The sequence below is a fragment of the Calliopsis andreniformis genome, chromosome 1, assembly GCF_051401765.1.
Source record: "Calliopsis andreniformis isolate RMS-2024a chromosome 1, iyCalAndr_principal, whole genome shotgun sequence".
Taxonomy (NCBI): Eukaryota; Metazoa; Arthropoda; class Insecta; order Hymenoptera; family Andrenidae; genus Calliopsis; species Calliopsis andreniformis.
In genome coordinates, this window is record NC_135062.1 from 16,750,834 (window position 1) to 17,890,662 (window position 1,139,829).

Genomic DNA, 1,139,829 nt, shown 5'->3' on the forward strand with positions numbered 1-1,139,829 from the left:
GCCTTTCCTCGTTTTTGTTATGGTACCGTTCACCCATCAAAGTTAGGCACGCACGAGTTGTCTCCACTTCATCTGGAAATCATCTTCAAACTTTGCTAAAACCGATTTCTATGAATGGGGATACAATTTTTGATTGACAGAATCTTATGAAAGGTATTTAGGTATTTATCGAGGGACCCTGGGTGTACAGGATGGCTTCCTATAGGAGGAACTGTTCTTTAACAGTGAAAAATTTTACACTTGTTACATCTGTTTGTAAGAGAGTATTTTGTCCATAATGTGTAGTATTATATTTGGAGATTTTGATAGGGAATATCTTAATTGGTAGATTCAGTTCCAAATGGGGCACAATCAAGCCTGCTTCCGAGTTATTCCAGGAATATCTTCAGGTATACCTCCGAGGGGGTTGTATTCCTTCCTTTCAATAAAGAGCAAATACCACGTCTGAAATATATATCAGCGTGTATCGGCACCGCATTACGTTATGCTTAGACGTGCGCAACAATACAGTCATATAGGTCGGATATAAGCTTCGAGGCTCTTTCATCTTATCGTGGTATCAACGTCAAACGCACCAGACGCTCGGCTCCGCTCGATTCGACTCGCTCTCTGACTGGTTTCTACCCATTCTCATTCTTCGTACGTATCCGGACCAAGCCAGGAGTCAGTATACCTAAACCCAAACCGTGGCTTGACTGGCTTGTAACATATCGCCTTCCTAGGTACACAGACGTCTGCAAGTTAGATCAAATTGAAAATTTAGTCTTATTTTTATAATTTCTACTAAATTTTTATTGTATCATGAACCACTAGAAAGTGTGTTAGTCACCTTACTCTTGTGATGCTACTTTTGAGGACTACTGTCTACTTCTGTCTAAGTAAAAAGATGCTAGTACTCGATTAACTTGTAATCAGTAAGGAAAAACTGGGTTAAGCAAAAAATATTCACAGGGGTGATCTCTTTTTTATTCATCTCATCTGATTGTATTTTGGTTCGCGTGTGATGGACTTCAAAGCAAGCAGATTCGTTTCCTCAGCCACCCTATCTCCCTACACGCGTGCTTACAATAAGAAATCGAGCCCCACACATTATAGGATCGAGGTACCACCCGCGGGGAACACGTTCAAAACAGAAGCGGCAGAAGTGAAGAGGCCACGTGCGAGTCAGACGCCGCTGAGAGCTTGAGAACTGTTGAACCGCGTAATTTGTAAACCTCCGTGTCGATGGAATTAATGCATTATGCAAATCTAATTTATTTCCACTGTGGACTGTGGTCGACGAAGCGGTATAGTCTGTAAATAATTAATTTCTATACAATTATAAGATTTTTGATATCAGTAGAATTATCAAAATAATCAGTTTAAATATATGGAAAATTGCGATGGAATAAATTATAGTAAAATTATATTAATTAAACAGTGGAAGTATAAGATCAATGTCTGTCTGTGTCTGACTTCAATTGGATTTTATCACTGATTACTAATACAAAGGACAGTTCTCTCTTATAGACAAGTTGTATCGGTGAACTCTGTTGTCTCGTCTGCCACGTTTTACCATTTTTATTGCCTAGGCACATCGTGTGGTCTTTGCTTACAAGCAAAAACGGCATCGACAAGCTGAACGGGATCAACGAGAGACGTCAAAGTATCTATACAGCCGCGGTACGCGATAATATCGTTAACCCTCGACTCGACGGACTTGTTTCCACGAACCTGATAATCCATGATCAGCTCCGACGTATACCTTCATCTATTCACCCACACGCAGGAACCCGGGCCTAGGTAATATGGACGCTGGTCTGCATGTGTGGGTATCTATATCTATAATATGTCGACGTATTGGGGACTGAGATTTGGCGGACCCCCTCGACTCGACTTGCGATTATTCAATTCATCGGCCTGTCAAAAGCACCAGTGCACGCTCTGTTCCCTGATCGTTCCCTTTCTCTGTCCCTCTCCCTCTGCCTTTCGTCTCCTCTTTTCCCGCTCTTTCTCCACCACCGTTCTTCCCTTTTCCTCTTTCAACCACGCTGCGTGACCGCTCTCTTTTCCTCCCTCTCGCCCTCACCCCTCGACGCGTAGCCAGCTCCTTTCTCCTTCTTTCATCCCCGCCGCCCTCTCCACGGTCTCTGTTTCACGCTCGTCTCTCTATCCGCCCGCCCTCAGCAGCTACCGCCCTGGCTGGAACGATTAGGAGCAATACGTTGCGATAACTGCCCCTAATATCTCGGCACCGCTGCCATACGCAATACAAATTAGGGAAGCGTACCGTGAAAGCACGCCGGATATTTGATTCTACGATTTTCTCCTGCCACGCTGCCTTCCCGCCGATCCCGCGACTATTCTGATAACCATTTTCTACTTTCTGGACGCGATACTGCTCCCTGATAGGAGGTGACTTAATTAGTGCTTGACTCGTAAGAGGGACTGTCTGTTTCTTGATAATTGTATTCTTATTTTCAATTTTTTCGGGGTGAAGAGTTGACGCGATCATGAGGAGACTCGAAAAAAGCCAGAAGGAAAATGTTACCCTTCGCGTAGTCGCAGGAGGTTCGCGCTCTCCGATATTATTTTCACTCGCGTGGACGTGTCAACGACAATCGTGGACACGCGGTGCGTTTTTGTCGCTTCGGGGAGGGAAATGTCATTTAAAGTCGTGGCCCGCTCGAAACGGGACAAAAGCGGAGGGCACGCGGAAGGAAGGTGGAAGAGAGAAGGCGAGAGGGAATTCGAATTTGACCGCCGTGAAAACACCGCGGTGAGCCCCTCACGGCGCATTAGCTGTCATCGCCTTCATCCAACGCTTTCATCGCCCGACCATGAAACAAATGATCAAAGCGTCAACGCGGATAGCTGTGAATGGACCACAGAATCCCTGTTCGTGTCCTGCCTCGATAAAGACCTGGACCGCATCATCCTAGCACTTGATCCGTCCTGTATCCGTCGCTGTCGGCTCCCCATTCGATTTGCGTGTAATTGGCGTAAAAACCACAATTTTAAATTCCTCGCGACGACCGATATACCACCCCCTTCTCGCGCTCCCCTCTTCCCCGACGTATTTAATTAATTCCCCGTCGCCATTTTAAAACATAAAATATTAAGCGAACGAGCGGGGTATCGGGGTTAATTAAACTGCGGGTATAATACGATATCGTCGGATATAATAGTTTTATTAATTTATCCGGAGAACCGGGCTGCAGTTTTAAAAGCTGTTTTAATGAAAATACAAGGCTCGCTGGGAAAATTGTGGAAAATAAGAGGCTTGCAATTGTAATTTATTTGACGTAACGAGGGCGAGCATTTGCAGAGTTGTAATATGGTAATTTTTGTGATCCATTTTAAAAGTGTTTTAATTGAAAGAAGTAGATGATTCCCGAGTCCTATAAAATTGAATTTTTATAGAAAATCGAGATTAATAGAAATTAGTATTGCGACGAATACCTCCAATAAAATCCTCGCGTATGTTCGCCAACCGTGTCAATGAAAGTTCTAATTACGTGCCGTTCGGTAATACAAACGCGTCGCAGAAAGGAGCCCATCATCGATTAAACTCGCCACTCGTTTACAGCGTCGTTCCCTTTTGTAACGGCGTAAGTAGTGGAGTAACGCGGTCGGTGAGCTAGTGACAGCGTAATTAATTTCGCGCATAGCGGAAAGTTGTATAATGAAATGCGTAAAGTGGGCACGCGTATAATATCCTTCGCGAGCGTGTCAAACGATGCCGAAAATAGGAAGGACGCGAGCTCCAGGCCGCCCAGCGCTGTCGTTCAATTCGTCCTTTCGTAGGTGTGAGCACGCGCGTGTATACACGCCGCGGGAACTGACGGCGAGGAGGAACAGAGAGGCGGAAAGTGGCGAAGGAGTGTGCACCGTGTGAGAGGAGAAAGGACGGGGTTGCAGAGACCCAGAGAGAGAAGTATTTCGGTAAAGCGGAGGCGGAGACAGATTTTAGCCAGGGCAACGCGTGTGACGTGCTATTAATTAACACGAACCCTTCGGCGCCCTCTCTGTTCCACCCTCTGCGTCCCTCCCCCTTTGCATTCGTCCCTTGGAAGTGTGCTGGCCGAGAGTTCAAGTGTCACGCAAGGCGCATACATCCCGCAACGAGCGGAAGCTCGGGGAAAGGTGTCCTGAAGGGCGAAACAATTTGCAACGAGCTTTGATACTCAGCCATACGGCTGGACAGCTCGTAATTTCACTGTTCATTTTCGGTGGACATGTACAAACTGTTGGCGGTTCCCTGGTATGGGTAAGAGAAATGGAGATCGAAGGTGTTGCTAATGGTGTACCCTTGCAGTCTTAATTGAATCGGTAGTTTGAAGGAGGGGATGAAGAGCAATAATTGAAAATTAGGGTTCTGGTGTCAATAATATCACTCATTTACCTAAATCCTGCTGTGAAATTTATATTCACCTGAAGAAGAAAACAAATTTGAGAATTATTTCTTACTTCAGACTGTTATGGACTCAGACTGCTTTTGGACTTATTCCCTTCTTTGAATTAACACCCTGATAGTCCAGCAAAAGGGTACTAATTTACCCCTAGATTTGGGTACTTATACAACTTTCACAAAATTATCAGAAATACCAATTTTCGTAAATTATACTAACTAACCTACCACCCACAAAATAATATTATTCAATTTTCCCCAAAAACTTCTTTTACGATCAATTTCCAGTGCAGCAAAGATGCGGCGGTGTACAGTGAACAATTCAAAAAAACGTAATCCCTTCCCTTCTCAAAAGAGTCGATTTCGCGTAAGGCTCACGTTTCGTCGACGCTGGTCTCTGGGAAAAGCTTTCGACAGTCACCCCAGCTTGAAGCATGCTCGCGAATGCGCGGAGCTTTTTTAAAAGCGAGCGGCATTTCTGGCAGCCGGACGGTGCCTAGGCAAAAACGGCGCGAACGTGTCTATGAGGCGTCGTCGGGCGTCGTTCGAAGGCCGAGCACGAGCGTGCTGGAAATTGTTTTCTCACCCTTTCGGCGCGTCGATTCTTTCAGAACGACACAGTAAACGGCAAAATGCCGCTTTTTCCCCCGTTACAGTCTCGCCCGAACGACATACGTGACCGCCGAATACGACGCTTCTCTTGTCGCTGACGTTCGACCTATGTAGTCGACGTGCGAGGATCGCATTGGGAAATAATTCCTGATATTTAAAGAAATTTCTATCGTACGAATACCTAAAGTTTCCAGGGAACTCATTTTTTCAGATTCCAGCTCGGGGAGAGGTGCGAGAGATATAAAAAGCTTGATTAACATTTTGACAAATTGGATTTGTCTAGACAGCTTGAATGAAATGGGAAAATTAAAGGAAATTCTGGAGTACAAATCCTGGTAGTATTTCCTGTAGTATTTTAAATTCGACCGTGTAAATTTATCATAATTTTTCAATCCTCTGAGGCAGAAATATAATGGAGTAAAAAAATGGTAATAACTTTTCTGAAATAATTTCTGTGTTTCATGAGATGAATGTTACAAACCCTAATTATCTTTAGAAATTATTCAGAAACCTTGAAAAAGAATGTACAAGTGAGTCGTCGTTCCTAATTGGATTCCTGTTCAGGTTATTACGTCCAATTGCCTATCTTCTCCGCTGTGTTTAGAGATAATCCCCCAAGTATGCTCCAGAAGAAGTGCAAAGCGAGAGAAGTCGTGAGTAGACACTGTCGAGGGTGTGTATACGAGGGTATATACGATGTACATCGATATAGCAGCGAAGTTCTCATTTCACCGAGATATCGGATATTCCCCTCTCTCTCGTCGTCGCTTTCTTCTTTATTATCCTTCTGCACCGACTTCCTCTCCTACCGTTCTTTATCCCAAACAAAGCAATCTCGAACCCGTTGCGACAGCCCCTACGTGCGACTGCTAGGTGACAATTTATATACCCGCCCACCTCTATAACAACTTACTCACTCGATACGTCTTTCTCGCACGAGGCTACAGACGGTTTCACAGTTCTTTGCCTCGCCGTTTGTTATCAAAAAATATCGACTTCGATGGCATTCCTCTGATATAGGGGCAATTAGAAGTCATGAAGGAATAGTAACTTTTACAATTTTACGAACTACTTTTGACTCAAATTTGGGGTACTAAGAATAATAATTTATTGACGTTCATTGACTTTTTTAGTATTGTAGCAAGTAATTTTAAATTTATTATAGGACTTTGAAATCTGCGATATTTGATTATAAAAAAGCGATAATTAGAGGTACTTAATTTTTCATAATTTAAACTTTCTTTCTATCCAACTTGTTACTATGTCTGTTTGCAGAATATTTTTATTTACTTGTAAAATGTTTCCCTCGAGAATTCTTCATTATTCTTACTTTTCCATTTATGGTCTGAAAATTTCTATATTAGTTTATGTCTCTTGTACGAAAATAGATAAATCGTAACAATAATAAGTTATTGGAGCAACTTATTGAAGTCGATGGTACGTGTAGTTAATGCCACGTTATTAGGAGGGGGTGAACCTATCTAATAAAGGCGATTTCACGCACGATTCTTCGTATCCGATGTGTACAACAATAACGTGACACACGCGTATGATTGCTAGGAGGAGACGGGAACTCATTCACGTAGGCGGCCTGTTATGGGATAAGAGACGTAAGTCCCTAGGCGTCATATGCTTATAACTACCCCCTATCAGAATAATATTATTACTTAGCCACCCCACGATTATCCTCGTGACGCCGAGGCGTTTACCTCCCCGTTCCATCCCTTCCACGATATTCTGGAAAATTGTTACGTTACGTGAAAAACGTGTCGAATCGAAAGCTATTTTATTCCGTATCCATCCGTGAGGGTCCTTCGTCTTTCCCCCTTTTCCTTCCCTCCAATAGGCCCCGAGCTTTCTGAGGAATATTGAAATTTCTCTCGACAAGTCAGCAGGATTATCGCTGCTACTTTACATGTTGACGGGGAATAATTTGATCTCGGTTGCGCGACTCATTGGTTGTAGAACTTGCCGCTTAAATATCAATTTGTAAGAGGCGCCTTCCTGATTAGCATTATCCTGCGGGGCGGAGTGCAAAGAAGTTTCGGGCACGACTGTTCGGCAAGTTCAAGGATGCAAATTAGAGTAATATCGCGGAGGCTGCTACAGTAGAAGATATTCGTAGTTTCGATCTCGTTGACACTCACCCCTACTTTCTATTGCCGCGGTAATCGCGAAAGTTCATCCAGACCCATTATTTATGGGCTGATCGAAAGTAGAAGTAGAAAGGGTTCATCGTAGGGGAAGGGTTAATTATTAGGTATACGAGGTGAATAATTTTACAAGTATTTGATTATATATTATAGTAATGTTCTTTTAGAAATTTTTTTCATTAAAGTCTGATAGATATAATATTCATAAGAGTATCAGAAATATTCTGTATTCCCATTTTGAATAACTTTATTACTAATTTATGAAACATGTACTGCAGTTTCTTTTAAAAATGACTGCAAATAAATGTAGAAATAACACGACCAATACGCGCGAACGACATCATCAGACGCTCAATTAATTAACCCGACAGAATCCCTGAAAAAACACTTCACGCCCCAAAACCTTATTACTCTCCCATTTTGAAACTTTGATATCCCATTCCCGGGGCGGTTAGATGAATGAATAATTATCTGCCGGTGGTACAAAACGAATCTTTTTCCCCGCCGCTCCTCCCGCTCGCGGGGGCGAAGTCAGCTCTGCTGGAATCCGCCCCCAATTTATATAAGCCGGGGCAGCCTCAGCCCCCGGAACTCTTATAATAATTCCACGATTCCCCACCCTCGAAAGCCGCGATGTTCATTTCATTATTTTTTTTCCCTTTCTCCGCTGCCTTTGGTTCCTCTTCTTCGTCAAGCATCGCCGCCGTCTGCCTCCGACCCCCTCCCTTCGCGGGACACCCACCACCATCCACGCTGAGAGGGTGATAAGTCGTGACGTCGACGAGGTAGAGGTGATTTCGAAGGGTAGGCGTGGCCGTGGCATCCCACCCTCGGCAAGGGGGTGCGAGGGGTCGAATCGAGAGGAAAGGGTGGCTCGTGGTACGCTGCCGTTGGTTGCGCCACCCTCCACCACCACGTGGCGTGGGCAACGCCGCTGGTGGACGCTACTATAGAGGCTGGAAAATCGTGTAAGAAAAAGTCGGAGAACCGGCGTCGATGGACCATCCCTACCACCCCCGCTGGGACCCTTCGGCTGCTAGACGACTCTACTTAAGCTACCGAATATGTTCTCGACTGCACCCCCACCCCATGCTCCTTTTCATCTTTTTGTTCCAGTCGTTGTTAAATAGTTTCCCGTGTCTCGATGATCTTTTTGGGGTGCCTGTACATGAGGTCTTTGTTGTGATTATTGAACATTTAATGAAGATACCTCTTTATGTCTCTATGTGTCAGTCGAATTTAGATCGAGAACCAGATTGTTAGTATTATGTTTCTTCGGTCTGGAATACACGCGTTGAATATATAGGGCCATGAGCGAGGATCGTTAATTTAATTAACCCTACTGACATTTCCGACGGACGAAACCGTCGATTTGACGGTTTCACCACGCTGCGTGGCTGGACGAGCACTGGAAAGGGGTAATCGAGTTTTGCGCAATTGCTCGAAATTAGAGACTCGAAAATTCATTTAAAATAATCGATTCAGTCTGTGTTCGATCAAGGCTATACATAATTATTTTTTCAGGTCTTAATGTGAATTTAAATATCACTATCCTCACAGCAATTACCGTAATTATTATTATCGTCAGGACCGTGCCAATGATTTCCCAAAATCAATGAAACCACGATTGGCAAAGTTCGATTATGGACGGCTGCCAGGTTCGCGCCACTGATTATTATTAATATTATTATTATCATGATTCTCAGCGCCTTAACGGCTATAATCATTATACCAGCGGTTTAAGCCGTAGTAAAGTGGCCGGGCGAGCATTGGCGGTGTAATTATACCTGCAAGAAAATCACATTGCGCGAAACGATCTCGTACGACACACACACCTCCGCACACAGGCGCAGCTCAGAACACAAGCAATAGAAGCTGCTCAGTACCTAACCACACCGATGAGGCAATACACCTACGGTTTTCGTGGATGGTGGTGAGAGATAATAATGTTGATAAGGGTGTAGAGAGAACCTCGGCAACCCCTACTCGCGGCAAGGGAACGAATATAAGAGCGAAAAGGACGTGGCAAGAATGCAGGGGTGGTTGAATGAAGAAAGACAGGGAAGGAAGGGAAGATAGAGAAAGAGAAGGGACGAGTGAAAAGGGGGCTCGGGAAGGAGAGAGCGTGAGAGAGACAGAGGAAGAGAGGGTGAAAACACGCGGTTCAGAGGGGTGAATAGGCGTGGCCATGGACTACCCTCGAAGCAGCCGATTGGACGGGTCCACTGGTCGGTTTCGTCAAATAAAATCCAATCGTTAGGAGCAAAGGAATGCGAGTCTCCTAGCTTTTTTCCACCCTCGGCGCCCCGCTAGGCCCCCACTTCCACCCCCGACCCTCTCCACCCTACTCTCCTTTCTTCCCGCCTCCGTCTCCCTTCCGTTACCTTTAAACGGGTGTGCGCGCAGCGCCGTTTGATGGGAGTATGATTTTATTACGGCATTACCGAGCGAGCCAAACCCCGAATTGCTCGGCTTATAGTCTGTATTATCTCACCTAAGAGGGAAATGGAGGGTGGAGGAGAAGGAGGAGGAGGAGGTGGACGGGGGGTGGAGGGGGTTGGCTCGAAGGGGTGGAACGGTACGAGGGGGAGGGGGTAGGGTACAGAGTAACACACTCCTTCCCCCTTCTCTATGTACACAGGAGTCGCTGCCTATACGTTGAAGGGGGCTGTTTCGAGGATCCGTGCCACGGGGTGGAAGCAAGAGAGCCAGCTATGCGCCTTTGTCGGCTTTCATTCGAGGGTTGCACGCTCTCACGTTGCGCTGCCACACTCTGAACACCCCTTCTCGCCCTCTCCCTAGAGCTCTCGCTCTATCCTTCGGCCCTCTGTGTCTCTGTGTGCTAGCACGCACGTCAGTTGACATTCCGCTGCCGAAATCGCACGGTCCTTCTCGACGTGCCGCTTTGTGACAGTTCCCGCGGTGGTTTCTTGCGCGCTACGTGACACGTTCCCGCGTGCTGGACTGCTTTGTGATTTTAAGTGACACCATGGCACCCCCTGTGATCGTTCGCGGTTATTATTGACCCCTGACGTCGATTCTTCGCGAGAACTCGGGGAAACGAGTGGAGCTGGAGACAGTGGTGATGTTCTCTTAACCTATCTTGACTGACTTGTGACTGTAGAATGTATCATGTCCCTTCCCAGATCTGTATTCTTCGGAGTAACGTGGAAAATCGAGGAACCCTGTCGACAAGTTCCATTTCCTCCCCTGTTTCGTAGAGTCTGACGAACACGTGGTTAGGTACGAAGTGAGAAAGTAACAAGTGCTAAACCCAAAGAGAGAAGAATATCCTTATGATACAATGCAGCAAGTGGACAGTTTAATCTCCAAGGATTTATGACTACTCCTAGGACCACCTCTAAAACACTCCAAGTCGGGTGAAGGTACCCAGTAAGTAACCCACATAGACTAGAAAAACTGAATCAACAACTGGGTCGAACTAAAGGAAGTCCAGGGAGCCGTGATATGTTTCCTTCGTCAGCGGCGATGCTGAAGAATCTGCAACAGAGTGCAATGACCTCGCCCTTTTTGATGGAGAACCTCCTCCAGAGCAAGGCGTCGCCCGGTGCCGATCTGACCAGCTTGACCTTGAACTGGGCGGCCAGTTTGGTGGCGAGACAGCGTGAAAGAGAGTGCGAGGCGAACTTGAGGTTCACCAGGGAGAAGGTATCGCCGGTGAGCATGGATCAGGAACAGCTGGACCAGCGATCCTCCGCTGGTGCACGTGGCGGCGATCGACCTAACCCCGTCATCGACTGCAGGGATCACCAGAGAGCCTCGATGAGGATCGACCGTCAGAACGATCGGATGCAAGCTCTCCGCGAGAAGGATGGGATGGAGAGGGGCCAGATCACCTATGTCGACGTGGACAACGAGAGGCTCGACGGCCACGTAATCGTCGATCGTCTCTGCGCGATGGAGAGGCTCTGCAACGAGAGGATCGAGAACAGGTCGAGCTCGGGGGTGGACTCGTGCAACTCGAACGCCGAGGAGGACCCCGCGGGCATCGACATGGACAGCGGCCTTCAGGGCGAGAGGGAAAAGGAGGACGGGATCCTGGGCGAGCACCACGTCACGTTACAGCCAGACAGGCGGTACGACCTTGGATGCAGAAACGTCATGCACACGTCCGACGAGATGACGATTCAAGGGGAGAGAGAGGTGGCGGTCGAGCGTGTCGTCGACAGGATAGGTGAGAGAACGACCGCCTGTTCCTGCGGCGACGAGCAGTGCTTAGGACCCGTATGCAGGACCATCCAGGAGAAGGAGAAGCCGCAGCTCAAGTTCAGCGTCAACGCTATCCTCGGAGGCAATCATGACAGGCGACCGCATTCTGGTAATTTTGCTCACCTTGAGCTCGCGTGTAGTTCTTGGTAAATAGTAATGGGGTGTATAGAAGACTGAGGTTACACCCCTTACACCAACGTGTTTTAGATGCTCTGGGGAGTATTCTTAAATTGATTTGTATTATCTAGATTTAATGCTAGGAACACCTACTAGGAGGGGAGGTAAAAACTTCTTAAAAATGGGTTCTTGCAATATATCTTTAAGTTTGATATCCAAAAGTCCCTGTTGGCGCAATCTTTTCAAGATAAATATTTAAGAAGTGTAGGTTTGAGGAACTTCCTCTTAGGCTCCCTTCAGACAGTTGAGGGTTTAATATGTTTGGGGTTAAATAACTCCATATTAATAACTCCATATAATAGGTCCTAACAACTGGAAGTATTTAGATCTCATTATATTAAGCAACGTGTAATTAGGGCTAGTTATATCAATGTTTACCTTTGAGTTATCATTGGTACAAGAATGACGTCGATAGAATAGGGCTAGGGTTGTCGAGGGCGTCAAGAAGAATCTTAGTCATCCTAGTAGCATTTAGAATGTTGAAACAAAGCTCACCACAAATCAGTGTCGCCAGCAGACTTCTGTCGTCGGTCCCTAAATCTCATCCGCACACCCTCAAGACGAGTCGCAGCGTGCGTGCGGGGTGGAGCAGGACGTCAGCTGGTCCGCCACTTACCTTCACCCCAATATTAAGCCCTTACGATTGGTGCCTATAATATTAGACAAGCGGCAGGATCCAATGATGTATTACGCTCCCTCTTATCGCGTTTCCTTATTCACAGTGCTCCTAAGCAACGCTGACGCTAAGTTGCTTGAGCCATTACCGAAACATTTTGCTGCATAATTACTATTCAATTAGTTCCATGGAAACTCTGCTGCATAGCATTATCAGCATACTCAAACTCTTCAATTTTGCAAAAAATATAGTAGAATCTAAATTACCTGCACTTTGACTATTCTCAATTTTTATTACAATAGTAGAAGTTTAAATTTCAGTAGATGGGGGGGTTTAAATTGTAATTCTTGTAGAACAGGTCGAGAATTCTAGGAGGAATCTGGTTTGACTAAGTTTCAATGGATTTGGGTTGCACTGATTCTTCAGATAATGAGTAATAAGGCTGGGACATTGAAATTTATATGAAATATGTCTAATGAAATTTAAGCATACCCTACAGTATTAAATATTATGCATATTCGGTGTAATAATAATAAAACTGGTACATCGATTGAGATTTAAGTTTTAATAATACTCTGCTAAAGATGAAGTTAGCTGTCAGAAGGATGCTTCAAGTTTCAATCTCCCAGTGCTCTGGAGAATCAAGATCCTATTCTACTAGTGAACCCTCAGATCAAAGACCCACTCTCCCAACCACTATCCACCTTATCAACCCTCCCGAAAGCCATCGAAAAAAACAATATTATCAAAATCTTTCCCAGCAGCCTGTTAAAAAAGCCTCGAATCCGAAAGCACTTGACGGTACATCAACCGTGCAGTCTCGGCCCAGCCACCCCACCGTCCTTTTTTTTCCCGCCCGCCCCCTCCCCTCTCTTCTCCACCGCTAACTAGTGATTGACACGAGTCGATAAAGTTCATATGCGCGTACGATAAATACATAAACGTAACGCAGACCACGCGAGAGATGATGATAGAAAGAGAGATAGCTCTGGCAGGAGTCGAGGGGAGGGAAGCAAGCGAGATGGTCCGTCAGGGGATGAAGGTAGATAGGTGGAGAGGCAAATGTTGCATTTAACATTGGCGGATTGCGTGCATGCATCGGTAGAAGAGGATGCCGACCACGGGGGCCACAGGGGAGGGAGGAAAGGAGGTAGAGGGCATAGTAAAGGGTAGTCGGGGAAATTTGGTGCGCTCGAAATACGCGGGGTGGGGTTTCATGCATTTGTCGGATAGCGGATGCATTGACCGTGCCACGTGCATGTGTTACATCCCTTCCCTCACCTCTCCTCTCATTCCACCCCCTCCCCCTGCCCCTCCTCTTGTGTGAATCCATCGCCTCCGATAGACCCTCCAGCATTCATGAGCTGTCCTCGTACCACCCACCCCTCTACGCCCACCCCCACCCCCTGTACTATCGTTCGCTCCGGTCGGTTTGTACGTCATGTCGAAATGTTGTGTGAAATAATTGCGCGAAAAAGTGATTGGCAACAAACTCGAAATTCATCGACGGACCCGAGCGAACGCCGTGGCAACCGGCGGCCGCTGGGGGTGGCCAGGGGTCGAAGGGGCGGCGCGGAGGCTGGAGTGGATGGGCGTTTGACGGGAGAGCGACGTTAAATTTCGAATAGCATTTTCGCCAATCGTTGCGCGATTTACCAGCTTCCCTCGCGCTCTCGCCACTGTCCACCGCGGCTGCCTCTCGCTCCCTCGCAGCCTCTCGCGGCAGTCGTCCCTCGGCCTCCCGTTGTTTTGTCGCTATTATTGATATTTTTCGATACCCCGCCGAGCGACACGGGATTCGTGTCGAATAGATGGCGAAAAACTTGTAGCCCTGGGTTGCTGGCGCTTCGGAATTTATTTTCTGCGAATCGCGCGATTCTGCCATGGAGATTACGATGGGATGTGAATATTTAGGAGACAGTACTGTATCATGTGTAAATATTATAGAAATATCGCAGAATGTTAATAGAAATTTAAACAGCAATTTAATAGTAGCCTAGTGGGGATATTGCTAAGGTCCTCAAACGTTCCAGTAGGTGACTATATCCTGTACGTGGACACTATCACTAATTTTATTTAATTTCAAGTTCGAATTCTAATAAAAAACCACTACTGGGAGGCAAACGTCGAAGTATACATTTTTCGGTTATCCACTTATTAGATCATTTCACATTTCAAGTATTCAGGTATTGGGACATTTACTCTGAATACTAAAGAGAGCTTCTTCAGGCTTAAATCTTGCTCTAGGTAATCGAGACTCTCCCCTTAATCCACCAGCTGCATTAAATCCCATGGCTAACGTCAAGAGGGAACAATTGCATTTCTTGGATTCTCGATCGAGTTAGCACGTCAGACGCAATAAATCTCGGCGCACCGTCAGCCCGTTAACCACGGCGCTAAGACAAACAAGGTCCTCTATTACTCCGCGAGTGCATCGAGGAACGCGTCGTTTCCTGCCGTGCATAAATCGTTGAACTCCCCGTTGGACCGCGGGGAGACCTGCAGCAGTGTCTACTTAATAATGCATCAAATGCCCCTAATCCCAAAGAATAACCACCGATATGTTGTACTCGGGCGGTGGACGGATCTGGGGCATAAAGGAGGGTCTTTAAGCCAGGGCAGAAAAAAAGCAGAGCTCTACAACTGTAACAACACGCGTTCAACTGTTCTGGATGGCCTCGACAGACTGGAGTATAATCTTCCGGCGTTTTCGTGGGCCGCGGGGATGGTAGTCGCGACAAGGGAGTCGAAGGAGGTGGAGCAGCTTAAAAAACGATTCCCATTCAGTGTTACCGTTGGAGGTTAAGCCGTTATTAGTTGGCCACGGTGTGCGATCCTACAGCGGGGCGCTCCTCTTATTGGCCGGCTAGGAAAACAACGATAAAAGGCGATGAGTATTTTATGGGGTACACCGGCACAATAGGACGTCGTGTATGGGCCATTGTTGGGGCATTGTCTGGCATGAACGCAAGGCAAACCTCTCTTTCTCCTCTTCTCCGCTCGATTCTGGCTTCTTGGGCGTCCTGGAAGGGGAGAGGGGTAGGTCCATTATTTTATTATTTTCAAACACGTCATCTATCGTTCTCTCTTTTTTCTCTCGCTCCACCGAGCTGGGCGTGGCCAGTTGACTGAGAAAACAGTATGTCAAAGATTGTCAACCCTCTTGGCCGCTGTCGAGGCGTGTAAATGATTGTCTGATAGGTTCATGAGAATACCGCAGAATCGTTCAAAGAGTGTATAACGAGATGCAGGGTTTAGCGCGTGTTTGGTGGAAGGATATTGACATATTGTTTCGCATCGATCATTTTGGGGTACAAAAGATTAGGTCGTTCTAAGGTGTTCTCGCGTATCAAATATCCGGGTATTTACTCTGAAGGTGTTGAAGCGTCAACAGGAGCTCGGGCTCCGCCTCGAGCTGTTGAGGAGGGTTCTGTTGGGGGTGTCAGCTCGAATTATGCATCGCAAGGAGTACTACAAGTCGAGAGCTCTGTCGTGCGAAAGTCTGGGACCTTGCGCGTTTCACGGAGAATTCGCCCAAGCGAAATACATTATTTAAGAATTTTAGGAAATTATTCCTCCCCTTTCCGTGGAGAGTAGTAGTCAAATAGTAGAGAAAGTGTAAGAAATAGTTAACACTTCCAAGGACATATAATTTAATCGATCGTGTTACTCTTTTCCAGAGAATTTTCAAGGACTCCCACCTGAAGCGATACCAGCGTTTCTGCAAAATTTACAAAATTCAGCGAACTATAACATAGCGAAACCGATTGCCAGACCAGCGGCTTATCATCCTTATCACAGGCCGAGTCATCAACCCCCTCAGCGTCATTTACCTCCCAATGCGCATCATACACTGCAGCAGTTGTTCTACAGAGGACCCTACCTGACAGGTAAGCTCTTTATTTCAATACTAAATATCCTCAATTTCTCATTAGTATACACATTTTCCACAAAATAAATCAATTCCTGTATTAACGATATAAACATATAAAATTGAAGTTAACAGCCCTTTCAGTTTTTAAAACCACCATCGCAGAATATTAAAAAATCGCTATGCAAAAATAATCAAAGTCCCAAAATTAATTGCAGAATATAATCTATCGATAGAGAAAGAAAGTGCAATGAAACAAGGGGTGATAGTGTATTTTCCCAATTGAAAATTTCGTCATTTCGTCTGGTTCGTTTGGGACTAGGGGAAAAGTTAATAAACAAGCTGGACGGGAGACGGAAACACGGTCTCGATGAACAATTTAAAACCCGAAACTTCCGCACATGGCGCGATAGCGTATAAACGCGGGCGCGGGGCACGTGCGCGTGCACACACGTGGGTTTATCGAATATCTTGTTATAGGTAGGCTCGTATGGGACATGGAGTGCATATGAAGTGCAGCGAAAGCACTACCATATTATGTACATGCACCGTCACAAGCAAAATGCACGCATGCAACAAGTGCGTGCAAATATCATCGGGCGCAGATAATACTGTCATGCTCAGCTTGGCAATATTGTACAGATACGATCTAGAGATTCAATTGCCCGTTCGTTATTAGATGACTTTGATTCAATTACCGTCGCGGATAGCGCTCCAGCCTTTGATGTACGAGCAATAAATTTCGGCTATCCGTGCTTTTTTCCCGAACCCTGATAGAGTGGTTTCTCGCTATCAAAAATCGTTCATGATTAATCGACCCGTATTTTGGACTCTAGGCTTCCTTCTAGGTCCTATTATTTGAACTTTCTTATAGTAGATCATTTTTTTTGCTTCATTATATTCAGTAGTTTTTAGTGCCTTTAATTTTACTGTCTTCGCTGGTCTTACATCTACAAAAAAATGAGGAGGAGGATGCCTTATATCTTAGTAGGTGACCACAATATCGCCACCCATGAGAAATCCATGAATTAATAATTAAAATTACAAAATGACATTAGTACTCTAGGTGTCAGATAAAACTCTAAATTTTGAGACACTTGAAAAAGTTACTAAATAGGTATTTAGAACTTTAAAAGTTAGCCTAGGGAAATTGTGGGCATCTATCTTATATTTCTAGTATTATAGTAGTGAAATTTCTTCTAACGCGTGTTTGTCACGACATAAATTTTCTCAAAGTGCGACGATGTGACCCTTAGTTGCGGGTTCCGGAGCTGGAGGTCATCACCCAGCGACCCCAGGAGGAGGAACAGCATTTCCAGGTGCGATTCAAGGTGGTCTGGGCGATTTCACAAGCACTGGCCTGGTATTTCCGTGGGCAACAAACGCGCGTGGAAAACCGCGTCGAGGGATGATGCGAAGGGCAGTTTTCTCGGACCTCCAGAGGCGTGGCCTTGAAAAGAGGTTTCAGATACAAAAGTACATCAGCAAACCGGACCGTAAGAAGCTCGCGGAAAAGCTGGGTCTCAAGGATTCTCAGGTGAGTGGAAGTAATTTTATGTCAAAGGAACAAGTGCAAGGTTAGAGGAACAGTATGAGGAAAAGGCAATGATTAGAGTGTTAATATCAATTATCATCAGTTACAATGTTATCACCACTGTGTTAAATTCAGCAAAGAATTCTGTGTTTAGTTCAGGGTTTGATTATGATTGGTTTGCGAATTTGACGAGCTAACACGTCATGGAACGTAAATTGAACGCTTCCATGGTACATGGTGTATAGTGATTATACGAGATAATAGCATCGAGTGTGCCATATTCAGGCAATCTTCCGCTTATTATAGTGTACAGACGCGTGTCATAATCAAGCAGCTTGCTTTGGAGTCGATAAAGCAACGAGATACTGATGAGGAAACTTTCCTTCTTCTTCTAAAATTGTCTAAAATAAGATCCGCGCTCCCCGTTCTTTTATTTGTATTTTTAATTAATGCCACGAAGTGTGCCACTTAATCCTCGTTAATAACCGCGCATAATAAAGAGATTAATTGTAGCGAAGAGGCAGAGAGCGAAGGTTACCGCAGAATATATGGTGCCTAATGACCTTATTAGGGCACTAATTGTCGCTTTAACGAAGTACGAAACCCTCTGTTCCCAACGAAGCATTTAATTCAGCAACGAAGCCACCGTTCTCTCGTTATTCCTTTCAACGAACTGATAGAGACTAATGCTCGACTCTCACTCTATAAACCGACGCGAGCTGATTTAATAATGAACCTAAATACGTATAGGTAGTACTCCATGTTTCGATATTATATAAAGAGTCTCATATCTTACATAATACACGGCATCCATCAGCCTTGTGCCTGACCTAGTAACAGAAACGAAAACTTACTCTTAGCATTAGTAATAGTGTTTACTGATAACGCAATCACCTGTTTACTTTCCTTCGAAGCGTGTAGGTTTAAAATAGTAAGTAAAGTGGGCTTAAAGGACATAAGAGTGACTGAGGAATGAGTTTACGCTTTTCGAAGTCGTTAAAAGCAAATGAAGCAATTAAAAAGTCGTTTAGTCATTATGGCTTTCCTATAAACGTTAAGAGAGCAGTTTCTGACGACAGCCAACACGATTTTGGGGAGTTCTCAGAGAATATCGCCATCGGTTTAATTAGACTCTTCTGTTTGCATTAAACTACTGTGTATGAAATTGCAGTTCTGATTGGGAAACTTTGGACAATAGAACTCTTAATTGGTGGCCATTTTATGACACTGTCAGAGTAATAGATTTTCACAGTAATCCCGATGTTGAACTTTAGTTAAAATATTATTTAAAATTGTTATATCAGTCCAACAAAAATTCACTGCTCTTGAATGGCAATTAGAAATGTGTTAATTGAATAATTACCATGAATTAACGACAGAAATAATCAACAGATAACTACACTGCACTCCTCGGTATCTGGTAGCGATTTCCAAGGACCTAACTCGAAGTTCGATCGCTAGAGCTATCGTAGTATTGCATAGACGTACATAGGAGAAAGAGCGGCAGTAGGTGCACATAGAGTCAGGAGCACATAATACCCCCGGTTTGGGGTTAATCGGGCGATGCCAGTTCATTAGCTGCACACGTGTACTCACACGTTCTCGCTTATGTATACACCGACGCCCCGACGCCGTCGCCAGCAAACCAAGCCTGCTGTGGCGACGCTAATAGAACTAAACGATGCCCAGAAAATGGCACTGTAACTTAATTTCATTTGATTTCATGAGCGTGGTTCGCCAGATTTCAGCAAGCACACGGTCACCAGAGATGCGCTTGTTTTTACCTCTCTCGGATGCAGTTTCGTTTCCCCTCAACTGTGATCCTCTGAGCATCAAAGTTAGCTTAAAATTCACCCAAAAATCGCCAAAGTTATCTCGACAAGTTCCACTAAAAAATGTCCCCCGATCAACTGAAACAATATCATTACTCAATTTGACGATTTTCGCCCAAAAATGGCCCCGTTTGTGTAGCCTGCTCTACCGACGATACGATGATACATTTTGCATATACACGAGCATATGGTCGCATGCAGATGAGGCGCAAATAAGGGTAAGAGATAACCATTGGTTAGCGAGAGGCCGAATAGAGGGAGATGAGCCGGGAAACGGTCCAAGAGGGAGGGGAAGGGTACGGAAGGATATATTCTCATGTATAATTCACACCTCGAGCGCCATGCCTCCACTGCCATTGGTTGAGGCCCACTCTGGCTGTGGTTTTACGAGAAAATCCAAGGACCACGTGTACATAGAAACAGGACCATGCAGGGCACACATACACGCGCGCAAACGCTACCAACCATCCCCCGACACTTCCGACTTCGAGTAAATTGACGGTCCTTGCGAATCCACAATCCGCATACAAAAGCTTCCTTCTCTTTCTCTGCTTTTTCTTCGCTCTCCTCTTTCATTCTGGACCGTGGAACAATCGGCAGTACCAGCATGGGAGTTCAAGGAGCTCTTCTTCTTTTACGAGCGGAGACTCACGCATACCTATGCGATTTCACGATCTAGCGTAATAAGGTTGAAGAAGGATGTCGTCAATCAGCATGCTTTTTCGATACTTTTATTCATTACCTTTTGAAGGAAAATTTGGAGAGCTGATTAGTTGAGTCTTGAGATAGATTTAGAAGAGCAATATTCTGAAGATTTTTTTTATTACATTTTTTTACAGAGAGTCACTATAGGAGCTTGCAAGAAATTAGTCCAAAAAAAATCGTCTAGATGTAATTATACTTACTTCTTGAAAGTTCTAAATTTTGGTACGGTGCCAGAAGAGTGCCATCGAATTTTCTTTTAATTTCTTGTCTTCATTTTTTAATTGAGATGATAAAAAGAGAGGGCGTGAAAGGAAGAAGAATTTCCAAGTTGTTGAAGGGTATGTTGAATGTTGTGCGATTTGAGGATCGTAGTTCTGCGCACTTGGCTGCTATCTAATATCACGGTTCACCACACGGACCTATAAAAGCGATTATTGTCTGATGATGGCTTTCTCTCTTCCCTTGAGTTCCTCTCTTCTGTTTCTCTTAATAATATTGTACTGGGGAATACCAGATGCCAGTCTTGTGATATTCTCTAGCGTATCTATCTATGACAATAATCTTTGCTGTCTTCTAATTGCCTCTCCATTATATATTTGCATAAAATCCATCTTTTCAAAATATGTATAATTCTCCACAAAAAATAAGAATTCAGATCTACTTCTTATGTAATCTGAATTTCAAAATAAGCTAAAAATTTTAATAAACTCTGATGAGGGTTCAACATTGATAATAAAAAAACCTATGCCTCGAATTGAATAGAATATTTATCTTTCAGATTGATTGTGCATTATTTTTTATCGTATTAGCTCGGTTTTATGAATCTTTGCTGAGATTTAATTAAAGACTTGCGGTGTACGGGTGGATGATAATAATAAAGCTTTTCCAAGGGGTAGTCTGCACTGCGAGAAGCGGCATTGGGGGTTGAGGGGATAGGAGAGGAGGCAAGGTGCCGTTTCACTCAGGTTCGAGCCTTCACTACAGTTTATGACGAGGGTGGGTTTAAGCGGGACGTCGAGGGTTAAAGGGGGATGACTAAAGTAATTAGTGATGGTGAGTGAACTCGCCCTTCTTCGGGCATGTCGTCGGCGTCTTTGTTCTTTCCCGATTCCTTTAACGACAAGAAAACGTTGACTTACCTTGGAAGCACATTTTGCAGAAAAATTGGTGTAACATCACCATTTCCTTCTTTTGCATTATTATTCCATTACTTAATGTAATAACTACGCTTTTCTTAGTTGGTTGAAAAGGAAATTTAATCGATACTTATGACTCTAATTATAGTATACATTCCCTTCTTTTTTGAAAATAGAAAAAATCATTTCATAATTTAACTATCAAAAAATTAGAAGTAAAAAAATATAAGCGACTAGAGGGTAATTTCAATTGTGAAGATTAGGGTTGCAACGTATTGTCAGGAGTGTCCATGTCGCCCATGGGCAGGACACATCAACGCGTCGACCTTAAATTGCCCAGAATTAAGAGGAACCAGGCACTTTTGTGCTCGAAACGTTCCCGTGCCGACGGGCGGAAGAAAGTGCAGGAAAAAGGTAAAGGAGGGCCGGAGGGCTTGTTATCTTTTTAATAATCAAAACCGACGGCGCCACGGTTTTCCTTCGTAGAAACTTGGCAGGCCTGTCAGAGTCACGCCAGCGATATTAATTCGCGATGTAAAGGGCGATCTTTTCCGCTTCAGTCGCGACAAATCCTTGATTGCAGGACTATAATCCTAGGGTCATGAGGAATAATTACTTCTCTTAATCGCAGTTTAGATCAATTGCTCACAATTAATTTATTACTTTCCTTCTATTCATCGAGAGATGCTCAGAGGTTCACAATCGAAAATAGTATTAAAAATTCTCTGAACTGTAAAACATTTCTTTCATAAAAATGACAATTTCTTCTATTAATTACAGAAGCTGGAAGGTCAAGAAATCCCGAATTAATTTAAGATATTGCTATCGAAGTGCCGAAATTAAGGCGAATGAATGGTCCCTGTTCAATCTTCTCATTTCTTCATCTCCAAAATGAGAGGGGTACTCTTCCGATCGGGACGTATTAAAGATTTAGCGAATTATAAAGGTCGCGGGAATAATGGCTCGCATTCGGTGCTGCTGACAGCCTATTTAGTCTCCGAGGAGAAAAAGAGGGGTTCCTTTACTTCAGATTTCGATAAGTTTACCTCTGATCTCCAATATTAAATTTGATTAAGACGATATACCGTCGCCGATGCCACTCGACCAAAATATCCAAAGCTTTCTTCACTTAGATTATCTTATTTCCCCTCTAAATAACAAAAAAACTACTATTCTCCCATATTTTAAACAATAAATTGATTTATCTAATCGCTTCACACAATTTATCCATCTTTCTTAGGCAGAACTATGCAAACAAAAGAGTCTTGCAATTAACACGAGTTGACACACATATTTGTCCTCAGATATGTATACTTAAAAAAGGGAACTGAATAGTTGCGACTCGATCTCCACGTAAAAGACAAGCAGCCTGCTCTTTCCCACGAAACTGACACTGACACGTTAGATAGATCGACCATTAGGCTTGTGTTTCAAGAGAATATAGAGTTTCCCGGATTCCATCGGTCGAATCAATTTGTAGCCATTAGGGTTGTTCCTCGCTCAAGTTTACTTTGGACAAGCTTTTGCTGAAACAATCGCCCGTAGTTCCCCATCCCTTGAAAAGAACACCCTCCAGTATTTGCCTAGTAGTCAATCTTGTACCCTGATCAGACTCGAAAATGTTGCACGATCTCCTTGTTTGTATCGTTTTTAGGAAGTATCGGATTAATGCTGAGATCAGAAGATTAATAGGGCACTTCAATATAATTTCTTTACTAATCGACAATAAGGGATATCTGTTCTCCTAGAAGTTTTAGTAAATTTTTTTAAGAATTTCTCTAAATTAAATTCTGTTTTTTTTTCTGTTTGTGGAGAATAGCGTTGACCTTTTCTTCCTTATTTGAGAATGGATCAAAGTTAAGGAAGCCTCGCGCAAGTCGGTCATAACGTTGCCCTAAACTCCTTGTGTACAGTCTGCGGTGGATATTAAAAACAAAGGCTGCCTCTTCCAGGGCATAACATGAATATAACGTCACGCAATATCTTACGGTTTAAGCTCTTCGGCTTAGCCCGTGGACCTTCATGCATTATGGATTCTACTTTGAGAAAGCGCCCCCGAAGCCAGACGAACTAAGAAACCATGAATATACAATACCGCGGTATGCATATAGATTCATCTCCTTTTGTAAATCAACTTTAATCACTTTCGGCGTGCACGCAAGTAGTTCACAAACCCAGCTCGATTCTCTCTTTTGGAGATCACTTGTCATTGCATACCTCCTGAGAACATTCAGAACACTTTGATCATGAGACACTCGTGGCAGAGAAAAAATATTCAAATCACCTTTGCGTGCAGTGGCTGGCCAAAGGAAATTGCTTTAAAATTAGAATTCTAACTTCTAAACTAGATATTTTATTTCATATGGAGAACACTCATCTATTTCTCGTCTATAGAACCGATTTTCCATAATTTCTTCAAAAAAATTATACTGTTTTCTCAGTTTACATATCCCCAAGTTCTAGTTTGGTGATTAACTTGAATTTCGAAGTTACTTAAATTGAAATCAATTTCTAAGAGTGCAACTTCAATACCCGTACGTCGGACTGATTACAAAAGATATGGAGATGATGACTGAATTCAGTTTGTCACGTGTTCCTTAGATCGGTCTGCAAAAATCTTCGCATGTCACAAGGGAATGCATTCGTATCAGTGTTACGACATTTCCCCAGGAAATATCGTTTCCCATTCGTGCCAGGTTGTATCCACTCGCAGCTGTAGCCCGTTATGCCATCGTCACGTAGACGGATTCGAAATTCGCAACTCGTACCCGAACTAAAATCAGCAGGCGATCGACGTTGATCGCGTCGACGATGTATCTCCTTTCATATCCTCCTTTCGCGAGATCGCGGAGTCGTATCTATAAAATCTGATAGGTCTATAACGATAAACGAGCTTCTACCCCTTTCTGCACGATAATGGTACATGCCTCTTTCAATTATTCAAATAAGATAATACCTATTTCTTTGCGAAAGTCTTATCTGTGTTGGAATCATTTTACTACTAATTTTTTTTTTACTAAGTAGCTATATGGAATACTTAAATTATATAACATGTAAAGTACACAAAATATAAATGTATACCTTCTTCGTAATCGTCAGATAATTCGAGAAAGAAAGGGTTAATAACTCCTAAATAATTGAAAACATAAAACGCCTGAATAATTCTCGCGAGATCCAAAAATCCCCAGATAAATAAGAGCCATTCGAAACGTCGTGGGAAGACGGAAACGGAAATCGATGCGTTCCCGTTCACGAGACGAGATAATATCCCCAGATTGTTGGCCCCGTCGTTATTCCTGGAGCCAATAACAAGGGGATTGTTCACACGATCGAAGAAAGAAGGCTAATTAAGCGCGGCATAGATTCAAGGACTGAAACGGATTAACACTATCATTTATCAGCGGTGGAGCTCAATTAAAGGATCGCCGATAGGACGCAGTCCAGCGATAAATCCGTAGGGCCGATTCCCACCCCCTCTATTAAGAGCCAGCTTCCTTTCCATACATCAGGCAACCCTTCGCCCGCAGGAATCGCGCCGGCAGAGATTCGTGCCATACTTTTTTACGTTTCACCCCAGCCCTCCGCTGACCGCACCGTCCAACCCTCCCTTTCCCCGAAAAAATCCCTCTCGCACCCTCTTCCCTGCCCCCGTCCCTTTTCTCCGCCTCTGCACCCTTTCTCGGCCCCCTCCTCTCCTCCTCGATTCCTCCGTTCGTCCGCGAGGGGGTTGGAAACACCAGGCGGGCGCAGAAAGGGGAAAGGGGCAGTCGGGAGGAGGGCGAGGAAAGGAGAAGCAAGGGAAGAGGAACAAAGAGGAAAGCAGAGGGGGAGAGCCAGCGGCGAGGAGGCAGAAGGAGGGAAGAAGGAGAGGGCGCGTGACGCGGAAAGAGAATGCAGAGGATGGAGGGGCAGAGGGTGAAGAGAATCGAGACTGAGGGGTAGTTCTGAGGCCGACGTCATAATCGATCGTCTTTTATTAAACTGCGCCAGATGGCGCCGCCGCGCTAGGCGTCCCGTCCCAGAGAGGGACAGGGACGGGGCGAGATAAAGAGGGTGTCAGAAGGGGGTGGCCGTGCTTGAGGGGTGGGGAGAGGCGCGTGGGTGGGCATTGGCGGAAGTAAGGGCGGTCGCGCGAGCGCGCCGAGGAAGGGAGCGAAACGGAGGAGAAGTTTGGATCGCGACAGAGGGAACGAGAGGGTCGGAGAGGGTGGCATCCGAAGGAGGGTGGTTGCAGCCAATCGTTTAACGATTACCGAGTTCTACTCCATAGAACGGCGCCTCGGACGTCGTCGTTACGCCTCGATCCTTCGGTCCACGACGATCGTACGAACCGCACCTCGCTCGAACGTTTCGCTTCCTTTTTAATGCGAGATATCCCCCGCGCCAGGGGCCGAGGGAGAATTATTCTCCTTATGGATCCTTAGGGCGAACGACGGGGCCGCGGGGATGATTTAGAAGCGAGGAACCGTGAACCCTCCGAGCACGGGGCGAGACTTTATGGCGATTCCGACACGATTGATATTGCGCTTTTCGAATCCGTATGCTCGTGCTATCGACAGGTTTAATTGAGACGCGGCCTGGGGAGGATTTAGAGGGTGACGGAGGGAAGAAGGTGTGGGAGGCTATAGACGATAAATTAAATCACTGTAATGTTGTGTCGGTTCAGTTGGAAGATCATATCCCTCATTTGCTGCAATAATTACATAACTCGATAAATAATTACTTTTGAGGTATATTAATATAAAAACACGGTTTTAGCAAGAAATGAATTTTTATTCTAGTAAGTGAGCGATATTCATTGTAGAATATTTTCACTTCACGTGTTCAGGAAAGGAACACATTCGCCCCAGTTTGCTACTAGTGGAGAATGGTACAATGGTAATTTCTAAAAATGATCGAAAGCTCAAAGTGTAATGTACAAATCCGTGAATAAGGGAACGATTCAACTTCCCCGAAATGCTTCGCGTCTTCCTCGCAGAACCGTGGCCGCTTTGTTACTTTTGTTATATAGTTCCAGGGTCCTGTCTGCCGCTGACGGGACAATCAATCACCGTCGCCACTCGCAGAACGTAAAACGAAAAGATGAAGAAGGATGGATGAGGAGGAGAGGGCGATCGGGAGTACGAATCCCTTGATTTTTCTGGAATGCATCGTTCCGTAATTTCCGGGAATTTAAAATCCGCGACGGCATCTATGAATTCAATTTTACCATATTTTCTAATTCCGCGTATTATTCTCCACTTCTTGTAATTATTTAGTTTCATTTCAGTAATGAAAGACGAGAACTAAAAAACTAAAAAACTTTAGAAACTTCGAAATTTGAAGATTTCAATTTCAATATTTGAATATTTGAACATTTGAATATTTGAGAATTCGAATATTTGAATTTTTAAAAATCTAATAATTCCTAGATCAAGATTCCTTCTTCTGCATTCACATAGAAAACCACCCTCTTCCGCTTTTGATTTTCGAGCATCCTCGTTTGAAGTGCTCAACCTTGAAGTGAACAGCGTCTTGGGCTCGATATTACCCACTCTCATCCCTTCTATTTAGTTGACAGGAGAATCGGATTTCAGCCGATTTTTAGGATCCGAAGATCCTCAGCTAAATTTAATTTCAAAGGAATCATGAATCGACTGTTATTAATTATTTAGTCAATACAGAATGAAACGAGAGTTACACGGAAACGAGTATTTTTTTTCATTTCGTCAGCGAGTATTAAAACATTATTGGGAAATCTGTCAGGCGAGATTGACGTTAGAAAATTGTTCGCGAAATTTGTTCCACTCGGGATCAACGTTAAATTGTCAGCGAGTGAGTTATCAGCAATCGAATTATTAAGATAGCTTGTCTCGAATATTATAAATCTACCACTGAAATTACTACATTATGCTTTATAAAACATTTCAGTATAAATATATTCCCTTCGATCTGAAGAAACAAGTAAAATATTAGGGACGTACTAGCGAACCAAAAATCTTGAAGCTTACAGAGTTTCAGAGGGAAGTTTTAGGGTGTCAAGTGCACCCACACCCACCCTGGCAATCAGTGAAAATTCGGAAAGCAGTTTAGGTAAATCAATCCGCGTCGGGGTCAACGCTTCGACGTAGCTTAAGGGTACGCTCGCGTAATAAAGTGGTGAACAGGGTGGAGGAATAGGGTGCCACGAAGTAGAGGCAGGAAAAGGGACGAGAAGGCCTGCGAGGGACGGAGGGGCGAAAATTTTCAGGAGAGTTCATGTGCATTTGACGTTGGCCCGTTCAGCGGTTCGGTAATACATGGTCTTTAATATACGAAAATCACGCACACCTTCTCACCCCCGTTCGTGGGGGTGAGCCTGAGACGTGGCTTCGTTCATGTCTGGAAACAACGGAAGAAACATCGGGGGTGCCCCGATGTTGCTCGATCCTAAAAAGGGTAGAAGAATTTCTAAAAAAGAAGAAAAAAAATCAATGAAACTAAATGCAACAGAATTACCATTCTTCTACTTCCTTTTTCTTAAAAAAGAAAACAATTATTCTTGAATAATAATTAATATGTTCAATTCTGAGAAGAAAATTTGTTGGACGAAAGTTAGCTACATGGAATTGAGGATCATCGTTTATCGATCTTTTTTTCCAGGTGCATCTGATATTTAAAGACATCTCTTTTTCTGTCTGATATGCTACGTCTTTATTTCCTGATAGTATCGAGACTAAAAAGCTAATGTTTTCAGATCTAATATTTAGTTGATTATATAACCCATTTGTATTGTATAGTAGTATAAAAATATGCCTTTATCGCCACATGTTTTTTTATTCATTATCTATAATTGCTCAGAGAAATGAGGAGCAGATATGTATGCACTAATTATGCAAGTGGGCTAAGAGAGTATAAGTATAAATATTAAGTAAACGCGTGGTTTTGGGAATGTGGGCTCTTAAAAGGATCGATTATGAACTAATAGCGTTTAGACGATTTCAGAGGGTGGCCCCAGGGAAACAGGGGAATTGAAATCACCGATATGGTGATCGTGAACAGGGGCAACCCTCTGTTTTTCCTGTCGTAATCTTCGTTTAATGATCGTTAAAGGACAGGGGGTAGCACGTGCTAAGAATCCTTTGGTTCCATTGGATTAAGACAACATCAGTAGCCCATCCATCTAAATTGATCTTCCTCAATTATCTACTTTGCAGTTGTTTTTAGACTTCTCTTATCTTAAGTAGACAAAACTAAACATAAGAATATATTGTAAAGAAAAATAATAAAAATACTAATTCTTTTCGAATTATTGTTCTCAGGTGAAGATCTGGTTCCAAAATCGCCGAATGAAGTGGAGAAACAGCAAGGAGAGGGAACTATTAGCAACAGGGGGTTCCCGAGAGCAAACTCTGCCCAATAAAAACAATCCAAATCCCGATTTGAGTGATGCCGATGGGGATCGACCTAGAATGGACCTAAGCGACGTCAGTCCGCTGACGAGTCCTCAGAGACCGGAAGAGCAAACGGAGAACGAAGAGGACGAGGAGATAAACGTCACGTGATAAAATATCACGCGAAATCCTGACAGGAAAACGTTCACTTCGACGAGACGATCGACAAAGGACAATTCAGGATCCGAGAGAGGCGATTCACAGCTGGTGAACGAGAAGAACGAGATCGATATCACATAATGAAGCTTCATCTCTCTAGATCCTAATCCGAATGATTCTAATCGAAATTATTATTTGACGGAACAGTTGCGGTTCGTAAAAGATTCAGGATTCTCAAAGAAATATTCCTGGAAGTTTGAACACATGTTGATCTTGTCTAAAATTATGTGGGACTATCAGAAGTAAAATTATGCATCTTCGTGAGTTCGGTAAAAAAATCCTCCTATGTGTATCCTGAGACCTGAAGGCTTTCATAATTTTTGATCTTCTGACTGTAAAATGATCTTTGCATTAGCGATAACATTGCGAGAGTACTTTCTGTTTCACCTATATAATTTACCTCCGTGTAGATCTTAAAACACGCTATATTTACAACAGTGGACAAGTTTGATGGAGGGATAAAATTTGTATTCATTTCTGTCGATTAATCATTTTTGATAACATCGATAACATTCCAGTGGTATAAAAACTATAGAAAGTAATCTGTACGATAAAAAATACTTGCACGAGTATATTTGTATAAATTTCTTTTCGATGTCACATCTTGGAAATGACATTTTTTTATTTATCTACGGTAAAAGCTTTGGCGCCAAACGGAATTTAAATCGACAAATGTATTATATTGTAATTAGAAGTGGATGTAAGTTCGCGAATTTTTCTGTAAGGTATCGTGTATAAGGTTGTACTAGACGTAACTCGTTACGATTCCTAAGATATGTACCTAAACTCTAATCATAACGCCGTTCGGCATCGAAAAACCAAATGTAATTATTCATTGTGATGCATTATAATCTGTGTAATATATTGCAATAAAACTATCTATGCCAATCATTACAAAGTTTCTACAGATACTTGTAGAAATAAAATTATAATAATAGTTGCAGGAGAGAAAAGAACAATATTGGTACAAAAACATGAACTTTATCAAAATAGTAAAAAGATACATGTACTTAAAAATATATCATAAAATATCATCTTCTCAAACTTTGACAATAGCTTTGCCAACATTCTTTCCTTGTAACATATCGGTGAATGCAACAAACATATTATCAAAACCTTTTGTAATTGTTTCACGATACTTAAGTTTCCCTTCACGTATCCACTGAAGATTTTTTTGTATGCCTTCTAGAAGGCGATCCTGCCAACGATGTACAATAAATCCTTCCATCTTTAATTCATTAAATACCATTGCTGATTGTACGATAGATGCTTTTGGTAAAGTTGAAGGATCTGAATTATAAGAAGAAATGCTTCCACATACAGATATGCGACCACCATGGTTCATTTGATACATAACTATACTGGAAACTTCTCCCCCTACCTATAATAATAATGTAAGCAATGATGAGATCATAAGAAACATAATTAGAACTGTAATCTATTGCTGTGACATACATTATCAAAGTAGCAATCGACACCCTTTGGCGCAGCCTTCTTTAATGCAGCTCTAATATTTTCTGTTTTGTAATTAATAGCAGCATCAAAGCCAAGCTCATTAATGAGCCATTTACATTTCTCATCTGACCCAGCAATACCAATAACACGAAGTCCAATAACATTTTTTGCTATCTGACCAACATGAGAACCAACAGCTCCAGCAGCTGCACTTACAACGAGAGTTTCTCCAGATTTTGGTTTGCAAATTTCTAGAAAACCAAAGTATGCTGTGTTCCTGGAATCCAAATTAGTAGTATTAATAAACAGAGACTCCTGTAGCTTATGCAGAAAGGTATTGTACATATTTTATAAAGTTTTTACCCAGGCATTCCTAAAATTCCTAGGCACAATGATGGTGACAAATCTCCAATATCAGGTAAAATATATGGAACTTGGTTTAATAGCTCTGTTTTATTTAATTTTTGTGGATTAATAATAGTATGAGTTCTCCAACCAAAGTAGCATAAAATTCTTTTCCCAACTGGAAAGTCTGAATTTTTCGATTCAATAATTTTGGCTACTTGTGAGCCAATCATTGTGGTACCTAGTGGAAACTTTTCCATGTAAGGGCGCATGTAAGGATCAACGGAAAGATATTCTGCCTCAACAAGGTATTCTGAAAATAAAATTGAATTAACATACATTAATTATTTATAGATATAAATAATTCTGATTCCAGCATAAATAAATGTACCCTGTCATTATTTTTATGTTATTATTCTTAACTGTGTAGAAAATGATTCTTACCTCCAGGCTGAAGAGGTGGTAATTCTTCCTCAACCACCTGCACATCAGTTGGCTTCGGTTCATTTTGGAAATGTTTTACTAATACAAATTTCTTTGCCTTCACCATGCTGCTAAATTCTTTTCTAAGAACGAGTAACCTTGCTACAGTCCTAATGGTTTCTCGCAATTTCATGCAACTTTGTAATCTAAGAACTATTGTTCAGCAACAGAGGCTCCAGTCAACTGATTGTGTTTTGCTCTCCGTTTTGCTTCCCTTTATACGTATATCACCATATATATCGTTATCCCCTCTTATTTTTTCATACGACGATGCGATACAAGATACATAACCGGCTCAATGAGACCTAAACCGCACTGTCATTCTGATAACGATCCCCTTTCGCTTCACTCTTTTAACACGCGACTGAAACAAGATTAGAACAGTACTCATCGCATAATGTGAAGTTAATATTTAACTTTAATAACATTGAAATAACATTTGATAGTACCGGAGTGGAGCGTGAGTAAATCGTAATCGCAATCGATAGCGTGATACGAACCTAAATACTGCAGTGTAATGGAGCAAAGTGTTTTCAAGCAGTACGATTATGATTCAAAATGATATTAGTAATTACTTTTGCGATACGACATTTGAAATCATCTGACATTTCTTGGAAAACTTTTAGTAAACTGATAGTAAAAACATCGAAGTAATTATGACATTCTACTACAAGCGCATAGGAAATAAGGAATTTAATTTACATTTATCGCGGTTAATGGATTATGTGAACAATATTTGTTAAGAAATGCGGTTTCTAAATTATATTTTATTACAGAGATGTATTAATTAATTGTTCAGAATGCGTTCATTTATTCAAATTATGGACATGTTCCAGCCATCTCGTGGAAATGCTCGTGAATTAAACTGAAGCATTCCAACGATTGATAAAATAAATAAACCGGATGATTTAATATCACGATACATCATTTAGTAATTATTATAATAATGTAAAGTAATAATATTTTTCATTCGCATGTAAAAAAGTATTGTATAACAAAGTAGCCACCTGTTCATACCAGTTTAAACACTAAACATTGAGAATTAGTAAATGTTCATTTATTACACACGTTACAGAATTACCAACAAATTTATATAATTCATTATGTAATGATACAGCACAATAAAATTGTTTGTTTATTACAATAACATGTCATCAAGATTTTATACTGCTATAACCTATAAAATGTCGAACAATTTGTTTATTAATGTACTCTTTTGCATTATGAGATCTTGTAGTATTTTTAGGGATTTGGTAATACACTCGGCCAACGAAAATTCTTTATTTATTTAAAAAACAATATTTACAGGATTTGGTCAAATGCGAAAATATGGACTGCGAAACACTATAACCACCTAGCGGTGAAACCTATGAACTAACGCTTGCAGCTAAAACGCATACAAAATGAAAAAATTATTTATTTATCAATTCACCTACATTTTTATAATATATAATTATTGCTTGTATTATATAATTAATTATGCAACGATATCCACCTTCGGAATTGTCCATTTATAACCAAAAACTACTTTAAACACTTATTTAACAAATAACGTTATGTCTTATTTATTTAGCAATATTATTAACAATTAGGACATCCAAAGCACTTATTAAGGTATAATAATACATTGTGCAATAATCTTGAGCGGAAATATAACGTAATGATTGTGAATAAACAACTTCTTAAAATGTATCAGGAGCCTACGCTATTGGAATCATGGATTTTCTGAGGCGGCGCCTATGGCCCCCTCGACGTTTCAACTTGAGGGCGAGGGGTGCGCGGGGTAAGTTCAAAAAATTTCTGCCGCCCAGATGGCGCCACTATACTGTTTCAAGAAAGTTATATCTATGTGTCACCGCTAGATGGCGCTAACAGTACAGTTTAGAACACTTTTAGTTCCGAATGACGCCGCTAGATGGCGCCAGGTATACGATTTTCTTAACTTTTCTAAAGGAAACCAATTTACAGGTTCAACCACTAGATGGCGATGCTTCACAGATCATGTTTTCAATGAATTACTCTTAGAAAAAAATACACAATTTTATTATGATAAATAGCAATTACTATTGTAAAAAATAATTTATTTATTTAGGTCTTTAGGGATTCTATGATTATTAACATATTCATAATCTTGTTCAGCAGAAAATAAATGGTTTAATTAGTGAAAGTGGTAGTGTATAATGATCCACGAAACATTTGTTACAACTTTACATTAATTTGTAATATTCTAGTGATTTTAAACACTTATCTAGAGTAAAGGTTAATTAATAATCAATACGACAGCTTTGATATTCAAGGATTTATAAAATTTTCTTCGTTGGCGCTTTGAATAGCGCCCCCAGTATGTAGATTTTCGCGGTATTTGAAGTCATTTCAAAATTACATTTATTTATGACGAAAACATGACGTTCTAATTATCATTTATTATTATTACTCGAAGGTAACGCGTCTAAACCTCACATAGTCTGAATCTTTTCTTTGCTGAATAAAAAATAGTCTACTAGTTAGCAAATTAGTACACCTCTACTATTATCTAAAATTCGATAAGAATAATATAACTCGACACGCGTTATCTTATCATCCTACTCTTACTTCCCCTGCATTACCTTGCAACGCACATAATGCAGCTATTACCCTTCGAACATATACATCTAAGCCAAGGTCTCGAACAAAAGCTTTAAAAAATTACTAAACAAATCCTGTATACTCTGTATCCTCAAATTTAAATCCTACATTCTCCACTCTTCAATCTTCCCTCACGTACTCAAACAATCTTCAACGATTACAATCAACACCCCACACGAACCAGTCGAAAACTCAAAACTAACATCTCCCCGAGAAACTAAAGAAAATTCATCCGATTCCCCTGTTCTCTCTCATCAATCTCCCTCTACCACCCACTGAACCAGCATCAGGCCAACAATCCCACTACAAAAAGTGCATCCCAAGATCACCGAGAGCTCTATATACGGCAGGATGCGATCACGGTGGTCGATCACGGTCCGTCTCCCAGGACAGGATCTTTAGGGTCTGATCCACGGAGAAAGTGGATTGGCTCCGGGCGTCGATCGCGGTCGCCGTCGGAGTGGGGCTCGAAGCGTGAGGGATCAGCGCAGCGACGCACGTATCCGCGCTGTCAGTCGGTAAAAGTGGCTCGTGCCGCGTGGACGTGTTCCTCCGGTCGAAACGAAGGGCGAGTGCGCGCGTTCCCGAGCTTCCTGCAAGCTCTCCTCACGCTTTACATCCCTTCGCTCGCTACTCTCGAGGAGGTCCCCGTCGAGGAGACGCGTTCCCCGCTATGCGACCGATAAGGTGAAGCGAAACGCGTGTCCTGGGCGCGGCGACTCCGGTGGAAGGAAAAGAAGCTACAGAAGCTGGCCGGCATGTGCACGCAGTCCTGCCGCGGCACCGCTGCTGCTGCTGCTGCTGCTGCTGTCATCCTGGCGATGTTCCTCTGCCGGATTTGCTCCGCCGAGGAGCAGCCCAGGATCGAGAAGCTGCCGTCTCTTGGCGCGGAGATGTGCAACACCACTGCCGACGGAAGGGAGTACACCTGTCGCGGGGCTGGATTCCTCTCTATCTTGGAGCCCCTCGAAGCTGTTCCTCTTCCATCCGCTGCGAATCTTACTAAGCTGTAAGTAGAGGAGATTGTATCGCTAGTTTTTGGTCTTTTAAATTTAGAGATTTCATCTTTGGGAGGAGTGTCCGATGAGAAGGCGAGTGGAAGGTAGTGGGTCAATTGTGACCCGTGTTACAATTTTTTTATGTGTACTTTAATATTCATTTCTTCAGCAGAAGCGTAAGTTGTTATGTCACTCGTGAGTTGTTTCATGATATTAAAAGGGAATATTTGGAGAAATGGAAGTAGAAAAGGGTTTAGATGTGAGCCGGCATTTGCTACCTGAGGGTTGTAGGGGTATAGATATAGGTAATTGTTTCAAAGTGTTGTAGTATGAATATTTGGAGTGAGGTAACTGTGAAGAATTATTTACTTATAGGTAGTTCTTTGGATTGCGCTTTTTTTAAATAGGTGTCAAAGGAAATCGGTTTAGAAAGGTGCTTCACTTTTTCTCCCCTTCAATTTATGCTCCCCTCTTTCTATCAAATAGCTTTAGAGTCTCAGAGATTGAGAAAACCATCGCCGATTGAATTTTCAAAAAGACTCCCGCGCAGACCTTCCTCAAGAACCTGTATTTGCAATCCGTTGAAATCGAAATCCAGTCCACATATACTCTCATTTTCGAACGTGACTTGCTCTTCTTTTTGCTCCCTGGACTGCCGGTTCCCCCTTTCTATCTCGTGTTTTCATTGCTCTCGGATTTCGACACAGCAACTTGCTAGATGTCAGTCCATGTGTCACTAGTTCCGTTCGTCCTGACTTCTACTACAGGTCATGAGAATCATTCTCCACAATTATTAGGAAAAGAAAGAGTTGCTCGCCATGGTTGTAAAAGGTCCTAAAATAAACAAAAACTGTTCACTTATATCTGGAGAAGCAATAGTTTCCAGGTCAATGTTTATACGACCCTTTTTTCATCCTTAGAAAAACTAGAATACTTCACCAAAATAAAACCACTTATCTCCCTATCACCTTGCACACTGCACTCAGCAAAACAAGTTCCACCCCATACACCACTAATTTTCAAATCGAAAAATTACCTGTCTTAAGGTCATAAATGCATCTTCCCTTAATTATTAGAAGGACCTTGCTCCCCAGAGTCTCGAACCTTCTATCTTCTTCTCCTTCGCTCTTACAATCGCTTACATCCTTGCGCCACCGCGGGGGCGATCGTAAGACAGTGGTTGGAGCGAGATAAAAGGAACTCTGCACGGTCAGGGACTAAAAAGCGACGTTTGCATACAGTGGTCGCGCGGAATCTTCCGGGCCAGCGCGAAGCCCCGAGGAAAAACGACCGACGAGCGATTCAGACTTTTTTCTGGCCTGGATTCCTTCCGAAAGTATTCCCCGGGACATTCGATCGTAGTTTTTTCGTGCGGCCTGCACTCGGAAACGTGTCCACTGTGCCCGCCACAGTCTGACCTGCTCCGATGCATACTACTAACCGAGTCTATTTCCGTTTTCTTTTTTATTTTCGCTTCGTATCCATATTTCTGGCCCGATCCCTAACCATTCGACAATTTTTATTCGAGATGTTTTCGACTGGGAAACCGAACTGCGTAACAGACGCTTTTACAAGGGGCGACGTAAATTAAAATTACAATAAAACGGTCGTTACGACATCGAACGTGCTCGCGGCCAAAACACGGAGACGAAATATAACTATAATTATACGGAAAATGGCAACGCGCTAATAAAATTTCGATTTTATAAGGGGCGCCTGTGAATTTAGTTGCGTCAATGTTGGAGATGACTGTTTCGATGTATGTATAGAGTGTCTCAGAGCCGAGGGTATAGGTAAAAAGACCGAGATTCTATGCGAAGAAATGAGCTTCAAAGTATTTACTTATATCGAATCACCTCATAAATAATGTAAATAGTAATTCCTTCCCTTAAATCTCGTTCATCTAAGAAGTTTAAAAAGTTCCTTCGATCCAAGTCAAGTCACATAAACAGAATTCTTAGAAAACGTGGCTCACGTGTTACTGCCTCATAGTAATAGATATCTATGACTATGATTTATTCAGATCAACGAATTATTGAAACATAAATCTAGAGTCTCTAAATGCCCCTCGTCACGAATCGCCTTGAGAGGAATATTTCCAAGAATAAAGGGAAGGTGATACTGACGTGATACAGCGCAGGAACAGCTCTTAAAGGCAGAAGGTATGAAGCCATAACCCGTACAAGCGGTGACGCTCGCGACCTACATACCCAGAGGTTGATCCTTCTCTTTTCCGAAGACGCTCGATATTTTATAGAACGTCATTTAGGATCAAGGAAACAACAGGATTTACGTAGATACTGAACGCCCCTCGGAATTCTCTTGATCTCACGGCGATCAGATCCTAGGCGGTGTCTCCTCCGTGACGTCGCTCCCTGGGGGATCCTTTCCCGTCGAGCGTTTTCGGAGATCGATTCGGAAACGGTGAAAAGGACGCGAGGCGACAGCGTGAAAGCCGAGTGGAGGGCACTTGAAAAGCGCAAGGGGGGTAATCTATCTTCCTGCTGGCGAATCGAGCTGATTAATTGACAGCGACGTCGAGATTAATCCGCGTTCTGCTTAGAACACCTCGGAGAATCGCTGGAAATTATCGGTCGTTATCGATTCTCGGCTGGCGCATGAATCGGGGAATGAGCAGCTTTATCTTTGGGCTAAATAGTCCATTTACGCGATATTACGATATCGCGAGACTTGGATGGTCTTGGACATGTATCGTTCGAGGAAGTTATAGTAAGTAGTGGTTAAGAGAATGGTAATTGGTAATTGAGTCCTTATTAAGAGAATTCATGGAGGACTTTATGTTACATTCACGAGGAAGAATATAGGTTTATAGAGTCTGTAATTCGCAGTATTGCTCATTTGCTGCAGTAATGATGGAATTCTGAAATTTGACGCTTTGGAGTTAAAGGCAATACTATCTTATTTTCCTGAACACCATGATTTTTGAGTTATTAATATAGGTATAATTGTCAGGAATAATTGAGGATATTGATCAAGTAATGACTGCTACTGTATCTACTTAAATGTCTTAATAAAAAACCTGTATTCACATTAATTAGCACAATACTGTAGATCTCCCAACAATCACTGTTCATTAATTTACCCACGATTATCAACAGTCATTACTGAAATACAATCCACCAGAAATTCTTAGTCTCAAATCGCCCCCAAAAACGCTTAATTATTACGAGCCTCCATAAAATACCTCAATTAACGAAAGAAAATGTTTACGTTCACTCGACGAAAGGATGAATGAAGAGGTCGAGCTTACAGTGGCGCGCACTCTCTTCTCCAGCGGCTACCAGGCCGCCACGTTTTCTATAAATATTTTGGTTATTACAGCGCGAAGAACGCGGGCGGTTTTTAAACCAGACCAGTGATTTATTTTTCTCCATGCAAAAGATTAATCGCGCGCCACCGCCACGCGGAGAGATCCCATCGGCCGTGGAAAGGGCTGATGTTGAACCGTCTTTACGTAACAAATGGAGCAACTGTTGATCACAGGGACGACTGCCAGGAACGGGTTTTTCCTCTTCCCAGTTCGCTGGAAAATTTATGTAACGTCGCCTAACATTTTCCTTGGAACTCGATTCCGCTCTGTTCTCGCAGCTACTTGGCGCGGATTTGATTTTTCGCCTAACCATCGCCCTCCACCGTGTCTTTGGTAGAATGCTCTAGAGCTACTAAGCATCGATCGCTCCCTTCCCAAATGAACTTTGGAGATAATCATGTAAGACGATTGCTGGTTGCATGTTAAAGTAAAGGGTCCCCTGGTTTTCCAACGAGGTTCGATGGGGATGATAATTTCGCGTGGGTCGATGGTATAAATTATTTAACTACAAGAAAAGTTCATGGCTTGCTGGCTTTTTCCTGTTTCGCGGTCGAAAATGCCAACGTGAGGGAAGTGTCTTTAATGATTGATTGGGGAGAGCTGTGATTACTTGAAAGGGTAGAATATTTTAACTAAGAATAGATCTTTATTCGTTTATTATTTAGTAGGAACCTTGGATGGAACCTGATGGAACCTAAATAAGCTACATTCTTGAGAATCTATAGATACATATTTTCAGGTGTGAAAAGACACGATATCGATCTTTCTGCTAAAGATGCTTCCTGGTATTTTACCGAAAGCTTTCCTTTGTTCCTGATTTTTGCTTGATACAATGGATCCTCCCTTTATCCCTGGCAAGGCTCATAAGAAAGTTGTCGAGTCAGAGTGCTTCTTCTCACCCTCCGCGCGCCAACATTTCCCTCCCTTGCAGAGGGAACAGCGTTTCGAATCAATGGAGTTGAAAGCACTAAACTTTCGGTGGTTGTTTCTATTATAAAAACGTAGAAAAGTAACTAGAAAAACGTATAGATTTTCTTCGATATAAGTTATCTTGAAATTGAGTAATATATTTTTGAATATCTACTATCAGCTATTAGAGCGTCACTAGTACAGTTTCGTCGAACACAGAGCTCATAGAATTATTTCTATGCCCGGACCTACATAAACGAGTATCTAGGGGCATCGAAGAAAGCTATTAATCATTCGAGTCACGCTCGTGACGTGGATCACGTGTACATGACGCTATTGTGAAAGTGATTCCGCCGACCGTTGCCAAATTCGATTCATTTACTTGCACGGAAAAGGAACATTTCGAAATTTTATTATTTTATTACTCTGATATGATCTGGCTTTCGAGGCTGGTCTACATATATAGCATTAACAATGAAAAGCTCTTAACATACCACGCCTGACATTCTCTAGTATATATAAGTATACAATTCTGAGTGCAATATCACCAAAAAAATTAAGTAGGACATACATAACCCTCCAGTCACGAAAGGTTTAACTCAAATTCACAGAAAGTGTCAATAACTGTGTCAGTGTCGATTACAGGACACCTCATCCTAGTACATCGACCTCTCTAATTTACCCTCTGGAAATCTCCAACCCTTCACTCAGGCATACCTCATGGTATACTCTCAATCACTTATCACACAAGTGATACAATAAATCACCAATTAAAGCAGGTAGATACCTGAAGTCAGTTTCGAGTGACAGAGGAATCTGCTCCAGATTCCATCTGCGTGACGAATCGCAATATGGGTCGTAGGAAACTCCTGGACGCAGGCAAATCGCGAAACGAACCAACGCTGCACCTCGCTGAATTCTTCGCGAATAAGATGGACAAGGGGTAGAAGGGGGAGGGATAGGGGAGCAACGAGAGCATCGCGACAAAATCGAAAGAATGTCGACGGGGTCTGGCGATCGAGACACACGCTAATCCGGAAATATTCGTGTCACATCTGTACCGGATACATCACTTTCCTCGGAGCAACACGACGCGCGGAGGACACGCTCGAAACGAGATCGTTTTGGATCTGTGTGTCGGTCGAATGGCTCTGATCGCGGCTCTGTGACGCGCTTAGGCCATTTTACACTTGAAATGTGGCATTCCTTGCATTTTATGACTAATAGTAGAGTTTAGACATATAGATGTAGACTAAAAGCATGTTCAGATTGGTCTAGTTATTTGAATTTACGATTTTGGATAGTTGTAGGTTCTAAGAGCTAAAATTGAGATTATTAGCTAAATAGATACATAGGAAATAAATAATGTTCCCGCAAATCCTTTATTGACGATTAACTTCGTAACAAGGGAGCACGCTTTAAGGGAACTTATCGACCCTGGCCATGATGTTCTCCAGTAATTACACGCCACGCGATCCGTGCTTTAGAGGCACGATAACTACCCAGCTCGTTTAAACCACAATAACATTTTTATTAGAACAGCTCCCCATCGTAGTTCTAAGGGAACGTCGATTAAAAAATATTTCATTCGTGCTTAATTCCCTGGATCCAATTATCGCGTCCCTTATAAGCTCCTCGATTACGTCACTAAGTAGTCAGGAATGCTCATTAAGGGAAGAGCTATTGAAAAAAGAAAGTTTCTTTTTTTATTCGGAAACGAGCGTCAACTGCACCTCCTCACATAGCACTCGAGTGCAACTTTAGCCAAACGAGCGCAGGCTTGTTGACCCGAAAAGTTGCACAAGATTCACTCGCAGTGTGAATCGACGTAAACTCTCGACCTTCGCGCTTGTTCTCGTGAAAGTTGGCTGCAATTAAAAGTTCCAAGCCTACGGTGAAGATGAACGCACGACCACTGAACGATTCTTTGAACCTTATCTAGAGAAAAAGAAAATGAGAAACTTTTTCAATTCAGATTCCCATTAACACATTGGTGACCAATGTCCCAGCCTTGAGTTCAAGGAGTATAGCTCTCTTTATTTACTAAGGCCATAACATTCGAGTCACTTTCATACTTAGAAAGCTTTCATCAGCCGCTAAGGACAGTCTTGATAAATGTACACTGATCTCCTTAAATGATCACCAAATCTGTCCATTTGTGATCAGCTAAGGGATGCTAGGGATTGATCTCGATACCACTCGATAAGGAACTCAGTGCTCGGTGACTCGTGGAACACGCTAGATAAGAAGTTTCGCGTCTCGAAACTGAATATCACGAGTCGGACGTTGCTCGAAATTGAAGCTGACGCTCGCGAGAAAACCTTAAGCATTTCGAGGCCATTTCGGCGAGGGGATGGTGTTCGGAACAGACATATACTCCCCGTTTCCTTCGCCGTATCTACGCGTCGCTCGAAAGCGGAATTTTAACGCGACACTAACCCCTGATAACGCCAGACGTTTCATCCCCCTTGTGGGAGGGTAGAAGGAGGGAAGAAAGGGATGGCATGAAAAAAATTCCTGAATTCGCGATACCCTGGCACGATTTGCCATTCATTGCACGACGCTCGAACACTCGGGGATGAGTTTCCAGGAAGTATTAAGAAAAGCAATCCTCTCTTCTTGGGCAATAACTTTGAAACGTGTCGAATAATTTAGTATATCTGAATTCAGAAGTTTCCATTTTTCAGGGACTTTAAAATTTGTCTAACAAATCCCCATATATACCAGAACCTCCATAAATAAATACATAATTTCAAACCTACTGTAGATATCTAAATAAAATCTCGAGAGACCTCTAAAAGGAGTTCCCTCTTAGGAAATAAAAGTCCTTAAACTTTGGTTCAAGCAAAATTAAATCAATTTTCCAGAGAATTTGCTTTTATATCCTCCAATTTTATTTCCCGCCAGTTACGACTGGGGAGCAAGTGTCAACGAAATCGAAAGAGACAGCGATGCACGGGTGTTTGATAAGAAGGGGCATTCGAGGAGAAAGGGGAAAGGGAGTGTACTCCCGTACCCACGATATGTCCGGGCTTATTTAAAGTTCCCAGCGAAACTTTCTCGGGCAGCAACAAAGTGACGCTGGATGCCAGCGGTGATCGTGACTGGAATATCGAACAGCGATTCAATGTGCTTACGCGAAAGGAGAATAAGGCCCTGTTCTCGTGGATATCCGGTGAGTAACATGGGATTGTTGAGTTTCGTGGAGGTCAGGTAAAATTGTATTCCTCTTCCCACGCGTTCGCTTCTTCAATTAATGGAAAAGAATGGAGTGTTAGGTGAAAATGAAAGAGAATGTAGTGCCATGTTGAGAGAATAGAATTCTATATTCTTTTCAGTCGTATAAAATGTAGTGATAAATATTTAGAAGAATAGAAAATTATAGGACCAATTTTCTTTTAAATTGGCTAGTTCACGATGTGAACTACGTTAACCACTCTTAATTAGCAATATTCTACTGTGAGAACTAAGTTAGTAGAGTCTTCACTGCTTCTTGTTTTATGGAGTTGATCAGTTTGGCATCTAGTAAGTAGCTCGAATAATAATACATGCCACGTTCAAGTGTTCCAATTGAATGGTCCCTTGAAGTGTCCCCTTTTTCGTTATCGTCCGCTCGTTTGATATTTCCTTCTTCCACTCCGAAAAAAGTAGGAAGTAGAACGAAACGACGGGTGTTTGTTTCGCCGATTCCCGTCACGGAGTCAATCTGAATAGATAAAAGTGGCTCGCGGCGCGACTGTCCTCACACGAGGAGAAGTTTTTACGTCGCGTACGAAGTTTCCGTCGCGAGTCCGTGAAAAACGGCGAGCCATAAACAAGGGACGGGATTTCCACTGGATTTTTATCTCTAGAGGGAGAACGAAATCGATGGGATCACCTACACTTTATCTTCAAACTCCCAGACGCGTTCTCTAAGCACGTCCCCCTTTTTTTATTCATTTAAGATAAACCGAAGAGCGTTAAAAATGCTCTGAATATCATCCATTACTAGAACTTCACTATTCAACTCCTATTGATGATCACTGATAACTAGAAATGTAGATCTGAGTAATTAAGGGCGATGGACCCAATTATATAGATCCTAGATTACTCAATTACCTGGACCTTACTATATTCTAGCAATTAGTAGGTACTAGAACTAGTATTATAGACATCGAGGAATTTGAATAGCAGTCAGTGGATTAAAATCCGAAGTCATCCCATGAATAAGGTATCTGGTCCATCAGCGATCGATTTGCAATTAGAGATCCTTTCTCCAAGAGACCATTGGCCTTTATCTCGAATCGCGCGACAGGAAACTGTATTATTTCGCAAAAAGGGGTTGCAAAGGGGTGGCAGGCAGTAAACGATGAAAACGACGTCGCGGGGATAGAAGCCATGATGGAAAGTAGCGGGACTACGAGCGGAATAACGATGGCCCTGTACCCTTGCGAACGCAAACACTCGTCGCCCGATGGCCCTCGTCCCGTTTCCTCGTTTTTACGACCCGTCTTTCGCGTCCCCGTGGGCGTATCGACGCCCTCGTAACCGGTTGAACGTGTCCCGCGGTTCTGCACCGATTTAACCGATGCCCAGATACGGCCGACAAAGTCGTCGATCCCGACAAATTCGATCGATCGAGGATACTCGTCATCGAGCCGTGGATAGCACTGTGGAGGGCTCGTACGCGATAGTTTCAGGTGTCGTTTCGCTGTGGAAATTGTTATTCTAGAAGCCTTCAGATAGGGGATGGCAAACGATGCTGCTGAGAATACTCAGGGGTTCCAGAGTTCAATCGAGAGTGTGGGAGATATCGGGGCTCTGGTTCTGCTAGATGTTTTTCTCTTTAATATTAGTTTAAGACTAAAACTAGAAGTGATTTTTGTACCTAGATTTGGGATTTAGAAGTCGAAATAGATAATAGGTCTTTCCCACACTTGAGGGTTTGAATATTTGAGAATCTCACGTATCTATGTATCAATCCTATCTACCCCCGTAGGTACACCGATTACTCAGACCCGAATTAGAACGGAACAGAGTGGTATCGCTGTCGTCGATAGCGTATTATTAATGGGCGGTAACAATCCATAATGATTAGCAGCGATTAGCAAGTGGTCGCAGCAACCTATTAGCATAATCATAGGCTACAAGTTACAGCCGCCCCACGATCTCCTACCGTGAGTAAAGGTCGCGCCTTCATCTGGGAACAACCAACCCCTGACCCAGCTCGAGGTTCAACCTCGAGCAGGAAGGGCTCCCACACGCGAGCCGACTCGCCTCGATAAAAATAATCGGAGACGCCTTTAAGAAAAGGGAGTCGACAGGTGGTGAACCGATACGAAAGTGAAAATCTTGGCGTGTCTAGACGAGCGAATTACTTTCCCAGGTTGAGGCTGACTCGGACGAGGTGGCGGCCGCGTTTGCTCACGCAACGTTTTCTAGGACACACTTGGCCTCGAACCGAGCCATTAAAGCGGCCGTCGTCCGGATTACGAAGCGGCGAGAGGTTCCCCGCGACCGAGCGCAATATTTCGTCCTGTCCCGCGCGGCAATAAATATTGCTGCTTGTAATATTACCGTTCCGCGGTTATGATTCGCCGGGGCAAACTGGATCCTCGATGCAACCGATTCGGTAACTTTTAATTACCATAGAAAATTGTCGACACTGTACTCTGACTTAATAAGAAATTCTCGTATAGCATAATTCTAGAATCTAGCTACATGCAGAGATAGTTCTATTTGACTTCAGGTGACTGTGACAGCTTCTCTTACCGAAAGAATATGTCTATAGTGTATAGTTTACTTTCCCAAAATTTGGAGATTTAGGAGGGGGTACAAAGTTACATGATAAAAATTCAAAAACTCCCTAAAGTTAATCTACTCCTACATCACAGCTGACGTAGCCAGTAAACACGAAGACAGCGTGAATATATTGAAATGGAAGTCAATTTTGGCCTGTCGACCGGTTTGATTCATTTCCCCCGCGTTTTTGCCGAGCTGCCCATAAATCACAGGAAAGCTGCGAATCCTCCAAGCAGAGTTGATGTCCTGTATCCTTATTTCGTTGAATTCTGATGCCATTTAATTTCTCCGCGCGGGTGGTATTCAACCACATGTGGTGTAAACTTGCGGAGGGATTAAGATCGAAGGATCAACTGCGATATTAAAAAGTACTTGCTCTCTTCCATAAGTTGAACAAGATTCGAGGGGTGCGCGTGCGTAAGCTGGCTCGATCAATGTGTAGAAATGTGTGCAGGGTGTACTGAGACCACATAGAACAATGGAATTTTTCGGTGGCGTCTATTGAATAATGAAAATTCCTTGAATCGTCTGGATTATCCATTGAGACCAGGATGTTCCATCTCTTGGTTAGAGATATCGATCTCACCTTCGAGGGCAACGAATTCGATGGTTCAGAGAACTCAGCTGGAAGGGTTGAGATACGTACTTATCATTCATACTTCTTTGATCTTACTACTTTCGGGATATTGACAGCCAGAGCCTGTAAATCTTAATACTTTATTACGAATTTATATCTAGGTCCTGTAATTCAATCTGAAGCTATCAAAAATAGAAATCCTATTTTTTAATCTTCGTTTTGCTTCAGAGTCATAGATATGTCACATTAAATAGGGAATTCAGGAAATTCAGAGACCACTTAGAAAGAATTCAGGGAGGATTCGGAGAATCCAGAGAATCCAGACAATTCAGAGACCATTTAGAACGGATATCCTAGTGTTAATCTACCACCAATGCATATCCTAGCATCAATGTGCCTTATACCAAGGGATTCGAAGAATTCTTTAACGAGTGATTTTTAAAAGCAGCTCACTGGCTCCCCAACACTTCTAAGTGATTTTCCAGATGACGGTGCATCATGGTGGTTATAGTATCAATTACACGCCGTTTACCCCTTAACGGCCACATAAATTCGCCGACACCAAGTACGCGACCACTTGAATACGACGGATATAGAATGGGTGGGATTGTTCGAGTGTATCCGTCTGGAGGACGTAGAGAGAATCCATAATCGGCTATAGGGAATATTCTGGGAGGAGCTATGAATACTTGCTGAGCAATCGCGAGGCGAAGTTTTGGCATAATTTATGTTAAAAATGCAGAGGGGCTAGCCTCATGGTGGTTGTTGACGAGTGGACGCGTCAAAGTTTGGGTCGATAGACGATGACCTTGGGAGGTCACTCCCAAGGACCCAAAGACTATTCCTCAGCGTCCTACTTGGCCACCCACGCCATAACGTTCAGTTATCCTGCTGTCTCATCTCGGCTGTTGATGGCTTCAGGGAAGAGACTCTTATATTCCTTTTAGGGAGACGAAAGCCTTAGCGAATGATTGTTAACTTGGATAAAACATTCCAGCAGAAAACATTCCTTAACTTTAAACAATCATTCATTTTCTTAAAATCCTTCTGTAACCCAACCGCATAGTCACTTGTACCAGTTCGAAGTTTCCAACTCTGGTCCATGTTTAATGGATCCACTTGGAACTCCTGTGTCCTTCGTTGCCCCTTACGAGAGGCTTCAGAAGTACCAATAATATTTGCGACAAAGTTATATCATGTTTCCTCTCCTCATAAATTGTATCTGAGGTCGGCAAAGCGTCTCAAAGGTAGTACTCAGTATTTGTTAATTATCTGTATTAGGATACTCATAATTTCTGGCCACTGTGTGCGCTGAACGCGAAGAGTACCGAAGTAGAGTTAGTCTGTCGTAAACTGTCCTCATCTACTTGATGTCTCCGCGAGCTGCAAGGAAGGAAGGCTCGTCAGGGGACGCTTAATGACGCTTCACACTTGAAAATGTGGACCGTGACGACCAGCAGATAATAAATTTCCGGGTTTATGAGTTTCCACTGTTTTCCTTTTTCCCTTCTTCTTTTTTGGGAGGGACCACCTCGACGCTACTTTAAAGTCGCTTGCCCCTGTTACTCTTTACTGTGTTATCTTCCCTGAATTTTATGATTGAAAATAGGAAAACTTAACTGTTCTAGAAGAACATTCAGAGAGTACTATCTTAGAGATATACGACCCTCTTAGAATATAGTCTGACTAAAATTAATATGTCTGACGTGGTTTACATTCACGACTTATTCTACTTTGAATCACCCGTTTCGATAAAATTGTTGATTTCACATTAGCATTTTCTGTTTTGGAATGTTGCAGAGACCTAACGAGCAACAACATTACAGACATTCCGGTTCGTGTCTTCCATCGAATTCCCAATCTTGAGGTGCTGTAAGTACGGAAATCGATTGCATAATAATGCAATAACTTGATGAAGTTTTTGTGATGCTCTTAATCGACGAACTCCCTCGATTAAATTTGTTACTAATTAATCTCCTGTAGGCGAACATAGTACTTAATTATCAGCGTCTGAATTGCATTTATAATTCTCATTGAATATTCAACACGTCCTTAATCTACGGACACCTTATTTGATTCTCAAGCGACATGTATATGTATAGAGACGGAGAAAAAGTTAACACTTTGAAAAATTAAATATTTAGAAATGTGAATATATGAATATTTGAAAATTTTTTAATTGGAAAAGAGTCTTCTTGTCTCTCTGTGCTTATATGCATGCTCTCGAGCCAGAACCAAATGAGCTGACCGTACAAAAACAAGTTCTTCTACTCCCGTTTTCTTTTTTTCCAGATTACTCCGACGAAATCGTTTGCACACGATCGCCGACGATGCTTTCGCGAACTTGACGAGTCTTCGTGTATTGTGAGTGTCCGTCCCTAATCGCACACAGTTCGTTGCAAAATGTTTAAGACGCTTCTCGATCGCGGTAACTCGTTAAAACGGTCCTTGTTGCTCGATCGAAACGGAGATCAGCGAAACCGTTGAAACAAAAAATAAAAAGAAGGGATCCCGCGGTGTAACCGCGATTGTTAAAGTTTTGTAATTTCTCTGTCTGCTTTGTAGGGAGCTCGATGACAATTATTTAACAAATATACCCGTCGCGATCGTAAAGCTCTCTGGCCTTGAAGACCTGTAAGTGTGCATCGATTCAGTAAAATGTAATTTGACAACTTTTTTTTACATTCTATGAAACCACACTTTCCACAATAACTCGAACCGTTCCCTCGCTCGTCTCGAAACTGCTCGACATCGACATTTTATCTCGATGCGACAGAATAATTTATCATTGAAAATAATTTCGTACAGATATTGAGTCGTTTATTTTTTTTTTCGATTTTCCACGTGAAATCGCCGACCACACCACTCCGCGTTCTTTAAAAGTTAATTGAAAGAAACATGGGCTTTATTTTATGACATAAATTTACTTTAAATGAACTTTGGAATCGTTTTGAAAACGGAGTGGCGATGGTCATTAAACTAAAAACTGTTCTTCTAATCTCACATCTCATTTTTCTTTCTTTTAATATGAGATATCAGTTTCTAAATTAAATTTAATCGTAACTAAAAAGATCAATGTCGTTCGACGCACAAAATTTCTCCCTCTTTTGTTCTGCTTTTTCACCACAGTCACAGAAACCAAGAAAATCGTATTCGTTTATGTTCCGTCCGATTTCCGTAGGTCTCTGTCGAACAATCGGATAGAAACACTGGAGGAGTATGTTTTCCAGCAAGTCACTAATCTCCTGTCACTCGACCTACGAGGGAACCCCATCAAACAGATACATGGAAATACCTTTCAGCACCTCCGAAAGCTCCGTAAGCTGTAAGTACAATTTAGAAAACGATCAATCTAAATTTAAGAAGCTCCTAAAATTATTCTATTCACACGATTTTGGATCTCACAGAATCCTCTCAAATCTGAAGGAACTACGGATATTTCCGAACTTAAATGGGACACGATCGTTAGAGTTATTAAGATTAGATCGTGCCCAATTGACAGAGGTTCCCGGGGATCTGTGCCAGCAGTGCCCGAAATTAAAAAGTCTGTAAGTGTCTGTATAAAATGGAAACAATTACACCAATCTGTTCTCAATGCATTTTTAAACAGTCTGTGCTATAAAATATAAAATGCTTCTCTTTTTTCAGCGACGTGAAGTCAAATTTTCTGACAGAAATACCAAATTTGCGGAATTGCAGTGAGCTGCGTGTTCTGTAAGTTAACTCAGAATTGTTTCTTTTTATCTAATCTTGGAGCGACCTTGAGACCTAGAATTAATCTTGGATTAATCTTGATTAGACACTGTACTGACCTCAAACATATTTTTTTCAGGGATCTAGCCAGTAATCAGATTTCTACTTTGCTGGACGAGCCATTCAAAGGCCTAGGCATGTTACACGATCTCCTTTTATCGAACAACAAGCTACGACTAATCCCCAGCGACGCGTTCAATGGCTTGCCGAGGCTACAGGTGTTGTAAGTGTCGTCGCTTGTAACTGTTCCCACGAATATAGCTCAACGCTATCGTCTTGAAAAAGATGGTTCGATGTTTCAGAGACCTAGAGAGCAATTATATCGAGTATATACATCCCGATGCGTTCAAGGAGACCAAACACTTAGAGAATCTGTGAGTAGTGGGGTTCACAAAGTTGCGATTAGAGGAGGAATTTTTTTTCTATTGATAAAAAATTGATTTTATAAGTTTTTTGACCAACAGAAAAAAAGTTCCCTCTTAATTAAAATTAGATTGAATATTATTTTAGGATACCTAAAATTAGGTCATAGTTAAAGTGTACAATACTTTAAAAAATGTAGGAATTGTTTGCTGTTTTTAGAAATCTGGGAAACAACGTGTTCCCAGCTTTGCCCACCTTGGGACTCTCGGGTCTGTTGCATCTGAAGACGTTCAATAACCCAGCACTAAGGGAGTTCCCATCGCCAGAGCGATTTCCACGAGTGCAAACGATGGTTCTCTCGTATGCTTATCATTGTTGCTCGTTCCTGTCTATCGAAGTGGAGGATCCTGTGACAAAGTCCTCTGTTCAAGAGTCCATCTTATTTCCCACTGACAACGAGTTCGATATGAGTCTGTGGAATTCGAGTTTTTCTGATATTTGGCCACACCTCAGTAAGTAATTCATCTGACAAATTTTTTTCTGGGAACTCATGAAATTTTTCCGAATTTCTTGAAGTTAATATAATTTGAGACTTTTTTTTCTGTCTAATAGCCACTGCTAAACTATTACACAAATCATCTACCTCCCTAACTCGTATTATAATCATTCATGCTTAGAAAAGAAATACTTGGCCAGCTGGTTTCGATGATTACGATAGCATCTTGATCGCCTTCCTTTCATTATAAATTATTTGATCAAAGATCGACGATGTATCTTAGTTAGCAGTGTTTTTTGTAGGCTGAATTATTTTATTGCGTGTAGAGTCGTCTTAGTTGTTGCTTCTTTTAGCTTCGTTTTACGAGTCGCTCGACACTTAAATGCTGCAAAGCATGAGACACGCAAACCCTCCCACACACAATCTCATGCGAATCACGCGAAACATATCACCTGATCTATTTCTCAATCTTCATCAAGAAAAAAAAAAACAGAAAAAACAAGAAAAACTTTGCAGCACTGAAGTGATGACGTTTTTTAGATAACATGACCGACAAGTTCGGCTCGCATATAAATGAACTTTGGGCTAACTTTGGTTCAGATATTACGTACCCTGGTAACCTGCCCTCATATGTTGAGGATTATTTTGAAGAGCAGAATAGCCGAGCTACGGTGCCAGCACAAACACTGCCTTCTCACGTTCAGTGCCTACCTCAACCTGGTACGTATCCCATTTTTCTATTTCTTATATAAAATGATTTAATAGTTTTCATCAACTAAATACAATAGCTGACTGACAAAATTATAGTCATATACAGGATGATATAATATAAGTGGTCCCACGTTGGATGGAGCATTGTACTCTTCTGGGCATGGGAAAAGGTCGCAGAAACACAGATTCGAAAATTCTGCGTTTTCTATCAAAATGGGACCATTTATTTTAATGTCACTCTGTAGAGGATGTTTCAGAACAGACGTCAGAAACTTGTAGAAGTGATTCTATGTACCAAAATAAGAGCAAAACAGAATTTTCTCCTTTACTTAATACAATAGGTATGCAATTAAAATGCATTTATCGACAGGTCCTTTTCTACCCTGCCAAGACCTATTCGACTGGTGGACTTTACGCTGCGGCGTCTGGGTGGTCTTTCTATTAGCTATGCTCGGCAACGGCACCGTCGTCTTCGTATTAATATTCTCCAGGAGCAAGATGGACGTCCCCCGATTTCTCGTCTGTAATTTAGCCGCGGCGGACTTTTTCATGGGCATTTATCTAGGTCAGTGACAAAAATACCTCACTCTCAACCTGTCCCTCCCCCAGGGAGTGCTTTTATGCAAATTCTCCAACACTGTCTCAAAGCGCAACGACTGTCCCATGAACTTTATCTAACGTTATACAATCTTCCAGGTCTCCTGGCAGTAGTGGACGCCTCGACGCTCGGAGAATTCCGAATGTACGCGATCCCCTGGCAAACCTCAGCAGGATGCCAGCTAGCTGGCTTCCTGGGCGTTCTCAGTTCCGAACTGAGCGTGTACACGCTGGCTGTGATCACGCTGGAGCGAAACTACGCGATAACACACGCGATGCACCTGAACAAACGTCTATCGTTGAAACACGCTGGATATATAATGACAGTGGGCTGGTGTTTCGCTCTGTCGATGGCTACCCTGCCGCTGGTCGGTATCTCAGACTACAGAAAATTCGCCATCTGCCTTCCATTCGAGACAAATGGAAACGCTGCCCTGGCATACGTCATCTTCCTTATGTTAATTAACGGCGTCGCGTTTCTGATACTCATGGGATGTTACTTGAAGATGTACTGCGCTATCAGAGGCTCCCAAGCCTGGAACTCTAATGACTCTCGAATAGCCAAGCGAATGGCCCTCCTAGTGTTCACTGACTTCCTTTGTTGGTCTCCTATTGCATTCTTCTCTTTGACTGCCACCTTTGGACTGCAGCTGGTATCCCTAGAGCAGGCAAAAGTGTTCGCTGTGTTCGTACTCCCGCTGAACTCCTGTTGCAATCCGTTCCTCTACGCTATACTGACCAAACAGTTCAAGAAGGATTGCGTGTTGATTTGCAAGGCGATCGAGGAATCGAGAGTGACAAGGGGAATCGGCAGGTGTAGGCACAGTTCAAATTTCAGTAACAGACAGACACCTGTGAACACGAACAGCCTGGTAGACAGGTCCTCCAGGGACAACCAGACTCCTTGCGCGTGCAACTCGAGGCTCCTTGAAACTGGCCAGTATTCTGGGTACCGAAGATGGGGCACCAGAATACTGTGGCCCTGTGCCAAAGACACGAGGCCTCGACACGCGCGCAGCGATCAGTACGCTTATCAGATAGCGGAGATCCAGCAGAAGCAGCACAAGAGAGCCTCTTCTGTTTCCTCCAGCGAGAACTTTTCTTCGTCGAGATCTGACTCGTGGAGACAGACCCATCACTGTGGGATCCCTTTGAGGCTACTGGACCCAAAAAGAAGGGCCTCCTCCTGGCTCATCACCAGGAAACCATCTCAGGACTCGAACCTCAGCTCCTCGAGGAACGACTCCTCAGGTTCTGCCACTACTGCTAGCACCAGCACCTGGAGGATCTCGAGATCCAGCGCGTCCTTGGAGATCACAGCGAGAAATACGCCCAGGCCAGCAAGGTCGAAGCCAAGGCTGACTCGCCAGCTGGCGATTCAGGAACCTGAACCACCTGGATCGCCTGGGAGACTGGCTGTCAGGCTTCTTGCGACGATACCATCCGCAGCTGAGACCAGTGATCAACAGGACGACGACAATACGCCGCAGAACTAGAGACTTCTTGTGAGTGGGGTTTTTAGGGATTAGGATGGACTCTGGAAAGAAGTTTCTGCCGAGTGATTTCAGTATTAACATTTCTGGGAGTAGCTAAGTGTATTACTGGTCGTATTTTGTATAGGAAGACTTACTGTCAGAAGTATTGGTGCGCAAGAGTCATCCTTATAGATTTAATCGACTTGGCGAGAAGTCAAAGGATCAAGAAGATTTTTCTTCTTTCAACGTTTTCAGAATTTTCTGCAAAGTGGTTTCCAAAGAATTCTCATTTTCTGTTCTCTGTTTTCAGGAACGGTGTTCTGCAACACTTTTGAAATCTCGACATCCTGCAAAACGTTGAAAGAGGTATTTTATTCTTTTTGTATAATATTATTTATGAGAATTTTCGTAAAGGTGAAGATATATCTGGTAGATGATCTGGGTTCGTGAAGACGAAAGAGATTCATCTACTTCCATTGACCGTCCGTTTCACGTATATGTAATCGACTTTGTTGCATCAATGTGGTGCAGTCGATGCAATGCAATAGTCATGTTCGTTACTTACTGCCATTTTTTACTACGTTAAGTGGTAGCCCTTAACATGTTGACTGCCTAACGTTATCAGAGGTCTGATGATACATTCATGCCTTGCCTATGTGGTGTCAGATACTGTCACATAGGCAAGACAGCCAATGTGTTAATTTAATAGTGTAATATAATAATTTAATTTAACGATGCAGTTATGGGACTTTTTCTTTACAAATAGATTCGAAAAAAAGAAGATTCCTAGACTGGTCCATTTCTTTGGGGGGTTCGGTATGAGGAGATCTTAAAGATTGTAATTTTATTGAATCTGTGACGAGGAACTGGGCGTTCTGTATAGTTTTCAATTATAAATAGAATGACAAAGTATTTATTAATAAATTAAAACGACACAGAGTGTTTTGGTTCTTTTTCGTTTCGCAAGAAGTTACTCTGCTCAATAGAAAATGAGTGTAGAATGGATCTTTCATCTTGAGATCAGTATTCGAAGGGAATCCGCTGTATTATAATTGTTAACAAGTGTATGCTTGTGTTATTATAAGACTGACGGTTTATACAATTCGTCCCCGTAATCTTAGAACTGAATTTTAGCTGAAACACTGGGCACAAGTTCAGAGATATTAGTAATAAAGGATTAATTTATTCAACAATTTGTTAATAACTACAGTGGTTGGTAAATTCCTGAATGAGAAATTCTGTTGGATGTTGGACTGTTGGAGTTAATGAAAAACAATGTGCAACTCTTTGAGAGTTTATAGACCACTTTAATGTTACGTGATCATTGTTACATTTATTAACTGTTAGAGTTAATAATAATTAGGTTTTAATTGTTGGGTTGCGATTAGTTCATTTAGGCTACAAACTGTTATAAAATCGGTGGTTCGGTGGCTATTCTTTCTTTCAAATTTGGTAAAGTCGAAAAGATATTTGCTTGATCTTTAATTAAAGCAATTTTGTCCAATGTTCATAGTTTCAGATGTATTCAAATGGCAATAGTTGACAATAGTGGACCACCTTGTAGTATGCAAATGTTTATATACTATTTACCTAATCGAATTCGTTCATTTCTTCTTAAGTCCTCTTGTCATCTAATAGGACGAGTTTTACGTATGTGTCCGATCTGAACCATTTAATAACATTTTTCTAATAAAACCGGGTATGACGATATAAAATAGACAGTTCTTTCGTTGGAATTTTCTTTATTTTTGAAAAATCGGTCGTGTTACAAGGAAGACCTGTTGCGCCTTCGAAGTGGCGATCAATAATACAATAGTAATAGGAATAAGTTAAATACTTATCTAAAATAAATTCGATTTCCAATAATATCGACATCGGCCAAAAGTACAAGACGTATACTAAACCTCTATATTAAATAACTAGTCAACATTCTGTAATAACAGGTTGTTTAAATCAGATACGTGAACTCACGATTTAATCAATTCAAAAATGGCGGAGTGCGCGCGCCATGAAAACACTGTGCACAGCGCGCATGCGCAGTTTGATAGGCGGCAGTTTTAAGTCCGCGTCAGATTCGAAGTTGATGAAATAACGTTGTCCAAATGGAAGCATTATTCAAAAACAGTGTGTTGTATGACTGTGTAATTCCAACCTCTATCGAGACCTAGTTTCGTACCTTTGGCCAAGTGGTATGTAAATTCTGAATTAAAGTGAATCTTTTTTTCGAATTGTCCACACACGTGTACTATCCCTCTCTCATACGCACAGACATGCATTCTTCCACTCTAGTACTAATTAGAAAACTGAAATCAGGTTTCAATAAGGGGCGATACAATATTAACAAGACACACAATCTCAAAAACTGTCCCCCTCTAATAGGTCAAAACGAAGTAAGACGCTAAAACGGGGCTGACACATTTTATTCTCATACGTTCTATTGCTCGCTCTAATTACACACCCCTCGATGGATTCATATTCCTCAAGTTTTCGAAAATTTAATTACACATTTTGGAGACTGCACGAGGACGGTACACACTTTTTTAGGACGGTCTCGATTTCTTCTCGTTTTACGATCGTTCAAGGTCCAGAAAGAAGGGGGAAAAGTCATAGCACGTAAATTGACGAAATTGACTCTTAAATTTTATTCTATGTTATTTCCACTCGGAAGGGGAATCGCGATAACAGGATCCATAAAGATGTCCACAAGGACTGATTTACCGCTCGGGTATCGCGAAGGTAAAACAGTTTCACGCTATTAACATGACATCCTCCAGAAAATAAGGGGCGATATAATGTCCATATTTAACCCTTAATGGCTTTTAAATTGAAATACCACCTGAAACATAATCACTGAACCAATTTAAATCTGTCAAGAGTTTGCATATCGCTAACTTCAACTATCATTCCCCTTAGTCTCATGATTCTTATCAAACTTGGTCCATAAAACTTCCAACATTAAACTCTGTCTATTGCTTTCTTAATATAATATGTATAGTACACGTATCTTTAAATCTCTTAATTTACAAAACATACTTTTTTCGAATTAAATATTACATGGCTTAAAGATGGCAATATTTCTCGATTACGCTACGGATTTAACTTCGCCTATTAATCCGTTGTCCTATATCATCGCCTAGATCGAACATCGTTGGTTCGTTCGACCAACCCTGAGATATAAATGTGTCAGTATGCCATTTTGGAAAGGAACGAACTAAAAGTGTCAACCTAGAACGATAAAGCCGACGACAGGAATGCGCGTGGTCGCGTGGAAAAAAATAAATTCTCTCGAGAAACGTGGGAGACTTCTAGTACGTAATCGCAACGATGTGAATTAAAATCGAACTACTTGGATTACATTGGAATACACGCCAAATAAACATACACATTATACATCGGGTAGCACAAGAGAAAATAAAGCGTTGGTAATCATTGATTTCCGGTTCCTGATGACGTGCATCGCGAAACCATGCGAAAATAAATCGAACAAGCGTTCATTCGGGCCCTCTGTCTATTCAATTTCTTCTCAAAGCATCTAGGAAACATATTGTGTGGATTCCATTTAGTTTGAGAAGAAAATTGATTCATACAGAGTCGATTAGTTGATATGAGGGCAATGACTCTTATCAAGATTGCCTAGCGACTTGCACATTCTGTCACAACATCGACGAAACTCGAATAAAACTTATCACACTATCCCTTACGTAGATATACAAGTTCCAGAGAGTTCCAGCCTCACCGCGCTTAAGCTTCTATATATAATACATATAATATATATAAAAAAAAACGTGATAAGAAAGGAAGAAACCACTCCGTTCTCCTATATCCGTGTCCCTTCTTGCCCCCCACGCGAAGGCACAGAGAAACGAGAGGTCACTTAAACGGGGAAGCGACCTTAAGTTCAATTCTAATCCATTAAATCTCTAAGAAGTGAAGTACAATAGATGTTGCGATATTATCGGTCGAGGTATTAAAAAAAAAAAAAAAAACAAAAAAAACGGAAAAGGAAAAAAAATTAAATAGCGCACACTAGTTCAAAGTAGTGTACGCGACCGTCAAAAAATGCCTTTCAAATAATAAAATTTTTACGCTTTCTCCGTACGGGATAAGCACAAATTGGTTTTTGTGATTACATTCTTTTTCAGTATTTTTTCATTCAGGATTATAATCCCCTGAGGTCCTCTCCTTCTCGAGACTCGAACACATCTGCAACTCTCGTCACAGTTCAATATTAAATCTAATAATACTTACAAATTTCTTAATACAAATTCATCTAAAAGAAAATAGAGAACCTTACGCAAAACGTAGTCTTAAAAGTTATTGCTTTTTTAACGATACTTTATGTACAATTCTGTCGACATCCACAAATTGCTGGACCTCAAAGGATTGGGAATAAATAGTCAGAGCAATGCCAAAGATCTATACAAGATCAAGGACTACTTGATTTTGTTCTGATTATAATTCCTCATAGTACTATTTAAAAGGCGATTCCATAAGTAATACAAAATTCATATAATTTAATAGATAGTCTAAATCGAGAAAGAAAAATTGAATGTATCAAGCTTTTAATATTTTTGTATTATCGTTTTTGGGAAACTTTGGCTATCTTTTCTATATTCTTTGCTGTGTCCAAAAATTCGCCTAAAAGAACATTACTTATGGAATCAACCGACATCCTTCAATGGTTCTTATCATATACGTTTTTTATCGCCTACTTTAGAATATACGCCTGTCTACGTTGTGTAATCGTTGGTTTCTTACAAATGTACAAAACAGTCCCGAGTGATACATCGGTTTGGTTCGTCGCCTATCGAGACTCGCAGGTTTTTCTAAGCGTACACACGAGATTTCACTAGGACGTTCTAAGCGTTCCATTCACAAAATCTAAAGAGAAGACTTCAATGGAAGAGCGTGAAATTTGTGCTCAGCCTGTACAGTGATCGAAGTTTAAAACCGACAGAAGAGAGAAGGAAAAAAACTAAAAGGTTTACGTTGTACTAGTTATTCCTAGCATCAGTGTGATAAAAGAAACACAAGGAAACATTAATGAGTTAAAATTTTGTTTTTACGATCAAAAACTTATCTAAAAAGGTCTGGCACAGGGATGGGCGATCACCACTTCTAGTTAATCACTAGTTATTGGATAATAATCACAGTGTCTCTAAGTCAAAATGTTAAAAGTTATAAGACTTAGGCCGAGTCATAGGAAACTAAGGAAGATGAAGTTCATTGAAAATACTTGTAAATATTTTACTGGCCTTTAGGATAAATCTGGATGAATCGAAGAATGAGAAGATGAAGAGGAATACAAGTGAACTTAAATTAAACCAATACTTTTAAGAAGAGAGTGCTGTTACCTAGAGGCCTCGGAACACCTAGAGAAGTTAGACCTATCATAGTTTAGAGAGGCAAAACAATAAGCTTACTAAACACCTCTGTTACTTTAAAGAAAAGACTATAATTGCTACTAAATTTAAAGTACAGAAGACGTAAGACTTAGGACCTAGAATATTTACATTAGAGAGACCCTATAACACTGTAAAATCAACTCGCAAAAAATAAATATCTGAGATTTGCCAAGTTCAGAGAGATAAGAATTTCAACTATTGCTGCAACCAGAAGTCCAGACACTGCGCATCGGAACTAAAATCGAAGAAATACTTTGAGGAGCTAATACTGAAGATACCAGAAGATTTAAAAAAAAAAGTCAAGAGTAAGAGAGAGCTATTTCCAATCTTACATTGAAGTTAAGAACGTAAGATAAGGTCAAGATTTCGTCGCTCATCCCTGGGTCAAAGTATTGTCGTGACTGAACAATTTCAACATCGCAGAATAAAAAGTCTAGCGATCCAGTTTGAACGTGATCTGCTGGTGTCTCGGCCGAATAAGAACTCGTCGATTCGCGTTTGAAGAAGACTGAACATTTGGCAAAACGGGAGCACACCGGGACATCAAACACATCCTGCGCGACAGTAGCCAAGTAGAACAGAATTAACAGAAACCTATTCCCGAGACTCACTGGCCGCATCTGCTATCACATAGACTAAGAAATACAATTCTCGAATCACAGGACCAACGAGTTCTCAAGGATGTTCCACCCGGCTACGATCTGTCTCTCTATCATACACACAAATGTCTATGCATCTTTCTGTACGCGTACGTATGTACATACCCGGCGATGTATCTAATAATCTAAATGATCAACCGGTTTCCCAACGTGAACGGATCATTAAGTGCACGTGCGTCGTGGCCTGAATCGTTTGAAATCCGCTGGAGTTAGCTGTTTTTTTGTATTTTCTCAATTTTTTGAATTTTAAGTAAAGGAATAATATGAACGACGCACGATTACTCGTCTTATTACATGACTAGCGGTGACGTGACCCGCGTCATCACGTTACTTTCGTTTTGTTCTTCCTGAATGGAGGGAACAGGATTTTCCTGCGCCTTCGTTTTTGCTCGTCGTTCTCAGTGGAGGAGCTCCAGTCGGTGGACAACGTATCATCGTCCACAGACATTACTGTGGGCAGCTCCTTCAGCTTCTTATGAGAGCTGCTCGTTGACATGGTCGTCGTCGTCGTCATTGCTGACGACGTCGTGGCCATCGTCAATGCAGTGTTGCTCGCTGTCGACCCTGTTCTTTGATGACCAGGTCGTTCCTGCGTTGACGAGTCCAAAGAATTCTCAGAGTAAGACGTCTTCGACAGGAATCCTGAAGTAGCCTTGTCCTCAACCCCTAGGAGTATGTTAGTGTCCTGGCTGTAAGAGCGTACTATCCCACTGCCCTTCTCTTTGGTTGGCCTCACTAGCTCCTCAGATCCATCACCGACGATAAAATGTACCACATTGCTCTCAGGTGGTGTGTCTTTCCCTGTTTCACTGCTGGATGAATCTGGTGGTACCGACGACTCCTTCCAAGTTAAACTGTCCAAAGTACCTGTGGATGAGGAGTAGAGTAAGGTCACTATCGAGATATTTGATTTATTGGATGGGTTTCTCATGTATTGTGATTTACAGGTCTTTGGGAGACACGTGGATGTGATATGAAACTCATCGTGGATGGAGTTAGTATCTCTGATTATTACCGGGTAATTATGTTTTATTTAATTTGATATTTAAAGGTTTGAATGTATTAGTTTATTATTTTTCGTTTCATGCTGTTCTCTGGAGAACTAATTCCATGCAAGATTGAGTTCTGTGAGAACTTGGAGGTCACAAGAGGAGGAAGAATAGTATCTCTGTAATGCATGCAAATTGAGTGAGAGAATCAGTAACCGATTCTACTAATTCATTCCATTTCAATTTTTAATTGATGCCTGGGGTTCTACATACTCGGCATGCATTCTCTGTATTGTATTGAATATGCAGTTTAACCTGGTGGAGTATCACTGTCGTTGAACCACAGAGTGTTGCTTAAGTTACTTGAAGAAATAGAGTTGAGAACATTTTAAGGCACATCGAGTTAAAGACCTGATTAAAACAATTAAAAAGATAAAAAAGAGTGGAGAATAGAAAAAAAAGAGAAATAAAGAAGGTATAAAAATACGTTTTGAAAAATTTAGAGCACGATCTTACAGGAACTTAGCAAAATAATACCGTCTAAATCGATAGACTTAAATCTAGTGTCATGTTCGTCTCGAAATTAAAATTGCATGCACCAGCGGGTAATCGATCATGTGAACAAGATGCGGAAATCATTATGAGAGATCATTATTATGTCCACAGCTTAGGTCATACAAACAAGGCTCGTTGGTTTCTTGGTTTTCTCGCATTTTGCTTGATTTATTAACTGCTAACTATAAATTGTACACAATCAGGGTGGGAGTAACATGTTTGTTTCATCCGAATTAATGTATAAATTCTTTTTCTGTTTCTTCCTACATAAATGGCATATCGATCACTGCTCAAAAGTATAGGTACACATAAAATGAGAAAAACAAATTTGTGAAAAAACCAAACTTTTAAAAAATTGTAATCTCTCATTAAGTTGAAGCAAAAGCAATTCATAGCAAAGATATGATTGGGAGCGGGAAATACAGCCTCGAATCAATTAATTTCATCCGGACTATAGTAAGCTCATCGTCAGAATCTCATTAATTAGCAAATGACTGAGACTTTCCGTGATTCTTATACTACGATTCACAACTCCCTTTTCTATTCTACATGATTCTTCATTCATCCACAAGATTGCAAAAAATATAGATGTACCCAAACTTTGGATCAGTACTGTGGTCGGGTAGAGAAAGAAAGAACCATATTGGATGCCACGCGCTCTTCGAGCCGTTCGAGAATATTTGCAACTGAGTAAAATCCACGGTCGAATCAGTCGAATCTAATTTTAATTGACTCTAATATTAACCATGACGCGACGACGAACCGTATGTCTCCCCCGCCCCTCTCCTGAAGAAATAGAATTCGGTTTCTTGGCACTATCATCGAAATCCCAGGAATCGGAGATCACGGAAACCAGTATAAAGATCACGCAATCGCTTGATAACGCGTAAAATTGATGATCACTGGCTCTCTTGAACAGCCCAATAAATTCGATTCGTTGGGACAGAGCAATACGCTGTCTGTGCACGCGAAGAAATGACACCTCCAGCAGGGCCGTCCCCTTAAGATTAGATACGCCGATGCTCCCATTCGCTTTAATTCTAACTATTAATAAGAACGGGTTACGCAACGCGTTTCCGCGGCTCTGGCAAACACGAATCGTGCCCTCTGAGTCACTAGAGAACGCTTAACAACAGATTCGACGGAAGATCCCGGTCGTCTCGAAGATCCGCTTTGCCCTGATGTCCCTAGAAGGAACTCGATGACCACACTTCGATATCTACAAATAAGTCTATAAAATAGACGCTTACGGACAACGTGTAGTGATAATTTGATAATTATCACGCTTGGCACTTTGTCGGTTTGTGAATATGTGTGTTGTTTAGAATGTGGAAGAACACAAAGTGTTCAAAGCCGCTGAAGATGTATCTGTTGCTATCTAACAGTCCCAGTTCGGGAGTCACGAACAATCTAGAGTTAAGGCAATCTGAATGACTACGGAGGAATCGAAGTCGCGACACGAGTTGACCCCTGTATATCAACAATTAAAGTTTGATTAATTATTGTCGTCGCTGACTGTATCTAGTCTTCCGTGATGGAGAACGCATCACGTATAATCTAACTTATTCTGCTCTTGTTTTCTTTACCTAATTTAATAAGTTATCCCCTCTTAAATTTCGTTCTAAGTACGGGGTCACTCGCCAGTGACTTAAAACTTCATTTGATATACGCTTAACAAAGAAAAAACCTATAAAACATTCCTCCTTCTTGTATAATAATGTCATTATTTACTTTAGTAATATCACATTGTGTCAGCCACTTGCTCGAATGCGTCTCATTAAGGTTTCCTCAATTACAAAAATATGTCATGTTAACATAAACTGTTATGCTCTCTATACACACGCGATTATGAAGAAACAATACGGGTTTTTATGTAATGGTGTTGTTACTCTATGTGTTTCATATAAACTCTTACGCATATTAACAATAACTTACAAGATTTGTTGACGCTTCTGATGAAGCTTGGTAAATCTTGACTAGGAAAGGGGAACATTTTAATATTTAATCTTCCCTTTTCCTGCACACACATCCTGATTAAATAAATTCAATAAAAAGTCTATCATTCACAATGTTAATTCTGTTATGTATAGAGAATAATTGTCTTTTATTTTCGCATGAGTTTAATTCATAAAAGTTTCATGAACGAGGATTTACTATCGATCACAAGTATTGTATTCATGTCACACATTACTTTGACATTCAAATTTATATTTTACATTTGACGTGTACATTTGTGTCACATTTCCAGAGGCATTGATATGTAATTGTTTCACTACAAACCACTCTCAAAAATATTAAATAGGAATAATGGTTTCAACAATTTCTAAATCATTTAAAATTTGCAGCTTCGTTAATTTTTTTTTGAACTGCTAAGTAAATTCTCCTTCCCCTAGAATCAAATGATAACGAATAACAACATAATAGATATATTAGTTTACAAAAACATAAAAACATCAATATATCACAGAAGATTTACAAACATTCTTTAACGAAACAATTGAACAATAACGAAATAAACAACAAATTTCACAAAACATAACAATATATTCTAATAAAACATAGATTTCATTGTAATGTGTGACATTATGTATCTGCATTTCGCATCACAAGCATCTGCACTTAGCATTCGGCATGAATATGCTCAATTATTTTTCCTTTAACAATACTAAATAAATAAGAAACTTGGATCGATTATTTGAACTGTATACATTATTTAAGGCAACGTGTGAATTTTTTATGCGGGGTATTCATATTTCGCTCAAAAAAAATCCTACGCAATTTGATATGAGGTTGCACAAAAACTATTAAATGTACGAAAAAGTTATCAAAGAGATTTTTATAAAAATCTGTCTAGGGTATTCATGCGCACCTACATCACACATGAATCTATTAGAAAAAAATAATTTCACAAAAAACCCCAAATTAATATAGGGAGGCAAACGAGTTAGTGAATTATCTACCTGTACAGCCTCATCCACGTAAAAATATAAGTGTATAAGTTGTCGTATTAAATTACAATAGTATATACAAATTGAGCATTTGTTATATCATTCTATATGCTCGTGGAAGTCCGTTTCCAGCTTACCTGCGGCACCACATGATGAAGGCGCGTACACTGAGCTTGCTTCGTCATCTAAGTCATCTTGGCTACTGAGCCGACCTAAAAAATCAATTACAAACAATTGTTAATATTGATCTATCATATTTAAGATGAAATTTCTTAGTAAAACTCGTCAGAAATGCTACTATGGGCCAAATGAGTAATACAGAACTAAACAAATATGATTCACATATATAATATTCTTTAGATTTGAATACCTCGGAGTCCAAGACCTCGGCCATTAGGCGTCCCTCTGTAGAGTACAGTTTCTAAGTAGCTTATTCCATTATTGTTAATTATATTAAAACCGCACAGAAGTTCAATTTGTTTCCAACGATGTACTCTTTCCTGCAGTTCGGCAGTAACCTCGTTTAGAGCTGTTCTTGCTTCAACTATACTTTTGTCGACTTCATCGATAGATTTCCCGTGAGTTGAAACAAAAGCTCCCACTAAGCTCGATCGTTTCTTTCGTAATTTTTCGCACTAAAAAACACATTTAAAAAGTAGTCATAATAAGTGACTATAACATAAGAAAAAAGATTTAGGATATACTTACTGCCTCTCGTGCTTGTTGTAATTGCTTTTCTGCTGCTATCTTCTTCTTCGTGTATGCTTTATTCTCAATTTCGTGAGTTAATTGTAACCAGTGTTGCAATCCCGGAGGGGGAGACCAACATCTATCTTCGAGTTCACCCTCTGCACGTTGTAACTCAACTTTTAACATCTACAAAATGTCACCTAGTTAGATTCTGAGAATGATTTCCAAGTGTAAAAATGAAGATATGTATAGTACTTCAATTTCTGCTTTTAGCTGAGAGACTTCTAGATCCGAATACGAAGCGTGTAGTCCCATACTTTCGTCCTGCAAACGTTTCTCTAAATTTTGTTTCTCTGTTGTTACATTTTCCTGTTCCATTCTTGCCCTCTCTAATTCTTTCTGCAAAAGCATACCGATATTAATAACAAGTACAGAAAGGAAGCATAAAGAAACTTACTTGCAAATCTTCAAGAGCCAATTCTGCTTTGTGCAAGCTTTCCATATCCTTCATCATTCTATGGAGATGTTTCTGTGAATTTTTCTTCTGCTGATAGGCATACCAACACCCAATAAGAGCTCCAAATAATAATGTTATCAATATCAAATCTTTTACACTATGCCCAGTATCTATAACATTGAATATTGTTTTAGAATCATACTGTAAAAAGATAATGAATAATTGAAAACAGTATTCAATAACTCATTACCTTTTGGTGGTCCAAAGAGAACTACATCCATAGCTTTTAAGGCAATTTTTTGTTTGTGAATGGGATCCTTAATCCCCAAAACATTACTCAAGTAATGCATGTTATTCACAGCCAATCTGTAAATGAAGTAAAGAATATTATTATGAAAATTGATAAACAAAAGCAATACATTTCCTAAAAAACTTACCTTGGAAGTGTAGCACCAGTTACACGGTGTTGTATAAAAGTAGGAACATATTGGGGGAGCTCCACATTAGAAGTCAACCATTCAGATGTTTGTTCTATAGTCCAATTGTGAACCTAAGGAGTAAAAAATTGGTAAAGTAATTTCTAATCCTGGGAAACTGCAATTAGAATAAAATCAGAGCATCAGTACCTCTGACCTTAACCAGGCTTCCCAAAGTTCTCGTACACTAATATGCATATCATCATTATGATGAAAAGCCCTCTGTCTTCTTTCATACCCAGCTTCATACTGTAACTCTTCCCTTAAAAACTGCAAGGAATATATTATTTCTCTTTACTCAGAGTATAATAAAAAGTTATATAGAAACAACAATGTACTCACATCATCTGACTCTGAAAGATCTACATTTCCATTGGCATCATCATCTAGTTGACTATGGAGTGATTTGATAGCTTCTAAACCTAGTCGATCATGAGAAGCCATTGTAAGACAAGCTAGGTCATCGTTACAAGTATCGGAACCTGTAATAAATTAAACAGCCTACGTTTGATTGTATGTGTTTATGATGTATTTAGTTTGTTACCACAGATGCCTTTTTCTTAAGGTTGCATTTGCATTGGTTATTGAATGTTCATAATAAGTTTTCTGTCCAATTGTATTAATACAAAATTGATAATGAAATGAACATATTTTGTTAATGATATACAAGATTCTCTATGTAATAACATACAGCATTGAAGATTGTTATTCATTGAATATGGCTTTAATTTTTGAAGGATTAGATCACTTTTATAATTTACAAATTACTTTCTGAATTATGAGCTTTTATCATAAACACATTTATGTTTCCTCCACAAAAAAAAGAAGGAAAACAATAAACTAGGATCAAATTTTCTACTACAAAAAATAATTAGAAGTAATAAAACATTTTCATATTTTTTAAAAGAACTATATTACAACTGTATCATTAATGTGGCTCAAATTTTGTTCAGAATTTATGCACTATATCAAATGCATATTGAATTCTCTTCCAAAGATTCGAGCAGCACAGGTATATAAAATTTGAACCAAATTAATGACCCAAACATCATGCTCTTGCCAAAAGGAAATACTGCAAATATTTTGCAACAAAGATACAGTAAACACTGTTATATCTGCACATCCTTTCCAAAAATTGAACATTATTATCCCAATTAAGCGCAACCCTGCATGCAAATACCACCTATAGATGTTCCTATGTACATGAACAAAATCTTAAACATAAAATGAATTGCAGACACTCAACAACACATGAAGAATTAATGGGACCAATGTAGAGTGAGTCAAGTTAGCGCAAAAAACAAATGTGTATAAGCTTCAAAAAGAAGTTTACCAGCTTCGTGGGCCACTGCCTGCGCCAGTCCATCGGTGAGGGTAGCAGAGAACGCTGAGACTTTGGAATGTGAGCTTCCAGAGGAGCCAGACTGAAAGTTCGGGCTCGAGTCAAGAGCCCCGCCGCTGGCATCTATCGTGTTGCAACACCAATACAAGAAATGCAGCCCGAGCAGTAGAATCGCATCGCTGATCACGGATGCTCGCATTTTAAGGTTAGATACACTTTGTCAGTGACACCTCGCGCCCCCCTTGCGCCAGCAGCTACGAGCGAATAAAACCGAATTCACTCTCTCTCTTCTCTCTCTCTCTCTCTCTCTCTCTCTCTCTCTCTCTCTCTCTCTCTCTCTCTCTCTCTCTCACACACACTCTCTCTCTCTCTCTCTCTCTCTCTCTCTCTGTGTGTGTTGGCCCGTTGTCACCTTTGACGTAGACCCGCAATAGTGACTACACTCAAGGTTACAGTTATCAGAACCGGGGTGGCGATACAATTTAGCGAGCGCATAACACGCGCGACAAGATATCACGATATTTCACAGCAGCCCCATAACTGACTCGCGCGAGACACCGTCAATCCTCGGCTCCACCAAGGCCACGCCAAACGACGGTCAACGTCCGAGATCTCGTCGATTTTTTTCACCACCAAACGAAAACAGACCGATCGACGTGTATTTAATTAAGTACCACGAGTACCACTGCTCGGCCAACACGGGTTTTCCTATATCAAGGCCACTGCCCACGAACAACGTTGCGCGAAAATAATACATTTAGATTGGAAACCTAGCATCGTCGCAACATTCTTGCCATAAGAGTGAAATGGAAGATTTGCAATTGGTCGTGTGCACAATTATCCACGCGATTTTATTGGTCGGGACGGGATGCACTTGACGGTGGGCGGCATCGTCAGCAGCGCGAAAATCATTTTTTAAGCGCCACGCTGAGCACGCGGAATTTCCTGGACAAATGTGCGGGGTGTAGTCAGGTGTAGTCGAGATGTAATCTTAACCCTTTCTTTCCCAGATTGTTTGAAATATCGCAACGAAATCTAAAAATCATATGATAGATTGTTGTAGGATGTGTTATATGACCTTATCCTATTCGGTTTGATAAACGGAGTAGTTTTAACAACTTTTCAGTCCTTTGCGAGTGCTTCGAAGGACAAGACACATTCGGGTAGACTTGAACCTAAGTAACGTATATTTAAAGCCCTACGAAAAAATTATGCTTCATTAATCACTTGTTGTAAATCCAAAATTTTGCGGCTTTTTTTTATTACCCCTTGAGATCATTCAAATTTCGCCAAAACAGCAGAAGCGGCGGCTTTGAGAAACACTGTTCTATAACTACCTTTACGAAAATAAGCAGTGTTTCTAAATAAACTCGAATTTCAATTTCAATTAAGTAACATCGAGTCATTAATTTGCATTTGACAAAAAATTTCTTAACGAAAGATCAATATTTATGATTTTCTTCTATTTCATCCTAGAATTCCTATAAGACTGCCACGACTTATTTCTTCTCTTTTTAACCTTTCACGTGTTGTGACGTTTGCATAGATTTAGTCAACCAATTAATTACACTCGAAAAACGTATACAAGCGTGGAATAACTATGATTGAACAACGAATAAAGAAAATTTTTATTCACAGTGTATGTTTAGCATTGGAATCAGTTCGAATCTTGCATCGAAAGGATTCTGTTCTTAATTTTATTCAGTTTTACTACGCTATCCAACAAGTGTTTAAAAACTTCGTAGAAGCGTATTGATTAATCAGTATCACGTCCACCGCGGTCGGGCTACTAATTTTACGATGTTATTACTCGTAATAATGTGTTCAATCATTTTTCTATTTGTGAATCTTGCAATATAAAAAGATTCGAACTACTCTTAGAGGGGCTAGGAATTGTGTAGTTCGTAAGAACGCATCACTCTAGGTACCTGTTGTATTTGTTTAAAAATACGTCGTTATATTGTTACGATTACGTGATTTCCTTAATTGCTTCGTGTAGACGTCACGTAGAAACTATCTTTTCTATTCGGTATTTAACAATTAAGAAGTCGCGAAACGAGTCAAGCTTAGATTTGTTAGGAATACGCGTATGCATCTCATTTTGACAACAATAAACTTTCTATTGCGTTTCTTTCACGATTCCTTCATCGTATTTCTGATTTCGCATAGATTTTCTCATACGATTTTAGAAAGAAACAGTAATGTGGACGTAACGACACGCAATGAACGCATTTTTCATTATAAATTGAAAATGTTGACGAAGGTATTGGTCTTCCTGACGAGTTCTGAGACTTGAGACGTGGAAATGTCTAAAATCGTTTGAGGTTCTCGTTTCAAATTTTTGTAAAAACGTTAAAATGGAGAATATCGCAAAAAGCGAGGAATGTGAAAGTCAAGGGACAGGCACAGTGGCCAAAAAAGAAGAAACTCCTTCAACATCTCAAGGTGCACCAATTTGTTCTGAATTAAAAGTACCTACAGATTCTAAAAATACTCAAGTACGTGTTGTTCGGGGTACTAAAAAGATGAAAGTGGATGTTAGTGATAATAATGCTTCTGAAAAGAAAGGTTTGTTGATAGATAAGTTCTTAAGCTTCTTAGTTTGATAATGGATAAGATATCTACATAAATGTAATGAATTAATTATAATTATATTTAGACTCTAAGGATGAGGAAGCCAATGTGGAAGCAAAAGTGAAGTCTCTGAAGAGATCTTGCGAATTATGGTCAATGGAAGATAAGAATACTTTTTTCAAAGCTTTGAACGAGTATGGGAAAGATTTTGATGCTCTCCAAAGTTATTTCTTATGCCAAGGAAAGAAGAAAGGCTTGCCTGATGTTATGATAAAAAATAAAGAACAAATTAGACACTTTTATTACAGAACATGGTTGAAACTTTCTAAACATTTGAAATTTTCAGAAGGTATTTGTTCATAAATCTGTTATACATTAAATATTAAATCTGTAATCATATATGTTATTTATATTATAGATGTTAAGAAGACTTCCCAGGAATTATATGGTTTAATTAATTATGGTGAACTGAGGAGAAAATTGCCTAGAATACATGAAAAAGTACATTTGAAATTAAACGAATTAGTTTATTGGGGGTCAACACAAGTTAGGCTTAGAGGAAAAACTATGAGAATTAAAACACCTATATGTAGGGCATTAAGAAAACTGAATCAATTAGAAGGTATATTTAACAAATCAATTAGAACTTGAAGATTATATTTAACAGATTTATGTTAATCCAGATTGGCAAGAAGAAATTAAATTACCATCTAGAATAACAATTGAACTAAGGCCTCGTAATAACATGGCATGGTGGCAAGTACAGGCATCGTCAATGAATCCAAGAGTACGCACTTTATTACCTATACAAAGACGTTTGTCTAGTTTACTAATATTTTTACAACAACGATGGCGACCTGCAAAATATAATACAGTATCCTTACTTCAAAGTACACTACTGGTATTAAGATTTCTTATTACACTTTCTATGACAAAAAAGTATAAAGAAAAATCCTATACATCTAATGTAGTCCACTAATGTAGAAAGTACCGTTGTTAATGAAATGAAAGACATTAAATTATTACGCGTGGCACCGCCAGAAGGATGTAAAATTGCTTTACCAATGGTGAATCTTGGAGAATATCTCACGAGCAATAGCGTTAGTTTAAATTCATATGAGAAACGTTTAGGACTGAAGGGTTCTAAAATGGACTTGTTAGGATCAGTGCAATATTTAAAAGGTGTTGGAAAGAAGGGAATCAAGAGGAATAAACTAGACAAAAAATGCGCAAATCAATCAGAAGATAACTGTGCACAGCCAGATAACAACAGCGACGTCGATGCAGTAGAGTCTAGTAGTAATATTTTAGAAAAACCATCTATTATTACAATTTCAGAAAAGTTAACTTCAGAACAGCAACAACCACAGCAGCAACAAACAGAACCTAATAGATTTCCGGGAAGGGAAACAATTGAAAGGATTCGAAAAGGATGGAATTTAGAAGAAGCAAATACCATCACTGTAGGGGATCTCTTTTTAATGGTAAACACTTAACTTAAAATTGTAAAAGGGAAAAGATCTTCTGAAACTTAAAACCTTCCACATACTCATTAGAAACGCGTCATTTCTAATTTTCTAAGTTTTCCAGTTCGGTCGTGAGTCTAAAATTACCTTGGAATATTGGTGGGATTGGCAACAGCGAGAGCAACACGTCGAAGAACCTACACCAAGCAGTTTACGTGATGATAGCTTGTGTTTAACATTGCAAAAGTTATTATCAATAGCAAAACATAGTTATGGCACGAGTAAAGTAAGGAAACGCAATGAAATTTTAATGTATTTTATTTAAAATATATAGCAGATTTAATATATTAATTTTTACTTATATTTAGGTGTACGATAATGCTTCTGGAAGTAATGAAACAGTAATTTCGTCCCGTATGCTTTCAACAAAGGAATCGACATTTAGGAGACCACTTATTCCACAGACTTATCATAAAGTTGGTACACCAGATGCTTTTAAATCACAGTTAGATGTAAGTGTTTACTTTTATACTTTTTATTCTTTTCTATATACCGATATGGTTTAATTAATAACACTATTTATTTTTCATACAATACAGAAATTTAAAACGCGCTTCTGTAAACGAGGCAGAACTGTAAGACAAAAAAGTCTCGTTGTTCAGAGGGTGCTGCCGATAATTTCTACATCGAGTAGCTCGCCAGAAGAGGTTGCCTCTAATTCTCAAGAAACGAACAAACCAAACGATCCTTCTTTAAATAGTAATGATCAACAAAATGAGAAAGTGACGGTAAATGAACCACAAGAGAAACACTTTTTGGATGAGCTAGAAATAGTAACGAGGGATGCAAAACCCACAAATTCAATCATAACTAGTGCCACCCAAATTCTTAAAGAAGGAGAACACCAGTGGCTAAATAGCGAGGTAGGTGTTTAATTTCGAAATAGAAAGCACATTATATAAGTTCTACAAATAAATATTGAATTGTAGGTAGCAGATTTTTCGTTGAGCAGCTTTTTAGGACAGCTTGAATCTCCTATGAAAATCTCAAGTCAAAGAAGTCAGAATGGAATTCAAATAGTAGAAGATATTCGTCCGTCGTCCGATGTAAATATTTAAAAAATATAAATGGTAAAAAATATTTAACTACTATATTCATATCTCAATATATGTTAATATTTCAGGTTGTGTCGCATATGCAATGCCTAATGGGAGAAAATAGTGTAGATTATATGGCAAAATTTGCAAATCTCGCGTCGCAAATGGCATCAGACGATAGTAAAAAATAGGAATACATACATATGTATTCAAATATTCACTTGACTATTTTTTTTTCTTTTATAAATTTTAACGGAAAAATCTATTTTACAGACATTTTACAAACTCATTATCTAATAATATTTGGATTGATGTACATATCTCTGATATTTCATTTCTCTAGCGCGTTCATAGTAACAATCGACATGCATATAGTCAAGAATGAGAAATGTGATAAAATATAGAATTTTTCAACGAATGTAATTCACATGTATGTGTATACAACATTTTGTTAACCTGTGGTTGATGATATTTATACAATTTAATTTTTTTTTCAACTAACAATTTACAGAACGTGTAATGTATACGATAGTATTTAACACTTCATCATTGAATATTAACACCAACTTCAGAACCACGAAGTTCATTTTTGTGAGACAATTGAATTGTTAATTTTGTACCTTTAGCAAGTTTTAGATCCTGATAAATATTTTATTTTATTATTAAAAAAGATTTATAGAAGACATCACGCAAATACAGGAAGAATACATCTAAAGATGATATTTCTCATCCTTGTTCGACTCACAAGGATAACACGTTCTGTTTATAGAATTATTTAGGTAAGTTCTCGTACACAAAGCCTGAAATTGTGAGACACATAATCAATAGGCAAATACCAAAAGAAATATACCGGTTCACAATTTTCCTTCTTGGAAAAACAAGAACAGATTCAGCTATTTATAAAAATTAATCTGTTCCTGCTACATAAATATAGATTGATCAAGGAAATGATTCTTATCAATTCTTGTAAGTTCAGTAACGTATCTCAACGCGAAGAATAATGATACTAAACAAATTTTAACTCTATAATAGAAACTAGTCAAATGAATTTCAAGTTACAAGTAAAATGTAGGGTAATTCAAATTGTAAATTTTATTTGAAAAAAAATTACGAGTACTCCTGTAGAATATAATGAGAATGACTGGAATATCCCGAGGATGGAAGTTCTTAGAAGTGAAGCCGGTCTTTTCGCCGGCCTATTGCGAAACAAATATTACAAATGATTCATAGTGCCCGCGTTGACGTGATCTGCGCACGCATCTATGCAGTATCTGTTTCTGTTACCCGCAGATTCGTGATTTTCCTCAGGTGTAAGGCGCGTTCGCCGAGTGAACTGGTTTTGCTCATTTTGCTGATCACAAAGGCTTGAATTATCGACGAAATGTATCGTCACGTAATGAACACGCAATATCTCTATTTCTAATAGAACGCATGCGTGAAAAGCGTCTTAATCATTTCGTTGACATTGACACGGTACCTGTTCGATCATTGTCCTATAGATTTACGTTTCGAAAGCGACTCCGATTCTCTTTTATAAGCGTACATTTGGCAAATTCCCATTTGATGAATGTAAATATCGTTTTGTTGAAGAACAATATAAGAACGATCTTTTTTAGTTAGGAACTTTCGACTCGAGTCTGGGTTAAAAAAATGCGAACCTGTTTGACAGTCCGAAGTGACCTTTCTCGTTTCGAAACGTGCTCGATTACGCAGAATTACTACGTTTCGCGCGATAAAAAGTCTGCCGTAATGGGTCGGAGAAAAAGAAGATTCGTTTCTTTTTTCATTTTCGTTGCCCCTTTCATTCTTTCTGCGTAGGCATGTTTCAAGGAATTCGGGGCTTCATTGATGGTGGCTACTGTTTTTCGAACCTTCTGCGTCATTACAAATCTCATTTTTATGCGCAATTTTAGATCTACGACGTACGTATTATCGCGTTGTCAAATTCTATTCAGAAAAGAATAGAGTACTTTACAAGGATTCAACATTTTTTACAAAAAAGTTGCGACCAGTCGTGGCCGACATTTGCATTTTCGCTTCTTAGAATTACCACAAAATCTGTATGCACGTCGTGGATGAAGCTTCAATATGTAATGCAGTCTGTTGCATGTGCAACCTTACGATTTTTCCATTCTTTTCGGATAATACTTGATAATTTGAAAACTTGAAAGTTCGAAAATCAAAAGTTCTAGGAGTAAATCACTTTTATGACCGTTTAATTTTGATTAATTTTCCTATTTTTTGGGGTTATGAAAAAATATTTTGCAATGAAAATAGAAATAACTCGCTTTTAGTACTGTTACACAAGATTTAATAAAGTAACGAATCAAATACTTCTATATCTGTATATTTATCTTCAATTGAACAAGAAGTGTTATGCTCGTAAACTGAATCGAATCGAATGCGGTCGACGAAGCGATGAATTCATAAACAAATTTTGACACAATACAGAGGTATCAGTCGTACCAAACAATTTCGATAATATCCTCATGGTCACAACACCGCCCCGATTAAAAATTGTTAGCATCAATCATTCAGTGGCCCGATTGCACGTGTGACCGAATTTGCATAGGTTACAGTTTATTCGCGATTCAATTATGTTCTGCATAACACGAAGCAATTTTCTGATTGTATTCGGCCGAGAAAATGAAAATTAATGAGACGACGATGTTCCCGTCGTCGATTAAAGACAATCACGTGCGAAACAACGTTTGTAGTTGAACGTTTACAATGCTACGGAATACAGATACTGAATGCGTTGTATTGCAAATTGCAAACATGAAATAGTACGGAACGTTACAACACTATGCGAAACAGCATGAAATACCTACAGTGCAAAGCATATCAATTCGCATTTCAAATAACAACTGTCTAGCCTTTTCATCGGGTTCCTATCAGAGTCATTTTATTTTATCAATAATTCTGTCCTCCAGTTTTTTACGATATCTGACCAAAATGGGGGAAGTAGACCAAACCAAGATACAATAAAAACCATAACCAAGGCAATGTGGTCAAAGATGGTTAGAGATGAATGGACAGCACGGTCGACACTTTTTGTTTCCGTAGTGCCAGTGCAGGAAGTAGGTACATCGAAACCGACAAGGACGTGGTTTATAAGTTATCAGAAAGATCCGCGCAAAAATTGAACAAGGAATTGAAATTTTGCTTCTCTGTTGCTGGAAGCAACGACAACCAACCCCGCGGCCTTGAAAATCGTGCTTCAATGCGGTCGAGAAAATTCTGTTTGTTATTTCGGATAAGATCTTATTTTAATTTTTATGAGGGCAACGATGATTCACCCAAAACGGTCGATCCTGTCCCACCAAAAAACATGATGAATCTCGGACGGAAAAACAGGTTCGAAAGTTGTTTAGGAATTTTTCGCTTCACTGTCAACGAAAAGGAAGATGACTAAAGGGTATGTTGACGTGCTTTTATTCCTCTGGGATTCGCGAAATTAAATGTCCTGGAGTGGATCTAGGTATGTACTTCGATTTACGTATGTAGGTAATTTTAGGTTATTTTGCTTATTTGTTTATTTAGACCACCATTATTTAGATAATTATAAAACCTTTTCTGTTTATTGTTTTTATAGCATTATTTCGCGAATTATTTCTTTCACCACATTCGAGGTAAAGAAATAACGCAATCATTCATTATTTGAAATTTCTATTACTTTAAATAAGTCAGTATTTCCTACATTTCCAACTAACAGTATTTAAAATAGCGGTTCAAAATGTTATTTCAAATAATTATCCTGCACTTCTATTTTAAGAAAAATTTGTCAAGCTCAGAAGCATTTCGATCTCGTTCGATTATAGGTAAAACGAGTTATGAATCGATTCGATATGTAGATCGCGACCGTTTCGTTTTTATCTTCTCGTCTTCTAATAATCGATTCATCGAAGGAAAAGGAATGTAACTTTTAGCATTTCGAAATGTTGGTTGATCGAGGAATTGACAGAAAATCAAAGCTTGACACGGTTTGTGCGATTACAGTTCCCTGAATCGGCCATTAGTAATCTTTGAGAGTCTCCGCGGATTTGCGGTTATGATAAAGTTATGTTCTTCCTGCTACGGAAAGGGAATAAAAAAAACGATACATCGTGAAATAAAATGAAGATCATGGTACTACTGACGTGTTTACACTCCGATGTCGAGACATCGTGGCGTACTATAAATAAACGGGTGCATTGGCGTCGACAATAAAAGAGCTTTTTCAATTTATATTTCGCAAAAATCTGGAAAAAGAAGAGTATGCAGTTACGAGAGGAAATTAAATCTGTTCGCGGGCTATCAATAATATTTACTAAATTGGATCGATTAAGGATCGTAGGTATCTTTTTTAAATCTGTCAGGAAAAATCCTCGGAACTTTTACGGTGCATTACTTCTGAGAAGTGAAAAATAATTTGATTCATATATGAAGTCATAGGAATAGGAATTCCCTAGACTGTCGTAATAATCTTTTGGGATAGGTTAGGGTTAAACGCGCGAAACTAACATTGACTGAAATATATTATTATTGAAAAGCAGGTGCTTTGTTATTGAAACTTAACGAAAGGAACCTGGTATATACATGATTAACGTCAGAGAGTGTATTTTTTTCGTGTTATTGCGAATTCTTCTGAAATACACGAATGCGACTGCGATCCAGGAAAGTTTGGTATGCATATCACACGCATTAGTGTCCCTTTTTCACGGGATATTTTGCCCATCAGTCTAACGCAAGTTACTGATACAGCAAATAACATGTTCTGCCGTGAAGGTTTAATGAAAAGAAAAAAGAATTTGTCGATGGATTTAGAAGCGCTTCAATGTCACCTCGGTTGACAATTTGTTAATATCAATTCTGTGGAACCTATTTCTCCGCTTTTTTCAGTAATCTCTTTCAGTAATCTCTTTCATTGTAGTATTTGTTATTTCAGTGACAAAAGGCTGAGGAAAAATTGCATTTTGATAGCAATTGCGTTTCGTGCAAGCTAGATAACCCGCAAACTCTTGGAATTCATAATAAGAATTCAAGGCGAAATTTGCGGACGAGAATATCGATACGAAAATTCTTCAAATGGTCAAATAAGTTACGATAAAAAGATCTCAAATATTACCGACACCACTGAAATATATTTTTAGCGAATTTTTACATCACATCAAATGGTTAAAAAAAATGAATAGTAAATGAATGTCATAAGAAAAAATAATTGTTGTGTTCGACATATTGACACGAAAAAGAATTACACAATTCGTAGTAAATACCGTATCGAACATATATTTTGATATTTTTTGTTTGTTTACAATATTCATGCGTAATTCGGTAAAAGTACTGGATAATAGCAAGGAACGATAAGTGCCCCTTGTGTTTCTCAGAGCATCAGCGATCGAAAAATCCAACACTTTCCAACCAACGTTTTCCTCTTTCGAGTTCAGTATTTGCAATCAATCAGCGATTGATTTACAAAAAAATATATGACGCAGAGTATACACAACTTTCCCCATCGTCTTATCTAATTTCTTCATGGCGTCATGTATACTTTCATCTTGTCTGAACAGACTTCAACAGTTCGATATTTCCGGCACAATCATAAATAATAAAATAACGGATATCTATATTAAATAGTAACCAAATTTACAGGAAACCAACTACTCTGCTTCCTACTTGAAGAAACAAGTTACTCCTATCTTTCCGAGATATTAAACCCAACGAAATTCAAATTTTTCATCGCGCATATCTACATGGTAACAGTTCTTTTCTTTTTTAATTCAAAAATCTAATATGAACTGAATTTGAAATTCTTTTTTTAGTGTAAGATGGTCAGCAAGGAGTCGCCAAGGCTTCCTCTCCCTCGTCGTCATCGTATTCCCTCGATCTTCAGTCGTTCCCGATTCGCAACTCGTGTTCTGGATCTCGGGGGGCGCCGCCAATGGAGCGTATCCGCAATTATTGCGTCAGCTATCGCGAATCGCGTCGTCGGTGATTGGCCGGTCTCGAAGAGCGGGAAATCCCCGTTGAAAACCTGCTTCTTCCGTACTGTTCGTCCCCGCGGTTCTCCCGCTGACGTCTTTCGCGTCACAGAGCTGCCGACCCCAACTTCGTCAGAGACATTCTGGCGACCGGTGATCAGTATCGCGCTACGCGACATCGCCGCGACGTCGCCTATCCGAGACGTACCATATTCGAGTGTTCCTCGAGCAGAGACAGTGATCGCTTTGAAAACACAATCCTCTCTTGACGTTCTGTAAGAAGAAACTCAGTGTTCACGATAACATTGCGCTTTCGGAGTTGTTCCATTTAAAGGTTGAGCGATTGGATCGAGATCATGGATCCATTCGACACTTACGACAGGACTGATTTGCCAGAGGTGAGTTACAATCCATACGGGGAGAGATTCGTTTGTTTACGATCTGTTGAATTACATAATCTCGCGCTGCGCGTTGATCATATTATTCGTCTCGGTTGACTCACTCTGAAAGTATAGTTTGCGCGATTTAAGGTGGTTCGATTTGTTTTTATTTTATGACCCGCTTACTCCACTTTGGTTGACGATCGAATTTCACGTGTCGTTGGTGAATCTGTCTGACACCTCTCACGCGCTGCTGGTTCCCTGATGCTCTCTGTGAAAATGGATATCATTTTTTCGGTCAACTGTTAAATGAATATTTTTCGAGCGACTCGTGTAAAGACATAGAATTTGAATTTAGAGCGTTTTGGAATGGATTATGAATGTGTTTGTTCTCTTTAGTGAATCAGTGGAATTGGTATGCACGCGATAGACGGACCATAAAGGATGTGTATCCGTGGTAAACAAAAGCGGGTCATAAAATACGAAAAATATTCAAACAATTACGCATTGGTTCTCATTTAGGAAAGGTTAATCTGTTTTGGTGTTCGCATAAAAAGCATGCATAAAAACACTCGCTAACAAATTACCGGTAAATTGGTGCAGATCTTTATATTTTTGCAACCTGTTTACCATTCCGCCTCTGGCACTTCGGCTAAAGAAAAGAAAAGAACATTTAGAGAATCGAATAGTCACAGAGCTGCGTCAAAACAAACGTATATGCGCCTCAAAGGATAATAGTGACCCCTTAATACGTCTGTATTATTAATCATTAAAAAGAATATCTTACTGTCATATTAATCATAAGTCTATATATAGTAATTATATCGTAACAATTTTTTTTTCATAGTGTGTACATAACGAAATATAAATCTTTGAATTCGATTAATCGATTATAGTACACTTAAGACTATGTTTTTCGTTGATTTTTTTCATTTATTTTATTTTCATTTTAGCGTTGACTAATTATTTTGGACACTAGTTAATTAAAATATAATTGCAATAATTTATCTTCCTGTATCATTCCGTGTTTTTTATCATAACAATGTCTAAATATAAACAAAAAACAGAAACATTCATAATTATTCCGTTATTGGTATGTAACACTTGCGCGTGTTAATTTGCCAATTAAGTATTATTTACGGTACACTCAGCTTCGTATGATATGAAGTTTGTAGTCACCTAATGCTCGAAGAAAAAACGGCAATAATGTTCGAAAGAAACAACAGCTCTTCGTTTATTGTACAATGCCGATACCTGTCTCACGTGGATATTCCACTCGTCGAATCGTGATGTAAATATCCTCCTCTGTTTTATGCAAGTACAAGAATATCATGATTAAGATCAGTACAATCTCGTTTTTCTTTGCCACGATGAAAAAGACCGAGACGCATGGAAGACGTCGACAAGGTCATTAACGCAGTAACTTGACTTCGTTTCGGATTTGTTTGTCATGCGATACGTTTCGATTGCAGGTGTACCCATCGTTCACCAATCTCAACGACGACGATGATCACTTATTATTGGACATGGACTCGTTGGTAACGAGAAAAAGCAACGCTCTTACAACGCGCAGTTACGAACCATCTCGAAAGAAATGTAGTTTCGGTAATAGCCATAGAATATTTCTTCAAAACTCAAACCTTTCGCGTTATTATGATAATATTATTGCAATGTAAATATTGCAAGAGATAGTACTTACACGTAGTTTGAATTTTGAATACTTCAAATTTAAATAAAGGAAAGTATGATACTGAAAATTATAGAGCTTCTTCAAGGCATGATACTGACGTTATTTTTCAATGTCTTTGATATTTAAATAACCGAAAGTACTTGGACACTTTTGTTTTTCAATTTATTTTAGATTCTCCTCGCATGCGCTCGTGCCCCTTCCCGTTCACGTCGCTCATTAATCTTGTCATGTCATCGTGTCTTTAACAGGTGATGAAAACAATGAAGTCGACGGTACTGGTTGGTCAGACAAATCTGTCAGAGACTGGTGTCAAGAGGAGACGATAAATTGGCTGATGTCCGCGGCTTCTTACATCGGACAGCCGTACAGTTTGATTCAGCATAGTCTTGCAGTGCCTGGGAATGAACTGGTCACCTTTACTAGAGAAGATTTTATCTATCACGATCCCATATATGGAGAACGTCTTTACGAGCTACTTCACTCCCAACACATCTCGAATTTACGTATGTAATTGTAAACTAGGCGAAACGCTGATAATAGAAATGTAATAGAAACCGAGCGTGTAGTAGATCGTCCATTGAATAACTATCGGATGAATTATGCGATACTATTTTTTTCTGTTCCTTAACGTTAGTTAAAACAAAATTGACCGTTTTCGACGTTAATGTTTATAAGGAGAGTTATGAAACAAAAAGAAACGAATGACTTTTGTTTACAGTTCCATCTTTTGACACCATTCACCCTCATTCCGAAGACGAATACACGAGGATCAATTCGAATAACACCTCAGGTAGCTAGCCGTGTTGATTTCGTTTCGATTCTAGGGGAATAAATTGTCTAATTCGTTTATTTAATTGTTACAGATGCCGAATCGGAGAATAGTATTGAAGTCTCCACCAAGCGGCCGCCGGGTAGACCAAGGGTATTAAAAGCAAAGAAGAATTGTGAGTAGTAAGGTGTTACAATATTTCCTCGAGTAAATTTAACTAATATTATGTAATTGTGCTTTCAGCCACTAGCCAGGGAAAGCTTTGGGAGTTTATTAGGGACTTATTACGTAATCGAGAGACGTGTCCCAGTTTAATCTGCTGGGAGGATTATTCACAGGCGAAATTTCGGTTTGTTAAGAGCGATGAAGTCGCGAAACGATGGGGTTCGAGGAAGGGAAACACGAAAATGACGTACGAAAAACTAAGCCGAGCCATGAGGTATTTAAATACATGAAAAACGTAGATGGAATACCATGTAGTGTTTTTATCTGCTACTTGTTTGTTTTATTTGCTTTTGTAGTTAGTTTCACGTGGAATATATATTCTTTCAGGTATTATTACAAAAGTAAAATCTTTCAACCTGTGCTTGGTCGAAGATTGGTCTATCAGTTTGGACCTAATGCAAAAGGTTGGCAAACTGACAATCCGAATTTCCGACATTAAACGATTTATTGTCGCGGACTTTCAGGGTTCGATAAATTCCTATGGAGTTTCGATTATTGTAAAAACTGTATAAAACTGAAGGACAATATTTGTAATCGATCGTAAATGTCACTTGCACTGGATGCATGTGGAAATTGTACAGGGAAAAAAGCATATCGATAATCTCTTTCATTAATACGTTTTAACTTCAGATTAGTGCGCGAACAATGTTTTGATAAAGAAAAGAAAAATACTGAAAGTATTTTCATAATATAAAGAAATTTTTAATGATGTCTCGTTTAAGAATTTTAAAAGACTAAGAAGGAAAGATCTAGTATTATAGACGTTATACGTTAATTAGATATAAATAACGTAAAGACAGTATGAATGAATAAAAAATGTTTTTATATGTATGACTGAATCTATGAAATAGAGTAATGAGAGTGTAAATTGAGTTAGTCTTATAAGATTTTCATATAGTTTATTCATTTTTAAGCATAATAGATTATTTACTTATGTAAAAGTATACATATTAATCAAGAAAGGCAATAATTCTCGTGATTTACAATCAAATAAATTTTCTATTATTCTCTTTTTTTATCACAGAGTTATATGTGTAAATATATGGCTGATTACATTATTATATATTGACCCTCGGAGAAGTAACAAGAGCAAGCTAATTTTAAAAGAGTACGCTATATTACAAGTAATAAGTAAAATTCTAAAATTTTTTTCCTCTGTATCATTATTGTTCTTTCACAAACTATGGAAGATGGAATATTAAATTCATTTCATGTATATTAACTGTAAATTCATTAACAATTGAGAGTCAATACTAGATACTTAATCTAAGAGTGTTAAACATGCAAGAAAGCCGGCAGAGGTACATTTCCATATAAAGAAATTTCGGACAATTTTATCTTCTGTCTGAATATTTAAATACTGAAATTTGAAAATACGTAATATTTTATAGTTGGAAAGATATACAAGCGAAAAACATGCATGTTTTATGTTTAAATTGATTTGTCAAATTTACTTAGGACTGCTGGATTGCATTTGATTTGAGCGAACTGGATTATCGTTGTATTTTTTTTTTTATAATAGAAGCGTAGTGAAAGTACTGGCTGCATTCGTACTTAATTAGCTTTGGACTATGTATATTTAAACAACCTTCAAATTGAAATGTTAGCATATGGGAACATTTACTCTATCTTGACATATTTTCTGATCGCTAAAAGTCATTTTTTGTATATAATTTAGCATAAATGTTAAAGTATCATTATCCAAATTAATGAAGTATTCATACAACCAGATGTACTTAAATATTTGTTTACTACTATTACGATAAATGTGTATAAAATTTGACGGAAACCTTGAAACGCAATACTATCGCCAACTTTTTCGCAGAAATACCTATATTCCTGAAACATTAACTTTGCTTAATTATGAATGTAAATTTAATGGTTATCCAAAGGCACGAATCGTAAATGTTTGTTATCTTGAAATACTTATTTGCGACGGCGTTATGTAAAAACAATGTGCGTTGTGCTCCTTTAAAATAACTTATTGAAATAATCGGTATAGTCTTTGGCTACACAAAATATCGTAAAACAACGTAAAAAAGAACTCCGTAAAAATTGCATACATCTATTTTCACTACACGGGTAGAAGAGAAGTTTTCGGTTTACATAATGATGTGATCTCTACACTTTTAAAGGATTTTAAAAATGTAAATTGTAATATCTTTAAAAAATGCGAGTACGACGTAGCCTACACTACATTTTTGAACCGCGTTTTAAGCCTACAGGAAATTTTTGTGATAGTCATTAACAGTGCCGCAACTAGCAAACTGTTCTGGACCCTATGTTTTTGTGTTTGGCACTTACGTCTATTATATAAATTTTGAAGCAAGCACATGGAGGACTTATTCTAAGTAGTAAACTTGGCTGGTATTTTTTATGTGGATTGTAACGATAAGTCCTCTCATATCTCGTACATGCCTGCGACAGACTAACTTACCACTTAAAACTTCCCCTATAAAAGAATCTATCAGTATTTTTTATCTTTCACAAAAATGATTTATTTCAATAATAAATTCAATTATCTTACCTTCTGTTATGCTAATTGGTTCACTTAACGAGAATACTGTTTGTTTCCAATGCGTTGGAGGTGAATTAGGTCCCGTACTAAAATGAACTGGATTGTCCAAGTCAAAAAAGATATCAAAATAGCCGACAATCGCAGTCAGTGATCCAGTCTTTTTTACTTTTAGCTCAAAGGGTGACGAGAAATTTACGCAATCTTTTGCTACTTTATACAAATTGAACGCTTGAATTTCTACAGTACTCGTTATTAGTTCGTCGGCATTACAAATTTCTATACTCGGTTCACGCACGACTTCTGCTTTCATACAGCTCATCTTGAAACCGTACACGTTTGACCAGTAATCAATAAGTTCCACGTATCTTCCTGTAATTAAGTGTCAGTTCCATAAATTTTGTCAATTAATGTTAAAGTATAACACAGTATTTTCAAGTTGGCATCACTGTTTGAAAACTCCTCTACTTTAAGAACATAGTTAATAGTTCTTTCATAAATTTATACATACTGGTGTCTCCACTTCCAACAATACTGAGAGTACACCTATTGGGAAGAAGTATTCCATCAGGTGCCAAATAATGATCTCTAGCATATATGACTGTGTCTAACATGCCCTCAAATAAGAGAAAATAGCCCATCCATTCAGATACAATTGCATCTACTTTTTCTTCCTCAAGATTAATGTCTTCCAGGCGCCCTTTTTTTAAAGTGATAATGTCACTTAAATTGTTTTCTCTATAATATGTTAAAAATGATTTTATTAAGTGTACAAAAATAGTAAAAAAAGACACTTTCGATTTCATTACATGTAAACATTATACCTGACAATATCAATAGCATGATATATGACATCAGACTGATCAACACTAATAACTTTTCTACATCCAGTTTTGGCTGCAAACATAGACAGGATACCAGTCCCACAGCCAACATCTAACACTACAGAGTTACTAAACTTATTTGCATTCATTAATAATGCATCACGATAGCTTTCTGTTCGTATTTTATCCTATAAAAAAATATTTATAGTGTTTGCATTTTATTTAAAGAAGATGCTTACTCACTGTTAACATCTCATGATGTATGGCAAAATGGCTGTATGTATTAAAATAGCCTTTATCCACATTGCAATTGGAATTACCAGAAGAACTATTACTTTCTTCTAAATCATCATCTAAAACTAGTTTTCTTGCTTTGTCTGTCATTTCATCTATTTGCTAAAAGTAAATATCATTAGATACACTTATTGCTAATTACATAGATTTTGAAATACTTATACAAATACCTGTTTTGCTAAAAAGCATGCTAATTCACGTTGTTCTAGCTGTGCTCTTAGTGTCTGTATTGTCCTCTGTAATTCTGCAAAATGTGCCTCTGATAGTGTAACACAACCATTTTCTGAATTCACTGTATATGCTATAGGTTTCGTTGTTTTCTCTGCTAAGTCTTCAATATCTTCAAGTAAACATGCATAAAATCAATGTATCAGTTCATACAAAATTACTTTTTTATTAAGCTATTTGCTTAGACTTACCGAACATCAACCAGGGGTCATCTTCTATGATAGGCCTTAAGTATTCATCATTCTCCCATGTTTTTATGTTCAGTGCATTCAGCTGATCAGGCAAAACATTTTTCTGTCTAATAAAATTGATCAGTTTGATATAGGAGTAAGTATCAAGTGAATGCCTCGTTATAAAATTTTTTAAATCAAATCTGTGAGATACAACAAGGTGCTCCAATGCCATGGAAAAGTTATTTGTCACATCATTGCAAAAAAGGCACGGTATTGATTCAAAATCTTCTGTAATCTCATCCCAATCATCTCCACTGTCATCATCACTGGTTCCATCCATTTCACATTCATAATTAATTTTGGAAGGAATGGCTACAAAGATAAAAGTAAAAAAATCCAAAATTTACTAATGGTACAAGAATAAATATCGGTACAATTTTTTAATTAACTTCTTAAAATTCTAAAACATCTGTTATTTAATTTCTTACATTCTATCCACTTTTCTAAGATCTAGAATATGGTTAAAAATTAAGGAGTGCTTAAAAAATAAAAGATGAAAAGACTTAATTTTCCAAAAATTGATGAGCCTGTGAAAGCAGAATTTGCGTCCATACCTTGTTCTGTCATTTTACAACCAGTTACTCCAAATAATATGTAACAATTTCAATAAAAAAAGAGTTATTTAAATTTCTTCAAGGTTAGAGATCCGTTTTCATTCAACCCGTTCATGCACGTGCTACAGCAGGCGAAGCCTCTCTTGCTTGTCACAACTCTATATTGTGTATCACATTGCGGCTTGGACCAATAAGTGTGCCGTCTGTGTAGGTGTACCTCCTTAAACCAGAATTTAATATTTATTGATTGCGCTCGATGCTCAAGTGTACTTGACCCTTCAAAGTTTTCTTTTCTCACCCACGTCTTTTTTTTTTCCTTTTTTACTCGGCGGCGGGAACAAACCAGAACGCGCGATAACATTTTGCGCCTGTTCCATTTAATTCCGCGATCCATTGACTTTAGAAAAAGCCGATAAGCAATAATTGACAATTGCGTATTGCGGCTTCTATTCGTTTAAGAATTGAATTTGCAAAAAACGAAAATGATGTTCCCTACAGAAATTTGGGAGCGTATATTTTTATATGTTGATCCAGTTACGCTTATGCATTTCAAAAGAGTCTGTAAGTGTTGGAACGCGATCATTGATAAAGTATTAGAGGTATGTATGTTTTAATAAATAGTTTTTTAAATTACCATTAAGTTAGATATTTAATTACAGTTTTATTAACAATATATTACGCACAAGTAAAGTGTGCGCGTGTGGGTACGTATATAGGGTATAAAAGCAGCTAATTTTGTTTTGTCGAGTATAAGCGCGCGCGTGTGCGCGCGCGCGAATGATTATGAATTCCTTTTTAGTGTTTGATAGTAATCATGAGAGAATAGTAAATTGTAAGAAAATAGTAAAGTAATGGTAGTTGTAAGATTTATATTATTAGTTATTTTATATTTATGAATTGATTACAGGAGAATGATCACTGGTATAGAATGTGTAAGAAAGAGATACCAGAAAATTTATGGAGCACCTTATGTGAGACACTGAACCCTAAGAAATTTTATACAGAGTTTCATGAGAAATATGATGCTGCACTGTGGAGAAAAATGTGTAAATTATGGTTTAAGTGTAAAAATGTAGTAAAATGTAATGCAGACAGTAAGTTCATTGAGCCATTATCAAAATACCATGCTGCAGATTATATTACATGTACAGATACTTCAGGTAACAAAATCCATTTCTTTCTTAATGAATAACAATTTTGATATTATTTATAATTTATATGTTTTACAGGGGATTTATTAGCTATTGGAACTGCAGAGGGTTACATTTACTTTTATGATATTTGTAATTTACATAAGGGCTCAACTTCTGTGATCTATGATAGAGAATATTTACAGAATGTGCAGTTACTCAGAAATGGTTTGTTAGATTTTTTACTAAATGATTTCAATAAATATTAGTAGTTGACAGCTTTCATTTTATAGATACAAATGTTATTTGTATATCTTGTTCAATGAATGGTCATGTACACTTTTGGGACCTGAATACAAACAAGCTGATTGATCAAACACGTGGAAGACTAATTTGGTATGGTTCAGAAAATCTAAAAACGTTAGAAATTATTGTTGTGGTAAAATCCTACATTATATTAAACGTTTAATAGTGCAAGTTACAGTTATTGTTATGTCTCAAAACATAATGTCATAGTTGTTGAAGGATCAATTCCTAAAACTGTGTATGAATTTGGTCCTGATCGTATTATTGCTATTGGTGCAGACAATGATAAGGTAAGAGTCTAGTGAGTACTAAAAATCTAAAAAAATTGGAGTTGTACTTGTCATGCAGAATAATATGTTAATCAGGTGCATTTTTATACGGAAGGGGGGCATTACAATCACTTAAATACTAGCCTAACTAAAGACAATTATACCTTTACCTGTGTTCGGATACCAAATATAAGAATTCGTAATTACTATGTATTTAAACCAGATATAGCAGTTTGTATAACAGGTAAAGAAGACTATGCGCTAATCAAAATTTGAATACATGAAACTAATTATTTTATTATTTTAGAATATGGATATTTAGGGTTTTTAGCAAAAGGTACAGAATGGAAATTACATAATCTGTTTCCTATTTTACATGCTGTTCCAACTGCAGTTTTAATATATGCTCATCTACTTATCCTAGGATTAGATTCAGGTACTTAAATATTTTCTTGATAACATTCAAGACTACTATAAGATTTCTTAATATTCTTACTTTTAGGAAATGTTCATATATTTTATGTAAAGGACTTCGAAACTATAGACTTTGATACTATTACTTCCAAAAAATTGTCACTTGATACCACAGCTGTTATGTCATTAAATGTGATATTTCATATAGAAGAATATTTATTAGTATCTTATAAAAAGAAAATCTATGTCGTTAAATTCACATAATTAATTTCTCTCATTTAAATGTTAACTTTTTATAGAACAACAATTTTTATACCAATATTATAATTGTAAAATATATTTACTATAAAACTTTTTAGTACAAAAATACAATTATGATACTTATTTTAAGAGATGAGATCTTTTTATACTGTGTAATTTTGAGCTGTTCCACTTCCATATGTAGCATCCCACTCAACATAAGCTGATAAACTAGATTCAGATACGCTAGGACGAACATTTATCAACGCATCCTTAAAATCGCCAACAGTTACGTGCCTAACATCCTCCTTTCTAATATTTTCTAGCTGACTAAATGAAATACTTCTAATAGGTCCCATACTAGCTTCTTTGCACAAATTAGACATATCTGCTCCTGAATATCCTTTTGATTGTTCAGCTATATTATCAACATCTTCTTCCGTGAGATTATGTGGAACAGTCACCAATAAATTATTTATGATTTGTTTACGCGCTTGAAACTCTGGTAAAGGAACATAAAGCCTTTTAACGAGTCGTCTGCGCGCTGCCTCGTCCAATTCTTGGGGCCTATTTGTTGCTCCCACGATTAAAATACGATCTTCATCGCCAGTTGCAGCTCCATCCAACTGTACTAAAAATTCAGTTTTCAATCTCCTAGAACTTTCATGCTCCGTTTCGGATCTTTGAGTAAGCAAAGAGTCTATTTCATCCACGAAAACAACCGATGGTTGATAAACTCTTGCAACAGCGAATAATGCTCTGACCATCTTTTCACCCTCTCCTATCCATTTCGAAGTCAAAGAGCTCGCCGATATTGAAAAGAAAGTCGATTTACTCTGCGAAGCTATACATTTCCCTATTAGCGTTTTTCCTGTACCTGGAGGTCCAAATAATAAAATTCCTTTAGGTGGTTTACGTAAACCAGTAAAAATATCAGGTCTCAGCATAGGGTATACAACTACTTCCTTAATAATTTTTTTTGCATGTTCTAAACCAGCTATGTCATCCCAAGAAATGGTTGTTTTACAGTCCATTATTTCATTCTTGATTAATTCAATCATCTTAGGTTCTATATTTTTTAATCTTTCATCATCCACTTCCATTGCATCAGTTTCATTATTGTACATATCTTGCATTGCTTTCTCCTGTTCACGTTTAAATGGGCAAATAAATTGGGAATTCACTGATGGTTTACCACCTAATGTTTTCTTTTGCATTGGTTTGTTAGCTTTTGCTTGTTGTACACTTAATTCATCCCTCGCAGTTTTGAAGAAGTTAGCTTTAGGCTTAGGTACATCAGAATCTTCTTCACTATTCTGAACAAAAGCTTGAGACTTGACTTTTCCATTGTTTTTTTTATACATGTTTGATGGTTCATAATTATTTTGATGTGCATTAAAAGAGTTTGGAAATTTGGATGATGTTTTGGGTTCAAACTTACTAGATTTCTGTCTTACAAGATACTGACTTTCTTGGTTTACTGAAGAAGGTTTAGGTATTTGTTTTTTACTATAATTTACCTGCATACTATTGCTTTCATCTGTAGAGTTACTTGATGCAGAAAATGATCTTTCCATATCAAACAGATTATTCCCTTGAAGCCTTTCTTTACTATATTTGCTTGAACCCTGATTAAGATTTGCTTTTGCTTGGGTACTACTGTTTTCATCTACAGATTTAACTGATAAAGAAGGATAAGATCTTTCCATATCAAATAGATTATTACCGTAAGACCTTTCTTTACTATATTTGCTTGAATTTTGACTAAGATTTGGCTTTGCTTGAATACTAACTTTCCTATTTCTCACCAGTGTCTCTTTATTTTTCCATATGCTCATAATATTTTCTATATGTCTATCATTAAATAATCTTTCACAACAAGGCATTGTCTTATTGTCTTGGCAAGATAAAGGCTTCACAAAATTAAGTGCTACATCAATATCATTGAGTCCAGATTTCCATTCTTGTGGATTGTTATTAATCTTTGATGTCTGTGCCTTAAACTGTTTCCAATAATTGTTTACACCTTCCTTGTTCTCCATTAAGTTTTGATAATCCTCCAGGCCTCTTCTAAGCAAACAAGCTGCCATGTTTTCAGATTCACTGCAGAATTTATTTATACATTACTCTATTAAGAAACCATTAATATTGAATACATTAAATGCATGCAGATGCAATTAAACTTACAACTCTTTTGCAGTAAAATACTTTATACCAATACATCTGCGTTCAATATCTACGTTTTCTATCTCATCCTTGTCAGTTTTTGAAAACTTTAAAATATGATATGCTGCTAAAAAATTATGCTTATTTTCGTCTGTTGCTACATCAGTAGTGGGCATGTCTCTTCTGAAACGACAAACAAATGTCAATTAATGATATCCCGAATAATAGTTTAGATTCTAATTACGCTTTATGTTTGTTACTTATTTTCTACCTGCGCGTGGCCATACCGTTGGTCACTTCACTCGTTGGTCAATAATGAGCGACCTATAGATTGTTTATTAAAACTGATAATCTTTTTCAGAGAATAACATAAACAGTATTTTAGAATATTTTATATTAACATATCAGTCTATTGTTAAATAACTGTTTGAAAAATTTGTTTACTTTATGGGCAATGAAATTCTTCGCCATCTGGCAGTAAAACTTAAAAGCTAAACAGTTCTATTCGAATTCGATTACAACCTGCAATACCTGCATTAATAACTATCTTGTATTTTTAGTAATGTATGTAATCTTAAAATCTTAATCACAGAAATAGGAGATTTCACGTAATAAGGTTAGAATTAATCAAACATGTGTTAATTAAGTTTATCACTTATGTAAGCATAGTAATAAGTTAGAGAGTGTTTGAAATTTTGGTTTCCAATTTTCTGTGTATGTCTTTTATCGATATTTCAAACAAAAATTGATTGGAAAAGTTACGTTATCTCTTCGATTGTTTGCACAGATAATGAACTAATGGAAAATATATTCATCAAAAATGATTTTTTTATTGATACGACATAATTTGGTTTGATTTTGATCTCATGAGAAATTCATTCGATGAACAGTAATCGTCCAAATTGGTCGATAGAGTATCATTGAAAAAATTGGTCGAGATTTCATTATCGCTAATCTCGTTTAATTTTACGTTCTAGAGTTTAGAGAATTTTTTTTAACTGTAGCTATTTTCGTCAAAGAAGCTGCGTCTGTATCATCCTAAAGATCATTTCATAGTGGACGATTTGTACTTCAAGAAGTGGTCTAAATTGGATTGAAGTTGGATCCTCTTTGTGGAAAGTCCCGGTGAGCAATTTATCGATTTGCATTTTTACGTCGAACGGGAAATTACAGTACATTAAATTACGAAACTCGTTATCCATCTTTTTCCTCTTTTTTTATCCACATGTGACTGCCATGATGAACTTGCCTCACGTTTTCACTTCCGCTAAATGTCACTTTGTCGTTAACAAAGAGTCGATCGTTATCGCTCTTTTCGTCTTATAGATAGCACGATTTTAATTAGGTTATCAGATTCAGAAATAATGGCATATTGTATTAAAAATATCTGCATTCCAGAGTCAACCAGTAAACCAGTCAAAGTGTGACTTAATCCTTTAAGAAATTAATTATTAATCATACTTTTTTTTGCAATAACATTTTACACAAAGGGTTAGTACACTGTTTCCAGGGTCTAGATGTATCTTATTCAATTAAAACATTTCACAAATACATGACAAATTGTAAATAAGGAAAAGTCAATTAAAAATTTATGTAAATATTGAAAAACTTGACCGGGGTTTCCTTATGTATTGTTAGTAAACAGATAACACCGAGCTTTATCTCTAAAAACCCCGTCTCGCTCATAATCGCATACGTGACACTGATTATCTCTGCTTATCGAACTATGTGACATCGGTCACAGACTGTTTTTTATTTTATCGTACATCGTACATATTTAATCTTAAATCGTTGAGTGCCTGTCTTATTGTTCTCATTAACTGTCGATCTCTGTCATTTACGACATTGTTGTCGCAAATCAGAGCAGTTAGTCACACTGGAACCATTCCTTGCAAAGGATCCAGGCTCTATAAATTAGAATTCGCTAAAGCTCATTGGTTTCTGATATTTTTCGCGAAAAAATGGTTGAACTGACGCGATACACTTTGAAAGAAGTAGCACAACGCAACGGAAGAGAAGGAACTAGCACTTGGATCGTGATCCACGACAAGGTGTACGATGTAACCAGCTACAAAAATCAGGTACGTCGGGAAGAAATATTTGGTGAGAAAAAAATTCAGGTATAATATATTTTTTGCGCAGAAAAGTGGTATTTTTATTTTCTTCTTTGTGGTGGATGATTGCTGCGAAGAAGAAAACTAGTGATTTCTATTCTAACAAATTTGAAATTAATTTCAGCATCCTGGGGGTGGAGAATTGATCGACGAGTACGCTGGTCAGGATGCAACTTTCGGTTTCGATGATTTTGGTCATTCTTCCGATGCGTCGAGAATGTTGAAGAGTTACTTGATCGGGGAACTAGTTGATGTACGAATTGAAATTCTGTTTTCTCTGTTTTATGAAGCAAAGATTGAAGTATTTTATAATTAATTATGGTGTTTTTGTTGTATTTTAGGAGGACAAAATGAGTTTCAAGAAGAAGAGAGGTGCGGGTACGAAGGCGAACAAAATAGGAGAGGGTAAAAGGAGGTATGTCGTGGAATCTTATATTTATTGATTCGTTTTATAAGTTAAAAAAGAAGTCAAAGAAGAAATGGGAATTCAATATTGCTTTTGTAGGGTGTTCCTGTCAGTCTTATGTGGAAACTGTGCGTCGTGACGAGAGATCAAAATGATTTGACAAAGCTGTTAATTTAATTAGTTTTTATTTTTATTTCCTTTTTTACTACTAGTATCTATAGAGACTTAATTATAAATCCCTAATGTAGAATAAGAATTTATATTAAGGTACAAGTCATTAAAAAAAATCGTTTCTTAGCTTCTATATCAGATGGAAATCAAGAGCCGTGACTCTTTGGCAGCGTGCTAAAGTGATTAGTATACGATTGAAGAAATTGAAGAAGATGACTCAGTTAATGAATATTGATGAACGATTGTTCAATATTGTGTATCTCTGAACGTACAAGTGGCGATTTGTGTCGACGGATATACTTTTTATCGACTCTGCTCGATTGTATTTCGATTAATTTTTTTCTGTGATAACAAAAACTATAAGGAAGCAACTAAAGAGAAGAAAAGAGCAAGCAGTCAATTGTAAATATAAAGATAATCCAATGTCTGCTTATCAGAAGTATATAGTAGGATATACGTATGTAATCATGGTAGAACTGTCATATAATCTGTTGTTAGAGACTCTTGCATCTAATCTTTTAGATCTAAATATCATGAAGTATCTCATAGATACTCATTGTGATCTGTCAGTGAAAACAAAATTATAATTAAAAAAATGTACATATGTAAAGAAATTTAATCAGTCAAATAATCTCTTTCTTTAAAAAAAAAATGAATCGAATTCCTCTGGGAGGCAAGGAAGAACATTCAATAAAGAAGAAACCCGGCTTAAATCCATCCACCCATGATCTGACCAGTGGCTTTCGATCTTCCTCGTAATTTTGTGGTAGCAACTGGAGCGCTATCTTCTTGTGCCGCTGGTTTAGGTGCTGCGTCACCTGATTCCTTCTTTCCAGACTCCTCCTTTTTCTCCTTTTCCGCCTCTTTCTTCTTCTTTTCTTCTTCTGCTTTCTTCTTTTTCTCCTCCTCCTCCTTCTTCTTCTTTTCCTCCTCCTTCTTTTTCTCTTCCTCTTTCTTCTTTTTCTCTTCCTCCTCTTTCTTCTTCTTTTCCTCTTCCTCCTTCTTCTTCTTCTCATCGTCTTCTGTCTTCTTACCCTCATCCTTCGACGGTTGCTTCGGCTCAGGTGTTTTCTTTGGTTCAGGCGGTTTCTTCACGGCAGCTGCGCCCTTCGCTTTCGGAGACTTCGAAGCCTCGTCTTCCCTCGGATCTTCCGGTATCGGTGAAGGTGTCCTCACTTCCGGCTTCCCCTCGGCAGGCGCTTTATCAGTGCTGCCACCACTCACCGACTTCAACACACTTTTCTTCAGGATTGGTGGCACGCGTGGTGGTTCCCCATCTGGTCCAGTCTTCTTGGAACCCTCGCCTGTCTCGTCTATTACACACATAAAAGTTAAAGTCAAATTCACTTAAAACAATATTAGTAAAAAAGCGTGAAGTCTAAAGAAACTTCTAAAGGAAAACGTTTTAGTTCCAGCAAAAGCGGATCTTCAAAGAAACATCGAAAGAAATATAGGTAATTGAACCCTGAAGAATACCTGGGTTACCTCCTTCTTCAATAGGCTTCATTCGACTCAGCATGAATTTGGCGTAAGCGACTCTGGTTGTCGGTGACACCTCAGATAGATTTGGATTGTAATCGACCAAGCGATTAGGATCCAACGAGGCTAGATCTGAATTCGGCTGATGCTGGAGATGTCGACGGATGCTGCGTCGCGTTTGCTTCGCGGTCGCCTCGCTCGTGCTGCCGATAGGATCCTCTTTGGCGATGGTATTTTTGCGAACCATCGCGTTCCAGTCCTTCTTCTTGCTTCCGCTGCTCTTCCTGCCGATCGCCTTCGCGATTTGACTGAAGACGTCCTTCGGCTCTTTCTCGCTTTGGATCACAGCGTTCACTATTCCTTCTACTATACCGATTTGGAAGTCCTTCTGGAGACGACGTTCCATCACGCGGCCCTTTTTGCCGGAAACTAGAAGAAGAAATTGTTTTGTTATTAATATTACACAGGTGGCTTGGCTACAGGAAGTTTTAAGACTGATACAGATTGAGATACTGTTTCCTTTTTTTATCTAATGAATCAAAGCTTATAGGAATAGTCTATTTTGCGAGAGAAATGGGATAACAGACTCACGTGAGGCCTCTTGCTTGTCGATATTCGGCGTCCTCATTCCATTCTGTCGAAGGATATCAATTAACTCGTATCTCAAAGTAGAAATATCCTGTCTGATTTCCATCACATCGTCCTCGGTGATACCAAATTCGTCGCGTTTCCTCTGCTCTGCTGTCACGTATCGTCTTATCAGTAGTCGCATTACAGTGTCGTGTCTCTGCATGGCCTTTTCTCTTGACTTTTTCTGCAGAAAAGAAAAGAGAGCAAGATTAGTCGAAATTTCTATATGTAATAGTTTTCTTTTATCGTTTTTTGTTTAAGGTTGAATACCTACGATCAGAGATCTCGTTTGACGACCACTGTTACCACATGTAAGGATTTTATTAAACGATTTGCCAGTTGGAACCATGTTGAATGGTGGAGGCACCGTGTCACCGTCTTCGAAGTAGCTCATCCATAGATGACTTCTAGCAAATTTCCACTCAGTGTCAGCTCTTTCCTGAAATTCACAGAATCACATAGAATTTAATTTTGAATGGCAAATTAGTCAGTCTATGGAAGATTGTAAATGTGTTATATTTGATTCATCATCGTACCGAAATTATTTGGTAGGAATTGGACATCATAGCGATAAGCATGTTCAAAAGGACGATGACGTTGATGACAGAGTAAGAGCCGAACATGAGAAGCGCCCAGAACCTAGTGAAGCTCTTGATCCCTGTCAGATCAAAGGACATCAAATCTATCATACCGAAACTGGCCCAGAAGAGCGACTGCGAGGTCTCAAATAAGCTGAAAGAAGAATCAGAGATCGATAGATTAATTCATTTAGAAACTCTAGCTTCTCTTCACCTACTTAGCAAAACGTCTCCAAATAGAACAAGCCTTTTCCTGATTATCGAAGTCTGGATAGTCCGGGAAATCCTTCATATGGTAGCACTTCATCTTCTCTAAGTCTGCGTAGTACCACATCAGTTGGTTCATTCCTGTAACAGAAGTTGCTTCATCGAATCCGAAAGAACGATGGCCTCGAGGATATAGCCCTCGATAAAGTCGAGAATACACAAAAGATGAATAAGTAAACGTAAACAGGATGCTTACCGCAGCCGAAGGCGAACAGCACCAGCGTGTAGATGAAGAAGAACTTGATAATGTCTATTATCATTCTCCCGAGGGAAATTTGGAGCGGCCCGAGGTGAGGATTTACGCTGAATATATGCACTAGCTTCAAAAAACTGAAACCATATTGATGGTTTTTACTTCGATACAGTATGTTGTCGGATTTCGATAAAAGAAGAAATTAAGAGCAGAATAGACTTTAAGGAAAAATGAAGAAATGGAGGGGTGAAGAAAAGAAGAAAATTGTTTTAATTTAAACAGAAGAAAATAATTTATTCTTCATGTTCTTCTTTCATTTTTAAACCATGTGCAATACTTTCCTTCAGTAACAGAAAAGGAAGAAGAAGAAAATAAAAATATCACCTAAAGATCATTCCCGCAGCGAAGGCTCCTTCAGAAAGTAGCATAGGGTCAAACGCGTGCCACTGATCTCTGGGGTACCAAGGATCCACACCGCTCCAGTACTCTCTCTATTGGAAAAACCATTTTAAACTAATTATTCCTGCCCTAAATTGGTGCCAATTTGCCTCTGACCATCTTTTGCCTCGGTGCAGAAAGCGTTCCAAATTAAATGAACACAGGGAGTCTGTGGTTAGAACAAGACCAATTGACCGCCAAGGCCCCTTCTCCCATTGTAAATTATATCAGTCGCAGCTTTTATTTTTACATCGTATCTTTTCTCCTTTTAAGGGATGAACATCTTTCTGCAAGTTTTCATGAAAGAAAGAGACAGGATAATGGTAGTCAAGGGCCTTGATGGTTTTCATCATTTTACGCACACTGTGATGACGAATAACAGAGCAACGTAAAAAACTAGGGACACGTACTTGAACTATAAACCAAGCAGTAGCCCTCAGCATTATCCAAATAACATAGAAGACATTCTGAATGAAGTCTACCACGTTCCAGAGGTCCGAGATGTAATCCAGTAACCCGTCCGACCATAAGGATCTTATCTCGCCAGTGACCAGACCTGAAGAAAAAACGTAAAATTTTCGTAGCATACTTAATGTAATCTTCTTAAGTAAGATCTCACTGAAATCTATTTACTGATCACGTAGATGATAACACCGAACTCGACGAAGCCAGGCATACACCCACGCTCTCGCCTCTTCCATCCAGCGAGGATCTCCCTCATCCAGTCCGTGCCGAATAATTCAATTGCCAGGTACTCGATGCGTTGTGATGCCGCTCCAAGCAGCACTGAAGTAAATTTCGATTAATGTTGCAGCGGTACTTAGGTGAAGAAAGAAGAAATACAGTGGTGCCCGATTATAGTTACAGAGAAACATTTCTGGTCACTGCAACTATAAGCGAGAACCCTCTCTGTGGCCATTACTTAGGAAGAATGCGTAGGAGGAAGAGTGACATATGAACTTGACGAATGGCTTCTTCATGAACACTCCCATCTGCGAGGTGGGTGAGATCATGTACATCGAGCTGTACACAGGGAACATGGCGCCGAGTTTTCCGATCTCTATGAATTGCCCAATCATGCTCTTTCTTCTGAAGCCAGGAAGGCCATCGTACCAAATTGCAGCCAGTAATTGTTGTACATTTGGATGAGCCACGAACTTCAGTGAACATAAAATAATTATTCAAGAAATGTTCAAGGTTACTTCCATTCCTTCTTTTATGATATCAAGAGCAGTAAAACTGAAGAGAAAAAATCTTCACCTGTTTCTGCTTGTACTTGATCGCCAGCTTTAGTCGATCCAGTGTCTGTCGCTCTCCAGGCTCCCAATTATCACCGTGGGGATTGTAATTCAACATTATCTCCAATTCCAAAGACGTGCGTGCGTGGTCCAACAATGAAGTGGCGAAATTCTGTGTCAGCTCTCGCATTTCCTAAAGAAGAAGTAGGTTGAAGAATGTCATTAATTTTTAAGAACTTCTAGTTGAAGGTACGAGGGATCCTGAAAGTAAATTACATTGTACTCGAAACGAAACTCCTGCTCCATTTTGCTGAGACGTCGCAGTTCCCAGGAAAGCTCAAATGCTGTCAAAAGGGGGTCCCTCGAAGATAGAGCAATCAAAGAAGGAGAGGTGAGAGCGCGATAGGCGTTTATTCGTGATTGAGAGTGCCTCAGGGAATCCTGTTCACTAGATGTCACGCACTCGTCGCAACCACACCTGAAGAAAATATTAAAAATGAATTAAGAAGTAGTCTTTTGAAGAATAGGTGCCGAAGGCAATTGGGAAGAGGATTTAACTTGAGAATGACAACTTGAAGATAGGGAGTGAAGTGTCACTTTAATCATCTTCGACAAATCTCAACGATCTCACGTTTTGCAGCGGCACGTTCTGATATGAGCACGTGCCAGTTTTTGCAATAACATAATTAGCACCCTTAATCGAATAACTGTATTATAAGCTGCATACGAGTATTGACACGAAGCCAAATAACTTAGATGTAACTGGTCGACTTCGACTTAAGGTTTTCGAGTAATAGTGCCTTTTTAGACAATTATGACTCGTCTCTGAGATCAACTGAAGAAAATCGATTCCCATTGATCCTTGTCTGCTGTAAGAACCTTTCATTTTTTTCGAGCAAAGTCATGCCGTCGTAAGGCTTCAGTCATAAAAAATTTGTTTCCTCTTTTAATAGATGGAATAATTGTACCTGGCGTCATGAGGGGTGGGTAGCGTGGCACCACGATCGAGAAGAATCTTCAGAATTTCATAGTTATTCTTATGTGCGGCCAAAATCAGCGGTGTAATATCAGGAGTGAAATTAGAAGAGGACCTATCGACAGCTTCCCAACTCTGAAAACAATTGTAACTATATTACATCTTCAATGAGTTCTCTTCTTTTTGTTTAGTTTTACACTCGGTTAGCTCTGGTCGTGGATACTAGGATTTGGGTTAGATCTGGATTAAGTCTGATTAGATTTGGATTACATGTGGGTTAAGCAGGTTTTTCCCACCCCATTAGTTAATTTTGTTTCAGTAAAAGCTACAACTTTCACTCTACCTTTATATTAAGCCAACCGTGTTCATAGTTTGTTGTTAAACAACTTGTTATTTTGTTGCAAGATTAATCTTCAAGCGTGAAAGGGTAATGAACGCTCGCGATTCATTAAAAAAATATTCAATAGCTTGCATCGACTTGTTGAACTCACGTAAGGCTGTCCTGGCGTATGTGTCTTCTCCTCCCATTCCAGCAGAACCTCCACAGCTTCCACGTACTCTTCCTTTATGGCGTGTAAGAGTGCATCCTGAAGGGAAGAAGGAGGAATTATGTTCAGGATGTGCTGTGCTTTTAAACACACACGGTCCCAACGGTGGTTACTTTATCGAGAATCTACGTTCCTTGGCTCTACTTTCTGCTCGTTTAATATACTAACAAACGAACTGTTTCTTTATTAATGACAGAGCGAACAGAAGGGTTGAGAAGGGTTGAAACAAACTTTGAAAAGAAAATTTCTTTACTATTAGAACCTCAGTCATTTAGACATAGAAAGTCACTGTAGTTTCCCTTATTTAATTTCATAAAAAGGGTTTTCGTAAAGGGTATTACCTTCATCTGAATCCCTAGCTCAAGAAGCAACCTAATGAGCTCAATATTCTCGTTCTCGATAGCGGCGATCAGCGCTGATCTATTCAGCGGATCCACGCAGTTGATATTCAGGATCTCTGGGTGATCCTTGTTCTCTTCCAATAATCTATTTAAATCATATCATTGACAGTACTCTAGAAATCTTAGTTTTCTTCAACTTTCAACATTTAGTTAACAAAAAAATTGAGATCTAAGCACGTAGAATTTTAAAAAAATCCTAATCCCTAATTTCTACATTTACTATTAAATTTCAGAATGCAACTATACTGCAATCTCAAAAGAATTCTCTCCACTTGTTCAGAACCTGGAAATCTTGTTCTAGAAATAAATTGAAGAAAAAGGAAAAGAAGAAATAGCCGATCCTTCATGATTCGAGATCGATAGTCACGGCCAACGCGTGTCCCGCGATCTGGTTGACACTTTATCATCTGGCTCGAAGGATTACCTTTTGACAGTGGCACAATCACCTCGTTCCGCGCTTAGCAGGAAGTGCTTCTCAACTGGGCCAAGAGCATAGTCCTGGGGTGGGTTTAACGATTGCTCCGACGGCGCTCTCGCCTCGTTCGCGAGAAGATTCTGCTGCGACTCGGACGGATTCATTTTCCTCCCCTGAACTTGTTCGACGGGACCAGACGTATAATGTATTCACGCGGTCTGGCTCATCGATCCTCCGCTGGAACACCTACGTAAGACGAAACAGCTGCTCAGCGTTAAGTGGCCACGCGTGGGACGCAATCTTTCCCTATTATTTCGCTGAGCGCGAAATAGTCATTTTTCTATCCTCTAAAACTTTACACGTAACATCTCTTCTCGTTTTGCTATAACTACTACCTTACTTTCATAGATCTATGAAACTTTGGGAAGCTTCCTTACACTTTGAAATTAGGTTTCTCTAAATATTTGAAGCAACTTTTGTGACACAAAATTTATACTTGTTAGAAGCTTTTGACTGGCCACCATGAACTTATGAAGCGTGAAACTATGTATATAAAGTTGCAAAAATGACAGAAGTAGAGATGGTGAGGACAGAGATGAGGGAAGACCGCGTCGAGTAGCCTTGAAGCGTCACTTTCTCTTACCCCGGCTGTAAGTTTCAAAATAAGAACGAAAGTAGGCTCGAATCGAATACACGGGATTTCTCTGTAATGATCCCAAGATAATCTGATGAACGTGGTCACGTCATACCTATCGATTGTCCCGTATTACCAATACGAAATCCATACTTCGATACTGAAAGTGGATTTAATCAGAACGGGTGGATTAACGAGGTTCTTGGCTGTTGTTTTTTCCAGGTATCGAGACAGCTGGCTTAAAACGTCTGGAGGGTAGAGATTTGGAAGCTAAGTCACTTATTGAAACTATTATAATTGAAGTCTGCGAGCTGTTGGCAGGGAATCAGAAAAACAAGTAGTATAGCCCAGTCATGTGGCTGACAATTGAAGAATTAGATGTGTTCGTGAATTATTGTCTCAAGAATCCCATGATTAATGACTAAGAAGAGTATCTTGAATGGGATCGAGTAATTATAATGTTAATTATTGCTTCGTTGCAATTTTTTAGCGAAAGAAGTTAGGAGCAAGTGATATAGGTCTACGTTATCTCGGTCAAGGAATTTAATACAGTTTTCTTTTTAAGATAAAAAGTTTATATTGAAAGGAATAAAAAAATGAATTATAGGTGCTTATTTTTTCAACTGATTAGTAGATTAAGAGAATGCTAAGCCTCGAACCGATTCGTTGCGTTTTTCTTGCTCGACAGTGAACAGAGACCGCGTTTAACAGCCTTGACACGCAATCGAACCTCTTCCACACTTACAGGTAATCCTTTCGTCGCTGACAAAGACCATTTCATACCTTGTGCCAATTGAAATTTTTATATTCAAGAGAGATTAGAAGATCGATGGATTCTACTCAGACGATATTTGGCTCTCAGGTTCACTTTATGTATGCTACGAAGTTTGAAGCAAAGTTTGCGGATCCACATCACAACAAGTTTGGTTCTAAACCTTGCTTGGAACCACGTTTTCTAGAGGATAAACACGTTGTGACTACATTTACCTTGAATTTTGATTTTGTACCGACAGCTAAAGAAGAAATTTGGAAGTGAAGAAAAGTGTAGTGATTTATCCGAAAATGAAGAAATATCAAAAAAGTGAAAGTGCTTTTCAGAGTTCTCTACTGTATTATGTCTCTGTATCATCATCTTACAGTTAATGTCTATCAGTGGCGTGGAGAAGTTGTGGGAAAATTGTACCTGCTACTTCAAGGTAGCGATAGTAATTATCACATACATATACATTCTATAATGATGAAACAATAATACATCAGAAACGCAACAAAGCAGTAGAAGTGATGGAACTTTTAAAAATGGCTTGATGCCATCACATCTGAACGAAGCAATTTTGAAGAAAAAAATATATCCTCTACTGTGACATCCAGTACTTCAAAGACAAAATTAATTAGTTCACCACAGTTCAGGAATGAAGCAACAAAAGATTAAAGACACCTGCTACCTTGTACTACTATGCGAAGACGCCATAGTGGGTCAACCTCTCAACGCTCAGTCATCGAAATAAGGTCACACAAGTAAATCATGCGAGTCTACGAATCTTGCAATCATGTCTTCATTTCTTCTTTTTCTGCAGCTCCAAATTTAATGCTTTCAAAAGCGTAGAGAGTCCTGTGTCCTCAACCTCTGACCGAATCACTCGAGGACCTCTTCACCTCGCCCAATTTACAGTGGTGGATAGAAGAAAACTTAAAGGATGAGGGAAACGAAAAAGCACCAAAATTTCACAAAAACAGGGCTATGGAATATCTAAGCTACGTATATCGAAGGGATACTTCAAAGTAAATCACTGCTTTGACGTCAAATATCTAATACAAAGATTACTAACACTCTTCTCTATAAGTATCAACTTCAAACTTTCTTCTCTATAATGTCTTTAGTAATTGACACTTTCTACGAATTTACTATTCTACATGTCCATTTTTAGCGAGCAAATAGTTTCCTACGTTGTACTGAAAACGTTGATTATTGGCTATTCCACCCTATTGTGCTTTAAGCTCGTACTTCAAGCCTCTGCTATAATTTCAGAGCGTGTACCAGCGATCTCATGGGCTTACCCACTCCGAAGCAGGTGTCAACAACAGCCCATGGCAGCAGGGCAAGTAGGGACACAGTCTGTTCGTCTCTGAAGAACAGTCAGCGCAGCGCTCGTCGCTGGTGTCGAAGCGGGACTCGGCGTATCGCTCGCGAATAAGGGCGAAAGCCGTGCGTTCACCGGCTCTACATAATTCAGGGAAGCCTTAGAGCGTCGGTCAGCTGGGGCATGGATTAGGCACAAACACGTGGGCCGCATGGACAAGCAGCAGAAGCGAGTGCCGCTCGTGACCGCCTCTGCTCGCGAGCATCACATTGCGTATCCACGTGTACGAGACCTGACGAATCTCGCCTTCCCGAGGCATAACTCCCGCTTGGATTAATGGATATTAGCGGGCAAGGGGTGTCAGAGGGTGTAGTATATCGTCAGGGTCAAAGGGGGATCATTCTTCTTCGTTCCTTCTGCTTGCGGGACATGTAGGTGTTAACCATTAACTTTCTTCTTTCTCTTTCGGCTGATACGCGTTTATTGGGCCAGGGGGGTGGTTCCTGCTTGATCGTTTTGTACGTGCTCGACTCTGTTTCCGGACAGATTGGGAGATATGGCGACGTTAAAGGGAACGGGATGACCTAGCGCTGACTGGACCTCGTCTCTTTCAATTTTCTGGGGAGGTGGACGGAGACTTTAAGAGGAATCTTGGGACCGTTTGAGAAGTAGTATGGGTCAACATTTGGAACGCCTGGTGCTTTTTCTACTTCGAAGTACTGTGGAACCTCGGTTAATCCAGCTTTAATTATTCTTATTTGTTTTATTTAGGATTTATTCAATTAATTTTCTTTTAATAAACAGAAGTTTTGAATGTAAGTAATAAGATTCTATTAATTGAAGTCAGAGTAGTGAGAGGAAAAATAACTGAAGTTGGAAGCTGAGTTCATTAAATTTTTTTATGGTCTTTTTCAAGGGATATTACTTAAAAATAAACTGTGGAATTGGTAGTACAGTAAAGGTAAATGTGCGTGGTTAATAAAATTTCATTAGTCGAGTTACTGAACCAGAAGAAATAAGCTGGAGAGGAAGTTACAGGGGGAGGAAGAAGGAAGTTGTAGAGAGTTTCCTTTCGAATAATATACAAGGTGTTCAAGAAATAACAAGAACGAAGTTAGGATATATCAATTTCTTTCTCAGATTCTTTTAATTTTCTTCTCAAGAAGAAAAGGGTAAATCATGTAAAAAACAACAACCAGATTTCCAGCCACTTTTTTATCTTTAATTTGTACGCGTGTATTAAATTTACATTCACTTTAAGAACGACGTTTAGGTTACAGATAATGTCCAATGCCGTAATACTAAGTTTTATCGCAATTGAAGAGCACGAAGAAAAAGAAGAAATATTCAATTATAAGAAACCACTCTTATACAAAAATACCATTTCTCTTTTACTGAAGAAAATAAAAAATCAATACTTCCGTTTTCTTCAATTCTGAAATATGAGAAGCAAATCAGAAATTTGATTAAACGCTGAATGTTCAAAATGCTAAGGAGAACTTAGGGTTTCTCCATTCTTTTCTTCGTACTCGCCAATATTAAAATGGAGTCGACAACTTGTTGACTATGAGAGAACGCAGTCTCGTAAGTGAAAGAGCGTGAACCCTCCCGTAAAATCAATTCTTTAGACCGATCTTACGTATGTAAACCGAGATATTTATCACTGATACCGAAGCCGATGATCAAGTCAGTTATATGTACACTGAATACGCGATCGATCAGGTGGATGCACAATAAGTACCCTCGAAGGAAGAAATCGTCGTGAGACAACGTTATTCCATCAGCTTCTTTATCAAACATCCAACAATACTATCAACAATAATATCGCAAATAATATAACAAAAATATAAAAATAATCTAACAAGCAATATCATTTCCAGCTATACACTTTGGCTACCACTTCAACAATTTCTAAAAGATCTCAAACTCAACTATCTCAAAAATAACAATACAAGTATCACCATCATTCAATTACTCTGCATCCAATAATCTGCCTACACTCGAAGCACTCAGAAACTCAATGCATTCATCATAACTTGAAAAAGGAAAGGAGAAAGGAAGACGCCGTCGGATTTACTGAAGAGAAAAGTAGATTCTTCAATGGTAGATTAAATCAGGCGGAAATGGAGCGGATATTGGCTGATAATAACGTTGTCCATGGGTTTCAGGAATTTCAGGATCAGAATGGCGGCGAGATGTTGTCCCTGCGATTCTCCGTGAACCAGACCGCTTGATGATCACTTTCACGGGGATTTTAATCGTGCTTCGAGTCGCCACGATCCTCCAGGAAGTTCAAGCTGTTCCTGTACTCGTCGATGTTGCTGAGGATGTCGCACAATCGAAGTAACTTTGCCTCGTAAGGGTGGAGATTCCTGATGTCATCATTAGACAGAATATCGGAGCACATGGCGGTCATGTCGATTTCAGCGGGGTAGATCTGCATGTTACGGCCATATCTATGGAAAGAATCAATTCAACAAACACATAGCTTCATTTTGAGATGAGGGAACTGTACATTGGCGTCTCCGAGTGACTCCACCTTAGTACACAGAGAGTTAAACGAAAAGGGTGGATTCTATAAAGAGATAATACTATCCTCCATCTTCAAAACACTTCATCCCGAATGAATACTCAGTCTGATTCATGAACCACTCTTACCTGATGAAGTTCAAGTCGTTCTTCCCTCGTTTGTACTCTTTGTTGTCGTCATTCGTAGCCTTGAAGCCAGATCGACCGAACCTGATGACGATATCTGGCGATTTCCATCGAGGATATCTGTTCACCTGCGAGTTACTGTCGCCCTCGCCTCCCAAAGCCTTCTCCATGTTGTTGTCACCCTCGCTGCGACCATATCTGATAAAGCTGTCGCCTCGTCGTTTCTTGGAGGCGGGATCATCGGAACGGCTGTCGGCGTTGTGTCTCTTCAGCACATACTCGAAGTCGCTGGGTGCATCCTTGAAGATCCTCAGGCTTCCGTCGGCCTTCAGGGGTGTTAATATCGAGGAGGACACCAACACACAGTTGCAGAGGAAGGGTAGCACGTACAGGGATGATAACACGTTCTTCGAGAAGAAATTATGGAAATGAAGAATTAACAGGACTATAAACGTTTCAATATTCTTTGTAACTGTTTTGGATATAGTTAAGTATCTTCTAATATTTTCTAAAGTTGTTGAAACATCTATTAAATTATTCATGAATTTCTTTGTCATCAATAATTAATTGAAAGAGAGTAATTAATTAATTGATTAATAACAGAATTGAAGCAGAGAAAGTGGAAGACTTCAAAGAACCTTGTTTTCGAAGAAGAGAAAAATAAATGAATACATACAACGATAGTGCAGGCTAATTATTTATCTTACGTAACAAAAAGTTCATAAATGATAACACTATAGTTACGTAAGAATTGAGAAAGCAAAGTCTGCCATTGAACGACATACACAATGGGAAGCAGTTATCAAGACACGAACTATCGATGCTTAACAATGGCCTCTATTATAATTTCATAATTTTTCCATTTATTCACGTATAAAAGGTTAACTGAGAGTATCGATTGTTCGAAGGCCAATTAAATCCTCGTCGAGCACCCTACTCACGGAAACACCTGTTGTACTTTCGGAACTCCTAACACATTATCCCCAATAATTCTGAGAGAATTGAAGAAGATTCTCGTCACCTTAAAATAAATTAAATTATTTTTGATAATCTGAGGATTACCAAATTAAAATAAAATAGAAGAAAAGGATTTTAAATGAAGAAATAACTCCGCATATATTACTAAAAATTTGTTGATCCTCAATTTCTCAGTTTAAGGGTCTCAACAAAGCTTGTTGAAGTTCCGTGGGCCCTCGAGGACACCACGAAAGTTTCCATCATGGATTCCTAGAGGATTATTCGGTGCACCAGCGCAAGTCTAGAACACGGTACGCGATAAATAATATCGGTCTGTTATTAGCTGTCTTAACAAGATGTTTAGTACCCTAATACCCTGGTATACCGAGCAAGATTAATATGATGCCTTGCGTTACTTTAATTAACCTCCGTACCCGGTCACCCCCACATAACGGTTCCGTCGCCCACAAACTTGCTGACGATTTCTACTGAAAAGCCACGGATTTACGACTTTGCTTGGGAACAAAAAAGAAGAACGTCATGTTTATGAGGGCGAGTATTGTCGATAGGCGAGAAGAATATTGCTACTTTTCGCAAAAGAAATAATTGATGAAGGAATTCTCAGAGGATGGCTGTGAAAATCACAAAACAAAAAAAAAAGAAAAGAAAAAAAAAGAAGATCTAGAACCCTTGTCACCATCATGATTTGCAGAACTCGAAAGGAATAGCCTCTTCTTTATTTTGTTCCTTGAGTGACTTAAGAAACAGTGTAACATTCCAAGTAATTAGCGAAAATATTTGATTAATTATTTGATTAATTATTACATATGTTGCTATCGTCGCTTTGGATTTTCTTCTGCTCTAACATTTCGTTCACTCGTCAACACAAAGTATAGAACTATTAACATGAAGTAAGTACCTCAAGAAAATGTGAATAAAGTACCCTTTGCGCTATCGTATGCCTTTCACGGAATTAAGAAGAAAAAGTTGACTTCGCAAATTATGTTACTCTCGCGATATCCATCTCGTAGTCGATAGCTAGCGGCTCGTTTTAATAGCAATTTATTCCACGAAGTTGCGAAAGCAAAGAAAGAGGTGAAACAGGAACGTAACAGCCGAGAATTTTAACCACCTGCCTCCCTGAAAGTAGCAATTCCTTCGTGTTCTGAAAGAAACGAAAGCACGACTTCGCGGAGACTAATTAGCAACGAAACATGATTAATTAAATTCTGCAGGATGAATATGTCGCAAAAACTATATGAAACTTTTCTCTGTGCAATTAGCCAAGAGCAATAAAAGTGTTATCACGGGAAAGATCTGAAAGTACACATTAAAACAAGAAGAAATAGAAAGGGTTGCAAATTAAACATAATTATTTTATTTAAAATATCGATAATCACATGCTTACAATATTCTCCACAAACACAATAATTACAACAAGTTTCATGCAACATTAATATCACTAGATTGTGGATTTTCATACACACCGCTGAAGAAATCTGTTTCATCTTTCAAATGCTAGGATTTGCATACTACTTTTTATATTTTGTATATTTCTACATATTGCATGAATTCTCTAATTATTCCGAAATCCACAATCACTATGAATAATGCAAAGTATCATAAAAACCGCTATGAACATCAAGCAAAAGGGGTACAAGAAATTCAGTGTCAGGCAAAATAGAAACTCCCTCCTTGTAAAAAAAAGGAGAACACGAAGTCCAGCGTCAGCCAAAGTGGTCGAGCCTTCGCTTTAAAAAGGAAAAAAAGAATTCAACATCAACCGAAACAGGAACTCCTCGAAAAGGAAAAGAAGAAAACGAAGTTCAACACGGAACGAAGAAGAAAAGTCCGTCACGGCAAACCACTCACCATGTCGCTAGTCTCAGAGGGGCACAGACTCTTCGGGGAGGGTGGTTTGCGTCCGTTTCGAGCCGGAACTCGAGTTTCTCTTGTGGTTTCCTTCGAGAAGAAAAAGGGCGCGGAGATAAAGGAAGAGAGATCGCGTAGACGCGTCGTCTGACGACGTTCGCGGCCTGTTGCTGGTGGAACGAGTGTGTCCGGGGTTAGAGATGACACCCTTTATATAGAGGCACCCTCGGCGCATCCCCCGTCGTACGGTCAGAGCGACGGGATAGCCTCACCTGAGTTATGATTGGCCGGAGCTGTACAACACGATACCTCTACATTATTTTGATTCAATTACACCGACGGCTACCGACCTACGTAATCCCCTTTATCATTTATGACTCTTGGCGAATAATAATCATCCTCGACGACGAATGGCCCCTTCGTATATGATCCCTCAGCTGGAGGGGGATGATCATCGACCATCATCGATACACTAGACCATTCGACTCTTGGATCATCGGAGGCTCGGCAGGTATAGATAAATATTGATGCTGCCAGGTAGCAAGCTGTCCCCGTTTGCTTTTAATCATTTGTTTCGTGTTTATTTTTCATTCTGTCCGTTACATCCCGCCGTGATTACTGCCATTTCCCTGGCACTTCGACTTCGGCGCCTGAAGGAGTCGGATCGTCCTTGCTTCGCATTAACTCCGTTGAATAACGAGATACCAGAAATCAAATTTTGCAGCCTTCTACTGTGATTCCATAGGAACGATTTGGTTTGTAATAATACTAAATTGAAATTGGGAAAACTCATATATTATCCAAAATACTTTTGCAGGTATTTCTTCAAGAAGATTCTCTTATTTGGAAGCTTTACTTTACTTCTTTACTTGGAAGCTATATTAAATAAGAAGGTAGTAATTAAGTGTTTAAGGTATTGTGTCGCTTTAAATTCTATCTCCGATTGCTGTGAAAGTGTCGTTGAACCCAACAGCTGAAGAGAGAGAAAGCACAGTGTTTTGTGAATCGGGGATGAGCTCAGATGAAGTGCAACAGGTAGAGGCATGTCCGTGTTTTCCACGAACGAATCTGGGTCACTCGTTTCCCATCGCGAGGCAACGATCGCGGCACAGATGCGAAGATCTCCCCCTCGTTCATTTCTATGTACCTCTGAGTATCTGTGAAGCGCTTTGATTCCGTGTCGAAAGTGTCTTCCTTCACCTGTGCAAATGAAGAAATGTCGAGCACACGTTTAGCAGTCTCGATAAAATTATTATTAACGATTCTGCCTTTCACATACATATGAACGATTATCCTGATATGATAATGTCGAAAAGAATTCTGAGAACTTCGAACATGGAAGTCTTCAAGGTTGAAGGAATACTTAGCTTATGCTTAGCTTAATATACTTAGCTTCCCTGAAAACAAGGAAAACTTTTTATGGAACGAGGCAAAAACACATCTTACTTGGTTTTTTAGATTTGAATGAGAAGTGGAACAACGAGAAGAAGGAAAAAGATGGTGAAGAATGGTGTGTGTGTATGTGTACGTCTCGCATGGATAAGGTCATTACTTATATAGTGGCTATTCAAGAAGAAATATGGGGTCTTGAGGTAAATATTGCATCAGATGTTCTAACGTTTAGTCAAATGATCGTGTAGACACATTTTCTTAGGGATAAAATATATTCTTCTTTGCATGCGGAATCACGCTTAAACAGCGAAGTAATTTTACGAGGAAGAAATGCAAACAGACATGTAATGAATTTTTAGAGATCGTTGAACTAGACTGTTTAAAATGGCAATTTCGTACCACGCATGAACCATAGACAGCTTTCATCCCTAGTTGAGTTAGTGTAGGTGTACAGTTCCATAGAAACAGTAACAATATATAATAAGCTTTAGCTTGAAAAATGCTTTCGGTTTCCCAGTATCACCTGTAACACCATTGTGTACGCTTTGTGTGTACTGACATCCATGAAAGCGTATAATCCGATATTAAGCTGACGAACCGGAGGTCGGCATCGTAGTAGACATCCAGTACCGTTATGGACGCTCGATCTGTGATTTATAGATCACGGTAACGATGAACTAACGATTAATTCATATATCAAAATTTTTTCTTTATAATTTTTTAAAAATTAAAAAAAATAATTTACAAGAAATATATCTGAAAACTATGGAAAGGGTGGGTAAAGAAATAGTACATTTGTGCAAAAAAGAACTGTATTTACTATATTTCCAACATTTTAAATTGCTTAATAGGTGTTCTTTCGCAAGAAAAATACCACAGACAAAAGTAAGAATCTTGTCATTCTTCTTAATATCAAAATATTTAGTTTCATAATAATGATTTATAAATGAATGATGTACATGGAATGTCATTATTTTACAGACAGTATCAGGAGTAAAATGCAACAATTTCTTCTGGCTTTCTTCATATCGTATCTTCTTCATTCTGAATTCCATGCTACAAACGGGACAGGTGGGCTTTCTCACGAAGACGTAGGGTTTCAATTTTCTTCTTTGGATGTTACAAAGGATATGAGAAAAATGACGTAAGTTGGATTTTTGAATAATTTACTATATAACATATACTATTATTTTATCTTAAATACTTAGGCTTATTAGATTTGTACTTGTTACAAAATGAAAGTAACATTTTGAATTTTTACTAGTCATGTAATTTGATAATATAACTTCCATCATTTTTCTGTATATCCTTTGAATATATCATTCAAACGCTACTAAAACCTTAGTGTCAGATGCACCAAAACTAAACAAGAAAATAGTTTTCAAGAAGAAAATTAAAATTCTACGCTTTCGTTTGTGTTTTCGTTTCTTCTTTTTCCTGTATGGTTTTTTATGACACGTTCTAGTTTACACAATTAAAAAATTTAATTTCCGCACAATTCTGTGGGGCCATGTTTTCTCAATGTTTGTGAGAATGTTTTTAAGTTAAAGTCACCTAAATTTCTTTTTACAGACACTTATTAAAAATTGGCTTTTAATACGTCACTCGTGTCACGTAAGCGGCAAATTATCCTCGATTATTATTTTCACTAGCACGCAGCCACTTATAAAATAGTATCTGTTAATTGTTTTAAATTCAGTCTTTATACATCTCCTTAACTTCTACTTCTTGTTTCATTTGTTTCTCTTTTTGGAATACAAAAGCTTTACACAAATAAAAATGACAATTCCCGTTATTTGCCGTGTCGCTGCTCGCATTTGTTATATTTCTCCAGTAAATATCCGAAATCCTTCACTGACAGGCTAAAGTGTACAGGTAACGTGCTGAAAACGAAATAAGAAAAATTGTTAATGTTCTACAAATAGTTTAGTATCATTAATAAACAATTTTCTAATATTTAAACTTACAAAAATTCCGTGATTCGTGTTTGCCATGGTAAAACACCATACGTGGAACAAACACGGCCGTATATTAATCCCAAATCCGGGTCCGGAATGCCCCGCGAATTTAATTTCTCGTTAAGTAAATCAGTGTCTATCTCATCCAACTTAATCGTGCCTGTGACGACCGCTTCAGCTAATTGTTTTGTTAAAGTTACTATCTCCTCTTTGCCATCCAAAGGAGATAATAGAGATATCCTTGTTTTTAATTTTGGACCTGTAAATTAAGAACATTGATCACTATATTATGTATGATTAACTTTTATAAAACTTTCTTTCTTTAAACTACATACCAGTTATTCCATTCTGCATATGCTTTGTATTTGGTTTGCTCCAACTAATATACTCCACCAAATCAGGTCTCTTTCTTGAGATTTCGTGTTTTAAAAAATTTTCGTTTCTAACTAAAAAACCTGCAACAAACAGTATTTCACTTTAACCTTTAGGCAAAAATAATTAAAGTAACATAGTTCTTGAAACAGGGCACTTATACATAATAATACCGCTCTAATTAGTTTTCAGTCATTTGAATTTTAATCACATAAACACCATCATTTATATCTTTGTCTATATATAACTCATGTCATTAAATGTATACGTATGACTAATGTTCAGAACAAAAGAAAGAAATGAAAGTCTGTAATTATTTGTGACAAATATTTTGTAAGTTCTACTTTCTATATGAACCAATGATAGCACCAAGTTTATATTTCACATGAAAGTAAAATTGAGCACTATTACAATGAACTTTTATATAAAATTTATGTCACAAAATGATTGAAAGATACACACAAAAACTATTTGTGCTTATTACAAATATTATGAGTCTACATTTCCCTTAAACATTATAGATTCCTTTGGCTACAGAACCTCTAATACCACATAATTCTTAGTACTCAAATAACAAGTACAACAGCAGACACAAGAAATCTATTACAATATAGGAACCTGTTTAACATAAATGCATAAACAATAGATTCGACTCGACAGTTATATACATATAACAAACCCCAAGTAAAAACAGAAACCTGATGCAAGAACACACAGCTATATCACTGATAACATTAATCAGACTATAACAAAATAAAAGAATGAAGATTACCACTGATATCATAGAAACTGATGTACGGTATACCAATCGTGATACACCAGCCGATTATTCGTATGCAGTCCAAAATAGTGTCCTCCTTCGCGCCGAAAACAATCACTATATGCTTGGGTAGCTTGTTCGTTCTGCTTACGATGCGCGCCAGCCATTCCACATCAGTGTTTGTGTTTTCACCGTACCAAATCTCCAAAAATTTGTGAGAAACGATCGCGCAGCAATTATGAATTGCAGTGAATAAGTCGCAGAAAAAATGCATGAGTATCAATAACATGTGAAATATCGTGAACATAATGCCTGTTTGTGACCGTCGTTGATCTATATAACATAATCAATTCGAAACTGTCAAGAGAATACGAGGGTTTTCAAAACTAACCGGGGAACGTCACGAGGAAGACGATGCACCTAGCTGCCGACCCGTCTAGCAGACGGTCACCTCACGTGCACCTGCTTATGTTGAGCGAAGAGCATACGCACTCTTTCGTCACTCAGGAACACTACACTCTGCGTACTCGTTCACAGTGAATTGTACCGGATGACCTGAAAGTAGAGAGCCAAAATATTCACGTGGAAACACAGGGTATAAACAACATACGTAAGGAAATTTTAAACGATGTTAAGGGAGCTCAAATAGAACACAAAATATCCTATAACATGTCTGATATGCCTCCATTTTGCAGTAATAATGACTTAAAGTTAACATGTCTAGGCATGTGCTAAACTGACAATCACAGGATTTTGCAATTTTGGGGATATATTGAAGGACAGAAATAAAGCGAAAAAGTCTGAATACATTTTATTGTACCTTGTACAGTTTAACTTGTATATAGCTTTAAAGATCCGAGATATAAACTACGCAAATTTAAGAGGTTCTAACCTTATCTGACGGGGCCACCACGTGCTGATCACTGATTGGATTCTTATTCGCTAAATTCACAATTATTTATTCTTAGGTTAGAAATCTTTAAATTCGTAGATCCTTACTTTTGTTACACCCAGTATTCTGTATTGTTTACGAACTGTATGTGCTCAATGACACTTCGTATTAGCATGATATTGAAACGTAATTATTTAAAATGAACTTTTTTCTACTTATCTAAATAACACAGCAGTAACTACATCGTATGACACTAACCCAAGGATCTATGTACTATTTAGTTACTTTAGATAAGAGGTTAAGCAATTATGTGACAAGGGTATGGTTATTCGCCAAGGTGACACATTTAACAGGTACAAAAAATAGCTATAACCGTGTGACAAATGTAAATGTTAGGATGGTTATAAAATATTAAGTGTGATTACAATTTACAATTGATCTACACAAATTCTTTTAAAAGATAAAGTATGACTTACCTTTATTTGAATAAATAGTTTAAAAAATTTTTATTTGAATATAATTCGGATAAATCATGCATTATTTATGTGTGTATTTAACACGTAAAAAAGAATTCAAAACTGTTTACATACAAACTACCTACCTTTAAAATTAACTAAAAAAGCTATAACATATATTACAGGTTATAAAAACTTTGTGAATACTGCAATGATTTTTAATATTCAGTTAAATTATGTTGGAAATTAATCATTTTATTAAACTAGTTTATTCAAAATTTTGAATGATTACTCGTTTTTATTTACTACAGGTTCAAAACGCGCATGCGCGTGATTATCTTGTATACAGTGTATGAAAACGTGTTTAGTGTTAGTAAAATGCTGCTAGTTTGTAATAATAGCATAGGAATATTTGTATAAATAAACTAGTGTCAGAATTAATTCTGACATATTGTACATCTGTCAATTCAAATAATGAAAATTATTGCATAGTCGCGTATAGAAATTCCTCAATTTGAGACTATCATTTTTATAGGTTAGGCACGTGGTGTACTCTACATTTTATCTACTTTAAAGTTTAAATTTTTAACATAAGAAAATGTTACGTTTCATTTTTTCAGTATTTGTAAAATAGGAAAATGTCATTCCGAGGTCGTGGAGGTGGTGGATTCGGTAGAGGAGGCGGCGGTTTTCGTGGAGGAAGAGGTGGTGGTTTTCGTGGAGGACGCGGGGGTGGTGGCTTTGACAGAGGTGGCAAAGGGTAATTATCACATTAATTGTTATTTGTTGAACGTAGATTAACTGCAATTTCTGTTACAAAGGTATGACCAAGGTCCACCGGAACAAGTAACTCCTTTAGGCCGTTTCATATGGACAGTCCAAGATGATCTTGTCGCTAAAGTAGACATAGAGCAAGTGCCTTTCTTCAATGCACCTATTTATACAGAAGCCAAACAACAAATTGGAAAGATTGATGAGATTTTTGGCAATATCAGAGATTATTATGTGTCTATAAAGCTGTCGGAAAATATAAGAGCCTCTAGTTTTGAAAAAGACACAAAGGTAAAACACACTTACAATAGTCCAATTAAATTAAGTGAAAATAATTAATAATTACTGTTTGCTTTAGTTATTCATAGATCCAGCAAAATTATTACCACTACAAAGGTTCCTACCAAAACCTCCTGGAGCTGATAAGAAGAGAGGTGGAGGTGGAGGTGGACGAGGGATGAAGAGAGGTGGTGGCGGAGGACGTGGTGGTCGCGGTGGCGGAGGCAGACCATCGTTTGGTCGCGGTGGTTTTGGAAGTAGGGGCGGTGGCGGTGGCGGTGGTTTCAGAGGCCGCGGTGGCGGAGGATTTGGACGCAACGATTCTGGTAGAGGTCGTGGAAGAGGCAGATGGTAGAACAGTGGAAAGTAAAATGAATTTTTATGTAAAGACATGTTAAGAGGACAAACACGTTCATTTGATTAAACAGACAGAAAACGTGACGAGTAACTTTAAGTACAATTGAAAAAAATATAAAACAAACTGCATTTGATTTATTTTCAATACGTCTATAATATAAAAACACTGTTTATGTACAGATATTAAATACTTTTCTTCAGAAGAGAATATTTTTACACTTCATCAAATTTGATATGCTTTCCAAGGACTTTCTCTGCTTTTTTCAATAATTTATTTCTTCCTCTTTGTTTAGGCCTAATTTTGTTACCCAATTTCTTTTCTCTGTCTTCTGAGATTTTATTCCAGTACATCTTTTCTTCTTCACCTATACCAAATACGATAGGCTTGTACATTGTATATAACACATATATGTGTGTACAATATTCTTACCTTCTAGTATTGTCATATGTTTTTCTTCATCAGATCTCTGTGCAAACGTTTGTGCAGCTTCTGCTGTATCACACCTCACATAAGCAACGAAAGACCCCTCATCAACGTCTATATATTTCACGGAATTATTGCCCTTTAACTCCATCTGAAGCATCAGAAAAAAGATATTAATAAAATAAATTTAATTTTTTATTCACAGCTATCGCTATTTACACGTAACATACCTTCAGTCCTTTAGGATCGCTACATGGCTTATCCATTTCAATTTTGACTATAACTCCCGGTACAAATGAGAATCGCGGCACATTCGCACTATCCTGTTTAGTGGTTTTTTCTTTCTCATCATTTTCTTCTTTTTCTGTTTTATTTTTTTCATAATTAGACCACTGGTTCCATTTGGTTTTTCTCAAGTGTTGTTTTAACTGCTTCATTTTACTTCTTTGCAACTCTAAATATTTATTCCTAAGATGCTTCCAGTCCTTTTTAGTCATTACTTGTAATCCTAAACTATAAGTAACATCCTCCGTCTTGCTTCGCCTTTTACGTTTTCTTTTTTTCTTTTTCTCGTTTGTATCGTCCTCTTCTTCGGTCATCCTTTCTTCACTTTTATTACCATTGTCTACTATTTCTTCACTCGAAGGCACACTTTCCTTGCCCTTAATCAATTTTTTCGAAGTATTTTCCTCTTTTTCATTAGCATGTTTTGTTTCATTATTAGACACATCGGTAGAGAGTCTGGATTTCTTCTTTTTTACCATCTCCGCGTCCACTTGATTTTCGGTATCGGCCGTTTCTAAGTGTTCTGAATCTATACGTAACCTCTTCCTTGTGTCCTTATTTTTATTTTCTTGAATCTCAGAATTATCTGCAGTCACTTGTTCTCCTTCCTCCCTATTTTCTAAGTTACTATCTGTATCAGGCTTAACATTTTCCAGCTCCTTATCTGCTGTATGTTCTTCCTCACTTGGGTCTTTTTTTCTTCCCAACAGAGTCACATCTTTTTCAGCATTATCAAAAGTTGTAATACTTAAAAGTTCATTAGGAGCTGTGTGTGAAGGTAAAACACAACCCTTCTTCTGAAAAGCCTGCAAAATATAAATGATTTAGGAACAATTTGAGTTAGAACTCCTCATTCTTTTATTATGGTTTGTATTTTTTTACCTTCATACATTTCCTAGCACTTTCTGGAGTATCAAACTCAATGAATGCAAAACCTTTGATTTTCCTATTATGTTTATATCGTGGAACTGAAACATATACAACTGGACCATATTGGGAAAATAATGAGCTCAATATCTCATGATCTGCATCTGGTGGTAAATTTTGTACATAGATTGTACAATCATCTGCATTCTTTTTTGGTTCTACTGGTGTTGTACGACACACTTTTGTTCCATCTTCAGATAATGATAATATCTCTGATGCTTGCAGAGCTTTATTTATTCTATTTACATCACTAGTTAAATCTCTTATTTTATTAAATCTAAGAAAAACACTAAGATCAACATCTGAAAAAAATGAAATATAAAAAATTATATATTTTACAAACTTGAAATATGACTTCCAATAATACTTACATGGATCATCTTTAATTAAATTACTTAAGAATCTATCCTTGCTTAAATTTGCATCGCTAAAATAAAATTCCATTTGTTTAAGTATTGCAGCATTCAATGCTTTCTTCCTGAGTCTAGGCTTCCCTCGTGAAACACCTGAATTTTTATTAACTTTGTTTGCCCGTGAATTTTCTACTGATTTTTGCACCTGAGGAACAGGAACCCGCTCAGAGTCTAGTTCCATGTCAGACTGTTGTTCTTCCATTACCATTGTTACAAATTTATGAAGCTAACATTAGATAAACGTTTAGATTTTCATTACGTTAAAAATACGAATTGTAAACACTTATCGATGTACACATAAGTATGTAATAGCACTCTATAGATAAGTAACTCTATCAGCATTATTGATCGATTTTGCAGTGCCATTAGTGACATGTAGTGAAAGTAAAACGAGAGCGGGATATCTCTGGTTTATTTGAATTTGATAATTGATATCACAAATGACGAAAGATGCCATAAATGTGTGATCACATCCAAAATACTACTTATAAATACTTAAAAATGTATAACAATTTAAATAAATAGTTTGTAACGCAAACTGAAATAAAATGTAGTAAAAGTAGACTCCGTTTTCAAAATCTTACATACCTTTTCATTGTCGTCGAGTTTTCTTCAACTCATTACATAGTTAATGGTAGCCTACCAACACTGACGCGCGCCGTCATCGAAGTGAATCTACTCAAAAATCTCAAGTCATTCGTTAGTTCATATGTTCGGTCGGAATTAAGTAGCGAAAAATATCTGTGGAGAAATGGACGAAATAAGCATTATTTTACCAGATAAGGTACACATGTTTTCCTATAATTATTATTTGAAACTTTCTGAGAGGTACATGAAGTAATATACAAATGTAGATCCGCTTATCGTAACCTCAATTCATAAAGTTTATACATTCCTGATTATCTTATTTCTGAATTATTTCGTCTAATCGAAGTTAAAGGGTCTAATACAGTTACAGGATACAGGTATTGGAGATGAATTGGATGTAGAAGATCTATACATTAAATATAAGGTGAGCAGTTCTATTCACCTTTTATATTTGCTTATTCATGTTAAATTTATTGTCAACTGTTTTACTATAGTGTCTTTCAATTTGACAGAAACTACAAAGAATATTAGAATTCCTTGAAGTACAAGAAGAATACATAAAGGATGAACAACGAAATCTAAAGAAGGAGTATTTACATGCCCAAGAAGAAGTAAAGCGCATACAAAGTGTGCCTTTAGTCATTGGACAGTTTCTAGAGGCAGTAGACCAAAATACTGGTATAGTAGGTTCTACTACAGGCTCAAATTACTATGTACGTATTTTGTCTACAATTGACAGAGAATTATTGAAGCCATCTGCGAGTGTGGCTCTTCACAAGCACAGCAATGCTTTGGTTGATGTTTTGCCACCAGAAGCTGATTCAAGCATTTCTATGCTGCAAGCAGGTATTTATTAATTACTGTCATGATTCAAGTTAGAATTGTAAAACATGTTCATATTTTATTCCACAGATGAAAAGCCTGATATTCAATACAGTGACATAGGAGGAATGGATATGCAGAAACAAGAAATCAGAGAAGCAGTAGAGTTGCCTCTCACTCACTTTGAGCTCTACAAACAAATTGGAATCGACCCACCAAGGGGTGTACTCATGTATGGCCCACCTGGGTGTGGTAAAACTATGCTTGCAAAGGCTGTAGCTAGACACACTACAGGTAGAAATAATAATATTTACATATCTGCATATGTACAAACGGTATTAGTAAATTACATTATTTTATCAAATATCATTTGTACTTTTCAGCTGCGTTCATTCGCGTAGTAGGGTCTGAATTTGTACAGAAATACTTAGGCGAAGGGCCGAGAATGGTTAGAGATGTCTTCCGTTTAGCCAAGGAAAACTCGCCCGCTATAATCTTCGTTGATGAAATCGATGCTATAGCTACAAAGAGATTCGATGCTCAAACTGGAGCTGATCGCGAGGTACAACGTATACTTTTGGAGTTACTCAATCAAATGGATGGTTTTGATCAAACAACTAATGTTAAAGTTATAATGGCCACAAATAGGTACAAACTCTTATCTTTACTTTGAACTGTTTAAATAATCTTTTACATTCTCTTAATTTTAATTCTTTTATAGAGCGGATACGCTGGACCCTGCATTATTACGTCCCGGTAGATTAGATCGTAAAATCGAGTTTCCTTTGCCCGACCGTCGACAGAAACGCTTGATTTTCTCAACGATTACCGCGAAAATGAATTTAAGCGAGGAAGTGGATCTAGAAGATTACGTGGCACGGCCCGATAGAATTTCTGGGGCTGATATAAATGCAATTTGTCAAGAAGCAGGAATGCATGCTGTTCGTGAGAATCGTTACATTGTTTTAGCGAAAGATTTTGAGAAGGGTTACAAAAATAATATTAAAAAGGACGAATCCGAGCACGAATTCTACAAATAAAAAGGAGAAAGTGTACTCCTATACGTCGTTCATATTTTATGGTCCTATATGTATTTGCAGTTTCATGTATTCCTATAAATCTAATAATATACGTTTACACAACTTCTGTGTGGATCTTTACGCTTATTTCTTTCTTTCTTAATCGTCGAAATTAATACCTATACAATATTATCGATAAAAGTATAATTAGAAGTGAATAGGAAAAGAATAAACGCTGAATTAATGCTCTTATCATAAAAAATTAATATTAGATAGTGATGATTCATATGTCATTCAATTAAGTCGAGTGTATAATATAGTGCGTAAACTCGATGGACATATGCAATTCAAGTCTTTTTAATATCAAATGAAAAGAAACAACTTCATTGTGATCGTCCATATCGAAATGTTATGAAACGGAATACTATATTAACGATTTAAAATAATACAATTTCACAATAGCGAATAAACAATTGAATATTAAAAAAACCTCGATTTATTTTAATTTCGAAAATACGGCGCATTTCTGTATTCACGGCTGTATGTAAACATAACCTAAACGATAAACAGTAAACAATTTTTCTTAGACGTTTTAATATGTTTTAAGCTATTTGTTGTTGCAATCAATTTTGATGGCGATGAATTTACCACGATTACTGATAGTGAGCACGGAAAAAGGAAAGGCTAATGAAATTGCTACAAGTAAGTTTTGTTTATCCTTTTATTTCTTGACAGTGGTCCATCTTCTTCGAATTTTTTACATTTTAATTGTTACTCGTTTTTATATTACAGGTATAGGTGCAGAGAAATTGTCTAATCAGGATTATTTCGAATATTATTTGTGGAACATTCAAAACAAGTATTACAAAACACAGGTGCTAGTATGTGTCACAGAAAATCCATCTCAAGATATTGTAATTGATGGTGTGGAAGCTCTTATTGTGCATCATGATCCACAGGCAGTAAGCTTTTCCATTTATAAACAGGATTTTTAAGTGGGTGATAGCTTACAGAATTAATATCTTTAGGAAAATGCAGACCAGAATTTCAAACAATGGTCATCTTTAATTTCATCTTTAGCAGAAGCAGAAGTATTATTGTTTTCTTGTAATTGTATAACAGATGTGCTCATTAGAGACAAAGGTATTTATTAATCATATTTTCTATATAATATGAATTTTCTTAAGTAATAATGTACTTTATTTTCAGTAATCAAATGGTGTCTGCAAAAGAAATTTGAATTGATTGAATTAAATAGACCTGAGGATGCTTCAGAGGCAGATTCAGAACATAATAAATATGGTACTGAAAGGATAATTGAAGCTTTACATGCTCATATGTGGCCTAACATGACACTCAAAGGTTCTCAATAAATAATCCTAATAAATTCCATTATAAGTATTATTTAGTGCAAGAAATTTATATAATTGATTTGTATTTCATAGGTAAATCATCAAACACTGAAGAACAAAGCTCAGACATGAATAGTGTTGAAGAACAATTTGAAAACATCAAGTTAACTCAAGATTCCACAGAAAGGCTACCAATGGAGAACATGTTAGGTCAGTCAAGACTAAAAGATAAGGCTAATTTTATAAATATGGTGCTTCTCCAGTGCCCTACTAAATAGATTCAGAAAGAAACCATTGGAAACCTTGGAAACCTTTCAAATTAAGCCAGATCATTCCAAAATAAAAAGCTTCCACCCCATTTATATCGGTCATGTTTTCAGATGGTATTATGGGGGAAGAAAACGCAGACTTCGGTGAATTATTCAGTCAATTAATGGCCATGAAGGAACACGCAGCGTCGCTACCAACGAACCAGAGAAGAATAGCGGCTGAACAATTAGTTACAGCTTTCTGGAAAGCGATGGGCGGTGATCCGTCTGAAACGGAAGATTAATTTACGCATTAATTGTACAATGCATATATAGGTACACGTGAGAATCGCATAATCATTTATCACAAAATCGTTTTGATATACTGATCAGAACAAAGAATATCAAAGAAATATTAAAACAATGACGACATATTTACAGTAAACATAAAGATAAAATAAAGCAATCCAAAAGAATTGAAGTAAAAAAAAATAGTAATAAAAATATCATGTATAACTATAATCAAAAATTAAAATGGACTTTATCATATGAGTCCTACTCTGTATCTCTAGATTAAAATGGGACACCCTATATAAAAGTAACCATAACCCTTTTGTCTCTCAAATATTGGCATCCTTGCATCAGCCGGATACACGAGCGTTCGTAGTTGCCGGCCTGCCGTTTGACTAAAATGTCTGACTCCTTTCATGTAGTGGCTCCGTTTGACTTAGACGAGCATAGGTACAATATAATAGAATTAAAAACGTTCGCGCGGCTCAGACATCAGTATTGTGAAGCGCGAACCGTATTGTCACTTTTATCGCGGTCAACATGTACTCGTCGGTTACTTAGCACTCGGCAAGGAGTAAGTCATCGAACTATCACTGAATAACACTATGCTCTGTGATACTTGGCTCGCTTTATAATCTTCCTTTAACATTTATCCGGGATTTCGTTGCGTTTCATCGAATAATCATAGCTGACGCTTCGTTGAGAACAGTAGAGCTTCCCTCTATTTTACGAAGCATTACACGAAAATCGAAGACTCGAATTCTCTTATATTCTGTTCCATAGTTTTACGTTAAAGGCAGAGCCCGATTGTCTGAAATCCTTCGGTATTTTTGTGTAGCAATGATTCATCGAATCTGTTTCGAGATAATATTTGACTTCGGCTGGCCGTAAATGAAATTATAATCGATGAACGTGCATAGATGTAAGCTTTTGTAACAAATAAACAAGATTCTTAGGAGTGTGTATACGTGTTAATGTTTATAATCAAAGTGTATTCGTCGTATTTTATTGCAAAAGTGGTATTTCCAGTGGAAGTTGTAATATGTAAAGATAGAGGATGAGTGGTTAAACAATTGGTTGTTTTATTGAGAGAGGAATCATTACGTGTTCCGATGTAAGCATAAATGGTGCACATTTTTTTTTGTAGAATCTGATATGCGTCAAGCATGAAAAGTAAGACTTTTGTTGATGCCTGCAATAGTATAAGAAAGTAATTGCATGCATGATAAAGTAAGACTTTGCCAATGACAGAAGCAAATGTAGTTGAGATCTCTTAAGGTAAATCCTTCAACTCATTATCTTCATTTTATGTTATATTATATATTTTCTTTCATTGTAATGTGATTTTGTGTATATAGAAGCAGTGCAAAAGAGAAGCATTAACATAATGTCACAGCCAGAGGATGCTTATGCTCCAGAGGAACCAACACCAGACATTCCAATATCTCTGCTTGATATACAAATGCCAGAAACTCCAGAAAGCACTAAAGGACAAGCTAGCGATGGAGACACACCTAGATTGGAAAGTCCTAGACTGCTCAAACCTGTGCTAGGAAAAATTCAGGCTAAAAAGAGATTGATGGCATTTGCCAATAAGTTCAATGTGCTGCCAAAGGTTCAAAATAAATCCAATTTACTTCAGGCACAATCCACTAAAGTTTCTAAGACTAAGCCAGGTGATGGCAAGTCTTTGCAAAATGATTCAAGTACAGGATTAAATATGGACCTAGATGCCATGCAGCAATTTCATAATCGTCATACCAGTGGTGGTAAATCAAAAAAGAAAACAGGTACTACTTGTTAAATTCAATTTAAATACTTTTCATATTAAACAAGTATTTTTTAATACTTTAATCCTGTTTAATTATACAGAGGAAAAGATATTAGCTATTGAAGAAATTAGAAGGGAAGAATCTAAAAGTAAAATGTTATTGGCAGAAGCCATGGCAGCTGCTAGTTTAGAAGAAGAAAACTATACAAATAGGAATGGACAAAATTTGTTAGAAAGCATAAAAAGTATGAGAGAAAGAAGTAGACAAGATGATGTTAGTGTTTCTCGTAAAAATTCTTCAAAGTCATCAATAGAAAATAGATATTCTGAAAGGTATGTTAGTAATTATTTTTTTTATGCACCTTATTAATTTTTTTATTTATCATACTCTTTTTTTAAGGAGACGGTATAGTAGAGAAGAACGACGGGATAGCATAAATAGAGAATCAAAAGATAGCAAAGAACGGTATTATAAAATTTCGCACGATAGAGAGCAACGTAAGAAAGAGAGAGATAAAAAGGACGACAGAGACAAACGAGATGATACTAGTAAACATGAAGGAAGTCGTGATAAGAGGGACGATGAAAAGGATAAGAAGGACATTGAGAGAGACAGATGGGAGGATGTGAAGGAAAAGAAAAGTACAAGAGAAAAAAAAGAAAGTTTTAGGGAAAAGAGAAGCGATTCTAGAGAAAGGAGCTCAGAAATCAAGGAACGAAGGGAAAAGGAAAAGGAAAAGGAAAAGGATAAGGATAAGGATAAGGAAAAAGGTAAAGAAAAAGATATAACGAATTCCTCTTCATGGCTGGAATTAAAAAAATGTGGTATAACTATGGATGACATTATGGACGTTAGAAGGCACGATTACTCGGAACGAGTAATAAAGAACAGGTTTGTCCATGATTTATACACTGTATTTCTTTACTGTTAAACAAATATAAAAATATCTATATTACAGAACAGTCGAGGATTATCAACGCTGCTTTGAACAAATGTTACTACTAAACGACTGCCGTTTTAAACGATACGCTTTTCTTGCTGAAGGCATCGACGGACCTAAAGAATATCATCCTGAATCGATAAGAGTAACTAAACGAGGAAGGCCTCAATTGCTTTATTCCGAAAATCCTCGTATATCTCTGTTCCTCAATCGCCAACAGATTCTTGAAGCAGTCCCCAGTGATCGTCGTGAAAAAATGCGGGATGTTCTTGAAGCAGATTTCTTACGGTATATCAAAATGTCCATCGTCTCTTCAATTTCCCTTTACCCATTCAGATTCTAATAATTCCAGAGACAATACAGAGGAAACAGGGAAACCACAGCATGTACGTAATTGGTATCCAAAGGAAGGCATGTGCAAGATCAACGAGAAAACCAAATGGCAGTTTCCAGTCAACGTCCAGCTTCCCAGATCCAAATGGGACAGTGAAGATGAAGATAGACTGTCGGCTGATATAGCGAAGGACCAAGACAATAATGTAAAATCGAACGATATTCCGTCAGAAAGAGGTAAAGCTTTTCTATTTACAGTTTCTATTCTTGTTGTATTATTTAAGAACAGTTTTGAGAAATAAAATTTTTTTTCAGATCGGGAAACATTTTCTCCACGTTCAAGCATGGTGGAAGAGGATGTTGCTAAAGATAAGAAGATCATCAATGATGATAATGAATCTTCTAGCATCGCACAGGTCGAGGATGATACCAGAGAAACGACACCTCCTTTATTACAATCAGCAGGAAACGAAAAGTTGGCGTCAGAATACGAGCAATTTATGAAAATGGTTTGCACAGATATTCCTGGATCAGAAGACTTCTCTCCTAAGGCAGTCACAGCTAAATCTACTTCTCCTTTAAGTTATCACGAGTTTAATATAGAAACTAATCTGCCAGAAGACAATAACTTCACCTTTGAGGAGCACAAGGTACCTGAGAAATCAGATAAGGGTGATACAAGTAAAGCAGAAGAAAAGTTCAAAGGTAACGATAATCGTCAAGCTGTGGAAAAAATTACAAAAATCGTGGATGATCAAATCTCTTCGAGTAGCTCCCATGTTGAAGTACAGAAACGTACGGGAGAAAACAAGGAATTTCACGATAAAAGCGATTCTGAGGATTCCAGGTCGATTCCCAGTGACTGGGAAAACGTTCAAATCAAAGTAGAACGTTTAAGCGACGAAAATTCTGATTCTAGAGAGGTAAAAAAGAAGAAAAAGCGAAAAAAAATGACTTCCAGTAGTGAGTCGTCCAGTTCGTCGAGTTCTTCAGATTCTGAGGAAGAGAAGAAGAAGAAGAAGAGAAAGCGAAAGTTATCGAATGACGATTCGAGTTATTCGGACTCGGATAGTAGTGAAAGCAGCAGCAGTAGTAGTGATTCTTCCAGTTCTGACGATAAGCGGAAGAAGAAAAGGAAGAAAAAGCGAAAATCCGAGAAGAGGAAGAAGAAAGCAAAACGAATAGCCAAGACGAAGAAAAAGCGAAGAAGAAAAGTAAGTTCCGATTCCAGTAACAGTGACTCTTCCGATGGTAAAAGAAAGAAAAAAACAATTAGTAAGAAATCGAAACAGAAATGTGAGTACACTGAAAAGCAAAACGATGAAGATATAATAAAAGCAATTGAGAAGTCACCTTTGGAGTGTCCATCGCCAAATAGTTCAAAATTGATTCGCTCTCAAGTTCCAATAAAAAAGATTAAAGAAGAAGTGAAAGTCGAGTCAAGAAAGAGATCAAGCGAGAAGCATGATATCTGGAATAAAGAACAGGAATTAACATGTAACAAAATTCACAAAGATGAAAAGAAGAAAAGCAAAATTGAGGAGAGATATTTGGAAGAGTGGGAAATGGATCCTGGCATAGAAAAAATAGAGAATCCTGAAGTAGAAAGTATTCGAAAAGTGGAGAAGAAGGACGAACGAAGTAAGGATGAGCGAATTAAAAAGGACGAACGTTTTAAGGAGAAATGTTCGAGCGTCGGTAAAGAAATTGTACAAGAGAATACAAATATAGAAGAAGACAGCGATGCTAAGAAGAAAAAGAAGAAGGATAAGGAAAAGATAAGTAGTAATGAATTTTTAGCTGATTGGGAGAAAGAAAGCGAACGAATGTCGAAGCAGAAGAAAGAGAAATGGGGCGAAACAGATTTCGATACATTAAATGTACCATCTTTGACTCAGCTCGAGAGAGAAGTAAGTAAAAGACAGCTACTAGCAGATGAATGGGAAGTTGACAGTTTGGAAGCTGTGCCAGACTTAACGATCAATAAGAGGAAATCCTCGCGCTCTTCAAAGAAAATAGAAAAAGAAGTTCGATACGATAAAAAGACAGATACGTACATATCAATAGAGAAAGAAACTTCGAGAGAGTGCAAGAAGAGGCAGGATCGGCTTTCTGCGATGAGAATCTGGGAAGAAGAACAAGAAGAGGGAGAAAGAGAAGCTATGATGCTTCTGCAACAAAAAAATAAAAGAAAGAGGGATGAATGGGATATTGAGGAAGAACCATTTTTGCGGAAGAAAGATGAGAGAAAGGAAGATATTGAAGATAGTATTCCTTCGATTGATAGTGTTCATAAAGAAATAAATGCAGTCAGCGATGATATAGACGCGTCAATAAAACATGATGCGATCGCCGCTAAAAGAAGTAAGAAGAGTCGTTGGGATATAGCATCTCAGGCTGAAGAAAAAATAGAGCTTAAAGCTCCTGTTATGTGGGAAGAAGAATGTGCAGAATGGGCGAAAATAAACAAATTCGAACATAAAAGCGATAAAGTGTTGTTAGAGCATTGTGACTCAATTTTATCTCAAAGCAAAACACTGGACCAAGATGCTAGCAATGATCAGCAATCAAGAAAATCTACATCAAAGAGTTCAGATATTATAGATTTATTTGCGCGAAAATCTGAAAACGTGGATTTATTAAAATCATCTTGGTCTTCAGAAGAACCAACGAGAGGCAAATCACGAGGAAAAGGTTTAGAGAGTGATTCTCAAAGAGATATTTTCTTCGATAAGGCAAAGGAACAATTACCTGTAGCAATTACAAAGGAGCAACAATCTGTTGAGCAACTAAAAGATATATTTGAAATAGATGTAACATTAACAAAGAAAAACATAGAATTGTACAGTCCTAGTTCTCCAGCACCATCCCAGAAGTCTGAAGAAGAAACATTTAATGATGGTAACTCAGCCTCTTTAAATCTTAGGGAAGAAATAACGCAAGATGTATTAAAGAAGGAAGCTTCGATTAAATCTGACGAGGAGTCGATTTCTGCTTCTAGCATACCTCTCCAGATAAAGTATAGAGAAGGTAAGTATACAAAACCAATAGTGACAAAGGATGAGTTCGAAGAAATTTTAGGTATACAAACAGAGGAGCTGAAAGCTTCAGAAATTTCACCCAGTAATCTTCCAATTAATGAATCACGCTCTGACTCTATTAATTACAAACCTTTATGTATGGACATATTTGCTGAATATGAATCTGAAGAATTACGAGGTAGATCTAGCAATAAAACTTCTGAAGCAGTATCTTCTACCAGTACCAAAGGAGGTGAATCTAACGAAGGAAAAGCAGCACTTAAGCTCATTCCTAAACAATTGCTTGTTCGCCGGAATAACGAGCGTGTAAAAGCGAAACTGATCTCAGACGATCCTTTACAACATGCTGCAGCTCTTTTAACTATCCAGAAGAAGCTTCGAGAGTCGCATGCTATGAGGAACGATATAAAGCATGCCTCTTGCGAAGAATCCACGAGTGAGTTTAAGATAGAATGTGAGAAAACGACTAATATCGATGCATCTGTTGTTGATATTATACCAAAACAACAGACAACCATTACCGACGTCAAAGTAGATTCCAAAGATTTATCCATTACTGTTAAAACTTCAATCACGACGAAATCAGAATCCCCAGGATCTGTGAAGCTCGATTTTGATCGTGTCGAAGAGTATAAGTCAGCTGATAAAGATATTAGTAAAATGGAGGAGCTCAAGAAATCTAAACCGTCTAGTAGTAAAGACATTAGCGATACAGAATCTCAAATTAGGTCACCTAGTAGGGAGCAGAGAAAGAAGAGTCCTAGTAAAAAGGACAATGATAAAAGAGTCAGTGACCGTATGAAAGAAAAGAGGGACAAGAAATTCGATGACAGAGAAAGGAGCGATAGAAGGGACAGCAGAAGTTCGAAGGACTACACCGACAGTAAAAGGAGGTCTAGTCCTTCGAGCAGTCGCAGTAGAAGAAGAAGAAGTGTCAGTCCACACACCTCTTGGGAGCGGGAAAGGAGCCGTAGCGAAAGTCATAGTCGTAGTTGGAGCAGAAGTAGAAGTAAAAGTCCAAAGAGGAAGGACGATGCAGTCGCCTCATCGAGTAAGGAGAAACGACCAAGTAGAATCGACGAAGAAAGATTTGGAAGACCCAGAACAGATGACAGGAGAGAAAGGTTTACGAGGAGTCCTCCTCGATCTAACACTGCCTTATATAATAAAGGTTCTTATAATTATAAGTTTTCTAAAATTATAAATGAACAATGTTATATATTCTTATTATTTCCAGATCACTTTAAGAAGTATGGTTCCACTAAAGAACGAGACGATTGGAGTAGGAGAAAATATGATTCCATGGAAAGAGATCGCGATAAGGAGGGAAGATCGTATGATCCTATGGAGGTTTTAAGAGAGAGAAACATAGATTCTGACAGGCATAGAGACGGTAGATTCCGAGGAGATGATACAGATACATCCTTCTGGCCATACGAATCGGAAAATGTACCACGAGAGGGAAATGAGTCGTTGGACTCCTACCAAAATGGTCCAGAATTGGATCTGGATTATGAGGAAAAAACATATTATAGAGATGACAGTATCGAAAGGGATATTATGGAGGGCCCTCTTCGTTCAATGTCAAAATACAAGCAAAGGTATTACTTATACCTTAACTTTTAAACTAGCATATTTTCTTTTAGTTTAATCTCTCTAGCTATCATGCCTTTTTCCTATAAATCACTTTTTGAAGCCTTCATTAAAAATCATTCTACTCTGTTATCAGGAGGAGTAGATCTGGCACGAGAAGAGACAGGCAATGGGAAAAGGAAAGGGAATCATTAGATACAGAGAGACATCGAAGATCAGATAAACTGCCACCACCACCAAGAGGTCGCTCGCCATCTCGAACTCGACGTTCACCCCCTAGATCATCGCATGAACGTTTCAGACGTGGATCCAGATCACGATCGAGATCCTGGTCGAGATCAAGATCACGTACGAGATCAAGATCCAGATCCAGAACGCGTTCACGTTCTCGATCGACGTCGAGATCTCGATCAATGCGTTCTAGGTCGAGGTCGAGGTCCAGATCTGGATCGCGATCAAGGACCAGATCTACTTCAAGATCAAGATTGAGGAGTCCTGATCATAGCCTGAGAATGGCAGAAAGATTACGAACTTCCAGGTAAATTTGAAACAATAGTGTTCTTATAGTACAGAGAGTAAACATTTTGATTGTTTACTTAGATCACCATCTGTGGGACGAGGCAGAAGCACCGAGTGTCTAAGAGAAAGGAAGGACGAGGAAAGGGGTAGGCGAATAGAGACAATCGTTCAATCTGTGTCTGGATTATCTAGAGACTCGAATATGTTAGACTCGGATATGCACATTAGCGATAATATGGAAACGGTGGCATCTAGTTTTCAATATGCGAATGAAAATGAAGTTGGAAACGAGTACTACTATAGTGAAAATAATTTAACTTATCCTCCATGCATTGATGACTCAACAAGTTCTCCAAAACGATTATCTCTCGACGATAGGTAACTATATACACTAAAAATATTAATAAGATGTTCCTACACTTTATACCTTAATCACTACATTTAAATTGTAGGCTTGAACTTGAGTTGGGGATTAAAAAACAACAAGACAGTAGCACAGGAGTCCAAAACGATTATCCAGATAACTTCAATTCCACCGTATGTTATTCATCGCCGCCACAGCAGCAGCAGCAAATGCTGTATCGTCAACAACCTACGGTTTTACAGGTATGTGATTGAGAAGATAAGATAAAGGAATAGCATTTACAGTTTATATTTTTATATTAAATATTACATAGGTGGGCAACGTGTTGCAAGTCGTTCCCGCAGATTTCAACGGAGTTCCATCAGCTCGCAGAGAGCCAACCAACTCTCCTGCCGCTCCCATGGTGCGAGGTTCTAGCCAAGTTGTTCGTGTAGGTAATGTCCTTCAAGTAGTTCCGACGTCTTTAGACTGGAGTGGTGGACAACCCTCGTCAGTAGAACAACCAGCAGGAATGATGTATTCTGCGACAGCTCCGCAGCCTTCTCCTGTTCCATCAGCCCCCATATCTGTACCTGTTCCAGTTCCTGTTCCCATGCCAGTGCCTGTTCCATCAGCGATTAGTTCATCCACGCCCGTGTCTACTTTATCCCCAGTCCCATTACCTCTATCTGTTCCTGTACCAGTCCCAGGGCCAGTGCCAATTCCTCAGGTTGCGGTACCGCAAACGACGTTCCCCAGAGCGGAAATAGTGCTCCCTAGTAAGTAAACTAAAAGTTATTTGCCTTTAAAACAGATCTTTCAAGAACCAAAATTTTAGTGCATCTGTTACTTGTAGAAGCGCCACTTCAACCAGTGTACAATTATGAAGCTATCCTGGAAACTCGTCGCAAAGAGAAAGAAGAACGCAAACGGCTGCGTGAGATGAGAAGAAAGGAGAAGGAACGTAGGCGAATAGAGAGGATCAATCGACGTGCTCTTCGCCTGCTAGAAAAGAATAACATGCGTCAAGCAGACAGCCAGCAAAAGAGCTTGGATTCATCAGTTCTGAAGGCTCTTCGGGAGAGCGAAGAGCAGACTGAGACTGAAGAACAGCAACCTATTTCAATGGCATCTGAGAAGGAAGAAGAAGCTTCGACTGCTGCGACTTCTGTTCCAGCGGAAGAGGAGGAAGTTCCTGGCGACGAGGATGAAGAAGAAGAGGAAGAGGAGGAGCCTGAGGTGGAAGATGACGAGGAGGAGGAAGAGGAACCGGAAGATGATGAGGAAGAGGAAGAAGAGGATGAAGAAAAGGCTGCATCAAAAGTGAACATTCGTCGAAACGAAACAGAAGAAATTACTCCTACGCCTACTAGCGAAGAAAGTAAAGCCGAAGTCGAAATGGAGCCTCAAGAATGGCCAGAGTTGCCTCCGCCACCTTTGAAAGGAATCTTAGTTGCATCAGGTTTTAGGTAATTAACGTTTCAAACAAAAATTTGTATTTGTAATTATATCAATTTTGTTTTATATTTTACATTTTCATTGTAGGAGAAGCTTAATTCCCAATGGTAACCTAGATGATCTATCCACTCCCGAAAATGACAGCGAGGATAATACAGACAAAGAAGGTGTAGAGATGGACAAAAGCAATGATTTTAAAGATGAAGCTGGTGATACCAAATTGTGCAAGTCGAAGGCTCAAACCAAGGCTAAGTCTAAATCAATGAAGTTAAACAGGAGGAAACAAAGGAGCAAGAAATCAGTACAATTCGCGGATGGAATCAAACCTGGAGAAGGAACCAGTCCCAGTGGAGGCGAAGGCGATATGCCTTCACCTCCGCCACCTACATCCGTGATCACGCGAGATGGAATTCGCGAAATTCGAAGGTCCAGCTCTAGAAAAAGTAGGAAGCAGGAAAAGAGAACTAGGCCGCCAAAAGCGAAGAAAAAAGTAAAGGTTTGTTGCTTTGTATTTAAAGAGAAGCTTTTTCTTCATCAGAAAGTTTTAGAGTTTAATAAATGGTATTTGTCAGGTCAAGATTATAAAATTGAAGAAGCCACGGGTCACTCCATTAACAGCGATGATGATGGACGATTCAGACGAACTGGATGATCGTTCTCCACCTCCACCACCTCCAGGTTCTCCACCACCGCCGCATCTTTGGCCAAGTTATCTTTCTGCTTATAATTCCACGATACGTAATAATGAAGTTCAAGTGGCAACGCCAACAGCTCCAGCGACTGTTCAAGCTCCTCCACCGCCCACGCCGTTGCCTCTTCTAGTTCCTCCTCCTCCTCTGAATTACACGATACAACCTTGCAGTAAGGCGTAAGGCTTCTCTCGTTGATTTACGCTGTTGTATAACATTTTTAGGTTGTCGAGGGTAAATTGTGATTGAGATAAATACTTTTTGGAGTAGAACTGACTTCGAAGTATTTGGCGGTAGTCAAAAGAAAGTTTGAAAACGATATTTTTATATGTATATATAAGTAATGTTAATAGCAGACTTTACGTATATATTTTTGTTATTCTTTTCAGCTTTCTTTCTGCCTTGTTGTGTTTAGAAGTGATTTTTGTACAAATGATCGGATGATCGTCTACCATTTATTTATACTTATTGTCCCTCTGTACTTTACGACGTTCTATTTAAAAAGCATCTGTCTCAATCGTAGCCTCTATTTGTAAAATGAACAGCATTACGAATATTTGATTTTCGTCGTGAATGTGTGGCCTTGATGGTGTCGCGAGATCAATCGGAACTCTGCATGCAAGAAATCTAGAGGGAAAGATAATGTATTATTACTAGTAACAATTCATCCATCGTTTTCTCGCTGTTTGTAAATATGTAGCTTTCGCTCTTCGTGCGACTTGCGATTTTGAATCATACTCCTAGGACACGAAGAGCTCTCGAGCGAGTGAATGTTCCATTGCGTCCACGTCTCGGTAGATTCGCGTTGCGTTTGATATATTTTCGATACCGAAGAGAAAGGAAAAGATTGATAACGATGGAAATTGTAAACGTAACACGAGTGTAATTTGTACAGAGCGTTTCGAAGCTGTAGGTACAAACCTAAGTAATGAAACTCATAAAAGAAAGTGAAACGTAATATACATAGGTCTATAGACTAAATGTTATTGAAATACTCAATTTTTCGTGTTTCAATTTAAGTAGTCATAAGGGGATACTTTAGATTAAAATAGGAATTATAAAGAAATGAAAAAGAAGATGTGAAAAGCAGATAATAGGAATGGTGAATTCACAATCATTTAGAATTACAGATATTGGGAATAGATTTTGGTAAAATGTAATATGTAAATGAATATAGAGTAGAATCTTTCTACTTCTTTTTATGAGCTAAAACTATTAAGTTTGTACCTGTACAGTTTTGAAGTATGCCTATATATATGACGAGACTCGGACTTTCAACCGATTGTTAATAGCAATTACATTGTTAAAGATGTAAGGGTAACGGTAAGAGGTGAATTTATCATTGTATATTTTACACGTATAGTTCACCATAAATTGTCTTCAATTTAGGCATTAGATAGTTAAAAAAAATGGGTCTTGATGCAATTTTTCTTTGATCTATTTCATTGTTCTTTTCTTTTGGAACTTCGAGCTCATTTTATTTGCCAAAAAAAAGAAAGTTTGTACATACGCGAAGATAGATATACGATTAGATCAAAATTTCATAATATTAATCGTGGCGAATGAGGCAAATAAAATAAGTAAAAGTGAGAAGCTGAGCTTAATCAACCATTCTATAAATTCACTTGAGTTCGTTGTACATATCTCGATCGATCATTGTTCAGCGCGAATCGTTTACTCTTTCTGCTTTACGCGATACAATCTTTCTCGTCTTTAACGAAGAAGAAGGTTTAACTGCCCATAATATCTGAATATCCACAACAATTTTTGAAAGGTATCGATTTGTATTAAAATAAACGTAATTCTTTTAATAAATTCTGTATATCTCTTTATTCTGGAAGAAAATATGTTATCTCTAGATCCTGACACCAGTGAATATAGTGTAATCAATAACAAAAGTTCGTTCGGTGCAGATAAGAATTTATTGGTACAGAATATACATCACTGAGATACCGTTGATAATATTACTCACGTGGTAGATCTTCTGCATTGTCGCAGATCTCTCAAAAGAACAAATTATTTTACATTTAAGAAGGTGAAAATGAAAGTGGCCATTGTTGGAGGTGGAGTGATTGGCTTAACAACAGCTTTACAAGTACAACGCGAATTACGTAATGCTGAAGTCACTGTGTTCGCTTCTGATTTTGATAATACTGTCAGCCATGTAGCTGCTGGTATATTCCGAGTCGGATCATCTTACTGTGGACCAACTGAGAAGATAACGAGGTACCTACATGGATCAATAAAATCATCATGTGTCTAAACAATATAATGTTTTCATATACTGATTTTTTGCCAAATTTTTACATATTTTATTTCCTCAGGGACTGGATACGAGATTCGTACGACTACTATGATGACATAAGAAAAACTCAGGAAGCCTCCTTCGCTGGAGTGACCAGTATTTCTGGTTACATCTTTGCTAATTCTTCTCCAGAGACTGTTAAGGTTTTGTACTTCTTTTTTATCAGTATTCTTTATATCCGAATATTATTGTTTCTTCTATTTTGTAATAGAATCACTGGATCGAAGAAATAGTTCCAATTTATAGAAGAGTTACAGAAGATGAATTTGATCTTGTTGGAGGCAGCTGGAAATATGGATCCTTCTTTACGACTCTTCTCACTGAATGTAATCTCTATCTGCCATGGGCTCGCCAAAAGTAATAAATCTATATTCACTGTTATTTTTTAAAATTAAAAATTAAAGAAATCTGTATACAGATTGAAAGAAGATGGAGCCAAATTGATGGTTAAAAAATTGAACTCCTTGAATGAACTTGCATCTGATTGGAATTTGATTATGAATTGCACGGGCCTTGGTGCGCGATCCTTGTGTAATGACAGATGTCTTGTTTCCATACGTGGTCAAGTAATCAAAGTATGATTTTTCAAACATATTAACGCGTCAAAGTTAAATATAAATGAATTCAGAAAAGATAATACTTAGGTAAAAGCACCTTGGATGAAGACATTCTTTTATGGAGAATTAGACACTTATATTATACCAGGTTTCAATGGCACAGTTACACTCGGTGGATCAAGGAACTTTGATTCAGAAAATACAAAACTCTGTCGTTATGAATCTGCAGCGATTCGTGATAGATGTGAGAATTTCGTGCCTGCTCTTAAAAATGCTCCAGTTCTGCGAGAAGACGTGGGCTTAAGACCCCATAGAGAAAATAATGTCAGAGTAGAGGCTGAATTAATTGCGAATGGACTTTCTAAGACTATCGTGAGTTTCACAGGAATTTTATTGCGTCCTAAACAAAATATGGTTGACAATGTTATCTGTATTACAGGTGGTACATAATTATGGACACGGTGGATATGGAGTATGCACTGCTCCTGGAACTGTTAAGTATGCTATAAAATTGGCAAAGGAAATGCATACGTCTACTGTTGCAAAATTGTAACTGATCAGTTTAGCATAGCATTAACAGCTCCCAACAGAATCATTTTTGGGGATAGTTATAGATTACTCGTGAATCTATGCGATTTATTATTAACGAATTTGCACAAGAAAATTATTAATGTGCACTAATACTGTGTGGTATAATTGTTAATTTCTTATGTGCAATATAATATGCTCGTGTCTTTTAAATTGTAATTACTGAAGCTGATGTGCTTATAGTAACCTGCTTTTTTATTTTTCCCATCAGAAGAAAAGCAACAGCAGAACTATTAAGAAAATTCTGAAACATCTTTTCATCGTCTCCGCTCCGAAAAAATGACGAAGCTAATTCATTGTGTTTGCTCATATCTTCCAAGCAGGACTTGCTCTGATCAATGCACACTAGTGGAAACTGCAATGCATCGAAGAGTTGTTTAACAAACTCAAGAACATCCTTTGCAAACTCTATCGTAGTACAGCTGCTTGTCAAGTGTTTGTTAAACGCATTTAAGCCGTGAATTTCACGCTGGCAAAATCCATTAGGTTTTCGTTTGCTTTCCGCTATTTTTTGCCAGGTTTCACATTCTTCCGAGGTGGAGCGCCCCATCTCAAAGCGCTGCTGTCTACTGTTAGCCTTGGTCTCTTATACTGGCTGCTTTTAATGTGTTCTTCGACTAATTTAGGTGTTACACAGATAACGTGCTGTCCCTTCCAGTACTTTACCATATTCATACTCTGCAGTGTAGATATAATATCTGTCTGTGAAATGCTCGTCATCTGACTGAAAATTGTTGTAAGTAAAAATTAGTCATTCGTCCTATAATTTTTTAATTCTAATTTCGTGTTCGTTTCTCTAACATTACCTCAAATCTTTGATGCTGAGAGTGCCTCGGAAGTCTCTCAAAATTTCTAAAAGGATCCAGCTCCAGTAACTTCTATAAGATAATTTTCCTAAGTCACTTAACGGTTTTTCAGGACTTCCAACTGTCTGTTCTATTCTGCTCAGTTCGTAGCTGAAAGCAATCAAAAGCTTCCCATATCCTTGCCTTTGAAATGGTGGCAAAGTCAGAATGCAAGCGACGTTATTACCGTCGGGCGATTCTTTCTCCTAAAAATAAATTAAATAGATTCAAGTAAAAGATCAATTATAAAAAAAAGCGTATAGGGAAACACAAAGCACCTTTGAAAAATAGCCCACCAAATGAGCTCCATGTTTATCAACTTCGCAAAGAATATAAAAAAGGAACGGTTCCACGTCGAAATACAGAGTTTTATGGTCCAAGAATAGTTTTGCTAGTAAACACAAGTTCTGACAATAAATTTTGTGCTCTCTACCATCAACTTCCCAAATGCTCAGTGTGCCTTTGCGATATATTTCCTTTCCAACTGGTTGCCTGTGAGTACATTCACTCTGAAATTAAGCATTTACATTGTTGAAGTAAGTCTTATCAATAAGGAATAAGTAATTCGACATAGTACTAATATATTTCTTTTACCATGTGATACCTATACGTTTTTTCGAGACGCATATACTTTAAACAATATTCACAGATCCATAATTTAGGTTGTTTACCATATTCTTCAGGGTATGGACTAAAGTACCAAGTATCAATTTCATATTTTCCTGGAAATGAACTTTTGAAAATAATGAGACCCTTTTCACACACAAGGCTTATTGAAAGAAGAGAAGTATTAATATTTACCAATTTGAATTTTGTCTATATACTTGACTTTTGTTATTGCTTCATGCTCTTTTTCCAAAGCTGCTGTTGTGGGGTCCATTTCTGCATATGTCTATGAAGAAAAACATAACAATTGATATTATAATCTTAATTTTGTGGGTGTATCCTCATTAAGTGATGTATACCTTCTGTATATGATTAATCTCATCATGTCTTCTTTTTTGATTCCTTGTAATCTTGCGATCTGAAGAATCTGCCAATAAATCAGTTCCAGAGTTCCTATCTCCACTCTTCCAACTCCTATCACTCATGTCAAATCTGCTTGACATGATTCTATCTCTTGGCACCCATTCATCCAATCTTCTATTATGTCCCTCATAGTGTACATAATATTCATAGTGACTTTCACTTTCATTATACCGGGTTTGAATGATTTCTGCAGGATCTATATGAACATTAAACATAAAAAATATATAATATTATATAAAAATCACATTCCTTGAAACTAAGTCAAGCTCGCTAGCTACTTTGCTTATTTTATATTTACATACACTCAATTCTTGGCACAAAAATCAATTTTTCACTATATACAATACTGTGCCATGTGTAACAAATAAATAAATTCCGTAAAATGACAAACAGACAGCACAGAAAAATACACTGGTTAATCAAAGTTCTTGCATTAATAACGTCTAATTAATTTTTCGTACGTTATCGAATGAAATGCGACGTGATATCGCAACACTTTCAAAACATGTATCGTTTATCACCGGAAAGCCGGTAGTGAAAACAAACATGGGATCCGAAAAAAGGAGCTAGGATAATTCTCAGTAGTATCGAATGATCGAAATAAAAAATGCGAGTATATGCCTGATACTATTATGGGTAGGGATAATATATTTACGCCAAGAGTCGTCAGATCTGCGAACGAGGTAGTGTTCGCCTATATCGAGAGGTAATTCTTCGAGACTATCCGCGTCATCGCCAGATCCCTTCCCGCCATTTGTCAACGTGTTCTCACGCTTTTCTTGCTTGACCATCGTTTCCTTCGAGCCTGTCGTACAATTCTCTTTGCTCCTCTGCTCCGGCTCTGCCATTTTTCTAGCTACAAATTACTGGTTGCAGAAACGATATTCGCCGTCGCGAAACGACTGAAAATAGATGAACATTGCACTAGCTGACGCAACGCGGCCGACCGATACGGCCATGAAATTCTCACTACGTATATTGAATGCATATACGTGCGAGCATAACACATATCTATTGATGTATGTACAATGAATGTCTAGTAACTAAAAGGCACTAGATTGTTTAAAAAGCATTGTAACCAGAAGTGACAGTTCTTTGACCTCGGCGCCTTTTCAACAAGGAAACTTCAACGGAACGTTCAGTGTTTTGTAATTTTTAAAGCTGTGTATATAATTGTTATAACTTCACGAAATTTCTTTGCTATAATATTGACTAATAATAATTGTTTGTTTATTGCGAAAAAGGAGTTCCGAAAATTTGTTCAGAAGGGAATTCTAGAATGAGTAGCCATCTAGCGGTGATAGATATGAACTAACGCCTTCATTTGAAATACACGAAAATTGAAAATATTGTTTATTTATTAATTCATCCGCAGCTTGGGTATTCAGGATACTTATTAAGGTGTAATAGATCATTGTATAATGATATTGAACGAAAGTATTGCGTAATTGTTACAAAAAGTGGGTTTTTTTGATATTCATAGGGTGGCGACGCCTTTGCATCCAGAGATTTTTAGTGGCGGCGCCTATGGTCACCCCGAAAGAAAGAATGTCGGCGAGGGGTGCGCGGGTGGAAATTCAAAAAAGTTTCTCTCCGGTAGATGGCGCCACGAGCACTATAGTGTCAGGACCGTATTATCAGAGACCGGTGCCCCTTTACTAAAAATTTTTTGAATGTTTATAAAGCACTTTATTAATAGTATTACAATGTAAATCAATAAAAAACAACTCTGATTAATCATAAATAATAAATGTATATGGACAGGATGACAAGTAATGGTATAAACAAGCAAAGAACAGTGAACTATTTATTATAGCTTAAGTAATTGATTGTTTATTTATTTATTCATATATTTGAAGACTTCTAGGCTTCCCCTGCATATTTCTATATTATTTTGCATAATCAATGGGAATAAGATAGTGTTTCTAGTGTTTCAAAAATTTATATCTGGAGGGCACCAATACTTGAATACGGTCTTGGCTCTGCGACGCTGGTGGCACCATCTAGCGAAAAGAATTTTTTTGAGTTTCACCCCGCGCACCCCTCACCCACAAATTAAATCATGGAGGGCCTCATAGGCGTCGACACTAGAAATTCTGAGGTGCACAGGCGTCACCTCTCAAATTTAAAATGATTTCACTAATATTTAATTCGAATTCTCACCACTAGTAGCATCGTTATCTTATTTTAAACTCAATTGATAATGTCGGGTGTGACATAAAAATCGTGAAAAAGTCGCGAACCCCCCGTGCGTGATTAAAAATACATATGTATTGTATGATAAGTATTGCACCTTTTACCTCGTCAATGGCTAGATATCATTTATAATTTCATTTCATCGACAGTATTTCTATTATTTCTATTTAATTATTATATGATACTATTAGAAAACAGTTGGTTTAAAGTACTTTATTCAGCAATCAGTGCATACATTCATAATTCTCCTTCAATTTTTTAAGTTATACATACCTACGTTCATTTATCTCTTACAATTAATCTACGTTAATCAAAAACAAAGTGAAATTGCCGTTGCAAAGAATCATCTGTCTCCATCTGCAGTGAAATTAGAACGTAACGATTCATAAACAATTCTTTTTCAAAACGAACATGATTTAAATGAAGTTCGTGTATGCTTGTGCAAGCGTAAAGAACACTCACAATTTAATATTTGTTTGTCATGCAGCTGGCCGGAGTATTTGAATGTGATAATTACAAATATGAAGCAGCAGCGAATCCGTATCTTGATCGTATAATCCCAAGTTAATTAAATTATCGCGTGCCGAAAGAAAACAGGATCATGTCAGAGGTTCATTGCTTTCGTAGCGATCTGGTAAATGCACTGATTTATTCCGGCTTCAAAATTACCATTTCCATCAAACGGCAATAGAAATCTTAGAAATGTTACGACGAAACAGGTAAAATACACTTCTTATGTAATCAAACATAAATAGTTCTGTTTAAGTAATTTTCTTACTGCCTCAGGAGTAAAATAATTTCATATTATTTTCATTAATTTTAAAGATTTTGTGAAAGGATTTGTAGCTATTTCAAGATTATTATTTCATATATATCATTAACAAATTTTCTTACACAGATTAAAGAATCGGGCAATTGCCATTGGCTTTGTTGTATTTGTTGCTGTAATTTATAATGAATTCCTGGTGTATGATGTACAGAAATTCAAATGGTCCCACAGAGAATGTTCAGAATGTGTCAAAGTACTGCTTGTTGCTGACCCACAGATATTGGGTGGCAAGAAAGAAAATTACTTTGGCTCCTGGATAGCACAATGGGATAGCGATAGGTATGGATGGAGCATGTAACAATCTTGGCATTTTCTAACAAATTTAAACATTGACCTCAGTTTTGTTCCACAGTGTCTTATTTGCAGGTACTTGAGAAAGACATTTTCAAGAGCCTTGAGCCACTCTCAGCCTCATGTAGTTGTTTTTCTGGGGGACCTTATGGATGAAGGACACATTGCCACTGCAGAAGATTTCAAGTCATACAAAACAAGATTGGATTCTATATTTGAAATGCCTGAGAATATAATGGTATACTTATAGTTGCTGTGAATGTTTATCTAATCATTCGTGTTATTCCAAATTTAAAAACATCTTTCTCCTTAGAAAATTTACTTGCCAGGGGATAATGATATTGGAGGTGAAGAGGACTCAGTCTCCTTTAATATTCACAATAGATTTAATTTTGCATACACACAACCAGACACTTTAGTTTATAAGTCAGTCACATTTTTCAAGGTAAGGAAGCACAGAATCTGGGTACTAAGCTTCTTCAATCTTGTTAACAAATTCTAAGATATTTGTTTCAATTATCAGGTAAATAGATTGACTCACACAATGCCAGAAGCTCCGAAAGATGCCTTTCTAAATGATTATGCAGAACGAAATACGACAAACGTGGTACTTAGTCATATGCCTTTACTATTCATGCCTGGTACTTTTGTCCAAAATGTATGTTGACTGTGTTAAATCTCATTTTTAACTCTGTTCTGTATGTAACACTATGTGATGACTGTAGGTATTGAAAGAGTTGTCCCCTCAAATTATTTTTACTGCACATGAACACAAAGCTATGCATATCAGTTTAGATACTGCAACAGATCAATTAAGTGAGATTTGGATTTTACCCCCTTATGAAACACCACTGTATCAGTTAAGGATGGACGTGGGTGATATTCACGAAGTGGAAATACCCACTTGTTCATACAGAATGGGTACTCCTCACACAGGATATGGATTAGCTTACATTGGTAAACAAAATTTTTAAACTTACATCGATGTAGTTTTGATAATATCTTTTTAACTTTTCTTTAATTTCAGATACACAAGAGAAAACAGTAGAGCTAACAATGTTGTGGTTATCAGGACGATTCCCGCAGCTATGGATTTACGTTTTTGTTGGAGTATTTATTCTAGCATTTAGTATTTTCGTTTATATTTCCAGTTGTTGCGTAAAGAGCCATTCAGCTTACAGTCGTATGTCCTCGATATAATCCAGTACATAATTGAGCATGAAGTGAGTAACTTAATTAATATCAGTGACAACTTGACATACGAAACGAGGTAAAAAGATCCGTCCAATATGTGATTCTGCTACCATCAATGTCAAGTTTTACCGAGAAAACATAGTAATTGTCTAACAATTCGATGTTTAAAAACAAGAGCAATACATTTATGACGAAATACGAAGAGAATGTATCATGGAACATGTTCCTAAATGTCCCAGTTTTGTTGCAGTTGACATTTGCAGAAGAACAGCATTGTGCTTAATGAATTCATTTCATGCTTTAATATAATATATAATTAACACTTAGAATTTTATTCGAGATATAAATGAAACGATACTACTTATTCTATGTTACTTATGTATTAACTATAAGGCTGAGATAGTTTAGCTTCTATACAATTTACGATGTTTTGTTGTCAATTGTGTTTTTGTAAGACAAACTTTGCTATAGAAGTTTATAAAATCGGAGCTATTAAGGATCAACTACTTAAAATGCATTAAAATATAGTGATGTTGTTGAACGAACTCCTGTTAGGAAGGATGGTTTATATTTGCGAGTAAAATTGTATATATCTGTTTGCCCAAAATAAACGTTGAACGTTGATATTTGCCTTGTTATTTTCCTCAACTTTTATTAATTCGTACCGCCATCGCCTCGTGTAGAAACATTGCGCCATAACATTTCAAACAAGAACGTAAAAGGAATCATCCAATAGCAGGCTATTGCGTCCATGATTTTCACTACATATGTACATACGATTGACTGAAAGGAATCATATGTTTTAATGTAACGAAACCGGCTGTAACCGAGAGGTTTGCATCATTTTGGAAATAAATTAATCAGTGAAAATCGGCAAATTGTTTTTACGCAGAATTATCTCGTTAAGCACAATGGGAAAACGAAAGGCTAGTGATATTGCAGGAAATCCAAATCAAGATTTATGCGACTTTTTAATGGGTAAATATATTTTATTCATTTCGTTTACATCTTTGTAACAATTAATTATACTTAATATTATTTAATATAAAAATACTTGCGCTACTAAAATTATTTTGTAACCTCAGAGTTTTTATTAGTTAGTTTTTAGAATAATTTTTTATTATTATATACAATATTGCAGAGTTGGCAAATTACGAACGAAATGTCAGTAAAAATATTTACAAATACAATGCTTACCGTAAAGCTGCTGGCACATTGAGCAGTTTGCCAGAAAGAGTAAAAAGTGGAGATGAAGCAAAAAAGTTGCAAGGAATTGGTGAAAAAATTGCAAAAAAGATTGATGAATTTTTGAGTACTGGGAAGTTACAGAAATTGGAAGATGTACTTATTTCCGAATTCATTTACTTGATAACAAAGTATGTAACAGTTTTTCCTTACATAAATTCCTGTATTTTGCATTTGTTTAGATTAATAAGGATGAAAGCAATATTGCAATTAATTTGTTAACACGTGTATCTGGTATTGGACCTGCAAAAGCAAAAGAATTGGTGGATGCTGGTATCAAAACTTTACAGAATTTGAAGAAACATCAGGATAAGCTGAACCATCATCAGAAGATTGGTCTCAAGTATGCTACAGTAATAATAAAATAATACCAATGGAATCATTTATGGTTTTTATTATAATGGTAAATATTCTTTCAGATATTTTGAAGATTTTGAGAAACGAATTCCAAGAGAAGAAATTGAACTGATTGAGAAGATCATGAAGGAAGCTATTGCAGATTTGGATAAAGAATATATTGTAACAATCTGTGGAAGCTACAGACGTGGTAAAGAAGACAGTGGAGATATTGATGTTTTGTTAACACATCCAACTTATACTTCCAAAGAAAAGGAATCAAAGAAAAAAACAGCAGCCTTAAAAAAAGTCGTGGACTGCTTGGAGAAGAAACAATTAATTGTTGATACAATATCTCTTGGACCAACGAAATTTATGGTATCATAGTGTTGTAGAATGAAGTAGATTGTTTTTAGTCTGAAATTGACTATTTATAGGGTGTTTGCCAAGTTCCAAATGAGAAAAGTAAACCATTCAGAAGGCTTGATATTAGATTGATACCTCACGATCAGTATTATTGTGGTGTACTTTATTTCACTGGAAGTGATCTATTCAATAAAAATATGAGAGTACATGCTTTGGAAAAGAATTACACTTTAAATGAATATACATTAAAGCCCCTTACACCTGAAGGTATGTTAAACAATTGCAGAAGTGATTGAAGAAATGAAAAAAATTCTATTTATATTTTTTATAGGAATACCAGGAGAAGCAGAAAAAATTATGTCTGAAGAAGATATTTTCCGAATTTTGGATTTACCATACAAGGAACCAAAGGACAGAAATGTGTAAATGATATTTACCTACTATATCTGACCTTCTTTATTTATATACTATATTTAAGCATGTTAACATTTTTATCAATTAAATAGAGATTAAGATATTTATTGTGTTTATTTATAAAAATAAAATATAACGTTTAAAATAATCATTTGAACAAACTCATTACTTTTTCAAGAACTATAAAATACTTAATTCATACCAGATACATAGGCAGTCGTACACATTATAATATTAAACTGATGTCTATACTTTTCACACAGTTATAACAATGTCCTTTTGATAAAGTAAGTATCCGATTATCGCCCACAATGTTGTTGACCACAAATTCATAGCGAGAACAGATGTGTGCGTGGGGTGAGCAACTTCCCATGCCCATGGGAATAAGTGTTTTGTTAGGATATGTCCCACATAAAGAAAAATTGAGTTTGTTCCTATGAAAGTTAATACATGAGGTGTACTATATTATATACACATAAACAAGTTTGTACGACTATACATACCAGCATAAATGAATGGTGCTCCACTCCATATTTGTTTATAATCAATAAAAAGGTATAAAATTGCAAACAACAAAAAAGCAAGACTGGAGCAACACAAGACATACGATAGGGTCATCATTCTCTTACTAACAGGAATTATTCCGTCCTGTGTTGTAAAATCACATAAAATTCCAGCAATAATGCCCTAGAAAAAAGTATTTATGCTTTTGTACTCTAAGAATTTGATTACCTAAGTTAATGAAATATTACTTACGGTAAGAACTGCCCACAATACCCATCTGATAGTTCTAGAATTACATTGATAGTACTGTAATAGAATCTTGCCAGCATGGACTCCCAAGTAAACAATTAATATTGCAGATAAGGTATTCATAAGCCCTTTAATTGTAAATGAAATATTAATTAACAGTCGGAAGGGAAGTGCTTCTTCAAAATGGTATACGATTATTGTGTAACATACCTTCTGGATCGTAACGCAAAATGGTACCATAAATAGGACTTTCAGTTTTAGAATACGTATGATTTCCGAAGATCAATCTATCTATGTAACCAGCTGCGCCTGCAGTGCAATTCTCATACTTTCCACGATGATCATATTTTCCACCAGGTCCTAAATAACCCCTTGGGCAGCCAGGTACAGGTAAAAGAAAAGTGATCAAAGTGTGTATAGCTACAATGCTCGCCATAATTAACCATTGGGGCCAACTATCCAAGATATCTCGAAACATTGCGAAGCGGCCAAACTGGAGTAACGTATCCTAGTAAGTTATTTGTATAGATATCCATTGACTACAAAGATCAGCTGTATATGATGAAAGATAATTGTATATGAACCTGAGAATGAGGTTTCATGAAAAGTGTTTCCAGCGCAGAGCATACAAAATAGGAAACAGCCAATAGTTGAAGAACACCTGGGAAACGGAGTGTGCTTAAAGAGTTGTCGTGAATAGAATTCACCATTAATCCAAGGAGAATTAGTATTATTGCTCGTCGTAGAGAATATAAAGTTATTTTCACACGTGAAGTTATTACTCGAAGTTCCGCACGTTTTGATATCGTTATTGTTACACCCATGATCCATGCAAACCTGTAAATTAATTATTTCATTAATAGTAAATAGTAAATGTGATAATACGAATTGTTCACTCACCAAGGAAGTACCAAATCTGCTACTGTGAGTCCAAACCAAGCACTATGATTAAATATAACATATTTTCCACCACCAGTGTTGACAAATATCATCAATAGTACACAAATTCTGTAACAATAAACTTAATATGTCTAAAATGAGGTTGAAATATATGAAATATATATGAGAATTTCCAAATACCCTCTAAATGTATCCACTGATCGTATTCTAGTGCTCGTTTTTGTAGTTCTAATCACAGCATGTGTCGTGCTTTCTGCTTCCTGGAGCATATCCAAATCCTAGAGCAATATCAGGTGTATAAGTAAAAACACCATAAAAAAATTTAATATATTTATACTTACATCATGAATATTATCTGGTGATAATTTTCCTCTTATCACTCTTATAATGACCTTTGATGTTGTCCATAAAATTGCTACTAGTATATATATCATAAATGCTGCAAAGATTGCTGTAGAAATAATTAATTAGTAACATTTTAAGATTAACTGAAACCTGAACAACACTTTGTAAAGTCAGTAACTTACGAAGATAGGTTTCTGTTGGCTCACGTAATACATATATATCAGAACACACATGTTCAGCTGATATATTCCAGCCATAACTACCATGTTCCTTAAAAGTATATGTTGTGCTGAAAATAAAAAAATATTGTGAATATATACACAATCAGATGAAAAGTAACATGCAAAAAAAGTTGAAAAGATACTTACTGACACTTTATTCCTACAGGTACATCTCCATCATATTCATCAACTTTGTACCATATATGTAATGGATATTGTGTGCTTACCACTATGCTTTTGTTACTTTGTGGAGGCAAGATAGCTGTTTCTGGTCCTTCACCCTAAAAGTAAAGGCCAAAATGAGAAGAGTTCAAACAATTGTAAGATCCACAGATTAATTTCAACAATATAAATACATACCCAATAAGCTTCCCATGCTATTGAATAAAATATAGCAGGAATATGATACAAATTTACGATACTGAAGCATGCTTCATCTATTCCAAGTGAAACATTTGGATTAACACAAGGATTGAGATCTGCACCCGACATGTTGAGAAATATATTCTTAAGTATATGGAACTTAACTTATTCCTTTTTACTACATTGGTCTAACAAGTAGATAATACTTTCATGAATGCTGACCGGATACAGTCTGGAAGACACAAAGAAAAGTTATTACTGAAATCAAACATAGCCATATACTTTGGATTGGTCTAAAGGGGAAAGTTGTTTTCACAAATTTCTAAGCCTACGTAAGTAGGAAAAAACTTTAAAACAGAAACCATAATAACATATAATTATATAAAAAAAAGTATTCTTTGCAATAATGGTAATGTTTCAATTCCCAAACTCTCCAGAACAATTCATCTGATTTTTCAAGTCAATTTATTCTTGGCATCAATTAGAAATGCAGTCTCGCGAATGAATAAACAGACTTTCTTCTTTTCCCTGTATGTGGCATTAATATGACATTTCCAAAAAACGTACAAGCAGTGAATTTTTTAGTATATTCCAGGTCTGAATTGCCTAATTCATGAGCATTTACCTGATTGTTCAGACTAAGAGTAAACGTAAAAAGAATAAAATTTGTTTTGATTGCAAAGTAATGTACAAAATAAACACACAACACAGGACGCGTACGTATCTATCTATGTGTGTACTACGCACTACGCTTATTTCGATGAGATAACCTCGTGATTAATGCGAACTTATTCGGAAGAGCAGTACAAATGTCGTATCAGTTCATATTGAACGATGCACTGTTTGAGTAATAATGACGCATAGAGGAAAAAGTAACGGTAATTCCCTTTCGATGGTGTTGATAGGGAAACACGAACATATCAATTATGTTATAAGCTGGCGATTTGCAATACTGCAATACTTACATATGCGTTTCTCCAATTATTTTCTTTAATTCTTACACATGCATATGTAAATGTGTATTTCTAAGAATGACTAGTCTTTTGTTATTATTAACCTCAATTTTCTTCCTTGTTTGTATTTGTTTATTAATGATACTTTGATACTTTGCAGACATATCAAGTATAAGTATTTTCGTACATTATGTGTATTTAGAATATCATTATTATTATGAGGATACTGTTTATGTGTTCATGATCATTGTTTAAGTTTAAGCACTGTCTTCTTTTCGTTGTATTTCTGTAAAATGAAGCTGGAGGTAAGTATAGGTGTCGGTTATAGATAGGTAGTTGTATAGTTACTATACATATATTTTCATTTTCCGCTCAACGCGCGAACTGCGCAGAGGCGATTTTGTTCTATCCAGTTTCATTTACGTATTCTACTCTTTTTTATATGTATTAGAACATTTTTTTATCCTTATAAAGTGTGGAAGAAATTACCATAATAGAACCAGCTGTTGTGGTATCATCCTCTACAAGCACATGTGCTCAACAATTGTCATTCATGATAAATATTTCGTTTTTTTCTACATTACATTCATGTATATTTTGTGATAACTGCGAAAATAAACAGTATTTAAAGATATGTCATTAAATCTGATTTCTATCATTCCTTGCATTTTCACTAATCAACGATGGGAAGAGAAAGTGAATTTAATTTTTCTGGTAAACCACAAAAACAGGAAGACACTGATATATTTTGATATGACACACCTGATAACAGTCATGTTACGATACTAACTGATAAAGACGCGATGCTTTCCCTGTATTTTAGAGATCAAGCATTCAAATAGCAAGTAGTCACCGAGCCAATAAATGGCGATACTTAGTGTGTTCGGATTAATTTCAATAATACGAGTCAGTGTCGCGTATTTAATCAAGCAATTATTCCCTAATATAATGGATTGGTCGATATTACCAGAAAATGAAGACGAAGATTTCGAGTCAACGGAAGTGGACACCATGAGCGGAGGGGTAAGGAAATATTTCTTCTTAAATTTGAAGAATTTTTGGATTTCTTCTTTTATAAGGGTAGATTTGCGTCGTTTTGCTAAAATTTCGAGTAGGATGTAAATAAATTTGGTAGTTTCAGCTGAAGAGATCAAAGATTGAGACATAATTATTATTACCTGTGAATTTACTATTTCTTCTTTGAAGAAAGAAAGATGTACGATTGCTTTTAATTAAAAGTTGCGTTCATTTATAAATGTAATTAAGCTGAAGTTAAAGCTGGAGAGGTCAGAAGTCTAGATTTTACTTGTGTACTATTCTTAATTATATGAAAGTACATTTCTTCGTACGCTTCATACGGCGAAACGTTTTTTTCGTTAAAAAATTATATGCTTTATTGCATTTATTTAACATTGCGTCGAATCAATCCCAAATGTTGCGTAAGACATGAGACGTATCAGAATAAAAAAGAAAGCTATAAAAAGAAATCAATTAATCCAATAAATTGTGATAATTATTTAAGTAGCACAAATTGTCTTTTCCAAGAGTATCTTATTGAGTCACCGAAACAAGAATAGCAACAACAATTTGCGTTTTTATGGATTGAAGCTTATTATCAAAGGAATCCACATTTTATTGATCTGCCCAACAATCATCCATTCAACCTTTATCAGATACTGCGTTGTCAGGCTGGTCTTTCACGATAAACAATGATCTCTTTCGAGAATTTCTAGGAAGATTCATGCTTACATGACAGAGAGCACGTGCCAGGTGATACATCGACGATCGATAGTGTTCTTGAGCCTGATTGCAATGATATTCTGAATGAGATGGTATCTCAACTCATATCACTGAGAAGTAGGTCATGATCAACGAAAAAGTTAATCGTTCCTGAGGAAGAAAATTTAAGACTTTACAATAGGTACTTTTTTTATATTAGTTGTATATTGATTCGTCATAATTTCTGATTTGCAGTATACCCTAGACCATGCCTTCTCTTCCGGTTCACCAGGCTCACGTTTCAAGAGGAAGTTGGGGAAGAAAGACATGACTGATACCGTTGTTACACATCCGATAGCGTACGATGACGAAGAATGGGAAAGAAATTTGTAAGCTTTGTCAACCCTTTGAGTTCGCTAACGAGTGATAGATCAAACGATTGCATAAATTCTTTGTTCAGGCTCTTATCTTCTTCCCTACAAGCGATTGTTTAATTTTCTTGCGATCAGAGTTTTACTAATGATCTTTGAACTTTCAAACTGATTAAATAGAAAGATTTTTTTTATCCGTATCAATTCATCTCATGCGAAGGTTCAATAAAAATTGAATAACTGAAGATTCGAGAGCTGTGAAGACAATATGAGAAATTAATTGTGAAACGTGCTATTATTCTTGTGAAATTTCTTTGTGTAGTATCGTACCAACACAACCAGACTCACACGCCGTCAAGTTACCAGTCCGCAAGGATGATACTTGTTATAAGATGGATCACAAAGAACGTGGGAAGTGTGTGATATTCAATCATGATGAATTTGATCCAGGCGTTGCTCATCCTAGGAAAGGATCCAAAGCAGATGTAGAGGCGATTCATAGGACTTTTAAGAAGCTGAATTTCACTGTGGAGGAACATCGGAATTGTTCTTACTGGGAAATCCAAAATATTATAAGAGAATGTACGTGTCGCTTTTCTCTTTTTTACTTCTTTTTTTATGTCTAAGAAAATTTTACGATTAATGTTTTACAGTGGCCAAAGATGACCATGTTGACAGAGACTGTATCTGCATTTTTATGTTAACCCACGGTACAGACAAAGGATACATATACGCAAAGGACGATTCTTATTCATTGACTGAAATTTGGAAACCGTTTACTGCTGATAAATGTAGCTCTCTCGCTGGCAAACCAAAGCTATTCTTCTTTCAAGTAAGTGATGTTTTCCTGCGTAGCTACATTTAATTTTCGTGTCTTTGTTAAAAGAAATTAATTTTCAGGCTTGCAGAGGTAATCAGTTAGACAGTGGAATCACAGCGTTCACGGCACAGTCTTTCAGAATGTCGGAAACAGATTCAACAGATAGTCCGTTTTACAAAATTCCCACGCATGCAGATTTTCTGCTTGCCTACAGTACTATGGAAGGTAATGATTAATGTTATTATAATGTGAAGAAACAACAATAATTGATTCATTTTATACAGGTTTCTTTTCATGGCGAGACACAGAAGAAGGCACATGGTATATTCAGTGCCTATGCGACGTCATAGAGCGAAATTGGAGAAAATACGACCTGTCGAAGATGCTGACGATAACAGCACGCATCATTGCCAATGACTACTCTTCCAGTCACGAGAATCCAGTCAAAAACAATCAGAAGCAGATGCCTTCTTTGACTTCAACGCTAACTAGAGATGTGATCTTTTTACCCAAGAATAATTACTAAGATAATTGTAAAACACTCTTCTGAAGGAAGAAAAGAAGAACTTAGGATCTTACTAAACTGCTACCATTTTAGTGAACTTTCTTCTGGACGTACTGTGAGAAGAATATGACTGATAAAGAATATTCTACGTTCTCTCTCTTAAATCGCGACAATCGCGGTAAATGCATAAATGTACAGTTAATTTTCTTATGCTTCTCTCGGCCCACGTTGCCATTCGCTATTTTAAATGGATAATTCACATGTGTCGTTTCAACTGGTTAATTTCTGTTTCGGATGTTCGTGATTTTACTGCGGCTTAAAAGCCTTCATAGATAGAAATTCATCCGCGAGAATTCTACCGGAACTGGAGCTCTTTAAACACGAGCAAGCCTAGAGGAGCACACGAGGAGATATATTTTCAGTATTTCCATTTGAGGCGTATAAAACCAGAACTTACCACTACCATGGCTCTACCTTCGACAATCTTCAAATTTTGTTTCATAATTTTAGCATTTCAAAAGGTTGGCAGAAGGAGTCTGAAAAATAGAAAGGTAGACTTTTCATCCCCTGCCAAGTGAATTTTATTTTCCAGATTTTAGATGCCTCGAATAACTCTTTGACTGCAAGCTATTATTTAAAGTAGATAAATTCCCTTATTATTATTATTAGTGATGATGTTTTTACTTTTTTGTACCTACATTTGTTACTTACATAATTAAAGTTAAGATAAAAAGAAAACTTTTATTTTTGTTCTACTACTTTTTTATACCATTCTAAATTGACTCTAGGATTGAAGAGTCGGGAGAGAATCAAAATTGAATAAATGTTTCTTATGAAAAGTCGAGCAAAACGATCTCTTCGTCGAAGAATGAATCGCATTTGCTACTTTGGTAATTTAAATGCAAGGAAACCGTCTTCTAGAAGGAACAATATCTTCATAAATCGATTTTTATGAAGGGCCTTCGGTCTTGAAGTATTCTCAACAACAGAATTATTTATCTTGTGGAATATTTTTACTTCGCCAGAGAATTTTTCTTTCTTTCGATACCATTCTTCTGGGAGGATCGTTCGCCTTCCCCCTTCAATTTCTCGGTTGCGCCACTTCATCTTGATCTACAATTTCACGCTCCTCTCTGTTCCCAGTTTTTTCCGTCCCTATTTTTTTTACTCGCGAACTTTCCTCAGTGCAACATTTTCCGCTGGATCTCTCTTCTTCACCACTCATCCACGCCCGATCTAACATCGGTATTTAATTGGCTCTCAGCTACGAAATGCAATTTACTCTTCGGGAATGAAAAACTCTCGTTAACTTTAAACAAGCCATACAATATACCACAAATTACAGCAGATTAAATGGAAACTCCTTTTCACTGGAAAATAGCTCGCTTGTAGATTTAAATTGAAATCGGCTTTATGATCCTTTGTCGAATCCGTAAAAAAATGTCTAAACCGCGTCTATATTAACAGGAGGAGCTGCTGCGTACTTTCAAGGGATTAAGAAGTCTAATTAACTAAAATAAAATGAACGATATGTACGATAACAAATTGTTTGAGAGACTTGCAAGTAAAAATTATACGGTCATCGTTTTAGAAATAAATACGATAATTTTAAAAGAATTAAGTAGTAAAGGATTGCTATAGCCTGGCACACAATTTACTGAAGACTGCCTTGATTATCTCTTCACACGTTTCTGTATAGTATTTCCTGCAAGGTTGTACTCATAATAGACAGCGATCATTGCAATCGATCCGACTTAAATCGTCCCCCTTGTAGGCAACGTAATTGATTCACTGAAGTAATAACATAATTGTCACGATTAGAGAGGTGTTCAATGCGCTGCAAATCGATCCCCTTTTATCATGAATGAAGTTGATTAATAAAATAAAAAAGTCTCAGTGTATACCTATCAGCACTCAAAACCGCCTTTTCACAGGAAAAACAGTAAAGCTGTTCAGAAAATAATTATAAAGGGGAGCAAACACGAGAAAATTGAATATTCTGCCCGACCATTCATACGTCCCATTAAATCAAGCATTCACTACGCAGTCGAGTTTGCAAAGCCGCTCGACAAACATATCCCCGCAGACTTATCCTCAGCGTGGTGCCACGTTTCTCTGTGAACAGCTAATAAAGCTTGTTACAATATATCAGTCTATCCGATCTACGATACATTAATCATTTTACTCTTTTTTTTACACTGTTTGAAAGAATGCGGCGTTGTCCCTTAGCATTTTATTGCGCTATTCTTCTACTCTTCTACTCTAATCTCTTTGTAAGGAAGAAAAGCTTGTTCATTGTTTGCTACTCAATTTAAATTGTGCCCAATCCTCTCCAAGACACCTTGTCCATTATATAATCGGCCAATAACATTGAGGTTGTCATCAGCGTTATTACGAGTCGAACAGCGACCTAAAAAAATAAAGGGGGTTAGAGACGTTCTTGACGATCTCGACGATTACCTTAAGAGCCCATCGGCGATCCCTCGCGTCACGTATCACGGTCGTCGCTGGGAAACGGCTCAACTAGCAACTTCCTTTGATGCAAATCGGATCGCCTATCGTCAGTCTCCTGAACAGTCGAGTAGCAACAAGAATGAATGATAGAAGATCCCACAACAAAAATAGCCTTTCTCAAATTTTACTATAATAAACACTCTGTTAAAAAGAACTTGCACTATTGAACCAGAATTAAAAATGCTGCGATATTTCTTTGGTTTCCTAGAAAAAGTAAAAAAATTGGTAAGGGTCATTTTCGTTATGGGCTCGATTGGTATCCGCGTTCCCTCTTGTAGGCTGCTAAGGACGATGACCAGGGTCATAGTCGAAACCAGTAGAGCACTTTCGGCGTCGACGGGCATTCGGATATCCGTGAACAGGGGTGCGCAGCGGGTGGAGAAGGGTGGATTCTGGACGTGGAACGAGCCCAAGAGTCAGGAGTTTGCGCGAACAGATCAATACTGCCCCCTGCACGTGGATATGCCTCCCTCTATGCTCACCCTCCTCGTTTCACAGATCTCTAGCGTCTCTTTCCCTAAAAATCTCCGTCTGCACTATTCTGTCTTCCTTTTTTCTCTCTTCCTCTCTCCTTCCGTGCATCTCCGTTTCCCCATTTTTCCTTTTCCCCTTTTCTTCTTGTATTTTGCCCTGGGTGCGCGTCTGAGTACGCGCGTCTTTTTCTAGCTCTCTAATCTCATTCCTCGACTACCCCCGTCGTTCTTTCCGTCTTTCTTTCAACGTCCACCACCCCCTTCACGAACCTGGTTCGTCGCTAACGCGCCGCTTAATTCCTCTCCTCGCTGACGGATCTCTAACCTGTCCTCCCTGTGCCAACACTCTGGCTGAGACTCAGTTTCTGAGGCTGAGCGGATCTTTGTACGCGTCTGTCTCTTCTCTATGATAGTTTCACCCGCCGCCTCTCTCGTCGATCTGGCAAGATACACATATCCCCGACGGAGGTGATGCTTGGCCGACAGTTAGCTTTCCTGGTCGTTTTCGCTCTTTTACCTTTCTTTCCGTCGACAGGGGCTTTTTCTTTCAGAGACTGGTCACTAGTCTTTTGCCCATGCCTAGGTCTAGTCAAGTCTTTCTGCAGAAGAGTCATTTATATTTTATTTGCATTTGTTTTTCTGCTGTTTTAAGTCTCACTAGATCGTGAAGCTTTCTTTCCTACCTTGTATTGTCTTTTATACTTCCACATATTCCTGTGTTTTCCGCTCCAAATTCATTTAACTCTGAAATTCCGCTTCATCCCGATTCAACTCTAATCCTCCTATGAACTCTGTCTAGGTCTGTCTGAAATATACTTCATAGTTCTACTATCTCTTGCTACCATGAGTGTTTACAATTCCATCTTCCCCTTCTTGTTTACCCCTTTCTCTCTTTGCAGCCTGAACTCATCTAACTCTGAAATTCCATTGAACCCTTATCTAAGCTTAATCCTCTTGCTTAACGTTGTCTAGGTCGTCTGCTTAACTGTTTCCTTTCATCCATTCTTATACTTCCTGTTCTAGGTTTAGACCTAGGCTTTCCACTTTTATTCTTATGTATCTGCGCGTCCCCTCAGTGATCCTTTCTCTTTATCGCGGCCTACGACCCTTCTCTATTTGTATCGTAACCTCCCCTGCCTTTCCTTTTATCTTTCTCCGCGTTTGCCCCTCTTTCAACTTACCCTCTCTCGTGGTCCCCTAGCCTAGTGTCTCCAGCTCGAAGGCTGTCTCTCGCCCATCCTCTCTCGTATCCCTGCCTACATTCTCCTCCCTGTTCCTCGTTTTGTCTCACTTCCTTTCACCGTGTATTCCCTTCTAACATCCCTACATGTTTCTGCTTCCTCGATCCTCTCCACGTCGGACTCTAGTTCGTCCCTCCACTGTCTAGACTTTCGTCTATCGTTTTTCGTAGTTTCTGTTGCCGTTTCCGTATATAGTCCATTCTCTTCAAAGCCACCCCCCTTCGTATTTAACCCCCTAACAGTTCGTTTGATCGTTTTTCGTTCGTAGACTTTCCACCGTTCTTCTATTTCTGCGTTTCCTCACAGTTTCTCCTTTGTTTGGACACAGGTTTCCCTTGATCTTTCCCTTTGTCGCATTCTTCCACATGTGTACTTTCTCCTTCCCCGCTGCCGTGAGCCCCCCTCTTTACTCATGTCTCACTCCGCGGATTATGTGTCGTGTCTTCATATTGTACGCGACGTCGGACTTTTCGTGTCGTTTCCATTTCATACACATTTCATAGTCGTAGTTGTCTCTGACACTGTACGTGTGGTTACGTCCTTTAATCTCGTTCTCTCTGTGCCCCTCTTTCCACTTACATTTTTGGTTTATTTATGCACGATTATTTCAGTACTTTCTCGATTCACATTGTCTACCTTTTCCACCGTTTGTTCATAGATACGTCGACTTCTATGGACGCGCATATTCCTGGTTTTTTCGTTTCATCTTCGTGAAACAGAAATTTTTTTTCGGTCATTAATTTATCCTGGCATATCTGATTCTCTCAATGCTTTTAATTTTTCTGGTTTTCATCTTTTATCTGCTTTTTCTTTCGCTATTTTGCATTTGCGATTTATTTCTGCTTTCCCCGTTAGTTCTAGTAGATTTTATCATTCAGACATTTTTATTTCTATCTAGAAGTCACATGTTCCATCATGTTTTTCATTATTTCTCCTCCAATATTAATTCATAATGTATTTTTTTCTTTATACTCACCGTATCGTGTTTATCTGTTTTCTCATTTTTCTTCCTTCAGCTTCCGTAAACAATGCTTTATCACATTCACTCTTGGATCTTTTATCACGCTCGCTGACGTGGCTCTTTCTGTTTCTGCTCACGAACTCTCATATACCGATCTCCCCTATCTCGTTTCCCTTTTTCTCGCTTCTTCTCTCGCTTTCCTACGCGTCCATCACTCTGGACTTCTCTAGAGTTATAGCTTCTGTTCGTCTTCCTGGCGTGACACGTTCACAACTTTCTTCACCTTCTTCTTTTGCTTGTAACTCAACTTTTTCCATCGTCGCGTTCCGTTTTGACCGCGGTACCACCTCACACCATTCTTACCTTGCAGTTTTCTTCTTTTCCTACCACAATTTTTCTTGACACCCCTTTGTCTTACTGTCTTTCTCCTAATACCTTACTAGTTGGTTTTCCTCTTATAGAACTACAAATGTTTTACATTATTCTAGCATTTTTTTTATATACCCAAAAACATCTACTTGATAAATGACGTTACCTCAAGTTCTTCTTTTCTTGCTTCGAACCCCTCTTCTTCTGCTACCTTCCTTACTTCACTCTATATACAAATTCTTCATCTGACTGTTGTCTTGCTTAGAGCCTCCTCTTTCTTCTCCTCCATATGCCTCATTTCGCTTTAGACTCATCCCCTATTCTCCCACAATCCTTTTCTCCACCTTCTCTTTTTCCTTTCCCTCCGGATCTCACGTTTCACCCTTCTCTAGATTCACAATCTCCTCTTCTCTCTCGCGCTGCTCTTCATTTCCTTCTCTCTCTCAATGCCCCTTTCGCCGCCCTCTCCCAATCTCTCCTCCCCTCTGTCCCGCGTCAGCTTCCGTCTTTATCTCTCTCCCTCTGCGACACGACCCCCAGCGAGGTGGTGGTCCAGCGCAGATCGCGTCAGCCGTACGGGATGCTGAGTGGATTCAGTCGTACGTTTGGTTCCCTTCCGTCCGCTCGCGTACGCGTCGCCCGTAAGCGTCCGCGTGCCAACGACGCACCCGCTTCACTCCTTCTTCAGCAGTCTCTTCTTCGTCTGAGGGGAACAAGAACCTCGGACCACCACGACTCTTCTGAACCCTCCACAATTTCAGAGTAGCTCCGAGTTCCTGCTTGGAAATCGAAGCGGGAACAGCATGTGGATTCTCACGTGAGAGGCGTGTTCCAGGGTAAGTCGCCATCGTTGACTTGCTTCTGCTTTCCTTCTCTCTGTCAAGGAGGTTCCAGAGAATCTATCTTTGTGGAATGTCTTGAATGTTGGTTATTTTGGATGAATCGGTGGAGTTTTGAAGGAGACAAGGGATTTGAGAATTTGGATTTTAGGGCAGTACGGAGTTTGGGAGTTCTGAGGAGCTGCTTGCGAGTGAGAGAACTGAGAACCTGTGGTGTCTAATATTAAGCAATCTGACATATTGTGGAATTGGAAGAAAGTACAAGGATACTAAAATTTTGTGGAATTTGAAATTGGGAAGCGATTAAATTATGGAAAAGGTGTTTGTAAGGTCAGGGTTTGAGAGTTTTGAGAATCTGGAGTTTGCAAGAGTGGATTGTAGAGAGCTTTCAGAATTCCTATTTTGTTGAATGAATGAGGCAGTAACTTCCAACGATGTTAGAGGAACTGGATGAGTCTTGAGTAGATTAGTGAGTGCTCTATGATGTGTGATATGAGTCACAAGAGGGATGAGCTGTGTTATTTCTCCCAACCTGAAATAGAGAGATCAATGTTAGGAAAGCAAAATCGAATACTATCAAATATTAGTTACATTCTTCAAGAATATAATACTGCATCTTTATAGTCTGAGTTTACTCTTTCCTTTTGAAATTGTATTCTATTACTACTTCTTCTGCCAGAAGAATATTTAAATTATCGCTAAACTAAAACTCACTATTACATTATTACCTAAACTCGAAATCTCCACTAAATACCTTCCTCTCAGAATAACAATCGTTCGTCAATGAAGAACATGGTCAATTCCATTCAATTTTCATCTCACAGCATCATTTGGTTTATAATATTCGACCGCAGCTTAGCCATTTAACGAGCTTTAGCTTAAGAAATCTATACCACAATATAAACAGTCTCTCCCTCATCTTATTTCTTCTCCTTTTGCTCCTCCCTCCACTCCCAAGTCTTAGCAACGTCCACGATCGGGGATATCTCGTTTGGAGGAGGTTGAAATAATCGCAGACGGATTTTCCCTCGTAGAAAAAAACAGACGAACAAGGTCCTTAAACTTATACACCGTCTCTGGGAGTCATTTAACCCCGTCGAGCGACCTCCCTTCCTCCACCATTTTCTTTTCCCTTCTTAATCTCTTCAGAGCCTGACTGCCGGTCTACAGGAAACCTGAAACGCTTTTCATCCGTTCCAATTCACCCGCGTTTCCCGCGAATTTATAACGAGAGAGTCCCCCCGGCCCCCTCTCGCTATTTATTCTTGTCCCACATGGACGGTTTCCGCTCGTTAATTTTTATCCCTCCTACCTCCTAGCCCTTTCGTTACACTTAATTAGTAAGCGATTTCAGTAACGAACCGCTCTTTATTTCTGCTTTTTGCGCAGGAATTACACGAATTACAGAAAACTTGCGTTACCGGGAATTTTATCGTTGGGTTTTCCGATTTCCATCTTTTTTCCCTGCTTCACCCCCTCACGCGGAAGAGCAATGTTTGCTCAACCACGATTGGCCCCGTCGAATGCTGTAAATTTATCGATCCTCGGTTTTTGGGTATTTAGAGAGCTTAACGCTGCCGATCGGCTCGCATACGCAAATAATGGATTCGTTTTAATTGGTTTCTGGAGAGGGGAAATGTGATCGCAGGCGAGAGAGGCGAAGGAGGCGAAGAAACAGATGGAAAGTCTGATAGGTCGTGTAATTGAGAGGAATTCACTTTATCAGGTGATTGATCAATTAACAGAAGGTGACCACTGGGGGGTGGAATACTAATAGTGAAAGGATGAAATGTGTTAGGATAAATTAAGCGGAGTAGAGATGAGAGATGTCTTTTTTTAGCTAGTTTCAATATTTAAAAGCAACATGAAGATTTCCCAAGCACCTGGAAGATTAATACTCCTTTCAGTCACATTATCAGTATCTTAATTTTAAAAATCACGTAAAAAGTCTTGTAAGAAAGTGTCTACTTAAAAAAGGAGCAAAGGTAGTGTTTATGTTGCTTTCCAGGTGCCTAGGAACCCCTCTAACAAAGTGTAATTGCCAACGACCCACATATATTTGCATCTTTCGCCTTTCTCGCACGTGTCGATAGGGTCCTTCATACGTTTCACCTCGAAACTTCTCACATTCCCCCTTTTTCTCACGTACGCTTTTCAGATAACTGGGAAAGCAAAGGGGGTGAGGGATAAAAAGCGAGCGGTAGCCGAACGAATTAATAATGCCGAGGGAGAGGAGCGAGTGTCGACCGAAGTTTACGTGAGTACACCGACACGTCGGCCCGGGTCATGACCCGACGACCCAGGCTACGTGGCCGATATCTGGGCCACACTTGAATTTTAATCCACGCTGCAATTGCCGCCGCGGTCGATTAGCTCTTCCACCATTTGCCCGAGCTACAGTTTACCGAGCTTTAACTTTTGCTTCAAGCCTGCCCTGCCTGCCTGCCTTGCTTTTCACGACACGTTCTTCCACTGAAAACGATATCAAAAATAGATGAATTTTATTAGATACTTCTGCTGTGCTGATCCATATTCGATACGCTGCAATAACGAAAATGAAACAAATGAAATCGTGTCGATTTCAGGCTTCTAGTGGGAGGATGCATGGCTTTTAATCATTCATTAAAATTCAATTTTAAAATTAAATTTGTTCTATCGAATAATTACATGCTGTAGATTTTCATAATATCTTTCTGTTTCACTAAACCTTGTAGATCTTGAAAACGTTCCTCTAGTAGAGCTTATAATGCGTGCACTATTCTTCAGTCCTATATAAATAGTATACCTAAATAGTCAATATTTCAGTTTTAGTACACCTGTAAATTATTTCTACAAAATTTTGGAGACCCTTTAAATTTTTAAATAAATATACCCTTTTTTCCAACCTTCTCATAGCAGTATTTTCCAGTAGAAAATAATTAGGGGTACAAAAAGAGGAGAAAAAAGCTATGCTAATTTCGAAACAATTTAGTTGCAGGGGATCAGAGGGTTATCCCAGAAGAGGACAAGAATAAAGGCGCAACGATGGGGGTGTACGTGATAGGGGTGGTTGGCGTGATCGTGTTTTATCTGGCTGTGCTAGGTGTCGGCATTTGGGCGGCCGCAGTGAAGAAAAAAAAGGAACGACAGGGACAAGATGCCATGATGCTGGCTAATCGTGACGTCGGCCCGCTTCTTGGCGTCTTCACCTTAATTGGTAAGCCTTGAGATCAAAGAACATTATCTTTTTTCCCTCTCACGTACCACAAGGATTGTTAGAAATTAATTGGATATATGCCTGAAGTCAAAGCTATTGAGGGTATATAACAAATATAAGTCTATTCTAATAGTTCCCACTAAGTGGATTTATGTTGAATCTAACTTCCTACTCGAACCACGAGGTAGAATAGAGAACAGTAGAATCATTATAGATCACTAAACTGCTCCAGGGATTCTACTTAATGATGTAGTTTAACGTAAGTCTACCTAGAGAGGATTAGCAGAATGTGGTTATTAAATCCGCTTGTTCTTTCTCAGACTATAAGCCCACTAATCTAGTTTAACGATTCAATACAAATCTTCCCAGACAGAATTATCAGAACTCAATTCCCAAATCTTCCTTATCCCACTAGAACAAGCACTTCCACGGTGAAGTTAATTCTAAGTGATAAGACGCATAAGAATATTTTTTAATCCAACAAAAAACATCAACTTACAACAGTAACGCAATTCCAAATCCTTTTCGTCGTACTGATTCCCATTTTCACAGACACATTCACTAGAAAACTGGACAACGAAGCAATCGTGTGACCTAGGCCACCGAGCGACTGCAATTGTCGATTTGAAAGGGAACGCTTCAACTAAAACGTAGAAAATTCGTCCCTGGACTTCAATTTTCACGCGCATTTTATCGAGAAACGGCAGTAGGACACGAGGGAATTCCAAGCTTTGTCGCGCTTCTCACTCGACCGTTCCCCGCATTTACGCTTCCTGCCTCCCTTCCGTCCCACCTTCTCCAATGCAGGTGTTTATCCCTTTTCGCGCTTTCATTCCGTTCGACGTGGCCGCCCCGAGCCCACCATCGAGCCACGTTTCGTCTTACATTCATCCATGCTCTATTTCCACAGTGAAAATCGTTTTTGCGTCCCTCCATTACCTTAATGAACGCTCTCTCCACGGCACGGGAAAACTCGCGTCATAATTATCCTCCATTCTGCCCGTCCTCGTACCCCGATGGACTGAATGGAAAGGGATGGAAAGGTTTGCGCTGAGTACTGACGTTTATACGCGTTATCGTGACGTTCTTGGTCAGCATTCGCTGGAAGAACAATTCGGGTCGTTGGGTGAGAGCACTTTCCTGGGAAATACTCGGAAGTGGAGTAAAAGCTGAGTTTGACTGGATAGTTTTCAGAATGGATCACTGGAGAGTTATCTGACGTTGATATCAGGAATTATTGAACTTTATATTATGACAATGATAATTTCCTGCTGTCGAGGAGCGTCTTGCATCCTGAAATGTTAAATTGTTATGTACGTTCAGGTCCCTGAACTCTCTTTCTACTCTTTTGATCCCTCAGAGAATGCCAATATCCATGAAATACCCGTTAAAAAATAAAAGAAACTCAGTTCGAATACCTTGTCAGCAGCGAGCGTCGCTTGACCCTGGTTCACCGCGTAACTCGTCAAGCCTTTTCCAGATCACCAGCTTCGCCTTGTAACATTTACCCTCGAAAGAGCGATTTCTCGCTTATTCGATGGACTAATCGTGAAAAACCGTACTTTCCATGCGAAGCCACGTGGGTGGGCGGCGCCTACGTGAACGGGACCGCCGAAGTGATGTTTACCAGAGGATTGGCTTGGTGTCAAGTGCCCTTCGGTTACAGCCTCAGCCTTCTGTTCGGTACGCAGCAATGCCTGGACACTTTCTACCACGCGTTTAGAGCGTGTTAGCTTGTAACCTTAACCCTTTAACTGCCACAAGAGGAGTAGATCGATGATGGGACGCGTTGAAATTGCCAAGGCCGAGGACATACTACGTGTCCTCGATATATTTACTCTTTCCTTTTCTCCCTCAAAGCTCCCATACCCTTCCTTTTTTGTTATTTACAATTAATTGTGAGAAGTTGGAGCACTCCTAACGTTATTATCTTCCTTAAAGAGACACGATTGAGTAGAGGCTTGGGGTAAATAAATTTACATCAAGATCAGATCATTACAATGGCTAAAATAAAATAAATCATCCCGTACGCGAGACCGATTTATTTACACAGACATTACCACTGTAAACCATTCTGGAGTCATTGTATTTTCACTCATCGTGGATCCAATTAATCGACGTTCGACCCTGTTCGCTAACGATGTTACCCTTTCATCGTCTCAATCATTAAACTGGAATTTAATCGAACTCCAATTCATTGAAGTTATACATTCGCGATTTTGTTTGCATTTCTCTCGCCGAGGCCACAGAAATCTAATTAAAACCACCACTCTGATGATTTGCTGCCGCAAAACCTTTTCAACTGCACCTCAAGCCTCTATATTCCCTAAAAAAGTAACTTTTTAATGTTTACCCTATGATTCTTCTAATTGGAATACGACTGGGCAATCCCTTCAGGAAATTGTGAACAGTTAAAGGGTTATCTAGGTCGAGGATAATCTAAGGATCAACAAGATGTTTGAACCACAGGAGCTGTGTTGTTTGTGCGACCAATGAGGAAGGCCGAATACGTGACTATGCTGGATCCCTTTCAAGAAAGGTACGGTGCTGGAGTCGGAGGTCTGTTGTTTCTTCCAGCGCTCTGCGGCGATATCTTTTGGTGCGCAGCGGTGTTGAGGGCCCTGGGAAGTTCGTTAGCTGTCGTTGTTGGAGTCGATCCGAATATAAGCGTCTGTGCGTCTGCTCTCCTGGCTGCTGTGTAAGTGGAGTATGTACCTGAAAAATGTAGCGCGTTGAAAAATCTGGGAGTTCTAGAGATTCTGAGACTCTATGGGTATTAGAAGTTATCTTGATTTGGGAGGGGAAGGAGGAACGTTGAAATTTCATTTGAATTGCAGATACACGGTGTTTGGTGGGTTGTATTCAGTCGCATGCACGGATGTCTTGCAGTTAGCCTGTATCGTAATCGGCTTAGGGGTGGCTGCACCCTTTTCCCTTCTTCACCCTGCCGTATCCTTCGAGAAGAATTTGATGTCTGACGAATGGCTGGGAGAAATACGGAATGAGGACCTTGGCGAATGGGTGGATGGCATGTTGTTACTAGTATTTGGAGGAATACCTTGGCAGGTATGAAATTATTCAGATTAATCCCTCTGTATCTATTAAGGTAATTGTATGCTTTACTTCTTTAGGCTTACTTTCAAAGAATTCTAAGTATGAGAAGCACTTCCGTCGCGACAGCCCTTTCGATAGCGTCGATGTTCGGTTGTATGATACTTGCTTTCCCATCAGCGTTGATTGGTGTGGTAGCTCGTGCTACTGATTGGTCAGCAGTAGGTGGATTTAATAAAACTATATTAGCAAATGACGGCAACGCAGCTTTACCCATGGTTCTTCGATATCTAACGCCACAGTGGGTGTCCTTCGTAGGTAAGTCGAAAAAATGCAATTTGATTGATGTCAATTAGACTAACAAGTATGATTAATCGGCAGGTCTTGGAGCAATCTCAGCGGCAGTAATGTCGTCAGCAGATTCCAGTATACTGGCTAGCAGTTCCATGTTCTCAAGAAATGTTTACAAGCTCACCCTGAGACCAAAGGTAAGTAATAGTAATTTTAGAAATATTATTACCACGATATTCATATGTCCTGAATATCTTCAATGTAATTTCCTTGACTATAATTTTGTGACTATAATTTTGTTCAGTCTTGTTCACCATCGAACAATATACTTCCTCATAAATGTGAAGAATTTAATTTCCCGCCTCAAAAATCGTCAGTAATACCACTCCCTTATCCTAAGTTGGTCTCGAAGCGTCAAAAGGAGAAGAAAACCGAAATCTCCTCTTTTGTCTGCACTTCCTTTGTTATAGGCGTCTGAAAGGGAGTTGAATTGGATACTGAGGATTGCAGTGGTGGTAGTTACAGTATTATCCAGTACGATTGCTCTCACAGTAGACAGCGTTTATTATCTATCGTGAGTAGATTCGCTTTAATCAACTACCTTGAGCAACCTGGTCCAGTGACCATTAGCAATTAGGCAGAGGAACTAATTAACGTAAAGATCTTGCTTTTCAAAGGTACCTGTGCTCAGATCTCGTGTATGTGGTACTATTCCCACAATTATTAACGGTGGTCCATTGGCCCTCCATGGTGGATACTTATGGCTGTCTCGCAGGATTCTTCGTGGCTGTTGTTCTACGCCTTTGCGGTGGAGAAAAGGGCTTGGGAGTGCCCGCGTTGATCGAATATCCATTTTATGACACAGAAACGCAAACCCAGAAGTTTCCCTTCCGCACAGGAGCTATGGTGACTGCGCTTTTCACACAGCTAATTACAAGTTTCTTTACCAGAAATTTGTTTGGAAAAGGATATTTCCCTCGATGCTGCGATGTTCTCAGTGTTTATTCACCCAGAAAGTCGAAAGATCAGTCAGGGGTTGTACAAAGTAGCTCTGGCGCTGCACTGATGGAGACTTCCTCTGTCAATGTAAGTTTTCTAAGACTAATCTTCAGCACAATTATACATAAGCCCAAATTCCAATAAATATACTTTCTTTTCCTAGAAATCAACATCAGGAATGGACTCCTGTGACGGTGTTGGTACTGGAAGCTACGACGATGACAGGACTACCTCTAACTCTGTCGAGGACATGACCGACCGCGCTGACACTGGAGCTATAACTGGCGATCCTTATGACAAGGACACCTCGAAGACAAACAACCTTGGCACTGCTGTCCAAAAGGCCAACCAGAGCTTGCAACACTTGCAGACCTTGCGAAACTCCATACACACTAATACTATCAGTGGCAGGCATACTCCGACGCTCGCACAGTACACTCCCATACAGACTAATGAAGTGTCCAGAGGCCAAATTTTGGGTGTACGAAATCTACGAGGCTCAATGGGTCAAATGCTCATCCCAACTGATCGTTCAGTAATTTCACCAAGCAGCAACTCCACTATTGCCACTGTTCCAGTGAATTCCACAGTGACAACTCCATTGACACCTGGTCCACATTATACCAAGACGACTGACCCATCTATAGGAAACGAGAAAAGAGAGAACGACAGGCTCAGTATCGTAGAAAGGAGCAACATGGAGTTTCAAACTACTCCGGACAGTATGCTGACCACTATTGGAATGAAGAAAAATGTGAAGGGTGTGAAGCTGGTCGGTATGGAAGGTGGAACATTGAGAAGGCCCTCGTTGCAGGTGAGCGACCAGGACACGACAACCCTTTGACTTTTTTTTTGGCTGATGTGTTTTATATCCTTGGTTTCTGTACATCTTTAAGTAAAGTGTTTGAAAAAATGAAGTTTCTTTTGAGTTTCCTAAGTTAAGCGGAAAAGCCTCCTGGTTCCTTGTTGGATGCTGAGGAAGAACCTTGGCGACCACTGTCCCTTCCTGAGTTTGCTTCTTATTGGTATTCGAAATGATTTGTAGTGGAAATAGAGATTATAGCAGGATGTTAGGTAAATATGACGTGTCCTGTAGGGCACGTTCTCACCTACACCGTCGGTGGAGCTCGTCCACATTTTGGATAGAAGACAGAGCAGTGGCTCCTATGGGCCTGGCTCATTGTCTCCGGTTCCTATAGGAATAGAAGCTTGCAAAACCCATGGAACGGCGCTGGAGGGTCAGGGTGGTAATGAGCACTGTAGAATCAAGAGAGGCATCGTTAGGCACCACAGGTATCTATAAATTATAAGCTATTCTATGTAGAATTACTTCTCTCAAACTAATGAAAGTCTTCAAATTATTTGTGAATCTTCGAACACTCCCTCCGATTTTACTTTCTAACGTTTGCGCAGTTTCAATGACACGGGAGACCGTGCTCTGACAACCTTGGCCAGGCAACCGACGTATCCCTCGATGCCCTTGCGACCAGAGGACTGTCGGATGACCTTGGTGAAGAAAGACAGAAGAACATCGACCATCGCCCGCCATGGCTCCGTGACAACTGAGAAGGAGCTCAGCGGTTGCACGACAGGCCTTGTTGTGTGCAGTCCCACGTACAGCATGTACAGCTCGACAGTGAAGAATTCAAACTACTTCGTGACCGATGACGAAGCAGTCAGCAGGTTTTAAAAAAGCAAGGACCGTTCAAAGACCACGAATCTAAGGACAATCGAATCCAGCCTGATCAGTTGCGAGTTCGATCTCCTTTCTTATTCCTTTCGACTCGTTGTACAAGTTTACCACTGCCCATTTTAACGTACTATCTTTTTTTATCGACGAATTTGAGATGACATTTCCTACTCCTACCATTTAGGATCGATGATCTTCCTTGAAAGGATGCAACCCTTGACCATTGATGTGTTTTCTAGTTAGATTTAATCCCCGTCAGACTGACAAGTTGCGGATTCAATTTCAATGAATTTTTATACAAATTACGAGAGGAAGTCGTCTTTCACGTGACTTTATGTAGATAGGACGATCGATTCGAGAAAGAGATCGAGGACCTTCGGCCAGTTCGTCGTATATATGTCAATGAAACCTTTGTAAGCGACACAATAAGCACTAGGTAAAAATATTTGCAAGGTAGATTAAACGATTAGCTGGTAAGGTATAGGAGAATGTTTAAGAGTGGTACACGCTGCTACCACTTCTGATTTGTCCAGTTTGAAAGAGAGAAAGAAGAGATAGGGAGTTGACATACGTAGCTGTGAGAAATAGCAGCAGCAGCATGAGCTTCGCTACTCGAAGCCATTTTATTCGTGTTCTTGGCGTGAAGAAAAATTTCTGGTTTGCTGCGTCGATAAATCCGTGACTTTTTAGCTGGTCCATGTTGCGAATTCTTTAAGTTTTAAGACATCTAATTCCCTAAGCCTCTGTATTTCTGGATCTTTTGATTTTTAGATTATCAAATTCTAGATTTCCATATCTTCAAACTTCCAAACTGTAAAAAAGGCAGCAAATGAATTTTTCTTTTTACAGGAACTGTGTCAGGGTGGGGATTTAAGGGTTTTCCGTCGCTCAACCTACAATTTCATACTCGTGAGGGAAGATTAAGCTGCTGAGTATAGAACGTCCAATGTATTACGTGCAAATTTACGATATTCCGACAAGATACGATATTTTTCCACCGATAATACGTCTAGTCTGTAGGATATATGCATATATTATAAAAGTAGTTATGGGATTACGAAGGATTTCTAAATTAATCGATGTAACGATAGTGAGATACCAGTATTAACCAGTCATATACCTCCACCGGCTCAATACGACATACGTCGAAGAATTTCCTTAGAGTAAACGTGAACCCATGCTTCCAAGACTTTGTACGATCTATAGATGCGAACAAAATGAATTTGTTACTCAAGATCACTTCCCTTTTTTATAAATAACATTAGCTACTACTTTGTATTTAAAAATTCTGCTGAATTACCTTTTTATTATAAATACAGAGGACATCTTCAGACCTGACGAAAATGGGAATAACATCATTAGATGATCTTGAGCGGCTAATTGATTTTGGAGTGACTATAGATTCGCTATTTTTCATAAGACACAGTAGGACGAAGAAACACAATTGTTAACCGTGTTTCATATTTATTCTTCCTTCTACTGTCCATCGATCTGTACACTGTTCAATTACAAAATAATCATTTTAAATAATACAATTGCGATTCGCGCAAGAGTTGGGAGCCTGATACAGAGAAAAGTCGGTCCTATAAGAGGGCTGTTATTTTTTGTAACATCTCGAAATTGACACCTACTTTAATTTTTGATACCCACTTCGTCCTGTATCAGGATTTCAAGATCGTTTCAATCGTACAAACTGAACTTCGAAAGTACTCAAGACATTCTAAGACCTACACTATATCTTAGTTCGGTTTCAAATGAGAACTCGAAACGCCTTCTCCCTTTTCCTCGCACCCCGGTCTTCCCATTTCCGGCCCAAATGGTCGCCTCCTTCCAGGGGCGCTAATTTTTCCACAAATTTTTGTAAGAACAGTAATCATAGACAGATTGTAAGCGCGAGATAAACGTCGAAGACCTATATCAGTATTATTAAAAATAACAAAAGAGGACTCGAGTAGTAGTAATCGATTCCTGGAGGACGCAGCCTCGTGAAGGGCCACCGCGGTCTTTCGTAGTGATACTTAATCGTTAAGATAGCATTATTTACAGTTGATAGAATTTTCTTGTGCTTTGTATTCGGGATTTTTCAAACAACTTCCAATAATTTCATTAAAAACATCGACGTCTTTAGCTGACTTCCGGTATTCTAAAAAACAAAATTTGTTGCTATTAAAACAGTATGAAGGTATTAGCGTAAAAAGTAATATTTAAAAAAAGAACTTCTCATGGTACTTTAATAATATTAGATTAGCCCAGAGACCAATCTTCTTTTTTAAGAAATATTCTCGAATACATTGCCGCAGCCATAGGTAGCCATCTTTCTTTTTTCGTTACGAACAAGTAAATTCGAATAACATATAGCTTTATTAATACATATAATATGCATCGTACTGCACTGTAACGAGTACGAGAAATTTTCATTTTTCGAGTTGGGGACACAATAAAATATATTGTGTTGCGTGAATCACGTGCCAAAATATAGGATAACAGGAAATGAACTATAAACGATACGTACATACGCTCGCGACAGAAAACGAGCGATTATTATAGGCTTGCCTTAACTTAAGGAACCATTCATTACGATAAGAATGAATGAATTACAGCTCTGGCTAGATACCAGCAAACTTTCGACTCAAACACTACCACCACGAGTACCATGAAAGAATTTCTTGGTACTGAAAAACTTCCGTCTTTTCCATCATTTCTGGCTCGTTAAGTTTATCTGCAAGCAACCTACAAGCCGCTCAAACGGGGTTGTAACGTACTTACTTGTAAAGTCCAACACTTCGAGCCTGATGATTGCTCAGCTCTCGAAAGGTCTACGATAATAATCACTGATCTAACGTACCTACAGCTGAGTAATATATAATAAAATCTCATTATTAATGGTTTTGAAAAGAGTTCGTTCATAATCGCATATTTCATCAATCATATAGAGAAATAATAAATTCTTCATTTTCTTTCAAGACCGCTATGACATCGTATTACATGTACGTAAGAGGTTCAGGACGTTAATACGATGTTACGAGTGAAATAAATGATCCGAGGATTTTTAAGTTTTCTACAATTGGGTACTTAAAAAGTTGCGCGATATAAAGTTTAGTTTATCTCCCAAGTTTACTACATAAAATTATAACTTTAAATCGCGTGATTTTCATCTAACAATTCTTTACATCACGATCGTTCGGTTTGCTCGCTACCACGTGTTAGATCGATCGATTTTAATGAAGATTTTTTAATAATACTCACCAGAGGCATTTTATCCACTTGTATGATTATCACAAGCAATGGAATAAGAAAAATTGAATTTAATTATGTTTAGTTAATTGTTTCACTGTCTTCAAAGTTAGGTACGAAATATATAACGTTTAGAAACCAGTGGTTCTCAAATTAGACGTTATTATTCTTATGGGCGGCAAATTTAAATTGTCTGAGAGATGTTAGCATTAATTTTTTTTTAAACTACGAATGTATGCTAAATTATATTTTATTTTTTGCTGTATCTCGTTGGCTAATGTATAATAGGATAGTATATCTCCTCGTAGTAGTTATTTCAACAAAACTATTGTTTTGTTAAAATTAAACTATGAAATGCAGTAGTTTAAGCTCCCCCGATCAGACAATGAAACGATTAAATCATTTTCTTTTTGTTTATGGTAGTCGTTTCTATGATCAAATGTAGTTTTATTGACTGTAAGAAGATCGAAACAATGATCTACTGTAAAAAAAAGAAAACTATGAACGCTCAAAGTGCCGAATAAAGGAGACAATGATATATACACATATGGATGTACGTACATAGCAAGGATAACATTGTTTATTCAACATACATTTCATTGTTTTATAATTCACTTCGTTGTTAATACGTTTATTGATCAAATACAATGAATATATCACGCTACAAATTCTTCGAAATTACAAAAATATCATACGCAAAACGTCCACAATATATTACTTACGTTATATAACTTACATACGTCATTATATGAAATGCATTCAATCCTTCATTGCTTCATTTAACATTTTCTTAAACATATATACAAATTTGTGTTCGAATACTTCTCTTCTTCGCTTACAAACGTAAATACGTTTTACAGGAATTTTTTCCACTTAAAATATTAACGTAACAGATTAATTAAAATACTGTTTATTTTCATATTAAGTTATACTGCAACATTGTGTTCGATAAAAAAGCTTTGTAAAAGCTATAATATAATAATATATAATTTTAGCAACATACATCATACAATACAATTTATTCAATACACTTTTAGTCTTTTTTTTGGGCTGATTTACGTATAGTTGCATAATTTGTAGTTATTTACTTGTATGCTCGTATCTTTTGTTGAATCATATTCATTCTTTGACTAACTATAAATTGATTATAAAATAAAGAGAGCTTTTTAAAAAATAAGAGATTATGTGAAAAAAATGCAAAACTATTTTATATTCAGTTTTCTTTGAACTGAATATCTACAATAATACCCTTTAAATAAATCTATGCTTTAGTCTGTGAAGAGTCAGTTCGTTAAAATCATAGTAACGCTGATTACACATATCGCATTCGTAATTATGGGTAGATTCTATGTGTAATGCTAACAGTTCCTCAGACATGAAAGGAACATTATTAGGGCAATAAGGACAAATTAATCTTTCGGTAGATTGCAGCACAACTTCATAAGTTGGAACAGTTTCTACAAATGGTACTCCATACTGATTACTTGCCACGTGGTAGACATCATTTGATCCAGCAATGTTATTCACACTCTGAGAATACATAAATAATATGAGATATTAATTTATTAAACTGTATTTATTTGAGATGTCCAATATACCTGTGCTTGCTGCATATATGGATCCATATTTGATATTGGATTATTGTAAATTACTGGTTCATATGTTTGTCCTGAGGTTGTTAGAACTCCCATTGTTGGTATATTTTGCAAAGTAGGTGTTTGATTAATTACTATTGACATTCCACCACCACCGGCATTTTTATAGTAGAAGGAAGATGGGACAGTATTTATTGTGTTTGGCGGTTTCTGTCTTATTGCAGCCTGTATTGGTCTTTGATTATTGTTTATTGAATTAGTAGAAGTATTTGGATATTGAGGCAGACCACTTGAGGAAGGACCCATCATTTGTTGCTTATAATTCTGATTGTTACTCATATTGTTCGTAATCACTGCTGTTGTATTGCTAATAATATTTCCACTTTCTCTTGTATTATGCTCCATGTTTTGTTCTTTGTAAGCAGACTGACGATTAAAATTCGTTTCAAGATTATTCATATTTTGTCTGATATTTGCATTAACATGGTAACTAGAAGTTGACTGTGAAGGTAAGATTGATGAATTCATTGTAGATGTTACTTGTATGTTTTGCTCATTAGAAGAGTTTACTACTACTCTTGCTGGAACTCTTTCACCTTTTTGAATAGAAGAGCGTGGCACAACCATAGATTTTTGAACAATATTACAAGCTGGTAAATTTTTATGATATGCTGATTTTGAATTTTGTGCTGACAATGAATTTTGGATTACATTTGATTGCAATTGTCCTAATGATTTATCACTTGCCAATATAGTATTAGATTGTGTAACCATAATTGTACGGTTCTGATAGACTCGAGGAGCGGATGGCTTATTGGGAATGTTCTGTAACGCTATCGATTTTACTTTTTCTGATATTGCTTCTGTTTCTTCATTTGATGATAAGTGAATTACAAGATGCTGCTTATAATTTTCAGGATTTTCAAAAGCACATCCACAAAATTTGCACACATGTAACTCACTTGTTTTACCTCTAAGTTCTGCGAGAGTCTTTACACGTAAGAATCCTTGTTTTGGTTTAAGCGGACTGTTTTTCTTTGGTGCTACTATCTCTTTTGTGTTTGCAGGTAAATTTGATGTTTGCTTTTGTGAAGACGATTCAATTACTGTTACAGGTATATTAATTTTACGATCTTCAGAAGCAACAGAAGCTTCTATAGTCGACCATTCAGCTGATCCAGAAACTACTTGCTCTCCTTTATCTTTTTCTCCATTCTGTAATTCGTTATATTCTTCTGACTGTTCTGTTAGGTCTATTGTTAATTCATTATCAGAGTCTTCATTCCCTTCTAAAATATTAATTAGTTTCTCCTTCTCAGCATCTCTATTAAACTTTGTTGAGTCTTCTGCTTTCTTTTCTACTGTTTTATTGTTTGCATTTATTTGTTCTTCTGCAGATGTTTCTATCTGTTTCTCAGCAACTACTGCTTTTGGCTTTGATGGACTAGAAGTAATACTTGAGCCTGAAACTGATGCAAGACTTTTCTGACTTAATACTTTGTTTTTCTGTAGTAATGTTTGGAATTTTAGACTATGTATCACATTATGTTCGTCAATGCCCTTCTGAGATTCAAAACCAATATTACATTGTAAGCAAATAAATTTACTTTTCTGATACGTTACGTTACAGGACACTATACCTTCTTTCACTCTAGACTGATGTTCCTCCATATGTTTTACAAACAAATTTAGAGCATTACACTCTTTGTTACAATACATACAACCGAAACGTGGTTGATGTGTATTATGTTTTACCCAATGCTCTTCAAATTGATCTATACCTTCACTTAATTCCATGCAAATAGAACAAATGAATGCTGTTCCTATGACTGTAAGAGACACACAGACAAATTCAGGCTCAGATGCAAACTTATGTCTGTTTCTCAGGTGTCTATAAAATTCTAACTTATCAAGAAATATGTCATCACACAGATTACAACTTAGGCGTATTAATGGGTACTTTTGTACAGCTGCTTCCTTCTCCTTTTGTTCAGCTAAAATAGCTAACTTACATTTTTCTTTATGCTTCTTTAAATCCTCTTCAATAGCGAAAGGTAATTTACAGCCGTGGCAAATACGTTCTGCTACTTGAATGTACGATTTTGTAAATTTATTTGACGTCTGTTTATTGTCTTGAATGTTTTCAGACTTCGACTTTACTATAGACGATTTTGGAAACGATTGTTCACTAGCTACCCAGAAAGGATCTTTCGCATGTTTTGACCAATGTGTATAAAAATAAGAGCCAATGCCAATAAATATAACTTTGCAAATGTTACATTGAAAGTCTGTTGTAAAATTCTGCTTGAAACGAGCGTGTGTTTCTAGATGATGACGTACGTCTTGGACCGAACTAAATATCATGCCGCAATTAGCACAAAATAAGTTTGGCGATCGCCCACTTTCCAAGCGATTTTGATTGCAAAGTGCAAAACCAGGAAGACGGTAATGAGTTTCAAAACATTCCATACTTCGGAACAGTACCCTACAAGTATGGCAAAGAAGTACTATCTCAATCCGCAAGCAGTTATCATTAATATCTGATCTATTATGACATTGACATACAACGAATCCTTTTTTATTACTAGTTGTTAGTTTAATCATTTTGTCTTTATCCATATCATTTTGCAATGAAAGTGCCTCTGTTCTATTCGATCTGTCTTCAGTTGAGACAGGAAATTCCATTATTTTAACTGTATCATTCTTCTTTTCTTCTTTAGGAACTTCAGGTTCACACTGAGTAATTAATGGTTCATCCTGTTCTTTTAGAGTTGATGAGTGTGAAGAAACTGGTGTCTTCTCATTAACAGTTGTTGCAGATTTTTCTACAGGATCAATTACATTATCTGCAGTACTTTCCGGTTTTTTGATAACTGATTTTTTACTTGTGGCTTTTTCTGCTTGCTCTTCTGTCTGATCCTTTTCTTTATTGGCTTCCTGCATTTTTTTCTTTGCATTCTTGTATGCTCTTTGCAGTTCACTTTCTGTATGTAGAAAAATATGTGCTGCTAAATCAACTTTGGTTGGAAAATCTTGAGAACAAATACTGCACTCATTCGTATCAACTGCTGTGGGTAACTTAATTCGTTTTCTTGGAAAATTGGCTTTTTTTTTATTTGGTGAACAATCTTCTGTTCCTGAATCTTTCTTTTGTGACTCGTTTTGCGGCGTTTTCTTCTTTTTATTGCTAGACTTCAATGTCGTTTTCTGAGGACTTTTTTGTGGTGATTCTACAGTTGATTTTAAAGTTGGTTCTTTCTCCTGTTCAACTGTTGAAGTCTCTTTTGGTGGAACACGTGATGATGTATCTGTTGAAACAACGTTTTGTTTCTGTCTATGTATAGACAGATGTTGTTTTAGAACAGTATGAGTTTTGAAGCACAGATCACAGACAATACACTTGTGCATATTCAGAGTTTTCGAATTTAATTTAATTGCACGGAATTTTTTGTCTGATATAAAAACTTCTTCATTATTATTTGAGATATCTTTGCTTTTGAGATTAGTTTTGAGTATTAATAAATTGGAAGTCATTTCCTTACGCTTATTAGCATCTGTACTCTTGGAAGAATTTAAATTAGCAATGATCTGTTCAGAATCCTCATTATGAGATAGTTTTCTTGATCCTCTTTCCTTTAAGGTAGAATTTAATAACTCATTACAAGATCTTATCATCGAATTTTTTTTCAATACACGTGACGATTTTTGTACATTTAAATTTTTAGATTTTGCTTGAGGAGATAATGTACTTACAGACAATGATATATCTTTAAGTCTTTCTTTAGAAGTAACATTTAATTGTTCATCTGCCTGCTGCTCTTGCACTTTTTCATTTACACAAGAAGGAGATTTGTTACTCTCACTATTATTGTTTTCAAACATAACTGCATCTTTTACAGTGTTATCAGTTGAATTAGATGGTAAAAGTTGTATTGGAATATTTAGAGCATTAGAATTTACTAAATTGTTAATGTAAGTACTTGTTAATTGTTCAATTTCTGTGGCCGAGTATCTATTATCTAAAGAAATTTTTATAAGGTCAAGTTTTAACAGAAAGACTTTTAATTCTTTAAATAATTTATACTTTTTCATTAATTCTTCATCTGAAATACAAGGTTTCTGCATTTGATCCAGAATCTCAATACATAGTGATGTTGGTTCCTCTAGACTCACAGACCTTTCTTCTTCTGACTGTAGTGTAAAATCTGTTTCTAAAGGCACACAACTGGAAGCACAATCTTCTTTGTTTTTCAGTATATGAATAGGTTGTTGAGGCACATCCTCCACTGTACTTGCAACAATTACATGTTCATTTACACGTTCTAAATTCTGCTCCTCAGATGACTCTGTTTGCACTGCTAATTCTGCATTTTCATTGGTTATTATAACAGTATCCGCTGTATTAGATGTGTTGTCTTCTTCATCAGAGATAAGAGCCTGTGTTACATTCCTTGATCTTAATTTCTGTACTTTTCTAGGAATTACCCTACTCGAAATACCTTTCAAATTAATACCACCATTATCAGTGTCACTACTATCATCAGAATCATATAAAACTCTAATTCGTTTTCTTCTCTGTCTATTATTAATTTTAAATATTTCATTGGTATTGCTTTCACTATAATTATCTACTTGTAAGTTCTCATTTACATCAGGATTGGGCATCAAACTTTGAATTTCGTTATTTTGTAAATATTCATTGTTACTATTATTTGATGGTTTTGATGGCGTTGATGGTGTTGATGGTGTTGATTGTGGTGGTAATGTATTTAATTCACTTTGACTTTTTTCTGTGTTCTGTGTTAATGCATTTAATTGAGGATCCTTATCAGAAATTACTTTTGCAAATGTCTGTGCTATTTTATTAATCACTTGGTCTATTCTACGTAATTGTATGCGTGGTTGCTTAATGAGTTGTAATAAATCTATTTGATGTTTAGGATTTGTCAGAGTCTTTCCTTTTTTAAATGTCCTACTTTGAATGTGTGAACTTTTTCTTGTTTCTTCTGCAACCAAAGTTTGAACTTGCTCAACTTTATTTTCTACAATGGGCTTCTTTTTCTTTTTGTAAAATCTAATCTTTTTTACCCTTGGTTTAGGCTTACGTTTCTTTTTAGTCTCATGTAAGTCTTTCTTCAATAATATCTTTAGTTCTGATGCTGACAATTTTGTCAAACTTACAGACACTGGCTTGCAAAGTAGTTCACATAATAATTCCAAATTGGTTTTAGATCTATTCCTCAAGATAAATGTAAACTTACTCATGGAATTTCTTACAACACTAGATTCTTGTTTCCTTAATAATGATGTCATACTGTTTGTATCCTTAGGAGAATACTTCGAGACAGGATAATGTGCATTACAATTGTCTTCATCAGTATTTTTCATATCTGTCAAAACAAAAATATTAAATATATTATTTTACAACTCAGATTTTCTAATAATTATTATCATATTTTGTTATATTGAAAATACAACCATGATACACTCAAGAGTATATTTTTCAATGTAAGATTATTTACCTACCTGTCGTTTGAAACTGAAGATCCATCTTTATATTTTTATTCTCTCGTGGAAGCACCAGTATTAATCAGAGAACAGCTTCCTAAAGCACAAGGTTATGTATCACTCAATCTTATTTACCATAACAATATTTGATTAACATGTCCACTGTAATTCGATGAAGGAGAAATATTTTATAGTATTACATCTTTAGTATTGTGTTATTAATTCTAATTTTCACGTTAAACTTACTTCGTAAAGGAAGATACAAATATGCGCTGCATGAGCGATGATCATTCACGATACCGAACTTAATATTTTGCGCGCAATGCACAATCTATTACGCTGGTTGGAAGTTCACATACTAAACTGAATCAATGTCAGTGTGAGACCTTTTCTAATTTACACACATACACTTTGTCCATAGAAATCATCCATAATGAAAACACGATATATATACAAAATTTCGCAGCAACACTTGTATATATGTATCTGTATATTAATTAATGTATACAATTTGTATACATTTGCTTCCGTTTACTTCAGAATAACTACAATTGTACATTGTACATACGTACTGTAACCAGAATTTGGACGATTTGATTAGGCCCTCAATGGTGACGCACTACAGCATTGACTCACTCGTAGGTAAACATAAGAAAAAAAGCTTTTGATACAAGTTATAAGCGGATTAAATTATTAAATATCACATAGACTCCGAATAAAATAAGAAAAGATTTTTTTGTAAGCCGAGATGCAATTTTCACGAAACACAAATAGTTTTACGAACATGTATAAATTCTTGTTTGAACGTAGTTCCTTGTCGCGCAATATTTGAATTTTGTACCAATTTAATTGATAATTAGGTTAGAATATTGTTCTTAATCACTATTTTATCTATAAAAGATGCACTTTAATAAAGTTGCATTACTTTGCGATTATCTTGTAACACCTCTATTACATCGTGCTCTATTATATATATTTGGAACTTATTTCCAATGCTGTTTATAGTGTGACGTAACATTGTCTCTCATAGCAAATGGTTTATTAAATTACGAAACGCGTATATTCAATAATAATTATTAAATTCTACAATAAAAACCTAATAATATAGGAATATTCAAGCATATTTAACCTAACTTTCCTTCTTTTCTTTTTGCCATTTACTGAACATATGAAAACCCGCATACTGATTATTCACTTCGAACGGTTGACCATATTAAGTTCATAGCTGGTTCAAAGCAGTTCAAAGTAACGCAATTCACCTTCCTTTTATGGTTAACACACACATTTAGCACTTTCCCTCGCGCGAAGAGAAATATCCAATTGGATAATGCGGAATGGAGTCGATGATCTGCGCGTACGCCTGCGTAAAAATGAGATGTATGTACTTGAAGAAACAGCTGTCACAAGCCAGAGATGCTAGAGTCATCTGGCAATGGCACATATGAAATAATGTTTTCTTGGAACAGTACATTAGCGCCATCCAGCGATTACACTTATGAACTTTTAAACTTGAAATGTAGAGGTTCAAAGATAACATTTTGGAATATGAAATAATATAGGTTAAATAAACTCACGTGTCAAATACCATATAAAAAGTAAGTTTCTTCAAGTACACCTGAGAAAGTTTCTCAAATCTCATTATGAAGAATAAAAAAAGGTAAAATGTTTGTCATAATAGTATTCTATTATAAGAAGCCATATCTAGACTAAATTTCGAGGTTAAAATTCTATGTATTTGTTTATTAACAATTATCGAGATTGTGTATCCTTACGATTAAATAAACCATTTACTTTTGGATTTTCTGCTTTATTTCTTTAATACATTTTTCTTAGAACAAGAATACCTAAAATGAGAGAGGAACCAGAGGATTTAGAAGATATAAATATGAATGAAGTAACAGATTCTGAAAATGAGTATTCGGAAGATGAACGTAGATTACTTAAAAAAGTACGAACTAGACAATCTTCTGAAAGCTATGATAGTGATTATGAGGTTTTTGGTCTGCGTGACAAAGGTGATGAAGATCAAGATGATTTGGAGGAAGAAGAAGAAGAAGCAGATTCAATGGAATCGGATATTGAAGGACTGGAAGAAGATTTTGATTTACCAAATGAAAAAGCATGGGGAAAGAAGAAGAAAGCTTATTATTCTACAGATTATGTAGATCCTGATTATGCTACCATTAGTGAGAAAGATTTAGTTATTGCAGAGATGGAAGAAGAGGAGGCTAGAAATATTCAAAAGAGATTAGCAGAACAATTAGATGATGCTGATTTTGGATTAGAGTTTATACCAGAGCAGAAAAGTGATGATGAAGAAGTTTCTAAAGACACTGAACAATTTGTAAAAACTGACTTAAGTAGGCTTAGTAAAAGACAAAAGCAAGCAATGATACAAAAGGAAAGCCCTGAATTTATAGCCCTCTTGAATGATTTTAAAGGTACTTGATATATAAAGCTAGGGATATGACCTATCACTTATAAATTTAAATTTAATATAGAATTTTCATATATTTAATAAACATTGTGTTTGATTTAGATCGTATGACAGAAGCAAGAGATGTACTGGCACCATTTCTGAAGCTAGTTAAGAAGGACATAATTCCAAATTGCCCCAGTGTTTCCTTCATAAAAACAAAGTACTATTTATTATTGAATTATTGTATCAATATTTGTTTTTACCTAATGCTGAAGGCTAAAAGATTGCCTATAAACTCCCATCCAGTTATAAAACGTTTGGCTCAGTATCGTCAGTTACTGAATCAGTTAGAATCAGGACAAGGAAATTTAAAACAAGAGATTCAAGAAATTCTAGCTGCTGAGAAACAAGGCAAACCATTGTATAATGTATCAGATGGTACTCAAATAAGTGCTGATAAAAAGAAAACAACAAAACGTTTCAAAGAAAAAATGAATCAGTTGAAAAAGACTACAAAAGAAGTAGATGTAGAAACATATCCGTCTGAATCTGAACTTAAATTTGAAATAGAAGACATAGAATCTACACAGGAAGAAGAAGATTCAGAGAATGACGTGTCTATAGACAAAAACGAGAAGGAAATAGAAAACACAAATATAGCCGAATCTGTTACTGAAGATGAAGGAAAGAGAGCAATTACATATGAAATGGCAAAAAATAAAGGTTTGACGCCCCATCGTAAAAAAGAGCAACGCAATCCTCGAGTGAAGCACAGAAATAAGTATCGCAAGGCAAAAATTCGAAGAAAGGGAGCGGTATGTATTTGTATATTTTTAATACTGCATATTTATTTTGAAAATAATACTGATTTTTTATTCTCTAGGTAAGAGAAGTAAGAAAAGAAATTACTCGTTATGCTGGAGAAATATCAGGTATTAAAGCTAGTGTCAAGAAGAGTATCAAGTTAAAATGAAGAGTTATTTGATCAAAGCTGTATAAAACCTGCATTTTATTAAAACTTGTAAAACTACTTTATTTCTTTTTGAACTACACAATTCTTTTATATATAATTAAATAATTATATCTACTTTATTATATTTGATTAATAATACAAACTATTCAGGTCGAAAAAATACATATTAAGAAATAATACACTATACGAAAATTATACAAATGTAATGAATAAACGTTTTATTTTTTTTCTTATACATATGAAATCATGACACTTATATTATCATCAGACTCACAAAGAAATTAAGTAAGTTTATGTTGTAACAATAAACACTGAACTATGTGTAAGGACAACATGCCCATTGTTCCTTCATTTCTCCTTAATTTCTTAGGAAACAACTTGTAGCATTTAAAAAATTGTAAACTTAAATTTAGTAAAAACTTAAACTTCCAACTTTGCTAATATATCTGACTCACGGAATAAATGAAACTCTTTATTATCTTCAAGTTCCACTTTAGTTCCACCATATTCAGGAAGTAAAACAACATCACCAACTTTGATACTTAATGGAATGTGCTGTCCTTTCTAGAAAAAAAAAATATTATTTATCATTAGTGCTACTACTTCAATGGTAAGTTATTTATATAATTCTTAAATGCTTTATTACATACTTCATTTCGTTGTCCAGGTCCTATGGCCACAACTGTTCCTTGCAAAACTTTTGCTTGGGCTTTTTCTGGCAGAACAATACCACCTTTTGTTTTTGTAACAGCTTCAGCTCTTTGTATGAGGACTCTGTCAAACAGAGGCACTAGTCTTTTAATGGCATTAGCGGCAGCCTAAAAACATTAAAATAAAAAGAATACATAATGTTTTAATAATTTCCAAAAATTTGTATTAAAAACATAGCAACTATATGTCTCAAAAATCAATTACTTTAAGACCATGCATAGCGCAATCCCGTATAAATTTTCGTAATGCTTAAAATTCACAAAATATCTGAATCACAATAAACTGAGAATGAGCCAACTAAAGTCAACTTTATAAGGTTACAGTGAGTAATCTCTTAGCAATGATATTAAAACTTTTACAATGAAATTCGTAACATCGATTCGAACATATATGTAAAATTGACTAACACGAAAACTCTTTTGTTTCATCATTATATTCGGTGATCATTTGTTAAAAACAAAAAGCATTCGATACCGGCCGCACCGTGATTACACGAGGTACGATTAAAACTACTACACGAAACAAAGAAGCAGCGTTTCATTTAAAATTATACGCACAGTTTGATGCAGTTTAAGTACACTTTTTAATTTAAAAGAAATTGTCTCATAGAAAAATGTGTATTTAATCATTCGTGTGAAGGTTATCTTCAGAACTGTATAAGAAAATGTTACAAAAGGACTTTTACCTCGTATATAAAGTTATTTATAGTTTAATCAAGATAATACAAAAATGTAATTCTTACCATTATTATAATGCTGTGTTTTTAAAGCTAAGAGTTGTGTCTATTCAACCGGCAAACGCACCCGTGCACGTTGTGTAACCTATGCAGCTAAGCTGAACAGACCTCCCTGATTTCTCGAAGTTTCGTTTCGAGTCTCCCTTCTACGATTCTTTACCCCCACTAAACGTTCATCGATTCGACGATAATGTATGGAAGTATGGACTCAATTATATTTGTTACATAACAAATATATACTAGCAAATATGTGCTCATATTCGACATCAAAAATGTTAGAATACTATTACTTTAAAAAATACATTATTGCTTAATCATCGGCTTCTCTATGTGTCAAATACAAAAATATGTAATAACGAAAGTAACGCGTGTATGCATATATTAATTGTTAGATAGATATTGATACATCCCTGCAACCGGCATGGTCATTCGACGAAAAAATAATTTGTTACTGATATAATCAATGCCTAATAAGTAGTTTAGCTAATTATAGAGTACATAGATTGCAGAGAAAATTATTCATTGAAAATTTAGATCGATGATGAATGTTTCTATTGTATCAGATTTTGGGAAAACACAAATTTTGATAACGTGTTTGCGGAATATATTAGTTTCCTCGAAGTAATACATCTAAATGAAAATAATTTACAATTCTTTGGTCCCGACTAATATGTACCTTCAAATATAAATACTTTGTGTCTTTAGAATAGCTCAAATGGAAATGCAAAAACGTGCACGATAAAAGAACACGTGTGTAGCATGCTTGAAATTGCATTTCATAATTAAAGCTGCTGTCGATAATAAATTATATCTTAGAATTGTGTCCGAATCGTACCATTTAAATCTAAAACTCATATTTTTTATTGATAAACTTGAAACTGTTTTTAAAAACCACATGTCTATTGAAGAGGTTGGGAAGCAAATAAAGAACAAATTTAGTGGTCTATCGACGAAGGTGATTGGCGCATGTTGGCCGATTGCATCACGCGTTCTGGTATGTTCTAGAAACTTGAATTCGTTCAAAAATGAAAGCGACGTATCGATAAAATCGATAAATAAAGGAGTCGCTGGACTAAAATGCAATTAATAACAAAGTCTTTATTTTATTAATATTTCTCTTTATCCTGATTTTTGATCATTTTTCAATACGTTTCTTCGTCAAATAGAAAGGTTAGGTTGGTTAGAAAAGAGGGGAGGGAATGGTTTCATCGTTCCATGTGATAGCGCAAACTCCTTTGCACACATCTCATTCCACTGGCGAGACAACGTGCGGTCACGCTGCGACGATTTTCAATTACTTTTGTGACTACGATCTCCTAACCAACGGCCTTTTTCTTTTCATTAGACAAAGGTAAAATCCTTTTTTCTGCTAAACTTTACGTAGTTTTCTTCCTTCAAAGAGCGCGTTGATTGTTCAACAATATTAACCGGCAAAATTGAGCTCGAAATAATTCGTTTCTCCGATCTATCTTTCTTTTACATTATTTTCTCTTATTATTATGCGTTAGAATTGATACCATTTCTTTGTTCGTATTTTATTCGAATATATCTTGAGCGAATGAAGGCGTTAGATACAGTTTAAGGCGTTACACGTTTTTAAAGAGATAACCATAACTGTAGGGTATAACATTGATATTAACGATATATATATCCGATTAAGATTACCACTGATTATTTTGATTTCTCTAAATTATTGTTTTTCCTTTTATGTAATGATTACTAGCTTTTTATTTTCTTAATTGTTTCTTTGTGAGAAAGCCGGCCGGATAATTTGCGTACGTTATCGTTACGTTGATAAAGATAACAAAAATAATTTTCAAATGATGAATTATAAACAAATTGTTATAACAGAGTTTGAAAGACTTCTTAAATAATTTATATTCAAGGATATTTTGCATGTTATCAACCGATAGTTTATATAACCGCATTTAGTTTGAAATCTCATTTATATTTGGAGCATGCTTGCATTATTTGCACTCCAATTAGATTGCATCAAGATAAGGAAATATAGAGTTTGTTAGTTATTACTTTTAGTCATAGTTGAAGAATTTTTAATAAAAAAAGTATAGTTGTAAAATATTAATTTAGCACAACTATCAACATTATAAAATGAATATATCTAGAGCAGAAATAACTTATTACTGTTTTTTCTAGATGCATAGATTACCTACTGTATTACGTGGTGCTGCTCTGCGCCAATTACAAGCTCGTTCATATGCTAAAGATGTACGGTTTGGAGCTGAGGTCAGAGCTCTTATGCTACAAGGTGTGGATATTTTGGCAGATGCTGTTGCAGTAACAATGGGTCCAAAGGGACGCAATGTTATCCTAGAACAAAGTTGGGGTAGTCCAAAGATTACCAAAGATGGTGTCACAGTTGCTAAGGGAGTAGAATTAAAAGATAAGTTTCAAAATATTGGAGCAAAATTAGTGCAGGATGTAGCAAATAATACAAACGAAGAAGCGGGTGATGGTACAACTACTGCTACAGTTTTAGCAAGAGCCATTGCTAAAGAAGGTTTTGAGAAGATTAGCAAAGGTGCTAACCCTGTAGAAATTAGGAGAGGTAAATAAGGTTAACTATTATTTTTAGACTTTCACATAAAGCATTATTGTGCTTTCTTAACAAATATCCATGTTTCAGGTGTTATGTTGGCAGTTGACAAAGTTAAGGAGGAGCTGAAAGCTCTTAGCAAACCAGTAACAACTCCAGAGGAAATTGCTCAAGTGGCAACTATTTCTGCCAATGGAGATAAAGCCATTGGTAATCTTATTTCTGATGCAATGAAGAAGGTTGGCAAAGAAGGTGTAATCACAGTAAAAGATGGTAAAACACTACATGATGAGCTCGAAGTTATAGAAGGAATGAAGTTTGATAGAGGCTATATATCCCCTTATTTTATAAACTCGAGTAAAGGAGCAAAAGTTGAATTTCAAGATGCACTTTTACTCTTCAGCGAGAAAAAAATATCATCTGTACAATCTATAATACCAGCATTAGAATTAGCTAATTCCCAAAGGAAGCCGCTTGTCATTGTAGCCGAGGATATTGATGGTGAAGCTCTGTCAACTCTTGTGGTTAACAGATTGAAAATCGGTTTACAAGTAGCTGCAGTTAAAGCTCCCGGTTTCGGAGATAACAGAAAAGCAACGCTTCAGGATATGGCAATCTTGACTGGAGGAATTGTGTTTGGAGATGATGCAAATCTTGTTAAGCTAGAAAATGTACAGTTATGCGATTTGGGTGAAGTAGGGGAGGCCATAATTACAAAGGACGACACGCTTTTCCTTAAAGGCAAAGGGAAAAAGAGCGACGTTGACCATAGAGCAGATGTAATTAGAGATCAAATCGCTAACACAACATCTGACTATGAGAAAGAAAAATTGCAAGAACGTTTGGCCAGGTTAGCATCAGGAGTAGCAGTCTTAAGAGTTGGCGGAAGCAGTGAAGTAGAAGTTAATGAGAAAAAGGACCGTGTTCATGACGCTCTTAATGCCACCCGCGCTGCTGTTGAGGAAGGCATTGTTCCTGGTGGTAAGTTCAGCTTGTTCTAGAAACTTCTTTGTACATCTTTATTTAAGAATTAAATTTCACATAATGTATTATTTATTTTTTAAGGTGGAACAGCACTTTTGAGATGTATCCCAGCTCTCCGAAGTTTGAAAGCAACGAACACTGACCAAGAGACTGGAATCAAAATAGTGGCAAACGCATTACGTATGCCGTGCCTACAAATCGCGCAGAACGCGGGTGTAGACGCTAGTTTGGTAGTGGCAAAAGTTAGTGAAAGTAATCTTGGTTACGATGCATTGAACGATGAATACGTCGATATGATTGAAAAGGGTATCATTGATCCAACAAAAGTAGTGCGCACGGCGCTTACCGATGCTGCGGGTGTTGCATCGTTACTTACAACTGCAGAGGCAGTGGTCACCGAGATACCTAAGGAAGAACCTCAAATGCCAATGGGTGGTGGCATGGGTGGAATGGGCGGTATGGGTGGTATGGGAATGGGCATGTAATTAAGTGAAGTTTCATACAAAGACTGAATTTCGTATTGCAATTAATGTTTAACAACGATTGCAATTTAATCGCAATATCAGCTCTTGTTATAAATTGCGATTAGAATTGCAAGCATATAAACATCATAATTTTCCAATCGTGAATACAGATAGGCCGAATGTTTAGGGCGATTGTATTTTAAACTGAATGATAAAGACATACAGAAAGCAAGTTTGTTGCTACACGTTGTGTAGTACTTGTTCTATAATAATTTGTTTTTTTTTTGCATTTATGGAAATTATCGTTTTTTTTCCTTTGGAAACGTGCATTTCGCAATGAAAACATATTCTTAGCTCGAATAAACACGCATTTGTATTAACAGTATGTCATATTGTATAAAATATAATATTTGAAAATAACATGCAATAAAAATGATACTTCTGCAATTTTAAGTACATATAATTAGTTTATGATGATAGTGTTCAAAATTGATTTTACAGTATTTACAAAATGAACCACACAGTTCACTTGTTATTTCATTGTGTCGTCACAAAATAAATAATATTTGTTCACAAATTCTACAAAAGTTTACAAACGATATTCTTCGATTTATTTTACGTAATTTTTCATTCATGTGAATAAATGAGAATGCATGTGTACAAACGTGTGTTTTGCAATAGGATAAAAATACAAGTTATCTCATACTTTTTTGTAATGCTACGATTTATTTTCCATTTTGTAATCTTAATAAATGTATGTTTAAATTATGTCAACGTTGTCTTTAAAAAAGATTTCCTGTTTATGAAGATATCATTGTGCTTTTCTTATAAAATACAACGAGCAAAAATATTATACTTAGTATTTAATTTGGAATCCCAAACAATTCAATCAAAACTAATATAAATAATAATTTGCAACGTAAAGTTACTATGAAAGCCTGTTTCTGACATTTTATCGCATATAATATTTCCTCATGGAGAAACATAGAAACAATCATATTTTATTGGCAATCTTGAATATTGCTTTAGGAAATTTGTTGCGTATTTATAACATCCTTAATATTTTCTGGATCTATCATTTAAGGAACTATGTCTGAATAACTTTTTATGATTCATTTACAATGAAGTTTTTGCAGCATATGGAGGTATGTAAAAATGTTAACAAAATAGTTAACTTTATTTGCTAAAGTATTAAACAATCCAAGAACCAATAATTAACCAATTCTTGTTTTCGTTAGTGAATCAATATAAATTATAATAATGTTATCCCATATTATTTCGAACTTTTTTGTTAATATAAATATAAAATCTATAAGTCGCATAATTATTAAAAAAAGAAAAATATGAAAGAAAAGAATGAAATGATTGTGAAGTGAGCTTTGCTTTTGTGCGATAACTTAATGAACAGAGACATAACCGAAGCATGGCAATGATACTGTTTCTTTGCACAAATGATTATCTTATTGTATAACATATAAAAATATTCCTTTATTATTTTTTTATTAAATATATTCTTGGAATTCTGTGATATTCCTGATCCAATTGCCATATTTTAATACAGTATCAAACAATCGATACCATGAAATCATTACGAAAGAAAAAACTAAAGATCGATAATATGTGCTATTGGAAAAGAAATACAAAGAATTAATATTAAGAATACAAAGGTGTATTTCTTTTTGGAAGTATTACAATATATCTACGTACGTACGATAAAAAGCATAATTATACATACATATCTCTTATGTAATAACCTAGGCTCCAATCTTTTCTATCTCATCCGCATCTTCTGCATCGAGGTAGTGTATCTTTTTTCCAAAATGTTTTTCTATATCTTTACACAATTGCATGGCATGTGGTGAATCTATTAAATTAATAGCAATTCCAGATTTACCAAATCGCCCTGTTCGACCGATTCTGTGCAAGTATGTCTCACAATCTGCTTGCCGACTTTGGTCCATCGGTAAATCAAAGTTTACTACTATTGTTACTTGTTCAACATCAATACCTGTAAAAAATATGCATTCAGATAGGTGTAACAATGTTTACTTTAAAAAATAAAAAAAAATGCATTCTATAGTTACCTCTAGCTAAGACATTTGTCGTTATAAGAACTTTTTCGAGACCAGCTCTAAATCGATCTAAAACAGATATTCTCTGTTCTACCGTTAATTCACCTGATAAAACAGCTACAGCATGACCATCTTTTGTCATTTTTTCTGCTAACCAGTTAGCTGTTTTCCTAGTCTGTAAATATAGCATATAGTTTATAATGGAAACTTATTAACATGTGTTATATTTAGAGAAATGGAATATCTTACATGACAAAAGATAATCGCTTGTCCTATTGTTATCACACCATAAATATTGGTTATAGCTGCATACTTTTCGTCCAAGTCTTTGCATTTGACATAATATTGCTTAATATTATCTAAGCTTTCTTCTTCTTTTAATAATCTGATTATTAAAGGATTATTTACTATAATTTCAGCAAACTTCATTACTTCTGGTTCGTATGTCGCAGAAAAGAACATCATTTGACATGTGCGCGGGAGCTGCCTATGTGAATGTAAACATAAAACATGTAGGTATGCAAAGTACACGATATAAACTTCATTATTCAATTTTATGAGAGCTAAAATAATTACTTGTGGATACGAATACATTGATCTTGATGACCTTGAGTTGCAATCATCACGTCTGCTTCGTCTAAAACGAAAACTGATATTTGGCTCAAATTAAAGAACTTGAACTTAATAGCCCAGTCCAAAACTTTTCCTGGAGTTCCTATGATGATGTGTTCAGTAATTTTAGACCCACGGCTTACTGAAATAATTTACAAGATTAAAATAAGATTCCCAAATATTGAATTTAATATAGAATAAAAAAAAGATCTATAAAATATATTACTTTCTTCTCCTCTGACAGCATACTTGATTTTTATTTCATTACAGAATGCAGACATTTTTGCAGCAACTTCACCTGTTTGTATAGCTAGCTCATAAGTTGGTGATAAACAAAGCACTTGAGGATAGTTCTTATTGGTGTCTACTCGACTGAGCATTGCTAATACAAAAGCTGCTGTTTTACCAGTTCCAGATTGTGATTGGGCAATCATATTTTGAGGTCTGTAAATAAGTTCTTAAATTTTATATCTGACACAGATATATTCTGTGGATGATTCTTATGTAAAAAATATAGTTACGGGTCTGCCAATAATGTAGGTAATGCAGTTTCTTGAATTTTTGATGGAGCATTAAATCCCATAGCATAAACTCCTTTAAGTAAAGCTGGTTTACTGCAATACATTTTGTAATATATAATCTTCTCAATATTATAGAACTGTAAGCAAATTAAGAATTAAAAATACCAACAGATGAAGGGCTTCAAAAGATTTAACACTGTATAAAGGTGAAGATGGATCTTTCCTTTGAATTTCTATATCCTTTGTTGTTTCTACCAAACCCTTACGTATGATCTTTTGGAGTAAAGACTTTTCTGCAGGTGAGATCTGTTCATCTGTGCCATCATCACTTTTGGAATCTGTACTACTTGCTGTGTTTTCCTTAACTTGCTTCTCTATATTTAAGCTAGATACCTGTTAATAACCACTAATTTAGAAAGGAACTTGTTTCAATTCACTGGACTATTAACATTTTAATGAACAAAATAAATATAATTCATTGAAAATGATGTTCAATTATTAGTAATAAATATTTCGTTAAATTGAATTCAATTATTGCAATATTTAGATGAGAAAGAAATAAGTAATGTAAGATACACATGTAAAGCATATCCTTCCATGATAAACAATGTATCAACAAATAGAAATGAAGCTAAACCGGTGTTGTTCATGTACGAGAAAAATATTACCTTCGCTGATAGCTTTTCTTGCTCGTCTACGTATTTACCCCAGTCAAGTTTAGCTGAAGCCATATTAACATTGATCCACTTACGATTATTCAAAAGGCAATTTTACTTTAGTTACAATGTTAAATTGTCGCAAACTTTCTCATCAGATGCTTCAGGGAGATACTTTGCGCTTGTTTGCGCTTGGCCTATGTGACTGATGCGAACACTACTACCGTAGCGTTACGGCGCGGCGTAAATAGTAACTAATACACACGTTTTTCGCGCGGTACCAGATTCAAACGTGAAAAAGATACACGGAAAAATTAGGATCATTAGGGAATAGGATTAAGTACCGCGCAAGTAGGATCGAACTCTTTGTAACTATTCTAAGAAATAAAAACAGCACCTGCGAGTATGCACACTTGAATCTAATCGAGATAAATTCAAAACTATTACAAATATTTCGGGAAACGAAGGCAACACTTTCAAGTAGTATCACCAATATCTAAAATATGATTAAATGAATAAAAAACGTAAGCCGTTTGCTAATTACGATTCTCATTGAACGTTTTAACTTACTATCAATAACTGTTCCACCAAATGTCTATCAAATTAAATTATGCTTTCCATAACATAAAGATGTAAAGTCATATATACTCTCCTTAAACGTAATTACTTATGATTTATATTTTATTTAATGACACTTATTCATATTTTTATACTTGAAATTATAAACTCGTTAACTTAATATATACGTCATATGGTAAATCGTAGCTTTTAAATGCACAATATATTATTAGATACTACCACGTATATTTTTATATGAAATATACATTGCATTTGACATATGTACAAATTAAATTGTTAAGATATTTTACCTTCATTTGTAAAGGTATATTATACAATTTATATGCAGCCAAAAATATGTTTCTTTTCTAGCTTTTGCATAGTTATATATCTCTAAATAAGGAGTATGGAAAATATGAAATGCACGTTAATCATGTACAGGCTGGCTGAATAAAATTAATTATCGTTATTTTTAAACACAAATGTTATATGCTATGTATTTTATTGTTGTTGGAATATGCTAGATTAGACGCATTTAACATTTCCCTTAAGAAACTTTCGCAACTGTGGCCGTGGTCTTAGTTCCGCTCGATTGCGGTACAAGGCGAACAGTTATCAGTGATAGGTCTAGCATTTTGCGTTGGTATTTCTTGTGAAACACCATGGCAGCAGACTGCGTCTTAAACACAATCGTTGCACTACGTTCCCCCATTTGTATGCTCTATAACACGAATAATATGAACAGATAAGTATTATCTTAAGAAAGGATTGTTTATTTAAAAAAAAAAAAAAATAGTATGATAAATCTATTACAAAGTCTTAATAAACTCATAACAATATAGTGAATAACAAAAGTGTAGCGTTGGTGCATAATGGAATGTAAACATTAAAGTAATCATTGGTATTTCGAACAGAAACTATTCATGCACTATGCAATGTTAAACATAGCATAGATACTGATCCAATGATGCACGTACACGTGATACACATATGCATGTGTACCTATATATTATAGCACTTTTCATTAAAAATGATTAATCATTTTGTGTTTCAACTTAATACTTGGTAGACTTTGGCAAGCAACTTAAAAGTAATAAACACTTAAAGTTTTTATAAAAAAAGTGTATAAAAAAAGAGGTATATCAGAAATATAATCAAAGAACTCATTAACGATGTTTTGTTCTATTAAAAAAACTTAAAAAATAGGATTACAAAACAAGAATACGCAAGCGAAGCTCAGTGACTAAGCTTTACAAATGTGCAAAATCTTAAATATTTTCATGCAAAAATAGTCACCTCGATAGTTCCAATGCCTTGGCACATACGTCTGATCTGTGCCTCTGACGTGCTTGCTGCTAAATTTTCTACTTTCACTGTATTCGTTTTGATTTCTGGTAATTTTTTCTGTTGTGATAATGGTTTTTGAAGTACAACCCTTTGATGGTTCTGTGTATTGACGACAACCTTCTGCACATTGGCATTCGTAGTTTCTTGTACGTTGATCACAGTTTTTTGTAGATTTCCTCCTGGCTTCTGTTTGACGATCCTCTGTGGATTGACGGCAACTTTCTGCCCGGGGGTTGTTAATTTCTTTAACATGTCTGATTGTGTCTGTCCAGTTTTCTGAATTCCGCAAGCTCCCATGTTAACTGCCTTATTCTGTATTAACAGTTGGTTTTTTTGCAAGTTTGATACTGTTTTCTGTATGGTGGTGGCAATTTTTTGTGTACTTGATAATGATTTTTGAATCACAATTCTTCGCGTTCCAGACTGAGCATTCAAAACTTTTGCGTGGTCATTGGCTTGACCAACTATATGTCCAGAATTATTGTCCTTAGCAGAATCTGTAGAATCATTGGATTGTACAGTTTGTATTGTTCTGACAATTCGTACACAAGATGGTTTTTCTGCAACCTACAACAAAAATGATAAAAATATTTCGCTTTATCTGGTTTTTGTACTGTCATATTAGGTTTACAGATTACTTAAATACAACATATTAACAATAATATAAATATTGATGTATAAAGCATTTTTTATTATACACTTTATTAAATAAAGGTCATGAATTAGACATTTTAACGTAAAGTAGCTCTTTCAGAATAGTTAAAGTTTGGAGGAAATTAAAAGGAACAAAAAGTATTTAAAAAATATATTTTATTGAAACACAAGTAAAAAATATACAATAAAATCTAATAGATGTATGTATATTGTATTTATTGATATTTCATTTGAAATATTTATATTATCACTCTGATAGTGATGAATATTTTTAAAAAATGGTATGTCTTTCATTAACGTATAAAAAATGCAACGCATCGTAATGATCGATAAAGAGAATTTTGAATTTATAGACATATCAATGGTTATATACATAATTGATCACACGTAATTGTAAATATACGAATATTTATGTACAATATATTTAAATAGTGAATACCACTTTAATATCATATGTACAAATAAAATTTGAAGAAGATGTGAGCGTACCTTACGCACTTTATTTATTTTATATATTAAGCATAAATTGCTTGTTTTCTAAACAATTCTCGTATAGAAATGAAGTTTGATCGCTCATCATATTTGATTACATACAGAAAAAAGCTGTACTCATTTCAAGTCTTATTACTAGTAATTGTAAAAATACAATATTTTTAGTGTTGTACCTCAGAAGTTTGCGTATTAATAGGACGACCACGTCCTCTGCCAATACCGGTAGCTTTATTCACGGAAGCATCTTTCACGACTCCCATAAGTACTGACATAGGTTTTGTATCCTGTGAATTTTCACTTACTGAAAAGATACAAACACATCTAAACTTAATAAAATATAAGTCAGTCGAATTGAAACAGTGAGATTAATTAATGGTTACAATTATACGTACATGTATTACTTTCATTTTTAGTCTCTTCATTCTGTTTTTCCATAGCAGCCATTTTTCGTCTATTTTCTTTCTCACGTAAAATCTTTTCCCGCAGTCGCTTTTGTTCTTCCATTTTCTTTCTGTACTCTAGCATTTCTGGATCATACTCTTCATCCTAAAATGTTTATCTTAGAAAACCAATCGAATTAAAAAAGATAAAATCAAAATCATATACCTTTTTCTCATTATTTACGTTATTTAACGTATCTACTGTTTGTACTTCTTGAAGATTTCTATTACTAGGTTTTATTCGCTTTGGACTCAAGTCACGGAGAGGTCTGTCTGCATCGCCAACTCTTTTCTGTGGCAGTCTACCTCTTATTGAAGAATTTACAGGTCTACTAGTAGGAGATTTTTGTGTATGACTTTGATCATAGTTTTCGCGATATGTATTCGAAGAGGGTGCTCTATTTTTTGGAATATGATCGCTTCTAGATTTGGACGACAAATCTCTGTCGCGATAATTCTGATGAATTCCTCTGTGATCCTAATAAACATTATTTTTTAATAAATCAAAGGTTTTTTTTACCTCATAATGCTATTTACCAATCACTATCTTTATTCACCTCTTGATAATTGTCCTTCTGATCCCACTGATCTGATTTATACTTTGAACCGCATTCGTAATTACTTTCTCGCGAGTAACTGCTCTCTGAAGGATACTGTTTATTCGGAGTTCCACTCTGAGCTTTTTGCGGCTTATTCTCTTGCCACACGTCAGAAAAGTACGCGTAAGGATCCTAGACAAAATTACTTGGAATTTATTTTGAATTCTACGAAAACTATCTGTAAAAATATATATTAAAAATACATACATCACTCTTATGTTGTTGATAATTTTGCTGGTACTGCGGTGGTCCTTGTTGAATTTGATTGTATGAACTTTGGTTTTGATAAGAAGTTACAGGTTGTGAAAACGGACCGCTGGAAGCTTGAGACGATAAAGGTGCCTGTTGCTGAGCAGAGTCCCATACAAGTCTTGCTGCTTATAATGTATGAAAATAACATGAGTAAAAAATCACTGTATATAATTATTTTGTTAATTCTGCTTCACATTAATTATAATTGAAAAGAACTTTAGAATATTTACCATCACTCGTCGATTGAACGGCGCCTCGAAAATGAGGATTGATTAAAATCTTGTGCCCTGGAGGTAAAGGTACATTGGGTACATTGGAAGTAGACTGTTGAGGTACCGGTAACGAACTAGTATTAAATTGACTGGTAGGTACTTGATCGGGGTAGCCGGACCTCGAATCGTAAATGGATCGGTTTTCAAACTGAACTTCCTGGAAAGGTGGTCTACTCTCGAAGGGCGGCTGATTAGGTATTTGTACATTAGGATGATTAATAGGTGGCCCTTGGGAAGATGTTTGTCGTGGAAATCCTTGCATCGGTAATGTTTGATTTCCTTGTATCAATGGTACAGGGGTTCCAGGTACTAATGGATTCAGATTTCCAAGAAGCGTTCCTCCAGGATTTCCTTGTAATAAGGGACCTTGATTATTTTGCATTAGTCGTGCTTGGTTATCCTGCATGAGTACGCCTGCATTTTGAAAAGGACCTTGTGGAACTTGTACATATGTTGGTGTATTGGATGGGTGATTGTAGGGCGGTCCTTGTAGTGATCCTCCTATACCACCGCGAGGTCCATAATCTAATCGGGGTCCAATTACTCGTGGACCCATTTGACCTTGAAATTGATTGGGATTGAATTGTGGTCTGTTATCTACAAAATGCGTAGGTCCCTGCAGTGAACCATTTGGAGAATAATGCTGAAACGGTTGTACTTGAGAAGTTGGTTGTTGATAAATTATTTGCTGATTTTGCACGTTGTTTGGTATTCCGAGCAAAAACGGTGGCCTGGTTTCAAGCAATGGTGGTCTGCACGGTGGTGGTTGGTTATCAAAGTTCGCGTTACGTGCATTGCTGAACCTAACATACGATAGTTTATAAATATTAGACAATATCTGACGAGAAACCAATTACATCAGAAGTAGTAGTACTACCTTGGATTAAAATTTCCAGAACTCTGTGTATTAAATCTTCCTCCGCGGCTTCCTCTTGCGCTTCGACCTCTTCCACGGCCTCTGATTGCTAACTTCGATGGTTCAGATGTAACAACATTTTCTAAAGTATCTGGTATTTTGTTATTCATCTTTGGAGAAACTATGATTCTCTCATTTTGAAACCTGTTTCTCCTTTCCTTTGCTTCTTCACACTCATCGTCTTCTACTCCTTGTCCATTTCCAATGTAGAGTTTTGCATTTTTCTGCAGCTTCTCTCGCAAATCTCCTTTTCCAATATTACTAGAAGTATTAACGCTGTCGCCTGTAGAACGTTTATCATGCTGACGCGATTGTTCGCCTTTGTATTCATTAATTTCGTCTTGTTCGTAATATTTTGACTGAACTTCTAGCTGATCTGCGTCTTCATAAAAATCATTGTCATTACTTCTATTCGTTTTGCTTCTACTAAATTCTATATTTTCATCTTCACCATCTAAGTCGTCGAGCGCATCGGTAACTCCTAAGTCCAGTACATCATCTGTCTCCTCTTCTCCCTTATAGCTATTCTGCTGCTCAGGGAATTAAATTGCCAAATATTTGTAATGAAAGTATGATATTTACCCGAGATTGTTACAATCTACTCTTACTTAACATATGTATATGAGTGCATAAGAAAATTACTCCTTTATTATTAAAACGAGGCTGTTGTATGATTTGGGTATGGCGTCGCAATTCTTAATTTTCATACTTCTGACAATCTATTTTGTTCATGAATTCTTGTGTATTACTTACTGGGCCTATTAATCGGGCTCGACTAATGGAATTTAACCGCAAATATTCCGATAAGGCTCATTGTTAAGGTGATTATAATCCATGCAAATAAATATTCGAATATAAGGTATAAAATTGATGCACATAAAACTAATCATTTGCGAGGTAATATGTGATATGATGAGTACTTAATGAGCTAGATGAGTTTCATGAGTAAAGTGACAGCATAGTTCATACTTAGGACTAATGAAATCATTATAAATGTATTATACAATGTATTATAACTTCATGTCAGAGCAGTATGGTATATAATTTAATTCTTTACATTCAGTTTATTACTTATTTGTATAGTAAATGTATTCTAGCATTTATTTTTTGTATAATTCTGCTACTAAAATAATGAAGCTATAAATTCGTGAAATATTCCATACTGCTGACTTCTTGACTTTAATAGAAATGGCGGTAAATACATAACATTGATTTCTAAAAAGAATTAGTACAATTCTCTTGGTAAATACGAACAATAATTCCTTTTTACAATAACCACATTTTCAATACAAACGAATTTAATATTTTCTATATGATAATGGAACTTCTTAATGAATGTACTCATGATATGTAAATCTCTTAAAAAATATCACATTTATTTAGAGATTTTTTATCTAAAAAATTATTTAACAGACAATTTTAAAATAATTATTTATTGCATGTAATTCTATAAGAAACTATGATAAAAAATATTTATTAACGATTAGAAATCAGGATTTTAATTCTAGTTTCAACAACTAATTTTATGCAATTTAAAACCTGATGTGTAAATTATGTCTTTTACATAAAAACTTTCATTAAAACATTCCTTATCATACAAATCTTTATATTTGTACTTAGTATTATTTAAAGCAATTTTGATATTCATCAGACACATGATCAATAATAAAATTTTGGAGTAGTCTCAACTATAATTTATCGATACAACATAAATTATAGATAACATATTATTGCTTTAAATATCACTAAACTGTTTAATAATTAAAATGTCTTCTGCAAAAGACAGAGGAAAGGAAATAAATATCGAAGCATTCTTTCAGAGGAATTGAAATCTATATGACAATTAATATCCATGTTAATGATATTATTCATGGTTCATAAAAGTTATTTTACAATAATGAATAGGAATTTAAAAAGTAATAAATATGAAAGCCAAATATTGTTAAAAGAAATTTATAATACGAGTAAAGTACAAAGTACTTAATAGAATAATATGCATCAATCACAAAAAGCATATAATGATTATTTTTCCTTTTCCCTGTTCAAATTCTGTCTATATATAATACCTTGTTTGTTTTTTTTACATGTAGTATATATTATGCATACAGCATAGTTTGTACTCCTCTTATTACAATAAAACTGTGAGTATCCCAACAAAGTTTATAAAGTAAAAATTAATGTTCAGTATATTTGTAAAACACTGAATTCCCATTTACGCAAAAATGTTTACTCATTTACCATAATTTTCACACATTTAGTTTAATATTTCTATATGATCTGTTACAAGCATATAATATGTAAACTTATGAACTTGATGCAATAATTTATGTTGCATTGAAAACTACTGAAAGTCTCTCAGTATATATTTAATAATCAATATAAATAATTTATAAGCCATGTACATGTCATTAATATTGTCAATAAAACGCTTTGTTAAACATTTTAATAAATAAGTGTCACACATAGAGTGATAAAGTGGAAATATGAAATTATGAATTTTTGGTTCATCTATCATGGCTATAACAAACAACATAAAGATAGAAATAAGTGAATAAAATCAATACTATTGTTATTAATATTCACTTTGTATGTTGAAATATATCATTTATATAGTATATAGATATAAATTATATTACCTTTAATCCATTTATATAAAATAACCCATTTCTTTTTAAAATGATAAATTTTAAGATCTTCAAATAGTTTCAGAATTTTATGAAGCAATTAATATACTTTATAGTATAGTTAACTTTACAGCCATAAATGGATTAAATAGTTATTGATTTTCCAATCAAAACTCAAGTTACTGAGAATATTTATTATTAAGCTATAGTATGATCTAATATTCTATTGTCTTATATGGCATACAATGGTATTCTAATTCTCATTTAATAACAAAATAATGGTCCAGCAATATGCTCACCCTCTCCACTTCATAGTCATCTGCTAAAAGAGCCTCTTCTTCATCATTACCAAGATCATATTCTTCATCCCCGAGATCTTCATCCAATAAAGTATCATCGCTAAACAAATAATTGTCAAAAGCATTAAGGAAAGAAAACAGAAAACAGCTTAGATCCCCCCTCTTTCTGATCATAAATCATCATTTCTTGCTGTTCACAAATTGACTGCTAAAAGTCCTTCATTATTTTTACATAATCACAGTGTACTTATCTATCTTTCTTAATTTTTTTTATTACTAAAAAGAAGAACAATACATTTGAAAATTTTATGTTCCAAGTGGTTTAAACTAAAATGTTTATTGAATTAATTCCATCTGTACAATGCAAAGATACCTTCGTGGCTGATATTCACGTTCATACAAACTGTGCACATTAAAATAACTTTAATGCATTAATGATGCATAGTTACGGAAAAATAATGCATCAAATATCGCTCGATTAAAGGTAATATACGTCATTAACAGAAGCAATGGTAACTCTAACCTCAATTGATATGAGAATAATCAAAACTTGCATTTCAAGAAAGGCTAGGAAATACATTACTGCGTGAAATGATTAATGTAAATACATTAAACATCAACACCATGTAAAAATATCCGTTTTTTATAAGAAAGAAAGAAAATCTTACTGTTCCGACATGGTACATCCACTCTTCCAAACTTTGGTGAAAGTCTGCAGTCTATGATGGCTGCCAGACAGCTTAACTTTGCGTAGTCGATCGATTATTACTTTCGATATATCACGTCTCGAGTATCGAATCGACTTGGAGCCAGCTTAAACAGGATGCATGTGCGCAGTTAGTGAAAGGCAGTGAAAGGGGTTAACATGAAATGAATCAGGATATATGATGTTTTTATTATTGTATAAATATTAGGTTATAATGTAAAATTGCTAATATATTAATGAACAAATGTATACAGTCAATTTCTAATTTTGAAAAATACAAATAAAATACTTAAAAAGGAATGGCTTGGAATTTACGTTTGTTATTTCATAAACATCTGCTGAAGCGTTCTGTTAATGATCATGGACTATTGTTTCAAAAATTTTTACACAATAAACCAGCTATAATTCTGGGAATAGAAACTAGCTGCGATGATACAGCTTGCGGAATCGTAGATGAAAAGGGAGTTATATTAGGAGAAGGCATTCATTCTCAACATATTGCTCATTTGAAGTAATTTAAATACTTTAATAAAACTTTATATACTTTTTGAATAGTAAAGTACTTGTGTATTTTTTAAATGATTATTTTATGTCTAGTTTTGGTGGAATAATTCCTACATTAGCACGGGATATGCATGTAGATAATGTTACAAGAGTTTGTGAAGATGCATTGAGATCTGCAAATTTGAAATTGAAAGATATCGATGCCATAGCTGTAACTGTGAAACCTGGTCTCCCTATGTCACTTGAGGTTGGAGCAAGATTTGGAAAATCTTTGGCTCAAATTGGAAAAAAACCTTTTATACCAATACATCATATGGAAGCTCATGCTTTAACAGCGCGTTTGAATGAAAAAGTTTGTTGAAAAATATTTAGTATAATACTATGTTAAGTATTTTAATTATGAAATAAGGCATAATATCTAATTGTTTGTTCATAGGTTGATTTTCCTTATCTTGTTTTACTTATTTCTGGAGGCCATTGTTTACTTGCAATTGTAAAAAATGTAGATCAATTTTATTTGCTTGGTACTACTATAGATAAAGCACCTGGAGATCTTTTTGATAAGGTAGGAATAGTTTGATCATGAAAATATCTTTCATTCTGTCACAAAAAAGTAAAATTATATTTATAGGTTGCACGACGACTCAAATTAAGGAATATTCCAGAATTTAAAACCTTGAATGGAGGACAGGCTGTAGAAAATGCAGCATGTAAAGCATCAGATATTGATAAATTTTTTTTTGATTGTGTAATGAGAAAATATCGTAATTGTAATTTTAGTTTTTCTGGAATCCAAAGTACTTGTGATAACTACATTAAGAGGGAAGAAAGTAGACATAACATAGTTGCTGACATGATAATTCCTGATGTATATAATTTATGTGCAGCAGTGCAATTAGCTGTTGCAAAACACATTTGTGAGAGAACTCAAAGGGCAATGGAATTCATAGATGAAATGTCATTGATTCCCAAGGATAAGAGAACTCTGGTATGTTTAAAGAAGTTAAAAAAAAGTAATAGCATTTTAAATGATTAATTTAATGTTATTTTATTATCCAGGTTGTTTCAGGAGGAGTTGCATGCAATAATTTTTTAGCTAAAGCATTAAATATTGTATGTACAGAATTAGAATATAAATTTGTAAGAACACCACCTAAATTATGTACTGATAATGGAATAATGATTGCGTGGAACGGGATAGAAAGATGGACTGCAGATATAGATGTTATTAGAAATCAAGATGAAATTGACAAAGTGTGTGTACAAAACAAGGCACCATTGGGGATAGATTGGACACAAACAGTAGAAGATGCAAATTTGAAATGTAAATGGATAAAAATAAAGAAGAAACTTTTTTAAGCAATGTAACGAGAATAATGATTTTATTTTAAAAAATGATTATATTAGTGTAGGTGCATATCGCTGTACTTTTTGCTTCAACTTCATCCGCAAATTATCTTCGACTAAATCGATATTTTCTTGAGAAAGGTTCTTCTCCTCGTATTTGTCGATGATATTTCGCATTTTTGCTTTAATTTTCTTGATTTCATCTTCATTTTTCAAAATCAAAGATGTTGTTATAATATCATCAAATTGCATGACTTTTTCTGGTCGTATCATCTCATTAAATTCCGAAATAAATTCGGATAAATTATTTAATTTTGGTTTGATTTCATCGTAAATTTTATCTGCACCACTTGTATCCATTTTATTTATTATGATCATTGCAGGTCTTTCTAATAAATCAGGGTTGTAGAGTTCAATCTCCTTGTTCAATAAAAGCAGAGTTTCTAAACAGGACTTATATTTATGTTCTGGAGAAATCTGAAATCCTTGGATGTCTACAATAAATAATAATAACTTTGTTCTTTCTATGTGTTTTAGAAACCTATGACCCATTCCTCTATTGACATGTGCCCCTTCAATTAATCCTGGCAAATCTGCAACTGAGATTTCTCTGTAATCTTCATATCTCATGATACCTATTTGTGGCCTTATAGTTGTAACTGAAAATAATTATGCATAAAATAAAAGGTAATATATTAATTTATGTTTCCTTGTCAGTAGAACTTACATGGGTAATTAGCAATCTTTGGCTTTGCTTTAGAAACTACACTTAAAAATGTACTTTTTCCTGCATTAGGAAAACCAACTAGACCAATGTCAGCTATTAATTTTAGGTCAAGAATTATGTGTCGACTTTCACCCTTAAGCCCACAATATCCTGTGCTCTCACATCCTCCAATCCCACCCTTTGCAACTAGTAGTTTTGCACCTTCTTCATTTATTTCTCCTAAATTACAAAAATATGTATGTATACAAATATAATATATACAATTTAACATGAATTGGGTGCATGTATTACCCAGTTTAATTTTGTTTTCATCATAAACAGTAATGCCAACAGGAACACTTATAGTTAAATCTGTTCCAGGTACACCAATGATTCCTTTTGAGGTACTTTCACCACCATGTCCTGCACTTAACTTTTTACCTCTTAGTTTGGACTTAACTGTCTCCAAAGTTAATCCTTTTTGCGAAACAACATACACATTTCCTCCTGCTCCACCTATGCCACCATAGCGAGGAAATCCAGAACCTCCAGAGCCTCCTTTTACATAGATATATAAACTATCTATCAATCCTTTCCGCTTATATTTTCTTGGTAACTATAACATTAAGTAAATTGTATTCTCATTTGTTTGTTTTATTAATACCATTATTATAAATATTATTATGAAATTAGAAAACAATTATAAACTGTTTTATAGTAAATTAATTTAGTTTTACCTTCCTTACACAGTTTAGAACTTGTGTTAATATAACCATCTTTTCTCAATTGTAATTTATGTTGAGAAATGATTAAAAAATGTAATATGTATCTTTACATTTGTATCATAGTATTATTTATGCAATATTAATTGTTACTAAAGTGATATAGCTAGAAAGTATTAGAAATCTGAAAGACGTATCATTACACTTAACATATCTATTTAACAATAGTTTGACAGACTTAAAACTAGATGGCGTTTTAATATTTACCTAAAGTATAGTAGTTTACATAAATTGCGATACAAATTTTAAAAAATCGCTATAGTTTAAGACGTTTATGCGTTTTAACACTTTTGTGAACAAATTAACTAATACTTTATTCTTTGTAAATCGTTAATATACTCTTTCGATTCATTGAAATTAATCGTAAATTTGCTTTCTATACGTAGGTTATAATAATATATTTACGTTGTGTGTTACACAAATTATATGAAAGTGTATAATGAACTTGTGAAAACATTTATTGATCATGACAACTGAGGGAATTGAGATTGATCAAGATTTAGCACAGAGACTCTTGGTCGAAGGTGCTACATTAGTCATACTAAATGTACCAAGTGGCACTGAATTTGGTATTGATTTAAAATCATGGAACACAGGTGATAATTTTAAAGGTGTTAAGATGATTCCACCAGGATTTCATTTTGTACATTACAGGTAAATATATAAAATCAAATGGTTTCTCTCTAGTTGTTACATTATTAATCAAGTTTCTATTGAAGTGCTACAGATAAATATGGAGAAACAGCTCCTAAAATTGGTTTTCTGCATACATTTAAGAAATCTGAATTTTTAGTCAGACGTTGGGATATAAAAGAGGAAGACATTAGTTTAGAAGGTATAGTACTTATTGTACACTATAGATATTATTGAACTGAAGTGATTTATTAATGAAATTATATTTCTTTTATAAAGTTGCACCAGAAGAAATAGTTCATAGATTAAAGGACAACTTGAAAGAACTAGATAAATTTTTAGGATGTTATCCTTATGATATATGGAAAAAATGGAAAGAATTAACAAATCGTATTAGTCCTAATCTTGTTGAACGTTGTTCACCTATATGTGGGTATGTAAAAGAACATTTTGTAATAATTAATGTTCATTATTTATTGTTCTTTTATTGTATTATAAATTCTTATATTTTATTTCAGTTTTGTGAGATCAGCTTTAGAGTTGGAGCATTGTACTGACGCTACAAGGCCAAAGGGAGGAAAGTCAAGTCCAAGACAGAGAAGAAGAGGTGGTCTAACTATAGAAGAAAAAGAGGAAGAACTGCTTCCTGATCTGAAACCAAAGCCAGGTACAGAACTTCGATTATCCAAATTACCTGATAAAAATTATCCAGATGGAGCATCACCATCTGAAATTACTAGACATTCCCTTGACTCCACTTATGCATTGGACACGCTATTGAATACATTGACAGAGTAAGTTTAGTAATCAATTTGTTTTTACACTATTAGTATTGAAAGAAATTCACATTCTTTAAATCATAATTTATATTTTGCAGTCCAATTGAGATTATTGGTGAAATGCAATTAGCATTTGTTTGTTTCTTAGTGGGACAAAGTCTAGATGCTTTTGAACATTGGAAAAAACTTATATCCCTTGTTTGTGGAGCTGATTCCGCAATTTTGAAACGACGGGCAATTTATATGGACTTTATGAAAGTTTTAGAAACTCAGCTTACATATGTACCTGAAGATATGCTTTGCGATATTGTAGCTAGTAATAATTTTGTTTACTGCAACTTACGCAAATTATTTGCAAATATCCAAATTAATTCCGAATTGGACGGACGTTTAAAATGTTATGCTTCACGATTCCGCGATCGATTGTCTACGAAGTTTTTGTGGGATTTTTCTAATCTGGAAGAGGAAGCAGGAGAAGATGCACCTGTAATTATTTCTCTAGAATAAAAATCTATAACTATATTCAATATAACTTAATTAAGAATATTACTATAAATGGTGTATGTAATATACAAGTTTATACTTATTTTTGTAAATAATTCTTAGTAAATATTAATAAGGAAAAACCAATAAAAACATATTGTATAATTAATAGCTTTAATAAAATCAATTTTATTCAGAAATTACAGTAATTATGATATCTAAAGTATTTTTCGAATTTGCATAAGATACCAAAAAGTAGAAATTATAATACAATGTTTAGAGTACGTATGAATTATTAGATTACTATAATTTAAAGGTAGTTTGTTATTAGGGGACGAACCCCTGAATTAAGCCTTGCTTCGACATCACACCTATAGTCGCTAAAAAAGATAAACAACATTATTCATCGAATTTTCAATACATCGTGAATGAAATAGAATTTAATGAAAAATATTTACTGGATGTGGTGGTCGAGGAGGAGGAACATATATTGGGCGATTTCCGGGTTCTGGTTCCGGACTCGCTTCACGACGTAGGCGCTGAAGAAGAATTAATACATATTTTATTATAGTATCATATTATTACAGTAAGATTCATTGATAGTTAGTGGAATGCTTACAGGGTGAGGTGGTCGAGGAGGAGGAACATATACTGGGCGATTTCCGGGTTCTGGTTCCGGACTCGCTTCACGACGAAGGCGCTGAAGAAGAATTAATACATATTTTATTATAGTATCATATTATTATAGCAAGACTCATTGACAGTCAGTGAAATACTTACGGGGTGAGGTGGTCGAGGAGGAGGAACATATACTGGACGATTTCCGGGTTCTGGTTCCGGACTCGCTTCACGACGAAGGCGCTGAAGAAGAATTAATACATATTTTATTATAGTATCATATTATTATAGCAAGATTCATTGACAGTCAGTGAAATACTTACGGGGTGAGGTGGTCGAGGAGGAGGAACATATACTGGGCGATTTCCGGGTTCTGGTTCCGGACTCGCTTCACGACGAAGGCGCTGAAGAAGAATTAATACATATTTTATTATAGTATCATATTATTACAGCAAGACTCATTGACAGTCAGTGAAATACTTACGGGGTGAGGTGGTCGAGGAGGAGGAACATATACTGGACGATTTCCGGGTTCTGGTTCCGGACTCGCTTCACGACGTAGGCGCTGAAGAAGAATTAATACATATTTTATTATAGTATCATATTATTACAGTAAGATTCATTGATAGTTAGTGGAATGCTTACAGGGTGAGGTGGTCGAGGAGGAGGAACATATACTGGGCGATTGCCGGGTCGGTTGATGGGGCGATTGCCGGGATCTGGCTCAGGTTTTGCCTCACGACGAAGACGCTGTAGTATAAAGAATAATTTTTAGAAGAGTATTAATTAGTAAATACTCTAGATAGAGAATTGGATGATCTGGGTATACGTAAACACATAAAATACTTAAAATTTGCTATTACCGGAAGTGCGGATCCTAATGGTTCTTCGACAACAACATCCCCAAATGCCATTGCCGTAAAGGCGACAATCGAAAGTGTTATGATGATTAAACTCTTCATGATAAGTGTATGTTGCTCTACTTATGTATCTACAAGAAATTTTTGCAAAGAGTTAAAATAATACACATGTGTACTTAATAATTAGTCAAGTGTGTTATTAATGCCTTACCTGCAACTGTTCCCTGTCTTTACAGTTCTGCAAATGGGTGAATACTGATGTCAGAAACAGACGGTTGCAGTATTTATACAGAATACATCTCTTTATTCGTGAGAAAGTTCAAGGTTTGATGACACCGGCCTGGGAAGAACCGTTTACGTGACATCAATGTATGCAGAGTGCAGAGGAAATGTTTCCTTATTAATTTTCCTCTATCAATTTTTTAAATTCTTTAAATGTCTATCATGGTTTATTGCTGCGTAAATTAATTGAGTTTGTCTTCTTATCAAAACAGTTTTGATAATGTGATCTCGTTTTAATTAGAAATGAGAAAAAAGACTGTTTATTCTGGTAACAGCACCTTATCGGACATTTGGGAAGTACCTCGATAAGCGATAATAAAATGTAAACATGAGATTCATTGAATTTTCCTTACACTTTACTTCAATATTTGTTTAATATTATTTTTATACAAAATAAACTTTTTTCCACTGCCTATGTTTATGCGCATATTTTGTCATTTTCAAACTATTTATTTTTATACTTCTTTTTAATTATAGTAAAAATGTTTTAATTTTAAACAAGAAAGGAATTAAATAATTTTAGTTTACTATATAGTGTACTTTCTTTTATTGGTAAAATAGAAAAAAAATGTTTCCGCCCGGGATCGAACCGGGGACCTTCCGCGTGTTAGGCGGATGTGATAACCACTACACCACGGAAACGAATATATGTACTTCTTTTAATATTGCAGGTATTGGTCCGGTGAAGAACTACATAGAGTATATATTTAGAACAAATTTTTATATTAAATAATCATAATCAAAAACTAGTAATTATTAACATATGTTAACATAAGTATCAAGTTCGGATTTTCAATAAAACAAATTAATAGACATGGAATAAAAGCATCCAATCAGATATTATTATAAAATATTCTTTGTTTTATACAAATTAAAATAATTATAAAACAATTCGAGTCGTGGTAGGATAAAGTAATCTATTCAGGAACAGCCTGTGTGTTGTTCTCAAGAGCTCGCTTCTCTTCTGTTAACAATGTGACTTTTTCTTCGTATTTCTCTCGCAAATCTCGAAAGAGACGAAGCTGCGTTTCATACTCCTTCTTCAAATCTGCATTTAATTTCACAGCAGCATCCATTTTATTTATCATCGTATTGTACCGTTCTCGCTCCTCGTTAATCCGAACTTCCATGTTATCAACCTCCGCCTATATAATTCCATAAAAAATAATTATAATTATAAAATATTCTCATATCATTTAAGTTATATTAGCATATGATTAAGCCAAATGAGTCTACCTGTAGGTGCTTAACTTCCATATTACGAATTTGCAAAAGACTTCTAGTAAGTGACTCTACTTCTTTCAGCGAAGCCACTTGACTGTTCAACGCGCTGATCTGTTTCTCCTGATTCACGACAGTTCGAGTTCGATCCTCTAATTGTAACGAAGTCTGGATCAATTTACCTTTCAATTGATCCACCATACGCCGAAGCATCACTTCGTCACCCTCGCCTTTCAATAATGCATCATAACAGGCTTGTAACGAAGCCAGCTTCTTTTCAGTGTTCTCCAATTTTTTTCGATAAGACTCTCGATCTTCAATCGTTTTCTGCGAAGCAAAAAGAAAGTTTTAGAAACATTCTACCGTATCAACGTCTGCCTAAAATAACGTTCTTACCAGAACTTCTTGCTTCAACTTCGATATCGTAATAATATCCTCGTCACTTGCTTTGTTATCATCGTTCACGAGTAATTTGTCTTCTATTATTGATGTCTGATTAATAATTTCTTTATTTGACTCCTCAACGTTGGCGTTTTCGTCGCGTTTCCCGATAAAGCAAGTGTCCCCGGCGCCTATGGATGTCTGTTGAATCTCGGACGTATTTGACTGTAAGAGAACAATACCATTGCAACAGAAGCTTTATATAACTGTAGAAGACATTGAAAATGTTTGAACTACCGGTTGTTCCTTTGGTTCATTCTCCAAATTCTTAGACGCAGAGTTCTCTACGGATTCCTTCACACATTCAGATGCTTTCGTTTCTTCAGGCGATGAATTTCCATTTTCTGTCGAACACACCTTAATTTTTCCATTCTGTGCAGCTGTATTTTGTACCTCAGTTGTTGAGATCACGTTTTCGGCACCAGTACAGGGTATATTTTCCGTACTGTTAATTTGAATGGGGTCCGTTGTGTCAGACACAACCGTGCTTCGATCAGCGTCTGATTTAAAAGACTCCGTGTCTGACATTTTTCTCTGTAATAAGTGTCACTTTTATATGGTAGCATACCTTTAAAAAAAACAGAGAAACGACGAGACCGTTTCTTGTTTATTTTCACGGTATTCATTGTTAATTAATTGCACAATTATCTGGGAACTTAAGCATCGAATAGCTACAAGTCAAATAATTTAAAATATTACGAGTCTATCATTTTTGTGGATGTTACCAAATTTTTAAGACATGCTAATGATGTATTTATAACTTGCTAACCACGTAATCGTGTGTAGGTTTAGATACGATGTATAACATGAATAATTGATTATAGAGTTACCAACCGGCTAGAGAGCAATGAAATGCTGTTGGATGATGATGCTCCCTTCGAATATGAACTTTACTTTCCTACAAAACGACTGGATATCCAGGACTAACCAAAAGCGTGATGTATTTTTGGACATTCTCGGCTCATTCTATTTTAAACTAGCGTGCGCCAGTCAAACGCTAAACAAATTGAAAACCGTGTTGCATTCGAAATAAGTATTTCATAAAGATATTCTCGTAGATTGTTGATTGAAATATTAAAAATGTATTTGATTACATAATCATTCCAGTAAAATTTGATTGCATGGGTCATATAAGGATAATTTTATTTTGAAATATCGTGTAACGCGGTTTCTTACGAATGAAAATGAATTCTAATCAAGCAAAGTGTTGAGAGAAAATAATTTTGAAAGAAGGCTAGTGAAAGATGTTCGAATTAAATTTAAGAAATTGTTTGTTATATTAAATTTGCTTTCCTTAATTCATTTTAGTATAATGATAGAAAATATTAGTCGATCGAGAAAATTCATCAACGTAGTTACATTCGTATTACAGTGTCGTGCTCGAGGTATTTTGTACCTCAGCATTGGAGGTGTTTCAAATTAATTTTATGGTAAATACGTAAAGAGATTTACATTACCGTATTGGGAGCACCATTTTAAGAGTATGCTTTATGGTGTTTCGAGCTACTGTGTGCACGTTGTTTGTTCGAACACGAGGATTAAGTACATAACCTCTATCACGTTGAACACTTCTTTTCATGCATCTCACGCCGATTATTAGATCTATGTAACAATTAGTTATTTGGTAGTGTATTTATAGAATAAAATTGAACGCATAAGGAGAACCGTAAGGACCTCATTTTCAGTTTAAAGTTGGCTGTATTGACTGTCAAAGTATTATCTTTAGGTAGTTTCTTTAACACATATTATGTTAGTGGTGTAATATAAATATATTAAACGTTGTTTTTGCCTGTTTTTTAAGAATAATAATAAACGTTATAATGAATAACAACTGTGAACGTTATAATTGTATTACTATATAATTATGACATTTTCTGTGATTATTTATATAGGCTTTTTTAAAGGCTTATTTAATTTGTACTCTTTGTTACAGAAAAACTATTAAGGAATGGAAGAATATGCAAGAGAACCATGCCCCTGGCGTATAGTAGATGACTGTGGTGGAGCATTCACCATGGGTGCCATTGGTGGTGCTATATTTCAAAGCATCAAGGGCTTCCGTAATGCACCTAGTGGGATAAACAAACGGTTTTTAGGAAGTCTAATGGCAATTAAACAAAGATCACCTATTATTGCTGGAAATTTTGCGTTATGGGGTGGCATGTTCTCTACAATAGACTGCACATTGGTTCACCTTAGGAAAAAGGAAGATCCTTGGAATTCTATTATCAGTGGAGCAGCAACTGGTGGTATATTAGCAGCAAGGAATGGTTTACCAGCAATGGCTGGTAGTGCAATTATTGGTGGAGTGTTATTGGCTTTAATAGAAGGTGTAGGAATATTTTTTACACGCATGTCTGCAGAACAATTCAAACCTCCATCATTCACTAATGACCCATCAGGTTTTGGGCCACCATCACAAGGATATCCATCGTAAAACATGTATAAACATTTTAGACATATTTCAAAGTACACTAAACAATTAAGTACAAATGTTTCATATTTTTTGAAACGATAGTAGTGCGAACTGTCTTATTGCCAGTACTGCAAATTTGTATAGATAATTGGACTCCTTGATTTAAGAAATAATAATAGTTCATTTTTTATTCAATACTGTTCCTTTCTGTACTTTTAATTGTTAACAAACAAAGAAGAAAGCTAATATAAATCTATTAGCAAAAAGCATTAATATAATGGTAAAATAAATTAATAATACCTTAAGTTTAGAAATCATTTTTTTGTAAAAAGACAGGCTTAAAAGAATAGAAATAAGTATGTTATCGCTGATAATATATACAAAATTTATTCTACATTATTCTTATAAGTTGTACAATTCATTTGGTTCATTTATAAATCATCTCAATCTTCATCTTCAACTTCAACTTCTTCTTGGTAGTACTTAAAAGCACAGTCTATGGATAAATCTAAAGATTTATTTACAGACTCTTCTTGATCATCATTTGTAGGTTCATATGGTGATAATCTTTCTTCTGTACTCTTTAATGTTTTATTCATTAATCCCAGTAAATGAAGTTGTTCTACCTTAAAAATTTTGTAATAAAACGTACTTTTAAACACATAACAAATAGATCATCAAAATATTTACCTGTAGCCTGTGGACTTGGTTATCAATTTTTGTCAATATTTTTAAAAGCAGTTCCTTTTCTTGTTTTAAATCTCTCTGGAAAGCAAGCAACTGATTGGTATTCATTTTTAGATTCAAGTTTTCCACGTCGTCGTCCATTTTTTAATTAATTTTTTTAACACACTTTATAGTATCATTATTAAATGTTTAATGTTACACAAATTAATACAAGTCTGTTGCAAATAATTTCAGTTCTTGATTCTTACTACTTTGATCATATATCTCGTTTCATCTATGCAATAAATTATGATAATAAATTTGATTAGACATCATAAATATTGAATTAGGAAATTTAATATTCTAAGAAAATTGATTGACTTTTCACTTTCAAAAGTTGCATCAGACTATTTATAGGTTATAAACACTGATCTGTATATGTGAATATAATATACGACATTTCAGCGTAGGAAGGCTCTGTGACTACTTGAACTGTACCATCTTTGAGCATAAACCTTACGCGCCATCTGTACGGAGTCATTGGTATTAAACTTGTTTAAATTCATAGTAGTGAAATAATTGTTGCTAAATCGAAACCAATAATTAAATATTATATTTCTATAAAAATATTTTTCTAAAAAAAATTTTGGATATCAGAATGGGTCTTAACGAGTTTTTGTAGATTAATGTAATAATACTTTATTTTTTCTACAATATGTTACGTAGAACTACAGGTTAATCACAATTTATCATAGTTGAATTCGTTTAGGTACAGAATCTCTTAATGGATCACAATATAATCCATAGAAGTATATGTTTATATTAATCTGTAAACTTTCGAGTTGTTAAGTTAACTTAAATAGAATTAATACGAATCTTGCCATTTAAAAATGATTTCATTATAGAGCATAGTTCTTTCGTTCGTCGATTAGCTGTATAATGACGCACGTTGACATTGACGCAAGATTTGCATTAAATTTTATGTACATATACATACAGAAGATATTCAAATTGGGAGCACAACTACTGTTATCATGCTATCATTATCAAAGGATTGATCTACGATTGAAATGTCACAATTATGAAGATTATTATTTTGACTGTTTAGCTGTAATGATACATTAAACAATAATTGTCCTCGCCAAAAAGATGACTAATATCTAGATGCACTCAACAAGCATCCGAAGTAATATTCTCTGATTTTTTACAGCATATACTGTACTCAATCATTGGTATTTATAATTACAAATATAAATATCATTATACCATGTACAGAAACTGAGGTATATGGTAACATTGCGGAATGATTTCAAGAATCAATCTCTCTTAAATTGGTTCCATTAACATTGTTATCTCGACACAATGAAATTAAAGAACAAAAATAAATAATTCATTGTATTAGTACACGTGTCCTCGAATTTTTATTATACACTCGACTAATTTTGATAATCGCTTCGCAAGACCATTAGAAGATTGTATCGCACAGCATAAGAACAGATCGGTCATAATATTTTCCATTTTAATACAATTCGTTTACTTTCTCGCTATTGAGAATAACGACCATCGCAAGCTGCTGCAGCAAGGAAATTGATTGAAATTATTACTTGGGTAACTACTTATTCCCAAGTTCCCTTCTTCTCTTACTTTTCACCAATCATCGCTAAATCGTAGACCATAGAGTCGGTCGCTGCTGCAGCAAGGAACGCGTCAATCCTTCAAAGAAGAGGGTGGCGATTCCCGACTATTATCGTTTGTAAAATTCGATAAACCAAGACCGCTGGTTTCGTGACTCGAAGAGCTGGTCGGCGAATTACTGGTACTCCTAGCACCGCCGAGAGATGGCACTGTGGTATTCTCAGTCGGTATCAGTCCCTCCTTCATCCTCTTCTTCTGCTTCATCCTCCTGTTTTGAAACCAAATTTTCACCTGCGTCTCGTTCAGCTGTAACGCCGACGCTATCTCTATGCGTCTCGCCCTTGTCAGGTACTTGTTAAAGTGGAACTCTTTCTCTAGCTCTGTCAGCTGCTTGTTGGTGAAGTTAGTTCGGCCAGTGTTGTTGAAACCACCAGCGATGCCCGCCAGAGAACCGCCGGTAAGACAGTTCACAGGACCATTCGTCGCGTTGCTGTACGCCGATCCACTCGCGCCTGCGATTGTGCTGCCACCGTATTCTCCCACGCTTGGGTTTGTCTTCACTGCTGCAACAGATTTTAGCGCTTCTTTAAATTTGACCAAAACTTTATAGTAATTAGTGTTCTTTGTCATTTTCACGATTTTGGTACAATAGACTGTATTTGGACTGTGTTTGATATCTGGAATTATGTAGAGGATATTCTCCAATGATGAGAAAAGTCCACTTTCTGAAGGTGCGTAAGAAACGTCTTTTTTTGTATAAATCATAGTGAACATTATATAGTACACAAGTATTTCGAAAATGTACAGCGAATAGGAGGGATAATTATAGCATAGTGATTAATTTTAATTTAATTTTGCGAACTCTATCATTTGAAAAGAGACTATTACTTTAAAATAATTTTTTTCATATAGAATTGGCGGTTAGTATATGGTACCGACGCCATTTTGGAAATTGCACACTTGCGCGGGAAATCTGTCCAAACTGCTTCGATTCGTTTAAGTAAGAAACACGCTTCTATTAATTCACAATCTGTATTTTAATCGAATATTGCGTTGGAAGTGTAGAATATTTTATGTCATTTCATGGAAACTAATTACAATTACTGTTACTAATTACAATTCTTTTCCTCGCATCTCTTTCTCTCTCAGGTATAAAGTTTATATCATGCTTGTTGCAGATGTCCACGTCTAGTGTCTACATCATAAGTTAAAAGCAATAAGCGTCGAACTAAGAGGTTTAATCTACGATTTAGTCTTCTGGGCGACAGACATGTGTTGTCCAGCGCAGCTGGTCAGTGTCCTGAGGAGCGAACCTGCCAAAACGTAGTGGACTATAGGATAGGGTTAATCCCCAGAATTGGATCAAATTGCATCAGCTGTTGCCAAAAGTCAAGGGTAAGTCATTACGTCATTTTATCCTACCCGCATATATTGCCGATTATTTTAAACATTACATTAGTTATGAAAATCATTATTTCATTTTGATGTTTAACCCTTCAATGAAGGGAGCATTTTTGCTCGTGTGTATATTGTATAAACTGAAATGAAAATGATCTCAGAAAGCTGGAAGAGAGCTTCTTTATCATATTTTCAATAGTATATAAAATAATTATTTAGAAAAATTGTTCTAAATGGAACTGTGATACGTGCTGTTTGTGAGTGCATATAAAATGAGAGGGCATGGACTAAGGAATAAGGGGAAGGGGCATACAGTCGAATTTTGGATGAGGGGATGTTCGATACAACGAGTGAGGAGGGGGGGAAGGGTGGTTTTCGCCATTTTGAGAGTCCTGTAACTAATACAACGAAAAGAGTATACGAACATACGTGAATTATTGGTGTATATTACTACCGTATCGCTAGTCAATTTTTTTATCTTAAGTTATAATGTAGTTGTAATTTTTCTTTAAGATGCATGTTCTCTACCTAAGATGCACTTATTTAAATATTTCTACCTTTGTACGTGATGCAGTTCTCAATTAATTCTCAACATACTTGCAGACACAGACATGTGTTGATTTCAGTGTGTGCGAAATCCGCCTCTAAACATGGCGGCCCATCCTCCCTCTCTTCATTCCGCAAAAGGATCCCTCCCATACCTTACACTCCGTCGCCTTATTTCTTAGTCCGTGTGTTAAAGTTTTCATCGATGGGTCATACAATTACATCTATATATTAATTTATTAATCGATGTGTATTATATATGTGTGAATTTGCCATGTCAAGTTCAGTGATTAAATACTATTAATAGATCAGTCATCAAATACTATTGGATATCAAATTCATGTAACATAAATAATTAATTAGGTAATACATCATTCGATGATAAAGTTGACTCGCCTCGCATTATGCTTCCAAGACGAGATTAATTCGTAAATAAACAGTGGTCAAGGAGCTCACGTAAAATTGTGCCCGTTTCGTCTTCTGTTGGTCATTCTACCATTATTGCAATTTTATGCTATCGACAAAAGGCGAGACTAAATGTAAAACATAAATTTTCGAACATGTGCAAAGATACTGTAGCCTAAGGGAGATAAAAAGTGGGCAACGCGTCCCGATGAAAAAGGTGGCGTCGTTTACGCATTATGGAAATTAGATTATTTAGTCTGGCGGTATGTGGAAGTCAATTTACTTAATGGTAGAGGGTGGACGAAACTGTCAAGGCACCGCCTTAGAACCACTTCTTCCTTTTTTTACCCGTGTTTGTCTGTATCGTATGTTCTTTCGTCGCATATTCATTTTTATGTTTCAACGTGAAAGAAGTCTAAAAGTTATCTTAATATTTCTCCATTAATGTGTACAACCACACAGTTGGTATCATAGTAAATAACAAACATATCAGTATGCAGTATGGAGCTCTTCTTTAACATAAAACGAACCTCGGCTCGTGGATTTGCGAATGATCCGTAAACATCAGTCACTTAAACAACGTGTTCCGAAGTTGGTCCATGGCCATTAAGCTCACGCATCTTCGAGCCGAATAATGAAGTTGGACAAGTTCTATTAGTCATGGCCGGCGCAGATACGATGAAATGTTTTCCGTTTTCGCGACTCATTCATCAATTTAGCACCTTAACGGGGGGGACAGAGCTCGGCGCTGCTGATTTTCTATACGATTCCGCTCTATGTATCTCACGAGTCTACCAAGTCCATGGGTCGAGAATCATTAATGTTTTTACGAAGATAGAACGAAAATTTGTTGAAAAACTAGTGCTTATTGAGATCTTTCTTGCCTTTGGAACAAAGTCTATCTGTGCAGAGCTTAATAATTTTTTTTGCGATTCATATTGGTGTGATATTAAAGGCGGAGCCCTCCCCTTGCGATCGAGACCTTAATGAATGATCTAAGAATTTTTTTCGCCAAGTTACCGCCATCTCAATGAATAGTGAGCCGCTGGCTTTGGTATCGTGCCCTGACGTGAAGATCGAAAAAATTGTCATTTTTTGAATTGCTGTAATTTTGTAAAAAAAAAACGCACGGAGGCGAGGCTGGTCTCATTTTAAAGGGCAAAGCATCTACTTTTACACCCTTGAATTGAACTTTTCCGAAAAAAATATTTTACTCCACGACACCCTGAGAAAGAGGGGGTGGTTTTTCCCACAGTGTTCTCCAACTTCGGACGACTCTCAGAGACTAGATAAATTTTTTTCGGAACATTTTTTGAGGTTCTATTACAGCTGGAACCCTTCTCTTTCGAACGAGACTTGAACGAGCAATCTGCGATTTTTTTTCGCTGAGTTATCGGAGTGTGAATGAAAAGTGACCCGTCGGACACGAAATCCCGAAGTGTTCCAAAGTCCGGAAAAGTGGCTAATATTTGAGCTGCTGTAACTTTGTCAAAAAAAATCGCACGGAGGCTAGCCTGGTCTCATTTTAAAGGGGTAAGCTTCTACTTGTACACTCCTTGATTGATTTTTTTCGAAAAAAATTTTTTACTTTACGATATCCTGAAAAAGAGAGGTTGGTTTTTCCCAGAATGTTCTCCAATTTCGGACGATTGTCAGAGACTTAATAAATTTTTTTTGAGATATCTTTTGAGGAAATATTATAGCTGGAACTCTTCCCTTTCGAACGAGACCTGAACGAGCGATCTGCGATTTTTTTTCGCTAAGCTATCAGAGTCTGAATGAAAAGTGAGCCACAGACCTCAGAATCACGCACTAATCCAGAGGTCGGAAAAATTGCCAATCTTTGAGCTACTGTAATTCTGTCAAAAAAAATCGCAGGGAGGTGAGCCTAGTCTCATTTTAAAGGGCAGAGCTTCTACCTTGACACCCTTGAATTGAACTTTTCTGAAAAAAATGTTTTACTCCACGACACCCCGAGAAAGAGGGGGTGGTTTTTCTCAGAATGTTCTCTAACTTCGGACGACTCTCAGAGACTAGATAAATTTTTTTCGCCATATTTTTTGAGAGGATATCAATGTTGGAACCCTTCCCTTTTGAACGAGACCTGAACGAATGATCTGCGATTTTTTTTCGTCGAGTTATCACGGTCTGATCGAAAAGTGAGCCGCTGGCTTCGGAATCACGCCGTGGTTTAGAGCTCACAAAAATTACCAATTTTTGAATTGCTGTAACTTTGTGAAAAAAAATCGCAAAGATGTCAGCCTAGGCTCATTTTAAAGGGTATAGCCTCTACTTTATCACTCTTGAATTGAACTTATTCAATGGCTTCTGTATATTGTCTAACAAGTCGTCAATGACTGGCGTATGATTTGTCACATAAATATATATATCTGAAAGAGCATTATTTCTTTGCAAAAGATTTATTAGAGTCAGAAACAGGATTGAATAAGTATTTCTGTAACTCACAAAAAAAATAGAAGAAGTTTAATCCGCATTAGTGTCCTGCCACTGTATAATCGATGTAACTCGCGCGATAAGTTGTGTGCTTGTTCTTGTTCCCGATGTTATCAGCCGCGACTGATTTCATTTCTGGAAAAGACAAATCCCGAGTGTCGCGCGATCGAGGAAACATTTATTCGAGTGGAATGAACAAATCACCTTGTATTAGGGCCAGCGTGGCCGCGATAATTAGTATTTCTTCCGCAACGGATGTTATTAATACTGATTAATACTGCAGGTATCGTTTAATCATGCAAATTGTACGCGATCTCAACTATTAAACGGTATTAGACTCCACGTATTCGAATATAATCATAGGATTTAAATACTGTGTAATAAGTAGTTTTACTCGTGGACATAGAATGACTGTAACATCATTCTGTTTCGTCCAATGATTATCCCAAGTTTCTCCAGTAATTTTGTCGCACATCGAAACTGATAATCACGCATCGTTGCATCTAAAAAAAAGTCTGCTTGTCACTGTGCGATATGCCTTATCCGCGAAACAAAAAGAAAAAGGAGGAAAAAAATAAGCGAAATGGTTTCCTCGGATAGCTGTGATATCTTAACTCTTCGATAAGAAAAAGTTCGATTGCAAATCGAAATGCAGGGACATGTACGTATAAAGTGGAAGTAGGTCTGGGGCCGGAAATTATTTGTCCTGAAAACAAATGAGAACAGGACGAAGAGTCGAGGGAAAGGGCACGAAGTGACGGAGCAAAGGAATAGGTTTGGGGCGGTTTCAGGGCCGTGATTGCGCAGAGTTAAGGGGGTCGTTGACGTCGTTAATTATTTTTTAAAGGGGTTGGCTTTCACGAATGCATTCTTTACCTTTGCGATTAGAGCTCGCTGAAAACTCCGACGAAAGTATACGCGATAAGCGATCGATTGCACAGTGGATTTACTCATTGACTCGTAAATCAGGGAACTGTGCATTGTGGATCGAAAGTTGGAAATCGTTTTGCAAACTGGGCCCGCTAAGTATTTCAACTGCCCTGACAACTATTTGAAATTGAAACAGTTTCCTGCTTTATGACGATTTGAAAAACTTTCGTTAACGGATACTTTAACAGAGAAAAAAATTGCAAAATAATCTCACTTCTGTGTCCACTTTGCAAGTGGTAACGCATTAACGACTAATGTCGACTTTCACGCCATAAGTGATTAGAAAAACGAATTACGGTGTTTTACCTGGACGTAAAGTCGATCGACCAAGTGCACTTAAGCTTGCTGCCAAACGTGAATGTGATCGTTGCACACACACGTGAACATGCTGATACAGGCAGAAATGTGCGCGCGCGTGGACTACCACACATTCGGTTTCGGTGCATGCATGTCAGACCTGGCTTCGTTCAAAGGCCCCCGATTAAATCTCACCTGGCTTAATATTATTATTTTACACGGCGCCTGCATGTGAAAACGACTGAAACGCTGGCGGAACGGGGGAGGGGGTGGTGTAATTGGAAAGAGAGGGAGAAAGGTGTTAGCGCTGGCGAATAAAGCTACGCAGAGCCATGTGAATAGTGTTCGATTTTTACAGCTTGCTGGGAAGAAATGATCATACCTAATTTCCTCTCTAACTCGAGAGTCAAAATAATTCCACTACGAGTTTATGGAACATAGTGAAGACACCGATGAAAAGCGAAGGTTATTATTTTAAAATCGCTGTTAATGTAAATCTCGAGTTTTGTTTTATGATTTGCTTTCGAAAGAACTTGCTATTTTACATTTTTCATCGTGAACAGCTTGCTATACGGCTATTCGATGATTCGTTCTCTATAATCTTGGTTGAAAAAAGAAAAGAAAGGGAGAGGATGGAGCAGAGGATAGTTATAAAGAGGAAGGAATCGTGATCAAGGCGTATGGAAGCATTAAAAGATTACCCTGTCCGCGAGCTAGAGTTCCTGCTCTCGATCCGGTTTTCGCGGAATGCGTTTATTAAACGCAGAATTTTACTTGATCCTTTGAAAATATTGTCATTCAGTTGCTACTGATTGGCGAGAACACTCTGTTAGAATTTGATAAAAAATTGTTGGATTTTTAGCGCTTCTTTATACGTTTCGTATCAATCTATGAAGCATTATTGGGTAGCAATTTGCGTAACGTCTTTAATCTCGATAAGATTGCAAGAAGCTAATCCGTTGATCACGAGGGATCATCTGCCCTTATGTGGCAACGATCCCCTTTTAGAGGAGCATTACGCAATTCAAATATTATTCAAAGGCTAAAAGCCAGGGGACGTGGTGCAGATGACGTAAGGAAATGGGGGCTGAATGTGTGCGAGTAACCACACCACTTCTGGTATTATATTACCGGAATGGTCCTCGATAGAAGGGCACCGTGTACCTTCCTCTTTCGATTTTCCTAATTTTCAAGAAATCTTTTATCCACGATATCTACTACACAAATGAATACTTTCGTACTGCATTCTACATGTTTCCAGACAATTTCTTCTGTACCATACCAAAGTTACTTAGAATACCCTGCGTAGAGCACCTTTAGATGAGAAAAAACCATCAGTCAGGACCCAGCTGTGTTTGATGTTATCTGATTTCCACATCCCATTACACGGTATAACGCCAACCAATCTAGCTTTTTTCTAATACAAATATTTAACTCATGAATGCATATTACAGATCTCCCATGATGGGGACTGTAAGTAACACACTGATTTATTATTAAATACATAGTTGGGTGAACACTTTAATCAGAGTTGTTATGTAATAGATTAAAGACTAGAATTAATCTATTAGATAAAGTTTTCATCACACATATTCCCAATGTGTAAATGCTAACATGTAAGTGCAAAAGCTAAACTTAGTTCAGTTTAGATTAAACAGGTTTTTACATTATTAGAGAAACCAATTTACGCGTTGAAGAATACATTGAAAACTAGGAACAGATAAATGTAGGTAGACTGTCAGAAAAGTGGAGTACACGCTCGTTCTTATTTAGGCTCATTTGGATCCAAGTCGTCAGGTGTTTGCGTTACCTGCGACTACCGTGAACGCTAACGACACTATAAAGCCTCGTCGTTAAGCTTTTATTTGGTCCGGCAAGGATTCGCGATTCTGAGAATTTGCGATAGCTACGTGTTCGCGGGCTGAAATGGGCTCTGTTGAACGGTAATAAGGAGCACCGGGACATTTAACGAGCCTCGTAAAACCGTTATTGTTACTCGAACGGCATCAATAGGCCTATCGTGTTTTAGCGTTACGCGCGTTCTTCGTAATAAAGTTCGCCGTTCGTTGACGTTTCTCGCGACGCGCGCCGGAACGCTCTCAGTAAATTGTGTCACACCTAACGAGCGAGAATCGAACCTGTTCTATCGCGAATAAACATAACTCTGTTTGTACACTTAGATATATTTAGATGACCGAATATTTTATCGCGAAAAACGAATCTACATGACGATAAGAGGTCTCGTGTTTTTTCAACGAGTCGAAGTTTTAACCTTTGATCTAGAAGAACCTTGCGATGGTATCTGTGTCGCGAATTCGAGTGGTCAGACGTGGGATGAAATTTGAAGTTGAATGAAATATTTTATCAGGACTGTAGAGGTGTTTTAGATAGGATCCGAGTATTGGTGTTTCGTATTGTAATTGGATTTAATCAGACTCTCAGTGTATCGATTAGCCCGTATGGTCGACATAAGAAGTGACAAAACGATTTCGCTGACACAGTTTCCTTCTATTCGCCCCTTGTCATCGACGTGCCTTGTTGATTTCAGCATCGCGATAGGTAATGTCCTGAGTCACAGTCGACTTTAAAGAGCAGGCTTTGCGAGCGAGATTCCGATCGAGTCTACTGGGACGGTAATAGACATTTGGCTAGGAATAGTGAACGTTGACGAGGGAAATTGTTCCACCTCAATCAAGCTTTTTATTCGCTTTTGCGGTAGCTTAAAGTTCATATACTTGGGAATAATAAAACGGGAATAGAAAATAGTAGAGAATATTGCGAGTCGTAAATTATCCCAGGAGGTAAGCAGATTTAGATCCTTTGCGTGTTATAGTCTCTTAAACTTTTTGGAGTTCTACGTTGGTTCTGTATGTGTAGGTAGGTACCTAACACCAGAAGCGTTTCTCTCTAAAATTGGGCATCGGTTCGCATTGCACGATGGATATGTAGCTTCTGTAACCTTTCTCCTTGCGAAGTCGTCGAGCGACTTCGCCTTGGATCTCGTTTTATTCACTTTCATTGGCCCCATGGATCGTTGAGACGTACAGTGTTTCCTCGTTATAGTCTCATGGCACGATGTCGAGGACTTTATAGCAAAGACTCGATTCTGAGGTCCAGTCAAGTATTGGTAATTGACAATATCAAAGATTAACAATGTACGAAGCTAAGTAGAACACGTTCTCTCTGACTCCTTTTAAGACATAACGAGTGCAGTGAGAAGCCTATAGAGAGGTAATCCTATAACAACAATAGAAACAAGATTTTCTACAATAATTCACTCAAGTACCACCGCATTCCACGAACTTAGGCACCCATAGAATCAATTCTACACCCCTTACCTCATTACCACTGAAACCGTGACTCCCACTACCCTCTCTCAGCTCCCCAGATTCTCAAAAGCCCAAAATCCTCAGAACCAAAATATTCCAGAAATTGCTCTCGCTTGCGTGTGCCCGCTCTATTTCTGTCTTCGAGGTCAGTCGATTCATTAAGAATCACACGTCCATCGACCTTGGTCTGAACACTCGACCAAGTTAAACCCGCTAAAGTTCGTGCATCGAGGCCCAAATTCCCTCGTTTCGAGCGACACGTTTAGCCCGCGCGTTGGGTGACGGCGCGAGCTTTTTTCAAGGCGTCGGGGGATGCGAGGGGAGGGCGTCCGAGAGGCTCGGGGCGCGATATATCGTCGGTGAAGTGCCGCGGAAATGAAAATCACCGTGAGCGAGACACGTGGACAGGGTTGGTGATTGTCAGAGCGGTAGCTGGAAGGGGGTGTGCGAGCGGAGGGCGCAGTGTCGGAGCAAGGGAGAGTCGGTTACTTAGGCAGGCGGGCAGGGTTGTTGCGGGAGTTGCGGGATCCGGGGTTGCCAGGTTCGGCGGGTGGCAGCCCGGGTGGAAACACGCGAACGATCCTCTGATCCCCTCGCGAGATATCGGCCACTCACTCACGCGTCCGCCGACGGCCCTAGCCGCGCCGCAACACGCTGCCCTGCCTGCCTGCTTGCTTGCTTTGCCTGGCTGACTGGCTGGCTAGCTGGTCACTCGCTGCGCTCTACCTACGCTCGCAAACCGACCGATCTACCTCTCTTCCCCTTTACCCCTCTTTATTTTCGCTCCAAGAGTCTTCTTTTTCGTCGGAGCTTATTTTCACTGCTTGTGATTCCTTCCTCCTCGCCTTGTACGCCGCTCCCGCGTATTTCTCTTTATATTGTACACGCTTTCGCTTCTGATCGCCTTCCTTCGACGATGAGAGCTCCTTTGCGACGGGCTGGGGACGAGGTGGATCGTTGAGGAGGTTTGGAGTCTCTGTAGGTTTACCCTTTTTGTGATGAACACTTTTCGTGCTCAGTAGCATCATCTTTCTGAATTTGAGAAGGATACAAACATAAATTTGCATTCCATTTATCAAGACTCGATCCTTCAATTTTGGAGCACACTGTATATTCTTCTACGAAATAAAGGTGTACTTTATTTCCCAAATCTGTCTTCTTTGACTCTACCCACTCCATTTTCTTCCCCATTCTCTCATTTCTTCTTTTCTTCCCATTTCCCATTCTTCGCGCCCCTGCCGTCCATTCTAATTGTACGTTCATCCAGATTCATCTAGGCCGCTGGCAGGTGCCCGACACTCGCGTTTTGCGCACAAGCAACTTGTCAATCGCAGCGGTATCGCCGCGTTCATTTCCTTTTGCCGTCATCTCTCGCTCGTCTTCCTTTCTCATACGTCCTGTCCAGTTGCATGGTTTCGTTCCTCTGAATCAGCGTATTCTCCATGCTCTTTTTGTCTTCGACAGCGTCTTTCACCTTGTTCCAGTTATGCACTTTCGCTGTCGTTCCTCCTTCTGGAAACTCCATTAGGTTTTCTTGCGGATCGGCGCGAGCTCGCGTCTTTCTGCTTCTTCAGAGTGTTGCGGTAATTGCTGGCTTATTACTGGCCGCGAAGGGGAAGCTTGGCAGGAGGAAATTGCCAAAGGTGAGCTTAGCGTTTCTGTACTGTAGTTTGCACTTGGTTTCAGAGTCGATTCCTGGTGATTGTACATTCATTTCCAAAAAACTGATCATTCGAATTCTTTCATTTTTTAGTATTCCATTTAGCCAATCTTTATATCTGGTTCCTTGAAAAAGACAGCTTTCTTCAAAAAAATTTATTTCTGATTTCATGTCAAGTTTTGCTTCACGTATTTCAACACAACATTTTTAAAATAAAATATCTATACTGGGGAGGAATCCTTGCAATTGATAAAGTTGATTTGGAGGTCGGTTCCATATACGACGCCGTAAAGCAAAAGGCGAGAAGGCTGGTGTACGCGATCGAACGCAAACGAGCGACGCTCGTGGACGTACGAAAGCGTGCGATTGAGAAGGTTGTTTGTTCTATTCATAAGTAACGTGAAACTCGTCGTAAAGCTGTTGAAATGGTTCAAGCGCGGCGTTGTAACTGTTCTCTGTACCTGCAGTCAACTGTAGCCTTAACATTCCATTAACAGAGCTGATCCATATTTCAATAAAAAATATTTATTATAACTTGAAATAATATTTGATGCTATTCCCCTTTTTTCTTCGTTATTCTGAGGATTAATAGCGAAGAATGAGAACATAGAACTCGTTCTAGATAGTTTCTCATAATGAATGATGATCTAAACAAAATTCCATTGACCTCCTTTCATCCCCCACATAGGCTCCATTATATTTTCTGTTGCGTCCTCGAGCGGTAACAACTCATTGATGTCCGCAAGTAAAAAATTGTGTACATATTTCTCGGCAAGGAGGAGATTCTATTGGGCCACAGTGAATGCGTGGAATTACGATTGCTTTGTACGAGGGGTTGCTTATTTGTTCCGCTCTTTTTTTCCTCTAGCGATGTCGCCAATCCCGCTATTGATTACAGAAGGAAGAAATCGAGGCCGGTATGATAAATCGGGAGGGCTGACTACGTCGCGATGCTCGTCTCTCTCTTGTTCTCTTTCTTCTCTACCAACCCCTCTGCGTCCCCTTCATCCTTCGAATTCTCCCAAGCCCAGTGAAGGGTGGTCCGCGTCCCCATGGAGACCCTCTGTCCTGGACCCTCTGGAGCGCATTATGGAGGCACCAGGGGAAAAAGCAGAGGCAACTATTGTGAGAGCCTGGCCAACCAAAAAACTTAACCAACCAAAATCTAGCGAAACCTCCCCACTCCTGGGACCACGCCCATCTTGTTATTTCGATTCAATTAGCCCTGCGCTGTGATCCACAGTTCCTTTTCTCGATGAGAAATTTATTGCGTTTGATGTTGATTTTGGTAGCGTACTGCATTCACCGAGATGGATTATTTCGAAAGTTGAAACACTCTTCTGCACGAAGGGGAGGGAATTGGAAAAGTTTCCTTCAAGTAGAGTTCCCCCTTTTCTTTTAGTATTTGGACTTCATTTGCCATCTTGGTATCATCATTTTGTTCTAATTTTCAAATCCTTAGAAACAAGTAGTATCTGATGTTCAGTAGTAACTTTGATCTCCTCTCCTCTTGACAGTTTCTTCCAATTTTTGACAGCGATGCATTGGCGCGTGCGATTATGGGTCGCAGAAGTTCAGCTCAAGAAGGAAAAGGGTTGAGCGAGGGCGTAACAGTTTCGTTCGCATGTCTCGACGTAATAAGCGCGTCGCCCCCGGTAACTTCCCGACTGGTATTATTAATTTGATTATAATGAGCTATTAAGTGAAACGCTGGTAATCCTGACAAGCTCCATTCAACGACCAGGCTTACAGTCACTCTCGGAACCGGGCGATTGCCTCGAGCCCCGCGGCTGTTAAGCAAATTAGCGCCGAAGTTAGGGGAACCTTCGCCTGCTCGTCTTCTTGCTTTCCACTGATTTACGATACGATACTTTCGTCCCGAATTTTGCACTCAGCTCAAGGCACCGCCGCGATAGTTTAATTGAAGGCGTCGCGATGCTATCGAATGATTAATCGTGGCCTGTTGTTAAAAATATGTTTGGACGCCGAGACAGAAATGAGCAGAGGTCTGATACGTTCACTGTCGCTCTACATTCATCGGGATTTTTATCTGATATTGCACAATGTTACTAATTTGAACGGAGTTTTATTAATTTCATGATGATTTATTTAGAATCCTATTTCATTTGAATTTAAGAGAAATAGGTTTACGAGAGATCGAAATACTTTTAAAATTTTTATCCAATATCCTGCCTCTTGGAAATCTCTTTTTGCAACTTTCTATTTCTTATTAGAAATACTTATGTAAATCGACGTGTTACGACTTTGGGCGTTTGTAACGCAACCCATTCGAGATAAACCTGGAATCGATTTCTGTGACTGTTTCTATGATTTGCGCAAGATCACGACTAGTTTTATGTAATTTTAGTTTATATGCAATTAGACTCTACGCAATCCCCTGCGTTATAGTTTACGTGGATTTTCTGTTCGTTTTGCGAGGTTAATAATAAACTGTTGTTTTTAGACATTTCTTTTGAAATTTTTTACAAGCTCTTCTTTCTAATTAGAAACGATCGTAGTAGTCTCGAAGGCGTACTCTGTTAATCAAAGCTCAGAGACAAGTTATCAATTATTTCATCTTCTGAAATAATCTGATAACTCAAAGTACAAGAATTCCGTTCTTAAACGCGAATAGGATTAGGGTTTTCCAATAGCCTCGTGACATGATATATTTTAGTATTTGTAAACAATCCAGAAACTGATATAATAAAAAAAGAATCGAATTTTTTAGATATCACAGGCACACTGATTTTAATAACACTAATGTTACTCCATTTCTACAGCTCATTATATAGTGCTCCTCTTGTAGTAGCTTTCATTATAATTATAAATTTTTGTGAATATGGTTCTTAGTTAAGTAGATACTTAAATTTTAATGTTATCTGTAAACATCAGAAGGACTGTCACCCACATATGAACTACGTGTCAGTCGAAGAGTTAATCACTTTGAATAGTACCTCATATTGAGCTCGAGTGTACAAGACACACGGATCGGAATTGAAACACGTCCGGAATGTCAATCCTATTAAAATAATCGAGTCGTTTGTAGGCAAATGATCAGCGAGGAGCAGTTCGCGAGCGGTTGATTTATGGTCGCTGGAGCACGATGTTCTCGTAAAAGCTCGAGTGTCGTCTGTTACACTGGTTTCGTGTGCATAATCTTATCACTCGCGTTTACGAGTGTCGCATAGGTGTAAATAGAAGCTGTATAACTCACTGGGGACAGGATAAATACCGATAAATTTTCGTTGTATCTGGGGAAAAGCCTCTTATCGGCCAGCCTATCGAATCTCGATTCATACTCGGCTCAGACGATGTTTCTCTTGTACCTGTGTTTAAAGTCTCCGTGTTTCCTCAATCGTAGAAGGACCATCATTGGTCGTTGAATCATCGTGGCAACTTGCAACGATACATTTCATTTTTGCACATAGAACGTGAGGTCTTAAGAACTGTACCAATATTGCATATCATGGCTTCAAAGTCTTCTGTTTTGATTTCGACTCTGATAGCTGTCTTATCTATCGTTCCAATCATGAGCATTCGTACAATGTCGATTGATTGGTTGTTGGGGATTGGAGGCATAACTTTTCGGCGAAATATATTTATGTAAATTGGCGCGCACATTGGCAAGATTAATTTCAAAGGAAGCAATGATAGCGAAAGGATTAGGCAGGAGAAATCTCATGTAAAAGCACGTGCAACATTAATGATTCTGACGTACCGGAATTACGTGTCACGTTTTGTTAATCTCGTTACACTCAGTTTGCGTTTGAAAGGCACTAGGTCGTCGGCCAACAAGTACATACGTCACATTTTAGTTGTCCGTCAATCTTAATTGAATTCACCACCCAAGTGAAAACTGCTGAACTTCGATTGGGTCCCTGGCTACTCTCTGGGACACTCAATATAAGAACTCGCGTGAAGTGTCTTCAATGAGCCACAATTGGGTCGTGTCGAGACTTAAACGTTACAAATTGCGCTTCCAAGAATTGGCCTCAGCCGATAGCAATCGACTCCAGAAATTTACAAAAAAGGAGATCGAGAGTTCAGTCTTTGAGAGTTTTACTCCTAAAGTACTCAAGAGCTAAGGAATCAATCAGACTATCCAACTTGAACCATTTAGAAGCAAGTTTCGCGAAGGGAACTGACCCACGAACCACCACATGCAAGAAACAAAATGAATTCATCAATGTGGACGCTTCAATCGGCTCATAGAAGAGGATCCCTCCCGACGACGCGTCGCTTCGATCGACCATTAATTTCCAAGAAGATAGCGATCGAGAGAGTGGACAGGCACGATTCACCTTCGGCCGTGAGGCCTAAAGTGGTCGAACGATAAACAGAGGTTAACGAGCGGCTACCGGATCGCCCTCACGGAATAGTAATTATACGGTAGTTGGGGCCACGTCACCGGAACTACGAATAAATCATCGAAGATCTACATACCGACGGGCTTGGGCACGTTCCTTTTGACCTGCATCCACTTGTACGTGGGTACATGTGGCTGCTGCTGTTGCTGCGGCGGAGGATGGTGTCCATGAGGATGCTGCTGGTGATGGTGACTATGCGAGTGCTGATGAGGATGCTGGGGATGACCCGATTGCTGGAGCACGTGATAGGTCGCCGATTCTGAGGTTTCCTCTTTATAGTGACCCGTCGAGTGGTTGGAATAATCACTCTGTCGGATCTGGGTGTGATAGTGGAGAGTATCTTCGGTGGGTGGCAGTTGATGAAGATAGTTGCTGGTTCCGCCGACGGGGATCTGGTACTCGGTCTCGTGGTGATGGTGATAGTGATGACTAGAAGACTGATGATGCAACTGTTGCTCGTGTTCTGTTCTCGAGTGTCCAGCGACCATCGAGCCCTGATGAAGATTATTTCCCGAAGGTGGATGATGATGGCGATGATGGTCGTCCCTGTACGCGGTCTGCTGGACATGATAACTCTGATGGGGGTCCACCGAGCCGTGGGATCCATTTGGATGCTGCTGAGGCTGCTGGCTCGAGTAGGACGACGAGGTCGCGTAGTCCAGGTTCGTGTAGCTCAGCCCGTTCTCCGAGGAGATGATCGCTGTCGTGGTTCCATCTTCATGGAGCACGCTCGCCGTGGAAGAGTAGAACCCTTGGGGAGGTGTGCCAGAGGAGGCAGCCGAGTCTGCAGCTAGGAAGCTCTCCGAGGACGAGGACGAATAAGGCGACACCGCCGTCTGAGGGAAGTAATGAGCCGGGGCTAGTTCTGGAGATGCTGACACTGGCACGTGTCCTCCGACGGATACAGGCTGATGGTGATGATGATGATGATTCCCTTGACCCGCGCACACGTAGTTGGGGTATGAGTCAGGCTTGCCGTAAGTTCCGTACATGCCCATGTCCATCATCATCATCCTTGTAACAGTGAGACGAATACATCAATCGACCACCTGCCGTTGCCCACTACTGTCCTTCCTTCACTGTTCACTGTTTAAGCCACGGAAAAGGAACAGTTCGCGAAGAAGACCATAAGGAATCATAGGACGATTTACATCGCGATAACTCGCCACCGGGTTGAATCCAAGAGCAGAGGATTAAGAGCAATTTCCTGGGAGTAATCGAGACACCACAGATATCACAGACTATATAACACACTTGGAGGGACTCGGCTCTAAGGAATAACTAGTATGAAAACTAGTACTGGTTGATGGATCTCACGTCTATTGACTTATTTCAAGATCCCTATCTCCGATGCAAGGACTATCAATCGATGGATCCTATCTCCGTGTTGTTTTGCGAACGCAGGTGCTGGCGACTCCGAGGCACCTCCGCGGTCCGGCAGGGGACACGGGAACGTCCCGTTATTCGCGAAAATAATAGAAAGAGCAGACGCGTAGTCGGCGATCTGGCCGACGAGGGTCGCTGAAGTGGACTGGCTAGGTGGACTCGGCTGGCAGAAGGCGGCACGGTCGAAGCCTGCACGCAGGTGAGACCGAGCTCAGGGGTCTGGTGTGTCCAGCTCTGTTGTCCCCTTTCCCCCTGCGCGGCCTCTCTCTCTGGCATTCGGTGTCGTGGCAAAAGCATTGCTCTACGTACGCCTAGCTGGAGAGAAGGTGCTGCCTTCTCCAAACTGGGCGTGTTCCCAATATCGGTCACGTGAGCGTTCTTGGGCGGAGCCAGCCAATCCTGGCCGAGCCTGCGCGTCCGGCGTCCGTAGCCTCATGATGGATCACCGAGAGCTAAATTTTATTTTTCGTTCCTTCTTTTTATCTGGCACGCTGCAGTTGACACTTATCGCGGCGGGTAGGTAGTCGAGTATTATATCTCGGTACCCACCTTCCAGGATACACCCGAGCCGAGGCTCCTCCGCCCCGCGGCCACGTCCTTCGCCAGGCTCTTCCACCGAGTCCTTTTTTCCTCGCGTCCGGTCGCCTCTCTGTGTACACGCGTGTCCCACCTGTCTCTGAACACTGATAGCTGATGGGTTAATTACGCTCCGCGAGAACCACGCCGTGAAAGTTAGTCGCGTGGTCCGCGTCTGGATTCTCAGGCTGAACCTGCCGCGCTTCTAACAGGATTAGATACGTCACTCGTAACAGCGTGTTCCTGATCAGACTGAATCCGAAGCATCCTGGGATCGATTGCTTATTGGCGTCTGAATGTCCAGAGTGAGAATTATAGATCTGTTTCATGGGGGAGGGTTGGTCGATTGGAGTACATTTGGCGTAGGCTTGAACTTTGGGTCAACTTTGGGCTCCTTTATTAAGAATGGAACCTTTGGTCTCCTGAAAAGTCTGGAATCAAAGTGGATCCTGCAAAGTATCGTTCCCAATACTTACGATTAATTTGAGTATTTTTTTTTTTAGATAATTATGGTAGGTTTGAGATACTTATTACCTAATTGTAGGACAAGAAGTTAGGGCTATCTTGTAGGGCTGGATCTCAGGGAAGCGACGGAGAAGAGTTCAGTCGAAGGACGTGTGACGGGCCCATAGGACGTCTGGTACCCCATGTGGGTTCAGTGACAGGATGACACATTCCGCCGTGAAAGTTTTAGGAGAGCGGTCCCGTATCAGCGATTCAGTCAGAAGAGCTTATATTGAGGGCGCCACCTGCGGCCACCCGCGACATCCGTTCTGTCTTGGCCATCAGATCAGGAAATCTTCATCTTGATCGAACTTCCCTCGCGTCCTATAATTTCGATTCCCACTGTCGGCCGATCTTTTTCACCTGAACGCGCTCGCATGCACTCACTGGCTTGGCCTGCATTCGTCTCGTTGCTCATTTAACTCATTCGTACTCTTTAAGAGCGTATCAATTGGCGCCTCTCAAATTCATTGATAAAGCTTAGCATCAATTGGTGCCTCTCAAATTCATTGATAAAATTTAGCATCAATTGACGTTGTCGATATTGACAGTAGAGTGAATCCAGCCTGACAGTTCACATTTGCTTTTATTTTTTTCGCTTCCATTCGTGGTGCAATGAAAATGGATTTTTTTCTGCGGAGGAATGATCTCAAATTTCTAAGTTCAAGTTCTCAAAATTCGTTTTCGATTTCTGCAGGAGCAGGGTCGAGGATTTCTTCCTCGAGATGTTGTCTCTCGTCGGGAAAGCACAGGTCTCTGGTTGAGATTACGGTTTAAAGCTGGTCGTAGGATTGTTGCTCGATGAGCCGTGTGATTTCTCGTCCAAACACTTGTAGCGACTTTTAATGGAATTTTCTGGGATCAGAGGAGGTAAATTCGAGTTTAGCCGATTCTAATGTCGGGATAAATATCAGCAGCAGGCTTTCTGCCCTCCACGCTGGACACGCGTAAACTTTGTTCTGGCTAATCCTCTTAAACAATTACAAACCAGTCGATCGGTCTGGTACCTATCTTGTCGTGGCGCCACGCTGGGTTTTGACGTGGGATGAGGCACCTGCATTGTCATGCTAAGCTTTGGTCGCCTTGCTGCAGTTCCCTTTTATCTGCGACCAACAACGTCTCGTCTTCGTCGTCCCAAACTGTCCCATCCTCGCTGAGGAACTTCTTTGGCAGAGATCGAACTTCATACTTGCGTCAGCTCTTCCCTTTGTGAATTCCTCTTTCTGTTTTCCTCTAAGGAACTGCAGAATTTTTGAACAAATATCTTCCTAATTCGCTAGATCACTGCAACTTGTTTAGTGTTTTCGAGACAAATATAATGTTAGCTAGTAGTTAACTTCGAGTTTGACATGACTTCGACGTGAGAGATGTTTCATTTAAAGAACGAACAATAATTGCCATGGGTCGTCCCACTGTCAGGTTCGAGGCGTCAGTCTTCTCAGTCAAGCATCTTGTCACAACAATCCGGCGGGTGGTTCTTGATGGACAGACAGCTGTCTATTGAGAGGCAAACGCTACCTTTCTGTGCGAAGTGAGTCTTCATAAAGACGAGATAGCGCGTCGCTATTGAAAGACTCTATTCTACGAGGAAAACGTAGAAGTCAGGAAACCGCATGAAATAAAGGGAGGAAAAGCTTACTTGAGGGGCGGAATTTCGAAGGTGGGAGTCCCTGGAGGAACGGAGCTCACGCTTCCGCCACCAGGTTCAAAGATGCTCCGCCTGAATTTCGAAGGTCCACGTTTTCCAAAGACCCGTTGTTTGACTCATATTCTTCGCGCAAACATTTCGACGTGCCTTTTAAAAGTGGTCCATAGAGTTGTTGTGCCACAGAGGAACATCGATAGTTGAAACTTTAACGAAGCGATGAATATTAAAGAAGGAATCTTAACAGCGAGAATAGATACAATGAAAAATAGTTAATTTTATACTTGCACACATTTTGAGCCTCATATTCTATAACTATGGAAATTCTGCTGTACTTTTATAGTTGACTACAACAGTCGAGGAAGTAGTGTTTGCTTCAAAGCTATCCAGATGGTTCATCCTGAAACTTCAGTCTGTCGCCACGGTATTCTGCAGTAGGGAGATTCAAATTCAACTATCGGATCGCAGGCGGCGAAATCTCGGCAGGAATGGCACAGCTCGATCGATCTTCCACCCCGAATTTTTCCATAATTCCGCCCATTTTCGAAATGGCGCCTGACTTTTTGTATGCGGCGCGAGCGAAATCGTACCGAGACATGGGAAACCCCGCACAATGGAGTCATCAATCATTCGGTATGAGAGTTGCTCGATTGCTGCTCTAACTGTGCGGGCTCTCTCTGGGCACCAATGCGAACTCGATCGAGTGTATTTACCAATGCACGTATCTCATTTCCTTTTTCTTTATTTTCCCTCTGGGGGTGGAGCAGATTATATCTATTGTAGTACACAAGAATATCACTTATGTTTTATTCTATTTGGAGACTTACTTGGATTTTATATTTCTTTTCTAAGGCATGAGTGAACTTTTTATAGTTTCAATTTTCAAACACTTTGGTCTTTCCTCAATATCGCGCTATTAGAAAAAGTCGCGTAATAAAACGGGGTCGCGAAGTGAGAAAAGAAGGCACGAAATCAGCAGCGGCAACGAAACGGTTCGATCGTCGTAGGATGACTGTGCACTGCCCGATATGCCGTTTCATTCAACCTGACTCACGGGCTAGCTCGTTCTACGTGTTGATCGTATCATCGTAAATATTGAATAAATGTAATTAGCCATCGGCGGCAGAAGGGTGCGTGCGAACGGTAGCCAATGTACTGCTCGCGCCACCTCAATCGGATTATAATTTCTTTGCTGGTCGTCCAGCGATTCGGCATTGTAAATTGCCTCTTGCAAGATCCGACGATAACCTGTACCTAAGTAATTTTTTCAACCGTAGCGAAGTTAAGCTATGGCGGATGCCGCGTCGCTATAATTTGGAAAATTCCTTCACAGCAATTTTCCTTAGCAACTATTTTTCTTGTTTTATTAACGAAAGGTTCAGTAGTAAGAGCGTCGAATTCGGTGACGTCCGAGGGTTTACGTTTCCCATCGACTAAGAAAGAGGGTGCGCGGTCGATTTGCCCTATGACGCACCAGTATCATAGTCCGGACAAGGAGAGCGTGTATCCGCAGTAATAAAGTTAGCGCGGTAATTATGACAGGCTCGTTACCAGCACGTCGCTACGGGATATGAAGTGTTAATGAATGGCCGCGTCGAACCAAGGGGTGGCTGGTACCGCCGTGTAATTTTCATTCGCCCGTAAACAGGTCTCGAATACACCGCTCGTCGATTTCATAACCGTTGCTCCATTTATTAACAATATATTAACTTCTTTAACGTCTTTTTTCTTACGTTTGACAAGTACATGGTTATTCGATAATCCCTATACTCTTTTACTGAAATTATTACTTGTATTACCATAAACTGTAGACAAATGAAACAAATGTCATTAGCTAGCATGGAACCTCACAATCAGACGTTGGCGGATTTTTTGAAGGATTTTTTTAAATTCACATTATCGGTCAGCGTAGAGATAACAGTAAGTGCGCAGTGCCTCCGATAAAGACCGATTTTAATTTAATCTACGCGCTCTAAGCCGTCTTAATTCCACCGTCGATAGTAGATGCTGAGATCCCGAAGTATTTGCAGATAAGAGATAACGCTATCTCCGTCTTCTCGTAATCTTCGCTGATCCACCGATTTCGTGTTTCTCATGGTGGTTACATAGATTGCAGGATCACGGTTATAAACATTGATGAAGATCGATGATAATGGTACTAGTTCCACATAAATTCCCCTTGCATGGTATCTCTTAAATCTTCGCTAGTGTTGGGTATATGAACAGTGACACAGTTTCGGAAATGCCAGTAGCACTTGTGTCTCGAGATCTGTGCAAACAGAAGATAAAGTCCTAAATAACTTAGCCTAGAATTTCTTCGCATACCATGTAGATTTGTACGGTATACCAATAATAAGATTTAACTAAATTCTCTATCATTTAACCACATTGTTAAGTTTCTACATTCTTATAAACTACTAAATTATCCATCCATCAATGTAAAATTGGCACATTCCTAATTAAGGCTAAATCCTCTTTTATCTCCACTTAGAATCGAAAAAGCTGCCTTGTAAGATTCTCTAAACAAGCTTCAAACTGGACTTTTACCAACCCTAAAACACTCGCATAGACTCTGTGAAAATGGCATTCCCAGAGTCCCATCGTTCCTCCGAAAGGAGGCAGTGCCAGGGACCTAAAAACTCCGAATCCTCGGTTCACACGAGAGTCGAGCGAGGTTACCTCCCTGGCTTGTCAAAACGACGAGTCCATAGAGGAGGGAGGAGGAGGAGGAACGAGTCGTCGTTTGTGCGGGCTGATCGTTGGGGTGGATCGCGAGGAGAGTTGGGGGTGGGGGTGGGTAAAGTTAGATTTCCGCGTCATTACACAGGCGTGGCGCTGGTCCCCGAGTTAATTGAATGCAGCGTGTGTTGACAGGTAGGCATATTGGCAGGCAGACACGAGAGAGTCGAAGGAAAGAGAGAGCTCGGGACGAGACGAGGAGACGGGGCTGGCTGACCAAGGTTTGTGTCAGATGCGGTTGCGATATCGGCCCCCACGTCCACGGCTCTTCGAAGCCGTGTACCTGTCATTTTCGGTGACCGTGTCATTCAGCCCCTTCTCCTCTTTCACGGATCCCTTTCTTCTAACTAGCCACGTTGCCGGCAACGGGATCGCCGATACGGGACGCATCCTCCTGTCCCGATACCGCGACTAGACTCGCATCGGAGATAACGCTGGGATACCTGAACTCGATCTGTATGCGCGTACCTGTGTGCCAATCATCCCACCTCTCGCGATCCACCAAGGAAAGTGAATGGGAGAATGGGGCCATGTACTGACAACACTTCGCTTCGGGCTCTTCTGGACCTCTTCTTCTCTTCGAATCGAATTAATTGAGGGTCACGGTCTTTGAACTGTGGATCGTTTATAGGGCATATATTGGAGCAGAATTTTAAGTTTTCAGTGGGATTAGAAGAAGTATTTGAGTAGCTTTTCTCGATATGTTAAATCTCTTTTTTTTAGTAACTGGTTTAGAATTTTTGGAATATTTGCTGCTGATTGCTCAATAAAAAATAAGGTCGGAGGATCAGTTGTATTTATCGCCGGCTGTTTGTACGATCGAAGAGATAAGTGTATCGAGAAATTTCGATAAATTTGAGCATTGTTTGAGCCAGATACTGATATTAAGCAAATTCGCATACTGGCGACCGATTGGATATCGTCCATCGATATCGCTCAGCATTTGTTATTTTTGCCATGTCGAATGATCACGCATGCAAAAAGCGATATTATTGACGCGTTCGGAAAAAATTGTCGAGACAGTGAGAAGGGTGGAAAGAGAAGGTCAGGTATATTTAGAGAATGAAAAGGCGGTTTGATCAATGAACTGACCGCGGTCTGGTTTCTAGATGCTTATCTAGGAGGTTAATTAATCTCAGTTGAAGATGCACGAAAAAACGTGGATGCCACCGGGAAGATAATGATCCGGTTTCGAACCTCTAACTTCGTAATTTTTAAAAGTCATCGTCGCGATCGCGAGGCGGTCGCTTGATGTCGTTGTCCGACGTTCCTTGAATCACACGTTCATGTTCGTTCAACCATTTCTCTTCAATATGCATTACAAATTATGTTTCGCAATCCAGGATAAAATTCTTATTCGGATAATTTTCAAATGTCACAGTAATTAACCAGAAATTCTTTGCTTCATACTCGAAGTCATTTTCAAAATCTTTTGGTTCACTGCTTGAAGATAAAAAGTAGCTTCTGCCTGGCTCGAAGGGACTACATCTTGCGACTGAAATATGGATTCTTAATGCTGTAGTCTTGTCGAAAATTCTTCAGTTCTGTGGGCACGTCGGGCCAGGTACAAGGGAACTCCCAAGAGAATTCCAAACCTACATGATCCTACACTTTGTGCGACCTCTTGCCACGTCCCCAAGGATTCGTATTCCTAGTCACGCGTTTAATCCCTTGAAACATGCAACTGATTCGCAGTCCTTTCAACTTGGGGTCTAGAGGTCACTTGGAAATCTTAGAACATCGAGTCACGGGATGTTCCTTTCTTTGCGAAAAAAACTATAAAAAATTTGTTAAAGATTGGAATAGTTTAAAAGTTATCACTCTGAATATCTACTATTTTAATCGTCGCATAAATTAACAGAAGATATGCCTTGCGAAATTTCTAAGGAACTGTGTAATTCTTCAAAATATTCCTCAGTAAACTGATTCTCTCTTATCAAGAAACACTTCCAAATTGACTCACATGTATTCTACACACTTACGCCTCTAGCCAAAGGCTACCAGACTCTACTGTCTCAGTGACGTTCACCCTGGCAACATCTCCCATAAACAATCCCACGATTGATCGCGTTCTACCTCAAAATTTCTCGTTCTCGATCGAAGATCTGGTTCGGCTCGAGGCCGAAACCAGCAGATGGTCCCAGGAAGTTTTCTATCCAGGGTATCGGTGTCGCGACGGTTACATCGAATACTTTGTGACGGAGAACACGTCGAGCGAGCGGAGGTGAACAGGTTGTCAATGGGAATTTCTGGACGATCCTACGCGGACGTCTGGTCCTGTAGACCTCGGGAACAGGGGTATATCCTTGGGGACAGATGCGTCACCGCGAACAACGCGAGCGAACGAGCCGCGTCTGCTGTCGTTCCTACACCCGGCTCCTCCACTCATTCGCCCCCGTTGCTTCTTTTTCTTTGCCCAATTAGTATCTATCCGTTTCCTCGCGTATCTACGTATCACGGCCTCGAACACTTCGAACACTCCGCTCTCCGTTCCTTGCTCCTCTTTTTCTCCCATCCCCTCGAAACCAGAACCTTCATCCACTTTTATTGTTTTCATGCGTCCTCGGCGATTCCCTAGGTTCCCCTAGACGTTCCTGTTACATATAGAAACCTGGGAACGTTGGGACCTCAAGGTTGATAGAGTTGCAGCTAACCCATTCGAGGCGAAAGATTTCTTATAAGATGAACCCTAGAAGCTGAACTTTTACTTTGGTTCATGTGTTACATACACTGTGTGTCATTCATCCTTTTGACTAGGTACTGCATTACACATTTGGTGTGTAACGTGTCTCGAATGGATTAACTGCGAATGAGATTGGGTCTGATGGGGCTCCATGGAAGTGTTCCTAATATAGATAACAGTAGATACTGCTACCCTTCAGATATATCCAGAAACTCAGCGGCTCCCAGTTATAGAAATCGGATTTTGATTAGACTCCAGCGTAGTTATTGATCACTTTTTTGGGATTCGACCCAGGCTCTCGCGAAACGTAATAACGTTTCCATCCCGTCTTCCTGTTTGTTCGTGCATTTCCTCTGCGGGCTCGCGGGCGCGGGGTATCACCACGCTCGCATATTTCGCAGCCGTGGGGCGGGACAGGAGGAAGAGTGGTGCTCGATCCATCAAAACTGTGTGTCAGTAGCCATTAGCACGCTCCCAGCGGCGCAGCATCGAGTGCGGCCGCCTCTATATCCACCGAATGCTCCTGGGCTTAACGGCATCCGTCGCAACACTTTGCGCCTACTTGCTCGCAGAAGAATTTGTTTCTCCGCGGGAGACCTCTTTGCTGATCTCTGTCGATGCTACTTTAGGTCGTTTCGTTATTTGTGAGGCTGGAAAATTCGGTCTTTGCTCGAATATTCTTAGATTACATGGAAGTACAGGGCTACAGGGCATTGACCTGGTAGAGTGGTTCCACTAGTGGAAGATAATTGTATGTTACAATTGATAATTGTAAAAATTATTGAGGATCTGAAATGGAGCATAGTTCCTCAGAGAAACTGAGGAAATGTAGAGCTAGAAAATTTCTTTTATAGGAATTCATGAGTACTTCATGAGTAGTTTTATAGGACGTAGGGTTTCACAATCTTCCGCCACTGAACTCAAATTCGAAATGTAGTGCGGTATTTATAAAACACTCTCTATGTTCTACGGCGTGTAGTTATTCTATCTAAAGAATATTCGACGAATGGAGCGTCTGGGGGTGTTTGTTCCGTGTTTCCAGCAACAGAAGCAATAGCAGCGACAGCCATTTCGCCGGTGGTGGCGGCGCGGCGGCAGCAGCCGCAGCAGCAACAGCAACGGCAGCTTTAGCGGACGGTCGGTGATCATCCATCACGAAGGTGTCAGCCTCCCTCCTCGGCCAGAAACAACTAGCTATGACATTCTTCGCGCTGCCACCGCTTCCTTTTGCCTTTACCATTCTGTACGTCCATCTATTCGCTCGTTTTTTTTCGATACCCTACCTCCGAACCCTTCCTTATTCTGAGAAGGTTGAAAACGGGCATATGCCGCTCCAAAATCATGGAATATTACTTTTAACTAGGTTCGAGGAAGCACTATCAAACATCTAAAAGATTTCATTGTGATCAATTCAGTTAAGACTGCGAGGTCTCTTCTAGTTTCTTCAGGAAATGAAATTTCTTGCTTTAGTCTTGGCAACTTTTACCTCGACAATTGCACAGGATGCGTCGGTATGTAGGAAAGTATCGATTAAAAATCCTGGTCTTTAACGTCGATCACTTGAGTACGCTTGCACTTTCCTTGTGAGATTTTCATCGAAGTCTCCACGTTTTCACCCCTTGTGAGCAAGATGGAAGGCAAGAGAAAGCTAGTCAGGCAAAAATGCGGAAGGTCGCTAGTTGGCGGCACGCTAGTCGCGTTTCCTGGCAAGAGGGTAAGAACGGTAATGTTTTAATTAAGACAAACGTGGCCGTTAGTAAATATGGTAACGACTGCTGTCCGACAATGAGAATCAATCATGCCACTTACGCGTGGCGGTCCGATCGCTGGCTGATAAAACGCGCGGTGGCAACGCGTTGCGCTTGTGACTCGAACGTTCTTGTGTTCGTTAGCTGCCCCCAGAAATCTATTCCACCATTGCGATTCTATGTAGATTTCGTGTTCGTACACGCATTTCCCTGTTATCGTATCTTCTAGCACCTTGTAAAACATCCGTCTTGCTCGAATGGGGTGCAAAGTAGAAAGATTGATTTCTAGTTTTCAACTCTTTGAGATCGTGTATTTTTGTCGCGAAATTGCGTTTCGAAATTGCTTGGAACTCGATAGGAACGTGAATTTTTGGAAGCAGAGAATAATGGATCCGTTGAGGGATGGTGAGGAAGTCGAAGGATTTAGGCGTAACTTGGAAAAGGGGCTGTTGACAACGAAAGGCAGTTGTGGAGTTTTTCGGGGGACGTGGTGCACACGGCTAGGGGTAACGTACAATTCTATTTGTTGGATGATTGTACCGCTGCGAAATCAAGTCTGACGAAGATCGATCGGACAGCATTTCGGGCGTCAACGCACACAGGATCGTTGGTTCCCCTGTTCAACCCCACTGTCGGCTCTGCCTTCGTTCTCTTGCAGATGCTGCCAATCCCGAGTAAAGTTTCTATTAAGAAATTCCATTTAATGAAAATGCTTCCGTGCTCTCGTTGACGCGGCGGCTGTCAGGGAAACTGCACAATGATATCTTGATTAGGGGTCTGAAATTAGGAATGGACCTTCTTCGTTCTTATCTTATCAGTTGTGTAGATAGGAATTCATGTACGAGATAAATTAAATGCTTGCTTAAACAAGTATTTTAAACAATATTTTTATTGAGAAATAGAGTTACATTGCACAGGTATTTTATTGTTGAATTTTGGAGTTACAAAGGAAAGAGAAAAAGTAGTATTCGTTGTATTAGAATTTCCTACAATTTAACTCTTTTTCTATATTAAAAGAAAGCATAAGTTCTTTAGATTATATTTTTGGTCGCTCGTATACATTATGAATACATTAGGAGCCATCACATCAAAAATTCAGGCAGCTTAGCTCGAGTTAGTAGTTAACGGCAATTTACAATAAAATCTTTTGGTAATATATCACAAGAAGATACTACAGTTACATAGCAGATGTTGGTAAGATAGAAATCTTACCATGACATACTAGGAATAAACAACACAGTGTTACTCTTACTCGTCAGAGGTCATTCGTCTCGTCAGTTGCTAGTAAAACAGTGTAGGAATCACAACTATATCTTTTCAATAAAATGAAAAAGAAAGTTAAACACTGAACAAGAGAATAAAGAGACATACAGTACAGAAAGGCAGAAATAACACATGAGCATCTCAATAGTGGGGAGAGTTTTTCCAAGAACAACAGAGCAACCAGAAATGATTTCTTTTTTAGACACTTTTACAAACTCATTCTTACAAAGTGCACAGCCATTAGCTCGGACAGAACCGACCCAGGTCTCACCACGAGGAGGTTGCTGTGCGGGAGACCCACAGGGAGATAGATGGAATCAAAGATCCATCGATCTCCCTTTACAAAAGTCTTAAACTAACGAGCCAAAGACATGAATGGAAGCCAAGTTCCATGCATGCCTTTAGCTTGGACCTTAGAGTAGGAAATTGTCGAGTTATCATTAGGAATGGTTTAGTTAAATTGGACTCTACAGCTAATGCAACCGTGAAATAGACGAGCGATAGTGCGAGCACTACCACCTTGAAGGCCGGTAGGTCGGAGAGGCGTACGGCACTGCACGATTCAGTCAATTGTCCATTGCTCCCTGCTGCCACATAGGAGCTACCGAAGTAGACCTAATTCCGACAGGCTGGTAAAGAGAATGTGCAAGAGGCGGAATTGTGTAGTTTCCACAGTCGAGTGTGTCTTTCCACACACCCTACTGTGTCCGTGGCGTCACTCCTAGTACAGACCCCCAAGAGGAGAACACGCTCCACCGACCGACGATTCCACGGTTGGTCACATGCTTCTACCAAGAGAAGCAGCGGTGACTTCCTCACCAAAGATGAGGAACAAATTTCAAGAAAAGAAGTGAAGAAATGACAACTCGACAATTGCACAGTGATTTTAAACTAGAAAGGCAAAGACATGGATGGAAGCTAAGTTCCATCCACGCCTTTACCTTGGACCTCAAAGTAGAGAAGTGCCAAGTAATCATTGAGTGGAGATTGAGAATATTTAGAGTCTACCGCGTAAGGCAACCATGAAATAGACAATCGGTGGTGCGAGTCCTTCCACCTTGAAGACGGGTACTAGGAGAAGGCGACTGGCACCTCACAGCACAATCAGTTGCCTGATTGAACTGTGGGGTTTCCACCTGCAAGTGTGTCATACCACACACCATTCGGTGTCCACATCGTCTCTCGCTAGTACAAACCCCCAAGGGAAGAAGAACAAGCTCCATCGACCACCGATTCCACAGTTGGACTTTTGCTTCTACTAAGAGAAGCAGATGACCTCCTCACAGAAGGTGAGGAGGAAGTGACCGAGCAAAGAGAGTTAAGATATGACAACTTGGCAGTATTACAATGACTTTACAATAGAAACTTAGAAATAGGGTCTTAAAAATATTCTAAGCGATTACGACTTATAAACTATAAGCGATGAATCCCTCGGCGGATGCGACGTCTTCGTTCTTCAATCTTCATGTTAATATGAATGATGGGGGAGCCTCCCAAAAAATACCCCAACGATGGCACAGCCATTGGCCCGGACAGAACCGGCCCGGGTCTCACCACGAGGAGGTTGCTGTGCTGGAGACCCATATAGAAATTGCAGAAATGAGGAAGGATTAACAGAGCAATTCGTACTCCGAATTAAGAGAGAACATACGTAGACAGAAAATAGAATGGAACGACGTAGGTATTTGATTGAATTCTTCTTCGATGTTCATCTAAACTCTGAAATGTTACAAATTAGAAATTCAAGTGGAATCCCTCGGGGGATACGATGTCTTCGTTCGATGTGTGATTTTCGTGTAAATGAAATGGGAACGATAATTATAATCAGTGATGAAATTTACAAGAGAATGGAGAGACAGACAGCAAGGAGAGAAGGGAGGAATTATAGAAGCATATAAATGATCGCAGAAATATGGGAGGAACCACCCCTACTTAATTAGCCTTATATCTAATACAAGATGCACAGCCATTAGCACGGACAGAGCCGCCCCAGGTCTCACCACGAGGAGGTTGCTGTGCTGGAGACCCATAGGGAGATAGATGGAATCAAAGTTCCATCGATCTCCCTTTACAAAAATCTTAAACTAATAAGCCAAAGGCATAAATGGAAGTCAAGTTCCATCCACACCTTTAGCTTGGTTCTTATAGCGGAGAAGTGCCAAGTAATCATTGAGAGGAGTTTGGGAATATTTAGAGTCTACCGCGTAAGGCAACCATGAAATAGACAATCGGTGGTGCGAGTCCTTCCACCTTGAAGACGGGTACTAGGAGAAGGCGACTGGCACCTCACAGCCCAGTCAGTTGCCTGACTGAACTGTGGGGTTTCCACCTTCAAGTGTGTCATACCACACACCATCGAGTGTCCACATCGTCTCTCGCTAGCACAAACCCCCAAGGGAAGAAGAGCAAGCTCCATCGACCGCCGATTCCACAGTTGGACATTTGCTTCTACTAAGAGAAGCAGCTGACCTCCTCACAGAAGGTGAGGAGGAAGTAGCCGAGCAAAGAGAGCTAAGAAATGACAACTTGGCAGTGTTACAATATTTTACAATGGAAACGTAGAAATAGGTTCTTAAAAATATTCTGATCGATTGTGACTTATATACTAGAAGTGATGAATCCCTCGGCGGATGCGACGTCTTGGTTCTTCAATCTTCAAGTAAAAAGTAAGAAAGGAATCAGCGATGAAAGGAGAGAGTATGAAGTGAAATGTATAAAAGACTGGTGCAGCCGCCCCAACAACAAGAGCAAAACGAGTGATAAGGAAAATTATATAAATAGATGGAGAAGCCTCCCCAATAGCAAAAGGAAAATCATAGACGTTCGAGAGAATGAAGCTCAAGATAAATCCTAGAATATGTTATAATTAAGGAATTGAAAAGGAGTTAAACGTTAAGAGTAGCAACCAATGTTGGAGATCCTTCTACAGAATGATAGAGGATCGATAGAACGATTCACAGCTTTCAAAGAGAATGAAACATTCCTCAGTCAGTAGAAATAGGAGCAAATATAATAAAATGATCGACAGAATCTCACGCAGAACGTTACAGATATGAAAAGGTATTGAGAAAACAATCCATATTTCGAATCAAGACGGAACATAATTGAACAAAGGAGGAAATTGAGCGAGATTGACATATGATTGAATTCTTCTTTAAATACTTTCATTCGATGGTTACCTAAATCCTGGAAGCGTAAAAATAAAAAATTTTAATAACATCCCTCGAGGGATTGACGTCTTCGTTAAATGAGTGATCTTCGTACAAAGAGTAAAGAGAAAACCAGCGAAGGAAGAGTATGAAGAGGATTAGAAATATTAATTATAATTACCTACTTTTAATATCTTTATTCAATGTTTACCTAAAACCTGTAAAATGAGAAATTAGAATCAGCTATGGAATTTGAGGAGCTTTCTACAAAATATAGAGGATCGACAGAACGATCCACAATTTTCGAAAAGTTTCATAAATTCCGTAGTAATATATTACAGCAAAAGAAAACAAAAATGTATTTGATTAATTACCTGTTTCAAAAATTTCATTCAATGTTTACATAAACTCTGTAAAACAAAAAGTTAAAAATGTTAATGCCATCCCTCGGGGGATACGATATCAAATCAAAGACAAGAACAGAAAACAAACGAAAAAATTAAAATATTAACTAAATTGATCTTCTTTTGATATCTTCAGTTGATTAATGAAGAGCACAAAAAAGCACAAAAAAGCGCGAAAGGGCGCACATGAGCGCAAAAGGGCGCACATGAGCGCAAAAGGACGTACATTGGCGCACATTGGCGCAAAAGGGCGCACATGGGCGCACATGGGCGCACAAGGGTGTACAAGGGTGTACAAGGGTGTACAAGGGTGTACAAGGGTGTACAAGGGTGTACAAGGGTGTACAAGGGTGTACAAGGGTGCAAATATCACAAAAGAGTGCAAAAAGGGGGTGTATATGCAAAATAGGGCCAACAGAAACAAAAAATTTTTAATTTATTCAAAAACTCACCGGTCAGCCAAGATGACCACTGGTCAGCCAGGATGACCAATGCTCAGTGGTCCAGGGAGGTCCGAGGTCCAGGCCCCATGAGTCCCTCCAGGATCCCCAGGGAGGTCCGCACCCGCCGGAGGACCCGCGGCGAGTGAGACACTTGTGCTCCTGCAGGGGTATTTATGTTTACTCGAGGAAGGCGAGGAACCAATTAGAGAAGTTCTTCGATTGATTAAAATTTCGAGATTGCCTAACGAGCATCTAACGAGCAATATTTTGCGAAAAATTGATATTTTTCATAAAATAATCATCTCAGCAACAATATCTGGTGCACATATTGTTAATAACAATCACACACAGTGTGTACCTCGATAAATTATTAATGTTTGTAATTGTTAATTAACGAATGATGAAATTATTAACTTTTCGTATATTATTTGTCGTTCGATTAATCTCGCAATTCTTGAAAGTTTCTTAATATTTCTTTAACTAACAATTCTAAATATTAATAATTTGCATCAATCACTGCTTACAATTGTTATTAACAATATGTATAGCAGCTATTATTATTACGGTGATTATTTAGAGGAAAATATTAATTTTTTTGCTAATATTTTTCGTTCGATTAATCTCGCAATTTAGTAATTGGTTCCGGTTCTACTGATCACTTGGCCCAAAGTCTCCGGAGGACACGAGTCGTCCTGCTGGTCCCCTTGAGGAGCTCCTTGGACTATCCTGGATTAACTTGGACTACCATGGACTATTGCGACCAGTGAACAACTTGACCGTCGGTCAAATGTCTTTGGCTTACTTGTTTAAGTTTTAGACTTTAAGATTTTTGTGAATAAGGATTGATAGAATTTTGGTTCGATCTTCCTTAAGTATCTTAATATTTTTAGGTGGAATTCTTTATTTCATTGAATGGGATCATAAAAATTTAGGTATCTCATTTGGAGTGTATATTCATATGTATTGCCACTGTGATATATATTTTTTGCAACAATATATCTTTTGTGAATAACACTTTCAGTTATCACTTAATATTATACGAAGAGGATAATTTAATGGGACGCCTTGTATATTAAGTGGTATTGTAGGAATATTTTCTTCTTTATTGGCATTACCAGCACCAGCGATGGAACAATGTATTTTCTACATCGTTCGCTGGAAAATCGTAGAGAGCGCTGGAAACCAGTGGCACAAAAGCCTATGAAATGCTCGATCTGTCCCTGTATTACCTGTATTATGCTAATTATAAATTTGCCATATTAATTGCTCGGTAAGGCATTGTCTTCATTACTCGACGTAAGATGGCGAGAGTGTGTAGCTTGACAGCTAGCGACACACATCAGAAGCGCGGCAAAGTACAGCTACGAATGTTTGTCTACCGTCGATATTTCATTACCTTATTACCTAACCCAATGTTACACTAATATCCATCGCGCAAGTAACAGAAATCTGATTTGAGAAAAGCAGTAATACAGTTTTCCTTTTCTAATAGTCACTTATCGAGGCTCGAGAAAGTTGGTGGGGCGCGCGTCGGTAGGTGTTTGTGTACGCATGCACGCGAAGGGTTGCTTTTACGGGGGAGCGCGTCAGAAGGCGTCCTGACGTCACGCATGGTGCAATCGACCAATCGAAGGTGGCGTTCTCGCGGCCAGTCAGTTTTCCGGCTGCTAGAGTAAGCGCGACGCCATATTGCCCGTGGCCGAGTGGTGGCGGCCTGTGTTTATATCCGTTTCGTTTGACTACGTTTCGACGGGCAACCGGGAGGTCTCGCGAGTGACGTGTCGAGTCGTGTACGCGGCCATCTACGCCACCCGTGAAACAGGTCGTCGATTCGCGTGACATTAGTGAACCGTGCGCGATCGTCGTGTAGTATCGAAGTGACACGCCGCCTGCAACTCTGCCACTCTCTCTCTTTCGCGTTCCTTCGCCCTTCGGTAAAGTAGTGTGCCATTCTACGATCCCCCATCGCCCACCCTCTCGCCCGTCCACGGTCTTGTGTTCCTGACGTACGCGCAGCCAGGATATATTCGTCGCTGACAAGGATGCCAGTCCGTAAGCAAGGTGGTAAGCTCTCGTATTCTCTGCGAAACAAAACCCACCCCTTCTGAACTTGTCGATTCCGAGTGAAATCCAGAATCGTCGAGTGGGAGGGGCGATACGCGGTGCGGGTCACTCGGTCAGCTGTCATCTGGGCTGTCAGTTCGCATGCCTATTTCATTTCTCTCTTCATCTCCCTTGCTTCCCATCGGCATCAGTCGCATCGAGTTCCACGTGCGATCATTTTTAACGTACGAAAGCATAATCTGTCGACGAGTATGCGTCCAGTTTACGACAGGTTCTGATATCGCGTACAATTTGTGGGCTCGTTGTTATTGTTGCTTTTTCTCCTTTCAAGCGCGAGTTGCGCACTACGCTACGACCTTGAATCGCATAGCTAATCGAGAGAGGTCGCGTGTTAACGGGAGCAGGTAAGATTGCCCTTTCGTGTAATCGCGCGTGATTACTAGGGGGGATGTAACGTGAAATGTAACTTGTTGGAGTCGGACCACGTGCAATGTAACTTGGTCCGTGGTTCGTAGATCGTACTCCGTTTAGCAAACACGTCGCGACGGTGGAGTGTAGCTTGTTATTCGAGTCGATGAACTTCGCGGCTTACGTAATACCATTCCACTCGTTTCCTGACGTTGGAGCATCGTTCAGGGTGGTTTCATTTATTAAGGAGGGAAATTCTTTGAATAATATCGGGGGGATTGTGGGTTCAAATGCACGATCTTCGGGCATATCGATGTAGGCCAATATAGAATGTGTTGCAATAATCACACGGCTGTTAGTTGTCGGTGTTTGGACGAGGGCCAAGAAAACGCAATAATTTCAGCTCTGGTGGGGCTCTTTTGCTGCGATTATGCGACGAGAAACTCACGGCCATGGGCTCGGTCGCCTGTACCACGCTTCTGTTCTCCAAATTTTGGTCATTCGTAACACTTTTATTTTGTTTTCCATTGGAATTCATTTTTATTTTAATAATCTTTCGATGATGCTGACCTGATTTTTCTTTTTGCTTATATTTTTTACAGGAAAATGTTGATCTTATTATTTTACTATTATAGAATGCACTGAATAATGTATGAAAGTGCAATATATGTGGTACATATATGCCGCTTAATTTGAGGATTTCCAAGGTATGGGCTCATATTTTGAATATTCAGCGAAACAGAGGAGTAGGTACAATATTTCTGTTGATGAATTCAGCGTCCTCGCTATCAGCAGCCAAATATTTTCCGATGTTGTTTTCCAAACGAACTCGTTCCTGCGTAAATAGTCGCGAAACGACCCTGATGGGTGGGAAAGGAGTTTTCATAATACTGAATGTTCATTGTCCTCTCATGAGAGAACGACGAAAACGTGTGCTCTTTCGTGCCACGTGCCAGCCAGCGCAGCGTCCCTATGCACGCCTGCCGATCGATACAAAGAATTTTAAAGCCTCTCTGCATCCTTGGAAAGCAAATTTGCACCGTGTTAGCGTGGCGTCCATAAATTGACATATCCTGTGAACGATACAATTCGTATATTACAATAGATATTCTTTGATGAATAATCGCGAGTTTTTATACTCATTTTTCTCCGCTCCTTTTCTGGCTGGAGCGAGCAAACATTTGCTGAATGAACGAAAATAGATAACCCTTGGCGTATACCCGAAAGTTCGAAAGAATAGAAATGCAGGTGCAATTCCGCATTGAAGCCTATCGCTCGTGAGGGGGAAAAGGGTAGATCGCTCCAAAAATTTTTGGCAAGGTATGGAAGGCACTGGTATTGTTCGCAATGACCTATCGCTATTCTTCGACCGTTTCATTTAATATTTCTGAATCCATTGAAAAGGTCGTTCGATTTTCTCTTCCTTTATGTTGCATTGGAACATGATTCCACCATTCTATCGCTGTTAGTAGATGCTATTTGCAGGATTAATGTTCCTCACATTTGAGTAGATAAAGTATTTAAGTATTTGGGTAGAAAATATGCGAAGAAAATTGTCCACGTTCATTTCATTATATTTCGCTTAACTTTGAATGAAATTGATTTCTGAGTGGAGCATTATTGCAATTAAATTGATATGGCTATAAAACGCATCGCAAATCAAATTCACTTTTTCTGCACACTGTTCATGTTCGCACCGTAAAATTAAGCAGTCTGAATGTTACATATGTGCATTGTAGACGCGTGTTTACGTTTGATATCGCGTTTAACGCAGTCGTATGAATTCGAACGGAGCGCGCATAAATACAGAGAAAGGTATACGCGTTACGTAAAGAAATGCGCGGTGGAATATAAAATGTACATACATTGGCATGCATAAAAGCCTTGCTGGTTGCCGGGGTAAGCGAATCACCGACCCATAAACCATCCTTGACTCTCTCCTCGTCTTTGCCTACGAAGCGCCTGCACCGCAGAAATTGAAAACTATCGGGCGTCGTTGCAGCCTCTCTCGCGCGCGCATATCGTCTTACGGGAACCTCGGTGTAAAGGTAAACTTTTTCAACCCGAAACCAACTCGCGAAACCCGCCATCCAACTGCCTTGCCAACGAATCACGATAATTATTAAATCACTTCGAAACGAGATGAGGATTAGAAGGAAATTTAATTACGAACGTTCAAAGTAACCCGCCCGCTAGAATGTTTTAGAACGCATTTTGTAATTAAATGAGCAAAACGTTAGGCGGGAAAAAAATTGGGTCATGGTAACTGATGTAACAGTGTTGCCCATGGAATTGAGAAATTATAGATCACAGTTCAGAAGATGGTCCCTAAAAGCGGGTCCAATCAGACCCGCATTATTGTTATGATGTGGTTTATTTAATATCTATTACAGTTTTGTCAGATTTCAGGAAGATTTTTCGTAAGTTCTGCGGTCGAGGCTCCGTTTTTCGTTGTTTCCAGGCTTACCAGTTGCGCGGATATTTTTGATTTATCTCCCAGTGGTTTTCTGTAGCGCGTTGTCTCTGTGCCCGGGCACGCGTCTCATTTACGTAGCTCGCTACATAAATTTGTAGGAAGTTGATGTGTGCGTGCACGCAAGCGTGATATATGCAAAGCGGAGACGATATAGGACGAAAGGGGAGACAGCGTGGCTGATAATGAGAGCAATGAATGGGAAGTGGGCCGAGGGCTTATGTATGTACTTACTCTTCTCGCTCAGGGATGCGCTCGTCGTTTCGCAGAAACAAGGCATTTATCTACGTTTCTATCTATAGCTTTTGTAGACACTATTGACGCATTAAACGCTATATCTTGTTTCTTTTTTTTACTCGTACTTGCCCGAACGATTTTTATAGTATGTTAACGTTTTTTATTCTTTTTAAGTTCTAAGTATACTCAGTTTCAATGTTACTATTTCTTTTTTAAGCCGCGAAGCTTTAATCTGAATAAAGGGAAAGAACTTGTAAAGTGTTTGATCTTTAGCACTCGTTCATATTGTACTATTTACTAAATATTCTTTTTCGCGATTCAACGTATCCCTATTTTTCGTTCCTTCGTTTTTCTTCTTTTACAAACGCTGCTCATCTCCACTTTCTGTATTTTCGTTCTGCTTCCATGTATTATTCGTGACGCGTAATAAAACGTTGATATAGTTTGCAGTCAATTAATTCAGCGTTGCCAACAATACTCTCTGTATTCTCCACGTAAAATGTTACGCAGTTTTGCTCAGCGGGATTCGTCATTGTTTTGACTGATATTTCTGAATCGATCTTTGAGAAATCGTTCCTTGGAGCGAATATTCAAACTCAAATGTCTGAAACAAGAATCGCCAGTACTCGAATCGTTAGGTATCGTGGCTAATGAATCCATCTAGGCAGGTTGAGACACTATAGGGGATTAAAATATGTCGGAAGGCAAGCGTGGCGTAGGGCGACGTTAAATTGGATTCTGGCAGCTTTAGGAATACCTATATGCAGCTGCACCTGCACGCCGTCTGGGGAAGTTCCGGCAAAACAATTCGCCGTGGCTTCCGGTTGGTGTAGAGTTCGCAGATATTTCATGGTATTGGTTTCCACTGTGAAGCCGCTGTACCGAGGTTAACCGAGATCGTTAATGTTAGTTCGAACAGAGATATGTAAATTGTTCTTCGTTTTAGAACTTTCCGCTCTTTCTGCTTCCTCTTTTTAACCCTCTGGGTGTTCCCGTTGCTTTGCTACCTGTTTGTTCAGTTTTTCATGTAGGGTGAGCCATCACACATGCGAAGTACGGTTTTAGAGAGCAATATTTTTAATGAGATGTACTCAAAAGAAAGTTAATGTATGTTACATTCTATGAGGTTTATGTATATGAGTGTTCAAGCTTCGATGTGATTTTTACCATGAGTTTATAGCATGGTAGCGCTTACTTTTACTGACTGAAGCAGAATATTTACCCAAGAAATGATCTGCATGAGGTAATGTCGAATGCTACTCATGGTTGCAGTGGCACACATGCATTTAAGTTAAATCGAGATGAAATTACACATATATTTCATGTATTTTGATCTGAAATTGTAGTATACATAGTGAGATTCATTTAATATTAGAAACACGTGTGATAGCAAAGCGATGGTATACATATATATAATTACCTACACTGATCGATCAATATTGCATTAAACGGAAACTTGGTCGAACATTATAAATCACTTAACCTTGTTAACTGAAATTCATTTTCATACCTTAATATTGTTGCATATTTTATTAAGAAGGAGAATTATACAGAATCATTAAATGATTCAGTTAGTTCAATAATTTAGTCACGAGGAAGCATTCAGTCGAGCGAAAAGATTATTTCTATATTCATCTGATACACGTGCGATTTATGTGAAACGCGTTTGATCGCGCAATCGCTCTTCCGCATGGGCAGGCCGCGTTGCAAGTAACAGTTTCGTAATTTAATTGCATGGTAATTTTCAGATACCTGTAGATTGTTCCCCGTGATACGCGCGCTTCAGTTTACACTACGTCGTGATACGCCTCGATTTACATCGAAACACAGTGCACAGTAGACCGTCAGTTATCGAATACGTAGTAGGTTTGATCATATTCCGAGTAGCGTTGGTCACTGTACGCCCTTATCTTCGAGTCAATCGTACTAATTAATGTGAACCTGGGAACCATGTGTAACTTGCCGTGTCAATGTTGATCAGTTCGATATTAATAGATATTAAGTATTAATGCAGGATTATTTCGGTATTAGCTTGTTGCCAAGTGCATTGAAAATAAACAGGTTGAAATGTTGAAAGAATTTCAGGAATTATCTCATACTTCACAAATGTTATGTTTTCACGAGTTATTTCAGTAGAATATAATGTTAATTCTCTCGATGTAGCTCGTCGATTTTGATGAATTTCCCACGAGCTGGAGTATTAGGAGGAAGGGGAAACAAGATGGGAACAGTAGTAAATTCGGTTCGATGATTCCATGAACAGTAATGGTCACTGTATTTGCCAGTAAGGTGGAGGATTCGCACCGAGTACTGTCGATTAATATCAGGGCAGGCTTCGGGAAGGTGATAGAATTATTCATGTAGCAGACATTAAATGCAATGTGCTCTGGTCGTAAACTTAATTGCGTCAGGAGATTGCTCAGAACTGTGTGCACGCAAATGAGAACAAATCTAGAAGACTGAATTTTCATTATTAACATTAGCTGGACCGAGATTTTCCATTGAATTACGCTTGGTCTTTTAGTATTCATTGAAGAGTCACACTGAATTTCTGCGTTTTAGTCTGCTTCCTGGGATTATTAATTTTTAACGGCGGTCAACACACCCGATGCTTCATTACCCAGATGTAACTATCGAGATAGTCGGTATATTTGGCATTAACGAGCAGTCGTTGTTGCCAATTAATATCGATGGATCGAGTCTGGCGAGTATGCTGGGCGTTCATGGCGTCGCGTCGCTCGCTATCAATTCGCGTGTCGAAATCACTTGTCTGTCTTTAGACCTCAATCTGCTCGCACGCGTATGCGTGGCTATATTGTTTTGTTATGTAGGAAGTAAGAAGTCATCGCTGTCAATTGTAGCGATATCAATATCCAGCATTTTATCCCGAATTGTTAATATCAGATTCAGTGAAAAGTAATGTCGGATTTTTTATGATAAAAATAAATTAGATCTGAATACAAAATTGGACATTTTATTAAAAAGTTTTACAATATTTTTTGATGAATATATTTTACAAGCGAAATATTTCTCTTCCTTTAACAAAATTTCATGTGGGACGTATACAGGAATTTTCAAGGAATTTTGTGTCGAATCGTGCATTGACATTTTATAATCTCGCTTTAATCGTTTAATATTAACGCAGCTTTAATTACACTCATATCTGCCATATTTTGGACACGCTCCAGTTATGAAAAGCAAACGAGTATGTGTGCCTATAATATTGAAAGATGTATAGTTGTGTGCAATTATGCGTACGTTGTTCCGCAAGTCACACATACGTAAATATTAATTCTCTCATGTGTACCTATCTACACATGCAAACGGTTCAAAGCATGATCGCTTTGCTAGAAGTTTACAGATAGATTTGGGAGTACATACGTTCCACCAGATGATTCTCATCTCCGTAATACAATAATTCGTACCGTAGAGTTGCACGTGGTGGGTGCTAGTGACCAGTGTTGGGGAGGGGAACACCTACACTCTTAGAGGAAAGTACGTGTCTATAAACGTGCTTGTATGTGGAGCAGACGAAGACACTTGCATTGGACACACAGTTTAATAAAATACCCACACCCAAAGCGTTTATATATGTGTACGTATATATAAACGCACAGAGGAAGGGACACTATATACGTGATTCTTCTAATGTAGGACGCAACCGAGAATGCTAAATTTAGGGTAGGTTCGAGCAGTCGATTCTCGAATGGTGCCCACGCATGTCGCGGGTGCGTCTGTCGAACGTTCGTATCGGTTGCTCGGGGTCAGAAGTTTCATCGAACGTGATTTCTTCGTGTGTTCTTCGCGCGAAAACGCCTGACAAAGGGCGACTTCCTTGACGAATTATTATCCTCGACACGCGAACTGGAGCTCTGCGTCGAGCAAAGCTCGAAAATCGCGGTCCATTCGCGAACAATTTTCCGTGTCACGTGCAATCGAACCGCCACCACGTGTAGACGCGTCACAATACAAATAAATAGTAAGCGCGCTGGCTGACTGCCAATACGCCCCATTGTCGTCTCTGAAATTGGAAATATATATCCCAATTGAGGCGGATAATCGCGAGAATTATCGAATGATCTGCGAACGACATTGCGAGACCTGTCCCAGTGTCACGTCCCTTGATATGCGAATCATTATAAAAGATATCGCAGACACCGAAATAGTCACTGCAGTCTGATTTGAATGGCTGGTCCTCTATTATCTGCACTCTACATTGGGATTAAAATGACACTATGAAATAGACAGACATTTGCAGAAAGGGACATATCTTTTCGAGAGGGATGAAACGATTGTATCTGCGGGAACTGTGATTGAATTAGGATTTCATTGAAGGATTCTTTGCGAATTACACGGAAGAGTGTGAAATAGAATTTGATTTATCGCGCACGTTGGGTGCTGTACATGACGACACAACATGACTATGTCGGAAATGTGACTAGTGTCTATATGCTGTCTACACGTATGACGACATCTGGGTTGTCTCGGCTCGAGATTTTTTCAGACACGTCTCCTCGACTCGGCTTCGTCTCTGTTACGGTCGATGATCTCTCAACATCTCTCTCTGATACTTTTTTAGATTTCTAACTGGTTATAGGATCGTTTTGGAAGCGCTGGAAGTGGAATAATTATAATAAAGTGCGAATGAAGTAATAAAATTGTGATTTAATATGTGGGTTCCAGTAATCTCTATTTTGTGGTCTATTATTTATTTATTAGTGCAACGTAAAACTACAATGACGAATGCGGTGTGTCCTTCACTGATGGAAAATAGTAAAACTTACGAAGGTAATTGTTTTATAATTGTAGAGAATGATTGCAATATGGTTAAAGAGGGTGATAAATCGAAAGCTCACAATAGTCTTTGACGGAATAATATCGATTATACTACTGGCAGGATTTACGAGCGTTTCGGATGCGCGGAATTGCATTTCACTGGGCTAGGCATTAATGCAAGTAGTTATGCGATTTCTGTTGCCATTTCTCTGTTCAGGGATGATTTACAAGACTCGTGGTAGAGCATAATATCGTATCAGATTCCGTGGAATTTGTTGCTGATTGCAGTCGTCGTATTAAATGTCAAATTAGCCAATTAATTAACAGATAATTGAGTTAATAGCGCCTTATGGTGCTCTTGGTTTTCTTCAGATGATTCTGTTTAGACTGATATAATATCATCATTTTTAGCCAGTTCAGTAAGACTTGATAAAACAAGTTTGAAAAAAGGGCTCTAAAACGTAATTCAGATTTACATACTTTAAAAGCTAGTGCTTTATGTGGTTGAATCCAATAGGTGAATAATTGCAAACGGTGTCTGACTAGATTAACTTCGCCCAAAATTTCAAACAGAATTCCATGAATAAATTAACATGTCCAATATACGTGATCCAGCAGATGTATACGAGATATATAAATTCTGTAGGGAATCCGATAAATACATTATCAAAACTGATATTTCGTCCTAACACTGTGATAATGTATACAATATTGGATCATTTAGACACAGTATTTGTCAGAAGTACCTATATTTTGACAAAACTTTCTATATTCAATGCTCCAATATGAAAAGTCTCGAAGACGGCGGTCAAGTTGGTACACATACGTCGAACAAAGCGAATTCAAAATTTCAAGTACAATTCCGCGAACGAATTGGCACTGTGAAAAGTTCGAGGAAACTTCTCGGTGAGAGCATTAGCATAGTGGAAAATCCCAGACGAAAGATTCAACCGATGAAATTGGTATGGTAAACTTGTGGAGTATACCCAACGGATTGACTGTCGCGGTCTCAAATTCCAGATAAAATTCATCGCATAAATTGGCATCATTAAAAGTTCGAGGCAGCTCGAGCTTGTTGCATTAGCATAGCAGAAAGTCCAAGACAGTGTTTGACGAAAGGATTGGCAATAACCGTGCTAATCTATCGACTCGAATTCCTTACAGTTCAGGTGTTCATCGCGAGTTGTCAGTGTTCCTGAGCAGCTGACGCCTCAGACTTCTCATTCATCGCTCGTCGTTCACTTCTGTTTCTCCCATTTACCAGCCTGTTCGTTGCTCTTTTCGCTAACGTGTCTCTTCGTGTCTCCATTCCTCCGCCACTGTCTTCGTCTTTCTTCTTCCTTTCCTTCCTTCTCTCGTTCGTTTGTCTTCGAAATTCGTTCGGGGTTGCCCAGACATGACGTAGATGCCCGCTATTCTGGTCATCGTGTGACGTCGTCCTCAGGGTGTTCAGAAATAAACTCGAGTGGCAAGGTGCTCCTCGTTGCGTGGCCTCTTTCTCTCGTCTGCCTCTTTTTAACCTCCATTTGTCACTGTCTTCCCGGTTGGCCTGTGGCGATTCGCGTCCAATGCGACGATTATTGTGTCACGGACAAGCATCAAAGCAGAAAATTAGTGGACCAATTTAAATTCATCGGACAAGTTGGTTACACGATGAATAAGCGATCTCCCGAGTTCCTTGTTCGGCGAACTCGATCGGATTCCTGCTTCTGTCGTTAAAACGATTAATAAGCAGACGTTACACGTAGTTGGCAGACTGTCTCGTAACCTTGCGCTACATTTCTAGAGACTGATATCACTACGAATTCCTCTGGGTCACTGTTTTCAGGGGTTCAGAATAGGAACATTGTAGAATTCTGTTTCACAGGATTTCAGGAAAAATCAAATGCTCACGTCCCTTCGACGCTCCAGGTTTCCTTAATTTATTTTCACGAGTGAAGCGAGTTGTTAAAAGGAAGGTTGAGGAGCATTTCAGACAGACGAAAGTTGCATCCGTTTGTCGAGTTGTCTCGGGCAACGGTGTAAACGAGCGGCTCAGCTCGGTCATACGCCAGCAACAAAAATTTAATTAGACAGATGCGATTCACTTTACAGCCGTGCGCGGCTTTTCTTTCGTTGGATAATGAAGTAACGCCGGCAGCTAGGCACTCGTGGTTACTGTCTGAGCAAGAGATGACTGCGGGAGCGTGTTGGGAAAGCAGGGCAGAAGGTTAGACTCGGATGCAGAGCTCGCGACATTTCTCTATTTTTCCATCACTTCCGAGGGAACGATGGATGCTTTTTCACGAGGCACTGCATCGATCTGCCTCTTTCTTGTTCTTCGCCTTGTCCCCGAGTCGCTTCCTTTCGCCGGCCCTTTTGCTTCCTCCTTCTTTTTTCTCCTATTTTCTCCGGTCCCTGGACCCCACCGTAAATACATTTCCGCATGGAAAACACTACTTTTAAACTTCGCGATCCTTTTTTGACGCATTCATCTTTTATCTCCGCGAAGGCGGTCACTCGTCGACTCACCTCAGCTTGCCTTTGCACGTCTCGTCTCATCTCGTTGCTGAGAAGAATGGGGATTTGCATCTTCTCTTTCGTGGAAAATGTCAACGTTACTCTAGGTATAAGGGAACCATTTTCGAGCCACGATAGCTTTACTCGTCTTCTGTGTACCTCGCCCTTTCTTTACTGAGTTTCCTTTTTGGATGATATAATATTCGTTTTGCTGAATAATCACTCAGCCATGAACACTGATTAACAAGTAGATGCAATTGTAATTGTAGTTGTAGTTGCGATTAAGTCACTCCTCCGCCTCGACACGAAATTTTCCAGTTGGTTTTGTCGTTTAGGCGCTGTGAATGTTTGTCTTGTCTTCATTATCGACTGTATTTCTGCCGTCAAAGCTTACAAAGCTTTCTTTTGTTCCCGAGCATCCTCGTTTCGCGTCTACGCATCAGCGGGTTTAATACCGCCTCGGGGTTAACGGGCCAAATATTAAAATATTTCTTTCGAATGACACGGATGCGTTCGTGGAAGCTCACTTTTTAGGACTGCATTTTGTTCCTTCTCCAATGGGGGAGGGTGAACCTTTAGCCATTGAATCGCTCGTGATGTTCCAGTTTTGCGATTGTTTTATATGGAACGTCCATGAAGCGATGGAGACTGCGTTTTTCACTGGATCTTTAGCGAGTAAAAGATTATTTAATCACATTTTCGAGAGCCGACAATTTTTTGATCCATGTTCTTTGCTTTTTGCTTTTTCTAAACGAAGTCAATAACCCATTTTTTACAGTAAAAACATCGTAACGTTCAAAAGGTTCATTCAATGGGCATTCGTCTCGAGAGGCGAATAAATTTCGAAGTTCGCCAACTTTCATTCGATTTTCTTCGGCGTAGGTGGTTGACCCGGGGCAATTCTCCGATCGTTTTTGTACGTGATATTTGTGCAAATGTTGAAGTACGACGAGTTGGTGGAATTCCTAAGAGTAAACTTCGCGAAAAGTTCCATTCGCTTCGCGGCGCTTTTCGTTTGGATGTTCCACGTATTCTTCTCGAATTCCAAACGAATCGTGGTTGTTTTTTGATTAATAAAAATCTCTCTTACATTCCTACTGGAATGTAAAAATTTACATTAGTATTATTGTTTGTTTTAAATACATTCAATGTTTTTACGTTTAACACAACATTTCAAACATTCCACTTTTTGGTATTTCGCTATCGATTTTCTTACGGTTCAAATCTACCCTCAATTTTCGAGGAAATTATAAGAGCAGAGACCCAATTACTTGCCCTCCGCTGTGCAGGTTACGTTAGAGGTCTGTAAATTTCATTTGCGCAGTCTCAGTATAGACTTGCCCACATCCAGATGAAACCTTGATTATATGTAAGATACTCTTTCTCCTAAATTCATATTTCCTGTTCGATGAGATCGAATGTTTATTTGAACTATAATTTTTATGACGCTTCTGGGAAAAGGACACAAAGTATAATCGAAGATGAAACGAGGCGGTTACCTGTGATTTCTTTTCTTGGTCTCCAGTCGTCCATTTCCGGAACAATCGGGAAGGGAGATCTCATTCCCTCCTGCCCGGATATAACGTCGTTTCCCTTTGACGCCATCGTTCGATGGATTCACTTCGAGCAACCTCATAAACGATGAAAATAGGTCAGGGATAAATTTATTCCACGCTCTAAGAGGATCGTTGCCTCCTTTGTGTCGATATTGTAGTCTTAATAACTTATGTCACGAAATTTCATGTTAATTTCCCTCGCTTCCCCCAAAACTTCGTTCATTAGATATTTAAGGGTGTTTGACCTTAGAACTTGTAGCGTTCCATGCTTGTGAACTGGTGCGCTAAACATGTCAAGATAATTGAATATAGGAAAATATTCGAAATTTTCTCTGTCTCTGAGAAATAAGTTTCCCCTTCATTCTGACTTATCCTATTTAAGATTATCGCATGGTTGAACTTTCCGGTTACAACATTCAAGATATAGCATGGTAACCATAGAACTTTGGCAAATTTTGCTCGATTTCCGTGCAGATGGATCTGTTCTGGCAGCACTGGGGATGCAGTCTGAGGATTAAGTCGGGGGCGACGAGAACTAGGAGAGTGTGTGCGGTTATAACACGCTGCGAGGTGATAAAACCGCTAATTGTTCGAAAGCAAACTTGGCACCTTGCTATATTCACGTGCAGACTCCTGAAACAGTTGCAGTGATGCGGCTAATCCATTTTCTCTGAAATTTTTGCTTCAAATAAATTCAAAAGTCATTCAAAGTCCCTCTAATGACATTTCCTCATTTCTGACATACACATAATTATCATCTAATTAAACTTTGAATTGAACAAGCTGAAAGCTAGACTAACAATTTATTTTATTTCTATTGCAGGTGAGTGCGAGCAGTTTCTGGGGTACACCAACGTCGAAATCATCAAAAATGTCGCGTATCGTCCTGCACGGAAGCATTCAGGTATGAAATGCAAAAGTCCATTCACTGTTTGTATAATTCTTCGTGCTTTAAATTAAGAAAGAATGAAAAATGCGGTGGATCGGGAAGAGGCAAGGGATCAACATAGAAATATTGTAATCGTAGATCCTCCCTTGATATATTTTACGACTAGGGTGTCTTCCGGGTCGCGAAATCTTGTATAAAGGTGCCTGTGTGTGGCGCTGTTTGGCCCGAAAAATAGTTTTCTCGCGTCGCAGCTGGATACGATGCAAATTTTACAGAGACAGTGGAATTCAAGAACAGAGATTCTTGGACGCAATCGCGTTCTTTGCCCCTTGGCTGGGCTTTACGAGTCAAGAAAAACGCGATAGCAATGCTGGTAACCGGTCAAGCCGCATTGTTCCCCATTGCAGTAGATGCACACGAGTGTGGGATCCCTCGTACGTGTGTTTCATAGCCGTGTATATGAGTTTGGTACAACGATTGGAACAATAGCGTCGTATGAGAAATGGGGCTGTTAAATTCGACTGCAGTCGCGCCGCGTCGTTTCGCGCTTCCTGTTACGACGCGTGTGACAAATCAGAGATGCGTTTAGGGTGATGTACCATTGTACCATTGATACTTCTGCGCCATTCTTTCTTCAGGTTTCCGTGTTTTATATTTATCGGCTTTCTGCCTGATACAATACTTCCAATTCACACTCTAAAGTCTCATAAATGGATCCTTTTTCATCCGATAGTCTTGAAATATTTTTCCTTATGATTTTCGACCAGCTGTTCCACTTCGAGCTGTTTCGTTATTACTTTTTCACGTGTTTCAAAGAACCACAAACAGCGTGTCCAAATTAGAAAGATGAGAATCGCGACAAAGGAGCAGTTTGCTCTGGGAATCAGGCTCGAATACAGATACACGTTTACCACCCAGTGGAATCGAGATGCATAGCCTTGATTTCAACAGAACGATAATGTTGGTCTCCCTTGTGGCATGGGAGAATGCAAGGTACCTTTACACTTCTCGTAGGGAGGAGTAAGGTCGTCGAAATGAATCTAGATCATTTCCAATACTTCTTTCGTTATTGTGCCTGTTTTTCTACAGTCACGATAACAATCAGCTCCAAGGATCTCGCTTTACAATCTTGATCGAACGATATGTCATCCGAAGAGGGATGATTTGCCAACTCAGCACATAGCTTTTTCTCTTTTTCGCCAAGAGTCAAAGATTTTTCATCGTTTCTTGCTTCTTTCTACAGTCATTACTGTGCATCTTAGCGATTTTCGAGATGGGTAGTAGTTTTAAATGCAAACTCCTTGCTTAACTTTTCTGATTTGAAAATTCATCCTCAGAGATCGTGATATTAATTTTACATCCAACTAGGATGACACGAGTAGCAACGTAATCCGTTGTTATGGGAACAGTTGAAATTTAATTTACAGTATCACCTTTGACTGTGAACTTCATTTTGTCCAGGGGTTTGCATCTTCGATTTGACGTAGTTAATTTGCGGGGTATGGAGTTAGAGACGTAGAAATTGTGGGGTGCACTGGCTCGTTAAGTTAAATACACGCGTGCAGATGTGAAACGCCTGTAGCGAACCGCAATTGGTGTTCCCTTAATATACAGGGTTCCGTCTCCATGAATATTCATCCCTTCTCTCTGTTATGAACGCAGTAAACATGACTACGTTTCTTCCAGTGAAAATTCTTGATGCTTCTTATAAAAATTAGATTTCAAATATTGGATAGAACATTTTTTATATAAAGATTTCGAATGTCAGTGCTTATGTAAAATGATAAAAACGTACATGCGTTAGAGATCGAAAGCTTCCGAGACGAGCCAATCGTACTACGAAATAATTAATTTGGATGAACTCCAATAATTTTGCCAAAAATGGTTCCCTTTAATTTGGCCAACATCCATGCTACGAATTTAAATCGACATTTTATTGGTTGCAATATTTTCCTGTATAATTATATAACGTGTAAAAATTGTCAAAAGACTATGAGATAACTGATGACTAGATTTGCTCGTAACCATGCTCTGCTGTGCACATAGAAACTAATGAGACAATTATTTAGTGGAGTCAAGAGCCTCGAGTGCTTTTACAACCCCGAGGTTGCAGCGAATAGTTTAACCAAGAATGATGAGAACAAGCATGCTGAACCAGAATATTTTTCATCGTTTTAAATTCTCTTTTTAAACATAGCGAAATATAGTTACTTTAAGGAAGTAATCAAATTTCGATAAGCGCTTGAAGTTGAAGTTTACAGGTGTTAATCGAGATATACCGAAAAGAGCATTATGTACTCGATAAAGTAGCAAAAACGAGTATTAGAAAGTTCTTAATCTCTCATAGTTATAGTTATGGGGGCTACTAACTTCCCTGTTAATTACATTGTCGCAACTAAAGTTTCACAATAGTCTTATGATCTGCTTTCCAACTGCAATAAAGCAGGTACTTACACTTTATGCTTCTTATCAGTTAATACTCTAATTGCATTGTTGAAAATACTTGAGATATTTCTAAATTCAACTAACAGTGAAATGGATACCTATTCTAACGAAGGAGAGGCTTAGCTTCACGTACAGGTGTACTGAATTAACCTCAGGTGTCTCTCAACTGTCATGCGCGATGCCTGCCCTGTTGGTGGTCCTTTTGCCTTGCACCGAATCATCCGATGACAATACACCTATTTGGTTGCGCGGCATTCCGAGAATCTGTAGCTCTGAAGGAGACATCGCGATGTCTACCATGACCGCTTGCGTAGGGGCATTGCACCGTGTTCTCCATAATTCACGTGGGTCAGTATTGCAGCAATTATAGTTGCGTTAGTTTCGTCCACGTCGTACCGCATTATAACTATCTGGATTAGATTAATCGTTAAGGGAATTTCGGGAGTCTACCTCTTCCTGCTTTGGTCAGCTACTTTGCAAGAACTGCTACCAATTTTCTGTTGATATAGTGGTACAGTTATAGTCCGTATAGATATTGATTAAAGGCTGAAGTAATTTTCCTTTTTTCAGTCGTGGTACAAATGGGCAGAGAATGGAATTATCGCATAAGGGACAGCGCAGATAAGGGAATTTGCAGTCTGTAATTAAAATAGACGCGTTAATGGAGGAAACGGCGTCAATAATAACTTTCCGCAATTAGTGCCGTTTTAGTACACTTAAGGCTTTAATCAAATGTATCTCGTCTGACTAATACTCGCACCGTTCCTGATACATATTTGATTTAACGTTAGCGCATGGTGAGGATCTCGCACCTGCACTCCCGCTGCATTGCCGTATCTGCTGCAGCTTTCTGTACAAATTACACTCCAAGGGGATGTAAATGGTAGCGACGTATTACGCATAAATCATAGGCGTCAACGGTGCGCGCGGTAAAGAGATCATGTTTGATATGCGTTTGTACAGTTGTGTCTTGGTCGTCAAAAATGGAGAAAACCAGAAATAGAATATGGAGGGTGAATTGCGAGGGATCGAATCCTCAGTGATGCAACGCACATATTCAGCGCGACGAAATCGATGGCAACCGGGAGTAGAATATTTCAGCTGACATTCTTGTTTCGTTTCTAGATGGTGGACGCGTCAGAGTCCTCTTAACAGATGGCCCGCAATGGGAATTCTTGTTCCTTGTATTTTCTCAAAATGCACTGTTTTGGATGCATTTGCATCGCAGAGATGGTCATTCGTTGTCGAACAAATTGCAGAAGGGCCGGTGGGAGGGTCGATTACAACGAAGAGGTGCAAGAGAATATCGTCCTAAAGTGGCGTGGATGCAATTTGCTAACCACCGAGGCTCCCGTGCGCTATTTGCTTCGAAACAATTTAGGTTCTGGCCACCGTGGCACAGTTCGTATACGTCACTGTCAGAATACGGTCCTACTGCATCCCCTTACCCCATTGCCCTGGGAGATTTTTGTTCTTACTCGTTCTTTTTCTCTATTCCCCGTGAGCTTCTCTCTGGAACGCGTGCTCCTTGGCCTCGAAACGTTTTCCACGAGTCAGTAATGAATTTGTTTCTTGGCATCCTGGGACCCACTTCTTATCCGCTAATTTCAGTCCCGGTGGAGGCCATCCTCGATTATTTTCAAATTATAGTTCCCTAACTCTCAGCCCGTATCGCGGGCTACTTACAGTTTTGTGTTCGTTGCGCATTGCAGTGGCAAGGAGTCGAATCCGAGTTGCAGTTTATTGCGTGGCGAGGAGTTAGGTCTCGGGGGAGCGTGGAAGAATGCGGAACCCTCCTCAGCTTTCGCGCTCTTGAGAATCGTGCTGATTTAAGCCGCAATTTATGGGATTCTGTCGGAATCTTGTACCAGCTGATTCAGAGCCAGGGGGTCGACTTACGATTCTGAATTGTCCTATAGTTCAATTCTTTCTTTCTTTGGCGTTCCTATCATTTTTTAATGTCTTTAAAAGCGACGTTGTCCATCACTGTGCTAGGTCCTGGCATAGATGGAATGTTCAGAAGGCTGTATCAATCCAATCTCGCGCAAGGACTGTAACTTTCTTTTAGTATTTTCTCGTACAAATTGTAAGTGATAACGTTGCGTGGTGGTTTCCTTCAGGTGGTCCGTGCTTTACAACCACCACCGTTTTTATTTCTGACTTACGACCAGAGCGCAAGCTGACTCATTTATGAGGGAAAGGAGAGCGTCTCGACAAGATGTCTGACCGTCTAGCCGTCTTGTAACCACCGACTGGCAGGAAATCGATTTCATCTTACGAGGCCTTTAAATATCTTTCCGTTTCTTTTGTTATTTCGACGAAGAACTGTGAGATCCTTACATCGGGGCTTCGCTGAAGATAGAATCGTCGATGAGCTGGTGAAATAAGACTTTTGATTGGCTCTTTTATAATTGTATTTACGTTCCCATCGGAGAAATGACTTTAGATTTTTTCTTTTTCCAAAAATGAAATAAAAATTTCACTCGCGATTATTTTCTTATTCTTCTATAAAGATTAGTGCACTTTATGATATCTACGAAGCGTGCGAGTTTAACGTTTAATTTAAACACTTTCCGTGACTGTAATTAATTTTCTTCGCTCGGCTGAATATTAACGGAATATTAGCCAGATATCTGTGTTTCATATCTCCTTCCGTTCACAGGGTATATTAGGTACTATACTTTACGCCAGGCGGGTTCAAGTTCGCAGATAAACCTTTTCGGTGATTACGACCTACCCATTCGGCGATACACCTGAAATCTATGCTAATTCGCAGGGATAAAATATTTGCTTTGGCCGTGCATGCGCCGAGTCCAGCTCGGAACTCGCGCCAGTACAATAGCACCAGCCTGATTTATGCTGGGCGCCTGACTCGGGACAAATCCTACCACCAAGCCGCGTATTACTCGTTGTGCTCCGTGAAATTTTATGGATTACGTTGTTTTATCTAGCTGTCTAATCGAGGCATTCAATTGTAAAAGAACCTCCTGGAAAATGGATATTCTCAAAGATCTTATTCCACTTAGAGTGTTTGAGTTCGCAGCCAGTTATTCTACATACAGAATGGCTGATCGTACACGTGGCTATTCTACTTACGGAATGACTGATCGTACACATGTCTATACTACTGAAGTAATGTCTGCCCAGGCGCACAGTTATTCTACTCGCAGGCCGCCTGAGCACGCTCGATTATTCTACTTACATGGTGTCTGATCGCGTGGTGGTTATTCTACTTACGGCTGATCACATACGTGGTTATTCCACTTCTGAAATGTCCAATCACACGCGCAGCTATTGTACTTATAGAATGTCTGATCACGCATGCGGTTATTCTACTTAGCTGGTGTCTGTCTACTTACCTGCTCATTTGATTTATCCGAACAGCTAATATTATAAATTCTGAGCACTGTATTTACAGAATATTAATGGAACAGATGTTAACTCAAGCGATATAGCTTTTGGCTCGAAGAAATACTAACGCAACATTGTTGGTGAAATGGGAAAGGGTGTCTGGTAGCTTTTGAAACGCAGAGCAGTTAAAAAGGGACTCCGAGCTCAAGCTGCTTTCGACTTCACCACATTCACGTTGGCTTAGGTCAACCTCCGACCCCTTTCCGTCTGCACTGACGGTCATATAGATCGCTGTATTCATTATTCCGACGCTAAATCGTTTGTGAATAATGGCCTCCATGAATCTTTTCTCGGTTGACAGCGCTTGTAGTCAGGAACTCGCGCCGCGCGTTAGTCCTCTCGCCTGCAGAATCATTGGAGAGACGTAAGGTGCTTCTGGGACCTCTGGGGGAATCGATAGGATTTTTTTTATTCCTTGGGAGGCATTAAAAGACAAGGATCAGCTATAAAAGTGACAGTCACGTTACGATTCTTGAGGTATGTCTTTTATTCTTTTCTTAAAGCGTTTTCCTATAGCAGAAGGAGTCCCGACCATGACCGTGGAAGATCGAAAATCGTGGTCCATGAAGCGCTTCGGCTACGTGCGTGAAACTGACGCGGATAGTTAACCCTGTTGTTGTAGGATTCTATTGTAACTGATAAAGCAGCTAACTAGATAAGGTACTCGATACACTTGGTCCATACAATCGAAGTCAAGAGCAAGATGTAGGGATTATCGTGAGCAGTCTTTCTCCAGAGGGTTAATTGTTTTAGAACGTAGCCTTTGTTCGTCAGTTTTCAATTGTTTTAAAGGATGGCCGATTCCATGCTCGGCCTACAAAAGAAATCCTCGTACGCTATTATCACGTCAGTGATTCTCCAAATCAGGAAGAATTTTATTCTGGAATTGATCGAGTGGACGTAGAAAGCGGTAAAAAGCATGTATGCGTATGTAGCTAAGTGGAACAGAAGAATCGTATAGTGTACGGAATATTAAGAGAAATTGGAGGCACTTGAGAATGTTTGTTCTCGAGATTGAATACAAATACAGAATACAATAATTTTATTTCGTTCATGTCCGTCTACTCTTTTGTTTTAGTTTCGCAGGAGCGTAAACGTGAACATGAACATAAAATAGAGTAATTGTGTTTCGAAACAGTGTAACAGACAAAACAAGTTATGAATACGTTTTAATTAACAAACGTACTTTAGTACAAATTTTGCAACAAGAAGCACTGTACTAGAAGCGCATAAAGTGGATGCGATTACTAGGTTGAAACAAATTTTTATTATGAATATATGAAATATAGAGATATATATATAAAGAATAAAGAATCTGCGATGTACTTTCTGTGAGGTGATGATCAAGTGTGCAACAAATTTAAACACTACGTTCGAGATCTGAAAGGTTTCCTATATGGTAGATATGTGCTTCGGCTATAAATTTTTGAGAAATGAGATGTTGGTGTATCGTGCAGATACGCGCCGAAAGATTTTCTCCTAAGGCTCACACCACTGATCTCCTAAGACTTTGAGACTACCGTATCCGTTAAGTCTTTTCTTCGAACTATGTTCCTCTGTGACAGTGCTACGTGCTCCTTACATGTGGTTCTGATCCTGTCTCTGAAGCTCTTATAAATACTGCCTTCGAACAAAATCTTTTTTCTTGGGAACCAAGTAGTATCTAGTATACTTGGTACGATTTTGTTATTGCCCTTATTGGACGTTAGAATCTCAGGGTATTTAAGAATATTTCAGAAGGGCAAATATTCTCCAGAATTCATACGGCTGGTATAACTCGTACTGTACGTGTAGTTAGATACCAAAGCTTTAGGAAAGGGGATCACTCCACTCGTCAGAACTTCAGAATTCTCTAGATCTTCAGGGCCATGTGGTTTGCGAAATCTCAGGCAGATAGAACCCTTGGATTTCCTGGACTTTCTAAACCTCCAGGATCCCCTAACTCCAGGTCCACTAAACTAGGGAACACGTGCAACAATATAAACCGATCCCCTCATGCTCATCCAAAAATGTCATAATTCTGTTTCTGCACTTCCGCAGCAGTTTGTCCTTGGAGTGTCTAAAGAATGGGATAATACTTAGAGCGTCTTCCGTTCCACGTGTTGTTTTTCTCCTTATCTCGGAGATTTTCCACTTAGCAGAAGTTGGTCTCGCGCCAGGAAGATGGAAATTACGTGGTTGCGACATCCGTCATACACTGCGATTGGCTGAGACAAAGAATGCGGCGACCTAGAGTTCTTTCATTCCAGCTTTCCTTCCCAGCCACTCGTCTTTCCTGCTTGCTACGGTGTAATCTATGCGCAACACAAACCCCACGCGTGCCAGCGATGAAAGAAAAAATGTCAATGCGGTTGTACGACTGCGTCCTCGTGCACCTTGAATCTGACGTTCCGCGGTGTACTTTTCGCAATGTGCGGCCAGCACTTGGCACTGGACCGTCACGCGTAAATATTTTATTCGTTTGAACAATCCTCGATTAACTGTATTGCGTGGCATTGTCGGCTGCCAAGTGTCAAAACTGGTCGCTTACCGGGTTTAGTAGCCAACTCGGGGAGCGCTGAAGGCGAAACCTTCGAATCTCTTCTGGGATCAATATTATGCAAATTATTTTTCGTCCAATGCCACACATGGTTAACATTTAGTAGAGTTCTGTCTGGAGGGAGATAATTGGAAATATTTTCTTCGAAAGTGTAGTAGAATGATTTATTTTTTGATTGAAAATGTTGGAAGTATTCGGTAAGGTAGGGCTAAACTGGCAGGATTAATCACAAATTCCATTGTTGTTTTCTTTCTCTCGCTGTTGCCCTCTCGATTGATTAGCTATTCGAGGCTAGCAGCTGCATCGCTTACATAATCCTTGTATCCACTTCTATCGTCGATTGGAGAGTGTCTAGCAACGTGCATGTAATCCTATTTTCTGCAGTTCTCTTGCATGAAAATTGATCAAGCATTTATCCACCAGGGTATGTATAGTCGCAAACTGGAACAAATGAAAGTCCCCTGCTTCAATCATTTCCATACTTCGTTACGTAATTAGCCTTGAGAAAAGAATGGAGGCGCTTCAGCATCCTCTCAATTCCTTCGATCTCCTTGAAGAGAGTGCTTAGAAAAAAAGTGACGTCTGCCGCATTTTCTACCCCCTTACCTCCACTACTAACCACTTTTTCGAGGCCCCAATCTCCCAACCTCGTTCCCGTTTCGGCGCATCTCGTTTTGTGCGATCCAACCTCCCCCTCCTTTCCACTGTATTTCACCTCTTCTACGAACCTCTTGAGGTAGATACTTCTACCTAATCTGGAGTGTGGATCGATGAAGGGAGGGGGCTTCGCCAGCGGGCCTCGAGTCCGGCTCTTGAGGATTTCATTCAAGATTTCGACGACCTCAACTGCCGACTGAAATGGTACACGGAAAGCTCGCTGGAAATGGCGACACGAGTGCAGCGTCGAAAGGATTCGAATACGTCTCGTCGGATAAAGTCGGCGGTTTCTCGAGCTTTCTGCTGCCTATGGGGCAACAGATTTGTGGGAAAGGGAGGAAATGGGAAAGTCGGCGGTTTGATATAAGAGTCGCGGGAAGAAGGAATAGGACAGTTGCGGAAGAACAGTGGAAGTTTATCAGCTCGAATCGTGACGTGAGTTGTGAAAATATAGGGTGCTTTAAAATTATAGATTAATGCCACGCGAGTGGTGGTAGAAGACGAGGAAGAAAGCGTTCTTTTTCTAAAGAAATTTCAAAGTGATTCCTTGTTCCGTTTCGCTGTTAAGGTTCGCTTGATAGAAGAAATATTTAGAAATGGAAAGGATCAAATCCAAGAAATAAGAAAAGAGGATGGGAAAAACGGCGACGATCAGGAGAGGACGATGCAGACGGTACGGTTCAGAAATGCTTCTCGGGTAATATTGAAAAATTTACAACGACCGAAGAAGTAATTTGGAAGGAATCTACTCGAGTGAAATATGAACGCGACAGAGTGATATTACTTTTAATATTTTTGAAACCGTAAAAGAGCGGGGTTCCTGATGGAATGGCGTCGATATATTTACAACTATGGAGACTACCACGATAAAAGTTTCAAAATGATGAACTTCAATGATACAGTATTGGAAATTTCTCAATTGCAGCTTCATGACAGTGAGCAAATTTTTGTACAAAGTCTCTCGCCAGAAACTAATCGTCTCCATCGAAGCGTCCTTGCACCATTAATTTAGCACGAAGAAGACAGCAATTGATTTTATTGTTTACAGTCGCAGTCTCCCTATGTAGCACAGTTGTTACGTCTTGCCGCGGGAAGCTATTTTCTCAAAGTCGATTATCTGCCAAGAAAGTTTGCCTGTTTTTGAATCAACGCGTCTATCGAATGTGAACAATCGATCAATTCAGACGATCGAGGTGAGTGACTGGCGGGAACCAGAGTAAGGAGCTCAGGAAAAGTTGGGCGATGGTGATCCACTCGATTCCCGAAACTTGGTAATTTTTACATTACCACGGAGAGGGAAACGTCTCCCAGTGGCCATACGTGTAACGAAACTTAAGGTTCCATTTTGCTCGGCGTTTGCCCCGTCGATGTCAAGAGAATTTTCTTCGTGGAAACTCGCGCGTTGGGCATACGAATTCCATGGTTTATAAAAAATTCATGCTAGCCTTTTATAAAAGTTCGTGCCAGGAATAGCGAGATCCTCGCTCGCGGACGTACAAATGTGCGAAAAAATGTATTCGGCCTTCCCTTTATTCCGTTGTACTCTCAGCGTTAGTTCCTTCTCTCCAAGCCTTGCTTCGTTTTCGGGGTGAGTTCCGAAAAACTTTCGAGATAATGCGCGAGAGTGGTCCTAATAAAACAGGGAATCGTCGATGAAGTTGTTTGAGTGGCGATCAAAATTTCAGGAAAGAGCGATTAAATCTTGTCTGGCTCGTCGTTGAACGACTCTGTTATTAATTATCCTGACGCATTATCACCAATTTCACAATCAGTCCGCGCGCATTAAATGAGTCTCACTAACAACACCGTCCTGATATGTGGAATGTATTATGATACTGTTCGATAAGCTTGTCTGCCGATAACGATAGCTTTGTCTGTCTGGTATTATGCATAATGGCTGGAGTGCATTAGGGGAGATTGAATTTTTTATCGAAATCGGGAAGCGTCAGCTTCCTTCGGCAGCCTTCCAATTCCTCTGTGCAATTTGTATCGTGTTTCGAAGATTCATCGTAAAATCTCGTGTGAGTGTAAAGTATGTGGCAGGGGGACCGCCTCGGGTATTGTAGCCGATCGTTGTCCTCCTTCTGGTTGTGATTAAAAGTGTCGATCGGCAGCGGAGACACGAGAATCCTCAAAATTCAATGACGCTTTTAACGCGCGCAAGAATGGTTAAAAGGCGCGAATGCCTTTCACGTTCGAGCACCTGTAATAATAATGATGAAACGGTTCGCTTCTTGTCTGATGCCTTTTAAGCTGCACTAGGTGGAATGTTCAATTAGATTTCATCCGTGATTGCGATTTTGCATAATTTATCGATGCTGGGAGTACAATGGTTCCATTATTTTAAAACCAGCAAGAACAATAAGCGGTCTGCGTGGCTTTGAATAAGTTACTCCTTTTTGTCGCGATGTCTGACTATTGAGAGGGTATTACTACTTGAGAATATTCCTCCACCTTAACAACTGGAAGCTCTTTCTTCGGTGATCGGTTTATGGGTCATCGACAGGAAGCTTGTCGGATTAATTCGTTCGAAGGGGCGGGAAACATTTGGACAGAAAATTTATTCGGGGACAGTGTCGTCGTGTTTGTCGAAAGAAGTCGAGCGATTTAACGGGAGTCGACGCGGCCAGGAGCAAGTCGCGGATTCGCTTTATCGCACCTAGCTGAATCCTCTCTTGGGAAGATTCGGCTAGATCTCGGCAAAGAGATAAATAAGTTTGCGAGCTGAATCCCCGAAGGGAAAAGGAGATCTCCTTGCTACCGGGTAAGCTGAAGTAAACTAGTCACGTTTTTTTATAAAGCTTTTCCTCCTATCTTGCTTTTTCTCTCTACTGTTTATTATACTTATTTCGTCTTCACATTGTGTGTTTTTCTATTTGCATTATCACGTTGCATTCTTCTTGTGTTTATTATTCCTCTTGCAGTCTTTTACTTTGTTTCTTTTTTGCACGACAAGTTGATGATGGAAAACAATAAAGAGGGCAGTCGTGTCTTGATTAAATTAAACGTTTCGCCTACTTGAATTGTGTTTGTGCAATTTTCATGTCTTTTTGTTTGAAGCGAGGTAGTTCGTTCAAAGGGTGCTTTGTAGTCGTAACTTACGCTGTTGTTGTTCGTAATCAGGACAAGGCTGTTGTATTTTTTAATCCTATCATTCGATTTTTATGTTTATTATTAATGAAAAAGAGAAAAATTAAGTGAATGAAATTAGTCGTTTAGAAGGTCCAACGTTAATTCATAACTATACTATCAAAAATGTTAATAATCCTGTTATGCTTTTAAGAGTCTCTCTCCTATTTCATATTTCGACACGGACCACCGTCGGTAAATAGCTGCAGGAAAAGAAGTTTTCATAGTTAGGAGGCAGCGACCTAGGAGTATTAAATGTGACGGGAAAATAACTCTTCTAATAGCAAAGTTGGATAGCGAAGCTAGTTACGTGGATTCCAAACGCGACTGTAAAAAGTTAGTTAACTTTTTCCCCTGATTTTGAATTTTTTAGATAATATCAGAATGTATCTCCGAAAGTTTGATGATTGTACGATGTACTCTTTGGTATTTGCGTTTAACGCACAGAATAATCTAAATATACATAAAGGTAGATGGTAAAAGCTCGCCACGAGGAGGTAATAACATATCTCGTGTTATGATATGTTCTCTTTTTGAAATCTGAACATGGAGTAGCCATGGTTGTTGAATAGACTTCTGGCCTGGGGGCTACGAGTGATTTCATACTCCGGATGGAAGTTAAACGCAATTCTGTGTTGTTCAGACGCAACTGAATGCGAATGTTCCCAATAATATTCAAATATCACTTTGAAACATGCATACTATTTGCATAATTTGCAATCACTAACGTGCTCGATATTAAACTTCTTTGGCATGTAATAAATTCCATGTTTACGATAGAAATGATGGCCTCCATGCTGACCCAAATTTACTGAACTCGAATTCCTACAATAATACATTGAACTAAATTCTAAAGAAAAAAATGTTCGTGCGACTATAATAAATATCTTGGTTGCTTCTTTTTATCATCCCATATTTCACAAACTTTTCTACGCAAATCTCTCTTTTTATCGTATTTGTGCGTAACCAAGGTTCACGTTAAGAATTCTGTACACGAAGCTATCCTTCGAATAGGGTTCTTTGTCTAAGCTCCCACACCCTGTGAAGTACTATTTCTCCTCGTTGTGTGAAAGAAGCTCAGGACCAAGCACAAACATAAAACGAAAAAAACATTGTATCGTTGTAGAATTACTGTCTGTTAACCGCATGCTCGAGAGTTCTAGACACAAGCAAAGCTCTTGAGGTGCAAGTGGCGAACCGTGGAGTCTCTCTTCAGCCCCCATCTAGCAGAGAAGGACGTGTTGCTTTCATCGGTACAAATGTCTCTGGAGTCGCCGAACCTTTCTGTTTCACTGTCATATCAGCTCGATTAGGTCGCTTCCGCCAACGCTGTCATCTCGGGGAACTTTTCGACGAGGCTTTGCCACTATGCCCTCGCGGAAGCTGAAGAATTGTAAACATTAGAGGGGACGAAATACTTGCTGCTGAAGGTTATCTCTTACTAGCATTGACAGTCGTCTAAATTGACATTGTTTATTTATTTATAGCGTCGCCACTCTTAAGTTCACCTTTCCCTCTTTCATAGTTCCATTCGTTTTAGTTATCTAACCCAGACGTCTGAATGGAGAAGAGTAAAATACCATGAGTGTTTCGGTTTCCATCATCTAATTCATCGCAGTAAGTCTAGAAAGGTCATTTCTTATGGAATGTTTCCTGAAAATCCTCTTTAGTCTGGGCTACTGTAGTATCGTTTCTTCCACACTCTATTGTTACGAGTAGGTACCATTTGTTGAAACCATATTACTCTGAAAGTTATCGCCGAGTTAACGATCCTTTCCGAGCTATTGGCGCTGTTTATTCTCCACAATTTTCGCTTGGAACTATAAATACATGGTAATTATTCTCGATGAGCATGAATTCATAGGTTTTGAAGGCTGTGTGTGAGGGCTGAAGCCTGTTCTAAAGGCTTTGCTACGCTCATCAATGGTAATATTTTGTTTAATGCATACTACCAGCATGCTTAACATTGCCACATTTGACTTGTGGAGTTTCCAATGGCAACGAAATTCCTAATTCCTATATTCCTAATGAATTCCCGTAGCTGCCATTGAAATTTGTAGTTACAGGCCCGATAGGCGGAATCATACGTGCTGCAACGTGTAAAATCCATATTCATGAGCTGCGATGATCGTCTGGAGTCGATTAACGGTTCGCAGTATGTAGATCTTAGCATACAGTCAGACACAGTCATTCAGTAATCAGTTTCTATTGATTACCATTTAGATGGATTGCCGCCGGTAGAGTAAATTGTACGTTTAACAATTCGAATTTCGAGATATCCTGGGACACTATTTGTCACATGCCAATGTAGTTGATAACACATGCATGCTAGTTTATACTAATAGAAACTGAAAACGAAACCGCGTTAAATTACAGCGAAAATGATCGCGTGACAGTCTCACAAAATTTTAATTTAACATTCTCCATCGAGTTGGTATTGTAAAAGCTGAACACATTGAAAGAAAAACGAATTGCAAAAATTTTCCTCTGCATTTCCGTTGCTCGTGGAGCTTTCCCCTGAAATACTGATGGGACATCGATCCCTCGAAATTTTTTCCATGATAATTCAGAAATAGTTATAGTACTGGAGTATGTTACGTTAAAAAATGCAAGGAACAGTAATTGAGAAGGTATTCCTTCTGAAATAAAAATTGTAATATCTAAGGTATTAAAGAAGAACGTAATTAAGCTGATAAAATGCGTATGCCTGTCCAAAAATGAACCCTTTCGGTTCTCAATCTTATGATAGAAAGGATGCTCGCGATTTAGAAGTAGGTAGAGGAATCTCTAGGGAAGTTAGCTATATTTCATCTTCCCCGTTACATCCGATGCACGCGAGGAGAAAGTCCGAGCAGGAAAAGGAAGGCGAAAAGTTACGATAGCCAAAGGAATACTCCCGCAGGCGTCGTAACGTGTTCTTCGACTGCTTTCCGCTGGGGTAATCATATATGTAGGGTACTAAGTCCTGAGGTCACGATATCGGCGTGCTGGGACTGACTTGCGATTGTTCTGCCTTTTTTCTTAGAGTTACTCATTTTGTGAATAATTTTAGTTCATTTAAGCGTTATAAAAAAGAGTTGGTAACCTTTTATTTATGCCAATTTTTCCTTTTATTATAATATCCATACCCTTATAATTCCACAGTTTACCGAAACAACAAGACTGATAGAACAGTGGAAAATGTAGGTCACAGGATGCTGATGTAGTTGTACTCTAAGAAAGATGCAGAGGCACAAGAGTGCTATGAGACCAAGCAATCCCTTGTGAGTCCTTGTTTCTGCTTGTTTTCTACAACTTTATTTTGCACGTATAAATATTCAGGCGGAAGTTGCTGTCCGCGCACCTGCGCTTCACCTCTTCTCCTTCGAATTCTTAATAACCTGTGCTCGAATTATCGTTTAAGAAAATGCATAAGTAAAGTATATCAGGGAACTGATGACACACTCCAGAAGTTATGATCCTTCAAATTGAACTTTAAAATGTAAAATGCATTAGCTGCAGCAGTTTATTTCTCATATAAGTGCAACTATTCAATCCTCTTTTTTTTCACTAAAATCAAGCCATGTTGTAGACCCTAAAAATCGATCACCTATCGGCATTAGTATTCAGCAGCTAGATAGCATAGTAAAAGTTCGTGAGATCGTTTTTCCCATCGATCGTGTCGGCGCAAAGCCCCACTATCGCTGAAATATGTTGCTACGTGTCGGAAGTGGCGTATCGCAGTGCAACATTGTGTACATTTAACCATGAGTATCATTGATCCAGCGGAAACGTTGCTGGCCGCTTCAGAGGGATCGCTGGAAGTCTGCGTGCGAGAATTTAGGTTACAGACCGCGTTAGGTTCGTTCCCCTTCCTATCTTCGTTCCATTGACTATCTGCGACTTGGCGACCAACCAATTCCGGCGTTTCCGTGACATACTACTAGCCTACATTTTGCTCGGTCGATGCAATGGTGCATCGAACTTTTCTCTCGCAGGACACTCCTCTCTTTTGTTTAAATAATTCGATCAGCCTTCATTGATTCCGGGATCCGCATAACTCGAGCTCTGCAGCCTTCGAAGACACCCCTATCCTCGCTCGAGATATCTTTCGTTCCCCTTGGTCGCCGTGATAGCTCGTAAAATTTTATTAGTGGATCTCTTTTTTTCAGTCGTCATCAGAAGAAAATAACCTGGCCGTTTAAGATCTCGATCGCGAGAAAAGAAAGCGGTTAGGCGACGGGGGTGGCGGCGAACACCTCGACAGGTTGTAAAAAATTACTTCGATTTCGAGGTTCGATTTCTTTTGGGGCTAGTCGATGTGTGCCTTTTCGCTCGCTCTGCCACTGGGATAATGCCCAGCATTTTCCTGGTGAAAATGAGGAAACGTTTCCGCGCATCTCGTGCAGGCTGGCCTGCCACTGGATGGAATAGGGGCGATTCCATTAAGTCCGCGAGCATTGTACGGCCGCGATCTTTTGATTTTTACGACCGATCAAATTCCCGCTCCGAGGAGCAGTCGGACGAAGAAAACAGAGGGGGTGGAATCCCTGTTTGTAAGTGGAGAGACGATCTCCTCGAGGTTCGTTGAATTTTAAGGTTCTTCTTTCCTCTCAGTCTTTCCTGGAGACGGAGAAGAAAGGTTTCGGGGAAACTTTGTCGATTGCCGTGGCACGAAGGGTTATTGCATTGCAAAATTGTTTTCAGAACTTCTTTATTGACTGGAACTTGGAAGCGTTCCATTATTGCACCTCGTATATATGATTTTTCTTGCGCCTCGACAGGGAAGGGCCGTTAGTATACCCAGATGAGAAAAAAGCATAAACGGGAGTTTAGCTGGTACGCGAAGAGTGAAGAAAAAGTTTGGTTAACGATTTTTTTTTCTGTCCTCTGCAAGTGAAGAGAGGTGTACTATTAAAAAATAGCTATTGGCTTCGATTAATCCTTTTGACATACGTATGGTAAAATGCAGTCGCTATATATCAAGGATAGAAACTACAATTTCGACACTCGAACGAAACAGATAAGATATATGGCGATGCACTCTCTTTACTAGGTTTTTCAATCGTGGAAAATCAATTGCCTCTTTGTATCAGCCATATACAGTGCAAATCTCTTAATATAGAAGTGCTTCCAGCTATCTGTGGTGGCTCGAGCGTCGAGTAACGTTGAGACATGACTTAGTACCTGCTGAAGTAATAACGATAATAATTAATCAACGTTGCTAAGTTAATTTGCATTTAGGTTGACCGGAACGGCAGTGCTTTCGTGTTGCATTTCGTTTGAAACCTATCGTCCCGGTAAATTAAATCCTCCTGTCTAGATGAACGAAACGAATGGCTGTGCAGTTTCGTTTGTGGCGTAACAACCGAATGCAGGTCCTTTTATTGATCGAAACTATGTACGGACAGGATTCTCAGGAAGCAACCGAAGTTACTTGTTACTCTACTGGGCGCAGCTCTTAGTCGCGGACATTTCAGCAGGTACTAGCAGGTTTGGCGCTATAATTAACATCGAAGAAGAGAATCTGGAACAAAGGGTTGGCAGGATAATTGATTTGGTTCAGTCTAGATAGCTTTACAGCGGTTAGCGACTTTGAAATGAACGAGAAGTCTAGTAGGTGGGTGATTAAGTAACCGTTTAAGTATCGATTACAACCGTAAGCTCGTTGAGTGATACCAAGAATCGTTCCGCTGTGCGCTGATGGTGCATACCACCGTACGATGCTGGCCTAACTCTGGCGAGGCAGGAGTCATATTTTGTCTATCACAAATACTCGAAAGCCACATCCTATATTAGAATAGTATCTTATACGTTTGAGTATTAATTATTACACCTGCAGCAATATTAAAGTATGACTAATTTTGAGTCGAAAAATTGCCGATTTTTGAGCCGCTGTAACTTCGTGAAAAATAATCGTACAGTACTGAGTCTGGCCTTATTTTACAGAGAAAAGCCTCTATTTCACATCTCTGAAGCGAATTTTTCCGAGGCTGCCTTTCTATTCGACTGCAGGTTCAGAAAGAGAAGGTGCCTTTTTTCCTGGGATGATTTCCAAAACCTAGGAGCTACAGTAGGTATCTAGAGAAGCCATATGCAGCTCGCGGGCCATGGTTTGGCCATCGTTGGTATATACCTCCCTATATCTAACTCGAACACAGATCAAACGACAAATCAAAAGTGGATCTGCGATGGGTCGGTATTGCAACAGAAACGACGCGTGTGTCTCGAAGGAAGCCAGTGATATACAATGGTGTCTTCGATCGTACAATTTCCGCGGCTTTGTCAAGAAAAACGTTCATATCTTTGCGACGATAAACTATCTCGTTTGTCCTCGGAAAAGGTTTAAGGTGACGCAGACATTGTTCATGGCCTCAGTCTCTGGAACAAAGAAATGCGTTCCATTCAACTGCATCGGTTCTCGCTGCAGGTTTATAGCCCATCTCGATGGATTCTGTGTTTTGATTACGCATGAGAGAACGTTTACTGTTCCGTCTTCAGAATGAGAAAATTATTTCGATTCGATTCATCTTAACTCGTCCCCCTTTATTCTAGTTATCTACGTAACCCAAGCTTGTTCTATTTTCTCACCGTTTCAGTCTACTTCGATTCATCGCATTACTCGACGAATAAGATATTTCAAGATTACGCTCTCGGTTTTCAAGAAAGAATGATCAAAATAATTATGAAAGAAGACAGATATTGCAGAAAGCCAACAAATCGCTGGCTCGACGTTTCATAGTGGATCGAACGGATTCTCGTGAATATTACGGTTCATTTCCGAATAGCAATCGCCCTTTTATGGCGTTTTTTATGCCCACTAAATCGTAACGACCGGTTCAACAAAGAAATAAAAAGGTTGCAAAGGAAGTCCATAGGTTGGATAGCGGCAAGAGAAGAAGAAGTATGAATATTTCATGAGAGAAGCAGCTAGAGCACGGCATTAAAGCTCCTGTTTGATCCTTCAATCTGGATTTCATACCGGACAGGCGGTATTAATTACAGTAATTCCTATGATCTTGTATTCCGCTGAATGATTCGGTTAAAATCGGTTTACCCGTGAATCTGAAATAGACGACGCAATAACTTAACAACATCGAAACGTCAAAAAGGTAAAGTCAAGCGCGCCCATTATCTCGCAGTGGATGCATCGAACATTTATTGGTTCCATGCAGCTCTCGCGTCGTAACTGGGTTGCACGCTAATGAATTTAAAATGTTAATTAGACGTGTTAGCTGAGGCAAGCTGCAGATGCCTCTGCCAAGCATGGAAACATTTACCCTGAAGTAACAGCAATATTCGATTAATCGGTTGACAACAGAAATGTTAATAAAATTGGAGGCAGTGCAGTGCGCGAATTGTCTCGAGCCAAGATGAAACTTGGTCTTCTGCTCAGCTAAAAAGGAAAATGCGTGAATTGTAATTGATACGCCACTCTCTGTAATATTTAACGCGAGAGTCATGAATGATAGTCATCAGTAACGACAGGAACCAGATAAGGCGGTGTCCAATTTTCAACAGCAGCGCCATGGGAACATGGCAGGTTGAACATTGTTGGTGTAGCCAGCGTGGGTGAAATATCGTCTTGTAAAATATGAAACTGGCCGTGTTCCATCGTCGACGTTACGACGGCATACGTCTGCCGCAGAGAGAAATAGCTACATCGTTTCTCGGTTAAGGGAAGAATGGAAGGCAAAAGAACAACAGTCACCCGCGACCTCTTCTTCCGTTATTATTTGAGGCTTCATTCACCTCTTTAGATTTAGTGGAGGCATTGTTCGAGTTTCGCGATGTCAATGAAATAGTCGCTGTGCTAAGGCGATGTATGAAAGAGCGTTTTTTCGTCAACATTACGTTTATTAAAAAACGACAGAGAACAGAAGCATTCTTCATCCTCAACAAGTATTACGTTCATCATAATATTTACAATTTCAAGAATACGTGAAATTCGGCCAGTCACGAACATTCTACACACTTGCATCGCTGTCGCAATTACGTGTAGTGTCTCAGAGTAACTTCATTCGAACAAGTCACTTCAATTTCAGTCAAACTTCTCTCTAGACTGCAAATCTCCAATAACAGAGACACACGAATTCGGAGAGAACTATCTCTTCCTCACGAGTTGATTCTGAATCTCTTGCAAAGTCATTCCCTTCGTTTCCGGTACCCAGAATATGGTGAATGGTACAGCTGTTAGCAGTGATAAACCGTAGAAAAGAAACACATACTGTTCGGTTATCAAATTCAGCAAAGGCAAATAAGTAGCCGTGGATATGAAGGCGAAAATCCCAGCCATTGAGCTGGCGATACAGGCAGCGAAACACTTGAGATGTGGTGGGAAAAGTTCACTTAACACTGCTGGTGGCACAGGTAGTACTCCTATGAAAACAGCCAGGTAAAAAACGAGTAGCGAGAAGATAGTTAGTCCCTCGACTGAGCTTGGATCGAAACCGAAACTCAACAGCTGGAATTCGAGAGTTAGAATACACAAAGACACTGTGACACCGATGCAGGATGCATTCATCAGTATTTTTCTTCCAAATCTGTCCATGAGAAACATGGATAAAAAGGAGCCAATGATTCCAAACGCCATCACTATGATCACCACTATGGCAGGTTTTATCGCGGTGACTTTGGCCGATATCAAGATCGTTTCCATGTAAAATAGAATATTATTTACCCCGCATAATTGGCTATACATGAATAGGACCAAAGTGATGAACAGTGACTTCCTGAACTGAACACTCTTGAATTCTGCCAAAGTATTCAGAAATGTGTGTGAACTGAGACTCTCGACGAACTTCTTTAGTATCAAAAACTCTGACTCCACGTCGCAGTTTCGATGGTAAAAACGGATAGATGACTTCGCTTTATCATATTGTTTCTTCTTTATCAAATGATGAGGCGACTCTGGTAACCATATAAAAAGACCTGCTTGGATGAAACAGGAGGCCAAACTGATTATGCCTGACATATCCATTGGCAAATACGCTCCCATGATACTCATAACGAAGTTCCCAATCGTCAAGCCACTTATACCCAAGGCGACCAGCGCTCCTCGAATGTTGGCGTCCGCTATTTCTCCCAGATAAATAGAAAAACAGCTGTATGTCATGCCCAAAGTAATCCCACCGAAAAGTCTCGAACTGTACAACCACTCGACCCTATTCGCCACAATGGTGAACAACCAGCAAAGTCCATTGGGCAAGCAGGTGAATAGAATCGTCGTTTTGCTACCGAAATAATTGACACAAATTGCACCACCAATGGCACCGATGAGTCTACCTAGATTGAACAATGACACCACCCAGGAGCCTTCTTCTATTGTGATTGAAAGCGACGATTCTGGAGATGTTAGCTGGGCGATGTACGGTGAGGACCAGCCGCCCATTAATCCCGATTGTGCCATGAGGAGTGTCGCTGTGAACAGACAGAAAATCTTAGAAGGGTTCGAAAATATGCTCGAACATGAAAGTGTCTACCGTACCTCCGATTCCAGCGATCCATTGTGGCCAAGTTACTTTACTACTCAGTTTTTCATTCGCTTCCTCGGTCATGGTTACCTTCCTCAAGGTACAAGCTGACTGGCGCACTTCTTATTTGCATCAGAACTGCCTACTTTGATTGGAGAGGCTTTCAACATGATAAGATAACAGCCACCCGCATTTCCGCGTTGGAGGAAACTTTCGAGATTGTTTTCACGCAGATTAATAGTTATTATCATTAATAGTTAGATCTCTAATGGAGTAATACTTTTACGAGCACAAGTTATGATTCTAAAGAGAAATATTCGAGTCTAGTAGATCTCTGTTCTAGTAGATGTAACACATCGCTCTATGAATCATTGTAATACGATATACGTATTAATTTATATGAATGGAAGAAATTAACAATGAGTAGATTGATATTACAAAATGAAATAGTTTTTGTTCTACTTTTAACACGGTTAAATTTAGCAGGCTCAAATACTTTGATAAACATAGTATGTTTTTATCAGTCTTATCAGCTGTATGGAATTAGCGTTTTATGTCATTCGTAATTTTATGGCAAATAAAAACAATGAAGTTTGCCAATCATTTCTATTTTTATGTTCAATTGTGTTCACTCGAGATACTATTATTTCCACGTCTTTTCTCTGTACAATGGTCTAAGTTTAAAAATTTGAAAACTCATTCTACTAGACAATGGAGTATAGTTTACTATAAATATCAATACCAATTTTATTTTGTAGTATACAAATGTAGTATACAGTGTTTTGTAAACTACTATAGCCTATCAATACTTTTCGAAAGTTTCAGTGTTTATGTTATGATATCTAGTTCTCTCTCTTTAGTTAGATTGACGGGCTCGTCTAATTATGAGTAGCTTCCCGTGACATATTTTCTTCAGTTAACATATCTTGAATCTCCTGCAAATATTCCATAAAAAGATCTTTTAAAAATATAAGCTATTACAAATAAAATATAATGGTACATCGATTAGAAGCATGGAGTTACCGATTTCTATTGAGAATTGGGATCCATCTAACTTACCTGCAAAGTTTTCCCTTTGGTTTCTGGTATACAAAGGATCGAAATTACTAGACAGCATGTCATAACTGCTGCGTATGTAAAGAACACGTATTTCTCTGACATAAGATCGATCATCGGTTGATAAGTTCTGCTACAGATGAAGGCAAACAGCGCAGACGTGAGGCTGGCCGTAAAACCGGCTAGACTCTTCAACTCGTCTGGGAAAACCTCGCCTAGCATCGTGTTCGGTACTGGTATCAGCCCGATGGACATCATGATGAAAAGCATCATCGCGAGGATCGGTATCCACTCGAGATTTTTTGGATGATAATTTTGGTCCAGCAGCACAAAGTGTAATCCCAAAAGCATCATTGCGCTGATTACGCAGATGCACGACGCCGCCATGAGAACTCTTCTGCCGCATCGATCGATTAGATACACGCTGATCCAACCGATCAGTATAGCTGAAACATGCACAGTATATCGATTTGAAGTAGGTGTCTATCTCTTTTCTCCGAAGAGCGTTTTTTAATCTTTGACCATTGACTAAGGATATGTAGACAATGTTTTCCTCTAAAAGGAACGAAACTTTCGAATTATTTTTCAAAAATAAGGAGAAGGTCTTTGGACGAAACACGTCCTGTAAAATTGTGTACCTAATCCACTGGAGAGAATGACAACCGTTCCTGGTTTCATACACGTTATTTTCGACTTTTTTAGTATGATCTCCATGTAGTACGTGACAGTGTTGAGTCCGCTGAGCTGCATGAAGATGAACAGCAGCATGATAACAATGAACATGCGGTTGTGCTTCTTCTCTGTCATTCGCTCGAGTCTCTTGCGGAAGCTCATCGTTCGGGTGGATTGAACGAAACGCTCGATGATGTCCAGTTCCACCTCCACGTTTGACTGCCTGAGGTACCATTGAATGGACTGCTTCGCCTTTTCCAAGTTGTTCATTCGAACGTGGTAGTACGGCGATTGTGGCAGAAGTGGAAAGATCGCGATATAACAGAGATTTAGGAATAAACTGATGAACCCGAAACACTTCATCGATATCAGAGTGCCCATTGCGTTGCCGAGCAGCATTCCAATGGCAAATCCATTCACTATCAGACTGACTAATGCGCCACGAATGCTTGGTTCCGCTATTTCTCCAATAAATAATGAAAAACAGCTGAAGTACATTCCGATGGAGACTCCTGTGGAATTAGTTTCCCAATTGGTGATGATTCGGACGAAATATAATATCATACTGATCAGTTATCCTCGATGGCAGAGTGACAAGAATATTAGGGGATGCTTACCGGAGCAGAATCTATAAATATAGAGCCAGTCGGCTGAATTGGCACATATTATGCAAATCCAGCCTATAATTACAGGAACTCCCGAGCATAAGAGGGACCTTTTGCTGCCAAAATATTCCAGCAGAACCGCGCCAGCAATGGCACCGAAGAAGCGTCCAAGTGGCAGTAAAGAGGCCACCCATGCTGCCTGGTTTTCAGTCACAGTCAACCACGAGTCCTTGCTGGTTAATCTCGCAAGGTAAGGAGACGTCCAGCCAACCGCAAGTCCAAAACTGATAGATAACAGGGTCACTATGGTAAAATCTTCGATTGATGTCGCATAAATTTCTCGTGGAACATGAAAGCGCGATTGTAGAAATACACCAACGAGCACGAAGGTATAGAAATACCTTGCTCATTTCTGTATAGCGATGTAGCTTTCGAAACTGTCGCAAAAGAATATACATTCTGGATGACTATTGAAACTCGAACTAATGCCTCAAATATAATGGAACCTACGCGTCGAAGGAAGAAGAATGATGAATTTCTACTAACCTGTCCAGCCAGTGGCCCATTGTGGCCACAGTATCAGGAAAGACTCTATGTATTTCGGTGGCATAATCGCAGCGAGTTTGATCGTTCTAGTTCCTTGTCACTGTGGCAAATCTCTCTTCCCAATTGATTTATACTTTCTTGTTTTCCTAATATTTTTAACGCCAACTGTTCTCACAAACACGTGACGTTCACCGATCAAACAGCGAGGCATGATTCGTTGGAAATCCCTATTTGTCAGAGATACGAAAATCGCACGCCTCCGCAAGCAGTATTTCAATCGGTCTTCTTCTTCACCTTGAATATTGTCTTCGAAAACCGATTCCAAGGAAAATCATGAGTTTCACGTTGCTTAGGGGAGAAAATGGTTAAATATGTTTCGATTGTCACTTACGAGTTTGTTATTTTTCGTTTGTTCTCCTTATTACTGACTGAAATTTGCAAGAAGTGGTTCTAGTTACCGATAGAAGGTATTTCGACGAATGCAGTCGCCAGTCGCGACGACTCGTGTCCTATCGATTTTGGCACGAAAATATGATTTTTCGTATCGTTGATAGAAATGGACACTGAGTCTCGTCTCGATGGTCGCCACGCAATCACATTAAATGCAACATTTATATGTATATATATATATACGTATACACAGGTTGATTACTTTTACGAATTATACTTTACTGCTTCTATGGATTTCACGAACGAGACGAATGTATTAACGTTTCATGAAATAAAATTTATTTCGATGCAAGTGGTACGTTGACGAATAAATGTATCCGAAAAAATAAATCTCTGGAGCTGCAAGCATTTTTTAGCTGGTCTGACAAACTTGTTGATTCTATACCTGAGTTTGTCTGTTATTTGTCACCGTTCCTATTTCATAAATTTGTCTGACTGTCTTGATTAGTGGCATTATGGTATTTGCGACGTCACTCACTCTTTTACAAGTTATCGTTTAAGAAATTCGGAGAGTCTTGTTTTTTTAGAATCACTACAGAATGTGATTAATGTGTCTTTTAATGACCTCATAGAACATACTACGATAATTTGTGCAGCATAGGTTTTCAGTTATGTAACTGCATTATCGAATAGATAAAATTGTGTAAACGTATGTAGATGGTTACAATAGCGCTTCGTCTGGGAACGTGAAACATTTACGTATTGTTAACAAAGTGCATTCTGGAATGCACTCGACGCGCTGGCTGCACGGCTGCGCCAAGAGGTGTGAAATTACTTGACGAAAAACATTAATATACTCGCTACTCATTGTCTCTAAAAGTTCTTGCAGTCAACCGTGCATAATGTATTTTATTTCCGTTCTCAGGACACGTTCTTACAACGCAAACATCGCACTGTCTCGTAATTTTTTCATATGACTTGGGTGATGTTTGAAATTCGCGACGCTATAAACCTTGCTCTTGTCTTCTTAGTAATTGTAAATACTGCTGATTCATTTTATAGGAAGCGAATCGAATTGGATCGCGTGATAATGCTCAGTGCTTCTCAGTTTTGAAAAGTTTACTCGATTCAAATCGTATTTCCGGTTTTCTAGATTATACCCAGTGAAATACGTTCGCATTTCAACAGGACTCCTCGGGTTTTCAGACCGTTTCAGTTATTCGGTGTCCCTGAGGGCAGTCCAGTGCAATCCAGGAACTTCAATATTTGATACATGTGGTCGGTTGCATGGCTGGCATTCTTCGAACTATTGTAGTTTCACTTACTTGACTCGATGACGTCCAAATTGGATGACACGCCCTTAGAAACATTATAATTGAATTTCACTAGGTGTACTTATTATCGAATGTAATCATGGATTTGATCCAAAGTATCTATATTCCTAATTAGACTTGATGGAACTCTGAAGATTACTAAGAATACCAATTGTTCACTTAAATTACAAATTTCGGAAATATACTGAGTACAGAGGTTAGTCTACAAATCTTCGACGATTAATACAGTGATTTTTCTAGTAAATACCAAGCAATTGTACGCTTGGTACGTTGTCCAAGTCATTTGATAAATTAGACGCAACTGCAATAAGAGTTCCTCTTTTAATCGGTCATTTACTTTCTGTAATTACGTGGCTTCAACGCTCGAACAACGATGAAGGGACGAAACAAGACTTTTACTGCCGGGAGAAAGCTGTTCCGTTGTCCTGCACGGACTACTTCCCTTATTCACTTTACGCAGGAAGTTCCATGTAATTTCGTCAGACTATACTCGGTAGTGTCGCTCTATTAATCTCTCCCAAGAGCGCTTTTCATCTTTTACGACATTTGCTGAACTTTCTCTACAGTATCAAACAAACGAGGCGGGCAGGATGTGTTTTTGCAAAATATGTGTCTTGAGAGAAATAGTTGCGTTTCAGTCTGACTCGATGAGATAACAGAAAAAAGGCAATGGAAATACTTTCCAAAAACATTTCCATCTATAAAGATACAGGATTTTCACAAACCTTGTGTACTTTGAACCTGTCGATACTGGTAGGTGTAGGTGGCTGGGTAGTCGTTTTACTTTTAAGGAGGCGATGGTGCGTGAATGTGGACGTGAGAGGGTCGGATGCTCATAAACTGGTCGCACATAGATAATACCTTGTATATACTCTGTTTCTGCCGTTCAGTTTTTCTTGCTCTTTCTTTTCTTCGCCCTTTCATTTTGGCCTTCGTCTTTGCCCTTCTTTATCTTCCGTTTCTTCCCCTTCTTCTTCGGTCCCGCACGCGTTGCCCTCTTCTGTTCTGCCCCTCTTTCAGTAACGGGCAAAGGAGGTAAAGATGAACTGACGTACCAGCGAAAGGAGTTCCTGGTGTATAATGTAACGTTTCGAAAGCTATCACTCCCCAAGGTAAAAGGAAGTGGCTTCTCGAACGTTGAAAAGGACCGAAGATAAAACCTGACGGTGGAATAGGTAATGGCAGCGGGACGAGAAGGAAGATATTTTTGTCGTCTTCTCTTCATTGCAATCACAAATTTGATATCTCCAAAAATTAACCTCTCACGCTCTCGTATTTTATCCTGCATGTTGTTATATGTTGTTTTTAATATGAGAACTGATCGTGTTTCATCATGAACTCGGCACGTATAATCCCACGTATTGCAGAGGTTTACATCGTCGAAAGATGGATTAAACGGAATTCTCTAGGGACCAGTTTTCTACTTTATGTACAGATCGATTATGAATCAATTTTCTTGCGGATTTTGCGATGCGAATCCCCTCCTTTTTGTAGATTTAGGATGAGAATAATTCGAAAACGACTTCTCTGTATTTATTGAAATAAATAATCCTGAATAATTCAAAATACTAATCATTTTTAACTCAGTAATACTTCTGAATAATTATGGTACATATAACCAGGTTTCCAAATGAGAACATTCTCTTAATTCGATCTGTCCTTCCTCTGTCTGTTATAGAGTACATTTTACAATTGACCTCTAGTGTTTCGAGCGTTTGTATCCTCGCCTTTGGTCTCCTCCAATCTATACCTGATTTCTAGGGACATCCACTATGAATCCAGCGAGCGTGTTGTCCTGGCGTTTACCGAACACATCGCCAAGAAAAATTTCAATTTTCTTACGTGCTGACGTAGGATAGCTCTCGATCGAAATGGGGATTTCTCAAGTGAATCGCCTCAACTAGTAACAACAAAGCGGAAAATGTAAAAATCCGAGCGGTCTGATGAAATACAAACTCACGGAGACGAAACTCCTAGCGTGAGTTATCATGATCGGTGATTTTGTTATTATTAAACCGTGTTTACGTAAAACGTGCCATGGTCAGAAGTTTCTATAGAATAATGTAAATACAACATGTGAATATTTGATATACGATGCTAATTACTTTCAAGTTTCGATAGAGGGAGGGAGATACCAATTTCATACCCCTACAGAATTAGTTATAAATCTCCAAAATTAATTACAGAATTCACTTAGTGTATATATCACAGTGTGGTAAATAGTGCAATAATGAACAACGTAATTGAGCGTTAATACAGTGGTCACTTAGAATTCCTCTTCTTTCACGCAGCGCGGCTTTTAAATTTAATTAATTGTTGCATAATGGTCGCTAAATGTTTTCACTGATTTCTCTATGCAGAGAGGATTGTTTAAGCGGTGTCGTTTGCTGTCCCTATTGTGTGTACCTTTCGCCGATAGGCAAAGTACACATTTTGATGTGTTTATCAGGCAGTCTTGACTAAATAGACCACAGAAAGCACGATTTCTCTCGTTCCAGCTCCTATGCAGCAAGGATCTAACAGGGTTCTTGTTACGTGTATCTCATTAATTACAAGTCAACGGTGAGGCATCGGTTTCTCTTTAGACCGTCTTAATCTCCTCCGAAGTCCAATACACCGGATGAAAGCTCGAGAAGTTGGATTGATTCTTGCTGTAAATTGAGCCCTGACGTATCGATCACGATGGGGCGTTAGCATGAAACTATTAACGCCCTTTGGAATGAAATTCGTAATTAAATTAGGCTTGTTTCGTGTAGAGTGGATCCTAAGCTTATTCGCTTCGACCATACTAGTCCAAGTCCAGTCTCGATAGTATAATGGCGTACGAAAAGCTGTCTTCGTCGTTCTTTGGCGTTCAATGCATGGATTAATTTGATATAGCCTAAGAACGCTCGTGCAAGTTGGTAAAAGTAAGTGTATTGCGACTAGTCGAGTACTCGAGTTATCCTCGAAATTAGGTCATTTTTTTCCCTTTTAACTGCGCTGGTCATTTTTCTTTTTCTGTGTGCTCCAAATCGATAAGGATACTTCTTCATTTCTTTTATTACTCTTTTAGCTAGCAGTAGTTAGACTAAATTAAAATGCGTGTTGTGAGTTCCAATTTTGCTTCTTTTTCAAACTCATGCAATACAAGGAACAAAGTTAACATTATCTGCTGTCTCTTATTAGAGAGGCTTTTAATATAGCTTTTGTTTGGTTAGCGTAATTTCTGTTTCTCTAATTAGCGTAGGTTATTTTCCATTGGTAGTTTTATAAAGGATAAAAACCTTCCTGTGACAGATTGATAAATTACGGCAGTAATTTGTTTGAATTCCTGAATTATCATTCTCTGATTAAAAAATGGTTGTATGCAGTTTACTTTGCTTAAAGTTGTTCTGTCTCTATAAACCAAATCTTTTGCGATAATTACCCAGACCATCCTGCGGTCACTGTGGAACGAAGAAAACGGAATAATTGCAGTTCCCATTTTTACCTCATTTTTCATTCGAAAATTTCCGGCGTACAGTGAAATTTGATAATCGAACGGTATCAGACGAACATTTTTCCTCGGCTGATCGTTTTTTATCCAACCGTAACGATGAGTAATAAGGCGTAAAAAGCTATTAGATCCTCGAAGTAGATTCCCCCATCTCGTGCTCCTCGCTTTTTCTTCTTTGCCTCTTAAGAGGACTTTCGATGTGAAAGCAGGATTCTTCACCCCAGTCAACGAGAGACGTAAAGCTGAAACGAAGAGAAGTCGGTACCGCGGATGGCTTTCTTCCATCGCCTTCTCGTTTCATAGGATTTTATCTCGTTTTCTTCATCCCGTAATACTTGTTCGCGCGGCTTTTCAGCCCGCGATAGCACGCGGAAAAGAAACAGAACACAGAGACGGCCTCGTCTTCCTCCTTTCTGCCTATGTTCTCCTCTTATCGCACGTTGAATCTACTATCAATCGATGGTTAACAATCGAACGATTGATACTCCTCAGTGTTCGTAGTGGCGAATGAGAATTTCCTCTCAACAGAATTACATGCCCATTTGACCGTCTCTTTGCCATAGTGAATCATCAATCTATACAACTGCTTTTTAATTCCCCTTAACGCAACGTTGAATTTGAAAAATAGGAAGCCACATCTTCTTTGCAAAGCACCGAAAAAATAGCGCATTTTATCGATCGGCTTGTACAAAAAATGTCAGTCTACCTTTTGACTCGGTTGCAAAAATTCAGGCAACTCCGTCCCAAAAGTTGAAAACAGGGATTGAGAGGACTGAAACTTGAGACAGTTTCAATTGCTGAATTCTGTTGTTAGCTTCGTGTCTGAACAAGTGCTGTCCAATACCACTTACAGCTAATTCTGAAAGAAGTACCTATTATCTTTTGAACAAATCTACATTTCCTGTCTTTAGTACAGTACACTGCCATGCAAGAAATTAATTTAACATTTATATTTATAATTATATTATACAAATCATCAACATATCGTGCCATTCCAAATAAATCTCTTTTTCAGAAAACAATAGAGTTCGCATGCAGGTTACACATTTCAGCATCACGGTTCTATTGATATCCAGCTGCATGTTATTGTAAAACAAACATTCCTGAAATCACTCGTTTATTGCATTTTCGGTGTATAATTTCGCACATAAAAGCACAAAAGGAGAGAAATTCTTTAGCCAAATAATCTATATTACAATTTCGAAATTGTAATCACGTTCGAAGCGTGAATAGCGACCAGCCCAGGTATTCATGCTAATACTTTTTGCAGTGGTTCGTGTGGCGTGTACACAGGGACTGAAGGAAGGATTTCCCGAAGGTAGAGGTCGTAGATGAAGGAAGAGGGGAGGTAGGAGGAAGGGGTAGAGGCTGCGAGGGGCCAGGAGCACCGTGGGTTCGGGGGTGGTCCGGGACGAGTCAAGGGGTTGGAAAAGGGGCGACTCCGGCAGTCAGCGGGTTAAAGCCGCTCGGAGCGGGCGTTCCATCTGCGTTCCTTCTCGCTTCTTGCAATTCCGACCAGTTCTTGGGAAAAAAATGCCTTCGTAGCTGCTCCTGGATCACGTGTTAATCACCAGACATACATCGCGCGACCAGTCGAATTAGGACTGGCCAGTCGCTCGTTTCGATCTTCTCGCGACTGGTGTTCCAGTGTGTTTCATTGTGTCAACGCAATGATGCAGCGGTCTACCGTTTGCAACAGTGTTTTCGCCACACGTGTTAATTAACGGAAGTATTGTCACCGCGCTGTGTGCTCGGCGAACAATTTAGCCTCGCCCGATCAAACCGCTTTTCTATTTATTAGATGTTCCTGTATCGAGGCTTCTGAGCGCGTAGTGATGTTCGACAGACATTTGTGTAATGGGTTCTGTGCGCGATGAAGGTGATTTTCGGAAAGTAAATTGAAGATTTAACGACCCTTCGGAAACTCTGATGGAAAACCACGGAAACTGTTGTTATAGATTCTGTGGTAAACTTTCTTTAACGAAATGTGTCAGCCTGGGTCATCACCTCCGTCATGCAATCAGGGTTTAGTTCGTATGTATAAGATGGAAGTCGGCGATTTTTCCTGAAAAACTGTGGACTTCTCTTGAAGAAGATACATCCGCGAACATCGCAGTCACACGTCATCGAAGTTCGATAGTTCGTGTGTGATTCTCGCACGTTGAGACTAATTCGCTTATCAGAATTTTACTTACGAGCGAGGATAAATTGCTTCAACTGCCGTCTGTAATAATCGTGAGCGATTTATCGTCGAGGGCAGGCGTTCGCGTGCTCGACGAAAACAATGAACTGAATAATCGATTGATTCCAGTTTTCTAATCTCCACACTTTGTTCGTGCACCGAATCAAATCCTCTTAAAAGGCAGAACTGCTTGGACACGTTCGCTCAGGTCGAAATTTCAGGCCAGTTAATAGTAAACCTCAAGAATAGATTTATGCGAATATGATAGCTACCGAAGTTCGCTTACGGCTCGTTCATGTTTTAAACAATAATCGTGCGTGGAGTGACTCGGTCGGCGGTGATCGAAAATTGGAGCATTGATCAAATTTGTATTTGATAGAACGTCGGTTACACGTCGTCGTTCCACATGGCTAATGATCCGGATCGACCTGTTATTGTTAATTGCGGATTTCTCGATGATGCGTTTCGGTTAAAGGCATTATTTTCAAAACATGCTCGTTGTTATAGAAGTGAATATTCATTGCAGCACTGAGTGTTGACTGATTACAAAGTAGCAGTTCAAGTTGCAAGATTAATCGAGATCGGTGCTATAAACTACTCGCAATTAGCGCCAGTTTTCATCACGACTAAAAGCTTTCCTATACCTCGCTAGTTTCGACCGAACTTTTTTGATACAAGTGACTGATAACTGAGGGCATTAAGTATTCGTTAATTAGTCGTTCCTCTTCTCATAAACAAGGAAAAGTAGTAAAAACGAAATTTCTATATTAACAGCATCCTCAATTTGATCAGGGTTTAAACTCGCAATATTCACTATCGTCCAGTTCTCGTAAAGCAAACGTACGATTGATCGTTGCAGCGTGTTACTCTAGCTTCACAGAAAAAGTCACTGTAGACTATGCAATTAGCTCGCTGACAAGTGTTCGCGTCCGCAAATCAATCGCGTGTCGGATTCAGGCGGATCGGTCACGTGCGCGTATTTGGTACCATGAATGCACTTGACTGCGACCATTTTCCGTGTCGTTGCATAACAGTCCTCTCAGAGAGTTCGCGTTGACCCCAGCCGGAAATCACAGCCACCGACTGTTTTCTATTCAAGCGAACGATGATAACTCGTTAGCTCTGAGGCAGACATGAGATGGGTTCGTGGCAAAAATCATTATCGCGATTCCTCCGCGAAGGAAACGATCTCAGAGTGATCTAGTGATATGCGTTTTATCTGTGACGGTCGAACGTAGCTTCAGGATAATAAACTGTTCGGATTCGAGATTCAGCTCGTACGTCAGGAGGTCATTTATCATTCTTATCGGGCGCTGATATCGCGCGATATAATCTGACAGGTTTTTACTTATGATATTTAAACTGAGGAGACATGCACACGTTTAAAAGGTCGTGGTCGATTTTCAAATCATTGTACTCAAGTGAGACAGGTATATCCGCTGAAAAGTCTATGAAAAAGTCACTGTCTCAAAACAGGCGATTCATTGTAATTTCAGATATCCGACAAATACCCTGAAGGTAACATGTTTCTCGAATAAATCAGTCTTCCATGTAATTGTTATTCCGGAAGGAGCTGCATTTTATTTGTTGTGGAGGAATTAGCTCGCACGTTGTTGGTGCACTCGCTTAGTTGAATGAAACTGGCGCAAACTACAAATTTGACCTGCTCGATTTCCCGGTTCTCGAACATCCCGTGGCGCAGGCGGCGCGTAAAGGTGGTGAAAAGTTGGCATTGCGGTGCTCGACTTCCGAATCCGCAATTAAAATCCTTCCAGTCGGACACTGTGCACGTGCTGCTTAACCGTGTTCCTCGTTCGTTACTAAGTGGAAAAGAATCGAGGTCCAGGAGAAGGACGAGGCAACGACTTTTTAACGAGCGGATTGAGACGTTACTGCCGATCGATCAGCGTTGTTTGCTGCGCGTGGTGTCTGGCGCGAGTGGTTCTAGTGTCAATTTGTCCGTATCCCGGCAAAGTCTCGACCGATCGTCGAGAATATCGAACCATCGATCGACAGACGCGTATCCAGCTGGGATATACACGCCATTTGAACAGTCGTCGACCATGTACTCGCGTTCAGCCGGATGTGGCTGTTCCGGAACCAGCGAAGGCTCGTCGAGTGGATCAGCGAATTGACAGAGGAGGCCTGCTGTTAGGCAACAGAGCCAGAGTACGCGCGTTCGGGTGTTAATTAGCAGACATGTATGCCCACGTGCACGGCGATAACGGCATGTGCTGTTATCTGCCTACTGTGCTCTATCTCGAGCGATACCGTAAGTTCTTTTCTTTGTATCCCTTTCGGCGTCAGCTCTTTTAGAAAACGTCTTGCTCTTGTTAACGAGAAATTGGAACACTGCTTTTTCACGTATTTCACTCGAAATTCTTGGGGTTTACTTTAGACTCTGTTTTATAGAATGCATGTTAGAATTGATTGAGTTAAATTGAATTTCATGTTCATTCTAGAGGTTATTCAATAGACTGCAGACTTGTAAATTTGTTAGAGTATCTTATGTAAAAGAGGATCTACTGCTTGCAAATTCATTCGAGAGAAATGTGTTTTGCAGTTGAACGTAAAGGATCGTGGTCTCAGCTCGCTTCGTAGCAAGTTTCCGTAAACGGCGGGTGTATTTCTGGGCGTATTAGTTTCGAGAATGGGAAGATTAGCGTTATTTTAAGGGCAGCCCGGCGTTAAACGAGCAATGATCCGGCGGGAGGGGAGGAAACGTAACACGGGGCTCAAACTTATTTAGGGAAAAGATAGCGAAAGGTTTTGCATAATGAAGCAGTTAAGCTACGGTCTTCTTTAACCTAGAGACGTTAACCAGCGTTAGGAGGGTGAATGTTGCGGCTCGGTAATCGAATAAAACGACCGGCAAACTGTACTTGTTTATATCCTTCATGTAAATTTCAAAGAATTTATTTTCCTCTGCGTCTAAGTGACGATTACTTTAAAATATAATTACTGCTGCTTTTATACCTGGTGAAGGATTTTTCGGAGAGATTTCTCTGAAATTATCAGTGTTATGAGGGTTGAAAACAGTTTTATACTAGCCGTGAAATCCCAAGAGAACAATTTCAATCAACACTTGCCGGTCTTTGCACTCTATCGATCGCATGTTTTTCGGTTTATCGTCCAGCTGATGGTTCTGAAATTTCCTGAAAAAAGAGGCAAAATTCACAATTCTCTTGTTGACATACGATGATTTATTCGAGGCTCGTGATCAGTGACACGTGCCAGAGCAACGATTAAAATATTGGAATTTCATTTTCATTGCTTCGCTCAGTGACACACGCGTGACATCTGAAAAACTACCAAGGAAGTCAATCCTTCATAAATATCGTATCGATGACCTTGATACAGTTGAGACTTCTTCGCAAAGTGAGCAAGTAGTATCGAATTTAAAAAGAAATTAGGAAACTTACGTGAATATGTGACAAAAGAGGGGAAAGGAGATCCTTAGAGTAATCATTTAATATTTTACTAAAACTGCTAGAATTGTAATTTAAATTTCTTCGAGACGAATTTATTTTCACGTTAGTGTCCCATATGGTAACTTAAACGCGAAACTATGGCGGTCGAGTTTCATTCAAAGAAATATTTGTTAAAAACATTTACGGAATAGCCGTCGAATACGATCTTTACGGTAGCTTCAATGGCCGACAATGGGCACCAGGGGCAAATGGACATTGAGATTATCGCGGTTTCACGCTATGGTTGCTCCAGACCACTGCTCGGTGGGCGGAGGATCGTTTCAGCTGTCGCGTGCAGAATGGAGATTAAATTGGCACTGTTTGCACGATCGCCTTCGGGGCCCCTTGTGACCGTTCTTTATTATCATTTGCGTATATCAAGGTAGGACGTGTGGCGCAATTGAAGCTCGACATCGCTGGGAAATCGGTAATTCCCAGCCATAATTCGCGATCGCAGAAGCGATGAGGTCTGCTCGCCACGTTTCTTCAAACCGAGAACAAATTAAAGCAACGCTAGAATGATGGCTGCTATTGGAATCTACTTTTTCATCGTGTTATCTATTACCGAGGGCAGGGAATCGATTTGGGGAACATTCCAGTGACAACCACGATCTCGTACGTTATCTTACAGACGTTCTCGATCAGCGACGATCATTCGACCGAAAATGGGCTGGGGATATTGGACGGAAATAAGTCGTGCTGATTATATTGTACCGAATTGACGATGAATTTCATTTTTTACGTTCCTTCGATAAACTGTTGAAAGATTTGTCGAACCGTAACGCGAGACGTCGAGACAATTGAATCGTAAAATGCCTGTTGAATTTTAATAGCCTATCGTTAAAATCCAAAATAGAAAGCATGAAATGGAATTTAAAATTACGTGCACGGGCAAGGGAAATAGTATATATTTTGTAATGTCTGAAGAATTATTTATAGACAGAAGTGAGCTCGTATTGGTACCTCCCCCATGTATATTCCCTTGAATAAGCGTTTTACGATTCTAGCTATTTTATTGGCGGTATTCTGGATGCGAATACTGCGCGACATTCTTCCGTTGTGCTTGAGGATGGCAATAAAATCAAGGAAATTGCAAGAGCTACTTTCAGTAGAGCGTAGGTTGCATTGACGATTCCAACTTTAAATCGCTGTAGTAATTTAGCTATTACATAACGATAAAGTAACCTCTGGACTTTTCTAAAGTAGCAGCCATTGTAATTGACTACCTTTTTTTACAACTAAGAGAAACTAAATTTACCATAGCATATTTACTTGTTCCTACCGATGGGTAATTTATGCCCAGGTAATATGAGACGCTTTGCATTACGGATATAGTGTTCATGCAAATTGAATGTAGACGAAGGGTGAAAGATGCAAATGTAGCTACTTCTTGAAGGTGCACCAGTTCATGGAACAAATGAGTCGGATAATGGAAAGAGTAGAGTATGAGAAACAGGAAAGAATGGCAGAGAACATAAAGCGAAAAAGACGACTAGATGTCACAAATTTTTTCTTCTTCAAACTTAGCTAACTTTTATCAAGGGATGCGTAAAATCCTCTTTTATGCACAGAACATTATTGTCTCTTTTTGCCAGCTTCCCTCGTGCCTTTCTTCATCACATCTCAGTGATTTTTTTCATTTATAGCAAAAGTTACATCGATCTGATTACTCTCGTTACTCTGGGTAGGTTTCATTGTCAATGTAGCGTAAGATACGTCTGAAGATCTGTTAAGAGAATTGAATCGTAAGGTTTTTCCTGCTTCGTTTTTATAGACCATGATATTTCGCATTTGCGGAAAGTCTTTCCACGCCATTTTTCCTAAGAAAGAGGGTCGTTGAGAAACTTGGCCCGCTCCTTTTTCAACTCATTCAAGGGATTGGTTTTTAAGTATGCTAAAGATTTTGTCATCGCTCACGAAGGAAATATACGAGCAGAGGCAGCATGGAATATTAAGGAAGGTGGAATTACTTTTTTTATCTCAACTTAACGTCGGCCTATCGACCCGTAGGAAATTTATTACCTTTCATTTTTTCTCTTTTCCTCCTTGAGTCATGGCTGAAGGGTTTGATATTTTCTTACAAGTTTCATCCCAGTTACCGACAAAGAATTATGTTCCGCTCGATGAACACGAACACTCATTTAATAGATCTTTATATTCGCCTGAGAACAAGTAGCCTGCAATATTTCAATAGTTGGCAAAATCGAACACTGCAGGGACCTGCTACTACTTGCTAAGAATATTAATTCTAGTATTTCGATTCTACGATTTTCAGTCCGCGATTCTGCCATTGGTAGTTGATATTTCCATGGCGAGAATTGCCAAAAAATGGACGTTCTCCCTCGTCCCTCGAGTTTGAAGCATCTCCTAATCACGTTCACCTGCATTCGTCCCACACCACTGTGTTTTCGCGGCACGGAATTCAGGCAGGATCCAATTATCCCAAATTTCCATAACTCCGGAACTACAGGCCCGATATCCCCTGTACCCCGTAAATTCGTAAAATCTGTATTCCGCTGTTCCCTTGTTTATCTTACGCGCCAGACGCCAGCAACAGTAATATGATGGCCTGGATTAAACAGTGTCTGCGAATTCGCGCAACTTCGCGAATTGATTCACCTCCAACTTAGTTTCCATATCCCTGATGCAACTTGCTCTCCCGATCCTTTCGGTTACCCTGGGCTTCGTTCGGACGTGCGCGATTTATAATGGCGAAGGATTATTCGGTGCTCGCGTTAATTCCGATGCAAACGATAAACGCTTCGTCGAACCCCGTTGCCTCTGGTCGCGTGTATTTCCTGTCTTTGCTTCTATACGAATTTATGGATGTATTTAGTTGGTTATGAGCTTCTTTGGTGCGTGCAGAGCGTACGTCCGACAGGATGTTATGGATCATCGGTCAGAGGGACGTTTTACCCACTATTTTTCATGGGCTCTGAAATGACAAGCATCGTTCCATTTGCCTTTTATACGGGGTTTCATAAAGCATGATAAATGTACCAGTTTGCGGAGGATGCGGTTTTCGTTCGCATCCTATTTACATCAACCTGGGAAATATAATATTTTCTGGTTAGAGCGCTGGAATCTCGATTATGCGGATTAATTAAAAAGACGGAAATTCCGTAAATCAATGGATATTTGGACAATAAATTGAGAAGAAGAATGCAAATGGTAACAATAGTCTTATTGTATTTATTTTGCTAACTTGTGAAGAAATTATTATATTCAGGCCTCTACTCGTGCTAATTAATTTGATTCGAACTTCGTCAGTATCACACGCACGGTTTGCGTGTTCTCTCACAGTCGAAGTTACGTAGAAGCGGTATGCATTGTAGAGGTGAAGTTGAATGCGCGAAATTACAGTTAACGTTCCGCTTTTTCTGTCGAGCTTTTTTAAGTGAGCTCTCGCCAAGTGCAATTTGAAAGCAGTGTTCGGTGGTACTTTTAAACGTTTCATCAGCTTGGATGCGAGAAACGTCGTCGAGACACGAGTGCCGTAATTCACTTCAATAATTAGCGTGCTTTAATTAGACGTACACGAGGGAAGGGAGTCCTTTAATTATTGCGTGCGAACTGTGTCACCGGGCGCGCGTAGTAATGAACGACCGAAAATAATGGTGTAGTAACCGTCTTCCTTCGTTCGTTTACTTTATTGTCTGCTCTTTCCCTTTAAACCAGATCTTAAGACTTAACGTCTCAAAGGAAGCCAGAATTAATTTCTGCATTCCAACAGTGTGATCAAACCCTTTCTAGCTTCTTAAATACTTATCAGTCTTCTTCAGGGTGGAAGGCGTTTCAGAGAATCCCTCTCGACTACTCTATGAAACTTTCTGTACCGTCGTGCGTGAACTCCGTTCATTTTGGTTGATAATTATGCACAGGTAACTTACATTGATTCAACGTCGCTCCACTGTGTCTCGTATCCTCAATGAAAACTCCCCCTGCTGATCCTTTGATTAAAAATTCGAAGGTCCGGGACCTAAGCAGCGTTTCCAGTTATATAGGTCTTGTTAATTAAGTCGTTTGAATTTCTTCCTGTCTCTCGACAAAACGGTTTTCAATTTTTCACCGTAAATAGAAGTAATGAAAGCAGTCTTGTGCGCCTTAATATTACATTTGGAACTCGCGCGAACGTTTAGACGAGCCTGGAATATGCTTTCGACGAACAATTTCGATAGTTAGCGAAGATCGAGCACTGGAACGCTTCGTACCGGAAGATGCGACGTTATAATTCAAGAGGCGAGGGCTGCGTTCGGGTTGAATCATAAAGCCGTGATAAACGGCCATACTTGGCATAGTTTCATTGCCGTGCTGTGAGGCTGGATCACTCGTCCATTGCCTTCTTATTACGCCTGAGAAATTCTGTGCTTGTTCCAAAACTGGGTGCGTTTCACAAGGATATGCAAAAATGTACACTGCTGAAAACAGGCCTCCTATTTTTAGCTGGACTCGAGAGTCAGTTCGTCAGAGGATTTGTTTGAAGTTCAGGTTTTATATACACCTATTCCTTTTTTGAATGCCTGAAAACATCCATATTTTGAATTTTTCAACTATTACAATTTCAAACATTTGAATTTTTTAATGGATAAAATTTCAAATTTTTGAATTTTTAAATATTTGAATTTTTCAACCGTTAAAATTTCAAATTTTTGAATTTTCAAATATTTGAATTTTTTAAATTTCAAACCTTTAATATTTTCAATAATCTCTGTATATCTATAATTGAAATTTTAATGAAGTACTATCTATCCTTCGATTCGACGTGCTTTGTACCTGAAATGAGACTTTTAGTTCGTTAAAACATTTAAGTTTACAGTTTGAGCGCAAGTTAACAAAATTCCCATAAACTCTGCGTAGGGTAGTTCCAAACTAACGTGATCTGGGCTAAGCTTTACAACGTACCTGTAACGCATCGCGCGTACGTTCTTGTAAAGTGTATCCATATCCGGCTACTCTTTTTCGTTTACGCCGAAAGTGGTTTTTCCGTTTTACGATGTATCTCTGGCGACGCGAAAATGGAACGCACGAAAAGGAGTGCTGGCGAACAGGGTGGACGCACCGTGAGAGCTTTTTCAAAATTGAAGTGCCGCGTTTAAACTCCTTTCTACATTCTCTACTTTTGTTAGGAACCTTGTCAATGGTTCCTCATTTCCATGGAAGAAGAACCTATAATAATTAAGGGTCTCGAATAGGGTCAGTACCCTTGTGTTCATTTCATTCGTTGTCTACTATTTCAATTGGAATTTAACTGTCTCTGTTAGTGACATTGCCCATTCAAGGATCCTTCTTATTGGATTCGTTCGTAGGCGAAGCTTTCTTCGAAACTGTTGCTAATTTCGAGTGCTTTCTATAAGGAAATGTCTGCAATTATCCCTGCAAAGGCTACAGGTTGCTTTGGAAATACAGCCTTTACTGGTAATTGGCCTTTTAGCATGCTCGTTTAATGGAACGATAATTGCTAACTACCTTACTTCGTCGTAAACATCTAGCTGGTTGTCTGGAAAATGATTCTTACATTCTACTCATGTTTTTTGTTAAATAAGATGAAAAGTTCGTTCCTTCATCGCTTGTTACGAACATTATAGAATCAAAATCTTGAGATAATAAAAACGCGATTAACAAGGATCCTCATTAACGTCACTCCTCAGTAATGACGTGTCTTTTGGGCGTTGTGTGAACGTCATGCCTTGTAATTTTAATTGCTGTATCTTGTCAGAGTTTAATAGATTAATAATTAGCGGTTCCAAAGAGCTGATGTTTGCTAACGATCGATCGCGAAGGTTCAAGCATGTACGTGTTCCATAAAACTCCGAAAAAGGATTAAAATTACACGATAAAATTTTTGATCGCAGCGATTTTCGTCTGAAAGAGGAATGTCCGATTCAACGCGCGTTTCTGTTGAATTCACACAAAAGGATATCCGTTGTGTTCAGTTTGAAAGTTGGAGAACTCATCGAGGAAGAAAGAGCTGGTCGAAGTTAGGAGGAACGAACTAAAAGAGTCGTGAAAATTCGCGTTATCATCGAACGAGACATTTATATCGTTATTTGCGACCCGCATTGCATTTCTATCTGCTGGCATATTGTACTACGAACAAAAGAAGGTCACTATCTTTCAGAACGGAACTGAAAGGAGATCGTAGGGACGCTTAAGAGCTGATCGATCCTTCTGTAAGTTCGGGATTTGCGCAGGAAGTAGTACGAATCAACAAGTGTGCCGACCACTCGTTCGCCGTTATTTGGACCATCCGAAAGGAAATTGTCGAGTTGATCTTCAGCTTTTTAACAATAATTCCACGAAATCCGCTAGTCCATTTTATGAAAAGCTCTCCATAGTGGATAGAGTTCCTAAAAACTAAATGGTGGCTTCTGAAAATCCTTGTTGAACCTTCTGCGGTAAATTGTTCGTCGAAGATATTACACTCATTGTTAAGACTATATTGTAGTTTTTTTGTTAGACATTTATACAGGCAGTGAAGTGGTTCTAGGAAAGTGGTAGTAGCCATGGTAACCTTTTTAAAACGCTATCGCCATTTACTTCGCTTCTGTTGGATTCGTACCGAGTGCATATGGAATACTAAAGTAGTTCTATCTGTTCTTATGGCATTGCTATTACCCTTCTATATGTCGTCGACAGATGCTTCTCACTGCGAACAATACAAGAGAAAATGGCGTGAAAATGGACTGAGAATATCCATCGATTTGTTTTTGTATTTCAATCGATTCTTAAACTAAACTCATAGAATTTTTCAATAATATTGTTAAATCAATCTCTGCTTACAGTAGAATGTGAAAATGTTCTTAATTGAAAAATGAACTGAAGGATTAGTATGATGTTTTTAAACTTTACCTATCGCGTTCATGAGAATGCATACTGGAAGTAGCATCTGTTTAAAGCCGAACGCAATATATTTTCCTCTTTCTAGTGTGCATAGTATTAAGATACAAAGGTGAATCCTGAGCTCGGGAGTGACTCGTTATTAGTGTTGTTTCAGAAAAGAATTTCACGTGCATGACATTCGTTTCTCTGTGCCTCGCTAGAAATCAGATGCACCTGTGCATCTACGTGCCTTTTATTTCTTGCAATTTTATGCACGTACCCAGAGCTGGTTTCTTTGTGCCTGGGACTTTTGTCCTCTCATGCAAACAGGGGCGCGGTTCATATTTTAGTGGATGTTGTACAACAGACGCTACTATTTATTTAAATATGAAACGTCTTCGCAGTAAATTCTTGTAAAATATTTAAATTCCTATTTTCCTGGAGCGTTCCATAATAATTTTCATATTATTATGAAATGCAATAAAATACATAATACCAGCTGGCAAAAACGTACAGCAGAATCGTAGCTGGTCAGTTTTTTCTGCTGGTATGCGACTATTCTTTTTGTTTCTTGCATCATTTACATTTGGATTAACCTCGTTCCCCTTTACCTTCATTCATATGGAATTTTACCCTTCAGTAGCGCTACTTCTAATTTGTTATATTATCATCCACGGGAGATTACAATTTCCTGATGTTCCTTAAAGCAAATTTTACTACGTAATTCCCTTTATCTGAAGAGGTCAATTACAGTACAGAAATATTCCTCTAATCAATCCCATAATCGTGCACTGCCAGACAAATGTAACTTCTATGGTGTACCATTAAATGTTACATTAACCTCTTCCTTTATTATTGACAGAGGCTCACAGAGCTCTGGAGCTCCTCGAAGACTATCATGCTAAGCTGACGAGGCCTCAAGACAAGCAGCTGCGATTGGCCATCGAGCGGGTGATCCGGATCTTCAAGAGCAGGCTCTTCCAAGCACTACTGGGTAAGTCTTACACAAATCCAAGATGACTAGATTTTTTCAGACGCTCTCTCAATCACTAACGCCAAAATGAATCGTTTCAATTCTTCTGCTCTCGAAGAAGCAATAGATGTTCACTTCTCTCAAGAAAATAATCGTTTCATGCGTTCCAATCGATACCGATGGCATTCCTAAGCGTTCGAAAATGTGAAAAATTCCGACAATTCGCGGAGGATTCAAAGAGGCGCCAGCTCATTCCCTTTTCTATGCCTCGCTTCAATCTCATCTTATTTATCGGAACTGGCACGCTGCCGTTCAAACGTTTCTGCTGCTATTGTTATTCGGAATAAAGCGCACCTTCCGCACGATTCATCTCGTTCGAATCCTTCACCTGGACCAGCAGATTCGCGAGAAATTTTCCATAGCTTTGTAGAATCGTAGCGAAGAAACGCGACGACTCTCGAACATTGTTCGAATTCGAAGCCTTATTGGCTACAGTGCTCCGTGATCTTTTTACGGTAACACAGACTCGTAAGTAATTCAGATATCGTTGCAGCGGCTTTTAAACCCGTCTCGTGTCCCTTTCCTAGCCTGAGCCTGGAAACCATGCACTGGTTACTTCTAGAAGCCAAATTGTTCCGTTTGGTCTGCTCGGTATAATGTTTCCGCATAAAGGAGATTAACCCGTTGCATCTGCAACTGCGTCTAGGTTACAGAGAGATCTGTACGTTGCCCGCTTCGCCTGTTACTGCTGATAACCCTAGACACCCTTGCCTTCAGTCCTCATCGTTGACGTGGACAATGGCCGCGAGATTACACGTCGTATCGAACCAATGCTAAGTACTTAACGAGATTAGAGTATTTCGCGGAATACCTGGCGTTAACATCTTTCCTTTAAAGTGATTTGGATATGGATACGTGGTCCATGTCTATGATTATTCTTGGCGAGGATCTTGAAAGGGTCTGTTTCGTGGACTCGCATTTAGATTTATTTTTCATTGTTGTATTAGGGATATGAAGATAGGTGAGAGGTCCAAGTGAACACAAGTTACCCATCCTTGTTGGTCATGAATTATAGTTTCTTAGTTAATGCTCATAAAATTTGGCGTCATGTTGGCGAGGCTAAGTAGGTAACAAGGTTACGATTCAGAACTAATTATGCAGTTATCGTATACGATAGGAAACTCGGAGGGAAATATCAGTAGGGAATAACAGTTAGCACTGAACTCACAGTGAAAACGCAATTTGTCACCGATTACTGGCGGTTCTTCTAAACTCTGCGTCTCTGTTTTGTCAACTTCGCGTTGCGTAAGAAAGCAGTCGAGTGGAAGCAAAATAATCTTTGAAAATGAAGACTGTGAGAGAGTGTTACTGAATTAAGCTCTTAGCCAGGGAGTAAGGGAAGGGGGAATTAATAAAACTAAAAGCAGTTAGGTGGAATTGTGAGTTAGAGCTATCTCCCGGTCTGCTAGTAGAAGAGTTTAAATTAATTTACGCGAATGTCGCGATAATTGTTGTGCAACAATGCGGCTGAAGTTGCAGCTGCAACTGGGCCACGGGAGAACGCCACGCTACGTGATTTAATTTCCAATAATTTGGATCTCTTGCAGTTATCCAGAGCCTCGGTGTGTCTCAGCTTCCAGCTAATTGCCGTGGTGACAGAACACTGCGGCGTGACGCTCTAATGCTTTGGTAAACCTGTAAAATTGTCCTCGAATGGAAAATCCCTGCTTTCATTCGATGGAAGATTCGATGCTTTTCGTGTTTTTACCATCCTCTTGCAATTGAACGATTCGAGATCCATGTTGCAAAGGCACACTCACTCAGAGTTAGGTAGTTGTTTGTTCCTCTTCAGTTTCTTCCTTCTTCCTTCTGTAATCCGCAAGCATCGAAGTATCTTCACTCGAGTCGCATTGATTGGCAGAGCTCGGCTCGCCAAAAGCTCGATGAAATTTGCGGATAGTACGGGTCGACTCTGGAACAGTGAAATTCAGCCCAGAAAACTTTCGATTCGGGGAACAGGATACAAAGAACATTGGGTTTCTAGAGCTTGGCAAAGAAGGTATTTGGTTGATGAAACTTGGCACAGAAGTCATTAAAACCTAAATCCATGGGGTCACTGAACAGGGTCTGTAACGATTGAATACGTTTGTTTCCCGGATGAAAATGTTTCAGGATTTTAAAAGAATATAAATCCGCGAGTTGTGTAGCATGTTAGTTACAAGTTGGGTCGGGTACACTGACACTTGGCTGGATACGAGTGCGTAGCTCGACGCAACGCGAGCGTAGAACATAGGCGCACAAGCACTATTTTACACCTTGGTGGCGGATGCGTCGGACGTAGCATTGCAAAACACGGTCGGCTGACAAATTTCGCTTCCCTTCACGCACGTGCACAGTTTTGCCCAGTTTTGCCCAGTTTTAAGCAATATTTTCATGGCTGGTATTTAATTTATTCTCTGGTGCTTTTAAATATCGCCCATTGTATAGGTGTGAAACAACGTTGTCATCTTTTATTTATAATGGTAAACGTTAGTTTAGATTGCACGATTTATTCGGTAGACTGGAAAGTCGTGGTTATAATTGATGACAGCGTTAGAGCATAATTGTCACCCAGGGAGTCACGAGTTTGACAGTGTTAAAGAATTGATCAATCCTTTAAGTGCAAACAAGGAATAAATTGGGCGAACTTCATTATTGCGTTTTCTGACGCTTAACACAATTGCTGCGAGGCAGTGAGCGCACTTCCCGACGCTACTAAATCAGTCATGCCTTGTTAACTTTGAAGGAAACTAAGCTCATCGTCGCGGAACTTGAAAATCAGTTTCCTCCTTTTACTTTGAAATTCAGGTCGGTCGCGGATCGATGCAAAAATTTTTCTCGAACGTCTTCAGAAAGAATTGGGAATAACTCTCTACTTTCGCGTTGCTTTGGAAGTAGTACAACTGGGAAAATGGAGCAAACTCGCAAGGGAGGAGGAAAAAAGGAGGAATGAAGATAACGAGACCCAAAAAGGGAAGAACGACGCACATCGGTTTTTTTCTAACAATTTTGTTTATTTGTGACAAAAGAAAGAATATATACGAATATTATAGAGTATAATTATATCATTTATAAATAATGTGAAAATCGTGTTTATTGGGAAATATTGGAAAGATATTGCTATTTGCACCTTTTGCTATCACTCTAGCAGTCTCACGAACAAATGATAGCAACAGATTTCATCAGGCAGAAGAAATACAGAGATGATTCATCCCTTTCACAACTTAGGTGGAAAGTGAAATATTACGTTCACGTTTTAACGTGTAATGCGTTATTCGTGCTCGTTCTACCAAATACGCCGTCTATCTGTCTTTCTTCCAAAACCTCTTCGTTGTTACTAATAACAAAAATCACACGAACTATATTATACGCTGAAAATCAGTTAGATGAGATATGGCCTAGAATTCTGACGAGGAAAGCAGCAAAAGGAAATGAAATAAAAATTGATAGAAATTCAATTGAAATCACCTTTCTAGAGGCAGGCTTTACTTTTTTTTCTCTTATGAAATTAAGCGGATTTGAAGCCGGTATCGATCTTTCCTTCACACACTATTTCGTTCACATTACGTGCTTCACTCGTTCTAGAGTCACACTCCGAGATTAAAGAGAAAGAATATGGTTAACGAAAATCGAGTAGAAATTGAGAACCTGACGCGATACACGTTCCAGGCAACGCATCTATGTTTAGGATTATTTACGGCGAGTCGTTTGCTTTAATTACGATTAATTTTCCCTCCTACGGAGCTGAGATACGTTCAGTTCTAGGCAATTTTTTTCTATTCGATGTCGGGCAGCGTGGAAAATCCGATTTATTTCGGGCGTTAGACGTGGCGCGGCGGCAGCGCAGAAAATTGCAGCTTCATCTGGTCGAACGATCATTCGCGCGCTGGGGCGTTGCACTCAACGGGCCGACGACATTTTGGTGCACGGAAGATGAAAGCGAAATACTGGCGAGGAAATGAGCGCATAAAGGACGGAAAAAGAAATTGACACGCGTGTATGAATCCCTGCCAACGCGACGTCGCGAAACGCTTGACACTTTTCACTTTCCGAAATACATTTTCTCCATATTTCATACTTCTGATGCGCCCACTGTTCTAGGGCTGGCTGCTTTGATCTCCAACTTGTTATCGTAATTACGAGATTGCTGTTATTTATTATGCAATTCGTATGTACTGTGTCTTGTTGTATTGCGTGGCGCAGAGAGCGCAAGTTAGCGTGGAGTTAGAGCGGATGAAAGATGAAATGCATTGATAATGCGAAGAGAAATTCCAATTTCCATTTAATGAGTTAAATAAATTTGAAAAATTTTCCCGCGACTATTATCGAAACTGTAATCACGCATGCGACGAGAATTAGCTATGAACTGGCTTTTTACGTGCAGGAAAATGACAGCATGTAAATTTGATCGTATGAAGACTGTGTAAGAGTGGAAGTCTGTCATTTAGTACGTCTCGAATTGCATGTTTGAATTATTTATCCAATTTGCATTCCGTGTCCCGAATGAATTGTATACCAAAGGAATAAAGATTTCTGTACCTAGGTTTAATCAAGACAGCTGATTGTGTTGCAGGGAAAAATTGTGTTTTCGTGATTGGATCCGATAGTCATCATTTCATTATTGGACCTTGGATACTGTTGCCTGAATTTTAAAAATCGGAAAGATACTGTACTTCTATAGTTCAGTGTACCTGGCGAGTATGTGTGAGCCTTCGATCCTCGATCTCGTCCTTTCTTCCATTTTCTGCGAGAGTGGAATGGGAGAGTCTACTCGACTATCAATTCAGACTGATCGATCTTCCTTCAAAGCTTGTATGCTGCACCTTTCTGTGGCTTAGCATTCAATGTGGTCCTTTAATTCATGCACCAGCAACAAACGTGAACGAGGGTGAACCTTAGAAAGTGGACGATGCGATTGTAATCTGTGGTTTAATAGAATAAAAGTACCTACAAAAAAGTAATTATTCGACCAGGAAAATTCACTGGAATAGGAACATGTTCGATAGCAGTTCTCAGAGTATTTCAGAATTTTTCATGCGTCCCGTAAATATGTAGCACAGTCTTCGTTGTGGTTCTTAACACCTACTTTATTTCGCACACGTATCACAATGCGCTGGTACATATTGCTGTACATAAAGGAACGTGTGCGGGCTTTACATAACGAACTTTTGTCCCCAGGTCTGCGAATCCATTAATTATCATTGCGGAGTGGCCTTTATTGTCACTGGCTTGCGGGGCTTTGTTTCACGCGCGAAACCCAGCTGGCAAAGTAGCTGCAGTTCCCAAAGCTGCAGTGCATCTTTAATTCTTAGCATAGTCTTCCCGCAGAAATGCCTGGATTTATTCTAAATTGTTTTCGTTTCATAAAACGAGAGATTACGTTGGGAAATATCTAAAAAATTTCTGCATCATCAGTTGGCATGAATAATATGTAAATTTCTTGATACTCTTTTGAAACAGATGAGGTCGAAGATCTTCGCTAGGGATTCGTATTGAGCTCGCGTTTCTTGATATCGTTTTCAGATATTTCATGGTACGATAAAAAAATAGAATATGTAATAAATTCCTATTGCTTGGTAGTACTCTATAATTCGACGACATATAATATTCGACGACAGTAGGGACATTAGACGATACGTATGCATTGAAGGTGTGCATGCATATAGTATCCGTATTTCTATTGGCACTAGGATACCTGAGACCTGATATGTACGTACGTTTCCAATAACCTTATTGCTACTGCATACATCGTATATCCGAATATCGTCCTGTAGTTCGGGCTTCCTTCGCAGGAGCTATTTATCCGCAAGTATACAACGGAATACATATATTTTTGGAGTTATCATTTTGGTTTATTCTGTTCTATGATTTCCTATTCGTCATTTTCATTTATAGTCCGTGTTTCGAAATTACGTAGAAATTGTTCTTTTGACCGTATTAACTTGAAATTCATATTAAATTTATAATAGCATGTGCTGTGTAGATAGAATGAGTTCCTGGATTGAAGCGTACTGAAAATAATTCCTAAAAGGTATGTGATGACTAAATTATTCATTGTTAGTACTTCAGAGTTTCAGATATTAAATGTATTAAAGTACATCTGTCTCTCTGATGATTGACTCATTCTCCTGAATTGCTTTGAAACGTTCGCCTTTAATTGTTTCGAGTACTTCATTATAATTTCCATTATACAGGGAGTTCAATTGTCATATAGTTTCCACTAATTCTATATAATAATATAAAATAATGATTTCACAATGGACAGAAAATGAAGTGAAAAATCTCATTCTATGCATTGAAATGTAACATCTAGTAAGGAATGCTTGTCACCACAACAAGATTGATAGTATCAAGTTCTAGTAGAACTGTCGTCGGTCTGTGACGGCGAAAGGTGGATAGTGGTCCAGCTGACGGGAGGATTTGAAATTCAAAGCACGACCAGGCACTGTTGTAAGATCGTTAACCGAATACCACGATCGTTGCTGCGGCTGCAGTCGCCGCAGTTGTTACGAGGGCGGCCAATTTCTCTCGTTTTCGCTCGGAATCGTTCCCATTCGTTGCGCTGTGTCGCACATGCGAATCCGATTCGTCGCCATAAACTTGTCCGTTAGTCGCATCGTCACGATTTTCGGTCATTTTCTGCTGTTTCACGTCCACACTACCTGACGAAAAATCTCAACACTACGATTTTTATAAATTGCCCACGAATAATTCTCTCTGCTGGACCTCGGTCGTTATCAAGCATTTCTACGTGAACTTCTTCTCAATAGACTTCTTTCCTAGGTGACGCGTAGCTGGCTGTTCGCTGTCGTATTTGTATTATAAAATAGTTTCATGTTTCGTCTTGTCCTTTATTTATTTTCTACAGTCCTGAATAGATGGGTAACTATGAAGTAATCTACGTGCAAGGAATACTAAAGAATCTTAAAGAAAGGCAATAAGGTATTGAAAAGTAAAGGGAAATCGAAGGAACGGAGCAATATGCAAATGAAATCAGGTCTGATGACAGGCTGCAAGCAAAACCGTTGTGTACCAGCCAGAACCGTGCCACGTAATTTAGTCTCTATACGATGCACGGACGATGTACTACCAGATCCTGAATTCCTGTTACGATTGTGTACAAAGCAGGTTGATTTTATCCAAGAATGAGCAAAAGCTATTATTATTTTCAACGAAAACATTGCTACCTCGCTGTTAATTGCTATTTGTTAGTATCGGTAAAACATTAATTAGAATGTTAATCACGTTCAGCATTACAGAGGAATATCAATTAATAATCCTCGAAAATGCATTGTTTGGTCGATGATTTCTAGCGATAAATGTATCGTATTTACTTCTTTTACAATGGTATTAGCAGATTTTGTCAGTATTCTGTGTTAGCAGTGTAACGAGCTTACATTTTTCTTCCCAAGAATGTGACACAGTAAAGTCAATTTCACTGGTCGCCAGTTTCACGATTAATGATTATTCCCCATGGTTTAGGAGTTATTTTAACGAGCATTTACGTAAAGTCCATGGTACGTTACTCAGCATAAACTGAATTCATTATGATTTTAATATTCTATAATGACCGTCCAAGTAACTTTATTGCCAGCGAGTTTTTGGTGGAACTCTGTGCTTGATTTCAGTCGATGTTAAGTACTTCAACAGGAATGTAGAGGTGCAACAAGAAAACTGTATTATTGAACATAATAAGTTCAATACATAATTAAATGTAAACGGTGCATTGTTCAATTATATTGCAACTAGAGGTAATATCCCTTGCAAGCTAAATCACTTAACGCGATTATGACTTTAACACTGCTTTAGCACTATAGAGCAAATTATGAAACTAAAAGTTCGATATAGGGGAAATTGATTAATCTCATGAACTAGGCTAACAGAATTTGTTTGTTGGAGTGTCTTCACTAGTAATTAAAATAAAAAGCTATTTAAGTCATCCAAAAGTGTAGAAAAGCCAGCAGTAATTTTTTCAATCACTGATCATCCACTTTACCGTATTTATTGTTATTTAAATTAATGTTCACGATAATACTCGGTTTAACATAGTTATTCGAGCACTCGTGTACGATATCAGCGCGAAGTATTACACAGCAACACTGCACCCTTTTACACAGTGCTCTCAGATCGATCCCTTTTATGGACCGCAACAGAGAGCAACGGCACCTTTGTATCGAGCACGATACACGTCGGCTTTCCACCGTATTCCTTTTTATCTCGAAACTACGGACGCTGACTGCATCTCATTATCCAACGTTACGCGAGATCAGGACCATAGAGGACGTAGTCAACAACATGTGAAATTTATCACCAATTGGATCGCTATATCTTTTTCGAACGACTACTGTTCCCTTTTTATCATATCAACGAAATTAAAAAAAAGATTCCCATTGACTGAAAAGAGTGGCGAGGTAATAGGTATAGTTAGCAAAAGTTTCGATCTTAAGAGAAAGTCTTTCATACAGCAGTTACGTAAAATTTCAATTTCTTCTCGACGATCTTGTATTTTGTCCAGAAATTTCGCCAACTTCTTGATCCAGCCATTGACGAAGTTAGGACAGAACGTGTCTAGCTAGTTGGCGCAGTCGAAGGAAACCATAAAACTATGCAAATGTATCTCTCGCACGTGAGTCGCCGTTAAGTGATTTACTTGTTTAATAATCTCCATTGAGCGGAGGAATTTATGCCTCATTTGCGTAATGCACGACGACGTTGTCCCCGGTGTGGTGGCGAGCGACGAGAACCCCGACGGGCCGCAGGCAACCATTAACAACTTGCTAGGAACTTGTTACGTCGTCGTACAGGCAATGAGACTAACGTGAAGGCTTCCCATGAATACCAGGCTGCATTTTCAGCGCTTGATTTTCGAATATAATGGTCTCGTGTCTTTTCAAGTGCTCTTTCTGTATAAAATGTCCCATTTCAATCGATCTACGTCGCGGAAGTCGTTCGGAGCATTTAAAATTTGTTCAACTCGAACTGTAGGCAGCTCTATCGATGAGTTTACTGCTGGACCCAAGGCTAAAAAACCTCTCTCACTTTCCTTTTCTTTCTTTCCGATCATTACTCTCTCATTTCGATACTTTTTTCGAAAGCGTCTCTTTCTGTCGCCGATCGTTGGAGTTTAAGAGGACGTAGGATTAGATATACTTTATTTCTTTCATTTATCATGTATTCGAGCCTGGTCCCTTTTAATATATCTTTACCGAGTCTTCGTTTTGCTCTCTTACATTCATTTCCCATGAAATTCAAGTAAAATTCCGATGAGCCTACGATGCCGTGGAGGGATGAGATAGGGGAAAAATGAAAATCGGAATTAGATATGACGGAAAAGGAGCGTGTTCATACGAAATAAAATTGAAGAAAATTAAGGGAGAGCGAGATTGGGGTAGGTCAAACGAGAATTTCAAACGATACTTTCCACGGAAACCTTTTTCTCTGCGAAAGCTGGGCTGCAAGGTTTCTCCACTGTGTGTTTTCAAGCCTTTGACGCTGTTGGCTTAATTTTAAACCGGCACTACTTCAGCCTTTCATAAACTCTGTTTGTTTTCATCGGCTTTAAATTCGAGCCTCTTCAACTTAAATTGTAGATCATGGAACCCGACGAAACTTCACAGAGGAAGGGCGGATGGTTTCGGTATGTGAGAGACCACTTAAGTAATGCGAGTTCTTTCGTAACTGCAGTTGAACTTACAAGTCATGATCCCTTGCGTGGCATAATTTTTGACGATGCTGCATTTTCAGCGGAAGAAAAACACGTTATACGTAAGCTCGAAGTGAAAAACTGACAAAAGTTTCGGGAGCAGCTGTAGGAATCCACGGTTAACTAGAATGCTCAGTAAATGGTTGATCTTCCCTGTATTTTTGCGGATGAGTTCAGTCTCATCGACCTGGAAGAAAACATGACGGTCGCTCGGAAAATTCAACGACACGTAATTTACGTATTTCCTGTTCCTTCGATAAAAGGCAGGAGCAACGAGTACTTTCCATACTGTTACACCCTTCGGTTCAAAAACTTCTACTTTCACCCTTAATACTTTCCCGTTGAAACGCGTGTGATCAGGCACCACGTTTTAAAGCTGGCTATTTGTATGCACCGCGGTCGCTAAGAAGTCAGAATTCTGCTCACGATTATACTTATCACGGATGTTCTGTCGTCCTACTTGTAAAGTAACTGTGGAACACAGTGAAGCTACGCAAGGCAGTAGTCACGCAAGGTATTAAGTTATATGACATTTCATTCGTCCACTTGTTATAAACACAATTACCGCCTTAGTTACGCCACATAGCTAATCGATTAATATTATTCGCCTTGTCTGACTAGTTACTGTCCGCATCTACTTACTCGACATGACCACGAAACGTCACGTTTAGTCCTCGCGCGGAGTTCCACTGCGCGGTTCCGACTGTGTCGACTAACTATTATCGCGTGATAATAATAATGTGATATTAATCTCTCAGTAAGAAACTTAGCAGGACTAATGTAAAACATCCCTCTGTAATCGTAAACGGAGAAATCGTTGTAACGGAACCATAAGCAATGTCTGGCTGGTGTGGTAGCTCATTACCTCTAATAACACAGATCTCGCATAGCTTGGCTTGTCGAAAAGATTAACAAGAGTCACGCGACGTCAGTTGGCGATATCGCGCTCTCGTGACAAGGAAATTTTCTTTCGAACACGCTCCTGAATTGCCTCGTTTTCTATTTAATGGCCGACAAATTCGATAATTGGAGAAATATCGCGTTGAAGGATAGTTAAAGAGGGTGGTGAGAGATTAGGCATGCCAAGCAGCAAAGAGAACGTGCAGAAGTCAGTGGTCGTGGAGCCGCACTCGGGTGGTTGGCCAGAAAACTAAATGGACTTGGATCCATCGGACTTGCACATCGAAGAGCAAAAGGGGTGTGACGGAACATAGTGGTTGAAACCGCTAGACGGCGTAGGAAGGGCACGTGAAATATTGCCTCCGGATTCTGCATCTACCGGCTCGTCTACCTTCCACCCCTTTCCAACCCGTTTCCAACCCCTTTTGAACGTCTCCTTACCGACGAATACCCTCCCTTCGAGACGAAACCAGAAGTTAAACGTCGTCGCGTTTATTTCACGTTGACGTTGCCACCCCTTATCCTCGAGCTCCCTTCCTCTTCACTTTTCATACTCTGTCCCCTTCTGCCCACTTCCTCCGCCCTTTTTTCTGCTGCCGTTTCACCGTCGGATCGAGGGTACATTTCTACAGCGAAATACTTGATACTTTGAAGGTTTTATTCTAGAAATTCGAGGGTACCTCTCATTGAATCCAGTCGAGGGTTTCGACATTGAAAACATTAACACAATTTGGTCGAAATTATTAAGTACTCCTGCTAATGTAACAAAGAGAAATTATTATTTGTACTCTGCTTCTCGTTAATGTTCTGATAATGAGAGGTTAATTCACGACATCCGATTTAATGCTTCCACGTGAATAATTTAGCAGTGCTAAGCTGAGTTAAGAAAAATAGGTCCCTGAAAAATTGCCACCGTTTAAAAAAGCGTTAATTTAACGAACGTGTAATACCGACTATTAGCAGAGTGTAATGTTTCTCGAGTAAATTGGCGAGCACTCGTTTCCTTTTCGTTTTTCCACCGACTGCATGCCGGTGCAATTAGCATGGCTCTACAGCTGAGTAAACCGAACCACCTGAAGTTCCATCGGCAAAGTGCAAGAGCTTAAATAAAAACGGGGAAGAAAAGTATCGGTATCGATTTCGCGACAGAGAAGGGAACAGCAGTAACGTTGCTTCCAACTGTTCTGCCAATTATTCTTTTAATTGGCTCCCCTACCATAATTCTTTTTTGATCTATTATCTTTTAACTCCAATCTCGCTTAATCCGAACTTTTCGCGCCTGTGCAGACTTTCGAAAAAAACTGGATCCAGTTCCTTTCTTTTTTTAGGGAAGAATTTATTTCTATTCTTGTCTGGCAAAAATTGCTCGGCATGTAATAAAGTGCATCGGAGTAACTTCTCTTTTCATTTGTGCGGAATTTCGTAGGAACGTTGTAGAAGAAAATACTAGCACTGGTTGTCCCACAATTTTCCCTGAGTTACATCAGAGTTTAGTGTCTCCCCACGTCGTTCCTTCGGCCAGTTTTCTTGAACCCGTGGCAGTCGGTGTAATCGAAAGTCGGAGGATTAAACCAGTAGTTCCGGTAACACGGGCACATGTGAGCGAAGATTGCTTGCAGATTTCCCCGTGTCAGGCTACAAACTAATCAAACTTTCTTGATCTGTCCCCCGACTTTCGATGGCGTCTTGTTCTTCCACTGCCTGATCACTGATCGTTCGGTGCAGCATCACGCGATCGTAACCTTCCCCGAAACGCGTAATTACCTTCGAAGCAGCTATTTCGCTCGTCTCTTTAGCTTCCTCTCGACTCATTTCTGGCTTACTGACGACCATCTGGTGAGAACGAATTTTTCGGCCGCTGCTAACCAAGATTCGATTTATCAAAAGGTTTTTAGAAGTTTGAAGAAAGTTAATTACTTCTACGGAATAAATGAGCGTGGCTTCATTCCTCCTTTCTTCCGCGACGATGAGAGATCTCCTTCCATTTATCTCCTCGAAAGTCACTGGCATCGAGTTTCTTCCTCGTGCGTTTCTTAATGCGATCGCGATTTAATAGGGTCCCTTTCTGTCAGGACTTTTCTCTGATGTTATCTGCGATGCCGCAAAAGTCAACTGTTCTGCTACTTTTTCGTGCTTCTGAAAGCCTTTGTGACTCTTCTGATACTCGGTTGTTTGGTTAAGCATAATTAATGAGATTCAACGTTTAAATTGCGAGTACTGTAATAGTTATACGTAGATGGAGCCATTAGCTTTTTACGACCTCTATAAAGCAACATATTTCCGAATTGGGAAGGTGTAATTAGAGGGGATGGAAATTAAAAAGTAATGGGATGTGGAAACGACGACTCTGGTGCATAAAACCGAAGACATTAAAAGTAATATTGATGTATAATAACGGCAGCTGGATTAGTTTCGCCCATGGAGGTTTACGGTCGCTGATAAAATCTTCCCGCGTGTACCGTTATTCATTTCTTGTACAGGAGATGACTAATAAAGGAGCAATTTAACAATGCCATGTTGCGTAGTTCTCGTAACGAAATAATAAGCGTTGCCTAAATTAAATCACCTTTCTAGATTTTATATCCAATACTTTACGAGCAATATTCCTATAAATATTTTACATATTTAACTCTACTCACACGTGGTATTTTAGAGAGTTCAATTAAATTAAAATTATAAATTAAAAAAATATTGATTAGAACATACAGTTTCACGGTTTATTTGAAACCATTCACAGGATAGGACGCGCGGCATTTTTCACGAAAGCTTGTTTCACTTTTCGTAAACATCGAACTGAGGTAAAACAGGACGAAACTGTATCGAATTTCAAAACCCTTGAATGCCGGATTCGTTCAACTTCCACGCCACCTAATATTTCGACGTAACGGTAAAACTCTACGCAATTTCCTGTCGGAATGTACACAACAGATACCTCTAATGAAATCGACGGTGACGTAAAACAATTTCGATGGATTAGTTAATCTTGTAGCCAAATTTTTCCCTCGAATATATCGAACGTTTCGTTGACTGATTCCGAAGCAATAGAACTCCCCTCGCAATGAAACATCGTACACAGTGTTTCGTGTTTTGAATAGTTCAACGCACCTGTCATGAAGAAGTTCTTGAGAAGAACGAGAAACTTGTTCCTTGCAGCTGAATAATATAATTCTTTTTCTCGTTTGCAGCTGCCCGCCTCTTTTCCCCTAACAAAGACAGCGATCCAGCTGAAATTGCATTAAGGTTTCATCGTCTAGAAATTTTTCTGCGAATCGAACGATAATCGTTCGACGCGGCAGGTCAGAGAAATTCTAGTATCCACTCCAGTAAATTTCTCGCTTCTATCCGATGAACTTTCAGCCAGCGCTGGCCACGTGCGTTTTTGGCCGACGTCGTTCTGGAAAAGAAGGTATCAGAAAATCGATAGGAAAGCGAACGCACTCCAACTCTTTCTCCTTCTGTCGCTATCTGTCGTTTGATCACAGCTATGATTACACTACCGCTCTGTAGCAGTCCCCTTTGATATCACGTTCGTTGCTTTCTCGGGATTTTCTTACTGGGACCCTCCCACCCTCATTTTCTGTGCTGTTTGTCAAAGCTCGATTGGCAGTGCTGCGGAGGAGGAGGGGTCGACGAGAGAGGCTCGACGAAAACCGAATAAACAGGAATAAGTGGCTTTGACGTTTACGCGCAGTCCAAGTTTTCCGAGTTGCCGAGATATTAGAGTTTAAATAACAACATTAGAACTCGACTCATTCCAGACTAATACGATATAAGGTTTACACTCGGCGAGGAAAGTGCTCCCGTGAAACTGCGGTCCATGAGTTGAAAAGAGATAAATAATCCAGCGGGAAAATATTTAATTACTTAACCCTGGATAATTGAATCGTAATTAGAACTCGAAATGTTCGGATCTGGCAGATATCTGCGTTAAGTTAGAAAGTTGAGTGGCGTCTGTTACGTCATATTTTTATCGCTCTGAGTTTGGAACAAACAAGTTGTCTAAAGGACCATCACCGTGAGAGGCAAGGGTTCGAAAACTTGGATGGAAGACCTCCTCGAAATGTCAAAGCTTTCATGAATATCATTTCGTGTCTCCGCTCTCGGGTTCCATTCGAGTCGTCACCTAGATAAGTGTAACAAATCCTTCCGAGTATCTCGAAATTTCCTCAGAGCTCGCGTCCATTATTCTTGCTTTCCTCCGTCTTTCGTCCCATTCTATGTCAGTAATTGTATGGACATTCTTCTATCCTATCGGTTCTCCTTTCACGGAATTCATCTGGTCGTTTCATTATTATTCGACATCTCGTCATTGTCTTCTTCTCCTCGTGTTCTTTAATTGCTGATCTCTTTGCTATCTGGGTCAAAAACGATCACTCCGGCAACCCTTACTTCTCTAAGGTGCCTTTTCATTCATCGCCTTGTCGTACGAAGGGTCGATAGAATCGTGGCAAATAAATAATTAATTGGAATCGTGAGAAACGATTTTTGTTAGTTGATCGAAAAATAATTAGTAGTTGAACCAGAAATGTAGATCGAAAAAGAGACGAGGACTATTTTGACAGGAGCGAAATCACTTTGTACGACTGGCGCCAGTTTATTCTTAACAGTCTATCGATTCGTGTTCCAGCGCTGGAACGAGCGAACGTTATTTTTAGAGATGCGTGTATTGAAAGTAAAGTTGAAAATTAGCCGACCTTGCTACTCGTTAATCTCGAGCAGCTTCGACGAAAGGTCGACCGATCGATCGTCTCGTCGCGGACTACCACTTTCCTCTCTGCTCAAATTACGCGAAACTGTAAAAATTCCCCTGGAGACGGGCAACACGCGTTCGAGGAATCGATTGCACGCTTCTGGGAAGCTAATTTTCGGCCATGTTCAATCATCCCATAATCTCCGACTATCGAGTAACTTCTTGAAGTCGTGACCCCCCATTCCCTGAACCCCAGTTCGATGTCTCGCAATTTCCGCGCGACGTGTAAACTTTGATAACGCGATTATTGCCCTACAGTGATGCAACGTTCCGTGTATTGTCCCCTATTACATCATTTTCAATCATCGAGTACCTCCAGACTCTCCGTTTCCTTAGTTGAGAAAGTTGAATTCGCAGTATAATAACGAATATAAAAAATAAATTAACAAAGAACCATTGAATCTGGTTTCACTAAAAATTATATCGTTATATGATCTTCTGTGGTAGAATTAGAAAGTAGTAGAAAATTGTAAAATTATGAAAATCGTGCCTGTGTGGAGCCAGGAACATTGTAAGTAGTATAACCCAGTCCTCGATCAGACCACAAATACTGTGTAGTAGTGTAAACCAGTGCGTAGTCGGCCATTCAGTAAACAGTACAATCCCTGCATATAATCAAACATTCAACGCCTGTGTGATTTTACAAACACGTGTCTGATTATAGCCTCTACTATATCTACTGCAAAGAGTAATTCAATGAAGGATAGTTTACTATCTCTTATGAATCGCGTAATATCTCTCGAGTCATAAATCCATGAAACTCATCAAAAAAGGCTCGCAGGGATGGTTGGAAAATTGCTGACTAATAAAATATCTTCAGAGCCAGAGACCATAAACAAAAGATTTAATCAATGAAGCGCAACTGACCACATTCGTTCGTCGCTCGGTCGCTCTCTGCATCAACTGCGGTGTCGTTCGTTCTAATATGCAAAGCACACAGGCAACGAAACGGTCTATCACGATGCGTCTTTCGTTTAGACCCGAGCTCGTAACTTCATTACGTAGAGAAGTTGCCCGAAGTTCTGGAACGTTCGAAGTTTCCCTCCGCAGATAACCGGACCTAAGTGCGCGCCAGATGAATTATGCAGTTTTGTATGCAGCTTCTCGCGGGCTTATGCACGTGACGGTGTACCTGATTTCCCTGCGCGGCCACGTCGTCGTTCCAACCGACCCCGAGGAATGCAATTAAGAAGAGAAGTTTGTAGGTGACCGACATCCCTTCCTGCCTGTTCGATATCTTTCATTGCGATTCACCGACTCCGCTTCTTACCCAGTTTCGCTGTCTTAATCACGGGCTTCCCGATCGGATGTTCGTGCCCCAGTAACCTGATCGCTGATTAAACCCCTGGTATAATGTTCGAGTGGAAACAACTTTGCACGAAACAGAAATTGTTCAGAGAACTGGTTTCTCTGTTTCGTCCCTTTCGATTCAACTTCTCTTTGACTCAATTGTAGTTCTGCCAGGGAAATTTTGCTTTTTGGTAGCCAACGGATAGCGTAGTAGTAAATTGATCTGTCTTGTAGATGGAAACGTAGATATTAGAACTCTTATAACAACAATTCTTTACTCTGTTTACGCGAACGCGTAATTTTCTATCCCGTATTATGAAGCATCTGATAGGGCTAGGTTTACACTTGACCGTGTATTTATCCACACTGCAGCGTCTAGTCACGAACAGTCATAAGATTGAATGACAAGAATTACTCTTCGCCCTGTTGGCTGCCTATGCAGCACGTATCCACTTCCTGTCGAGTAAGTTGTGATGGTGCTTGAAGTAGTTCAGGTGTCTGTTGACAGTGCTCCAACGTTGCTGTGATACTTGCTATGGGATGTCGGCAGAAATTGTATCGCTTACTCTGCTGATATGGCTATTTCTTCTTGTATCGGTAGATTGTACGACAAGTATGTATTCCTCTTTCTTATTTTCCAGTGTAGTTGCAAATTTTTTGTTCTACACTTTGTATGTTATTTTCAGTGCTATTGTATGTTCTCTACGCTTCTTTTTCACCCTTCGCGTGATCAAGCATTTGAAGTTTTAGCGTTTCACGCTTCGTTACTCCAAGTGTCGAAGCAAAAACAGATTTAAGTCTACGTAGTTTCCGCGGTTTCCTTTTGCGGAAACTTTTCCACCACTTTGGTTACTTTAACCACTTGCTTCTTATCACGTTCAAGCTTCGTTTATCTCCTGCGAATCGATTCCAGCAAGCACAACAAATTTTGTGGAAGTATTAAGGATTTTCCCAATTTATTAATTATATTAATAATTCATTTCTAAATGAATATTCAGCAGTAGAATAACATTTCATTCATGAAGATTTATTTCATTCTCGATATCCCTTTACGTTTGATGTTACCATTTGTATTGATTCATTCTATTATTCTCCATGCTATTGTTTGAGTAAATCTAGATAATTGTTTATGCATTGTAGTGCAGATTTTTGATTTCTTGTTACGCAGCGTGGTCATTCGATACGTGTTTGCTGCACAATCAATATTAACATTGCACTCGACGTCTCTACAGCTGTCAGTGAGCCTGGATTGGTTTAATGAAAGCGAACTACACCCTCCCGTTACACGTGTGACCATGTATTATGTAATCGATGTGTGCCTGCTACTCCGTTATTTTTGTAAATACCAATGCTTCCGGGCACAGGGCATTCACTATTGGCCACTATACATATGCGTCAGTTTTCACGTTGCCCAACTCTTGTATTGTTTAGATATCGCTGAAAAATCACGTACTCCTGCCCCGAATTTGTGAGATACGCGAGCTTGGCTTTCACCCGTAAATTCAACAAAATGTTTACTGTATCCTGAAACATATTTTGACGATTTCCTCGATGAACCTCGTATACGGAAATGATACGTGGAAAGGGTTTTTTTACCATAGAAAGGGGATTGATTTCATATTATTTATAGATGTATATTTTTATATATAGTATCGTTTTATGCATCCATTTTTTCGCACAATCTTTTAAAGGTAAGGGGAAGTAAATAGGGTGTCAAGGCATAAATTACAACGGGAGTGGTTGCGTGTTCTCGCGACGATTTTCTGGCAGGCAGGGGAATAATCTCGGTTACTCCTTGATTTAGGAACGTGGCACGAAGCAGTTAGCGTGCAAATTTTATTGGTCCTCGTGATGGAAATATTATTTATCAGGCGGAAATTGTGGCAGGGAATTTGTCGAGAAATGGAAGTTCGAAGTTTCGTCGCGAAACACTATTCACGAAGTACCTTTATATAATATTAAAAGTCATATTAAAAGTCAGAGAAGTTTTTGGGATGTCTTCACTTTTCACAGCAATTTTTCTAGTATAACTTTCTTTTTCTACATTTTCATCTCTCGTCTAGGTAAGTAACACTTGTTGACAACTTCGAGCACAAAATTATCGACTTATGAGCAATTTGCTTTTCCAAAATTGTATCATTTGTGTACATGGTCCATCCAGAGTTTCTGAGGCAGTCAGATCTATACGGTTACCTCTACTATGAAACGAATCGAAGACTCAAAGGAACATGTATTGCACGAGAAGGAGAAATATTTACGCTATTTGCTCTATTATCGGGATCACGATAACGTCACTCGAAATTCGCGATTTAATTCCACGTTTGCAGAACGACATGTCGCGCTGGAACGCTGGGACGTCAGTGCAAAGAAATGGATAACTAATTCATTTCGTCATGTTTCCGGAACGATATTTTCGCGTGCCTCTAACTCGGATATCGGTTAAACGAATCGGAATGCGATTAATCTCGATATTGATTTTATGGTGCAAAACTGAACTCGCTAGAAAAGTTAGTAGTATTCCCATAGATCATACTATTATCGAATTTCGAGAATTGATCATGTGCTATGAACAAATCCTTTCTAATGACTTTACCATTAATTTCAGCAGCGTTGCTGGTACTACTTTCCTACGAATTTCGAGGTTTTTAACTAGCTTAGTGTTTGTGAAATATTGTCGAATATTTATTAGAACTGGAGTTGAAATTTAAGAGGAACACAATTAAATTTTTTGTCTGCAATTAAAAGAAAAATTTTTCCTTTGGTTTGGAAACTCTTGTACATAATTTGAGTTTAAGAACATTTATTAGAACTCACTAGTAAATTTTATAAGAATATAGATTGTTTAGAAAGTAGATCATTGAAATGTTTATTCTGTATTGTATATTATCAGCAGTCGAGCCAATTTGTTATACGTATCATGCATTGATAAACCCACGGTCGGTAAGGACTATCTCAGTTATGATTGGATGGTAAATTCGACAGAGCTTGCAAGCTCTTTACCGACCTTATCGACTGCCAAAAGGTTCAGAACCGCAGTAGAGTTATTCTAGAGAGCTTGCAAGCTCGACGAAAGTTCGGCGCTGCATCCAGAGTGATAATACGGTTGGTAAAGTAGAAACTCCTGAATAATTGTCCTTGTTTTTGGCAGTAGTCAATGTTAGTTTCTACATTAAAGTATACTCGAACTATCGACAAAGTATAGGATAGACCTTTCCTTTAATGTTCTTATTAATTATTAATTATTTCCAGAAAAAAGTGGAAAAATATTTTTATTCAACAATTTTAGTTGAAAAATACATATTTAAACAATATGATATTTGTTTGACAGTCAGTATCTTTACTAAAAATATAACACATGATTAAACATTGCGGGACCTACAAAATTTTGCTAAACAGCTGATAAAAATTTTGCTGGTCCAACCCTTCGAGTAGTTCTTAGTCTACCCTTTGAATTATCCCTTGAATCAGTATCTAATTTAGTTTGAAAAAAAGTACTCAAAATCAAGTATTTGAAATGTGCATACGTAAGATCGACAGAAAAATTTGGACAGCGTAGTTTTCTATAGTAGATCACGAAGTCGGTAAGGGCGTTCAACCCTCCGAGAAAGAAAATTTAAGACGCGGATGGCGCTGATCCAAGTCCAAGTTCTTCTGCTCCTGACATCGGCATATTTATTGTTGTATAAAATAGCATCAGCAATGAAATCAGTGATATATTAGAGACACGATACGGATCTCCATTTTTGTTTCAGCACTCACTTAAACGCTCAGAGGTTGTATCTCTCCCTTAACCATCTTCTATCTTTTCCAGAGCTTCTCTCCACTGGAAGCATTAGGAAAATTTTTCAAAATGGAACTTTCAACCAACGAAAATTATACTCCAAGCTTTCCATTGCTACATTTGTACTATCCCAGCTTCTCTTCTCTTCTTTCCCTCTTCTTCCACAGCCACATTCTAAATCTGTACGTACCTATCTCCACTGCAGGTCATGCGTGTAATTCCGAAACCTGACATGCAGATCCTCCGTTGCATGGGTTACCCACAAAAGTTGCACTACTCTCGCAGCATCCGTTTTCCTGCCCGCAGAGAAAAAAGGTACAGTGTCAAGGCAAAATCCGATCAATGGTGTTCCCCAGTTGCTTTCACATGTCACAGACTTTTTTCCTTTTTATTCGTGGATGTCGAACACCGAAGGTCTATCAAATCTCCCTCAAACGCCTTTCAGCCGTTGCGCGCAGGGGCTCGATCCTGATCGGATGGGGTGGAGATTGCCTGGGGAAAGCCTCGCAGGAAGGGGTTAAAGCGCGTGAACCAGAGGGTGTTCAGGGGATGGAGTGACCGTGAGCTATCAGGCCAAAGCAGGGATAGAACTCTGCACTGTGGGACGACGCGATGGGTAAAAGCTAGCCCCGAATTCCTATCGATTCTAAGTGGCGTCAAATTTTCGTGCTTCCTGGCGCGACTTTCGGGCCACTGAATATTGCGGGCAACGAGTAACGCAACAAAGAAACTTTCTGGCTCGATGCTACACTCTCACCTCTGAGTTTCTATGATCCCGTTGAAGTAAATACATTCTTATTTTTGTGGAATTGGTGGGATAAGCTGCTCTTAGAAGTTAATAAAGTAGGATAAATTATTTTTAGTACTTTCTTGGGCAGTGCAAATAATTGTGATGCATGAGTTGTAGGGGATAGAAGTTTCTCCATTTTTGGGGGAAAACTGAGAACGAAATAAAATCGTGATCGTCTGCTTTATAGGAGGGTGGTTAGGGGGAAGGAACAGCGGTGTACCCGTGCGTTATTAGTTTCATAGAATTTTCGTGTGCGGCTCAGTGAATATCACGGACACTGCGCAATTATAATAAAATACCAGCAGCCGACTGAAGGACCGCGATAACAAGAGTGGAGTGATTTTCGTGAGAACTCGTTCGTTGAAGCTGTTTAAAAATACCTCGCTTAAATAAGTAAAATAATCAGGTTGCCTCTATATTTGTATTTGCTCTTTCCAAGTGTCTTACTCTTACCATCTATCAAATTTCTAACGAGCAGCAGTTTATGATGGAAATACTCCGCTAAAGATTCAGCTGTTCTTCAATTTTCTTTTAAATACATAAATAGTATGCTCCAGTTACGTAAATCAGACATCGAGATAGAAATAGCTTGTATACGCAGAAAATTATCGACAATAGAATCAAATAAGGATGCAGCAATTTGTATGGTAATTGGTTTACAGCTTTTCAGTGGTCAGCAACTACTCTTTTAGGATGCAGAAAGGGTCGCTCCTTTTCTACTGCTTTTGATTCTGCAGTTCGTGCCTCGTTCACAAACTCATAGATTTTCGTGAAAAGCATTAACGTCGTTCAGATTGATTGCATTTTCCTTCTGTTTCGGTCCTTTAATCAGAATCAGAGCTCAGATAATACAAAATATGTAAAGTAACAATCGGTAAGGTTCTTAGTTTGACGTTCCATTCTCCCCTCAGTCTCACCCTTAATCTTTATATAAGTGTAATGACGACTCGATATCTATTTACCTGCCCGATTATCTCTGTACCGATTATTTCCTCTTGTCTTCTTTGATTTACGATTCCGGGGTTATATCGTATTTCCGGCGGAACGTGGCTCTTCCTCATACATAATGCAGCACTGGATCAAAGAGCGTTTGGTGCAAGCCTTTGCAAGTGTACGTGTCTACGTTTATTCACGTACGTGTGCACCTGGTGAATCAGTGCTCGTCTTGCGCAGTGAGGTGCAAGAACGCTGCATAGTGTATTAAATCGACGTAGAAAAAACGCCAGCGTGGCGATGATCAAGTAACTATCGCTGTTCTCAACAGCGAATGAACTTGGACGTGACTAACTATGCCGAGGGGATTTGCACGCACACAGAGGCGTGGTCTTTGGATTATGGCTCATATCTTTGTATTAAGTTCGGTGGGTAAGGTCGACAAGGATCGGAGTTCTGGTACAGCTTAAGGGCCAATCCAACCCGTGAACCCTTCGAGTACGTGATTTGGTACGTCTAACTTCCCGCTGTGACAATGAGATGGTTAGGGGCGGTCTCAAAGAGCTCGTACGGTAGGAACTTCGTAAACTTAGGCTCCTTCGATGAAGTTATTTAAACCACCTCTAATCACTTGCTTCTTTCTAATTCAAATATTTTCAGGAGATTTTCTAAATTTGTTTCTATGAGAAACATGAAGTCCTAGGAAGAAATTTCATTCATTTAGTGTTCACTGAGGCTGATTATACATAGGAAATTTCGTATGATGACTGAAGTGCCATCGTAGTATAGCGTTTAATAACCTGTTTCCATATTGATGATGTTTATGCTGATTTAATTGTTTGGTAATAGCGTAGCGATGGAGTTGAGGTGTGATTGAGTGACGCACATATAAAAACGAGGCACAGTTTAGAGATTGAAAATTGGAACAATTCATGGGAAATCTTTGTGTGGCTCGCTCCGAAAAGCGTGTATTTTAGATGCATAGAATTTTTTAGGAGGCTGTAACTGTAAAACTTTCCCGCGTCTTTGATGCTTCCGGTCATATTCTATCCGCCTTTTTTGTCGACCTCATCATGCTGTCTTTGTTCGCTTTCTTTCTTCGAAAAAAATTCCATCTTTGGGAAGTTTATCTAGCGAACGCGTTCAAACTTCTAGTTCAATTGTATTTAAGTATTCATAGGGTGTGTAGATCCTTTCTCGTTTATTTGACCGGTCGATATAATTGAAAGTGGTGCATCGGAGTAGTGGCAATCGATGAATCGAAATCGAGGCAAGTCATTACAACTTGCTGCAACGTTTCATCGCGTCAATTCGTGGTAAATTCACCGGAAACGTGGACCGTGTCTGCCATTTAATTTTCTCTCGGCTCGCTAAATAACACAGCGCGCTCAAAATCGCGTAAATTACTGTGAAAAGTGAAAATTGCTGGTTAACATTCAGAGACTGTTAAATTTCACGTAAAGCTACGTTAATTACGGCGCTACTTTTCGATTTTATTTTATGTCAAAGCCCGGCTGCGCCCCCACGGGGCTTTGCAATTACTAATACCTCAGGATTGATAGTATCTCGTCGCTCGACCGATTTAATTCGATGTGACGTGGTTGGAAAAAGATTGGCAGCACCAAAGAATCCCTGGAGAGACGAGAGTCGGAGTGGGTGTCGAAAGGCAACGGGAAGAGTCGATAATTGCGGGCACTCTTTTGGAAAAGAGGCTCAAGCGAGCCGATAGCTGCGTCAATCCCATGGTGATCGATTTTCTACCTCAGTGTGACACTAGTCAATTTAATGAACATACTTCCTAGCAGCTCATATATTTCTTTTTTACACGGAATTTCTTCGATATCGTCATGTACGATTTTATGGACACATTCAGGATAAAGAAATTGTACCTACTTTAATACTGTCTTCAGTAACCAGCTTACCGCAGTAGTATAGGTCAATGGAAAACGCGTCATTTCGGACGTACTACTGTGATGGATGACATTTCGAATTTTGTATTTAAAAATGATAAAAATTGCAACAATCTAACTGTTATTTAAAGCTCTAATACATTATTTAGCATTTCTGGTACTGAAACGTGTTTAATTAACATCCAAATGTATATTGGAAAAATTGAGTCTCATTAGAGTCAACTAACATGATTTACATTCATCTTTAAATTCTGTTCTTTGTGCTTTGGTGTCCGCTTGCAAGAGGAAGTAAAAGCAGCCGCTATCCGGTTCCATCAGCTATAAAGTTTATTTGAATTCCGAGAATTTGGAGATTCGTCTGTTAGGCAGGGGCGGGAACCGTTCGTCAGGAAAGCACGCGGCACACAGGCAATAAAATACACGCCGTTACCATCCTGGATTTTATGGGTCTTCCGTTGTAACGAGCCCTTAATTTTCTCGAAATCCCAGCTGGATTACGTCGACAATGTCTGCACGCGTTCACGCATGTCAGCGCGAACATAGAACGCAGCGTCCGAAATTCGCCCCCATAAACAGGAGATATTTTGATCAATAATTTTATGTGCCACGTAATTACGTTTATCCCTCTGCCTCGGTTCGCTAAGCTTCACCATGGGAATAAATCCAGGACTGCGTAAGTTCCTTGGCAATGCACGATTTAGTTCTATGCAGATAACATTTCTCTGATCGAATGTCTGACCATAAACTGCCAGAACCACTGACATTTTATTGTAGAACCTTCCTTCTCATACCGCAGTAGTAGTGGTCAGGCGTTTGTCAGTCGGTAGTCCAGTGTAATTCGGACGGGAAAAAAGTGAACTTATTCTACTGTAACTTATAAGATACACGCTTTCTAAAGGATCAGTGACACGGTTACTCTGTGCTAATACTTTACATTCGATTGTACACTCGCTTTCATGCAAATGTGACTGTGTATAAAGGGTCTGGCCTCTCAATAGAAAATCGTATATCATCAACGTATGCGAAGTAACAATAAGTCGTAGTATTCTTTGTGGTTGATCCGCGAGTGACATCGGTAACCAAGTACTTTTCGAGCCACTTTTGTTACAGGAGCCATATCACAATGCCGTCGCGACTCGAATTGATCACGACTCTTTCCCCATACTCGGAAATTCTACGAACACTTGGACGATTTCGAGAACACGACCAACCAGCCAATACCTAGCGAAATTCGAGAGATATTTCGTTTCACCGTTGACTTGCCTTCACTCCTACGGGTTCATTTTTCATGAATAAATCCGGATCCTCTTCTTCCTTCTTTCAATTTGACCTTTCAGCGTCTCCTTCGTCGATTCGATGACGCAAAATACGGTGATAGGAGAATATAAGTAATAACCTCAGTGGGTTCATTTGTTTCCTAAAGGTAATATAAGTTGAAAATCATGTTTATCCGCCATCGTTGGACGATGAACCGTTTCAACGTAATTCAATCAACCTTGTAACGCGAAATTAGTAATTCGAATATTTCAGTTTGCATTTGGTATAATTTCCAGCGTAATTGCAAGACCGATCACCACTTTACCCGAGCTATTAATTCATTAATGGTTGACTTTAATTTAATAATACGAGCTGATCGAATTCAGAGTGGCGCAGGAACGTGTGGAATTTAGGTATAACTAATTACTAATGGCATAGGAAGACACAAATGAGACAGCTGAGGAAATATTTAGAAAAATCAAATGGGTCTAACGAAAAGTCTGATGCGACTATTTTCTATGGTCACGGCGGTACTATAAATCCTCTGCTCTGAAAGACTTATTTAATGCATCATTTTCAACCCCTTCTCCGCACCGAACGCAATTTCCTGATTCTCGATATCGAATAAGACGGAGTAACGCAATTCACCTCCCAGGAATTAATTCAGGAAATCAATTTATGTCGTCGCCTAATACTGCTGTTGGTGTTGCAGTCTATAGCGTGTTCCAAATGAAATTTCAATCATTGAAGGGGTCATGTGACGCTTCCGTTTAAAAGTTTTTCTCCGAGCATCAATTTTCTCTCGCGAATCGTTCGACGCATTTCAACTAATTTGCTGCAGTTCTCGTATTAGACAGATGGTGAAATTAATCGCGATAATAAGGCAAAGACTTGCTCTCCTTTCAAAGCAGTCGCGAATACCTTCATGAGCAGTAATTCCATGTGTCGTATTCGAAAACCCTTTGGTTCCTCTCGTTCCGTGTCATCCCCGTCCTATGAAGTGGATGAGCCGTCTCGTGTAGCAGACTATCGTCAAATAGAGCCGACATGAGTGGCCTCTAACCAGCTTTCAGCTTCGTTCCTCTTCTAGGCGCCCCTTGACCTATGTGAACTCGCGGGACACAGCATAAATTACAAAAGCTCCAGTATACTTTCTCGCCAGGCACGAAGTTTAAGGTACCAACGTGGAAACTTTGTATGTAGAGAACCTTTCTCTTTACATGCTCGACGATACGTTCCACTTAAGAACGATACTTGCTTGGAATATGTGAAAAGTGTTAAGTGTTTAATGAATCGCTCGCGCGGACGAGAAACTACTCGGAGAGATCAATTGCTTTGCGGAGAAAGAGAGGGCAGGGTCAAATGAATGTTCTTGAAACACTTTTCTCTGTCGCAAAGGCTTTAGCTCTTTGTAGAACGTTCTCGTCGCTCATGTGGCCCTGAAAGCTGCGGTCTTATTTGGCTGAGGGAATCTAGGTGATATTATTTTCACATTTGTATATTAGGATAACACATCTCAAAAATCAAAGACAGACATCTCAAAAGGACAATTGAGTTATTTATAATAGTTCCCCTTGACGCGAGGCTCGCCCAGGCAATACGATAAGTTATCACTGTCCTCGTCGACGAGATAATGTCTGCATTGGTAATGTATCGTGCAAATATCGGTGGTCCGAGCTGATAGAACCGCAATGACGGATATTGCCAAATTCGTGGACCATGAATATTCCGTTCCCGTAAATCAGATAAAAATCAAATGGTCATTTGCGACGCTCTCAGCTAAACACCGTTATGATTTCTTGCGCTGTTTCTCTGATAACATCCCCTATATTGGATTCCAGCACGCAATCGTTTTCAGGTATAATTGTACCGACGATTTTATGGCATTATATCGCAAGGGACAATTATCGGTTTAAGTAGATTTATGCTTTCAGCGATTTAGATTGCATTACGCCCTTCTAGGAATCGGAAAATTATTATTACAAGGTGAATATTATTACAAGGTGAATCCTCTGTTAACAGGAACTAGTTATATATGATTATTCATCCAGCATACTTGAGTAGATATAGCATGGTATAGTATTTACTACATCTCTGACCATGTACGGGGTTATACTACTTGCTGGGACCTGAAACAGGAGTTACGACTACTATAAATGCTCCGTAACCATTTCTTTTGCTCAATAATAAGAGAAAACTTTTTCTTCGTTCTACGAAATTCTTCTACCAAACTTTTCTTCTCTCATTCACCTAGTATAACTTTTAGTACTCCAAGGAACACGAAGGTGACTCGATTATCATTTCAAATTTCTTTAAAACTTAATGGGAAAACAGTTCACGATGCATATTCTCTTCCGAATATTACAGATGTGCTTGAACCACTTGATTTTCAACAAATTGGAATCGATCGCGGGAATATGGACACGGAGATTTAAGCAGTCGCTCCTCCATAGGGTGTCTCTTCTTCGCGGAACTTTGGTTTTTGCCGGTATGCCAGTTCGACGCACAAACTTATAGGATATTAATAAAGTTCTGACTCCTTGGGGCTCGACAGTATCCTTTTTGGTCTCTAGACGGAAGACTCTTAAAAGTTGCACTCTCGGGAGATGAAATTCCCGCGAATTCCAGAAGCTAAGAGCGACTAAGCATCGGTAGGTAGGAGAACTCGTTAATGGTGTATCTAAAAAAGTTCCATGAACGAAGGAAACCGCACGGGAAAGAAGTCCGTAACGAGCTAATAAACTCTAAAGTCGATGGCTTGTATGTGTCTATCGTGTGCATTCGCAGCGACTCGCAATCGTTTCCTGAAACGTCTTAGAAAATCTTCCGACGCATAATCATCTTTTTATGTACGAAAGTTCCTCGTGCGTTCGAGGAGAAGCGAGTTTGCTTAAGCGTGCTGCAAAGTTTCGCCAACTTTCTGTCTGGAATATTCTTTGTAAAGTGCGACGCGCGAAAAGCTGAAACTTTCAGGAATTCCGTATTATCATTTAAATAATACAATAATTCCCCTGGTAACGAATCCTCCAACCATATTTTTGCTAGTTCATCTTTGGAATTAATTTCCCAAACTAAGGTAGTAAAATATAGGAGTCTCTGCACATGTATACTCAACTTTGCACTTTACTCTTTATTTTATTTCGTCGCTTGAGTAGTTCTAGTCAAATGCATGCAAAATCTTGCACTCCGCCACCCCATAGGTATCCCATCTTTCTCCTAAGAGTTGAGTAGCAGAAAGCTCTGACTCCAGAAAAGATGTACGAGTGTCTAGCCTGAAATGTAGATGTCAGATACGAACGAGATGCAGGAACGATAAATCACAGGTTTTCCAATCACGAGTAGATTCACAGAGGGGACAGTGTCGCGTAGCTGATGGAACCCGGAACGCGGACGCGACAATGGTCCTGTGTAGTGCTGAAACGTATTGGCATAAGGGATGTTTGCGGCCGATAGTTTGCGGGAATCGTGGCAATTACTGATTATGCGGCCAATCGGCAGGAGACAGGCGAATACCGAGCGGCGGCATTGCGGCTCTGCAGCTTGAGACGAGAGAATGATCGAGCGTGGGTTGCAGTTGCAGCCCTGCAACCGACACGCCGTTGCACCTGCCAACCGTCGCATCCATTGTTGTGTCCCCGTGTTCGGCCAATCCCGGCGCATACTAATACCAGCTATTCGCGAAAATTACCGGCTCGATGCGATTTTGATGGAGATCGATGCGCCGGGGAGAACGGAGATATTGCGATGCAACGACTAGGTGCAATTGGAAAATTTGCAGGATCGAACGAAATTCAATGTCTCTTTTACATTTCATTTTTTCACTTTATTTTATGCGATTGCCTCGAAGCGCAACGATTATTCACGTTCGCGCATATGTATAGTGAATTTCTCAACGGAGCGTGATTGTTGCGACATCCAAAGTGTGTCTGCTTGCTAGGTGCTGATCACGACTGTTCCGTGTACAGAGCAAACAGTCGCGAGCGGAATTAGGAGAGATCTTAGTTCGCGCACCAAACAATTATCGTCACCATTGCATTTGCACGACGTAACGAAAATTGAGCAGTATCCTCGACACGTCTCTAATTGCCAAGAGGGAGGTGCGTTCGATGTCGCGTCGTCTTGTATTTTCGCGTCTCTTATTAGTCCTGTTAGTCGCATAAATTCTTGTCTACTTGTCTGAATGATTCAACAAAGGAAATTACCTGGTTCGTTGATGTCGAATGTTTCCTCGAGTTACGATATACTGATACGATATACAGAGGTGAAGATTTCACCTCTGGTTGATTGGAGGGGTTATTAAAATTTGAAAAACGTCAGGGAGGAGAAGCTGAAGTAAATCTCGCGTGGTTGACCACGGTCCGCAGATGTCCGTAATGACTTCTCCCAGAGGCCGATTACGTCGCGGCATCGAGAGAACGGAAGAACCAGGGAAAGAGTCAGCGGTGACTGAAAGAGGCCACGGGGCAAGAGGGGTAACGGGGTTGAGGAGCTAATTGAAAATCCTGCTGCTGGGGGTTGGGAGAGTGCCGCAGCAAAGAGGCGTCGATGCTGCCGCTGTAATTGGCCCAGCTATTATTAACGTCGCGGTGTGCCACTTATTTTAATGGATTCCCACTTGTAGGTGTGGGACCCACAAATCTGATGCCCTACTCGCCTACGATTTCTCGAACGTTCTCCATTCGATAGCTCCTACGTCATTGATACATTCATTTGCCTAATGTAAATATAAGGTAAGTGCACTGAAGCATAAGTGCCCCGAATGCATTTGAAAGGGAATATAGAACAATATATTGTAAAGGGCTCTCGTTAAACAAATCATTTTTTTCTGTTTACGAATGCTTGTCGTTAAATTGCTTCGAACGTGTCGAGGATACAATTAGAGAAACTTTTTCCATGGGACATTTCACAAATTGCATTTGCACAATTCGTAAAAAGACAAAATGCAGAACATAGCAAACGATGTGCTTGTGTATTCAATTCAGTTGGCACGTATGGCTCATTTTTGCTAATTTTTAAGGGTTCACAGTACTTTGACGATCCACTATAACTAAACCATTCGTCTTACCTTAGTGACCATCTTACCCCTCCTGGATATCTGGTTTCGTTTGATGAATTCAGTTTCTTTCAAACTTTTCACATTTCTGTGTTATCTCTACAACCATGGAAGTCTCCACTTTTGAACACTCAGAAAACTTTCTGTTTAACTTTTTTCCCCGACGAAGACTGACTATAATGGAGCAAGTTTAACGTCCAGAGAATGTCCTGTACGCTGCGGTAAGGTCAAGGGAATCAGAAGTTCGCTCATTTCGTGGGGTAGTCGTGCTCATGGTGGCAGGTGACCAAATGCCGATATCCTCCGAACGATTTCAGACGACCGCAAGCCATCTCGTCGGGTGTTCCGTGGAATTCTATTCGATCGCATTCTAGACGCCCTCCGGGAAAGTCTCGTCTTGGCTCTCTCCTAAATCAATTAAATATCTTGCGACCTTAGGCCTTTCCTAGACCGTGTCCTATCTCCCGATATAGCTTTCGCTTATTTCGAAACAAATTCCAGCATATTCTAACGAATTCCAAGTTATTGTATTGCGAATATGCAGTGTCAATTCACGGCGATATATACTGGAGGAATGGTTGTTTGAATGATTATACTCACTGGTTTATTTTATTTAATTACCGAATGCCGAGAATCCAGTTAGTGTTACTGATTGATACACTCGTAATTCTTACCCAAAGAACACCAATTATACGATGCCGGTTTTAATGAAACACGAAACGCTCGAAGGCCCAACTCCACAGGGTGCATGAATTATTTCGATTCGAGAAGCCATGTTGTTCGCGACGTTATCAAAATTTATAGACGACTCTCAATTCTCCCGTGAATTATCGCGTCGCGGTAATCGATAATTATCAGCGCGATCCCGCGTGACCCAGCTTTGTTCCTATTTTCAACGTTCTCGGTGATTAATATTCATTTACTTCCATTCACTGAAATGCCTTTTATGATCGCGACTGGAGGAGCATCGTCAGACAGAGATACTGCCGCTCGAAATTTTTAATTGGCTCTGTTAGCACGATTGATCACTGCATTATCTTTGCCTAGGCTGGGAAATCAGCGATGCATCGATGTCAGCGCGCGACGCCTGAAAAAGGCCGCACAAAGCTCGTCAGGCGATTCTAGGACGAGGTCGGCCGTGTGCTTTGTTCGATACACCGTTGAAACGAACTCATATTGTGCCGTAAACCACTGTTCCCATGCTTCATTCGCACCTACGTAACAACGATACCCCGTGCTTTGTTACCGTTATCGTATGTACGCACAAATGACGCCGCAGAAACTTCGTTTCGGGATGGTGCGCGATGGATTATTATCAGTGCCCTCGTCGCCTCCCTCCTACGCGTGATTAAAAATTACCAGGCGTGTCCGCAAGGTTATTCGGCTACTGTCAACCGCAGCTACCTTTGTGCAACAATCCAGCGCTTCCAAAACATCGAGGGCGTTGGAATTTATGCCCAGCTTGAACAGAAACGAAGTAATTCCTCTCTTTCAGGGGTTCTATTATCGCGCGAGTAAAATATTCGTAGGATCGCGTATGGACTCATGCGAATTTCGCGCCGTAAATTCTCCGCGATATCCGATTCGCGGCGATGCTAAATCCACGGCAGAAATAAAAGTCCGCGACCCGCCGACCGACCCATTTATGAATCATTTATACCACCGTTTCCTCAGTATCCCTCATTTCTTCTCGGGACATTTACTGTTGTTATGCTTCGTTCATCTGCAATAATCTGCATGTCCCGTAAAAGATAGTTTAAGGAACTTCGTGAGGCTTTACCTAATTGTGGCAGAATTCTCGGATTAGGCGAATATGAGGATTCTTTTTATGTTCCTCGTGTGAGTTTGAGTTCAGTACGCGATGTAGTTCATTGAAATGCATACTACCAGCGAAGGGCGTAGCGTTCCGCTCCGAAACAGGCCACCTGAGACACTCGCAAGCTCTAGCAGCCAAAGGCGAGCTTCTACTCGCAAAAAGGTAAGGCAACCCTCGATTTACATGGCTTGTCTCGCTGCTTTGGGGCATCCAGGTACGGTAGTCGAAGCGACTGATAAATATGCAAAAGCATTCGGGGCAAGGAAAAAGCTTCGGACGTGCAGCGCGCGGTAGCCAAACGACAGTTTAATCTCTCGCGGTCGGTGATTAAACCTGAATTCTTAACCGAGTAATCTGCGATGTGGAGGCGCGAACAGCAGAGGCCCTCGTTTCATTCGCCTTCCGTCAAGCGTGTAAACAGCTCATTTAATCGTCACTCGACCTGGACGTTTGGAGTCCTGTAACGTCCCGTGGTACTGCTCATTAAAGGGGCCAGCTACGATAGAACTGTCAGGACATTCAGGACGACACGGTCGACTATCAGTAGACACACCTGCCAGGCTAGAATCAAGTCGTCTGTTACGTTAAATGCTCTCTCGTGTTGCGTGTATTACCGTCGACGATCTTTCACGGTGTACTGTCGTTCTTCGCTTCGCTAACCAATGAACTTCCCTGTACTTTGAGCTGTAATCGTATGTCCGTATGATCGACTGACTAATTTTTCGGGTTGACATAGTACCAATGAGGTACATATTCGGGATAACAGAAACATAGAAAGGGTAAAAGATTCGAAGATTATTTAGTAGAATTTTTTTAAAGTCTCACTGTGAATAGCTGCAATATGAATCGTAGTTGCTGTAAAAGACCCTCGTCCTACTAACGCAGTAAGGTCTACAGGCGAAAGCAATGAAACTAGAGTCTTTGGAAACTCGGGACTGCTTTCTCTCGCCCTTTCGAACCTAGAAAGTTGTAAACCAGAAAGCAATCGCGTACGAATGGTCGTTCTGAAAAGGGCAGTGGGGCAATTTCTCTCATCGTCTCTTTACACACCCCTAGAACGCTTTCTGACCCCAAGTTGACTCGTTCCGCTAACCAACTGGGAGTTATACCTTTGAATACACTATGAAGAACTTAGACGACAGTTGTAGATCACTTGTTCGATTCAAACTTTATTGACAGTGTCTTACAAAATGCGTACAGTAAATTTAGTGATCAAAAGTGAGACGAAAAGGGGCGGTTCTACAAAGGTTTGTGCAGTTTGACTTTATCTCAAGCAGCGTTTCGACGCTTTACAAAAGACAGTCTTTGGTGTCCTTTAAAATTTGCTGTAAGCTTTTGAAAGCTTCCACTTGGGCGTCTGCGTGGCATTTTGTAGCTTCTTTCAATTGCTCACTGGCGGAGATCTCGGCATTTTTAACTGTTTCAGTTAAGCTTTCGGTGATTTGCTTTCGTCGCTTAACAGCTTCTTTTGTCCCGTTCGCTACGCACTTGATAACTTCGTTCGTTTCGAGGCACTCTCTCAGGATTTGCTTCATCGTGCTTCTGAGCGTCTCTGCCTTTTGAATTTCCTCGTCATACTTTGTTTTCACGGCACGAAATCCCGACGCGGCCTTCTCGTTGCAGATTTTTATTCTATTCTCGTAGACGCCTTTGACGTTCTGGAGACGGTCCATCTGCTCCTTCCAGCATCCCTACAATAATTTACATCAACCCCTCACTCGCGTCGCTCGTGTCATTTAGTCGCGGAGCGGTCTGACGCCGTTAAGTCAGCTGGAAATTCTTATATTATAAATTCCAAGTGGAGTTCTATGGAGATGGAGTTTAATGCTCCCGGAGAGAACACTATGACGCGGGCATTATATTTTTACTAAATTTATGTCGCAACCTCGGGTGGAAAAAATTAATCTGGACTAAGAGAGATTTTATTCAGCCCTCGACTCATGTTGTGTCGATATTAGAGGTAAACGGTGAGGTGGGATCATTATAAACCCTTTATAACAACCTGATATAGGCTACCAAAGTATATTAACGTGATTAATAAAATTCTTACTGCAAATTAATAAGTTCATAGTGATCCCTCCACTTAAAGGAGCTAATTGTACACTGAAGTTGGGTGACTTGAATATCAAAAATGAACAATTCTTCTTTGAAATTTCAACATCGAGTCGCTTTCACGAGATTTCATTTGAGAAAGATGAATTTATAAATCCCGCAGAAGAATTGAATTTATTACTGTTAAGGTTCTCGTTATTCAAAGAACAATGCAGCACCTCGGGACTCTGTTGAATAGCTTCCTGAACTCGCCGCACTTCATCCGCTATGAATTCCTCGTTTCTCTTCACTATCTCGTTCAGCTCCTTCCCAGCCTTCGAAAACAGCTCTGCCAACTGTTTCATCTTCTCGTCAATGTCCATTTTCGTTCTCTGTATGACGTAACGAAATGCATCGACGAAACTTTTTCTTTGATCCTCAGACTGCTCGCTTCGCTTTAAATAACCGCTCACCTTCGATCAAGAAGGTTAGAACTGTTCCCTTTTATTCGTTTCATCGGTTATACTAACTCGTATATATCTTGTAATATTACAGATGTAACTCGATCGAAGCAATTGGCTGAACATCTTTCCAGCAATCTTTTCTTCTCAATCTTGCATTGTGCAGTGAATTATGAAGTTAACTTTTGATTTATTCGAATTTTTGTGAAATTGAAGTTTAAGTAAATTAAACAATTCAAAAGGTTCTTAAAAATTTATAATTACACTCACTTTGAGATTATTTAGTTCTCGCTGTACGTTCAATCGATTCTATCGAACCACGAATTTTCGACAGAAATATAAGAACTTCAATTCTGTTTCTGTAAGTCAAACTTCATAGCAAAAAATATTGAAATATATCTATGCTATGGTCTTATACTATTTGTCTGAACAGGGTGACACGTGTAGCACGAATTATTTATTTCTCTACTTAATGATTCTTTTCATACACGACTTGTCTTGAGCATAGCAGAAAATATTGCTAGATGAAATTGTATGTGGAGAGTTCAGGAAACATTGTATTAATGTTCTCGAGACTTGACCATAACCTAAATAGTAAATAGTAAAATTCCACAAAGCAGGATAGTATCTGTGAAACATTTCTCGGAGGGAGATGTAAAGCAGCCACGAAGGAAATTTAGGTTGGCAGGTGGGCATAAAGCGTGTTGTGCTTCAAAGGCTAGAAACTAGAGCTTATCCTTGCTATCAAGTTTAATATCAGGTATACTTCCTTCTCGAAGTAAAATTGATCTCTTCGTAGGAAAAATAAATCACATTATATTAAATCACTAATATGCAGCTCAATCATTTAAACATTCTGTTAACACTCGAATCAGAGTCCTGAACACTTTGAAAAGCCTCGATTCTCTCGATTGAGTTTTCAGAGAGAAATTTCTCCATGTTAGAGGTTGGAATTGCAGACGGTGGAAAACAGACGAAGTGTCCTATAAATAAGATCAACCGATTAAGAAGTTTCGGTGAAAGAAAGAAGCTTCTATTCTACCACGTTTAATCGATGTGTATTCAGTCACGGAGTTTCCTGCTGAGCAAGAAACTCAAGTACTTTGGTTTAAATAGAGAAGAATGCCCTGAGATGGGAATTTGTTTTGGTAAAGCTCAAGAAGAACCGATTCCATGGGACGAACCACTAGACGTGACCCCTATTAAAACTAGTCGAGCTCTCATAATCTTCGTGGTGGGTGGTCCAGGAGTTGGCAAAAATACTTTGTGTAAAAGATTGGCTGCGCATTACGGTTTTATTCAAATATCGGTGTCAGATATACTGCGTAATGAAGTTGCTAACGATACCGAGAAAGGACGATATTTCAAGACAATCATGGAGAAAGGTCTAAACATTCCAGCATCCACAATAGTACAACTGGTGGCGAGGAAGATGCTACGAGACCCGATTGCATTCGGTTATCTGGTTATTGGCTTCCCCAGAGACAAGAGACAGGTGATCATTAATAGATGTACTGCTCCGTTTTGATGGCTATCGAGTATTGGGGACACAAAATGCTAACTTTGGTAGTCAGCGTATTACATGAAAGTTTTTTATTTATAAATTAGATTAAGCTTACTGCTTTAGTCATTTTTAGCCACTAAAATGATCGCTAGATCTAGATCTGATCTATTATATTAAACGCAATTAATTTATTGACAGGCAGTAATGTTCAATAGGCAAATCAGACCGCCAAATCTATTAATAAATCTGGACGCGAGGAGGGTAATCTTACAAGAGCGAATGATTGAACGTGCTCTTTCCTCTAGACGGTTTGACGACACATTCATAGCAGTTTGCAACCGCATGAAATCATATTATGCAAATATTTCAGGTGCGATCGCACCAAACAAGGCAGTAACGAAAGTCGTCGATGCAGAAATGGCTGCAAATGATGTATTTAAAGAGACGTGTAAAGTCATAGATGAACTCATAGCGACAACAACTCATAAAGAATCCACGCCGGCGAAACGCTAATTGTAATAATACATTATGTAATGACATATAATAATATTTAATATATTTATATCGCGCAAATTTTACACGAAAAAAGAATATGATTATTTGTAAGATAACCTCATTTCTCGGTTTTCGTGTCTTTGAATTAATAGAAATGATATCGATATTGGAATTCTATCCAAAGATGGTTCCATACATAACTGTACCAGCAGACGATCGTATCTGGAATCCTGAAAGGTAAAAGAAAGAAGAAGAAAAGTTTCGTCGGCCGCGTTTCAAAGATGCTTAATCTCTTCGATTAAAAGATTTTCAATTTTTGCGGAAGCGTGTACAGAATAATCGACGTCCTGTCGTGTCCAGACTTTCTTCCTTTTCGAGTTCCGTATTTGCTGGCTCACTCGTGATAGAGTCGTCGAGACTAACCGGAAATTACAGCAGATTCCCGACGAATGGATTTAAAGCATATTTTCTGCAACGCTGCCGTTCTTAATACGCTTATGCAGACACTTTTTTGCACGAATCTCTATTCGACTTTTTTAATATTTTTTAAATATTCTTCTCAAATGAGTGAAGACTTATAGATTTCTTACAAAAAGTTAAATAACGTTAAATAACGTGGAGCGTAATTGCGGATGATTTTGGAATGGTGGTACTTTTAGATGGTCGTCGAACGTCGACCTGCAGTTCTTCGTTCGAAATAATTGAGGAGCACATTGGACAGCACGTTTCGACGGTCACGTACATATACGGAGAGTTTAACATCTGGCATTGCAGCCAACTACTATGATGCACCCAGCTATGTTGGAGAAGACAGTAGAAATTGTGTTTAAATCCTTCGCAGTGTCCCGCCAAAATAAATATTTCCAGTGCGACTGTTTTTACATTTGCAACGAGTTCTCCCGGTAGTGCATTGCTAAATTATTTTTCTTTTTACTCTATTTTTTAAAGAAGCAAATTTAATTCCATATTTAAGTTTAAATAGCATATTGTTTGACTACTGCACGCTGCAGTCATGAAAATGATTGAAAATCGAAGAAGAATAAATACGCACCAGCAGAATGCAATTCATTGGTACACCGATCACTCTGTCCTAAATTTTCGATTAGGAAAGGACAAAGCAGTTTCGCAGGACCATCACGAAAATTGGTCGATTTCGCTTGGTATTGAAATCCAGCGTGTTCGTTCCAGTCGAAATGGTGGATGAGAGAATGAAATGAAGCGTTCCACCGTGGTCTGGAAAACGAAATGGTCTGCCTCTCTTTCTTGCTCGGAGTAGAGTTTAATCGTGCGCGAATGTGAAAAAAATTAGATAATTGCTAAGACTGCGTTCCCTCTAATATCGCGCAGGTGAAATGTAAGGAAGATGGATCGGTGCAAATGATACTGTCCTTTTAATCAAGCAACAGATCTAATCAGAAACAAAAGGTTAGTCATCTCTGAATTTTTTCTAAGTCCAGTAGGTGAAACGAACATAAAAAATGAAGTTAGTAGGTTACCGTGGTATAAAAGGTTGTAGACGCTACCAAGGAAATGAAATTCGATACAAGTAAGCAAAGAGTATTATTTAATCTTTCGTTTGCAGGGACTTCAGGTTTCCTATTCTTCGCAAATTCATTCACTACGATCACACACGAAAGAGTTAAGGCAGGATCGACCAAGCTGCCTGACTTAATTTAGCCAGAAGAAAGTTCCCCCTCACTTCTTATAATAACGACAACTCCGTGATGTCACTTCGATTATCGATTTCCGCTCCTGTTCTCGTTTTCCTTTTCTTTTATGTTTGTTCGTTTTTCTTCGGTCCTCGGTGGCGACGAATCAAGACGACGAATCAAGAGGAAGACTAAGAGGACCACCGATTCCTGCTCCTGTCCGCTTCCGCGGTATTGCCACGGTGCGATATCGGATGAACTTGTAAAACTTGCGCAATCAGCCGTGAGATTGCATGTGGCCCTCTACCTTTGTCCTCCCCTCTGCCTCTCCGCACCCCATCGCGTTTCAGCCCTTGGAATCCGCCGTTTTCTCTAACCGCGTCGGATAGCTGGTGAACCGCAAACGATACAAGCTTCGGCCCCGTTTCTCAGATCCTACCTGCCACTTGCATTATATTTGGATGATGATAATCGTAACGATAATCCTGGAAGCCGGGATTGCGACAATTTTGGCAAATTTCATCGCCCATGTGGCGCTGCACGTCTCACGATTGCACTTTTTGGCCACCCTAGTTCTTACCTTCCCTGGGATTTCAACTCTGCATGGTACATTGAGAATTTCGAACAAGATCCTGCTGAATGCGTTTCTGCGAGGGCACAGAGAGGGAAATTTGGTGGCGTGTGACATGAAATTTGAGATGTTGGTATAAGGAGAATCTGGGCTAATCTTTATTCGAAGTTTTTTAATAATGTATTTTTAGGTAGCTTTAGTATTTTCGAATGTCTCCTCTTATTTAATATTTCTCAGTATGTATTCGATACTACTCATACTTCGTTTCTTTCTTTCAAAATCACCTAGGTACTCTGTATCCTTGCACGGCTATCGAATATGTATGCTTTTCCATTTTTGCTATCGGTCAGTCAAAAAATATGCGCGCGTATTTGCATTCGTCGCAACTGTTTGTCGATGCGGGGACGGGTAAAAAGCGACTGGAAACGCAAATGCGGGTGAAACAAGAAAAGTGGGAAGAACGAGAAAGAGGAATCTCGTTAAATGGGATGCGACGTTCGTTTCGAGCACGAAAAACCACGTCCCTTAGGCGGCACAAAATAGAGGGAGATGGTGTAGAGGGACGGGGAGATAAATTTTCATCCCTTCACCACAGGTTCGTGAAGAAATATACAAATGTTCTGACACGGAGATCTTGGATTAAACATCGTCCATCGATTTCATTTTGCATTTCTTTCGTTTCTCTCTCTGCTCTTTTCTTCTCCCCGCGATTGCATCAACATTGTAATTTATGCGCTTGATTCGTGCCTCTTTCGGTGTTGGTTTTTATACGAATGCAGCGAGTCGAACATTTTTCAAATTTTCTTTTGAATTTTCGCGTTACTATATCTTTCGACGTCTCTGTGAAACATGACACACTTTATCCGACCATTTTATCTTCTTCCTTCTCTTCCGTCGTCCCTTCTTGCAGTTCCTTTCAATTGAAATCTCCCCAGAGAGGAAGCGAATATAAAAGGATAAAATGCGAAGAACGAAAGGATAAGGGGGAATATCTTTTCAATCTACACACAGATGATTCCTTCTTCCATCAAGGCTCGGATGACCTTTTTCATTTTATTCTTCGGCTCTTCAGCCAGACTGTTGTTGTCAATGTAATTGCTCTCAATATTTATAACCTGAGTTGAATTTTTGCCCCATCGTTTCTTGTACACCTTCATTTTCATATATTTTAGAGTTTCTTCAAACTTGTCATTATTAATAATTCAATGTATAGAACTCCAGACTCAAGGGATTCCATGTAGTCCACCCTCATAGGTGAACTTTTGCCAAAGGTCAGAAGGATTAGGGATGGTTCGACAAGTTTAAGGGACTTGGGCTTCAGCAAGTATGGAGAAGGTCTAGAGGTCCCAGAAGATTTCAGAGTTCCACGAAGCAGGTCTTGCAACCCGTAGGGTTCCATATTTCCCTTTAAGGTCCTGGATCTTCTCTAAATCTTCATACTGCTACTAGAATAACTGAAATTTCAGTTCTACTCTGACAAAATGTTCAATCTTTCGTCTGTATCTATTAGGTACATTCTACTAATGCAAAGTCCTTTGTATAAAGGATTCTGAGCGACCTGGGGTCAAATCCTACTAATCCAACGCTCTGTATTTCAAGTAGTACTACTCAATAAATTTTCGTACCCAATCCCAAGTCATACGTTCTTATACAAGCTCTACAAGTCTAGAAATTGACTCACACTATATTCCACATGTTTTCTACGACCATTGTTCGTCATCGAATTCCCCATGTCCATAGACGTCTATACACATATTTTTACTTTCAACCTATCGATTTCTTCGACTACAGATATATTTCTCTTCACATGCAGTGGCACGCGTACTTTGCTGCAAGAACAGGGAAAGCAAGGGTAGAAGACTGGTTCTTGCTCGCAAGGTTTCGCAAAGTTTTTCGCAAGACTTCGTCATTCTTTTCTCTTCTCGACGTCAACCCTTGCGCAGAGAATTCCCTTCCTCGTTTCTCGTGGATGTGACCGTATAGTCACCAAAGATGCATGCTCTGCATTACAAGGAGCTATATTTTATAGTTTGCCGTCTCCTCCGTGCGGCCTAAAACATGCCCCCCTATAAAGTACGCTTTACGACTCACAATTTCTAACTCTGGCAAAATAGCCGAGTCTGGTTCCTCGTTCGTTGCTATTCCCGCGGATACGTCGCGCACGTTCCTCGGTTTTTACGACGGAATGCCGATCGGTAATGGAAGATAATATTTAGAGACGTTTTGCATTTACGAACTCACGATGGATTTCAGTTACGACACTGAATCAGGTCGGTTTGCGCGATGAGGTCGTTGGGAAGTTTTTAATCGTGCGTTTAGCAATTTTCCTCACCGAAACGTTCGATGAACGCTCGTAAACTGCCGTTTTAGTGTTCGTCGAACGTCGTTCTGACAATATGCCTGAGATTCAAATGGATGTTGTAGGATGTTACCAAATAACCGTACAGATTTCACGAATTACTCAGAGTTCTAGTAATTCATCTGGCTTAAATGAAAATAATATGGGTGTTTGTAGACAGGTCTTTCGTCGCGAAAATTGAATGATTTTCATTACTGGTTTATGCTGAAAGGGCTCATGTCGTTGAACGACGTTAACCTGATTAAAAAGCTGTTTCTTTGTTAAAAGGATTCTGAAGTTTAACGGTGTCAAAGAGATAACGTACAATGGCACAAGATAGCAATGTAAGCGTATGGCTACTGGTCGTTCCGATTCGTGTGTACAAAGCGCAACACTAGATCCTGCGACGTTAACAGCTTAATCCCGGTGCCTGGATTACTGACGAAATAAATTCTCGTTAGCGTTCTTACTGTCGTGTTTCATAAGAAACAAACGCATTTGACAATATAATTTACCATTACAAAACGGTCCTTTAGATGGACGTATTCTCTCTGTGGATCACGGAATGTTTATGAAATAATTAAACACGTAGCTGGCGAACCTAGAGGGTTCTATCCGAAAACAGGAAACTGGGGCTTTGGTATTATGGGTAAAGTTATCCAAATTTAATCCTCGAAATGTCGTAGTCACGAATGTACGATAGAATCGATTGCGAAACGACACGTTGCAGAAAACTTCGTCTTGCAAGAATGGCTTCTGGAAGTTTTCCGTACATGTCCCACCGAGAAGCGAGTGCTTTTGTGAGAAGTGGTAACCCGGGGAGTATGTATCGATCGCAAGAACCAAAGTGTAAAATCTGTCGATATTCCACTATTATAAGAAGGATACAGGAACAGTCATGTGTATTAACTGTATCCCCTATAAATGCACGTACCATAGAATATTCACTTGAAATTCACGTTTCTAGAATCTGCAAGACAAGCAAAAAAACTTGGAAGTCGATTAAACACTGCACAATTGCTTTCGAGAATATAGATTCAGTCTCAGAGTTCTTATTCATCCTTTAAGTGCAGAGAAACTTTGCGCAGACAACCTGAGTAGGGTCCATGAATCTATCAGCTCCTCGCAGCTAAAGGATAAATTTCGAACCCCCGATAACGCTTCTATCTTTTCTCTCGTTCGTTTGCTTGGCCCCTTTTTCTTCTCCAATCTATATCTATCAATCTTCCGACCGTTTCTTTCCCTGATTCTCGACCGATTTCTGCTCCTTGACTGCGTTCCTTTCCCTTTTTCGGCGAACGGTTCGCGCGTAATCCTTTTTCACCGACTGTTTTCATCGTCGTCCATGCAAAATCTTCGTCGATCGTGGGCCGCGGATCTTAAGACGTGATCTATCATCGAATCTTCGGTGGACGGGCAAGGGAACGTCAATTCGATGGGGTTGTGTTTGTGTATGCAGATATCGTATTCCGCAAAGTAGGTCGTTGGAATGCGCCAGCACGAAATTACTCTTGATCTTAATCCTTTCGTTTCTGTCCCGACAATCATGAGATACTCGGGAAAATCTATGCGGAACATGGTGAAATTCACGATTTGGGGTAGAACATTCATGTAGCTTGTGAATATAAAAGCAAGTGTAGCGAAACTGATAGTTGATTGGTTTCTTTAAATCTCTCATCGTGAAATGAATTAACATTTAATCGGATTTCAAATAGATCTACTTGGAAAACAGAAGAATAATTTTATTTTTTCATTTCAGTTTCACATATTTTGATGATTCATCTTTACTCATTTATCTGCCATACGAAAAGCCTCTCGAACACCTTACTGCTCTAAATTCGATGAAATCAATTGACTATGAACAGTTTGGCGGAACTTTCGACGTTTGAACTAATTTATATAGACGAAAGTTTCTTCTGTATGTGCTGCTTCACGTGACTGTATTAGTATTCGTGTATACATTAACAGAGAGTGCCAGAGGAACCAGCAGAAGTTCAAGTTAGTAACGGGATGCGTGAGAAACGTAACAGTAATTAGTCATTTAAACGTGGAATTAGGCGAAACTTTATCTCGGAGAAATTTTCAATTTGATTACGAATTTACTTTGCTGAAAATTCGCGTTAGCTTGTCAGCTTCCTGCATTTTTATCAGAATTGTGAAGTATTTTACATGTATAAAGTAAGAAACCTTTGAAAACGTAAACCTTTATGGTTTCTTTGAATGAAACGAGCACAGCACTACATAAAATATAGTGAGTCTGTTCTAAGATGATATAAAAATATCATTTTACTTCAAATGCAGTACAATAATAATAATTTTAATACGAACTCTCTTTAGATCACTGAAAAGCACAACGTAATATTAATTTGCAGAGTTACTTGTTTGATTCCCTTTCTTCCTTTGTATTTTTGCTCGGTAGTTTGTTCTCCCTCTGTAAATGAACGCTCGCGAAAGTTTTAAATGGGAATGGGTGGAATCGGCGTTCTTATTATTACCATAAAAGCGTGTCTTGTTATATTTCATCGGGCAGACTCGCGTAGCAAGAGTAATCGAGTTCTTTCCTAGAGTATGACGTCTCCTAACAATGGTGCTGGTCTTTACTACATCGGGGTAATTCCGCGTCTTATCGCGCGCCACTTTTTCTACCCGAAAGAAAAATATCCCCTTTGTATCAGTCACGCCGAGGGAACTTTCTCGTTCTTCGTCTCTTAAGCGACTATGCTCCCACTGCAGTCTTTTACCAACAAACATTCTGATTTATCGTGTTTATTTTAAAATATACTTCAGTCGACGCGACGTTTCCTTTTTCATTGCGAGGCTATTCGACTGTTTTACTCTGATTCGACTAGTTGAAAGCTTTCAAGATTTTCCTGTCCGTAATCTTTTTTAAATTCAACCTTCACCTTCACCCTCGCTTTTTCTTCCAATGAAGTTTCCAAGGTTCAGTGGTTCCCCAGTTTCCTCTGCTAGAAGACATCGAGCAACAGCTTGAAATCATGGGGTATTTTGGTCTTTGTAATTTAATGCCACCCTCGTGGTTTCACCCCATTAATATTATTAAATTGAAGTTTACATCGACAGTCTTTGGTGGTTAAAGAAAATGAATGGCAGAGTAGGAAGAGCCAGGTTGTTTCCTTGAACGAGGAGCACAGATACGCATTAGTTTGCGATTTTACATTGTTCAGATGGCAAGTCCGTCGACGTAGGCAACTATGTCAACCGTCGTTTCATAGGAAGAACAATGGTCGCGGCAGGCACAGTGTAAAGTGACGATATAACAGCTCAGGAGGAACAAAAGCAACGCGGGAATACTTGTTTAAAACGCTTATGTCGATCTCTCGATTGTATTTCTGACTCTCCCTCTGTCTTTCTTCGTTTACCTGCGCTCTCCTCTGCATGCTGCAAAATTGATATTTGTATTCTCACAGCTACACCGAGGTTGTCCGTTTCTGTTCCAATTTCAGACGCGGCATAAATCATTTCAATAGACGAATCCTCGCGTTTCCTCCGGCTCCTCCTGCTTTGGGCGTGATAATAGACACGCGTTGCATTTAAATACAATCCCAACTAATTTTCCGAATTGCATGGACCTTTAATAATTATTAATTCAATCGATGTTAATGAGAGAACCGCGTGCAAAATTAACTGCAAACAGTTCTAGGTAACGCTATTTTCAGACCCTCCGTGTTGCTCCTAGGTGTTGCTAAATTACTTCAGTCATTATTGAGAGAACTTTTCACATATTCGGCAATGATGAAAACGCTCACGGGAACGTCAAAAAAGTTTACTCGTTATTTTTTCACAGCGTGTCACGTCGAACAGTTATCCGTTGCAATTTTGCAAAAATATGAGATTTCGTCGTCGGGCTAAAAATTTGTTATTTTTTTTTGCATGAAGGATTGTTGGGAATACCAGAGGTTGGTATAGTGACCGCAAAATGAATACCGTTAGTTAATGGGCTTTTAAAGCTCACGCGAAACCGAAAACACGAAAAGCGTGTTCGTTATAGTTGTGAAAAGTTCTTGCGTCTCATGGGTGTAGTGGAATTATCACGCGATTATTTTTCAAGCGATGAATTCTACTGTTAATTGTTCCTGTTTCATTTAACGTTAACATTGCTTCTGTTAAAACCAGCGTTTAAAGAAGAATTGAAATAGAAATATCCTCCAATATTAAAGCGGTTATTGTGGATACATTTTTTGATAAAACCTCTAACCTAAATCTCGCTTAACCTACATCGCCCCGCATTCCATCTCTCCAGCGTCGATTCACAGAACAAATTATAAGCAGTAAATTAAACGATAGATTTTTCGGCCCCTGTCCTGGTAATTGAGCCCTCCCGCTTCAATGGCGCGGAATTAACGGTTACAAACGGCTCTACAGAAGAGTCCAAAAAATGTCCTCAACCGATAGAAGTTCAGAGCCTCTCAGAAAGTTCGAGGGATCGTCGAACGGACGGTAGCGATAAAAAGTCAGAGCTTCGAAGATCATCGGAAATAATTTCTAGAGTTTACCGCGCTGCGAGCTGAGATATTTCCATTGTTATGACGCTTCTACGAATCTAGAACGCTCGACGCTGTGTCGACGGTCGATTTCGAGTTTCTAGGGTTTATGAAGACCCCTAAGAAGCTGAAGGAACATCGAGAATTAGATGGGTTCGATGTTGAGGAACCATTCGACTTAACTTTTATCATTCTGGTTGATTGAGCGTGCAACTTTCCACGGGGAACCAGAATTAGGGTCCTCTGTGTCTAATGGTACGTGGGGGGAAATGGTATAAGACCAGGGACGTTTCCGACTTGATAATTATCGATCTGAAACGACAGGGAGTTTCGCTCGACGAATCCTGAAATATTATGATAAGAATGAAATTGATTAGCTGCTGAAAGTTATTGAGTAATTACTCCCACCATCGTATTTGGTCATCCCTGCAACGCAAAGGGCGTGATAAACGTTATAGGGAGTGGGGCGAATAAACGAGGAACAGGTGCAAATAGGCGGATAGGAAGTGAATATTGTATGAGAATGTATTGCAAGCTGTATCATGGTACAGACATTAAGTGTTCATTCTGATCAGTTTTACAAAGACGGTATTTGTGATCTGTCTTCAAGCTTAGTAGAATTCGCATTGGGAGGAAGTTTTTTTTTATTTCTTTTACTCGTATTTAGTATAGAAGCTGTCGTTTAGAACGGGGTGGGATAGAGTTTCCTAGACTTAGGTACTATACTATATGAGAACCTTACCTAGAGGAGTTGCACTTTGAAACTCAATCTTTCAAAGGTACACACTGAAACTTAATCTTTTAAGGCTGCGCATTGAAACTGGATCTCTTTCTAGTTATAATTAATTTTTCAGTTCCATCGAGCACTGTATCGCATATTTGATGTAACTACGCTCCACAAATTGAATTTGTCGAAGTCATCTCGTTATTTCTCGTTGTTCACATAGACAAGTCTGATCTCGATTAAAAACATGAAATAGTTGTTGTAGTAGCACTCTGCGTTGTCTTTTATATCATCCGCAATTTCATGCTTTTCTGTATTTCATTTTTATTTATTCCATTTACAAACGCAATTCTTCTAAAAAATATCAGAATTGCAGGAAACATTTTTTCGAGTTCCGTGCAATATAGTTGTCATTCTAGTGTGAAATTTACAAACGGCTTATCGATTATAAAATTAAGTTATTGCATACATTTACAACTGGTAAAGTGAGGAACGAGCGCAAGATGTTATTACAGAGACTGCGGATATTTTTTAAATTACCCCAACTTTTTAGGTTTACTTTCAACAAATCCTTTGAAAAGTATTTCTTTTGATATTGATATCCTCGTTAATAAACTTGAAGAGGATAGCCGAAACTAATTAATTTGTGGATGGTTCAAGTCCTAAAGTTTACGAGAAGTGAGCTCCTCGAAACATAATACGGTTCAAGAAATTCCTTGAATTGTAGCAAGGTTGACGAAGCAGAAATTTTTTTTAAGAAAAGGGTGTAGCAGAACAGAAGTTAATTACTCTCATGAACTATATTAATTTATATTTTTATTTCAGGTGAGTACCTTGTTAGCTGTCTATAAGACGAGACGGGATCTACACGTGTAAGTAGAAACTTTGACAGATTAATGATTTTTTAAATTTATGTACAAATATTCGTCACTAAAAGGATTTTAGTTTTCATTATAATTGTTGCTGTTTTAATGCAGGATTGAGAGTTAGAATTTTTGCATATATGAACGATTCCATATAGAAACGAGATAGTATATTCCATTCTAATTCGTGCCAATGGGGGTACATTTAAATATTTAGCTTTATCCTATTGTCATATTTTCTATGGCTTTGAATATGGTAATCTCACGATGGCATCGTATATCATTTGAATAAGGTGATTTCCTGTGTCTATATTCTTTTGATGCGATTGTCACTTTACGCATCAGAAGCTTCAACAAGTGTTTGCTATATTTTAAAATTGATTTAGATATAAAACATATCGTTATGTAATTTAAATAAAATTGTTCTATTAGTGTCTGTGAAATCAGGTAGTGCACCTTATCAATTAGGATATTATTATAGAAATTCTTCGTAAAAATTTCCACAAAAATATTATAGACGAGTTGCACAATTTCTGGACATTCAGTAGATGTGGTTCAGCTCCTCTTTTGAGCAGACTTGTATTGCGTCTGGTAGAAGTTATAAAAGAGATAGAAATTGATAATGAGGTCGCTTATCGATATAGTGCCTGGTATCTTCGTTACTGTGCACGATGGAAAGAAGGACTGCAAGTTGTGGAGTATTAAAATTACGAACTGTACCTATTGAAACACGAAAGGAATTAGTCTTGAGACAGGTGGTAACACAGAGTGGTTTAAAGGAAAATCTCTCACCTCTTCCTTCAAATCACCCTCAGAAATTTGATGTTAGAGTTACTTACCATTTGTATAGTAGTCAGTAGGGGCTTAAACTGCCTCACTGCTTTCTGCACTCTCTCTCCGAACGTACTAAGTAGATAATAAGTGTACATAATCACGTGTACGCTGCAATTTACCAAAAAGTTAAACGAAGCCATTGCAACGGGCACGTATCTCGTTATCAACCAGAATATTAGAAGCGTCGACACATGATGGTAAAGGTGTAGAAATGAAATTTGGTCATTCTTTTTCCTCAACACGAATACTATCGTTTCGGACAAGTCGATCAACTTTAACATCGTCGTGAGCCACATTATGTAAGACATCTGCAATGGGCGAACGGATTCGGTGAATATTAATGAGGCCCTGAATTTTATTCGGGCATGCCGATGGAACGAATGCCAGTGATAATAAAACTTGGTAATACTCTAATGAAGGAATAATAAACCGCGCATAATAATACTGAAACTTGCATAGAAATAAATATTAATTATTTATTTTAATCAACGATAATGATTGTTATCGATATTGCAACAAACTCGTTTATTTTCAACAAAAACTGTTTTGAAAATTATTTTCGGGTTGTTTACTTATTTCGATCAGTGTAATGATTAGTGAGTATGTACCTTGAGAGGGCCAGGACTGTAAGAATAGTCCGGCATTTCACAGTATATCGATATTTCGGTGAACCATCCTGCGCTGATGAATTGCTGCACTATGTACGCATTGAAGAGGATTTGAAAGACATTGTAGCATTTTATGTAAGTTTTCAAGTTGTACGGCTTTCGGTCCTTCATGTATTCTGGCCCGCTTTTCAAAACGAGGTACAGATACGAGAACGTGATAAATGGAATGAGAACGGGCGACGCCATGAATGGTAGGTTGCTCGTTCGTGGATCTAAACTCACAAGAGGTCGAAAGTGTTTCAGATGTATCAATCACTATCGTAGAACTTTGCAATTTTTCAATTTTGCATTTCTACAGATTTCTCCTAAATCTTCTAAATCTTAGAAAAAGATCTAAGCTAAGAGTCAACTCTTTAACATGTACCATCATTTTTTACGTCTATAGTAGTGATTAATGAACTGTCAGCGTTGTACGATTACAGTAATTTTTCTTCGTCAAACTTTACTTGGAAACGGGTATCTCTGTACTCGTTCTAGTCACTCACCAGCCTTCTGATTCCAATAATAATCGTAGACTTCCACGAAACCCATTTTTAACACTCTGTCCGTTTCTTAGGTGAGATACGCGAGGCACAAAAGGATTCTTAGTTGAAGAACCTGATCACTGACGAAGTGACTATTACGCTTTTATGTTTATAACGATTCTTATGGAATGTTATATACATAGAAGCATATTAAACCGAATACGATTGAAGTGTTAACTTGAATGGTTCGTGACCGAGTCGAACACAGGGTATTTATAAAACCGTGTACTGTATACGAGGCAGAAATTCATGTCAGCGCACTCGTCTTTTAATATGTACATTAATTTCAAGTGTGGAAGGTCCCTAAAGTGTCATCAGAGATCACTTGAGCCATTGTTTGTATCGATATTTAACGTTGGGCTTCATTTACATTATATGTACTCTAAGAATCCTATTTCCATGTTCAATCATCCAGTGACGATATTTTTGTGACGCACTACCTTCCCCGAAACTTCCACCTATTGTCTGATTTTAACAGTCGACTTTTCTGTTATTCATATTTTAAAAAGCTGGAAAATCCCAAAAGGTTTTGCTAAAAATTCGCATGTCTTCGCGCCTGATTTACATTCCAATTTGCATCAAGAAATAACATACGTAATAATACATGAACAGTTACATAAGAATTTCATAGCCTTATTTATAAACATTCTTCCTTCATTCATTTTGGACTGCCATTTGCACTCATCAGCGCTTGCAAGGCATTCACTTTATATAGATATTGGAAAGTATATTTCACCGTATAATTAGGAAGTCTATCAATGATAATTTCTCTTCAAATTATCCAAAGTATCGCTACTATTTCATATAAAATTTAACTTCGTAGTCACTTAACGACGAGCTCTCGGCTAAATTGGTCATTTCTACTGAAGTTGGAAGGCGGCACTAGTCAGGGAGTTAAACTTCGACGAAGAAGTAATTTAGAAGTTATCATGAACTACCGTGGTCTAAGATACTCCCAATGGAGCATATTAAGTATCGTTGATTGAAGTAACTTACTCGCTGGAAGCTGTCGTAGGTGGGACAGATGTATTGAACGTTCAGTTTCAATCAAATCCATAAAAAATCTTCTTAAAACCGCAGCAACCCTGAGGTAGCGATGAAAAAAGTTGACCGAGCCTTCCACTCCGCCTGGATCCTATCAAAAATTGATGCACCCACTGCTCCCTCGTATCTCGAACCGTTCCTCGAGCTTCGATTTCCTTTCGGGCGAAGAAGACAAACATTTCCTTCGTGCATTTCGTTATCCAATCCAACACGCCTGCCTGTGTCACCCGCAAAGCCGCAAGATTCGCCGCAGAGGCCAAACACGCTGCTCCCTTTATGCTTGATCCATCGAACTTTAAATATTCAAAAGACCAGATCCAATATTGAACCTGCATCTCGGGTTTCAAGAGCAAGAGCTCCTTCCTTTGATCTTAGAAATTTCGAGTTGGCAAGCCTCGGTCTCGGCATTGTCCCCTTGTCGCTAGCTGCCGTCGCGGTTGCTTTAAAAGTTGAAGGGCTAGGGGCCTAGGCCGTTCTATGAAGTAGGATTTAAGCAGTTAAGGCAGTAGACCCGTTTCGAGTCTATGAAGTTGGCAGAGGGATGTATTAAGCATCGGTAATCGTGGTAGCTTAGTCGACGGAGGCTGCCGGCAGAGTAGAGCGTTAACTCGAGTTGCGGGCGGCGTTGGAGGGCGCACAGGGGAACAGCATCTCGCTAAGTGCTGCAATTTATTTTATTACCCTTCGCATCTACGTTTGGAAACCTTCGGCCTGTGGCTCCATTCGCGGCGAAAACACTAGGTTAGAACGTAATTTACACCGGTTGGATAGCTGCGCGATGGAAAGGGACACGGTGTATCGGCACGAATGAAAACCGAGGGTCGTTCTGTTCGCTGCTGTTGACACTTCATTTCTGTCGGCGGACCTCGATCTCTTCTTGCTGTGAAAGTCCCGATCGGATTTTTCTTTCGATTGTCTTTTGATTTACGGCCGCTGAGCCCCTCCGCTGAGCCCCTCCGCTGACCTGCGCCGCGGCGGAGAGACGTGCGTGGAAGTCGCTGGTAAAAATGAGCACGGAAATCGACTGGATCGAACGCGGTGATTTGAATGGGGAAACGAGGTCATCCCGAGCGAGCTCTCGCGCCTCGGTCAGATCATTGCACTTTGAGTTCAGCGAAACTCCTGCGTCCAATTTCCCTCCAAGTAAATGGCTGACTGTTTGTAGTCAGACGGGGCGAGTCGACGCACTGCTCGCGTCAGTCCATCAAATCTGAAATTTCTTTCTCCCGTAAGCTGGGCTTCATCGTACATTCACTCATTTTATACCGCGCTTCTTTCACGTCTGCGCTATTCATACACAGTATAGTACTTACGAAAATTAACGAATGGTTAAGTCAAATTACGCCTGACCCGACTGTGCAGGGAAAAGTTGACTGAAATTTTTTCACGAAGAAAGGGGACCGTAAAGCTTCAATTTCCGTGGGTTTTACGCGTAGCCAAACAAACAAGTGGCTATGTTTTTATAACAAAAGCACTGGAAACGTGACTGTGGCTCGTGCGTGAATTATGGGGGCATTAATTGTTATTCTCGACACTCGTTTTGAGGATTTGCCAACCCCTATGATGTGAAGCGGCGTATAAAGTTGCGCAAAGGTGGTGGATGGATGAGAGGGGATGAAGTAGCGGAAAAGAGGGCTTGCTCGCGACAGAATAAGAACGCAACGGTAGGAAGAAAAGGCGGAATTCCGGTTGCGGAAGCAATTCGACTGTATTTTGTTGTGGATTACTGCACTGGTCAGCGACACGTAAAATAATTCGGTACGGTTAATATGAAATAAATCTAACCCCGGGCAGGGTTGTTTTCTGTTCACAGAGACTGCTTAAACACGGCTAAATCGCGGTTGGATAGGTTTAAACACGATTTGGAGTTTGTTTGACAGTTAAACTCATCGAGGGCCTTTATAGAATAATGACTGGCTTGCATCTATTTGCTGTCGATAATTTACTCGTTACGCTTCAGCAACTTCCGGTCGCGTTTGGGATACGATAAGCTTTCTAACATAACTGTGTATTGATTTTTTTTCCATTTTAAGCTGGCGTATCACATTTCCAAAGACAGATGGTCGAGGGTAAGGTCCTCCACCTTTCCTTCGTAAAATAATGTGCGTAGAGCTAGCACGAATTACAAGAAAGCGTAATAGTATATTAGACTTCGTGGACTTTGTATTATTATTCTTTCCTCGCGCTTGGTGCAGAGGAATTTTATGTATTTTGTCTAGCGACTTTACCAGACGAAATTAGAGGTTGCATCTCGCTGGCATTTAATATCCGCGCGTTCCATAATGTTCCAATATACCGTTCATCGGGCAGACAGTATCGGAATAATGCGGGAGACGATTGTAAAAACAGCTGACGCGGAAGATGGCGTCGATTTAAATATAATGCGACGCGAAAAGTGACGCAGGTACCAGTAAAAATGGAAACATCAGCGGCAGCAGGAAATGAAATGATTGTATTTCTCTCCGAACGGTTTCGCTTCTTTATTCTACGACAATCAAGGCTTGAGAAATACCGCAACTTTGCTCCATGAAGCTTATGATAATTTGCATTATCCCCTCGAAGAAATACAGTTTTCAAAAGATATTTGAATTAAACTAATTGTGCTGTTCATATTAATTAATCTACTTTAATTTTCAGTGTAATTGTAGCTATATGATTGCATTGGGAAATGATTTCGAGTAGTTCAGATTAGCTATCATTCGTCACATAAAAATAGGATTGACACATGTCACTTTTGACATGTTAATTTTTTTGTTTTTTCGAGAAACCCTTTCAGCTGCTATGAATGAAGAAAAAGTATTTACCCATTTAACGTTACTGAATTCAATGGATTTCGAGAACCACTTCGCAAACACGTTTTGTATCGCAGGTAATACCTGATTTTGGTTGTCGAAGGTGAGGGACAAACAAAACAAACGATTCTATATAGAAATCTGCAGCCATTTAGCGAGTGGACGCTGTTTTTAATTCAGCACCATTTTACCAGCTTACGATTCCCTCTCTTTCTCTATTTCTGTGCTTCTCTCGTCTCGAGGGAGACGTATTTATAATTGAAAACTTAACGCACCGGTTTCTTATTTAAATAATTAGAAGGCGGAACGACGTGGACCGAGCAAGCCTATCAATTACACGCTCGATTGATCGGAGAGGTTTGTATCGAGACGTCAGTTCCACTGTCCTAGATATAAGCAGGGAACGAGCAATGGAAACTGGGGATGGGCTTGAAAATCAGGATTGAACGAGAATGAGGAAAACGAAAGGAAGAGATACGAGTTGAGGTAAAATGCTGATAAAAAATAAAATATAAAAGCTAGAATTACCAAAGTAACGAGTAGATAAAGTATAAAGCATATTTGTAGAGGCATGAAAATTTTGGAAATATGTGCAAGTGTACATAAATATCGATAATTGCAAGAAGCTTGACAAAATGAATAATAGAATAGTTTTTTTTATCAGAGGATTATACAAGAAAGAAGAATCATGAACAGAGATTTATTAATATTGAAACACGAAAGGAAGAATGCTAAAAAAGGTGTCTGTCACAAAAATTAAAATTCGAAAGCAAAATGTAATCAAAGAACTTACCCAAAAATAGGCAGAGGTTCTTCTTTTCTCTCCAGCCACGAGGAAGAACGAGAGAGGAAATTGGAGTGAAGAGAAATGGGCAAAAATAATATAGTTTGGAATTCGGCGAACGACGCAAAGAATGAAATAACACGGGGAGCATTATGAAAGAGACGAAGAATCGAGGTGGAATGGTGAGATGTAGGAGAGGGGAAATAGAACGAGAGGGAGAGATAGAGGAAGGGAGAGAGACAGGGGGAGCGGATTGGAGCGAAAGAGGAGGACGGGAGATCGGGTATCGTCGTGGCGTTTGCGCCTGGGGTTGTCGAGGACAGCGCGAAGAGGGTGTGCAAGGGTGATCGGCGTAGGTGGCGGTGCACGGAGGTGGGAGGACGGGGAAAGGCGTGGAATTGGTGGAGGCAGTCAGTGGCTCGCCGCGCGCCACAACGACCGTCGGACCTAACCGTCGAGTTTTTCCACTTGTTACCGTATCGTGTTCAATCGGTTCCTATTGTTTCCCCTTTTTCTATCATCTGGTCTTGTTTGACGACTATTCGTCGCCGTGTGCGTCGACAGAGCTGATAGACGCGCCGAACTCGCAGCTTCTCTATGGTGATGTGTGATCAAGTGCCTCTGTCTACCGGTTCAGTCCTTTTACAGTGCTCTGGAAAATGAATGCAATGATTGTTACGGTGTGAAACGTTCAGGGATGCATGGTGTGCAACATTTTGCAGACACTGTGCGAAGAAACGGCGAGTGACGCGTATTTCTATGGTGAAAGGATCTTTTCCTGGAACTTCTGTGTTGAGGGATACCTGGTAGATTGAAATTTGGTGATTTGATTTTTTCCACCTCGCGAATCATAGGATATGAGTATTTTTTGCAACGGAATGAAATCTCCACGTAATCTCATTATTCTTCGTGCGTGGCTGGGCGTACCCTTTTTCATGTTTGTAAGAGTATCCACAGGAAAACGTGGAGGCGTTTCGTATTACCGAAACTGTAACACGACTTAATCCGAGAGATTATAATTGCAAATTCGTCCGGCCCTACTTTCGCGCGACCGTATTTTGAATACATTATACAAATTGAACGTTGCATAAGTCTTTCTTACTTTACGGAATTCCATAACTTCGCGAGGCTTTCTCCGACTTTTCATTATTAAAGTGTGCTGACCGTTTCTCCAGTTTCATCTATCGAAATGATCCACATAATCTTTTATCTTTCACAAATTAGAATTCTGAGACTATTAAGAAATATTTCTTCTTAACTTGTTCCTGGAGACAAAATTTCAAAATCACAGACATCGAACAGAAATGATTCCTGTGATGTCTGTGTAGACGGAACTCTTATCGGAGAACTTCAGGGTTACATTAATGACACATTCCTTCTGTTATTAAATCGTTACCGTGTTTATGCTTGCATAATTTCCCATATGAGGTTAACGTGAACATAACTGGTCCCATAAAATTATCTGCACCTAATACTCCATAGTTCGCTTCTACTCCATTGCTTTCGCTTAAGATCGTTCGAAATAAACATGTGTGAAGGCTAAGATATTGTTCGTTCAACCCCTGATATCACTTCCTATTCAACTCTAGAATGTGCAACGAAAGCCTGATAGCCTAAAATTTTATTCAGTTTTAACCCCAGCACCCACGCAATCGCGTAGCATAAACACGTTTGTTTGAATTAAAGCTATACCGTCGCAGAAAATATTTATATCCGCTTGTGCCAGTTTGCTCATCCAGTGTAACTCAACAACCCAACAAGGCGATCACATTTTAGTGTCCCCAGGATATCCTGGCGATCACGAGCGAACGTTCAGGGGACATTGCATCGCCGCTACTGCGAACTCTAATCTGGATTAACAGTATGCGATCGTACGCCGAGCACTTGGTAGCTCGCGTGCGGCGCATTCACAACGACACATCCGGTGTATCGCCTTGAAGCGACGCAGACGATTAGCCACGATTCGACGTCAGCGGATTAATTTGACTTCGAGCTGGATCTCCGATACGTCGATCTTCAAACAAAGGCAATCGAAATTTTTCTACAGAATGATCGAACGTGGAGCTCGGATAATGGTTTGGGATAATACCCTTCGTGGAAACGGACGCTTTGTTGCGGCCGCGATGATTTGCTCGTTTCCCGCGCGATGAATTCCCACGGACTTCAAAGGAGGTAACGTACAGCGGCCCGTGAAAACGGCGGAGGATTTTCTTTTTCTGTTCGTCGGTCGCCGCGTACAAAGGGCTTGTTACGGTTGTCGATCTCCTCGAGTACTGAAATCGCTGGCACTCCCGTTAGAACGACAAATGGTTTTTCTACTGAAGGAACGTGATTGCGGATGCTCGCCTAGCAGGACCAGACACGACGATTTTGTGGGGAAACGGTTGGGACAGGGTAAAAATGAGTTTTCTGATGAAGCTCTGAGGAACTATAGGTCTATTACCGAAGTCTCTGTATGCTGGCTGCTCTCTGCGACAGAACAGGGAATCTTGACAATAGGTTGTGAAGGAAAGCTTCATTATGATTTTGCCATGAAGAAATGTCTTGCGCTGAATCGGTGATTTCTGACTAAGGGGACGTTCTTTGTATAATTATCGCTGTTCAATATTGCGAGCTGTGGGGTGGGTCACGGCGTAAGCAAGATCTGTACAGTGTTCTGGTCGTTCTGAAATTTATCGGAGATGGAAAAAAAACGCAGTTATTATAATTTTCAAACATCCGTCTTTGTCCGTTCTTCAGCTTGTAGTCGTTCTCGAATAATTCTCTTCCTCTCTGCCCTTCAGACCCGACTCGGTGTCGCTTCAAAAGGAGAGGTCTCGAAGCGCGAGTTAAACAGCAGCTTTCATTTCCTGGCCCAGAAGAATCGCGTCGACGACGCGTCGGGTAATGAAAATGCAGCTGCGGTCGAGCTGCCTTGAGCTGACGAACAACCAACCCCAGATCATCGAAAGAACCCAATTTCTTTGTCCTTTCCCTGGGTTCTCGCTCTTTCACCTCGTTTCGCTGCATTTCCCACCTTATATTTAATGATGGGACCTGTTATTCGCTGGCTCTTTGTTAAAAAGTGATTGCGTTTCTGAAATGGTACGCTAGAAATCGTAGGTTGGACCGTTTCCAAATGTGCAGTCCACGAGGTGTTAAACACTCTATCTTCAAGATCATTCACTCCTCATAAGGCTAAAACTGATTCGTAATTGGTACTAGGATGAGCTTCTGCAAAACTTCATTAGAACGTCTCTAGGGGTCTGAAAAACGTCTCCAAGCTCCACTTCACCTGTTGAAACTTTTCAACTCGTCATATCCGTATTTCGAAATCCGCTTTAATTTATCCAAAGCCACGATAAATCTGTTATATCGATGCAGACGGTGTCTGAAATATTACGAAGTTACTGGTGGTGTCAATGTTCCCATATTTCCTGTTGCATCGCAATCAAAGCTTCGATTCTCATCACGACTCGCCGAACGAATCGATTCGTCAGCAGGGATTGCTTATTATCAGGGTCCTTCGCGTTGGATATCGTCACGCAATAACGATAGTGTCTGTGAAGCTTCGTTCGATGGCTAAAAGTTTCATAGAATGTGTTACCCCGCACATTATCGCTGAAGAAGAGGGAAAACGTGGAATAAAGGCTTGCAGACAGATCGATTGGCCACGATTCATCATTCCACTTTCCAAAAATACGATTCCCTCATTACGGGAACTGAAGCTCGACATTGTTTCGCAAACAGTTATGAAAGTTCTCGTCGAGGGACGGCTATTTTTTCGATTTTCCCTGTATTTGGTAACAATCGTCTCGTTCATTCAGTGCAGTTTGGTCGGAACGATTCCATAGGCCACTAGAACGACTTTTATGGGCAACTCTCGGAAGAACGATCAGCGAAATAAATTGCCAGCGCGAACCATAAAAAATGGAAAGAAAGCTACGTGGACGCAGCGGGGCGCGAGAGCGGAATGGAGCGTCACGGATCACGCGAGTTCGGAAAAGTTGAAGGGGATATTACGTGACCGTGAAAAACGAGGGTGGGAAAGTATATTCTACTTTCTCGTGTCCCATGAGCCTTCTGAGTCGCGTTGAGCACTTAATAAAAACGAGCAAGAGGATTCTGTCGACGAAATGTCTATGGGGTTCTTTAATATGATTTTTCTTTCGTGCTCTGGTTTTTCTCTGACGTTTAGAGAAATTGGGGAAGTGCTTATTCGGATGAAATCGAGTTTGTGTGGTATTTCAGACAGTTGATTCATTCTTGAAACGAAAATGTGCTCGCAATGCTATGTTTCGAATCATTTTTAGGAGATACGAGATGGTTTGCCACTGAACAGAGTCATGAATCGCGCTGATTTATAGCGATTCGCATCTAAGCCTGCTTTAACTGCACGATCTAATTGTCCATGGAAGTGCAAAATCAACAGAGCAATGTAGAGGGCGGAGCACGTAATCGGGATCACTAGCGTAATTCCGTAGATATCAATTCCCATGAAAATTTGCCTAGACAGATCAGTCATGGCATTAAACGGAGTTGTATGGAATATCGAAGCAAATTAAAACATGGTCTTTGAATCATCCTTCGATCAAATTTCGAGGGAAAACGTTCGCAAATATTCGGGTAGTATATTTACAGCAGTCTGTTAGATTCCTCGTTGGAAATTCAACTAAAATCGTAGATTTGATTGATTTTTAGCTCTGACACGGTCGATGTTCTGATTAATTATTTGCTGAATAAACGTCGATTCGTCGTTTCAGATTCTCCTGTGCCTAAAATGGTTGCATCAAAGCGTAGAATAATACTTTAGTTTTATTTTACAGCAAGTTTGAATAAATCAAAGCTTCGACGTGAATCACTATTTTGATGGCAAACTGTCGCTTTGCATGATTGACATTTCTTCTCAACATGCTAGTAGAAACAAATAACATTTCAATGAGTTGGAATTTAAATCGTAACGAAATAACTCAAAGAGAATGCATTGCAATTATTCTATTCCATGATCAGTAATCATACTCATAACAGATCAAAAATTATATTCGTGAAAACAGATATTTTCTGATGGCCAGACTTTGGCAGACAGTAACGACACTGTTGGGCGAATATAATTTCTAATTATGTATATTCCCCGGGCGATGATTACGCTGACTTGACTTGGAAACTGGGTTAGTCGAAATCAATTTCCAAATGTCCAGCCCGTACGTTGGAATTCGCGTGATCAAATAACGAACTATTATAATCAGAATAATAATAGCTGAGTAACCGAATCGTATGGTTATAATTATTACGAAGAATTGATTATCCTTGATGCGTTCGCTCGAAAATCCTATTAAAAAGTCGACTGGCGTTCGATCAGACAGCGTGAAGTCGATTAAGCGTGATTCCAAATGGAGGGGATATTTCAGTGTCAGTCGGAAACTCGTGGCGCCTTTAAGGACGTAAAGCCGAACCGAAAATTTACATACGTGTGCATATCGAGTCAGCCACTTTGCATTGATCCACATTTGCAGTGCATCCTCGAATGAAATTAGACCCAAGACTCTCGAGTATGCTACGTAATCTCGTGAATTGCGTGCACTTAAGAATCATACGTCGCTGATACAGCAGGGTTCCCATGAAATTGAAGCGTGGAGAACGAGGATTACCGAGGAATTAAGCACGTCGAATCGTCTATTAAGACATTGCGTGACCAATGAAATTTTGCTGACCACCAAAGCTTGCCGTGCTGCCTCTGGTTGGCTAATAAAGCCTTTTACCTCAAAAGTTGGCCCACTCGCATTGGTTACGAGCACTGCTACAGAATCGCGGTAATCGGAAGTTTGCTTGTTACAGGGAGAATTCGACAGTGTCCGACAGTATATGTAATATTACGCCACCAAATGGCCAACAGTTGCTCCAATAGGATATGATCCGTGTTCTAGAGTTCAGAGGATTCAGTTTTGAGAGAGTTTGCAAGTATTCCTCCAAATCAGTTGCTTCACAGAGAGATATCGTCATTACAAGGCAATACTGAGATTAATAAGTTGAAAATAATTAGTGGTAATTGTGGATCAAATCTGGAGGAACAAACAATTATTACAAAGTTGAGTGATATAGTTTGTCTGATCATTGGTAGGGTTATACTACTAGTTTCACCGTAGCGGTGCGTTGCCACTTGTCTGAACACACGCTGTCGTCATTCTACTTGTCAATTTCTATATGACATCATCACACTTGTTTATTAAATGACGTGTTAGTACTTTTCGTCTGACTACATATCGAGCATATTACTTGTTTACCAGCATATCCATTGCGTCAAGTTACATGTAGCGATGTAGCTTGCAGTTTATCTTCAATTTCAGAGACAATTTAGTCAGCAGTTAATCTAAATTTCGTCTAAGGGAAATAAATTGTTTTTCCAGCAATGAAATTTCTTCTTAGTTTAAATATTCATGAAAATCTACAAACTTCTTGAACGTTTTGCTGTAGACCGCGTAATAAAACACTCATCTTCGACCACCGTCTCTCTAGAAGAAGATCGAGTTAAACCAGTTCGTACGCCGAGGCTATTGTAATCAGACGCGACAATTCTAGTAAGAATAATTACAGATCTTCCCCTCCTTCGCTCTCCTCCAGCGGGCGGAATTCGAGAGTTCGAATTTGCAAATCTCACTGTGACTCTTCTGTTCTTCTTCTTCCTCTCCTTCCTTCACTTTGGACACCCTACTTTCCTGCGAAATTTGTGGAATTAACTTTGCAAATTCGTTCTTTGCTCCCTGCAACATTCGTCTCCTTCCCTACTAGCTGCCAAAATTAAAGTCAATTGCGAAGAATGTCTCAGAGGTGAATGCTGGATTTTTGAGTCCCAAAGCTAATTTTCGCTCAAGCATACTTTTTTTTTTAAAGCAAATCCAGATTGCACAAGAAAAAGTCAGAAGACCTTTTCCTTTACAGTCTTATAATTTATGTTATTATGGGATGCATTTTATAACTAGCACGGCAGGAAATTAAGCTTCAAAGTTGGGAGAGTGTTTTTTTATTTAATTATAATTACTTTCTGGACGTTTCTTGCTGAAGAGGCGCCTTCTACTTTAAGAGTTCTTATTTTTCACTTGATTGCTCATTGGATAATATAAAACGATGTAATGAATGGGAATTATTTGTAAGAGTTAAGGTTACTCAACAGTAGCTAATTTTTCTAAAGCGGTTTTGTTCTTCACTACAGAAAATGAACACAGTCGTTGGAGTGTTTTGCGTTATTCGTTAGAGTGGCAATACCTGTCGTCAACATTGGGAAGTTGTGAGTTGTTTTGTGTTTGTCTGAAATTTCACTAGCAAATGCGATTACGTAATAATTCACGGATTTAGAAATTCATCAGGATAATTAGACGTTAAATAATTATAAATACACTACAGGATTTATTTGCTGGTATCGCAAGGAGCGAATAAAATACTGATACTAAAATAAAAAAAGAAACGTGTTAATAATTCTGCCTGATAAAGTTTGTTTGAACTATAAGAAGAAGTTTCTAATTGGGTCGAGCATAGGAAAGTGTCCGAGGAAAGATTTAAGGTGAAACAATTGTACAAAGAACCTTCACCTTCTCATAACTTCACGGATAAGTACGAACTACAGGTAGATTCAGTTTCATTTTCGTTGCAGCTGTTTCTAAACTATTTTTGAAAGGGTCATTAGAGTGTGCCGGCGCGGCGTATGAGTAACTACAATCGAGTCGTCTGAAACTTATCTTGAAAAGTTTACTGCAACTAGAGGCAAACATATTTCTCACTTTAAACTTTGGCTGCAGTAATATAAATTGAAAGATATTGAGAAGTACAGTTTTTCTTTATACTGCACTTTGTAAACTTCACAATTTATTACTAGCCTCTAGTTCTAGATTTAACTTGAACGTAAATACTGCATCCTTTCGAACATGCTATACTTCGAAAAATATCGGTATACGTGGATGTCGAGCTACAAGTAGTACAGCCTCCTATGTGGCCAGACAAGTAGTATATATATATATATATGCGGGCCGTACGTATTCGGGCAAGCACAGTGTTCTACACAATCCAAAATTCGAAGAGAGGCTAGTACCCATTCACCAAAATGGAACGCTCGAATTCCGTAAACAAGTGAAAAGGGAACCTGCGTTTTCGATCTAAACTGAAATCTCACGAAAAAGTCAAACAGTAAGCGATTGGTTCAATATGCGCAGTTGTATCACGATTTCCCTGGCAAATTGAACAACGGAGGGTTATTTCAGCGGAAGTTTGACTGGGTAAACTCGCAATTCCGAAGCGTTTCACTTGGTGTATTTCGTAGGGCATGCGGTTACATGCGCTCTGCATTTTCAGGAATATCAGTGCACCCTCTCCTCGGCTAGCTTTTGGACGTTCCTTCGGGATGGGACGTGATCGCATGAGCGAGTCGACGGTCGAGCTGCTCGCTCAGACGACGCCTTATGCAGCCGACTAGAATAAACGTGAATGCTTTCGCTGGCTGAATCTAACCGGAAGTCTGGGGGGGAACATGGACTTCGACTCAGGGGTTGTAATTCCGTGGAATTCTTAGGAGGAAAGGATGAGCTTGTGGGATATTCTAGGGAACAGAGGTTTGAGGGGTGGATTGTCGGTGGAAAAGAAGTCTTGCTAATCTAACAACCTCATCAGATATTGAATAGATCACTGTTAAGTGAATGGGATAATGTTATAACTTGTACTATACACTTCCGACGCTATGGTAATAGTACTCTGCAAGAAGATACACAGTAAGCGACGTTGACAAATTGTTCAGTTTTTTCTTGGTCGGTAATTGTGTAAATTACAAAAGTTTCCTGGGATAAATTATTTTCGCCGTGTTGAACGTTTACGTTATTACGTGTCGGCATTGAGCATTAAACGTTCTCGTTGTGATGAATTATTGTAATTTCGGCGGAACGAAACTGTGGGCAGAGCAGGCTTCCTTCCGCCGCATTGCAGAGCGCAATTTAGTAGAGGAAACTCGCGGAATTTCGAAGTCTGCGCCACACCAGCACTCGACAACAATTCGCGAATGCGAAGGACATTCTTCGCCTCTGGTTGTCTCTAGAGGACAGAATACACTCTTTTTTATTTGGTCCCTTTCATCTTCATTCTCCTCTTCGACGTTCCTTTATTCCCTTGACCTGACATTCTCCTCGAACAAAATTCATCTTCCCGACGGTTTTCCCCAGATTTGTCTTTCCACGTCGAACGCATCCTACCGAAGAAGTCTCTCTTGGGTTTATCGAACGGCGCGCGTTGAATGTTATTAAACTTTCAGGGAAATTGGATGCCTTTTGTTGTTCGCACCCTCTGCCAGACAGTGTTAAATTATCCCTCTTTCAATTTAATTAAATCCATATTTGTGAAAGCATCTAACCTAGAATTTTGCACCATCCACATCTAACTATAGCTTTCAGGGCTTATATCGAGACAGAGCTATTTCCAAATTATAGATTTCATTTTTCGAGGAATCCTGTCTATGTGATCTTTCAACAATATAATCGAATACATGAAACATTAATGAGTAAGAAATGAAGTATGAATATCCAATTATCCAGGCAAGCTGAGAATTTGAAAATAATTGATGCTTGGAAGAAACAAGGAAGTAAACAGAGGGGTATAAATTGCTTGAGTCTCGGTAATTGGCATGCTGGAGATTCATTAGTTTCCCAGCGGCGGACAGCTCGGGGTCTACCAAGACATCTCAATTCCGTGGAAGCGATAGAACACGGCCGTTCTCGCGTTTCAATTACGAATCAGTTCAATTCGAGCGAATTGTATAGCGTTGTCAAACATCGGTCTGCATTCCGATCGGTACAAAGTGTCCGTCCAACTCGTGGAAATACACCGATGCTATTCGGCTGTTAGCTCTTATAACTGAGGTCGACGACTGAGCGTGGTTTATTTGATCCTTCGTCGTTGTTGGCCGAAGACTTTTGAATACAAAATCCGCTTGAAGCGTGTCAGCCACGCTCGATGCACCGCGAGAACCCGCGAATTCCGCGCTGGAGTGGATCGAAACAGAAAAACAAAGCGGAGGAGCAAACCGCGACAAACTGGGACTCAGTGGTGAGTCAAATCCTCTCCTTCGACTTTACATATCGCACGGTGCATTTACCCCGCTGAAAACTGCTGGCGAGAATCTTATGAAGCACAGCTGGCTCGAGTGCTGTGCAATCGAATAGTTTACGAGTGGACGGGGGTATGCATATTGAGAGCCACAACGCGAGAACAAGTGGAGAAAGAACGAAAAAGTTCCCACTATGAAGTTTCTCGATTCGATTCCGTGCGACGAGTTACAAGCAGATATTCAGCTAGATCGTCTCGCTTCGATTCGCCGACTTGTCATTGACTGGAGATTGAAAATCCTCTATTGTAAGAGTATGATTACGATATTGTGGCCCAATTTAGAAAAAATTTATGAGACTATGAATCTCATTACAATGGAATGAACTTAAAAGTATCACCGACGAATTTGTGCTGCGAAAGTTCCTGAAGTCTGCGCGGGGTCCACAGTGTATAAACTATGAATTTACCTGCCAGAGGCAAAGGATGATAGCAGACAGCTTTATAGAAAATGGAATGAAGAGACGAGATCGTCTTAATCCCCGCTCTCACCTCAGCGATTTCATTCTCTTAAGAAACTAGGTACGGTGAATGGAATATGAAAATTCGCCGCAATGAAGTGTCGTATATTGAAGGGCGTTCATTAATTACTTTTCGCCCTTCGTTTTTCACAGGCTTGTTGGAAAGCACGGCGGTGTGCCGTATCTGAGCTAGAATTTAATTTTGATAAACAATTTCCGGTAGACGATTTACGCGGAAACGAGTATTGGCGATTACGAGGATGAAGGCGGAAGTTGCAAGTTGCGATGCTTCGTGAATAAATCACTGCGTTTAGCAGCACATTCAATTGGCAATAAATTCGAAATATGCGCGTACTATATGAACCATTAAATTAAATCGACTCGGTGATTTAATTAGCAATTACTCTCATCGCCATTTACCGAGTGCCTAACGATCGTTCTTGTTTTACCACCTTCATTGTCACGCTATGTTTGCCTGAAATTTCTCAGAAACGTGTTTCTAATCTTAAATTATATCTAAGTAGTTTTGTGTAATATTGATTATAAACCGGCATCACACTTACGAAAGATGAAATTCTTTGTATAGGCGTCTCGGTAAGTTTCCCTTACGTAAATATGAAGTATTTTCTCGGAAAAGTTGTAAAAGTCCCGTTTGTTTTAATATATTCCAAGAAAACGAGAAACATCAACGAGGCTACGATGACTCTTATTAAATTTTTACGACTTCTCTGTCATTCGAGTGTTACTATTCATCCTATCCGACCGCTAATAAAGTCCAAATTAGGTTACACTGTTCCCTACTTACCTCGTTGAAATTCAGATTACATCTTCGAAGCAACGATAAGAAGTTAGGCCGCGGGGTTTGCTGCTTTTTCGCTGGCGAATAAATTTATAGTGGCAGTAAAGATGTAGCTAGTTGCCATTACTACTATTTTTATATCTCAACGCACCGAATAGCCTTGGCTTTTTTGATTACGCGAGATATAGACAGTTTTAACGAAGCCGTAAACCAGCGCGTAAATCTAGTTCGAGGTATAAAAGTTGCACGTGAAACGGGTTATTTTAAAAACTTCTCAACTGCAATAGAAACGGCAAAGTGTCTGTCTGCACGTCGATGAGTGACTTCAAACGAGCGTTTATTCCGTAGGAGCAATAGCTCAGACGCTTCACGAGGCTGTTGCCCAAGTTTGTCTCGTTCCTGAAACGAATGGGCCGTTCAACGAATGTCGTGGCAACGCATCGAGGCATTTCAACAGATAACCGGGCTCATTTAACCTGGAAACTTTAAGGTCCATTATACAGACATTATCGTTCCCGTTGCTCGTGCTCGTGGTAGGTGGCTGACGGATGAAGGAACAGAAGGACGTAATGTGATTTACGTTCCCACTTCTCAACAAACCTGAACTAATGCATCCCTGAGACGGGGACGTCACACGTTCCCGTGCGCTGTGGATGCTCTTGGAAAATTGGCTAGAGAAAGATTGGACGATATTTCTTCGCTCTGAATGCTGGAATGGACCATATCTGAGTTTTCAAAGACGAATTCGAGTTCCCTTTATACCCTTCTTTTTTGTCTGAGACATATATCTCGCAACTCTCTAGAATGAAATGAAGTAGAGTCGCACTTCCTTCAACTTACATCGAGTGCCCAGTCGACATTTTTATTCTGGAATTCATTAGTTCATTTACTTCGGCTATTCTTTAGTAAATTCTTGGAGGTGATTGATTAACTCCAAATTCCTCACTATCAGATTTAATTTTTCATAGATTTCCTGTCTGTGCATGAAGGCTCTCAGGGTTTAATTTACAGTGTCCCTTCCAAAGTTTCCAGCCTCAAAAATCCACTTACCCTGTAAGTGATTCTGGTCGGATTTTCTCACCGTTATGTCCAGTATCCCTTCTTTAATGCTACCTTTAGGAACGCTTGAATTCTAAGAGGAACAATATTGGCATTTCGCTGTGTTATTCAATATTGATCTTTCCGGCGTCGTGACGCTGGATGCGGACGTCTTGGACACTCACTTTAGTAACCGCAGAATGTCCAGCAATGTGTTTCTGGACTGTCTCAGATTCTCCATTGGGATATTTACGTAGGTAATTAGTAGAGAAACAGGCAAAGAGACCGATGTAGAAGCTTCGCCTTAAGGGACACACTGGTTATTCGCATCGCAAGAGAGTCGCGAAGCCTTTGAGGTCAGGACGATGTCACTTAAGATCGGCAAACTATCAATAAAGCACTTAACGAACCACTCATTCAGTCACATTTTCAGATAATTAAACGTTCCTTTTCCTGTCGTATATGCTTTTCCTTTTTAGACGTAATATTCGCGAAGACTCATGGGAAAGTTATGAAGAGTCCCTTTTATGGTGTCCTTTAGAAAGGACTATGTCTGGCCGTAGCCAGAGTACGAGCAGAATTTTTAATTAAATTGCATCACAAAGTTATGGATGCTAATTAGAATTTTTAAGGAGTCTTAATTACGTCCCTAAATGGAATTCAATGGCATTGTCGTCGTTATCTCTGTACGAACGTCGTCAGCACCACCCACTTCGTGTCCTCCTACGGTGTACCAGGGGTCAATTGAGGGTTCAGTGGCGTAGACAGCATCGAAGAACCCTAGTCGTTGGTTTAAGAGGGAATTAATTAACTAGTGAGTGGGTTGCTTGTATCTCCTGAATCCTGAGAGCACGGTCCATCGTCATTCCGAATTGTTCTTGGTAAATCTCCTTGTTTAGAGGCTAAGAATAGTCTTAACTTTTAGGCTTTAGGCTGAAATCGATTTTTAATTCATTATCGTCACATAGAAAAAATGTTCCTCCTATAAAAAATTGATTGCAATTTATGCAAATTGTAATCATTTTGCATGCAATAATACCAGTAGAAAGCAAGTATTAAAATCCAATTGGAATTAATTGCAGTATTTCTGTACTCGCAGCGTTCCAATTAAGTTCAAGTGTTTTTTAAAGTACAAGCTCAGTTTTTTAAAGCAAAGCAGCACCAGAAATCATCTGCATAATACACCCCATCAAATTTCATAAGTACTTCCCTGGAAGCGAGCCCTCCACTTTAGAATCACGTCAATCAAGACACAGCGCTCGAAGATAATAAGCCGTGGAAGCTGGAGCTGATTTCGCGTAGTTATCCTGGAAATTAGAGAACGTATGATAGACATCGATGGATTGAATTGTCTTTGGTAATACCTTACATCATTATTTTAGCTGTAATCTTAATGAATAGGTAGTTTTCGAGATTGCCGGTCAGATAGGAGTGTCATTGTATTGAATATACTAAGAAGTAGTATTAGACAGTATATGGTCGGGCTGAACCTCAGTAGTATTGACCAGTGTTTGGTCAGCCCAGAACAATCACCTGATTTTTTCTGTTTCATTTTGCGATACTTCTTGTTTCCTTCGTCTTATACCTACTATTTAGTATTCTCTGTGCCTACTTATCTCTGGTAGTAAGAAAAGCTTGGTATTAAGTAGTAGAGCGCAGTATTTGGTCAGACAAGAGCAAGCTCAGTTCCTTTTGCTCTAGTACCATAATACCTTTCGCTCTCTTCACGCGCCATTAACATTTTAATAACGTGTACAGTCGGAATTCTTAGACTGTGGAAGCATAATGCAGCCGAGACAAAAGCCACGAATTTATTACAGCATTGTTTTAACGTTACTTTGCTAGACTCTAAGAATGTGTACTGCGGAGAGGAGACGATGCATCACTTAGCCGGATGTCCTGTGTTCCCTTGCTGTCTTTTCCACTCTTTGTTGTACTTTTTGCGGCATGCGAACACAGAGATACATACCCCTTGTCCTTCTCTACTCTCGAAAGCAGTGTTATTCTACAACCTTCCATTCACTGTGCGTACACTTGAGCTTCCCTGCTGCCCGGTTGCCAAAAAGTTGAAGGAAATAAAGCAAAGTTCGTGACGTTCCGATGTATTTATAGCGTCGCATAGTCGTCTCGCCGTTGTCGTTCCCGTGTACCCTCTGGTTCGCGTAATAGTCGGGTAAACAAGAATAAACGTCCGAGAGGCGGTCACACATTTCATTCAGTCTTCTGTTTACCGAAAACATTTCGCTGCTTTCTGTCCTGAGGTGCACTACTTGATTTCGTTTCAGGAAACAAGTAAATACGGTCTCTAGAAAGTCCACTATTCAGGCTTTCGATCGTGAAACGTTTAAAATTTTATTTCAATTCATCACGCTGTTAATCGAGCACGAGAGCAGGCCATTATCACTAACGCAAAGTTACGCAAACACAGTTCCAAAGGGCAGAGAAATCGAAACATGGGAAAGACAGAAGGAAGACACGGGAGGACGAGCGATCGAGCATTCAGCGTAATTAATTGGCTCCATGTCGAGTAGTACGTCCTGTTTCAGGATGATATAAGAGTTAATCCTGTGGAGTGCAGTTGATATCCAGCCATCAGTCTGGCGAATTGCGTCGGCCGCTATCTCAGTCTCGTCAACCCTGTTCGATCTGCGTAACACTCTTGTTCTGCTTTCGCACTCTAGTCAACGAGCGACCATTGTTGCGCGCATACGCGTCGACACAAATAAAACCTGACTCTTTATGCGCCCGCGTTACTTTTGCGCGGTCCGTTTAGCGCAATCGTAAGTTAGGTTACTGGCGTACACTGACAGAAATACGGGCGGCACGAAGGGAAAGCTGATTCTAAACGACCCTCCTTTTTCGCAATTCAACTGATCCGTGTGGAATAGTTTTTTGATGATTTGTTGAGGAGCTCCCTGACTCGGTCTGAGATTTCTTGGAAGTGACTATATTATTAGATAAACGTGCTTTTTGTTAAAGGAGCACTGTTTTCTTAGTAGCGCTAGAATTAATTAAAGAATTTACGACACCACATTGGGAATGTAAATGAAAACAGAATAAAGTACCGACAGAACGGCCTCCGATTTTCATTAGTAATGCAGAACAGCGAGCCTTACATTCGTATACTTCGTCATACTTCCGACCGCCGGGGGTTGACTATTAATTGATCGTCGTCGTAAGGCTGTCCAATGATTTTCCACGAAGAAGAGGATGGTTATGATGGCGGAGGAATTTAAATTAGTTCCCTCGGGCGGGTTCCTCCTTCTTTTTAATTTTCCATCGAATCTTCCTTCTAATTTGCTCCGTTCGTTTAATTTCTCCCATTTCCTCGGACGATAAATTCAGCACGACAAATGGTCTTTCCTCCCAAGGAAAACAACGTTCACTACTTTTATCGCTCCACCGTAGCCTTCATTGGTGAAAGATCATAGTTGTACAAATTGTCTACCCTACAAAACCTGCTATCAGCTCGACCAATCGCACCGAGTCTAATATATTTTCCTAAGACTTACCAAAATCTTAACTTAAAGGTCGTAGCCATGCTACGAACACTGCTCGATCGAACGAATTCATACAGGCAACAGCGACTCAGGAACGGGAGCAGCCAGCGAAGAAGGGATAAAGGCATTTGTAAGCAACGACACGGTCGTTGTAACACACGAATTTATCATCTCGCCTGGGCTAGCTGCATTCAAGCGAGCGGCACTCCTTTATCCGCAGGAATCTTGGCCGTGAATCAAATCCTTGATTTACGGCTGATACACGTGTATATCAATTCCGCAACGAGCCGATTATCGGCCTGGCAGAAACGGTCGCGCAGCCGCTCGTTGCTTTTCGTTGAATCCTTGCCAACGATACACTACCCGCATCAAAGGAAAATATCGTCGTGCTTCTCTCTCTCTCGCTCCCTCTCGCTCCCTCTCGCGGGCTTTTTTTCCACGCCGCTGCGACCTCAGCTCTGCAGCGCGGAGGTTTTCACGCTTCTTCCGCGTCGCTGATATTCCCGCGGATCTGCCGCGCAACCGATAAGCTATTTCGTATGGCAGGCGAATCCGGGAGTCGGATTCCTACCACGACGTTTCCATTCGCGACACAACGAATCTGGAAATTTTTCTGTATCTGCCAGCCAGTCACATCTCTCTCCTCATCTAGAGGATATCTCATCAAGCAACGACGCGCGACGCCGCAAGCCGAGTTTTCATATTAATCTCCTATCGAGTTATCGATTTTTCAATGTGTCGTTGTTCATGGGCATTCAGCACACGTATTGTTCGGGTTCCTCGCGACTCGGGATTGATAAAAGGTGAGACACGGTAGTTGGACACAAACCGTGCGCGATGAAATCGAGATCTGGATCTCCTACGAAGCTGAATTAACCTTATGGGTGAGTGGATTTTGATGACGGCGAAACTTCCGTTGAGTTCGTAGATATTCTCACTTCACATATTTTGTAGGAACATGTTCCCTGAAACAAAGTGTAAGAGAGGGACCAGAGAAGCGAACTGCTATGTAAATCAAAATTATATTGAAGAGTTTAATGGAGTTACTTGAAACGGAGAGTAATTTTAAGTAATAGTGCAGTTCGTTGGGCTTTTAAGTATCTTCGTAATTAAGTTAAAAGTGACTTTCTACGAAAAATCCTATTTTAGTACTGTCCCGGTAGATAAAAGTTAGTTCCGAGAGAGACGCTGTGCAGCGGACGTGAGAGTCAACCTAAATGAGGACATTCCAAACATTCGAACTTTTTTGCCATTGTTCATCAGCTTTGTTTGCCATGTTAACGACCTCAGAATAAAAAGGGGAAACAAATTCCAGCTCGACATCCCTCGGTAGAAGCAGCCTTGGCGCAGCCCCGATATCAACGTAACATTCCTCGCGGGCAGCGGATAAAACGACCATAACCATCTTGTTCAGCTAATGGCAGAAGCTCGAGCGAAACTGCGCTATTTTTACGCTCCGAACGGAAACACGGAGGCGCAGTGGAGGTTGCGCGTGGGCGCGTTCAACCATTCATAAGGCTCCCGAAGGCATTTGCGTCGGAGGAGCGCGGTTGCACATTTACATGGTCGACCTTACTCCCGCTATCGCACGTCTGCGGGTCAATCCACCAGTCGTAAAAGTAATTTGGCCGAGTTTTTTTCTTGGAGGTTCACCCTCTTTCGCGCTGCCCGTATCCTCCTGCATGGGAAGTTTCCCTTGCACTCGCTATGCATTAACGAGGAACTGAAACGAGGCATCCCTTCAAACGAGCCTCGCTCTTTAATCGTGCCCCCTCTGCTTGCTGCTGCTCTTCCCTTCGCGCGAGTATTTTAAACGGACACGTCTTATTCATCGCTTTTTGCCAGCCTCCCTGGAACCGGAAAGTTGCGATCGCAACGGGTTTTGCTCGTGTTGGACATCTTGCTAGGCTGATACCCTTTCGTTTCGTTGGCTGTGTATCATGCAAATTCTGCATTCAGTGAAAAAACGTACAGGCCGACGTTTGAAAGGATTAAGAACTGTGGGAGGCAAATTTTCTTTATTTACTGCTCGGGGAATATTCATTATAATGAGTTCTGAGATACGAGAGCGTGAGTTATGGAGGTCAATTGAGTTATATCGAAAACCGGGATTACGTGTAATAATATCGTAGTCGTAAAATTGCAGCACAAATGCACTGCTGGAAGAGCCTGCTTATCGTAACGCTGTCTGCAGGGAATACCAGGTTATCCTATTACCAACTACATATCTGAAATTTCGAACAGGATTAAATACCTACTATCATACAGATCAGACCCAGTAGTACATCCCTGGTAATCGATTTTGGATACTGTTAAGAATTCAATTCCGTTTGGTTATAAAATTTTCTCCTACTATATCCAGAACCTAATATCAAGAGTATATTCAGTGTCGTGGTATGATATTCAGAGCTATAAATAGCGATTAAACTCCTTTAAGTAGAAAAATGAGTAGTAAAGACCTCCATTGGTCAGACAGTGCCTATTCCAATACCTCTACAAAACGTATAGCTCGATAGATCCTTTAATTTTACAACAATGAACCTGTTCCCATATGACAAGTAGAATAATCCAGTGAGCAGTCAGACACAGCGTTGTTGTTAGTCTGGCAACCACTTTAATTGACAGTACTCAATTTTTCGTGTCATCTTCCTAGGAATTTTTCATAATAAGACATTCGAGAATATAATTGGCAATATAACCTGTGAAAAAAGAGTTCCAAGTTGCCTGAGCCGAGGATTAAGTGTCACACCTGCAGTGCATCTGTTGCTCGCGAATACGGTAAGTTCGACGCGAAACTATTCCCGTAACAAAATTTTTAATGAACGAAGATCGTGGGCAAAACCGTAATCCGCGAGGTCTCCAAAACTATGGCGAAATTTATGTACTAGCGTCGATCATTAACGAAGTTTCGGTGATTAAGGAAATATTGCGATTGAGGAAGTTTACACACTGTGGGTCATTAATAAAGTCGGCGCATAATTAATTATGTTTAGTGGAGACGAATCGAATGGTGGGGAATCAGCGGGATTCTTTTCATGATTCTCCCCTGGAATGCTTTTAAAACGCTGGATGTTCTCTTATATTAAAGCGAGATGTATTAAGACAGTGAGTTACGAGTAAGTCGTCTGCTCGAATAGTTACCTTATCTTCTCGAATTTTGCTCCATTCTTAAATCCTGTTGAAAGACTGTTCGCCACTTTTCTCCTTCCTTCCGAGGAACATTCTTGCGGATTTCTTGGTGTACTTTACCCAAGAAGACCGATAATTAACGATACCTTTATCGACGGATCTATTTCCTCCAGTTCTTTAGCTAAATTGTATTTCAAACTTTCTTTTCTCTCATTTCTTCGAAGCGTTTTGTATTCGAGCGGCGTTCCTCTATAAATTAAATCTTCCTGATACTGTTATCTTTGCGCTTTCTCGTTATGGTTCTATCCTGGCACATGGCGCGCTTAGAGCAGCGTTCTACGCGTATTTTCGCTAGTACTCGTCTAATATAATACGGTTTATTATCGGAATTTTCCGTGGCTTCGTACATTTCGTCACTATCTCTGTGTGTAATCTAGAAACGACTAACGAAATAAGTTCAGGCTCGGCTTTATTACGCAACAAACTAATCCACGCGAAGCGCAGTGTTCTGTCTTTGTTTAAACATATTACGCAATTACTTCCCTTCCAATTCCGAAATTGGACGTATTAAGAACATTTTATATAATTATCGCTTTACGTAATTCTAATAAATACATGGAATTTTGGTAATATTTGTGTTTGAAGAGTAAATATCACAGTATTATCTCATATCTTCCATGTGCATACATTGGTCTTGTACATAATAGGGGAATTGAACTCGAATATCAATGAAAATAATGTCAGAGTGATTTGAAGTCAAGCGAAAATGACTTATACGCGTAAAAAATGCTAAAGAACTCATTATTTATAGCGTCGAAGGAACTAGTGCGACCAGCAGCGTGAAATCAATGAATACGCATTCGGTTTTGACTGGACTTGTCGACAAAGAGTTGTGGCAATCGTCCAGGGAAACGAAGCGAAGAACTGACTCGCAGCAAAACTTGTTAAACATTAATTATGATCCCGTTGGAATCCCTTTACTTCGGTTCGTTTCACTTGAAATTCTACGGGACCTTGCTCGTACAGTTTTATGACGCATTTACGTGTATCCATCGACGCGTGAAATGAGAACGTCGCGAACGAATTCAGAATAACAGCCGAAAACGAGACGTTCACCGCGTTTAGACAAGAGTTCGTCACTTCTTAGTGATTTTCGTCGGCCGTTTTAGTTGTTAGCTGGAGGATGCAGAGTAACGCAGTGAAGAATTACGAGATTCCATAAATTTTCATGCAATGTTCTTCCAGTGATACGAAAATGAATGTAATACTCGCGAAGGGAAGACGAATAACCGGAGAAGGATGTTTTCGGGTAAACAGACAATGCACCGAGACATGGATGCAATAAATAAAGCGAAGACGTAATGCATACTGGGCTGTGAGCGAATATTCTGCTGAGGCAGAAAAACAAATCCTTGGGAAAGGCTGCGTTATCGATAGTCATGTGGTTGGGTTTGATAAATGGTACGCTAGTAGCTGCACCTTGTTTCCGAGAAATTAATTAACACAGTGTGAAACTGCATGACCATTTCGTTGTTCCCCATTATCAATAACAATGTTTCCCGACTCCGAGTTCCGAAAAATTCGCGAGCAATTGTGACACGACAAATTGTGGACACGACAAGCTGGTAGCTCATTTTAGCGATATGAAAATGGATGCTCGCATTTTTCTCAGGAACGAGGAACAACGACGTGACAAAACAAAGTGACACAAGAGGCGCAAGATACAAAATAAGATGGGCAACAGGCGAGGAGGTGGGCTAGTGCTAGGTTGAACAAAAGTCGGGAAAATAGGAAAGGAACAATTACGCTAGAAGGGAAGAAATAAGAACGACCGACCAGTAATCTTAATAATGCTTTCGGCTAATCTAGCGCGCCGTCTCGCGACACTCTCGTTATGTTTGGACGTCTCATTCTTTTGTAGAAAATTATTTGCTTCTCGATCTCCGTTTCTTCGGACATGCCTATGCTTCAGACATGCCATTCTTACATTCTGCAGTATCGTGGTCAAATATAAAAATCATGAATTTTAAGTACATGTAACGTGATTCTTCCATCGAATGAATAGGAACTGCGTTGCCAGCATTCTCATGCACAAAGGTTTCCTTTCCGTCTGACTACACACGATTTCATTCTACTTCATTCATTCAACCGTGATTTTATTCCCAAGCTCTGATCGCGTGTAAGATTCTTAAAAGTATTAGAATGGAGTTCTAGGTTATCCTAGATATTTGATAATATAGTCTCTCTTTTACTTGCCTAATGGTGCGTATTCGATTGCATTTGTCTGGCTATTTACTGACCCTAGTCTACTTGTCGGATCACTTATGATCCCATTGCGCTTTCCCGACCATTTACTGCCCAATTCTACTAGAGGAGCTACACACAACCTCGTTCTACCTGTCTGCTCACTTACAGATATACTCTACTTGCGGCCCATGTACGATACCACTTTGCCTGCATGACTATGTCCTTATTCTACTTACTGGTTTGCGTATACTTATGTTCTACTAACCTGTATACAAAGTTTTCCGAAAGGCAAAGAGCTTTAAATATATATGCGCACTGAGTCATGTATCTTCTGCGAGTACACCTGTGTGCTTTTGCAAATTGCGTCCGTTTTATGTTAATTTTCGCACCGTGTTTTTCGTGTAAGCACGCATGAATACCAAACGCCAGCATCGAAATATCGTCTAGAATTTTCCAAGTGGAAATGAACGGATGCATGCAATATCTTATATATATTACTTCTCCGTGAAACACACTGTTCCTATATTTTTCCCCTGGCCAGCGACGGCTAGTTTAAATGAGCACATTACGCAAACATGAAAGTGTGAATGAAAGTGTGGAGCTCGTAAACCTGTAGGTACAGTATTGTAGTAGATATTATACGAATTTTCAAATAACTTTGAATAACTTACATAAATTGAAACTTCTTGTACTGTTTTTCCTTTAGAAATCTGAAGGAGAGATCCCACCTGTATTTCTCTGAATTAATTTCTCTAATAAAAGGAAGAAATCATTGCAACAACCTTAAAAGAGATTTCCATTTCAAACATCTCAGTAAACTGCGGTAATCGCAATCTAATCGCGTATTCGCAAAGGAGAATCTTTCACGCCCGCCACTAATTACCCTGTAATTACAGGGTCTTTTGACGTCGAGCAATCGAGTGGGATGTTCCCTCTAATAAGTTCTCCTTCTGATTTAATTCACTCTTTTTGAGTCTTCTAGCGTTTCTTTTCTTACAATTACCGCATCTTATCATTCGATTTAATTTCAAAGGAAAAGGATTTGTATTTCAAAGAACTATAATTGAAACTATTCGTCAGTCTTTAAGATAAAACAGTATACTGAGAAAATAATGGTATGTGTTTCTAATCAAATGTGACACACATCATCGGCAGCGGATAGTACACGCTACCAGAAAAATGTGATGCAGTGACGGCGACGCTTTTTAAGCCAACTTTTGTCGCGTATTTCAACGATACTTGAGTGGCCCTACGCGTTATCAAGGAAGGAACAGTAATTCGAGATTGGAAAAAATGATAAAGTAACGACTTATCGATTCACCTGCTAGAGACCACTATGAATATTCAGAATTCTGATAGAGGGCAGATGAAATACGGATTTTACTATGGAGGATTGCAGAGTATCGTGTCCACGATGAAAGGACTTATCTTCCTGCCACAATTTTCGAATGGCACCGAGCAGATATGTCTGGAATTTTCTCATGCTCTGTTCTGTCTATCTGTTCTGCAAGCGCACGAAACGGGAGAGAATCTCGTAAAAATTGTCGAAACCAAAATCGTGAAAAACTTCCCGGGAACTGAATTCATTCGCTGCGAATTCCGTGGTAAACTTTTATAGGGTGCAAACTAATGTTTATGTCTTTCAACTATGCGCGGTAAAAATGGTGTTCATTCTTTTTGTTCAAACTACAACATCATAACTTCTAAACACTGGAAAAAACGAAACAAACTGTCCACACACTTTCCCAACTACAAAATGAAATTCTTTGGCCAGATGCAACTCGGAATAACCCGTTCCACTCGGATGAAGGATCAATTTATAGTTAGCCATTTTACAGAATTTCGATACACAGGGCAGGACAAATATTCCCCCATCGATTTTCCTTTTTCATGCCCTCTTGCACCGTGTCCTGTGAATACAGAATGCGTGCAGATGTCCATGCACGTTCGCGAATATTTAACAATATGGATACTGGTTATTTCCTCGTTATGTTACGCGCTTGTGCACGCGTACATAGCGTCATGCTCTAGCCGTCATTATTACGTTGGAAACAATAAATTTTGTGAACATTAATGAACAACGTGTACTACATAATTCGCGTGCTGTGGTACGCGCAGAACTTGAACACTATCGATCAACATTATTTGCAACTTGGCTTCCAAAGAATAATATTAAAATTTCTCAATGCATGATGCTGCTATTAATATATACAGCATTCTTGTTACGCACTGTTATTTTAATATGCTACAACCTTTTTAATTTCGTGCATAATTTGCGAAAGTATAGGAAAATGTAAAAGTTAATGTATGCAATCGATTTTCTTATTTGGAATATTAAACAGCAAGGAGTTTAAGGATTATTTTAACATGTATATTACTCCATCATTGGCGTCCCAGAATTTATTAACTGGACGATGAGCTTAAATAGCTTTCTGCATTTCCTGAAATATTAACAGCCACAGGGAAGAGGCCGTATGCGCGACACACAACTATCAGCCGTTTTCAATTACAGCCTATAACTAGCAATTAATGGTAATGGCGTGAAACGTCCGCGGCGACATTTAACGCACATGTCAGTTATGAAGTTAACCTGCCTTTCAATTGTGTGTATATGATTATCGGTGCGTGACTGGTGCTCCCAATATTGCCCAATAACGATCGATACAGGCCGATTCGAAATAGTGGATTTTCATAATGTTGCAGCGCAAATGTGGCGCCTCGATCGGAAATGCTCCTACAACCATCGTCGTAGGTTCGTTGCACTTTTACAGCTTGCAATGTTACGATCAATATTTGCAATAGTTTCTTCGATTCCGACGGTGTGTAGTGAACAGTAAACGTTTACGTGATTACATTTCGAACGATCGTATTTGTCTATTGCAAATGCAAGGTAGAAGTTTGCTGGCACTACAGGGTTAATTCTGAACAAATACAAAGGGTGTCTCATTTTCAGAAGAAATTCAATGGTGGAGATAATTGTGCGGTTGAGTGGTTACAAAGCTGGTTAAGCGGAATTAATAATAGATGAGTGGTATATATTGCATTGAGGAATGCAAGGTATGAAGCGGATTTCACTGTGAATTTATTAAAGATAGTATATTGCCCGCATTTTCCTCATAACTTATTTAGGATCGTATCGCCCTAGGTCATTTTTACTAGCCATCCTTAAATAAGAGACTTTCATTTTCAGTAAATAATGATTTAAATTAAAGGAGGAATGTCGAAAATATCCTGAGATGCTTTAGTTCGCCACAATCTTGCTCCTTATCCCAGAAAATAACTATTCTATTAAAGCAGAGCTTTTGTATTCGTGTTTAAGTGAAATTGTTCTCTCTATATAGAAGCAAGCAAATTGTTATGGGGGTGGAATAAGAATTTCCAAGAATCGTCCCATTTAAATTCACGGGATTCCTCTTTAATAGATTTTAAATCGCCTCAGATCACGCTCGCAGAAAAAGTGGCCAACTTTCGTGCGCCGTTAGACACAAACTTCGTGATCACATTCGGAACACGCGAGCAAAAAAGAAGAACTCGAGTTTTCTTCCAAAGAAAGGCTGAACGAGTCGGAGAAAGAAAAGGATAAAAGAATACGAAGTCGGGCTACTAATTACTAAATTTAAGCTGTCCTTCGTGAAAGGATTACTAATTACCCCCTCTATTTCCCTGTGTCTTTGTTAGCTACCCTTTTCAGCAATCGCAACACCTTCGCTTCATTAGGAATAAAAGGGAAATTGTGTCAGAAAAAACGTGTTCTAGACTCTACTCTCCATTAGTTTACAGATTTTTTATACAACCTCACAAAGTATCTCGCTTAGCTAAATCTCCAGCAATTACTGTATCGCCGTAAAAACACAGCATCCCGTCAGAGAAGGTCGAGCAGTGACGAGGAAAGTTTGACGGTAACCAAAAAGCGTCAAGAGGATTGCAGCGTTCTGCCTCGCCCCTAACTAAAAGGGTTGAAAGGGGCCAGTCGAGGATGAGAGGTCTTCGTAACACAGTTACTTTTCCTACACATCGTTTGCATACTATTTGTGCGAGCAGCAATGCATATGCATGCGATGTATCCACGAAGGCCTTGATGCGATCGAATTATTCCATGGAGAATGTGGAACGAGGCAAGGTGGAAAAAGGGCGTGATAGATAGAGGCAAGGGATGGAGGTATTAAAGCATGATAATATTTCCCGATTACCAGTGACACCTATCGCGGCCAGAGTTTCCTTTCTATTCCACTTCGATTTCACTCTCAATTAAATAATTCTGTCGAAATACGATCAATCAAGGGAAAGTGAACATTCCGTGGCTGAATACAACTTCGCGCTTCGATCGTAATTTCCCACGTCTCGGTTGGAGATTACGCTTGGTCGAGTGAATCCTCAGAGGAGTAGACGAAGCGTGTAGAACGCGTGTACGCGATCATTGTGAATGTACTTTGTGATGTTATTTCCGTGGCTGTATATGGGTGGGTGTTACTTTGACGTCTCCATCTTTGACTTTGAAAAGACGTCCTCGTTACAAAGGAGAATTCCGTCGCGAGTGAAGACTACCTGTCTCCACGGACTGCCGTACTTTTCTGTACAAGAGTCGCGAAAGGGGAGATTTCTTTGGGGAGACGGCGCGTCTGAGAACGTGCATTATTCATTCGTGGCTGCCAGGGAACAGGGAACCTATGGGAAAAAGTTTTTGATACTTTGGAGTCACAGTTCGAATGGGCACGATTGATCATTCCAAACCTGATTATGGATCTCGGTCGACAGTAGCTCTTGAACCTCCGATGCTCGCGCCATATTTCACGCTGCTGTCAGTTAATTGAGTATCCTCTGCTGAAATAGAATTTCCTAGTCAATAGTATCAATCTGCAGGTGCTGAATAAACATTTAAATAAATGAAATGAAGTGAAATGAAATCTCTCTATTCGAGTATAAATTATATCCCGTACAAAATATTGAACAACACTTGTGTTCCCAGATGCACCTGCAAGTGAACTTTTGAAACCAATAAGGCCCATCAATCATTACGATCCGTCAGCGCTGACGCAGGGTATAGCCAACAAATTAAAGTAATAATTTATACTCTTTCGTCGGTAAGCATTGGACATTGGTCAAAAGTTTTTGATGTATCGAAGGTTGGATTATGGGAATGTTATTTTCGAAATTGTAGGTGGAATTGACGCATCATTAAAAGCAGTACATACTCTCGTGGCACGATAAATCAATATATGGTGCACGGAGAAACGGCATGAACTTGATTAAACTACTCTATGGTTTCGTATAGTTGGAGGAAGGGAATCGAGTTCGGTGACAGTGGGTTCGTAGATCACGTGATGACAGATAGTTATCGAGGTAACGAACCGTGAACTTCACCTTAAACCTTCCACCTTCGCAACCATCGACAGCCTGTCCCCATCGTGGCAATACGTGGCGATACGTGAGTAAGCTTGAAATTGAAGCCGCGCGAATGGCTTGGCGTCGTTCCACCCTTTGATTAATGACATCGATCCTTCGCCCCCTCAATGATCAATCGACTGATTCGATCGTGCAACTCCGAGCGAAACAGGCGAGAAAATCGCGGCCACGTTCCGCATTTTTCATGCTTTTAATCTCATAATCCAGCGTCACGGTAAATTGCGAATAAAGATTAAAGTAGCGCCGATTAAAAATGTTACGAGCGGCGCGTTTCAATCGAATAACGTTCTCCACTTTCAATTAAGGTCCGGTAATTGAAACGATTTTTGATGATATTCCATTAAATTGTTAAATACGAAAACACGCAAACATGACAGAACGGTAATGTTCGTTGTTATGCCCACGTTGTATTAGCTTTACGCGTACTAAAAAAATATACAATTTATTTCGTCTACTCTGAATAATGTTCTTTAAAATGTTTTCTTTGTTAAATGTGTTTCGATTCATAGCGGTACTCGTGGTATTGCCAGCAGTCTGATTAAATCTGCAGCGAGTAGTACAGCCCAGTATATGATCGGCCATCAGGGAAATAGTATAGTCGTATGTCTGATCATCCATAAAAGAAGTAGTATATCTATGTATATGATCGGCCATACGGTCAGTAGTATAGCCCAGTGTGTGACCAGCCACCTGATAAGTAGTATATCCCTGTGCTTAGTCAGCCGCATAAAAGTTTCCGGATTGATGGAAGCTACTTTATGACTTATATTTTTTCTGAAACCTTTACAGTTTCCTTCCTGTGATCTCTAACTTTAGGGAAACATCTATCTTTGACAGAAAAAGTATATTGAAAGCGTCGCATAAGAGGATATCAAAAAGATCTGTGAGGTTCGTGGTGCATCGTAGAAGTTTCAACAGGGAAGACGTTCTGTTCCAGATTAGTTTTCGAATTAGCCAATTGAACAAGGGTCTCTTCGAAACTCTGGCTTCGATTGTCGTCTAGAAAAGCGTAGCACGCGGCGCTTGTGAACTGTTTTTAAGGGAAGGGAACAAAGGGAGTACGTGTCCCCAGCTTTTCCTCTTGCCGCCTCCGCTAAATTTCCTGCACGTCCCTCTGGGCGAAGAACGCTTGTCGAAGTTCTTGCCACACCTGTTTATTTCGTTTACTTCTGGTCCCATTCCGCTTTCGTTGGCGTTGCCTCGATACGATTCCAAGTTAACTTCGATCAATGGGGGGAACTAATACGTACGACGCAGATGTGAATTAATAAGAATTGTTCGCTGAACCGTTCAACCGTGAAAAAATTAATATGTCGGACGTAGAGAGCCCTGGGAATGGGAACATCCCAGGGATCGTTTGAATATGATAATGAATCTGAGGCAAATGATCCTTGTATGGATCGATCGCTTTCCTTTTGCTGTTATAAATGCGATAAAAAGTTGAAATTCGATCACGCAGAATTGGGATTATCGTGCATGACATTATCGTTTTGTGCGATGGAAATTAAATAACGAAATTGAACGTCTGATTTTACTCATTGCTGTACGTAAATCAAATCTGATATGGAAAATATTTACTATCGAATATTAAGCCCGTTAATAGGGCCATTTAATGTGCACTAAATAACGAAGCCGATGCAACGAGAGGCTCTTAACTGCACAGCGTCACGTCGCGTCTAATTTCACCGTTCAGCAGTACAATATTTTATCCTGTGCCTGAATTTCTAGTTAGGCGAATTATTCTCAAAATCGCTCGGCACTTCAATTAAATTCCTTCATGTTGCGAAGCATCATAGCAGCAAGATAGCGAGACACCGCGCTTCTGGATCCTGTTTGTCGATGTTAATTAACGCGAATTTCACTCTTCCACTGGCAAGCAACAGCATGAAATGTATATTCACCGAGAGGATTGGTAAAATAAGAATTCACCTTCCCAGTATTTGAGAGCTTTCTTTCGACTTCTACCCCGTCTCACTGTTCTTGTATGTCTTGCTCAGTTTGATGGATTCTGGGGTAGTATTTCGTTGTATTATGGTAAAATGTGCTCGGCACAGTGATTACATAACATCGAGCACTAACCCAACTCGCGTTTCATCTTTTCTTACGTGAACGAATAATTTATGCGTTGCTGGGAGCATGATAGATCATCGTGATCCATAAAAATATTGTGCCAAACTGAAGTCCTGTGACGAATGTGCAAATTACTCTTCACGAGTTACCCCCAGTTTAGTGAATTAAGTCGCTTGCGTATTTTTTAGTGAGTCAATTATCAATGAAATTCGTTGTAAGTCAGTAATTACGTGCTCGATGAATATATTAAATGATATGTAAGGTATAAATCATAAATTTTATTTGATTTTCATATCACAGAAAAAAGTTGAACCGAAAAATGCTATTATGTTGCACTGACGGTTTTTCATCTATTCTCCTCGCTATCCTTCCTACCTATACAGAGATCCCCCAGGTTGTATATATTATTACTAACTCGTATCGTTATAGCTTACATAGTAAAATGGAAGAAAAAGGTTCTATCCGGCAAGATTTCTTATGCAATACGTGGAACGAGACGAACCTGTTTCAATAGGTTTTCCTCCCGTTACCAGACTAACGTAGCGAATTTCGTCCATGCATGATGAATAAAGCATAATTGAAAAGGCGCCGTGTAATTTCTTCCAACGTATATTGAAATATGGTAATCGTAACGCTCAGCAAATTTTGTGTCTATTGACTATCGAAATTGCAGCAGAATATTATCCATCGTTCAATTAGTAGAGCTTCGCTTTCGGTCGTCTGTAAATCTTAATTTTTGAATAAAATGCTTCGTTATCAGGTAAGGAAGAAAAAGAAATTGTAGCGTGTAATTAAATGGAAATGGGGAGAGACACTATCTCGAGCAAGAACGCGGATGAAAGCTGTTCCAACTGCGACGAGCCTCGCGACACGTATGAACGACACGAGTCCGGTTAATTTCCTGATCGCCTTTCATCGCGGCTGTCGACATAATCCACTCGAGAAGTCGACGACGCCGGTGCCGAGAGCGCGGACATTTTGAAAACGGTCGTGCGTCAGGTGAACGCAAATGAAAGGTTGTCGACATTACAGAAAAGCCGCTGTGTGTGTCAACCTGTCATTTCGGCGGATCGTTCGTGAGAATTCAGGATTTCACTGATTTAAAAACCTCCCACGGAGAGTTCTTTCATGCGCGCGAAGGATTCTGAAAATGTTCCAGAAGCACCTTCTTCAGTCACTCGATATGTTTGCATTTTGACGCTTCACTGGTTTGAAATTTCGGTATTTCGGGCATACAAAAAGGTCACGAGTATCTTTTCGCCTCCTTTCTCTGCACCTTAAAATTCGATGCAATTTGGTTTATAATTTTTTATTACCTTTTCGTTTTAAGTTTATACTTGCGGCGAAATTTCATGAATATTCACCCTGAATAATACAGCACGATTAATTTCCTTTATACCGTAGTTGTTTTTTTTCGAGCGACATTTGACGAAAACGCCTCTCCTTCATGGGGGATTTTAATTACGTTTACCGGAAGTTTCTCCGTGGAACGAGCGCGTGTCACGTACGAAATTCAAGCGACAGTCCTTGAGCATGCTGCGTCTAACGACCGTTTATAATATCCGCTGTCCCGTTTCATCTCGTGGACCAGCCTTCTTACGTGGGCCGTTTCAGTGTAAAAGAAATTTAATTAACGCAACTCTCCCTTCGCGTCTTCACGATTCCTACGGCGGGAAAATAAATTAATAAGAGATTTTCGTTGGGTTAACGGGCCAACGGTTCATAATGGAAATAAGTATTTAACGTATATTTCAATGAAATTCTGAATTAATAAAGGTGGCTTCAAAATTTAAATTTGGTATTCAATTCAGGAAAAAAATTAGTAAAAAAATAGTTGATCACATTTCGACATTAAGCTATTGTTCATTTGCAATTGGAGAAATATAAATTAAAACTTGCTTCATCAACTTCTATGCAGACGAAGCTGATTAACAACTCGGTTCTCGTCTCAAGCATGCTAAGCACGATTGTGTTGGCACGTACGACTATCGCGCCAAGAATTATCACGGATCCCTTAATTATAATGGAATCACTGTGCGTCGGATTAAGTAACGAGACACGAGGTCTCTGGGTTTCACTGTGAAGATGAGTTTTACTAATGACTAACTTGAGTCATGACCCTTAGAAATGTTTCAAGATCATCGTACCACGTAAAACGTGAATACAAATGGGTTGAAGGGTTGGAGGGTAAAGGAAATTGAGGGTAGATAAGAGAAATTGCAAGAATGCTGAGTGAAGAGGGAAAGAAAAATAGAGGCAAGAGAGTTGAACATAGAAAGCAAGATCATAAAGTAGGTATATAGTTCTCACCATCAAAGCTAGCCAAAAGAAAGGAAGAAGGCGACAAAGTCAACACATTGAGCAAACCAGCGTCTCATCTTAATGACATCCTTACGATAATTGGCTTCTCTGTTACTTTTATCCTCTCTTTAAGCTCCAGCTAGGGCAAATACAGTAGCGTCCAAAGAAGCCACTTATCGACATCGTTTTATCATCTCATCGCAATATTACACTCCACTTCATTCCCGTTATTACCACGTCCTCGAAGATAAAAACTGAAGTCTCGATAAAAGACGCGCAGTTACACTCGTAACGACAACACAGGATTTATCGAAGCCCGCAGCTGAAGCAACAACCGTTCGCGATAATCTGGCTCATAAATATCGCGAAAAGAGGGAAAAGTGTCGAGCAGCGTGGGGTGATACGCATTAATGATGAAATTCGCTGCAATGTGTCCAACTCTCCTGCGATTATTCTCTTCACTTTATCCTCCGATCATATTTTATCGCATAAAATGGTTTCGAAATAGCTATCATGAAACTCGATTATGCGAAACAGAGGAAAGCTTATTCGTGATGAAAAATCACAGTGGATTAGCCAGATAGGAGTAGGGCTGTTCATAACGCGGTTCGCGAATTTGCAAAAATTTCTCGATATAGAGGATTCGCGTCCAATTTTTCGAGAGACATAGCGCCAGTTAAATTTAGTGGAAAAGTCACGAAGAAAGGTCTTGGAAGTCAGAAGACTGGTGGTTGGTGAAAAGATTGGAGCGTTCAAGTCAGTCGGTCAGATAAAGATGGCTGGCTTGGAAATCGTCCTGTAGACGCTATCATCCTGTGTGTGTACGGCTCGAAGCCATTCGCAAACGTTTTCATGGCTAAGAGAAATCGAAGCAGTCAGTCCTGCCTCGCACACTCCTTCAGCCTTTCGCGGCTTTGCCTGGTCAGCCTGTGAGCGCTAAAAGCCTTTTATGTGGCTTTGAATCCACATCGCCAAACAGATTCAGTCCTAGGTACCTCTTTGCGTCAGTGCGAACTCGGTTTATGTATCGTTCAAACGGAGAGCTGACGAGTAGAGGTTATCGAATTTCGGGGAGAGCCTTTTGAGGGGAATATTTGAATTTGACGGTCGGAGATCGAACGAGTTAAGATAGTTTCGAACTCTGACTGTCGAGGGAACGCCTGCAGATTTCTTGAGAGGAAATCGTGATCTGGAACTGGGATGTCTAGATTAACATTATGGAGTAAATGTCTCCGCTTTTCGACATGTATTCTTTTGCGATGGGGGAATGTCGATAAACGAGCATTTGTAACACGCGTCAGTAGGTATGGGAATATGCTTGAACCATATGAAATTGCGCAGTCGACCCGTATGGAACAAGCACCGCATTCAGAAACAATAGGGAAACGGAGCAAAAGAAAGCGCCGTGATTTTGCTCGTATATCACAGTGATAACAGTTTACCTTTTCCCGCCGTCACCCTGTATTGTGACCAACATTCCACAAGAAATGTTTCGCACCTCCTCTTGTATATACAGACTATTCTCTGCCCCTCATTTTATCTGCTCTGCTCAGTGATATACCTTTTCGCCACTCATTCAGTGAGAAAATTTTGTTAAATAAACAGTTTCTCTAGCTCAGGATTAAAACTTCATGATTCATAGAAAAATACACCGTCGTGTGAAAGGAAAATTCTTTCGGTAAGACTTCTACGTCACAGATTGATCTATTTTGAGGCACCTTTCTTGCTGCACGATCTTTTCACCCTAACGATTTTCTTTACCGAGCCGTCTTTCAATGATTCGTCAGCGGAAAGATCGTCCCTATCACGAAACACGTACCCGAGCTCTTTATTTCGAGACGAACGTTGGCAACGTTCGTTCTATCGACCCGTTCACGGGTTCTTCCTTCATATGAAGGTAGTAGGACTCTTCTTTTAATCCCCGATAAAGTGGGCAGCTTGTTCTACAAGGGGGTCAATGACGAAGCGTGGTCCAGATCGGATATGGTGGTTTACGTCGAAGGTGATTTATTTCCGTTTGTCCCCCCACGGCAATCAGTCTAGGAACACCTTTGCACCGAAAGGAGCGGCGCGGTCGTGCCGGAAGCGAGATCGATCAACGATCGTCCCCACGTTCGTTTCCGCCCCTGTCGTCAGTTTCTCGCGTTCCCAGTAAAAATCTGCCACTTACACGAGAAGCTGGCTGGCCTCGTTTCTCGAGGACTCGAACAGCCGTGGAGCGAAGGCAAACGTACAGAACGGTGGAACGGAGAAATTGATTAAAGTTCACCAGAACGGTAACTCCTGGTATGATCGGCGCGTGAAATTATTTGCCTGAGCATATTAAAACAACGGAAGCTTAATAATGTATGCAGTACGAGAGATGCCTGCCTAATGAAATAACTCTCCACCTTATTTCTATAATTCTAGGCGATACCGCGGGAAGTGGGAAATACCGTTTGCGAGGCAAAGGAGAAAGCTGGGGGATTAACGTTTTACTGGGGGGGATAAAAATTGAGATTCATGGATTCACTACTGCAATGTTTAACGCTGGAAATACTCGGGCGAAACGGATCTGATAGATCTCGAACATTCATTTTACTTTGCCTCCGAAACATTTTTCCAAAGTTCGAAGTAGAAACCTGTAGGTGATCGAACATCGAGAGTTGACGTTGATTGATAGATAGGGGAAACGAATCGCGAGAATCTTCTAGCAAAAGCATCGACGTTTCTGCTAAATACACAGAGGCAACTTATCAAGAGGGTTTATCCAAACAAACTTCAACTCGAGATATGTCGATACATGTATCTTTGGGTGTTTCGAATGTTGATTTAACTTCGATTTTCGGAGGAGTGTATTCAGAAGTATGACGTTTCCTGAGGTTAACGCGCAACAGTTTGCCAAGATTCACAATTTCATTACTCCTGCTTGTAACATCTACTCTAATTATAAATGTTCAGTGACCTGCAATCACCTGCCTGAAGAATTCAGTTTCACAAGTGTTTGCATTATAAATTTCAAATGTATTCACTTAACGTAGAGAATAATGAAGTATTAAGCGAAAAGCAAAACCTATAATGAGCATGAAAATGCAAGTAGGATGTTACAGGAGGCTGAGCAAACACGAGGGCGATATTTTAGAGCAACCAGTAGCAAAAGCAGCGGTTGGACGAGGTCGAGTTTCAGAAAAACGATCGCAATGCGTAACGCGACTTGGCCGAGGCATCGAGCGACACTTTAATAGACCATTCCCGTGCTTTTGGTCGGCTGCAAACTTTACACCGCCTTGTTGCACTCATTAATCTCGCCATGTAATATGACATGGGGTGTTATCTAGATGATTAACGCGACGAAACGTTGAGCATTTCCCTTTTTCTTCCTGCCCTGGCCCGAGTCGCGTAATGCACGGCGTTGTTCTAGCATTGTTTACGCCCTCATTTGCGAGCAGCTGCGCAATAATTCTCTCGTCAATTATTCACGACATACTACTTGCTCCTTCGAATCACGTGAATAGATATTTCGGAATAAAAAGATAGAAAAATAAAAAAGGAAATATATTACAGGCTGTGGAAAAGCCAACTCGTACTTCTCAGATTTATACGCACAAATATTTGCCACCTTTACACATATTTTTTCATTTTATTTGCGCAACTCTTATTCGTTTGAGTAAGTACTGGAGGGAGCAAATATTTCACGGGCAGGTCACAGATCGTGTCGGATTAAGTCGTGAATATTCACGATGACATCCCATCTTCTCTTCAGGAGCATCAACGATTTACGAATTATATCCGATTTGTTGAAAAGAGCATGATGAGAGTATTTAAATATTTCTATTCGAAACATCATTTTAGGACAACGAAGCAACTTGGATGTATCAAAATATCCTAATTTTCATCGTGAACGATCTTATTCGCCATAATGTATAAACGTAACTACTTGGGATAAACGTATACAGTAGATGTGGCAGTAAATATAAGCAGGCTTGTAATGCTTCGATTCGCGAGTATAACCGGGTTGCCGTATGCAACCTACATTAAAACCACAACTTCGCTGGGCTGGTGCTCGTTTTCGATGACCGAATATCCGACCTGCATGTGCGCGGGCGTACGAGTTGGAAGATATTTACGATCTGCGGCTTGTGGCATATCGATTCGTATTCCGTTAGATGTTAACATCCGACTTGCAAACGAATCAATATGGACAACATGTCCTTCGACTACAATTTGTAGCTTTCAGTTCCCTGGAAACCTTTGGGAATTGATATTAATGTTACCCTATACTCGAAATTACTACCTATTTCAAGTTTGAACAATAGTGCAACCTAAAATGGTTCCTCTTAGGAGTTTAATAGAACAATTATTATTGTTAATCCTCGACTGACCAACACCAGGTTAAGAATGAGCCACATAGCTAGTCCTATGCTTGGATTCACTTGGTCTCAGGTATCATTCGACGATGGTTAAACAGAATTTAATTCAGAAGGCTGCAGTCATTTCAGTTTTACCGTAAATATAGCCACCCTTTTAATTTCCATATAGTCCTTTACAACAACAGGAAACATGGCGTATATGAAGGATGAAATTCATTGAAGAAAGTCGTGGAAGGCAGTATGGTGAAGGATAGAAGAGGACAGTAATTTCTTGACCCATTTCTTTTCTCTCCGTTCGTCTTTATTGCTAGTCCCTATTTCTTTTCTATGTGTCGTGTTTTTCTTGTTCCCTGTCTGTTTTTCAGGGAGAAATACGATGCAATTACCGACAGAATGGCAAGACGTTCCCGACAACCTTTGGAGCTTCTATAATTATCGTTTTTCTCCACTGAATTGTTCGCGATCCTTTGTCCTGTCTCCGTCACCCCTTGCCCTGCTTGTGGATTACCGCGAAACAGAGCTTTGCGACCTCGTTCACGTGCGATCCTTCTGCTGAATTTGCATTCTCAGCTTTTTGCTGCGTCGTTCGATACTCCACCGTTCGAGGCTTTATTGGCAACTTCTTACCGCCATAAATGCGATTCTCACAAATTCTCGAGGGTGATGTAACGCTGGCAAAACTAAATGCTTAAAAGGCGTATCAAAGTCTGTTGCGGGAAGTTTGAATTCTCGAGTTCAAAAGCGTAACTAGTTTGAGCTTTCAGAAAATTCTTCTTCTACAACTAATCCTATATATTGAAGAAAATTCTCATTCTCCCTGTAACTTTTCTTGTTACATAACTACGAAGTCTGTAACTTGAATTTCGAAGGAAGGATCCTATGAATTTCGAAGTTCTGAGGTCCTTCTTTAACGTAAACTCCCATAAAAGTTGAACTCTTCTAAATGGCACGCATATTTGGAATCAATACTAAAAAATGGTACTCAAAAAGCATGAAATAGTTCTTCGTCTTTCCTTTGCGTTCCCTCACCGTGAAACAACGGAACGGCGTTGTACGAGCAGGGTTTGTGAGAAATCGCTCGACAGACGAGTTCAATTCTCGCTGGTCGGAATTTCCTAAAACTCTTCGGTATCAATTTAAAGCGGTGCCAGGGAACGAGAGAAAAAAAAGAAGCGCTCCCTTTCGCGCTCCAGCAGCCGGAATATTGACTGTACTTAAGGGAATAAATCTGCGTTTCGGAGTTCTACGTGTTGCGCTCCGTGAACGGCTTTCTGATCCCCAGGGCATCGCCATGCATTCAAATGAACTGCAAACAGGATATCGAAGGTATCGTGAAACAGTGGCGCTAAGGTATCAGGAGAAAGATGCACGAATAAAGTATGAAGGAAGAATAGGAATGAAGGGGTAGCGGGAATAAAGATGACACCGCGAAATAAGGGAAATAAGGTTGAAAAATAGCATCTAGAGGAATGGGGCCTATGTAGCAGACAAAATAGTTAGAGAAAAATGACGATAGAACTAAGCTGAAAGAAGATGCTGTGGAATAATAAAAAAATGATACTCTGAGTAAAGCAATCATTACATGGAAGACGATAATGGGAAAAGGAAAATCGTATGGATGTTTTTTGAGACGAGAAGGACCTGCAGGTCGAAGGATAAGCGTGGGATCGATAAAGGTCTGGAAGCGAAACGGCAAGAAGCAGGGTGCAGGACGAAGCGAAAGAAATCGAGGAAACGAATTTCGCTGGAGATATCCCAGTCAGACATCTTGGAAGGATTCCGAGGCCGGCTGTCTATGGAGCCGGAGATTCCACTTTATCTCCCGATGAAAGATTTACAGGAACGATCGTCAACTATGCCCGACGTCCTACAAACACAAACGCTGCCGCCGTTGCCTTTTAGAGCTCCCTGTTTCCGAACTGTTTAGTAATTTACTAGATGCATTCGTATGCCGAGTCGAACGCGAACCTGCACGCTGGCAGAAACGGAACATCGTGGAATCCATTAAATACCTTTAAGCCAAGTTAAATTGAATCCACAGCCCTCTGCTCTTTTTCCTTCGGTACGTGGCCATACGTTGATAACATCTGTCGTCGAAAAATCGATTTCCTTGCGTTACTCGTGTCGGGGTAATGAACGATCTCTCGGCTGAGAAGAGCCAGCTGAAAATGCGTTGATAAGAAAATCGTTCTAACTTCTCCTCCCTTCCTTTTCTGATACTCTATTACTACTCTCTTAGTTCTTCTTTTCGAGAAGCAGAACACTATTTCAAACTACACGAAAGAATAGAGTACTCTAAAGCTCATTCTTCAACCCCTCTAAAACAAAGGCTCGCCTGAAACAAAAAACGAAGTTACGAAGTGAAGTTCATCCTCATTCTTTCATCGGAACTCGATCATAAATTTGAAAAGACTTTCTGTTTCATTAGGGGAACAAATCGAGCGAAATTCAACTATCCAGCATACTTCCGGCCCTGGACGTGATGCTTTTACATGTCCGCGTAACACGTTATCACCGACAGAGGCCGACAGAGGATCTTATTTATGCGACACCAGGCTGATTTATGCTCGGTGGAATCGGAACAGGAAGACGATTAAATTCTCGCGTATCCAGCACGACTTGTTTTCAGGAAGGGGTCGTGGAAGTTGGCGGCGTTATCCCGGCCAGCGGATGCGCACACAAAATACGCGAACTTGGCAGGGAGGGATCGTTAAAAAAGGTATCGTCGCAAGGGGAGGATCTGCGTCTCGCGAGGTTACTCTGCTATTAAAACGGCGTTAACGAACAGCGCCGAAAAGCCGCCAGTTTTCTTGCACTTCGACTTCCGACCTATGCGCCGAGTTGCATTTAAATGCCCCATTTTCTGTGCAATTTACTCGACTCGTTCCCACGATCTTGCCCTCTTAATTCCCCGCCTCCCTGCCACTGGGAAATGAGACTTTATTGCGACGTATTCGATAGTTCTCTCGATTTTAAATTACTCCTTCCCTTTCTTCCGAGGAAATTGTACTTTATTGGCTCGCTTAAAGGAGCTGAAGGACCCTTTGCAAGGTTTTCAGACTCGAATGTCAATTTTGCAATTCACATTTATCCCGTTTATTCCTTATTCCTTATTTCTCATGGCTCAGATGATACTATCATGCTCTTCCAGCAGGATCATGGTTTAGTGACCAATTATGTAATGTAAATAGTCAAAGGATCCCTCCAAATTCTCTTCAACTTTCACTGTTTCATCTAGTCGCGTATACCCGCCTATTGTACTGCCTTTCTTCTCCCCTAAATTGAAAGCGACCTTATAAATCTCTCGGGGACGCAGGCTGACGTGAAAGAAATTTCAATGTTGCGTGATGCGGTGGCTGTAATAATCCCCTTCGACTGAAGGGGAAATAAAGGTTGAATAAAGTCTTGGCGAGGATGTAACACCAAGCCCACCGTCGTCCAACCACAGCTTGCTTTATTGTGCCGACGTTTTCTAATGTAATTTTCTTTGTGAATCCCAAAGGCGGACGTGGATGAGAGCGAATTAGATTAGCGGCGATCATGAGTCGTGGCGTGTCTCATGTAACTTCTTTCGTTTTGCACAAAAATACACATCCTGTTTTCATTTCTGGCTGAATCCCCTGATGACACTTTGCAAAGTCTCAAGGATCCAATAATTTCGCTTCTCTCTTCTTTCTATTATTCTCATTTTTCCTCGTAACAAATAACATTTTCGTTCAGAGGCAGTAACTTTTCCAGTATCCTGCATTCTATGTAGTAGACATGACTTAATAATAATTTCACTACTATTTTCTGCGGAATATCAGATGAATATTATTGGGTACAGTGTCGGTCACGATCACCCCTGTATTGACACGTCTCTCCGTTTTAATTTCCACAATCGAGTCAACGTGGAGGCAAAAAAGAAAAAGATCGAAGGTGATCGAAATATCGACCGAAACGGAATTTCATATTGCAGAAGGGTAGCTTCGCAGGAGAAGCAAAATAAACGTTTGTTTTCCGTGATCCGTGCAGTTGAAGTTCGAATAACAATAATTCACGTCCGTCAGGTTTTGCAATGGCGTCGAATCGAAGTCCTGCCTTTCTGGGAATTCTTGCAAACTCTTTTGCCGCTCGACGATAAAAATTCCAGTAAATACAATTCCCGAGTCATATAGGTCAGCTCGACAACGAGCCAGAAAATTGAATGGTCGTTTGAGCAGTTACTAATCATAAATTATCAGTGGTTCGAGCCTGTTAACATAGAGAAATTAACCGTAATGCTGGTACTCTGGATTAATAAACCACCTAGTCAGTAATCCACTTGGACGATGAACGCCGCGATCAACCTCGGTCGTACATCGCATAAGCATCGATAATCAGATGAACGTTCGTTAAATGGTCGCGAAACGTTGAACGATGCCGTGGACAATCCCCGAGAATGCATCGCTTCCTCGTCTAATTGGCAACTTTACGGCCCTACGAGGAATTAGCGTCGACGGATGGGTACACGATGCGGCAGATTTCGTTGTGGTGTAATTATGCAAGGCAACAGCACGGCCGCTATTGTTTCAACGACGCTCCATCGTGGCCACCACTGATCATTCGATCGTTAGCGGGTGTAATTAACGACGCAGTAAACCGTCGCGAGATTATAACTTAGCGGTGGCGCATGGGTCCGTTTCGCTCGCAGCTTTGCTCTTACAATTTCCGTCCGCGACAATGGCCCGAAGGAAAGGGAAATTGAGATTACGCTTTACGCTCGGGCATGCGCGAATTTCGCGGTAGCTGTAGCTGGTTATTCGCGTTGAAACACTTCAGCTCCGCTTCCTTGACTCGATTCGGGATTAAGCGAGTGGAAGAGTAATTAAGGGATTTCTGGATTAACAACGGGAATATTAAGAGCGACATTTGATACTATATTTGGCAGACGCATGGTGTCTCAGTGTGCTCCACGCTTCGATGGCCACAACAGCCATACGTAGATTCTCTCTTGTTTCCTTCACTGAGCTTCTAACGAATATCTCGCCAGACTCAGAAAAACGTAAGCATTAAAATCGTAAAATGAAAGAGAAACAAGGTTTCAAGACTCGAACGCGAAAAATCTATGGACTTGTGAATGTTACTAGACTGGCGAGAATTCGCAAGTTTCTGCTTCTTGTGCAGCAGATAGAAACGCAACCGCAGCGGCAAGTAGACACGCTGGATCACCATTCCGGATAAATATCTTGCACAGTTCGAAGCGGAAGCCAGTGTGATTTGGTTTAACAGGACTTCTGGAGGAGTTTCCCTAGGTCTCGGCAACCGTTAGAACCGAGTCTGCAGAGTAGTTTTTTTCATTGCAAAAAGCACGATTACCTTGAAAGCTCCGCTGAGGAAAAATCTGAACGTTGAATTCCATGAAACGATGGCTCGCGCGTATTTTCTGCTTACGATTATGTTTTCCACTCGAAAGTACCATCTTGGATTGCGTTCTATTTCTTTGGGGAGGTATCATCAATTTTTTTCTGCTTTTCTATTCACCCTCGCATTAGGGAACTTCGAACTCCTCTCAACTCCTTTTTACATGTTGAATCACTATAATTCACGTTCTATTTTTATATTCTGTGGCTTTTAGAATATATCAGATACATAATAATAATGTACCTATGCTCTTCGCCTATCTACCGGAAAAAAGTGACGAATATTTTTACGGCGCTTCTAATAATTATCATTTTAATCACTCTCCTACGTTAATTTCCTATCGCGAAGTAAATTAGCCTGTATATTGAACGAAATTATCATCCAAGCATGGAGGGATTTTGATATCCATAAAATATTACGATCAGTTGGTTCCATTACTCCTTTTATTCTACAATATCCTGTTAAAAGCGTTTTTTATATTTTATAATTTTATGTTGATCTGCACTTAATTTATATACGTCGACTGAAGGAAAGTGTGCTTCAAGAGAGTGATACATCATTCGCTGAAACGTGACACAGTACTCAGGTTAGCTGATGCCGTTCCTTTCTCTGGTATTGTTTCAACCACAGTACACCTCCATAGCTACGAGCGATTCGCCGAAGTCGCCTGGTAGAGTCTCTGTTATTAACATATATCAAAGCAATTCAATTAACCTAATTACCCTGTCGCAAAAGGAGAGAATCTCGCTTAAGGCGGTAGTTAAGTGTACATACAGTCCTCTGACGTCGTGTAACGCGAGCTCTATTTAAACAAGACGTAAACTCCCGGAAGAGTGACGTGTTTCACTCATAAAGATGCAGCCAGGCCTCTGAATGCAGTATAGCTACCACTTTCCTGGATTTCATTTGTTAGATTCTCGTTAAAAGGGAATGGAAAACTGATCTACCCGCGTCCAATGTACTGTATCCAGGTCATTCGAGTTTAAGGTACATATCCTGTTCCACTTATTTTTTTCTTTTTCTCCTCCGTCCTGTCCGACTTGTCGTGTCTTCTTATTTCCTTCGCTGTAGAGATGTCTGTTTCTGTCGATTTCTGTCGAACATTTCACTAGATGCGACGTCTAACATCGGCCCGTCGGTTGCGATACAGGAGAACGTAGTTCACTTGAAGAAATAGGAGAGAAATTTCCTCGAATGTAATACGTTTTAGATATTTAATGATTTTATGTTTCACAGGGTTGGAGATATTAACAGTTTAGTTCTGTAGAGTACATTTAGTATCATTACAATAAGCAACAAATATTAAATTATTTGTGTGAGAAATTCTACTATATTGAAGTCTTACTTATTATTTTCCTCTGAATTATCTATCACTTTTCCTCCAAATACCACACAATATCGGTAAAGCTCGTATTATATCGACATTGTACTCGACAATGCTGGTTTTTAAATGCATCGATCTCATAGCAGGAGTCCACGCTCGTCGCATTATCATATTTCAAAGTATGTCAACGAGCGTGTATAATGCAGGCGAGGCGCGTGCACTCGTCCAACCACTATTTTGCCGAGCCGCTTGCTCCTCGCCCTCTAACCTCGAAGAGGACTAAAAAGAATCGCCGCGGCTTCGCGAACGCCTGGAATACATCCATCTAGCGCGAGACTTTCTATTTTGTTATCATGCAGAAATATCGACGGAAAAATTCGCTCTCTCCCACCCCTGTCATCCTCTTAGGGAAGTTTTTTCCTCGTTACGCTGCCACTCGTTCTGTCTATGCCTGTATTCTATATACATACATGTCTATATCTTCTCACCCTCACAGAAGCTACTCCATTGGTTTCGCGAGTGCAACGGGTAATTCCTACGCGATTCATCAAAGGTAAAAGCCTAGCGTGAATACAGACGGAGGAAGACCCCATGGTGCGGGGGTGGATGCTCGCGAACTTACGAAAATGGGTTGGTGCAGCGAGTAAAATGAAAAACGGAACACGAAAACAAAATGCGCGGGAAAAAGAATATCTACCGGAAACCGTTCCTACACAATTGCAGCGGTTTTTGTGCTGGTGGCTGTGCGCATACGTAGTGAACTCGCGCTACCTCTTCCTATTGGCCGTCAGCAGGAAAAATGGCTGCATAAATGACCATTATCTTGTTGCGGCTGCTGGCAAATTGTGTGGAAAAAGTGGGTACAGGCCATTTTTTGCATCTCTTGGGGCTGTTTTGATGCCACTGCTGCTGGCCTGATGAATGCAGTCGTTAGCTGAGGAGAGATTTCGATTTTATTATAGAGAATGGAAATCATTTCACGCAAGGTATAGAAAAATAACAACCTTTTTTTTTAAATAGCTACTTCTTTTTGTACTAATTAACAAAGCAATTAGTACTCTAATAAAATCCAAAGCAGGCCAAAAGAAGCAAAAGGCGACGACCCGAAGAAAATTCTGTAAAATTTTCCACAAAAGAAAAAATTGGCAAAGGGACAAAGCGCTTTCCTCAAAAATCGCCATGCTATTGCGACTACAAGTCTATTACCAGCTGAATGCAGCCTGGGATTTTTCTCACAATCATCGCGGCTATTGTTATTCCCAATGCCTTTGAAAGAAACAAGAGTACAACTTGTGATTTAATGCCGATAATAAAGCCTTGGATCTCGCGGTCACATTTGCGAGCAAATTGATCGTTCTCTTCTAGTGAATATAAAAGACACGCGAGATGAAAGTCACTTGTCTCTTTATTATCCCGCGAAACGAACCATGAAACGTGTAATCGCTGGTGAAGACTACGCAACAATCGTCGGTACTTCGACGAATTTTCGTCGTTACGAATCATTTGTCAATGAAACTCGTAGTATGCTTATGCTCAACAAAACCTGGAGCCCGTTACGACGGTTTCCGATCCCTCGCAAATTACTCCATAATTTTGGTCTGATCAAACTCGACGAGGATTTCATTGGCCATTGTTTTTCAATAAGAGCTCCATTTTTCGTATTCAGAAGTGGTTCCCGACTTGGTGGTTCGCTTCGACGCTCGAAACTTTTTTCATAGGCCATAGAAAGACACGAAGGAGGGCCACTCCTCCCAGAAATTACTCCTTTTAGCGGCGATCTTTGAATTCGACCGTCTCGTATTCCTTTGTACCGAGCGAAATCGATACAATGTGGTTCAAATTGGCTTCCGTCCTACTTTTTTCCTTCTTCCCTTCAGCAACAACTTATCGAGTCGGACTTCCGAGTACAAAGTGCTTCGTTTCGTGTAAGAGGGAGACGAACGAAGCACGCGGACAAGAAAATTCAAGCAACGACGGAAACAATGTCGTAAACTTTATCCTATAAAAACCTCCTCCTCACGAAAGGAAACTAAAATGCACCGGACTGCATTGTCCAAGGAAGGAAATAATAAAGGGGAGTCGATTGCACGGCTGCATAGAGCCGCATCTCTAAGTTAGTCGAGCAGCTAGTTGCTGACTCGGTTGCGGTGCGTGTAAATCTTGGCAATGTGCTCGCTAGCCCCCACTATTTTCCTGCCCACTTTATTACCTGGAATACCGTAGAAGCTCGTTAAGAAAAGCTTCGGCGAGTCGACGTCGTTTAAACGATGATTCATCCCCTGGTCCATCTTTCTACCCTTTCGGACGTCTCGACTACCGAGGCTAACTAATTGTATTCACGTAATTATAATTGCCCGAAATTGCAGCGCTGTCTGAGTAAATTAACGAAGTGCAGCTGCGGAACAATCCGATGGTTTGGGGGAAGCGAGGGGGAATTTTTCAGTCGGAAATATCTACCAGTTGGATGGAAGTAATTAAGGGCAATATTTCAAGCATTTTGCTTGCGAGAAATTCAAGAAATTCTAGATGAAATTCTTGGCAAACAATTAATAGATGCATAGTGTTTGGTTTACCGATTTGTCACCTACCTAAGCTGGCACACCTATGCCTGTCATCGATCGCCCAACTCGACTAAAGTTACACAGAGGCGCGTGGCTACCCATGAGCAATGGGGATGGTAACTACCTCCTGTGACCCAGCATGGAATATTCAACGTTAAAGGTAATAGTTCGGAGGCCAGGAACTCGCATAGCTCTCGACAGTAGAACAACCTATCTGATCGTCATCATTTTTCTAATTTCATCAGACGCTGTTAATCGTCGGAAATAAATGTTCGCCGCACTTCCTTGAGGAAAATTTGCAAGCATTTTATGGCTTTATGACAAAGGATATAATATCGTTTCGGATAATGGTACATACGTCTCGGTTGTAAAAGTTTCATCACCACTCGTTATTTCATTTTCCGATTTTTCCGACTGAACGAGCAGCTTTCTGATCATCGAACCCCGGCGATCAGTAACGTGAAAACGGGTCAAAGTGGTGTTCAGCGATGGGGTAACGTGTTGCCACTTCCAATGCTTTTTCCCTTTAATGAATTTTCATGATCCCCTCTCTGTCGAATTACTCCAAATTATTAAAATTTTTCGACTTTCGATTAATATCGCGCCGCATTTGCATTACGCAGCTTGAAAATGATTTTCATGGTCTGTGATTTCAAATTACAAATATATTACACGGTGTTGCGCTTTTTTCCCTCAAATGGCTGCTATTTTCAATGCGATTGACACAATTTTCTGAATTTATTAAATTTAATTACTTTTGTGGCGTCACTGTTTATTTATGCCTCTGGTACTTATACAGTTAACATGTTCCCATGTTTGAGACGGTAGAAATAGCTTGGGTAATCCTTGAAACACAATACAAAGGGATATCTGGGGAAGTTTCTTCCTTCGAAATTGTCAAGGAAATTCCATGTGTATCCTGGAGGAACGATTCGTGTGATGGTCGTTTACCGTGAGGCAAAGAATAGCATTCTTCCCTGTGTGACGTTAGTAACGTCTGCCTTTTGTACATCTAGCTATACACGTCCTTGTTTCTCGCGTCTGGCCATGTATAGACTTTTCCCCTTTGCGCGATATTTTGAGCAGACTACTTACACAAGAAAATGTTTGTAAGCACATAGTCGCAAGCTAAGTATCTTACCCTAATGTAATGCATATATAATTGTAAATATACAAAAAGTTTCTACTTGATCTGGCCATATATTGACTAGTACTACTTTTACATCGAACAATAGTTTTCGAAAGTCCTCTTTTAAAAATTTCCTTTATTTTATCTCGTCTTCCTACGATTCCTCTATCACTAAAAATGCCATAACTTCATATCTTTCGATTTCCATACATTCTGATCTCTCACCTCGAACAGATTCCAAGAATCACGGATGTAAATCATACGGCTGCATAAAAGAAGGTTCAGAACTTTCTTCGTCATGCAGACCCATATAATGTATGAGGCGATTCTCGCAGATTTTCTCATATGGAAAATTGTTACTGCGTTCAGGTTTGCCTACGATCGGTTCCGAAGTAAAGATCAGAGATTCGTGGGGATATGAACGCGATAGAATCAGCGTCGTTTCTCTTCCCCAGGAAAGTTTAGTGCTTCCTACGCGCGAGGATGCAGCTAGAAATCGGCGTTCAGGAATTGCAGCATGTCCAGCAAATACACCCGTGTCTTTTACTCGAATGGAGCGTGTTCAGGATGAATCTCGTTTACTTTGACACGTTATACGACGCCTATTTCTTAACGGAAGGTTAATAGAGAAGGGGTTGCTCGCGTTTAGCGTCGCCTTTGCATCGACGGAATCCGAGCAATCGAACCGAATAAAAATTCCACGTAAATTCCGCCGTACGCTGCGGTTTCGTTCTCTGCTAGTTTCGTTGGATCGTTCACTTAAACGCTTCGAGCAATGAACCGCGTTATCCCTGTCTTGGGAGGAACTTCGAAACGGGTATTGTCTCTATTGCTACCCTTCGGTTACGTTATAAAGTTTTACATCCGCAATCAAATTTTAGAGGACGAGAGAATTTCCTGCGATTTCAGGGAAGACGAGCCTCGAGATATATCCCGTGAATTTCAACACTGATGTGTATGGCTGTTAAATAAATCTGGGAGAGTTCCTGAATTTTATATAATACGAATACTTTCGGTTCGAGGTAGTTAAGATTTATTGTGTTTCAATGCGACCATGCGAGAATGGAATGCATTATAAAAGCCGAAATATGTGACATTTTACACAACAGCACCAAACACTGGCTCAAAGCTAGATGCTCCAGGGATGCTCCAGGGATGCTCCAGAAATAATTTTTTATCTCAATGGCAATGAATCGCGAGTATAGTGCGCCATCAATTTGTCATATGAATGAAAATTCACGCGTGTTCTCGCGGACAGCGCGAAATGCATTTCCTGCCACGCTCTTTTTCCCTCGACGTTATAAATCTTCGTATTGCGCGTGGTTTTCAGCAAAAACTGTTTCTACTTTCCCTGAATCAGCTTCTTCGTACTCTTTATCAAATAGTTGAAGAATCTATTTCATCTCACAGATTTCTACTTTCTGAACGTAAATGCTACTGGAACTAAAACTGAGCAATAGAAACGGTACAGATGGTTTGGCGGACATTTCTTCCTTTTTTCAGAGTACAGATTTGCTGTGCGAGTTTGTGTTTAACACATGAAATACTTTCATTATGCACAGCTGTGCGCAACTTCCACTGCATTTGACCATGTGACAGAAGTTTCGAGTTCGTCTGACTATGCATTTACTGTTTCTACTTGCAACGTACATATAGGTACATACTGTTTACAACACCTATGTAGAAACTACAGGATTATATTTGACCTGCTCATGAAATACGAAATTTTTCGATGTCTGGTCATAAACTAGCTGTTTCTACTTTGGAAGATTATGTAGCAAACAGTTTTCTATTGTGGAATTCAGAATATCCAAATTCCACAGTCATTTTTCCGAACTTCCTTGAAGTAGCTGAGTCACTCTTGAATCGTGGTAGTACTCAGAGACGGGTGGCGGACTGACAGAGTATGTAAAACGATGAACGAAGAATGAAAATACAGGGGACAGGGAAAATCTCAGCGATAGGAAAAGATTTATGCAGGACTATAGCAACTAAAGAACTTTCAAATACCGGTTGCAACTTTCTCCCCTTAAAACGTAGCTGCAGACGAGATTACGTGGAACTGTTCTTTCGAATTGAAAGTTGCCCCCTTGTGAACGATTCTTTCAAACTTCCTACACCTTTTTCTTCTCTCTGCCGCTAAAAACAGAAGCGGGGAACCTGAATGAGCGTAAAAAGAAAACATAGGCTGAGAAACAAGGAGAAAACGAGTTGGATGTGTGTAAACGAAAGAATTCCGATTCGACCGATATTTGACGTCAGACTCCTGGAAAACCCAGTTGGTCTTTGTTATCAGAGGAAAATTGATCGCGAGTCGAGAATTTTGCGGACGCTTTCAGCGAAAAATAACGTAATTCTATGGCACGACATACACAGCTGTCGCGTACCTCGGTTGTTTCATTTTCTCTTTCCGGTTTACTTCATTAAGAAGCACTTTACTCTCCACCAACGCAAATCCTACGTACCGAAATTTGCAGATGCGCGAACACGCGTGCCCACAGGTGCTCACAGTTCGGCTGCAAGTATTGCGAACGTGTTTGTAGGAGCAAATTGACGGAGATGCGAGGTTGTCACAACCTCGTTACGAATAGTTGCATCGCGGTGGCGCGTTCACGAAACTTGGAAAGTTGCGAGGAAAAACTGCATCCATTATGCAGATTGATTCACCGAACTTGTGAATCGAAAATACCATGAAGCTGCTCGTGGTATGAAAAACGTGTTTCAAAGAAGTACGTGTTAGCAACTTGGATCTTACGACTTTTTCCTCGTCCCAGATTTTGTGGCAACTTGTGATTCAATAATTCTTACAATGTCAACTTTTTAAATTTCTATTTTTCTCATTTTAAATCCTCCGCAGAACATTGCAATTTCATTTCCCACCAGCCCAAGACACTGACAAATTTGCGACGTAGGAATGCAATTTCAAGAGACACCAATATTCCACATCTCTTACTACGAGACAAAAATTCAATGTTCAAAGATCCCTTGCTGTATTCGTCTACGAAGAACGGCTTCAGCAGAGTCTACAGTAATCTCCCAGAGAATCCATCCCGCGAATATATTCCATGTGACGAGAAATGTCGCGTCCGCTGTTAAGAACGCTTCGAATCGCAAGAAAATTTCGTGGGACGGCCGCAGTCCCGCGGGAGCTTCGACGAGCGAAGATTTTTCGCGAAACGCTCGAAAAGATATGCGACAGTATATAACTGTCCGACTGGACTTTCCACGCGTGGATACTGCATGCATCACGAGTGCACAGGGGCGCGCGTAGAAACGTAGGAACATCTGGATACGTGTCTCGCGAAGGCCAGTGCACGGACGAAACAGTAGACAATGACAACGGTGGGCATTATTGCGAATTCGCCGAATGCCAGAATGTCTGGGAAATCCCGTAGCTGTTCCGCTTGCAAATCGTTCTGCAGGTACTTTGTATGCTCGCGCGTACTTACACCCTCTACAGCCATGTCGAGAACTGTTCCGCGTGACTGTATAGCATGGAATATCTCCTGCCATTTTAGACGCGTCAGGAAATGTTTTTTTTCCTGGCTGTACGATCTCCTCGAGACTGTTGGACAATGTACATCGTTGGCAAAAATTGAGAGATTACTTGGGAGACGTATTTGAACAGTTGTATAGGGAGAATAAATGATTTCTATGCGAATTGTCTCTGGAAATCGTTTGCTTCGATTGCTTCTCAGGGCACCTCGAACAATCCGAATCAGACTGTACGTGAAGTCTGTAACGGCATCAGTAAACGCTTGGGAACCCCGAGAACGCCGAAAAGCTTTGAAAGTCGCGCAAGAGCTCACCTGGGTTTATAAGCTTGCCGCTGACGCAGCGATATCCCATACGCGAGAACCACCTGACAAATTCACCTTGCTTCTTTTCCCTTGCTGGCATACACTCTTCTCGTTTTCACGTTTCCCACACCTGCCAAGAAGCTTCACTACAGCTTCGATCCCTCTCCTCTACCCTTTTCCCCGCGAATCGTCTATGGGCGACGGTAATTGACTGGGGCTTCAGCGATCCGCTCTTCGAGAGCCACTTTGATGCGCCGTTTTTCTTCGGCTCCCAATCGCCTGCCAGATGGGAAAATCAATCCTCAAATATTTCTGCTCTGGCGTCGATGGCGGTAAAAATACGAACGGGTTATTGCCTTGGTGCTTCGCGAGGATTTCTTGGAATAATTCTTCGCACACGGAAATTGAAAAGCTCCTGGCCAGAGAATTATAGAAGTACTCGAAGAAATGGTGAAAAAGGTTGTGGATGCTCAAAGAAGTTGTAAATAATTGGTCGATATTCGATCATTTCATTTTTATTGTAAATTAATTATGGTCCCGGCACATTGATTCGATGTGTAAGTTTCTTTTAAGGATTCGGCATGCGTTCATAGTGTATGATTAATTTTTTAATGGCTTTATGTACCGTATATACCAATTTTTTATCACATTGAAATGTTTATTCGCAATCGAAGCTCAGTAAGCTATGAGATCGATATGTATATAAAAATATGAAAAGCTGTAAATGCAAAATGTTTCATTCGTTTGATCAAACTAACTTAACTTTGTCTAGCGAGTAGAAGTGAAATATTCATAAATGTCAACTATGCCGAAATCCTGTCGATTGTATTTTTAATCATCCACCCATTGTCAAAAAGAGGGATCAACTTTATTTGAAAATATGGCCTCTCCACGCGTGCGTTGGAAACTTGAAGCTTTTATGCAAAGCTTTTCCATTGTCAGAGTAATAATTTATGATGCATTAATTCACAGTTTATCAACGAACGAAAAATCAGAGTTCTGTGTTTTATTTTTTTTAAATATATTTTATACTTTTTCAATAAATCAAATGGGGCAATTATTGAACCTCGGAATACGAACTATTTCGCTATATTTAATTAGTGATTTACCAGTTGAAAAGACATTCTGTTTGGTAACGTTTGCCGACTAGATCTTCCACAAGAGCTCGTTTCGACGAGAACGCAGTTTCCAGTAGTATCAGTCGAGTTGACCGCCGATGTAGAAGGCTGCGGCTTGTTTACTCGATTGTGTTAATTAATGCCTTCGCAAGCTGAACCACGAGGTTGGCAAATGATTCGCGCGATCCCCCGATCAAATGCATCGAATTTCGTTATTCCGTGTTCGATCAACGCGATGTTTTTAACGCCTAAGCGAGTTACGTGATTAGCTCGGTGCGCATGTTTCACCGCAAAGTGCATCTAAATAGCTCTAAAACATCCAAACTACGACTGGACATGCATGCATTTTGCCGCGCGTTAAACAACAGTTCGACCAATCTATTGATTTATCCCATTTGAGGCTGAAACGCCACTGATCGTGTGCAATGCACTTTTCTCTAAAGCCAGAAGATTAGAGTACAGTAAAATTTATACGAAACATTGGATAGTAATCATCCAATTTCACACGTCTTTATGGAAAAGGAAATATTCGCGTAAAGTCAAGCGATTAGTAATATAGAGTTGTAGGTCTGACTATATCAAGGCGATATCACTGCAAATGCATAGCTGCGAATGGGGGAAGAGGAATCACAGCTACGATCTCATGCACGAACTTCATAAAAATTTTACGATCTCCGACCTTTCGTTTACGATTGCTGAGAAGGATTGATTCGTTGCCGCGTTTTTCGATCTCGCGGCATCACTGACAAGATTCGAGAAATTACGTGTTCCCGATGTCGTCATCGCCCGGAAAAACCGTGTTTCTGGTGCCCTGCTCCTTTGGAAGCACGTATTCTTTCGGGGATATTTTATCGTTTCCTCGCTGGCGGCGCAATTCTCATAAAACATACATTTCGAAATCGGCCAATAAATTAGTGCATTACCAGGCAGCTGCTGTATGGAATTATATGTCTTAATCCTCCGATCCTCGGAAATGTGGAAGGAACCTTCAATCGAATTGTGACAAATGGTCTCAGAGATAAAGTGGGAATTCCTTGTTTTTCTTTCCCTTTATTGAACTTTTTTCAATTAAATTTCTATATTAGTATAGAGATTAATCGCTTTTTTCTCACCGAATTTTTCAATGAAATTATTCTAAATTATTTCATCCTGTGATTAGATTCGTTCCACTAAAGTTCAAAATAATGAACCTGTCTTGTTTAGTTAGATTTTGATCTATTTGATACTTGCAGGAAGATTGCATTCTTTCAGAGCTTCGAATTCACAGTTTTTCCAATATTGTCTTTTTTTAAAATGAAATATCGCTATAGAGTAGTTCATTTCGGGATGGCAGTTCCGTCGTTTAATATGACTGTCCATCGAAACTGTCGAAATCATACCGAAATTTATTGGCGTTGAATTTTATTGCGTGGCTTGACCATTTTTGGGAAACCATTAACAGTTGTCACTTCTATTGAAAAACGTCAATTTAATTGAACCCGATGGTTTTATTAAAAACTCGTTGCGTGAGCCGAGACAATTTACACTGCTCGCGGAGAATAGTCATGGTAAGAAAAACGAGCAAAACTTACGGTCGAATAATGAGAAGCTCGATTTCATCTGATTTCATCCTACTCGTCCAAGTTTAATCCTTGAATTATACGAAGAGAAACTTTATCGTTAGGTTTTACGGTCGTCCGAATGGTAAAGAAAAAAAGTATTTCAAGAGATGTCGACGAGATTTTCGCGGGTGTCTCTAAAAGAATTTTACGGGGCTCCCGATCCTCTGAGATGGAAATTCTTTCTCCGTTCGATATTGTTCCATTTCTTCGTTCACGTCCCTCTAATTTGCGGTAACGAGAAATAGATGATGGAAAGGAAACGAATGCATTTAACCGGTTGGAAATCTTTTTCCCCTCGCGTCTCGGTTTTAGTCATTCGCCTTCGAATACGAACTACGACTGCTTTTTGCAGCAGGGGGTGGAAAACTCCATTAAGACGAGGCCGTTATGCTTTCTTCTCCTTTACTTTGTGGCTTTGTCCTCTTCTTAGTTATTCACTCAAGAACAATCGCGATAGTTTTGCATAGATGTTCCAAGCGTTGTCGAAGGTCCAGTTAACTTACTGCGACAAACTTTAAATGGGATTCTTGTGCTATTCTCTAGAGCTGAAAAGCAAATGAATATTAAGTCCTGGCCTCCAGCGAGCATCTGTTTTCATCAAACGAGCGACCGTATCATGTAGAGAATGCACGCAGAATTAGCGGCATTATTTGCTACTATACTTGCAAAAAAGTTCTAAGGAATGCGAGAATAGATTATATTCTAAATTAGAATATGGGAGGATAATAAGGCCTAGGGAAGGCAGAATAAGAGTTGAGGAGTTGTATGTTTCTTGTAAAATAATTATAATATGTAAAAACTTTACTCGAAAGCATTTGCATTAGACACTGACGTGTCTGGCAATATACGCACTGATTCTACTTGCCCTGGGCTGAACTACTGTAATGAAACTCTGCACTGTTCCTACTTTGTTTGTCTTTAGACTATGCAATTCTACTTCGTCCAAGCATCTCCTATCCAATTCTCCTTCCTGTCGCTACGTACCAATCGATGGCCGTACGGCTGACTACCCTGTGACTGGTTCTACTTGAATTGACTAGGATTAATCTGTCCGGAGGCAAGCTATCCAATTCTGTTTTCTATGCCTCTCCTGTGCGTAACTACATACCAGTGCCTTTCAGTCTATGTAACTCTCTTCTCACTGTCGCCATCCCATCCGCCTTAGTCATATGGTATAGGTAAAGTCAGGTTTGTTAATACCACGCATGCTATATTTCTTATTCACAATACGTCGTGCTTCAAGTTACAAAAGCCCTTCTCTGCCACTATGGAAATACAATATTCCTTCGCACTCGCTACAGGAACTTGGTTCTTTCATCGTATTACACGAACTTCGTTGTTTCGTCGCGCTGCGCAAACTTCGCTGCTTTATTGCTGCAAATTTTCGGTCTGACGTTGAACGCGTGGCAAATAAAACCATATCGGGTCAAACAAACGAGTCGTATCTGAACGTCCATTGTAAATCGTCTCAGTTACGTTGATAATAAATACGTCACGAGCACGTGCAAATAAATAGCTCACAGTCGAGTATACTGTGACTATATTTTCGAGGACAGAAAACACCATATTTTTTGAGATAGAATATCTTTTTTACTTTTAGTCGTAACTTTTTACATCATCGTTTTATCTTCACGCGTTCGTCAACATTTACTTTGTGCAGTTAATTAGGAAATATTAATTGCAATTCAATAAACGTTCCTAGAAATTTTCTTGTAAAATTGAACAAAAATTGCCTCGCTAGTATCACGCGAATTTTCTCTTCAGTAAATATTTTCTCTTTTAGCAACGATTTAACAACAATATTTAACGAATAAATGCATTTTCTGCCGAAGTGAGGGTACGCAAGCAACAGCCGTCAAATCTTTTAATGTGTCAAATTTATCATACGAATTGGCCAATCAGATAAACGCAACAATCTGTGCTGGCCATTATCCGCAAATCGTTGCGCATTTAAACGCTTTCAGCTGTAAAACGCGGCCGGCTTTCAAGCTTTCAAGCATCGAGCGCGCCACCTCTCTTCAACTTTCAACGACAATGAAGAAAATTATCGTTCCAGGATGCGTTCCAAAATTTCACGAGGATTATTTTAGCCAATTCTGCGACCCAACAGGCCATTTGTTGCCATTAGCTGGCTTCAGTTTTTCTCAATCCTCTTTAGAACGACTGGTCCACGATGATTATTTATTGCGTGATTGTTTCTCAACTCCCAACGACAGATATTAATTTCCTCTAACTAATCTCCTCGAGTTGAGTAGGGTTTGAGAGGTATAGCTAACTGTCAGACTTGCCACAGATAATGTCCTCATCTTCAGAGAAAATCCGATGCCCGATTTTAGAATGAAAGATAAAGGAGCTACGTCTCGCTGCCGTCGGCTTTCCCTTTTCCCGGTTTTCTTGCCTCCCTTTCTCTTTCCTTCCTTCCTTCCTTCCTTCCTTCCGCCAAGCTCCTTTCGAGCAGCAAGCACTAGGCAAAGGTACAAGGTTCCTTAGAACGTTACGAAATCGCAGATTGCTCGTAAAAGGATAATTACAGCAATCTCTTTCGCCACGGGAAATGGCCGTCGTCGCGTCGAATTAACTGGCCTCGCCTCCAGCTCCGCCGTGTTTACCAATAAGTGTAGAAGATGCGAAATAAACGCTTTCCACCGCGCGGAACACCATTTGCATCGATGAGCGCCGCGCTCTATGCATCCATAATTCGCTGCAGTGGAACGGAAACACCCTGCTGCTCCTTTTTCTTCGTTTAGCTCAATAAAATTGAATTTATGCCTTCGTGATTGTTGCCACAGGAGAAAATTATCCAATAGCAGCCTTCTGAAAGAATAATGCTAGGTACTGGTGAAGATAGGTTCTGAAGATGTAACCTTAGGGTTCCAAATTTCCCTTCGAAACCCAAGGTGTAATCTTTAAGAATGTTCAGAAGATTTTCGACGAGTATATTATGGCAATATATTATGTGACTGACCTTTCACCTGCTACACCATATCCTCACTATCTCCCTGAAATTTCTTGCACAACAATCGTTAATGTATTCCCTACCATCGTTTTCGAAATTTCAGGGGAATCCTATCAACGTTAGTGTTCGCACCTCTTCAACCCAGGTGATTATTTCGCCGGTTGCGCTTTTAGCGAGCGTCAAGGGATCAGTTTACCAGAAACAACCCGACTTAATGACTCCGAGGCTCCGAGTTTCCGCTTCCGTCATTACCAATGCTTACAATTAGTCGCAAACTCCGAAGCGCTTCGATTCTTGCCAGCGTGATTAATGGAAACTCGGCGAGAATCTTCTTGCGCCCTCGTATCCTGCTGTTCCCTGGCAACGAGCAACTCAGCAGAGGAACGCGACATTTGATTTCTGGTTAATTAGTCTTCTCTGTTGTCTGAACCTTAATTTATACTTGGAAACACTCGATACGAGACACGTTGGCTAGGTAACACCTTTGAAACGATGAAATTCGTCTCTCGACTATGTCGCAATTATTCGTACCGCTGATACGGTTGCTAGATAGTATCCATGTGAGCGTGAACATAACTCCTTGATATATACAAGTGGAAATTGCTGAGTCTGAGGGTTCTCTGCGATTCGTGATATGCTCCGTGCACTACGATAAAGCCAGTTCGTGTTTCTTATTTGGATTCCAAATACTGAGTCCTCTTCCCTCGGACTGACGATGCACTAGGCAAACGTTCTATGGAAATGGACACAGGGACTTCTATCTCTATTGACATGTTTATTTTCAAAACTAAGTTTTTATCAGGATTTTCCTATTTGTCAAACATTGGGTTTATTAACTCTTCGCATGTTTCCCATTTTTGCAGAACACTTCTAGCTTTTATGAGAAAAGACAGTGTACTGTTCATATTTTATCATTTTCTCTGGTGTAATTTCAAAGATATACGGCCCATGAGTAAACGCGACGTGATAAATGTCATATGGCGTAGAATGATGTAATAAATAAAGCCAAATGGCATGGAATTCTTACAGGTGTCGTGTACAAGATTGAAGTAACCGCAATGATCGGTGGGTGCGTGGAGCTATAAAACCGAATGGTTCACAGTTATTGCGATGTAACCGATTATTGAATTTCTCGAAATGAAACTCCATACGAGTATCGAAGTTGTTGGCCGTTTCTCGCGTTTATACCACTTCGTCCATGTATCCCGATTGCCTGTGCACCGAATAGGATCGATTGTTTTGTGGCCTAGACAATCTGCGGTTTCATTCTATTCAACTGTCCAATCGTTTTCGCAAATTTCCCTACTGTCCATGCGTCCGCTGAACAAGAAATGTAATCTCCATTTAACCCCGCGTTTTTGCGCCCGATAAAGTTGGCGATATTTTAAAATTCTAGTGTCCCAAATGCGGATGACTTATCTGAATCAAAACTAATTGGAATAATTAGTACTCGCTTGATGTCACGATATAATCCTCTGAAAAATGTTTCTAGAGAATTTCAAATTATAAGTAAAGGTGCAATACATCAGTTTATTGGGTGATTCACTTTAATTTACACATCAGATGTCGAATAATTTCTCTACTACAATAGGTAGAAGATAATTTAATAAACGATTATCGGAGAAAGTTAAAAAATCTACTTTGTTATCGCTTCCCGATAGGATCAAAGTATTCCTAAAGTTTCGGTAACAGTTACACTGTAGCAGCCTACCCATCAAATTTCTCGCGCAATTAATTTCGCGAAAGCACGCGCGGCGTGTGTCGACAAATTCGCGAAGGCAGTTACCAGTTCCCAACCGCGAAAGCATTTCCCGAATCGCGGGGTCGCGAGCGGAACCCTTTTCATCGCTGACATAACTTCGCAACTTTCGCTCTGCTACACGAAGAATCGCGAAACCACTGAAGGCGTTCCGTCAGAAGCGAATTCCTCGAATACTTGCGAAGCAACCGCGAATTTATGAATCGCGAAATCCTGAGCGCGGCTGTGCCTAGACCGTGGCTGATCAATTTCTGAGCGGTAGTTGTTTACTTCGAAATTCCGAGTGTGCATCGCGACGACAGAGAAGCCAGGCGCGACGGTAATTGAAAAGAAGGAATCTGCCGAAGCGTCGCGACTGGGCGCTCGTCGTCCATTGTCGACATCGAGTAGACCATAAAATATCGAAGAAGTTTCTGGTCGTGCGTGCACCACGGAATACTAGTCGATAACAATGCGGCTTGTCGCCCGCTGCTCGACTTCTCGCGCAAACCAAACTTTCCTTCTGTTCGGAGTCGCGGTGAACTTTCAATGCTGTTTCGTAGACGCATTCAGAAGCCCTGGGATGTCCACGACGCGACGCGACGCGAATCCTGAGGGAGCTGCTATTATATTATAGGTACTACGATGCGATAACAGTTCGATACTTGGCGCGTCGAGTGCACTCCAGAAGGAAGTGGAGGAATACTCGTGGCGAGCGAGGAACATTCGGCGAAAAATAAAATTGGGAAATATTTGAGGAAGCGGTAACTCAAACGTGCAACAGCAAATCATTCTGTATCCAAATATTCCAAGCCATAGTAAGGAGTTCTATCGAATCAATAATTCCTTCGGATGAGTGCCAAGTTTTACGTTTTTTACTCGTCAGTCGTCGAGATCGTTAGTCGTCGAAGCGCAAAATTGAAACAAAAGCAAAAGTACTAGAAGAATTGTCATTTGTTGAGGCTAATCCTGGTCTTTGTCCCTTGTTTCGATATCCTCTCGCCCATAGTTGCCACGGGAACCGCGTTGCGCCTCTGCTAAATAAATTTCAGCCATCGCGCGACCAACGAGACGGAAGATTGCGGCCGAAATTTTTTCCTACTGGCGGGACGCAGAATTTTCTAGGAGAATGTAATGGCGCCGAAAATTCCGAGGTGGAAATTGGACACGGGGCAAAATAGGTATTGCCTAACGAACTGTGCAGCCAGCAGCCGAGGGAAGAAAAGGCCGTCCGACTCGAATGGCTAACGAGAGAAGGACATGTTTCAAAGAGGGTCCGGAAGTAGTTACCGGCGGTCTTCGTGTTCAGCCACCCGGGCGCCGCTTCCTGCAAGACCTACAAAGTCCTCCCTTCGAAAAATCGTGTCTATTCTATGGATATGTTTCTCCCCTTGTTCGTGCCCCATTTTCCCTCGAATCAGTCGTTTTCTCCACGAATTTCTGACTATGAGAGCATTGCGTGAATAGAGATGCCTGAAAGCTGCAGTATTGATGAAATTTCACTGTCTCAGTTCCCCTTTTATCCCTAGCCTATCGTCGTCTCAAAAGTACCTCCTCCCAAGTGTCTCGTATGAACAGAGGAAAGGGTACTAACGCATGAAACCTATCACGATTCATGGATCATATAATTTAGTAGAGAATTTCAACCGGTCGCGTTCGATTATGAAGCTCGCTGAACCGTGGAACGTCGTCTGGCGGAAAACCGGAACGAACATTCGGCCGCCAGCGAGAATATCTCTTTTTGAAATGTTTGTTCTGCGCCCGCTGAGCACTACTGGAGTCAGTAAAAACCAACCGAGCAAGACGTTGGGTGGGGCTTGTCAAAACATCCAAATCGATCGCTTTGAAAATACGCAGGTTAAAAAATGAGAAACGAGGGAGAGGAACAGGATATCCAGCACGTCCCACGAGACGTTATCGAGGAAGCTTATAACGAGGTAAGGCTGGTACCAAGAGTCCCTCCTGCTGTGATGCCGGTAGGGAACACTTTAAGGAAGAGAAGCCCGCCGGGAACGGTGTCGACGTCAATGAAACGGTCAACTTTTTCTCGATCACGACGTGCCTTGGTCTGCGCTTGTCATATCCGTTTTCTCCACTTTCCCTTTCGCTTCCTTATTTGTTACCTCATTCTTTTGACACGAATCAAACCCATACGAGGGCACATTGCTCTGAGAATTCAGTGTCTTTGCTTCGCAATGCAGTCTGTAAGTATGAAAAAAGAAAAAGTTGGAACAATTTTATAAGAAAGTCTGAGAGTACTGTTATAACAAGACCAGCAAGGGACATTTTAACAATTTTTAAAGCACCTACGGGCATTCCCTGACTGTGATGTCCCAGGAAAACTCCCACCGTTAACTTTTCCATCTCGAATGTCCGTTTGCTATCCTTATAGGGAGTACATTGTAACAGTAAGAGAGCATGCTGAAGGAGAACTGAGAAAACAAAATCGATAACAGAAGTTCATACAGCAGTAAACATAACTTCTATCTGATCTTCTTTCCAACTTGTGTTTCCTTGCTACTATTGTTTTAGTAAACTCAACGTAATAGGAGAGTCTCTACTCAATCGTGTATCAATATTAGATACCTTACTACATCGAGACTTCATAATGGATTGAAGGAATGGGAAAGTTCAAGAGACAAGAAGCTCTGAAATACTTATTTTTACTTCCGTAACAAAAATACAAAAGTAGGTTCAAGTTTCATACCTTTCTTACCAATTATAGATAGAAAATTGGAATACAATATCCTCGTTAATTTAGTGAATCTTATCTGCTATCTAACACAAGTTTTGATCGACTACCAGGAGAAAGATGTAAACGAACGGAAATCCGTGAACTTCGAGCGATTCATGGTTTTAATAGTCAGCGGCGGAGAATAATTTAGCTTCGCTCGCAGTTTTCCTGGCTCAGTGATTACACGGTGGTTGCAGTCGAATACAATTCCCGTCGACGAACGCGACCTAATTCAATATGGAGTGGCCCACGAGTGGAGGAACAATGGGTTTCGTACGCGAATTTACTGGTGCACGCGCGCACATGAAATGCTACACCACGATCGCTTGCACAGGAGTTTCAATGCGTCTTCAACACTGTCCAAGGAACTGGCACGTTCGCCGCATACGAACGTGTCGTAATTAACTCGAGCTCATTCGCCTCGCTACCCTCGATTCTCGCGTTTTTGCCGATAAATATTCCCCGTGGCGCAATACCGTTCACGTCCCTGTCATCTCTGCTCTATTTAGTCGTAGAAAAACGCACGTAGCTGGTTCTTGCGCCGCCGTATGCGTCTCTTCAACGTCGTCTCCCTTTGGTGCAATTAATTCCCTGATCGTATACCGTGTCTGTTCAAAAAGGGCTGATTCTACTTCACGCATTCAATTTCTATGGCTCCCCTTTCGAGGAAAGAAAGTTTACGTGTAATTCTATTTCGTTTTTCGTAAGCGTGTGCTTGTTTTAAGGTCTCAGAAGTACGTTCTAGAAGAAAATGTTCCTCTACTGTAATTTTCCCGGGATCTCGTATGAAATTTCTGAGTACCTAACGAAATTACATCGTCTAAATCATAAGTTCACTGACCATGCTCCCACAGACAAGAACTTCGGTCCGAGTTGCAAAGTCACTGCTGCGGGAAGGGGTAACGAAGGTAACGAAGCAAGATCTCGCGGGGAATCTTCTAAATTTCGTTACTCTCCTCTGTCTACAAACAGACTCGAAATTTCACGTGACTATAATTCCCAGTAGCGCTCCTTCGTTCACATTATGAACTTCTTGTGATGTTTTCGGTTCTGCACACAACGAACGGAAATTGTCGAATTAGCAGAAAAGGACGGTGCATTGTATTCCACTGATGCAAGACAAGCTTTGTGCCGTTCGTATCCATGAAACAAAGCGTGAATAGCTTGACAGGATTCCTCTGAAAAGTCCAGCATCAGCGAAGGGACGAAAGGGGTTCAAAGATTTAAAACGGAATCTGATTGCAGATGAATTTTATTTCAGTTAAACTTTCATTTCCATTCGCTCTGTGCACCGAAGCAAATCGCCAGAATCCAATCCCACAGAACTAAAACTTAGCATAACCTTGAAATGATGCTGAAGAAGCAGAGCTCATTTCCTTGTACAATATCCAATCGCGAAGAAAGCAAGTTGCAGCAGTGGTCGCAAAGAATAGAAAGGAGCACCTGGCAAATAGTTTTCCTGAACAAACAGAGCATGTGCTCCTTCCCTTCGTCCTTCTTTTTCAGACGTCGCGGTTTGAGTTTCCGTTTGACTTGAACCGCCTTGAGTCGCTCGCGACCAACCCTCTGACCCAGTTCGTTAATTAAACTTCGCTGGCGCAAACGAAATAACGAATGCCCCGGCGTCCCTCAGGTTCTGCGCCGCGCCTGAAATTCAGCAGAAGGCTGAGTAGTCGTCGCGTACCAAGTTCGCGAAAGGGCTGTGCTTATAATAATAACGACGAAGGCGGTCTCGAAGACCGCCGTAGACGAACTCGTTACACAATCGCGCTTTTCCTCGCGTCACGGTTTTTCAAGCGCGAAACCGACGACCGGGATAAAAGGAAGGAGAACCGAGCAGCTGGCTGAGGGGGCGTCGAAGGGAGCGTCGAAGGGGGTTGGTAAACCGAGGAGCGCGCTTACGCGAATTAAAACGACCGGAAGGAATTTCTTTTCGCCATGCAGCCACCGTCAGCGTCGGAGTCGTACTTTTATTACGTTCCATCCGCGCTGGCTATCAGCTAGAAACGACCAGCTCTGTGTCGAGGCTCGCGAAGGCTTAAAAGTCTGCGCGTCGGAAAGCTGCTGGGCTTTTTCTCCTCCAGAAGGGAATATAAAAGCGAGCGGAAAAAAGGGTTTGAAAAAGGGAGGGGAACAAAAAGGAAGACAGGAAACCGACTTGCATAGGTGTACTCGTATCCCGAGGGATTCCCCGTGGTATTCCCCGTGGTATTCCCCGATGGCTGACCGACGCATCCCTCCGACGAAACTGTAAAATAATTGAGCCTCCCTTTGCGCTTTTGGACTCGAGCCGAGAAATTTCAGCGGACAGACGCTTCTCTCTGTCTCTCTGTCACTCTCCCTGCCAGAGAGGGATTTGCATGAGAGGGGAAAGGAGGTAGTCCTGAAAGGGAATGCACGTTCCAAGTTGGCGACTCTGAAGGGAGACGATTAGGTTTCACGTTTCGGGGTCGAGAACAGAGGTTTACCTTTTAATTCTAAAGACGAGAGGGTTGCTAGCCTGGGTACGACAAAAGTTGGAAGGTCTTTACGGCAGTTGCAAAGTTTCGAGATAATCGAATGAAGTTTCTCGAGAAGAAACGACTAAACGGCTAAGCGACTCGAAGAAGACTTTACGACGGAAGACTCCGAAAAGAAAGGCTCGCGAACAACGGCCTGAAGTTTCCGCTAAAGGAAATTAATTTGACTGGTCAAAATGAAGGAGGATGCGTTCTTCTCGAGGGCACGTGTCTGCCGTTTCCCTGATCTTGTTAGGGATTTATCTCGGACCTCGGTGAAACACGAAGAACAGAAACGAGTCGCGGAAATTCGACTGGATTACTTCCTCCTTTTCTTTGGAGTTCGAGGCAGCTCGAAGGAGAGAAATCGGTTTACACGGTTTCCCGTTTGAGTTAACTTTCGTTCGCTGGCCGGAAACCATTTTATATTTGCAGATTCCTTCCTCCTCCTGGGCATAGAACTCTGCCGCGAACTTCGGTAAACTTTTTCGGTACAAACTTTACCTTTCGCACCTTGAGTGTGTTTGAATCATTAGGGGTTTATTTGAATAATTTTCTCTTTCGCCTCGGTTCCATGGGAACATGCTGTTTCCGTCTTTTAGACTTCTTTGTACATTTTTCTGTCTGCAAATTCCTCTTGCGTAAGGTAACGTTAGGAGATCCAGTTGATAATGCATCAGAAGTGGAGAGTAAATGAATTTCCGAACTAAATGTATTTTGTTTCTGCCCCAAGGTGTAGTTAATTTATTTCGTTAAGGCATTATTAACAGGCTGCTGCACAGCAAAGGGAATTGTTTCGCGTTTGTTTCTGTGGCGTGTCTAATCATGATAGAATCGAGATGATACAGCCCGTATACGTTGTATTCACCAACAAGGCAATAGAGTTCAAAAGCCTCGCCCTGTGATCTACTTTGCACGAAGTTGGCCTGTAGGTCCATAGCAGACCAATGCTACGAAGGATCTGTTTGCCACAGATCAACGTGCCAGCCCTTTATTCGAAAATGTTTAGCAAATGTACGGGAAATGGAGTAACTTGCTCTCGTGGAGCTTGTCGTGTATACGCGGAAGTAGCACATCGTTAAATTTCATTGCGAACTAATAAACTTCGCTAAATTTCAGTATTAACAACTTTTCAATTCTGCGTACAATTTATAAGTAGTTCATGAACAAAAACCATAATTCAACAGTTTATGGGAGAATCTCGGGAACATTTTAATCCCGTTGAATCGTAAAACAGAGTAATTGGAGCGCAGCGATTACCCTAATACATTTGTCTCTCGTTCAGCAATTGCATCGTTATTTTCCGACTAGTCGGTAGATTTTCATGAACCCGTGAAATATTGGAAAGTCGACTCTTTAAATGTGTGCACGGCGAATTATATCGGTGGTTCTGCGGATAATACAGCTTTGCGTTTCGTGCGCAGGCAGGAAATGTTGAAGAGGCCACAGGATTCCGCGATAGTGTGTTGCGAAAAAACAATGGCGCAGGGGAAAATGAAATTACGAAGCATCTGCATGGTCTCGATAGTCAGATGATACTTTTCCTATTAACGGCAGGGATCTGGTAAACAAGTCTATCGATATTCATTTGCGGTTATTCGACGGAGGGAATTTACCTGTGCTAATTCCGAGTGAACCGAACCAATTAATTCGACGATCGGTGATAGCAGAGAAAACCAATTAAACTACGATTGCGGCCGATAATGGCTGCTCATATTTGCATGGAAAATCGAGTTGGACCGGTTACAGGGCTGCGATACTTTTCTCTTTTCCCTGAGATTTCATTACAAAACATCCCTCGCATACTCCTAGCGCTTAACGTCGTTCACGTGCTTGCTTTAGCTCTTCTAAGGTATCTGCTGACGGTTTCAACTCCCTAGGTATATGGCTTGCAATATTTATTCATTAGGAATAATGAAATCGCGATGCAAAGTAATGTGGTTTGGATTATGTAAAGGTAGATTGAAGCGGTTAGTAATAGCCTGTGAGGAACACTTTAATAATTAATAGATTTCACAGAGCTACAGCGAACATAAATCAATTGAACTAATGTTGTTTAGCCAGAGTATTTAAGCTGAAGCTTCAATCCATTGAACCATGATAGACAATTCTAAATTGGACCTGCTAAATAAGTTCCAATCAAAATCATAAATTTGTTCAGATCATTAATATCCATTCTCTGTTAGATTGTCTTGCTACTTTCACTCCTTTCCACAAAAGCTACTTTAAACTCCCTATATTACACTGTACTTTTAAATAATAATTCCCGTCGGGATACACTTGAAATTTCTTTCATTTCTTTGCCCTCACGATTTCTTTTCAAGAGGGTCATTTCCAAAGGGAACAGTCTCTTTCCAAACAATAAAAGAAACTTCCGTCGTAATAGAGACTTCTCAAGCGGACGCGTTTCAAGCACGGTAGAAAGTTTTTAAATTATTGGCAGAAACACTCAGGCACGCGTGCACACCGATGAGGTGCGTTTGATAGAGTTGCGCAACTGTGTTTATTAAAACTTTTCACCGCATTTATGAGCAGTCCTTACAAATATGTGCTATCCATTCCGAGAGTTTCCCGACGAAATTCCAAATTGGCCTTGTACCACCTCGACTGCGTCTAATTTAGAGCTTGAAATTCGTGTTAGCCAGTGTTACATCTGCTAAACGTCCTGTCTCTGGAATTTATGTCATGAAATTGTCAGTTGCATGCACGAAACATGGTCGACGTTGAATTTCATTAAAAATACCCTTAGGAAAGTATCTCGTTGATTCTCCCCTGGTAAACTTCAATGATAATAGAGACAATAAGAATAAAGAATACAAAAGCTTCGTCTTTTTAAAATGCCTTTCAGTCGGCAAAGTAAAACGCGACACCGCGTTGTGCCAATGAGCGGTAGATTAATACCCATTGAAATACTCACGTCGAAATAAATAAAAATCAGAAATGGAACGTCGCTATTAGTGGTTTCGAATGCAGAGTGGCGGGAGCATTTTTCGACGGACACAATTCGTGTGGGTTTTTGCCGAGCGCGAACTCGCCGGTGTCACCGCGATCCGCGTGTCACCAAAAATAGCCACCATGTTCTCGTTTCATTTCCGAACGTCTCTGATCTCGTTGAACGCGTTGATTGCTGTAGGTGGAAACATTTTTTCCGCGCGAAACTGCTGCGTTGCGACGATGCGATGAAAATTTGGATTGTTACGTGTCGGATATAGTGCCGATTCGGCTCGATAGATAATTAGTACGATTCGATTTTAATCAGCAATTTTTCACCGAGCAAGATCGAAGTTTCATCTGGCTTGCTTGGTCTAAAGTAGGGCATCCCACGCAATATCGATCTCTATCGATATTCCATATTTTTGTCGCCATTATACCGTTCTGTTCGTCCAGCTCCCCTCCCCCGAATATAGGACGACACGAACGCGAATCCTCGATAATATTTTAATACCTTTTTTTTTACGAGTGACACGTGCGAGAACCGTGACGTTCCGTGCCGTTGGCTCGCGTTTTTAAAATAACGCGCACCGAATAAATTTCTCGCACGGACGAACGAACAAACGGACGGACGAATGAGAATATCATATATTTTCATGCATCGCGGACGAAGTCGCGGATACTTTGCGCCGCGCGGGATCGAAATAAATTCCGCTCGTGTAACCGGCACGGATCGCGGCGCACAATTACGCGAAACAACTAGGGCCCCGCGTTGCATTTAATCGCGTGCTAGTCGCGACGGGAACCATTCCCATGGCTTTTTCGCTGATTTCATCGTTGAACTTGGCGAAAATGGAACGCGCTGCCTGTAAACGGAAAAATAAAACAGGAGAAAGCTTAACGCTGAATAACAGACAGACTTTGACTCCGTGACGAAAAACGTAAAAAAGTGACACACAAAGAGTTTGCGAATATCCCTCTACTGGAAATGTTCAAGATGTATATCTAAATGAAACAGTTTATCGATTACAGATTCAATTCTGAGCCAATAGTTATTTCACCCAGGTAAGGTGCATCGCGATCTCTCGCAATCATCTGTTTCTGAACATTCCAATTGAATTGTGCATCGTGTCGGTGGTTCTGTGGATGATCCTGCGCTCTTAAGGTCCATTCATAGCTTGGATGTATTATTTTACGCTCCCTGTCCTATAATTTATTGCAGCATCGTGACTGGTGCAGGCAGAACACATTATTTTTGCGTCTTTATTATCGTGTACGTTCGCGATTTATTTATTTCCTCGCAATTTATTCCCTTTTGATGGCAGCCATGGACGGTAAAAGAGGCCAGAACGTCGTTCAATTGAACACTCACGTTCGTTCGAAGGGATACGGTCTGGTTTGAATGTAAACTGGTCGCCATATCGATGCGCCTTCCGGTCTTTCACCGTCGATGAATTGTTTCTTCGATCGATCTCGTATCGGGGAAATGGACTATAAATCCGTGGCAATTGAGTTTTTCCACGTATACAGAGCGAGAAAGAAATTGAAAAAGTCCATTTCTCTGTGGTCTTGCGGGGGAAATGGCTATTGAAAGTCTGCTGTCAGTGTTCAATTTTTATATGGAAATAGTTCTAACGAATTTTATCTAAGGCAAAAAAATTGAGCTTGTCACTGTCTACAGTACTATATAAAACGTAATTGATTGCTTCGTGGAGAGAGAGAAAATTGAAAAAATTTTGTATTCACAGTTTTCTATCACGTCAGTCTTATTGATTCATAACTTTATATTATTCTGGATATCTTTCATTTCTCCTCTCCTGCAATTATAGGTATCTGCTTGTCACAAATTACAAGTGGCTAAAGCGAACCAGGAACTGTACTGAGTTTAATAGAGGGTAACTAATATTTGAAAACCAGGAATCGTTGTTAACAAGCAGCCCTTCAAGCGCAAGATTCAAGTTTTAATTGTTACACGTACGTGACAGGTGCGAGCGCCTTGTTTCTCGTAGCGACGAGGAGTGCCAGCAGTCAGTACTCGAAGAAGGTACAAGTGTTTTCCACTACACCCTCCATCTACCCCTCTCGTAATTTACAACTCCGTCTCGGGGATGCTCTTCACCCGAAGTCGATCTACGAAATTCTACTCAGTATTCCGTTTCAAATTGCAGACTCTTGCATTCGCACGTTTTCGTTCATCACACATAAAATATGTGATGCAGTTTTACCATAATTCAGTTTTACGATGTTTCACTCCGCAAGATAATAATATTGACGCGAAACAGCTTTAGGGGCTTTAAAAGTGTTCCAGTGTATCTGTTTACCCTTTGAATATTAATGAGAACTTATAATTAGTTACTGTTTGTACTTGATAAGTCTCGACATAATCATTATTAGTTTAAATAAGAGGTTTAGGGAAGTAATTTTGTGTTATAGTATATTCTCCGCAAGTAGTAACTCTCCACATTAGTCAGACAATACCGAAATCCATTTAGTATTCAAAGGGTTGAAAAACAGATCACGACAGATCAATAAATATCCCAGCCAAGCCATTAAAATTCCCCTAAAAGCTCCCTTCGGAGTCAGACGAAAACTCAGCTGGAATATGGAACAGAAAGGTAACAATATTCTCTCCCTGGGACAAGCCAACCATTGCGAGGGTCGAAAAATGGCGTGTCGCGACGAACGTAAAATTCCCTCCGCCGTCGGGACACGAGCAAAAGGAAACACGCTCGGACGGAGCCGACGTTTCTCCTTTTGCTCGTCGAATCCCAGCCAGGCTCGATGCCATCCGGCTGACTTTTGCAGGGCAACGTAAGAAAAGGACGACCCGAAAACTCCGTAATAGAATTCATGGAAAAAAGAAGGTGGAAAATCGAGGACTGGTTGACCGGATAAGAGGAGTACTGGTCACTTATCGAGCGTTCCCGGCCAGTGGTTTCGACGCGGCTGAAAAACCTCTTGGAACTGGTCCGCGACGTTCGAAGAAGTCCCCGTTATCGCTGGGATATCAAGCCTTCTCTGCTCCCCGTCTGTGGTGGAAAGAATCGGCCCACTCATGCGTATCAAGTGAAATACACTGGCGGCCGAAAGTGCCTTCTCGGTGGTTCGAAGGGGTCAGCATCGGGAAGACGTCAGGCTCGCGCAGCTCGATGGGTCGCGGCGAATCGCCGCGAGGAAACAGAACGCAGAGGTTGAAACGGCAAAGGCGGTCGAGTGCCGCTGAGTCCAGATCGTTCCAAGTTCCAGCGGGCAACGGGGCCGATGGGAAAGTTGGGAAAGGGACGATGCCTTCCTAACCTCCTGCCTCGCTGAAAACCTCCACGGGAAACGTTACGAGTTCGAACGGGTCTTTTCTACTTTTATACGTGAACCTAGCGTGAGCGTAGCGACCAAGTGTAGAACGAGTGTCGATCGACTGCTTTCATTAGCCGTAATCGTTTCCCGCGGCTCGAGTTCCTACCTGTGAGTTGTCGAATGCAATCGGGCTTCTGAAGGTCGTTTGGCAGGAATCATTGGACTAGGCGGAACGTTAAAGAGAAACTGTGTGGGGAATTTCTGCAATCTTTGTTCGTAACTTTTCGATTTATTGTGAAAATTTCGAATCACTACCGTGAGGAGTTCTAACAATTTTTCTGTATATTGATGCTCTTTGGGTAGGAGCCGAAGCGTGGTCCATTTTGTGGTCAACAGCAGATCGAACGTCCAAGTCTAATCCTGACGAATCCCGTTCGCTCGTGATGTCAGTGAAAAATGTGGAGACCCGGCGAAAGGTTCAACGAGAGGAATCTCCCATCTGGACGAATTTGCGGGAGAAGGATCGTTCGTCTCGGGGCGAACTGTTAGAAATCGAATCGATGGAACGTAGCACACGCGAAGAGGGTTTACATCGGCCACTTTAAGATGAAGGTGAAGTAGGATTACCTGAAAAGTTGGGTGATCTGCAAATGAATGAAAGTAAAGAGACGAAAAATTCAAGGAATAGATATTTCGTTGAAAGTCAGCAGGATCTTGATACGAAGGCAGGTGTTAAAAGCAAAAAATCGAACCCCAAATATTTAATGAAAAAAAGCAAAGTGGAGAATAAGAAGATTTCGAAGTATAAGCTTGTGACTGTAAGAACATTTATATTGCGATCAGTAACGAAGAAAGTCAGCTTTTCCAGGTTTTCCTATAAAAAAAAAAAAAAAAACGCACGAAAGGGAACAACATTACCTAGAGTTATGTAAACCATGTTATCATAAAACCAAGTAGATGCTCTGAAAGAATACAAAGTTTCAAGTTCATCAGCATCCAACGTGCACTATCTACGAAAGCGCATTGCAGAGTGCAAACGAGCAGAGATTGCCGGAGAGATCGAGGAGTGTTCGTCGTTAAGGAGGAGGAGCATCGTTCGCGGAGATTTCAGTGCTATGCATCGCATTGGCTCCTGGAGCCTCGATGACCTTGATTCAGCGAGCATGAAGCACCCATCGAGGTCACCGGGACTCGAGATTGCTATGGCACTGTTCGGCATGGTCTGGCTGCTGCGTGTTCGCTCGGAGATGCGTCGTTGCTCGAAATGTCGGCACGAAGAGATCCTGGCAGCTCAGCAGCAGCAACAGCAGCAGCAGCAGCAGCAGTTGCAGCAACAGCAGCAGCATCATCACCTTCACCATCATACGCATCATCAGCAACGAACACTGTCGCAGGCAACCAGTCTGCTGCAGACGCCCGACGATGGCGTCAGTTCCTCGGCGAACACCCTGTTCACGCTGGACACGCCTGGCGCCGCTGGATCCGCCGGAAGTTACTGCGAGGTCCACGGATTCGTCCAGGCGAAAGAAGGTAGTATTGCAAATCTTCATAGTATCGGGTTCATGTTCATTTTTTCAAGAGTAAATCGTTAGCTAAGCATCGAGGCAGTAAATTTTGACCATTCAGAATACCTCGTCCGTATCTTGGGCCACAGTTCGCAAGAACGATTATGATTTCCTGAGAAGCACTTTAAGAAGTTCTCCGTACTTTTGCAATATGCTGAGGTCATATTGTTAAAGAATCGAAGAACTTTTCGAATTTACGAGGGCAAGACAGCCGTGCGCTTCCTTCCATATGTGCGAGGAACGACGAAAATCAAAGTAGGTCGTTTGCATGGATACCGTGTGGCGTAAAAGGAAGACAAAACTTTTATTTCCCTATAAAAAATATCGCTTCCGGCGTGGCTGTTTCTGCAGTATATATTACCGTTTCAGTAGTTCAATTTCGCCGAAACTAGTACCTGCGCGGTCGATTATTAATAACGTCACACGCGAAAATTCACGCGAGTTCTTTTCTCCTCTGTTTTCCTTTCGCTAACATCCGTTCTACTTTGCATACCGAAACAAAAGAGAATAACTTTTATTTCGATTTTTCGCTCGGATGAAATCAAAGCGAATGTACGAAACTTTGAAAAATTGTGTTATTTTTAAAAAACGAAAGGAAAGGAAAACGCCGGTCAGACATTGTTGACGTAGCATGAAGATATACAAAGCATTTTCCAACAAATCGTCTTCTATCGGTACTCCCCATCTGTCGGACATGGCGACATCATGGCGCTATGAGTTGTTGAGTTTGTTGTCGCTTTTGTCGAGCATTCTCATTGTTTCCCTAGTAACAAGGGAGCATCTGTTCCATGGGTAACCATCCCCTTACTCCTTTCTCCGTTACATTCTATTTCTCTTCATCGGAAGTTTGAATGACATTATGTTGTTAACGTGAATTTGCATTAGAGATCAAATGAGCCAAGTTTAAGTCACACGTCTTGATATCTCTGAAATTTCCACATGATTAGGAAAGTAATTAATGCTGGATTGTTCCATAAGTATACGCTGTTCAGAATAGTCGCGACTTTTGTTAAAGAAAAAGAATTTAAAATCGTTCATAAATATTCAAAAATGTGAAATTCTAGCTTGAAGTGATCCAGAGGAAAGAGAAGCCAGTTTTACCGGAACGTTCCTTTTTCTGAGACGAGACGCGCGACGTACTCTTTCAAGCAGCATCCAGCATGTAACCATGGTCCACCTATTCGCTCGACCCAGTTATGAAATAGTTTTCCTCGCGGCGGGGCGAGTGGCGACTCGGCGGTATCGCGCTTTAAGGCTGAAAGCATGTTCGTGTCGTGCCGGTACGTCGCTTGTCGTATTGTTTCGAGTTTATTATCTGCCTTCGAGAAACGACTTCTCTTGCGTGGCTACGAACAGGAGATGAATAAAAACTAAAAGGAGTAGAGGAAGAGACAAAGAGAAGAAACGATTCAAAACTTCTGCGATCTGAGATATGTAGTATACTATGCCCACATAAGAAGCTTTTCATGGTCATTAAACGGACAAGAAACGGAACAAGTCCATGTTATAAAGAAAAACAGATTGAATTTTCTGACAAAAGTATGAAACAAATTTCCTTATTAGAGAAAATCGATTTGAAGCAGCGCGAGTAAGAGGAGTACACTAGGACTGTGTCGCGTGTCTAGCCATTACTGGGATTTTCTACTGCACTGCTTCCCGTCTTTTCTCATAACGTTTGGAATAGATATTATGGGCCGTAATTTCAGCTATCCGAGTAACAAACGGGTGAAGAAGAAACTTTAATCTGATAATATTGGTTGTAAAATAATGGCATAACTCAGAGGATTTACTTTAATTAATTTCATAAAAGTAAGAGCCTAGGTTAATCAAGGGAGCGGTTTCGTACGTTCGCACTAAAACACCGCAATTCATTGCGTAGAAAATAATAATCAAGCTTCTCGAATTAATTCTCCGAAATTTATTAGCTAACGAATCGTTTATTCGCATAAATCTGAATATTCGAAAATCAATTATCGACATGGCAGAATATCTCAATTGTCGTGTGAATCACGTCCGCTTTCGAGGGTGAAAGCCAGTAATATGGTGGTATAATAACGAACGTCCACATACCATCTGCTTTTAATTATTTATTATCGTTTGTATCGTTCTGTAACGAGCCAGCTAGGAATACTTAGCGAATGAAAACGGGGGGCCGTGTACAGATGGAAACCTCGTTATTCTGATCCGCTGCGGCCTAGGGAAAGAAAATGAAGAGAGGTGGATATAGAAAGCAGAACCGATGTTAATTTACATCCGACCGCGTTAAAGAAAACCATTTTCTGCATTTAAAAAAGTTTCCACGTGCACATAAATGCGAACATCCCACTCTCTGTCTCTATCATTTCCCCATCGTAAAACATATTCGCAACGATTTCAATCTACCTTCGCTGAAATTTTTAATCATTTTTTATCTTTCTTCTTCCTTCCTTTTTATTTTGTGTACCAGTAGTAGAGGTAATCTTCAACGAAGGACTTCGTTCGCCTCTGCACTGATTTATATGCCTCCTAAAAAAGACAGATTCTATTCAAAAGAACTTGCAGATGAGATGATCCTGAAGATATTACTTTTGCCTGATTCGCTCAGCATGATCAAAGGAAACATACATGTAAATTAACTTGACTAATTTAGTTCAGTGAATAGATACTTACATCGTAAAATCACGGTTTCAGAGAGTAAATCTCATAAGAAGTTTTCGATTACAATTACAGGTCTAGAGTTTTAAATATTAAAACTTTTAAACTATTGAATTTTCAAGTATTTAAATTTACAAATATTTAAATTTTCGAATGTTTAAATTTTCAAATATTTAAATTTTCAAATATTTAAATTTTCAAATTTTCAAATATTTAAATTTTTAAATTTTCAAATATTTAAATTTTCAAATTTTCAAATATTAAAATTTTTAAATTGTGAAATTTTCAAATATTTAAATTCTCAAATTGTCAAATTCTTTAATTTCACGTGCTAAGTATCACAATAATGCGGTAGTTCGTTAAGCGTTACAAGCCGCATAGCTAAGAATTTTAATCTGTAACAGTTACGACGCGTGGCGAGTCGTAAAGTATCTTGATTATAGAATTTTCCAACGCACGTGAGTGCTTCTTTGCGTTTATCTCCCTCCGAATCTGTTTTTCCTATCTGTTCCTTTTCATTTTGCTTTAATGCCTGCGCGTATTCAGCCTGCGTTTTTCTCAACGACTGGCGCAGTTAGCGCCTGATATAAATTCAGCCGGAAACTGAGGGGAGATTTAGAGGGTTGAGGAAAAGCAAGAAAGGAAATGCGACGCAAAGTTCCACAACGAAACCTCGCTAATTGCCTGCACTTACGCCATTATGTCGCAGCATTCAATTAATCACAATCCACGCTACAGATTTATTTATTGTTTTTCCGATGTTATCCCCTGGAAAAATATTGAAAATGCAATTTATAGGGATAAATTACAGGTATCATACTATTTTAATCTTCCGTTAGAATATGTTGCATTCACAGATAATTGACAGTTTTCAAAAGTATCTTCGGCAGTTTCCCTTAGACCTTCCAGTAGTACGAAGCCATATATAATCATCGAGTAGTGTGTTCTTTGTTTGGCCAGGCAAAGGAAGCGAAAGCAACAACGGCTCGAAGGGATTACGGTTTCGTGCCGTAACGTAGAAACAACGACTAGTTTATTTCCACCACTTTGTCATCCATTCGAGGGTTTCCCAGGAAATTTCCTCCTTAAACTCCTTTTTCCGTGAAAGACCTGCAATAACACACAGAAAAACAAGCGGATCTCGGACGGGGGTGCTTGAAGCGTCAATTAAGCTCGATAAATGTAGGGTCTTGGAAGCTTTCTCGATTCGATTTTGACTTAATTAGTTGAATATTTCAAACCGTGAGCCCGAGGAGGGCTGAGCCAGGGACTTGGGGTGAAAAGGAAATGAGCTTACATGAATGGAAAAACTTCCTCTTCTGGTCTACTTTTAAACTTTAGATAGATTCCCCGAATATCCTTTTCCTAAGAGTTGGTAAAACCATTTAGAAACTGCAATACCAGCGATCCTTAAATTCTGCACCTAGCATCGGTAACTGGAATTATTAACATTCACCATGTTTCCCATATTTCCTGAAAATTCAATAACGTAAACAGCTCATGTACAAAATACTCCCGTAGCGTATGAATTGCTCGCAAAACGCGCGCCGATTATTCGTATTTCCATTTTAAAATGCATCCCTATCCCTATCCCTATCCCGATCCCGTCATAGAAATCATTTTATCCGTGTGCATTTCAAACCGTAATGATCCGCAGACAGCCCGAGGGCGGAGATAGGGCTGGGATAGAGGGTGGAAATCGGAGATAGGAGACGGGAATCGTTAATTCACGTCCATTTCGACAGGCTGCATTCCCTTTCTTTGTTCGACAATGGCCGTATTACGAGAGACGCAAGGATCCAGCCGCATCGGCTCGGTCAGGAAATGCATTATTGCGTTTAAGAGAATGCCAGAAACGCATCTGGGTCGTGGCCAGCCGTAGATGCGATCCTAACAGGAACATTAGTGGGATTACTCGACTTCGTTTCTCTTCTCTTCCCTTCTGCATCGCTCCCTCCCCCCTCCCCTCCCTTCCCGTCGCCCTCGACGCCTTTGCCATTCTGTGCGGGCCAAAACGCACCGATCCCTCCACCGATGCACCCTTTCGCCGGTGATTGCGATTTGCAATGCAACGCCGCTCTCTTCTCATTTCGGTGCATCGCCTCGCGATCGATCACTTTCAGTGCATAGCCTAATGCGGCTCGTTAGTGTCGCATAGAAACTGCAATTCCGACCTACGCTAGTTCCCCGTGCACCATGTTCCGCGGCCGCAATACGCGAATTGGATTTTGACAATGACAGTTACAATTAATAGCGCGCTACCGGCACGACGTGTGTCGCCAGCTTTACCTGCTGCCCTGCCTATGAACTGTTTCGTTCGTAATTGATGTCGGGCCATAGGGGTGCCTGGAAAGGATACGGAGATGCTGAGTCAGATATTTATACCAAAGGATAAATATACAAGTGAGTGTTTATAGAGGAGGGTGGTTATGGAAAAGACTGGGCGGAAGGAAGGGTGTTCGTGGAGAATTGCTGCTGAGATTGGGTGATTGTTAGCGGAGAAGAATGGTCGCGGAGAGAGTACGCGTGGAAATGTTTGTGGGGAAGGATGCGCATAAGGAAGGACGTTTCTGGAAGAGGGTACCTGTGGAAAAGAATATAGAAGAATTTCAGGAAAAACCGTCTATAAAGATAGGGGCTTCTACGGTACTTATAGCGAAGAATAGATACAAAGAAGGATAGTTGGAAGGAAAAATACTAGTATAGATATAGTATTCAAGAAAAGGACTTTTTTAGGATTTCAGAGTCCAAGTAGTACAAATGTTATTCGTCAACATTTCAGGCAATTTCCTTCTAGAGAACAGATATAGAATCTCCTTTACATCAGCTTTCCTAATTACTTGGAATAAAGTTAATACGCTCGAAAGAAACATGTAAGTGACTTTAGTATATTCACTACATCTACTTTCAACAGACTCTCACCGACTACCATTTCTATAGAAAGCTTGTAACTCCAGACGTAATATGTTCCACAACGAGTTTTATTGTCAGAAAAATTACTTCCAGCAAAAATCTTGTATCACGTTATTTTCACGTTGCAACTCTGGAGTCTAAAAATTATTTAAATTCGTTACTTGTTAAAAAGGGCGTAAGCAATGTAATACGTAACGAAGTTTATAGTTTTTCTAATTGAAAGTAGAAAAAAAACAATGGGTCGAAGAGAAATTACTTAAAACGCAATTAAATAATGATTGAATTAATAAAGAAGATAATTTTGACGTTTTATCGATAACTTTGGCTTGGAACAATGTGCAAAGAGTAATAATCAGTTGAAGATTCTTAAGACCGAAATAAGAAGAAAATAAAAAATATATTGTCTAAGACAGCAAGTAAATTCATTCGCACGAAACGCAAATTTAATCCCAGAACTCGTATCGACCATGGTGAAATACCAAGTAATGGAAAATGCAGGACACGATGGCAGATATTCAGTTGCACAAGACATTTCGAGAAAGGTTGCCTCGCTGAGGCAGCAAGGGTTGAGGGTTGAAGTCGTCTCGTAGAAACAAGGGAGCAGCGAGTGCTGCGCGAGGTAAACGGCCAAAGCAATCAGGGATTAAAAATGAATTAGTAACGTGTTATCGCTGTTTGCGCAGCCGTGGGACAGATCGTATACACCCTTTTCTCGAGAAAAATGTCAACGAAGCTGCTGTCTGACTACAGCGGAGAGGCATTGAAGCAGCAAGAGACAAACACGAACGTCGACTGAGCACGCGAAATTATTCCAGCAGGGAAGATTAAAGGAAATTTCTTGTTTCCTTCCCAGTTCAGCATCGCGTATCCGTGGAAGCGATAATTAAAAGGAAATTTGATTTAGCATAATTTCATTTTCCACAAAGATGCAGCGACTAAATTAGTAAATGGAGGTATTCGCAAAAATACTTTCTCCAATCTTTTATAAGTAAGTTATGCTCCATTATTTTAGCAAAGCTGCTAAAGAGGAATGTTTCTTCTGAAAGTCCCTTCCAATCATTAGTGACTACTTTTTTTGACTACAGTGTATAAGATACACCGTTCTGAAATTAAACGAGGCCAGCTGCAATTGTCCAAATAGAGGAAAACTCGGATTAAAGAAGTGTACGGCGTATGCTAAACGTATAATATTACAAAATCACTCTCGAGATTAAACTGAAGTTACGAAAGGCAAGATATGATACGACATTATTATCGTCGTTGTATGAATGCCTGTTATTATATTCTATGACCACGAATGGGAATAAATAGCGCGATTCCTGCCTTTATTGCAGATTTTTGTTCGACGAGAGTTACCAAACTGACGATCTATCCACCTACCAGTAATTAAATAACCAGGAGTTGTAAAACGTGTACATAAGGATGAACAAAGTGGATTCATGTACAACGTATCCTTGCTATTTCATCCTGGCTGCCGTTTAAAACGTATAATCCGATAAAAGTGAGCCAAATTGATGGTTAGAGCTTCTCAATGTGTCCAATAAACACGTTTCATCATCGAAATTTCAATTGACTGTGATGAGCGTTTGATTGACTTTGATATTTATCTGCTCTCTTTACGAAATTTAAAATAAATACCGATCTACAATTTTAATTGCTTTAACCTTTTTCTTCCTAATAATTACTTCAAACATTAATTTTTGCGAACGACATGAGAATCAAATAAAATTGTTTACTCTCGATCTAATAGCAAATTGATTGCCGTCAGCAATTTACGCGCTACCCACGAAAAAGCGTGAAATTTCCCGGATTGATGAGGAAAAAAGACTCGATAATGGGAAATGGAACGGAGGAGCGGGAACACGCGCGATTTTCTTAGCTGCAGTTGCGTGCGATAAAACGTCGGGACCGAACGGTGAGGAATTGCTTTCCAATTTCGTTGGCTTTCTTGTCCCCGTGGAAAAGGGGACAAATTCGATCGTACGGGTCCAATTCTGTTATTTACCCGCTCCCTGAGCGTCGTTTTCGATCAGTTTCACTTCGCTTTCCAGGAAATTAGCCGCGTTTCCCTTTGCCACTCCATACCTTCGAAGGGATTCCCATTGTCAGGAGCTTTTGGTTCTCCCGAGTCGAAGTTCACTCGCTTGCTTGCTCGAAACATCGAGTTTAACGCGACGATTCACCGAGCGCTCGAAAACTCGACAGAGACCGATCCGGGTATAAACTTGAACCATCACGAATCAATTGTCCTTTGATCGATCGATTAGAACTCGTTCCATTTGGCTAAACTCGTTTCGCGTCGACAGGAACAATTCTGTCATAAAAGCTCCCGAAGGTACTGATGACACACGACTGAATTATTATCGTTTTATCCACTGAAAAAGTGTATTTCCAGACAAGCAAAACAGAGCAACACTCCAACATATCTTGTATTCACTTAACCGCGTTAAAATCTGCAAATTTGTACTCCTACTTCTGCCACTTCACGCTACAATTCCTCTCGCATCATATTACAGTAGCTATACCAGTAACACTCATGTTCGCTATTAAGCAGATTAGAGACAGTTCACGCTCAGTGTATCGTGCATGCATCAACATCTGTGCGAATCATTTCCATGTATCCTTCGCAAACCGAGCTCATCTCCCGTCGATTCGTCGTATTGTCTTCCTTGCCTCCGTTCCTCGAAACCCCTTTTGTCGCTCTCTAAACGCTGCCACCTTTCCCTTCTCGTTCCTCGCGAACGCTCCCGTTTTGTCAGCTCCCCCTGTGGCTTTACGGTTGCGAGCTCGTAACTAATTACAAATCTAATCAACGTACTAGCTCGTTGCGGACCGCTGCGCGCGACAGCGAATTCGTACAAGATCATTGCGTATAATACGGTAGTCGGGCGGCAAATGGGCGCATGTGTGCGTGCACGAGAAACAGACGCTTGCATTGCCCTGTCCTTTATTTGCCCCCTCCCTGAGACTGTTATTACAAAACCAGAGCGAAGATAATCGGCGTGGCGTGAAAGCGAGGGGGTTTATATAGCTTGGTAGCACGCTTGCACGACAACCTTTTTTCTTTTTTAGTTTCGTCGAACGAGCGCCTTGCCAGAGCCAAATAAAACGCTAACGGGCGAACGACTGCAATTTGGGGATGTTTATATTGTGAGAAAAGATATCGTTGCTCAAAGGTGCGAATTCGATTGCACATAGGACGAAGTTCACAGGACTTCGAAATAATTTGGTCTGTTGCTTAACCCTGGCTACTGGTGAAATTCAAACGCTTGTAACCCGAGAGCCGCTGGTTGTATTTGTTGGTCATGTACACCGAACGTCAGTAAACGTCCGACGCAGAGATCGTACTGACTGATTGAATGCATATATACGTCCATTGCACTCGAATGACTAATCCTTGTGATTTTGAGAAGCATTTGAAATTGCACCTCGCCTTAACGAATAGTTCGTATAATTACACGTTCGTTTAACTCGCGCGTTCGTGGAAATGCAAATGGAAGTTTCAATCTTTGAACAGTACCTTTTCCACTAAATTCACAGAAATTCCTACTTTCTTCTATAGAAGTATTAAACAGTGTCTAAGATAAACACTCGAGGCTCCGAATACCATGTTCCCAATTAACAACCCGCGTGGAACATGGCAAATAATACTAGTTCAGTTGCAATCGCAGTTACCTGCATACGCAAGCGAATTAAACCAGCCGTGGAATCGAATGTCGTTCTCGTTTAGATTCTAGAACCCATTCGGTCGATAATTGCTGCAAACCACCGAAAAAGGAGATGAGAAAATTGTAAGAGATTGCTAGGGAGAATAATTTTGGTCCCCTGCCCTCTGTCTTCCCTTGCTGCCTTTCCGTTTCTCGAAATTCGTTGCGGTTTTGGACTCCTGGCAGCTCTTGGTGCCTTGGCAAAAGTTTCCCCAACTTCTGCGCGTATCATTTCTCCCTGTTCGTGTGTGAGCGCAGCAATCAACGGCGTGCGTCTACGGGAAACTACCATAATTTAGTTGTCGATGCTACGGTACGTTGCCGTGTCGAGCTTCAAAATTTGCCCATCTTCTAGCTCTCGCAATTTTAAACGGAGTTGCGACGAGTATGAAACTCTGTTACTTGCTCAGTGCTTTTACACTTGTTCTTCATTGTACAGAGTGCTCCAAAAGTTTAGGTTCTCTGAGTAGACATGAAAATATCTTCTACTACTTCCATACGCTATAAATTTGCGTATTATAATTTTTTAAATTATAGAAGGACAGCGATATTTAGTAGCGTCTCCTGCTAAGACCTCGAGCAAGAAGTTCAACAAATTTTCGAACCCCTGTGAGGCCCGTTCGATATCCAGACTCCACCTTGTGCTGTGGCAATGTTTTTGTCCATCGGTGACCAAAAACGGAAACAACGAAATAGCTTGAACCGCCAGACGCAGCGTAATTGTAGCCCATTCTCCGTGATACTATGGCTCGCGTTTAATTAAGAATCCGTAACTACCGCAACTCGGTGGGATCCAATTAAAGTTCGCCTTATTATTATCCGAAATTTCGTGTGGTTTTCCTTTTGAAAACGTTATACGCCCGCTTGTCGTTGCACGCTTTCCTCGAAGTTCCCAAAGGGACAAGACGTTTACCCTTTGGTGACATGTAATTTTCAGCCTGCGCGTAGTTCGGATCTTGTGCGCGCCTAAACGCAAAACTTACAGCGAACTTCATTGCAAGAATCTAGAGTTCGTCGCGCTCGGAATCGCCCATGGCCGCAGGCTAAGTGATAATTATTTGACTGGAACAACGAGGCCGGGGCTATTACATGAGGATCCCTCTGAAACGTGCGCCGCAATTCGACGGGAATCGAATTTCCGCAACGCGTTCCGATCGGATCAAAGACAGCGACTGGTACAAACGCGACGTGTAATTTTCACGTGACCGAGCTGGCTGCGTCGCGTCGTTTGAAGTTTCGAAACGCCGAACTCTGCTCTCCCCTTTTGCGGCGACGAGTTGCCAAGTTAATTTAAAGAATCGCCCTTCCGCAGATGGGCCAGAAGTTTTCTCGTTTGAGAAGATTAATAAGTTTCCAGCTGCCCCGAAGATCGGCTGGTCAGAAACAACTTGTTTACGATTTAATTCAACGATTTTATGAGAAATATCCTCTGAGTTAAGGTTAGGAAGAGGAAAGAACCTTGAAAAGGAGTCTCGAGTAGAATTGAGCTCGCTCCATTCCAAGAAAGTACATATTATTAATTGCAAAAATCCCAAACTTAGTGGCAATATTTCCAAAGCAATTTATACACAAATGCCAACAATACACTCGCTTTGAACTACAGGGGAAACAGGACTGTTCAACAATACGCGCGATTCACAGAACAGTTTACCTTTATTACTCGGTTCCGTACCCGATGCGGTTCGTAATCGGCGCGTTAGCCCCTTCGAATGCCTCGCCGATGGCGGAACTTTAAACGACGACACGTAATTTTCACGGTATGGAGGTTCCAAGGGCTTTCGGAATATGTGTGTCGTGTGTGTGTATGCGCGAGATGCTCGCGTCGTGAAGACGTCGACGGCGATAAACTGGAGCTCGTTAACACCAGCCGTTGGGCTGTTCATAGGAGATACGCCATTTCTGTATATAACTTGAACAGCCGCGCCCCATCCGAGCTTCGCAGCTACCTCCGGCCGCTTTGTCCGTGGCGGGGGCGCGCATAAAACCGCTGGTAAAAAGGACGGAAAGAAGGAAATCGAGATAACGCGCGGCGATGCTGCAGGGTCGCGTTACGCTCCTTTCATGCGGTCTCTAGATAGGCGAAAATTAAAAATAATTTCTGACGTAAACGGTTGAACCCAGCCATCGGTCTTCCTGAGTCAAGCGCCAACCACTTTACGTCCTCATCTACCTCCGACCCTTCCTAACTCTTTTTTCCCCTTGGACGAATGGGATTGGGGAGGGGAAAACAATGAACAATGAACAGCAGTGGTAGTAAGAACGAAATTGTAATGGTGTTCTATTTTTTCTTCTTTTGCTCGAGCACTCTGGAAAGGCAAATCGAGAAAGGTGGCTTGCTATTGTAGCAGTGATACGCTGTACAGATTCTGGAAGTCTAGAGTTTATGGAGAGTATTCTCTGCTGTGAAAGTTCGTAGGGTTACATTGATAACCAAAATCAAAACTTTGAAATTGCACAAAGTGTAATCGCTAGATATACTCTCTATATAATTCACAGAGTATGTATTAAATATATCTTAGGATCTTCATAGGGAAGAAAGCGGTGTGAATGGACTATTGAGACTCGAAGTAAAGGGAATTCGTACTTTGAACGAAACAGGATGTCATGATAATTTTATAAGAAAGGTCTGGACGACTGAGCGACGTTAAGGACGAAACGTGGAGCCAAATAAACATAGGAGACGGCAAATACTTTGCCTGAGAGTAAATCTGTTCAGGCTGGGTGGCTTAGTCGGTGGAGGTAGAAAAGGAAATACCGAAAGAAAGGTAACGCGTGGAAAAACAGGAGAAAATTAGCGAAAATCCTGGGGTAACGTTGTTTTCAGCTACTCGCTACTTGTAGCCGTAGCGGAAACTTTTTTTCGTCGCGTGTACTTCAAAGTTAGAAACTGCCTCTAGGAAGGGTGAATGCACGCGGAATAAATACTCGGAGAAAAAATTCGGATAAAGCCTCCATACTCGTTGAAAATATCACCATGAAATTCGGAGTATTGTAGGACTGTCTGCGTTTTTGTTTCAATCCTTTCCACGCGCCTCTCTGTTCCATTCGTAATCGGTTTCCAGCTGATACCAATTGCACGAAAGAGAAAAATATTGCGTTGATTCGCTTGGAATCAGTTCGAAGAGGAATTGTGAAATACGAGAAACAGGTCTGATTAAAGTCGATGAACTTTCCGCAGCATGTTCGAGCGGGGATTTAATAATCCTTCAGGCTTGTGGCTTATTTTGTAATTAAATCGTCCAATTCACGAAAATCCACGCTGACAAGAAAACATCAATACTTACACGCGTGTGGCCTCATTCGAATTGGACGCGTTTTCATCCAACGAACCAGCGAATGTACAATATTAATATTGGCTATACTCGTCACAATAATGCGACACGTTGCTGTCGAAATATGTAATTATGTTACTGTAAATATTTAAATACCTTGGGTAACGAGGACTCACCAATACAGGAACCGCTATTGCTTATCGATATCGTTAACGCTCTCCACATAAATTCGTGGTTTTTGAAAACGATTGAAATCATTACAGGCAAATACCACGAAATAAAACTATGCTCGCAATTTTTGTAATTGATGAACTTGATTAAATGAAAATTAAGGACGCCCGCATAAACTAAGTTTTATGGGAGAGAGCAAATTTTCCCAATTTGCTGGTCCCAAGATTTTAATGCACGTATAATTTAAAATTACAGTTCCACTCTTCTGTAGGTGGATATACTTCATATTTTAATTAAGGATGATACTTTTATTATAGTTCAAAGTTTTTTATACGGTTGGAAATTTCGTTCTCGCTGAAGTCATGAAAGTGTGCAATTTAAATGTTCGCTTTTAAACCGGTTCCTTTTTATACACGTTGCGATGGTGGTCGAGTTCGTGACAAAGTTAAGTCATGTTCTGCTTGAACTACCCTTTTCTGTAGCCTTCTAACACGAAGGCAATAGCATATCAAAATTAATGGACATTTTGCGATTTGCATTCTCCGTCTTCTTACCATCTAAATTGCACTCGAAGAAAAGTTAAAGTCATGCATATGTGCCCGACACGATGGCATTTTCAGCGCACGGTAACCGACCTGGGAAAGAATTCTCCGCGCGTTTTACATACCGTTGCGAATAGCTCCTGTCGGGGCAGGGTCGAAAGGGGAACAGCGTGGAGGGTCGGATTGAAATAAGTTCCCGATATTTCTTGCATTCCGCGTGAAAAATGTCTGCTAATACTTATACGCCGGATGTCGTGTCGTGAATGGAAAAAACGCCCCCAGAAAGTCAGATTGATGCGTGTTTGTGTACCTATGGAATCGGGAAACTATTTGAAAATGCATAACGCAATAACACTAACGTTGCTCGCGATGCGAGGGAGCGCAGTTTATGCATTTCCCTTTGAGAAATCGAGATGCAGACAGAGCGGAACGAAAAATAGTATAATATTCTACTCGCATCCCCTAGGAGCCCTTTGAATCTTTGCAAGCGTATTCAACAAAAAATTTTACTTCCGTTTGTCGAGCCGCTCGTGTAATTTGATTCGAACGATAACATAGAAGGAAAACTGATGAATATCAATTATCTTCTCGGAGCGGCGAGTTTTTTGCGAAATGGGAAAAAATTTCGTGCCACAGGAAATCCTTTCAGCTTCGCTAATGGTGAAGATATTCCTGACGGTAGAGGAGATATAAGAAAAAAAACCATCGAAATGAAAGCCATTCGCGCGGCACCGCGACCAATGACGCCTTACCCTTTTTCTCTAGAGAGAAACCCTCGAGAGGGGCTTTTTCGAGTACTCGACTTTATAGCTGAGCGTGTAAGCCAGGAGAGCGGAAAGGCAGAAGGATGTTGGTTGCATAAATAGTGGCGGCGACATACTTTCAGCCCCCGGGATTGGAGAGCGGCGAGAAGGTGGCATTAAATGTGAATTAAAACGAAAAATTAGAGGACTGGCGGCGCGTTTCGAGCATAGCCCCGTCTGTTCGCGAAGACAAAAAGTAGAGACGTTAATTAAAGTCGTAGAACTTTTCGCGACGTATAACAAGCGGTCTCTTTGACGTTTCAGGGTCGAGCGCGTCTAACCACGAATTTGCTCGGAAGTCTGAAGGGACTAACCTCAACGATTTTTCCTTTCTCTGATTATTCTTATCATTTATTTTTCCTTTTTCCCAACGCCAACCTGCTCTTCTGTATCTTGCCAGGCAAACGATATACAAACATACGTCCATTGTTACTCATTAATACTCCAATTTCTCCGTTGAAGATATTTGGTATGCATCAGCAGCGCGCTCGAAGGATTAATAAACCGACCTTTCACAACTGCTTTGAAGTATCGCCCTCAGGAGTGTCACTTATTAGTTAGCCTCCCGTGAGTAATTTTCAGAGTTAATTCCGGAGTTACGTCATTATGTTATGTACCAATATTACCGGATATAATGCTGAACCGACTGTAATTAACTCGAACCACTGAGGATATACGGCTAATTCGACCTAAACAAACATACCAGCCCGTACGATAATTTTAATTTAACGGCTAGCGTCGCTAATAAGACTAAATTGCTGTTCCTTGCTCGCGTAGTTCGTTACTATCGTGGAAACTCAGCTCCTCCTAACAACGCGATGAGTGCACTTAACCACAGCTTATAATGCGTAGCGTGAAAGAGAAGGTACATCAGCATCGAAGATTAGCAACACTGAATCGTAGATGGTTGTTTATTCTGTTTTGACGCATCGCGAGTTTCACTACTCATCTCCTCTCTCAGAAAAAAAAAATACCAGTTGCTTCTTGTCTGTTCGTGTTGATATCGCGTCTACGCTTCAGTAAATTGACCAACGAAATTATCGTTATTCGATACGTGTCCATGGACACCCTATCCAATAGACTTCGTAGTAGCTAAGCGTTACGGCTAGGAAATACGATCGTCTCCCGACCGCGAAGGACCAACGTCAAGCTCGTTGACGTCAGTATTATATTCTCAGTACCCAATCGCGCGCGTCGTCACGGAGAATTCGCTAAAGCTGGATAGAAAAGTCCTCTCCGCGATATTGAATACTGTGCGACCGCATTGTCTCGAGACTTCTATATTATACCCATGGTTAAACCTTCAACGTAAACTGGCAAAGAATAACAGCCAACAGCGTTTAGTGCGTTTAAACGTTTATGACACGTGCGGAATCATGGGAGTTTCAACAGCTTGGTAAATTCAGCGGATGTTGCTACAATCTTCGATACGGCATGTTCCACCAAAAACACGTAATGGAAGAGAAGAATAATATGATGGTATTTTGATATCGACGGTGATCGTTTCGAGATTTCGAGTGGGGATCAGTATTGGAGAAATTGGAAGGGTTAGTGGAAAAAAAATTCACAAATAGGATTAAAAACTCTTTTGCGCTAGAGTACAAACTGAAAGTGAATATTTCAATATGACTTGGCGAGGATGTCTGACTTATAATCTACCATTTCTACTTAGCGCGCAAGTAGAAATGCTTAAATATAGTCAGACGCGGGAGTCGTCCACTGCACCTGCACCTTGTCGACATTTAAAATTAATTTTCTCAAATCTAACTCACTATTACATTAATTTTTCATTAAAGGAGCACTGTCTGTACAATTACACCACAACTACAGCCTACACTAATCACCTAAAAGAAACGGACTGTAACTTTAAATTCTAAAGTGAAGTCCATATATCAAGTGGGCCAATTTTCCCACAGACGTCAAATGGATAACGTTCAAATCGTATTAATTTGAGTTTTCCCGTTTTCCGAACTGTTGCAGATATCCAGGAGTTTTACGAGCTGACGTTGCTCGACGAGTCGAAATCGGTGCAGCAGAAAACGGCGGAGACGATTCGCATCGCCGACAAATGGGAAGCTAGCGACGGGCCAATTACGCCGACCTTCGCTCAAAACGACGTGAGTTCAGTTACAAATATATTTTTCGTCCCTCGATATTTCATGTCAGACCTCCTCCTCTGACTTGTTCGTCCCCGCAGAATTGTTGGCCCGCGAACGGGGGCGTGTGTTCGTTACGCGTTTCACGAACCACTTGCCTCTGGAACTCCATTTTCGCATCTACCAACGCGATCGAACATTTATTAGAGAATCTCGCCGAAACCGAAGCTGTTTTCATTTGCCCAGTGACAGTCACATTCACCCGCTACTATCACTGGCGATACCACTATTCAAATAATCAAAAGCTATGCACTTTCAGAGCAATATTATCTCACAGAAACTATGTCAATATTGATAAGCCAATATGTATCGTAGAAATATTATACACATGCTCCAGAAATTCCCCGCTAAAGTAATCTTGTTTCTTCGCACCGTGGATCCTCTTCTCGACAGCTTGAAATTTTGTTCAAGCTGGATCGTCCAATTAGTTAGCGAATAGAGAAGAACGGAAACACCAGGTCCGGAAATGAAACTCTCCGAATATTTTAACCCAGCCCCAGAGTACTAATCACACGGCTGCTTTCTGATAGAAGAGAGAACGGAGGAAGTAGCGGAGGAAACTGGGTGTTGGGAGGCAGGTGCCGTGCAATTAGCGCCCGTAATTATAATCCAAGAGTCGATTGGCCTGCGGGACAGGCTGGTATCATGCTAGACCGATCAATCGCCGAGCTCCTGATTTTAATTGCTAATTGCTCCCGTAGCATAGCTCCCCATCGCGCGCAGCGTGTCGTCGTGGCCGATCGACGACGTGACGCGGCTGGCGCAACGATGCACCGTGCAACGATTGCAAATCGCGCGTCGCACGCACGGCATGCAGTTGCAATGCTCGGCACGTCTTGCTCGCCTCGACGTACAGCTTCTGTTCAGTTTCGATCCTCCTCCCGTAATGGAATTTATAGATCGTCAGAGTGTAATTAATGGGAATTGATTCTTTGACGCTGTTAGAAGGAAGAAAAACTCTGTCGTCGTGATGAATTTGTTCGGAATGCAGACTGTTGCAGAAATATGTCTTTAAGATCGACATTTCATTCCATTTTTTTTTCTTGCTTTTTATATCGTACGGTGTTTTCTCGCTAAATAAGTTAATTGAGCAACCAAAAATGTTAAAAGAATTGTGCCACGGACCGTTCCAATTATTAATTTATTCATGGGCTAGTGCGTTATGAAACTCTGTAATGGAGTTACTCGATACACAGCTGAGAAGTTATCCATTAAGTAGAAAACAGATTTCAATGCAGGGTAAACAGCAACCTGCAGGGAAATTTGTTACGTCAAATTTAAGTCTACTGACGGCTTAATTGATTTTCTCAAAAAGGAAACGTCGTCCAGCAGAGACTCCACGTTTGAATTTTCCATGGTATCGTAGAATAAAGAGCCCCTTTTTCTAGGACCATCGCAAGGTATTAAAATTCACAGAACTAGTTCGTACATAGGCAAGCATAAATACACACGAGAGTGTAGGGGTAAAACTTTGACTTGTACGCGCAAATACGCGCGCTGTGCCGAGAGAAATTCTTCATAATGGATGTTATGTGCCATCTGTCTGTGTAAGCAGCGAAAACCATTCTGTTCTCCGGAGAACGCTTAGCGTCCCTTGTACTCTCGCAGGTGAGAACCATCAAGACTCGTTCGCTCGTTTGTTCGTTGCTCGCCTGTATACGTATACGCGTCTTGTCGGAGCTAGAAATTCAGTAACCGCGGTCCTCGTGTATTCATACTACGAGATCCCTCTCTTCGCCGTGAAATAAGCGTGTAGAATGCCGACGAATAAATTTTTAAGTCTTCGATTGCTTCCTTTTCAAATCGAATTAATATGAGGCTAGTATTAACTAGAGCTAGTTAAATTGTGTGTAAGTATTGCAAAAGATGTTGAAGTAAGACTGTTTAATAGAATCTATTTGCTAGCAAAGTAGATTTTGTAGAAGTAGAATATGCTTTTTACTTGAAGCTTTTGGGAAGAGTGCCATGTCGTTTTCCACGATGATTTTGCCAGAAGACATTCTCTTTTGCTCACTTTATAATCAGACTTGTAAGAATTAAAGCTCTTGTTTTTGATGCAATATTGAATCGCTAAAAGTACTTAAAATCTAACGCGGACATACTTTAAACTGTACTAGATATAAAATATTAAACGCTCAGAAGTAGTTTACTGGCTACAAATCAGCTTATACTGCCCCTCCAGATCTTCAATCGAGATGAACATCATAGAGACTTCAAAAATACATCCACTTTTGCAGTTTAAAAATATATGTGTGTGTGCTCTTGCACATCTGATTACGATGAAATTGTATGCAGAAAAACATGAATACCTGATCGACTATGAATAACTGCTTGTTACTGAATGCCTCCCTGGTGTATACATAATGCAACACCGTCATTCAGTGTATCGATTCTTCGCATCATCGACAATCTGTCTGTCAAATAACAATGATACACTTAACAACATCAAATTGGTAAATTTCTATAGGAATATGATAATCAGATGTAAGACAGCAGAAAATAAAATTATGGATTTTTGATAAAAAAGTTTAGAAAGAAAGATGATAACGACATATTTACCGATCCACTTGAAACATTCGATTCGCTAAAGAGCTCAAGGGCTCTAGTACGCTGTACTTCAATGGCAACACATCTTTGATCTTCGATAACGTACGATCACAAACAGACGAGCATTATTTCTCTCATTATGCATGGTTGGAGACTGGAAGCTGTAACATAAAGCGATACGGTCAAGTGTATATTGTCGTGTCATGCAAGGTTTGATTGGATTGGCCGCGGTTCTAACGCATTCTACGTGTTGCACGTTCAAGAGGATTTCAACCAGGCGTGTTGGTCTCTTTGACGTCCTATTTGAAGCAGCCATAAGCAATTTGCCACAAAGTGCATCCAAATTGTCCAATTTCCCCTATTTCCTCCAATCCAATTTCCTACCACTTCTCTCATTTTATCGCAGTTATTGATAATTCGCATCAGCAATTAAAAACTTGAAAAATGTTGAGTTGAATCCTCTTGAAAACCTCGACGTTGCCTCGTCAAAATATTTTACCTTGAATATTTGAATATTTCGAGGGGAAATAGGGAGAGAGGATTATCGAAAGAACTTCCGAAGGAAAGTGCACGCAAGCTAATAACGGTTACGGCTTGGGTTCTATCGTAACTCATCCTAATTGACAGATCGAGCGGTCCAGGCGGGATTCAGCTTAAAATTAGGTTCCCGTAGTCGGATTTATGCAACGTTAAAACACTTTTCGCGTAATTAACGGCCAATGTGTAATTACCGGGCGAGGTTTACTTTGGCCATGGTACGCGTCCCTTTCAATTGAAACGCTTTTGCCAACGATGATGGCATTTTTTGCGATCGAGAGCAATCAAGGAGTAACGAGCTCGAGCACTGTATTGAGCGGTTGCTATAAATATAAAAACGTACAACGGAGAAAATGATACTCTCGCTTTTATTCGTCCATGAAAACCTGCAGTTTCGTGGAAAGCTATTGGCGATCAATTTATTACACTGACAGACCTTTCAGAACCGTTCGATACACGATGCAAGTTAATAGCTTCCAATATCTCGTTAAACGCTCGTTAATCGTTGTTGTATGACAATGGTCCTCTTCATCTCGTTCCTGAAACTATCGAAATTTTAAGTCAAGGTGGTCGATCACATAAAGAGATAGACGTGCGTTTTACGAGCGAGAATTTCTTTGGATCATTTCGAACGTCATAACCCTCTTCTGTTCAAGTATCTCTCTTGCATGCGTCACGTAAACAGGCCGCTCATAGGGGAATAAACGTTATTCCAAATAGATTATTTATTTCCGTTTTCGTTATCAGGCCCATAGGTAGGTTGGAGATTTTCATCCACGCGTGCTAATAATACATACGTTCGCTTGTCTAACTGTATTTATTAGCCATGCTTCTCGGCCTGTTTCAAAACGTATTTCACCTGAATTAACGGTACAGGTTGAACGCATGGAACATGTTCGATTCACGAACATTTCAATTAATTAATTATCACATATAGTCTGACCTGAGAGTTTTATTCGCTGCGCGTTATATTGTGTAGTAAAAGTTTTGTTATGGAGGCATGGTGATTTGCGTTAATTGAATTTCATTTCCATTCAGAGGAGCATTCCTATTGTTAACGAGAGCTCGACTATAAATGCAGTACAAGAAGGATCGGAAGAAAGCATGAAATACCTGAATATCGTTGACAAACGCCAGTGTCTAAAATTCACGAGGCAGCATCAAAGTATAGTTGCGAACAGATAAGTTAGAGTCTAAAGAATACTATGATCTGAAAGGAGCTTGTTAACTGTGACGGTAGAAGATGTTTCTAGAGAACAGAATTTCCTGAAAACTCTCCAGAAGGTACGTCAAGCATTTCTCACACCTTTCCACTAAAGTCGACCAAAGTCGACTAGAAGCCAGCCCATTCTTCCCAGGAAGGCAATCCCCTTCGAGCAAGCAGACGCAACCGCCACAAATCACGCGTCCCCGCGAACACCAGCCGAATATAACGAGCTCCGATCGCGTCGACATTTGTCTCAAAGCGGCTACGATCTGACAAAAAAGGATGGATAATAAAAATCCCACTATCTGGCAAGAACGATGCACTCGAGTGCGTCCTCATCCTTCATGGCATCCGTTTCCACCGAAATTTACGATACGGTCGTCGGTAGTGCGCATAAAGCGGACTTTAAACCATTTGATCACGCAGGAAACAGCAGGGCGAGTGAACGGGGGGTGGGTTCAAGGGGGAGGTGGGAATCGCGTCGAGGAGTAATGGGCTAGCTGTATACGCGCGATATTTCCCTTGTTTGTTTTCCATTACTCCGCGGAAAGCAGCTGCCCGACGGTGTTGGAATATGCACGGCAATGATAAGGGGCCTGCACTCGGTATAATGGAAAATTGCGCCTTCGACTAGACAGCCTCATTCGCGCACAAAAGTGCGCCCCCTTTGGTCGACGGGAAAACCCACCAGACCGATGGCTACGCCCTATTCGAGCCACTCGAAACGCTAGCCGATTTCCCGCGGGATCCCGAAATCGATGAGGGTCCTTTTATTTTTCCTCTGAGCTCGCCGCCGTGAAATCGGAAGAACCAGCTGCTCGACCTCCACGAAGTTCAACTAGGATGAGATTAAAGTGTCGGTACTCCTTAGAACAGCTGTGCCTCTCTTTTATTCCAATCCACGATGACGGAATGTTTAAGTATCGGTAAACAGCGAGAGCTCGACAAGAATTTCTTCGACGACGTGTTGTTACTTGGTTTATCGATTTCGCGAGACAGACTGGGGATTCCTTCGCGCGATGTAGGCGATTGGGGCGTTATGAACGTCATCGAGAAAATGAATGGGGTCGTGCTTGTAATTTGTTTCGTTGGAATTCGATTAAGACTTGCGGGGAAGGAGGTGTAAAGAAGTTAGAAAGAAATTTCATTAGCTTCCGATGAGGAAGTGATGGAAGGTTCAACATTAATCAGTGGAAATTGTTGCAGGATGTACTAACGTTTGTGTACTAATTCAGAGATTTTTTATCGTTTTTTTTTCTAATTCCTTTCTAATTCTTGAGAAACGCGGTTTCGTTTTATCGAGAAACAATACCTCCACCTCCTTTTGTTATAAAACCATGGAATTATACTCACGAATTCGCGGTGGTGCGCTTAAGAAGACGTAAATCACACGAATGGCCTTTCTGATCCATGAAATATCGTATCCTTGCTTTCTTGCAAGAGACGCCATGGGTGGGCACGTAGCTAAAATTTATGTCCTGTTTTCAATTCCCGCCTACACCGCTGTAAAACAGCTTTTGGTCACCGTTACTCATTTTCTCCTTTTTTTAGAAATTCCGCGGTATTCCCGCCAGCTGAATGCTTCTTCCTTCTTTATGCCGTAGGCAAAAAAAATAATTCTCCTTCTTAAGAACAGAATAAAGATACTATCTTTGTCCGTAGTCACCCCCGATAGCAAAGTGGAGAGCTTTAAATGTCAAATCGAGGATAAACATTCTCGAGCAGCATAATTTTACGGGGATTTAAAGCTTTTGCATAATTGCGTATGGTTAAACAAACGTACAGTTACCGTAAGACGCCACGGGAGCCATGATATATTACCGTTTTCAACGGGACAAATGGAATTTATAGTAGCACTCGGCTAAAACCCATTTCCCTTGGATACCACGTTCGTTTCCGATAAAAGGAGGAAACTCCAAACGAGAGCACTCTCGCCCCTTCGGCCCTCCCTTTACAATGCATTCGTTGCGGTTCGGACTTAATGCATCGTATGTACTCGATGCATTCATTTGCGAAATTCACCGAGGGAAACTTTTTCTTGTTTTCGTCTCGCTCCGAGAACCGTGTATCTTCCACCGTGAAAAAGGGTTACTCGATTCAAGAAATCCGAAGAATTACTTGCTCCCATCAATCGGATTCACGTTTCCTCTTTTTCAACGTGTAAATGTCTCTCTCCTTTCCTAAGCGAAAATCTAAATATTAGAAATGGTTTTCACCTGTGTATTTCACGAAGATCGTTCAAGCTTCGTGTAGCTTTCATAGAAGCGTTAATTATTCTTGTCAGAACGAAGCTGCAAGATGTTGATAACTTTTTCTTCATTACATTTTAAGCACGGAAGGCGGTCAACTTTTCTCATTAGTTTACCGTAACACTGAAGTTCCTTCAGTTTTCAGAGAAGCCTCTTAATCTTGAACTTGTTATAAACACAAATAAACGTGCGCGAACACACGCAAGGATTCACGATTTAGCTGGCGGTGTATTGGAGGCAACTGAAACGATGCAACAGGTAGGATCAATATCGACTAATTTTGCAATATACGAAAGTATCGCCTTCATGAAATTGCGATTCTTCATCGAAAGCGTGGCATTAATTGACAGCTAGCACTCGATCGAAACACGATGTGTTTATTCCTCTTTGAGGAAATATATTGAGTTAGAAAATTCAATGAAAAATTGGTGAACGTGCGTCTTGCATTTTGTGAATCGAACCACAGACAAGAATAATGAGTTCTCTTTTAGAACACCCTTCAGTCGTGAGTTCTCTGTTGTACAACTCTGGATCATGGGTTCCTCGTTGGGTCGTCCTGAACTCATGCGCTCCTCACTGGGCGACTGATGAATTATGTGTTGGACTACTTCGAAGATATGGATTCATTACCACAGAGTAAGGTTGTAGTTTCGGATATGGAGTAGTATAATAAAGAGCTGAAGGAGAATATACAACGCGTGTAGTGCTGGACGTAAAGGAACTACTAAATTAGTACATCACCTGATACGGGTCATAGCCACTACTTGAACTTTTCAAAGGCTGTTGTGATCCCAATTAATTCAGGCAATAATTAGTTCATACCGGTCCATCTGACGCAGCATAGCAATGAGTTAAAAAAATGGTAAACCCCAGAAGTCACTAGTACAAAATTGTGATGTCTTCGGGATATCCCAATGATGCTTCCCTTACACCCTCAAGACTGTTTGAAATTGCGCATCAGAGTATGAGCTTTCGCGGTGGCTGGCTGCCGGGATACGTGTTTACTAGCCGACGTTCAGCCTAAAGGCAAGTATGTCAATCGACCTCTAATATCGGCTGCAAGCATGTACGAGGTATACTGACACGGCCTTACTTGATCTCGAGTAAATGCTCTATCCTGTCAGTTATGCTGTCAAATTGGATCGTGCGACGATGTAAGCCCTTGTACTACCTAGATAAACCCCTGGAATACCCCACGGACTCTCTGCCCCATCTCTAGCCATGATAAAGTGAGATCCATTTGACTCAGAGCTTATCAGTCGACTCCTTAGTAACTCTACTCTTCTTGTTCCCCTTTTTGCGGCGAAGAACCTCGCTACGAGGTGAAACGTTCGAGTAATTCCATGTAGTAGAGGCGGGACCGTGAGCCGAAAAATGTGTCCTTTGTGTCCTGGTAGCAGAGCAGCGCGGAAGAAGCGAATATACGACCGTTCGATTTTTCAGCCAACCCCGTAACGTGCCACGATATTTCTTCTATCGAGCATGTTTTGTAATCTTAATTCAGCGCAGATAATACACGGTATTAGTATTTCATACTGTACTAGAAAGTAGACGATGCTCTTGAAGGTGCGTTAAGTGATCCTTAACTTGAAATAGTGCTAGACCTTTTGTACCTGTCGGTGGTTAAAACGCCCTCTGAAAATTCAGTACATTCTACGTCTCCTTGTGGCGCATAAAATATTTTATTTCTCGTAACGTGCGCACAGGTATTTGTCCAGCGAAATGTCGAGACCCAAGTGATTATTTTCTTTCATTTTAGACGAATCGCCTAGTAAATATGGCGACTGACGAGATGTCTGAACTTGATGAGAAATAATGCGACGTGCGTGACAAATGCGTGAAAACTTAGTTCGGAAACTTATTCAGGGATGGTCCGTTTTTGGTTAAGGAAACTCGATTTTCTCGACTGTAGTTACTTACGACCACAAACGGAACCGAATGTCAGGAATAAGCGTGATAACCTGGTCGTCCGTAAATTAGGAAAATTTCCTGCATTAAAACTTCCCTGTGGCGTTGTTCCCCATTTTTACCCCTCCCCCTCCTCCTCCAGGCCGATGTTGTTTCGCACAGAAGCCGTTCGTGGCTCTTCGGGGAGGTTAATCGCGCGTAACATTGCTTCTGTATATCACTGGCTCTCACCCCCACGTCCCTTTTACTCTCTATTCTTTAGTCGGTTCTTTTCTTCTTTTCGTGGCGCATTACGTCGGCGAACAATGCCACATTGATTTTCTCGTTTTTGTTTTCGCTTCTCTCCATTGCACCTTGCGACGCTCTTAATGACACAGTGCCTCTGCCCCTTGATACCGCTTGAATAGTTTCCTCGTGAACCTCCCTCTCTGCCAATACCCGTTCTCTACAATTATTTTCCTTTCATTCTTTTTGTCAGCTTGTAGCGAGTTACTAGTACCCGTCGTTAATTAACGTTTTTATTCTAACGTCGAATTGCTGATTAAATACGCTGAAGAAATGGCGCAAAATTGTTTCAGGCTCCCAGTTTGAAACGCACCTCTTTAGATTCTATTGCGGCCATTTTCCTTTGATCTACGCCGTAATTCTACACAAGTTCCCGCCCGCGCATTTTGTTATACGCACATATTTTTCTCGGTATACTCCGTCTTGTTGGTCTAACGGCGCATTTTCGTTTAACCTTCACCTTTAAATTTTCGCCCTCACAATAGTGTCTGAACTTTGCCGAGGCGACACGAATTACGACATCTCGTTACATCCCCGCAGGATGTATGTATATACGACTCTAGGAACGCCTTCTCATGTAGCTTCTAGGGTATTTTCAATTTACAGCCTCCATTCACCGGTAGAGGTAAACTTTTTTACCTGAATTCTGTAGTGCACCACTAAAGAATTCCAGCATGAAGTCTTGCAAGTGGTAATTTGAACCATTAATAAGACTACAAGTGTAGAAAACAGCAGACCAGAATTGTAATTTAGCTAATTTAACGCTTCAGAAATTTTTCTTTCAAGAGTTTTCTAGTTTTTAAACCCTCTACCATTTTATATTGTATAAGCAATTTTCCAAGCGTATCAGACGTGAACCAGGAAATCTAATCTTAACTCACCATTTCCTCAGTTTTGCGCCACGCCTTGTAGCCTTCTCTTTTGCCCTCCATCTCCATCATGCTATTACTAGACGAACAATAAGAAACGTTAATACTGTTATACACAGACAGAATTTATCTACATTGATACAGACAAGATACAATGAAGAGCGAAACCAGCAAGAGTCAGACACGCCCCACGATTCCAGACTTCCGGTGTTACGAGTAAAACGCCAAGGTTCGGCAATTTGTCTAGGGTGATTAATTAGTGCTGGTGTTTGCCGTATTTCGTAACCCGCGAATGCAGTTCCCTCGCAGCTGGAATTTACGCAGAGAGTTCCAAATGAATATCTTATGGACTAGCCACATTAATATTAGAGTAACAGACGGTATTATTATCCCAGTCGTATGGCAAACCTTAGCTTCTTTTCCACTTGGCCGTTCTTCTTTCATTCAACACTTAATTAATGTTGTGAATAGAAGATTTTTGCTTGAGAAAACAATATGTATAAGCAGCGTGACTCGTCATTCGCCTCTTCGTTTATTCACTCAGAAGTCATTGCCCTGCGGAAGTGCATCAAGTCGATGGAATAAACTAGCCCGTGAAAGTTTCGCGGGCAAGATTCGTGAAATGTTATGAAGGAATAAAGTGAGATTTGTTGGGGCTACTTTAAGGTCCACTATGCTACATAAAGTCGTTACTTCGTGCTCAAATAGGAGGAAAAGAGTATCAACTCATTCTTAGTACAGAGCTACTTTTTTCTTCAAAATTGAGATTTATGAGATTCAGATGATTAGAGGGTAAGGCGACCCTTTCTGTAAAGCAGAAATTCAGAGAATATACATATAAATAGATATTAATCAAACATTAATCCCGAAGATCAAAGAAGCATCCAAGAATTTCTCCCCACAGCGACAGCAATCATGTGCCGTTTTCTCGATAACAGCGAAAGCATGCATTTTGGACTGCATCCATACATGTACACAGTTTCCTTTGACTCGCGTAATTCCTAGGCAAGGCGTGTTCCACCTTGCAGAGGGTTTGCTCCAGACGGAACTTACGTCACCTATAGGCGGGAGAACGGGGCGGCGGTTTCATCCGACTTGATGGATGTGGCGTGCATCGTGGGGTCGCGGCTGGCTGCTACCTAGTCCCAGCCGTTTCGTGGCTGACGGAGAATAGAAGCGCCCGAGGAATCGGCCAAGCGAAAATCCACGGAGCCGAAACCGAAGACGATGCGGTGCTTCTTGTCGATATTAAACTGCTCTTATTTGGCTTAGCTGCTCTCGAACGCAATAATCTCCTCCTTGATAGTGACGATTTTACTGGATTCATCCAAGAGTAGTCAAAGTCATGTTCTCTTTTTTTCACGAACACTAATCCTGCAGCGTTCCTCGTAACTCTGTCTCCCCGAGTCCATCGGTCCAATGTAGTGAACTGCATCTGCAGATCCAACTAAAACAACCAGTCTAATTTGCTCGTTAGAGCAATTAGATTGTAATTAGTAATAATAGGAGATCAATGGTTTGGCTAGTAACGCACCCGGAAGTAATTCGTGTCGACCTGATGACGATAATAACAATCAGCAATCAAAATCGCGATGATGAATTCGATCTCGTGACGAATTCGAGAGGATAGGAAAGCGACAGCTGCATGAACGCAATTATTATTATATGGCTCTATCAATTCCGTTATCATCACATGGTCGTGCCTATGTACTCTGGACCGATGGATAGGTGGATGGAATTTGGGAAACAACTCGGTTTCGATGGATAGAATTCGTCCGACAGTTCCATTCCGCTTTTGCGCAAATATTGACGGTGTAGGCGATGTGATTGCATCGAATCTATTGGCTCGTTCGCGAGAACCTATCGACGATGGCCAGCGACTTGCGCTCGTGTTGCAGACGATGTAATTGTCTGTGTTCAATAATCGTGAGCGATTACTGTTGCTATTTAATGCGTAGGTTAGGGAACTAGTTAATTTGTCTTCGGTATTTATAGACTGTTTGTCGAAACATTTCTGATATTGCAATCATCACACGATAATACTGTTTATTATTTACTTAACCCAGACCTAGGAATTGATCTATGAAATGGGAGAATAAGTGAATTGAAACGTCAGGTATAGGAACAGCATACAGCAGGTATAGGAGAAACTGTGAAACTCAAATGGTGATTCCATTTCACATGTACGCTGATATTGACTCGATTTCATTTATAGGAGATCTGGTTCCTCGTACCTTTGTTACTCAAACGACAAACTCACAGAATGAATTTTCAGTTCAGATAGTTTCGTGCGGTTTGAAATTACTATAGAAACTTCCCTATCAATCGAGATACCGTAATTTCTTATCTTTTATCCTTGAAGTTGATAGAAATTCTCTATCAGACGTAAAAGACAAATAATATAACTACTTCTATTCAAACTTATCCCGTTAAGAAGATTATAAAGTGAAGCTGAAAGATACGCGATCGAATACGCGATCCTAAAACACGATTTCGTTTCAGTGCAATTCTGATGAACATCCCTCAATACCTTTCACTAGGGTGCAGTAGAATCGCAATAAAGAGAGTCAGCCCGTTCGTGCAACAGCTACTGTGCGGTATCGAGGGGGGTGTAAATTTCGAAAACGTTTGTCACCAGGACAACCGAGGCAGCGCTCGTCGTTGAACATGAAAAATAGCAGTAGCTCGAAGAAGACTGAGCTCCTCTTCACGTCGACTGCAGCATTTCAGAGCACGACACGGGGGTCGTAACTTTCTTTTGTCGCGATACCCCTCTTTCTCGAGCCCTCAAACAAAGACGAAAGATTCGACGTAGAATTGTTGACTGGTTTCTGACGAATTGTTTGGAAAGACGCTAAAGATGCAAATGTTTGCATGGTAGAAAGTGAAAGAAAAAAAAGAGAAAGGAACGAAGTGCAGTTTGCATTTTCTTGTGCAGTCAGTGAAATATACTAGAATACAGATTCTAAAGTTTGATATTTTTTGAAAATCTATAGTGTTAAATTAGACCCTATAGTGTTAACAGGTACTGATCAAGGATAAATTGAGGGATTTGGACTGGCAGAATAACTTTAGTCCCTGAATATATAACGTGATAAGTAGTATAGATTCGTATGCAGTCAGACATGTCGTATATTTATAATATCTATAATCTGACGCGCCAAGCGGCTCTGCGAGTAGTATATCCACGTATATAGCCAGACAAGTAGTATTCTCTTGTTGTCAGAATTATCGTTCACTATTTCAGATTTATATTCAGATATAAAATCACATTATATGAAATCATGTAGATTACGTGGTCGAGAAGAAAACACTTAGCATCAATGTGACCACAAGAGAAGGTAAACAATAAAGGTTTATCTTCAATCTCGCTCGCGTTTCATAGCCCTTTCGTTTGATAGTCCGGTGGAGAGTGTCGGCAAACACTATTCAGCTTGAATGCAAGAGAGATTTTTATCTTATCGAATCATCTCGGTTCCTAAGCCGGGAAATTGGACACGCGGACGTAAATTTCGTTTCATTTTCCTCTGCTGTACTTTTGCAAGTCTACGTTTAGAAATTTAATGAACTTCTGTACTTGCCTCTATCCTCTTTTTCTACCTTGCTATCCTTAATGAAACTTCGCATGGAAGCTTTTCTTTCATCGAACGATTCGCTTAATATCGTTTTCTTTCTCTTTCGCTGTACGTGATAGCTTACCCTCACAACAGATAATTCACTTATCCCAGCATTCCGCTAAGCCAGGAATATTCCTCCTTATTCTTGGCAATCCCCAAGGATTTCCACTCCCGTCTCTAATCAATACAAATCGTATCACGGTTCGGGACCTACGAATTCTCCTCGCATAAGAATCAAAGTGGGAAACTGTAGAAACAGAAAGAATGAGAATAACAGAGCGTCTAGACAAATAAAAGGAGGTAAAATTGAATAATTAACATTATTTTATCTTCATGATTAAATAAAAGAGGCGTTCCACTTTAATTATTGAAATGAAAATTTTACATTTGCATATCGGCTCACGTCTTAAACGAACCGAGACGTTCCCGTTGAATTTTTATCCAAGCCCCCATTTTAATACGCATTTTAATATATTCTCCGGCCGGTTGAACGTCAGAATTTTTTCGTGCAACGAAATTTCCCGCGAATGCAAATTCCTCCTGGAGTGGAAACCGTAAATTGCAAATTAGGGATATAGCTGGTTCTCGTCAGCCTCATAAGAGACTCAAGTTACTGAGTCTGACTCACGTTACGTATGAGAATAGAGGGGAAAAAGATATAATCAAATCTTTAGAAAGGAACCTGCGTCTTTGAGGGCGCTATAGGCCGCTAGAACGACAGAGAAATTATTTTTACAGGGAAGTTTGCTTTATCGGAAGTTACTCCGCCAGACTACCTTGCCTTCTCCCCTTCTCCTTGGCCTCTCGGTTTCCACTCATCACCCTCTTGCCTTCTCCAGTCTCATCTCGTTGAGTCTTCACCTAGGGGATTCATTAGAAGGTGAGCAGCCTTCATTCGTTACGGAGAATCTCTTTCTCCGTTGTTTTTATACTTACCATTCCTCTCTCCATTTGGTTCGTCTTTTTCTTCTCCATTCCGACTTCACCGTCGTCGCAACGCAAGATAAACTGGTATCTCACAACCGGCTTCCTCGACTCGCAGCGCTACTAGAATCGTTTTATTCGTTCAAGACGGCTCGGAAAGAAAGGCGAAACTGCAATTAAGCGGTGAATACAGTCTAGGGGAATAATAATTATTTTTTTCTTTTTCACGGGAAATCCGGTCTGCCAACGACCGCCGATGGTATTGTTATCGAAGAATTGTTCTCTCGATAATGTGCAGTGCCTCTGATAACGGAGCTTGAAAATTAAGGGGAGCGATGAATTTTAAGTGGAGCTCACTCTAAGTGAAACGTACACGTATTTTAGCTGTCATTTCAGACTGATTTTTATTCACTAAAAGATAGAGGACTGGTAGTATAAGTACCGTGAAAATTTGAATATTTGAATATTTGAAAATTTGAGTATTTGAGTATTTGAATATTTGAATATTTGAATATATGAAAATTTGAATATTTGAAAATTTGAAAATTTGAATATTTGAATATTTAAATATTTGAATATTTGAATATTTGAATATTTGAATATTTGAATATTTGTATATTTGAATATTTGAATATTTGAATATTTGAATATTTGAATATTTGAAAGTTTAAATTTTAAGAATTTCATCGTCACATTCCTTTTGTATTCAAAAATTTCTGTCTATAATCCTTTCCGATTACAGGGTAATCAGAGGATTTCGAGGAATCCTGAAATATCCATGATAGTGAAAGGTCTCGTTGCAAATTCTGCATTTACAATTCCGCGATGAAAATTTGGAATCACGCAGGGTAACTGTGAGAACGTTCATCTTCGAGATCACTTTGCTCGCGTCTGAATTTAATACCGGGCCTTAATTTTCCCTCTTTTGTTTACCGCCGCGTCGTTAAACTTTCATTTTATAACAATGGCCAACGGCGTAGTGCACTGAGACAGTCGGGACCCAGCCCCGAGAATTGCTAACTGATGTACGACCGGTTATGGTCTGAATAGAATTGCATTTATTTAACGTCGCGTCGTTGCACCCGAGCCACCCCCGCTCCTCGCATAAATATACATTAATTGTTCGAACCGATACGACCGAAAAGGTGAACAAAATGCAATTTATTCTTCGCCATGGTATCTCTCTCTCTGGTGTCAAAGCGCCCAACTTTATTGAACTTTATCATTTTTTACTAACGATACTTTATCATTACGTTTAATCACGAATTTAAATCTCTATTAAAAAATTTAATTATGAGCAGAATTCCGGTTGTGCATATGAAATCGAATTTTTAAATAAAAAGGCTACATATAAAATGTTTCTCATTTAAATACCAATCCTGTGTGTACCAACTTTTTAGAAGATATTTTAATAATGACTAATATAAATATTTCTATAATTTCGTACAAAAATGTTCCAGGAAAATGTTATTAAATACAAATTTTACTGTAAAGTCCAGTTAAATTCATGAGCGTAATTACGAATGACTATAATATACATATATGTATATTTCAAGCTTCCTTACACGATGGACTGGGGAACACACCAGTACCTCGTCTCTCAACATTTTTATCGGACGAGTCAAACTTTTCGCAAGCATCATGGGTCGTTGGTAATAGATTCAAAATTAACCGGCATACTTCAATTTTTGCGATTCTCCTAGACCTTTCTCTCCGTTTGTCTGAAAGAAAAACGAATGCAAAAAAGGGAAGCTGATATCGCATCAAAAGTTGAAACGTAATTTTATCGTGAAGGACCCATGACAGAAGTTCCCAGCCTCAGGAAGGAACTCGAATGGGGTCAAAAGTTTTTCGTTCATAAGCACGAAATCTGTTCGTACCACTGTTCGTTCAGCTTCCATTCGTCGATGAGGGAGTGCCGATTATTACTGAATTTAAGATTCGCGTTAATTGTTCGCCGTTCTGAAGTCCTCGAACGGTCCGCTCGATCTCGTTGCGGGATTATAAATGTCGACCACCAATTTGCGGAAGAAAAGTTTCCTCCATCGTCTGAAAAAGAGGAACAATTGAAAAGTTCCTCGACTAAATTTTTCGCAAACTAAACATTCTCTGAATTTTCTCGGAGTCGTACAGTCGACGTTCAAAAAATAAGCTCTGTGGAATGAACGATATCTGTTGCGATAAAAAATTTTCAAAATGGATAGGTTCATAGATAACTGTCAGAATCGAATATCCGCTGAAAAATCGTATAACTAAGTTCAGTGGGCTTTCTAATAAAGCTACGATGTATTATTAGTAGGTATTTACGCGTATACACGTGTTAGCCTCTCAGGTTCGTATATTAAACGCGACAGAAATAGCGTGTCTCGACTGTCGACGTATTGCATTCATAATGCACTTGCGTTGATAGCATGAAACCATGGAATTTACTCATGGGTGATTATCTCTTTCATGATAATCTCAGTAGTTTGTCACATAGAGTAAGAAATTGCTACGTTCGTAAAAAGTAATATATCTATATATTTATATCCAATTAAATTTTTATGATATGCATCTTTAAATAATTTGTAATGACGAAGAAAGTTTTTCTATATTCCGTAAACTGGAATACGAGAATATTTCTGTCGTTTGAGATTCTGCTGCTTTCAGAGCATGTTAATAAGAAGAAAAGTTTATACAATGGATCTGTTAGGTATAGCAATGTTCATTTTACTCGCAAAAATCGTGCAAATTTTTTTCTGCTAACCTTTCATATCGTTTCGACTCACTGCTGCTTTTCACTTACACCCAGCCATTTCGACCTTTTCCTGATCAGTGCGTTCTTATTCACCTTTTCATTTATTCCTGCAGCATGACATACTCCAGCACGTAGAGGCAGATGGGAAGGGAAAGAGGACGAGAAAGTCGGGGATCAGAACGAAAATTTCATAAATCCGACGGTATAACGCACTGCCAGCATTTTATAAAGTGAACGACGTCGTCTCAAATCTTGACGTTCACCCTAAAATTTTGCATCGTCCAACTGTGAGATATCACTGCTGTCTTCTTGAGTTAAGTTACTGGATCCCGTAATTGGAGAGAACGTGTATTTCTTCCACAAGAAAAATGTTCAAAAAATATTCACCTATAATTCTTTGAAATTGAGCTATCCGTGCTCATTAGTATGCCACTAATTTATCGGAATTTCATTGGAGAAAATTGCGTTATCGTTCAAGGAACTTCTCAAGATGATTTAACGTGTTATAATGACGCATACTTATCTCGAATATTCGAGAACTAAGTCTCGAATATTTTGTTAAATGCAGTTAGCTTCGAGCTCAGGCAAGATCTGCTTCCTCAGATGGAAACTATTTCCAGTGTGCTTTTCCTCTACTTGTTCGTGAGAAATGCAATCTCGAAACCGAGGCGTTACGAAAACTTGGTCGAACTGTCAAAACGTTTCGCGATCATGCAAAATTTCATTAATCTACTCCACTGCTAAGAAAATCACTTCATAGAATTCGCGTCTGTATCATAACTCTTCTTTAAAGCGAAAGACGACACTTGGTGAAGCAATATTGCACGTCCAAGGTATAAATCCTGAAGCTCGTGATTATTGATCCGAAAATGCAGGGTGGATTTAGGTATAGCGTGGTAATTAGTCCACTGGAGCCGTCACCCTAGTGGTTAGGAAGGGCTTAATCGCACAACAGACTGCTTAAATCTTGCACAGTGGTCGCCATGTTGTCGGGTCATCCATCGGTAACTAAATGTTCCCTCCATCATCGCTGCGTACTCATGGCGAGCACTCAAATCCTTTCAAGTTATCGACACGCTTCAATGCAAGTTTGCAAAGGCTTATTCACACTCGGTAGACATTTTAAAGGGATTTGATCAGCTTCAGGTTTCAGGTCCATACACCTTGCGTTCATATCGTATTCATGTCGGTCTGACTCCCCACGTTCCTTCCGCGAAATTTATCGAAACACGTGGAAAGTGCAATGCTGCCTTCAAAATCTCCAGCTCCAACCTATTTGACCAACTGGCAGGAACTGGAACAGCTTCGAAAACAAGGTAATCGGCCAAACGAAGCACGCTTCTGTGTGTCCATGAAGCGACTTTTCGTTAATCCTTCAATTCGCCTCCACTTTGATTCAAAGCGTTTTTTTATAATCGTTCGTGGTCTTATTCGAGGAAAAGAAGAAAATATTAACAGGTGAACGATACGAGTGAATTTTCCAGCAAATTTTCCTAAATTGCCTTTAACTGACGTTGTGCAAACAGACGTAAGCGTATTGAAATAGCGTTCTACTACCCAAAGCTGTGAACAGAAGTTCGTCATGATGGCTTATTCAGTGTCTCTCGGCAAACAATGAACTACAGGGAGAGGAAATTATTCGTGTGTTAATCAAACACGACAACGTAGAACATTGACAAGAAATATGTTATACAAACTATCCTATTGCTGTTCCGTGGAGATGGATACTTTAATGTAAAACCGACAAAACTTCTAGTTCAGTGGGATGAATTCCATTGACATTATTCTAGAATAAAACGGACCAAGGGTGTTTGCACTGCCTGGTCGTCTATTTCGTTATGATAAATTCAGATTTTACAATACAATGGCATACTCGCATCGGTCATATTTCAGTGTCTTCCCACTCTCGTTGCCGACAGAAATATTTGGCAGCCGAGGTAGCCTGCAATGGATGCCAGATATGCGTGGTTTAATCCAGCCTGGAGTCATTCCGATGCTCGTTCATCGATTTCGTTCCGATGTACGCGAGTTGTGTTACATCGACGATTGCAACTGGCTAACCACCGTTGCACCGCTGCACATTTCGCGTGAAAACTCGCATGTGTCCACGAGTACCTCGATTTAATGTTTTCGATCCTAGAATGCCTATCTGTGTCACGATATAGGGGATTTGTATTAAGCAGGAAGTGCATGGAGATCTAATTAACAGGATGATTGCAATTTTTATTGGAAAATATAGAAAAACCTCAAATAAAATAATTTCCTTGTATTTTCTAATCAATTGAAATGTACTTATATTTTAGTAAACATAAAAACCAATATTGAATATTCATCAATCATCCTGGAAGATTAAAGGCAAACAGCCATTCCCACATGAAAAGCAAGCTTTTTGGGAAAAGGAAGCTCCTATGCTTTTACTTTATCAGCGAGTTATGTGCTCTAGCAGCACTCTACGTATATTCGGATTTAACGATAAAATTTGCAAATGCGGAATTTCCAGAGAAAATGAAAAACAGTAAAGAAACATATTTTTAAAATGAAAATATTGAACTCTATTAGCGAGAGTACTTTACTTTTAGTGTGCTCCAAATGGCATTGGTAACTCCGTTACAAGTACTAATGGAATCTCTCTAATAAATTGTCTAATTCTCTTCGACACCAAAAGTTAAAACTACAACGGAATCGTACCCATAAAGTCTCTCGACATTTATTGGCAACGGTGCTTCATGTGCATTCCACTTTGGCACCGTAGATCGTTTCATACAGTAGAAACCAGAAACATATATATTACATAGCTGTCCGTACCCGAAGTAGAATGTTATATAGATCCTAGTGGAAGCGATTCGAAAGTGCGATTCAAAGAAAGGAAAAGAGGTCGCTGGTGAAAAGAAGACGGAACGAGGTGAAGTAAAACAAGGGAACGGAAATTTCATCGAAGTGTTCTCCGTTGTATGTTACACCCTCTGGATACAAATGAGGACACTGACTGAAGTGGAGCAACGTAGATGAAAAGATAGAAGAAGCAAAAGTCAAATCACACAAGTAACTTATTCATTCACCTTCTTCAATTTCCCTTCTTCCTCGGCGCATCACAGAGACATAAAGACATTCATGGAGGAGAAAAGATGAAAATGGAAATTAGAAGAGTAAGGGAAAAAGTGAAGGGAAGGTAGGTTAAAGGCAATCGAGGAGACTAGCAGCGAGGAAAGCAAGGGTAGAGGCAAAGGGATATTCAGAATGCACTTGCCGTGACCTCTTCGCTGTATCCGGTCACGTGCGGGTGCGTGACTTCCTTTCATCGGCTCACAAAGGGACGAGCATCGGAGGTTAGCACCCGTGCCTGTACACGCTTGTCCCGCGAACTCGTGACAACGACTTCACCCCCAACCCGTTATATTGCGCCGCTTCGCTCGCTCTGGGGGCTGCTGGCCTCAATCTCGAGCCTATATCGTTGGCCCTAGCATCACCGACGCCGATCGATGAACCCATAAACCTGTCCCGTTCTGTTGCCGCTTCAGAAGAATATATATTGTGATCGTTACGCTGGATATTCACGACCACTCTAACGTGCCACTCCCGCGTTACTCAGAATTTTAAATTCGTCACCCCTTCGTGGTTACCAGCTTCGCTGGCTCATTTTTTGATCGGGTAACAGACGTTTAACAGCGCAGAGCAGTTTGGGTCGAGTAGCCAGCGAGATAACGGTGATTAATGGCTGTAGATTGAAGGGTTAGAGGGGGTGTTGAATCGCCCTCAGGACTGATTATTTGAAACAATTCAGTTTCGGCTAGGTTGGAAGATAGTGTAAGAATATCTCTTTATTGAGGTAGTAAGTGATAATGGGTAATATATACTGAACATTTCTCCACACTCTCAGTTTTGAATGGAATGGAAAGGGTAGTGGATTTTCTACTAAGTTCGGAGAAAAGCGATCTCGACGTTGAAGAGGTATTCGATTCGAGGGTTTATGACGAGGTTCTTGCCTTCCACTACGGTCAATGGAACCATAAACCTGCCATGTCCTATTCTAATCCGGGCTTCCGTTATAGGAATATATTATAATGTCCTGACGACACGCTCGATCAATAAAATGAGATCGATACGCACCTATTTTAAGCGTAATGCATGTCAATATCTCTTTAGCCAGTCCTCATAGCAGTCTCAATAGCTGAAATATGCAAGGTAATCAATTCTAACACCCTCTAAAAGTGCAGTATGGAAGTACACGTTTTCATTTTATTTTAAGAGCTTGGAATCACTTGCAAATTTTCATTAAAGTTAAACTCTATCATAAAATTTCCCCTAATTTAATTGACTGCAATGCTTTCCAGTTCGATAGAAATACAAATCTATTTGCGAGATATTTCACACTCAATATTAATTTATGGATAATGAATAAAGAATTCTTTGAAGAAGAATCCTGATAATGGCGCAACAAACTCAATTAAAATTCCTCCAAGAATCGAGTAATAGCATCTACCGCGTTGCAGCAACAGCAATCGATTGTAAATAGGAATCTCATCAGCGGCAATCGCCTCAGATTACGTGGACTCGTAATTTCGCAGGATTGCGAAGGAAGCTCACGATTAGTCGGCCTGCAATCGTAATTTAGATCGATGCCGCGCGATGTTATGGAAACCGACGGTCGTAGAATTAATTACGCTTCCCAGCCAAGCCAGTTACCCCGCACTAATTAACTTTTCCCTTGGCGCGACTCGCGAGCATGGAATCTGATTCCTGATAAATTCTGCAGCGATGCGACATGGGAAAAAGGACCCCCGTGGACGAATGTAAAGGACTAAAAGGCCCAATGATATTTATCGAAAGGCGATAAATGTCACTGACTTTCATGAATAACACGCGAACGAGGCGGAAAAGCTTGGAAATTTGCTGGCAAAAAAGAAAGTCTGCCTTAGTGAGTGCTAGGCTTAATAAAAGCATGCATAAATATCCAAGAGCTAATACCGCCACGAGGCATCCTGCTGGCGGTTGATAATGAGGTCGTTATTTTACAGTGTAAGGTAAACGAACGTGTTTGCGTGGGCGACCACGTTCCTCGCTGCTCCGACGTTCCACCGCGCCTATACTTTCCGCTCTTCGGGGTTTTCTCTCTTAGGTCGCGGTAATAACTTACGGAGGCGATGGAGTGCGTCTCGTTCCACACCTCTGTCACCCTCTTCATATTATATTATGTTGTCTACATATATTGAAATTACTGCGACTATTTCGCAAATGAGACCTGTGTGTCCGAAGAAACGCAAACAACGGAAATTGCATATGCATAGGGGCAGTTTTATGAAAATTCGTAGTGAGTGCTCCGCCTTGGCAAAGAGAGGGCCATCGCTTTAGACTAGGTTGTCCTTACACTTAACGTTCCAATTTCACTCCTAATCAGGTTAATGAGTCTGTCACTCCTACACGAGTGACATGACCAGCAAAGTAGGACAAAAGTTTAACTATGACTGATTACCTTTTCCCATCTGTTGCGCCCTATTCTCTCCCCCATCCCAGGTGAACATCTTAATAGGAGAACTGAAGTTTCATCGTGTTCACGTCTCGTCGACCGCTGAATCGACACGAAATTATTGCACTTTAAGCAGCAATTTCTTCGAAGAGCATCGAAAGATTACGTCGACACTTTAAAACCTCTTGTCCATGAAATCTTCCCCAGCGAGGAGGCGGTATTTCATCTCATCGAGTTCACGGAAACTGCACTCTGCTGCGATAAAAGTGTTACGTTCTTGGCGGCATCGAATGATCCCTGAAGCTATCCGACGAAATTAGTTTCAGGACAGTATCCGTGGTAGCCAGGACGCTATAAAGCCGTGTGCACTGCTGCAAGGATTATCGGCGTGCAGCGCTGCGAAGAGTGTCGCCGTTCGATACGCAGGTTATGCTTCCTCGCAGGGGTGAACAGGGTGTCTATTAACGTTAAAGCACGGAGGTGAATCCACTGCTTGTGAAAAGAAGCCTTTCACTGAAAATAAAAGGTGGTTGCGCGTCGAAAAGGGGATGATTTAGAGGGCATTCATGGCTAATCCCCTTCTTTTTTTCTTTCAAACTGGAATACGAGGGTAACTAACAAGGAAGCATTCCTGCCTCGATGTTGGGCTAACTGGGAAAAGTTGCCGTCGACGAAGCACTGATTTCTGACGAAATTACGTGCACAGTATTAACAGCTGATAGTCTATGATAGTCTTTGAAAGGTTGCTCTGAAATTGTATACATCGCACGTACCTACACGCAATGTATGAGTTTGTTACTGCTACCTAGCAGTTCCAAAAATTTTCAAGATTTCTCAATAACGATAGCAGGGAAAGTTTTCAATGCGCTTTCTTGCCAGCACAATCGAAGAGTAGGAAAATTATCGACGTAAAAGCCAGTACAAAAGAAAGCTCATTTTCGAGCGGTTGAATGCCGGGTGGAAAAAAGGCGTATCGAGGATACGTATGGTCTTTCGTGATACATAAACCCTCATAAAAGTAGTGGTCTCTTCTAAGAGAACCGAATCCACCCACCAAACCTTTCCAATTCGCCTTTGGAGCAAAGAATACAGAAGAAGGTAACCCCCTTCGCTTTATTCTCGCGGTATAACGGTAGGGAATGTTCGATCGCGAGAACGACGCGAAAATCTCGACTGAAGCCTCGTTGATGGGAAACCGTTCTCTACCAATCAGACCTTCGCGATGGGATATGTGCAATTTTCGTCGAAAATGATTCTGAGATACGGTTGCCATAGAATTCTCTGGGATTTGGTCAAGGAATACTCCATTAATGCGGCTTTTCTTTGAAAAATAATACGAAACCTTTCATAGAGGATATTGAATCGAATTAAGTAGGTTCTAGGTTCTAACGTAGATAAGCCTCCGATTTTTTCGCGAAATCATTGATACACTAGCCTACGTTCTTTGAAATCGATTATCGTTTGCTTCAGTGAATAGTCCCAAACCGACACTCCCTATATTGACCTCAAATGACTTCTAATTTAAATTACTACTTCCGCCCGCAGATCTGACTAGGAAGATTATAATTTTCGTTAGCAAAATTACTTGCTGTCGGATAAATATTATCAGAGACGACGCAAGGACATTAATTATGCGCCGCGGAACGATATATCCGGCACAATTGGTTGGTCCCTAGCCAACCTACAATCGCGAAATCAGCAAACGCAATATTGCCAATAATTCGACATATGTTATGTTCTGTCTCGGTATGCGATTTCATCGAGCAGCGCTGATGCAATGCGAAAAAGTGTATTTTATGATACAGGGGAGAAAATGAAGGGATGGGTGTGAATCCATGTCGGTGAATATACAACTAGCGAAAGGAACAATAAGCAATGTCTTCGATGTCGTTAGCGAGACCAATAACTGAGGCAAGCACATTCAACGTTATTAGTAGAAAAGGTATTTATCTTCACAGAGTAGTCTCTTAGAAATATTATTTCTATTGTAAAGGGAAGAACTTGTTTGCTGTATCGGAATGGAAGTGTCTTTATAATGATACAATCGTACTTAAATCAAGTAGTGAATAATTTTAGACTTGAAGGAAATTTTCAGAATAAAAGTTTCTAAACCAAAATTTGCTAAACAGAGCCTACGAATAAATTCCATTAGCATACCCTGGATGACTTCAGAGATCTTCCATTTACCAGCTTTTAACACACCATAGATCACTGTAGCACAGTCTATCACGCACGATAGTCTCTATATTCTAGATAATTATACCACACAGAAAGCACTTCTGCTCTGATAATCAAATTGAAGCTGTATCGATCACGACCGCTGCTTAAATGAACTTAATCCAGATTACTTAAAAACTTTTTCCCACTTTGGAGTTGCATCGACTCTCCGTGAACTCTATACAAATAAATAAATAAACCCTACGAATCTTCGTGCTTCAGGATAGAGTTTTCGATTGATCTGGTTGGATATACGTATTCATTGCCCCATAGGGAAGGGTGTACGTGTTTCGAAACCGCAATGCACAAGCCAGAAGTATTTGTTTTCAATCCTTTGCGAAGCCTTCGTAGCACCTTGAATCGAGCGAAAGTGTACAAAGAATCGAACCGAGTGGAAGAAACTTCTACCGAAAAGCAAAATCGTTTTACGATACGCGGAACATGCGCGCACAATCGTCATTCTCTTTCTTTCACTACGAACGAGACGAAATATTCCTATATATATTTGTAAAAAAATTACATTAGCTTTAAAACCTTTAACATGTGTTATTACAAAAGATTAATTAAAATTCCAAATAGTAAATTTGAACAGAAGTTGTTATATTAATTGCTCACTTAGCATGAATTTTTAACGCAGATTCTGGTTAGAAAACTTCGAGGAACCAACGACGCGGCTTAACCTATACGCGTACTCTCCGTGTAGTAGTACAGAACACTGTTAACTAGTGGATACTGACGCTTTGTGGTCAGACGAGGTGACCAGACGAACGTCAGCTGCCAGTAGTTATGGTTAAACTGCCATCAGACATGAATATTATGTCAACAGGCAAGCATTAGCTGAAAGTTTCACGAGGATTAGGCGAATATTATTGAAACTTGAAACTACAGGTATATCTACTATGAGGCAGATAAAGAACAGATATAATTGCAAAATTAGTTCCAAAATTGTACCTACATTTTTCTATGGACAGAATCCATGGCCTATAATTTTGCAAAAGTATGTTACGATCAAACAGAAAAGATGAATGTAACCTTTCGAAGCGTATCGCGGATCAGAGTAATTTCTGAGATGGATGGATGTGACGTTTGTGCAAAGAAACAGGCAGAGTTGTTCGGAAACAGGTTGAATCCCGATCAGACTTCAGGGGAGGAACGAGCGTATTGTTTTCTGCAAGAACTCGCCCCGAAATTTATCTTCGTGAAAGTTTCCCGGCCGGTGTTGCCTTCATTTCGATGCAACCGAGGAGTTGCTCGATCTCGAGATTTCAAGCGCGCACAGAGAGGAGCACGTAGCGCGGAACGTTTACCGAAGACTCGAGACTCCGTCTCATCTTTGGATAAACGAACTCGACGCACAAGTGGGTTTCGAATCCGTCTATTCCACCTGGCTATATATCTATATACCTATATGTATGTATGTTCACACATACACAAAAGATTACGCGTGCCTTTGTTTGAGACAAAGAGAAAAGCCTCGCGAAGGATCTCGTCAGAAGTAATCAACGAAATGGAGGAAAGAGAACAGTAAGGAAAGTTTTTTCCCTGAAATGAAAAACGATCGCGGTAAAGAAACAATCAGCGTGAAGTGAGAGAATAGAAACTAGTAATAATCACTCACAAGTTTTATTAATGTCGGAATAAAAGTACGTTTTGATTGCAGTATAAGCCAATGAAGATACATTCTGCGAAACTACCCGCACAAATGTACAACATTTCACTTGCAAGATTGATATAACGCTTTGTAGACCGAGGAATGAGAAAGTAGCCAGCATGGAACTCATTTCACCAGGATTTGCATCGTATTTTCTTTCAATTTACACGGGCCGCTAAGCACGATTCAAATATATTGCTGTCATGTCTATTTCCTCGGGAGTACGCGCGTAAAATCAAAATATGTCGTGCGCCCTTCTCTTGGACGACGACGTCGTTCTTTCTAAACCCGACCTGCCGCTTGTCAAACACGTACCGTGCATTTCCACGAACGTTTAACCGTTTCCCTAGTACGACAACCCCGAGCGTAAAGTGGTCTTCCGTTTACATTCCTGTTCCCAACGCGATAAATCGATCCCTGACCCTTCAGTTTTCCGGTAAATTCTCCTTGTCGGTAGCCACGGCAACGGAGATTCTTACCAGATCAGAAATTTCCGAGGGTAATTTTTCTTCAATTCTATTAAGAAATATTCGCACCGAAGAACATACAAATTCTCTATATTCCTAAGAAGATATCTCTCTACGTGACCTCTAAGATGTCACCTATTCGCAGAAGGAAATGTCGCGTTGATCAAATTGAATAGTGGCGGCCGATGAAAAAGAAAAGGATGAAAAGGAAATCCCGCGATCGCTGCTGTCCTAGTTAGAGCGGGGCGCTTGGAAGAAATTCTTTGCACGCTCCCTGGTAACGCGAGAGTAATGGGGTGACGAGAGCGGCATCGGTGTATGCACAGGGAGAAACAAAGGCGTCGACCAACGACGATGGCGGCGATCGTGGATATTTAATAAAGAGCGCGGCGTAGGCTGGCTCGAGGAAAAGTGGCGCGGGATGTTAAACACACCTGCGCATCGAAAGTTCGTCATGAATAATTCCGTTTGGTTCGTTTAACGCGGTCGCAATGCACGCTCTCGCGCGCCCCACCTCGCGAAACTTCTGTCAGCGCCCCTTCCCGAACGATAATTGACTTTGCATCTCACCCGGCGCTCTATTTATTTGCTCACCTTCCAGCCACCCGGTTGCACACTTCCGGCGTTCACGGGCTATCGGGAAAAGAGGGATCGAACACGAGCAGTGAATGGAACAAAGACAGGGGAAACAAGGAGTCGGGGTCAAAGTTTAAATTGCGACCAGGGATCGAGTTAATGTTTACAGCTAATTCATCCAAAAATTAAATCTTACCCTCGTTTGTCTGCCCATGTTTCGGCGAACCCACAATCTTGCCGAATCCACAGCTCTTATAATAGTAGAAAAGTTATCTTTTATGTGCGTGGTTTACTATTGCTGCGATAATGAGTGTTGATAATTGATTGAGATCCTCTGAAGTCGCAGTAGATGCAGACAGTTATTGGTCGGACACCGAAAGAATTTATTTGAGACAACCAATATGATAGTTTAGTAAGAAATGCTGAATTTATCAGAAGTATATATCGTTTCCTGTCATCAGGGCGCATTCAGATGTCTTCAGATCGTCTGATCATTGCAGGGTGGTCCAGATTTCCCGGTCAACCAGACTCTGTCAAACATTTATGGCCGCAGTTCGGCCAGTCCAGAGGTTCCAGATCACGTAGACGAAGAGCAGGTTCGTAGATTTATAGATAGTGTGTGAAAATTAATTCTGACCTGTGTTTAACGTAATCAGCAATTAGTTAACAATTAATATTCGGTGTGATTTCTTTAAAGTAATCAAGTAAATAAGTTGTGCTAGTTTTAAAGGTATGATAAAATACTAAGAAATCTACATGTTGATTACTTGAGTGAAATTTGATTGATTCAGTAATTGGATGTCTCAGTTGGCAATGCACGTACTTGACAGATTCCTGCAGATCTTTATCTCTACTGCGAAAATTCCTATTTTACCGACGTATTTTGCCCTACTAATCTTATACTGGTACGAAGTTATAATAGATCTCTATCACTGACCAAGTATAGCAACAGACGGCTATACAGAGTAGACTGGACGAAGGCGAGCAATGCTTTTTTTGTCCCATGCTTTTAGGATTTTAAAACTCTATTACTATTTTTGTGTCACGCTCAACGTTAGCAACTGTGCCTAAAACAAGAATGCAGCGCTGTGAGTGGTGAGAATTCAAGTTATAACACCGACACGAATTTAAACGCAGGGTGTCCTGATAAGTTAGTAGAAAATTGATAAAGCATCTGCAGGAAGTCAAATGCTTGATGAGGTTCAAATAAAACACACAAATGTATTAAAAAATAAATTTAAAATTTGAGCAAAACTTACCGCGATGACCAGTGGTCAAGCTGACCGATGGTCAAGCTGACCGATGACCAATGGTCAAGCTGACCGATGACCAGTGGCCAAGCTGACCAGTGACCAGTGTCCAAGGATAGTCCAGTGGTCCAAGTAGTCCAGCAGGCTGGCTGACCAATGAGTAGTGGTCCAGGGTAGTCCAGTAGGCTGGCTGACCAGTGACCAGTGACCAGTGGTCCAGGGTGGTCCAGGGTGGCCCAGGACCCAGGAGTCCTTCTAGGATCCCCAGGGAGGTCCGCACCCGCCGGAGGACCCGCGGCGACTGAGGCACTCATGCTCCTGCAGGGATATTTATACTCCCTCGGGGAAGAAGGGGAACCAATTAGAGAAGTTCTTTGGGTGGTAGGAAGTTCGAAATTGTGAAAACTTGGTATTTTCCATAAAATAATCATCTCAACAACAATTTCTGCTACACATATTGTTTATAACAATTACACGCAGTCTGCACTGGTGCAAATTGTTGATATTTCTAATTGTTAATTAACAAATGTAGAAATTATTAATGTTTCGTACATTATTCTTCGTTCGATCTTAATGTTCGTTTAACTAACAATTATAAATGTTAATAACTTGCATCAGGCATTACTTACGATTGTTATGAACAATATATATCGCAGCCATTGTTGTAGCAATGATTATTTAATGGGAAATATAACTTTTTTCGCAAATATTTTCTGGTCGATCAATCTCAAAGATACATTCTTAGTGATGAGTGAATTTGATGATTCTTAATGACTTAAAACATTTGTGTATCTAAATAAATGTGTCAGACTTTAAGCTTCATTTACAGAATAGAATCCTGTTTCATCAGTTTGCACACTTGACAGTGCTAAGAATTCTCTCGCAAGAGCATAAAGCTATCCCTTTTGAAGTAACAGTCACAAAAATTAATTTTTTGTCAAAGGATATGCTATAATTTTCCAGGGCACTGATTTCCTTCGTGTTCCATTTCAATTCCCCATTGTCATGACAAGCAACTATAAAGTGAGATCTATTGTCCAAAAAATAACTAGGATAATCGAGGAAGCGCGACGAAACGCTCTTATTTATCGCAAAACAAAGGGAAAATCAGCAATTTAACATGGCTTTGTCCAACCCATTTTATTTGTAACAGCACCGTGATTGAAGCTCGCTTCTATTTTGCACGGTATTTTCCGTTGATTAATGCAGCGGCGCATCACAAAGTCGACAATTATATGAACAATCGCGGTGAACAGGGTTGCGGCTAGACAATTTGTAAATCATACCAGAAATCAACGTGAGGACATTATCAATGCCGTTTCGCGGCTTGTATGTTTGCAAATGAAGTGCAGCTGCTGCGGTTCCCTCTGCTATGATGCATTCCACTTGATTAAATCATTCTGATAAGCCGGATAAAACGTTATCAACGTTACTGATCATGTAATCTGATTGAACAGCAGGTTGGCACTGTTCTAAAAAATACTTCGAAACAATTAGTATCGTATCCACTTTCGATTGTATCTGCCTCAATTAACTTATGCCTATTTCCTAAATGACTTTCGACTATAAATAGCATACAAGTTCTTACAAAAATATCATTCCTTTGAAATCGCGTCCAAACTAACATTATAATATCTTCAAGTAAGACTATTAGCGAACTAATTGTTACATTTTGGGTATGTAGATTATAAATAACCGCGGATACAACATGGTGCACTCATATACCATGCAACCACGGGGTTACCATTCTCCCAGCGTGAACTTTAATTAAGCAGCGGATTAATCAGACCAGTGCGTAAATTTTCAGAGAAATTTCCGCGTGAAGACAATCTCGCTGGGTATTCATCTCCAATGCCATGACATCTCTATTGTCTGAAGGTACATATAACATTGAGAATTCTGCGTGACTACCGTTAACCATGAACCATATCGATCAACAACGTTCTTTGGATAGTATGAAAGTGTAAAAAGTGAGGTCCGCCTGAAAAATTTTATTTTTAGTAACTTCAATAAATCCAATTTGCAGATTTAATAAGGTAATATATAATATTATACTATAAGCCATATTTGAAATGCTGCGCCGAAAAATTGCGCAATGAACCGACCAATGACAGGCAAGTCACGTGGCCCTCCCACAGCAGTCCTTTCGCGAGGGTTATAACACGAGCGTCGTGCAATAATTTCGTCAAAAATATGATTATTATCGCGCAAGAAAACGCGTTCGAACTGTATAGAAATGGAAGAAATCACGAATACTTATCCCCGCCACGATTTGTTGACAGTAGAAGACAAAACACGTGTGTAAATACGGTTGTACGCGAGTTCGAAAGATTCGTCCGCTCGTGAAACAACGCCACGGTGTTCGATGGGAAGGAGCATGTCGGAATTAGACCACGACGCCTTGGTAGGAGCGTTGCGACGGGACGTGGCCGACCACCAACGATGAAACGATTCTTACGACAGTACCGACGCCGACGTCCAGCCCCTCGAGGTCGAAGCTCGACCTCTCCGTGACACCCAGAATTTCCTCTCACTGTAGTTCGAGTGATCGTAAGTGTAACCTCGCAACTTCCTTTCCATTTCAGTAATCGATCTTAATACGCGCGAAAATATATTCCAAAATAGTTGATATGTAAATTATAAATGGTTTTTATGGTGATCAGTGTGCACCCTAAAAGTACAGAAACTTTGACAAAAATTTAATGGAGACAGTAACTAAACGAATCGTTAACAAAGTTGTTCTAGGGTGATTTGTGATATTTAACGTACGACTCGGCGCATATCTAGTGTCTGTAAGACGTAGATTCTCTTAAGTACAGTGCTCTTTCACTAGCCAGGAAAAATCGATGGAACAGGAACACGTGGACTACATGGGCAGGGACGAAAAAGGGAAACCATTAATTGACACGAATAGTCGACCTTGTCAGACCCTTCTATATTTCTCAGAAGGCTTGCGTTGAATCGGTTTCTAGGAAATTTGAAACAAAACCCCATACACGAGGAATAACTCTGTAAAAGTAGAATCTAAATAGTCCATCTACAATGGAATTGTCTATACATTATTGGAGATATAAGTACTATAATTTTTATTGAGGGGTGTTTTCATTCGTCTACTTGATCCTTTACTAATTCGAAAACTTCGAAAGTAGATCAAACTCAGAAATCTGGTTTTCAAAAAATCATCCAAACAGAGCATACATTTTCTCCGAGAATTACAGTGAACGTACGGAACGGGGTCCTCAAAAGCGAAAACAAGCGGAATACGTAACAACGTTTCAAAGCTTGTTACACGCTTACAATCAAAACTGTTTTGCCCCTCGCATTTGTGAATATTCGAGTAAACAATTTTCCCATGTTGTTTGATATTCTTGGGGCTGTGTAAACATTTCAGCCGCTTTGAAGTTCTTGTCTTTCCAGGCCAGTGGCATGCGCGAAATCCATTAAAAGGAAGCATCGCGTGGCTAAACATTATCTTCTCTTCGGAAACTTAAAACTACGCACCAGCGTGAAAGGAACGATTTTTCGCTCGATACAGAAAACGGTCTCGCATTTTTCTTCCGTTTAACGTCGACGTCCTGACGCCTCTACCGTTCAATTTTGCCCTTCTCTTTCTTTATCTCCCAAGGCACATCCCGTGGAATCGTTAAAGAAATAGCTGCCTCTGGTGCCTTCTCCAGAACATTTCTTCCTACGGTGACAATTTCATCACCCTACTACAGGGCATCGCCGCTTCCATTCGAGCTTTCCTGACGAATTCTCGATCGTCCACGATGTCTGCTGAACGACAGGCGTCGACAGCTTTAATCTACTGTCAAACGCAATCATTTGGCAATCAATAGCTAAAAGAAACATTTCCAGATTTTTACGCGCGATCCCTTGAAAGCACATAATACGAATATCTTGCAGGCAGAGAACTCGTCAGAGTCTCATGAGAACGCAACTGTAAGATGATTTATATCATATCGAAGAAGTGCTTTCCTTGAAATCGAGAATTATACCTGTGTTTTGAAAAACGAAACGGCAGTGAAAAACGCGTTAGGAGGGAAACCATAAATTCCATATAATCGTAAGTTTAATTGGGAGCTGATATTTACTACAACAAAAAAAACTGGCAAAATGGAGCACTTAAAATCAGCGTCGTGCCGTAACGTGAAAATCGCACACTCGTAGATCATCGAATGCATCTGTGAAGAGTGAGTAGAAGTGAATATCGGGCACGGTTCATCGCGAGGAAACAATGATCGACTGGGTGTCAATCGTTCGTCATTCACGGCGACGTTTCAGCGACTATATGTATAGTGTGCCCGTCAAAGTACGCAAACGAAGAACAAAGAGAACCTGTCGGTCCATGGAGCGCGTTAGTCGTAACGTTGGACCACGCGACTCCAAACGAACGGACAGGCTTTGCGGATGTTGCTGGAATCACGTGAGTTTCTTTGCTCTCCTATGCTGCTGGAACCGCTTCCATTAAATGAACGGCGGGAACGTACATGTAATTTGAATCCGTAGATGCGTGATAGAGTATAATTTCAAGGAAAGACGGAAGGTCAACGTTAATATGCTTTCCGGTGTTTCAGACATTTCCCTGCTATTACTCTCGTTTTTGGCTGGCAATGATTCGCTTTCCGAACATTTTACGTCAGGCTCTCTCGGTTAAATTCGTTTAAAAAGCATTGAGCTGTTGCTTGTTTATACAAGCTAGTTGCAGACTGCGTGCAATTCGCTCGCTGACGCGGTTGTATTTAAACGTTGGAAAATTGAGTGTAAAGCGACCGTGATTTGTTTCGTACGTTCGTTTTAAAAATAAGAATGGGGCAATTTTGATATTGGGTTACTGAAATGGTTTGCAAAGCATATTGAATGACAAATATCAAATACCATAGAAGATCAAATTCGGGTTTAAAACAAAAACTGAAATCTTGTCATTTTTGACATCCCTCGGAAATCTCTGTTGCCAGAAATATTTCACACCGGTAGAATCCCCAAAATGCATATAATCCTGCATAAATAAAAATGAAACAATCGCACAATCTATATGCAAATAGAGTAACGTTAAATAATTTTATTTGAAAAAAAAAAAGACAAACGTAATCTGCATACATTTGGCAAAATCGATGTTCTCGAATGAAATTTCCAATGCCAAGTACTCGTGGGCAAACGGGCGTTGTTTGAAACCGAGAGGTTTCAATAAACGCTCGGGCCGATCATTGATATAGCCTATGCCATGGTTCGATGGATCCCTTGGCAACAAGAAGCCCTGTGTGGTCGCGATAATGAAATGAAATCCGGGATTCCGAGAGATTAGCCGTTGAAAGTCGGGGCGTCGACGATATCGAAACCTGATGCGACGAGCGTGAGTCGAACTCGAATCCAACCAGTCGAAACGTTGCTCATCCCTGGTATACATCCCCCTTTGATCGATTTCTTCTGGTTCACCGACGACGAGCACGCGAAATGATCTTTTTAAATGTGCCAAAAGTTGGAGCAAGCGACGTGTGCCTTTTAAAAGTGGCAGCGGAGGCTGATAAGAAACGTGATAAATCGTGCTTTAAATGCAGATCTCCATTACCGAGGGTACATGTAGGTTAAATATTTAAAGTGTTACGTGAATGGATTTTCAAGAGAATACTGATTTAGGTTCTGAATAGAAGATAGGGTAATGAGTGATTTATTGTGCAATTTGAATCAGATTGGATTAGTATGTTGTTAAAAGTGAGTTGACCTAAGGCTGGACTAATATTGTGGTTACAGAAAACACGGTATACCAGTACAGTTGAGGAACAATTACCACCTCCACCGTCACCACCACAATTAAAAGAGGCAGCCCAGTTGGATGGAGTTCCTAGACCGAATTCAGTCGATCGCATTCTTCACCCTGATGGTAGCCAGCACATCCTGACTAGCCATGAGACACTTAGTAAGGTAAGAGTTAGTGATCTCTTTTTAGAACCTATGCTAAGGGTTGAGTGTATCCATATTCGTAAGGGAAAATAATTAAAGGGTTGTCTTATTAAATTTCCCGCACGTATTTGCTAATACACACAACCAAACGTGTTGCGCATACTCAGTAAGCTCTTGAAAGCTCGCCATCTGTTCCGTTTTGGGGTAAGCATGGCGAAAATCGATGAGAAACGTCGGCAAGAGTCTTATATGCTCTTACCGACTGCCTCAAACAAAATCAACAGAACTTTCAATATCTCTTATTACCGAAAAAGAGATGCAATTCATTTGTTATATCACATAGAATTAATTGTACCTTTCTTTATCAAGAATTTTCTTAAATTTCAAATTTCAATATCCAAAAGCTCTTCAAGCTTCTGTATACATATTCACCGTCCAAAAAAGATGAATCCTCTACTGCTTTGCTTGTGAATTAATCCATAATTAACCCTGCCTCTCATTTTCATTGTACATGCAAATTACAGAATCAGTTTTTTTCAAAATTGCAATTTTTACCAACAACTTTCATCCCCCAAATCAGTTTGCAGCACCCTCTACGAGATGGCGTGCTCAGAGTCGTCAGGTTTCTCTGCTGGCTATTCGATGGCGCCATGGTAGCGTCCCTGATAAGAAAGCTTGCTGCGTTATCGCGCGAATATCGTGAAAGAGCACGTGGATGATGCAGTTCGACTGCGGCTTCGTAGCTCGTCGGCTCAAAGCCGGATGAGATCGGTTCGCCGAAAGTTCGCGAGCAAGTGTTTGAGTGTGTCGTGGTCACGGGTATACAGGAAAGCTTGAACAGAAATAAGGATTGTCTAAGATTGATAAAATACGCAAAAAACGACCTTGTGTGGGTGTGACAAATTCAAACACATATTATTGATCTTTTTTCGTGACAACGGCTGACTTGACATGGATAGAGCAAATGTAATGGTTTTTTTTTTGTCACGCGTGATCAATCGAGACGAGTCAGGCAGAGGCTGCCCACCCATAGATAGTCTTTTATATATTGTTCTTCAGACCGTAAGCATTACTCATTCTGGTCGATCCGTTTTAATGGTAGTCCTTCAGAACACTGTCTTTTTTATGCGAAGAAAGCATTTATCATTTTGAAGCTACTTCTCTCTTGGTTCGAATGATAAATTGTAACTACATGTCTGGCAGTCGTTCATTTTTTTAACGTACTCGTAAAAGAATCGAAGCATGGATGACTCATAACAGTAGTGAATCAGACTTATTCAAAAGTGATTCATGAGTTGATAGATCTTTGAGCTTATCGTAACGTAGCAATTGAGATTTCGCGCGATTTATTTTGACGGAGGGGATAATCGATGGCTAGTGAATGGGAGCAAAGGAGTAGAGATCATATTATTGTTTACATATTCCTCGAGTATACATCGTTCACTTTAGGGTGAATGATGCATATCATTTTTTGCTGGTAAATCTTTCATTCTAGTGACTACGCAATATTGTGAAATTTCTTACGACGTTTCTATTAGAAAAATATTCATGTGAAGAAACTTTTTGATGTCGAATTCAGTGTAAGGCCTATCCTCTGTCAGCACTACTCGTATTCAAAAGAAAGAAAGTGCTTATATCAGGTTCAATAGCGCCGTCATTTATCTGAGAATATATTACTACGTTCGCTATAGATGCTTCCATTGTTCTACACGCTGCCTGGTTGGAATATCAATGATAACATGTCTCCAGTCAGGGTATAATAATTTTCTCTTTGCGACGCGAAATATATTTTTCGCAACGGATCTGCTCCTTCTGGCCAAATTCACCTTTTCTTCCTCGATCTCTCCTCGTGATTTACTACAACGTTTTTTCTATCCTACGTGGAATCAACCTTCAACTGTTCGAGGCTGCGTCAACCGCGACTGAGAAATTTTACGACCGACCTCGAACGTGAAAAACCGCAGAGATCTTTCACAGTGGTAGACAAAGGTGACTATTTTATCTGACATTATACCCTTTTTCACGATTTTTCTTCGCCTGTAAATTGCTACCGAAATTTTTCTATTACAATCGGAGAGTAATCTCTTCTTCTTACAAGTCGCAATTCAGCTTCTATGCAGAACGAAGGGACTAATGATAAAGCTCATTTCTCTCTCTGAAGGGGACGTAAAACTCAGAGGTTTCTACTTGCTTTCTTCTCGATTCATTCCACAAGATGAGAAGTAATTAGTGTAATAAATTCGAAATGAATTCCGTAAGCAATATCTCTGAGTGCATCTTGGGGCAAGTTGCGCCCAGTTTCAGCTGTCTAAAACCCTTTAAGTTCGAGAGCAAGAGATCGAATGGGAGGTTCTACAGTGCGGCTGATGGAACGGGCTTAGAGGGAAGAGTCAGGTGGGTGGAGGGGTATTCGGTTCAATCGAACAGACTTGAGGCACATTCCGTATCTCTTTTGCGATTCGGCTAGGCGTGTGCTCTTTAAGGTGACCCAGATAGCGTCTAGTACTATTTTATTTTCCTACGGTATCTCGTTCTATGCGATTCTTTTGTTAGCGCGAGGGGTTCTGAAGAGCGTCATTTTCGAAAATAAGGACTCCGCTGCTGAATTCTGCGTCGCTCGTTCTTGTCTCATTGTCTCGTCAATCGTTCACTCTCGCAGCTTTTAATTAGCTCTTCTTTTAATTAATTCCATGCGCAACTTTGGAGTATCGCAAACTACAGCTTTTGAGAAGTATTTTCCGCATATTAGTAATTGGAATAAAAATAGGACTGAGAATCATCTATAGTGATTTAATTATTTTTGAGCAGAAGTTCCAACAAAAGAGATTGAAACGCTACGCAGAAATGAACTGAAGTACCCTGGTTGTAACACACTCCAGTAAACAACCGCGCAGGAAGCGTTTAATTAACGATAACTCTTCTTCGTTATCACCGGGCAATTAGCTAAATTACGCTTCTGCCACGAGGCTGTATAGCCCGGTTTCGCTTATAAAATATTATAATTGTAGAGGTCGATTCTCTGCACGCAAGACTAATTCGCTACGATCACTGCTTTGGATGGACCGTTTAATCGAGTCTCAATAAACCATGCCGCGTATCTGATGACAGGTCAGCGTTTGTTATCGTATCCTTGCCTGGCATTTCCGCCTGCATAATCGAAATTTCGACACAATTCGTAACTGCATAATGAAATTAAATTCCTCCTGTTTAATAAGGATATTTCATCTGAATGTTCACTAAAAAAATTCAGTCAATTACCCAATAATATTATTACCGATAATACCTCATACTTTTCGCTATCTCTTGTGGATATTTGCGAACGTATGCTGTGGTCAGATACAATCGTAACAGTTTTGCACAGTCGCATACATCTTGTAGCGTGTATTCTCTGTTCTCTCGCGACGCATGCGAGCACACGTTCCACATCGCATTATGCTCTTCCTACACGCGCTCGAGTTCTCTTATTTTGCTCTTATTACTCGCGCATACACGAACGTCCAACCTCGGTCTCTGTCACCGATGGTAAATAACCTACACGTACCCTCGCGTCGCGCATAAATTACACATTCGTGCATGTAACCTACAGCGAGTGCATTTAATGCACACGAGAAGAAGATGCACGTAGACGGCAAATGTGATCGCAAAATGTGGCTCGTTCGTTAATGCACCCGATGCGTATCACCAATGCACAAACACCCCTGGGGAATTGTGATCCAACGAACTGTGTACACGACCTCGTGAAAGCTTGATCACAACGTGTTCTTTTGATTGTCGATCACTCCCAGTTTCAGAGGTGTACTATTACTGCCTCGTAATCGTTGGCTGCTTATCTCAGTGACAAGATCTTTATGTTTCCTTTAATTTTGTTAAGTATATAAAACGCAGGGCAAAGAGCTATTTAGAATAATTTCCTTCGTAATACAGGAATGCTTTTTTCCATTTTTCCTGCTGTTGGCAAGCAAAGACAAACTGATTGATACTGTGAATTCGACCGTATCCCAATCGTTGATCGCACCGTTTGATTTCATCGAGGAACTCGAGTACTCGTCCGCGATTTAATTGGCAAGCGTGCTTCGTAACGTTTTAAGTTCTAATCTAATCATGGCTTGCCCGAGATCACGACTTACCCTCTCAACTACCCTGGATTTGGCTTCCTCAGTGAAATGTATGACGTATACGTGACTGTGAACACACCAGAGGTAGCTTCTAAAGCTTCTATTTGTCCAGCAGACGTAGATCAATTCGGGATCCGGTGGGTCTTCCAAGTCGTTCGCTAGTTGTATCTTATCCGCTTATGTAAACAGTCAGTTGACGTTGCTATTGCCGAAGGCTTGAGTGTACTCATTATCGAACGATCCAAATTCTTTTGATAATACTAAGAAAAATATTTCATAAGAAGATTGCATTGTAAAGTGCATTTGTAAACAAAATTAAGCAGGCTTTGTAAAACAGACTTAAAAAGATTACTTGCTTATGTCAATATTATTATGCCATGTCTAACATTATCTCATTAACGTAAATCTCTTCATTCTGAACACAAGCACCCAGATGCTTTCTCAATCCTTTAAGGGTTAGAGGTTACCTGCCCCTGTCTAAAAGGACGAAGCTATAGTTTCCCTTCTCGTGATGCAGCAGAATCAATCGAGATTTCGTGAGGGTCTGCAGTCAGGTGGCTCGCGACACGCGTGATTCGTGCACGAAGAGTTGTCAGGAAGTGAGGTAGGTGTACCAGTTCGATATCGTGATACGAATGCATCCGAACTGCCGTACGCCATACTATTTTCTGCCTTACGAGTGACTTTCTGGCGTGACTCCTAAGAAACGACCGTGCACCTTTCTCTCGCGTTCCCTTTCGCAAGAACATTGCTCCCTCGTTCGAGATATCACGCAAGACGCCTTTTCTCCACGGGAGAATTTCGCTTTTCTTCTGACTTCCGATGTTAGGGACTTTTTCCAGTAATTTGCGTGCCAAAGCTCTCGCATTTCAGTGAATTTTCTTTTGGCATCTTCGCATTACTATTCAAACCAGATGTTTATATAAAAATAGATTCTGTGTGAAAAAGGGATACTTGTAGAAATTTTTCATTAAAAAAGAATAAAAGTGTTAAAGTGTAGGCATAAGCTACTAGTATACGAAAGAGTCGATGAACGTCTTTTATTATATTTACTTTGGTAGTCAGAGCGTCTGACATTGGCCGACCGTAACTACTGAAACTTGGCCGTCCATGAACCGTCAGTTTCTCCTTCGCCAAAGACATAAGCCGCCATCTATTCTGTCTCGAAGCTTTTTTCTCTCTTCTTAGTTATTGCTGCTTCGCGGAGCTTTAATGTGGCTCATGAAAAAGCGAACAGAGTTGAAGACGGTGGACCAGCTTCCGCAAACTTTTATTGTTGCTGGAATATCTTTGAAACGAACGGCTGTCTGGCGCATATCGTTTCTACTCATTTTCTTGAAAGATCTCCGCAGAGTCTCCGAGAAATATTTCCTTTCATTATTCTCGGAAAGCTTCTTACCGTGAGCGAATAATTTCTCGCTCTTTACGTTCTCATTTGACTGTGCATTATTATAGTACCTGCGTCAGTTATTTTATGCGAACTGCTAGGAAACTATAATATTTCTATCTACATATTTAAATACAGGAAGTCTTTGTATCCAAGTGGTGATCCACTTCGTAGAATGTAAATACTTTAATATTTGCATAATAGTTTTCACAATACTTTCCACTTCTTTCCTTCCATTGTTACGCATTTTCAGTGTACTTTGCAGGAAAACTTTGAATAGCAAGGTACAAAACCTCTGCTACAGTAGACGTACGTTGTGCAGAGCGAGCATGTTCGACAGACCTTAAAGGACCGAATGAGGCTCCCACTTTTACCATTTGATACCAGATAAAGTATCACGATACCCGATCGAGAGGCGGGAAGAGGGGTGATCTAAGGGAACTTGAGGGTCAATAGGAGCGTAGGAGCGATCGAATCGCAAACGACGCGATGGCTTTTGGACGATTGAATTCGCAAAGATTCTTTTTTCACGGGAAAGAAGTATCGAGTGAAAACGGCGCGTTCCAACTGGAGGGTATTAAAATACTACCGCGATACAATAGCTGCATTGTTCGTGACCCGTCGCCGCTGAGATGGTTTTAATTAAAGCTCCCGCGGCTCTTCTTTATGTATAACTTTCGAATGCGCTGCAGACGTTGCTATCAACAGCCTCAGTTATCGATTCAGCTACCCATGGATGCAGCTTTTTCTTTACTGATCGGAATAATCGTCGACGCGAGCCTTTTCTTCCCGTCGAGTCGATGTCGCATTGTTCTTCAATGCCGATCAGACGTTCTCGTTCAGTTTATGGAGCTACTCGAGCAGCCCTCTTCAGCCCTCTACCTACCTCTCATCCGAGCCTATTGTTAAAAGCCGTTAGCATTATTCAGAAACTGTACTCCTCCGTACTTCAACATAAGCTAGTTCTTCCGCATTTTCGATTTACTTCTACTCCAAAAATAACCCGTTCCCGATTCGCCTGCGAATCCATTTTCATTCTCATTCCACGAAGAATAGACAGAGGCGACAAAAGAGTTATCATCGGCTATCCGCCACTCCGACACGATGTGAACTGGTCCACTTGAACGCTGCACGAAATAGTAAGCCGTCTGAGCCTGAAAACGAGGCACAGCGGGGGTGCAGTGATTTCCCTCGTCTCAAGGAAGCTCGTGAAAGAATTGAAAGTGGTAACGCGGTCTCGGGGGGTGGTCGAAGGATCGCGCGGCAAGGGTGAATGCAATTTTCACGAGGTGGCGGTGCAGTTGAACCAGCTATCGCGCGACCGGCTACACGCGCGCACACGACTGCATCCAGAAGGAGGAGAGAGGGCGAGAGAGGGCGAGAGAGGGAGGGAGTGGGAGTGAGAGCGAGAGGGAGAGCCGGTGAAAGAGCTCGAAGGGGTGGAAGGGGCTGGCGTACACGGAAACACAGCTACGTACACGAGGACCGGCGCGCTCAGTAGTGTGGCAAGTGCGCCCAGTGACGTAGGTCAGTGCTCGCGACTACGCCGCTCGCGCAACCTCTCGATTCCGGCTGCTTTTCCGCTATCGTGTCCGTGACACAATGATCCCCATTGACGAGGACCCGTGCGGTGCATCGGACAGCCGTGTGTCGTTCGTCTCAGCCCCGTTGTGCCGGTCACCTTGACACGCGCCCCTGCGGAGAAGCTCGCGAAGGTTAGGTCTCGCGCACCTGCAACCCACTGCTTCGAACTCGTGCGTTTAGGGGAGCTCGTGAAAGATGCATTCGGTGGGAGAGTGCGACGTGGACCGCTGTTGACACCTGGCTATTCGAGTAAAGCCTGAAAGCCTGACTCGAGGGTTGCTCCTCGCCGAGGATCGGATGACGTCAGTGATCCTTCACGTTAGATTAATGTCCTTGTCGTAGTTTGCAGCTGGTGAAAAGGGTAATTCCTATCCAGAGAGTAATTATAATAATTTGTGGTATTATCGAGCAACATGGTTCTCCATGTTTCATGGACTGTGAAATTGTAGGATTCGTTGAAAATGTAATAACTGTGTGCCCTCGTTTCGCTGCTTGTTTCCTATTTTTTTTCATGCTTTTTCCCCTATTCAATGTTATTTGCGATGCTTTTATATTTTCGGGTAGTTTCGTACCCGAGGCTTTTCCCCAGCTGAAAATGCAAGCGAGAATACAGTTGTAAATAATCCAACGCAACAGACGACTCGAGACTCTCGTGCTTAGGGGCATAACGCGTCCCGCACTCAGGAGCGGATTGTAACTGTGCCAAGTACAAGCAATAACGCGGGTCATTGCTCGTGCGAGTATCACTGCGGGCGCTACTTTTCTATCACACGCTGAAATTTTAATAACGCTTTTCTGTAGAACACGTACCATCTCCATAAATTCGATATCGAACAGCTAGTTTATCGAAAAATACAGAAACGTAATATTTTTAAGTACCAAGTAGGAATCATGTAGACAGGGTGACGTAATTTCTGCAGCTGTAAAAATATATGACGCAATTTAGCGCGCAATTAGAGTATAACAGTGAAATACGAACACACAGAGTGCAGCAAGTGACATAGGTCAGTGCTCGCGCCGACCGTGGACCTGCTGCTTCCATTGAAAGCACTCGTCTTTGTAAATTACCGTAAAATTAAAACGAAGTAAATTTTCAGTGTAAATGAGATCTTTAGTATCTTTAGAAAGCTGGAAGTTTAATCCAATTTAATTAAATTCTTATTGTTTTCGTTGAGTCGAATGAAATTATTTATTTCTACAATGCCGTCAATAAATATACGTTCATGAGATCCACGTTACGAATTCTCACAACTGCAGCTGTTTCACAGAAGTTGAAACGCTTTTCGACATCGCTGCAATAAAGCCGCTCTTCCCAGCATTGCGCGGTTTACACTTATAATCCGACATTTGGCGTGCATCGAGTCTGTAAATCCAGTGAATGGTGTTTATGCTTCCCGAGATGTTTATTAAAACGAGCCTGTACAATTTCCTGCCATCGTCGCGATAAACCCATCGGTGTAGTCTCTCTCTGAACACCACGGTATTATTCTCACAAGAAATATCATTACCAATGATTGACAATTGTCAAAAGAGATCTTCAATGAATTTCAATGCTAATTTAATTTGAAAGAAATTTTCTATTCTGGGTTTTTCATTTTTTGTTCTTCAATTCGAGACGCATTAACGCAGTCAGAGTATATAATTTATTTTTGTTTAGCATGCTGCACTGAGTGCACTGATATGCAGAAATTAAGTCCCAAGCTAGAATGTATTTTTTCGCGTCTTTTCATACATTTTTTTGCATGTCAGATCTAAAGGGAATTTTCCCGCGCGGAAGGGTCTTATGGATCGCGTGTAATGCAATTTTTATGTTCGCTTAAAAACCAGTTATCTTGACGTTCGCCGTCTAATACGAGCTTCTGTTCGAGCTAAAGGAAACATTCGTCTGCATAATTCATGCGTGCCATCGATTCCACCGTGAGATATAAACGGAAAAAGGCTTGTTTTCGTAATCCACTGACTTAGTCGAGAGGAATCTCAAGAATCATTATTCACACGAAGAAAACGTTGCTCTGTATTCAAATTCTAATTTCATTAACTTACACTTTACAAAAAATTCTTCTTTAAAGTGTAATTTCTCAAACGATCCCCGACTAATTATAAAATTCAGTACAGAAGATTATCGACACAACATATCTATCGATTCTACCCCTTCAACTTTCACTCACACTTGGTTTCTTTCAAAGCATACATCAAATGTATTCCATGTAATATGCATTGCATCAAGAGCGAACGTGACAAGTAGTTCGATCGTCGTTTTATCCGCTCTAGCAATAGATCGTTGACGAGATGTAGGTGTTCTCGCGAAAATTATGTCGATCGTACTCTGACATTATTACGACAGGCTAACGTTGGGCCCGGCCAGTGAAGCTTGTCGTTCCTGCAGATATCGATCGCGTTCCGCGAGTTGTCAGGCTAAGCTGCGAGTCTGAGATTTCTGGGTGGATGTGTGCGAATCTATCGACTGCTACACGATCCTGACATTTATCTCCGCAAGAATGACTATCATTGGTGCTCGTCACTGTCACGTTCAAATAGTCATAAACCTATTCTCGTATAGGGAGATTTGGCTTGAATTACTTTACAGTGAAACCGCGTCATGTTGCCTGCCTCCGGTAACTAATTCACTGTTTCTATTTCGAGTGGCGTTAACGTCTTACTTTTCGTTAACTCTTTCAACGTGAGCTACTCCTTCCTAGACATTTATTTCTAATACGTTTTATTCTCTCGACAAAATTATCCGGACTTATCGTGATCTTTCGCCGAAGAAATCTCGATCGACTATTCACCGCTGGAACGATCGCGGTGAAACGCGAAGCACTCGTGTCATTAGGAAAAGCGCTGATCTCATTAACGCCTCTTGACTCGCAAATGAAAGTTCTTTTATTCCCCATGTCTCGCTGGAAGCTCCAGAGAGTTCGACTTCGATGTGCTTATTAAACCACGATAGCGTTTCGAATAATTAGGTACATAGGAATTATATAAATTTCGATGAAACTCTGATAACATATTATTAATTAAGTACTCTACTGAAACATTGTAAATTATCTTATTATACGGAACGAAAACAATTTCTGTCACGAGTTCTCTCTCAAAAGGAATTAGAATACTAATTGTACTATATTTCTTGGACATTTTCGTTAATATTCTCCCATCCACCAAGCTTAACTTCAAATTGCATGAGGACGCCATTCTCCGAACAGCATAATCGGTCGAAATTCCTTGTCCAATTATGCAGAACAGCTAACCCAGTTTTGCGTGGTTCGAAGGCACTTATTGCTTCGCATGATAATTAATAACGCCCGCCAATTAACGCGACGTTAATTCGGTGGAGGCGCGCACCGATTGACACTCAATTTACGACGCGTTAGATTCGGTGATCGCGATCGACGAGTTCGACTACCGCCACGGTAATGAATGATAACACACGCTCAAGTGGTCTTTCAGTTTTAATAGGCTTGGCTGCCGTTGGGCTAACGCGTTTGTTCTCTTCCTCGTCGAATACACTCGACGCTCGTAATACACCAACATTAACGTGACGTTGCAATTAACATTGCAGCGTGAAATGACAGGATATGCGCGCTTCCTCTTCCTGCTGGACATTGCACAGATATTTGCACGATCAAATGTAATTCTTAGACCTTTCACTCATTCGTCTCGCCACTCGAATCAGTTTTCTTCAAATGAATTTCCTTAGAATCTACAAATTAGAAATATACGTACAATATAGGTGGTGAGACTTTCTCATTTCGCGAAGTACGGTGATTTGAAAATTCATTTAGCTATCAGCAAAGCTGTGAAATAAATTTCAATATAGCATAAACTCTCAAGCTGTTTCGTAAGTATGCGTCAAATAAGGACGTCAGCTGGCGAACTTGTGTCAAAGAAAAGCCAGAAGTTCTCTGGGGTAATATTTTAGACGATTTTCCTGGCAAAAGATTCCCTCATCCTCAACGCGTAAGAACTTAAGTCGTTCCAACTTTTTTACCGGTGCAACCTCGAACTTGGCCCGCTACAGGCGCCAATATTGTGCCAGATTTAAGAATATTTCTTTGCACTCAGGAGAATTGCCCGTCACAGAAGAAGAATTCTGTTCTGTGTCTCACTGATTGCTTGTATAATTAAAATTAGCACGAATTTAGAGCACTATTGCCAGGAAACTTTAGCTAATTCCCTACGTTATACAGCATGTATTTAACAAAGTTACTCTAACTCCTGATATGCAGACAACTCGCAGGTTGTACTCAAACAGGGTGTTCCATTTGGAATCTAATGATTTCCCTACGTATGTCACTATGACAGAGTTTAGCAGAAAATCCCCAACTTGTAATTGCCTGTCTTTCACGAAACTTTTAGGCCACGTCTAGGCATTTGACCCGTTTCGTGACGCTGATCCAGTCGAGTCATATAATGAATATTTCAGCCTAAAAACGACGCCTATCGTAGGTTAACAAGGAGCTAACAGAGAGGAGCTAAAAGACACTAACATATCACCATTTCCGAGAACGGTGTTTAATTAGCGGCAGAATTCGCGGAACCATTCCAATTTTCACCAACTATAATGTCTATGAGCGCGTTATGGAAAACCACTGTTATGTGGCCCCATCTGGCGTGCAATTAAAACGACCGTGGAGATTAGTTCACCGCGATTTAAGTAGCAGTCGCTCATAGGCATCGGTGCTCGCGTTATTCCGAAAACCGCGACTGATTCGTTTCCACTCTGCAGCCTGTAAACAGAAACGAGCACGTTCCAAGTGTAATCAACACTCCGTTGCTGGACCCACTACTCTCTCTCTTTTCATAAAGGAGTACTTTGCATTTTCGCAGCGCCACCGAGCGAAGATTAAAACCGTTTGAATCCTTTGATCTTTTCTCTTCACCTTGACTGCCAGAGTGCGAACATTTCGCGTGAAAGTTACTAATGTCGATATTAACGTCTCTTGGGGCTCCACTCTTCTGTTCGAGCAGATTGTTACACAAAGGGTTTCAACTTCTATATTCTGGCCGATAAGAATTGTAGACAGTGGCATCGTGCATCGTGATCCATGAAATATTCCTTTTGGTGGAAAATTTCTTTTTTCTTGATTTTTCATAAAAGCTTCATTCCGATTCATCTTTTCCCCAATTTATCCCTTAATCAGCAACCAAGGGAAAATCGACGTTGACTCGCCACTTGAATTCCACCAACAGGAAAATCGATCGGACATCGATAAACGACAAGTAGTTACTGGCGAGAGCAATTGGCAATTCTGTACCCGATAACAATGAACCAATTGGCTCTCTTGTTCCTAAGTTACCGCTGCTTATGCCCTCGATGCTAATTAAGAACGGTACGTTGTTGCTGGTGGTACTCGTCAGTCCGGAACTCAATGGAAATTAGTGTTGCCTCACGGTTTCCAGCGTCGTGTATCGGTCCTCGTTCTGTCGTTAGTTCACCGAAGCGTACATCGGCTCACGACACGTCGGTGTAGTCGCAACAGCCACGAATGGTTCGAATGCATCCACGGCAGATCTCAACTGCAACGCGTTCTCGAGCACTCACGCAATCCCATTATACCAAATTACGCTAAACTGCTCCCACTTTCCTTCGTGAAACCGATGATAATCATTTTTATGAAACTTTATTATAGGCTCGTTGACGTGAAACACGGGAATTTACGAAACGATAAGGTGTAATGAAGTAATTTGAATTTTCTTGATTAAATTATAAGGTCCAGGGGATTTGGAATTTCATGAACAGACGTTCTTAGTTTGGACTAGACGCATTGATACAGTTATGTGTTACAAGTAGCAGACTTCTAATTTTTCTATTTTATAAAGCTTTCAATACGGTGGACTTTTGTATCATTTCTTTTAGTGGATATTGAAGTTCTAATATATTTGAAGACAGTGTAATACTATCGACGGTTTCATCCTCTTTTATTCCTTTTGCTCTATTTAAAGCTTCCCACATTTATAACACTTCTTTGGTGCAACATGTTCGGTGGTTATTTTCCCAAAGTTCGGTGCACATTTACGTCATCCCTCGGGAACCACTCCTATCGATCCCGCTGAAACAAAAGCGGCGAACAGCTTGCCAAGTAGCGAAAAATGCTGAGAGATGGAATCCTGGCTGAAGTTTTCCACCGAATGAAAAGTAATTAGCAAAAAGAGCGTGAAAATGAACCGCGTTAATTCCACTGACGTAAATTAAGATTGATGCCAGCTCGCGAAACGAGCTAGCGAATTTCGATGTAATTGCCTTCTTATTGGAAAATGAATTCGCAATTTTACTCAACGACGAATGCAGAAAACTTTCTTTCTATGATTTCAAAGTCTTTTCAAACGAGATTCTCGAGGTATGTTAGAGGGAAGATCGATCGTCGGATGTTCCAGCGATAACCGAGCTGCAGGGGTGAGTTTGCACCCCTTTCTACTCATGGTATTGCAGTTTCGCAAATGTGCTGCAGTTTCTGCCGACTGGCAAATCTGCGTTACCGACTTGTGCAGTCGGTGCATTCTGCATCGAGGAGATGTCGTTTAGGTACTGCTTCCTTTCGTTTCACTTCGATGCAGGTGAATTAGGAATTTGCAAGAATTCACAGAATAGCTGATTTTTAAGCAAATCTCGAATTTATAAAAACGGCAGCACCAGTTTGGAAACAAATTTTAATAGGAAAAGCTTGATTTTTAGGACGAGTATAGTGAAGAATTTTCATTTTTTTTATCTAATAAAAACGAGACTATAGTTTCTTAAATGAATACTATAGTACAACTTCGTAGTCAGTTCAATATTACTCTGGCAACAGTTATTAGCTTCGACTCAGAGCTGGGTACATTAACGTATTAGTCACAAACTATACGCATATTTAGCATTCCAAATCTAGGCCATGAAAGGAGGGCGCAGCAGGATAATTAAATTGCGTACTCTTATGTGTCCGTAAACACGTTGACAAGTGCACTGAGTGAAAAACTTGACCACAAGAGGATCGATGAAATGTTGCACCGACAGCTGGCAATAAGAATCACTGCCTTCAAAATTGCGAACATTGGTCGAAGAGACTGTTAACAATAATTATGCAAATATGAAGTGTGTAGGGAACTTTTAGTTTTTTAGCAGCGATTAAAAACCCTTTGAAGACAATGTTTTTTTAAATATCTTTGTCAAGTGAACATTACGAAACAGGTCAGACAGTTGAACACATAGTGATTTATTTTTTTGATACGGGATGAAGTGTAAAGGGTGAAAAATCGTGGAAAATTGTGAAGAACCGTGAATATTCCTCGAATATGCCCCCAACGACACCGACGGACTCAGCCATGTGCTCGCTCTGTCCGCGATCGAAGAAAGCTCAGCACCCAAAGAAGCTCGTTCGATTCGACTCTATCGTCGACACCTTCTCCATTTCTGACTCAAATGCAATCATCAACCAAAGGGTAAGAGGATCAATGTCCAATGAATCTTGCGATATTTTATTACAATTTGCAATTTCCTGTATTGGATTCGAAATTCAATATCCTACTCAAATAGTATCAATTCCATTAGCTATTGTAACAATGTTACAAGCACAGTTTATCGTATATTTATTTAGCATGTATTTACGATTAATAATTACTGGTTTCCAATCAATTAGCGATTCGTATGTATAGTTTAATGAGTTTCATACACTGAATGAAGTGGATTAAAGAAATTGTATTTTACACGAAAGCTACATTAACGAATTCGGGTCACGGTGAGTGCAGCAAATGTACCGTTGATATGATAGCTCCATGTCCATTAACATTCACACATCATTACCCGTTAATGTTAGGACAGTCACGTTGTATAATCATGTCTCGAATATTAACAGACTTCTTCTACTTTCTAAGGACTCGGTGGTTCTCATAATTGCAATTGTACACTTTATCTGAACTTTTCGAAGCAATATTCATCATATTTTAAGTTATTTACGTAACTATTGCGAAGCTATGATAATTTCAGCCGGTTCTATGATGATGCTTCAAAGCTTAGTTTCTAGAAGCATCTTTAAAGCTTCTCTGTCGGAAATGTTATAAATCAGGAGACAACAGGCTGTAAAATTTTGATAAATTTGTCGCGGAAACTCGAAGCAATCCATGCATTCTTGGATGAAATGGAGATGTTTCATCAGGATACCAGCTGGCGCTTTCCAGGGCCGTGTAAATCATCGCGAGCATGAAAAATTCAGGTGACCCGAGGAGAGGCACGTTTTCTATGCACAAAGTACTATAAACGTTGCAGAGAACGGACGGTGTCTTATCGCACTGCCTTCGAGGCAGCCTGGTTGCATTGAAAAAAGGGGAGTCCGTGGCTGCTGCTGCTGCTGCTGCTGCTGCTGCTGCTGCTGCTGCCGCCACTATCTTTACGACTTTTCTATCGGGCAGTGACGCGAATGCGGGGCACGTTATACATGCTCAGAGAATAAATGGCGAGTGTCGAAGCTGGTTCTCTTGCACTTTAAAAAGTTTCCTTTTCCTATTCTCAAAGACTCATAGCTAGCAAAAAATATCAGACAGTTTGATTGAATTATCTTGTCAGCTTCAACCCTGTCGATATCTGGAAACAGTAGGTTTGTCTTAGTCAAGATTTTATACGGTATAAGAGTTATCATCTATTGATAGCTTTTCGACCTCAGGTCCCTCGGGTTCCCAGCTTTCCTCCATATTATTTAAGAGTAGGAAGTGGAATTTAATGCAGTTAGAGTCTTCGATCTCAATAATCTAGGTCTCATCAGAAATCGTTGAAATGGATAAGAGATAGGCGTGGTTCCAGGACTGGTCGTCGTCAGAGAAACAGCAGGTGGCTGATAATGTTCTCCGGGAAAGCTAAACCAACCGCCATTCTTTTATGATAATACGTCCGTGCTCAGCCTGATGTCCCCGAAATGTAAATCAGCCGACTTTCCCGATGTCGTGTTCCGCGCGATTCCGCACATGTCGATATCCACTCCACCTATATTTTCCCCCCATCTGTTCATCCTCGGCCCACGTTTATTAAAAGCTGTGGCCTGATCTGTATATCTTGTTTTCTTGCCCTGCTTTCGAACGAATCCGATTATCCATTAAATAGAAATTCTTTCTATGTAACCTATCGATCAAGATGGTTTATTGTTAATGCTCTATTGGCGATATTTATGTACCTACTCTCACCTAAAGTTCACTGATAACATTTACCACAATAGGCTTCTGCTTTACTGAGAGCCAGGGGCTTCTTGGAAATCAGCTTAATGTTTACAGTGGCTCTACGAGAGAAGAAAGTGGTAAACACTTGCAGAAGCTTCTCACAATTGGATTACAGTTTTCTTTGTGTAAGAGTAAATTAGTCAATTCTAGTGAAAGATATGGTTTTCATCTTAATTTAATGCAGAATCTGTTTGTCCGTGAAACTGAAATAAAAATGAATAATATAAATATATATCGACCTCGCGAGAAACTTGTCAGTCTAATGTAGATTCAAGCCCTGAATGGAGGGATTTCTAGCGCAAAAATCGAGTGAATTGCCTCCCCAACGGAAGGAATCAGGTGCAATCCTCTTGACACGGGATCAACTAGCACATAAAGTGGTTCAAGAAACTCTCGAATAACAAAGAAGGCGGTTGACACGAATGAAGGGGATTCGTTTCAATCTCGGAATTCCCCGATTATTCCCTTCACCCTTTGAAGGCTCGATCATTCGCTATTACTTCGTCGCAATGATTCTTCCTAGTAATTTGATCGAAGGTCGATTGAAATATCCATCCTATGGTATACTTTTAGTGGGTCTACTAATTGAAACCAACACATTATTCTTCTGTTATCAAGCGCCCCCAATAATCCACTGACATTAGTAAATTCTAAATTATACACAAATTTACGAGTCACTAGCATATAATTTCTGATATAGATATATTCTAACATCGTTCGATAAAATAACGAGGGACGCCAATAATGCAGTAAAATAAATTCAGGTTCCAGGGGTATTTATCGCACGCGTTGCACGCCATTCGAGTTAATGTAACAGGTTGTATAATATACAACGATAAATTTTGATAACACGTTATCAGGATGTTCGGTATTATCTTCTCTGATGCATTGATCAGAGAATTTCGCGTAAAAATAAAAGAAACTAGATTAATGGGTTTTCTACCTGCGCTTTTATAGTTAACAATTCGACCTAAATTGCTAAATCAAGGAATTATTTGCACGTTCTGTTAATTATTATTTACGATCACGATGATTAAGTGCAAAGCGAATAATTGTGAACTTTTACCCCTTCGTTTTTCATCCCTGATGCTGCCCAGAGGTAAATGAAACCCTTGACAAACCCAACCTACACATTCTGACCTACTTCTTCTCTTAATTCCTGCTACCGTACGAGTCTTTCATTTCCTCCGCGATATTTTCGAGATGAAGTGGCCGAATCGCGGAGACGTCCGCGATATGAAACGTTTTTTGCCTCTTTATACGTTTAATTCAATCCATGTTCCACTACTGCACAGATATTTATTAACTTTTTTCTTTTCTGTTACAGGTAAGTTCAACTGTGGCACTTTCAACAATAGTTATGTAAGTAACTTGCATGAAATATTGCTTCTATGAAAGCCTATCTTATTTCTTGGAGCATAATATTGCTTAATATCGCCTCACATATCCTGGACCCTGTACAATTTTCATGAAAGCTCCCCATTGTGCTGAATAATCCTTTGAAATCTCTTAACATTTAAAAAGAAAGAATGTAACTACAAAGTGCTCGTTGGAATTAGCTGAGGAACCGTATGTCGCGTTTTATAAAAATGAAATTAGTTCCGCGGCACAAAGGGGAATATGAGGAAAATAGCGCAGAGAATCCACTTCAAAGCTGGACTAACGTTGTCTGTTAGAAGAGAAAAATCTTAATACCGAAACACGCGGTCGTCCATAAAAACACACTCAAGCGGTTTTTCTTTAAAGCCGCTCTTAGCGTGTACCAAAAACAGCTAAATTAAAATTTCAAGTATACTGTATGACGTCTCTGAAAACATTTAAAAAATTCTATGAAACATTTAAAAAATCTATCATGAACCCAATCGATGCATCTATATAGACCATTCTTAACGTTGCTTTGAATTCTACCAACCTCCTCGTGCCAGAATCGTATTTAATCTCTCCTTCCCCTGCAGAAGGATAAATGAGAAGTTCAGTAGTGTCTGATAACTGGCGAACACCTTTCTTATCGGTCTCGACCTAAATTGCGACATGTATTTCTTTCCTTGACCCCTGTCTACCCTGCATCTTCCAACCCCTTCTCGATTCTTTATAAGTAGTTTGACGCGACGAGAATTTCAAGATCGGGCGGTACACGTCGTATCGAGAATTGGAACGTGCTTGGCAAGAGCAGTGTGGGCTTATCGCGGATCGAAACACCGCGTTTACACTTGATATAGGTGTAAACGGCATTAACGAGGAACTTTTTCCAATCGCCTCGATAACCGATAAGCTATCCGTGATTTCGAGCCTCCAGATTTATTTAGTATTCCATCCTTTGCTATCAGAAATCGTTTATTTCCAAGGAAGTGTAACGTAATTTATAAAAGATACATAGAGGCAATATTTCTCTTCAATTTCTTGTGTCTAGTTTTTCGCTATCGAATAACAACCATTTCCAGTCATCGTTTTCCACACTGTAATGAGTACGAAACGTAATTGGTAGCTACATCGAGCTTTAATTAACGTGTCACGGGCGTTCTTCCTTCTCTTCGTCCAGCTGTCGGGACATCAAGTTCGTTTCGAATTCTTGCCGCCTGACGACACCCTTTGAGCATCCCCGCTTCCTCCCCTTTTCGTTGTTAGTTTGTACAACAGAAATGTTAACACGTCACTCCCCGGTTATACGTGTGCCACAAATATTTGCCAGTATCTGTGCATGCAAGCTTACGAGGCTGGAGAATCGCTTCCAAGACCTTGATCTAAATTAGTCTCTATCGGCTGGCAAACATCCATTCTGTCGACAAAAACACGCATAAATCTGGAGCTTCGAGTTTCGTTTCCCTATTAGATTCTGATCTCGCAACAAATCCATATCAAGACTTTAGTATTTTGCAGAGAATTCGATCAAATAGCAAAAGAGCAATCGACAAAAATGTATTAAACTCTTTCAGAGCATAGAATAAATTGTCATGAGCATATTATTCGAGCATTTAATTTGCAATAAAAACAACGTCGAGTGGTCGGGACTCTATTTAATACGATCGAACAGATTACAGAACTTTTATGCAGGATTTATCGAATAAAAGTAGGTATTCAATTAACAACGCGAGTGGTTTGTTTAATTCAATTTAATGAGAATTTAGCGAAATATTGTTTCATTAAAATACTCTGTCGCTACTTCGATCACTTGACAAAACAAACCTATCAATTGATAATCGATTGTTAGACAAACGCCCCACTGTTTATTGCATTATATACAAGACATTTCGCGTTTTGTTAATTTTCGCGGCATATGCTAAATGATTTCGGTGAACGAATTCAATATTCACTTGAAAACGTTCATTTGTTTCGCTTACTTAATGCTGACAAATATGAATCATCATATTGCAATGACGACATAAAATATTCCACAAACTCCAGCAACAACGAACGTGAAGCATTTTCCAAACAAGTGCCCACCCTACCATGCGTCAAAACTCGGAAGCTTTCAACTCAGAACTTGACCAGATGTTATTATGAAACGTTTTCAACTTCATGAACTTCCTGCAAAATCCTAGAATTTCAGAAGAAGAGATTCTGCAATATCCCACGTCTTGCAGATCTTTTCCCCCGAGCACGTCGGGCCCGCGACGTCTCGATGAACGCTCGCATATGAGATCTCTAGGGTCCCATGATCCTTTGCATTGACCCTTTTGTTTCCGTGAACACGAGCATCGCGACAGAAGCTTTGATCTTGTCGAAGTGCACTCGAATCGCTCACCGGTGCCATAGGAATCTTTCAACTCTCCCAAAGGCCATTCCCCATTCACGACATTTCGTTTGCCGCAGCTCCGAGTTGGGTAATGCACAATGCACTTTCCCGATGGCAAGGCGACGCGTTTCTTCGCGCGGTCATCAGGACCGAACCGAACGTACTCGAGACGTGAGGTGCTAAAGGCTCTCATCTGAAAGGAACTGTCAGTCGATGAAAGGGTTTTGATGTTAACTGCTTCGGTGAAAACAAGTAACAGCTAGAGAGGAGAGGTAGGAACGTGGAGAAAGAATTTCGGGTCGTAAAGGGTTTCGGGAGAAAGGGTTGAAAGAAACAAGATCATCCTCATCGACAGGCGAGATCGTGCTGTCGAATAAACTCGAGTTTTTCTTGCCACACCGCATCAAAGGGATTTTCACTAAAACTGGCAAAGCACTTCTTTCATTTGCTTTTTTCGAGGTCGGTAAATGAGTAAGCAGAACGTTGAAACAGGTTAAATGCTATGCATAAATCCTGAATTTACTTGCAGAACGCCTGACAGACGATTCTGCCGAATTTACCTTTCAAAAAATTATTTAACAGCTTGATCATTTCCTTTTTTCGGTCCTTCTGACGGTAGCTTGGAATGATAGCGTGCACTTTGACGTTTTCCTCCCCCGTTGCGAATCCCTTTGACCCTCTCCTTAAAAGAGAGCTCGCACGGAGCTTCATTTAAAAATCAAATTTATGTCTCGGTGAACGTCCCCATTTCTATTACGCTTCATGTAACCCCATAATACCCGTGCTTGATGGTATTTAACGTAACAGCAAAATTCCTGGAATATCAAGCGTTAATGCAAAGGGAGAAAGGACCGAGTGGCTGGAGTCTACCGTTATCATCCCTATAACCCCGAAGAGTTCTTTCCCTTTGACGTATTCAGCAAAGAGATTTTCACGCTCTGCCAGGCAAAGCCACCGGATTATTTTTCCGTCTTGCCCAACGACATGCTGTTCAGGAATAGGAAGATGAGCCGAGAAGTTGTTTGGACACGACGTTCTCGTCTCCTTTCTTCCTTTCCTCCTTCATTTCTTCTCCCTCAGAGGGATTATTTCGACTAAGCCGGATAGGTCTGTGAGAGAGCTATTGGCTCTTTATACATATGTATAAAAACGTCCTTCTCCAGAGAAACATGTGTCGAAGAATTAGGTGTCAGTCTCTGCATATTTGTACGAGAAATATAATTACTCCAGCGTGTGAGATTCTTGCCTTTCGATACAGTTTCGTAGATAGGTCTCGAAAAAAAATATGAAGCAGTTAGACGACTTTCAACCCTTAAGATTAAACTACTAGTAAATACTAGTAATAGTCAACGATGGAGTATACCATATATTATTCTTCCATTGGAACATTTTCACTTAAGCTGCCATCCCATTTGCCCAAAACCCCACGAAACAACCCCTGGCGCGTGGTGCTTCTCATCTTCCCCCCGTCGCTCGTGAAAACGCTAATATCAGGCTTCTTCATCGGCCTGCCGAGAACACCTACCGCGAGCCTACTCAAATATTCATTGACGTCGTAATATCCAGCTCCCCTGGCCTTCAGGAGGCCGTTCGCGTAGCGTCCCTCTTCTCGCGACGAAAGAGCCGCCGAAGGGGATGATTTTTCCCATAGTGGGCATCAAGTTGTTTGGAAGCGAAACGAGGATGGAAGTGGAGGGGCGAGTTGCGCCGGAGATACGTCTGGCTGGCGGCAGCGAGGAGGGTTGGCGGGCGGTTGGGTGGTTGTGGATCGCGTGTGGGGGTAGATCTTGCGCCGTCCAACCCAGCTGGCAGCATCCCTCGGCACCCCATGGCCCGTCGAGCGAAAGCACTGCCAGTCATTCGCGCGGAGTCTAACCCGCGGGTTCTGTTCCTGTCTTTGGAGGACGTCTGTCAGCACTTTGGCCGACAGATCACGTTGTATTCTCGCGGAAAGCATTCGCGAAGGGCAACTTCACTCTCGTCAAGAGAGGCCCTCCCGTGGGATGAGATTTCAGGACGTCCCGTTGTCGCGCGGCTAACTCGGACAACTCGAGGACGCGAAACCTATTGGATAATTGATCGATCCGGATTGCGTGTAATTTGAACTTGAATTGCAAATCGACTCGGGGAAACGGTAGGATGCACTCTGGTGCTCGAGACGATCGAGGGTCTGAATAATGCAACCCGCCGAAGGATTTCTATGGTGGACTCTGGTTCTTGGATTTATCGCGGGAGATCGAAGCGTAGGTGGAAGCGGGTCGTACTTGATCGCCTTTCGACTTCCTGCCCGTTTTCAGATTTACTCGATAAGCCCGTTATGAGCACAGTTGACCCTGGAATCTTGCGTGTCGGCTGACCTTGAATCGTGGCCGTGAGAGTTTCGCCATTAATTCCAGTTAATTCTGTTGTAACATTGCAATCTTGGTTCGTGCTCGTTTTACACGATATCGAAATTGAGAGAGTTGCGAGCCCGACGAGCGAATATCGTGCAGATAATGCGTCACGATTATGCAGAATATCAGGCGGAATCGGGTTTCGTACAATGGTCGCTGCATATTGAATCGCGATTCCAAGGTCACAAATCTGTCTAACGATCGTTTCGAGGAAGTCACGTGGTACTGCCGCCATCTGCGCGCTATATTCTGGTATAAAAATTGAAATCTACGATCTCCCAATTTACTCTTTAAACACTATTTGTTGAAATAGTACATTCAGGGACCAACAGAATCCACCTTAGGGATCAAAATTGTAAAATTCCTCTCATCAAAATTGAATTCTTTCAGTTTACCGTAACATGCAAAACTCAGAGTGATCGCCAACGCGCAACGGGACATTTTCAAAGTGATAATGTTCAGTTCGTGTGAAGTTGAACTTTGAACAGTGAGAAGCGACGTTAAAAATCAAAAGGGGAAGTGGCGTCGTCAGGCGACGAGTCGCGGATTTCTGTTGGATGAGCTCGTGTGTTGTCGTGGTAGAAAATAATCGGTTAGCAACCTGGAGTGCCAATGCGGATCACGTGTGGCGCCCGTCTTCATGGGGATGGGCTTTAACGATAAGAAGCTGAGGAGATTACGAAGATTGCGGCTCTTTGGCCGCGCCAAAGTCTACCTCACAGTCCGCTGGCCACAGCTGGTGGGTACTTATAGCAATCGCATGTACATTTTCTCGACTGTCTAGTTTTCCGATAATTGAGACGCGTACGAAACACGTTAGATTCCTTTTCCGAGAAAGAACCAGGGAAAACGAGTTCTGTCACGATAAAATGAACGATTTTGTGAGATGAAAAATCTGAAAATGTAGAGTATTATAAAATTCAGTAATTTTCAAAACAAAATTTGAAATCGCTTTGAATTCTGTTCGACGAATATTGGTGAATGAAACTCAAAGCAAAGTGGTAACATTAAAAATTCCTGTCACGTAGAATGCGTAGATTCGCCACAGTATAAGCATTAGGAATAACAGTCTGTGAAAACTGAGGTAATGGTAACATTTCGCCCTGAGAAAAGCTTATTTTGGTAGAACGCTCTTTGTTAATAACAATTTTGAGTGCAGCCGGAATGGCATCCACTTGAGTTGGTAACTTATTTTTATGCCCAGACCGTGAAGTCGAGGTTCCGTGCTGGGAAATTTTAATCGTAACCCAGACTTATTTTTATCTAAGTATCTCGGCTGTGAATTATGGCGTTAAAGTTCGAAGAACGGCACTCTTTCGATTCTGGTTGGACCATTTTTATCAAGACGTTTTTATTAACGACCGCAATTAGAATTCTACCCGCGCGGTAATAGTTCCTCCAACTCGTCTAATTCTTCATTTTTTTCTTTTTTTCTCGTCCTTCTTCTCGAATGTTGCACTCGAAGCAAGATTACCATTGGTACCATTTCTCCACTTCACCTGCAACTTCTGCTAAATCTTATTTATTCGAGGAATGATTACTTACTACAGTAACCTTATAAATTGTACCTTTGTTCGTCCCATCGCCTACACTTTCCTCCCAGTAAAATATAATTTTTAATTCTATTTCGTTTTCCGTCTCTTTCCGTCGTCGATCGCCAAGTGAACGCCGATGTCGCCTGTAATAACGTTTGACGTCGCGGAGCTTATTTTTACTCCAGCATTTCCATTAATGAACGCAATTAAAATTCCCTTCGCGCGCAGACGATTTTCCAGCCGGGCAAATCTTGAACCCTGTTTCCCTTATTTTTATTATAATGGACTGCTCGGTAAATATGCTCAGAATTCTTGGAATTTGTTAGCCATTTGCTGGCTTCAAAAATAGACATCACTTAACACACATTTTTCTATCTAAAATTAACCACTATTCTAACATGAACTAAGACAGAAAGAAGTGCACATCGGTTTAACAGAAAGCCAAATGCAATTACAAATTTATTGGAAATGCGTTGGCTTCATGACCGCAGATCAAACAGGGGGAGAATGCTAAATGTCCGTGTCGCGTGCGTCTCTGAATGCATCACGCTGGATATTCTATGCTGCCTTGATATCCTAGATGCACGAAATTCTTGCTCGATGTTGCACTTCCTCAGAATAACCCTTGGATAGCCTGAGTGTACATGAGTTTGTGGTATGTGTTGTCGATAAACTGTACTCTGTGATCAGAGAAGACATCTTTGAATTAATATTTGTAGGAAATTATTACTTTCTCATTACTCGAAATCCATTTTCCTCGAAGAATGAACTTCGTAGAATAGTTATTCTTCAGCTCTCATAAAAGTTGCATCGCAGGCACTATCAGCACTCAAACACAGACATTCTATAAATTAAGTTATATCTATGTATTTGGCAGGTAGGAAGATCGGCCGTAGCAGCAATCCTGACATGCAACAATAAAAATTCCAAAAATATCGCAGTATTCGAGGAACGTTCCGAACGTCCAGTCGGATAGCGCGAATTGTCTAGATCAATTCCCTAATGGAGGGAGAGGAAATGAAAAATTCAGAGTTTCATTTCGTGAAGCACGGAAATTCTCGGTAACAAGCAATAGCAATAGCCCTCGCTCGATTTAGGTTCGAAATATGCCAGGATTCCAGATGGTTCGTCGAATTTATTCAACGCAACGATACGGTAACGACTGCACGTAGACCCTACAAATATCCGAGTGAACCGTTTATTCTTTCCCACGGATCTCCTGCGTCGTGGAACCTCCGACATTTTCTGATTTCGTGGAAACTGAATCCCCTGCCCCCCTGCGTCGCGCAGGTTCAAATATTCCCACAGCACCCCCATTCACTTACTTTCTACTTTATCATCGGCATTTCCACGGTGTGAGCCGACTGACGTTGTTGTAACGATATTCTGTAAAATACTTCCTATAAAACAGAGCCACTTTTAATCTAATTAAGCCTGCGTAATTTATGGTCGCTGTGGTGGAACGCGGAGAATTTCATTAAGACCCATTGGCAGATCTTCCGACATGTGCTAAATGAAGTTGAACCCTTGATAAAATTTAGCGAAAATTATGAGACACCTAGGTGAACTTGACGCGAGTTATTCGCCTCCTAGAGGCTCAATTTCGCTGTTGTCGGATGATCTCCAACCAAAATTATCCTCAGTTGGTGAAATTACAACCGGAACACCGTCTATCCAGTGAACACATTCGAATATTTCTTGACGTATTTCCGGCTCGATAAACCACAACAAGACTAAGATTCCTTTTCTTTTGGAGAGGAATATGAGATTTCAACTTGGCGGTAAAGTCATAAAAATTTCTGTGCAAGTTACTTTAGCCAGCCCCACGCTTTGTTGGGGGAAAAAGCGAAGGAAAAAATGTCTACGGTAAGGGATACGTCGGGAGAAATTTTAGTTTTATTACGCGAGTCTTCGTAATCAACTTTTTCATATTCTGCGATTCAGGAAGATGGAAAAATAATGTTTATAGTCAGATCTCTCTTTTGAAAAAATCATCCCCTTTAACCCAAATCGGGAACCCTTTTTTTCAGCCCTTTTTCTCGTCCCTTTAAAGCGTAAGCATAGAAAACAGTGTAACTTGTTTTCCATCCGAGTTTTCCAATCGAATTCGCAACCAGAATTTCTGTGGTCGAACTTTAATTCGTTTGATACAATTCCTCGAACCTTTCAACAGATTCGTCCATAAAATTTGCAGTTTTCCATTGCATTGAAACTTGCACACAATTTGTTCCGTTTTCCCTATCAATTTTCGCTGTTTCTTCGTCCTTCGATGTTCTATTTTCACGTTTTTTCAACACCCGCGAATTTCAATTCGCAGTCACGTGGCAGTACGGCGCACACGAAATTACAAAGAAGTGGATAGATCCAACGTTATCGCGTCTCGCCTATTGAGTTTCGAGGAAAGTTATACGATCTATCGAATATCCTCAATGTCGTTCCAGCTACGAGGCTGTTTCGCAAACTGTTAGCTGGAGCTTGGACGCTTTCTCTTATATTTTCACTTAATCTGAGAAAATAAAATCACGATGGAATAATGCGATCAAGGAATGAAAAATTTCCTTCGTCAGCAGTTAGTACCAAAAATACTTTCCACATCATTTTACTCACAATCAGAGTAACCTCAGATTAGAGACACAGCCATTGCACAAAGATGATCTCTCGTAGAATACTTTTCTAACTTCACTGGTACGAAGGGTAAGATTGAAGTTATTCACTCTATCTAATTTATCTGAAGCAATTAACGATTAAGATTCGTCTCAGGCAGAAGCTCGTTTCAAGGGTGTCGAAAGAGGGTGCAGATAGGGGAGACATGCCACCTAGTTGGGTAAATAGATACTTGCTTCACGGACAGCAGCTTACGCTGTTATAATGGATCTCATTACTTTTATCGCCAGGACGTACATCCACCTCAACTCGAAATTGCCTTCCACTGCTTCTGTTGCTTTCTTCCTCCCTTTTCGCGGGCTAGAGTTCGCCACCAATCTACATGCAAAAATTCTGGATGGCTTGCGCTACCCCCAATACGCCATCCTTCCGACGCCATCTGGACACCCTAATTTTTCCCGAAAATTGCACTGTACTAGCTAAATATCACGGCCCTACCGTAACCTGTGCATCTCGTCAATCTTTCTCAGGATTTTTTGCGCGATGAAGACAATGTGATACTGAAAGTGGGAAATTAGTTCCTAAAAATATTTAAATAATTTATATTGAGTAACATAAAGTGTATTCCATGGAAGGGTAATATTTGTACGTTTTAATAAAAGTATCGAGTTCCTTCAGTTGTATTCGACGCGACGCCCCTGCGTGAAACGACCGATTATCGATGAACGTTAATGAAATCCTGAAATTTTTACGCGCCGTCAAGCACACCAATCGCCGCATGACGAATATGGATGCATCTAAAATATTCAGTGACCCGTACAATGGTTCGATTGCGGAACTGTCAAATTATATTTGTACCCACTGTCCAATATTCGTCGAATGAAAATACCGTGTGCATGCACATGCTGCGCACCTGGAAAAGCTTCTGCGCGCACACGTATGTCTGATTGTTTGCTTTTTCGTCATATTAGATAGTCTAATTATTCGAAAATTCAGAAGTATAAAACAAAGGTAACATGATAGCGGAACAGCATCCATAATACCTATAGCATATTGAACGTGGAAGCGATTAGTTAAATCATTCGAGAACGTGACAAACATCCGCACTGGTTCTAGATTAAAACATTTAACATAACAATACTATTAGCCGCAACCTGCGGGCTACTCTCAACCCTCGTAAATACGAGCGTTTTTAATAAACGTGGCTAATTCGATGCACAGGCGGCTTGAAAATGAATCACAATTGTTTGTGAAAATGTTATCATCCATGAACCTTATAAATTACAGACTTTTTATTTGGAGCATTTATTAAAAAGTATTCGCTACACAGCTCAGCCAAATACTCGATCATAATTTTTAAGCTCCAGTCGTGAATATCCAAGGTAGAGATTTAAATCCGCTGGTTTGAAACGAAAAGCAAATTAGTGAAATTCAGTTAATGTCGTTCTGGCATTTACGCGAACCACAGGGAAGCGAGTTTTCGAAAGCAGCTTCGTCTGCCGCGAAGTTGTTCGTTGGAGAAGAGCTTCCATGGTGGATGAACATGGAAGACGTTCGGGACCATTCCTAAGCCTCGTTATAGGTGCTTTAACCTGCAGGCTTGCGCGATATACTATGCTTACAGATCCGTGCACGAAACGGGCAGGCTCCTCGGGAACAACGTTTAACTCGGGAGATACGATCGAAGTTTATCCAGGTCGGTACCAGGCGGTTCGACGTGGTACCATTAGGGACCAAACAAGTGCCTCGCTGTCGTTTCGATATCCGGCATTACTATTTTCCGATATCTAGTCAGGGATATCATTCTAAAATACTCACTTGTTAATACATATTTGTCTATGGTATATAATTGTTTACGCAACTTCTGTATTTCTCTAAAAAATGGTGAAACGATTAAGATAAATATGCTTAGATTGTCAGACGATCTATTTTCTGACTGATCGTGAAGTTTTCCAGATGTGAGTATTCGTCTAACAATCGGAAGGTAATAAACGAGCAGCAATTTTTCCCTCTCCAATAATACGACCATCGCACTGATCGAGCCACTTTATCGGACATTGATTAATCGCAAAGTCATATTCCATCCTGTTGGATTATCCTCCTTGTTCCTCATTGACGGTAGTTTATGCTTGACACCTTTGCCGACGTATCTCGAGTAATTGATTGAACATTGACATTTCTACTCAGTAAAGGAAGGTTCCAATGATGAAATGAAGCTTTTCTCTAAATAAAATAAAAAGACGGTCAATCCCATAGAAGTGTACAGGCAAACACGGTAATAATTACTCCTATTACCAATATTAAACTGACATTTCAGTCGAATATTCGTTCGTCATTTCACATGCAGCTGGTGAATAGAAATCTGTGTGCAATTTATTGTATTATTTATTTGCCCGTATGAGCGTGCATGAAAAATGCGAATGCTACGCGCAAGCTACAGGCATTCGACGTTAAAACAATGAGAATGCTAGAGCATGGAAAAGGTAATAAAATTTTCAGCTGCGAGCAGTAGGAGAGAAGATTGGATAAATCCAATTTGTTGCGAATTATTCGCCCAATTCTTTTTCACGTTTACATTCGATTTTCTTATCAACAATTTCCACCTATTCATCACCCTAAATGGGATCAATTAATAGGCAAAGTGTTTTCTCTTTTCTTTTCATTAAATATATTTATTTGCTTCGTGGAGGGAAAATATGGTTCGGAAATTGGGAAGTTGTTGCAGCTTTCATGATTCGTGAGAGGGGAAACTTTGACTAGTCGTGGAAAATGTAGATAACGTCGATCGATTAATTCATATAATGAAAATTTTAATGCAACTCTCGGTCGACGACCCAGCTTCATAATTCATACGTTACGTCACACGTTGCAGCGCAGACGAGATTCATTGAATCATTAGGCGCGATGACGCCAGAATGAATTTCAAACGTAGGAATCCATACATAGTGGATGTAATTGGAAACCTGTACCTAGCTGTACCCCGAAAGGGTGACTTCGGAAAGGACTGAAATTTAAGTACATTAATTTTCAGCAGCCCTTGCTGCAATAATATCTAAAGCTCGAAGAATATTTCGAAGTACTAAATATGAATACTGGAACAGAACACCGCATGCTCCGTCAAATTGAAGATCCAGCAGAGAAAACAAAGAGGAAGTTCGTTAGCAACGTTTGTTTTCACGGGACAAACCTTTTCTTCCATTTTCGAGCGTGTTGTGTTCACTACAGCTGGAACACCGCTTCAACAACGCGCTCACTTCATCATTACGTAACCTGGTTTACGACCACCGATTCGCATAACCTCGATGAATAGCCTTTATTCTCAGCTTTTAGCCGCGAATGTGTGCTTCTAAAGTGTATGCGTTACGCAACAACCCTGTGTTTGCAAATGAAATAATAGACGAGTACATTCGGCGTTACGTACTGAATTCTTCTTTAGAATTGTACAATAGGAATGCAAATAGAAACAAAAGATTAACTCGTAGTCTGCATTACAATATAATTATCACATGTCAAATGAACTTTTTACCACGTACCAGATAGTAATACATTTAAGCAAATTTTTCTTCCATTACGCGAAGGAATCTTCCCTGTTATTTCAGTAAACAAAACAGTAAAAAGTATAATGCAATTGATTATACAACCCTTCGTTTCAATTCCGATTGCAGTACACCCTGGATGCATTTCTTGTGCAATTGAAATAACATTTATTCATCAAACTTGTGACCATAGTTCTGCGTCGCAAAACAAGCGAAACAAAAGAGATATTGAAGAACAATAATTATTAAGAAATTGTATTAAATAATAGGTAAAATTGTTTTTAACTACATACAGAGCTGGAAGTGTTGCAACAATCACCATTTTATCGAATACATAAATATTACGTGAACTTGTGAACTATTTATCGATGATTTGATTTCGCGGATTCGACCAACCAATCAAGTATGATTACGCCATTACCTCGGTCTCTCAGAGGAGTATAAATACAATTCCGTGACCGTCAGTATCTCAGATCCCATCCTGGCTTCGGCCAGGAAGGATCTCCCCGAGGTCCCCAGAGGTCCCTTAGCTAAGCACCCTCATGGTGCTCACTGGAGGGACAAGAGATCCCATGGTTCCCTGGCCCTTCCTACCACCAAGGGTTGGTACCTGACTCTGACCCATGGGAATTTCGTCATCTCCATGAAAGGTAGAAGGCAGGAAGAGGAGCAGAGCTAAGGTGAAGGTGAAGGTGAAGGCGAAGGAAACCCAAAGGGAAGAGGAATAGTAGAAGAGGAGGGAAGTATTTACTATGGTACCTACTTTGTAATTTTATTCGCTTTGATTTCATTGTGAACCCAGAGTATCAGGTTGGTGGAAATCCTAATACATTTAAACTTGTGGTTATGTATAAGATGCATACATCTAAGTTCTGTTCTTAAAAGCTGGCTAAAGCTGAGCCAGTGTAATTCTACGTTGTACCTAATAGACTTGGAATTTGATATGGGCGAACTTTACAGTTCAATGAAGACCACGTCAAACCTTTACAACCCGATAAGGATTTGAGAACCGGGATGTTAGCGGATCCATAAAACCCGATATGGACGATACTGGACGCTTAGAACACGATATGGTACATGTTAGGCTTGTAAAATATGATACTAACGATGTTAAAGCCTTAGAACTGGACATAGACTATATGTACCTCTATAAGGTGTGAAATGAACTACATCAAATTCTACATCAGACGTCGAGAGTTAATGGACTTTTAAAATCTCCCTATGGATCTTGAAGACATCTGAAAGCAGCACCCAAAACTTTCGAACCTCTAAATTCAAGGACTCTACACTTTTACTCTCTGATCCTGGCAAAATCACACTGGAAACTCCTGACCCATAAACGTTCAACAACGCATGAAGAACAGGGGCACTGAAAGCAGAACCGTGGAAACACACTTATCTATAATCAGAAGTATCGTGTCCCATTGTAATCACTCCGATTTCCAAAAACTGAACGAGAATTCGTGCCCATCGTTGACCAGCAACTCGTGGAACAATCGGAAACTCTTGACCCCTACAGTTGACACAACTCATCGAATCTGAGGACGACTCGTGTTTCTAGCACACGAGAAAACACAGGACGAGCACGCTTAATCGGTTGAGGCTTGCGTTTGCATGGCTCACAGAGCTACGGAACTAATTAAATAGGCCGCAAAGCGGTAGTAATGGAACGCGTAACGAGTACGGACAACGAGAACCGATCGCAATGATGTTAGCGACGAGCGTTGTCAGCCTTCGTTGAATGCTGCCACTGAACAATAGACTGACCTGACCGCTCGAATGACTGGTATATTTGGTCGTCGAGTACCGTCCACCACGGCCAAACGGCGAATCGTCGCGACAGCGATTGAATTACGTTAACACGTGACAGCGAAATATTCTCGATTCGAGAAGTTGCCTCGGGCTTGGCCTCGACAGTGACGCTGTTTGACAGCGAGGAGGCTTGATCGTCGACAACCCGACAGTCGTCCACTCTAGCCAGCTGCATATGGCTAATTTCCGTAACGATGTGACGTGAATTATTTTTAATGGAATACAGTCTAAGTAAATGAGTGGCTGTCAGAATTGCTGTACACTTTGAAATTTAGCTTTTCGTGCCTCCACCACAACTGGCAAGAGCAATATTCTCTTGAACATCCGACAAAGGCTGTCAAGTAACGAACATCGAGTGCAGATCGTGATAAGCGCTGGCAGAAGCGAAGTAGCTGACGCGGCCCTCGATAACCCCGCGGGTCGAAGATCAAAGATAATCAGGGGCTATGACGCTCTTGAAAATCGTCCTTGCCACGACAGCAGAAGAGTCTATTTGCCTTTCGTCTCGTGCCGTCTCAAATGTCGGACCAGAAAGAAAGGGGCGGAGAGGAGGCAGAGAAAAAGGAGGAAAAGATTGAGACGAGGGACGGTCCGCCTGCCAAGTTTCCAAGTATACCACTTGTGTCGACCTCGCTTCGATGGGCGAATTTATCGTCCCTGCGCGTCGGAAAACGTCTACGCACTGCAGATTCTTATTCAATTGGAAACACGGGGGCGGACGTAGTAGCACGATCCTGGAGGGGATATGGAACGGAGGAAATCTTCGCAAAATCGTCGAGAAGAAACTCTCACACACAGGGAATATGATAAAGGTGTTAAAATAAATTAGAGATGCAAATATAATGCAAAAATGCAGGATGCAAGGAATTTTCAATATTTAGAGGTGCAAAACATAATAGAATACTGTATTCAAATTCATTTATGCTAATATGAAAGACTTTGAGAAGGAAAACATTAACATAGAAGCTATAAATGAAGATTTTAACACTCTTTCATCTTCACATTTCCCCAGTAGTTTCTTCATTCTTGTCGTTCAACTTTATTAACTCGATTGAAGAAATATTTCCACGAGAGTTGTTGTTGACCCAATTGAATTCGGGGAACAAAATTCAAGGCTACGAGCACGCAGCGGCCCACGCACACTCCTTTCATCCCCTCGCGCGACATCGATGTATTCCTGGTTTTTTCTCGACCCCTGGAGCTCGATGACGCGCGATCACAGTCTCTCAAGTTGGCCGGAAATACCGCATTGCGTCCGACAACGAACGTCTGAATACCCTTTCGAGAGATTTCCTCGCGTTTGGATCCGTGGAACTGTTCGTTTGATCGATAGACTTCACGCTGGCTTAGACAACCTCCCTGTGCATCTCCACCTCGAGGGATGAATTCATGCGTGGACGCGTGTGTACACATTTGTTTGCATAGGGAGTGAAATACTTTTCCATGTTGGATTTGCCGTTTTACACAACGCATTCTATGTTTTACTTCGCTTGATGTTACGAATATTTCTTTATAAAAGAAATAATAGACATCTATCGGTGCAACTTCCAGAGGAAAACACTTCAACCAAGTTCCACAGCTTTGAAAATAAAAGCATCAATTCCAAGAGGAAATATTTCAAGTAATAAAGTCAACGTTTATTTGTACCCCTCACTGTAGCATGTCAAATACTTGAGACCTTATCAAAGGGTTCCTTTGAAGCATTCAATTACAAATGAAGAATTCGACGACACAAAGTCCAGTATTGCAGATACTTCAACGGAAAGCATGTCACTCCTCCAGTCAAGCTTCGTTTATTCTGGTTTGCTTCTCGACGAGGCTTCTTTTCCGTCCACGTTTGGTCCAGTTAGAGCTTTCGAGGATTCGAGTAAGAGACCGAATGAATTTTCCCTGAAAACGGACCGTTAATTTCCCGAGCTCCCTTTGACCGTCTTCGGGCCCACTTTTATTATCCCGATGCTTCTTCGAGAGAATCTTTCCTCAGGCACTGAGACTAAATTCACCCCCTGTCGATATTCCCCCTAATCTTCGTATATTCGTTTCAACCACCCTTTTCATCCCTTCAGGGATATTTTCCAGCGGACAGGCTCCATACTGTAAAGTGGCGTCGATCTCCACACGCTTGAAAATCGACTCTACCCTCGACTTTCTTTCAAAATGTATTCGAATCGTTCATTCATCACAGTTTTCCCATTCTTTACGACCATTTCGGCATATCATTGTTTCTTCTTTGCTATAGAAAATAGAAAAATCCGCTCAATTTGCTGGCGCAAATATGAGCAAGTCGAGGGCATGAATGAAAACGTATTATCAATGTGAATCTTTCCTCGTGGGAGAGAAACACGTGGCTTGGACTGCTCATTATCTGCAAGGAGACTGCATTCAAGAAATTTTTGCGTTATAATCGCCTTATAATTTATGATTCTGCAGTTGATAGGATCTGGAGTGAATTGTCAGAATGTCTGCTTTGCGTGAACTAATTGACTACCCATCTTTTCGGAAGAATTCTCGGAATAAAGTGGAGTAATAATCATGGGAGCATTTCCATCTTAATAAATCCTATTTTTATCATTAATTGCGAGGAAACTTTATCGAAAACGATAGGAAAATGAAAAAAGAAATAGGATTATTTAAAAACTTTGTGGAAAGTAATTAGCTGATATTAGGGGTGGCAATTAGTAACGTCTGAAGGAAGAGGAGGAAGTAACGTAATGGTACCTGGATCGGAAGAGTTCAAAGTCTTCAATTAATGCGATAAACTCCTGAGTAAACTCGTGTCGACGAGAATCGCTCGTTACTCGCATCTCGAACTCTATCTCCCCTAAATTCTAAATGAGGGGTGAAATGATTCGAGGGTTGTTGGAAACCAAACCACCCTGGGAGAAAGCGATGTATGATATCTTCTCCTAAATGGATATCAAATCGTCATCCTCCACCCACGCTATTGGAAAATGTGTCCTATGCTGCTACCTTATTATCAGGGAATGATTTCGCATCAAAAAGCAATCATCCTGACTATCCAGAATAAGTTGCTTACAATACGAGGTCAGTCTCATTGAGGTAGTGGGTGCGAAGACTCTAAATATTTAAAAAAGAATATGTTTTGAAACTCTACTCAGACCTACACGAGAAGAGAGACTGTATAGTGCACGATTTAACATGCGTCAACAACTTGATACACGAGTAGGCTTTACATATGTAGATACGTATGTAATCTAGCTGTACGCACGACATAGAGGTAGCGCTGCACGATCTAAATTATCCGGAAATCCATCGGGCAGAGGAGAGGAAGCCCTTTAACCGGACGTCTCAAAGCAAGAACCCTCTGGCGCAGCCACTAATCTGCACGTCATTTGCATCGGAAGCCACTGCGCGACCAATATGTGTGCGCCTGTATATTCGAATGTCTGTCTTTGAAGCGTGGCATCTTTCTCGTTAACGTCGCTTATTCCGATGAATGGTCCGAGAATGATGATGGTTTTTAGATGAAAATCTCATTACTAGCAGCAAACTTCTCTGAGAAATTCACGCTTTTTGAGAGGAATATTACACAATGAATAAGCTATATTTATTCCTTTATTCCACTTTTCAAAGCATTAGAGTTTCTTTGCAAAAATATTAACCTAGTAATACGTGAAACATTTAAACTAAAATTTAATTTCACTAAAATCGTAATTGCGGAATTGCGTGAAATTGAATTTTGCATCCCGTTTCGCTAGAAGGTCGATTGAAGTTTACGCAAAACACGTTCAAATGGAAATTCAGAGCGTTCACAAGATTCTGAAAGATGAATTCGATGCAGAAGGCATCTACTGCAAATGAACGAAGCGAAATTCTACGTGTTTTGGAAATGCACATGCCTTTAACACTTTCTGGAAGCACGAAATATTATTAACTTTGAAACCCGTGAATAAGTTGCGATGTGTGCGAGTTTGGGGAGGATGCTTTTCAAGGAAATGAACTGAGACGGGGAGCATCTGACCCTGTACGAAATTATGGGATGCGTTGGCTGGCGTCGAAAACAATTTGCCACGGAACTCTTGCGAGAATATGGCGGGCTGTCTGGCGTTAACGCACACGACTCAAATCTCATTAACTCCTGAGGTATCTTTTCCGAACCTATAGACGTGGAGGATAGTCGTTCAGTCGCTGAAATTGTTCATCCCCGATGCCACGAACTTCGCTGTAAAAAGCGCCCATTCACGTACAGCAGTTCCATCGAAGTAGGTTACAGCGTTCTTCGAGACCTCCATGTATCGCTGTTTCCCGTAAAAAGCGTTGATATGCGCGCGAAACGAGACGCAGCTTCTCGATACCGACAGCTCTGAAAAAGTTGAGGACCAAGACGCGTGAAGCTGCTACGCGCGTATTTCAAGCGAACAAGAAGAGCGATTGTGTTGCTATGCTCTCAGGACACGTTTCGGTTGCGCCGAAGTTGGCCCGCGCTGCTTTCTAATCCAAATCGTGCACTGCTTGGTGATCTGAGTGCAAGAGGGATTCTGAGAAAACGCTGTGCTTTCTCCGTGGTCTACACACGTCCTCGATTTGGTTCGGTACTCTTATGCCGTCGTGATATTGTCAAGGGTGCTCGTGATTGTCTCAAGTGGTCTGAAAAGGTCCATCAAGAGATCCATTTTTGAAAGAGGTATTGATCTAGCCAGAGACTAACACAAGGAGATTAGCGTCTAGAAGAGAGGCTTATGAAAATGGTATGAGAACTAATCAGAAATTACAAAGTTGTCCTCTGTCTGTTCAGGGACACATACACATTTCCTTACGCAACACAGGAAATGTCATCTCTTGAACTACTTTCAATCACGAATGATTATTTTCGCGCAGTAAGCGACACGAGACAGGGCAGGAAGGTCTTCGTTTCGGGGATAGGAATGAAACCAGCATCTTTATCCACGTGGTAATAAAACTCCTCAGAATCAAAGTAAAATACGAAATATCGCAGAGCAAAGGGTACGCAGGCAGCGCGGTGTGGATGTATCCATTATCGTGGAGCTATGCGTTTTCTTGAAGAAATTCGTTTCTCCGTCTTCCACGTGCAAACCGGAATGCATGGCTACCCGACTCCTGGGCAGAGAGGAAAAAAGGGGGAACACCAGCCGAAGGTTGAGGGTGGATACGGGAGGGTGGTCGACGAAGGAGGAGTGGAAACGACTCACGCAGAGCTTCTTTTAGTGGCTCGTAATTCAACGAGAGCTTTTCTCGAATTCCCAGCAGCCGGGACTTCGCTCGGAGATACAAATTTTGCACGCACATTTCCATGGAAACGACTATTATGGTAGTAGTCATCGCGGGAATGGTAAGGTGGCAGGAAAAGGACAGCAATGAGGTCGCGATTAATCGGTACATTGGAAAAGCGGCACTTTGAATATTTGATTTGAAGAAAATCGATAGCTATATTTACTGGATTCTCGATTTTTAATAGAAATCGTGAATTTTTTATAGAAACTGTATTAGCTTGATGATAATTTTGTAAAACCTACGTTCGAATGCAATTAAACAGGTTGCAAGTGCTGTATCGTGCTGTACAAAGTTCTAGATTCTCACACAATGTTATGTACACTATTGCATAGGCAGATCTCCTGCCTATACAAAGTACAGTACGGCGCAAGGCATGTCGACTATACAGCAGTAGAGGAAGACGCAAGTTTCAAAGTTTCCATGCGAACAAGTCGCAACGCTCTGCGAGAATTCACACCCCTAACGTCCTCGATAATGTCTCCCTCTGGTATCGATGTACGTCTTGCTGACAATGAATAGTCGTCAGACAGTGTCTCATCGGTCTACTGAAACGTCTAAACACGTGTCTCTATTTGAAGATCGTTCGAGGAGAAACCACTTAACGCAGCCATTATTTCGTGGCTGCAACCAATATTTGGAATAACTCGCAATATATTCTTCTCAAAAGACAAATATTACGAAGAGTCTTTACCTTCAGAGATAAGAAACTAAATCGAAATCGTTCGAAGATTGCAACGACTAGACCAAGGAATAAAGACATAAGTTAAAGTCGTGAATAAATTTGAATGTATCTGAAAACGTCCTGTGCTTTCCTAGAAAGTTTCTTCTCTTCTTTCACTTTGGAGTTGTTCGACCGGCGCTAGGAAAGTTTGACAATTACGTCGAGTCTAACACGGGACGTCAATTGAAGCTTCGTGTCTGTTTCCTCGATTATCGTTGAAGCGTGATTATCGTTAAGTATAGATCGAAGAAGTCGTTGGCGATGCGTGAAATATCATCTCGCGTCTCCGAGCTGCATACGAATGAACCTCTTGGAGAGTTTCGCAACGGTAGCTGTTAGAGTTGAATTTTTTCTCATCAACGTGCAATAACGTTACAGATGTTAAAGAACGGTGGCGAATAAGTATCGCAGAAAGCGTTGACTGGAGAGAAAAGTCAAGGCAAGGGGAAACTTGTTTTCCTCGTGGGAAAACTTCCGTGGCGTCGTGTTTATGGAAAGAAGTTTCAAAGGGAAAGCAGCAGCGGATACTTGATATTAACACAGGCCCTTCTCGGAGCAACATTGTGAGAAACTTTCGCAATCAATAGCTCCGTGATGCGCGGAATTTTAAAGCAACTGGCGATGGAATAAATTTTCCAACGAATTCGGCTCGAGTATGTTTTATACAAAGCGGAGAACGGAGCAACGATTATATTTTACAAGCGAACAATTATTTATTTATCGCAGTAACTTCGCTGAAGATAGCGAGACCGACGTGGAAGTAGTTCGACTGAATTCTGTCTCGCAGACTTGAACGAGTCGCTTAATTATTAATTACGCCTTGTGTCATTCGTCTCCTGGCATAAAAAAAAAAACATCGAAATGGTGGAGAAATATTTGAAACGAGGAACATCGAGCTCTGACGCTGAGCGTATCAAAGCTTAATGTTTCAACAGCGAAACCTTTCAGACCTGAGCAAATCGTCTAGCTCGGAATAAACGAGGAGGAAAAAAGTGTCAACGACGAGATAGTGTTTGCTCCGTGATGAAAATGTTGCTGAATACTATGAATGTTACCTCTTCTGTGTTTTCTCGTCGTGCTAGGGGGACTGCAGTTGAACTACATTTATTCATGAGCTCGATGTTTCTACAACCTCCGCTTATTAAATAAATAACTGATGAAATTGTGGGTAATGTGGTTAGGTCTGGGTTAGGCGTGGAAAATATATTTCTGTGCGGTTATTAATGGCGGAAAAAATGTAATCACTCGGTGGTTTTAAATGAAGGTATCGCAAAAAAGCAAGTTTAATGGATTCAGCGACCTTCAAGATATCCAAGACCACAAGAGTAACAAGAGGTTGTTTGAACAGTTGTTAGGTGTAAACTTTACATTCTTGCAAATCTCCTGCGTTTCAGCTGTTTAAATAACTTTTATTCTACGACCTTGCATATTCGAAGGTTATTGTTTCCTGTTTATTCCGCGACAGAGCTGGATTCCATTTCAAGTGCACAATTGGCGGGAATTTGAACTTAGAAATGAATTAGTCTGAAACTTACTTCGACCATATTTCCTTCGCACTTCCCCTACATAAAAATACATAAATTTGACGTTCAGAAAATGAACGTCTCTTTGAAAATATCTCGACAGTATTATCAGTATCTATTCCGACGACTATTCCTGCAAGATAGATCCCAATCTGTGCAATACAGCGTTTCACATGGTTGACAGACGTCACCGGGACATTGACTCCTCACTGTCGTGCTCCTGTCCCCGTGGGAAACAGGACAGGACAATCTCAGCGTGGCAGGTAATACTCCGTGATAACGAACCTTTGTGCGCGGCCCGTTACATGCATAGTTTTGAGCATTCATCAGGGAAACTCGATCGAGCGCAGCGACTCTACATCTTCGCCCCTTTGCGCCACCCTTGCCAGTCCCAAACTCGATTTACATCGGTGCTTCGTGTTAGCGCGCCTCTGGACTGCTGCGAACTGCATGCATCGTAAATGCACATTCTGGTTCCGCGCACCAGACTGTCCGCTCAAACTGCACGTGGCCCCTTTGTCGAAAAGCGTTTGATTGACCGACAGGATTAAACTAGAATTAAGTTTGAGAGATCTGTTCAGCGACTGACAGACAATTACTGCATGTTCGCCTCTGTTTTTCGAAAGATCAAAAGACGTAGAATACTATTCGTACAGTTTAGTTGGCAATTTTTCTGGTATACACACAACATATTTCATATTTTCTGTAAACTCCTTCGAATGATCGAAACAAAGGAGAAGGGTCAAGAGAATAATGAATAGGAGACGAAAGTTTTGGAATGAATTTCCATAGATGAATAATAACGATGAGCGTGGAAAGAAAGAGGGATTGTCAATTTGTCCATGGAACAGGAGTGACGACGACACAGAGCGATAACAATGAATCGAGGCTCGAATTCGCGCTTGTTATCGGTGGCGGTCCGACAGGCATCGCTAATCGAAGACAAATCGATTTTGTCTTTAATTTTGTTCCCCGCCGAAATCAATTCGAATTCAATTTCGTTCCTCGTACCAGTTAACAACTTGCCACGCCATCTCCGTGTCTGTTCGTTGTTTTTACCGATAATCGTAACGAACGTGTCTCTCCTCAACGAGCATTGTAGTTCAATCACTTTTGCATCGCTTCTTCTTCTAACTGTTGCCAATTTTTCTGCTCTGTCGTCGTGTGAGGCATTTTTTAAAACAACTCAGTTTCATTCCTGTGATGAAATTATAATCGTTGGCCTTTATTGGAATATTATTAAAAATGCAATCAATTGAAGTCACGAAGTCGAACGCTGATTAACTCGCGACGCTCTCTGTGCATTGATTGCAATTAATAATTAATAACTCATGCAACAAATTTAGTAGTTCTAGTAGAATTTAATTACAACACACGGTAAAAGGAGTAGAAGAGAGGACGGGACACGCGCGGCGTTTCGAGAGAATTAAACTCTATGGTTTCCCGATTCACGATACATCGGCGTGCACGGTGCATACATTTCAGCGTCCCCTGGCCAAGCTCAACAGAACCGAGATCTTTATTGCGTTTCGAAGTACCGGGACGGGCAAACAAAGCGGTAATCTGTCGTGCAGGTTGTTCCACCGACGCGGCACGAAATTGCATTCCGTAGTAAACGGGCGAAAATGGCGAAGGCCGTGTGTTGGCCGTCGGTGCTGGCCGTCGGTGCTGGCCGTCGGTGCTGGCCCAAGCCTGCTGCTCCAGTGTACACTGTAAACATTCGTGTCCAGCTACACGAGCATCCACGGACCAGGGGAAAAGATAACGCCCGGCTGGATGCTAATATTTTTTGCAATATCTGCGGGTGAAAGAGAACCACTAACCTTCCACCGTGAAAATTTTGCTGTATGAAATGCGTCAGGGCTTAATGTCGGCTAATAGACAGTGGGAATTTTTTTCTAGACGAGGAGGACTTTGATCAAAGCGTCCAAATAAAATTTTTACACCCAACAGTTTCTGCCCACCTCGTAACTCTCTTTTTTAGCTTTTGTTTTTAATAAGCTTTCTCGTTACTCCGCTTAATCCTTTCGAGGCATAAACTCGTGGGAAATCCTTATCTGGTAATGGAACTTTAATCTTTATCGTGCACCAACGGGGAACATACTCGAGCTGAAAATCAAGTGCAAACATTTTGCGAAAAATTTGCATCTTCTATTTTCTAGATACCATCGAAAATGGCTTGCTAGATTTGCTTTGGTAAATTTGTCCTCAACTAGCGTGTCGTGTTCCTTCGGTAAGTTGCGATGTAAACGCTGGGGAAATCGTATTACGTGGATATCGAGCAACTTCCGATATATCTGATGTAATTTCAATCGTGCTTCCTACTCTTTGCGGCCCGCCTCTGATCCTCGACACGTATACTTTATTATCGGGGGACATTAACGAGCGGATTAAGCGGGGGTGGACTGGCTTCGCGTTTTACTTCACCATTAACGATAAAAGAAAGCTTTACGGCTTTCGATACCTTGCTCCGAACACTGTTCTCGAACAGTAATTAAGATAGAATCTTTTGGCGAGCGTTCGACGGAGTTTTCGTTAATCGACGGCTGATCTCACCTCGAGTCAGGGCATTAAAATTCACCGCGTTGAGAGCTCGCCGCATCTTCTGTAAGCGATTAGGACGCGACCGGATTTAAATTGGAATTATTTAAATCACGGACAAACGATGAGATATTTGAATGATAGGAAAGCAGCACCTTTCCTCATGAGTGCAGCAAACCTCGTGAATTTTATCTTAGGACTTTCCTCCTTGTATTCATAATAATGTATAGTACTATGAATTTCATTGACGATACGCTTAAGAAGGGCATGCATTTTTTGTCATTTAGGCAATTCAAGGATTCGATGAGACGTATGAAAAACGCTGACAAGAAAATATTTGCCCATTTGTTTTCGTCATTGTTCCATTCATGCCTTATCTCTTTTTGTTTTTCTTGCCTCACGATGCTGTTGACGGCGATTTATTTGACCACGTTGTTTGAAAAACGGTCGAGTATTTCTCACGAATCGCTTCATTGCATATGCAAGAACAATACTACGTACAAGGATTCTGCTCATTTTTTCCTCTTCTTTCTGCAGCGTTATCAGTCGATTTCAATATCCAGTATAATAAATTGCGGTCACAAGGGACCCGTACAAGACGTCGAAAATGTGCGAGCGATGGTACAAAAGGTCAAGAGGGGATCTGCTCTTCCTTCCCTTCGATCGCCTTCAGTTTTTCTTACCACACGTCAATGCTTCTGACGATGACAAATTTACAGGTGTTGCACCAGGATCGATCGACCCCTTGATGCGAAACGATATTTACTAACGACGATAAAATTCATCCTGACGACCCGGAAATGACTTTCGCCATTAGTGGTTGGCTTAGATCACGAGGGTGTTAAGTTCTTTTATACCTTTTTTCTATTATAATTCATAAAGTCCAGAGTACAGAAGTCGAGAGTACAGAGAAACAGAAGTAGAAACTCTGTCCCTTGAATCCAGCAGCACGTAGAGTTGAATTATGGAAATAGGGAAAGACAAAAGGCCAGTTGCGTCGTAAAGAATGAAATAACGAAGATGTCCCTGGACGTCAGTACACGCGGAAAGGATTAACGAGCGTGACGAGAGGCACGAGGCTTGTACGTGCCACCTAGAAAAGTTCGACGTCCTTGTAACGAGAGTTTTACGTCCCATTTCATAACCACACTTCTCCATAATCGTAAAGAAAGGCCGGCATCGGCCGGCTTCGAGGGCCCGCTATGCTGATACCGAATGACGAGCTAACGATGACACTGGATCTGCGTTTTATTGAGCCTGAGACTCGAGGAACCTCCCCCTTGCTGTTTCGCTGACCACGTCTCGTCAACCATAAATTCGCGTTTGCACGAAGAAACTCGTAAATTTCGGTTTTCCTCGAGCCAAGCGGCGTAGCTGGCTCGTTCGGCGTTTACTCTTTACGATCGACCTGCCCCCTCTAATTAGCATTAAGTTTGTACCCACAAGAATCAGGCATTGATTGGTACTTGGACCATGGGGTCGTTGCATTTTACTGTCGCACAGGAAGCAGACGAGACTAAGATGCCATAGGTCGCGCTACAAAATTATCGCGCGATTTACTGCCCCACTTCTCCCTGGGAATTTTTCAATTTTATTTAGTACTCAATATTCTGAGTTATAATTTTTATCGAATAATTCCACACCGACCGGAATTTTTCGCATGCATAACTTTTCCTGCCGCTGGTATTCGATAAATCCTGCACATTTTTTTTCCTTTCATCGACGAAATTTCAAATACTGATCTTCAAACAGCCACCTGGCTGCGATCATAAATATTTTTCAGTTAATTTTTTTCACATAATTCGTTCCGTTATTGGCGAATATATTTTTAATAAAAACAATATTTTAGTGGACGATTCTATTAAAACTAGAATTATTTGAATTCCGTGAGCGAAATTGCAAAGAAGAATTGCATTTTCTGTTTATATACCTGTTTCTCCTAGTACATCCAAACGGTGCGCATCGTTTGGCGTTTTCCCTTAATCGAAAACCTTCCGACAAACTCGTGCATCCAGCCACTATACGCCGTCAGCTGGTCTATTTGAAATACTTCCCTGCATGTCTCGATTCTGATGAATAGATCTGTTGTTGTTACTGCCATTTTTTCTCTGCTAACGCGAACTTTCTATTTGTCTCTCTCCTGTAATAATAGTGAGTCCATGTTTGTTGCATTGAATACGTATATATGTCGTAAAATTCCATGAGATAGAGCATCTCGAACAATGTTTCGCAGCGCTTTCAAATCGAAAATGTGAAAGGAAAGGCAACAAAGAATAGGAAGAGGGCGGGAAGCTGACACAGAAGTAGAAAAAACATAAAATTCTAGCGCGCTTCGTAGGAGGCGTAAAAGTGAGAAGAGAAGAATGGAAAAATGTTTTGGCGATAAAATTATATGGATACAGAGGTAACGAAGTGTAAGAAATGCGTTATTTTGTTCTCAGGAAAATGCACGAGAACCTACCTCTGGTTTCCTCCTACAAGAGGGTGAAAACGATCGAGCTTGCGAATCTCCGTTTTACTGTCAATAGTTTATGTGTGTGGTAAACTACAGCAGAATAGGAGTGAGAGAAGATAACAACTGCAGGACCGAAGAGGGTTAAAAACATGAGCTAGTTAATGAGTAGTGATCGCGGATGCATGGTATTGTACAATGCATTTAGAAGATGTAGAAGCACTGCAAAACGCAGACAAGATCTGCCAATAAAAAATTAATCTCGCTTAAACAAATACCTGCACGAAAGCTATTAACAGGGGAGAGCTTGACGTATTGTTCGTGGGATGTTTTTGCGTAAGGTAATATATAATGGTAGCACATATTCCAGTGAAAGGGTCTAGAGAATTCATCACGACGAGTTCGAAAACGATGGTAGCCCATTTTCGTCGAGTCAGCGATGGATTATGTCTATCGGTAATCGGAAATAGACGCATAATTCATTGACTAACTTTTTTGTCGAAATGAATTGCGAACGAGGGGTGCATTCGTGTGTACAATTGTTTTTGGATGAACCATTCACATTCACGAGGAAGCTCCGTCGTATAAAAACATCCTCCGGCGTTTTTGCATAAGAGACATTTACATTCGTTTGACTCGCCTCGATTCCTCTGAAGCATTATTCCTTCAGTCACTTTAGACATTTTAATATTGTTGTGCTCCTTTGCGTTGTCGAGGACTTATTGAAAGAACGTAACTTTATAAAGAGATCGTGAAGAATCTCGATATCCCTCGCAATTTCAATTCAGTTGAATCTCGACGACTCCTCACAGAGTTCAAACGCAACTGCATCGCTTATTACGTGACAAATCGATAGCGAGAATCACCCTCACGCGCTTTAATTATAATGTCAAAGCGGCAGCGAGACGCTCGAATGCAGAAGTTCTGAGCGACGAGTAATATAATTAAGACACGAAAGGACAGGAAAAGAGGTCGGAATAAAACGAGGTTGTTAATAATTTAGAGGGTGGGAGATCGAGGGTGAGGGTTCTGTAACCTTCAAGAACAATTCAGTGTTTGCGAGGAGCTACCACCTCTATTAATTATTGCCACGGACGCGTGTTCATAATTAAGAGGTCGTGTCGTCCGACAGGCAGATACATCGGGGATCGCGGGCAAGATCCTCGACGAGGTCTGACTAGGGACTACACCATACTCCTTGTAAAACTGAATTCACGGGGTGTCGCGAATTTCTGGATTCCCACGGTCGCTGTAGTTTGAGTTTCTTACATGTAAACCATCATTCGCGTAATCCCATTGATGTTACAAACTTCTGTCGCTCAAGTAGAATTTTAGTTTTTTCAAGTCAGAATTCCCTAGGACACTCTGCGACTTTTATAGGAGAGTATAGGCTCAACTATTTTAATTGCTTTACGACATTCACTAAATTGTTGGCTGGCATTTAACCAAAGTAAAACCTATGCAAATCTCCTGACTTGCTAAGGTTATTCCCCTCAATGTTGTTCATGTTCAAATTCAGTGGGATTGTGAAGTGAGATGGCAAACATGTTCGTAAAGGAAATATAGGTATATTATTTCATGAAATATCGTGGCAGTGAAGGCGCCAGGGATATTTGACGGTACTTAATAGAAACGCTAAAAATTCCAAAGACACGAAAGAACGTTCTTTGTAATATGTCGTGAGACGTGCGATGCTCAAGAATGTTTGGACTGCCATGGGATTCCATGCGAAGCTGGGTTTACGAGATAACACGGAATTCCTAGATGTTAAGGGATTCACCTACACGAACTCCTTATTTGTTACGACCGGTGTAGGGGTACATCCACGAGATGAAACGGTCTCAGATCAAGTCAGCAACTTTGTCCTCAGGTCTCACGACGGGATGGTATTTAATGCTTCAGGGAAAATTTATGCTCCAACATAAGCTCCGAGCATCACTGGAACTGAGACGTCTGCGAAACTATTCTGTCGTTGCGTGCGTTGAAATTAGAAGGTTCATGGTGAAAATTGTGAATGTCGGTAGAAGTGTAATACTAGAATAATTTATGCGGGTGATAATTTACAGGAAGATGATATTTTTGAATACATTTTTAGATTGGTACTATCCCCCATCGATCGATTTAATACGCTGTCCCTTTGGAGGTCCATAACATCGCCGATTTAATCCTTTAGTCCTTAAATTATGGTCTTCGAAGTTAGCAAAGTAGCTCATAAGTTTGGTCACCTTGGGAAACGCATATCTTCTCTCATCCCTTAGTGATTTTCATCTCTGTCCTTTTTCATATCTCTCAGCGATAACGCTTCGTACCCCTCCACTAGAAATCATTATATGATTCATAAAGACAGAAAAAGTTGTACCTTCGATGATGAAAGATGATATCTACGGCATTCGCCCATCTTGTTTTTTAACGCTTGAAGAAAACTTGTAATTTTCGTAATTGTATGTGCCTGTCAAGATCCTTTTATCTTTCGAAAATTCATTAGTGCAATCGGTGAATACACAGTCAAATTAATCGTCGATATCTACCAAAAGCGATTTAATCGGGTTAAATGCGATGGAAGCAATAAAATTCGATACGTTCGAACAGGCGCGGGTGTAGATAAAGCGCAATGTAAATAGGATCTTTGCAATTAAAGCACAGCACACTCTGCGGATAAAGCTGATCGCAAACGAGAAAAGTTCTGAGTGTTGTTGGTTCGGATATCATCCCCGTGGCTGTCGAAAGTTACGAATGTACCAATTTGCTCCGAGTAGAAACTTTGCAATTAAGTTTAGGCAAGAAGGGATCGCCTTTGTAAACTCATCTGCTGAGAGTACAATGATTAAAGATGTATCGAAAAAATCCAATTAATGCCCCTAGCCTTTCATGGTTATTTCACGTTGATCTGTTTTATCTCAATGCGCTGGTGTAAGTAGTAGTACCATTTATGCAACATTGATACAACAAAGTAAATACAGGGTAGTAAAACAGTAAACTGATGTTTCATTAGACGTTTCCGTCTGCAACGTCTGCGAACAATAATACCCTTGCTCCCCTTTTCATTTTCTGCCTCCACTCCGTGTACCGGCCCTTTAGCCTTTTAGTCGACTTTCACGCAGTGTTTAACTTCATTACACGATTAAATCTCTAGTTGTTAACCACCAGCTTGGCAATTTTTTCTAGCCCTTTTTGTTACCACCTCTCTTTGGTTTTCATGCGTAAAACATTTTTTCATTCCATCATGATTGTGCCATAAAAATAATTAAACGTAGAAGTAGTTTTAATGAGGTATAAAAAACGTCTGAAGTCCCGTTGTATTGCTAATAGGGAAAATATAGCTTCTGTCGCGCTAGGATTTGGCCAGTAGTGGTATGTACTTATCGTTATCAGCAAGATTTTCACATCAACATTTTACGAAGATGCGAACGAGTTTATACGACATCTGTTCTTCCTGGGCGAAATTGATATCGGTATTATCCCTGTGCGCCATCGAATTCGCTGGAGGCACAGCTTCCGTCTCGTAATGGGATTTTGATAGTAACTGGTCGAGAGGTATCAACCCTCATCACGGGAATAATTTCCTCGTCGTATCTGTATATCGTGCTCGCTACATCTTACACGTTACGACGTGATATGTTATCGTGGGCTTACGCTATATCCGCCTCACTGGATCTGCTTTTCCCTGTCTTAAGGCAGATCACTGAAACAGGGAAAGCTTCTGCTTCGTTACAAGCAGAATTGCTTTCATTTTTTTCACGTTGGGATAATTCATAAAAATTGAAGAATCTTCGGTATAGAGTATATAAAAGACTCATTTTGTACAGTAGAAATTTTTTGCAGCTATGGAGTATGCAAAGGAGCCTGTTGAAAATTTCCTATACATATCGAACATATGTTGTAACGAGTATTGCCTCGGATCAACTTGCGGCGCATGGGAGCACGGCACAACGTGCTCCATGACGCCTATATTGCAGCCATAAATCTAACAAGGTGGTTGAACATTAACCCAGCGACCGCCGCCTATATTTCCGACATTGGTCTACCTTCACGTCCGATAAAATAGCTGTCTATACGATATGTGATATTTACACCGATTTAATGAACCGTAATATCCATATGACTTCTTCAGAAAATATCGTGTGTGTTCATTTAAGAAAAAAATAAGTAACCTTTATCATGTGTATGATTCGAGCAGCATATGCTGTTTATTACTCTGTATTAGTCTTTCTTATCACTGGCACATTTTTGTGCAGATCAATTTGAACCTTATACATACATCCTAAAAAAAAGGATTCAAAAAAGAATTCTTTAAAGGAAGGCTATTTTGCTTGGAAAATTTTCTAAAACCACTTTGACATTGCAATTGAATAGGGGTGGGGGAAGAAACAACTCCAGAGCCCAGGAAGGTTGAAGACATGGGTCAGTCGATGAGTAGCTTTCGCGCGGATCGGACATGAAAGTAGTGTATAGATATAAGTACCTACCACAGTGTGTAGCTAATACTGACATCGTTCTTTCTGTTACAGAGTCACGACAGCTGGCAGGGGCACGACGGCGACCAGGTGAGCATCCGCAGCTTACGTTTCTTGACGTCGCTTTGCTTTCGCTCTAAGCATGTACCTTTATTCTTTCATCCTTTTTTAAGCCATTCGCTTCCATTATACAACTTAGCCTCGCCATGAGTTTAACCCTGACACAGGTTCATTTTCATCTCAATTTCACAGTAACCAACATCTTTTGGCACTGTCCATTAGCTTAGAAAACCTATCAGAGTTCTGTACCATAGATGTGTTGCATGTGTTTGCATTTCCATAACTCGCAGTAACGAAACCTGGCATGAATTGCAATCGCACTCAGCCCACAAAACATTCATCGTGCTTTGAACAGCGAGAAGTGAATCGAGGCAATCTGAAACGCGAAAACGTATTTTCGCCGAAGGAAATCGGTCGCAGTATATCACCCGCGGCGTTCCCAGCGGTATTGGCACGAGTTAAAATGATGAAACGGGAAGAACGCGACGATAGGGAAAGAGTGTGCGGTAGTGCTGAAGCAATTTGCGCGACAGTGATGCATGCGAATCGAGCCCTTACCATCTGGTTACGCAGTTACAACGCGCACTGTATCTGGTTGTTATTAAGACCGACGCGGTTTAATGACGCGCTGGTTGTAACAACCGGTGCATCAAGGTTGCAACGTTCCTCGTTAAGTACAAGCGATTAGATGTTGCTGTACCAGCGCCTGTGAAAATATTTACCAGTCCGCGGAATCTCCCTATAGTGCCCCTTATGCATTAATCGATGCGCCCTCATGCAGCTGGAATTCATGGCGCATTTACATGCGCTTTCTTGCTGTATTTATGCATTGATGCTTGGTAGAATCAACGTGTTCATTACCAAATCCATAACTGGAATTCAAATCAGTATGTCGTTTAAAGCAACGCTATGTCCTGGCAACTATTGCACTTGGAAAGAAACGCTATAAATTTCAGAAATTGTACTTTGCGTTCCTTGAAAGCATGAGCGAAGTGTTTTCAGAAACAAGGTAAAAAAAAAGTTGCTCATCTGAATGACAAAGTTTTTATGCGAGCAATTTGTCCTGTACTATCGATTGTTGTATAGCAGAGGGTGCTGCACGTAAAAATCGCCTGAGCAGACAAAAATGTAGGAACGAGTCCGCGAGACGAGGTATCGCTTGGTAATTCAGGACGCTCCTGGAGCGTTTTTTATGAGGAACGAAAGACGGTAGAGGCACTTAACAATGAAGGCTGGTTGAATGAGATTTAGTGTACCGTCTAATCGGGTTTACTCTCGCCTTAGGGCTCTGTTCCACGCTGATACGCCAATACAGTCTCAGACTACAGAAGTGGAAGAACTCAGTGGGGTGAGTGTCGAGTAAGGGAGGAAACTGAAGAAAACTGTGAGACCAAGTGGTTGGGGGACGTGCGCTGTGAATTTAAAAAGATTCGTTAAACCTTGATACCACCATAGGACTCCCCAGCCGTGGAACTCTTTGTTAAGAAGTTCGACTACATACTCCCTTATTTCCTTAATGCTTCTCCGAGATTTATCTCTAGTAAAATTTGCCAACCGTGTTGAAACATCATGTCGAATTGTCAGCAATTTTGTCATTCGAATTTGCGAGGAATCGTTGTATCGTAAGCTAAAAGCGAACTACATTTTCTTCGAGATTTTCGAATAGAAACGAAACTGTGATTTTCTCTCGTTTTATGCAACTGAGCTCCATTTTTTGATGAAAACAGCTGAAGGAAATCCAAGGAAGAATCACCTTTGAAGCAACGGTGTACTCGGAATTTCATATTCGAAGATCTTCATATCGGAGAGCACTTCGAAGACTGGAGCTCCGTTCAATGGTTCTTGCCATAGGCACTCGAACGAACTATGCCGTTTCTCAATAGTGTCTTCCCCAGAGAGGATCTGTTTCACCTTTCATCTTCTTGTTTCGAATATCCACAATACGTCACCCGCTACGCCACCCTCCGGCAGGTTTTGTCCCTTTTGTAGCGACACAAGCCAAATGACTCTTCCGCTTCCTTTGTTCATGGCGAGCCGTTTTGTACCGAGATTCTTTCTTCCCGTGCAAAACCCTCTTAAGGCAAATCCTCCAGTCAAGCATTGTTTTCCTCTGACATTATTAAGGTAAACTTGTCTCGCGCAAAATTCGCTATGTTTTTGTGTGCGCAAACTCTGCAAACTATTTCGCAGTTCGCGAAAAGTGTCAGAACAGGCTGAATTCATTGCGTTATAGCGATATTTCTTCTTGCCCTTCTCCCCGCTTTTGCGAAACTCTTTCGGGAAATCTCACCACGTGGATCTCTAATAATTTCTCTGTCCGACAATGAAAGAGCCCGCTGAAGACTCTGCACCCATAAAATACTGACGCCGAACGAAATCTTGCCGCGATTTGCGGACGTGAGCTCCCACGAGAATTGTCGGGCGTGCAGATCGGATTGCCACGGTGGGCTTCGTCGAATCCGGATGAAATCGCCTTGGGAAGATATACGAGGTACAGCTTCTACGAAACTCGAACAGGTTGTCCAAGGTGTCAAATATTTTCATAATAATGGACAGCTAAAAATTGTAACAGGTATTCTTTCAAGAAATTGGATAAAATGGAATTGGGATCACTCATGCACAGAAAAATGTAAAACTAGCTGTTCTGATTTTAAAAAAGTAATTTATACATTGTGGAGTATTTGCGCTCTTGTGAAAAAATAAGGCAATTAAACAGTAATAGAGGTTCTGTAGCATGGGAATGGTATCAGTAATCTTTTCTAAAGTTGACAGAAGTCTCAGCTGCACTTCATTTTCCGCGAAGGGGTTTTCTTTTACCCTTGACATTTTTCTTCTTTGAGGAAATCCTTTTCAACCTTTACATCAGCTGAAGTACACTCGAAATATTAAAGAGGATTTACTAGGATAAATTAGCTCTCAAATATTCTCAAGTAGAGAAATCGCGCCGTGATTGACGAGACGTGTGCTCATTAGTGTAATAAAGGTTGCGGTGTTTTAGGTGCTAAGGTTTTATACCTTTTTTATGCTTTTCAAATCTCTTCATTTTACACAATACTTTATACCATTTGTACACGTTGAAATCTGAGCTTTGCTGCTTCACTCGAATTAGCAGATTCACCTGTAAATACTTTTATTTTACAGCGTCCTTTCCACGAAAAGGCACTCGGTTCGTTTTCATAATATTAAAAAAGCTTCGGAATCCCCTTCATGAGCAATGTTTCGCGGTTACTAACACGGGAAACAAGGCTTGGTGCCAATTACCTTAATTCACCCACCCTTTTCCAGCTTTACCTCCGGCTTTCTTTACCCCTCATTTTCTACCCCTCCCTTTTTCGTATACGCATCGTTCTGCACTTATCCCCTTCTCCTGTCGTTCTCGTTTCTCTCTTTTTCTTTCACATTGAGCGTTCGCGACTCTCGCCGCAAATGAGCCACTCCAGTTATGAGAGATTAGCCTAGGGTGTTCGGCAGCTAACTTCCTGTTTTCCTCTGTTTTTCTTTTTGTTTTTTTTTTTTCTCTCATTACTAGGGTTGCACGGAAGGCAGGAACTGGTGAGATTCAACCGCGGACAAACGAAATCTGAAAAAAATGCGGGAAATGGAACACGGCTCGTGATATTCAGACCCCGACACGCACTAATTAAGCTCCAGCATCCTCCTTGGCATTCTCCTCGGATTCCGTTGTGTTCGATGCAATAAAAAACGATACCAATTGTTTTGCGTTGGCTATTATTCTTTTCTGTTCACGCATCCTCTTCCTTTTTTCTCCCATGAATGGTTCCCAAGACAACGAGTTCGTGGCTTTAGATCTGTTGGCCATTAAGAAATTAATTAGCGTTTATTTATGAAGTGAAGTGGAACCTTCGATTACTCAGTTATTTAATCGTGAACTTGCAATTATTTATTGCGAGAGATAGAAAGGTATTGTATTGCAAACGACAAGTGGTTTATCGACGGAGTTCTCGTCGCGTGCACAGTAACACATAGGTGTCACTTACAGCTCCGATTCCTGTTTTACACTAGAACGATTCATTAAATTCTGTTTGAAGTGTTTCAGAAACAATCGAACTTATTGTTAATATTGAAGAAAATACCATACTCTATTAAATATCCCATAATCTTTAAATTTCGCGCACAGTAGAATAAATTGTTCAGTTCCATTCAATTGAACCGATCGATCCAGTCGAAATTTCATTGGTCCCGTGGGAAGGGATAAGGAAGAGGGCGGAAAAGCAACGAAAGCACTTCTGTGATTCGCCAATCGGCAATTTTCGATCGGACCAGTTTTCGAGAATATCGAGTTCCAGCCACTCCGCGCAATTTCCCATTGGAATAGGGAAATTTGGACAGAAATCGGCTCAAAGGGCCGCACAAAGGAGAAGTGTTGCACAAACGTTGAGGCGGGCTTCGACGATGCATCGACGTGATTTCAAGCCGCGAAACTGGAGGGAAACCCGTTAGAGAAATGCAAATTGCTCCTAGCCAGACAGCATTAAACAGTGCCATTGTTCAATGAACGTTACTCCGTGCACGTGAAATGCACCGACTGCGGAATTGCCTCCCTCGGAAATTCTAAAGGTTTCGTTTAAGTTTCCAGGTCATATGGCCTGGAGCATTTCGGGGAGGAGACGACGTCATGAATGCGCTGACCGCTTTCGACTTTAAGCGTATTTATTTTTCGAGAGCGACTAGAGGGAGGGGTTGAAGCGGTCGCTTTCGTTGGAAAAAGAGCTCAACGAACACGCTTCCGACTTTTTTGCGACCACTAAGTCTCGCTAAAAAAAGGGTAGCACTGAAGCAAAATCGTGGCGCGCCTGTACACAGGCGCATCTTATCTTGCCTCGTCGGATTTGAATGCTGAGTTACAGCGAAAAAAGCTCGTTTCTTCCGCAAGCTACAACGTGGCTGCTAAACATTCGTCCGAATCGCGAGGATTTTGTTTCTCTTTTTTTGCGCGCGAGATCCGTGAAATGGAGTTGAAAGAATCTGGGGGATCCCGTTCCGCGCGAGACTGTTTTTGTCAGAAAGGAATTCCTCGATTCGAGACGCGCGCCACACGTTTTTTTTCCTTCCTTTTCAGATTCGATTGAAACGAGTTTCCCGATTCGTGCCACGTGTCCTTCAAAGGCAAGTTTGAATCCGTGGATTTCTCGCGGCAAGAGGCTACGCTTGAATTCCGCCGGGCGGTGCGCATGCGCAACGACCGCCATAGAAATTTTTGCCCATTGCGGGACTTCGTTAAAAGGGAAAGGAGTATTTCCGCGAACGTGGACGTACTTGCGTTCTCGCTACCGAAACGAGCGGCAAGAAACAATCGGCTTTCCTCTGACGTTTTGCAATAACTCTGAACGAGCCTTAGGTATTTTGCAACTACGAATACTTTGAAAAGATTTACTTTATCCATCGTAGGCCGTGAATTGGGGAAGACAGGTTAACTCGCTGCAAAACTTAATAATTGCACTTCTGTATTAGGAAGGAGCACTTGTTATAGGCAGAACGAGTTAACTTGTCTTAAATCATTCAGGAGGTCTACCTGATTAAGAAACAGTATCGAATAGCTAACTTATTCCAAAAATATAATTTCAGCTTACGAATATTCGTGTCGCTTTGATGAAACATAGTTCATCGACTTGACGATAAATAGAAGCACGGTCGAATGGAGTAATGCACAGGTAGCAGCTGAAATTCGCGTAAACTGTCCATCATTATGGCTCGGCCCGAGGCGGTATCTTTACATCTATCTCTTCCCTCCGACCACAAAACAGCCGCGCGACCTCTTGTGATCAGCCTGGCACGAAACTGGCATCGTCGAACGAACGAACGTCTTCGGCACGGTTAGTATGTCGGCGTAGCTTGCGAAGGAAAATGTAGGAACGAGCGAGAGAGCGAACGAAGAGGCACGCGGGCAGAGAACGCGAGTACTTTCGTGCAGAGTTGGTCACTTTTTCTTCGAAATAACGGGGAACAAAGTTACGGTGTCGCGAGCTCGAAATAATAACCGACGGGCCATTAAACGAAAATAAATCTCGGCAATTTGCAAACGAAAATCATGTGCTCGTTTCAAAAGCGAGTGTCGGAGTAAGAATGTGATCTCATAAATGATACTTTTAAGTTTGAGTAAAAACAATGGGATAGAATTTTTTAAATGAAATCCCAACTGACTTCGTTTTCGAATCTTTTGAAATTTGAAATTTAAAAAGGAACTACGACGATTGAGTGAGAAGAATAGTAGCGAAAGAGCTCGTTCTGTCGAAGTCTCGCAAGACTCGGAAGAAAAGTTTCTTCGGATAACGCCCAGCGCCGTTCTCGCGAGGACGATCGTGCAGGTTCGTGCAGATCCGGCTCGGCTCGGCTCGGCGCTCTCTGTGCGTGCAGCGAAGTTCATGCCGGCGATGACGTCAGCAGGCAAGAGGCCCGACCACGGCCAGCTCCGTAAAGCGTAAGAGGGCTCTTGACGTTTCACCTCTGCCCGCGTACGCTGCGAATTATTTTCGGCCTTCTATTCGTTTCCTGGCCCCGCGGCGGATTCGATCGGTATCGATGTGCAAGCAGTGCGTATCGCGTGGCGGGAAATACGTTCCTCGAGCGAACACACGATCGTGACCGAGGGGAGCGCGAGAGAGAGAGAAAGCGGCAGAGAGGTGGAGGAGGAAGGCGTCCGTGGCGACCTAACCTCCCAACCGGTGCGTCGGTGATTTTAATCGGCGTTACAGCAGTGCCGTGTAACCGTGTCACGCGACCCGTGCGAACTTGTCGCGGAAACCAGTTCGTCCGCGAAACGTCGGGGCCTCTGGCATTCGTGGCTCGACGAACGCCGCTGCCTGTGGATTCTAACCTCTGTGATCGTGCGCGACCCGGTGCGTCTACTCGGTACGAGTGGCACGGATGGACGATACCGCAAATAGGGGATCGGAGTGGAAGCAGAGGCAGATGTACGGGAAAGTGTAGTTCGTTTGGCCGAGAAACTGTCGCGTACGTATTGACAGTCGCGCTCGTCCTTTGTTTCTCTTCCGTGTCGGCGCGCGTTGCCTCCAGGCCTCCAGAAAATTTCTGTGGCCCGATTGGCGGTCAGAAATTGGTCGCGGAGCGGGACGGCCGATAGAGGAGCAACCTGTTCCTCTGCCGTGCGAGTGAGTGCGCGTCCGCGTCTGTCTCCTGTGGAATGCGAGAATCGTGCGTGCAGGGGCGGCCCGATACGCGCTGATTTTCGACCAAACCCGGATAACAGGGGGAGTTTGTCAGTGTGTCGGTGGGGACGCGAATGTGTCTGCCAGTTGCCTAAATGCGCGCCGCGCGACTCCAGTGATCCTCCTCGTCAACAGGTAAACGGACGTACGGTTCTTCGTTTTTTGGCGGGACGCGCGGAAGGAACACGTGGCAATCGGGAAATGGAAAGTCGATAAGGATCGATTTTCTCCTGCGTCGGTAGATAGAATAAATATGTGGAAGTGAAGCGTTTCGGAGCAGAAATCAGACGTGGAGTAACGTTCGGAGTCGTTACGTGGCGTATCGGGAATAGAGGAGCGAAGGACACCAGATATAATAGTATAGTTTGGTGCCTGCTACCTAATAGTTTAGCTCGTTATCTGAATGAGCGGAGTACTGCTGCGAAATTCGAAGTTTCCGATAGGGTTTGAGGAGGGAACGCGGTGGGGGAGATAAGCGTACGCAGTAGGTGTGTACGTGTGTACGTCCACGTGGAAATCGAAGCCTCGCGATCATGAGTTTCCTTATCCGCGTCGTCATTCGTCGCGGTACACTGCACAGGAGTACGCTTCGCGGGCACTAGAGTGAGACGGACCGACAACCTGTTTACGATATAAACGTGCTTGCCCTGTGTGTACACGCCACGCACACGCGTACGGCGCAAGCGCGACCGTAAGGAGGGAACCGTGTACACGCGGTTTTCGTGGGAGCGTGCTGTTGCTTTATGCTCCGTCTTTGGAAAAATACGCGTGCAGGTGTATACAGGGTGGCCCACCTAAGTTTCTTCTGATGCAACCTCGCAGCAGAGGATGCAGTTTCGAAAGAATTTCACAATTCCTTGCATGTGTACTGCTTCCTTTATTCAAGCTATCAAGGTGATCTCATTTTTTATTTCTCCTCTCGATGGAAATGTTGAGTAGAAACACGATCTTAGCTGATTAATAGACCTTGGATCGAGATCAAAATCTTGTAACATTTATTGTTTGGGCGTGTAAACATGAATAATAGCTTTCTAATCTCTTTTTATGAATCATCATATAAGTAACTTAATGAACACTATATTAATGGAATGAAGAATTTGTATGGTTACAGGTTTGGTTTATTCATGAGCTCCCATTTATGTAGCCTCAATGAAATAAGTTTCTTTCCTGGATTCTATTAATCAGTCGGATTTATACGGTTCTATTTGAAACACCCTGTGTATACATCAATGGATATCGAGTCGAACGAAGCTCGTGTGCCACTTTGTGTCTCGGTACTTTCACTGATCGATCGCCCAGGGCGTACAGTTCACCGGTCGAGCAGGCGAGTGCATTCTCTTTACGGGAGCATCTACTAACCTTTGCTCGTACTTTGCTTTTCGGTTTACGCCGATAGCGTGACTCTCGCAACTTCGAGAACCCGCGACTCCCCGGCGAAATCGTTCCCGTGGTCGGCTGGAATCGATTTCCATCGATGTCGAAATGTATGCCGCGCTTTAACGTCGAATACAATTAAAGTAGGCCTCAGAATGGCTATTTAATCGAAAGAGAATTAGTTATCCGACTGCGTGCTGGATTTATTTCACGATAAATTCGTCCCTGAAGAGGTTACGATTTCTTTGAAACATTTAGCGCAGAACGCGTTGCATCACCTGTGTTTCCGCTTCGTTTATCCGAACAAAAGCGTTTCGTAAGTTTACACACCTCACGTGCTCGTTCGGGACAACTTATCGAGACTACCGATGACGCGTTACATAATCGCGGAGTGACAGCACGTGATGGTCGAGCCACGGGGAAATAATGTATTTCTCTTCGCCGAGCGATTCGGGTTAACCGAGGTAAGTAGGCCGGGCCGAGAGACCCGTCCCTGGGTTTTATCAATTACAGTGCACTCGCGTGAGATCCGAACGCGGCGCGTACGAGGGCTCGTAGGAAAATAGGACGTCCCGCGGGGAGAGCATAATACGGCTCCGTGTCACCGTAATCGCGACGCTGAATCTATGGTGCATTTGACGCGTATCAAATTACCAGCCTATGCAACGGGTTTCGTGTTTCCTTTAGATTGACTTTTCAGCCGGCCACGCCACTTTCACGTTGCAACTCTACGTTAAACTCGCGCGAAACCTCTAGAGTAGACAGGACAGTGGTATCGTCGACAGTTAATCGTTCTTAACTACACCGTTATCTATTTCTGTTCACGATCCGCAAGTCCGACCTGAGATCCTTCGAACGGTTGGAGCGCGTAGGCGTAAGGGAGATTCGAAATTTAAATCCTTTTCGAGCAAGCCTGCTCGCGGTTGATTGTTTTAATAATAGAACCAGTGGTTGAAGAGCGTGAAAGGTACGCGATATGTTTTATAACCGTCACGATTCCTTCCGCGCGAATATCGCCAGGCCCGCGATAATCGATTTTTAACGTGAAATGTGTCTCTGTTTCTTTCTCCCGGTGAAGTGCGGTTCCCGCGAGTTTCGTGAGAAAAGTATGTGGCTCGGTGCTATCTGAGCGTCCGGATTAATTGGATTAATTTACATCGAGCAACGAGTCGGGGTTCGAAGAGAGGAGGATGACCACCAGGCGAAAGAAGAAGTCGCAGGACGGGTTCCTGAAGAAGGTGTCGAGCCTGTTCAATCTAGACACGGTGAGTCACTTCTCGATACGCGGTGTCACCAATTTCTAGCGACACGTCCCACTGACTATTCTATTTCAGAAGGTTTTTCTGATCGCGTCACGATGGCTTTGTGGCCATTCGCCCACAATTCTCGCCTCCTATTCGAAAGCATTTTGGCGTAGGAAGTCGTCGAAAAAAGGCTAGAAAGACGCTTATAGGGAGGCGGTGACGCTTCAGGTTCTTCGTTCTTCAGGTTCTTAGATTCATATTTCAGAAAAAACTCTCGTTTTATTTGTTATTTATTGAATGAATGGATGCAGGAAAACATTGCGTATCTGTGCCAATGCGTAATGTTTACAAGGAAACTCAGTGAAGTGAATTAGATTTCATAACGCTGAAAGGTAATTACGATTGCAGCTGCAATTGCAGCGCGTAGAATTAATGCGTGTTACTAGCGTAACAAATGCGACATTAATCTTGAGCGAGTGTCGTTCACAAATAATACGTAAAGCTTTCGAATAAAAAGCGGACGAGGCAACCGTGGATAAATGGATCTTAGTGGATCTTAGAGCAGCGTATTAAGCGTTTCTTTCTGCGTGATGCATTTATGCAGCCGCATAGATCTTCCGCTGTGCAGCGGCGTAAAAAGAGGAAACTAAACGATACACCGACTAGTTTGCGGAATAATATCGCATCTCGCCTGAGTGAAATGGATTGCAAGAGCTTTCGTTTTTATTGCCCACTCAAAGCTCCCTTGGCTCCAGACCATTTTGTCAAATAAGTTAAATGAACTGAATTTCGCGGCAATATTCCGAAATGTTATTTCCATTATTTATAATCCTTATAATCTTCTTTATTAACTTCTAAGCGGAACCTCCTGTCCAAGATTCAAACAGTATCATCATTGTTCGACGAAAATCGTTTTCTCAAAACACGACCATTCTCTTCAACTTCGTTTGTCGACCGTATCTACCCTTTTCACGGTGGAAAACAAATCGCTGTGCTTTCTACAGGTAGAAGAGAAACAGTGGCAAGAAAATAGAAGAATGAAAGTGAAAAGGCATTCGACTCGAGGAAAAAGAGAGAACGTTGCGAAGCTAGGGAAGTGTGAGAAAATGCTGTTGAAAACCATTCGACCATTTTTCTCCTCTATTCCTCGAACGTTTCATACGATAAAGGGACGTGGAATAACTCCGAGAAGCCTTGGAAACATTTAATAAAGGGAAGGGGAAACATAAACAGTGCTATTGCATTTTTAAGGTTGTACACAGTAGCTTTTGCTGGCAGAGTGAAAATGAATCTCGGTTCAATATTATTCGATTGACGTTCTTGCATTTTCCGCGAATTTTCCCACGGAGATTCACGGTACTCTATGGAGTCTATGAATCTTCTGCAACCTCCATAAATTTCCCTTTGGAAAACGGGCAATTTCGATTAAAATCCCATGCAGCCGATGTTTGTTTTCCTTCCCGTGGAATCAGCGGCGCGTTGGTAAGCTTTATCGACCGGCTTAAACGTGCAGTTTACATTGGCACCTGATTTCGACACGTCCAAGCCGCTTCACAGAGTCCTAAGTCAACCCTGGTCATCGGTGGCTTGGCGTCAACTTCCTACACGCGGTTTACCAGCCAGAATACGCTGAACCTACGTTGTGGGGAATTTCGGAGGAAACGAGCGGTCAGAGTAGGGCTTGTGTTTAGATCTACGTGTTTGTTAATTGAGTGAGTCATGCTCCTCTGTGTTTTCACGATTAACGCCTTCAGCTTGGCTATTTTCGTGAGAAAAGAATAATTATGTCTGTTGATTTTCGCATAGAATATTCGACAAACAATGGCAAAGTCTAGCATCAATAATTGAAATGACGACGGTGCGTACTTACCAGATATTCAATTCAGTTACGTCGCGACGCTTCGATAACGCGTGCCCAAGGTTATCCTGACCCAGTTGACACGCTTTGTCGCGCATATGGTTAGCAGGCGTCGCTTGTTACGACATAGCGAAAAACAGGGCCAGTGATAATTGACATGGATTAACAGACAATCGAAGATCGAAGTGGTTCCAGCAGCGTATGAAGTCTTCGCGCGTGCATTTCCTCGTTTCTGTGTCGCTAGAACGCGCGTTGCAACGCGAGAGATTGCGATGCTGTTATGTAAGCCTTCCTGCGTGCGTGTGTCTACGATAGTAGCAGATTCTATGTGCACGTGCACGCTTGTGATTGCATATCTGCACGACCTTGGTGCGAAAATACGCGATCTGTACTTCCAGTCAGAAGCCATTGCTGTGAAGTGAGACTGCACAAGTTTCTGAAGAGCAACCGAATCGTAGTTTGACAGGAACTACGGTTCGAAAACGTCCCAGGAAACGCTCGAAGGATTGGTCACGTTGTCGTGGCGAATTCGAAAGAAAACATCGTCTTCCAACAGCTGTGCTCACGCTGACACAGCGCGCTGTGTTCCTGCAAACTCAGGCTCTTCATCAGCGGATTGACTGTCATGATAGATTGTTAGTAATGATAGAGCGGTTCGTGGATCTGTCCTTCTGATTCGCCTAATTGGCATTTACGAAAATGAGATTCAGTTTTTCTGTTTTCTGAACATTGCTACCTCTTACCTCGCAGTTGCATTCTATATTCTGTTACAGTGCAGGTTGCGTGAGTGGAATACGTAGCGAATTCATCTACTGATGAGTTAGGTTTCTTCTCTTGGGTGCTATTAGTTAACCATCAACTTATACGCCTGTTAATTCTAGTCCATTAACAGATGAATTGGTGAATGCCTTGAAAGTAAGATTTACTATAAAAGAAAAGGTCGTGTGTACCTAAGTACCTGTATCACTCAACGTTCTAAAAGGTTACATCAACTCCGGCTGAGAACCACTGAATTTGACGGCACTCTTATTCCCGTCAAACGCAGACCTCCCTGGGTCGAGGCCCCAAAGGTGGTTAGAAGTGGAGGTTGGCCCGCAAACCTCGGCGAGCTATGCTCCGAATGTTGAGTCGTATAACTTGCACACGCTTCGGCCGTACCCTAAGAACGTCCTTCCACCCGCCTCCAAACCTTGGGCCAAGCGCCATTGAATGGAGTGTTTCACGACAGGCTGCCGGCTCCACACGTTTCATGCCAGACACCACGATATCCCTCTTATTTCCTTTCTCGTCCCGCTTCCACCTATCGCCACCCCTGCCTTTGTCTTTTGCACCCTCGCGAGAGACTCCCTCTCGAGACCCTACATACACCTTAATCTGTGATCGCCTAAGTTCTTTTTCAGAACGCATACCTGTCGGTGGCAGTGCATTTTGAATATGTTCATGCCTCTAGCATCAGATCGTATCGCGAGATTCGAGTAGCAATGAATTTTTTATGAGGCCATGCAATGAACTCGGGTTGTACCGTACTGCTTAGATTCTTCTCTATCTCTCAGATTTCAGCGTAATTGTTTACACGAATTGTTTTCTGAGGAAAGTTCGTAGGAAGTTGTTACTCAATGTACTGCTTGCTTACGGTAACGAGGTGCTCGCAGTAGGCACTCGAAGAAACGATACTGTCGACAGTGCGTTTTCACGAATCGCCTGGAATTTTCAATGGCGCTTAGTTAGAGTCTGAGGGACGACATGAATAATGCATCTAGTGACACCGTTATGTCTTATTTTCTGATTGGTTCACAAGGAATTTCCGTAAACCATTCTGCTTGAATCTTAACGCCATTGTGTGCGTCCTTTCTAATTCCCCCGATACAGTTTAGTCGTTGTTTCGCATTGAGCAACAGGACTTCCCTAATTAGTATTTAATCCTTAATTTCTGCGATAGAGGCACTGACAAGTTAACGCGTTAATGTTGCGTGAAGTCACTGTTTCCGAGTTGTCCCCTCTTTTCACGCTATCGGAACAAGAAGTTGGCATCGAGTTATGAGGGGTAGAAGATTCTTAGTCGCAACCTAGCAAGGTGGTATTTACGATTCCCGTTGCTTTCCACGTGAAACAGCAACAAGCCGGCAGGTCATCGTTAGCGCTCGTATTCCAAAGTGAGGGATTCCCAGGACCGTACATTTCCCAGACACGCTCGAGAGTTGTAGAGGGCTAAAGAGAACGGGAAAAAAGTCACTTTACGCTAAGGCAATGTCTCTAAGGGAGAACGATCCAATTTATCGCGTACCCAGAAGGTTTATGTCACTGTCTCCGCGTTGCTCACGACGATTCGCTATTGAGCTTAATTCTTGTCTCTTCGAGTCGCATTATGGGATTAATTCCCGCGCATCATGCAACGCAGGAACTATGAATTACTTCGTTCCTTCCTTCAGAGTAACGAAATGGGTTGTGTGAACAATTTGATCCAGTTCCTTTATCTTTTCGGAGCTCGAAATTCGAGAAATCCTATCAGAAAGGCCGTGGAGCATGTTTGACACACCTCCTCCTCGATATCGACAAGTTATTTTTCAGAAATCGTGTGGACAAGGCAGCGCGAATACGAGTCTTAAGTCCTGAGTAATGGCCAGGATGAGGGGAGCAGCCACTAAGCCACCACCGTTGTTGGACTTTTCTATCTGGCATCGAAAGCTCTCCTCTTACTTCGCCAGCAACCTCCATCGTCCATTTCAGTCTGCTAGTTCTACCGTTAACATATCGCCGAGCCTGGTTCGCTCGAACCATTTTTCCTAGAACAGTGAAAATATATTTTCTGTCAGAGTGCTCTTTGAACTCCAGGTGCTTAATAGACCGACGCAAACCTTTTTTGTTATTTCTTCGTGGTCTTCCTTTCTCTCATCGTCTTCGGGCGGGGAAAACTCAAATACACCTCCTCATTCGCAATTACGAAATTGAGAAGCGGGAAGCCTCGACCATTATCTCGTTAAGTATCGACTCTGGCGCAACTTGAGGCAAACTCTGGCTTCCTTCGGAAGACGATTATCAAGGTGGTCGGAAGTTTGAGCAGTTCGCAATGGTGGGCCATCGACAAGGGGTAAATCCGTACGAATGGATCCGTAGGTGTGCATGGCAGCTATTCTCGTTAAATTGGACCGGCTGAGAAATGGAGAGCAGCCAGTTCGAAGGGGGTGTGTAGCAGGAAACGGAGCGAAGTGGAAGAGGTTGGCCAGCGCAGGGGTGGACTAGAGGGTGGAACAGGGGGTGGAACAGGGGGACACGGACAGCCGACAAATGAACGGCCGTTCGTATTCGCAGACGTATTTCACCGGACAGACACTGACCAGGCTGATGCCGCCTCGAAAGCCAATACCAGCCAGGCTTTGACCTTTTCTAACCGTCCTTCTGTATTCATTGTTCCGTGGCCATCCGCTTGTAACCAGCGACTTATCTCCAGGGCCCCGCTTGTCAGACCATGAGTCGCTTTCACCAGCTGTACTGGATATTTGTCAGCGTTCGTCCGTGAACGTACCCCGGGAATTTACCAGGAATTCCTGCGATTACGTGATGGGAGGAGCATGCGTCTGGTACAGGGTATTTTGTCACGATATTGCGAGTTAACGAGCAGAAACTGGAAACTCTTTTATTTTCATTCTCTTGGACAGTCGGCTCGATTCGACGAGGAATTTATTTTGCATTGGCACTCGCAATTTCTGCAGATCGGCAAACTGTTCCGTGGAAAGAACAAACGATTAAATGGGGCTCATGGTAAATTAACTTAATCAAATTATACGCCGAGTGTATACAATGCCGAGAATTTACTTTGTATTATTTCAAGCGCATATTGATCTGATCCAAACGAGTATGAACATATACCTACATGTATTGATTTCTACAATTTACGCGGTATTAAGTTAATTACAAAGGCATTAATTAAACTATGATTTCTCTGCCTCCGACTTTTTTTTGTTTGGTTATACGATGGGTTTCCTATTTCATTCAATCAGCATTTAAGTTAATAATGATGGCTCACTACTGGGCAATTATAGAGTGGGACCGTTCGGGGGCGTATTTTGTTTCTCTTTGATTTGTTAACGAATCTACTGAAATGGAAATACATTTCTATTGATCATCTTTATTGTTTCAACTAGTTACGGGTTCAGGGGTTATTAAATATATTCGTCAAAATCACTAGTGTTGTAATCGTAATTACAAAATTATTAAATGGACGCTTACATCATTATCTCCCACGCAAGATTATTAAATGCAACGTTCGCGTGATTAAATGCGATTACACATATCTTATCAGCTGGTAAACTTAAGAACTCGTTCTCTATTGACAGCTTTGAACATTCAAAACAGTGTTTCATCTTTTTCTCTTTTAACTTGCTCTTTAAAACCTCGTAAGTTTTAAGGGATAAGAGAACATAACATCGACAGTTTCCAGTATCGCTGATTGAAAGCAACATCCAATTACAGGCGCCGCTTACCTCTGGTGGCTCGCTGGATTTTAATCGATTTAGCTTCTATCCCGTTAGTCGAAGACACAGAACGTACAGCCGATAATTGACAACGATCGTGATCATTCTTGAACTCGAAGTTTCCTCGATAGATTCCTCTGGTTTATTGCGGGGAGAATCCCACGGTCGCGATAAAGACGAACCGATAAAATACCATGAGCACTTTATCTACGACCTCCGTCGCGTGATTAGGAGGCATTCCAGTGCAATTCCAGATAGGCGAGAATGAAACATTTTTTCTTTACTTTTTCACTCTCTACAACTTTCATTGATAATGCTAGCTAAGACTGAAACTGCTGGTGTTGATGTTTCTGCTTCTCTATTTATTTTGTGTCTGTATCGATTCAGAGTTGGAGTATCATGTGAAACGTCTAATCCTCGAAGGTGATTGTTAGAATCGTGTGAAAGTTCCTGAAATTTTCGAGTGACTTTGTAAAACAGTACACCTCACAATCAGTAGCGCTAGCTGCGCTGTATTTGCAAAGCTTTTGATCGGATTTAGAAGTTGAAACGTTCCCTGAGAGTCCACAAAAAAAAAAAATTGAAAAGTACATCAAAGACCAAAAGTGACTGAAGCTGCGAAACCACAGGGAGGTGAATAACGCGTAATTAAATTTTATGAAGTACCCTCAGAAAAATTCTACCCCTTTGACTACTTTGTTAACATCGTAATCCTTCACGACTCAGCGATCATTTGAAGGAATTTGTTGTATTCCAGATCAGAACATTCTTTTATTCCCTTTATCTCTGAATGTGATCCCAAACTTGCATAATCCGTGATAGAAATTAAAAAAAAAAACTACGCAAGAATTTACGCGTCAGTTTTCGAGACAAAGTGAACCGTGAAAGGATGGAAGAATTATATTCAGACATTTTTCAAATCTACAGCAAAGATTTACCTACGTACCCTTTCCGGCACGAGGGATGAATCATATTTTATTCCACCACTACTCCAAGGTATTCTCGAGTTTTAAAGTTGCCCGCCTCCGCGCATACATACGCAGAGGAAGAAAGGATCCCGCAAAACCCTCGGCAATTTTGCTTACATATCTTTTAGTTGTGGTCTATGTAAATAGGGAGGCGTTCGCGCACGTTTCAGACGAGATTTCGGAGTTTGGATGAGCGAGCATTTCTGAAGCTATCGTCTTCGTCTTGCAGAAGTTCGAATACGCCAGCTAGCGTATCCCACGACTATCTGCACCTATCTACGCTAGCTAAGATATTCTTATTGAGAGAAAATTTTCCAATTTCACCCCTATGATCTTTTTCGTAGAACATTTTCTGAACATTTCAATGTTTCCTGCTCTTCTCTCAAAAATTTCAGCAGACAAATGTTTAGCTCTCTTATATAAAATTTTAGATCAATGAATTGGATTTTGTATACGTTTTTCCTTTTGTTATATTTGCGATAATATTACCTCTGCTCGCTTCTTTTGTCTTCGGCCAAGCGATAGGAATCCACAGTTCAATTCGAGGACTTCGGCGCGACTATAAGCCCCCGATGAATCTGGCATATATGAATACTTTGACCCCGTTTTCTCTCTTGGAGAGGTTGGAAAATCGATATTCCATAAATGTGTAAATGTAACCGAGTCCAAGTCATTCCGTTTCTTAAGAAAGCGACCACTAACACCATAAGGCGTTCACCCCATAAAGAATATTAACATCAGACCAATAGTTTTTTCCGTTTGCCTTTATTTTCATCTTCAAACTGCGTGTTCTATGTGTGTTAAAAAGTTTAATGGGTTCTCAAGCTTGAAACAAGTTTTTATGCATCCGTTGGCATGCAAGCGCGCAAAAGTCTAGAGCTCTTAATTTTGCTTATCTTAATATATGCAGCAGAAGATAGTACCTAAGCATTTGTCTAGCTTGTATTAGAAGAAAATAAGATAAGAAACTTGTTTTAAAAAATATTAGGTAGGTACAAATTTCTTAGAAATATAATAGCAATGAACCAATTTAATAAGATGGATCTGATCTAAAAGCATGATAATTAATGTCGAACGTCTAAGTAAAACACGATAACTTTAGAAGAATACCAAATGAGAGAATCGTCCTAGCAAGCACAAACTTTTTCGAAACTTTTTCTGGACCAGGACCAACCTAATTTTCTGCTAGTGCGGAAGGGAAGCACGTAGTTGGTGCGAGTAACAGATAATGAGAAGCATAATTTCCAACGGTACACGTGTAAGCCCTCTATTAACATCCTGAAAGAAACAGTGAACCTCGTAAATTAACGTAAACGATAAGAAGAAAATATGAATTAGTGCTTACTAAACCAAATGACTGTACCTTGACATTACGCGATGTTTGCGCGAGATCTCGAACAGCTGGTATAATTACGCAAACAATATCTTCCTTCCCTAAAATGAAGATAATTCCTTAGGAACAACATAGCGCGCGAGAAAATCAGGAAAAGAAGAAATTTTCGAAAACCTGTAGAAAGAGTGCTCTAGTAGAGCTCTAGTACTCTGAAAGATCGTTCCGAAAATGAGCTCGCGTAGAAGCTAATTGAATTTCATATTCCACCGCGCATCGCGAATCGAGAGCTTCCGGCGAGCGGTTCTCTTGTAATTAATTGCCATTCAGGCTTGCCCCATCTTTTCTGCCACTACCCCTTACTGACACATTTTTCTTCACCCTTTTTCTCGACGCTGAGAACGAAAAGAAGCTTGAACCAGGAGCTTTTTAAGGGAACTTCTTCCTCCCTTATGAATGTTCTTTTTTTAGACTGATAGTAGGGATGCTTTTTCCGATTAAGTTTTATTCTGATCAAAAATACTTTAACAGGAATAAATAGTCGAGTTTTCAGCATTTTTACTGGGAATAGAGAACCACCAGGAAAGTCATCCCTCCGTGAGGAATGTGCAAGGGTAACTGTATACGTGTTAGAGTGTGTCAATTCATATTTCGCATGGCAGCTCTATGAATAACAAGAACGAGGAGATATTCGCCGTAAAATGGCCAAGTTATCGACTTTGCTTCCCCAAGGATCTATCTTTTTAACGTTACAGCCTCTTTGAAACATTTTTTTCAAGAGTTCCTTTTGGAATCACTGTTGTAAGTGGTTACTTCTACATTTTCACTTTAACAGTTTCATTCTCTTGTGGGAATCCCCTGCTCCAGAGAATGTAATATTGATAAAAATATGTCTTCAGTAATTGACTTTCCGAAAATCATTTTTTCAGAATTTAAAGGTACACACAGAGATGAAAATATCAATATCTCATCATAAAGTAGCAAATACGCTGCTTTTCATTTTCTCTCCATACTTGTTCAATGAACCTCCCACCAGCCTCTTTGATTCTTTTCGAAATCAACCACTTTAGGACCCGTCGAAAGTCGTCTAGATCTATTTTCAGAACTTATTCTCTGGTTGAAGAAGCCTTACCCGCCTTCTCATCGTCCCTGTCCGAACGGGATGAGAACGGAGAGAGTGGCGGGATGGGGGAGGCAGCAAGACGTTTTTCATTGTTCTCGACGCAGAAAGTAAGAAATACGGAGGAAATTACCTGTCCGCTATCTTTGCTCCATTGTTACTTCGCGGTGCGCTTATTTATCGTTGTGATCGAGTTCCCGGATACGAGCGTTTGATGCTGGGATCATCGAAGAGAACGAAGATAATACGTAATCGATACGACGTACATCTGGTAGATGTTTAGTCCATTGTTCTGGCGAAGTTTCGCGTGAACTCATATTTAGGTAATACTGTATTAATCAATATGCACTGGAAGTGCAAAAGGACCAGGAATTAATGAAAATTGTCTCCACTGCCACGTCCTGTTCAGCAGTACAATATAGGTGGGGAACACCTATACGTTTTAGGATGAAGTCTCGAAGCATTTGACCATGGAAAAAAACGTGAGAATCTGCAAAAAAATGATTGAATGCGTCCACGCGACTAACTTCCGGGCAGCTGAGTAAACAAACAATTCGTCTGTCTCTGTCTTCGCCACGCTGCGCAATCTTTCGCGGGATAGGAAAAATGTGTTCTCAGTTTTGTGCACTGAGCCATAGAAAAAATATATTCATAGTTTGTGCATTATAGAAAGAGACAGAGCACATGTGCACGAAGGATTTGATGAAATAGAATACAGCTTCCGAAAAACATTAGAAGATCAAATAGTACCCAGCTCACGATACAGATTCGTCCTGTCCCCGAGCTGTGAACTCGTATCGAGGTAACACTATAACGACTCAAGCTCCAATAAATTTCGATTAGCCTCGGAGCACCAGAGACAAAATGACGGAACGGGAATAGAGTGTGCTTGGGAAACCGATGATGAAGGGGGTGGGTGATTCATCTCGATCATTTCTCGTCGAGTAGCTAGAACCATGGCCCGGTGATAACGAGCTCCATAACCTCGTTTTATCTTTCCTCGCCCTAATGATGGAGATCTTCCCTTCATTGTTGCGATCGCTCGTTTCCCGAGTGGCAAAGTGAAATATTCGAGACGGATCCATCCGTCAAGGCAACAACTTTGTAATGGGAGCTATTGTCTTGGAAAAACCTGGAACGAAGCTGGATCTCGATCGATATATTTCAACGACGATACCCGAAGGAAGCAGAGGTAACTGCTTTAAAGGATCGTTGCGTCTTGATAAGGTGTTCCAGCGAGACGAAGATTCATTTCGTTATGTTTCTCTATTAGATATGACACCCACTGGGTTCAATTAATCTTCCTTCAACGAGCAGGCTGCTCGGTCAAGGGGTGTACTGTTCAGACGCATTAATTAAATCGAGAAAAATGAGTGTATCCGAGCGTATGGGGTGTCGCCTGTATGTTCGGGGACAAACTGATAACGGAGTGAAACGTGCTTCGTCTCTCTGCTCGAGTACATGCGCCAAAATGAATCAGTTGTATTAAAGTTTATTGGAATTTATCAACTATCCCTCGTTTTCGGACTGCTAACCCTTGCTCAGCTGACCCACTAAAGTAAGTGCAAAGTGAAGACTAAATAAGTACTTTAGAAGTGTGTTTTGTTCTGTTTATGTCAATTGGTCGTTATGAACATTTTTGGCACTGGATTCACTCTTTATTTAAAGATCGCATGACCCTCCAAAGACCACAAAATGTTCTTTCAATTAAGAAGATACGTTTTATTCGATCACCAGAGATAGGAGGGTGCAGAGCAAAAATATCATTAAATTAATATAGAGAGTGATTTGATTGGTATAAGAGGGAAGCGAGCCAGACACGCTGCTGAGAACTTTCTGGGATTAAAAAATTAATATTTCCGACGTCTCGTCATACGAGAACTCGAGCACACGAACGTAAACATTGTTACACTTAACTACACAATTTAATTAATCAAGTTTAATTATATTAATTAAAGCATTATGAAACTGAACCACCTTTTACATCTTCGAAGCTATGCTATCAATTTGATGGATATTAAAAAGTGTGCGCAAGATTTCAACTGAAATTTCAGAGTAATTGAAGTTTAAAAGAAGCCAGACTATTTTTCGGATAAAAAGCATTTATAATGGTAGCCTAGAAAAACCTGCGTTAAATCCAAAATGCCAAAGCTCTGGTACAAACATAGCTCGTCTTTGCGCCCTTGCATGATCCTTGTTCTGGATCGTCGCATGACAGCATGACTTACTGAGGAATTCGTCGATCGAGTCGAATCTTTGCTGAAGCATGAAGCTCTCTAGAAAGCATACACACAATTTCCATCGGGGTTCTAATTTTGTGGGCACTCTCATTGTTGCAGGCACACACGCCCCTTCTTGCAGCTGACACGAGACATGTAAGTAAAAAACAAACGAAACACCATGTAGTTTGTACCTATTAACGTAGTTTTCCCTGCCAAAAGTTATTACTATATCCCCATTTGTTGTTTTTCAAGTAATGATACCACACATGTTCCCATTGGAAGCAACATAGCAATTCGAACTGATACGTTTCTCTCGCCGTTAGTTGCTCGAACCAATTTACGATTAAATATCGCTGGTAATCTCCCATTGGAGATTCAGACTCATTCGTGCCATTAATTTCACAATTAGCCGTGTTCTGCTGTTACACGCTGCACTCTAATTTCTGCAAATTGCCCGCTCTTTCCGACGAACCCGATATGCAAATCGGTGTTATATTTTGATCGTATGTCGATTTTGAATCGCAAAATCGATTTTGCATTTTCACCGCAGACTATTTTCGACTCCGATGAATTCTAATCTGTGAGTAAAACACGCGCTGATGGAAAATAAATAAAATTCCAGGTAGTTCGTAAACAAATCCATTTTATTTTCTGTAAAAAATGCAATTTTTATGTATGCAATAGAAATGAATCGCGTAGTTGAAGAAATAGATGCACTGTCTTCACAATTGCATCGATTGGATTATTACTGTAGGTCATGAAACGCATCTGAAACTCAATTGTACTCTTCCTCGCTGGAGAATTCATTCAATCCGTGCGAATTTGTGTATGTTGAAGTATTAGAATCACGGAATGCAATCATTAAACTCGAATTACGAGATGCTCGATTTTAATTGATTCGAAGGCTCCGTGGTCGCGTCGATACATCGTCACTTTGAAGTCACTTTGCTGGATAATTACAGTTTCCTCGTTGGAAGCATCGTCTCGCGCGTGATGCTTTTACGTATAGGACGACGCTAGGGATAATTATTTGTGCTCGGGACATTAGCGTTAATGATCGTCTTGAGGGGCGTTTAAAGCCACAGACTTGTCTGATCACTTCTTGATCTTCCAACTGTCACGACTGTTTTAAAGGATTGCAATCGTCTCTTGAGAAAATTGCCCACTCTTATCTTTTTCCCTCTCTATCGATTGCATCTTCAAATTGCATCGTTCAAGGACTGGAAAATGTAGACAAAAATTTATTCAGAATGCGCTTCCATCTCTAGAACGTTTAACACGAGTTTACGAAATGAATTTCCAGTAGGATGTAGGTATGTACCTAAGTGCTAAAAACGTTTGCGAGTGGAAGAATGCAACAAAAGACTAGCCTGGATTTATCATACTGGAAACCGCGACAAAGACAAAGTTGCCGCGTGGAAAATGATATGCGATCATAGGTATGCAAATGGGTAGCATTTCAACGCAAATTTTATGTTTCCCATGATCGTGAATGAAAAATTAAAGCGACTTAAGCGTTCGAGTAAGATCCTTTTAGATGCTAGATCCTCGCTAATTCGTCTCCCTTTATTTCCACCTTATTTAATCGCTTTCGTCGCCATTGAATTATTAAACTAAGCTATCCCTTTCATCTGCTCAGGCAATCACCTTTCGTTCATTCGAATGAAAAGATTCATTCGATTTGCAGGATCGTTTGAAATTCAATGAGGATGCTAGTACATACTTCATCCTTAGATTGTACCGAGGGAAATGAGGGAAAGGGGGATTAAAGAGGTCTAGAGCAAATGAATATCGAAGTTGCCAAATCGAGTAAACTCCGGCCCTCCAGTTCTTGTAACTTTCTGGATATCGTCGGCTGCTCCGATTATCTTGCTCCTTTCCAGACCTTACTCCCTTCTCTGGAACGCTCGCCTCCTTTTTCAGCCCCTCCGTTGTCACGCTTTAGACCCCAGAAAATAGGAGTGTTTTCCCATCGAACGAGAATTTATATCAGGTTCGTTACTCGTTCCTGGTAACTAGTTTATTCGCTGGATTTATTTACGTAGGGGGTAGATTGTGCCGCTATTGACCAATTTCCAGATTTCCGTCTTATCGACGATGGTCAACTGTAAACTATTTTGCCCATTCATTTTCTCGTGGCGCTATTTTAGTTCCCGTGGGACCTCGAAAATCTGAAATTCTGCACGCGGCTCACCCCCGAGGGAAGAACACACTCTATTACACTCGCTTCGTGTTATACTGACTCGTCGAAACCCTAATTCCATTATATCACAGGTTTGCTTTTCCACTCTTGTTTGCTCTCTAAACTGTGTCATAATTGCTCGACTGATCGTTATTCTTACCATTGTAATTGCAAACAATTCCATTTCTTTCGCAGTTAATATAGTTTGTTATAGACTTTCCGTAATTAGGTGCTCATGAGGGAGATCATTTTGTTAGAAAAGAAATGATTTTTTTTCTGTTATACCTCGGTTGCTGGCGTTGGAAAGCAACGCAGTGTCCACGATCGGCTAGGGGTCACAGTGGTTACCACGTGGTCGTCGCTCTTCATGTCACTTCCTGCGCTTCCAGCCCCTGAATTGCATTATGGTCGACCGGCATTATAACGGGACACATGATATAAATCACACGGCAATGACGTGTGAGCGTGTCAGTGCTCGTACGCGACCCGTAGCGTCCACGCAAATTGCTGAGATTAGTCGTCGGCGAATCGGCTTTCTACCCTTCGAAGAGCACCAACTGGTCCTTCCAGCGTACTTCAATTGAAGGAAACAGATATCAATTTGTACTCCAATCCGTCGTTTTCAGGCTCTCTCTTTCTCTGCCTTCAGGATGTAGTGAAACATGTCGCCTGAGATGAAAAGCAGCTCTAAGATGTCTAATAAATTACAATTTATAAACTATCTAGTCTAAGATCTTTTCCTTCTGCATGGGAAAAAGAGGAGACGAAAATTTTTCTTAGACACTATCACACGTAATTATCGAGACTCCGATTTCCAAAAAAGAAAGGGTGGAAGCGCAGTAACGAGCACATCGCCACAACGATTCATCACTGTCCACATGTATTCGACGTTACAACCCTAACGGAAAATAAGATACCTCGGTAACTAATGGGTATCCTTAGTCACCCTGTAATCGTTAATCGTTTGAGACCTTTTTGGAAACTACACTCACGATTTTCCTTTTCCGTCGATTTTTTAAGTTCAACCTGATTCATCTCAGTAGGAGATATTAACGAGTTGTAGGTTACTTTTACAGGAGGATTGCATGGTTACGGTCGCAGGAACCATAGAATGAATATTAATAGCCATCGGCATAGGTATTACGTGCAATTACAGTTTTCCGTTCATGGGAATGTTAGTCGGTAGGTACAACATCCGCGATCGCTACGTAATATCATAGCAGCGTTCTCTCTTCTTCCCTTTTCTCTCTGTTATTATAATCTTCACCATATTATTGAACACCTGTAGTATTAATTAATATAATCTAATATTGTTTTCCTAGATATACCTCATGAAACATGAAATTTCAATTTTAAAGAAAAGTCTTGACAGTACCATTAAAAAATGGTAAAAAAATTCAAATAATCTTTTTAGGTTTTAATGGAAGGCGTCACGTAATTGAATCGATCGAAAATATTTGCATTCGAATTAGACCCGCAGCTTGAGCTTGATGTGCACGTGCAAATACGTGTCCTCCCACAGGTGCATCAACTTTGTCTAGCAAACAGTGCGTTACTACATCCGGGCAAACGGTGGCTGCGCCAGAAAGGTTGCATTTTGCACGTTGCGTTGCATTCTCTCGGTTCACGGATCTCGGCCTCCTCTGAGAGGTGAATTTTGAGATTGCAATCAATGTTGTACAATGTGCCATATAATTTATGATTCTATTTAAACTGTAAAAATAAATTGAATGCATTTTCGAGCTATACGCACATGCAATTCGAGATTGCATTTTATTATCGTTCGTTGCTTATGATATTTCAAGGTTAATAGATACATACGTTTTACGATCTATCAATCATTTTCACATCACCATCATTAAAATCACCAGCGTGGCATAGCATTTCCTGTCGATAAATATGCCGTTGCGATGTTCACCGTGGCCAATGATCAAATGAGATTATTACATACATTTATGGAAGATATCTAGAGATAAATGTCAGAATGCTTCAGTTTTCTAAACGAAACAGAAATCAATCTTTTTACATGGTGTGACTCATAAAGGTAAAGTTTTAGAAAATAATTTTCCACCGTGGACAAGCGAAAATGGTAGAGAAAATGCACACAGTTTATTTAGCTCGGCTTCGTTTGCCCTCTTTTTCCCCTGACTCATTCGGACTTTTAAAAAGCACCCAACAATTCCGGCCAATTTATCTTCGCGAACTCGCTGCGAAAGAGTAGCGGAACCCGGGTCGTACAGGTCATTCGAAGGAAAGATAAAGTCTCGAACGAGGGAAGACTTTGTTCTGCGTCACTACGCCTTTTAAAGTACTCGAGGAATTTTTGTTACTATGAAAAATTGGACGACTCGAGCGACTTGGCGTGACTTTATGACCGTTCATTTCCATTTTATTTGCGCCGCTCGAGCACAACCTCCTGATTGATTTACGCCGACGGAGAAGCTGAACAGTCGTTTGTACAACGTTCAACAATATTAACTTTCAATTTTCCCCGCGGAAACCGCGATCTTATCCGAGTGGAGCTCGCAGAGAGACGGGCCACCGAAACAGCCAATTTTCTTTATCTTCCCGTCCTGTGATATAAAGTCAGCGTGTTGGCCGATTTCGCTGTCTGCTTTCCAATTTGCGACCCATCGCCGATACAAGAAATCTCGATGCAAAACCCCTCGGGCGCGCAGCGAAAATTGGGATGGATGCGAGGTGAACGAGCACGACAACGATATCGTCGAAACGACGACGTATTACCTCGTCCTCTTCGATGCTATTTAAACGTAAACGCGGACCCAGTCCGCCATTCCCATCTTTTACATATTTCTCGATGCATCGTGTCGTGTATTCTCCTTTTTTTTATCTACATGAAAATTAGAAACAAATAACATTACAGAAGTAAGTAATGAATTGAGGAAATATGGCATGAAATATTGTACATTTCCAAAGATTTATAAATCAATCTAGGTGCTAAAGTCCTCTTCGCTGTGCATCGTTCCTGAAAACCTTTTTACCATAATACCGTGTATTGGACGGCTTTGACAGTATCGGTAGCTCGTTGGTGCAAACGTTGTAGGCAGAGGCAACCGAAGGCAGTGATGTAGCCACGTGAATCTCGAGCATCGCGAGCATGGGATAAGATCGTAAAGTCTTGGACGTAAACCGTAAATGATACGTACCAGGGTGGAATGAAGTTCGTCGTTGAATCGAAAGCCCTTCGGTCGTTCTCCCGTTCGATTCTCGATAGAAAATGGGGAACGACGGTCCAAGGTGGAGGACAAGAGGTTCATTCGATCTTCGTAGAGCGCGAAGCACAGAGCACTAAACTCCTGACGAGAATCACTGACTGAGAAAAAATGTATTAGAATCTCCTCTTTTTTTGCGATAAATCACCCTTGATTATTTGAGGAATTTTCTCGATTTTTCTTGCCAATTTAAAGCTATCGCGTTTATTTAGAAAATCAAAGTTTTGAAGTATCCAGCAGTGGAATGGTTGTTGGGTATTCCGAATGTCACGATGTAAATTTCACCCTACGCTCTGCTGGACGAGCTTAGCTCGCGGGGAAACCGGTCGAAGGGTTAATCCCTGGATCTTCCTGGATTTTGGAACATGGGAACGTAAAATCGATGATGGAGTCATTGCACGAATCCACCTTGCGTGAGCCCCGCTTCTATGGGGAAGATAGATTCGATACTTCAGCTGCTTGCAGTCTGAGCCCTTGTCTTGATCAAACATATCACGAAATATGGTCAGAGGATAAAGTTGAGTTCATGCGGGCGTTTAGCAAAGGAAAATTTAGTGTGAGAACATATTTGCGTGTTGTTCAAACACTTTGCCAACTGAGGTTGTGTTTCCCACGAATGTGTGATTGCTAAGAATGACGTCTGGTTCCAGGGAAATCGTGTCTGCATTATGCTAGTCACGTCTGCCTATTTTTCTTTCGGATTTCTTCTCTTCCGATCGCCTCCTATATCCACGTTTCTCGCGAGCTGAACGAGGGGTTGTCAAACGCTACTTGTATCCCCCTGCAACACGTAAAATCTTTCCACTGCTCGTTCATCGGATTGCATGAGGAAACAAGGGACAGACAGTAATGGAGACTGAGAGAATTGCACCGTTCAGTATGATCAGCTTCGATTGTTTGCTTCACTGCTTTAATATCTTTCTTCTAGATATCACAAGCAATTTTTCTTATGCCTTTGGACTTCGAGACCATAGCAGAATAAAAGTACTGAAGTCTTATGATTTCAGTCGATAACAGAATCCAGTTTCTTATTACTGTGCATCTTCCTTCAGTGAATAATTCAGTCGCAGTAACTTCGTCGCGACTCGAATCCTCTGCGTAACCAAATCCCCTAGACGTTCAGTATGAAACAAGGTTGCAGGTGAAATTACTGATGCGCGCAACCTTAGAATCCTGCCGCAAGATCCCCACCATGTAGTTTATCGTATGCGATAGAAGTCCTAGCGTTTCCCGGATTAGCCCGTCAGTGTCTCCTAAGAAATTATCTGCATGCGCAATGGCCCTCGAGCAGTGATTCGGTGGTTATGTTCAACTTCGTTAACCAGCTATACGTAGTTGACTGCGTTACCTTGTCTGGCTGTGAAGTCAGGAAGTAGCTGACTGCACGACAACGACGGCATAACTCACGCGATGTAATGAGAAATTTGAAGGAACGTTGGCTTCTCGCGATTACCCTGGCTAACATACGTCTAGGGTTCATGCTGATAGGGATTTTCTTGAGAATTTAAGGGGATGTTTTATGGGTTGCTGCGAGACGCCAGCTGCTTCTTTCAGAATATCCTATGCACGCTTAATGCTTTTTCGTCTATTTTCCTTGCGCGATAATTCTGGACTAGGTAATTACGAAATTCAATTTCCTTATTTATTGCTGACGAAGGTATCACGCAAAAACGCGCATCTGCGTGTCTCCCGTGTTGCGCTGTCGCAAGTATTTTCATTGCAATGAATTATGGTAAGAGGAGTTTAATTAACGAATCAACAACAGTAGTAGAGGATCTCGAAACAGCGATTCCTTCGCAGTATAGTTTAATCCTAAGATTAAGATGTTCACAATGGCACCGCATGGCAAGAATTTCATATCGAGTTTATGCAGGTCAGAGGCTTGTAATTAATTTACCGCGGCATATTTCTTGCGTCGCAAGAATCTCATTTTCAACGATTTCATGATTGCTCGCTCAGGAAAGCTACACTGGCGAGGAAAACTTGGGTAGGCTTGTGGATTCGAATTTATCGATAACACATTAACTTTAATTGAATCGCGAATCGTGTGTTAATGAACGTGTAGAAAGGGTTGATAAACATCGCTGATTTTACTAAATCACTTCATTTATTTGTACTTCATTTTATTCATACCCTATGTAATGGACATGCTTAAAAAAATATATAGAAGCTTATGATAGAGATAAGAACTTTAATTTTTTCTAAAATATCACTTAGACATCGCCGACACTTTTGAACGACATTAATGGTTAGAATAATCTGATATTCGCAGTAAATTTAATGTTCTGACGGTCGAGCAAACCACAGATCCGTGGGATTCGTGTGATCACGTTAAGGGTGAGTTAATATTTCTGGAGCAGGCTCGCGGATTTAATACACGCTCACTATTTCAATCTCGCGAAACTTCATTTCGTGGTATATTTGCTTCCTCATCGAATCGCTATTAAATTTTAAGCCGGTATCAATAATATCTCTATCGTATGGTTCGTGTGAATGATTTCCAGAGAAGAAAAAAATAACAAAAAAATACAGTCTAACACTTTTGTACTCGATTGTACAGAGGAAAGTTAAGGGTGGTCTTTTCCCTGAAAATTGTTCTAGAAGGATTTCCAGAACTTAAGAGCCACAATATCCAGAAGTGCCATATGCGACGTAAAAGTCACGGTTTGATCATCATTCCAATTAAACATGGGTGGTCTCCAGTGGCAGATAGAATTACTATGAACCGTGCTGTTACTATGTATCACGGAAAAATATGAAAATCAAAGTAATAACTGTGCTACGGGCTGCAAATATGAAAATTTGCGAGAATACACGTGCACGCGTAATTTCCTTCTCCACGGTCTCTCTAAATTAACGCAGCACATCGTTACTACAGAGAGTGGTCCGTCCACCTCTCATTTTCCCTGTAATTTTTTTTTCTTTTTCACAAAAAATTCTAGCTTTGGCATAATTTTGCTCGTTTGAAAGCGTCAAAGGTAGGACAAGATTCGCTTACTTTCATTTTTCGCCCACGCTTTTCCACCTAGTTGTCTCGGGCTAGAAACATTCACGGGGAAGCTTGGAAACACTGTTAACGAATATTTATATCATTATCATGATTCGCGTGTTCGCGCGCAAAGAAAACGCTCCTGCATTTTCGTCGCTGAAAGCGTCTTCGTGCTTGATTTTCCCGTTCTCCAGAGAAGCCTAAAAAACTGCGGCTTTCTCTGAAGATACGCAAACTTAGAGTGACGATATTCGTTAGTTAAACAATTGGAATTCGGTCTGACATAGATTTTTCACGAGCAGTGATGTGATTTTTTATTTTTATCTCATTCTGTTCGCGTTTTCCTCGCGCCATCCAGATTTCCAAGTTGTGTACAAACGAATCACGATGGTGAACCATGAATAAGTAAATGCATGTGGCTGTCGCAAGTCACAATTATTCCCTTTTAAAGCCTCCACCCCCGTTGTGCTTTTTTTTAATTAATATTTTTCTTCAGCTCCTTTCGCATATGTATGCGAGCACATTCTTCGCACTTTTTACCCTTTTCCGCTTAATTTACGCCTCTTCAACCCTATCCACCCCTCACATTTCTTAATTGAACTATGAATAAATTAGCCCCGGATTCGCAGAACGTAGGACGTCGCCGCGTCGACGACGGCTTAATCTTTATTTATGCTCCGAGCAATGGGCCCTGAAAATTTCGTCTAATTTGAATTAATTAAAGCTACTCCAGCCTCGAATGCTTCATGGATTATTCTTCTTCGCCGAAGATGTTTTACCGTGCTTTTTGCGCGCGTTTATTCCGCTCGAAGCATCGAGGAAAGGGCAGAAATTTCAACTTGACCCTGGTGAAAGAGCTTCAACTATCTTATTTAAGATTCGCCGCAGAGTGCAATGATTTACAGGGAGATAATTTCACGATATTAAGTGTTCTCAGGCTGTCCTCGCCCTTCTAGTCGTTTAAATTGCGTTTATTATGACACTAGATTCGCTACTTTGTCTGATTATGAGTATATATGTAGAGTTTCAGGTCTACGGGTGTGTTTAATTTGCGAAACTCGACTGCTCGGAGGGATTTACTATTGGTAGCCGTATTCTACGGATCTGATATTCCGACGCTCGTAAATTCTGGCGATAGTCGAGGCACGCGTGAAACTGTGGGTTCCATGATCCAATAGCTAAGGGGGATCCGTAAATAATGCTTGTAGACTCTGTTGCAATCGATCTTAATTCTGCATAGAGGGAAAATACCTCGATGGGATAGACGATGCAGGAAATAGTTACTGTGATTCTTCCATTCTTGCTAGCGCCTATCGTCAATTCGTATCACTGATCTGTGTTTCCTCATGTTGGAAAATTGGATTCTATGACTGATAACGCGATTAAAATTTAATTAATCGATAAAATACCTCTGCTAATGAGACACACATTATACATAACTATTGGTTGATGAATACGGATTCTGGCTAGCCGCCAGAGCGTGGAATTACCTCGATTCGACTGACATTAAAATTCTTACAATTTTCCACTAGCAGTCGCGAATTTTTTAATTACTTTCAAGATAATATAAAGGCAACAATAATGGAAGAACTTTTTTTAATACAGTTGATAAAAGTAACAAAAATATTCTACAGCTAGATCCATGTTCTCCACAAACAAAACCACAAATATACTGCCGTGAACTGGTACGAGACGGAAAAAACGTAGATTACCTGAAAAATCCAGTGAAATAGCCATTAGAATATTAATGCGGTTTCGGCTTCATCGTTTTGCGTGAAATACAAGGTTCGCTAGTTGCCAAGCCGCGTGTGCACTTTTTGCAATTTCACTCGGTCTTCGAGACGCATCAGTCTGATTGCGAACCGAGTACGCCAAGTCGACGATAATAACGTGGTCCTGTATTTGCTAGAATACTATACCCCTGATTATAATTAGATGCGCTCTTTGAAAATGACTTATTTTTAAGATTGACTCCGGTTCAACAATTAAACACCTGCAGTGTCGGGGCAGCCAACATCATTCTTCCCTTTAGATCAAGAAGAAGAGTCCTTAATCAATTTCGCCGAAATCTACAAATGGGTGGAGATTATGAACTCTTATAAAATGGATTAGTGGGAAACAGAGATTTGAACGGAACGAGTAAAGTGTTAAGTGTTAAGTGTTAAGACGCCTTAGAATGCCAGAAGAACAGGACCAAAGCTGGAGGTTTTTCCTCGGGATAAAGCTGCAATTAGTCCATGCAGTCCGTGCCAGCTAAGCGATAGAAGCTCTCGAATAACCGGGAGAGCGGCGAGAGAGGCAAACAACGAAACACACGGTAGCATAAAGTCCGTTGCCGATCCGACGCCTTCTAGTTGGAGTTACTCCAATTTTGCTAATGCGCTTGTGCCTCGCCGAGTAGCCACCGGCAGGCGTAGTTTCGAGTTTCGAGAGAGTTGCGCTTGGACCAGGTTCACTTCGTCTCTCACCTTGGCGAGCAGGCAAACTCGAAAACTTTTTGAATCTCCCCCTCGAAGACAGCCCTCCTGCTACGACGTTTTGTGCCCGACGCTGCTGGCACGCTGCCCCACGTCCCTGCACATTTTCGTGCTCGACCTTTCGCCAAGCCGAGCTATTAATGGACCGAAATCACTCTACCGAAATGGGAAAATGAATTTCCCGATTGCAACGGGCTTTCGAAACGACGCCCCGCCAGTTTACATGCACTCAGAGCGCCGCTAATTTCGGTGTCGTCGCCAACAAAATTATCGCGACACCAAACGACCTTCTCGTTGAACGCGATTAAGAGGAACTGAGAGATTTCACGACCGTGGGAAAATGCGATCTTTCGTCACTAGTAGCTGGGGATCAGAGTTCCAGGGACTTCTAGCGATTTCTACTCCAGCGTGGTCTTTAGATTAATTGTTCTTCCAGTCTCTGAATCGGCGAGTAACGCCCCATGTGGTCTCCTTGTAAGTCCCTCTTCGGCCACTGAAAGACGCATTGTGACGATACGCTCTGCATACCGTTTCCGGCCGCCTGCGCGACAAATGCAACGGGACACCGAACAGCGTACCGTGAATACCCTTGCACAAACGTGGACATCGAGAAACACGGACCTTCTTTGGAAATCGAAAACCAAGGTTAGACTACCGCGCATGTAGCCTCCTCGTACAGTGAATCGTTGCGTAAGCCAGCAAATGTTACGCAAAAGCAATCGACGGGAATGAGGAAAGATTACCTTCGAAGCGTTTCCTAAATTCCAGGCACGCGAAGGCGTGTCCTATTATGCACTTCACTTTTAATGCCTCCTGATCGCCGCCTTTGGCACGGTCAACAGGTATTTATGTCGTCAGATACAAGTTGTTTAAGTAGAATAATTTAACAGAGAAGAAAATGGTTTTTTTCACCTATATCTGTAGCGATGCACTTGCAGAATGCAACTGATGTATGCAGATTCATCAATTCAGTAGCTTATTTCCAGTGTTGCAGGGAAAAATGTAGGAGGATTGCATTCTCCATTGCTGTATGAGAGATATTGCGTTACTATCGTAAGCGATTCGAGGCGAACATTGTATCGAAGGAGACTATTCGAGGAACGCGATTCACAAGCCATAACCACTTGAACCACTTGATTCCGAGTCTCTCGCTGGGTGTCAAGTGCAGGGGCGATACTCGATTACTTCATGAGGATGCGTGCCGCGAATCTACGCTCAGCAAATGTTTAATATTGATGCAACAATCGCCGTGTTACGCTGCACGTGACCGTAGAAGCGTACGTTCCATTTACGCGCCACCACCGCGACGCTCGTTCGCAGCACTCATTCAGGGCCCTCTTCCTACAATTTCGTTCTGAGGATTGTTTAACTGATTACATTAGCATTACAATACATGCAGCTATGGTGCGTTTGGATTGGAAATTCATCACTGTATTCTTTGCTCTGCAATGAAAGCTTTCAAAATTCTATTTGGTCCATTTTAATGACCACTGGAATACTACACAGTGGAAAAGAATCTTATTTCCAAGAGAATAAATATGGAGCCTGAAAAATAGCTTGTTAAACAAGGTATTTAGCTAGAATTTGCGGTAAATTAAAAATTCTTCATAACCAATGCTCTCTGAATGTTTAATTAAAGTACATGTATGGAGAATCCACACTCCCATCTCTGTGAGGCAGCATAAAATATTCCCAAGCTAATAACGCAGACGTTTACCATCTTTTCGCGACCAACGCGACTGGGCAGTGATGGTTTTTTTCCTTTTAATTTCCTAGGACAAAAGGTGGTCGCGTGTTCTGCGTGGCTCATGTTACCCTTCGCGTTAATTCCGCTTAACTCGACTCGGTTTCTCGCCTTTTGCACGCACCTTACGTGCGCGTACTTGCGTTACTTACCTTACTTTAGTGTGTAATATATATGCTTGCCCTACCCAGCTACGAGGAAGTATTAAGTTTAAAAGCAAATTTCTCATCGCCTGAATTTATTCTGACGTCTGAAATTAATATTCCACCAGGCATCCGGAAGTCCCACGTTTATCTAGATATAATAATCGAGAGATAGAGTCCTGTATCTTGGGCATTAATTATTTTCATCTAAACATCTTGCAATATAAACGATAATTATTTTCTAACTAGTAAACACAATACTGCAGTTTTTTGGAGCAAAAGGTTTTGAAATATTACAGGAGTTACGAAGATCAACTTTTAGAATCAAAACGCTATGAACTGCAAGTGACCTAATGAAAGTAATCTATTAAAAGGTTCCCCTGGAAAATGTGGAAAAATTGCTACGGTATTGAGCTATTAAAAAGGTTCCTCGCGCTGCAAACCCGAGCGGGTCGGCGGACTTTAGCGCGTCATCTCGCCCTTAATAACGCGCGCCTGCCAGTCTGCAACCCCCTTTTTAGGTGAATCTGCTATTTATGGCAGCGAGGGCGAGGACTAAGCATTCCTGTCGGATACACCCGGTAATTTCGTTCGTCGTTAAAACGGTGGCTGCGTTGAATCACTCCGTGGAATTCCACGGCACGTCAGGGCAGACGAAAACTACCTATAAACTTTTCAGACCTCGAGAACGCCGAACGGGGTGATTTTTGACGGGCATAGTTGCTCCTCTTTCGGTAAGATTTTATTGTTTGCTCTTGCAGCTGCTCTCCGGGGCGAAGCTTCGCGATAAATGAAATTTCGTCTGGTGTGACTAGCTCTGCTGAGATTGTCCTGCACGCTGAACTTTATATCTACTGAGTTTCGCTATAATTGATAATGCTGAAAATGTGCGGATGATTTTTGAGAATCTGGTTAAATTGTGAGGAAGTAGAATAAAAATAGTTTAATGGTAGATTTAGGTGGGGATACGTCTGGTGAAAAATTGTAGGTTGTAGGCGGAGGATTTAATATCTCAACATCAACGGGTGTTTTAAATAGAATCTCGTAATTTGTGGTTTCCGAGTTAGTATTTGGTTGAGGCAAGTTCGACGACTTATTGCACAGCATTACTTTAGATGGCAATTATCTCAAAGGTTTCGACGAATTCAGTACTGAAATATTCCTTAAAAAATAATGGAGCAAGGTACATCTTCTCCATTTTTATGTTATAACCACGACTGAAGAATAAAATCCGTAAGAAACGATGATCTGGGCCCGAACGTGGTACATTTTACGTCGAAAATGTACAAAGGCTATATAAATTCACTACACAGTACGTTTCTTATTATAAAATATTCCAGCGATGCATTAAAAGCATACAATGAATGCATGGTGCACTTTGAGCAGCTTTTAGCCTCTTATAGAAGACGAAAACGTCGGATTTATAGAGTCTCTCGTTGACCTAACCTTTTCAGGAGTATGTGTCGTGGAAACGTGAAACCAGACTTTGAAAACTTCTTCCATACGCATAGAAGATAAGGATGAGGAATTATGAAAATTCTTTATCATCAAGATAAGCAAAAAATCGATCAGGTTCTTAGTCATAGCTAAGTTAATTCACATAGTAATTATTTTCAAGGTCGGCTCACCTCGAAATCAGTAGGTACCATTCATCGCGGTTACGTTCAGCCACGTTGGAATCGCGTTCCGACAAAGGCCAACAAATATAGTCATCGGTTCCTAGTCGCGATGGTAATTCGAAACACGAATGGCACGGACTCCCGTTGGAGTTCCTCGAGCCAAGATTCCTGTAGAACCGTGTGTTGGTCTTTCACACCGTATCCCACGTCACACACACAGGAAATCATCCACCCCCTTGAACTTCCGTGAATACTACTAACAGAATTATCAGCGGTCGTCCCATGCCCGAATTAATCTGGTGTTTAGGCTAACAGGCTTCTCAATCTCCAGCAATCCTCGAATAGTACGCACGAGTATCGAACTGTTGAGTTGAATCAATTCAATGTTAGTTTAAACTGATATGGTGTCACGCGTAGTCCCTAGAAAACCTTATTCTCAAGGCTGCCAACTAGTGTCTGAAGCTAACATATATGCTTCGCGAACATATAATCTAAGTGGGTTAATCTGACATACCAGAAACCTCATTAAAACCCATACATCATCACTCTGCAAACGTAAGTTCCATCCCAAAATACTTCGTAGTATTCTCCCAAAATACATGAGACTATTCTGCGTTGTCCGATAGTTGAAACATCCAGCCTGCAAATTAACGCGAGTTTCATTGGAAACAATGCCGAGTGAATTGAATACTTCGTCAAGCAGCCTTGCCACGAGCGATAAACCTCGATAGGCTGTTGGCGAGCCGTGTGACTGACCACGAACGGCTTATTTCAGCAGCCGTGTCTTCTCCGCGCGGTACGCGTGCCGCTGGTATATTTTCACAGTCGGTTGGAAATAGTCGGCCACTGGTCTAATATTATAATAGCGATGACTGCCACCGCGTGAAGGCGAGTCCGCGCGAGCGAGCGGACGCAGTCGAGTCGCGGGCGAAACGGCTGCCAGTTTCGAGCGTGTGACGCGGGAACGAGAACGCGACCGGATAACGTTACTTCTTGCTCGTCGTGACAGGACTGTCGCAGTTTCGCGTGCTCTAGCCTTCGGCAAAGGCTGCCTCTTCCGTGTCCACCTTGCTCCGAATTCGAGTTCTGTGACCACTTTAAAGAAACGTTTCCGACAGGAAGGAGACCGTCACGTGGATTTATTTCTCGTCGATAATCATCCCCTATCGAGGGATTAGTACCATCTCTTTGGAAATTAAGTGCTAAACTCGGCAACTCGGTGACTTTGAAATTGATCGATGCTCAGAGTATTCCTCGACCATCGATCTCAATTGGATAATCGCGAGTTTCTTATTGGCGACAGGTAGAAAGTTTCACAGGATTTTCACCAGGAGAGATGTATCCTTGACCTTTGCAGCTTTTCGCGCAAGATAGCCGCACAGATTTATGCGAACGTCAACCGCGTATTAATCTCAACTCGAACGCGAGTTTTCCAAGGTATTACGCAACCCTTCGATACCGATTATACATTTGATAATACGTTCCCGTATTGTAAATAATCTGTACGTGATTTATGCACCACCGCGACAGAAAAAGCTACGCGACGTGAATTTTCTATTGGAGTTTCCCGTAAAGTGCGATGAAATCATCCGGAACGTTGAACGAACTTTAGCTGGATCGCAGGATACCGAGATTTAAGTGGAGGAGAATTTTCTGGGACAATCGGCCAGGATAGTACGTTGAAAATGGCATCGAGGCGTCGATAAATGTGATCTCGATATTCGGTGCGGCTGGTTACGAGTGAACACAGTGAATGCTGAACGAAAGTTTGAATTATACGACACTCGCGTGGATCTGTGAGACGGAGGTGTGCCATTAATGTCGTTATCGGCGTTTTAAAATGTTGTTAACGACGTCGGAACAGCGCTCACGATGACAGCCAACATGGCAACCGGATCGCATAAAATGGTAAATCGCCTTTTCCCATTATGCAGCTTCAATTGGACATTCGATTCTCTATACAGCAAACGTAGGCTTTCTACTCTTCACTTTGACTATATATCTTGGTGTGTCTTCTTCTTTCAGAGTATATTGGTACATTCAGTTTAGATTACACACGGCTTCTTTCTATAATTCGCGTATTTCTATTATTATCCGCTGACGATGAACCTCCTCAATGCCTCAGACATCAGAAGTTTATCGTTATCGCGATTCCCATCGAAAATCCCGATAACGCGAGTGCTTCTTCGCGTGTCGGTTTTCAATGACTATCCATCATTTCGCTTGCGGTTCCGTTCGAGCTGCCGCAATATTTCACTCTTATCCACCGAGCAGTCTCTTCTGACAACCGGTTCTTCTGGCGCGAACGTAGCCAGATTAACGAGCGATCCCATTCACCGAGTAATCGTCGATTAACCGAACAACAGTTCGCTGCTATAATTGCATCGTAATGTCAACGTCGCGCTACCATGGAGAGCTGTTACCAGAGTAGCTGAGACCTCTGGCTACGGCGACCCTTAGGCCGCGTTCCATCTGTTCAAGTAGGCTCCATAGAATGGTAATTCGGCACGATTAATTCGTGATTCCGTAGGCAATATGCGCTGGCCATGATCGCTTGCACCAAATCTGTCGCGACATTTGTGATCACGCGTGGGAATCATCGCGATATCAAGTGGCAAACGGAATGCATTCCGCTTAGCGATGGGTTTCCATTTGCTTTGAACTGTGACAGGAAATTCGGGTCAGTTGTCAGTCGAATCTCAGAGATTTTCTACTCTTGCATTTTAAATATGCAGAATTCATTTTGGTGATGGTCCACTGAGTCACTAAAGAGTTCTCAAAGTCGCTGGTATGAGATTACTGTAAGGAAAAGTTATTTCGTTGTTAGGCAATTGTTTGGTTATATCTTAGTGTTACAATTCGTGCCCAAGCGTGACGGATTATAACATTATTAAGCGATATCGTTGTTCCCGCGATAAGTACCATAATTGACCAGCATCGATCTGAAAGCTTCCCCACGACGTAATCTACTCCTCTGCGGGTCTCAAAATCAATTAACCAGTTAACTCCTTTGCTCTGTGGGACGCTTAGTCCCTTATGTAATTAGGAACTGACCCCTGCACAGATTAGAGGTTCTATTCTGTGCTTTCTGTTACGCTGTGCCACACTCTTACTTCTAACTTAAGGCATTGTGCAGGCTTTGCAATATTCTCAATTGTTCAATTCATATATTCATAGACTGTATACATGACACGTAGTTTCATCCATTTAGTATTTGTTTTTGTAGTCTTGCTAATATCTTAATAATTGCAAAGCGCATAGTATAGATCCCAGGTAATCTCCAATTATATTCGTGTATGTAAATAACCCCAAGGATTGCCCCTTCCAAATAGAATTCACCTTGGGGCATCATTCGTCATCGAACCTTCGACCTGATCAGTCGAAAGTGTCCTTCGGTGTCGTTGCTCTTGATAGGAAGTTCTTAGCGGTGTCTAGCGAGTTTATTGACCTCTCCTAGATTCTTCTACCCCTCCAATATTTTTATTTAAGTAGAAATATTAGTGCTTTGATAAAAATGTACATACTCTAATTTTCTTAATCAATTGTTACATGTGTGATTGTAAGTGTGATTGAAAAGTTAATTGTGGAAGTAATCTATTATTGTCACAGGTCAACGGGGACGATGATTGGGAGTATGAGGAAATTGTCCTCGAGAGGGGCGGTGCTGGCCTCGGGTTCAGTATCGCTGGGGGCACGGACAATCCACATTTCGGCAAAGACACCGCCATTTACATCACGAAACTCATACCTGGTGGTGCAGCGTCCGCTGATGGTCGCCTGCGCGTCAACGACACGATCCTTCAGGTGAATGACGTGTCTGTTGTCGACGTACCACATGCAGCCGCCGTCGACGCACTGAAGCGGGCAGGAAACACCGTCAAACTAGTAAGTGTCTTCCCACCATTATTCTATTTTCATAAAATTATCAAATATGTAGTCTTATCAGAGCTTTGAGTCATTCGTACAATTCTCATGGAATAGTTTCCTATTTGCTGAAGGTGCAAATTAAATTTAAGTGCTATACTAAATCAAGTTTGCTGATTATAGTATAGAATTGAATAATGAACATAAGAATTGTTTCGGATAACTGTAGCAAACCGTAGTAGTGGTTATATCGTTCGAGATCGGAAGGTAGGACGTAGAAGTGAACATCTTCCTCCCAGGGAATTAGATTAACCTACATCACAGAGACGTATAACGAAGTACTCTTCCGAAACTGTTCCCGCAACCCTAACGACTTACGACCGACGTCGCTTGAGTGATTGTCTCCATGGGATTTCTCTGGCAAAGTTGGGAGATGTACTTTATAATTTCTGCGACCTTAAAATCTTCCTATCAATGACTTAGAGTTACTAAAATCCAATATCAACATTTTTTAGCCTATTAACTACGCAAGTTAAACAAATTCCTTATCTAAGCACAGCAACATTTATTAGAATTGCCAGTAATAAAATTAGCTAATTAATTTTTCATCCGTTTTTCGAGGCAGTTGACGATTAACTCTTATTCTCGATGAAGGTAATACTAGTTATTTCCATTCTCTGAAAAAAATGTAACTCCATGAAGCCATATAACGACGAAACATAAGGAAAATGAATGGCGTGGGATTTAAAATGTATTTTCAAGCAATGGAGTTAACTCGGCTGGCAAGAATCCCTTTCAGACATCCAATTATTATCTGGTAGCCACAATACGAGATAATCGCGAACGACGACAATGCTGGCTGTATATCTTGCAGGAAAACCGAGATATTTCTGCCCCTCTCGGCGAATAATATTCGCCATTGCCACATCCTATCGTCGAGACATTCTAATACCCAGAATTAAAAAGATATTTCAAAAATGGCCCACAACTAATCGTAAGAACTAAGGATAGCCTTTTTCTATTCAAATTTCGTACTGCCACAATATTAATTCCACGGTGAACTGCAGGGTTTGCTTGCCACTGAAAAACCTTCCGGTTTTAACAATCTCGCGTTAGCATTTGAATAGGTATGGTCCAGTTCGTAAACGCAATCGCGAAACTCGTAGAAAATGTGATCCAAATAAATTTAGAGCACTGCAATTATTTGCTATCTATGGCCTCTGCAATGAAATATTGTTTTCCATAGATTTGGAGACTTTTCTAATTGCTCGGGCCAACACTGTTCAGGCAAGTTATGTTATTAATCTTTTTCGAGTGTTCAGAAAATAGGGACGAACTTAAGTCGTTGCAATATTTTCGAAGTGGAAACAGAGGAAGCACTCCTTCCTTAAAGCTGTGGAGAATATTCGTACTATGCAATTTAATTGACTTTAAACAGAATTTATTTTCCAACATTTGATTGAAATTACTTTTTTAGATCAAGTCTACAGAGTTTGCTATTTAAACGATTTATTACAGTAAGAGATTACCGAAGGAAGGAGCCCATTAAAGAGCAAAGATAGATTCCTTCAGAATGTGGATAATTCTATTAGATGCCGAGCAAAACTGTGATCATCGATGAATCCACTGTATAAATTTCTTAAGTGAATGAGAGGAAATGCTCCTGGAAAGAAAGCATCCTACATTTACCAATTGGAGAGGCTTTTAATTACGTGGATTCATCGCTGCATTTCACGCTAAAGGGAAGTGTGGGAAATAGTGTGATTTACTCTGGAACACTCAACTATTCCATGAAAATGTAAATTCTACTCGCTGAAATTTGACTTGGTTCAGCTTCCGAAACGGGCGAATACAATTCTCAATTAAATTTCCTTAAGTTCTCAATATCAGAATTCTAGATCGACACATTTCTTAATTAACATAGAAATAAGGTTTTGAGTATTCGAATTTAAGATAAAGCATTTCAAACAGAATACTAGGCTTTGCGAGGATGGTGTCTAACAATGTGTTTCCAATTAATTTGCAGTACGTGCGTCGACGGAGACACACGCAGCTGATCGAAATCGAGCTAATCAAGGGAAACAAGGGCCTGGGTTTCAGTATCGCCGGTGGTATTGGCAATCAACATATACCTGGTGACAATGGAATCTACGTGACGAAAATTATGGAGGGCGGTGCTGCTCAAGTGGATGGCCGTCTTGTCGTCGGAGATAAATTAGTGGCAGTCAGGAACGCTTTAGTAAGTCTGAGTAAAATCGTACTCATTTCACTTTAATTTCAAGCTTAATTCTTACTTCTGAAAAGAGGCTTAATCGTCGAGAATTATTTAAAATTTTAAAAAGAAAAGATTTCTCGCATTTATTCTAAGAAATCTGTGTGACTTTTAGTAGTGAAGTGTGAAATATCGTTGACAGTATAAACGAGAGTGCCAAACCTAATGGATTTCCAGCAATTCGTGTCAGATTTTGAAAAGCTCTCGATTCCAGTTGATCTGGAAACGAGCAACCGGGTGAGGATAACGCGAAAAATAGATCAGAGTAGTATTTAATGGCGGCGAATAATTGATAGTTCTTCCGTCAACGTTGCACAGCTCTTCGTGTGGTTGCAGGTGCGAGCCTTGTCGTTTCACGGCTTTCCGCGATTTTTCGCCTCGACAGTCCTCCTCTTTTCTTCACGTGTCCACCCCTTGAGACTCGCTGCCATGAAAGTCTCGATTAAAAAGGCCACTCCGGCCAGCTTGATTTATAGTCAGGGCAAGCGCAATTTAAGGGGCCTGAAAATTGCTCTTTTTATTGATTAATTTTTTATCTTCCTAAATTTCTTTTCATCTTCCTGCGTCATTTTATGCGGAGTCTCGTTTCCCGCAAATAGCTGGACGATATAAAACTAATCGTATAAAACAGAATTCCACATGAAATTTCACATGAAATTTAACGTCACTCACTGCTATAAATGGTACCAATAAGTCAGCTGGTTTCGTACTCTAGTCTGATACTGTACGTATTAAGAAATCGGTGAAAGTTTTAAATAGATTGGCCCGCTTTAAGACGTAGCAATCGATCGAGGTTTCTTGGACGTTTGGGGGATGGGAACGATTTATTTAAAAGTTTTCGGGACGCGTTAGACGGCAGATCGCAAGTCGATCTAACTTTCTGCATGATTGCGTGTCAGTATACTCCGGGACAAGGAACGTTGCAAGAAGTTCGTCAGTTGTTTATGACACGAGCCTGAAACTTCCTCTTGATACAGACTTTTTCCGCGTGCTAGCAGTCCTTGAATAATTACAAGTTCTTCTATACCTTCTTGTAATTTGTCTTCTTTTAACATGCTACATAAAATGACGGGTGCTAGCATTGTTGAATATAGACATTTGTAATAATAAAAATGCCAAAGACGAAACGCATGACTCTTACAATATTTGTTCTATAATCCATCTCGAGGTAGTGTATAAGGGGACAGAGGGGAGCGGTGATTGACAGAGGAAATTGAACGGGAGAAATCAATTACCGCGGCACGGTAAATCTCGATCGATACGCGTAGCGAGGAACGCATTTTCCTAGTCAGCTTCACCCTTATCCCTTTCTGCACGTGTTCCGGTGAGAAATGGAAAAACAGAGGCGTCGCCGTGATGAAAGGGGATACGTTGGAAAATTGAGATGAATGAACAGGCGTTAATGAATGAAGAGAAATATTTCATCTGAAAGAAAATAGATGATAGTAATGTATATTTCCTATGTGTATATACGTATTTCTCCTCCTCAATGGTAGCGTCTATATTACCTTATTCCTGTAATGAAATATAAATAATCAGAATCACTTGAAAACCTTTCACTTTGAAACTATCTCAAAGTTCTTCATGAGTCGAAGAGCTGAAGTCCAAAGATCTTTGAGATTTGAAAACGATTGCAGAAAGTAAACTTGAAAGTACCATGCGCAAAAAGGGACGAAACCTTGAAGTATAATTTTTCATCTGAAATATTTCTCGAAGGTTCAACTAAAGGCATAGCGAGTGAATAGTAATCCAAGAAGATTTATATCTAGCTAAAGAAAAATAACAAAGAGGGTTCCTTTGATTCCAGCAGGGTGACAAGAACCTCGAGAATGTGACGCACGAGGAAGCAGTGGCGACTCTGAAGGCAACTCAGGATCGCGTGGTTCTTCTGGTCGCGAAACCGGAAACCGGAATCGTGCCCCCACCACCACCCCCGATGGCCTCGGACAATTCACTCTCGCCGCAGCCACGTAAGCTATCTTCGTATATTCTGTTCACATATACATATATTATTCAGGTGCAGGTTCGAGGCTCGCGTGGCTGCTACTCTGCCCTTTTCCCCCTCCCTTTCGGGACATTTTCAGGATCTTTTCTTCTCGAATTTTCGCGACGCTGCCGACCGGAACGATAAATATTTCACGCGACGCGAAAAAGCGTCGACGCGAGCTTTGTTCGTGCCACCGGACGCGGTTCTACTGCAGAGGAAACTCTTTCTCCGCTGCTCTGAAACGGGAACGCGTTTTAGAATCTCGCTGTTTCCGTCGTTCGGCGGTCTTGTTGCCGCAGCAATTAAATAGGTTGCGTCGAGAGTTGTCCCTGGAACGCACGGTAGACGGGAAAAAAGGGAAAATCTTGAAAATGCACGGATTTTGAGGTCAGCCTAGAGTATTGTTTCTGTTGTAAGTCTTCCTCGAGCTTGGCCATTTTTAGTGTTTACTGCGGCTGCAACCCAGGAGATATCATCACAAGCAATTTTTGGCTTCATAATTTGTATAGTTATTTGGAAATTTGAAATTTATTCTGGAACCTGCTACATTTCACAATCTTTTAAAGCTTTAGTTTCAAAAGCCCGAAAAACGCTTGGTCTCTTTTGTATTTTTTACTCGTGAAATTTAGTAGCAATTTAGTATTCACTACCACTCGAGATCCAAACATTTTCTAGCGATGCTAGCGTTCCTCCAAAATTTAACCGCGCCGTAATTCTTTCAATTCCCGCGATTCCCGTAGCGAATATAAACGCGCGCGATTCTCCGTCCTCGCAGTCTCGCACTCGCCGGCATAGAAATGAATTTTTGATCCCACGACTTCCTCACGATTCTCCAGCTTCCTGTCCGCTCTGACGATCGGACGTAACTTATTCATCGCGCTCATAAAGTCGACCTCGTAAACTCTTCCTGGGCTTCGCGTGGAGACGCCGAAGATGGACTCGTTTCGCGCAACTGCCACAAGGTGTGCATGCGCAAAAATTGCGACAGACCACGCGATTTCAGCTCACCGAGTCCGAATTAGATTGTTCGCTCTACTGAAAACTTAATTGTGGGTTCTCTCACTTGGGAATAATGCTCTACTTTATTTTTCCTTCGTGAGAGAGTAGAGCATGCCTGATTCTCAAGAAATCGTTTAACACTGAGGGAAATGCGAATACGGGGGATGAAGGAAAACACTTTTCCTTTCTTTTTTCGAAATTGTAATTTATTCTAGATACTCCGTAAAGCGAGCCAGCCATACGATAACATGTACTTTTCTCCTAAAACGTGACTCGCGATTCGTAGTAGGGGGGGCATCCTATCCATCACGCAAGAGCAAACTTCAAAATTAGCTGACTCTTTTTTGTGGCAAACAGGAAAGCAGAATGGTTCCGTGTCGGCGCTGGAGAACAACTCGACCCTGCCGTACTCGCAAGAATCACGTCACGCGTCTTCTCTGGCTCTTCACGGCGCGGCTACGCCACGAGCTGTTTCTCAGGAGGACGTATCACGGTGAGTTCTTTCGTAGTATACTTTCTCCTCTTTACGACAAAAGTACCGAGTAGCCGTACTCCCTCCCCTTTTTCATTTTTCGAAGTCCCCTTCTCCCTTTCCTTTATTTTCTGCGCACGGGTTGTTCGTTCTTTCTCTTCTATGTCTTTCGCGTCGCTGAAAAATCTTTCCGTTCGAACGACCAGGAAATAAAGAACCAGAACGTCACGTACACTTCCTTTAAAACGAATCGCCCGAATATCACACGACTCCATGCCCTTTCTCTATGGCTGTCCCTTTTTCTCTTGTTATTTTTATTTTGCTCGAGTGCACCGATTTCTTGGTTGCATCTTGTTGACTTTGGAACGTTTCGGGGTGTCTTGTAACTGACGATTCGAAACTTGGATGCATTTTTAACTTGGAGCCGTGGTAACAGGGTAAAATCGTTGATTTATCGACCTTCATAGAATACGGGAAAAACAGAAAAATTATATACATCGTTACATGAAACATGAAAAGACCACATATTTTCCGAGCATTCTCGTAATTTTATTCGACGATGAAAAAGTCGAAAATACTTCCACTAGAGTTTTGAAAAAAGAATACCACCCGGACAAACTCGAAACTCTGTTTTCACGGGAAAAATCTCAGGCAAAGGAACGCTGGTGGCATAAATCAGTCCGTGGTTACCTCTCGTTATTGTCGAAATCGCTGGTCGGTGAATATCGCGCACAAGCTGTAATCGCATTCCGTGCATAAACACGCACACGCGTACATAAGCGGGCCAACAGCCGGTGGTGGTTAATTATACAGTCACAGAGATTGTTGAATTAGCCAACGAGAAAGAGGGTAGGCCAGAGAGGCTACTCGAGGAGACAAACAGAGACAAGGATCGTTTGCGAGGGCGCGCAGCTAGGGCGTGTGTGCAAAGAGGGAGGTTGCGGTTGGCCCACTGTGCGGACTAATTGCCGATGGATTAAGAGCTTATCGAATTGGTCCGCCTGCCAGAGACAGGATTGGTTTGGACACATTATGTACCCTCCTGCTACGCTTCCACTGGACCAGTTTCCACCCCTTTGCTCGTCCCCAGCTGTTCAGCTGCCCGTTGCTTTCGATTACAACAATGTTACGCACGAGTTAAGGTCAGCTGAGCGTTCCACGAATTTCGTCTTGGTTTAATATTTGCAACTGACCGCGGTCCGTTGTCTCCACAATCGAAATACCTTGGAGACTTTGGTTTAACTGTATGTAGGATCGACCAGGCTGTTTTCAGGGATACCGTTTCGAGTTACGTAGAATTATCGGTCGATGTTTTCAATTCACCGAATGATAAAGTATCTCCTCATAAATCTCAGCAGCTTGCAACTGGAATAACTCGTAGCGAAGTAAGATTCGAGCATTTTCTCGGTAGCTTCGAATTCCGTGCTATTGACGGGGTAGTCGGGAGTGATGGACCGAGTCTCGAAAACATCTTAGACGCTGGGCTGGGTAAGTATGCTTCCCCTAGCCCGCAGGTGCGCGAAACTTTCTCGTAGCCGCGCTTAATGAAATATTCCATTCATGGCAATATTTAACGGCGGGCTCCCGGCGTGCAGTTCTCGGAGCAGTCAAAACTGCAATTAGTTCTTCCTTCGTTCCACTCTTTCTCTATCCTTGGACGTGCTTTGCTCACTCCTTCCGCTTCCAGTTAAAGTTTCGAGCCCCCTGTCCCCTCGTGTGGTCGAAGAATCGGATTTCGCCCGCGGGGATTTCGTGTGTCCCAACTTGAGAAGCGGAAAAAGGAAGCCGGAAGATAGACTCTCGCGCGTTGGAAAAGAGCTTGCGACCGGAGGAGAACGGGAAGAATGGCCGAGCCAGGGAGAAGAGGAGCAGGGGGGAGGAGTTATTACCGGTACTTCGTTCAAACGTGAGGGAAAGAAAGCTTTAATTTCTGCCCCCGTAAATTAACCGGAAACCATGTCGCGATGATTTATCTACGGTTGCATGGCGTTTGGGGAAAAAGTAATTAGACCTTCAGGAGAGTTAAGATAATTATTTACTAGACAATTTTCCTTCATTTTTTCTTAGAAATTTCTTTCAATTCGAGTTAGAATCGTTGTTTCAGAACCCAGTAAATATCAATCTAATGCTCCGGCTTTCTCTCTTTCACTCGAACAAGTTGATTTTCTCGCGATTTAACTTGTTTTTCTCTCGGAAACATCTCTATTTTTCGTATTACCTGGAATTACCGAAAAACAATCGGAAACGTCGATCTTCGAGAGTGAAATACACCCCCGCGCGAATGGGGAAGAACACAGCTCATGCCTCCCAGAGTGTCGACAGTAATTTGTAGCGTAGTTGACGGGAATTCTCCGAGCGTTGATTGGTAGTTAATTGCTTCCAGATACGGGAGCTTAGCGTTGAAAAATTGAGCTTTATTAAAAAGGTATTTTCTTAAGAGTGCATTCACAGCGAAGACCTGAAAAAACAAACATTTTTCTATGAAGAGTACACTGTGTAATTGAATTTTTAATTAGTTATTTCATAGTCTCCACTTTCGATATCACAAGATAAAAGCAGCTACTTATGGAACCTAAAAATGAGAAAATAATCTCTGGTGGAAGGGATAAGTCGAGGTTCCTATAAAATGAAAAGTAGTATAATACAAGGGTCGAAATGTTTTTAGAAAATTTGTACTCACCTCGTTCTTGATTATTCCATTTTCTGCTCGAATCCCATTTCCTTACACGCTCTAGATTTGTTAAGCAAATGTTTTTCTTACTGCTCGCGTACGCCGGTAGCTTAAAGTCGCTGAGCGGAGTCAATTACGCTCGACAATCAGAATGAACGCGAAGGCGTGTTATTAAGCTTATACACGATACGCCGTTAAATCCTTTCGGTAAATAACCGGTGTTTAATCATCGTGAATTATGGTTTTCTAATCCTCTGCCAGCCAGTATCTATGAAGGATCTGACGCGTGGTCTGGGCTCGTTAAACGCGTTCATAAATCCTGGATGCACCTGAGCTTTAAAACGCACGCATGCAACGCGCTGCAACCGATCGCGATTCCCGTGTTGCCGTTTAATCTTAATACCAACGAAACGGTTTCTTTTATCGGTTTGTTTTATACTTTATTGCAATGTTCGAACGGCACCAGACAATAAATTTCGCGATATTATAGGCAGTTTTCTGACGCCATCAATTGCTGACACTCTGGGATTGTATAAAATGTAGAATTACTGGGGTAGTTAAATTTTATTAAACTTTTTATCAAAATATTAGGATGCGAATGGCTTAAAAAGCTTTTTTTTTTTTAGTTTACTTCCACCAGAGTTGTCATATGGAAAATACGCGACACCTCCATTTTGCTAATTAATATAAAAATTCATTAACGTAAGTAAAATGAATGTGGGACGTAAAAGAAAAAGCTCTTTAAAGAAAAGTTTGAGTGTATTCTTTAAACCGGAAGTCGGTATGTTTTTTGGCGCGTGTCGGTGGTTAGAACGTGTCCACAGGTTTGCATGGAAGTTGAGAAAGCACCACTGATGCTCCGCTCTGTGGTTAGCTTCACCTTCGGGGATAGGAGTGGAAACCAAAGGAGAGGCGAATTCTTGGCACGGCTGCTGTAGCTCAGCTACGGACAATCTACATATACACTGAGGCGTGTGCTTGCAAACACACCATAGGCACTTCGAAAAGCTCGACCGTGTTGCATTTCGGAGTACACACGTTTCCAAAACAAATTCACCACTGATTCTTCGTTTTAGGTATCTGTATTCAATTAACATTGAATCAAAATTTAATTATTATTAGATTAATAAATTAAAGTTTTCCGAAACGAAATATGCACACCTAATATTTGATGAAATGTTTTTCAAGACAGAATCTTCTGATTCGTTTTTTATTTTTTTATTTTGATCACTCGAGTGCATTTCTAAAGATTGTAAAGCTTATTCAAGAAAATCACAAACTTTGAAAAGAACAGAAATCTCCCTCTTTTGGCAAAGACATCGCATATACACAAGCATCTCGATTGTGTAGGAAGCAATCCGACGTGCAGCCGATGTATCTGTGTAGGAGCTCTGCAGCTGCAGTCATGGATGCAGGCCAAGGTCAAAGCTGGCCCGGGTCACGAGCGAGCTTGCTGGCTTTCGACAATTTCGCTTACGTAATGCATGCTATCGTTGGTATCGATCTGCAACATCTAAACATACATTCTCTCACGTCTGATGCCGTCTTCAACAGGATACTACAAACTTCTGATGAAGATCCCTGTTAATTCTTTTAAGCATCCAGAGGCACTACAATCTTTGAAAGAAAAATTTGCTAATTGAAGACATTCAATAAAAAAAGATTGAAAAATTCTTGTGGGAATCTGGCCTTCTCCAAACTTTGATAATCGAATAATAACAAGATTGTCAAGAGAATCTACAACTAACCCATAACTCTGTGGTCTTCCATCCCGCATCTCGTCCACGTACAATAGCTTAAATTGAATTTCCCACCGAACGAAAGCTCGTCATGGTTAGCTGAGCACAATCAGCTTACGATCAAAATCCTATAAGCAATAGAGACATATTTGTATGCAATCGCATGCTCCAATCGTATCCAACGAACTTAGCTACAACTTTGTCAAAGCTCCAGACATTTGTAGAGATCGATACAAGGTGGTAAGAGTCCCTTGCGCTTTCAGCAGACGATTGCAAGTCGTCGAGAGAAGCGAATGGCCCAAGAAGGGGATTGTTCGCGCATACACAAAGATAGTGGAAGAGATCAGAAAATGAAACATCCTACCTGTCGCTAGTAGAATAGGGGCGCAGTCTGGTTGCGTGACAGACAACTGGCGCCACAAAGAAATGGCAAATGAAGGAAACCTCAGAGAAAGAAGGGGAACAATGAGACGATCTCGGTGTGTCGCGTTTAGAAAAGAGGCGCGCCAGGGTGGATAAAAATTCCCGGAGCTTTTCTCTTGGAGAAACCCCTGGAAAATCTTGGTCCTGTTCAACCTGTCCGGATAATGGAGGATCATCTCGCGCCAGGAAATCCATTATTCTTCGATGCAAAATACTCCTTCCTTCGTAGAAATTCTTCGGCGCGAGACCGTCCTTCGTCCGTGCTACACATGCTCTCGTCTGGCTATTATTTCAGCTGACTTTAATGGAAAAATGCTTGCCTACGAGACAGGAACGTCGTTCCCGCGAATTCTTTTTCATTGACCCTTCAGTCAGCCTTAGTACGTATGCCTTCGCCTTTCAGTGTGGGCGTTATTGTTGACGTCATCCGTTATCGATATTCGCGAAAAATTTTCTGTTAAATATTTTTGAACATATCCAACGTTTGACCTATTCAACCTGCACGTCTAATCATTTTATGCAAGCTGGTTCTTAAAATAATGAAATATTTGTGGGTCTCTGATTTAGCAGAGTAAGTCTTGGTAGAAGTTAGAGGTGTATTAGCATAACGGAGCAGAACACCTATCTCAAAAAGGCTGCCCAAGGGTCGATATCATAAGGAATCTGCATAGCTCGACGATGCTATAGCATCGCGCTGATTCTGCGTCCTTAAACTGGCGTTGACATCATCGATACTTGATATCTGTCGCCTGCAAGGCACGCCTAAACCCGTGATCAACGATCCTAATCGTCAAACCTCGTGAGAACTTTCTTTTAACGAGACAACGATGACCTCGACAAATGGAATTGCTGAGCAAGTGGTGACTTCCGAGAAAGCCTTCTGCCGCGATGAGCCAATATTGTGTGGCGTTACGTAATGCTCGAATCGCAGATAGTTCAATCCAATTGAATGTATCTTTGAATGCATTGAAACGTTAACAAGAGAAGGGCAATTAAGTCCTGGAAATTGACAAACAATTTATCGAGATGGTTGTTTTGAACACCGCGTGAATGACGACTAAACACTTGGCCATTTAAAATACGAGCCTGCGAAGAATATAGAGTGTAATAGGGAAGGTCGTGCTTCTAGTACACGCTGATGCAATTAACGAGGAGTCAAAATGCAAATAGCTATTTCGACCGGTTGATTGCTGCGTTTGTTCCCAAGTGGTGTATCAATCTCTACGTCAATAAATCCACTTTGACGCATCACTGTGCAATTTGTACCTCCCCTCTGTAGTGGCTTTATTATATTGACGAAGAACAGAGAGAGGCTCTGGAAAACAACTGGCTGGATTAATACAGAGGCTTTAATTAAAGGCAATAATGAATTTCATTAAACAACTTTTTAATATCACTTCACGCATCGACTGCATATATGCAATTGCGCGTAAACAGATGCAATTAAAGTAGACAGCAGACAAATGATCCACACAAGTGGTTCATCTTAGACTGTCCCTGGGCGAGCCGTCGATCGAAATTACCACTGCGAAGTCATCTATCGATCTCGGCTGCGCTTAAGCGCCAGCAAAGCATTTGCCTGTGTCACGACGTCCTTGGCATATCAGTGTCTAGGAATCAAGATTTATCGTCGGCCTCAGCGAAGCCACCACGAGTTTTCCGGCACGCTTCATCGGGTCACCGATGTCATGCCAGAAACATATTGATCCGAAGGGGATGCAAGGGGAAAGGGGGTTTATGGGAATGTCGTTGGACGACGTGTATTGGCCATTCGGACCGACGTTCAAGCTCAAACCGCTCGTAACCAGGTTTGTCGTATTCCAACCTGAGGATTTTCACGGTCTCTGTCGTGATGTATAAATAATCCCTGCACCAAAAGCGCGTGAGGGTGGGAGAAGAAAAATTGAAATTGGACCAAGGATGACGCACTTTCCCTGGTAATCTTTGTCCCTTTTGCCTTTCCTTGTTGATTGCGAGGGATACGTAGAGGGATACGTAGAGAAGACAGAAATATATTCCGTATTGCGTAGGCCTTAAGGTTTAGAGCCACAGGTTGTTTTAGCACTAAAGAATGTTATGTAACACTTGGATCTAGAATCCAGTTTCGACATATAACCAAGGCTTCGTTATTTCCTTGATTCTTTACTTGGAAATAGTATCCACCTTAGAGTTTGATTAGGTGAAGTAGCTTTCAGGCATAAAAGTAGTAACGAGACGTGGCAGCCACCGTAAAATCAGTTAGTAAAGCGGATTTCGCTTGAAGTTTCTCATCCGTGCGCCTTCATTGACCAGTGACGAAGCATTAAAAGATCGTAAAGTCTGTCGAGAATTTAACGTAGCCTCTTTCACGGTGCATGCCAGCGTATAAGAGCCCGCGATGGCAAGGTGCGAGGCAATGCCGTGCGAGAGAGTCAAAGTTCGCGGTTATCGCTGTGGTAAGTGGTCGGGGTGCTTCATTAACTGGGTAGAAGTTATGCCAAGAACGTGACACAAAAGACGTGAAGTGGGGACGAGAAGTTCTTGTCAAGCTGCGGCTGTTTGTGAAGCTTGCGGCCAGTCGTACGCCGGAAAGTAGGTTGCGGTTGTGTTCCCAATTACACTGAAAAACGACGTTGGTACGTCTCTGCTGTTCATCGTCCATATTCTAAAATCTTCTCAAAATTAAGGTCTGCGTTAAAACATCTTAGGAAAAATTACAAGTAGAAAATTTTGCTTCATGTTGTTCCTGTATTCAGACCATTCATCGTCGTCTTCATTTCGTCTGTCACGGTGTCAGCTTATTGTTCTTAATTTTTCTCGCCGTTTACGGTGACTGAAGAACTACAATGAATTTAAGCAATTAAATCGTTAACTGACCCATACAGTAATCCTCAGACTTTCCGCTTTGACTCATGGCGTACTTGACAGAAGGGAACAATTTCCGGTGTGAGAAGGGATTTAGCCCGCCTCGAGTGAGGCCCACATTATAAATGGATTTTCCTCCGACGCGGATTTTGGCCACCGTCGAAAATTAATCAGAAGTCGGTCTCTTTTTCGCGTCATCGAGGAGACGAGTAGAAAAGGATTAGAGTGATAGGCTCTCGAGGAAGTCCGGCTGACTTGATGGATTGTGTCTGGAATCTGGGTCAGGTCGGTAGTTCAAAGAATTGTACTCGTCCAAACAAAAATACTCATGGTATTTTCGAACCCACCACTACTTTCGCCAAACAATCTCAATTCCGAGCACGTCGGCCATGAAACAAGAAAATGAATGGCAGATCAGTTCCCCTCGTAAAAGGTCTCCCAAGTTGATCCTTTTCTTAACCCCTCAGGGTAAGAAAAGGTGTATCGCAGCAGGATTTAATATAATTCGCAAAGTACCAAAGCTTTAAATTCCCCTCCGCCGATTTTCAACGAAAAATCGATAGAACAGACCAATATTTCCCGAGGGTATTTGTATCGCGTAGTTAATTTTTCTGGCTCTCCTTTAAAATTCACTGTATGGAAAGGATCAGCATTCTCGTTTTAATCCAACGTCACTGAATCGTGCTGCGACAGCAGCAATCTGCAGATATTGATTTATAGCGCGAAACAAAGGATCCAGCCTGTCGATAACGCAGAAGGCGAGTGCAGACACCACCTGCGGCCCTTTTGATACCCGCGAAATGAGAACTTTGCCGCGGACAGGTCTCTTTCTCCTGTCCCGCCAACTTCCGTCACTTGCGCCGACCCTCCTTCAACCTCTGCCCGCCACCCTCCTCTAGCGCCCCCTTTTTCTCCATAAACACAGGCTGTTAAGCGTTATTCTGGTTTTGTCACGTGAAAGGACCCACACGTATCGTCTGAAGCGTTCTCGCTTTGGTATAATTTGAAAAACAACCTGGGGAAAGCCTTTCGCGACTTCAAAGGGGACGGTCCATTCTTTTTGCCCCACGTATCGCGTCGCGTAATGAGCTATGAAAATTTCTCGTCTGACGCTTGATGCGTTTCTACTTCCACACCACGTTGCTCTTCCCGCGCGTCCATTTAAATAAGTTTGCGCCGTTTTACCGTGAAATTTCCATCCGCGCTGTAACCACTCGACTAGATTCTGTCCCTTTGACACGTGTACCTCGAGTGCCTCCAGTCCTCGATCATTTCTTTCGAAAGACTATACTTGCTGTCGAAATATTTCGAGTCCCAATCGAAGCTTTTGTTTCTTCGCGATGATTCGGTTGTGCGAAGAAACTACAATTAATTTTATTTATTGGCTACGTAAAGTACTCTTACATAATTGGCCAGTGTTTAGTTGACAGTAGAATTAAATTAAATCCACAACCTCTCATTTAAAACGCTCATTAACGCATAAATGAGTTCAGTTATTGAGATGTTCGGGTAACACTGATTTTATTACGACGTTTACGTTCTCCTTAACGACGAGAAGAAAATGCGCGACGACGACAGCTGTCGGTAGCCACGGAGGGAATGGAATCGTCAGCAGTAAAATGCTACCCAGGGCGCCCTTTATTTCAGTTCGAGTGACTTTATGAGCTCCCGGTTACGTGCGGGACGTACGAAACGCCACGGGACACTTACAGAGCGTACAAACCCCATGCACGATTTCAATTTTTACAGTGTGCTCAGTTTTGGAGGCATGCATAACGAGATCACCACTGGCACGGATTAGCTTGATTCTTCTTAATCAACCTACCACCGTTGAGAATGTTTAAATCACGCGGCTGTTACGCGATACTGTTGTACTAGTCAGTCCATTTCACGGGGTTTTGAGTTACACGCGGAAAGTACACACAAAGCGTTGCTTTTCTTGATTAATGAGCACGGAAAATGTTTCGTGAAATTTTATATGCTTACAAATGGCTATCGCCCATAATACAGTTATTATAAGAAACTGTAATCACAGATTTAATTTTTGAGAAATTGAAAAGGCGAATCAGCCTTTTATTTAACAAAAAGAGTGCAAAGTATTTCATATGGAGAGGTAAAAAATGGTTGTATTCTTCCTCCATCAATATTCCATGGAAGTATCAACTTTAATACGTGCCCAACAACCCGGAAACGACGAGATAACCGCCTCACCTTTCTCACGATCTCTCCCTTCAGCTGATACCAGAAGTGGATCTGAAATTACATTAGATAAATTCCTCGCAGTTACAAGAGACACGCTGTGAAGCATCGTAGGCCACAGCAAGGTTGCGACATGGGATGAAAAGATCCATTTGGCGACCGTGATTCGCAAAGTTAGTGAAATCTTGTTGCCGACTATCTAGTCCGAACGTTGACGAGAGTGGTGCTGACGATTTCGTAGACCGTGGACAGACGCTCCTTGTACGTTCATTAAACAAGTTTACGCGCGAAGTTTGTCTATCCCTTGAGAGCAGAACTCAGAACATGCTGAGACATCCCCTGAATAACCGCTGACTTGTCCGTGCATTAAAGTTTGTCGGTAGAAAAATTTTGACTGTGGACTAACATTAAATAGTGGATAGCTTTTGTTACAGTTATTGATTTGGAATAATTAATTTACTTTTGAATCATTTGTAAAACCGAGTTTAATGTCTATTCGTAGAAAAAAGTGAAAATATTCACCAAATGAATTTGTCTTTTCTTCAAAGCGTTGCAATTATCTCGCCGAAGTTAGGGAAATGTTATAATCGTGTTGAACACTGTCGTCGTTGATTGGTCGCACCTCCAAGGTCGTTTATCTCCGTGACAACGACCTTAGTGGACAAACAATCGGCGGATAACGAAATTAACCCTCGTCGAGCAAGATCCTGATTTGGCTCGAGCATAACTGCACCCCGACAGCTTGTTCACCGAACTGGAAGAGGTTGCCGGGAAACAACCCCTTCTCGTTGATCAGACGAAACTTTGTTACGGAGCAAGACAACTTTCCCGTCTTGCTTCCTTCATGAACTTCTTAATTATATGCTAAACGACTTTGTGAATATCGAGCTTTAAGAAAAATAATCTGTGGAATATACGAACTTTCACATTTTGAAATTTTTAAATATTCAAATTTTCAAATATTCAAATTTTCAGTTATTCAAATTTTCAAATTTTTAAATATTCAAATTTTCAAATATTCAAATTTTCAAATATTCAAATTTTCAAATTTTTATATATTTAAATTTTCATTACAAGTGTTATGCATCTTCGTAACTCTGTTATTCACGATACAATAGAAACGAGTATAACAAGGAGGCTACGTAACCGCATATCATTTGCACTTTCGTGCTGGAAACTGAAGAAAGACAAAAGACCGTTCTCGATCGTCCTGGGGACAGCAGTCTGGGGCGTGCAATTCGCAACAGGCACAATGGGAAGAACAGTTGCACAACGAACGGTTATACGATTAATGCGCAGCATTGTGGTAAACTGTGTCACGAAATGCATACACGGAGCCGATGGTGTTTCTGTCGCGCAGATGATTCCTTCAAACGAGCTGTCCTATGAAGGAACAATAAGGTCATGTTACACTCAGGCACGACCTTCTGCTTCTAACTTCAATTCATTACCACCTCGCCTGGAATCGGTCTTTATTATGACGAATGGAAAATGAGTTACTTCAAACGAATATTTTAATTACTGTTCGTTGAAAGAAAATCTTAACGAAAGGCTGACGTTCGAAACGGGAACACCTAGCGAGTTCTCAGATTATAACTACTGGTGATTCATGTAATTCGTTGATTCATCCTGGCGTTAGCATTGAACATTAATTGGTCTTTCCTCATTCTTCATGAACAACCTTCTATTATTCTTTGATTACTTATGATTCTAATTTTTCGGTGTTTAAAATGATTATTTAATTTACAAATTTAATTAGTTTACAAAAATTTACAGCTCCCCATCTCCATCAATCGATAACATTCCATTCACGCTTCTTGATCCTTCGTACGAAGCATAATTTTTGTACTTTGCGCTTTAGTAATCTCCACGACAGTGAATTCTGAGAAGATCTAAGGCGTTGGACTCTCAATGAATCATTCCGCGTTTTCGCATATTCACGCGTTTACATAAAGAAAGAAATGGAGGGAGGGGTACTCGATGTCGATGGAAGGGAAATGCCGTGGTCAGCTACGTGTCTTCGTTACGTGATTCAAAGGACGCGTCGGAATGCTTATCATCTGGCGTACACACATAACCAGCAGCCACTTGTATTTTGTATTTGATCGCCGTCGCAGTTGTCTACTTCCTGCTATTCTTTCAGTATCGATAGATATAGAACTCTAAGCGAGCAGGACGCTGTCTTAATAGTATATTATACCGTTATTATAACGGAGAAATGGTAGAAAGTTTTCAATCATAGACCCCCGGGCTAGCTTCTCTCACGTTTGACATTCGATTTATGACTTTTTTTACTAGCCACACTCAGATAATTAGTGGTCTCTACAGGGAAAATAATCTTTTTCGTCCGACACAAGTAGGGGGCATTTAATGAATTCACTTTCTGATACATTCTGTAGACTCTACAGCTTCAGTTGCAGCCATGAGTGTTCATCCCTGCGAAACGAATGAAGCCTACTGTACCAAGATTCCCACTTGCCCCGAAACAGGGTGAAATCCTTTTCCTGACTTTCACACGACTTTAACCCAGATTGTCTGATAAGGAGCGCAGGTTACATCTACTAGAATTTCCCGCAAAAATCTGATGCGCGGGATTCGGTGGAGAAGTGTCGAAGGACCCACGTCGATCCACGAGGGCGATCGTCTCGTTGTACGCGGCACGCGAATTGCATTCGTAATCGCCACGAGTCTCCGTTTCCCTCTCCCTCGCTGTCGGATTTCTGTCTCCGTTAAGAAGCGCGTTGGGCTCTGTGTGTGAGTCAGAAAACGACGCCGACGAGGTGCAAAGGAGTAGTCGTCTCTCCTCGTTCGCTCGAACTATGCGCTTCTTCGATACTTTTCGCGATTCGTTTTCGCGTTACACGTCGTTGCCCTCCTCGTTTTCGCCCCTTTGTCGCCCTTCCGCGTCTCTCTCCCTTTTGGAACCGTCGCTGCTGTATCTTCTTCCAGCCGGTGTGTGCCCATTCGTGCGCGAAACGCGAGCGTGTGTGAGTGCAGTCGTCGATAACGCCGACCAGCGAGACAGTGTACCCGTGATAACAGTGAATATTGTTTATTAATACCTGCCACGCGAGCCTCGCCCCCTGGACACGTCCTTCCTCGAAGACACCGTTGTTTCTGCTTCGGTTCCCGCGTTCCAGAACATTTATTGCAGCGGTGCGTGATTCTTAATCGTTGGCTACAGTGAGAAGTTCAGTGCAGGTTAAAATCGAATCATAATGTAATCATTTATTCCTCGGTAGTACACTTTTATTATGAGAAACTGTATTGAATAAAAAAGATGAAATAACTTAGTGCCTTGTAAGAAAAAATGTGAAGTGGAATATTCACCAGAAATTATGCACCGAATTATCTCCAGTATAATAAAGACACGTAATTGCAGTTATCCGAAATGCACGATTGATAATTAAGCTTCGTGACGTCCGAAAGTTTCGAAAGAATCAGTGGAAGATATGAGGAAACTCAGAACGTCACTGCCTTGAAAGAGTTGATACACTCCGCAACGATGACCAGAGTGCGTTTCGCTGCATAGTACTCGAAGAACTGGTCACTCGAATATCGCTGTACTAAAAGTGCCACAGACCACGCGAACTCGGATACCGCGTGCAGCTGCATCGGCGCTGTCAATATTTGCAAAGGCCAAAGGGAAGCTGCCTCTGACACGGCGTTATATTCGTTGCGCGCAAGATGCACTTTTGAAGAGTCTAGGAGACTTTGGTATGACCACATCGCTTGCAAACGAGAGAAAGCCGTATTTTCCGAGTGCCCTCCACCTGACTACGCGCACGTGTGTTTAAGTCTCGAGAGTGTACTTCCGAAATTGGTTGTTGAAATAGCACATTACACAGTGAGCAGTGGAATATGGTCGGAGAAGAGAGAATAATTTGATATTTGTAGGAAGATCCTGATAATAATTGTATCAGCGTTGTAGTATAATCAGTGTTGAATTGGTAGTGAATTAAATTTGTAGTCCATATTGAAGGGAATACCTATACAGTTCGTGGAATGAGTTTCGTTTGATGAAGTTGTATGCCGTGCTGCCAATTACTGGAATTACGAGTTTCGTGGTCGATTTTATCGAGAAATCGCTTCGTTCGTCAGTTGAAGTTCGAGGAACTCGATTCACTTGGAAATACCTGGCAATTTGTTCGTGGTAAGAGCTCAAGTAACCTATTCACTCGTGAAATTTTTGAGTAAAAAATTAGGAATAAACCTTCCTATACTCTAGCCTATTTGCATATATTGCACTTTATTATCTGTATTCTATGTTTACAAACGTATCTACCGGCATCCTCGGAAAAGAAAAATGAGCGTAATTATCACGAAGTCAAGAGTCAATTAGAGAAGCTGCGATAGCCTTGCGGAATACACGCGGTACACGTTACATCATAAACTCCATATCACGCTCGTAAAATCTCTTCGTCATTTCCTTTCCATATTTCTCGTATAGGACGAGTATCTCGAAGCATGTAATGAGTGGAAAAGGGTATCTCATGGATTTCTATTTTTCAATTAATCATATCTCTTGCACTTAGTCATCAGTGATCACGAATAATTTTAGCACATTATTAACACAGGCTAGTCACATTAATAAATGTACTGTTGCAACGTTGAAAGAAAAATCATAAAGCGAGGGGCTTCACGGAAACTTTTTTTTGGAACGTCGCCCACACCCACGCTTGATTCATGCCGCAAAATTTGTTCGCGTTGCGCAAAATAAATAACCCGTAGCGGAAAAATCGGAGGCGTATTTAATTTCCCGCAAACAAGACAATGGATACGCTCGGACAGTTCGTTAGAATCGACGATCGGAAAGGCAGGGAAAAAAGCCCTCGACAGCTAGGGAAAAATACGCGTTTCTCGCTTCGACGATGCGATTTGTTCGCATGTTTCGTGCTGGTGCGTGTGACACGCACGTTCGACATCATGATTTACATTATTGGCTGCCATCCAACATTGTCGGAACGCGTACAGCGCGCTTGTACCACTACTGTTTCTGCTTTTTCTTCATCTACTCGCTACTGTGCATCGTTTTCCTCTTATTGTCGTGTAAATGACGGCGAAATATGCATCGGCGATTTCTTTCGCGGGTGCAACGATGTCTACACATTGGCGAATGGTAATGTTCTAACTAAATACGTTGGCAGAAAATTTGTATGTTATTTAAAGATGCAAAAGACAAGATGGTATAAGAAAGTTTGGCGCGTACGACGCGGAAGAAAAGTTGGCGCGTCGTTGAGAAGCACGAGGGCCATCAACCACGTCTTCCTCGTGCCTGAACGTTTCTCACTACCACGTTTTCCTATATTTTCACCATATACGGCCGCAGACGGTGTACGATGTCGGGAAATATTGAAAAGTAATGGCCATTTCATGACCATCGGTAAGAAAATAGTCACCTTCCCTCTGGCGACTGTAAAAGCTTAAAAATTCATTTATAGCGGGATCGTATTCGCCACAAGCAGCAGGGAATCGTTTTTCCACGTGTACAGTTTTCCATCATTTCTTTCTTTGCCTCTCTCAGTACTCTCAATATAAAGGCACTTAACAAAACTTCCATCAAATATCGTGTAACAACCAACATGATTTTTCTGCATGAAAATTGCGCAAAAAAAGTCTGACCGCTGCGACAACTTGATTCAGAATTGCAAAACGTGGAATAAAAAAGTTGAACGCAGGCGTATGAAGAAAAAAATAGAACGTTGACGAGCAGCCACGCGTCGTGTATAAAACGGCGAGGTGCGGCGCGGCGGTTGGTTCATCCCGCGATAACGGTTCAAACGACATTTCGATGTCGAAACGACGTCTCGTGGGGAATGAATCGCACGGCCGATGCTCGTTTCTGTGAATTCGCCTTTGTGCCCGCAAAACTGGCTCGCAATCTCTCCGGTCGCAGCTGCAGCTGCCCCGAGGCCTGCGAAATATCGTGATATTTCGTCCGATAATAGCGACCATAGAGCCCCGAAAGGGCCACCGCCAAGAACGAAGGGTGGCCCTATGGAAAGTACGTCAGGTTGGAGCAACGAAGTGCTGGAATTTATGACGAGGGGTCGGCTATCTCTGCGCCAGTACTAATACCGCGATTACAAGGATTCTGATGCTATCATTCCTCGCGATAACACTACTGTATCGATTCATTTCGTAACGCGATGTTTGAAATTCTTTTTATAGCCTAAAAAGTAGTTCCACCTATCACTAATTAAGGCCATCATTTATTCGAGAGTTGTTCCTACTTGTTGTGATTTAGAGCAGGGTGATAGGATAATCTCTACACAACTATTTTTGTGTTTACAATTCCTGGTACGAGAATAGAGCAAATAATTTCGCCGGTAAGTTTGCAAGAGAATCACGAGCAACTTGTCCGTAATGCTCCAAAGGGTTTGGCAAGGATTCAGAGGTAACCCAATTCCAGGACGCCTCTGATTGCATTGCGCTTTGGACGAGGAAAAACAGCAAGCGGAACAATTAATGATAGGACGTGCAGCGATTCAAACAGAGACGGTACATCCATCGAAAAGTCCCATGGGCGATCGGGTTCCACCAACTATCCCAAACAAATGAACCCTCCAGTTGGATGACTCCTGCACTTGGTTAATTTCACACGATTCGCGGTACCGGTCCCTTTTGACGAACTGTTAATACGTTTATAATCGATTTTCGATTCGATTTGCTTGCGTTTTCGTCGCTGTTTAGAATTAGCTTTCACTAACTTCATCTTAAATGGTCCCACTATTCTTTTAACTAATACGACAGCACTTTCCTTTGCCACGTACGTGTCAGGCGTAAGAAACGACTGGTAACTGAGGGTAAACAGTCTCTACAGCGAATATCGTGCAAATTTACATAAGTCGGTTACATTTTCTCGACGATTGAAATTCCAAAACGAGAGATTTACCCGCGAGAAGCTTTCGCTTCGCTTTAGATTCCTTCCTCGACTTAAAAAACGCTTCTTCTAATGGGAAGGAAAAACGGGTGAGGTTTAATGGAAGCGGTGTTTTAAAGTCCGCGACTCTCGGCGATCGGGTTTAATCGACGAAAAAGTAATGGAGGGCTCAGTGATTGGCCGAATAAAAGTCGGAGAGAAGAAGTTCCTCGAATTCATTGCTTTTCAATTGCGCCAGTTTTCAGGGCGAACAAATAATCCCGGAAAAACAGCCCTCGAAGATATCGGTCATCTTTCTTCTCGAGAGCTAATAACTTCCTGAGGCTCTTCGTCGCCATTTCTTCTGTTTCTCTGTTGCAACTGTCAGAGATTTATCTCCTATTTTTCGTCCCTGACCTTCAGTCAGTGCATCAAGAAATTCTCCTCAGGGCGTTCGAAACTTCAGCAAAAAGTTCGCGCTATTTGAACAAATACGACGACAGCGGTTGTACTCTGCAACTGGGTCATAGAAACCTTCCGTCCCCCGATATAAACAAGAAGTTCCCTTGCTGCTCGTGTCAGTTCGAAACTAGCTGAGATCGGAGGCAGATTTTTGCCACTCGTAAGAGCTTGATGAGATTTTTTAATGCTACGCGTAAATGAAACGATCGAGTAGTAAAAACATATAGATAGGTGTGTTAATGACTACATTTCCAAATTTTATTACGGGATTAATTTTCACTGACTTGCTTCTCAGCAGTGATTTCATTTCACATTCGCCAGAATCCATGGGAATTATTCATTGGATATATTAAAGAAATAATTATTGCGAATATTGATAAGCTTTTTAAAGCGTGTACTCTTGCGTAATGGTGAAATTTGCATTGACGTAAACCGTTATTACAATAATTTTCATGGGGATTATTTCATTCGTTATCAAACGATTTTCACGCGGAAATTCTGCAGGTAAAACTATGCAAAACGCCTATAAATAAGATTAAAAAGTCAGTGGAAGTAAATTTTTGTATCAAATCGTATAATAAAACCATGAAATATCATTTCATTGTGGATAAATTTATTTGAAAAAACAGCTTGTTAATTTTTTGTCTATGCAAATATAATATAGAGGACTTCGTTGAAAATTGAAAAATGGGGGCAAAATAGGGGAAAATAGGGAAAAAATAGGGAAAAGTTGAATGACGGGTTATTTGCGAACCACCGAGATCTCTTATTCGATACGTGTTCTCAGTTACAATATTATATCGACGGGCCGTGACTCGATTCTTTTATGTCGATCGTATAAAAACGCGTCCTCGATTGTGAACGCGGTTATCGTTCGATACTTCCGTTGATTCAGAGCTATTCCGATTCGACAGCCGATAATCGTAATGGAGAAACGTCGAGATATTTTCTGGCTGACCATAGATTAGAAAACGCCATTGACATTTAGTTACAACACCGTGAAAGCAATCGATAGTTCCTTTATAACGACTCTCTTAAATCGTTTGCCTACTCAATTAACTACAGAGCATTGTGCTCAATGTATTAGATTGATAATCAAAAATCGATCTTCGTGGTGGTATTGATGGATTTGTTCTGTTCTAAGAAATATATAAGGGTTGAGATTTCTGATTATAATCTCTAGACAGTACACCCAAGATCCAGTTAAGAGATGCAAGAAGGCTTTCACCTTAAATCGCGAATCGTCAACCTCGAGAAGCAGGATTAGTGTAATAACACTTGACTAAGCTTCTCGTCGGCAAAACCGACAATCAAGACGATCTTGTCTCGTTAAGCTTTATACTCTGAGCAACAAGGAATTAGCGCGAAGTACAAATTGCTAATTCTTCCTGAAGAGAATATCTTGTCTTTTGTATCCTACTTCTCTTTCAATTTATTACATATTACCAGCAAAAATAACGAAATAGCAGACATTTCAGCGGTAGTACCAGCGCGTTTAACAATCCTTTACCGCCTGAAATTCTGCCGAAAAAAAAACGAGACAAGGGAAGCAAATTCCAATCGAAATTCTGACACATCAGCATCCATAGGGCATCAATCACGTCGTTAAAGGGAAACGTAACGCGGTCGAAGGGGAAACGCTGAATGCTCGGATAAAAGCTCTCTCTCCTCCCGTGTCAGAGCGTCGCGGCGCTATTGAAACTAACAGCCGGAGGTGTTCGGCATTAACGAGGACTCGCGGGGTCCGTTTTATGAAGCGGACCTAACGACACGCCATTTCTAGCATCGGTAACTTGCAGCACACGCGCTCGTTTACGAGGCCCGTTGTTTTCGTCCGTCGTTAACGGTAATACCATAGATGACGACGTCTGGAGCCTCGCTACGTCCGCGTGCAACCTTTCCTGCTGCAACAAGACGCCTGCCGAGAGAATGCACCCGTCGAAGACCGCATCGATCGACGAAAATCGGCACTCTTGCCATGCGTGGATACGTAGGCGAAATTCCCGCGGCATAATGTCGTTACGACGTCGTTGGCAAGCCTCTACATTTCATCGTGCATTGACGGAAATTTCTGATGGCGAACGGTTGGATTTACCAGACACTGCTAATGGCGATCAAGAAATGATTTGATTGGTCGTTCCTCAAATTAGCATAGCGAGTGCTGTAGTTGTTCTAGCACAGGGCTGTTCATAAGCGGGCTCCCTTAGACCACTACGTTCCCCTGGGAGTATTTTGCCTTTATTTATTAGATTGCACACGCATAATATTGCGGCATGGGTGAGCACAGTAGTGGCAGCAAGATGGAAAGTGTCGATTCACCCGCGAGGACTTGAGTGGAGAGCTCTGTTTTTGGTGGCAGATTTATGAGCCATCGGAGACTTGGTCCCTGAAGAGCATGGTCGAACAGATAGTGATCCGATTCGAATTTCGAAATCTACAGAAATTGCAAATATTAGTGACGGTGGATTTATTCGCGCGGACACCGCGAAGGATGAGCTGATAATAAAAGGGAGCAAGGTCGGGTCATTGGTGTATCACGAACCGAATGGAACATCCATGGGCCGAGTAAAGATGTTCATATCTTGGATATTCTATTGTGGGCATAATGTCAACATGCTAAATAATGTGGGCAATCTCGCGCGGTAACTAAGCGGAAGATGTGCACACACGACGAAACTGTGTTGATATTTGCTCGGGGATGTACGGAAGTGGCCATCCGCGATTGGAACGAACCTGTGGCCTTCAGGAAATTACAATTGTCGTGGATGGCTGCCCTTCACGGGCGTCAGGTGGTACCTTTACTTTGTGGTGTGCACTTGCGCTTCACCGTATTAGTCCATATTGACAGGACAGCTAATGAGAAATCGATGCATTTGAAGAAAATTATCGACTCTCTTCGAATCCCTAAGGGAAAGGATTTTTAGAGAATAAATTTCCTCTGTACAGTTTTTAACCTAAATTTAATTTTTGCAGCGCTTGCGCCGTCAAAGGTAGATTTTCCGTTAATCACCAACAGCAAGGAGCATAAATAATAGGAAAAGGGCACGTAACATTTTTCAATTAACTGTCTCCGACGTATCGTGGGACAGGACTAATTAACGTGCGTTTGACGCGTTGCTCACGGTAACTGCTGCCGCGTATATCACAGATTTATCGGACTGGCAAGCATTTGATTATTTAATTAACTGTATCCGCGCTTGTTTCCCGTTTTAATCAAATTATTACTATAATTATTCCGCGGTAATGTCAAGACGAGGTAAAAATTTGAGTTTTGTATCGATGGAAGCGAAAGTCCATATTATATTGAAATTTTTCGAACGATTTCCTCACCGTAATCATCGTATATGTTGAAATATTTTCTTGCTCTTATTTTATATTCTCTCAATTCGCAAAAATTCAGAAGAAAAGGGAGATATGATTTTCTTTAATATGAAGAAAAATGTTGTTGGCAATATTACGTGCATTTCGCACACGTTTGCCCTCGAAGAACGGGTCACCTTATCAACCGCGACTCTTGCCACCTTCATCGGCCTTTTCATTCCCTTCTGGTGGCAGTAGTGGTTCAGATATTTGCAGGAACGACGAAAACAGACCGCAAGCCACGCTGGTCGAGGGATTTCTATTCGCGACGCAGTCGAGTCTGTTTACCTTCCACCCACGACTTTTCCTCCCTTCTGCTGGTTTACCTTCGAGGTCGACGATGCTCAGAGTCTCTGGAGTTTTGCCTTCGGCTCTTATGAAAATAAGCCGAGATTCTTTCGAGTCGCGTGTTTTTCCTCAGCTTCTAGCCTGCACCGCCGCCGAGTTGCGCCTTGCATACGTTTGCGACGGCTAAAGAAACTCTAGCTCCGCGATTGGCGCCTTGTTCTGTTTTAAAATTCCAAGTGGAAGATGTTCTACTTACATATTCTTAGTCTGTAGACATAGCGACTGTAGCACGCAGAGCCTACAGCGGATAAAAAGGGCAAACAAGTGGTACAGGCCTCTTCTAGATGGTAACACTTTGAGTTCAGCCATGATGAAGGAAAGGAACGTTTTTACGCTCAATTCTTTAGACATGAGATTAAAATTATCTGAGTTTAGAGAAGATATCTACCTCGTGAATGAAACAAAATTTGGCGATGCCTCTAGCACATAAAATTCAATCAATGCATTCCTCTTATCTCACATTATAATTAAATTTCCCGCCACTCGAAAGCAATTATCTTTTCTCTTTACATTTCCACTGTGGGCTATTCGTGGTCGACGCAGAACTCAACCAAATGGGCCTTCATAATTGCTTTAATTAGAGATACCAATTTCACCCTCTTAATCACGGTGTTCATGGTCTTCGTGGTGCTGCTGGAAAAAGATCGCATAACCAGCGCAGCGAGAAAACGTGAGACTGGAGGTAAAGTGCGTCTTTTACCGTGAGACAGTTTGAAATTCGAGGACGCTCGAAGAAGCATTAAAAGAGACCGAGTTTTCGCAGGGGTTTTTTTGCGGTCGTTCATCCGCTAACTTTTTAATTTGCCTTGTTTATCTGTGCTGCCTTTAATTCCCCTGTTCGGTGCGCTTGGAACTTGCCTAGGAACGAGCCACTATTTAGGTACGATAACTTTAATTGTAAACATGCCACCGTCCTGACAAGTCCTGCGAGTGACCGAGAAATTGCGTTTTCTTTTCATCGTCGCGATCATTGCTCGTAATTACTTGTCTTGGGCAATCTTCAATTATAATTTTACAGTATGACAGTTGAATGAGAGAAAGTTTTCCTAATCTATACCATTTTTATAATCAATTCACCTCCTATATTTTTATATAAATTATTCTACCTATTTTGCATGCACGTCATATATAGACAAGACAGGTAGCTCACAGTGGGAAAAATATATTCGTTGGTCTCTTCTCCACCGAGGCAGACGAAACGAAGCAGCGTGACGAGAATGTTAGATGAGATTTGTATGGAGGTCGGTGTCGGTATCGAAATGAACAAAATTAATTCGTGCGTTGCGCGGACCAGTGATTTAACCGCGCGCCAATATTAATTGCTAGGGGCACTGGCGAACAGTGGTGGCGAATCGAAATTACGCGTGGATACTGCATCGAGAACGCACGCAACAAACTGCGGTTGTGAGTTCCCGGAAAAAATTCATGGTAATCGTTTTCCTGCGTCCTTTGATGTTATCCTATTGAATGGGCAAGCGAGCGATCGCATTTCCTTTACTATTGCCTCGGAATTGTTTTAATTCTACAAAATTGGTGGACGGTCATTGAACTGGAACTGGTATCGAATCTCTGTCCCTGCATCGTTTGCTTTGGCCTGCACATCGACATGAAACCAGGCTCCGCGAAAGAAGAAAGGCAGGGAAAACAGGGAAAAAGTGAAATTTTCGACAATTTCAATTATCGACACGGCCCCTTGGCTAGTGTTCGTGGATGCAACACCTGCAGGAAGCCGTGATATTTTTACAGGCATGAATACCCATTTATCGGAATTAATACGAACCACGTGAGATTGGAGCGCTGGTAGTTCGCGACACGCGCGCGTTCGTTACTCGCTCGATCATTTGCCCGTCGGTGATCCCAGCCACCTGGAACAGTGAAACGACTCGATGGTCTCTGCGACCGCGTGTTCGTCAAAAAGAGCACGACCTACCGATGTTGATATTGTACAAAATAACCTGATTTACTTGATAGTATTTTATACATCACTATGAGATAACAGATTGATAATGCAATAGAGTATGAAAATATTTTGACACTTTACACTAACCTGATTTTCTGTTTTTTGTTTCAGGTAAGTGTCGAACAGCATCAATTTCCTAAAATTCCCTGTACTACTGGGGGTAAGTCTCACAATTACGCATAAACGAGTGAATAAATAATTGTCAAAAAGAGCCACAGCAGTGGGAATAATGCTGTTCATGATCCTGTGCAGTGTAATAGCACAAACGCAATTGCATCGTGTTTGCGTTAATATTAACCGATTGATCAAAATAATATTTTCCATTGAATGTAACAAAACACCGCGAAGCAAGCCACCCGAGTCACGTATCGTTCTCTCGCGGGCGAGAATTTATTCTCGGCCGTGGAAAAGTTGGAAAGTGGAAACTTGAACCATTTCCTGTCCCGTCTAAACATACACGTGTTTGTGCTACGTATTTTTGAATCCCACGAGAAGATTCAGAAGGGATCTCTGGTCAGAGGGAAACGATCACTTTCAGGGGGTCTTTGCCCGACAGGACTTTAAGAAGCCAGAAAACAAGCAATATTCTCTGCGTGGACCATTTCGTCCAGAGTCCCCTGTTACTCGTCCCTTTCTGACGATTCTTTTTCCCCTTGTTGGGAACTATCGCGCAAGTTTTTCACTCGTCCATTGGGGGCTGAAGTTTTCCTCATATAGAAATCTCAGAGTGGCCGTGAGTTAAGTGATGTCTGCTCTGCGGTGAACGTAATATAGTTTCTTATGCTTGGCGAAACAATATCCTCAACAATTTTGTGTCTTTGTTTTGCGATCAAGGAGCCATTTAATCAGCTTTAACGCCTTTGGAATTGATCAGTCGAGAGATTTGGAAAACATCTCAGAATTCGTGTCTCGATTCAAAGCAATCTTGGTAATCAGTAGTTTCAAGTAGCAAATGACATCTCGCCAGTTATCCTAGAGCGTTTCTAATGACACTTGGCTTCCTACTTGTAATTAGCCGCCTTGGCCATTAGTGGCAGATTCAGTTTAACTGCTCACGCGCTTCGCTCGACAAGAAAGCAGATATACATCCTTGAGCGTTCCTATTAACTTTTCTGGCAATCAAAGCTCGATCAGATTTTCGTACAAGAGTTTCGCAGCCTTTGATAGCGAGCTACATTTTGACAATAGGGCATGTCGTTAAGCATTTGTTCGAGGTACCCACTTTCCTCAATTGCTAGTTTCACAAAAACCGTCTATACTCGTTACGCGCTCGGCGTCTCATTAGGCAAGGGTTTATTCAGAGGACCTCGAGAGTATGTAACGAAAGAAAATTATGACCCTAACTACAAGAGGGAAAAACGTAGCACAGTGAGGTCAGCTCTTAAAATGCACACTTCCTGGAGCTCTTTCGAGACTTATAAATCAAGTATTCAAAGACCGTCTATCGATGGAATTTCATTATTAAATTTCATCCTTGACTAACGCACATATCTGATTATTTCTAAAAAGGTCTACCTTATAATATTAGCCATTGCTTCTCAGAAGTTTGAAACATTGAAAATTTCATAACTTTCTCGAAACCTTAACAGAGCATGTGTCTCAACGTATTCGTAAATTCCCTTGGCGATCAATTAACCTTCTTCAGCTGAGTCTAGTGAACATAACCAGACTAGTGGGGCGGTACCTTAAGCGAAAACAAGACCACGGCAATTTCCTCGCGTACTTCATGCAGTTTTTCTCAATTAACCGTCCCCGACGGCGTGAATAAACGATGACGCCGTGCACCGTAAGGTGAAAGAGGCACAACTAATCGATTCTCGATTCGTTTCTTTATGCTTCCGTATCGGTGAATATAGTCAAAGAAAATTGTAGGTATCTCTGCTAATTAAGTAGTGATCTAATACGAAAGAAGCATAATTGTCGAGATACGGTTGTCATTCTTAACTGTCTGACTCTAGGGAAAGTCTGCTTCCATTGCAAATATAATCAGAGAAACTATAGAAAGGAGTAAAAGGCAAGAAAATATATATAATTTTTTATGAACCGGACTCTGCAAAATTAAAGAACTCATTTCTTCATTTATCATTGCAATGTTTGTATAGCGGCTTTATTCGATAACTAAGCTTTCTGTACGAAGGACAAGCACAGCCCCCATTCTGATTGACACGGGAAAAGAGATATCTGGCTTGAATATAATTTTCCATCGCGCGAAAGGGGAGGACGCCGGATGTCAGAGCTGCACGGGTATCCGTTAATTGACAGGAGACAGGCCTAAAATAAATTCGTCGGTTCTTCATTGAGGGGGACACTGAATCGGCTTCTCAAAGGCAGATTAATACACAAAGCCCAGCGACGATCGCGTTGAAATCGTTTTTAAAAGCCATTTGTCGCCTCGACCGTGAGAACTGGCAGATCAGTCGGACTGATCGTGGCTTGAAAGTTTCGCACGTAAATAGTTGACGCAAAAAATATAACACTCAAAGACAAATAAAAATAATGAAATAACACCTAATTAAGGAAATTAATGATATATTAGTCAGGAATATAGCTTGTAGGGAGATGTTTCGACAGCTTTGCGACCCCTCAACGACCGTACATCAAATTAACGATCAGCAGCAATTAATTAATGTCACTGTGGAAACTATTATCGTTGCCAGCGAACGGCGGTGGCGCGTTTTAAGTATCACGCGCGGAATGATCCCAGCCTGGCATAATGATCAGCCAGTAATGGTCGGACGATTATCAAATGTCTCTTTTATTAACGAGATCATAAACGGGAAGGCAATTAGATCAGCGAGCTATGAAATTATCAATTAATTTGCGGCCAACGGGATTTGTTTGCATTCCAGCGGGAAGGGCTCGTCTAGACTTTCTGTCAAATCGGGTAACTAATCAGAAATGAAATAGCCAGGGGCTGGGGTTAAAATTATCTCTCATAATAATTGAAATTGAGTTACATGAAACTTTTCCACGAGTAGGCGATGACCTTTAAATACGGCAACATCGTGTTTCGATTGCATAATATATATCTATAGGGAAGGATAGCGCAAGGTGTTCCTTTCAATATGATTGCTTTCAATTTTTAGGTCATTTTTTCTTTCAGTTGAATACTAAAATGATTCCATTTACAAAAAAAGATACGGTAGAATTCAGTGTAGAATCTTTACATTTTGAACAGAGTAAAATATCGCTCCCTACCTCGACAATGGAAGAAGACAGTGCGATGTGGAAAACAGAGTAAGCGTCATCGTTGCCCTCGCGGCGATACGTGTAGAAAATCGCGTTAGACTTGCATACATAAACATGAATCGTGGGGTAGACGACGAACAGCGGAACTAAGCTACGAAACTAATAATTAAATTCCTCTATCCGGATGGACGAAGCGGGATCGCGCGAATTTTCGCGGTGTCGGAGCTTCATGACTTCCCAACGAGGAAGCATAACTTCGATCCTTTCCTCGTAATTTTCGCGCTTCCGGATTGAAATTTATGCAGGGGTAGAAAAAAGGATTAACGGTGTTCTCCAGTAGTACATTTTTCCACGAATTCTCTTACAGTTCTAATTTCATGATACTTGAAACAGTTTTAGAAGGGAGGTAAATAGATAAGCCTCCTCAGTCTAGAAGAAACATCGATATTTTCAAGCACAATGAGAACAGACCATTCTATTTTTGTGCTCCGATTTTGTTTTATCGTGTCGATGGTTAGCAGTGGTAAGGGTCGTTTGCGAGAAATTCAATCGCGACTGCTTAAGCATAAAGTGGTACTGTGTATGGTTAATTGCACTCTCGCAACCCTTCGCGAGGGATGGAAACAAGGACGAAAACTCGTACTACGTGCGAAAGTACTTGCTGCAACTAACACGCGAGCTCGAATGCTTTTATACACGCGAATCAGGGTACTTGATTTTAGTTTTCCGCTAGGTAAATCTGGTTGCTATTCATTGGAGATTTAAGTATAACCGTGGTGAAGAAATTTCATCGTTTTTTAACTTGAAATTTTATTCATGACCGATATTTAATACATTTCTTTTAAAGTACTTAGCAATTTATATAACAGTTGATAATTGCTGTTATCTTCAGACTGAAAAAAATTTTAGCACAGTCATAATATTAAATCGTTTCATACTCTGAACGAGCCTCGAGTTTCTCACGTTCCGTTCTTATTGAAAATGTAAACGTTAACAGAATTTAGCCTAAATAATGCCAATTTCTCTTCCGTGCAAAACGACGTATTCACCGTTTCTCTAGAGGCCCGATGTTTCTATTAACTGGTAGTTATACTCGAAGCCATGGCTAAAAATAATATAGCAAGACCGCGCGAATTCATTTGCCGTGAACTCTCATCGCGGACGGGCGAAATCCTGACGGTAGTTTCGCGAGCGAATCGACTCTCGACGTTCGCCCCGGGGCGATGTACATATAAGTTCGTCCAACTAGATTCCAAAATTTCAATGTATCGACTATTTGAATTGTAAATTACCCGCGCTTCGGGCTCCGTCGAACGACAACGCGTTTAAAAGCGTTTTAGAAAGTTTCGCCGTTCGAAAATTCGCGACGTCCCGCACAAAGGACAAAGCTAATGTGGCGAAAATCGACGAGAAATTTTCAACTCCAGCGAAAGCCGATTAATAACAAAAACGAGTCTCTTGATATTCCATTTTTATCGAGAGATATTCGAACATCTGCGTTGTTTTTCCCATGGAAATTGCAAGTGTAAAAAAAGTTTGAAGTTCCAAGAATTTTCATAGAATTTTCATAGAATTTGAAATGCGTAGTATCCACTTTGCATATTTGTCTAGACCTACTCCTCTAACTCTAATCAATTTTACCCCTCGCAAAACACCGTCATATCAATAACAGCATTCCAACTAGGACACCCTCTGAAAAGCCCTAAACGGAATGTGAGTCCACGTGATGGCCACAATAGCCCCAAAATCCTCCACCTTGAAAACACAAGGTTGCAGCTGACTCGCGCGACATTCTTGTCGCGAGACGAAACTCGATATCGCATGCATAACAGAGGCCAGAGAATAGAAGCAAAAAGTGAAGGGGGTCTCGAATTCCCGTCCAATTAAATGTGATCTGAAAATGATGTCGCAGAGGTTACGGGGCAGACCTCGAACCCTCGTCTGGCAGTGCTTCTCGGTGGCGCTAGGCCGCAGGATCGAGAGGAACGGGTCGAAGAACGCGTCTTCTGCGAAAGGTATTCCAGAGAACCAGTTGTATGGCTTTGTCCGCGGGCAACAATGTCTGGTATGCAATAGGAGTGCACCGCAACGAGTGGCAAAGCCGAAGCACGCACGTGCGTAAGGGCACATGCAAGACTTGCGCTTCAATCGCGAACTTGCTGGTCCTGACGCCAGAAATGTCGCAAATGTTTCAACGTGGGAAACTAACGACCGTGAGGAGACGTCTTTGCTAGATTTTTTGGGACTCCCCTCCGTTTTGTTTCGCGTTAATTAGGAATGATGAATGGAATCTGGGATACATAAATCACGGACAACGAGGACAGTGGAAACGGAGGTACCAAAAATAGACGTAATGACAAATTTATTAAAGAGATTTATTGCAACATGATTGGACTAATTTTTCGTAATAAAGGTGTTACGTTTTCCTAGCCTGTAACAACATTGTAGATTTCATTTCCGAACAGACGACATTATGATATCAAAATTTGCCACGGACCTACGTATTTTACGACGTATAACATGATTTACACTGGGCACATTACATTAATGTCGATCGCAGATTAATGCTAATGAAACATGGCACATGTAATTTCAATTTACAACGGGATTGAAACTGACCCGAGATACAAGATCGATATCAATATCAATTTTTAATTACCTATTTGTCAATAATAGGGTCGTTTCATGATGCACGAGTGTCTAGGATTGAACAATACGATTGTAATATAAATGGGAAACGGTGCTTCGTATCGGTAACAGATTTTATAATGAATTTCTAACGCCACCAGTAATCTGCAGTGCAATGACGAATATTTCTCCAAGAACAGGGAAAGCGTAAAATAATAACTGTCAAAAAAGTTCACTTTTCTATAGAAAAGTTGTAAATCCCCCCTAGTTCGCTGTGAAATTCCCCAGTCTTCGTCCAGTAATTATCGGTTCAGCTGTTGCTCTGGGAAAAGTCCTGTCGCGTCCGAATCGCGTTATTAAAAATGTCGAGACCCCTCTGTCAGATCGATTTTCCAAACCAGTGGCGAAAGCAGCTGGCAGAACAAGATAGACGGTTCCTGTTTTCTCGAGATAAAAAAAAACGAAAGGTCGGGCCACGACGTAACACCCTTCGTGCGACTCCTCGGAGCGGAATGAATTCCGCTTCTACAAGGTGGAAAGGTTCCCCTCGTAACCGTTATGACTTCGCGGCGTTTTATACATGACGCAGAGGTTAACGGCACACCGTGAGCTACGTGTAGTTAGCATTTCAATGGCCTCGGTAGTACGCGTACTATCATGACCGTACGAGTGATCAACGCTTCCGTTGTGGTTTCGTCGACGGTCTTGTTCTGTCGAAAGGCTTCACTACTTTCGAACGCTTTTATTTTACTTTCAAACATTTTCATATAAAAGCTTATCAATTGTAGAAAATGCAATTTTTATATTTAAAAACTATGAATAGCTAAAACACATTTTCTGTTTGACGGAGGAAAAATCAGCGCTACATCTGAAACAGCGATAACAATATCATAATGTTCATCGATAGCAGTGCATTAAAGCGGAGCGAGGTTCGCACAAACAGCAGGTTTTATGACTGCAGAAGGGATCGTAGAAAGTTCGGTCTGTCATAGGGCTGCCGTCGCCGAGGGTGGAGCGAGCCACTCCAACTGTAGGGCTCACAATGCTGAAACGTATATCCCCCCCCAACTTAGCACGAGGGGTGAAACCTCCTGAGCTCGCCCCTCTGGTGGTGCGTGCATCTTTCCAGTGTTCGTGTGCGTTAGTGCCGGCTGGCTCGTCCGTAACAGACGGCTGAAACTTTGTAACTGAGGAACAGTCTGACCTCGTCCCGCGTCGGAAGAAAGTGCTTTTCGAGGGCGCTGTTTCGCGCAGTGCATCGTTTGTGGCGTCAATCCTTAAATAATCTATTAATGAACGATTTACAAGGAAGCAGTTTGTAAAGTGGTGATTAATTCTGTGCTAGCTGAAGGAGGCTGTGGAATAATAAACGATACAACTCAAAGTGTAAATTGTTTTTTAAGTAATTTTATTAAGATTTGATAAGTACAAGAATTTAGAAGTTATCCTTTCCGTTTAAATTGAATTTGTGAACAGTGGTAATTTCGTGAGAAACATCTTTGGAGTCGTAGCGTTAAAAGGATTCCTCAAGTATTAAGAACCTCAAGAATCCACCCTTCAATATGGTAATTGAAAGATCTAAACAAGGAGTGCTCGAGGCTCCGACAAAACTCAGAACCAGCGTTTGATGGTTTATGGTCGGTCGTAACGCGACTCTCAACCGAAGAAAATGATTTTCTGCCATGAGACACCGACAGAGACGTTTTCCACTTTATTACGAGGCGTGACTGTGGGATGTTTCGCGTTTAATACCAGCTTCGTTTAAATAATAATTCACTCGTGATTATGCTTCCGCGAGGAAGAACGCATAAATCTGTGGTCCTCGCCTCTCGCGCCGCGGTTTATTTAAGACGCTTTTTGCAGATCGCAATTACCCCCTCTTCGCTAAGTCTTCTCTGTTCTGCCCTTCCTCTTTTCGCTTGCCCTATCTCTCTTTTGTTTAACGAAACGAGAGGCCATAAGTCACCTTGCCCAAAGCGCATTCGTCGAGTTTAATCGAGCCACTTCTTCCACACATCGCGTCGGTCGATCGCAATTTGCTCCGAAATTAGATTAACTTTTTGCAGAAGAGTGGCAGAGGGGCTGCAGGAGTTTCAGGAACTAAAACAGAAAAAGAACCACTGTATATAAAATCGTTACTGCGCTCGGTCTGTTTACACGGCCGTGTTTTCCGCTGCCTCGCTTTTACCCTCCCCCATACGCTAATTAACTTATTCGCGGCTGTTCGAATATACGAATGAACACGTAGCCTGAAACGGGGAAAAACATTGCGCGTCGCTTTTTTTCAGTTGACGTAGCGTAACGGGAATTGCTGATTTAATGACGACGAGTTTCAGCGTGCTTTTTGGCGGACGATGCTCCCTTTACGACCTCTTTGAGCACTCTGGCTGCTCTTCTGTCAACTCGACGATTTATCCATTACCAGTCAGAATTTGTGAAACGTCTATGAGATCTCAGAAAATACGGTTCGCTTTTAATATACTAGGAAACTTCCGTACCAGTTGTAGGCATCGAAAGTCTTGACCCTGAAAGCTCGTCGAGTGTAAATCAGTAAGTGGTGCTAGAGAAATGGAAAGAATACATAGTAGAGTCGTGTAATTCGTCGTTAACCGACTGCATTCGCTAGAACAGTGGGAATTGTTCGATGTTCATTGCAGACGTCAGCTGCGATTGCAATGCACTTTCTCGACACACGTACGCGTTCGGTATTTTTCTTTATACCCGTTATGTTGCGTTTCAATGAGTAACTGTAGATAGTTTCGATTTTATACTCTTTTCAACGTTAAAGCAATCACTCGAACCGTAAGTAATTTTTTTATTAATTCAATAAAATCAGTTACACGTGTCGCTTAGTCAACGGACTAAAATATAAAAACCGAACGTAACTTTCATAACTGTTTGGATTTCAGTTTCCTTATATTCCAATAAAACAATAAATTAACTTTGTATCTCGAACGTGTTCTCCTGTAAAAAATTTTTAGTGTCAATTAGAGTTGTAACTATAAGAAATTTCCTTTCAATTATATGGTTCCTTTATCAACACACTTCTTTCTCTAGTCCAACGTGTTACCTTGCTCGCTGACGACGACGAGTCCCGACAGTGCGAACGTTCGATCGCCTCGAAGGTAGAAAGTGCGATGGAACAAGACGAAGGCTATTTGTCGACTGCTTGCATACGCAGTCTTGTCGTGGAAACAGAATTGAACGGTGTGGCGATCGCAACAGTTCGTTTTTCCCCTTCGCGATCGTGCTAAAATCGCCTCACAAATTCGTCCAAACTACGGAAGAAATTGCGATCGTAAATTTAGTATCACCAACAGTGCGGTAGGATGATTAATCGAGCGTAAAGATAATCTACCCGCGAAAATTGTGATTATGAGTGCAAACTTCGGTACCTCGATTCCCAGTGCATAAGAATACGCTTAACAATCTTTTGCCGAAAATTCATTTTCTTCTCTGACGGTTATTTGAAGGCAGCTCGCTACGGGGAGTACTAGCAGTGCCGTCGTTTTAGATTATTTTGCTCGTTCGTTTGATCCTGGCACGCGCGGATATCCGGATTACATACCTGGAGTATTTCCTTTGTCGTAGTTCTCCGTTGGTAAGAATATTGCGAGTTAGTTGAATCGTCTGTCCGAGGAAAGTTGAAATTTCATTCTCGTCGAGGGAATCATCAGAAACCCCTATCAGTTTTCCTTTGTCACGGATTAAGTGAAAAATAGTACGCGTTGGAAGCCATCGACGAAGTTAAACCAATGACCAAAATAGTCTCTCTCGTTTTATCTCCCCATTCCACATTAATTTCACTCTGTCGAGCGTTCAGACGCGTCGTTTCGAATTTCATCGGTGGTATAATCTCAATCGCGAATTTTACGGGTCGCTGCGAAATTCTCGCCTCATATTGACCGTAAATATTGCAGAAAACAAGCGCATATTGTACAAGAGTAACAATGTTACTCACAATTCTTCCGATTCCTGCTTTTCTAGCCTTCGCCAATGGTGGCTGCATTTTTCGCGATCGTCGCGAGCCAATTGTGCATTACCCGCGAGCGTACGCTGCATCTGACGCCGTTAAGGATTTCAGACATCGCGATTACAACTTTTATTTATGCTTCTCCTGCGCGTATTATAAACCGCGGAAAATGGCAATTGTCTTCCTCGCAATTTAACGCGGCATCCTGAGGCCTCTTCTGTCGCGGAGTCTGACAGGGGATCATTTCTCTCTGATTTTTATGTGAATCTTGTTAAGTTCATTTCTAAACGGGTGAATGTAGAGGAGTTACGGTGAACGAGATCACGAGGGATCTCTACGTTAGCCAGTTTCTCCTCTAAATTGCGACGGTTATCTAGCTCTTCCTCGGTCTCACAGGTCTGATGGTCTCGTTAGAGAGATTCGCGACGGACAGCGACTTCACGCGTCTAGATTAGGGATTACACGGTCCGTGAAATCCGAAAGGACACACTCGCTAATTTTCTCAGTAGCGCGTTAGACCATCGCGAAACCGTGAAAACTGTCTTAGCGGTGTTTATCAATTATTACGGACTGGCTAGAGGTGGATCGTCCTATAAATTATTTATGGGCCTTGAAGCGTGGCAAAGCCTCTTCGGGATTCGCGTTTCTTTCTGTTACGCTTGCGCACGTGCACTTTCACTTTCCTCGGACACAGCCAAGGACTCGTTTCGCGTTGATACTTTCGCGTTTTCATCGTGCACCAGCAATATTTCATGCACGGCGCTTGCGATTGACACGGGTCGATTCAGAGGACGTCTTTATACGCTGAGGGTGTTGGGGCGTCGCTATCCCCACGTTCCTCAACTTCCCTGCTGAATTTGCATTTAAACAGACGCCTGTCATAGATACGTTAATGAGCCTGTTTATTCAGGAATCTGTTTTTCTTCTTCTTTGTTCCTGCTTACTCCAAAATCAACTATTCTTTCACCGGCTGTATGATCTTCTGCTCATAGGGACGCTTATAACTTAACTTACTTTCCAATTTCTCTTTACAATGTCCAAATCTCCTTCACATAATTCTCAAACATGAAAAATCTCATCACAGCAACCTATATGAAAGTTATCGATCCACTTTGCAGGGTTAATATTAATTTCCGCGTAATAGACGAAGACAAGCAAGAGAGCTTTACTTTCGAATTAAGTGGATAGCGCTTAAGCAACACGATCAGCGTTAAAAACGATTCTCGTCTTCGTGGGCAAGAAACGCTGTACAAACTCTCTGCTCTCTCTGTCCCAGCAATTTTCTCGTATTAACGACCGCGAAGAAGGTTATCCACACGGCGAACGCCCAACTGGTTAACGTGGGCAGAGATCAACGTTAACGCACCTGGCAACGCGGTTAGCAAATTTATAGCATCAGTTTCATTTACCCCCTTTTCCCTCTGCTGTAAAATAAATCGGCCTATGTACTCTAATCAAACCTAATGCAGTTGCCCTGACTTCGGCGTTCCACGGCCGCTTTGTCGATGAAACTTTACCATAAGATTATTAAGCTACTCCACCCGAAGAACTTGTTGACCTTAAAAAGAACTTTTTACGAGAAATATCCTGGCCCGCTTAATGCTACATCAGTTTCGATGATACATTAATTTTGCCTCCGCAGGGATCTTGAAATTGATTATCATCTCATGGCCTGCTCAATCATGTATCTTATCGATGAAACCTCACCTTCTTCGAACGTGTTTGACTGGTCAAACTGCTTTATCTTTACAAAAATCGGAGCTCCTGTAATTTTTATTTCCTTCCACTGCAATAGCTTGTGAAAGTACCTACATTATATAAACTGAATAAATTTATCATCCTAGCTTCGTTAGTGGAGTCCAAAGAGTTGATTCTTCAGAAGGACAACTAGATGGGTTGAACCTAGGTCAGGAACGTCCGCGTTCATAACCAACAGAGTCGAAGAAACGACACAAAGACTCGGTCGGTCAGAGTTCGGAACGTTAGGCGTTCCTCAGGACCGGTTGACGTGGGTGGAGATCGCCTTTGCACCGGTGACGCATAGGAAAGTCGTTCGAGTAGAAGGAATGAACGCGTAAAACGTGCTCGCGTCTTCTCTCTCGGCCGTCGCGAAAGAAGGGGCAAAGAGAGGAGAGCCAAGGCATATCTGTCATTCGAAGAACGACCAACGCGCCGTGAAGGTCCTTGAACGACACCTCGTTCAGAATCCAATTTCTCCTTGACTCTTGGAGCATTCCTTGCCGAAAACTCATCGCGTTACGAATCGACAGGAAAGCGTGTAATGTGATAATTTGTGAAAGCGATCTGTGGAGAATAAGGCACCTAAAGACAATATTGTCTCGAGAGAGAATAGTGGAGAAAGTATTTTTTTTATCTTCATGTTAAGATGGTGATTGTAACTTTGGAGGGAGAGTAAAAAGAGTGATAGGCAGTGTTATTTATTGTAGTGTTTTTCATTGGTTTAAAGAAGAGTTAGGAAGCTTGCCGATTTCTAAGTTTTTACAATGGTTTGTGCAAGATTTTAAATTAATTTTCTCCCCAAAAGAATTCTTAATCAATTTCTACGTCATGCTGCAACAGATGACTTGTAATTTCGAAAAAGTTCGATAATCCCACGAGTGTGATTTTCGAAGACCCTCTGCGAGTGGAACGTGAAATCCTAAGTGAAATCGCAACATAGCTACAGTGTTAATTAATTCCTGAAGATCCTGACTAGCTATGCTTGGAGTTTTGTCTTTTTCTTCGGCTGATTTGTTCAGACGGTTAAGTCTCGCGAATTGCAGCGTGCGACGAGCAAAATTGTGACGAATTTATGAGACGATCGCATTTGCTTTTCCAATTTGTCCAACAAGGACGTTGCTCGGCATTTTTTCTCGCGCCTCGGCGCCAGAAGTATCGCCTTGGTTGCTTTGCAATTCGAATTTTCCCGGTTTTGCATTCTATTTGCGCGACCCCCTGCCTCCGAACGATCGACGCCGTTAAAAATGTTCTTCGTTTTTCCTTGTCCGTCGAGGCGCCATGAAAAATTTACAGGGAACGTGCCGGATGTATTGCGTATTTAAATGCCCGCCTTCGGTATTGTATTTGCACACGTAATGAAGCTCGAGCACAGTTTCTCTTTGTCTTTTTGCATTTGCAGTAAAATTGAAACTAACCAACTAGAACATGTCAGAAACTTATTACGTAGCATAAGTAAGAAGTTAGCAAAAGTATTGGGAACCACGATACACCTGAGGCAAATAAGGCCTCTCGATATTCCTAGATTCGATTCCAGTCCTTTACGCCTATGCAACGTGTAATTTCCTTGTTCGTGCCGGTCATTTGAAATTCCATTCCCTCGTGTAGGCAATTCATCATCGTAACGGATCGACCGTCGAAAATTACTCTCGCCGACGGCGACGTAACAACAATTCGCGTCAACAAACGTTTTAATCTTCGTCGGAAAATTGTGTTGCGAACTCCCCGCGGCTCAGTCAAGGATAATTTGAATTTTCAGTGGTGGCAGCTGCATTCTTATTCTATATCCTCGAATAGCAGATAACCTGCATGAAAAGAAGAGTGGACTGTTTAAAAGTCAATGGTACTCTTTCAAAACGTGCTCTGCGTTCTACAGGGGATATCAAAAAGTGTTGTGCTCCAGTCAAGAATCAAGCACTGTGCAACCATACCAGCAGTCGAATGGGACTTCCTGTCTATCGAAGGCTCGTGGCTGGCCCACGTCAGACGGCAACCGAGATTTTCGACAAATACATATTTGTCCCGTGGAAATCTCGCGAAGCGGCACGCACGCGTGTTTCACGTGGTGTTGACCCCATAAACAGGCTCGGCATGGCTACCAACTAAAAATACCCATTCCGGACGAACCAGTTCGCTGGAGGAAAAGAACGCCGGGGTTAGACGAAGAGCAGCGGTCGAGGAGGGAAAGAGAGAGCAGGAGGGAAGCTAGCCCGAGGAGGCAAGGTGTAACTGCAAATAGGAAAAGCAGATAGGGCAGAACGCTTAAGGAGGATTTAATGAAACGGCATAAATCGATCAATTAAACGGAGCCTTACGTGTGCTCGACACGATTAGTCAGTCGCGGTGGTTGTCGCGCCGCGAGATTTACGATCCAGAATCAGCGGTGACTCGGTTACCCGGCTGAAAAGTTGAACGCATGGCCGATAGAAAGCCGCTGCCGGCTGTAATTGGCTTCTTTACCCGACGATTGTTTCACCGGACGTTTCTGTGCCAGCGACTCGTCTCAGACACTGCGACGTGAATCCTTCAGTCTTTGAGAATTTCGCGCGATGGACGAGAGTCGAAGACTCGTCTAGTGATTGGTGATCGATTTTGGAGGACAGTCAGAAATATGACGAGGAACAGACAACAGATCTTTCCTCTGCGTCCCTTCGCCACCTTGGGACGCAGGATCCTCAGAGACAAGCTGTATAGAAGGTACGTTATTTTTCTTTCTGATTTTTAGGAAATAGGAAGAAGACGGTGGATAGGAAGTTAATGCAACCGTTTTTTTGTTTCTTAACTGCACGTGGGCCCATCGGCTTCTTACTCGACCGCAACTCATTAAACTATCCTCTATGCGTCGCATTTTTTACCAGGTCTATCGATCCTCCGGAAAGTTCACAAGTTGAGGTATTATGTGAAATTTCAGGGCGCATTCTGGGTCGGTCTTTGATCGATTTTGATCATTCGAGCGTAGAGTATCTGGTAACTAAGTGGCCGCTCTATAATCTTTCCCAGGAACTTTCTTCTCTCGATAAGTGGAAGTATTTTAACTCTGCACAACCTCTTCCTTACTGAAACACTTTAAAGACTGCACTGCAGCTGAACAACACTGTGCTCCTAAATGATTGAAACTGAATCTCCGAGGAAATCGGTTTAAGATCAGTGATCTCTCGAGGAAATTCGTCCACTAATAATCTATCTCCTTTCACGAACAATCGTTTGACCCAGATTCCATGAGCAATGGCATTTTATGAAAGCGATCGACGTGTCTCCTCTCCATGATGAGATTCTCATCACGTTTCGGATCGAACCGTGCCACTGATAAAAACTAGACGGAGTAATTTAACGGTTGAACCACTAGACGAGAACAGTTGGAGTCCATGGATCCGCTCCCTCCTCGTTAGGATGCGTTCTGCTGGGCCCATTGACCATCGTTTAACGTTTATTGTTTCGCTAGGGCCTTTGGGTTATGTAATTATTCTATATTAGGTTTCATTGAACCAATTGAAAGAGAGAGATTTAGTTTTGTTCAGCTTTGGACGCGATGCTCGCGCAACGTAGAAAGCTGAATGCAAATAGACAAGTATCAGATCTTATCAAAAGTGAAAATAAAAGGGAGACAGTGGTTGATAACTTTATTATCTACTACGTAAGTGATTAAGGATATCCAGACGATGGATTCCTTGAGTCTGAGTACCACAACTCTCCAAAACTTATTTAAGGAACTTCAAAACTATTCAAGTATGTAAGGTATTTCCCGTTTCTCAGAATTCGACTCATTCATGTGTCAAGCACGCCGACGTTTCTTCGTGATTCATTAAGAAATTCCTGATCCCGTTCCCTCAAGGCCCAATGTGACGTGCTATATGAAGATCATCAACAAATACTTAAAAAAGTATACAAAAGCGACTCATTAGGAGTCGAGAGAGAAAGAGCAAAACAGAGGAAACGAGAGAATGCAAATTACAGTTGCATGCGGTCGACCACGGTCATTAAACGCTCTCGCTGGCGACATTTCGTCTAATTCCGTTCAATAGTCGTGGAAAATGGGTGAATTGTCGCGGGAAGCCACAAATTTTCGAGCATCGGACAACAGTTAAATGGCAATTTATCTCTATATCGTTGAAGGAACTGAAAATTTGTCCTCCTCCATAAGGATGATTCTGTTTTAATTCCTAGTCCGAGAAAAGTTTTTAAAAAATGATGAAATAAAAATTGTGTGAAACAGTGAAATATCTTTACTGAGAAATGCTATGGCAAGTAAGGCTCGCCTTAATCGAGAAAACAATTCAAGCGGTATTTAAAGGTTGGTACGAGGGTAGACAAGGGAGGATTTTGGGCTGGACTTAGCGGGCGTTACTTCCATCACCGATTCAGCGCGGATAAAAAGGAGACGATTTATGTCTACTTTCTTCTTTAATCCATCTGTCTCTTTCCCACTTTTTCTTGGCTTTTATTGTGCATACTTTTTACATAAAGTACCACATTTACTTATCTGCTGAAATATTTTCATCTTTTTTTTTTGTAACTCGATAAAAATTTTGCTTGTGATCGTAACTTCATTTAATCTGGAAAGCAATAGAAATAACGTACGTATTTCCGTGCATGTATTCTGTCGACAACCTTGAGCTGCAGCATTCGCTAAAGTGTTCTCGAACATTTAGGTGACACTTCACGTAATTCTGTTAAAGCTGCGAAACTGGCACAGAACTCAAATTTTCGAGGCTATTTCCATCTGCTGTCTGGCACCCGTCTTCCACAGTTTGCCGCGCGAAACACGATTAAATTACACTGTTCATTCAACGTACATAGACTCGGTTTCCACAATACGATGTCTCGTAGTTTCACTGTTTCCTGGAACTACGTATGTACATGAGTCAGCGACAACTCACGTTTCCACCGACGCTGTGAAAAAGTGAAACCTCATCAAAGAGTAATCTACGCGACGAGTCATAGGTCGTCAATCCCGCTCAGTCTTCCTATAGCCTACATAGAACCAGCGTTTCCTGCAAGAGTTTGGAGTTTATCTTACTTCAAAATTGTATTTTTTCCTTACTCCAAATTGCTCAAGCAAATGCATCAAAGTGCACCACCACCATACACCGTCTCCCTTCACCAAAGAGGAAGAAGCAACTTTCCAAGCAGAAGACACCTGCGATCCATTAATTACACACCTAGCCATCCGTCGCTCTTAAAACGGGGATCACGTGCTCCCGAGCAACTCGCTCCACGTGCCCCGTGAAAAACAAGGTCAAGAGCCATCCGCAATTAACGGATGGCATAGTCGGAAGTGGACAGCGTGACGCGTTATTCCGGTAACCAAGTCGCGGCACGTACGTGCTTTTTCGTCGCTCCTTTTCTTCGATACATCAGGCTAATTGCGTTTCAGTGTTTGACAAATAAAAGGCGGAAACCAGAAGAGAAAGGGAGCGGCGATACGTGGAATCGGAAGTGGAGGAACAGCCGGGACGAGGGAAGGTGGCGCTCAAGGACGCGACCCCGTGCGTCCTTAATAGAGAGCAGGGTCGAACGGCACTCCCTGTGGCCGTGACTCTGTGCATCGCATTATTCCTGGGCTTTTTGGGTCAAGTCCAGGCGTGGTTAAAGTTCCTCAACTGACAGCGGTGTCAGAGTATTAGACTGAACTTATTTTAATTAGAGGAACACCCGAATGACAGGTTTAACGCAATTCAAGAGAGACCGTGTTCACTAAATTGCCCATTTCATTTGCTTAATGAAATAACAAATTCGTCTGGTAGGCGATTCGTATTCGTTGAGTGAAACAACCGAGCGTGAAATTTCCAGTCGACTTGTTCGACATGGTAGTTTTAATTTCTGGAGAAAAGCGCGCGCGGAGATACGGCCCCAGGGTCTCTGATTCGACGGACTTCCTGGCTGAAATGGGAGGAACGGTTTCAATTTACTGAGGATTGAGAAATTCTGAATTTCTGAATTAAAAAAAATTTACTGAATTTCACTGTGCCGCGGAGAAAAAAGTTACAGGGCAAATAGATTCCACATACTTTTATAACATCACTTGCAGTCTTTGGCAACTTTTGTCGCAGTCGCAGCTGACATTTTGATCGGAGCTGTCATCATCGCGGGATTGGCATTAAATCTTGTTTGCTCATAGGGTTTCAACGACCTGTCTTCAATCAATGCAACGCTATCAACTAAATGCAGGACAGAATGAAACAAAGCCTAGAAGATTAAATGTATTCCCTTCTAAATTCTCGCAATCATTTGCACCATTCGTCTCATCAATTTGATGACATCACCGACAGCCTTTGTACGTCAAATATTAATATACGTACCGCAGTCAAAACTACGCCTATGCCACGTTTCCAGAAATCGTGATCGACGAAAAATATTTCGCGATGAATCGAGGGGGTGCGTGGATGAAATAAGCGGAGGCGAACGTGCACAGAACCCGGTGCTGTGACGCAACTAGGTCAATCGGAGAAGCGATACGTTCCAGTGAAATTTCCATTCTTGCAAGGCTGACTACAATTACGTTCACCAATACAGTTACCTGCGATTCACACCTCTGCATATTAGGTACGAACTTATCCCGAAATTCACCATCGAAGCTGAAGGGTGTGATATTTCAGAATATCGATCTAGCGTGTTCCTATCTCCTGGCGGGAATATCAAATTGAACTAGTGGATTGAAGGTGTTGAGAAATTTATCGTAATGTTTGCAGAAGACAGAGTGAAATATTTGTTGATGCAGCGCATCATCATTTAATCATTATAGTATCTGTGTAAAGGGATTGAAGTTGGGGTTCAATAAGTACATGATTTAGCGAGTAGCTAAGGAAGATACTGGATGCAACAGTTACAATGGAAACTACAGGGGAAACCAGCCAGAATCGAAAGTGATCGATCGCTGGTCAGATCATCCCAAAAGTTTCAGCTGTTTGGCCCCATTTCTGGGAGTGGGGGAAGGGAAATGGATCGAAGGAGGAGAGGGGTGAATGAAGAAGGTGGTGGTGGAAGCATGCGAGAGTCAGCTTATTTCTATCGATCTGTGATAGCCCGCGGGGGCCGCCACAGCGGCGCGGCGCGGCGCGTCGCAACGCGGCGCATGGCGACGCGGCGGCCACCTATGCACCCTTTAATCCGTCGCGACGCCCTCGACGTCAGGACGGTGTTCTCCAGACGGAGTTACCTTTTACATTTTCGCAGAATCCGTCTACGACGCGTCGCACACGCTTCCTCCTTACCTGGCTCCTCTTGGGTGCTGGTTAAGCAACATTTCGTGACAATTTTGCCTTCGAAATCGGGGCACCCTGGGCTATAGTGTTACGTCACTGCTGGAGAGTGCGTGGCACTCGTGTGCACGCATCAACATGCGTCGTAACACGACGCGCAGGATTTTGAAAAGCGTGTGCATCGACCTTAATCGCTCGATGTGAGATTTTTGGTGACTGTGCCGGATCAGTGGGGGTGATCGTTTTGGAAAGTGATCGAGGTGAGCAGCTTCTCGATTATGCGATGATCCGTGGTGATTTTCCTTGCTGGCTTGCCTCCCGTTTCGTACACGTGAGCGAAGACCACAGGACTTAAATAATTTAGTAGGTTGATAGAAATACTAACAGCTGTTTCGATGCAGCTGTCTTCAGGCTAGAAGTGGATACTTTCTTTGAAGAATTGTTGAAAGTAATTTATTTCATTTACACATATTTCCATCTGCGGCCTATTTTAACTCTCTACATGTTAAATAGACCACTAATAGTAAACTTGGTACAACTTCTGCACGCGATATTTTAAAATCTCTCGACATTTCTCTATGAGATTACGACGATAAATTTCTTTTCCCAAGCAGTAAACACAGAAAGAATTAATCGAATTCGAAGTAAAAATTTCGCGGTGCACTATCAAGTTAAAAGTTGCGCGATTCCCTTGACCCACTAACACTCTGTGGGCCCAATCCAGCTATGGCTAGAGTGATTAATGGAAATTGCTCGGTCTGGGTGATTAACGGGCGGCGATAGCCCACGCGGCGAAAAAATCGTCCTGATCCGTGAAAGGAATCGTGGAACGAGTACACATCAGGGAAAGCAACTCGTTCCGCTGAGAAATTTATTCTCAGCGAATTTTTCGACCGAAATCAAGTCTTCTTGACCCAGTAACATTTCTGTTTCTGTACCAAATTCGCGGTGCATTACGTCACTGCAGCACAACGAGGAACAGGTGCATAAAACGTGCACACATCGACGCCGCAGTTTCACGGCGCAGTGCGCGGATGGTCTTGAATCAGCTGGAACCTGCGCAAGATCAGTAATGTTTTCATTTCTAAATCCTGTATTTATTTCATGTTGAGGATAGATCGTATAAAAAATAGCATTTTGAAATGGAGATACATGTTTTTTCAGGTGGAACTTTTCCATGAATATTACTGAACTAAATTCGACTAGAGGTAGACATTTATCAAAGACGAGTACGAGGCACATACCTCGGGGCAACGAAATGAAGTCATTCATGAATTGCCCGACGAGGAACACCACTCTGGCGGGCAGTCAATTAACCATGAAATCGTGTCTCCTGTTACCGTAGTTATAAATATTTCATGATCCAGATCGGTCCTCGACCGTGACTGTGATCGTTGGATTCGTACAGGCTTCAAACGAAATATCGTTGAGAGGTCGCATGCAATTAAGGGACTAGGTTCTCGACGATTCAGTAGACTGTGCTTAATAGAAATATCGCTACGGAATATGAAATTCAACAAAATTTATGCAATTATATAATATTATGCAATTATATCTATTTCGTGCTGAAAGGAGTTCAGATTGCAAGGAGGGTTTCTTACTTGCTCATTAAATCATTTTATAGAAATGAAATCTGAAGTTAATGAAAGGTTAGAAAATATAGAAATTCGTGTACCAGTTTAGTTTAAATTACTTTCCAGGGGTTCGGAAACCTTGTATAACATTATATGGTGCACAACACGAAGTATTGACATTTCATGCTTTCCCGTGGTTCTAGCTAAATATAGTTGCTCTATTGAGTAATCGTTCACGTGTGCCACTCGTGTCGACCGGTTGTCTCTTTCGTTTTCTTTAATCGATCGCTCTTCTCCCAGTAGCAATTATTATCAAGCAGTATAGGAAAACTTTCTGCCGTGCAATCTGCTTCTAGTTCGAGGATCAAGCTATACCAAAACCATGATGCAACAAGATTATTCCCAAATATTTCAAGGCGATGTAAACATTTCATTTTTATAAACTAATTCCCCTGAATCTAGCATGCACAAACATATTGCAACGAATCTCGTAACGAGGAAGTCGAATAACGACCTAAAACATTCAACTAACATTTGCAGGCTTCTAAATTTGCCGTAAATACAGCAACCCTTGGAGCACAGAACATTGCCAGTAGGTTTATCTGTACACTACGACATGACCTTAATGGAGCCCTGGAAATGCAGCCGTACTGCTCCGACCACTAATTTGAGGTCTTTGTTAACGCAAGCGAGAAGCTGCCGTGCGTTGAGTGGCTCCTCTGAAACGGAATGAAAATCGGGGGGTAATCCCCTGGCCGCGGTGAGAGAGGAGAATGTGCATGTAGATTTCGATGCGCGGAAGCGTGGTCGAGCTCACGTTCCTAAGCGATGGACCGTTTTGAATAGACTCGAATTTTGATGAAATTCTTAATTAGGACGCGTAACTTTTTACCTCTTCACCTGCACCGCATTTCCACATTTCTGCCTCGCAAAAACCCCTGGCTTGTTGAGATTTTGTGACGTGGCTTAATTAAGAACGCGATCGTCCAATAGTATTACTGGATATGTGCCTAGAATATCGCTGAATTTTGGCATAATAGAATTCAACAGTCCACAATTGATTACAACTTTAAAATGTATAACTCTGGAAATGAAACTGCGAGAACAGTAGATTACTGGAAGCTTTCCCACAGCTCTATCCAAGCGTTGCGTTTCCCAGCCTCCCAATTTAACTTGAAATCGCTCAGGAACAACCTCCAGCGATTCGTAACGTCTTGCAAAGGAAGCAGAACGGATATAAAAATATTAGCAAAGCCCAAAATGGAACTCGCTTAGGGGTAGCTAGGTATCTAAGCAACTTCTTCGACACGGAACGCGCACAAAGGTCCTCAAGACTCAACACGACACGCGTGTCCTAAGTAGAGCTCGTCATTTTCACTAGCGAGATATGTACTCAGGTCTTGCACAGCAACCTTAAATGCCTGAATGTCAATGGAGACACCTTAATTAACAGAGTAATCAGTCTCATATGCACCTGTAATGATGATACTTCAGTCGTATCGTAAGATGCGACATTGATGCTCTGCCTTCTCCTGGAGAAATGTAGTTTCAATTTATTTCACAGCATTAATTACTTGTTTCATTTTATAGAAGACTTTCATCAGTCTATATTATTTGATTAAAGTGTGTATAATTTAGAATCTAGAATATATTTTGTTAAGAAAAACAGTTTACACGATTACCAACAACTTCGTCGGCAAAATTAGTTATACCTCAGTGGTTCAGAATATTTGCGCACGATTTCACGCTTCGAAGTTGTTAGAATCGCGTCGTTCACGCACATACAATGCATCAGGACTTCAGGAGTAGCAGAGAAACTAAATTTCGTTTGCAAACTGTTTCATGTTGCTCGTCAAACACAACAGAATTGTCTCTCGTGACAGAATAATGCCCACGGGAACTCGATCCTGCTGCTTTGTCATTAACTGATAGAGCTTTCAAGAGTATCTTCAGAAAGAAATGTTGTGTACCTTGCTCTGTTCATAATGGAATGCTTTGAAAAACCTAGATTCTGCAAGTAGCGAATTTTTTTTCTGTACCATTTTAATTAGCTGAATGAAAATTCGACAATATTGAATCAGCTCACTTCCAAGTGGATTAAAAATATTTAATTACAAGTGACATCCTGTCGCAAGCTTTAAAGTTGCTTCAACGCGCGTGGCTTGTCTTTTCCGGTACAGCGACTTTAATTAAAGTACCATGAGAAGTGGAGCAATTAATGACTGGTGACATAGTTGAAGAGCTCGATACTGCTGTAAGTCCGTAATGAAAAAACTTCATCCTCCCACCATCCCGCGAACAAGAAGGGAACAACGAACGGGAAGAATCACTTTGACGAAAGAGGATCCTGTTGTTTTTTTATCGTGATTATGGGTCACTTAAAAGCTACTAGTGTTTACAAGATGGAATATTTAATACAATCTTTTACGATTTGAGCAAAGGAGCTTGCATTCTAAGTAGATAAATGAAAATTCAATATTCTGAATTAACCATGACATTTGTCTTCGTTGTTCCAGAGAGGTACGCACAGTCGTGCTCAACAGAGGCTCCTCTGGCCTGGGTTTCAACATTGTCGGTGGCGAAGATGGCGAAGGGATTTTCATTTCCTTCATCCTAGCCGGAGGTCCAGCCGACCTCAGCGGTGAATTGCGTCGCGGTGATCAGATACTTAGTGTCAATGGCATTAATCTTCGGACAGCCACCCATGAAGAGGCCGCCGCAGCTCTTAAGGTAACTTAAACAATCATTAAACGTTTCATCCTCTGCTTTAATCTTCGTTTAACTCCGACTCAAATCTACCGCTTCTGCCATGTTCAGGGCACTGGACAAACAGTGACAATTGTGGTACAGTACAAGCCTGAAGATTACAACCGATTCGAAACAAAGATCCATGATCTTAAACAACAGATCTCTCAGCAGAATATGATGACAGGCACCCTCATGAGGACCTCGCAGAAGAAATCACTTTACGTCAGGTAAATCGACTTTCCTGTACCTTCATAGGGATTTATGATTAAACTGATAATAGTAGGGGGACTGTAAGTCGTTTCGGACATCTGACGAAAGACGCTTTATGCTTTACTGTCCAGAGCGTTGTTCGATTACGATCCTAACAAGGACGACGGCCTGCCGAGCCGTGGTTTGGCATTCCGTTACGGTGAAATTCTACACGTGACGAACGCCAGCGACGATGAATGGTGGCAGGCTAAAAGAGTGACTCCTCAAGGAGAAGAGGAGGGTCTTGGAATAATACCGTCGCGTAGGCGATGGGAACGGAAGCAACGCGCCAGGGATCGTTCCGTCAAGTTTCAGGGTCACATGCCGGTCATCCTCGACAAGGTGAGTGCAGTTCATCGATCACATGTTCCGCGAAATAAGAGCGGATAATGCCTGTACTTTGTCACCTTGTCCATATGAACTAGCAAACACTCGAAAGCAGAATTTTTCAGATAGAAATGAATCGTATTTAAACTCTGTTTATCTAATAAATGATTGCAGCAATCGACATTGGACAGGAAGAAGAAGAACTTCTCGTTCAGCAGGAAGTTCCCATTCATGAAGAGCAAGGACGACAAATCGGAGGATGGTTCGGACCAGGAACGTGAGTGTCTCGAAACCTTGTACCAATTGTATCCTGCACGTTCTGTGCATGTTCAGACCCATATCTATATTGTGGTTTTTTTACGTGATATTTTTTCATTTTTTTTCTTTTTTAAATATAATCTCGTCGTATTTCTCAGTCACTATAAAGTATATTTAGAACCATGTGTTTGAACTTACAAATTACAATTTTTACGTGTGTCTCGCAACCCTTTTTTCAACGATCTTTCTGTTTAAACAAAATCGCGGTTTTTTTTTAACAATCCGAGGTCGATTTTTTAACGAAAGTAATTTGTAATATAGTAGTTTTCGTTGATATCCTTTTCTTTTGAAATGATCTATTTCTCGTTATTAATCGATGTTAATGTAGAGACTTTGCTGAACATTTGCGAAGGTGATCTCGGTAAGAACTCTGTTATCGATACTAGCAAAGTAGAGGTGTAACTTTCCCCAATTTAAAGAAGAAGAAAAAAGAGAATGAAATACTACCCCGTTTATCCGGTGTGTTCGTTGGCAAGTAAAGATCGCTTAGATATTCGTGACAGGTACGACGATACGCCCAACTTCCGATTGAGCTTTTGTGTTTTTACCAAATGTGAAAACGTGACATGTGTTTTGTTTTTGCCTGCTTGTGTAGGGTCGCCCACAACACCCGAGAACGAAAACGATCCTACACGTAAGTATATACCAACGTTAGTCAAGAAAAGAAACAAGATACACGATCACACACACACGACACACGCCATAGGTGATACTGAACACGCGAGCGCGCACACACATACTATGCGTTCGTAAAGAAAGATCAAATAAAGAAGAAATAATTTTTGAAACGACAAAAATTAGCGACCCCGTATACGAACGTTACACTTCTGAAGAGATCTTCTTCTTCCTGTACATTCTTCTTTGCTTGCACCTCAGCACGTTACCAACTTCATTCTTGCACCCAGAGTTTCATACATTTGCTTACTTTTGGGTACCTAAAACATGTAGAGATATAACTGAGCTTGCCGAACACGTTCATTCACTTTCTCTAACTGGCTAAAACTTTCCATGAGTTGACAGTAGAAGTAACAGTTTCCCTCAAATGCTTGGTAGTAATATCCAGCATGCGTAGTTCGTGAAAAATAGAAGTTTCCACGTTGCTCGTTTGCGTTACAAATAAATTAATCGCGTTTTTGTTTGAGTACTAAAAGTGTAACAAAAAATAACGTGAAAACGTGGAACGAAACTAGCACTGCTCGTAGCAAAATCGAGATATAGGCGAGCCTCTGCGAGCTATCGTGACGGATCATCGATCTGAAAAATCAAGCTAGCCTCTACGGTAGGGGGTGTTCGTGCTTAAAGCTTTACTTAATCCTAGCCTTTATTAATGGCCGCTTACTAGTACGCAACGTATACTGAAATATTGAACTTGTTATGTTTTAGCATTCATGCTGTGCTACACCCAGGACGACACTAACACCGAAGGTAATCACGTCTCTCTTTCTGTCTCCTCATATTTTCACTCTCTCTGTCACTCACAGCCTCTCTATTCGTATCTTTGTCTCTCTGTCGTGCCTCTCATTGCGATCCTTCATTATATACATTCCTGGCTCCTTCACCCACGACGAGGTTTCATCTCAGTTACATCAATTAAGAAATCATAAGTTCATTACCACGATACAATGGAATGAACACTATTGTTAGCCACGTTCTGTTAACGTGGAGCATCAGCACTCGAACAGTCCAAGTGGCTAATCAATTTTGCATACGTCAGTTATCCACGCTGCACTTGCAGAGTTACTAATTACCAGAGAACGCACTGACCAACGTAACATTTCACAATCCGAATTAAAGTCCTTCAGCATCCACTAACGTCGTTCATGCAACTCTTCGAGGTTAACATTATTCGTACACCATAGAATCGCCTTCATCCCCGAGCGATCGCTCAGCGTTCATTCTCGTCTCACATCTCATTCGCTCGCGCTTCTACCACCTGTCGTGTTCCATTCACAAACGAGATTCTTCTGTCTGCCGTCGCAGGGAGTAGAGAAATTTTGTATCGCGTTGAACTGCCTTATATGGAGGAACTGACGTTAGTTTATCTGGAAAAGGAAGATGATGAGAATGTTGACGAGATTAGTAAGTGAAGTTTGAAAAGAGTCAATGTGTGAGTCGGAGTGAACAGCAGATTACCAAATTAGGACAGTCGACTAACACCCAATCGAACATAATTTTGATCGATTGCCTTTTCCCTTTTAATCATTGATTCCCTTTTTGGTTTCTTCACCTCCATCTGCCACTAACAAGACACACCTCAAACGCTTCGCGCAGTTGGGACAGTCGCGACGTGCTTTGTCTGTCTATTATCTGTCGTTTGGCCTTACTTGTATACCAATCATCCTAGCGTAATGTTCTAACAGCCATACCGTAGAATGATTTTTACATAACATCGAATACTGATCCAAAAGGCAACCCTTTGAGAATTATCTAACGCTAGAGTACACTAACGCAACTTCGACATTGATGCTCTGGGGCTGAGTTTTCGGCTCTAGGGAGCTTATACCTCTTTCATCCTCGCTTCAATTTCCCATACACTGAAGCATGGATCAAGGCTCGTCCTGAGTGAAATCGATAACCCTGTCGAATTTCTGTGTAACTGTTAACCAAGCACCCGCTTTAGAGACGTGTTCGAGATGAATTATAATCATTTCGATCGAAACGTTTTGGGATTGAACACTGTTCTCTCTCTTTGGCTATCCGCTCCTCTCGGTAATACAGTTAGAGCAGCCCGTAAAGTCGAAAAAATCGTTTGTTTCCCGTTGTTTGACAGAGTGTAAACGTTCTAACCGTCGATATACATGCTTTCTACCCACAACGCAGCCTGTCGTCGCAGAAACACGGGTGTACTTATACTGTGAATTGCAGGCAGCGAAGAAAACGTGTTGTCCTACGAAGCAGTCCAGCAGCTCACCATACAGTATACTCGACCCGTCATAATCCTCGGTCCTCTCAAGGATCGCATCAACGATGATCTCATCTCCGAGTTTCCTGACAAATTTGGCAGCTGTGTGCCACGTAAGTATCAGGAAAAGTCCAAATATATCCTAAATTGTTTATAGAAACATGGAAGACTGTAACGTGCGCTTTCAATTCTTGTAGACACGACGAGGAGTAAAAGGGAATACGAAGTGGATGGGCGAGACTACCATTTCGTGGCGTCTAGGGAGCAGATGGAGAGGGATATTCAGAATCATTTGTTCATTGAGGCGGGACAGTACAATGACAATCTTTATGGAACCTCCGTGGCGTCTGTTCGAGAAGTGGCTGAAAAGGTAAATGAAGAAATCTACGAATATACTAGTATTATTAAAGGGAGTATGGTAGAGTTGTAAATTATATTTGCTTGATTTTTAGGGAAAGCATTGTATCCTTGATGTTAGCGGAAATGCCATTAAGAGGTTACAGGTGGCGCAGTTGTATCCCATAGCGATTTTCATTAAACCAAAATCAGTGGAATCGGTCATGTGAGTATTTCCTTAGCACTTATATTAATATTTCTGGTGTAACTTATTTGCTGACGAGAAGTTATTTCTGATTCTAGGGAAATGAACAAGAGGATGACCGAAGAGCAAGCGAAAAAGACGTACGAACGAGCCTTAAAAATGGAGCAAGAATTCGGAGAGTACTTTACTGGTAATTGATATCTCCTCTCCTAAATCTAGCATTAAAAATTGCCGTGTTTGATTAGACTAGAAGAACGTTTTTCCCTGTTGCAGCTGTAGTGCAAGGTGACACACCCGAGGAGATTTACGTAAAGGTGAAGGAAGTGATCGCCGAGCAGTCGGGTCCGAACATTTGGGTACCGTGCAGAGATCAACAACTGTGACGTCCTGCCCCCCATTCGCAGCCTGGCCCGAACGCTTGGACTTTACCACCGAGACGCCAAGCTTAATTACTCTTAATAAAATAATCAAGTAACCCTCTTAATGCCTTCCCCCGTCCCCATCCCGAGCCTGTCCCTGCCCAATCAGCCCCGTTCAAGTAACACACCGCAGTCTGTTCCGATTTGAGACCCGAAGCACGTCGCGGGAAGGCGCTTCGACGAACGGGCGTCTACCCTCCAGCATCACCAGTAGAAGTTTCACGAGATGAAATGCTAGATTAACAAGAGAGAGAATGATTTCTCAGCGTGTTCAATCACCTATACGAGTCGACGAGAAATTGCGAACAATCTCTGTAAGGAGAGCTTATAATTGTTATTAGCGCGAAGGCGCGAGAGTCGATCGCGCGTTTCGAAGCGACTGTTGTTCTCGACGAATAGTCGACGAGAATTTGTAACGTTTTGCCGCGAAGTATTTAAATCGTTCCCGAATCCCTTCGGCGCGGACGACGGACCGTAGGAGGGGATGATTCATGTTATAGTGTTAATACCAGAAGTGTTTCGTTGTATCACGATGTTTTTCATGTAATATGTATCGGATTTGTTGAGAAGAAGGAGGAGACTACCGTCGCGCGCAAACGTCTCCGCGTTGATTTTACTGCGAGACCAGCACGAATACACGGCGCTTGGAACCGTATCTCCGCGACGACACGACATTTATATATATCGTGCTTCGAAATTTGTTAAACGCACGCCCTTTAATATTATTCAGAGTGTATGGACGAAGGAGCCGTCGTCGTGTATTCGTCTCGAAATCGATTTTACGCGTCACGACGACTTGATGAACGAAGCCACGGTGCGTCGAGGGGTCGTGTTTTACGAAGAAGGACGAAAACTCGTGTCGCGGTTGTTTCGCTCGGTCAATCGCAACGCGTTCGATATGTTTTACGTAATGTACAGTTACTACAATCGCTTTAGAGAACGCGTTAGGATCGAACAGAACGGACTCGGCTCGAAATCGAGAGAGGTCATGGAGCCACGACAATCGCACGAGCACGTGATCTTCGTCGCGATCATTCGTGTAAGGCGCACAGCATGCTAGACGCTTAAAAAACCAGATGTTCCACGCGCAAATCGCGGCGTTGACGATGATGAAACTAGCGCGAGAAGTAAAGGAACGAATTTACGCAGAAATAAAAAGGAGAAAAAGAAATACAAAAAATCCTTGGCTTCACCGATCACTATTATAGCTTGTCCGGTTAATTCTGAGCGAAGTAGCGCGGTATTTTTTAAATGTACTTAATCGCAATAAGAAGGGAGACGAAAAGAATCGAGGAGGAAATCCGAACCGTAGGAACGTGCACTGAGAAGGGGGACGAGAGTGTTTCAAGATGATGCTCACGGACTTGTTCACCTGGAATGTGGACCGAGCAAAACAAGTGTTCCGTATCAGAGATGAGACAAGAAAGTAAGAAGAAAGAGCCGGGCGCATGTTGAGAACCTCACGATTCATCAAACCTCACAGGACAAATCTCTAGATGCTAGAATAGCGATACATAATGTTTTGTACAGCTAGATTTATTAAGCCAGTACTGGGTTATGTGCAACATTATATATATATATATATATATATATACATAAATATATATATATAGAAAAAGAGAAAACGACGAGTGGCAAAGGGAGAAAGAATGAAATCTATTGTAATTTAAATACCACTATACTAAATTATTATTACGATAGTAGGTATGTATTATTGTAAATACCTGTACCCGGGTAATCGAGATGATGGAATAAGAAGGTGTAGCGTGAGAGCGTAAATTGAAACGGGCAACGAGTTTCTCGAGCGTGTCCAAGGAAGATATACACATATAAAAGCATACACACATGTAGGCACAGCTGTTTCTATTTTTTGAATCAAACGGAGCGGTTATTTTCGACTTTCGTTTTCTACGATTGGCTCAGCCAATCCATAGAAAGCTGAATCCACGAGGGGGAAACGGACCCTGTTGAAAGGAAGTCGCGAGGGAACCGGCGCGTGACGATGGAGAAAAGAAAGACGCCTCACTCGACTCAGCGTCTCATGAGCATTTCGCGCGGTCGATCTATGGCCCGCGAGAATCATTCAATCGCATCTTTTTCAAAAGCATCACATTTAACGTTCCTGCGGGATCGACTCCGCGACTTTGAACCAATTTGAAATTCGTTCAGAGGTAGACACCACCGATGAATAAAACGAGGGCATACGAAACAGGTCCGAGAACATTGCTCATCGCGGGCTAGTACTTACGAGTGAAACGAACAAGCGTTCTGCGAATTTGTCACGAAAGGTAACGGATAAAAATGTTTAGAACGAAAAGGAATTTTGGAAGTTAGGTAATAAAAATGAATGCATTGTTAATGAATTAATGCAATTATTTCGTTCGCGATCGTCGATGATTGTCGGTGATTCCGCTAAATCCGTTTCCGAAGACTACGATTAGAAGCGGGAGCGGCAATTTGCGTTTCGTTTCGTTCGTTAGGATGTCTCGCGCGACCAAACGGCACTGGTTAATCGGGTATAATTAGCATGAGTATGCTTTCTACGAGCTATTTTTCCTACAAAAAGATCCTGTGTTTAGAGAATATTAACACAACAGCCGTCACACGTATTATTACGTAAGAATGAAGACGTATACATATATATAAATATATATATATATATATATAGTTTGAGAGGTAAATGTGAGCGATAAAGCGTTGCCATGTAATCCGCACAGGTTCTATGCCTGAAAACAGTGTGTGAGAGAACTAGGCTCCGTAAAGTTAAATGGGAAAATATTTAAGAAAAAGAAGACAAGATGGAATGAACAAAAAAGACGACTGTCTCGATGTAAAAGAACGTATAAAGAGAAATAATTACTACAGACACTTATTATACACCTCTATAGTCTATTTAATAATATTACTTATTGAATTGTCAATCTCATGTTCACCTTGTTTCATCGTTTTTAAATAGTTAATAAACGTTTTACCAATTTTAGCAGCGGTTTTTGACAATTTTCCTTACCTTTTTCACGTCAGAAAACGGTTCTTAGGGTAGGGTGTAAATTTACATAAAAATGTTACATTGAGATTCAGAGCAAAAAGGTAGGTATCGAAAGAATCAAACATCGTATCGGTAAAAATACTTGTTTTTTATTACATCGAATAGGATAACTCGTTACTGTTATTAGCGAAAAGAAAAAAAATCACGAGCTGAGTTTATTACGAAAAATCGAGTTCATTTGTCTGTTTCTATGTCGGTCCATCATTGTGACTGTGTGATTCTATAACCAGACGGTACGGAGAAACGATAATACGATATAAGCACAATAATAATAATACTCAATTAATAATCGTAACGCTTTTTCTTCTTTTTTGTTCCTTCATGCTTTTTTTTTTACTTGTTCTATCTTCCTTAATTCCATTCTTTAGACGAATCACAGTGAGAGAGAGAGAAAGTTTAATTTGTATCTTTTCCCCGCGGTATTCGATAACATTATATATCGTTTAAACTAAACTTCTGAAATAAAATATATATATGTACGTGTATATACATATATATTCATATATTTATATTTATATATAATATATTTGTTCTGTACTTGTTGTATTTTTTTCCTTCCTTCACATATAATTATTCTTCTGTCTCTTCCCGGTGAAGCAGCAGCAGTTAACACATTTAGATCGTTATATCTCGAATAAGATATACATATATATAAATTACAAGAGGGGGTGAAGGAAGCGTTTACCGGCTAAGAAAAATGTACATTGATAGTTCGCTATTATGTATATATCGTACAATAAAAAAAGCGAATAGTCGTGACGGTGGTAGGACGACAATGGTAGTAGTGATCGATAATAATAGTAATAGCGATTACGTTGTGTAGTCGTATAGTAAATGTGACGGTACTGGTAATAGTAGTAATAGTAATAGTAATAATAATTAATTAATAATAGTAGTAGCGGTAGTAATTGCGATAGCCCCTAACATATTGCAAGAAGTATGTACACGTATCGATCGATTCACTGATAATACAGGTTCTCTCGATTCCTAACGCCGAGCGTTAGTAAACGCTTAGTAGAATTACACGTGATGTGGAAGTGTGTATTTACGCTATATGAACAAGTGTCGTGTGTTCTTCCTGTCTACTTACAGCTCGAAAAACGCTTTTATTCGTAATATCTATTTTACACGCTTGAAAAGGTACATTACGCACAGTACGTACAATAATTACTCCCTATACCATTTGACATTTGAATCCTCCCTTCCATCTTCGACTCCCCTATCCTCCGCAAAATTATACAGAAGTTGCACTGATCGCGGACAAACAATCGTGGCGGCATAGTCGCGCACGCACTTCTATTGGGATCATCCTATGCCCGAAAATAGGTATATACACACGTGTAAACTGTTCGCATTAATCGGTCCTTTGAAATGTCAGCTAAAATAAAATTAAGGACCAGTGACATGCAGCCAATCTCGATCAGGATCTTCCTTCGTCGACTAACACTCTATATGTAAACGAATCGAACACTCTTTTATTCAACTACTGTTAAATTAATACACTGACGTTCTCGTAGTCGACGATGGAAGACGTTTGGCTGTGTCCCTGTTCAATTCATACAACGCACAGAATATATTGAGAATTACACATAGAGATATTTCCCTGAGACTGATTATAACAAGTGAAATCTGTATACGGAGTAAAATGAAACGTGCCACGCTTGTTACTGGTAGATGCTTTTCCTCTCTGATACAGAGCTCTTCGTCTGTCTCCGTTTCGACCATTGTGCCTCGTCGAGATCTAAGTACGTGGTCGTTATCGATCCCTTCGATCAGGTCCCCATAGGAACATCTCCCGACTGATATTTTCCTAAATCATGTGATTCCTGAACGCGTTCACTGCTGAACGTTATTCACTTTCTGAAACGTGTCGATCACACGCCATATTGAAATACTACGCGATTATTGCTAAGAGATAACACAATTGACAATGACCTACGTTAAACAGAGATTAACTAGAAACCGATTGCTAATATCAACGTTAAACTTGATAATAAAATTCGTTAATTCGATAAAGCAAACTTTGAAGAAAAAGAAACATAGGCCCCGTATCGGTGCACCAATAACAGCGTCGACCCTCTGCCGAAGGGTGACAAGTGCTTTTTCTCAATTGACGAAACTAAGCAACAGTGAACGCGTTTTCAATCGCATCACCCTCTCACATTCAACGCAAACGATATTAAACCTAATTGATCCAACGTCGTCAACCGAAAGTGAAGACATTGATTCACGAGTTGAATTAATATTATTGCACAGTAAGCGATATTGCGCCTCTTGTTCCATCGATCGCTCCAAGCCATCAGTCGCAAAATTGCACATCCCAGAAAAAACAGAGAACAGCAAAACATAAATGGTCCTCTTTAGTCGACAACTGTTTCAACGCTCGTTTCAAACTTAAACAATTAATCTAATCGAACCTACTAACTAACGATCAACGTGGTATTATTACAAAAAGGAAACAGAAGAAAGAGGAGAAGAAATAAAATAAAACTAACAAGTGGTAACGTGGAAGCTGTTAAACAATTCGGTGTTGCGTTCCCTTCAATCAATCTGACAACTATCAAAGATTTGAAACGCATAAGTTATAAGCTCTCTCTGAGTATCAATTCTCTCAACGAACAACTGAGTTTTGAAGGAAAAAATCGTGTGTACGCACACACAGATCCGCGATAGCGATAAAAAATATTTCTAGTATCAGAGGGTGTCCTCGTGTCTTCACGCGCGACCACCTCTGAGACGATTCCGAATTTGCATCTTTGCAAAGACATCCCTTAACTCGAGTCTAATGCTTAAATAGTATTTTAGAAGTACGATCCTCTCGGACAGGAACGATATATCGTGCTGATCCTATGATAAATCCTCACCTAGAAGCATTACAATCGAAGACTCGCGACTGCTTTTCGCGGCATATTAATAAAATATCACTGTTCTGCGTATAGACACGAATAGAGAATATCCTCCGATAAATACTGCTAATTCTAGTGCGTTCACAGTTTGCTGTCACTTGCCTGTTCCTAGACTCTACGTCACTGTGCACCTAGTCAATTGAACGTAGCTTGATACCCGATGCGAGTCTTCTTGTAGATCAAAAGAAATGAGAATTCAATCCATCTGATCTCGTACAGTTCCTCGTCACGTTCAATCTGCAGCTGTTTTGTTACCCTGTCGCGTTCTGGCCTGTTTCTCGCGCTTCGGTGAAACGCCCTTCTCCTTCTTCACGGTATCTTTGGACGCTGAAGTCGACGGTCGTTCCTGGGGTGACGGCAGCCCCAGAGACGCCTCCTGTCACCTCAGGCTGATTACAACCTTCTCCACGTTCAACAAGGATCTCACTTTGTCATTGTACTTGATCAGGGTCACTTTCGAGCCCCTTACGTTAATCCTCTCGCCACCACTAAGCAAGTGGCAACAACGAGACTGCTCCAAAAAGTCCTGTAGTTTTAATTCCCGCATTATGTCCCGATGAGCGATCGCTGGCGGACCAGCGTGTGCTTTCGGGTTCACTTGGCGCAGCAACGCATCTCTGCTCTTTATCCTCAAGGCTGCCATTAGATCTTGAAGCAGGACCCACTTGTCAGAATCATTGGTCAAGGTAAAGAGAACCGGCAAGTTCACGTCGCTCACTTCCATCTCGATTTCGTCTAATTCGGGCTCTGGACTGTCCATCGGGGGATCGTCAAGGGGATTGTAACCAGTTTCTTCTGGGTCTGAAATGGGACAAATTGGTTAGACACCTGTTCGAGAATTATAGGAGTTATGAATAGCTAATTTACTGTACTCCGACTGTAACTCAAGTCGATTATATAACTTACCAAAGACCGAAGACGGGCCACCAAAGGACCACGGTGTGCTAGCTCGACCTTGAATGTCGTCCAAGTGTTGCTCCAGAATAGAATAGGCGTCTGTGTCGGCAGCTAACATCAATGGGGTTTGCCCTGAATAGGTAGCTAACAGGGGATCAGCGCCATAGGAAAGTAGTAGGCGGACAAGTTCAGTAGCACCATTTTCTGCTGCCTCGTGAAGTGGCCTGTAAAAGAAGGAATCGATGTATGAAACAATTATGCAAGTTATAATCATAAAGTCGAGTTAACGAGGATAACTTACCTTATTCCTCCATTTGCACTTTCACTAGCATTTGCTCCGTACGCGAGCAACAGCTTCGCGATTTCGAGATGGCCTTTGGAACATGCTTCATGAAGCGGTGTGTACCCTGCGTTATCTTTAGGACTTGGAGCATTGTTCAATTTTTCTAAGCAGTAGGCTGTGACATCCTATAAATAGAATAAACAAATTTATAATTAAAAAGGATCCAGTCATCGTTACCATTGATGTAGTTAAACAATTAATTGTCTACTCACCGTGTAGCCAAGACGAGCAGCACGATGCAACATTGTTTCACCGACACCTTTCTTGATCACCCAGGTTCTGATCTCCGATTGAATATCAGCCACACATTCCGGGTTGGGCCTCGTCAATACTGGCCTCTTTCTTTCTTTAGGTAACGTTTCATCCTTCTTCAAGGGTTTCTTCTTTTTCCGAATGTAGTCGAATCCGGAACGGAACTTTCGCCTACTCGTGCGAAGTTTCAATTTCTTCTTGTTAGGAATTTCTGACTCATTGGTCTCATCGTCGAGCTCGTTATTCTCCGCCTCCTGCGCTTCATTCGTTTCTTCCTGTACTACCTCGTCTTCCGCCTCTGTCTTCAAGCTTTGTAGCTTCTTCTCGGCCAAGGACTTCAGTAGATCTTTCCGCCTCTTCACGATCAGGAGATGACGATTCGAGTTCATAATTGCTTTGTGACTCCTTAGAATCCCAGCGTTCTTGAGGCGAGTGACCACTTTCTGCTTCAACGTTCTTACCTTGCTTAACGTGTTCTCTGGCGTTTCAGTCTGTGAATCGTCGTCCTGTGAGGTATCGTCATGGTTCTGCATCGGAGGAGCCGAAGCCGGACGGTCCTCGCCAAAGACTTCCCTAATTGTCGCTTGTTTCTTCAACACCCGCGTCTCTGTCCTCGTCCTGCTCTTCAAGACCAGCGTGGAAAACTCATTCGGTAGCGCATGGTTGTTCTTAAACGTATCCCTGAAGTTATTCACTGTCTCTTTTCGGAAGTAACCAAGGAGGAATGAATCTGTTACTTTGATAGGCTTCGGTGTCTTGTTGTCCTTCACCGGGGACTTGCCTTTAGGCAACTTGGATGTTTCTAATAAAGGTGTTAGACTCGGAGTTGGAAGAAGTTCTGGCTCATTACTGCCTTTCTGAAGCATCTTGCCTCCCACTTTGTCACCTGCCTTCTCTTTTTGTTTTCTCTTCTGCTCCTTTTTGCTGGTGCCGACTTTCTGAGCTAGAACATCGATTATAGAACTGCTTTCCGACCTCGCGTACTTCATGGTTTTCGGAGGACACGATATTGTTGTGGACGAAGTGGCTTCTTCGTCATCTATTTTACTTCCAGCCCCGATTCCCGTAGTACTGAAGCTATAGTTAGATTCTATGTCGCTGTCTATGACCTTCTTTCTGCTCAGATACACGTCAGAGCTGTCCATAGACACGGAGAGAGCTGGAGAACCCGGGTCCAAGTCTGGCAGCGAAGTGGACAACCTGTGAAACCTAGATGGCTTCGAGACTGTTATCAACCTAGGTGGCATTCTCAAAGACTTCTTGTAGACGTACACTTCCTCTTCCCAGCCAGGCCTGAAGTCGCTACCATCGCCAAACAAAGGTTTAGGCTTGCCTTTCTGGGAACTAGTAGTTGTTTTCGAAGTAGAAGATTTCGATTCCTTCTCAGCCTTAACTTTCATTGGCGTGGTATCCCTTGATCGTAATTTCATTCCTTCAGACTCTACACTGTTATTGCTGGAACGTTTTCTAGCTCGAAGCCTGTCTGCTACCGAAGAACCTTGACCAAATTCCGTGCTCGCGTCACTTTCTTCGCTAGAGGACTCACTGCCACTGGACGACTCAAGTTTAATCCTACTCCCTCGGCGTACTCTTCTTTTCCTGCAGATTATCTCCTCTTCGCCGTCGCTGTCTTCCTTCTTCACCTTCTTCTTCGCCCGCCGAATAAGCGGCACTTCCTCATCCGAATTTTCGCTCGAGTTTTTTTCCTCCTCTTTAGTAACCACCTCTGGTTCGATCTTCACTTCTATCTTGACATCCTTGACCATCGAAGTATCGTCCTCTTTGCTTGTCTCAGGAGACTCAACTTTACTGTCCACAGGTGACGACTCAACGTCCTGCAGCTCCTTCTTAATATCCTCTGGCTTGATCTGAGACGTATTGGCGTCGGATTCTTTGCTACTATCATTCACCTCGTCATCGAACTTCGATGTCACCGTGCAACTAGTCTTCTTCTTGCGACCACGTTTCTTCATCGCGTCTCCAGTGCGCAGTTGCTCCATGAACTTATCGCACGTAGAAGTCCAGAACGTGTCGACTTCAGTTATCTTATCGTTTTCCTGAATGCATCAGAATAGACAATAGGCTAGAAAATTCTAAAACAGCAGATGCAACAGAAATCACAGTAAAAACGATCTTACCTTTAATTCTATTTTCACGAGATCCGACGAGGGAGTCATCTCCATGCACATGGCATCATTAAGGGGAACAGGTGGTTGCACTTTGGACAGTTGCTTCCTGTCCCTCCTCATCTCTTCGAGTGTCTGCCTTTCCAGTACCGGCATCTCGCCCTCAGAATCACTTTCTCTGAAGTCGAAGACTGACGTTTCAGAGGAACTTCTAAATCCACTAGCCCTTGCTGGCACGGTGGAAGCAATCACGGGTACAGGAGCCGGCACAGGTATGGTTGCAGACACTGGCATGTTCTCCTCCTCTGTTCTTGAAAAGAGTCGTCTTCTAGGTGGCAGGCAAGCCACTTTCTCGCGCGTTAACTTTGGTGGACTGCCCACTGATGAGCCTGACTGCGGTGTGGACGTCGAAGCGGCACTGTCTAACTCTGTCAATAACGATGGATAGCAAAATGAAGATACTAGCTCACAGATGCTACAATAAACAAGATGCACAGTAGTGTAGAGTACCTTTTGGTGTCGATGACACTTCCTGCACGGGCACAAGTGTTGGCTTCGTAGCGAACTGACCAGTTCCCACCTTAAAAAAAATTACATTTTTTTGCTAACTCTATAAATACTTTATAAGTAGATAATTCTATTATCTTTAACTTATTTATCATAATTACCTGTTTAAGTTCCGCCTTGGTTCTAATCTTGGCGGCCAATATGGCAGCTAAGCCGTCATCTTTGTCGCGGTGAATCTGATTCTCGATGCCCCGAGGTCCCAGGAGAGCCTCCTTGCCAGGAAGCGTGGCGGATGAATTCACTCTGGAGCCATACAGACTGCGGGGGGGCTCCTGAGTGATTGAGTCTACTGCTCTCGGCACATGGAACTTGTAATGGGGAGGCGTGTTGCTGTTTCGTTCCAGTAAGCTCGCCGCTGTGAACGGTGACAAGTTGTGCCTTCCGATGTTCGTTTTGGGCTCGACCGGGGCGACAACCTTCCGGAAATAGAGAATATCAATCCTAAACTCGTTGCATCCTAACTCGATGGAAACCTTAACAAGTGTACCAAAGAACATTCTACAAAATCTAGGAAAGTAAAACATACCTTATTTTGGAAACTCTGTTGACTATGATTTGCCAGGATAGGCTGCTGACTGTTCATTTGTTCCTCTCTCTGTTGCTTGCTCTCCAGGCTATTCCTCAATAAGCTGAGGACCCGTTTATCAGCACCAGTGTTGCTCGGTGGATCCGCCGACTGTCCCGCAGACGTGGAACCAGATGTCAAAGCTGCTTTCTGACTTTGTCGGTAATTTGAATAAGACTGGCTAGTGTTCACTTGTTGCGGCAGAGAGTGCACGTTCGTGGGTTTCGTGATAACGGGATGGCTGTACGATGTCGAGCTATACGGAACCTTAGGCTCCGCGTAACTTCTCTTATCACAGTAAGCTTGCTGGTACCTCGACTCTGACGAAGAGTAACTGCTTTCCGATCTTTGCTCGTAGGTGTTAGGCGCGACCAGGGTACCATTCGGCAGAGGAACAGGCAGATTCATCTCTTGCCTTTTCTGCTGCTCGTATAGCGCCTTCGCCGTGGACAGTCTCTGCTGAATCCACGTGTCCAATCTGGGCTGCTTATGGGGCACTCCAGTCTCGTAGATAGTCTCCCCAGGTCTCTTCGAAGGCGATCGATCCTTCTGCGGAGAAGGCTGGCTGTACTTGTTCCTACTGTCCATGTAATACTTCGACTCAGACGGATAATCCTGCAGGGGCAATCCAGTGGAGCCTATCCTTGCTGGGTCCACCATCTGAGGGGCGTACCTCGAGGACCTGGCTGCGACGGAGTCATTGGCTGACAGATAAGATGACGATGGGGCAGGTGGTGGCGGTGCTGGCGCAGTTACGGCATCGTACACTTGCGTAGGCGGCAGTGAAGACTTCTTAAACGAAGACATATGGGGCAGTGGAGCAACACTTTTCGAATGGTGCTGCGAGGGAAGAGGTTGCGGAGGCGGAGCGTACAGCTGCTGAGACGAACTCCTCCGTTGAAGAGTATTCTCGTGTGGTTGACTGTGGTGATGCCGTAGCGGAGTAGAGTTGAAATCCGGCAGAAAGTCGACCTTTGGGGCGCAGACTGTCTGAGGCGTGGACGCTCGAATACCAGCCGGTGGATGGCTCCTACTGCTGCTGTTGCTCGACAGCCGATTATCGAAGGTGGAATACGCCGATTGCGGAGGGGGCTGCACCGGGGGTGGTAGCACCGTCCTCGACCCATTACTACTTCTCGAAGAGATCACAGTGGAACTACTGACGTGCTTCTCCGTTACTGTCTCGATGTCATCTTGAGCAGTGGAATCCGCTGACGTCTTCACCGTCTTTACGGACAAGTCTAAGGGAGACTCTCTCTTCCGAACTCCGTTCGTCTGTGGCGGAGGGGTGACCAAGGTTGGGGCAACCGAGGATTGAGCGGTCGACGCAGACGAATTCTGGTAAGGGTACTCCTTGTACCCATAGTCATCGGTGGTCCTCACCGGCGGATGATGATACGATCCCGTGCGACTCGCCTCAGATTGATACGCGTGCATCGTATTAGACGGCGCGGAGGATCTCGCGGTGACCCCCACAGAAGTCACCGTGGTACTGCTCGAAGAGTTGCTGTACTGATGGCTGGGCGCCATTGTGGTCGCGTACGTCGGATAACCGTGCTGACTCGAGTATCTGCTATACGAGGAATTCGTCACGGTAGTCGTCCTCCCGTTCACTGGCATCGCGTGATTCACGCCAGACGGCGTCACCGGATACTCGGGGACCCTCTGAGGCGCAGCCTGCATGGAGGAAGCAGGCGGTGTCACGACGGAGACCTTGTTCGCGGCGTACACTCGTTGTCGTTGCATCGACTGCGCTTTGCTCGCGGACTCCCTCCTGTTGGAATGATAAGACGACAGAGCTGCGATGGGAGGAAGGTTGTGCGTACTGCCACTCCTCGAAACGGACGCCAGGGGAGACCTGTAGGATCCATAAGGAGCCTCCATGGAATTCCTCTTCGAATCGACTCCGTTGTAGGTGACAGGCTTGCTCTGCTGGTAGGCAGCGACACCATTCGTGTTCCCTGTGCCAGAGCAGATCGACTGGGGTATTTGAGGTGGCATTTGCTGAACGTACGGTTGACTCTGAGATCGGCTGGTCTGGGAGTAGTAGCTTCCTTGTGCTTGAGGCGGCTGAGAGTTCTTCTGGAAGGAATGATACGAAGAGTGCGGTGGCAGCGCGTACGGATGACTTCCAGCGTAACCAGTGGTAGGTTGGTAATGTTGCGACGTAATCGGAAGGCTGTACGAGTGAGGCGTGGAGGTGGCTGGGGGCGGCGGAGGGTAGGTAGGCGAATGCGGCTGGAAGCTGCTGTGTGGGGAAGGTGTGTGATGAGGAGAGGCGTGAGGATTATGTAAGCTGGACACGTGGGGAGATTGTCTGTGCGGCGATGGCACAGTGTGATGAGGAGCGTCATGGGGTGAAGCCACAGGGTGATAACCGCTCAACGCTGGCGGCGGTGGTGGCATTTGGCTCGAAGAAGAGGACGATCCGTGGACGACCATCCGACTGCTGTAAGAGTTCGTACCGATCGAGTGCGAGGACGCGTTTATTCGACTAGATAGCTGTTGCTGGTGCTGCATCTGGGACGTCTGTTGCTGCTGCTGCTGCTGCTGCTGCTGCGGGTGATGGCCGGCCGCGGTCCCAGCTGGCGGCAGATGCGACGTAGGAATGTGCGTCGAAAGATTCTGCGACGACGATGACGACGACGAGGAAGGAATGTGATTCATGCTTCCGCCGTGACGAGGGCTGCACGAGTTCATCGACAAACAGGACGGAGACGAAGAAACGCGAGAACTGTGCGACGACCTTTCTGCATGGGACTGCCTGTCCGACGAACTGCTCGACGAGCTCAGTCGACTCTGCGGCTGGTGCTGCAGCCCGCGGTAATTTTGTGACGAGGCCGACCCGTAAATCGAGGATGCGCTCGTCGGTGGAGGTGGATTGCTGCCATAGGAACTCGGTATCCTCTGCTCTTGGACGTGTCCCTGAGCGGACACTGCGCTAACGTTCGTCTGTTCCACTGCCGTCGGCGTCGGCCTCGTCGCTGGCTGAACGCTTCCCGTGGACGTCGCCGCCACGCTGGCGGACTGATAGATCGAGTTCTGAGTGAAGGGAGCCGGGGCGCTCTTCGTGATGTCCGGATGATGATAACGGGGATAGTATTGAGTCCTCTGCGCTACCACCGACGCGTTCGATTGCGCCGGTCGATCGTTGGCAGTTTGATAGGTAGATTGATGCGACGAGGCGAGTATTTCCGCGGTAGAGAAAGACGTCCTGGAGACAGGGTTCAGCTGCTGGTAGACTGGAGCCGGGGAAGCTGGCTGTTGAGGTGGCTGCATCGGATGCAACTGCGACGAGCTCGACTCAGCGGCTGTCGTCGTCGGCTGTGACTGTTGCTGGTGATCGTTCGACGACGACGACGAGGAAAAGGACTGCTTTTGGGAGAAATTGGACGCTGAGGAGGATCGACTGTTCGACGGCTGCATCTCGGTTAAGGTGATGGTGGTCGAGGACGACGAGCTTGCCTCCACGGAGGAGCTCTCGTCGCCTGGCCTCGTGTCAGAGATTTCGACTCTGGTCGGTTGAGGGGGATAAGGTTCGACGGATGGGCTCCAGAAGCTGTTGGAGCTGGACGTATTGTTGTCCACCGAGGACGGCCTGACGTCGCTGGAATATCGACTCGTTTCCTGCTCGTTGCTGCTGGCCGAAGTCGATTGCGCCGGTAACGGTAGTGGCGGTGGTGCTGGCGGTGCTGGCGGTGCTGGCGACGAAGGAGCCACGGATGAGGCGGTCCCATGGTCGTGCGACGTGGACGAGGCGGTGCTCGTTGATGTCGCGAGATTGTGATCCGCTGACGCGGTTGCACCACCTGTACTCGGCACGGGCAGTCCCTGGAAGTACTGGCGAGCCCCCTCTAAGACGTTCGTGAAGCTCACATCCATGTCACGCTGACTGCTGAACTGCAATTCAAAAATAAATCGCTCATTTACCTCCCTCTTACTATTCTCCTTGCTAACTTTCATTGCTGATCTAAAAGATCTATCATAGAACCACTTCCAACATTTATGTATACATATTTCGAAGTATCAAGGCATGTTTGAAACTTGAGAATCGTCGAATGGATCATGGAATCAGAACAGGGTCCCAGCAGAGTACCGAAAAGCTCGTTCACACGGTGCTGCTGGCTACCAGAGCAGCCACGGAACCAGGCCGAAGCATTAATCTTCATTGTCTTGTATTTGTCTGCAGCGAGCCAGCTTCCCCTCTCCCTTTATCTCTCGTTCCCCTATACCCTTTTATTGCCTCTATCTCCCCGGGCGAGCAACTTCAACTGCGAAGCAGTCCGATCTCGCGTTATTAATCTCGTTGCCCCGTGAAAGATAAGATCACCGCGAGGAGCAGCAACCTGCCGAGGGGAACAAAGCAAGACTGTTGTCAGCGATTGCGATGACGTCTAGTTACCATCCTAAATGCTCGAGATTGATAACGAAGCCTCTCATTGTGGCTTAATTAAATGCAACTGTACGAGTACAATCGATACAGGATAATGGAAACTACGGAGTCCAATAAGTTAGAGATATTAAAATGAACCTGTATAGCAAGATAGAACTAAATTCTCTAATAACCTATGTACGTAGAAAATAAAAACTTCCAATGAGTACTTCATCGTCCAATCAACACACTCTCGTCTCGATTTGCCCAGCCAGGAGAAACAGCAATTGAATGGCCAGAGTCTCTACAAATCGAAAGAAGCCGAAGCGGATCGAAGTATCGGCAGTTATCGCGATTCACCTGTTCACGAAGGCGTCCGTGACTCGACGATCGAATCTCATCGAGTATTGCCACCTCCTCCTGTCCTCCTCGAAGGACGTCGGAGATCTTATCCTCGGTGGAACAGCCACTCGACCGTCGATCGTTATCGATTATCTATGAACAGGGATCTATGAACAGGGGTTGGAGGTGATAGCGTTGTGGCTCATTGAGACGTGCAACGAGCCACCGTCTGCGTGAATCTAGAGAAGCGACGCGCGGGAGACACGACCACACGACCGCCACCCACTCACCACCATCGACCACGTGCAGGTAGTACCGACGTCGGTGGGAAGTGGTAGGCGAGAATCAATATCGCGCACCCTTGCAGACCGGAGCAACCTGAGGGGTTGGTTTGGTCCCCTTCATGCGCCAGTCAAAGGCCCTTCTCTCGAACCACCCCCTTGTCCCTCTGCCCTTCATCCCTTTGCTCTGGCTTCCTTGCCTCTTCGTTTCGTTCCAGTCCATTCCCATTCCGTTCCATTCTATTTTACCCTGTTTCTCCTCGCTACCTATACATACACGCACACTCCCTCCTTGTTCTGGCGAAACTTGCAGAATCGTGGATATTGTACATACACCGCGAGAGAAGGACGGTTAACTGGAACTCTCTCGATTTTGGGCATGACGGATCATTCGATAACGTTCGGTTATCGAGTAATAAATATATTCCAGTCGATCTAATAGAAGAAAGGGGTGGAGAGGATTGCAAGATTGATGTAATAGCATAAGGGTAAGGATTTCTGGATTGCGTTGGATTCGAGTGAAATGCATGAAGGCAAACTAGTAATCTACTTGATAAACGTGAAGATTTTATTTATCGTGAACTTTTTAAGAAAACAGTGTGTGCTTTCCAAAGGCAGCACAACCTTCGATAATCCCGAAAGACTCAAATTCTCGAACTTCCATGCATGTCAAGGATATCAGAAGCCCTGGAACTTGTAGGTGGAGTTGGAAATCTTTGAAACTAGGCAGCCTTGGAAACCAAATATTACGTTGAGGCGGTCCAAGTTCACGGCGAGAAGTTAAACAGGAAATCTTCCTACCACCAAATCTTCTGTGAGCAGAGAGCGTCTCTGCAACTTGACAGTCTCAAATCTTTCGAAGTTGAAGACAATTTGAGAAGTTTACACAAGAACCAAGTACTACATACAGTGGAATCATACATTTTTCTACCTCTGCAGAATGGAGTCTTACACAGAATTCTTCTGAAGTTAATACAAAAAAGGCCAAAGAGGAAACTTCTTCAAAGAATATAACAATTCCTAAAACTCCAAAGGAAATTGAAAACCTTCTCATGCAGAAATTCTCAGGAATGAAACGCTGTGTGAAAATCATCTAAACGTCTGAAATAAAGTCTTTCAAAGGAATTGACTCTCGAAAAGTTGCAGAAGACCAAGTCTCCGAAGAATGTCAAGAGTCGCTGAACCTCGAACCCGTAGTTCGAAGTATTTGAAAGACGAAAGCCCTCGAAGTTCTCAGAAAAGTAGCAAGTTCATGACAATTATCCGTCAAAGTAAAAGGAAGAATGCCTCGCCCCTGTGTTACAAGGTTTTCCCTTCGCGACAATATCAGTGGTCAAACATCGAATATAAACGACGAGAGATCGCTGTAAGTTTGGTCGAGTGAAGATTGCGAGTCAAGATAATCCGTTGGCGGTCGATTAAAAGCCGCGCAGCGCAACAGAGGAAGGCGGAAGTACGAGCGAGAGCCGAGAAACGGTTTAAGCCCGGTTAAGCTGAGGGTTAAATGGTCGCCACGTGGTGGGAACTGGTTCGTCCACGAAGAACATACGTCTTCCGAGCAACTTTTTACGCGCTGCATGCTCCGGATCCAATGAAGAGGCAAACGAGGTTCAGATACAGCTCTTTTACCTCGTAATTCTCGTTTTCCTTCCCAATAGCCTGCACCAAATCATTATGGGCCCATTAAACGCATCGCCCAGCGAATAAAAACTAACACCACCTGCAATGTCATTTTTTAGGGCTTTAGGTGATTGGAAATACAAACGATGCAGATATTAAAGGTGTAAATTAAGCACTGTTGATTCAGCTTAATAAATCGCCAAAACCTGATCAATTGTCAATCCCTATAAGAAGTAGCTAGCTAGCTACAAATAGGATGACAGGCTTTAGGGGACGTCAGCCCTAATTAATTCCTCAATTTGGTGGACGTTTTACTGTACACAGGTTTCCGATGGCAGAGCAGCGGGCGAAGCAGAGGATTGCCAGAATAGCCCAATCGAGGCAGCTTGGCAGTTCACCAATCAAAGCACTTTACCGGCCAAACTCTCAAAGGGGACGAAGAGTCGCGGCCTGATGCGCAGAGCCGCGACCAAAGAAGCTCCCGAGAATCTTTGATCATCCTAACAACGCTTTTTCAGGCTGTGCGCAGTTGAAACCCTCCGTTCTAGGCACGAGCAATAAAACTAATGCGGGCGTGGACTTGTGTGCAGAGTCGGGCTCGTGTGTCGAAAGGGCTGAATCAGGCCAGGGGGAGGGACGGGGCTCGACTGACCCACTCCACCTTGGCATGGCATCCACTCTCATCCGTTCTCGCAACAAACGCATCTGTACCTCAAACAAGCCCCAGCCACACGACCGTCGACACCCTCTGCCACTTCACGCTCGTTCGCACCGTCTCTCACACCTCTCATCCACCAACCAGCCCCTTCAACACCCCGTTTCTTCGTGTCCCGTTACGATCCTAAGCTTTCGTCAAACCGCCGACAACTCTTGCCGACGAAACATTAATCCTTGGATTGTCTTCGACTCGGAACTCGAGAAGAGTCAAGAACTTGCAGCAAAGAGTTTCAGTCTTCTTTCAGAGGGAAAAGAAATTCAAGAAGCGATCCTTTGTAATATAGATTTGTCATATAGTAAATAAATCATGATATAAAAAATAAGTAGCTCTGGGCGAAGGTTAATTATTCATCTCTGATAATTAGGAAATAAGAAGATGCTCATTTCAAATGCTTATTTTTCAATCAGAACTCAAATCTAAGCGTCTTATTTATTTTAGCACTTGGAGTGACTGACGAACACTTTCCCCTAATTCTACTTTTCGATAGAAAATACCCTCTCTTCTCTGGTTCAATCGTTGGTTGAAATGTGGACTGACCAGCTCAGAGTACGCAATCATTATTCAAGATCATTGGTTGCCCATTAAACTCGGCCGGCGGTCTTTCGTAATGGGCTTTCGTAACGACTTTCATAGATACGACAACGGTAATATTTCATAATACGCCCAGTTGTAAACAATTTCCCCCGAGGGCGGTAAAAACGAGGCGCAAACGGCCAGATAGATGGATATCGCGCGACTGTTCGAGCGGCAAACGGGAATAAGGTCAGGGAAGCCAGACGACGGGAAAAAACTCCTGGTGATCAAAGTGAACCAATCTCTGGGAACGCGGTTGAACATCGAAACCTGAAATTCGCTAAATAAGTAGACCGGAAAGACGAATTTAGCGACGATAAAAAAGTTTCATAACGGTAATAGAACTGTTCTTCAACTTTTTCAAAAGGTGAAACGAAAAAGGCATATGTATGTACTGCAGAATCCATGAGAACACTTTCAGTCCAATGTCCAATCTTAATGGATCATCGCTAGTTCAGTGAATATTAGCGAACAGCTCCCGCGAATAATTAAATACCACACCAATTGACCGTCAATTCGTTTTTAAACTCATTCGATCGCGGTTTATTGATTATCGACTGATTTACACATACGCGCGTGGGCCACGCTATCAGTTGTTGATATCATGGGAATCGGCGCGTGGGTGGCGAGCTCTCGATACCAAGAAATCGGTTAGACCGATTACTTAATTAAAGCTAAAACGATGTTGAGGAGAACCGGAATAAACAATGAGCATGAAGAGAAGTAGATATCTCGAAGATAAACGACGTGGCAGAAAATTCAATGGAAGGTCGCGTGGGTGGTTTCAGTTGCAATAATATCGTTTCGATTTGTATTGATCGGTAACAGGAAATTCTCCACGAATAAGTGCATGATCTTTCGCGTTAAAGTTCGATAACGAGCTCGCGACAGACGCTGATTAATATTCGTCGCGACGCCTTACCACGCTTTCTACGTGAGTCGCGTGACAATTGCCAATTCCTTTTTTAAAGATTTTGCATGATACGCTTTCCCTGCTAGAAAAAGGAGTTGCAGATAAGTGGTGTATGAAAAGAGATACTTAGGACATATTTCTGAAGTGTACATATCTGCTGATAAATCATCTTAAAGCTGTACAATAATGCGGTCCAACTAAAGTTACAAATCCCTTCAGGAATGAATCAATATTATCACAGCAAATACTATAAACTACATCTCTATGCGACACCTACACAACACTTCCAAACGCAGTCCTCTTACATCGCTCGAACGCTTGAATCGAAAACTACAGCAAAGCGTTCGAATTTGCTCCAGTTTCTTTCTGGATCGGTGCCAGAACGCTCAACGAAGCGAACAAGAAAAAATCGAAGGGATCCAATATTTCACTAATAAAATTAAATGGCACCGCTCCAAAACAGATGATCCTCGAATACCGTCTTATCAGTCGCGTTTTGTTTGCTTTAATGAATTTTCGCTCCCTCTACGAACACCTCGTTTCAGATAGTTCCGAAAGTAGCGAAACGCTCGCTCGTGCACAGCGATTTCGTAAATTTCCTCGAACGAGACGAGGAAAGTTTCCCTAACGGGATTACCACCCTCGTGAACAGACGCTTGCAAATTCGTAGACAAGAGAGAGACAGGGGTAGAAGATCCGTCGAAGGGTGAAGCTTAAGAGGTTGCTCGTCGCAATCAAGATGGTCGAGCGCGCGAGCCGAAGCGGGGTGGTCTCGAGCAGCAATTCATCGAGCCGTGAATTTGCACGCCTGCACGCGCGTTGCTGCTGCGTTTGTCGAGCTGACGTAACGATGGAACAAAAGAATGGAGCACCGGGAACCGTTCCGATTGATCGAGCCCCTGGAAACGGATACTCAAAGAGCATGGTATCGCTGCGAGCAATCTAGAGTTCAGACTTCAGACGTTGCAGCGAAATTTAACTTTCGAAGAACAGCGTGTATGCGGTGGTCGTTTCCGAGCATTGAGTTTCGGTACCCGAGTCCATCGATGACGCAAATGGATGCACAGATTCAACGAGATACGAGAGATCTTAGTTTGATTAATGTTTCATGGATCGACATTTGAACAACTAAACTTAATTACTTTTTCAATGTAATGGAAAACAGGTTAACAGGGTTAGGGGATTTTTCTGGGAATTTAATACTTTCTTAGATCCATAGTAATAGGACCGAGATTAAAAACAAGTGATTCTGCAGATCGTGGAGGGATTTTAGCGCTGTAAACTCTGCTAACTTTCGTAGAACTGCTTTGAAAATTTTATCATCGCAAGAAACTTCCTCTGTACTAAATAGTACAGTAAAAGTAATCCCGAGTTCAACTTGCCGACGTTACAACGAAGTTTAACTTCTAAAGAGACAGAAGACGTAGGCGGCAGCCGCTTTCGAGTATTGAAGTTAGACACGCAAATTTGTTGATGACGCAAATGACTTAATGGATCCAGCAATTGAGAGGTAAACGAACAGGCCAAATTTAACCGATACAGGAGAGGAACATCAAATTTCCAGAGAAACAATTTTGATGCTCACAATTTCTACAACGATGTGAAGAGTTGGAGAAAAAAAAATCCAAAAGAACATCTCTTTATTTCCTCATCTTTGCGCATGAAACATATCCGAAAACAATTGCAGGCTGCTTTGCTCGACTGGCATCGCGAAAGCGTGCAAATTGACTACGTTCGAGTATTAAGCAAGGAACGTGAAAAAGCCCGCCATTTTGATGTTTCTCAACGATACCGAAAAATGTACCAGAGATTCTGGGCGAAAGAGCCTGGCTTTCATTTCGTTGCCAGCAAAATAGCTTTGGACAATAAAGGCACCGAGAGAGAGAGGGCGAGGGAGAATCGAGAAAAAGAAAGGAAAAAAGATTTGCGAACGAAAACTCTGTCGGAGTACTGGTACGTAATTAAAAGTCCCCGCGAGAGCGTGAAAAAAAAGCTTCGAGCGTGTTGCTGTTTGATTCCGGGGCTCACAAAGCCCTCGAAAAAGCTCCTTACGCGCGTGTGTGTGAGTGGGTGCGACGAGAAGAGCGTGACCTCCATAAAAGGGAGTTTTACGCGAACCGCTCGCGTTTGTTCGGCGTTTAAAGCCGTTTCTGCAGGTGCTTCCATGCTGGTAAATTGCATGTAAACCCTTCCAGGCCAATTGCACCCGCGATGCTAACGGGAATTTCGTCGCTGTTGGCCCGCCATGTTTTATTCGCTGACGGATTATCCGCTTCGCGATTCGCGATGCAGTGTCAGGAGGAAAACAGATGTATGATTAATTACAGAAGATTCTTACGGACAATAAAGTTACATTTACAAACCTACTCCATTCTCGACTTGCCTTTTTGTTCAATCGCAAAACCGGCATCTACTTCCTGCCCTGAAATGGGAGATTAGCCATCGATCGATCAACTTTTCCACAACTGAACACTGCACGAAGCGACTGCCGCAAGAAACTCACTCTTTCCCTAGGATGAACAGTCGATCCTCGAGAATTCCTCGACGAAAGCACTACGAACCGCGACCCAGTCATCGGGACTCGGGGACAGATTTAATTATTCATCCGCGCGCGTCGCGCGCGTCGCGCGCGTCGCTCGCTGCTTATAGCCGCGTTCGCTGCTCTTACCGACAAGATTAATCGGCTCGTTTCGCGTTGCTCGGAGCGAAGATTAACGACGCCCGTAACGAGAGGCGTAGCGATCATTTCGGAGCACATCGCGTCACTGACCTTCGCCGACGCCTCCAAGTCGTTCCTCGAGATACGTACATATTAAATGGTCCTGGGAAACTAGTTTGAGAAATGCTGTGGGATTTATTGAGGGAAAAGTTAATTTGTTATTTGTGACTCGTTTCTTCCCTTCTGTCTGATCTCCGCGGGGATTCCATAAAATTTCAACCAACGAAATCCAGAGAAAGGAGGCGCGCAGTCAGGTGGCCCAAGGGGAAGGAAAAACGGGCAGGACGGTTTATGAATGTCGACGGAGGTTAAGAGCTCGACCCCTTTCTCGGTTACCTCTTTTTTCTTTTCTTCGACGTGGCCAGCTTTATGCCGCGTAATTCTATGTATTTGAGAGGGACTAGGTAGCTTGGAAATACTGGGGAATCTGAACGCGGCGAGGGCGAATTAATCGCTGACTGCGCTGAAATCGAGCGAATTTATATTCTAGAATGGATAGAGCACGCCAACATGCGCGGCGAATCTCAATGAATCAATTATATTAGCAGAGACCACGGAAAGCGCTATCTACTCTGCAAAGTATCCACTGGAATAACCTTTGGGATGTTCCGATTGGGATTTAAATCACTTTCGATGGATCGGTGGATCGATGGATCGAGCTACATAATTTTCGAGAAGGAACTATAAGAAGTGCTTCTATTTTAATTTCGCATTCGATGAATTTCAAATGAAAGAGTAGTAACGATCCAATAACCAAAAAAAGTAAGGAGGAAAACAAAGCTCGTTAATGTTCGATTCTTTTCCAGACCTCTGAACAAACTGGAGCCGTTTTCCCCAGCGAGTCGAGACGTTTAAACGACGTCGAATTAATTTGGCGGCTGGAACGAAAAACAGGACGAAGGAAACAGACGTGAAGCGAACGACCCTCCATCCATTCCGTTCTGCTGGCGCTTCGACTGGGAAAATTGAAAGGGCGTAAACTAAAACAGCCTGTAAAGGGAATTTCGATCCCAAGACGCGAAGAAATAACCCGTCACTTGGGAAATCTCAAATGTTAATCCAACAATATTCTACAGCGCGTTGAAGTAGCTAGTGAAACGTTAAAATACGTCGACCGAATCGTTCACCTGTAATTTCGGACAATTAACCATAAAATTATGAAGTGGAGACTGTGCGCAGTTTTTAAACAAACGACAATTTAATCTCTACGCACGTACAAATTTAGCATGGACATCCGAAGACTCGACTCACTCATTGTAATATAAGTTTCTCTCTGCTCGACATAGCAATATGTAACAAAAGGCGAAACGAAAAGTTTATGGAAAATTTGAGTTGTTAGGGGCTGCGAACGAGACGGAACAAGTCGTAAATGGACGAGCCGCGTAAGCGAATAAATGAAGTTTGAATGCGCAGGTGGTCGTGCAAGAGGGTTTGTCGAACTCGCGAATTTTCCGTTGCGCGAGCGCTTCTTCGCTACAAAACGGGGGGAGAGAGAGAGAGAGAGAGAGAGAAAGTGGGTGAGGTGGCAAGAGAAGTTCACTAAATGGAATTAAAGCGGAATGGAGGAACATTGCCGCATGCAAAACTTGGACACCGGGGCTGAATAGAAACGTTCGCAGAACCGAAATTACGTCGCGCTTCCGACCGCACGCGGATGATATCGTAATGAAAACTCCTAACTACGGTAACTTCTCGGTTTTAAAGTTGCTCGGGACGTCGAGCAAATCTTTCCAACGGGTTACTTAATGTGACGCGACTACCCAAGCCGTGACGATGCCACTGTCTAAATGAGAAAAGACTGTAGACGATAGATTTTTCTCCTATTTTTACTGAGAATAGACTAAGAATCCCTAATTTATTGAAGAAAGCATCTATTATTTGTAAACGCCAATCCATTCGGAAAAAAATTCTCTTATCTGTTCAAGGAAAAATAGCCGCGACATGTTCGTATTCATCACTCCCACAATCACATTAATCGAGAATCCTTCTCCCGTAATTTGAAACCTCCTATCTTACGAAGTATTTCTCTTGAGTCGAATATGGAAGCGTTTTAACATATTCCACGCGAGGCAGCGCGTTTCGAAGGCCAGGCAGAGACAAATAGAACACTCGAGGCTTTCTAGGCGGAAGGTATTGCGACTTTCTCGTCCCTGGTAAGTCGATAATAAATTCCGCGGACGACGTACTATTACTTAAGAGGCTGCATTTCGCATGCTCGATTCGCATGGCCGTCGTTCGTTGCTGACTACGCAAACCCCGCGCTGAAGAGCCCCGTTATGGAGATCCGGCCCGACTTCCCTCAAGAATAAGCCAAAATTTACGGTTATTACGAGCGGACAAATAAACGTAATCGCGGGAGAAGTTACGACCCCTGTGGGGTACAAAGATTTCACGAAAATTTCAATCGATCTTCGACACTCGACGTCCGGCTAACCCTCGAAATCGGATAATCATCAAGACACGACGGAAATGTTATCCCACCTTTGCAACAGATCTCAGCTTCGAGGATGGATCCATGAATTCTTCATGAAGCATGGATTTACTTATTAAATGCAACGGAGCCGTACCTACTTGCCAGCAATTTACCAACGATTTTAGAGAAGCTCCAACGTTCAACGAACGAAATGGAGAAGCACGATGTTTTAAGGAGGACAGTGGAACGGGATAACTTAGTTACTGCCTGGAATTACGGATCGATACACGCTTGAAACGCAGGAAGAATTGATAACAATGAAACTTCCTCGTCAAAGCAATATCGCGAGAGAGATGGCACGTACAATTTCTTTTCGAACTGCACCAGAGGTTCTGTCGAGTAACGAGGACGAACGTTAAACGTTAAAAGGTTCTTACGGGTTGCGAGGGTTATGGAAAGTGACTTGGTCGAGTTTCGAAGGAGGGATGATTTCTAATTTAACCTTTGCAAGTGGTTGGAAAAAGCTCCAACGATTAATGTCGCAAAAACCTTCTATTCAGTCATTAAGAAATTCGCGATAAATAATGAGGTCCCGTGTTGCGAGAGCGATTCTCTATAAGAACGCTTGATAAATGTCCTGTTCCTGAAAAGGGAGAATCCTCATTGTAGCAACCCTGCTAGGGCTCGTTTACAACGGCGTATAACGCGGCTGACCGAGCACGACTGTCGTAAAATGTGGACCGTGAAACCGCGCGTAAATCGCGCGTTAAAGGGCCCAGCATCGTCAACGTCACCTACGTTTTTAAATCTACGCGTCGGAAATGTCGATTGCCAAAATCTACACATAACTAGAGTAAATAGGAAAAAAAGCTCCCATCGAGGTTTAAATACTGAAACTAATTTGTTTGAAACTCCACGGGTCCGAAATAAATTATACAAAATCCCTCGTGCCTCTGTTGAGTTTCTATGGATATAGACAGCTACGACAACTCCCACGCGAATACGCAGGGAGGCGACCGCGCGCGGAACCGACAGATATATCGCGGTGCAAGCACCGTTTCCACCGGAATAATTAGATTCAAGGCCGCGTTGAACAATGCCTCGCCCACTTAGCGCCGCCCCGAGTTTTGCTTCATGCCAACCTCGTGTCCAGATGTTCTGTCTTTCCTTTTTCACGGAAAACCCTGACTAATCGGTGAAATCATTCGCTGTAATTATTCAAAGAAAGAACCCTCTGAACAGCGTACAATTCTTGGAAAGAAAGAACGAACACTCAAGAGATTTGTCAAACCGCGAGCAGAGAGATGGGGAGGGGTGAAACTCTCGATATAGAGGCATTTAAAGGGAATTACCCGCGATTGCAAATATGCAGCGTGAAACCTTCTGAGACTCATTCAGCCAGGACTGTTTAAAACAGTCCCTTCATTTTCCGCAAGCTCCGATTTCTCCCTTACGCTTTGTCTCGTCCATTCTTTCTCGTAGCCGATGCTGAGCTCGCGAAATTCCGACAAGCAGGCGAATACAATCGTGGCAAACAGCTCGAAATGAAGGCGACCATAGCAAGGGTATGAGTAGAACGGCAGAAGGAAAGGGAAACGAATCCGATCGCTCGAATCACCGACAAATATGAGTGCCGCGAGCGTTCCAGAGGGAGTCATCGACCGTCTCGGATTCCCTGACTTTCGTCTCCTCCACCACCTGGATCTTCACTGCGTAATATCTCCCAGAGCAAATTCTACAAGAATAATAGAAAACTACGGGCACAAAAGACTTTATCCTTTACGTCGACGTATTTATTCTTCGTAACGGATAATTTATTGCCGATTTCCGGTATCAGTGATTCGTGGTAAACCTGAGCCTTTTGGTTGCGTCAGGCGAAGGAGAATAAGCACAGCCATGAACAGACAAATTTTATCTACAATGAGAAGAACGCTTATTTCGTTTTCTGATTAGGAGAAGAAGATTGAAATTCAATTGCAAGACATAAAGATACATTCCCTGTTAATAGAATCTAGCAGCTGTTCTCATTTCGTCGACATACTTAAAGCTGGCGATGTAACAAAGCTTGAAGGGAGAGGAATTGCTGCAGACGTCGAGGGATTGAAACGATAGACGAACGTAACGAGCAAATAAGGTTCGATACACACCTCTCGAAGGCGATTTGTGTCGGTTATCGAAGTATCTACGTGTTACAGAGGCATTAGGAGTGTATGGATGGTATTCGTGGCGCGAATGTGATACACGATCGAACTCTAGTTTTCTCGTTGCGAGACGAACTGACCTGATGTAATAGATAAGAGCCAGGAAGCTATGCAAATCGAGCAAACGACTGCGAGACGGATTAAATAGACGTCCAATGAACTGATGGATATTAGAGTCCTGACAGAGGATCGCTGAGTGACGATAACTATGCTTTGGACTACTGGAAACCAACCACGAAGCTTTGATACGGTACTTCGTGTAATGCTCTATGCTAGCTGCATAGATCTTTTGTTAGATGCTAGATAATTCCTGGACAGAATATCGCTGAAATTTTATTGTTATTAATAATGAAGTTACCTGCATCGATTCACTGTCAGAAACTTTAGGCATTGTTCCATAAGCTACACGAAATCCTACACGTCGGAGGACTGGAGGAAATTGTACGTACTAGAATCGAGCATATTCTACTCGAACCTTTTCAAAGAGGCGTCTATTTCCCAGCTCCTTCGAAGAGGAAATTCCTATCTGCTTGCTCGCGTGTAGAATTCCCTATCCCCTTTGTTCTAAAAGACGACCTACCATTCAAGGAACGTGGAAAATCATGGGCAGACAAATGACTCTGTAGGCGGCAGCCATTTCGAGTGTTAAGACGAAAGAATTTAATGATGAACTCGATGGCTCATCTAGCTACATCCGGGGCAATTACCGTCACGAAAGAATGCAGCAGAAATTCCTGCAGCATGTAGCTCTTGGGGTTAACTGTTCAGTTAGACGAGACAAGTCAGATTCTGAATCTGATGGACACATGTCTCAATAGCAGAAAATTTCGTATTTTATACTGATCTACTTTCCACCGTGGACAACTTCTTCAACAACCAATTTTCCCATCTCCCTGTCCTACATTTTTTTAAGCTCCGGACAGAGTAATGAGGAGCCTGAGAAAAAAGGACCGAAAGAAGAAGCAAAGATTGCTCCGAGGCGACACTTTCTCACAAACTCTCGATTAATTCGAAAGCAGGCTGCACCGAGGCGCATCCACTTTCACTGCAAGCCGCGAGAAGAAATTGCAGCGATGCCCGTGGTGTGTCAAGCCGCGGGCATGCGCACTCGCTCGAGTTTAATTAAATATTTGCACTCGGTTTAATCTCGCTTCCATCGTTCCTTCTTCGTCAACTTCTTCTCACTTCGTTCTTCGTCCCGTGACGGAATTTCCTTCACAGCTGGAGAGATAAATAATTCTCGACAATTTGCATCGGAATCATCAAAGTACCGTGCATTCGCTCTGTCGAATCATGGTACTAAATCGGGATTAAGAGGAAGCAACATCATATACGATTACATGCGTTGGGGTATTTGTGCAATGCAGTACAAATTCCTTGCCCCTTAATCTGTTTGCAATGTAGATGCATTTCAAATCCGAGAATATATCTGGTTATCTGACAAATTATAATTTTACTTTAATAGATACATAAGGCAATTGAATGATCACTTTATCATATAAATCCTCACAACTGAATTTATCAATTCGGAGACCTGCTCATTTTGGTTGATAACTTTATACTTCAATGATTTATGGACTAGAAAATCACCCAATTACCTTAACTATTTTATAAACACCTCGAGTGTAGCGAGATCAAGACAATGATTTATTTAATTACCAGACATTAGCCAAATTGGTCCAGGATCGGATCACGGTAGGCAATTCATAATCTTCATTGAACTTACCTGGAACACAAAGAGAGAGAGCGCAAGATTAAAAACTGTTCTCTCCCAAGCTCGCGTGGGAACGTGTATTACAGAGTGTGTAGCCATTACTATGCTACGATAAGATCTCGGCGACGTTATCGACAAGCGATTTTTCCAGCTCGATCCTCCTCGATACCGAAATCCATCGTTCGAACGAAAATAGAGGAACGGCGCGGCGTATCGTGCGCGTCGAGTCGATTCGTTCGAGCTCACGAGCCCCACCTCATTGCATTTTCCTTCGAACCTGATTTCTCCGCAGAGAGAGATTTACGCTAATCCGCGCGGTAGAGCTGGATATACAACTTTTCGATGGATTAACCCGTACATACCGTGGCTAAACGTAATCTATTATGACGGAATAATGCGACGCGGACCACAGAGTTCAATTACGGGATTCCTGATATTGTTTTACAACGCTCGATTGCTTTGCAACTTGAAAGAAGTCTGCCAGGATAATCAGCGGCAATAATATAATAGCAATAATTTGCGGAAATGAAATCTCCTTTTAAAAGCGTTATTACATTTCAGTGTGTATCGTACAACCATTTAACACGATTCGTAACGTCTACTATTACGATAATCGTTTACTACTTAAGGATAATTAACCGGGATATAAATTCTCTAATTAACGGGTATCGGGATCTAATCGTGTAAAATTTCTTGGATAAAGAAAATTATATTGCTACAGTTGACAGATGTATGGATAAATACGTTTTTTATGAAGGGCACACATTTTCTCTTTTTTTGCAAGAGAGAAGTCATAAATAATAAATCGGGACACTACCATCCGAGGCGCTTTGCTAGGGGAAACGCTTTGCCAGGAATATCTCCGGCCTTCGACCACAAAAGGTTAACACATTGCGATCGGTGCACCGCATGCATAAGCTACTTCCACATCGTATAAGAATTGTAACGTGCGATTGATTCTTCTCCTCGCTGCATACATTGCCTCTATTTCTCTATGACCGACAGTAGAGTAGACTTCGGGTGATGGAAAATCGCAATAATAGGTACCTCAAATAGTTGCAGGTTTCATTGGCGAGAAAATACAGCCTCACGTAGCAGACCTTAATGCTATCAACTCTACATTCACTGACCTACTCTATCCTGTGTAGAACGCAACAATACCGTGGTCCAAGTGTAACCAAAAGACGTGGCAGTACGCCATTAGTCGCGGAAACGTTAATAAGTGTTAAGGTTAATACAATTATGTCCGCGACGGCACAATGACTGGCGGTTCGCGCAAAAAATGAAAGAGCCATGCGATGTAAAGGAGTGTTTGCCCATTAGCGAAGTACCGCCGCTGGCGTTACATCTCTTTACCGCTCGAACAAAACGTCCTGTCTGAAAGCGACGAATGGGAGAAACGAAAATGCGTAATGGCTGAGTTATCTGCTTTGTTCGCCTCTGAAAAGACAATTTTGAAGGACCCAGGGCAACCATTTAGGCGATAATGCCGGACAATCGAGTGCGATGAATTCACTGGGGAGCAAACGATCGTCATCGACCCCCTGGCCTGCTAGCGCGAATAGGTGAGACGTAATTTTACACGACGAAAGTTGTAATAAAAACGAAACAGGTGCGAGCATTTCGCGTGCCATTAAAGGCAGTCAAAAATGAGTTAAAATGAAGACATTGACAGGCGTGTAACACCGTTTCACGACCTCGTAAAAGTGTGTTGGCCAAATGACTCGCGTTATTAGTAGCGGTAATTAAAAGCTCATAACATTTTCTATGAAAATTATGCTGTATGGATAGATTAATGTACTTAAAACTTCTTGGAGTTTGAAGAAGACGAGATAGAGAACTCAAAGCCGCAGAGTTTTCATCTTACGCGCTTTGGGTGTAGCTGTTTTGGAAGATGAGTGGGCGTTCGAATGCAGAGGGATTTATTTTCAGACGCTTACAGATTGGAGTCTAGAGCTTGGAAACAAACGTCCTATTTTAATGTACAAAGAATGGGTAACTTTGACAACTTGAAGCGCGTCCACGTTAATATTAGGATCAATGTTGCGAATCCTTGAAATTCTTCGGGGATAGACTTGATCTATTTTAGCAATGAAATAGCAGTAATAATACCGCAACAAAGACGAACGCAATTCGAAACTATGTAATTAATACGAACAATGTTTCGTAATTTTATTATAATACCAGAGGTATTGTCTACTGTAGCAAATAGAAGGTACCTGTCACGCACAGACCACTGGCTACTGAGAGACTATGGAATTCTGCGATACAAATCTGTGAAGCGTATGGAAACTACAAGAGCATACTTGAAATACCTCTCCTAGACATCAAAGTGAGTACGATGTAATCTACTCTTTGTTTCACATACCTGCCTCGTAAAATAAACAGAGAAAACTGAGTACGTATCACAGGGAAAAGGACCTACATAAAAGCAGACGTGTTTAAACATCAACCTCACGATTCCAAGTCATCGAGTTGAAAGTTTGCATTCAACTGATACCTATACCATCGATCATTGTTCGTTTTGCTTAACACATCTGTTAACAGACGCGAACAGAGGTGAGTCGAGCTCGCGAGTAGAAAGTCGCCCGATTATGCAATCCGTGCGGAGTAATGGAGAGGCGAGCCCCAAGGAAATCTTCTGGCGCTCTCTGGTATCAGCTTTAAAACAGTTTCCCGCGCGTAGGAAATAAGGAGCGATACGGCCGTTATGCCTGACGCGTAAGATAAACTTTGCATAGCAATTTAGTTTACGCTGATGTTTGGTATGTATTTCGTCGCACGGCAAGAATACAAGAGTTGGGCTGCGCTCGGTGTGCAACGCGCGAGTACATACTTTGCATCAATGCGGCACAGCATGCAAACCCGCCAAGTCTACACGGACACTGTCAGATAAGGAAGCCTGAGAGAAGGTGTAAGGCGGCTACGAGCCCATCTCGACCGCACTCTGTTCGCTGTCTCGAAAATAACCGAGACCCCGCGATTACTGTGTACCTCTAGCACTCCATCACCGCGCTCGTTCGCTGTAATTAGCTCAGGCTCTGCAGAATTTCATTTTGACCCGACATTTTTGCTCGTTTAAATGCATCTTGAAAATTTAAAAAGAGTGTCGTCGAATCAGCCAACCCACGGTCGTTCTCGCGCAGCAGATCAAGCAATGAAATTCAAAGGAACTCGAGAGGGGATGGAGGATGCAGTGGCAGAGGGGTCGTAAAGGAGAGGGAGAAAGTGCAGGAACGGAGAAGTGGAAGAAGAAGCGAGAGGAGGAAGAGAGGGATGAAATTTTCTCGGGGGTCTCTCAGATTTCGTTCCTCGAGAATCGTCGTAAAGCGAGTTACTCGTTTCACGAACGAAGAGAGACGGGCTGGGGACGAGGCTGAAATGGGGTTTGTCGATGTTTTCTATCCTACACGCGGAACACTGAATATAAACGCTTCCTTGAATTCTTTCTCCTCCGTTTTATGGATCTTAGTTTCAATCGAGGATTCTTTTTTTCATCTTTTTCATTTGGAATTTTTCCTAGTGGGTAACTGGGTTGAAGATTTCTTTTATCAAGTCGTCAAGTGCATCAATTTTTTGGGAAATTCGCAGGTCACGAACGTTGATGAATATTCCGGATAGCATGTCGACGAGCCGGAAAGGCGGGTTGAAGATCGCAAGGTCGGTCAATGCACTCGAGTCGCATACTCGCAATCACGGCCGATCGTTGCCTCGAATCCACGTATAATGGACACGCGAGCGTCACATCTGTGCATGCGCGAACATTTTCTACCATCACGACCTCCATTCCGACTCGATGAAATATTTTTTGTGTCCGCAACACGGCCGCTTTCTAATCGCCTTTATTAACGGTACGCTTTTACGTGCCGCCTGCTAACTCGATTCCTCCTTACAGATTCGATTTAACTTTTTGCTCGCCTTTTTCTGCATCCACATAAATGTCTTTCCTGACAAAATCTTCAGGTGGTACCGAATTTTTGTCGAGATTTCTACTGCTTGGGAGAACTTGATACACGATTTACGCTCGGATTATGATGTCTTCCACTCTAACATAAATCCATTACTGATTCAACGAACGCAAGCCTACATGATCGCACACTTAACAAAGCGGCAAATTTCAGTCACATTCTACTTTATCCACAATAGCCAAAAGAAAATCAAAGCAATGCAACCATGCCTTTCAGATGAAACAATAACGCTACTACCAGCAGAACGAGCGTCGAGTCCCACTCCTCTTATACAGGAAAAAGGCTGGTCGATAAAATCCGAACTCGTTTATCCAAGTTCTAGCAGCAAAGGTGCGTGCACGTGAGAGGGATGACAAACAGCCCAGGGGGTGCCGCTTAATCCCTGCATCCCCCGATTTCCGGCTACAAGCGTAGCCTCGGCTCACAAAAGCCGTCGTTAGTAATTTTACCTCCCCTACCACGGATCCGTATTTCGTGCCTTCGGTTTTTAACTCGAATCGTTGGAACGAGAAACAGGGGAGAGACGGAAGAACGACGAAGCTAACGTATCGTTCCAATTAATTGCGCGGCGGGTCGGGATTATCGAGTTAGAAATTTACGGCATTAAAATTCATAAGCTTCGGCGGGAGATAATTAGCCAGGTCGTTTCTCGCGAGAAGATTTACTCAGCTCATCGCAGTCGAGGTTTTCGTACGCGTTCCCTTACTCCTCTCCTTCGCGGGAGAGTTTCTTCGAGAAGTTTGTTGAATGATAAGTTGTCGGTAAGTTTGGGAAAATCTGTGCCGCGAGATTCGAAGGCTTGTTTCGTTTCGAGTCTTGTTTGACTTTCGCCTGGCACGAAAATTGGCTCAGTACTCGGAGCGACTTGGAATTCAGAGAACGAAGATTAAATTAAATATCTACTCACTTATGAGTATTGTGATATCTCCTCTAAATCTTGTCACGGAATTGATTCATAATTGAGCTTGAAAAATGTGGAAGCACAAGGAAACGTAGATGACGATTTTATATGAATATGTAAATGTTGGCTTCACTCCATACGATACGGTGAACGCAAAAATAGACGGATTAATGCACTATGCAGCCGATTAATTAGCAACTAAATTACATGGCAGGTGCTCCGAACGCTTTGCAGTTAAAAAAAAACTCTACATCTCTATCTAGGTCGATTCTTTTGCTTCGTACCCGCTCTCTGACTCATCCACTCATTATCAATCGTGTAAATTGACAGAACGCTCGGCGTCCCACATGAAAATCATGTGACGCGTGGAGGGACAGAAAAAGACGTTCCCCTTGTTCGAAACGATCGTTAACGGGATCGATATGAAATCGGTAACGCGTATTCATCTCTGTCAGGCTAGAGCTCGGCAATTTTCTCGCACTTCCTTCGAGTGGATCGATCGGAATTCCTGAATGGGCTTTCACGAACGAGCCAACGGGCTCCTCTCTCTTTCTCGCTGAACTGGCCGTCACAGTTGAACGGTGTTACACCTAAAGAAGAACAGCTCGAAAGCGGAAGAACGAGAGGACGATTAGTCTAGATCCGATTAAACGAGCCACCATTGGAAAATAATTAAGCGCGATAGGGTTGCTAGATTTGAGCTTCGTCGAACGTTCCGATCACCTCCGCCGTCCAAGGAACATTAAGGCGCACTTGAATTAAAGGCAATCTGTAGGTGCAAAACGGTTCTCTCTTTTCCTCTCATCGATAGCGATAATCATTATGCATCCAGTGACAACGATAGATTTCATTAGATCTCCTCTCTTGTTTCTACTTCAGGCGATCGCCTTGCATCTTCCTTCAACGTTCTTCTAAGGAATTAAGCACGGATGATTGCTCCAGGGAAACAGCCTGTTAGAGAAAATTGCCTTACTTAGGGATTTGCTGATCCTGAAGGTGTTTAAAGACAGTCAATCGAGATGTTAATTCGTCGGACGCTGATACAGGTCTAAGTCGATACATCCAGGAATCAGTGCCACGAGCGTCCACTTCCTCGTACAAACATCCTCCCTTTGTCCGTGATATTGAATCCGGGAGTCGGAAGAACTGGAAGTCGGCCAATATCGTAAACTATGCGCAAGAGAGCCAGATGCAGGGGGATCTCTAGTTAGTTTTAACTACCTGCGAACTGCATTGTAGTCGATTCAAGTGTTCCCAACTGCTTGCCCAAGAGTTATCCTCTTCCCTGAACGCCAACCACAGGGGAAAGTTCTCGATATTCCAGCGATCTCTTTAATCGCCTATTATTTCGACCTTCCATTCATCGATGCACCGCTATCAAATTATTTCAGCTGTACAGAATATCATTACTATTAATCTCTCTACCTTTTTTCTACTATTGTGACAGCTTAAAGAGCCAAAATATGAATGAAGATAAAAGTAAGCGCTTCGATAGCTGCCGCCACGCATATCCCTGAAAAATAGTCGACTCGATAAACGTATGCACGTGGAGGATCGTTAGGTCGAACGGGCGATAATGCAGGATAACGGGTATGGCGGATAATGCTGGAACGTATCGCGAGAGAGGCTTATTTGCCAGGGTGGCAGCGTGTCCGTGGAACACGCAAACACTTTAGGCCCCTGATGTTCACGACTCCTGAACGCAACCTTCGCCACCAGGCACAATGGAACCAGGCCGATAAACAGCCTGCCGAGATTTATCGTTCTCGGTCCTTTGCCAGGAAATCGCGGCCACGACGTAAATACAAGTTCGCAAGTCTGTGACGCATAGGCGCGTGCACGCGTTGCTTCCGATACGACGAGCTCCTGTAGCAAACAATGTTGTTTAAGTAGCTTGCAGGTTAAATTACACTGTTGCAGATATATTCTGAAAACTAGAGGATCATCCGAAGACTAAATAAAGAAACTAAAAATGAAGAAAATATCGTAATTGTAAAATCGATTGCTTCTCAATTTCTCTGACTTCGCGATACAAAAATCCACCTCAGTTTTATACAGTCATTGAATCTATTGGCGACGATTTGTCGAGGAAAAATTCCATCTCTCTCCAAAGCTGAAAATACACGAAGCGTTGTGGTTCTCGAATGCGGACTGTCGATAAATTCGGTTCAGAGTAATTGAGTTCGAAGTTATTTCTCCGTGGAAGGAATAAACTGGCTATATCTCGACCCGTATCCCTATAATAGATAATAGCGAACGCGTATCAGCTTATTTACCAGAGCCAGTATCGCGTTCGGCAGTATTCACAGGCGCGACCTCTCCGTCGGGGGTTGAAGGTTCGACTGTGGGGTTTCGCGCGTTCGAGAGGCCAGCAGGCACAATAGAACGGGACCCGATAAACCGGCCACAGAATTTATCGGCGCCATATTTAGCCAGGAAATCGCACCACTGGAAATATACGAGCACGCGCGACCGTCCACTGGACGTACCAGCCTCGGCCTCGTTCAGCTCACGTTCAAACCGTGTGAGTACGCGTGAATGGAGAGACCTCCTCCCCCTTGAGACATGTTAGACCATTTTCCCAATAAATCAGCGACACTTTACTCCACTCACGAATTACAGCTACTCCTTTCGTGAACATCGAAATGATCCTGAATAAATACGTACGTAATTTGAAGCCTCTGAAGTGAGGACCTGCGAAGTACAGCAACCGCGAAGTTTATTTTTACTCGGGGCAACCTAATTAATAGCCGAGGGGTAAGGTAAGTTAAAAGACCATTCGCGTTTCTTCGAACGTGTCCCCGCTGAATAAATGGGCGTCATGAATCTTCAATTTTATTCAAATTCCACGCAGTCGTCGGCCATTTATTCCCAAACCGCTAATCATCTCTTTATTGCCAAGCGATTCTTTGCTTTTCCGTGTCTCTCTCATTTTTTAATGCTTCCCCACTTCACGATTCCGTCGACCCTGTCGGGATTGATTAACTCGGACCTCGCGTGGCGATCGTTCGTTATCCTGTTCGCGATAGAAGCGCGTCCGGATGCCTAGGAGGAAAACTCATTTTTCCCCGAGCCGAGGCGCAGGATACCAGCTCGTCGCGGGCCATTTTCTTCCCGTTACTCGCGCCAGCCACACTGAAATAACTCGCTACGACTGCCTCGGCATCGATCGACGCTTAATAATAGACGCGGCATCGTTCTTCACGACTATTTTTAGCGTTACCCAGTCATCGCGACCTACAGCGGCGCTACGCGACCAGCGATTTTCAATGGCAATCGTTTAACAGGCCGACAAGATGCTCGAGTAGTGGGCTCGACGACATGAATGTCGATAACTTACTCATGTAAACGCGATCACGGCATTATCGATGTATCAATAAAATGTAGGATGATGTAGGAGTCTCTGGTGAACACGAGGAATTATCGGAAAACGGTGTAAGAGAGTAATAGGCTTCGGAGTTCCTTTCACGTGAAATGTAAAATTGCGATCACGCAACTTATTCATTCCAGTTATGTTTAAAATATAGCTCACGTTGAAAACATGATTCCTATAACGAATAAAAAGTCCATGCAAATCACAAGAGCCTGACAAGTTTTCGATAACCCTTCGATTTCCTCAAACGAGTGGGATTAACTCCTTTTTCTTCTCACCCGTTCGCCGTGAACAACAAATAAAAAATGAACACCTTATTCTCGAGTCGACACTCGCAGGGAGAACCCATACGCGGGCGATAAATAAAATCGAGCGGTGAATTATTTTTATATCGGGTTCCCGTGGCTACGAATTCCTGCCACGTCGAAACATTGAAAGGAGCAAAACGATTTCCTCCCCTGGCTAAACGTGAGACGCTGCGGGGGTTCTCGAACCGACGGAAAAACGAACAAAAACTATCGAGCCCGAGGATTCGCGGGAAACTTCGAACGCGAGGAACTCAAAAAGACGACGACACTAAAAATTAAACGTCAACGCTACTGGACCAGCGCTACTAAAAAGAGAACAATGCAAATTAAAATAAAAGATCGATTAAAGACAAGTATATTTAAGAACAGAATCACTGCGTAGTGATTCATAGGCTGAAGAGTGTCCGGCACTGGCGTGCTAATGAAAGTGGCAAACGATTTAATGTGGCAATTGTCCTCAAAGAAACGCTATTTAACAGGCATATAAAACAAAGTCCCCTAACCACCCACGCGACTCCTTCACGTCAGTTTCGTATCGCTTCCAGCGACGCAGTCAATGAACCTGGCCGTCGTCTGGAATCGACGCAGCGAACGATAGAACGAAGGGTCTCCTACGAAGAAGCTTAGACGTCCACGTGCGTCTCGCGTAGGTCTCGACTGAGGAAAGCGTGAGGATCGTTGACCCTCGACCTTTCCCCAACACCCGGCTGACCTTGAGATCGTCGGCAAAGATTTCTGTCCCGGTCTGAGCTGGTCTCCACGGCCGCCAATTACAAGCCGCGAGGACGCTGCAATCCGCTGCAATCCGCTGCTGCACGGTGCAACAGGCCGAATACACTGTGAGCGCCACGAGGACGTTAACCTCGTTCCAGCGCTGATCCAGTCCCATTCGTGGCTCTTCCTGCTTTCGATCCCCCTCGAAGTTGATCGATGGGCTCTACCACTTGCTCATCCTCGAGGAGCTTTCCAAAGGGATAGTTGATGAGAACAAGGTTTTGGTAGACTTGAAACTTTTACTGGACAAAATTGTTTTTAAAGTAACAAAAGTTCGAGATTTTTTGGAGGAATCACAAAATTCCACAGGCACGCGTGAAGGCGTATACGCGTACGCTCAAAGAAACGATAGGATAGACCAAAGGGGTTAGGTGGCAGCTCGCGTGGAACTGTATAATTAGATTAGGTACAAGTCGCATTAGCATGTCATGCATATTCTATGAGGCGCGGACTCGACGTCTGGGTGGGAATCATATTGCATTCGGTAGTCTCTCGATGCAGTTCCCTCACTTTCTCCGCTTCCCTCTTCTTTCCTCGTCTTCGAGCCCATTTCACCCTTACTTCTTCTCTTTTCGAGCTTTTCATATCACCCTTGGCTGTTATTCGTTCGTTGGCCTGCCAACATGAATTACTCGACCCCAAAAAGGAAGGTAGCAGTGAAATCGATTCTATGCTCCTCGAAACGTACTTTAATCCCTCTACCTACTATGTTCTGTGACCAAGGATAGCGTCGGACATCAGCAGACACTTGCAATCGTGTAAATGTGATCATCAGCTGTGCGTGAATGACACATCGAACCATCTCTTAGCCTCAATACAGAACTCGGTATTGACAAACGACAGGAATTGCGTAGAGGAAACGGTGAACGAGCGAGTCAATAGTACCTAACGATTGGAGGGAACAGTGACAGTGAAGAGAGCCTGAGCTGATCGGACGATCCGCGGAAAGATTCGCGTCGTAGAGGAGCGGAATCCGAGAGAATAGAAACGGACGAGAAACAAGCGAATCGATATGGCGTGCTGTTGAAGCGTGAAATGAGAACGTGCCGGAGAGTGCCTGTAAAGGAGCGAGAGCTTTGAAAGCACGAGCAGTTACAATCAGGGCAAGGTCGTAACCGGCGTGTCGAAGCCGCTCCCTCCCCTTCTGTGAATTATTCTACCATGCAATCGTTGCATCGAGACGTATACAGAATCGAGAAACAGCGAGTAGTCTCGCTCTTCCGATTCAACCTAGGAATTATGTCATCTACGGGACGACTATCTAAGAGCAGATCTAGTAATTATGAAAATGATGAAGTAGAAGTGGCATTCAAATCCTGATCGAACCCTTCGCTCAGCAAAGGAGCATAGATTCCTCGCTTTGGAATTCGGTCGAAGGAAGAAAATGCGTCTCTACGATTCGAATTATGCCACCGCTTCAATCTCATCCTTCCGTCACACTTCAACAATTCCAAATTGACAACGATCGATTTGCATTAAGGACAATCCAGGCACGTTTCGTCTCGGAAGTCCCGTTCAATCTCAAGACACTCGTAAACGCAGAGTCCCGGATGGCTGAGGAACTACCTCAGTCGTCGTTCGCCGACAGAATCAACGGGATGAAAGCGAGGCAGACGATGAGAAAAGCCAGCGAATTCTCGGAGACCCGTGGCGACGAGAGCAGGGACAACGGGTCCTAACTCCTAACGTGTCGCGAGACTGTAGTGGAGAACACGGGAAAAATCCGCTCGACGAAATTGCCTGGCTCCTTTTCGCCCCCGACAACCGACTAGACCGCTTTTCATTCGACAAAAGAAATTCTACCGACTCTCTGTGTGCCCAACCATCGTTCGAGATAATAAAGCAACTTTTTCGACCTGTCGACCGGAGCTGGTTGAAAATTGAACGAGCGATTTTCGCCGAGGGAAAATTCCAGAATTTGCTTCTGAATCGAGAGAATTTTTATTAGACCCCGATTATACTGATGGAAGTTGCCTCGCGGTTCGACCGTATTGCTTTTCGCGGATCGAAAGTTCTCGAGAGAACGGACGCCAATGTTTCTGGGAGATCAGAGATGAAAATATCAATAGTTTGAGGAGGAAGAGTATCGCTGGAAGCGAAGGAGGAAATAAAGTCGCAGTATTTTTCTTCGATGGTTCGCGAGCTTACACATCCGGCGTCTTGGCACCAGCAATATCTCGTTCAACCCTGTCTCCGCGATCCTCCCTCTTTCCACCCTGTCTCCTCTTTGTTCACAGAGCTCGAAGCGGCGACTCGTGCAATACGACGTTTCGAAAAACGTATTACAGGCTTATCCCGTTCTGCTCGTCGAAGAAGAAAACAACGTCTGTCGAGCTCGGGAGTGTGTCTGTGTTTATGTGCTCGTTACTTGTCGTCACTGGGTTACGTCTGCTTTCCAATTAGCTCGATGTTTCACGGATTTAACCCCCTCTAGTTTTCACGACTCCCTTAAGATACCTCATCCCGCTACTTTTTTCCCTCACCGTCACGGCTACCTGGCCACTTTGAAACGTAAGGCATTTAATTGTAATTGCGAAAGACAATTAAATGAAATGAATTTCCGTCTCGGTATTTGATTCAAGTGCTCTCCTATTCCAGTTTCTGAAGGAATTTAAATATGAAACCACTAGAAAATTGCACAGCTTTAGGAATCGATATGAGCAGTAGCCATCAATTTTCTTCAAAATTGTAATTGCAATGGACAGAGTTACTTTTATTCCATTTCAACTTCATTGAAATATATGGAATAAACCACATCCCGTTTACATGTTCTAAATGAAATTTCTGCAAAAGTTTCTTTAACCGCTAGCCAGCGTAGAAAGGGTCATTGATTAAAATTTTTATTTCCATGTACACGAATGGAACACGAGCCATTGGAGAGTGCTGTCGCATCGATTAGAACTTTTTCCAGCAGGGCTTCATCGGCGCAGCTAAGTTTTTCCACGGAGAAGTCCTTTTTGTCCCTCTACCATTTTAATTGATTTCACCGATTAAATTTCGTCTAGCGGCGGGCGTCGATTGAATCCAGACGAAATTTAGGGGCTGCCTGAATAATTTCAATCCGGGATTGTCTGCCGTTCTTAATTAGATCCAATCGGATAGTTTAATTGCTCGATACTAGCCGGAAACCGCCGTTAAAGGAAGCTCTATTTACGATACTTTCAGGCCACCTGTTACCAACTAGTCCCACGTAATCGCCTCGGAAAGTTTCCCGCCGCATGCCGATAGGGTATCAAGCCTGTCGTTTTTAACCTAATCCCTCCTGCAAGTGAAGATATCATAAACGATGAAACGTGATCAACTGGAAATAATCATGCAAGCAGTTTTATATAGAATTGACTCGCGGAAAATAAATAAAAATTACAACAAAATAGACGCTTAAAACCTGGCAGAAGGTTCAGAATAAAAGCAAACAATCAACCCGCTGATTTATTTCGTTTCGATCAGTAGTAGACATGTCGTAAATTCCAAATGCATCGTAATCAGTCAAGCGTTTTCAATGATCCGCTGAAGTCGGTCATGGTTGAAAATAGAAATTCCAATTCAGGTTTCCAGGCAGTTTCAATTCAACAGGTAGTAAAAGCACATAAATCAACATATTACAACCGCCATGATACAGAAGAGAAAATCGTTAACTCTTTGCGAAGGTTGGAATTTTGGTGAAGACTGAAGCTACGGCAACAGAGGGAAGAACACAACTGGCGCCTTGAGGACTTCCTCCGAACCGCATCCCATCAAATCGTAACAATTGGAGCGAATGAAGAGGCGGATTAGTCCGGCGAGGAGCAATTAATCTTCGTTACAAACTAAACTCGAATTAGTTCGCGAGGCAGGGCAACGTAGAACATGATCTATCGAGCTAATACGCGATCGTGATTAAATCTCGAGGCCAGTGTAGCCAATATTTCACCGGCAGATGAACCCTTCTCGTGCTGGGAGAGGGCGAAGGGCGAAGGGCGGCGGTCGATCGTAAATGCAAGAAGTAATACGCTCGCGCGAATGCAATTCTTGGGAAGACGGAGAAGATGGTCTTATCTCTAAAACGGGGATGGCAAGGATCGATGCACTAGACTCCAGTGCTTTCCTCGCCGTCGGAGCACGGGCCAATCCTTATTTTCTTGCCTCGAGGAAACAGGAGGACCTTTTGCTTTCGGACAGATGCAGCCCTCCCCTCCGCCGTTACGCCCCAAGAACTTCGTCTTCGAGATTCAAGATAGGGGTTGCGCGCCACTTCGAGCAGTCGATAAATCACGGCTGAACCTCACCTGAATCACTTCTTTGAATTTCATTTTCGGCCTGAAGAGGAAACGTTTGGGCGCCGAAAACCAGTCGAAATTCATGAGACACGGAGATCTTGAAACTCGAGTGTTTGGAGAAGTACGATGACTTGTACACTCTGGCACAGCTGAATGGACTCGAGATTAAAATACCGCTGAATAAGTGCTTCTAATTTATTTCTCCTATCCTACATATTCCCTGCAATGATGCCTTAGGCAGAAACCACTTGCTACGCCACGTTTAACGAGACGATATTAATATTAATATCACCGTTTATCTACCACCTCGATTGAGGTCAGCTTCAAAAGACATAATTACCAGCGATGATTAGACAAGCACTGAAGGTCGAGTGGCGTTCACGGTCGATGACAGGAAACCGATCCCCGATCGATGATCCTTCGGCTTTATCGAGAACGCCTTCCTTCCAGCGGGGCTCCTCGATCGTGGACGCGCGCGATCGATCGGCCGCCGCGCCGCGCCGCGCCGCGCCGCGCCGTTGCGGCTGTCCAGCGCCTTCGGACCAGACATCGATAGCTCGTCGCCTGACGGTTAATTAATTCACCGGCTAACGTAATTACTTAGAGCTTCCAGCGTGTACGAGCGTTACGGATACGAGTTTGTGCTCGCTGTGATCGGGCTCGACCGTGTAACCCCAGCTTGTTCACGGATTTATGGTCGAATAAGGATGATCTTGTTAATTTAAACGCGCCCACGACGTCACGGGGCGTGTGTTGCTCCTTGGAAAGAATTATTAGTAACGCGATTCACGCGAAAGGGATAAGCGTCGAATGAGATAATTGAAAATCGATAATGATGAACATACACAGATCGAATCGACGATGTATACAAGATAAGAGGTCAATAAAGAATAATTATAATTCGAGGCCTCCCACACCCCTCTCCTCCTACTCTCTTCTTTTTCTACAATGAAATATAATCGGTTACCTAACTCCCATAGCGTGCAACACTACTAATCGACAATTAACATCAGTACCCCGCTGAAACATTAAACGCAGTGGATTCATAGATGTTTGGCGCCGAGCACGAATGAAATATCGAAACAGCGATAACCAGCTCTTCCACGGTTGATGCGGATCGATATTCACCGAGGACGAGACACGTCAACCGCGAATAATGAGTTTATCGGCCGGAGACCCAGATTCCTGGTAAACCTGCCCGTGGGAAAATCCAGGTCGACCGAGAAAGCGAATTCCGAATGCGAGACGCAGAATTCGCTCGCGGCTTGCCTCTTGCTAGCTCGCTCGCTCGCGCTCGTCACACGGGGAAACGTGTGCAGGCGGAATTATTATCGTCTCGCTCGAGACCTTCGAGAGCGCGAGAGCTCGTTGTTCGCTTTTCACGTCGATCGTGACTCAACGTCCAGCTGCCTACACGCCGACGCCGCGCGCCGTTTACGATTGATCGCTGCTCCGATCGGCTACGACCAGACGGAGTTCCTCCCTCGACTCCTACGACTTAATTAGTGCTTATGCTCGTTTCATCCTGTATGCATCATCTATCAATTCAATTTCCCTTTCATCTGTCTCGATGGAGTTGCCTCGTGGGACCTGCTGAGAGGCGATCTCTGCTGCTACGTTCAAATCAAATATTCCAACGATTCATGATTCAAATGAGCGATGTGCATCGATTGCATAATAATGCAAAAAACTATGCGCTGCAAATTACTTTAGCCGAATCGGCGAGCGGCAAACAAAGGCCAGGAGCAGTTAGGTATTCGCGAGGCGAATTCGCTGGTCGAAATTGAGGGACGGAAAGGAATTTCGCGCTGGAATGCCGATAGAAATTCGTAGTACCGCCGGGGAACAACGTAATCGCTTCTAATCAGCGTGCGTATCACGCTGTATATCTGGCATCGAATAGAATACAGAATTACAGAGGAGAGACAGAGAGATGCAGGAATGGAGATAAAGAAAGAGATCTCGGGTATCTGATTGATTCATAATGGACTGGTAAATATTAAATAGCGCTTCGGATTCAACGAACGAGAGCTCCGTGTAACGTTGTGTAAGCTGTTTCTCTTTCTCTTTCTCTCTCTCTTTCTCTCTCTGTGTAACCTTCCACGACGGTGCAGCATTCATCGCGACGCTGCGCGATAACGACTCGTTGAATTTACATATTTCAGAAACGGGCTGTAATTATGTAAAGCAGAGAGCATTACCGAGCGCCGGCGCGCGGACTACGCTTGATTCTGTTCGACGTGGACCGATGTAAAATGCTCTCTTGAATACCGAATGCAGCGCGGGGCCGGCGGGAACAGGGAACGGGGAACAGTAACGAACACACCGTGTCCATGATACTCTGAAGACCTTTTACGCGAAACTTTGACTCGATTACGGATAGTAAATGGTACGAACGGTGGGAAACACGGGCTTGTACGAAGTTTAAACTGGAGATCTCAAATATGCACTAAAATGGAACATGGAACAACTTTTGTGAGAAATAAAAACTTCCCTTGAACATACAGCTGCTTTGATCGTTCTCTATTCCTCCTACTTATGTAGAACGCTTACAAATATCAATTTAAACTCAGGTTCAATTGAATTTTTAAATCCATTACAGGAAATTTCAACACAATATATTACAGGCTGCAATTCATTTTAATCAATAATCACTTTGTTGCAACTTTAACAATTTACTGACAATGAGAGGAATACGAGCGATGTGAAACAATTTGTATTAAATATAAAATATTCATGCTTTGAGCAGAATGAAAAATTCATGCAGTATATAAAATACGATATCAAGAGATTAATCGATTCTGTGGAGAGTTGGATTTGCGATGGCGGTGGAATTTCCACCAGTAAACAGAACAATAATGTACGGCTACACAAGAATATATGTAAAATCGGAAGTATTTTCGGGGAGAACATAGAGTATACGCAAAAGAAAAATACATGGAAGAATTGGAAGACATCCGGAAAATCTCGACGGCACGATGTTTAGCCCGTTGGGAGAGGAGAACTCGACTTGGAACGCCGACAAATCTCTTTTTATGTATCTCTCTCTCTCTCTCTCTCTCTCTCTCTCTCTCTCTCTCTCACGTATTCTTCTGTATACTTTAGACTTTCCAGTGAACGACGACGGAAGTTTCCGAAGAACTATGAATTCGCAAAATAAACAGAATTTTCTTCAACTTTTACCACTGTACCCAAAAAGCCCATCAAGATCTTTCAGGAGATCATACCTCACTTAAATTACTCGAGTCTGAATAAAACACGTATCTCTCGAGAAGGATCAGGAACAACTGCCATGAGGACTGAAAAGTCATTCAATCAGGATCAAGTGGGAGTAATCTTTTTCATCTCGTTCGAAACCCTTATTTGACGCGCGACGATCCATGATTGAAAGAAGATTGCAATTGCCATTTCACAACCCTGTTGTCCCTCTGCTCTCGGAGAATCGACGAAAACGAAAAGTAGAGAGACGGAGACTGTGACGGTCCTAAGGTAGAAGTCGATGTTTAATATTTAAACACCCTGGGACGCCGCTCTAAATATTTAGATTCCTAGTCCCCTTTTCTCGGCGAGGCGAGCTGGCATTTTACCTTCGCTGTCGTTTTTCTCCCTTCTTCTTCTCCTTCCACCTGGCTTTCTTTCCTCTGCCCGTCCTTCTGCGGCGCCGTTTGTGGTTCGTAATGAAATTGCCAGGTAGAGAGTCTCTTCTCCACTCTTACGCGTCCATCCTACCCTTGCCACCCTTCTTTCCACGTCTCTCCACGTCTCTCCGAAGGCCTGTCAGACCTGTTTATTTTTACGCCACAGCCATGGCAGGGAACCACCCCTCAATGTGTACCTCTTTTGTCCGTTTAGAATCTGGGAGAAACGGCATTACCCCCGTAATATCCTTTTGCTCAGAAACCATGTTTTCACCAACAACGCGGTTCCTGCAATTTGCATACGCGAGAAGTCGCTAAATCTGCGTTTAGTCCGGTGTTTTGGGGGGTTTCAGATTATCCTGTATCTTTGAAAGCCTGGATTCTGTTTAAGAAGCATTGGACTTTGTGATTCTATGTTTCTGTTGATTTATATGTGAGGAAGATACTTCGAGACACCTATACATATTTCTGCTCCAGAATCTCAGACTTCAAAAATGTTCAGCTTCACACATTCGAAGCCTCTTGAACTTTGAATCTTCCATTTCTCAAATTCTTAATGCTGTAGTAATTAAGGTCTTCAAGAGATTTCAATTGATCGAGAAGTCTACGTTTGAATTGAAATTCGATCGCCAGTGCTTCGTATTGGCTTTAAGGCTTCTCGGTCGCAACTTCTTGCTTCTTTAGTCCTGAATCCCATAATTGGTATTGATAGGAAATTACGAACAGTGGGAGCAAGTAGATCTGCAGACAGAAGCAAGGACTCGAGTGCGCCGCGATACTACGGAGATTCGATGCTGAGCATGCCACGAGAAGATTACAGCCGCTACGCAAAGGGAAGAGGCTCCGCAGCAATTCAAGACCTTGTATAGTCCGCGGAGATTATCGTGCATAGATTAGGGAAGATTACATTGTTCCGAAACGTCGTCTCGCCGTTCGAGTACCCAGCATCTTCCCCCATCCCTGAGAATTCCATTCGCGGAGAAGCGGATTCCCAAGGAATATGTCTGCGAATTATAGGAAAATAACGCACATGCTGAAGTCTTCCTAACCTCAACTTTTCACTAGAATCTTTTCATAATGGTGTAAAAGATAGTTGTTTCAGGGGGGTAGCGTGATTCGCGAAGTTAAAAGCGAATTTAAATCATACTCGACGAGGTTTCGCGGCGACAGGATGCGACGGAAGTGGAAGATTCATAGCAAGAGCGAGAAATATGAAAGCAGGGAGGAAAACAAACGGAACAGCGAGTTCGGAAGCGAAGGGAGTGTGCAGGGAGAGCGACAGAAAAGGGGTAGGGGGTGATGAGGCACGTGAATCGGAACTGTAGCCCGTTAAAGAGCGTTTCCGCGATGCTGCGCGCGATCCTCGACTTCCGGGCCACCCTCGAGCTTGCAGTTTCGAAGTTCACTGAAAGCCGGTAAACATCGTTAGCCGACGATCGGCTTACCGATATGTAATTAAGCCCCTAGGAAACTAAATCTGCAAGGAATTGCCATGGTAGTCGGCTTGATAGCAGACGCTGAAGAATGGCGTCCACCCCCGCCCTCATCGTGCTTTCATTCGCCCCGAAAAGCTTCAAGAGATTTTCGAACTCTATTATAATTGATGCAACGATTGAAAGGGAAACTGAGGGAGGAATTAAGGTTCTTAAAATTGTATTTCTAATCAAGAGAAGAGCTTGACTAAATTTAGCTTCGAGGGGTAGACATTTCTTAAATAATTGACTAGTCGGAAAGAACGTTAATCCTGTGGTTAATTGGTTGCGATTAAATTTTTAACGAGTAGAAATATTGAGTTTTATCATTAAAAGCTCCTATCTTTTCCATTCGACTGTTTCAATGGGTCGAAGGGAATAATAGGGAGTTTCCTTAAAGACGGGGGAGATCTTGGATCGAAATGAGCCTTTTAAACGGCGAAGACCTAGTTAGGAATTCGTTGCTCGATCGCCGCTCCGCCAGAAATAGAATCATAAAGATTCCAGAAATGGAAAGGTGGAAAGAACAAAAGGGGGGCGCAAGAGGGAAATAAAAGGAGTGAAAGGGGTAGGAGGAAACCATGGAAATTCGTTATCCGGAATGACCCCGGTTGTAAAGTTCGTCGGGAAGTTCGTGTCGTTCGATAACAGGCTAGACGGAAGGTCGACAACGACGAAGAGGGTGAGAGAAGTCGAAAGGAGGGAAAGTTTGTTCAAGATCGTGCGTAAGATCCAAGGAACGGAAGACATGGAATAAAAAATTGATGAAATGTGATAAAAACGTTTTGTTAGGACTGCAACGAGTCACTTTTAACTGATTGCGTTGCTAATTCTAAATTTTTTGGTTAATCTACGCGGGGCTGATATTTCGAGCTTTTTAGTTAACAAATTTGATCACTCTTTATTTGAAATGTCTTGGGCATGAGGAATATTTACGCGAGCCGGTGAAGGGAAAAAAGAAAGTGAAGGAAAAATTCTTCAAGGATGAAAGCAGTAAGGATGGAGCTAAGTGGAAGAAGGAAATCTAATTGAACCGTCGTACCACGCGCACTTGAAGCTGAAAGATGTCTCAGTGGTTCATAAAACAACTTAAAAGAAAGCGCTATTAGAAAGGAAAGTATACGAACTGAATATTTTTCTATTCGTTACTTTCCTTACAGTCAGGAATAAATCGGACTCTGTTTGAGGGGCGAAACAGCGGAGCAGCCTTCGCACGAGATTTATAAACAGGAGGGCTGAAAAGAATTCCGCTAACAATCGTGTCGTAGGAGGCTCGAGGAAAATTGAGGACCGACGAGGAACTTCAAAGCGATGGGGGCTCCTTCTGAAAGCAGTTGGAGAATGGAGCCTATCATGCGTATACCAATGCGATTTCTTTTTATGTACAAGCAGTAACAGAAATGTCACCAGCCAAATAGAAGTCAACGATCGCGTACTGTTGCCTTCCAATTAAAATACATTTACTCGAGACTTTTAAAGTACGATAAAATAAATGTTATATCGCTTTTTTATTCAGAAAGTCATCTCCTGAAAAACTTCTTAAATTCACCATAAACCGTAGTCGTGTCAATTACCCGCAAAAAGAAATCCTAATTTTCAACCAGCCAAATATTACGTTTACATTATACAAACACGTAGAGGTGAACAATGGCGGGTCTTTAGCACAAAGAACTTTCATCGAGGATGAAACCCGCTCGTTCTAAAATTCTCTGGAGTTTCCTCGCGCTCCGCCTTTCCCCTTTTCTTCTCAGCTGCGCGGCAGTGATACATCTTTAAAAAGCACCCGACGTCGGCCAACGTCGCAGTCGGTTTAATAATTCGCAAGTCAAACTGGCGGTTCACTACGTCCTCTCGACAGGCTGGAAGTGGGGGATGCGATTCGGGCAAGCATGATTGAAATCGGTGGAAATAGGTTAACGCAAGACCCTGCCCCGAAACTTTTCTTTGCCCTTTCATTTCGAAACTACGCTAACTTGGACAGCAGACGGTCTAAAAAACTCCATCCTCGGTTTCCCACGCGAGACTCGAAATCGATCAGCCGTCTGTTTTCCAAACAGAGGGGAAAATGAATCGATGCCATCGGGGAGCGTACATTCGCCAGCCTTTTACAAGTTCGAAGGACGATAGCGTGCAAAAATACGATGATTGATTTACGTGGAATATTATGTTGACCTCATTTTAAGTTCCCATGTCGGGGAAGGCTCGTGAACGTGCAAAATAAAAGTTAATAGAAGTATAGTCTACTCTTTTATTTTACCTATCTACTATTGAGACGGTCCCTAGAAAAAGGAGAATACTTTCACTTTAGCTCAATCTCGCTACTCTTCCGCTACATTGGGTACCTACTCCTATTATTAAAGGCAATAGGTTTCGTTTCCTGAAAAACAAAATTGTATCGAAAGCCCGAGATTATAAAATACCGAGAAGATTGTCCACGTTGAAAACAAAGCAAATGTTTGCACGACTTTCCACTTGGCTCCTGAGTCTATATGAACAGAAGTTGAAGACGTCCAAGTTGCCTGGAAATTTTTAATGAAGTTCGCATTAAAGATCGCCAGAGAATCTGGGTAAGCCACCTCTCTCTTGTCGCAAGACAGGTCGCCGTCTTATTTCACTGGGAAGAGGACAGAGAGCCAAACAGCTGAATTTCCAAACTTCTCCATTCGACGCGGGCTACTCGTCCGTGGAACTTTCGACAACTTTTAGGCTCCCTTGCTATGCTCACGGTTTTTTAATGAATCGTCCGAGCGACGAATAGTCTGCTGGTTTGTTTCGAAATCCCCTCGCGACGAGAGCTGGAACTTTGCGACTGAACTGACTTTTTATTGAAGGCATTCAAGGGGAAAGGAGAGTTGAAGATACCATTTAGATAATCGTTCTAACTCAGATACTGAAGAGCTCCAGAACTTCCGTTTCTAATAAAAACTTATTTAGAGTAGAAACCACCTTCGTCTCGATAATATCGCAATTTGCGAAAACAAATTTATGGATTGCGAAGAGGAGAAAAATGAATGGAATATATGTGCAGTTGCACGTAACCGTTTCATTGCAGTCGATTATGCGCCTCGCGTTACTCTCGTCTACGTCGATGTCGAATCGATAATCCGAGCACGAACACGCGCATATTCGCGCTTTTGCATTCGAACGGACGCACGTACTGCCAGTATTAATTCGTTCCACGTCACTCGCGGGAATTATTGACAAATATCGCGTGTCGCGCTGCAATTTCGCACGGGACCAGACAAAAACTCGTAAGGACCTGTATCGTGTGCGCGGTAACACATTTGTACATCATCAATTCGCGATTTCAACACAGCAAAGCGATCGACGATCGTTCTGCACGACAAGCGTTACGGTAGTATAGTTAGACGCGTGATCATATTCAATATTCATTGAAAATAAATAAAAACCTCGATCAAGTGGAATGTTATTCAAATCAGGCTGAGGAAACCAGTGAGGAAAGTTTCGATTACAGGATCAAAAATTACCAAGAATGTCCTGCAGCGACGACGCGTGTATACGTTGTCGGATGGAAAACGCTGTAATCGAGACTTTAATCGCGAGTTTGCTATCGTAGTCGCGTCGGTCAACAGCCGGGAGAGCAAACCAAACACGCTCTCGTCGAGTACTTTACGCCATCCGACCCGTTTACGTCGAAAAAAAAGAAGGACCAAGTTTCAATTTACCCCGAATCCTAGCAAAACAGCGTCAAAAAGGAGGAACGAAAACGAAAATAAAGACTCGCGCTACGAAGCAAAAACGAACAAAACGCTCTTCACACGGCATACATGAATTGCACTAATTTGCATTTGTTTTCCTACGAATTACCTATCCTACCACATCGATGTTACTCAATTGAACAACAATGAGGAACTAATATTACCAAAACACGTAGAGATTTTTTCATATGCAATTAAATTGCATGTAATATGCGAGAGATTTCACCGTTTCCACAAAATACGAAGCGTGCTGCACGTATCAAGCACGTATATAAATACAAAACGCGTAGTAATTGTGTCGGCTGGAAAGGACCCCGAGATGGCACACGGCCGCGACGAAATTCTTCGTCCAACTCACGGTCGCGTGCGTATCGAATTTCTGGCGCCGGCCGCGTTCATAATTAACCACAAATATAGTGGGCGCCGAGGACTTCTGACTGTACACACGCAAATAGAATCCCGTCCGTTCGAATTCGCGAGGAGTATGCACGCACAATTACGCGGCGACGATGCCACGATATCACCCTTTCCCCCCATCATGCGTCTCTGTTCGTTTGATTTTCGTGGAAGCTTTCTGGAGCGATCAGGGCACGCCCCGCAGATCGTGCTTCTGCCTGAAATAATTGATTGGATTCCGCGGCTCGGAGATCAGCCACATAGCCCATAAATCCATAACTAATAACGAGAGGGCAGGGCCACGTGTGAAATCAATGACGGTCCGTGCAGCTTTTTCCTGTCCAGATCTTTGTGCTTCTCCGACGAACAGACTCCTGTATCCGTTCTGCCGCGAAACGAGATGATAAAGAAGACGAATAGCTTCGACCCGCGGCGGTTTTTCGCTGCTCGTTTGGCCACCACCAGTTTTTACTAGACTCGTCACCGTCACCAACGAGTTCCCTCAGAACTTTGTTTTCGCGTTGAACAGGTTGCATCCGCCGCTTCGCGGATTTCTCTGGATTATGGATTTCAGTCGGGCTGTTGTTTTCTGTTCTTCACCGTTTCCGACGGAGAGCAATTAGTGGAATGTTTTATTGAACACGTTGAGAGGTATTTTACTCCAACTTGTTTCCGTGGTTATTTTAGTAACTACCCAGGTGGCTTTTAATGAGTTGTGCGAGTGAATTTGTGGAACACTTCTTGTGAATGAATATGGTATAGATGTAATAAAAATTTCCGATGGTAGATTAATTGTGAAACACGTGCAACGAGAATGCGAGTAATGCTTATCATGCGCATCGATTAAGGTTAACCTCATAATAGGGGAGCGCAGACCGATGCAACTCTGCTGCGATCCTAACGATAACGAACCCTTTCGACTAATTAAACAGTATTGCTGGAGGATAGACAATGCGAAATTGAAGTTGTCGAAAAAATTGCAATTCCAGTGCAGAGATCGATAACTCAACCTTTGGAGGCGACATTTTATTATATCTGCTTTTGTGTCAGGTGCAAATGAGATGGAGAACCATTCACTTTGAAAATGAATGGACTTGTAATTTGAAATGCCTTCGCGCTTCAAACTGCATACTAATTGAAATTTTGAAAAAAGCAAGCGAAGCGCTCGGAGAACGTACTCGTAATCAATCTGTGAGTGAAAAACCGATGATCGAATTAATGTTGCTCACAGGTCGTTAGCGACGAGAGGTTAATCGAGGCTATTAACGAGCGGACAGCTGCATGAATGCGCGCATGAATGCGCGCATGTTCGCCACGCACACGCGCGAGCGTAGAATCCCGGTAAATGGGACGCACGTGTTTGCGCCAGTCTCGCGCCAATTCCAAAGTAGGCACAGCTCCTCCCTCCGTCTTTCTCCCTCTTCCTCTTCCTCTTTCTATCTACCCAGGCGACTGTCTCGTGGCGAACACACACAGAAAATCGCTCGCTGGGGAGGGGAAACCGGTTTAGCTGAAACCAGCCATAAGCGCACCGCTCGTGCGAACCTACTGTCCACGTATTTTGCGAGAACGTGACCTATGCTGGAAATAGATATCACTGTCGAAGATTATGACAGGCAGATGAACGAGGATTAGAGAAATTTCTTTAGCTTGTAGAGAACTCCTTCCCCAACGGTGACGAATCATATTGGAGTACAATCGATTCGTTCCATGCTATCGCGCAATTTCATATGCTTGCTAATCAATACCTATATGCGATTGGATGCATCGCTGACACATTTATGATTGCGTGGTCAAAATGAAATGAACTGATTGTACTACTGAACAGCCACTATCGCATCGATTTTCCCTCCCATCGAAGCATTAAAATACATACGTCACTTATTAATTCACACCGCGCTACAAAGCACTGTGCTCATTTTAGGACGCGTAACAGAAAACAATGGCATTGTTCCAGAAATTTTCCTACCCTTTGCCAACAAAAAAGCAGCAAATTAATCCTTATGATATATTAACCCTTGTGTCGATAACCAAAATTGTCACGCTTTAATGAGAGTGGGAAAAAGGGTACGTGGGTACCCAGTTATTGACCTAAGGGTTAATTCTACCGGTCGATAAACGAGTCAGGCAATCTCGAACACTCCAAAATCGTGCACTCGTATAGTATCATGACCCACCCTTAACTAGCTCTTCCTCCTCCGCGGCGCTGGTTTTCGTGAAGCTTTCTCCACAGCGCGCGTGTACTATCCGCAAGGGCGAAATGGAAGGAAATTTAATACGTATCTCGGAGGCGGAGGTGGAGGCGGAGGTGGAGGCGGAGATAGAGGCGGAAGCTGGTTTGCAGGTGGAAACAATGAACTTTTAACTCCGCTGGCTACTTCGGTTGAATTTCATCCAGCGCGCGCGCGTGCAAGCACACTTTTCGATGTGCAAACAATATTTGCTGAAGTCCGATTTCGCGAGGTATGCATTAGCAAACTTGCTCGACGGAGAATTAATTATCAGTGAAGCTACGACTCCCGTCGTCAGATATTTCTCGTCGCAGTGTCGAAATCCTGTATACAGTAATTTCTCTACGTTTGGAACATCGAAATCGAGCTTTCAGATTTTAGATGGTTCGTATGCTAATGCTGGACTCAGTTCTCTAACCCCAGGAGAGGAATCTCTGCGAAAAGCTTTATCGCTAATTCGACGAGCTGTGATGCAACCCTACAGAGAGGGAGGTACACAGATTTTCCCACTAACGTAGACCCCAAAAAATGCTTGCCCAGTCAAAGGTAGCCAACTGTTAAAACGAAACGCACGCGTTGGAATGCGGTATCTCGGCAATTACACGTGGCCGAGGCAAGGGTTCGAGATACGAGCGTGGTAAATATTTCGCAACTAATTCCGCGTAACGTTAAGCAGCAATTAAGGCGATTACGTTGAATTCTCGACCGCTCATAATTATTTATCTTTGGTATCGCCGGCTAATTTCCAACGTCTGCCAATTAAATCCTTTTCGGCTGGCTGCGACCATTCCGCAAAGCGTTCGAGAACTGTGCTCGTGCACACTCGAGATACATATCTCTGCGCCAGGCAACAAAGTAAACCTGGAGTCGGCGTACTGTCTGTCGTTCCCCGTGTGTGTCAACCACGCACGACAAGTGTCCAGACCCAAGGCCAATGAATATTCACAGCTCGCTTTCGCGGTGCAAAGAGTCATTTCAGTCTATACATACCACAAATTATTCTTTTCTTAAACTCTCGCAGTTCTGGATGTCCTCGTACAGACGCGAGATGATCAGACTCGAGGGTCAATTAGCAATGGAATAAGTCTATTCCAAAATAGTTTCTATCGAAACGCAAAACTTTAGATTCCTGAGTATTAGGAGATATAGTAGTCGTTCAAGTTATGAAGATGGACAGTATTACTATCTATGGCTGACGTGTACTACACATGATTATCACGAGCCTCGAATTTATCGACGTCCATAATCAGAAACTCTGACCCAACCATCGACACGTTCCATCAAATAAAATACGATCAGAGAACGATCGATGAGATGGTGGAGTCGGTGGTGAAAACCGATCGAAGGAATTATGAAGTTGGGGAAGGCATTTACGGAGCGGAGAATGATAAATAATTACCATGTGTCAACGACACTATTCGCCGTGGCGAATGCATCATCGATAACTGTGACAGGTCGCTTCTAACCGCGACAGGCTGCCTGTGCTCGTCCCGCCTGTCCTAAGTTATCGTTCGTTCATCGATTCGCCGCTGGATTAGCAGCGAATGTCCATTATCCGTTCGCGTGCACGGCTGGCTCGTTAGCGAGCCGTGGCGACCTATAAAATTTATTATCCTGCGCGCAATATCCCGGCGGGACGGGAATTTGTAATCGGAATTTCGCAAAACGCGGAAATTGCAACTGTAGCGTTTAAAGCGATTCACCGCTGCAGTCGTTGCGCGTATATGACGAATGAATTTGCTACGAGAGCTGAATTTTTATGCGTGGCCAGAGGGAACCGAAAGGTGTCGATAGAAATTGGACAAGGTCGCAACCTCGAGGGTATCGTGCGTTCGACCGAATGATATCCCTTGTCCAATGGTCTGTGAGTAATGCGTGATCCTTATCGGATGACTGATAGGATACTCTGTAGAAGACGCGTGGAAAAAGTAGTTAGATCGACGGACGACCATGAAGTTGAATAGCTTTTGCGTGGGCCACTTAGATCATATCTATCGTTATCTCTCGTTGCTATCGTTCATGGAATCCCACGTATTCTCAGATGAATATGTTCCAGGATATCTACTGTCTATAGGAGCATGAAATTGGAGGTATAGCAAAGACATCACGCGACAATCTTTAGTAAGTATATTGTTATCGTTAAAAACATACTCCACAAGCTCGTCGATAACAGTGCCCCGCACGGAATTTTCAAGTGAAAATACGTATGTAGTTGTCCATCCAGCTTCCCGTAGTCATTGCAGCTATTTCGATAATTAAACGCTTACACACGCATGTAGACGAGACAAAAAGAGCAATTTTGAATCATGCACTCGCAAGCCGCGCGTCCGCTACATTATTTCATTATTTCGTCGAAACTGTTTCATTACCACGACAGGCTCTCCCTGCGTCGTTTAGCGGCCGTTTAGCGGCCGTTTAGCGGCCGTTTATCGTCACAGTTATCGCGACTGTTATTGTCAATAGTGAGGCACGCGCACGCGGAACACCGTCTATAAATCGCGTCCTCGCCGCGGGCGATTGACACGTACCTTATTACCATGCAGTTTCCGGTAAAAACACGCTGCAGCTGCAGCTGACGCTCTACGAACTGCTGCGGCAAGATGTGCAAAAAAGCCTTGCCAGCCCCTAGGGAGCTCCCGATGGGATTAAAATTTGCGAAACTGCTTTTCGCGGCTTATGAATAATTTTCGCGCGTGAGCCACGCTCGAAAGACGACCGAGTATTGAACGTTCATACGAAAAACAGATTCTCCAAGTATCGATAGAGGAACTCGTCAGATTGAATATTCCCTGCCATGGTCTACGTGTCTCATTTAAATAGCTTCCACGCTATCGCTTCGTACACTATATTTCTCAACGATTATCGAAGAGTAATAATTCACGAGAGAATAATTTTGTATCTCACGTTATCGGATACGGTGTTTCGATAAGTATTAAGAGGCACAGGAATGACAGACCTGACAGAAAACATGACCAGAAAGGCGACATTAACGTAACGTTAAATACCACCCGATACACTGTGGGCGTAACTGAACGATTACCAACAGGTTTTCTTCGCGGAGGATATATTTCCGATCGTCCTATGAAATTATACGACGTACACGAAGTTCGAAAGTCTTCTTTCGCAAATGGTTATCAACGACGTCGGCCATCGAGAAAGTCTTTTTGCATCGGTTAGGACGGTCGCCGTTGCGAAATCAAGCTGGAAAGCGATTGAATATTCATGTAGAGAAGAGTCACTCCATCTCTGCTCCCCTCCGCCCCGCTAACCGACACGGAACCCGTTTGACTCCTGACGTTGGCACCTGATACGGCCTACACGAAGACCCGTGAAACGCATTATCAAGGATCTCTCCCGGAACGGGACGCGCTCTGACGTTCAGCCGCCCCAGGGTGTCGATCACTCGCCCCCACCGACGGTTTGTTTACAAAGTATAACAAATCTCGCGAGATCTGATTTTGCATTGGCAGAATCCCTGATAGCGCACCTCGACGATGATCGATCGATGCTGTTTATCGCGCACTTCCTCGTAGAGCGGGGGAATTAATTGATATCTACGGAAGGTCGAAGGCTCCAAGACGACTCCAGCTTTCTTCAAATAAAGAGGGAGATTTCCTTGATAAAAGAAGATTATAGAAGACTTTGCCAAAGCCTTTTAGTTTCGACGGAATGTTGATAAAAAACCTTGCACTTAGGAGCGAAGAAAGAATCGCACGCTGAGGCCTGAACTTATTGCTTGAGTTTCCGAGCAATTTCGCACACGCCACGGGTACGTAGGTCGAGGCGGAAGACCGTTGTTCCTCGGATGTGAGAAGTGGCGAAGAGGAGTACGCGCGAGGCCGTGGAACGAAACTTGGCGACCTTTCAAGCCGGAATTCCGGGTCTCCGTCTCCGACTACAGCTTAAACGATGGAACGAGTCTACTCCCGCCGTATTCTAGAAAAGACGAAGGAATCCCCCTGGAGAAAGGGTGGCGAACACTTCCGAATTCGTGGCACGAAAACGACGAAGGCGGTCGCTCCTTTTCTAGCTGAAATTCTCGCACGGAGCGCGAAAATACGAGCGTCTCTCATCGCAAAGACGCGTTTCACGCTTAGATTTAAAGAGACCTCGAAGGGATCTCGGAAGATATTTTAATGGGGCGTCCCGCGAGGCGTCCCGCGAGGCGTCCCGCGAGGCGGCGATAGACTGCTGAACTTTACCCACTCGGGTAATCAGTACGTATGCTATCTTCTATAATGTAAAAAGAGTCAAGCAGATTTCGCCACGCATGAAAAGCTATTCGATTCAGACTATTCTTGGAACTTGGCATTTCACATAGGATTGGAGTTATCAAGACATTCTAATACCGATATTTCTCGAAGGCAGTACTCGTAACCTAGTGGCAGACTAACGAGACAGAGTTCACGCTGCCAGAATTCGTATCCTGCTGTCTTTTTAACGATGTCACGCATCAACCTTGGCGTCACAGAATCGCGGGAATCAGATGTTCCTGTTTACGAAGACGGATTCTTCCCTAATGAAAGGCGACGAGCGGAACGACGAGCGGAACGACGAGCGGAACGACGAGCGGAACGACGAACGATGCGATACCGCGATACGAGAAATTTATTCGGTACATTCGTACCATGTGTTACGTAAACCTCAAGTGAATGCAATCATTTCGCCTGTGCGGATTTGTTTAAAGAGCAAGCGAATTCTTTCTACAGCAAATTGTGTAGGCAGGGACTGTGAAAAAGCTGTCGTTCATTGTCTCACCCAAAATCTTGTTCGTGAAGAAAGGCAGATGAGGCAGAGACTCGTTTGAGATAGAAAAGTGAGTAACACTTTCGTCAAACAGGCCAGCGCGTGTCAAAACTCTTTGACAGACAAGAAGATAAAAAAGGGCGGAGATGAAACGACTAATGTTCGTTTTCTGTACTCTTCTCGCGGAAATAGGAGCGCTCTCCTCACGTGGCTTGCTTTCTTCCACAATTTCGTCAAACGATTTTCACCGATTCTTCAAACAGGGTCTACTTCGCGTTCCATTTCCTTGTAATGGAAAAATAATTACATTGAAACAGGAAACGGAGGAGCAGTCCGAGGAATCTACTTTCTCGTTGAACAAATTGTGTTATCTTGTCGAAATTAGGGTAGAATTGAAGCTGAAAAATTTGCATTGCATCTTGCAAAAGTGAACAGAATTCCGTGAAGCATTAAAAAACTCTTTCTTTTGTATTACGTAGAAACTCTACCACCGGAAATTATGAAACACAACAGAAGAGTATTCTGCCGTTACGATTCAATGAATCGCGATACAGGCGATCGATGGAACAAAGTAAACAACGTATGGTAAACTACATGGCGATTGTCAAAGAAGTCAGTCATTTCGCCAGAACGCAATGAACCATGTCCACAACCACGCTAACGAGAGAGAAAAGGTCGTCGTTCTGAACTGGAATGGTACATAACTCTGTTATGAGGCTGCACGGAAGATATCACGATGAAGAGACGGTAAAGTGCGAAAGAAAAAATAGCGAGAGTTTTAAAGCCTCTTACAGACTTGCTAGGGACATCAGTACGAGATGTGCTTGCGTTTATGAAACACAAACGTGTTACCTTGCCACAGTCAACGAGTTACGTTTTTACTGTCGCCGTAACCTTGGAATTCTCACCAGCAAGAGCAAGAGAGATTACAGACGCGAAGAATCCTTGATAGTTAGAATACTTAATAAAACAATTTTCAAGTATTATCTCGTTTTGTTTCATCCCCTAAGCGTTTTCATTTTCACTACCAAAACGTAGCGCCTTTTCTGGACGTGCCTCTTCACTGTCCACTTTTCTCCCAACGTTCCCGCAGTTGCCTTATGAGCAAAGCGTTCGCGTAATCCCAGTCTTTCTGTATTATTTAATTTCCCCTTCGTCTCGCCTCCTTCCTCCCTCACGGCTTACATTTCCCTCTCGCATTCTCCCGTCACTCAGTTACCGCATATTTACGTTTCAAATAATCCTTCATGCGCTTACGTTCCTCGCTCGTCACCCTAATGCCCGCCCCTTGCCACACTGGGAATAAAGACTTTATTCTATTCCGCTTCATTTTATTGCGCCTCGCTCACGGACATTCACGCGTCCTAGCAAGGGATGCTCTGCATGTAAACGGCCTATCCAGTCAGATTATCGCTCTTGAACGAACCGGTCGCGAAAGGCGGCCGACCCCGATCGGAATTGCTAATTAGGCGCGTGTAAAATTACTGTAAATCCACGAGCCGACTATTATCGTAAACAGCCTTTCCAGCAGGGGAATATTTCACCGCGAGAGGGAGACTGGCTGGCCTTCTCGCGCGTTTATTTCACCGCAGTTGGCTACGAAACGCGGGGACCCGGCTCGAAAACGATTTTCCACTTTGCGAATTAACATTCGACCGCGACGACAACCGTCGCAGCCTCAACCATCTTCTCAAAGTTGCTGGAGAATCGCTGTTCGTGCGATACAACTCAAGCTCGAACAACGAGGCGAGACAGGAAGTTCCATACTGGGGAAGATTAACCCTGCGTCGTCGCTTCGTGGGAAATGCTAGGCGGTTTGGGAATGAATTTTTGCGAGTACTCTACATGCGCCAACTTGTAACGTTTCAGAGTTGTTACAAGGTAATGGGTTTGTAAATATTTTTATGGAATATATTACCCACGAGGTTTCTTTATTTTATGTACAGAGTATTGGAGATGCAGTAAGAAAGTGTGTGTACGGTGATAAAATCACGTGAATGAACAATGATGGGAAAATTAGTATAAATTAAATAGCAAGGCTACTACTTTTCAATGTATCGGCGTTCTCTCTCGGAGACGAAAAGAAATCGGACCCCGTTCATTAAGTTGTAAAATATTTTTCGAGTGAAGCGCGAGAGGAAGGATCCGCGAGAAAATGACTGTAATTGAAAAGTGTGTGCAAGTCGTTGGCGAGAAGTGGAGCAAGGACTGCGCCAGAGATCTAGATCTTCGAACGATTTGTAGCCCCTGGAGGAACAGGAACGAGGTACGGTGTAATTTGAAGCGGAGAGGCACGTGGAACACGTTGCGCCTACGTTTCTGCCCGATATCAAGGCCGCGCGTCCCGTCCCGATTAAACTTCCACCATCGTCCCCGGACTAATTCATACGCCAGTTGCGATATTCATGAATCCGAAATTTCGACCGTTTCGAATATTCAGTGAGCTTGGCCTCGTCGCTTCCCCTGATCGTAACGTGAGATTTGATGATCAAATGAACGAAAAGAGTGATCAAAATCGCTGGGAAACGATCTCGTTCACATATTCTGTTGCACCTTCAACGATGCGAATTTCAAGAGATCGTTAATGCCAAAGATCCTAAAATAAACGTCTCCTTTGGTTCCCTTCCTCCCTTCAAATGCCATTCAGAGTTTCGATTTCAATCAAACGGCAAAATACCCTGTGAAAGATGAAGAAAAGTAATCGCGTGCGGGCATCAGCCGAAAAATATAACAGACGCAGCCGCGGAGCGATTTCGACTTCGTCCAGCGAGTCAAAACAGCATGAGTATATTTGCCGTAAAGCCGATGGGAGGCGTGAAATGACATAGGATACAGCCGATGCATAAAAGAGAAGTGTAAAAGCAAGAAAGATAGAGCCTGTCCTACCTGGTGTGGCTGCAGAGTGTCAGGGATGGGCTGTAGTGCTATTAGCCAGCGGTGCTTACGGGGCGCATAAGCGCAACCTCCACCTCCGAACTACTCCGGCTTTGTCTCTGCATCCTAAAAAACAGAAAAACAAGCAAAATGAGTTTTACGCGTTAACGTTCGCGCCGCTAAGGTAAACCCGGCGTGGGGCAATGAACCTCGCTGATATAATAGCCGCACATACATTGCACAATTTGCGCGGGAATATATTGCACTGACCTACTCAGTATTTATGTTAGAGGTATTCTCTTTTCAATACAGGAATTTCAAAATTTGAAAATTTGAATATTTGAATATTTGAATATTTAAAATTTAAAATTTTTGAATATTTGAATTTTTGAATTTTTGAAAATTTAAATTTTTGAAAATTTGAATTTTTGAATATTTGAAAATTTAAATTTTTGAATTTTTGAATTTTGAAAAATTTGAAAATTTGTAATTTAAAATAATACCAGGTTAAAAGTGTTTAACGATCAAATTCAGCTTATCAAGGTTAATAATAAGGGCATGTGTATTCAAATTCGTAATTGTTTCCCAAATTAATTCGTATCCCCTAGCGTGAGGCAAATCAAAGCACGTCGAATCACAAGGGGTTAGAACCATTCGACAGAACGCAAATTATCACTGGTAATTGAATATTTTCATTATTTTTGAGGCATTGCGTTTTATGCTGCTGGACGACAAATACAATTAATTATTAACCACAATTATTGCTTTAATCAGATGTAACGAGCACGCTGTTACGCTCGATACCTTCTACGTACGCAGAGAACAGGGCAGAGAGAACGTAATGGACCAGAGAAAGGGGAGAAAGGGCGAGCTGTTCAAGCAAAAGTTTATATTGGATTTCATATTTAATGCAACGCACACAACGTGTTCCCGCCGCGATGCCCATTCCCAGATGAATTATTTATGTCGGGACACTTTGTCTCTGTCTGGCTAGCAGCGGTTAACCCGGGCAAACGGGAACGGGGCACAGGGAGAAAAAAGAAGGGAAAAGGGCAAGGGATGATCTTTGAGAGACTGCGATAAGCCCTGAACTGAACGAAAACCGTCGATCCTCGGGGGGCGTTTACGATGAAATCTTGCTGACTTGATGGGCGCTCGCCCATCGAAGGATCACGCTAAAGGACGTAGAAACTTAACCCTGACCTCGACGCGACAGTTGGAAAGGATATTTCTTCTTTTAGAAAAAATGTCTAATTCTGTATCACCTGAAATAGAATGTTTACGAAATGTGAACTCATGAAAATAGATGTTTTATGTGCACCCCACGATTCCCAAATATAGGTCTGAGCAGAAAATCCCTGCCCTCGACCATTTCGATCCCCTTCATTTTACGATCGTTTAAGCAAAATGATCCAAGCAATATTTCATGTTCGTCCTTCGCAATAATGCAGCGACCATCCAAACAGCCAGGAGGAGTCTGACGTAACCAGAAGCAACACGTCCTGGCGCAGATGCTCTCTGACGCCGAATATACAGGCCACGGATGTTTCAGGGGGTTTCCAAAGTTTCCGGGTTGTTAACTTTACGTATATGGGATCTCTGATACCGTCCTGAACGGAAAGTTCCGGAGGCTATAATATCTGACGATATGGGCTCACGGCAGAGGAGAGCCGTAAAAATCATAAGGACGTTAGTAAACACATTTGCCTGTTCCAGTACAAGGGATGCATGAGCTATCAGAAGATTATACGACGACAGAGATACCCTCATTCCCCAAGGGGTAGTCGCTTCGCAGCTAATGATCGACAGCTCTGTAATTTTCTTGCGAAAGAACAGTCTTGACAGAAGTGTAAAGCACGTTTAATTGAATGAAATTTGGAATTTGAAGTTCGCCAAAGTAGAAAGTTAAAGAAGTTATGAGCACTTCCAAGTTTAAACACTAGCAATTTCATATTTTATAGATCGTATACTAGGGTAATTCCGGAAGAGATGGCTCTGCAGGTGATACGACTCGATCTTATATTTTTTCGATATATTCCGATTTTATGCCATCTATTCCAATCTTAGTGACTATTAATTATTATGAATCACAACAGTCGTGCTTTTTGTTGGTTAAAAAATAGAAAAATCAAATGAATGATTTGTAATACATGCAGTAATAAAAAATAAAAACTGTAATGCACACTAAAAAAATAAAAAAAAAAAAATCTATCTCACTCGAAATTACCCTACAAATAATCTTCGAGTCCCCTTGACCTTTCCACCTTCCCCTCCACGTATCGATTTTCTTCTTCAGAAGGAAAACTTTTGCTCAACTTATACGAACACTTCCCTCGAATCAACATTCGAAACGGAGACTTCACAGTAGTAAATGCATCGCACCTCCGATATTATCTCGCACACATTTCATACAGATCGATCATTTATTATCGTCATAAAGTCCGATCATGACTAAAAAAAAAACATACGCAACTCTGTTCAGACCTAATCACCAGACATTCTTAACGCCACCTCGTAACTTGTTTCCGAGAGAGGTGATTTATAGCTAAACCGTAAATAACTGTAAATCTCCATTTCCAATTCCGAGGACCGTCCCATATAACGCCGCGAACGTTCCCCGAACCGTTCGACGAACTTTCTACTATTTATCTTCGTCGCGCGAAACTTTTGTCGTGGCCGGTGAAATATATTTCAATCCACGTCCGACGTAAACGGTTCCCGCGAATCGGCGCGCGCTTCGAGCGGGAAAACTCGTTTCGATCGAGATCGAAATTCTACGGCCAGCAGCGACGTCTCGTTCCGCGGAAACGAGCGACGCGTGTTTGCTCGCCGAGCGTGACGCGCGCTATGACGCGGTCAACCAGCCGTACCGATGTTTGCCGCCAATGACAGAGATAGCTTGTTGTTTTCGGAAGCGAACAGATACAGGGATGCGTTTCGAACACCTAACAGGTTTGCAGTTTAGTTTCAAATATGTGATATTGATGAAGAGCGCGACAGCGATATCGTTCAGAGCAAAAATCCCGCGATCGGGGCACGATGGAACTCGTAATCTAGTTACTCTGCAGATTCTAGAGATTCAATTTCATATTGCAGAATATCGTGTTTATTGAATGAAGAATTCACGCACTTTACGCTCAGGCAATATAATTGAAGGAACCATAAAAAAAATAGGCTCGTTTGTAGTCTGAATATTCTTCAAGCCTGAAGTTTCTGATATCTTCTTTCGAATATTCTGCGATAGAAAAATCTGCGTAACGCTGCACCAGGGTTACTGTTAACCCAGGTCGATTAACAAGTAGTCCCCGACATTCCAAGCAGCCCGAGGCCGGACGATAAACGACCGCAACTACTTTCTCTCCGAGTTAGAACGGGTCGCTGCTGATTACGGTCGAGCAACGAGCTACCGTGGGTTATTACAACAGCGTAATCTTCATTGTTTTTACGCGAAGAATTATCCGAACAGCTTGCTCGCGGCCACAAGCACAACGGCGAACTACGTTTCGCGGTCAACGAAGGAAAAAATGAAAGTTTCTACGGTCCCTGCAACGAGCATTGTTTCACTGAGAACGCTATAAACTCTCGGCAGGTGTGCAACAATAAGGATGGCAGTGGTCTGGCGTGTAATTAGATTTCCTTTGCAAGTGTTTAACGCGAGCTGCTTCTAAATAGATCGCCAGACAAATCTTTTACCTTTGCTGAGAATTATACCTATACTTTCAAGTTTACCTACACCTTAAACAGTCTCGTGTAGCTAGCTGCACTGAAGAATAAGAAATGAATGCAAATCGGTGACGAAACGAGGCTTCATTCGTGGTTCGCTTTGGGCTGAACCAATTAACTCCGCGCGCCAGCGTCGAACTTAAGCGACGCGGTTCGTTATCGTCGAGTTAAGTCCGTGTAAAGTCCTCCTTTCTTCCGACGCTAAAGAGCGAGATGAACGCCGGCAAGTGGCCGACTGAAACGGTTCTCGCATTCTCCCGTCTTCTCTCTGCGGAGCTCAGAGGAAAACTGCATCGCCGCCCACCGCGCCAATTAACGAGAAGATCCAGACGTTAAACAACGTAACGTCGGCTCGATAATTAATGAAAAGCCAGCCTGCGCCACATCGAGTGGACTATTTACGCAGAACTTCCGTTTAGCCACGGGATTTATTTCGCTGGAAGTCACGGGGGACTTTTTCTTCCAGCGAAACGCGATTTTCAGCTGACGAAAGCAACTGCCGAGGACGAAAGTGGCCTTCTCTTTGACGAAATATTGCTTTCTTGAGTTCCTTCAAAAGGGGAAAGTAGTTTTATCAAGGGGAATGTCGTTTTTTCGCATCAAGCACTCGCTTTGCATGACGATCGCGATATTACCACGCGAAGCACTTCGTGTAAATACCGAGAACCAAACGAGAGAGAAGTTGACAATATTTTCAAGCACTCTCTGCTAGTAGTCCCAAAGGAATCAACAAGACCGCTCGATTTCAAATGGATTTCGTAATTGATTTCTCACACGAACTTAATGCTTCTTAATGCAAGAATTCTCAACACTGGCTACAATTGATGATAAGAGAAATTTAATTTTGTAATACAGGGACTACGTAACAAAGCCCACGGAACAAGAAAAAAGGCAATAATGTCAGCTCGTTTCGAAAGACACTGCAAAGTCTTTATACTCGTTCTGTAAGATTATAGAGATTGAGCAGAGAGAGACTGTTCCACGATCTGTTACTACTGTGTGCGTAGATGTTTAAGAGGATTCCTGTCACGTTTCGCGATTCGGCACGCTGATTAGCCTGGATCGTAATTCGTTCTTCGACCGACGATGCTCATTTCAACGAGCACACTCCTGACTGAATCTCGAATGATAAATCGAGCTGGTAGGAAAGACGAAAGGGAGAAAAGTTGGGGCTGGTGATCGATCGTACGCGAAAGGAAGAACGTAGGCAAGGAGGGCTGAGGGCAGCCATGACCGTTTTCTTTTCTGCGCCTGACCTCTGCCCCCTGACCTATTTCCTTGCGCCTTCGTACCCCGCCGCCACCCGCGTACTCTTCTCTCTGTCCCTCGCGCCTTTCCCTTTAATACCGCTAGATCTCCTAGAATCTTTAGCAGCAGAAATCCCATGCCCCGCTGTGAATCGAAAACTGTTTCAACTGCACGTCCATATTTTCAAACATTTTGCTCCTTCATTGCAACTGATCTTTGCGCAGGTTTTGTCCCGAGTTAAGCCCTAGCAAATGAGATCCCCTCGAACGACAGCTCAACTAACCGCGCTCGTATTGTCCTCTCTTTTCCACTCGATTCAATCCTACGCTCTTCTGTTCCTCGTAAATTCCAGTTCTACCGCAATCGCAAACAGGAAAACGCGATAGCGTCGATCGAAGATTTACTCAAGCAGTCATGGTTTCTCTCCTAGAGATGTGGAAAAAGACCGAGCAGTTTATAGACAGCGATAATATCGTTTCGAGCAGCGATCCACGATATTGGATCTCGTCTGCGGTGATTCATTTAAAGAATTAATCGTAGGAGACACGCTGAAAGAACACGGCACGCGGAGGCACGTTTCATCGCGTCCATTTATTTTTCGTTATTTTCTACCACCGCTGACGCTATCCGAGTACAAATTTAAATATCCTCCGTTTACCCAGCGTGAATCACTTCAAAATGATTCTCAGAGGACGACGAACTTTGCTTCAACTCCGTTTGAAAAAAAGCTTCAGATTGAGGGAGGTTGTTTGCGTAGAATTCACTTGGGAATCATTTCATAATCGGATTAGATACGTATGCAAACGCTGTCAAAATTCCCCTAGTCGAATCACGACTAGAATCGTGTGTCGAGGATCATAAGGCAGAAAGTGGGGGGCCGATAAATAACGCTTAACGCGCCATTAATAAAATGATTTTTAATTCGACGCACCCCGACAGCGGATTTACCGGAAGCCTTCTGCACGCCGCTTCAATGATAATTTTCAGTATAATTTTAGGGCGTCGTTGAGCATCGATCGCGCCCGATCGGTGGTTTCTGGCACGGATTGGCTTTGGCTGCGCGGCTGCATGGACGGTCATTTTGATATATGGTCCGATCGAATCGTATTCAACATTAACGTCGAACATCGTTTCAACGAGCCGCGCGTGCTCTGGCCACGCTGCTCGTGACACAACCGCCCAGACGGCTTGTTAATTCCACATTACGTGTAATTAGCGCGACGTTCAAATCGATGCTGGATCGCGACTTTTTACAAGCGTTGCGCTTCCGCTCGACGCTCTCGTGTCCACGGCCATGGATCATTTTTTCCAAACATCCGACTTATCTGATAACGAGAGAAAAGGTGTTCAAAAGGAGTGGTATTCTTTATTCCGACTTGCACGGAGAATTATAGCGGCGGATCACGAATGCCGTTACACAACGAAGGAAACGGCTATGCAAATCGCAGCGAAGGAACGCCTCCGCCGCGAACGACGAGGAAACGGAGCGGAGGAGTTTTCAAGGCTGCCTCGAAGATTTATCGAGCGTCTCGATCGACGGACAAGTTGTTGCTCGCGGTATCGTCGCGGTATCGTCGCGGTATCGTCGCGGACCTGACGCAACGACAGGAACGTCGTCACCTTTCGTACGAGCAACAGATAAATCTTGGAAACACGCACGTCGAAAGGACGTTCGATGCTCGCGCTGCGAACAAACGTTTGTTCTCGACTAATGATCGCCGCCTTTGTCCGTCAACATTTCACCATACGAGTTTATGTATGTCGAGAGAATTGATGATCGTCTCTTCTACCGATGTTCATTACAGAAATTCTTTGGTCAAGGATTGATGTCCAGGAGGAGGCTAGGTAATTAAGTCCATTGAGTATTCGAGACAAGATCTGATAGCTCGTTAATGAATTCGCCGTTCTACTATGTATGTAATTACTTGTTATGTAACAGTAGGCATACGATGAAAAATGGAAGAAACACTGAAAAAGAGAAAAATATGTTCAGTACCTATTTAATTCCTATCCTTCCGTACCGATTAATCGATATCCTTTCAAAAAGCATGTCGTATAGTCGAATCAATAAAAGGGCGAAAGGTAGCAGCATTCACAGAAAATAATTCTCTTCGTACCAGTAGGGAATCGAATTGAATTGCAATGATAGAAGCGATTTCGCAACAACGAGCTCGCGTTTTTTCAACGTCAGACAGTGGGCTTTAAAGCAGAGCACCGCTGGTCTTTTAATCTAGAATTTCCAATGCTTAATTAATATTCGATATAGAGCGTCCGGACTTTGTCGATAAATAAAGCGTGGCTGACGGGATTTATGTTCGTAAGAATGGGAGGGGGATCGAGGTCGTGGCGCGTATCAATTTTATATTCGTCTCGACTCACCGACCATTTAACGCTAACGTTATCTTACTCGGTTCGAATGTGTCGCGAGAGACGATGATCGAGACGAAGATCGAGACTCATGGATGATAATGCATGCTCATAGAAAAAATCTAGCTGGCAGGTTTCAATTGATCCAATATATTACAACCAGTAATATTTTTCCAATTGGTTTTTGCGCCACAGTAACGATGAATTGACGAGTCCCCCTATCGACTGCATTCATGAATAACCCTTGGTGCTCGATACGCTTGGTTGCTATTAGGTATTACCTAACCACGTGGGTGTGTGAGTGAGTCGAGAATAGAGCGGTAGGTGCGAGGTCGAGTGACGTCACGCGTTCGATGTTCCATCAAGTTCGTGGGCACGCGGCTCTATTCTTTCGTTGAGGCTTGTGCAACAACGAGGCGTTGAAACGAGCATTCAACGAGGCGAATGCTGTGCCGTGGATGCGCGTTACACGGCCATTCAACGATGCTACTCGCGAGTGACTTCTTAAGAACGTGGTAGCAGAGTACAGTTTTCTGCGTAGGCGTTACATCCTAAATGCGTCTTGCTTATCTTTTATTCTTATTATGGGAAGTTCACATCTTCTTACTTGACGCAACAAGTACCTCCGCCTATCGAGTGTAACAGAAAGTTTAACACAAGAACTGGCCTTGAAGAAGGCTTGAATTCTCGCAATTAGACAGACAGGTTCTATACTTCTATAATAAAAGGTTAACGCAGACACACGATCTAACTTCGTTTTACGAGTTATTGATTTCTTTTGACAAACAGGGCCAGTGTACTTCCCGGTGAAAAGTCAATAACGCGAGCGAGAGAATCGACGAGCGGGCAGCCGACATAAATTGTGCAGTTGCTCGAACAACTACAACGATCGGAGAGAACGTTAATTCCAAGCGGAACCGTAAAGCCAAGGATTTCAACGACGGGGCTCGTTAATCATCGTCTATTAGAGGTTCGCTGGGCTTTCCACTGTTCCACCAACGAGGAATCACTATTATCCCATCCTACTCAAAATAATCCAGCTCCTCTACCAAAATAAACCACTTTGCCTTCGTTATAATTTCAGACTGAGAAAATTCGAAAAAGTTCCAGAAATAAAGTCTCGAAACGACGGGCTCAGCGAGACAGACGCTGTCTCAGCGTAAAATAGAAGTCCTATTCAGGGAAACTCGAATATAATAAGCGTCACGATGTCGATATTCCCCGTTTTCGAGGCATCGTCGGAATAAGGATGTTCCCTCGCTTCGAGCGTGTACCTGCACCGACACGCGAAATCGATCGACCTCCAGCTTTAATGGCACTTCCACGCGGAGGAACGTGGAAAATCACGTCAGTGAAAGCCGGAAAAAGTTGGAAGAAATCCCCAGCCATCGGATAGACGGAAGGAGCGGGCAGCAGACCAGCTGACGGTCAGGATAATTTTCTTTCTTTCCGTAACTCAACAGTATTACCGACCAGCGAATCTACTTGCTGCTTCATCAAAAATACCATACAACTGAAAACCATTTATTTAGCATTCTGCCTCTGTTAATTAAAGTCGCCAAAGTTGTTCAATCATTAGAGTTCCTCATTAAAAACAAGACGACCGTAATTCACCACTATTTTCCCGCGGAAAGAGTTTAAGAGACGGCTTTTCCACTCGCACTTAACGACGCAAGCCGCTTAAGGGCGTCGTTTCCTATTCGCAGGGCCTCGCATAAATACACTAATTGCCCCGTAAACGTTAACCTCGAGCTACGATCAGCCACTGATGTGCTCCTCTTGGCCTGAATCAGCGCCGATCTCTCTGCTTTAGCCAAGAAATAAAACGCAACTATTTATTCGTCTGTTCGATATAGAAATAATGTTAGAATGATTCTAATTATTCCCAGATAGTCTTCATAGGAAGAAAAGACGAGAATAGTGAAAGAGGGAAATTTTCTGTCTAGTATGCGCCGACCAGAGGATAATCCACGACTGAGATCCACGAGTAAACGACCTCGCCATATACAGACCCGGTTTCAACCACCCACGTAGACTCGTCGACTCTTGTTCCGCGTGGATTATGGTTTTTACCTTCGATCCCACGGACGACAATGCGTTTCTCGGCGAATAGTGTCACTGGCCTGGAAATTCACGAGCCACCGTGTTCTTATATCGTTGTTCCTCGCCGAGGGATTACGCTGGGCTCGGAGAGAAGAAATTACGAACAACGCCGCGCACGGGTTCTCATGTAAACACCTTTTGAATCATGGAACACTTTTTGCTCGTAGATGCATCGATCGACTCTCGGGCTCCACTAGCGACGACGACGACTGATACGTTACGAAACGCGCGAATCAGCGATTCCGAATCGAGCAGCGTGAAAATTGGAATGACGCCGAGGCGTCTTCCTTTTTTATATCGCCGAGACGATTCGGTTGCAATTGGAACTGGTTCCTTCCAGTCCTTTCATTTACGTATGTGAGAAAAGGCGTACGCAAACAGGAAAAGAGACAGCAAATTGATTGGAAAAGAAAAGTCTGACTCACAAGATACGTATCGGGTTCTATTGAAATCCTATTAAACTGAGGTATCGATTCGATAGAATTTTGATTCTCCGTTATTTTTGTCTTGCTACGCGAACCGCGCAGAAACAGAAACTACGCCGGTACTTAAAATAACGACAGAAATAATTTTCCAAGTGATCGACTACCGAAGCGATCGTCCCGTTCGACGTGGAGGATGTAAATATTGCGAACGAAAACGTAAATTACGTAGAGAGTCGCGTCTAGAGAACCTGCTCTCCCTCTCTTGTTCGCGGTTTTACGCTCAGATCCATAAAACTGATACTCCTCGCGTCGAGCGCTTAATAACCGACGGATCTGTGGTATCCCATCGAACAAAAAGAAGACATAATTAACGATCGACGAGATAACGCCGAGCTAGTGGCTTAAAGGTTAAAGAGATGTCGAGTCGATTACACGAGATCTCGCGGGAACCAGATCGGATATGCTCCGATCGTGGAAAAATCGAGCTCGTGACGAAGCATCGGAACGATCCACGATCCTCGATAAACTGGATCGTTTAACACAATCACAGGCCACGCTGTACCAGAAAGTGGACAAACGGTCGCACGATGAGACCCTAACCAGCTAATTTTTTTTCTAGTTTGCGTTAGAAGCGCCCTAATATTCTCCAAGCACTTTGACCAGCGTAAATAGAAACAGATACCTAGAACTCCTCTCATCCTTCTGCTTCTCGAGTTGAAAAAAGGCAAGGTTGCACCGAAAGAAAGATTTGACACGGTGATCGCTGGAAATGGAGAGTCATATTCCCGTAATTGAGCGCGAGCGTTCCACGCAAAAGAACGAGCATCGGCGTCGACGCGAAACGTTTGCAATCGATGGGCGACTAGGGAAAAGTTGTTGAAGTGACGCAGTGGGGGAGAAATATTAGGGAAAAAAACATCGGGAAGAGGGCATAGAAAGCGCAACGAAAATTTTCCGCGGACCTCCGATGATAGAGCCGTCCCTCTTTCCACCCCTTTCGCCCCCATCGCGTTTGAACGTTCGGCCAGACCAGCCGCGACGAGCATTTGTTTTTCGTCCCGACCGCTACGGCAGATTTTTATCGAGCCTGTCCCAGCGAGGAGAAAAAATGACTTTCGCCCATTTTAGTAATTGCGATCGGTCGTGAAAGGGTTGCGCGTCGAATCAAAATCAACTGCAGAGCCGAAGATAAATTGCATCGGAGCGGTCGGACAGCGGATCGACCTGGCGTTGCCCCGTTTCCGTCTCTCTGTCGAGCAGAGCTTTTCTTCTCGTCGCGAAAACTCGGATTTAGTCGTCGCTGATTGAATTGTTATCTCAACGGTGAAATTCCGTGATGGGTATCCATGGAACGTAAGTACGAAAGAATGGAGTACTTCCTATCGATCCTAGGATACTTCCTATTTTCAGCCATTCTATGGAAACTGCGTACACGAATGGTACAAGAGAAAATTCACTGTCCTGGTCGTGGCAACGGTTGTATCCACCAACAAAGAGCAAATCGGCCAGAAAACGAGCTTCCCAGCTGTCTAGTACCAGTTCTCCGCGGTATCGGAAAGTTGTTGCATCCAGTTTCGTTGCTCGGAACGCTCGCGCGCCGCCGTGGAATACGATATCGAATTTCAATTAAGGAATTAAGTTACTCGATTTTGGCCTCCAGTCTCTGCCGGCAGTTCCGAAAGTGGATGATTCAACGAGATGATTCTCTATAGGTCGTCGAAGTGGTATTAACGAGCTTATGAGAAGCTCGAGAAAGTCGCTAGAGCTACTACCGTGGTGGCAAGTTTAATGCCGCCGCGTCGTAAACGTATTATCATCCTGTCGTTCGCGGTGCACGCGAGGTATGGCGGTAATAAAAACAACTTGTTCGCGGGTGGATCGTCGCCCGCATCTTGCTAGAACGAAACTCGCGCGAAATACAACTTGTTAAACTACTGTGATTTTCCCTCGACTGGTTCCCCCTACTAGACTCTACTGATCTTCCTTGGCCATTCGAGGAATCGCTCTGGAGGCAATTACTTGCCCCAGTCGACATTTCTCTAATTGTTCAATTGGAATAGAAGTGCAGATGGTTCCAGTATTTTTGTATTTTTATTTTTTTAACTATATTATTTCACAATTGGAAGAGCTTGTTACATCAATCTCTGCGATGACTATTTCGAAGCCCCGGTTCTCTCACATTCAGATTAGCTCGTCCTCTCATAGAATGTATTCATAGCAAAATGGCTAATAATAACCACAAAGATGAGGTCCACTAAAGAAAGGAACCCTAAGTTTCCTGTGATTGTCAGCCACGGAAATCCGGAAAGGTGTTCACCATTCGAATGTCCTACTTCTGCCAAGCCATTCTCCGTCTTATTTTGAGCGCAGCCGGAGTTCAACAAAGGCGTGTACATATGTACACGCGTCGGCGAGTTTCTCTGACGTCGTTGGCTTCGACCGAAGGAATAGAAGGTATTTTCGCCGATGAACGTTCGTTATTCGGCTCGTGGCGATCAACCACCGCCACCAGCCAATCTCTTTCTTCGTCGCGCTGTTAGAAGCCATAAAGACTGACCAGAGAAGCGTACGGACCAAGCGGTTAATAACCTGCACATCGGCGCAAACTGCGCAAACTGCGCAAACAGATAACGAAGAGAATAAACTAGCACATACGAGGCTGGAACGGCGCGGAAGAAGATTGGATTGGTTACGCGGAAACCGAGATCCAGAATGCGATACCAGTAAGAAACGAAGGGGAGAATTCTAGAGATTCCTCAGAAAGAGGGAGTATTCCACTCGTCCCCGAAAATCGAGAAACGCGCAGCCGGGATTCATTAATTTTCATCCCCCATGGAATTCGACCCCTTCTCCTCAGACCCACGTCGCCCTTCGTTCCACGATTGATTCTTGAAAAGCATGAAAAAGAGGCCAAAGTGAGCAACATTAAAAATTGAGTAGTTTCCACTCAAAGGCTATCGACTTTGACTGATTTTTCTACCTTTGACTGTGCACTTTACAAAAGATAGACGCTCCAAACATCGAGCTACAAAACTTCCTCGACTACAGAGCGGCCACGGTGGAGCAAACGAATTCTGAAGCTTCTACTAAAGGAAACTGCACGAATTCCGACTTTTTCTTTCGTCGAAGCTTGCACAATGGACCGAGACGATTCTCGCAGACTGTTCGAATAATATCGACAGCAGCAAAGAATTTCGTATACATAGACTCGGTCAGAAAACCCATATAGGAAGTCCAATTTCCCAAGGAACAGAAAACTTTCCTGCCGATGTCTTTACTGGCTCGAAGCGTCATGGGATCGAGTCGACGATGCAGGCGAGCTGAATCACCGAGGCGATCGAACGCGATATCCGGGCACGACGTCGCGAGTGTATTGGGCGTTTCGCCTGATAATTCGAAGCCACAGAACGTCCGCAACGACACGGCTGCAAGCTGCGTCCCCGGAACTTCTGCGTTCCATCGATTCGACGCGGCTCGCAAGCGCTCGTACGTGCTTCCACGCGAGTCTGCGTCGATTTCCTGTGAAACTTCTACGTATAAATCTTTCTCGCGGTACAGAGGCGGAAGAAAAAGGTCGAGATTTCGCGTGCTTCCGGAATACGAAAGATACACCGATCGATACTTTCGCACCTGGATTTTCTCAACATATTTATGACGTTTACGAAGGCCATAGAGGAAGCTTGCTTTTTCAAGCAACTGTTTCTCAGCTCTTACTAGGATGCACATACGAAGTTTAGAATTTTGGGAAGCAGAGTGTATTTGAATTGCAAAGTATGAAATTGCCCACTTGGAATGATGTATGATATCGCAGGGAAATTATGGTTGCTCTCCCAAGCCATGCTGCAAAGCGACAAGAAGTTCCAACACCCGCGAGTAGCATCGGCGTCTACAAATACGCGGAGGAAACTCCTCGCCCGTGATATTACCATCGAAGTTTCCCGGTTAAACTTCGACAGGATGGAAGGAAAGAGGGAGCAGCGATTTTGCAGCGGTAGAAAACACAAAGGCGATCGTCTACCGGCTTCCTGACGTCACCGTGATATTTACTCATCGTGGAATAGCCTTCGTTCCTCGGCATCGCCATGATCCACTAAAAATATATTCTCCCGCACGCGCGAACGTATTTCTCTTCTCGTCTCTGCGGGATTCTTCACGCGCGGGACGACCGGATATTTAAGCCTCTGGCCTCGTAAACACTGCGTGAACTTTAAAACGCTATCGTCGCGTTTTCGACCGCCTTTTTATCGAGGCTGCTCGCGTTTGTTTTTCCCGCAAAAACACGCATACCGCACTTTGTTGTCCGCTCTCGGGAGAATCTCGCCTCTGAGAATAAAATGAAACAATTATAAATCGCTGCTCCTCCGCTGTGCTCTTTTTCCAGCGAAGGAATTCCAACCCCTTCCTGTTTTCGTCTCGAGATTCGCAATGTAAATGAATACGCGTCCAAATTTCAGAGGTTGATTTCAGTAGATATGAAATACAGTAAAATCAGTCTTGAACTATTCGTCTAATATAACACAATTGGAAAATGAGAGAGAGAGAGAGAGAGCAAGCAAGACGATAATGAAGCAAATCTGTAAAGTTGAAGTTTTAGAATATCAATACATATCCATAGGAGAGAAACTTTCTTATCTCAATTCTATCAAGAAACTCTTTCAACGAGTTTGATCGACGTTTACCTTTTATTTACTATTTAGAAAACCTAGCACCTAACACATAATTCCTTTCCACATATCACGCCGACACCCTTCTTGTCCCTAGTACTCATCCTACTTTACTGCCGGATTAAATCTATTCATAAATAAAGAAACAAAAATATCTCAGCCTTATTCGCGGCTACATTTATCGTGGTCGCTGCACGTGCTGCATGCGCTCGATCTGCACACATGAGAGGGCATAGGGAAAAAAGAAGAGAGGGATACAGCAGGGTCGGCACACGATATCGATTGTGCTTCTCCGCGGCTATGTAATAAACTCACGCAATCTGCAGATCCACGAGCAAGCATTTCCTCCTGCTATCCGGCCTCGTGACGCGTTGCAGCTTGAATTCGCCGATCGGCCACCAGCCCGTTGCCAGCGTCCCGTGCACGGCTGACATGCGCGTGTGCACGCACACGCACAGGGGAGGCGCGCCATTATCGGACGGTGGTGCACATGTAAATGGGAAAACACGCGGCGGATACGCGTTTGATCGACGCGTTTTCCGCTTCGATAAACACGCCTAACGACGCACCGCGCCGCACCGCGCCGCCTCGTGTAAGCAGAATGTTCTTCCGTGGAATTTGTAATGTAGGCAGCAGCCGTTATCGACTATTGCCCCCGTCGATGGGGGACGTCTGGTCAGGTCGATTGACGGGTTAGTCTAGAAAAAAGGAGCTCGAAGGTTATGACTCAGATTTGGGATTTAACGAGAGTTTGAGACAGTGGACAGCGGTCGAGCAGAATATTAGCTGCACGCGGGGGTGATCTTCCACAAGTATGCGGTGTCCGTTTCCTACGGATGGCTGGCGTGCCGATTCGTCGTGTCGAACCAATTGAAATCGTAGAAAGAAAAGCGCGTCTGGATCGCAATTAACGCGATTAACACTAGCCCGTTCTACCAATTCCAATCTTAATCGTTTGCCGACCATTCCATCTCCCTATCTTGTTTTTTATCGATTTTTCCATTTCGTTGTAGAGAGAAAAAATGGTGAAAAAAAGTAATTCAAACTTGCCTCTTGCCGACAGAATATTTATTATTGCCGAGCTATTGTATTGTTTTTTAGACCTGTTGGGAATATCTTAACCCACGAACGGCGAAGATTAACGACTTGTCAACAATCGGTGCACCAATCTACCACCAACGCTTTAGCTCTCCATTAGCACAATTAAACCGTTCATTAGTCAGCAAAAAGTGAAACAGAAGTCGCGATAGATAACTTATCGTCTTTTTTCCCCCACTTTCGAGCATCGTTCTTCATAAAACATGACCATCTTTTTATTAAGCAACCTGAAGACACTATTAAAGTCTGGGAACCCATTGAAGCGCGAAAGGTTAAGAAGAGCCAAAGTAATAGAACGATCCCTGAATAGCAGCACGAGTATATTTCGTCTCGACTTTTCCGATGACGGAACAATAGCGATTAATGAGCCTCTTACAACACTATCGAACAAACTGCCGCAGGATAATTATCAGCTGGCACGTTCTTATATTCGACTTCGAAAGTCTAATCTGCAAGATCGGTGAAGGTTCATTCGCGAAAGGAACTGGTAATTGTCGCGGGGGTAGCAAAAATGCCAGACGAAACAGCACCGCTGTGTTTCAGAGTCGGAATAGTTGCCACTGACACGCGATGGGTCAATAATGAGAATCATTAACGTTTCTACGTGACACTGCACGCAATCTCTAGAATTCGGGAAATTGTAGAGCTAACGGTAAGAAAAAAAAGTTCAGTCCACGACTAATCGTAAGAACTAAATGAAAAAGATATATCCATATTCTCAAAATTGAACGAAAAATGGACCACCTAGTATAAATTGAATTGTTGCTCAGCTGACAACGAGTTCTGTTGATTTGGTGGATCGATCGATACCAAGAGTTCCGGAACATATTCATACGCTGGATACGCTTTGTCTCTTTCCCGTGGCGGAATAGAATCTGGAATTTCCACGATGTAAATGCTCCATTTGAACGCACTCCCTTCACCCTCTCTCCCTTTCTGTTCCCTTTTCCTTTACTTCTCTCGCTTTATGTCGGGCGCTTTTCCTTTTTCCGCTTTCCCAGTCGTTCCGGCCGTTTTCAGCGACGACGAGACGGTCTCATTCTGGGCAAAAATACGACCACCCCTTTCGTACCTACCCACCCAACCTACCCGACAGTTTACGCGAGAGCAACTGCGACTTACGAGATTTCCTCCCCTAACGATTGCACGATATAATTTAGTTACAAATATTCCTTCCTCCAGTATTAGAAAGCCAAGCAATTATTTCTACTCAGATTTCTGTTCACAGTAATGTACTTCAATGTCGAATACTTTGACTTTGAATACTCTTCCGCCGCGCATTCGAGTACAAAGGCGTCTCTCAGAGGATTCAATGCAGAGTTGAAAAAGTAGAGGCTTTGCCTCAAACTTTCAAGTACACTGAAAGCACTAAAGTGCATAATAATTAATACTTATATGTATGAAATACTGTTCCGGTACAGGATGTTTTTCGAGTATTTCTTATCGGCGAAATACAACTCCCGTCGCGTCAGGGTTTGGCAATGTTTTAAGGTAATGGGAACGCCATCAGTGCACCATAAAACACTTGTTCCTTTCAAACAAGGAGGAATTCCGACTTCTTGGCGGTTTGGATCGCAATTAATATCTTCGTTGGTCATTAAAGAAACGTAGCGGTGGCTCGGCGATGTTACAAATCGACATTATTTCGAGAATTGGCTCGCGGCCAGCTGTATTTCCACGGATCGGTATTTTAATAAGCTCGTCAGCGTCGTTCCCCCTCGTTTCCGCGAGGAAAATCTGCATTGCCTTTAATAAGACGAAACATTGGGTACTGGTTTGCTCTGGGAAACGCAGCCGTACGGAGACTCGAATATAGGTTAAACGTTTTATTAACGGGCGTAAATCATACTCGAATTGAGTGGTGAGGAACAACGCTATCATCGACGCTTTACCCTCCAACGAGTTTCGATTGTAATTTGAGCGGCAACGACCAAAGAACCTCGAGAAACGAGCGTTTATTAGCTTGCAGTTTACGGCTGTGCAAAGATAATTCTGCGCCAGCGCTTCAACGATTATGGTGACAACATGGTGTTTGCGCTGGTCAGGGAACTACAGGGTTATTGCACAACTTTCTCGTTGTTCTGTGACGTATTACTTCAGCGTGTAATAAATAATCGTGTCAGTCGCTTTCATTACTTTATACAACAATAACTCTAGCGTGTCAGAAAAATGAAATTTTCGAACTTTACTGTAAATTCAGAGAAGAATGGCGATCGTAAAATAAGGAAGAAAATATATACTGACGCAGTTAATTACTTGAAGGGAAAAGGTCATAGGTACACTGCTCCGCCCACGAATATCGAATTTACGAAGCGTCAAAGTTCAGTTGCCTCCGACGAGGCAGAATGTACGCCCCCTCAAGCTGGAAGATTTCCCTCCAGTATACGATGCTGTGCGTTTCTCTTCGAAAAGCACAGAACATCAACCCTACATTCTGAAGAAGTCCTCCAGTTCGTCGAACAAATCAGAAAGACGAGGGAGATTTCGCTGGGAAAAAATATAGATTTTCATTCGAAGAGGGTCGTAAGGAACGAGGCCTGACACGTGTTCAGAATAATGTTAATCTACCTTCTTCTAAGTACACGATTAGGCACTTCTGCGAGGTACACACAATTATCAACGATTAACATATTATACAGATAGTTTTCTCGAACTCTAACTATTACTTACAAATAGATTACTTATTTCCATCAACCTGTAACCCTCAGAACATTTTTCAAAACCAATGACCTCTCATTCCCTTGTCGAAACAGATACATCCTCGAAAGTAGATTCATTTATAGATTAAACATCACCGCCTTCATAACTCCATATCTCAGCCTTCAATCTTTTAAACCCAATCAATTTCCCATTCCATTTCATGAACCAAAAAATAAAGATCAAATAACTGCGATTCGCAGGGACCAAAGATCGATGCTAAAAATAAGCAAATAGGCAACTATCGTTAACTCAGCAGTCCGCTAAACCCAATAGCTACCCGCTTGCCTCAAAGGCGACTTTTCCCTCGTCGTTCGAAAATTACGGAAGGAGGCGTGCCAGAAGCCGTGCATAATAGTAACTCGGAAGCTTCCCTTTTTCAGGCTAGTTACACGGTGTGCACGTGTGCACACATGTAAACGTGTTAAGCGTACAGGCAACTAATAATCTGACGAATAAACGTTACATTATGTCCGGCAGTACGCCGGTGAAAATTTATTAATATTGGAAAATATCTATCTCAGCTATCGTGACGGCCGAGGTTATCCATAAATTTCAACCACAGCCAGGTTAAGGTTCGTACACAAGCGGCGCATAGCCTTTTCACCGTCGCTCGTTTCACCGTAGAAACCTGAACGTTACGGCGGCTGATACCGAAATATCGGATTTTGCCCGCACTTTTCTCCGATAGCCCGAATAAAATTAACTATGGACTTATCCCTGGCTTCTACGTCTAAGCTAACGGTGAGTCTGTGAACTCGAAACGGATTTTAGAAGCAACCTGATCTGGATTAAGGGTAAATTTATAATTCCGACCACCATCGGATCGATAGCGCTCCCATTTAGGAAAAATTCGATATACGACTTCGTGAGGGAACAGTGTTTGCTTTTTCAAAGTTAATATAGTATTTTATTACGAATGTCAGTAAATTAACGCAGTGAAAATATTATTTTACTTATTTGCCTCCTCTGGAGCTCTGTGTTCTACTTCCATCAAAGGTATACCAAATTTGCTTAATTTGATATAAATTGTGGAAAAAAACGTACAAATTAAAATGAACTAGGCCTCATAATCTCGTCTTTGCACCGTCGATTAACATTCAGGAAGGTGCGCGAGAACTGGCCCAGTGTGGACCTGGAAGCGAATGGAAAGGGACGACGCGCATCGAATTGACGTGCCGACGGTAATGGAATTGCTTCATGGCGATGTCGACGCGATTTTCCACGCGATTCCACTTTTCCATGATTCGCATTCTCAGTCTGTCCTACTCAGGTTACCATCACCCATCAAAAATGTAAAATACCCTATGAATTGGAGTACCAGTATTCATTTGGAAAATCTGCCAAGAATTTGTACACCGTTGGCTCGTTTTTCATCGAGAACAGAGGAAACTTGCGATGACTGAAGTTGCATTCACCGAGCAGATGATTGCGCGGAAATTGAACCACAGCGTTTCATGACTCTGCAATATCTTTCGACTAAATTTAATTCACCGACGCTCCGCAGTTCGCTGACAATACTGTTAACTACTGTATTTAATTAATACCACGGGACGGGCAAAACGTCAACGGCTTATTACTCCGTCACAGAGAGACAGATGTAATTTAATACTGGCGTAGTGATATCAATATGCCAAGTGTAAAATTACTCCGTGTAGCGAATCATAATATGTAAATATTGTACCTGCAATGTAATTGTACTGTGAATGTGTTGCAGCAAAAACGCAGATTGCGGAAAAACAGAAAATTAAATATATCGAGTGTTGGAACCACTCCACGATCCTTATTAACTCTTTGGCATGAAACTTTACCAAGCTGCAGTGAATGTAACTACACACAGCTATTAAAAGTATTTCGCTCCTTTTCAATTCACTCGGTTCGTTTTTAACTGCACCATATTTTCCTCCCATTCTCCATAATAAAAAATCCTTTTAATACAGAGATACTGTACACGATAGTGTTTCAGTCGGTTAATTCCAATAACTTACTTCTTATCCATAGATAAGTGTGACGCGATAGACGGTCAAAAAGAATGGAAAATTCACGCGGATAAAAATTTCGTGACTGATAATCCTCCTTCATTTTCGTTCCCTGTTCGGTCCCCTCGAAGAACCTGAAAAGAAGAGGCCCGTCCGATCTCGATGGAAGAGATTAGCCGATAAATCGCTGACTCGGCTCGGCAAATAGGGCCAGAGAACCAGCAGACGGCTTTTACAAGCGATTCGAGGCTCTGGGGCTATGAGGCAGCGGCTCGTTCAACCTTCGAGGAGGTGGTAAGAGGTTGTGTGGAAGATCGATGAAGCCACTTTGACGCCAACACGAATGACATGTCTTACACGGGGGAATATTGCAAATACCTGTGCGCACTCTCAGCCGTTGACAAACTTTTACGAGGTCCGTCTCCTCTGTCGCTCCCTCTCTCGATAGCAACACGAACGATGTACTAAGTTAATCAATATCATCTTGTCATCTACATTCTCGTGAAATAAAGATACCCCAGGAACGTGGAATGGGGGACCACCGATCGTCTTAACTTTGGAGTTAGCACTTGAATATAATCCGTTTTAACAATTCGGTGAGGAGTAATGTGGAAGCAACTGTGCTATTAATTACATACTGAGAAACAGCTAATGAACTAAGGAAGGGAGACTACCTCCATCCCAATTTCGGGAAATTTCGGAGTTCGGGGCAAACAGGAAGCGTTCGTAAACGGCTGGTTCGTATCGAGAAGCAGCGAAAGTCGAAACTAATTGGTTCGCCAACCTTGTCGGTGGTTGCAGTTTGCTCGCTGGTTTCTGGGACACCGAGCGTGATGGAAAAGCGTACAGATCGAATTAAGCCTGGAATTGTGCCTAACTATTGCCACTGCCGACCGCGCCTAACGATACTACAGGTAATTTAACTTTATTTATACCGAGCTTCATCGATAAAGGGCCTACAATTTCCGAGGACTGCGAACACAGGACTTTCGAGCTTTTGATCGCCATTATTCGAGTATCAATATGGCTTCTTTTAGCTTCAAACGATCCAGAGCACGGTTGGTCGCAGTTATCTCCCTTTGCCAATTAATGCTCGCGTGAAAAACTTGAGCGAAATAAATTTTCAGCGTATAAACCTCGCGACAGAAATCCGCGGTGCACGAAACGAATTTATACTTTGCCGTGAGTTTCCAGGGCGAGCCAAACACCCCATAAATTCGACTAGGTAATAAAAGTTGTACGTGAATCTGTTGGCGAGGGTCAGGAATTTCGCGAGGCGAAAAGGATGAACCGCGGGATCCTGCTTTCCCCTGGCTGACGGCAAGTCGAACACACGGCGCTTCCAACCGGAAGTTTGCCTGTAAAACTGGCTCGGAAGTTTTCCGGTTGGTGACATCGCCCTCGATGCGCGACGAAAAATATGACTTCGCCAATTACTCGAATCCTATCTGAAACTTTCACTGCAGCACATTATTTATAATACGTATTTTTAAGTGTAATAATAGCAGAATTACACAGACATAGACTACAGATAGGGAAGTCTAGCGCAAGGGGCGAATGACCCATATCGCGAACCATAAAAGTTATAAAAAAAAAAAAGGATTACTGCAGCGAACGTGCTAAGCACCCCTGGCTTCCTTCCTTGGTCGTTACTCTTTCTTTCTTCGCTCCTTCGTACCTCAAGCTTCATCGAATAGTCGTAAAATCCCACGCCTAAAGGTGTTCTCGCCGCCGCTGGAAGACGCGATTCAACGATGGCAGGAAGCAGTGACTAACGATGTTCGCGGAAAGCGGACGACTTGCGAGAAGCTCGCGCGTAATTATTTTCTGTAAACGATCTGGCAGCGCGAATTCGCTGGCGCAGGAAGCGGAGGTGTGTTCGAAACGCGAGACGTTCCACAGGTGGCGAACGGCACGCGATCGTAAATTCGAAGAAATAAAAAATTCAACCCGCCGAACTAGAGCGAAGAAAATTTCTTTTTGCTGGGGAAATTTATGAGAATATACTCTCCTTCTTGCCACAATTCAATTTCTTTCATTTTCAGAAGTTGCCCTAGTTCTCGCAATCTTAACTCCATTTACGAACCAAAAATAAAGAGACGATCTATAAAATCGATCGTATCCCAAACCGAGAGTCGAGCGAGTGGTAACCGTAGATATCGCTTCGACTAAATATCAGTGGCAACGAGAGGCTGGTCGAACAGTCGTAATCGAACATCCATAATTTCGGGCTGGCATTGAAATAAATGGGACGGCGTGGCGCGTCAGCTTTTCAAACTTTGCGGCTGGAACTGGCTGTAGCCGGTGGCACGAGTAGCGGTTTAATGGAGCGCGCGATGAATATGGAATTCTCGATGAATTGGCACGTCTCCAGGAGACCACCGGTTTGTCCTTCGATCGCTGCACGGTTGTTAATTAAACCGCTTTTAATTATCCGCAACATCACGCGAGTATCGTTTGCGAACGCACGCACTTATCACTATTATCGAATTTAATCCGAGCCTGCTTTTCCTCACTCGACAATGGCTGTGACAAGTGAAAAACGTGATACGTATTGGATTAGGTGATCAATGTTGGGTATCGCGTCTGTACTTTTAGTACTATAGAGTGCTTCGTATTTGATATTCCGTGATCGATGGTATAGTGAAGTACTCAATCGTGAAAACTAAGTAGAAGTTTGAAATGTTCGAGTAAGACTGGTGGATTAAAACATGAAAAAATTAGCCCCTCTTTAAGTTGTATATCTCTAATAAATGTTATAATAAAAGTAAGAAGAGAAAAATTCGAGAAACAAAATTTTATTTCGCATCCTCCAGCCACGTTACCAGATAAAGTAATTACGGAACATCCTGCAAATACACTTTACCGTGAATAAATTTCGAAAACGCCACTATTCCAGCCAGCTCGTCATATAAACGAATTCGAGTGAATATTCCACGATGAAGCAGAAAATCGTGAAACGTTAAGCGTAAATTCAACAAATACTCCCCGCAGATTTGCCCTGGTTTTCGTTCAGTGAATTTTCACTGTAAATTAATCGCGAGCGAAGGCTGCGTTGCAGGAAGAGAAGAAAAATTAATTCCCTTAGCGAAGTAACCGACTGCCAGATCAATAGGAGCGTCGATACTGTGGCGAAACACGATGAAGTTGAATTTCCAGGTCGTTTCGGACATATTGCCGGTGGTTCCTGGTCACGAGTGGCCCTCATCCTCTTAATTGACTTTCGTCCGAGACTGAATTGCGGTCCCTGGTCGATAGTGCAGCCTTACACGATAAATTAATAAACGGGGAACAGTTTTCTCGCGGCCTCGTGGAAAACGCGGTTCGCGACCTAATAGATGAACTCGAACGTGGCCGATTTTCTGCTTCGCTCTCGCCAAACTTTCTGCTTTTCCAACGCTCGATGGAGTGATTTCGATGAGGAGCGAGGATGAAATGGGAATATTTCAGCTTTCGCTAAAATATTTTATACGCGTCAGGCGTGAATCGAAATGTTTCAAGCCTCTTTCAAAGAATACTTCATTCTGTCCTAATGAAGATTATGTCTAAATAACACAATTTCATATGTATCGATCCAATGCAATTAAAACGATAGGAAATATAAGATATCAAACATTACTGCACGTGACTAAAATAAGAGATTCTCAAATAAAGCTAAATGAAAAATATGGAACACGCAAATTGAAAGAAGAAGAGTCTTTGGTACACGATCAGTTTGAAAAATGATTTCCCTCGACACGAAGTTTCAAGTGGGTAGCCCGAAGCGATACCTGACGGAAACGGCAATTTCTTAAATCCCTCATTTCAACCGCGCGTTCACAGGTCCCTATAATTTTGTTCTATTCACCTCCCTATAATTGTGCAACTAAACCGCGCGCACAGGAGCGTTATAAAACCGATCCGACGTGACTTCGTCTGGATTGCATGTAAATCGATGGCAAAGCGCTGATTTACAACACAATCGATCCGCATCGACGAGAAACGATTGTTAAATTGCTTCATAATACGTTATTCAAATTGCAACAGTGAGCTAATAACGTCTTCTTACACTGGCTAAACTACTTTCTCCTACTTCCTCTTTGAACCATTACTTTCTAATAAATTTACGAGGAATAATATTTTTTCAAGTTTGACGTGTCTGAGCTCGACGATCCAAACTGTTTGGAAGGTAATTGGAGTCGTATCAACCCTGAACTAACATACTTTGCTCGACTACAATCAATTTTTCACTGTCCCAAACGTCTTCCTACCTCTTCATTCACCTAAAACTTCTCTGCCTGAGTATACAAATAATGAGTCACGGCTCTTTCTTCTGAAAGACTATGTAGATAGATTTAAACTCGGTTCCAAAATGTTACTACTGGCGCAAATAAGAAAACTACTATAAATGGCGCTTTAATATTCATGGTCCAATCTTGCGGGGTACAAATTATCTATGGATAACCGCGGTAAAGAGTATTCAATAATGCAAGTAAACCGGTAGAAACCTCTCTCTGCGGGGCTCGAACGGTTGACTCCGTTTATAGCGCGGGGAACAAGGGGTTGGAGGAACCGGAACGACCGAGGGTAACCTGCGATCGATGTCACGTTAACTCCCGTAGCTATTCGCAGTCAAACTTTCCCACTATTCCCGCGAAGGTTCCGCGGAAATAATCCCTTCGACGAACCTACAATCTGCCGATGAGTTTGCCCTGTTTGCTATTACGAGTATCTTAGAACATTCATTTACACCGAACTACTTGAAAAAATTGTAATCATACTCAGGCCGATCAAATATAGATACTTTTGTTAAATTATATTTTAAAGAAAAGTTGGCATAGCGCTTCAAGCGTCAATGACTAAATTCGTCTCCATGTTTCCTGGACGTCCACTTTTAAAGACATGCAAAATTCATGGAAGAAGGATGAGCTCAGCAAACGACCAAAGAAAACGTCACTGACAACTCCGTGGAATATATTACCCGAGGACAGTGATGCACGACACGCTAAGTGGAAAAATAAAGTTGCGACGGTGTCATCGATTCCGCGTTAACGGCGCATGTTTCCGATATACTTTTTCGCTTTGAAAAATGGATCGTAGTTTGTCATCACTGCCTGATACAATTTCCAAAAATACACCGCGCTAGTTTTATTCACTCGGTTCTGGTCTTTCGTGCAAACAACAATCGACGAATCGACATCGTCGAAAAAGAGAAAAAATTCTCTTACCTTTTATATTTAGTTGGCTCTACTATTATCTGAAGCTCTGTTTTCAAACTGAGGACCACTGAAGTACGATCATGGATGAAATAATTCAGCTTCTGACACACTCTTTAAATATTTCTTCTTGCTTCGTGTGAAATGAAATGTACGAAAAGCAGAATAGAACTCACTGGCTTCCTCATTTTTACGTAAACATACACTAAAACATAAACACTTCACTAACACGTCACATGAACTTCGACTTTGTCCTTGAATGGTGGGGAGTGCTCCTCGACAGAGTTCCTCACGCTATCACGGTCAAAACAATACTGACTCCTTGAAGCCGTGTTCGTCCTTAAAGGGATATTGGTGTTTGTCCCGACTACCCAAGTGCACAAAAAATGTAGAGTACGAAGTCGAGGAAGGTGGGAGAAACAACCAATGGTAGGCTATTCCGTTGCGAGCTTTCGGTCCCTCATGGGCAAGATTTATGACGCAGCGGGGGCAGCGTCACAGGACTCGCTGGTAAACACGCCTGGTTTGTTTTCCACTTTTCCTTGTCCCTTCCAAGGAGTCATCTGGACAGTGTCGATAGTTCGAAGGTAACAATGACAAAGCAAACAAACACGACAAGCCAAATTTTAGCCTCCTGCCATTCTAAAGCACCGTACTAATTCCAACCAAATGGGTGTCTATTCATACTAAGTAATAATACCTTCAGAAATCCCACTCGCCATAAAATTAACATTTAGCATGGCCAGGTCACAAATGCTTATGGTAATTTCACTTTTTATTTCACTTTTTATTTTAATGCAGACCTACGTCTGAGGTACCGAATGACCAGATTTTTCTTGATTCTCTTGTTTCTGAAAATCCTACTTTTAATAGCGCTTTTGTGTGAGTCACCGTTTGATAGTGAAATACATAGCGGCGGCAGAGCTCGAAAGTCCAGGCTCCGCAATGCGGAAGAGATCTCACGCCCAAGGAAGATCCTACCTGGCGTCGCATTCTTAACCACAAGCCACGTCGCGTTGCGTCGTGTCGAGGCGGTTAACGAGCCCGTTCACTAGGATCATCGTCGCCGAGGACCCGCCTCCGATCGAGTCCCGTCATCGTCGAGATTGCTCCTCGGTCGGGCACGGGACCAAGATACGGTTCCGCGCGGGACGTGTCTCACTGCCGAGGCCATTTCGGTATGTAGTTGCGGTGAACCGCGAGACACCGCGCCCAGGACAGTCGCATTGTAATTTGGTACTGGTTCGTGGGTCGATTACCAACGCTAGGACACGAACAGTCCTCTTGGTCTATCGCAGCCTATTCGACTAAGGGAATTGACCGATCCAGCGAGCTTTAATGGGCAACTGCTTCGTCGCTAATGCGGCTCGAATACTCGTCTGTCTGTGGACACCCGTAATTGCGGATAATAAGAGATCGTGCTGGGTCAGAAAAGATCAAAGCGTATGTAGAGATCTACTCAATTTCCCAGCTTCGAAGAATCGACGATACTGGATTCCTTCGTTTCCTACTTCGGGTAGCTGAAGGAAGGCACAAGATGGAGGCTTGTTTATTGCGGTTGGGAAACAGCATTCCTTGGTTTGACAATTCGAAGATAGACGAGGCAAAGGTCGCCTCGGTATGACGTCGATGAGATAGGATACGGGTCAGTGGGTCAGTAAAACCGGCGATTTCTTTCCAAGAGGCGACGGATAAAAGCGAAAACAAATCGCACGTGGAATTTTGTCACAACGACGGCGATATTTTAAAGGCGGTTTTTCGAATCGATGCACTCGAGGACAGGACGAGGGACGATGCCGCGTTGGCTTTCCAGAGAAAGTGCATCCTCCTACTTGGCAAACGACGCGGCTGGGTCACTGGGGCGAATTGAACGTCTGAGCAAGGTGAATATATCGATCGTAGAATGGCGACCTACTAAGGAGTTGCACACGCTGCTCTAGTGCAACACGCAGGTGCAACGCAGGAGAGCCGATGCACCGGCGATTAAGGAGCTACAGCTGCATTACGATGGAAACCTGATTGGTTTCATTGCTGTGCACGTAATTCAAGTGAACGGTACCTTGTCATCCTGAAGTTGCCTGTGGCTGCTCTTCGTAAGAATACAGATTTTTGTTGCAAGCTTTCCAATTGATTCAAGTTTAAATACCCTCCCTTCATTGCCTCAATACGCTTTCAGAAATCCAACTAAACGACCATTTTATATTCATCCTTAAGGAAAGATGCTCATAAAGATTCGCGAAGCCTGGCATCACGAAAATAACCGAGAGACGCTTTTCGAAAGGAGCATATTCATAAACAGCCCACCTGGACGGCAGTATGAAAGGTCAGGAACGAAGATAGGTAACTGGAAAGTCTTCCTGCCGCGCCCAACCAAAGATTCGTATCGGAGATGTTTTCTGGTAGGAAACGCGTTGCAGACACGAAAACAGAAACCAATTAAGCGCCTCTGAGTTCCCTGGAAAGCTAGGAGCTAGAGTTCCCGGTTTATCCTCCAGTTCCCATAGATTCCCTCACCCTTCACCATCCCTGTGTTCCTCAAACGCTTTATTCTCTTCAGGTAACTCTTTCTCTCGTTCTCTCGCTCTCTCTTTCCGTTCTACGACTCCATAGGATCACTGACCGCCGTAACGAGACAAGTTAACTGTTTCCATGACCACATGTGGGTCATACCGCTGCGTGCTGACATGCCAAATGGCCATATGTGACGCACTGATAAGTTATCCTGGTAAGATCGAGCTGGCTGTATCACTTCGTAGTCGTCTAAGTGTTATTACAACTTTAACCTTAATCTCTTTAAAGATGCTGAGACACGTATGTGCACGTTTACTTTTTTTCCAGTTCACATATTCGTAATAAAGATATCATTAAATTATAATATAGGGAAAACATTCACTTTCCACGGTTAAAAAATCGTAACTAAGCTTTATTAAAATTTCGAGTGGATAACGTGAGAGAGCATTACTTTAACAGAGGCTAGGTATGGAAACGGTTAACCAGCGGGAAGAGCTTGTTTGAATATAATGCTGGTAGTTACCGTACCAAGGACGGTTCTCTTGCGTTCCTCCGCGTGTCGTCCCTTCTTCGTCCTCGACGACCACGCCGCAACAGTTTGCCACTTGCAACACATTCCCCCGATTCACCTTCGCTCATTAACGTACGCCGTTTCGCGGTCGATTTCGTCGATCGACTAGTCGGCTCTCCTTTCACCGTTCGTTCTTCCCTTCACGATCGAGTCTCGTGGTCGCGGGGCAACCTGTTCGATCCAGATGTCGAAGGTCGCGCACGGCCAGCACCTGCCGCCGATCCTTATCCACCGATCGAAGTACATTTGCATGAAACGAGGGAGGAGGTTACAGATTGGCTCATCCCTTTGGTCGGTCACTGTGATTATTATCATTAGGACTGTATTTTTATCAGAGAAATCAAGAAATAAAATAATTTTAGTAATACCGAATTGCTTCTTTTTAAATGTACCCAACTTTCCCCCTAACTAATATTTTAGACATTTTATTTTATCATCACTGTAGCCACTCGCTATTAAAAATCTTTATCGCCACTTGTAGTCTCTAAAGTCTCGAATTTATCCAGCAGAATAAGTTTATTTGTATCTTTAGAAGCGATCAACGTCAGTGCTTCAACATTAAGCATTCTCTCGAATTTACAACGCATGATTAAAGCGCCCGCTAAAGTTGAAAGCGCATAAGATTCTTAACAACGTTTATGCACTTTTTAGCGACGTAAATAAGTACACGCTCTTCTTTCTCAAGCGGCCGTACCATGCGCTCTCTTGAAAGGTGTCTACGTGGCCTTCGTGGTAAAATGGTTAACCACTAAAAGAAAATTTCCTCGAGCTAACTCGGTAAAATGCCTGAGGACGATATCGATCACCGACGAACGAGCGACGGTTGAATTTTATGAGCCACAACAGCCAACGGCATAACTCGCGCGAAGACGAACAAGTCGATCCCGTCGGATCGATCGCCGCAGAACATCAGAGAACCTGGCGAAGATACTTGGTGGTTGCAACATTGTCGATCGCGCACGGAAGCGAAACTTTCACTGACATTGAAATGTTAAAATGCGCGGACTGCAACGCGCGTATCGTCGCGGGGAAAAATCGACGAGTGGATTTGGAAGGATTCACGTTTACGAGCAACGTTCCCATTTCCGTGCGCGCGAAACCGAACACAGCGGTGGGAAAGGTTTTCCCGTGCCGTTCAATTTCCGCGCGACGTTTCAATTTCTGTCCTCCACCGTCGCACCGCCTCCTTCCCGACGGCCTATTCAACCCCCTATCCACCGATCCTGTCGCGATTCAACCATTTTTGGGATCGAAGAACGTTTCTGTCACGGTGTCTGGGAAAACATTGCTCCCTGCGCGAGCGAAGGTAAACTGGTTGTAGATCGAAAATGAAATGAAAGAAACGCGAGATACGGTTGGGTGAAATTCATCGCTCAGACGGAGAAGAAAGTTGAAACGAATTTTTCATGTGGCTCTAATTTAACATTCCTCTGTATCTTCGAATATCAGTTCACGAACTAGATAATAATACATCACTGAATAGGTACTTGAATCGTAATATCGCTAAGTTAGCGAGATTTTTCACGATCGACACGACAATGGAAACAGAGTTCGCCTTCGTGCATTCGTTAGCATAGACTCGTACATAAATAGAAACTGCACATAGCCGAGTGACGCGTGCATGCCACGAAGATGTGCACGCCAAGTGCATCGTACACGGATGAATCCGTGAGAGAAGTGTAGAGGGGCGTACGTACAGGTTGTTTCACGTCACAAGCCTATGCCGAGAGTTATACCGTGCGCACAGCTACACGGAATCTCGTGTAGGAAGAGATTAGGCCCCTGTAGGAAATGTTCCGAGCAAAACTGAGGGCAACGGGGACGATGCAGCCATGCAGTTGGGCGAATAATGCATCCTGAGTTTGTGCAGAGTTTGCAAAAAGACGCGGGGCATTTTACTGACGTTTTTTCTTGAATCCTTGTCTGTTCGAACCATTTGAGACTTGTACGGACAGACTGCAGGGGGTTGAAGGAAATTAGAGAGTTACTAGATTGTTAGGAAAATTTGATTACACTCGTAAGTTCGTCGAGGCACGCAAATATTCACTGTTAAATGAATGTTTAAGAAGGGAAAGCTTTAAGCTGCCATTCCTTTCATTAGCGCTAGGTACCGTTAAGTGAAACGGCCTATACGGTAGCAGGCGCTCGCGCGAAGTGCAAACGCGACGATGCACTTAAATAGAACGGGAAAATTGCACGCGAGCGTTCGGAGCACCGCGGTCGGGTTACCAGCGGGCAAAAAACGCCTTGTAAAACTGGATCGAAGACGAGCGGCGGCGGCGGCGGCGGCGGCGGCGGCGGCGGCGGCTAGGCTCAGCCACGATGAAAACCTGCCGAGTGGTTACCTTCGCCGCAGACAAATAAACGACGGAGTCTCGACGATAATTGATCGGTTGCGGGGGCGAGTCTCTACCTACGTTCTCCTACAAATCTACTCTTCTCTTATTCACCATATACGTGGCCATAGTTGAACCCTCGCAATTATCCTCGCCTCGCAGTACCGAAGTTGAATCGAACAAGGATAAGTCAAAGTGCAAAATATCGGTGAGAAAATAAGCAACTGATGGCAGGGCGTCCTTGACGCAGGGTAGATGCAGAGTACGTAGGGGATCCTCGCATAGACGCAGACAGTACACGTATGCATGGTAGTAAACGCACAACGTAACCATGGTGCGTGCAACCGTACACGGTCGAGAAGCAATTACGTGCCACGGCAATGATAATCCCCGGTTGTAACTACCTACGTGGGTAACTATATCGCGCGGTGCAGTATATGTATACCCTGACAACTACACCGCTAGGTCTGCGAGCGTAGTTTATACGGGAGATGCTCGTATAACGTTTACGTCATACGAGGCGGCTTGTGCTCTCCTAGGAGCTTCCTGGAATACAGTCCAACTTGTGTCTAATTGCTAGGAGGGTACGATTTTCGACTGTCAAATCGAGACAGGGACTCGAAATTTCCAAATTCAAACTAATCTTCTCTCGACTATCGAACTTGGAAGTTTTCAGCAGTTCGATACCGATTCGCTGAACGTATGAGGGATTTAGTATGTTTCACTCTTCAGATTCTTGTCTTCGCTTCTTGGAAAAGGATTATAATCCGTCTTCTTAAAAAAGGTGTGCCACCTGTTTGCGATGGAAATTTTAAATAGTGAAACCCGACACGCAAACGCGACCAATTAAATATTCCTTGCGGAGATTAAATGTTATCAGTGCGCAAAAACCAGCGATAAGTCCAATCGGAGTACTGGACGTGCACGAAGCGTGTTTTATCGCGGTGCAAGAGAGTGTCTCGTTGAGAGCTAACTTACACTGTGTTTGTGATACGTTTTTACTACGCAAAAACGGACAGGTAATTAACACTGGAGTCTGTCCGCTTTTAATAATCACAGGAATGGATTTGCATACGTGAAATTACCACCTCAAGAACTAACACAATTTTTAATACGTTAGCAATGACTAGAAAATTTCCTTGAATCCCTGTCGGTCCGATACAACTTTGTTCCGCGATGGCCAATTTTCGACTCGCGAGTCTTGTATTTCCTCTAATTTCGTCGAACGACGATTCGGAAGAGTACATATGAACGACGCGCAAAGGAATTCGAGACGACAAATGCGCTCGAAGCACGGCGCGGCGGCGCTTCGTAGCGGGCCGCTCGTTCCCCTTGGGTTTTCATTATCCCTGCCCCTTGACGCGGCACAATCTTGTTGCTCTCATCGGGCAGCGAGTCACGTTTTACATTTCCCCGCGAAAGCTTTCGAGACACCACGGCGAAACACGACACACGGGAAACGACTGGGACGCGAATGATGCAACGACATCACTGTATCTCGGTAAACGACAATGGTAGAGAGGAGCCGCAATGCTGCTCCGACGGTAATCGACGCTGGAATATTCATGAATCGCGTCAGAAGCACGGAGACGGCGAAAATCAGGGGCAGGGGAGAGGAGACGCTGAAAGAAATTCGATAAAAGGTATCAAACGGTTCCATCGTTTGTACGCGAGCGATTGTCGACCGCGGCGCTGTGTACACGTTGGAAAAAAGGATCTCGCCTCCGCGGAACGCATTAATATTCATAGGCATAAGAATTTCCATGACGAATGTCGGCCCGGGGATCGCGCTGAAAATGAAACATTCCTGCTACTCGTTGCGTCAGGTTTACGGCTGGAGAGGAATTTCGAAAGATTCATCGAGTTTGTTAGATTTGTAGCCTGTTGTAGGGAGACTATCAAGAGGGTAACAAGAATGGATGATTTCCGTGACGCAGAGCTTCTTGGATAGCCAGATTCGTTTATCGGATCATCGGAGAAATTGAAGGAGATTGTAATAATGGAAGATCGGAAGAAGAGGAATCAAAGTGACGCGCATCAAAAACAGTCTTCCGCGAAGCGAAGTCTCTCACGGAAATATAACGGTAAACTGCGGCAACCGGTGCTCGTTCCACGCATACCACAGCCAACAATCGGCTTTTTCTGCTTCTTACGCTTGAATTCCGCGAGAGCCAGTGCGCCGAGGATGCACACAGCATCCGCGAAACAACTTTCGCGTCTTCTATTAAATTAATATCGGTCTAATTGGAATTGAAATTCCTTCCTTCGATCGACGCAGGAGCGATCAAACTTTCTGCAATTCGTTTCTCAGAGTTTGATCAAAATTTCATTTCACCCTCGCGTGATCCAGAATTCGCAAATTGAAATGCAAAGGTAGAAGGCTCGGGAAGCAGGTCGATAGCTCACAGCTTATCAACGACAGGAAACATTTATTTCGTGAAATTAGAGCGAACGACATCGTAGGAGCCAGGGGACGAGCGGACATCTTCGAGCGTGAGGGTATGAATCCAATTACGTCGACTTTTATTTACAGGCGGGATACAATCAACGCTCGACCTCCCGCTGACTGTCCTTCCCCTCGATCGCTTCCTATCGTTCTCAACCCCAGGCGATACCTCGCTGGAATCCTTTTGTCCAATTTCCCTTTCGATGCGGTGGGAATTTTCGAACTGTGATTGCTCGGCGTTGCAAAGATAGTGGTTTTTCTGTCGACAGATGATTAACGCGAAACCCATATGCTAACACCAAAAACGGAATTGAAGATGACTAAAATATTCGCCATCTCTGACAATGATTTACCTGTCTCTAAAACGCACTGCCATACAATCCGTATAATTTACATGTCTAAAACGGTCGGTTCGCAACCCCATATTTTTCCTTCCAATTCTGCCTCTCGACGCGGTGAATTATAAATAAAATTCTACTGGCCACCCCATCGCAGGCAGACACATTTTTCAAATCTAACGCTCGTTCGATCCGCGCGAGTAAAATTCGAACTGCACCCATCCGTCCCCGTAGCGCAGCATCTTTTCAGCTCGTTCAGCTTGAACGACAAAAATGCTGGAACCCGTGCAATTTTAACGAAGCTCTTTTTCTGAGAGAACGCCCGAGCAATATTCGTAGAAAGTTCGTCGCGACGGCGCGCGGAATAGAGGAGCCGAAGGCACGATTTCACGTACCTACGTGCGCGCTCGTCGACCTCATTCCATCGAGATACCTCCAAGTCCGCCTGAGACCTTCTTTCCAGCTGTTCCAAGGTTGCTGTATTCGATTAGACGGTAATAATACCCTGACAATTTTGCTCCGAACGGGAAATGGCCAGCTTTTGATCTCCCTCAGATTTTTCGATTCAGAATAGCCACGTTGAAAGTGACTAAAATTTCCACTTAAAAAAATCCTTTGAAAGTGCTTTTTCTTTCATGTTGGAATGAAACGATCGTCACGTGGCTCATTCTGTATCAAAGGACAAAGGTCATTAACTTCAACCATCTCAGTTTTTAAATAATGCAGAGACTAAATAAAATTCTTTCTCAGAGAACATAATTATATGCCTTCTTTCGTTCTGAATTCTTTTGGTTTTAGAAAACCAATAGCGTATTGGCTCGCGGCAACCGTATCCAGAGGAAGTCGATCACCCTGAATGAATACAAGCCCGTTCACAAATTTCACGCATACCTACCCGTGCACCGTCTAATTCGCGATATAGACTGCACACCGCCAATCATGCGTGTAGGTTCACATGGAGGTCGAGCGTGTATCTAGTGAGAGTCGTCGGCGACCTAAACCGGTTTCTCCTGCTTTCAGACTGAGTAATTTCGTTAGCTATCGCTACGTCCTCTTCTTTCCTCGTCGAGAAAAGACAAGGGCGAAAGCTAGACACGGGGTGGAATGATTTTCAAATTTTCTGAATTCCAAGAATCCACTTACATGTATTTGGTCTAAAGTCTATAATCAAGAAGGAAAATTGTAGATATTCAAGGCTAATGGATAATTTCTCCTTTACTATTTTACACCATTTTTTTCTACCTCAGATAATAACCTTTCTTCTATTTTGCCGCGAATTCCATTATTTCAAAGAAATCGCATCGGAAGACATTTGTCACGGGCCGAAATAAAGGAAACGGAATGAAGTGAAAGCGGGCAACGACGAAGTGTAGAAGGCGGAAGTCGGTAGAAAGGGAAGCCCTCGAAAAGACGCGTCTCGTTTGGCCTCATCGTCGTCGTCGTCGACGGCGCTCGCATTATGGAACGCCTTCAAGTAGTTTGCAAGCAGCTTGAAACTCGGCGTCGAACGGAACGACAGCCGAAACCCAGAGGGCCACAACCGGGAAAGCAAGATTAATTAGATGCCGATGACAAAGCAGGATGCATGTCTTCGCGCTCCGTTCGAGCTGACGTTCATGGCCTGATAAACTTTGAAATTTTGGCGACATTCAAACGCCCCATCCTAGTACCTTCTTCTCGACACGACGACAATGCTTCGCGATAAGGCTATTGATTTAAAGCTTCCTCAGTCGAGGAGATTGAACGCAACTTGCTGATTAAATCTTTTCACCGCCGGGAGTTCGAGTTCCTAATATGCTACGTGAAAACACTTCGCTACATATCGAACGTTCAATGATAAGATACTGAATTGCGATTCAAACTTCTTAACATTTCAAATGGATAAAGGAAAATCAGTTTTTACTCATTTTCTTCCTGAGGTAATTTATCAAGGAGCTAATTTGTCAAGGAAGGAAATTGATCGATCAATTTATAATACCATGAACTGTGGCCAGGTGTAATTCCTAATGCCACGTGTGAATTCACGCGTCGCCGAGAAAGATATTAATGTTCGAGCACGTGACAGAAGCCTGTCGCGCATCGATCGCTGAAACAAGCTTGTAGACATAAGGAAGAAGACGAAGAAATGACCCTTGACGGGTAAAAAGATGCACGAACCATAGTACAGTTGGTAGGGTAGCTGAAACCCCATCGGACGACAGAGTCACGGAGGGTTCACGCTACGCAATAATGACTTTATTTTTTTAGATAGCATTTAACTATGTACACCGGTACTTTGCCTTTTAAAATATTACAGCAGATCGCACGGTACTTTCCAGATACTCAAGTTTAGCTTAACATAAATCTCGACATCGTAAAATTTGATATGCTAAAGTAAACACAGGACCACGACAGATTAAATCTACAAGAAAGTTGTAGCGGTACTAGCAGTGGTAACAGAAACTTCAGCGAGTCGAATTCTCAACGCAACCAGTTTTGCCGTTTACATTCCACTAAGAATGTAACCTTAGCCTCTGAATAGAGAGCGTTCAGAGAAATTTGACCTCTATCAGAGAAGTAGTTAGAACATATTCCTTATTCGAAATAGAAGTACACTCTTAATCTGTCCATACTTGGAGTCCCAAAGCGTGGATTTTGCAATAATCTCCAAGAATTTCTATTCTACACTTGAAACTTCTGAAAAACAAAGTTTTCTCGCCAAGAACCTCTACGTATTGTTCAACAGTCTGATACAGAGGGAAGAAAGAATGAGAACCGCGGTTGCCACGAAAGGGGAAGCACCGCACACCGCGAAGTTCAACGTCCTCGTCCTTAACGGTCGTCATCCTGCCAGTCCTGGCGGTTCTCGTGCATCCGCGGTCGAGACCTCGCGCGTTCGCGATCCTTATCGTTCACGAAGGACGATCGTGGTGGAACAGAGAGACGGCCAATGAATGAGAATACACACGTACGACCGCAACGCTGGAAGAGAGTCCTCGCTCGAACGGGACGACGTCGCGTACTCGAACGTGATATTCGACACGAAACTTGCACGATTCCCTCCACGTACCACAGCTCTCGCCCCTTCTTCCCCCGTCTATCGAAAAGCCACGGAGAGCAAAAAATAGTATCTATCGTCGAAGGACACTCGATGAAAGAATCCCCTGGGACGAGAGGGGAACGTGAGTACATTCTGCAGATTGGGATGCAACCAAGTTATCTTGCCCTTTCCAATTTTTGCTTAAATAAGTGCAAATCAAGTCAGCGAAAGGATATTCTTCAATCAAGAGGCCCATTTATCCATGAAATCGACACGAGACACGAAAGAGAAATAATCCGTTAAACTCTGGCAAGAAGCTTCTCCCAGAGAGGAGCGACGCGAGGTGAAAGTCAAGCGAAAGCGAATGAGGGCGGGAACGGTACGCGAGGTCGTAAAGGACCCCGTTAATCTCGCGAGACGGGGGCGTAACACGTGCGTGTGAATATAATAATATGCCACAAAACGGCGGCATAACGACTCTCGCGTGCTTAACTTATGAATGTTGTTGTATCTGATGTAATAACAGACGCGTGGATTTTCAAACGTTACTTTCGATGCACTTAGAGCGAGTCCTACTTGCGAAACCAGAGAACAACTAGAATGTTTATGTTTAACTTACGCATGGTGACGCACTGATGCTACGTGTTAATTGATTGTCATCAATGAAACACTTACCTGAAACAGAGAAATGAACAGTACATTAATCGTACGAAGTAGAGAAGATAAGATTTAGTGAGTTGTATACGTAAGTATCCCTCTAAAAATGATTTCAAAACTTTCTCAGAGCACTTTCCCTTTCTTTTGGCCAATGTATTCGAAGGAATGGCTTTTGAAAAAAAAACAATAATTCGGAAAGTGGACACATACATCGTAAAGCGTCCACGCAGGGTAGCAAAATCGCAAACCGGGGGTCCAAAAGCGACAGAGGATGCAGGAGCAGACAGTGCGTGTCGAAAGGGGACAAAAAAGCCAGCTCCCGAGGCTACGAGGAAATGGAGACGCGTCAAGACAGAAGGGTGCTTCCTCCCCTCGTGTTTCCGTGACCGCAATAATCCGACAGACTCGAACAAAGTGCTCGTCGCGCTCGTCGCGCTCGTCGCGAAAGGGACGAGACACGGAAGGCGAAAGCGGAGGAAGGAGTGCGCGATATCGACGACGGCTTGCTGGCGTTTTCGAGACAGGAGTAGTCTTTGGGGAGGGAGTTGAGGTGAAAGAGAAAAGGAGAAGATCGAAGGGAAGGAGGAAGAAAATGACGGGAGGAGGTAGAAGGGAGAACAGAAAAGGGTATAGGGGCGGTTTAGAGAACACTCCACGCCACCACTATCTCCGGCATGACCAACAACCACCAGCAGCATCGGCACTGCTGCCAACCTTACTCGTCACCACAATACCGCGGTGAAACTGCTGCCGTCGACGCGACGAGACGCGACGCGACGCGACGCTCACGTTATTACCTTACGTGCCTGCATGCCCGGCCAAAGTAACTTCGAGCCACCCCTTGATTCTCCCTCTCCTTCGTCTAGATACTGGCTCTCAGTCTCCCTCTCCCTCTCTCACAGTTTGTCTTTAACCCTCGGGGTACGGACCGTTTAAGACCTGTACTCGGGTCAATTGTGACTCATACACGCTCGCTTTAGCGGTTGAAACGCGAGGTCACTCGCGCAAGTACAATAAGTAATTAAATTCCTGTGAACCACGATGATGACGTGTATTTTTTTTCCATTTTTAATGTAAACATAAAATTGAATTATACTATAATATTTGTAATAGGATTTTATTTCACCTTCGTCGAATGATACTTGAGTCCAAATAGACCCAGGCGTAGTCTTGCGAGGGTTAATTCAATGGACGCGAACACCGCGACGAAACTCCGTGGAAAAGTCGAGGGGAGAGGAGAACTCAATGGTTCGACTCTCGGCCCATCTTTCGATAGCCCCCAGGGGTAAAAAGTTTCCGAGATCCTCGACGGAGGGTTAACTGTCCCGGAAAGATACCTCGATCCTCCACGTTTTCACGATCGTGCCGCCCGCTTGAATAAGATTCATGCGGCGAAAAATGATATCTCACGAGAAAGGTTGCCTCGCTTCAAGCCCTGCCTCTAACAAAATTTTTCACGCAGCATTCTGCTGCCAGAAATTACGTCCTTTTATCTCCTGTTTTAGACATTACTGCTGGTTTCATTTTCGTGTTCCTACAATGTTTCCCTGGGTATTCAGGTCTTGCTCTCTTTGATACGATGCTCGTCCTTATCTCTTTAATTCTTCAATGGCATTTACAACAGCTTAAGAGGAGATTTGAATGAAACCCTTTCAAACTTCTCTGTGCACTAATTCCAGGTTGTCACAGTTGTTTTTGGTTATATTGTGCCAGTCTGCCATTGTTCCCGCACTCTTTTCTTTCTTTCCTAACTCCATTGCATGCAAAAGATTATCGCCAGGGAGGATTGTCCCTGACCTGACCAGGCGCGACAAGAACTGCGCGCAGTCGACACACTCTTGCGACTCCAATTCGAAAGTGGCTCCTTCAACAGAGCCCAGAATCGTTAGGAAGAACTGTGACACCGTATCCCTTCTAATTTCCTCGATTTATCGCGATACTTTCGCAACTAAATTTCCTACGAGTTCGCACCCGATGTTTGCTCCCTCGCGTTACGTTTTAGCAGGGATGAAGTAAAAATATAAGGTTACAAGTACGTGTACCCTTCATTGGATCGGTTCAGTTGAAAATATTAAGAAATCTTAGTTTTTATCGAATGGAGCTCCTAGAACATACCTTCGTCCCGGAACTCTTTAAAAATTACCTTCGAATATTCGTACATCAAAGCCGCCTTTCACTCGCGAGACGAGCAGAGATTGAAAGGAAGCGTAACAGCTTTTCACTACGCGTGCATGTATTTTCTTGCAAGCGTGAGGCGTGAACAAAGAGCAGCTGGTTGCGGATTCGTTCGTCCGAAAGCAAATCGTAGCTGTAAAGAAGTGGCGTCGCGTCGCGTTTGCCAAAGAGTCACGGTGAGAAGGCCTCGACCTTGGCCTAATAACGTGGCAGCCCGAGCGAGATGATCACGGCTCGACGAACGGATCGTCGAAATGAGTCGTTCGACGTGTGGCTCGGTCATTAAGCAGGTCACGCGACGACGACAGTGAGCAACGACTTAATACCGTTAACCCTATCGCAAGATCCGCTTCCGGCAACCTTCCTCTCCTCCTTCCCCCGCTCCACCCTCGCTCCACCCACGCTCCGGCTTTCTCCGTTCGCCCCCCTTTCTCGGCCTTCCTGTATCTATTTAGCCTCTCGCTTCGTCTCCCTCTCTCACGATCGAGCGCAACGAAGTTCATTACCCACGACTGAGATCACCAGGTCCGCCTTTAAGTCTACAGTTAGGTAGCAACCTGTCGGGAACACTAATTAGGGCCTCGTACAGCCGAACCGCTCCTTACCGAAACGTCCTGGGACGTCTGAAGCGGCGAGGCAATCGGACGTTATCGGTATCGTTTGGGGAAGGGTTCGACAGAGAAAGGAGAGAATTTGATTAAGACGTTAACTAGGTCAGAAGCTCCTCCGATGTATTTACAGTGGAGAATCTACGAGTGATTAGTGGAGGATCAACTTGTTAACACGATGAATGAATTTGTTTTGCTAGGTGAAAGAGAATGTTGATTTGTCCTAGAACGTTCCAGGGAGGTATTCGACCGCAATCTCTCGCGAATCACAGTCGATCCAGCTTGAAATACTCGAAATAGATCGCAACAGTATGAGAGGAATTCGTAAAACCGCGATTCCCTCCGCCAGTAATTGCGCAATTATTTACGCACTCCGACCGACCCGGCGCGGCGGCCGCGTAACTGACCGTAATTACGGCAACACAATAACCGGAATGCAGTTGTATGATAATGACGAAAACGAGCGTCTCACAAAGGAGGTATCTCCAGTGCCCTTGCGGTCGCGCGTCTCGAATAACTTGTTCCTGAACGAGACTCATCAAGATTCCTAGGTAGATTCTACGTATCCATTTCGCGGCCCCCTTGGAAGGCGGCTCGCCATGTATACGCAGGTTACACCTGCGCGAAACGATGCGCGAAACGATCCGCGTTTCGATGCAAACGCTCGCAATGAAATTTCCATCGGTCCCTCGGAACGATCTATTCTCGAGACTTTCACCGAGCGATCGGCGGGAATCGAGACATCCGCGAGGATTCGTGCGATGATCGGAGCGGTTGCGTTACTCCCGGGGAATTCTCGATCAGCCTCGTAATACCGATCGTTTACGGTCATAGATAAGAGGAAAGAACCGGTTCGACGGTGGATAACTGGTCGAACGCTCGGCAGGTCGAGGGAAAGAGGGAAAGAGGGAAAGAGGAAAAGAACCGTGGATCGACTTAACGACGTGCTTCGCGGCCGAACTAACAAGAAGGAAACGGCTGGCTGTTGGCCGACGAGAGAGCAGACACTCGCGGAACTGGAGCAAACTCGGACGAGGGAGACACCCCGGGGAAGAGTCTGGAATCTTTCGACAAAAACAACTTCTTCCTCCCCTCCAGACGCTGTGATTTTTACAGCTGCCCGGGAAAACTTTCGACCAGTCTGCGATAACAGCGAGCGAGCGACCGGTTCGGGGGAAATTAGGGAAAACATTTTCGCTCCGGCGAACTTTAAATGAATTTAAGAGAGCCGATAGCGTGACTACCAGGAACAATGGAAGGGTTCGCGAGTACAGAAGTACGATTAAAGCGATTCAGCTCGGCGAAAGAGCCCGTTCGAGGAGGAACGAACGACCGTTATCGAACACTTTCTTCTTACCACCCTCTGCGCCTCTGCTTGTTCTGGGATAGTGAACGGCAGAGATCAGCCGAGATACAAATCGTCTCCGAGGTGAAATCGAGCCCTCGTGCTCGCTCCTCGACGACGCTCTCGAGTCCCACTCGAAGGATTCGGCCAAACGAATTACGATCCCCGCCGGAAGTTATTTTCCACGGGATCCGGTGCGCAGCGTGCCGCGCGACGCGGACGTTTTAAATTTACATTTTGAGACGCCACTCGGACCTTGTTTCTCCCTTGAGTGCTGCTTCCATGCTGAACTTTGCACAGCGTTTTTACTTATTACTTATGGCAGAATTCGCTTATTTTTCTGGATACTTCCAAATCACAGGAATTAATGGAAGTACTGAAGTTCATGGAAAAGAAATTTTTGCTCTGTGGATTCTGATTCGCTTGCCACAGTAATTATCACGAAGAAAATAAGATAAATAAGCTTTGTCAAATTGCTGAGTTACTTAATTACGATAAACAAGCATGTAGATAGTCAGTAATTATCTTTGGAACTCATCAGATACGATTAACAACCGAGCAACTCGTTACTACGAGACGTACAATCACTGTCGGATTTTTTCCCTCTGCCAGACAATAGGCGAGTGCACCGAGGCTCAAGACGGTGTTTAACCTTTTGCATTTAATCGAGGAATAGGTAGAGGGAATCTCGAGAATCAATTAGCCCGACGTAATCAAGGAAAACCTCCTCGTCCTACAACGCCACGTAATATGCAATGGACGGCAATAAGACGCGCAGGAGTCACAGGGCTGTAAGAGAAAACAAAGATTGAACTCGAAATGTTCTCCTCTTAAACGTCCAAGCTTCCTATTTCGCAAACAGGGGATGAATGCGCCGAGTGCTGACATCGAGTGACTGCAGTTAACCTCTCCAATTTGAACTCGGAACCTCTTCGATTCCTAATGGCCGATAAATCGGTCCCGCCGCTCGCAATCTGAGCGCATCCCGCGGGAAAGGCGAAGGCAAGATTTTTTTTCTCGAACGCAGTCCAAGTATCTGGCGAATGAGAAAACGACAAAGGAAGAAGAGATAACGCGGCCGCGAAAGAGAGGAAGAGGGAGGGAGGGAGGCGTAGTCAGAAGACAGCAAATTAATCTCCCTATTAGCGGTCGCCCGTCTCAATTGCCTCCGTTCTCCCTCCCCTTCGCCCACCTCTTCGACCTCGTTCTCTCTGCATACCGCCTCCCTCTCTCCTTCGTCTCCACGTCGAACCGGAAGTCGAGCAATTTATCTCGGCCGTTTCTTCTTGCCCCCGACGAATCTGTGCGCTCGAAAAATCGCGCTAATTGGAGCTCAGCCTTCCCAGTTACCGTTATTACATATATGCCAACATGGGAACCCTTTTTTCTCCTCTCTCTCTCTCTCTGCCTCGTCCGCCCTTTTTCTCCATTTCCGCGATCGCGACACGGTCGATGGAAAATCGTCGACTCGTCAGCGAACCGAGAAATTCATGCCTGTCGAGGGAAACTGCTGTCTTGCGAGGGGATATCCTTTGGTGGGCTGTATTTTAATGCTTGGAATTGTGTGACCGATGGAGGAATGACGGACTCGTGTTAGCTTGAGTTCTAAGAAGCTTAAACAAATGAAATATATATAGAACCATTTTCTTTCTATATTTCTTTCAATCCAGATTGAGGAAGGAAATGAAACGAAACGTCGAGCACTTGACATTTGTGAGTATTAGAAATTCGGGGCGATACAGTGAATAGTTCGGAGCTCAGCAACCATTACCACTGTGGATACTCTGTTTTAACCAGTATCGATCCTGAATGCCCCGTAACGATGCACGCGCGTGCCTTCTATAGAAAGCGATCCGATCTAGCTCGCTATTCAGAGACTACATACTGGTTTAGGTTGTCCCGTGAATGTTTCGGAGCGCAGCGTTTGTTTATTTATTTCCTCGAAGAATATCGATGAACCAGCTGCATTCAATATGAAACGGAGCTTTAAATAATCCAAGTGTAAAATGGATTATAAACGTGTTTATAAAGGAGACCTGAGAGCCAAGTATTCTCAAGCGTTCAACTTGTAGGTTAATATGTACAAGCACAGTAGATAATTGATTACTAATTAATTGCAATATCCCCTTAATGGTAATTCGCTAGCCAATATAAATAAAGTCATCGAGTGTGAACGAAACAGCCGCCATCAGTGTCTCTAATCCCCAATGGAATTCTCCCTTCTGACCCAGCTATACTTGCCAAGGCAATCTTCATCGATTTTTCATTAATTTTACTTAAGACCTTCGAAGCGGTTCTGCTCGAGCGGAGGCGCGGCACTCGCTCGATCCGAAGTCGGACCACAGGCCGCTTTCCTCGATCGTTAATTAATCCTCGCGCATCGCGTCAATAATTCTGCCGCGACGTTTAAAGCTGGCGAAACCGTTCGAAGCAACGTTCACAGTTGCAAAGTGAAATTGAAATTGCTAAATTGTCGACTCACACAAGCGCGATCGATATCGCAATAGATATCACGATCATTAATGGACACGAATGCGGTGAATGGGAAGGGCTTTGCATTTCGAAGCGAACGAGTTGAATGCCACAGCGAACAACAGAACTCGAGTGTAATTCACGCGATTATAGAATATTTAGGTGACCTCGAGCGAAAGGAGCTCGTGCGATCAATATCTACACTTGGGAGAAATGCAAAATCATCGTGTCTGTCGTTTAAGTCCAGAAGAATGAGGTGTAGAGAAGACGAGGATGGTCGAGGAATAATCGAATAGCGGCCTGTTCAGCATAATGAGCGTCTCTGGACGACACGTGAGCGCACGCACGCACAGTGGCTGCCAGCAGAGCTGATTTCTACGCGACCATCCATAATAATTAATGTCAACCATGTCCCACCGTCCATGGTAATTAACTCGGAAAAGGTATCGAGTGTTGGCGTCGAATGAACGTGGCCATTGATTTTTCCGGCTACTATCCACGCTGGTTTTTGTCCAGTGAAAATCGATGCTCTCGCAGGCGTAATGGGCCGAATTATTTTCTACACCAGGCTTTCACTCTCTCGCGGCGACTGAACGCCACGAAACATGGAGCACTGTGTTCGTTTCCCCGATTGTTTGTTTTCTATAAGAGATTTTCAATCCGAATATGTACTTACTCGGCTAAATTCCCAAACAAAGCGATAACTTCTTTGAACAACACGCTCGTTGTTTCGGTTCAATCAACTCGATCATCGGAGTCGACTTTGTCTCAACGTTGCGCAATGTATTAAACAAATGTTTGCCTGACAAGTACGCTTCCATTGCGTGCAGAAGACAAGACCACTCCTCTCGTAAATCGATTGTTTAATATTTTACCGAGTTGAAAGTTCATTATATAGTACCTATACATTTTGCAGGTGAATGGTTTGTTATTTAAACGGGAATTCGAATAAAGGTAAAGTTACAACGGCAACAATAGAGAGTCGCGAACATTTTCAATAAAATATGAGTTCGCAAATTCACTGGTGGGGAATTTTAGGCAATTTACGCCGCGATTTCTCGTTCAGCTGGCACGAAACCGGCCGTTTTCTATTAGCTACCACGCGATTCCATCTTTGTGCAGCATAACGAACAAGTAACCTGCAACAGGGGACGTAAAAGGCGAAGGCAGAATTTTAGCTGACCCCTGGCCTCCTAGGTATTCCAGTTACGTGGCACTTCGACTTTGTTTACAGCGATTTTCTTACCGTCGTGGCCTGGTCGTCGTAGTCGGGCACACTGACGTACAGTAAGTTTCTGACGGGAAATCGATGCTTAAGCGCCATCCTGCTCGTCGGCTGCTACGATAGATCGCATAAGTCGGTTACAACACGGTGCACGTTATAACGCCGTTCAAACCGCATTTTTCTCGGAAAATATATCATAAAGAATTGTCCTCTACCTCCAGCCTACTTCGAAAAATTTGTCTATTTATAAGTGGCAGACGCGATGAACAAGTTATTCCAAAGCTTACAGTTAATAATTTATGTTCATTTCCTGAAATAACGCTTCTATCACCATTTTCAGAATAGCAACTTTTTTCAATTTTTTACTTCAAGTATAAAATGCATGAACAATTCCTAAAGTATTTTAAAAAATGTTCGCCTCTGTATCCACTTTTGGAATTAACAATTAGAATTCTTATATTTTGTTTGAAATCAGTTGTTAACGAAATGACCAATTAACTCGGCACGAATCGGGAAATATCGCTTTCCCCGAAGGGCGATCAATAAACGGATACATGAGATGAACGCGCGAAAACGAGGTGCAGTAGGACGTGTGTGACGCACAATCGGCCAATTTCGAATGTAATTGTTCCGTTTAGTCGCATATTTTCGAGGTCGTCGTAAAATCGTGACATTTACAAGGAAACATTGTTACCGATCGTATGCCACGGGTCGAGCTTCGATTTTAATCGGTTTCGCTGTGACTTAATTAAATTTCACTGATGAAGCACCGCTCGGGACATAGCCTGCTGCAAAATTCGGACGCGAAACTGAATTTGACTCTATCGTCGCCGACGCACATTTTTATTCATCTAGCAATGAGTGTCAAGTCGAGTGTACAGTAAGAGTGTAGAGGCACTCTTTTACATGGAGATTATTCTTAACCTTCGACCAAGAAAGGACAAAAAATTTAGTTGAAACTTCACGATTTCATAAGCTCGTTTCCTTTAGCTGTTTGAAGGAATCCAAGAGATTATTCCAACTTGGAAGAAGCTTCCCTTCACGGACGTTATTGCGTTAAAAAGTTGCAGAAAACGATCCACGTCGGCCACGCAGGAATTCCACAGTTTGAAGGCCGTTTTCTCCTCTGCCTGGGTCCAGAAAGGAGAAAAGGGGATGCGGATCCTTCCATCCGGCGCTTTAATCCGCGAAACTTCCCTGAAGATTAAACCCTATTCCGAGGGGGCTTGCAAACTTGTCGTCTTTTTAAATCGCTTTCAACTCGGGGAATTTTACGCAGTCGAAGGCACAGGGAGAGGGCCCGATGGGAACGTTAATAATTTGCTGGTGAGTTTGAGCGCGAGCGGCCGGATGTAGCCGAGAAACGGAGGCGGAGGCGGAGGCGGAGGCGGAGGCGCTCGCTCGCGTTTCCGACCAAAAATATGGTCCAACCGAGTGGATCTTACTGTTAGCTCGCACACCGTATACCGTATACTTTGTACACTATGCTATGTATGACGTCCCTGCTTCCTCTTCCCTACATTCCACTTACAGGAGAAACGCCAAGTATTAATAACGACTATACTCTGTACGTGTAAGCTTTCTAAGCGACTGAAAAAATTGAAGAGACCAGAAGAAAAAACAAACAATGGGACACGTAGAAGAGCGCGTGTACGATGAAACGCGAAGGGACAAGAGGGAAATGGTAGAAAGGCAAAAAAGAGTAGGGAAAAATTACAAAGAGAAATATCTAGATGAGGGACCAGAGAGAGGAGCGAAAGGCTACATCGTAAGCGCAACAAGACTAGCCACGGCAATTTTATTAACTGTGATTACTGTGTTCTCGTTTGACGATTTCGTAACGCACATTGCACGACATAGATACGGATACTCTTCAAACTAATTATCAAGCACAAGCCGATGTGCAGCCTGCCTCGTTTTGCTCTTTCTGCCTTGAAAGTCTATACACCACTGTCGATCATTTCCGAACGGAATATGTTCAGGAAACGGAAGGGAAACTACTCGGAAAAGCTAGCATGGAAATTCGAAGGATAACCGGATACGAGGTACGAATTTATTGAATGTTTATTACGAAGCTGATTCCGAGTTTCGCCGACGAAATGAATACGATTCCGATATGCGGGATCCGCGATTTTCCATGTTGTACAAATTGAATGGTAGTCGTATTATTCGCTTTCGAATACTGAAATTCTTAATTATGAATATGTAACGTTGTCATTATTTTCAGTAACGATCATCGACCGCCTCAAATATTCTCGTATCAGTGTTCAGACGGGAGACAATCAATATTGAATGGATAACGACTATCGATGACACGACTATCGTTTTCGCATATAGGTCGTGGAAGTGCATTTAACTGCATCACTAGCAAGTGTAATGAAATGTTGAAGGCCGTGACATTCTCTCTTCATCACTTTTCACATTTCTGCCGACTGATCGGCCATGTTACCAAGAAACGTGTACCAGAAAGGAGCGAAAGCACCGATTGTCAAGTTGAACGAGTACCTTAACAAATTTTCAGCAACATGGTCCGTTTCGCCTGTGACCTAGTGGCATGATAAATTCACTATTGCTGTCTTTTCGTTTAGCGTACACTAAAAGGCGCACCTAGAAGCGTAGAGCGACTTTATAGTGGCACGAAGAAAAGAAGAAAACGTGGAACGCCGCTGAGCTCTGACACACTTTATTGCTACGGCTTCGCCGCTTTGCCTCCGCCTTCTCCTTCTCTTCCTTCCTCTTCATCTTTCCCTATCCAACTCCCTCCTCCCTCCTCATTCGCTGTACCGCTACTTTATGCAGCCGGCACCTTCTCCTCGCGAAACTACTTCTTTTCTTCTGCTATCTACGACCTCTGCCGCCGCCGCCGCCGCCGCTCTGTGATTCACGCTCGGAAACCTGCCGTATGTAAGCGCGTTTTCGGCGGGCGTTACACGCGAGAACGTCCCACCTCGCCGTCAGATTTACCGGCCGCCGAGGAGTGATTTGCATCCTGCGCCTTTTGATCGAATTTTAACATGAAACGAGGATACAGGAGAAAGAGAAAACTCATGGCGACTGAGATACAATAGATAAGAATCTAGTATTCCATTCGGCCATCATAAGAAAAAAGTAAAGTGGGGCAATAAGAATGAACCGTCTGTAAATAGTAAGACCCAGCAGTGTCGATTTGCTGTGTCGCAGCAAATCTGCCAGCCCTGATCCATCGCGATCAAGGTCGCGACAAGTAGCAAGGTTACGCGTCGCGATTCATGCTTTTTCCAGCGGCAATGAACGCTGTTCAAGCGATCTCCTCTGTCTCCTCCGAGGCGAGGAGAGGCCGAGCAGTCTTGCCAGCAAGGCTAACGGGGCTTAGCGAACTCCAAAACTCCAAAACTCCAAAACTCGAGAACTCGAATGGCTAATTAGTTACGGTAATTGGTTCGCGTTCAATAGTTCGCGAGAGACTTTGCGAGCTCAAAGCCCCGGCGAGTTCAGCCAGGGGAGAGGGCCGATGAAGCTCAGGATTTAATTACCAGCAGAAACTCGAGCACCGGGAATCAAAAGAGTTTGCGTGGCGCGCGAATAGAGTCAGTGGGAGGGCGATTCCGAACTCCCCGAACTCCCCGAACTCTTGCGTGGCCGTTTCTCGATTCCATTCTCTTTAATCAAACGACCCAGCCATCCCTGGTCAAGCGAGGAGCCGTTTACGCCGCGAGCAGCGACTGAACACGCGCCCTTTGTCCCGTTCAGGAACGTTTGCACGGCCGAGGAACGCGAGAATGGTTTTTATCCCACTGACGCTCCTACGGAGATTTATCGTCCACGAGATACCGCTAGAATAATAAGTGCTGGACCGGTCGTTAAACATTCTACTGAAAACGCTTCCGTTTATTGCTAGTCTCTCGCGCGAAAACTCCTGCGTTTCCGAGTCATTCGCTCGCGTATGCCGCCGGGCAAATTGTTTCATGGAACGTTTCGTGCTAACCCGTTTCACGGTTAAATTTTTTACAAGGCTCTTGTTCAAAATAGAGAAAAATGATGGATCTGTGGAAATTTTATTTTATTCGCATCGCCCGACGATCGGCTAGATATTAAATATGGCCAATGGTGGATTAACGAAAATGAGAACTGCGTTTGAAATACGCTTTTAAACTGCAGGCTGTGCTTGTTCGATTGCTTTATTATCACGTCGATGTAATTGATCAAAAATGTTATGTAAAATACCTAATAACCAGAAGCTTTGAACGTATAACTGAATATGACAGGTTATGAAATTTCTGCTTTCGACAGTCACAAAGAGAATACACGACTATACCTTGTTAAAAAATTAACTGTGGGTTTATGATTTTACTGAAATTAAAGAGGGCAGAAAAGGTCAAATATAAGCTGTTGCCGTTTTACTGGTGCCTGTGAAAATGAAAATGAAAGGTATTTAAAATACGTGTTCGATAAAATCGACTTCTGATCGCGTGGGATCGGGTTATACGAGTGGCACAAGCGTCTAAGCGCGCGTTTGCCCTATACTCCTGGGCGAAAGTAAATATTTCACTTTATTCATACCATCTATTCGAGCTCGTAACGCGAAGCTGCACGATAACTACCACTTCATCGAGCAAATATTTATCGTGAAAAGCGCATGCCGCGACGCGACGGTTCGCTACTACCACAAGTCTCCTACCAGTAAATGTAATACTAACTTAAGAAAAAGCAGCGAATAAATCACCGCGAATCGGGACGACGACGCGGAAGGGACGCGGATAAATCTATAAGTCAGGAAAACGAGGTTCTGCGAGCTAGAATGCGAGTTGTTTTACTTTATTGAACAGCCAGTGCATTCCACGGCAAGATAATCGATTTCATGCATAAGTCACGGCGCAGAGCGAGCCATTCGAAATTGGGGGAGAATTGAACCGTGAATGCTTGAAATGAGACGTCACTTTTTCCTCGAACCAAATCTACTTGTAGTTGTTTAGTCTCAAGGAGCGGTTTCTGTTTGTCTTAGCTCCGGGAAGATATGTACTCCGCCAAGTTTATGTGCGTAACCGTAGCGAGGATATCTGTGCCAATGGCACGAATTTATGTGGAGCAGCGTATTTATGAGGTGACTTCTTCTTTCCGCGATAAAATATAGTACGTTCCAGTCTAATCCTCAGTAATCCATCCCTATATGTGCTACACGCCTTGCGAATGTGTGCTAAAAGGTAATTATATTTGAAAAATCTCGCGATGACAGAGGTACTGATTCGATAGCAGACAACTGTTGCCGAATGTGATCAAGAGATCGCGTGTTTACCCTCGATCTGAAAAAAGAAAAAGCTGATCCGTGAATGGGCCAATCAAACGGATGTTCGTAACCGCATCAAACGACTGTGTGACGGTGAACGCGAAGTTTCCCCGAAAGCGCTGGAACGCGGGGAGGATCGAGAAGTCGAAAGCCGAGGAGGGTGGAGAGTTGCCGAACGGCCATTTACCGTTTCGGCGCACGAGCGCAGCCGGATCGATGACTGCGCCTCACTTTCACGATCACCGACTCTCTCCCTTTCCCTCCTCTCTCTCCCCGATCGTCCCTTTCCCACGACTTCGCGTCGCTGGCTTCTTTCTCCCTCTCGATCGCGCGCAGTGCACCGAGTGCGTTCACCCTTGCGTCTCCCTTCGCCGCCCTCTGCCTCTCACGCACACGCACGTGCGCCCCCCTCGCTCCTTCTCTCTTCTCTCTGTGTACCCTCTCTACAAGCACTCCTCGGGTCGTGCACATCGAGACGCGTGTACGTATCCCGTGTTTCCTCGACCCTCGCGGCACAATCTTTTCCTGCACAGATTGCGCCCCCGCCTCCCCAGGCGGGCTGACCGTGACGGTTGGGGAGCGAAATTCCAAAAAGGCGCGGTGCAAGCTTCCACGAGGGCTGATTCTACGGAGAATGCCTCTCTTTCAAGGCTCGTGATTGCCGCTGATATAACGGTACACTATTATCTCTAATAGGTTGGGGATCCCTGCCAAAGGACGTTTCTGGAGCATGCGAGGGAAGTTGGTGACTTTAGAGAGGTCGAACAGTTTCATAGCGTGTCCCGTGAAAGTCATTTTCGGGAGGCAGAGCGAACCATTTTGCAAATAATGTCGCTTGTCGTTGCTACAATTTATGAGAACATTTAACATCGAAAGTTTTTACAAATTGATGTCTAACGCCAAAGTAGACAGATCGTATTGCACAAAGGGATGCTGCTCCACTTGTTTCTCTCATTTCCGTCGTTAGAGACGCGACTGCTCCTATTTCGCTTTCCACTCGATGAAAGAACAGATCGCCGTCGATCGTTCCTTTATGTCCCGTAAATTGCGTAGCAGCACCTGATCCGGATATATCGTCTAACAGGTTTCACGAGTCAGTCGCTCGAAAAAAAAAACACTTACGGTACTTGTACCGTACTTGGAAAACTTTCCACGAGCTGTAAACTGGCCACTTCTAGACTAACTCTCTTCTGCAATGGAATTCCTGAAAGCTGTACCTATCACCTCGATCCTGTAATAGCAAACAAGAAATTTATTATGTACCCGAGGCGATGATTTACCTGTTCTAAACTGCTGCTCGTGTAGAACTAGTATCAGCGTGCCGCGACCTAGTCGAACGATATAAAAAAGTTACCCTACAACCATTTCGCATCTTACAAAGTGTGAGAAATTTCCAGACGCACTCGCGCACGTGTTCGCGACATATTCTAGACACAAATTCCAGAGGCAGAACACTGCTATTAATTGTTGAACGTCAGGTGTCACGAGCGCTCAGGCTCGCAGATGGAAAAACAGTCACGCCGAAAGTCACCAAGGCCGCAGCCCTGACCGTGCACCGACCGAATCGACACGGATTCCAGCGAAAACAGCGTCCTTGGACACGTGTACCGCATCATCGTCGAGCTGCTGAACCGCACGACCATTGTCGTGACCCGAGCTCTAATGTCCTCGATCCCGCCGGGATTTCGCGATGCACCAGCAACAACCTCCTGCGCCCTACACATACATCTTGGCTGCATGCATGCGCACCAATACAGAGAATCCATAAAGAGGCTTGTCCGCGTGCAAGCGAAACGAGCCTGTTCGAAGAAGCGCGAACGTAAGAGGCGTTCCTAGCATCTTCTCAGGTTTCCTTCGACTCGTAGCCCGTCTCTTCGTGGCGTTCTTGCAGCGCTTCGGCAATTACAATCGCGACATCGTAACGCTCCCGTTCTTCGCGCGGCCACTTCACTCCGCGGCGCGGCGCGGCGCGGCGCGGTGCTTCTGCAGAGGCGATAGGAGTCGAGAAAGCTGTTAAGGCACAAAAGGTAGAAAACGATTCACTGGGCGGACGTTTCGCGCGATTTATCTCCTGCGATTAATTCAACGAACCGCGACCCTCGGTGTTGCTCTCTTAATTGGATCACTGCGATGCTATAATGGAAACGACGAGGTGGCACATTGTTTCCAACTGATCGACGAACAGAGAGGAAGAGAATTTTAGTATAGTTTAAGCGAACCTCAGGTACGGCTCTAAACAAGTTGTCAGGCAAATGCATTCGATGCGAGAATAAATTACAAACTATTAGGGTAATCCTCTATAGTGTTCACCGATGACTCACTAAATTCTTCAAGAGTCATGGTTAAGCCAGGATGACTCAGAAAACAAACGCATAGCACAATTAGTATACCAGCGCTGTGTGTTTAAAGAGATCGATAAACAGTGAGATCCAGAGACAGCGTTCCTTATTTTCCTGGTGAAGAAGGGAAACCGAGCGAATACGCACTCAATCCCAGGCAGAAACAGGAAGAAGTCAAATGGATCGAATCACTCGATAGACATGATTAAGTGAACGATTACATGTAGAATTATAGAGCACGGCTCGTTTACTTACGTACTATGTAGTCAACGAAATGGTCGAACGCATAGCTCACCTCGTCGGTGGATGCTACGTGATCACGCACCCATTTCATTACACGATGGTCGAGGCTCGTCGAACCTCGTCTTCAAATTGGAACGATGGGAGTTCTCGCGCGGAAACTACTACGTCTCGATTCTCTAATGCGTCACGTAGATACTGAGTCTCGTTCGTCAACCGGAAATCAATAGAAATCACGAAGTCCCTACTTATTGGCTGTTATAAGAGACCTCTACCTTACATTTCACACAGTATTTTCATTCTGAATACATGGATCGTCCAATCCCTACAGTCTTATTTTTCAGTCTTTAAGAGCGTACACACGCTGCATCTTGAAAAGTGTCGTCGCAGAGAACTTGTTGCATCATGCCGCGGTACAGAGTCGCAAATGAATGAGTCGTCTACTTTCCCCCGACACTTTTATAATGAATTAATCTCGGCGAGTAAGGGTGCTATCATTTTCGGTGAATATTTTCTTGAAACAAATACGACTTGAATGATTAAAACCATAGCGTTCCAACTTATCACGGTGGAAGTTTGAGAAACAAGGTGGAACAGCCAGCCCCTGAAACGAGTGCACCGAAATTATTAACAATCACGTCCTCGTTTATCGCGCAACTCCCACAATAAATTCACGGCAGCGGCACCGTATTTCGCAAGGGTGTTTGCCTCTGGACAGGGCAGCGCCTCGACTGCATTCCCGATTCAGTGGTCGACGTCGAGTTTCCCCGACTGGTCGCTAAATAACGCGAGTGGTCATACAGAATTTCCTCGAATAAACGTAGCGATGTGTGGCGAGCTCGGAATAGCGATGCCTGACGGCGCGAATCGCGAATCGCGAATCGCGAATCGTGAGCACGAGCGAGACGGAGGATCTCGCAGACGTCGCGGAGCCCGTCCCTCGAGAAAATTACAAGACTGGCAGTGACAAGCGCCTGCTTGACCGCTTGCCTGGCCGCTTGCCTGCCCGCTTGCCTGTCCGACTGCCTCCTCGTTTTCGATTCCACGAACGTGATTTCACGTTGGCTCGTGCGTGCCGTGTGATTCTATCTGCGGGCCGCATCAGAGAGCCTCTTTCTTCGCTCGACGCGTTCCCTTTTATCGTCGCCACGGATCTTCGTGTCCGAGGAAAAATTACCGAGCCTGTGTGTCCACAACGATACGCTCCAACGTCCGAGAAAGAGATCCAAGAACGCCGAGAAGAGCTGGTAAATACGGGTTCAGCCCCGGCTGACGAAGGGCGGTGCAGTCGCGCGCAGCATGCAACCAAGATGCACGAGCGTGCATAGGTGTCAAAGGTGCCATACCCGTCTTCATTGGAATTGCACCCTTCCTATGCTCGACCAACAGAATGAATGGCTGCTACGTGGAAAAATACGGAAGGTGCTTTTGTGTAGTCTCTTCTAATGGGCTTTTAAAGTACTGAGAACTTCACGTTCCGGTAGACATGAAGGGAGAATTCGCTATGGGTGTTTAACGTAACCTAGGTAACGAGGTTACTGAGAGGAATGTCTGACAGTAATATCCATTTCGTGTATCTAGCGAGAAATTATAGTTGAAACGACGAGTATAAATTTGATGGGGAAACGATCGATCTCTGCGACGTGCTGGCAGAGAAATTATAAGGAGCAACGGGATAAGTAAGATAAACGGGGGGAGTAGACGGCGGCAAGAAACCTCGAGCAATTCGTGGGAGGCAGGAGCTGCGGGTGGCACGAATCAACAGTTTATTTGGGGCTCCGTGACGTTCTCGCCACGTCTGATCGTAATGTTTGCCGAAAGTTCAGCAGCCGCCCGAGGGTTGTTAGAGTATCGAGTCAACCAAGTTTCGAGACCGGGCATGCCAGGGAAAATGAGCGATGAGCGCTCCAGCAACGAACTCTGCCGTAACCATAATCCACCCCTGAATGTAGAAAAATATTCGCCTCTTGTTTCTGGTCACGATCTTGCTGGCTCTTTTACTTTCTACAATTACCAAGAAGAACCAGTAGCAGAGAATCTAGACTCGCGCGATCTTATCTCCGTGAAGAGACAACTCATTGCACGTTAACAACGACACAGTCACGAGTGCTCGATTCCTGTTCACCTTGCGTTTTGTTGTTCAATAATTACTCGTAGCTATGGAGCACACGCGCGCGCAAGTTGAGTTACACTGGCGAAGCCGGTAAAGCCTTCCAACGACCTCCGATAACGCTGAACAACTGATAAGCTGGATGCCACGCCACCGATGACTACCTCATCCCCCCCACTTCTCTAGGTAATCTTGCAACTTTCCTCCGAAAGAAGGGGAAACGAAAACAAAACTCTGTGTCGACAATTTGATCATAAAACCCACAGACAAATAAATTCTTTTGCCAGGTCATTTGTTATTCACTTTTAACAAACTAAATCGTAAAGTTATATTGAATCCTGTGTTTCTTATTCCACAATTATGCTCATAAAATATACCGTAGTTGTACGAGTTCTGCAAATGGAAGGACTGAGCAATTAAACCGTCGCAAGTCACGAATTAGTTATTCGTGTCATTCACCCTTCTTACCTGCATCCTCGTTAAAGCTAGACGAGCTAACGATTCAACAGGTGTTGCACAATGAATCGAGGGAACAGTATATGTATGGAAGTCAGAAGAAGAGAGATAGAGCCCGCTCGAAAGGCTAACTTTTTTGCACTGGAATTGGAAAGAACAGCCGACACGCGAGGTGACCAATATGTATCGTCGATGCCATGCCGAAAGAGTTCGCGACGTTGAATGGTCCCTCGAAATCAGCTGCCAGCTGTCCAATGAGTTCAAGGTTATCGAATCGGCTCGATTAGTCGATGGTGATTAACTTTTGTGAGGCTCATTCAAGTGGAACCAGGAAGTCGTTACGCTTCGCCAACGAGAATTAGAATCGGATTCATGGGATTTGCCGATTTGATGTTTACCATTGAACAGGACGTCCCATGTAAAATTGAACTTCATTCGAGAGGATTCCCTGTTTGGTCTTAACCACTGATTATTGAGGTTATCAGGGCGTTAATTACAGAATTTAATACTGAATTGATCGGTAAATCAATATTTAGATTGCTCCGTGGACACGTGAACTATTACCATAATCTATAACACATACTCTATTGATAATGTAAAACAACAAATAGTCCAGTGAGTGGAGATGTTTCAATTATTCTAGAATCGTCACCACTTATCTCACTAATAGTTTGCTGTCGTTATTGCCCACTTCATGAATAATGTATGAAATAAAAGACTAGAAGGTTAAAGAAATTACAAGTGCATCGCTGGCGAGTTAATTCGACTGATCTCGAGTTGGTTGCTCATTCCTGTCATTACCTCAAAGCAGACGGACTGTTTATTAATGAACCGTGAATATGTAAAACGAAGTGAAGTAATTGGGTATCGGAAAAAATATGTATTTGATTGAAAACCAAGTCGACCAGACGCGTTCGAACATTGCAACATAACACGTCGTAAAAGCTGCACGGAGATAACGATTCGAAAAAAAAGCATCGCTTTTAAATCACGGACAGCGAGTTCGCTAGACTTCGGGGGAAATCCATGGTCCGCGAGTCTCGCGAAACTTTTAATTGGAATATAAGCCGACTTCCTGCAGATAGCTTCCAACTAAAAATGTAAGTCTGGGTGCTGGCCAACCGAGGAAATCGATACAAAACGCAGAAGGAACGACAAGTTATGCCGCTCTGCTGAACACATTCCTTTTGTTTTGCGCTCACAGCATCCTAAAATTTGTCCACAATTTATATAAGTAAATTGAATTAGCCTTCTCGTAAGTATGTAGAAAATCGAATGTACACATGTATCTGGGACATCGTGAACATGTTTTTGGCGCACCTAGGAAATACGACGAGAACAATCGTTGTGCCGTGTAGATATCCAGGATGAGTACGAGTTTCCTGGTAATCCCATTAGCATACTAGTTGTGACGGAATCACCGGAAAGACGGACAGAGACGGATGTAAGGGAGACCGCGTAACGTCGATTAATATCCCTCGAATGCTGCCTCGTGAATTGTTCGTCGCACTCTATTCGATCCACTCGCGGGCATATTTCACCTGTCGTGGCTAATCAAAGTCCTAATATCGTGTAATTGAAAAGACTTTGCGCATATTGCTAAGAGAGTGACTGACTAGTAAACGAAGATGAAAAAGCACCTATCAAAAGGAGAACTATCGATCGACCTAAATCTAAATCTCTCCCCATTCTTCCAATTTCGATATTCCCCATTAGAACTCCGTAAGTTCCGTACCGAGGAATTCAAATATCCGAGTTAAATTTAGCCCCAGCGTGGAACGCTTAAGGTACAGTTGAAACAGTGCTTCTCGCCAACCGACAACGTCTACCAGCTGGTGAAGTGAAAACCTTCAAGCAATAAACGATCTCTTCCGCGTGCACGCGCAGTTACAATCCCCTCTTGCTCCTCCCTCGTTTCATCATCAACGCGTTCGCAGCCGCGTGAACGAGTCAATGGGACGAGCTGCGCGCGTGAATAGCGAATGAGATTATTTTCGCGTTCGTGTTGTCGGGGAAGGGTAGCCGGAGAGAAAAGGCCGCGTTAGCCCATGGTCGGACATCCAGCACAGTGAACGGCCCTACTCTTTCCTTCCGCTTCATCTCTCCAAGCGACTTTCGCCCGAGATTGAAACGTCGAGCAAACTCTTACTTATCGTGCTCGTCCGTATTAATCTCGAGAGCGACGGCTTCTATCCGGTGTCTGGTACGACAAACAACGCTGACGTTCTCGTTGCATCGGCCATCATCATTTGTTATTATTCGCCACCTTTCGCGTGGGTGTCTCTTTTCTCTGGGATCCTAACGAAACGAGAATATCGTATAAGGTATGCCTTCAGTTTTGAGTCGATTTATTGATTTGCCTTGGAATCCTTTGCTGCTCGAATAGCTAATGTGTATGTGCTCGCTTGAAATTTTCATGAGGAACTGTATGAGTTCACGCGAATCGATTTCTTGTATTGTATGGGATCGTATGACACGCATTTCAACTCCATAACGCGCATGTTGACTCAAGTGTCGTGAAATCGAGAACACGTTCAAGTTCAATCACGCCAATAAAACCGACGACCCAGATCTAAGTTTAGACGGCGGCTATGTAGCCACAGAGAGTCATTAAGCGTCGATCGAAGCGACAATAGCGTCGGATAAATTACTGGGGTTTAACTGTGTCTTTCACTCGTGGAATTCGAGGAAATAAGCGAGAGACTACGACCGCGTTTAGTTTGCTTATCATTTGGATGGAGAATACTTAAGAGGATCAACAGTGGCATAAAATTATACATAGTACGCGAACGTTTCACTTTCCATTCGAAGTAGCCAATGGATCATGATGAAACGAGGGAGGATGGTAAACCAGAACACAAATGCATAAACCAAGAGAGGAGAAAACAAGAGAGGTCCGCGTGCAGGAGCGGGGCGTTCGCCATTTCGCAAATTTATGGATTCGCGTGCCGGGCAACCGACGGTGGAACGCAACTCGACGAATTCCCGAGACAAAAAGCTATCGATCGAGCCAGATGAGAGGAAACTCGCTGGTAATTGGTCGTCTCCCGGACAACAATCCATCGAGACGGCCGCCGCGCGTCGAGCGTACGGGACGCGGGGAAGTGAAATCGTGAATCGTCGGGACTCGTTATGCAACTGCGATCGAATGGAAGCTGCCGTTTCGCGAGAAACAATGGCCCGGGACAATGGCGAAAACGCTGGCGTTATTAACCACCAGGGGGTAATAAGGTGAACGCTGCACACGCTCGACTCTTCTGCGAGAGCTTAAATTCGAGTGTCATGTCCAGACCAAGACCGAGGAACAGTCGTCAATACCACTATGCTTTTCAACTTTTCTATGCTTATTTCCTATTAATTTCAAGTATTTCGTTTACTAATTTCTATGAGCAGCAAAAATTGAGGCGAGGAGAGGATTAAGTTGTTTCAAACTCTAACTAGTTTCCTCTAGAAGCAGGATACGTACTTGTTGGAAAAGTAACCTTAGTTTCACTTGGCGCTGGGTATTCCCTAAAAAGACTCCAGTTTGAACTTCGAGAGGAGACTCGGACTACTTAGTCTTTTTGAAAGCATGCTGAGCGAGTTAAATCGTGGCAAGTTTTCGCGAGTAATTTGAAATGAGAGCACCTAGATCTGAATGTTTTGAAGAATCAATGAATATATCCCTTTTCAATGAATCCTCTTATTAACGAAAGACGTTGCACCCAGGAAAAAATTTATTCTAGCTTTTACTGTCCTCCCACTACCTATCGATCAGAACTCACAGGTTTCTCTCTTTGTCGTCGCCTTTTTGTTTCGATAACGTTTCGAGAACGTTTCGAGATTCCTCACCTCGGCTGATCGCACGCGCGCACAGACAAAGGCGCCAAGAGAATGAATAGAGCAGAAAAGGGAAAAGGCAAGAATGTCGAGACGAAAGTTTCATTACTAGCAGATGAAGGGGGAATCGGGTTCGGTCTGTCGACGCTGTTATTAATCGAAGCAACAGCACAAAAATACTTGAGCTTTTCCCCGTGAAATCGATCGAACCAGGCCAGAACAAAAGGTCACAAGGCGGACTGGCTGGAACACCAACGAAATTACCAACGTTAAATGCAACGCGAATTTCGCAAAAGCAGCGTAATTCGATCCCCATTCTCGCAACGTCATCCCCTCTAACACCGAGGAATCAGCCAGCTATTTTTACGAACGTCCGCTCGGTAAACCCGATTCCCTATCACTGAAACGGGGATCAGACACGCTAGTAAACCGTGACTCTTCGTGACTGATGTATAACTAATTTGTAAGCAAACCTCTCCCGCGCGATCACCAATAATACTTTCCATCCTATTCAATTAAACCCTGACCCTAGCTAATAACACGTCAACATGAAATCCTTCCATAGAAGCGCAAAAAGCCAACAATTAGAGCATGCCCAAACTGCAAACCACAGACAAGATCCATCGGTCCAGCAATTACGAAGCCCCGCGGCAAAACAAGGAGCGCGTTTCCTTCAAGCAGGCTACGTAAAGCGGCGAAACGCGGCGAAACGCGGCAGTAACATTAAGGCAGCCGTGGCGGCGCAACGATTATCGTAACCGTAAATATTTGCTCGTGTTTCGCAGCGACAACGGCGCAGCTAGGCGATATATCGCCAGGCGTTTGCCAGCATCCCGCTCCGTGGCATTTACCCACGTAATCTTTCGTTCCTTAGACCGCGCTTCCCTGGCTGAGCCCTGCGTTCTAAAGGGAACTATTACGCCAAGGATCGACGGGTAAAAAGAAGAGAGCGACGGGAAGCAGGGGGTGCAGTCGACGAAGCGAACATGAAAGAGGAGAGGCAAGGGAACGCGAGTGGATGGACAGTGGTAGCTGGGTGTCGCTTCGGGGCTGCCTCTTCGGGGCCGCCGATGGAAAACGAAGATACCGGAGCATGTATCCCAATGACAAGGCTATCGATACGACGGCTGGGCCGTATCTCGTCCATTGACAATGATGGAATTTCGCCAAGACCGAGAACGGACGTGATTGTTGTTACGTGCAGCGTAGGGGTATGTACGAATGCGGAAGAAACTCGCTAGCGGTTCTCCTCGATGGGGGATATCGATTTCGAGTTCGAGAAACCTGCCGTGAACCCTGACAGTTGTCCTGCAATAGGTACTCGCGATAGGGTGAATGTTTACGAAGAAAGCGAAGAGGAAAGTCACGAAGAAAATGCCATATCCTGTCTCTTCTGCTTGCGGTGTTATTATCGAGCTTTCACTTATTGACTTCCGCAATACTCCCTCGTTATAAGCGCGTACAGTTTTCATGACTCGTGGCAACGAGGAATAGGTCGAGTTTTCGATGTTAGAGGGGGAAGGAGGGGAAGGAGGGGGAAGGAGGGGGAGGAGCTATCCCGAAATTTTCACCTCGAGGTGGTTCTGTTTCTCGTCGACAAGATAGTCCACAGCTGGTACGCAGCCGGGAATCTCCGTCGCCGACGGCAACTCCACTCGGTTGCATAATGCATCGAGCCTTGCACTCGACTTCGCCCGAATGCGACGGCTTCTTCGACAACGGCCCAAGGACCTCTCTCGGCCAAACTTCTACCGTGCAATGCGATCTCGAGGAACTTGTAACGCGGCCGTTTTCAAGTATTCACGAGCCACCGCGAACGCTGGAATCTATGAATTCTATTTGTCGGCTGTCCGTTGTTTCCGATGAGTCGGTAACGCTTCGAGGCGACTGCGGATTGATCAAGTGAAACACGAGACTTGCTACTTCGACTAATACTCGCAAATTTAGAAATACATATCAATTATAGTAATCCTATTGGCGTAGTCAGCGTTAATCGAAGTTTTACAGAACTCTAAATATGTAGATACCTTTACCACACTCCCATAGAAGGTTATTTAAATGGTGGTGAGGAAATCACTTACCTGAAACAAACAAGAAAAAAGACAATTAGTTTAAATGAAACAGCCGATTTATCTTCGTACCTATAATATCGCGTTTTTCATGGTACTGAAATAATCGATAGAAAAAGTCGATGAAACGATACGCGACGCAACCGATTTCTACACGCCGCGTCCTGCGCTCGGCTTACACCAAAATAAAATTAACGAGCAGACGTAGATCACGTGTTGTACGTGGGACCGCGTAACATTTATTTGTACAAAATAAACGCCGAGGATCGGGACGGTCCGTTAAACCGAACGTCATCGTTTAAACTTCCACCGTTCATTCGACCGCGAATATTCGTGAAATTCGTCCGGATTGGAGGCGCATATTCGCGTCGACAAATATTTTTCCAACGAGCGCGGAAACGTCGCGGGGAGAGGAAAAAAGGGGGACGTACTCCACCCTCCGCGCGAGGGTGAATTTCACGCCCGGTGAAAAAATTCCACGTCTCTTTCTCTCTGTCCCTCTGGTCAACCTTTTATTTGCAAGTGCCCGCGCATTCCTAGTTTCAGCGCTTGCTTCGTATCGTGGCTATGCTGTTTCGCTTACCCCGCGATATTCCAGCTCCACTCGCGAATCATCATCTCGCCATCGCGCGTATCTTGCGATACAAAACAGGTATTTTTAAAAATATGTAAATATGAAATACTTGAGAGTGAATTTCAGTTACGAAGAACGATTTTTCCAAACTTCCACAACGATATATACGTCTGTCATAGATACCTCAACGTTTCGCTTTCTCTCTCAACAAGGCAACCGTTTATCAAAGTGCCTCACGGAAAGGTGGTCTTTTGCTTGCCAGTTTGCAATCGAAAAACGAACTAACGAAATTCCTGTGGAACCACTCGGGTGGTCTGCGACGCGCGAGATCTGCGGCCCTCGAAATGGAATTTTCATTTGAAAACACGACCTGTTCCATCATCCTTTGTTTCGTCGCCTTCGCCCGTTTCACTTTTTCCCCGGGACGCTCGAGAGCCGCGCTCTTTTATTTCACCCGTCCTAACGCTTACACGCGAGCGCACTGCTTGTCTCTCTGTCGACTCTGGGATGCGCGTGGGGCCATTCGACGCTCAAAAGGTTACGAACAAAGCGATACGAGGCGGTGAAATGTCAGCGGGGAGGACGACGAGCCTGCAATTACTCGCCGCGTCGCAGCGTCGCCGTTTCGGCATCGAATTGTCGACTCTTTTCCACGGTAGCCTGCTTTCATTAACAAGGAAAATCGTTTTGGTAATTGCCGAAGAGGATGCAAAGCTCTCCGACTCTCTGCTCCATCCACGATTATTCTTCCTCAAGGAAAGTTGGAGGAAAGGGTGGCAACGAGTCCATAATTATCGTGCTGAAGGGATTGTGTAGTTATCGCAGCACGCTTTCGAAGCAGCGAAAAGAGAACTTCTTCTGTCTGGAGTATCGGGACGCTGCGAGATCTAATTATGAAACGATTCCAAAGAAGAGAGAGTTTACTTTTTCAGGGTGAAACTCGCGGGTACATGCGGACATGGGTAAACGGAGAAACTCTAACTTTCTTCGAGCGAAGTTTTCTTTGCCGCCTTTTCTCTATATTAGAGGGAAAGTTTCAGTCGATGTGCCTTTGTTATCGAGTCACAGCTTTTTTTCGAAATTTTTGCAATAATTACTTTTACGTGGGAAAAATGTAGTATGTCAAACCCGGCAGCTCGTTCTTTAAGTAAGACGTTTCTTTCAAGGTAATCATAGATTTAAAGTACTTATAGTTTAGTAGCTTGAAAATTCTGTGCCGTAATTTTATGCAATACTCCCATCCTATTACCAGAAGAGATTATGTAAGAGCGATGAAAGAGCGACATAAGTGAAAAGTTTCGTGTTAATATGCGGCACGAAACGGCGGCGAGGGATGCTTAATAGCCAGTCAACATTCAATCCTCCGATCCCAGCATTCCTTCACTCCGCTCGCCTCTTTTCGCCCTCTTTACCTGACCTTCGTTCCCTCTCCAGCGTCGGTATAATAAATGTAGGTTGCCGCAAAACCTGCTAATTATCATAGGTAAACAATCCGTCAGAATGCCGTAATCGTTCGTGGGGTGAGGGTTTGGAGAAAAAAGAAAAATGTAGACAAGAGGATATTGCTCTTGTAATCTTACGACGAACTTAACGAGATTCAATGAGCTCTGAGAAACTTGATCGTAACTACCTGCAAAATTTGTTAACTGGACCCGAGAACTTGATTGTCTTGTTCAGGGAGGTAAACCAAGAATCCCCCTAAAACGCCTGCAGTATAATGCTATTGGAGTTCTCACATCGGCTGACCCCGTGACCTCCTGTATCATTCCTTAAAAGGACATAGGCCACCCAAGATCCTTGAAATCCTCCTCGTCACGAAAGGTTTAACTATTTCATTCTTCCACACACTATCGGAACAGCTAGATCCTAACCCTCGTCACGAACTCTAATAATCCACGGTTCGACGGGCCCGAGCAAGATGTATTCATGGTTCCAGACAATGGCTTCCTGTCTGGAGAACGAGAGAAAGAAAAGCCACGATCGGCTAACACAGCTAACATGACATTAATAATCATTTATTCGCGGTGACGAACGAACCCGGAATTCGCTTGTCTCTTTCAACGTGCTCTCTTGGGGGCGTAATCCTTATTCGAAAGTTACCCACAGTTTCCAGCTAGAGCCGCACGCGCATCGAGCTACTAGCTCAAGACAGAAGAGGGTTTATATGACGAGGGACGATATTCCCCGGGAACGCCACGTCGCGCTGCGCGGCGCGGCGCGGCGCGGCGCGGAGGGCACAGTGGTTGCCGACTCGAAATTTCTCCGCAAGACCGAACTATGCTTCGTGCTCCACTGAACCTGATTTACCTAGCCTTCACTTTCTTAAAGCAGATAGAATATGAACCTCTGTCACTTCTACATTTTATCAGACTCTTGAGAACCGAACGCTACGGATATACACGTGTATCTCCCGTTTTGGGTCGAGGACGAAAAAAGATCGGAATCGTGAATTTACATCATAATGCATCCACGTGTAACGTTCACGTAAGCTTTCCATTCGGATTCTTCGATTTTCAAGTCCTCGAGCGATGCACGCGACAAGTGTTTCAGAGACTGTTTTTTCCCAGCGCTTCGTCCTCGACGACAATGCCGTCCTATCGAAACTGACGTCAAATCAACGAATCGGAAAGATTCTATTTTTAGCATACGCACGTTTAATTGCACCGACCGTATTCCCTTCGCTAAATCGAGGCTCAGAAATACTCAGCATGTCCACGCTATTAAAACTCTTCCTCAATGACGAGATGGTTTAAAAATACACGTGTTTTTCCATAGATTTTGCGTCTCGTGAAATATTCATCGTGGTCCGATTTACGCGGTCGGTGGAACAGCGAATGCATCTCGATATGCCGCGTTAAAATTCATACACGCATTTAGAATCACCATTGAGATCGTTGCGATTCTTCTTTTCACTGCTTGACAGTCAAACATTCGAGATTCTGACGTTTAGTTATAATATGATGCAGAAAGTAAAAGTAAAAGTAAAAAGTGTGGCATTGGGAATTGTTGATAGTTTCATGTCAGAATAACTAACGACAGAAGCAACATAGATCGTCACGATCTCTACAGTTCACGCAAGCGAGCGCGATTTCCGTGGCGTGTATTTCACAATTAAAGAAACCGACGTAACACGTACATAGTTACGCGTTTGCGTAATCAGTTGTACTCGTTGATTCTATGCTACGTCTACAATTTTCATCAAATTTTCATTCGATCAGTTGTTTCTCTTCCTTTTCAATTCTATCTTGGTGTTTATCTCTAGAGACTCGGGAAAAGCATCGAATTTTTCAGCTGCAGAAAATTGATGTCACTTTTATCCCCATGAAATTCTGCTTGCGACGCGTAAAGAAAACTGTTGCATCCTATAGCCCAGGAAACTAACCATTTCTATAACTATCAATTTCAAGTCTTATATTTTACGTATTATTGTTATTTGATTTTTCGTCTTTCTCTATGCGAGCATAAATATTAGTAGAAAATTGCGCAGAGAGAAATTGAAGACGACGTTTCCAGCAAGCGAACGGTACTCGTGTCTCGTGTCTCAAACCTTGACATTTCACGTCGCCTCGCGGCAGTTTTTCTAATTTTCCGAATGCGGCCGCATCCAGCAACTGGGACGTCCTCCTGCATACACTGGGTTTCTCCTACGAGCATGGAGGCACTCGAGTCGCGTTAGCGATTCAACCATGTCATCGATGACGTCAAACATGAGACGACAGCTTAAGACACTTGTCAGACAGTATCGCAAGTAAAAGATTACCATTATGATTAATGGCAGACGTAACACCTCTTAGAAAGGAAGGAGCACGAGAAGGAAGATGAAGCTTTCGAAACGTGTCTGAGAGCGAAAGTAAGAAGTTTGTTCCGTGAGGAGTCACGGGAGGACGATCCGAGATTTTCACGGTGCCACGAGAACGTTGGCCGACTCACTGTGTTACTCGAAACTTGTCGCTAATTCCGCTGAGAGACGCAATAGAAAGACAGGGAGAGAGAAAGACAGGGAGAGGAGTTGTGGGTGCAGCAATCCCATGGAGACGGAGACCATGGAAACTAGGGAGCTTACGATCGATATAGGCTCAACGTAGCCTACTGTCCTGGACCTGCTCAACATTTTGCGACGTGAGTTTCGCGTCCTTCCGATGGGATTAGAAATCTCGATCGATCCAATGGGAATGTGAACTACCTTAAAACAACATGTTGCTTCCTGTCATCGGTAAAAGTATTGGAACGTACTGCGCAACCTGTTACATATTAATACTAATAGACGATATTAATGAAATATTAATATTCATAAAGCAACGTTCGCGAACGTGAACAGGCCGTATAATAATTAGCGGGACTCGATTATTTTTCCTGTTAGCGGGGATTCAATCAGCGATTTCCCTGTCAGCGGCGCGGCGGGTGCTCCGGCGGGTGCTCCAGCGGCGTCGAGTGCTCCAACTCACGGCCGATATCGTATCGCGTAAACCGAGCTTAAAGGTGACGCGTGTGTCTGCGGGATACCTAACCACCCTCGACGCCGTTCACCGCTGGCGCCTCCCCCTCCCACGCCAGCCACGATTCGAGCACAGGGGTGGCGAGGGGGCGGCGAGGGGGTGGATGAACCCTCCCGATCAATGCAGCAGCCCTGACGCTCGGGGGTGGTCTGCCAGACAGCGACGGAGAACGGGCCGCGCTGTCACAGACAGAGAGGCTAGACCGAACCAAAGGAAAACAAAGAGGGAAACGCTCGCGTTAACACGTGTATGCACACGCGTTTACGAGGTGATGCGCGATGCGTGCATACTGCACCGTCTGCATATTGCTCCGTTCCGTCTACGTGCCTGCAACTGGACATTTCAGTCCCGAGCTGAACCATGGACCGCCGTATATAGATAGGTTAGCGGTTGCTTTCATCCCAGAGGATGCTATTTAGGAAGGTCGACGCTCGGACGTAGTCCTGACCTGGAAGAATTCGTCCTGTGTTGTGCACGGATTACAGGGCACGTGCTACTTTACATGCTGTGCCGAACCGAAAGCGCAAATGCCCTCCCACCTTGCTCTGCTGTAACCAAGCTTACCCAAGCTGGACTAGATTTCATTTTCCTGCTCTTTGATGCAGACTTCATGTAGATTCTGTGCTAATTCCCTATGAAAACAACGATCAGAGACAGATCCAACGGGTTCACGAGGCTCTCGAGATTATCGAATATGAGATTAATCCAGCGCGGATGCAAGTAAAGCCACCGACGATGTTCCCCGTGGCGGCGCGCCGCGACGGAGCTACTCGCCTCAACGACTCGTTTACTCAGTTCAAGGCTTATAATTACCCGGCCCGCAAAGTAGGTCGCTTTCTCCTCGCCACTTTGCGCCGCCGCGCCAAGCAGCGCCGCGCCAAGCAGCGCCGCGCCGCGCAAAGACCCGTTCCTGCTCGACTCGCGCGTAGCCTGTTCTACAGGCTCGCGATCCAGTCAAGATGATTTGCAAAAGAAACAACGCCAGATACTGATCGGAAAGAGATCTAGAAGATCATTGTTTCACCTCGTTATTCGTCTCTGGTACAGAAGTGGCTTTGTTCTTTCGCTCTCGTGGACTCAATGAGAGATTCTGATTGAATAACTCTTCTTCATCGAGCAAATGGAGTTCAACTGAAGCGATGCAGAACGCGAAAGATATGGAAGCTGGAAATCTGCAGTGAAACCGTAGACAGATTAGCTGTAAATAAACGAAATACCTTCGCAGGCATAATAAAATTCAAAACGACTATAATAATTCACGAATTGTTAAATCTTGGTCGACTACTATAATCCGAGCGGTTCGAATAATTCTGTTAATCATTTTAAATTACCAGTGATTAATTTTAATGAATCTGCTTCCATGGACAACGTGGCGGGTTCTTTTTTCTCGTAATCGCGTAGACAGCTCTGGATATCCTTTAGCGGGCAATTCGATGCGAAGCAAGGTAAAAAAGGGAGTCGGGGCCGCTAATTGGCCAGTAATTTTTGCCAACCACGATTCCCTGGCTCGGCGTGGTTGCTGTGGCTCGACGAGGATCCGGTAACGGTAGCGAACGGATAATTACCCCGCTGATAATGTTAGTCCACAGGAAGATTGCCCACCAGAAGATCCCAGCGTGCGCCGCGAACCTGCCCGCCACGCCGTCTCCTCCATAGCTGTGAACATGTTCGAGTATATACTCGAGTGTATACTCGTTCTAAGATCTATCGCACACTGAAGGAATATTCAGCCGGCTTAACCGGATCTGCTGGAGAGAATTCCCTGGTTTACCCACCGTTACCCACTATCAGATAACTAATACTTTCCTAAGCGGTGCGGTGTATTCAATGGTTCGACGATTACATAAAGCGATGTTAACAAAGTTGAAGCTCTTCTGAGAATTATGATCTGTCAAAATACAGTGTATCGCAGAGCAGCTTTCCGAGAGCAGAGAAAAGTGGCGATTCCACAGAGGGAAGCACAGAATGTCGAGTGGCCTGCGTGGTACCGTAAGTAGTGTCCTTGTCCTACATTCAGCAACGTGTCCCAAGGTTCGTATCTTTCTTCCTCGGTTCCTTCGTTTTCCAATTACCGCAAACGTGAGATATTGTGACAAGAAGAAAGCGAGCTTTCACAAACGCGAAACTTCAGTAGAAAAGTAGAGAGAGGAAACGCAAAGGTTGTTTCGTGCCATCGATCAACGAGAATTCGAAGTTGGATTTTTCGCTTCCCAAGCACGTACACGTTTCAATTAAGGTGTCGTAGATAATCGACGATAGATAAATCATAAACGTAAGAAGAATCATTGTACGATTATCCTCTTCTTCGAGTGTCTGAAAAGTCGGAGAACGTTAGCAAGCAAAATGACCGATGAGTCAGCAAAAGGGTGGAATTCGAAATGAAGTCCACGAGCAGAGCGTCGCTTGGATTCCAGGAAGATAGCGATCTAATCCACCGGGCCTCCTTCAACGAAGAAGCGCGCGCGCTGACGAATTCCAGCATATGGAGATTCCCACTGGCCGCTGGATACCAGATACACCTGTGCTCAGGTGTGCACACAGACACGACACACGCGCGCGTGGCTCGCGTTCAACGAGAGAGTGAACGTAGCAGGGCTGGTCGCGTTCACCGCACACGCCTCGGCTAACCCTCGTCCCAATACGACCACACTTTGCTGCTGTAATTACACGCAGCCACTAACACATATTTCGCCCGTATTTCACTCAGTGTTTATGCAAACTAAATCATTCACGATCGAAGCCTTTCGGCGGGCTGCGTTGCGGAAAACGGAAATAAGAGAGGAATCCTTTGATCCCTTCGATGACTTTGATCCGCCGATCCGAACACGGTCGCGGAAAATGTTCTGGGTTTTAATTAATCGTCAAACGTGAAATACGAGTAGACGCGTCGGGCGAAAGTACACTTGTATCGGGTTAAACCATTGTACCCCGTCGAGCAATTAATTGCTTCATCGATCTCCCATCCAGTCGTATCGTGTTTTTCACGACTGATGCGTCAATTGGCCGACTGGTCGGTTTTCATTCGAAGAATGTCTCTATTTGTGGCGGATACAATGCAAATCATGACCGAAGAAAGCTGAACGCTGTTATTCGTTTGACAATGGAGGTTGGTACGGTTCGTGGATGTAGACGATGTTACAATGTACCTTTCTGAACGATCGACCGCGTGGGCCAGAGCCAGCGATGAATAATCGAGACGGAGACAAGCACACGGTAATTATGCGCCTTGCGCTTTGAGATTCCTAGTTGGGCGTTCTTGAAGCTTCATAAAAATTCATAGAATTTCTGGACGTAACAATGGATAGCTCGCAGGGAAACGGTATTGCTTTCCCAGGGCTTGATGCGGTACAACTTGTGAACGAGGATACGAGGTAGAGACACATGATTAGATCTCCAACTTAAATTAAGTCATGATCCACTTTGAAGTTAGTCTTGAAATTTTTCAACGACACAATGGGATACGCTAGACGCAGTGGTAATCTCGTTTCACGTTTTGTTATAATGCTATTCGCTATTACGTATCTCAACCGCGACCCTAATTACTGTTAACGACGTACGTCTGGGAAGCGTTACTCTAAGTTTCCCGATGGAGCGAAATGAGGTTGGCGAAGTGAGGCGTAGGATGCTGGCGGATCCCAATGGACGAAACTGTGCTACACGACGAATTACAATATGCAAACGTTTTAGCCTGTCGAGGATAGTCGGGTTGAAACAAATTCAAACAGACACCTTACGCGTGAGTGGTTAACGTAACTTTGAATAACAAGAAACGATATTCAAAGTTATACGTGTAGCCGTGTATGGAACGGAAGAAAACGGTTGATGGAGAACTGACATCGACGAGGTAACTGGCATGATAATTTTCCAAAGCAGCCGACAAATTTCTGCGGGCGAGACGCTCGGAGCATAATACGCTGGCGAGTATCGAAATCCAATATTCGATCGGGCTGAGCAGCCTCAACCCTCACGACCCAGCCCATATATCTCAGAAAGAACATTAATACTTCATCCGCTGTGTCGCCGGTCGATTTGCGTTGCGGAACTCGGTGAACTGATTTAAGTTTCAGAATCGATTACCGAGACGCGCGTGGCCTTCTCGACACGCTCGAACTCCCGCGGCATACAATGACGTTTTCGCAGTGACGCGAGCCAGAATAAGCTCTTCTTGCGAAAAGAACGCGAAGAGGAGAACGGAAGCGAAGACAAGACTCGTCCTGAGGGACTAATTTACCGCAAAAAATTGCTCACGGAAAACGATGGGCAAGAGAGTCCCTTCTAACGACGCGTGTCGTGCACGTCCAAAGAGGAATGCTCGAATCACGAAGCAGCCAAGAGTGCACTCGGAAGGAAATGATACATCTTTATCCATCACTTTAAAGTGTTTCTAATGTTTTCAGCTATCGTCAGCCCCACCTTTCTTTAACTATCCTATCGATCTACTATTCCTCTCCCCAGTCTCTCTCTTTTCCTTCTGGCTCATCTGTTCTCGTGAATGTTCCTTTAATCTTCTTGCCTATCTCTTTCTAGCCAGTTTAGAACTGAACCATCCCAACACACTTCCCCTAGTTCTCGTTTCCTTCGCTAACCTCATCGTTCCATTGCTCCCAGCTTATCACAGATCTTTGTAAACCTATTCACTATGCTACTCCTATCTTTTCTACCTATCCCTAATCCCCTCTCTCTCGTCTCCATCCTATCTTCTAGCCCTACCGTGGCTCTCCCCTTTTTCGTTTAATAAATCCTACAGCTTTTCCGAGAGAAACACAAAAAGGGTTTCAGTTACAATGTTGAACACCAGTTTCGTGCTATAAATTCCCCAAATACGGATTCACCAGGGCACGATTAGTTTTCATACGAGACTCGACATATTTATAAAATCGCTATTCGTTTGCATCGCGTTGAATGGGATATCGAGTGGTGTCGGTTATGCGTTCACTGTACATATGTCCCCGTTGGTTCGCAAAGTACCACATATATTTCCGACGCGAAACTCATTGCGAATTCTACAGCAATACCCCGATACCTATATTCCACGAGGTTACTTCATTCGTTCGAATATCACCGAGTGAAAGGAATCATTAACTCCCCGCTTTGCTATCATGAATTCCACAAACGATTCAATATCATTTTAATGAATGAATACTTTAGAATCTAAAATCGAATGTACCTGTTTCAACGCTCCACACAGGTGCCTTTTCGATGGACCTGCAACTCTAGATCACCTTGTATCCAAGAAGCCACAGAAAAAACTGCTCGAATTAATTTCCGAGCGCGTGACATTCGCGCGGCTTTCAAATTCCCATGACCGAAACACAAGAGAGTGACTTAAATCCAACAGATTGGTTTCACTCGCCTCTCGTCGAGGTTGGCAGCGATCCAGCGACCAGAGGGGATTTCTTCGGTATACGTAATGCCATGAGATACACCTTCGTGTCCAAGTTCTACCTACACAACATCGCGTGTCATCACCAAAACGGGCCACCAACTTTACCTCTGAAGCAGTTAACCTCTCGAACTCGTCGCGAATATAAGAGAAAACGTTTTCAGATGGCCAAGTCTGAGAGCCTAGATAAGCTTGTAACGCAGCGAAAAATTTCCTAAGTATGGTCGACGATGGCCACTTCAAACGATATGGGTTCGAAGAAGAATCTCTTGGGCTTGGATGACTTGGGAGGATTTTCTTGTCAATAATAATTCTCGCGACTGCATAGATACCGAAATGGATAATAAATCTTCCTGGTATTACTTGGCCAGTGTTAGCTTGCTTCGTGAAGATGAAATTTTCGATGCGTTTGTTGCTAATTGTGCGCTGTCTAAGTAACACAACTTTGAGCTTTCAAATCGACGCCTAGGATCATCTACACAGGAAATCCGCTCGAGTTCTGAAATGAACAGTTCCGTAGTACACATACACCAGCACTGTTCAAGTATTCCGTTTTCCTGACAGTCTACGGCCGCCGCTGGTAGCCAATAACACGAGAATAATAAAAGCGACAAAGTGAACATCCCCGGCGGTTTATAGCGTCGCGGTCTCACGCTTAATATCGTTAATGAACTCTGTTACAGCGACCCTGGAGCCACCGCAACACCACTGTATATCACCCCTGACCTTTTTCGCCCTCGAGTCAACCATCCCCCTCCACGCTATCCGATAACAAGCAGGATGGTAAAAGCAACTGCGGCAAAAAGATTAGCCATCTGCTCCGCGAGCAGATTTCGCTGAATTCCGTGAATTTTTAGAAGCGATTGCTGTTGCTGATTTGATTTCTCGATTTTCGCTGAGATGACACTATGTCTTTCATGGAGAAAAAAAATAAGGATACGTTGAAAAGCTCTGTGCACTTGGATCACGATATACAAGCAGGTAAAGGAGGCGTTCTAGATTTCCGACGAGAGTACCGCGTTTTGTTTCCATCGGAGCACGCGCGGCGTTGGATTTTCTATCGACTTTACGCTGTACACCGTACTTCGCCAACATCGATGAAGTTGAACGTCCGACTCAATTCTCCTCGAAGCTCGTCTTAGCAGGAGGGTTAGGGAACGCCAAGTTTTCGCGAACCCTTAGAAGGCTCTCTCTGCCGACGCGTTTCTGGTTCGACCGCGGTGTAATTGGATTACAAGCGAACGTGCACTTGACGTAACCGCGGTCTAAGAAACCAGAGACCCTCGCGTGTATTAGTTATACGTGTAATCCAATGGACACGCATCCAAACGGCACCAAGTTTCCTGAAACGTCTCCTGCAGTGCGATTGTGTTCTCCCAGATCGAATTCATCGGGGAACCGCAGAGGTGTGATGTAATTCTGCAGCTGTGAATGACTACGCAAAAGTCTCGAACCGTTCCTCCGTGGGGAATCGCGAATTTGCATTTCACATTAACACTTTCGCGATTTACTGAAGCTCGCGTGAAAATGACAGAGTCTAACCATGTTCAGGGGAAACAGACGTCGAAGAATACTGTCGAGCTGTGATGTAAGAAGCCTCAGGAGCTCTTTCAACAATTAGTTATATTGTTATTGCAATGATCTTTCGTCTGGGAGAAGGGCAAAGGTGCAGAGTGCAGCGTGTCAGAAGGAAGAGTTCAAGAGGTTCGTAAAAAGTATGCTTTCCGTTACGGGTAATGAAACGTTGCCTCACCTTCACCGCTAAATGCATCGCGAACGTGCATCCCGATGCAATCTCGTGCATCCTTCACGAGAAAGACCTTGACACACTGACGGACACGAGGCAAGAGAGAGATGGATTCGGGTCGACCATGCGTTGACAATGATCCTCGTTAACAGAGAAACGTGATTGCTCATGCTGTGCATGTTCTCCATGCAATCACTCCAGTTACTTGTTTAATGACAAACAAATTCGCTTTTCATGGACTTAGTTCAGCCTCGCGAATTTCTCGCATGCGCGCAACTTTTTCATATTGAGAGGGAGCTAAAAGATAAAAAACCTTTTGGAACACTTTTAACGCGGTCATTCGCCTCTCGCTAAAGCCTTCAGAAACTGTCGCGAGAAAGATGGAACGTTTGAAATAACGATATTTCATCTGATAGTAGCTTGACCACGTACTGGCCAGACTGTCGGTCCATCAGCTGCTCGTACAACCACATACGGGCTCTTGTCGAGCTTCTTTTATCATCCAAGAACGACCAGCTTAGACTCACAAAAGCGGTCGCCTGAATACGATTACCTTTGCTCCCGCACGAATCTTCTCGTCTTCTGATGTTTGTTATTTTATGGAAATGTTATACCCGCCGGTTTTCTTGCAAGCTCTATGAAAATACGGACGAAGAATTGATGGGCAATTCGTTTCGAGTCCACTGTTCACAAATTTCGTTATACTTCGTTAGATTTTTAGTCGAATAATTTCCACGAGGAATTCATATTTCTTTGCTCCTAAGCATTCGAGCATAAGTGATGTGGCAGACGCTGTGGTAATGACAGAAGAGGAAAAAGGAGTGACGTATGCTGTATATTAATAGAGTAAAATATATGAGACGACTACAAAGGATCCCCGTGTTCGCGACCACGAACAAGACGGTCGAATCGAGCGAGCAGAGTCGCGCGATCGGCACGAACGTGGCGTATTTCCATGTAAATGTATGCGGCCTTGACATCCCGGCCGACAGCCCAGCCAGCCAACCGACCGGTATATCATATGCTGACACGACGCTGTTTCATCGTCGCAACCATAGCTGTTTCGCAACCGACACCTCGCTGTTAGTGTACCACGTAACCCTGCTTCCGATCGCTGGACGGAGGAAAAGATCCGCGGTACTTGCTCGCGGCAGGATATGTCGTCAATTGATGGGTCAGAGACTTGGTCAGAGACTTGGTCAGAGACTTGGTCGGCCGAGCGATAAATTTATTTACCCAAACGAAACTTCGATAAATTCCAAGCGATAGGTTAAAAAATTCGGATAAGACTGATTTGAATTTCCAAGAAACCACTCGACATAGTTACGAAAGTTCAGAGATACGAAATTACATAGAAGTACTATGCAAATGGTCAGCATCTGTCGTAAAGATCCAGTGTTCCTTCTATTCGCGTTTCAAGTGTTTATACAGCAACACGCTGTAATCGATGTGACATGCTTACGAAGGGTTAGTAGTCGCAGTGTCTGTTCTGACGCTTTCTTCGAGGTTGCATGCCCATTCTTCGAGAGTAATGTGTCCCAGAATTGAATGAGACGGGCTCTGTGCAGGGCGCATGACGTCGATCGCGGAACGAGTGCACTGCGGGAGCTACGCACTCATTAACCTTTGTAATCGCGTGCTCGATTATTTATAGCCACCGCCTCGATAATCGTGGGTCAAGTCAAAGCGATAAGCGGGAATGTAAAGTTGCGTTTTTAACGAGTACCGCGCGCGAGCTTACGCTTTTAATACGCGCCGCGGTGTACATTTAGTCGACCGTGTTTTGATTACTTGCACTTCGCAGAATGAACATTTGTATGCAGTCGATGGTAGCAGCTGTTCAAGTGTCCCTCGTTACGATAATTACAAGCAAATAGTTTCACGATAGTGTAATCTTTTTTATCGTACCGCCTGTTTGCTCGGAGATCAGTCGAAATACCTTGAACCTGACTTTACAGGCTTTCTTCCACGTGATACGCTCGGTACACAGGTTATCGCGAAGTTCTACAAATTTGTAATTCGATTGTCTCGGCTCACTTAGCTGTCGACACAGACCTAACATGGCTGTCGATCTTCATCTGACAATTTCGTAGCAATGTAACGAAGCAACGCGAAGCGCCGATAACGAATCAGGGGAGTGATGTAATTTCGGCAGAGAACCCTGAGCTCCGCAGGCGTCCCGGCTGTATCTTGAGGCACGCCGCCGACGAGAGGGAGAGAAAGAGAGTACGTCGCGTCGGTCAGATTGCCAAGCGTGGATTTATGTTCTCTCGGGAGGATTCTAATCTGATCCTTTTTTCGTGCCGCTGTATATCGAGCGGCGGTGCGCTGCGGTGTGCTGCGGTGCGCTGCGTTGCTTCGTCAGCCGATTCAGAAGAGGGACAGACCTCGCACAAACCTACGAGGAAAGAGATCTCCAAGGATAGAGGGGAAGAGAGACGGGTCGAGGCGCGAGGAGGAGGAGGAAGAAGGATCGCACCGGATCTACCTGCAGATTATGGCCGACTGTACTCATGGTCAACCAGAAACGCAGCGCTCTCTCCTTGCCGCCTCCTCTGTCTTCCACCGCGAAAAAAAGAGAGGCCCGACGAAACTGGAGGAACGGGCAAAGACGTGGCGGGTACGCGGGAAAGAGAAAGAACAGACGGCACCGAAATACCAACGACCGCGAAACATAAGCGTCGACTCGTCGACCTCGCCGTTCCTCTGCGACGGACGAACGGCCTCTCGCGAGCATGCCCGAAACCAGACGGCGTTCTCTCCCCGCAAACCATAATTTACACGCGACGATTACGAAACATGCTCGTTACGACGACACATGCACCGATTTCTTCATCTCGTCAAGCGGTCCTGGAAGGGTCCAGAACCTCCGAAAGACTCGTTTCAAGCATGGAGATAAGGCTGTTGTTTGATGGGGATACGATAGGCAGATAACGAGGACAAGTTGGGGCGAGGCGACGGTCTCGTGACTACGGGCAAATTAATAAGACGCAGTCGCTAATGGGAACCAGAGTCGTTCAATTCACGATTCGATTATTGCTTCCCCCAAGTCGTAGCGGACACAAGATGCTTCAGAAGATAACGTGCAACTTTATCTCCGAATCTTGGGAAAAAAGTCATACAAAATGTCTGACTGTTTCAGAACGAGCTTTCTTTGGTTTCTTTCCATGATATCTATTAACAAATTAACTGGTTAACTTTGTACCCATGATTCTGAGACGCTCTGTGTAAATAACACACCATTGGGGTATTACTGTGATTCCAGTAAGTGCTCTTGGGAAATTCAGTTTGCTAACTTTGATCTCTGTGCTTTGATCCAGTTCACGTGAATTGGAGTATTAAGGCAGGGTAGTTTGCAATGTATCGTCATTATGCTACACAGTAGCTAACTATATCACGGGAGAAATGATGCACACCCAGTTCTGTAGCGATTTGCGAGACACGGCTAAGCCAGTCTCCATATCTTGAAGCTAGCACCGATATAATAATCAACCGCTAGAGTCTCTTCTTTCCCGCGACAGCTCATGCTCGAGAGTAATGTCACGACTAGCGCGGGAGTTTTCCATTTTTCCCATCGACCTTCCGCACGCGTTGCTCGCTTCGATCGGTCGCAGACTGCTCGCGGGTGGCCGCGTGAAATTGGCTGGCAACGATGGGAACGGTTTCCCCGGATCGGAATATCGCCTCTCACGAATCAATAGCGGGAACTACCTCTGCACGCCGTCCCGCGTTCCGATCCCACACGCGTGCCAGCGTGTATCGTGCACGCGTATCCGTGTGCAGTGCACATGGCAGCGGTGTCATCGACTCGAGTTATCGGCCGACGATAATGGAGGCACATTATCTCTCGTTACTTTACCACGGTTGTTATTTGCCCTCGTGTAAGTGGGTCGCTTCATTGTTCCTCGTCCCTGCGTTTCCACCTTGTCATTCCTCCTATCCTGCTGTCCCTCTCGCCTCTACCCCCACTCTCCACCACTCTTCACCAAAGCCTATCTCCTTTCCACCTTCTCCGAGCCACTCTCTTCCTCCTCGTCGCGGTCTCTCTATCGCGCTATCAGCCAAGTTTCGTGGCCCGTTCAGAAGGCGGCTTAGCTTAGGTATATATTTAGCGACATTTGTGGAACGGATGCTGCCGTTGGCCCGAGTCCAGCCTCGGTCCTCGGGATCGCGCAGCACGCCTGCTTCTACCTTTCTTCGTCCAACCTTTCGTTTCCCTTTATCACGCTCCTGTCGCGAATCTTCTTTTCTGCACGCGTTCCGCGTCTTTTGTCCTCTGACTACTCGCTCCTTGGTGAACCACGGACAAAGACACTGCTTTTATCGGCGCGCACGTGTTCGCCTTTTCTGTCTGAACAGCGTCTGCCTAATTCGAAAGTGTTTCACTTCCCTTTTTTCTTCTTCGACTCGATATGCTGCTTCCCTGAATGAACTCTAGATGATAAGTGTACGTTTTTTGATTGCTGAATGCTGTATACTACATTTGATCCGTGTCTGAAAAGAAAGATGGAGTGCTCCAGACGTCGATAATTGCACAGACATTCGCAACTCGATGCAAACGTTTCAGGTCACGAAATGGAGAAGCAAATTCCGCGCCGTCAACCATAAAAAACGTCGCGTTAAATAATTTCGCGACGCGGTTGATCCTTGTTGAAATGTTTCCAGCACGTATAAAACGGGCACAGAGAGTGAACAGGGAAAACAATGTCGACAGAATCGGTATATAAACCGTCTGGACGTGGTCGCCGCTCAGCGCTCCGGGAGAAATTGGTCGATCGCGTCAGTTAGTTTGTCGGCCGTCAGCGCGCCGATCGATTCCCAATGTCGACCAGCGACCCTTGCCTTAACGTCATTTCCGCCGGAAGCTACGATCCTGGCCGTTGGGAAGTGGTACGTACGACCACTTGGCAATTCTCTCTTCCAAGACCTTGAACTCCTCGACTTGACGATTGCGAAGTCGTCGTGCCGATAAAGGAGTTATCGAGTACATTCCTACGCGAATATCGCTCGTTCCAATTCCATCTTCCGCTCCTCGAAAATATCTTCGCAATATCGTTCCTTTTTTCTCTCCTCCTATCCGTCGTTTCGCAACAGCCGTGGAAATGTTTCTCGGTCTCGCGATTCGATGAAAATAATTCTCACGAAACGACGGCGACTGGAACTTTTCATCGCGAGAATGATCCACGAGCAATTCTGTAAAACCGCAGCTGCTGTTTACCTCGTCTACGTTACTGCTTGGCAATTTCGTTCCGAACGAAAACCACTGCTGGGAGCCAGAACTCCGAGACCAGAAGCTACCCTACCCGTTATCGAATCCCTCTATGTTAACATCACGCGAGGTCTTTTCTGAAAATATGGGAAAGTGAGTGTACAGCCGCATTGTTTAGAACTCTGGCGCCATTGACGATACGTTAAAAATTCTTCATCTCTACTGTAAACCAACGCGTCAGATAATCCTTATAGCTAGATAAGTTGAAGCGAATTCCCCATAAATTGACGACTGCTGTCGATGTATCTTTCAAGATAAGTCTGCAATTCTGCCTACTTAGATCGAAAATAGCCTCGTGACACACCTTCTTTCAGATTTGCTCAGGATCGTCGCGCAGAGTAAGCAAGGGGAATAGGCTGATGGAACGCGAGAGATGTGAGAGTGTAAAGTAAGTATGCAATTTTGAAAGGCGGCTCGTTCCTTTGAAAGAGTAACAGAGTGTCGTTAACGAAAACAGAGGAGGGCGTTAATGGAGGAGCGCACGTGTGCTGGGCAAGACTGGTTAAAGCAACCAAGTGGAGGGCGAGACTGCTGCCGGTGTACGATGCATCGAAGGGCACGGTAAAGTAGGAAGCGTTGTATAAATACGAGCTGATGTAACCGAGTAGCTGCACCTGAGAAAGTCTGCTGGTGACCGTGCAGCAGTGAATGTCTGCATACTGTAGCGCATTGGAGATGGAGAAAAATAAACGAGAAGAAAAGATGATAAGTTCTTCTTAATGAAAAGCAAACTTGTAACGAAAGATGATAGGAAATTGTTAATTGCTACACGACTAACTGTAACTGACAAAACTAACATTCGGAGCGCAAGGGAACACGACGGTGATTCGAGCACGAAACGATTGAAACTGTAGGTGAAACGGGCGAGCAGCGCGAAAACAATGGACGCCGCGCCACGCCGCGCCACGCCGCACCACGCCGTGGGGCAACGCGGAAAAGGGAGATGTAAACAAGTAAAGGATGACGCATAAGCTGGCAGGGAACGAAGCGACGCGACGCGACGCGACGCGTTGGGGAGCACAGCGAGCCAGAGCACAGGGCCAAACGCGATGCAACCAGCAAGCTAGCGATACTCGCTCCAATTCCCGCCTCGAATAAGCTATTAATATCGTGGGCTCGTCGCAAATCAAGCCGGACGTAAAGTATGCCTGGAATGGTTGGCTGATTCTCTCCGCCTTCCCGTCCTCCAGCCTGCGCGAGCTCCCACACTCCCACACGCTCTCACAGTCGGACACGACCCAGCTACCTAATCCTGCCGCTTATTCGATTCTCCCTCTTACAGATTTTCGAGCAATTTGCTCGTGTCTAGGCGTCCGAAAATGCTTCAACGTGCTTCAGGGTCTCTGACCATTTTGACAAACTAATAAGATATAGGTACGCAACAAATTGTTTCAATTTTTGCCTGTCTAAATAATTGGGAATACTTTTTTGTAAATAATTTGCACCGTTAAACACCTTTTTAAAATTTCGAATTATTGCTTTCACTGCGTCATAAGAAACGATGCTTTCACCTCGAATTCATGGATCACCTACACATTCTGTCCGTTCTTTTGACCCTTGGCGTTCTCAGGATGCCACCCACGCGCGAGACGAACCACGTTTATGCCGAAGGCTGTGTGCCACAGACCCGCTGGCTGACCAGCCCGAGGATAAGCACCAGCTTCGCTCTATGATTTGTCGTTACGAGTTACGACCGACTTTTGCCGAGTTCCGTTTCTCCCTCCACGCGCTGGCAGACCGACTGGTCGAACTTCTTCGCCGTTCCTCCGCTACGACCGCCTGTCTCGCGACTTTTCACCGTGAAATTACGCTTGCCAGCCTCGAATAACTACGGCCGCGATGGAATCTCGTAACAGTACTCTTTCCCTGCCTTCACGCACGATAAGTTCAAAGGGGAAACGACAATTTATGAAACGGACTGGACTGGAGGCTCAATTTAGATCGTTATATGCCGTGCAAAAGAAAATAAGAAAATTAGAGGAAGTTCTGGAAAGCTCGTAACAGTTGGGTAGATACTGGCCAAGGTAGAAGTTAGACAACTTCCACGGGTCACATATGTAGGGGTGGCAATCAAATTCTATCTAATTCTATTAATATCTTTAACTTATGAATTACAGAGGACAAGCAAGAGCCAATCAAAAAATCGACGAGGGAGGCAAATTAGAAATTCCAACGATGAGACGAAACGAATGTTTGGGCCGCGAGAGAGCGGCGCATCTATCGATTTCCGTCGCACGCGATGGATTCGCGTCCGTGCTAAAAGGGCCGACGAGGGCTGGCCGCGTTCCAACCATTTCTCGGCACGAATTCGCACGAATTCGCACGAATTCGTACGGTGATTCGCCGTGATACACCGAACGCTTCTGATACGTGTCCCAACTAATGTTAGCATTACCAAGAACACGGGTATCGCGAGAATAACGGCCCGGAAATATGAATTCCGAGCACACATTCAATCCGACTCAGCCACCCACGGCAATCTCTACGCCAAGTATTAAAATTTCATCCGAATTTTTCGCAATCGCCCAAGATGCTTCCAAGCCACGCGAGCAAAGTTTACGATAACGACCAAGAGGTTCGTGTCTCTCGTACCGCGACGCAGAAGTGACATCGCGATAACGGGGAACATGGCCCTTGCAACGTGCCACCGGGCAGCGTTTAGGATCGATCCACGATAAACCGCGGGACTAAGGCTTCGTTCCGCGTTATTACTCGAGAAACCGGTAGTTTGTAACGATTTTACTGCGCAATCAAACACCGAGGTTGCGAAGCAAGTGATAGGAGATTTACCCTCTTTGCTAGCTATCTTCCGAACTGAAATACTGCGGAGGTTTTATGGAATTGATGGGTGGAAAATGAAACTGTGCAGGCACGATACCCTCGCTATATGGAAAAGAGAAGTCGATGATCCGAAACGCAAGCTGGTAAGTGCGAAAGCGAATTGAAAGCTCTATCATCTGGCTCGGCCGCAACCAACATCGAAATGATGACGCTGCGCCAAGAATAAATCGCGTGCGGACTAATGACCCTGATCGAGCGAGGGAGAGAGCGGCGAGATCGCGAAATCGAGCGAATCGGTTAATTGCCGCGTAATCGGTGCAAGGAAAGACCTGGAGGGGGCGGAGAGGCAGCCTTTTCAGGCAACGTCGCGGTGGCAGTATTTGCATCCGGTAATTGGAAGGATACCACTACTAGAGCGTCGCCAGGATGCAGGAGAAAGGGCTGCAAGGTGGAAAGAAGGCGGAGGAGGCGGAGGAGGCGGAGGAGGCGGAGGAGGCGGTGAGCCAGGGGCTCGTTCGAGCGGAGAATACGAGCAGACCGAAACACATGTACGAGATTCAACCTTCCGAGAAGCCCGCCCCGAGAGGCCTTTCCGGTGTAAACGCCGTGATAAAAGATCCTGAGAAATTCCGCCGACCGCCGAAGAAGTCGAGCCAAAGTCGACGCGCGAAACGCTGCATCGCGCGCGAGAAGAAATGAACCTGCGTCCACGATGGGCCGACGGCCTCGCTCGAGATGCTTCCGAGAACGGCAAATTCGCGAGGATTCTGGGAACCCAGGGGCTTCTTGCGATTTCTCTCTCCAACTGCTGCACATCTCCGTCAATTATTTGCGAATACACTAGTCCCACTGGTATCGCTAGACTAGGGATATTTATAATACGCGCCAATTTTAAAGAAGAACGAAAAAGTAAGCATTCTAGAAGTTAAAATTTTAAAGAAAATTTGTCTCTAGTTGTAAGCGAAAGGACTAGGTATGCAAAGTCAACGTTTACCATCCGATAAATTCGTGACCTCCGTGCCTGACCAAGCGCCGTAATTTACACTCGCTTACGCGAGGTCAAAATTAATTATCAGTCCCCTTTCCCCAGACCAACTTAGCAATTCATTTCGTGTGCGCGCGCGTAACTAATTTAAGCAGCGATTATTAATGGTTCAATGGGACACAATGTAATATTAATAGCATTGATTCTAGCTGGCACCGGAGTATCGTGGGCACGAACACTCAACAATTTCACATGAAAAGCAAATCAGTATTATTTAGAAAAGTTAAAGGTTGCTGATCGACCAGTAGTCGAAAGCAAAGAATGACAACAGAAACTACATATGTGAACTCCTGGGAAAGAAATACCATCGTGGGTAGAAAAAGTGGAATAAGAAATGTTGTTTGGGAGAAAGAATATCTTGAGAAGGTTTCACAGATTTTGCTGGATGCCAGCTCGGCTGCCAGGATGCCGAGACCTGGCGCAACCTTGAAAAGTTCCGTGATTAATGTCCAGCAGCAGCAGGATCGGCTGGAGTTGCAGAGAAAAAGGAGCAACACAGCCTCCGATCCCGAAATCTATCCTTCGGGCTTCAGGCGCTGGCTTGCTCGGAAGAGAGAACATCCTGTACTCTGTCGCGGACTAGCCCGTCCAATGTATCAATAATGAAAAATTGCAGGTTGCCCGAGGACGCAATAAATCTCCGCCCACTGTTACCACAGATCGTTACACCGGTTGAATTCGGGTTAACTGATTCGTCAACTCGTCTCGAGAACGAGCAGCCACTATTGTCCGCCGAGTGATATAAACGAACATTAAACAGAAATGTCAAGCATCGTGCGATACTCGACAGAATTTGTCCTATGCTTTACGAATCGGAGCAACGAAATAACGTGGCAGCAAGATCGTGGAAAGTTTCCAAGAGGCTTTTAGGTCAAGGGGCATGGCGTCTGATTAGCAGCACAGTTATCAGCGAACAATGCTATCCAATAAATTGACTTCGCGAAATTGACGTTAAAAGAAACCGTCCTGAGAGGTTTCTCCACTTCGCGTTCGAACTGCAGCTCGAAGGAAGGCACAGTGTGTTCGTTAAAAGCCAATTTGTTCGCGAAACGACACAGGCGACAATAACTCGCGCGTTATTGTGCACTCCGGCAAGAACCAATGACCCGTGAACTCTCTGCCGTTCGCCCTCTGTTCCTCTTTTCGTTTTTCTGCCATTGGCTTGTCATCGACTGGCAGGGACGAGCGTGGACGGATTACCGACCAGAGTCATCCATTATTCTGACGTGCACCGGCGCTCCTATGTGTCCAAAACCCTCCTGGGGCGAACAAAGCGGGCCTCGTCCCTTCGAGAAACTCTCGCGTCGTTAATGGATGCTAAGAATGTTCCAATGGCTCGCTGCTGCCTTCCCTCGCCCTTGCTTCGCTTCATGGAAAATATTCCGCTCTCCCTTTTCAATTGATTTTGCCACGTGAAAATAGTCACATTACTTGCGAGGCATCTCATACATTTGCCATACATTTGCCATACATTTGCTATTTCTCTAGAATCGCACAGAGGCGATCGAGCTTTTCGATCAGTTACAAGGTCTTCCGATTTGAAATTCTGATAGCCAGTGAACGTGTTCTTAAGGTGACCTTCGTTTTGCCATTCCCAGCGAAACAAAATCAATCTCTCGTCTTGATTCGTAGCGCATCTTATCAATATTCTTTATATTTTCCAACAATGTATTTTCTCTGTCGAATTTTGGTTAATACCAAAGGAACGTTCTATCAGCAGGAAATCTCTGGCAGAACTGAGACTGGAGAAGCGAGGCAAGGTCATTCCATCGAATATTAATGGGCGCCTCTGTTCTTCGTTTTCCACCTCGTATTTTGATTTTTTCAAGTAACTTCCCAGCGATTCGAATCCAATCGACTGGCGGCGGTGTGGCGCGGAGGAGAAACGCGCTCGGGGAAAGAAGAAACGACCGTCGAGAATCCGGAGAAGGGAATCCTGCATGAATAATTGATTTCCGGGCAGTGAATGAAAGCGAGGCGGGTTGTGTTTGCGTCGGTTATATAGCCGATCACGGGAAGCTAGACGGGAATAAAGCCGGTAATAAATGCGAACGCCTTTCGAGGGGCAGAAAGACCGTCTTCCAGCTGAAATATCACGCCAGGATCGATTCGAATAGATTTCCAGACGAGCAGCCGGATGATTTAGTTATTATGCTGCGAATGTCAATTCTCCACTTCACGCTGAAGGATTAACAACGTTGCGTGCTAGCTTGAATCTTGTACAGAATTTCCAATTCAGTTTAGGCGCATCTCGCCGACGTTATATGGTAAATCTCCATTATCGAAACACCGACTGGCGGTAGACTGGAAAACGAAAATCGAGCTCACGCAAACCAAATATTTCGACACACTTTTTTTACCAGATATGTTAAGATAAATCCAGTTCTCTGTTAATGATTAACAAGTTTTAACATTCTCTTCTTCGAAATCTCGTTTCAGTTAAAGGCCTCCATTCCAGTTAAGCGTATGTGAGAGAAGTTGAAAGTTCAACTGATCGAGAACTTCGCTTCTCCAGCGCAAGTCGTGTGCCCCATTTCATCCCGGAAGGAAATGTCAACGGGGCAGCGCGTGTTGCTAGGTAAAAAATAGCCGACATTCCACGTGGCGTTGGGAGAGGGGTTGGGAGAGGGGTTGGGAGAAGAAGACCAGGGGCAGAGGCAAAAGCGACGTGTATAAATGCAAGTAACGAAGGGACATGGGAGGACCCTAAAGGATCAGGTCCAGGTCTCCCCGCTCGCCCTTCCGAATGAAATATCGCGGCACGCAGACCCAAACTGGTTCTCCATGGAGGCGGGAGGAGATGTAGCGAATGCTAGGAAACAGCATCGAGAGAGAGAGGGAGAAAGGTTAATAGGAATTCCGAGCATAGTGTCGGGATAGTTTCAATCGGACAAATTGAGGCAATCCATTTCCCGTCATTGTCGATTACGTCACGAAAATCCAGCGCGAGGATTTCGGATCCCCGTGGCCAGCTAATTACCATTTCATTTCCTCGATTACAAACGAGTCCGATCGCGGATAACGTCACGCGAAACACATCCGTTATGCCAGCTTCTTCGTGCAGAATCGCCCTTCGACGCTGTTTCCGCCTTACCATTTCCGGTCTTCTATTAACGCAGCGCCGCGACCTCAAAGCGTAACGACTTTGCACGCTTCTCTCTTCGTAACAGTATCGTCAAGTTTCGAATAAGAAGTAAACACATAATCGTATAAAAACAGATATCGATAGTATTTCAAGGTCGTCCATATTTCCTTTTCGCGACCTATAGCTTTTCTAATGCAATAATCATGAGACAGTTAACGAGGCAAATATCTAGCGTAAACTCGTTACCGAGATAATGGCACCTATTACCGTATCGCCATCAAATGTTTACCGCTCAACTACAGAAATATGCTTGGCAGTGATTTAATGATACGAGTGGCAGCGCGTTATCTCGCGAGACCGATACACGATCGGAATCACTGATTTTACGACTAGAAGAGAGAAACAACAACTCGAGTATGAAGCAATTTTCGACGCAGGATGCAACGAGACGTCTAGGAATAAGCGAATTCGTTTGTTCGGCCGATCGCATTTTTCTTTATTCGTCGAATCCGCGCTTCCGCCGCTGCAATTAATTCTTCCGGCGTGCACGGGTGCGCGCATCTCTGGTTAAATTACGCGCAGCTCGATCCAAATCGCATTAAAGATTCATCCCCGTTGTTCGTGAACTTCCGTCTCGTTCCCGCTTCGCGTTATTTCGGCTTATCTCCGCGAGATAGAAACTCGTTGAAAAGCCGATAATCAGTTCACCGGCAGCCTGCTCCAAGTTTCGTCGATTAGAGTCACGGGTCTGGCCGCGCTCTGCTCACGAACTTGCCAACTCTCCTTCGACTTGGGGAAAAAGACTGCAGCGAAACTTTTTCCGCACAGTTTGGAAATCTCTTCGGGAATCAATTTACGTTCTAGGTTATTTCGCTCGATTGTTTCAACAATTCCTTCATATTCCGATTTTATAGGAACTCCAGACCATACCACTCGAGGGTCAATTAGGGGGATGAAGAAACAGTTGATGGTTTCAGGCATGTCAGAATTCGTAATATAAAAACGCCCTCGTCGAGGTCTCGATCACGCTCGAAAGAGCCCGCGTACTGGCGATGCAACTACTCGTTCGTTAGCAGGCCTTGCGCAACTTCCAGTTACCAGCTTCGTTATCCTCGCTTTTCCAGCAACTGGTCGGTCGGCTGAGCATGTTTCAGCGATCCCAAGCGAACCATGAACAGAGAAAACAACGCGACGTCCAAGGTTTCCGCGAATTCTCTTTAAAAAGGACCGAACGATTTTCAAGAGGCATTCGAGGTGTTTACGTAGAGCACGAAACTATAGTCTGCCGGATGCAAGACAAACGTCTTGCGTGAGACATGATATTCGAAGAAGCTAAAGGCGGGTAACATTACATGGAAAGATAAAAGGAGTTCGGTCTATCGCTCGGTAACCTTCCTCCTATCGATTGATCCCACACGAGCGGCAGTCACGCAACAGAATTTACGCAGTATCCAAGAAGGACATGGTTGCCTACGACACTCCTAGATGAACCTGTTGCTCCAGGCAATTAACAACGAGGCAAGGATGAAAAAAAGTGGATGGCGAAGGAAATAATAAATGCGGGTCAGCGCGGCGTGCGTTCGTTGCGACGAGCTTTTATGAAATCCCGCTTCCGTAGAGAGTATAATAATCGGGATGAATAGGGAGCACGCGCACACCGGCTGAGAGGAGAGGACGCAAGCAGACAGACAAGCGGAGGGACACGAGACAGCGGAGAGAAGGAGAGGTCGAAGCGCACGAACGGCGGCTGCCGGGGAATTGCGGCACATTGCTCGACGTACCTGAAATTACAGATCGTTACTCGAGGTTTATGGCGAAAATTAACATCCATTTCGGCAAACTGAACGGAAAACCCAGGCGTTACGCGGTGGGCTAATGCGAAACTGTCCGAGTTGGCAAATTTAAATATGCGATTACGGGCCGAGGCCAAAAATTGCCTTGTTCCCACCGACTGGGGACTGCAGCGTGTCCTTTGCAACTGGGAGGATTCTTTAAATTACAATTTGCACCGGAAGAAAACAAATCTGCGATGTTGGAAGTTATCCTTGAAGACCACAATTACTGATAAACTGACGCATCATCTATGATTGAACTTACTTTCTTTATCTCCCTTTCCAAAGCCCTGTTCTAAGGCTAGCAGAATCGTATCAGCATTGCAGAGTTCCAGCGAACGAATCCTCTCTGGAAAAACAGTAAATCCAAAGTACTGCATCGTCATTCCACGGACAGTTATGAACATGATAAACAACTTCTTCCTCCCCAGGCCGCAAGCACGACATACCACCTCTGTCGCTTTTTCGACCTGCAACGAGATCTAATTTTAGTTGTCGGATCGCACCTTGGCGCGAGCTTTAGCACCGTTCCACTAGCGGGAACGAGGAAGTCGTTCGTTGCCAGATAATAGGTACACGAGTCCCCGAGGAAAATCGGAATCCGATTAATTTGGCTTCCCTGCACGCGTCTGCGAGCTTTCGTGTCCCTGGCTCTAGCTAATTAACTCGTCGATAAAAGACGCGTTCTACGCGTATCAGACTCGCTTCGAATTAGCTTTTCTGTGACTGCAAAGCATGTCAGGAAGCAAAGCTCGTGATTTATTGGGAAATCTACTTTCAGCTTTCCCGGAATTTATCCTCGTCAATGAAGATATTGTTTAGGGGAATCCGATCAATGAATACCTCGCACTTAATACCGTATGTACTCAGAACCCAGACTGATCACTTCGATTCTGGGAAACGTCTCGTGTTCTCACTATTGTCTGTCTCTCCCACGCAGGTAACGTGTCATACGTTCATCCTACGAGTATCCTTAGAATTACGCCATGCGGTATAACCTTTACGGATTATAAAAAGACATTTTTCTTTCAGTTCTTGTCTTGTACAGGAATCCTCCTCACTCTGAAGTCATCCGCGCGCGTCAATCCCATTGCGAAGGGTCGATCGCATCGTGAGCACGATTTCTCCATCGGGTGTAGCAATTAGTAAATACAATCGAGCATCCATTGAAGAAGTAAAAGTACGATTTCCTCGCAAATTGGATGCGGCGTTAAATCGCGTCTCAGCTATCGATGAAAGGGATCTTAGGTCGCTGGAATCGACCGCTTTCATCGTGTCCACTGTCGTGTTCGTGAGCGTACAGGCGTGTGCGTCGCCTAATTGGCTGAGCGGCTGAGCGGCTGAGCGTTTTCGACGTTAAAGCGACCCGAACGCGCGATTATCGAGCCGCTCGAATCTCTTTAATAACTGATCGCGTCACGGTGCCAATCAACTTTTAACGAGCCAGTCAGAGCCCGTGACACACGCGATATTGTGAACTAGCGCGCGCGAGCAAGCGCTGGGAATCAGAGCCAAGTCGCGCGCAGCGATCCGCAGTGCAGCCGCGTGAACTGGCTAGAAAACGCAGCAGAGGAAGGGAAAAGAAGCATCGAGGAAGCGTGTAAAACCGATGGAACGAGCATCGTACACACTTTGTTTCGACTCTCTCTTGACGACCACGTCTGCTGCCCACGTAGCGGCACGTACGGCCGACCCACTCCACGCTCGCGAGCACACACAAGCGCATACGTGACCCTCGGTGCATCCGCCACTACGTGCGTGTGCAGCACGTTACTGGATACGTATTATCGATCCTCTGGTATCACGGATATGCCTCGACCAGCACTATCGCGCGACTACCCGCGTGCCTTTCGCCGATATCCTCTCACGACTGACTCAACGGCAAGTGTTTTCCATCTACTCGAGTCCTTGGCCCTAGTTCACCGCGCATGTGAACTATAGTTCAACTTGCGATTCATTTCTCGAGATTTTCTCTCATTAGATTTCTATTTATCTAGTAGCTCTCTCTCTACTTTATGTATGCATTTTGCGATCTGACTCCACTGATCTTGTAATCCCAAACTTCTACTTCACTTTCGCCATGGAACACGCCAACAGTTTCGTTGCAACCTGAGCCAATGACGAAGCTCGATCGATCGACTTCGAGAGGTCCTGTAGATACCTATATCTAGCTCAGATATATTTAGATGAAAGGCTGTCTTGAAAATTACTCCGCAATGTTAGTCCTCGCGTTACGTTCAATTTCCTCCGAATGCTAACTACCAGCGCAGCTGACGCCGCTGGATGGCAGGTAGTCCTCGCGGGATTTTCGTCACTGCTCGAACAATCGATGAAGAGGCAAACCGTATTGAGGCAGTTTTCAGACGGACTGAGCCCCCCGTCCAGTTTCCAGCGATAGGAGATTATTAAGGAGACGAGGAAATGTCGAGAGAACTCCGAGCGAAGCTGAAAACTGCTGTGCGCGCTCGAAAAGGTTACTACTGACGCGGCGGAGAACTTTATGGCCCTGAATGCTTCTTTTCCATCCGCGAGGACGCCTTCCACCAACGGGAGCACAAGAAAGCAGTAAAACGCGACCCACCAATGATTCCACTGCGAATTTTCCTTACTCGCAGCGGTGCGGCGCGGCGTCGTCGTCAAAGACGACAAGAACGCTTTCAAAGAGCCCTTTAATGGTTCTCCTGATCTTCAGTGTCTTCGTCGTTCGCCGCTTGAAGGAACGAGCACGAAAACTTCCAGCAAAATGGGTCAGCGACGGAGAGCCACGTCTACTCGAGTTTGCGTTAAGAAATGTTAGTTTGATGCGCCAGAAAGAAACAGTGAACCCTAACCAGAACCACCTACATCGATGCCCTTCAATTAGAGTCAGCGTTGGCTCGCGACTGCTTCGCTGGGTAGTAGAACGATGAACTTTGCAGAATGTGTTCGTAGACTAGTATCTCCAGAGTTTCAATGCATTGGCAATAGTTATGAGCGGGGTCTGATTTATAAAAGGAAGTCCGTATCCTGACATTTCCATTCGATAAGCGAACATTAACCCCTTTTCGATTTCAGTTTCCCGCATTTTATGCGCTCCGTGTTCTCTGCCTCGTGTCCACCTACAAGCGTGTTTCGCTGCATATTGCGAGCCTCGCTGGCAATAAACAGCGACTCGAGAGCTCGTCACGGCTTTCGTATATGTTCCCCGCGTTCGTGACGCGTCATCGCCCTTGAAACAACGCCGACAACGGCGAGCATTACGCAAGATAACGTAATTCATCGACCGATCGAATCGTAAAATTGCGAGCGACGAGGAAATCCTGCATAACACGATAATACCTCGTCACAGCTCGCACTTTGCATCTTTCGTGCCTGGATAATAATTATCGTTGCGCAATCGTGAATGTGATGAACGCGAAACGACATAGGTTTTCGATCGATGAAATGTTATTCGTCGACAAGATACATTTGAAAATTGGGATAGAGAGGCTATGAATTCCAAAGTGACTAAACGAACCAGCGAATGCCACAAGAAGAAACGGAGCAAAATAGGAGCAAAATAGGATCAACGAAAAACATCGAGAGCTTTTTGAAAGCGCCGCATTTTTCCCGAGGTTCAGAGCAGTCGACGAAAATAAACGAGGAAGCGGAGAGACTCCGCTGGTGTAAAACGCTCGGCCCGCGTAATCGCGATGCCGTCGTTTATTGATTCGCTTCGTTCCACCGAGGACGCCGGTTTATCCCGTCGTCGACGCATTCGTGACCAGTTACTACTCGTTGGCTGCGTTACAAACCTGCGAACTTTCCTCGAAATCAGCTAGCAACGCTTTCGAGACGTCTGTCCCTACTCTGGTGATAAACTGACTAATCGATTTTCTAACTCCTAAGAGGCATGTCGCTCTCGTTTTCCCTTTGGCTTTTCTCTGAGGACATTAAAAAGGAACTGGATGCATCGAGACGCGAATTGACAGCACAACTCGAATCGTCAACGAGTAGTTGATGGTATGGATATATCGTACTCTAAGGAAAATGCAAATGTTCGGAGGGAAGAAGGAAGCTTTTCTGCAGCGATCCGCGAAAAACCGTGGCTCGCATATTTTCTCTCAATTTCACCGAGATGATCTCCGGTATCGAGAAAATCGCTGGGCAGGAAGGCGACGGTGGGGTGAAACGGATCGATACGCGTGCAGAGCATAACTCGGACAGGGAGGATAACATCCATCAGAAACGAGTTAGAATCGCGGTACGTGGGCACAGCCACTAGCAGGATTCCGTAATAGACGGAACCCGCTAGTAAAACGGCAGTATTGCGATAAGAAAAAGAGCAATTAGAAGTTTGTGTAACGACAAGCAGTGGCACTCGTTAGAGAACGTGCTAATAAAGTGGTGATGTGCCGAACGAGCCGAAGGGAACGAAGATGCCCAATGATGGTATCCGCTTTTTATTTGCCGTTTAAACCAAAGACTGGCAAGTGTCCAAAGATCCCTCGAACGGCAGAGTAAGCGCTTTAATTTGTTAATGCACGTCTTCATTGGGTATTTCCTGCTTGAGGTATTTCGTGATTCAATTTAATTAGGGTATCGCGGAAGGATCGCTGGCTCAACGAATTGGGAGAGAGAAAGACGCCGAGAGCGAGCCTCTTCCGCCGCTTTTAGCAATTTCTGCCAGAGATACCGCTTCAACCGATTATTTCCCTTCGCTGCCGGCTAACCCGGAACATCTGTGAAATCTCTCTCCTTGTCTCTCCTCCTCTTTGTAGCCTCTTCACGCGTTAAGCAACCCTTTGTTGCGCTCCACTTACACCACCGTCTACCTAATAGTTTTCAAAATATTGGCAAACATCTAAATGCATCGATAGTCGCGCAGGACGTACCGTGTGGAAAGCACGCTCGTAGCTCGGAGAGAGATAGTTTCATCGCCACGGAAACAACGAACAAAATGTTACAATAATGAAATAACGAGCAACTGTTCCATCTGATTTTGTCTCCGAGTTATATTCGTTCAGCTTGCTCGCCATTCACTTGTCTTCAACGCTGTTTAACGCCACAATACTCAGAGATTATAGAACCGATAACAGGAAACAGGCGCGAGAAATTGCTACAATTTCTTTCATTTATAAATTGGTAAGGTTGCTTTGATTTGACAAAAATTCAATCGGCGCCGTGGTAAATACCGCTCATGCAATTTTGCGGATCGAATTTTAATTTGTTCCCCAGATATTCGAGCTCAGTATCGACGCTATCGTTAATATAAAATAATTAATTAACGATACCGCAATAAAGAGAAAGCTACTTCTTTTCTCCTGGTGCATTAAAATTTCAGCGTATCGATTTTCGAGCGGTAAATTAGCCACGAACGTACGGAATCTGCTTTCGCGCGGTAATCTCGTTTTTGGTAATCACCTTTGCATCAATATTATACCGTATCGATACAAATGCAATTAACCGTGCAGCAGCGCCGCTCAGAGCATATTCAATTCGCGACATTTATTTCGCGAATAAACGCAGCTACGACATCTACAGAAACGTGGATTTCGATTTATCGTAATTTCGTCGCGTTTAGCATTATCCCGGATCGATGTTTCGCTAAAACGTCGAACTTCAAGTCGTATCGATACAAATTCACTCCTACTACCCACACATGTACTAATCTAACTCCGTATGCGATGTCGCGCGTGTTTATTCAAGCGCTTTAAACCAATTATGTACCTTTTCCTTATCCCCATTTTTATAAAAGAACCGGAAACGTCGGAAAACCGACGTTTATATACCACAATAGCAAGAACCATTAAATAACTCAGCAAAATCAGTGTTAAAATATTCCACTTGATTCGGAATAATTCTATTTAAGCCATTCCACAATCTGCTTTATAGAAAACGATCAGAAATTGTCATTCACGGTCCCGTAGAAAATGGAAAGAGCCGCAAACAAGGTTAATTGTCAGTTAGCAGTTTCCGTTCCCGCTGATTTCCACCTATACTCTGCTCTCCTATGGCTCGGGTCACCCAATTATGCCGAAAACCAGTTTCCTAGCCTGCCTGTCGGCCCCTCATTATAAACGATAAATTCCGAAAAGAAAGTCGGCCTGATAACGAAAACAACGCAGGACCAAGTGAAATTTTCGCAACAGAATTACGCTCCGAACTCTGACCAGCATCGAAAGTCCTCCATCTACCTTATACTAGAACCGCTGCGCGTCGCAGAAACATCTTAACGAAATCATCGGTCCGATTGCATTTACGACAGTGTCATTAAAGTTACAGGAGTACAGAGCCCATTATCGACAGGCAACGGCAGCTCTCGTTCGAGTACTTTTGATAGCATTAGCGGTACTGTTTACCGGTAAATGGTCTCCCTCGAATTCCATCGCGTATCTCGTCGAACGAGACAGAGCAATGGCGGAGGGATGGAAAAAGAGGAGAGAGAGGAAGACGCAGTTCCACGCGCCTCGACCGCGCAAACGTCAACGTGGTCGTCGTCGTCGTTGGCGACGTCGGTGCGAAGCGTGTCCTTGCTTTCTAATTGTCGTATAATTACGGTACGCACGCGGCCAGGGAGTCTGTTGGTCGTCCGTGAGGCACTCCGCGCGGCACTCCGCGCGGCACTCGGTCTATATTTAACTGGCTGTTTCAGCGTAGCCAGCTCGCGCGTTCTTGCTCGCTAGGCCGACCAGCGGAGACGAACCGACACGAGGAAACCGCCACGTCGGGCCAGAGAAAAACAAGGAAGAAGGGAATTGCGTAAGAGCCAAGCGCGCATTACGCGTCGATTCGCGCCTAGCTTTGAGCCTTTGCTAGCTCCCCTTGTTAACCTGGTTGAACGACGGCTTTGCTAGCTGATGAGACTTTACCGCGCTCACTTCGGGATTTTCGAGAACGATTTTTCAGCTATCTGCTAAGTACTTTGATAAGCTGTTTATATTGATATGCGCTATATTATCTAACTGGGGGACACCTAAGTGGTATCAGCTGCTTTCAATGTTCGATAGAGGGAAAATGTTTCATTGGGAGAATGAAACATTTTTCTGGAGAGATGATTTTCGAGTATTGTGATCTCTAGAAATGGACAATTTTAAAATTACTATTCAATTTCCTTTTTCGTGTAATACCGATTAAGGAGCCGATTAAAGGTGCAAAATTAGTAGAGAAGACGAGGTTTTAAATGAAAAAACGCGCGCGAGAGGAAAAGCAGACTAGACAGATGAAAAATTAAGATCCTAAAACGATTCGGGGAAATGTGCTAGACGTGACATTAAAAATCCATGGAGTAGAAGAGGCAGAGAGGACGGACAACGTTAATGGTGACAGGTTTCGAGCGAACGAGAAAAAGAAAACGGGGAAAAAGAACGATGCGTCCCGTTGCGGACACGCCGATAACGTTGCGTCCCGGTTTCCTCGTTATTTCATCATCCAACAGCGGGGGAGTCCTCGATATACCCTTCACCCCTCTTGTCTGCAGCTCAAACGGAATTCGATATTCAACTCACGCTTTGACTACGACCAGACTATCCGCGAGCAAAGATTTTTAATCATTTTATCAACGCGTCGATCAAATATCATCAGGCCGATTTAATTAAATGACTAAATATCTTTGGATTTACATCTCTAAGAGCTTCACACCCTCTCAACGAAGACAGAAAATATAGAACTGCGCAATTAAATCTCGACGCGTCAGAGATCTCTCCCTTCAGGGAGAATTACTCGAGTCGTTTGGTCTAGTGTTACAGTGAATTCGTCAGCGTGCACTCGAACAAACTACTGTTCCGCAGTTGAACGAGCGAGGAAAAAGAATCACAAGTTCGGCCGAAACTTTCCCCTTGACGTCACGACAGGAGGGGATAAGCGGCGGAAGACGATAGTGAAGTATCGCGGCGCGAGTTGCCGGTTAATTAAATGGAGTTCCGCGTCAGAAGCTAAGGCTAAGGAGCCAACATCCAGTTAGTCGAGTCTTTGCTGCCGGAAGAGAAAACTTTCAAAGGGGAGTGCACGGGGGGATAAGAAAAACGCGGGGAGGGCTGGCGGAGGCCGCAATGAACCGAGTGGGGGGAACAGCTGGAAGGAGGGTGAGAGGGAAATGGTGAGAAGAGGAGAAGAGGAGAAGAGGAGAAGAGGCGAGAGAGCAAAATCGCGGGGAGTGAGGTGATTAAGCGACGGTATATCGCGTTCCGCTTCGGTAAATCGCTGATTGGAGACGCGGAAATGGAATCGAAGAACGAAAAGCTGCGAGAGGTATCGCTGGGGAGGAAGAATGACGAGCGTGGAGTTCGCCAAAGAAACGACCGAATGGAGAGATTGCCTTCGAGAGATCGGAGAAAAAGAGGAAGGAGAACAACGTACTATTCGCTCCGACAATGATAATGACGATGAATGACGGTAACGCGTCGTAAGGGTCTCATTCAGGAAAGCCACGACAATTTCATACTTTCTATTTTTAGATCTGAAAATATTTTCAGGCCTGAAATGTTTGCTTTTATTTTAATTTGCACCAACAACGAATTAAAGAATTTTTTGTTTCACCGTTAACGATCAACTCTATGGTTGAACACGAGAAACAACTGAATCGTATACATGAAATTATTCCACTCAACCAAAGCACAGAACGTGAACAAGTGTTTACAAGCTTTTACCCCTGGTATTAATTTATAAGTAAAAATAGCGTGCTACCAAATGGAAATACAATGGTGCAGAATCAACAGCCAATTAGCGCGGCATGTGCGTCCGAAATCCCACCGTGCTATGTTCGAATGCATTCGTTGTTATTTCAATCAATTTATCTTTTTGTGTTTCATCTCATTGTCAGCATTGACGGACATCATTCACGAGTGCGCTATAAAAGTGGGACAAATACGAGGAGAGTTGCTTGTGCTACATTCTCCGTTCATATCAAGTTTCCGCGAGGGGAAATGCACTCCAAACCGGCGATCATAAGATAAAATTAAACGACCACTTACGCAATGTGCGCTGCGCACGTGTGATCAGCCCTTTTTTGCGATACGACTATAGAGAAAAAACTGCGAATACATTTTTTCTACCTCGCGAAACATCGGCTAACACGAAAAACAGGTTCTCCTAGCGTATCGAAGATCGACGAACGGATTGTTTGTTTATTCATCTGGTCGGAGGCTAGTCGCGTGGACGCTTCGAATCGTTTTTTGTCAGTCCCCATGTTTTTTCCCACAGTCGTCAGCAAAAACGCTTGCTCGCAATTCCGAGAAATGCTTCGATCATTGAAGATCAATTTGTTTACTCAATTTTGCGGAGGCTAGTCGCGTGAACGCTTCGCATTGTTTTCTTGCTGGTTCCTACATTTTTTCCCACGGTCGCGGTCACCAGCAAAAATACGAGTAGCCAGTTCTCTTTCCCGCAGTTCCGAAAAATGCATCGAGATTTCGATCCTCTATGGCTTTAAAGTTTCGGAAATCCTCATAGAAAAATTTTTATGATTTTTTCATCGAAAATTAGTAACCCATTAGTGATTTTACAGCCGGCAGGTTTTTCAGGTTACACGTTACGTAGGTATGCGCGTGCAAGGAATAAGCCTCCGAGACACATGAGCATTGTGAGTCGGTCGTTACGACAGAAGGCACAGCGAAGAGATAACGATTCAACTTGTCGCGGCCGCTTTCACACGGTCCTATTGTCAGAGCAATCCCGCATAACGGTACGTCAATCCGGATTCTGTCTCTCGTTAGTAACCAGCCAAAGAGCGGACTTTACGACAGAGAACTGAAAAAATAATACTGAAAAAATAAGTCAAAGGTTGCGTGATTTCAATGGCACGATTAGATATGTGCAGGTAGATATTTGAGGAGCTTCCGAGTTGCGAGAGTAATGCGTGCATCTCGAAATAATGCACTGTCTAGTTTGTAATTGTATTTAATGAGGTATAGAAAGGATGGAACCCTGTCATCGAGGTGTTCGAGAGAATAGTTTTTCTTCGATTTCGGGGCAGCGTGTCCCCCGGGGAACGGGATTAATAATAGCGGTGAGTGCAGAACCGCAGCACGCCGGGCGCGATGCACACAGAGAGGGCAGCCAATCGAGGATAAGCCGGGTCGAGTGTGCACGCAAGCGCTTTGCAAGCGCTTTGCAAGCGCTTTGCCAGCGCCAGAACGTGCCACATGGCCGCCACCTTGGCAATGCGTTGACCCTAAAGTAGAGCGTTTACCACTACTACTATCGCTGCAGCTCGGTGCAGCCGAGTCTGCTAGGCCTGTTTCGAGCGGTCGTGGCTAGCTGCTCATGTTTCTCCACGCGTGCACTCGCGCGACTTAGATCCTCGTCGATTCGAGTGTTGCTCTTTTTCAGATACCGCCGTGGCAGCGGCCCTCCGCACGAGCTACGCGTGTCTTCGCCTACTAGCGAGCCCTGCTCTAAATTTAACCAGTTGCATTTGTCTCGGAGGAAATACCCTTGCTTTCCACGTGCGTTCGCGGCCGCTCTTTAATAAATTTTATAGTCACGGGATAGTTCAGAGAAGAGCACATTGAGCCTGAAGAGGACTCTGGTCTGAGGCTCACGCTGGACATTAACGCCCTGCCAGCCATTCAAATCTAGATATCCCTGAATAACTCCAATGTAACGCAGACGAGTACGCGATGAAGGAAAACACTTCGTGTCATGCTTTTAGAAACAACTTTTTCTTAATGATGACTTATGCTTCTCTGTTTACTATAACGAGCACATGCTGCGTACACAGAATTAGTCACTTCATCAGCAAGTCAAAGGATACAAACGAAAACATGTTGCGAAATGTTTTTTATTTCAAAGAGCACGACGAATCCCCGTAGTCTCGATCGGAATGAAAAAATTACAGAAAGTTTGCATTTCTATCAGCCAACATTGCGTTATTGTACTCCAAACATCGCGTGCTGTTCAAGACACGCATAATAACAGTCGACTACTACAACAATCGACCCGTCACTCGCACGAAACCGATACCATAGCTTGGCGTGAAATACAATCGACAATTCGACGATTATCTTATCGAGAACCGTATCGACTTCCAAATATAAATCAATTTTATTTGTTTATTATACTACACACTACTACAAAGTCGACCAATTTGTATAACAAAACAAATGAAATTGGTGGAATCTAGGACAACAGATAGCGATACCTATCGAAACAGTACGAATCTCCCGACCATTCCCTCGTGAACAAAGCATGCGCGAATACCTGCATATGTACCTGGAAGTCGAGAAGAGTAGCAAAGTGGCGGCGTCGAATGAAGATGGTGAAAAGCGTGCGAAATGAAGGTACAACGCGGTGAAAGATAGAGACGAAGGAGCATAGGGAAACCAAAACCACCTGTAACCGCTTATCTGCTGGTACTTATCTCTCGGTGTTTACAGATTGAGGATAAGATTACACGTTCAAGTTATCACGCAGAGAACGAACGCATTATGTACCAAAGTATCTGACCGCCGTGCAAAATCGAGTCTGTTCCGATCTTCAATTTCACTCGTGTCCAAAATCAAGCTTTAATCGAATCATAGAACAATGAGCGCAAACAGGCTCGAGAAACCGTGAACATAGTTTGGATCGAGCTTCCTTTCCGCGAAAATGTACGAAATAACGCAGTGGGATAAAGTTGACATACGGTAGGAAATTAAAATTTCTGGACCCGAACTTGGGGCATTTCATGTTTCGACGTTGTACGTGTTTCAATGCTGTTGAGGATCGTTTTCTCGCTAGATTGAACAGTGAAAGCACACGAAAGCTAGCAATAAAGCGATGAATGAACGTTGGCTCGAATTCGCTCCCTGAGTGTAGATACAGCAGCGTGGCGCGGCGGCTAGATCGAGTCCAGAAGTCCGATCGAGAAGAATTTCTCTCGTTTCCCGCGTCGATCGCGACCCTAAAGCCGTGTGCACAGCCGTGTGCACCTTGCAACTGATCGATAAGAACCGATATCTCTCCGGTGCTCTTGTCGCTGACACAAATCCAGCAAAGTATACCGACGATAAAGGTTTCCCATTCCGTGAAACGTTTACGGTGCAGCTATCGCCGAATCGGCAGAGGGGCAAAAATCCAGTTTCTACACGGAGGAAACCAGTTCCCCTTGAAATATTAGATACCAGCCGCGCAATACCGAAGAAGGACTCGAGATTTTTACACAGGCCCGAGTGAGAAACGACTGGTCGTGGAGGTCCACGGACCTTTCTATGAAGTCGATAACGAATGAAGTCGTTGCTCTCCCCAGCCGTCCTTCGCGGCCCACGCAGCTTCGCAAGGGTTTTCCTGCGCGCGAAACCGAGCGCAGTTGCGCGCAGTTGCGCGCAGCTCCAACAGTGATCGGTGTGTGTGAATGAGCCTGCACACGCTATACACAGGTGGGTGGTGCACGAGCTCTCGCATAACTAAAGCGGGGAACGAAAGTGCCTTTGTCGCGTGCGCGAGCATGGATGCTTGTTAATTTCACACGATACTGGAATCCAATAACAACGCTGTCACGTATTATGCGAACCTAAATGAGAATGTAATGCAGGATTTAGCGATCTTTGGAGTGACAGTTTAAGGAAATGTCGCACATTTTCAGTTGTTCAGGGGAGTCCAGAAATGAAGCCCAAGATGAGCGAACCTCTTCCATCTGCTTCAACCTGCTCCAACTTACTCGACCCCTCTGTAGGTAGTCTCGAGTGGCCCAACCCTCCTAACCAAGGGTTAAGGAATTGACCTCTGAATAATTTAACGATATTTACTACTGGGTACTATTACACGTTGTAGACTTCAACCTTGACCGTAACACGAGTCAATTTTCAGTCACGAGACTGTCGTCGAGGAAAAGTAACGCTCCAGTGCTGTTACTCGCCCGATATCTTTATCTGCGATGGAGCTTACCACTCAACTGATTCGAATGCTTCGCCATAAGTCGATCTCGATCGAGTTTTTCTATGCATGACTAGCATAACCTTGGAACTAATTACTCGCTGGCTCGTAAATAGCGAAGTGCTCGTGACGGTGACCGTGCAGGTTTGCATGCATCGGCGCGTGCATTCGCTCGACCGCGAATTCGCTGCTCTCTCAATCAACGTTCATCTCAGACAATGAAAATTAACGACCTAAAACGAAATGATCGAACAACGCGTACACATAGATTCACCACTTTTCCTTATGAAGAGTGTTGACCTGAGAAAGGAGAGAAGCTCGAGTGACTCGACCGAGTCGATCGAATCCGAGCGAGGCAACAAGAGCGAACGGAACATCGATTCGATTTTTCGCTAACGATTGATTGAGTTGCGCTCAGCTTGTATCTAACGCTGCTCACAGTTCGATCCAACCAGTTTCCAAACAATAACCGAAGAACTCGTAGCTGGTATTTTGTATCGCCTAAAAATACATCGACTATTAATACACACGATCCCGTTGCCAACAGCAGATTCCACTACCACGACGAGACTATTTTTATTATTTTATGGCTGCCAAAAAACAGTGTTCCCTCGAGCGTTCAGCGTGCACAGAACTCGCGTATCGAATCAACTACGCGTCACTGCGTAATCAAAGCCTGCGTTATCGGTGGATTATCGCGTTTCAAACGCCGTGGTATCGCGGGACGCGTTAACACGGCAAGGCGATCTCGCAAGGCGGTCACAAGTGACTCGAGACTAGTTTCTTTGTAGTCTCGACAGCAGATTACAGTTCGCGTGAAGTAACGATGACGTCAATAACGATACCAGCCCAACGGCGACAATAAAGCTAACAGAGAAGTAGGTATCCACTACCGCTCCCCATTAATATGTCGACCCTCGAGACGCAATTCGAGATATGCTGCGAAAATATCGAGAGAAGCTTTCGCGACGAACAAGACGCCACTGAGTTTCACGCTCGTCAATCGATCGTGGTTATCGCGCGATTGAAAGAGCATTTAATCACAAGTAGAGAAAAGAATGATTGAAATGCGCCCGGGGCTGTTGTTGAACGGAACAAGGGAGCACGATGACAGATTGATCAATATCTGAACAATGATTAGCGTTAATGCGAGCGGCTTTTAAATAGGAAGGGTGGCTATCGAAAAACGATACTCGAAGTCATCGCCTGTAAAGCAAGTTGCACAAATTTCCGTGAGCTCGTTGGTCAGATTAAACGATGGCAATACTAGTCAGACGACTGGAGAGTAATTTCTTTCTTTCGTTATTCAGCGAATAATGTATCAGAGGATAATTTAATCGCTGAAACTGAAATCTCCGCAACGTTGTACTTTACTCATTTCGATGTGTTCGCGCGGCGAAAGGAAGCTCGGGCTTTAAATTCGTTTCGTCCCAACAGCTTGAGGAAGGGTCGGCGTTATAAAATAGCAGGGGTTATAGCATCGTTAAAGTGTTTTGACAAACGTCTGCCGAGTTCAGGATACAATCCAAACGCCTAAGGTCAAGCGTCCAGAGCGAGTCGCTAATGAAATCTCGAACGCAATAACGAGAACCGTCGAGAACCGTCGAAAACCGTATTTCCGGCCCATTTAATCCACTTTGCTGCAGTCTTTTAACTATTACCGTGCCGCGGCTTCTTAAATCATTGCGTTTACCTATGGGTTTACGAGCTTGCAATTTTTCATCTTGAACGAGCATGCTGTACGTAAGCGGATACTTAAATTCATTTCGTCGATTTTTTGCACGAAGAAAAAGAAAAAGGTAGTAAAGAGGGGTAAGGAAGGAAGAGCAACAGAATTTGAAAATCAACGAAGCATTATCGTTCGTCGAGACAGAGCAAAAGTTTTATAATTCTTAAGACGAGGACTTGCTTCCTCATTACTAGTACGATTTTGCTGAAGAGCGATTCGCGAAGAGTACAATAGCGGGAGAGTGCGGGAGAGTGCGGGAGGAAAGACGCCAGTCTGGCCCACCCTCGACCCCCTGTCTGTTCCTCGCAGGAGTTTACTCGCTACCAGACGTAATTTTCTCTTTCCCATTTACTCCTACCTCTCCCTCGGGCTCTCCTTCCTGTCTCTATTCCTGTCGCTATCCTAAGCAAATTGTTCTACGACTCGCCTTGTTCCGACGATGCAACAACAGAACGAGGATACCATTTACCCTCTCCTGATGCATTTTCTCGCTGCTTATAGACTTCCACTACGATCTCTTTACAAATTCGCTGTAATTGGCGTTGCAAGTTGTAAGCACCTTCGTTGACGTTTCAAATGCCAGCTTCTTTGAAGACGAGTGTGTTTTGGTACTCTGAATTTCGCAGGAGAAATAAACAATATTATTTCTTGAAACTTCATAAATACTTAAGCTTCAAAAATTCTGTAACGCAATTACTAATAGTCAAACGCTTTATTATCCATCAGCCTACATACAGTCTGAAGGCAGAGAAGATTGGAGAGTTCCAACGCTTAGAACAGCACGCTTCTGAGGAAAAGAACGCCTTGCTTTCTCCGCAAAGTGGATCTCGCCGGCTCACTGATGCAACTCTACAGAAAATGCATCTACAATACACGGAAAGGTTCTCTTTATAATCTCGGAATCGTTCCAAGCAGACGTCTAAATTATGAAGCATAAAAGCAAAGCAAAACGACAATGATATTCCGTACTAACGAAAGTACAGAGAGTTCTATCGACTTCGATATTAGACAAAACGGCGCCAAAACGGCGCCAAAACGGAGTTTTATTTTTCTGCCCAGAATCCTCACGATAACTGTTCGATATTAGTAAACGCTAGAGCGCGGGTTCGGTCAACGATCGACGGACTCTGGCCCGTACGGGACACGATAAACCGTGAACAGGCGTCGTCGCGATGAGAATCTCGCAGCGTCCATTCCGAGTGCAATTTGAAGAGCAACGGGAGTGGAAAGTAGCGCAGACATCGCGAGATGTTTCACGGTTTTTTAATGAACAGAAAATGATCTCGACAGGCTCCAATTATTGTCCCCCTCGCCATGGTGCACTTTTTACACGCATTAAGCGAGAGACTGGCACGGAGCCGCTCGTGAACTAAGCCGGAGAACGCGCAACGGATAAAGAACCAGCGACGAGAAATAAATAACCAGATAAAATGAGGGAGGACCGGTGTGCAGCCGCGGGGGAGGGGAAGAATGAGTAAGAGTGGGAGGAGAACGAGTACACGGTGGGAGTTTATCTCGGTTACGGAGCACGTAGTATATACAAGAGGCAAGGAGGCAGAGGAGGCGAAGAAGAACCTTCGCTAAATCGATATTACCATCGCCGTCGCTATCGCCAGCGGCACGACCGTCGTATCCTTTCAGAAGGCCAGCCCTGAACCAGACCTTCCGAACATACTAGCTTGCCTCCGTCGATTATCATTAATTCTTTTTCTTTCTCTTCTCCGACCGATAAAATCTCTCCCCGCCCCAAACTTAGTTGAGTTGGCTCGTTCGACGACCGAAGCGAATTTACCGTTACCTTATCAATGCGCTGCTGTTGCGTTATTGTTGACGATTCGTCGACTATTTGGAGATAACAACGTAGCAACCGACAACGAACTTGTAACACATCACTGTGGAGGTCTTCTCGAAGGTTGCGATAAATTACATTTAATTCTCGATTCATGAGAAAACCCTTTAGTTTATTCCCGCAGCCTTTTCAAGGTCCCAGGCAATTTGCTAGCGGTCTCGTAACATTTATGCGGTCGTTGAATCGTAACGTGGACCGATAATCCAAGGTGAGGGGACGGAAGAGGAAAGGGAGTCAAATTAGAAAAATTGTGATCAGGATGATTTACGAGTCGCGGACGAACGGTCGGGCAAAGCGAGGGGCGAGAACGCACAGAAGGGAATGAAAGGTGGAACTGCGAAAACGGGGGTGGAAATTTATGGTCCCGCAACAGATGCGTCCCCAAAGGACGATATATTCCTTTCCCTAAGAATATAATACAGGAAGGTGGTGGATAGAGGTACAACTAGCTAAACGCGAGAGACACGTTAACATTTTGTATTTTTGATTCATTTGAGACGTGCGAAAATTCAAAAATTCAAAAATTTGAATATTTGAATTTTCAAAAATTCAAAAATTCAAATATTGAAAAATATAAAATTTCAATATTCAAATATTTGAAAATTTACGTAGTTTAGCAATTTGAAAAATTTTCTACGGAGCGAAACTAAACAACCATCTATGCAGATAAATCGACGTAATTTCGCCAAATCCTGGGCGCGCTTTCGAATTATCCGACTCTATCAATCGCACTGTTTGATGCCACAATTTCCACAGTAATCGCACCAGTTTATCGTAACGGGGCATGGTAATGCCAATAACAGATAATCACGCGTCGGTTGTATAATATCAATGCAGCATATCGTGTAACGTGTATGGAAGACCCTTCGCGTACGATCACACCATTGCAAGATCCACGAACGAAGCCTAGTACGTACATACATCCATACATGTAACTAACACCGTGATAACGAGAAAACTGTCTTTTCGAGGGTGCGAGGAAAATCCAATGGTGCGAACCACTTGTGCTCGACACGATAGAAGGAACAGAGACTACTCTCGTCGAGAGGAGTTTTACTTTCGATTCGTTGCGTTCGACGAGCAAACTCCAAATCCCAACTTGTGCTGGTCGTTCGAGCGCTCGAGGTTACGCTTCTCGAGAGAAGAACAAAAAGTGAGCAAAGAGAGGGGAAAGAGGAAACCGTAACTGCGAGGACGATCGATCCACGCCACCGCGATTATTATTCCCCGAAAGGCAAACTTATGAAATCCTTCGTCTCACGGTCGAACGATCAATTCGAGTCGAAGAGAAATTTCTTGCAGACTCTTCTCGAGAACTCGATTACACTCACCCGTGGACTCTGAATGGGGTGGGAAGAAAAAGGAAGAAAAAGGAAGAAAAAGGAAGAAAAAAGTAAACACTCGGTCTAGCTTGCCGGGCAATTAAGCTCCAGGATTTTTCGAATATCGGTCGGGGCGAGAGGACCCAAGAGGCAAGCAGGAAATTTCGAAGATAGCTTCCTCCCTGTTCGTTCGACCTGCCTTGTCCCTCGTCGCCTCCACAACGCAACCTCCAGTCGTAAACCTACCCTGGGATCCCTCTCATAAACGAGAAGCATTGTGCTCGACCTAAGTTCTGCGAACGACACACGCGTGCATCGACTACCACGACAGAGAGGCAGTCAAAGGATCGGTGAGAGAGAGAGAGAGAGAGAGAGAGTGAGAGAGGGGGGGGAAGGCAAGAGGTCGAGGAAACCCTTGGCCTCGTGTCTTTCATCTCTCGCCTAGGCTCCTCACTAGGCTTTGTTCCGATCAGCAGCCCCACGGCTCCTACATTCTTTTCTTGGATTTCTTCTTCAGAAAACTGTGTTCATGGAAATATGAAACACCAAGTTACGGTAACTTTTATTGTTTGAAACATCGATGAAAAGAAAATCTTACGTATTTCATATGTGGAACATATGGCTGCCCAGGGAAAGATGACAAAGGAAACGTGTAGTCTCGTTTCTCTCGAGTTTTAACATTACCATGTATAATAGATCTACAATAAAACTTTGCTCAACCAATTTAACATGGATTCGAAGCTGGAGTGCCTCTCTCGATGGTTACAAATATTTCCTTTATTTTTGACAAAATACTATTGCCACAGTAGGCATGTATTCTATTCGTAGAAATAGAAATAAAGATCTGTAGTGAGTGCAAAGTCGAAGGAAATGCAACAAGAGATAGGAAAACTCGTGCGACGCAGCGAAAAGAGAAAGCAGAGACTGGTGTATGCTCGTTGACCAGCTGTCCACGAGTACAAACGCATTTATAATTGTACGCGGGTCGACACGGCTGCAAGCATTAGCGCATGCCAACTAAATTCGAAGCGACTCGAGGCACAGTGACAAGTGCCCTCGTGGACGGCGCAACTGCAACGCGGGGGACCAGTTATTACTGTCATAGACACGCGCGCCCCACCCTTCCTACTCCATCTACCCCCGTTTCCAGGCCTGCCGACGCTCTCTCCCGTTCCGTTTAAGGTTCTCGCTGGAATACCGAATCAACGAGACACGTTCGCCGCGCTCCACCGACTGAAGAAATATTTCATCCGACAACAGTTTCGCCTCCCGTTCGTTCGACTTGCGAACCGTTCGTTGCACTTTGCCACGTTTCGTTTAAATTTCGTTCTACTGCAGGGAAATAGTCGCGTGCAAATGTATCGTCAGTTGCTCTTCATTTATCCCTTTCCCTCGAATTGCTCCTCTCATGAGGAGTATCCTCGAAGGCAACGCGTGAAAGAGGCCGAGCACAATCGCGAGCTAACAGTAAACTTACGATTCTCCGTGAGAGACGAAAACAAACAATCGGAAATAACTTGGCGCAATAGATTGTCCCACCTGGCGAGCGTCTCGCGCAGAAAAAAACGCGAGGAAAACAATGACACAACGCGCTATTATTCACCCCGAGCACACGTGCCTGTGCACACACGTACACGGGAATCCAACGGTTTACTCGAGCGAAATGAAAAGAGCGCACGGGGGCAAAATGAGATTGAATATCAGTAGAAAATTGCTTCTCGCTCGCGTGAAGAGAACTTTCGTTTTCCGCCACTCAATTCTCGCCAAGATTCTTGACTATAATTACTCGAAGCACGGGGGAAGGAGAACGTGTAGTTACGAAGGAAAACTGAATTAGGTCTCGAAACAATCGCATTTTCACCGTTCACCACACGCACACAGTTGTGGATACAATTGCAGGGGTGAATTCGAGAAATAAAAGTAATGACAAAAAATGCTGCAAATATTAGTCTTATTTCACCGCGTTTCTTTGTCCCTAAACTATAAAGAAAAAGTTGAGTAAGGCGTGAGGTAATTCATTCGTTATTGTGCACTAGATTCGCACGATCGTTCTCGCGAATTTCAGGAAGATGATCTGGGGGTTTGAACGAGCTCGTGTTATCCATCGATGGAGTTTCAGTTTGCGTTAATTACGCCAAGAATGAATCGTTGCCGCGGTGCGGTGCGTCGGGCTAACCACCGATCGCGATAAAGATGTATGTAAATAGAGCGGAAATGTTCTCTCTCTCGAGGCGGCGAACTTGCGCGTAGGGAGGCGCGTAGGGAGGCGCGTCGATCGGTACCACGCTTTCCTAATTAAGGCAATTTTCACGAGCGACCCGAGGTCACGAAACCGACGCCGATGTGGACGCGTGCGACCTCGAGCCCGCTATTTACGACACGATTTACAGCCGACCAAGGAAACTCGTCGCGCGAGAAAAGAGTAGCGTAATTGCGCGAGCATTTTTCTCTGACCCATACCTAAGTGGAGCGAGCTGACGCAAAACGACTCTTAAACGCTGGATCTGGATTCTTCAAGAATCAGAATTTCGGAAATCTCCAGTGACCATAAAACTGAAGACCAACATACAATTCCAGGCAATGTATTTTTAGACGTTTACGGCGTGCATGTAACCATGAAACGGACATTTTCCTGTCAACTAAACGAGTTTATTACGAAAGACCAGTATTTAGAATTGCACGTCCGTCCGTTTACAGCATAAATTCGCGGAGGTTAGAATACCCAAACGACCCTCAATGAAAATTTCAGCTTGACAGGAAGAGAAAAGCGAGAAAACGCGAAGGAGGAAAAAGCGAGAACGTCGGAGAGCGACGGACGCAAAAACGAGGGGAGCACACCGACGGAACGACTCTGTATTTTACGTACGAGGATACGCAAGGGTCATACGTACATTTGCGCGTGCTTTACGACGCCTAGCAAGGTGGTTGGTGCTTACATCACACGATATGTTCGACAGACGTCGTCGGTCCTACATATCGAACGCACGAAACGCTATAAACATTTTAGCAATCTATTTTTTCAGCGTCAAAAGAACCATGTTCCGCTGTTCCGTGACGACGCATTGTTTAACGCTTTCCAGACGATTAAAACAGCAAAACATGACAACGTATTTTCTGGTATGCAAATTGGCAAGTTTACGGCACCGTCTCCTATCAGCGCGCAATTACCCATATTTCAGCTACAAATTACGCAACACCTCACTTATCGGTGACAATTTCAAACTTGTTTCCGCGACGTTATATTCATGGAAACTCGTTTACTCGTTATTCTTCGCTGCAACGTGTAAAAATACGACCATCACAGAGTGCTCGTTATATTTTTGGTCACATAAAAATAAACTACCACATTATCCTATGATAAAAGATTCATACCTCTTCCATGTGATTCCCCTTATACATTTGATGATAGAAAGGAAACACTACGACCTTCTTTCACCTCTTCAGAAATATCCGGAGAGAAAAAGGAAACAGAAATCTTAACGAAAAACTATTCACACATTCACTCGCATTATCAGCAACGTCTGCCACTATCGTATCACTCGTATCACTCGTATCACTCGTATCATTACCGCAAAGATAGTTTATCTCCTTCAACTCGGGCACGAGTAAGACCCTCCCAACACTGCAGGCGATCGCTAGGTCGAAGGCATCGTTAACATGCAAGAAGCGAAGCGTTGCTTCCACCGTTGCACCGCCTCAGAAACCTCACCCCCGATTTTGTCGAGGAAAGTTCAAGAAACAATCCAGTATTTTTGACCGCAGCTCGTTGTGCAGTTGTTGTCGGGATGGCGCGTTCAGAAGTTTCGAATCGGCGCGGCGCGAAGAAAAACAGAAAGCGCAGACTGGAATCGTAGAAACGACAGGAAAGCAAGGAGAATGGAACGCGTCGTAATGGTCGGCTCGAGACACCGGTTACGCCGTTAGTCGTCCCACTTGCGGACAAACTTGATTCGCGCTCGTCAACGAAATCCAGTCGCGCACCACCGCTAAATTTCATTATCTCAAAACCGCGAAAATTGAAACGACTTTCTCCCGCCTGGCCGAGCAATTTGCTCGTGCCTGTCCGCTCCCTCGCTGCATTCTAGCCCACGGAGAGAGGAAGGGAAACTTTGCTCCGCGAATTCGCGGATCGATCGGCGAGCAGACGAAAAGCGCTTTTCGCGGACGCCTGCGAGTTTCCACGAAATTGGACCGCCTCAATCTCGGGGCGAGGAGCGTGTCGCGTCCCTCAGAGGATGCTCCATATGCAGGAATTCGTGGATACATTGAAACAGGTTGGTTCACCCATCGAAGAGATCGAAATATGCATCCTTTCCCCTTTACATATATGACATTTAAATCGTCACTCTTGGCACGCGGCTCTCCCGTCCATTTACGATCCTTTTTTTCTATACATGACTTTTTAGTATCCAATACAACGGGTTTCACTCCCGTCCGACTTCCACCGTTTCATTCGAACCAAACCCACTCCTTTCCTCTGTGACGTCTTCTCTGTCTGACCCTTTATCTCGAGGAATCTATGACGCGCCTAGAGTCAGACAATTAGAACATAATGGAAACGATGACGCAAAGAGGTGGCATGCATTTTTTACAATTTCACGTTCACTACAGGAAAATTTCTCTCGTAGTTGATGGAGAAATCTACATTGTTCAGTTTTTTATAAGATTTTACATGCGACTGGAGACTAATAAAATAAATTGCATATGTGTAGTATACAATGTACAGAGGAGGGTTCATTGATAAATAGGAAGTACAATTCTGCACAGATTGGAAACGGAAACATGTGACCAACATACATGATCGTAAATGTTTTAGCTTACGACTGAAGCGATAAAAGTTCACTACCAGAAATAACGCTGAATTTGACCACAAACAATACTAGCTTCTTAAAGTACATTTTCAGATTTATATTTTATGGTCGTTCTTTCAATTTTCAATTTTACTTGCAGAACCATAAATAACAGTATTAATATATTGAATTTGGATTAGCTGTTCCTTCTCTTCGTATAAACGCAGGTGATTGTTGAAAGAATGCTGAAAGAACACGTGCTTGGTTCACGCGAACAGTTATCGAATAGTTAATGAACACGGATAGACAAGGTTTTAGGGATTTAGAGAGAAATTCTGGCTAGGACAGAGTCACGATTGAAGCGAGACCACATTGTTACGTTAATCGACGATTTTTATGCAACGCGAAATTGTGTGAAAGCTATGTGCCCACGCTTTAATAAAAGTTTTTGTGAACTCGGTGCACGTGCTTTGAATTTTATCCGTTTCGTCGTTTTCCTCGTCGTCGATTTTTCCACGCGTTTTTTCTCGTTCGATCGCTTTGTCTACCTCGCGCAATATTTATTTATTCCTTTTCCAAACGAATCGCGTTTCAGATTACCTCCTGTACTATGAATCCCGTTTTTTTTTTTTTTTTTTAATTCAAGCAGTATGCAACTGATGGTATCGATTCGACGAGCCGAAAGTGTAGCGCTTGAAAATTGCTAGAAAACACAATTGAAACGAGAGGGGGAAGAAAGGAAAAAGGAGAGATAACGCATAGGACGAAATGATTTGTGCGATGAACGTATTAGGTTCGTTCGAATCAGCGACGCGTCGGTCGTGGTAATAATTCCCAAAGAGAGGCACGAAGCTGGAAGAAAAGGCAGACGGTCCTTCAGCACGGAGGAATTTAAAGAGGACCAGCGGAGACGGCGGCGACGACGGGACGACGGGACGACGGGCCAGAGAGGAGCCGTATTTGCATTTACATTGGCGCGCTCAAATCGTCGGAAAGGAGACCGCGATATAAAGGAAGCGACCAGGTACGGGGGAAAAGAACTGTATCACGCCGTGAAATCGATTTTTCCCCGCAACGTGCCGTCCTCAAATCCGAAACATAACGTAACAGGCTCGACGAACAACGTGGGAAGGTTTCCACGACAAATGATCCTAAACGCCAACAGTTCCTTGACTTTTACTCCAAAAATATTCAATTCTCTTATCGATCCTTGAGTTCCGCCTAATATTCTGCTTCTGTCATTTCGATCATTCATTCTCTAAATAGGTCAATCGGAAGCTTTAAACAGAATTGCAGTACTCCCATTAGGACAAAGTTAACCACTGCAACAAAACATGCAACAGAAGGCAACTCTCACCGCGCAAGGGGTGAGAGTACATCTACATATGTAGATGTACATATGCGGTTAGGAACAACGACGAAACCCACCCTACAATCTCCTGCTATTATATTGCGGAGAGTTGTTACAGAGGCGAAGACGAAAAACGGAAAGCTGGAAGGGCCGGGACAGAGCGGTATCCTTTGGAACGCGAGACAAAGAGATCCAGGGGCGAGTTACGCAAGTGGGCAGATATAGAGAGGATTCCAAGGCAGAGACGCGCAAGCAGTCATTGAGAGGCAACCGGAACAGAGTAGCGAAAATTCAAACACATCTACCTCCATTTTTTCTTCTTTTACCTTGCCCTTAAACTATTAGCTGCCCTATCGACCTCGTGGCTGACAGCTTTGTTTACACGATTACAAAGTGATGTTTGCAAAATAAAATCACCATGTATGTTCCACAGAATGAATAGTAGAGATGGCACGAGCCTTGATCTTGTTCGATCCAAATTCACACTAAATAGCGATATTATTATCTACTTAGGAAGTCGAAGAGCGAATGTTAGGATAGAAAGTACGGGATGCAATAAAAACACATTTCCACGTTAAGCGTTTATCTTCCTCCGCGCAACGGGCCACGGTTAAACGTTTAATCGAGTAAATCGTCTAATTCGTTGTGCACGGCTGGTTAAGCGGCTGCTCAATGGTGGGAGGTTTAATTGAATTCGACCAGAGATAGCCGGTGACTTTTTAGCGGAAGATTACTTTTTCGCGGTTGCGGTGACGCTTGCGCAACCCCAGCGACGCGACGCTGGGAATACGCAAACCAAGATATCGGCCGTGAAACGAGGCGGTGCGGCGTGGCGATTAATTCGAGGCAAACATCGTTTCACCTTTCTCGCGGAACGACTACGAATTTCGCGTCTGTGATTATATAACGGAGAAAACTATTGATGTCGCGACAAGCAAGGAGCACCAGAGAACTATCAGAGATCGATCACTGATCCCATTGATCCCATTATCGCCGCGACAATACGATTTCAAGCAGCCGTATCTCATTAACGAAGGCAGCACGATAAAATTAGATAACGTTTAACCAACGCTCAGAGCAGAACGTTTAAATAACCGACTTAAAACTGAGTCAGTCTTTAGACTGACAGGATTATTGCCTAATAAAGTACATGCAATCACTTTTTAATACATGCATCTTCGTTTTTTGTAGCAAATGCGGTTTCGTTACTCAATGATTAAAATAACGCCTAATTATTATCAATGATTTTCACGCGATACGAACCGTTGATAACTCGGTTATCGGTTCGTATTCGACGAATCGCTACTGTGGCTAAATGACGAAATCACTTATTAAACTTCGTTTCCTAAGCATTTCACGGATAAACAGAGAATCTCAGCGAGCTCCAACGCGGCTAATTATCAGCGGAGGCGCGAAAATTTCGAGGATGCTCGATTACGTGTGCATCGGTTGAATCGAATGCAGCTAACTCGATGGGGGAAAATGCTATTTTCGAAAGTTAGCAACAAGCGAAGTCTTCTCTAAAACGATCAAAATGTTGAAGTTCAGAATAACAAGAAAACTAAACGAGAAGACATGGGGTCGAATACTGCTTTAAAAAATTCTGAAAGGGATAAGGGTTAATCCGATTTCCAAAGATTTTTCGTCTGTCGAACTGACCCTCGAACTGAGCAACTATGGAATTTACAATACTGAAAAATAACTGTGGTTGAACCGAACAACAGTGGCATGAAGACGAACATTGAGAAAGTAAAAGGGCTAAAAAGAAATTTAAAAATTGAAGAGGGAGAAGAGAACTATCCAACTGAATAACTGAACAATGAGGTCACTTAAGCGAATAATTATTCATTTATCTTAAGTCGCGTGACGCGACACCGAATGCATGCAAATTCCGTAAAAGGATCGAATTCTTTCAATCATCGAACGATTCACCGATACCCCTGAGAACGGTACATGATTCACCGAGTGAATCGGACATGTTAAGCGGAATAACAGAAAGCATACTAATAGAACGAATAACAGTTCGTTAAGCCAATTGGTCGGTGAATAGAAAAGGACGAAAGCAATCGATGAAAGAGCGGCGCGACGAGGGGCAAAAAGGGTCTAGGTAGGAGTAGAGCGTGGAAAGCAGGCAAAAACGGTAACTCAAAGAACCCGATCGTGTGGTTAGGCAGTGCTCGTTAAGCCAGAAAACAAACTGCGGAGCGCTTGGCCAGCAGCACCAGTCTCTGTCAACCAGCCTGGCAAAGGTATCGAAAACGAAGGGCCGTCGCTTAAACTCGACCCTCGCAGAATAATTTCAATTACATTAGCCTTGGATCGTAATTTTAATAATTACGAATCGACGGTGGGGTCGAGGACGAAAACACTGTGGAGTATCCATCCCCTTTCCGGCTTCTCGTTAAGTAAACGAACCGAAGGACTCGCGATTATTAGAATTTGAGAAAGATTTCAGAGGGAAAAGTCGCGAGAGGAGCCGCGACACGGTGAAATACCGCTTAATTCCAACAAATCGTTCCTCCTCGGAGCCGGCGCGGCGCGGCGCGGCGCGGCGCGGCACGGCGTGTGAATATGGACGAGGAAGCGAAAAGGGAGAGCACGAAGCCAGTAAGATGGGTCGAGATAGCGCCGGGCAGAATGGAATGGGTGCCGACACGACGGAGGAATAACCTTATTTACCGAAGGACCCGCGATTATCCTCTCTTCCCTCGCGCCCTTGCCCATGCCCCTGCTTTTGATCCCCTGTCCCTCCCTCCTCTTTTCCCTTTAAGCACGGTGATAAATTGCACTGGTATCAGAGACGCATAAACAAATCTTTGTGCTTTCTTCTATCTCTGGCCTGCCCACCTTTATCCTCTTCTGTGCTTGCTGTTTTCTTTTCCGGTTTCTCCCGCGAAACTCTGCAAATCAATCTTTCAGCCGTGTTCAGAGATAAAATATTTGGGCTATAAAAGCCCAAAGTAAACCCATATGAGGAGGGATTGTGACTAAAGAAATTCAGATGGTAATCGATCTAATTGACAGCCTGTACAAGTATTCAGTTCACAGCTTAAGTATGCCCTGATAAAAACATGTGTCCGATTGATGTAGGTCCTAGGCATGTTTTTAGTAGATCGATTCGCTTTGAGGGAATGCTTTTCCAGGGTCGACGAATCCTTTACTACAATGGTTGCAATGGTTTGTCTCTGCCGTCTAATCCAGAACGCCGACCCTTTTTCCACCACCCTCGGTATCGCCCGACAAGCAGGATTATACCGCTGGAAATATGAATAGTCTTTCCCTTATCCTTTCCTGGAATACTACCTCCAGTCACTCAGATATATTTAACACTTGTTTTTGCTCTTTCCATTATCACTTCTCTACAATGAACCATAGGAAGGAGTAACACTTAGCCATTCTAAAGTTGTTTTAGAGCTCGCCAGAAAAATAAAAGTAAAAAAGATTGGGACACTTGTCGCGATCAGTGAAACGAACAAGGTACATAACAAGTTTCGAAAGAACACGTGTACATATGCAATTCATTTGAGGTCCTCCGAACGGAGGGTAGAAAAAGCCTCGTCACTTTATCGAGCCCGGTAAAAAAGGCCACCCCAATAGCGTTATCGCGCGGTCGATCGCATCGATTCAAAAATTACACCGGTCACAGCCGCAAGGACCTTTCGAGCGCCTCGATAAAACAGCTGATGCTCGCCGTGTTCCATTTTCCACCCGCATCGTCAGCGCTCAGACTCTCTCGCTGCCTATCTATTTCGAGTCACTATCTAATCGTGCTCTTCGTCGATCCTTTACGCAAACTCTTTTCAATTCGCTCGATAAACGCCTCGGTTCACGGTAAATATGTATATCCGACGGGGAGGGAGCAGCGAGACCTCGTTTCTCCCGCGCGCCCCCGCATCCCGCCGCGTCATCGCTGCTTTCTGCGTCAGACGAACCGCTACGGAACGATTTTTCACGGACACGCCGCGCCGCGCCGCCGATGACGATAGGCTACGAATATATCACCACAACGTGGATAGCGGGCTAAGCAAGCATTGTTCAACGTCGAACATCCACCATCGCTTGACAACCACCTCTTTTCTGCAGGAAATTCGGTGGATGTACAAAGTGTCCTCTTTATCGGGATCACTTTCGAGCTCATCTAGTAGATGTTTTCGACGGAAATATGAATATCGATATTATTTCGCCATTATGCTCTATCATTCGAAACCGATAACAAGACGACGCGCGAGAGCCTGCGATCGCGGTAGCGTTCTCTTATCCACAGAAACGGGCAACATTTCGTCGCGGTGCGGCGTGGGGAACGACGTCTGTTACTACAGCGTGTCCCAGCGAATTTGCATGGAGAGCATTCCACGCGGCGAGACAGCGCAGCGGCCGAAAGAGAGAGAAAGAGAGAGAACGGGACATAGGGAGCAGGGAGAAGGGAGAAACGAACGGTTAATGGATTGACACGGTGGATTGCAATTAAGTTAACGGTCGAACGTTATTCCTGGATTATTTCTGCCGGTTCGAATGGATTATAAATATCGGGACACGAATTCCGTTGATGCGAATCGATGGGGAGGGCATAACGCGAGTGGACGGTGTTTAACGCGAGCCAGTCGACCGATTATTAAGCGACGCGAATACATTGGCCAGAATAAGCGTTCAGTTAAAAATCTACGCGATCGTGTGTTTCAAACAATCCAACTCCCATAAATCCACTCTCATATTTTTACTAGATACTCAACGCTCCTGCCGAGCTCTCCCCCCAACCGCATGCCTTTTTATTTTATTACGAGCCCTGTGTATTTTCTTTCGCCTAATTGACTGAAAAAGCCGTTTTATGATTCTAGAGTATTCGAGCGCAAAAACGGAGACTCTCACGCGACCTTCCAGGACCAGACTTCCCTGATGCTCTGCTCGCCAGATGTTTGCCTTTCGAGCTTCGAATCTATCAGAAAACTGAAACGTTTATGGAGACTGCAGCCACTTAGAAATGTCAAGAGGAAAGAAGAGTAATTTCCCCCATGGTCGATTCTACTAATGTAAGCGAGAGCTATTAACTGAGCGAAAAGAGCCCTGATTAACTCTGATATCTAATAGGTGTAACTACGTAGATAACGATAGGAGAATTAATCAACTCCTCCGTTCGTTTTTCCTCAATCGTTGGAGGTGTCGCAACGCGAAACGAATCCTCTCAGATTGGATCCGCTCACTCGAGTTCCTTCTCTTAGGAAGCCCCCTCTTCAACGAACCAGCAGCGTATATCCTAGTTGGGCTTTTCTTGCCCGACTTTCGCGTAATAACCGGAAGCGAGAACCGAGGGCAAAGTGGATCGCATCATAAATCTACTTGCCGCTCAACAATGGAGATCCTCGGCCCATTCTCCCCCTTTTCCGAGCACGATCAAAAGAAGTTTCGAGAAACTGGCTATCATTATGATAATCTCCGCGCTATCCCCATAAAGTCTGTAAAAAATAACCGACCAACTGTATTTTCAACCACGATACACTTACGCTTCATCGCCTATACGTGACGTACACAAATCCTGACACAGAATCGTCGGCAGAATCGATAAACGTTATATTATCCGTAAACAAATGACAACACTTGGCTGTAATCGATCAGAACTGAGTAGCTGGTTACGCAGTGTACCTAAGTGGCCCGTTTTGTCCCGTAACGACGCGTGTACGTCCCAAATAGACCAAGTGAACTCAAAATACGGGTATTACCTAAGGTATATCGCTTGGCAATAAACCCCTATTGTCCACTTGTCCGACTCTATTCTAACCATGACAATGCGGAAGTCTTGAAAGCGTTTACCGAGGGTACAATCGAACCCTAATTTGTGTCCCTCATTACGACGAAAAATACGTGGGAGGAATATGGAAACGTGTAAAATTAGATTCTATACAAGTGGAAATGTTGTTTCGAAACACCTAAGGTTTTTCCTTACCTCCCATATTTGCTACCACTGTTCTACGCAGTACATATTTCTTTCTACTGTAGGTAACAGAAAATTAATCAGAAACGCAAAGGTTCCTTCCGATAGCTGAAGGAGAGAGAGCACAATGAAATTAAAGCCACCCGCGTTGGCTCCAAGACAAAATTAGCCGGATATTTGTTTACGCCGAGCTGATCAGGTAACTTTCCAGAGACTCGGACAGCTACTCAAGGTTAGTCGATACGAGAAAGAAGAGTCGGCTCGACGATATTCTCCGAGCATGGTTGATCGCGAGGAATACACGTGTTATCCGATCTCACACCATCGATTCAACTTCTGATACGCACAAGGTTACCCCATGAAGCTGCGAATGATTCACGCGCTTTTAGAGACAGCTGCTTGAAGACACAAGCCGAACCGAACTCTTTGCTTCGAGTACCGTAATAAAGGTTGAAAGTTGAAGGTTTCGCAGCAGGACGCGTCCTGGTTTACTCCATTATGATCATGACCTCGTTACGCTACTATGCAAATGTAGTTAAGATGAAGAGAAGATACTGCTTTTATTGTTTCGAAATTTTGTTCAAGATTACAAATCACCGAATTAAACTTTTATGCAATCTTGGAAGTATTCATTGTGCAATCCTCGAGCGTGTGCTCGTGAACATTAGAGTGCACTGATCTCATCTTTGGAATGCGTAATCTGAATAACAGTTATTAGCAAAAAAGCTTCTTTTAGCGTGCTGTTTTTAGGATAATTAAAAGCTCTAGTTTTAAAAATTCTGCCTAACAGACAGATTATGAAGAAGAAAACAAGAAATGAAGTAAAACGGAGGCAATAGGTGATCCTCATTTTCAATTCAGTGTTCGTTCAACCCACCGAAGGTTTATTTCTGGTACGGTAACTTTACTCCAGTTTTGTTCAGGCAAAAGACAAAGATCGTCAAGTTAGTTTCCCGTTTGTAAATTTAGCAGGCATCCCGTCGCGGTTTATGCACTTTCGTGCGTTCGTATGCAGAAATAAGGAGAGAGATGAAGATATACGTTCCAGCGAACGCTTCTATACATTCGAAAAAGGATCCTCGGTCGCGTGCTCAGCGCTGCTTCGGCTAAGCCGACGAGATTTATGCCGTGAGTCGCGAGGAGGCGACTTCGTCATAGAAACGCTCGTCCTTGCTTCGAAATCGATATGCTCTCCCCCTCTTCCTCCGCTTGTTTGCGCCTTTCTTTCGAGGGATGTCGAAGCAATAAATAGACGCGAGATCAGCCAACATTTTTCTTTCATTCTCTTTATTCCTGCGATCGTTTCGAAAGTATAAAGCTGTCCGGTTATAGTTATGTCAATTGCAGTGTCATCCACGAGTGAACCTCTCACCATTCTATGCACTTTATTTCGTCGAATCGGATACATATATCTAACCCTGATTTATCTGCAAAATAATAGACTCTAACTTATCGAATGAAGCGTTACGAAAGATGGAACGTCAAGACAAATGCTAATACATTCATGGATCTAATAAACGAGTGTCTTCGCTAAAACGAGAACAATTTTCCTATCGCTTTGAAGTCAGATCGAAAGCTCTCTGTGGAAAAGACGCTCTCTCCTTCACAAGCAGAAAATTGAAGTCGGACAGAAAACGACGATCATTAACATTTGCCATCTAGTCAACGATTTTTCCCCTTTGTAGAACCTTCGCTCGGCGATACACCGAGAGACTGAGAGCAAGACGTGTTGCATTGTGCGAGAACGTGTACGGATAATAAAAGGTTACAAAGGTCAGGGAACATTCAAGGAACCCCCGCTTCTCTCTTTGTGAATGGAAGGAACGGGACGCGAAGGGGAGTGGCGGCTCGGGAAATTTTCTAGACGCCAGAAAAATGTCCTCACCATCCACGAGCAGGTGTTGAGAATAGGACCTGCGCTGGCTTTTTCAACGCCGCGTCGCGGCGCGCCGGTGCATCGCGTCCCCAGCGTGTTAAATCGCTCACATCCTCCCTCGTACGCTCGGATAAATTTTCAATCGGTAGAGTACATAAAACGAGCTGTCGACTACGAGACAAATTATCGCTTGTTTTTGGGACTTAATTTTATACGATCCTGTCGCGGTATAAATAACGCTCGAAAGAAAGTCAACATTTAACACTGATAACTCGTCAAGCATTGAGTGTTAGATAAAAAAGCAAGGTCAACGTCACTTGCGCAAGAAATAGATAACAAGCATATGCATCGCCTTGCTAACGTGGTTTAAGTATTTAAGCGCGTCTGTACTTGCACTAATTTCATCTATAGTCACACTATTTCCTTTAATTTTACAGGTACTAGTTCAGAAGATCCTAACCAATACTTTTATGAAGCAACATTGCTGGAGCCTCAATTTCCAAGAAAACACTTTACGACTTTCCCTGTAGAATGCATCTCCTTTGAGTAAAATCTCCATAAAAACAAGCACAGAGCTCGTAGAACGGTCAGATATTTTCAGTCGCCAATAAATTCTGCAGCAGTCCATCGTAACGGAAGATCAAAGGGCGAATTAGACCATTTGATTCCGTGGCGAGTGCAAAGTAATGAGCGATGAAAGCATGACCTCGGAACGAAGAAACGATGCAGTTGATAATTCGATAATTTCACAGGGTTTGTAACGGCGTCGTTTTATGGCTCTCGTCTCGCTCGATCTGCACGTGCGGATCCTTGAAGCGCGGGCACACAGAGACACCGAGAGAGACCGATGGAGAGAGGGGAAGAAGGCAGAACGCGAGGAACAAGTAACGAGGTTACCGGAACGTCCCACAATTAATTTGCTTGCAAACGGTTACGCTTTGCGAATAATTATTCGAACTTCTAGCTTCTGCTTGTACAAAGTGCAGCCATTTAGGGGTTAGAATAACGCGTCTCGATGTCGCGTTAAAAGGCGTCCATCGAGAATACGAAAAGAACCAGGGATTTAACTATATTTCTTTCTACAGTCTAATTTCCGACTTATGAGCTTTGAATTTTCACGATACGGATATTACTGTACGATAATTCAGACGAATTGTCGCGACCCAATCGACGATTGAGAGAACACTCTTTCCCTTGGTCGAGGCCCGAATACCGATGCTCTTTATAGCTTCGTTAGCCCCAGTGAGGCTCGAAAGTCAATCGATATCGATTAAAGGGTTCGTGAGCATCATTAAAATACAATTAAGAGGAAAGTATGTCGCACAATTCGAGCGATTTCAACGCACCGTTCAAGCATGTCGAATTACACGGAGTCGTCTATCGAAAAAGGGGAAAGTATACCATGGTTTCGTAGGACTCTCTGTGCACAATGTAGTCACGCATTAAAAGTTCCTTTCATATTCAATTACACACTCCGGAATTTAGTCCCGTATCGTCAGACTTTACAATTTAATCCCGTTTCCATTCGAAGCTTTTCAGACATCCGCGCGAGAGTTCAACGCATTCACTGCGATTACTCCGACATGTGTTTATGACCATTTTAAAAGTCTCTCGATTATACAGTTTGTGAACAATTTGTAATTTTCCAAATAAGTTTCATACAGGTCCTGGCATTGTGTAGGGAAATCGTATCAAGTTAAAAAAGTTAAACATAATAACTTTCATGTGAAAATTAATCGAAATTAATGCGAAAGAGATAGATTCGTCTATTGTTAAATTCAATGTCGGAAGGTTTCGTGCTGATAATGATATAATAGGTAAATGTAACATATGAGCGGTTAATGTTATTAATGAAGATATTACTAATGCGGTTACATGTCCCAGGGGCTTTGCATTACTCGATTAATATTACCTAATGTACCATGTTATTATTCGCGATACAATTTACCAGTTATTCATACGGTATCATATGCTGGCTATTTGAAATGAATTTATAAAAAATGAAAGAGAAAAGTACGAGAAAGATTAAATGGAAGAAATAACAAGTGAGAGATCGTTCTTCTCTACTATTTTCTCTTTCACGTTCTTCCCTAGCGTCGAACGCATACACTACGTAGTCATCGAAATGGCAACAGCGAGGGCTCAATTTGTTCTGGGACGTGCCGCGATTCCGACATCGATGGCATTACACTTCCCCGTAATAATTCTTTGACAACGAACCGATACAAGACGTAAACAACGGCGAGAAGTGGAGAGGCTGAAACGACGTCGCCGTAGCGACTTTTCCAACGGAGTTCCGCTGCCTCAGCGAAACATTCTTTTACCCCTCGATAAGATAACATTTCCGCACGAAGAATCTTAAATAGATCGTCTCGAACGGGCATCGACGTTCCTTCAACTCGTATTACGCGTCCAGAAACAAATAAAACCGCTCGATATCAGATAACGATCAGAAAATACAAAAGAACCTTACTGTTGGAAACTTAATGACTCAATTATATTGGTCGCGTGTATTCTTAGTGAAATCGAGGAATGTTAGATAAGGGATTCTATTATATATCAATCGTAGAAGCACCTACACATGCATTTTCTATGAGAAAAGTGACTAATTTTTTCATGCTTCTAATTAATAAAATCACTAGACCTATCGTAATCCGCAGATACCCAGAAGAGAGATCAAAATCAGATAGATAAGATATTCTGCCTCAAAGTTCTCTATTCGAACATAAAAGCGATGATACAGCGGATATATTATCATAATACATACCGGAAGGATATCGTACTGAAACTACGCCAATAAAATTGAGTGAAACAAACGCATCTAACATTACAGAGAGACTTGTAGCAAAAAGCAGAAGGGAACTCGTGTACAAACACGAGAACCAAGAGATGGAATCATCGGATATGGAATTTAGAAGAAACAGCGAATATTTGAGTCGTACGATTGCTGCCAAGAGCCGTATCAAAGCGAATTCAATTTATGTGTAACCCGATATTGGTCTCGGGACTCACAATTACATAGTAGTGACTTTCAGAGCATCGATGTTCCGTTAACGGTAGAAAAAACAAAACGAAACGAAACGAAACGAAACGAAACGAAACGAAACGAAACGAAACGTCGCCCCACCACTTTTTGCTGACCAGCCGCGCGCGCGACAACCGAACCGAACGGTTGGTCGTGGAGGAAAAAAAGGAAAAAGACGAGTCGATCCATGAGCTTTGGAAGCTACGATTATAATGTTTTTCGAAGGTTGTTAGGAAATACATGTCAACCACGAAGATGAAACGAACGCGTCCACGACGCATAACTTTGTCGATGACGCAACGTATTCGAAGGTTCTCTCGATTCGCGTGCCTATATTGTTCGTTATCCTAATCTAGGTTGGAGAATCTTTGGACGCCATGATGTAGAAACGTCAGATTGGTAAATACGATCGAGAATTTCGATTAGAAAACGATAAAACGGTAACCCGATGTAATGATATCGGGCGACAGAAAACGAGACCTACGCTATCGAACACAATCGCGAGAGTAAAGTTTAAAATATTATTGTCCGAGTACTTACATAAATTGTGAGTCGCGATGTAACGCTCCGTCGGCAGGTGACAAGGCTCGATGCGTGGTATATATCCAATAATCCAAAGAGGCAAAGGGAACGTAAACTCTCACTGATTTTCTTTCTTTCTGATCACTGATCGAAATCACACACCGCGAGAAAAAACAGCAGTCGCACCACCTGTCGAGGTTTCAACCTGCATACCTCTCACGAAGCACCACTGAACAATACGATGTAGCATCGACGAAGAGTACTCGACGCGTTGACGGGACACTGTGGTCGAACATCCATCCAGCCTTCCAAAATTGTCTGTGCGTCGCGCTATGCGGCTGAGTATCCAGGACGAAGAACGGCTCCAATTACTGAAAAGCACGGAAAACGTTACTCGCGAGCACACTCGCGACAGATACTCGGCAACAACTGGCAACAACTGGCAACAACTGACGCGGCCGCGCGCTCTTCTCCGTGAACTTGGTCGAAGCCCACCAGAGGAACTATAATCGAAGAGGATCGATCTGGGTATCGAAGCGCGAGAATCGAAAGCACTCCGAATCGGCGTGCGAGTATGCGCGCGCGAGAAACGCGACAGAAAAGGAACGAAACGCGCGGCACAAAATCCACAGAGCCACTGTGCTTTAACGAGACGAAAAGAACCGCGAGCGATCGAGCGATCGGCCGATCCGATGAAGCACGAGCACGCACGAGAACACGCCGATATACTGGCTGTCGTCGATGATCGAAGAATCTCCCGCTCGTGACGGAGAAACAAGAAAGACGGGGAACCAAGGCACGGATTACGGATATAGAGCGCACGCGCACGTTCTAACGCGCTTTCGTTACGTAAAAGAAGTGCGCGTCGGTTGAACGTCACCGCAATCCTCGGGATCGGTCGGTAAAAGGCAGCGAAGAGCCACCGTGTGCTAACCTACTCTTCTCGCGTGAACGAGGCGAGTGCACGCGGCTTCGTTGTCTCGTCTCGTCTCTTCTCTTCTCTTCTGCTCGCGACTTGGCCGACGCACGCGGGACTCCTCTTCCTTCGGCTGCTCGTTGCTCGCCGCTCGCTGCTCGCTCGCTGCTCGCTCGCTGCTCGCTCGCCGCGGCGACACCGCGAGACCAGGAAACAAACAATTGCGTCTTGTTTGCAGGGAAGAAAGCTCCGACTCTTTTTCACTGGGCGGAACTCTCGTTGTGTCGTCGTCACGGGGTGGGAAGGGGGCCACAGAGGGAGAACGAGGAATCACGTACACACACACACAAACTATGGCGCGCGCGCGCGCGCCAGCCCACGGGAGGGAACGAGAGAAAGAGAGAGGGAGAGAGAGAGAAAGAGAGAGAGACAGCGCGGCAGAACGACACGATCCGACTGCGACGGAGGTCCGACTCGAACTGAGCGCCGAGCGGCTGATCGAGGCCGAACCGAGGCGCTCGCCGATAGCGCGCTCCTTCCACCCGACCTCTTCCCTCTCCCGACCCCTCTCCCGACCCCTCCCGAGCTCGCCGTTCCCGCTCTTCTGCTTCCCTTCCCCGCTGCCCCTAAACAACCTCGCTACCTCACCCCTGCCTCCTCGCCGTCACACCAAACTTTCCGACACACCGGTAACTTATCGGAATTTACTCGTTACTCCGAATTCGTGAGCGACCGCGTGCGATACGATAATAGCTGCGCGCGCACGCGCGCGCGCAATCCGCAAAACGCTAACATTAACTACTAACAGTAGTGCCATACCGGAGGAATTTAAGAATCTGGAGAAGATATTGTGTCGGTTATAAGGTAATCATTTATTGTCTAATTATTATTCAGATTAATTGCTGTTCGTTTCCATTCATGGCTAATTAATTAAGCGTTACAGAAGTATTACGAGATGATACACGAGAGTGAAGGTGGAAAATTATTTAATATATTTCTTGCGTTTCTTTCAAAATTTTGAACAAAAAGTTAATTGTCTCGATGCATGCCATCTTTAGTACACGCAGCTATTGGCTAAAACATTTTTTTGCTAAACTAACGCTTTTACGAGTTTCTTAAGGTCGCCGAGTTAGGTACAGGCTTAACTGGCCAGTGGAAGCAAAAAGATCTGACTAAATATAGGCTGTAGTCATGGAAGCTTGTAAAACTACTGATTCTTGGTGCGTTTACTGTCTTAATATAAAGTTTTTTTTCAATGTTCTTCCATGTAACGAAGCAGTCCATTTCGTTTTATTACTCGTAGATTCATGCGCAACAAAAATTACATCTGAGTGAAATTCTGTACTTTTAAAAGTGTAAAGTTATGTAGTGCATACTTCGTACAGATTAAGCATAATCTGTGGCAAAACTAAAACTATATTACTGTTTTATTTTCTTACGTTTATTGATATCTATACGCGAATTCTATGTAACCGTTAAATCTGTACATAGACTTTAACAAATTCATACGTATTTGGCTGGAATTCGTAATATCCATCAAGATATTACTGGAAGTAATAGTACGGTTTCTCCGAAGAGACATCCCGGTGTTTGACGCTCGCGGAGGAAATTGTCGTCGAGAGAATCAGTAAAGAGGTTTAGCCACGAATACTAATGGTGCACCGGTTCTATGTTCGTGTCTCTGTCATTTGCCTCGGAACGATACGGTAAACGATACAAGATACAGATAGGTTATTACATGGGTATATTATAAAGTACAGTATATAACGGCAAAAAGAAGCAGAAAAGTCAAAAGTGACTAACGGAGCTGACAAATGCTGAATATGTGCATAAAACAGGCCCAAAGTGCATGGACAGTTTTATTCAAATACAGATGTAAAATAACTCATTTTTTACGCAATTAAAAAGTAACATATGTTCATTGCAATGTTTCGCTTACTTTAATTACAATTTATTGAGATTTGGAGGTCTTCTGGCAACTTAAAAGCATTTCCATTTGAACAACCTAATTGAATGATGGTCCACGTGCACTGATTTACGATTACTTACACTATAAAAATCATAAATAATGGGTCTAGGTTAGGTACGTAAACCGATGCAAGACGAAACGTTTTCGCGTGTGAAATATCGCGAACACCGAGAAACGTAAGAACTATCGAATCGGGAAACGCTGGAAGGATTCGAAAAAAAGAGATCATTACTTTGCCGTGGCTCTTTGTCGGCTGACTACCTCTGGAAACACTCTAAAAGATGTATAGCATTGGCTCCTCGTGTAATATCGTTGGAAATCTTTAAAAAAAGTCGAAACAAAATGAATAGCATCGTGCCGCCTTTTCCTTTGTATTCTAAATAATCCTATTATTCGATCTTTCTTTACCCATGCTACACTGCACGCAAATTAACCAACTTTGGCATCTCTAGAGGATTTTCAATCTACTTAATCGCAACTTTTCTGTCATCGCAAGAAACTTCCGATGCTGCATCTATTATTCGTGCACTAAGATTTAAACTACTATATGCGAAACCTTGCAGACTTTACTTAGGACACTAACTTTCGTACGTGTCTAGTCGCGTCTCCTACCGATGTCCAACAAGTTGTCGACATCGCACCAGTAAACACGGCCACCGATAAAGACCGCGTGACATTAATCGCATAGAGGATACCCGTCATCCACGCCATCTTCGATCGCACGTGAAGACGTTTAGTGTCAATTTTGAGAAACGGTCGTTTAAAAGGGGCGCAAATAAATTGGCGCCTTCCCAGAGTTCGAATTTTCTACGAGGACGATCCGAAAAGCGTGATCTGTTGATGTTTGGTATATTTTTTCGACTCGGACGTACATCGCGGCCAGGTTCGCACAAGTTGCAAAGGTCTGGCGAAAGGCGACGATCAACCGGTGCCAATTACGGCATTCGATGGTTGTTGCAACGCGAACGAGCGGTGTACGCGGACGAAGACGGTGCGCAAAAACGAAAGAAAAGAAAGAGAAAGAGCGAAGAGAGCAGCGAATCTGGGTCACGACCCAAATCATTCTCCTCCGGCCTCCGTTTGGATCTTTCGCAATGCACGAAAGTGTCCAAAGCGTTTCGAAAGCCCCCTCCCCTCTGCACGGGCGAACACACTGTTTCGCTGTGAGCTTTCCTCGTTTTCTCGAATTGAATCGCCGAGCGAGCCTCAAATAAAACCACGGTACCGGCGCAGACACAAGCATTACGTATGTTAGGTATGTGTATCCCTTGTCGCGCTGGTTAAGTGTAGATATTTCATGTACCGCATGGAAACGTTCATATCCTTACAATAGCAGAGAGCTTCTTACTCGCGTCGCTCCTTATCTGCGATACTGTTTCGTTCCATTAGACTCGAATACACGACTATGGACTTTATCGTATGCCTTTGATAACGCTCAGAACATCCGCGAATTATACGCCAGCTGTCAAATGTGTATGGTTTACTTGCGAATGTGGACATTAATGCAAGATTAAGGGAATAATAAAGAATGTTAATAAGACGAGAAGTCGTTAGAAGAGCCAAGTACACAGATTTACTTTAAAGTCACAATTCAGAAGCGTTCCCCAATGGGACCGATCGAAGCGGAAACACGTGTCACCGCGAGTTTTTCAAACAAGGTCGCCTAAGGGGTGGAGGAAGGTTTCCAGCGACAACCTTGAAGGTGCACTTGATTCGTGAGCGCGTGCCTCGTAAGCGCAAGGTAACACGCGAGAAAGCTTTGGACGCGTGTTCCGTCGGTCGGTAGCTCTTTCGATTTCTCGACGTCGACCGCGTTCACGCACACTCGTCCACGCACGCAGCAACGATCCACGCGTGTACACGCTGCCCACACACATTGGACGGCTGCAACGTTGCAGCGGGTGCACCGTTGCACTGTACGCGTTGTTGCCAAGCCATCGAATCATTCCCATAGAAGCAGAAACGCGCCACGAGGCCTCTTGGCTTTTGAATTTCGCGGGTACGAGAATCAGGCTAAACCACTTTACGAATCACAATTCAAATTTTCCAACTTGTTAGGCTGTCGACTTTGGCCAACATTTGAAAGTTTGTATAGACGAGGTCTGGGAGATCCAGACGGATATTCGACACAAGGAAGCTGTAGTGTGATAGATAAAATTGCAGTCTCGTACGTATTCTGAGTAAATTACCAACACTTCAGTTGAATCAGCTTTCGAAAATTTAGCTTTCAGTTCTGCGAGACATTGTTAGCCAAACTGTTGAGCGATTCTCTATGACCACCCTCTGAATAGATCAGGGGCGTGTAAACTCAAAGACAATGGTGAAATAAATAGCGCGTATGAAAGGGATATCTTAGATAATGTAGCTTCACGATGTGACGGTGCGTGGGAATAGTGGCTGAATGCCAGTTTGAGCCCACTGTCGAGGGCCACGGTTGCGGTAGTGAGTCGTGCTAAATATACGTGTAACTGTAATAACGTTCGTAACGGTGTATCCCGATTTGTTTATTTCGCACGGCTGCTCTTCCGTCTGCCGTGTTTTCTCTGACACACTGACGAGTCTAGATCGAACCACCATAAATACCTGGTACATCGTCTCATCGACGATACGGGTTAATTCCTTTAAAACGAGTTCTCGAAAGAGTGCCAGTAGCCTTAATGGGCCGCGGATGTTATTTAGATGAAATCGCGAGGTTCGAGATGACGGAAAAATTCATTTAAACTGGTACTCGTCAGATTGCTTTCCGTCTAATAAATTCAGCCAAATCTCATCAACATACGTAACACGTAACGTTTGTAGACTTGAACCACTGATATCAGATCGTGAATGTAAATCATACAAATGTTCCGAATATCTTATCTCGATGCATCGCGAAAGAACAGTTCGAGTGGTTGCGATGGGAATGTCGTCGCAAGCCGTGGGACAATCTCAAGGACTAAGGGTAGGTCAGTACACCTGGCGAGAGATCTGACGCAAAGGCACGCGTTTGTTCGCCCTACCAAACACGTTTTTGCTTAATTATATGCTCCGTTCCCGAGCGATGCACGCGTATCAGAACAAAGTTAAACTCACCGTGCAAGAGGTACAGCTATACTTTGCATCCTGTCGTCTATATCCACTTCGAAATCTGAAATAAAAAATCAAATTAATATACCCTCTAAACAGTAAAAATAATGATAATATATACGATTGCTAATGTGTATTCTGAACGATAACATAAAAAAAAGAAAATGAGAAGTTGTGATCAGAACTGTTGACAAAGTGTAACACTGAATTTGGAAGTATATATACGATTAAATAGTACACCTGATAAATGGATAACCAGATACTAGAATCTTCATGCGAATTCACGCTGATAACTTATCGCGTCTTATGTAAGAGTGTTTGTTTACTTTCCGGACGAACGGTACGGCACTGAAGGAGTTATCACCAGCTATTTTCGGTCGCGTTAACCTTTAAGTGACCTCGATTTACGCATTTGGTGACTGTCAAATTTTCTGGAGGGTCCTTGAATCTTAAAAATGAATTCGTCGCATTGCACCCAACCGTAAATTAAAACATACAAATTTCAATCGTCATTTCCTGCTTCGTAAAAGCACAATATATAATGTTTACACGCGATAAATTAAAACAAAGGGAAAATCCGAGCATGTATCTCCAAAAAGTGAGAGATATAGTAATGAATTTATTAATAAAAAATACTGTTAACTGAAAATGCAGTCGAACAAATCTCTACATTACGAAAAAAAATGTCGAATGAGAGAAGAAACTTACGAGTTATTTTCTAATTGGTTTTTAAAGCATACCGAGGTATAAAAATCTAGAAATCAGGGATCTTGTGCAGAGTAACTCAATACTTTGAGTGAAAGATAATGCAACACTGAACCGGAAGGGTGGGAGGAGACTGGGTTATCCTAGCACGGAACAGACAACACGAGTCAAGTGAGCGCTGGTCAAGGCAGGTCAAGACACGTCTTTGTAAAACCCGACACTCTGATCACGATTGCAATCCAACGAGGTCGTGGAGGCCGCTCGAACACGAGACCTTGAACCACGTGCACGGCCGTGACTTTATCGAAATAGAGAATATGGATTAGGTATCCTAGTGTTATTCTTGCCACTTTCCTGGCACAATCGCGTTCCCGCGTACCGCATCCTTGCTTTCCAAGCACATCCACGATTGTCGTCTCGACATTTCGTGACCATCGAAGATCTCAAAGACCAAACGCGACATGTGAATGAAATTGAGTCGAGGACAGACGGATAAAGTTCATACTCGAAGCAATTTCGCAGCCAATCTTTCAGAAAATAAACTTTCGCGGGGAAAGAGAAATACAAGGGCAAAATATGTTTTCCTTCGCGCGGGTGTTCCGGATGAAAGCTGGTCAAGGTCTTGGGCGCGCAAACACGTCCGAATATCGAAAGTTAGAACTTCGAAATGTACCTTATCATAATCGTAAGATGGATTCGACATTGTGAAGAAGATCTGCTGCTCGAAGAAAAGATTTCTTGCGAGCATTCTTCTATTATGATCATCTTACCCGTCAGATATGTACAGACGTATCACTGTGTGTATTCATATCGACGAAAGGATGAATGCCTGCCCGTTTCAATGATCGGTTAGTTTACCTAGCTGTAGTACGATTCACCGGCTGCTAGGATACGTGAAAGTGAAACCGTTCCTCGGTAAACCACTCAACTACCATAGTAAGGATATTTCAAAACAAAGAGAGGCTCGAACACCGGAGGTGATAGAGATGTGCAATCACTCACTGACTAATTCGCCGTGTAAACGAAGTGAGCGATTACAAGCGGAATGAAAAATATAGGAAAACGCTATGATGTTTTTCAAATATTATTTGATTTTTACTATTACTTAAGGTTTATTATTTTTTATACCTATAAAATAATATTATAAATTTCCAGCACCCATCGCTATCGCGTATTGTTTTCATTGTTTGGTTTCGCGATTTTATGAACGTTTCCTTCATTGCGGCTGTGTTACGGCTCTCCAGCTTATCGTAATCGCTTCACCCGTTCATAACGGGCATATTTATGCTGCAATTAACTCTCGTTAGCGGAAAGCTCATCAAGTACACGACTACAACAATATATGGTATATACATAAGTATATGGATATTGGCCACGTTGTACCGCTTGCTGATTTCGTCATGCCGCTGCAACATATTGCTATAAACCTTCATACAATATTAACCTCCATACAAAAATTGAATTTCCCCACAACAGACTACTGCTAACGAAACCAGAACAGTCTTTCCGATTATTACCTATATCATGGTTGGAGCGGATAGCAAGATCCAAGTTTTAAAAAGAAATAAAGCTCCACATCGCAGTAACCGATGTGACGAGCGACACAAAGTGTCGTCTAATCAGTAAACGATGGTTTTAGGTGTGACAATATCAAAGAATAAGAAAGAAGGAGAAGAAAGAGAAGGGGCGAGAAAGGGGGTAAACGAGAGAACAGACGCGTGCTTAGCACTGACTAACCCCATTTGGTAGCGAAGCGAGAGAAATCCATTCCAAGGCGCGGAACATTACCCAAACCATCGGCCGGGGCCCTGAAACCCAGCCATGGTTGCCATGGTGACCGCGTCCATCCCCCTCTTCGTACTTGCCTCGTACAACCCTCCATAGCCCATTTTCCACCCCTTGCTCTGCCGACGCCCACACTACCGCCATCAGCATCGCCGCCACCACCGATGTCCATATCCCCTACCCTCCTCACCCATCCCATCCCACCCCACCATCTCCCTTCCTCGCCCCTCCAGTCTTCGACTATCTTTTCCATTTTTCATCCCCGCTCGTCCTCGGGATATCACCCTGACAATCGTCCCGTATCAATTTACGATATCAATCGCTTTACGATCAATTATACATTCTGTTTTCGAAAAGATCATGACTATCGCGATATCGATAACAATTAGCTATTTATTATTTACAGTACTTGGAAAGTTATGTTGATGCAGAGGATCCAGATTCTATACGCTGTGTTGCATTTTGTTGTTCAAGGAAAAGAGGGAAGTTTTAGCATGGAAAGAATCTCAGATCAAGGAATAAACCGTCCAACGCGGTTTCACAATTTTCCCGAGATTAGAATTTTCAAGAGATTTCCTCGTTAGACTCCGGCAAACTTGGTATCTGCTGCGAGTAAGCTTGAACTAACCAGGCTAGTTAATAAGAAGTTGACTGGGGGAAACAAAAAGGGAGAGGAAGGGACACGGAAGAAGAAAGTTTACAGGGAACTTTTGACGCATAATTACGAACGCAACAGCTACGAGACGAAATTTAATTCTAGAATCGGGAAACGAATTTGTTATTGAGGCGCTGACTACGATAGCATTTCCTCCGAAATTGCTCTGCCAGACGATTTCAAATGCACTTCACTTCTACAACTTCCAATTCTGAGCACTCAGAAGATTTCTGAAATCACAAAAAGTAGGTGAATAAAATATTAAAACATTAAAGAAGAATGATTATGTATTTACCTGATAGATGAAATCGAAGAATGCAGAAGGGAAATATAAATCAGGAAAGTTAAATATGTGCACACTTCCCATTCGGACTACTTTCGTTGGCGCAATTTCAAGGTTGTCTGAAGTGCAATAGCGTAGATAACGCTGTTTCTTTTGTCCCGGATGGGCGTCAAGAACGGACACAACGAGTCCGGTCGAGCAAAGTTGTCGAATTAGTTTCCAGGTAGACTGGGACAAGATTGTAACGGTACCGGCTCGATCGTGCGCAGCAGGATGGGATGGAATGGCACGGAGCTACAAGGCGGCGCGGCGCGGCGCGGCGCGGCGCGGCGCGGCGCGGGCGGTTCAGTGACCGACCGACCGACCGATCGACTACTCGCTACGTCGCGGCAGGAAAGAGCAAGGAGAAACAGAAGAAACGAGACACAGTGAGATCCCCCCGCTGGTACTTGGTCGCAGAAGTGGTACTCGTCTCGCTGCTTGTGGTATCGTAACTCGATTCTTAAGCGGATATCGTTTGCGCCGAGACGACGAGTCGATAACAAAAAGGACGGCCGAACTATCCGTAGATTAACACGTTCGTGTACCACGTGTCGTATAGTCGTGACATCCCGTTTCTCATGGCGTTTCTAATGTCGCGTGTGTGCGATAACGAGTTTGCTTTCTACACGGATGAAAGAAACGGGATCTGCTTGTCTAACGCGTGATTTCTTTGTGCATTTTTCACACCCATTGAAAACGGTCTAATGATCGATTCTTCTGTTCAGCGTATTAATGCAAGCTACAAGTTCAAAAAAATTTAATCACGTAAGTGGTCGAGAACTTACATCACTCGAGTAAAAATTGAAAAGCCTGAATTGCATGACATTCGTGCGCTCTAAGCTGTCGGCATCACGAACGACGCTAGCATTCGATTCTGTTGTATCGGCAATGTCCCTCCTATAATTTTCGAAAACACGAACATATGAACGCTGGCGCCACCCTTCTCTTACGTCACCTATGCTTGCACACGCCAAACCACGCTAGCCCCTTACTCAGCTGAATAAATTACACAATTTCCTTTCGTATTCCCACTTCTCAAGTCTTCGCTGTTACCTCGTTCCCTTCCTTGCTCGTTTCATGATCCTCTCCTTCGTGCGTATTGTGTTTCGCTGTTGGGGGATACGCGAAGCGAATAGAAACGACAAACTCGACGCGCTCTCGTTCCCGCTGCGTTCGACTTCAACTCGTTTCACTTTCTTTCAAAGATGCGTGCATGCCAGCCGACGCTGGAATTTAATTCACATTTCAAGACTCCAGTTTTCAGTCAGTCTGGAAATAATACTACATAAACAACTGTAGCAAAATTTTCTTTTCTTAACTACATATTATCTCCCTCAATAGGGAATATATCTCATCAGATTAACACACCTACTTACGGCTCACAAGGAAGGTCAGTCTATTAATAAAACAACCTGGGATCATCGGGCTCTCGATAGTTGAGAGCTCTCTCGCTGTCTTACATAATGGAATATTGCGCCGGTTCGTTTAAGATGCAATCTATCGTCACTACCGGATGAATCCTAGGCAGATATTTCTAACATAACGAACTTAAAACCGTATTGATTCTCTTCGACCCTGAAAAGAATTGAAAGAAAGTAACGCCTAGAATGACGCTGCTCGTGTTTACATCGCGTACGCGTGATTCTATAGTGCCGCCGGAAAAAAGAATGAGCTATGAAGAGCTGTCGGTAGAGGGAAGGAGAAGGCGGTAAACAGACCGAGAACCGAAGTGGAAGGGAATGGTGGAGAATGCTGCAAGCACGCCGCTAACTTTGCTCGGTCGTGAAAGTGCCGTAAGTCACGTTTTAACGAGCGCTCGATTTATATCGCCGGCGTTCCACTGACCTCGCAGCGACGACACTGCCGCGCAAGCCAATACCGAACAGCTAAAGACGCTCGCGCGGAAAGCTGCGAAAGATCGACGCGAACAGCATGCAGAAATAGACGAGTACGCTCGTTGCTAATTTCGAATCGATCGCATACCGTGCTAAGTCATTTCTCTTGATGCGTATTTTTCAAGCACTTCTAGCTCCTCCTCCACGCTCGTGTTCCAGCTTTATTACTGGAGGACGGACTCCAGTGCACCTGGTTCCCGCATCGGTCAGCACACGTGCTCGCGTAGATATGCAAATCGATACTAGCCATGTCGCTGCGTAGTGTCTAATTGTCTGTCATAGACGCATAATCGCGTTCTGCGTGTAGCTTTCCATTTTAATATGCTTACACGTGTAACTTATGTCACATGGCTCATTTATTCGTGTTTACGTACCTTGGAATATCAGTAGGAATTCATAAGTAAACACAAATCAATATTTTCCTCCTGTGAAATATTTTCACATCGCGGTGTATTATAAATGTACAGTTTTTAAGAACAGATCTTGTTTTTTTCCTCCCGGGAGAACTAAACTGTGCTGTACCTTCGTGATCCCTACTCTTCACAGTTAGCAACGATGAGTATCTGCACATACTTATGCAAATGTGTTCGCGCATGTCTACGTCAGTCACGCGTGTTTCTCCCAGATGGTTAAATCGTGTTACACGTGCACAGAGCGACAGCAAGCTTCTCTCCAGTGACAAGATAACAAACTTTTAATGAACGTATTCTACGTAATGTTCGCAACAATTTGGAGCGCTTTTGCGTAAACGATAGTAAACACAGCTACTCGAGTGAAATAAATAACATTTCGTTACACGATCAGCCACCTTCACATTAAATAAATTAAGATCTCTCTTAGTTTGACAAAGCTTGCTTAATCAACCTAATAACCCAGCTACTCAAGTCCAAGAGCTAACCTAAGAGTTACCATAAAAGATCAATTTCTTTGTAATCCTTGACGCTACATTTCACAATAGAAACTATGACGAGATTTCAGAAGTTATATAGGTTACTATGGTTACGAAGCTACCCCATATAGAACCTTGAATCTCGTATCCTTGTACGGGACGATCGTTTTTCCTTCCCTCCTTCGTACTGCAACACTCTTGCCCCACTAACCCAGTTATCAGTATGATTGAGAACCGAGATTACCAACCCGTGTTTTAACTTATTTTTATATTGCTTCGAATAAAATGATGTATTATTGCATATGTATAAAAAGCACAGTACTATTCTCATACGCGTACATGACCTCTTAATTATGCCCTGCTAAAACTCGTCCTTTCGCAGTTATTAACCAAGTTGCACGAAAAAGATCTAAAGTATATAACACTGGTGTCTAAATCCTGATATGACAAGAGCCATATTTTACTAGCCTTTACACTAGCCCCTGGATTAGACCCTGGCTTAGTCCTTGGTCTAGCGCTTGAACTAGTCACTGAATAGTAGAAGTCGGACACGGACAGTGAAATGTTATAGGCTGTAACCATCTAACGACGGCCTCTGTTTAATAATTTCTGGTTAATCTGATGATGTGGAATCATTGTGGGCGCACTGCATCCTCTAACATCGTTATGTATCCTAAAACGTTTGTGGAAATCGTTTATTTACTGCAAAAACAGCATTTGAAAAAATCAACTAAAAACGGGTCTAGTCGCGCCATCTGGTTGTAGCATTTGGGAAATAATAATCAATTTTTAAAGTTTAGTTCAGATGCCTCACCGCTAGATGGCATAGGTATCGCCCATGAAAAAATTGAGGTACAAATGAGGCGACACCGACAAGTTCCATTTTAGCACACCAGTGTAAGAGGATCCGAAGGTAAAGAAAAATGGTTAAAAACACCTTTCGGAGACTTCGGAACGATTGACTAGAAGAGCGAGAACAAATCACTGAATTGTAAGATTAATCGAACGAAGTATAATCTATGAAAAGTTAATAATTTTCACATTCGTTAACTGAAAATTACAAATATCAACAATTTGCACAAGCGCACACTCCGTATGATTGTTATAAACAATATGTATACCAGAACTTGTTACTGAAATGATTATTCTATGGAAAATATCAATTTTTCGCAATCTCCAAATTCCTACTGCTCGAAGAACTTCTTTGATTGGTTCCCCTTCTTCCTTGAGAGAGTATAAATACCCCTACAGGAGCACGAGTGTCTCACTTGTCGCCGGTTCTCCAGGGGATACGGATCACGGATCCTACTCAGGATTCACTGGAGGGACTCATGGACCACGGACCACCGTTGATAACTGGTCACTGGTCAGTGGTGATTAGTCAGATTGACCATGGGTCATCGTGACAAGTTTTATTTGTGCTTAATTGTTTAAATTATTTTACTATAATACTAAGTACAGATTAATAATTTTATTTGTATTTAATTTCGCGTCGGTATTGTAATTTCAATTCTTACCACTCATAGCGTTGTACTCTTATTTCACGCACAGCCGCTAACGTTGAGCGTTATACAAAAATGGTAATAGAGCTTTTTAGAGTCCCAAAAACGTGGGACAGAAAAATGTGTAGCTTGTCCAGTCTAGTATCCGCATATTTTTCTATGGTATTCGTGATTTTTCCTTATTGCATAAGTGTTCACTAGCGCCATCGGACAGCAAACTTACCGAAACATGTAGTGGGTAGCACATTGAATTATCGAAGCTCAGAAGAGTTGGACGATATTGAAGTAACCGGTAGTGCTTGGATTCAACACTACCGTAGGTCTGTTCCCTTTTTGGCTCTTTTATATCGGAAAGTAAGGTATACTATAAAAAAGTTATAATGCAAGCTAGTTTTTGGAATTTGGTGACTACCTCTGTCAAAGTAAGTGTTTCGAGAACGATACTCTGTAATAAGTAGTTTCACTAATATATTGTACTCACGTATCGTACCTCTCATTTTGGAGTCTATTTCGTAACGTTCTGAAGGACAAATGATCTTGCTGTATATTACCCGAAATAGATTGACAGATTTTTATTCTGTTCTTTTCTTCTCTGCAACAGAATGTTCATCGAACTTTATGGATAGTTAAAGTTGTCCCTTAAATTCATAATTATATGTTAATATTCTGTTCATCTATCTCATTGGTTATGTCATCTGCATTTTGTTCATTCAATGCTTAGATATCACAAATGCATAATAAAAAAGACTTCTTTCCTCCTGAAGTTATAATTTTTACCACATTTTCATGTTCTTTTTAGCCAATATGTATCAAGCGCATAGTACCTGGCTTGACAGCTGCACAGCGCAGATATGCCAGTACATTAGAAGCAGATCTGGTAGTGATAGGTGGTGGACCTGGAGGATATGTAGCATCGATTAAAGCTGCACAATTAGGAATGAAGACTGTTTGCGTAGAAAAGGAGGAAACTTTGGGTGGTACCTGCCTCAATGTTGGATGCATTCCATCAAAGTCTTTATTAAATAATTCCCATTACTATCATATGGCTCATGGTGGGGATTTGAAAAACCGAGGTATCAATGGTAATGTCTTTTCTTTTTATCGGTACATTTTAATATTGCAATCAATACATATTAATATTGCTTTCTTAATTTTAGTTGAAAACGTGACACTTAATCTTGATAAGTTGATGGAGCAAAAACGTAACGTAGTAAAATCTTTAACCGGTGGTATTGCTGGTCTGTTCAAGAAGAACAAAGTTGAATGGGTTAAAGGACATGGTAAAATTACTGGTCCAAATCAAGTGACTGCACTTAAGCCAGATGGTTCTACATCAACCACAATTAATACTAAAAACATTATAATTGCAAGTGGCAGTGAAGTTAGTCCATTCCCTGGAATAGAGATCGACGAGAAGCAAATTGTCTCCTCTACTGGTGCTTTGTCGTTAAGCAAAGTACCTGAGAGACTCATAGTAATAGGTGCTGGAGTTATTGGGTTGGAATTAGGCTCAGTTTGGCAAAGGTAGTACTTCTGATAATACTCACTCGTAATAATGTGCAGCAGGTTTGAATTCTTTAATGTGTCCTGTACTACAGGCTGGGTTCCCAAGTAACGGCAATCGAATTTCTACCATCTATTGGTGGAGCTGGTATTGACGGCGAAGTTAGTCAGACGTTACAAAAAATTTTAAATAAACAGGGCGTAAATTTCAAATTGGGAACTAAAGTGACAGCTGCGAAGAAAACTGGCAGTGAAATTGTAGTTTCTGTCGAAGATGCGAAAGACCCGAGTAAAAAGGAAGATCTGGTGTGTGAGGTACTTTTAGTTTGCGTTGGGAGGAGACCATATACGACTAATCTAGGACTGGAGGATATGGGAATTGAAAGGGACGAAAAGGGTAGAATTCCCGTGAATAACAGATTCCAGACAGTGGTACCTTCGTGAGTAAACTTTTTCCGTGTTCATCATTGTTATTTTTATCAGTTGTGCAATATAGGAAGATTAAATTACGTTTGAACAGAATATATGCCATTGGAGATTGCATTCATGGTCCGATGTTGGCTCACAAAGCCGAAGAAGAGGGTGTTATTACTGTTGAAGGCATTGCGGGCGGTAACGAAGAATACATATTTCTACATATATTAGTGCATCACAGAAAAATGACGTTACCAGTAAACATAATTTTCCCTCAGGTGCTGTTCACATCGATTACAATTGCGTACCCAGCGTTATTTACACACACCCCGAAGTCGGTTGGGTGGGCAAGACTGAGGAAGATTTAAAAAAGGAGGGTATTGCTTACAAAATTGGCAAATTCCCTCATTTAGCGAATTCTAGAGCAAAGACGAATCAAGAGACGGATGGTTTCGTCAAAGTTTTAGCCGATAGTAATACAGATAAAATATTAGGTGTTCACATGATCGGTTCAGTTGCTGGAGAACTTATCAACGAGGCTGTTCTCGCAATGGAATATGGAGCAAGTGCAGAAGATGTGGCCAGAACATGTCACGCGCATCCAGTAAGTATTCGATATTTAATTGATCGTCGAGTAATTAAGTATCGAGAATAACATGACCATTTTTTTAACAGACGTGCGCAGAAGCTTTAAAAGAAGCTAATTTGGCAGCCTATTTTGGAAAACCCATTAACTTCTGAATATCGCAAATTAAAAACCTGAAGGAAAAAATACTACGTATTTTTACTTGTCGTAGCTTCGATCTAGTCTACGCTCCAACGCCACAGTGCGCTACACGTCTAAGCGCATAGATTTCATCATTCGTTAATGATATACGGAAGAAAACGTTGTAAATAAAAGTATAAAGCAATTTTTGAAATCAGTCCTTTATCGGTACTTTTATATTAGGTTTACCTTTGTTTCTCTATTATTGTATTTATTAATAATAAATTGATAATCTACAATTGAAATGTGCTTTTCAGTGCTATATTGAGAAAAGTTCTGAGTTTTATGAAGTGAGTTTTTATACAATGATATAATTGCATTATAAGTCGACGGATCGATTTCTCAAACAAAAAAAAAAAATAACAATTACTCCTTTGAACGGTAAAACAATACACTTAAATCGGTAGTAAAAACTCCCATAATTCAATTGGGTCAGGCTGATAAAATCTGTCATAACAATCTCTTATATGTGAAGGATGCTCAAAAAATATGATGTATATAGTATATTAAGTATATGATAGATATTCCTTCGTTAAAGTTGTGACAGTAATTTTTTTCACACCCTATACAATGAGAAATAGACAAATCTATGTCATTCCCTTCTTAAAGATTTTAAAATTCGTAACGATTTGCTTTCTACGATCTGCGTTTTCCTAAAAGAGAAGGAAGATAATGTTGTCGTTCTCGTAAAGGAACGATATTTAATTGGAAATATTTGTGTAAAATAAATTTGTCTATCAGCGAAAGATGATTCGATACGAGCCTGAAGTGCACGTGACCGGCGCAGAAGCAGCAGCGTTGCCGGCAATCGGCCGCGACTCGTCGCGACCATCGGCAACGTTGGTCCAGCCGCGCAGAGAGAGAAAGAAAGCCGCAAGGGTGGCACTTGTGCGGTCTAACACACACCCAATGTTTGTGTTTTCGAATTTTTCGTGATATACCGAGGGACTGGTTTGTGAGCGTTTAGCAAGGCATGTAGCGCTGTTATCCGACCGCTCGAGATGTGGACGACCACGAAAACGACCAAATACGGTGTCGGTGAGTTCTTATACGCGTTCATCCGTTTCATCGCTCGTTCTTTCATTTTTATGTTTCTCTTTCTCTCCAAGGATTAACGCGCGCGCGACATTGATCACCGCGAATCTGTCAAATTCTCCCGACCGTAGCTGTGTTCTTAGCTCTTAGCTGAGATACGTTTAGCAACGCCTCGGCACGAACGACGGAAAACCGTTAACGAGAGGACGCGACGGACACGATGCTCCAGTGTGCCGGAAATTCCAGTGTCAACGATTTTAACGAGCATCTTGAAATGTGTCGGCTGCCGCGAAACGTGCCGCGAAACATGCCACTTCCATACGCTCTGAGCTACCGATGCTGCCCGTTAAAGACAGACGTTCATTCCGCCGTCGCCGTGTATTTGCGTGCGCGTGTACTCGTGCCATGCCGCTGTTTTCTCGCGTAGCAGTTGTGTGTATGTGTGCCTCGGCTCTCCCATTCATGCATTGATCGTGTATGCGAGTACAGCAAGAGACCAAGTCCCATAAAAAGCGACCGCTGAGCCGACTTGCAGCATTAGATTTTCGTCTCGCGTCGCGCCGCGCGCCGGCTGACGCTACCCACATTAGCGCACACAGAAGTGTGCTCAATAATATCACAGAATAATTGCCACATGATCTTTTCCTCGAGTATAAAGCGTCGTGATTACATTAGTTCGAGCACAAACTCTCACGAGTTTCCTTCGATATTGATGCGCGCACAGGAACGTGAGTCGAACGGTGCGCGCCTTTCCTATAACCGGAAGTATCCTTTCTTTTACCCTTCGATTGGGTCGTAATAATTTCACTGTTCTTTCATCGAAGAGTCGTAGGAACTGCGATCAGCTAGTATATGTTTGAATGTGTCCTTTACGGTCAAGTATCCTTCAATTACATCCGTCTAATTTTGTTTCGTCTGCACGTCTGGTGAGTTCGGGAACGCACACCGTCCTCTACCATTGGTGTTTACGGGACGCGGATGTTAAACCTTCGATCCGATTGCTGCAAGCTGTTGTTGAAACATGTGCGCCACAGATATTTTTGTATTATTTATTTATGCATCTACGCGGCGGTTAAAGGACTCTGTTGTCGCATTCCTCGCCCCTCCGCTGCGATTCTTGGAAAATGATCGCTAATCAGCCTGATTCGGCGAATTGGGCGAATTTTGTTGACTGCAGCATGTTACAAGACCTAAAACACAAACTGCTATGGAAGTCTGTACCGTGTCGATAAACTTATTTCGGTGGCACAGGCCAGTGTCCGCGGCACGATTAAACTATAATCTTTCAATCTAACCATCTCCGTTATTATCTATACGATAAAATTCTCGCGTACTGTTTATTTAGTTCCGAGGCATTCAATTTATCTTTCTCTTACTGTAAACCTCGATATTTTCTCCGTGCTTCTTATTTGTAGAAACAATTTTTTGTTTTCACAACGTGAACTCCTATGCTGAAGAAAAGCCGATAGTGCAGGAAAAGTTTCTCAAGCTTTCGAGTCTTCATCTTTAATGAGAAAGCGTTATTAACAGCATAATGCTTCTTTCTTATACCATAAACTAATTGTGAAAGGAGTGCCTGGAAAGTGCTCGTTACTGATTCCTGGATTGTTTCAGATAATATTTAAATAGCACCTAATATGTAGCTACTTCTGTTTTCCACTGTTGTTTCGTATTTCCAATCGATCGATAGCACAATATATGCAAAGTACCTGATGCCTTATCGCGAGCACGTATAGTTGATTTGATAATTACGGTACCAGGCGAGTTATCACAGATTATCTCCAAGGACGGACTAAAATCGTGCCATGCTCCAATTCATTCGTCCTTACGATCACTTTCATTCTTTGGACATTTTTGTACAATTATGATTTTCCCTACACAGACTCCGAAAGTTTGGGAAAAGCATTCTCTTCTATTTCTAGAAGATTTCAGGTGCAAGAGATTTCAATTGCAGAATTGAGAGGTAGAGAAAGATAAGGTTTGATCAGTGCCAAGCAGCAGGATGATTTCATATGTCATCGTTTACGATTTCTTCGGCAGAGAGGGAGTGTCCCCGCTTTTGTGTCGCATAGCCACCCTAAAAGCATCGCAGCCCTCCATTGTCGTTAAGCCTCCCGCGTTTGCAAAGCATTTTCACGCGACTGAATTCTCTGCATGTGCACTGGTCGATGCCCTACGAGTCGATGCGAAAGTCACAGTAATCAGCTGCCTTGTTGCTCCTTCCTCCTTTACATGTCTGAATTCTTTTGAGCAGAGGCTTTGCTGAATCGGAATCCTCTGATCCGAAAAAGATATTTCAAGATAAAATAAACTGTCTCAAAATAACTTTCGATTTAACTTCATACCGAAACTATTACTGAAACTTTTACTATTACTGTATGGGACTGATTGCACAATTTACGATTATTTGGACAATAAGGATCAACTAATTCTGTTTCGAAGAGAATGTTAAAGACGCACCTTTGCGTGTTCTGTAACATCGTGTGTAAAAAAAGAAGTCGGTCAATTATCGTGGCAAGTATCAGTCTCGTTCCATCTCGTTTATTTATTCATTTATATTTATGTGCACGAACGCGTTCGCTTTCTGTAGAAACCTTCTGTTTGCTTCCTTCGTTTTCTCTACAATCACGATTAACAAGTCTTTTTTTCTTCGGTTCTTTCTGCTTTCTTTTGTATACTCCCCGTCTAGATAGAAATTTTCGTATTTTTTTCTTCTTCGACAAGGGATGTCCTTCAGTTATCGAATATTCCTATATTTCCGTACACGAACAGGAGTTCTCTGTTTTCTTCTCTTCACAGAGAGAGAATCATGGTTTCGCCGTGTTTGCCTGACGAAGAGAGAGTATGGGGTCACCCGTCGAGAACATTTTACACGGGAGACAGGGAGTTATCGATTTAATTCCCCGGGAAAACTCGCGGGGGAAAACCAGTAGGGGCTCTCAATGCGAAGGTTCTGGCAGCTCCCTTTGTTCGATCCTGACAACCTCGAAGATATGTGCACGAAAAATTCTACGTCCTCCTAGGGACAAATAAAAAGTTATAAAATTCGTCTTCTGATTTATGGCTTACCTATTCGTATAGATTTTTTAATGACTAGCCGAATGAATGGGGAAGAAACGATAGAAAAAATAATGATCGATTGTAACTGGAAAGTTATCAAGTAATTAAGTCACCTTTTAAGAATTGCACGTATAGTATTTGAAGCGGAAGGAGGAGGACATGAAAGAAGACAGGGAGAGATAGTTGGAATGTGTATGTATGTATGTACACGTACGCGTTTCGTCAGCTGCCCGTATGAGCATTGTTCTGTTCGATTGGTAGTGGGCGAATAAACGCGTAACACACATTCCGTGATAGACCGTCGTCATTCGGATGCTTCTCGCGTACGTTTCCCTATGGCAGGACCGGAAGTTGACTCGTCGTCCGTGAATCACGCGTGTCCGGTGCTCCGAAGTTCGTTTATCGAGACCTGACATTTTCCACGATGCGATACAAAAAGATATTTATCCCATTTTTCGCACTTCGTCGCTTCCTCAGAAACAGGAGCCATTTGCGTACCTCGGGTCACAATATAACATACTTTCATAGCGATAAACGTGTCAAAGAGATTCATAATGGTTCAGGCCATTAATCTAAAACAGTTCTGTTTTGTCTTCTTTCCGCAGCCGTGTATAATTGGCGAGGCGACACGCGCTATGGGCTTCCTCTGGAGATTGGAGAAACTGTACAAATTTTGGAGGAATGCGCAGGTAACGCGATGCGACATTTATTTATCTGTTGAAAACTGGCTCGTTTCTGCATGTGCATTTCATTTAACCTCCAGACAAAAAATTAAAACCCTTCGACTGAGTTCCTGAAGTTTGATGAAAATTGAATCGGTGGTTACTGGTTATAGGTTGGTACAGAGGCTTCTCGACAAAGAATCGTGCGGTGAAAGGTATCTTCCCTAGTTCGTACATACACTTAAAACCTTGTAAGATCGAGAATGAAGGTCTGTATGAGTCGGTGATACCTCTGGAGGATCCGGTGGTCCGAGAAGTCACTCTCGTTCTCCGAGAATGGTGCGGTATCTGGAAGAGGTTGTACGTGGTGAGTGCATCTTTGTCTCTTTGCTCTAGGTACAGTACCTTATTTCTCAGCCAGATGTATTAATGATTCGCTGTTGCTCCGATACGATATATCAATCTATATACAGTTCATTTTTTACACATTCATTTTTAATCGTATCACATAGGTATGTATGCATCTTGACACTAATTCGACCGTTTCCGATTGCTTGGATGCTTGTTCAGGAACGGGAAACATACAAGTTTAATACTCTGCGCAAGGTGATGAGGGAACTGTTGGAATGGCGGCGACAGCTTTTAACCGGTACTCTGACCACAGATCAGACACGGGAATTGAAACTGAGAATCAACAACAAAGTGGATTGGGGAAATCGGTAAGTGTTGATTATGATGACAGATACTGATTATTGAATAATTGTAAAATATAGAAAAAAAATATTTGATGAATTCGTAGAGTATTCTACGGTTCGCGTTGTTTCTCATATGACCAAATGAGAATCACTTTCCGCCATTGTTAAATAATTAGCATTGGTGCATCGTATAGAAAGAGTAGAATTTTATTTCACTTTAATAATTTCTTTCTTCTATATCTCATTTGTGTTTACGATTTATATTTAACGTTGCACGCGTTGGCAGTCTTCGTTTTGATTTTGGTGCAATCGTCACGAATGAGCATTGTTCTTCGGCATCTTATAAATTCTAAGAGCACTAATAAATTCTCGATATAATTCTATAGGAAGGCACATTGCGAATAGTCATCAGCTACTTCGTATTCGTTTCATTCATCTTATGCTAAATCTAATCTTAATATATCACTCAAAACGCAACTAATAATAATAATAATAATAATAATAATAATTATAATAATACAACAAGACTTACTACAAATAAAGAAGAAAATCTATAAAATAGTCAGATAGTTATTACTATAATAGTCATTGTCGTTGCATATTTAACGGCAGCATTATACATCATTCTCTCAAACAATCTCAGGAAATATGAAACATGAGCAATAGATAATGATTTCATACTATAAAAATACATCGTTAACGTTATATTATGCTTCTTTTTGCGAGAATAAACGGCCCAAAGAAGCCGGTTCCTCCCGATAAAGTTATCTTTCGCAGTTCCAACAATATACTTTTATATTTTTGATTTATCAAAATATTCAAATTCAGACTCTATGCTAAACACGCGAATTTAAATTCTTTGTACAATTTAATGCAAGTAGAAGGCATAGAGATCTGACGATCATTCTCTCCAAAATGAAACAAATTCGTACATTTAATATTACTTAAATTTAAGTCGATTATATATGCACAAATTTTTCCTAACTCGAAATCCGCTTTAAGCTTGTCTTAAGCTTTTAAAAAAACGAAAATTTAATCGTTAAACATACGTGTACTAATAATTTCTGGACAGATATTAGATGCGTGTAACTGGGAATGTCCCTAAATGTACAACGTTTTTAAATTAACGATAAATGCACCACTTACGCGCAGATATTGATAGAAAACTTCATTACAAACATTTCATTCCTCTCTTCGTCCACTCGATTCATTTTAGGCGCACGTTTGCGTGGTCGAAAGAAATAGGTTTGGTCCCACGTCGATACTACCAAACGATGAATAGACAGTAAGATTTGTAGTTTTTCCTTACACACGTGACATCCTATTGTATACTGTGTATCTTATATTGTGCGTGTGTGCGTGTATGTATCAGAAGTTTTTTTATTCAGAGCCAAAAAATATTCTTCTATGTCTTTGTCACGTACTAACATATCACTGTTACGTTCATAGTGATTTCAGATGGCATTTCTTTATAGTTTTGTACTTTAATATATAATTCCTATCCTTGTATCTACAGTGTATCTTATTTAACTCGATCACTTCAAACATTCTTGTTGTTATTGTGGTTGACGACACAAAGACCTAACAAAGAAAGAAATTATTTAAACAGTCTTCTTTATATCTAATCGCTAACAAATTTAATACAGAAGATGAATTCCTGTTTGCACGCGAAATGGAAACACTCATTTCTCTGATATACCATGCTCTTTCCGTGAATAATATTGCTTGTAATTATAGGAGAGTATATTAATTTGATGAAAGTCATTAGACAACGCACTACCCCGTTGTCAATGAAACGTAATAGGTCGTCTATTGCAAACTTATATACTCTTCTTGGAAGGCACTCGTTCTTCCGCGGCGCACGCGATATAATAACAATAATATTAAGGGAATGTGAAACAATGTGCATTGCACGAGCAGGAATCCAGAAACACCATCGAGGCGACCGTATTTCTTATGTTTTAACACTGTGTTAAAAAATGTTCAATTATTGTAAAAATTGCCCAACACATTCTACTTGAAATTTCATGTCTACGGTCAAATCGTGATACAACTGTTACGATTACCCAACTCATACGCGTTTTATTGTCTAGAAGATTTGGCGCTACGTTTTCCTCTTCCCTTTTCGGAAGCAAGTAATCTTCTACCTCCTTATAGATCGGCAAGAACTTATATAGCTGTGTCACGTAATCGATTACATTCTCGTCATGCTGTTCCTAAATAACCTTAAATAGCGCAAACCTTTTTCACAGAGATCGACGGTATATGATCACCCTCGACGTTATCACAATGCAGAAAATAAAGCAAAGATATGGTGGGGGAAAAATAAGTAGGGATTAAATCTCAGTGTCCTTTGCGTACTTCTCAATTTCTGGATAAATGGGCGACATTTCGAGGGTGCTAGGTGCCGAAGGAACCGATGTAGGTGACGCTCCGCTCGCAGAACCGAGATTTAAATGACGGCAGAGTTCGTCGAGCACCTCATTAAACATCATCATATTCATGTTTTGACCCAATAGGTGAAGCAACAGAAAATCGCCAACCTAAAAATAAATATGTAGATATAAATAAATCATGATAATTGCGTTCCGTATCGTGAGTAAATATGGATAGAAATAACTTTGATTTCTGAACTTCTGAACTCGTTTCAATTTAGCTCTATAGTTTCTGCTCAAAGTCTATCAATAAAAACTCGGAACTGTTGAGAGCAAGGCACCTGTGTCTTTCTGATGAGTGCACTGACAGCGGATGGTGTGCCAAATTTGAATCGTTTCTTAAGGATCGTCTCTCGAGTGCTGGGCAGTAGAACTACAGCCATACTGTAGAGTAACGCAACACCAGACAACGCTGCCAAAAGAATGAACCAGAACCATAGAAAAATGAATATCTTTTCGTTAAGGATATTCAGAGCAAGAACACACAGAGCATCTAATTTCTGAATGGTCCCCGAAGCACCAAATTTATGGAAGGTGCACTTGGTAACCCGTGGGAACACCTCAACCATAGGATCGCTGCGTTGTTCTTGATTCATGTTGCTGAATTTCAGCACATCAGTACCGTACGACAGAAATGCCCCGCCTAGGAAAGTGTCGATAAAGAATATGTTGCCTACCTAACAAACAAATATTAAAATATTTACTGAGACGGACATAATTGTAGCATCCCAGGATAACTTACTATTAAGGAAAAAAGAAACCTTCTATGTACAAGATTACACGTACCACGTTGACGAAGTTCAAAGCCTCGCAAAAGAAGTAACCAGCGGCATAGGTATTGTGCAGGTGCATCGTGTCGGAAATGTACTTGACCAGCCGCTGGGACTTGGCTTGTCGTTCCTGCTTGTTATCGACCATAGCTCCCCTCATGCCCTCGGATATCATTCTGACCTTGCCCTCCTCCCACTGCTTCCATATCCAATGGGGTATGTAGAACAGAATGCCTTGGAAGAACAGCATGAAGGGCACCCACTGATAGTACGAGTGATACCTCTTCTCGCCGAGGTCACCTCCCAGGCCAGGATGAGCCACGTGGGTGCCCACCGGTTTCGCACTGTTGTGTGGTAGCGTAAACGTGTACGTGATCCAACAGTACGTGTTTATCACGTTGTCAGGCACCCCTCCTTCGCTTAGACAATTTATTGGATCACCTGCGAGCGTTAACGATTTTTCAGTAAGTAAAAGTGAAGTACATGGCATAGGCGGAGGAACAACAGGAGGTATTTGAGCGATACGATTACGAACGCAATTGTGCGCATGAAATTATGCAATGGATTTCCTCGCGTCGACAACCAGGTCGAAAGCTGTAGCACACGTGTGCATGATGCGGTGCAATAAATCTAACGAGTCGATAAGCTTACTGTTCGCGAGAGGACGATCACGCGTTCGACCACCAAACGGAATCCAGCTGTCTGGTCTAGTCTCGAGGTCCCGTGCAGAAACCGAGTCGAATAGTCGTAGTTAACGGCTAGGGCCTTCGATAAATAAGCGCGTGTCCTCGAAACGCGACACCGCTGTTATGACTTTAATCACGACCGTCTGTGCCCTACGCTCTTGCATTTATGCAACCGCGATCATCTCTGACCCACTGCTGCCCGCGTACGTCAGCTAAGAGGATCAGTTTTCTTTGTTAATTCAGCCACGAATAGATCATAATTGCAGGAGACGAGAATAAACAATATGACGAATACAAGACGAAGACGAGATAATCAGAATAAGTCTTAAATTATTAATCAGCGTCGAATCAAACTTTTAACTTTATTTAACTTCCTTTGAAAGTCAGAAAAACGAAGTACTTACCTATAAGATTATTAGCAGAAACGATTATGCAACAGGCGAACAGAATTGCAGAGGTGATTCTGTAATGGGCTCTGAACACCATGTTATCGATTATAGCCTTGTCCACGAGGTATCGCACCTTCACGAATCCGGCCACCGCCGATACCAATCCAAACACCGCCATTCTGCCCTTGGATTAAACACACCCCTGGAAACAAGCAAACGATACTTTGTTTGCATTCATAAATCAATTACTGTACAACGTTCCTGTATCATTTACGAAAACAGTGGTTAAATTAGATCAACTTAGAGAAAACTGTCCGTCATTGTCGAATAGCATCTCGATACTTCCATCCCCAACGGTTAGGGATTAGACTTCTTGATTCTCGACAAATAGTTTCGCGTAGTGGATCGTAGAGTGCCGATAGCAAGCTAGCAGAAACGACAGATGTACGAGGGATCGATACCGACTGAGACCCGTCGCGTCGTTCTTCAAGCTACGTGAATTGTTCTCGTGACGAAACAAAAGCATGGTCGCAAGAATAGCTAGCTCCAACACCAGGATTTTTATGTTCTCCGTTGCTCCAAAAGCCCTCGTTGTTCTCACGCGCGGAAGAACGTGGAATGGCTCCCCATTTCCAGTCCACACCACCCTTCTGCACATTAGGAACACTACTGTACGGCTGTTTGCTGTTGTTCTATCGGAACATGGTTGTTCACTTTTTGTACGAACTTACGAATCCATTAAGATTTCAAATCCATTCAGCAATCGTAAAACTATATTTTTATAATAATATTGAAAGCGTTTAAAAACTTTCAGAGTACTAAATACAAGCTTGTACCCCAAAACAGCCGAGTTGTGTGAGTCGTCAGGAGTACATTAAGTTAATTAATTGAAAGCAGGGAGCGCGTGCCATCACGAAGGGTCAATCTGAAAATATGCACAGTTGCCAACTAGCCGCAGGCTGCTGAATCGCTCTTTCTCTTCTTTAGAACGACAAACTGGTATTGAATTACATCATTTACAATCGTCAACTGAAAATGTGTAAGCGTTTTGGGTCTTCCAGCTTGAAAAAGTATCCATCCATAATAGGTCTGGGTTAGGTATATGTTCGGTAGAAATATCTTGTGGTTTCAACATTTTCTTTCCGCGACGAATTGCCAGACTTCTATATCTTCACACGCTGACAAGAAGATGATCAGCTATTACATTACCAAGCTGATTACAGTTAGATTTCATCACATTTTTCTTTCACGAGACACCGTTTGCTTTTGCCCACGCAGTACCTAGAGGATCGCGTGTAATTTCAAACCTTCGTATCCGACGTGCGGTTGTTTCGATGTCGATAGATGATTTAAGCTAATCTATAATTTCTATGCAGAAACGCACTCTTTCGCAATTCCCTAGACTATTCTCGAGCCATTTCCCTGTGAAACGTGAGCAAATTGATATGCTCGGTGATAAGAATGATTGTTGCTGGATGAATGATTTTCGAGAGTGAGTAGGGATGCAAGGCTTGTCTATGTGATGATGATGTGAATCTTCAAGCGAATGAAGAGTGCATGGGTTCGGGGTCACATTTTACTCGTAAATGAAATGAATACACTTCGTTAGATTCATCCATGGGCATTTAACTTTCCGTCAGAACATATTCCACGATTCTTCCTCACCATGCTTCCTGGAAACGCTCTCGGTTAACGTGTACACAAGTTAGACCAGTTACTCGGTTGCTTCTTGGGAAACGAGTGGTCAAGAGTGGGTCGGAATTGTCGTCTACGAAAGTTGATACTTACAACAGAGAAAAGAGACTACGACTTATATGTGACTTCACGTTTTTCATCATTATTCGAACAATTCTGCATGTTCTGTGAAGAAACCGAGTATTCTGTTTCGAGTACCAGCACTCCAGACTTCTTAGCAGCTGAACGAAACGACTCGTATTGCACAGAGTTATAAATTTTCTTTCTATACTTTTTCATGTGCTCATACTCTACCAATTTATCATGTAAATAATGTATATTCTGTGATAATTTGCATGCACGCAGGCCGTGACTCGCTAACCATCAATGATCACAGACCGTGGGGTTACTAATTGCTAACGATAGGTGGTATCGAGTTGAAATTTGAAAGCACACAGCTAGAATCGTGTGTAACCACGAGACTCGATGGTTTCGATTTTTTGGCGCGTGATTTGACTCTCGTGGCTGCAACACGGACCGATGTCGCCTGCGCGAATTATACTCATATCGGGTTACGGATACAGAAGAGAACAGGTTTGGACTTACACAAGACGACGTCTCGTTTGGTTCCTTATTCGGTAAAATATCGTCAGCCTAGCACATAATCTTACGCGACTTGATCGAACCAAACATATTTCTCCATGTCAATATATTCAAATGCAGAGAAATTTTCTCAAGTTGCATTTATCTTTAGTCTATGCAATTTCAGTTTTTGCTCTGGTTAGAGACGTATCGTGTATCTACTCATAAGTTTTCTCGATTTAAGTTGACATAGTTTTGCTCATATGTTGTTATCTCGCTCCGCGTATTCTTGTCGAATGACGCGATTCATGAGGCAGAATTAATCATTTCCATGGAATTACACGTTCAGATGAATAAGTAATCAAATTTCTTTCTTATTCGCGAGAGATGACTGGAAGAAGGATCAGCATCGTTCATATTTGACAGAAGTCTTGCTCTAGAAATTACGATAATCTGAAAAATTCTTCGTTTTCTCATAGATTTGGAATGACAATGCTTCTGACCCCGTTTGCTCGGTTTTTCATTCATGCGAAGACCTTCGCTTACTAAAAAATATTGCTCGGCATAATTCATACGCGGTTTCGCCTAATAGCAAAGCCTTCGAGAACAAATGATCTCTGTTGCTAAGAGGCTGTGCGATCAAGCAACAAGGAAAGTTACGAAATACGTACAGTTGAACACAATTTTCTAAAACCAATGCTCAATGCACACATTTCATCTGAAACCAACGAAAAGTGCATTGACCTCTGGTTTTTGTTGTAAACCCCAACGGTAAAAACTATCGTTTATTTTATAGTTACCATTAAAAGAAAACAACCGAATTAACGATTTCATCGACAAAAATATATAAAATGGTAAAGGATCGTACAGAACGCGTAAACGTTTCATATATGTGGCTGGAGGACGAGCATAACGACTCCGTGATGGAAAGGGGTTTTACAGTTAGCTTGCTTTACCGGTAACCACGCCTGTAGCCTTTCATCGTAATCGAGATTCAACGACAGCCCTGGTAGTGACGTTGGACTAGTGACAAATTTTCTTCCAACGCTTTTTAAACTTTTAAACTTGTCTACGGCAGTTTTTATTTTGTTCTTTGTACAGACAGAACAGGTAGAAAATCTGTATGAAAATTGCCTATACTTGAAGACTTCATTGCCGTTAACAAACGTTTCAACGACCGCTTTCACGTGACCGTACCTAAAAGATACGTCTCGTTATATGTACGAATCGATCGATCGATCGATCGATCGGATATTGCGGACGAATAATGGTGTACGAGTGAAGGGCACTCGTCTCGTCATCGAGTGAAAGGTGAATACCGACGCGATTTTCCAGTACTTACGGATGGAAATAAAAATACGATTTAACGAGATTTCTGTGATGAATGATACAGACAAAAGGCTTAGACAATACCTACAGAATGACGTTATTTTTTCAATGTGGCTACTACAGAACCGCTAGAACGTATTCGACTTCAGTGCATACGTATGCAGTTTCCAACATCAAGTTGAATACGAGAATGACACGAGACGCTTCATCAGCGATGTGAAATGGAAGTGGCGAAACGAAAAAAAATACCTTTCTATCGTTCCAAGATAAAAGAGAGATCTGCTTTGTACAAGTGAATATACTCTTGTATCAATTCCGTCAGTGGGATTCCGGAAGTACTTGTATAATAATTTCTTTTTATGCGCCATGAATCACACCTAAACTTTGTCCATTTTTGCATCTATAAATGTAGATATCGAGACACTGTACGGTACATACAGAATAAATACAAGAAATCAGCCCACACAAGATTGTAGGGGCACATTTTCGCGATACTGAACACAAAAGGTTGTAGCGAATGCACGAGACGCATAACCCGTGTACTTCTACACAAGACTCAGTTGTAGGTTATTACATTTCATAGCACGGCAGACGTATACATCACGAACAGTGTCGTTCCGGACACACACATACACGGTGTCGTATAAGCAACTCTTTTACGACTACACACGGGCGTTGCACATAACACGTAGGGTGCAGTTGACTTCGATGGATATCTCTGCATCATTGTAAATACGAAACATGTGTGTACTTTTCGTTGCTTCAAGCTATGCCACAACCTTACTTTATTTCTCGTCAATTATTTATAATATTAATATACCTTCTCGATATCGATAATTTCAGTTTGTCGTTGTCAAACTTCCATTTTGCTCGTTACGTGTAAATCGAATAATTTTGAAAGTCCCTCTACAGGATTCGAAATTCTGTACATGGCGGATCGAATGTCCAGTTGGTCCCCCGACATTTACATTCTGGACAAACCAGTTTCGCGGACAAAACCCAGCATAAAACTCGCAGCCGAAGAAGCCTGCCCATATGACGCCTTTCAAACGGGTTAAGAGCTCTCCTCTGCTATCGGTATTTTTCATTACATCCCGGGATTGAGAATCCACTTGGCTGTCGTTCATTTCCTCGTCCATTGATCAACAATTGATTTAATCGCGTTGAAAGATGAACAGAAGATCTCCTGCTCCTACGAGTTGGTTTCATTTTAAACATGCTGTAAGATCGCTCATAGCTCTATTCAACTTTTTATTTCTTCGGTCCGCATAGTCACGACAAACTATCTTATATCTTTCTTTGAGAGCAGTTTAAGGAAATGATGTTATCTCCTACAAACTTTCAGGGAAGGTGGTGAATTAAATCCAAGGTACACTCGAAGGTACACAGTCTGCCAGCAAGTCCCTCGAATAAGGAGATAACATGTTTCACAGATGCCGAACTACAGCAGTTTGTCACACGAAACGAGACAATTTAAAAAGGAAAAAAATATATCAATATTTGTTCAAGGTAGCAAGGTTAGAACTCTACAAATTGTAAACAATTTTTTCTCAAAAAGCCTCATGTTTTTGCTTTCGTTAGAGATTACCGCACATTTTGAAACCTTAAACGAAACTTTACAGACCGAAACGCTCCCTTATCAAGAATTTTTTATCTTTTGCTACACAGAATTGTTCCCCTGATTCTGGAACTACACTGCATTCCGGATTTGTCTATGTTGTTAGTTTGCTTAGGTCTTCCATGTTTCGTCCTCAAGCTATTTTACTGTTAACATCATCCTTATCGCCAAAATAGAGATTTTCCCATAAGCACGACCGAAAGTTAGAGGCAATTTTCTAACACAATGGAAAATGTGGTATGAGGTTTGGGCTGTTTCGTAACAACGCCAACGGTCACGGTTAATCTGGCATTTACAATTCCAGCAAGCTTTCCTTTCTCAACGCTATCGAGTATTCATCCATGTCACTAATAAAGCATACCAGTATTTTCTTAGAGAACACCTAATTGTACTATTTGAAGAATGCTTGAGCAATTAAAGTCGAGTAGAGATAACCTTAATAGGTCGCGTATAATGCTCGTACAGTAAACTATTCGTTAGGAGCAAGGCACGTGACCGTAGGGACGAAAATTAGTTCCTGCTTTCGATAGGTTAACGCGTGTTGACGATTCTCTTGCAACTACACGCCAACTATTTATGATCGATACATAAATATTTTGTTTAGCAGATAAACCAAATAGTTATTGTAATTACATTGTAAACTGACGCTCGGCGGGGCATCTTAGAAGATAGTTTCGAGATAAAGACTATTTCGTAAAATTCAATTAAACAGTGTATTGCTTAAGAGAAAATAATGAACGCGAAGGTTCATTGAACAATACCTTTTCTTTGGATCAGCACAGCTGACTAGTAGCCCGTTTTCAAAAATCCACAAGTAGAACCCACTAGATGCACACGATTTCGTAGCTCTTTTGTTTTCCCACAAGCCAATAGCGCAGGAATCATGCGCCTATTGGTCGATTGCCCTTTTCTTCCCTCTGACGATGAGGCGTCGCTGTCTTCGAAATCCTGTGGACCGATGCGATCTAGACGTCTCGACTATTTCTTTCTTCTTAAGTTAAATTCCTAGTATGTCAGCAATCACGAACTCTCACACGACTTGCACGGTTCACACGACTCACCTTTTCGATGCTCGATCTCGCGATCAATTTGAAAATTCTCTTCGACGCACGCGGAGGAAAGAAAGAGAGGGGAAGGATCAGAACGTTGAACGCGTCGTGTCGAGAGTTAATGCCTGACGCGGCACGTCAGACAGACTCTCTTTCTCTCTCTTTCTTCCTCCCTCTCCTTTTATGTTCGTCTCGCCGGCAAACCGAATGGTTTTCGAGAAAATTTCGAGGCTCCGTGCAGCGAACCGACGGGGCCCGATGGACAAGTAGCAACTGAACCGAGAGAATCGAGGTTTGGTTTCTGGGCCCCACCACTCTCCGCCATGTTGCCTGCCGTCCAACCGAGTTCTCGAGCGTGGGGGCGACTCTATCAGGTGCGTATAGTCACTCGTAGAAGTCACCAGCGAGATCGACAATACCATCGCATTCTTCTTTGCTGTGCCGCCTTTCAGGCAGATTGTCACGGATCATCTGCTGGAGAAATTAGATGAAATGAAACGAATAAATTTTCGTAGTATAAAAAATGACGCAGACATTCTCTCTGCATTATTTCTTTCATTTAGTTAATCCTATCGCATTGAAAATGTTTGTTGCACTTTTTCACTGTTTTAAATGTTTCAAATTTTAAATTTCAAATCGAATTTCAAATTTTGAATTTAAAACGGAATTTCAAATCGAATTTCAAACCGAATTTCAAATTTTGAATTTTAAATCGAATTTCAAATTTAGAATTTGAAACATTTCAATTTGAATATAGCAGTGAATTAAATTACAGAATACAGAAGAATTGATGCTTCTTTCTCCCTCTTTCATGGAGCTCAAGGTTTTCAGCTCGGTGAATATGTACACGGTAACCATACTGGGAACCTGTTCCCTCGTAGAGGAGACTCACTTTAGCTCTTTAAGACTTCTCATGCGCACTCCTCTTTCATTCTCCTTTCTCTTTCCCTTCTCCAATTTTTGGCTTTGCGAAGATCACAGATTCGGCGAATACATATACGCGTATTTCAAGATTTTCAGATTACGTCAACCAGTGTATAGTTTCTTATTCTTTATTCAAACATTCCTTGACCTTTTTCAATTGAAAAAATGATTCGCATTCATTTAGAGTAGTTGTTCAGAGAACATTTATTTCCATAAATATAACAACCGTTTTGGTGGCTGGGTATCAAGTCATTCGTTAATAAGAAATAAAGTATTTCATTTGTTATGTGGTAACAGTGATGCTTAACATGTTTTCCGATTAGGCGTGTATTGAACAAGTGGCAACATTTATAACCCGCCTCATTGTAATTATTATTTCTAATGAGCGTGCCTCGAGGCCTCCACTCGGCGTGCACTGCCCTCTACACATCTTCGTTTCTTCTTCTTCCGTCCCTCTCTTTGTTTCCCCTTCGTTCTCCTTGTCTCACCTTTCTGTGCAATATTTTGCCTCTCCATTGGGGTAATGCGGTGGTACGCAACAAAACTCCCGGACTGCATAACCGTAGTCCCCATCTCAGGGTTTCCCAAACCTTCCAGTTCCCCTAACGTGTTCGCTTTAACATGCATTCCTTCAAATACGGTAAACGAACCATTAAAAGCAACAAAGGTACAGCGTTTTCCCCAGGACTTTGATTTTTAACCTGGACAGCATTGTTTCAACGAATCATAGGTTACTGAAACTTTTTTTGCCTGTATATACGAGTACCATAAGCTCACTGCATAACAATAAAGTTATCTCCGTGTTTGAAACAGTGATTGTAAGTGACTGTGTGTACTTCAAAATTTACTTGAAGGTGTATTAGGTAATCTTAAAGAAAAGAGTGGACTGAAAGTAGTTTAGCAAATAAGTTCCCTCAAGTTGGGAAACGCTGCCCTCTGTTCCCTGGTGAGGTTGCCTCTTTTCTTTTTGTGGTCGCTATGGCGTAGCACGGTACCCAGCGTTGTTCTACTCGGAGCAGTCAGAGCCAGGGCTGTACGATGAGGAGAGGTAGCACGTTCGCCAGAGGAAAGCTAGCTTAGGTAGAGAGGAAAGCTTTATGGTATGTAGCTACCGACATGCTGTTACCTCCATCAAAGAAATCTAATGAATGGTGGCGACCCTCGAACTTAATAAACGTACACCTGGTGGTAGAAACTTACGCACAGTGGAGGGTCTTTCTTGCACCCTCTTCGAAGAAACAGAGAATACTACGTCAATTGTGCTTAACCACAACAACTTCGATGTTTTATTTCTCATCGAATTTTCTGTTTCGTGGATTATTAAATACCTAAATGTATTCGCAATTTATAAAAACAGATACTACAATTGTGCATCGTTTCCTCCATTATTAGGAATCGCTTGGAATGGTAAACTTAACCGACGTTAGCGGCGAAAAATTGAAAGGTTCGTAGCTAATCACGCTTAATCGCTGGTCATTTGATCTAATTGAGATCGTGGGGGCCCGGGTATTTGGCCCTGACATCTATTACTGCATACAGCCAGCGTGCAAGCATCCTCCGATCGTGCGGAGCAGAATCGAGCAAGTGTACTGCGGAACTGCAACTGTCCTCTGTAGTTGCAAGCAAAGAATTGGTCATCGCGTAGCTGAGCGACGCCGACGAGGAGAAATACGTGCAAGCGAGCGAGCGAACGAGCGCGCGCGCGCGTGCCTCTACCCTCGCTCGAGTCACACTCAATGTTCATTTCATCTTCCCACGAGCCCTTCTCTATACGTAGACGAGTCTCGTTACTCGTTCCGGGACCAGGAAACACTCCTATTAAGGCCGTTATACGCGATAGCGCGACCGCCATGGATTTCTCTCTTCTTCGAATCACGTCAAGCTACGCAATTTCTATGCTAAAACCTTTCTGAAAGTTACCAATTCTTTTATTTAATCCACAAGCATTTATGAAGATATTAGGTTTTTGTACAAAATTTTAGTGAGAAAGACAAAGCGTAAAGTATAATACAAGAATGCTGTCCACGATAATAGGTGGAAGACGGACAAAGGCCGATAATCGATTGCCAGTTTCAAGCAGGAACAGAAGTTTAAAATTTGACGGTGTAATTATAGCGTGTAAGACGATTAGATGGTTACTGAACTCCTCGAGGGATATCTGAAACCTTCAGAAAGAGAAAGGTGTGCGTACCTTGTAATTTCTTTCATTTACGTCATAAATGCTTTGAGTTTCAAAATCTACTCGCTTCAGGAATAGGAATGATTCACGGTCATCGATATAATAAACGAATTGAAGTTTGATGAAGGGAGGAGTTGTCGCAATAGAGAGAGAAGCAAAAGAAGAAGCCCCGAACTCGTCCAAAGATGATATTGTAGTTCGCGGCTGAACCGAACTTGATCGCTGGTCAAGGGAATATATCCGATATCTTTGGAATGGGACATAGGTCCGAACGACGCAGCGGACATTGCCTGTACCTGTCTCCACGCATCGAAGTCTGCCTGCTCACCTGCATTCCATCAACGGGGGGCTCAGACGGGGAACCTTCCTTAGATTCTCAGGGCCGTACCACACTAAATGCCCTCGGGATCAGTTTCATTTTACGTTCAAGATGGTAATAATTGCTTAGAAACTTAGAAATTTTCAGCCTTATGTTAGAAGCTCGCGAGGGCGTAGGAGGATATACATCGACTCGCCTCGATGACATATCTATACTGAAAGACGGGAGAACAGAGTACCGAGTAAAGTGAGTGCAGAGTAAAGCTGAGTAAAGAAAACTCAAGAAGCAGATGCATTTTACTTGAACGCGTATCGAAAATTGAAATAAGTATTGTAGTGGTAGGATGATGTAAACCGTGCACCGTGTACATGTATGTAGTTGCATTCCTGGGAGGTGAAGGGGCCACAGGAGGACCCAACCAAGCAGCCGGACCTGTAGGGTCTCAATGCGTTCGAGAACACGTTGGTCCTATGGTATGCGACCGACCAGGGTCATGGGAAGCTGAATGCATAGCTTTGGCCACCTCAGAATTCGACTTCAAAAACTGACGCAATGAGTAATACCATTAATTAAACCATCAGCCTATCAGGGATATCAGAATTGACCTCTCCTCTACATTTGCAGACAGAAATATTTCCCATACCTTATCCGAGCCTCGCGTTTTAGGAAAAATATTAAAAATCGAAGTAGTCAGAGTTCTAAAATGTTGCCTAATCGCTGTCTACTTGGAATTGCAGGAAACTGGGCTTGGATCTGGTGCCACGACAGGGCGCCCATATGGTGGACCCGGATACGATGTCCGTCGTTGAGCTTTATCACGTGGTAATTATCCCATGATAACTATATCGTATGAAATTTAAACTGAATTTCTATAGAATCTACTAACGTTCGTAGTATCTGGTACGGGGGACGTTATCCATTTGCACATTTGAGACGATAGGAACGGTGATTCAATATCGAGGAAAAAACAGGATAGAGTGGCCGAGCTGAACATGGAAAAGTGATTCCAATAAAGCGGAGAGAAAGAGAAAAAGCACTTGACCGCGTACTTCGGCGAAGCTCATTGAAATTCTAGCCAGAGAGCTGACTATTTCGACTGCTCCGCAAGAATTCAAATGAAGCTGACTTCGCCAAGTTGCGATTCGTTACACGTGCTCGTGGCATGACATTTTTACCGTCTTGTCACTCCTTTCAACTTACGTACATGTATTTCTAATTAGTTTTCCTATATCTTTAAATATCTATCCTGGTTTTTGAACTCATAGGGTGTAAAAAGAATTGAAAGAAGTAGGTAGCAGAATCGAAGAATTGACGAATTCGTTGGATGAATTTTAGCACGTCCAGAGTGCAGAGAATTCGCAGGGCGCATCGACCCTCAGACGGAAGGAGCATAAAAAGGTCCTGACACATCACCTCTACTTTTGCATGAGAGACTTTGGCCATTCCGTTGGTGAGAACACGGAGATCTATTTCTCCTTGTACGACGCGAAACGGAATATATACTTGAGTGAACGATACCTGGTTCGAATATCGAAGGAGGGTTTCTCCAGCTTCATCGAGAAGATGCACAGCAACTGTACGATCTTCACCGATCTCGGTAATGCGGATCTAAGCAAGGATCTGTACATGGTCGCGCACGTGATGCGATGTGGCAGAATGTTATACTCTGATTTTGGGAAGAATAAGGCGGGCAGCGCCACTTACAGACGGCCTCACGGCGTTGCCGTTTTATCCCTTGCAGAGGCTACACAGGATCACACCGAAGAGCTTGAGATGACTTTCAAGGTAAATCACGAAAAATTCTGAACAGCTTCAGCTTTGTAAGAGCTCGAAATCAAGTCCTCGAATTTGGTGATTTAGGTGTATCAGGGGGAAGAAAAGGATTTCCATCAGTTACACGAGCAGATTATTCGCAACAACAAATGTTCTCCTCTTCCGGGTCAGCCAAATTATGGTATAGTGGCCTCTTTACGCGTTCTTCACGGTGAACTGTCTCAAGTGAGAGAAGAGAATCCGCTGCTGTTCAAAAATGTCTGTTTAACGAAGAAACTTGGCTTCTCCGACGTGATCATGCCAGGCGACGTACGGAATGATTTGTACCTGAAATTGGAACGCGGCGAATTTGAAAGGGGAGGGAAATCTACGGGGAAAAATATCGAGGTATCCCTCGTCAAATTACACAATCCATTTCATTGCTTAACGAAGAAATAATATTGGGGAAATTTGACTGGATTACGTTAGGTGACCATTTTGGTGCTGGACGCAGACGGGCAGCCTTTAGAAGGTTGTTTGTTCGGAGCGGCAGGAATGGAAGGCAGTTCAGAGTACCAAAGTTTAGTTATTTATCATCACAACAGTCCAGCATGGGCAGAAACAGTTCGGTTGGCGATACCTATCGATAAATTTTATGGAAGCCATGTGCGATTTGAATTTCGACATTGTTCTAGTAAGTCGATAGAATACGGCAAACATTTAGATGACTTTTTTTACGTCATTTTCACCACGCTTCTCTTATTATCACAGCACGCGAGAAGAATGACAAAAAGCTATTCTCCTTCGCGTTCGTGCGTCTCATGGAACCGGGAGGAGCTACCCTTCAGGATGGCGCTCACGAGTTATACATCTATAAGTGCGAGGATCGCTCCAAATTGGATTCTCTAAGCTACCTCTCCCTACCCAGCAGCGCCAGAGAACCAAACGCGACAGGTCAGACTTTTTCCTAAATCATCTGACGTTCCTTAGTGTGATACCTTAAACCCTTTCGATAAATTCATCTTTCTTGGTTGTTCTTCAGGCTCTCCAGCGTTCTCCAGGTCTCCGAAAGAATTTGTGCTCATACGTACTTTACTGTGTAGCACAAAATTGACCCAAAATGTCGATCTTCTAAGTCTACTCCAATGGAAGGCTCATCCAGAACTAATTTCTGATACACTAGGTCGTGTGTTACGATTAGACGGCGAAGAGTTGGTCAAGTTTCTTCAAGATATCTTGGATGCATTATTTTCCATGTTTCACACAGAAAATGGCAATTCTACAACTCATTCCGGTCTGGTATTTCAAGTTCTCGTTTCTATCTTCAGCCTGCTCGAGGACTCTAAATTCGAGCACTTCAAACCAGTCATGGATGCCTATATTTCCGGTCACTTTGCCGCTGCGCTCGTATACAAGGGGCTTCAAACCAGCGTGCAACACTGTGCGGATTGGGTGACTGTTACTGAGAAACAGGAACCTATTATCAAGTGTTTTCGTTCACTGGAGTATATCTTTAAATTCATGATCCAGAGTCGTTTGCTGTTCGCTAGAGCCACAGCTGGAGAATGCGAAGACAGCTTTAAGAGAGATCTCTATCGCGTATTCGCAGCGTTGAATAAGATGCTCGGGCTTCAACAGGAAATGGTGCTTCACTCGCAAATTGCCCTGCTCCACTCGATTTCAGCGGTTTTTGAACAACTGATGGCCGTGTTGCCAGTCCTTAAAGTGGCTAAGCTTACTTGCACCATGCTTGATTCGTTGCCACGGGAGCCACCCTTGCAGCTTACGCAGGCCAAATTGACTGCCATTAAGAATCTTACTACCTCTTCGCTATTTCGCGAAGATGATGAGAGCAGAAATCTGCTATTAATTACTATATGCAGACATTTGCGAATTCATCTACTTAGGCGTGAAGAGCTGCGTTCCTGTACCGACATTTTGGGAGAGATACTTAGCTTTTTACACAAAAAGGAACGGGACACCAATAAAGTCAACAACTGCATACATCATGACGTGGAGACTCTGTGCCTATCGATCCTCGACGTCCTAATACAAACTATTCTCATCGTCATAAACACAAGTGGTCCCGTTCTGGGATGTCTAGTGGCCGGCTTGATAGGATTGCTTCAGCTTCTGGATGAATACCATTATGTTAGGCTATGGGAAGAGCTTACACACACTGGCGAACGGAAGCCCCTTAAGGATTTCCTTTTGAGGGTCTTCGTGGTACTTCGAGATTTAGTGAAAAAAGAAGTGTTTCCACCAGATTGGTTAGTGATTAGGATGCAAGCAAACAACGTAATACTCAAATCTCTACAGCAACTAGCACAGCCTTTGGCTTTTCGTTTTTCGCACGGTAGCTTCGATTCTCAGCTGTGGTCGATGTATTTTAATTTGGCCGTGGCGTATCTCACCCAACCGTCCCTCCAGCTTGAACAATTCTCCGAGGTGAAACGAGAGAAGATAATGGAAAAGTATGGGGATATGAGGGTGTTGATGGGCTTCCAAATACTCTCGATGTGGAACTATCTAAAAGACCGTAAACTGGAGTTCATTCCTGGCATGGTGGGACCCTTCTTAGAGGTCACCTTGGTCCCTGAAAGTGAATTGAGGAAGGCTACTTTGGATATCTTTTTCGATATGATGGAGTGCGAGCAGAAAGCCCGAGGCAGCTTTAGATCGGTTGAATCAGAATTGATAGACAAGCTTGACATTTTGATAAGCGAAAACAAGGGCGACGACGAGTACAGGCAACTATTCAATACCATGTGAGTACCGATAGATAGATCAAAATTAGATCCAAATCGTGTTGAAATCTCGAGATGCGAAAAGTTTCATCTGAGCCCATCTCAAACTCGTAAACAAAAGTAATCCTTTTTTTCGGGAGGAGGAAAAATATATCCCATAATATTAGCATCGCAATAATTCAATGGACATCTTGAATCTATTAAAGTCTTACCTTGCTTTATATTCTCATTCCACTGCTGCTTCTAGGGAACATCTAAGCGCTGTGTAAGTTTAAACACGTTCACATATTCATGTTTTGCCACTATGCTTTTCCTTGTGAAATGTAATATTACTTTATTCTTACACGTAGGTTGTTGGATAGAGTCCAATCAGAAGATCCGGCCTGGAAGGAAAGTGGGACTGCTTTCATTACGTCTATCACTCGTCTTTTGGAACGGTTACTGGACTACCGAAGTGTGATTCAAGGCGATGAAAATCGTGACAAGCGCATGTCTTGCACCGTTAATTTACTGGTAATGATATTTAGGAGTTAGATGAGTATACTGCGCAAAGAATTGCATACAAGCAGTCTGAATGATCCTTACTTTTAAACGTTACAAGTTATATTTCAATGATATCATTGCGAAACTACGTTGTCAACCTCAAAGTGTTAATTGTATTAGTTGAAATGCATAACGTGTAAACAACAATACATATAGACTAAACATGCGCCTTGTATGCAGCTTAGTCAGTATCTCGTGAGAGTTACATCCTTCAAACAATTAAACTTAGCAATACAATGGGGCTGTTGTTACTCTTTCTACAGAACTTTTATAAAAATGAATTCAATCGGAAGGAGATGTATCTACGGTACATATACAAACTTCACGATCTACATCTGGCAGCTGAAAATTATACGGAAGCAGGGTTTACGATGAAACTATATGCCGATCAATTGGGTTGGGGTTCCACGATACTACCTTCAGATCATTCTTATCCACAGCAACCGGAATGGCAAAGGAAGGAGCTACTTTATCACAAGATAATCCATTACTTAGATCGTGGCAAGTGTTGGGAGAAGGGCATACCATTGTGCAAGGAATTGGCAGTGCTATACGAGACCAAATTATATGATTACGCGAAATTGAGTCATGTGTTGAAACTGCAAGCCAAGTTCCTGGACAATATATTGACACAGCTTAGACCTGAACCAGAGTATTTTCGGGTTGGCTTTTATGGACTTAGTTTTCCACTTTTCGTTAGGGTAAATATAACTTCAAATTCAGACGTCTTAGAAAATTGATAATATACTCCAGTTACATTTATTATAATTTTTCAGAATAAACTTTTTATATATCGTGGTCTAGAGTATGAGCGAATAGGAGCATTCACGCAACGATTACAGACTGAATTTCCAAGCGCACAAATATTGATGAAAAATTCTCCGCCCGATGAGAGTATTCTCACGTCTGAGGGACAATGTAATGTAGTTTAATTCTCTTGTCTTTTTTATAGAAACAAAAGTTCTCAAACAGTTTAATAATACTGTAATGTTTTAGATATACAAATTTGTAATGTAAAACCGATCCCCGAGGAAGGTAGCCTAGCTTGTCGGGGAGCGGAAGTTCCTGAACGCATTGTAGCGTTCTACTTGGTCAACGATGTTCGAAAATTTATTTTCGATCGACCACTCCATAGGGGTCCAGTTGATCGTGAAAACGAGTTTAAATCTCTCTGGATTGAAAGAACTACGCTGACAACTGAATCAAAATTGCCCGGCATCTTGAGGTGGTTCGAAGTGATCGAGAAGAGGTCTGAACTACTGGCCCCTGTGCAATACGCCTGTGAAACTATGCAGAGCGTGGAGAGAGAATTGAGGAGACTTGTCGCACAATACACTGCCGAACCTCATAGAAATATTAATCCCTTTAGCATGAGACTTCAAGGGATCATCGATGCTAATGTGATGGGTGGTATCACCAAATATCAAGAGGCATTCCTAACTCCAGAATTTGCTAGGCAGAATCCAGATATGGTGCAGCACGTGAATAGGCTAAAAAGTCTTATCCTAGATCAAATGAGCGTATTGGAAGCTGGATTAAATTTGCATGGTCAGATTGCTCCAGCCGGAGTACAACCTTTGCATAAAAGATTAAACGAAAGATTCACGCAACTAAAACAAGGCTTAGGCCCTCTGGCAAGGCAAAGAACTATTCACCAAGACAGCATCGTCAAGTAAATTCATTACACTTTTCATTTTTTGATGGAAACTTTTCTTGAAAATGATTTCTTTTCATTTTTTTCTCTTTAGCTCACCGTTACCCCCATTACCAGTAAACGAGAAACAGCGGCCTGCTACCTTGGAAACCATAGGTTCTAGGTCTTCTCACGTAGAGAGTGATTGTCAACTAGAAGATGAAGGTTTCTACACGAAGGTGGATGGTGGACCTCCGCCTATTCCCCAGCGCGAAGTGCGACCTCGTTCAGTTGGTTATGGAAGCACACCACCTAGACCTACCCATCAGAGATCCTTGAGCAAACCTTTAAGCCCAAAGTTACCATTAAGGCATTCTTTGCCAACGCCGACGGATGGAGTCGATCAGGCTGGATTGAGAACTTCTTGGAGCGAACCTGGGCCAGAACCAGCGCCACCACTCCCACCTAGAGGTTGCAGTAAGTTCAAAATTATAATAAAATTGTTCAAAGCAAAGAGAAAACTATTTTTTATATTTCAGCTCCTGACAAACGTGATTCGAATACAAACACAATCGTACCCCCTGCACCACCAAAGCGTTTAGCGTACAAACGTAATACTGAATGGAGTACTGATGATGATCCAGAGTTACAAAATGAACCAAATGATCTTCGCGATAGTGGTATATCAACGACTAGTTTATCAGACTTTCAATCGCACTTGAGTAATCTGAATAATCTTAGTTACGAAGACTTTGAACCACGGGCAAGGTGCAATGATATTATGAACATTTCACCCCCTTCTATAATAAATCCACTAAATGTTTCCACGGGAAACTTTGCAAGTGGTACATTTCAGAGTACACACTCTCTCCATGGTCAAGAGGTAATTTTTCTTATGTCGTAGTTCAATGCAAATTTTTATCTCCATTTCAACGATTAAACACAGACCTTTCTCTAATTTTCCTTGTTTCATTTTTAGGTGAGTCCACCACCCATTCCACCGAAGGCGCATCAAGATACGCCATCAGCGCCATCAACTTTGGAAAGAGCATCGAGTCGCACACAATCGCACAATCACACCGAAAATTACTCAGTGCCAAAATTACAAACGTTATCTGTGGCATCTGACACAGAGAGTACTGTGTAGCAACGATGAACCTCCTAGTCCTTAGTGCGATTAATTCATGATGTGCAGGTGCCACATTCGAGCACATTCAATTCGAAGGATATACAAAGCAGCTAAAACTTATTAAATGACACAAGTTCTTTTGGCACTTGCACATCATCCTTACAATATTATTAAGTGTAAGAGAATACTGTAATAATCTGAATGAAGAGAAGTCTTTAAAAATGTATAATTTCACATGGATGACACCCACCTGTGTATAACGTACCTTGGTAGAGAAGGAAAAGTGGTATTATGACGTCGGGTACAGCCTTACGATTGATGATGAATGGAAATTTCTAAATGACCATTACTTGAATCGTGTGGTCGTTCTCGATGTTTAACAAGATGTAGTAAACACTGATTTTACGTTAAAGATGACGATCTTCCGGATATATTAACCTAACTATATATATTTTGTAATTTATTTATATTTTCGATGAGAATAAAGGTAATTTTTATCAACGAAACTCTGATGCCAACTCGTACAAATAACACTATTATCCGAAGAATTGTAAGTTAGAAGGAAATAAAGGTGAAAAAAAATGTGTAGAAAGATAGTGGATGACTGTATCCTTAGAAATATGGATACCTTACAACCTGTAATAAATAAAAGGTTGAAAAATAATGGCAGCCGGATGAAAGGATATATATAAATTATGTATTTTATCAGATTTTTGTGTATAAATATATACAAAACTATGAAGATTGCGCCGCGCAATTGTACGCTTTTTCCATGGCATGTATAAAAAAGATTGTAAACATTTTTTGCTCCTTCTTTCTTTTCGCTTCGAAGGAAGAAAAAGGGATAATAAATCTAAATATAGAATGATAGTGGAATGTATACATTGCACAATACTGAGTTAAGAAATGAAGGTACAAGGGACAGAAATAATAATTGATATTTACTTACATGGACGATGAAATGAGCTAGAGATCATTTGTGGTCTCCTGAATCTTCGTACCAGATATCATCGATTATGAATCATGATAACAAGAACGAAGTTGGAAGAGATCGCTTCCAAATCAGGAATTTCAAATCACACGAAATAAAATAACGACAAGCGTTTGTATGTATATAGATACGAACAGGCACTCACATATACATACTAATCGATATGGCTAACTTTGTAAGTACAGTCATGGCCGCTCTTAAAATATACTTTGAGACAGTAACGGTCCCAAGAAATATTTCTATGTTACAGTCAAAGCGTAAAATGAAATAAATGTATACATTTATTGCTATAATTAAATATATTTTCTGCTACGTTTTAGTTCAAATATTCATGGAGTCACAATCTACTACTTTAACATATAATATATATTATATATCAATTAAAAATTAACAGTTTTGCTACCCAAAAAGAACCTGATTGTCGAAATTTTACACTTTCAGTTGATTTATGAATTCAATTCCTAAAACAAATCAGAAAATGTATGCATTTATCGCTACGTAGCTATACTCTACAGTTTACGCTTTAACTGCGACATATACATATACAATTATTTGAGTTTTAAACTAATAGTACGTTATATTACTTTGTACGGTGTTTGTTTGTAGAACGGATGTTGTCATACTGACGTTTCCGCATTAGTATCCTTCCTGAAATAATATTGAGTAGATGAAATTACTAACTGCACACGGAGTATATAAATTATCAAACATACTTCGCTAAAGTTAAATGTAATCTGTAACAGCAATTTTCCAAGTGCTTACCTCTTCGCTAATTATTTTCATTTTCCAAGGTAAGCACAAATTAAAGAGGAAATTGAGTTAGTCAATTGCAAGCCGTATTTCTGTGGGATTGTTAAGGAAAGGAACCATATTGCTGGCCAGTATTAAACAGATAATATTATATGTAACACTCACTCAGTTTCAGTAATAGCTGGTTCGTACTGTTGTTGCTGTTGCCTGAGTGCAGCTAACTCGTTGCTATGCTGTAGATCATGCGTTAACGAACTAGACAATATCCTACCACTCATTGGTAGAATATACTCTGGTGAATCCTCCAACACAGTAGGAGTGATTTTTCCACGTTTCAAGCTTCCGTATCTCTCAGAGCTGCTTAGATTATCGTGTTGAGATCCATGCAAACTCTGCCCTCGCTTTAAGCTTCCATATCTCTCCGAACCACTCATGTTCTCGTGATTCGAATTTTGCGAGTGGTGGCTCATACTGGATGCAAGAATGCGGGAAGACATGGGAAGCATGTAAGGCGTGGGTGATACGGTATGATCTTCCTCTGCCGTATACGGGAACAAATACTTTTCCCCTAAATGATGAAGTTTCTCCTCGCCCTCTGAATAATTTTCATCCGGCTGACTTTTCTGAGGCGAGTTCATTTCAGGATAAGGCAGAGGATTTGGACTGGATGTCTTATTCGAAGCCATTTCGTTGTCGGACATGGTGCCTCCTGACCATTGACTTCCGCGAACATCCATTACTGCGAATAATATTTTATAAATTAATACGTTGAGGCTTTTACAGTCCGATATCATATACATTTCTTTTTCTTGAGGCTCAATTAGTAGACAGAGCTCACCATTTGATGATAAATACGCTTCAGGTAATTGAGAACTCCATCTGGGTGCATATATAGGCTTAATGTTCGGAAAGAGTTCTGTGTTTGAGCAAAGTATGTTTAAATGTTCGGTGGGATTGCTATGTATGTTGGGAAGGTAGCTATGTGCGACAGGTTGCTGTGTCGAAACTCCCATGTTTCTGTGAGATCTCGACGTCACATCTTCTTCATCAGAGCTATGGGAACTTGCAAGATCCAAACTCCTTCCACCACCTTCTGCTTGGGATCCATCCGAATCTGTTTCAGAGTCCCTTCGTTGATTCCTTGGTTCTGTAGCTTCTACAAAAAATTATTATAATATGGGTTTGTTAAGAAAGAATATACATATATAGCGTTGAACTCTTTTCGGCAATACCTTGTCTTGAATGTAAATTTGATCGATGACTCCTAGAAGACATGTAAGGATCCCTATCGCTATTATAATTACTCGTAGATGTCGATGTGTGTCTTAAATGTGTATCGCTACGGTATGGACTGGACCCAGTCTTATTTGTACTTCGTGAAGTTGTACTGCTCGTCGAAACTCCTACATGAACTCTTCTACATACAGATTCCGCTCCGCTATACGTTGAAGAGTATGCCAATGCAGATCGCTATAAGAACACAAGATAGTTTTTTCTTGCACTCTTCTAGTTACTCGTTGTAGAAGTATGTCTTACTGTTTTAATTATTATACTTACCGAATGGCCATTTACATTTTGACTACTGCTTCCATTTCCCATGCTTCCCTCCAATAAAGGTGTTTTCTTTCCAATACATCTCAACAGGCTTAAATACAGATTTCTCCTTACTCTGCCATTAATGAAGCAGTAACCAATTAAACTAAATGACGCGTGAACAACAACTGCTATACTGAGCAAGTATGATAAAGTTGGAGAATTCTCGGATGCATTGAGGACTGTTAACGTCCAGGTGGATCCAAGCAACGGCAGAGAAGCCACAGACAACCAAAGTAATGTTCTCAAATTTCCAAAACCCATAACGTGCTCTTTCAACGTGAAGGCTGCTTTTATAGACATAACGAGAATGCAAAAGTTAACGAATACAGCCACGCAAACTGGACCTATTAGAGACCAAATTACAGTCTCATAGATGGATAACCAGCAACTGAAATAAAAAAAAGTAAAATGTAGAATTTCCTCGCGAATATAGGAGAAATTTTTTAAAAATTAACGTACAAGTAAAAGTTTCCGTATTGGTCAGCCCTAACGCCAATAGTCAATCCAACAATAATAGCTGGAGCGCCGTATCCCATTGTATAATAAAATCTCATCTGTCCGTGATTCACGTCCCTCATTTCAGTAAGCATTCGATAAAGGTGAATAGAGTCTACTAGTGTCCATGAGAATGTACTTAACCATGCATAATGTAAACCAATCGCAGTCAATTTGCATGGGAATTCATTGGAGACTAGTGGGCTTCTGGCTTTAAGCGCGATTAAGTACAGTACCTCAGCGAAGAAAACGCACATCACTAGATTCTTATGAATACTATTCGAATTTGTGCCACCACCTCGTATGAGAGATAGAATCATTAAAGCTGATAGCAGTAAGGGCAGCGCAAGCATAAATGCGCTATAACTTGTCACGTCCTCCAATAGAGACGGTTCAGGGACATACTCCAAATCGAGTACATCAGTTAATAGTGCAAATGTGGATAACTGTAGACAAGAACAGTTTACGATCGTGCCGAAAGATAAAGAGTCGTCTTCAACCTCTGTTGTACATCCCAATCGACTCCATTCACCGACCCTGAAAGGAACAGGTACAGATAATGTATCTGCGACAAATAAATGTTAATAAAATGCTAGGAATTGAACACTCTACCCTCTGACAGTGCTCCAGTGAACGCATTGTGGATTAGTTCTTGTTTTAAGATCGTCCTTCTCGTTCAGCCAAAGACTAATCTGAACTGGAGATTGTAAAGGAACTCCAGTCAGGGATTCATAGCCATTTTCGGAAGGAACCAACACAGATACTGTAACAACTGGCGATCCTACTGCTACTTCTACACCCCACCTAACAGCTACCGAATCATCAAATCTAAAAAAAAATGTTTAATCGTTTCTTACAATGTCAGAGGAATAAATAACGTGTACGAGGAACAAATAAGTATAATAAATAGAATTCACCTTTGAGGCAACAAGGCACCCAACTGCTTATATTGCACGTAACTCAACACAGCCTTTTGGTTGATTAAACTTTTCTTAACATTTAATTCTCCTTGCATTACAGGCTCGATACCTAACACGCTAAGAGGTACCCTTATCTTTGAGTAGGGATCGAATCTACTCGGATCAGCCATGTAATTATTATACTTAGGAAAAGTAATTGACGGTCCAAAATGTATAGGAGAAGATAGAAAACCCGAAGTATCGGGTATGACAACTTTCTGATCAGCTTCACTTGGTCTAGCCGTGGACGCGGATGGATCTTCTTTGTATTCTGCTGTCTCATAGCCAAATAAGCTTTCTGAAGTTACTACGTCCAGCCCTAATACTGAAAGAGAGAAAAATGACTCAGCTTTAGTAGATGGTACGTGCATAAAGCTATTATTTCTCAATTTATAATACATACCGACGTTAGCATCCACAACTTCGAAGGGATTAGTGAAGGTATCGTGCTGAGAGGCAGTCAGGGTTTTTAAATAATTTGCCATTGCATCTAGAACCTTGTCAGGAGTATCCCCATTGAGAATCTCAATTCTAGACCACTTATCTGCGTACTTAGCTTTCAAAATACTGCTAGTAATGCCAACTAAATGTGAAACATAATCCTTATCCTGACTGTGAGTCAAATTTAATCCAACCAAACTTTCTTCGTATCGCAACAGTGCGATAAGCAAAGATTCAGCGATCAGCAAATCCGCTCCATACATATTTTTCGTTAAATTCACTGCTCTGTGCACATCTCTAGCGATCTTGACTGCCACATAAGTGTTCAGTGTTAAATCTCTTGTTTCGAGGGCAGCCAACTGATGTCTCTGCTCGATGAAAGCTTCAGAAGTACAATTAAATAGATCAGGCTCCTGCCAACCTCCTAATTTGTCATCGCAAGATCTAGAAGTCTTCCCCTCAGCTGTATCTGGACAATCTTCAACTGCAGTCATTCCAAACTTTGTTCTAGGCCACCAGAGACCCTCAGCATATGATCTAGGACAGCCATCGTATACTACTTCGCAACCTCGAAGAGTTACCTCTGCATAAGGATTGGGACACGCTGTGCAGGATCGCCCAATAACTCCAACTCGACATCTACACTGTCCTGTTTCGGTGTCGCAACGGGGCCCAAAACTTCCAGTTGCATAACATTCACAGGGAATACACTCCTTTTTTCCAGAAGGTTGGTAATGATTCTCTTTACAGTAACACTCGCCCGTAGTCTTATTGCAAGCAGGGTCATAGCCCTTCGACTCGTCACAATGACACGGCCCACAAACAGGCGAACCCCACCATGTAGCTGGACAGGGCTGGTCAGCCTTAATTTCACAGTAATCCCCAGAGTATTCTGGTGAATTGCACTCACATCTATATCCTCTGCGGCTGATGGCGTCTTCAACACAAGTACCACTGTTATTACAAGGATTTAAATCGCAGACTCGCTCGCAATCATGACCAACTCGTCCTGCAGCACAGATACATTCACTGGTTTGCCATTTTGGCAAACAGATCGATGCTTCTGGACAGTCGACGTTGCACACATCTTCAGAACTACAACCTGTTTCAACGTTCTCCTGCACAGTAGGTCGCAATAGTACACTCTGATTGTTGCCTATGCGAATATCCTGAAGACATCCATCAAAAAATGGAAGTTCCGCGTTTGCCGACTGTTCTGGTCCACCTACGAGTATCCTTCCAACGTAGAGGCCTTGTAACTTCGCTGGCAGAGGCAGAGATACTGGTCTGTTGCGATAGTCGACATCCAGAGAAACTTGTCCACTCTGCCAGACGATCTCGATCCTATGCCATTCACCATCCGCGACGTTGTTCAAGGACTGAACAATTTCTGCACCATCTAGCAAGGCGACCAGCTTTCCTTCCCTAATTTCGAGCAGCACGGAACTGTTTTGCCCTATTTGAACGCTCATAAGGTACGCTTGCTTAGACCGTGTTCTCAGACTGAGAGCCGTCAACCAGGGTAATTGGATGGGCCTCAACAGAGGGTTAAAGCTGAGCATACCGTCTCCATGAAAATTCCAGGGCTTACCGACTTCATCCACACAAGTGGGTCCAGCAAAATTTTCCTCACATTCACAAACAAAACCTGACCACACTTCTCGACACTTTCCGTTATTCTTGCATGGCATGGAGGCGCAAAAAGAAATCTTTTCAGGGCAGCCCGGATTGGTGCCGTTATCCGCTACGAAAGAATTCAGATCGATGAACTTATGATCTATGTAAAGATCACTGATGCAACCCACAAAATCTTTGTTTCTGATTTGGAAACTGGAGGGTATAGCAGGTAGACCACCGAGTTGTAGAGGTCCTGTTAAATCCAGGAAGCGGTGACAGGTTTCTGTAACGATGCTGCAACGCTCCTCCAACACTTGTTCATTTTTTCCTGCGCAAGACCACTTTGAACCAAGCCTGTCACCATATTCCAAGGCTAAGGCAACATCACAGTTGTCCAAGGAAATCGTGACACCTTTGTTTATGTAAGAAACTTCCACTTCATGCCACTGACCATCGGAAACACCGCCAGGTATGCTGGCGCTGGCTCTAGTAACCTCATCACCGAGAGAGAAACTGAATTGTACTTGCGACTGTACGATTTCCAAGGCAATAAAGTCATGTTTCTCGTTGTATCGACCATTGTAAAGCAGAAGGCCGTTAGGTGATTCTGTGGCAAATCTCAGCCCGATGTGCAACCTGTTTCTCTGCCTTAAAGAAGCGAATGTAAGAAAAGTGGTGGGCCCAAAACTACGAGCTTTAAGTTCACATAACGGTGTCACGCTTTCTAAGGTAGATACAGGGCATCCTTCACAAGTGAAACCACCAGTAGTTTTGATGGTACACTGGGAACCCCCTTTGCATATACCTGGAGCACATGAGTCCTTATCCAAGGAGATCTCACAATTTTCGCCAACGAACTCCGGGCTGCACGAGCAAGCATAGCCACCCTCCCTTCGATGACAAGTTCCACCATTTATGCAAGGATTAGAGTAACACAAATTCACTTCCGTATCGCATAAGTAGGACTCCTTGCTGCCTGTAAAACCTTTCGCGCATCTGCACGCAAACGTTGTTACTGGATATATTGGCCTGAAGAGCACAGTGTCGCTGCTAGCGAAGCCAGAAGCGTTTCCGAATTTCAAAACAGTTAAACACTCTTCAAAGTTCAAGCAGGGTTCCCTTACGCATAGATTATCGTCGAAAGGTAACACAGTAACAGTGGCAAGCCTGACTAGTATACCTCTATTCAAGTAAACACGTTCTTGAAGAAACTGAGGACTGTAAAACTCGTCTGTCACACCTGGCTCGACTCTGCGCGCAGAGAAACTCACGTTCAGAATTTTCCCATGGACATTCGCATCTTCCTGTACACTGAAGAGGAAAATATTTTCCCTAGGACAGGGAATAATTGCCGCCAAACCGTCAAGAAAATAGCTCAAAAGAGGACTGAGAAAAGCTTCAGCAGTCATATCGTCCAATCGTACAGTAATCGAATTCAAAAGCATTTTGTCAGTAATTAAGCGTACAGAAAGGGTCATGGTAGCTTTGACTTCGTTGATACCATCAGTGACAGATACTTCCATCGTAGCCACACGTGGAACGTTTGTATTCAGTTGAGGAGATAGGCGAATTTCTCCTGTAGTCCTGTTCAAATCGATCAAATTTGCATTATTGCCAGCTAAAATCGTGTATACCAGTTTGTCGGTAACATCCGCATCAAGTGCAGGTATCTTCCCAATTGGTGTGGTTGGGAAAAAGTCCTTGAAGTTGTTGAAGATGATCTGGAAATCCTTCAACACTGGCGCATTATCATTTACATCTGTCACTAAAATTTGGACTAGTGCATCGGATCTTAAAGGTGGTGAAGCAGCACGGATCACCAATTCAAACTTTTTCTTTGGCGATTCATAATCCAACTCCTCGAGCGTAATTAGTTCCGCACGATCCGCTCCAGAACGGATATTTAAAGCAAAACTATTTGAGTCCTCGCCACCTATGACTGAATATTGTACCACTGCATTGGGACCTTCATCGGGATCGTGTGCGTAGATTTCACCAACAGTTGAGCCTATTGGAGAATTCTCCGCTATATAGAGAACGATTTTATCGTTCTCGAAGGCGGGCGGAGAGTCGTTAACATCCTCTATTTTAATCAGTAGCGGCACCACAGAAGATAATGAAGGAGAACCTCTGTCCATGGCCATTGCTTTTAAAGTATACCTTGCTACCGACTCCCTGTCTAATGGCTTTGCTGTTCTAACTATCCCTGTGGTTGCATCAATGGCGAAGGCACCATCGCCGTCATCTTCTAAAGCGTATCTTACCTGAAATAGCAGAAAATAATGACTATTTTAATTGAAAATACTACTTAAATCCACAGAAGATAGTTAGAAACGAAATTTCTCTTACCCTTCCATTAAGATCAGTATCTGCATCGGTAGCAGAAACTCTTAAAACACTGGTGCCAACTAGAACGTCTTCCGGAATAGAACCCTGATATTGTGGTGCCTCGAAAGTCGGAGCATTGTCGTTCACATCCGTGACAGATATTTCTACATCTGTAGTATCCGAAAGAGGTGGTATACCTCCGTCCCTTGCAGTGACAGTCAACAAATATGCGGGTACGAGCTCGCGATCGAGTGGTCTAGTGGTTGTAATAGCTCCTGTCTGAGGATTGATGGTAAATTCGGATACAATTTGATCTCCATTATCAGTGTCCAAGCTATAGGTAACTTGAGCATTCTTTCCAACATCAGAATCAGTTGCGCTGACGACCAAAACTGTAGTACCGATCGGAGCGTCTTCAAATACAGAAACTGAATAAGGTGCATTTTCGAAGACAGGTGAAAAATTATTTGCATCTGAAATATTAACGTAAACCAGAGCTGTATCGGTTCTACCACCGCTGTCAGATGCTGTAACAGTTAACACAAATCTCTTTTCTTGCTTATAATCGAGGGGTTGAGCCACTGTAATGAGACCTCGTCCGTTCTGAGACGCGATAGAGAAACGACCTCTGGTATTGCCGGCAGTGATCTCGTAATGTATTCTGGCATCTTCGTCAGGGTCGGTCGCTGTGACAGAAGTAACTGGAGTGCCTGGTGGATCATCTTCTGATACGACTGCTTCATAGCTTTTCGGATCGAAGTACGGATCGTTATCGTTAACGTCGGTCACAGTAAGAATCACAGTAGCGCTAGCTGACTTTGACATTTCACCCGAATCCGCAGCTACTACGACGAACTGGTACCTGAAAATAGTGTAAAATTGAATTATTTCATATTAGGTAGAATAATACTTAATGAACTTCTTATTCAAGCGAATAATATACCTAGAACACTGTTCACGATCCAATTGCTTCGTTGTATAAATCCATCCCGTTTCAGAGTTGACAGTTATGGGAAAGTTTTCCGTAGAAGCCCCAGAAAAGTCCCTAGCTCCAACGGTATATTTAATTTGGGCATTCACACCCTCATCAGCGTCATAAGCTTGTATTCTTAGCATCGAGTATCCTATAGGCACACTCTCAGACACAGACTCTTGAAAATGACTGGTGTAAAATCTCGGAGCATTATCATTAACGTCTTTCACGTGCACCAACAGCTGCGTCGTATTCGACCTAGCTGGTGATCCTCCATCTTGAGCGCGAATCACTATCTTGTAGCTCCTTGTGGATTCGTAATCTAGAGGTTTTACTAATGCAACGTCACCGCTCATTGAGTCTATCGAAAAGGTGTTCTGTGTATTCCCGCCTATTATCGCGTATCTTACAGCTGCATTATTCCCAGAATCAGCATCACTGGCTCTTATACGTGCCACTACAGGATTGGCAGTGTAATCTAGGTCCTCAGGTATCCAAACAGAGTATGTTCGCTCGGTGAATTGAGGATAATTATCGTTATCATCCAATACGCGAACAACGAGCGTCGCGTTAGCGCTCTTTCTTGCCGAAGGAGGCGTTGCCTGATCAGATACGCTGAGGATCACCGTATAGACCTCGATCTTCTCCCTGTCCAAAGGTGTACGAGTCGTTACGACCCCTGATCTTGGATCTATTCTAAAGGTCAGAGCATCGTCAGGGATCGCGGCTCCGTTGCCGCTGGTCGTAGAGAGGATCGAGTACTCCACCTCGGCATTCCTGCCCGAATCTTGATCCGTTGCCTTCACTGTGACCACGGTGGAACCAACTGGAACACCCTCTCTGACGAAAGCGTCATATCCTGGCAACTCGAAAGTCGGAGCGTGATCATTCACGTCTCGAACGTTAACCTGAAGGGTGGTCGTGCCTGTCCTGGGAGGAAACGAATCGTCCACGGCTAACACTCGAAAGTAATGGACATCTACGCTCTCTCGATCAAGTCTAGCGCGAGTGGTAACTCTGCCTGTGGCTGAATCGAGAACCAACAACGCCTGTGATCGAGCATCTAGAAGAGAACTCATGGAATAACGGACTGTGCCGCCTTCAGGGTCTCTAGCCCGGACAGAAGTAACATACACGCCAGGTTCTTTCTCCTCATCGACGGCTTCTATGTACAAAGGTTTCTCAAAATAGGGAGATTGGTTTTTTAACTCCCTCCTGACCCGTCTTCCCAAGTCTGTATCATCCAATTGACGATGATGGAAGACGATCTTGAGACGATGTTCGGCGTCGGTTAATCGTGATTCCATACCACATCGGAGATTCATCGATACAGAGATCTTCCAAAGAGGGTCTACAAGGCATTGTTCCGTGGCTGAGACCAGATCGCCTGCTGCACCTTCGATGAGAAATCTTGGATCCGCCACCCCACCCCATCTGGTTTCGCACTCTTTTAAAGCTGTCTGTGGGAGGAAATCGCGCAGAGCTGCAACCAGCTGCGATGTACGGAGACAAACTTCGGTGAATCTATCGAGGATAAAAAGAAACGGTTGTATTGCTTGAGCTTGAAAAGAAATGTACGAAAGTAACGAAAAAGCTTTGGCATCGAGAAAAGAAGCTTATCATACCGTTCAGTGCTGGGCATGGCGTACGAGGCCAACGTTTCTGCCATCCATCCCCTAGTCGCAGCAAGATCTCGGTTCTCCCCACCGCAACCGGTTATCAAAATTCTCAATGGCAAGCTATAATAATCAATCGTCCGTCTGCCCAGCCTAGAGCTCGTCGAATCCACGTAATAGGTGAAGATCCGTGGATACTGAAGGCCATCGCAGCTCAAAGAACGCGCCAAGGTGACGCGACCAGTGTGCGGATGGACCTTGAGGAGTTTTCTAGCAAACCAGGCGGTTCGTTCGTTCGATACCTCATACTTTCGGCGACCACCGAGCTGAGGTACACCCGCCTCGAAGACCACGCTGCCCGCTGGCGTGCTGGACGACAGCACGGCCAGGTAAGCGTTGCTTACGGTCAAACAGGCTGAGAGAATCAGAAGGATCCATTTCCACCTCGCCATGACAGCCACCCTCTTATAACACGCCCTGCTTCTCGAATTCCCCTCTCGCACACGTCTCTCCCATTTTCGGACCGTTGCTCACTGCTCACTGCTCGCTATTCTCGACTCCTCATCGTCACTTTGGTTTCCATCTATGAGATAATATGACCGAATTATCGACTATTCCTCAGTTTTTCACGCTTCCGATTAAATTCTGGCATTCTAAGCGTACAAGATCTATTTCAATCTATTGTATGCAGTTGAACAAGTTTGGATAGACGTTTCTATGTTCCTCCGCAACTTAAGTATGTAATTCCTTTTTCTTTCCCTCAAAGTAACAAGAAACGGATGATAATTTGAATTTCATCGCGTGTTAGGAGGATCAGTCGGGGGTCAACGATTCGCCACGTCTTGGGACGAACTTGGGATAGAACAAAGAGGGTAAAACGAACGGAAATCGCTGTTCCCACGTTTCATGGCGGCGATTCTCACACTCGCAGGAGTTTCCAACGCAAGAAAGTCAGGGGAAACGAACGGGTTTCCTTCGTGGATTTCTCGCAAAAACCAAGTTGTCAGAAGTAAAATTTGGTCTACAAAGTTAGTTACTCGATATCGTTGGTACAATAGCATGAATCAATTGCACCTAAGTGTTTCGTATAATTCAATAGCCTCTACCTTATTCCACGTGATCGCTTTGCTATTCCACTTAAAACCAATGATTTCTTGTCTACGTGTCTGTCTGCTCTGTGAGAAAACGTTAAATCGAGCGAGTACAAATACGTATCGCTGTGTACTAAGTGAAGAGTAAAACCTGTAACGGCGAAGAGTGGAAGGCTACGTTCAAGAATACGCAAGGTAGTAGATATACATATAGCGCAAAGGCCGCAACTGTTGTTTTATTACGTTTGCGTGGTCGGTCGGTCCCCGAGATTGTGGGACTAGTTGACTGTAGCCAGAGCACGATAGGTCTCTCGTGCCATCGTCTCGATGATCCTCCTTCCCCTAGCTAGCCGATTCCATTCGACCAATCAAAACGAAGGCCGCATCGGCACGAACCAATCGTACAACCAGCCAGAGGACGACCAACGCAACGCAACCAGCCGATTCGGCTCCAGAACGAAATGACCCAAGGGGGAAAAAGAACGTTCGAAGAGATGCTGGCGAAGAACGCGACGGTGCTTAAACCCGCGAGACTGCTTCTTCTTCCTTGCCTTCTCGGCCACCTACCCTACCTGATTCTCTCTATGTATTTCTTCTTCGAAATAATCCCTAAACCTCGAACACGATCATCACCTGTACATACAGTAGAATGAGTTGTATTGTTGCGATAAGAGATACTGTACTCGAAATAGATGCTCAGTTACTCAGCGTCTCACCTTTTCCCAATTTTACCGTGCACCGTTATTGTGAATATAGTTTCGCGTTCCACGTTTAACGGTTGTTATTGTAACTGCTTCGGAATAACCAAGTCTCCGTTGGACTTTCATTCGAGCAAATCCACGATGCATCCGCTACCATTCTCCGTAATAGCTATCGATCTTTTTCATTCGAATTCATCGACTTCGTATTGCATACTCATCCTTACGATACAGAATCCTTTCTAAAAACATCATTTTTCAGATGACAAGGTAGAGGAAATCGAAAGTACAAGCAAATATCCTTAAAATTCTCTTTAAACAGTTACTTAGGAATTATGGCTAACCGATTTGTAAGCAGATATTGCAAGTATAAGTACTATTTAAAGTAGTTTCAATTTAAATAAAGCATGGGAAGATGCAAGAGAGTTCCCAGGAGGATTTCGTACTTAACTATCGCGACCTTGAACAGCCAGGGAACGTGTACAGCGGTTATTGTAATAAGTGTACAACGTCTTTCACATGTTCGTTCGTCGACCGAGTCAGGTGAACCAAAGGAACGTCGAGGAGAAAACGAAAAGTTCTTTCGTCTCCTCCGTCTCCTCCTTCTCCTCCTTCTCCAACCGTCTGGGTTCGAAAAACACCTCGAAGGTATCAGGAATGACGAGCCAACGCTTCTCTCTTTCCAACAAAGTAATTCCTCCCCAATTTCAGACTAATTGTATGAAGATGAGGCTCAGGTGGGTCAGGAATATTCGTCGAAGATCACACGGCATGTTGCATGCTCCATTATGAACATGATATCGCCGATAACCTTTAGATCTTCCGTTGCTTGTAATTTCTCAAAATCGCTGAGAGTTAAGCGAAATGCTGTTCAAGTTAAGATTTACTTTTATGGCCAATGGATCGGATAAATTTATCACGATTTTGGTTACTACAATTTGACATGCGATGTCAGACGACATTTTAATAGCCAAATCTGAATACACCAGTCGTTCCGATAGATTTGATTAGATCAACGATTTTTGAAAAGCAACATAAATTCCCCTTATGTGTTTATTAGAAGGGCTCTGGTACTCAAGGCTGACAGGTTTCCAGATAATAGTCGCCTCGATTCAGGGAAATAGCTGGACTAGTCTGGCCAAGGGACTGCCTTTCGTCTTCATGATCTCGAAACTGCTCAACCACTTCAGAAGTTACAAAGAACAGACTAGGACCTGTTTTCGGGACCGTAATTACTAGGTTCAAATTCGACGGCCCAATCTCTTACGTACGTAATTAATACGTGTTTCGCTGAAATTGTACGAATTCCTGATCCCTTCAGTTGGGATCGGTCAGCCTTTTCCCTATCATGGATTACGACGTCCAGCAAAATGTGCAATTAATTTCGAGTGGAAGTGCAACACTGTCGTTCATGGGGCAGAGATTCACAAGGCGAGAAGATGTTATCGATATCGCGCATTTTCCACTGCATGGTTAACCGGAATCTCAGAGTTGGCGACGCGTGAGCAGAAGAACGATTGTAGAATATAAATGTGCATACGTACGCGAGTTCACTGTCCATGGAATACATATCATCGCAGAAACGCGACCAAAAACGTCATTTACCTGTTTTTTCAAACTAAATACGTTCCTAGTTTCATGACTTCCTAGTTCGATCATTTAGCATTATAAATGAGAGATACGCTATTCTGAGAGTCAATTTCTTCATCTACTCAAACCTTCTCAAGCGCAAGATATTTACGAATGAAATAATAGGAGGAAAAATCGTATCAGCACTTATCTAAGTCTTTCCTAATGCCTGAAAAATCTGGTCGAAAGATCTACGTATTCTATTACGATGCAACCGTATTACGAAGAAAGATGCTGGCTATAGATAAAAGTCCTACGGAAGAACGGTCAATTTTATGAAACCTGTTCCCACCGTGGCTCCCTCAAACGGGTTTAGTTAGGTGCATACATTTTATGTTCGTATGCGTGCATGGCCGTCTTTAAAGACCGTAAATTAACGTTTCGTTCTTACGACCTTAGTCGAGGAATCCGAAAATTCGTAAGTGTCTTAATTAAAGCGCCGTGAAATCTCGCGACAGTCTTGATACGCGTTTATTTCTTAATTCTCCTAGAATTGATCAACAGCGACGAAATCAATTTTTGTATGTAACATAAACGCCCGTAAGGTACACGTGTGGTATCTAAACAGTAATGGACCATAATTCAGAAAATAAAGACTACATGAGTATCGAGAGAGTCTTATCATTTACTATTTGGTATATCGCTTAACCTACATGGCGATAGGTCTTCAATCATATAAAAGTGTAGGTTAATTGAACATATTTGAAAAGTGATCCCTTGTTGCATGTACATTTAGAGGCGATAAACGCATTGTCTAACAATGAGTAGGGTATCGCAGTATTCTCTCATACGAGAAGTAGCTCGAGGACCGACTCGACTCCAGACGCGCGATACAAGAAGAGAGGGTGAAAGAGAAAAATTATTCTTTCTCTCTCCTTCTCCCTCACGATCAGGGGTGAGTGACTCACGTTCCGTAGCTTCGACGCCGGCAGTCGTCGGGACGCTTACCCTCCAAATATTGATTCGCTGACTCGGGGGAAACGAGCCTGCTAACCCTCCTGTATCACCTCCTCTATCTAAATTTTTCCTAACCTATCGTTTCTTGGCTTCCTATCCAGGTCTTCATCCGATCTCATATTACACGACCTCCTTCTCTGATCTAACAATTATCGATACATTTCTCGTGCACGATACTTGAGAAGACTCAAAAAGACTCGAAGAAACAGTTAAGTACATAGACGCCAGATAACTTGTTTCATGATCGATCAAACGTATTCCAAAATCATTACGCATGAAAAATAGCAAGAAACATTCGATAAAAATTGAAGAAAAAAAACTTACATCCTCATAAACTTTTCTTCTATTCTATACAAACACGCAGAGAAAGATGACAGACACGTGCACCGTGTTTCTCTGCACTTTGATAGCCACTATTAAAAATACGTTCGAGAATTGTCCTCTCATAAAAGGAGCCTTACTGTAAGAGGTTCATAATAACAGGAAGCAGAATGAGAAACGTCTTAGTTTTCTCTGTTGGAACGCGGAGGATTGTAACGTTAAAGGAGACGAAAAGAAGAGCAACGACAGTCAAAGTTCATTGCACGCGGTGTGCTGTCGTTCCAGAAGTTCGGAAAACTGCATCCATCTGATATAAATGTGGACGCAGAAATGAACACCTGTCGTATTCGTAAATCGAGGTGTAGAAAAATTAGTTCCAAATGTGCCATTCGGAAAGGTCACTCACCGTGTCGCGAAGGTCGTCGCAGATTTGTCACATCACGAGTTACATCCAACTTAAAACTATTCAATCGTTTCTTTCACACGTTTTATGCAGGAGCACAGGAAAAATAGGTAGAATGAGAAACGTACGCGGAGAGGTGGCGGGAGAACACGTACATGCACCTCAGCTGCTGTCGGCAGCGTCGTGACTACTACGAACCAGACCATGCACGCACGACCGGCCTCTTACTCCCGAGAACGTAGTAGAGGGCGACTACCTGCGACCGTGTATCTCGACATTGACTTCGAACGTCCAAATTCCCGGCTACTCCCAGCTATTCCCTACTTCATTCACAAATTTATTTTTATATCCCTGCTTCTTTCTTTTTCGTTAAACAAGCGATTACTCCTTTTAATATTCTTTTGCCTTTTTAATCAATTACATTTGGAATAGGTCTACAACGGGGCTAAATTGATTTTGATAATGTTCACATTCACAGCTACTCATTTACCAATAACTATATATGAAAAGATGAAGTGCATATGATATATAGATATACACCTTGCTAAATAATATCGATAGCGTCGGCGACTGTGGCAACTCTCTCTTGACGTGCACACAAGCTCCAGGCTTTGAAGAACTTGTGTATAACATGTAAGAATCGAACGAATCATTCATTCTTTAAACTGCCTCTAATATTCTTTCTTCGCAATGAGGATACCTTCAACAATTTTTCTTCCGTTCTTGTTGGATTCAATTTACTATAAAGTTGTATGTAATTAATGCATAATTAGAGGTAATCTGAATGATATATATACACACATGCATACAACATTACACGGATGCTCGGATAGAAAGTTTCCGACTATACTTGAAGCACTTACACATCAATTTAAACTAAGGCCACCAGAGGGCGCCACCAGATTGTTCAACGATTGCTTCGTACCCATCCGCTACTTTTTAATCTGTTTCTCGCGTGAACAAGAGAAATAATTATGATTTGTGATAAAGTTCAGTTTTATGACGTGGCTCATCCTTAACAGATGTAACAGCAGAAAGGTAAGACCTTTATGACTGATTTCAGATTAGTTGCAACCCTTTTACGATTAGATAATTAAACGTCTTGGAAGAAATTGGATTTTGTTAAACCTTACGATTTATTGACAATTAATTTGTATATCATTTGAAAATTATGAAACTAATGAAGTATAAAAGATTACTGTAATATTTATGTATTTTAAATAATTATTATGTCTAAGTAAAGAAAATCGAAATGAAGCGTTTAAAAGGTATTCAACTGAATCCCAGTGATGTTTGGAAAGACTTCAATTGCCCAAAATATATTACTCTTGAGTGTCCTAAAACTGATAAACTACCAAAAGAAATATATGACTTCAATAAGCAGCCAAAGATAAACATAAATTATGCTCTGCAAAAGTTGCAGGAACTTATATCTGATCCTGTAACAAGTAACAGTGTACCCCGTATTTGTAGACTCTTACATAAATATCTTCATGAAGTTGGAAATGATGGTTATGTATCCTTTAAAGGATTCATAAATGTTTCTTATTTAGAATAGTGTACAATTTTAAGAAAAGTCAAGGGTTGTCCTTTCATTATTTTTTTTCTTTTATTTTTTATAAGAATATTGCAATATTTGTGCAAACTAGACAAACATTTTCCTTAAAAATAATTCCAGAATGTAAGAGATTTGCCATTTGTAATAAAAATATTAGAATTCCTGGCTTGTAATATTAAATCAGTCAAAGAATATCAGCCTCATCTTGATCAAATGTTGAAGCTTTGTGCTTTGCCTCCTGTGATGGAAAAATCTTCAGAAAAAGTTACTAATTCTAATATAATGGAACAATATTTTACAATGTTAGGACACCTTCTTATAATCTTGCCAACTAAAGAGCAAGTGTTAAAAATTCATGAAGCTCTTCATTCTTTATTATTATGGACAAAATTCACAAATATTGCAGCAGTAAACCCTGAATATTGTTATAAAGTAATGGAAAAATCTGAATTACCAATAATTGTAATTCAATTATTAGAAAATTCTCTTCCAGATGTATATGAAAAAATTTTAGAACTAGTTTTTCTACTCTCATCTGTCTCACACACATGTTGTAAGTAATAACAAATTGATTTATCCATGAAAAAGGTAATTATTATTATTCTTGTTATATTTTCATAATTATGAATAAAGCTCATAGAATGTTAGAAGCTGGTGTACTTAACACCATATTTGCTAGACTGGATCTTCCTTATGCAACCCAATTACGTTGCACACGACCACCAGACATGTTGTTATCTGGAAATGAATACTCTGAAGATACAACTTTTCTCATAATGGATACATTATGGCTTTTATTGAAATCTATTCTTCCTCCTAATGGTGTGCCTATTACTCTAAAAACATCTTTAATATCTATGCACTGTGCTTTATGGTAAATTTTTATAAGTCTAAAATAACACATTTTATATACCTGGAAGTGTCTGTAGTAAAGTGTTAGAGTACAAAGTTAATTTTATTATACAGGGGTTTACGATATGCATTTCAACGACAAATGTGTTACAGCCAATACAGAAGTAATAATATAAAAATTAGAAATGATATTGCTGTAATTATTCTTGCAATTTTAATTGCTTTTCCTTCTTGGAATTTTGTCAGTAGTGGAATACCAGATGATATTATCAAATTTTTAATTGCAATTGAATCTGGTAGTGTAAGAGTTTTTTCAGAAAAAGTTACATTTGATAAGACCAATGAAGATTTATTTTTCCAGAAGACTTTATTATTAATTGTCACCCACTTGGCAGAGATAGATGCTTGTATTTTTGTAATTATTTTCTCAATCTATGATTTGTCTGAAATATAGATATTTTAATTCTTTAGTTTTCTTCTATAATAGTTAATGGTGAAGAGAAAACTAATGAGAACTATTCTTCAACTTGTTAATCCACACATTGAAAATTCAAACATTGCTTGGAGTGCATCTCAATTTTGGAGTCTATGGACATATGCTATCAATGTTTTATCTGTATTGGTTCCAAAAATGCCAAATGAATTTATAAAGTATGATGGAACTATCAGGTAGATGATATTTGATACATAACAATTAAAACTTTTAACAGTTTTATATCATAGAATTTTATGCTCTTGTAGATTATTAATGATATTGGAATGGAGTTCAAGCATGAAATTTTATACAGAGATAGTACTAGAATGTATTAAAACAATCTGTACTATTATTTTAGATGATAACCAATCTTTACTAGAAAATTTCAGAGAACATGGACTAACATTATCATTACTTAGTTAATATTTTATCAGTAATCTAAAACATCTAAAACACTTTCTTTTACTAGTTGAATATTACGTAATGAATATATATATTTAATATTTTGTAGAATTGATTAATCACATTTTATGCATTGAAAAAATTACAACAAAAGAACAAAGAACTTTGACATTAACTTTGATATCCATTGAGAAGCTTATGAAGCAGCAAAAATTTTATCAAGAAATGTATGGAGATCAAAGTATTACTATTGTTTTAGAATTATTATTCAGGTGTTTATATCAAAGAGAGAAAGAAATTCAGATAGATCAACGGTAATTTTCATTGAAAATTACATTTATAGAATATGTATAAACTATTAAAATGTTTTGGTAGCCTTTTATTGGCTATAGGTTCATACATTTGGGGATGTATAGTACCATGTTTAAGAAATCTTGAAAAATTTATTAAATATGGTGCAGTGTACATTATTCTTGATATCATTGAGATTGCACCATATCCTTCTCAATGCCTATTTCTTGGAATCTTAACCGATATGTGCAACTTTTTCTTTTGTGGACCTTATCTGTGCTCATGGAGAGGAATAAATAAGGGAAGCGGATTAATGTCCTTACTAGCAAGGGTGTGGAGGGAGGAAGAAATTCGAATTAAAGTTAAGCGGTGCATAGATGGTTCTGTTCAAGGCAAATAAATAATTATTCATAATTATAAAATGGTTGTTTATTATCAAAACAGTGTTTATATGTATACTTGATCTATGTTAGATGAGGAATTACCTGAAATAGGTGTTAAGCAGTGGACAGAAACTTACCATACAAAATTGTGTGGTAACATTAGCCCAGCAATAATTGATACAATTGGTTCTGTTAGATCAAAGATATACAGCATTAGAAAAATAATAGAAAAAGATGGTGAAAAATATGAAATAGCCAAAGAACATTATAAAATATTATATTTTGATCTTCCTGTGGAAGATAGAGTGAGTGCAGTGCAATACAATTGATTAAATTTTAGTGTTCTATAATTATTATCCTTATAACTTTTCAGATTACAATATCGTTCATGTCTTTATATTTTGAATTAAAATTAGGTCAAGTGTGGGTAGAAATTAGTAAATATTTTGAACAGGTTGGTATCACTCCACTTGGCATGGATGGTCAAGCAATCTTTTTAATGACCCAACGATATCATATGTGGGGTATATTGATAAAAGAGAGACAAACAAAATTAATGCAAAACATAAAAAGAGAAGAGGAAGTAGAAGAGAAAGATGAATATGCAAGAATTCGTAATGCTAAACTTGCAATGGCTTTAGATGCATTTGATGAATTAGATTACATATATAGAACAACAAGTAGGGCTTATATGATCAAGAAGAAAGAGGAACAAAGCAGACAAGTTGATTCAGCATTGAATTTTCCACTTGATTCAAATGATGTCCATTGTCATAGAACTTATCAAGATAATGTAATGTTTACGGTAAATGAAAATCATTTTTTTATAAACTTGAGAAATCTAAATGAAAATATTCCTATATATTTAAATTCTGTAAACTCAAACAATTTTTTCTAACACAGGCTATATTTGACCAACATCTTATAATCAGTTCTGGTCTAATATTAGATTCAAGTGTCAGTCAAATGAAAATATTACCCGTTTCCCTTTCTAATTCCTATATGTCTGAGGTGTGTACTTCGAAAACGTTTTTGTCTGAATCGCCGGTGTCTAGCACTTGTTTAGTAAAATCAGGGAAACTTAATAAGAAAAACGTGGTTGAAGCAATGCTTTATCGTTGAAGTTATTTTTGAATTAAATTCGATTTTAATGAGATATGCATTACCGTTCTTTGAAAATATAGAAATCTTTATTATCGACGTAAACTGCACATGCATACATATCTCTGTAAAATATTTATAACAATAAAGTTTGAAAAAAAAATGTTCAGTAGTTGCTTTTAATATATAATTTCTATCGTTAAAAAATGTGTATAAATAAAAGTTGAAAATAAATGTTGAAAAAAATATTCATTTCATACTTCGCTTCCTCCTGATCTAACGAATTTTATTGAACAGAATATAGAAGCTTTGTTAAATTCAGGTGTATTCAGTTCGTATTTGAACCAAATTGGCAATAGTTTGATTATCTAGAGAATAGGTAGATAATGCGTTATCTAGATAACGTAACGGAAACCCCCAGGAGAGCGAGCGAAGAACGCGGCGGTGGCGGTGAGCCAGTAAGAGCCAACATGCCGTTCCCGATGCAGGCTATCGCTGTCGTTCTTGTCCGTCCGGTACCGGTTTAAAGACGCGTTCGGAACGAAGTTCTCGGCTGCCTGTCTCGTCTTTTCTAGCATATTTCGTGCCTGTTTTTGCAAGAGAAATACAAAGTTTGCATCTTCGTTGCGTGAAATCTGTCTTTTGTTTTTTGCTGACGTTTGTGAATATTGCGGTGAAGTTGATAAGTATTCGAATCAATCCGAAACTATTTCTCATCGAGGACGAGTTTGTGATTGAACTTTTGTCGGCCTTCGCTCTTGTGCCTTCCCCGTGTCTATACGCGTTTCACTCTCGTCACTTCCGTCTTTATCTATCCATCTCTCTATCGTTTCTCTATACCCCCTCTCCTATATTCATCGTCCCGTCATCGTCTGGTCGGTCGCGCGAAGCAGACGGGACACGTACGAGGATTTCTACGTTCGTGTAGGACAGAAGAGTTAAGCGGGAGCAGCTTCTTCGTAAATATGGCGTGTGAACGGTGGTGCTTTAACCGTGGCTGTGATGACGGAGCTCGTCGACGATGGCCGTGCATCCTGTTGTTGCTGGCTCTCTACGTACTCGGCTCGAGCCTCGCGGCGGACAACGAGTTCAGTGAGTCTTTTCTCGATTCAACTTGTTGCACCTTATGCGCGTTCTCCCTTTCACGCCGACTAGGCTTGTCGGCTCTCTCCGAGAGAGGAGATGCCTCTCTCGCAGCTTCGTTTCACCTGGAAAAAGATCACGAACAGAAGAGTGACAGAGAGAGAGACGGATACAGAACGAGTAGATAAGAAGGAATGAGTAAACGAAGGAGAAAGAAGGAAAAGAAGAAGCGTTAAGTTTCTCGAGAGAGTGAAGGAATGAGAAAACGAGCGTGCGCTTCTTCCTACGCGATTACTACGCAATTTCACCAACCGTAACTGTTCCCTTCTAAAAAGGAGCAGTTTCCCTCGCGTGTCTCCATGCTGTTTTCCTTTTCCGTTACACCTCTTCTGTTGCTGTAATCGGCGAGTGTGCGTGTTATGTCAACTTGTTTTTTCATTTCTTGGAAAATTACGCTGGATTCCTATATTTTCTATCGCTATACGAATTATTTTTCGTATCGATAGTCTTTATTCGAAGCTGTTCATTCTTTTTACGATCTGTCACAGAGTCACGTGACTCTGGTTTATTGCGTTTTTCTTTATTGCCGATCCCTCTCTCGTTCTTTTTCTCTCCCCTTCTCACTGATCAATCTCGTTTTTACGACGTATCTGTAAATTTTTCATGCAAAGATGAACATACTTAAGGAGATCATGTCTATACATTTTCTCACTGTCATATAATTTGTATAACGTTCATTGATTTATACAGCATGCAAAAACGGTGTACTACAGTGTCGAACTTATTCCGTCTTCATTCGTTTTCTTTCTTGTTTATCATTCTATTATATTTAGTTTTTGTAGTTGCAAACCATTCAGGATGCGTATATACGCCGTTTATTTCTTTTTCTGTATCTTGCAATTTACAATGAGAAAATACAGTCGCACGATCCTTTTTCTCGGAATACGTCGCAATGTGCTTTCTATCACGACGCCGTACGTTTACGCGTTACAGTCGCCATGAGGTTTAAAGTAGAAAGAAACTCGATTATACAGTCGATAATAATAATAGTATTAATATAAAAGACAAAAGATACACGACAGGTTCTGTTGTCGCATTGGCATGGCTTATTGGACGACGAGTGGAATTTCTGAGATGACAGATCGTAGAGGTTATCGTCATCAGTCTGCATTATACATGTTTCTCGTTGATTTTTACTCTGTCAATTTTGTGAATAATTTTACGTCGAATGTTGTCAACTGTTTATGCACAATTGGTGTCAGGTCCACTTATCGCAGCGTTTTTCTGCAACTCTTATGAATGTCTTTTTTTGTTCTTACTGTTGACTTGACTTGACGCACAAGACTTCACAAAAAATGTACAATTTTTCTTTTTACGTATGTACAATTTGTGTACATCATTTCTTTATCATGTATACGATTCTTCTGTCATTTTAACCAAGAAATAATTACGAATTTGTTTTTGAGGAGTTAGGTATCTTATTTCATAATTTACGATGTAGATCCGTTACAGTTTTGAATTATGGCTTTTTACCGATAACAAATTTCAACGATATCTGTTAATAAATTATGCACTGAGAGAGAATGAGCGTTAGAGAAACCAAAAATAAACGAAACTTTCTTATCGGTACATACAGGCGTCTTATTATTCATTAATGAACAAATTGGTTGTTGTACATATTTCGGTAAAACTTGTATTTTTTGCGACTCGAGTGAAATTGTTAGCCTTGATTTCTTTAAGAAACGATTGTCTTAAGTGATGAAACAGTACTCGTACAAAATTCGATTGTGGTTGAAGTATTCTCGAACCTTAAGAATACGTCTGAAAAGCACAATCTTCTTTTATACAGCACGAGAGGATTGTTGGCAGTTCTTTGTTTTAACAGTTTTGACTTATTTGCACAAATGGTCGTTCATGGCACATTAGCGATTGAAACAGCAACATATGCATCCATTGTGAGGAAAACTACTCGAACCAAGTGTTCTAGCATGTACGAGTAGATTTTTCGTAAGCACTCTTTTTGCGCCTGTCGAGGGTCTCCAGAGAAGTGGTTCTCGAGAACTCCATTGTTAGGGCGGGTTAGAAATACCTAACCAAATCGATGAGGCATCGGGTGAATTTATTTGAACTAAATCAGTTGTCAGTATTGCTACCTTTGTGATTTTACTATTTCAATTAATAAATTAAACTGGTGTGAACTTGCTATATACATGTGCGTATATGTACATACGTATATGGAATGTTCGAGTCGATTCAATTGAAGATGTTTTATTCGTTCCATTGTACGTCAATACGGTACGTAAATATTTTCTAATTGTCGCCTCTGGAATCTCTTAAAGACTTCATTGTTTCCAGCAACGTGTGAGCTATACAAGTACTTGTTTTGCATCGATTTGCTATCGGTATGTTGTTTGGAAGAAACGTTCGAAACAACGATAACGAGATAACGGGAAATCTGTTCTCGGAATCTCATCGCTCGTCATAATTTTGGCCACGCGGTTGGGAAGTTCAACGTTCGCCTCGAATTAGTTCTTTGGATCGGCGGTTACTACTATTTGCGTCTCGTTTGAACTAAAAATAGAAAACATCTGGACTTGTTGGCAATACGTGCGCGTTGAAATTCATATGACCACCAGCGAATAGGAGCCAACTTCTTACCCTAGATCCCGCTTGTCTCGCGAAATCGATCGATCTCAAATATAAACGACCTCCTTTGAAATTAATCGAACATATTTCCTATTATGCGATTTTATTAAAAGATACAGTAGAAACTGAATGAAACTGTGCCAACTGAATAGGCTTTCCTCGAAGAAATAACGAAATCTATCATTGAACAGCCAGAAATGGTAAATAAAAAATGCTTGTGAAATGTAGTTCTTATTCTGTTCTAATTTCGAAACAGATAGGATAAAATTATAATTTCCTATGTGCCTGCATTTTCTCGTGCAGGATTCGCAAACTATAATTGCGCAAAATGTATTTACACTTCAGTTACCGTATATCTAAGTCGCATTGTCGCTTTATATTTGTATTCATTGTATCTAACTATTTATTTACATAGAATAGCATGTATATAATGATATAAATCATTAGCAATGAGTCCCTTAGATAAACCGATGTTAGAGTATAATTGCAATGTTGGTAGATAATTGTTGGTCTTTCGAAGTGTAGCCAGCGTAAGGAATCCTTGACCTAGACCATTAACAGTGGTGATAAGTGTAACCACGATTCGCGCTCGTTGCACAATTGGCGTACAAAGATAGGGGAATGAAAGACGAGGAATCAATCATAAGATGGTATCATCCACCTGTTATTTAATGGCGCATGTTGTTTCATGTCTCGACTGGATATCGAAACGATAAAAAGGATGCGTTTGTTTTTAAGTACGATGAGACATTATGAAGGTTGATCAACGTCGCGTGGCGCACTCGATATGCCATACTGATAATGAGTACGGTTTTTGTTTCCTGCATTTTTAAAATAGAAGGGGCTGTTCACAGCGTAACGCCCTGACCTGCAAGAAACATGAAGATGGTACCACACGCCTTTACGTATCCGGTTTCCGCGACGTGTATCACGTTCGATGTGCTTGTAACACAACATAATCTCATATCACCTTCCTCGACGATCGGTGCGGTGCAACGCACGGCACGCGTCGGACGCGAGCGTCCTTTTAAAAATCATTTTTTATGGAAAATTTACCTCGAACACTTTTATCGTGGGAGCGAAACGTTTTGTGCTATCTTTCAGCGGATCTAAATTCAAACAAGCGCATTTTCCTTTAATTTGTTGTATAAAAATGTAGAACAGTATCCTCTATTGCCTGCATCGTGTTTGATTATCACAGCAATACCAAGAATCGCGTAGAAATCCGAACGGAGATTCGCCTCGTATTTGAAGCAAAGAAACGCCCACGTGGCCTCGTTTTGCGGACCGATTGAGCCTTCCTTACGCGGATGGCCCGGCTGATTACACTTGATTGGACCGTGTCTTGCATACTGGTCGTTTCTAGACTGACACGAATTATAGGTCAACCACATTGTGGATAAGTGTCGTATTAAGTATCGAGCTTAATCGTCCCTTGAGTTCTAGTGTAATACATGTCCGAGCCTTTTCGCTTCTGCGAGATTTGTTATGGCTAACTCTCTCGTTGATGTTAACCTCATTTCATGCATAATTAAACTCAATGAAAATTAATAAATGCTTATGCTAGATAATCCCAATAAAGTTTTGAAAAGAGAGGGGCTGAAGCGATTGCTTATCAGGCAGTTTTATTATTAGTTAACTATCGATCGACGATGAGACGAGAAACATACTACGATACTATGATATCATTCGGTTATCGTCGATAAATACGTCATAGAGTCTGTCTTTCTGGAAATGTTGAACAAAAGATGTTTCGAGATTGGATGAGTGAAGTCTATCGATTGATGAAGAGTCTTTTTCAATGATTCGTTAGGGAAGGCTGTGGTAGGAAATTTCGAGTTCGTTGCACCCTTGGTCGTGCTCAAGCTGAGAAGAAGACGACCAACCAAGTTGCGTTGGACTCGTATCTGTTCGTGAGTGTGGTTAAGCGAGTGTAGTGAGACCGAGAGCAGCTCAAGAAAACACACGTACGTCATGTGCTCGTGTCGAACGTGCTGTTGGGGCTTCTCTTGCCGGAAGTTGATCGTCCTGAACCGAGATCCCTTCCGTTATTACCTACAGATATTCTAATGAAGCGGATCCTTCGATCATCTCTATTCTTGCCTCTTACGTTAGTCAAATCCTTCTGACCTTCCTCTGTTCGTTACGAATAAACTCTAGTTTTCGGAAAATTAAACCGATGGAATCTACGTGCATATCGTGTTCTCGATAAAGATAATACGGTCTACATGCGTGACACACATTTCGATGCGTTTAGCGTAATGCTGTAATCTATTGCATTCGAAAAGCTACGTCACGGTCCTTAAGTCCTTTCAACACAGTTCACAGTATGTTCAGTATGTTCAGTATGTTCTACTGTTTTCGCACTTGAAATTATTCGTTGTAGTGCGGTCATGATCGAATCGAGTGCATTTGCTCGTTGCTACATACACGTCGAACGTGTCACCGTGTATCACCCCTTCGACCTCGTTAATGGCAAAAGGTCTTTCAACGAACGATTGACCGAATAGAAGTGTGTACCTTACAATACGTTATGCTCGTTTTGCTAAGAACTAGAAACAGTTTGCTTTTATTGGCTGGCGACAAAAATTGTCAGTCTTTAATCTGTTGTAGCTTTGTGAAAAAAATCGTACAGTGTCGGACCGGCAAAATCGTTTGAGTTGACTGTACATATGTATATCTAGGCTTTCACCACTTTCACTGCGGCGAATTGCGTTTGTTCGTTAGAACATTTTTTTGTTAGTGACATGGATAAAAAGTACAAAGTCGTCTCGATAAAAAATGAATACTAAGGACAGTAGTGAGCGTAAAATTTGAATTAGAGCGAAATGCTAGAAAACGGTAGTCCTTAGTGAAGAGAAAAAATCCTGAATGAAATATCATCGACGTGTTCGTTTAGTTTGGAGTAATTAAAACTGGAAGACTTGAAGTGTGTAAAAAACATGTCATTCGATAAACGAATTACAAGTAGCTAACGCGTAAACTACGAGGGAGAGCAATGTGCGAGATTATTTCTAACGCCGGAGACAATTCCAACGACCCTCTAGGTCAATTAACGTTAATCGAGTATCTGTTAAAGCGATTAGTGCACCGTATTAAATTTGAACTCAACACGTATTCCTCACGTACGCGCAACAATATATCGATCAAGTTATCTTGTCTCGAAGATAACAGAAATTGTTTTTCATGGTTTATGATATTGATTTTTCTGCTCAAGTAACGATCAGTGTTGTGTCATTCTTTCACCCAGTTGTATGTAACATAGGTATGCATTTTCTATTTGCAACAGTATAGGTATCTGCATTTATGGAAACGAATTAGCAGTTTTGACCCTCTATTTCTAATTCACGAGTCAGTGTAAGTCAATAAAAAAGAGTTTTTGTGGATATTTGAGAGATCGTTTGTGTGGAAAGTTGAAAAGAAATCTTGTCTTTGGCAAATTCTGATCATGGATCAGGTTTTTAATATCCAAAACGTGTTTGCGAGGAAGATGGAAGCTTCCAACAGGTGTATCCGACTTGTAGAGAGATGCCGTTTGCCTCAGTGAGTACCTAGTGTCCTTGCGTTTACGTAAGCGTCGTCGGAGTATGCGCGCGTTACGCAAAGAACTTAATCACCGACTCGAGTCGTTCCTGGTGAATACATGTATATGAATATTTTCTCCTTTGCTGACATATTACCGATACTCGGTATAGCTTTAATATCTATAAATTTCATTATTGAACAAATTTTATGGATAATTCCAGCTACGTAAAAATGGGCTTGAAAACTGACGATTTTTCTAAAGAACTGTAACTCCTGCTATTTGGCAGCTATTAGGTAGCTAGCTTTAGGTTGTGGTCGCCGTTTGGACAAAAAGCTCAGCTTACCCACGCAATGATAAACGTATCTATATCCACTTGGCATGCAACGATCGCGTATAAGAGGTGGGTTGTTATCCCAGCAAGTTAGAGAAAATGTTGACCACGTGCGAATTCTTTCTCTGTCGCGTCGGAGACAACACCGCGTATACCGCGATATCCGATCAGCGGGGCCGAAGCAACACGACGCACTCGCTTCTGTCTGTCCTTTTTATTGGCGACCGTTTTAGCGCGATCGTCGAGACAACGGCTAGCACAGCATGAATTGCAAATCAGTTTCCTTTGCGCAGCCACCAACTGGTTCAACCAAGTTCTTCGATTATTTCTTACGTTTCTGAAAGAAACTTGATGCTATTTACTGACTCGTTGTTGTTGCCTCGTCTCTCTCGTCTATTTCTCTATCACGATTCGTCGCTTCGTCGTGCCGAGAAAATTTAGATTTTCCGAAGTGAATTGTGCAGCACGGTGTTCGAAACGGTTCCGCGGCTATAAAACTTTCGCTATGCTGTCATTCAAATTGGTCACTCCAATGACTGATTGGTCTATCTGCTATCTAAAAAGTCAACTTTCTCATGAAAGGGAGTATTGAAGTAATTAGGTGCTTCTAACTCCGATATTATCCTCGCGATCGGGTGCGATTACTGGATAATTAAACAGAATTGAGCAGCGTGAAAAAGAGAACGGCTTACCTTCTTCAACTAACTGAACAATAATTTAAGTCTTGAAATATTTTCTGAAAAAACGATATAAATCGCCATAGAACGATACGGTAAAAGGGTTTTCAGGTCAGCGAACAGCGGAACGACACGACCGTAAACGCCTCGACACCATTTTCTGCTTGAGATACGCGAAAAAAGAAACGATTGATGGGTCGAGTAAGTTGGTCCTTTCTTTCTCTACAATTTCTAAGGAATTTTCGTTTTTCTATCGTGTCGTGACAGATGATTTTACATAAAATAAAGTTACTATTGAAATACTACTTGAACCAGAGAATTGAACGAAGGCAGAAGAAAGAGAAACATAAAGGAGTAAGGAGAGGGTTAAGGGCCAAAGACCTTTCGAAAACACTCCTCGAGTGTCGTGGTTTTCGGTGAAAGCTACCATTGTTCCTTTCAGTGTGCTCGTAAAGAGAGCATCAGCAGTATTCAACAAGCAGAATAACGTAGCACGACGAAAAGCTGTGTGCAAGACTACGTTTTGTGCCGTCGGTAAAAATATATTGCATGCTCCTATTAGAAACGAATCATTGCCGTAACTAATGAAAGTGTTCCAACGTACGTCGAACACATGTCCTTTCGTAAATTTCGACTCGTGGTTTCCTGCCAAATCCGGCGACTAAACGTTGCTCGAGTCTTTTTGAGAAACGGGATAAAGTGTAAAAAGGAAAAAAATCATAGGAACGATCGTGAACATTTCCCACGTGTCACTGAACCGTTACCGCGATCGCACAATGGGCCACGACCTTTCCCTTCCATGACTTCAAAGCCGTTAAGTGGAAAGTATTACGAATACGCGAGCTGAATCGTTTATGTGAACTCCTTTGCTCTCGTTCTACAAGTTTGTAAACGTACAAAATCTAGAGTTCTGTAATTTGAATGGTAGGATGTGTGAAGAGTGAAAAAGGCGGTGTCAGGGGTCAGGTCTGAGCACATTTTCCCAACGTGTTTCTATTACAATTAATCATATTTTCCAAATAATCTAGGAGAATTTTCTTAGAGGCTGTTAAGTAGGTGGTTAGGAATCTTCAAGAACGGGTTTTCTGACGATGGTAAAGCGCTATTTTTACAGGGTGTCTCGTATGATATGGGACAATCGTGAGTCACATTTTAAAAACTGGTTTCGTCGTGAGTCGCACGTACGTATGTTCTTTCTGTATAGATACGAGTCGCAACGAGATGCACTTACGATTCTGCTCAACGAACGTCCTTGAACAAGCAGTATGAAGGAATGCGGTTTTGGTATTGAAATCAGTGCACTTGTGCTGTCTTTTTTTTCTTGCGAAAGATACACCGAAATGCTCATATTTGGATTGGAGTGACACGTGATATAAAGGATAGGCTAAAACTCCTAGTACCTACTGTCTATCGGTTTTTGGCTGTCCCTTCAGAGAAACTAAAATACCAGTTTGACAATAGAGATCTAACAAAAGAAAGAGTAGATCATTTTCTGTATTTATTAAAACTTAAAAGCGTATCGCGTTGGTTAAGTCTAATTTGAAATGGTTTTAAGCCATTCAGGAGACCAGCCGCATTAACGATCCTATTTTGTGTCGTCGACCTTCTCTACGTCTACGATCGATACGTATCGATTGCTGGAGTGCAGGAAGGAACGCAGTTTGCTGTTAAAACGAAGACTCTAGACACGAAGAAAATTATTGCTGTGAACTAAAATGTTTACAAGAGAAGTGCTCCGATTGTGTCTTTCAAAAACGTTTAAATCAGCTGGTAACAAAGTTTTCTTTCTGAGAAGGTCCATTACGTGGGACGAATAAAGTTAGCATCTCTTCGATCGAAGAACAACTCACGATCGAAAGTTGATCGTTTAATCAAACCAGTTTTTAGAGTACGAACATTTATACTGACGTCAAACTTCATACATACATTCTCGACTATACGTCGTTGGTTTGCCAATTATTACTCCTATCCGGTCGCTATAGTTCACGACCGCTTTGCATCCCGTTGTTTGACGCGTGTTCATCATACAAGAGAATTTATTAAATCCGAAAGTATAATTGTGGCAATCGAATGTATAAATTAGAATTGATACTTTCCCTATTAGGCTCATTCTCGTCACTCACTAATCACCCTTGATAGATAAAGAGAGAAAGAAGGTGGGAACTTGTATACCTCAATCTACATTTGCTAGATTTTCATGCTTTCGTACAAATCTTCGAATACTTCTTACGAATGTAAATTATGCTAGAAAAATAATGATGAACTTCAATACAAAAACCATCGCTGGAATCCAAGGGTAAAACGTCTGTGCGCAACTGATCTGGGCCACTGAATCTGAACGCTTGACGGAGTGCAGTGTATAAAACAACCAAACAAACGCGCGACCTCTTTCATGAATTCGATCCATAAATTGATTCGAATCGTCATACCACGAGAAGTGCGTGTTGCTGCGTCGAGTCTCACGAACAGCTCGGTGGGAAATTTGTAAACGAGAAGAAGGTCACTTAACGTTTTTTCTTATTTGTATTTCTTATCGAGAGAAATAAGTATCTTTTTGTCTAACAAATGATTTGAATGGTATTAAAATTAGTTTTCGCTTGATTGTTACAGGTCGGTACCACTATGAATTGGATGAATTCAAAAAGCAATCTTCGGCTGAACATGGACCGATCGAGTTCTCGTATGTGTCCGACGAAGATGAAGATCTTATTCGAGAGCGACGAGATGCAAACGATAAAACTCTCGTCACGACCGAGCAGGTTGTTCCTCAGGAGCAAACGCATCAACTACAGCAGCAACCACCCGTACTGCAGCAACCGCAGTCTCAACAACAACAACCTGTGTTGCAACAGCCACAACTGCAGCAGCAACCTGTATTGAAACAGTCACAGCAGCAGCAGCAGCAGCAGCAGCAGCAGCAGCAGCAGCAGCAGCAGCAGCAGCAACAGCAACAGCAACAGTCACAGCCACAGCCACAGCAACAGCCACAGCCACAGCAACAACAACAACAACAACAACAACCTCAAGAAGTTGTTAGTACATCAAACGTACTGGTAAACGTTCCGTACTCAACTGATAACGCCAATGAAACCTCGACTGCTTCGTCTTCGCCTTTGGCTTCATCTTCCACTATAGTCTGGACGGTTAAGCAGGAGTCGTCGACTACCGTGAAGCCGTCAGTAGCAGTCCCAGCTGCAATCAATTCCCCAACGAAAGAGCAGGTGGGTTATGAGCAGACTATTGTGAACAATGTATCTCTCTCAGAATTGCTTTTCAGTTCCCGATACTTAGCTATTTAAATAACATAAACTTGTTCTTGGAAAAAGGTTCCACCACCTGCGCGAACCAATCAGACGGTGTTGAGCAAGCCAACTGAAACAAATAAGAATTCGATGAAAAGTACGGATACTGCGGTTGACTCCGCGGATGGAAAGGAGGAACCTGACACTAATGTCGGAGACATATCCATCAGCAAGTTTTCGGACTTCACGAATAAAACTTTGTCTCAGCATAACATTACAAAGGTCGAGTACGATACGCATCAGTATTACAATAGTACGTTTATTATCGATGAGGCAACCGGAAAAAAATACTGGGTTGACATTGATAATCATCCGGACCTAAAGGTGAATCATTTGCTTAGTCAGAGCCATCGCCGGGCTGCAGTGAGTATAAAACTGTATTTGATAAACAGTTGGTTTAACACTTTCACTTTACGATTATGTATTTTTTTACAGACTGTTAAATTGAAATTCGATTTCCCTTTCTATGGCCATAAAGTTCGTAACATTACGATCGCTACTGGTGGTTTTCTTTACACTGGTGAATATGTTCACAGTTGGCTAGCTGCCACACAATACATCGCACCGTTGATGGCGAATTTTGATACACGTCTGTCAAACGAAAGCTATGTCAAGTACGCTGACAATGGTACGTTGTTAATCGTAAACTATATTATAAATTATATAGAAACTATTTATTGATTTATTCAGTGGTAAATGAATTGCTAATAAATAGAAACTGTGTTCAATTACAGGAACTGCGTTTACAGTTGTATGGGAGAAGGTTGTTTTACAGGACAAACCAGACGCTGGTGCGTTTACTTTCCAGGTGACGCTCCATCAAAACGGTGATATCGTTTTTGTGTATTCGGTTATTCCATTGACGGTTGAGCTCATCGAAGACAGAGCACACCCTGTTAAAGTTGGGCTTAGTGACGCTTATATTATGGACAGAATAGTATTCTGTAAGTGTAATGCTATTGAAACGAAGTATTCTAGCAAGCAGAAGTCGTAGTAATGGGAACATAAGACCAAAAATTTATATATTAATCGTGGCAGCTTTACTTTAAGTTCAATAAAAGGAATACATATTCCATTACTACAATCTTCCTTTGTTAGAAATATTTCATATTTTTTAAATATTCAAAGAACACTTATACATCGTTCCACGTATTTCTTTTACAGTTGTTCGTAGAAAAACAATTTACGAATATCATCGTGTGAATTTCAATCGACAGGATATAAAAAATTGGACAGTGATTTATTTGAATGCGTTACCTACTTGCTTAGAAATGGATAATTGTAAAGATTGTTTGACCAAATTGAAAAAATTCGACTGCAAGTGGTGTTCTCAGCTGAATCAATGCAGTACTGGGACGTTTAGGTCACGACAAGACTGGTTGCTGAAAGGTTGCGATGTTAAGAAGATAAAAGAGGTTGATAAATGCCCACCACCGACCACAATGTACAAAGAACATGAAGAAGAATTTAATCATGTCCTGCATGTACATTCAGAGGAGACCGATTTTACTGTTAGTAAAATCAATGCAAAACAAGAGAGACCTGGAATGAGTCCCTTGGAACGTCGTAAGATTCATATTTTATTAAAAGTATTTTGATATATATGAATTGCAACTAGATTTATTCGTACAAGCATTTTTTTCTAAATGCTTTAAGGTTAATTTTGTTTATCTGTTAAAATATTTACTCAACAATCATTAACGATAATTTGTTTTATGTTATATTTCCAGCTCGAGATAGCAATATGAACATGGGTGTTTCTGGAATAATTGGGATTTTACTGGTGGTCGGTTTAGTGGTAGGTTTGGTGGCCTGGGCTGCCTACGCTTATCGCAATCCTCACAGCGCTTCAGGACAAATGTTAATTAGGGTAAGCATTATTAATCCTTTATCAATTAACATATCATGAAATAGATTGAAAAGTTAACTGGTATAATTAATTTGTACAGTACCGGCCGAGTCAGTGGAGTTGGCGAAGAGGAGAAGCACGTTACACGGCAGCAACAATTCACATGTGACGACATGTAATTGAAAATACAGTGAACAGTCGATACAGGACTGTCGGACCAAACTCTCCTATTAAATATATACTGTATCCCAAGTGGTTTGCGAATTTTTACGTAGTAGCGAAGCCGTTTGTCTGCAATGACATGCACCTCTTGCGCCTTTATTAATTGCCATATAATACAGAGTACTTCAAAATTGTAAATATTGACTCAAAGGATTAATATAGTTTATAAGAAGGAACAGAGAAGTCTTTATAAGTAATAATTCATAAAGTAATTATTTTTGTAGTACATATTTTCTCTACTTCTTGGGTTCTATAGTAAGTTATTATAACTTTCTTTTTCTTATAAGTTATTAACTCGGAATGGAACTATTTATATTGCACGTGAAAACTTTCAAATTTAATCAGATTTAATTGTTCCCCTACATGAACTCTTGATTCGAAATTGTCAAATTTACAATTTTGAAACACCCTGTAGAAAGCATAAAAATCTATTTTTCGACTTTTCTACTTGTAAAAAGATATAGTGTATTATCGAAAAAAGTAAATACTTCAACTGGTAATTTATCAAAAGTGTTGAACTAATAGTAATTAAAGAGTTGAAAACAAAGATATAGAAAATAAGCTTGTAACGAATTTTATCGACCAAGTTTGACAGAGAAAATTTATACTAATTTTATACGGGGTAAATCCACGCAATATTCCGATTATTTATATTAAGACACGATCTGAAAGAAAATTAATTTAACATAAATCCAAAATCGAATATAATTAAAATGAAATACTTGAATTTTAAACTTTGATAAATTTACTCTTAGCTCTCTTTAAAGACTGATTCTCAACAAAATATTGAGCCCGGCGGCCACAACATGTGTAATGCAATTTATGAGTAAAGTACAGTCTAAATCGTGTCTAACAAGAGATTGTTCGTGAAAAGTATCAAACTGATATTTATCAAATTGTCAATCAGTCATTGCATTGCGTGAAACGTTTCCAGAACAAATGACAAAAAAGCAAGAGAGACAAACCAGAATAGGTATTATTATTTCGTTAACTTTCGTTCGTGATGTTTTCAGGTCAAAGTAATCTTTATGTCATCGATAATACTGGACGAGTAGATTCCCAACCTGAACATCGATCATTTATGTGATTTTAATATCATGTGGTATACCTTGTTATTGTTTAAGAATTTGTTTTTTATCGTTATAAAATCTACAGTAATTGTTTATATAGACCAGAGTGTAAAAAACAATACCACTGAAAGAAATCAATTAAATTTGAACGATCAGTTCTGATCTAGACTATTGAAACTACAGTTCAATTGACACGTCAGAATAAATAGGTTTTAAACAATATTTTAGAAATTTCATAAAATAATTAACGTTTCATTATTATGTTCTAAATTTGCTTTGTCATTGTTGTGAAGTACATTCCAAAGTAAGCAGTTACAAAATGTAACAAGTTAATGTTGTTTTAAATGAATGAACTGTAGTTTCATTTTCTTTTAAATTTTAAACATAATTGTATATGTTAGGTGTGTATGCATGCGTGTGTGTGCGTGTGTGTGCGTATGTGGTATATATAATACCTATATTTTACAAAAATGATTTTCTAAAAAAACAAAGAATACAAGCACCTTATAAGATGCATGAGTAGGCAACAACGAAAAACTCATGTGCACCAATAATATTATATCATATCACCAATATTGTACATAGTAGAACATTTAAGCAATATAGTTTTTGTGTAATTGTAAGTCTAATATCTAATGAGGTGCCTTTGATCGATTTTTTGATCCATTTATTGGCTACAGAATATTTACTAACTAAATATTTTTCATTGATCACGTTAAACTAAAATATATACAAATTTTTCATTGTAAAAGATAAGAAAAATATATATTTGTTGAAAACAGCGTTAATAATAAATTAGGATCGTACGTATTTGATGTAGAGAATGTTTATCTTCATAATAATGTACAATCGTCTTTCCGAATCAAGCGTAAAAGTTTTCTAATGAAAGAAATAATTATAAACATCATGGTTTATTTTCCTTACATTGCTGTGTATGATTTAACTCATAGCTTGTGATAATAAATATTACAATTATTCTAACGAAAGTGTTGTCGATTTATAAATATGAATTCAATTAAGAACATCTTGTGTATTTTCAGAGATAGAGCAAGAGAGCTTACGAACCTTCTGAATGTGTGATAAAAGTTTATATCAGTTGACTGATCTGTTGTGTAGTGTGTTAGGGCATGAAAGATAGTTATTTAGAATTTGAAAGTATTTGATAAATTTAGAAGATATTGGTGGCAACATCTAGAGATGTTACTTAGAAATTAAAAGTTTAATTTTTGAGTTTAGTTCTAAGCCGCCACCGCTAGGAGCGTCAGTGGTACGTTTTGTTTTAGTGACAATAGTAGCGCCATCTACCTGTGGCGCCTAGGAACTAAACCCTAGCTTATATATTTTAGTTCCTACGCACAACCGCTAGATGACGTTACCAATACTTTTCATTTTAAAGTTAAATCTTTTAAATGCTTTTTTACAATAAATAAACAATTTCCGTGCACTTTTATCCATCTATAATGCCGTATGAAGTCTCTACAATCATTCTACATTATCAATATACATTACAACATAAATAAAAATCAGTCTTTTCCATTATCAGGATCGTATAATCGAGAACTAGTACCCTTTTGCATTAAATATTTAATATTGCCAAAATACTTATATGAATTAACAAAATATATTATTTTGTTCCCATTTATAAATATTTGTTTGTTTATATTTTGGTTATTTTAAACGTAAATCGATATGTTAGACTTGCATTAGCAGAAACCGAACGTGGATTCCTACTGTAGAAAATGGCAGCGCTTAGGAAAAGTGTTCAAATCTTTAAAAATGTAAATAGTGTAACAAGATTATTTAGTAATTTATCTCTATCCACAAATTTTAATACAATTTTTAATCCGATACATGGGCAAAGGTACGTCTTTTAGATTCGTTTTTATTCATTCATTTATACATATATAAACAACGTAATTGTTAACCACACATTTTTTACGATAGCTGCATAAATTTTTAGTGTATCATTATGTAAATATTTATTAAAGATTTTTGAAAATTCTGGGATCCTTCTCGTAAAACTTTGAAAGAGCAATTTGAACGTCATATTTATTTATGCTAAATTATAAAGTATATAAGTAATGATTATTAATGTATTTATTGTATTTAGTAATGAAGTTACACAACATAAACTAAAAAAATATAATTGTAAATATTTAGAGTATCCACTGTTCCATGTGCACTTATACATACTACATTCAAACGAAATGACTTAATGGAATTCTTTGATGATCCAACTAATTGGGGAAAGGATGTAGTAAAAGTAGGACGCTCTTGGAGGAAAGAAGAATTAAGATTGAAAAGTAATGAAGATCTTCATAAATTGTGGTAAATTTTGGATGTACTTACAATAATGTTTAAATAATTGTAACAGTAATCATATACATATTTTTTTAGGTTTGTATTATTAAAAGAACGCAATATGCTACTAACAATGGAAGAAGCTTACAAAAAACAATATGAATACTTTCCTAATCCTGAAAGACTTGATAAAGTTGAAGACAGTATGTCTAATTTAGAAAATGTAGTTCGTGAAAGGAATAAGGCATATTATATGCTTGAAACTGGAACTACTGGAGAACGTCCTGCAAAATTGACATATAATGCACTTGGTATAACGTTTTGTATTAGAAACGCATGTTGTGACATATATGAGAAGCTTGTTATAAATACTATATGTGTATTTTCGTTTATAGGTTTACGTTTCTTTTATCGAATGCGTCAGTACAACATACCAAAATTTATGAATAATAGATGGCATAAACGACACATGTTCGGTTATAATGGATACGCAGTACGGAAATTCCTAAGACTTTACAGAGAAAAACTTTGGAATCAAAAACGTAGAGCACGAAAGTTCGTATTACCCCTTTTTGTAAAAACAAATTTTCTAATTTTTATCCTTTTTTAAACAACTGTATTAAATTTTAGCCGTGCCAAAAATCGTGTCGTTAAGCTGATGCGTATGTTTCCAAATATGGATTTGGAGGCTGTAAAGAAACAATATCCATCCGTTAATATAGAGAAGGTGAAAGATTTGAAATTTGCAACAGGACATTTTGTACGCGAATAAATGTATTTTCATTATTAGGTAATATGAGTTTACCAACGTTAAATAAAATATGAAAAAATGGAATAACAATCAGATCTGTACCCATTTGTTTTTTTAGTTGACTAGTTGCAATTTTATTTTTATTTATTTTCTGTTATAATTTTAAAAGTCACGAACGGTGGCGTGGATAGTGTGCAAAATTGCATAGCTATAATATGTATTTTAGAAATATACATACAGATATAGCATGTAATGGATGCCTTTGTCTTTTTAGAGATACTAACATAAATAATACACAGAAAAAAATACATTGAAACTAACATGGAATGAAATTAATGTATGTTTTTTGATTTTTCGTAATTGTCAAAAATGAATACCTTCTTAAATTTGACTCCTTAATTTGAAATGTTTTATCGTTTAAATGCTTTATCACAAGTACGTTTGACTATATGAAACAATACGTAGAGCATGTTCGACTTTGTTATTTACAATTATTAAATAAGCTGAATCTGTCCATGTAGTTTTAGTAACAAATTATGATTTTTAAAAACAAGGAACCGTATAAATGACATTTCTTTGGCGTATGGAATCATCTTTTTGTATACTGAAATATGCAATCGATTTTTGAGAATAATGGTATTTCAAACAATGGAGAAAAAGCCATCGCTACTTAAGTTTTTCTCGACATGTTTAATTAGACGATCCACCAGATTTCAGCACTACATGACAAAAATGGTAATATCGAATCGCCAAGTTAGTACACATCTAAAGTAATTACTTAAAAGCACCTTATAATGGATATGGAATAAATACATTCCATGATCATTTTTCCGCATCTGTACATTTGAAAATAAAATAATAATGTACATATCACTAACTGAAAAATTTACAATTTCAAAATGATAAGTCTTACTTATTTTATACAGAAGAGAGACATTTAAAATAAGATTAAACGGTTTTGTTCGTAGTTACAATTACTGGCATTACTACTAGGAATGTTTATATGTCGTACATGTACTTCCAAACCAATTTATAGAATATTATTTTGTTATTTAAGCTGCTCTATCTTATACTGTCTGTATTATTTAGCATGTACCTTCCTTTCTTTCTTAAGAATTTCGTATGAGTAGTGCTTTTTGAAGTACAGATTATTCTTACGATAAACGTGAATGGATACATAGTACAATATAATAGACATTCATTATAATTAGAATAATCTCACGCACTCATTATTATATTACACAATCCTTCATCATGTTGTCATGATGATATTAATCAAAGCAACATTTACGCTACTAGAAAGATATTGCACCATTTTATTTAATTAGCACATCAATATTACGATATTATTAAATATATATATATATATATATATATATAATCGTATGATTTCTCGTATTCTTCACTCCATTTCATTAATCGCAGAGGAACATGAGATATTGATTTTAAAAGCAGTCGAATGATCATTGTATCGATGAGAAGCAGATTACTTTCGTATCGCTACACACATAGTGGGACGTAATTTACAGGAAAAATGAAAAGTTTATGATTTTACGCGAAAAATTTTCCATAGTTAAACACAATAAACTAATAAATCATGATCAATACATGACAAACTCAATTAAGTTAAAATATTTGTTTCAAAGATACATAGCAAAACAAAATTACCTAACTATATTTTACCTAGAATTGTCGTCACTTGCCATTTCCACATCACCGTATAACATTCTTGTACCTAACGTCATGATTAAAAAAAAGTTTAAAATGATATTTTTCGTAGTAAACTTTACTCATTTTAATATTACTATAAATAGTAGTTCATCTTCGAGAAATTTTCTGACAGCACACGATATAAATAAGAATATAAATTTTTCTTGTCAAATTGTTATATTTATTATCGTTTACTTTTTAAACTTTCTTCTAACCACTACTCTTCTGTTAACGATTGTGACGTTACAGCCACTATCTATTAGTATACCTTATAGCATTTAGTCGACCTCTGAAGGTAACAAATGTCGCCATGCAAGCTCCAACTCTTTGCTAGCATCCGAGCAACGTCGGTGAAGTTTATCTTCCGGCGGAAGCGTAACCATAGGAAATTCGCCCTAATAACACAGAAATGAATGAAAATAATTTTACATAAATTCTTACATGATTATCTGTTTTCTTTGAGCTATATACATATTAATGATCCTACCAAACTTGTGTCTGCCCAGAGCGTTTCCAGAACTTCTCTGAAGGTGCACAGCTCAGTATAATTGGTAAAATATATTACCCAATCGCCACTGCTCTCATGTACTTCTCTACATGCGAATTCCTGCGTACACAAAAAAAAAAGAACATTATAAAACTATACAGTATTTAATTTTGCCTAATACTCACCAGTATACACCAAGATTGTTGAGTTACAGGTACTCTAAAAGCGGTGAGGTCTTCCACAGAGGCACAGGAAAGCGTTTGACCACGCTGCTTACCAGGAAATACTTCTTTCATTGCTACTAAGTGTTTGGTAGTTGTGATAAGGCTGCAAGGCAAAGGTTCTCTTTTCTCTGAAGAGTTGAATAGTCCAGAAGCACTTTGAACGAAACTTTGTAGCCATTCTGAAGCGACATATTCGTCTGGAGCGGCAAATTGAAAAGCTTTGTTTGGTTTTAAGAGTATTTCAAATGTGTGCGGACGATGGGAGTTAGGGATTCTTCTACATCCTTGACAAAGACCACCTTTTAATGGAATTGCTCGTTTCGGGAGCCGTTGGTTTGCATCAGTGAACATATAAACAACACCTCCCTTTAAGACAAAATATCCAGCCTGCCATGGATTGGTAGGAGCGTTGGGGTGAAGTTGTTGGTATGTATGAGGTCTGTACATAAGGTCTCCTTCTTTTGTAGGCCCACAAGGTGTGCTTGGAGGAGACATATATTCATCTTCAATGTAAATCATATTATAGTGCTCGATTTTTTCATCCTGAAATGTTAATTGTCTGTTAACTTCACAAGGATCCTGAAGTTTATATACTATAAGGGTTCATGTAATAATTTTCCACAGTTACTTCTACAATACTTTCAATCTTCTTTTTCGTGTTTACGTACAGGATGCACAGCGGTGTCGCAAAGAATTGAATGTCTTAAAATATGCATATCTTCGTAACTTAATTCTTTCACTGCTGGAAGCTTTGGTTTTGTTGGAGATCGTCTCATAGCCATTTCCAAATGAGTAATTAACTCTGACGTGATCTGAGAACTTCCAGTAGAAAATAGATATTGCATCTCGTAGTCCGCGTTGGATAATAATATTGTTTGTGCATTTGGTCCGATCTAAAAAAATATGTTCTTTTTATAGATACATAATAAAAGAATATTATTATTCAAACAAAACTTACCATTATAACGTCTAATTCGTTATACGGAATAACGAATTGATTACTATAAGTATGATCTATCTTTGAACCAGTTAAATATAACGTTTTGTCTGTTAATAAAGCAAGCATTGGTTTACTTTCTCCATTTGTCATATACGAACTTCTAACTTTGTATACTTTATATAATTCTTCTGTCTTGTCTCTATAGACGTGCTTCTTAAAGAGTTCGCGCAGTTTCAGACTAACTTTTTCTCCACTGAATTCTCGTTTCTCTGCAGCCACATTCTCCTGTATCTCTTTATCAAGATTATCATTAAAATCTTTAAAAGAATCATAGCTAGTCTTTACACCTTTGATATATAATGGATTAGTCTTTTGCGATTTTTTATTTTTTCTGATTTCAAACTTCCTCTCCGTTATGGATTTTAAAAACCTGCTTAACAAAGAGGTTTTACACGGTGCTTGTCTCAAAGGTGGTGGCGCTAATTTGTTACTATTTTCTCCGGTTAATATTGACGTCATGTTACGCTTTTTCGATGGAGAAGCTAAATGTCTGTTGTTTTTACGCTCTTCTAAATCCGACGTAACGCTACCTACTTCCGACCAGTCATTAGAATTTGAGGGCTTTTTGGAAGTAGAGGGACAAGGCATTTCTGCTTTAGACGGTGGATCCTCTACGATATTGCCGTACTGTTTTTCAACGATATACGCTTCCTGTGCTTCGTTCTCCCCCAATTCAATCTCCATTTTTGGTCTCAATGTTTTTCCCGGATCTTCTTGACCCTCGGGCACGCCTCGTTCAGATAGAGATAATCCACAAGCACACTTACAACTGTTTTGACAGATCGATTGCTCACATATTTTTGAAGATGCTTTCTTTTCACTATCGCTGTCGTATACACCCGACGAAGAGGAATAGGAATAATAATCGGAATGTACATTCCTGCTATTTATATTTTTCTGAACGTAAGGAGAATCTCCATGAGCGCACCAACTGTATCTACCTTTCTGAGCGTCTTTCTTTTGTACTGAGTTAGACGTCAGAAAATTCATAGAGAAATCTGCATAATTCTCATCATCGTCTAATTTCATAGTTTTCAGAATATCTTCATGAAAACTTACGCGCTTCTTGCTTTCTCCACGTTTTTTTTTACGTTGTCTACGTTGTACTAAAGCCTCAGAGCTAGATGAAGACAAAATACTCGCTTCAGTCATATTAACTGTATTTAAAATACCATATGGTGCTTCCATATTTTCGCAATCTGAAATGGTCATACTAAGCTCTAAGAGATTTGTGTCATTATTAATCACATAAGAATTACGAGGATTGAGTCTTCTCTTGAAACTGTAACTACCGTCGCTATAATAGGTGCTTCGTTTATTCAATTCCGTGACTCCGTTGTCAATTTTATCATTCGTCTTCGAATCATCTAAACTTTTACTGTAGAAACTATAATCTTTCAATGTGTCTAGACTAGAGCAGTTAAGCTCATTATCATCAAGCTTTCTAGTCAAATTCTGATTCGCTATATCACTCTTCGTCACCATTGCAGTTTGAAATTTCGCGACTAATCCAGGCGATTGTGTCGGTGTTTTCCCATCCTCGCTGGAATCGCTAGAGCTGAGGTTTTTATTGTCTTCCATGCAGTTATTCATTATTGTTTTATACCGATTGTTTCGATATTTTGGAATTTCTTCGAGATTAAAATCTTCCTAAAAAAATAAATACATCTTATCATTGATAGAAGCTACTAATCGATATTTCAATACAAATTATTGTACGACGAAAACTTACCTCTTTATAACTACTAGCATCTGTTTCATTTGCAAGATCCATGTCACTATCAAAAGCCACTCCACTGTCACCAGGTGAAGCTAAACTCGAAGAGACACTAGATGATCTAAGATGTAATGACAATATGGTTCCAGAAGGATTTACACTCATAGGCCTTTGAGGCATATAATTACAGATATCCAGATATGTTACATCCTAAATAAAAAACAATTTTTTTATGTTACAAATTTTTTATGAATTTATTTAAATTATATGAAGAATTATACCATAAAAGGTATAAATAGCAACAGCTTGATATGTACACAAGAAAAGGTTGTCTCTGAAAGACTTTCCATGAACAAGTAAAGAAGGTGATATAATGAGTAAAAAATAGGTAATACACAGATGATAACTTATTGCCCCTTAAATTCATAAAAACAGATTTATTTCAATACTTAACTCCTACTAAGCAACTCACTATTTATTATTGAGATAATTGTAACTGGGGGGTGATACTGATATCAGCATAGGGGAAATGAAGTAAAAGACTCGAAAAACATGTTAAATATAAAATGTTAACAACCACACACTGATATCCTTATTGACATTTACATTGATGCTAAAACAAAAGAAAGGAAAAAGTGGATACTTAATGCTTACAATGGGAATATCAATGCTTTTCAGAGAAATTTTGTTAGACACACCTTATGAAAAAATCTTGCTAAACGTATAAAACATTGATATTTAAAAAAACAAGATGAAGCAGATATTTGACAAATATTTGAAGTTTTTTAATTAGTCCTAAAGAACAGTAAGAAAATTCTATGTACCTACCAATTGCAATGTAAAGGACACATTCTCTAGACCAGCCAGTAGATTAACTAGTTGATTGGTCTTATCTGCATCCCGAACAAGTGCGTGTGGAAAGTACTGTTTTTTTAATGTTTTTGTATCTCGTAATAAACAGGCTAAATAACTTTCAAAGCTGCCTTCGCTAAGAGTATGATAAAGCCATGCTCGACCTGTAAAATATATAAAACTGTATAGTAGTGTTTCTTTTTAAATTAATTAATATAATTTTAAGGACAATATATTCAAATGTACCTTTCCCAATAGAAGTTAATACACTCTGGAGGGCATGAATTACAACAACGGTATCTTGATGGCTGAGTTCACGAGCTGTGCCCCAATATCCATGTCGTTCTATGCGTAATCCATGTCGCAGAGCTCGATCTAACCAGTAGACCAACCAAGAATCCCCATCTAGGACTACTGTACCATATAAACTCTGAACATAAACCTAATTGAAATAAATAAATCTCATTTTATTTACTTGACAATTAGAGACTGAAATAAGTTGAAAGCATAATTAATGTATCTCTTGAAAGATATGTCAGATTAACATAAAATTAACAAGATTTACACATATTTATGAGTCTGCAACCTGTTAGCCTCTGTTCTTGTACAAAATTGTTGGGTATAGGTAATCATGCGAACTAATTAAAAGAGCCACAAAACGAATTCAATCGATCCGCGTGGATTCGAAAGTATAACGGACGAAACGTCAACCGATTGACAGATGAAGAAATAACTAGGTAACTCACGACGCATAAGAAACTTCAACAAGGATTACGTGAAAAGTATCACAGATAAGAAGCAAAAAATCCTAATAACGATAAACTAATGTAGCTGGCGTTCATGCGCGAATTTGCAAATTTAAAAAGAAACACAATAGAAATCTCTTCGAACTGCGCTAGAAGACTGACGCATTGAAGCGTGCGTGTGCTAGATGTTTAAGACTGTGTAGTTATTTCGTTACGGTTAGAAATGTTGTTGGTAAAAATTCATTTTTTATATTGATAAGAGCATACCCCACCAAAAAATCGAATATAGTTGAGTTAATGTTAAAGAACAAAGAAAATATCGTTCAGTTGCTGCATCATGAGAAACCCATTTAAAAGCTTCATTCGGAAGGTGCATAGATATATGTATGTATATATCTATATGTTAAAACAGCGTACGGCCTTGATACGCCGTCGACGCCGTCCCTATACCTGAAGTAACGAGAGACTTACCAATTTGACAGCTTTCGTCAGTTCTTGAAGTATTCTCCCTTTGGACAGTACCTTATCGGTACATAGGTCCATGTCTTCTTGACTTGGCATTTCAATTTTTAATCTTACATGATCCTTATCACGCGATAACGCGGAGTTTTTGAAGGAAGAAAGGAGGCGAAAACGCAAAGGACAAGGAAGACCGCAACAGCACTCTGACGCGCCGTCGACGGACGTCGCACTGACACACTCGCCGGTTGTGCTCATTGATTTTAGTGAAGCGCAGGTCGCGCGCCAATATCAAACTCCTTTCAACCAGCCTTTCTCTTTTTCCTTTTCCATTCTTATTCTTTGCTACCGCCGTTCGTCCCCTTCCTAACTGTCTCTCTTGAATAACATGCTAATAAAATGAACAAACTAATAAACGAGCTAAATCTCTCGTGTCTCGTTTAATTTAATCCTTCGTTTTCTGCACATGGTTTACGCAAATATAGATTACGCCAGATAAATGTAATTTAATGATATTCTTCTATAACATGATAAACGATGCGACATTAATGGATCAATGCAATCTGTTATGAAAGGTCAGAGATATATTATTGTAATAAACACATGTAGCTATCGCTTTTTGATTCCAGTGTGAAATAAACAATATACAAGGTTGCAAAAAGTAATAACACATAAGGGATTATATCTTCAAATCGATTTATAAATATTCGATACCTAAACTATACTGATGACATAATAACAAATTCCTTTTTCAATAATTACTAGTCACATGTATTTAATCTTGTGAACAATAATAGAAGTACACGTTTCAAACACAGGTATGTAGTACATTTATTTTATATATGGAAAAATATTGTTTAGATCAAAGGTTTAGATTTGTTTAAAGAAGTAAATATCCAACATTTGGGCAAAAAATTCACTAAATGAAATGATTCGTCGAGTAGACTGTATCAATTCGTTTCATGTTTCATGCTATTTCAACCTGTTACAAAGCATTAACGTTTATTCGTAGAAAAATGTAACAAATATCAAAATGTGGAGTGTAAATGAAAATTTAATACGCTTGTAAACTTTATTTTATCTTATTTAATATAGTCTCTTTTATGTATGACTCTCTGTGTAATTGTCTTATAATACATTCACTCCGCAAAGAATTGTGGCGCCAAATGTGTGTATACACAGATACGTAACACATCATTTTGTCATCGTAAATATTTAAGATAAACTTATAAAAAAAGAAAACGACTAGTATTATTCATCGTTATTTTAACAATAATTTTATTTTTCGTATCGCGTTATGCATTGTCTTTACGTCGTTATTCTGTCTTTGTATGTAAAGATTTCATTTCATATTACAATATTACATATTACTCCTTTCGTTGTTCCCATTTATTGTTTAAACTATATTTTTTGTATAATTTTTGCAGTTGAAAGATTATAATGTCAGAGCCTGGATTGTCATTTGATGAAGAAATGCTTTCACCAAGCATATTTAGCGATGTAGATGATATAAGTACTGCTGAAAGTTACAATAATTGTAAGATGTTTTACATGTATAATTTTAATAGTTTGAAATTTGTAAAATATAAAATAATTATATTTGATCATGTTAAGCGAGTTCACAGTCCATTAATATTAACGAACCAGAACCTGTGGATGATATACCTGAATGGAAGGGTACCAGTATGGATGAGATTCGTAAAGGTTTAGGAATATATGGTTGTCAAGAATTACCTCCCATTTGGCCTTCTTCATCTCATACAGTATTAATAGCGGTAAATATTAATTTCAATAAAAACCTCTTATAAACCATGTTTAAATCCTAATTTAAAAATTGATATAAAACAGTTACCATTATCTGTAAATGGTGTACCAAAACCATATCCTATGCATCAAGTAGATAAATGGTGCCAGGGTTATGTACGAATGCCACATTCAAAACATAGCATGTACCCAATTGATCAGGTATGTAATAATTTCTGAGCTCTATTGTTGTCTATATCATTGTATTTGCAAAGGAATCTAATCTATAAATTTATATTTTATTACAGGATGGAAATCGTCGTTGTAGAAATAGATGGGAATTAATACAGGAATCATTGCTTCAGAATTTTGTTTCAACTCAACAATTAGAAACTGCAATACTTTCTTATAATCACATATATGCACAACGTTGGAATTTTGCTGCATTACATCATTTTTTTTCTGAAGTAGGAGTTATAACTTTATCATTTTTATTTAAAATGCGCTCCCAGGATATTTTGATTATATAATATTTTCAAACTGAAGGTAGTTGATGAAGAAGAAACAAATATTTTCTTTGAAGTATTATTGCCAAAAATGGTCCGACTTGCTTTGCAACTTCCTGTTTTGGTAACTAGCCCAGTGCCTCTTCTAAAACGCCACACTAATGGAACTATCAGTCTCAGCCAATTACAAATAGCCTCTTTGCTAGCAAATGCATTTTTCTGTACATTCCCAAGACGTAATTCGACAAATCCGCAATCTGAATATGGAACATATCCATACATCAATTTTAACAGGTATTTTATAATTAAAACTTTCAACTTTTTTTACATTTAACAAATAACTGTAAATAATTATATAAGTGAGTATATTTAATATTTTAATATATGCATTTATATAGATTGTTTTCAGCATATAAAGATGAAAAATGGAACAGGTGTGAGTCAGTTATGGAAAAAATGAAATGCATATTTCATTACTTTAGAAGGGTCACGTGCAAAGGTGGGTGCAATAAAATATTAAATTCATTAAGCTCCTCTTTTTTATAGAGAAATGGAATGTGAACTATACTATAATCTTCCCGTAGAGCAGCCCCAGAAGGTGTAGTAACAATTCAAAGACGTTATATTCCAAAGTCAGATTGTCCAAAATGGGATGCTCAAGTACAAAAACTGCCTCCATTGCATATTACAAGCAAGGGAACTATAGAAACAGAAGGAGCTGGACTTCTACAAGTGGACTTTGCTAATAAGTAATTTATGGTTTTTTCTTAATGTTTAAAGTATTAAGCTAAATTGATCTATAATTGATCTGTAATTTTATAGATATATAGGCGGTGGTGTGCTCGGGTCAGGTTGCGTACAAGAAGAGATAAGATTTGTGATTTGTCCCGAATTAATGGTAACAATGCTCGTCGCAGAAGAATTGGATGATACTGAAGCATTAATTGTTAGTGGCGTTGAAAGATACAGCAAATACAAAGGTTACAGTAATACTTTTAAGTGGTTGGGAGATTTTGTTGATGAAACGCCTAGGGACAATAGTGGAAGGCGACTCACATCCATCGTCGCAATTGATGCTCTTTATTTTAAACAACCCCACGCGCAATTCATTACAAGTAACATAATAAGAGAACTGAATAAGGTTAATAATTTATTAATAGTAAATACAGATTGCTCAGATGGGTTGGATATAAAATAATACAATCTTTTATACAGGCCTATGTTGGGTTTATCGGATGTGAAAGTAACAGGAATAATCTGCCTGCTATAGCAACTGGAAACTGGGGATGTGGAGCTTTTCGTGGAAACCCGAAATTAAAAGTATTGTTGCAGTTAATGGCTGCAGCAATAGTAAATCGATCTATGGTTTATTTTACATTTGGAGATACAAGTTTACGGGATGAAATTGCTGAAATGTATTCGCATTTTGTAAAACACGAGACAAATATAGGTAAACCATACTTTAAGACAAAGTGAATGCGCATAAGGTATACAAATATTCACTGTGATATATATTTTTAGCTCACATATTTTCATTACTGGTACAGTACCAAGAATTTGCTGTAACCGAAGAATTAGACCTTTATCAGTTTTTATATAATCGAAGTAAAATAAAACCATTAACACAGTACTTGAAAAAGAATATTCAAACAAAAATTTCAACAACGAAAGAAGTCTTTCGAAGAAGTAAAAGCGTTACTATCGATGACAAACAATCGTTTCGTACAGACATCAAATATCAAGACACAGAAGAAGGAAGAATACAAGAGTGGTTAACTAGTTATGACGAAAATACTATAAGTAAAAAGAAAGATGTTATAACACAAAGTAGTACAGAGGTGAGAAATATTGCTGGAAAAGAACAAAATCAAAATAAAAATAACGTACACAAAGGAGAAGAAATTCAAGATAAAGATGTCGGACAGAAAAAGAAGAAACCTTCGTTATGGAAAATTTTAGCAGATACTTCACAAAACTCTCCAATTCACGAACATTCGTTATCTGGTCTGAGATTGTTAGATATACAACAAGAGATTGTTTCCCAACAGACAAGCAACGATAGTAATACGTTAATAAAAGAAACTGAAGGGCAGTCAATGGAGATATCTACAGAATTGGATGGTCCATCCGAATCTGTTCAAACTTTGAATGAAAATTCTTCAGTGTATTCGAAACACGAATCACCAACGAAAAAAGCAGGGCAGAGAAAAATTTCGGACTTCTTTCAGCGAACATCTTGAAAATTTTAGAATATGTAAAATTAAATGTTTTCCATTTATCCAATGCACTGCAAACAAGATCCTGATTTCTACATATTTTGTACATAACATATAATATAGATAAATGAGGAAATAACAGTTGTAAATAATTTTGCAAATATCGCCTTTTTAAATTAACCAGTGTTAGATCAGTGATGAGATATATTTAAAGTATAAATGTATAAGATAATAAATTACATTTAGTAACGTGTCATGGCGTTTAAAATCTTTTTAAACTTTTTTTATTTATGTTAATGCTTCTACCTTTTTCTTCCCGTTAACTTTCACTATTTTAACGCCTTACAACAACTTACAAGTGTTCGGTTTCTTTATTAGAGAAGTTGTAAATACAAATCGAATATAATTTTTCACGTATTATAAATACGCGCTAACTATTCTAAACGATACTTGAATTTTATTTAGAATTTTAGTCAAGCTTTTTAATGTTGCATAGATTTGAAAGAGAAATAGATCCGCGATTATTAGAGGTCACGTGATAATTATCGACGTATCGCAGTTGACCATGGACCGAAGAAATCGGTCGAATACGAAGATGGCCGCTACCACTGAAATATTAAATACTCTCGTCGAAAGAGCGATTTCTCGAAAGAAAATGTAGAATTTTCCGGCTTGCAACGCGTTTCAGGTAATAATCAATTCACTATCAGTGTGTCTAATACACATACCGCATAACGATATTCAGCTGTTACACACTGAGAGAATTGTGGGCGGTTACGAGAAATTGTTCTCAACTTCCAACCATTCTCTAACTTTGACATTTTGACAGGCGACGCAGACGTAAATATTGAAGTGAGCGTTCGCTTGAATGGTAGTGTCATCCGTCGAAAGTAGAAAAATTGGTCATGACACGTGCAGGAAAAGTTGATTGTTGCGCTGAATGAAACTAGAAACAATGTTAGCCGCTCGTCTTAAATCGTGATGTGCCATTTTCACATGTCACACGTTCACCGATATGTTAATATTTCGAATGAGAGTATAACAAGTACTGAAACGAATTATCGCTCGTTAACATTCGTTGCATCGTATAACTTAATTTTTGCAATTATTATTTATTGTAATATACGAAACGTAATAACTATTTGATCATCTTTTTACGTTACGTTGTGACATTTATTTCATAATTGTGTATGTTGTTTTTTCTATGAATTGTTTTTTTTATATTATTTAGTGACAGAAGAAATAACGATTAGTTATTTACATAGAATGTATATAATCTGATTTAGAATTAAATATTTTTATAATGTTATGGATAAGTTGTTCAGAGGTAGCATCACTCATTATAAATTTGATACTTTGTTTTAATTTGCCATATTTTACAAATATTGTTTGAATAATATATGAAAAAAGCTACATAGTACTTGAAATCTAAATGTTATTTTGTGAAATGAGTAAGATCTAAAAGTTGTATGTATATATACAAATAGTATCCATTCCAATATGGATAATGTAAGTTACAAGTACATTTGTACTATACATTTCTTCACTGTATTGCCAATTTTTATGTGTTATATTCAATATAACATACATTTATATTTTTCAGCAAATATTAAGTATGAACATAATGCGTAAATTAAGAGGGGGTACCAGTGTTGGAGGTATGGGTTCTAGCAGTGCAAGTGATGATTGTGCTGGAAGTACAAATCCTCAACATACTGCTTTAGGTCTTATGCACCTTAAGAAGCTCTTTTCTGAGTATACTCATCCTTCATATCCCCTCTCAGATGCTGAACGTGATGATAAATTATATAATATGTTGCCATTATTTTGCAAAGTAAGCTCTAATGGTCTAGAAACTTATATAATATTTTTCATATATATGTGTACACAATTAAATACACATTAAATAAATGCATCTTCAGGTATTTGGATCTAGTCCACCAGGAGATATGAGTGAAAAGTTTTGGGATATTTTAGCATTTACACAGCAAGTATCTAAATTGATGGTATCTGAAATCAGAAGAAGGGCAAGTAATCAGAGTACTGAAACAGCAAGTTGTGCCATTGTAAAATTTTTAGAAATTGAAAATAGTGAAGAATCAAGTAATGGGTGGATGTTGTTGTCTGCATTGAATTTGCTTGCAGCAGGTGATAGTTCTCTGATACAGGTACATAAGATTGCATAGTATCGATTGCATTGTATCACTACAATTATTACACATTTTTGTTACTGTAATTGTTCTATTTTATTAGGCAATGACTATTGCTTCTGTACCATCAACATTGGTAAAATGTTTGTATTTATTTTTCGACTTACCGGAAATGATGGAAGATGAAAGTGAAATTACGGACGCGAGTAGTGAATTTACTCCAAAGCAACGTAGAATATTGTTACAAAAAATATTTGTTCAAGTAAATCTCTTGAATATTCCTTTCAAGTAAAAAATGTATAATTCAATGAACATCTTCCTTGAAAGATATCATGTTTTAATTTACAGTTGTTGGTGAGATTATGTAGTCATCCTTATCCAGCAGAAGAACTTGCTCGCAAGGATGATCTTTCTTTATTATTCTCAGCGATAACTAGTTGGTGCCCTCACTACAATGTGATGTGGCGTAAGAGTGCTGCAGAAGTATTAATGACTTTATCGCGACATGGTCTTACTCAAAATGTAGTGAGCTATATCCATAGTAAGCAATCTTCAAAATTTTCTATACTTCATTAAGGTTTTGTTATGTATAAACATTTGCTAAATAACTTAATTACAGATAAAGGATGTATAGCACTTTGTGTTGATAATATGCAACGTGTACCTGAGCTGGCACCATTGGAAGTAGTAGAAATGTTTGTCACAGTATTTTGTTTCCTGAAAGACTCCAGTGAGGTTTCTCAAACACTTTTGGACGATTTTCGTGCTTGTCAAGGATATATCTTTTTATCAGAATTTTTATTGAAGTAAGATATACAAATGATATATATTTTTTACTTCTTTCATTTCCTCTTTTTCCAATATTGAGAATTTTTCAGACATGCTCCATCAAGATTAGAACAAGACAGCAGAGCCGAAGCACAAGATGCCATTAGGAATTTAGTTCTTATGTTAGCATCTTTAACTATGTGTGGTCACACAGAATTAAAGCCAAGTCAAGCTAGTATGGGATCTTTATTTCAAATGCTTGGCTTTACCTTACCACAACCAAGTAATAGAGGTATGAATATCTTAATATATAAGAATTGCTTTATACTTTAAATTAATGTATAAGTACATCTTTTATTAAGCAAATGTTGCTTTACGATATTGTTACTTTCTTCAGGTGGAAGTGTTCGAAATATTCAAGCATTCCAAGTATTACAGTCTGTCTTTGTAAAATCTAATTCACCACTTTTGTGTTGCACGATCCTTGATGCAATATCTAGTGTATATCACAGTGATAACGCTAATTATTTTATACTCGAGGGACAAAACACACTATCGCAGTTCGCGGAGAAGATTCACTTGAAAAATCGAGAAATACAGGAGAAGTTTTTTCAGCTGCTGGAATTTATAGTGTTTCAACTTAATTTCGTGCCTTGTAAGGAACTTATATCTCTATCTATACTACTCAAAACAAATAATTCAACTAACTGTAGTATCCTATGCATGGAAACACTTCTCAATATACTCAGGTAACACATCAAGTTTCTTACAACTTTATTTTTATATTGTCTTTTATATTTACTGTAAATTATCTTTTTAGACATAATAATATATTTAAAGATGTGTACAGAGAAGTAGGTATGCTAGAGGTATTTGTTACTTGTCTTCACCGTTATGCAACTTTACTTAAAGATAAGCAGGCTGCACAGGATCAAGGATTAGGTGGGATTAATATTCTTTTATCGTAAGTCTTTATCACTTGCAGCAATTAAATCTATTTTCTATTTTCAGAATATAAAATATGCCCAGAAGATGAACGATTGGGTGCCTTAGTAATGGAAGCCTTGACGACATTATTAGCAGGCAATGTTCAAAATGCTAATGTCTTCAGGGAATGTGGTGGAGCACGCTGTGCTCACAATCTCGTGCCCTACATGGACTGTAGATTCCAAGCTCTTGGTATTGTTAGAGAATTGATACTTAGTGCTGGAGGAGATGATGACATGGCTACATTACTTGGTGTCATGCATTCGGCACCATCTAATGCTTTAGTTCTGAAAACACATATACTAAAAGTTCGTTTCTAAGTATTAATACAGTAGATTCCTCTTTTTCGGTCTTGTAAAATTCTATAGAGGCCAGTTAAGAGAGGGAATCTACAGCATATAGATTACTCAAAATGTAAACATTATTACAAAACATCATTTCTTTTAGTCTTTATTGGCCTGTTTGCGAGAATCTCATCGGACAAGAACAGTCTTCCGGAAAGTGGGAGGCTTTGTTTATGTAATGTCTGTTTTGGTGTCTTTGGAAGGTCAATTAGGCATGCAAAGATCGGAATGTAATGAACCTTGCAATGATGCTATAAAAAGAACACCACAAGAAGAGGCACAATTATTAACACTTTTGCATGTTGTATTTCATACAATCAGTACAGCTATGAGATTTGAGCCTGCAAATGCAAAATTCTTCCATCATGAGGTAATTTTCGCATTACTGTAATACTCGTATCTGTAATAGAATTCACAATGTAATTGAACTCGTTCTACAGATATGTCAATCAAGTTTGTGCGACACCTTGCGGCTGCTTGGATGTTTTTCAACGCAAACGAAGCTTATAGAAATAGATATAATACCAACCACGAACCATCATAACATGTTATTATCACTGTTTACCGGAAGTGTATTAGAACCCGTATTTCCGGATATCATACCAAAAACATTAGCTTATGCATGTTTATTACTACGGCTTTTGTATGACGTGGCACTTGATTCTTTCGATAAACCAAATTTGGCAGGTTTGGGAATGAGGTCGCCGAATCATAAGCAAAACAGTGTGGAGGTATTTTATGGTTTATACTTTACGTCATATCATGTAACTATATAACATATTACGAATCTATTCAACAGAACTTAATGTTTTATAATTATTTGCAGCAACAAAAGTCTTTTGATTCTCCGGGAAGTGGCAAACGAAGCGTTATTAACTCATTGAACCTTAGTCCCCCTACTCCCGAGCCTATAGTAGTTCATCCTGGCATAGTTGTTGGGATGCTACATTTGCTTCCATCGATCTTGGAGCCATCTAATCCTCAGATGGCTTTAGCTTTGCAACTGTATGTAGCTGAAATAATTAAAAGTTTAGTGCGTTCAGAAAGGAATCAACAAATAATGTGTGATGCTGGGATGGCTGGTGAATTATTATCACTAGGTAGAATCGCTTTACAGGATGAAACACATCCTTTGCATCAGCCACTGCAATACATTATAGAAAGACTCGCAGCACAATCTTTAGAACCACGCGATTTAAGGTAGGATTTAAATTGAAGTCGTTAAGGGAGTAGCAATCATAAATCGTGCGTGCACTCTGTACTTATACAAGTTTATTAATTTCAGAGAATTTTTACGTTTAGGTGATCCATTGTGCTGTATTTCACTTGATGATATTGAACCTAATAAACCTAGAGGTGGTCCTGTACCCTTAACGCGTATTAAAACTCTGGTTTCAATGACTACACCAAAAGATTTTCGTGCTCATGGCTCTTGTACTTTACCACCTTTCGTGGAACTTGATATGAGTGCAGAAGGATTTGCTTGTTTGTATTTACCTAGCGTTGCGCCGCAAAGCACAACTCCGCCTACTGTCGTAGCTGCTGATAGCAGTGTACTTGGTGGAATTGGTTCTGGTAAATTTTAAATCTACGATTTTAGCATACAATATTATAGATATTTCCATTTCATAGACAAACTTATTGCTGAGAATATTTTTAGGTGACAGATTATTTCCTCCACAAACTGGATTGACTTATAGCACATGGATATGTGTCGATAAATTTAGCGATCCTAGAACCGATCCTCACTGTGTAAGATTACTGACGTTAGTTCGAACTCCACAATCAGCGAGAGATTTAATTTGCTTGACTGCGGTTCTTAGCGCTAGAGATAAAGCTATTATTGTGTCTACGCAAGAAACATCAATACCTCAAAATATAGGTGAATGGGAACCAGAAGGGACTGGTGAATGTGGAGCAAGAGTCTGGTGTCCTGATTTACTTCACGAAGGACAATGGCACCATATAGCCATTGTATTAAATCGTGCTGTCTTAAAGAATTCAAGTTTCTCATTGTATCTGGATGGACAACATATTCATAGTCAGAAGCTTCATTATATTACTCAAGTTCCTGGAGGAGGAGCAGCGAATTTAACTGTAGCATCGCCTGTATATGGGTATATAGGTACACCGCCTTGTTGGCGAAGATATTCTAGACTTACATGGAAGCAGGGTCCATGTCACTTGATAGAAGAAGTATTTAATTCACAAAACGTAGCAACCCTATTCAAATTAGGTCCACATTACATGGGCAGCCTGCAAGCTCCACAATTATCAGGTATTCCTATTAATTTTTACATGATATTTTTATACTAACTAATATTAATATTATTTATGTCTAGGGCAAGAACCTTTAATGCCTCTCGTCGCAGAAGAGAAAGTTGTGTTTGGATTAAATGCTAAAGCAATGTCCCAGTTAACATTAGCTAAAATTAGAAAAGTTTATAGTCGAGCTGATAATAAGTCAATTGCTAAACAACTTGGCATGTCGTCCCACGAAAATGCCACGCCGATTAGAGTTCTCCACAATTCGGCAGGTCATCTAAGTGGACCGGCAAGAGCACTAGGTGGTGTAGTCGTTGGATACCTTGGTGTACGAGTTTTCAATCCTCGACCTGTAGCTACAATGATTGACAATGTAGGAGGATGTTCAGTGTTATTAGGTTTAATAGCGATGGCACAAGATGTGGAGTCTCTCTACGCAGCTGTTAAAGCATTAGTGTGTGTTGTGAGATCTAATCAGGCAGCCCAACAGGAAATGGATCGTCGAAGAGGATATCAAACATTAGCAATGTTGCTACGAAGAAAATGTCCTCTTCTAAATAGTCATATTTTGCATCTCACATTCAGTCTTGTGGGTACTGTTGACAGTGGTAGAGAGACTAGTGCAATACCGAATGTTACAGCGTTTCAAGATCTCCTGTGCGATTTACAAGTTTGGCATGAAGCACCAGGAGAACTGTTAAGGTCGCTTCTAGAGCATTTATATGAATTAATAGCAGAGTCAAGCGAAAAAAGGACAAACTTACGTTTAATGAGAGACCTGCAATTGGTGCAGAAATTGTTGCATATCCTAAGTGATGTAAAGCAAAGCAGTACCCGTCAAATTTTACTTGCGTTACTCAGTATACTTCTGAGTCAACCAAGACAAGCTGATTTACTTTGGTTCGGTCAATTTATCGTAGCTACGTTACCTCAAAATTCAGAGAAACATTTAATCCTTCGAGAAAGCGAAGGAAACAGAGAAGGAGAAGGGGAACATATACTTTTACGAAATCGATGTTTACAACTTTTACACTCTTTACTATTTAATGGCCCCAAAGTGAATGTAAATATGTGCGAAGAATTATCCAAAGTATTGGGTTTAGATTGGATATTGCTGTTTCTCCAATCTGGCCTTCACAGTACAACAGTCATATGGGGACTACGAATTCTAGTAGCCGTTTGTTCAGTACAATCAATTTTACAAAAATTTAAGGAAGGAACTAGTAATGGTGGCTGGTTGCGCCACACGGATCACAATAAAATGGCATTGGCACTTGGCTGTCATCAACAAATGGCTGGTGGTGAAAGTAAACCATCTGGTCTTCACGTACCAGGATTTCAACATTTAGGGTGGTTGTTACCGCAGCATGTAGATCTTGTTCCAGAGCTGTACTTTCTCTTCATTGCTCTGATGATGGGACAGCCTGTGAAGTTATTGCCTACTGATTCAAAAGTTATTTTAAAGCTTGACCTGGATAATGTATGGAACTTCTTGTTTGGCGTCCCTGCAAACCATACGCTATCTTCATTTGCAAGCAGAATTAATCTCTGCCCTGATGCTGTTGTTACTTTACTAGCTATGGTCCGAACAATGTTAAACAATTATTCGATCAATCCAGAATCATTGCCCGACTGGTTAAGTGACTATCCAGTGACAATAATACAGTTCCTGTTCTTCCTTTACCATAACTTCACTGACTTTATGCAAGTGTTCATGTCGGCAGAAGTGTTGGGAGCATTGGCTGGCACTCTGTTTCCAAAACCTGCAAGTTCCAGCCAGGATAGCAGTGGAGCTAGTACCCCTGCGGATGAACAAGAACCAGTACTGGTAAGGTCTCCCTCAAAAGATATCGGCTTGACGAGTCATCCAGCAAAAAAGATTGTTATGGATTTTCTACGAGTAATTGTAGTAGACTCTCTTTCTCTACCAGTTACTGCGAAATCTCCACCGGCTATCGACTTAGTCTTAGAAGCATGGCCAGAACATGCATCTACAGGACAACAAACACGCTATCAAACAGAAGTTTTGTCTATTCTAATGGAACATCTGCTAGCTGCAGATGTTCTAATTGGGGAGCAAGCGGCGTTACCTGTAGTTCCTGGTGGATCAGTCAATAATATAACTAACAATGTATGTTATGTCGCAGCTAGAATAGTGGATAAATTGTGGCAGGGTGCTTTGACAAAAGATCCTCACGAAGTATTTGATTTTATCGTAAAATTAATAGGCCAAGCGAAAAGACGACCTGGTGTTGTTAATATGGAAGGTCTTCATCATTGTTTGAACAGGACAATTTTATTCTTGTTGTCTCGGGCCACCGACTCCATAGCAGATCAAATGGCTGTATTGGAAGCATTGCATAAGCTCACAACTCACAGGCTATTAGTGTTTGGCGCTGGTAATCATGAATTAGACTTTATTGGTTGCTTGACTTACTGTTTAATACAACTGACTCTAGAAGTAAAAATTGTGCTGGATAGTAATATGAAGTCAGTATGGCATGTTAATCCACAAGTTGAAGCTAGTGATGACAGATTAACATCTCATCAAGGTCACAACTTGATGGCTGTTGCTGCGACTAGAGTATGGGAAGAGTTATACGTATGTAAAAAGCCTGCTATAGAAGAAGTATTTAAAATTACACTTCCAGCACCTGCAAGTAACGAACGTGCTCCCGAATTATCACTGATAAGAGATCAAATATACGAAGCTGCGACCAGACTTTGGATGAATTATGTTGTTATGGAAAGGAAAGCTGCATACAGAGTTCCTTGGGAACTCCATAACCAAATACAATCAAAAATACAAAAGGTAACAGGAGGCTTGACAAGATTGGCGAGCCGAACAAAAGTCAGGAAAGAAGAATCTGTACGCGTTAGATTAAGATTACATCAAAATACTGTAGCACAATGGACAGAGCAACATGTTGCCTTAGTACGTGAACTGGCTGCGGCAAAACGATTACAGTACATACAAACCAATCAACATACTCAGCGATATGTGTATCAAGAATGGTTGCAAACAGAAACTGAATTAACCAGAGAACGAGGTTTGTGGGGACCACCTACACCCACCAGGCTAGACAAATGGATGCTGGACATGACAGAAGGTCCCTGTAGAATGAGGAAAAAGATGATAAAAAATGAATTGTTTTACATACATTATCCCTACCGACCTGAATTAGAACATCCGGACAACAAACAATTAAAGTACAAAGTAGCAACGAGTACTGACAGTAAGGAGTACTATTTGAAACAACTTGGTAATTCGTCTGGCATGTTCGAGCGTGAACGTGATCCTGTCATTGATGATTCTCCATTAAACATGAATGAAACTTCCACGGAGAGTGAACCTCCTATGGTACCATGTACTTTAGAACGTCATGCTAGTGAACCAGACGAAGCACCAGAAGATAACGAACAAGAGGAAGATAATAATCAGACTGTTCCAGACAATCAAACTCTGATACGATTATTAGAAGAACATGAAAAGATAAGTCATATGTTCAGATGCGCTAGAATTCAAGGTTTGGATACAACTGAAGGATTGCTATTATTTGGAAAAGAACACTTTTACGTAATCGATGGTTTTACATTGTTGAAATCCAGAGAGATAAGGGACATTGAAAGTTTACCTGAAGCTTATGAACCGATTCTACCATCTCCGGGTTCTCCTAGAAGATCTAGAGCGATGAGACAGTGTTCGAAATTTAATTATGAAGATATAAGGGAAGTACATAAACGAAGATACTTGTTACAACCAATGGCATTAGAAGTGTTTAGTGGAGATGGTAGAAATTATTTGTTAGCCTTTCCACGTAAAGTAAGAAACAAAGTGTATCAGAGATTTATGACATTTGCTACAGCGATTGCTGATAGTGCACAACAATCTGTTGCTGGTCAAAAAAGAACAGCAAATGTGGAACAGGCTGCAGGTTTACTCTCGAATTTAATAGGTGAAACATCAGTTACTCAGCGATGGGTGAGAGGAGAAATATCCAATTTTCAGTACTTGATGCATCTTAATACTTTAGCGGGCCGTAGTTACAACGATTTAATGCAGTATCCAATATTTCCTTGGATTTTGGCTGATTATGATAGCGAAGAATTAGATCTTACTGATCCAGCAACGTTCAGGGACTTCAGTAAACCTATGGGCGCACAAAGTCCAGAACGATTGTTGCAATTTAAGAAGAGGCAAGTAGAGTTCACTAATGACACAAATGAATAGATATTCTAAATGTTAATTTATGTTTAAATTAGATACAAAGAATGGGATGATCCACATGGGGAAACACCTCCTTATCATTATGGAACACATTATTCTTCGGCGATGATAGTATGTTCCTACTTGGTGAGGATGGAACCGTTTACGCAACACTTTCTTAGGTTACAGGTTTGTATTATTATAAATTATACCAACGATAGAAGTTGTATGGAGTGCATAAATTAAAATTTTCTAAAATTATTCTTTAGGGTGGACATTTTGATCTAGCAGACAGAATGTTTAATAGCATAAAAGAAGCTTGGCTTTCTGCTTCTAAACATAATATGGCTGATGTGAAAGAACTTATACCAGAATTCTTTTATTTACCAGAATTTCTTATCAATTCAAATCACTTTGATTTAGGTACATATCAAGTAATTATATTTCATCGTATCGTATATAGAATTGAAACTAATGTCAACAATCATTTTCTTAGGTTCTAAACAAAGTGGTGTACAATTGGGAGATATTGTATTGCCGCCATGGGCAAAGCAAGATCCACGAGAATTCATACGTATGCACCGACTTGCCTTAGAATGCGATTACGTGTCGCAGCATTTACATCAATGGATTGATTTGATATTTGGATGTAAACAAAACGGTCCAGCTGCTGTTGAAGCAGTCAATGTATTTCATCATCTATTTTACGAGGGCAACGTTGATATTTACAAGTATGATTTTTCTATCACAATACTTTCTAATGATTTATTTGTCCTAATTGCTCCGCACGTTTTACAGCATCGATGATCCTTTAAAGAAGAATGCTACTATAGGATTCATCAATAATTTTGGACAAATACCAAAGCAGTTGTTTAAGAAACCACATCCAGCTAAAAAGATGACCCAAACAACCAGTGTCATTCATCCTGGACCAATCACTCCTGGTTTGAGTATCACAACATCTGATAAATTGTTCTTCCATAATCTTGATAATTTGAAACCGTCGCTTCAACCGATCAAAGGTTAGTCTTTATCCTTGTAATCATTGTCGTATATTTTGGATTCAGTATTGTTTCACTACTAAAATGGCCAACATTTTAGAATTAAAAGGTCCTGTTGGTCAAATACTTCATGTTGACAAAGCAGTATTGGCTGTGGAACAAAACAAATCCTTGATTCCACCTACGTATAACAAATATGTGGCGTGGGGCTTCGCAGATCACTCGCTTAGAATAGGAAATTACGACAGCGATAAAGCAATATTCGTTTGCGAGGCTATGATGCAGAGCAGTGGAGAAATAGTCGCTTGTGTTTGTCCGTCTTCCAAATTAATTGTGACTGCTGGCACTAGCTCTGTAAGATAATAGTTAAATTTTCTTTTTATCGAGTACTTTAAAACAAAAATATTGCAACAGGTCGTGACGGTCTGGGAGTACACCAAGAGACAATTTTCCATTAAACAATGCTTGTATGGTCACACTGATGCTGTCACGTGTTTGTCATCGAGTCCAGCATATAATGTGATTGTATCAGGCTCTAGAGATGGTACTGCAATTATATGGGACTTATCTCGATGTTTATTCGTTCGTCAGCTTAGAGGGCACGCAGGACCTGTAGCTGCAGTAGCCATAAATGAATTAACAGTACGTTTTTTGAATGTTGCTCGATTAAAATATTACATTCTGTCTTTTAATTGAATTTTTATTATTTTTTAGGGAGACATAGCTACATGTGCGGCTACGTGGTTACACGTATGGAGTATAAATGGTGAAGAACTTGCAAGTGTTAATACGTGTGTGGGTCGAGCCGATAGGATGCAGCAAATTTTGTGCGTTGCATTCAGTCAAACTCACGAGTGGGACTCACAAAATGTCATAATGACAGGATCTACAGATGGAGTAGCTCGAGTAAGAACCTCACTACAATTTATTGCTAATGTTATTGAGTAGAAAGTTATATAATTGAGAAATGAACGAATGGTTTATAGATGTGGTCAATGGATTATGTGCAAGTGCCTGCAGAAGAAGAGAAACCGGAGGAAGTATTGACCACCATAGAGAAAAGTACAAAATCAAGTAGCAAAAGTAACGAGGATCAGAATGAGAATACGAAGAAACGAGTACACGAGTTGGTAAAACAAATGAGCATTTCTGCAGAAGGTTCTAGTAAGTAATCGATAGAGTGATGCTAGCGCAACCGTATACATCTACTCACTTTTTTACTTCTCTCAGGTATGCTTGCAAAAAGCGGATCCGAAAGCAGTCTGTCAGAGCCTGAGAATTCTAAAGAAGCGTCAAGGCTACACGAAGAGAAAGAAGAATGCTCAGACAATGAATCGAGCAATGGTTCCAGTAGTAAACCATCACCACAAAATAATAATACACCTACTGTCGTACTTCGAAGGAAAAGTCGTGGAAACCCGATGTTTCGGAAAAGTGAAGGTGGTGGACGCGCGGATAGTGAAGGTACCCAAACCAGGTAATACAATTTAGTAGTTCTAATACATGTATCGAAATGAAAAGAATGTGTTTTTTAATAATAAATTGGTTCGCAGCGAGGCTTCAAGTAACCCTGGCGATTCAGAAGGCGCGCTACGAACCAGTAAAAGCGATACAAGCTTAACAGATAGCTTTGTCATGGTCACTGAAGCTGACACAAAACCTAAAAAAATTAACCCGCAAAATATTTTAAGAGAAGGTTTTAAATGGCAAAGGCAATTAGTGTTCAGAAGCAAATTAACTATGCACACCGCGTATGATAGGAAAGATAATGCAGAACCAGCATCTATAACAGCCCTCGCAGTGTCAAGGTAAAACTCTTGTCGTATAGTTTCAAGTAGTTACGTAACTTAATAAGAATAATCGTGAAGAAAATAATTGACTGTTGATTAAACTTCAGAGATCACAGGACGGTATATGTAGGTGATACGAGAGGAAGGGTGTTCTCATGGAGTGTCTGTGAACAACCGGGTCGCACGGTTGCTGATCATTGGCTTAAAGACGAAGGAGCAGATTCCTGTGTTGGTTGTGGAGTCAGATTTAATCTTTACGAAAGAAGGCATCATTGCCGTAACTGTGGACAAGTATTTTGTTCGAAGTAAGACATTCTAATATCATGAAAATCATAAATGTTTTTTTTCTTTCCATTCTATTGCTATGCAAATACTCATTTCATTAATAATTTTGATATTTCTACGTACAGATGCAGCCGATTCGAATCAAAAATATCGAGGCTAGGAATTTTGAAACCTGTCAGAGTTTGTCAAGGTTGTTATTCTTCATTACGCTCTCAACATTCCGCCGAGAGCAGCACTTAATATAACAGTATATACAGTATGGTGCAAGTTACGCCGTTTTAAATGTGGGTACAGCTGGAATGTACATAATCATCGGTATCTCATCTATCATCATTTACCCCTGATTTTTTGTGCAAGAGGAAAAAAAGTCTGTGTTTCCTTTTTTTTTCTCATTATTTTGCGCAAGAACTTGTCTGGCGTGGAAATTTTTGCATTTCTACGAGCAAGACAGGAAAACTGATCGCTGACATTTCACATGTTTATGACACAACACAGGTCTGTAGTCTCGATAATGATAGTTTAATTATGCGAAATATGAGTTACGATTTTTCTTTTTTTGTTTTCTTAGAATAACGATGATTGAAGTTACGATATATTTTCGTCGTTTTGAAAGATGTCAATAGACTAAGATATTTCCTTGAAAATATTGGCCTCATTTGCTTCATTGATCGATTTGTATGCATAGAGAACTCTAAAGGGTGGTATTAGAACACTTATGTAAGAATTGAGGAAAAGCACACTTCGTACCATGTTCTTCGTTTACTGATACTGATACCACATAAATCGTAATTCAATCGTTCTCCAATACTTTTCTACATCACGCGTATATTTATACTTGAGAACAATTTGTACAGTCGACTTTGCGTTTCCTCTTTTTTTGTACATTAAATTCCTGTACATCGCACTTAATTTCTTTTTTTAATGAACAAAACCGTAACAGTGCGGCGTTACAGAATTTAGTTAAAGTACACTTTAATCTGTGATTTCTTTTTTCCTAATTTAATTTAATGAATTTACGATTAATCAATTTTCGAAAGTGATCGTTAATAATTATATATTATTATACAATATTAATATCATATACACGACTGATTTCTCTGTCAGAACACTTTCGTCGTTTCCCCCGTCTCTGGATTATATATTAGATAAATATTGTTACTATTTATTTTAAATTATAATAGAATAGTATATACGAGATGTCAATATTGTTAATGGAAAAATATAAGATTTAATATAATATTTATCAAACTTAACAAAAAACAAAACTGTATCCTATATTATTTGTACTATTCTCTTTTATATTACTTTTTACTTAAATAATTGCCGTTTGATAAATTTTTCTTTTCGTTTCATTTACGATAAATGTATCTGTACATAATATAGTAATAATATCTGATATATCTAATTGATTGTAGGAATCTTCGATGGTGTATAATTTAGTATTATACTGTAAAAAAATATGTCTTATTTTTTCATTTGATACCATCGAGAATATGAAAAAAAAAACTGGTCTTGATAGGACACTTAATGGCTACTGATTGGTGTCTAAGATATTTACACAGCAATTAGAAATATTAATAATCTAATATTAGATTCATACATATTTTTTTAGGTTTTTCATAAATAATTTATGCACGAAAAATGATAAACGTAATTTTAAATATTTTAATCATTAATGAAGTATCTTCTCCGATTTCAATTTGCTTTTGCAGAATAGTAACGTGCAAGTTCATATTGCTATGTGTAAAACTTCTTTTTTAAGATATAAGTACTTCATTCAAACTTTTCTATTACGTATGCTGTAATTACAATTTTTTTACAATGTTTTTATATAAATGTCATAAAAGGAAAGGAAGAAAAAAAGGAAGAAAAAAAAATAGATGAAGAATCATCCACTTATGAAATATCATTCCTAAACCTTTAGACTGATTACTGTTTAGAAATATTTGAATATTATTTAAAAGATGTGAAGCATATATACACAGCAATAAAGATCTATGTACTACTATCCTTCAAAAATGAATAAAAAGTGAAGAATGGATGAAAGACATGTTGAATGAATATGTTGTAAATGGAAAGAAAATCATACATAATATAGAGTGAACTTGGCCTGAATGGTTGTCATTGTTTAGAATATATCTTAGCTAATATGTTGTTCATTCTATTAAGTGTCTTGTCTAATGTGGACCTAATATAGTCTGGAAACACAACAATGTATATGCATCAGAGTTCGAGAAATAAGACATGCATTCGTGCAGCACCTTTTGTGTCTGCTGACTCTACAGTTATAAAAGTATTAATAAACTTTATGATAGACAATACCAATTACGTAAATATGTTACTAACTATAAGACAATTAATGAAAACCATAGACTCTGAAACCAGCAGTAAAATATTTCATAAGCTATGTCGTAAATGTGAAATCTTTCATTTGTTCATGAGTTAATACATATATCGTATCTGTAAAATTGGTTGTGGAAAACAAAGGCGAATTGAAAGAAAAACGTGTGTTCTACATTGAGAGTTTTATAACGTTTTAAAAATGGTGACAAATTGTAAACATACTTCCCAAGAAGAACTGAGTTTACCAAACTGAGTAGAAAGAATACATCAATACTAATGAAAGATATACTAAAGAATTTGTATAGATATTAAAATGACAGCATTAGAAAACGTATAATAATTAACTTCCTCTATGAATAATAACAAAATCTACAATTTATATTCTACCAATACACTTCCATTTTGTAAAGGCACAAATTTTGTAAAAAAAAAAAAAAAAAAACAAGGGCTAGCGTGATAATTAAAAACTGAAAACGAGGTAAACACAGTAAGTTACAAAATGTCATCTGGATTCTTTACTAGTATATCATTGTTACTAAATAGTCAAACATTTTACGAGCACAATATTTAACATTCTTCCAGGAAAGCTGCATTTGGTATGAATGTCAAAAATTAATAATAATAGGAATCCACACTTGAAACTCTTGATTATGCAACACATAAAAAGAGTTACCACCTATTTTAATCAATGTGTACGTGTCATTATAACATGTCAGTTCTAATAAAATATTGCTAATTATCTTTACTTTTATACTCCCACATACAAAAAAACTTAGCTTATGCTTAGTTACAATGGAATTGGACAACTTATATTTGATTAAAAAACTAACTTTCTATACACCTCTTACTAGTATTTTTCTCTCAAATCTAAGCCAAAGTAATATACAAAGACAGGAGAAGATGTAGTATTTTGTGAGAAAAAGCTTCAATGCAGATTAATATGTATAATCGAAACAAAGTGATTGTTTTAAAGTGCAGAAAAGTAAATGGAATTTCTAGTCACGTATATATCGGGTGCCTATATGTTGATTGCGTTTAAATAAAATATTCTTTTATGATTTTCAAAAGTATTATTTGAAATTGTATTAAGTGTCTGTGTCTATGTATTATCTACATATATTATAAGACCTATTTTTATGTACAATTTATTGTGTATTTTATTATAAGCGATTTCACGAATATTTTGAAATATATTTCCGATTGCGTTATTTCGTATGTTACATAATATTGAAAAGAGAATCAATTTCATGATTTTTATATTGTTCTTCTCTCATACATGTACAATAATTTCATTTCTTATACATCTGTTCCTTTTACTTCTATTATCATAAGTATGTTATAGAACTTACATACATATAATTGTAATAACTATGTAATTTTTTAAGAGACTGTCAAAGAATACTGTTTTATTAGAACATAACAAAACTGTATTTTTTAAGTATTAAAGAAATATAAGCTGGTATTAATTTTACATTATTATATATCAATGTTGGTATAGCTCTGACAGATGCACAAGGTATACATATATGCATTACAATATTTAACTCGAAACTGTATGTACATAGAAATGTAAAAACATAAAAATGTATTAACCCACGTAGAAGTGTGTGATAATTAATAGTAAGAAGGTATACAAAATATACTAACAATCCATCTTGAGTATGAGTATATGTATGTGAATTCATATGTGCATGGTTCTGTGCATATGGCGAGTATACATTTCCCATTCAAATAATGGTGTATAAGAATTACATGTATACATACCATCATATATACATATTCACAAACATTATATATAGGTAGTTCTATTATATTGTTAGTTGAATACTTGAAAAACATTGTATAGTAGATTCTGGTCGATATAATTACATTGAGTGGATCAAAGTTACAAAAAAACATTTTATTATTTAACCCACACACTTATAGATAGGTATAAAACTAAATTATAATTTACTTACATATGGAGGCAACACGAAAACCGAAGACGTTTTGTTCAATATCACAGCTTAAAATATTTTCAAATCTTTTTACAGCAACTTTCATGCTTTTTAATTCTAAATGGATGAAATTTTCTCTTGCATTTACCGCATGCAACAAGCTGAGACTGGTATTCATCCCAATTTACTTGTGGTTCATTAAGTTCTAATATAGCAAAAATGTGATAGTTACTTCATTATGAAATTAAAGCAATCAAAAATTAATGCAGATTTTAGCATACCTGCTGGAACGGGAATGTCTTCTTCTTGTGTAATAATAGATACAACTACGGGCGTATTAGAAGTATTATCAGCACTTATATCATTACCATCACGAATTGGTGTTCTAGGTAGTTCGTGTTTCGGTTTCATGGGATTAAAGTTACATTCCTACAACAATAATTTGTAAATAGGAATTTAAATTTAATATTATTTTAACATTATTTTTATTAAATAAGAATTATTTAATACTTCGGTAACTACGTCGTGTAACTCTTTTTCATTAAGATTTGATCCTTGGCCAAGTGATCTTTGAACTTCAATTGTCGTACTTTGTGACATTCCTTTTATATTGCTTTCCACTGAAACCGCATTAATTTCTTTTAGAAAGATAGTATTTTTTAATTGAATACTTAATTACTATTATCATTTAGACATTTCAATTAATTACTCACCTGCTTTATTATCCACAGTACTCCTAGTTTCTTTTATTGAATTTGTTTGTTTGACTTCTTGGTATGTTTGATCTTCTATTCCAGTAAAATTATATTTTCTCAATGCTCGTTTTTTTGTTCTTGTATTAATTTGCTCTAATTTGTCTTCATTTAAGGTAGATTTGGTTTTTTCATGATTTTCTGAATTATTTGCTTCAATATTAGCTTTTTTAGATCGATTCCCTCTTTTGGTGATATATTTTTCCTTACTTTTATCAGATTCTATTAATGTCTTTTCCATATTTTTGTCCTCAACTTCATTTTCTTTTTCTTCTTCATCAGAATCAAATATTAATTGTTTAGGACTCCCAAAATATAAAGACATAGGTTTACATTGTTCTATGTTAGGAGTTGATTTGTGTGTTGTCATATTAGGGCTAAAAAGACTTTTAGATGCAGTGGCTTTAACACTTTTCATGTGTATTAAACCATCATTTCCTACATTTTCTTTATTTTCTTCTTTATCTTTACCCTTCTAATTAATTAAAAAAGGAACAAAATTGTCATTTATTAATTCATCTAATAAAAGTATTTTATTTGCATGATGGTAAAACAAGAAAACCACGTACCTGATTTTGACAGACACTAGTACAACCACATGATTCTCCACATGGAACATTTCTTTTTACACAACCACACCGATTATTAGCACAATCTTTTTTACAGTTGCAACGACTTACTACTGTTTTACCATTACTTTTCTGTGTGCTTTGAGTCTGTAGATGCTTTTGCATTGATTTATAAACTGTAGGAGTTTTTTCTGTACTCGTAAGGATTGCAGAAGGTGTTGGTGGTGTTACATTTTTACAAAGTCTTTCAGCATATTTTTTTAAACCTTTATTTTCAATTTCAAGAAGCTTCACTTGTTCCTGCAAGCGTGCTATCTCTAACATGGTATCTGTATCATATGTTTGCGTTCCTGCATGGCTTTTTCCACTAGAAAGAATATACAATATAGTCATAACTGTTTTTGATTATTCTTTTGAGTCTATGATAGTCTGAAATGATTTTCCATGACTATGCAAATGCGAAATTTAAAAGCATTTATACTACATGTGATTAAGCAAGCAGTAGTATAAGAAGAACAGAAATGATGCAATAAAGTTGAATATAAACTATTGTACAATACATTTGTTTAGAGTTCTTAGTTTTTTAACTTACACTACACGATTAATTAACGATATATTAAGTGTGAATACGATTAGGTTCATTGAAAATGTTATGAAGAATATACAAAAATGTTCAAACAAAAGTAATTTCATTTTCTGAAATTTCTAAAGATTGTTGGCTTACGTACATTTTAGTTTTTGTGACATATGGCATTTTAAAAATTTTAAAACCACTGAAAATCACTGAATAAAATCGAAACAACAACTTTACACTGACATAAAATCGTACACAGTTAAGAGAAGTTGGCGGTTGCCAGTTTCTTTACATTCAAATTCCCAATCATGGAGGTAGAATAAAGAGTGCCGTCTCACCATGATTTTACTCTCCAATATGAATTTTTTTTCAACCTTTCTTACTTAGTCTTATATCTCATTATTTCAATGAATTAAAAAATTTTATTTAAAAAATGCAGATATTTTTTATTATATCTTGCTTTGCAATTTTCATGAGTTTCCATGGGGCATTTCAAAGTATACAGCATGTGACGAGGTTGCACGTTTCGTATCTATGGTTTCGTTCCTAATAAAGGCGCCAATTATGAAATGACTTATGACTAATGTAAGAATGAATGAACGCGATATGCATGATGATTATCAAAGATGATGATTTATTTAGTTTACAACTTGATAATTTTGAACAACTGTTCTGACTAAATCGTAATTAATTCTAGGAAACGTTGTTGCTTTAATTGAAAAAAGATAAATTGTTAGAAGCTATTTGGAAGTACATTAAAAAGAGAATAACTGATTTCAATGATATTTTCTACAATAAAGTATTAAAAAAATATGAAAAAAGAATGATTGAAGAGAAGACACAATTTCTTCTTTCATTTAGCTACGGTGTCTGAGGCTGCACGATTAGATAAGAGCTCGGTTCATAGTGCGTCTGAGATGCAGAACGCATAAGAGACCAAGAGATCCGAGAACCGGTCTCAGTTAAAGTTGCGTGCGCATACCGTCAAATTCACTGACGAATTGTCTTACATATTTTGTTTAATCGCTAAAAAAAAAGTAAAGTCTTTCGCAAGTGTTTAAGCGTCTGCAGATGCCTCGACAGGTCTTTTCTTCTGAGTATCGTTCCAAAATAATTCAAAATCGTTTACGAGTGTTTCGCAAGAGAAGCAAACTTAATTGTAAGATATGATTCTGTGCATCACCGGTAACAGGCTGTGCTGCTGGACAGATTCAGTTTGATAATACCTCGGAAAGACTCGACAATATCGAGTCTCATTAAACGTTTTCAGGTATATAGAAGAAGATAAAGTAGGGAGAAGACGAAGATGCCGGCCTGTAGCAGTGAAAATTTTCCACCGTCAAGATTCTGGTCGTCGAGTCCCCCAATTTCGAGAAGCAACAGCGTATCGCCTGCTCTACCCAGCTCACCCTTGTCCACTTCACCCCCATTAATATCGCCAATATCGACGCTAAAACAGTCTATATCGAACGTTTCCAGTTCTCCAAATTTCTTAAATTTATCTTCATCGGCAAGTAGTTCGAATAACCCCACAGTGATATTTTCAACGCGACGTCAACAGCAACAGCAACACAGGATACAGTCGAGCAGTAAGATTCAAGGACAGAATCACAATCGAAATGATTCGCTGCTGCTAAGGCTGCTGAACGTGTACATTGGTATCGTGCTTGGAGTGTTTCAAGGGGCCATCAGCGTGATCAGCTACGCGATATGGGCGCCGGTGCTTTGGGCCTTTGTCTGGGTCCATGTGTTCTGGATAACTTTCCAGTTGCCCCTGTCTGCACTCAAGTGGTTCATCACCGTGTTGTACACGCCAGCTTCTGAAAGAACTCGCAATAAACGTTGTGTTTTAATCAGTGGCGGTAGTACTGTGCAGACAGTCCACCTGGCACGAAACTTTTACAAAGCAGGTGCCAGAGTTGTGATTTGCGAGCTGGACGGCTTATTCCAACTGGCCAAGTTTTCTACCGCTTGTTCCAAATTTTACACAATACCAAAACCTGGTCCCGGAAACGTGATCGATTATATCAAGGCGCTGAAAGATATCGTGCAGAAGGAGAAGATTGTGTATTACATTCCCGTAAGCGCGAGCAACACGGCTTACTATGATGCCTTGGCTAAACCCTACCTGGAGGTGATGGGCTGTGAATGTTTTGTGCCTGGTGCTAGCGAGGTTGCCGTGTTAGACGATCCTCTGGAGTTGTTACGAAGATGTCGCATGCTGGGACTACCTACGCCATATCATTCAATATTACGTTCTTTGCAAGATGTTTCGATGCTATACGAGCAAAACACATTCACCAATGGAAGGTACCTAATGCTGGCCGCTGGTCCGGCCGGAATGAGGGACAGAAGCAAGATAGTTCTGCCCCCAACGGTGAGAGAGTTTAGAAATCAACAGCACGAGATCAGTGAGAACAGACCGTGGGTGGTAATCCGCGATCCCAGTGGCAAGCATTATATTACCTGCACCACAGTCAAGGAATCGAAGATCGTGGCTAACGTGACTTGTCAGGTGGACGAGGTAAGAGGTCTGATTCCAGAGGAACGACCCGAAGTAACGCAATGGCTGGACAGGTTCTTCGCCCGCTCTTTTGGTTCTAAGATCAACGGACATTTGAGCTTTAGATTAGTCGTTTCGGAGGAGGGAGAACTTGTACCAATTGGCTGCAGGGTCGGTGTGAGTTTGCCCTACATCTGCCACACGGGAATTCATCCTCGGTTGGTGTGGAAACCCTGTAGGCACTTCTCCAGACAGAACTCTGAGGTCCTGATGACATCTGACAAGCCCCTGGCATTCGACGCGGTGACAAATGCGCTGAGGCGACAGTCCTCAGAGACTGTGAGCCAGCTTTTAGGCACAGTGCTGGATAAACGAGACGCCTTATTCGCGTATTGGGACCCATTACCCTACTGTGCATACTACCATCTCGAACTGCCCTTTAGGCGACTGGCTGGCATGATCAGAGCGCAACCGGTGCAGCACAGTCCACCGCTGGCGGTAGTGCAGTAACAATATATAGTTCACATAATCGCTATCGTTCTTCTTTACTGAACATTAACGCAGTGTGTTTTTGATAGAGTTAAACGTGAGAACAGAGAAAAAGGAGTGAAGTAATTCAAATGGAGAGGTCCGAGAAAAAAAGCTTCCTAAACGATTTCAGTATTCGGTTTGGAATGGAGTCAGAAAAAAGGAGGGGAAGAGAAAGTGGGGAGCGGGGTGTTAAACGTCAAGTTCGCGACTCCTAGCCATTGCAAAACATTTTTGAAATCGCGAGCATAAGAGTAGGATGTTAAGACGGAACGGGAAATACAAGTTCGTTTCACGTGTTATCGGCTTTCGGGTGATGTATGCTTCTATCTTTGGCGGACTGGACGCGATAGACAAAAGAGGAAAAAAGAGTTGAGTATCGCGTGTGTCACGTTTTGTAAATAGTAGTTCGTGCAAATGAATAATGATAGCATGCGCGTTGTTCGATTCAAATTTCTGTTTGCATTCTTGCCGCTTTTTTTTTTTGCTTTTCGCATCGAGCAATCAATTTTGAACTAACAGATACACGAATGCGCATACACAGATACTCCGAATACGATTTCGTATGTTGTACATTTGATATTTAATATTTTATCATAAGTTTATAAATTGTAAACGATAGATACTGACTATATTTCTGTCACACAGACTTTTAGAATACATATTTAGCTAAATATCTGTATTTATAGTATTGTTAATATTGCTTAAAAAATCAATAAATATTTCTTCTTTAACTTAACTCATTTTGTGGGTCTTTAAATAGTTCTCGCCCCTTTGACTCCCAATAATGTATTAGACTAAACGAAATAGGACGAATAGAGGAAATTGCCGTGACCGATGGGATCGAACATATTTAATGCGACATCAGCACATGCCTTATATCCATTGCCAGTGACAAATAACTCACTGAATTTACACGAATGAGTTTAATCGAACGATGGATCGCTAGTGTAAACGCGAAGCTGTAAATAATGCTTGTCATAGATTGAAGTGTGACCCAGGGGCAACACTGCTTGACGGACTTTGAAAGGCTGGGGTCACTGGTATTATCAGACGTTCGCTTTTCTCCTTTCCTCTCGAGCTTTTTCTTGTTTTCTTCTTTTTCATCGTTGCCCACTGTTAGTTGTAACTTAGCTACTAATCTATTATTTGCTCTATCACCTCCCAATTTATTATAAGTTTCACCATAGATTTTACACATATTTAGTTCCAAACTTCTTTTTATTATGAGTGTTGCGTTAATAATTGCACTAACAGTGTAATCGAATTGTAATGAATGCAGGTTAACAAACTTAATACGATTTAGAGAAGAGTCACGCGATAAAGCAATTTTAGGGATAGTCCTGTTACCGTATCATCATGAATTTTCGTGATCGAATAGTGTATTCTCGTGCTGGAATGGCGAAGATCTGTGACAATCATAAATATCCTCGATAAGCGAAATACATCCTATTCTGCGATCGAGAACAAAATGGCAATATTCAAAGACGCTGGAGCGAAGTGTGTAACGCAATCTTATCATGCTATAATATTGAAATGCAGTTCCTTGGCGACGGACGATGAAATAAATCAATACCCAGACCGCTCTATTTTTTTCTTTTTCCATTTCATTCAGAGAAAAGACACAATCAGAATTCTTCCTTCGTTAAGAATCATATAGATTTTACTGATAGTCCAATTGCTCGATGAGTTCAATTCTTCCTCTTTCAAAAGCAAAGATTAATAATACAGCATCCATAAATTGTTAAAAGAAACTAGCAAGTCTCGAGTGAACAATTTTTTGAATTCTTACATTAAATACGAAGAAAAATTGATAACGATATGTTTTTCGACTTTTCATTTCCACGCTAAATATTCTGGCTGTGCTACAGCCGAAAAGAGTTCTTCGTAAAAAATAACGTTTGAAAGTCCTTAAATGGATTTGTTCATAAGCACCTAAGAAGAAGGAAAGCTATCTTCTTGAGGCACGCGTGCCACGTGGTTCCAGGTACGAGTTTCTGTGAGAACAGATTCACCTGACTCGCATACCGATGGTCTGCTTACTGCCACCCTTACACCTCACCACCAATTTGCTGGTGGCAAAAGCATCTAACCGAACGCATCAACGCAATCGTTATGTAGCAACAAGGTAACGATAAAATAGAATTTGTTCATTAGTTTTCAATCTGTTTGGTTGAATAATTAACAATATACGACACTTTTTTTTATCGATCAACCAATTAGGTATTAAAGTTAAACTATCGTGACTAGCGTGATTGGCTTGGAAAAAGTTTCTCGTGAAAGAACAAGGAAATCGAGAAGCCATTACGCTGAAGGTACCAGTCACAAATTCCCTCGGACGACAACTTCGACGAATAATGAATCTAAGGGAATATCTCAATCTCAATGTACACGGCCACGGCACGATAATACTATGACAGGTACCACAACCCGGAACTTGTGAGCTTCTTCCAAGTTACTGCAATTTCACGACTGTCATATTATGTCATCAACTTTTTTTTATCGTTCTTTGTATTAAGCTGTCCTTTTTTAAACAGTGAAGCATGAACAGTGAACGCGTGAAACGTGTCTAACTTGGGACTCATTTTACTGGCTTCGCTGTGTTTCACCTAATACACGTCAGTAGAATAAGTCCCAAGTCAGACAATTTTCATATGAATTTTAGACCTTTAGACGTTTCTGCTCTGAAACGAAGGCCCAAACGATTTCATCCCCTTTTGACATGTAGAATTACCCCTTAAAATTTCTGAAACCTGTCGTCGAACACCCTGTATATAGGATATCGTTAACCAACAGAACTAACTTTGCGACGTTAGTCCTATCCCGGGGTAAACCTGGATTAGACCAAAGCTGCGGAGAGTTCGCGTGGATGCGGTTAAGCACGCGATCACACGCGATCAGGATTATGGCAGGAGCATCGCGACGCCGACGCCGACGCCAACGGTGATGCCGACGCCGGCGCTGGCGCTTCAGTAAAAGCTAGACGCCCGTCCGCGTCGAACGTAGTTCTGTCACCGCCATCCGTTTACAGGCCCCGAAGAAACTGTATCGCCACCGAGCCATCCTTCCTCTTTCAACTCTTCGTTCTCCAGATATCACTGATAATCGACGACCCGTGGTTATCACGAATCAACATGTCACGGGTGAGTCGGAAATGCCGAAAGCATCCTGTTCGATTCATCGATAGAAATCGTTGCACGACTTAGTCAGAGATGACTTTGAATAGGATAGCTTATTCTGACAGGGATAACAAAGCAATGAGGTAAATAGTTGTTGAAAAAGACAAAGATCATCATTCATTAATACATTTCTATGAAATTTTAAGAAATTAAAGAAGCAGTTTTTTTAAAGCGCTGATAGATTTTTAATCTATCGTAATTAGATCGACGTGCAATCTTACAATTAAAACTTTACACATATTATTAGAAATAATTGCGAAGGAATAAATAAAAATATTGATTGGATAGTCTACCATGGCTTGCAGAAGGGAAATTAATCCCGAGGTGCGAACTCGGTAGCAGTTGCCTCGCAAGTAATCAATGAAATCTTTGATCGCTTCGAAGATCTCCACAGTAAACCCTACACGGAGAAACAAGATAATTAAAGCTGCTAGTTAACTAGTTTCGCTGTTCCAAGCAAAGATTGATTGAATCCTTCTACCAACTGCGAGCCCCATAGGGTTTAACATTGCAGAAAATCGAGTAAACGAACCTGACACCTGTGCTCTCAGATTTCCATCATTCCATAGATAATGATCCTTTATCATTAAATATCTCTAGCTACCTTTTCCTATTAGTACGAAAACTATATGCATATGCAATTAATGAATAGTTTATGCTATGAATAAATATATTGAAGCAATGAACCGACCACTGGTCAGTTTCACAAAGGTATGACGCATCCTCCAAAGGAGTAGGGTGCTTTTCAAATACATATGGTAACTTTGTGGGGTTTGGGGTCGAGTTTGTCACGTGTCATACAACCCCATTGAGTCAGCTTACTAACACATGCTTCCTGACTCATTGGAACTGAAAGTAGGACCTCAGTTCTCAAATATTCCATCCAAAACATTTGTATATTAACTGAAAAAAATACATTTAACATAAAAAGAAAAACACATTAAAAAATATTACGACGATGGTTTTCTTTAACCAGCGAAATAATCTACTCATTGCCTCTCAACACAAGCGCATTCATATCTTGCCAATGATATTGCACAAGGATCTTTTTTTAACTTCCACTCTTTAACTTTCTTTTTAACAGTATCCGCATGCAGTTTACATTCGTACGCCCTCTTAAAAGTAGACAACGATCAGCATGAAAATTAATTTGAAATTGCGGAAAGTTCCAACGTTAGCAAAACTATGAATTAGTTCTGGTATTCGAGACGTTTAATCGAAGCTCTCGTATGGTCAAGGACGAGCATGGTCGGTCCCTTCAGTGGAACTATGTGACCGTGAATTCTCGGTGAAACGACCGCGAATTCCCTCACGTTATGCCCACTCGATGTGTTATTATCACTGGTGCACGCGATCGATATCAGCCCTTGATAAATTTTCAAATGCGATTATTCAAGATTCTCTTCTAATTCAGTTGTTCAAAAATGGCATGCTACTGGTTAAGAAACAATATTGATTTTGATTTACACCTTGATCTTCGTTATGGTCACAAATGCGCGTAAAAATAGATGCGACGTAATAAGAAAAAGAAAGGAAAAAAGAAAAGAAGTTGGGATTAAGATTAAAAAACACGCGTCGCGTCGTTATCAGTGACGACGAAATAACGTAAGAAAAGAGAGAAAATCGAAACAGGAGGAGAGAAACCGAAGACTCAATAACCCACAGAACCATAGTCGTTTGCGAAAACTCGTTTAGATAGGAAAACCCGAAATATACAATTTGTTTAAGTTTCCCCTAAAACTTAACACAACAATTTCTCGAAATAATTTTTTGCCAGAATAGAAATTGTCGAATTAGTTTATCCCAAATAAATAGTTCCTTAAACAAGACTACTAATTAGGAATTTCTAATAGTTAGGTAATATTGATTTCGTTTAATTGGAATATGAAATTCGATAAATTCTATCATGACAAGTTCCCTGATTTGATGCAATTACCAGAGTTTTGAACTCGATATCGTTTCAGTCGGGACACGTGATCGAAAATAGGCCAGAAATTTTCGAGCCAGCAAACTTTCAGACTTTGTTCCCACCGCTAATTGTTATTACCTACTATCAATTGGGAAGATCGAAAGTACCTAATGACACGGCTTATCTTCTCATAATTATTACTCCAGCTGTAATTTCTCAGAAAATTAGCCTTTAATAGTGGTTCCCATCTTACCAACTAATACACATATTCAACTTCCGCAAATCGTTTCACAAATGATCATTTTTCATAAATACTACTAGCAATAACTTCTCTAAAAAAATTACATTAACTTATAGTTACGCTAAGAATGACCTAAGATAACATATAAGAGAAAGAAATAACGAAGGAGCATGCTACCCTGAGAAGAAGTCGGCAATCTAGCCTTCGTAAAATTAACAGATGATTACAAAAAGCATTGGATTCTCTGATTATCTTCTCGGTGAAGGTACGAAACGGCGCGAAGCGGCGCGGCGCGGCATTGGCGAACGGAGTAATGATATCTAACGATTTCGTTCGCGACAAGGATAAATGGTCCGATTTAAAGTCTATGCGAGCAAAGTCGTAGAAAAGTTAGGACAGTATGTTCGAGGGGTGATATCCTCGCGAGGAATCAGGCTTCGCCATATACATATCGATTGGTGCCATTCGGTGCCTGGCAGTGGCTTCTTCTACTTCCATTCGCTTAGACATCGGATACGACAAAGCTTCATCCAAAAGAGAAAACAATGAGGAGAATACAATTACTAAGTTCGACTCGTTTCTGTAAACTATCTAGCAGAATTCTTGCAATTTCAAGATTGCCAATCGTTCATCGTCATCTTTTATACTTTGAGTATAGAACAGGCAAATAGAGGTAAATGTGTTACAAATTCACATTTCACATTAGAGTATTCAAAACTGAATGAAAGCGAAAAAACGGATATTACAAGTTTCATCTTTTTTCTCATCATTCTGTCTAGTTTCCATCTGTTTATCGTTCTGACGTGCATCTTTATCTTTCAATGAATATTTTATAAATTAAAATTTTTGTAAAAATATGTTCCAGCCACTACCCAAAAGTGCTTCACAAATACAGTCGAGAGGACAGATGGAAAGGCGGCGGCCACTGTTTCTCAGAGGGGCCAATAAGACGAAAGAGGTACAATATTGTAATTTTGATTGAATCGAATGCACTACCTCATTAATTTTACTAATAGAATTTATATTTTTGAATCTTACCTTGTTTAAATAAAAATTGTGTGAAGACGTCAACATTTGGTCAATCTTGATATCAATGGTCAATCTTGTTTAGTCCATCTTTCTATCGACATTGTAACTTTTAAATAAAAATAGAAAATTAACTACTAAATAATAGCGTCGAATAGCGTGACAGAATTGCGTGCACTGACGAGACTCGCGTGTGATACATGTGAATTAAAAAACTTTAATACCATTGACTCCGCTCAGATGGCGAAATGGTTTATACTCGACAACTTGAGACGCATGCGGACATCTATATATTCGATTTCCATGCACCCTGTCCACTAAACAGTAAACAATAAATAAAAATATAACCTGAATAGTAACAATAAATGCATTACTATAATTTTATATTTACATACATAAGTACTATGTTATGATGTATTTGAAATTAAGAAAGATGAAATGATAAGAAAAATATAATAATAAAACATATCAATGTTTGCTAATAATCCTTGTGTGTTAGTTATGTTTATTTTTAATATATTTAATTTTTATTTCATAATTTGTCAACATTAAATTGATAATGTAACCATTAATTGTAAGTTAAGTCCTTTTCCCCACAATTGCTTATTTTCATAATAAAATTTTGTTGTCTCACGTTACTTTTACCCAAAGGTAATTGATGTACTTATAGATGGATAAGAATATAAGTGGGAAAATGGATTCCTCACAAAGTATAACCAGTGGAGTAGATCGTGCAGGAGAAGAAGATCTTTCACCAGATGCATTAGTTCGGCAAAATTATGAATTAAGACATCGACTTGAAGAAGAAGCAGCAAATTACAAGAGGCGTTTGGATACATATAGACAAGCACAGCAACATCAGGCTGCTCTTGTTTCTCGTTTACAAGCAAAAGTATGTTTGATACTTTCATGTTTAGAGTTTTACTATTAAAAATAATCCTAATATTTATATTTTTAGGTTTTGCAATATAAACAAAGATGTTCGGAACTTGAAAATCAAATGGTAGAGTCTACTGTGTATGACTCTAATAAACTTTCTTCTTCCATACCACCAACCACCTCTGCTTTAGATGCAGCACATCAAACATTAAAGGAAATTCGTGAAGAACAAATTCATGATTTAGATACTGCCTTAAAGAAGCTTGCAGAAGAACGTAAAAGGTAGAATTACTTCACTTTATTCAAATTTATAATCCATTTAAAATAAATAGTTGATCAACTAATAATAGTGTTTCTTCAGATGTGAAAAATTGTTACACCTAAATACAACTTTAAAAGAACAATTGGAAGAATCTCATCAAACAAATGAAGCACTCACTAATGACTTACAGAAGCTAAGTAATGATTGGGACGTTTTAAGAGAAGAATTGGCTATTAAAGAAGAAGAATGGAGAGAAGAAGAGCAAGCATTCAATGATTATTATACGTCAGAACATAATAGATTATTAAATCTTTGGCGTGATGTTGTTTCTGTAAAGAGATTATTTGCAGAAATGAAATCTATTACAGAGAGAGATTTATTAAAGATGAAAAATAATATTATATCAACTTTTACCGACGTTTCATCCGCTTGTAGTAATGCAGGATTTACTATGAAAATGGAAGCAGCCATGCATCCAATGGTAAATTCTTTTTTACATTCTTGTTGTTCAAATTCTAATTTAGCTGCATTTCAGATATCTCAGCAAATTCAACAAGCACAAGAACAGGTAACAGCAGACTTAAAAATAGAATTAGCAACATTTAAACACCAATATGAAATAGCTCAAAACGAGATTCGCTTAAAAGAAGACAAAATCAATCAACTTATTCGTGATGTTCATAATTTGGTAAATATTAAAAATGTATACCTACTAATAAAAACAATAATTAGCACAAAATTGGTGTAATTATTTTTTACACATAGGAAGAAAAATGTGGAGATGCAGAAGCAGAAGTACATCGCAATACACGTATGCAAGACGAAATTGAAATTTTACAGTCTGCATTGAGAGACATTGCCCATGCTGTTATCCAAGATGCAGAAGCTCGAGATATTGAAACCACACAAGCGCCTCCTCATCTTCACTTATCGCCTAGTGGACCAATCCCACAAAAATCACCAAAAAGAGGTACAAGAAGCAACACCATCCCAGCCTTTGCTGAGAGCACAATCAGTGCTGTACAAGCAGCTCTACGTAAATATCAATTGACTATACACGAGCTTCAGGTGTGAAGATTTTATATTGTATGTTTTGGTAAATAGTAAGAACACAAAATTCATTGTGATAAGCTTTTACTAGATTTGATATTAATCTATTTTAATAACTTATCGCTTTAGGTAAAGTTACAAACTAACAAAGAACAACTATCAACAACTCGAAAACAGTGTGAAAATGCTGAAGATAATATTAAAACCCTAGAAAAAAGGGTAGATGAATTAATCACAGAATTGGATATGGCTCGATCACAATGTTCACAGCTTAATCAAGAGAAGGACTTACTACAGAAGGGTCTTGATACTGTGAGATTGGAAAAAAATACACTTGACAAAAGTAGAATAGACATTAACAGCATGGTGCATATTTTATATTAAACTAATATTATCAATGTGTATTTATAAAATTATTCATAACATAAGGTATTTTCTTTCTAGATGGAAAACTTGAAAAACGATTACGACAAATTACAAAAAGCTAATAATAAATTACAAAAACTTTGTAATAGTTTAGAAGATGAGAAATTATATCTTCAGAGCGAACTTAGTAGAGTATCTAAAGAAGCAGAATTGAGGTATATTAAATAATAATTTTTGTTGGTTCATATTCATACTAGTTAATCTATTATTGACCGAACTACTAGGGAACTAAATCTTCGTTCAGAAGAAGATAGATGCAGTAAACTTAGAGAAGAATTATTAACTCTACGCGAAGAATTAAACAAAACGCACCTCGCTAAAGATATGTTGGAACAACAGAAATTAGAAACAGATGGATTAATTTCGCAAATTGAAAAAAACAAAGGTAATATATCATAATTAAAAAAATAATATGTTTTCTGCTAAAATTTGAAATATTATTATTTATGCAAATTAATGTCTATATAATTTAATTATTATTTAGGAGATTTAGAATTAGAATTAGAACGCGCACTATTGGAAAAGTCAGACCTGCAAGAAGTTTTGATGAAGTTAGAAACAATTTGCAATAATCATGAACAGGATAAACAAAAGTTGCAAGAAGAACTAAAAAAGGTAGGATTATTAAAGTGTTTTACATAGAAATTTATAATAATATTTCATTAATTCTAGGTGATTGAAGAAAAAAATAAATTAGCAAGTCAGTGTAGCGATCAGCAGAGCGATTTGGGTTCTTTGCGAAAAGAGCTACTACAAGCGGAACAAACTAGACTGGATTTAGAATCAGAAAAAGTTACTTTGAATGAAAAAGTGAAATTTTTGGAAATCGAAAAAGAGAAAACCGAAATAGAATTGGCACAAGTGATGCGAGAACGTGGGGATTTAAGCAATCAATTGTCTGTTTTGGCAAGAAAAAAGGAAGCATTAAATGAAGATTTAATGAGAGTTAGACAAAGATTAGAACAAGCAAATGAGATGAATGGAAGAATCAATAGAAATTTGGAAGATCTTGTGAAAGATAATGAAGAAAAACAGGTAAAAAACAAATTGTAAAAAAATGTTTATTGGTTGGGTAAATGTATTAATATAATTTCGTAGGTACTTTTGGAAACTAATGAAAAAGAAGTTCAGCGATTGCAAGAACAACTAGCGTCAATGCGCACTGAAAAAGAATCTCTAGAAAGTGTTTTATTCGATACACAATCCAATTTAGAAAATATGCACGCAAAGAAAACGCAATTAGAAAAGGAGCAGAAAGAACTGCTGATAAAGCAGGAAAGCTTGAAAGGACAAGTAGAAAGACTGATGAAGGATCTAGAAAACAGTGAAAGACGTGCACAAGATATAAAGCAAGCTTTAACACAACAGAGTGATGATCAAGAGATTGAATTTCAACAGATTATTTCTAACATGAAAAAACATAGTGAAGATAGTGTTAAAAAATTGAATGAAGAAAAAGTAATATATTTATAAGTATCGTATTAGAAAAAAATAATATATATATATATATATATACACATCTAATCTAATTCTGTTTATAGGAACAGATAAAAATAAATCTTGAGAAACGGCTTCAGCAATCACTTTTGCAACTTACCGAAGAAAAAGACAATGAGATAAATCAATTACAGCAGAGGATAGTAGATATGCAACAGCATATGGAAAATTTGTGTCAACAACATGAAGAAGTTCTCCTTAGAGCGGAAAATGATAAGCAACAAGCTCTTCTGATGGGTAATAAATATCTTACAATATTATCTTCTTATAAATATTATTGTTATTTTGTACAAAAGTCCAAAATTCAATATTTTTTACAGCTCATCACGATCAACAAGCATTATTAGAAAAACTTGAGAGTGTTCTAAATGAAATGGAAGAAGAAAAAAACAATGTAGAACGAATCAAAAGGGAAGCTGCGGCACGAACTGAACAAGAACGCAACACTACTAATCAATTACGTGAAGAATTAAGTCGTTTGAAAACAAAATTAGATGAGACTAAACTAAAAGCAGATGAGGAAAAAGTAAAACTTGATTTCAAGATTGAAGAACTATGGAAAGAACGTGAATCAGCGCAAAGGGAGTCTGAAGAATTGCAAGTGCAGCTACATATGATGGAGGATCGAATGGATAGTCTGCAAAATCAGTTGCATGAAACAGTTAGGAAACTTAAAGATGGTAACATTTATATTTATATATTTATGTTTTCTAACAACAAAATTTATTATTGCCGTTATATATAATTATGCATTTGTAGCTGAAAACTTGAATGAAACGTTACGTAAGGAATTAATGGATGTCAGAAGACAGTTAGCAGAGTCTACATATGAGAAAGAGAAGTACCATAATAGTAATAAAGAATTACGCGAACATGTGAAACGTATTGAAAGTGAAAAGAGAGAACAGAGTAGGATTTTAGAAGAATCGTATCAAAAAATTGCAGGTAATATATATTCACATATTATAGTCATGAATAATGCATAGTTGTGCCGTATCTAATTCTATGAATTACAAAGCTCTGGAAGATGCAAAAGTAACCATAGAAGCAGAAAGAACTCGTCTTCAGACTCAACTCCGGGATATGGAACGAGACATGCTACAACTGCAAAAGCAACTTCGTCTCACACAGGATGAATTACAAAAGTCTCATGAAAATAATGCACAAGCACAGAATGATGAAAAAGAATTACAAGCACGATTAACGAACGAAACGGAAGAGAGAGAACGTTTGCAGCTTCAATTGCACCAATTAAAAAAACAGGTAAGGTTCTTAAACACTAAACTAAACTGTCATATTAGCTAAAATAAGGTCATATTAGTAAAAATATATAATCTTTGATTAGCTGGTTGATGTAGACAATAGCTTGGAAGTAACGAGACAAGAACTTGGAAGACTGCGTTCACGCACAGACGAAGAGGATGAAAGATGGAGAGCCAGAGAACAAGAACTACTGGCTCGACTTGACGATGGTCGATGCCGTGAAAGAAAATTAGAAGATCAGAAACATAATTTAGAAGTCTGTTTGGCTGACGCTTCTCAACAAATTCAAGAACTGAAGGTGAAACAGATTCGAGATAGATCGTATTTTGTGGAAGTAAAATAAGAAAATTTGATTGTAAACTATTTAGGCACGTCTTGGAGGATCTGAAGGACGAGTCAGGGCATTGGATACTCAATTGTCGCAATTGGAAATGGCAAAGAAGGAAATTGAACAAAAATTGAGTAGCATTGGCTCTACTCTACGTCGTATCGCTGGTATTCAAATGGATGGAAGCGTTAATGTGCCTTTTAAATTAATGAGCCCTTCGAGAAGATGGAGTCCAGCGCGAGGTATACTAACAAATAGTTTATACGTACTACTAATATTATTTATATAATAATTCAGTTCAGGATCATACAGACCCTGGGAGAGATGTGATACTTGATGTTGACCCCGAAGCTGTTAGAAAAGGTGTTAGATTTCTAATGCAGCAAGTAGCCCAAATCGAACGTGAGAGGGTAACTATAACTTTTCTTATTACAACGTATAGTAATTTTCTACTCAATTTTATAAAATGTATTCATATTAATTCTAGGACGATTATAAAACTGAATTGTATAGTATAAAGAAACAATTAACAGAAAATGAAGAAACTCAAAGTAAATCAGATGCTCAAATAAATAATCTATTAGCTAATATCAGAATTCTACAAGATGAGAAAAATTCATTGGAGATGAAACTTTCTCAAAAACACAGTAGTTACGAAATGCAGGTACATTTTCTCTCAATCTTTTGATTGAATTAATTTTATTATTTACGAATATATTCTAGTTAAATGCGTTACAACAAAAAACGGAAGAGTGTGAACAATTACATGAGAAAGTAGCAAATCTTGAGTTAATAATCAACAATAGTTCTGAAGACAAACTACAATATGAGGTATTTTAAAATAATATATAACACATTTTTAATTTGTTTGAACGAAATTATTACCTTACGCATAATATTTTGCAGGACAAGTTAGAGAAATTGAAGCAGGCTTTAAACAAAACAGAAAATGAGAAACGTAATTTGCAAGAAGAACTTAACAGAAGCGAATCTCGTGCTACGAAATTAGAGTTACAGAGAATGTCATTAGAAGGTGATCTTCAAAGATTACAAATGATGTTCCAGGAAAAAGAAGCAACCATTCATGTAGGCTATCCATAAGTTTTTTAATTATATAATCAAAAATAGAAAATATTATATTCTCTTGATTAATTTCACAGAAATTACAAGAACGAAATGACACTCAAAATCGAACCATGGCAAGTTTGGAAGAACGTTGCGCTTCATTAAAGTCCACGATAGAACAGTTAAATCTTGCATTAGAAAAAGCATCGAATACAGAAAGTGAACTAAAAAGCGAAATTAATTCTCTTCAGCGTAATGTTATGGAGTTAACAGCCTCTTTACAATCTTCGAACGAAAAGATTAAACAGGTATTCAGATATGAAAGAAGTGTAACATGTGTTTTATGCATAATATTCCCAAGATAATAATTATAATGTAATTTTTAGTTGCAAAAGCAACATACAAATATTGAAAACGAGCGCAGAATTCTACTAGAACGTGTGGAATCTTTACAACAGTCTTTGAACGACCTCAAACATACCAATCAGACATTAACGGATCAAATTTCTCGTTTGCAAAACGAATTGACAAATAATGAAGTGGAACGTTGTAACTTAGAATCTCAATTAAGAATAGTTAGTTACCCAATACAAGAAGAAAATATAAATAAAGATGAGGAGTTGTTACGACAACTGCAAACGGCACAAAGAGAAAGAAGTGAAATGAGGGGAAAAGTGGATGCTCTTAATGATAAAGTAAATATTTGTAATAGATGAAATTGAGAACCGATTTTTATCAATCGGTGTGAATTGATATATTAAATTTTAATTATAGATCAAATTGTTGGAAGCTGATAAACGTAATTTAGAACGTCAGTTGTCTCTCCTTAAAACAACCAGTGTTCGTAGTAAGAGCTACGAACGTCCTGAGAAAGCACATGCAGAATTATTGGGAAGTAGCTTTGATTTGGACCATTTTGAACAAGAAAATAGAGAATTAAGATTGAAAGTTCGTAGATTAGAAACTCAACTTGCAGAAAAGGAAACTGAACTTATAAGAGTTAAATCGAGTTACGCTCATACCCATTCCGTGTTCGATTTTAGTCGAGATAGAATGGCCGAAATTGAAAGACTTAGAGCTGCCCAATTACAAGCAGAAAAGTTGTTAGAAGCACGAGAACAGAGTCATCGTCAACAGATTCTTCGACTAGAAAATCAGGTATCAATTTTTATTATAGCCTTTCTATGCAATATCTTTCTATGAATATATGTTTTATGAAGAAATTTGTTAACAATAGATTCAATTGTTGCGTGAACAATTAAATCAAGAAATAAAGCGTCGACAGCTGTACGTTCTGCGAAGTTCAAGAGCCGGCAGAGAAATGCAGCAATTGAGGCAAGCTTTAGGCGATTCATTGAGGACAGTGGCCCAAGATCCATCATTGGATGCAGTTCTATTAGAACATGAAGCTCGAAAGTTGGATTCCACTTTGACTAGTACTACTAGCTTACCGCCATCGTTAGCCTTACCTCCACCACCGTCATATGATAGATCTTCCACACCAGCACAGCTCAAATGAATCGCAACATTGTTTCAGATTGAATTGGACATATAAACTGCCAATCTTAAGAGACACTTATAAGGGGAGTAACATGTAATAATTCTTCCAATTTTGGGAACATGTATTTACATAACTTATGCTAGTCGTAATTATTTAGAATTCATTGTCATATATGATTAAGAAATCAGTGATGATTATACCGTCCACGTCATTTTCAAATTAATATTAGTATATAATATATGGATGTAAAAATATTGGGACTTTTTGATAATAGTATTTCGAAATACTGAAATTTTTACAGATTTTTTTTATACAAGCAAAGAACTTTTTGACTGAAAGATCTTTTGAAATATTTACCGTAAAATATTCTATGTGCCTCAATCAAAACCATTCTGATACTATAGCATGATTCTATTATTAAGAGAATTCTTCCTTTTTACTGTATCTATACGATTCTTGTTACTCTTACTTTATAAAACATCTCATTCTAGTCCGTCCATATATTACAAAATCTTTAATTTTCGGCTTTAGTACTTAAATATATAAGTTAACATATTATTTCTATATTATATAATTATTTTAAACATACATATTCAGATTTCTAAGCATTTGCTTATGATCCGTATAATGGAGAACACTTGCAGAGTAAATTGTACCAATAAAAATAATGCTATCTTTAGTCTCATCCTGAGACTAAAGAGAATCACCAAACAAAAGCATTGTAGAGATATGCTTCTGAGTATGCAATTAGACCAGTCACTGAAATACCACCATAGGATAGAGTGTAGAAAACGGTATCGTATAGAAATGTATCGAAAGCGATACACGTATATGGTAACAAATGGATTGTGTCTATTCTTTATTGTTAAGAATATAGACATCTAATCCAGTAAAAACATTTAAATGGCTCAGTTGAACAGTTCTGCTTGCGGATCAAAAAAAATTGAAAAGATCTAAGCTACTTATATTTTATGTAAATGTTGAACTACAAACAAAATACTTCGTTATGTTCATATTCCGAGATCAAATTTGATTGTCATGAAATTTTCTAACGCGTAAGTAAAAACCAACTTAGTTCATATTAATATTTATAATTTAATTTTATACTATTTAAACTTGTTATCGCAAATCTATCTGTCAAAGTTTCGATTAAAATTATATTAAAGAAAGGACCCCTCATGATGCTAGTCCAAAGAAAACACTATTGTCTCTTATGATATACAATTATATACTGCGTAAATATTCACTTTTGTAGAAACACATATATATGTACGAATACAATAAAATATTGCAAACTTAATCCTCGTACTCGTTTTGTTATGACTTTGTTACTTATCTCGTATGAAAGAGAAATAGTCATAATTAAAATTCATATAAATGTTAATAATTTACACATTCCAGTGGGTGCGATTGTTATTCACAGTATCTCTCACAGAAATTGTTGCTGTGATGATTATTTGATAGGAAATAATTAAATAATGTTCGCAAATAATTTTTACTTTCGATTAATCAGGCAATTTCCACCACCCAGAATTTATTTCATTGGTTCCCCATCTTCCTCCAGGGGGTATAAATACCCTGGAGAAGCCCGCGTATCTCACTCGCGCCGGGACCTCCGGTGCGTCCGGATGACCCTGGTGATCCTGAGGAGGGTCTCTCTGGACCAAGCCACCCAGGGGGTAGCCAGGGAGATGATCCAGAGAGTTCCTCCACATGATCACGAAGTCCATCCGCCCCCGCTAATGACTCCAAAGGCGAATCCGATCCAGGGGACTGATCCTTTGTCTAGTCCTTGGTATAATAGCTTTAGTAGAGAATTATACAACTATTCCAATATTCGGTAAGCAATAAATAAAGTTTTATAGTCGTATTACTACATGAAATTATTTGCGTAACAAATATTTTATTAAATATGTATGTGTATATATATATATGTATGTGCGTTTGTGTATATAAATTTACAATAGTATCGTATACAGTCTCGTTTCAGTGTTTTGTGTCTCCTGATTCATTGAACTTTTGTTTTTTTATTTTGTATTTAGGTAAAAATTTTTTAGGCCTCTTATTTCCAACTTTACTTTCGAAAAGATCTGTAATAAAAGATGTATTCAATTGTGCTATGCCAATAAATACAAAATGATTCTATACTATTGACTAAATTGTGATTACCTTTTTCTGGTTCTTCTCCTACTTCATCACGATAATATTGCGCATCATCATCCTCTTCTACATTATTCTCCTCAACTGATTCTTGTGCAATTTTTTGCAATAATGTATCGCTTTCTTTTTTCTTCTGTATTCCCTTTAATGATTTATCCTTATGTTCTTGTTTCTGTAATTCTTTTTTCCTCTTGTTCTCCTCTTGTATTTTCTTCCTTTTCTCTTTCAATTTCTTCTTCTCTTCTCGCTTTTTCTTTATTAGTAATTTTTCCTCTTCTGATTTATGAATATATTCATGGAAAAGTACTTCACCATCTAGAAGTCCATCTTCAACTTTTATCAACTAAAAGCAGTTTACGAAAAGAAAATATGAAGAATGGGTAGATGTTTTATTAGATGTATGAATAGATGTTTTTCATAATAAATTTCAGACCTCCAATGTTAACCTGGGTCCTAGTTCAGAAAGCCTAATAGCACTTTTATTACTAGCAAGGTTGCCACGTGAAGATAATTTATGTGACAAGGTGACATGAGTTGCAGGATCATCCTCAACTTCACTTTCAGAAATTGTTCCTTTTGTCAAAAGTTCAGAAAAATCTTCACATTTAGATAAATTGGGTATTTTAGCCTGAACTATTTTTTTCACACCACTGGACAAACCAACCGGTACAACTCTAATAGCATAATGTCTAAGATCAATTGTTTTCGAGGTTGGATTGTAATTCAAACAAATACATCTGCGAATAGTGCTTAAATTTACCTACAAAGATTTATGACATGTTGTTACACTATGATTCAAACCATATGATTCAGAATCACATTAATCTTTCAACTTACTGTAGTCAAATTTATTGTAGGAAACATATTTTGAAACATAGAAGCAATAAGCTTCAATTGCATACCTTCACCACTGAAGTTATTTAAAATTACCAAAGGAGAATTTTTGAATAGTTCCTCATATACCAGTTGTTTTTTTAGTATAGAAATTACATCACGTGTTAGGGAGAAGCTATGTATTTTGAAAGAGAGTGTTGGTCCTCGCGGTAGCCTAATAGATTATTGAATATTTAATAATATTTAGAATGATACATAAGTACAGAAATTAAACTTGATACCTGCAGAGTTTAAAATACATTCCTTGCTCTGTCTTAGTAAATATACACATATGTGTAACATGAAGTACACTAGCCACTGATACAAAATCCTTAATTGTATTTCTTTTTCTTTCTTTTAGAGACACTGCAGTAAATGGCTCCATGATTTTACGGAAGTCCTTAGTGAGTTCCAAAATATGTTCTCCAGGTAAACCACGATGGATAACGAATGAGTGAGGTGCTTTCACTAAATCTGGATTTTCTTCAGAATTGATCTGCTTATTTTTCTTTACACAACGACCCTGTATAAGTTATATTTATGCTTATTTATGCTGTATGTAATCGTTCAGACATTGTTTACATGAAAAAGCTTTACAATTATTTTATTTAATTGATCTACATAAGAATATATGTTTAATGTATGAAATAAAGAAAGTAAAATATAAAAAAGATTAATATTTTTTGAAATTAAGGTATATAATTACCTTTTTGCGGCGTCCCATGGCTTGTCTTTTAATTTGAGGTTAACCGTATCACGTGTACAACATCAAACACATGTATATACTGTAGTGAAGTTGTCATCACTATTGATACAGAATACAGGGTGACCACACAATGTTAATTAAATGTGTGCATAAGTACTCATTATTTTTAAAATTACTGATGTTCCAACTTTTTTCAATAACTTTGCAATTATTTACAACAGTTAGTTAATTGCGTGAAAGGATTCAATTTAGAAAATACAACTGGAATATCGTATTATAATTATAATGCGAATATCAATCCATTTTATTTATAATTCTGAACATTTTATAGTGTTTCTAATATTATGACATAATTATTTTATAATAGCAATTTCTATATTTATCTTAGACGTTATAATTAGTTTGATTATACGCTCGATAACGTTTATGTACGTATTACATTTACTCACATGCATACACATAAATAAAATTAACGGTTTTGTAACATTCTCACATAGCATTGAAGTCAGTGAACATTTTTAATCAAACCGCATTTTTTTTATTATGCGATATGTATGTATAAACCAATGATAAATTTCAGGCCTGTTTTCTATTTTCTGAAATAAAATACTATACGATTCATATCGTTCAGACAAAATCTTATAAAATTTATCGTAATTCTGAAAGTGATTTATTCACATTATACGCGTGTTTGTTCTATTTCTTTTATGATTTTCAACACACGACAGGAAACGAATTATAAACTATCACTTAATCAAGTCTGAAAATATATTGAAATAACAATAAAACAAATCGCTAAACTACTCGACTTCTCTTCTCATTTTATTATGAATCCTGGAAATGGCTACGGTTATTCACCGTGTAGAAGGATTCATTGTCTGGAAGCGCGGGAACTTCAATGCGACTTGTTAAGCAAAGAAAACTCTTCTCACGGTGCAAAGTTCACGGTCAGCGCGTCGATCTTTATCTACCTGGTTGTGTCTGGGGACTTCTTGAGAGTCGTTACACGTTTAAATTACATTGGCAATATAACGAGGATGCAAAGACTTCGAATAATCACGCTACCCACGTCCTTGCCTTCCCTTACCACGTATAATTTTCTCAACTGGTTTGTTATCGATATCTTGTATCTTTTGTTTTCTGTTCCAATTCGTTTTAAAACAATATGACTTTCATCGCTCAATAGTAAGCAAAGTTTTCGCGATGAAAAACACAAAGCACACATGTGTAACGTACATACATACATATTATGTATCTACAGTTGTGCCTTGAATGCAGAGATTCGTCAATGGCAACACGGATAATACATAGTCGTCGTGGTCAGTGCACTGGCTTCGTGAGGTAACGTCTGCCATATGCCAAGCTGAAAACCGGCTGTGATTTTTACAGGCATTATTGTAGGAAACCAAAAAACGGTCCACGTGTTTGTTCTTACATAATAAATTATATGTAATCTTAATCATAATCTTACATTACATAATAATGTAAGTTAAAATTCTAAGATAGCAAATTCGAAAAAAATGAATACTAAATTTCAATGTTTTTATTCAAGAACAGTTTATTTCGTTAACAAAAAATGTTCACGAAAAAAATGTTTATTATTATGTCACTAGGGGTTGTGACTGGGTATCAAAAATATTGTAGTATCAAATAAAAAAATACGAATATAAAAAGTATATGTTTTAGACTTAAAACTTGTCCATACAAGTATATAAATTGAATGTCTAAAACACAAAGTAAAATGTTTTATAGTCATTGGAATAAAAAAAAAGAATTAAAAAATAATGAATACTTGGCAATCAGTTTGAAAAATTTGTAGGCTAGAAAAGTACTTAGGTTATTTTATTCCTATTTATTTGATTCATACGAATAAATATTAAAAAATCGTTCAATTTGAGTTAGTTTTTTCCGTATCAGATGATGGCGAGCAAGAGCAATCAGAGCATGAGCTAAAACTCGATTCGCTCGAAAGATTTAGGTGTAAATTAATATTAGGAAATTCAAAATCACTCTGTACAGATTTGCTGTTTTCTGCTTGCCACAAAGTTGAAGTTACACTGCTATCACTGAGGTTCGATTGTTTTACGCCAGGGGGAAGTTGTAGTTCGGCCGGTTTGGGCTCGATCGGAACGTTATCGTAATTAATCGTTTTCGTACCGTACATTTCGCAAACGATTTTAGTGGGTTTTAAATTTGTTCGCTTCGGTGGTACTCTTCGTTTGAAATTTCTTCGCTTTCTGTTGTTCAACGGTATGTCTTTTAATAAGTATTTGGTCTTTATCTTCGGTAAACGAGGAACGAAGCTATATTTCGACTCCACCTCGTTCTCATCAGAAGACGATGTACTATAAACGATCGGAACCTCAGCGATCGAAGAAACATCGTCCTCTGATAATGGTTGTTCGGTTTGTCTTATATTTTCTGACGTGCAAACCTCAATTTCCAGAAAATCCGCAGTAACTACAGGAGATTTAATATTTTCGTATACATCTTCTTCGAACGTTTGAATTTTATTAGGTACGGTTTTCGTTAGAAAGTGTTTACCGAGTTCAAAAAAAGAGGAATCGGAAAATGCGAAACAGTTCTCGAGATCGTAAGTGTCTTCAGATAAACTGCAAACGGATTCATCGGACGAATCACAATCGTTATTATCCGAAAACTTTCTTGTACTGACACCACGATATAAATGTGCAAGAGTTGTTGACTTTTTATACTTTCTTCCATCATGTTTCCTCTTAGTATCATTACTATCTGTATATTCGTGATCTTCGCTTTCCGATAAGATGATCATCGGTGGATCATCTAGGTCACTCGTGAAATTATTGTGAAACACTCTCTGCAGAAACATATCCCGGTTTTATGACTTTCCTTCTTGCCTTTGATTAATAAATATATTTGCGCGAAACACATAGTTTTTATGAAGTAAATACGGATAGTTTTGATCCTATTTGCGCATGAAATTTCTAGGTTAACCTTACCATGCAAAATTCTATCGAAACTAAAGCTTCGTTATAACAGAAAATACATGTATGTACATACGGATTTTCGTTGAAAACGCTGGAGTTGCACGTTACGTGATATTGGTCTAGTCCATGTACTGCAAGATGTTCTCAAGTTGAAGTAATAGATTTTCCCTGGGTAACTTTTGGACTCGCACTCAATCCAGTTATAGGTGTCATAAAAATGACCGAATTCACTGTTCTGGATATCCTCACTTCCAAGATATTCGTTATTAGTGTCACTATCACTATTAGTCTCACGAAAATTCCACACAGCACTGGCGCAGTCAGTGCTATTCGAACACATTCTTGTTCTTAGAAACAAACTAAAAATACGAGTGCGCGCAACCGATTGTGATCAAAGTCAATTATACTATGGTGAAAAAGAGAAACAGCAGTCGAAGAAAAAATCGGTAAAGCGCCATCCCATCGCTCAGGTTACAGTACCGAATTAAAGTTATCGACAGTGTAGTATTCAGCTTCTCTGCGTTCACAACAATATTTGTCGGTCGATTGTACGGTCATAGAATAACGTAAACTCTGCTCAGAAAGTTACGCGTTGAGTTGTTATTAGTTTATAACGTCACGAGCGTGTGCATACGAAGTGATTTTTGCAACGTATTTTAGAAGTTTGTGAGAAAAGCATACGTTCGGTGTTTGAAGCGTCGCGAATGATATTCGAGAGATGAAACTGTTGATCAAGAATTCCTTGAATAGAAGGTACGTATATGATAATTTTAGGTGTAGTCTTTTCGATCATATAAGTGCAGATATTGATTGTTTTTTAAGAACAGTTCCTTGCTCGAAATATAAAGGGAACCACTTCAATGACTCTTGTTCGTTTGTTTACACGTTAGAGATACGTATAGCATGTATGTGCGTTCGATCAAGTTCTCGCGTATTCAAATTGAATGTACAGGTCGAATAATATGAGAATTCAAAGTATCTGCACGTAGTCGCTATAGAGACTCGTGAAACGGGCCACGGGGACGGGTCAGCCACGAATAAAACCGCTCTTCAACCATTTTTTTCTACCTTTTCCCGGAAGGAACGTCGGCCGAATGCGTAATATTGTGCGCATGCATCTCCGTGAATGTGCATGCTCGTGACTCGCGAGGTGAATTACCTTGGGAATCCATCACAGTTTTTCCTCCCTCACGCTCAGCCTTTCGTCGTTGATTCAATCTTTGTTCGAGTTAAAGCTTTTATCCGCGGTCAAAGTCTATGTATACAAATATTTGCTAGTAATTTGTTGGTTCTTAATTCGACCTTGGATTTGTACAATATACTTCTATACGTTTGAAGAGTCATAAGCTACACTTTGTAAGTAAGTACTTACGTATCTACCTCTCTGACATTGCAGTGACTGAAAGAGGGATGGACGAAGCGGAGAAACAAGAGACGATGGGAAAGGAGACGTAGAAAACAGACAGGAGAAAAAAGTGTTCTGTGGAATGCCTGAAGAAGACCTAAGAATTCTCTCCGACCCTTCTAAAGTAAGAACACTATTTTGCTGCGCTTTTGCGACTCAACAAAAACGATTTTTCGTAACAATATTAGAAACATGTACTATTATAAAACTTGTAATGGGGAATGAGTGAACACCATAGATTTGATTCTTGATGAAAGAATTCTCACGCGGAGCGATTGATGCATGTTGTGCACACGCATGGCGAGAAAAAAACAGATAGAATAGAGATTAATAACGGTATATGTATCTTCTGAATAGCAGTCGTGTATATTGAAGCTTAACATAATGGGTGAGATGCATTTTAACGCATCCGGGTAAGGTTTGCGAAGAATCGTTTGTCAGGAAGCAAATGAACAAGAATGTAGCGTAGATGAAAGATTGAAGGAAAGAAATCATGGATATAACGATGAACGATGATAGATTTCAAACGGATCTGAGAATTTGCAAGCGCATTCTTTCCTGTATTTGAAAACTAAGATATCCCTCCTTCTTGGAAGCGGAAAAGAGAGGGGAGTGAAGCTCTTCGAGGAATGGGTCAGGGATTAAAGGGCAATCCCTCCCTCTGTGGGAGAGGAAAAGGATAGAGGGTCAGGGAGATCTCCTGTCCCTTGGGGCCCAGGAAAATAGATACGCGAAATTTCTTTATAACGTCGAGAAATTGTCATGACTTAGATTAGATACGCGTGATTCATAGTTAAAAGATGGTGAAAAGTATTGTAACAGTGGGTAAAGAGAAGAAAAATAGAGAAAGAAAGACAGAAGTGAGAAAGGAGGAGAAGGATGATGAGGACCATCGAAGTTGATGGTTGCCGATGGTGGTGGTGTGGACCGTTAGTTGGCCCCAGCTCTGCGGGAGCGTTGTCCGGGCATTCCGCGTTACTATCCTCTGTCTTCCTCCTTTCGTTCCCTTTCCTTCTCGTCTTCGTCCCTCGTTCTTTTTATCTCTGTTACACCTCTCCTCCGTTTCTTCCTTCATTCGTTTGTTCGTTTGTTTCGCATCGGCATTCCATTTCTACTGTCATCTGCCGACACACAGATTTTCTGTCTGTCTTTTTCACGCCTTTATGCTAATGAATGCGAATCGTAAACGTAGAACCGCGATTCGTCGAATTTGCTTGTTTTTAATTCCATTTTCCCTTTTCTTGTATAGTCCGTGAAAGAAATTTAGCAAACTTAAATATGAAATGTCCTGATTCTCCTTTTTCCTTCGTTTTTTATTACTGAATGATTCAACGAGTTTCGATTGCTAAATTATTTTTTTATCCAGCTGCTTTATGATATATTTCGTCACTGTTTTGTCACGCTTATGTTCAGGAGTTTTTCTATTTTGTACCGGAAGCACCGTACGTATCCTAATTACGCGATCCATGTAATAATATAATTGACCATCACTGAGCTAATACAATTTCTTTCGGAACAGGAGGTATGCCATTTAAAATTCGTTTAGACACTGATTCAAACTTACGTAGGCAAGAGCTTTTTAATTAAACTCTTTTTTAATTAACCGGTCTTTTTGAGACTGTTGACGAAACGACATTGTTAAACGAACTGAGAGGTAGAGTTGATCGGTGAGCCAGTGGGTCGGTCCCCTCATCTGCTCTGCAGGATAACAGTTCACGGATGTACCGTTTACGCTAACGTTATCCTCGTTGGTTTCAATTTCGCGTCCCCAGACATCATTACGACGATCGAAAGTGAGAAAGTGAATAACCAGACGATGAAAGTACAGAAAGAAGAGCAGTAAGTGAAAAATCCTGTTAATTAATCTTCGATAATTCCAATAACTGTTAATAGTGATGTCTTAAAACTGGATTACCGAGAGTAAATTTTGTCGATGGAAGGACGACCATTAGTCGGTTGATGTTGATGCCACTGTCAGTCTGGCAAAAGTGCCAGGAGGCGCGATTCTTCTCGTCGACGAAAGTAGGATCGTGTTTGATTTTCACTCTCCGTGTTTTCGATTACATCGCTGGCGTAATCGAATTGAACAGGCATTGATTAGAGGTTTAATCAAATAATTACGTTCACCTACTTGTCGGTGAACTTATCGTCATATACATGATCCGTCTAATGGAGAACACTGGACCTATCGTCATATGCATTGGCGTCAGTGTTTTCCTTCGAAATGAGAAAATCTGATTGCCGATCAAACGAGTACGTCACTGCATGCGTAAATCCATGTTACGACATTATGTGGTTCATCAGAGTGGCTCTACCGACTCGATTCGCCATTATAGATCGGATGATAGCAACCAACTTAAGAAGGGGGTAAATCTTTGCAATTCGTATGTATCCTTAGGCAAGACTTTTCTAAAGACAGTTCAGTGACATCTCGTGTAAAGAACGGTCTACTCGTAAAATATTGATTCTTCGCGAGCAGACGACTCTTCCACGAATTCCACGTAGCAGAAGTTTGAGCGAGACTAGCCCACTTTAAAGCAAATATTTGCGACAAAAGCTGCTCTTTCTGGATGACAGAATCGACTACAGTTCGAGGAATCTCATCCTGTTATATGCGTATTCAGCGGATACACATGTGTGGCGAACGCGTGCGCGCATTCGTAACTTGTCCATAAACGTCTAACGGTTCTCGCGTTTACCTAAAAAGAGATTCGGCGATTATCTAACGTCGGTTGTGCAATCGCGGTTGCGCAACACGAAAACGTAATCCGTAAAAGTGTTACGCCGGTAGAATGAATGCCTCTCGATGCTCTGCCCTTCTCCCCTACCTTCTTCCACCACACCTTCTCCCTCGCTCTCCTCTCCTCTCCTCTATTCTGCCCCTCTACGACAGCTACCACACGTTCATTCTCTCCACCATTCTTTCTTCGTGGTCTTTCTCTTTCAACAACTGTTCCGTCAGACCGGGATCGAGCAGGACGAATTATATATATACTCCCAAACTCTCACCACAACCTTGACCCACTGAACCCAGGGTAGGTACACTATACATACGTATCTCGATGCTGGATCTTTCAAATCTTTTCGCTCTACTTAGGGAGCAGGGGGTATGATCGTCCATGAGAGGTTTAGACTCGTTCAATTTATTTATGCAATAACTATAATACATACACGAAAAGAGTTGTAGTGAGTACGTTCACAAAGTTATTGCATCTCTTATCGAAGAAATCCTCGCGCGTCACACTGCCCCTTCTCCCGCGATCTATGGCGATGAGCCGTAAACGTCAGAGAAAATCGTATTACCGATATTATCTAACGATAGAAAGTGGCGCAAGGCCGCTTTCTTCTTACTCAACCGACTATTACACCTGAGTACCGCTCCGCGCTGTAACACACGCGCCTCTCTTTCTCTCTTCGGAACCGCGTCGCGGTGCTGTCGCTTGTCTGCGGAAGTGAGAAATTAATGCGGTCATTGAAGAATCGTTCCTCCCAAGGTAGCGAACGCATACGTGGAAAAGTGATTTTTCACTCTCTTAGAAACCACTTGACGATTAAAGGAATGATTGTTTCTCATATTTTCGATTCGACGAATCGTCTCCATGCTTCCTCTAATTCAAGCTCATTGTCGACAGTATCTAATGGTAGTCTCTGATTGATCTATTAAGACGAGGAGGATTATACCTTTCAAGGACACTCGATGTTGTCGTATTTCTAGCGCGTGTCTTAGACAATTTACAAATAGAATTGGCAAAAGTATTAATCATAGTTTTATCGGTTGTTGTTCGTTGATCTATGCGGTATAAAGTGAAACGAAAAAAGAAAAAGGAAGTGTGAGAAAGAATAAGAAAATACGAGAAGGTGCGTAATGTCTTGTTATTACACGTGTCCCTTCTCGGTAACGGGACAGGCAACCAAACCGACCGACCTACTTTATGCACGGACGTTCGAGTACATATACGTACAATCACGCAAGTTCACGCACATTCTCGGCTCGAGGAACGCCTTTAAGACTCGTCTTGCGTTTAGTCGAGAAGCTGTAAGAGCAAAAAGATTTCGACGATTGATCATATTCGTCATATTGTTCCACAAGCAGAGTTAAGTACAATTCTTGATTTAAAAATAATTAGTTTGACTTCTCTTTGTATTGCACGATTGCTCAAAAAATGTCCCTAGGTGTTGTCGCGGTAATCGATACAACTGGAAAAATTCATTTTCGAAATACACATATAGAAACGCATAGATGGCAGAAATTTTCGAAGATACTGTGGTTGACCTTAGATTTCCCTCGTTCATGGACGTGCTTGAATGCCATGGGCCCGTGGCCAACGAGGAAGAATCACGGATAGAATACGTACGAGGATCGATTCTCTGTGTGCCTGCAAAATTAACTATAAGATAAGCAATATTTATGGTATATGCTGCATACAAAAAAATAATCTCACTATATTTATCGGTCATTTGATTGGAGCGAGGCAGGATAGGTATATAAGGAGAGTTAGTGGATGTTGTGGACAGATCTGAAAAATAGATAGATGAGATCTAAAGGAAGGAGTTTATTTCTTCCCCCTTTTAAAAATAACATTATAGGAAGGTCAGTGCACTGGCCTAGTCGTCAAGGTCAACAGTCGCGTGGACTCGCTCGAGATAGTTGTGAGTATACAAGTATACATATTCAGAATGGCCGACAGGTATGCCAAGGAATTTCGCAATTTGTAGAGCTGGCAACGTAGCGGCTAACAAGAACGGAGTTACCACGTTCGCTCCTTGGATACTAATTCGATTCTTTCAATACGAATTGAAATAAAACAAAACGTAATACGATCGATACTCGAACAATTTATATGGTAAAATCGTTGTGGTTCTGGTGATTTTGCTAGCGATTTACAGACTTTTAAAGAACTTTACTTAGATACTCTCGAGTTCGTGGTCTCAGTCATCACTAAATTTTGATAGCAGGTTTGCGTGTCGTAATCCTGTCATGTGACTTGAACGCGTGGTTCGTATCTTCGAGGCAGTCGTACATGATACGTGGTAGGCTGACCAAACGTATTGCACGCTCCTCGCGTATCCCGCCTATCCACGCGTTGGAATCTCCCACGGTATTCGCAGCACCGCGATCGGAACCTTGCTTCTTCCGCCATAAACTTGATCGTTTTTATTCTATAACCGCGACCAATCGTTTCAGCGAATGCCAATAACTCGCTGTATGTGAAGGAAATAGATTGAGTTCCTTTTTGCCCATAAGAAACAGCAATACATAATAGAGTAAAAATTACGGGTACCTATATGGAAGACACATACACTATGTAGAAATATAAGTTTGAAATTATTTTCTGTGCTGACAATTAATCGAGTCGCCGTAAATAAGCAATCCGAGCATTTATAACTACGAGAAGATGAAATGAATTTGCCCTGACCGGTAATATTGACGCAACCTGATATTCAAGCGAATGGTCTATCGTTATTGAACGTTATTCGAGGTGTGATCGCGATTGGAAATCCGTAAAACGAAAGACATTCCGCACGAGTGGAGCATACGGCGATGCGTGATGTGCGCCGTCTATGGAACTCATGTGAGACCTTCACCGTGAAGATGTTGAACCGTAGTTGACGCGTCGACCGGTACCAACATGGCGACGTTGGCCGTGGCCGAGGAGCGGGCAAGCTAACTCGACGATTGTGTAATGGCGGCCGAAGCTGACTCTCGCGAGTCTATAGAGGAAAGGTGAACGTCCTGCTGCGATATCTTTTTTCTCTCTTCTCCTCCCTTCTTTCTACGTTCTCTCTTCTCCTCCTCATGCCCCCTCCCCATCTCGCTTCTTCTCGATTCCTTCTCTTTTTCCCTCAAGAAGTCTCTTTGTCCCTTCTGTTGCTCCTTCCTCCCATCCTTTTCCTTCTACTTTTATCTCTCCGTCTTCCCTTCTATCCATCGACGGGTCTGTGGTTGAACCAGACGGGAATACCAGCGTCTAGCGAGCTAGCGAAGGCTATACGTCCGTTGCTTGGACGAACAAGCTCGCTACGTGGAACCTCGTTTCGGACAAATGTCATCGCCCTCTGGCTGGCTAAACAGCGACTACGTTTCCTCGTTCCTAACTCTCGTTTCCCCCGTCTCCCGTTTCTACTCTTCCTGTACCTTACTTCCACCAGTCATTCCACTATTTGATTGCCTCTTGTTTGTTCTTAATGCACAAATTAACTCGTGTCGAACTTAACATTTATATTCCTCATCACGCAACAATTCTAAATCAGTAACGTGTGGCATTTATTTATAGTCGGTACGAATAGCCACGAAATAAATTAGTATTGGTATTACATTTATTGCTATTAGACGTACTTAGATGGATGATGGTAATTTAAAGATTTAATATTGCAATTGTGCATGAAATGAGTTGAAAGATATAGGAAGTACTTAGTTGGAACAAGTATGTACGGTATTCCTTTGATAAAACAAAGTTGACCTCCTAATTCAAACAAGACAAATTTATAATATATTCCAGACAAACTGTTGAGTAGAAAGACATTGGAATCCTCTCGAAGTTGTGTACTGCGAAAACTGGTGAACGAATTAAAAGGTATTTAGGTAAAAGAACGACGAAGTGTAGTCGCTGGAGAACAGCGTACACCAAGATGGCGGCAGTGTGCCTCGTGGCATGGAATCTGATATTACCTCACCGTAGCCCTGGCAGTGACAGTGGCCCTCTCTCTTTCGCCCCTTCTCCTTTCTTCGTTCATTGCTTCGTCGTTCCTCCAGCGGAGTCCTCCTTTCCCGCCTTTCGAATGGCTTCGACCGTCACGTTGCGCCGCACCGCGTACTGTGCCATCGTTAATTACACTACGATCATGGTTATTTCTTCCTATTGTCTATGCAACAACATTCTTCGTTCAATTTCCCCGCTATTCAATTTTTTATTCCTTTCTTTCGACGATTCATATTTTTATAAATGTTTGATCGAACTATTTGGGAACCAGAAGAATGTAGTCAAGTTTATACCTATTTCTAATGTGTTTTAAAATATATTTTGTTGCTCACTGATTGTCAGATGATACTGAACTGACATAAAGCATTTGATTGTCTGGCGACTTATATTATATGAAAAGGATTCCAACGCTTGATGCCCTAACGAATGAATTACAAGTATGTCGTGCGTGAACTGCAATCGTGATGAAGTAATTGGCTCATTCATATTTACCAGTGATTTTTATTGCGAAAATTGTGCCACACGCGATCAAATGTATGATTATTGATGCTATGCTCGGAGGAAGTAATATTACGTAATTGTCAGTATCTTCGGTCTATCTTGTTAGGATTTATGTCAAAATACTATTTGCAAAAAATGGATCACTAATTTTGGGTCGAAAAATTGTTGGTCTTTGAACTACTGCAAAATATCGTTCAACAGTGTACCTGAGCTGAGTAGTTTATATATGCATATATTGTATATTCATACTTCCTCTTCGATGACGAAACGTCGGACTGATTTCCGCCCAAGTTTTATTTCCGGTCGAAAACCGAATTAGTATGATCACTGCGGTGCAATAAATTGTATTTTCTAGAGACGATAGCAATTCAGTTGAATTAAAAAATAACGTATCTAATTGTCAATTAAACTTCACGTATAAAATACGTTTCTTATTACTCGTTGGCTTCGGTTCAACGAACCGCAAGCTATGTCTCTGAAAATGTTCTATATTTTACACCTTGGGATGAGGAAAACAGAAGAATGTGTAGATAAGAAATCAGATTGCCTTCGCGAGAAAAAATAATTGAGATTCGAGCAAGGACTTTCGAGGGGAAGAAAACGGGATCGCGAAGGTCGAAACGTTCGAGTCGCTACACTCGGAGGTACCTTTACTCGTTAAGACCTCCGTAGCCCGTTCAGCTTGCGTGTCCTCTTCTCCTTCGATTCTTTCTCTTTTTCCCCTTTCTCTGTGTTCTCTTCTCTTTCTTTTCATCTTGTCTCGTTGCCGCTGTTCCTTCTTGTCGATCGAGCTCGTTGGACGCATACGGATCTCGATGGCGATGGCGAAGAAGAGCGGAGGGACACGGTCTTGCTGGTCCGCTCTAACTCGCGGTGTCCGGTAGGTGGGTGTGTAGGACATAGCGGACTTGTGCAGTCAAGGACACGTTCCGCTTGCTCGCGCGATCGCGCCTGTCCCTCTGTCGTCGTCTACCGATAAAGTCGATACTCCGCAATCGTAACTCCCGCGAAAAACCAATCCAAACCATTTTCGAACACTTCTCGCTCAGAAAGAATATGTTCTTGCGCTTTAGTACTTTGTGCAGTTGCAAAATCTAGAACATTCACTTGTTTCATAAAAAAATTAAGGAGCCAACTTATTATCTGGAAAATTTACAGCGGTACAATATATCTGACTACCCATTGATTTTATCGAGTATCAAAGTACCTTCGAAATGTTTAAAAATTATAGGCGCACAACTTGTTGCGTTGTTAATCCAACATGATATAAAGTATCCACTTAGGAGGTGGAGGTTTCTACAATTTTACAAGATAAATGGCGGAGCCGTATCGAACCGCCAGAGAAAATTACAAACCAACACTGGCTCGATCCTGTTGCTATCATCATCTTGCTACCAGCTTGATGCTCGTTCGCGTTCCTGGCTTCACAAGGCTTCGGTCTGCATGCCCAGTGTCGTTCCACGCGAGTTCGCATTGAAATTCCTCGATCGTCTTCGACCTCGTGCTCGCGTTTCAGTTGTCTTCATCTTCGTCTACGTCGTCGTCGTCGTCGTCGTCGTCGTCGTCGTCGTCGTCGTCGTTATTGTATCAGATTATTATTAAAACAACTTTTGTTGCTTGCTACATGATCGTTGAGCGAGACGAATTTTGCACGTCTTTCCTTTTCTTTGACTCTGTGCTGAACTTTATTGATGTGCCATATTTCGGCTGTTAAACACGATGAAAATGGAGACTACGGTACGGTTTCAGTACCGCTTCGTACCGTAAACTCACCACCGAGGATGCCAGTCGTGTTCAAGGATACATTTATCCTTTATCCTGTTAGAGAGCAGGAATGCCCAGTTCTCGGTGCAAGATTCCCAAGTTGGCTCGCGAAGCCAGCTCTGTTTTTTCAATTCATTAAGCGAGACGCAAACGAATCACTGTACAAACTCTGCACTTCTTTATGACTTAGGCTTTTCTGCTTATCGAAATAAAACAGTTTTAAATAGAGAAAAAAAGAATAGTAATACAGCGAAATAGTTGGGAAATGAAGAGGAAGGGGTGGATTGTCGAAGATTCCTTAATGTCCCGTGAGAGCCTGTAGATCGCGTCAGAGTCCACAAATGGAAGAAGAGGAGACAGGTAGAGGTAATACATGGAACGCAAGGGCCAGCGAAAAGAAGGGTAGAGAAGCAAGAACGAAAGGGGAAAAGAAGAGGAGAAGAACAGAGGGGAGAGAGGAAGTAAAGTGAATTAGCGAAGGTATACGACCGAAAAGGAGGCCACGATCGTCCGAGTAAACAAGTGTCTTGGCCACGAAGCGACACGGAGCGGAGCAGCTCCGACCAGTTCCATCTTTCTCGTCTTGTTCCGTCGTCACATTGCTTCCTTCTGTCGCCATAGCTTTTGAACATGCATACAGCTAGATCTTGGAATTGGCTGATTCAAGAACAAATTACATTTAGGAGTTCTCTGTTTGCTAACTTTTGATTAATCAGATCGTGCGGAGTTCTTCGGAGAACGAAATACCTTAGTACTTAAAGAAATGACTATTAACGCATTTTTATGAGTAATAGTTACGACAGTTTAATTATAACTAAATATCGGTGAAAGAAAAACAACAAATTATCAAGGTGTATCAAGACGGAATGGATGCTTAGGCAATCGCGCCTTTTTATGTCTCGCGATTTCATTGCACACAGAAAACACGTGGATGTCGGTTTACAAGAGTGCAGTCTCCCGCGTCCACATCGTTCTCGATCGCTTGAATTAAACGTGATCTTTCCTCGTTTTTCTTCTGCTTCCGTTGGCTATTCCTCTCTGTCCTTCCTCCGTCAAGATCAAGGTTCCGCGGCATTAGCATGATCGTTGCGCGAGAAAACGATCTGGGTTAACGCGCGTGCGAAGACAAGCGAAACACGTTATTCGCTTTTAAATCTGCAAAGGAGTGTGCGCGCTGGACGAGTCATGGTCAACTGCTTACTACATATGCGGTAAAGTAAGGAGCGATAAAGTTTTAAGAATTCCTAAAAAGTCCTAAACTAAATTAAGTTCGACAAACCTTCTCTAAAACTCGTGAAAAAAAGAAATACGAATATTGGTGCGATTGCGAGAAATAGGGAATTTGAAAGAGCAACAAATACCTAACTGAAATCGGTAGGAACGCGTGTATATGATCACGTATAATAACAGGAGTCCGGTTAGAGCAACCGGCTTTGATTCGAGGTGTGCATGTGAGTCAGTAAGACGTTTGCTCTGTATGCCACACCCCGAAATGCATTTTGCATTCCGTACCACACTGCAATAGTAAGTACGAACGACGCATTCCTCAGGGACCTGCACCGGCTTTCGCTGCAAGGTGAAACACTTCCGTCTGATAACTACATTGCTGTTTCATCTTTTCAACAATACGGTGCTTCAGCAAGTAGAATGTGTTCGCTGTTTTTCTTCATTTTCAAATTATAAACTTTATATGTGTATTCTCCGTTAGTGTAATTAAACATTATTAGTCTAACATTATGTTCGTGGTGCTTTCAATGTTTCCACTTGACCATAGGCATACCTTCTGACGCGAAGGTATTTACGTACTATATCGAAACGATGGAGAACGATGATCTTGATCAGGAGTAAGTACGCATGTGTATTTCTTCAAGTATACAGAGTGTTCCATCCGATCTGTTCGTTTCTTAGAAAAAAGTACAGTGCAATTTCGACGGCACGGTATCAAAATTATTTGGCATAATTTTTTAAAAAACCAATTGGGTCACTCCATCCTGGCATTTACTACGCATCAGCAGATCTAACTGACGTCACTTTTTTACCATCATCGAAGCATAGGTTCTGATGCTACTAATTCTTTTAAGAGATATTAGATACTAAATTTAATGTTGAAATTTAATTTTGCGTTGACTTTTATGAAACACCATGTACGTGGCCGCGTATAACTGTTGGTGTCACACACGGAGAAAACGGTCAAGGCCATCGTACGTGTGTGGCTGAGCTTGGTGCATGGAGAACGCTAGAAAGCAACGATGGCTGCCGCGTCTTCCGATCTCCTTCGGCGTTAAACTCGACCTTCGGGGAGCACGGTCGCGATTGCCCACTAATGGAATCGTGCCTCGTCGAGGGTGACCTCGCAAAAACGCCGCCAGACTTATCCCTAAACGGCCAAGTCACGCTGAATTACGGTAAACTAATTTACTTGCCACAATAAATTCCACTTTGTTCATTGTTATTGGCCGATCTCGATCTTAGCTTATGAACCAGAACAAAAAGGAGTAAGGAAAATATTGGATACAAAAATTACTGTAAATGAATTCTGACAAGATAATTTACGAGAGGATAAGTGCAAGTACTGTTGCATGTTCTTTTGTTCTGTCCCTTGGTCCCTAAGGAACAACGCCGAGGAAATCTTGTAAATTTCAGGAAATTCCTGAATTGCGTTACCCATAAAATACTCTCCCAAATGTTACGCAGTTTCGTAAGAAGACAAAGAGTTGGTATGGAACTAACAATAAATAGCTTTGAAAATTTTTCCAAAGGTCTAGGGACCGTATCGATCCGGATCGTATTTTAACGAGAAGGAGTCAAACCGGAGAACCATTTCGTGTCCCCGAAAATAGATCGCGGATTACCCTTCGGAACCATTATAAACCGTAGGTAACCCGGAAGGAAAGGTGAAAATATTGAAGTATTGAAAGGATTCGACCTAACACGCCGTAATACTGCTCAGCCGGCTGCTTTAACCATGCTGTTGGTCAAAATATAATTTGTCCATCGACTAGAAAATATCGGAAACTTTACGATACGGCAATAACCGTTCCCCATTCATTTGGTTTTGCGGCGTTTGCCTGCGCGGTCGAATGCTTAATAGCCCCCAATTAAATTAGGAATAATCAGGTCAAAAGTAACGTTGTGCCTTACCCTTCAATCGAAGCTATTCGTTGAAGATAAAGGCCACTACCAAGAGGGTAATAGTCTCTACCTTTAAATAACCGTTTTCTACGATATCTATTTGGCAACAATGGGCGACTGGGCGTTGTTTGCAAACTATGAATTACCATAAACTCGAAGGAAGTTGTTCATTTTAGACTCGTGGGAATTTGTCAGCTTCAAGTTGGTAAATCATGAGAAGATCATAGTCTTACAATTATACCAAGCATGGTAACGTAGGTGCTCCGAGGTCTGACAATGAAGAAAGGTATCGAAGACACAAGAAAATCGAGACAAAGTAATGATAAAAGAGTTGTACGTATGCGAAGCCACAGTCTTATTCTCGTTTCTTCAAGCGAATCTAAGCTTCTCTACGACGTACGTTCCGCTGTGCGGTTCTACGTTAAAAATTCTTTATCCTGTTGAAAAAATTTCTTGGTCGACGAGGTAGAACGTCCGATAAGTATGCGCAGAAAGAATCGCGAACGCGTATCGTAGAAATTCCATCAGAATCGCAGCAGAACATAGCAACAACCCCAACGCCGTGCGTAAAACATTGATCGATTCGAAGGTACGACAAAGAACGAGTTGAAGTACACCGGAGAAAGAAAATCTTGAATCATCGCATTGGTCGAGAGTCGGAGATGATGGTCGAGGCGAAGGCAGAGGAGAGCGTGGAATCGAAAAGGCAGGCAGTGAGAAATATCGGGTAAGAAGAGGTAATGAGCCGAAGCGAAGGCACTCGCGACGCTCGCTCGGTAGAAAACCTGGAGTCTCGAGCGGAGCCAGCCGTCCGAAGGTGAGCTTGCAGTGCAGGGCCAAGCGAGGCGAGCTGAGACGAGGCGAAGCGAACCGAACGAGCGAACGAACCGAGCCAAGCGACGTGGATACAAGAGCGTTGTTAGGTCATTGACTGCCGGTGGGCACCGGTCCGCGAGCATCCAAGGACAGCCGCTCCGACGCCTCGCGATCGCTCCTCTTTCTTCCTCTACCAACCTCTATCAACCTCTATCAACCTCTCTCTCATCTCCCTTATCTTTTCGTACTCTCCTTTTTCTATTCTCCACTGTTCCTCTTCCTTTCGAAAAAAACCTCCCGCCAATGGCTACCTCAGGGACGACTTTATTATTAATCGCGTTCAGCAATTCATGTCACTTGCTATCGGAGAAGTTGAACAGTTCGAATCGTTCGTGGGTCGCATAGAACTTGTATGTTCCATGATGCGTTTAACGAGATAATCGAGGCGTAATACAATTCCCCATAATGATGCAACTGTGTGCCGTCTTAGGGTGAACGCTAACGTAACGACAGCTGACCGAACTGTGAACTAACTGTTTGCCAACCATTCCCTGACCATGCGTGAACTTGTCATTTTTTTAGCACGGATCCAAGCTTGAGAGATAGAAGTACGAATGACACTGCAGACTCTGCAAGAGAAATATGTAAAGCATCGATCGGGATAGCATTATGTGTTCCCTTTATATTGCGTACGAAGCATCAGGATATATTGACCAAAAAAGAAAAAAATAACACATGAATGCGAAGAATTGAAAGAAGCGTTTTTGCACAATAGACATTGGAATTATGAAGAAAGGGTAACGTAGGATACATGCTGGTCACCGCTTATTCGTGCCACACGCATTTCCGTTTCCCTGTTTTTCGTATTGACCACTCGCTTTACCAAAACCCTGCATGAAAATTGCGAAGAGTATCAACCAAACGTTCTTACTGCCTGGGAATTTCAAGGTGTACCAAATGCTTCATATACATACATATATGTTCTAATTCCGCTCCATTTTGCTAGCTAAAATCGGGGCCTTTTTCCACCCACTTGGCGACAGATGCCGTGCTCTTCCTTGTACAGGAAAAATCTGGGTCGTCATAATAACGCTGTTCACGCCAGGAACTGGCCTGAAAGGGGTTTCGATGGTATTTTCAGCGGCAAGAAAAGGGGATCGTGAATATTGAATGGATTCGTTTTCTGTAGACGGTTGAAAAGAGTTTTCTATAGGGTCGAACCGCGTATCGACCTTGCATGAGAACCAGATCAGTTTCGTGAGAAAGAAATACCAGTGGTAGGTTGAAAAAACGAATCGTTAAAACTTTTTCGAGTGACGAGATTGTAGCCTTAATATTTGAAGTTGTTCGAAAGGTAGACACCGAAGTAAACGAAGATTGATTCTACGACAAGTATCTTTTCTTTGGGGAACTCTATTGGCATATACTGGATGATATTCCTACCTAATGATACCTGAAAATTGGACGCCTAGTGTGGGAGAACTGAAAGATGATCAGGATTACAACACCCAGATTAAGATGGGGTTAACCAAACCTCTCTTTTCTGGAGAAGCTCGAAGACCTCGAACAATGGAGCCAGTTGTTGGTGACTCGAGTAATTTATAGCATGAATTTGGCTTGGAAGCTTATTTGGTAAATTATCGTTAGAGGATGGAAGTCACTTTGGTGACCGCTGTTTGTGGGCTTCTTGCTAAGACCTTAACCCTTTGGGCCCACCTTATTTTCCCAATAGCCAATAATATTTGAAAAGGTATTGAATCGTCAACAAGCTACAACCTTGACGCTGTTCCGACAGTTTTATAACAAAGCGACACAGTGCTTCTGCGGATGGTCCAGATGTCATGTCGGAAAGTTGCACAATAATTCTCAAAAATTACGTCACAAGCCGGTGGCACAAGAGGTACCTTGCAGGAATTTATAACGGAACTCGATTTCGTCATTCAAGATTCAGCGGCCGTTCGTACGTGTTTGAGTTTATTTTTAGAAACCTGGTACGCTTGTCTTCTTACGAAGCTTATCCCTGTGAAAAACAAAGGATGCCTTTTGTTTTTTAGGAATACGAGAATTTCGTACAGAAAAATGTTACGAATCAACCCTCTTTGCAAGAAATCACTCTTCTTGGTTTGGAAGAAAAAAACTGCTAATCGTAATGGACAGGTGAAGATGAGTGTAGACAGTCGAAAACAACCTCGAAAGCAAGATTGCAGTATAAAAAAGATAAGTAATAAGGGAATAACGTGTTTTAACTTGTTGAAATGAAGCCAAGCAATTAACGGAGATACGTAAAGGGAATGGCTGTAAAAAAATTCAACGAAAAATCAGCAGAAATGATCGAGTTTGTTGATTAAGAAGCAGGTTCTCTTTAATCATTCCTCCAACAGACCAAGTATTCTCGAAGACGAATAATTAAATCAAGGATTTACTTTCTATTCGTTTATGTATAATCAAGACTTCGAAATCAATCGTGATTTTCAATTTCCTGCAAGACCAAGTTTTCCCACAAGGTGTGCCCACGGAATAGGGAACAGAAATATCGAATATACCGCTGTAAGGTGCTACTGAAGAGCACAGGATATGGTAGGATAACCTAGAACCACCTGTCCCTCTCTCCCACGCTTCTATAGGTTGGACCGATGGATGGATGGACGGATGGTCTCCAATACGGGAACCTACGAGGATATCGGGTAAGGGGAGCGAAAAATAGATCTTCCAGCGTAGCTACCCCCGTCTGCGCCCTTTCTTTTTCATTCCATTAGGACAAAGGAGGAAATTTCATTGGAGAAACTTCCTTCCTACGCTCGAACAAAATCGATCGAATTTCGATCGGGTCCAATTCTATACGAAGTTTCCTTTCAAACCTATAGATTGTGATTGGATATAAATATTTTTAAAAAATCATCGTTCTCTTGTTCTGGTTCAATCAGACTCTGTTAAAGTGTAATCTATGGATTACGTGATTAATTAACTTAAACTCAAAAACATACTCCGCCCGTATCTATCGTGAATCCCACCTTTGAGCATTTTAGGGAAGACTTATGTAAATTTACTTCGTTTGCTAGATCAACACAAGAACCAACAGAGCATCTAACGCGCTCTTATGTATGGCCATGTAAAATATCGAATGACTCCTTTGTGGTTTGAAATATTTGCTCGTCCAATAGGTGGCCTGAAGCGGAACAGAATTCACTGAGGCTTAATATTTTTTATAGAAAATTGCTATCGCATTCAAACTTATTCGTATCTACTAATTTCCATATAATGTGCGGTGATCACGTCAAGTTACATATTTTTTGTCAAAATTTCGCAAGAAGTAAAGCAGGTAAGAATCCAGTTTCATGACTGTTCTAATTTTCGTATGCATTTCCAGGTATGCCTACCTGTCGCGCCCACGACACTTTCACAACCTTCCTAAAATTCTGTATAGAGGGCAATAAATGAGAATTTTTCCGAGGCGACCCTCCAAGCGAGTCTAATAACCAAAATTAGGTAGTTGCTTACCCGCCGTTAACCATTTTTAAGCCTTTCCTACTGTCCGTAACGGAGTCGGCGGTTTTTTTGGGCAATGTTCTTTCACGCCAAGGAAATCCTCCAGTCGACCGATTGCAAACCCTTTTTTATGGGGGATCTTGGCATTTTCAGTGGCCAAAACTAGCTAAAGGGTAAATCGCTATAATGCAGAAAGTTTTATGGCCAACCATCGGCCAGTACAATTCGAAGCAGTAGAATAGCAGGCTTCGTTTTAACATTTTCGTATTTTTCCCATCTTCTTCTCTCTAACTTTTACGATTTTCTTCTTCGCAATGTTTTCCACTGCGATATTGAAGCTTTATTATGTCTGATATTTGTAGATAGGATACGTTCGAATGGATTTTCTTTACATGATAATGTAACAAATTAAATTCGTTAACGACAATAATTAAGTAACCTTTAGATGCATTGATGAGTATTCACTCATAATGGGTTCAACGATTAACGACCTCCGAATCGGTCTACCCTTAAAATGTAGAGTACCATTAGTTCTGAAAATGTAGCATTATCTGCACGTTTCTGTGTTTTCGTCATCCGTCAAAGACGATTTAAACGAAAATTATTAGTCGAAAGTTTTTCAAAAACCACATTGCACCAGCATAAACTGAAAAAATGTGACTTCGCTTATGAGGTACTTAACTTTTGGTTTTTGCATCGCAGAAAAACTGCGCCCTTCGTAATAAGCTTTAATCTAGAGTGACAGAAAAAGATCTTGAAAAACTAATAATGTTTCAACAGCAAAAAGTACGCGGTCGAAGATACAACTGAGCAACAGTCCGAAAAAGCGGAAGAAAAAGTTGACTCTGCGTGTAACTAGAGGGATTAGCTAGGAAATGGCAATCGTTCCAGGGTGGTTTACAACATGCACGAAGGGTTAAGAGAAACTATGGATTACCCTTTCAAATCGAACCGTCACCCTTCCTCGTTTTTTTCTTCTTTTTTTTCTCTCGGTAAAGCTAGAGGATTAGTAGAAGTTCTGAGAACCTTCAACACTTAAAGAACCAATAATATTTTAGCTGTTAATAAAGAATTGAGGAAATAGCAAATCAATTGGATTATTCTAAAATAATTTAATTTTAATGTATTTTTTTGCACATATGATAACCACAGATATTCGATTGCAGTTATTACGGGGAGAAATGTTATTAAAACTTACTAAAAGCTGAAAAAACCCAAACCCTCCGGGCGTTGGGTCAGCCACTGTTCATGATGTCATTCAACGACATACCGAAGAGACTGGTTATTGAAGGCAAGCAGAAAAAAATGTGAAGGGGTCAAAGGATTAAGTCGATTATCGTGTCTTTAATGACGGTCACATCTTGAAGGGTTAGAGAAAGAGGTAGAAAGGTAATTTAGGAATACTTTCCTGAACCGTACGAAGTCAGAAAAGAATAATTTATCTTTAACGAGCGGAAAGGTGAACGTTTTTTCAACGATTCATTGATTTTATACGTTGCAGTTTCACTGTTAAACATGGTATTTTCTCTATGAAGGAGATAAAGACGGATTCGTAGGGAAAAGGAAAGTTGGCAGGTTCATCAAGATAAAAATTATGTAAGGCTTGTGGCACTGCGCGATGGAACAGTGAAATCGAAAATGGTACATTGCACGTCGTGTCGTGAAGAATGTACGATGAATGTCGAGAAGGAAAGGCATCCTTGATCGTTTCCCGCACTCCTTCGTTGTCCTGCAAGCCGGTTCACTGACACCGCGCCGTCGTCAACGAATCCGCCACTGTCAAGGTCTGCCGTTTCTCCTCGATGCTGCTGCTCTGTCAGGCGGCTTATTTACCTGCGATAATCGACATACCTTACCATAAGCAATACTTCTATTCTCTTTATCCATTAATTACATTACTGTGAAAATGTCTTCGGCGCTTATTCAGTATAGCATAGTTTTGAAAAGATTTTCTCAGACGGCAGGGTGGAACATATGTTATATTTATGAGTTGGACCTTTGGAAAAACGATCTATAATTTAGAAATGAAGCTCACGTTCATCGCGCAAGAGCTTCTCTGGTCAAAGGATCTAAATCTTACCCCTAATTGATTCTTTTTTCCCCAAGGCTGACCGTTTAAATTTACTATCCTCATGATTATCCCTGGTTTATGAAAAAATGAACGAATAGCTTCCGAAACCGGACCGCGTTCCACCTTCGTCATCCATATGGTGCAATTCATTGTAGTTTGAAGCTAGACAAGGACATGTCCAAGTTTTATTTGCCTGGCGTAAAAATCAAAATGTCGAAGAATCTCTTACTCGTACTTTCTTCTTCGATGAGCATTTTCCTCCATGTGCATTCGGACGATGACAATGGTGAGCTTTAAATCGTCCCACACGTACGTGCAGCAATCTCTGGTGCACAATCGGTACCGCAAGTACCCAGAGACACGACTTACTCGGTTCACTTTTGCTGGTTAACGGTAAGTCTGTCAAGAGTCAGTGAGTCAACGAGTCAACCGGGGCGCTTGGCTGCTCCCCCACGCGCTCGATCGCTCGAGAATCGATCTTCCTACGTGCGCAACCATGGATACATACCTATACACACGCTTCCCTATTCTGCTTTATTTTCAGTTTCCTTTTTCTGTATAGCCTACAATGCGTCTGTCTTCCTACCTTCCTTCTTGCTCTCTCCGTTCGTATTTCTTGAAAAATTCACGGTGACTCAATTCTTATAGGTACGCTTCATTTCTTCTCTTTGCTTTCTTTATCTTGAATATTCCAGATTTTTCTGCTCCTTGATTTTGGCCTCGCCATATGGTCATGACGATTCTTGTGTAAAAGTAGGTCGCATGAGAGAAGAATCCTTGAATACTTTTGGTATCTCCTTTACTTTAGGCTGATGACTCACAAAAGAAGCACCTATGAGTCTTGTTTCTGTCCAATCACAAGGCAGATATTTATACAGATTTTACAAACAGATCGTTCCGTTCAGTTTCCTTCCTCGAGCTTTCCCATCTTATGGAAAAGGGTTTCCGTGAGTAGAGATTCTGGGTGAAATGGAGACTAATTAAAGTGTGAGCAAGAATGAAGAGATAATAGCGTGGAAAGATAGAAGAAGCAGGTAACGCGAATGCTGCAAGAAGTTGCCGCGCGTTGGGTAACTGTATTCCTGCTTCTACTATGTTTTGTCCTTCCCTTCCTCCATGTCCTTTCATGCTTCTTTTTTACCTGGTATCCTTGATCATGAGAAATGGAAAGATCTAGGTTTCTCATGAGCGAACAATGTCGTATTTTTATTGTTCTTGTTAGTTAAAACGAACAATTACACTTCAACATTTTAAAAAATATGGAAACGACAAAAAAAGGATAACTGCATAAAAATAGTTCTGTCGAGTGTGTTTAAAGTCGGAGCGAGTAGGTACATGATTTGCTTCACATTCTTCAAGTCACGGAGATCAATATTCGAATTGAAAAACGATCCAGACGAATAATCGAGGTGTCAGGCTCGATGTCGATTACGCAACTGCGAAACACCTTGTTTTCTTCGATCGATGTACCTCGGATGTACTCGACCTCGGTTACATCGGTTCGTTTGCGTTATCGAATGATAATTGGAGTTTCCATAGTATTTTTCATGTACAGCTTACTCCCTATAAACTGGCCCTTCGACTTAGGGTGATTTTTTCCAATGGGTACACAAAAAAGTGATATTACAGCAGACACCTAAATACATACTATAGTATGACAGTTTGATTCAGCAGGAGCCATCGGTATAAAAATAATTTGGAATAGTTTTCAGAGTGTTGATGTGAAATGAAACGGTATGACGGCATGAAATCTGCGGAATAATCGGGAAACGAAACGAGAACCAGCAGAGACGCGTAACCGGACACAGTGTCTGGTGGAGAAGAGGAATTAACGGCGAACCACGTAAACGATACGATTTACAGATGAGAGAGTCAAAGCCCGGTGTTTTCCATTTCATCTGTTTACTTACAGAATTTCCCTCCGCCGAGCTACGCCGCGCCGCGTGCCAGTTGTTCACTTTTCGCCTCGGTCAACGGGTGCATACCTATATGCACCTATGCTTCTTGCATCGCATCGATTGCGATTATGCCGTCGTCGCATTCGATCCTATGCGCTAATTCTTTCAACATTCCAATGTCCAACTTACTAGGTGGATATTTGAACTCCCTACTGCAAACGATCGTAAATGAAAGAAACGAGTATGTAGTTTTTAGATACCCTTAAGGGATTCGGTGAAAAATGCGGTAGCGATAGTTGCGGATGGTGGATCATCATCGAGAATCACTGAAAAGCAAAAAACGAAACAGGTGGTCGTTTGATCGAACTCCTCGACAAGCTCGGTCGACCTAATTTCCGGATACTAACCCTCCCCCTCTATGACCGATGACGCAACTTGCCGGTGTCCAAGTTCCTCGTCCTCAGACGTGCGCGCGTGCGCGTTCAAGAGAGTGTTGCGGCGAAGCGGAGGAAAACCACGAGGAAGTCGAGTGACTTGGTCGTTCGTTGGGTGACTCGAATGCCATCCACGTCGCCGACCATCGACATCGCCACCACCGTCACCGCGACCGTACATACTTATTCGCGCGGTAATAATTCGATGACAGGGTCGAGCGTAGCTGTGGTGTCACCGTATGCGCCGTCACGAGGAACGCACACATGAGCAGCCGTAGTAACAGGAAACAGATACACGCTTAGGGGACGCGTGTTCAGGAGGCTACAACAGGCTGTGGCGAGGCTCTGAGAGTGGGTTCATCGGACGCCAGCGGCCGCGGATTTACCGTTACATCTTCTTGGCGAAACCCAGAGTCTACGCTCTGCCATGCCGTTCCCTCTTCCCTCTTCCCTCTTCCCTCTTCCCTCTTCCCTCTTCCCTCTTCCTTCCCCTTCCATCCTTGCATCTCCTCCCTTCTGTTCCTGCTACTGAATTCCAGTGTCCGTCGTCGGCCAGCTAGACCCCTCGCGGAGAACCGGAAACGCGAATGTCCCCCGATCGACTCAGAGGAAACTATGAGGTTCGCTGATTTTCCGGGTCACGGAACCAGTCGTTTTGGGATTCTGCGCGTTATCTTGCTACATACGCGACTATAGGTATGTACTGTCTATAAGTAGAGAGTTCCTGGTTCGGAGCATGTGGTTGCACTGCGATATACAGGGTGAGTTGCTTTAAATCAACCGCCTTTATCTCTCCTGGAATTCTACTTTAACCACGTGTACTTTCTTTAACGTATAGATACCTCTTTACTTTGGTCGCTCTCTATACATTTGGCAAAGCAATTCCAGAAAGAACACCCTCGATGAATATGTAAATTACGCACCTTTCGCGAGCTGCGATATTGGATAATATGCAAACGCGCTGTCCTTTTCAATATATTGACTTCGGTCGTTTTACCTTCTGATTCTAAGAAAATGTTCCAGTTCTGTTTGCGGCGCGAAGCAAGGTACGCACAAACGTCTCGAGAACTGATTTAAAAGTCTAGATTCTAGGCTGTTTGGAATTTAAAGATCTGGGGATTTCTAGTGTCAAGGTTTTCTCGACTCCTTCTTGACCTCCTTCACCGTCGAAACGAGCGCGGAGAATTTAATATGCGAGGAAAAAAGAAACGACGGGAAGATGATACGAAGGAAAATTCCAAGTTTGAAAAATTCAGAGGTTATTCTCCTATCCGTTCCACGTTCTGTCAGTCATGTGGAACGTTCTAGTCACTTTTCGATCAATCCAAGTGGCACTGTGACTCGAAGCAATCGATCTTGTGTGAGATCTTGCGACTGATATCTGCTATCCAGACTTTTGTTGCTTTTTTCGATCAACGAGAAGCTTGTTAAGAAATCCTCTGGTCCTTGTCCTCTACGGTTGCGAAGTTCGAAAACATGATTCGAAATACAAATGTTCGTACTTTGATCGATATAGCTAACGAAAGCAAGGAGAATTTGCATCATCGACATTCTAACGTTTCCTAGAACGATGATGATGAACCTTGGTGAAGAGTGACTCACGTAGATAGATATCCCAGAATTTGAGCATTAAGTAGAACTTTAGATTCTGTAGAGAAGTTTAATCGACATGATTCACGCATAATTCATGCTTCTCTTAAGAAATAAAATACTTTTCTTTTGTCCAATGTCTGAAAGAAGACACGACTGAAAGACATTTTTGAAGGAAAATTTCCAGAAAGAAGTTCCTGGTCGCAGGGTAATCGAACGAATGAGGAAACGAGTTGTCGGTACTTGTTTTTCTGGGCGTAAGGCTATAGCCACCTGTACATGCCCCCAACCTTCTACTTTACTTTCTTCGTGGTTCCGTTAAATACCTGTCACTGTATGTGATCGCAAATCCACGTGCGGAGGTCAACTTGCGTCAGGTTAAGGTTTCGTCCGTTTCTCCTCACTTGGCACCCTCTTCTCCCTCTGTCACGCGTGCATGCATACTTTACCTACACGCGCAGATGCTTCTCTTCGATCAGGTCGACTGTTTCTTTCGAAGGAACAATTACTGACGATGTCCACGGAAGTGTGAATTAATACAGAAATTTAAGGAGATATTCTATAATAGAGTTGCTGCAGAACAACAATATTGCAAATTGCACATAGATAGTACTCAAAGAGTACAGCTGAAAAAAAGTGTAGAATTTAATGAGCGATTGTTCGCAGAAATCTGTTCAAGGGCAAACTGTTAGGGTTACGACGCGTTGGTGCTCTCAAGCAATACAAGCAGATGGTCACCACGAAGAACCGTTTCTCGCACACTCGATACCGCTCGTTCGAGAGTGAAACCAGTTGTTCCGATTTCGATCGGACTCTCCTAAGATGTCTTCGTTTCCCCCTTAGTTTTCCTTTCATTTTTACCACTTCTCCCTTTTTCATCTTTACTCCTTTTTTCTTTCTCTCGACAGCAGTCTCTGAAAATACAAATGAACGATTTTTGCGAAAACTCATGAAAAATTCTCGACAATTTTACGAATTAGCGCAACAGGAAGGCAAATTAGATGCCATTATGCTGGTACCCGCTGACTTCCTAGATATGTACGCATTGTGACCGTGTATGCTGGTTTGAAAGCTCGATAAGCCGCGATCGATCGAACGAAACAGGTCGATTGTACATTTCCGGTATTCTTCTTCCTCAAAATAGGGAATATTGTATTATTATAATTTCAACATCAATGGTAATATCCCTAGAAATTGTAATAATATTGTCGAACCAGATGTGCAAGATCTTTTACCACATGGTGCGTCACGATGCAAAGAAGCAATACTTGTTTTTTATTTTCAGTATTGAAAATATGTACACAGAAGAGCGATGGGGAAGATATCGTAATCGCTGCCGTGCCTACGGTAATTTGTGCTTGAGAAGAAAATGTAGAAAAAATGCTTGGCTTCAGAACAATGCGATTCGCGTACAGTCGCACCGTGTCAGAGTAATAATTTTTCCAGGGACAGGAAAATCATGGTTCGTGATGGAAGGTGGAGCGCGCGGTCATGGGAAGACAAGGTTGGGAAGAAAAAGGGGTAGGTACTTCCTTCTCCGTGTAAGCGTTGACTGCACTCTGTATCGAGGGTTTTGGCTTAGCGCGCGAATATGGTCGCGAGCGTGCTTGCGTGTACGTGTATACGAGCGGAGGAGACCAGGTAACAGCGTTCCCGTGTTACCGGTCTGCCGCGGCCACTGTAATTTATTTAATGTAAGCGGCACACCGTCGCGTATGCGCACCGCCGCGCACCTTACCATTCTGTGTGCGACCAAGTCCATGTATGCTACCTGCGCGTACTTACTCTTACACGCAACTCGTCATTACGCGGTTGTCTGGCTGTTAGCTGGCGGCTTCGTAATACGCGAAACGTGGAAAGATACTTTCATAGAACCTCTGGTAAAAATCCCCTGGGCTGGTGCTGATGAAACGATAGAATTCGATGAGGGGTCTCACAGTTTCACTGGGACATCGCTTAGACAGTTCCTTAATACTGTAATAGACTGCAGAATGACGCCATTCAAATTGAAACGGGTTGATCCCCAAGTATTCGTACAGATGGTGTTCTTCCCACGAAAGGGCTTCGCTGCTGATGAGGAATTTACAAAAATCCCGTGTTAGGATTAGTACTTGATTTCTACCCTTTGGACATATCTCCAAAGTATCAAGTTCCCAGAAATTTCCATGGGTTGTGCAACTGCGACCACATATACTTATTCCTGAAATGTTGCCAGAAAAAAACGAGAAACTGAGAAACGTAACCGCGAATCGGTGAGTTCCTTCGTTTCTTCGTGCGCGAGTACACCGAAGCCTCCGCCTTCTCTTCGTCGACTCGATCTTTTCCCTCTCTCTTTCTCTCGTTCCTTCTCCTTTCTTCTTTCCCTGGAGTTCTTGAGGTCAGGACCGTGATCGTGCCTCACCTTCCTTCCCGTTCCTCGGCATCGAGCATTCGTTGGCCTCGCCTTCGTAGATCCTCTTGCGAGGTTACGACGTTCCCCCGCGATAACTTCGACCTTCTCCCGATAACGCTTCTGTTCCCATGCGTCGATCTACGTTTTTCCATAATTCTCTCAATTTATCGATGCAACGATACAATAACTACTTATGGAGAAGTCAAGATAAATTAGAAGAATTTGATGAAATAGAGAAAGGTGGATCTTGATGTAAACGACAACGCAATAAGAAACCTACATAGACGTTTTTCGTGGAAAGATGGTTTATCGAGAGATAGGTACGGAAGATGGTAAAACGTTGGTGAAGGTTGTTGAAGAACTCGACTGATTCGAGATGGAACGGTTACGGAAAATTACGTTGTTACGAGGAGCTGCATCGTGGTGGTGGTGTATGCTCGAGCGAACGCGACACATCCACCATTAAGAGTCCTCGACGGAAGAGTCCCTTAATTGGTCAAGCTGGCAGACTACCGCGGGAAGTGTACGGGACTTAAAGACGTGTCTTCGTCGCGCCTGCGTGTATGTGATGTGCGAAGTGCATGCACGCGCGAACGTACATGCTCGTCTCTATCGTAGCTACACGAAAGGAGCCTTTGTTTCTCGCATACCAACACTTTTCGTGTTTCTTTCGCAAAGCTAGAAGAACGCAGAAACAAGCTCGTTCCTTTCGTCCCTGGCTCATCATCCAACGCTTTTAGCTCGAACAGCGATAACGGTATAACAACTTGCGTCCCAGCTACTGGGAAACCGTCTCGACGACTTTCGACTTGCCACGCGCGAATTCGAATTCCCCTGATCTTAATGTTTCTGTGCTTCAACAAGGAACGAGTTTAGATCGTTAATTATGCCAAAAGCCGCGTATTAAGACACTCAACTGCCAGAGTTGCGTGTATGGTGTCCGGTATGGGGGGTCAAAGGGCGTCTTCGAGTTCACGAGAAAGACCCCTCGACAGAATCGTGAGAGAATCGTCGGTGAAGATCTTTCCTCGAGTTCTCGAATGAGAATCGAGCTGGTGCGCGACAAGCAGGGTACAAGAAAAATCCACGGTGATTACGTAACGCGAGTCACGATGTATGTCCGCTGGTCGCAACGAAAGGGACGCGAGTGACGCGAGTGACGCGAGTGACGAGCAACGACCGGAACTGTCGGGGCCGATGGCACTGAACTTGAAGAGATAGAGACGGCTCGACGATGAACGCTGAAGGAAGCCGACTAGCAGGACGTCGACTAGCAGTCGCCGTGAACGTTCGCTTCCGTGACTAATGACAGTCTTGAATCTTAGCGGCATCCGCGAGAATGATGATCATCGAGGCAGCGAGGACAGTTCTGACTATACAGCTAGAAGCAGAAAATGCGTTGCGTCGCTGAGCGGAACCTGGCGCGGCGATGAGAAAAGCGCACCGTACCTGGGCCTTGGTGCAAGGCTCACGGGATTTTCGGCAGGCGACCGGGGGCGTCTCCGCGTCCACTTTCTTCCAGGGCGTCGCTCTGTCATTGTGAGCGACGGATCTTCCGCGCGTCCACTCGCGCGAACAATAGCCTCGACCGAGCACCGAAACAGCCGGCTTTGTTCGAACGCGTCTGCCTCAGCGTGGTGCCCGACCCGCCGACAAACCGGAGGATTAAACGTGCCAATAAATTTTGCAGGGATTACGAAACAATCGACTTCGCTCGTCGCCGAGCACCGAGTCACCTCGACGATCCACCAATTGGGCGCGCGACACCCTAATTAACTGCTCGCCTCGTTACGACCTTCTCTTCGCGTCATAACGAGGATTTCCGAAATGCCTTTCGCCGAAGAAAATTAGCTGTTTGTGGGCGTTCTCAACATACCACAACTTTTCGTCTTCGTGGAACAGATAGTGTACCATTTTACATTGCGTACCTAATGGGTTGCAGTGCTCTTGGTAGACGCAGGTGTACTCACGAAAATATTGCATAATCCCTGGGTCAATATATGAAAACGCGTAATCGGTCGAATAGAGTGCAGGTTACGCGAAGAAGGTTTTTCAGCGCGGTGTCGTCATTCCTTGCCACGCGCTGCGTCTTGTTCCAAGTTTTCCCAAGAATACGTAACAGTTCTTTCATAGCTGTTGAACGGCATAGACGATTGTAGGTACAGTGGTACTGCAAACATGCGGCCCCGCCGCGCCGCGCCGCGCCGCGCCGTTTCTCCTCTTCTGGAAACGTGTTCGCGGCACGGCAACCAACAAGAGTTGCATAAGTGTTTCTCTCGCCTCGATCTCGACCTTGACTTTGACTCTTGATTACGACCACGATCACGACCGCGATCGCGACCACGACCAACCAGCGACGCCAGCCAACGACGAACGGTTTCGTAAGACACGTATGTCTGGTCGAACGCTGCTCGTGATACTACGCCGCCGGTTTCAATGTAATAAGTATTTTCGAATAGAATAATGTACGTATGTATATGTTCCCTAGTGATACATACATACTTACTCAGATGTATGTAGTTATTTACAGTTAGCCTTTTTTGGAAGAAAGGTGGCCCATGATTGCAACGTCCAGATTTAGTAGAGGTGAAGGGAGGAGGATTACCTCAAATTTACTTTGCGATCAAATTTCAGTTGCAATGAAATTTCCAGAGGAGGCGTTCACTCTTGAACTTCATTCACCTCCGGGGGGTATCTTCAGGTAGACGCACTGGTGTTACCTGGCAAATGCATTATCGTTACGCAGTAAGTAATCAAGGTAGAGTGACGCTCTACAAAGGATGGAGAAAGACATGGGAGTCGGCGAGTTAACAAGGGAGCTCTTCAAGATGAGAGAAAGTAGGCTCTCCTCTTGTCGGACCACTTTTGATGAAACATTCGTTCGCTTTTTAAATCGTATTGATATCGACGATTGGCTATAAATCAACAGTATCTCCGTAATTGCGCACGCAAACGATCCTCTGGTTTTTATTCGTATTTTTTCGATAGCATCGTATATACTTGGCTCTTGAATGTCGCAGAGGACAAGAAACGGTGAGAAACCGTTGTTCAATCTCGAATTTCATAATTTCTAGTTTGTAATATGTTACCAGTCAGGTTTCACATCATAGAATAATATACATAGATACTAATTAGTTTCATTACCTAGTGACAGCATGCTCTAAACTTGGTATAAAGATTATACGTTCGGAGTACAATGAAAATATAAATGGATACAGGAATCATATGGCGCTAATTTGATTGTAAATTTCATTGGCCTGGGGGAGGCGAACAGAGATAGACAAATCATTTTATAACACCTTTGCACTTTACATAATGTCTGCTTGGTGTCGAAGGAAATATGAATCAGGTGATGGAAGAAAAAGAGGAAAAAAGCAATTGACGCGAATAATTTGAGAGAGGAAAAGAAATAATATAAAGAAGATAAGAGGCTTGCGTAATGTTATTACGCAATTTTTATTCTCCTTATTTCTATTTATCAACTAAGCATCTACGTAAAAATAGTCTTCTAAGGTATAGTAAGTTTCTAAGACCAATCCTAATATACAAAAAGATATTCGTAAATTTAGGATGAAAATTGTGGTACAACATGTAACGAAGTGCAGGTATTTTTATTTAAACGTTAAATGGTGAAAACCAAACATGAGCGTAAAAAAATTGTGAAGATGAAAAGGTAAAATGAGTCATTCGAGTTTTAATTTATCGCAGTCGAAGGTACCCTAGTCAGCGTTCCATAATCGAAGGGAAAATCTTTGAGTTGCGTCGGTCGAGATTCCATCTGGAGAGCTCGTTTCCCTCGTGAGGAAGGTCGTAAATGTTTTTCTCAGTTGGGTTTTTCTCCAAAACGTAGGGTTTCCCACACGAGATCTAGCGAGATTGTAGGATACCTGCCGAATCCGCGCTGTGGCCAGGGACATAATTCAGTGTCTTAGCCACTTCGCCCGAATTCGAACAAGTAGGTAGGTAGGTAGATATTATTCGAGTCGAAAGATTGAAAAGATTTTAGCGGAAAGAGAGCACAAACGAAGTAGCGAATTTTGCCTATTTGGAGTCTCTTATCCATAATTTATGATTGAAATTTGTCAGCGAAGGTACAAGTACATTTTCAGTTACTGGAAGCTGAAAAAGGAAGCAATATTCATAATAAGTATGAAGGCTTGGATTTACGTTTCCTCTTTTTATTTTCGTACAACATGGAGGACTTCAGTTGAAAACCTGTGGAACACCCTGTATAGATACGCGGTCACGACGCACCAGCGTAACAGCACGGTTCGAACTAAGGCCGCTATATGTACATACACTGTATATGTACCGCTTGACAGCATAACCGACATAGTGGTTAGAGAGGTAAACCTAGCCTTAACCGTGAAGTTGCATCCATCATAGACCAGTACGTAGACGCGTACTTATGTATGTTTATTGGAGAACCGTACCCGTAGTCGCGGAAGATCACAGGTGGTATAGACATGACTCAAAGGAAGTTATGAATTTTCTTCGACGTGTATGCTTCGTAACTTCGCTACGAAGCACAAATATATTGGCTGGTACCATCCTGTAAAAGTACGGCGCGTCGTAAATCCACGAACCGCCTGCTAAAATATATTCTTCCACGGAGGAAACTAAATTGAGCTGTTTATTGGCTGATGGCTGAAGGTTCGATTCCAAATTGAACACCAAGATTAATAGCGATATAGAGAAAAAAATCGTCGTTCATTTGCCAGAGAGGTATAATTGTTTCACCAGTGTTACTTTTTAATAGAGCGACTAAAATTAATTGAAACGTTCTGTAGTTCATTAACGAAGCAATGAATCCGCATATGAATCGGCGGAGCAACAAAGGCAAAAGAGAAACAGAGAAAATCGGAGGAAAAATATGAACCCGCATCCCGTGACGACGAGCAAACCGGCTACCGGTAAAGACAATGTGCAACCAAGAGAAAAAGAGAGATAAGAGTTGCGCGCTGGCGCGTCTCCGTTAAGAGGAGACGCGGAACGCGACGAGAGGGAGGGAACCGTATAGCAACGATAAGGGAGGGGGTGAGGGGCAATTGAGAGGGGTTCGCACGCTTCAGCACACGTACGATGCTCCGTTACGCGCATGCGCGATTCTTCGAGCGGTTTCCATCTCCAACTCGCGCCGCTAAAGCGACCAAATAATCAGGATGGTGTGTAGTGTGGCTGGCCGCGAGTGGTGGGGGCTAGCAGGGCCAGTCGAGTGGGCACTGTGGTGATGGTAGACGAGGAGCGTTGGTGAGGGAAGGACTCGGGGCCCGACCTAGCGAGGTGCCAACAGAGCCTCAGTCGTTCACCAGAGGTTGCTTGTTCGTGTATATTTGTACGATCTATGGCCTCCGTCGATCATTCGGAATAACTGTAAATCCGTGTGAAGGAGAGAGACAGAGGGACAGGAGAGAAAAAGAGCAAGACAGAGACCTTGGATCGGAATCTATCTTTAAACATCGCGAATCATTGTGTTTTGTCGTTAATAGTGACTGCGAACAATAATCTCTCGGTGAGAACAGTGATCCCTCGCTGAGAGTCAGCTACAGCATCGTGGTGGATTTGCCAAGAATATGCGAACTCCGGGACCATTTGACACTTGGAATTCCATTTGGTTTCTGAGTGTGATTTCTTCAACGTAGCATCGAACGCTGTTGGTTGCCTTCGCCATTTCGAAGAGACAGTGGATATTGTAAAGTATACGTTGACTGGAACTAGGAGAGTGGTAGTTGGTGCAAGTTGATGGTTCTGAGGAACGCAGTTTAGACCGGCTGCGGGAATGGTGGCGTGAAACTATAAGGGTGAAGTGACAGGTTTAACCAACCCCCGTCAGGATGCCGAAAATCTTCCTGATCAAGAACCGACTGCATCAGCAGCAACTCAGGTTGCTGGAGGCGCAACATCTCGGAAAGAGTCCGCCACCCTGCAGTGGCAAGGAAAGCCCTCTCGGCAGTTCTGAACCCCTAAGCCTTATCGTCAACAAACATCAATGTAAGTTATCGTTCGTCAGGTGTCCGCTTTACTAACTTCTTACTGAAGCTTTGCTTTCATACTTCAATGTAGTCTCATACATGCCTTAACCTTCTTTGATACTCTTACAATTTCTTGATGTCGACTCTACTAAAATAGGAAACAAATGTTTAATGTAAAAGTGACATCGATAACAAAGAACTGTAGCAACTTTTTTGGTATACCTTCCAACAACGATCGATAAGACGAGAAATTCGCGAAGCTAGTTGAGTTTCTTCGGTTAGTCGGTTCCAGAGGGAAGGAAGCGCGTGCTCAGAAATATCTCGGACCATGTCTGCAGGTGCAAACGATTGGGCACAGGTGCCATTGTAATTTAGGTGCCCTTTCGCGAATTCGAAATGCAATATTCTGATTATACTGTACCCTATTCTCATCATTGCAAATTATTCTATGTTCATTTCGATTCGTATCTGCAAAAGATACCTTAGAAAACTAACAAGAAGGTTTGTTACAAAAGTTAGTTACGCGATGGAGTAGGTTTTTCGTTAAAAAAGGGAACCAATTTCAAAAAACAAATAATCAAGAATAAAACAAATCGTCCCCCAAAATTGTATGGATTACATAATGATTGCGTGGATACTCTAGTGTTTCTTGTGAACGAAGAGTCATACTACTTACACGATGGTCATTGGTGAACACAACGGTATTGTGCGTAAATAACTATATAAGTATGTAAAGAATTTTTTCTTTCTGTTCTATAATCCGCAATATAGGTTCATAGAAAAGAAATACCTACTATTCTTAAGAATAAATTGATTCTTTCGATTGCACATTAATCGAGTGTGATTAATCCGTTGAGCCAAATGAACGAGCAAAACAAACTAGCGTTATTATCTTATAACTTCGTCATTCTATTCGAAAAAAACCTTCGATTCGACATAGGTGTTTAGAATTTTAGTTTGTTGGTTATGAATCGAAACTGATTTCCAGTTACGTAATTTGGTTGGACGACGCGTTAATTGGGTTTTCAGCTTGGAGCAGCTATTCGTTTGCTAAGCATTCAACGATTGGGCGACGCCGTTCTTTCACAACGGTATAGTGAGTAGAGATCGGTCCAAGTGGTCCTAAACTGGTTTAGAAAAATGACTGAAACCGGTTCCTCTTTTTCGTCTGATCCTCCCTCCCTCAACCCCCTTTTTCCATCGTTCCACGTGATGGCGATCGGTCGTTTCGTGTTCACGAAGTCGATGGCCCCGTAATTGATTATCGCGCTGCAGGTGCAAATTTACTTAGCCGGTTGCTGGTTAATCAACGTTCGTGTGTCAATTAAACCCGGAAAAAGTGATCGTCCCTTTGCTTAGTAGGAAGAACAAAAGTGAGCATCAAAGAGACCGACAACAAGTATGTACGTAGTTTGTTTCAGTTCGTAATTTCTGATTAGCGCCTAATAAATGTTACACTAAAGCTATACCGTTGTTTATTAACTGTTTATTGCGTTCGTCACGCGATCGTAAATTTGATATCGTATCTTTAGCTGAAACTACTTAAATGACAAAATGAGAATTGAAAGTCGAATCATCCAAGCGTTGTAATGATACTATACATTAAAACGAAGATATTTTTTGCCGCATTTGATGCTCTGAAAATCTTTACGCGAGATAGTTGTGCAAACATAACTTGAGTATGTATTTAATAACATCGCGGTGTCATCAAATCGTATCATTGCATTGTTTTGCTCGTAAAAAGATACTACTCATCATCGGTGTTCCGTTATTAGCTGAAGTTGAAGAAACCATTGAATATTAATATAATCGAAGTCGATGTACTTCGTAGATTTATTACGTTTACCCGTTAGATGAGATACAGTAACTCGTTTATCGGGAGCGACAATCTACTGGAACAAAAGGTGACGTGTCCACCTTATAAAGGTGTTCGTCACTTATGTGGGGTGCGTGTGAAGATTTTCTACGTCTACATAGTTTTATCGCGTATAAAGAGATATATTTGTATCTGGGCGATGCAGGGATTTCAATGCTTGATGAGACTTCTCTCTTCGAACTACACATACAGGAGACTTTAATGCACGCATAGTAAAGGCTGGTTTCTCCTCGTACTACGCTACAGTATCCTCTAGGACGATTCCTTGACTATCCCAGTAATCTTTGATAATCAGAGATCTGCTGATCTCATCCATATTTGTTACAATTCGATTTGATCACGAACGCGTTACGCGATATTACGCAAGCGTCGTCAGCCGTTGCGAATAAGAATTTTCAAGTTTCTCGCTCTGTTCTCTCGTGGAAATTGCGCAACACGACTAAACCGAGCCACGGAACACGTTTGAGGCTCGGTCGTCCGATCGTCGTCAATGTCTGTCTGCAATTCTACGACGGCCAAGGCAAACGCGCACCGCTATTAGAATCTCATGCCGGCTTGGAGAAAGATAGGGAGGGAGAGATTAGAAGGACATGGCTGGTTCGGAGTCGTAAATAGAAAAGCAACGGAGAATAACACCAGGGCTCTCACATTCTTTTACCCAAAATTCTTATCGAGCGTCCATTACAATTTACAACCTAGTAGATATTTAGAAATAAATGAATGTGCATTCAGTTCCAATAATCAATTATTTTTCAAGATAAATTGTTAGATACGTTAAAGTTGATATACGCGCGTTCCTCTTAACCATTTCATGCAGTTACAGTGCGATGCACGCGCATTGTACTTAAGTTGGACGTAGCTTCAGTCGCGCCAAAAGGGGATCGCTGTGTCGCGCGTCGCCATGTGCATGGAATGTGTTAATGTTAAATTTAAAACAACAGAACTTACTTACAAGCATTGCTAAGAAATCTGCTCTCTTATTTATTTCATGAGTGTAAATGTATCATACCTAATTTTGTTATTAGATTAAATAACCTCCGAGTAAAATAGAAAAATTCGAAAAACAGTCTAGGCCGGATGTACGTATTTTTTTTCAAAGTCGATCGAAATTCGCCAAACACCCGTTTAAAATGTGTCGCTTTCTAAACGCTAACGCGTGTCTACTAGTTCGTAGGACGGACAAACTCGCTGCACGAATAGCCGATGCATTCGATTATCGTTGACACGTAGGTAATCGTGCACCTGTGCCAAAGGCTAGTACACCAGGATGTGCAGTCATTGTGACGAATCACAATGCATCGGCTGCAGTGCATACATTTCGATACTTTCGCGAGTGTATGCGTGTCCTTAGGTTTCTGCAGGTTCCATGTGGGTACAGGAAAGTGTCGAGTCTCCTCTATTGGTTGTTCGTACCTTATTACTCCATTTTCCAGCAGAATTGTTTAAGGGATTCGTTTTGTTTTACCACAAGATTACCTTTAAAAAATAATCTTGAGACCTATCAGACCTAATGAGTTATTTTGGAAGGTGTCATTTCTTAACGTAGAAAATTCTGGATAGGGGTGAAAGCCGTGGTAGGTATACGTGGGTTAACTTCGAAAAGACAAGTTGGACCTCTGGCAGCAGCTAAGAACAGGTTCAACTCGTCGAAAGCGCGGTAAGCAGGTAGAACGAAGGAAGGTACATACCCATGTGATGTGGTGCACGAGCACACGGGCGCACACGGGCGCACACACATATGTATCCTGTCTCACCTGTTGATCGAGCACGCTCGACCGCGCTCACGGATATACCGTCGCACACGCACAGAGAAGCCGTTGCGCAGCGTCTACCACACAGTGGACGGAGGCTAATGGCGCAAGAGGGCCGTGACCGAAATTCTTTCGAAGCAAGGGGGCCAAGTGCAGAAAACGCTCGACTCCATAAATCTCTCACCGCTCTAACGGCTGCGACACCGCGTCCTTGCGAATCTTACTGTAACACCAGGGAACTGCCAAAATGGCTATGTTTTCGACAAATTCAGATCACGTCCGACTACCTTCGAGTTACTTTATTTTACCATTTATTCCTTTTCTTCTTCCATTATTTCAATACTTCTTTTTGCTGTAGCATTTAAGGAAAATGCTCTAGACTTCCGCCTTTTTTTCTGAGATCAACTGAAATGCAGCCTTACGGCGTAACTATCACTGTAAGCATACGATAGTTAAGAAGAGAAAAACCAACAGGTTGATGGGAGAAGGATCGGCGTGTATTTGCGTCGCGTGTTATTACGCTCGACGACCACTGTAATTAGGAAGCCGCGGCGTGTCGACTTCATCGCGGTTCGACGGCTTTTATAGAGCGTCGACGCTCGACGCATTATAGATCACTCGTGATTTCGTCTCGTTACGGAAATGAAAAAACCCAACGTGATTTTAGTCTCATACTTTTGTTCGAGCTGCGCTTATTGCGCAATTATACGTCGCATAGAGGGGAGGAAAAGAGTAGAGGGAAAATTTCCGCTTTGCTGTTGGATCGGTAACCAAGTGCCTTCGATCGCACGCGTCTCGCTTGATCATTGTACCTGTTTTTCTTGTGCGATTTTCTACGTAACGCTATATAGGAGGGAGAGATCTAGAAGATCGGGTCGCGTTTCCATAAGCGCGCCTTCGCGACGAATGTCAAGGCTGCGCTGCATAGATATCGAAAACATGCTTCATACAGATTGTGATCTGCGAAAGTCTGCAGAAAGTCGAGCACCGTCGTGCATTTGTTAGAATCCTTTTCTTCAATGATGCTACAGAAATTCTTTTATCGTATTATTAGCAAATTTATTATTTCGTCGGAAGAATAACTTGGCTGAATTGTCTGTGGCGTAAGCATTCCTTTTTTGTCATCCAACTACTTAGTGGGTACCATTTACGGTACTAAGTGAACTTGACACAAATTTTAACTTCGCTGAGCCATTTGCTATCTTGGTGGCCTTTAGTATACGTTGCTTCATAAGTCAATTGTTTCTCATATTGGTCAGATCGTCAACATTACGACGAATGGATATGCTTCAGAAATGGCCAGAACAGTTTTCATCCATCTGTTTCGTCGCGACTTTACACCAGACGATAAGATCGAACGCATTTGGCGTTCGATCGCTGTAGGGAGACGAGCCTTAGGAAGACATGCTCTTTCGAGAAGAATTAACGGACGAGCAGAAGGAGAAGGAACAGCCCGCGCGCGCCTCCATTACGTAAGGTAGTCGAGTGGGTCCGCGAGTACGGTGTGTGTCACCTTGCTGTTTGCGATGTTTCGACCCACGCACGATACCGCTACGCATGTACGTTATGATTCGCTATACTTCGCTATGCTGCTCTTCGTGCGTCTCGTGCACAGACATATTTTGAAACCCTATAGAATCCCTACAGATCATGCGTTATATCTAACCAACTCTTATTCGAAGATATTGAAATTTATTTGATTGGTACCAAAACCGATCATCGATATCGAGGTTAGTCATCACGTTTAAACATAATAAATATCCTGTTGCTTCCTTTCGCATAAGTTCAGATTGCCGTACGATAAAGTGACTCGGATACAAATTATTCTATTCAAACAAAAGATACGAAACAATGCCAATTGGTCACGATCGAAGAACCTTACGCGTTCGATTCGACGTGCAGGTGTTTCCAAGGAGGACACAGACCCAGAAAATCATCTTCTATTGTTTGATTGGCTGCCGTGAACGTAGATAAGCGAAGTCTAGGCAGACCTAGAGGTAGCCGAAAGGAAAGGAAGAGCTTCCAACAGAAAATTTTCATTGAATCGAGTTTCCCTGAGAATGTCCTACGATGTTGGCTGATCGAAAATATAGCTTCTTACAGCTACATTGCTTTGCAGCTCGGAACACGGACACTAAAATGACCGTCGCGTCGCAGCGTCTCGCTAGGACATTCGTTCCTCTCGGTAGACTCGAAGTACCGGTTCTTGCTTCTTTTTCTCGCTCTTCCGCGACCTCCCTCTTTTAGCTTGGTCTCTCTGTCCTCACAGAAGAAAGGAGAAGGGTGGCAAAGGACGCAGAACGACGAACCATCGACGGACAAAGAGAGACTTCCTCTCTGGCGAGGAAAGAAACGAGGGAAAGAAGGGGAAAGACGAAGAGCGAGATCGGTAGGCCAGTCACGAAGCTTAAGTCGGTATTTATAGCGCGGCCCCGGACCTGTTCAGGGGTTTCGGTCGGTAGGATCTCACGTACAGGTCGATTCTTTCTGTTCGAAGGTTGCTCAACCGTGAACCGAACCGCCATTTTGGTTCCTCTACTCTGTAACCCGTGATTACCTATGGCTTTATCCTATGACGCAATCGCCGTTTGCGTAAAAAGACACGTGTCGTTAGAAGCACGTTCTCTAATCCTTGTGACCGTGTCTTGCCGAAATTGTCTGAGAAAACCCGTTTCGCTTTAGAGACGGGACTACCATAAAGATAATAAAATTGTTTCTAAAAAGTGATCCTATTGGTTGCTGATAGATAGGTACCACAAACGAAGCTGAACGCATCTCTTTCTATCGAAGAGTCAGGCCAACCAGGCGGCCAGGAAAGACCGCCAACGCGTGATTAGTTAGTCGGCGGGGTCTATGTACCGATAAAAAGTCAACGTGTCCTCGCGACCGGTTTCCTTGTTTCCGCTCGAGCGGCTCCGTCGCGCTCGGACCACCGTGTCCTCGTACTCCATCCGAAACGTGCGAAGCACGTCTACGTCCCGATGTCAAAGTCAAGAGAATGCGCAATCGCTCGCCCCGTTCAACAATCAGAGAAAATTACAAACCAGCGCACCTTCCAGACGCGGAGGACGATCAAAAGATTCGAGTCAGCGCGGCATTGCGGCAGTGCGGCCAGAATTGCTGCCGCGGGCGAGTAATCACTCTACCGAGTTGTCCTTGAAGGGCGATCTCCACGCGGGCGTCTTGCTATAATAAATAAGCGCTCTCCTGAGTCGTTACAGGAATTCGATACGGCTTCTTATTTTTATGTGCTCAACAGACTCCTTTCAATAAATACAAGAGATTGGAAGAATCGACATCCAAAAAACCGAGTCGTAGATTTCAATCGAGATCGATAATTTAAGAAACAACCCTGACCGATTCATATGCAAACCATACATTATAGGTAAATGAGAGAAAATGAATGGATTGGATGGCGTAGAAAGTTATAAAAGCGAAATAATGGGGTGCCCTTCACTTCACCATCCGCGGGAACAGCAGTTTTTCGAGTGACTTTCAATGGCGGGTTACACGTTGCGCGCTTACGAGACTTTGTTGGAGGACGAATTACGAGGCGGTGCGTGAAGGACGCGCGGAAAGAGCTCAGCATACGGTACCTGCGAACCCCCTCAAGGTTGCTCGTAAATTCAGGCTCCACCGCGGCTCTGTAGACTCCATATTACGAACCGTTCGATCATTACGTATTCCAGACGCGTTGGGCATTCAAATTTCGTCGCCACCGATCTATGCTAAACTACTAAATGCTGCAAATGTAATCTTTCGTCGTTGGTCCTGATGACTATTTCATCGTGAAGCTTGAATTCCCTGACTTGCATCAGATGTTGTTTCTGAAGCGTGATTAATGAAGCAAGGGTTGAAGTCAAGTGTGATTCTATTGAACAATGTTCCACAGATCGTGATAAAACGGAAGACGACCGCGCGACCACTCCAGAATCTCTTCGTAGCAGTAGTCCAGCCTCTTCACCGCCCCCGCAGTGGCAGTCAAGCAGCAGCACACCGACCAGTACACCACCACGAAGATTTATCTCGAGCATTCTCGGCGGCGATGTCCCATACGGAAGTAGGGGTCACGTGCTAACGAGGGCAGAACGCAAAGAGTACAGTAGTCCACCGATTGCTCCTTCGTCCAGCGATGCTTCTCAATTTCTTACGAAATCGGAGAAGTTGGTGCTACCGAGACCCACAACTCCTCCGAAAACGCCGCGAGTCGAACCACCGACAAGGGTATCAGTCATACAGAGGGTTCCCTCGCAAAGTCAATCGACGAGTAGGAGAGAGGATAAGGTGGAAGTGCCGCAGACTCAAGAACCAGAACAGGTAATAAGACTTTCTATCTTTTTGCGTCGCTGTCCCTTCGAGTATCGAATTCCTCTTACTACTTTCAATAAAGATTTTTGCGAGTTATCTCGACACAGTTTACGAGGAACCGTGAATTATGCAGCATCGAGAAATTGTTACATAGGTATGACGTGTCGCACTTTGTCCTTCGCGAGAGCTGTCACGAATAATCTGGAAGTAGCTCGACTTTTCCCTTGGCACGTGGACACCAACCTCGCGCAACTGAGCTAAAGAAACTGTTCATGAATATGTATTGCCTTAGTTAGACCAATCCCAGCACAGAACTGAATAGATGACATTGGCCGTTATCTTTGCAGGAGCAGCCGATCGATTACGCGGTGCCGAAGAGAAAGGAGGAGGACGAGGAGCGAGGTCGCGAAGGCGCGAAAGTGTCGCGTACCATCGGTAATTCTATCGCAAGGCCTCTGCTGGCCATGAGACTGTCCGGTACTCAGGTGGTGCACGCAGCCGCGGGTCACGGCAGATCGTCCAGTTCCGGTGGCAACACGGGATCCGGTTCCAACAACGGTTCCACTAACTCGGCCGGTGGCTCATCGTCCTCTGGATCTGCCGGTAGCGGTGGTTATTGCGGCGGTGGCGCGGTGACCGGTGGCAGCGGAGGCGGTGGTGCTGTCGGTGGAGGTGCTGGTGGAGGAGGGATGAATCCTGGTGGCAATGGCGGTAGAGGAAACTATGGACCCAGTTCGCCACCCACGGGATCTCTACCTCCATTTTACGAATCGCTCAAGGGCGGGAATAATCTTGCCAACTTTGCCAATCAGTACAACAGCACTCAAGGTAAATATCGTGGGAAGCTTGCCTTTTTTGCTAATAATAGAAGAAGTTTTTTGCAACTCGTGTGCTTCCATTTTCATTTTCAGGAACCGGCTACCTGGCACCGTCGCCAACAGTAGGAATGGAGTGCGATACTGGCCAGCAAGACGTGAATTCTCAACATTCACAGTACAACGCTCAAGAAGGAAAGCAGTACTCTCTACTACAGAACGTCTGCGCGTCGTATGGGCTGACCCTGAAGGAGGAGGAAATTCACGCGAACGATCTGCTGTCGGGACAATACGGTGCTTATGATATGACCGACACAGGGATGATGGTGGACATGGTAACGGGTGCAGTGATGGATCCTCTTCAATTTACCGCCACGTTAACGTTCAGTTCACCTTCGGATCACACTGCCCTCTTGGAAAGTCTGAGCGACGCCGCGGATCTGTTTCTACCAAGAGATGGTGGTAACGATCTCCTGGAGGAGTCGTTACACTCACCAGCCTCCGCTGGAAGTGGAATCGGGCAGGATGCTGGGCAAATGACCACTCCCGTCGAGCCTAGCGTCGATCCTTTCCCGGAGCACAGTATGGCCTTGACCAGAGGCTTCGATACATCCAGGTGAGTGTTCGTTGAACATACCGATTATATCTTATGAAGTCGTTCATTTCGATTTTCGCATGAAATATTGTCGGAAACTAACAGGTGGTTGATTGGATAACAAATAGGATTTTATGGAACCGTAGCGCGGCAGGTTATTGCGTAGACATTTCGAATGTATAAACCATCTCTGTTCAGGCACTACACGGCAGCTCCTCAACATTTCAGCACTTCCAAATTGGGTCTGACGTACACGACGGGTGAGTCGAGCTATCAGTCGGTTTCCAAGGAACGCCCAGAACTAGCCCTTCATATCAGTCAGAACCACCATCAATCGGAGCCACAATTACAGCAGCTACAAATACAAGTGCAGTTGCAACAACAACAGCAGCAGCAACAACAACAACAGCAGCAGCAACAGCAACAGCAAACCGCTGCCACCTCACCTCACCAGCAGCAACACCAAGGACTTCTCAGTCCCGGGTTGAGCTTCACTGGCAGTGGTTAGTGATTTAGCTTCGAAACAAGTTTACTCCCAACATTGAAATGACTTAAATAGAGCAGAAGAATTTATTAATATAAAACAGATATAGTATACACATGTTAATTGTATCTAATGGTTTGAAGGTTTGGAACTGGATTCGGGTAGCAGCGTAGGGGGAAGTCTTCCAAGTCCAGGGGCAGCGAGTTGCTCATTGGATGCTGCGTCCACCAGCACATCACCCTCGTGTGCGTTGATGGAGCATGCACCAAGTCCTGCGGCAGCGGTGTCTTCAGGATCTGTAAACACGGTACAGTCGACTGGTCCGGTCGGAGAGCCGCCACTGACGCAACGGGTCGGTGTACTACAGCAAAGGGTAAGCACCCGAAATTGATACAGGCAAACGCATACTTCTTGTTTCTCGAGGTTACATATGACCGCACTTAAATCTATATGGCATTGTTATTCAACTATTTTCTCAACAATTAGATAAATAGTAGACTGATCATTCTTCTAGCAGACCTTTATACATATTGCTACTTAGATGCTATGCAAATGTATAAGTCATTGGACTTATACGGTTCTGATAGCACATTCCAATAACAACATTTACAATAGCTACTTATGCAAAAAATTACTAAATAGTTATCAATATATTTGAAAAACAAAATAGGTATAATCTGATGATGTTTAAACTGTCAAATATTCTTAGATAGTTATCAAATATATTGAATACAAGTAAAATATTTTTCAACTGATAACATTGCCATATGGACAGTCTTAAGAATCTCATCGAATAAAACAGGTTTTTGAATTATTGGTTAATATCATTTTTCGAGCGTGTCGGTTGTGACACGATTAAGCCAAGTAATTCGCAACAAAATTTGACTTATGTTTATGCAATGCCAATCAAATTGAGTGCTTCATCCAGTATATACCTAACCGGTTCATTCGCACTACGATTTTGAAATTAATCAAATTATTTGATATTTCATTTACAGCTGGGTTTACCCGGTGACTGTCAATTAGAGTTTGTCAACGGTGGGCACGGAATTAAGAATCCTTTGGCGATTGAGGGTCAGAGACAGGCAGCAGCTAGTCGTGAGGAAGAAAGGGCGACCCGACCTCCGCCCGGCAAGGTAAACATCATTCTTGAACGCCTTTTCTTTTAGCATATCGTACGCTATTATCCTGAAGCCTGTTCAGCATGCCTACGGGTCTAGATTTAGAATCTTGTAGGCCTAGATTACAGTAACTGATTAGACAAATATATCTGCCAGTTTACTATCACTTTATAAGGTGATTCAAATGAAACAATAATATACGATTCCAGGTATTAATATTGAATTCTTGTTAATTGATTTTTTTGTGATTGAATTCTTAGGATGACGATCCAAACCGCTTCACCTGTCGCGTTTGCAGTAAAAACTTCAGTTTGCAACGACTCCTGAATCGTCACATGAAGTGTCACAGCGACGTGAAACGTTATTTGTGTACGTTCTGCGGAAAAGGCTTTAACGACACATTCGACCTGAAGAGGCATACGAGGACGCACACAGGCGTTCGACCCTACAAATGTAATCTCTGCGAGAAGAGCTTCACGCAGAGATGCTCCTTGGAAAGTCACTGCCTTAAGGTTCACGGCGTGCAACATCAGTATGCGTACAAGGAACGACGCACGAAGGTAAATAAACCTATTGCAAGATCGTGAAAGACTAGTTAAGTTTGTGAAAGTCAGGCTAAATGATTTTTTTCTTTCTACGTAGGTATATGTTTGTGAGGAGTGCGGTCACACGACACAAGAGCCGGAGGTTCACTATCTGCATCTCAAAGACAAACACCCGTACAGCCCGGCGTTGCTCAAGTTCTACGATAAGCGACACTTCAAGTTCACCAATAGCAATTTCGCCAACATGTTGCTCCAGGTGCGCACGTAAACTCCGACTAGAGTAACACGGTATGATCGTTCGCATATAGTCATCGTCACATTAAGTAATTAAAATCGATGAAAAGGAGAGGGAGATTTCTTCTTTGTTTTCTTCGAATGAGGTAAACGTTAGTACGAAGGTAGGGCAGGGGGGGAATAAAAGTATAGCGTGGGATAGGTTCGACTGAGGAATAGGAAGAAAAACGATTACAGAACGTGTAGAATTTTGAAGAAAAAACACGAGCAGGAAGTTCCGATGCTCGACCTAAAGAATAGTGGATGCAAGAACACGAATTTGTTCTTGGTCATGTAACTCTTCAGGGTGGCCTGTTGCAACGGGACACGCGGAATACGGAGAGCTGTGTAAAGTCCGCCTCGAAAAGCCTCGAAGCACCTCTTCAACGAGCCACAACGTTGTTGCATTTGGGCCGAGCTTCCAGTTTCTGATCAACGGAACAATGAGGACAAGGGAAACAGAGGGAGAAGAAAGAGGAGTAACGGAAGAAGAAGGGCGTTCAAGTGGCATTAAATTGAGCCAGTTGAACGCAACATCGTTCCACGGATCCCGGAGTAAACGTCGCGCGAAAAGTACCTGCAAGTGGCTGCCCTTTAACAGTGACACACGATAATATCGAGAGCTGATGACGATCGGATTTACCGAGAAATCGAGCGATATTCCGTGACTTGTTAAAAAAACTTGGGCTGATCCGCGATCCTGAAGCGACGAAGAGAAACACTTGCTCGGTGTTCGCAGTGTTTCCTTCATATCGGTTACACGATTCTCTTGTGCGCATTATATTTCTTATCGGTTATAAGTATAATGTGTATGTAGGTCCATGCGTATATACAATGTATAAAGATTAGGTCTACTATTGCTCTAGGTTATTAACGAAACAATATAGTGTAGGATGATTGTTTAACATTTGACTCATCGATACAAACTGCTTCATGTTTCATGAAAAAAGTATAAACAATATTATATCATTACTCACGATTTACACCTGCACGAAAAATTGATATAAGGTCGATGACTCAAGCGCGAAACAATCTCCTTGGAAAATCGTGGAGAGTACACCCAAAAACTCGGATCGAACGTTTCAGGAATGGCAATAGCACTTTTTCTTGGTGGAGGGATTTTACCGTGCGAAAAACGGGAACGCGACTTGTATTTGAAGGAGTTCTTTTTTATATGTTTAAAATTTTAGAAAGTTACGTTGTTTTCCGACTTGGAGGGTGTAAAAACTACAGACGCGTTCGATGCCTGTAAAGACATCGAGCGATTCTTCAATGCGTTACACCAAGGCAACGATAGATCGATAACAAGGTGTACGAGGTGTGAGAATTGAATTCCCGAAATCAATACCCGGACAACACATCATGGCCATTTCGGTAATTAACTTTTCACATCCGACACATCTCGCGTCTTGGGATTAGGTAATTGTGCCGCCTTCTTTTTTGAAACTTTTGCGTACCTCTGTTGACTGACGCGTTCGGAAGAGCATTAGTTTCTTCTTTTATATAATAAATAAATGTTTATCGGTACGCACCTTGGGAAATCTGTGATATGATAAAACACGACTTCACTCGCTCCTCTACGCACGAAGTATCGCTTTTTTTGCACATGTTGGTTCTTTCGTGGGATACGCACCGATATGGTGGAGTGAGAAATTACACGTTATACACGTACACATACTTGCCCGCGGCCACTTTTCTATTTTTCAGAAACATTCGCAATCAGTTACGAAATATATAAGTATAGATACACTTTTACAATCGCTGAAAGTTTTGATTAGCGATTAAAAAGTGTATATATGCAACATATATTTTATATTTATCCACATAATAGTAAGGTTTAATGAAGATTTAAATTTAAAAAACGTTTTAGTCTGTTAGCTTCATTTGATAGGAATAAAAAAAGAGGAAAGAGCCGTGTACTTACCAATACATACACTGACACAATGGGGTTTCGTGCAATTCTACGGTGGTAGGACATATTTTATAATTTGGCGCGATGTGTAGGTGAAAAATACGTAGGAAATTTGCGATACGATTTCGTCGTAAGATAAAAGATGGTTTGAGTAGTGTTTGGAGGCAGGGACTCGTGATTCCGTGAGTGTATGAACAAAATCCCGGTTACGAAACTAGACAATAGCAAAATCGTAATGGAAAATGAACAAAAGACGGGTATATACTTGTAGAAATGAATCGCGAGTACTTAACAAAGGCGCATCGTCGACTGTATCACAAGTTGTATTCTCGGTGTTCTTAGTAAGCGTTAATTATCAATTTCTTACGAGCTCTTTTTTTCTTTCGATTGCAGAAATGTTCGAGCTTTAGGTTAGAGCAATAAAAGGATAAAAAATGTCGAAATAAAAAAATTATCGTTGCGAAATATACGTACGATGCGCTTTTTCGAATACTGCTGACTAAGCCTCCAGTAAGCTTGCGATTAATGTAAATACATTCATATATTATTAGACATAGTTCTTAAACTATATTCGAGATCCTTTACGACTCTTCAGTGTAGGCAATGAATACGTCGCGTCGTGTTGGGACAACTGTACATAGTAAACTTTATTAGTCGGGTTGCACGAGAAAAAGCAGATAGTCTTATTCTGCAGATGTATGCAGATCAGTACCTTTGTTTTCTAATCGATAGTGTATAGTTAAACTTGTATAGTAATTGTAGGAGAAAGTGGACTTTATTTTCTCGTTTCCCTTGGCAATACTCAAGGACAATGGTACTCATCGCAATCTTGTTCTCACGTCGCGAATAATATTTTATTACTAATATTATATATAAATATATATATATTATATTATATTATTATTTCTATTATAATTATTTAATTTACGTTCAGTATTGTCTGAAACAGTAGTACTTAGATATTTTTATTATCATTTAATAGTACCGAATTCCCTCTATATATGTGTTATCGTTTACATCAATATTCACCAACAACTATTCATTTTGGGGCTTCGACCCGCCCGGACTTAATCACCCATTAGTACTATTACAATTATTAATATTATATAATTATCGATATTGTTATTGCTGCTCGATTAGTAATTCTGGTTATTGACTTTATTATTAATATATAAATAGATAGAGATATACATCTATAATTGTCGTTATTTGTCCTGAGGAACGACGCCTTTTTCTTTTGTGTCACAAAACGACAGAGTTGATAGGTAACTTCATGTGCGTCTCAATTTTTCGAGTGATTGTTATGTAAATGCGTTCAATGCGTAAGTACATGGGGTGCTGTATGTCTGAGAAGATAGCGTGTTTGTATGCCCGTTCAAATACCTATGTATACCGTGTCATTTATTTGGGAGATTTGAAAAATGTCTCGAGCAATCGTCCGGATATCGGTCCAGCCCTTGACCCGATCGTCATTTTTAATTGATACTAACCGTAAATAAAAAGCGTATACGCATTGTCTGTGTACGTACAAGTGGAAAAATAATAAAATTAATATTATGTGCACCCGTGCATTGACTCTTTTTACGTTTATATATTAATAGAGAGCTACTAATTTATTTGTTCATGTTTTAATAATTATTTAATAATCACTTATATCATGATCTTTTCTTTCATTCGAGTTAATTCCATTGCCTATAATTTAAAAATTCCTAAGACAAAAAATTACCATTGCGAAACCCAACCCTACCACCCCCTTAATTGTTTCCTGTTTCGAAATATATTCAAGCTCTTTTAAAAAATATATTTTTTGGTTTATTTTAAAATTTTTATTAATATGCAATTATAACAAATATAGATACACGTAAATGAAAAATATATGTGTGATTTAACTTCACGCTTCTCCATAAATACAATATTTATTTTCTCGTGGAATGCTCGATTTCTAATATCCACGTTGAGTTATAATAAGATACCATTGCCGATCGTGATTTGAGTAAACACTGTATATGTATATGAATAGGTACAACATTGAATTTCATATTTTATGATACTGCTCTTATATCTACTCATTCATTGCATTAATATAATACAATCTATGAGTTATTCAAATTTTTCTGATGACGGCGAATCTCTTGATGACGAGGTGTAAACGACTAAGCTTCCTCGACGTTCGATCGTTAATGGGAGATTCGTCGTCGATGAAACAGATCCGTCGTTGATATCCAAACACACGTTCAGTCAGCAAACTTTCGTGTTGATGAGCTCGCAAGGCTGCAATGTCAAAATGATAAGAGACACAGAGAGAGAGAGAGATGCTACTGCTACGGTTAAACTACTACTCCAGGATGTGTTTTATCTGCAACAGAGAATGATGCCGGTGTGACGATGATTCCTCGACGAGGGACGCGATGTGCATGGTGGGCTGATAATTCTAGAGGATGGTCGTGTGTCGGCGGCCTGCTCGACTCCGACTTTCCGACGATCAGTATTTTATTTGTTTTTCTCATCAGTGATCGCTGTATAGTGCTCGGTAAATGTTACTCGAGCCTGATCAGCGATAACGCTTGTTGTGTGTTGGTTTGATTTACTCACTACTGATCACAGAGCTGAACGGCATGTATCTGGGCTTCGTGGGCACCTTCGGCGTGTCCTTTCGACCCCTCGGTGACTTCTCCTCGTTGAGAAGATGTTTTACCTAAATAATCAAATATTATTCTTCGAATTTACTTTATGAGTTTGCTTATACTTTCTCAGATTTCAACTCACTTGTTCATCGATAGCATTAAATTGCCACTTCCATGTATGATTATACAGGAAAGGTCGATGATCAAATCGGTTATCATCGGGACTATAAGTTTCAGCGTGACAAGATGGTGTCAGGATCGTCATTTTATGACGATTTATAGCATAACATCTGTAAAAATGTTTCACCTTATCCGCTACCTGGAAAAAAATTCATATTTAAATTTTAAAAATTCATATTCAAATTTTTTCACAGTCTTTTTGGTCACACTTACTTCTTTCGGAGTACATTTATCCCACATGTGAACAAGTCTACAGAACATGGTAAAAGGGCCGGCACAATCTTGCTTCCGTAAACGTCCAAAAGTTCCAAGTTCTTTGTACGTCATACCCATATCTACTTCATCAAGTTGAGACAGTTGCCCTCCTTGAAGAGGCTCTAACTCCGCTGTTGGTGGCGCATCGAGAATACTATCCAAAGCTGCTATTCCATGTTTCTTTCTAAAAATATCTTTCTTAGAAAATACACCTGCTCACTGATAAAAGATATTTTATTTAAATGCTAACCTGAAATAACTGAGGAACGATTTTAAATCGTTTTTTGCGATGCCACCTATAGGGTTGATGTCAGCACTGCTACAGTCGTATTTCGTAAAATATCCTCGAAGGGCTTCATCGACATTGCTGCTTCCCAAAACAAGAAGACCACCTGGTCGTCCTCTAACCCATAACATTAGTTGGGCAAACAAGTAAGCAATTACCATTCTCAAGCGTGCCTTAAAGAGTCATTAAGAAACTAAATAAATTTCAGTACTTATAGACAAAAATAATAATTAGAAATATAAATATTATTAACTTGTATATTTTGCAATGCTAAATTTTCCCTGGGAGATCCTCCTTGGACTTTGAACCTTGGAGTTAGCTTAGTAACTTGCTGAAAGATGGTTAAAATAGCTGATACAGCAGCATCGATCACTATACTGTGATGATAAGACCCAATCTGATAAGCAAGCTCTGCAGCACGTGCTTTCGTCTCAACAGATGAGTTCTCTGTACCCATGTAGCATGTGACCAAAATAGTGTTGCACAGTTGTTTTGGATCTGTTGGAACATACTCGCAATCTCCAACAATTTTTCTTATGTCTGATAATACCTGTGTATCTGATTATAAACACTTCATTAGATATACTATTTTTGAATGCTTGAAAAATAATTTTAATTGCATCTACCTCCTTTGTTTATTGAATCTACAATCATGTCACACATAGAGTACACCATACATGCTGATGAAGCGGAGTCAACCCCACCGCTTAAGGGTAAAAAGAATCCACCTTGACATGAACGCCTTTTACAAAGTACAATACGTGTCAGTAAATAGATAAAGATAATATGTAAACAAAATGCATACAAACGTATTCTAACTACTCTTATCGAATAAGTAGCGTAAACTTTTTTTGAGCGGTAAACCTGAGATAGTCCCAGAGCCAGCAAGCAGGCGCCATCGAGATCTCTTCTTCTGCAGTATGATAAGTAAGTTTGCCCGTTATTTGCATGTGTTCATACGGGCCTAAATCAACATCGATCGGTCGATTAGGAGGGTTTGAAATCAAATTTTCGGAAGTGAGAGCAAAGTCTACTTTAACTCTTGGGTAACTTGACGACTTCGCAGCTAAGTGGGACCGTGACCGAATGTTATTTCTGTAACTCCTATTGAAGAAATTCTAAATTATTTAATATCTATTCTAGAGCAGACTTCGTTACTTGAAAAGAAGTCTAATGCAAATATGATTTCTAATACATACCTGATATCTTCCAAATCGAAGGTAGCCACAGTCACTTCGACATCATCGAGAGCAAACTGCTTGCCGCGATTCAAAATTTTCCCATTTAACGTAATAGTCGAACCTCCGTTAAAGTACACTCTAGACCCATCGCATCCCCTTAAGTTACTGAACATATAGCAACCTCCAGATTTGAACGAAGCAGATTTGACAAGGTCTACGGTGACGTATCCTTTCCGAAGTTCGAAGTAAGAGCCACTACCTTTGGAAGAAAATAATTTAATATGAAACAGGCATATGGAAAACAGGGGAGAATCATTTTTGTAATCACCATTTGCTATAATTTCGACTCCATCCAAACACATAGGAATGTGGTTGCTCATTGGGCTCCAGAGTTCTTCGCAAATTTCAAACCCGACACACGTGTCTCTCGTCGAAATAACAGCGTCACCAAATGGAACTATGGTCTGACTGGTTATCTGAGAGATCATCCTTGGCAGAAAGTAGTCCTCCACAGTACGTTCCTATGTACACAATATCATTTGAATGCATAGTTAAATTACTTGCACTCTGAATAAAAGGTACAATTAACGAAACCTTAGTCCATGCCGAGAACCATCTCGATTCCCTGTAATTGCCGTCTTCACACATTTGCATCTTGGGTCTGATGAGCAAAATCCGACGATTCAGGAAAGCTACTCTGCAATTATAGGTCACATTCTTATGCATCACTGGCATACCAATATCTATTAGCATGTCTTCTGCTACTGGCGACTTCAATATCATTGCAAGAACTTCCCAGCTGTGCAATAACGTGTCTGGTTCATAAAAGTGGTCCTCGCAACTGTAACCGCTAATAAAAATGCCAATACTTTAAGTATCGTTTGTCTAAACTAAAAATATGCAATACGTTTATTGCATCAATTTACCAAACTTCCAACTCCGGACCACTTCTATACGTAGCACCAGCATCTTTTGCTTCTTGAATACTCTGCAAAATTCTCCTGGAATTTCCTTCGAAGTCCATTGCCCATTGGTTTAACGTGCAAACAGCTACTGTCACTGTACGCCCCATTTTTGCAAACCTTTTTTTTTTGGTTCTAAATACTCTAATCAAAGAAAACCGCTAGAGCTGTGATTCACCTGCAATGAAACAAAGATATTGATACGTAAAGGACAATAGCAAACTCTTCAATTTCTTTTAGAGTAGTAAATCAGTTGCTGACAATGCAATGATCAATTCCCACGTATCAATTGAATTCATCCAAGGAGGGATTTCCTGCCGACGAAATAATGCATTCTATTCCCGAGTCTCGAGAACGTTGATTGATCAATAATTTTCAGAGGTAGGCAAAGGGGAAGAAATAAATCGTTTAACTGGTGAGTGAAGCTATGCGAGTCAATATCTGGGAAATCTAAAAGGAAGTCGTTATTTCCCGCAATTAAGATTTCTCTCAATTGAGTCTGACACTTTTTTTTTACAAATTGCTAAAGAAGAGCTATATTGAATATACAAACAGGCTGATACCGCTGCTATGTTAAACAAGGAGACATCTCGAAAGAGTAAAATCAATCGGGAAACTGTTTGTTACGAATACTTTGATATGGATATTGCTCGATGGAAGTACGATTAATCTTGAGGGCAACAAACAATCATGAAACTAACGGACTCCGCCCCCACTTCCCCGTTGTCAGGCAATCGACGGGGTAACTTTCAGAGATTGTTCGTTTTCCTCGAGGGCAAAGTCCCTGCTTGCAGTTCGCGCGGTACATCCGTCCAGGGACCACGGTGTTCTCTTTAAGCTACGACTCTACGTTGAAACAAGTTACTACAATGAAGAACACTATTGAGAATTGCATATAAAAGAAAATGTTCAACAAGACGAGACAACAATACTAAAAACTAGTGACTATGGCAATAACGAAAGAAAAGATGAAGTCATCGCGGATAAGGGATAGTAAAAATGACGGATGGTCTTTTGAGTTGCAGTAAAGTCAAAGAACTTCAAGCCATGTTATTTCCAGTTCAACCTATTCCTGGTATTCTTGCTTTCAGACTCGACGATTGTACCTTCTATTTTTTTTGTACCTAATAATTGTGGATTCATTGGCTACAGGCGGCGCGCTCGCAAATCTTCAAAAACTTCAAGAGTTGCAAGTGCTACAGCTAGGGCGATATGAAGCACAGCGACGTGAGACTGAACTTCCATTATTTTCTATACCATTTGGCATTAAAGGCGATCAGTCGAAGGAAACTCTACAAAGTGTACTAGACACTCATTGTACGATAGATGGGATCACTCAGGAGGCTGCTAGATGGCCCACTGAATGTCAAGTAAAAAGACCATCAAGTATATGCACCCTTAAAATCTCCTCTTCACCTCTGTCCTCCCAAGGAGAACTTGATACGCACGATTAAGAAAAGATGATACTGTTTCAATGATTTATTTCGAAGGAATTTCAAATTTGAAAATCCAGGTACTTCCAGAAAGAGTAAAACACATAGACTACAACCCAGCTGTCCCTGAGCCGTTCTACGTGCCATCCGGTAAGGAGCCAAGACCAAAACCATTAGGGGACGAATTTGGGACGGTGATTTTTCGCTATCACCCGATTGGTATCGCCAATTACGTGAGTCAACCGTCATTTTTTACCAATCAATATTTCTCTCTTCCACTGAATAAACCAAAGGGTCGATAGTTCAGCAGATCTTGCGTGGGCGGAAACACGGTTCTACCTCTGTCAGATTCAGTGAAGTTTGAATCTGAATCAAAAGAAGTGGACGATGTCCTTCTTGTAACCAGATCGTCCGAAACGGTGGACAACGCTGACCTGCAGTTTGAGTCCCGTTTCGAATCTGGGAATCTGTGCAAAGTGGTTAAAATCACAGACACGTATTATCAACTATACCTCAGAAAGGATCTTTATACGCAGAGACACACGCAGTGGTATTATTTCAGGATATCGAATACAAAGAGCAGGACGACATACAGGTGAAACTATATAGTATGAAAACTATCCTTTTGCGATTCAAACACGTTCGTAACTTTACGTAAAATGATTTCAACTACTTGCAGATTATCTATCGTCAACTTTTGCAAAGAGGAAAGTCTATATAACGATGGTCTCAGGCCACTGTTGTATTCAACTGAGGATGCTAAGAAAGGCGCAGTTGGTTGGAGGAGGTGTGGTGATAATATCGCTTACTACAAAAACGACTCATCGTACGTAAACTTAAATATTTTTATTCATAGAATCACGCTTACTAACTCAAGAAATTATTTGTGTTTCTAGAAACGATGAGGAGAAAGAAAAGTACACGTTAACGTTTAACGTGTCCTTTCCTCATGACAGAGATATCGTCTACTTGGCTCACTGTTATCCTTACACCTATACGGATCTACAGGTAAATATTTTCATAATTTTCCTGTTACTGTCGACTAAATTATTTCCATTAACATTGTTAGGAGTATCTCGGTAAACTTGTTGCCGATCCCGTGAAAACGAGATTCACAAAATTACGACTACTGTGTCGTACACTATCTGGAAACGGTGTCTACTATTTAACCATCACTGCTCCGACCTATGATGAGGAGGTCCGACGAAAAAGAGGCGTCGTTATAACGGCAAGAGTCCACCCTGGTGAGACACCTTCTAGCTGGACGATGAAAGGAATCATCGATTTTTTGACTGGGGAATCGGATCAAGCCAAAGTAAGTTGTACATTTTCAAATAAACTCTCGAATATAAAACTCTTCGAACGATATTTTAATGATACAGGCACTACGAGAAAGATTCGTGTTCAAATTGGTACCAATGTTAAATCCTGATGGCGTAATCGTCGGCAATAATCGGTGCTCATTATCGGGGAAAGATCTGAATAGGCAATATAGGACTGTCATGAGAGAAAGTTATCCATCAGTTTGGCACACAAAGCTGATGATTAGAAGACTGCTCGAAGAGTGCGGAGTAGCCATATACTGTGATCTACATGCTCATTCGAGGAAGCACAACATATTCGTGTATGGATGTGAGAAGAAGAAAGCTGGACCCCAGTCAAAACTCTCTGAGCAAGTGTTTCCATTGATGCTTCACAAGAACGCTGCTGACAAGGTGAGGAAAATTCACATTCCGGCTATTCTAAAAGATCGACCAAACCTTAAAGCCAATTGATTTGTAGTTTTCCTTCGAGAACTGCAAGTTCCATGTAGAGAAAGGCAAAGAGGGTACAGGAAGGGTGGTTGTCTGGTCAATGGGAGTACAGAATAGTTACACGATGGAGGCGTCGATGGGAGGATCGAGGATCGGCTCCAGATCGGGCACTCATTTCTCAACCCAGGATTACGAGCAAATTGGCAAAGTGTTTTGCGAAACTTTGTTGGATTTCTTCGATCAAGATCCCATTAAGGTACTATGTCCATTACAATATCGTGACGAGGCTTTCCTGTAACATCATTTCTTATCTCGCGATTCATTTATCCTAAAACAATTCGTTGCCCTGATTGGCGATTGGATCTGAATCTTGGTGAGCAAAATAACGACGTCTGGTCAATTTCAAGCACAACTACGAGTCTTTCTTTAAAAGCACCTAAAAATCACTTTTCGTTTAAGCAACACCGTTCAACTTAGAAGGAAAGACTTAGGAACAAGATCATAACCAGACTGACCAAAGAGGGTTCTAGCGCAGAGGAACCAACAAACATTGATTTAACCGACTACTCGAGGTACAGTAATACAAAGTTCATCGAGAATATCAATTCAATAGACTTGACTTTTAATTTCGTCTCTTTTTAGCGACGAAGGGGATACATCGGACAGCTCTGTCTCCGAAAAAGAAAGAACAGAGTACACAGAAGGAACGTGGAGCTGTGAAATAAGAGAGTCAACCGTTTCTCCGAAATATCTTTACGCACCCCCACCAACCCCTACCTTTCTTCCACTTCGAAGCTTTCAGCTGGCGAAGAAGAAGTGCAAGAAAGGGCTTACCAATAGCAAACTCTATTTCCAACGCAAAAAATTATTGGTAAGATAGTTATAAAGCAAGATATGTATTAATTGCTAGGATTTGTATCCTTGAATTTGTTGTTAGGCCAGGAAAACAGTGATGGACTTACCAACTACAAATCCTGGCAGCGATTTATATGACTTTGTAGATTGGCTGGAAGAAGGGCTAACAGGACTCGAGGATGAAGGTACCTTACAACTTCAAAAGCTATATTTGTGAGTCGAGTAACATTCCGCTCTCTTCCCTTTTCTTCTTCCAGCAGTTTCTTCAGCTAGAACTCGTGAGTACTGCAAAGGTGAAACTGCCCAGTCGGTGGAAACTAATAAAAAAAGAGAGAAGCTCACTGGTAACGATTTGGTCTTACCGGAAATTTTGAGGCCTCGTAGCGTGTCATTGAGCGAAAGTTTCAGCATAGACAGAGAAGAACGAAAGACAAACAAACGACCACACTGTCTTCACTTTGTCAGGTGGTAAAACGCTTTTAAAGAACTGATTGAAAGATTAATTTACGAATCAGCTGTCTTGTTCGAACATGTATAGGGCTTTAACGCATCGATCGCCAGTTCCTTTAAGGGACAAAGATATACGACTAAAACTCAGTTCTTTGCGACAACAAATATGGATGGGAGTTCCACTGAGTACTGAATATACTAGCGAGAAAATTGATGAAGAAAGAATCAGCGATAAGAGAATGGATCGCATATTTTCAAAGGGACCACTCAGCTGGGGAGTTTCCAGTATGGCACTACTTCAAAAGAAAATGGACAGCGATACTTTACTGAAGTCTATTGATTTTTTCCTCACCGATATTCGTTGATACTACTGGTAATCAACAATTTAAATAATTTTCGATTTCAGATCTTGCACAAAAAAGTTGCAGTCTCTTGAATACATCAACGCGAATAATGACTTAAATATCAACAAAATGCCAAACAACTGTAAACGTGGAAAAATATCACGTGCAAGGGAAGTCGGCCTAAAAGTGGAGGAACAAATTCACGATGCGGAACGAAAAACAAAAAAGAATCTTCACTTCAAGTGGCAGAAAATAGTAAATATAAGCTCGAAAGTCAAGGAAAAGTGCCACAGAAAAACTTCTTTCTTGACCATAAATTCGGATTCTTTAAAATTGGTTAGAACAGTTGAGATGCCGTCCAAATCCCAAACGAGGCAACACAGAATGGAATCTAGAAGAAAGTACAAACGTAACAATACCATTTGCTGCAATTCTAACATCGAAAAGGTTTCAGCCGTCGTAAAATCCCAGTCGCAATCTCGTATGCAACTACAACCATTGATTATTCCTTTGCGCGATAGTTTCTCGTCCGACAACGATTCGATTGATTCTCATAAACAAAGAATTTCGAAAAAAAAGCAGAAGAAAAAGAAGCAATCACATAAAAAACGCGCCAATAGCGCGAAACCACTGCACAATTATTAAACGATTTCATGCGCACGCTTCAAGCGGGAAGGTATCCTTGTGACCGTTATTTTATACTTCGCAATTCAAAATCAATGGAAGAATTATAGTAATCATTTTAAGGTATACTGAAATTATAGTTAATGTTTATTGGTAAACATAATAACAATATGTTTGACCTAAAAAAAAGCATTTCTAGATCCTTTTCTACCTCTGATCAAAACCTATACAATTTCATCCTATCTATCAACTGCTATCAACATACCTTTTCAATAATACGTAAAATACAATAAGAATTTCTTCTTACATCGCACAGACAACTTTTACCACGAACAATTCATTTGAGGACTACATGAACTGTTATATAACGGTATTTTACGAGATAACAAGATGCGCGCAGCAACAAAGTTTATCGGATAATTACTCAATCTACTCACGGTCGTTCAATAAGAATAAATGAAGGCAATTATGCAAACTTCTGTTCAGATATCGTTTGATTGAGCATTCTTTGCCTGACATGCGCAGAAATGCATCTTTCCCACGTGCTTTTCAGTTAGAAGTGACAAATCGTTCTTTTAATGAAAACATAACCTCACAAACTAAGAGAAAGATACCATCAGTAATGATTGCTGCCTGTATAATTTACTACATTCGCAATATACCAAATATTATATGTGCATTTCAATAAAGCATTTTATTTTACTAAAAAAGTAGTTTAAAAGAACATAAAACAAAACGATTGTAACTCAGAATATTGTTTGAATACATTACGTTCTACGTAGCACGATGATTCTTGACATAGTCTAAAACATGAAGCACTAATTATCGCAAATCACTATGAATTTATATACTTGTAAATTTGAATAAACTTTAACGTTCTAACAGCTATGCGTTATTGCAACAGCTGTTGTATCCTGACTGATCTTGACAAACTTCGTTACGACTATGTAGACTTTCACCTCGTTTAGTGTTGAACTTTAGTATCATCGATTTCAAATTTTCGAATATTTAAAAGTTTGACAAGTAATCATTTTTATTTTAAATTGCATGTTTGTACATTAAATAAATTACATCAATGAAATCAGTTAACACTTATCACTTTCGTATCACACCCAACTTTATCGATGTAGTTTAGAATAACTATAAAACTGTTAAAATTTCATTTGTTCTAAGTTACATTCAATATCTTAACTTCGATATTGTTATACAACGAAAAAATCGGACATATGCATCGACGAATTCATCGATAGGTCTATTTATTAACCTTGTTTTTGTGACGTCGTAGACTTTACCTACTAGTACCACCTAGTGTCAATGCGTTAAAGAACAGATGTGCAAATAATATCGCATTTAGACGTGATACGGACAAATAAATCCTACCTTCTTCAATTACTTTGAACGATTCTTCAAACTATATAAAAGAAACTAAAGTAAAATAAATGTATTTTAAAGAGGAAACATTTTGAAATTGAAAATGAAGGGGATGATGTAGTTGAATTTATTGCCGCAAGATGACATAACAGCGTTCTGTATAAAATTCATTTTTGTCCTATTACCGCAAATTAGTATACATACATGCAGAGCATCGAGGAAAGGTGCGAGAAAGAAGTAAAAATATTTCGGAGATTTTTCGTATGGTGTAGTTGTTACATGTATCATTTTTTTGAGGAAGTTTGTCAAGTTCCTGCTGTTCAACTTCATGTGAAGAGAACCTGAATTCATCGCACTAAAATCTATACGCCCCTGTTTCGTCGCATTGTGATCATAGGCATGGCGACTCTTGTTTCATCACGGGTTGACGATCTTGTTCAAGTTGTCACCCTTCATAATCCACGAAAACTACTATTTACGGGTTACATCTTACCATTTGTGATATTACATGTTGCATGGATTTATAACTGGATCTTCATTTATGGAATTGACGAATATTATGACGCGGGTTTAGTTGGTATCGCGGCTATCGGATTGTTTCAGATATTCATATGTTTGTGCTGCCAGTGGTCAGTGCATGTGCATACATTTTTAAATTGTAGCTCGGTAAGTTGACGACACATTCAATATATTAACAATTTCATCGATCAAATGATTTGCACGTGCGAGTTACCTCGTTCAATATGTTTTGTTAACGTGGCAACCATTCGAGTCGGCCTTCTGCTAGATTAGATCACATGACTGATTGGCGGGAACATTTAAATTGCAATTTTCACAGAAATGTTCAATGTTGTGATTTTTTCAGGAAGTAGATCCTTATGTCGCAAAAATAGCAAAAGTTGTCCCTACTCCCAACAATGGAAGTTCAGAACTGGTTAAGCTTCATCATTCAAATGAACAGGAACCATGGTTTATATTTCAAAAGACCAAATACATTTGGAACTCAAATACTAGATGCTTTGAAGGTCTTCATTTTCCACTGAATCATTCGGTTAAACATTATTGCGAATGGAAAGGATATTTAGATGAGAAGGAGATAACAGCAGCGGAGGAAAAGTATGGGAAGAATAAGTAAGTGTCTTTTTATCTAGCGTTACTGTGAATTTACTGTAGAATTTACTGTCATTATATAAGTTCTTGTATTACATATAATTATTTATTGCTTTTACACAGATTGGATATGGTTGTACCTGAATTCAGAGAATTATTTAAAGAAAGGGCCATTGCACCATTTTTTGTTTTTCAAGTGTTTTGTGTGGCATTATGGTGTTTAGATAAATATTGGTACTATAGTATTTTCACACTTATCATGTTGATTATGTTTGAATGCACACTTGTTCAACAGCAATTGCGAAATATGGCTGAAATCAGAAAAATGGGAAATAAGCCATACATGATAATGGTTAGTGCACATTATATGCATGTATATTTTATTAGAAATACTTTTATTAGAAATACTTCGAATAAAATTATTCTTGTGACAGGTTTACAGAAACAGACGGTGGAGATCCATGTTTACAGATCAATTGATTCCTGGTGATATTGTATCGATAACAAGATCTCAGAACGATAGTTTAGTACCATGCGATATGTTACTCTTACGAGGACCTTGTGTAGTAGATGAAAGCATGCTAACAGGTGATTAACTAAGGCTAAAAAGATGCAGCACATGATTAACCCTTAGCTACAGATGTGTAACTCACCTCTGAAACTAATGGTCTATAGTCAAGGGTTGAATCTTTTTACATAATTTAATTGCAAATATTTAGGAGAGTCAGTTCCACAAATGAAAGAGCCAATAGAGGACATTGATGGAAATAGACAGTTAGATATTGAAGGTGATGATAAACTGCATGTACTGTTTGGAGGCACAAAAGTTGTACAACATACACCACCTAGTAAAAATGTGTCTGGCCTTAAAGGTATTTATTTATTTATTTGTGTATGTTCGTAAAATTCAGTTTATCTGCATATATGCATGTATTTAGCATGCTTAAAATTTCAGCTACTGATAACGGTTGCGTGGCCTATGTATTACGTACTGGATTTTCAACATCACAGGGTAAACTTTTGAGGACAATACTCTTTGGAGTCAAGCGTGTGACAGCCACTAATTTAGAAACGTTTGGCTTTATATTATTCTTGTTAGTTTTCGCGATTGCTGCAGCAACGTACGTATGGATTAAAGGTATATAATGTTAACATAAATCCTTAACAGTGTATAGTTCAATCTTTCACACAAATAATAAGTTACTCATTTCCAGGATGTGAGGATCCTATGAGAAATAGATATAAATTATTTTTGGAATGTACACTTATACTAACATCTGTTGTTCCACCAGAATTGCCTATTGAATTATCACTAGCTGTCAATACGTCTTTATTGGCCCTCTCGAAATTAGGTAATTAATGAATAGAATAAAATAATTATTAGTTGTGTACCTACTATGAATTGAGACAATGTCGCATTTCTTTTCCACAGGCGTATTTTGCACCGAACCTTTTAGAATTCCATTTGCTGGAAAAGTTGAAATTTGTTGTTTCGATAAAACTGGTACTTTAACAAGCGATAACCTGGTTGTCGAGGGTATAGCGGGAATCGAGTAAGAATCTTAAAATTATTTTTAACTTTTGGAAGGCGGACCTATATAAAACGAAAATGGGCCATTTCTGGTCCCGGTTCTCGAATGATTCATGTTCGTCCTGCGAGAGTTGAATTAATAAGAAACTATGCATATGTGTACATATAAAAATACTTGTTAACTTTTAAAGGGGGAGACCAGATGTTATACAACTTTCTGATGCGCCATTAGAAAGTATACAAGTACTTGCGACGTGCCATTCTCTTGTACAGTTAGATGATGGAATTGTTGGAGATCCCCTTGAAAAAGCTACACTGAAAGCTATTAATTGGAGTCTGACAAAAAGTATACTTATATTATTATCTAATTATAATTTAGAAACTTCAGTTTTGAATAGTATAGTAATTATAATACTAATTTGACATTAGATGATTCTATGATACCTAGAAAAGGTCAATCTCCAGTTTTGAGGATAGTACAAAGACACCACTTCTCATCTGCATTGAAACGAATGTCAGTTGTGGCTGGGTATACAATGCCTGGATCATCGGAAATTAATTACATAACTACTGTAAAAGGAGCACCTGAGATCATTAAAAACATGGTGAGTATTAAAACGAAAATCTTAATTTATTTTATTGTTATAGTATATTTATCATTGCCTTTTTTAGCTATCATCAATACCAGAGAATTATGAATCTACTTACTTGTCACTCTCTCGTCGCGGAGCAAGAGTATTAGCTTTGGGCTATCGAAAACTCCCTGGACCTTTATCAGCTCAAGATTTACGAGAACTAACGCGAGAAGATCTAGAAAAGAATCTCACCTTTGCTGGATTCGTAATCATAAGTTGTCCGCTCAAACCCGACTCTAAGGCTGTTATTAGAGAAATCTTGAATGCTTCGCATTCAGTAATTATTTCACTATTTAATCTTATTTTTAATTATTTTCATTACATATTTGAGAATTATCTTACACTGTTTTCACAGGTCGTTATGATTACTGGTGATAATCCCTTAACAGCTTGCCATGTCAGTCGCGAGTTACACTTTACAAAGAAATCAGTTACACTTATACTGACTATGTTTAATGGAGAATGGATATGGGAAAGTGTAGACAGAAAGATAAACTTACATTTGTCAATGAAAAATGTCACTCGGGGCAACGAAATTTGGCGTGAATATTCTCTCTGTGTAACAGGAGAGGTAAATTTATAATATTTATGATCTACCCATTTAAGTTAGAATTCATTTACAATTTGTATTATATAATTTGCAGGGTTTAACATATTTAAAAGAAAATGACCGAGATCTTCTTCGTAAATTATTACCTCACATTGTGATATTTGCAAGGTGTGAACCAAAACAAAAAGAGTTTATAATTGTTTCTCTACAAAACTTAGGTTATACAACACTAATGTGTGGAGATGGTACTAATGACGTTGGTGCATTGAAGCATGCTCAAGTGGGTCAGTTGAAAATTACAAGTTATAAGTATTTCTTCTAATTAAGATCATACATACTAATTAATTAGTTTTGTTAGGAGTCGCAATCCTTTCTAGTCCACCTGAAAGAATGTCTACAGATAAACACGATAACGTAAAAAACGAAAGCATGATTTCAAACTCAGTAATAGGTAATGGTCCAAGAATGAATTCAAGAACATCTGCTAGTGCTAGAGTAAGAATACAGAAGATATTAAAAGAACTCGAGGCACAAGAACAATCTGTTATTGTAAAGCTCGGTGATGCTTCAATTGCTGCACCTTTCACTAGTAAAATGTCTTCGATTCAATGCAGTAAGTTTTTCTTTATATGGACAATTAAAATGATCAGAATATACTATGGTATTTCAACCATTGTGTTTCATTACAGTATGCCATGTTATTAAGCAAGGACGTTGTACTTTAGTTACTACGTTACAAATGTTTAAGATTTTAGCACTTAATGCGTTAGGACTCGCATATAGTCAGTCTGTTCTCTATTTAGACGGAATAAAGTTCAGCGATGCGCAAGCTACATTGCAAGGTGTACTTTTAGCTTCTTGCTTTTTGTTCATATCAAGATCAAAGCCATTAAAAACATTATCTAAACAAAGACCTCTACCCAATATATTCAATTTATATACAATAGCAACTGTATTGCTTCAATTTGCTATACATTTCTTTTCTCTTGTATATTTAGTAAAAGAAGCAACATTATTATCTCCAAGGTAAGAAGCAAATCTGAATAAATTCATGTATATATTTGTATATATTGTAAATTAATTTTTTTCAATTTAACAAGGAGTGAAAAATTAGCAGCTATACTAGTTCCCAATAGTTCAGTCAGTCAGAATATAACATCTAATACAAATCTTGGCGATGAAAGTGAACAGTTCGAAGCAAATTTGATAAACAGTACAGTTTACATTATTGCTATGGCAATGCAAGTCTCCACATTTGCAATTAATTATAGGGTAAGTTATAAACCTATGCGATATCTATTAAGAAAATGCTATATACTCTTATTTCATACATTTTTATAACACAGGGTCACCCATATATGGAGAGTTTATTACAAAATAAATCCTTACTGTACAGTCTTATAGGTAGTGCTGCAGTTATACTGGGATTATGTGGATTTTTTCCTATCTTAGCAGCAGAATTTGAAATTGTAGAATTTCCAAGTGATGTAAGTAATTGTGAATGTAATATTATATCAATGAAATTTATACACATAACTTCGTATATGTTAATACACAATATTTTCTATTTATAGTTTCGTACACTTTTAATTCAAATACTCGTAGCGGACTATATTCTTGCATATATAGTTGACAGAACTTGTTTATGGCTTTTTGGAGAAGGACGACATCAAAAGCTGTGATTAGAACGCAATTTCTATATTTCTTCTCCACATTCACAGATACGTGAAACGTTCAGCATACAAATTTTATTCTTGTTTGTTTCACAAGGTGTAAATCGTTTATACATATGATTTCCTTCTTTCTAAATATGTCATTAAATTTCCATGTAAAACATTACTTTTGGGAAGACTGACTAGCATCATGGAAAAGTCATTACTTAAATAAAGATTTTGTTGACTATACTAAATTAACAGTACATATTGTATTTACTACAGAAGTTAATAATGATTCTTTGTGGAACAAATTAGTTGAAAAAAAAGAATAAAACAGAAGTTCATAGAGATATATATGTATGAGTATGTTGTGTGAATATATTAATAAATGTAAGTAGTACTATACAAAGTGAAATAGAATGAGTATGCGATGTGTGTATGTACAGAAAGAAAATAATTACGTCATTTCAGTATATTTGTGTTCTGCGACTTCAGCTTACTATGAAAGATATAATGATTTCTGTTATGTTATAAAATAATTAGCATTTTATAAATCATTCCATTTAAGAAGAAATCGTTATATTGTGACTGAAATTTAGCACAATTAGTATTTCTTTACAAATAACAATCAATGAATATAAATTCATGCCAAATACAATTGCATTTGAATTGATTCAAGAAGTAAATGTAAGTTAAATTTGACATAATGAATAATAAGAAACGAATTTATAATTACATTTAATACTGGAGATGCAATTAGACCAGAAATATTTACAGTACTTGTAAATTTTCATACATTTATTCATTTTTCCCAGTGTGGTCATAATGAAAAATCAAACTCGTGCTTTTGATATAAATATTATAAATTTTTAAAGTAATATTATTACTTAAATATAGTTACAGTTTATTAAAAACGTCGCATGAATTTTTTTTAACTGAATATTCTATTTGATAAAAGTTCACTATATGAACGAAGTTATATAAAAACTAAATTTTGTACGTACATTCCATATATTCTATAAAGATACTTCTTAAATTATGGAACGTTAAATTTCAGGTGTAGTATAGGTTGTATATTTATTTTATACATTATGTATTTATATATTATGTGTAATGTTAAATTGTTTAACTTAAATAAGATTTATAACATTCCATTTCAATTATTTATAACCTTCACATTTTCTATGCACTGTTTCGTTTTTTGAGTGGATTGTAGCTTTTGCATTATACATGCAGTAATAAAAGATTGTGTTAACACTTACCTTTTTTTAGAAGAAATACTCTGAAAAAGAGTTAACTGTACATTATCATTTTACAAACACATATGTACTTGTAATTCTCTAGAATTATTAAAGATAAAATAATTTGTTTGAAATATTACATTATGCTTTTTCATGAATTTACCCTAATTTTGATCTATGATCTTTAGAAGTAAGCAATCAAACTGAATACTACAGTTGTGAAGTTATCATTTGAATTTGATATGATAAAAGTAATTTATACGCATTAATTGCACTACAATTGCATCTTACAAAGTGTCATTATATTCTTAACTATTCTAAACGGTTTCAGTTTAGTTGTCGATTTAATATTTTAATGAGCAGAATCTTCACTTGTGTGTACAGAATGCTTCTCGTAGTTAGCAAATACGTAATAGTTAATTGTCATGTGACAGCTGATTGGGTAAATTACTGTTTAAATTTTGCTTATTGCTTGAATCGAACTGAAGGAGATAGATCTAAATTGAGGAAACCGGTTCGTCATTGCCGAGTCTCGACTTTACGACAGTCTGTCGTTGATCACGGTAGACTGTTGTTCGTGACGTTTTCCCCTCCGTTCGGCTACACTGATTTGTGTTTCTGTTGTTATTTCCTACTTTTTAAAAATATTTTGATCGTGCGTCATTCGTACGTTAGAACCCGATACTTTCAGAATGTCGTGGTAGTTTCACGTTACTCTCGCCTTAACTGCCGTTATATTGTGACCTCGTGAAAATTAAGATCCGTTCAATCGTTTGATCGATAGTTTTCAAGTTTTATTTTGCTCTATTAATTGATGTGTAAGTGCATTTGGTTAAGAACTAGACAACAATTAAAGGATTGTGTCGAATAAATTGTCTTTAACGGAATGTTATGCAATTAAATAAATGTCAAGTGTAAAAAAAACGATTTTGTATTTTTCTAAACGGTTTTTATATTTGACAAATGTAATATTTCAAGTAATTATATGTACGTGCTGATTCACGTCACGTTGCTGTACTCAATTCTTCTCTTTCTCAAAGTAATGTTTATACCTCTCTTTCACTTCATTTGAACAAATTCAAATTGCGGTAGCTTTTTTGTTGAATTTCTGGTGAAAGAAAGATTATCTGCACACGCACTACCTTGCATAAGAAAGAACGTATGTAGCATGTTTTACGAAAAATGAAAGAAAATAAGGTATAAACGAATTACTTTTTAAAAGTGAATTGCTTTGCAGACAATATTCGGTTAAATTACGAGTTGTAAAGTAAGAAATTCGTCGAAATAAAAGGAGGGAGGAAAATAGAAACGATGGTACACGTATAATTGGAGAAAATTACCTGTCTCGATATCCTTACCAATCGTCAATCAAGATCATAGAGATTCCAGGTAGGAATACCGTTAGAAGTACTCGGAAAAACATTTGAAAATATTCTCGTTTGATGACTCGGTGTAGACAGGCCAAAGAATGGATGTGCAATATGACTGCAACGAGTCTTTCTTAATTTCTAAATATATATAATGCTATTTATAAAATCAAATGACTTATAAGTCTTTAGCAACAGTCGGTATTTACTCTATTGATAATGGGCCATTCAGTTATCCTTTACGTATATATTTTTCTTTCATTATTATCAAGAATTAAATTTAGTTAAATTAAAAAAATGTTCTAGGATACGGAATGGTATCATCGGTGGAGGATAAAAGTATTCCTTTTACAGGAAAAGAACCTCACCTCTCGTGCATGGACTTCATGCGATCTTTTTGCGTTGCAGTGGTATTGTAATCATTGTTCGAATTTCTCGAACGGTCTATCATTAAATACTTTTATGTCTTTCACTTTGCTTTTTATTTAACGATCCATTGACCCGTGATCATTCGTACTGTCCGGTGAATGGTGCATTCATTCGACTTCCGTGAAATATAATTTTCTGCACAGTGCTGACATCTGTGAGAACATAAATAGAACCAGCACAACGCGCCAAATTTAATTATTTAATTATTAGACTAATATTTCATTATCGTAAATAATCAGTAGATCTTGTTTTTTTTCTTATGCTAATTCCGTCTGTAATTAACACAGATGATTACTTGACAAATTGGAAATTGCTTTTAAGAATAGCTCTTCTGGGCTATAACACAATGAAACAAACAATATTTAATTTTTAGTGATAATGCATTGTGAATGATCCGAATTATCACTGAAAAATTCGTTTAAATATACAATTTCATTGTTCTTTTTACATAATGATCTGTGTTTTGCCATGTTCACGAAGTGTAACGTTTATGAAGCTAACAAGCTTTATTGGAACACTCATAGCTGCAAACTGTATTAGGGTCATATGTCAAGTAATAGTCAGATGTGTATATATGTGTATTAGACGTCGTAGACATTTACTGAAAAATTGAAAAACTTTTTGTTTAAGGAATAGACTACAAGTTTCATTGCGCATCGTAACATTAACTACTCATTTTATGTTTCTCCTTAGCTTTGATTTCATCATCTAGTAAAACTATGAATGTTATCTTTACAACCTCGCGTAGTTCAATAAATGTGTGAAGTAATCAAAGTAAAAAGTAAATTTTTGTTACTGATCCATTATGCGTATCATCGTAAAAAGGCTATTGAGCTTTCGCCCAAGTTACTTGACTTCCATTATCGCTATTATCGGTGTTATCAAGCGAATCTGGCTTCACAAATCAGATTTCTGTTCGCTTGCAGCTTCTCTGGAGTTAGGAAATGGAGGAAACACAGGAGAGAGGATACTTTCATTGGGCAGATTGGCTGGTATTCGGGTTGATGCTCGCCGTATCTGCTGCCGCTGGATTATGGCATTACAGAAAAGCGCAGAAGTCGAGCACGGAGGATTATCTTCTTGGTGGAAGGAGCTTGGGCCTCTTTCCCGTTTCCGCTTCTCTCATTGCTAGGTATTCCATTTGATCTTTTTATTGTTAGCGAATTAAATCGGTACTCTTTCCTTCATGGTTCTCTAATTTTTTCAAAGATTTTTCATGCACACTTTACTCGCACAGTTCAGGGAAATCAAATTCGAATTTTGTTTTCTTAGTGATGGAAAATGAAATTGAAAAAGTTAAACGTAAATGGGCTAAACTCTTCGATCTGACTTTACTCTCATTTAAACGAAGATGACGATGAGTTTAGACTGAACTTTGCCCACTTGACTTTTAATATGAGTCACGCTGCAAAAACAGTTTAAGTTAGAGACTGTGAATTTTTTTGTCGTTGAAAACAGTTTAAAGAAAAGGGAAATATTTTTCTTTATATTAAACGTACTAATAATTAAAGTGTTTCACGACTATAATTGTAGTTTCATATCTGGTGTAACGATTCTTGGAACGCCGTCTGAAATCTACAATTTTGGAACACAATATTGGATCACAATTATTTCTATACTATTTTCGGGATTAGTAGTAGCCATCGTCTACGCTCCCGTCTTCGTTGATCTGGGACTTAATTCTGTCTACGAGGTATTATAAACAATTTACAGTTTTCTTGTACCTATACTGTAAGAACTGCTTTTTTAATAGAAACACTGTTTCAGTATCTAGAAATAAGATTCAATCGAGGTGTAAGGACCCTCGTGTCTCTTATCTTCGTCATTGATGTGGTAAGTTTACAACAAAAGGCAACGAACTTTTATCTAGATCTCAAGAAACACAAAGTTCGCAACATATGATGGTAAACACGTTAAGAACTTTGGAAAAAGTAATTCATCAGTGATTGTACTTCGGAGGGGTTCATTTAGAACGATGCCGTGTCACGCTACCTAACACAACGGAAATACGCAACTTTAATCTGTACCGTTTATCGAAATTCTCAATTGAAGTTTAACATTAAATAGATTTATTGTAACAACTTACATGCGCGTATAATTATTAATCAAGATAGTACGGCTTTTATTGTAAGGCTTGTTCGATGGAAAATTTTCTTTGAGTATTGTGGATGGCCATATTTAATCGGATGTTGCGTTAATGGTTTTGTAATAAACTAATTCTAGGTCCTTTATCAATCTATCGTGGTCTACGTTCCAGCGTTAGCGCTAAATCAAGGTATTATCCGACGATATTATTCATAGAATATCAACTGAGCACTATGAAAACCTCTGTGATTAATTACAGTGAGCGGCATCGATGTGCATTTAATCGGACTCATAGTGTGCCTCGTATGCGTGTTCTACACCGTTCTGGTAAGCTTAAGCTCAAAAATGTTTAATATATGTAATCTGTCGATCAATACCGAACAAAAGTAGTTTTATTATTATGTCACTTTGTCAGCTACTCATTTGATCACTTCATGAACTGTGTGTCTCTTAAGATTCCTACTCTTCTCTTGCTTCTTTATATCACCTCAATTTACAGTTAGTTTAATTTACGCCGACATATAGAAGAATGTGTACCTACGTAGGTACGTACAGGTATGTATTGTGGGCGTAATCAAAGCGTTAAACGCGTGTCATTAGGAACGTCCGTAGTGTTCAGCGATCGTGACGAGGCGTATACATTGTCGGTGGTGAAGGGGTTAACAAGACGTATCAACGATGAAATATATAGAAAGGGGAGGGAGGGTTAAGTCGAGCAGCGCGTTAGGTGTATGCGAGCTAATTTTCCAAGGACCCTCGTTCAGCGAATTCTCCTGGGGATAGCTGAAGTTCCTCGGGGTGGCGGGCAAGCTCGTAGGAAACAATTTTCGCTGGACAATGCCGCGAAGAATCTCTCACGCGGACCCGGCTACTGGAAATGTTTATGGACGGAAACTGAAAGCTCGACAATGGCCCGCCGGAAACAATGGCGTGGAGCACGTCGAGTGCTCGTTCCCGTAGTAGCAGATCACAAAGCCACCGGCGAAATGATTAATCGCATGCTCGCACGCCTGTAATTATTCAAGCAATTTGTTGTAGCCTCCGAATTAATGAAAATTTATAGCGGCTCAGTGACTCTTTGGAAATTTGTTTATTATCGGTCTTGGGTATCTTGTATCCTCTCTTCTTGAACGCTTAACGATCTTGTCGCGTTCGCTTGTTTTTCAACTCCGTCAGAAGCTATTTTAGAAACTGATTGTTCGTCTTATAGCAAGGAAGCGTAGCTTCAATTAAGAAAACATTTCGTTTTTAGGGTGGGATCAAAGCAGTAGTTTGGACGGATGCATTACAGGTTGGAGTCATGATCGTCGGAGTCTTAACAGTTAGCATATTAGGCACTTATCAACTTGGGGTCAAGGAAATATGGAATGAAGCAGTGAAAGCTGATCGAATTGAGTTTTTAAAGTAAACAGTATTTCTTGCTATTTTCAAGGCAACTTCTCTGTATTATTGATAATTAAGTTTCAGTTTTTTATGCAGCTTTGATCCATCCCCTTACACTAGACATACAGTATGGTCGGTGTTGATTGGTTCCTGGTTGTACAGTACCGCTTACATAGCTGTGAATCAAACCATGGTACAGCGTTACAAAGCGCTGAAAGATTTGACCACGTCCAAACTGTAAGTGAGTAAACAAGGATTAATTACAATAGATAATTGGATTAATTACAATAGATAATCGATGATTTATCGTGCCTGATTTCAGATCCTTAGCGATCTTTACTATCAGTATTATGTTATTTATATCATTGTGCTGCTGGTGCGGTCTTGTCCTTATAGCCTGGTGGTCTCCGCCAAACTGCGATCCCAGAGCTACAGGTCTGATCACAGCCGATGATCAGTTGTTACCTGCTTATGTTATGGAAATCGCAGGTCACTTACATGGAGTGCCAGGTCTTTTCATCGCTGCGATTTTTGGAGCTGCTCTTAGGTATTAACTTTATATCATTAAAAAACTATTTCAGTAATAAAAGTGTTTTATTTGTTGTATACTTATTATTTGGTTCCAGCTCTCTTTCAGTGGGATTCAATTCAACTGCCGTCGTTGTATTAGAAGATTTTGTAAAGGGTTTATTTGGCATAAACTTAAGCGATCGAGTTTCCTTTTTATTCGTAAAAGTTTTAGTAATCTGTCTCGGCTTGATAGCTCTAGGATTATTGTATTTGGTTGAAAAATTGGGGGGAGTTCTAGTTGTGAGTATTTTTCTAGTTTCATTCTTTTACAGACTAAATATTTTGCAAATTGTCCACGCATTGTTTTGTTTTAGATAACCGGAAGTCTAGCTGCGATTGCTGCAGGTACTTCCTTTGGAGTGTTCACACTAGGTATGCTCTTTCCATGGACAAACTCGAAGGTAAATCGTTTGTTGTTTTCCCTTACGTTCATTTTTGATTGATAAAGTAACTAGTTTTTTCTTTTATTAAAAAGGGAGCATTTGTGGGTGCTATAGTAGGATTTCTGATCGCTGGCTGGGCAAGTTTAGGTGCAAATTGGTCCATTGGTGCCGGGCTACTGGTTCCTAAGAAACTTCCGGTGCCTCTTTCCCATTGCCCGGTTAATATCTCCGAAAGTTTCCTCAAGCAATTTGATCGTCCAAAGTAAGTCGATTCTAATCCTGATCGTGAGTATAATCATTAAGTTTTTCATAATCAATTAGATCGAATTAAGGATAACATTTCTTTTTAGCGAAGAAAATGTATTCCCCCTTTATCGATTATCGTACCATTGGTTCACCGGTTTGGGTACTATAATTGTACTCGTTGTAGGCAATTTCATTAGTTGGTGGACAGGTCCTGTAGATCCTTCTACCATTGACAAGAGATTGCTCTCTCCAGTGATTCACTCGTAAGCTTACGTTGAGATTAATTCCTATTGCACAATGAAAGCAAGTATTACAGTCTTTAGTACATTTTAGGTTGTTGCCAAAACCAAAAGGTCAGAATGACACTAATGTGGAAACTACATCTAGGCCCACGACGAGCCTTTTACTGACTGATTTGAAAAAGAAACGAGCAAGTATTCTGATACTGAATACGTGGAGTTAATTTCAACTTGAGTAATTTGTTTTATTTGTTTCAGAGAAGTCAAAATTTCCCCAATGGTATCGGAACGTAAGGAAATCGAAATCGAATATGTGGCAAAAGCTTCAACCAACAAATTGGATCATGTTGCATCAAATACTGCTTTATATTGCTCAACTTTAACTTTGGAAAGTTAATCTCGAACCTTCGATATTCATTTCCTTTTACGGGTACTTAGATAAAAGTACATATTTTTATAGACGATTGTATACGAATTCCATTCATCAGCAGTTTTATACATGTAACAATAGGTTAGCCGTGATTTCATGAATAGTATTATATACATATATGAACAAAAACAATTGTTACTTCAAGTATTTCCACATATCTTTACAATTTTTAGAAGAAATACATCTTTGTTTTATTAAATTGTATTAATTACTTATTCCACAGTACTATCTCTACCCTGCTCAAAGTTCTGTAAATAATTTGAACAACTATGGTACACTACCAAACGTATGAAACTGTATAGAGGAATCGGTGAAGTACAGGGACAGGTTTCGGCGTTTCTATCAGTCAGCTGACTCCATTTGTTCTTCTTGGCGAGTTCTCTAACTGAGTTTATTCGGTTTTCAAGCTTTGGTGACTCCCGATGCACGGTGTCCATCGTGCGGAAGGTAAGCGACTCGACAGGAGAAAGAGAAAAGATGAACAAGAGGAGAAGAGATAGAGCAAGAAGGAGAGCGAGTACGTCGAGGAGCCAAGGCCTCAGGATATTAGCCGGCTTGTTAAGGGAAAGCCAACGCCGTCAAACGTCCTTATTAAGGCCACGCAAATAGCTAGTACGCTTCTCCTCGCTTACCTCTTCACTTGCTTCACTGAAAATTCAATTTTCGCTCGCCCGAAATGCGGTTGGTCAAAAGCACCACCTTCAAGTTCAACATTGTTCACGCCAACGATCCTCGGATCGATCCACACGCTTCAAAGGTTTTTACATCGACGTGTGATTGGTACGATTTCTCCATTTGTCGAATAAAGAAATTATGCCGATTACAATAGCGGCGCCATGAGAAGAAACTTTTCATAAATCAAGAAATTGAAACCATTGAAAACCTTTCATTCTGAGCTGATCCAAGTTTAACGATTCTAGTTAATAAGACAGGGTTTTTTTAAGTTCAATGAAGTGCGTTCAATGGAGGTGCAGAGTGAAATTGCACGAGATGCATGTGAAGGTTTCATTAAGAGTAGCGCGCACGACACGTAGTGTCGGAAAGAAAATTGCGAGTTGTGGGCTGCGAGCGGGGCTTTATTAAGCGCGCTTCATGCGCGATTTGCATTCGTCTGGGTCGGTGATAGATTTGAAATTCCTACGTAGAACGTGCGCCGGTTATATAGGGTCGAGATTTCGAATCGGGACGAATACCTGTGACGACTGCTGCTATCAACGTATACATATATTGAAGTAACCACGCGGGATTGTGTTGAGTCGGGATCGAACAGAGAGGGCGAACGGAAATAAGGGCTTCCGAGGCAGACTATCGAACGAAGGGAGAGACAGTCGCGCGAGCGTGGAAAACGGATTGCAGAAGAAAATACAGCGATGAGAGATAGAGAATGAAAGAGAGAGGAAACGTGCAGATGTAAGAAGAGCGAGAATGAAGCAGACGAGGAAAGGTAGAAAAAGTCAGTCGGGTGAAAAGTAGTAACGATGTAAAATGAGACGGTGAACGGGGTGAAGATAGCGTGAAAAAGAAGCTGCTGCGAAAATGTAGGAATTCACAAGTTGAAGGACTATGGGAACCGTATTAAACAAGATACAGAATCCGTGAATGGAGAACATCAGATGGACGAAGGTGCAGTGCGGCGGGCCGGGAAGAAAAGAAATCGTGAAAACCTCGAAAAGGGAAATGCTCTAGAAAAAAAACTGCATAGACTGAACGAAATAAAGGATGTTAAATGGAAAGCAAAACATTTGGGAGCGCGCGAGTAAAAAGGAGATGCGCGGCGCGCGGCGCGGCGCGGCGCGGCGCGGCGCTGCAGCGGGTGGTATCGCGTTTAGGAAGGGTGAAGCGAATAAAATGGAAGATTACGTGCGCGGTGAAAGAGCTGGTCGAAAATTAGAGCAGGATACGATGTGCAGAAGAAACGTGCGGCAAGATATACACTGGTGAGCCTGGCTTGGGGGCGAGGGGAAAGAGGCGAGGGAGAGAGAAAGAGGGTTGGTTGAGCAGGAGGGAAAATCAGTGGTGAAGTCGGTGCAAACGAGACGTGAGTTCGGGCCAAGAGACAGAGAGGGAACTAGGGACGAGCGAGACACAGTGACGCGGGAGTGACGGTGAACGAGGAATGGAGGAGATTGGAACGAGTGAGATACAGAAGGTACGGTGGCAGATAGAGATGGATGGAGAGAGGTCGTGGCGGCTTGAATGGGGCTAGTTTGAGATAGTTAGCGGGCCTTCAGAGGTACAATCGGCCGCGATTGGCGGGCCTACAATCACACGTCGCATTATATGTCTATCAGCGCAGCGGATCTTGCAAATACGTTAGCGCGTGAGCCAACGAGTTACGGTCCGCAAAAATCTTCAATTCAAACTGTCTGCACTGCCAGTACTGGTTTGCGGTCAAGACGATTTCTTAGACGCGTTGCGTTTCGCTTCGAATAGTGAAGAAGCAGACTATTCCTAACACAATCTTCGAGAAAACACGTGAATTTGCTATTGGACGATGTTTCACTTAAAGAAGCCCACCCCAGTTCAATCTCGACGAAGAACAAACAGTAACCGATATTAAGTGAAGGCACATCTGCGAGGTAGTATGCGATTAGACATAGAAGCGTCGGGGCAAATATTGTCTTTTCTAATCTGTCGTTGGAGTCGCACTATCTTGGAATTACCATGGGATAGGATCGAATTCTTAGAGGGTTAATTAGCGCCTGGCTAGGGATTTAGCGTGAAGATTCTGGACGCAAAGACAAACGGGAATGGTCATAACCCTTAGCTCTATTTATCCAAGGGTAGAGTTACGGTCAAAGGATGTACCTACTCTGGAACTGTTAGTTATCCGATAACAGATGAGCCTCTTAATATCTTCCATTTAAATGTGCAACATTGGCAGCATATTAAGTAGTACCTATCCTTAATAATAGGTGATAAAAATGTAGGAATTTAGAAGGACGATTGAGAAAAATGACTGAATAAATACATGCGACAGGGTATAGAACGACCTCTAAAGGCTAAAGGCAGCCAATATAAATAGGCATGACTATTCGAAACCTCAGATCAAACGTAGCTAGAGGAACAGCAGCAGACGACTGAGGGAATAACTAATTTATCAATTTTTCGCTTCGCTTGGCTCCGATACCTATGGCTATATTTGCGAACTCGTGCAAACAGACCTTCGAACTCCCAGGGCGTGTTGTCGAGTTGCCCTCGTTGTATTTGAATACGGAAGATCTTCGGAAAGCTTAGGACTTGCTTGTAACCTGTAAAATTACATGCATTCTTGTGTTTAGATGTTGGGATCGCTTGTACGTGCAACTTTTAACAACTGGCTTAAATGTAATGTTATGGAGGAAAGTGGAAAAACGCAGGAAACAGCAATAATAATAATAAGGAAAGGGTAATAATATAATTTGGAAATAAATATTAACGATTACCTAAAAACAATGTATTTTTGTTCAGATGGATTTTTATGTTTTTATAAATTAAAATTCGTTCACTGGATAGAAGCGGTTTCGAAGTACGCCTTTCGAAAAAAAAGACAAAAAAAGTGTGTAAATTGTAACGCATAGCGAGAGATGGAAAAGCAGTTTATCCCAAAAAATGGACAGCGCGGTAATGACGCCAATTAGCGTACATCGAGTAGCATCATCAACTGTTCTAACGGATCGTGTTCAGAAATATTGTTCACGATACGCGGGATCGTTAGGATAAAAATTTCCCGCGCAAACGTGACGTAATAGCTGAGCGTGTAAGCCATAAAAGGGTATAATTACTGGCGGAACAGTCGATGATTCTAACAAGTGTAGATCGGTAAATCGATGAAAGAACATATTTAAAGAAACTTTTAAAATATTTTCAATTTATTCTCCAATCGGAAGTGCACAATTTATATGCTCTTTTTATTCTATTCAATTTCAGATTATTCGCATGATATTATTTTATACAAACCCCTTTTTTGAGAGTGAAATTGTATTCTATACATTCCAGCAGACCACGGGTTCATCTTTTTTATGATATGTAAGCGTTTGGTTTTACTATCATCTTCACTTGTAATCGACACTTCACCTAATCACTCAATTAGGTATATTCTTTTTTTCATTCTTTGTATAGCATAATCTCGCGTCGATGCGAGGATAGACAGAGGATTACCCTGGGCAGGGGGTAATTAATCACAATAATGTTATAATTACTTAATGTACCACGCTATCAGTGCAACGTTGGTCAATAGCAAAGCGAGATGAGCATAAAGGATGGTCGTGTTGAAAAGACGCGGAGTGGAAGATGGTTCCGTGGTAATTTTTTAACCCACCGGAAATCGCTTGGGACACGAGGGAGAGGTTTCTTGGTACGGCAGGGCGTATCGAGCATCTGCCAATCTCTGTGTTAGTTTCAATGAGACTCCACTGGGAATGTTATGGTTTTGAGTCAGTCGTAATGACAGTGGATACTTTTTGTTGATATTTAGATTGTTGTAAGGATATTCTACATGCTACGTTTGCCCTAAAAGATTCGTGCATTCAGTCTCGTCAATTCATTCTTGGTCGTCGCACGGTGCCTTTCAGACACCATTTCATTCACCACACCTGTAGATAGGCTGGGCGATGATATTGCGATTTACCTTATGAATTTCGCGATTAGTACTGCCGATATTACGCTAATGTTATTACTTTCATGAAAATGTGACAGATTTATCTGAAGAAAAATAATAATATCTCGCTTTATTTTAACTGTCTCTACATAATGAATTAATTGAAAGATTTGTGACTAGACGAAATATGCTTGGAAAAATGAAACGAATTGTAAGCGAAGGGGTTGCTTTGTTAGAGAAAGCAACGAGTTTCGACGACATGGAATAGGTTCGAGGCGGTCGTAGTGCTCGTAGCCACGGTCGTGGTCGTGTTCGTGGTCGGTAATATTTCACGGTAACGGTATTTAGCGGGACCGTCGCGACTGTCATCCGCGATGAAACGGTGGAGGCAGGGAAGACATTAAGCGTAATGAATTACCAGCCGGGAGGAGTAATGTGTCTTAATTACGGGCCCGCGGCACAATAATTATGTAATTAGGCATTGTTTGCCGACCAGCCCCTAATCACAATCCCGATGTCGCAGCCTCGTCACGGCTCGAGCTGCTGCATCGCGTTATCGACCGGCTCTCCGTTTCAACGTCGTTCGTCCGCAAGTCTAGACTGCCACGCTTCTCTGACCACCTCCCCGTAGTCAAGATGCGACTGATATTTGCGATCAAATAGGACCTCCTTACCTTTTACATTTTTTACGAATTTTACTGTCATTCAGTACGCAGTCGAACTTTTTCAATTTCATCGATGCTCTCGTCGTATCAAGGCGCTTCAGTGCACGTTGGAAGGGTGATCAGGGTGCATTAATATTTATGGGGGAAATCAAATTCGTAAGCCGCGAGGTCTCGACCTGGCGGAAACGTAAGCACAGGAATCGAGTCGCCTAAAACGCAAGACAAACAGGATGGTATGTCATGTCCTCCACAGATTTCCTCTTGGTATTTGGGATACCCCACGTCTACGAAGGTAAACCGTTCCCACTCTATTCCAAAATTTACATCGTTCGTCGTGCTCACGCTTATCTGCGAGCATCGCAGGATCCACCACTACTGGATTAGGGCTCTGCTTTGTATCAAGCGCGGTTAAGATGAGTTCAAAATATTGTGTTTATCTGTAAGTAAAATAACATCGTTCTCGTCACCACATGAGAGGATCATCTTAACTTTATCTTTCTTCGAATACATGTGCACGAAATTAGATACCCGATTTAAAGAAGTGGTAGTATTTAGTTAAAAGGGGCGTTCGGTTCTTTAATTTGCTTTCTTATCTCTTTCGGTATAAACAGAGGCCTACACACGCTCAATTATTCCGCGAGAAATAACTGCGTAAACTGGTTTGCAGAGTTAAGGGTACAGGAGAGGTAACCCGTGCAAACCAGTTTGTGCAGTTCAGTACGCACGAGCAACACTGTACATTTAGACGGTCTTACATGCTCGGCCTAATCCGTGCAAACCAGTTTGCACGGTTAAATACACACGAGTAACTATGTACTCTAAATTCTTCATCAGGTTTCATTATAAGGTTACTCAAAGGAATATTCAAATATTATTTACTTAGCATTAAGTGTTTCGTATTGGCCTGCACGATTTAACTGGAAACTCACGAAATGTCCTTCATTTTCGATTTCCTTGTCAGCACGAGATATACGAAAGCACGCCCCTAGTTTCACGTATAAATCAAGCATGAGTTTCGAAGCCATTATGCTAGAAAAGGGTTCATTCTTGCCATTTCCAACTTTTACAGCCGCTTCCTTATGGTTGATTCATAAAGTCCGTTACTCCTATTCTTACGAATCTATTACGTTTGCGTGGTTCTCAAGTGGGCGGTGGTCGTGTAGACGGTCGACGAAAGCTCGACTGTGAGTTTGCAAGGTTGTTAGATGTTCTTCTAGTTCTTGCAAAGTAGTGTTTTTGGTCTAACCATTAAGTGGTTATTAAAGAACGCAACTATTATAAATTGACCTAACTTCAGTAAATAATCGACGATGGAGGATTAGCAAATACGGCGAACTTGTACCTGCAAGCGCTGAAGAAGGTACATATAACCAGGGAATTACTGTTGAGTTATCGAACTGGTTCGACCTCAATCTCTTTTGCGGATGCTTAATGCACAAGAATATTTTGCCGACTGATGGGCGTAGAATAGTTCGTTTACTGGTACGACGCGCGTCACGATGATTTAGTGAATGCGGCTGTATTGAATGTGGTCGTAATGAAACGCGAGTCCTCGGTGACGTCTTCATTTTCGTGACGTTTCAGCGATTATATCGCTAAGAAAGGGATAGACCAGGCCCGCCAGGGCTCATTGCAAACTCGAAGCGAAACGTCGCGGCGCGGCGGCGCGGCGGCGCGGCGCGGCCGCGGAATGACACAATGGCACGGAATTATTCATAATTTTCGCAAGTTAGTTTAATAAACTTAAAGCGAAGGTGAGCATTCATCAGAACGCGCCGAGGAGAGGAGTGTAGCTCCGGGGAAGGAAGGAAGGAAGGAAGGAAGGTAGGGGTTATAAATACGTCGCGAAGACACTCTTTAGCCAACGAAGGAAGAATGAAGAAGATGGGAAGGGAAGGGGTTAGTTACACACACTTCTCTCAGTCCTGATTTGCATGTCTAAAGCCTGAGTTTATCATCCACCGAGTGTCGTGCGGTAGATACTGGGGTTGGCTCATTTAATCGTAAAAAGAAATGCAAGGAAGAAGAACTGAGTGGACCTTAAGGGTTTCGCGTTTATGGTGACCCAGTCTTCTCCTTCATTTACGTTTCAACGATCAATGATGTTGGTTCGAGGGACATTTTTCAAACAGGCCCATCCTTAGAATTACTGTGGAACCGAAACTCTATTCCTGAAATGATGAAATCAAAAATCGTAATGCTGAGAAAAATATCATTTAACACAGAATGTAGAAATTCGAGGCGAACCGTAAAAGATATATGTATACATATTAACTGATACTCGAAACAGAGTGAAAGGTAAAATTAAATTATAAGGTTGTAGTATGCCATAAAAAATTATTCTACTTCTTCTAATGTATTGTTCATTCATGTCAGTTCTGTTGAATATGTATACCAGTGATCCCAGCTAAAGCGAAAATAGAGATTTCACGAGATAAAGTGGTATTGATTTATGAAGGCTTTCGAGCGTCTATCAGGACGAAATACATAGCTATCGTGAATCGTGGGTTACGGAGTAGTAAAGCTGCGATATGAAAACGATATTTTTTCAACCGGATTCCTGCTTTGTGTAACCGAGAAAGTTATTTATGCGTTCCAACAAATCAATAAGCAAAGGTATTAGTCACTTTTCTTATTAATAGAATATTATGGCTAACGAAAACTTGGTTCGTGCATCAGCTTACAAACAAATTTGATTAATACCGCGAATATCGTCGTATAAAATACAGTTTCGTTGTTTTTTCCGCGAGCAAAGAGGGTGGATCTAACAAAATTCACTGTATGGAACAGCTTGGTAACTTTCGTTTTGGATTTGGTCGGCGCAAATGGATGTAGGGAGTTCCGTCACTCTCTCGTAGAGACTTTTCTAACTTTTACTTCGTTCAAGAGAGCTAACTTTTGTTTCCATAATGTATTAACGCAAACGTTTTAACGCGATCGAAGATAGAAAGCTGTTTGAAATGTGTATCTTTCGAGACTGTACTATATCGATGGCTCTTCAAAAACATAACATCTACTTGTTCGATGAAAGCTTTTAAATTCATGGGCAAAGTTCAGTTGCGAGGTTAATATTTCCATATGTCCAAATAGGAGGGAAAGAATTTGGATGCTTCTAAAGCATTCTAGGTACTCGCACAGTACTAGGGTCTATTGCACATATGACGAATATCTCTAGTAGAAACAATTGACGGAGGTTACGCCGATCGCAGTCGACAATTGCAATTATCCGGTAGATAACGATTCCCGAGGGTCGATGCTAATTAATATAACCAGCGACGACTCGTTCGCGATTGACAGGAAAACGCTCGTATGCAGGCATCGCGACCGCTTGAACTCGCTCCTGTTCGCTCGCTCAGTGTACGCGTCGCGTCGCGTCGCGTCGCGTCGCGTCGCGGCGAACTGGCGTAGAGGGAGCTCGGGTCAGAAGGGTGGACTGGGGCATCGCAATTTGTCAGCTGACAGCCGAGAGACTGAAATAAATGGACAATTACACAAATACAATGTTTGACGTCATTTCAATGACGCGAGAGACACCTGTGATTGATTGTTAATTGCCTCGGTTTGTTACCCCGCCCCCCGGTGGACGGGGGCGAGTTAGACTGACTGAGGGCAGAGGGAGGAGAGAGGCAACAGGGTGGGCGCGAATAATTTAATTGAAACGATCGATGCGCGCGGAGTGTTTTCACCGCTTTTTCCGCTACTTTGCCTCCTTCTTTTTATTCAAATTGAGCTCGTTCGTCTTTGCCAGCACCCAACGCCGCTTTCAAATTCCACGTTTCCATTACTAGTCCCTTGGTAGGGGACATTTCTTTCCTCGCGAACTTCCCACTGCTCCCCTTGACGAGACGTGTCTCGACTGAAGACGCTGCTAACGATCATGTTATCGATAAGCATCGTTTATTGATGCCGCACGTGATTGCAATTTTCTGTTTTTAATTTACCCAGGGGCAAACATACGTACCTATATAGGTACCAGCAATGATAAATAACTTATTACAGAGTGCATAGGCACTACATGTCGCATTCCGTTTAATTCTGCACTCGTAACCAGTACTTTATCTACCTATATCGTCGTTATTGCTTCCTTTTTTCCTCTTTCTTCTCGTTTTGAATGTTACGAGCACGGAAACGACCGCGAGAATTCCGCGACCAACATTTCACCGGACGTTGGCTTCAATGTTTAAGGGGACATAACTCGGTGGCTAAGTGGTAAATAATAGAAACGTCGTAAACCGCGACGGTGGATTTTAAAAGATACTGTGAAAATTATTCGGTCCCCAAAGGGGAATGCACATATCATGCAAACGTCCGCCTCGCTACGATCGAAATATAGGCGAAGCGACACCTGCGACACAAATGTTTCATTTTCCTGCTAAGGGGTGTAATTATCAATTTCTCCAATAAATTGCACGGTTATTCTTTGCTTCGATTTTTAGCATAAATTCCGTCTCCGTTAAGTCTCGTTATTAATTTAATTTTGCAAATTTCACGATAGGGACGCTCCTAACGAGATTGTGTACCCTTAGGTGAAGTGATTTGCATCGCAACAGAGTGGTAGGAACCAGGAAAAGACTTCTACTCTTTTAGAAGTAATTACATCAGAGAACGATGAAATCAGGCAACGCGATGAACGACTCACAGGCCAAATATTTTTGTTAGCAGTTGTAAGTCGTGCAATCTTGAAGCTCGATCGTAGCACGCGAAAAAGTAATGAAAAGTTCGTTTCACGCGCGATTACGGCCGCAATTTGTACGCGTAGAAGCCAACGGTTTTTTCTTCTACGATCTGATACGCGGAATCGTTTCCTGTTGTCGTTTATAAGTGCGAATGTTAATATTTGTGCAGTCTACAAATCGATTCATCGACATCTTGCTTTAGACTCGTGAATAGTAACGGTTAGTATCAGACTGAAGTGTAGATCGCTGAACTATAATTACCAAACTCGCGTTGTTCTGATTATCTTTTCAGGACGCTAATATCAGATGCTTATAACCACGAAAATGAAAAGTTTCCATCGCGCAATGAAAACTTTTACCCCTCTGAGAATCGCACGCAACGCCAAGTATGTAACGCTCAGATTATGGTTTCCAGGGAAGTAACCTATCTATTTCTGCAATTTTCAGGCACTTTAACTTTTTTAACCTATTATTTAACCTTATAACCTATATTTAAGGTTATACCAAATACTGTTGCGACACATGTTCCTACTTAAATAGTAGATTCGCAACAGTCGGATACATTTGACCATCAATTTTCTTGAAGAAAATAAAACGAAGCGAATAAATCTCGCGCGAGCATAAACGCGCTATTACATTTAATTTCCCATTAAAATGCATCCACAGGATACCGTTTATTTACTGGTGGACTACGATTTCGACTTGCGCGCGTTCTGTAAAACGGGGAGGTCGCGATTGGTTGTCGTTCAGAACGAAACTCTGAACGAGTGTAGAGGAGTATGCGACGAGGCAACAGCCCGATAGGGGATAACGTAGGCTCGCGTATGTGTGCATTAGAGATTCGTAGGGAAGCCGGCAAACACAGATAGTGCGTCAGCGTGTTAATGGAGCTATCAATCAACATACACGGTTGAGCGACGTCTCAATCAAACACCGATGCACTCCTGACCTACGTTACATCAACGTCTCTGCTTACGCGTCCCGTTCGATTCAACACCGAGCAGGTCCGATGTGCCACCTCTTACCTCATTATGCTCGGTGATTACGGCTTCCCCCTGCTCGGTAATTAATGCCGGATTCTCCTAAGTTTTAATTGGTTGATTCGAGCTCGAACAGCGAAGGGTAACGATTCTACGTAATTTCAAGCGCGTTCGAGTGGGAGCGAATCTTTCGACGCGATATTAACGTTCTGAGGTTTTAGCCATGCTATCGTGGAACTAGAAAATTTTTAAACGAAGCGGGATGGATTTGAAGAATACATGCCAACATGTTTCACAGATTGTACAATTAGAAAAAGGCACGTCCATCTGAGGGCAGGTTGAGAAAATGAGCTTTCTATCTTTTCTATTTTGCGCGAAATATTCTACATGGGGAAATCCTATTTTAATCGGCTGTATTTCAGAGTTAGCTTCGTTAGCCGATTTTATGTGTATATATTTCTCCGAGAATTTTCCTCTGCAAGATTAATTAATGTACCTACATGTATGCTCTTGATCCGAGAGTTAAGTAGAAAGGTGCGCTTTAACCCGTCCCTTGCCAATTTTCTTTCTACGTTCCCCGCCGATAATTTCGACCAGTCGCCGTCTATATATCCGCTGGAAAATTCTCTCTGTCCGTCTGTTTTGCGGGGGAGGGAGGAGGAAGGGAACGGAGAGAGAGAAAGACAGAGGTGGGACATCCGTCCGGGGACAAGTTGTCCGGTATGCAAATTCGTTTTATTGTCGTGGTACAGAGAGTCGACCAGACGTGGACCCGTGTAAACGGCCATCTTCGCTACCCGCCTTAATTTCATTCATGCCCTCTGTACCCCGAGGCTGACCCCCCAGCCACCCTCTTCCCCGCTTTAATTACTGCCAATTGCCCTTGCCGCACGCGAATTATGTCATTTCCACATGAGCAGTACTTTAGCGAAATTTTCAGCAGGTAGTCAGGAATGAGACGAGACGATCCTACGCGGGCTTTTCTAGCTTTCTCTCTACTTTTCCACAGGCCTCTCGTCCCCTTCTCCCGACCCCTCTCTCCTCTGCCCTGTCGTAATAAGGGAATAATTAATTAACTGCACTTCCGTACTTCGTTTTTGCGCTTCAAACCTTCCCCGGAATAAAATTTATGTGTATCCGGGACCTTAATTAAACGGTACAATTTGACGAAACTACTGTATGGAAGTTTATGTTAATTTGCGAACGTACTTGCCGGTTCGTAACACGCTCAGCTCCATGGGTGTCGCTATTGTCCTTTATTCCGCGCTTTTAATTAACGTTCGAATGACATCCGCTTACGTCAACGTATTAGGCCGAGTAATAAAGCTTGTTCGGATTTATTAGTGAAACGTCTACTAAATAATATTGCGTTCGTGGAAACCTTGCCTCCACCCTTTTCGCTTTTAGCAAGCTTTTATTTCATTAGTCAAACCTTATACAAATTCTATTGTTCAATGAAAATCCTTCGAATCTTAATTTATATCTACCAGTAACAGGTACAACCCAGTAAACTAATATTTCATTCTTTTGCACTTTGAAAAAATCACTACAGACAGAGTACTGTCCAGCTTTTATTTTCTACGGAATCGCAGACTTATCGCGGATTAAGAACCGTGCGAAAAATATTTCTCGAATGTTTGATCCTAGTCATTTTTCCCACCTGCTCGTTAAAACATGCATTTTTCGTGACCTCGAACCCAGGGATGCAGCATTCTCGAAGCGGCAGATGAAATAAGGCAGGGACTTGTGCTTTTTATTCGTGCGTTGGCTACAAATCAGTAACGCGCGAGCCTGTGTAGTCGGACTAACAGAATATTCGTACGAGAATAACACCACTAATGGAGAAAAATCACCGAGGTATGATAACATGCCTCCGTACTAATGCAATACACGATGCTGCAACAACCGTCACCGGCAACGCCAAAAATTTCCCACTGTCGCGCTTCTTGTTTTTTTCCCCCCAAAAAAACCTGTAGACGTGTCAGCGCGCTCACGCTCGCGCGCGAAAACCCTCGCTAAATTTAGGGACGTTGTTCGATTTTAATGGAAATCTGTGGCAAATCGCTATTCAATTTCTAGTCCTTTATGTTAGGAATTTCTAGCCAAAAACCTCTGGAGTATTTACCTTTATAGTGAGCAATTCTCAATAATATTTGAAAAGAAATTTGTTTTTCTACTTTATTACCACTGGTCTCTCTAGGGTGAGGTCGATTGACTTCATCTAGGATGAGGATCGAGTATTATTTGATTTTTCCGGAAGATCAGTTCAGAAATTCACTTTTAAGTTCGCTAGAGCACTCAAGATCCAATAGCTACAAATTTTTTACTGTAGGGAGAGAGAATTTATTTTTGTGTTCGAATTTAATGATGGACCGTGTCCAAGGCTTTTTCTCCTTTGATTATCAGCGTGACCTCGATGAGGAAGCTGGGGTTAAACAGGATCGAGTTGGAACGAAGTCGAAGATAGCTGGTGATTTTTCAAATTGCTCCAAATTGAGAGACGTGAAACTTTTATGAAGTCTCCCCGGAGTTCGGAGTAGTTGGAAATGTCGAAATGTCAGTAGGTAGGTACTGACCGGTCCATAGCAAATCACCTCTTCCTACGTCCTCGCTCAATAACACGAACACTGGACTAATCCCCGGTCGCGGATGTCATTAAGTAGTATATAATAGCATTATGCTGCCTTCGCGAGTCTTTCATTCTTTTAACGTGGTCCATTTCAAATTTTACAACTTTTAGTTAATGTATTCCACATAACTCGTCATGTTTAGTGAATACCTAAGTAAGATAATTAGCTATTGTGCGTTTGGAAAATAGCGATACATCACACGAGTCTGACATTAACGAATTGTACTTTATGAAAGCGTAAAAAGGAAATAGCGAGTTGCGGATGAAAAAAGGCAAGGTATGGACAATGCAATTAATTACCAAAAATTTAGTTCGAAAGGAAGCTCATAAATACAGTTTCAACGCTTCACGTCGGTCTTTCGCAGTACGTCCATTATTTGCATAATTGACGTCAGTCGGGCCACTCGTAATGAAATATCCAGTCTCTTTTCCAGTAGCCTTTCAGTCAATCACGTCCACTGATTTGATTTCGCTAATTAAATCCGTATTTCCGTTCATTTTTTATGCTCGTTTAAAAGCCAGACGGTATGAATCTCGACGCGTTCAAAATTAGTCCAGTTTTAAAATAAAATTTCGAGTTGAGTTCTAGTCGATTGTGTTTCCATTATGGTTACGTGTTGTTTAACGTCTAATGGTTACATGTATTTCTTCGCCAACGTTATTTGCTGGTACTAGTTAGCAATCCGATGTTTTTTTAAAATAATGACTATTGGTTATTGATTGGGATCTTTCAATAATGTTTAAACTTTTCGTGCGTGTATTGTAGTTGGTAATGAAAACTTAGGTAAAGCAACTTATTCGTATCAAATGATTCAAATTATCGACTTTGTAATCAGTATAGAGATTTAACGAAATCAGAATAATTGCTGCTCTCACGATACAATAAAAGGGGAAGAGAAAGATCTAAATAGAAAGTTGAAGGGCAGGGGAGGGAATCGAGGATTGGAGGAAGATGCGTAAATCGGCAACATAACCCTGGAAAAGTTCGACGACAGTTTCCGATGACTGTATCCGCCATCGTACCCGATCCATTAGTGTAATTGCAATTTATTTAGTAATTACTTTAATTAGTGAGCAGCCAACCGTGCTGGGAGGAGATTCGCGGGAGTTCCACGGAGAAGGAGGACGTGGAACACGAAGAACCGGCCGGCACGGGGACTAACGGAATTAATTAATGAATTAGCCTTAAGGGATAAGGCGTAAAAACAAGTGGAAATCGGGTTGAAGTGGCGCAGAACGAGCGCCCGATTAAAGTAAGTGGTCTAAGGAACGTAAGTAAGCGAGTAACTAACTAAGTAAGTGACGACTAAGCTGCCGCCAAGTCGCGTGGGGAAAGAAGAGGAGAGTGTGCCACGGGGGAGTGCTGCCGAGATCGTAGACTTTGAAGATGAGAATTAATGGCAACCTGGCCAAATCCTTTCTTATCCTGTCTGCTTTAACGCAACGAGACGATTCGATGCAAATTAAACGAATCAGGTAGCCTCCAACCCTTCTTTTTCCGTCATTCCATTTTCTCTTTGCTTTCTTCGAATGGGTTGTTTCGACACCGTCTTAAAGAACACACCTGAAACTGTTATATAAAGTTAAACGAAGACTAGAATTCTCCTCTACAATTTCTAGAATTGAACACTTCACTTGATAAATCGACAAGGTGCAACTCTACTACGCGCCAATGAAATATTTCACTCGAACAAGGGGATTAACTACGATCCCTTGTAAAAAACAACTCGTATCATGCCCTCGCTCTTTTTCCTCTAAATCTCTCAATGGTAAAATTTTCCTGTGACACAAAACTACAAACAAAACTAAAACAGGAAAAAACTGGTTTGCGCTCACAAAGAATTTCATGCATGAAATTTTGCCTCTCGGTGATCTGTTTTTCAATTATCGATGCGTTCGCGAAGACTGGCTAGGCCTTTGATCGTGCAACGCTGATTATTGCCCTTCTGTGGTTAAAAAAAGTTCGAAACGGAAGGGAAAGGGGCAGGGGAAACAAATAAATCATCGCTATCCGGTCTGTTTGATTTCGACTAAATAATAATGATCTGTAATATTGACTTGTTTATAGCTCTATTCCGCGACGCGTCGCACCGTCTGTTTATTGGGAATTTTTCGGTGAGCAGACCTTCATCAAAATGAATAATCACTCGCTTCTGTGCCCTATCGTCGTACTATCTACTTTAGCTCGACTCTGTTACAGACCTAACATTCCGCGTTCACTTCTGTTTTAAGCGATATCGTTATTAAATCCCATCAGTATAGTGGTTTGGGGAAAAATTAATGCCTATACTCCCAACCAGTTCTTTTTAAATAAAATATCGATACGCAATATTTTTCGTTGACGCACAGCTAGACAAAGTTGACGAATCTCGATTGGGCTTTAATACCCTTTCCATTGATCATTTTTTGTCCATTCCACTAAAGTGAAATTGCACAAAAGCAACTTTTCAGGCTATATTCGGTAGATTTTTCAGTGGCGCTTTCCATGCACAGATAGCTGTTGCACAAAGATAGAAATATTGTCAGTTTGTAGGTATACCTACGTATTTCAGTGATTTTTAGTAGGTTACCTTGCCCAATTAAGAAGCTCGACTGGCACGGATATTTTCGTGGTTGCTTGAAATTCGATAAAAAGCGCGTTTCGGGGCGATACTTGGAATAGTATCAGGATGGAACCACGACGCTGGTGATGATTGTGTTTGCATTTTGCGCGGCTGCGTTTGCATTGTCCCGGAGCCCGGTTCGCGCTTTGTGACGGCAAATGAACTGGAAATCAGGAAATACGCCGGGTGTCGGCTGCCGGCCGATTTTACCGGTGCGAAAGGTCATGAACCGACCTGCACGGCGGCCTCCCCTGCGCCCGGAAGGAAGACGATCGATTTGTATGTTTCGTGGTTTCGCGACCGTTTTCGAATCGTTTTTGCATTCGCGCCGCTGCACCCTGTTCCGCCATATTTCGCCCGCTCGGCCCATTTTATTTTATTATGTGCCTCGTAATCGGCACCCTGGGGCACGATCAAACCGTCAACCGTCCGTGTGCGTGCAATCGGTCAAATCGATTCGAATTATTTCCTATTTCGTCCAGGGTATTTTTGGCTAAGGGAACGGTTGCCAGCAGAATTACTGCTCTCTTTCGGAACTGTTGCTTTCACTGTTTTCGAATGTCTACCTGCTCAGTCCTGTGTACGATGTGGCGATATTAAATAGTGTTGGTGCTGTGAATCGGTCGTAATCAGATCACGCGTATTCACCATTCTCTACGAACTCCACAGAATCGTTAGTGTCCCGTCGCATTGGTCGTCTTTGCGATCATATTTGCTTCGTTTATCTCTCAAAGGGCCTTTCGGCATCGGTGTCGCGAAACAGGCTGTTCTCGTTGTTGATGAAAAGAACCGTATCGGGCGGCGTCGTGAGTGAAAAACTTCCTTCCCTTTGCTCGTATCGTGAAATCGATCTCCCTCTGTCGTGGCTGGAGACTCTCTTTCTAGCGAAGGTGTAGACAGATCCATTGAAGGAGCATTTGCGTTTTGACATGCTCGGTTGCCGTAAGCCAACTTCAATCGAAAGGTGGTAGGGAGTGGTAGGCGAACGAGGACGGACGATGTGAAATGAATCGAGCAAACGGACAGACGTGACAGACATAATTCCCCGGTAAGCAGTACTTAGAGGGGCTACCCAGCCCAGGGACACCTGTCGATTCCCACCGGGAAATATTGCCAGGCCGCACGAACTGTCTTCTCTCATGTTTGGCTGATACCGTTCCCATTTGTTCCTTCTGCAACGAATGCACATGCGTCTACCGATAGGGACTCCTTGCCGAGCTGAAAATCGTTTTCTCCCGAGCGTTATTCAGTTGCTATCGCGCGGACCTGCTACCTCGTCGACCTTCCAGCTTTCCCGCAATTCCGTCCATGCTCCGACTGCCAGAGAATCTCCAGGAAGTATGACGATTGCAGGACTATTGCCCGATCATGCGATATGCGCGCGCGTAAGTAACAATTTCCCTTCAATTATATTTCTCTAACTTTCTCGGAACAGAAATTACGCCCATGGTTTGTGACGCGGACAAAAGAAGCAAATTTCTGCTTAATTGAATCGCCAATGAAGCACGAAATACATTTCTGCCTCGAAAAAGCGCGTGTTTATTGAAATAGTTACGCCAGGAATTAATTAATGCGGGAGCTACAACTTACACGTATATAATACAACCGATGTAGTTTTGGTTAATTAAGTGACGAGAGCTGTTAAAGCCACGAATGTTGTTAAACAATAAAGTAAGGAAACTTGCAGTAATTGAAGCGTCATTAACGGGGCATTATTAGACATCGCTAAGATAGATTTATTAGCTTGCCAGGCAGTCTCGAAGCACCAGAGTTATTAATTTCGCGCAAACTAATCGAAAGGACTTTAAAATTGTTGAATTCCATGGAATTGCAGCGTCCCCAACTTAATCTCGCGCAATTAAATTACAAAACTGTTTCTTTTTTTTTTTCTTTTTTTTTCAAGTTAAACTTGACTTCTTAGACGTGGGTTGGAGAAACTTGTTCAGCGTTATCGGCACAACGATGTAGATACGCGAAGCTATTTCTCGAGGGTGGTGGAGAAGGTAATTGAGTGTCCTTTGGTCCCCCAATGTCCAACGGTTAAGCCGCTTCATGTATGAATAATGTCGGTGGAAAAGGTGAAACGAGCACGAAATAAAATGCGAGGCTCACGTTCTTGCCGTTCTTCCCGTAATAAATGTCAAATTTTTACTTTATGCCAGCGATTAATTTTTTTCACTCGCCTTTTGTATGACTCCCGTCGAATGGGATAATATTTGTCACATTTGGTTCTCACAAATCTAGCATGGATGTCGCTTAAATCACTCAGATCTTGATGGTACTTACCCTTTACTACCTAGAGAATTTAAGCATGAAATTCTTCAGAGAAAAGATAAAGTAAACTCAAAATGATAAGCAATTTTTGTTAAAGCTTTTTTTTCCTAACCAATTTTCTATTTCTTTAAAGGCTGTCAGTTTCCAGTCTCTCCTTTCATTCCACTCTTTCAGAACGTTTCACACTTGTATTCCGTACACTTCGACTCGTCTCCGCGACTGTTCTAAGCCTGAGCAAACATTTTCTCGTGCGTTCTTGCTCGTTTTTCTTCTCTAGTCGTGTTTGCTTTTGAATAATAAAAATATGTTTGCCCCAGCGACGGGTCTTGGTGTATATATGTTATCTACAAGGAAGAAGGGACTACGAATACGTTTCAGGTACATAAAATGGCAGAGATATCCGGCGCATACGGTAAACTCAGCCCGGATCTCACCACAAATGAATGTAGCTATACGTTCTTCGGAGAGAGAGGAGGAATATTATATGTCAATAGCAGGATAAGCAGCTTACACCCTTATTGTCGTCACCGTATCGTTGTACGATACATCAAAAATACGATAAAAAATGATACATCAATTTCTAGGATCTGGTGGAAAAAAGGAGGCTAGGTGGAAGGTACATATCTGTGTCGCTTAAAAAAATCTTTTTTTACAAAGCGTCTCGCGCCAGTCGCTCACACGTGAAAGCCTCGACACGAATTTGTTCTATTTTACGATATTTGTCGGCACTTAATATTTTTAGCAAACAGGTTAAGTGCCTCTAAGTGGTCGTGGCGGAGAAATGAAGAGGGCTAGGCGGAGAAAGGGGGACGTAAATGGGAGGGAGAGTACGACGGGGATCGACAAGGAAGACGTATACGAGAGAAAGAAGAGGAAGAGTCGAAGGTAGAGGTAGACACATTAGTCGGTCAGAATTTACCCACCTTTGTTCATTTCAGAACGGTTGAACGCCTGCGATGAGGGGGGGTTATCTGCATACACCAGCGATTAAAACTTTCGGTATACCTGCATTGTTTATAGTTCACAGAAGAATGCAAGACGTAAATTTGATCAGCTGTTCATTTGAAATAATATGAAGAAAAAGATACAGTGGCTTCGAAAATTATAGGACTCGTAATATTGCAGATGGGTTAACTAATCGTAGCCTGTATCTCTGGCTATGTACGTACATATTAATTGCTAGAGAGTAACACATAAAGTTATCAGTATTTTAACCCATCCATCACGCGAGAGAAATGAAAACGTGCTTTGAAATTTCTGTGTGGTAGTCACAAATTAGAGGAATCTTATATCATTCTTTACATATGGACGGTTTGTAATATCTGAATGCGCTGCAGGCATTTTCCACGCATTCCCGCGATTACCTCGGAGCCCTCGAAGCTTCGAGGATAATTAAAATATTTTCTTACAACCAATATTATACTTACAGAGTGCAGGAAAAGCACACAAGAGTGGCTTTGATCTGCAATGCAATGTGAAAGTTCGACGTCTGACGTTTTCTCGGCTAAATACATCCTCTCTCGGATAGATGCTAATGGGACACCAGGTATCCCACGTAGGCGGTTACGTTCTGTCAATGTTTGCCTACCCTTATGGCGTTCTGCTTGCACGGAGTGTCTTTTTAAACATAATTTTCCTTCCCGACTAGGGCCTTGCATGGTCGTTCAAATTACCAGCGCACGCATCATATTGGATCATCCATGCATTATAAAATTTTCATAGCTCTCCTCCATCTTCAACCGCGTGTTAGTTTTGGGTTCTTCATTATTTTCAAATGAACATTTTCTCCTGTATCTCGTGAAGATGGGACCATTGTTGACTGGAAAATAAATCTGAATGACCCTCGATTCATTAGTTTAGCATGATTCTATTCATGCGCACGTTTACTCCCAATAAGTATTTCTCAAATCATCGAATTTCCAAGCAGTAACGTTATTCAGCGCTTGATCAGACTGCGTTTATCCAGCTCGACAGGTCGAAGGCCCTAATTTCGTAATAAAACAGGGCGTGGAAGGGTGGTAGAGAGTGGGTGTAGAACTCATAAGCCGCTGTTACGGCGGTAAGTGTTCGCAATCAATGTCCATAATTCAATCGCAATTCATAACGCTACCCAGAATACAATCTGGCTAATTAACTTCGAGACGTGCATATAGGTGTACCTATGAACGTACGCACGCTTAGAGGGCTAATTATTTACTTACTTGCCCGCCATACTTGCTTAATTCGAGGTACAATGGGGGTCGCCTCTCATTTGCAATCGTAAACTGGAATTCGTGCGCGAGACATTAAGCTGGAAGGGTAAGTCTCTCTTTCTCTCCCTTCCTCCTTCCCTCCCTCTCTCAGTCGCGAGATCTCTTTCTCGTTCCCTCCGTCTCTGGGCTGCTCTCACTTGCTCCGAAGCGCACGCTCCGGGGTTAATTGCAAATATAATTAGCGGCTCGAGTCATAAGCGCGGGCGTTCGTATTTGAATGACTGCCTCGGTGTTCTCACGACCCCGATTGTCTATGAAGTGGATCTCGGGGCCGCACGCGGCAAAAGTAGCGAAACTCATTGCTAATTATCCGTGGAACGCCGTTTAATTAAGGCTGCGGCAATGACGGAGGGTATCCAGATGTATAGAGGTGTAGGTACGTGGGTGCATGTAGAGGTAAGGCGCATGCTCAAATTAGGTTTCCATGGAACGAATAGCTCGTTCGTTCGTTCGTCGTACGTTCCTGCGACTGAGACTCGAACGTCGCGTTTCGAAATTTCTCTCGTTATTTTCTTCCTCCACGACCCCCGCCGCCCTTCTCTACTCTCTTCATCTCCTTTTTGTTTAAATTCTCTCCGTATTTCTATGCGTTTCCCCTTCCCTCTCCACTCTTTCTTTCTCTCTGACCCACCTTATATTTTCTTTTATTATTTTTTTTATTAATCGTAATTGTTACCCAATTTCTTCTACTAACTGTAGAGCGCGCTCAGAAAATTTAAGAACCATTCATCTGTCACGGTCCGTTGAGATGTTTAGCTCGTTTGTCTCTTCGTTTCTTTCAGTCGCCCGCCTCTTCTCGTCTTCTTGTTCCTGACAAATTAGCTCGTACTCTCTGCAGACAATTTTTTCCACGTTTACAGTCGAGAATTAACTAATCGTCCTTGTTCATCGTTGCCTTTCTCTGTAGAAGAATTAAAAGACTACCTTCTCTTAAAATTGTCGAAAAATTTACGATACGTTCTCTTCGTTAATGAATCACTTAATCCACAAAAACTCCGCAATCTTATGGAACGCGCTACGTAAACTCGCGATAAGAAGTCTCTGCTTTCTGGCCCAAGAATTGTAATTGACTGGTAATTAAGAATTGCTAATTATTCTCGGTCGGCGAGACTTGCCCTCCCAGTTCCCCCTCCCTCGCTGTCTCTGTCGGCGTACACCCTTGGTCTTTCTATGTTTCCGAGGCTCCTTTGTGAGGCATCATAATGAGAGGCCGCACACCACTCGAGACTCGCAACTCTAACTCAGAGCCGTGGCGCGGGAAGAGACGTATTATTATTTCCTAATTGGGCCATTATTCACGGAACTACGACCACGTGACTGCGGCAAGCTGTGGGATGGCGCTCGCTGGTCCACGGTATTACCGTTCACTATGTTAACGCGCTACTCTTGTCAGGATCATCGACTTTTTTCACACAATTCCTTCATCACCCGTAATGATCGTTTTTGAACGAACGGCGCACTTCGAGGCTCTATGAACATTAAAGTCATACGAAGGAAGATGGGAATAGGCCATTCTGTAACGTAGAAACATCAAGTTTTGTATTTCTCGTTAGAACAAAAACGAACATTACTGAAACTAACAAACTGTCCGTACCTTCTAATAGGTCTATTCGATTCTAACGATTCTATTCGTTATAAATATATATGATGCCTGTTAGATATCCAACCAGTGAGTTCTGAACATAGTACTAAAAACAACGCAGCTCGATTTTTCTACTAAATCGAACCAGATATAAATTCTCTCATCGAATTACGAACGAATGCTGTTAGTCAGTTCTCACGGTATGGGTCGTGAATTTACGATAACATCGTTGAAAGAATCATAAATTGTTCACGGATAGAACGATTAAGATTAAGCTTGAAATGGAATTTACAATGATTGCATGGCAACTTTCCCTCAGGCTCGTGTTCGTCGCTTGCATTGTTTCCTCGCTTCTTCCTCTTTCTCTTTGGCAAACAATTACCGGCTTTAGTGGCAGGCTTAATTTTGAATAAATAATCACCGGCCGAGCACGACTTACAGATTCAATTAATAATTCATACGCGAACGTTCGTGGGTGGCCTTGCGGCCACACGCTCCTATTAGCATACACGTAAATTAAGAGGCCGGTCAATTATAATAATTGTGTAATTACTATAATTGCCGGTTCAGACTTCCTCAAGTGTGCTTGCCTTGCTCTTTACCTTCTCTCTATTCTAGCAGCACGCAAGCATCTTCTTTGTCGAGTCACTGCTACTCGAGCTTGTCTTGATTCGCGTAACCCACTTGTTTTTCGAATATTCTTTGGTTGCTGCAATACAATTAGGAAATTTTTCTTTGACACATCTAAGACGATTCTAGAACGGTATAGGCTAAAATACGATGCACAGTGAAAAAATGGCGACCACTAGAAATGCATTAGAAAACTGGTGAAAGCGCCATTGATGTCGGGAAAGATCGTAATCAGGCGTATAGACCGCGAACGAAATATAGGCGCTGATAGATCAAACAAACGTCGGATTGGGTTATTTTTATCGTCGTTAATGGGGATGGCTCGGCCAGCTTTCATTTCACAAAGCCCAGTGCTAAAATCAATTCCCCGCGTTGCGATCCCCTCCCTGTTTGAATCTCCTGCTCGATCAGCCTCACTAGCTAGGCTATTCTCGCGCGGCTTGCTTCATATGTACCTGTGCACCTCTCTCTACCTGTATATGTATATTTTTTATATGTATATATTTATGTACATACATGTATGGTGTATCTTGAACCTTTACATGCTCACCGAACAGGTAGGTAACCATGCGTTCGCGATTCGATGGAATCATTTGAGCGAGCCGGTCCGCTATTAATATCAACCTTCACACGTTATTCTGGACCACATGTACATACTACGTAAACCGTCGAATAATCATCCCGCGATTGTTGGGGACTATTCTCAGCATCATATGAACGAATTTTCAGTGAAATTTTGATTGGAAAAGGGACTAAATAAAATTGGACGATTATTGAAGTGATCTACTGAATGCGTTATCTTGAACTAAAGGAAAAATAGCAAAGGGATTTTCTATCGCTTGGATATCTCTACAGAGATGCAGTATCATTCCTATCGGGACATTTCATTGGTACCGAACATCAAATAATACGTCTATAGACCAGACTCGTTTATTTTTCGAAATTGCCCTGGGCTGTATGGAAGAGGCGATTGTGCCTGTTCTCGAAAATCGATACATCGATCTCAGCGACGTCGAACAGAGGGGTGTCGTGAATAATTTCGTGAAAGACAAAACTGATACCGCGATCGGCTGCGCCGTGTCAACAGGAATCTTGGCAATGGAAGGTACACAGTCAAATATTTGAGGTGGACTGTCGAATTTCAAAAATATCGGCCAGCCCAGCCCGGCAGTCTGTCGATGGAATGTTTAATTCACAGGGATGGAACGGTGACAATCCTACAGAAGTCCTCATAAATCTCTTCCCGCTGTTCCGACCTCTCGCCCTTTCTTTCGTGTTTGCACTAGTCCTGCCTTCCCGTTCTCGTTCCCCGCCGTGTGTCGGCGGAGGCCAAAATCGGCTCTCGTTCCTCATTGTGCCGAGAACGAGCCACGCACAACGCGACGCGACTCGACGCGACTCGACGCGACGCGACGCGACGCGACGCGACGGTCGCTTTTGTTCGATGGCCGTTTCGGTTTACAGCCTCTCGCACGGCTCATTCTCTTTCGGCTTTCTGTTAGATGCGAATTTATTGCGGATTCGTAAGCAGAACTACATTGTTTCTCGCTGCACCTTGTCGCGTTGGTTCGTTACCCGTCCGCGCTGTAGAGTAATTTAATGAATCGTTTCACAGGGATTTACGATCTCGCGTTCCAGGTTGCATTTGTATGACCGACACATGTAGAACTCTTTTCGCGTCCCTGTGTTCGATTGACCAGATGGCCGAATATCCTCTCTTCCTGCCACCGAATATTTCCTTCGAAAAGTATCCTTGGCCAGAAGAGCGAAAGATTTGATTGTTGCGAAAATCGGCAGGTACGAGCGAGTGGCCGATCAAGAGGCTTCTGCCGTATCGCGAGTAAAACGCGAGCCAGAAGAAACATAGTGTCTGGATGTTGTTTTAATGGTCAGTTTCGCGCGGCTGCAGACGGCATTCGACATCCTAGCGAGCTTCCACGTGCCCATTCCCGCCTAATCGGAAGTTTATGCCTTTATTCGAGGGAATAAAGGGGTCCGTGGCTCCCTGACGTGCAAGCGCCGCGAAATATTCGCCGGTATGGAACATTTAACGCCGCGGTCCCTCACACCGTGGAACGGTAAAAACGACGATGAGGAGGAGCGATAGGAAGGGAATCGGTTGGGGGATGGAGACAGAGAAGCGGAGGCAGCCTCTCGTATTTGTACCCTATACCGAAACCGGTACGTTCCCTGTGAAATTCACCTGGTTTATATTTTCTGTCGTTTCCGGCGCATCGGCGTAATTTTCGCTCCCTCTTCGACCGACCATTCTTCCCTCTCCCTTTGCAACATCTCCTCGTCCCATGGTCCCTGGCACCGGGATTTTTATGGGGGATAATCCACCCACTCGCGGGTACGGCACTGACACTTGTTTTATCCGCCGGTGAACGACGTTCCATGCTCTCCCGTGTCCTGCCACTTTTGATACCAGGAGGGGGTTGGGGACGGCAGAACCGATGGCACGAGGGTGACTGTCGCGTAAACGCTTTTTTATTTTATCGCTTTCCCTGCGAGTCGCTCTGCGACTCGTTCACAGAGTCTTGCAACTGCACGCGATATACCACCGTGTAATCGTTTATTTACTATCGCTGAAGCCTTTGAAAGATGTATCGTGAATGAACAAAATTGTGGCGACCTCGTGACAGCTACGTCAGGTGAAATCGCCTGGTCGGGTGGTTGTTTTTTTATCGAGATCTTACAGGAGTTATTTGATTACAGTGTTTTCTTCTTTCAAACTCCTTGCTTGGTCTCTTTTATCTCAGGATATATTTCTTCCACTTGTGTTTTCAATACTGAAGGGTACGTGTTTCGTACTCAAAGCTGGCCGTACTTGTACAGTTTACAGCTATGTAAGCTACCTCATTCGATATTTTTGATCAAAAAGACGACAGTTTCTGTCTGGAAATTGTTCTATTCGGTTTTGCAGAATTCCACCGTGACGGGCTACCAGAATTTCATCCGTCGTATTTCCTCCTTTTTCGCCATACTGTAACGCCAGGCTAAGCTGGATAATGCTCCTCGGAACCAGATTCGCGAAGGGAGAATTTCCCTCCGTTCGCTATCCAGGGAAACTTTATTGTTGGCATATTTTCAAAAATTCACGATCGCTTCTAAGCCGTCGTTCCACTGGCACTAAACGTTTCGCGAATGGCCGCCGCGAATGTAATTCCTACTTGGCTTTAGCGGCGCTTTACTCGTCCGCCGAAACCTGAGGATATTTCACGGTTTCATAGAACCAGCGAAACGGTGTGTAGAAACGTTTATCGCGCATTTTCCACCAAACATTCTACGACCGACCCCTAGGCGCAACATTTTCACCTTACCATTCCATACCATCTGCTGTATGTTGTCTCAGGCGTTCACAGGTTTTTCAGTTCCATCAAAGGAGGTTTGGTTCTAGTGGCCAATCGAATGTCGTTTCGATATCTACGACATCATTCTCTGACTTCATTCTCTGTTGGCGTACAATGGATGTTTATTTTATGTTCCAAGGTCGACGTTCTTCATTGAGCGAACTCTCGTGGAAGATCTCGGTCGCATTTAAATTCGAGCGGCGCGCGTCAGTGATACCTTTTATGCGTTTGAATCATTTATCGACGTGGGCTTGCGTCAGGAACGTTCGTCTAGGCTTCTGACTTGTTTATGATGGCGGGCTCCGTTTCATTTCAGTTTCGCGCCTCATATGGACAGAGCAAATAACTTTCCCCGATAGACGGAGTTCGCGCTCGGTTTCTCGAAGGAGAGTAAACAGGGAGGAGGGTGCTGTGGGAGAGAAAAAAATAGATAGATAGGTAGACAGATAGAGGGAAAAGGAGCGAGAGAGGGGAGAGAAAGGAAAGAGCAGCAACAGAGCAGCGACGGGAGAAAATTCATTCGTAATTCATGAGTATCGGGCCGACGACCTCGTAAAAACTTTGGATATTCGTCCGTCAAACGTTTCTCCCGTCAACTTTTCCGAGTGTCTAAAACCACCTATCCCCCTGGTCCTCGTCCAGCTGACGGCTGTTCCCCGAGAAAACGATAACCTTGTTTTCGACCACTTTGCGCCCGCCACGTACGAGTTTCGCCAACTACCATCTCCTCCGCGATCCACCTTCCTGTGTATCCTACGAAATCGTGTTATCTCTTCTGCTCTCTTCCTACTTCCCAACTTCTTGCCTTCTTCCCAATGAGCCTGTGCGTTGGGATAACGTCGAAATTGTTCTACGTGACTGCTAATCCGCGACAGTTCCATGAGCACGTAGCTTACGTATTTCTGTCAATTTACCGCTGACACACGACTCGCGGACCGAGCACGTCACCCCCGCGGAAAAAGGAGCTCGACTCGATCCCACCAACTGGATCTCGTACCTGTCCATCGTTTCGAACGAGTTATCACACGGAGTCGTGTTAACTTGGATCGATATCCGAGGGAACGTCAGTTCCTGGAAGAACAATCGAGGAAACGCTGGCAATGAGTTTAAACGATGACGGGGCAGATGCTAGCGCGCCTTAGCTTTCAAACGCAACAGTAAAATACGCGGTCCCGCGTTGTTCCTCGAGGAGGCGAACAGATTCGAGCAAAAAGGTGGAGAAAATTTGTGTTTGTTGGAGTGAGAATGAGATAGTGGCAGGTATATCTCGGGGAGTGAAGAGTAGTCGAACTCGGGGCCTAAGGCGAGTTGGCCAGTTCGCTTCGGCGCGCTCTGTACTTACCACGAAATGAATCAAGCCTCTGCTTCCAAGCCAGGCAGGTGCTTATTACTCACTTGTAGAGGTCTCGCATACGTACTCAGCCCTCCTTCCTCCTGTCTTATATTCTGCTTTCTTCTTCTTCTTCTTTACCTCCATATATCCTGCCGCGGAAACCTCCCTCGCCCTGCGGCCTCGCTTCGAAACTCCTCCCTTTATCGTTCGCGCCTCGAATATCTCGGAAACGGACTCTGCTACGCGCCGATCCGTTCCAGACGTCGCAGTTTGCGCGATTATCGCGCGTGAGAATAATGTTCCCAGCTCGGTTGCGCAAAGTTGCCGCGGAAACTCTCTGTTCCGCCGCCTCGATGTTTCCGTTGATATTCAGAAGTTCCGAGTTGCTTGCACTTGTTCAACCGACCCGTGTGATACTAATGGCGCTCGTTATCTTTGCCCTTTAATGTATTTGCGAGAAGATAAGGGGATGGCGATAGGAAAGTATCGAGTACATTGCTTTGCGTCCTCGAGCCTAAAATAAGCGATCTCTCCATCTCATGATGAAGACGAAACATGTGATATCAAGGCGCGTTTTTCTGACAGTACAAAGTGCTTATGCGCTTCAGCAGGTCCGCGTGAAATTTCGTCGTCGGGGAGTTGGTCGTTTGTTGGACGTAAAGGAGGCAGGAACGTCGAGAAACAGAACGAGGCAGATGAGGGACTCGCTTCTAATGGCGGTCATCTCGAATACCCTAAGGCGACTATTGTCTCGGTTTATGCCCTCCTTGCGCATACCCGCGCATACCCGCGCCATACACGGTTAGGAGACCTACGACAACCACCATCCGTTTCAAAGGACGATCTGACGCGTATGATGTTCACCTACACTTCAACGCCCTGCCTTATATTCCCGTTAAGGTAGCTGCTTCGTTAGGTTAATACGCACGATAATAATCACTGCTTTGAAACATTTCGAAGCTCTCTTGGACGGTTACCGAAGTGTAGTTGGGTAATCCGATGTTGCGAATGCTGTCTTACATGTCTCTTAATCTTAATCTTTGTGGCCACAGCTTGCAGATTATGCGAAGCTGTTTTCTTTCCTATCGCAAACAGACAAATCGAATTACGCCTCAATAAATCCTTTAACTCGAAGTCTTTACCGCCTGGCGACTGCAATGGCGCGATACGTGTAATTGCGGCGGAGGCATTTGTATGAGAAATTGGGGACAACGTGTGCGCAGCGAAGTTGAATCGATGTTAGCCTGGGTGAGGACGATTTGGATCTTTCGAACTATCGTTCGCGGTATGCCTATAATGTTGGCTTGTGTACGTATCGCAGGATATGTACCTAGCGGGGTGCTTTCTATCGACGATGTAGTTGTGCGTAATAACTGCAAACGGTTCATTCCTGGCGTCCCGTGGATCAGATTAGAACCATCGGGCGCTATACGTTCGCGTATTAGATCCTCGCAGGCACACCACTCCGAGATTTTATCGCGATGACGATAAAGAGGAAGTGGTTTCCGCCGAGGACCGTCTACTCCCGATTGGACATTTTCGATTGTCCTATAAAACTCCTCGATTAACTGCTTACGCCTTACCTTACATTGGGATAAGACTTGGGGGGTGTTAATAGAAGTAGTAAAAAAGTCAGACCTAGATAGGGATTAACGCGAATATTTTGTAGGGCAGTACGTAACGGATCGTATCTATACGAAATATAGATCGGATAAAGAATTAACCAGAGCACCGTGAAAGTGCTGGAGGGGTTCACTTTGACGTCCCGTGCGTCGCCGCCGAAGGGTGAACACTACGAACAAACTCGCACGGTATTATATTTCAATCACGTTTTGTGCTGGCTTTGATTACTCGCAATTCGAGAGGTGACGGTGACCGGGAGAGTAACGAACACGCCTCTCCGATACTATTGATCGAATTGTCTAATAATTTTACATATTTCCCGGACTCTTTTTGCTGTGACTTTTTGTGAGTAATATTTTTTGCTAGACAAATAAGTGGTAAATTCTGAAGTACTTTTATTTGCAATGCAATCCCGCAACAGGAGACTGCAAGCCTACTGAGGTGCATCCGTCTTGAAAAGACTGAATAAATCCCAAGGAAATCTGGCATCTCCGCATTAACCTTTGCCAGGGCTTCTTAATTTTTGCTAATTTCCAGGTGAGAATGGTGGAGGAAGCAGCAACGTCCAGGATAGGAGTATTAAGGAGCAACCGTTCAACGTTCTCCCATCTGCACGGCATTTATCCTGGATAGCCACGGGATCGGTGTAAAAAACCGTTTGCTAAAAAGTCAGCCAGGCTCCGGTTAAGAGGTAAGCCGATAGTCCCTCCTTCTCGCTGAAGTCGGAACAATAGGGGTAGATTTTCCAAGATCTGTTTTACGCTGGCGCTCGCGCGTGCCCCGCACGGAGCTGCAGCCTCTCCCTGGTAACTCGCCGAGAATAAAATGAAGTAGAATGTACCCGTCGACCCGAGCGTTCGCTTTTCGCTGGTAATGCCGCCCACATCCACCTGTATCTCTTCATACACCTACTTTCATCGTTGTACCTGGCTCTCCGACGGAGATCAGAACGCCGGGCCGGCTTTCGGCCGAACATTTTCCTAGTTAAATACTATCTCTCTCTCGCTCTTCGCCTCCTCCTTTTTTCCTATCTCATCCTCTGTGTCTCCGCTTCCAGCTTCTTTCACCTCTTCCTCCCTCTTGCCCCCTCTTGCTCCCTCTCCGTTCTCTTTTCTGCAGGATGGTCCCGCTTACGGACGCACTTGTACGCTCACGATAGACTCGGCGGAGGGGCAGAGGGAAAAGCAAGATCTGTGAGTATAGATTCGACATGGAGTACGCGAGCGAGTTTTTTAATCTTTCAATGGGCCTTCTACGCTCTGGAAAGCTCTTTCTCTCTTTTTCTCGCCGCCTCTTCCTCCCCGCCCCCACTGTTTTTCTCTCCTTTCTCTCGATTCTGCGAACCCCTCTCGAAACTTCATCCCACTTCAACTCTACCTGCGACCGCTCGGCTGCCTGTCTCTCGATATATTTACATATTTTCGTGATATTTCGCGACGTTAATCCCTGAGCCGGCCTCCACCCCCTCTTCACTCCGACGAGCGCGAATTAAATGTGAAAACTCGCCTCCGGCCGCTTTTTTTTTCCTCTCTCTTCGACGGAGGTTTATTGTTAAATTCGCGCTCGGCTACGGCTTCCTCGCTCCACAATTTTATCTCCTCCCTCTCTTCTTCTCTCATTCTTTCTCGTGCTCTCTCTTCACTTTAAACTCTTTTTTTACCTGCCGAGGTGTATCGGTCCCGTTCCCGTCGAGTTGTCGTTCACGTTGTCCGTTACCGCTGTTTGTCGCGTTGTTCTTCTCGTCGTTCTTGTCGATTTCGTTTTTCCTCCCCAATTGCTTCCTTTCCGTCCCAATGTAGCCTACGAAGGAGCGCATCCGGACGTCATAGCGTTTCATTCAATTGCCTTTTAAGCGCTTTCGGTTATTTACCTACGCGCGAGAACGATTCATACCGATTTCATACAAATATTACAGAGCTTATCATTTTTTCGAATTTCTGGTCATGAACCTGTATCTACTTGTTTAACCGGTTAACGAAGGGCGGTTCCATTATTACTCCGCTTCCTCCAAGGTAGAGTCGCTAACGCAGTCTACACCGGAAGGTAAAGGAGAATCGAGAAGCGGAACTCGTCGGTGGTAAAATCTTTTCTATGAAATATGAGGTCCCAGAGGCGCCAGACTCTAAAATATCGAGCACACATTCTAAGGGTAACTACCGCCTAAGTTTCTTGTATCGAAATAACGAAAACGGAATAATACCAGTAGTACCTCCATCGTGATTGCAGAGCTAATTGAACTATGAATAGGACTAAATGAATGATATATTTTCTACAGTTTTCTCATCTAGAATATTAACTGCCATTAAAAGGGTTGAAAAGCGGTCATTCAGTGGAATTTTACGGTAATTTATAGAGAAAGAGAGAAGGGTGGGGGTGGGGGAGAAAAAGGAGTAGACACGAAAACTTGTATTTTCATACAGCTTTCTATCGACCTCATTCTATACGGCTGAAAGTGAAAAAAAAAACGGGGGAAACAGGTTCTTTTTGAACTCGGCTTTATTCTGCGTCATTCAACCGCCTGCCGAGTTGCCGGTGTTTCACTTCCGGCCGATGATTGCACAGTGGATGAACATTTTGTCTCTTGCAATTCATAAACTGAAAACTGTGTAGCGCGTAGACGGCGGAAGAGCACGCTTTATCCGTTTGTTTCATGAAACTATCGGCCACTTACCGCTGCAAGTAGGATAGTAGCGCAGAAAAATTACAGATAATGGCGTACTTCGCGTTTCACTCCCAGAGAAATAAGAGAAACCTATTCGGATGCAGAGGTAGCAAGTCTTGAATATCGATACTTTTTCTTCGCGATGCTTGCCAGAAATTTCAAATGAAAATTAAACTCTGTGACGTTGGAACGATGTTAAACTGCAACTGGTGGGATTTTCCCAACTGATCCTTTCTTCTCAATCATGGTAATATTCGGTATGGCTTGTCGTAATCTCGTTAACGAAGTCTCTTCAGACACTGTGTACGATGTGGCACTCGTGCATCTCATCTTATCTCGTTGTCTTCTCCATTCGTCTCCTCGTTATCGTCGAATCGCTCGTAAATCGAACGTGCTCGTAGAGATCTCGTCGTTCAGGTTGTTCGCTTCAGGGGAATCGATATCGCTCGTCGTGTTTGTGAGACGGCGATCATGATTTGATCTTACAAACCGGGGGCCCGACTGGATCGCTCTTTGACTCGGCGAATCTCTCTCGAATCCTACCCCTTATCGGGTCGCATCACTGGGTGAAAGCTAAACGAATAGGTAGATCGGTTTACTTCGATCGCCCCTAAACGCTGCGAAAAATGGGCTTTCTTTAGCCACACCCTGGACCCTATCTTCTTGCTTTCATGATTAACAATACTGTTATCCGACGTTTAAGGCTGCTTCTTTCAGGATATCTTTCACTTGTTTCATCGACTCTGACATTATTTCGACAGTACCTGTATAAAAATGGAGGAAGTTTCATTTTACTACCGTCCATTCATTAATCCGATACATTGCGTAACATTAAAGAACAATAATGCACGGAGGTGCTTGAATCGAACAATAGAGGTAGCTGTTGAAAAACAATGGCTGTGGCGTATTAACTAAATCGCGCGACGGAGAACTTTGTTCTGGATCGTGAATACGTGTTCTCCACTGGGCGATTCAAAAATAAAAGGAATAACTTTACTCCACGTATATCCCTGGGGCGAGCGAATCTCATTGTTGGATAGAACGCGGCTCAGCTTATTAGAATAATACAGTCCCTCGGTAGGTCTTCTAAAGAGGGACGATGGCCAGCTAAATACGGAGGTAATTGTTCGAGGGATTGTTGTTCCAGGTTATTCTTATGTAAATCTTGACCAAACCTTCCACGAGGAGATAGAAAGGAGGGTAAGAGGACGAGGAGTGGGTGGCGGCTAGGAATATTTGCACGGGGTAATTATTTCGTCCCCCGGAGGAAAGCCGGATTTCCGCCAGAGAGTTTTCCACGTGTTGTATTTTGCGCCACGGCACTCGCCCTCATTATATAAGCCATTGTTCTTTCCCTTAGCGCCTCGCCAACTTAACTATGTCCCGTCAGCCGATTCGCTGAGGTGCTTTTCACGTAGGAGGCCACTTAATACTCTCTAGGTGGCTTTCAACTCTCCAGGATGCACGCGTAAACCTGATGAGGAGATAATAGCTCAATGAATTAACACTAAATAGAAGAACAAGTGTGAAAATGAAATAACTCGTACTCAGAGCGGTGGTCGGCTGAGGTATACTCTTCTTGAGAATTATCTTGGGAGTGCTTTTCCAGATAATACACCGTGAATTAGATTTTCATAGATTCGTAACGCTTGTTCCATCCCATTCTATTCATATTGTAGTATTTGCTTGAAAGATGATTTTTCATTTGGTAAGAATGGATGACCGAGAACCCGGTTGTTGATAGAAACATTATTCGACGTCTGGTTGTGTGCGCTCTCGAAGTGGTCGGTGGCTGTCTGTCTGTCATGTCGGTTATCCACCACTGCTGTAGGTAGTTAGCTGCGACTTGCGCTCAAACGAGCAAAGTCGATTACCTTGGCCCTTATGTGGCTCGCCGGAAGCCAGTTGGACATCAAAGTGCCGCGTCTGGCTTCCTGGGTAATTAATTCCTTCTGCTGCCAACTTTCATATAGAGCCCCGTACCCCTAACTGCCTTCCGACAAGGTATCATCGAATCGCGTATCGAAAACGAACAACGAAACTCGTCGGCTAACCTTTTCTCTCCTGGTCAAAGCAACAAGGTTTGAATACGTACAATGCGTCTTTGAAGAAACTACAAGGATCATACTTGTAACATTAATGGGAAAAGCTATGTTTAAACTTATGAAGAAGAGATATTAGGACATGGTCCCCGGAAATTGTGTGATAGCGTAATCAGGTAATAGTTTGCGAATGGTGCAATGGTGAATCGTGGTTACTTCAATGTCCTTCGTTGAGCCATCAAATTATCCTGGGAATTCGCGGGGAACAGGTCGATGTATTAGCTGGCTGAATGTCTAATTATCACCGCTGATCGATACGAGCGTCATAAATTCATCAGGCCGCGTCTTTAGGCGGCTTACTACGCAAAGAACGAGTCCTCAAGACGACGTTTGCGTGTCTGATCGGTCCAAAGCGGGAGAAGGAGGATGGTGGGGTAAGGTGATAGGCAACATGATGCAGGTGCATTAATAGATTCCGCGGCGGCCACGGGGGGAGTTGTGGGCAGAGGGAGAGGGATGGGTGGCAGGGGAATGGAGTGCAGACGGCAAGGACATGGGACCAAGCAGGTGAACAGGGTCGCCAATCACGAACGACTCTCCAGATGCTCTTAGCGTCTCGCTCCTCCCTGATCGAGCTTGCGGAGGTGTGGTTTCCACCTGCGCTTGCGCTACACGCCCCGCCTCCCGCACCTGCGGCTTTTCCGCGCTTCCGCGAACGCTTTCCGCACTTACTGGTGGGGCACGGCTGGCAACCGACCGACGCGCGACGCGACGCGACGCGACGCGACGCGACGCGCCACGGGGCCACGAGGTTTCGCCCGCCAGTGCTGTCTGGACCTTTACGTCCGAATCTACTTCGATCGCACAGTAGTGCCGAGCCGACTAATGTCCGCCTCAAGTAGACGATGGATACGAAGACACACAGCTTTGTACGCTGCACGAGTTGCTATTGCATTCTATGCTCCAAAAATGCGTTTCTAATGTAATTCAAATGTTAAACAAGGAAAGAATTACTAATGGTTTTCATACTTTCCGCCAATTCTTCTAGGCATCCTTAGTGTTAGATAATCTTGAACCAAGTTTGTAGTAATTGAAAATTTTGGAACGCTCTGTTTACTCTAGAGCCTTTCCAAGATAGATGTCTTGCGTGATTAATGAGAAAGAAGTATTGCAGATTCTTCTAGTTAGCATACTACTAATGCACTGACAACTTTACTCGATTTTCTCGATTTGTTTCATGCATCATCGTGTAGCGAAACGTTGTTATTTAAGTAAATATTCAGCCTTCTATCAAAATTTTCATAAATATTTGAAATTATTCTCATAGAATCAGTCTGTTTGTATCATTTTTTACATACATCTTGAAAGATAGAAATCGAAAGCTATCGTAAAGATAAACACCATCATCTTACGTACACGTATTTCGATGTATGAAAAAAGAGCCTTCACTGGAGATTTGACTATCTGTAATCACATGAAAGTTCGACCATATCATTTAGGGGGACACAATGGTCCAAGCGTTCGGAAGTACATACATACCTATCCCTCGAAGTATAACAGAGACGGTGGAAATGGATCGTCTTCCCCTCGATTCAGCTGCCCCCACCAGGATATCGTGGGGGAGAAGGGTTGCGTATTCAGACGAGTTCCGCTAGATGGCACGGAGTCTTCCTTAGGCAATCCCTCGCAGTCGCTTCGCGGCGCCCAAACCGTGCGGTAGTTTGTCTCTGCTCGAAAAAAGCCCGCCACGAGCAGACGATCATCGCCGTTCCTGTCATTCGTTGGACAAACGATAGGTCCCTTTAAACTTGCTCGAATAACGATTATCAAGCTGTTACGATTACATCCTCTGTCGCGTCAGAGAAGATCCTGTTGCAAATCGAGAGCTGAAAATTCGACTTGACGAGTTCGCGATCCGAATCAGTCGAATCGCGACGACCCGTGAGCGCACGCTCGGCGTCCCTGGCTCGGCTGTTCAGTCAGCCGCGGGCGAGCGTCGCGACGTCACGTGTTGTCGTCTGCTGTGGCCGCCGCGGCGGATTTTGGGTCGCTAGCGTGCGCCACAACCACCCTGTTGTCGCTCTCAATCGAGATCCACGAAATTGTCTTTGAGCACTATCGCGGGGGTGGTGCTGCAATAAGCAGAGATCAAGCTTCGTGTACGATCATTCGCGTTCATTCTCTCAAGGGGAGAGCTCTCACGCTCGCTCCTCATTGGGCGGCTAGCTCGTGATCGCCACGTGGTCGTGTCGCGATCGATGAGTGGTGCATCTTGTAAACGGCCAAGAAAGAACGAGCTCCACGTAGCGGCGTGCAGCAGATAAGTCGAGGGCCACTGGTGCTGCTAGGAAATCTCCTGCCAGCCAGAGTGAGTATCCATGTCACGATCGTAGCATATTGCCTTGAGCTGTCCTCGCACCCTTTCGTTTGCACCCATTGTCGATAGTCCTTGAACTTGTAGCGTCGAGAGAACGCATGGAGTAAGTCTTGTGTAAGACTCTGATGGACTTGCGGTAGGCAAGAAATCGTAGTAAACATGTAGTTAACATTAATTTAGAATATGTTAGAATAGTTCCTCGCGTTAGAAGACGGATGTATTACTTTAGGGTTTCTTTTCTTAATCTAATTATAGTAGAGTACGTAAATATGGAGAACTGTAGAATACCACTTTTATTTGTTTCCTCACAGAAGTAATATCAACTTTATCACGGCGAAAACACTTTTAACCGCACTCGTAATCTAGCATCGATTGGTCGAATAGCGGCCACGATTGTTCGTAACTCTGCAAAGTAATTAAATGAAACTTTCTGCGCGGTTCCGGGCAAAATTTCGCAACCTTATCGGGTGTTCGGCGGTACGCCATCGATCTAATTGCATCGATTGTCAGCAAACCGCGTGAAGAGACTGGAGCAAGCCCCCGCGCCGTGCCGGGGGCTTAGCCCTTTAAATGACTTAGCAGACAATTTGCCCATTAACTCAGCCAGTCTCTACCCGTAATGGAAGCCATTGTTCGACCTATCTTGTCAGTAATACACGGCTCACCTCGTTGCGTGTGTATGTGTGTGCGTCCGCAGCGTGGGTGTTGGCGTGCACATGTTACACAGGTAGCTGCCTTGTGCACGCTCGCACGCAGCTACGGGGACATCGGGATGCTTGGTGATATCGGGTAGTCTACATTGTGCGTCAAGATGAGATCTCCTCTCATTACGATTACCTTAATTAATCTGCCGCCATTGTAGCCCGATGAGTGTGTTTTAAGGAGTCTTTTTCGAGAAGGGACGATCGTGATTGGATTCTTCGCGGAATGAGAAACTGATAGGGGCACAAGGGACGCGAGGAATCGTTACGAAATATCGTAAAGCGAAGTAATTGCATGGTACATTGAGTTCTGGCAGGCAGGATCGTGTGTCAAAAGATACTGGTCGTGCATCAACCGCGGTGTCAGGATCGATCTATGTTTCAAGCCTCGAGTGTGTTTTGCAACGAAACAGAATTCTTGCTTCTATTGCTCGGCGTTTTGCGCTCTCGTTACATGGGAAACCCTGCGCGGGTAGGCGTTTGCATTAGCGCGGGAACCGCGATGGGATACGGGCTATCATTTTATCGATAAAATGTCAAGAGGAAACGGTTGGCGAACTGTTAACGATATTTTGATGAATTTTTATCTCTCCGCTCGCCGTTTACTGCGTTATTGTCGAACAGGATCGAGCCGCGACCCGCGACTTATTTGGGACAACACGCGAAACGGCTGAAAGAGATTTTCCGACTCGTTCGAGTAATTTCGAATAGTAAATGCGTTCCCTTACCTTTCGCTCTATGCCCATTTTCGGATCGATTCCTTTTTTAGGTGAAACTGTTGCCGGTTATGGCCGATAAATGCAGGGCAACGTTTCAACCAGCGAATTTTACAGAAAAATCCTGAGTGGGCGGCATTTCGACACAATTTTACCATTGTGTCGTTCGAAGCGATAGCTAATGCGTCAGTGCTGTAAAGAATATTGGAATCACGTAAAAGTTCGCTCTGCTATATCTGTTAGGTATTAGAGATTCGTATGTTTCGTCAAAAATGTTTTTCTATGTTATCGGTCTGCCTGTATCGAAATGAGCACTATTCTATTAAACCAGAGAAACATCGATAAGAATAAGTCCAAGAGGTTTAAGAATAGGCAAACGCGAGAAAAAATGAATAATTGTCGAACTGAGAAATATGCGTGGCAAGCTAGCTTGGTTCGAATACTATTCGCATTCTCTGGGATGAGAGAGCGGTCGAGCGACTTTCGCAAGGATTTGCGGACGATAGAAGTGTCGCTGGAAGGCAAATCGTCGATGGTGGGGGTTGCTTCGGCGCCACCGGCGGGCGCAGAAGGCGCGAAAATGTCCTGTCGCGATTAGGCTAGCAGCTTGTGCCAGGAGCTGGCACAGGACTAAGCTAGATGGCGGCGCCGATCGCCGAGAACGCGAAGCAGGAGGATGTGGAGAGGAAAAGAGCGAGAGAGACTATGGCGAGCTTGGTCGGGCCACGGTCCTTGGACGGGTGCGAAACAAGGACGCAGGACATTGTGGAAGTGTGTCAAGCCGCGACGATAAGGACGATAAGGGAAGGGAAACTTTCAGGATTTGGTCCAGCATCTTAAATCGTTCTTAATCTTGTCATCAAAATCATTAGATTTTCTAATTAGACTATTCTTGCAAATTAGATTACCTAATATAAATCCCTAATTCCCTTTGAGCATTGGAAAAAAGCCCAAAGACATTTTAAAATTGAACGGATCATAACTGGGAAATGGTAAGAGTTTGATTTTGGATCAACGGGTTCGTGGCTGTTCAGTTGGACCCTGCGACAAAGGAAAGAAAAGAAGAAATTCGCGAATTAAGATTCTTCGTACAGCGTTTATTGGATCGTGACAAGTGGGGAATGAGGAGGGAGTTGCGAGATACCGACGAGACGAGAAAGCGAGAGGCCTGGAAGGGCAGAGGGCACCAGCACTTCATGAGAGAAAAGATGAGCAGTTCTCATTAAAAGTCGAGTATTAATATTTTAACGGACGCTCGACATTTGGCACAGAGTCACGGTGCCCAACCAAATTCCTCCTTCAATAGTATCGTTCTTCCGACTTTTGGAACATTCTGAACTCGCCTAAATCACTGAACATTTCCAATTTCCAAGCTGATGCGGTTTAGAGATTAGTAATTCTATCGCTGGTTAATTTCCCTAGTCTTTTAGTAGGTATAGAGCTGCTCGAATGACAATCGGGGTAATCCTTGCTTTAATTTCGCCTCTTGATCGTATCCGATCCAATTACTAATCGCGTGATTAGCTATTTGCGGCATGACTCGATATCTTGATGGAAAAAGAAAATTGCCAACTAATGCGAGGATTATGAGTGAAAAGTAGAAGGATTGGAGGAAGGGGGATAGGGAGCAAATTGCGGCGAGAGTAATCGTGAGATGAAGTGATGCGATAATCGCTTTACAGATTGACGGTGGAGCAACGTGGCAGGTGCACAAGCGTGTCACATCGATGTGCCGGCGTCGACCCTTTGGGAGCTTACGAAAGCAACGCTTGTTTCCGTGATGCTTGAGCACCGCTGCGTCTGCTCATATTACATCCGGGATTAATATTAAATTTCACACGATGAGTGCAATTTCATTACTCCCCTCCAGTGGCCACTCTCTTCTCTCACCGCGCTCGTTTCTCAGTACTTGTCGTCATTCGCGGAACCCCCTAACAAATTGGCTCCTTGAAAAAATCGCGACTCGAATCTCCGCGTCTTAGTTCAGTTGAGGTAAGGTCCCTACTTATTTTTTATTTTATCTTATCTTATCTTTGCAAACCGAGGAACTGGCGTTGAATGACTTAATCCACCGATCGCATGGAGGATTCGCCTATAGACGCCTGGTGCAATTTTCATTTTTCTTCTGTTTTTTTCATCCTACGATCGAAATAAACCTCTGAGACAACAGAGGGGAGTGTTGCGCTAACTCGAAACGGAGGAAAAGCCAAAAGTTAAGCGTTAAATCTCCTACCTTTCGCGTTCGTTTGCGTGACCTACAGGCACGGATGCGTCGACTCGTGTGCAAGTGCGTCTACGTGTATGATTTTACGTGCAAGGTTTGCGTACGTGTAGGGCTGAGAGGGTTGACTGGCTCTCCAGTCGATCAATAGCACCCCCACGTTTGCGTCCCTGGGTGAATGCATGCGATAGGCACCCCATTGCTATGCCACCCCGAAAGCCACTTTATATTTTAGTGGGAATGTTCTACAACCCTTCGAAAGACACTCTCGAACCGGTTCGAACCGTGGAGACCGACGGTGAGTGTGACTCCTCGCTCTCCGCCACCGTTTCGAGCCTCTCGATGAATATGGCAAGGTCATTTCTCTTGTTTAATCCGCGTAATTAGTCTGCACCCTTTCCCTGCCATTTTGTTCCATGAAAATCGATACTCCTTCTTTTTTCTTCCCCAAGCAAAATTACGACGACTGGATTTATGTCGAGATTGGAAAATTCTAGCGATATTTCCTTCTTCAGAGTCACGTTACGGGAAAGCGATAATTATTTATCGAGTGGAAGTGAAACTTAGCACTTCGGAATCAACGAATGATGGAGACCAAGGGAATTCTACTGAAACGTATATTTCGTAACGAATTGATTGTCGTCCATTTCAACACATGTCTGAACTGCTAAAAAGCTGGCCGAAAGGTTGAAGTTAGCATCGCTTTGGCTATGAATTAGGACCGCAGCATTCATTCTAACCGATATAACAAGCATGCAATCACGGCATGTCGTAAATAACTGTGAAGACAGGGTAGGGAGTAAATGAATCTTTGAAGAAATGCAAATAACAAGCAAATTGATCCGTACAACTTGGTACCATGGGTTGTGTTAGTTAGTCCTGACTGGTTGCGAAAAGTGGATTCCTATCAGTTTGAAAAAGTGTTATGGACAAATCGTCACTTGTTCGTAACTTTTCCATGAAATTTTGAATACTAGATGACATTTTCATGAAAACCTCCTTGTAAAGAAACCAGAATGAGGTGTCGGTGATTCAAGAATAACATAGAGAGAGAGAGAGAGAGAGAGAGAGAGAAGAAGAAGATGAAGTCAGACAAGGATGGGGACTATTGTTTTTCGGCAGTTTTTCGCTCATCCCCAGGTCTTTTAGAGGACAATGCAAAATGCATGCTCGTTTCTAAATTCTTTTGTCGTGGTTGGTCACCGACACCGTCCACCCTTTCCAGTCTGCTCATTAAGTAAATCACCGTCGTCGCAGCGCGGTGGCTCGTCTCTGAGCTAAAGTGAAAATCCTCTTGTGGATACTGGTTGGAATGTTTCCCTTTTCATCGACGGCGACTTACACCGAAGAAGATTCTTTCGACACTCTTTTGCATAGTGCTCGGAAATACGAGGTAGAAAAATTCGAGTTTGTCGCGTTTGTTCACGCGAGTGTGATGCATTTCATCCCGAAATCTTAAATTATATGAGGAGGAGAAAGGACGCGTCAGAGAGGATCGCTAAATGAGATGGAGTCGTTGGTGCTGTACGTTAATGATGTAATGAGAATAACGTGCATCGTCCGGTTGGAATATTAACTGTTCGTCCCCGAATTTCGTACACGATCTGTCCGGTTTCGAAGAAAGTATCATTTGATCGCGGAAGGGACTCGAGAGAAATAATGAGCCAGCGTGTTGATCGATACGCCGCACCGCTAACGATGCAATTTCAGCCAAGTTATAAACGGTGTCCGATCGATCAGTGGAGATTGAATTTTGCGATCGTGGACCGGCAAAAGGATCGCTTGATCAATGGAATAACATATAAGTCGATAGCTAGTAAATATTTCGATGGGGATGATACTTTGCGGGAAGATTTTTGGCGACGGGGCTCGTCTTCACCCGCTTCTCGGTCGGCGCACCGCGGCGTTCGCATGTTTGCGTCCTGCCTCTCTATCTTTTGCTTCCTCTCCTTTCCTTCCTTTCACCTTCTGGATTTGATTGAATTTTTTCCCGGGGAAGAAATGTTTCCACCAAATGAATCCGTCGAAATATTGCATTCCGACAAGCACGATCCAATTTTTCGTTTAATAAAAGAGAACTTTTCTCTTCGTAGACCTTTCATTTCTTTCTCACACCTTTTTCGTAACCTTTAGCTAGCCCTCGCATTCCCTTCGACTCCCGATCTATCGCCCTTTTTTATTCACCTCCTCTCTCTCTTTTTTTTACAATTCTATTAATTTCGTTTCCGCATATCGCTGGTCAGATATTCATCTCCGAGTTCAGGCCAGCAAGGGAACATCAAGCGCTTCGTCTCGATCGATGACTAATAAATGTAACAGACTGCGCTTTGCTTAGAACGCATCACTGGTTTTGCGGTAATCCCGAAGGGAATCGTTTAATCGACACGTGGACAGGGTCCTCGGCGAAATCATTTTTTATTAGACGATTCCAGACGACTTATACTTTTAATCTACCTGGCATTTTAATATCCCGTATCGTTGCTTTGCGAGCTTGTAAATATGTCCATCTCTCTTGTCCCATGACATCGTTCCCAATTTATACGCGACTTCGCCTCTATCCTGCGGCGTGGAGGCAAACATGAGAGAGAGAGAGAGCCCATCGGTAGTACCGGACAAATATGAACGATAACCAATAATACCTGTAAAATTAATAATAATCATGATCGTATCGACGGAGTTCGTTCTTGCGGCTCTCATCGCCGCCCATCAATCACATCAAAAATTCCCGGTTGGTCGATACACCCCATCTACCGTCGGAGCGGGGGGTGGTGTGCTGGTGGTAGTGATGGTGGTGGTAGCAGTCGAGTGGAATGGCGAGGGAACTTATTTCGATGAGTTTGTAATTAAAAAATTAATTAAACGAAATCCCAGTCGCAGGCTGATTTTTTCCATATACCCATTGCCCATATCATTGTGTACACTCACACTACGTATCGCGGGGTCATTATGGCGACTGGATTTTAACCATTCTTCCCCTCGCTCTTCACCCCTCTGCCGAGCAATATGCACACATAATTGCCAATGGTCGATTTATTCGGTCTTCTGTGCTTACGATTCCAACGATACTTTTAATCGATACAACGGTGCTTTTTCGTTTTATCTTGTCAATGACGGCGGAAATCATTTTATAGCTTCGAGTTTGCGAAATTTCGGGACTTTCCTCAATCTCGAAGAAATCTCCTGACCCAACCCGAATCCGGCATTTCGAGTACTCACACACCGCTAGTATTACTGATTAGGTGAAAATCCATGGTCGAGCAGAAGAGACGGCACGTACATGATCGATATAACTGGACAGATAGAGCACTGGAATCAATGCTAATTTCATGATAAGACATGGTGCTAATAAAACAGAGACCGATCGACGAAGTTCTGGCAATTCTCAGACAATGAAGAGACTGGCGACATAAATTTCCAGGCGCGCGAGCCAGCTAGCACCGCGGCTGAAAAAGTCTGAACAGTAGTAGCCCACTCCAGATCTGAGAATCGCTTGGAAATTAAATAACTTCCCAGGGGGATTCGTCGGCAGAAAATTTACGTTGGCCAAATAAATTCTACGCGGTCTCGCATTCCACGGGCCGCTACTATTTTAACTATGTGTATAGAGATCCGCGGGGGCAGGTGGGTCGAGGGGCCTCGACTTATATCGCGCGGAGAAAAAAAGAGAACACACATATATTGGGGCCATTTAGAGCGCAGGTCGACAGTTCGAATTGTTAGCAGAGAACGCGCGGCCTGCAGCACCGGTTTAATTTACTCTTATTGGCCAGAATGAGATTGCCCCGTGAACGTAGGAAACTTATCTGGCTGTTCTTTTTCCCATACGAGGATGAAGTTAGCCCAGATTACACAGGTATGTCTGCCCCCTGGCGTTCGACCTTCAGGACGGCTCGTACGAGAAATTAGGGGCACAACCGGATGTCTCGGTCGAAACCCCATCTTGCCCCTTTCTCTCGATTCCTCTCGTCGCGGCAGAGTCGCAATAACAGGGTAGCGTCCGATTTCCTTCGCTTTCCTACTATTTTATCCTTTGTCATACTCGCCTCTCCTCGCCCCTCTTTTCCGACTTGTTTTCTTTCTCGTCGCATTTTCGATCTCCTCCTTTTTCTTTTCTCATTCACCTACGATCCCCCATTTCCAGCTGCTTCTCTTTCCCCTCCCTCTTTTTATTTCCCGCTCCCTTTGTCTCTGTCCCCCGCTCAGTGCTTTCCGTCCCTCTTTGTTTAGCCTTCGGTTCGTGCCCATCTCGTTTCTTCGTGGCCAGGAGTGAGCCAGAGGTCGTGTGGCCAGGGAGTGGGAGGTTCGGATTCAATTATCCGATATTAAACTGCCCCTAACCACGTCCATGTCTGCCCCTTTGGCTGTGTGAGTTCAAATGGTTGTTGCTAGACCTCTCCCCCGGCTCCCAGAAGTATTAGATTGAATGGGCTCGGTGTTGTAGTCGTTGTTACCCCAGTGAAGATACGCCTAAAGGTGGTAGTTATAGGATCTCGCTGGATTCGTTCATGTACACCACTTTTCTTTCCACCTTTCGCCATTCCTCTTTCTCCCCTCTCCTCGATCCGTTTGTTATCGTACGACCTGGTAATGGTACATTTGCTGTAAGTGGAACTTTACTTAATCTTCTGGCAGATTGAGGGTGTAACTTTGCTCTACGAACTGTTACGTAGACCAGAACTTTTAGATAAACTCCTTAATTGAAAAGGCACCGCAAAAGAGATAGAAAAGAGATTGGTTCATCGAGCTGACACAAATTCTTCAAATCTATCATGTAAGTAGAAAAGGACGTTGAAAGGTGCACTTCTGATTGTGAGTACTAATGTTCCGCAATCCTTTCGTTTCATTTCTCTCTCGTATAGTAAACGTCACGGCCTCGCGAGCTAAGAAAAATAAACAAGTAAATTAATGAGATATCGATGCGGAGTAATCGAGGCGAATTACCTGTCCCCTTTCGCCGCATCAACAACATAATAATTTCTTCGTACGTACCGATCGCTTTCCTGGTGCAACTCGTCGAGGCACTTGAGGCACGATGAAGCAGGCCGAGGGAGTGAGAGAGAGAGAGAGAGAGCACTGATCTTGCGACTCGATGATAATTAAATTGCCCCGCGGAGCTAGCAGTGACTAAACAGTCATTACAACGACTAGGTCATAATTGCGAGATCAGCGACGAACATGCTGGCAAGATGATAATCGCCAACCGAGATATATCTATCTACCTACCTAGGTCACCCGTTAATTTACCATTATAATTGATTTGCATATAGATTGAATCAGATAAATCCGCGACGTCAGGCACTGGACTTTGAAAGGAAACGAGCTTGAAAACACGTTCGTGCTTACAGGGACACGAATTTTTTACACTCCTTATAGGTGAGGAGTTGAACATTTTTTGGGTAATTTGAAAAAAACGTCGCATTAACCTTCGTATACCTAGGGAGAATTGAAACGAAAATTATATTCGTCTGTTTCTGGACCAGCGAAAATAGGCTAAAACGTTACTTCCGCCTATTATTCCCGTACGATGAGGAAACGGTCGGAGGATATTTCAAATCCAGAGAAAGTCAATGAATCATTTAATCGAGCAAATGAACGGTTCCGTGAATGGCGGTAACTATTATCTGAATTACAATGGCCCTTTGGACACGATCGTATCGCCGATACAAACTTTAATTTCAGGATCGATCTGGAATCTCAGTGCACGATTTCCTTGAAAACGGGAACACAGGGGACGAGAAAGGTGGGGGTGGAACGGTATCGCGGTGCAATGAAGAAAAGAACGACAGAGAGAAAGAGAGAGCGGGAAAGAGAACCGAGACCATTTATTTAGCTTACAGCGCCACCGCGAACGGTGCATTAACCGATTGGAAGAGCGATTAAGAGTGGCCATTCTTTTTCATTCGATAGATCGAAAGGTCTCTAACTACGAGGCGTTATTTATCGTTCGTACAGGCGACACGTGCTGTTGTTTTCAATCGACCAACGAGATTTGTTCGTGTATCGCTTCGTTTTCAAAAATACCTGTGCCTTCCTCGATGTGCTCCGACTTTTGCTTGCGGTACATCCTGAGCTATTATCCTTCTCTGAGTATTCATATCGAATCAATTAATGCGTATCGCACCGACCAGTTAAAGATATAGATAAACCTTATTATATATGCAGAAATGAAAAAAATAGATGAAATATATACCTACACGCAGAGATATTCATTCTCAAAGTACATTCAGGAATTTTGTCATTTTAGCCTGGGCTTTGATTTTCCATTATTTTTAAATAATGGAAAATATTGGCTGCATAATATTGTAAAAAGGTATTTTTTACATTATCGAATTTCGTTGAACACGAACAGAAGAGTGGAGGTGACGAAGGGTGTAGAAAAAATACTCGGTGTAGTAAACTAGACGGTACGTAATGTTTCATCCTATTAACCATAATTTGTCAGTAAAAGATTATCGAGCTTCGATATCGGCAGGCTTTTAGCTGGATGCATTGATATGTCGTATTTCAATAGCGCGATAGCACACGGGGAGTGCGGAGTTAACGAGAAAACATTTGTAGAGCTAATTGAGGATTGTGACACCGCGGCAGAAATAAATCGATCCCGAGCACGGCATCGTTCCATCGCGACTTTTATGTCGAACAGCCCACGTTGGCCGCGATAGCTCGGGAATTATTTCGATCTTAAATTCAGTGGGAAGTATGGCGACGAATGAATAGCACGAAACACTGTTAATCAATAGTGGCGTTTGTCTTCTCTCTCTCTCCCTCTCTCTTTCCTTCCCTCCCCCTCCTCCTCCCCCTCCCCCCTCCCCTCTCGCTTACCCTCCTCTACTGCCTCTGTCCCATTCTGCGTTCATGAAAGCTATTACGGGTATTAAATGGCATTAATTGAAAAGCACCATAGAAAAAGAGTCTTTTTACTTGTAAATCAATTAATTTCAACTTGCATTGTGACGATTCCTTGAATAGTCCTCGGCTCGGCTATTTTCCTTTCTTCTCAATGTCTCCGTCCTCTTCTTCTTTCTGCGACATTTTTTGTTTTCGTTTTTTTTTTTTTTTTTTTTTTTAAAGGATGAATAAAAGCCGCTTCTATTCCGGCGAAGTGTTACAAACAGTGAACGGTGCATCGAGTGCAATGAATCAGATAATTAATCTGTGTGTTCCTCTCGCGTGCTCGCAATATTTGTTCACGAGTTCGTTGGGAAACGCTACTTTGGCGATTATTTTCCACTCAAAAAAGCCCATAGTATAAACCTCCCCCTTGGATAGGAGTGAGTTGGGTGGGCGAGAGAGATGGGCCGCGTTTAATATTTTTTAATTGCGTCCGCTGGTGCCTGACCCCGCCTGCTCCCGACCGGCTTTATCAGTAGCACGTAATTAAACTTTATGTTCAGCTGTCATATTTGCATTCTATCTAAACTAGCCATTTGAAAATTAAAAAGCCCGCGCCCTGGACAGGGACTTTAATTTCGTGTGCCGGTGGTTTAACTCGCCGGGATTGTTTACGGGGAATTTACATAAAGTTGTTTGCCGTGGCTATGCGCCGATATATATATAAACTTAACGAATGAATATTCCGTTACGGACCCAACACGGTAAACTGATTTTTTATTAGACGCATTTGCGTGAACGCGCTTGAAAAAAAATCCGCTCGCTTCGTCTCTCGGCCGAAGGAACTAGCTCGCGAAATTGCAAAAGTTAACGGGTCGAGTGGAAATTTCAAATGCCTCCACGCGCGAGGAAAATACCGTGGGAAATTATGGTTATTGTAAACGTTATCATCGCGAATTCTTCTACGTAAATATAGTGAGGCTTTCATTGAGCCAAGCGATATCGAGTTACGATCCCTCCGATAAGGCAATTTTCAAACTTAATTCACAGCTTATTCGAAAGTTTTTCGAAAACTCGAGGACTTCTACGCCTATTCGATTACCCAGTTCATGTTACCTACATACTGAGACTGTCATCGGAAACTCGTGGAATTTTCTTCGAAGTCCTACCTAAATGTAAAAACTCGTTTCGCTTACAATGTATGTTGATAGGGTAGGTAATGCAATAATAAAATTTCTGACACGCTACGTTGTGTAGGTAATAAATTTGTTCGGAAACCATGCTAGCTGATTCGTGGCGGAGGCGAGTGGAAAAGAGGTCGATTGTCCCGCCACCCCCAACAATTTAATATTATAAAACAAACGTACGTAGGGAAATCACTCGAATCACGCGGTAATTAGAGCTAGAAAGTTGCTGTTGACGTTTATTTTGCCTGCGCGGGAACACGAACAACTTTTAATGAGATATGTCTGAATTATAGAAAGCCGTTACTGAAACGAGAAGACGGAAAGATTAAAGCGACTGTAATTACTTCATGTTCATTAATTGCTTTTCCGAACCTTTCGTGAATTAAATTATTGCAAACTTACGTTGGGTCACGCTACCCTAGACGATCCCGGCTGAGATCCATTGCGAGGGTGAAAGAAAATCGACGTTAAAGATGAAAAACGGCTGGTAGCTGTCGGTTAATACTTTTTGCTTCTCGACGAACATGTATTAACATAAATCCGAGTGTGCAACAGAGTCTCTAATAGCGGTAGTAACGAAGGATTAATCGTGATCGATAATCGTGCAGTTAATGCAAAGAACGGGCCAGGGATTTACGATGGACGGTTGGAGTGGACGTCGGTCGACGTTAGCGTCAACTGTTGGAAGAAGGCGGACGAGAAAACGGAAAGGAGTCACAGCTGCGGGACGCGTTTTATCGTGAATGTGCTAAAAGCAAAATCTCCTTGATACACCGTAGAACCTTTTAGCGTCTCCTCGAGTGAAAGTCAAACGAGGTTCGAACGTCTGCAAAAGGCCAGTCACGACTAACGTGGTCGTAGACGAATGCTCTTTGCGAGTGCTCACCAGCGCAGCGTCCACCTTTATTTTGATTCGCTCGCGTTCACCATCCTTCAAAAATTCACTCGTCGCGTCCCGCTTTGGGAAAACAGCTGACGCGTTTGGACTTTCAACGTTCCCCATTAGAATTCCAATTTCCCGCGTGTCCTCACGCGAGGTGGCGTCACGTCGACTGTACTTCCCTTCCAGGAAAATATAGGAGCGCGTGCCGCCTGTTACTCCTTCGCTTCGAGCCTCGTCGTCGAACCGTCATCTCGCTCGTGGAATTTAGTCGAGAAAACGTTGATTTTCCTCGTCTGCGATACACTCGTTCTAAGAACGAGAATCCCAAGCGCGAGACATCTGGAAGGCATGCGACCGCCTCTCCTTTTAATTAAAACGAATTCCGTCGCGCGGGCTGCCATGGGAGAGGAATCGGAAACGGGGAACGCTAACTGTGGATGTGAAAAGGGGCAAAGGTGAGAGAGCAGCCCGCGAGAAGACAACGCTCTCTCATCGATGAGACGAACGCTCAATTATCAAACCATCTCCTCGTTCAAGGTTCCCGGGAACATCTCGCTGGCTGCTTTTTTTACTCTTTTACCCACGAGATTCCGCCTCGCGCACTTCGCGAATGGCCGATCGCTATTAAACGGAACGAACCGGAGCGGTGCGGCGCGGTGCGGCGCGGCGCGGCAGACAAAGATGGATGCAAGCTTATTCGCGGCTAGAGAGGAAGAAAGGGGATAGCATAGAAAAGGAGTGTAGCGGCGAGAGAGAAAGGGAGCGAGAAGGGGTTGGGGTTGGGCTTCGGGTGGGGGTGGGAGAGGGAGGGAGGAAGCTCGCGCATCGTGCCGGCACTTAGGCCTGGCTTTTAATCTTCGAGCCTCGAGAAGAGCTCTAATTAGAGCTGGCTCTAGCTCTAGCTACGAGCCCGGGCTCCGTTATAAGCAGGAGTTAGAGTAGGTACCACGGGGTAGGAGGAGGTGGAGGTATGTTTAGTTTTTAGCCGAGCGCGCAGTTACACGCGGTGGTAATTAAAATCTTGATTAATGCACGTGTCCATCAGGGCTGCCTCTAATGAACTTTCACGTCGCCTGTACTCGTAAGTCCACACGAAACCGTGATCGTCTTCCCGGATGATCCTAATCGTTCTAGACGAGAAGCCTGGGCGAGAAGGGGGCAGGACGGAGAGGGAACCTGCTCGCTTCGGCTATTGTCTGTCGTCCTTTTGCCTTTCGAACCTGCCATTTTTTCTCCGGCCAACAAATGTTTTTGCGAGAAACGCGAAACACGCTGGGCACACACCGAACCAGCCCAAGTGTAGGCATACATTCAATTTACGTTGGTTTATTGTCCGAGTAAAGTTGGAACGAAGCAACGAGGTACAAGGAAGGGTAATTAAACACTTTATTTCCACTGTCCTGTCGACGCGATTCTTTCACCCGATAGGAATCTGTATTTCCACTAATTGCATATTCTATTCAAACTCTTAGGTCTCCACTTATCTACCTCGCTATTCTTATCAAATACTCGACAAAGTTTCGTGACTCATTCGCGTGTTGCGGCTTTTCTGCGAAATTCTTCGGCACAATTTCAACCTATACGTTATCACTATCAGTTGTAGGTATTATTTCGTATTTGTTACTTCGTGGCTGTTCGATTTTGTGCGAATATTTAAAAAGAATGAAAAATAAATGGAGTAAATGGTGCGTGCTTTAGACGGATTAAAAATTCGCAATACACGGAACGTGACATATCAAAATTGCGATGTATTTTTGAACGTCATTCTTAATGAAATATCGTTTTAATTACCTCGCCTGTATTGTCGATAGTCGATGAAATGTCGGTTCGCGACAAAGAACAATCCACGCGACGATTTTAAATAATTTCCATCCGTCATGATTCTTATGCAGCGGCTTTATTCGATACAAATCGATTGAAGATAGACGAGATTCAACTAGAATTAAAAGCAGTAGTTTTATTGCGTCTATTAAATTTGAATTCAGAGGTGATTAAATTATCGACATACCGAATAGCATGTAACGGAATAAAATAACGGGCGGCAATTGTTCTACTCGGCCGCTGTGCGCTGCGCCGAATCGGATAAAATAAATAATGAGGGAAAATTCGAAAAATGTGAGGATATTTAGCCCGCTGCCCGTGCCGCGTAGTTAATTAAGCCGAGTTGTCGAACAATATGCGCGCAGTTGAATCCCGTAGATGAAACGAGGCTTGATGAAAGTCGCGACAAAAAGCGCACGACAATCGGCTGAGTCCTATGGTGAAAGTGGCATTTAATAACTCGGGGGTAATTGAAATACGCGCCGTTACGAGAATTTAATGGAATCGTTACTACGCTCTATTGCCTCTCGTTTCGACTCATTCGTTCCATTTCCCGCGCTAATCTACCGTTTACCTAAGCAAGAGAAAATCATTTTTCTCGTTCGATAGGCCCTCCCCCCACCGTTTTCGTATCTCCGGTAAAGGGACAGCGCGAGAAGCAGTAGGGTGAAAGCGGTGCAATTAAATCGCGCTGGTCGGCTCAGCCCATGGGACCAGCTACTACTTCTAAAAGTAATTGTAAGAGAGCGTTCTTCTGAGGTTCGAGGCGTACGCGCTCGTCGGTTTTTCAAGTGAAAAGTGAAAACAGGCAAACAGGCAAACAGTCGAGCTGCATGAACGGTGGACGCGGAGGCAGATATCATTAAATCACAGAAACAGCCTCTGTTATTGACTCCGCGGACAAATTTATCGTCAGCCGGGTACGCGTTTCGTTGTATAGTGGTCCTCAACGGCCCTCCCTCTCGCTCTACATCGTTCGCGTACGTCCCTGCCTCCCAGGCGTCTCTCTTCCCCTCTCAACCCATTCTGGCCCCTTCGTCCTACCCCTTCCAGAATCACCGTGCCCACGCTACGTCATTGTTCTGGTTTATTCGGTGATTTGTGGATTTTACTGCCTCCTACTCACCACCCTCCCTCCCCCAGCTTTCACGGTTCTCTTCCTTCTCCCCCCGCCACTTGCCGTGCCGTGCGTCCAACAGCGTTCTCGCACCCCCAGTGATTCGGCTCCTTTACTACACCAACCATAAGGCAACTCCTTTATAAACGTTCCATCTATTACAACCACGCTCTTATACATATACGACTTACGAGTTCCTTTTTCTCGTTGCGACAAGTGTTCCCTTGGTGAACGATTAAAAATGCATGAAAGTGCAAGTGCAGGTGCAAGAAGCAAAGCTAATTTGCGCCAGGTAATTCCAACATACGGTGAGTTTATCAACAAGTTTGCCGCAAAATTGATTAGCTAGAAATTAGCAAATGTATTCTCTTGTGGCGATTAGCTATCCGACCCTCTGGATGTCTCGAAGAAAACGGCTCCCTCGATTATCACGCGCTCGCAAGTGCCACGCGTCACGTCGACCCTTCAAGTTTATTTTTGAGGTATAAAGGGGTGCATGAGACAAGCTCGTCGAAAGGCGCCGTTAAAATGAAAGCCCCGGTAGAAACTGGGGAGCGAGCTTTCCGAAAATCCGCCTTAGTATGGTAATTGATTTAATTTGGGGGATGAATCCGCCCTTAACGAACGCACCGCCGCGATGGGGTTGGAAGGCTAAAGGGACCGTAAAAGCACTGCGACGTCTATTTGAGGCGAGACGAGCGAGATTTAGAGACGGAGGGACGTCCACGCTCGGAAGACGAGCGCTTGATTACTAACGATCTGATTAATTCATGATTTTTAATTAAGGGGAAACTTGTCGGGGGGAGGGGCAGCCTCGAATGCACCAACCGGTTATTTAACACTCCGCGATGGGAGAATTTGTACGAGTAATGATTTTCAACATAATTACTGAGGGCTTTGCGTAATGATTACAACTTTTTATGACTGTCTTCCAACCCTTTTACTCCGTTCTTAAAAGAAAAAGCGCGTTTCAACTACATACAGCTAATAGATTGCTGATGAATTGTAGGTGTCGGTCGCAACGCGGTGACTGGTATTGTGGTTGCAATGTTTATGGCTCGCGTCGGGTGTAGTAATCAGAATAGTGACGGATTTCTAACCGAGAAGCCGGAAAGGACCACTACAGCGTCCTCATCCGTTATCAAACCGCAGCTCAAACGAGGAGCGCACATATCGGCGTTGGCGTCGTCGTTATCTACACGATAAGGACCCACCAACCCTTATGAATGCTTCCATTATACCCCTACCGTATCTTCCTCCCCTCGTATCGCATACCTATCCTTTTCCACCTCCCTGCACAACAAACCACTGTAGCTGATAGCATCGAATGACGTCAACTAGAACCACCATCGCGATTAATCGCAGTCGTGCATGATTTAGTTAAGTATTAGTACTTAGATGCCTACTTTTGCGATATGCGCTCGACTTTTTCCGAGTTTATTTCCAATAATTTATAGCCAAGAACAATTCGACCGTGCGCCGAATGTTGGCATTATGCAGCCTTTTGTGCGTTATCGCGCAAATGGCCGCGTAAGTGTACAGTGCATCAGCATATCTGTGAACGAAACGATTCATATCGAGGCAGTAGTTGCAGTTTTGTCGGCGCGATACCAGGCGAGAAGTATAATTGGGCCATTGTTGGCTGGCAGGTGGTAACTAGTACCCGAGGCTGGTACCGATCTTGACAAGAGAAAGATCGACCTCAGATTAGAACCGCGAGCGGCCCAACCTTTCTTCATAGGAAAAGGATTTATACACAGGAGGCGATTTCGCGTCAATGGCAGACTCGTTCTACTTGATCGATAATCCTGCCAAGACAATGAGATCGTTCTCAGATCTGAAAATCCAATGAACACGGAGTCAACACCACGGATTTATATTGTTTATCTGCAAACACTTTGGCGGAATACCCCAAAAGCAATAAGGCAACACGTGGGGAGATTTTTAAGGAGATCTTTTACGTAAATCTTTTACGTTCTTCCTTTATAGGCCAGCTTTCCCTCTATTATCGCGACGTTTAACGTTACCCAATAGTTTTTAAGTATTAACACTAATTTATTTCCATTCGTTTAATTAAACTCTACAACGCCATCCATCGCAGTCGCTACCTAAAAGGAATACAAGTTGAAATTTATTTGTATCTTTTCGCATTCTATTTCTGAACAGTGTTTCTGCGATACGTATGCACATTTTGCTGATAAACGTCGTCTTTAGAAAACAGCGACAAACTATCTTCGTTTGCGCATGTATTCCGATGGCTGATTTGTATTCAACGTTTCGACCGATTAATCTCACGACTTTTGACCTTGTCAAGCTGTCGGCTTTCAAGAGATCAAGCTGATTCGCCGTCAGTGTCTCGCGCGTCTGACCAAGTGATCGATCGTCCCTGTCGATCCGTTATTCCTGCTGTCAGATATAGATCTCCCGTGGCTATCGATGTGGATCTCGTCCTTCCTCGACGTTCTACATTTTGTATCTGTGGACGTGGAAGAACTTGACGTCCCTGTTGCCAAGAAAAGTGATTGCGCTAACGTTCCAAATTTTTGCCTTTTTCCATTTGCCAATTCCATGCACAGTCTAAGTAGAAACTGAGAACTTCGTGCGAGAGTCACTTTATCGATATCTACCGATTATTCCAATCACCTATCGATATTTCCCGATAACGACGTCGTTACCTACACCTCTAGCTTCGTTTGCCGACCTTTTATTTCTTTCCATGATTCGTCACAATATTGGCTGCGCTTTTTTCACAGCGATCGCGCGAGTTCGCCGCGATTGGAAACCTCACGCATTTATGCGTGCGAATTTTAGCAGCGCGTAAGAGAGTTGGCTAACAAACTGAATAACGGAGAACCTGCGAGGGATACAGAGAGGCAGAGAGAAACGGAGGGAAAGAACGAGGGGCAGATAGAGAGAGAAGAGAGATTGGTGTCTTTGTGTTGCTGGTGGGTGGTGGGGCGCATATGTCGGTGGAGTTCGAAATCGGGATATTGAATTCACGCCATTTCTGTTTTGACGTATCGCGGCCGGTGATACGATCCGTCGGGGGTTTATCAGCGCCCTGGCACGAGGAAGTGATTTTTTCATTCTAACAAATAGCCTTTTGCGGTTTATCGGATTTCACCGGGATATCCGCCGGCGCGAAATCAAGCGCGCGCTGCGAGCCAATCGAAAAGCAAAGCGAAATCATTGAAAGATACACTGGTTCTAGTTCCGTTTAGAATGGATCGGCGCGAAGCCTTTTTTCCTTACGATTTTCGATTCGTATTACCACCTATGCACCACATTCCAACGATATTCTTTTTCTCCTGAAATCGCTAGACTACTACTTTTTCGGATAGATATCCTAAATCTAATTACTTCTTTCGGTTGAGCTTTAAAATATCAATCAGGTGGAATCTAAGGGTGAACAAATTCTGCCTCTATTGTTTCTGAATTTTACGTATGGACCTCCAACGTTTTCAAGTGTCCCACGAGGAGGGAACATGAGAAGAGGGCAGTGTTCGTTCGTGATACGTCGAGCGAACCTTGATTTATATTGCGCGGAAGCCAACAAAGCGGAACGAGTCGTGATTACCACGTCGCAATACATTATGATATATTTAAACATAATATTTCCGTAATGCATAGAACGAGTAATTATATTTGCACACATTATACCTGTCCAATGAATCTACGTCCGCGTTTTGCGCTATGATCTATTACTTTAATGTTCGATAATTGTGAATTGTACTATTCTGTCGTGGTTGAAATCCTCGCAGAGGAAACCCAAAGGTGAAAATCTTTAACCGTGACTATCGCGAACTTTTTTTTCGCGACCTTCCTAATGAACTCTGGTCTCTTCAAGGCTGGAGCGATTTTTCGGCAAATTCATCGGTCGATCTGAGCGCGCGTTCAACCAATTTTCGTCGCGATTTCCGTCGCGTCGCATCCCGCACTTCCGTAACGCGCATTGCTCGTTCCTAGTCGTGCAGGGGAAATTGCAAGGGAAATTCGAAAGTTCGCGCGATACCCTATGAATTCCAATCGAACTCGCAACACGACTTCTCTCGATCAGCCACTAAAACCAAGATACACACTTGCGTCGATTTGCGCTAATAGAAGCGAAATTTCCAGGAAAGTCTCTCATTTATCGAGGATACCGCCGTGTCCAGTTAAAATCCCTGCGATCGAGCAAACAAAAGCTTAATATTAATATTCTTCTATCGAATACTGTTAATTCAACGAATCTGATAGCTCGCGATTAGCACTCATCTATTTCAGCGTCGTAAACCGTGTTATCTTGTTTCTGTTGCAGAGGACAGTTACGAGCCATCAGAGGAGGACGTCAAAGATCGGTGGGTAGCTATCATTCTATGGCAATAATAGATCGTTGAGAAGGGGCAAAACAATTAGAAAGGAGAGGATGTATTTCCCATGAGGGAAAACAAAGGATACTGCGATGGGTAAAGGTAAAAGGGGGTCGATACGTGGTACGCTGGTACGCTAATGGAAAGGTCTTCGACACATGTTTACCGTCTACATACTCGTGCCGATCAATCGATACATCGATAGGGTCCCTTCGTTCATGAGTCTACGCTACACGCTTACAGCGGTAGTTAATTACGTTTAATACCCTTGATTATGTGTTTGCACCGAATACACACGCTTTACGAGTTCATTATATTTTCTTCTGATCTTATATCATGTCTTTCACATGTTTGTGTTCTGCCTAAAATGAATAGAACGCTGATCTTTTCCCTGCATGAAAGTACGTTTTTGCATCTAATATTTCTTTCGTAGTGGAAGGGTGAAAAAACGAAATTGAACGTGTTTATTGACTGATTTTGGTGCTCGACGTTATGACTAATTTATAAATAAAGGAAGATGAAATCTGTTTCAAGTTCCCGATCTACCTATGTTCTTAAAAACTCTTTGAAACAATTACGAGCTGTCTAAAGCTTGTTCGCGTGTGCGGTAAACTCGAAGACATCGCTACGGTCAGGTATACTGGGACTAAAAGGGAAATGAGAATGAATGTAATAATATATTTAATATTCGTCGGGTCTCTGCCTCCTCCACTCTCGGTATTACAAGTCAACCAATATTCTCGCCCCGGTACCGAGTGTTCTCCCCCTCGCACCATCTTCTTCATCTCTCTCTTCCCTCTGTCTCGGTTCCCTCAGCATCGCCACCTTACGCGCCACCTTGTCTCTCCTTCTTCGGTCGACTTTGAAAGTGCACTGACATTATTTCCGCTGTAACCAACACGCGGGGGTTGCTGCGCGAAAGTGACGGGGATCGAGATGAGTTATCTTTTTCGTTCATTATTTTCACAAATTTCAAATATTTCGTGTGAGCTATAACATCGAATCTACATTCGTATCGGTCCATATTGTTAAAATTAAATTCACACGATTACCAGAACGGGTAGAGATATAAAGTAGAGGTCGAGGTGGGACGGCGAAGAGGGTATGCGTTAATAAAACACGCTTAATAAGAAGTAGTGTTGCGTGGCGCGTCGTGTTCGATCTTGAAAATTCACAATAGAGAAGCAAGCTGGGAGAAAGAGGGACGCGGGGTGGCGTGCACGAGTGGCGCTGCGTTGGCATCACGTGCCACGTGATATTAGTTCATATATATCGCAGGGGTAAACATGCAGCGACGCAGAGACAGGCCGGGAGGGGGAAAGGAGTACGTGTAAAAGTAGCTGGTCCCGCGAGGCCCTGCGAAGGAAGGGCACGTATTCGATGTAAACTATAAAACGTACCCCGTTTGCGGCCTTCCCCTGCCCTCCACGCTACCTTGCTTCAACCCCGCTAACATCGTCGCAGAGTATACCCCATCCCAGCCTGGCAACCTGCTCGCTCGCCTAGCATATTGAATCTTATGAATTTGTGGCTCGCGTGGTCGTGCCACCTCCGGGGAAAAATTTAATTTCCAACGATTTCGAGCTTCACGCTGACGTGGCCAGCCTTGTCTGGATTGGCTCAAGCATCTTCTTTCCCTCCGTGGCCTTGTTGGATACAACGCAAGGCGATTGTCTCGTTATTGATAAGCGTGACAGCACGTCAAACTCCTGGAAAGAGTAGCGAGCTCGTTTCGATATTGTTATAGGTAGTGAGAAGATCTGTCGCGTCTCGAAAGAGAATCGAAGGAGAAATTTATGGTAGATTGAAACAAACTTGAGACGCATTTTGCGATCATTAGGATAGTTTAATCGTATCGTGGCATAATATTCGTTTTCAAAATATAGCCGTCCTGTACTGGCTGTTCCCGTGAGTTCTCGAAAACGCTTCATGAATATAAATACCGGCAGGCCACTTGAATCTGATTATATCGAGCGATAAGGTGGCACGCGATAGTAAACACCTATCCAGCGAAATATGTGCTTTTCTCGATCGAAGCCATACTTATGCATCGACATATTGAATTTCACGTGTCCCGTTAAATTACCATGCTTACTTTCACCTAGAGGAAACACATCTACAGGTACATTGTTGTAACTACATGTGTGCGGTAATCATGTTTCATTACGTTTCATTACACTCTCCAGTTTTTGTGCTGCAATTTGAAATTGCGAGAAACTTTCTCGTACCAGTATCGTAGATCGAGATTGCAACGCGACTGGTAATGCTTTGTATTAGACGCGGAGTGGAGAACCTACTCTGTAATTTTTAGTTAAATAGTCCGCCGCAAGAAAACCTTCTATCGAGTTTATCGCCATACGAACACAGAGTTTACTAGATGTGCACATGTACGTTTGTAATTTGGGAGTAAGAATGATACACTTATCGTAACGCTAACACGATTCTGAGACCTAACTGATTCAGAAGAAGAATTGAAGACAACGAGAAATGGTCCGAGTCCCTTTACGAATACGGTAACCATTCATTTATTCTTTCATTCATTCATTCATTCATTCTATCATTCATTCATTCGCTCATTCATTCATTCATTCATTCATTGTAGATAGACGATATTTAGCTTTGTCTCTTTCTAGGCGGCGAGTAGAAAAACTTGAACACGTATTTTTTCTACTTCTCCGAAGGCAATGTAGCAGAAAAAACCGGTTCCTCGCGAGCGCCGAGCCGCGCCGCGCCGCGCCGCGCCGCGCTGGCGGCGGCTCGTCGCGTGGACGGCGCGGCGGCGGCGGCGTCGATCTTGCTGCTGACTCTCCACTTTTTTTTTCTTTCAACACGAAGTCGCGAGTAGGTTGCTGTATCGATGTAGTTCCAAGAAGAGGGTGGCGGGTGGGCTATAAGAATTATCGTAGCACGTTGAAACCGCGTTTAAGTAGTTTGCATAGCTAGAATTTAAACAATCACGCAGCAACGCAATGACAGAATCGAACAGGAATGCTTTTCCAATTATTTTTCGCTCTTTCTTTCCTTCTGGTCGAGTTTCGCCACATCGCATTATTCGCACTTAGCCAGGGAAATTACCATAGAAATTAGATAAACTTCTCACGTTTAAACTAGAAAAGGGTCATTCTTTTTTCTCGCGTTTGCCTCGATCGAAATTATATTAGACACGCGTGAAGTAATAAAGTAAACGGTGTATTGGAAGGCGTGCAGCGTTTAGGGAGTGGAAACCAGTCTCTATCTGATATAACTGTAATTGCACAGCCGTTTAGACACGTAGGTAGATATACACCCAATAGGTATTGGATGAGCAATAAATCACGGTCTGGCGTCGCTTATTATGACCGCTCGTTTATGTTCGTAAGTTATCGTTGGGAAAAGATTGTTGGAATTATTAACTTGACCGTATACCGTGTAACGACTTACCAACACCGGGGACCCACGAGGATTTTCGTTCCCTGCGTTTCATTTCATTTCTAAATTATGATCCTAAACTGCTTATGCATTTCCAAAGGACTATGGCCATGTAACGGAGTCAACGTTCTCCTTTAACACGTCCAGATTTCTGTTTCCTTTTCAAGATACTAAATATTCTTTGCATATCCGTCTTCGATGCAAGCTCGAAAGTTGATGCTGTCCTCGTGCAATTATACGAATCAGAACGATTAAGGGTCGTCGTATTCCTTGTTCGAATCGCAATTTATGCGAATAGCTCTACCTGCAACGAGACACATTCCAAGAGAGGCTCGTAAAATTATTCAGAATTTGTAAATCCTTGAAATTACGTTGTTAAGAGTTCTTACAGAGACGATGCATGATAGAAACGAGCCGTGCGTGCAGGGCCGTGTGTCCGTGTAGGTATAAATATTTCACACGTGACGCTTAATGAGTGAGCGAGAGTAAAGCTTAAAGAGCCCTCTTCCCCTTCTCCCTTTTCTCCGTTCCTCTTCTCTCTCCTTTTCTCTTCGGACCGTTCATCGCGACGGTATGTCTTGATTTACGTGAGAGAGGCGTGCCTCCACGGAAGCCGCAATTAGTTTATTAATAATTAGTAAACGAGCTGCCGCTCGAATACACGCCGCGGGGCCATGACGCCTGCCGTGAATACGAAGGAACCCATGACAATGCGGAAAAAGGAAGAAAAGTGGGAGTCTCGAGAAAAAGGGCTGACGCGCCGCTGGGATATGTTCTGTTTTCATGGAATCACGCGTCTCTCATTCGTAATGAAGATATTAAACGTAATTACTTTACCCGACTTAAGTGATTGGTTAATGTTCATGCAATCAATTAAGCGATACCTTTCTGAGGGTAGCATCCAACAGCGATCTCAATCTCTTGAGGAGTTTTATTCACAGCGTCGCCTGCTAATAAAAAAGTGCACATAAGAACATTAAAACCTCCGTGGATGGGAATTGTAGGTGGCTGGGCCTGGGATTTCTATGTGACGATACATATGTATCCAGCGCGGAAGAAGCCCGCGCCGCGCCGCGCCGCGCCGCGCTGTGATATTTCGTGCGTGCACGTTAACAAGGTATGCATTATATTGCTGAAACATACGGAAATATTTACTTGTATACATGCGCACGTGACCCGTTGCTAGTGGTCGTAAAAAGGGTTGTACCTTCTCTTATCCCTCTTGCTTTCATACCGTATGTAGTCTCCCTTTTTCCTTCTTTTTCTGTTTCCTCTTCTTTCCTTGCTCGCTCGGCCTCATCTCGCTTTCTCGCTCGTGCACGAGTGCTGGGTTGCATACGCCACCAAAGTACTCGCGTTATGTACGGACAAACTCGAATCGAGTGCGGTTTACGATCGGTTTATTCCTGTGTCGCTCGTGTGACATTTCGGGATAGGCGACGAGGTGTCTCTTCTCGGGCATTCTTTATTTTATTCGCTTCGTTTTATCGTTGCTCAAGTTCTTTTTTTAAATAATTACTGCCATCCCGTTCAGCCGGAAATTGAAATTAATAAGTAATGGAGATTCTAACCAACGCATCCTCGAGAAATATTTTACTATTCAATATTCTATGTCGCAAGTTTCAATTTTCGTATGACATTCCAATGAAAAACCTTACGTTAACGCTCTGCTCGCTGTAGCATGACTAAGCGAACTTTATGGGACAACGAACTACCGTAACGAAAAGATATTGGTTGCTGCAACGACAGCCTTGCGTTTGTAAGCAAACAGCCTGTTATTTAGTATTTACATAAAAGTGCACAGAATGGGTCTAATTAATATTCGTCTGATTGCGATCATTGATTTTGGATGTAGAATTGATCACATTTTAGAAAAGTTACGAAACAGTTTTATTAAGGCGGTGAATATTAATTTAGAAGGCAACTAATTCGCATCGGGTTGTCGCCTGGTGAACTGTTCGCGTCTGCAGACGCGAAAGGAGGACAACGCGGCAGGATATGCAGATGAAAGAAAACTCGTTACAGAGTGACAAGTGCCCAGCATCCTCATAATTATCACATCCAAAGTAATTACAGAGAACGTGCCTTATCCTAACCTAACTAACTTTAGGACCGTAAACGACTCTTACGCGTCGTCGCGGATATCTCTTCTTTGGTGTACCCAAGCGAACATTTAAATATCGGCCACCTGTCGCGGAAACTGTTTGGAGAATTATCGAGAAATGAGCATTCAAGTTTATTTTAGAAATTGCATAAATTTCTTTTCTTTTTATCGTTTCAATACGGATACATTGACCTCATAAAAATAAAACTGTGTACTGGTGTAATAAAAAATGTCTTATTCTTGAAACTTTCCTCCATAAAAGAAGTTTGTATTTTGAACCGATATTCTATGGGAGACAAAGCTTTCAAGAAAGTCAATTTTATCAAATCGAGCACTCGCGATTCTTAGCTTCCACTTCGTAGGATGTAGTCCACTGGTTTTATTTTTTCCAGATATTTTTGAAGCTATTCCAATATCTTGAAACACATTTCGTAATCTTATGCTAGATATTCGTAACATTTGAATCGGAAGAGTTAATCGGAAAAGTTAATAGTTAGATGTCTCTCTCATTGTTGACGATCTCTTTCAAATCGAATTAGTTCCGATCTGTCCAACTGATTGCGCCAACGATAATCTTCTCTTGATTCGGCGTCTCATTAGATACTATTCCGTCGTCGCGCCGCCTTTCAATCGATCAGTTAAGTTGACAAACGAATCACAGATAGTTTACTCCTTCACTGCTTAATGCTTATGCTCTCCTTGATTCATAAATATGTTTTAAAAACATCGAATCGATGTGTATGACATTGCTGATCGCGATGAAAGTCTTCAGAAGCTTAAAAATGCGTGACATCAAGATCAGATGAAGTCTCGTTACTTCAAGAATAACTGATATATTCAGATATCAACATCCGATACGAACTGCACGACTGATTTGTCCTGAAAGGGCTTTCCACTTTCCAATTATCACGGACGAGATGTCATTTCGTCATTCGCTGTCCAGCCACACCCAAATTCCTGCCAACGAATTTATCGCAGCCATACTCCTGGACCGTGAAAGCATCGATACGTCTTACGACCCGAGTTCGATCGATATGCAAGGTCGACCAGCAGTGCATCGCGTACGCAAATGCGTGCACGGAATGTGGGATGTACTTCTATACTTCGGAAGGCAATATTGTCGCGGTTCGAATCTTCAATTATTCCTGGATATTTTTATGACTTGTCGAGGCACGTTAATATCATTGGAATCAATCGGCATGTTTAGTTGTTCCAGCGATATCATTCACTTTTATAGATAATTCAATTTTGGTTAGCTATTTTCTGTGGAAGGATGAGAATGAGATCGTCTTATGAATGGTCGAATCGGTCGATGACATCGTACTCGCTCTTTCCTTCCCGTTCTCGACCCTCTTCCTCCGCTATTCTCCTTCTATCCGCCTTTCTATTTCTCTCTGTACGAGGCAGACGTTAATTTTCTGGTTTAATAACCAGGCTGCGTTTATTAACGAAGCCGCTCCGAAAGCGGGCCAACCGTGAACTCTGGTTATTTGTTTCTTAATTAGAAAGAAAACTTTGACTCGCTCCGAGGCGACGATTATCGTTCCCAACTCCCATTAGAACTCGTTAACGCGGTATTGGAACGATACGTCTCGTGGGGATGGTGACCCGATGGCCTTCCGTTTAATAACAACGGTCCGGGTTATACGTCGTTTTCGGCTACGTTAGCTGTACATGCCAGCAGAAAAAAAACATATGATTAAACGTGACCTAAGTTTCAGTTTAATCGCGTTCACAGAACTGAATTTTCCATGCGGCTGGTTCAATTAAAATGGAATCCTTACGTCGGGCAAAAATATTGCTCGATAAAGCTGACTCGAAACTCTAGCTTGATTTTCCTTTTCTCTCGTTTATTCAGTCTTTCAATTGCTCTGAATGATTCTAAGAACGATTCGGAGTAAGTCTACATTTGTGATGGATATCGTATTTCGATTGAAGATTGTTCAAGGTTGACGTCACACTCGTCAAAGTGTGGCACAAATGGCAAGTGGACACAGTGATAAGAAACCTCGGGGAACGAGGAGATACGCGTTTACGACTCGACAAAAATTTATCCCTTCAAGTCATCGAAACACTCCACGAAACAAATCACCTGCCCTATCCTTTCACTCGCTTTGATACGCTCCGCGTCTTTCAACAACTACTTCTCCCGACAAAAAGAAGAAAAAATGATAACGGCATCGGACAACGCGTAAAGCGCACGTACCTGGAAATTGCGTGCTGAAACGTAGGCGGGTGCCGTGGCTCAAGATAGATAATACCGTTCGATCAGAGTTTGCGAGGTAAGAAAATGCAAAGATCGTCGAGCGTAGCAGGAATTGCAGCGACTTATTCGTCGCGAATATCGTGGTTATGGCTTAATATCGGGCGTCCGTACGTTCTCGTTCCGAGGGGTGGGCACCTTCTGCGCGTAAATATACAGTCGGAAATATAAATAGCATAAAATGAGTTGCGTGAACTCGGTTAGGACCGAGCTGATAGCGTTGCCTTGATATCTCAGAATGATTGAACGATTCAATTAATATTTCATTAATATAATTCATATTTTAAAAATTACGCTAATGGGGGTCCCGAATTTGAACAATTTACAAGACAATAAACATTGCAAATTATTAAACTGGTGAATAAATGAGCGAACGTTAAATCTGTTGTGTTATTTCCAGTAATAGAGAAAAAGTAATTGTAGGTATCGTAGAATTTACGCGAGTACTTACGCATAGTTTACAAGGCTATGCCCCCAATAACACCGACATGATATGTCAAATCTAGCAGCGAAGTTATTCGTATCGCGCATGTAAAAATATCAATTTTAGACCCTTTGCCCATCAGCGTGCCTCGGTAGAGGCGCGTCGCGCAATTCCCCCTATCGTAAATTTCAGCATCGTACAAATTTCATGATAATCCGGTCGCCCGAGTACGGTCCGTTTCGTTTTTACAATCGTACGCGACGATCCGGTTGATTTTGTTTGTCGGTGTAACACTCCGTTGATGGATCGCCGTTGATGGGGGCGCATCAAACTATGATTTGGTATTTAGTCACCATTAGGGACGCATTAGCACTGATTACACGTGCATCTACCTATACCGCGTGCACTGTACACATGCATACGCGTGTAGAGACATTAACTCAGATATGTACGTTGGAGCTACAGGTCGCGTACGAATCACCGAGGGTCATACAAACGTTTGCGCGAGCAATAATTGCTCGATTCGAAACTCAAATTCCTCCTTAATTCTTCATCCAGCACTCAATCCAGTAAAAAATTTACCACGGATTTTCATATTTTTCCCCCTTCTGCTAGAATTTGCCTATTGATTTGCTTATTGATTTGCCTATTGATCGTTACCCTTTCAGATAAAGGTATTGATCACCTTTGGTTCACGTGGTATGCAAATAGTATCCTCGGAGAACGAGTTTCAAATATGCTTCACCGATCCGTGGATTCTTTTTTGAAACGCGAAGACGCGAAACACGTTTACCACAGGAAACGATTAATTAACTCGATTATCGAGGGCCATCGCGCGATGCATTTAATTAGGTGCATGCAAGATGAAAGATTTCTCGGTTTCATTCTCGACCATGTCTGATGGGGAAAATCAATCGTGCGATTAACAGACAGACCCTCGGAACTTGTGCAGAATACCGTTAGTCTTTTCTCTCACGGCGACACACTTTCCACTGATCTCTACCATTTGCCAGCTGATCGCGAGTCCCGAAGTAGATTCGTAGAGTAAAGGTGCGATGTATCGAAGGGTTAAACGTGGTTTTGCGCGCAAGCGAATTAGTGGTATCCTGGGAGATGCATCTCGCACGCGACTCCAGTATTCGGTTCTTCCTCATCATCCTCCGCGTTCTTCCCTTCCGTCCCTTTTTTCCCCTGTTGCTCGACGGAGGTCACGGGCCACGACTCAACGCTATACTTACCGGCCGCCGAGCTCATCATCTCACAGACATTTCATTATATGAATCAGACAACGGCGTTCCATCCCCTTACCTCCCGCGAATACGCTAGCATTTTTATCGCAGAACGCGTTGTTGCTGTGGATAGAGAATAAGGGTTGGATGGAAGAACGACGGATGCTCAAGTGGAGAACAGAGAAACGTTATCCGTCTCGCAATCTATGATAGGCCGAAACTTCATTTCTGATTGGAATTGCCTCGCATGAATCCGCGATTATCAACGGAGGGAGGAGTGCAACGTGAAACTGTTGCGACGCGTAACCCAGATGTCTGCACAACCTCGACGACTTAGATTGACCCGAGGTAGAGGTACAGGTCTGGAGTTATCTGTTCATTCGCGAACCTTAACGACAAAGGAACAGTCGAAATGAAAATGTCAAATGTTTGTTTCATCGGCCTGAAGCTACATAATATTTAACTGTCATACGCGTGTATAAAGATCGCAGTTTCATTAGTAAGAATGTAGCGAGCCAATATCAGGCAAAGTAAAAGGAAAGGCTTTACCGTCAGCAAACAGCGTATCCCTCGGTCGCATTATTCATTCAATTAGCTCGGCGCTGCGGCGGTCGAAGAGTCGGTCATTTGTCTTCGCGCTCGTCGACTTTCTCATCTCCTCGACACACTTTCCCGAGCATCGCATCCGAAACCTGATCGTCGGGTTTCGTGGTGGCTGTTCCCGGGACCGGCAGTCGATCACCTCCGATTCAACGATGCTGCCGCAAATCAATCGTTAATCAAACTCGGATCGAACGCGGGCCGAGCGCGGGCCGAGCGCGCGTTCCGTTGAAAATCGCAGAGCGCAGCATCGTCACTCCTTTCCTCTGTCCTTTTTTCCTTGTTTCATTCCCTCCGCAGCTTCCATCGAAGCGCTCGTTGCCCATTCCACCGTGAAATTGTCGTCGCGTGCGGATTCCCTTTAGGTTTTCGGAAGGACCCTTCCGTGGAAGGCGGTCTCGAATTTCCATACACGCACCGCAGACCGCCGCTGAATATACTCACTTCCGGCAATAGATTTCCTTCCTCCAGCTATCCACCGATTCCCCCTGCCAGTCACCTCCACCAATCCCCTGGATCGTCCTTCCTCTACCAGCCCGCCTGTGTGTCGGAACTACAGCGGGATAGTTAGTTAGGGGTTAGAGAGTCGGCGGCGGTCGGAGGGGTCGTGCAGTAGCGTACACAATCGGGACCATTGTGCGCCGTGATTTGTGGGGACGATTTTTTGACTTCCGCCTCCGGTGGGGGGGGTGGCGTGGCCCATCAACCCTGCTTCTCTTGCTAGCCGAGTCAGGAGATACAGCTAAATTATCGGAAGGCACCGGGTTAAAGGTCGATCGCCGATTTATTTTCTGGATAGGAGACTTGGGGAGCATCGAAATTGCGTCGGAGGTGTGGCCACGAGCTTGCTGAAAGCATCTCGTTTCTTTCCATCGTTTTCCCTCTGCTCTTTTATCTTGCCTTTCCAACCTGTGCTTCATTTCATTCGATAGATGGAAGTACATACGTTACGAAATTTTATTCGGTAGCTATCCAAAGTAATTTTCCCTCGAAAAAAGATTAGGTACGTATAGTTTCTCCAATAAAAATGTGCCTTGACCGATGTCGAGCCATTATAATGAGTCGTGCTTTGGAAAATTTCGCGAAGCTATATTACGTCTATTAATAAAACTCGTTGTTCCCGTGAAACGCAGCGCAATATACTCGTACGACCGAATTCTCTTGTCCATCTCCCGTGTAATTACGACGACATAACTTTAAATTTTAATCCCATTTTTGAAAGTGCTATCTCTGTCTTTGCGCCGCGCACATAAGCAATATCGTAATTAAGGGACACGAGCGGTACGCGTCAGCATAACTCAACGTTACACGCGCCTCTCGCTTCGTGCACTCCGCACGTGCACGGACAAAAGCTTAATATAAATTTATATGCATTATTAACGAGGCTTCCTGTCGAGACCGCGAGTAACCACCGCAAAAACGTGACGCATCGAGCTTTACAACTATGCCAAACATTCAGTTCGTTATTATCCCCTTAACATTTTAATTTATCATGATTATTTTAGCGCGTATTAGCGAAATCACCTGAATGGCTTAAACATCTTTTTCGATGAGCGCTTTTATGCTTATCAGTTTGCAAATTTTACGAGAGTTATTCACATTGATAGATTTTTTCCACTAGCATTTTCAATTGAAATGTCGCTTTGCGGTTTCTTCGCATCGAAAAAATCGTTCAAATAGGAAGTATCAGTGGCACGCAACGTGCGATTTCCATGGAAACAGAAGCGACTGTACCGAGCTGTTTTACGAGCCTGTTTTTCGTCTATGCTAATGTACGACTGGCGATCGTAATCATTTCGTCCCCCTCGTTCCTCTTCAGGGTTCACCCTGATATAATCCGACGGAGTTGTAGATACTTTGGAGTTGGCAGAACCGCCTCAAAGTAACTTTGCGAGTCTCTAACGAGTCTTCAGCCAGCCACGATGATCCTAATGTTATTTTATCTCTCTTCGATCGTAAAAAAAAGTCTCTTATCAATTTCTCTCTGACTCTAGCTTTTTAATATTCTATTTTCCACCGTAGTCGAGCGAGAGAACAGCGAAGCTCGTGAGGCTACAGTTGTCCAATTTTCAAAATTTTCGCTCTGCTACCCTTTTTAGATGCGCAAGAAATAGTATCTCAATTTCAAAGCTGCAGTTGAAAAAGGAGAGTAAAATATCTCGATCTCAGATTCTTTTCAGGAGTATTTAGATCGATTTATAAGTTGGATCTCGAATAGCGTAGACACGCCTATGTCGTGTCACGATTTCTGATTTGTTACTCGAGCAGGATACGGAAGGCGATACGTAGCTACACATCTATTTTCAAGAACGTTTCGACACCATCGATGTTCTCACTTGAAAGACTCACTGCCGATACTAGTAATCGACCCTTATCCCGGAGAACATGCTGGTTCAGACAACAAACAAATTTCATCCGTTCCATTACAAAAATTGGTAACGCGTTCGAGTAACGAGGATTTGCGTTCCACGATGTTGCGCGGTATGTATGTACAACATTTTCTCGGTAAAACGCTAAGAGTTTAGTGTAATACAGAAGAAAATCGCATCACGTATTCTTATGAGAAAATATGTATACATTTTTATGGAGAAGAATTCATTGGACTATAAAGAAGCACGGTAGAGAATTTGCAAAAATGAGGGAAGCATGGTAAAAGATTTCTAAGAGATTATTCAAACAACTATGAGTGAGACCTTTGGATTAAAAATATGAGTGAAAACTAAATAATACAGGAGTAAATCATTTTCCTTTATTCTTCGAAGGTCGCTTCAGATTCCCTGAATTACAAGGTAGTCGAAAGCCTTTCTTTTAAACGGAGCAGCGAGTTTCAATAAAGATAATTAATAACCATTTCTATTCGTATCGGTAAAGGAAACCGAATCGATCGCCGGGGAGGGCACAAAAAGGGGCAATTTGCTTCGAGTGCGGGATCAAAGAACGACAGCAGGTTCTCGAGCGGGTCACGCGAGTGGTCGGCTAAAAAACACGAAACTAATGACTAGGCTGATCGAACGGGCGACAAATTAGTTATTCGATAGGCAAATCTGTATCTTTTTTTTTTCAACTAAAGCGACGATCATGATTGAAATATGAATTGGGTCAACGGGGGTATCATGGGTTTACGATCGTTGTACGGTTCTACAGACTAATAGCAAAAAACTCGAGGCGTCGCGTCGCGTCGCGTCGCGTCGCGTCGCGTCGTGAAAAAGCAAAAGTGATCGAACGAAACGGGAGTGGTGACGGTGCGTCGAGGAAAGAGGAAAAGATAGAGGAAAATGGGAAAATGGGGAAGTGAGCAGAGAAGAGCGGAGGAAGATAGAAAGATAGATAGAGGAGGAGTGAGAGAAGACGAGCATGTGTGACGGCAGTGGAAAAAATGCCAGAGACACGCACGAAAATAAAAATGATTACATACCCGTGCAGGGCATACGTGCGCCGCAGCGCCGCTGCGCCGCCGCGTGATAGCACGCACTCGTGCACGCGTATGTCGTTTATGCCAGCGCACGGATATTGGCCGCGAGAATGGCGGGCAGGTTGCGAGGGGGATGGGTCGAGGGTGAACGCGGGGAGCCGTTACCGCGATGTTTTGTAATTTAAATTAATTGAAAAATATGCACTGTGTGCGTTGTCCGATCACGCTGGTGTTGCCGCATCGGGGTGAAACGGGGTGAAACGGGGTGAAACGGGGTATGAGACCTGCGACGGAAAAAAGAGGGACGGAAGGGCAGCTAGTGACGACGAGAAGGAAAGAGGACGCATAAAAACGCAGACAGAGGAATCGAGATGCGTGCAGGTACATTGCGGGGCCAATCATTCGCGCCACCTCGCCAATAACTTATTGGTTTTTCACGTGCGATTTGATTCATTATCATTCCGTTATTTATATTTGCCCGACCCGCTGCAAATTTCGGGGATTTGTTCATAGGCTGGGGGATGTTGCGACGACAACTGGGGATGGACTGGAAAAAAATGTGTACGCGTCGGAGACGAGTGAAGAGGACCAAATCCCCCACATTATTCCTACACAGAACTTACCGTATGATGGATATTCTATTCTTTTACTTATTTTTTTTCCAATCTTCAACTTCTTTACCGATTTCTTTTTGAGCCTCTACTCTTGGAATCTTATTTACTTGATATACGAACAAAAGTAACTCAGAATCGGTTCCCTTGACGCGATGTTAATTACCTGCCTTCGAATTATCTGAGTGTTGACTGGTAACAACATTTAGCAACGCATTCGTTGTCGGCTACTTATGACCACAGGAAGTTCTGGAGCTACGATTATTGTTTCGTCTAAGGCTTCTGTGCTCCCTCCCCTTTTCCTCCTATAAATATTCATCGGTTCACTTTCAAGCGGCAATTGTTTCCAGCGTACATAATTTCGCGATTCGGGGACAGAGAGTCGAATTACTGAAAGGGGTCCATTGTTGGACGACTCTCTCTCCGGTCTGATAATGCGCCCCATTCACGAGTCGACCCCATGTGGTTCGCGCATATTCTCCTTTTCTCTTCTTATTTCTTTTTTAGCACGCGTCATTCTCTATGCGCGAATTGTATTGATATTATAAGTGCGAAAAGTGATCTTTATGAAAGTCGCGAAGTTTTAGTGATCAATCGTAAGAGGATGAAAATGGAAAAATTGCATTCGCATTTTCGCGAATAGTTTCGGAGGCACCGCTATGTGACAAGATCTTCAACGATATGCTTTCATATTAGGTATTATTTATTGGGATATGTTTATCCTGCAAAAACATTTATGGATGTTACGGCACAAATTAATTACGGTACGGTACAAGTGATGTTCTCAAACACAATGAGAACGATATAGCATCTAGGCATATATGTTTTTAATGTGTGGTAATGAGTTATAAGCACGTTAAACGTTTGACAGGAAATTAGAATTAATAATTTCACTGCCGTTTAATATGTTGATTATTCGTGGCGTTTGTATTTGATCGCAGATTCTGGTTGCTCGATATTATCACTCTGACTGTAATTTTAAATACAGTTCCCATATTCTGACACAAATATATCTAAACGATTACTACTTACAACATTTATACTCAATAGAAACACCTTGACTTATGTCGCGTACATCGACGGGACATGAAGCGTCAGTTATTTTTCGATTCATGTAGTGTCAGCTGGATAGGCATTTTTTCGAATTGACGTGTTACTAGTGCCTGAAAGAAAGAGATAACTACCCTGTTCAAAAAACTATTATATTTATTTCTCAAAACTATCGATCTCTTCCTGTCGTAGAATTTGAAGAAAAAAAGAACAGGGTGGACGGAATAGTTGTAATTGAAACGTAGAAAAATTCTTTGCATCTGCTGTAATAATTGAATAGAGAGCAGCGTAGGGATTAATCGAGCGATCCCCGAAAAGGAAACATTCGTGTGTGGCAGGTGTCAGTGCCGCGACAGACTCGTACGTCGAATATACTGGCCCTTTTCACTAGTAAACTAAGCCAACCGGTCGTTGCTAGTTTTATTCGTACACGGGATGGAGAAGGGTGGAAAAAAATGTTCTATTTATACGCGGGCAGGGCTCGGCGCCGATATTTCGCTCTGGATACGGTTTGCACGTAGACAATTCCAGGAAAAGTCTCGCCAAGACGTAGACTTGCCGCGTGTTTCTTTCCAGGACGAAGCCGTTTTTAATCATTCACGAGAGCCTGACGGCGGGCGTACCTTTAAACGATCCAACTGAAATTCGTCCGGACGTCCAACGTCCGAATTTAAATCCTCTCAAATATTGAACGTGCATCCGGCAGGTATGTACGTGTGAGCACAAATGTACATACATCTCTCCTGTAACTTCTTTCCTTTACATTCTACACTCATATATCTATACAGGACATCGGGCTCTGTTTCCACCGGTGAAAACTGTTTAAACCCACTCGACAGAGGAACAGTTTGTATCTGGCCGACGAGTCCAGCTACGTTGAAAAGCGGATATAATAACGTAGGAATTATTCGACGAGAGAACTTGCAGAGAGAAAGAGAGAGAAAAAATATATCTGTAGTGCAGATGTATATACATATATTTTGCCGCCATGAAGGTTGGAGGTGGAGTGAGCGAGCGTTTTTATTCGAGTAGGGATTAAAGATCGCGTACCCGGAAGAAAATATGCTGGACATCGGTGCTCGTGTTTTTGATACGACGTCCGTTTTGTCGACGAGCGAACGTCATCCGACCCGAGTGGACGATCCACGTTTCGACCGAATAATTGTTGTTTCCCGTCAGTTTGCTACTTTTTTTTATCTCAGTTTCCTGGGATTGTTTCTTTTTTAACTGGAGAACATTTCATAGCGCGAAGGGTTTTTACATTAGTAAAATTGTAATATTTTTCATCGGAAACTCTTCACCACTGAAAATTTGTCTAATAACTTTCTGAGGCCACTCGTGTTCTACCCTCTCGTTGTCTTCCATTTAACGCTTCCATCAACTCGTATATACCTTCATAACCCTTTCTCATCGTCAAACGATTTTCGATCGGGCCACGCAACGATGAAATATTTTTTTACGAGGTTGTATGAGCCAGTATGTAACCGAAAATTACATTTTTTCGAGCGAGAAGGGTATAGTGCGATAATTAAATGATTTCTCTTTTCCCGTTCATAAACGAACCACACGGGCATACATAAAAAACGTAAAAAATTTGAAGAGACCCGGTACATGGTAGAAAGCCGCAGCGCTGTTCGTTACGCGGTTCATAATATGACGGTGATGTGGCATTGCGCGGACGTCCGAGCAATAACTCGGAGCAGGTCTTAATTACTTTAATTAATTAGGAAACGCGGCTTCGTGGAAGTCCAATCTTATGACTGGGCGGTGTGTATCTCCAGCGCGACGTGTAGCCACGGAGATGCTCTTCCACTCTCACGTACAACGCTTCACGTTTCCTACTGTGCGCACGTAATAACTTGCGAATAACACTTGTACTTGCCGGGGGCGGTTGCGAAAGCGTGAGCACGAACTACCCTTGAAATGTCTTCATTAATAATTTCCAGCCGAACGATTGTGCAACAGAACCGCCTATGTAAAATTGATTTTTTTGGTAATAGCTGTTGCACGAGAGAAGCGCTCTATCGGACAACGTTTCGAGGTAACCGAACCGATCAGAGGGACAACGGATAGATTATTGATGAGCCTACGATTCTCTGCGTTTTTTAAACCAGCACACTTCGACACACTTCGACACACTTCGACACACTTTGACAAAATTTAGATAGGTTAAAATGTATAAGTAAGTTAACGAAAAATTGGAAGCAATCTGTGTTACACTTAAGTTGTGGGTCGCTTAATCGGAATGCGGCCGAGCTTTCTGACACCTCCTTAGAAGAGACGATTCGTCGTGTGCCATAGTTCGCAATTGAATTAACGTTAAAGAAATAGACAGCCTGACAAAGAAATTTCGTCAAGATCAAAATACTCTAAAAGAGAAAGTTCTAACGATGAGGTTAGAAGAGTGAGAGAGGGAGGAAAGGGGCAAAGCAAAAGGGAACAAGAGTTAACAAAGTCGTTTCTGTAATTGTGTGGCGGTACACATGAAGGAGTAAGGAAGAACCATGGGGAAAGTTGATCGCGAGGGGATGAGAAGCACGAAGAAGAAAGGACATGCTGCTCCGTGAATCTCAGAATGTTTCCTCTCTCCCGCGAGAAGCATAAAGTGTCGTCGTGGAAGAGTAGAAAAGGAGAAGAAGATACCGAGAGGAAGGAGGAGATCGAGCAGATGACGAAGGTAGAGGAGAACCGAAGGAGGAAAAGGGAGAAACTGAGGGCGAACGGAGACGAAGGAAATGTGGATGGAATGAGACCGTGGCAACGCGGAGGTGTAGCGAAACCGGCAGAGGAGGAAGAGAGGCGGCGAGGGGGACGAGTGGATGGTATCCCAATAAAAGCAAAATCGACGGAACATTATACCGACAGTGTTGGTATTGCAACGTCTTAAACGATGCTGCGCGTGAAGAAAATGTAAAGACTTACATATATAAATAAGTATTTTTGGGAACATCTTTTGCGAGCTCTTGCAACCTCGATGATCTCTTCTAACAGATGCTATGATTGTCTATGCGCATCTTTCATGTAGTAAATCGTTTCGTCCTAAATCTAGCGTCGATTCTAAATAAGTGTTGCTTGGAGTTGCACAGACTCATAGAAGCTATCTATGATCGCTACGTTAATTGGTTAACTACTAGTATGGGTCTTCGATGAAATAATTTAATTAGAAATTAACTTCGATTAAATTAATGAGAAGTACGATGGCAGGTTTAATTTATGATACGGTCTAATGTAATATCAGCCGCGGTAGCAATAATTCTGACATAATATCGTAACGTTTGCAGAGGGTAATTCCGTTCCAATTTCTTGTAATATCGCTGGCGTATCTCGTCCAGTATTATAACCTGAATTCCTCTCTGAGGCGTTGTATCCTTCTCCGGCTCGAGATTTTATTGCCACTTTTATTATGCCCGTATTGTATATGTATATGTATGGAATTAATTACGTTTCGCTTTATAACGTGACTGGATCGGTCAAAGTAAACTTTTGCAAGTTTTGAACATCGGTGACAGAGATTCTTGACATATCGATACTCTTTTTTCGAAGTTAATATCATTACTGTTAGCAGATTGTTTCTTCTTTACAAATAATTACCGCCACATGATTCGAATAATCGATCTCTGAAGGATCACTATGCGATAATTCAGAATATCCTCATTTTCAGCGGTTTAATAGCTTTATGGCACGACAAGAACGTTATTAGCATCGACCACCGTCGTTCTTTCCCTTCCGCCTGTCCCGTTCACTTTCGCGTTCCTAAATTTAATTAAATTTCACGGTTTTTCACGATTAAGGGATGTCGGTGGTGTAGGAAAAGCGCTGCAAAATTAGTTTCGACCGGGGATAATGAATTTCGTTAATTATGCCTCGCGAATCAGCGGTTCAACGTCGCGTAGCTGAGTATCTTAATCTGTAACGTTGCCCCCACTTAGTCACAGGGAATGCGAACCAATACGACAACTTCGTTTTCATTTCTGCTGGTCGCAACAGATTTTCATGAAGAAATAAAAGTAAGAAATAGTAGGAAATCCAGATGTCGTACAAGATATGTTAAAACGTCAACACATCGTGGACATCTTTAATCTTTCTCGTTCCTAGTAGTTTCCTGAATCATGGGAGGCATTAGGGAGAGAAAGAGAAAAGAAGTTGAGTACTCTATAAATGGGCAGAGAGAGATAGATGAACATCTTGGTGCTGATTAGTCGGGAACACCGATGGGGTTTCTCCCTCTTAGGGAAGCCCTTACGACACAGTGTACCCTCGACCAACTGAAGGCCTTTAAGTTCTGATTAACGCATCTGAACTCTATGACGATGTCGTAATCTCTTTGATAAGTTCATTCTACGATTATTACGTTTCCGCAACACGCGTCTTCTCTTTCAACCATAAAACTCGTTCGAGTGCTTTCGGCATCGATGCACAACATCGAGGCTGTGTTTTGGGCAAAGGGTGGTCGTTTGAACGGGTGCGTATCGATCGACGAGCCTCAAAGATTAAGAGATCCTGCGGGGTCCCGGAACGGGAACGCGAAGTCGATCGTTCAGGCAAACTTGAACGCGAACGTTGATTGCTCTAAACTGATTGCTAGAGTTTTTCAATCGAGCGAGTTGTTCTCCCTCTTTTGGGGAGTTGCGCCGCTTAAGAAGCCGTAACGATCCACAGCAGCGAAGGGGAAACTCTTTTCCCCTGTTTATGCTCGTTGCAGGTAGGTACGCTTAAAATTGAATAGCGACTTCGACCATACAGGTAGTTGGGGCAGACTCCGACAAAGACTCGCCCTTAGACGATCGCAATTAATTCGCGACTGGAGAGTAAATGGGGGAGGGGGTGGATGAGGAGAGGAGGTTCGGGTGGCGGTGGCGGGGGAGGTTAATGGATTTCCACGCCGCCATCCGTACGGTCGTTCCCTGGAAGCTCGTCAGAGGTTCCATAATGCAGCACTGTGTGCAATTTTAAGCAACCCTTTATCCTGGCAGCCTCTTCCTCCCTTCTCCCTCCAGCGAAGCTCCACACGTATAAGACTCCGGTCCAATTACCTCCTTGCTACGCCGGCTGCTGCTGTTGGGAAGGGGTTGCATGATAGTTAATTACACCCCCTCTACACTCCCCCGCATCGCCACCACCAGTATTACCACCACCACCACCACTGCCGCCGCCGCCGCCGCCGCCGCCGCCGCCGCCGCCGCCGCCGCTGCCGCTACCTACTCTCCTTTCAACCCCTCCCTCCCCACCACCAGCCACTGTCACCCCCTTCCCCTCGTCAACCTCCTGTTCCAACCCTCTTCTCTCTCCTCCCGTCTCTTCATACATCTCCACCTCCTCCTGTTCGTGCTTTTCCACCACCGACCCCCTGCACCACCCCCTCCATCCTCTTCCTCTTCTTCCGCCTCCTCTTCCTCCTCCACCTTCTTCTTCTCTTGCCGCCACTGCTAATTACTATTTTTAAAACATTAAAAGTAAAGTTTGTTAAATGAGTGGGAGTTAATTATGAAGCTACCGGGAGAGGCCGGAGGTAATTGGAGCGAACGACAAACAAAGGATCGTACCTACGGCCACGGACTATAGCTGTACCACCAGCCCGGCTACCTACTTTATTTTCGCGGAGAATTTCTGATCCATTCGCCATCGTTAATCCCGACCACTCGTCCTCGTCCGCGGGGCTCTTTCATTCGTCCTGCCAATTACGAGCTCGAGGCGAATGTCGAACCGGTTAAATTGCGAGGCTCCTCCGCAGCCTGAGGCGAGGGCTGCACGCGAGTGTGTCCTCGTGTGCGTGCGACTACGACGCAGCCCCGCGCACACCCAACCCTCTTCCTCTGCTTCGCTCCCTCTGCACCCCCATCACCCTCCTCCTCCTTCACCTCCTCCACCACCTTCGTCCATTCCTCCCTAGCCACCCAGCCACCCCAGCCACCCCAGCCACCCCAGCCACCCACGACACCCTACGCTCCGCTAGCCCGCGCCGTGTTTCATTCTCTTTGCGCACGTTCCGTGTTTCTTTCTTCAATTTTCCGGTTATTAACGCGCCCGCTCGTTAATGGAGTCTAATCGATAAATTAGGTTAGAAGCGTATCCTTAATTGTTCGTGGAGACTCGGTGGCCGACGAATAAGCACACTTGCTTTTCGTGGCTATTCAAGTTTCATTCCGATGAAAGTGGATCGCTAAAGGAACTCTTATTATCGAGCAATTAGAGACCCGTGTTCGTCTTCAATCTTTCTAACTATCATTCAGAGTAACTACAATATAATTCTTTCCTTTTTTAGTCCGCAATTGAGTTTTCTTTAGATAGATACTTGATTCGTTGTTCCAAATTCGTCCATCCTTCGGCTCTCCGCGATTACACCGATAGGTAAGGGTGGAAGTTGCTATTTGTTTCGCGAGTAGGTACATCGAGCTCCCGGTGACTTATATACGTATATCGACTCCCACGCACACGTACTCTAGAAATATCGATTCCGGTAAGCACATGGGTATAGCAAACTGCGCGTAATACGTCGGACAACTTGCAACTTCATAATAACTTGCAGGTTCAAGTTTCGAATCACCAAATTTATTCTGCGGTAATCGAACGTCCGGGCTGAAAACTATTCTAACAGCGGCTGATGTTCTTCGTATGAATGAAAAATCTTTACATCTTCCTCGAATAGAAAATTCTCTTCATTCTCGTATGTCGTGAAACACTGACCATTGCCGTGGATCGATTTTCATGAAATAATTGACTAATTACGAGAAGCATATACAATAGGATGCGGAAACGAAGGATGTGGTATAGTAACGATACATTAACGGGGAAAAAGTATTAGGTTTGTAAACCCGTGAAAGGAATTTATTATGCCGGCAAGTTTTTTAAAGCCTCGCGTTTCGTGCTACTTGCGCGGGACGGTTATACGCGCGGACGGCGAGCGTATCTCGAGGAAATCAAATAACGCGCGCCGTGGTGCACGTGGCCAGGGGGTTTGAGTTTTACGGTTATTAATTAACCGATACCAGATTTCTGCATTAGCACTCTGTCCCCGCTAATGCACGGTATACAAGTACTCGGATAATACGTGTCCTTTTCGCGGCAGATGGATGCGCACTCTGCTCGCGCTTGCATCGACAATAGCTACACACACACACACACACACACACACACTACCTCTTCGCCTCGTAGCCAATTTCGTCAAGTGTTCTCCAACGTTCCCTCAAACTGCTTCATTTGTCAAGCTATCTTTGATACCGAGATAATTTGAGGACACTCAGTTACTCTTTCTCGAAGTTGCAAACTGAAAGGAATCACCGAGAAGGTGGTTTTTCGGCACGCGACGTCTTAGGATTCCCAGACGGCTCGACACCTAACCTTCGACGATGCTTTACGTTTAGGTTTCTCGGTGCGCGATATCTCGCCATACGCCCGTCCTTTTCGCTATTTCCGGCGCTATCCGTCACTCCCTGTTACGAAGACACTGGCACCGCCTCTCTACGACGGCAATGCGTCTTTCACAGACGGTGTGCGCCGAGTTATGCCCCTAAAGAGGTTTCTATTTAAATCACCACTTCCCGCCAGCACGCACGCTCGCGTCCACGTTCCTTACTTCTTCTTCTTCTTCTAACTGGCCCGTGCTCCCCCTCGCCCTCGCCCGCGCCCTCGCCCTTCTTCCTCATGCTTGTCGTTTTCTCTTTCTTCCAGGGCTACTTACAATTAGTGGCGTGAGAAAAATCGGGTTAACGAAGTTGTCCGTTTTCTCGTTTGGTCCGCATATGTCGCCGCCTCGTGATAGTCCATTGCATTTAACGAGAAATTTCGTAAATCTTCGCGATGCTTCCCGGAAGGAATTCAGACGACATTGTACGAGGCGACGCGCAGCGTCCGACACGGCCAGTTCCCGATGAATTATACGCCAGACAATGTTTCTGTTTGGCCTGTCGCTACTTCCCGGTGATATTCTTGTCTCTCAACAGTCTTATAGTCTCGACTTGTTCCCCAACGCTGATGATTCAACAAGCTCGACGAGTCCCTACTGACAAAGCAATTTATAATCAATGACGGTGCGCTTGTTTAGATGCATTCTGTTAGGGTTACTAGAGTCGAGTGCTAGTGTTTCGGTAATACCTGTTAATTATATTAGAACCATTTATTCGTTAAGGGGAAGAATCAGTCATTAATAATTATCACGAGAGTGCTGTATTTTTCAGTTGGATATTATGTCTAGATGAACCTGTAGTCTAAACGTGGCAAAGTTGAAATCGGTGTAAAAAACGCAGACAAGTATGTCGCGGTGCACGATGCTGCGAAGCAAGGTAGTGGCTTGCGGTAATTTTATCCGATAATTGCATGCGAAGAATTCATATCTCGTGGGCCATATGCGTCGAGACGTACGTGGCCAAAGAGGTTTCTATTTAAGCCGCGGCCGGCTCGTGTATACGTGTCATCTCTCGCTTTTGATCTTGACAGGTGAACAACGTGAGAAAAGTCTTATTAACGAGGCGTTTGTAGCGTCAGACGTGGCGTGAACGCGCGCTACAACTTTTTTGTCCATCATAAATCCGCGTTGATCACCGCTGTCAACTTTAACAGTTAGACAAATTCTCGATTCGGTGTTGCCTTCGAAATAATATGTACTTACACTTGCGTGCATCGCGATCAAATCTGTGAGCGTTCAAACCATAATTACCTGATTACATATTTTATTGTTGCTTTAACTCCGACTTCATTTGCCGACCGCATTTCAAATTATTTACCTGTCAATTACATTAATTATATCATCAATAATTAATCCAATCACGAATGAATATTACCGTTGCCTATTCCATTAAATAGCTTCGGCGTCCGTCACGCGATTCAGTCCCGTTGTTATCTCTCGCGCCGGTGTCAACTCTCGAAGTAATCGTTTATCTCCTATTGTGTTTAAACGGGCCTGTTTAATTAGCTGATTTTATTTGTCGTCCCGCTTTATCGCCCGTCTCCCTCTGCCCACCTTGTTATCCTGACGTCTCGCCTCTTTTTTCCTGCTGTATCGATCCTTCGCTTCCTCCAGCTTCTCCTCCTCCCCCTCCTCGTTGCGTCGCGTCGCGTCGGGTCGCGCCCCATGGAAAATTAGCGGATTCGACGGTTCGATCCACGTTTCGATTGCGCTCGTAAAGACGAAAACCGTTTGTTCAGCGCAAGTAAAAGCGCAAAGTGGCAGAGCGCGGAGGCCGATTGCCTTAAAGCGATAGTTTCGAATGTGCGGCCATCGATAAAGGACAGTGATGTATGAACCGACGCGCCCGTTCCGTGTCGCTCTGTTTAGTAAATAGCCCAACGGATTTCTCTCTCGTCTTCTCCATTGATTTCCTCTCGTTTTTTTCGTTTATTCCCTGGACTCACCCGCACCGTGGAAATCACTGACGCCCTCCTGTGCTTTGCGTCGGAAAACGATAGTTCTGAATTTACTTTCCCGCCCACTACCCTTCTTTTTTCACTCTATCGTTGCACCTCTCCTTCTTCCTCTCCCGTTGCTCTCTTGGATCGTTCCCTCTTTTGTTTTTTCCTCTTTCCGCCGATATATGTATGCACATCCCCCCCCCCTCCCTGTATGATAGTACACTTTTATCTGCAATAGGTACATATTGAGCACGGCATAAAATACATGCGTGGTGGGCGACCGTGCGAGCAAATACTTTCCATATAACGTAAAAATAATACGGAGATAAAGCAATATATTACGAATTATGTAAAAGTAAAATTTGAATTTTAATTAATTGGAGGGAAAAACGTTCGGTGTACGGTATCCAGTAATTACTCGATGGGATGCTGGTTCAGGGGGCAAGTGCAGGGACGGGGGCGGGAAAAATTCCATGCCATCGTCCGCGAAATACGCCGTAATAAATATATTTGATTTCCACGATGTTTCGCTGCATACTTCGAATTTTGCTTTTATTTTTTATCAGTCTGCGAGGGGGTAAAGGGAGAAACGTTAATTGATTCATGGGCGCATCCTTTCTAATTAAAGTTGTAACGATTGTCGAATCAACACAACTTTCCGTCAATATTTAACTTCCTTCTTTTAAAAATAATAATATTGTTTTTTTAAAATAATAATTATTATAAATCTTTTAATCGATTTCTTCCTCGCAATAAAAGGGACATTAAGTATCTTACGCAAGATAAACGATCTCATCGTATGGGTAGCTACCGTTACTTTCTTTTAATTGGGTAATGGAAGTGATATTTCCAACGAGCCGATAGCCTCGTCTTATCCGAGCAATTAGAAGCATTACCAAGCCCTTTGCCTATTATACGCGGCATTACGGGCGATTAATGTGTCGCGTCGGTTCTCTTGCAAAAATTTACTCCTAGAGCAAAGTATTAGAATAAGAAGGGACGCTGACCCTAACAGCTATGAAATGAAATGAAAATTAACCATTTTCTCGTTCTCTCTCGGTCTGGTCGGTCTCCTCTTTCGTTCCACTCCGTGTGACATATGCCCGCGGCCCTTTCTCAGTCGCCGCTTTCCTGTCCGTCTTCCCTATCGAGAAAGTTGTAATTCGCCGGTGTATTAGCGTGAGTTACGTTATTACGCTCCATGGCTTCACGAGATGTATTTCAGAGTCGTTAAAAGCCAGACACGGATGGTAATTAAAGATAACGCCAGTTTATTAAGAAGTAATTTATCGGTAGGTATTTGAAAGATTTTATTGGATAACGTTTAGTTTTCATTCTGTTGACAACGAAGAAGAGAGACGCTCGAAATGAAGGACTTAATCTGTAATTAGAGATGACCTTAAGATTAACTTTCATCGATAGGTCAAAGAGAAAACTGAATTCCAGTTGGGAATTGGTTTCGAATATTGAAACGTGAAATCGAAAACACGAGGCGTGCTCGAAATAATTCGGCCATCGTGTTAGGAGAAATTTCTAATTGCGCATTACCGAGTTAAAGAAGGCTTAAACCTCTTCATATGTCGTTGTTGACGAGATGGCACAAACACCATGAAATGAGGGGAGAGGGTAAAAGCCCGAGCAGGGAGGGCTAGGTTTACTGCTAATTGCCGTTGTATTACAACGACCAGTCAAAGGCAGCACTCAACTCGTAGAGTGCCGACCAAACCTTCCTTCTGCGTCCCGAGTCTCGGTGGTTGCTTCGTATTATACTCAAAACTCTAATAGATACTCGACAATACACTGTGCGACGGGAATAGAGCAACAAACGCCGTCCCTTTATTTGTTTCTGATCGTTGAGTACTCAGCGTGCAGTGACGTACTATAAAAGATCAACACGGAAGAAACCAGTTGCAAAAATTTCCCCTCGCTTTACGATTTAACGGATTTCTCGAACTGTACGCTTTTCAGTCGTTCAGTGATTCCACTCGCAATTAGTCGTTCATTTTCTCCTACTTGGCCAGGACTTGTGTTAAATTGCAGGAGACGAAGTTTCTTTTTTCAAAATTAAAAAGTCCCAGCTGTCAGATAGAGAAATAAAGAAAATAGCAACTGTTTTGTCGAAGTGGTCGATGGTCGATGCGATCACGCGGCATTACGACCAAGATGCCGTCATCCGATAGGCCTGTGGCAGTAATTTATTGAATCTGCCAATAACGTTCTTGACGTTAATCAGCCGATGCATTACGTTCGTTCGCGTGGACATGCGGCCGTCGCGAGATTCTTTAAATACACCGAGAAACCGTTTCCCGGCTAGATTGCGGAATGTAACCGAACGTTACCAGTTTCAGCGGAGTAATTTATCACAGTCACGTCTTAGGCATTATACGCGGCGTGCTCGTGGTAACAGTGACCAGGGTAACTCGAGGTTGAGGGACATTAAGCTCTGACGGACATTCGATTACTTTATACTTGTACCGTTCGCTAAAATCGACAGTGCGTCACGCGCTGTGAACCCTATAATCAAATATTGATCATATTTACGGTACAGTAGGTAACGTAGTAGATAAACCGATGCTATGAATCGATTAAGCGATCAAGGTAAGTTTCAATGACGCAGCTTGATTGAATTTCTGATTCCACTGCTGAATCTAGCATAGTTCCTCGATTACGAGATTAACGTCGTTTCAGTTTGTTTCCTTCGCGATTGTCCCACTAGCGATAGAGTTGCGATAATTATTGAATTTAAATATGAAAGGGAAGTTAACGCGATGCTCGTGAGGAAGTTAGCGGAATGAAGCGTAAAACGTTGACAGCGAGCAAAATCTTAATCATCGTAAACGGCTGGGACGACCGTCTGAAATGAAGCTTTCAAACAAACGCCGCAATGATTCTGCAATAAAGCCTAGCCGTCGAACCGCTGCCTTTGCAGGCTTATCTCTTTATTCTCGTCGTAATTTATAACTTCGTTACACGAACCCACGACTCCTGATCGAAATCTGAAACGAACCGCTCGAAATCACCTGTTCCCTCGCCCGTTCTGCCTCCTCCCTGTTTCATTGTTTTGGGCTGGAGAGGGGAACAGATAGAGGAAAATATTTAGGGCGACGCACGTAATCCGATGTCCCGGCAATTAAGCACTGGATATGCGGTTACATTTAGTCGAATCGAAGGCAAGATCGAGCTGCCCCCGATCGTGAGATCTTAAAAGCGTTTAAAGCCTCACCTGCCCAATCTGCATAATGAGAAACGTCCATTAGCCTTAGTGGATTCAACCGCGAGGGGATCAGAAAGAGGGCTATTAGCTTCGACCTATTAGCCACTTCAAATAATAACTACTATCGATTATTTTTATGAAACGAGTGACGCAGAAGGAATTCAGTTACAAAACTTTCATTCGTATAATTGCTATCTAAATCCCCGTCCGCGCGTCTTCTAATTTCCACCTTCTGCCTTCTCGTTCGTCTTAAATCAACAGATGTAAGACGTTATATTACACTCCGAGTGGGTAACCTCATTATTTGTTAAGAGGAACGAGCACGATGTTTCCTTGTGGCATGCACGAGTCCAAAACCTTATTTATATTGCATCGTTCGGTCTCTTGAATGTTTGAAAAAGTTTATACCGTATACACGCACCCTCGTGTTCCTTCGTCGTTCACGGCAACGTGTCAGTATGCATTATTCGAAGATGCAATTCGTAGATTGCATCTGAATTGAACACACCGAGGGGAGCTGCAACATGAAAGTCTAATTATTTCCTTTAAGACGACTACTTTGTATAGGTATACTGGATACTGGGTTTCAAATTGAGAACGCAGCTATTATATAATTTATATATAAGCTTGCATGACAGCCTTCAAAATTCATTCGAAGGAAACTTCTGACACTTTGTATCGCAAGATTTTCTATTTTCTTCTTCTTCTGTTTGCATTCCGTAATTATTGCGTAGTCCGTTGAAGCGTGGGAGCATCAGCCTTGAGTATAGCACACGTTCCCTTAGAGTGCATGTGGAAATACTTTAAAAGCCAAGGCATTGCCGCATTCTGGGAGTTGAATCGATCGTCCTCCTTGATCAGTGAACAGAAGAGGTCGCAGACAGTAGGCCTTACACCTTCCATTAGCTTTTATTTGTTTGGGTACTCTGCTCGTGTCTCGATCTTACGAGGGATAGGCGGATTTAGGGATGGGGTGTTTTCTGTCGATAATGTGCTCGATCGAAGTTAGCTAGAACTTTCGATTAGTATCATGGATTCGAGTTGCTTTGAATTAGTCAACTCTCAGTGCTCCGGCTTCGGTTTCTTCTATTTAGTCGATTGCCTCTCCCGCTACCACTTTGCCTATTATTTTGTCGGACTGAATGGTTTGTTTGTACCATTGTACCATTCATTTAAAACTTCGGTTTCCTTCAACGGGTATTGTGCAAGATTAACGCTAAAACATAGAAGTCTATACGAGACAAAACGTTCAAGCAGTACTTACAATTTCTGTTTCTCTTTCGTAATGGAACGATCAGCCATCATCATTTCCACAATTAGGCTGTACATATTGCATTGTCCATAGTCCTTGGTAAATGCTGAGATCGTTTGCAGTACGAAGTACGTATAATCTCGTTTAACTCATTCGCCGCGACGGAACTTTGCCAAAAAGCATACTCATTGCACGGCTACGTTGGAATGTTGACTACGCTTTATACGGATAGAACTTGTACACGTTTCTAGGATGCTTCTCGATGTGCATCCTGTTATACGAGTAACAAGCCTTGATCCACCAGAAGAGAAGATATAGATCAGAAGATCATTGATCGTATTGTCATGTTATCTGCTTCAATTCATTCGTTCCATTCAATGATTAATGCAATGGCTTACTCCTCCCGAATGCCTTCACGGGAATTTAATTACTAAAGTAATTAAAGAAACATATGGAAAGCAGAAGAATTAATTTAGGATTTGTGATCGGCGAAGGACGAGTGACGCTTTATTCTGATCAGAGTGATTTTTTTATGTGACGAGCGCACAGGTGCAGTTAATTTTATAAAACGCCAAGTTGCTGGTCGTCTCACGGCTCTTGCCTTCGATCGTCGCCAGTCCGAATCCTCGGTCCGATCCGATCTACGGGGCGTGTTTAAAAACTTCATCGATCCCCTTAATCGAATGGAGCGCGGATAAAAACGCTCTCTCGCCGCGGATTGGGCTGATTGAATTCAACGATCGTAATTAATTAGCAAAATCGTCGGTTTAATGGGTTCGGTATAATTTTCTACCCCTCTTTCCGCCTAAAGCAGATCGTACACGTAATCGGCTGTTTCGACTTTCCGCGCGGCTTCTTGCTTGTTCAGATAAAAACTCGGCCGATTAAATCTGAGAAATACGTTCGTTTCTCGAGAGGTGGGGCACGGTATTACAATTAATTGGTTTGCGGCGGGGCAGTTCGGGTCAACGCGTTATAATCGAATCGATAAATAAGGGACACACCTCACCCCGCGACTAGGAGTTTATCCTCCCTGCCGCCCCGCGCCGTTTCCATTACGCGATCACAATTTCTGCATCCCCTCCGCGAACTACCGACAACAACAAGATAAACGTTCCTCGTTTCGCGGAAGTCCTCCGGCCGACCTTATCTTAATTCATGGATCACCACGCTCTATCGCGGAACTTAATAATCTCTCGCTCTCTCTGCCGCCTCACAGCCGACTGAATTATCTCCAAATTCATTGAGAATCCCGAACAACCGATCTTCTTCCCTTCCTGCCAGTTCCAGCGATTTCCTCGTCGACGCGTACCCGGTTCTCGGGATTAAAATTCGCCGCCATTAATTCGCCATCCCGTAAAGTAAGCTCCTTACGAGCGCGTTATCTAGGATCGGGGCAAATACAGCAAAGGATAATAGAAACATCCTTCGCTTAATAACAACGCGATAGCGTGGCAGGAGACAGGGCTATTTTCGCTGAAACGAAGGTTAGGCCTCTCGTCGGACACTAACCGTATTCCCAAGGATGAACACACGCCAGGTAGACACGGCCCTGAGGCAACACCGGCGGACCTTGATAAGCATTCAGATTAGCGTGACGCCTCGAATGTGTTTACGTTTAATTACGCTAAGAGTCTCCATTAGGCTGGACCGCTGCCAGCTTCAATTCGGAGACTGGTCTGTTTTACCGAGCGTAGGTGCACCCACTTAACTTCTTTCTCCTTTTCCTCCTTTTCCTCCTCTCGTCTCTCTCTTCTTTCTTGCTCTTCGTTCTTCCGCCCCTTTTCGTCGATCTTCTCCCTCTCTCGGTCCCACTGGCCTCATCTTTCTTCTTCACTGCTTAGATTTCTATTCCTCTCTCTCTCTCTCTCTCTCTCTCTCTCGTGCTCTCTCTCTCTCTCTCGTGCTCTCTTGCAACGTATGCTTTCTCTTCCATCCCCACCAAATAGAAGCTCGTTGCTTGCGTTTCTTCTTTCTCTAGTCCATCTCTCGATATTGTCGCAATGGATGAAGAATTTCTACGCAGATGTGGTCAGTGGTTGGACTCGCGATTCGTCTCAGACGCTCTTGGTAAGGCTTTCCACCAAGACTGTTTATCAGCGATCTTGGAATGACAAGCGAGCACTTGGCGAAACACCCTACTTTGTAGTTATCTTAATGGCGATCAATTCCACTTAGCGGCCGTTTGTCGAGAGAGCGTATAGGCGCGTACCGAGTTGGACATGTTCTCGCATTTCGAGAAAAGTGTCAAGACCTGTTCCTTCGAGTCAGCTCGTGCATTTCGCTACTCGTGTCATTGAAATGTTATCAAGTTTCTGAGTAAATTCACTTTACGATTTAACAGAGCTGCGGGATGACACGGGAAAGGATGAATACTGGTTCGAGGGAAATGTTGTACTCTGATTAAGAGCTTAGAAAAGGGATACCGAGCCGAACGGTCTAATCAATCGCGAAACTACGCCTGTGCATTTTCGAGCATCATCGATGGTGGGGGACAGATGGCCTAGCAAGAGCATAGCAAAGGTTGGCTAGGGTCGTGTGGTGGAGGCAAGAGAGGGAGGTGGGGGAAGGCGAGTAGAGTTGGTGGAATTTAAAAGCGCTTTTAGCTTTTAGCCCGGGCGATACCGCTAAGAAAACGTTTTAGCGGATTTCATTTGCCCGTCGTCGCGCTCTTCGTAGTGAAGTTCTGAGACGATGGATCTCGGAAGACGGAGGGGCGGGAAAGAAAGGAAGGGGTTGGGAGAGAAACGCGGCAAAAGGGTGAGAAAAAAAGGCGGTGGCAGCGGTTGCTCCGAGGGACGTCGGCAACACCGGTTATTAAGTAGATGCTACATCGGTGGATGAATATTTAAGACGTTCAACAAGTTGCGGATTTTTCTTTAATCAGCCTTTAACCTGGACATCCAACCTACCTCATCATCCTTCTCGCCACTTGCTCGAATTATGGTGGGAAGCGGTCCGAGCTGCTTACGCGGAAAGATTCGAGGAATCTGGCCTCTTTTCACCAGCCGCTGTTTTAACGTTTCATTTTAAACCGAGAATCAGTCGTTGAATTTATTTATCGTCGATTTCCTATACGCCCCAAACGCGGGATTCGCTGCAATTAATCGCACCGATTCTCTACCCTCGAATGAAGGAATTAATATCGAACCTCGCGGAGGATTTTTAATGATTTCAGTGGCAGAAAGTGGAACATATTTTTACTCGTTCGTAATTGCCCGTGGGAAATTATAAATATATTGCGCCTTCGTATCGAATAATAATTTCTTTTTCTTCATTTAAATAATTGTTTAATTGACCCTGTCTTTACGTACCTCCTCTTTTCCTTGATCAACATTCTCATTTGCGCAATCTCATTCCCTCGATTCGTGGCGTAATCCAATTACAGTGTTCAAGACACTGGGCTGCGGACGAAACCAAAGTTTCTCGAAAACAAGTTCATGTTATAAAAGAGATTGCGTTCTACGCGGATGAACGATACCCACCAGGGATTTGACAGAGTAGGTCATCCCTTTAGTACTGCGAATTCTTTTCTATACACGTCGAACATTTCGTTACTGTCTTTAATACCCTTCGTCTCTTGGTTACAATACACCCGAATCGTTTACCTCTATCGTAGCTATTCAGTAGGAAGCGACATTAGTGACTGTTCATTTATACATGGAAATTTGTCTGTTTTGTTTCAGAAGTTTTTCGAGATCCACCTATGAAATTACAAACAGCTCATCGTCTCTGGTATGTGAATCGATATGCTTTTAAATAAATGTTATAAATAATTCTTCCAAGAAGAGAAATCCTCCCTTATACTTGCTTCGCAGTGATTTAAATGTGACTTGTGGCAACCGGATCGATCGATCCCTCGTTGAACGTCCATCTGGCGGATTGGTTTGTAGCAATGGATAGGTCGATGGACAATCGGCAAGATTCAAGTTTTATTTGCCCAGTGTATTACTCTTCGTGAGATGGCGTTATTCTTCTCGGAACCCCTTCTTTCATTTCGTGTGCCCTGTTGATAGCAACTGATTCGGCGTCTGTGACGCTGCTGGTCAGCAGCGATGCTGAAAGATCCGCGAAACACTCGGAATCTTCAAGGCAAATAGTTTTTATTCGATATTCGCGAGCCAGAAACAAACAAGATTCTTTATAGACGGAAGGAACCACTTTTCTATAAGTAGGTACACCCTTTATCCTCGATCCGCGGCTCTCTGTCTCTTATTCTTCTTCTTTTGGACTCTCCAGCGGTTCTTCTTTGCCTAAGCGATTCTTACTGGTCCTAGATTCTTGCTTACGTCGTCGGGAATCCCTGAATTCTTGGGGATAAGTTTAGTTGCTATTCTTTTAAGTATTAAATGCACTTCTTATCCCTCTATTCGTATCAACTTCCTCTATTTAAAGTTTAGTCATCCACTTTAGCAACGCCCTGTAGGTTTCTCTTCTACTCTTCCAGTTCTTTTAATACTTGTATTTTTCGGTGTGTTCGTACGCGCTGCATTCGTATAGGTCTTTCCTCGTGTGTCATACGGGTATACAGTCTAGAATAGTATAGATGGCTCTCACTGAACGAACGCACACAGGCGAACCTTGTTTGTGCGCGGTCGCAACAGCTAGCCAAAGTAAAGTAAGCTTTTAGCGGAGTGGCTGATTTATCAATGTAGGTATTTATTCCGAGATATTGAATTCATCTAGTTAAGTAGTGGTACCGGTGCTGGTCGGCCGCGCTTTTTACAACTATTTTCATCTACCGACAACTACCGACTTTTTCATCCCCTTCTGCCTCTCGTACCCCCCTTGCTCCCCTCGCCCACGAATTATTATCGCGTCTCGTTCAAATTTCCCAGTACCCACTCGTTTCTACGCTTTCAAATCGGCAGAGAACGCTCGTAGGTCTCACGCCAATCGCTCTATCTTCTCCCCTCCTTTCCATTTCTAGCCTCGGTCGATAAGGTACGCATGGACTGAGATTCGAAATTGCTTTTAAACGGGAAGATTGTTTCTAAGCGTTTCTTACCACTAGCGAACAACTTATTGGAATTTTCATTCGTGGAACTGGGCCAAACCAGCGGAGTCTTTCACTGCTTTTGTATCTTGCTCCTTATATCGCGTTCGACTTGTACGGAGTATTCTCATGATCCTGTCATGGAACAAAACACGTACAGTTTCTTATATTCCTATTGAATTTTGTCCGATGACAGTGATACGTGGGTGATACGCAAAGGAAGTAGTAATTTTATTACGGTACCCAAATCAGTATCGATATTCTACGTATGTGTACAAGAAAGATTGACGTATCTACTAATTGAAATTCCAAGTGCGCTTTACTTCGAGAGAAACTACGGACCAACTTTTAATATCGTCTAAACAAAATCAAGTTCAATACCGAGTCGGTAAACAAAAGCAGAGACCAAAGTTCTATTCTTCGGCCTGCTGGAAGCAGCCCAGTCCGCGATCGCAGCGGTAATTAACTTTCAACTCGTTATCGCGACAAATGAAGCAACAAAAAGCTTAGCAGGGAAGACAAGACAAGCGGTAATCGAATCACGCGGACCCAGCGTTCTCGAAGCAGCGTCTTCGAACTCGATCGATAACAGAGGGTTGGGATGGAGGAACGAGAGGAAGTGTCCTCGAAGCTTTCGCCGTACAACCGTTTTCGTCATCCCCCAGGTGTAGATAATTGGTAGGTGCAAGTTTCAGGTTTGCGGCACGAGGGTTATCGTAATTGCTTCGAGGAACGTACGCACGCGTCTCTGGGAATGTGTCATTAAACGATCCCTCGCGTCCTCTTGTACAACGCTGTTATTATCACGGTGGACAACATTCGGGACTTGATAATTGTCACTCGATAGGGAATTTATGACGATGGTGGCTCTTGACTTTGTACCAGCGACTCCGCGAGATCAAGCGCGTATTTATAGAATTTTACGCAATCGATGATCTTTAAATGCAGAACTGTGTTTGAATTGGCGGTGTCAGACGCTCTGTCATGCTCGAAATTACTTAGCAATCGTCGGAGCATAGCTCTCTTTCGTGCCCGTGCGAACGGAAATGCAAGGTCCTCAAATTGTCGTACAATAATTACATTAAACAACCGATCGGTATCTTCGTCCAGGCTCGAAAACTCTGTTTTTCTTCCCAGTTTCTCCCCTTTCTTCTTCTCCACGCCACCCTTGTCATTGTTATCTTTACCCCGATAATTACACAAGCAATAATCAACGCCCTATCTGCCGATCTGGTCAGGTTCTCTCTCCCCTTTCCTTTCGCTCTCCTGATTCAACCTGCACCTGACGCCCCCTCTCCCTCACACACACGCGCACAGTTTCGAAGAACAGGCGAGTCATATTGGCAGGCAACAGAATTATTGCCATTACAACTCAGCCGCACGATACTGAGGCACCGTCTTGCCCTGGCTATCGTTAATCGTCCCCGTCGCACGTTGCTCGCGAGTAGTCGATCTCTCGGTTTCTCGGTTCGCTGGCATTTCGTGAGCGGCATGTGTCACGGCATACCTGTCGTCTAGCAGTTGGCAGCTGCTTAATGCGTGTCTTCAGGGTAAAAGCAACCGAGGCGCCGCGCCGCTTTCACGACTAATTTCGAGCGAACGCTTTCCTTCCACTCTCGTTTCTTTAACCCTCGCAGCTTTTCTCTTGTCCGTCGATGTCCGGCCTTCTTCTATTTTCGCTACCTTTTCCGCTGCTTACTTTTTTATTATCTCATTTTTCAACAGATCAAGCAAGATTCCCTCCCTCTTGTTCCACTCCCCTTTCATGTTTCTCCGTTGCTTTTTTGTTCTTTCATTTTGACTAGCCTTTCTTCTCGTTTTACGTCGCAACGCAACGCAACGCAACGCAACGCAACGCAACGCTACCTCCTAGCCCCTCCGCGCTGTGCTTTTCCTTTTTCCGACTCGACAGTCCGGCGGTTTCTTCTTCGTCGTCACCTTCTTCTTTGCGTTCGCTCACCCTCGACCGCCTATCGAATGCGACTACACCTGGCATTCATCGAGATAACGAGAACGGTCTTTTACGAGCGGCCTAGCGAGCGTTAATTCAACGACGATCCCGCTATCAGCCGCTCGATTAATTGAAATATACGTTTTAAAAGTCGGGGATGAGATAACAAGTGAGTCGCGGCGACCAACCCGTTCTGTGGTCGTAAAATTAAGTCACACCGTGCACGAGCAGTCCAGAGTAAAGAGCAAAGATATTCCGAGATTGATGCAATTATCACTCGTTTCTCTCGTTACACCAAACGAGGCTGCATCCATCTTAAAACAATTCAATTAATGACGCTCGATAATTAGAGCAGGTCACTTGCCCTGCTTTCGATGAAGATTCTGCTTCACACTTCAAGCCATGTGTACGTAACAGCATCTCTGTAGAATTTATGCTATACAATTACGATCCTCCACTTCCAATTACACTCGTCTCTGATTTAGCGAATTAAGCAGAGCGTGTCCTTTTGACGAATTTCTAATTCTTCTTATTATTTCACTGGGGATATTTAGAAAGGCGTAACCTCCTTTACTTTTACTTTTAATCCGATTACAGACGAGCGTACGATAAAAGGAGAACTCGCAATCTAAGGCTGCCAGACAATGGACCTCCACTTGTAAACTATTAGTTCACTATAAGCTCACTGCGACGTCTTTACGCAATGAACGTGCTACGTGTTTTGATACTATTTTGGAAGGAACGTTTACTTGCCTGCTTTAGTCAGATCTCATCCATAGTCTCTGCCCACTTTTTCTCACGTATGTTATAATACCTAGTGTAGTTGCGGACATAATGACGCAATCCTTTTTAATTTTATTCAACTTTAACGTGATGTTCCAGTTTGCGGTTTCGATTTATCAAGTGCCCCATTTCGCGACCGTACACCGTTTTGACGTAAGAGCATTTTACATGTCCGCACTATGCACAGCCTAGAGGTTTTGATATGAATAAGTGATAGACAACCTCCTGTTATAACATTCGCGAAAGCTGTATTCGTTAACAATGGATCTATGTACAGCTTAATTAAGCAGAATACATTTTTGTTTAAAAATGCAAGCCATGTGTCCATAAATTATAAAATACTTCCTTTATTTTCAAATTAACATATCTGTCTATATCATTTCTCTTTGACGAAAAAAAAACAGAAACCGCCGTTGTGAATGTTAGCTGATTCTTCATTACTCGCATTTTCGTTTAACTAATTAAAATAATGATGAGTGATATTACTGGCATGGGAAGGGGAAGGTACCTCGGCAAATACCTGCAATATTTGACTTCTTTTTCCCAGGTCGGTGGAAATAATGAATAATAATGAGAATTGTAGCGTATGGTCGGTCCTGAGCGAGTGTTTCGAAGCTTTCGGATGGTCAGTCCATTGTGGGGCCCCGTTTCCCCGCGTTAGGCAGCGTCAGGCAGCGTCAGGCAGCGTCGCCTGCTCGAAACCAGCCCACCCCCGAGCTACCTCGCTTGGCCTCACCTCTCGCCTCGCCTCGCCTCAACCCCTTCCGCCCTCTCGTCCCTCTGTTTAATGCAGTCCATTAGAGTGCATTTAGATCGAGGGATAGTTAAAGCGCAGAGGAGGTACGGTATCGTGCCGAGCGGTCGCCATGGAAAATAGTGTGTTGTGGGAGTCGTCGATAGCCGCGCGTGTTACTTAGAAATAAGATTGATCTTATGATCGATGTCATCCTTTTGTTTCTATCATTTCCCGCCTTCTTTCTGCCTCTCCCATCCGTCCGTGCTGCCGACGGAGCGTGAGCGAACAAACAATCGGTCCTGGCGTCGATCAAGAACGAATCGAGCGTTCGATGATTACTGGCTCTCGATGCAAGGGTGCCTCGAGTGGCTCGTCGATGATACGGCTGAGCAGCTCCCCATCTCGCGTATTAATTCGTACGGAAATGCCATGATAAAGTCGACGAGAGTATAGGCTCGTATCATGCGCCCTTTCTCCAATCCCCTCCCCTCGTACGGTTTAATTACGTGCCTCTTTGAAAGAGAGAAGCGTTGCTGATGTTTGGACGGATTAGAACGCCGCGGCGAGCGCGGCGAGCGCGGCGTGCCACCTCGAAAAGCTCGCGTGTCCGTGCATTGTTACGACTGGGCGAGAGAAGAGTTTTAGCAACGTTGTTGCGTAATCGTCGAGCGTATCGCGCACCGGTGTCGATCCATTAGAGATGAGTTTCGCACTGTTGATTCTCTACGCTTTGATAGTGTATAATTAATATTAACTATTCAGTGTACATCGTGCACAGTCTGGACACCATAGAAAATGGTATCTTTCCCCATAGATCGTATTCAGAATTCTATGTTTTTTGTTGTGTAGGATCGCACAACCAGCGGTGAGAATAACGCGATCCATGTTTCTAGAAGATCGATCGGAAACGCTTTTCATGAAATGCTCACTCGTTCTCGACCAGCCTGACGATACTCTTCCCTTTTTAATTAGGATCGACCGATCGTGGGCTTCGTCGCGCAGATGTCGATAGGAGAGCTCGTGAACACGCGAGAAGGAAGCGATCCCGCGAGATCGATGATCCACGGGCACGGTATATCGTTGGTTTCGGCTTGGCGCACTCGAGGACGATACGGTTTGATTGCGCCGACAACGGCGGGGCATTAATTAGCGTGCATAATTGTTTACCGGCGCTAAACGGAGCTGGATCAATATTTAATTGAATGCCTGCTAAATGCCAGCTGCATCGCCGCGGCTCTCAAATCGAGCCGCCTTCTCTGAATAACGGGCTTCGGGATACAATGGTCGGGGTAGGAGCTGGCTGGCGGGTAGCAGGGGACACCCCCTTGTCCTACACGATGTTCCACGTCGTACCGCTGCTATACACTCTAACCCGCCCCTTCGTTAGCGTCAGACTTTGCTCGAAACGCGACGTAAGTACGGTTTTGTCGCGGCTCCGCTGTTTTTCTACTTCTTGGAATTCCGATTGCAGAGATTTCGAGCCGACGATGCAGATGTTAATTGACGACGTTCTCAGTCTGAAACGACGTAAATAGGCGACAGAGTGATTCGACTCTTTTTCTATCTCGAAGCAGGAAATATCTCACGATTTCGAAAATTATTCGAAAGAAAGTGAATATTCCGGTTAGAAATACAAGGGTATTTTGCTTTTACTTCTCGCGCCGATTTTCCCATAGTCTTCGGCTTTAATTCTGTTGAAAGCAGCGAACATCGGGGGCTGCAGCTACAAACCCGAATGAAATCACCACGGTTCCTTTTTAATTGCGCGAAAACGTACGGCGTGCCTGATCCGCAAATATAACCGCGGAGGTTCACCCCTAGGATGAGGCCCGCCGGGAAGGATATGAAAGATGAGAGCGAAAACAAGGGTGGGTAAGACAGAGAGGGAGAGAGAGAGAGACAGAGGAGAAAGCGAGTTGTACGCAACCCTTGAATTTTCTCGATTCACTAGCCAGTCGAAGGAGCGAGGCAAGGGGGGCGGGGGATAGAAAAATCACTGTGTGACGGCAGTGGCACTCTTATTAGAACGAGCCAGTGATAGAACTTCGATGATAATCTCGGCACAGCTAGGATAACTCCTTGCAACAGGGTTAATTACTATATAGGTATAGATGCATACACGCAGCAGTACACGAGTGGTGGGGAGGGTCGAGTGACGCGCGCGGGCACCTGTGCATATCCATGGTTCGCCTGTACGCCAGCAGGCAGCGCACTCTTCGCGGGCTCGAGGGTTGATTTAAAATTGATTTATGCAAATTGGCGCTGCACGAGCAATTAACAATTCCTTGTAGACCGGCTCGAGTATAGCTTTTCGAGGGTGTGGAAGGGCGGTTGGTGGAGTGGGTGGCGGTTGAGGGGAACGTCGAAGGTGGAGAGGGGTGGTTTGGTAAGGCACCGAGCCAGGACTCGAGGAGGGTGCAGAGGCGCGTGGGGCCGAAAGGGGTGGAAGGGAAACGAAGATGTGGAGGGAGAGTAGACCAAGGGAAAAGGGGTAGCTGCGCATAGCCGAGCTGATGAAGGACGAAACACAGAGAATGCGCGATGCTCCGAGAAAATGGAATTAATTTGCTAGGATTAAATCCGCCTAGCGCCGCTACGGAACGCTGAATGTTTCTCTCGTACGTGTGCGGACTTATTTCAAGAGCACACGCGGCAAGAGATACTCGAGTGTGCTTTGCGCCTTCCACGAGCCCGCTCCTTCTTGCATCGTCTCTGCTCCGGACTCTGCTCAAGAAAACGCTTCCCAGATACGAGCTAGGATGAAGAGTATCCTTTTCAAACATGAATTTAATACGAAAAACCAAGGAGACACGAGGGAACAGAGCAGCGAACACCGCCGTGTCACGTCAAACCGTGCTTCGCGGTTTATTAACGTCGTCTTTGTTAAGTTCATCGCGAATCGAGCAACTTTTTTATGTCCCTTAAGTGTGAGTGTAGTCGCATCGGCCACTTTGGAAGACTCCTTCGGAACTTAGATGATCTATGGATCTTGTGTTGTAGAAAAGAACTGCATCCCTTTTTGAGACAGTAAGAAACCGAAATCGGAGAAGCTGCAGACCCTTACGGCTAGCTGGAGGCTGCAAAAGGAAGAAAAGTATCATTTCCAAACATTAATTTAATATGAAAAGAATATGGAGAAACGAGAAAAATGACGAAAGGCATTAAGCTCGTTAGAAAGTTCATTAAGGGAGTATGTAGATATTAAATTCGCCAAGATGCTGTTTTCTTCCTTAACGACCAAAGAAGCAATTTCAATTCGATTCGGTAAAACATTCGTATATTTGATAATTGAAATTCTGTCATAACGAAGAAGTGACCTAATCGAATTTAATAAGCTCCACCGGACAGATCCCCAAAGTAAAAAATCTTGGCGAGCCTGGTAGACTCACTTATTTTGGCTGCCTGCACATCGCCCTCATCCTTAAACTTTTATGCTCCACTGCCGGGTTGCGACGCTGATCGGTTGCTCCTTTGCTTCATGCTCGCACGCCCGTATCTCTTTCTTGACATTATTCTAACCTCGGGAAAAAGAATCCCCAAGATGGATGTTATCCGGCAAAACTAGCCAATTGTTAGCTCAATATAAAGTCGATGGATCTGAGCGTGATTCAGTTTATTTTGAGCTTTCACAGTCTCGCATCTCTTACGTTATTATGCGAGTTAGAGATCCCATAAATAAAAGAAATGGAGCATCGTTAGGTGTAGATTACTGATGATAGTAAACGGTAAACGGTAAACGGTAAAGGAAACAACAGCGGACCTTATGCTGAACCGAAGGTAGACGAGGTCTGCGTCGAGGTAAGACGTTTAATGAAATCAGCACGGTGTCTGTCTCCTCTCTCAGACTCTCCTCGGCGCTGTTTTAATTATACCGGGCTCTCTCGCTAGTTGCACATCTTCCCTCCGGTTTCAGCCCTCCATGAACCCGTTCTCCTCCGTTCCAGACACCGAAGAACTCTACCACGTCCCCTCTCTCGCGTATCGCCCATTCTGACTGTCTGTTTGGTGTGGGTGCCGGATAGGGGCTCCAGGGTATACACACGGACTTGGGTCTGCACACCGCGAGATCTTTAGGATGATTAGACGAAGACGTTACGAAATTAGTATCCCTGCAGACAAAATTGTCGAAGGAAGTCGGCCGTTAGCTGCGTGTACGTATACACCATTGGGTTGGGATGCGCGAACCTCGCTGTCTACCGTTATTGCGAAATACTCGCTGGAGACGTTTACCAGGGTTGCTGCGTGCAACCCCTCTTGCCCTTAAACAGACGTCTCTTCGGGACTCGCCACGAGAATTTTCGATTAAAATGTTGTCCTTCCGTAATTCTTCTTCCTCTCGGTTTTCTTCGTGCTGCGTCGTACAACAGATCTTCGTTAACATGCCTTTTGCATAAACTCACGCCTATTACACGAATATTATAGATCGATATACTTTTTATTGAAGCATTGTTAACTCTAGCTCAACGTGAGCCAAACATTAGCATCGTTTCGCTGAGAATCGCAACGAACGAGCGATCCCCGTCCATATTCACTATCCTGCGTCCCGTCTGGGATTGCACCCGGTTCTCGACGCTTCCTTTTTCTTTCCCTCTGGTTTCGGGGGCAACGAGATCAGTACCGTCGTCGAGTCTGCTCGTCGGTAGCAATAAAAGCGTACAAAGCAACGCCTTGTCTTTCCTCTGAGCGTCGATTCTCCCCGGGGGTCACCAAGAATGTAATACGGGACCAATTACTTGAGGTACCTAACCTGACCCACACCTACCGTTCTGCCACGACTCTTCGGTATAGGTACTATACCGCGTATCCAGAGACAACAGGCTCCAATTTTCTGTCGGAGACTGCAGACTGATTTCGGTTCCCTCGGAAATGTCAGCTCTACTGTCTTCCTATACATCAGCCACTTCTTGTACCTATCATACTTTTCTCCCAGAGATCATTTCGCTGTTTCGAATTATCGCACTACAGATCATTACGTCTGTGTGATGATAGATTTTTTCACTGTGAGAGTGAGAGGTTTCGAAATTCGCTTCGCAATGGAAGGTTCTTTTTATTCACGGCCTACCATTTCGTAGAGTAATTGAATCTCTTTTGTAACACCGACCCCTCCGATACGAATTTACCGCAAATTTTTCTCTATTCATCGAATATTGAATTCCGGTTCGGATTTATTGCGTCTTTAGCTTTTTCTGAACCGTCCACAAACTCCTTTTCTATCGATATTTCTCGTTTCGCATGTTCGATCGCACGGTATAACGCGTGCGCGCGATTGCCGGATCAGAGCTGCGTAGTAAAAAGATTGCATGATTCGAGATATCGCGATGTACTTCGTTATTGAATTCTTTGACTTCTTTTTGTCCAAAGCGCTCCTCGTAAACGAATGTATTTGGAGCTTCTCTAGGTTCATCCTAATCCGCCGAATAGTTTCATTTTCCGCATCCTTCTCTTCAATTTTCTCTCTCGGAACGATCACGCTTCCTCTGAAATAAATATACTCTACATTCTACACGAATGAAGCAATTAACAGGAATATTTCAGTTAATACGATAATAGTCTTTTTATGCAAAAGATAAACAACGAAATAGTCTGCAACAGTTTTCATATTTGCATTTGATTGTGTTTAAAATATCGTTTCCATAACTCGAGCGTAACAAATAACTTTGTCGCGCTCGTATATTTTTTGTTCTCAATACATTTTTCACACGGTACTGTTACGAGTGACCGACTTATTGTTAAAAGGGATGCACGGTGTTCGTCAAATAATCGAGGCACAACCACGGAAGCGAACGCGGACGCAGTTTTTCTTGTTGTTTGCCTTGCATTTGCAAACGTAGTCGTGCAAAATGCATTAAAATTTATACCCTATGGATAAAATGTAGTCGCGATTCTGCGATTGTACGTGCACGATCTGCCCACCTGTATTATATCTACTCGATCGGGAGCCAATGGTGGAATGGAAAAATGTTTCGGATAAAAGTTGCATGATTTAAAGCCCACACGCCCCTCCCCTTTATCCCTCTCGTCCCCCTCCTCGCAGTAAACCCTTCTTTTTTTCGCAAATTCGCTTTCGACCGAACTTTCCACGTGAAATATTATTTTTTTCCCAGCACCCAGGCGGATCCGTTAGCATTGTAAATAAGATTTAACGAAATCCGATGACGTACGATTATGCAACGTTTCGATAACTAAATTGCGAGTTACGCGTTAGGGATCGAATAAAACGGATTATACCTCGATCGATATTCGTCAAAGTTACGTCCAACTTTTTCCCTGTTTTATAGCATCAAACAAAAGAAGTTCTCTCCGAGGGGAGAGAGAATCAGGGTGTTTTGAGAATGGGGGTGGCGTTCGTTAGGGCAGCGAAACGGCAGCTTATTTATAATACATATGTAGGTGATATGGTCGTCGTCGTATGCCGAAGAGTTTCGGATGGGTGTAACGGCGAGTTTGGTTGACACACGGCGAGACTGCTCGGCCAGGAATGTGCTAATGAGATCATTTAGCTGCCCTTACCCTTCTCTTTTACACTCTTTAACCCGCCTTCGCGTTTACGCCGAGAGTCCGAGACCAGCTTGCTACCGACTTGATTTACTCTCTTGCTCGCCCTGAGAGTAGCAAACTCCTCTCGGACGTTGTTAGAGAAGCTCCTGTGTTTCTTCTCTTGCGCCCTGCTCCACGCTTTTTTCCCGTCCCCTTTACATTTTTAACGAGATCGATGCCACAGAAACTGACTCGGTGCCTTCGACTTCGTAACGAACAGGGGGCTATAGGGTGGACTGCATATGGGACATTTTCTCATTATTTGGTAGTCTTTCGAGATGAATTCAACTGAAAAGCAATGGCTGTTAATAACGAGACACCCTATATGTATATAAATTAGCGTCACGTAGACACGATATTAATGTCAGCTGGTACAGGATAATTATATTGTCTATTCTTCCGGCGGGCAGCGAGCGACGTCGGTGTTAGTTTTCCCCGATAAGATAAGCTGAAGTTGGAGTGCATAGAAGCGGAGGATTTTAATTAACGCGCGTTGCATATTCTACATATATTGCGAGGATATTTAGACCGGCCAGAGAGTATAATGGCACCCGCTTGAGAAATTAATTGGCTCCGCGATATAATGTAACGACAAATCTCGCACGCTGTAATTCCGCCAGCAGGACGGAGTCATGTGTGGTGAATTATCAAGGCGCGACGCACTTTTCCGGAATGTATGCTCCTTTTTCGCTTCGATCTTCGTGTCGCTTCGTTACGTAGCCGTTGCAACAACTTTGCAAAAGCAAAACTTCCTATTTGGTTTCACCGTGTTATTAAAGGTACAACGTTACAAGTTTGGACGTCGTCAACTCTAATTAGAACCTTAGGCTTTTTTATTTTCGCAGTCATGCTTTCGCGAAGGTCGGTAGTCACGGTCCGTCGACATTTCGAGATAACTTTCATTTCATTATTTAATCTTGAAACGATTCTGAAAGTCATAGGACTGTGAATTGCGTCTGTTAAGTTCAATTTCGAACGATCCAACAATTCTGCGGCCTCGAAGAGCTCGTGATATGGCGAACTACGAATGCAAATTTCGTTCAATAAATTGGCGGTGACCAGTTGTAGTTTGTGCAGAGTAATGGCGTACAAGAGGCATGTGTCGACATTGGATCGCGGATCGAGAAACTTATAAATTTTCCGCGACGAGCGCGCCATTAACAAGGGCCCTTAATGAATTTCTCAGCGGGCAACCCGGGGGACCAGAGGTCCTTTGAACTCGCTCGCGAAGGTCTCATATCGACGTTCTGATTTACGCCCGGTGATCTCTGAACTTCGAATGACGCACAGAATAAAATCTTCCTCGTCTCTCCACCACCCTCTTTCTGCTCTTCCTTTCTCTTCACGTGCCTCTTTTTATACCCATAAATAATCCGAGCAAATTTATAATGACAATTACCATAAAAATTGTCACACAATAAAATATTCGAAGAAATTTACGACATGGCGTTGGTGCGCTCGAGCCCCGAATAGGGTTTTCTGAAGGCCCCGAGGAAGGAACGGAAAAGGGAGGCTACAGGCTCGATCTTCTCCACCGTCGCCTGCCCCTAGCTCTCTTCTGCTCTCGTCTACCTCCTTCAACCCTCTTTAACCCACGTCGACCACTCATCACAACTTTACAACCAATTATTTTACACGTTGCTTCACTATATCCGTATCTCATTCGTAGACGCTTATTCGCTTGTAGGCGAGCATATTCTTTGCTTATCGGTAATGACATATCGTTCAGCGACAGATCTGGCAATTGTAACTATGATATTTTCCTGGCTTTAGCTGCTTTCTTCTACTTTTGTATTCCCCGTAGATTTAGATTGGAATTCCATGCTAATCAAATATTCTCATACATATTTTTGTATCGTTCCTTAATTTTCTTATAGTTACAGGAGTCTGCGTAAACATCTTTGACCCATTAGGATCGAGACTCCAATTTCGGAGCTATATGTATTCTCTCGCGTCGTGGAGGCACTTAAACGAGAATTAAATGGTTTAGTCCCGGTAAGGTTCTGGCTGCGTGCTATGTCCAGTATCGTAGCGATTTTACGAGCCGCTGAAATTGATCGTCAGCATCGTCCAGCGGATTATTAGAATCTGTAAACAGGCCATGATCCCCTTGCTATCCTTTACACTGTGATTCGTGCTAGTCACATATTCGAAAGCCTGTAATTGGAGGTGCTACTTGTAAGCAGAGAATATGATGGATGCATTTGCAGATATCTACTGGGTGATAGTTTTACATAGATTTTATGAATGAAACATATAACATTCAATCATACTTGTCTGAAAAATGTCGGTGCCTTATAATAAAAATATATTTGAAAATCGTAATACTAATAATTATTTAATTTTTTGCATATTGAAAAGTTTTGTATCGACGTGCGGCAGATTCCAGTGAAATTACAATCGCAAATTACGAGATTGAACAAAATGAAACACGTATTGCGGCATGTAACCGTCGTCTCGAATAATAGGGGCGGATCCATGTACCAAATAATAATAAACGAAACAGAAATAATGTTTTCAATTTTTATCATCGAATCGGTGAACGTCGATGGAAAATGCGGCGGGGCTTGGCTTGGCGGCCACCCCGCCGACGCATCGAGTAATTTCAAAAAATACGGGAAAAAGTGGAATGTAAATTTCCGGGATGCGCTTTGCATGAAATGAGCCGCCTCATAAATATTGGAATTTTATTCAGTAGGTACATTTCGGGAACCGGACGGTCCGACGCTCGTTATAGATCGCCTCTTTCACAAGATTACCCGACATCTGTTGTATTTCGTATTTTTTTTCTTATGTAAAAGTTTATCGACCGTTTAGACGGGTCCAGTACCTAATTAATTCTACTTGATATTGTAGAGTTCATTAGATGTGGAACAAAACGAATCGAAGATTATATTTACCGCACTTCGTTTCATTCGTTCTCGTACATTCTATTGTGCATTGAGCGGTAAAAGGTGCACGATCGAAGATGGGGGCAAAATAACATCGGATAACGGTACGCGATACGATCGTGATAAGTAACCACGCTAGAGCTGACAGAGACATAATTGAACGCAATTTTTTCGGGCTCCAAGATTGCACGTAGACCCGGTCCGCTCGGCGATCAATCAGTGAGATGACTTGGCATTTTCGATTTTAATTAGAATGCTTCCGGGCTGTATCGTCCCAATCCATAAATAATGCTCGGCTTTTTATCCTTCGTTTGACTACCGCAATCAAATTCTGGTAAACTCGGTGACAGTCCTCCTTTGAAATAATCAATATCGCAAATTCAATTTCCTCCGTTTTTCATTGCAATCTTTTCTACTCGAAATCGAAATTGAAAGATTTCGATTTGAGAAATGTACAAGTACTGTTAGATTCGCGTAACTTAGTTAACACCTGCGATCGGCAAGGTAATAAAACTCCAGAATCATCCACGGCGAGTAGAAATCGACACTAAAATCGAGCAATAGACCTCTACGACACGATGGTTGTGTCGGTAGAAGGACGTGATCACAGCAACATACTAGTAGGGAGGTTACGCAGTATTGCTAGCGTGTAAAGGTGGAACGTTCCACGTCTTGAGATGCGCATACATTACGGACACGCGATCCCTCGCCTGTACAGTACAGGCCTGTACTGAAAATTACAATTTAAATGGCCTCCGTCCGTTCCCTTATACCCGCTTATCTCCTTGTTTTCATCTAAACATCTCATTTTTATGCGCCATTCAAATTCCGCGTCCCTTCTTTCGACCGGCACCTCGTCCCTCGGTCACGCAATACACGTCGTTGTCACTTTGCGAACTTTTTCGTGCTTCTTCGTTTTCCCCTTTTTTCCAGACTTCGCTTTGGGAAAAGTCACTTTCGGAACTGTTCAAAGTAAACACAAATATGTACTCTATCTTATCATTTTTTTTCTACGATTTCATTATTTGTATCAACATATACTAGGTACAGGACTGCTATAATCATAAGCCATCCTTCAATTTTTTCTCCTCTACAATGAGAAGAAGGTTTACGACTATACACGAAACGAACCGCGATTTTGCCTCGCATTTCTTCTGTCTTCTGTGATCCGAGGGAGAAACGTTGGCGTGCTCGTTAGAGTAATTACCAGCGAATAGATTCTCGCTGGGATTAATCGTGCGTTTATCGATCGATTCTCGCGGAACGCGTGCTCGCTACAGAGAGGATACCAGGCCGCTTTCTTTTGGACAGGTTCGCTCGTTTCAGGTCGAAACGTGCCTAACGAAACGCTGACTGATTCAACCGGCAATAATGGATTTCACAAACGCAGTGAGGATGATTAATCGGGCCGTAGTTTCGATTTATTGTTACCTTCGACCGTGAGAATTCAACTTCTAACGCTGTGTGAATTCCACAGGAATCTAACTTAATTATTAGCTTCATTCAGCAACGACATTGTAGCTCAATATTATTTCCAGTTTAAGCAACTTGTGGCGATTAAATACGCGATGTGTGTATTTTCCGTCCACTTCATGTGGACATTTATCGCTGAAAGGAGAATGTTCCGAGTGAATCTCTTTGGATAGACTTCACACGATTGGCGAACCGTTCGTTAAGTCAGTTTTTCCGGTGAAATGTAAAATAAAAAATATTATTATTTTTAGTGGTGGGCCAGAGAGACTTAAAAGTTTGGAAATTCGGCTGATTTGTGGTGCACGACAGCAACGCGATTGAAAATTAAACGTAATCGGATCGAAAATCGTCAGCTTAACAAGCGTGGTCGGCCGACGAGAAGTGGACACATCACGGCCGTGTTGTTCCGCGTAATTGATTTCATACAATTCTCGATTGTCCCTGGGCACGACGTTTCGTCGGGACAGGAACCAGCAGTCAGGACGAAACTTTCGGGATTGTTTTGAAACGAAAGTAAATTTAATTCACTGGTTAATTATCGCCTGCGCAAACTTCCGAATTAAACTTCTAATTGGCTTTCGCTTGATTCGAAGAAATTGTAGTAAGCTTCGTTACCTGGCTGCGACCGAGACTTTCCGCGTAATCCCGTGTGCAGTCGTGTAGTCGTGCAGCTGCACGCCTACCTGTAACCTGTGCAAGCTGCGTGCAACCGTTAATGGGATCAACTTTGATATTGTACGAGTAGATGTATGTGAGATTAAATTTCGAAACTATGAAAGGAACGGTTGCCCGATGTCGCAACAGTGTTGGGGGCATCCTCCTTGACGTTCAGGGTTCGAAGATCGGTTGTTTTTGGTTATAGTCGAAGCATAAAACCGTGCGCCACTGGCAATCTTCTCTCTTCTGGTAATTAACCGCTTCCTTAAACCGAACCGTATCGCCTCTTATCTGTCCCGCCGCATCTACCCCGTAGCTGCACGCACGCACATACGGCCACACACGCGCACGCGCTCTCACACTCATCTAGAATAGCGTTGCGCTCCCGAAACAAAGAATTCTTTTCCCAGAGCCCGAGCCTCGTGAATTTACGCTTTCGTGAAACACGCGTTTCGTGGCTGGTAAGTGCAAATGGGCCACGAAGTTGAAATTGCTCGATTGCTAGCACACGAAGGTTTCCCGGAAAACAGAGAGCTGTGTGCCAGTAACTGACTTTGAACGAGTCCTTCCTTTTCCTTTCCCGTGGGAAAACTACATTTTTACATGAACTGTAAATAAATGCAAATCTGATAACCGTGATCGTGTGGCGGACGCGACCTGTTTCGTGGATTTCTTGGCACGCTGAGTACTACGAATACAATTAGACTTATTCTTATTTTGTGATACATACCATTAAAGTTGAAGTCATAGATAGAGGCCATACTTCAGCTCGTGGCACGTCTAGATTTCCATTTCTTCGCGAATATAACCGGCCTCGCCTTATATGTGTGTAGGTACATTACAGTATCTCGTTATACGTATAGCTTCTCTCAATAGTTCATTTTCAACGTCTCATAAATTTACAAGTATAAATTTACAATTTGAATACAGACCGGGAGGGAAGACCGTTTCTTGCTGTCCTCACGCACATTCAGCAGGAAATTAGAATCAGAGGCTTCTCTATTTCTTGACAATGCTTTGCAAATTTGTATCTTCTCGGTGGAATGTTCAGAATTAAAACGTTAAATCGTGACGCTTCATTGCGCCATGCTTCCGCCAGTAGGGGAAAGACTTTTTATCAATTTCTGTTTAAACGGGTCTCGTTCAGGATTCTGTTTCTTCTTTCGTGGGAAGTCCATCCACTTTCCACCAAAGCTACAATTTATGTCTGAGTGTAGCAGGTGTTCGCATATTAATTGCTACAGTATTCCATGCGCCAGAGATTATTAATATCATTTGGCTGAACAACGAATTACAAGTAGGGTGATGACAACGACAAGTATTCGGTAATAAGTATGGAATTAGGGAAATTTGTGGAATTACGTAGCCAGGTGAATGAACGAGCAGACTGTAGAAATTCGAGGAAATTAGCATGAGAAATTTTGGGACGACAGCCTGCTACGACTTTGGCTTAACAGTCGTAAATGTGGCGTAGGTTGGAAATGTCAGGCCTGCTATTTTAATCGATACCACGGTTATTAAATATACTTTCGTCACGCCATTAGCGGATTAATGCGTGCATTACTTCTGATTATCTATACCAATCCGGTTAAAACGGCAAGGGGTAATAGTCGGCGGTCATTTCGTCGGTTTAATCGATTATTCTGTTTGTGCCTAGGTCGCTGGAAAATTATGCCGTCTGTTCCTGTTGTTTTATCACTTGATCATTTTTATGACCGGTAGATATTATTACCTAGCGGCAACACGTTCTCTTCAATAATGAAAATGTGAGCACCTGTAGCAAAATTTTGTGAGGTTATTATAGAAATAAAGCAACGGTATGTCGAGCTTTTTTCGCAAATTCTGCGACGAATTTTCAACGTATTTCAGTCGTGTATAGAAACCGGGAACAGGCAAATATTAACTTCTCTGGCTACTTTTCATTGTGGTCCCGTTGTTTCTCCGAAATCTTTCACGAGAACCTAGCAGAAACTTGAGGGCTCCTATTTCTCTCTCTCCCCCCCCCCCCCCCTCTCTCAACTTCTCAATATACACATAAAAAAAGCGCGAACGAGGTGAACTTACAAAAGGCCAATTACATAGCTGCTTGAAAAGCAAAACCCTGAAAAATTTGTGATTATTTAATGTATCGTGAGTGGAAAAAAAATAAAAGGAGAGTTGAGAGAAGAAAAAGGAAACGCGAACGGTGAGGGAGCGGAGCCCATTAACTGGCGGCACAATTTTAAAGTCATTTGGTACAGTTAAAAGACCGGCCAAAGAACTCATTACCGGAAAATGAATGGCCGTTGAAATTTTCATTGTCTTCGAGACTTGTTTCGAAATGTGCAATTCGCGCGAGTCCAAGCGAAATAGGGAGAAAGAAAAAGGGTTGGAAAACTGGAGAGGGAGAAAGAACGCAGACAGCGAAAGAGAATTTGGAGCGATTTGCCTGTGAAGAAATGCTGCTCGCGAAGGATACTCCAATCACTTGAATACCATAGCGATTCGTTCGCTTTATTTACCTCAACCTTTTACAAGCTGCATCGGTAAATAATTCCCGCTAACTAAATTACGATTTCTAAAAGATTTTTCGTCCAAACTAATCGTTATTTAATTCGAAGTAAGAATCGTTGGTTGTTGTAGGGGAAGAGGGATTTCAAAATTGAAATTTAAAATCGCGATGGGAGTACTCGACCACTATCTTATATAAGGTGGATACAGATAGATCGATGCTCCTTGTTCGTAAAACAGACGCAGAGGTTTGCTTTGTGCTGACGTCACAGGACACGTCGCTCTTGGTATCTAGGAGAACGACCGGAAGTCGTGAAATGGGATTACCTGTCTCCACATATGCGACTGTTCGAAGGTGATAATTGAATAGATAACCACGTCGTTCCCTTCATCGTCTCCCTTGATTTTCCTTCATTCAACGACAACTCTTCACTGCTGTACTTTCTGCCCTCTGCCGCTCTGGAAGAAGTAGCGGAAAAATCTTGTTAGCCCTCGCGCAAATTCCTACGAGTCTAGCGTATACAGCCCAGTCTAAACCACGCAATTGAATATAAGGAGCAGAAAAACATATTCCGTGTTTGTCTAATTGAATCGTATGGCATTTAACTTTAGCTCTGGAACTGTAGCATCTAGAAATCTGTTGATATTCCACTTTCCCATTTTCGATCCGATTCTATCGAGAAGTTTGACATCCTGATCTCTACTCGTATGTCCATGCACTTTCCGGTTTTTGGCGCGCCATTCATTACCGTCCTTTGGGAACATCGACACGAGGGTGGAGTGAAGAGTGCCGCGCCGCGTCGCGTCGCGCCGCGCCGATCCCAACGGAGCGTTTTCCTTTCTCCGCATCGTGACGCGTCAGTCGGTGGAATCCGATTAACGAGGACGAGTTAACACGCGTTTCCGAGCCTCTAGAGTCCGTCCCGTTTCTGTCATAGCCGATCTCTGCGGAGGTTCCTCGGGACCGCCAAGTTACGGAAAAGTTGCGTGTGCGTAGGAGGGCCGCTACATCTGTCTCTGGGCCGTGACACGGTAGGGCGCATAGACGCGACCGCGAGACGTGTAAGTACGTAGCTGAATATTTCTTGCAACGCGGGAACCTCCTTTTGATCTCTTTTTAGCCGTCGAGTGCAATCGAGGTCCCCGTTCCCGTGGGCTTTAAGCACCACCGGAGCCTCAAGAGGGAAACGGGGGTAGAGCAAAGAGATGGAAGGGGACGCGGTACGTTTTGCATGTGTTTCGACTAATTAACATACGTGAAAATCCTCTTAATTGGGTGATTAAACGCCAGCGGAGACACTCTAATGGGAAACGGGCCACCCTTGCCTCCCCGCCTCTTCTCATCACGACTAGGCTTCCCTTTCGACGATCCATCGCTTTTATTTTTGATCCTTATGGCATCGTTAGTTCTGAGATCAACATAGTATTTGACGTTCCAAAAGAAGAGCCACTCTCCTCTATATTTCCAGCCTAAGAAATTATCTACGTACAACGAAATTCCGAAAAATAATGAAGTACTTTACTGTTTTATAATTTCCTTCGCCTTCTTAAAGTCTAAACTTAAACCTATCAAGCCAAAGGCATGAATGAAAGACAAGTAATAAGAATCAGAAATATTAATTGGATTCCATTGAATCCAAACGTAAACGGTAATACGTAGAGAAAGCGTAATAGTAGCGATCGCGGTACAAACAAAAGGGGGGTAAGAGCAGAGGGAGGGAGTGAGGAGACAGTGCACATGTAAAATAAGGGGAACGGAAGAAATAAATTGAAAAATTGAACAAAAACTCAGCGGTCATCCATGATGACCACTGGTCAGGGGAGTCCAAGGATCCAGGGGTCAAGGTCCCAGAAGTCCCATCAGGATCCCCAGGGAGGTCCGCACCCGCCGGAGGACCCGCGGCGAGTGAGAGACTCGTGCTCCTGCAGGGGTATTTATACTTACTCGAGGAAGATGACGAATCAATCAGAGAAATTCTTCGGTTGGTAATTTCAAGACTGATTTAACAAACAATATTTAGCGAGAAAGAGATATTTTCCATAAAATAATCATCTCGGCAACACTTTCTGGTACACGTATTGTTAATAACAATTGCACACATGTACAGTTTTGCAAATTAATAACATTTACAATTGTTAGTTAACGAATGTGAAAATTATTAGCTTTTCTGTTCGATTATTCTCGCAATTCTGGGAAATTTCTGGTAATTAACAGTTACTAATACAAACTTCCTTCGAACCAAATTGTTTTAGCGTGGATGGACTCATTCGCGTGCTCGCGAATTTGACTTTTTCTTTTATTCGACTCAGATGATTTCTTATTGGGATAGAATAACTGAGGAGATACCTGGCGACTTCCACGCAGCTTACGCGCGATTCGATTTGAACGGATTCGACAGAATCCTTAGGCGGAGATGAGCGTGTTTAGCGCAAGTATAATGAACTATTTGCGTAGCTCAGTTTACTTGGCTCGCAAGGCGGAGTAATTAGGGAAGTTGAAGAGACTTTTGATGGGACTTTGGCTATCCGAAGTATTTACGAAACAAAGACAAATGGAAATTATGATTTCTTGTTCCATGAGACGTCGCGAACTGTAGGAAAACGAAAAGAAAGGGAGAGTAAGAGCGACGCGGGCGACGCGGGCGACGCGGGCGACTTTCCCGACGATTTTGTCCCGAAATAAAATATTTACGGCGTCTTCGTTAGTTGCCACTTTCGAGAGTTTCCAACAGTTTTTACAGGGAACATTTAATTAAACCGGTTTTGTTTACCAGTTTACTTTACAGCCGGCTCCCGCGTTACAACAGCCCAGCGCGCGCCCACGCTTCTGCCAGCAACGCTGTATGTGTGTGTGTGTGTTCCTTTGTTAATTGCTTTCTCGTTTTAATTTTCTTACTTCTGTTAATTATCGCCGCCTCCTCGGTTGCTGCGCGCGATTTCGCTTCGAGCGGTTCGCGCGCCAGTCAATTTTCGATTCCGCGATTTCGAAGCGAGATTAATCGGGGACGCTCAAGTATTTCCTGCAATAATGAGAGGAAGTTTTGTTCCGCTTTTTAATTTCCGGAACTTTTTCCACGACCCCGATTCCCTGGCGAACTGTAATTACGACGGTATAAAATTGGTGCTTCATAATAGGGTTCGATAATATTTTCAAAAATGAATTTTATGAAGATTCAACTCAACCTGAAGGTATTATGCATTTCAATCATTCATATTTACATACTTTTCTTTCTAACTACTTTCTTTTATCTTACACGTTTTCAGTATTTCTGAAGAATTAGTTTATTTTCAACTCGATAGAAGAATTACATATGCAAATGTCTTTTTAGAAATTTAAAAGGAAAAACAGAAAGCAAATACGATTGCGATCCTCCGCAAGATCGAATAAAGTGATTCACCGTTCAATCGAGTTAACACAGGCGAAAGTTCTCGCAATCTTCTCTAAACAAAACTCATAGTAGAGAATTCGATCCGTAATCGAAGCTCCAGCGTTCTTTCAAGCTAGCTCCATTCTTGTTCAGATTCCTCGCTCGCGTCTTTGAGCTCCTCTATTCCCTATAATTTCAACTGTTGACTCTCGTACGACATGTGTGTCGTTCCGAAGTATTCCCTGCAATTGAGGGGACATCTTGTCTGTAATTCGAGTTCTAAAGTAGTCGAGCCCGTAATTCGTAATAAGTAGTTTCTTCTAACTGGCATGGTTTTCCAAAATTTAGCGAAACATTTTCAAAAATACTTTGCATTACTCATGCTGTGCACTGCAGCAGGAAAAAGGCCGCAACGAAATCCACCCTCACCGGATAGAATAATTCGTTTCAATTTGTAATTACAAACGTATTGGAAGGGGAAACGTTCAATTAAACAGTCTGAATTCGTTCGAATGAAAAATCAAAGCCTTTTTTCAAATACCACCATCCACGATACGGCAGCGTAATTGGTAATACGATATGTTTGTTGTTTCGTTAATACTGCCCATAGTATAATTATGAATAAAGAGTTTTTCAGTCGCTCTGCCTTTGAATGGTTCCGATATCAGCTTCGTCTAATTAAATCATAATTAATATCTTTCCCGCGCGACGTTCTGACCCAATACCGTATCAATTTAGCGCATCAAAGCCCGCCCCCTTTTTTCATTTTAATTTGCGTGCATTCCACGCCATCCTCGACCTTCCTCGACCGTGTTCGTTTCGTGGTAACAGCTGCATCGTGCTCTCAATTAAACCAGGCTAAATACACACCGTGTTTCGAGAAAGTACCCAAGAGTGACCGAGGAAACATATCATGCTACGATATCCTCTTTCCTGAGCTCTGAAGAAAAGAAGAAAAACATTTGAAATGATGATGTTGAAAGAATACCCTTGTCTCTGTTCGTTGGGCGTCTCGAACTGTCTCGATGGGCAAGGGGAACGGTCGTCGATTTTCCGTATCATCGCGATCATCTTTATCATTATCGGCGTATGTTGTATCGGTCTTTTCGAGGTCTGCTCGGCTTTTCTTGCCAGGATGCTCAGACTACTCGTGCGTCCGTATATTTGACCACTTGTTAAATCGGCCTTCGTCCCTTGTCGGAGAATCGTATCGCGTTCGTGGCCCGAGGTCCTGCGGTAATAACTGGACGCCATTATAAAATCTCCTGAGGGAAACCAGCTAAGGGTACCTTTCCCTCCCCCTCCCCTTCCCCCACCCTCTCCCTCTATCCTGCTCCACACTCCCAGGTTTCGCTCTTTCTTTCTTTTCTCGCTGCTTTCTCTAGACGCGGCGGTCTCTTCCTCCTCTTCGGCAACGTCGTTCCTCCCCAGTCTCCTCCTTCGATTTCTTTCTCTCTGGTTCGCTAGCTGGCCTCTTGGTCCTATACTCGTCCATCCCCGGTCGTTACTGCCAGGATACGGATTTTCTCCGTTGACCGACGATATTTCTTTGCCGCGATTCGACTCTCGTTCTGCTCGCCGTACGTGCACGCCCGCCTCGTTCGACCTTACGATATTCCTCAATTCCCTTCCTCCGCGTTTCCTTGCTCTCGTTTTTTCCTCCCCCAACCGCCATGCTTCGCAACCCTTTTTGCCGGGAAGGCCGGAAGAGCGACAGAATTTCGCGTGACGAAAAAAACGGGAAGCTCTGTATGAACGGGTGCGGGAGAGAGCGGAGAGAGCGGAGAGAGCGGAGGAACTGGAGGGAGGAGCGAGTAGGGGGATGCGATTCCGCCCAATTTATAGCGAACCAGATTAAGCGGTAATCCCCTGGTACGATGCGCGTGCGGTGCCGCGTAATAATGATTCGAGTGAAAATATAACAAATATAGCCGGCCGTGGCGAAAATGTCTAAATTAGAGTGGACTCGGCTGATCCGCGAACGAGTCGATCAGCGCGGGGGTTTCAGCCAAATCGAACGGATTTTCCCATATCTGGTCACTCGCGTAATTGTATTCCCGATTTACGCACCCCAGGATCTTCGAGCGTAGCGTTTTAATAAGGATTCGATGGGGCATGGGCTTTTCCGTTTCTCTGCTCTCGAGGTATAAGTACCTACTTGGGACAGAACGAGATACATAGTTCTTCAATTTCCACGGTATTAATAAATTAGCCGCTGATGGAGGAACACCGTGCGCAGTGTATTTGGAAGAGTCTGCATCCAGTGTCGGTGGACGCGAGGTTCCGTCACGTCGCTCGCAGCTTGCAAAATTGATCGAGCTTATTTATTTAATAAAGAGGATTACGCGATACGCTGACATGAAAAAAAGGAAGATTAAAAAAGGATTATGCAATGACGCGAATGTAAAATCGACGGGAAATTCGTCGAGGGATTAAGTTCCAGATTTGTCACACCATTTTTTACGTCCCATTAAACGGAAGCAGTTGCAACGAATAGGGGCAGCCAATTAGCCTCTTCCATTGGGACGAGCAATTGCTACCATTATTTACTGCACAATAATCGTGTTTATCGCGTGCCATTACATCGTTATCGAGCTTCTATTGGGCTAGCTGGTTCGTCCTCTCCAACAAAATTCTTCTTCCGACCAATAGGCGCGTTTAGACGCGTCGCTTCAACCTCGCCAGGCATAAAGAAGTTAATTATCGCGACGTTTAATTATGTATTTATTTTTAGACTCCTTTGTCGAGCCACGAGTTCTTTACCGAGAAAAGAGTTACGCCGATTCTCGGTAACCCTTCCCCCATCCTCCATTGCTAGCTGACTGCTAATGAATTTTCACCTTTTTTCGCCTTATTTGCTCATTAGTGCCTTACCCTCGCCTCGTTCTTCTTCTCCCTTCCACTTGCTGTGCTTCTCCAAAGTTGCGCGCCTCCACCTTTCCGTCTTTCCTCTCTCCTCCCTCTTAATCCCGCACACAAGGAACTCTTTTCTGCGTTCACAGACGGGAATTGATCTCATACATGCGCGGTACGCATGCCACTTTTACGGGGACTCGAGAATTTAACGATACGTCGCGTCGCTTTGTTTCGACGCGAACTAGCTTCCATAAGATGCGTTCCGTAAGATCCGTAGATGCGTACAGAATACAAGTGGGAAGAAGAAGGAGTTGCACTGCCCTTATCGACAGATTTTCTCTATAAACTGCTTACTTCGTCCAACACTCTTCCTAATTTAGGATCATCGGAGTTCGAGATCCCCTTGTCAGACAACCTCTATTGGCGAGAAAGAAGAAGGGGGAAAAGTGATCACGCTCGTTTCTCGTAACGCAACGACCTCGTTAAACGACCGATTGCCAAGTGTGCGACTCGAAGATGCGTTTTTAATGATTCTCGAAAGTCGTTGGTGTCACGAGTGTCCCGCGTCGCGTGCCCCCTCGGCTGCATGAGTCGCGGGATGTCGCTTAACGAGGGAGTTGCGTAGTAGCGGTACGATCGTCCGTGAAAAGGGGCGCAGAGGAGAGGGACGGACACACGGAGGCTTTGCAGAGGGTACGACATTATTAACAGTCTCTCGTTATTTATTCCTCGTTAATCCCATGCATTTATTACGCGCTCCGTACTCTGCTTTCTCTCTAAGTATTCGAACCCCGCGCCGCCCCGCGCCGTTACCCGGCTGCCCCCTCGCCCTCTTCCTTTCCTCGCTGTTTGAACCTTCCCGCGGTGGCGTCGAGGAAGCATAATTACTCGGCCGTTAAGATACGCTCTCTCGCATGACCCACACGTAAGCTCGGACCTGTAATGAACGGTTAGGAACAACGACTTCTAATGGCCGAATGAAAGCAGAGGGAGAAGGAGAAAGGGGGAGGAAGAGAGAGAGGCGGCGCAGCGGTTCTAGCTTAAAGGTAATTTATTATCGATCGCGTTTGTAATCGCGTGTTACCTTCGCAATGCACCGTCTCCCTTTCGCCGCGATCTCCCTTTGTCTTTCTCTGTCGTGCGCGCGAGCTGACCCCTCCAGGCATACGCGATGAACACGCTTAATTAGTGTGTTTAATTAATAATTCCAACGGCGGAGGCCACTCCTCTATGCGGAGATGCGTGAAAACGCCCGTTATGCCCGCCTCAATTCCTCGGTCTACGACGCGGACCTTTGTCAGAGAATTCGCGGGAACTCTTCAATCTCTCGAAGGCTTCTCTTTCGGTTTGACAATCGTTTCTTCCCTGTGAGTTTGGTGGACTGGGCTAGAGCAGGTACTCGTCCTCTACAATATTTGCAACTAAGGAGCCTGAAGAGTATTCGGTACTGTGAAATCGCGTCGCGAATCGCTGCGCGAACGTAAATACCTAACGTAATAATCCTCTTAGAGGCTAGTGCTCGGTGGTTGCATCATAGTTCACGTTCTGCGGGCCGTGTTCGGTGGCATCGCTTCCTTCTCAGCCCATATCCTCGGGTCGTTCGCTGCGCGAAGGAGGAAGGGAGAATGTAAATGGTGAATTGTGGCTCGATAGGCCACGCGGCTACTTCTGCTACGGCAAACAAAGTCTTTGTTTCGAGAAGACAGCGCGGCTGGAATTCTGCCACAGAACATTAACCAAGCAGCCAGCATAACAGAGAACGTCGTAATGTTCCGGCGCGCGGGGCTAGGTGCATAATGTGACGTAACGTAATATAATGCGACGTGGAAGGGTGAGACCGTGGCATTCGGGTTGTTGCATGGAGCACACGGAGTAGACCAAAAGCAGAAACCACGTGGAAAGACGGTACTCGAGGGGACCGACACGCGGGGATCATACGCTTCGCGAGCAATTCCATGGGTTAGAGGTCAAAGGGATTTGCGCTGGTTGAAACAGTCGGCGTATGGTTTTCTCTTTTACTTTCTCTCTCTCTCTCTCTCTCTCTCTCTCTCTCTGCCTCTCCAATCTACGCGATTCAAGTTAGAAAACACCCTGCTTTTTTTTCGTTTAAACGAGACGGAACAGAGCGCGCGATGTTTTGCGCAAAAATTTTGGAAGCGATGTTTGTTTTACAAACGTTCCGGCAGAAGATTAATACCCTGTAGAGCAGTGATGGGTTCATTAGTCCGCTGTCGCTTCGCGAAAATTGTAATATTTACCACAGGAAGGGTTGCAGCTCCTGAGTGGAATAAAGTGCAATAGAAATCACTTTTCATTCAATTACGAGATGTAACGAAAAGTTGAGGCCGATAATTCTGTTACGATGGAATCGCACGGGGTCTACCTGCGAAAAGGAATGACAGATATATAGAAGTCCGTATGTCTATACAGGGGCTACGAGATTCGAAGGGGTGGATGTGGGAGGAAGGAATGGGGTGCAATCCATATATGCAGATCTGAGATTCGCAGAGCGGCGGGTTCGATATCCGGGCCGAAGTTATTATCACATATATTAGACAACTGACCCGGCCACCCCTTGCTGCCACCCCTTGCTGCCACCTTTCTCGTATCACTGTACGTCTGTGGCGTGCGCCCGAGACTCGCCCACACCCCTCAGCGGTTCTCCCGCCTGCGGCAGATACAATATCGTGCCGGCTCAACCGCGGCCGCGGTTATGGTAAGAACCCTTTATTGTTTTATATTGTTTCCAGGCTGCCTTTATTATATGGCTGGGCCGGCCCTCTCTCCGCAGCCGGGAGAATCGAAATAAAATTGCCGCGAACGCGCGCGCCGCGCCGTTATTATACCGTGGGATTACGGGGGATGCGCGAGGGGGCGCGGTTCCATGGATATCTGGGGCAAGGAACGCGTTTCTTCACTCCCCCTTCCAACCTCTAGAATGGTAATACGCGTCGAGTGGAAGGATTCAAAGGGGAGAAGGTGATTCGAAAGGGAACGAGATTATGACGCGTTTGCTTTCGCTGGTGACTAGGTGTTTATCGATCCTTATTGGATGTCGCTGTATATCGCGTTCAATTTCAATCTGACGAGTTTTAGTAATTGTACGCGTAGCAGTTAACAATCGAAGCTTTAGCAGCGTTTTAACCGAAGCGTTTCTTTTCTTCAGAGCGTTCAATGCGGCCGAATTTTGTAATTTGCTTGTTTCAGCCTATGCGTATATATAGATATCGATCTTTTGTATGTCAAGTACCTAACTATTATATATGCTAATCGAATAAATTTGATTTATTTTTAGCTCTAAAACACCCTGTACTTACTAATGCGACTCGACATTGCGAGAGAGAGAGGAAGAGAGTGAAAGCAGAAACGATAAAGATACGTGCCAACGAGAAATTGACGATAAACGCGTGACGTTGATTGTTTGCTCGATGTAGCGCCATAACGTAACGTAAACTCGTAAAGTGGTTCCTCGAAAAATGACAATGATTATCGAACATTTTAATTACAATATTTACAGACCTATCAACGGGACAAAGCTGTTTGTTCGCCGTACGCTTGTTCGGGCAAATGGATGATTACGCGTCGATTATCACTCGGCCGATGGTACGGTGGTTGAAACGACACGAACGTTCGACGTGCTCGTGCTGTGAAACTACGCGCTGGTTAATCGAATAAGTAATGTTAGGTAACCAACCGTTTGCTATGATTAAATCGCTTAAAGATGTATTCTACGTTGCGTGAGACGTTTATTCAAACGTATTGTATTAGTATAGCGCTATATTCCCGAAGATTCCTGCAGGATATGTCGATCGATTGCTATCCCGATGATCGACAATCGACACGTTCAGGCGTCCTCCGCTCGCAACCGCAACGCAGAATCGAACCCAGCCGCGAAAATCGCACGCACACCTCATGTTTACCTTGTGGTTTCAATCGTAGCTTATTTAAATATAAATTACCCGTACTCGCGTTCGCTCGACTAGCGAGCAGTGCCGATTATCGCCTGTGATCTGTTAGGCGTAGTCGAGTTCACTATCGAATCATAATTGCAGTGAAATGAAATCGGCAGGTTCGAACGATTGCCACGCAGATCGATAGATCCTTCTTTCGGCTGAGCACCACTGTTTGGATCCTTTGTGCTCTCGGATAACGATCATTATGCGATCGTAATGGCGCGAGATTGTCGGTCTACTCGGTCCAGTCGTGTAAAGGCACCACACCCGACCCATATACGTGTGTTACCCACCTTCATCGCAGCGATGTATCAATTTCTCAGAAGACACGATCACCGGACATAATAATCTGTAGGGTACGTCGATCGATATCGTTGCTCGACGTTCGCTCATCGCACCTGAATATTGCACGGTGACGTGGCGGAAAGGTGAGCATTGTCGGTCACCAACCGCGCGATTTCTTTCACAGATACCTTTACGTATCTCCATATCGTCGTCATTGCGAATTTCACTTATTTCTAGGAAATCTGAAACTATAGTGTTTCATCATCGGTTAATTCTCGAAGAACAAAGGAATGGTCTTAAAAACTGGTAGTAAAACGAAAGAAAAAGAAGGGACAGTGACGAGTACTTAGACACACTGTAGGCGTAAACGCTATTTCGCGGAGTGTTGTGCTTTGACGCGATGACGAATCGCCATGCTTTTCTTCGCGACTGACCGGTAAGAAGCAAAAGTTTCTCGAGGCGCGACCTCGATTAAGGCCGCAACTCGCTCCTTTCGCGCGAGCAATCTTCTCGAGGTCAGACCCGATGTCCATCGAGGGAATACGGCTAGTTAATTCGCGATGCCAGGGCATCACGGGTCCCCCACGTGACACGCCGTACAATGCCTCTAAATGTGACTCAAGCGTGGCGGTCGCTGTCCGAGGCCCCATGGCAAAAAGTTAATTCATTTTCAGCGTTTTTACCCTGATACCGGAATAGTAGTTCCCAGGGGTTCTCATTTACCTCTTGCACTTTATCTCCTCGCGATTTCTTGGCCGCACTGTGAACCAAAGTCGGCTTGAAAAATGATAGACTGCTGCTTCCTCCTATCGTTTAGTTTATCCTCGCAAACTTACTCTAACTCCTGCTACATATTATTTTCTTTGTCAAAGGACATTAATTCTTCTTTTTACCAAGATGACTCGATTGTTTCAGGCTTCCATGTCTCGGTTCTTCTTCGAAGAAGGTTCAATTCAGCTATCGAAAAATCGTACCACTTCTAAATAACCATCAAGATTGGCTATTTACCGTATTCGTGGGCTGACAGAGGATCGATTCGGTTAGAGGATCGAGGTTGAGCAACACGATTGGAGTGGCATTGTATTCTAGAAGAAAATTGCATCAGAAATGCTGGGGGACCGTCGTGTTCGACCGAGTTCTAAGCTAGACGAGCGAATTCGAGGTACACGAGTCTCTCGCAAATAAGTCGATGAGCATTCTCGCAGTCGGATTCCGGAAGTCTTCGAAATTGTATACCTTGTGACTTAACGATGTAAAAGACTCGAACCTTTGTCGATAGGGCAAGACCGATCATCGTTAAGCTTTGGTACGTTTGTGTCGTCACGGGTATTCGTTCGTCGTCGGAGAATCACAGCCGCTTCTTTCGGAGCGTACATGTATAGAATACCTATCGTTCTTATTTCTTACATGCCATTGTTCCCAGCTGCAAGAATAACAGATTGATTCGACTTTTCTATTCAGTCGCGATATCGATGTTATTTCACGATGCACAAAAGCTAAGTAAGATCTGTTATAAATCTGGCACAAAATCAATGTCTCATTAAAAAACGATAAAACATATTTTCCTCTATTAAAAAGATGTCTATTTGGATTTGATGGAGTCGACGCCTGCCTTTCGTGACGCTAGATAGTTTAGCAATCCTATCTACGATCTGAATAGTCGGTGTTTCGTAAATTAATTTGATTGGGAGACACGGGACGCACGATGCGTCATAGTTTCGAGTTTCGTGCGCCATAAGGTGCAAGGGGCCGAAAACGCAGGTGCAGCGAACAGATGGTATCGGTTGCAGTCGGTCGATTGAAGTTTATGGGGAATTGTTAATTCCATTAAACACGGCGTCGAGGATGTCTCAATGGAAGCGGATAATTGAATCGGTAAGATTGCATCGACTGGCTTGTTTTTCAGCCGAGGCATCGTCGAGAATAAAAAGGCCACGGATTCGACGACAGCGCAAGACGGGCATCGCGACGATAGCATTATTCGACGATGATCGTCGACGAAGCTCTTGTCGAACGAAATCGCGCAACGAATGGAACAATAAACAGAGAAATGACGCGGTGCGGTGCGCCACGCAAGGCGGGGGAGTGGAAGAGGGGCATAACGGGCGGCTTCTTGTCGCTGCTTAAAAATCCCAAAGAGTAAAGCAAACCGTAAACAGCCACATTAATTCAACGATATGGCCCTTAAAGTGCGCCCGCGTGGGAATGGAGTGTGCGGTACTAATTAAAATCTCGAGCATAAACTCGCGATTCAAACGCGTACAACGAAGAAGGCGGGAAAAGACTTTTGATCGGCTCCCTTCGTCCTTCGTTACGCGAAATGAGGGGCAAGCATACAGCGCGACCCACACCCTTTGTTTTCCGAATGCAAATAAGTAGCCCCCTCCCCGCCACTCGTCTCTCCCTCGACCACCCTCTCTCTCGCTGCCTGGCCTCTGTCTGTCGTTCCGAAACACCCTCTCGTTTCCTGCCACCCTCTCTTCTGCTCTCCCCATTGCTCTCGCTCTCTCTCGCTCTCTCTCGCTCTCTCTCGCTCTGTTTCCCTGACAGTTTCTCCCGCGTCCTCGTCCTCTCCCTCTTCGTGAATACACTCGGCACTCTCACACCGCGAAACGCACAACAGGCCGCATGCATATTCATACGTGGGCCACAGCTATGTGTGCACGAGAGGTTATTAATTAACCGGAAGCCTAATCAAGGCTCGTAGTCGAAGAGGGTAGCAGTCGCTCCGCATCGTTGAAACCCCTTCGAAATGGCGAAGCCACTGTACAGGTGACGTTCCATGTTTGATCGACTCGGCCGGATAGATATTTGCCGAACGCTTCCGTGATCGTTCGACACTCGATCCTTCCGACTTCCGATTATTTAGACTTCGTATCAAGAGCATTTTCCGTACATTTTCCTGCCGATCAGTCACGTGGACTTTAAGGAATGGAAAACAGCCACGCCAGTACTGGAATATTTTCGATCGACTAAAACGTTCAAAGCGAGACAAGTTGCATCTTTTAAAGGATCGAATAAAATTTCACAAATATCCTAAAACGAGCACGGTGGCAGGAGGATCGGTCAGTCCGCAGGCGTATCGGGCAGCGTCACGTTTAGAGTGCAATCGTAAGTGGAAAGCGTCGATATAACGTAGGCACTCAGACATCGTGACTGCGTGGTCGAGTTTCGATATACCAGGTGTTACGATAAATTTAAACGATATTTTATTCAGGCGGGCCGATCGCTAGTTTTCAATTTGCCGGCTCGTATATATTTCGCGAAGGTCGGCCGTTGGAGGGAAGAGGGGGTGACTGCTGGCCCTAGAGATGCAATTTCTTGGGGTTCGTTCGTCTGGACCCTTGGCTCTGGTCCTTCTCGTTCTTTCCGAAGCTTGATGAAAAAATAATAATCCCGGGGGAACGGTCAGTTATGGGGAATGAAATCATCCCGACACTATTCGTGCACGTCCTATCGAAAGTGTGTAGTATTCTTTGTCTTTGCTCTCGATGAATCTTTATCCTTGCTTAGCTTGGATTCGATATCTGGACAAAGAAACTGAGTAATTCTTCTATTTCTTCGCCTTCCCACGATCGAACCCCACAATTCTGTTGGCTATCTAGCCAAAATTCAAGGAGCTTTGAAGTGGACCCTGCGTCAATGGAAGTCCTCTCTCAAATAAGATTCCACTCGTCGAATTTGTTTTGCTTTGCAAATTCGGAGGCATTCGGAGGCTTCTATAATTGTGATCGAACTTTGTTCCTTTACAGTATTGTTATAACTAGATAATACTCTGGAATAAGGGGAAGGGAATGAGCTTTGAACAGACAAAGTAGAATTGGAATTCTACTGTGAAATCGATGAATAGGTATGTACATACATAAAGAGGCCACGAAAACTTTAGACCTCGTTATACGCACATCGTATCAAATGAATCTGAAGTTATCCCACCTCCCTGTGACCGCTACAGAAGAATAAAGAGTTCTCATTTCGTAGAAACACTAGTTGTATTTTCGTTCACACGCGCTGCGAGATCGTATTGGAAAAAGAATGTTTGATAAATATTTAAGCAATCGACGGTGCGAATATCGGTGGTGAAGAGATCAAAGGAAAGTTGTGCCGTTAAAAACAGCGCAGCGGCGAGCAACGTCGCTCGTTGAAACGACCGTACGGCAGCATTTGTCCCTGGTCGCGTGACGTAATCGAGAGAACATATTGGACAGCCATAAA

General features: G+C 41.5%; 65 protein-coding genes, 4 long non-coding RNA genes and 1 other non-coding gene across 140 annotated transcripts; 38 read left to right on the forward strand and 32 right to left on the reverse strand.

The window, feature by feature from the left end:
- The first annotated feature begins 10,623 nt into the window (after window positions 1-10,623).
- On the forward strand, window positions 10,624-29,403 carry Dbx (homeobox protein Dbx). The gene is made up of 4 exons (XM_076379174.1): window positions 10,624-11,494; window positions 15,859-16,068; window positions 17,306-17,586; window positions 28,537-29,403. The coding sequence occupies exons 1-4, from the start codon at window positions 10,624-10,626 to the stop codon at window positions 28,777-28,779; spliced, it is 1,605 nt and encodes a 534-aa protein (XP_076235289.1). The 3' UTR covers window positions 28,780-29,403.
- Window positions 29,386-31,406, reverse strand: LOC143179997 (prostaglandin reductase 1). Its single transcript, XM_076379514.1, has 4 exons — window positions 31,072-31,406; window positions 30,646-30,940; window positions 30,283-30,559; window positions 29,386-30,208 (listed from the first exon to the last, which is right to left on the reverse strand). Exons 1-4 carry the CDS (start codon window positions 31,241-31,243, stop codon window positions 29,867-29,869), a joined length of 1,086 nt encoding a protein of 361 aa, XP_076235629.1. The 5' UTR covers window positions 31,244-31,406; the 3' UTR covers window positions 29,386-29,866.
- A 229-nt stretch (window positions 31,407-31,635) lies between these two features.
- On the forward strand, window positions 31,636-32,442 carry LOC143180068 (uncharacterized). Its single transcript, XR_013002074.1, has 2 exons — window positions 31,636-31,760; window positions 31,887-32,442. It is a non-coding gene; the product is annotated as an uncharacterized LOC143180068 (long non-coding RNA).
- A 1,855-nt stretch (window positions 32,443-34,297) lies between these two features.
- Rk (G-protein coupled receptor rickets) lies at window positions 34,298-52,904 on the forward strand. Of its 2 annotated transcripts, none has more exons than XM_076380538.1 (13): window positions 34,298-34,744; window positions 47,132-47,203; window positions 47,624-47,695; window positions 47,897-47,965; window positions 48,513-48,656; window positions 48,739-48,879; window positions 48,980-49,045; window positions 49,164-49,307; window positions 49,387-49,458; window positions 49,667-49,959; window positions 50,484-50,663; window positions 51,025-51,219; window positions 51,351-52,904. In XM_076380538.1, exons 1-13 carry the CDS (start codon window positions 34,494-34,496, stop codon window positions 52,745-52,747), a joined length of 3,096 nt encoding a protein of 1,031 aa, XP_076236653.1. In that variant the 5' UTR covers window positions 34,298-34,493; the 3' UTR covers window positions 52,748-52,904. The 2 variants fall into 2 exon arrangements, with proteins under 2 accessions (XP_076236653.1, XP_076236661.1); XM_076380546.1 differs by having other exon boundaries at window positions 50,544-50,663.
- A 6,205-nt stretch (window positions 52,905-59,109) lies between these two features.
- Window positions 59,110-67,478, reverse strand: Stim (stromal interaction molecule). 4 transcript variants are annotated; one of them, XM_076380580.1, is made up of 12 exons: window positions 66,660-67,478; window positions 66,239-66,501; window positions 65,248-65,387; window positions 65,056-65,175; window positions 64,867-64,979; window positions 64,680-64,795; window positions 64,430-64,599; window positions 64,228-64,371; window positions 63,991-64,158; window positions 63,653-63,917; window positions 63,420-63,494; window positions 59,110-59,657 (listed from the first exon to the last, which is right to left on the reverse strand). In XM_076380580.1, exons 2-12 carry the CDS (start codon window positions 66,444-66,446, stop codon window positions 59,113-59,115), a joined length of 2,064 nt encoding a protein of 687 aa, XP_076236695.1. In that variant the 5' UTR covers window positions 66,447-66,501; window positions 66,660-67,478; the 3' UTR covers window positions 59,110-59,112. The 4 variants fall into 4 exon arrangements, with proteins under 4 accessions (XP_076236695.1, XP_076236686.1, XP_076236712.1 ...); XM_076380571.1 differs by lacking the exon at window positions 66,660-67,478 and having other exon boundaries at window positions 66,239-66,582; XM_076380597.1 differs by lacking the exons at window positions 59,110-59,657; window positions 66,660-67,478 and adding an exon at window positions 60,093-60,190 and having other exon boundaries at window positions 66,239-66,582.
- A 1,126-nt stretch (window positions 67,479-68,604) lies between these two features.
- On the forward strand, window positions 68,605-71,963 carry Crm (cramped chromatin regulator). Its single transcript, XM_076380559.1, has 10 exons — window positions 68,605-68,815; window positions 68,907-69,170; window positions 69,240-69,443; window positions 69,505-69,695; window positions 69,793-70,305; window positions 70,412-70,573; window positions 70,656-70,799; window positions 70,887-71,210; window positions 71,277-71,393; window positions 71,471-71,963. Exons 1-10 carry the CDS (start codon window positions 68,605-68,607, stop codon window positions 71,573-71,575), a joined length of 2,235 nt encoding a protein of 744 aa, XP_076236674.1. The 3' UTR covers window positions 71,576-71,963.
- A 5,605-nt stretch (window positions 71,964-77,568) lies between these two features.
- Window positions 77,569-81,280, forward strand: LOC143177173 (ETS-related transcription factor Elf-5). Its single transcript, XM_076374989.1, has 7 exons — window positions 77,569-77,742; window positions 79,197-79,329; window positions 79,663-79,917; window positions 80,133-80,204; window positions 80,278-80,358; window positions 80,427-80,622; window positions 80,736-81,280. The coding sequence occupies exons 1-7, from the start codon at window positions 77,701-77,703 to the stop codon at window positions 80,845-80,847; spliced, it is 891 nt and encodes a 296-aa protein (XP_076231104.1). The 5' UTR covers window positions 77,569-77,700; the 3' UTR covers window positions 80,848-81,280.
- A 1,442-nt stretch (window positions 81,281-82,722) lies between these two features.
- Art3 (arginine methyltransferase 3) lies at window positions 82,723-85,195 on the reverse strand. The gene is made up of 8 exons (XM_076374978.1): window positions 85,057-85,195; window positions 84,461-84,814; window positions 84,212-84,381; window positions 83,991-84,143; window positions 83,748-83,935; window positions 83,435-83,661; window positions 82,936-83,295; window positions 82,723-82,860 (listed from the first exon to the last, which is right to left on the reverse strand). Exons 1-8 carry the CDS (start codon window positions 85,067-85,069, stop codon window positions 82,751-82,753), a joined length of 1,575 nt encoding a protein of 524 aa, XP_076231093.1. The 5' UTR covers window positions 85,070-85,195; the 3' UTR covers window positions 82,723-82,750.
- Window positions 85,196-85,538: 343 nt separating this feature from the next.
- Window positions 85,539-87,618, forward strand: LOC143177183 (uncharacterized). The gene is made up of 8 exons (XM_076375001.1): window positions 85,539-85,655; window positions 85,964-86,216; window positions 86,286-86,414; window positions 86,480-86,582; window positions 86,659-86,782; window positions 86,858-87,005; window positions 87,069-87,197; window positions 87,264-87,618. Exons 1-8 carry the CDS (start codon window positions 85,539-85,541, stop codon window positions 87,437-87,439), a joined length of 1,179 nt encoding a protein of 392 aa, XP_076231116.1. The 3' UTR covers window positions 87,440-87,618.
- Window positions 87,453-89,911, reverse strand: LOC143177153 (fidgetin-like protein 1). The gene is made up of 4 exons (XM_076374967.1): window positions 89,853-89,911; window positions 89,603-89,764; window positions 89,043-89,518; window positions 87,453-88,955 (listed from the first exon to the last, which is right to left on the reverse strand). The coding sequence occupies exons 1-4, from the start codon at window positions 89,864-89,866 to the stop codon at window positions 87,580-87,582; spliced, it is 2,028 nt and encodes a 675-aa protein (XP_076231082.1). The 5' UTR covers window positions 89,867-89,911; the 3' UTR covers window positions 87,453-87,579.
- Window positions 89,912-91,542: 1,631 nt separating this feature from the next.
- LOC143177908 (cytochrome b5) lies at window positions 91,543-92,278 on the forward strand. Its single transcript, XM_076376222.1, has 4 exons — window positions 91,543-91,662; window positions 91,820-91,948; window positions 92,037-92,110; window positions 92,201-92,278. The coding sequence occupies exons 1-4, from the start codon at window positions 91,543-91,545 to the stop codon at window positions 92,238-92,240; spliced, it is 363 nt and encodes a 120-aa protein (XP_076232337.1). The 3' UTR covers window positions 92,241-92,278.
- A 702-nt stretch (window positions 92,279-92,980) lies between these two features.
- On the reverse strand, window positions 92,981-102,224 carry Trp (transient receptor potential). 3 transcript variants are annotated; one of them, XM_076376206.1, is made up of 18 exons: window positions 102,125-102,224; window positions 99,445-99,681; window positions 98,961-99,105; window positions 98,563-98,658; window positions 98,064-98,206; window positions 97,372-97,573; window positions 97,118-97,288; window positions 96,780-97,014; window positions 96,491-96,643; window positions 96,268-96,413; window positions 95,804-95,910; window positions 95,423-95,556; window positions 95,178-95,307; window positions 94,918-95,113; window positions 94,656-94,820; window positions 94,343-94,565; window positions 93,758-94,180; window positions 92,981-93,585 (listed from the first exon to the last, which is right to left on the reverse strand). In XM_076376206.1, exons 2-18 carry the CDS (start codon window positions 99,597-99,599, stop codon window positions 92,981-92,983), a joined length of 3,429 nt encoding a protein of 1,142 aa, XP_076232321.1. In that variant the 5' UTR covers window positions 99,600-99,681; window positions 102,125-102,224. The 3 variants fall into 3 exon arrangements, 2 of the variants coding, with proteins under 2 accessions (XP_076232321.1, XP_076232311.1); XM_076376196.1 differs by having other exon boundaries at window positions 93,749-94,180; window positions 102,125-102,217; XR_013001676.1 differs by lacking the exon at window positions 92,981-93,585 and having other exon boundaries at window positions 94,043-94,180; window positions 94,652-94,820.
- Window positions 102,225-103,353: 1,129 nt separating this feature from the next.
- On the reverse strand, window positions 103,354-107,798 carry LOC143188786 (FMRFamide-related peptides). The gene is made up of 3 exons (XM_076393231.1): window positions 107,632-107,798; window positions 104,806-105,209; window positions 103,354-104,603 (listed from the first exon to the last, which is right to left on the reverse strand). Exons 1-3 carry the CDS (start codon window positions 107,632-107,634, stop codon window positions 104,402-104,404), a joined length of 609 nt encoding a protein of 202 aa, XP_076249346.1. The 5' UTR covers window positions 107,635-107,798; the 3' UTR covers window positions 103,354-104,401.
- Window positions 107,799-109,823: 2,025 nt separating this feature from the next.
- On the reverse strand, window positions 109,824-113,215 carry Tango14 (transport and golgi organization 14). 2 transcript variants are annotated; one of them, XM_076393123.1, is made up of 6 exons: window positions 113,113-113,215; window positions 113,006-113,055; window positions 112,126-112,668; window positions 111,317-111,436; window positions 110,991-111,240; window positions 109,824-110,906 (listed from the first exon to the last, which is right to left on the reverse strand). In XM_076393123.1, the coding sequence occupies exons 3-6, from the start codon at window positions 112,418-112,420 to the stop codon at window positions 110,816-110,818; spliced, it is 756 nt and encodes a 251-aa protein (XP_076249238.1). In that variant the 5' UTR covers window positions 112,421-112,668; window positions 113,006-113,055; window positions 113,113-113,215; the 3' UTR covers window positions 109,824-110,815. The 2 variants fall into 2 exon arrangements, with proteins under 2 accessions (XP_076249238.1, XP_076249248.1); XM_076393133.1 differs by lacking the exons at window positions 113,006-113,055; window positions 113,113-113,215 and adding an exon at window positions 112,934-112,977.
- Gar1 (Gar1 ribonucleoprotein) lies at window positions 112,588-114,996 on the forward strand. Of its 5 annotated transcripts, none has more exons than XM_076393151.1 (4): window positions 112,588-112,723; window positions 114,081-114,220; window positions 114,282-114,522; window positions 114,590-114,996. In XM_076393151.1, exons 2-4 carry the CDS (start codon window positions 114,099-114,101, stop codon window positions 114,863-114,865), a joined length of 639 nt encoding a protein of 212 aa, XP_076249266.1. In that variant the 5' UTR covers window positions 112,588-112,723; window positions 114,081-114,098; the 3' UTR covers window positions 114,866-114,996. The 5 variants fall into 5 exon arrangements, with proteins under 5 accessions (XP_076249266.1, XP_076249289.1, XP_076249282.1 ...); XM_076393174.1 differs by having other exon boundaries at window positions 112,607-112,708; XM_076393167.1 differs by lacking the exon at window positions 112,588-112,723 and adding an exon at window positions 113,141-113,191.
- Window positions 114,997-115,080: 84 nt separating this feature from the next.
- Larp7 (La related protein 7) lies at window positions 115,081-117,180 on the reverse strand. Its single transcript, XM_076393071.1, has 5 exons — window positions 116,875-117,180; window positions 116,459-116,805; window positions 115,522-116,382; window positions 115,298-115,442; window positions 115,081-115,232 (listed from the first exon to the last, which is right to left on the reverse strand). Exons 1-5 carry the CDS (start codon window positions 117,122-117,124, stop codon window positions 115,081-115,083), a joined length of 1,755 nt encoding a protein of 584 aa, XP_076249186.1. The 5' UTR covers window positions 117,125-117,180.
- Window positions 117,181-117,554: 374 nt separating this feature from the next.
- Rpt3 (26S proteasome regulatory subunit Rpt3) lies at window positions 117,555-119,492 on the forward strand. The gene is made up of 6 exons (XM_076393102.1): window positions 117,555-117,700; window positions 117,869-117,928; window positions 118,017-118,350; window positions 118,417-118,620; window positions 118,710-118,974; window positions 119,048-119,492. The coding sequence occupies exons 1-6, from the start codon at window positions 117,668-117,670 to the stop codon at window positions 119,364-119,366; spliced, it is 1,215 nt and encodes a 404-aa protein (XP_076249217.1). The 5' UTR covers window positions 117,555-117,667; the 3' UTR covers window positions 119,367-119,492.
- A 185-nt stretch (window positions 119,493-119,677) lies between these two features.
- Window positions 119,678-121,372, forward strand: LOC143183183 (alpha- and gamma-adaptin-binding protein p34). Its single transcript, XM_076384658.1, has 11 exons — window positions 119,678-119,696; window positions 119,808-119,889; window positions 119,953-120,047; window positions 120,138-120,307; window positions 120,374-120,488; window positions 120,555-120,707; window positions 120,755-120,902; window positions 120,961-121,080; window positions 121,124-121,231; window positions 121,282-121,287; window positions 121,339-121,372. The coding sequence occupies exons 1-11, from the start codon at window positions 119,678-119,680 to the stop codon at window positions 121,370-121,372; spliced, it is 1,050 nt and encodes a 349-aa protein (XP_076240773.1).
- LOC143188653 (uncharacterized) lies at window positions 121,251-133,763 on the forward strand. Of its 4 annotated transcripts, XM_076393037.1 has the most exons (16): window positions 121,251-121,810; window positions 122,384-122,514; window positions 122,595-123,026; window positions 123,109-123,340; window positions 123,408-123,899; window positions 123,967-124,236; window positions 124,301-124,518; window positions 124,597-128,493; window positions 128,560-128,923; window positions 129,052-129,453; window positions 129,516-129,812; window positions 129,887-130,040; window positions 130,112-130,556; window positions 130,634-131,246; window positions 131,323-131,731; window positions 131,808-133,763. In XM_076393037.1, exons 3-16 carry the CDS (start codon window positions 122,624-122,626, stop codon window positions 132,105-132,107), a joined length of 8,496 nt encoding a protein of 2,831 aa, XP_076249152.1. In that variant the 5' UTR covers window positions 121,251-121,810; window positions 122,384-122,514; window positions 122,595-122,623; the 3' UTR covers window positions 132,108-133,763. The 4 variants fall into 4 exon arrangements, with proteins under 4 accessions (XP_076249152.1, XP_076249161.1, XP_076249167.1 ...); XM_076393046.1 differs by lacking the exon at window positions 122,384-122,514 and having other exon boundaries at window positions 121,251-122,350; XM_076393052.1 differs by lacking the exon at window positions 122,384-122,514.
- Window positions 133,764-133,916: 153 nt separating this feature from the next.
- Window positions 133,917-135,533, forward strand: Daao1 (D-amino acid oxidase 1). Its single transcript, XM_076393114.1, has 6 exons — window positions 133,917-134,150; window positions 134,249-134,372; window positions 134,441-134,586; window positions 134,648-134,804; window positions 134,874-135,158; window positions 135,226-135,533. The coding sequence occupies exons 1-6, from the start codon at window positions 133,966-133,968 to the stop codon at window positions 135,337-135,339; spliced, it is 1,011 nt and encodes a 336-aa protein (XP_076249229.1). The 5' UTR covers window positions 133,917-133,965; the 3' UTR covers window positions 135,340-135,533.
- Window positions 135,160-138,208, reverse strand: Mof (males absent on the first). Of its 2 annotated transcripts, none has more exons than XM_076393090.1 (7): window positions 137,904-138,208; window positions 137,185-137,444; window positions 137,021-137,111; window positions 136,814-136,941; window positions 136,516-136,728; window positions 136,181-136,425; window positions 135,160-136,098 (listed from the first exon to the last, which is right to left on the reverse strand). In XM_076393090.1, the coding sequence occupies exons 1-7, from the start codon at window positions 138,094-138,096 to the stop codon at window positions 135,879-135,881; spliced, it is 1,350 nt and encodes a 449-aa protein (XP_076249205.1). In that variant the 5' UTR covers window positions 138,097-138,208; the 3' UTR covers window positions 135,160-135,878. The 2 variants fall into 2 exon arrangements, with proteins under 2 accessions (XP_076249205.1, XP_076249197.1); XM_076393082.1 differs by having other exon boundaries at window positions 136,498-136,728.
- Window positions 138,209-139,478: 1,270 nt separating this feature from the next.
- Mppe (Metallophosphoesterase) lies at window positions 139,479-142,382 on the forward strand. 2 transcript variants are annotated; one of them, XM_076392214.1, is made up of 8 exons: window positions 139,479-139,496; window positions 139,932-140,163; window positions 140,343-140,552; window positions 140,640-140,802; window positions 140,878-141,009; window positions 141,088-141,222; window positions 141,290-141,521; window positions 141,592-142,382. In XM_076392214.1, exons 2-8 carry the CDS (start codon window positions 140,147-140,149, stop codon window positions 141,762-141,764), a joined length of 1,062 nt encoding a protein of 353 aa, XP_076248329.1. In that variant the 5' UTR covers window positions 139,479-139,496; window positions 139,932-140,146; the 3' UTR covers window positions 141,765-142,382. The 2 variants fall into 2 exon arrangements, with proteins under 2 accessions (XP_076248329.1, XP_076248322.1); XM_076392207.1 differs by lacking the exon at window positions 139,479-139,496 and adding an exon at window positions 139,528-139,819.
- A 174-nt stretch (window positions 142,383-142,556) lies between these two features.
- Window positions 142,557-144,174, forward strand: LOC143178904 (DNA polymerase beta). The gene is made up of 6 exons (XM_076377839.1): window positions 142,557-142,736; window positions 142,900-143,099; window positions 143,186-143,346; window positions 143,423-143,717; window positions 143,777-143,972; window positions 144,037-144,174. Exons 1-6 carry the CDS (start codon window positions 142,670-142,672, stop codon window positions 144,129-144,131), a joined length of 1,014 nt encoding a protein of 337 aa, XP_076233954.1. The 5' UTR covers window positions 142,557-142,669; the 3' UTR covers window positions 144,132-144,174.
- Window positions 144,175-144,214: 40 nt separating this feature from the next.
- Window positions 144,215-147,977, reverse strand: LOC143178885 (heparan-alpha-glucosaminide N-acetyltransferase). Of its 3 annotated transcripts, none has more exons than XM_076377811.1 (12): window positions 147,667-147,977; window positions 146,699-146,933; window positions 146,486-146,619; window positions 146,300-146,406; window positions 146,114-146,223; window positions 145,953-146,050; window positions 145,773-145,880; window positions 145,457-145,709; window positions 145,083-145,380; window positions 144,876-145,000; window positions 144,623-144,806; window positions 144,215-144,553 (listed from the first exon to the last, which is right to left on the reverse strand). In XM_076377811.1, exons 2-12 carry the CDS (start codon window positions 146,828-146,830, stop codon window positions 144,375-144,377), a joined length of 1,728 nt encoding a protein of 575 aa, XP_076233926.1. In that variant the 5' UTR covers window positions 146,831-146,933; window positions 147,667-147,977; the 3' UTR covers window positions 144,215-144,374. The 3 variants fall into 3 exon arrangements, with proteins under 3 accessions (XP_076233926.1, XP_076233943.1, XP_076233935.1); XM_076377828.1 differs by having other exon boundaries at window positions 145,083-145,365; window positions 147,667-147,939; XM_076377820.1 differs by lacking the exon at window positions 147,667-147,977 and adding an exon at window positions 147,327-147,472.
- Window positions 147,978-149,441: 1,464 nt separating this feature from the next.
- Window positions 149,442-151,825, forward strand: LOC143183190 (caspase-1). The gene is made up of 5 exons (XM_076384671.1): window positions 149,442-149,762; window positions 150,067-150,326; window positions 150,398-150,576; window positions 150,645-150,789; window positions 150,849-151,825. The coding sequence occupies exons 1-5, from the start codon at window positions 149,701-149,703 to the stop codon at window positions 151,088-151,090; spliced, it is 888 nt and encodes a 295-aa protein (XP_076240786.1). The 5' UTR covers window positions 149,442-149,700; the 3' UTR covers window positions 151,091-151,825.
- Window positions 151,826-157,030: 5,205 nt separating this feature from the next.
- On the forward strand, window positions 157,031-168,806 carry LOC143181762 (high-affinity choline transporter 1). Of its 3 annotated transcripts, XM_076382393.1 has the most exons (13): window positions 157,031-157,463; window positions 159,625-159,723; window positions 160,438-160,662; window positions 162,238-162,345; window positions 163,132-163,360; window positions 163,500-163,728; window positions 163,794-164,031; window positions 164,095-164,201; window positions 164,475-164,578; window positions 164,682-165,090; window positions 165,167-165,817; window positions 166,100-166,296; window positions 166,417-168,806. In XM_076382393.1, the coding sequence occupies exons 3-13, from the start codon at window positions 160,491-160,493 to the stop codon at window positions 166,691-166,693; spliced, it is 2,721 nt and encodes a 906-aa protein (XP_076238508.1). In that variant the 5' UTR covers window positions 157,031-157,463; window positions 159,625-159,723; window positions 160,438-160,490; the 3' UTR covers window positions 166,694-168,806. The 3 variants fall into 3 exon arrangements, with proteins under 3 accessions (XP_076238508.1, XP_076238592.1, XP_076238645.1); XM_076382477.1 differs by lacking the exon at window positions 159,625-159,723; XM_076382530.1 differs by lacking the exons at window positions 157,031-157,463; window positions 159,625-159,723 and having other exon boundaries at window positions 160,527-160,662; window positions 162,143-162,345.
- A 1,669-nt stretch (window positions 168,807-170,475) lies between these two features.
- Window positions 170,476-177,651, reverse strand: LOC143181635 (uncharacterized). Of its 2 annotated transcripts, none has more exons than XM_076382265.1 (4): window positions 177,277-177,651; window positions 177,049-177,127; window positions 171,526-176,912; window positions 170,476-171,457 (listed from the first exon to the last, which is right to left on the reverse strand). In XM_076382265.1, exons 2-4 carry the CDS (start codon window positions 177,071-177,073, stop codon window positions 171,179-171,181), a joined length of 5,691 nt encoding a protein of 1,896 aa, XP_076238380.1. In that variant the 5' UTR covers window positions 177,074-177,127; window positions 177,277-177,651; the 3' UTR covers window positions 170,476-171,178. The 2 variants fall into 2 exon arrangements, with proteins under 2 accessions (XP_076238380.1, XP_076238307.1); XM_076382192.1 differs by having other exon boundaries at window positions 177,049-177,192.
- On the forward strand, window positions 177,623-180,590 carry Sas10 (UTP3 small subunit processome component Sas10). Of its 2 annotated transcripts, none has more exons than XM_076382937.1 (4): window positions 177,623-177,672; window positions 178,864-179,471; window positions 179,570-180,264; window positions 180,333-180,590. In XM_076382937.1, exons 2-4 carry the CDS (start codon window positions 178,880-178,882, stop codon window positions 180,420-180,422), a joined length of 1,377 nt encoding a protein of 458 aa, XP_076239052.1. In that variant the 5' UTR covers window positions 177,623-177,672; window positions 178,864-178,879; the 3' UTR covers window positions 180,423-180,590. The 2 variants fall into 2 exon arrangements, with proteins under 2 accessions (XP_076239052.1, XP_076238967.1); XM_076382852.1 differs by lacking the exon at window positions 177,623-177,672 and adding an exon at window positions 178,551-178,687.
- A 24-nt stretch (window positions 180,591-180,614) lies between these two features.
- Window positions 180,615-182,032, reverse strand: LOC143182180 (10 kDa heat shock protein, mitochondrial). The gene is made up of 3 exons (XM_076383065.1): window positions 181,876-182,032; window positions 181,073-181,240; window positions 180,615-180,986 (listed from the first exon to the last, which is right to left on the reverse strand). The coding sequence occupies exons 1-3, from the start codon at window positions 181,876-181,878 to the stop codon at window positions 180,843-180,845; spliced, it is 315 nt and encodes a 104-aa protein (XP_076239180.1). The 5' UTR covers window positions 181,879-182,032; the 3' UTR covers window positions 180,615-180,842.
- A 1,032-nt stretch (window positions 182,033-183,064) lies between these two features.
- Window positions 183,065-186,701, forward strand: LOC143181912 (heat shock protein 60A). The gene is made up of 4 exons (XM_076382651.1): window positions 183,065-183,220; window positions 184,024-184,435; window positions 184,514-185,404; window positions 185,489-186,701. The coding sequence occupies exons 2-4, from the start codon at window positions 184,024-184,026 to the stop codon at window positions 185,890-185,892; spliced, it is 1,707 nt and encodes a 568-aa protein (XP_076238766.1). The 5' UTR covers window positions 183,065-183,220; the 3' UTR covers window positions 185,893-186,701.
- Window positions 186,702-187,518: 817 nt separating this feature from the next.
- Window positions 187,519-189,923, reverse strand: Dbp80 (putative ATP-dependent RNA helicase Dbp80). Its single transcript, XM_076382747.1, has 8 exons — window positions 189,745-189,923; window positions 189,246-189,469; window positions 189,077-189,169; window positions 188,782-188,999; window positions 188,520-188,697; window positions 188,193-188,430; window positions 187,956-188,118; window positions 187,519-187,879 (listed from the first exon to the last, which is right to left on the reverse strand). The coding sequence occupies exons 1-8, from the start codon at window positions 189,805-189,807 to the stop codon at window positions 187,626-187,628; spliced, it is 1,431 nt and encodes a 476-aa protein (XP_076238862.1). The 5' UTR covers window positions 189,808-189,923; the 3' UTR covers window positions 187,519-187,625.
- Window positions 189,924-190,405: 482 nt separating this feature from the next.
- LOC143178597 (uncharacterized) lies at window positions 190,406-198,896 on the reverse strand. Of its 4 annotated transcripts, none has more exons than XM_076377371.1 (11): window positions 198,854-198,896; window positions 198,186-198,285; window positions 195,224-195,792; window positions 194,305-195,149; window positions 194,030-194,196; window positions 193,781-193,954; window positions 193,390-193,701; window positions 193,176-193,329; window positions 192,957-193,084; window positions 191,587-192,204; window positions 190,407-191,011 (listed from the first exon to the last, which is right to left on the reverse strand). In XM_076377371.1, exons 1-11 carry the CDS (start codon window positions 198,862-198,864, stop codon window positions 190,838-190,840), a joined length of 3,252 nt encoding a protein of 1,083 aa, XP_076233486.1. In that variant the 5' UTR covers window positions 198,865-198,896; the 3' UTR covers window positions 190,407-190,837. The 4 variants fall into 4 exon arrangements, with proteins under 4 accessions (XP_076233470.1, XP_076233463.1, XP_076233486.1 ...); XM_076377364.1 differs by having other exon boundaries at window positions 194,030-194,199; XM_076377355.1 differs by lacking the exon at window positions 198,854-198,896 and having other exon boundaries at window positions 190,406-191,011; window positions 198,186-198,374.
- Window positions 198,897-199,017: 121 nt separating this feature from the next.
- Tcs4 (Threonyl-carbamoyl synthesis 4) lies at window positions 199,018-201,401 on the forward strand. Of its 3 annotated transcripts, none has more exons than XM_076377774.1 (6): window positions 199,018-199,402; window positions 199,489-199,747; window positions 199,832-199,960; window positions 200,027-200,383; window positions 200,455-200,719; window positions 201,280-201,401. In XM_076377774.1, coding segments are annotated over exons 1-6 (1,224 nt in total). In that variant the 5' UTR covers window positions 199,018-199,190; the 3' UTR covers window positions 201,282-201,401. The 3 variants fall into 3 exon arrangements, with proteins under 3 accessions (XP_076233889.1, XP_076233879.1, XP_076233870.1); XM_076377764.1 differs by lacking the exon at window positions 201,280-201,401 and adding an exon at window positions 201,126-201,259; XM_076377755.1 differs by lacking the exon at window positions 201,280-201,401 and having other exon boundaries at window positions 199,019-199,402; window positions 200,455-200,758.
- Window positions 200,761-202,367, reverse strand: LOC143178870 (GTP-binding protein 10 homolog). The gene is made up of 4 exons (XM_076377786.1): window positions 202,186-202,367; window positions 201,761-202,064; window positions 201,470-201,688; window positions 200,761-201,401 (listed from the first exon to the last, which is right to left on the reverse strand). The coding sequence occupies exons 1-4, from the start codon at window positions 202,222-202,224 to the stop codon at window positions 200,794-200,796; spliced, it is 1,170 nt and encodes a 389-aa protein (XP_076233901.1). The 5' UTR covers window positions 202,225-202,367; the 3' UTR covers window positions 200,761-200,793.
- A 121-nt stretch (window positions 202,368-202,488) lies between these two features.
- On the forward strand, window positions 202,489-204,287 carry LOC143189000 (protein AAR2 homolog). Its single transcript, XM_076393591.1, has 5 exons — window positions 202,489-202,884; window positions 202,950-203,065; window positions 203,143-203,296; window positions 203,382-203,657; window positions 203,741-204,287. The coding sequence occupies exons 1-5, from the start codon at window positions 202,697-202,699 to the stop codon at window positions 204,147-204,149; spliced, it is 1,143 nt and encodes a 380-aa protein (XP_076249706.1). The 5' UTR covers window positions 202,489-202,696; the 3' UTR covers window positions 204,150-204,287.
- Window positions 204,288-204,294: 7 nt separating this feature from the next.
- Window positions 204,295-205,921, reverse strand: Apid1 (apidaecin 1). Of its 5 annotated transcripts, XM_076393603.1 has the most exons (9): window positions 205,815-205,920; window positions 205,607-205,734; window positions 205,389-205,493; window positions 205,228-205,308; window positions 205,067-205,147; window positions 204,906-204,986; window positions 204,745-204,825; window positions 204,584-204,664; window positions 204,295-204,505 (listed from the first exon to the last, which is right to left on the reverse strand). In XM_076393603.1, the coding sequence occupies exons 2-9, from the start codon at window positions 205,703-205,705 to the stop codon at window positions 204,497-204,499; spliced, it is 618 nt and encodes a 205-aa protein (XP_076249718.1). In that variant the 5' UTR covers window positions 205,706-205,734; window positions 205,815-205,920; the 3' UTR covers window positions 204,295-204,496. The 5 variants fall into 5 exon arrangements, with proteins under 5 accessions (XP_076249718.1, XP_076249754.1, XP_076249744.1 ...); XM_076393639.1 differs by lacking the exon at window positions 204,745-204,825 and having other exon boundaries at window positions 205,815-205,921; XM_076393629.1 differs by lacking the exon at window positions 205,228-205,308.
- Window positions 205,922-206,454: 533 nt separating this feature from the next.
- Trnav-aac (transfer RNA valine (anticodon AAC)) lies at window positions 206,455-206,527 on the reverse strand. Its single transcript has one exon. It is a non-coding gene; the product is annotated as a tRNA-Val (tRNA).
- A 178-nt stretch (window positions 206,528-206,705) lies between these two features.
- On the reverse strand, window positions 206,706-209,139 carry LOC143178163 (uncharacterized). Of its 2 annotated transcripts, XM_076376680.1 has the most exons (6): window positions 209,005-209,139; window positions 208,382-208,544; window positions 207,785-208,081; window positions 207,503-207,712; window positions 207,122-207,433; window positions 206,706-207,030 (listed from the first exon to the last, which is right to left on the reverse strand). In XM_076376680.1, the coding sequence occupies exons 3-6, from the start codon at window positions 208,073-208,075 to the stop codon at window positions 206,803-206,805; spliced, it is 1,041 nt and encodes a 346-aa protein (XP_076232795.1). In that variant the 5' UTR covers window positions 208,076-208,081; window positions 208,382-208,544; window positions 209,005-209,139; the 3' UTR covers window positions 206,706-206,802. The 2 variants fall into 2 exon arrangements, with proteins under 2 accessions (XP_076232795.1, XP_076232803.1); XM_076376688.1 differs by lacking the exon at window positions 208,382-208,544 and having other exon boundaries at window positions 209,005-209,129.
- On the forward strand, window positions 208,840-210,232 carry LOC143178178 (mitochondrial import inner membrane translocase subunit Tim17-B). Of its 3 annotated transcripts, none has more exons than XM_076376707.1 (2): window positions 208,840-208,977; window positions 209,481-210,232. In XM_076376707.1, exon 2 carries the CDS (start codon window positions 209,496-209,498, stop codon window positions 209,982-209,984), a length of 489 nt encoding a protein of 162 aa, XP_076232822.1. In that variant the 5' UTR covers window positions 208,840-208,977; window positions 209,481-209,495; the 3' UTR covers window positions 209,985-210,232. The 3 variants fall into 3 exon arrangements, with proteins under 3 accessions (XP_076232822.1, XP_076232814.1, XP_076232829.1); XM_076376699.1 differs by lacking the exon at window positions 208,840-208,977 and adding an exon at window positions 209,141-209,273; XM_076376714.1 differs by lacking the exon at window positions 208,840-208,977 and adding an exon at window positions 209,268-209,296.
- Window positions 210,233-210,320: 88 nt separating this feature from the next.
- On the reverse strand, window positions 210,321-211,031 carry LOC143178198 (uncharacterized). Its single transcript, XM_076376725.1, has 2 exons — window positions 210,654-211,031; window positions 210,321-210,589 (listed from the first exon to the last, which is right to left on the reverse strand). The coding sequence occupies exons 1-2, from the start codon at window positions 210,789-210,791 to the stop codon at window positions 210,407-210,409; spliced, it is 321 nt and encodes a 106-aa protein (XP_076232840.1). The 5' UTR covers window positions 210,792-211,031; the 3' UTR covers window positions 210,321-210,406.
- Window positions 211,032-212,172: 1,141 nt separating this feature from the next.
- On the reverse strand, window positions 212,173-228,666 carry LOC143188985 (uncharacterized). The gene is made up of 2 exons (XM_076393566.1): window positions 227,730-228,666; window positions 212,173-212,827 (listed from the first exon to the last, which is right to left on the reverse strand). The coding sequence occupies exons 1-2, from the start codon at window positions 228,664-228,666 to the stop codon at window positions 212,337-212,339; spliced, it is 1,428 nt and encodes a 475-aa protein (XP_076249681.1). The 3' UTR covers window positions 212,173-212,336.
- Window positions 228,667-245,875: 17,209 nt separating this feature from the next.
- On the forward strand, window positions 245,876-622,701 carry Dlg1 (MAGUK family member discs large 1). Of its 15 annotated transcripts, none has more exons than XM_076393504.1 (24): window positions 245,876-246,257; window positions 259,030-259,110; window positions 302,143-302,274; window positions 442,323-442,459; window positions 470,254-470,349; window positions 476,755-476,925; window positions 525,782-525,817; window positions 547,680-547,715; window positions 565,559-565,834; window positions 567,840-568,052; window positions 569,893-570,055; window positions 571,429-571,564; window positions 617,228-617,441; window positions 617,529-617,686; window positions 617,801-618,050; window positions 618,210-618,312; window positions 618,949-618,987; window positions 619,737-619,778; window positions 620,334-620,432; window positions 621,219-621,368; window positions 621,453-621,625; window positions 621,708-621,817; window positions 621,895-621,986; window positions 622,070-622,701. In XM_076393504.1, the coding sequence occupies exons 1-24, from the start codon at window positions 246,236-246,238 to the stop codon at window positions 622,177-622,179; spliced, it is 3,039 nt and encodes a 1,012-aa protein (XP_076249619.1). In that variant the 5' UTR covers window positions 245,876-246,235; the 3' UTR covers window positions 622,180-622,701. The 15 variants fall into 15 exon arrangements, with proteins under 15 accessions (XP_076249619.1, XP_076249641.1, XP_076249633.1 ...); XM_076393526.1 differs by having other exon boundaries at window positions 569,896-570,055; XM_076393518.1 differs by having other exon boundaries at window positions 245,876-246,254.
- On the reverse strand, window positions 279,360-280,812 carry LOC143188992 (uncharacterized). The gene is made up of 2 exons (XM_076393580.1): window positions 280,743-280,812; window positions 279,360-280,675 (listed from the first exon to the last, which is right to left on the reverse strand). Exons 1-2 carry the CDS (start codon window positions 280,810-280,812, stop codon window positions 279,360-279,362), a joined length of 1,386 nt encoding a protein of 461 aa, XP_076249695.1.
- Window positions 281,607-283,671, reverse strand: LOC143180208 (facilitated trehalose transporter Tret1). The gene is made up of 5 exons (XM_076379773.1): window positions 283,608-283,671; window positions 283,074-283,364; window positions 282,423-282,968; window positions 281,788-282,230; window positions 281,607-281,663 (listed from the first exon to the last, which is right to left on the reverse strand). Exons 1-5 carry the CDS (start codon window positions 283,669-283,671, stop codon window positions 281,607-281,609), a joined length of 1,401 nt encoding a protein of 466 aa, XP_076235888.1.
- On the reverse strand, window positions 350,169-351,688 carry LOC143180214 (very long chain fatty acid elongase 1). Its single transcript, XM_076379782.1, has 4 exons — window positions 351,601-351,688; window positions 351,056-351,327; window positions 350,453-350,755; window positions 350,169-350,333 (listed from the first exon to the last, which is right to left on the reverse strand). The coding sequence occupies exons 1-4, from the start codon at window positions 351,644-351,646 to the stop codon at window positions 350,169-350,171; spliced, it is 786 nt and encodes a 261-aa protein (XP_076235897.1). The 5' UTR covers window positions 351,647-351,688.
- On the forward strand, window positions 355,968-356,650 carry LOC143189041 (uncharacterized). The gene is made up of 2 exons (XR_013003606.1): window positions 355,968-356,215; window positions 356,279-356,650. It is a non-coding gene; the product is annotated as an uncharacterized LOC143189041 (long non-coding RNA).
- On the forward strand, window positions 575,005-575,991 carry LOC143189035 (uncharacterized). The gene is made up of 2 exons (XR_013003605.1): window positions 575,005-575,290; window positions 575,565-575,991. It is a non-coding gene; the product is annotated as an uncharacterized LOC143189035 (long non-coding RNA).
- Window positions 622,702-625,330: 2,629 nt separating the features above from the next.
- LOC143188910 (uncharacterized) lies at window positions 625,331-685,741 on the reverse strand. Its single transcript, XM_076393432.1, has 10 exons — window positions 685,667-685,741; window positions 683,452-683,565; window positions 632,879-636,817; window positions 632,454-632,768; window positions 632,296-632,365; window positions 631,798-632,213; window positions 629,620-631,716; window positions 629,366-629,532; window positions 629,074-629,288; window positions 625,331-628,968 (listed from the first exon to the last, which is right to left on the reverse strand). Exons 3-10 carry the CDS (start codon window positions 636,797-636,799, stop codon window positions 628,547-628,549), a joined length of 7,623 nt encoding a protein of 2,540 aa, XP_076249547.1. The 5' UTR covers window positions 636,800-636,817; window positions 683,452-683,565; window positions 685,667-685,741; the 3' UTR covers window positions 625,331-628,546.
- Window positions 685,742-820,318: 134,577 nt separating this feature from the next.
- On the forward strand, window positions 820,319-822,896 carry LOC143177593 (dihydrolipoyl dehydrogenase, mitochondrial). Its single transcript, XM_076375632.1, has 7 exons — window positions 820,319-820,478; window positions 820,856-821,138; window positions 821,214-821,580; window positions 821,655-821,999; window positions 822,080-822,171; window positions 822,252-822,577; window positions 822,649-822,896. The coding sequence occupies exons 1-7, from the start codon at window positions 820,437-820,439 to the stop codon at window positions 822,712-822,714; spliced, it is 1,521 nt and encodes a 506-aa protein (XP_076231747.1). The 5' UTR covers window positions 820,319-820,436; the 3' UTR covers window positions 822,715-822,896.
- A 715-nt stretch (window positions 822,897-823,611) lies between these two features.
- Spg (dedicator of cytokinesis spg) lies at window positions 823,612-850,706 on the forward strand. Of its 6 annotated transcripts, none has more exons than XM_076392410.1 (18): window positions 823,612-823,777; window positions 827,440-827,523; window positions 827,670-827,863; window positions 828,067-828,215; window positions 842,883-842,967; window positions 843,481-843,930; window positions 844,006-844,305; window positions 844,387-844,591; window positions 844,669-844,851; window positions 844,940-846,665; window positions 846,892-846,909; window positions 846,995-847,157; window positions 847,451-847,888; window positions 847,964-848,105; window positions 848,184-848,859; window positions 848,936-849,297; window positions 849,360-849,703; window positions 849,800-850,706. In XM_076392410.1, the coding sequence occupies exons 1-18, from the start codon at window positions 823,741-823,743 to the stop codon at window positions 849,965-849,967; spliced, it is 5,724 nt and encodes a 1,907-aa protein (XP_076248525.1). In that variant the 5' UTR covers window positions 823,612-823,740; the 3' UTR covers window positions 849,968-850,706. The 6 variants fall into 6 exon arrangements, with proteins under 6 accessions (XP_076248525.1, XP_076248536.1, XP_076248545.1 ...); XM_076392421.1 differs by having other exon boundaries at window positions 848,936-849,291; XM_076392440.1 differs by lacking the exon at window positions 823,612-823,777 and adding an exon at window positions 826,908-827,026.
- On the reverse strand, window positions 828,892-838,575 carry Inx3 (innexin 3). 3 transcript variants are annotated; one of them, XM_076377746.1, is made up of 6 exons: window positions 838,436-838,575; window positions 832,487-832,673; window positions 831,413-831,837; window positions 830,908-831,303; window positions 830,553-830,734; window positions 828,892-829,772 (listed from the first exon to the last, which is right to left on the reverse strand). In XM_076377746.1, exons 2-6 carry the CDS (start codon window positions 832,647-832,649, stop codon window positions 829,748-829,750), a joined length of 1,191 nt encoding a protein of 396 aa, XP_076233861.1. In that variant the 5' UTR covers window positions 832,650-832,673; window positions 838,436-838,575; the 3' UTR covers window positions 828,892-829,747. The 3 variants fall into 3 exon arrangements, with proteins under 3 accessions (XP_076233861.1, XP_076233843.1, XP_076233851.1); XM_076377728.1 differs by lacking the exon at window positions 828,892-829,772 and having other exon boundaries at window positions 830,528-830,734; XM_076377736.1 differs by lacking the exons at window positions 828,892-829,772; window positions 838,436-838,575 and adding an exon at window positions 836,306-836,443 and having other exon boundaries at window positions 830,528-830,734.
- Window positions 838,466-839,282, reverse strand: LOC143180221 (uncharacterized). The gene is made up of 3 exons (XM_076379795.1): window positions 839,258-839,282; window positions 838,736-839,168; window positions 838,466-838,622 (listed from the first exon to the last, which is right to left on the reverse strand). Exons 1-2 carry the CDS (start codon window positions 839,280-839,282, stop codon window positions 838,813-838,815), a joined length of 381 nt encoding a protein of 126 aa, XP_076235910.1. The 3' UTR covers window positions 838,466-838,622; window positions 838,736-838,812.
- On the reverse strand, window positions 850,625-862,167 carry Stan (protocadherin-like wing polarity protein stan). The gene is made up of 12 exons (XM_076392399.1): window positions 861,725-862,167; window positions 860,070-861,623; window positions 859,148-859,988; window positions 855,144-859,062; window positions 854,699-855,065; window positions 854,394-854,609; window positions 853,746-854,318; window positions 853,248-853,674; window positions 852,923-853,160; window positions 852,529-852,846; window positions 851,856-852,429; window positions 850,625-851,588 (listed from the first exon to the last, which is right to left on the reverse strand). The coding sequence occupies exons 1-12, from the start codon at window positions 862,165-862,167 to the stop codon at window positions 851,558-851,560; spliced, it is 9,501 nt and encodes a 3,166-aa protein (XP_076248514.1). The 3' UTR covers window positions 850,625-851,557.
- Window positions 862,168-868,066: 5,899 nt separating this feature from the next.
- On the forward strand, window positions 868,067-870,015 carry LOC143183193 (cilia- and flagella-associated protein 69). Its single transcript, XM_076384685.1, has 5 exons — window positions 868,067-868,330; window positions 868,493-868,925; window positions 869,006-869,246; window positions 869,339-869,657; window positions 869,712-870,015. The coding sequence occupies exons 1-5, from the start codon at window positions 868,067-868,069 to the stop codon at window positions 869,895-869,897; spliced, it is 1,443 nt and encodes a 480-aa protein (XP_076240800.1). The 3' UTR covers window positions 869,898-870,015.
- Window positions 869,973-872,039, forward strand: LOC143183201 (cilia- and flagella-associated protein 69). The gene is made up of 7 exons (XM_076384697.1): window positions 869,973-870,027; window positions 870,058-870,117; window positions 870,211-870,415; window positions 870,477-870,772; window positions 870,866-871,080; window positions 871,149-871,580; window positions 871,679-872,039. The coding sequence occupies exons 1-7, from the start codon at window positions 869,973-869,975 to the stop codon at window positions 871,895-871,897; spliced, it is 1,482 nt and encodes a 493-aa protein (XP_076240812.1). The 3' UTR covers window positions 871,898-872,039.
- Window positions 872,040-872,727: 688 nt separating this feature from the next.
- L(1)g0289 (plexin domain containing lethal (1) G0289) lies at window positions 872,728-887,493 on the forward strand. The gene is made up of 8 exons (XM_076376335.1): window positions 872,728-872,968; window positions 882,750-883,360; window positions 883,466-883,804; window positions 883,877-884,069; window positions 884,176-884,385; window positions 884,606-885,007; window positions 885,172-885,311; window positions 885,391-887,493. Exons 1-8 carry the CDS (start codon window positions 872,842-872,844, stop codon window positions 885,457-885,459), a joined length of 2,091 nt encoding a protein of 696 aa, XP_076232450.1. The 5' UTR covers window positions 872,728-872,841; the 3' UTR covers window positions 885,460-887,493.
- A 788-nt stretch (window positions 887,494-888,281) lies between these two features.
- Window positions 888,282-889,655, forward strand: Mrpl47 (mitochondrial ribosomal protein L47). Its single transcript, XM_076393025.1, has 5 exons — window positions 888,282-888,443; window positions 888,743-888,910; window positions 888,980-889,194; window positions 889,279-889,438; window positions 889,514-889,655. The coding sequence occupies exons 1-5, from the start codon at window positions 888,322-888,324 to the stop codon at window positions 889,653-889,655; spliced, it is 807 nt and encodes a 268-aa protein (XP_076249140.1). The 5' UTR covers window positions 888,282-888,321.
- Prd1 (pleckstrin homology domain-containing protein pruning defect 1) lies at window positions 888,906-897,040 on the reverse strand. 3 transcript variants are annotated; one of them, XM_076393001.1, is made up of 10 exons: window positions 896,842-897,040; window positions 895,871-896,066; window positions 895,601-895,788; window positions 894,788-894,982; window positions 893,014-894,705; window positions 892,724-892,948; window positions 892,017-892,598; window positions 891,832-891,951; window positions 891,613-891,739; window positions 888,906-889,572 (listed from the first exon to the last, which is right to left on the reverse strand). In XM_076393001.1, the coding sequence occupies exons 1-9, from the start codon at window positions 896,929-896,931 to the stop codon at window positions 891,623-891,625; spliced, it is 3,405 nt and encodes a 1,134-aa protein (XP_076249116.1). In that variant the 5' UTR covers window positions 896,932-897,040; the 3' UTR covers window positions 888,906-889,572; window positions 891,613-891,622. The 3 variants fall into 3 exon arrangements, with proteins under 3 accessions (XP_076249116.1, XP_076249127.1, XP_076249108.1); XM_076393012.1 differs by lacking the exon at window positions 888,906-889,572 and adding an exon at window positions 890,300-891,369; XM_076392993.1 differs by lacking the exon at window positions 888,906-889,572 and having other exon boundaries at window positions 890,300-891,739.
- An 817-nt stretch (window positions 897,041-897,857) lies between these two features.
- LOC143188773 (poly(ADP-ribose) glycohydrolase) lies at window positions 897,858-901,556 on the forward strand. Of its 2 annotated transcripts, none has more exons than XM_076393214.1 (11): window positions 897,858-897,997; window positions 898,257-898,366; window positions 898,444-898,604; window positions 898,678-898,794; window positions 898,881-899,039; window positions 899,119-899,372; window positions 899,477-899,577; window positions 899,668-899,827; window positions 899,901-900,219; window positions 900,294-900,528; window positions 900,600-901,556. In XM_076393214.1, exons 2-11 carry the CDS (start codon window positions 898,270-898,272, stop codon window positions 901,316-901,318), a joined length of 2,322 nt encoding a protein of 773 aa, XP_076249329.1. In that variant the 5' UTR covers window positions 897,858-897,997; window positions 898,257-898,269; the 3' UTR covers window positions 901,319-901,556. The 2 variants fall into 2 exon arrangements, with proteins under 2 accessions (XP_076249329.1, XP_076249337.1); XM_076393222.1 differs by having other exon boundaries at window positions 897,877-898,158.
- Window positions 901,557-902,794: 1,238 nt separating this feature from the next.
- Bchs (WD repeat and FYVE domain containing 3 bchs) lies at window positions 902,795-915,460 on the forward strand. The gene is made up of 28 exons (XM_076384708.1): window positions 902,795-902,803; window positions 902,898-903,128; window positions 903,217-903,462; window positions 903,548-903,706; window positions 903,793-903,985; window positions 904,064-904,250; window positions 904,323-904,504; window positions 904,610-904,961; window positions 905,033-905,154; window positions 905,224-905,507; window positions 905,647-905,913; window positions 905,984-906,274; window positions 906,370-906,743; window positions 906,829-907,118; window positions 907,204-907,821; window positions 907,886-912,005; window positions 912,072-912,204; window positions 912,285-912,438; window positions 912,512-912,746; window positions 912,814-913,037; window positions 913,117-913,370; window positions 913,431-913,658; window positions 913,731-913,922; window positions 914,003-914,180; window positions 914,247-914,493; window positions 914,570-914,824; window positions 914,914-915,111; window positions 915,217-915,460. The coding sequence occupies exons 1-28, from the start codon at window positions 902,795-902,797 to the stop codon at window positions 915,329-915,331; spliced, it is 10,338 nt and encodes a 3,445-aa protein (XP_076240823.1). The 3' UTR covers window positions 915,332-915,460.
- On the reverse strand, window positions 906,276-921,524 carry LOC143182577 (uncharacterized). 2 transcript variants are annotated; one of them, XR_013002483.1, is made up of 7 exons: window positions 921,421-921,524; window positions 920,693-921,059; window positions 920,085-920,598; window positions 919,882-919,991; window positions 919,653-919,800; window positions 919,393-919,576; window positions 906,276-906,556 (listed from the first exon to the last, which is right to left on the reverse strand). XR_013002483.1 is itself a non-coding variant. In XM_076383726.1 (6 exons), the coding sequence occupies exons 1-6, from the start codon at window positions 921,444-921,446 to the stop codon at window positions 919,452-919,454; spliced, it is 1,290 nt and encodes a 429-aa protein (XP_076239841.1). In that variant the 5' UTR covers window positions 921,447-921,524; the 3' UTR covers window positions 919,329-919,451. The 2 variants fall into 2 exon arrangements, 1 of the variants encoding a protein (XP_076239841.1); XM_076383726.1 differs by lacking the exon at window positions 906,276-906,556 and having other exon boundaries at window positions 919,329-919,576.
- Window positions 921,525-922,140: 616 nt separating this feature from the next.
- Window positions 922,141-925,040, forward strand: LOC143188804 (uncharacterized). The gene is made up of 2 exons (XM_076393256.1): window positions 922,141-924,267; window positions 924,348-925,040. The coding sequence occupies exons 1-2, from the start codon at window positions 922,573-922,575 to the stop codon at window positions 924,351-924,353; spliced, it is 1,701 nt and encodes a 566-aa protein (XP_076249371.1). The 5' UTR covers window positions 922,141-922,572; the 3' UTR covers window positions 924,354-925,040.
- Window positions 925,041-930,482: 5,442 nt separating this feature from the next.
- Root (ciliary rootlet coiled-coil, rootletin) lies at window positions 930,483-939,209 on the forward strand. Its single transcript, XM_076392594.1, has 26 exons — window positions 930,483-930,584; window positions 931,323-931,544; window positions 931,611-931,813; window positions 931,893-932,274; window positions 932,329-932,481; window positions 932,559-932,861; window positions 932,973-933,209; window positions 933,288-933,424; window positions 933,494-933,654; window positions 933,754-933,884; window positions 933,942-934,304; window positions 934,368-934,727; window positions 934,811-935,003; window positions 935,087-935,446; window positions 935,526-935,711; window positions 935,785-936,029; window positions 936,112-936,327; window positions 936,398-936,599; window positions 936,655-936,767; window positions 936,845-937,021; window positions 937,081-937,188; window positions 937,264-937,443; window positions 937,518-937,730; window positions 937,809-938,117; window positions 938,197-938,580; window positions 938,660-939,209. The coding sequence occupies exons 1-26, from the start codon at window positions 930,483-930,485 to the stop codon at window positions 938,939-938,941; spliced, it is 5,922 nt and encodes a 1,973-aa protein (XP_076248709.1). The 3' UTR covers window positions 938,942-939,209.
- Window positions 939,210-940,783: 1,574 nt separating this feature from the next.
- Window positions 940,784-942,729, reverse strand: Ppan (Brix domain-containing protein peter pan). The gene is made up of 6 exons (XM_076392469.1): window positions 942,663-942,729; window positions 942,199-942,479; window positions 941,921-942,131; window positions 941,517-941,843; window positions 941,093-941,426; window positions 940,784-941,013 (listed from the first exon to the last, which is right to left on the reverse strand). The coding sequence occupies exons 1-6, from the start codon at window positions 942,678-942,680 to the stop codon at window positions 940,910-940,912; spliced, it is 1,275 nt and encodes a 424-aa protein (XP_076248584.1). The 5' UTR covers window positions 942,681-942,729; the 3' UTR covers window positions 940,784-940,909.
- Window positions 942,730-977,350: 34,621 nt separating this feature from the next.
- On the forward strand, window positions 977,351-989,996 carry LOC143178831 (uncharacterized). 2 transcript variants are annotated; one of them, XM_076377703.1, is made up of 10 exons: window positions 977,351-977,809; window positions 985,310-985,734; window positions 986,073-986,553; window positions 986,637-987,156; window positions 987,334-987,638; window positions 987,763-987,992; window positions 988,618-988,755; window positions 989,001-989,300; window positions 989,383-989,541; window positions 989,865-989,996. In XM_076377703.1, the coding sequence occupies exons 1-10, from the start codon at window positions 977,653-977,655 to the stop codon at window positions 989,988-989,990; spliced, it is 2,841 nt and encodes a 946-aa protein (XP_076233818.1). In that variant the 5' UTR covers window positions 977,351-977,652; the 3' UTR covers window positions 989,991-989,996. The 2 variants fall into 2 exon arrangements, with proteins under 2 accessions (XP_076233818.1, XP_076233828.1); XM_076377713.1 differs by having other exon boundaries at window positions 987,364-987,638.
- Window positions 989,997-993,666: 3,670 nt separating this feature from the next.
- Nadsyn (NAD synthetase) lies at window positions 993,667-1,003,564 on the reverse strand. 3 transcript variants are annotated; one of them, XM_076382016.1, is made up of 13 exons: window positions 1,003,378-1,003,564; window positions 996,923-997,136; window positions 996,591-996,846; window positions 996,325-996,517; window positions 996,015-996,255; window positions 995,680-995,919; window positions 995,442-995,557; window positions 995,069-995,373; window positions 994,780-994,988; window positions 994,488-994,713; window positions 994,237-994,413; window positions 994,063-994,165; window positions 993,667-993,826 (listed from the first exon to the last, which is right to left on the reverse strand). In XM_076382016.1, exons 2-13 carry the CDS (start codon window positions 997,066-997,068, stop codon window positions 993,798-993,800), a joined length of 2,241 nt encoding a protein of 746 aa, XP_076238131.1. In that variant the 5' UTR covers window positions 997,069-997,136; window positions 1,003,378-1,003,564; the 3' UTR covers window positions 993,667-993,797. The 3 variants fall into 3 exon arrangements, with proteins under 3 accessions (XP_076238131.1, XP_076238114.1, XP_076238122.1); XM_076381999.1 differs by having other exon boundaries at window positions 1,003,190-1,003,564; XM_076382007.1 differs by lacking the exon at window positions 1,003,378-1,003,564 and adding an exon at window positions 1,002,684-1,003,133.
- Window positions 997,958-1,002,639, forward strand: LOC143181536 (cytosolic carboxypeptidase 2). Its single transcript, XM_076381984.1, has 15 exons — window positions 997,958-998,033; window positions 998,111-998,328; window positions 998,472-998,624; window positions 998,694-998,986; window positions 999,071-999,217; window positions 999,288-999,399; window positions 999,461-999,706; window positions 999,774-1,000,106; window positions 1,000,174-1,000,401; window positions 1,000,626-1,000,717; window positions 1,000,788-1,001,016; window positions 1,001,083-1,001,185; window positions 1,001,261-1,001,465; window positions 1,001,539-1,001,781; window positions 1,001,857-1,002,639. Exons 1-15 carry the CDS (start codon window positions 997,958-997,960, stop codon window positions 1,002,437-1,002,439), a joined length of 3,261 nt encoding a protein of 1,086 aa, XP_076238099.1. The 3' UTR covers window positions 1,002,440-1,002,639.
- A 430-nt stretch (window positions 1,003,565-1,003,994) lies between the features above and the next one.
- Window positions 1,003,995-1,010,029, forward strand: LOC143181528 (endoplasmic reticulum transmembrane helix translocase). Its single transcript, XM_076381972.1, has 19 exons — window positions 1,003,995-1,004,013; window positions 1,004,091-1,004,455; window positions 1,004,655-1,004,920; window positions 1,005,023-1,005,251; window positions 1,005,334-1,005,487; window positions 1,005,619-1,005,771; window positions 1,005,855-1,006,037; window positions 1,006,114-1,006,251; window positions 1,006,332-1,006,452; window positions 1,006,622-1,006,776; window positions 1,006,860-1,007,035; window positions 1,007,103-1,007,342; window positions 1,007,421-1,007,636; window positions 1,007,710-1,007,899; window positions 1,007,974-1,008,228; window positions 1,008,305-1,008,641; window positions 1,008,716-1,008,887; window positions 1,008,962-1,009,102; window positions 1,009,190-1,010,029. The coding sequence occupies exons 2-19, from the start codon at window positions 1,004,189-1,004,191 to the stop codon at window positions 1,009,295-1,009,297; spliced, it is 3,501 nt and encodes a 1,166-aa protein (XP_076238087.1). The 5' UTR covers window positions 1,003,995-1,004,013; window positions 1,004,091-1,004,188; the 3' UTR covers window positions 1,009,298-1,010,029.
- LOC143181569 (uncharacterized) lies at window positions 1,004,943-1,012,384 on the reverse strand. Of its 6 annotated transcripts, XR_013002299.1 has the most exons (4): window positions 1,012,247-1,012,384; window positions 1,011,852-1,011,996; window positions 1,010,533-1,010,552; window positions 1,005,147-1,005,210 (listed from the first exon to the last, which is right to left on the reverse strand). It is a non-coding gene; the product is annotated as an uncharacterized LOC143181569 (long non-coding RNA). The 6 variants fall into 6 exon arrangements; XR_013002298.1 differs by lacking the exon at window positions 1,010,533-1,010,552 and having other exon boundaries at window positions 1,004,943-1,005,210; XR_013002305.1 differs by lacking the exons at window positions 1,010,533-1,010,552; window positions 1,011,852-1,011,996; window positions 1,012,247-1,012,384 and adding exons at window positions 1,006,292-1,006,766; window positions 1,006,875-1,006,971 and having other exon boundaries at window positions 1,004,943-1,005,210.
- On the forward strand, window positions 1,011,045-1,017,836 carry LOC143181555 (sodium-coupled monocarboxylate transporter 1). 4 transcript variants are annotated; one of them, XM_076382032.1, is made up of 16 exons: window positions 1,011,045-1,011,670; window positions 1,011,749-1,011,900; window positions 1,013,234-1,013,439; window positions 1,013,841-1,014,000; window positions 1,014,075-1,014,140; window positions 1,014,531-1,014,582; window positions 1,014,652-1,014,719; window positions 1,015,645-1,015,796; window positions 1,015,872-1,016,012; window positions 1,016,098-1,016,322; window positions 1,016,402-1,016,585; window positions 1,016,660-1,016,746; window positions 1,016,821-1,016,990; window positions 1,017,079-1,017,237; window positions 1,017,308-1,017,404; window positions 1,017,472-1,017,836. In XM_076382032.1, the coding sequence occupies exons 3-16, from the start codon at window positions 1,013,252-1,013,254 to the stop codon at window positions 1,017,505-1,017,507; spliced, it is 1,785 nt and encodes a 594-aa protein (XP_076238147.1). In that variant the 5' UTR covers window positions 1,011,045-1,011,670; window positions 1,011,749-1,011,900; window positions 1,013,234-1,013,251; the 3' UTR covers window positions 1,017,508-1,017,836. The 4 variants fall into 4 exon arrangements, with proteins under 4 accessions (XP_076238147.1, XP_076238167.1, XP_076238158.1 ...); XM_076382052.1 differs by having other exon boundaries at window positions 1,011,045-1,011,329; XM_076382043.1 differs by having other exon boundaries at window positions 1,011,045-1,011,900.
- Window positions 1,017,837-1,139,829: the final 121,993 nt, after the last annotated feature.

Bases quoted from the DNA above. Each gene is read 5' to 3' on its own strand.
- LOC143178178 (XM_076376707.1), top strand. From the start codon at position 209,496: ATGGAAGAATATGCAAGAGAACCATGCCCCTGGCGTATAGTAGATGAC.
- Sas10 (XM_076382852.1), top strand. The intron at 179,472-179,569 runs GTACTTGATATA...TGTTTGATTTAG, and splicing joins CCTCTTGAATGATTTTAAAG to ATCGTATGACAGAAGCAAGA. The intron at 180,265-180,332 runs GTATGTATTTGT...TTTATTCTCTAG, and splicing joins AAATTCGAAGAAAGGGAGCG to GTAAGAGAAGTAAGAAAAGA.
- LOC143182180 (XM_076383065.1), bottom strand. The intron at 180,987-181,072 runs GTATGTAATAAA...TTTTTTTTCTAG, and splicing joins GACCTGGACAACGAAATGAA to AAAGGACAGCACATTCCATT.
- LOC143188910 (XM_076393432.1), bottom strand. From the start codon at position 636,799: ATGGATGTGAGCTTCACGAACGTCTTAGAGGGGGCTCGCCAGTACTTC. The intron at 632,769-632,878 runs GTATGTTTTACT...TATTTCCGGAAG, and splicing joins AACAGAGTTTCCAAAATAAG to GTTGTCGCCCCGGTCGAGCC. The intron at 631,717-631,797 runs GTAAGATCGTTT...TGATGCATTCAG, and splicing joins TCGTGAAAATAGAATTAAAG to GAAAACGATAAGATAACTGA.
- LOC143178198 (XM_076376725.1), bottom strand. From the start codon at position 210,791: ATGGACGACGACGTGGAAAACTTGAATCTAAAAATGAATACCAATCAG. The intron at 210,590-210,653 runs GTAAATATTTTG...AAAATTTTTAAG, and splicing joins ACCAAGTCCACAGGCTACAG to GTAGAACAACTTCATTTACT.
- LOC143179997 (XM_076379514.1), bottom strand. From the start codon at position 31,243: ATGAAATTGCGAGAAACCATTAGGACTGTAGCAAGGTTACTCGTTCTT. The intron at 30,560-30,645 runs GTAAAAACTTTA...TTTGGATTCCAG, and splicing joins GGAATTTTAGGAATGCCTGG to GAACACAGCATACTTTGGTT. The intron at 30,209-30,282 runs GTATGTCACAGC...TTATTATTATAG, and splicing joins TCGATTGCTACTTTGATAAT to GTAGGGGGAGAAGTTTCCAG.
- LOC143183190 (XM_076384671.1), top strand. From the start codon at position 149,701: ATGACTGATACCGTTGTTACACATCCGATAGCGTACGATGACGAAGAA. The intron at 150,577-150,644 runs GTAAGTGATGTT...ATTAATTTTCAG, and splicing joins CAAAGCTATTCTTCTTTCAA to GCTTGCAGAGGTAATCAGTT. The intron at 150,790-150,848 runs GTAATGATTAAT...CATTTTATACAG, and splicing joins TGCCTACAGTACTATGGAAG to GTTTCTTTTCATGGCGAGAC.
- LOC143180208 (XM_076379773.1), bottom strand. From the start codon at position 283,671: ATGCCACCGAAATACATAGAGTCTTTCCTGATACTGTGGCCACAATGG. The intron at 282,969-283,073 runs GTAAGCATCCCC...CTAATTCCACAG, and splicing joins TATTTATAGATTCTGCTCCG to GAGTCTCCATCGGAATGTAC. The intron at 282,231-282,422 runs GTACACAATTTT...TGCATGTTTCAG, and splicing joins CATTCTCTCCAGTGGATTAG to CTATACTGATCGGTTGGATC.
- LOC143181762 (XM_076382393.1), top strand. From the start codon at position 160,491: ATGGGGGTGTACGTGATAGGGGTGGTTGGCGTGATCGTGTTTTATCTG. The intron at 162,346-163,131 runs GTACGCAGCAAT...TTTGAACCACAG, and splicing joins CAGCCTCAGCCTTCTGTTCG to GAGCTGTGTTGTTTGTGCGA. The intron at 165,818-166,099 runs GTGAGCGACCAG...CGTGTCCTGTAG, and splicing joins TGAGAAGGCCCTCGTTGCAG to GGCACGTTCTCACCTACACC.
- LOC143183193 (XM_076384685.1), top strand. From the start codon at position 868,067: ATGAAGCGTTTAAAAGGTATTCAACTGAATCCCAGTGATGTTTGGAAA. The intron at 868,926-869,005 runs GTAAGTAATAAC...TTATGAATAAAG, and splicing joins ATCTGTCTCACACACATGTT to CTCATAGAATGTTAGAAGCT. The intron at 869,247-869,338 runs GTAAATTTTTAT...TTTATTATACAG, and splicing joins TCTATGCACTGTGCTTTATG to GGGTTTACGATATGCATTTC.
- Crm (XM_076380559.1), top strand. From the start codon at position 68,605: ATGGAGAATATCGCAAAAAGCGAGGAATGTGAAAGTCAAGGGACAGGC. The intron at 68,816-68,906 runs GTTTGTTGATAG...AATTATATTTAG, and splicing joins TAATGCTTCTGAAAAGAAAG to ACTCTAAGGATGAGGAAGCC. The intron at 71,394-71,470 runs GTAAATATTTAA...TTAATATTTCAG, and splicing joins ATATTCGTCCGTCGTCCGAT to GTTGTGTCGCATATGCAATG.
- Mppe (XM_076392214.1), top strand. The intron at 140,553-140,639 runs GTATGGATGGAG...TCTTATTTGCAG, and splicing joins GCACAATGGGATAGCGATAG to GTACTTGAGAAAGACATTTT. The intron at 141,010-141,087 runs GTAAGGAAGCAC...TTCAATTATCAG, and splicing joins AGTCAGTCACATTTTTCAAG to GTAAATAGATTGACTCACAC.
- Ppan (XM_076392469.1), bottom strand. The intron at 941,844-941,920 runs GTAAGTTGAAAG...AAATCTTTGTAG, and splicing joins CTACAATAAATTTGACTACA to GTAAATTTAAGCACTATTCG. The intron at 941,427-941,516 runs GTCTGAAATTTA...AACTGCTTTTAG, and splicing joins GACCCAGGTTAACATTGGAG to TTGATAAAAGTTGAAGATGG.
- LOC143188985 (XM_076393566.1), bottom strand. From the start codon at position 228,666: ATGATGATGATGGACATGGGCATGTACGGAACTTACGGCAAGCCTGAC. The intron at 212,828-227,729 runs GTATGTAGATCT...AATCTGTTGCAG, and splicing joins GAACGTGCCCAAGCCCGTCG to CAGTGAAGACAAACCCAAGC.
- Root (XM_076392594.1), top strand. From the start codon at position 930,483: ATGTTCCAGCCACTACCCAAAAGTGCTTCACAAATACAGTCGAGAGGA. The intron at 937,444-937,517 runs GTAGGCTATCCA...TTAATTTCACAG, and splicing joins AAAAAGAAGCAACCATTCAT to AAATTACAAGAACGAAATGA. The intron at 937,731-937,808 runs GTATTCAGATAT...TGTAATTTTTAG, and splicing joins CGAACGAAAAGATTAAACAG to TTGCAAAAGCAACATACAAA.
- Tango14 (XM_076393123.1), bottom strand. From the start codon at position 112,420: ATGTTCACGATATTTCACATGTTATTGATACTCATGCATTTTTTCTGC. The intron at 111,437-112,125 runs GTAATCTTCATT...TGTTTGTTGCAG, and splicing joins CAGTTTCTATGATATCAGTG to GTTTTTTAGTTAGAAACGAA. The intron at 110,907-110,990 runs GTAAGTTTAAAT...TTTCGTTTTCAG, and splicing joins ACACGAATCACGGAATTTTT to CACGTTACCTGTACACTTTA.
- Dbp80 (XM_076382747.1), bottom strand. From the start codon at position 189,807: ATGGCTTCAGCTAAACTTGACTGGGGTAAATACGTAGACGAGCAAGAA. The intron at 189,170-189,245 runs GTTGGTATTTTT...AATGTATTGCAG, and splicing joins TCTTTTGAAGCCCTTCATCT to TAAACCAGCTTTACTTAAAG. The intron at 188,431-188,519 runs GTAATTATTTTA...ACATTCACATAG, and splicing joins CAATGTATTCGTATCCACAA to GCAGCTCCCGCGCACATGTC.
- LOC143188992 (XM_076393580.1), bottom strand. From the start codon at position 280,812: ATGACCGAGGAAGCGAATGAAAAACTGAGTAGTAAAGTAACTTGGCCA. The intron at 280,676-280,742 runs GTACGGTAGACA...GTCTGTTCACAG, and splicing joins ATGGATCGCTGGAATCGGAG to CGACACTCCTCATGGCACAA.
- Rpt3 (XM_076393102.1), top strand. From the start codon at position 117,668: ATGGACGAAATAAGCATTATTTTACCAGATAAG. The intron at 117,929-118,016 runs GTGAGCAGTTCT...TCAATTTGACAG, and splicing joins ATCTATACATTAAATATAAG to AAACTACAAAGAATATTAGA. The intron at 118,621-118,709 runs GTAGAAATAATA...TGTACTTTTCAG, and splicing joins TGTAGCTAGACACACTACAG to CTGCGTTCATTCGCGTAGTA.
- LOC143180214 (XM_076379782.1), bottom strand. From the start codon at position 351,646: ATGGGTTTCGTGGAAGTCTACGATTATTATTGGAATCAGAAGGCTG. The intron at 350,756-351,055 runs GTACATACTCAC...CGCCCATTGCAG, and splicing joins ACAGTCCTGGCCCTCTCAAG to ATGTCTTACATAATGTGGCT. The intron at 350,334-350,452 runs GTAAGTAACTCT...GTGTTTCAATAG, and splicing joins TACTGACTACTATACAAATG to GTACAGTTCGTAATTTTAAT.
- LOC143183201 (XM_076384697.1), top strand. From the start codon at position 869,973: ATGATATTGGAATGGAGTTCAAGCATGAAATTTTATACAGAGATAGTA. The intron at 870,773-870,865 runs GTTCTGTTCAAG...GATCTATGTTAG, and splicing joins AGTTAAGCGGTGCATAGATG to ATGAGGAATTACCTGAAATA. The intron at 871,581-871,678 runs GTAAATGAAAAT...TTTCTAACACAG, and splicing joins AAGATAATGTAATGTTTACG to GCTATATTTGACCAACATCT.
- LOC143178163 (XM_076376680.1), bottom strand. From the start codon at position 208,075: ATGTCAGACACGGAGTCTTTTAAATCAGACGCTGATCGAAGCACGGTT. The intron at 207,434-207,502 runs GTAAGAACGTTA...TTTGCTTCGCAG, and splicing joins AGTTGAAGCAAGAAGTTCTG to AAAACGATTGAAGATCGAGA. The intron at 207,031-207,121 runs GTAGACTCATTT...GGAATTATATAG, and splicing joins TGGAAGTTAAGCACCTACAG to GCGGAGGTTGATAACATGGA.
- LOC143183183 (XM_076384658.1), top strand. The intron at 119,890-119,952 runs GTAAACATAACC...ATATGTTTTAAG, and splicing joins TTCTGTATTCACGGCTGTAT to CTATTTGTTGTTGCAATCAA. The intron at 120,903-120,960 runs GTTAGGTCAGTC...GTGCTTCTCCAG, and splicing joins AGGCTACCAATGGAGAACAT to TGCCCTACTAAATAGATTCA.
- LOC143178904 (XM_076377839.1), top strand. From the start codon at position 142,670: ATGGGAAAACGAAAGGCTAGTGATATTGCAGGAAATCCAAATCAAGAT. The intron at 143,100-143,185 runs GTACTTATTTCC...GCATTTGTTTAG, and splicing joins AGTTACAGAAATTGGAAGAT to ATTAATAAGGATGAAAGCAA. The intron at 143,718-143,776 runs GTATCATAGTGT...GACTATTTATAG, and splicing joins TTGGACCAACGAAATTTATG to GGTGTTTGCCAAGTTCCAAA.
- Dbx (XM_076379174.1), top strand. From the start codon at position 10,624: ATGTTTCCTTCGTCAGCGGCGATGCTGAAGAATCTGCAACAGAGTGCA. The intron at 11,495-15,858 runs GTAATTTTGCTC...ACTCTTTTCCAG, and splicing joins TGACAGGCGACCGCATTCTG to AGAATTTTCAAGGACTCCCA. The intron at 17,587-28,536 runs GTGAGTGGAAGT...TATTGTTCTCAG, and splicing joins TGGGTCTCAAGGATTCTCAG to GTGAAGATCTGGTTCCAAAA.
- LOC143177153 (XM_076374967.1), bottom strand. The intron at 89,519-89,602 runs GTAAGTTTAATT...TAAATTCTGCAG, and splicing joins TATTTTACTGCAAAAGAGTT to TGAATCTGAAAACATGGCAG. The intron at 88,956-89,042 runs GTTCAAGCAAAT...GTAACTCTACAG, and splicing joins AAAAGCAAATCTTAATCAGG to ATGAAAGCAATAGTATGCAG.
- Stim (XM_076380580.1), bottom strand. From the start codon at position 66,446: ATGCGAGCATCCGTGATCAGCGATGCGATTCTACTGCTCGGGCTGCAT. The intron at 64,600-64,679 runs GTAATGAGTTAT...TCAATGTTATAG, and splicing joins TCTCTTTGGACCACCAAAAG to ATACTGGGCATAGTGTAAAA. The intron at 64,159-64,227 runs GTACTATACATA...GACATTTTGTAG, and splicing joins AGCTAAAAGCAGAAATTGAA to ATGTTAAAAGTTGAGTTACA.
- Dlg1 (XM_076393444.1), top strand. From the start codon at position 425,851: ATGCATCGCATTGGCTCCTGGAGCCTCGATGACCTTGATTCAGCGAGC. The intron at 470,350-476,754 runs GTTCGTAGATTT...TTGTGGTTACAG, and splicing joins ATCACGTAGACGAAGAGCAG to AAAACACGGTATACCAGTAC. The intron at 547,716-565,558 runs GTAAGTAAAAAA...TTATTGTCACAG, and splicing joins TTGCAGCTGACACGAGACAT to GTCAACGGGGACGATGATTG.
- Larp7 (XM_076393071.1), bottom strand. From the start codon at position 117,124: ATGGTAATGGAAGAACAACAGTCTGACATGGAACTAGACTCTGAGCGG. The intron at 116,383-116,458 runs GTAAAAAAATAC...TATATTTTGCAG, and splicing joins GTGCTAGGAAATGTATGAAG to GCTTTTCAGAAGAAGGGTTG. The intron at 115,233-115,297 runs GTAAGAATATTG...TATTTGGTATAG, and splicing joins ACATATGACAATACTAGAAG to GTGAAGAAGAAAAGATGTAC.
- LOC143188773 (XM_076393214.1), top strand. From the start codon at position 898,270: ATGTCAGAGCCTGGATTGTCATTTGATGAAGAAATGCTTTCACCAAGC. The intron at 898,605-898,677 runs GTAAATATTAAT...GATATAAAACAG, and splicing joins CTCATACAGTATTAATAGCG to TTACCATTATCTGTAAATGG. The intron at 899,373-899,476 runs GTATTTTATAAT...GCATTTATATAG, and splicing joins CCATACATCAATTTTAACAG to ATTGTTTTCAGCATATAAAG.
- Spg (XM_076392410.1), top strand. From the start codon at position 823,741: ATGTGGACGACCACGAAAACGACCAAATACGGTGTCG. The intron at 843,931-844,005 runs GTAAATCACGAA...TTGGTGATTTAG, and splicing joins AGCTTGAGATGACTTTCAAG to GTGTATCAGGGGGAAGAAAA. The intron at 849,298-849,359 runs GTAAGTTCAAAA...TTTATATTTCAG, and splicing joins ACTCCCACCTAGAGGTTGCA to CTCCTGACAAACGTGATTCG.
- LOC143177908 (XM_076376222.1), top strand. From the start codon at position 91,543: ATGGTTGAACTGACGCGATACACTTTGAAAGAAGTAGCACAACGCAAC. The intron at 91,663-91,819 runs GTACGTCGGGAA...AATTAATTTCAG, and splicing joins TAACCAGCTACAAAAATCAG to CATCCTGGGGGTGGAGAATT. The intron at 92,111-92,200 runs GTATGTCGTGGA...TTGCTTTTGTAG, and splicing joins ATAGGAGAGGGTAAAAGGAG to GGTGTTCCTGTCAGTCTTAT.
- LOC143178597 (XM_076377348.1), bottom strand. From the start codon at position 198,359: ATGATCAGAAAGAGGGGGGATCTAAGCTGTTTTCTGTTTTCTTTCCTT. The intron at 195,150-195,223 runs GTAGTACTACTA...ATCGTATGTTAG, and splicing joins TCTGGAAATTTTAATCCAAG to GTTCAGCAATGCACGTAACG. The intron at 193,330-193,389 runs GTATATGATTTT...TAAACATTTTAG, and splicing joins ACGTAAATAATGAGAAAAAG to GATGAAGAGTATGATCCAGA.
- Gar1 (XM_076393151.1), top strand. From the start codon at position 114,099: ATGTCATTCCGAGGTCGTGGAGGTGGTGGATTCGGTAGAGGAGGCGGC. The intron at 114,221-114,281 runs GTAATTATCACA...TCTGTTACAAAG, and splicing joins TTTGACAGAGGTGGCAAAGG to GTATGACCAAGGTCCACCGG. The intron at 114,523-114,589 runs GTAAAACACACT...TGTTTGCTTTAG, and splicing joins GTTTTGAAAAAGACACAAAG to TTATTCATAGATCCAGCAAA.
- Apid1 (XM_076393603.1), bottom strand. From the start codon at position 205,705: ATGAAGAGTTTAATCATCATAACACTTTCGATTGTCGCCTTTACGGCA. The intron at 204,987-205,066 runs GTAAGTATTTCA...ATTCTTCTTCAG, and splicing joins CTCCTCGACCACCTCACCCC to CGCCTTCGTCGTGAAGCGAG. The intron at 204,826-204,905 runs GTAAGTATTTCA...ATTCTTCTTCAG, and splicing joins CTCCTCGACCACCTCACCCC to CGCCTTCGTCGTGAAGCGAG.
- Trp (XM_076376196.1), bottom strand. From the start codon at position 99,599: ATGAATCCGTCCGAGTCGCAGCAGAATCTTCTCGCGAACGAGGCGAGA. The intron at 96,644-96,779 runs GTAATGGCCACA...AATTTACTTCAG, and splicing joins CTCCTACGCATTCTTCCTAA to TGCTGCTTGGAGCGGCATCA. The intron at 94,566-94,655 runs GTAGGTATTCAA...TCTTTTCTGCAG, and splicing joins GTCAAACGAGATCTCTGATC to AAAAAGTCAAGAGAAAAGGC.
- LOC143188786 (XM_076393231.1), bottom strand. The intron at 104,604-104,805 runs GTAAGAGTGGTT...TTCTTTCCATAG, and splicing joins AACGACTTGAACTTCATCAG to ATATGGCCGTAACATGCAGA.
- LOC143181912 (XM_076382651.1), top strand. From the start codon at position 184,024: ATGCATAGATTACCTACTGTATTACGTGGTGCTGCTCTGCGCCAATTA. The intron at 184,436-184,513 runs GTAAATAAGGTT...TCCATGTTTCAG, and splicing joins CCCTGTAGAAATTAGGAGAG to GTGTTATGTTGGCAGTTGAC. The intron at 185,405-185,488 runs GTAAGTTCAGCT...TTATTTTTTAAG, and splicing joins GGAAGGCATTGTTCCTGGTG to GTGGAACAGCACTTTTGAGA.
- Mrpl47 (XM_076393025.1), top strand. From the start codon at position 888,322: ATGGCAGCGCTTAGGAAAAGTGTTCAAATCTTTAAAAATGTAAATAGT. The intron at 888,444-888,742 runs GTACGTCTTTTA...GTAAATATTTAG, and splicing joins AATCCGATACATGGGCAAAG to AGTATCCACTGTTCCATGTG. The intron at 889,439-889,513 runs GTTCGTATTACC...ATTAAATTTTAG, and splicing joins CAAAAACGTAGAGCACGAAA to CCGTGCCAAAAATCGTGTCG.
- LOC143177183 (XM_076375001.1), top strand. From the start codon at position 85,539: ATGATGTTCCCTACAGAAATTTGGGAGCGTATATTTTTATATGTTGAT. The intron at 85,656-85,963 runs GTATGTATGTTT...AATTGATTACAG, and splicing joins TCATTGATAAAGTATTAGAG to GAGAATGATCACTGGTATAG. The intron at 86,583-86,658 runs GTATGGTTCAGA...AACGTTTAATAG, and splicing joins ACACGTGGAAGACTAATTTG to TGCAAGTTACAGTTATTGTT.
- LOC143178885 (XM_076377811.1), bottom strand. From the start codon at position 146,830: ATGTCGGGTGCAGATCTCAATCCTTGTGTTAATCCAAATGTTTCACTT. The intron at 146,620-146,698 runs GTATGTATTTAT...CTTTACTTTTAG, and splicing joins TAGCATGGGAAGCTTATTGG to GGTGAAGGACCAGAAACAGC. The intron at 146,407-146,485 runs GTAAGTATCTTT...TTTTATTTTCAG, and splicing joins CCTGTAGGAATAAAGTGTCA to CACAACATATACTTTTAAGG.
- LOC143188653 (XM_076393046.1), top strand. From the start codon at position 122,624: ATGTCACAGCCAGAGGATGCTTATGCTCCAGAGGAACCAACACCAGAC. The intron at 124,237-124,300 runs GTATATCAAAAT...TAATAATTCCAG, and splicing joins CTTGAAGCAGATTTCTTACG to AGACAATACAGAGGAAACAG. The intron at 131,247-131,322 runs GTAATTAACGTT...TTTTCATTGTAG, and splicing joins TTAGTTGCATCAGGTTTTAG to GAGAAGCTTAATTCCCAATG.
- LOC143188804 (XM_076393256.1), top strand. From the start codon at position 922,573: ATGCCGGCCTGTAGCAGTGAAAATTTTCCACCGTCAAGATTCTGGTCG.
- Art3 (XM_076374978.1), bottom strand. The intron at 84,382-84,460 runs GTAAGTCTAAGC...GTTTACTTGAAG, and splicing joins TGACCCCTGGTTGATGTTCG to ATATTGAAGACTTAGCAGAG. The intron at 83,296-83,434 runs GTATGTATAAAT...ACTTAATTACAG, and splicing joins TGTTGGAAGTGGAGACACCA to GAAGATACGTGGAACTTATT.
- LOC143177173 (XM_076374989.1), top strand. From the start codon at position 77,701: ATGGATCCATTCGACACTTACGACAGGACTGATTTGCCAGAG. The intron at 77,743-79,196 runs GTGAGTTACAAT...TTTCGATTGCAG, and splicing joins ACAGGACTGATTTGCCAGAG to GTGTACCCATCGTTCACCAA. The intron at 79,330-79,662 runs GTAATAGCCATA...TGTCTTTAACAG, and splicing joins TCGAAAGAAATGTAGTTTCG to GTGATGAAAACAATGAAGTC.
- Nadsyn (XM_076382016.1), bottom strand. From the start codon at position 997,068: ATGGGGCGTACAGTGACAGTAGCTGTTTGCACGTTAAACCAATGGGCA. The intron at 995,920-996,014 runs GTATGTATTAGA...TTTCTTCAATAG, and splicing joins TTCGATTTGGAAGATATCAG to GAGTTACAGAAATAACATTC. The intron at 995,558-995,679 runs GTTTACCGCTCA...ACTTTGTAAAAG, and splicing joins TGGCTCTGGGACTATCTCAG to GCGTTCATGTCAAGGTGGAT.
- LOC143181555 (XM_076382043.1), top strand. From the start codon at position 1,013,252: ATGGAGGAAACACAGGAGAGAGGATACTTTCATTGGGCAGATTGGCTG. The intron at 1,014,720-1,015,644 runs GTAAGCTTAAGC...TTTCGTTTTTAG, and splicing joins GCGTGTTCTACACCGTTCTG to GGTGGGATCAAAGCAGTAGT. The intron at 1,016,747-1,016,820 runs GTAAATCGTTTG...TTTATTAAAAAG, and splicing joins TTCCATGGACAAACTCGAAG to GGAGCATTTGTGGGTGCTAT.
- LOC143177593 (XM_076375632.1), top strand. From the start codon at position 820,437: ATGCAAGCTAGTTTTTGGAATTTGGTGACTACCTCTGTCAAA. The intron at 822,172-822,251 runs GTAACGAAGAAT...ATTTTCCCTCAG, and splicing joins TGTTGAAGGCATTGCGGGCG to GTGCTGTTCACATCGATTAC. The intron at 822,578-822,648 runs GTAAGTATTCGA...TTTTTTTAACAG, and splicing joins GAACATGTCACGCGCATCCA to ACGTGCGCAGAAGCTTTAAA.
- Prd1 (XM_076393001.1), bottom strand. From the start codon at position 896,931: ATGCCAAGTCAAGAAGACATGGACCTATGTACCGATAAGGTACTGTCC. The intron at 895,789-895,870 runs GTACATTTGAAT...TATATTTTACAG, and splicing joins ATTAACTTCTATTGGGAAAG to GTCGAGCATGGCTTTATCAT. The intron at 892,599-892,723 runs GTACGTAAACAC...TTAACATTTCAG, and splicing joins GCGACACCGCTGTGCATCCT to GATGAAAAAATCGAGCACTA.
- LOC143178831 (XM_076377703.1), top strand. From the start codon at position 977,653: ATGCCGAAAATCTTCCTGATCAAGAACCGACTGCATCAGCAGCAACTC. The intron at 987,639-987,762 runs GTTAGTGATTTA...AATGGTTTGAAG, and splicing joins GTTGAGCTTCACTGGCAGTG to GTTTGGAACTGGATTCGGGT. The intron at 987,993-988,617 runs GTAAGCACCCGA...TTTCATTTACAG, and splicing joins TCGGTGTACTACAGCAAAGG to CTGGGTTTACCCGGTGACTG.
- LOC143178870 (XM_076377786.1), bottom strand. From the start codon at position 202,224: ATGGTTATATTAACACAAGTTCTAAACTGTGTAAGGAAG. The intron at 202,065-202,185 runs GTAAAACTAAAT...TTAATGTTATAG, and splicing joins TTCTAAACTGTGTAAGGAAG to TTACCAAGAAAATATAAGCG. The intron at 201,402-201,469 runs GTAAGTTCTACT...AATTATTTTCAG, and splicing joins AAAGATTGCTAATTACCCAT to TTACAACTATAAGGCCACAA.
- Mof (XM_076393082.1), bottom strand. From the start codon at position 138,096: ATGGCAGAGCCGGAGCAGAGGAGCAAAGAGAATTGTACGACAGGCTCG. The intron at 137,445-137,903 runs GTAAATATATTA...ATGTTCATATAG, and splicing joins CAGATCTGACGACTCTTGGC to ATCCTGCAGAAATCATTCAA. The intron at 136,942-137,020 runs GTAAATATTAAT...GTTCATTTCCAG, and splicing joins TATAGACAAAATTCAAATTG to GAAAATATGAAATTGATACT.
- LOC143181635 (XM_076382265.1), bottom strand. From the start codon at position 177,073: ATGGATCTTCAGTTTCAAACGACAG. The intron at 176,913-177,048 runs GTAGGTAAATAA...TTGTTTTGACAG, and splicing joins TCTTCAGTTTCAAACGACAG to ATATGAAAAATACTGATGAA. The intron at 171,458-171,525 runs GTATATTGGACA...ATGTATTCTCAG, and splicing joins CATATATGCAGCAAGCACAG to AGTGTGAATAACATTGCTGG.
- LOC143189000 (XM_076393591.1), top strand. From the start codon at position 202,697: ATGACAACTGAGGGAATTGAGATTGATCAAGATTTAGCACAGAGACTC. The intron at 202,885-202,949 runs GTAAATATATAA...TTTCTATTGAAG, and splicing joins TTTCATTTTGTACATTACAG to TGCTACAGATAAATATGGAG. The intron at 203,066-203,142 runs GTATAGTACTTA...TCTTTTATAAAG, and splicing joins GGAAGACATTAGTTTAGAAG to TTGCACCAGAAGAAATAGTT.
- LOC143180221 (XM_076379795.1), bottom strand. From the start codon at position 839,282: ATGAAAGAAATAATGCAGAGAGAAT. The intron at 839,169-839,257 runs GTCTGCGTCATT...TCTGCCTGAAAG, and splicing joins AGAAATAATGCAGAGAGAAT to GCGGCACAGCAAAGAAGAAT.
- LOC143181528 (XM_076381972.1), top strand. From the start codon at position 1,004,189: ATGGCGACTCTTGTTTCATCACGGGTTGACGATCTTGTTCAAGTTGTC. The intron at 1,005,252-1,005,333 runs GTTAGTGCACAT...TTCTTGTGACAG, and splicing joins ATAAGCCATACATGATAATG to GTTTACAGAAACAGACGGTG. The intron at 1,007,343-1,007,420 runs GTAATTATTTCA...CTGTTTTCACAG, and splicing joins TCTTGAATGCTTCGCATTCA to GTCGTTATGATTACTGGTGA.
- Bchs (XM_076384708.1), top strand. The intron at 907,822-907,885 runs GTATTCCTATTA...ATTTATGTCTAG, and splicing joins GCAAGCTCCACAATTATCAG to GGCAAGAACCTTTAATGCCT. The intron at 913,923-914,002 runs GTAAGAACCTCA...AATGGTTTATAG, and splicing joins CTACAGATGGAGTAGCTCGA to ATGTGGTCAATGGATTATGT.
- Inx3 (XM_076377746.1), bottom strand. From the start codon at position 832,649: ATGGCGGTGTTTGGATTGGTATCGGCGGTGGCCGGATTCGTGAAGGTG. The intron at 831,304-831,412 runs GTACGTGTAATC...TTTGTTTGTTAG, and splicing joins CTTTGAACTTCGTCAACGTG to GTAGGCAACATATTCTTTAT. The intron at 829,773-830,552 runs GTACGCAAAGGA...TTTCTTTGTTAG, and splicing joins ATTTATCCAGAAATTGAGAA to GTCTTTGTGTCGTCAACCAC.
- LOC143181536 (XM_076381984.1), top strand. From the start codon at position 997,958: ATGACGGATGGTCTTTTGAGTTGCAGTAAAGTCAAAGAACTTCAAGCC. The intron at 999,218-999,287 runs GTACGTAAACTT...TTGTGTTTCTAG, and splicing joins TACTACAAAAACGACTCATC to AAACGATGAGGAGAAAGAAA. The intron at 1,001,782-1,001,856 runs GTCTATTGATTT...TTTCGATTTCAG, and splicing joins GACAGCGATACTTTACTGAA to ATCTTGCACAAAAAAGTTGC.
- Daao1 (XM_076393114.1), top strand. From the start codon at position 133,966: ATGAAAGTGGCCATTGTTGGAGGTGGAGTGATTGGCTTAACAACAGCT. The intron at 134,151-134,248 runs GTACCTACATGG...TTATTTCCTCAG, and splicing joins CCAACTGAGAAGATAACGAG to GGACTGGATACGAGATTCGT. The intron at 135,159-135,225 runs GTGAGTTTCACA...TCTGTATTACAG, and splicing joins ATGGACTTTCTAAGACTATC to GTGGTACATAATTATGGACA.
- Rk (XM_076380538.1), top strand. From the start codon at position 34,494: ATGTGCACGCAGTCCTGCCGCGGCACCGCTGCTGCTGCTGCTGCTGCT. The intron at 48,657-48,738 runs GTAAGTACAATT...TGGATCTCACAG, and splicing joins CTCCGAAAGCTCCGTAAGCT to AATCCTCTCAAATCTGAAGG. The intron at 49,960-50,483 runs GTAAGTAATTCA...GACGTTTTTTAG, and splicing joins TGATATTTGGCCACACCTCA to ATAACATGACCGACAAGTTC.
- Stan (XM_076392399.1), bottom strand. From the start codon at position 862,167: ATGGCGAGGTGGAAATGGATCCTTCTGATTCTCTCAGCCTGTTTGACC. The intron at 859,063-859,147 runs GTAAGAGAAATT...CTGCTATTTCAG, and splicing joins ATACTGATCTTAATGGAAGG to GTAAGATACGCTTTAGAAGA. The intron at 854,319-854,393 runs GTAGAGTGTTCA...TGTTCCTTTCAG, and splicing joins CACTGGAGCACTGTCAGAGG to GGTCGGTGAATGGAGTCGAT.
- LOC143182577 (XM_076383726.1), bottom strand. From the start codon at position 921,446: ATGCCATATGTCACAAAAACTAAAAT. The intron at 921,060-921,420 runs GTACGTAAGCCA...TATTCTTTCTAG, and splicing joins TATGTCACAAAAACTAAAAT to TGGAAAAAGCCATGCAGGAA. The intron at 919,992-920,084 runs GTGAGTAATTAA...ATGCGGTTTCAG, and splicing joins TACTGTGGATAATAAAGCAG to TGGAAAGCAATATAAAAGGA.
- Tcs4 (XM_076377755.1), top strand. From the start codon at position 199,191: ATGGCTTGGAATTTACGTTTGTTATTTCATAAACATCTGCTGAAGCGT. The intron at 199,403-199,488 runs GTAATTTAAATA...TTTTATGTCTAG, and splicing joins CAACATATTGCTCATTTGAA to TTTTGGTGGAATAATTCCTA. The intron at 199,748-199,831 runs GTTTGTTGAAAA...GTTTGTTCATAG, and splicing joins CAGCGCGTTTGAATGAAAAA to GTTGATTTTCCTTATCTTGT.